Source organism: Vicugna pacos, chromosome 3 (assembly GCF_048564905.1).
Source record: "Vicugna pacos chromosome 3, VicPac4, whole genome shotgun sequence".
In the NCBI taxonomy this organism is placed as follows: Eukaryota; Metazoa; Chordata; class Mammalia; order Artiodactyla; family Camelidae; genus Vicugna; species Vicugna pacos.
Window position 1 is genome coordinate 19,801,961 of NC_132989.1, and position 1,153,433 is coordinate 20,955,393.

Genomic DNA, 1,153,433 nt, shown 5'->3' on the forward strand with positions numbered 1-1,153,433 from the left:
TATACCACACCTTCTTTATCCAGTCACCTGTTGATGGACATTCAGGCTGTTTCCATGTCTTGGCTATTTGAAATAGTGCTGCTATGAGAAAACGTTTTAAAATATCTTTTTTGAGTTCCTTTTGCTGCTGGGAAATAGTGCTTCCTTCCCTCCCTTGATTCTTTTCAAGGGGCCGCTTGGGGTTGTCTTCCTCAATTTTATCTGAGTTAAAGTTATTTCATAAAATTAAGAGATTATGAGATTGTTCCAAAGAGCCAAAGTGGCTTTGGGTTTTAGAGTTGGATTATCCTACATGGATGCTAAGACGGTGCAGTAATTCCTGAGAATAGTTGGGGAGGGGGTGGTTCTCTGACAGTAGCTATTTTGGCCCAAAGAGAGTCATTCTTATCACTGTGTCTTAGTCTGCCCACCACCACTGTTTCTAAGGCAGGTCCTCAGGACAGAGTTAATGTTTATTGAGTGTTTATTACGTGTCAACCCTTGACTAAGCCCTTTACACATGTTAACTCTCTAATTCACAGATGAGAAAAGCGAAGTTCAAAGAGGTTCCATGACCTAGATGGTAAGGGGTGGAATGAATATTTGAACGCAGGTCTAATTGACTCTGAAGTCACTGCTCTCCATCTCCGTGGGGATTGCAGAAGAAAGAGGCCCTCTTTTAAAAAGGCAGACTCAGGCGAGCATAAATTCATACAGTGCTCGCAGTGTACATGAGCGCGCAGGAGACAGGAAACGGGCTAATGAGTACCAGATGGGGCTCACAAGAAAGAGCTTCATGTGCAGTCCTGCCGTGGGTGGACGCCAAGTTTCTGCCTGAATGCACATCCTTGCTCCTTATTGCTCTGCCCCACACTGAGTCTCCTTCGGGAAACATCTGCCCAGAGCAGTTTTCAGGTAGGGATGAAGTTGGTGGTTTTTTTGTTTTTTGTTTTTTGTTTTTTTCCTGCTCAGGCGTCACAGGAAGCAATGGCTCCTTGTGTTCTCAGGAGTACACTATGATCCTCAGATGGGCCTATCTGACAGATGACCATTCTTAAGAAAGATGAAGTGGACAATATCGGGCTGCAAGAATCCTATTAGGATAACATTTAACAACCTTTGACTTCATTGGTCTCAAGAGAAAGGCGGCTTTGGGATAGTAGCTAATTACAATGATGATGACTGGCATTTGTCGACCTTCATGTCAAGATGTTTTAGGCACCTTATGTGCCAGCCATTCCGGGAATCTGCAAAACAGCCCCAGGGAGTGGCTTCGGGTATCCCTGTTTCAGGAATTAGGACGCTGAAGCTAAGGGGGTTAAGTGGCTGCCGGCCCAAGGTCAAACGCTAGGAAGCGGCAGGGCTGAGGTTGGAAGCCAGAGCTTCTCAACTTGCAGAGCCCCCGCCTTGAGCACAGGCTGCTTTGTGATATCTAGTTCCTGACTGTTCGAAACTAACAGTCTTTCCTGATGAAATCACAAGGCAAGGGGATCACTTTGGAAAATGGAAACATGGGACCTCAAGGAGATGCCTATCACCTAAATTTCACCTGGTTCTTTTTTTTAAGTATTGCCCCAAATTTACTGAGAAAATACATAAGCCCCTAAGAACAAATCTACGCTGTTATTCATGGAGGATGATGCTCAAGGGAATTACTGAGTGGAAGTGGGGGAATGATAGGTTTTAAAATGAGCCACTAGGTCTCTGGTTTTACTTGTTCATAACATTAAGGGCTGTCACTGATGCTAAAGCAGTGGTCCGACACCGGCATCCCACAGTCATCCCTCGAAGAAGAAAAGAAAGAGCAGCAGAAGTGAAGATCTCTCCCCTCCTCTCCCGCCTCCACCCCGTGGCACGTTTCCCATTGGCATTCCTCCAGTCTATCTGCAAGAGAAATCTCTAGAAATCCTTGAAAATCCCCAGCCCAGAATCTTGGTATATTCAGTTTGTCAGCCCATCACTGAAGAAGTATTTCCGTGCTGGGCGCTCGGCAAGGCACTTTGGGGACACGCAAAACAGCATCCCCATGATTTTCATGCATTTTCCGCTAATACGGTTCTATTCTCACCATAGCCTTTTGAATTACTGTTGTGTGACCCCTTTTCCAGAGGGGGAAACTGAGGCTCAGAGAACATAAACCACGAGTTTACGGTGACAACCTAGTAAGTGGCAGACCTGAGGATAGAAACCCGGTCTGTGTGCCCTCAGCTGTCTGCATGCCTGCCAACCACGCTCTGTGGCTTACTGTGTGTCCATCACATACCTGAATGCACTTAGGTATCACTCCTCCAAAAGAAAGTGCCTCCAAGATAAGGAAAATGGGACTCAAAGAGGTCGCTTAGCAACTGGATCCTAACTGCAGATGGATCTGACGTCAAAGCCGTTCTCATCCCGAATGGCCCCCATCTTGGACATCGGTAGGTATCTCTGAGCTGGAAACTGTGCCCCGTGCTACAGCCAACCTGGCTAGGGCCTGACTTCCTCAGAAAATGTGGAGGGTACGCAGTCTGCACAGTGGCTCTTCACCTGAAGAGTGTTTGAACAGGAAGGGTTCAAGTTTTAAACTGGCTTTAAATCTGAGAATAAATGGGCTCATAGATTCCCACTGGAAGTCTAGTAACTACCAAGGTGAGCCGTGGCTCCGTCTCAGTTTTACGCATGGCAAAAATATCAACCGTGTTCAACACCCTGAGTAAACAACCAACCAAAGACTAACATATTGACTTGAATTTTTGCAACACAGAATCAAAAAAGCACTTGGAACACTCCAGGGTTGACACTCTACCATCAATCTTAAACTCTTGGAGGCAGAGCTCGTAACATCTTATCAGATGCTCCCAGACGGGAACCATGCCCGGCTTCCATTGTGTGTTAAGTTCCGACATAGCATTTGTCACCAAACACTATTTATTAGGGTCACTCTTGTGTGTTTCTATTGATATCAGTGTAATTATGTTCATTCTCTAGGACTAATTATGTTCATTCTCTGGGCCTCCAACATCATCCAGAGCTGACTCCAAGGAGACTTGACCAAAGCTGTTACAAAGGTAACTCTTTTGTACAGCTCAGTGAAACCAATTTCTGAGACTTAATGAAAGGACCAAAAGCCTCCCCCTGCTTTTGACAATAAGAACTGAACAATGTTCCACAAGAAACCTTGCATAAGGTCTACTGTAAAGGGTTGGACTGGATGCCTTCTAAAATTTCTTCTGACTCCCAGGGCCCTGCTTTGTTTCCCATTTCACTTAAAAGTTATCTTCTGTTTATTGTGTCCTGGTGACAATGCTTTGTTGAAATGCCCCATACATAAACCACATTTGAGATCTCAAACTGAATTCAAAAGTGCCAGTTGTTGATAGCAAATACTGTAACTTTATCTAACTGGAGTTAATTGGAGAAATGATGAGTCGGTGTGACATTGTACCAGCCCAACAGTGCACTCCAGGTCCCAGAACATACATTATTTGAAAACTGACCCCATTCTCTTGAGTCCAGCAAAAGCTTCTACCCTGTCCTGGGTAGATTCTCAAATGCTTCTCATTAATATTTCCTAAATAGCTTCTCTTAAGTTAGGTGAGATTTGCATCTGTTTTGTTTAGCAATTATAAACTCCCATTCCGACCGTAAGTTGAGCATTGGAGACCAGCGAACAATATTTGAAAAGCAAAATAAAAAGAAATACTACCCATTGGAAATGATCAGGGCTCATGGGTAAAACACTGGCTCATAAGGCACGGCTGTCATACGTGTACCTATCACTCCTGTTCTACTATTTTGCAATGAATGGCTGGAGAGCACGTGTTCTGTTTCACTGGCCTCAGCCAGTACTTGCCGTGTAAACCGTTCCACGTTGCACATTCATGGGCAATTAACCAGATTCCTACAATATCCGCCTAATTCTCTAGGAAGAAGGAAGGACCAAGCCCGGCGTTAGGCAAGGAGTAAGCATTCTACAAATACTGTCAGTTTGGTTGCCTAACTGGACTGGAAACTGCTTTCATTATTTCTGGAAATGGGGGTTCCAGCTAGCACGATGGGCCAGTGAATTACTAAACGTTGCTAATGCTGAAATGCACTTGATACAGGCTTTCCTGAGGGCTTACTCACCTGCTAGCGATGAGTTTAGGCAAGACACTGTCTGCCTTGATCAGGATTAAATTTTAAGTCCTCTAAGTACAGGTTTGGGTGTCTTACTGTTTCTCTCTGTATGTGCATATGTACATACGTGTATCTTATCACAGATTCTATGATAGAGTCCAGGACATCCAGAATGATTGTGAGCAGCCAAGAGTGAGGAAGGGGGAATGAGCTTAGTAGGCTGAGACAGAGAATGTCTGGCGTCTTTCTGATTCTGTGTCTCTGTACACATGACCCGTCTGTCCCCACTCTCTTGCCCTTTCTTTGCCAATCTGCACACATTAAAATTGCTAAGATCCACGTGAAAACCTTTCGTATCAAGATATAGCATCAGCTTGGCGCTTGTTAGGTACCAGACCTTACATGTGTTATTTTGCTTGGTCTTCACCATCGCCCTTAGTGTAAGTGTGGCAGCATCTGTATTGTAGATGGGGGCATGTGACATAAAGAGGTGAGGGTGACAGAGGTGGGTGATAGAGGAGCGTTTGAACCCAAGTGCTTCCAAAGCCCGTGCCTCTCACTGTTGGACGTAAAGCGATGGAGCCGTTCAGGACCTGCCCTGTCCCATCTGACCACACCTTACGCCACATCCCTTTAGAACTACTTTTAAACCACAAACCACAGTTATGCACACACGACTCTGAAAATACATTCTGTTTGTTTTGTGTTAGTAATGTTGACTTCCCAGATCAATGGTAGGGTCTTCTAGAACAGAAACTTGGTGTTCTGCCTTCTCTGGGTTTGATTGCGTGGTGAGCTGCGGAACCACACAGCCCAAGTGCAAACCTGGACCCACCATTCACTGGTAGTGTGACCTTGAGCAACTTACTGTGCTGTATTTCCTCATTTGCAAACTGGGTACCAAAAATACACCTTCCTTATAAGATGGATATTTTACGTGAGGATTAAATACATAAATACATGGAAAGCCTATAGAATGGGATACAGTAAGTGCGTAATGGTTGTTAGCTGCTAACTTCCCTTACCTAAACACAAATGTGGTGCTGGGCACACAGCAGGTGTTCAGTTGTTTTCAGCTGGATGGTTGAACCGCCATGGAGGTAAATGAGGGATTTTATCACAAGGCATTTTTGTGTCTGCCTTTGGCTGCCCATCGCATACCAGCACCTGGCTCCGTGCCTCAAATGTCTTAATTAGTAATTGTCAAATCAATCATTGAATGAGTTAACCAACCAACCGGCCAGTCTGCCAGTTTTCTTGCCTGCCAACCAATGATAGTGCTCAATAGACTTTTCTCTTCTTTAATGGAGCCTTCATCCTGTAGCTGGTAGCTCCTCAGGGTCTACTGGTTGACTTATCTTTCAGCACGGGGACTGTGTGCTGACTAACATAAATTTCCTCACACCAGTGTAGTTAGTATTGGCCATCCACGGTCACTGGAGAGTTGCCCTTGCTATGCTATGAACAAAAAGAAGGAGTTACGACCAGTGCATTTTGCAAACTAAACATTGGCCAGCCGAAAGCATGGCTGGGCGTGAGGAATTTGTAATTTCCCCGTAAGTACTATTTGGCCTTTAAAGTTAGGCTTTTCTCCGGGGTGACGTAGAGAAGATGAACGTCTACAAAACTGGTGGTATGGTATTTATTAAATATCAGCACCAGGCTGCTGAGGTGGCTGTGCTTCCAGAAACTTCCCCAAACGCATGATTTCTTTCCAAATTATGTGACTGATGTGAAGTCCCGCATCCATAATAATGGCGAACTTTATTGGGTGTGCTGATCCTGGAGCTGATGAGACAGGCTGCGTGTTTGGGTCTGGTTAACAGGGACAGACGGTGGCGATCAGTCAGCTTGCTGTGTTTACCGTATGGTTCCAGGATCTGAGGGCTGTTCCACTGGGGAGATTTTATCACTGTAAATAGAATTAGTGCATCTCAGAGGCAGATATTCAGAAAAAGCAGTTTGTCTTTGTCTTTGCAGGAAATTGGTTTCAGAGGCTGTGGCGGCCCATGGATCATGAGCTGGCTTTGCCGGGAAACTATTTATTTCCAACAGCCAACACAGTTTCTGAACTGTTTTGCTGTTAATTAGCTGAGGACGCAGTTTGACTGAGATCAAAGTATTCCAGATGCAGGGCATATTTAAAAGAGGAAAAGCATATTTAAAAGAGGAAAATGCCTAATTAACTTCCTCAAGTGCATAACTCCATCTCGTCCTTGCCAGGGGGGACAACACAAGGCAGAAATCAGATGTGCTTACTTATTGCCTAATTCAATCAGAAGGAAGGGACTGAAGAGCCTCTTCGGGTTCTTACATGACGATTACAGAAGCTGAGGAATAGATCCACGAAAGCAGTGGTGCAGGAAGGGGAAAGTTTGACGTAGAATGAGAAGAGATTATTAAATAAGGGAATCTCCTTAAGCTACCTGAAGTTGGGCTTGAAAATAATTGTCCACAGATGGTAAGAGAATCACTGAATATACCTGTTCCTCGCATTTTTGGTTGAGAGTTGAAGACAATGATAAGAATCACAGTCACTAATTACATTAAGGAAGTATGGTTGGTAGAAAGGTGTGTGTGTGTGAGAGAGAGAGAGAGAGAGAGAGAGAGAGAGAGAGAGACAGAACCACCCTGCACATTATATTACAATGGGAAAAAACAAAAACAAAAACCCAGCAATCACATCCTGGAGCTAGAACTCCGAAAGCTACCATTCCTTCTTGGTCCCCTTGACAGCTCTTCCAGAATTAGCTCTTTCCTCTTCCATATTTCACACATACTTGGAAACTACATGATAAGTGATAGCTATGCGAATTAGCACACATCTACCATGTCAGCATCTAGGGTTTTTTTTTTTTAAAGATAAAGATGAGTTTTGCTTTTAAAGCAAATGCATATCCCACATGGACTACGGGCTCCGCCATGCGTTAGGTTTGGACACGTGGAGTAAATTGGTTGGAATGCTCATTCAAATAATTTACTCGAGGGCAGGATGGTATCCGCCCTGTGCTCTGCTGTGTCTCCAGCTCCTAGCAAAATGCATGGCTTATAGTACAAAGGCCATCAATCCTCTCAAATGGATAAGTATTTAGTGAATGAAGGAATGAATCAAATACTTCGGGGGGCAAATGAAAATTTTAAATCTGTTTTTTTTTTAATGACTCAAAATAGCAGTTAAGGCTAACATTTGCTGAACATGTACCATGTTTCATGTTTATGCTAAGAGCTTTACCTGCACCCTCTCGCTGGCGAGCATGTTAGGCTCTTGGCATACTTTGACCTGGAGCTCCTTGACAGTGAGATTATAAGCCCCATAGGACAGAAGGAACAGATGATATGGGAAAAGATGCGTCACCAGGATTCATTTTTAAATTCGTTTGACAAAAGAGTTTGTATAGAGTACTGTCCATATGCCAGACATGGCACTAGGGACTCAGTGGTAAACTGGGACTCAGCTTCTGTGTGTGTGCCTGTCCTTGGAGAGTTTCTAGTCTGCAGGGGAGATTCACAAACAAAATGAAGTTTGAAAATTGTTCAGCAGCAGCAACGCCACCGCAGTGATCAAGATAATGTGCAGCTGGCGAAGAGGGAGACACACAGATCAACGGAACAGAATGGAGAGTCCAGAAACAGGCCCACAAAAATATGGCCAATCGACTTCTTAAATAAACTTTTTATTTTGGAATAATTGTAGATTGATTGAAAAGTTGCAAAGATAAATCAGAATTGCCACATGCCCCTCTTCCAGTTTCCCTTAATGTTAACATCTCACACTTCCATGGCACATTTTGCAAAACTAAGAAATTAACAGTGGTACAGTGCTATTGACGAAGCTCTTAACTTTATTTGATTTTACCACAATTTTCCTACTAATATCCTTTTGGTGTCCCAGAATCTAATCCAGGATACCACACTGCAGTTGGCTAGTTCATTTTTGCTGAACCTGCAAAGGCAGTTAATGTGGAAACAAAAGAGTCTGTTCAACAAATGGTGCTGGAACAATTTGCACTTACATATGTGGAAGAATAAACCTTATACTTCCTATGAAAGACTTAAGATGAATGGCAGGTCCATTTACACAGACCTACATGTAAAATGGAGAGCTGTGAAACTTTCAGAAGAAAACGTTTGAGAAAATCTTTATGACCTGGGGTTAGGCCAAAGATCTTAGAAATAACACCAAAAGCAAATGAAAACATTTGGAGTACACCAAAATTAGAAATTTTTATTTGCAAAAGACACTGTCAAGCGAATAAAAAGACAAGACACAGACCAGGAGAAAATATTTGTGAATAATATATTCCAAAAAGGACTTCTGTCCAGAATATGTAAAGAAATCTCAAAATTCACCGACGAGAAAACCACCTACCCAATTAAAGACTGAACAGGAGAGTCAATCAGACACGTTAGCAAAGAGAACATGGGGATGGCCAATAAGCATGAGAAAAGATGTTGAACTTCATCAGCCATTAGGAAATGCAAATGAGTGCCACTATGGAATACCACTGAGTACCCATTAGAATGGCTAAAGTTAAAGACACTGACAGTACCAAGTGTTGACAAGAATGTAGAACAACTGGAACTCTTACACATGCTGACAGTAATTCAAAATAGAGCAGACACTCTCAAAAATGGTGTGGCATCTTATCACAAAGTTACAAATAGACCAATAATCTGACCCAGCAATCCCACTCCTGGGTATTTATAGCAGAGCGTGGATTGGCAAATTGTGACCCCCAGGTGAAATCCAGTACACTGCTTATTTCTGTAAATAAAGTTTTATTGGAACACAGCCATATCGGCTCCTTTATGTATTGTCTATGGCTGCTTTTACACTAGTTGCAACAGAAACTTCATGGCCCACAAAGCTAAAATAGCTACTGCATGGCTCTGTACAGAAAAAGCTGACTATCCCCTGCTCTAGAGAAATGAAAACATATGTCCACCCAAAAACTGATACACAAATGTTTTTCATAGCAGCTTAGTTCATAATCACCAAAAATTTGAAACAACTCAAATGTCCTTCAACAGAGAAATGGCTTAACAAGGTGTGTTACATCCGTACAATGGGAGTATTTGGAAGGAACTGCATTTGAAAGGAGCAAGCTATTAATATGGCAACAACTTGGAGATTCTCGAAGGCATTATTCTTAATGAAATAAACTAGTGTTAAGAGGCTGCTCACTGTCTGATTCACGTATATGACATTTTTGGAAAGGCAAAATTCTAGTGATGGAGACTAGCTCAGTGGTCACCATGGATAATGGATGGCGGAGGGGTAACCAATACAAAGAGAAAGCGTGTGGAAGTTTTAGGGGCTGATAAAATTGTTCTACAGCTTAATTGTAGCTGCAGCTTCACAAATCTATCCATGCATCAAAATTCATAGAGCTGTACCAAAATGTCAATTTCACTGTATATTAATTTAAAAATTTTTTTAAATAAAAGGTAAAGCTAACTGCCCAAGGCCACACAACTGGCCTGGATTAGACTTGAGATTCTAACCCAATTCTGTGTCACTCCATTGCCTTTTTCTTTTTTTTCTTTTTGGCTTTAAACAACACACATTTATTACGTTACAGTTCTGTAGGTTAGAAATTCAGCCGGGTCTCGTTAGACCCAGCTCAACGTTTTGGCAGGGTTACGTTCCTTTCTGGAGGCTCTAGAGGAAAAATCCATTTCCTTGCCTTTTCCAGCTTCGAGAGCCCCGTTTCTTGGCTCTGGTTCCCTTCCTCAGCAGCGCTGCAGCTTTCTGGTAGTCCCTTCAGAGTCACATCTCCTTCTAACTCTACTCTTCTGACTCCCTCATCCACTTTTAATAATGGCCTTTGTGATTACAGTGGGCTCAACCGGATAATCCAGGATCACTTTCCTATTTTTACGCCAAAGACTCCATTACCTTTTAACCCAAGGCACTCAGAGGGGTTAAGTCATTTGATTGGTGTCACATTCTGAACAATTCATAATGTTTGCATTAAAACTTAGGTGGCCCTGTTTCCCCGGGCTTGGGTACATACTGAGCATCATTCCTAGGGCGGAAGCCACCTGCCTGATCTCCAGTCATGCGGTATCTGTCCCTCAGTCCATTTCTTTATGAGGTTTTGGGCAGAGACCCGAGTACCCATGCTTCTGGATACCCAACCAGCTGCTGTCATCAACCGAACCATCATCACACTCATCAGATCTTACATTTTTTCAGTTTTTTACAGATTTCCAGCAGCTCTCCTTTTTATTTGAACTTCACAACCATCCAGGTAGAGAACAGGTCAGGCAAGAATTCTTTCTCCTCATCTCGGAGCCAAAAGACCCTGGAGGCTTAGCCAGATTCAAGAATTTCCCCAAAGTCACAAGGTGATAGGAGATGGAGGAGGGTCTGGACTCTAAGAAGTGTGACTCCCCGCTCGCACTGCTTTTCCACTGCTTAGCCCTTTGTGTAGATCATGCTTCACCTTTGCTGAAGCCTCTTCTGGTTCAGGGTGTTGAACTGTGGGATGAAGGCATTCACAGAGCCGTTGTGTGAAATGTATCTTGGGATGAAACCTCATTGATGAATGGGTATTTTTTGAGTGTACCAACTTATCTGCCTGTTCTCTAAGATCTGCCGGGGCAAGAGCTCACAAGTTTTACCCATCAACTGAAGTCATTCTAGAGCTTTGTCATCTGAAACTGAACCCCACCTTACTTCTTAGGTTCTTCCCTTCAGCAAAACAGACAACAGCAAATAAACTTTCTATGACCCATCAGTCTTGAAGAGGAAAGTTGGATCATCCAGATAAATGTCTCTGGCCTGCTTGATGTGTCTTTTGATAAAATCTTTCAAATTCTTTTATTTGTTTTTGTTTTGGGGAGAGGTAATTAGGTTTATTTATTTATCTTTTTAATGGAGGTACTGGGGATTGAACCCAAGACCTCATGCATGCTAAGCACGTACTCTACCACTGAGCTACACCCTCCACTTCTTTCAAATTCTTGATTAGATTTAGTTGGCATGTTAGGTCATGGGATTACTAACTTTGACTTTCAGTTGGAGAACATGCATTTCTCACATGTTACACAGCAAACATTTAAATGAAAAGGTGAAAAATATTTGAAGGCAAAAAAAAAAAGTATCTGACTATCACCCAAGCCAATCTAAATGTTTTTTACTCTGAATAGAAGGTAATACACTGGAAATTGATACAACATTATAAACTGACTACACTTCAATTTAAAAAAAGTTTTGAAAGATGATAAGACCCAGGAGATGAAACCCCCATGTCATTAATACGCCAAGGAGGAGAACCAGTCTAGGAGACTGTCATTAATTCCATTCATTCCCCTCTCAATTTCTTTTCACTTTGCATGTACCATCGAGAAGGATGAACAGATACAAGGTGCAGGGAGAGTATATTGTGGTTTGCATTTGAGAAAGCAGCCTTGCTCTAAAGAGAGGCTGGCACAGCCGAGTGATGTGTGGTTAGTGAGCCAGACTGTAATTCTATTAGCTCGCTGCTGTCTGTGAAAGTGCTAAATGTCTGCAGCTTCCCCCGGGCAGGTGATTCAGCACCTTCCACATCAGGGGCCAGATCTGATTGAAATTCCACTCTTGTGTAACCAGATTATTGTTGCCAAGTCAAAAGGAGACAGGATGCTGTGCGTTCGTAACAACGTGGTTCTGCATAGTTCTTGACTGCAACGTTTATTTTTTCACATGGGCATACTTTCCTACCCAGCCCTCTTTTTGTGGTGCCATTTGCTGTAGGGTTTCAGAAAGATACTGGTTCATTATTTCTGACTCTCATAATATTCATTCTTGTTACTCACCCGTAAGGACCTGTCTCCAGTCATTGCTAGAGGTGGAATCAGAGACAAATAACACACACAAAATTATTTCTGGTTTTAATTTGAATGGCAACTACAGTCTCTTTCCCTGTTCAATTATTATTCTTGGAAATAATTCCCAAGTGTCTAGTTTCAGGGAGAAACCATCACCAAATAAACATCATATCAAGTTTGTATTAATGTGATGGGTTGGCATTTTGTGCTATCAAGTCTTGTTACTATGACTTACAGTGACGAGTAAGAGAAGGAAACTTGTATATTACATGGAGGCAGAAATGTGATTTGTGTAAATATACACGTTTTGGTCTTGGCACATATAAACATGCACACAGTCATGCTGTGGGGGAAATGAAATCCCTTGTGAGTGCTCATTCACTCAGTCAAGCAACAGAAGAGCACAGTCTGATGCAAATGGTTCCACGTGGTTGGACGTGGCAGGGGAGCAGCTGGAAGCTGTGGGAAGTTAGCCAGCCCCACAAGATACAAAGTGCTGTTTCTCTTCACGACAAGTATCTTTTTGAGCATCTATTAAGTACCAGAGCTTGAGAAGACAGCAGTGGGACGGCAAGAGCTCTGCTCTCCCAGGAGTTATTTCTGATGGAAGACATTCATGACGCAAAGGAGGAAGATACTTAACAAACAATGATTACTGCTATGAAGGAAATTCACAGGGAGACAAGATCGAGAATGATGGGAGAAGGAGAGTCGTGGGGAGAGAGGCTACTTTGAGCGGGGTGGTTGTTGCTGGCGTCTCTAAGAGAAGGGAAGGGAAGAGATGAAGGAAGAGGAAGTCCAGCCTTCAGAAGAGTGCAGGGAAGAGTAATCCAGGCAGAGAGAATAGCAAGTACAGGGGTGCGGGCTGCCCTTCTGGAGGCAGAGAAGCGGGATCAGTTTGGTTGGGATGTAGAGAACTGAGGAGGCACAGGAATGCGGTGAGACTGGAGTCACACAGGGACATGCAGACCATGGTGAAGGGTTGATTTATTTTAAGTGCAACGAGAAGGGTTTTAACAGGACTGATCTATGATCTGACAGCTCATTCCACCTGCTGGGAGGGGAGAGGGTTGTGAAAGAGATGGGAGAGAAGGCGGAGAGAGAGTCATTAGAAAACTAAAGTCATGCCAGCCAGAGGGACAATGAGCGGTGCTCCCTGGCAGCGGGCGAGGTGGAGAACAGTGCACAGGTGCATGATTTGCAAAAATAAATGGCCTGCTTATTTATTGGGCGTGAAGGATGAAGGAAAGGGAAGAAATGAAGATTTCTCCTGGGCCATGACTGCGGTCATTTAGATTAATTTCAACGAGGCAATGCTGAAGCCTTCCTGGAGGAAATTCCATTTTATGGTGAGCATTTTGACTTTTCCTTACAGAAGGTGGTCTGGCAGATGGGCTGTCATTCTGGACTGGAGAGGCCAAAGTCATAGTTTAGTTGTGTGATCTCAGGCTAGACACCACCCTCCTCAGAGCCTCTGAACCACTTCACCTGAGCTCCAAGACCTTCTAAGCCTTGAAGACTCTGAGTTTCTCATTGGTGCGCTCTGTATAACCTCATAGAGCCCTGGGCGAAGGTGAGAGCACCGCGATAAGGGGGAACCGAGCCACAGAACAACTGGTGAAGTCCATCCCTCATCCCTACCCCCACCACCCCGGAATCTTCAGGGAGTCTCCTTAATGGTGCTCTTCCCATAGTTAATCTTTGTACCTTTATGTCAGCGCAGCACTGGGAAAGTCCAGGGCAGAGAAGGGGCAGCCCGAAGGACCACCAGCAGAGGGCAGCATGGAGCTGTGCACACCCGATCAGCCCCTGAGGTCGCGAGCAGCCCCACTCCCCTCCACCAAGGAGCATGCAGACCAGACTGGTCCCGGGGAGGGGGCGGTGCTGGGGTGGAGTCACTGCTGCTGAAGCAAACCAGGAGAGGAAATGTTCCTTTCACTGAGGTCCCAGGAAGAGCACGAGGGTATCATTACTGCAAACCATGACAAACCCGAAATGCAGCTGCAGCTCACCCAGGCTAAAAAACAGGTTAAGGAGTTATTTTTGTGTTCCACCACCATGCATGGAGTGCTCTGCAACGGGCCCTGATGAATGGTAGTGTACATTATCTCATTTAAGCTTTGCATCAACCCTGGGAGCTATAGCCTGGTTTTTGTCCCTATTTTGTGGGTAAGGAAACTGAGTAAGACACGAAGATCACTGACAGAAGAAATTTTGTGTAGCTATAAAAAAAAAAAAAAAAGCCTGTCAAACTGCAAAACCTTCCCTCGAGCCTGGTACCTATCTAGGTACTATTTTCCCAGCACTGCGCTGGGGTCTCTGAAAATAGAAATGAAGTCTTACGCAGGATTTGGCTCTTGCCCTCAAAGAACATACAGTGTCAGAGCAGAGAGGACAAATTCAGCAACTGAAGAGTAATTCGAACAACTGCGTATAATCCAGAGTTGAATAGCTTGGTAAAACTATGTCTTCACAACTCCCAACTGTTTTCCATTCACAGTACGCAGCTTCTATAGGCAGAGTCACCTTCAAACTGTAAAAGGATGGATGAGAGAGTGAGGTACGGTCAGCACTCATTCGTTCAATGATCCCTTTATCCTCCAAATATTTAAGAAGCATCTCTGATTATGATAGATGTTAGATATCACACTGAAACAAACCTGGCACTGGCCCTTGAGGAGATTATAATCTGCTTGGGGCGGTGAAAAATAGACAATAACAAATAAACCAACAAGTAAATGTGGGATTGCAGTTCAATGTCCTATAAAAGGGGTCCAGCGGTGAGCTCTTATCCTGGGTGACCTCAGCTCTCTGTCCAACAATTTCTAGACCTTAATTCCTGTGACCTTCTTCGCCACTCCAGCCACCTGGCAGCCCTTCCTCAAGGTCTTCCCTGCTGTGATCTTGACATTTCCGAGCCCTTCTGTGATGGTGGTCTCATGAACGTGTGTCTCTCACGCTCCCTTGGGCCATAGTCAGCCTTTGCTCTGCTCTCAGTTTGCATCCCCCTTTCTGACTTGTCTTGCTCAACCTGGACTCTGTGGCAGGTCAATTTAGCGGTGGCCTCGTTCCGGCTACAAAATCCTGCTGATCTTCATCAGAATCTTTCCCCATCTGTGCCCATTTGTCTGTTGCTCTCCAGGCAGAAGAGGGAGTCCCTTGCCCCTGCAGGCATCCCACGATGAGGGTGGGTGGTACCTGAGATGCATCTTGTAGATGCAGTTCACTCCCGCAGACCTGCTTGCCTGCCAGGCTCTTTCCCACAGCTGTGTGTTGACCGCTCACAGTTTTTCCGGCACTGCAGATGGCCCAGGCACCTATGAGCAGTCTACGATCTGGAAGGAGCAGTTCAGGTGGACTGAGCATTACGGGAGAGACAGGGTGTCTTGAGGAGGCCAGGAGCTGGGGCCCCTACCCTGCAGGCCCCCAAGGTCATGTTAACATTTTGAACTTAGAAAGAAACAAGGGAAAAACACTAGCCAGAATTGTCGCATGATTTGATTTGCAGTCTCTGAAAGACCACACTGACTATCATACCGGGCATGGATTCGAGAGGGTGGAGCGGGAGCAGAAAGAGTGGTTAAAACCTGTGCAGTGACCTGAGTGAGAGGCGATGGCTTCCCGTGGGTAAAAGCTCTGCTAGTAGAACACTAAGTTCCCATCACCTTTTCGGCCCTTGGACTCTGCGATTGTCCACAAGTGCCTGGAGGCCCTGGCCCCAGACTCCCTCCCCTAATTTGTCTCACGTAGAGAGCCTTGTCCCCCATCCTGTATGCTCCGCTCTAGAGGAAATGAGCCGCCCTGTCCCCCGAACACTGGCACATTCCAGCCCCAGGCCCTTGCTCACACTGCTCGCCCAGCCTGGGCATCACCCCCATTCCCGTCTGTTCTGAGTCACACTCCAATCGCCGCGGACACAACGGATGCAGTCCTCTCCCGATTTACGCGTATAGCTCTCCTTTACCACCATCACGGTATGGCTTGCCTTCCCCTAGGTTCATCCCTGCCGCCTCCTCATTGTGAATCTTGTAGGATGGGGGGTCTTATTTTGTTGGTGCTTTTATTCTCCTCTTCAAACTCATGCTACCTTGCAAAGTGGGGTATTTTTACGGGGGTTAAACGTTTGTTGAATCAAATCAAAAAGAATCCAATTCCATGTAATCCAGTCCAGTCCAATCCAGTCTGATTCAATTCAGTTCAGTTCAGTGCCTTGCATTTTAAGTATCTTCTTCGTAAGGTGTAAGCCCTTAAGCTCAGGCACCTGTATAGTGTTTGTGGGCCCTACCTAGCTCATACAGTAGGTAATTAATACATGCTCATTGACTGGTTCACTGAAGCTTAAAGCCACCCTTTGTCTTGTAAGTGTAAGTTGCCCTCAGACCCTTCTTCCTTTCTATTTTAGCGATACTGGTAACTGTTTTTCGTGTCAACTGTGACATGTGTCAGCTTGAAAGTTATAATGCCATACAATTAAATGGCCAGGAAATGTCACATGGACCCTTAAGGAATTCCAGCATGTAGGCAGCTGTGGACAAAGGTGTTAACCCAGTACACTGTTACAACCAGGCTGAGGCTTAAGAGAAAAAGCAGTCACTGCTGAAGCGGGGAAGGGCGTTGTGGTTGTGGTTATGCACGTAAGAGATGATGTGAAGAGCCTCCCCCTGAATATCTACTTTACCAAAGGGAGCTCTCCTGTGATGCTAACAGGCGATGGTGACCTTTGTCCTACCCTAGTTGCTCAAGGACATCATCTGCAACTCGCAGGACCCCATCACATCTAACTCACTGGTATTACATCCGGGACACTTTTTACACATGGGTCCAGCATCACTTATGTGAACTTACCTGAGAACAGGTGGTTCATCCTTCAGATCACCCACTGCCCATTTCTTATGCAATGGAGATGCCCTTGGGAAGGACATATCTTTTTATTGTGGTAGAATATACATAACGTAAAATTTACCATTTCAGCCATGTTTAAGTGTCTGGTTCAGTGGCATTTGCACAGTCACATTGTCATGCAACCATCAACAACATTCATCTCCAGAACTCTGTCACTGTCCTAAACTGAAAGTCTGTACCTAATCATATTTATTTGTTAATTATAAAATAATATCTTCTAATGGTAGGAAATTCAACAATATCAGAGTGTAGACAGTAAAACGTGTAAGTTCCTTTCCCGTCCATCCCAGAGCCACCTTTTGCTGTTAAGAGTTCATTTGTACCCTATTGGATCTTTTTGGTGTGTGTGCATTATCCACACATACACGCAAGTCCATAGAAATATATTGTTTCACAAAAATTAAATTATAATATGTGGGCTGTTTTGCTTTTTCTATCCAACCGCATATTACGGATATTTTCCCACGTCCTAATCCATGGCTGGACTGTATTCCTTTTTCTGACCACTTAGTATTCTGTCATATGCATGCACCATAATTTATTTAACTATTATCCCAATTATGAACTCTTAACTTTGTTCTTAAGTTTTGTTCCTTAAAAAAAAAAAACAGTGTTGTAATAAAAACTCTGATAACCCTAAAGCAAACATTCCTGTAGGACACATTTCTAAAGGTTGAATCCCTAAATATAAAGGTTTGCAAAGTAGGGGAAAGTTGATGTATAATGGCCACCGTATGTTAACTGCTCGTTTCCCAGTCGTGTGTGGGGAAGAAGGGCTCTGGGTGTACCGGCCGTTGGTGGCTCCCGGCTGAGTGTGGACTTGCTGGAAGTCACTGCCCTCTTTGATAGGACTCCAGATACTCTCAGAGGAGGAGACGACAGAAGAGAAAGGAAACGACTAGTGCATAGATCATGGTGGGTTGATCCAGTTTGGAAAAATGAGACACACACACTTATGTGTCGACTTTTCACCTCACTCTACCGAGCGAAGGCAGCGGGCATGTGTCCAGCTTCCTTGCTGTAACTCCTCTCCACATTCAGACCATCGTCCTCATTCATGCACAAGACGACTCTGGGCTTCTAGCTAGACCTCACCAGTGTCAACATTCCTCTGTGCCTTAGAGCCGCACAATTTTCAATTCCATCATTCAGATTTTTCCAAACATGCCGAGAGACTATGGAAAAGAATGACCTACTTGCAAATTAAGTTTGAAACTTCTGAGCAGTATTTTCTGCTCACTATTAGCAAAGTCCCAAAGCAGAGCTTCCCTCATCTGGGGTAAAGGAGACTTGTGTTAACAGTTTCTGTTGTTTTTTTCAAACTGGTAATAAACTGGGGCAGTGCTGGACCAGTGCATGACTCTCTGGTATTTGCATAGCATAAGCTTACATCCATTAGAAAAGCATGCGGTTCATTTATTTTTCCACTAAAATCAATGGTTTTAATTAAGGAGAAAATTAATGAAATTTAAAACTTGGAGAGGTGGTTGGTTTTGCCAATAAAAGACCATGCATAATAAAGGACCATGCTAAGTCCTACCCGCACCCCCCACGCCCCAAAAAAGAATTTTCTATAATTAGCTCACATGTAATTCATTCATTAGAAAGGCAGTTATGTACACGAGCGAAAAACCAGACTGCTGAGCTGGAGGGTTTCTAGCAACTGGACTCTGGGAATAACTGTTGAAGAGCAGAAAAACCTTAAGCCAATATTTTCCCTGATATAGTACACTTCGTGGCAACTTTCCATAGCAACTCCGTGAAAGGGGCCTTTTATTTTAGAGCCAAGCTATCTGAAATGAGATGACTCTTTTAAGAACAGTTTTTTCCGTAAGGCCAGGTTTTAAGAGCGGGAATATCCGATCTCACGCTCCTCGTGACTAAGTCGAGGAAAGAGACCTGAGGAAACCCGCTCTGTGGCCATGGCTCTGGGAGTTTAAAAAAGTCAACGGGGCGCTTTGGAAATAGATAAAATCTGAGTCGTCAGTGTACCCACACTGATGCATAGGGCATTCGGAGTCGGTCACTGCCTCTCTGAGCTATGTGCTGAGCTGGAAACCTTTCAAACGTGGCGGGGATTCCTCTCAGATGTCTACCAACAAGTTGCCAGTTTGTTGTAGTATATTTTTAGGGGGCCTCTGTCCAACTTACAAGGACCCCTATAACTTCTTTTCACCTGGAGTGATGGGTCCCTGGCAGCCAATTTCTTTTGTGTGTCTCTACTGGCCCTCCCTTCCACTGGCTGGCCAACCAAATTCTCCTTCTCAGAAAGTTTGGCATTTAGACTAAAATAACACAGTTGAGGTCTGGGCTGGTAAATGGAAGAAATCTGCTCTGAATTTTAGGATACCCATGTTTTATTGCCATGTGCATACAAAAGCAGAGAAAAAGAGAGACAGACAGAGGAGCAGATGCAGAGAGACGAGCAGAAAAGAGAGATGGAAGAGAGGTCTTTATGGTTCCTGGTTCCGGTGACTTCCTGAAGCCTGGCTGAGTTCATGACTTCGGGGTCTTCATGATAATCCTCTTATAACAGGTACCCCACTTTTACTTAGGTTAACCTGAATAGAGCTCTGTTTCTTGCAACAAAAGCCCCAGCTAATGTCCATGTTAGAGTATGTATTTAATGAGAGGTCAGCTACGTATAGAGCACAGAGAGGGAAAGAGGAAAGAAAAAATTGCTGAGTGCCCTCTATGTGTCAAGCAATTTGCTAAACACTTTAAAAGTTATTTTCCTAATACTCCTCAACATATCTCTAACAATAGATGTTATTTCCCCCCATGTTTTCAGGTAAGGGATCTGAATTTCAGAGGCTCATCCTTGAGTTACATGGCGAGTGGGCGGCCAGTCTGGGTTGTGGACTCGGATTTGGGCAGCTAGGGCCGGGCTGTGGTCTAACTTTGATAGAGAACACTTGCCTTTATATTTGTGTGATCTTGACCAAGTCACTTCACCCCTATTTGAGCCTCTGTTTCCCTTTTTTGAAACATGAGAAGCTTGGGTAAATATAATATTCTCAAAGGTCCCTTCCAATTTCAGGAGCGTAGTATCATTTGAATGATTCATTTAGAACCATGCTTCTGCGTCCAGGTGGTTGATGGGAGATGGGGGCAGGGGTGAGTTATTTCCAAGCCTCCTTGAGTGCCTTTTCAAACTATACATCCTTCATCCCGTACTTCTCCCCAGAGCTCTGCTTAGGGTGGGACAGTTGCAGGTGACAGAGCTGGGCTTTGAACCCAGAGCTGTCTTACCATTTCATTATGCTGCTGCCCTCTCTTTTACAAAGTTCCAATAGTTTTTTTAACTGAATTGCATTAATACTGACCATAAATGATGAATGTGTCCTGTTTTGAATGCTTTGCACATTTGAGCATCAACTTGTCAATTTCTAATACAAGTTTTGCCGGTGTTTTTATGGCAACTTTCATTGGAATTGCATTGAGTCTATAGGTGAGTTTAGGGGTATTGCTTTCTTAACAATGATGAGTCTTCTAATCCATGAACCTAGTATACTTCTCCACTTTGTTCAAAGGTCTTCTTGAATTTCTCTCAGCACTGTTTTAAAGTTTCCAGTGTAGAATTTTTGCATGTCGTTTATTAATTTATTTCTAGGTGTTGGATATTCCTGGGTGGTATTATGGTATTATGTTTGTTTTCCAGTTATGTGTTAATGGTATATAGAAATACAGTTGACTTTAATATATTAACTTTATTTCCTATGACCTGATAATACTAGAAATTTGTTAATTAATGACACGAGAGACTTTGGACATGAAAAATACTGTTTTGGAGTTCAAGTGACAAAGTATACTTTGTAGGCAGAATAATGTCCCCTCCCCCCAGAATGTCCATGTCATAATCCTCAGAACATTTGACTGTGTTAGGTTATATGGAAAAGGGAAATTCAAGTTGCAGATGGAATTAAGATTGCTGATCCGCTGACTTTAAGAGAGGGAGATTATTTTGGATTATTTGAGTGAGCCTAATGTAATCAAGAGTCCGTAAAAGTGGAAGAGGAGAGGTAGAGGGGTGCATGATTAGAGGAATGACTGGAGAGATGCAATATTGTTGGCTTTACAATTGGAGGATGGGGCTATGAGTCAAGAAATACATGTAGCATCTGGAAGCTGAAAAGGACAAGGAAATGAATTCTTCCTTAGAGCCTCCAGGGAAAAAATATAAATATATAGTCCTGTCAACACCTTGGTTTTGGCCCAGTAAAACCCCTGTTGAACTTCTGACCTCCAGAACAATAAGATGATAAATTGTGTTGGTTTAAACCATTACGTTTGTGGTAATTTGTTTCATCAGCCATAGAAAACGAATACAGTATAGTTCAGAGTCACCGTCTGTTCATGGAACCTGCCCCAGGCTGGCATCCTGCAAACTGCCAGCTTTGGAAACAGTAGACATTTTTGCCACCATTTATGCAGCAAAGCTGAATGATCTTCAGGAAGATTTGAAAGCAGGTAATAGACAGCAACAAAATGAGAGCTAGATCAGGAGAGAGAGAGAAAAAAAAAACTTGGTAGATGCCACATGGTCATGGCAATAGCCAGGGTGATTTGTAGGAATAAGTGGAGCACCACTTGAGAGGATGTCTTTCAGTGGGAACAAATTCTATTTTGAGAAAGTAAGAGTCTGAAAGACATTGTAAGTTATATATACGTGTGACCCTCTTTGTAGCCTCGTGTAGGTGAGGCTGAATGATTCAGGTTATATAAATAATAATAGTTAATTACACTACTTGTTAAACCTTTTGAGTTCATAAATGAAATATTTTTACATATAATTAGGGGAGATTGGAAGTTGCCCCTATAATGAGATCATCCTTGCATACTTGTATTCTAATATCTTGAGCAGGAAAAAAGAGAGTAGAATGTGAGAGGTTGTGCTGGGAATTACACTCAGCCCTTGGACTGATCCCTCTCTGCCATCTAAGGCTGAGTGATCTCCCATCATCGATAATTCATTGACAGGTGTCATGATTATGGATTACTGTCGTGTGTCTAAGCTGTGGTTTCAGGATGCTTGCTGTCATTTCCTTTCCCCCCAAAGTCTCTATTTTTAATAAAGAGCATGGCAAGGATAGTTCATGTATGACTGAAGCACTGTGCTGTACATCAGAAATTGACACAGCATTGTAAACTGACTGTACCTCAATAAATATATACATATATATACACACACAAAATAAAAAAAGAACAAGGCAAGGATAGATGAGGAAAATATGGTGTATTTTTACCTTCCATGCATATCAGTGAAAATGATGCTACCTGTTACGTTTCAGTTAATGATAAAGCAGGAGCTCCAGAGACCAAATCAGAAATAAAGTGATTTGCCGTAATATTACTCATAATAACATGTAAAAATGTGCCAGGATCATGTGACATATAATATTTGCCTCTAAAATGAGTTGTATCTGTGCTTATTCTTTTGTGTTATAATTGGTCCTCTCACTCGTCTTGCCTGTGGAGCAAAAGTCTGAAGACTAAACTAAAAAAGAATATACGTATGTATGTTTATATGTATGTTTTGTTTCCCCTCACACAATGACAATTTGGAAATAGCAGATGATCAGCTTTATAACTCACATCCTTGTAAAATTCTTTCATTAGTTATTCTCCCAAGAGAAATCCATGTGCTATTTAAGCTTTTGCCAATAGAAAAAAATATGGATGTGCTTATGAGAATAACAACGTCTTCTCTCATTTCAGTTTCTGAGTTAAGGAGGGGAAGTTGGAAACGGCTGATTTATAGTGGCCCCAACGAATTCCATTTCCATTTTTTTGCTTTTCAGTTTAGTTAAAATTATTGACTTTCCACTGCGCCAAGCACTGTGTTAGGTGCCAAGGATACAGAGATGATTAAAACACGGTTCCTTTCCTCAAGAAGGCAAAGCTATGATGGAGGCAGACAAGTGCCTCAAACCAAAATGCAAGACTGTGAAGGCACCAAGGATGGAGTGATTTATTTTGCCTAAAGAGAAGTGAACTTTTCACGGAAGGGATGACATTTGAAAGGGCCTTGAAGGAAAAGGAGAAGGCCAGTACTTATACATTATAAACAACGGAACAGCATAAAAACTCGAAAAGAAGTTTCAGTTTGTGTTCTGCGAGCTGCCTGTGTAACTGGAACTGGGCATTTATTCAGGGGAGGGGTTGCCTGAGGGAACCGGTCAGGAGGTGGGAAGAGCAAAGGTTCTCCTGGCCCCATCAGCCCCGTCTTCCCAGTCCAAGCATCCTCCACCTGTGGGAAGTGAAAAGGAACCGGACGTCTTCAGTGCCCATCACCCACACCTCTTGCAAAGTCTGCCCAGCACTCTGGGTTTCCTTAAAACAATTGATAGCAGAGTCTTTCTGCCACTTCCTGCCTCTGAGATGGTGTCATGCAAGTTACTTAAGCCTTAGGTTCTTTATCTGCAAACCAGGGGAGGTAATACCTCTGTTAGATGTTTTTGTGCAGATGAAAGAGAGACGTGCCCGTGAAGCCCGCAGCACGTTGCCTGACCCAGGAGACTGGTAGCAGGGTGACAGCACTGACTGACGATGGTGATGCGGTGCTGATGACAGTTACGGTGAAGGACATGCCTGGTCTCTGGGCTGCCTTGGGAAGATCCCATGAGGTGGGTAAGAACACCGTGATCCAGGCAGCCTGGCTCTGACCCAGGGCAGCTTCCTGCCCATCTGGGCTCCCCTCGCCGTTGTTCCCGTGGCTCAGGTGGCGCGGGCAGCTGCTCCAACTGCTGCCGCTGGTGCCCCGACAGCTGTGGTGAGCCAGGCGACGGTCTGTTCAGCCAAACCTCAGCGAGAAACCATCAGCCCTAACTACTCCCAGCAACAAGGTCCCCGCCTCCTCCTCCTCGCTCCCCTCCCCTGCTGGCGCCCATCCTTTAATTCACCCGCCGTCATTTTCTTCTCCCTCATCTTGATTGACTTCCATCCTGGCCCTTTGCTGCCCCTTGCCCTCCCTTTCTCCCTCTTCCTCATTCCCTCCCTTTTCTTGTCCTTCTTCCCTGCGTGCTTGCTCTTGTTCGGGGTCTGGTTTTGCAGCATGGGGTGATAGAAGGAGTCCTGAAGGTGAGGTCAGGAGACTCAGAGACTGGTCGTGCTTCTGAGATGATGGGGAAGCCGCCTCGCCTTCCTGGGATGTGGTTTTCTCATCTGCAGAAATTTAGGGGTTGGACCAGAATGATCTGCAAGTGTTCTTTCCGCTGTAAACTCCCATTCTGTTACCCTTTGTTCTGGTCACCTTTGTGCCTGCTTTTCCTGTTTCAGCTGACTCATCTCTCCACCTGCCTCTCTCGTCTGCATCCCCACCCATTTGGTCCAAGGTACCATCACCTCTCCCAGGGTCCACCGAAGTACCTCCTGCTGGTGGAGTCTCCCTGCTACCGTTCTTATCACTGCCCAATACTTTACCCACATAGAAGCCAAGGTGGCCTTTAAATACGTGGGTGAGCTTGCTCACTCCTTGCTTTAAATTCCTCCAAACTCCTTTATTGTCGTTGTCTATCCCACTACCTGGTGTATTCTCTTCAGAGCAATTCATACTGCCTGAAACGCTCTTTATTCACTCATCAGTTGCTGAATGTGTTTGTACTTATTATTATCTATCTTCCCCGTCGGAACACAGGCTCCACAAGGGAAGGAACTTGTCAGCTTTGTTCACTCTGTATGTTCGTTGCATTTAGTGTTCTTCCAATAAATGTTGAATAAAGAACCTCGCTCTGCCAGGGGACCCATCTCCCCTCCTCTTGAGATGATCTCCCAATTACACAATTTTTTTTTAACTTAGAAATATCTCTGCCTGCCAGAAATTATACCTATCTTTCCTTCTCCATCAGCTCTGGGGTAATTTCCCTCGTTAATTTTTCTCAGTCACCCAGGACCATGTTCTCACAGGATATGGTAGCAAACAATAGCAACGTTGAAACTAGTTTTTCTGTTGCTTTCATTTCAATCTGTGCTGTTGGGTGTGTTTGAAAAAAATTACAGGGCAACCCTTAGACTTTAATGTATTTAGATTTTTTATACAATGCCAAGAAAGAAAATTCTTTAAGAATACTAAATTCTTCCAAATTCTGTGCTTGGTTCTTAGGGAGATGTTAGGAGTGGCTAGGTTCTTTTTTTTAATTAGTGATTTATTTTTATTGAAGTAGAGTCAGTTTACAATGTTGTGTCAATTTCCAGTGTACAGCATAATGTTTCAGTCATATGTATACATACATATATTCCTTTTCATATTCTTTTTCATTACAGGTTACTACAAGATAGTGAATATAGTTCCCTGTGCTATACAGGGAATAAATTCGTTATTTGTCTGTTTAATGTATAGTTGTTAGTATCTGCAAATCTCAAACTCCCAATTTATCCTTTCCCATCCCATTTACCCCTCTGGTAACCATAAATTTCTTCTCTATGTCTGTCTGTTTCTGTTTTGTAAATAGGTCAATTTGTATCCTTTTTATATTTTTGAATTCCACATGTAAGTGAGAAATGGCTAGGTTCTCTAAAAAAAAACCCTTTGAAGTTGGTGATGTGAATATGCTAGTTTTATATATAACATAAGTTGGGAATTAGAGAGACTGTGTAGCTAGGTCAAGGTCACAGAGCCAGAGGGGCGTGGAGCCAGGATTTGAACTGAGGGAGTGTGATGCCAGAACAAAGCTCCTGGTCACCATGTTACTTCTTCTTGCTCTTTAGGTTAGAATACTGTCCTGCTTCATTTCCATCATAGAACTCGTAAATATCTGATGTATCTGATTGATTTATTAGCATTTTTTTGTGGGTGATTCCTTCCATTGTAACATCACCTCCATCGGGGTTGGTAGGTACAATGTATGTCCTGCTTATTATACTTTGCTCCATGCTTACCCTGGTGCCTGGTATCTAGTGGCCCCTCAACAAATATTTACTAAATGAGTGAATTATTTGCATGTTAGAGGATGAGATATGATATGAGGGCCTGGTAATTCTGGATATAAAACTCAATCTCTGTTGTTGGAACTTTCTCCAAAATATTTCCAGTGGTGGCATATCCTTATCCTTTCAGAGTACATTTGATCTTTGCAATTAGCCAAAACGTTAAAGAATTTTTTTTCCAAAAAAGAACATATGGTCATAAATTATTATGGCTGTTTTCTTGCCCTAAATTTAGACCTATTTACAAGGACCTAACTTTCTGTGCTTTGGCCTTGTGGTAAAGCTTCCGGACTCCATCACAAAATAATGTTTTTAAGAGAATAAAATAAAATGTATGGGATGACAAAGGAACCAATCATATTGAATACAGTTATCAAAATATAAAAAATTATGGTATATTATTTTCTTCCTTATGAATGCATTAAACAACAAATTCTAAAAACTAGGTATAATGTCTAATTTCTACTGGCAACAAGATCATAGGAATTACTAATGCTTTCATAATTAAAAGAAATATTAAATTTCATAAACAGGTTAATAAAAATAAAGATATAATTTTTCCCATGCTGGTGTACAAGTCCCCTGAATTTTATCTGTAGACCCCATGGACACTAAATTTTAAAGTCCTATATTAGAGGAATCCAAAATACACCCAACAATAGCGCCTACATTTAAATGAGTGTATTTCTTCTAGAGGTGACCATTGAAGGGGCTATTCCTCATTTGGTGGATTTTTTCTCAATTCAGCTCCACATTTTTCATCCCCATTGCAATTTGGTAACTATTGATACAGAGCATATTTCTCACAACTTTTATATATTTACTTAGTGTTTACCTACACACCAATGAACTGAGAATCTGAAAACATAATCCTTGACTATTATGAATTTGTAATTTTTATTTATTGCAAATACTAATCTGAAATAGTTAATGCATCCACATAATTCAAAAGTTCAAAAGATATGGAAAAGCAGAAAATCTCCCTCTACCTCTGTCCACCAGTCACTGGTTCTCTAAGATGATAACCAGTCCTGTCCATTTCTTATGTATCCTTTCTGAGATGGTTGACACATACAAGCAAATATGGTGGCATATTCTTTTCCCCCTTAAAACAAATCATAGCGTATTGTTCCCACTATTTTCCACACTGGTTTTTTTATCGCTTAAAAATGCGTCTGCGAGATAATTCTATATCCGTGCATTAGGAATGTCTTTGTTTCTTTTTGTAGCTGCGCAGTCTGGATGCACTATAATTACTTAACAAATCTGCTTATGGGTAGACAATGTAGGTTGTTTCTATTATGACAAAAAAGAAGGGCAGCAAAATGGACCACTGAATATGGATATTTTGCCATGGACACCTGCATATGTGGGACTTAGAACCACGAAACCCAGATATAGGTAGGCAGTGAGAGATGTACATCATGTAAAGGCAAATATACTGAGAGTCACAACAGCATGGACAATTCACCGACAGGACTGAGAGGAAAGACAGGGCATCCTCAGCTTGTTTCTAGCAGTCTAGGCCAAGGTCAGTGTTCTTCAGGGCTGGAGAAGCGTCACTGAGGATAGAGAGGATGTCCCGGGTTTGAGAGCCTGCTTTGGAGAAAGCGTGGAAGTACATCTAAGCGACTTTGTTGTGTTTTATTTACTGTGGCTCTCAGAAACAGAGGCTGGAGGTGATAATCTTCTTTGGTTTTGATCCATGGGAGGTTCCTCTCTTGTTGTGTTTACTCATTCTCTTTCATTCCCATTTTCTACTTCCACACGTCCCCAGTCAGTCTAGTTGAATGTATTCAAAGTGTCTATGTTTCTTTATATGCAAAATGATATTTTGTATGAGTGCTTTAGATTTACATAAATGATACTACATCGTAACTCATTCCGTTTCTTTTTTGTTATTTACAAAATTTTTGAATATATTTTTTTAAAATTGGCGGGGAGGGAGGCAATTAGGTATGTATGTATGTATGTATGTATGTATGTATGTATGTATTAATTTACTGGGAATCAAACCCAGGACCTCGTGCATGCTAAGCATACACTCTACCACTGAGCTATATCCTCCCCTCCTTATTCTATTTCTTCTTTCACGATCACTGTGTTTTATGGTCTCTCTGTGTCGCTGCATATATGTCTAATCCTTTGCCTCTAATAGCCACGTGGTCTCATCCATCACGTTGTAGCCACCTGCTTTCTCCACAATGGACATCCAGGTTGCCTCCAGCTCTTTGCCACCACAGATGAGATCACAGTTCACATCTTCCTGCATTGCCCCCTAAGGATCTATGTGGGAATTTATTTGGTATAAACATTTGGAACAGAATTGCTAGGTCGTAGAATTACATATACTTAGTTTGACAAGTAGTGCCCAATTATACCCCCAAATGGTTCCCCAGTCAGCAACACCAGAACACCTAAGGGTCTCTCAGCTTTACATCCATGCCAGCTCCTAACATTATCCTGCTATCTAATCGTTTCCAGTCAAGTGATACATTACTATTATATCAACCTGCATTTACCTATTTACAGATAATTTTGAGCATTTCCTCAGTGTCTATGAGTCTCTTTGGTGTACTCTTCTACAGACTGCCTGCTCATATTCATTGCTCATTCTTCTACTGGGGTTTCTTTTACTTCATAGTGTGTAAGGATTTCTTAAATAATATGAATAAAAATCCCTTATCAGTTTTAGATATGAACCAGTACCTTTTCCAATCTTGTCATCTGCCTGTTAACTTTGCCTTTCATTGAACAGAAATTCTCACTTTTGTAGTAATCCTATGGATCAATACTTTTGCACTTTTAATATTTTGATACTCTGTTTAATAAATTCTTTCCCATGGTAGGTCACAAAGATATTCTCCTATATTTTCTTCTGTTATGTTTATCATTTTATCTTTTACATTTAAATGCATCTGGAGTCCATGTCTATGTTTGATGTAAGAAAGGGATCCAGTTTTACCTTTCTGTCAGAGATACTGAGAGATTTGGACCAATATGCCTGAAAGAAGCAGAAGATGCAGGGTAGGAGAGATGGATAACAGGAAGGAAACAAGATATCCGAGCCCCACAGAGAAAGGACATAGAAGCAGAATCAAGATTCTGTCTGACCTAGGAGGCATCTGTAATGAAAAACTGAAAAAAAGCCAGCATTTGATGCACTTCTCTTACAAATACCGCCACTTTCAGGGGGAATTCCCCGGCAGCACTGAGGTTCCGGTATATGGTTTTAAAAATACACTCTGTGTACAACAGAAGGACTTTCCCAAATGGGAGGGGGAGTTGGGTAGGTAGGAGGAGAGGAAGCTACCCGAGGGAGAAAAGCCAGTGCCTTCAGAAGCAGGGAGTTGACAATGGATTGAGCTAAAGGTAGGCTGGATGATGGAGAAGTCGAGCAATTCTTTCTTGCTCTCAGAGATGAAAATCTGCCTACTTAGGAAAGGTGACTGGTTCCTGTCAAGCATCTGAGTCTTGAGCGTTCTTCTGTTTCCACCTCACCATCAACTGCCTGTGGTTAGTTCGAGTGCCAATCAAACAAAGAAACACCAGCAGAAAACAATCCAACCAAATTACAGGCAAATGGTTGATATTTTCAGGCTTGTGATTTGCACGTATTATAAGAAACTCAATGTAATATTTAGAACTTTCTTCTTTGTAAATGGACTCGGTGGTCAGCTTTCCATTCTTCTGCAGCTTTACCACTACTAAGGATCCCCATGAAACCTGGAGGGGGGCCCAGAACTTGTCCTCAGACTGTAGTCCAACAACGGTAAGGAAAAAGAAAAACCCAGGAAATGGAAAAGAGGCCAGAAAAAATTTCCCTTTTCAAATCTAAAAAAATGGCTCTCAGAACTGGCATTTTCTTGTCCAAAAAAAAAAAAAAAATTTACCCTGTGGGAGGAAAGAGCAGAAAGGAAGTAAAGGTCACAGGGAGCATATTTTCTTGTTTGTTGTTCTCTTTGTTTTTGCCCTGAATATTTTTTTCACTCGAGAGAAAACTGAAATCACTGTCTTTAATCTGTCTGCTCAGCCCCCTTTTGCCACTGTTTTGAATAGAAGTCATCCTCAAGCTTCTTCACAAAACTCAGAATCATGTTAAATATCCCCAACTTTGAAAAGCATCAACAAGGTTTAATAAGACACCGTGACACATGTCTTGTTGATTGCATTGCTTCCATACCGCAGTGTGAAAAGTTTCTAGACCTCTGGGGTTAGACAGCCTGGGTTACAATGAATCTGTTTGGGGTTAGGTGTAGGGGAAGTATGTGACTACAAGGAGATAGGAGAGAGTTGTTTGGGGTGATGGAGCTGTTTTGTATCATGACTGCAGTGGCATTTCATATATGTATGCCTGCATCAAAATTCAGAGAACTGTACACCAAAAAGTCAATTTTACTGTATGATTTAAAAGATAAAACTTTAGACAAGAGTATATGAAATACTGCGTATTTAGTATAGTTCCTGGCACATATTTAGTAGATTTTAGCAATTAATTGTTTCAAAGATTGTTGTATAGAGAACATCTCAATTCATCTAATTTAACAGTCAACCAATACAGTTCACAAGGTGTGCCAAGGCCAAAGATGAGAGAAAAGAAAATATGATAAATTGTATAAATAGTGTGGGTGATTCTGTCTGTCCACCTGGCTCAATCAGCATATGCTTTTGTGCAGGAGAGATAGGAAAAGTGAATGCGATCCTCTTTCATTTGGCACCAGTTCCCACACAGCGTGGGCATCTCTCCACACTGAGTGTGCTACCAGTGTTTAAAGATAAAGATATTTCCTTAAATACAGCCCCCAAACACAAGCCAACTACTTCATCTGGAAGTAATTCAAAGAAACAGGAGTGGATTTGGACATTCCTAGAGGAAAACTGGCTGTGTTGGGCTTGTTACTATCCAGCGTGGTATCATCCTGAGGGACTGTCAAGGGTGACTTGGGCTGTACGTAACTTTTGCCGTATGCACTGAAAATCATTTAAGAGCTGTTGCTCAGAGATCAGAAAACTAACTGATGTTTAGTCCAGGCTGTCCTGTACACCTACTGGCTTGGCTGTTGGGAATTGCGTATCATCCTCATGCCATGTTCCTTGAGCGGGTACCAGCCATGGCAGTAGCTCAATAGCTGGACAGCAGAGACACTGAGATCCAATAACAAATGCGGGGTCTACTCCCATGGCCTCACACCTCCTATCATCTCAGTTTAATGGAGGCAGGTGGTCTAATGTGTTACCCTTCCCCAAGCAAATGAGTCCTTTCCTAAAAGAATTTTTCGTTGGGAGTGGCACTTAGAATCTGGAACAATGGAAAGCGTATGTTCCACAAAGTCTTCCTCTTTTAAAGTTGGATTTTATTTCCAGAAAAGCAAATGTCATTTTGAGCTAAAGCTTGTGTTTAAAGATAATTCTGTTGGAAATAGCGATTTTTTTTTTTTTTAAAAAGACATGGCTAGGAAGCAGTGAGCTGTTTTGGGAGAGCTCCCAAACTGTTGGAAGCCCAAATAGACTGGGAAAATAGTAACAAACTGGGAAATTGTCTTTTAAATATCTTTAGGCCAGCGTATTACTCTCTCAAATTAACTTCTTTAAATGAGGCAATATGAATTTGCAAGTAAAAGTTCCCATTTTTTTTTGAAGTCTCGTGTTTCTTGAGTCCTTGTTCTGTTAAGAGGAGCAGTCTTCATGTAAATGTCAGAGATACTCGACTGAAAATACCAAACTGAGTACTGCATAAGCTTGAACAACAACAAAAAAAACCAATAATGGCTAACATTTTATTGCACTGTGACCGTGTGCAGGGCACACCCGTAAGCATTTGACAGGTGTCAGCTTATTTAATCCTTGCGCTGACTTTGTGCAAAAGCTACAGTTGCTATACCGGTACATTTTATAGTGAAGGAGTCAGAACCAGAAGCTGAGTCACTTGCTGGTGGTCAGACGAGTGGTAAAGGGCAGATCAAGGACTGCCTGACACCTGAGTGCTGGTTTCCCAACTACTGTGCTCAGCTGCCTTCGGAAATACACGGAAAAGGATCAGAAATGATAGCACAGCAATCAAAGACAGGAAATGAGAGCCAAGAGAGACAGCAGAGTATGGTAGGGGGTTCAGATGATGAGTTAGGGAGAAGAGGTGTGAAGTAGCTAACAGCCCCTTGTTTGAACTCTCAGCATTTGAAATATTGTCTAGAGTCATCCATCATTTGTAATTTTACCAGTATACTTAATGTATCGATCCACTCAATCAATATCCCTGATACGTGCTAAGCTCTGAATGAGCTGGGCACACAGAGTTGAATTTAACGAAGTCCCAGATTTCAAGGAGCTTCTGGTGTATTACGTGATCTATAATTTACTTTGAAAACATCACATCATAGACGATGTACTGTAGATACATATGTGTTCGTCCACATCCTAGTCAGAAATGCACACAACTGGAGGGCGGTTAGGCAGCGTTTAATGATTAGAGCCACACCCCAGATGAGCTGCTGCAAGGGTTTCAGCTCTCTCTGTCTCTGATCAACAATAGCTTTTTTTTGCTTATTAGCATGATGGATGCAGAAAGGCATTTTTATTCATGAAATGAGGGTGTTCAAAATGTCAACTGGCTGAAAATATTCTCAAGACACAGTCGATCCTTGCATGACAGTATGAGAAACTTCTGACCTCAGGGGTCTTTGCATTTTGATTGGATGCCGGGAGTTATGCATAAAAACATATTGGAGGTTCTAGACAATGTCATCTTCCACCAGAAAGACAAACCTTTCTTCTGCTGGGCAGGTAGATTGGGGCTGAAGGCAACATCCTCCCCAAACATGTGGTTGGGCTGGGTCTCTCTCGGGTTTGCTCCTGTTCCCGGGATGGGAATGTCCTTTCCACTGAGAATCTGACATGTCAACCAGGACTCCATCCCCAGGTTGATTTTTGACTGCTCAGTACTAACAAAATACAAAAAATTCTCCTCTGCTTGCCAGAGGTTTTTGACTTTTAGTCTCCTAGTCCATGAAGCTCTAGAATCCTACAGATACCTTGAAGGGATGCCAGCTGTGTGTTTGAGGCTCCTCAACTTTCCAGTTTCATCCTTCCAGGCTCACAGGAGAGCCAGCACTTCTGGTTTCCCATCCCCTAGCTGCGGTCCCCTGCTGGGCCACGCCGGATTCTCAGCTCCTGGCCACACCCAGAGTTGGCAGGTCTGCCGAGGCACAGAGGAGGCTGCAGACCGGTCAGTTCACCTCCTGTTAACCAGACTCCCTCCCCCAGCAGCTCAAAGTCTCCTCAGAACCATGAGCTTAAGGAAAATGCTACTCCCCTTCGCTTTACCTTCCAAGCTTCGCTCTGTACAGCTTCAGAATTCAGCAAAGGTCTCGCGCTGGACAGGAGTTGTGTGCTGAGGCCGTTCAGATGGCCAGTTTTGGTCACCTTGGGGCTGCCTAATGGAAAGTCTCTGCTGTCTTCTCCCTCCATCCCAGCTGGGGGGTTTTGCTGGAGCCAGACAGGCTGTTCAGCCTCTTGGTCACACCCAGAACTGACAAACACCCCTTGGAAAAAGCTGTCACATTTCCTCAGCTCACGTCTCTGGGATGTTCCCATCTGGAATCTTAGTCTGTCTCATCTTCACTACCTTTGTTTCTCTCTGATACCTTGAAACAGATTTTATTTTTAAATTTATCTAGCTTTTTTTAAAGTTGCACTCAGGTGAGAGAATCCAGCTACCACAAACCTCTCCGTTCTAAGTGGCAGTCCCCATCTGCGCCTTCTAAAATGGCAGCTCATGCTGGGTCCACTCGGTCCATAGTTTGGAGGACTCCGTTTGCACGATTCCAGCCATACAGTTAACTACAGCTGGCTCCAGAGTATCACTGGTTTACGTCCAGTGAGACTTTCTTGTGAATTGTGATGCAAGAAGGGCAGAATTGGGATTCAAGTGATGGGCTCTCAACCGTTTGGAGTCTGCTTTTTGATAAATTCTCGATGTGTGGAAGGTCTTGGTTTGGACCACTTAAAATTTAAACCCGGTAGCCAAGTTGTAGAGGAGGAGATCTTTAACTGTGAACCACCTCTACATTTTTTAAGGCTACTAGTTCTAAAAAGAGCATAATGATTGTGAGTGACCAAACTGGTTTGGATCCATTCTCAACATGGCCCATGTATACATGGAATATTTTTATCTTTTCAACTTATGTCACTTCTTGAATAGTAAATGCTATAAATCAGCAAAGCAGCATATAAAGCATTATTTCCTGTTTCTTTTTGTTCTAAAAATAACTTCCTGCCCACTGAGCAATTTAATTGGTCTATTTCTAGAGAATACCCAGAGAATTTGTGGGTAGACTCAGAGGATGGCGGCCAATGCCAAGCACAGAGCAAACAGTCAAATGAATGAATCAATCAACAAACAAAAACTAAGTAAGTGGAACTCTATGTACACAGGGAAGACACTATAGAAAGAGTTCAAACCCTCTGCTAGGTCATAGATTTATTGCATTAAAAACAATTTATTGCATCAAGAAATGAACCAATAAAATGAATCCAAACTTGCACTGAACATCTAAAAAATTGCTTGCAGAAAAAGCTGTCTCAGATTCCAAGAAGAGGAGCCATAACCTTTAAATCTTATGTATGTAGACCTTGAAAATAAAAAACAAAAAAGCAAAAACACTGTTCTATCCAGTTGGAACCTATGATGAAAAACGAATGATGTTTGAGCTAAGTTTCGTTTCTGGCTCCATCTCTACTCACCGTTTAACTAAGTGGGGTGTTATTTCATTCCTTTGAGCCTGTTTCCCCATCTGTGAAATGAGATCATCATGCTTACTTGGAGACCCGAGTGTTAAGCTGGTTATCTATATTAAGTTAAGTTTGTGAAGGTAAAGGCCTTGTGAGTCCTTCTCATTTGGTAGGAATTTTCTATTTAGCTTTCTTCCTCTGGAAGTATATTCACTAAGGCCCCCTGACTACAAAGCCACGGGCTTATGCCGCCTTCCAGGAGAAGTGGGAGCGTGTTAGGCTGACCACAGAGGCGAGCGGTAAGATTATAGGAAGCACACTGGTACCACAGGAAGGCGTCTTCTTACCTGACTGCTGTTCTTGCTTTGTTTTCTTCGGGCATTCCACCTCAACGTCCCCGTCACCTTCACCCTAGACCTGGATGTGACAGTCCTCTGGAACGTGGGTGGAAGGGGCCCAGCAGAGGACTGCTCTTTCGGGGTTAGGCCACTTCTGTCCTCTGGTTGCTGCGCCGCCGGCCTAGAGATGTCTTTCTGGCTGACTTCGTGTGGTCTCTGTACGTGGGCTCTTACTGCTTGATGCAAGAACACTGCGGTTCCCATGCGCACAGGGGGATCCAGATGGCCATGCCATCACCTCTTTGTTCTCCTGGGGCAGAGAGCCTTAGATGGCTTGAAATAAGGCTGAGAGATCATAAGGCCAAAGAGAACAGTCGGGGTTCCCTTTTAGCTAAAGCAGCAGTCCTCAGACTTCAGCCATTTTAATCTCGCAGCCAGACTGTTCACCGTGTCAACATGCCAACTCATGTTAGCCTCCTATGTTTTTATCATAGTGGCTTCATATTTACTTAGTATTCTTTTAAATCACGTCCCCTTTTTAGTCAAAAGCATTTCAAAGAAAAGTTTATGTTATTATTTTAATTATATAAAATCACTGTACAAAGAAATTTTAAAAATTAAACTCCAGCTAGACAGTCGTATGACTAAGGTTCTGAGCTTGCGACCTGCCCTTTTTAGTTAAGGGTAGAAGTTATGAAGTGTAAAAGAGGTGTTAAAGATTTAACAGCTCCAAACCACGACTTTCTGCTTGATGAGATCAGCTTTGGAAATGGATTTAAAAAGGAATCACTTCCTCACTCTGTAGGTCAGGGAGATTTAATGCTTTACCTAAGGACTATGAGTAACTAGGAAATATATGTTATTAGTGGGGTGCTAAAAGCAACCCCACTTCTCTGATTACAGGGACCTGCCAGCTCAGTGGGACCAAGGGAAAGTACATTGGCGTCATGGGCAACATGGAGAGTGAGAGGGCATAACTTTTCGGTGAATAAACTGACATATAGTAGACATTTAACAAATGTTGGTTCCTTGCAAGCCTCTCCGTGTAGATCTACACATCCTTGTAAGTTCCACTTCAAGTCTCACCTTAATGAAAACAGTAACAATGTCTTACTGAGGGAAATATGTGCCAAGTAGTTCCAGGTCTTATTTCATAGCGCTTTTATAATTTATTTTACTTGAGGAAACTTTTATAATATATATAAAATATGTATAATTGAGAAAAAATCTTATAACTGAGAATCAGAGAGGTTAAGCAACTTGCCCCAAGTCACCCAGGACATGAATATCTTATGGTTTGGGGTTCCACCACTCCAGATACAATTAGCAATAAGGACATTAGTCAGCTAATTAAGTCAAACAGACGAAACAAGCCACAATTAGTCTAATTATCTGAATTTTGGCTTGGCATCATGAAAACCTGGCTCAGAAATCATACTCTTCTTGTTTCTAGGAACAGTTTTGTTTTGATTTTGGCTTGGGTTATCTGGCTTACTGCCTTGGTTCTCTCAGCAGTGACTACCATAGTATTGTTCACAGAGGCATTTCATAAATACAGATGGGAGGGAGGGAGGAAGGGAGAAAGGAAAGAGGAGAATGTGTCTTTGTAAGCAAACCCACTTGAAATACACACGTGAGAACTGAGGTCCAAGCCAAATGATTGCAAGTAAGTCTCACCACCTTCCATTACTTCCACCCCTTTTGAAAGCTCACTGACTTTTCATTTTAATCCTCTGGCCCTAAAACGGAGCTTGCAACCTTTGTCCTGTTCTTCTGATAGGGTTATATGTTGATCCAACAGGACATGTTCCCAGATGTACTCACACCCATCAACACATTGCTTCGTGCGGGAGTTTGCTTACTCCCGGGGACCTAATGGAGGCTGAGCCCTCATGGGAGGACACAGCTGTACAACACTCCTAGGAACTCTGGTCACATCTGGCGTGGCTTTAGGGATCGAACTCAATACGAAGCTCTTGATCTTATGTAAATTCCCCAGCCTTGATTTTGCCATGGTCGAAATCCACAAGCACCATTTCCAGCTTCCCTGTTCTATTAATCCTAGTCTGTCAGCCCTCAAACAATTCAGTCACTTGGAACAGATTTTTGGATACCTTTGCTCAGTAACTCAAATTCAGACATGGCCTCCCTGAAAGTAAACAAAACAAGGCACATTTCCAGAAATCAAAGACAGGTGTTGCCTCAAGGACCTGAGTCGACAGTTTGGAGGGCAATAATTAGGTGGGTGAACACCTCCACTGTCTACTTCACCCCGTATACATGACTGCGTACCCACACTGTAGTCATGAGTACAAGCCATGGAGACGTCTCTCCTCTATCTGATTTTTTAAAAAAAATCCAGTCCCTGCTGAAATTCTGTAAACCTTGCAAACAAGAGTATTTGGCCCTTAGCACTTTTCCGTTTAGCTTAAAAAATCTCAGGAGTAGCTCAATAAGTATTAAGTCTATGTGGTTCTCGTATGTATAAGGGCAAGAGACCACAATTGGACTTTCACTGTCTGGTTATGAAAATCTCTGGAAATTGCCCTTTGAGCCTTCACTCAGAGCTTATGGGATTAAAGACAGTTTGCTTTTAATCTACAAACCAAAGCACTGAACCAACAAAGGTCACGGGTTTGCTGAATTTAGGTTTTCTCAATTTCTGTTGTCGATATCAAGCAACATCCTCCAGTTTGCCTGCAGGTTAATTGTATGTGTCCTAAACCCTGAAGCCCCCAGGAAAAATGGTTGTAAGACACAGCGCCTCTCGAACTACCCCCCTCCCCCAGGAGGACGGATAGCTAAAGAGTGAAATCCACATCTCTTAGGATCTTGGGCACATAGGCCAAAGCAACGGAAAGTGAATATACATTTAAAGACTGTATTTTACCATATGAATCTGTGGGAATTTTGCACATCTATCTGGACCTGAATGCAGAGCTACCCATATATACTTGAATCCATCCATTGGTTTTTGTCTCCAGGACCCACTCTTGTTCAAGTCTCATCCAAGACAGCCTTAGTCTCCCAAGTGAGGTCCTCAAACCACCCTGCTTTCCTGCCTTCCAAGTCCACACAGCAGCCAAAGTCATCTTTGAAACTTCACCTCTAATCCTCTAGTCATGTCACTTTCCTAGCTTGAGAAAGAGAAAGTATATATACAGTGATTTCTCAAAACTCCGAAGTAAGGCCAACAACCTCCACAGTGGCCCTCCCTGCCTCTAGGGTCTCATCGCACGGCTCTCTCGTCTGCTTTCGGTGCATCAGCCTCCAGTTCCTGGGCAGCTGTTCCTCCTGCTCTCTGAAATACTTCCCCTCTTCTTTTCCAACCCAGAAAGCAGTGGGGTAGTGGTTAAGAACACTGGGTCTGGGAAGCACTAGGTAAGGTAGGGTCGTGTTGAGGAGTCAACGGGTTACCACATGAAAAGACTTAGAACAAAGCCCAGCCCACAGCAAACACTCCGTACGTGGTTTGTTTATTGGCCATTATCCACCCCCTGCCCTCAGCTCACAGCTGCCCCAGGGAGGCCTTCTCCAGCTCCTCCAGACAACATCAGAGCCCCCGTTGTTCACAGCATCCTGCACTTCTTTATAGGACTTACCTTAATTTGTCCTTGTGTATGTATGTGATCATATGATTCATTTCTGTCTCCTCTCTTCTGTAAGCTTGATGAGGGCAGAAACCTTGGCTATTTGGTTTACCACCTATTCCAAGTAACTAACTCAGTGCCTAGACACTTTGGATGGTCAGTGTGCATTTATCAAGGGAGGTTGGAGGAATGAAAGGATGGATGCATGGATGGAAGGAAGGGTGAATTTATGTAGTAAAGTATGAAACTGCTGGAGGTAAAGCACCAAAAAGATTATTGGAGATCTAAATACAAAGCAGGTGCTGTGGAAATAGACATGAATGTGGGGTGGCAACATCTTACCAGTTATTTAAAAGAGGGAGAGGGGGAGGGTCTAGCTCAGTGGTAGAGTGCGTGCTTAGCACACACAAGGTCCTGGGTTCAATCCCCAGTAACTGCATTTAAAATAAATAAATAAATAAATAAATAAATAAACAAACAAACCGAATTTTTTTCCCCGGGGGGGAAAAAAAACTTAAAAAAATAAAAATAAAAAATAAATAAAAGAGGGAGAGTCATCCGAGATTTGTTTAACAAACATTTACTTCCTGCAGAAGGTAGCACTCAGGCTGCACCTCGTGGGGTGAGTAGGGCTGCAGGAAGAAGGTGGTTCTGGCGAGGCTTCACATGGTAACACTAAAGAGCACAGCCCCACCCCTCCCTGGCTGTCAACAGGGAGCATGCTGCTGTGCATCCCGAATGCCATTTATAGTCTGTAAAACCGGGTAATGAGAATGTCTCCTTGTAGGGACGTTGGGAGGCTTAAGTGAACTTTGAACATGCCATGTTCCGCTCGGTGCCCGGAGCTTCACAGCAGGGAACCGGCTGTGCTGAACCCACTCTGCAAATGTCTGAGGGAGCAACACAGCCTGCGCCGTGTGCTACAAGGGGCAAGAGGGACTGGAAGTGAATCACAGCCCTGCAGAAAATCTGCTTCTGCTCCTGCGAGGGGGCACACAGAGTGCTCATGTCTTACACAGATACGTCGCTTCATCTACTTGGTGCCTAACTTCCTATTCCCTCGTTTCACGAACTCTGTTGTGACCCCTAGGTCCTGAGGGTCTCAGCTGGTATTTTCACTGTTGACAAAACTGACCTCCTAATTACTTGCATCACTTGAATTACGAGAAGTCGATTTTTTTTTGCAAGTATGTATAGTTCTGTAGAGACCAACTAATTGTCTCTTAACAAAACAAAATCCTAGAACAATCTAGTTCTTCTTTCTCCCCTAAGGCCCTGCCCAAAAGGATGGGAAACAGATACTTTTGAAATCACCTCATGTCTCCTCGATTTCCTCATTCACCAGCAGAAAATTTAATAATGAACCCAGAGCCATTCACAGGGAGGCGAGGAAATCTCCCATACCGGTCCTCGGGGGAAGAGACGTGAGGCTGATTCCATGGTGAAAATTTAATAGTTGCCTGATGTGCTGAGGAAAAGAGGGGCTGAATCGTTTGAGCAGTTGTGAGCTTAGAAAATGGGTGATTGTGTTATCCTTGCTGAAAAGCTGTGTTCTCACTCTTGTGTTCAATATTTGTGGGCTGCAAAGACCTCACAGATGACAGATGGCACAGAAGGCTCTGCTTCTGAAGAAGGCAAAAAATGAGTTTTTGCTTAGCCGTAATGCAGGTTGGGTGACTGTGGCTGGTGGACAGAATTAGTTTAAACCTGATGGCTGTGGACAGCGAGACTTCTGTAATACACACAGACCTTACATTTTAAGAGACGTTCTCCTAGATCCTATGGGGATATCCATACTTGTGAGCGTACAGTTTCCTCCTTAGAATCCAGATGATTTCAGATGCTTTGTGACTCTATGCATGAAAGACTAGCATTGTCCATGAAACTAGTTTTCTCTGGCTAAGAACACATAATGCCAGCAGCTGTGTAGCCTAACTCATTTATGTCATCTAATTTTGCAATAGCCCTTATAGGAACTGCTCTTAGGGTTCCTTTTACTGATGAGCATCACCTTGCTAGGAAGAGGGAGAGGCAGGATTCAAATTCAAGCCTTTTGGATGCCTGAACTTTTCCTGCCACAGTATTGTCTTCCCAACATTCAGAGCATTTCAAAGAGCACAAAGGCCTTTAACGTCCGGAAGTTTCTACCATTTTCCAAAAATCCATATTAAAAAAAATTTAAAAGGCAGATCTTTCAGTGTAATTTATAACTTGTATTTCCACAGCTAATTTTAGTTTAAAGGGACTACACATTCATTATACTATTTAATTGTCACAACAGCCTGCAAGGTAAATGTTATTTTTCTTATTTTACAGACAGAAAACTGAGGCTGGGAGGGGTCAGTGAACCCATCTGGGGTCCCACAGCCAGGAAGTGGTAATTGGCCCCGGATTCAGACTCAGGTTCTTTGTCTCCTCAGCCCTCTCTGTTTCGCCCTTAGCATCACTTCTCAGCCCACGAAGGAAAGCATCTTAATTTTCTCCACCTTCCCTGTCTTGCCACATAGACTTTGTGTTCCTTTATGCATTCAGATGAAATATCCCAGTACAACTAGGCAAGTGCTTAATGCCACAAGCCTGTGTGAAATTCTGAACAATCTGATGCAATCACCTTTCTGACGTATCCTGAAGGAATAAATCTCAGGAGAGAGGGCTGCTGGAGTTTTTTGTTTTGTTTTAGGCAATAATGGATGTTCAAGCTGCGATCAATGTTTGAGATTTCCAAGCAGCCAGAACTGTCTACTCTATAATACATGCTGACCTTCTCGGTTGATAACGCTGCATAATTATTGACTTCTACAGAAGTTGGTTTTGGCATATTATCTTGGGGACGTAGTTCGGGAACAGCAAAATGATAAATCATTACAGGGCAGGCTGGCTGTGAGAGTGGTACTTTCAATTGTACCCAGTAAATGGCAAACAGATGAGTTTATATCAAGGCTACAAGTAAATTTAGGTCTTCTCCACGCACTCAGTCCAGATCGAACCAGAACAGCAATTTTTGTTCCCATCAATTAGAGGAGCCAGTCTCTAAGGGTCACAGCTGGTTTATTTGCCACACCTGTGACAGCATTTGTGCCAACAAATGGTGATGTACGTCACGCATTTAAATTAGAGTGTATAGTCCCGATTTTATTTGGTGAGACCTGTTGTCAAACTGGAAAGTGAAAAGCAATCAGCTGCTTCTTTTTGTGTGTCACGGGGCAAACCAGATAGCTCCCTCATTTTTTGCCTTGAATTATTTAACCTGTAAATTGATTGACCATTACCCAGCATGGTGTCTGATATGAATTCATTTATTTAAGAATAATTATTGAGCACCTCCATATGGTAAATATGATACTAGCACTGGGGATCCAGGCAAGTATAGTGTAGGTGACACCCCTGCTCTCAGAGGGCTTGCATTCGAGACAGAGAGACAGAGAAGTTAGTAAAATGGAATATATCATTGAATGCTGACAGAAGGCTTCTCTGAATAGGCAGTATTTGATCCTATACTGAAGGATGGAGAGAAACTGGCTATGTGACAACCTGGGGAAGTGCATGTCAGGCAAGGGACAGAGCAGGGGGTGCTGTCCTGCTTGAGTGGCAGAGAGGACGCTGAAGTGGCCCCCAGGTGGTTCGCAAGGGTATAAAGCTGGTGGAGGGGTAGGGGTGACAGAAGATGGGAGTGGTGAGTTCAGAAAAGTCTGCTACCAAATCATATGAGGACTTGAGTGCTTCAGTGAAAAATTGAGGTGACTATGATCATGAAGTTCCCACCCTGCTGAATTCAGTCAGGTGTGCGTGTCTTTATCTCTTCCCTCTACTTCCCCCCAACTCTAAGGAGGCCCTGCTAGGTCCTCCATGCTTCCTGGGGTCTTCTCAGAAATGACTGGTGTTCTGCAGAGTTAAGCACAGGGAGTTCTGGTGTGGAAGGACTTCAGGACCCTGGGAGGAGTCTCCACCTTCCATGTTGGAAGAAACTTCCACTCTATTAGATGTTTCTCTCAGATGGAAAGAAACTTGAGAAGTTTTGTTTGTTTTTTTTATTTTCCAGTCAAATTTGACAGTGACTGGACTGACCCTTTTGAGTAGTGTAACAGATAAGCATAGAAATGACACAGTTATAGGCACGTACTATGTGGCTGGGTGCTGCAGTGATGGCCGTCCTTCCAACATGAGAAAAAATTACAAAGAGGAGATAGGTAAGTGGAGATAAAGAAGATATTTTAAAAGATCATACTACAATATTTTAGAGACCAGAATCGAGCTGTTAGAAATGAAAAACACAATGTTTAAGATGAAAAATATAATGACAGATTAGACACTGACAGATTAGACATTGAATAAGAAAAGATTCATGACCTTAAGGACCTAGCATAGAAACAATACAAAGTAAAACAGTAAAGAAATTATTACTTTTTTTAATGAAAAGAGCATCTCTGAGCTGTGGAATAGCTACAAGCAGCCTGATGAGTGTGTTTGGAGTGCATAAAGGAAACGAGGAACAGAAGAGAACAGAAAAAATTTAAAGAAATAATGGCCCCCAAATTTCCAAATCTGATAAAAACTATAAATTCAAAGATGTAAGAAACTCAGTGAAAACTATTCTAGAGAACATCACAATCAAATTGCTTAAACAAATGATGAAAAGGGAAATCCTGATCATCCAAAGGGGGAAGAAAAGACATTGTATACACAGAGGAGCCAAAATAAAAATGTCAACAGATTTCTCAGTGGATGCTTTGCAAGCAAGAAGACGGCGGAGAGCCAACTCCAAAGTGCTTAAAATACTGTTAATGTAGAAATCTATAACAAGGGGAAACAATTTTCAAAAATAAAGGCTAAAATTGAAAAAGGTATTTTTCAAAAAGCTATAGAATTCGGAAGACTTGATCACCAGCAGATCTGCCCTACAAGAAATAGTACTGGAAGTTCATCAAGAAGAGAAGAAATTCTAAGTGAACTGTGCATCTACACAAAGGAACGAAAAGCACTGGAACTGGAATGATGGCCTAAAGCAACTGAGGAAGATACGGTTCTCGTGGGTTGGAAGACCTAACATTGTTAAGAAGTCAGTTCTCCTCAAATAGATCTATAGAGTCAATGCAATCCAAACAAGATGACAGCAGGCCTTTCCACTGAAATTGGCAGGCTGATTCTGAAATTTACATAGGAATGAAAAAAACAGTCTGTAGAAAAGCCAGCAAAAGGCTATGATAATCAAGACTGTGGTAGTGGCATAAAGACAGACATATTTAGATCATTGGAATAGAACAGAGTCCGGAAATAGACCCACATATGTATGGACAATGGATTTTCAATACAAGTGTAAAGGTGATTCGGTACAGAAAGTGTAATCTTTTCAACAATGGTACTGGGTCAATTGGGCATCATATGCAAAAAAAAAAAAAAACCAAAAACCCAAACCAAACCAAGACAAAAAAAATTACAAAAGCCACTTCAAATCATATCTTGCACCATGTATAAAAATTAACTCAGAATGGATCATAGACCTAAATATAAAACCTGAAGTTGTGAAACTTTCGTTTTTCTAGGAAAAAAGCCCAGGAGAAAATCTTTGTGATTTTTGGATTAGGCCAAGATTTCTTAGATAAGATGCAAATATTACAATACGTAAAAGAAAAGCAGTTGATAAATTTGGACGTTGTCAAAATTTAAAACTTCTACTCTTAAAAAGCACCATAAGGTAATGAGAAGACAAGCCACAGACTGGGAGAAAATACTTGCAAATTATTTATCTAATAAAATACTCATATCCAGAATAAATAAAGAACTCTGAAAATTCAATAATAAGACAACTGACCAAAGTTTTTAAAATCAATAAAATGTTTGAACAGGTACCACACCAAAGAAGATAAACAGATGGCAAAAAAGCATATCACGATATGCTAAACATCATTAGTCATTATGGAAATTCAATTTAAAAATGCAATGTGATATGACTACATATCTGCTAGAATGGCTAAAACTAAGACTGACCATAATAAGTGTTGATGAGGGTATGAGAAAACAGGCAATCTCTTACTGTCTGGTATGAATGTAAAATGGTATAACCACTTTGAAAAACGCGTTGACAATAACATTAAATACACACCTACTGTGTGACTAGCCATACCACTCCATGGTATTTACCCAGGAGAAAGAAAGCATCTGTCTTTACAAAAACTTGAACGTGAGTGTTCATAGTAGCTTTATTTGTAATAGCTCCGAACTGGAAACAACTCAACTGTCCATCAACAGGTGAATAGATAAACAAATTGTGATATATTCATATAAAGGAATATTTCACAGCTACGAAAAGGAATGGACTATTGACATACACAACAATGTGGCTGAATCTCAAAATAAATATTAAGTGAAAGCAATCAGAACAAAGAAAAGAGTACACACTGAGTTATTCCATTTATACAAACCTCTCAAAAAATGCAAAGTAATCTCTAGTGTCAGAAAGAAGGTCAGTGCTTACCCAGGGGTGTGGTGTAGACAAGGAGATATGAAGGGAAGGGATCATAACTGGTCACAAGGAACCTTTTGGAGGTGATGGAAATATTCATTATCTTGACTTTGGTAATGGTCTCACGGGTATATACGTATATAGAACCATTTCAAATGATACCCATTGAAATATATAATTTGTTCTTTGTCAATTATATCTCAATAAAGCTGTTAAAAATACTCTGTTACCCAACTCTTACAACAAAAGGCAGATGAGCTCAGTTTAGAAAGGTGTTAAAAGCACACCAGCACCAGAAGCTTTCACCTTAAAGCACAAAGAAAGATTGAGCGAGAATTCAAAAGGAAGGAACTGTCCACTTCTGTGATTCAATGTTAATGCTCTGTCCACGAACCACTTGAAACCATCTCATGTAACAACAGCGGGGAAACATATCCATCCCATGCTTTGGGAAACACTGAAGCAGGAGAAACCTTTGTAGGAGCATAGAAACTATTACTGGGTGACTTTATTTGCTAAACCTTGAATTGAAACTGGAAATCTACAGCCTTGTTTCATCTTGGAGCAGCAATGATCTAGACCCATCCCGCTAACCGAGGACCCCAGGATACACTTCCAGATTCGTACTAAGCCATTGAGTAGTTATGGCTTCTTAGAGTTTCTTCATACCCCTAATTCTGCAAGTTTTGACAGCCTATTTGTGTTCCCCAAACCGGGCAGACCAAATGCCTATTTTTAAGGGAAGATCAATTGTGAAAAGTAAAATGTGAAAATCAGAGTTTCCAAAAGCAGTAGAGAGTGAGTGAGAGAGTCAAAAGAAGTGAATTAACTATGAGCAGTGCTCTAGCAAAATGACAGAGGCCAGATCTTCTCCCAGTCTGTGGCTGCCTTTGAACAGATGTAAGCTGTGTACTGGTGCAAAATCAAATCATGGTGTCGGCCAGTGGGCATTATTCCAGCTGTAAGAGGAAGTGGTCTCCCCAAGCACAGGAAGACAACTTGAAAGCAAGAGTCGTAACACTCTTGGGATAGCACAGGCCAACATAAACGAGGAAATTAGCGGAGGCTCAGAAGCTGCAAAGGGAGATAAGTACTCCAGAAGATTTATTTGAACTACCCTCGAAAGGGAGAAAATCGCATATGTCACTTGTATTGGTTTTGTATTGCTGCCGTAACAATTCACCGCAGAGGAAGTAGCTGTAGACAACACAAATTTATCATCTTGCGATTTTTGAGCTCAGGAATCTAACACGGGTCTCAGCGGGCTACAATCTGGGTGTTGGCAGGGGCTGCATTCCCTTCTGGAGGCTCTAGGGAAGGTCTTCTATTTTCACGTCTTTTCTGGCTTTGGAGACGGCCTGGGTTCCTCCGCCCACGGCCCTCTTCTCCTCGAAGCCAGCAGTGGTGACGTCCATCCTCCTCACGGTGCATCACTCTGACCTTCTCTTCTGCCATGGCACCTCTCTTTGCGGCCTCCCTCTTCCACTTTTAAGGGTCTTTGTGATTACATCAGCTCATGCCCCGCCCCTCCAGATAATCCAGAAAGATATTCCTCATGACAAGATCCTTAACTTAATCCCTTTTGCCACGTAAGGTAACGTAGTCACAGATTCCTGGGATTCGGAAGTGAGCATCTCTGTGGGCTTTATTCTACAGTAGTCACTGAGTCACTGGTATGTGTGGAAACCTTTGTCTGGGGAAGAGAGCAATTCTAGATCTCTAGGGAAGGACTCTTGGGTCAGGAACAGACAGCAGGCCCTTTTGTGATGTCCTACAGAAAGGACAAGGGTATCAGGCCAGTGGGAGAGGAGGACTTCTGATGGGGAGCACTCAGATTTGAATTATGAAGGAAAACCATGATGGAAACGAGGGGTGGAACTCAGCAGTGAGAAAGGAAAGGAAGAGAAGGCTGTCTTGGTGCGCGTGCCTTTTGACATCATTTATCTCCATGATTTCTAGATGAAGACAGCCAGGCTGCGAGGCTGCCTTACACCTGATTTAAGGATGGCTTCCAGCCAAGTTTGCTCACAGGCCTGTGCTGAAATGCCACCCGCTCCCCCGTATCTCCGCCTCCCCTCACTCATCAGTGAAACATCACAGGCACCTTTTTCCTTACTCAACATTAAGGCCTTGGGCTTGTGAAAACCGCTTGTCCCCCCTGGATAGGATGGACCACTGAGCTGTCATCGTTGTAGAGGAAGGAGGGCTTCCACTCTCCACACACTCTGCATTTAATTTCCACCAGCCCCAGGCTCCAGGGAGGAGGGATTACAAATCTCTCTTAACCCCAGAGCACCACGGGGGCCACATGTACTAGCTGGTGGGGTGAATATGATTTCAAAAGCTATACATGTGATGAATGTCTTTCCTTCTTCCGTGAAGAATTTATAGGCTGAGTCAGATTCCCCTTGGAGCCTCACTTGCTCAAATGAGCCTTAACACGCCTTTGCATTGAGTTCCTACATCCGCACTCCAACAGGAAATGTCATAGCATCCAAAGGTCTGGGCTGCGTGTTCTATCTCAGCTTAGCCGGGTGACCGTGACCCCACCTGTACCTTCTCACATGTAGCTCTGTGCTTTCCCATCCCCCTCTTTAAAACTCTTCTTGGCAGCCAACTCTAAATACACACACACACACACGCACACACATGCGCACACGCACACGCACACGCTGCTGAATCCCCCTCCACGCTCAGTGAGACCCAGGACAGGGGGCCAGCTCCGTACGCTTTCTGCAGCTTAGTTTTCTCACCTACAACACTGAGGTAATGTGATGTGTATCTCATGGGGCTGTCGTGAGGATTCAGTTAGTTCACATCTTCAAGGGGCTTCGAACAGTCACTGACGCATAGTAAACCCTCAAACATTTTTTTTAATCGTTGGAGACTCTTCCTCTCTGCTTCCTTAATTCTCTTCTCTGTCTCTCCACTGACACGTTTGCTGTGACATTTTCTTCGTCATTATCTGCAGAGACATCTCTCTCCATGTGGCTGTAGTTCCTTGAGGACGGGAACTGGGTCAAGTCTATGGTTTTATCCCTAGCATGGAGCACAGTGCCTGACACGCGAGCACAGAATGAATGTTGAATGAGTAAATACGTCTCTAAGTGAGAAATTTAAGGTCTGAACAGACTAAGTATAGCCTTTGATGCTACAGAGGGAAAAAAAGAGCGAGAGGAAATCTACCAGACTGTTAAGGGCGTTTTTCCCTAGAGGGTTGAAGTGATATGTAACCCATATTTTCTTCTTTCTACTTTTCTGTTTTTCCTATAATGAGGGTGTGGATAGGGACAGAGCGGGTACACAGCAGCGCCTACAAAGGACTGCTCTACCCCGAGAGGTTCAGGGATTATATTAGGAAAGATGACACTAGATGCGCTAACGGATGAACTTGGAAACTTTGACATCATAACATAATAGAAATGTTTTTCTTGCTCACACATTGAAGGGGATGTGTGCGTGTGTGTGCGCACGCGTGTGTGTGTACTCTATTCAGGGACCCAGCCCCATGGAGGCTCCACCATCAGCACATGGTTGCCAGGTCACCCCAGTGTGTACATCTGGCTGGTAGACAAAGGGAGAGAGGGCACATGGAGGTTCATATGGGAAACTGCCCATAGGAAGCCTTACTCCTGCCCACCCTCCCCCCACACCGGTCCAGATTCAGTGACGATGCCCCACCCAGCACTGGAGGCTGGAAAACGTAGCCTAGTATGTCCCAGTGGAAAGGAAATGGTTTTGGTGACCAGGCAGTGAGTGTGCAAGCTTTCCTCCCCCGCATTCCCTCCAACCCAGCCTGTTGGCTCAACGTCCTGATGGTCTCCCCCTCCTCAGATCTCTTTGTCTTTCAATTTATCTTCTACACTGCTGCCAAAGAGACTTTTCTAAAATAAATATTTGATTTGTCACTTGCCTCACTTAGCTCCCCGTCATCTACGGAATAACGTTCAAATCTCTCTAAGATAAACGTCTTAGTCCGTAAACTCAAGGGGACAGGTAATATTTCTGTCTCTGACTGCATTTAATTTCAGTGATGACCTCCCACCCTGCCAGGTGGTAGGAGCTTAACCTTCATTCAGAATTTCCTCTCCTTTACCCAGGGGAGGGTCTTAGTTCCTGGGGATGTCCCAGTGCCAAAGCCTCAAGTGGCTGTGAGATCCTCAGTGGTCATCTCAGAGAGGTTTTCTGAAAGAAACCAAGAGCATCTCCTGCCCAGAGGGCACTCCAGGAAACCGTCTGCAGGATCAACAAAATAAAATAAGAAAATGAGACGTCCCTGTGGATGCAGAGATGGGGGGACCATTCAGAACATTCATGGAAGAAGCAGGTGCCTCTTGTGTACATACCTTAATAAAAGAACGGAAAAGCAACCTGAGATAAGGAGTCTAGTGCAGTAGGTCGCCAGCTAGTGTAGAGTGCAAACGAATGGTGTTTTAATGCTTTTTACTGGTATTTTAATTCATCTCTAAGCGCTGTATTTACGTATTATACAGAGAGATACACCTGCTTTGTTGACTTCTTGTCAAATGTACGAAGGAAGGGGATGTGTCCAGGTACAGAAATGATAAAATATTACATCTGGAAGGAGACTTCCTCTTATCTATGGAGAGTCTAGGGTCTATGGAAGCGGTGGCTACCCAAGATCACGTAGCTAATAAGCAACAAGCTGGGGCCCAGATCCAGGCACCACAGCTGTTCTCGTGGAACAGTGTGAATGGCTGAGGAAATTGGCATGTTTCACTCAGTTTCCAAAGGTAGAAGACTTGAGCGATGCTGGGAAAAGGGATGTCAAAGCAGAAAGCAGCAGTGAGCAGCTGCAGGTGTCCTTGTATTCTGCACACCCTTCTCTTCTAGGGAGAATCAGGACTCACCTCTAGGGCTCTGTATCTCCCCAGGGCTAATACAATTTCTTGCCCAAACTTGCAGGCCTTGGTCCACCATACACATTCCCCCTCCTCTGGTAACAGCACCTCTGGCCACCTTTGGGGAATGACCCCTCCCCGGTGAGTGCAGTCTTCGGGAAGGTCTTCTCCAGGGTCTGGTGTTCCGGGTGAGGAGGGGCCATGTGATCCACAGACCAACCAGAGCCCCTCTCATGGTGATCTGGCTCTTGATCCAAGTGACACAAAGGAAAAAAAACAGCTGGAGCCAGTTCATCCAGAGATACACCCTGAAGAGACTATCCATTTGTGCCTGCACCCTGTTTGCCCAGTTCTTCCCTAGTTCCCATCTTGCTGAGAATTGTGTCGACTGACGAAAATAGCAAAAACTAAATGTTGAGAATTATGTTTTATTGGGGGAACTTTCTGAGGACTTCAAGCCCAGGAGACAGCTGCTTAGAGAGCACCAAGGTACTGGTCCAAGAGGTAGGGGAGGAGCCAGGATACATAGCCGTTTTTGCAACAAAGGCTGGGTAGTCAGAACATCAAAAAGATTACTGTCAAATAAAGAAAACCAGATATCTCAAGTTAATGAGTTTAGCGCTTTTCTATGTATGGGAAAGTGCAAAAGTCTGGGCTCATTGAAGTCATTCCTCTGATGGGCACCTAAAAGATCTAGGATCAGTATCCAGTGCTTCCCATCCTGAGTCTCCTCAGGATTCACCATCAGGGGCAGCTGCAATGTGATGACTTGATGGCTGCAACATCCTTTGGTTACTGATACGGCAGGAAATATTTTACATTCACAGCTGGTTATGTAGTTTTGCCTTCAATTTGGTGTGTTATCTCAAATCCTTCCAATAATCTCCTTTCTTTGCCTATTTTGTTAAAATTGGCTTTGGTTACTTACAAATAGCCTGAGTGCATAATACATACAGCGGACACTCCTATTGATCAACTGCCACTTAACTGACTTTTCATTAACCGAGTGGATTAAATAGTGTCTCAGAATGCTGATTGCTGCTATCTCATGTGCCCGCCCACACACTCCATTTGAGTTCTGTACGTACCAAGCATCATCCTGTTTGTTCTCAAACCTGTGGGTGCCAGTTATACATGTTGTTTCAATTTGGTAACATAATTAATTATTAATTAAGTAATGAAATGAGAAGGCAGAAACTATTCTTGTGAAAAGCAAGTTGAATTCTTTGGAGTCTCGATAAAGTTAAGCAACTTAAAAATGCTGCCATAAATTAGGGGTGGGTGAGAAGATGATCAGAAAATGACACAAAACTATAGAACTCCAGGATTTTTTAATCTCATTGCTTCTCAGAGTTTCTAAGTTCTTGTTCTCTTTTGAGCAAATCAAAACTGGAAGTCAGAGAGAGTGCCTAATGGGTGAATTACAATGGGCAGACTCAAGAATCAAAGAAAAGTCTTTGGCCCTATGAAAAATTAGGAAATCAATGACCATTTATGTATGCTAAGTTAAAAAATGCTTAAGCTATACAGTTGTCCCTTGGGTATCTGTGGCGGAAGCCAGGGTATCCAGAGATACTCAAGTTCCTCCCATAAAATGACAGTACAATCAGCCTTTAGTACCCACAGTTCTACATCTGCAGGTTCTGTACCCACAGATTTGGAGGGATGGCCTACTGTATATCATTAGGTATGATTTTTGGGGTTAACTGTATTTTTTCTATTTAATTAAGTGATCAAATTGAATAGAATATCTTTGTATATAGAAACCCAAAGGGAACCTCATACTATACTTATATCCACTCAGGTATTAGTATTCAGCGGTACGGGCCTGTCTTACATTTGGGGAGCCTCCCCACAATTCTTTGCCTCTCAAAAAATAAGAGTCACATAACATCTGAGGGATCTTCCAGTTCACATCTTCTCCTTGCTGCTGTGAAACCTGAGGACCAGAGAAGGGAAGTGACCATGCTGAGTCTTCCAGTGGCTGATGGCGAGGCTACGACTGTGATCCAGGTCTCCTTAACGCAGGAGCTCATCCTGCAGCACAGGAATTGGGTCCAAAGGATTTTATCCATTCATTTATCCCTTTGTAGACACAGCTTTGATACAAAAAGGAATAATTATCAGAAGACAATGTGAAGTAAGTTGTCAGGTCATTTTAGAACTAGTACCCACTCAAAAAGATACGAAGCTCATTATTCAGAAGTAAAGGGAATGGGGATGAATCACTCTGGGATCCCTGAATAAATCGCAGGTAACTCATTTGCAAGCGTTTTAACTATCTGAATATGGATGATGGGCCGTTCTATCCGCAGTCTGCTTTCTCCTGTGTCACAGAGATTCCCACTTCCCCAGCTCACCCACCTCATGCAATTTTGTAGCAAGAAAGCTACATGTTATAGTCATTGACCAAACCACCAAGGTCTTTCCCTTGATTATCCCAGAAATGAAGATGTCCTTTTCACTAAACTAGATGTGAGCACGGAAATGAGTGGTCAGTTGGGTCACAAAGGTAGGACTGGCTGATCTACTTTTCACTGACTATTTTTTTCATAGAAGCAACTGTGTTTTGGCTGGAACCGACAAGATTGAATGATGTTTGGTGTTGGGTACTCAGGCCAAAGAGAGTTTATTTCACCCCTATTCTAGACACCACGTTGACCTCCAGCAAGGTCAGCACTCCTTTCCCGTCCTCCCTCCTCCTCCCCTCCTGTGAAGATGGTTGCCACGTTTCACTGCCCTTCCTTTTCAAAGGACGCACACTGCTGCTCGAAACCAAAGATGTGACTAGGACCGACTGTCAGGGTGAAGATGGGAGGGAGTCTATCTCTTTGCTGGGTTTTATTTTCCAGGAGTCTTCAGCAATCTGGATCAGACTAGAGTCACAAAGTCAGATAACACGGAGCTAGGCAATTAATATACGTGCTGAGGTGGACAAACTGGGCTGGGACACTCCATATAAACTGGGAAGTCCATATTCGCCAGAGGAGTGGTCATGACTTTTATTTAAAAGAGCTAGAAATCTAACTATTTCATGTAAAAAAAACCTCTTTATTTTAAAATTAGTTAAAATTTTAAACACTGTCGAAACCAAATAAATTGTATCTTTGGGCCAGCGTGCAGTCCATGGGCTACCAGAGAGCGAGCCCATCTTCCCTAAGCCTTTCTCATGGCAGGTATGAAGACAAAGCTGAACATGTCCTGATAATCTACAGGAATCAAACTAACTACTCTGTCCATTTCAATGGTTCTGTAGAGACCCATCAAAACCTTTGGAAGACCTCCCCGTACATAGCTCACTACTAAGGCTGTACTAACCTTATTTAACAACAACAACAAAATTCTATTTATTTTCCACCTCTAGTGTTTCAGGGATCAAGCATTCCTGTAAATAATGAGAATTCAGTAGGACTAATTGTTCATTATAGAGAGATCAAAATACTTCACATAGCCTTTGGTTCCAAAGACTTCTTCCTGTAATTAAAGAGCGCCGTGTTTTGGCATTTGGTCTATCTTATTGATAATCTCAGTGCTTGGCTAATAAGTTTTTAACTGAAAAGCATCTCAATGAGTGAAACGACAATGTGTTAACTGAACCCACCAAACAGTCATTAGAAGAGTGAGACGTCACAGGCTCTATTGTGCTATTTATCGAGTACTTACGCTCAGCTCTGTATGCTGAGGAAGGGACTAGGTCCACTTCTTTGGAAAGTCCCCAACAAGCCCACCAGCAGGAAAAACTCTTTGGACGAGATCGGCTACCTTTGCAAAGGAAGTGCAGTCACGTTTGCTCTGTTCTCTGGGCCTGTGTCCCCTGTGGTGGAAAGGGAAGGGTTAGGCAGGTTCTTCTCTGAAGAACTTGTTTCACCCTGAAACTGTGGAAAAAAAAAAAAAAAAGGCTGGATTCTGGACTCCAGTATCTGGATTTGAGTCCTTGATCCACCACCTGTCACTGGGTGCTGTTGGATAAGTCCTTCTTTAGGCATCAATTTTCTCATCTGTTAAATGGGAATAACAATATGACGAATCTCACTGTGAGTGTAAGGATTACATGGGGGTAACACATGTGCTGGAAACAGTGTTTGCCATGTAATAAGCATCAAAAAAATTTTAACTAATGATATTCCAACACTAAAGTGAAGAGGCCATTGGCCCATTGAGAAGGAGCCTTGCAATCCCTTCCCAGCTCTCAGTTAGCTAACTCTGACCCTAAGTAAGTCAGTCTTACAAGGCCTCTATTCTGCATCTGTGAGTAATGAGGGGGTTGGACTGGGGTTTTGATTCTTAAGAACTACTTAGAACTTTCCAGAGGTGAGATGTGAGGGCTCCTGGCAATGCTGAAGAATATATTTCTATTTAGATTAACTAACATCCCCTCTAGGATGTGCATTCAAATGAATAGTTCTATCGCATTGTCTAGGACGGGGAATTCCAAAGTCAAATCACAGGTAATATAATACTTTTTGTTATTTCTGGAGAGGGAAACACTTGTCCAGGCAGGAAAAGTGTGGAAGAAGCTCTTGGGCCCTTCTCTTCCCGCTGCCTTCCTCCTCTTCCTTCTCCTCCTCCTCCCGGAGCAGTTGAGTGAGTGGGGGCCCGGGGCTCCGCATTCTCTGTAGGGATCAGCCTCTCCTCCACACACATGTGCTAAGGGGCCTGCCCGACAGGAGGCCGGGAGCTGTCCCCCTCTGCCCCTCTGCCCTGGCCAGATGGGAGAGTTTCTCTCATTCAGAGAGAAAAATGTTAGTGGTTGCCGACCCATGCCATGTTCCAGATCCACTTTATCCATGAAAGTTGGCATCTTGACCTTGAGCTATCTGATTTCCAGCGATACATTTCTCAGTGAGGTCTGAGCCCAGAGAAGGAAGTGCGCTGTTATTTACGTGGCCCCCAAAGTCCCAGTAAATATCTCGGAATCTATTTGAATTGCTTAGAGGAAAAATGCTCAAACGCAGGGCGCCTTGTTTACACGCCGATGCAATTCCCCAGCCAGGCCAGACCACAAGGATCCAAAATTTTCGAGGACCTATAAACAGATTTTCCTGGTTAAAGGGTGCAAGTCTTCAGACTCCAGCTACCCAGCCACTGTTTTCTAAGCCAAACCTCGCTGGTTGAGGTCTTGTTCCTCGGAATGTGACTGCCTGCCCAGTTCCATTCTGCCTCTAAAAGGTTCTCTGTTCCAGCTCTGAAATCCTGAGGAACTATCCGTCTTGTTCTTATTTAAACACTCTGGCCCATAAATAACTTGCCGAATGAAAGGGGGTCTTATGTCAGCTCTGCTTGGGCAATTGCACATGGTGACAAGCATCGTCTATGGTCTCCTTTCCACATTCCCTCTACAGCACTAGTCAGGAAAAAGTCCTCTCCTCCTCGACTTCACATCCCAAAGTCTGTCTGGACCTCCCCAAGTACGCCGGCAGCTGAAGCGACTGCACGTTCTCATTGCCAGAGTAATTATATTTTGTATCCTTTCACTCTTTCTGCTGGTCCTTGCAAATGAGTCGTGATACATTTGAAATTTTCACATGAGGAATTTATTAAATTGTCCAGATAATTAAAGTAAAACCAGCATTTGTTTCCCCATGAGACAATTAATAGCCATTGCATATAAGAGCCGTGCCTAATGGCCAGTGGGATGCATTTACACTGGGCTGTGGAATTTAGGTTCCTTCTGATTCAGGTACCTGAGAATCATGCAGACAAATATCTTTGAACTACAGTTGATGGGCTCTGCCAGGCATCCATTGATTCCACAAATGGTTTCTTTTCCAGATTGTGAAAAGACCTGATAAGCCATTTCCTCTAATTACCATAGCTCTTCAGGCGGAGCTGGGATGGCTCCCATATTGATCCACTCCACTCTCAGCCCTCACTCCAGCCCCAGGCAAGGCAGAATTTCCTTTAAAACATTTCAGAAAGCTGATGAAGTCCAAAGAAGTGCAATTCTTCCCCCCAGATTTTATTTTTCATAACACTCGGGCTCTTGCTTCAGATACGCAAAAAGAGGATTGTTAGATATGGAAACATCAGAGAAACAGGTGTCTGCCTCCAATGTCACTGGGTTTTATTTTATTTTTTTTTTAATTGACTATATATTTTTAACTATATCTGAGTATATTTTTTTTAATCAAGTAGAAGAGACTTTCAGTGTTGTGCTAGTCTCTGATGTACAGCATAGTAATTCAGTTATAAATGTACATATTCTTTTTCATATTCTTTTTCTAGGTAATTCAAGATACTTACTATAGTTCCCTGGGCTATACAGGAGAACCTTAGATTTTAAAACAGGAGATCAGAGTCTACTTTTTGGAGAATTACATACTCCTAAGAATACCAGCTAAAGTGGCAGATGAGACAAATAATAATGTCTGAGCACAGAAAGAGCTCATTTGAGAGTGTTCTAGCATTTATCCTAAAATTCAAAAAATAATAAATCACTGCAGATGAATCCCAATTGTAAAATAGTTTCTCGCACTGCAACTAGATTAGTATTGCCTTTTAAGGTGTGGGCATCTGAGCAGAATGCTGCCTGAAAAGCTCTGTGTGGACTGAATCAAAGTCTAACTGAACAGTTCCCCAGGTTACAGAGGGGAGGGGGGAGCCCCAGCTCACCTCCCAGGTGCGCTGGCACCACAAGCCCCTGAAGGGGTCTGGTGACAGGAGACCAGTGACCTGGAGGGTAAATTGCAGAGTATTTGTAATGGAAAAAGTACTTAACATTTACAGAGGTTAATATGACCAATACTGATGCACCCACCATTCAACCATTTGTAGATACTAACAGGCAAATGCAGAATAGATAAACAAGATTGTACTGTGTAGCACAGGGAAATATATACAAGATCTTGTGGTAGCTCACAGCGAAAAAGAATGTGACGATGAATATATGTATGTTCATGTATAACTGAAGAATTGTGCTCTACACTGGAATTGGACACAACATTGTAAAATGACTATAACTCAATAAAAAAATGTTAAAAATTTTTTTTAAAAATTGAAAAAAAAAGAACAATGTTTTGCCGCAGTTACTTCAAGATCTTTCCTATTGAAAGAGAGAAATGCAAATGTATTACAGAGAAAGTTGACACCTCCTGTGTAGGTGTAAAACACATTTACCTCGTTCCAATCTCAGAAACAATTTCCAACCTAAATATAGAGTGTGTCTAACTTATGCCTTTAAACCTTTACTGTGAGGGCATATGTTTATATGTCACCATAAATGCGGTATAGCATTACCAGCCTCACCATGTTTAATTTAAATAAACGGTATCAAGGTGTAACTTGCTTTTTCTCTTCCAGCAGTGTTTTTAGATCTGCCCATGTGGACACAGGAAGATATTCCTCATTTATTTTGCACACTGTTCCATCTTTATCAATATACCACAATTTCTTAATCCCCATCCTCTCACAGATGAGCATTTGACTCATTTCCAATTTTTTGTTATTAAAAACATCGCTGCAAAGAACATTCTTTGGCATGTCTCCCTGTTGCACATGTGTAAAAGTTTCACTGGGATATCAACCCAGAAGTGCAACTTCTGGGTAATAGGCTATGGGTATTTTCAACTCTGCTTAATGGCACCAAATCACTTTCTAAAGTCATTATACCCACTGGCACCTCTCCCGTCAGTGATTGTGAGTTCACTTTTCCCCACTAACACTTGATATTAGCAAACTTCTTAAATCCTGCCAGTTTTGTGGTTATGAAATATCATCTGGTTGCTTTAATTCCCTAAATACTAGTAAGACTGAGTGTCTCTTCATATGTTTATTGGCCATTTGGATTTCTTCTTCTGAAATTTCTGCTTATATCTTCAGTCTGTCATTCTGTATGCTTATTTGTCTTTTTCTTATTGCTTTGTGGGAGCTCCTTACCTACGCTGCTTACTAATCCTTTTTTTTTAAAACAATGTTACATCTAGAAGCTCTGTTATGCCCCAGTAATTAATTAAAACTTGGAGATCCACATACTCAGGAGAACCAATAAGTGATGGAGCAAAGGGTAGAACATCAAGGTTTGATGAAAAGTCTTTGAGAGACAATTCTGTCATCATCTCAGAAGTACACAGTCATGACCTAACTAGAAGAGGTTTCTTAGAAAATGATTAGCGTTCTACCATTGTCACCACTCCAAGCATTTCTAGCGCTCTGAGAATTGCTCTTGCGTTTGTAACCAGATAGGAATATTCTCTTTTCAACATTTACATTGGCAGCTTTTCCTTTAAGGGAAAGGAGGTTACCCATTGACCTGCCACAATCACTATTGTAAATGGCAGTCCACCTGGCATTTGCTGCTACAGAATGAGAACCCTGGCTTTCCCTCAGCAACATCATCATTAAAGTTGTTGCCAATTATCGTAAGTGTCATTTGACAAAAGTTTTATTTCTAGGAATTTTCTCTGGTCTTCTTTTTTTTATTGGTGGGAGGGGTGTTTCTATCCAAAATTGTAGGAAGGCAATTGGACAACAATTAAATTTGACAAATATTTATTAAGTAAATGGACAGGACCCACCCACACCCCTAAATGGAGGAGGAGGGAATTTGAAGGCAAAAAGAGAAAGGAGAATACGGAACACATCATTAACAATTGCTCCACCGTCATGACTGAAAAGCTTTCCAAGCAGCTCTTTGGGGAAAGTTAAGGATAATTGTGACCCCATGAAAGGAAACCCAGTGTGGCTGGCATCTCCTTAATGTGGTGGAGCTCTTGCAAGGCACTGGACAGCAGCGACCAGACGCAGACACGTCGAATATGGGGAGTGAAAGCTGGGCAAAGTGGTAAAATAGAAAGGTGACAGCTGGTCCCATCTCCTCACCAAGAACAGTGAAGAAATGGTTCAGAGACAATGTGGTTCTTCAGGACCTGCCCTCAGCCCTAAATCTTTCCCTTTTCCCAACGAGCTAGGGCAATCACTAAACTAATCATGAAAACGTATGCTAGTCGAGTCTCCAACTTAAAACGTTACAGACAATATACCTTCATGGTCCAGGTAAATGAGGAGGACCCGAGCAGGACCTGCTCACCTGTTTGGAACTCAAAATACAAGGCCTAAATCGTTCTCTTCATGTTTACGAATGGATAAACAATAAGAATCCATACAAACATTCTGCAAAATCAACATAGATGACATTGAAGTCAAGAAATGGAGAAAGAACACCCAGCTGAAAAAAATACTACATTAAAGTGAGAATCAAGTTAAGAGAACACCAGCTCCACACTCCACCATAAAATACATGAAATGCAGCCTCTGAGACAAGGAAGGAAAATGAGATGAAAGTCTCAGATTAAGAAATACAGGGAACTAGGTAGTGAACAAGTATAAAGAAACTACTATTAATATAATGAGAAGTTTTAACCATAATCAATGAAGAATAGAATTACTACTGTAGGAAACTGAATTAGCCACATAAAGGAAAAGGTTGACTCACTCTCCCAGACTGAAAAGACAAATGAAAATGGGAGAGAAGCACAAGAAAATTGAAATAAAAGTTAGATGCGATAGAAAAATACTTTCCTGAGCTGAAGATCTAAAGTTGCAGGTCGAAGGTATTTATCATGTAGCAAGCAAAATTGTTAGAGTGAGATTGGCACTTACCTGTGTCCTGGTTAAATAATTGAATTTCAAAAGTAAAGACAATTTCCTACAAAGACTGAGAGAGGATGCATTCTCAGGGTGGGGTGGGGGGAAGCATTACTTATAGAGGAAAAAATCAACTTGCCCTCAGAGGTCTTCTGTACAATATTAAAAATCAAATAATAAAAAATAAATAAAATATTTAAAATAATATATGCAAGATAGTATAATAAATTAAAACAATAATAAAGGAAACCCATGAGCTTCTGAAGACAAAAGTCCCTAGGACCAAGAAACATGAATCAAAACAAACAGCCCAAGAATAAGTTGTTATAAATAAAAGATTAATACAGAAGATTAATGCTGTTTCAATATAGAACTGTTCATATAATTGTCTTAAACATTTTGCAAAATAGTATAAGAATGTAATGATTCTTAAAAAGGAAAATATATAATACTAGAAAATTAATTTATCATAATACACTGTTATGTCAACAATCCAGAATATACAAAGAATTAAAGAAGGACATTGAGGTGATTAGAGAAATGACTGGTTTCTGGGTTTTTATGAGAGAATACAATACACAGGGTTTCATCCCTAATGTTGATAACCACACTTTTTAAAAAAAGAATTAAGAATAACAACCAGGAAAGTTTAAATCAAGGTGCATGCCATTCAAGTTGTTGGAAGGGAAAACGTTAAGATCAATGATGCTTTGTGGGGAGGGTCTAGCTTAGTGGTGTAGCACATGCCTAGCATGCATGGGGTCTTGGGTTCAATCCCCAGTACCTCCATTAACAATAAAGACCTAATTACCTTCCCCCAAAATTAAAAAAAAAATTTTAATTAAAAAAAAGATTAGTGATGCTTCCTTTCCATCTTTATCACGGCTCAGTCCCAAAAGCCTACTGTACCTGAGAGCATTAAGCCACAGTTAATAGTAGTAGCTTACGGTGAACAGTGTCTTTGGAAGAATTACAACAAATTAATAGCCATGCTAGTTACACGCTGTAGGAAGTCACTAACAAGCTATGGCGTGGATTAAGAAAAACGCTCTGGTCTGTCTTGACAAGTAAACAATACAAATAGCAAACTATTCCTAACGCTCTTTTCTGAACTGAGATTCATTTAAGGCTTACAGATTAACTTGGCTTGCACTAATGTTTCAATGAGTTTATACTCCTTCCGCAGTTAACCTGTCAAACTTCTCCTGGCTTTCAGTTTTATTTATTCAGAATTCCTTTATCAATAAAACTACCCCATGGGTGTCACAGGCTTAAATTTCATTTAGGTTTTGAGAGTCACAATAATTCCAGAAGGGATAATAAATGAACAGTTAAGTTAAATGAATTTTAACACCCTAGATTAATGAAGACTCAACCTCCATACCCTTGGTTCTATATCCATTGATATATATTCAATGTAGTTTAGTACGTAAGGAGGCTGTGAACCTGCCCTGTTTTATTTTTTCCAATCAGTAAGTGAGTTTTATCCTGTCTTCCAAGTAGGTGTATCTGTGGTATAAGGGGAAAACAATTTCATAAATATAGGAAAAAATAAAACCCAAAGGAATGGGTAGATGGAAAATTAACTTTTGCATCACTGCTGAAGTTAGAACCTGTGTTGGCAGCTCCAGGCAGGATACTACAAAGATGGGATGGATCTAAGGAGGCAGAGCTAAACCTGAGAAATAGCAAAACAGTATATAATTCTCACATTGAAGTGCATGATGGCCTCAAACTCCATCGTCTCACCTGAAACCTACTTCGCTCGGGCCTGATGCAGAGCAACAATCTCTTTTTTCCACGTGGCAGCACCATCTCTCTCCCCCCGTAGAGACCTCCAAGTATTTTTTAAAGTTTAGGGAAATAAGAAAATGAAAAGATTACCTCACGTTTTAAAGTCTATTTTCGGTTCATTTGTTCCAGTCATAGCATGATGAAAGAAGGCTCACTGGACAATAGTGTGGTTGAGAATCGTAATAAATTTATTTATAGCTATATAAAAGGAATGGATTTTAATTTTAAATTAAGTTTTAATGTCATGTTTTGCTGTTTCAACAATGGGCCCATCTTTAACCTAAGAACTTAACAATGACCATAGTTGTCATTGCCTGCCTGAGTGTGCCGGGCACTTGTGCCCTGTCACTGGCTTGTTCTCCCTTACAGTGCATAATTTTATGTAATAGCAACCATCAGTACACGTTACTCAAGTTAATGCATAATGATCTTGTACATTATAACTATAAATCTGCTAATCAGTAACATATTTGCTAATCATTTCTTTTTTTAATTTGAAGTATGGTTGATTACAATGTTGTGTTAGTTTCTGGTGTACAACATAGTGACTCAGTTATCCATATATATATATATTTCTTTTTTATTATAAGTTATTACAAGCTATTTAATATAGTTCCCTGTGCTGTGCAGTAGGACCTTGTTGTTTATCTAGTCTGTACATAGTAGTTTAATATCAATCCCAAACTCCTAATTTATCCCTCCCCCCTCCACTTTCCCCTTTGGTAACCGTAACTTTGTTTTCTGTGTCTGTGAGTCTGTTTCTGTTTTGCAAATAAGTTCATTTGTGTCTTTTTTTTTTTTTTAGATTCCACATGTAAGTGATGTCATATGATATGTGCCTTTCTCTGTCTTGACTTCATTATTTCTTTTTATGGATATTAACCCAGCTTGACAAGGATCTCAAGTGTCAAATTCGGGTCCTGTTGCTTCTCTCCTTTAAGTGGTGATGAGTGTGAAGAGGAGGGAATAATGGGGTGGGGTGAAGCCCAGCTCCTGACACGCAGCAGAAGACAAACACTAGTTGGATGGCTGGGATTGGTGTTTATTGAGTGTCTACTATATGCCAAGCAGTGCTAGGTGCTTTTCATCATTATCACATTTAATCCCCCTGGTCCTTGTGTGTGTATATTATATTTCCATTTTTTCCAAAAAAAAAAAAGAAGTAAAGGTTTGGAGACATTAACACACTTGCCTGCATCTCGGCTGCATTGCTAAAACTTGAGCTCAGATTTTGTTTAACTCTAAACTGCAGCTCTTTCTACCGCACACCCATACCTAAACATATGTATCGCTGAAAAAGACTCACAAACTACGTGATATGGATTTGAAAACTTCTAGCAACCTCAGTTCAATCACGAGCAGTAACACAGTGATTTATAGTTCAGTCAGTTCTTTAAAGTAAAATCACTTCTAGTGGAAAATGATGTGAGTTTATATTACCTTGGCATCGGCATTCGCGTCAGTGGCACTCTGAGAAGACAGAATGATTTGACAGAGTGATAGAAGCTGAGGGTCTGAAGGGACTTCAGATGTGTCTAGTCTCATCATAGCTGGGAATTTATGTCTGATGCTCTGCTTCAGATGTTGAACACTTTTAACACATCCGGTTGCAAATTCTCTAGGATCACTCTTCATTGAGGAAAGAGAGGCCATGGGTAGAGGGAGTTGTCAGGGAAACCAATGGCAAGTGAGGAAGACGAGTTGAGAAGTACATTCAAATATTTCAGTTTCCATCTCCAGACCTGAAGACCAATAGATATTCAACTGGGGCTGGACTAGACGAAACTTGAGGTCCCTTTAGACCACAAGGTTCTGTGTTGATAGAGAAGGTCTTTTCAGAACCATGGTGATGATGTTGATGAAAAAACCTCAGTGTGAAGCTTCATGAAGCTGAGAGGTGGGGACAGTGATATTTAAAGACTGACCTTGGCTGTGTGTGTTCAGCAGGGAGGGCAGTGGCTGAGAAGCACATAGGGTACATTTGGACCCAGTTGGATTTGGGTGACTGAGGTAGACTGAACAGCACGTGAACAATGGAAATATGTCCATGTACTATTCCCAGAACGTGCGGATGTTACCACATATGGCAAAAGGGACTTCGCATGTGTCGGTGAGTTTAGGACCTTGAGATAGAGACTTATCCTGGATTAACCTGGTGGGTCCAACGTAAACACAGCATCCTTGTAAGAGGGACACTGGAGGCGTCAGAGTCAGAGGAGGAGACAAAGTGAGGAGGGAAGCAGATGTTGGAGTGATGTGCTTGGCAGATGGAGGAAGAGGGTGCAGACGAGGGGATATACGTGGCTCCTAGAAGCTGAAAATGGCAAGGAAACAGATTCTCCTCTCAGAGCCTCCAGAAAGGGCCTCCCTGCAGACCCTAACCTGAGCCCAGTCGAACAGATTTTGACCTTCTAACCTCCAGAACTGTAAGGGAACGTATGGGCGTTGTTTTAAGCCACTAGGTTTGTGGTACTTCGTTATCGCAGCAATAGAAGTACAATACAGTGACTCACCGGCCAGAACTGTAATCACTGTCTGAGCACGGTTTCTTCAGAATAACATTTCAAAGAAAAATGAGTTTTAAAAGACAAGCCATGCCATTAACACTAAAGACTGCTGTCTGCAGGATTCATGTTATAAGTCATAGAAATGTCTTTCCTGATAACGTGGTTGGCTCCAGGCTGTCTATGGCCTGTTTGTCCCCTTGCGTGGACAGGAGCGCTGGTCTTTAAACCTGACCTCTCCCCTGAAATCTAGACTCACATTTTGACTGTCTGCTCAGCACCTCCCCTTTGATGTCCTACCATAACCCAGGGTCAGCAAAGCAATCCAGTCTCACCGTCTTCCTGGGAAAGTACACAGTCCGTGCCCTCTGATAATTTCTGGTCCTATGGTGTCTGCTTGTAAAAGCCATACTTCCATCCCCTGCTCTTTACTTCCCTTTGATTAGTAACAAGCCATCACCCAGATTCAAAATGTTGTGTCATCTTTAGCAACTCCTTCTAGGTTCCTCTCTTATTTACTTAATTACCAGTCACTGTAGCATCTGTCTCTACTTCCTACTCCCACTGTTCTGTTCAAGTTAAGGTGCCAGCGAACTTACTGCAAAGATAATTGTCTCCCAATGATTTGGGGGTTCAGTCTCCAATGCGTGACTCCATCTCCCCACATAAATATTCCTAAAGGAACACCCTTTCTAATCATGTCATCCCACTGCTTTCCTTTGTCCGCCACTGCAAGTTAAAAGCTCTTCAACTTCTCCTCCCTCTTTCTATTCTGTTTTCCATCTCTTCTTCCTCGAGCCTCCCTCTGCCTTCTAATCTACGACACGTGCTGTTCTCCAGCAAACCTCATTTCCCTACCTGTGTGTCCTTACTCTGTATGTGTTCTCTGCCTCGAAAAGTCTCCTTTCTGGAGCCCCATCCCTGCATGTTGAAATATTGCTATGTAACATAAAAGTTAGAAGGTATGGTAGTTATAAAATATGTCCACAGATCTTTAATATGTCTCTCCACAAGAGAAGGAGTCTAATTCCTGTTTTCTTGAACATAGCTTAGACCAAGTGACTTGCTTCCAATGAACAGAATATGGTGGAAGGGACACGGTGTGACTTTTTATGTGTCGTGAAAAGCATTGCAGCTTCCTCTCCCTTTCTCTGTCTCTCTCTCTCATTGCTTCCTGTGGGAAAGCTAGCTGTCACGTTGTTAGGACTCTATGAAGCAATTCTATAAGAAGGCAAGGAACTGAGGCCTCCTACCATGGGCATGAGCCGTCTTGGAGGGGGCTCCTCCCGCCCCAGCAGGCCCTCACATGACTGCAGCCCCAGCTGACACCTTGACTGCAACTTTGTGAAAGATCTTGAGCCAGAAACATCCAGCTAAGCTATTGGGATAATAAAACTGTGAGATAATAAATATTTGTTGTTTAAAGCCATAAAGTTTTAGGATAATTTGTTATGCTGCTGTACATAGTTAAGACAAAAGTTAATTATTCTTTTTTCTTATTTCAACAAGAATTTCTTGAATGCCTTTGATGTGCTGGATTTGGATCTAAGGACTGGAGGTGGAAGGGTGAACTTACAAATCTGGTCTCTGCTCTTATGCTAATTACGGTCTGCCAGGGGAAACACATTAAACAAGTAGTTGCTCTAATATTTATCTAATTACCACTATGATAAGGTCTATAAGGTAGAAGATAGCTGGGCTATGACAGCATTAACAAATCCGTTCTAGCAGAATGGAGAATACTTCCGAGCATTAAGGAATTAAAGTGCCCGCTGATGGTCCAGCTTTGAAGAAGCCTCTGGGCAGCGGGGGAGTCCAAGGTTAAGAAGGAAGGGCTTTACATCCAACTGCCTTAAACTGAATATAATCTCTGGTTTGTACTAATTGCATGACCTCAGGCAACTTTCTTACCTCTGACTCTCTGTGTCCCTATCTGAGCGTAGTCATAATAATATTCCCCGCTCAGAGACTTTTCTAATGGAATAAATGAGCTATGCACGTGAAATGGTTATAACAGTGCTGGCATGTCGCATATGCCCAAGAGAAATTAGCTACTTACTTCTATTTTAAGTTTCTCTGTCTAGTCCATTACTGTTTCCTGAATCCATGGAATCAGCCCCTGACTCTTGAGTCCTAGCTTTGTCTCTGTACAAAGGAGAATTATGAATCCTGTTTCATTAACTCGGCGCTGCAGGCAACCACCTTCTCAGAACATACCTTTAAGTTTACACACCAAGTTGACACCTGGGATTGAGGGTTTTAGGGTGGTAGAAGCAGGAGGGTAAAGTCCTCAGAGAGGCTCTGGTATCACACAGGATCCTTTGCAAACTTATATAACCAAACACCACAAATTCTCGGCCTCCAGGCTTCTACTGTTCATACAACTTTTAATGTCATCCAACGTAAACTTCCAGTATGGCGGGAGCCTTCCATTAATATCCAGCTAAAGGATTTTTACTGTCATCATTGCAGTTTCCTCTAAATACTTTTTAAAAAATGCTTGTCATCTGGCCAAACGTAATAGGGCGCAGAAGGAAAAAGAATCGGTTGCAAACACTTTGGCCTATACTAACGAGCTAAGATTTTACAAGGATATATATACCCAGGCAAGATTAAATCTCGGAAGAGCAGAGATGTGTGATGTGAGTCAGCACCACACAGAGAGCACGATGGTAAACTGTTTACTTTCCAACACACAAACCAAAGTGCCTGTAAAACATTCTGAACTGATAGTGGGTGTGTGTGGCTGAGGTGCAAAACGGAAACACGCACACACAGAGCAACAGACAATGGTGCAGGTATCAGTCGGCATACCTTGGTGTTGTGCAAACCACGTGTTTGGCTTCAGTTGAGCTTCAGCCTCCTTTTCTACATCCCCCCTCATCTCTCAACCGTGCCCCCCCCCCCCTGCAGTGGAGACAAGTATTTATCGGAAAAGTATTAGCTGAAGGAAAATAGAAGCCCAGCGAACACTCTGTGCTGCTAACTTGCTGACTTGTCCCCGCTCACATTGTTTGCCGGTTACTCTTCCCATTCATTACCTCTTCTGTTGCCAAACAGATTTTGTGCTGAGCAGTGCATCTTGCCTAGTGCATGATCCGAAAGAATTGTTGCTGATGGAACCGGGAAACACCACTATTTTTCTACTCAGAACCCTCTCCAGATGAACATTCATGTGCATGTACAACAGGCTTTTCTAGGCATTTCTGGCACCAGGGAGAGTTGACAACAGTGATGCTGAGACTGTTAGGTGCACCAAAGCATGAGCCGAAGTGAACCACACCCACCAAACTTGCATGCAAAGTGAAGATACTTCGTTAGCTCACTGGCTTTAAAGGGAGCTGACTTTCTCGTTAAGAAATCAGAGATTTCCTTTCACCAGCCCTGTAGGTGTGAGGCAGAGCTACACATTGTCAATTAAAGGGCCCCAATTGCTGTGACCATTCTGCATGGCTTTATGTGCATGGTACACTCAAAGTAGCAGTGAGAATAATTCCAAAATTATGGATCTGTCTCAGTAAATGCCAGTAAAATATAAAGGCAGGATCTGGGGTCCTGTCAGAATTCACATAAGCAAAACTTTAACCCTTGTTCCCCGAGCTGATTGCAACATTTAGTGTGGACTTTTAAGACGCGTGGTCACGTTGGAGGTTGGTGGTGTGATAAAAAGTATGCCGCATTCAGGCAAGATGTTACTCTGCTTCTCTGATTCACAGGATTTGTTTTATTTAAGACTTTTCCCGCCAAGTAATAGAGATTCTAGTTGTCTTAAATAAGAATGGAGGTTTTATGTTAAAGACATGGGGTTGACTTGAAACTCAAGTCAAGAGGCAGCCAGTTTTTGAAAGAACCAGAACTAGGAAACTAGGTAGCGTTCTCTTTCCTATCTCAGAGGTGGGGATGTCTTGCAACAGCAGCAGCTAACTCCAATATGCAGTTTTTGAATATACATAGAACCAGCTTCACTGCACCCCACCAGCACATCAGCCCCAGCCAGCCACTACCTCCTCCTCAGAGTCTAACACCAGCCCCGTGAGGTTTCTCCTCTGAGCTCAGAGAGGACTGAGAGGTTCTCTCTCCCCAGAGGTCTGAGTTTCAGCTCTAGGGCCCCTCCTTGAAGCTTCTAAGTTTCAATAATTCCAGCCTCTTCCTTGTGTTCCTCTGGTCTTGGGGGTGATAACTGCTTCCTGCACTTGCTACCTTCAAGTTTTCCTTTTTTATCTGTTTGGTTGCAGAATTGACAACCTTACACCTAGTTAACAGTTCTTCATATTAAATTATTTTTGTTCCAATAACGGGTGGATTTTCTGTCTCCTCCTTGGACCCTGACTGATATAGGTGTCTATTATTGAATTATGGGATTCCTGCAGTCCCACCAGCTTTAAAGTTCCCTAATACACAAATGCACTTTGGTAAATCACAAGTTTACACAAATATAACGTGGTCGTTGGCCGTTAATGACAAGTGCCTATACACCCAGCACCATGGTGAGAGGTTTCTTTTCCTTATCTCACTCTGTCCTCAGGGTAGTCCTGCAAGGCAGGTGATGGGATTATCCTGGTTTTACAGAGGAGGTACTTGAGTTTAGGGAAATTTCATAAGCTGTGCAAGGCAGAAGGTAGGTAAGGATGCACATGTGGTCCTTCACTTTGCGTCTTTCCATCAGCAATTGCAGCAACTGTAGCTTTTGCAGCATGGTTTCGTGCAGATGCTCATGTTTACAGCAGTTCCCCTCAGACTGTAAGCACAGTGGACAGGGTTTTATTTAGCTTTGTATGTCTAAGGTAGTCACTGATGTAGAAGATACACAGTAAATATTTGCTGACTTGAAATTTAAAACATGAAGAAACTGATTCGGATGATTTGAAAAGATGAGATGGCTCAAGAAGAGAAGCTAAGTCCTAGAGTTATTTGGGGCAACTACTTGAGATGACTTTCATGGCAGATGTGGGACTTGATATCCAAACAGTATGATTGTGTGCCCAGAAAAGGAGAATTCAGCACAGGATCTTCTGTATGCAGAATCCAAGTGAGTGCTCACGAACTGGTGTGAACCCAAGAAGCATAGACCTAAATTCAGAGAGAGAAATCACTCCTCTGGGCCATAAAGCTACAAATCATTTCTGGTTTGAACTGAAAACCAGAGTATTTAATTAGTATTTGGTATTAAATTGAGGACACACACCTTGCCTAATGAAATGTAATTTGCGTCCTACAATGCCCTCATGCTTTGAAACAGTTGGTCCACTTTTGCATGGCCATACCGGAAACCCCAGTGGCTCTGTCCTTCTGGGAAAATAAAGCGTAATTTCTGGAAAGTAATAGCAGACAGTAATCCCAACTGTCATGACGGTGGAAGGAACCCTTCGAATTAAGAACTACCCAGAGATTTCACCCACTTACAATGCAGCATTTCCTGTTGAGAAAAATATGACAGTCTTTCTATGATTTGGATGACTTTACTTTTACCACACTGGGATGTTGGTATGGTAGTTAGAAAGTTAAATATTTCAAATTCAAAACACCAGAATGACTTATAGAATCAATTCATCAGTCCTGCTTTTTGATGACAATTACCCATAATTTCAGGTGCACCAAAATGCTTATTACTGACAAACAGAAGGAAAAAGAATTAGTTCAAAAAATTTTAGAACTTTCCATGTTGAAGCGCTTGGGAAATTATTTGCGTCTCCTGATGCACCCATTTGTTTGTTATTATCAACAGCTCAGGCTCTCAGCTGCTCACATGTTTTTTGCAGCCCATTTCCTAAGAGACTTGGAGAATGTTTCAAAGTTCAACTTAGTGTCAGGCTGTTGGAAGTTTCCAAATCTAATTTCTAGGCATAAAAGGTCACAGTCTCTCAAGCCTGGTGTTGTGGATTTTTTTTTTTAGTGATATTTCAATGTAAGAAATTCACTTTTTGCTTTGTTTTAAATTATAAGTAGAGGATATTTTATTATCCATTAGACTATGAGTTTCTAAGAAGAACTGAATGTCATTGAAAAATATGAATTGTTCAATTTGCATTACAATGAAAACTTTTCCCTGTGGAAATATAAAATTCAATAAACTTACAAAAATCTAGACTGTATTAAAATATCCAAAATTTGTTACAAACCCAGGTAAACTAAAAATCTTCATTAATCTTTCTCAACATTCTGGGCCTCAGTTTACCCTTGGGGGACATAGAGTGGGAAATAAGAAATAGTAAAAGCGGACGGATTACTGTTTTGAAGGCTGTCTCTCCAAATGCCAGCTGGTAAAATAATGGTTTTCTATTGAAGATTGAATATCTGCACATGAGAATTTATAAACAGCTGAGATCCCACCAGCTGGCAAAATTAACTTTAGCTTACATGACACTTTTTTCCTTAATAATTTGAGAATTTAGTTAAATATTGTGATATTATGGTAGGAAATATCAAGTACTTTATCTAATATTTAGAGTCTATGAGCTATTAAAAACGCTCCTTTGAATTTCAGTTGGTTCCAACAACATCTGTGATCCATATTCCTGAAGTACACAGAAACATAAAATCTACACATTATTTGGTTTCACAACTGAACATTTTGATATTAGGCTATATTAATGAGCCCAATGATTAAAATCATCTTAAACTGTTTTCCCAGGGGGAAAAAAAAATGCAATGTGTCAGCCAGATCTTCCTTTTTCTGCCAACTATGTTGAACGCTAGCCTGCTATAAATTAGTACATTCCCTGATTGCAGCCTAAAGTTATCTGCAAACTGCCTTAAAATAGCTACTTTATAGTAACTATCAAGTATGCTCATTAAAGGAAAACACATTTTGAAGGAACTGTCTTGCCAATTTTAATCAATTAAAGGTGGAAACTATGAAATTGCTGAAGGCAAATAAGATACTTGAAAATGTTTCTTCCCCCTTTTGTTCTTGCCCACTGCAACTAACAACAGAGAACATTTTAAGACAGCAAAAATTAGATCCTACAGTCATCCAAACTGTTAAAATAACTTTGATGCAGAGTATAATTAAGTACATTAGAATATGGTGTGTGAGTATGCATATTTACAAAATAAGCATACCCATATTAACAGGAGCTGGAAGAGAGGACCTCTTGGGAGCTTTCCAATTCTAATATTCTATGATTATTTCTATCTTGCCATTATTGACCAAATTGCCAATTTGTTCTGAAATTGTCAACTAGAACCATGCCACCGTTAGGTAAGTGTATCATTTCCCAATAAGCTGTAGCTCACTAGACCACCTCTGAAAAAAATCCCAAATTTCATAATTGATGATCACTGAGTTTCCCTTTCACAAAGGGACACTTTGGCTCTTCCATTAGATCAGACTGCCACATGAATGGTTCCCTCCCCACTCCCAGCTCCCCACCACTCATCACACACATCTGCATGTACACACATGGTAACACTTCCTCCAGACAAATTTTAACCTGCTGCTGCTCACAAGAAATGGTCTTGATTTGGTTCTTATTAGTGGCTGGCTTAAAATATAATTAACACAGAAGAATATAAAAGGAGAGGGAGTTTTCAGTAACATGGCCAAAAAAAAAAAAGTTAATGCATGCAATTCTCTCAATTAAGAGCATAGACCTCATGTATGTGGATTATGTGTGTTCATCTTGTCTCTGTCTTCAAGTTTGACCCTCACAGTAACCCACTCAAAAGTTTAACGTGTCCCTGAAATGGCAGAAGAAAGGAAATGTAACATTTACTGAGTATCCACTATAAGCCAGGTGTTAAGGATGTTTTTCCATGCATCCCCAATTAACTAACCCTCCAACCATCCTTTGAGATTGAAATTATTATAATATCTCCATTTTACTAAGAGGGAAACTGAGACTCAGAGAAAGTAAATGCCTCCTTGATACTGATTGTAAGTGGCCTGGATCCAAGTTTTGTTTTGTTTTGTTTTTTAAGGAAAACAAAATCTGATTCCTGGCCAGTGGTCTGGAAGATACCAAATGGTACCCAAATGGGTAAAGTAGGTAGTGGGCATTTTGTAGCATCTACAATTGATACACAACAGAGAATCATTTGGGTAATTATTTCTTGAATAGTTGCTTTCCTGTTTCTTTATAAATTCCATGAAGATGTCGTTTGTTTTGTCCACCGCTGTATTTCCAGTGTTTAGCACTTAGCAGATGTTCAGGAAATATTTGTTGACTATCCAATGTGCTCTGTCTCTCTTGCCAGCTTTCTCAGAGACATCTTCTAAGGAGGTTTACACAAGGACAGAATAACCATTGATTTGCCCACCAATACACTTCTCCATCAGTTTAATCCTGTGCCTAACCAGTGATCGTTACCCTTTAGAAGCAGACTACAGTCAGCTTTTAGCTAATTGCTTTCAAATCGATTAGAAGGGTTTTCCAAGTAGAATAATGACATATTTAACAATGATTGACCCTGTACTGTATGCCAAGTACTGAATGTGCTTTACGTGCATCATCTTACTAATTCCTGCAGTAGATCTTGGCATGCTCCTCATTTTCAAGATAAAGGAAACGTGGTGTCGAGGGGTTCGCTTACTTTTCCTAGAAGGAAGAACCATGAAGAGTGAGGAGGTAAGAAACAACAGAAAGGCAAACAGCTGCTCTGGGGATGGAGAGCCCAGTGACATGGAGGCTCCCATTTCTCAGGTTTGTAACCGGGGCACTCTGACGGCCTGCCTCATCTCCCCCAGCTGCCTTGGGAAGTCCGCACTCGTGGGGAAGCCCACGCACGGCCCTTCATTCTGGCTGCCTTGAGGGCGACGCCTCAAGTCTTCCTCTCTGAAGTGGTTCCTCTTCCCACAGACAAACATTGGAAGGCACCTGAAGCCAGGGAACCTCCAAGACACTTCCAGGCATGGCCATCTTCCCTCTGGTCCTCACCACTCCACAACCCTGCACTAGGTCCCACCCAGGCATGGAGGACTCAGACCTGTGCTATGAAGCCTGTGGGAGAAGCATCGGATGTCTTTGCCTTCACCACTCCATCTACTGATATCCAGGCACCTACACATAACAGTTTCCTCCCCAGCATTTTTTCTCCCCAGGAAGTCGATGTCTGGAAGGGACATATGTTGACACACTGATTCCTCGTTTAGGCTACAACATCCAGAGCCACTTCAATAGAGATCACTCTTGTAAAATGGGAGCCATCGTGTTCAGTTTATTCATCACTGCAGAATAAATGCCCCCAAATTCAGTGGTGTAAAACAGCGACTACCGTATTGCTCATGGTTCTGTGGGTTGACTGGTGTTCGGCATTGTGGTCTTTCGGACATCCTTGCTTTGATTCTCTCATGCAGCTGTCGTCAGCTGAGAGCTGGGCTAGAACATTCAGGGTGGCTTCACACCCTTCCTTCCTTTTCCCCATCTCTTGTCACACTAACTTTGTCTATAACCTCCAGGTCTCAGCAGAAACGCTGCTTCCTGCCAGCAGATATCCCTGACTCCAGGGATGGGTCTCTTGCCTTAAGCCTGAACTTCTCCTTCACAGCCCTCACACGTGTGTAGTGTCTGGCTCACCATCTACCTCCCCCGTAGGTTATGAGCTTGAGGGCTGGACCATGTCCATTTTATTCATTGCTGTACCTTCAGGGCCGTGTATAGCACCTGCCTTTAGTAAGTGTCCAATAAATATTTCACTGAGTGACTGAATGAATGACCACTTGGAAGCTCCTTTTTCGTTTTCATAAGTTTTTATGTCTCCTGAATCCCAAACATATTCTGTTTTTTCTGGGTTGTGTAAAGTAGGTCTATACATATTAAGTGAAAAGGAAAGATGTACTACCTGGACTGTGCCAACAATACAAACAAAGCACTCAGTTATTTATAAATTGAAATTGATTTGTGAATATTACCAGATCATCTAAATAATTCCTTCCATTTCAGTCTACTTGATTACATGTGTAAACAGAAAATTAAAATTCTTACACTTCATAAAGTTGTTTTTTTTAAAATATTTATTTCTCCTTGTTAGCAGACAGTTTAAGGGGTGTAAACAAAGCCACGGCAAATCTTTGTCATAAGCTGGGGGAATTGTTTCTCGGTTCTTAAAAAATAAGGTTTCCTAGCTCATTGGCTTTGGCAGATTCAGGCTTCGCCTCCAGATATACACAGGAACTGTTTAATTTGATGTTTATTGATACAAATGCTATAATCTGCCTTGGGAAAACCAGCTGATACGGAAAACTTGACTTGTAAAACAATTTTGCTTTGATGATCTCAGCCAACCTATTGATTTTTTTTCCAAAAGTTTTATTCAGAAAAAAAAAAAAGAAACATATAAAGTGAAGCAGATCAACAGTTAACTCAAAACACATTGGAACCTAGGTTTGTCAAGTTTCTTTGCTTGAGCTATTTAGATAAGCAGACACCGTCTTGAATCTTTGTTTATATTGGCACCGTCTTGTTTTCAGTCCTTATTGCCTCTTAAAATTAAACTGTGATTATTTCTTGGACATTTTTACTGACTTATCTAGTCTAACAGGAATTTTCTTTAAATGGTGCCTGGAAAATACCGGTACCGATGCAGCTACCGTGAACCACAGAGTCAGTTTCACAAAGGTAGCCATTTCTTTTGATCAATTTTTAACTCATGAAGCACAGAGCTGAGAACCATCGATACCTAAACAAAGTGCCAGGAATCTCTTTACTGCCCGATCCAGAGAGTCGCCTGAGCTCCCCCGCTTCTGACTGTGTCTTAATTTCGCTGTCTTCACTCTCACCCTTTTTTCATCGTCTCCACTTGCCTTCTCTTCTTCTTTTCCTCCTCTCCCCAGGATGTCTACAACAGTTTCTGCTCTCCTTTGAGGATAGGGTGGCCTGTGATCTTGTATTTGGTTTTGAGTAATATATATCCTATACTTCTAGTTTGAATGTAGGTATTAGATGTGGCGACAAACGTATTACTGCCTATTTGATGCAAACTTACAGGAACGTAGGAACCTTGTCTGTTCCAGTCTCAGCTGTATCCCCAGTGGCTAAAACAGCCCCCACTACATTATAGGCACCCACTGCGTATTGTTGCACAAAGACATGAATAGAACATAAATGAAGGTCCAAGTGTGAAACCTGTCTTCTTTGACAACTTTGCAAATCTGTTGCCAGACAGTTTTGTTTTCAGGGAAATGAGGGAAAACATTCGGTTCTCAAGTGTTGTCATTTGCTAACTGAACAGATTGATTTTGCAGGTTCTGTTGGCCCAATGAAACATTCACGGTGGGAAAATCAGCACCTTATAGACACTCTGAGAAGTCTGGTAATGGGAATGGAAAGAGGAGGAATTTCAGTTTTAGAATCCCTTTGAAAGGAGAAGTTTTGTAAGGCCCTGAAATTGGTCCTTGAGCATCCGCTCCAGTTAGCTCCAGTCCAGTTTAATTTCTAACACAATTAGCCCAAAACATTAACAAGGGCGGGAAGAGATTTCTGGTTTCCAGAAGTGAGCCGTTGGGCCACAGCCAAAGCTATCACCTCAGATGAAAAAAATCATGATTTACCACAAGAGAAGAGTCTGTGTCTCTTTTCATCCAGGGTTAGGAATAGGGGGCCATGTGTGACAAGTTTGTTCAGGGTACAAATGTCTGCCACCAGATTCTAAGTCACAGGATGCAAAATCATGGTCTGAGGGCCAGATCTGGCCCACAGATGTGTTTTATTTGATTCACACTATTTTTTCATTGAATTAGTTGCCAATAGAGAAAAACAGGAGAATTCACATAAAAATTTGTTTTCTTTTTTTTTTTTTTAATTTCCCTTGGAAAAAAAAAAAAAAAAAAAGCAACACCGGGCCTACCATCCCAAATGTGGGAGCGATTAACTGGTGTGGAAGTACAGATTCCCGTGACTTTCTATTTCCCTGCCATCGTCCCAGCCCTGCTCATTTTCACTCTGCTACTGAAAAGAGTTTCCACTTGCCATGCCTCATCTCCCTGCATTTTTTTCTTTCTTACAGCCTGCCCACCTCATGCATTTATTTTATCTGTCTGGATCCTACAGGCAACTACTGTCCTAAACTGTCCCACAAATGTTGTTGTGAGATTTCCATCCTTCTGTCTGAGAGTAAACATGCAAGGTTATGATCTGTGGCTTTATCCTCACCATTGCAGATCAGCTGGCTGATTGCATTAGTCCTTCTGAAACCTCTGCATGCATGTGGTCACTGGAGGGGTTGGGTGGGATCAGCAAAAGGACAAGGGGAGTGAAAGAATCAGTCATTTCTGTGACTGCAGATGTGGACAGGGTTTCCTGGCTGAGCGCCTTACAATCACCCACTAGAACAGAATCTGTTTCATTGAGGCGGATTCAATATGCCTTTGGCAAAAGAGGAAAATAAACAGAGTTATCAAGACAGGAGGAGGCTAATCTGAATGTGCACAATGACCATCTTTATTACAGCACATATGATTTATTTACGTATACATCTATCACTATACATATGTACATATGTATACACACACACACACACACACACACACACAGGAATATAACTATAAACAAAATCATTTATACTGCCCCCCAGGACACGTAAGGAGTTTTTAACGTTAATTTTAGCTATATAATTTTTTCCCTGATTTGCTTAATTTCTTATTTACTTACATGACTTTTATTATAATAGTACCAAAATATTAGAAACATAAAATTAGAAATGAATAGTAAACGTATATAGCTTCAAACACATTTATACCCAAAATACATTAACAATAAAATGCAAACGAAATAACACAAACAACAGAAGTCAAGTGACTGACACCAATTTAATATGATAATTGATGTCGCTTTGCTGAAATAAGCATTAAAGACATAAAGCTTCTCTTAATGAAATGACACCGTACAGGTTGGTAGTATCTCATCTGAAATCCCCAGGGCAAGATGAACTGCACAATTTTAAATTTTCATATTTTAGAAAGAGACAGTACACAATAAACAAATGCACAAACATCTTTTTTTGTGCAACACATAAATATTCATACTAAATAGGATAATTAAAAACTGTAAATAGCCTAATGTGAGTGTAGGTCAGGTTTTATCACCAAGTGAGGTTCTCACAACTTACTAATAAATGGCTGGACCATCTAACAAGTTCTACAACCTTGGGAGAATTATTTAAATTCAGTGCTCTCATCCATGAAGTAATTTAATTAGATTAGAGTAACTAACCCATGGCCTGCATCCAGAAAGAAAACCAGAATATTTCTTCCTGGCCACCAAAAGTTGCAGAATAAATACCGTACTTATGAAAAGTGTTCTGTTATTAAGTAGTTTTATACCAAACCATTACAGGGTGCCAGACTCTAGGTTAAAGCAAGGACCCAGAGATAAATGAAGCCAATGTCTGGACTCAGGTAGCTCCCGTCCAGTAGAGGAGACAGATCCGTGAATGAACACGTAGCAATTGAACGTGATCGGAATGACAAGACCTGCAAGTGGAAAATATAGACTGATTCTGTAGCCTGGGGGAGACTTGGGAACGCTTCTTGGTTTGTAATACAGGTATCTACGTGGGTTTTGAAGAATGCATTGGAATTCAGAAGACAGTGGGCCATTATTAAAATAGCTCTAACCTTTTGGAAACAAATTAAATAATACTGTAGAGGCCACTTGAAGAGAAATCAATTGTCCTTTGATGTTTACCAGCTTCATCATTAAGGGTCTCTTCTGAGACGCTGTCCAACCGAAGCTTAATGCTTTCCTGCCCCCGTCGTGGAGTCATGTTCTGCGGCATCTCTCTTCTCTTGGTAGGGAACAACATGCAGTTCTCAGGCCCTGTTTTGGTCCTCTTTGCCTTCTAATTGTGAAAATGTTAAGTGAACAAGATTCTTATCTATTTATTAAGATATTTGCAGGGTCCTCTAAGAATGTGACTTCTTCCCCCTCTTCCCTTCTTCCCCTCAAGGCCCCAACCAGTTCTGGCTGATAGGGACTCAAAAATGTTAAGCTTTAAGACGTATCTAACTGGAACTTCCTATTGATTGGCCTCCCTCCAAAGGGATGAATTAATGAGAGTCATTCCTTCCGTGTATGTGGGACCATTGCTTGTAGCTGGCTGGCACACATACAGAGGGCTCCACATTACGGTCCAGCTCATGATGGTCGAGAGACACATGTGGGCTCTGCAGAAGGACTGATAACTAGCATAAACTTAAAGAGTCTCCAAATATCTGTTCAGCATTTACTCATCAGAGGGGCAGAAACTACATGGAGACTGGGCAGGGGGAAAAGCCTTGGATGCAGTACTCAACCTCTCCGCTATCATTCCAAGTGATGGAATTCTTGCCCTCTCCCTACTGCAAAAGTGAGGCCCCACAGAGAAATGGAACCAAACTTTCCAAAGGCCATTTGATCATCAAGTGTGAGTGTCCCTGTCCCTTGGAAGTCCTACCTCCTCCATCCTCAAGTGACTCATTGGAATATCTACCCAAATACATGCAGTGGACTCCCCATGCTTGGAGGGAATCCGGGAGAGTGTAAATTGTCTTCCCATTGTTACATTGCAGTACCATTTGGGTGACCCCATTTAGCTGGCATCACACTGACATTCAGTCTATAAGGATCAACCCTAATCTCTCCTACAATCCCAGGAAGAGGGTTTCTGAAGAAATAAAGAACACCACATTAACATTTCTATCCTGAATCAAGGCAGGTTCTTTCCCAAAGTCCAGCACATTCTTTCTGAAAAGGAGATTGCGTAGCTGACTTGCTGACTGATTAACCTCTTTCAGGTTGGATGCTTTGCTCAGTGCTTGAGACAGAAAGATCAGAACATCAGCATCCCTGACTCACATTCTAGATTTACCACTGAGCATTGCCGTTTGACTGAATTCCTGTTGTTAGAAACGACAGTAGTGTAAGGGTCCTTTTCTAGGGTCAGTGGTGTGATGTGTCAGGTGTCAATCTGGCTCATGCAGCATGGTTTAGGGGCTCGAGCGATTATGAAAGGCAAAGGAGGGGTGTTCCTGGGTGATGCTTTCACATCATAGCTCACCAAGTGTCTGGAGAGTCGGTGTGGCATCTGGAGCTTAACGTACGTCTGTATTTCAGCACTGCAATCAGTGATCATCTTCCCACTCTCTTTACAGTTTGTGGTATGGTCCCCTTACCACATTCACACCTGTCTGTGCAAGAGGATTGCCCCGTGCAGAGTGTGGGTTAAAATGTGCGCAAGCTTCATCCAGATCCTTGGCATCTGTCCATTTATCTTTGATCTTGAAGCCAATCAGGGAGAAAACGCATGTCTATTTCTAATCCCAGCTGGATATAAGCTGTAGACAGACATATCATTACAGAGCAAAGCTCAAGAAGAAAAAGGGAAGATAAGGGTTCTTTCAAGTACTTAGCCTCAAATTTGTCCAACTTAAGGATGTTTTAGATCAAAGGTGATGTAAGTGAAGGAGGCAAGGGCAGGGAACAGTCATGAAAGAGCCTGAAGGCTGTTGTTTATACAATTGAGAGAAACCCAGATATAAACCGGCTCTTCTGTGCCACATTGTTGCACATTTACCCGGAAATAATGTTAGTGGTGGAGCAGTGGAGAAGCTCTGTTTCTCAGGGCTCTGGAGAAGTCTGGGGTGGGTCTCATATGGGGTGGGGAGGGGCGGTGGAGGACAAGTGGAAGGAGATGGTTTGGGGGATGTAGGTGGCAGGGACAGGTAACAGCGAGCCTTCTGACCTTCAACCTGAAGGAGTTCTGTCTTCTCCAGAGGTGGTGGGATAACACTGAAGGGTTTGAATTAGACGAGTGACACTGGTATCACATATACATGCAACGATTACCCCGCCTTTCAGCATAACGTTATCTCAAAAGTGTTTTTCAAGTTTACATTTATGTATGTAATTTTAATGCTAGTCTACTAAAACGCTCAATTCTTCAATGGCTGGAAATTCATATAATTTTACCTGACATTTTAAATTATGCATTTAGCTCTCTGAGTATGCTTCCTTCCACTTAAACGTTGTCATCTAGTGTAGAGCTTGATGTAAGTAAAAACTAAACTGGGAATCTCCCCACCAATATCTTCCAAAGGTTTTGAGGGCACTCTTTCCAATATGTCAGCCTTGGGAGGCAGCCTTGCCTCTTCTCTAATGTAGCGAGCTGCTGTGACACCCTCAGCCCTTTATATATCCAAGCAACCAGTGAACCAGTTCAAGTCAACTCCAAGAGCAGTGCTGACGTCCAACCACGTGATACACATTGGCCCGGGGACTTGATGTACAGAAATGAAAAGTGATGGTCTATCCTGCTCACACAGCGCACAGGCCGTGTGCAGATGTGAATCTTGTACGCGCAGTTAAAGGATAGGCTAGCGGTCTGGTCACTCAGTTCAGTTTTACCTGTTTGCCTATATCAGTCCAACCTCACAAGGGAAAGACTTCCATTTTCCAGTGCCACCTGCAGCTGATGGGGAGACTATAATGGTCTGATTCTGAGATCAAGCTTCTTCCTCCTAAAAATCGGGAAGTTGCCGTTGGCTTCTTCTAGCCTCTCGTTCCTTTTTCTCTGTTTAATTCATGGCACTTCCACAATCTGGGCCACCCCCAATATGACAGGGGGTAACCCAGTCTGTAGGATCCATCCTAATCTCTCCCAGAATCCCACGAAGAGGCCTCCCAAGGAAATCGAGAACCTCACATTTCTTTTTCTGCTCAGGCTCACTCCCAGACCTCGGTATATTCTCTCTGCGAAGGGAAATGTCACACCAGGTGGATTACAATTTACAGGAATCAAGAAGATGACTATTAAAAAAAAAACTGTTGGAGGGACAAATGACACCCACAAATTAATTTCTGCCCTGGCTGAGGAAAGGTGAAGTTAATAGAGGAAAGAGGATCTCAGAAAGGGAAATTAAAGCCAGCATGCTTCTGGCTTCTTGAGGATGCCTCCTGAGTCAACTAATTACTTGCAAGGGGTTTACGAAGTGAGTTGGGAATTTCTCTTACTGTATGAGGGGACAGAAAGGAGGAACCACCATGTAATTCTATTGGGAGAGCTAGAAATTGGCTTGGGGAAAAAAAAATAGCTGAGATACTAGGAATGAAAGAGAAACAGAGGGAAATCAAGTCAGCAGTAATTAGCAGGGGGACCATTACCTAGTTTCACAGTCTCTAATCCGGCTGATGGAATCATGATCTGGATCCAGAACAAGTCTGGGGATTTCTTTCCACTTTCTCCTCCCCACTTCCTTCCCTCCTCCTCTCATCCAATGGGGAAACACCTGTCACGTGATGGGTACTTCCCTGGCACTGGAAACATGGAATAAGACATCCTAGTAACAACTGGCATTAATTCATGCAGAATAAGAGGGAGAACATTTTTTCAACTATCTCTTGTATTTGTAAAAAATAAAACATTCTTGGTGAATGGATGGAATAGAAAGTGATAACCTGGCAGGCCTAGATGTGGCTGAGGGCTGCATACAAATGAATCAAAGGGGCAGATGCTTTTGAATGTGCCAGAGAGGAAGCGGGGAGGAGGGAGGGAGCTATCACAGTGGTGAACATTTGTGCTCCACCCTAGGAGCCTTCACCAACGTCCCAAAATGTTCAATGTGGATTCCTTGTGTAAAAGTAAAGGGTAATGGGGCTGAGTTCTACATGCAGAGTGTCACAGAGCAAAACAGGACCAGGAGGCAAGGGGCCAGAAGAGGCCAGACAGGGACCAGAGAGAAAGGTGAGAATGGTACCACGGGGACTCAGAGGGAAAGTTCTGTCCCATCGCAGGCCAGGTAACTGGAGTCCAGGTTGAGTTTGACCAGATTTTGCGAGACTCGGGGGGGCGGGGGGTAATGGGCTTCGTCAGGTTTTCACCTTCAGTTAGTCACAGAAGTACCTTTAAAAATCTGAGAATAGAGGGGAAATATATACTGCAAAACCCAACCCAGCTGATGGTAGATCAATAACATTGTATACTTTATATCATATGTAGTTGGGGTCCATGGGTCCCAGGTGTCCACATACCCAGAAGATAGGCTTCAAAGAAATCCATGAACTCCCTGAAATTACATGCAAAATGTAATTATATATACATGAAATATATATGAAATATAAATATATGTGAAAATAGTTATCAGTAAAAGTAACTAGCATCTACTGAGTGTTCATTTACTATGTACTACTGTACCAAAAGCTTAATACATAATTACTTCATGTTTACAATTTTATAATGGAAAAACAAACCTGAAAAGCGGGGACTACGGGTAATCATGTCAGGATCACACCACTGCGTGGCAGGCAAGGACGTGGACTTAGGCCACGGTTTTTAGTCCGTGTGTTTAACAGCCTCCACAGATACGCCCTCTGGACTTTGCTGGATCCTGGGTCCGCCTTTGTGACCATTTCAAATGTTGTTTAGTCCCAGAGAAAAAACGAGCAAAATGGACTGAGGTGCCTAGTAGGGCTCAGATTCTGTGAATATTTTCTGAGGGTCCAGGCACTGTCATGTGTAAAATCCTATCCCATCATCTCATCCCATACTATGCAGGGTGGTAGGTACCAAATAGCTCTGTCTCGCAATCAGGAACGCTGAACTCAGGGTGGTCAGGTCACACTGCTTTTGGCAGGTGGCACCATGGGTTTGACACCCAGGTCAACTCCACCACCCACCTCCCAGGCAGAGGCCAGGCTGGGGGATTCCTGATTTGGAGAAGAGTCTTCCAGAAGACCAGTTGAACTGTTGCGACGAAATCCGTCAAATCAAGTTGCAGTTTGAATCCTGACGGAAGAAGCGGCCTCAGAGACGTCACGTTGTTGCTTGGGATGGAGATCTGTAGAATGTGCACAGAGCAGGAGGAGAGAACAGAGAGACTTTTGACTCTGACCTTGCCAACCTAGCTGTCCAGAGAGAATCCTCATCTCTCCCTTTACAAACATCACGGGGTCATCCTGCTGGCTTGACCCGGGCTGGTACTCCTGCAGCTTGCTGTCGGGGTGGCTTAGCAAGCCGGATGCGGGATTCCCGGGGAAGGACAGCAGGACCGGCCGCTGAAATTGACCCTCCGTGCAAAGCAGCCTGTGCTCATGTTTACGGTGGATGCCCCCGGGGAGAGTAAACCCCAGAAGCCCCAGGACCACCAATCTAGAGGGGAGGCCCATCCAGATCCCAGATGGAATTGCATCACCAAACTCAGGCAGGAAGGAGGCAGGGGCTGGATGATTTCCTTAGCACCTGGCCGTACAGACATGATCAGGATGGCACTTCACTGACTGTTGCTGAGTTGGAATAGAAACATGGCTCCGCATTTTTAAAGCAAGAAATAAAAGAGTAGAAGAATTCTTAGGAAAGAGCCACCACAAAGGGAGAGTTGTTCTTTCTGCTTCAGGGAAGAGGATGACATATTACAACTTCAAACCCCCGCAAAAATAATGTGCCCCGAAGGCACAGGAGAACTGGCTGAACGGCAGCTTCGTTGGCCATTTGTCGTGTACTTATTGGCTCAGCAACAGCTGAAGGAAAAAGAGAGCTTTTCTCAATTGACCTGGCTAGAGCAGCTAGGAATGACAAAGAGACACAGCATCAGACTTCTAGAAAAAGACCCGACAGTTAACTCTACTGCTGTGGTTCTCAAAGTCCAACAGCAGCGGCAGCGGCGGCAGCGAGAGGGCACTTGTTGGGAATGCAGATTCTCAGGTCCCAGCCCAGAGGCACTGAATCCGAAATTCTGAGGGTAGGGCCTGGCAGTCTGTTTCCACAGGCCCTCCAGGGGATTCTAATGTCAGCTGAAGTTTGAGAAGCTCTGCTCTAGGGCACATGTAGAAAAGATTCTGACTCCGGGGCCTACACACATGGGTCGGGGGCTCCCTTGGGCACTAAGTAACTCATGGTAAAACTTTGGGCAAGGTTTTTAAACTCTCTGAGCCGTGACTCTGTTCTGCCCTGTGAGGATAAGAGTGGTAATAATAGGGTGGCATAAAGGAAAATAAATAAGAGTCGTTAGGACATGGTCCTGGCTCACTCAGCAAAGGGCAGCTTCTATGGGGTCATCCAAAACAGATCACGTCCCACTAACCTAGGTTTAGGCAGCTGTTTTTGTTCAAGTAGCACCGTATCTGAGTATCCTTCCTTGTTCTTAAAAAGCTTTGTTTTTCAGAGAATGGACCACTTGCTTCAGAATTTGGGGTTTGGGGCCGGGGGTATAGCTCAGTGGTAGAGCGCATACCTAGCATGCACGAGGTCCTGGATTCAATCCCCAGTGCCTCCAATTAAAACAAAGAAAATTACCCAGTATGTCAGTTTAAACCTGCAGAAATCTGGTGCTCATTTCAGACCGACAGAATCTGTATCTTGTGAGGTACGGTCTGGGTGTCTACAAGTTTAAAAACATTTCCCAGAAGATGCTTCAGCAGACTGAGGTGCAAGAATCATCAATTAAAGTGAAGAGATAAGAGCTTGGCTGCGGTTTAACTCCCACAGCCCCTCTCCTACAGACCGAGGCTGAGGGAGGCGGACACATTGTCTTACTGTCACACCCGTAAGTAGAACCAAGACATGCAGCCTCACAAGTCTGGCTCCCCTGTCCCCCTCCCTTGCTGCTAGTGGCTGATGAACTGCTGCCTGGATTTCTCTTGGCTGGCCAACCCAGAATTGAGGCAATTTTACTGATTTCTGAGGGGAGAGATTCCTGGTGGTGGCAGAAGAGAACGGAATTAGTAGGAGCTTGTGATTGCAGAAGACGTTTTAAGAGGAAAATTCTGAAGTTTTGTTTTTCCAGGAAGATGTGGTACCACTTTAAGAAGTTTCTAATCTGTTAGTCTGGGCACAGTTCAAAAACTTGGTACAATGTCTTTATCTCCTATTTCAACCAAAATTGCCAGTTAATTAGCTCTTTTCCTGGGACCTCTGAATTCAGAGGAGGGAAAAGCCATTGGGGGCACATTCAAGATTTGCTTTTTGTGGGGAAGGGAAGAAGAGAGGGGCTTTGAATTCAAGTGACCCAGGCAAGCCCAACCCACCAAGCCACCAGGCTGGAATTTTGTAAGTCCCCTTACTGATGAATGCATATACCAAACACAAAAGTCAAAGCACAATGTCCAAAAGTGATGATAATAGCTAACACGTGTTAGGCGTCCCTATATGCTAGGAGCTTTACATTTGTTATGTCATTGAAATCTCACTACCATCATAGGAGTAAGCGCTAATAGTGTGTCCCGTTGGGGGATGACAGAACTGAGGCAACAGAGAGGTTAAATAACTTCTCCAGACTCACAGCCAGTAAAGGGCAGAGCTGAACTTTGAATCCAGCCAATAAAACTGATTGAGCCCTAGACCCTTGCTACTCAAAGAGCAGTTCCTGGACCAGCACCTCCCAAGAGCTTGCGAGAAATACAGAATCTCCTGCTCTTCCCCAGACTTCCTTAAGTGGACTGTGCATTTTAACAGAGATCTGTGGATACAGTACAGTGTGAGAAGCACTGCTCTAAAGCGGAAGGGTTTCAGCAAGTGTGCTCAGGTACCCCGGGCATCAAAAACACCTGTGGGGGCTGGCCAACTATGCAGATTTCAGGCTCCCCAGAAATCTTTGCAGCCAGAGTCAAAGATGCTACAGCATCCACAAGTTCCCCAGGTGACTGTTCCATATGTTTAATTTTGAGAATCATCACTTTTGGTTCCCCTGCTTCTGGCCCTTGCTTGGCAAGTTAGAGCAAGATGGTCAAATTGGAGCAGGTGAATGCTCTCCCTGCAAAAGACAAAAAGAATCTGGAGAATAGCTCAAGCAGCCAAAGTTAAGAAAGGCCAAGGAGAAACCTTGTCTCCCCTGACTTTATTATGTTTTCAAACCCAAGACTATGGCACAAACATTTTAAATCCAAATTCTCTTTTGCTTTGTTTTGATTTTAAAGAATGCCTTTGCAAAAACCTATAGCATCTCTGTGGCTGGCTCCAAGGCCAGTGCTCAAGTTAATCCTTCACAGTGGACTGGTTTGCATATTTTCCCCCTCCACAAACCTAAACATGGGAAGTGGAGTCAACATGATTCAGAATGTTCAGAGGAAGGTACCATGTTGATCAGGAAGACACAGCACACCTGACAGGCTGCCGTGGCTGTGACGTTTGTGTCCTTAAGGACAACTCAGCAGGATCAGTAACAATGCTGGTCAAGTTCTTGTCTAAGTTCTATGTTGGCGCCACAGAAACTGGGAGCAGCAAAGCGGAAGGAAGGGACCTTGAGCCCTGAGTTATCATCTGGAGCCAGTGGCACAAGCCGCCAGTTTGCATCTAGGGAAGTTGTTTAATCTATCCAAGTCACGGTTTTCCCTTTCGTTCAGTGAGAGGGTTTTTCAGGTGCTGCAAATGTCAGCAATCAAGTGGGACCACACAGGTGATGGAAACGAGCAGGCAGCCCCGAGTCGGGAGGGCGTGCGCGCTGCGGGAGCGCGCTTCTCCCGAGGGCTCCCCGATGCGGGTCTTGCAGAAGCCCTGTACCAGTGAAGCAACATCCTTGGCTGAATGTGTCCCAGGATAGACTATCTCTAGCAGGCCTTCCAGCACAGAGTCACAGCTTTTAGGCTTTGAGGGCCACTGGGGATCAGCATGTCCATTGTCTCCCGGAACTGGCCAGAATCAGGAGGAGATTGGGGCGACCCAACAGAAGTTGATGATTTCAGTCCTGTGACTTCAACTGAGAATAAGTAGCAAATTGCTGAGCTTCCTAAGGTCTCGCTGAGGACACCGGCCAAAGAGGAACTGATATTTTCCTGAAGGTAACAAGGCTGAAAAAAAGATTCTAAAGAAGCAGCAGTATATAATTCTGATGAATTTCCAAGAAACTTCCAGTGCATGAATATGGGAAGGAGTGGTCACTTTTTTTTTTAATGGGAGAAAAAAAAGGTTAAGATTTTAAATAAGTGTATCTCTAGTTTTATTTTATTTTCCAGCAAAAAAAAAAAAAAGGAAAAATATAGACTGGCTTATGTTTACTGTTCATATTTGTATAATTGATTTTACTGACTACATTTATTGTTTTTACTAATTTCTTTTACTATTTTTTTAATTATTTTTCCCGTTCATAAATATTTGTATTTAAAGACTATTAAATATTCAGTTTCACTTGTTCTTAAATTTTATATTGTGAATTCTTATAAATTATTGTTAATATCAGTATTTTATCAAAATTTTTGTTTTACACAAAATATTAGTAAAGATTTTCAATGTAGGTATGACAAATACTAATATGAAAGTGCAATGGTTTGGCTGACATCTTTAGCTCTTTAAGGCCAAAGTCTAGTCTGTATGCCCAGGCGGATGAGGAAACTTCAGTTAGATGTTTATCAGTTTAATGCATTTGTTCTCAGAGTGTAGCTACTGGGCCAACAGTACCAGCATCACCTGAAATTCGTTAGAAACCCAAACTTCTAGATGCTACCCCAGATCCACGAGATCAGAAACTCAGGAGGTCAGCAGCCTGGGTTTTAGTAAACCATCGAGGTGGCTCTGATGACCCCTAAAGCTTGAGAGTCTCCGATTTAAAGTTTACTGTTAATTGGAGTCCCTGGCTAGGGAATGGGTCTGAGCAGGCTTTAGTCCTGACGTTCTTATGTTATGTTCCCCATGCTGGTAAGTGTGAAATGAGTGTACTTCCAAGTATGGTGGGCCCCACAGCCAACCACTAGGAACCAACAATCAGATGCCAAAATCAAGGTGAGGTTGCAATCGACTAAAACTGTCACTGAATAGAATCCAGGCATGTTCTTTTGGTAAGTGGAGGACCATTTATTTTCTCTTTCTTCGTTTTTGGAGCCTGTTGTTCATACGATTTATTCTGTAGTAACGGGTTAAATGGTTCAGAAACATCCTGTTTAAGCAGTGACTTGATGCAGCATGACTTACCTATATAACGTTCATAGAATGACATCAGTTATCATCAGGGGAAAAAAATAGCTCATTCTTAAATAAAAGGGACCTGCCACTTAATTTGTGAATATGTGTGTGTGTGAGATCTCTTTGTCTTGGAGCATAAAAGGGAGAATGATTTCATGAGTTTCTTTGGTGTGCTGGAGCAGTCCGTCTTGTTTGCTAATGCTTATGATTTTGGGATAATTACTTTTTTGCTTATTAATCTACAGTTCTCTTATGATCTTAAGAATGTAGCTCATTAGTCATGGCTGTTCTCATACTGTACCTGAATTAACCACACCTCCAGAGATTCCATATCACTGTTGCTATTTGACCAAGTAGGAATGCTTAGAATTGGAACAAAACGTGGGCCACTACCTAACAGAGATTGATTTGTGAATGTTTATAAACTGGTTGCTAGGTTTTCTGGGTGATATGCGACAGTAAAGGCCTTCATGGGAATCTCAAAACAGAGGAAATTTTCTGCCATTTATTCCACAGTCCCTTGTACAAAGATACTGAATTTAGGCTCTGTTTGTTCATTGTCAATGTTTGCACGTTCTCTCTTTGGTCTCTGAAAACCGTTTGAAACCAAATTTTTTTCTGTACATTTACACATGCAAGTAGCTTATGTAATCAAATATATATGTGTATAAACTGATTACTTAGAAAGTTGACAAAAATGAACAATTTTTAAGTGAATGGCTATCAATTGTCCTTGATTATTAAAATTCTCAACCAAAAGATAAAACTTCATCAGCATTCATGGGATCTGCTGAGTCTCTCCATGGATTTTAGCAGATTAAGTCTTAACTCTAATAGATTGGTTAAAGTCTTTGAGTTTTACTCTAAGCCCAGTTCTTTCCTTATTGTTCATAAAACACTTACCCCCCATCCTGTGGGCTAAATGTTTACTAAGCCTCTATCATGTATGAGTACTGAGCACAAGGTTTTTTGGCAGCGATGGGACTGAGCATGCCTTGCCTCCATGGCTCTAACCATCTGGCAGTATGGTATAGACACTGATGAGTCACCAACATCCATTTCCTCTTCTTCCTGGTCAGACATTTTCAGCCTCCATTGCTGCTGCGTGGGACACGTGGCTGAGCTCTTCCAGTGAGTGGTACAGAGTGTGCACAACAATGCTGTGCATCGTTCCAGGCCTGGCCCCAAAACCCTCCCATGTGTCTATCTCTGCACACACCATCATGTTCTTTACACTTCCCTAACTAGTATACGAGGAAAGAAAGTAATTGGAAGAGTTATTGAAAGTGTTTTCAGTGACAAGAAGGTAAACTCTTGGACATGACCTTGTATAAGGAGAACCTTGAGTCTCAGGAAAGTTGCCAGAGAAAGACAAGAAAAAATATATATACACACTTGGTTTGGCCATTTCTCGTTAAGTGTTAGTAGTTTTACTTAAATGGGGGGAGACCCTAAGAGAAATTCAGCTGGGTACAGTGGAGACAAAACTATCAAATTAAGGGGGAGTGTGAGATCTTACATTTTCATTTCATCTGTATTAACACAGAAGGAATAAGCTAGAACATAAATGTTGATGTGTGTCTTTTGCAATCTTAGGTCTACATAACAATAACTAATTGCTTATGTACACAGTGTTTGCCTCTTCTTCCTTTAGTCTTTGAAATCTTTGACTCTTGGGTAAAATATGTGCTTCAGTAAGGAGGATCTTACAGAATTGCTTTGTGTTTGAATAGAAGGTGGTCATTTTGGAATTGCTTTCAACAGTAATATACAAGAGTCAGGTGGGAGCTGTCTGCCAAAAGAGACAGAACAAGAGGGTTCTTTGTAGAGAATTTTAAAGCAACAATAAAACAAACTAAAAATTGGTCTGCTTATCATTATGCCTTTGCACCAGTAATTCTAAACAATGCCTGTAATAAAATACTCTTTCTACCAGAGCAAACTGCTCACACAGCCCACTACATTTACCACCCAACCCAGTTTAATAAACTACTGGGCACCTTAAGTATCTATGAAGAACAGTTTTCAAGAGCTTTAAGTGTAACAAGAGATGCATCCTACTAGGAAATATAATCAGAATTTTTGAGAGTGCATTGCCCAAGAAAGTGAAACACGGGTTATTATTTCTGGCCTGAGAAGTGGAACCAGTGATTCCAGGAAGGCTTCATGCAAGAGCTTGTTCTTAAAATTTTAAAAAGACTTGAGCAATACAATACAAGTAAGAAGAAGAAAGCCACTCCAGGCATTGAGTAATGGCACACCTCAAAGCTAAATAAGTGAATCAAGAGTGGGAGATGACCGTAGATAGAACCTAGCAGACGACAGGTCAGTCATATTGGTGTCGTTGGCATGGGACTCGGATGACAAGGGTTAAAATTTTCTGTTGTGTTTGGAAGGAAGTTATCAGATCCCTGTGGGTATTAATACTACGTGGTCAAAGCAATGGTTCTAGAAATTCTACCACTCAGCTATGAATAAGTTGTGCTATGGAGCATATGGTCAGTCTTATGCTTGTCAGTTTTGTAGGCAGTGACTCTGGGGCCCTGTTACTCTGCAAGGCAGTTGTTTCATACAGCTGCAAAGTTGAGAACCAGTCTTGACTGCATTGGCCTCCCGACAGTAGGTCTGAGCCCAGGAATAATATCAGATGTGGATGTAGTTTCCTAAGTGCCGGGTACCAAGTCTCAGTTTGACCTCTGCCTTCACAGGCTCTTGGTTTTGACCATCTCTTTTTCCATCACTGCACCTCATTCCAGTGAGGTATCATTTAAGGCTGACACCTCCCTTATGTGCCAAACCAGATGAAAGTGTTTACCAAGAAGCGTGTGGGCATTTCAGAGGGAGTATGGCTGCTTGGCTAAGACACACATAAAAGTTTAGGAGGTAGTATGGCACTGAGAAAAATGAGCAATCGGTACCACTCTCAATAATGGGAACTACTTTAGTATCTAATGAACTTGTCATGGCATAAACCGGACATTAAATCTCAGTAAGAACTGAAGTGACTCTGCTTCTCACCCTCAAACATTGTTCATTCGTCCTCAGTGAGCTGTGATTTTTGTGCATGCTGCTGTCATGAATAAGCCATAAGACTACATCATTATATTGGCCAGTTTCAAAATGGGAGACATCGGTAATACAAGTGAGCTTGCTTCCGAGGGAGTCGTCCCCCTGTTGCAAATATGCGTTGCAGTTCTTTAGAGCAAACAGCGGATGGAAGGAATAGTCATGTCATCTGTTGTTACCATCCTCCATTTGAGGCACAGCAATAAAACTGCCTTGGCAGGGAGCTAAGGAAAACTTAACCTAACAAAAGCTCTGTGCAAATTCCCATCCCTTCTGTGCCAACCAAACACACCAATGTTTGTCAAAACCTTTCCTTTCTTTTCTTTTCTTTTTTTTTTCCTCCATGTTGCTTCCAAAAGCAGAGGCAGAGAGGAGAAACCACCCAGGAGGGGCTCTTGGGGGAATGATGAGGGACAGTATGCATTATTAAGGGGAAACCAGGGTAGCAAATGGGCACTGCATTTGAGCCAGAATTGCAGTTCTATCAGGATCCCCACGGGCGGGTCCAAAGGTCCCAGAATTCAAGGTGTAAGCTTTTTACACTAAGAAATGACAGAGCCCTCACCACTCAAATTCTCTAGGCAGACAAACTTGTCAGTGGAATTTTAAACAAGTTTTGGCAAGTTTCCAAACGTTGAATTTAAAAACAAAAATCCATTAAATAAAATCCTTTCTGAAGAGCAGCAATTCTTTCATCATGGCTGAAATTTTTTAATGTGTCTCTTGGAGGCATAAACAATCAACGCAGCCATTAATTTGGAGGCCTGCCTCCCTGGCAGTGGTGCAAATTGAAGACTAATCGTTCGAAAGATATTCTGACTAATCAGGTCGCGGGGAAAATGAATAGTGCTCCGCGTAGTCCAGCCAGAGGCTTTGTTTTGCTGTGAGTTTTAATTTAAGAGGAAAAAAAAAAAACGGAGAGAAAACAGAAAATGTCAGCACTGCTTTTCCCGATGACACTTCGGTAAACTTTGCCAATAATGATATTTTTATTAGATTCAAATATCTGGGGGCCGTTTGAATTTATTGTAGCCTTGTGTCCTTTTGTTTTTCTTTTGCATTCTTCTATGTATACATAGTACATTTAGGTTTTTGGAGGATAAAAATTTGTGTAAGTCTCCAGTGCTTGGAACTTATTTATGTAAACACTTCTCTCCGTTTCTGGCGCTGTATCGTTGCGTTGTAGAGCTGGTGATTTTCTAAGTTGCTGCTTATCATTTAGGTTTTCTGCCTCCTGGTGAATCAAGTTATGGTCAAGGAATTCCTTTGTTCAGGGAGTTGCTCTGACAAAGCTTCTACACTTTCTCTCAGTTGATCTAAGACTTACCTTCCATCCCAACTTGGGTTTCTCTCTCTGGGTGGTGGCCAGATAGCCAACAGACAGAGAAAGGGGAGCCTCAGTAATATTTTATAGGAGGCTGAGTGCATGACTGGAACTCCACGAGCTGGAGTGTAGACAGCGTCTTCTCAGTTACTGAGACCTGTGTGTCATTGATTTGAAACCTTAGACTGCTTTCTTGAACATCCATCAAATCACAGTTATCACCAGGTCTTTTGTGTTAAAGACAAAGCAAAACAAAACAAATGCCGGGTAGAGCCATAACTAGTATTTTTTTCTCAACCAGAAAAGATGGGGTAGAGGGAAGGAACAGTAACGTTTGCGATTTATAGACCAACAGCCCGTGAAAAGTTCAGACCACCAGCTGAGAAACGTGGGTATCGATGCTGATTTCTAAGACATTATTGAGCCCCGAGGCCTTAAAACGATGACTTACAACATCATTATTTTCTAAGCCTGGGTTCTGTGGATGTGTTTAAGACATGTTTTGGCTGTGGATCTCCATTCCTGCTCACCATCATCTGGAGAGCTTACGTCTCATTTTGCAGTTTCCAGCTCTGAGCTCTTGGGCATAGTATGAGGTCCTGTCTTTTGTCTTGCTGGCTTCCAGGACCCTCCAGGACAGGTTGAGAAGCCTTTATCCTTCTCCTGGTGCAACTTCCTACCCATGATAGACAAATCCTTACAGAACACAGGCACCACCCATTTGACCCTCCTGTTGCCTTAAGCTAGTAACTTTGTCACTTAAGCTCATTAATGGTGTGAAAGAGATTTAGCTCAAATAATGCTCAGTGGTGGACGTAGCCTGCAGGAGTGCTTGGAATTAAGGAGGGAGGAGTCTCAGCCTTACTGTCACTCACAGTGACATCCAGCTCTGAAATAGGTAGCTGCCCTCCCAGACGGAGGCACCACCTCACATGGAGCGTTGCCCAGTCTCTTTTTGTTCAAATAGTATTTGTGATCCTAAAAGCTGGGTCCTACTGGTATGGGCACCATTCAACACTGAGCACCCCTTTTGGGCAGAGTTAATATCAGATAATTGTAGGGGCAACTACCTTCCTTAAGTGTCTAGTTTGACCATATAAGTTACCATTCAAACCTGGGCACCTGTGAGATGGAAAGCGGGCAATAGTAATAACGCACTGCAACAACAGCCCAGGACAGATCTACCTGGGAAAACGGAAACATCTTGCCATCCGACTTACGACCTACATATGGGTACCACGTGCCATACATCTCTCCCTGTACCAATCAGCTGTGGTCAGTAGCAGGTTGATTTTATGAAAAACTTAAGTTACTAGTCATATAAAGTTATGGAGGAAGGAACCTGTTTGGGAAATTCACTGTAAAGGGGGAAACCTGAGTTCCAACCCTAAGATATACCCTATCCAACCAATTGTCAAGTCTGGCTAATTCTACCTCCTAAAGGTCTCTCCCACACATCCCCGTTTCTCTATCCCCACTACCCTCGCTTTGGTTGCAGCCACCATCATCGTTCTGCTAGATTACTACAGCCTTCTAAATGTTCTCCCCACTCCAGTCTTGCCCTCCTCCATCCAATTCTCTAGGCATCAGACAGAGCAATCTTCCTGAAACCAAACCAGGCAGCATTCTAGGCACAGGGGATCCAGAAGTAAATGACAAGACGAGGTCATGTTTCCAAGATACTTACCATTTAGCATTCAAGACAGATAATGAACAAGTAAACTAATAAATAATAATTTCGGACTTCGATAAGAGCCATGGAGGTGTGCTCCAGAAGGAGGTGATAGGGAGTAAGGGGAGCAGGGAGGAGGTAAATGAAGGTGGTCAGGGAAACCTCTCTGGCACAGTGAGACTTGAAAGATGAGAGGAGACAGCCATACTGAGTGCCAGGAAAAGGGCATCCCAGCCAATGGGAAGAGGGACACTAAAAACCCAAAAGCAGGATGCTCGCAGGTGTTCTCAAGAAGCAGACCTGTGCACCTGGCACACACTGACCAAGGGGCAGAGCGATAAGCAAACAAGCTGAGAGGGTAGACAAGGGCCAGGTCGCCTAATGCCTTGTCAAAAGGAAGAAGTTTGCATTGCTCTTAAGATAAAAATCCAAAGCTGCTGAGCGCTGAGCACAGGAACTGATAGAACTAACGATCCTTTTTATTTAAGCTGACTCTTACTTCTATGTGAAGAATAGACTGTGAGTAAAAGGGACACAGATGAGAAGCCTAGATCCCCATTCAGATGAGAGAGGGTGGTGGCTAGGGGAAAGGAATGAAGCTTTTTGATATTTTATCGCATTGGAGGTATTTGTGGCTATGTATATGAACTTTCACAGCTAAGGATACATCTTTGACGTATGTCCCACTCCCCTTTCATTATTCTCTTGAATGCATAAGTGTCACCATACTTGTATTTCATTTAGTGTTTGTTGAGGCTTCATCCTTTGAAAAACAGATTTTTGATTTGTGTTTGTTGTTGTCATAGCATCGTATACATGTTTATACTGGCAAAGTATGAGGTACTTAATTTTAGAGAATGAATGAATATTAAAATTCCAGAAATACCAACAAATGCCTAGAAAATGGCTAGAAAAATCTGCCCCGATATGTCTAAAACTTGCCTCCTGATGTTAATTTTTGATTTGGAAAATCATGAGTATTTAAACCCACTGCTCTATGATGTTGAGCACTTTCCCTGATTGCAGTGGCTCTCTGATGGCCAACAGAATAAAGAAGTTGTTAATTTGGGGGTAAATAATCTAGCGTTGTTTCAAAGTGAAGGGACTGTACTCTTCAGTATTTGGTGAAGTGAATGCCAGATGGATGGATGGATGGATGGATGGATGGATGTGGATAGGGTTATATGTGCAGAAAATGGGGGTAGATGCAGATAGCCATATATCTGTCAGTTCACGTGTCTCCTCAAATATACAAGTCCACGCGACGGAGGGCAGTCTGTTGCTTGTAAAGGCTGTTAAACGATGTGAAATCCTGCCTACCCACTGTTCTTTAAGAAGTTAAGATCTATATTCTTTGTGTACAATTTGCTTGTTCTCCCCAAGGAGCAGTGTCAGTTGGTACTTCGCTGGTTGAATCCTAGTTTGATCTTGTTCAAGGATCGGGCAGTTGCTTGTTCACAGAGCAACAGAAATGCTTTTCCTGACTCTCTTGATAATGTCCCCATGTGTGAGGAAGACACATGCAATACAGATGTGTCGGGGCCATTTTCAGCATGCTGGCTGTCGGAAGTCTGCAGGAGGAAATACCTTCTTGATTAAATTCTCCAAGGCTGACATTTTCTGTTGTTCGGCCTGCTGAATGATTTCACATGTGTTTTCTGCAGAGTCAGAATTCTTTTGCGGTGTTACAGGATGGTTATTTGCTTGGCAGCATGACGTTCTTTTGGCCACTGGGGTGGGGAAGTCGTTTGAATTGTGTGAATAACAGGCAATTTCAGTGAGGCAGAGAGACATGTTCCTTCTTGGTCATTTGAAATACATTTTTAGGTCAAATAATTATGACATGAGGAAAAGATTACACCATCATTTAATGAATTTCAGATTTTTGCAAGAGTTCTACGCCCACCCCTACCTCCCATTTTTCTTCTTAAGGAACAGCTCTAAAATAGAGTTTTAAAGATTTCAACTCTCACACCCAGTAGCCCCCTGGGATTCTGCCTTTTTGTGGGTACATGGCCTTGACCTTACCTGCAAATCATCTCCTTGGATTAGTTTTCGCTAGACATGCCCCTGGGGAAAAATATTGTCCAAAAAAAGGTCCTGTTCTAGACCCACCCAGAATGACATAATATTAAGTGTTTTCCATATTCAACAGTGATACTGTTTTGAGAACTCACAGCCGGTTTGAATTTAGTTAAGTCCAATGTTTTCTTTCTCTTTTTGGTTCATAATTTCCCAGGGGCCTGCTACCTTTGTGCTGAGCTTAAAATGTCGCATTCTCCAGCAGGGAACACTCTCTGGTATATTTAAAGCAATTAGGACCCTGTATGAGAAGTTCAGTTGTAGACAAAGATAAAAGATCAGATTTCAGTTAGCTATGGAAATCTTTATTGCATTAAAGATAAAATAATTATGAAATACATTATTGTAAAGTTATTTTATAAATTGAAGATAAGAGAGAAGTCATCGTATGGGCTCTATTTTCCTCTAGCGTCAATGTTTCTCTTAATCCTCTCAAACGCTGAGTTGCAGACTCTTACTCCTGTGTGAGGTGTTTGTGGCTGTGCTACAAATGGGGTAACCACCTGGGGCTGAGGGGTTCCCTGGGACGTGGGACTTGCAGCTAAATGTGGGCAAGTCCCAGGCAAGCTGAAACAAAGGGGTCACTCTTGACATTATCCATCTATTTAATGGCCCCCAAATGACCATTTCTCGTTGTTCTGTGGGCAGACGGGGTGGGGGTTCTGCTGTTTTTGTGGGAGCTCTCAGGTTGGCTGCTTGGCTGAGGCTGGATGGGGTAAGATGTCTGCGACCTCAGCCTCCATATGATTTTTCATCACAGACTCGGGGCCCAGGGCCCAGAGTGGAAGTTGAAGACCCTCTTGAGAGTGTGCTCAGAAGTTACAACTTGCCACTTGTACCACATTTAGTGATCAGGACACGAGGCCAGCCCAACCATGGGGAAATAGATTTCACCTTTTAAAAAATGTTTATTGAAATACAGCTGACATATACATTATGTTAGTTTCAGGTGTACCACCTAGAGATTGGGCATTTGCCTACATTATGAAATGACCACCATGATAATTCTAGTAATGATCTGTCCCCATCCAAAGTCATCATGATATTATTGACCTTATGCTATGTATTACACCCCCATGGCTGATTTATTTGACAACTATAGGTTTGTACTTCTTAATCCTCTTCAACTGTTTCACTCACCCTCCCCTCTGGCCACCATCCATGTGTTCTCTGTATCTAGGAGTCTGTTTTCATTTTATTTTGTTTGTTTTGTTTTTTAGATTCTGCATATAAGTGAGATCATATATAGTAGGTATTTGCCTTTCTCTGTCTTATTTCGTTTACCATAATACCCTCTAGATTCGTCCATGTTGTCACAAATGGCAATGTTTCTTTTTCATGGCTAAGTAATACTCCATTGTGTATACGTGTGTGTGTGTGTACACATTGTGTGTATATGTATTTGATGGGAGGAGTTAAAGACAATATGGTCATCTTTAACCTCTGAGAGTTCAAAAGGCAGTTGCTCTAAGTCCGTTGTTTCCCAAGTGTGGGGGTCCCTGAGACCCTCTTAGGGAGTCCATGAAGTCAAAACTATTTTTACAACACCAGGGATTATTGCTTTTTTCCACTTTCATTTTCTCTTGAGTATAAGGTGGCGTTTTCCAGAAGTTATATGATATTGCATCAGGTTTTAGGGGAAGCAGATACAAGAATTCCACTTTTCTACTGAGACATTAAAGAGACTTGAAAAAAATGTGCAATAATGACAGTCTTCTCTATTATTCTTGTTTTTTAAAAAGTTATTTTTCATTAAATTTTGTTTAGGTTGGCCTGTAGTGTTTGCTGTGATTTTTAAATTAATACACAAATATTTTTGAATGTGCTCATTTAATTTTTCATATTAATAAAATAAGTGAAGTCATTAATACACAATTATTTTTAAAGTTTCTCATTTAGTTTTTCATATTAACAAAATAAGCTTTATTTTAATTTAATTTTAATTAAAAATGAATTAAGTTCACAAACTATAGCTCTTTGGGGTCCTCAGTTTAAGAGGGAATTCTGAGAACAAAACATTTGAGAATGATTTTCATCATCTTCCCTACTGCCATTTGCTGAGCCTGCGCCATTTCCTACACATTCTCTCTTAATCCTCCCAGTAACCCCACTGGAAGGTACTCCATTCACCCCCAGCCCTCAGAAGCATAGACAGGTGCTCCAAATCATTAGTCACCCAGTTCGCGTGCTGCAGGGCTAGAACTTGAAGCTAGTTCTATCTGACTCCAAAACCAAGCTTTGAGGAAGAAATAATGTCCTTGCCTGGAATACACCTTTTGCTTTACTGGATAGAGAGAGATTGAAGCAGAGGTGGAGAGAACCAGATGAATTATTTGAGATGTCTCAGGTAGCCAAAAACCATGCCTTTCTGCTGTCTGTTCCACTTGTCATAGCGACTTATCTTTTCAAATTGCAACTTGGTGAGAAAGGAATTCCTACAAATTCAAATGATATTCTAAACCTGGTGGGGTTTTTTTTCCCCTTATAACAAGGCATTTCTCATAGTACGTTATGCAAACCCTACTGAACACTCAATCAAGAAAGAAACGTTTGTTTGTCTGACTGTCACATTCTAAATTGCAGAAATAAATGTGCGTCACCCTAAATACATTTTCCAATTGCTTTCTACATCAGCTGGTGCATTTTGTTCGAGTCTCTTTTGTAATAGTAAAACAATTACAATAGTAAACAAAAAATTACTGAATACTCTGTGCCAGTCACTGAGAGGAACACGATGTCATGATCTCTCTAAATCCTCAAAAGAATTCTCAATCAGGCAGCGGGTGCTCCTGCCTGCCTTGAAGATACGGAGACAGGCTTGCAGAGCGGAAGTCACTTGCCTGAGGTCACCCAGCTAGTAGGTAGCTGGTAAGTCAGGAGTCAAACCCAGTTCAGGGTGGTTGCCAGTCTCAGATTCTTTTTTTTTTTTTTATGTTGTATATGTTAAAATTTAATCCATGAGGAGAGTGACTGACACTATTTAAAATTTGTAAGATCGATGACAAGGCAGCTAGAAGCCTGGTGGAAGGGATCCTGTCCCCAGTTGCTTGTGAGGTGGATTACCTCGAGTTGACACTTGTGACAGAATGCTCTCATTCATCATTTCCCCAAGGCCTCTTTCCTTCACTGAGTTGTCTGATATTTTGTTAAAGTCCACCATATTGAATGTGTTTGTAAGTTACTTTTGTTTGGATTTCCTGGCAACGGATGAGGCAAAATATATTACTGCAAACCCTGCCAGAGTTATCACCCGAGAAGGTATTTTGCTACAGTTAACTGACGCCTGTTGAGGTCTCACTTGCGGGCAAAGGCATTCCCACGATTATGTTAGAAATGCTCATTCATTCATGATCTATGATGATCACGTACAAAAGGGTCTATTCCCACCGAAGGCTTTCCTAAGTCTTTCACATTCACAGGCTTTAGCTTAGAATACACTTTGTAGACATAAGGATGTCCTAAAAATACTCTCAAGGCCGACTGTATGTGAGTCATATTGTAAATTCTCCCATCAACATAAAATACGAGGTAATTGATCACTAAAGATAAATACCACATTGCTCTTCTCCACTGAATACTATTATCTTGAGGGTCTACAACTGGGTCCTGAAGTGACTACCTGTGAGTCCTCTTATGCTTAACAAGGATTGACAGGTGGGCAAAAGCCTTCCCACATTCGCTGCATCCATAGGGCCTCTCTCCTGTGTGTTTCCTTTGATGAACATTGAGCCCCGACTTTGTAGTGAAGGCTTTCCCACACGCGCTGCACTCATACGGCTTCTCTCCTGTGTGAATCCTCTGATGGGTAATGAGGTCATTTTTGCGCAAAGAGAATTTCCCACATTCAGTGCATTCGAAGGAAGTCCTTCCCTTGTGGAACCTCTGATGCTGTATGAGGCACGTCTTCTTCCTAAAGGCTTTACCGCATGCGTCACACTTGTATGGCTCCTCTCCAGTGTGAGTTTGCTGATGGATACCTAGGGTGCTCTTCATGGTGAAGCCCTTCCCACATTCATTACATATATATGGTTTCTCTCCCGTATGAGTTCGCAGATGTGCAATCAGCATGCTTTTCCCAGTTAAGCCTTTGCCACATTCATTGCACACGTAGGGTCTCTCTCCAGTGTGAGTGCGCCGATGTACGTTGAGATGGCTCTTCTCCGTGAAGCCTTTCCCACACTCACTGCATATATAGGGTTTCTCGCCCGTGTGGGTTCGCTGGTGCACAATCAGGCGGCTCTTCACGGTGAAGCCTTTCCCACAGTCACTGCACGCGTAGGGCTTCTCGGCCGTGTGCGTCCGCTGATGTACGATGAGGTCGCGCTTCATGGTGAAGCCTTTTCCGCATTCACTACACACATACGGCTTCTCTCCCGTGTGTGTCCGCTGGTGCCTGATGAGAGGGCTCTTCAAGGGGAAGCCTTTTCCACACTCGCTGCCTGTATACGGTTTCTCTCCGGTGTGAGTTCGCTGATGGATGACCAGACGGTGCTTCATGGAAAAGCCTTTCCCACACTCACTGCACGTGTACAGCTTCTCTTCTCTGTGGCTGTGCTGATGGGTGAAAAGGCTGTTCTTCAAGGTGAAACTTTTCCCACATTCACTGCCTTTAAAGGGTTTCTCGCCTGTGTGCGTTCGATGATGTGCCGCAAGACGCCGCTTCTCAATGAAGCCCTTTCCACACTCGCTGCATATGTAAGGCTTCTCTCCTGTGTGCGTTTTCTGATGTGTGGTGAGACTGAACTTTGTGGAGAAGGCTTTCCCGCACAGATCGCCCCCGTGGGGCTTCTCTCCTGTGTGAGTTGGCTGGTGATAAATGAGCCGGCACTTCTTGATGAAGGCTTTCCCACAGTCACTATAGGTGTAAGGCTTCTCTCCCACGTGAGTTTTCTGATGTATGCTGAACTGCGACTTCGTGAAGGTCTTCTCACACTCGGCGCACTCATAATGCTTCGGTCCTGCATGCATTCTCTGCTGTTCAGGGAGCCTGGACTCCCTGGAGAAGGCTCTCCCACACAGGCTGCATCCGTGGGGTTTCTCTCCAGGATGACGTCTCTGATGATCAAAGAGCTGAGACGTCTTGATTCACTGCACACGTGGGCCTTCTCTGTGTTGTGAATTCTCTGTTGCTTAGTGGCCTGGGATGTATTGTCAGTGGGTTTGGCACTTACGGAAAATTTAGTTTCAGGACAAGACTGCTCATGGTTAGCATGGAGAAGGGATTTCCTGTCTCCATGAAACTCAGCAGAGTTCTTTAATTGACAGCTTCTGTTCTGGTCTTCAAAATTTGAATTTGATTTTAAAAGTGTTTCCCTTGGGTCAAACACACCATGATTTTGCTTTAGCAGTAAATGACTTTTGCTCGGATCAACGACATCTGCAGGCGTCTTAAGTTCACAGCCGAGTTCCCCACTCTTTTGAGTGCTTTGATTTTGCAAGTGAGGCTGTGGAGAGTCATCCACATTCCTGATTTCTGCATGGACACGACGGTGGATTTCAGCTTCTATGGTCCACAACTCTTCCCCTCGTTCCAACCTGGAGAGCGTGTCTTGTTTGCTGGCTTGATACCCCACGGACACCAGGTGGCTGTAGTTCTCCAGCATCACGTCCCGGTACAGGGCCTTCTGATCCGGGGCCAGGAGCTGCCACTCCTCCCACGTGAACTTCATAGCCACATCGTCATATGTCAGGGATTCCTGGGCTTGGATCATTTTCTTCCAACTTTGGGAAATGGCTGCAAACCGGGAGACCTCCAAAATGCAGGAGCTGGAGATCTGCAGATGCTAACGATTATGTGTGGGATAAATGACAGGTTTCTACTGTACAGCACAGAAAACCATATTCCACAACTTCTAGTGACCTGACTACTTCCAGGGACCTTCGCTACTGGCCGGCGCCTGAACTTACTTCGCTGAACTTGGTCCGCTTCCCCCATCACCGCCCTACGGTGGCCAACGAGGGTCCGAAGCATTTCTGCCCAGTCTCAGATTCTTAACCAATATAGCCTGCAAAACCCTTAAAAGGCTGTGGCAGTTTGTCTGTGGAAAGGATTTCCCCCAGGTAGACTTGAAGTAGCCCAGGTAAATTAGGAAAGGGTCACAATTTTACCTTCAGAGATTTTAACAGTGATGCAGCCTATACAAGTAATGGGAAAACAGAGCTCTGAATTTTGTCCTTTGCTTAACTGTTACTAACATGTAGCAGCTGGGAGTGTACAGAAAAAGGCAGAACGTTCCTCATCTGTACCTGGCACCACCCAGGGATGTTTTCCGATGGCCGGCAGTACTGAGTTTTGGTTTCAGTCTTCCTCCTGCCCGGACAGGCTGTGCTGCCTTCTGTTTGAAGATGCCATGATCACAGCAACAGAGCTGGAGGTGATGGGAAAGCCGGGGCTCCCCGTGTGTGGACAGCAGGGGTGCACATGTCCTGGAACACTGGCAGAGGAGTGGGCTGGGTTCCCCGTGCGCTGGGAGGGAGAGGATGAGGTTGAAAAGCCTCCTGTAGTTTATATGGACTGCTGAGCTAACCAGCTTCTCTCAGCAAGAGCCCCCGTTGCGTATTTGAGCTTTAACAACCTTCACAGCAACGTCTGATTCCTCCTGAAGGTTCAGGTTGCTGCTCCTGTCATAAAAAGCTGAGAAGTTGGGCCCAGAAAAGGATCACCTCCAGGCCAGCCACAATCTTCCATAATTGGAATAGCATTTCCAAATTGCACTTGAGCACTAATGCAGAGGAATGCAGTGTATGGTGAAGATCTGTTTGCCCGGACCACTTGTTGTGGCTTAGAAACCTGATACGCGAGACATGAAACAGACAACTTTTGTCATCCTCAATCCATGCACTTAATTATCTCCACCCTGAATTAGCGCCAGAAGCAAAGCAAGAGTGTGTGTCTAAATCTGCATAATAAAGGAAGGCGACCAAAAGGTAGAGAGTTATGTGTGTCAGTTTCTCCTTTCTGCCACCTTCTGTCCTCTCTCTGACCTCCTGGCCCTGGAAGGCAGTTCATCAGTCTGTGTCCAGTATTGCTATCTGGACGTAAAACAGCAATGCCTTTGAGCATTTCTTTGACCCTGTTAATTTAAGCAACTTTCTTGAATCCCGTAATTCTTTGTAACTTACGATACTTAAAAATGCAAAGACAGAATGAGTGCACTCCCCTTAACTCCTCCACTCGATTGTAAGGTCACAGCTGGGTTCTTGTCTCTGTCGCCTCCGTGCCCGCCTCTCAAGTACCTCGCAAATAGTGAACAAGTAAATAATATTACAAGTATTAACAGTAACAGCTAGGGGCTCTGTGGGTCAGACAGGAAACTAAGGGCGTATCCAACTCCCTGAAAAGGTAAATACTATTAATATCCCCACGTTATCCCCATTTTACAGACTGAGGAGTAGAGTCTAAGACCCAGTCCGCCATCTAGCCAAGCACTGAACCATCGGCCCTCTATGGCTTCTAAATGCCTGTGGGCTGAATGAGCATCTTTGTAATTCATCTTCTTTCTCCGCCTCTCCTTTCCCCTCTCCCCTGGCTGTCTCTGTCCCCTCCAGGAGTCTCCGTTGTTTTTCTTCCTTCTTCCCCTGAATTCACTGGCAGTCTTGGAAGAACACAGGAAAATCTTTTTGTTTGTTGTTTGTTTGTTTTGCCCCTGAAATCTTCACTGACTTTCAGATTTGTTCATCCACGTGGAATCATTATTTTGTGACCAGCAACTCATCTGGGTTCTAAAATATGCCTCTCCTTTCTCTACCAGCACCATGCCGAAGGCCATTACACTGGGGACATCGCAGTCCTCTGTTCCTCTTTGTTGATTTTGCTGTCTGTGCCTGAAATCAAGATGAAATGGCTTTGTTCATCCACTTTCCTATATGCCTTCCCAGGTGGAATGAGCCTCGGGAAACTAGTTGTTGTTTTTTTTCTTTTTTAAAGTTTAGTTTTGGTTTTGTTTGGGAGCCATGGGTAACATTTTTCAAATTCTGTGTGTTAAATTCAAGACTACTTCGATTCTTAGCACTGACCAGGCAAACATTTCTGGGGTCCAAACGATGGCTTGGGGGCAGTTGGGCCAGGGTGGTGAAGAAGCAGAGGCTGGGATGCTGGGAAGCTGGCCACACGGTGGACCCAGAAAAACCGTCCACTGCATTACATTTCAAGGAGAGCCTGGGGCTGGTAGTTACTCTCCAAAAACAAAAAGGAAACTTCCAGCGGGATCCATGGGCCCTGTTTGGCTGGCCCATAGTGCACATGTGTGCAGGTACCATGAGCATAATTCAAGGGGATCTCTCACCCTGGCCACCTCATTTGGGAAGAGTGTAGATAAATATCCCTGCTGACAGTGACAGTCACGTGCCTTGCCCAGGGACACAAGCCGCCAAACCTCAGTTGTCTCACCTGGAGAAAGGAAGTACTGGGAATGCCGCCTTACACACTTGTTGTGGGAATTCAATTCGAGTAGAACTGCAAGATGCTTAGCATGTTGCCTGGTCCACAGTCCACATCGAAAGATCAGAACTCTTTCTCCCGCTGGCCTGCTCTACCATTCGACATCCCTGGCATTAGAGAACCACCACTCCGGGCTTAGGCACTTTTAAATGCTCCTCCCAAGAGTATTTATAAAGTCTTCCTTTAACACATTATTGCATCCTAGTTTATCATCATTAGCTGATGAGTAAGTATAGCATTCCAGTGGCAGAAAATAATAGTGACTATCACTTATTCAGCACACACTGTCTTCCAGCCTCCAAGCTCAAAATGCTCTCAACAACCTTATGAGGTGCTCTTAGAAAGGATGGACGATTTACCCATGGTCACTGGACTTGAAGTGGTGGAAATGAAGTGTTAAGCCAGGACTATCTGACACCAGGGTCAGCGTTTTTATTACTATGCTCTGTGGCCCCCGAATATGCTTTAATGGGATAGAAGAGGTCTGGAGAGTGCCAAGGCAGGCTGGGCTTCTTCAGAGCATCAGAGCCAAGGGCACAGGATCACTTGATAAAAGCAAAATACAAGGGTTCCAGCAGTAGGACGGCAATGTGAAATACGAAAGAAAAAGTCAGGGGAGCTGCTTACAAACTGTACTTCCTCAAGCATCCTTGCCTTGGCTTCCGAGTTCTGTCTGATCTCTCTTCCTCCCACCCCTTTCAGTGGCCCTGGCCTGGTCCCACAGCTCAGCAGATTCCTCTGGGTCTTTGCATGTACTGTTCTATTGGTCACCAATACTTTTCAAACAGGGACCACGTCTTTCTTACATACCGTTGATCTCCAACACCCAGCCTGATTCCTGGCAAGTAGTCGTTGGCCTCTATACTGGAATGGCCACATCATTAGGAAACCGATGAGTGGGACTTCTTAGAACTTCGTCTAGTGCTGACTCTAACAACCAGCTTCTGGGTCCCAGATCTGCCACTTGCAATTGCTCTTTTTCTCATGCCTTATTCCCTCACTTCAACACCCACGTTCGTATGTTTCTGCCATTTAAGCATCTGTTCCTGCCTAGTCAACACGACAAAGGAAAGAAGCCCGGGCAGGCTCTGTTGCCACCCCCTTCCCACCAGGGAGACTTGAAGAGGCAACCAGAAGTGAGCTACCTCACCAGCCTCCTCAATCTCCTGCTGCCCCCGTTTCCCTGGGTAGGATCCCCCCTCGCCCCCGGCCCCAATGAGAGACATCAGTGGTCCTCAGGGGTCAGTGGGATTAGGTGCAGAGGAATCTCGTGCCGAAGATACTCTGTGAATAGAAAGTCCAGCCAGTTCTTGGTTCTTTGCCCTCCTTGTGGGAGCTGAGTCCCTACATCAGCCCAAGTGCGTATTAGACGGCACGAGATAAACCATTCGGGTGTTTTATTCTAACATACAGCTTAATACAGAGAAACACAGAGACAGCAGTAAGAGCACACTCTCACAGATGGCTTCTACTATTTTAAAATATAAAATTAATGAGTGTCAGATCAGAAATGTTTTTTTCTGGTTTTTGACTAAAGCTTACATTTTCGAGACTATGTTGTATGATACAAGAATATACTTTTGGTTGGAGAGATTGCAATCAGCTTGACTGATTATGCTTACTAACCAAAGGACAGAATACAGCTTTGAGGGGTGAAGAGGAAGGATGCTTATATCCGTATAGCACTGATGAATGATGTGGTGTGGACCAGCCTGGTTTCCCATAAAGATAGCTTATGATTGGCTGCCATACATATACTGGTTCATTCTTTTTCCCCCAGAGCTATGTATGGGTCATTAAAGAATTAGTTAGGAGTATTAGTTATCTCTTGCTCTTTACAGTACTACCACAAATTTCGCAGCTTAAAACAGTACGTATTTACTCTTTCATGGTTTCTGTGGATAAGGGGTAAGATTGAAACAAGAGAATAGGAAAGGCCAATGCAAGGAAGCTTTGTCAAGTTGGCACCTGCTATGGACATCCAGTGTTCCATTCCAGTAGACCTCTTGAGGAGCTTTATAAATGCACTTCCTAAGGAGAAAGAGGAGAAGGATGTACCCTTATTCTCCATTGCCCATTGTTCAATGGTGGCTCTACAGGCATTAAGCCCCCTATAGTTTGGGGTTGTGCTTTTGTGAGTGCAGAGTGGCTTCCCATGGATGCTCCATGCCAGGGCATTAGAAAAGATCTGAGGCTTAAGCGGGTCACCTGCAAGGCTGCAATCCAGATAATGACAATCACAGTAATGACCAGGGCTGCAGTCTCATCAGGGGTTCAAGGGGGGAATGACCCACCTCCAAGCTCACATGGTTGTTGACAGAATCCAATTTCTTGCAGGCTGTCAGATTGAGGGTCTCAGTGTCCTGCTGGCCATCAGCTGGAAATTTCCCTCAGTTCCTTGCCACATGACCCTCTCCACCAGCAGCTCACGACATAGGGCAACTTGCTTCTTCAAGGCCAGCAAGAGAGAGAACTCCTTGCAAGACAGACATTACAATCATAGGAACTGCAATCACTTACATTCTGTAATCTTTACCGTATTTTATTGGTTAGAAGTCATAGTTTCTGTGCACACTCAATGGGAAGAGATTATGCTGTGGCATGAACACTCAGAGACAGGAGTCCTGTGAGTCACCTTAGAGTCTGTCTGCTGTAGTGGCTAAGGGGACTCAAAGGTATGAGATCCACAAGGCCAGTGCGAATTTAGTTGCTTTATGAAAAGTATTAATGGCTAGCATAATCCAGCATAAATTCAATTTTATGCAAACATTTACTACCCCAAGAAAACAGTCAAGTTTTTTTTTAATCTACTATTCTGTCATATTATCATAACCTAAATCCTCTTTAACAAACATGAGTTTTTTAAATCTGAAAGCATACTCATTCCCGATGCCATTGCTTCTGGCATTTATGCTCCCCGAGGATGGAAATTAAGTCACTTTTAATTAAGCTTCTCTTCTCCATATCAAATTGTTCTGTGGCATTTTCCTTGACACTTTAGTGTTTGGCTATTTAGCATAACTTTAATTAGAGTATTAACAATATTACACAAATACATCAGTTAGGTCAAATCATTGAAACTTAAAAAAAAGAAAAAATATATTACTTTCTTGTTCCCATTTTTCCCTTTAATTAGAACGAGGCAAGCCACTGTGTTGTATACTTATTTTTAATAATGTTGTTTGCAGGAGCGTGTGTATTTCCCCTTTGTTATGCTCAATGTGGCACATCTCACAGATGTTGCGAACAGCTCAGGATGTCTTGAAGGGACAATGAGACTGTGGTTAAACAACAGAGCGTCTCGCAGCGCTGAGGTCTGCTGCTAACAGCTGGCTTGCTGAAGTGTGAGAAGCCTCATTCAGTTTTCAAAAGGAATGTGTTCTTGGCGGGGCAGAGCTGTGTGTGTCTGCGTGCACTTCAGTGTCCTTTATGGTTAGTTTCCCCAAAGGCTTACTGTCCGTATTGCATCATTTGTTTTTATTTGTAAGAGTATTTTGGAAGCTTCAGAGCAGTTGTAGGGTCATTATCGTTTCTAGCTGTCATTGGTTATGACTGCCTGTGGAAACTGTGCTGAAGGCAAACAAAAGTAAACGAAGGTCCCTCTTCAGTGCCTTTCCTCTTTATCTGCACTTCCCAGCTCTTTGGGATTATCCAGGGCCAAGCTAGTTTTGATTTATGACATTCGTCTCCCCAAAAGGGCCACAGGGACTTTGGGAGGTAGGTGAACCATTCGCATGAAAAATTAAAGCTGGCGTATTTATTCTGAAGGGCAGGGTGAAGTTAATGACCCTGCAAAATTCCTGACAAATAAATTTATTTACCCCGTCCTTCTAATGAGGTAACAAAGCAGCTCTATATCCAGCCCTGGGGAAGCTGATGCTTCTGAGTAAAAAGTCTATGGAATGGATAACCCTCTAGGGCACTGGAGAAGCAATCCATCTTAGGAAAATGGAATTAGTTTTAACTACACTATTAAGTACTATAAATTACCCTCCTGGGCCCGGCTAGTTAAGCACCCAAATTATTTTTCAATATGATTCTGCTTCCTTTTCTAATACCAAAGAGAACTGGAAAGAGGGGAGTCTAACTAGTCAAAATACATTTTTCGTAATATACAAAAAACATTGATGGTATCTTCTCTAGCACCATGTTTGTAGTTTTGTGTGTGCAGCGTGAGAAAACTGGTATTTCCATTTACTGCGAATTAAGTATCTATTCAGTACGATGTGTTGGGGCAGGGACTGTGAGGAAAGAGAGAACATGCTTTTTCCTCAATGAGCTTCCAATCTGGCCAAACTCCTCACCTTGATCTTCTTAATTCCTCCCGTGAATTCCACTGCCTTTGGAATGAGGTTGACCTCCTAGCCAGAGCTCCTAAAATTCTAGATAATCTGGCCACCACCAGCGTCTCCATTAGACGCTTCAGCAGTTCAGCCAGACAGGTGTTGTTGTTCCCGTTTGGCAGAGGCGGAAACGCAGGCTGAAAGAGCGTAAGTGAGCTTGGAAACTAGTCCCAGGCAGCAGAGGGAGGTTCAAGGCCATTATCCCCTCAATCCCTGGCCTTCTTCCCTTCTAACCTGTGATTATATAATGCAACAAACCGATTTAGCGGGATGAGGAGCAATCCGTCAAATACGTGTTTAATGAGACTAGGATTGGACAGCAGCCTCGGTTGGAAAACACTAGATTCAAAATGAAAAAGCGAAGTCCTGCTCCTGGTCCTGCCAATAATTAGCTGTGAGATCTTGGATAAATATCTTTTCCTCATTTTCTTCATTTATAAAGTGACGAAAGCCAACTAATAATTTCTAGGCAATGTTTTCCCAAATCTGGTCCAAACAGTCAGCCAAGGCTGACAGTTAAGGGTCCACACTTGGAGACTTGCCGTGCACATTAGCATGTTAAAGGCACCATGGGGTCATGCGTGAAGAAATCTATTACCATGGCACTCTTTAAACTTATTTGACCCCAGAACACTTAGTCATATCTCACAGAGCTATGTTCCCTAGAAAATAACTTGGAAAGCGATTTTCCAAATTCTCTTTAGACTCTAAAATTTGATAGTTGACATTTTCACTTGTGAAAATGTTCCACATCTACCACTCACGTGTTCTCTTTTAATTGTGACTTTCCAACCACCACCCCCCCCCCCCTTAGGACTGAACACAGTGGGCAACAGATAAATGCTATTGACTGATTTATTCAGTTCTTAAGGTTAATGTATTCCAAACAGTGCTGATTTTGTACTTGGCAAAATTTTGTCTAACACAGAACAGTTCTGGGATGGGAAGCACTGGGCTCTGAGAACTGGGGGAAAACCACCAATTCTCCCGAGAGCCATCCAGAGAGATGCCAGATGACATTTCAGGACCATTTAGCTATGAACGTTTCATTCAAACGCAAAAACAAAAGGCAAATTCTGTCTCTGGTTAGCAGACTTCTGATCCGCTCGTTCCTCCCGAATGAAGTCTGCACAGAGTCAAAGCATTTGGTGCTGGGTGTCACTGAGCAGTCACTCTGATGTGACAGCCATTTTTTTTTTCACCCTCCTTCCAGTAGTTTCCAGGATGAGTTGGCTCAGCCAGATTCTCTCAGGGATAAAACGCCCCTTTCATCCCTAGAATGCCACTCGGTGTCTCCTTCAGTAGTAAATTACCAAACACCAGTCTCCTGGCCTGAAAGGGCTTATTCACAATGCCAGTGCCAAAGAGTCTCCCCGGAACTAACGTGACAACGTGACACTTCTTGTTTGTGTGTACACAAGAAAACAAAGCAACTGTAATATTCAATATAATAAATACACAGAAACAGACTTTTTACAGTCTGTCCCTTTTTAAAGGGACAATTGTTTTTAATAAAAAGTCTTAAAATAGCATTATTTTTCATCTTGGGAAGGTGTGTGTGTCCAAGTGATTTAATATGCTCGTAAAACTTTTCACAGTGTACCAAGAAGCATAAAGATGTGGAACACCTTCAGAGCTGTGTGACTCCACCTGCACCTATTGGTAATTCTTTTATCTTTATGTTTAAAAACCGAAGAAATACAAAGATTCTGTGTAGGATAAACGAAGATCATTTTAATACCGCAGGCTCATGAGTAAGAACACTGAAAAAAACGTTTGGGTTTCTGGCCTCTCTTATAAATGCAGATTGTTGAAAAAAGAGGGCCTTTCCTGCTATTCATGTTGTATAGTGGCACATGCAATGCAGTTGTATGTAGTTGAAAGTCACAATAAAGAATAGTGATTAAGAGTAGTGAATTGGAGAGGAAGGTATAGAATTTTGGGGCAGGGTCTAGCTCAGTGGTAGAGCTCGCGCTTTGCATGCACGAGGTCCTGGGTTCGATCCCCAGTACCTCCATTAAATAAATAGACAGAGAGGCAAACAACTTACCTAATTACTGCCCCCCCCCCAAAAAAAACAAAGAGTAGAGAATGAATTGACTTTGAGGTAGAAACAGAGTGTGGATCATCGCTCTGCCACTTACTATCTATAAGCTTGTTTTAAAAAAATTTGTGCTTCACTTTTCTTACATGTAAGTAGAGGTATACTTTCTTCACAGGCTGTTTTAAAGATAAAATGAGATAAAGTCTGTAACACAATTACCCAGTGACTGCCGCAGAAGCAAGTAATAGTTACTAACTTGTGGAGACCTCTTAGTTCATTTGGCAGGACGGCCAGAGACAGACACTTGCTCATCCTAAGAGCACCATTTCCCTGGGATCCTCTTGGCTCCATCCCCCTCTTGTTGGCTTCATCTGCAGAAGTTCCAGGCCTCTCGTTCACGCACCATGATTCCATCTGAAAGCTCTTGCCCAGAAACCCCTAGAAAATGTCCCTGTAGATCACTGGGCCAAGGTGGTCACTGGCCAAGGTAGGGTGCACGGACCAGATGGGGCCCATGGACCAACGCCTTGAACCACAGTCAATACTGTTATTTCTGGATAATTCAGTCCAACAAATATTCAGTTCTATCTAATGCCCACGTCAGACACTGTGTTAGACTTGGAAGTTAAAATGATTTACACCAGGGGTTCAGCAAACTTTTTCTTCAAGGGTCAAAAAGTGAAATTTTAGGCTTTGCAGGCCTAGAAGTAAAATCAAGGATATTGTAGGAACCTCTATGCCCGCATAAAATGTACCCATTTAAAATGTAAAGTCATTCTTAATGCAGGGCCACAAGAAACCAGATGACTGGGCCCATGAGCCATAGTTTGCCAGCACCCAGGACACACAGCTTTAGTCCCTGTCCTCATGAAGTTCATCCAAAGTGTGACATGATGCCCTGGCATTGTTTGAAACCCTGCCTCCCAGTCCCGCTTGTCATTTGAATGAGGTTGAACCTGTCAGTGGGATGATCTGTGCACTGTCACCTACCTGTCCATCCAAATCTCAGAACCCCCCGTCAGGGGGCGTGCCTCACAGAGTAGCTGATGGTGATGATCTTCTGTTGAATTTAAGGCCATAGCATGAACCCACTCGAGCGCCAGGTCAGAGATTCTTAAGAGCTTGGTCTGGAGGGAGAAAACATGAACCAGGAAATTGTCCCTTCAAAGACTTGTCTTTAATAGATCATCCCAGACCCATGGAAAAAGAGCTCAGTGGCAGGATGCGTGTATGACCAAGTCGTCGCACCTCTGCACACAGAGCCAACACTTGCTCCGCCACAGACATTTCCCAAGAGGCCATGCCACCTAAGCCATATGGCACAGCGTGGACCACAGCTGTGAACTTCAGTTGGAAACAAAGCTGTTCCCCAGCCGGGAGAAGGCCCGGAACACGGGGCGCGGTGCACGAGCGCCTCTCGCGGCCCGTGTCACAGACGTGTGCACTGAGTCCCAGAGGCAGCGGGAGCGTGCCCCCCCGGCGCAGGGCTCGGCCACCCGCTCGCCGCTGGTTCTGTGACTTCCCCGGCGGAGAAAGAGGCCAAGTCACGCTCCACCTAACTCGGCCCATCCCCTGTCGTTTGCTTTTGCAGCTTGACTTCACCACCTTCAATTTTGTTGGTGCCTCTTGGCCTTTTGCGTGGTGAGAGTGTCATTAGGGGATTGAAATCTGCAAAAGAGTCCTTGGCTGCCGTTTGGAAAGTCAAAGGGAGGGGGCTGGCCGGGCAGGGCTGGTGCTGCGAGTCACATAAGCAAGTCGTATCCCCTTTTTGAAGTAATTCATAATCAGTAAACAAAATTGTGTTTCTTTTTCTCTGTAGAAGTGTAGTCGATTTACAATGTTATGTTAGTCTCTGGTGTACAGCATAGTGATTCATCTATATACATATATATCCATTTTCACGTTCTTTTTCATTATAGTTTACTGCTAGGTATTGAATATAGTTCCCTGTGCTATACAGTAGGACCCTGCTGTTTATCTATTTTGTATATAGTAGTTAGTATCTGAAAATCCTGGACTCCCAATTTATCCCTTCCCACCCCCTTCCCCACCCTTGTACCCATAAATCTGTTTTTTTCTGTCTGTGAGTCTGTTTCGTAAATAAGTTCATTTGTGTCCTTTTTTTTTTTTAGATTCCACATGTAGGTGATATCATATGATATTTTTCTTTCTCTTTCTGGCTTACTTCACTTAGTGTGATGATCTCCAAGTCCATCCATACTGCTGCAAATGGCATTATTTTATCCTTTTGTATGTAATTTTCCATTGTATGTATTATGTGTGTGTGTGTGTGTGTGTGTGTGTGTGTGTGTGTGTGTATACACACACCACAACTTCCCTATCCAGTCATCTGTCAGTGGACATGTAGGATGCTTCCATGTTGTGGCTATTGTAAACAGTGCTGCTATGAACACTGGGGTGCAGGTGTCCTGTCGAATTAGAGACTCCTCCAGATGTATGCCCAGGAGTGGGGTGGCTGGATCGTATGGTAAATCTAATTTCAGTTGTTTAAAGAATCTCTATACTGTTTTCCACAGAGGCTGAATTAAATTCCCACCAGCAGTGTAGGACAGTTCCCTTCCCTCCACCCCTTCTCCAGCATTTATTGTTTGTGGACTGACAACTAATTTCCAGAATATAGAAATAGCTCATACAACTCAATAACAACAACAACAAAAGCCCAATCCAAAAATGGGCTGAAGACCTAAGCAGACGTTCCTCTGATGAAGACATACAGATGGCCAACAGGCGCATGAAAACATACTCAGTTTTGCTAATTATCAGAGAAATGCAGATCAAAACTACAATGAGGTATCACCTTAGACCGTTCAGAATCAGACATCATTACAGAATCTACAAATTATTTTTCTTTTAATATTTTCTGTCCCAAGAACAGGATTCAAAGTACCTGAGCTGCTCTTGTTAACTCTAAGCTGACTGATTAAAGTGTACCCTGGGGATCCTCACACTTCAAGACAGGGTGAAACAGAACCCAGAATCTTGAACTCTTTATCTGCTTTGTCTTGTAATTGTCTCCTTCTCTGGGAGTCAACAGCCTATGGGAATTCATGGTTGTGTGTAATCATCTCAGTTGGACCAGACAGCATTTATCTGTTGTGCACATTAGATTGTACAAGCTCCTAACAAAGGCTGTAGAAAGCAGAATAAATAGATTCTGTCTTTCTTCATTTAGCTTTCAATGATTGGCAAGATTTAAAAAATCCAAAATGACCTAAACATCTAAAATCCCTGATGTCTCCCCCGGTGTACCCCCCATCACGAAGCTTCTCTTCTTTGTCTGTAGCTCTTAAAAATTTGGGTTAAAAATGAACTATTTTGTAATTTTTCTGAGTCTTGAGTCAGTGAGTCTTGGCATCCCCTAGAATACATGTTTCTTGGGGTAAAGAACGTAGGTTTCTGTAAGTCTCATGTTTGCTGGCATTATGCTGACTAAATCATACTCATTTTTTAGTGTCTCATACAAGGGTACATATCAAGAAGGTAGAGTCATGTTTAAGGGCTTTGAGTCAAAGCCATGACTCTCAAAGATACTAGCTGTTACCGCAGGCTCAGTGTTCTCATCTGTTTAATGGGGACAATAATCACGCCTACCCTTGTTCTAAGGACCATGCACATGAACGCATAAACCATATGGCACAAGCCAGGCAAAGCCAACTGCTCAGTATATGGTCACTGCTGCTTTTATTGCTGCTGTTCCTCCCTCCCCCGCAAACAAAATACCCTTAAAAATTGAGTAACAAACTGAGGTTAAGACAACTTGGAATAAACAACGCAATAAAACCTGATACCAACCCTAGAAACAAGCCTACAGCCAGCCAATATTTTCTCATTTTCAGAAAACCCAGTAGGGAATAACCCAGTGTGGCCTTGAGAATAAAAATGAAGGGTAATTGTCCATTTTTCAAAGGAGCTCAGCATATGGCTCTTGAAAACAGTTCACTTTTCTGGGTAAAAAGTCTTATTCACAGACTGCTTTCCAGCAACAGGGTCTAGGTTGAGCCAATGCCAGCGCGGGTCCCTGGACCGCTTTTCTGCCTGGATCATCCCAGGAAGGGCTGCCAAGAGTATACTCCGATGGATGCGGATGGAAACAGGGACACAAAAGCAACTCAGTGACTGGTGTCGTGTCCACGCTTCTAACTGGACATTATTGTCCCGTATCTTACAAGGTTTGGTTGGGCGAGAGATATAACGTACCAGGGCTCAACTGAGTTCATCTCGCCAGTCTCTTTCTGCAGGTCTGAAACCCTGCTGTTGAGGGCATTAGGATTTTGCTGGTTGCAAGAGACAGAAAATGGAACACAAAACCAACTTAAGCAAAGAGATGACCTCCTTGACTCATAGAAATGAAAAGCCCAGGGTCCAGAATGTTTCGGGGGTCTACATAGCATTCTTACGCCTTACTTTCCTTCTCTGCCCTCTGCCTTCCCTAGAATTTGCTGCATTCCCAGGTATGGAAGCTGCAGGCCTACATCCTTCCAAGATAAGTGATGACCTGAAAGAGAGGACCGAGATCCTCCGCTTGACTGCTGTCGGCCTGAATGGAATCAGTGCCTCTTCCTAAGCCAAGGCTGGCAGAAGGGAATTCTCTGATGGGCTTAGACCTGGGCCAGTTAGGTACCCCTCGTGAATTGCTTGTGGCAGGGTTAACGCTACGAAAGCATTTGTATTGTGAGTAGAGGGAGCGTTTATCCCCTAAGAGAGGAGAGAAAAAAAAACAGTGATATTATTTCTAATAGATCACTTAGCAGCCTAAAACTATGGTAAGGAAACCAGGGAGCGAGAGTGACCTTGGCGATGTCACTCCCAGTAAGCAAAACGGAGCTGCCCGCCAGGCCGTCGGGTCTGGGGAAGCATCTCTTGGTTTCTCATGTCATCCTGCTTATCCATCATTTGCTTCCTTCACACCCATTTCCTAGGATTTCTGCCAGGGCACAGAGCTGTCCACAGACTAAAATTAGAGTTTTGTGGCTAAGCAGAACTTCGGGGGATGGAAGGTAGGACATTACGGGTCAGTGTAGAGTCATGTACTCCCCTCGATGATTCTAAAGTTGTTTTCTGTAACTTGAGAGAAAAAACTTCCAAGAAAGTTTGGCCGTTTAGGAGGGAGGGGGACGAAAGTCGGCACTGGGCACACCCTGTACTATCCCACAAAAATACAAAAGCAGAGACTCTCAGATTTTCCATAATTTCATGTTCTGTCCAAACGGCACAAACAAGATGCCACTGATCCATGATCCAGAAAACAGGTGCAGGGCTGTGGACCTCTGCCTCTGCAGCTAATGACCCAGGTTTCCGAGCGTCAGCTTCTCTGCAAGATGTGTTCTGGCCCTCTGGACTGGCATCTTTGTCGTTTTAGGGGCCACAGCAGTTACAGTAGCACAGTTGACATTTATTGAGTTGATATGGGCCAGTCAGCGTGCCAAGTATTGACAGGGATTACATTTTCAAGTCTTTACAACAATGCTCTGAATTGGGTATTACCTGCATTTTGCAGAGCAGAAGCCTGAGGGACAGGGAGGGTAAATAACTCGCCCAGAGCCACAGGACACGATTTGCAGTCCACTCACGGGGGTTAAGCCACCAGACTTTCTGGCAGTGCTGCCCCCCACCCCTCCAGCCCCCGCCGTGGCGTATGACAATAGCTGACGGGTGTTATGCTAATAACTTGAGAGCGCTCATCTCTTTAGTATTCACAGTAACCCTGTGATGGACACCTCGTAGTGTTCCCACTTTGCAAATAAGGAAATGGAGGCTTCCAAATTCTCAGTAACTTGCTCAAAGTCACACAGTTTGAGTCCCGAATCTGGCTCTCAAGTTCACGCTCTCGGCTATAAGCCACTCCTGCCTGTCTGCGCCCTTTCAGCTTCATCTCCCTGTGTGAGAGTTACTTGTTTAGATGCCAGCTTTCCCCTCTAGGCTGTAAGATCCTTAAGGGCAGAGATGCTGCCTTAACCGCCACCTGGCTCCTAACAAGTGCTTAATAAATGTCTGATTTGTTTTCTCAGTTCCAAATATCGTGCTTAACACATAAAAGGCGTTCTCATTACAAAATAAGTAAATGAATGAAAGAAAGAGGGTGTGAGTGACGGCTCCTGAGGCCAGAAAAAAGAATCTTCCCCTGTAGACTGGTAATCACATAATTAGTCTCTTGGGAGATCAAACCTATGGCCTGGGCTTTGCAAAAGTCAGTTCAATCCGAGTGACTTAGTCTCAAAATTGCAATGACTTGGCCTTGGCCAGATCTCCACAAATATCACAGGTCTTCAGCCACTTCCTTGTTGTTATAATTTCCCCTATTAAAAACAACAACAAAAAATCAACAGACTCAAACAAAACTTAAGACTCAGATGTTACATAAATTCATCTTAAACAGCAAAACTCAAGATTCTTTCTGGTCTCGTCTTTGCTGGGTTTCAGCTTTCCTGACCTTTAACATTTTTCTCCACAATAACTTCACAAATGCCACAGAAAATGCCATTAACACAACAACTAATTTTGTCTCATGAGAACCAGACTTCAGGCTCCCCCAGGGCTGGGCACTAGGCCCTCTATATATGTGGGGAATAGACGCGGGGCTAAAGAAGCAAATGTACCTTTTCCCTGGAGCAGAGTTTTTCCAAAACACACAAACAAACAAACAAACAAGCAAAAAACCCTGAAGCAGACAATTAAAGGAGGCAGTGGTTTCCAGCCAGCTACAGAGGTGAAGAAAGCAAATAGCTTGAGATGTGTTTGGGGAGAACCTGTTTGGGAACCCAAGGTAAGCCCAATACGGTATCAAGCCCCTAGTGGCAAAACTAAATTGAAACAAGTCCATGTTCAAACACTTGTGGTTTCTTCGAGCTCAGGAGACAGCTGTCCAGAAAAATGACTCACCAGGGAGGCTAAATATACCATAGATGTTGCCTTGAGAGCGAGTTCTCCACATGTGGGAATGAGTTACTCAAACGGTTGTGGACACAATAAATGATATTTGCGTTCAATCGAAGAACTGTGCCGTCTCCTGTCTTCCACCACCGCCTACCCCATCCCAGTGGGAGGATGTGTTCAGTTTCTGTTTGCTGATCTCCACCTTTCACATTCATCCTCTGAGTGGACAGGGACCGACAGAGGATTTGTTCAATGAAGATCCCACCCTGTGGTCGGTACCCTTGGCCGCCCGGCTTTCTTACCCACCTCCCTTGCTTCCTTGCCTGACCTTGTTCGATGTTCTTTCCCCGTGTGTGTATGCAGCTTCCCAAGTGATGAATGTTAGCTAGCCTGAGCCAATCACGGCGAGTCCATGCTCCTTACCAGACATTGGTGTGAACCCAGGCTTATCTAGCCAACAAAATATAAGTAGATGATATAAGCAATGGGCCGGGGAGGATTTTTCTCCTTAATAAAAGGGCACGTGGGAGGAAGTACCCAGCTCCTTTTGTTGCTAGATAGCTCACATCTTGTCTACATTAACTACTGCAGTTGAGCCATCTTTGGCTTATTGTAGCCATCTTAATACCAGGAGGAGTGAGCTTTCCCACATCCTGAGGGCAGCGGAAAGCTGGCCAGCACCTGGGTCTTTACGGCAATGTCATACCCCTGAAATAGTCAAACCTACTTGTAGCTTTCTTGCAGTATGAGATAGCTTCTTGCTGTGATGAAACCATCTCCGGCTAGGTAGTTTACTGGCTCGGTGAATACAAGTGAGTCTGATCCTTGTTTTAAGGCAAATTTTTATTCTCTTAAATATTCCTGTTTTTGCAATTATATCTGGTGTCTGCTGAGAAAGTGAGACCAATATGGCAGACAGTTTTGCAGAAACCAAATGCAGCATCCAAAACCCCAGCAAGAACACACAGTTTAAAGCAAGAGTTGATAAACCTTTTGTGTTAAGGGCCAGCTAGCCCCTTAAAATCTGTCAGCTTCATGGGCCATTGAGTCTATATTGCAACTACGCAATTTTGCCGTTTTAGTGCAAAAGCATTCAGATTTTACATGCATGACTGGGCGTGGCCATGTTCCATTGTAACTTTATTTTCAAAAACTGGCAGAGGGCCAGATATAGACTGTAGGGTGTAGTTTGCCAGCCCTGGCCTAGAGTTCCCAAAAGATGCAGCCCTATACAATGAAAAACCCTCTCTGATGGCTTCTTATATGCTCAGGGCCTGCCTACCTTTCTGACTTTACCTGGTACCACTTTTCACCTTTTTACCAGGTGCTCTGGCCTTCTTTTTGTTAATCTGCCAAGCTCTCTTTTTTTCCCCTCTCCCACTTCAGAGCTTTTGCATTTCATGTTGTCTTTTCACAGGCTCTTTATATGGCTAGCGTTTTTCTCATCATTCTGCAGTAAACACTAGTAACACCTTCTCAAATAGGCTTTTCGCCAACACTTAAATTAACCTCAGCAGCCTTCTTCTCCTTAGTCACTTTCCTGTCTATTATCTGCTTCATTTTTTTTTTGAGTGTATCAGTCTTCATCTCCATTTCTCCAACATCAACTCTTGCACCCATTGGAAGTTAAGTTTCTTAAGGGCAAGGACCCTGATAGTCTTGGTCACCACTCAATTCCCCAAGTCCAGAAATGAAGTAGAAAGTAAATATTTGCTGATTATTGAACGCATGAAACTCTTGTGGGCTATTATTGACTTAAAGAAGTGTTTTTAAAGAGTTTTCAAATAGTTAATACAGAAACAGTTGCTTCCTAATTTTACAGAATAGGACTGTCTACAAGATGCTCATGTGTGACTCCCTTGGGAGTTAAATTTTAACCCATCAGTAGCAGAGTATGTTATTGCTAAACAAGTAGTTGAATGACTAATAGAAATGTGAATAATTATTGACCACTTGACACTCTGGGGCAAGAAGTTAAAAGTTCGGGAAGAGAGTATTTTCTTGTTCTACCTACCAAACAATTCTCCTGGACACACTAAAATGGCCTGTTTGTCAGTTGTGAATGTGTTAGGGTTTTCTTTCCATGAAGAATCAAAGCAGGTAGCTCTGACATAGATCCAGGTCAAGGTCTGAGCCTACCTTCTGCTCAAAGCTCGAGCTGTATTTTGGGAACCAGGATAGAGCTGCTTCATTGAATAATACAAATAAAGGAGAGGAGATTCTAAGCTTGCGTGAAAGATCCTTTTGCTTTATAAAATGTCACACGTGCTGATTTCCAGCCAGGGGTCTGACTATACGAAAGGACTGCTTGCCTCTGCTGTCCCGTAAACAACTTAGAAAGCCCAAACCACACTTACAGATAGAATTGAACACAATCGGAGGCGGGAAGGGGAAGTAGAGTTGGAAAATGTATTTGTTTGGGGCTGTTTCCTAATGTGAGTTCATGTTAGATTTTCCAGAGTTTTGGGTCATCTTCTCCACACCCCGCAGCATGAGTCATCCCCACCCTTAATGATTGCCTGCCTGGCCGTGGGCCACCTGCTAGCCCTTCTTAGACCAGGAAATCTAGTTAAAATACAATCCCTGGCACTTGACTAAAAGATTTTAAGCCCTGTCATTAAAATCTGTGACTCTTCCATGAAACTCCCTCCCAAATACTTCTTTTAAAATCTCCCAAGGGATGCAAGGGAGAACAAAAATGTCCTCGAGAAAGGGAAGAGCCACACAGAAAAAAATGAGAACACAGCTCTTGTGAATGCTTTTCTTTCCATTGACCTAAAACTTATTTGCCCACCCAAGGGTCACTCCCCAGTGTCCTGAAAGTCTATGCTCTCAGTTTCTAGCAGGAGCAGGGACTGTCTTCCTTGCTCAGGGATCAGAGACAGAGCCAACAGGTACATGAGCAATGGCCATTTCAACTGGCCGCAGCCAGGTCTCCATGTTGATGTGGCAGGCTTTGGGAGCCATGTGTGGAAAAGGCTGATGGTTTTGGTTCAGCCGGGCTGCAGCGGAGAGGACAAGCCAAAGTGTGTACAAGATAACGTAAATACCAGGTGGGTACTACATGCAGCTGGGGGCAGCCACGGCGAGGCCCAGCCAAGTATGACCACTAAAGAATGCAAGCCCAGAGTTGCCAGATCTCTTGACTTTCCCAAAGAGTCCAGAACCCTGGATGACTCTTCTAATTTCTAACTGTTGGAGCAATTAAAAAAATTAAGTGGCCCCAAGCCAAGTGTGTCCACAGGGCCAGGTTGGGCCTATGGGTTGGCCATCTGAGGCCACTGTGCAGAAGTCACATAAGTCCATATAGAGACACCAATGAGCTGTGATGTCCTCGGAGAACATTATCAGCAACCTGACTTTCTGGTGACCACCAGTTTGTTCTCCATGTCTATAAATCTCTTTCTGTTTGGTTATATTTGTTCATTTGTTTTTTAGACTCCACATATAAGTGAAATCATGGGCATTTGCCTTTCTCTGTCTGACTTACTTCACTTGGCATAATACCCTATAGGTCCATCCATGTTTTCACAAAAGGTACGATTTTATTCTTTTTATGGCTGACTAGCATTCCACTGTGTATATATACCACATCTTCTTTATCCATTCGTCTATCAATTAGTCCTAAAGTTGCTTCCGTATCTTGGCTCTTGTAAATAATGCTTCAATGAACGTAGGGGTGTGTGTATCTTTTTGAAGTAGTGTTTTCATTTCCTTTGGATAAATACCCAGAAGTGGAATTGGTCATATGCTAGTTCTATTTTCAGTTTTGGGGGGAACCTCTATACTGTTTTCCGTAGTGGCTGCACCAGTTCACATTCCCACCTACAGTGCATGAGGGTTCCCTTTCCCCCACATCCTCAGCAACACTTCTTTTGGTTGTATTTTTGTTGATGGCCATAATGACAGGTGTGAGGAAGTATCTCATTGTGGTTTTGATTTGCGTTTCCCTGATGATGAGTGATATTGAGCATCTTTTCATGTTCCTGCACTAGCCCTACGGGGTCCTCCTGGTAAACCCACCTTCCCACAGTCTACACCTTAACTCTGAGTTCGTATCCTTTCATTAGAATGGTGCTATCCTGGCCTTGCTCTAACGATCATGAGCTTAAGTATATTTTCCTGCCAGTAAAAAGATGAAAGCATCCATTTTTTTCGCCCCATCTTTTCAGAGAGGACTGTAGTTAAAATTGTAGCAAACTTCTCATCTTGCTTCCTTACCTTTTTGTTTTTACATAATTAACATTGCACTAGTCTAAATGGATACTGATGTTGCTGGCAAACTGTTAAGATAGACTTCATGCTTTTGCCCATTTAATCGACCAAGTAGCGAACTTACTTGGAAAGCCAAGTCAATGTTACTAAAAGAAATACAGAGGCCAAATGGAAAATTGGTAGGGAAAAGCTCCTGTTAGTTTGCACTTTTAATATTTCTTATTTTTTATGTCTTACTACAAATGACATTTATGTGATTAAAAACAGGTTATTTCCTAGAAGCCTGTCTCCTCCTGTTAGATATTTTTCCTCTAAATGTATTACTTCTCAGCTTGTGTCACAGAAGTCAGTGACTATGGAAATGATGATAGTGTCATTGAAGATTGTGGCTTTAGAGGGAAAATAAATAGCAGGGACAGATCCTAAACCACAAAGTTCCAGCGTTGTTGCAGATCTTGTTAGAAGAAAAGAAAAAGGGCACTGAGCCCCTCGTGTGAACTGACTCCACAAACGCGAACTGGTTTAAGCCCCCTTTCGTGAATTTCTGAAATCCAAATCCTGTCAAATGGAAATATTTCTTTTATAACTTGGAGTCTGATAATTGAGGATGGAATAAGTTGCCACTAGATGGTTATGACATTTCTAAGTGAAGGGAAAAGAACAGTAGCTGATAGTCTTTAGGAGAATGGCTCAGCTTTTAAGCAATTCTCATATCCATGCTCAATACCTTTTCCATACTGAGACTTCCTGGAGTGTCCCAGCTGTCCACATTCATAATGAATGGTGGTATGTCTTCTGCTTCAGGAAATGGTGGAATAAGACATTAGTGGATGACTTCCCTGCAGAAAACAGCTATGAGCTTTGACATAATATTAAAAAAATTGGAGATACTGGAGAGAGAACAAGAGACACTCCGGTAGGAAGGACACACCTAAAGGAGGGTAGAAGGGAAGCTGTATAAATTAAGCTCCCATGTTTGCAGCTTAGGCTAAGTACAGTTGACACAGTTTACTCCAGGCAGCAGGAGTGCTTGGGAAAAACGTCTTTCTGGCCAGGGGAACCAAGACACACTGAAAAGAGTGGCGAAATTGCCAAAAGGAGTATCTAGAGAGAGCTGTGGGAATCCCTAAATTCTCTTTACCCGTATCTGTGACTGTCTCTTAAGCTATGCATGTGTGGTATAGACTCAAACATTGCATAAGCTGAAGACAGAAGAGAGACTGCAGCTGCCACTCAAAAAACAGTTTGGAGTTTAGGTTCATAAGATAATTGCCATCCAAAACAAAAGGATAACACTTGTTATTTTGCTTCTGTTGCCTCTGCTTGTGTCATCTATAATGTAAAGCACTAAGGATGGCAGGAGGGTGTCATCCTCTGATCAGTCCTCGAGTCAGGCTCTGCTCACTATTATCATTAATAATAATAATATAATAATATTACCGTATGATCCAGCAATTCTACTCCTAGGCATATATTTGAAGGGAACTCTTAATTCAAAAAGACACCTGCACCCCAGTGTTCATAGCAGCACCTATTTACAATATCCAAGACATGGAAGCAACCTACATGTCCATTGACAGATGAATGGATAAAGAAGCTGTGGTATATTTATACAATGGAATACTACTCAGCCATAAAAAAGAATAAAATAATGCCATTTGCAGCAACATGGATGGACCTGGAGACTGTCATTCTAAGTGAAGTAAGCCAGGAAGAAAAATACAAATACCATATGATATCACTTATATGTGGAATCTAAAACAAAATAAAAAGACATCAAATGAACTTATTTACAAAACAGAAACAGATTCCCAGACATAGAAAACAAACTTATGGTTACCAGGGAGGAAAAAGGGTGGGAAGGGATAAATTGGGAGTTTGAGATTTGCAGATACTAACTAATACATATAAAATAGATAAACAACAAGTTTCTTCTGTATAGCACAAGGAACTATATTCAATATCTTGTAGTAACCTATAATGAAAAAGAATATGAAAACAATTATATGTATATATATGTATGACTGAAGCATTACGCTGTACACCAGAAATTGACACAACATTGTAAACTGACAAACTTCAATTTTTTTAAAAAAAGGAAAAACAGTTTCTTTAAAAACTGGGCAGATGATCTGGAAAGACATTTTTCCAAAGAAGACATACAGATGGTCAGATAAATGAAAAGTTCTTAAGCATCTCTAATCATCAGGGAAATGCAAATCAAAACCACAATGAGGTATCATCTCATACCTGTTAGAATGCCTATTACCCAAAAATGAAAAAAAAAGGAACAAGTGTTGGTGAGAGTGTGGAGGTAAGGGGACCCTTGTACACTGTTGGTGGCGATGTAAACTGGTGCAGCCACCTGGAAAACAGTATGAAGTTTCCTCAAAAAAAGTAAAAATAGAACTGCCATATGATCCAGCAATTTCACTCCTAGGTATTTATCCAAAAGAAATGAAGTCACTACCTTGAAAAGATACCTGCATCCCCATGCCCACTGCAGCATTATTTACAATAGGCAAGACATGGAAACAACCTAAGTGACCATGGATGGATGACTGGACAAAGAAAATGATATAGATATATACATACAAACGTGTGTATATGTGTGTGTGTGTGTGTGTATACATAGAAACACACATAAAGGAATATTATTCAGCCATAAAAAGGGGAATCCTGCCATTTGTGATAACATGAATGGATCTAGAGGCTAGAGGATATTATACTAAGTGAAATAAGTCAGACAGAAAAAGATAAGATGTCACTTACATGTGGAATTAAAAAAAAAAAAACCAACACTAAGTTCATAGATACAGAGAACAGATTGGTGGTTACCAGAGGCAGGCAGTGGGTGAAATGGGTGAAGGGGGTCAAAGGTACATAATCCATTGATAACTAAATCCTTGGGATGTAATGTACAGCATGGTGGCTGTAGTTAGCAAGACGGTTTTGTATCTTTGGAAGCTGCTAATATAAAGAGGTCTCATCACAAGATAAAATTTGTAACTACGGGTGGTCATAGACGTTAAATAGACTTATTGTGATCTTTTGTAGTATATGCATATATCAAATCCTTAGGTTGTACATCTAAATTGAAAAGAATGGTATATGTCAATTATATCTCAATTTTTTTAAATGTTACAGTATAAAGCATTATGTGGCATGCTGTGGCCCTTCACATACCCTATGGTGAAGGCAAGGTAGGACCCCCACCCCCGCCGCCTTTTAGAAAGAGAACAGTGAATTGATTATTTCCAAAGAAGCATTAGGTGGAAGAATCTTGCCCAGAAGCCAGTCTGTAGACCTCAGCTGCCTCTCCAGAATGGAGTAGAAGGGTGTCTTCTGTGGATGACTACTCAGGGAGACCTAGTTTCAGGGAGGGAATAGATTGTAGGTAGAGTGAGATTAGAAACGAGAGCACATACCTGGGGATGATGTGTTTACGTGGAAGAATGCTATCGGCCCCTAACACTAGTTGATTATGCTGAATTTTTATTTTCTCAAGGCAAAATTCACACCTTTGAATAAGGAAAGAGGAAGTAACTTGTAAGCAGAGCCTCTCTCAGGAGGGTCATACAGCTGTCTACCTCTCAAGACCCCAATCCTGGAAGCCTCTTTTGCTCACATGTTCGAGGCTATCAAATACCCGTCTCTTCAGGATGGCCTTTGAGCAGTCTTACCATCAGTGATCTTGTATTCATGGCAAAGAATACATTTCTTTCTTTGTTATTTTAAGCTCAAGTACATGGAGAATTTGGGGATGTTCTGTATAGCCGTCTGGCCCTTTATATGCTGAGCACTGAAATTTTTAAAAAGTGATCTGTGAAAATATATGTATCTGAGCTGGCCATTCATTCTATTTTTAGGACTCAGAACGATTTGGTTGCGTTGGGGAGGGAGAAGGTTGGGGAGGGGAGGAATTGATCGTAAGTTTCAATAGATCAAACGTCAAATGTTTTCATATTTTGCTCTTACTCTCAAGATATTCAAGTCACCAAAATAGTCAGTTACCACTGATCGAGAGAGGAGAACATACGGGAACAATGTGGGTTTGGGGTTTTTCATTCACCATCAGCAGAAGAGGTTCATATAAACTGTCTAACGGAGCATTTGACAGGCTGACTGGGTCACTCTCAATGCACAGGTCCCAGGATTTATCAAAGAGTTCCCAAGGCAAAGGGGATGATGTGTTTCTTGCATTTTGTTTGGTCCCCGTTATATGCTAGGCATTCTATGGAGGGCTTTACACCTTTGATCTCACTTAATCCTCACATCAGCTCAATGAGGCAGTTGGGATTATGCCCATTATACAGAGGAGAAAATTGAGTTTTTCCAAGTTGGGTAGCTGACAAGTGGTAGAACCAAGGTGTGGACCCAGATCTACCAAACTCTAAAGCCCGTCCTCCTCCCACTCCTCTAACTCAATTTGTCCCCTTCTGTTTTATAACACAGACTCCTTATTGGCCATCTGACACCTAAATGATTTTGAGAACCCCAGCATTGCATTAGAACCATCTCAGTGATGTCGTAAGAAAGGTTCAGGGGCATTTCAGAATTTCAGTTCAAAGAAACATTAATCAATGCCCTGTGTGTCAAGTTTATGACTGCCAAATCTGTTAAATACTCCCGTCTTAATGCGGATTGCCCTCCAAGAGAGGGCACTCTACGCTTCCAGATGGCCAGGCCTCTGAATTTCTTAATCCCCATGAGATCTAGCAAAGTGAGGCAATCAGGAAACATCTCAAATATTGGAATGAAAAGGAATTAGTCATAAGAAGGATTGTTTGATAGGTGGCTGACTAAACTAAAGTGCAATTAAATAGAACACCTTTCTTAGACTTTCTACCACATCACTTATGCTGAAAATCTTTGCTCCATTATTCTCATCTGGTCCAGCTCTCCTGGAAATCTCTCCTGTTGGTGCGAATGGAAAATGTTTCTGTGTGAATTGCACACAGATGTTGCTTCATGCCAATGGTTCTTGTCTCCAAGAAACCCAAAGTTCACTTATATAAAAAAAAAACCAGCTTCTTGCCCATCCTGTATACAAATTCATAGATTATATAACTCATCAAAACTCTAATATTTTTTAAAAAGCATACAGTGTCCTAAAATAGATAAACAACAAGTTTCTACTGTATAGCACAGGGAACTATATTCAATATCTCATAGTAACCTGTAATGAAAAAGAATATGAAAACAAACATATGTACATGTATGACTGAAACATGCTGTACACCAGAAATTGAGACAGCATTGTAAACTGACTCTACCTCAACAAAAATATTTGGAAAAAAAGAATATGAAAAGGAATATATACTATGTATGTATCACTGAACCCCTATGCTGTACTCCTGAAATTAACACATTGTAAATGTCAATTAAAAAAAACAAACAAAGAAGAATACAGTGCCCTATATGTAATGAAAAAGAGAAATAAACATTTATGGCTTTTCACGAGTAAAAATCTCAGGCATGACAGTAGAAGAGACTTTTAGGGAGACACAGTGTATCGCCGTGGATATTACCATTCTAATACGGACGGTGTGAGTTACCGTCAGTATCGCAACCACAGTGCAGCCTGTTACAGGTGTGTATGTTGGTGACTCAAAAACTAACTGGTGCGTTGCTGTCTGTGACGTGATTTTTGTGTGTGTGTGTGTGTGTGTGTGCTCCGCCCCCACCCCTTCTCCATGATGAAACCCTCTTGGTAAAGTTCCAAACAAATCAAAGTACAACCTCCTTTGATTTTTACAGTAGTTGCATTCCTGGAAAATTCAGACTGCATTAAACCTGTATAAAAACATTTCGTGATTATGTCTAAAAGAGTTGGATTTAGGCTCCAGGATGTCTGTCAGGACCATTCTTAGTTGAATAAGACTGTCTCATGTAGACTCCCTGGGCCCCACTCACTAAATGCCAACTGCATTACCTCAGTCGCTCGGACTAGCAAAAATGCCCCCACGAATTTCCAAAACATCTCTGGGAAGGTGGTATCTCGCCTCCTTGAAAACCACTGCTTTGTGCAGCCCACTGAGTTCCTGAAAAGCTATGTGTAAATTTAAATTTTCATACCTGGATCTGAATTTTCACATATTAAGCTTTTGTAAAATGAGGTGCATTCTTTTTTTTTTTTTAAAACAACAAGCTGGTTTTCGCAGCACGAACAAAGGTGTTCCTGATTCACTGTCAGTAATGTTCTTGGCTCACCCGAGGTGGTGACTTAAGCCACTACGCACTGATGTCTCTCCAGTGAGAACGCAGAGTTAACTTATGTGTGTACGGGAGGTGGTAAACAAAGAGCAGGTGGACCGCAGGTATGATAAAGACGCACTGGCCCAGGTACAGACAGCTGTGTATTCAGCTGACTCAAGGGCTAGGCAAAGGCCTTTGGCTGTCTCACACGTCAACGGGGTCAACCTAGGAAAAAGGTGAGCCCAGGGAGAGATGGATTGCAGCAGTTGCTAGGAGACGAAAAGTCTGTGAAGGAAACAAAGGATGTGAGTCAGGGTGGAGCATGAATGTGTAAATGTAAACAGAGGGCTAAGGAGAGCCCAGCTGGAAGTGACCAAGGCTCTGAGAGCTACCTGGTGGGTATTGCTTCCTTTTTTTTAATTGAAATATAATCAGTTTACAGTGTTATGTCAATTTCTGGTGCACAGCACAATGTTTTAGTCATACATATACATGCATATATTCATTTTCACATTCTTTTTCGATATAGGTTACTACAAGATATTGACTATAGTTGCCCAAGCTATATAGAAGAAATTTGTTATTTATCTGTTTTGTGTATAGTAGTATCTGCAAATCTCGAACTCCCAATTTATCCCTCCCTACCCGCTTCCCACCTGGTAACCATAAGTTTGTTTTCTATGACTGTGAGTCTGTTTCTGTTTTGTGAATAAGTCCATTTGTGGTTTTTTTTTTTTTTTTTTTTTTAGATTCCACCTATGAGTGATAACCTGTGGCATTTTTCTTTCTCTTTCTGGCTTACTTCACTTAGAATGACAGTCTCCAGGTCCATCCATGTTGCAGCAAATGGCATTGCTTCTTGAGCTCCATTCTCCTGCATCTGGACCTGGAACTGGAGGGAGCTCTGGGTGGGTGGCACCGAAGGGTGTTTTAGTCCCCGTCCAGGAGTGGTAGCGGTGCATGGTTTATGAGCTTCCTTCCCGCACTGCTCCCAAGTCACCTCCTGCTACCTTCACATCTCGGGAAAGCCAGCCCACTTCCACTGTGTGAGACAGACATCTGTTCACCATATTGCCAGGGCCAGAGTAGTATCTGTTTTTCTGTCCCTTTGCGAGAAGGCATGGTGGGCGTCACGCCGCACAGAAATCTTGGCAAGCCAGTAAAGACCACCGGCCAAGTTCCCCAGGCTCGAGCTTCCCTCAGGCTAACCAGGCCCGGCTCAGGCTCAGTGTAGTTTACACACCGGCCTCAGATTCCCCTCTTAAAGAAGCCTCAGAAAATCAGGCACAGACAGACTCTAACGCCTGTTCATCTGAAGTTCACTAAGCAGTGTGCCTGGTGTCATTTGAGTGAACTGTTTGGCTGCCAGCTTTTTTTTTTTTTTTTAAATGACATGATTGTCCCAGCTTTCAAATCCCATTATGAAACTCCTTTACTCAGGGCTTTTTTTTTTTTTTAACCTGCCATTTTAGTTTGATGGAAAGAGTTGTTGAGGAGAACTCGTTACAAAATTGCTCTGTGGGGTCAGATGATGCAGTGAGTCATGATGGCTGAGCACATTTGGGGGGCCTGGGGTTGCTTCATTCTTCCCTGTCCTGCGCCTCTTAATGACTGACAGCGGTTGGCTGTGGAGGAGGCCAACCCTGGCATAGGGAGGAAGAGGGTAGGACTGATGCTGGGACAGCTCGGAGAGTCCTTGGAAGAGCCCTAGGGAAGGGAGGCCCACCCAGGCCCTGCTCTGGGGCCATATCCACCCTTGGTCACAGAAAACAAGGACACCCCGAGCTGTGTCTTGCTGTCCCCTCAGGACCCTGCATGGGAGGCAGCCCGTCTGTTATTAGAAACAGTTACCAGCCAACAGCAGCGTTATGCCTGCTGCTTCACCATGGTTACGCGTAACTCCACCTCAAGGGGCGTGTACGGTACATCACACGTGCCCTAAGTCAGAAGGCGGGCTTCGAAAGTGGCTGTAAAGGGAGCAGGGAGAGATTTCCGTGTGCATCCTCTTGGGTGTTTTCAGCTGTCGGGGAGCTCTTCTCTCTGATCAGCTCATCTCGAGAAGAGTTGCAGGTGATGTTACAGCGTGGTACCCACATCTTCTCAAGTGGACACTCACGTCTGGGATGCTGGAGAAGCGGGTGTGGGGTTCCTGGAGCACTCAGCCTCATGAGAGCCAGAAGGTTATTCATCTTTACAGCTATGATCTAGCATTAGTGTGGCGCCCGGCTGTGCGGGAGGAGTGAATAAATACGGAGGACAAACAGTGGCTGAATGGATGAACCAGTCCTCCCTCCGCTCAGTTCTGTGGTCCCCCGTCTCCCCCATCCCACCCCACCCCACTCCCATTTCTTCAAACAGCTGGGTCAAAGTCAGAATAAGTCTAGTCATAAAGTAGACACAGTGCATGTTAAGTGGCTAAGAGAAGCGGTGCACATACTGGTTAAGAATTTGGACTTGGCCGTCAGGAGGACCTGCATTTAAGTCGTATCTTCTACCACGTGTCATTTGGGTGACCTTGGACACATTGTTTAATATCTCTTTGCCTCCTTCCTTATGAAGAAAGCAGAGATAATAATAGTCCTACCTTATCCGTTTGTTATTAGAATGAGAGATAATTCATGGAAGGGGCTGGGCCCCGTGCGTGGGATTTTAATAATCAGTAAGTATTAGCTGCTTTTATTATTTTTCCATTGGCTGCTCGTTACCACTCTGTGGGCATCAGCCCAGCCAGGTGACCACAGCAAGGCCGGTGCCTCCCTGAAGAAAATGGCTAGCTCCTCCTTCTCTGGAGAAACTGAACTTATTCTTTGTACTGACTTGACCATTGATTAGCTTGGTTGCCATGGTTACGTCACTTAACCTTTGGGGCTTCAGCATCTTTGTTGTAAATAGAGATGGCTGCTCTGCCTACACGCAAAGATAATCACACGTGAAAAATGACTGGGAAGGGTCCAAAAGAGGAGGTCTGAGTTTTTGGTTTATGCTGTTGTCTAGATGCTTAGCATTTTACGATTAGGTTAGGGAGTAGGGAGGGATATGAAAGTCTGGGGGTGCTGTGGAATGTCCATTAAAGGCGTTTATCCCAACTTGACTGACTCATGCATCAATGAATTGAAGGATTCATGATTCATAGCAATTAGGCCTACTGCTCTAGCTGTGTGTAGAGCAGTAAACATTTCCTTTTGGGAAAGCTAGATAAGTCATGTGACCTCAGTTTTCATTTCAGTGTTGCTGTATGATGTTTAGAAAAATTGTTGTAGGTTTAGACAGGTAAAAACAGAAGACTCGACCATAGTTTCCACCAGCATACAGTCCTTTCACTCATTGACAGTAAAACAAAACCACAAATGGAAATGAAATGGCAAAGAAAGTAAAAGGAAATAGTGTATCCAATCATCTTCATAATTATGTGCATGTTGTTTCAGCATACCATGCACTTTGCATATATTATCTCATTTAATTTCAGCCTGTAGAGGAGATACCATTATCTCTGCTTGTATGGGAAGAAGAAATTAAGGCTTCTACAGGTTAAGTAACTTGATAAAATCACAAGCTGTGAATTGCAGATCATTGCCTTTTTTTTTTTTAAGTTTTGTTTCCTCAAGGGTGGTTGAGTATAACTGACCACCTGGGGTCATCCCCTCTTGTTGATGTAGAGTGACCTTTAGAGCACTGGATGACTCAGGTTGCCATCAGTCTTCTCTTGAACTGGCAAAAATTCAAGAATGATCTTGTGCCCCTGGTACTTAGTCTATGGATTCCCCTACGCTTGCCTCCATAGCAGTAGATCTGAATCACGCTTTAGTGACGGAGACTCTACTCCTCTTACAGACCATCAGTCCCTTAATCCCTGTGATGATCTGTCGCATGATCTTCTGTCAACTAGCCTACTGTTCTCTTTCCTTCATCATCATTTATGGAGCGTGTCCTGTAAGTACCGCCCATAAATAACACCCATCCATACTGGGCATGTGGGATCAGACAAGTGTAAAGGATGGTCTCTGTCCCCTAAGAGCAACTGCTTTAGTGGAATTGACATGAATGACTAACTGGGTAGGAAGGAAGGTAAATAGATCGATAGATGCAAAGATAGATAGATAGATAGATAGATAGATAGATAGATAGATAGATAGATAGACAGACAGACAGACAGACAGATGCATAGGTAGATGAAAGAGTAACAAATGGAAGAATGAAAACCAAAATAGTGTGCTACATGAGCAAGGGTAGAAGGGTGGCTAATTCCAGCTTGAGCCTGGGGATCTGCAAATCCCTCTTAAAAGAGGTGAAATTTGATTTGGGCTTTGAGAGAAGAATGAGGGGTGAATCTGGGAGAAGGATCATACTACCAGACAGAGAAGGCTGCCTCAGCTGTCAGATCCAGAATGGCTGCCTTGTCCCTCTTTGTCACTGAGCCCAGGTATAATCTGAGTTCCCTTCTCTATACACCAGCCCAAGGGGTCACCACCAATTCAACAGAACTGACTGATAGGTGAGATTAATCTTCTGGACCATTCCTGGCTTATGCCTTTAGTGACTTCAAAGGCAGGACTGTTAAGCTAAGTCACAGGGGAATGGTTGGACCTCAGTGGGCACAAGTAGATGGCCATTTGGGTTCAGAGAGGGACTTCTAGTAAAAATAAAGCACACAACACATGTAGTACTTACTTAGAGATATGCCTTGGAACCTCGTATCTCCCACCTCTCTCTTGTCTATGCCTCTCTTCATGCTTTATTTAACAGAGACTTTTGTTCACCTGTTTTGTGCAGGCCCCTTTGCTAGGTACGTACAAAGATGTGTAAGATACAGCTTCTGTCTTCAAAGAGCCATCAACTAACTGGGAGTAAGAAAGCCAATGTTCAGAACACTCTAGACAAGTCCATATAATCAAAATGTCATATGTGTAGGTATTTTGAAGTTCTCCACTATCCCGTCTCCCACAAAGTGAACTGGCATGAAAATATTCTGTCTCTAAAATGTAGAGTCTGATCTCAGGAGAAAGGAGATGACTTTTTTCTCTCAGTATTTCTCAGCTTTATTCCATCTCAGTGATTCTGCATTCAAAATCGAGTTTTGAGATATATTCACATTTTCCTTTGGGTTGGGCAGCATTGTATGCTGTTAATCCCAGCTGATTATCTTACCTCAATAATGAGGCTGTAAAGTAGGGGAAGAAATGAGAAGACAAAAATCCCTTGCAGATTTTAGTGCTAGATCCAAATAGAATAAATTACTTTTATATCTCTCTCTGAACATGTCGAAGAAGAATAGAGAACCCGGATTTTTAACTAATTTAAATAAAAGATTAAATTGAAACAGAAAGCCAAAACCCAAATTAGTCAGCTTGTTACAGAGAAAATATAACGTGTTTCATTACTGTAATAGCAAATACCAGTGGAGTAGAAAATTGACCAGTCTTCTCATATTAGAAAAAAATCTGATGCTTGGGTGTCAAGGAAGCTCTGTTCTTATTAGCCTTTACTACATCCTCTGTAACGGAGCCTGGAATGTCTCATTAGCACATGACTAATAAAAGTTTTAAAAGCCATGTTAAATAACGCGAATTGAATGTTTCAGTATTCTTAATGTTGTGAGAATGAATGGTAAAGGATCAAATTTATGATATACAAGTCTATGATATTTAAAGACAGCCTATTTGGTTCTGAAGATGTTTGTCAAAGAGTGTGAAATGACAGAGAACAATATCGAAAATTAAATAGCAAATTGGGAAGTAAAGGATATAAGTAAAGCGGGAAATAGTTCTCTTTTATACCCAAAGAGAAGTCATCTGACTGGTCCAGCCACAGATGAAAAGTTTGATCCTAGCTTCATCCATTTGGATGACACTTAAGACTCTAACATATAAAATGCATATTTCAAAATGTCTTCATGAGATATCTTCCCTTCCATAGAGTGTGCTGTTATCACATTCACTCATTGTGACTTTAAGATCTTATAGCGGTATAAATTAAATGCAGTAATAAGAGAAAAGAAAACAAAGAAGTCACGGTGTGGAGAAAGGGAGTGGTCCGCAGTGAGGGCATGCGTGAGGGGAAGCACGCCAAGTGCATGCACTCACATCTTTCTGTTCAAATGGAATGTGCCACCACAGCATTCCAGTCCCCTCTTTTCCAACCTATAATTAATGTGTGTCTCCTTTATGGCATGAAGCTGAAAATGTTCTCAGAGGTGAGCTATGGGCATTTCAGAGCACAGCAGATGCAGTGACACAGGGCTGGGAGAACAGTGGGGAGAGATGACCACACACCATCATCTCCTTTTCGGTCTTCACCAGAACATCATCAGCAGAGCCACCGCCCAACAGGCAGGTAGTAGACGGTGTAGAGGTGCGTTTTAGGTAGAAAAAGGCACGGTATGTGTACACGTGTAAGGTAGATTTTGAGACACGAGTGTTGCTGTCTTCTCTCCTAATTTGTTTCAGCCCTTGAATGTTTTATTATAATTAATGCGTTCATTTTCTGTATTTATGCCTGGGAGCATGCTGCAATGAACATGATTTTAAAAATTCAAGAAATTCATTAAACAAGTAATTAGTTTATGTTGATAAAAGAGATTAATTCAAATGATTGAAGACACCTAGTACCAGCTCTGAATAAAACAATCCTTTAAGAAAAAAAAAGTCACACTTTTAAAACTCCAGCCCCAGATTGCCACTTGATTAATCTAAAAATACAAGGTTGGCACCAAGCCCGGAAGATTGGCAAGTGGACCTTTGATGGACCAAGTCAGACCAGAGATTCCAGAGCCCAGGGCCCCCCTGTTAAACCTGCTTTGGCTCCAGTTACCCGTGGTCTAAATCGGGACTCCGTGAGCGGAGACCCACAGTAGACTTCACCTGTCGTGATGTGTAGGTGCGGAGAGGGCTCGGCTCTAGTCAGGATGGTGACTTCGTACCTGAGGCTTGCAGTCGGTTGGATTTCAGATAGAGTTCATCATGTTGAGGGAAGAAATGAAAAACCTTACTTTGGTGAGGGCTGGGGAGAATGTGTGAGTGAATCATGCAGACATAACTATTGTTGCTGTTCACTTTCTTTCATCCCAGAAGTTTGAAGAATTGATTTCTCATAGATCTCTGGGTCATATACAGAATGTTGAAAGGGACATGCCGCTTGTCTACCTGTGACCAAGTGATGGCTCGTACCGGCTAGCTAATCATGACTGACCAAATACCATTCAAGACACTTTGTCTTCCTAGCCAAGTCTGTCTCCCCGCCACCCTGCCCATGCCCAGCCAATAAGGGTCTGTTGTGATCTGGGCCCCTCTTGATCCTGTAAGTTTGTTTGTTTGTTTGTTTTGTCTGTCCTGAAGACTCTTCATGAAAGCTGACTTGTCATCCACAAAAAAAGTGAGATTCTGTGTGATAATATTTGCAAAAGTATGTGTGCAAGGACAACATAAATATTTCTTGGTTTATGCAGGTCATAATTGGTATTTTAAGCTAAAAGTAGGGGGAAGAAAAGGTGTTTCACTGCTTGTCTTACAAATTCAGATTGGTACAGATTTTGCATATTCAGATTCTGATAACTACAGTTCAATTTAATTCGCTTCAAGGGGAAAAGAAATGTCCTTTTTCTCTTCTTCCACCAACTTGCTTTACCCTCACTTATTTTCTCGATTGAATTTAAGAGAGACCAGTTTAAAAAAAACTACAGTCCTCTAGAATCTGTTGACCATTTTTTTTTTCATAACCCCAGTTGCTGCAGAAAGGATTTTTTTTGATTTAATTTATCATGTGATTCTGGGCTCTGAAACTATTTCTTTATCTATAAATTGGGATAAAAATACCCTTCCTGCTTTCTTTTCACAAACGATGTGAGATTCAGTCTTATTGGTCCTGAAAAAAAAATTTGTTTAAATATGCAGAGTGTTACGTAAACAGTAGATGGTATCATCTATTGCTAATCTGTCTTTCTAAATGCTTTCAGTGTGCTCAGGAGTTGCACTAAATGTTATTACATCATATTTTCTGAATGATTTTGTTTCAATAAAAAAAAGCAGCAGATTTAAATGAAATTGAGTTCATTAAAACTTGGGGGTTTTTTGTTTGTTTAATAGGATGTATCCATGTTATATCTACCTATGCTTCTTTTCTCTGCCCGTTGTCTTTCTTCCTTCTTCATATCCTCTTGTCTTAAAAGAAAGGATGGAGATAATAAAAAGAGGCCATAGTCCAGTATTCTGCTTTGGGGATTTGGGGAGGGCGTAGGTCAGGAGGAAAGAAATCTCCAAAATCTCCAGTCCTGTGTTTCAGTTTTGTTTATAAACAGCTGGAGAAACGGGCAGCTCTGTTCTCAAAGGGCGAAAGTTGATTGTCTGAGCGTCTGGCCTCTCCAAACACAGAGGAGACCACACAAGGGAGGTGGAACTGGAGATCACCGGCTGCTGTGTCTTAAATCAGTGGGGCTTGTTTTCTTTCTATATTGTTCAGGACAGGAGTCATAAAAATGATTGTCTTTCCTGAACTCTTAAAGAGCAAGTGGTCTGAACGAGGGATTGGAGTTTAAACCCTGCAGAGCCATTTCTAAAAACACCTCCTTCCTAATGATGTCTCTCTTCATAGAGCTTCACGGAGTTCATAGCATCAACTTCAAGAACGGCCCCCACAGATACATGGGCTGCTGCTCTTACAAAACCTGCTGAGAATCTGAGATGTCAACGTGAAGTGGCTTCATAAAAGGTCCTTGTTTTTGCTGAGGTTGTAAGTCATCTAGAGGAGGAAGGCAAAGTTGCATTTCACAGCCAGAAGCTTGACTGCCCTCTTTTCACATGCTAAGAGAATGGCAGAATCTACCCAAGAAGAGAGAGCTTTTTTTATTCTGGATAATACCTTGCTGAAACTCTTGAGGCGAGATCTGTGAAGCCCTGCCCCCTTCCTCGGGGTCATATTTCCAAAGAAACAAAAGAAGAGCCAAATCATCACACCTAACCAAATAGGACTGAAATTGAACAGAGAGGACCCTGGAAAAGACAGAGGGAGATGAGGAGACAGCCCAGGAAAACAACAGGAGGCCGAGATCTGGGAGATACGATGGCTGGGGCTGGAAGGACTACTGGATGCTCATTGCCTCTGTTTCTCTGTCATTCACTCCAGCCTCAGGGGCGGTAGAGGGAATTCAGGGACAGGTTTGGGGAAAGAAAGTGTGCCTTTTCCATGTCACCCTTCTGTTCCCATAGACGAACAGGCAAAGGAGCATCAAGAACCAGCCAACCAGCCCTCACTTTGAGAGCCTGGACCTCCCCAGTAAGATGAAGGATGAGTGTGTGCTTGGCTGCTCGGTCAGGAACTACAGGCAGGGCATTCCTTGGCAGACACAGGGTATTGAAAGGCAAGGAAGTCTGGAAGCCCCTGAGCATCTTAGGGAAAAGCCACTTAAATTGTGATGGCTCATCTCAGTAGTCCTGGGACATATTTTCTTCACTATTAAATTCTGGGGAAATGAAGAAGGAATTCAGGCAGGAGAAAGATGTGATCAGATTTGTGTCTTAAAAAGAGAGCTCTGTTGCATGCTTTCCGACCATCTGTTAGTTCAACAAATACTCATCAGGCTCCTATGTGCCAGAACTATGCTAGGCGCTGGGGAGATAGTGGTGAATTAATGACTAGTTCTTGGTATGGTGGCACCTACGGCTTGGTTAGGAGATAGATGATTTAAAATTAGTCAAAAAATTGAAATTTAATTATAAATAGTAGAAAATGCCATATAAGAAGATCAGGAAACGCTCTGAGAATTAGGAGGGAGGATTCATTTTGTTTGGAGGTTGGGTGGAAGTTGGGTCAAGGGAGGCCACTGAGCTGAAACCTGACAGGTGAGCAGCCGTTGCCAGGCGGAAAGGGGTAAAATGGTTAAGGTAGAGTTTGGTGGAACGAGAGGCTTAACAATTGGTAGGAAGCTATTGTATCAGTCCAGGCAGGTTCCTGATTGCTCATGTACAAAAATTCAGAGGTTGATCTGTGTGGGTCTCCAAAGCCACCTACAGCTCTTCAGTTCGGTAGAATTAAGCGTATACTATGTGTTTGACCTTGTGCAAGGTGCCGAGTAGGAAGGAAATAAAATTTTCCAACAGAGTGATTGTCCAACAAGTTGGACATTTGATGCGGGTTCAGAGAGTTTAGCTGCAGGTGTGTATTACATGTTAGACAGGCTTAACAGAATTCTTAGAGCACTTTTAATTCTTTCTTGTTGAAATGACAGAACCATCTACCACTCTCCAGGGCCCAACTTCTCTTTCTTAAGTTTCTTCTCTTGGATTGCCTCCTACTTGGGGCTCCCAATCAAGGTGAATGGATGGATGGATGGATAGATAGATACTTGAAACTTAGAATGTCTAATATGGTATCAAACACCTGTAGGATTACATGCTCATCATTACAGTGGGGATAAAGATGTCATTAATCATCTGAAGAACTGCCACCTAATTGGTGACTACTATTAACTTATAGAGGTGGCGCCTTATGTATAAAAGGCATTCAAAAATGTTTGGTTAAATGAATGTACGAATGAACTGTGCCTCCAAGTGTTCAAGTGAGACACAAGATCGGATGTCTGCCACAAACTCCCTAGGGCTGTGGTCCCATCAGTGTGATTATGGTCCCCTCCTTAAGCGCTGTCACTAACGTGATGGACAAAAAGTAGGATGTGTTCCCACCCTTCCCCTGCCCCCTCGAAGGCGTCTTGTTCTGCCCACTCAATTTCTCTCTACCCTTGATAAACTCAGAAGAGCTTCCCTCTCTGACTTTCAGGGCTCTTATTTTCAGAACTGGAAGAAAGGCGAGCAAAACAGGTGACATGATGCTCAGGTTAGGGTTGAGGAATGAGTGGTTTTCTTTGTGTTTCATTTTTTCTTTTTTATGAACCACCCTTTCAGTAATTTTGGCACTCTTGCATAAATAGGATCACGTCGTAAATTCTAATTTGATTGTGGACACCATTTTAAATAAACTTTTACTTCTCTTGTTGGTTGATTTACTCCCTCGAGCATCCCCAGGAAGAGATCATCTGTCTATCTTCCTGTCTTTTTGGAAGAGAAAGGTACTGAAGCAGTGGCAGTGAGCAAGGAAGAGGGTAGGGGAAAGGAGGAATTTTAAGCAGGGTTTCTTTAATGCATGAATCCAAGATGAGCTGTTATGAAATTCTGTCTTGGCTGCTAGACCGTTGGAGTAATCAGAACACAGTTTGGAAAGGGCTCAGCTAGCCACTCTTGAAGGCAGTGGTTCTTCACGACTGCCCTTTCGCTTAGTAAGGACAGAGTCTAACTTCATGAATATGGATCTGGAGCTGAGACAGATGGAGGACTCAACAAATGGGTGGAAGTTATAAGGAGGCATATTTAAGCTCAATACAATTAAAATGTTTCTAACAGGTAGAAATCATTCATGAAAGAGCGGGCACCCTGTCAAATTGTGAACAGTGTTAATGAAAAAGATCTCAGCCCGGGTAGATGGTTAATGTAACCTACATGGAAGGTCCTCTTCTTCACTGAAAAGCCGTTCATTTAAACACAAAATGCAGGTTGAATTGAGAAATGCACACCCTTTATGTAAAGCCAAGATGGAGTTTTTTCCTCTGCCTCACATCTCCAAAACCCAGAGTAAGCCGGCTGTTTTTCAAGCTAGCTTCTCAATAATTCTGATGGGAAGAATGAACTTTTGAAAGGTCCAATTTTTTTCCCCACATAACAAAAAGGCTCTTCTAACTTGTCAGCCTACAACTACCGACAAACTCAGTGTCAAAGTTTACTTGAACTTAAAAAAAAAAAAAAGACAAAGAGTTGTTCAATTCAAGTAACCATTTGAATGAACGTGGTTATGGGGTGATTTAAAGTGTTTGGGAAAGCCTGCCTTCCTATCCCAGAGAGGCAGGAGGCCTGGCAGTGATGTCAAATTGAGCACCTACTAGTCTCCAACGCTTTGGGCATGCCAGAAAAAGGCTTAAATGCAAGATTAGATTGTGAACAGTACAACCTGATGCTAACAACCAAAGTTAATTAGCCACTTAACATGCGCCATGCATATGCTGACACGCACCGGCTCGGGCAACCCTCCGGTGACCCTCTAGTGCAGGCGCTGTTATCTTCCTCTTACGGACGAGTAACGGGGGGGAGTGGAGAGGGTAGAGACAGAGAAAGAGCTCATCAAACACTTCTCAGCGAGTATACAGGAGTACAGGTAATCAAACTTCAGTTTTCAGCTGCTATGCTTAAGATAAGAGACACTAAAAGAACGATATTTAACTACGGATGGAGTTGACCCAGAAGTAAGGACAGCGATCCATCGGAAGCAGCTGACACCAGCCTTCGAAGCGTTCTTGGATGAGGCGCAGTTTCACCCATTTCAGAGTACAGGTGGGTTCCAAACTGTCAAGAGCGAGTTTTAGGGGATAAGGAATAAGAGTAACCCTTCCTGCTCACAGAGAGAGCTGGCCTCTCTCAGAGGGTGACTCTGGCTGGGACGCAGCCGAGAGATGGGGTCTCTCCGGGCCTCTCCAGTCTGGAGGGCAGCCGAGGCTCCGGCCCCCCTGGAACATGGCCCAGCGGGGGTGCGGCGTGTGACGGCCCCGGCCCTTGCTGTGTTCTTGTCTGGCTCTCCTGACGGGTCTGTTGTTTACACCAGGGGCATAAACAGTTGATCCAATTTCCACTTAAGCTACAATCATCCTGCGTTAAAGCAGCAAATACTGTGAGTATTCTAAGAATGTATATCCTTGTTTATCAGAAGCCATGATTAAAATAAATTTTAATGTTTTCCCTCCCTTCTAAGGCCCTTTTAGACAGCTTAGCTAATGGCAGTCCTCAAAGCCAGTGTTTCTTAAGGTAGAGCCTGCATACCATCTGTGTTAAAATCGTCTAGGGTGTTTCTTAAAAAGGACCCTATCCCAAACCTACCATATTGGTGAGGATAGAGACTTGACAAAAATCTCAAAATCTCAGTGGCTTGACAGAACCAGGGTTTATCTCCCCCTCACTTGAAGTTTGCTGCAGGTTTGGTGGTTCTCCACAATACTCCTTTCCAAGCAGGATCCAGTCTGCTCATGTTTTCTGGTTCCATTATCTCAACAAAGGGGCCTGGAGAATTCACACCATGCTACTACACCCTGGCCTGGTGGCCCACTGCCACGACCAGTGCAAGGATCCAGCCTCCTGCAAGTTGCTGGGAAATGCAAGGAGACACAAGGACATGGAGTGGACAATAAATATCTCTGATACTTTCCATCCTTTGCCTCTTTTTCCTACACAGAGAACATAAGTGCATCTCTTCCTAAGAAAGACAATGCTAGTCCCATCCAGTGGATGCATGGAGCTCAAAGCCTAGGATTTCTGGGTGATGGCCAGTGGTCATTAGCTAGTCCAGACGTCCTTTTGTGTTAGAGAACGATGAATTTAAAAATCAAGTTATCTGCCACTCCCTACTCATACTCCCAATAGAGAATGATGGAACAGCGACACAGCAACTGCAACTGATACTCCCATTTGGAAAAGGGACGACAGGGAGACACCATAGTCCCTGGGTTGTGGCAACTCTGAAATCTCTCTGGACAGTGGCGATGGCAGCTCCCCACCCAAATATGGAGGCCCTATTTCTGTCCCCTGGGAAGTGGGGGGCAGTCCCTTGTCTGTTCCTTTCTGTAGCACCTGGCTCCACCCCCTGCGAAGTTCTTAATCTTCCCTGACTTTCCTTTGTTCCACTGAAAACGGTTATTGCGCCATATGCCCTCCTTGAGGGCTTTCTAATCGAGGGGGTTTGAGAGGTCAGGGTCATTTTAAGTGTCTTGATATTTAGACCAATATGACTTTCTCGTAGATTCAGAAGACTTCCAGTGCATTTGCTCGCAAATCAATCCTGTGTGCCAGGGGCCCCATACACACAAGATGTTTGAGACACGCCTTTTCAAATGGCCTGATTTCTTTGTTGGTTCCTTCCAGCCGACTAGCCACACACTAAACCTGATCTCTGTCCTGAGTGATTTGGATCATGTGTTTTTTTTGGACATTCATTATTGCAGCCTTTCTATATCAGATTTCTCACAGTTTGTGGTCCAGTTGCAGTGAGTTTTCCAGTCCTTCCAGGCATCACATATCTGGGATCTGCTGCCTTTCGTTTCTGCCGGTTCTTTCTGGGGCGCATCTCTCCCTTCCTCCTTCCTTCCTCTAGCCGTGGCCCACGCACACTACTGATGTTCTTTTCTCTAAACTTCTTCCCCTGCACCTGCCAGCTCCATACTCACACGGTCTCCCTCCCATGTCATCAATGCTGACAGTTGTAACAAATATTTTTGCCACTGAATAACAATCTCCACATTTCTGATCTTTGTGGTCAGTTTCCTCACTGCCTGTCACCGGACTGCTGGGCCAGTGCCATACCCCCTGCGAGCTTTACTGTAGCAGCTCCCCACGGTCGGTTTGCAATTCTGCAGTTGTCATAAACTAGGTCATGCAGCAGAAGGAAGCCCATCTCCAAAGAGCTGTTGCTTCACATATAAAAGTTTATGTTTTATTCAGAGTCTCCCATGGGTCTCGTGGCAATCTGTGGCACTCCCCCCTCACCCCCAAGCAATGATGCAGGGACCCAAGATGCTTCCATCTTGTAGGTTTAAAACTGGAGCACGTGGCTTGCAGGGTTGAAGGGAAAAGGGAGCTGGGATGGTCATGCACCAGCTCTGAAATGCTTTGGCAAAATAGTGACACATGTCACATCAGCCACCAGCTTTTGGCCTTGGCATACAGCCCTTGCCTCTTCCATGAACAGTAAATATCTCTGGCCCAACTACTTATTCGAACTCTAAGATGGGGGTGGCTGGCATCTGCATTTTAACACCTATTTGATGTTTGGGAACATTTGTTCTAGAATAAGTGGTGATATTCCTACTTTATTCATTATAAAGCTGAGCCTTAGCGATGGTTCAGCTTACCCAAGGTCACCCAAATTTAGTGCCAAAGCTCCTTGTGCCTCCTCGTTCTGGTCGACTCCAAACTGCTGGTATGTAAAAGTCCCATCATAATGCCACTCATGCTCTTCATTCAAGATCACAGACTGAGGAACCATGTTCCTCTTCTTCTGCTTCTTTCCCTGGGGTCCTATGAATTGAAAGGACTGTGTAGGAAAACAGATTAAAGCAGCATGCTAGCAAATTCAAAGAAAAGCGAAAAGGATGGAAACAGAGGAGGGGAAACAATTTTCCGAGAAGAGGAATCCACTTGGTCCAGCATAAATTTGCTAATGGTTCACCCCCATAAGCTTAAAACAAGTGAAAACCCTTAAATAGCTCCCTCCAGTCCTTAGCTGGACCAAATGACAGGGGCAGGAAGCTGTGCGAGTACCCAGGTATCCACGTGGTCACAACGGTGCTGGTTCTTTGCTGCTCTGCAAAGCCTGCTTCACCTGTGAGCTCATTCTCCAACGGAATCTGATTCCGTACATCTGCGATAAATATTCACATTTGTCAAGGTGAGAGAGGGAAGCTTCAGAACTGAGGGAATTTGCTTTGGAGTTTGCAGATTTTATCCTTGCATCATACCAGAGAAGAAAAAAAAAATAAATGTGGGGTGAGGAAGAGGGAAATTCTTCCTTGCTAAGAGGACAGAAATAACTTGAGCTAATTAGATGAACCTAAAAAGGTAAGTGAAAATTAATGAGAAATAAGAAGAATTTTAACTCTGGAAATAGCCTCTCTTCTGTGCTGTTGAAATCCTATCCCCTTTAGTGGAATAAGCTTAGGTCAGGAGCTAACCTGCCAGGGCGAAACTCGAGCAAAAGGGAATGTGCTTTGGGCAGCCCGAGTCCAGCTGAGTATCTTGCAGTGTTTTCCCCGACTTTGGAGTTCACTCAAAGTATGATTTAAATTTTGCCACAAGCCTTTACTTTTGGAAAACCGTATGTATTTTTTAACAAATTCAATTTGGATGTTTCTTATTTTCTTGCCCTTCAGCTCATTAAGATGTTATTTTGTCGGAGTCGTTTGTTTGGGAAGCAATCTGATTCTTTTTGGAAAATCTTGAGAAGCCTTTGTTGTTGGAAAAAGCAGCAAAAATCTGTCTGATCTTGAGTGCATACATTCAAAGTGAATGAGAAAGTCATAGAAATTTCTGAACCAGTGGTTCTAAGGTGTGGTCCCTAACAATGGTAAATATATGTGCACCCAACATAGGAGCATCTCAGTATACAAGGCAACTCTTATCAAGGTGTGGTCCCCAGGCCGGTACCGTCGCCTAGACACAGGGTCCTCACGTTAAGAAGGGCCTCATACTTGGTTTTATGCTATCATTATCTTGAAATTCTTACCTTTTTCTTGTAAGTAAAGTCCAGTGGGACACTAGGACAATGGGACATTGCATGGGCAGATTCCCCATCCACAGATGGCATTCACGGTGCCCCATGGACGTAGGATTCCAGCAGACCCACATGAGCGAGAGCTCAGTGAGATGCAAAGCCACTGCAGGGTAAGCACGTTATGTCTACAACTGAATAAACCGGGCAAAGATGTGGAGATGAAGGGGGCACTGACATCTCAGAGAGGGCACACTTTCTATTTGCACCAGAGCTTTCGTGGAACCCAGAAGAAAGGCAGTGGCATTCGAAGAAACACATCCCACCAAGAAACACTATCGTATCATCTCTTGTTTGTGAATTAGCCAGCTGTTCACCCTCAGAGAAGGAAAGAGAGAGGGCACCCCCGGTTCCTTATCTTTTCAGATACGCACCAGTAATTCAAAAGCAGAGAAAGGCAGTCGACTATTTACATATCAAGAAGTGAAATTTAAAACAGTGGAATCCGTTTTGTGCATCAATTCCACCCCTCAGGTTAGAAAGGAATCTTCATGTACACACATACATGCACATACTACAAAGACGAGTTGTGTAATTAATTTCAGTGATTTCGCAGATGAGTTAAATGCTCTTTAAAAACTGTCATTGTGCAACTTAGCAGATGAACAGTAAACTTCAGGTGAATCATTAAATGGCAATTAAAAAATACCATGTCTTGTTGAGAGGGAGCACAGAAGAAAGGGAACAGTTTTATCTTCTAGTACCTTACTAATAGCACTTTTTCTTGCTTTTTGAATAGGGGGCCCCATATCTTCATCACACACATCTGTGTTCACCGTAAGGCAGTCATGCAACTTTGAGCAGTGGTCTCAACCCCTCCGGTCCTCAGTTTTCTTAGCTGCGAAGTGGGGGTATTAAGGCCTGCCTCATAGTGTGCTTAGAGGATTTAAATAAGCTAATACATGGAAAGGGCTTAGCACAGTGTCTGATACCTGGTAAGGACGTGAGGAGAAGGCATTTCATCTATATCACTGTTAATAATAATTAGTATTTTCTCCATTCCTCATTGCTGGTGGCTTGAGCCTCATCCTCAACAAGGCATCACACTTGTTTAACTCCCTCTGGGTTGCCCCTCTCTGCCTTGGATTGAGACTTGCAAAAGAAACGTAGGAAAGAGCAGAACCTTTCTTTTGACTAGAAGAGGGGAAGGAATGAGAAACAGGACAGTGTTTCTTCATCTTGATAGGGCATCTTCTTGTCTGCAACGTTCTGCCTTCTGGCATAAATTTGCCCCAAATTCTAAAGCACACGAGGAAGTCCCTAGCCCCCTTGACTGGATGTTGCATGAGAAGCAAGTTGCACAGGAGCCAAAAACCTGAGCTTTGGAGCTGGGCCCACCTGTGCCCTGACTCTGTGCCACTTGCCCTGGGTGATCTCAGGCCCCTTGTGTATGGGCTAGAGGTCTGTTTCTTCAAATGCAAAAAAGTACCAACAGAGAGCCCATTCATTCCTCCAAGATACTGCTGGTTTGGTTCCAGACCACCACAATTAAACAAACATCCTAGTAAAGTCAGTCACATGATTTTTTTTTTTTTTGGTTTCCCAGTGCATATAAAAGTTATGTTTACACTGTACTGTAGTCAATTAAGCATGAGACAGTGTTAGGTCTTAAAAAGTATATACCTAATTAAAATACAACAAGTTGCTTCTATATAGCAGAGGGAACTACATTCAATATCTTGTAGTCACCTATAATGAGAAAGAATGAAAAGGAATATGTATATGCACATGTATGACTGAAACATTATGCTGTGTACCAGAAACTGACACACTGTAACTGACTACACTTCAATTAAATATATATACAATTCATTACTAAAAAATGCTAACCATCATCTGAGCCTTCAGTGGCTCATAGAAGTACCGTCAAAGATCATCGTAACAAATATACTCGTGATGAAAATGTGAGACAGACCGTGAGCGTTACCAACGTGACAGACGTGAAGTGAGCAGACACTGTTGAAAAAATGGCACCAATAGACATGCTTGAAGCAAGGTTGCCACAAACCTTCGGTTTGTAAAAACAAACAAACAAACAAACAAATCTCTGTGGAGCACAATAAAGTGAAATGGAATAAAACAAGGTCTGCCTATAAAAAGAAAGAGTGTGTGTCAAGCCCACAGCTCCGTATCAGGCTCCAAGTGCTCCACACCTGTGTGCGGCTGTGGGTCTCATCACAGACCAGCGTTCACACCAGCTCAGGCTCAGCATCTTAGCATCAATTGTGTCAGCAGGTAGTGCCCCTGAACCCCTTTCCTGACTGTCCAACTGGCATGGTAATAATGGCCTCTCCTGCCCACCGCTAAGTATGAACCCGCAGTACTATCCAAAAGCTCTTTATAAATGATCGAAGCTTCAAAGAACACGAGGAAGTTTTGTTACTGATATTGCTGTCTTCAGAACAAAGGCAGTTAGAGCCTGAGAAGGGCTACGTTGTTATAAACTCACTATCTGCTCTTTACATGAATTCAGAGATGTTGCGGGAACCAAGTCCCAATTACTTCTGTTTATTGCAGCAAGAGACAGTGTGTTTTAGCACGAGGCTAAAAAGTGATCTGTAAAAGGATTAATGTTGAGTGTTAAATATTCTCCTGCTTTTGTTGAGATCTTTAGGAGGAAGTGCTCAGACCGGCTGCACAGTGGGCATCATTAGAACTCAGATACCAATCCAGGACTGCCCGGGGCTTCCTCAGTGCCAAGTGTGGAGCACGATCTGTAATGAGCATAGCTTTCAAATGGGCTATGGGAGGGATTATCCGCCTTCTGCTGTGCCCACATCTGGATCCTACCATGGGTCCTGTGTTCCTTGAGGATAGATCTTGCCTTCTTAAGTGAGTTATGCCTTGTGGTTCCTCTGACACATTAGTGTGCATGTAAATCACCCAGGAATCATCTTAAATGTGGATTCTGATTGGGTAGGTCTGCTTGGGGCTGGAAATTGTACGTTTTTAGCAAGCTCCCAGGTAATGCCAATGCTGCTAGTCCATAGACCATGCACACTTTGTGCAGTAAGTGTTCATAGCTGAAAGGGCTCACAGCGGAAGCCCTGGTGGGTGGCTGTGGAGCCTACAGGTGAGGGCTCTGTGTCTAATGAAGAGCCAGAGCAAGATGAAACCTGGAGATGCATACATGGGCAGTGGTACCTATGACCAGCCAGGGATGAGAGCTTTGGCGAGTGGTTGTGGAGGGATTACAAGGGATGTGGCATTAGAGGTGGCAGTCTCTAAATAAGCATCTGCTGACAAAGAACATAATCTTTCCTTTTGGACAGTTTTGTCATTCCAGTCTGAGAAAATATGAACATCTTGAAATAGTATCATCACTCGACTACTTTTTTAGTAAGTTGGTTGGTTGCCTCATCTATTAAATGTTTACTGAAAATACGTTTTTAAAGACATTGTTGATATATAACATTAAGTTCATTTCAGGTCTACAACATCATAATTCCGTATTTGTAGATGTCGTGAGATAATCACCACAGTAAGTCTAGTTAACATCCATCACCACATAGTTACAACATGTTTTTTCTTCTGATCAAAACTTTTAAGATCTACTCTCTCAGCAACATTCAAATATACAATATTATTAACTGTAGTTTAAAATGCATTTTTAGCATATTTTTTAAAAAATGTTGTCTCTTGATAGTCATTTGAATCTCACCATGAAAACTGGCCAAGTCTTTTGTCTATAAAATTATGTCTAAATTTTTAAAGTCAGATAAAGAAAGGATTGGTTTAAAGAAAGTGGAGATTATTTGGAATTGTTTTGAAATCCAGCTGCCTGAAATCCACAATTGCTTTAGAAAATATTTTTAATATTTAGAATTTGTCCAATGATACCATATTGAACAGCTTTAAAGATTCTTAAGCATTTTTTTCCAGCCCCATTTTAAAACAACTGATTTTTTTAAAGCCTTTCAGCATCTGAGGCTCAGGAGACTACAGAAAATAAATTGTTTGGGTTTGTTGTTTCTCTTAGTCAACAAACATGCACTGCGCACCTACTAAGCACCAGGCACTTTGTAGGACGCCGAGGATGCATGAAGACTGAGGCTCCGTCCCTGCGGTCACAGCGAGATAAAGGGACACTCGGCAGTGTACTGAAGCAAGTCCGAGGCAGAAGTTGTATGAAAGAGAAGATAATCTACCGAAGCCCGTAGTGTGTCATTATGGGACGCTCATTTTCAGCCACAGGCACTTCTTCTATACTCTTTATTCCATCCCAAAGAGTGGTGGTAATAAAAGTCATAGCCAACAGTTACTGAATGTCTACAATGTACCAGGCTCTGAGCTGCCTTGCTGAACGAGGAGACTGAATCCTCACAAGATCTCCACAAGGTATGTGCTGTTACGGCACCGTGAACATGCCTGAGATCACAGCGTTACAGTGTACTCGAGCCCTGTCCCGACCTGGTCAGCCTGATTCCAAAGCCCGTGCTGTTCCCACCACACTACACTCATGATGTTTTCTCTGGAGTATGCATCAGAGGTCGAGTCATTTTTTTTTTGAATAGGAACACCTCCAATTAATTTTACCATGAGAGGGTGTTAACAAGTAACTGACTAGTTTATTTGTATGTCACATGGTGCTCCGATCATCTGAGGAAATGAACAAGGCAGTGCTAAGGTGTGCAAAAACGCACTTATGCATAGAACCACATAAAAATACCAAAGGAGTAGGGGAGGTGGAAGTGAGGGGTGAGCTATTTCAGACCATTGCAGTGGCTGCCCTCCAGTGTTGCTCCTGAATCCATCTCAAGGCAACTAGGATTATCAAATAGCAAGACATCCTGACCTCATCATACCTGCAAGTGTAAAGATGTGGCTCATTTATTACTGATAAATGGTTTCCTAAGACTGACTAACCATCCATGACAAGTAGAGACTAGCGAGGTATTGGAGACCCACACTCCAAGGCCAGAGAAAGGCATCCGGGAAAGGAGGAGGTCCCCACGCTGGAACCACGAAAGTAGAAGAGCGGAAGGCAGGTGTGGGGGGCAGTCCGTGCTCTCAAGTACAGGGCTTCCCACCAGAGCCGCTGCAGAGAGAAGACGTTCCTGACCCAGCTGTCTGGGAAGCCGACAGAGAACGAGGGCTGGCTTTTCATTGCTTGTTCTCCAAATTAAGCCAGTATTAGCACCGAAAGGAAAGAATGTCAACTGAGAGCTGTTTTCCTCTGTGGAACGTGTCCTGACTCATGCCTGTCACTTAGGGTTTTTGTGGCTGTCCCAGCAAAACACTCAAGAGTCGCCCTTGCGCATGGCCAGGGGACCCCAGCACAACAACAACTAATTTCTATGATTAAATTTGTCAATGAGTCAGCTAGGGGGATGGTGAATATCCACAAGGGAAGAAGAAAACATTTATTCTTTTTCATATATATGTAAAATCTCTGAAAAGTTTTATTACCAAACATCTGGACAGGCAATACTAAATGAAAATAATAACCAAATCTAAAGCAGACCCATTTGTCATAGTAAATATCTGATCTCAAGGCCTGGTCAGGAAAAAAAAAAAATCGTTCATAGAAAGAAAGACCCTGAGGCTCCGAGTTCTTAAGAACCTATACTATGTGTAGGAAGCATTTCGACTTCCTTCCTTTGAATTTATAATTAGTGGAAATTATTCAATGACATAGTTTTTCTTCTTGAAAATATCTTAGGAGAAGAGAACTAATATTTACTCCAAGATTCAGATACATCTTTACTGCCCCTGCTCTGGCCCAGTTCACCGTCGTCTCCACCCAGACTATAATTATGGCCTCCTGTCTTCCCACTGCCCCGCCCTCCCCCTCAAACACCGCCCCCGGGTTCTTCCCATGGTTGGCTCAGTCTCACCTGTCAAGTCTCAGGCAAAATGCCACTTCCTCCGAGAGAACTTTGCTAGCCGCTACGCCCACCACTTACTGTCTGTCTCATTTGATTTATTTCCCAATTGCGTTTACAGCACATTCATCATCTTCTTAATCTGGTTTATCTACTGAAGCACTGTGTCTGCCTCATTCACTGCTGTTCCTCCACCTAGCACGGGGTCTGGCTTGCACTGGCACTTGGCGTTCGTCTGACGAATAAATACACGAACGATAGAGCGGGCCAACCACTCGGCTTCATAATTTACAAATATTTTCTTGTTTGACCTTATAAAAGTCCTCTGATGAAGGAGTCACTATCCTCACTTAGTGAACGAGGAAATGAAAGTGTAGATGTGGACTTACAGCTGGTAGGTAGAAAATGGGGATTTCCACTTGAGGTCTGTCTGACTCCAAAGTCGCTTTTATTTCTACCCAATTGTATTGCCTTCCAACGGGAAATCTTTCTCACAAAAGAGAGATTTCTGAACTTCTTTTAATATCCAAAGACATTCGACTCCAGCCTACAGAGCTTTGTGATCTTAGACCAGAGTTCTTCCAATGATATCTTGCCCCTCGAATTAAAAAAAAATAAAAGTAAAGAATGAGCTCTCCATTGCTTAGGAAATGGATCTGACGTCCTTAAACACTCTGTCCACATACACATGCCAACCCAAAACTGTCAGGAGCAATCTTGATGCTAGTTATTAAATGTGCAGTGCTCAGCCAGATAGTGGCTGTGACTGACATCCTGCTTATTACTGCTTATGAACTGGTTTCTTGTGCATAAATCAGGACGGTAGCCTGTACACGAGCTTCGTTTATAGGACTAATTTAGTGGGGATGTACAAAATCATCAGAAGGCATAGCATAAGCATTCCCAGCATAAATATAATCCATATATAGACACAAGTGTGTATATATGCATGTACGTACAGTCATATGTATGTATGCCCACAAATATGCATACACACTATATTTTATGCTTAGCTATAAATATAATGCTCTATCTCATTGGAAACCTGAATATGGTCAAAATTTGTTGCCAGGAAATACGATTTCCCATTTATTCATGAGATTTCTCTTTACATGTCTGTTTTCTGATCTAGTTATTTGAACTCAACTTTTTCTTTCCAGTTTTCACGCCTCATGTCAGGAGTGTGTTTGCCAAAGTATGGTTAAGGTTTCACCCTATTTGCATTTTATGGCAGAGACCCATGATCCATAATATCTTCACCTCTTTGAAGCCATATTGGATGATAGTAAACAAAGCATTGCCTAGCATATGGTACCCACACCGCAAAGAGTACACAAGATCATTTAGGTGGCGTGCTCCACGGGGTAATCAGAGACGAGGAGGGGGATCTTCTCCGTCAGACTGGAGCCAGTCTCAGGTTGCAGAGGCCAACATTTCATTGCATTTATTTATATGGTTACCTCCAATTTATGACAAATGATATTAGTTTTCCGTTTCTGACCATGGTATTTCATTTCCTTTGGGGGGTAAATCTACTTAAGGAAAAATATGTCAATGTAAAGCTATTACATAAATAATTGTCCACGCGGTTTGCGGGGGGTGGCAAAAATTATTCAAGTCATATGCAAACGTCTGACGGAAAAAGCTAGTGGAGGCAACAGAGGTCTGCAAGTCAGAGTTCCCCACTTAGTAACTGAGCAAGCTGGAGTGTGTTACTTACCCTCGCTTAAAACGAGCTGCAGTAACCTCAGAGCTTTGGTTTGTTCAAATGGAAAATGTATCAAGCGTGACACAGTAGATGCCAAATAAATAATCTTTGCCACGATAAGAACTGCTTTGGTGACTATTAACTATCATTCATGAAATAATGTATGTGGAGCACCCAACACAGAGCCTAGTACATACTCCGTGCTCAGCAAATACTGGTCCAAAATTCCTTCATCAGTTTCCTTCTCAATCGACCTGTAAACAGATGTGTGATTCATGAGTCAGTTTTAGCTGATACCAGCCTAGTATGTGAATGCCGTATGGCCTGTTTTAAGATGTGTGCTTGCATACTATGTTGTGTATGATCGGTGTGTCGCACAGAATTCTAAATAAATAAATAGTGAATGATAATCTATGTCACCGGTGCCCGTAGATGAGGAGTGAAAACGTTCTGTGAACACAAAGCAGCTTCCTGTAATGTGGTTCACATTCTCCTCCTGTTTTGACTGTGATGACATGAGTAAAATATTCATCATCTGTGAGTGTGAGGTTGTAAACGTAAAGATGATAACTGTATCTCAAGAGGATTTCTGAAGTTCCTCCCTAGAAAGAATTACACACCAGGAAATTCCACCGCAAATCCAACACAAATTGAAAATGCTTCTCGGGAAGACAGATGAATTAAGATGGGCACCCTGAGGTGATGGAGAAATAAGACACAGGGTCTTATGTTATCTAAGAGCATGGAAAATGAGGAATATTTACAGGATCCCATCTCAAGACGCCAGTGCAGACAAGAGGCGATACATGGAATTGGGCATTGGCTGATGGAAAGGAAAACTGGGGAGTCAAGACAATGGGAATTTAACAAGACAGAGACCCATCCTAGGGGGAACAAAGTGAGATACTGCCAGAAGTGAATGCAGCTTGGCTGAATATCGCCACAATAGTGTGTCTTTCCTTAAATTGTATACTTTTTAAATGTTTTATGATGAAAATCGTCAAGCATGCTCAAAGAAGCAAGAGTGAGTTAACGATCTTCATATACCCACTGCCCGCCTTCAACAGTAATCAACATTATGCCAATCTTGTGTCAGGAAGCCTCACGTGTTATGGGCGAGGAACGTGACTGGAGCATCTAAGGCAAACTTTAGACATTGTGTCAACCGTAAGGACATAAACACTTCAGTCTGCATTTTTTAATGAAGGAAAATTTTACATAGTTAATATGCTATTATCACTCCTATAAAATTAACGATTCCTTAATACCCTCCAAATACCTAATTTCCCAAGTTGTTTCAAAGATAACTCTGTAAAAGGTTGGTCTAAATCAGGACGAAAACATGGCCAAAATATGCACTTGGGGGTTTTGTTTCCTGAGTCTCTTCCTCTGCTTTTGATTTGCTGGAGGAATTGCCATCCGTCCTGTCGAGTGTTACACATTCTGGGTTTGTCTGACTGCTTCCTTGTGAGATCCCTCCCTGTCCTGCCACCCATAGTTCTTCTAGATGGTGGCTGGAGTAAGGGGCTTGATTAGATTCTAGTTCATGGTTTTACACAAGCCTGTTTCGTAGATGGCTTTGTGTACTTTCTATTATACTACGTGCTGAGGCAACGTAAGGTCTATTTGTCCCACTTTAAGGGACTGAAGCGTGGATTTATATGCTTTCAAGCTCAATCCCTCCTTTATAAACTTTTCCCAGCAAATTTTTAGGTCATTTTAGCATTGCTCACCCCCATTATTTAACTAAGATTGCAAAATGGTGACTATCTCAATCTCTCAATCCTTTTTGGCTGGAATTCTTCTATGAAGAACTTCCCCTCATTGACCATTTGGTTCCCCTGAAATACAATAAAGGCGAGATAAATCCTTCATTACTTTATTTATCCATTTTCAGAGCAATACGTGGTACCCTAGAAACAGAGTTTGTTTTTTTACTATATTATGTGTTTGATAGTTTTCAGTCTGTTGTGATTTTTTTTTAACATTTTTTATTGATTTATAATCATTTTACAATGTTGTGTCAAATTCCAGTGTTCAGCACAATTTGTGCTGAATGTTGTGATTGTTCTTTCTGACATTGGCACCATCCCGGATCAGCAGTGGGGTCACCTTATGGCTGGCTCCTGTGTCTGTTGACATAATCCCTCTTAGTGTGTTGGCTTCCTTGCTGACGAGCCCAACACGGTTTCCCAGGATTCTCTCTTTCACCTCCTGTTTCAGACCTAGCCTCAGCCCTTTCTGAGAACTCTGGTTCCTCTTAGAGCGCTTGGAGACCACAATCTGCACGCTAGGGTTGCTTATCACTCCTGGATGATCATTGCCTCTAAGCCTCTGCCATAGACAAAGCTAAGACATAAAAATTGAGAGAGAAAAAATTCATGAGTTCCTATTGAAGTTTCCAAATAATATTTAAAAGTTTTTTTTTTTCCCTTTGGTTTTATGCTCTCATGTGTTTCCTTTCATGCTGAAAATCTGGGTTCTTAACAACAGTAACATAATGACTTGTTTTATTTTACAACGTATCTATAATAACTTGAAGACAAGTTTATAATATTACCACTGACGACTGCTGAATACAAAATATTGTTCTGTTTTGTTTAGAGAAAAGGCAGCATTGGCAACACACATGGATTAATTTGAGAAGCGATTCATGTGTACCACACTCTCAATTTGCCATGTCCCATTAACATGAAGTGTATCAGTCTCAAGATTTGGGTATTTGCTTTTTAGAAGACTTTGCCAAGGTATATGAAGCTGAAATTTAATTTGTCCTAATTGTTTGGGTCTCACTCCACTGCCCTCTAGCCCCACCTGATAACATGACAACACACACACCACAAGGGTAGGGCCATGTCTTTTACTCACCAACATAGCACGCAGCCCCAGCACAGTGATTATAGTACGCATGCGTACGTGAATCAATCATGCTACATGTTTTAGGGGAAGTCACTGAAAGGGAACGTTTCTCTCCCCATGTGCTGATGTAGTCATTAGTGATAACACAATAGCCACCTATTTCTTCAGATTCTCTACCATCGTTTTCTGGTGTTATTTATGGACTAAGAATTAGAAAGGTTCTTAAAAGCCTAATTTAATCCCTTCATTTCTCAAATGAGAAATTGAGCTAGCCAGAGACTCGGCAATGTCCCCCAAGTCACCCGGCTAACACCTGGCAGAGCCAGAATTAGGACCCTGAGCTCTTCTTTCCTGGTCTGGGATGCTTTCTACTCGGTTACACGGTGGCTTGCTTTCTCACCCATCCCGACATCCCCTCTGGACTAGCAGTGCTAAACAAACCGGGTGAAAGTTGAGCAGCTTAGATTGTTCCCTTTCAGAAGGTTTGAATGCATTCTCTCTCATTCGGCCCAGATCAGTGTTAAATTCAACATGGCTTGCTGTTGTCTTGTTCTAACTGAAGACATTAGGAGTGATTGAACACATTGCCACAGACATAGTTTTGTCCACCTCTAACCTCAATTTGTATTAGAATGCAAAATCTGATACTAGTGGAAACAGTAATAAATTATTACCTTGTCTAACCCAGGAAAAATTCACTGAATTAAAAAACCGTTTGACCGACATCTACAGACTTCATGCTTTCTAATTTTATACTTCAGATAAAAACTCAAGTTTGCTTATTAATCTTTGTTCCTGATTACCAATTGTCATCTGACTTCACAGCTTAATAGAGGACTGGCTGTTCTCGCTCTTCATTCATCAGGTCCAAGTTGAAACATCTGATCATTATTAAGATGCCTTATAGACAGAATGGTTCCTTTGCGGTTCCAGCCCAGAAACAGCTCAAAACACCTCTTAAATCATGAGAAATTGAGCAACGTGGTGACTGCCTGTTGTGCTGCGCTTGTTTCTGCATTTGAGTTTTTAAATCCCTTTACTAGGTCTTTATAGAAGAAAATACCAAAACTTTTAAGTCACTTTTAAATACAGATTACAGACCAATTATATGCTAATTTGGTGATGCTAAAATTTGAACGGTAATGAAAGTGGCCATGGTGTATAAAAAATACAGACTATTCTTTAAAAATTAAATTCCATCTATAATACATCATATTCAGGTGCTTGTTTTTATTTCAGTTTCCTCTAATGTCTCAGCAACTCAACCTCTTCCAGGTAATAGAGCATCATGGAAATTTCATCACTTCTGCTATCGCTACAACACCATATTTATTACTAGTAAATCTTTACTGGATTTTTCTTTATTATAAAATATATCTCTTAATTAAAGCATACACATATACAGAAGTTTTGTCAGTCATGTTGCTTGGAGAATTATTATTTATTTTGGGGAAAAAAACCATCTTTCAAAAATGTACCCAGTTGTAGGTTTTTGAAGTGGATGTTTTTGAAGAGAGATTACTTTAGTCTTTAAAAGCCAGCTTGCCATCGAAGTATATTTCACAAAGATTGGAGTTTATTTCATTCAGATAAGAGAGGGCTTGGATGGCAAAATCCACATTTGCAGCAAGCTCAGCCTTTATCCAAAACAATACTATTACATGAATCATCCTTGTTTGAAAAGTACAGTGCAGCCAAGTAGGAAAACTCTTTTTAATAAGAAAGCAGTAAATATGCATGACAAAGAAAAAGGTCAAATAATATGTAAAGATACAAAAGGCAGATTGCTTCCTTTCATAACTCCCAATTCCCCAGCCCCAATAATCAGAGATAACTCGTTAATAGTTTCTTATATGTTTTTGTGGAAATAGTGGATGCATATACAAGCATATATTTGGTGTCTTATTTCAACAAATAGAATAATACTAATTTATTTTTGCTTCTTAAATATAATATATACCTTGGGCATCTTTCTATGTTAATACTTCTAAAACTGTAGGTATGTTCCTTGTCCCCTGTTGATGGCTATTTAGGTTGTTTCTGGTTTGGCAGAAATGTTGAAGTGAAATCTATGTGTCAGATAGGCAGATTTTACTTTGCTGGGTCAAGGAATATGCGCATTTAAATTTGACATGTATTCCCAAGTTGCTTTCCTGGGGAGTTTGTATGAATTTATAGCTCTACGAGCAGGGTCTGAGATGGCCTGTTTGTCCACACTCTTGACCACAATGTATACTATTAAATATTTTCATCTTTGCCAATTAGACTGGTGAAAAACAATATCTTATGCTTTCAGTTGTTTTACCTTTGAGTAAGTTGAATATCTGTTTATGTTTATAAGCCATTTATGTTTCTTTGTTTATAGACTGAAAGTTCATGTTTTTCCCCAGTCCCATTTTTCTTTGCATAATTGATCTTCATCTCCTTATAAGAGCTCTTTTAATATTAAAAAATTAGCTACTTCTTATGTGTATTGAAAACGCTTTTCCCAATTCTAGTTTCTGTTATGCAGAAGTTTTTGTTCTTTTGTTTTTGATGATTTAAGTTTATCCTTTATATCTTGTCTGCCTTTTGTATCCAATATCTTGCTTAAGAAAAACTTCACCACTCTAGGATTTTCTTTTCTTGTTTTCTTGTAGTACTTTATCGGTTTCGCTCTTTTAATACATGTGTTTAAGTCTTTGAGCTGTCCAATGGGAAGAGTGCGACAGCCTTAATCTGTTCTCCAAGTGGCTAGTGATTTCAGAACTCCTTATTTGAATAATCCAAGTTTTCCTCTTCAGTTTGAAAAGTCTTTCTTTATCATATATATATATATATATCTCATATATAAATATGAGTCTACTTGGACATTTACAGTTATTTCTAGACTCTGTGCCATTGTTGTTTGCCTATGCTAGAACAAAATTGTTTAATTGCTGTAGTTTTTATTTTTAATCTCTCTATGAATTGGTCAAGTCACTAGATCTCCTATTTTTTAGATTTTAGCTCTTTAAATTTAACCTTCATTTGATTTCATTTAGTTTATTTTTCCATGTGTACTCTCAAACCAGCTTGTCAAGTTCTGGGGGTAAAAATAGAAGAGCGTGAGCAAGCAAGAGACAGACAGAGACAGAAGACTTACTATTGCGATTAAGATCACTTTTAATCAAGATAGTGTGAATTAATATCTCTACCATATTAAATATTTCTGCCTAAGATGATGGTATGATTTCTATTTCTTCAAGTTTTCTTTTTGAGAATAGGGTTTTAAAGTTTTCTTTTTATATCTTAAATATTTTTCTTAAGTTTATCTGATACATTTATTTTTTGTTATTTTTATAAATGGGATATGTCTGATTCTTATATAGGACAGTCTGATTCATTTATAGGACTATAAATGACTTCTCTTGGGGCAAGTTATATCTACTACTTGATAACAATTTTTATTGAATCCTGAAGTCTTTCAAATGGCAATTTGGAACCTGTGCAAAAGTGATCAAATGGGTTTTCTCCTTTGACCTATTACTATGGATAATGATATTAATAGATTTATTGTTGTTGAACCATCCTTGCATTACTTGAACATAGCCTATTCAACTGGGATATATTATGATGTAAATGTTCTGCTTGGTTCTATTTGCTAATGTCTTAGTTGAGAACAATCTCAACTTTTCAGAACAAGCAAGCGTATCTGTTTTACCCTCTGCTTTATACCCAGCGCATAATACCTAGCCCTGTGTCCAAAGCAGAGGAATTTCTCAGTAAATATTTGTGAAAAAGCAGGGTGGCTCCATGAGTCATTTGATTTGATTCTCTCCTGACTCTTCTGGTCTGTTCTAGAAAGAGAATCTGTGACTAAGAGCAGTGTAAAGGTCAATGAGTTGGTCATGTGAGGCTACATCCAGGTCCTTTGAAAAATTCTTGTGTGTTCACCTGATCGTTTGATTACTCATAAGCTTAGGTCCATTCACCCCTGTTTTGACTAGACATGTTTTTCTCCTTGAGTAATCTTCCAGACATCAGCAAAGACATCTCTGACATGAGCAAGGCTAAGTTTTCAGTACAAGCTGTTTTGCATTATTGTGAGGCACTGCTAGGGTGTCTGGCCTGGACCAAACCCATGCGGAGCTGAGAGAGGAGCTTGAGCCTGACCTGGCAGATGCTGGTGTTGGCTCAGTGGCCACAGTTTAATTGGCCTAGCTATGACCTGGCCGGGGTTCCAGGCACCAGCCCAGAAACCCCACCAATATAATTTCTGTAGGCGCCTTTTTTTCACTCTCGCCATTAGTTTCCAACAACAGCTAGTGAAATCCTGTCCTTTGGTGGCTCTGTGAGCATCTCCATTAACATCTCCAAAGAGCTCAGTGGCCTGGCTGTGCAGACCAGTTCTCTATATAAGGTCACATGTGGAAACCAGAAGGTTAGAAGGAAGATAAAACCAAAGGTTGCTTTGTGTCAAAACACTTATGATGACTGACGTTGCAAATGAGCAGTGACTAATTATGACCAGTCTGCGCACTTGCAGTTATGCTGTTACTCCCTCAGTTTCCTTTATACTGTTGCATTTTCCCCCAGCTTTTCCTCATAGCTTCTGTCTTATGGTCACAAAATTGACTCAAAATCTCAAAAACTTCCATATGTCTCCTTTTTGCCTTTTTCTAATGTTCTGCATTTCTATCTAATTAGCCTCTTTTGGTGATTCTTGTGGCCAGTTATAGCTACTATTTGATTTCAGGCAAAACCCATGCGGGTCTTGTACCCAAACAGGCAATACTCTAATTACACTGACTGTCCAGTTGATAATTCTATTTCAAGGTAAATACAACCTATTGTTTGTTATTTCTGTTTTAATAGATAACATATTTAAGGAACTCAGATTAAAATACTAGATTATTGGCTTTCACATCATCGACTCCCTTGAAGCTAGTATAGGAACAATTCACACTGCTAAAAAAAAAAATGGAGAGGTTATTTGATAGCCTAGTGCAATGCTTACTTCCTTTCTAGGTAGAGAACCACACAAATTCTAGGGCAAGTACCTTTATAACCTAGAATATTCTGAAATGTAGCTTTGTTGACATCTGTTGGGGGACTTCAGAAGTTAAGCCTTTCTCTCTAAGATCAAAGTAAATGCATTAGTGAGTTGGTTATTGGTTATATGGGACTACTTCGTATGCTTCCCATAAGATCTTCAATTCAGGCAGGAACCATAACAAGCAGATGATCCCTATCGAATCACTCCTGCTTCAAAGATGATGCCTTGCTGTATGCGGCCAACTCTCACTTTTTCCACATTATATAATCCTCTCTGTTCCCCAGCACTTCCATGCAGCCATCACATAAGTGGAACCAGGAGTGTGGCTTGGTTAGAGCTTCATATTGATATCGATAGACTACAGAATAGCAGGTCCCTTGTTGCCTAGCAACCAAGCAAAGTGCCTCAGCCGACTGACCTCAGTACGGGTACCACTTGCACAAATGCAGCTCCATCATTGAATGGATTGTTGTTGTCTTGTTCCTGATGATCCCCGGCCGTATATAATGCCTTCAACCCACCTGATGAGGCATCTGATTGAATGTAATGATTGTGCTGTCTTTTTCCCCTCATCGTCTGAAGTTTAATCATAGAAAGTACCATAAACTAATCCACATACCCTCATTTACTAACTCTGTTGTCATTGGATCTTGGACCAGACAGCATGCTATAGAGTCACTGACAGAGAATGAGACATCATTTGCTTGACATCCTAAGTAGAGGCACTAAAATCTACCCAGTGCAGGTGTTTGGTTTTTTGGGTTATTTTTCTTGCTATCGATTTTATTTCATAATTTTCAACCAAGTTGCATTTCCACAACAACAAGAACGATTAACTTGCTTACTCTGCACCAAGCACTTAGCATATGTTATCCTTTCTAATCATTCCAACAATACTATGGGGAAGATATTAATATTATCCCATTTTTAGATAGGAAAGATGAAATTTAGTAAGAATTTACTATTGAGACAACCATAAATGTAGGTAAGTTACAGAGCTGTGGCTCAAACACAGATTTGATTCTAAAGTAACTGTACATTATCGCGGGGAGCATCTAGTTCAGAGGCAGAATGTATGATTAGCATGCACAAGGTCCTGAGTTCAATCCCCACTACCTCCATTAAATAAGTTAATAAATAAATAAACCCAATTATAATAATAATTATAATTCTTGTATAATTATTAAATATTATATTTAATATATATAAATATATATAATATGTAATATAATATAATATACCTAATAATACCATGACCTTCCCTAAAGCAGAGAGGCGAGTGAGTCTGGGAGAGGCAACGGGGAGAGAAAGGGAGGGAGTCCCACACTGTGCTGTCTACCCAGCCCATCTACAAAACCCAAGTTGGCCGGCACGTCTCTGATCCACTTTATTGTGCCAAGGACAATATCCAAACTGTGCAGCCACACTAACTGAGCGTACTTATTTCTCTTGTGAATCATTACGGTTTAAAGTGGAATGAAAATTATCCTGGGAACACCAGCTCTGTTACTGTGAAATCATTTGTGCTTGACTCACTGAAGGAGGCTTAAAGGTCCCAGAGCTACGTGATTAACATGTATGTTCCAGCCTTTCTACCCCTGCTGCCTGGCCATGGGAGAGCAGAACAGCAAAAGGTGTCATGATATCCCAGGGGCCAGGGAATGCCCTTGGTTACTTTGCTGGCTTGGAATGGGGGAGCCAGATAACCAAGCTTATTAAAGTTATTTGATACAAAACCAAAAATGGTTTCTGGGTGAGATCTAAGGAACTCCCTTATTAGTCAAGTGTCCAAAGTTCACGGTGTGGACTCAGTGACCTCTGTTTTGTTGCTCAAAGAATTTTTATGCTTATTTCTGGATTCTCCTTATTGATTTAAGACCAGTGGTTCCAGATAGGCTCCTCAGTTCATAGGAGCTTCTAAGAGATGCTCAAAGGGCTTCTAGGGGGTCAGGGCTGCGGTGGGGGAAGCGCCAGGTCCCCACTACAGCCAGACCATCAAGCAGCTGCTTCTCTCTGTGTTTTGTGAAATGGGTTTCTGCTGGGGAATACTTGTTGTTTCACCGTCTTTTGGGGGGTGAGTGTACCCCTGATGTTCTAGAAGTCCACCACTCCCAGTCCTCTGCCAAAGGCAGGAATGAGTGTGAATGAGAAACAAGCCTAATCAGGGTCTCTGAACCACCTCATCCCAGAGGTAGTCCGGAAAAGGGCACTTGACCTGCTTAGGCCAGTGAGCCCTGGGCTGTCCCAGGCCCCAGTCTAGGCCCCTCCCTTTCTGGCTCTCTGATACGGCATCTCTACAGCCTCAGCTTCTTCATCTACAAACTAGAGATGATGCTCTTTAGACTTAGAATGGCGCCTGTCAAGTAGTATACATTTTACAAAATATGAGCTATTATTTATGAACCTGTGAGGACAATTCATTGCTGGGTTTTGCTTGATTCTTCGTAAGTTTCCCATTTAACAGTCCTTTATAACAGCCCCTTCCTCCCAAATAAAAATAGCAGCGTTCATTTTCAAGCCAGCTATCACCCCACCAACCAAATCCCTGTCCAGTTTGCTTTCATTTCTCTTCTAGTCCTTCTCATCGCTATTTTTGATAGTGTGTGCAAGAGGGACCTGGAGAAAGCTTGCCTTCCGGTGACATTTGGTGCCTATAATACCGCACCTCCCGATGTGATGATGTCTCCATCTTTTCATGCACCTCCACCCTCAGGATGAACTGCTCCACGTGTAGCATCATTTTGCAGGTGTCAGCACGGTTAGGTACTGTGTTCACTTCCCTAGCTGAAATTCCACCTCTTTCTAGCCTGACTTTTTTTTTGTTTTTGTTTTATTGAAGTACAGTTGCTTTACAATATTAGTTTCAGATGTACAACATAGTGATCCAATATTTTTATAGACTACACTCTGTTTACAGTTATTATAAAATACTGGCTGTATTCCCCGTGCTATGCAATATATCCTTGTGGCTTATTTATTTTATACACAGTAGTTTGTAACTTTTGATCCCCTACCCATATCTTGCCCCTCCCCTCCTCCCTCTCCCCACTGGTAACCTCTCGTTTGTTCTCTGTATCTGTCAGTCTATTTCTGTTTGGTTATATCCATTCATTTGTTTCATTTTTTAAGATTCCACATATAAGTGATAACATGCAATATTTGTCTTTCTCTGTCTTATTTCACTAGGCATAATACCCTCCAGGTCCATCCATGTTGTTGCAAATGGCAAAATTTCTTTTTTTTATGTGCGGTTGAGTAGTATTCTGTTGTGTAAATACGTCTGTGTATATATATATATATGATATATATTTACATGTAGTATATAGATATATATGCCACATCTTCTTAGATATATCCAGCATTACTTTGAACCTACTTCAGTTTTTCCCTCTGCACATTTTTCAGGGCCCTTTCCCCAGCTTTTTGATTGCAAGCAAGTTGAGGGGTCCTTACTATTACCTTGCCTCAGAGATTTCCAGGGCAGGAAAAAAAAAAAAAAAACAGAAGCCCTTTGAAGACAAGGGCCCTTCCTGTCTCAGAAAAGTTGAAGTTCTCTGAGGAGATGGTGCTAAAGATCCTCAGAAATGAAGAGGGGCAGATGGAGGAATGCTTTTGAGAATGAGGTAAATGGAAGGAGATAGGTCTTTGACCCTGGAGAGGGGAAAGTCAGATGGCCATGGAAAAGCCCGAATTCAGTGCCGCACATTGACCCCACCTTGAGGAGGTGGTAGGACTTGGGAGGGGAGGGCTGCCTGGAACACCTGAGGAGGCCCACCCTGGGCCAGCGTTCTCCAGCCTCGGCACAGTTCCCATGCCGCGAGTGAGAGACAAAAATCGACTCCCAGACTGGAAGAGAACTCGAGGACTGGATGATGAGGATGTCAGCAGCAAGTAGGACACACGGCTGACCGGACATGATTTTAGCCCCTGCGTTACCCATGGAAGGGGAGGGCCCTTGCCATGACTGAGGTTAGCCTTCCTCCCATGCTGGCTGGTAGGACAGGCACTGAGGATCAGACTTTAACTGAAATAAAGCCAAGTAAAATCATGGGCCCTGCACACAGCTGTACACTGAAGTGTGTGTTGAGGTTCATATGCACACATCAGCGACCACAGCCTGCTGAGAGGTACTAATGTGTGTGGGCACTTCAATGAAGGGCTGCACCAGAGAAGGCCCCAGCCAGGGAGGTGGACACACAGTGCCTCTTGAAGGCAAAACATCTTCATCTGAGGTCCTAGGACTGGCCTCCAATCTGGGTAGGAGTGCTAATCGCCAAAATACATCCTTCAGAAAAAAAAAAAAATCCCTTCCGTACCCCCGGGGAAATTCATCCAACATCATCCATCTGGAATTTTCTGAAGCCAAACCCACTAGTCAATGTCAAAACCAGAATGAGAGGAAACTTTCTGAAGAAGCACCCTCCCATCCTCTTCTGTCACAGGTGAAAAATGGCCAGCTTTGTTTTCTTTGCTTGTGAAGGGAAAAAAAAAAAAAAAAAGACGTCAAGACAGATCACGATGCTTAGTCTCAAGTATCCTCACTTCCAGATGCCTTTACAGTTCCCAAGCTGTCCCATCAAACTGAGTTACAACTCCATTAAAATGCCACAGCCAATATTTTGTGTCTAATCCCCTAATGCTCCAGTCCCTGGCTGTCAGCAGACACAGCAGGAAACTCCCCGATCTGGAGGGTTTGCTTTGGGTTTATTTTGGCCTGGGAAAGAAAGGAGAAGTAAGGAAAAGAGGAGAGACTCAGAGAGAACACTAAGGGCCGGCAGTCAGTGCGGAATTATGAGCCTTATTAATTCAGACCGTTTCTTGGGCAGGTGGCCTTTGGGTCACTAGCAGTTGGGATGGGCAGACAGGCTGGGGCCCCAACAAGTGCTGTTTTAAAGGACAGATGTGACCAGGCGGGAAAGGAGCGCCCATTAGCCACCAAGTGGAGGAAATAAAACCTGTTAACCCCAGCAGCTCCTTACTGGGGAGAGGGGGAAAGTGGCCCCAGGGAGACTCAACCCAGCAGGTCCTACCCAAGGACAATTACGGATGCAAGTATTTATAAACCTGGTGGGTGCTCAGCGCTCTTCAGAGCACTCAATGCACATGACGGGTCCCCAGATTAAGGTGAGTGAGTCCGGCGTCTGCAATTCCCTGACCTGCAAGGATAAAAGGAAAGAAACTGTCACACAAGGGTCATTCCCCCCCCCCCATTTTGTGCTGATAAATCTCCATCAAACATGCCTTGTTTTCTGGTGCTTAATGTCCCCTTCCTGGAGGCAGGTGGCTTTGTAGGTGGGGAGTTCGTGATCCAGGGCTTTCCATGGGAAGGAATCGGAGAAGGAGCAGGAGGAGGAAGGGGGAGGATTGGAAGTTCCCACTTGATGTTATTCCTCTCTGCCCAACTGTCTAAGAGTAAAGGATGTGCTCCAGCCTCTTTGCAGCTGGAAAATGGTGCGTTGCCCTCTGCGTGTAAAGGTGGGCTGGGCGGGTAGAAGAGCAGCCAGGGGGCGGTGCCCTGTGGGGAAAGGCAGCTGGCCTCCTTGAGGTCTCTGGCTTTCCTCTGAGCACCACCATGATTTTTTTTTAAAGGAAATACAGACTATTCAGAGTCTGAATTATTCAGGGTTTACTGGAGGGACAAATCAGATCTTCATACGTGGCCAAAAACCACAGGGATTGATAACACAGAAAACTGGGACCTTGCAGTTGGTGGGAGATGTCTTTTCTGGGCAAAGAGAAGTGGGGAAGGAACTGAAAACTCAGCCCGGACTCTTGAGGAGAAACCGTGAGCTGTTGTGTACGTGAGTCAGGAGGAGACCACAGGAAAGCGGGGGAAGATATCTAGCTGGAATACCTGGTCACGCACACTGGGAAAACATGACAAGCTTGTGACAAGAGGAATAGCGGCTCCATCCAAAAGTTACAAGTCCTAAAATTGCACAGGCTGAGAGCAAACAAGATCCTTTCCTGAGCTCACTGACAAGGTTCAGAACGGGTGGTTGTCCGTCATACGCAGTGATTGTCATAATGGCTTACGACTCTTAACGCCTCCACATCCTGCCCACGCTCCCCCTGAGGTCCCGAGAGCCGTGCTCTCTTTCCAGCTTAATCTCCAGCGCGATGTGCCTGGTGATGCATTGTCTGAGATCCAGCGCACATTATGAACAGTGTAATCATAAAAATACGAGAGGTTGGGATAATTGAGAATCAGAGTACAGTAATGGCTGTATTGTTTAAAAATAAAAAAACAAAAAAACCCCTCAGCATTGACAACCAAGAAGTTAGCTGGCTTGAGTCTAAAGTTTGGTTAAAGTGGTGGCCCTCGAAGTGTGGTCCGGGGCCAGCAACATGAGCATCACCTGGGAAACTGTTCGAAGTGGAAGTGATCACATCCCGCCTCCCAGCCATCTGGGCATGAGAAACTCTGGTGGTAGGACTCAGCCCTCTGTGCGTCACCAAGCTCCCCAGGTGAGTCTGACGCATACTAAAGTTTGGGAACCAATGGACTAAGAATTGAGGCTGGTTGTCTGAAGGACATAACACAACTTCACATCTCGGGAACGCAGCCTCTGGCTGCCCGTGAGCACTTGCTCCAGTCTTACTTCATTCTTTAAGCCTGTTAACACTCCCCTTTGGACAGTGTCTTCAGAGGCTAGACCCAGAGAGGATCTTGTTGGTCCATGTGTTTCCGTATTTGGGTGGTTTTTTACCGAAAGCCAGATCACACAGCTTGATTACCAGACCCATCTCTAAATGTCTCTTGTGAGGTTTTCAAAGTGGAATTCAATCTCAGAGGATGAAGGTTCCTGCATTGAGGGTGTTCAAAGGAATGTGCTTCAGGCGAGTACATCAGACACATCTACTGTGACTTGGAGCGGTTGTGCCCCCATCTTTTCTTGGCATTTTAAAATATAGCACCTATCTGGGACAGTCTGAGAATGTGGCTCTTCTGGGTAGGATGGGGCTCAACTACAAAATAAAAAAGGGTAACCTGATTGACTCCAGGAGACAGCAGATTGGGGGTCAGAGGCCAGACGTGCCAAGAAAGCAATGATTAATGTTTCCAGGGCTACTCAACTTGCATGATTTGGATTCTGAGGGTCGTTTTGATGGTGATGGGCCATGAAGCAGCTGCTAGATTCTGACAGAGATACAGCAATATAGTGGGGTCAAAATACCACCGAGAGATTATGGGGTAGTCTGGGGAGCCAGATGTCAGGCAGGCTAATGCTGCAAAATTCCACCCCATTTACTATGGCCATCACCACTACATTTTCCTATTTGGCCATCACAGTGTTTCCCAGTGACTCATACCAGGTGCTTCATTGGCATATAAGAACTGAGAGACTGCAGTAACTGGGAGTCAGGCAGTAAGGCTGGATTTAAACAGGACTCAGAGAGAGAGAGGTGTTTACAAAGCTCCTATTAACACAATCACAATGGCCATTTTTTTGTATATATATGTATTTTTCTTGAAGTCTAGTCAGTTTACAGTATTGTGTCAATTTCTGGTGTACAGCATAACGCTTCGTATTTTTTAAACTTCCTCCTGTGGCTGTCCCCTCCCATTTTTGTGACAGCCGAGATACTGAGAAGAGCAAAGGAAGAGGTTTCTATTTCAATATTGACCTAAGGCCTTATTTCATTGATAGTCCAGGATTTACATATTCTCCAAAATTTCAAGTCATGTAACTTTCACATGTCCCATGTCCCTGTTTCCCACTGGGAGAATATTGGGAGTGAATGTTACTCTAGATCAATTACTTAGGGAAATAGAATTTAAAAAAAAAAAGGAGACAACATAAAAGCCATTGTTCTAACACCTTATTCTCTTCCACCTTGAGAAGCCTCAGGAAGGACGAGTAAAGAGACTGTCTAATCTCTGAGTGATTAGACACCATACTGGTCAGAAATGTGTTAACAGCAAACTGACTGAAGTCATTTGAACATATGAAGGTGTGTTTGTGTCTCACATAAGGAGCCTGTAGAGAAGAAGTTTGGCGTCAGAAAGATGCCCTCGAGAATCCGGACTTTTCTGTCTTCTTGGTTCACCATCCTTGGGCTGTGCCTTTTGGCCTCATGGCAGCAACGGAGCTGTGCCTCCAGTATTGCACTGCGTGCCGGGCAAAAGCGAAGTACTAGCAAACTTCCACTTACATCTCACGACTGTCATACGGCCGGATCTGGCTGTAAGGGAAGCTAGAAAATCAGCTTTCTCGCTTTTGAAACCTCCGAAGGAGAGAAGAAATTGGGTCAGCTAATCTGGAGCGTATTATTATAGATGTCATACTAAATAGCAGGCCTCTGCATTACTGTGTGGTAACATGTTCAGCAAGCATCAAGGGCCTTCTCCTGTTATAGGTTCACGTAAGCAACCAGTCATGATTCAGAGCGATCAAGACCAAATGCCAAATGTGAGAGCAGAGATTTTTGTGTTGCCGGAAGGCTGCAGGGAAGACTAGGTCATTGCTTCTCAAGCTTTCCTGGGAATTTGTTAAAATGTAGATATCGACTCAGTGGATCTGGGGTGGGGCTCGAGGTCCTGCAGCTGTGCTGAGGTTCACCTTACCCCATGGGCAGTGGGACACCATCCAGTTCATAAAGAGTGGAATAACACAATCACCCTTGGACTTTTGAGGGATAATGTTGTGGACAGTGCAGTGGAAGGAGGCTGGTAAAGCACAGCAGCTGAACTGGAGTTAGGAAGGTCAGTTAGGAAGAGAGAGAAGAGACCCTGAACCAGAGCAGGGACTACAGGAAGGGAGAGAAGTGGCAAGATGTAGTAGTCATGTCAAAGGTAGACTCAGTCGGGAAAGGGTAAACTTAAAGATGTACGGCAGAGAGAAGGAAGGAAGGGAAGTTGAGGATGGCTGTTAAGACCAGCGTAGCAGTTTGGACTAGCACAACACGTTTTGTTTTTGTTTTTAATTTACATTTGACGGCCTGCAGTTGTTCAAAGACTCTCTATACCTACTTGCCTTTTTCTTGTCCACTACATGTATCTTTGACACCTCCCTGAGCCTGAAAACTTTTGAGATTGAGCACAAGAGGAGTTGGTTTGGCCCACAAGATGAATGATAGTGCCTCTCACTGAGGCAGTTAACACAGGAGAGGAGCAAGGCTGCAGGAGGAAGATAATTCAGGAGAGAGTTTTACCAATAAAGAGAGATGAGTAGTTTGGCAGTCACGGATCTGGGACTAGCCTGAACCTTAATTTACTTTCTCTGTGACCTTGAGTCAGTTCCCTTAGCCTTCCAGTAGCTATAAAACAGAAGAAAACATCCACCACCCTTGTGAATAGCTCCCCAGAGCCACCAGGCTCGTAACATTGATTCTGGCCAGTATGCGTTCATCAGCGTCATCCCTCTCTCCTTATAGGCATCTTTATGAGCCCTCATTTCCCTGCACACTCAGCTCTCCAAACTCAGAAAATATGTGTTGATGACCCAGACCCAGACTCCCAGTGCTTCCCTCCAAGCAGTGCTGCCCTGTGAAACCAAAACTGGGAGAGGAGGAAAGACAAGTCTGGGTGTATCAAGTTTCTCTGGGATCCACCATCCGATTCTCAGTATGCAAGAATTTTTAGAAAAAGTTCAGTATTTATTTTCATGGTTGCACTCAAGACCTCTGGAAATACCATAGATAACCACAGCACCAATAACTACTTAATTTATTACATTTGCACATGCAGATGGAAAGAAACCAGCCCTGGCACACAGACAACTATAAACAAATGTAAATTACAAATCAGACAGCCCAGTTGGAAATTGAAGCAGAAAAGATTCAAAGTCCAACTAATGTTTTCCCATTCCCATGTAGTATTAAGATATCAAATTCTTTTACTTTTTATTTCCACTGATCTGAAGTTCCTCTGCAGTTAATGAGCTTTTCTTTCTTCTCCTTTTGCACTCAATTTAAGAAATCAGGCACTGGGGATACATAGATCAAATAGGACTCTGCCCCTGCTCAAATCATGGTTTAATCCTGTGCCTTGTGCAAAGTTTAGGTGTAAAAAAAATTTTAATGATCAAATGAATGGATTAATTTAATCTGTTAAACATCTTAAACTCCCACTTTTTTCTTTTTTTGGTGGGGAAGGGTTACCCTTTTCTAAGAGGAATTGTGAATAAACTACAGTTGAAAGTAGAAAGAAATCAAGTTCCATACCTGCACCTTTGTGATCATGTGTTTGGTTCCCTGATTATCTCAAATATCCATTATTTTCCTCATGCTGAAGAATCTTGATTAGGTCAAGGATGTAAGTTTAAGTATCTAAACTAGAAGCAAACAGGTGGATATTTCTCTTCTCAGTGGCACAGCCATCATTTCCCTCCACCTGCTTAAAGAGTAGCTCCAGTAGGTTGAACTCAGAGGCATCTGTTTGAAGTCAGAGCAGTGAAACTGGTTTATTTCAGCTTCCAGAAACCTTAAACCTGGTCTGCATTCCTATCGACTCTCACTTAGCCCAATGTCATAACCATGTCCTTGGTGTCTTTATTTACATCCTCCCTTGGCCCCTCCGTCTCATTATCCACACCACATGCAAAGTGGTCTTTTGAAAGCACAAGCTAATCATGTTGGCTCAGTGCTTAAAACCCTCCCGTCACTCTTGGGATAAATACCAGAAGCCCTACTATAGTCTTGTACCCAACAAGATAGACCCAGCCTCACGTCTCTACATTCCGCTTGCCCCATGCCTCCCATTCCCCTGTTATTTGCTCTGATTGCCCCATACATCTCTCTCTGAAGCAGTAATCACAGGAGTAGTTTTTGTTCTTTTAAAATTACTCAATGACTGTCTCCCTCACTTGAAAGTAAACAGTAAGAGAGCAGTGACCATGTCTCTTTTGGCTCATGGCTGTATCTCTAGTGGTTAGCTTAAAGCCTCAAGCACAAAAAGCATTTATTACATATTCATTGCATGAATGAAGCAATATATGAATAAATGATCAATTGTTCGCTCAGTCACCAGTTGCTGTTTTTAGTAGTGAGAAAACTTGTTTCAGGGCTGGAAACTCCGCCTGTTTTGTTTAATTCTCCAATAAAGATGCCCTTCTAGATATTTCAAGGCCTTCTTAGTAAGTTGTCAAGGTGCCCTGTGAAAGGGTTTGTGTTTCTACCATTCCAGAGCAATGGAGGAAGAGGGGAAGGATAGTTATGACCTACTGTCTCTGGAATTCTCTGTGATGGTCTGGATTTGTCAGGGGTTGGATGAATCCTTATCTCTCCAGAAAAGCATTGCGTGTTTTGTCTGTGGAAATCATGACATTTTGTATGTTGTCAATCATTTCACAAATAATGTTGTAGAAAACATGCTTGCTTGCTTCAGTTTCATTTGTGCATTGTCCCTCCTGTAGTTCAATAGTTGTGATTCTAAATATTGGACCACAAAGATGAATAAGATATATCCACTGTTCTTGAAGAGATCTAAGTCCAGCAAGGAGCAGTGAATTCTTAAATGATACAAAACAATAAGAATTATAATATTAATGTGTGCAAGTCCTAAATAAGGAGGGATTGATATATAGGAGAGTACAGAGATTTATTTTGAGGTTTATATGATTGGGAAATCAAAAGAAGTTTCTCATACTTGGCCAGGCGCTATGGATACCAAAGGAAAAAGAATGCCTGTTCTTTTGTGCATCTAATTAAACCTTCTCTCCAATTAAATTTTGCCCTGAACAGCAGCTTGCTTTATCATTGCCTTCTATGCAACTTCCATTGCCCTCAATGGTTTCTTCATTTCTGATCCTTTATTCTTGCTACCAACTCTGCCTCTGGTGTTTTCCTTCAAGTGATCTCTCAGTCATCAACCTCGACTACTCTGATACTTCTGTCTTCTAGAGCGTGGACAGAACCAAAGGATGAACTCCCTACTAGTCCTGTAATCCACCCATCCCTCCAACCTCGGCGTGGCTTGCACATGCTTGTCACTAGGTAGGGAAACACGTGGACCCAAATGAACTGTAGCACCAGCAAAAGCAAGGAGCATGGGATGAGTGGCCACATAGCAGGTACTTAAAAGCCTGGGCTCTAGAATAAGTTCAGGTCTAGATGCCATCTCTTATGAGCTGGCTGAAATGAAGGAAGTTACTTAACCTCACCAGCAAATTGGAATAGTAATACTTAGCTTGTGAGACTCTAGCAAGCATTAAATGATGTAATTGATGTAATACGTTTAACCCAGTGCTCAACACACAGTGTGTACACAATAAATGATGGATGTGATGATGATGATGATGAAGAAAAGGATTATAAAGACATGTATAAAATGCTATGAGAAATCAAACCAAAGAATGGGTGATTTTGCTTAAGAATCCTAACCCTAACCCTAACCCTAAACCCTAACCCTAAACCCTAATACTAACCCTAACCCTAACCCTAGGATTCATTGAAGAAGAGACTTTTGAGCTAAACATTGAGGGGTAGTAGGAAGCCAGAAAGGGGATTGGAAAAATGACACTTCAGAGAAGGGAAAAATGATGAACTAAAAATAAAAGGTAGACTAAAGATTTAACAATCTACAGAAGAAATAAATGATAAGGCAACATGAATCAGGGGCTCAGCTTTGGATAACAGAGAAGAATCTGAACCAAATCTTGGAACGATTCTGTAGACTGAGTTTCAGAGTAATGACATAAGTTGTATAAAAGTATTTTGTGTATAAAGTATGTGCAGTTAACAGCTTGGACTTCATGAGGTGGAGCTGTTACCAAAGGCTCACCATCTTCTTCACAGACATTTATGTGGAGCCCTAAATGTTTTTCAATCACGTTCATCAGCTGGTTTCTGTTGTTGAAAACTCCTCTTGCTATTTTTTTTTTTTGATCAAAGGGTACATTTTCAGGGTTAAAGTAAAATTTCAAAGATAAAGACCATGATTTCTCTCTTTACTAAGAGGCTACATAGTTCTTCCGAGGCTAGGCAGGGAAGTGGTCCCAAACTTTCTCAAAACCTATGTTTGGGTACCATGTTCAAATACAGCATCCTCCTTAAAGCTTATTGTGTTGATGTCTGTCTCTGTCTCCCCACACCCCCAACTCCGGCCCTTCTTACTCCTTGTCAGTTCAAGCTCTTTCACGATTGGCACCCTCACTTTTGAGACTTTGAGCATTTTGATATTTTGCTCATGTTTGTTTTCCAGCCTCACTCCGTAAATTACCCAATACTTTCTACTCCATTACTACAGAGCTGACACTTGAGAAACACAGTTTGCTATTTTATTTTCTTCTTCCATGATCCTTTCAACCCTTCCATATGTTTTTTTCTTACACATGAACCCAGTACTGAAAATACACATCGGTTGAAGGTTCTTCCAAAGTACGTGGTGAATGAGTAATCCAACTTGCCCGAGATGAAAAGAAGTATGGGGGTCCTGAAATAAATCTCTTTGAAATGAATGAACCGATATGTCCGGAACCTGATTAAGATGTTATAAGCGTGTGACTGTGGGGTATGTAGTCCCTGGGCCAGTCTGACACTCAGTGTGCACCTCATGTCACCCTCCAGGAACTGACATCCTTCCCCAGATGTTCCAGGTTCCACCAATGTTCTCAAGCGCCACACAAGCATACTGTAGCCCCTGTTTTCTCTTTGTAATTTCTTCATGGCTCTAACCTTTATCTAAAAGGGTCCTGTTTATTGGTTTACTTATCATTGTCTAAACCTTCTTTTTGGATTGTCACTCCATGAAGGAAAAAGAGACTTTTCTGTGCTGTTTCCCACCATGTCCCCAGCACTAAATCATGATAAGTGTTCAAATTTGTTGAATCGATTTTTTCAAACCCAAAGTCCAATATGGCCAACTAATAACTCTTTTTGGCTTGTATTTCTCCTAAGATTAAAATAATAATGATGGCTATAATTTATAAGTGCCCGCTACGTGGCTTGTGCTGTGCTAGCATCCTAGTATATACCTATGTAATCTCCAGAGCCATCGTGCACAATCTGTACTCATATCGCCTTCACACGTGAGACTGTCGAAGCTCAGAGAGGTTGACTAACTCCCCCAAGGTCCTGTAGCAGGGAGGCAGAGGTTTTAGGGCTTGAACCTACAACTGCTTTGCCACACTTTCTCAGTTCACACTGCTACTCCTTGCCATCAAGTACAATCTATCTTCTTGAAATTTTCAGTTGAACCCCTTTTGTATTGATTCTGGACTGGGGCTAAAGAAAGGACTTGTCAACTTCAATGGCTCGCTGCTCCTTGACTCAGATGCTGTGGCTACAGGGGTAATTACTCATTCTCCTGCTTCTCATCCCTTTTGGCTACTCCAGTCTCCCACGTCCTTTGGGAAGAACAAAATAAAACCAATCCCTTTTCCAAAACTCATCAATCTTTCCCCGTTACATTTCTCAGCAAATCTGAAGGGACCCAAGCCTCACAGTAAAGTCCCACAACCAAATGTGTCCAGAAGTCCTCCCTGATTCTGCAGGATTTTATGCTTCACTGGAAGCGTCTGACCAGCTGCATCAGAGTGGCAAGCTCTCCGTACAAGAGCAAAGCAGGAAGGGAGGTGTGCCCTTTGCCTATCGACTAGCATTTTTTTCTTCTGGACCCCATTCCAAGCTCTTGCCTGAGACTTTTCGAGCACGCTGGATCTATTTACTCTCTCCAATGAGCCTTGAGTCACAGCCACCATCCATCCAAATTAGGTAGACTGCTCCGTTTATTTATTTAGTTGCTTTAAAAAAAAAAAAAAGGTCCTTTGAATTTTTGTCCCTATTTTAAATGTGTCTTTCCCCTGTGGGTTGCTGTTATGTTTGTCTTGCCTTTATAGGAAGGAGTAAATTCTGAAGAATTCAGGGGACTTTAAAATTCACGGAGTTTCTTCTACATTGATATTTTACTTTCCTGCAATACAAACTCTGAACCGTTATTCAAAACTCAGTAAATGTCACTTCGTGCAGTTTTTTCTGATTGTCCAAAGCAGATTAATGTCTCCATAAAAGTTTGCCCATACTCTGCGGTATCACTTACCACACCAAATAATGACCTCTGTAACCCGTTACTTAGCCTCGTAGACTGTAAATGCCCTGTGGTCAGGAATCGTATGACATCACTCATTCTACTCCTTTCCTATCTCCTGGCATTTAGAACATCCTCAAGAAGTGTTGAATGTGTTCTGCATACAAGCAGTTACCATCCTCTTTTGGAACACTTCGAATGAGAGCTCACTGTTTTAAGATCCAGCACCTTCTACTGGTGTGTAGATAAATTATTCTAAGGTCAAACACCTTTCCTGTATTGAGCTAAGCTCGGTGTCCCTATCATTTCCGCCTTTGGTCCTTTGCCCTTGTGACCCACCCAGACCAAGTGGGCTCCTTCTTAAGCATCTGAAGACAGCTGACGTGCCTCCTTCCAAGCCGAACACCCTTCCTGCCTTTATGGAGGGCTTTTGTGGGATGGCTTCTAAACTTTGGCTAGCCTTGTTCCTCCTCCCAGGATAATCCCTAATCACCAATATTCCTCTGAAGTTGGGGGGCCAGGCCATGTCCCAGACATGGGACAGCATCACGTGCTCTGAGATTCTACTGAGCTGGACCCTTTATTTTTGCCAGTGGCCTTAGAAGCATCACATTTTCCAGTGTTCTGTGAGTTCTCTCTCAGATCTTGTTTTGTTTTGGGGTTTTCTCTTTGTTTGTTTAGCTGTGGGGGGGCCAGATTTATAATTCATCCTGCTGCAACTAACTTTATAATCTTAAAAGCAAAACTTTAGAGTTGTTGGTATTCAAAGGTACCTTATTTATTGAGGATTTTATTGTACTTGGGTCTAGAGAACTGAATGCACTCTGAGGACAGTCATGTATTTTGTGGTGAGCTGATACCTTCTGTACTTTGATAAGCCCATCAATAATTGGATTTTAAACAGTGACATTCTTTTTTTTAAATATTTTTTTACTGAAATATAATCAGTATACAATGTTGTGTCAATTTCTGGTGTACAGCATAATGTCCCCGTCATACGCATACATATATATATTCATTTTCATATTCTTTTTCACCCTAAGTTATTATAAGATATTGAATATAGTTTCCTGTGCTATACAGTATAAACTTGGTGTTTGTATTTTATATAAATTAGTATCTGCAAATCTCAAACTCCCAATTTATCCCTTCCCTCCCCCTTCCCCCCAGTAACCATAAGTTTGTTTTCTCATGCCTGTGAGTCTATTTCTGTTTTGTAAATAAGTTTGTCTTTTTTTTAGATTCCACATACAAGTGATCTCATATGACATTTTTCTTTCTTTTTCTGGCTTACGTCACTTAGTATGACAATCTCCAGGTCCATCCATGTTGCTGCAAATGGCATTATTTTATTCTTTTTTACAGCTGGGTAGTATTCCATTGTATAAATATACCACAGCTTCTTTATCCAGTCACTTGTAAACAGTGACATTCTGAGTACATTTCCAGTTAGGTGCTGGCTGTAATTCACTGCTCTAGGTGGGAACCAACGAGTAATAATAATGTCAACAACAATAGCAGCAGCTGGGCTTTTGTGTCCTGAGCACCAGCCTTTGTGCTAGACCCGTTCCGTCCTTGTCAGCTGGGATAGGCTGGGTTTGTCTGATGCCAAGCAACCCCCAAAATCTCAGTGGCTTAAAGCAGCATTTTTTAAAAAATCTCACTACACATTTGGTGTGAGAGAGAAGGGGCAGGATTTTTCTCAGCCTCGTCACTGGAGTGCCAAGGGAATGGAAGTTCTTTCTCAAGATGCAATTCCTCATCATCATGACAGAGGAAAGGCAACGTGACAATGTCTCTTTCCCGTATTGGTTCTTAAAGTTCCTTCCCAGAAGTAAGGCATGCCCTTTTTTGCTCACATTTCATCTACCAAAACAAGGTAGGTGACTGCATCTAACTTCATTTTTTAAATTTTCTATCTAGCCCTTAGTGCAGTGTCTGACCCAGAGAGCCCACCAAGAAAGTACATGCTGGATGACTGAATGAATGCATGGCTTGAATTCTTAGTTAGGATGCCCCTGGCCCGAGAAACCCTGGCTCAAAGTGGCTTGAGACAGAATCAGACTCATTATCTCACACATTGAGAACTTCCAAAGTGGTCAGCTCCAGAGTTGAGTGATCCTGAGGCTTAGGGAAGTCATGGAGAACCCAGGTCCTTTCATCTCTGGGCTCCACCATCCCCCTAGTGCTCCTTGGCTTTCTCCCCTTCCCTGTGGTCACAAGGTGATTGTAGCAATTCGAGATTCACATCCAATGACAGCAGCATCCCTAAGAAGAAGGAACTGACTCTTCTTGGAATCCTCTTTGAGAGAAAGAGAAGTCTTTGCCAGAAGCTCCCTCATCCGACTTCCCCTTATGTCTCTGAAGCCAGAGTTGTGCCACATGCTCATGCTCGAACCAGTCATTGGCAGGCGGCCTGGGGCCAGTCAGACCTATATCCAGGCTCAGGCTGGGGTCACTGTCCTCCAAAGCCCATGGCCTGCAGGAGGAGGTTGGATCCCTGCATACAATTAGGGCTTTCTTCACAAGGAAGGAGGAAGGAATGGATGTTGGGTAGAGGACATGAGAGTCCCGGCATCTCTTCTGACATTAACTGCTTCTCACTATCACCACTTTGATTCCTCCAGCTTTCTGAACTGTTTATGACCTTCTGAGCTTTTCCTTCATCTATTTCATCACCCTCCTCCACTGGCGTCAGTTGAGTCCAAAGGTTGTCATGATGTGTGGGTTGGCTTTATAAGGGCCACGCTCATTTTATGGAGAGTAACTTCATATTAACTGTCTAAAGCACGCCATTTAATATGTACAAGGCATAAATCAAATGCAGTTTCTTCACAGAATCATTATAGACCACCAGTCTACCAACATTTACATCACCTTCGGTATCACCTGGTGGAGGGGGAGGAGTGACTCAGTGATCTAATAAAGTGCATTAGGAAAAAAAGAACGGCATGGATTCTCCACCGTGTGGACCCAGAGCTCCTGGCCATGCCTCCTCTGTGTGGAGAGGAGATTGCAGGGGCTACTGCCAGGCTGTTCTCTATCTTATTAGTGTTTCCCCTACAACCTGCCCCTCTGTCTCATTCCCCACATCTCTTTCCACTTTCCTAACTGACTCCTAATTACCCTTTAGGTCACCATTTAAATGTTGGTGGCCCAGTAATTACCCTGCTGTCCTCCTTCAGACCACCGGAAGGCTGCCTGTCCACGGTTTACTTGAACTAAAGGCTTATCTTTTGTCAGGCTCTCATCTTATGACCATAAAAAGCTCATGAGCCACAGACCACATCCCTGTGTTCATCTCTGTATCCCCAGTGCTTAGTACACAAGAGAAGGTCAGTGATCATTTTTTTTTCACTGAGTAAGTGAATGACTAAGTAGCATCCGTCAACATGACAGCACCACATTCTCTCGTATCATCTGCCAGATTCGCTGTTTTTAACTATGTATCACAGAATATAGCTTCTCATTGTCTGGTCACGATCCACGGGTCTGGGGCTGGAAGACGCCCATCTGATTCCTACAGGGAGAGGCTTTCCCAGCAGAGTTTATACCCCAGTGGTGGTACCTGTGATGATTTCAAGTTGTACAGTTACTTCATTAGCTCTGTGCTCATTTCTATGGTGAACTTCTGTTAAGGGCACATGATACTTGTTTCCCATTTTCAGTAGTAATTAACTGTTTCCTTTAAAAGATATGTATATATTTTTAAATGAAGCTTTCTTTGTAATAGCCCAAAACTGGAAACCATCCAGACATCTATCAGCTTGTGAATGGAGAAAGAAATTATGGTATAGCCATACAATGGAATATTATATTAATGATAACTTAAGAAAAAGCAGCAAAAAAGAACAAACTTAACAGATACAATAACATGAATGTCCAAATCATGCCTACCCAGACAAGGCAGGCAAAAAAATTACATATATTTGTATAAACTCCTGGAAAGTGCAAATTAATATATAGTGACAGAAAGCAAAGCAGTGTTTGCTTGGATGCAGGCGTGAAAGGAGACATGGATTTAAAAGGGCTATCAGAAACCTTTAAGGAGCAATGGCTGTGTTCTTTATTCATCATCTTGATTGTGGTCATGGTATACAATTTGATCAGTTTTGATCATGCCAAAACTGATGAAGTTGTATATTTTAAATATGTGCAGATGATTATAAATACATGGAAGTTATTGTATTTCAACATTACCTCAAAGCCGTTAGAAAAAAAAAAAGGCCAGGTTAGGTAAAGCTGCAGGGGATGGTGGGGGGGGGGTCATTGGCATAAAGTTTATAAATTCTAAATAAAATGAGAAGCTACTAATAGGTTCTGAACAAAAGACATGATTAGATTAAATATTTAATGTGACAAAAGCATGTTTTTTCTCCTTTTTCAGTTTTATTAGGTAGAATTATTACAGTTCGACTGCACATACACCTTATATTGCATGTAAATACATATATACAATATACTGCACTTTTTTTTAGTTTACATATACGTGCTGATTATTGTTTCTAAGAACAGATTAGATCTTCAGCTTTTTAAACTTATGTAGTTATCAAAGGAATAAAGCCAACTACAAAATAAGAATCAACAGAATGCGGTGATCCAATCATAAAGGACAGTCAGATGTGCTTACACATATTCAAGAAATCAAAATAATAATTAGTTCATTTGTGTCCTTATTATTGTTGTTACTATTTTTTAGATGTTTTTAAGAAAATCTTAAGTGGTATATCCTCACTAATCTCAAAATCTCCCCAAATAAGGCAGGCACACCACTCAACTGGTATTTGCTTTTACTAAGTGCTAAAACTTTGGATCGGTCAGAGAATTTTCCCTCCTAAATGGGTAGGAATGTCAAAGCTGAATTGGAATACTGCATTGATTTCAGTGCCCATCGAGCAAGCAATGAACAGAAAATGCTGAAGCAAACATCCCTCTTCCCAGGATAGAGTGAAGAAGAACTGATCATCGCAGAGGCAGGGCACATCCACTAGGGTCTTCCGACATCAAGTCCACAAGGCGGCATCCATTCTAACAGCTCTTTTAAAAGAGCCGAGATACCCAGGAGATGAGAAACAAGTACACGTTCCAGTCCTTACACAGAGGACGAGAGAGCAGCTGGGAAATACTAGACCAGGAAGTTGGACTTTGATAATATGTGAGGATCACAAGAGATGGATGAGGGAGGAGACCACGGCGCACACGGTCCAGGCTGGCCGTTACCCTACAGGAGGGCACAGCCTCTGAGAGCTTTGGTGGCCACTTCCTTAGAAGATGAAGCATGAAAAGAAGTGCTTAACATCAAAGATCCTCAAAAATGGGGATTTTAAAACCTCCTAAAATCTGAAATCACTATCTACAAGATAATGGCATGTTTAGGTCTTGACTTTAACTGTTAATGGCTAAGGATTCAGAAAAAAAGGAGAGACTGACCCTCAGTCAGTGGCAACTTGTTTCTAAGGCACTTGAAAGCTCTTGAAGAAGCCCTTTTGAACTATCTTAAATTTATTAAGTTGTCACTGACAGAGCTTTTTTCCAACACCTGACAGCTAGGATCCTGCTCTGGTTGGGGTAGAAGTTTTGCATGTCGTTTTTTTATCGTTCACTTCATCCGGGCGCTGTGTAAACATTTTGACCAAACCAAATTTGTTGTCGATGCTGGGAAATGCCTCTTGCCTCCTGCTCTGACAGGAAGTCACCACGGTTGGTTGAGTTAATAGATTTCTTTAAAGTTCCTTTGAAACACAGCGCTGGGAGTCTGGCTATGCTTACCCCTCTTTTTAAGAGGGAGACTCACTTTTCAATGGTCACGTTCAGGCACATTTAGCAGGTGCCTGCCGTGGGCTGGATCAGCCGTGGGCTGGATCAGCTGCATGCAGGAGGGCGTGCTCCCCGGCGGGAGGAATCAGGGTGTACGTGGCACCTGGGGTGTCTGCTTGTGGTTAACAGTTGGTTAAGTGCAGAATTCGTGGAATTGCATCCCCACCCCCTCCTGAACAACAAAGGCAAAAGAGACACAGTGAAGTGGAGCCTTGCTTTGAGTTAAATGCAAAATTGATTGAAAGAGTGAGCTTTTCCAGGATCTACTTCAAGCAAAAGAAATAACCATGAAAATCTAGTTGCTTCCAAAATGTTCAGACCCAGGAAGTGCTACTTCAGGGTAGAGCTGCCTCCCTGAGGTGATAAAGATGCAGGGAGGTGTCCAAGTTGTTCTTTGTTCAATGCCCCAAATACGTTTTATTCCTGAGAAAATAAAGACAATAAACCAACTACAGAAGAAATATCAAAGACTGCCCTTTAGCTGGTCAGTTAAAGTCCTTGCTGGCTCTTCTTCTGTCTCTCACTGAAAAAAGATTTAGGGGCAAGAGAAATTAATTAAAATAGATTTTCTCTGGATTCTGTATCAATACTGTCGGAAAATGGGAAACTAACGTGTGGAATTCTGGGTCATCCTCTAGTCTGAAATCGTGAAACCGTGAGTTCTGTAATGGCAGGGATCTCTGTGTGTATTATTCCAGTCAAAGGCGCCTGGCACCTATTAGGTGCTCAATAAATATTTTTGAATGAAACAAGAGATGTTCCTGCTTGCATTTAAAAAAAAAAAAGAATTTCTGGAAATGTGTGTAAGAAATAGCCTTTACCTCTTAGAAGAAGTAATAGGAGGGAAATATTTTACTTTTTTAATCTTTTTTCATGTTCAAATGTTTTTATTGTGAGTTTCAGTCCCCTTTATAACTAGGGTGAAAGATTAGCTAAAATTAAACCACTCTTGGGGTCCCTTTGAGAAATGGCTTTAACGAAGCAATCAAGAAGCTCTTTCCCCTTAAGCTTGTACAGCGACCTTGTCGAGTGCCCTCCGGGGGCTGAGTTCAGAAACACCTCGTGCAGCCTTTGAGTGAGGCCCAGGGGCGTTTGTGACCAGGTTTATGGTTCCCAGTCCCCAACAGAATACTGAAGAGAGCTACTTTGAAGGACATTTTGGAGCTAGATAGATCTGTTAGAGAAACAAAATAAGAGACTTAAGACATTTGGCACAAAGAGTGGGAAATCTCAAGGCAGTTGGCCTGAGTTGCAGCCTTGCTGTGCAATTAATCTTGATCTGTTGATCTTGCTGGGTCTCAGTTTTCTCATCTGTGAAATAGGAAAGTTATTAATACTCATTTCTTAAGGTTGCTATAAAGATAGGAGGAGTGAATACTTTAAGGCACCTAGAGGGCTGCCTGACTCAGTATGATGTACACTCCATGTGCATCAGCATTTATGAGTGTCCAGGACCACAGGAGCAATAAGGTTTTAAAAAACACAGGGCATGTGGATGTAAATTCATATGCATCAGCCTGTCTGGGTTCTTTTATACGAATACAGAAATCCCTTTTTCTTTCTTTTTGTACATATTAAATTGTTCTCAACTTGACGTAGGTACAATTTTATTTTCAACTGGTAGGTATAAGGACTGCCCCAAAGGAGAAAAATAAAAGATCTGCTGGTGACATGAGAGTCGTTGCATATAAGCGATTATTGAAATGTCTTCTCATTTTCCCTCCAAGCAGACACACTGAAGAAGAAAATCAGGAAAGCAGGTACCCAAACATGAAAAACGTGGCTGTATTTCCATTGCACAAAGGACTGGGGCTGTGTTTTGCGAACACGCCTCTGTTTGTTCACTGAAAGACAGATAATAATATAGATTTCAAAAGAAACTGTGGCGCTTACTCTGAATGTGGGTGGCTGAGTTGACTTCAGAGCATCAAGCTTCAGTTTCTATAATCTGCCCACTTCGAGTGATTTGAAGCGTGATTTGAAATCCTCGCTCAGTTTCCGTGATGGTCTCCTAAGGGAGGCACCTAAAGGCCAGGTGGGTTTGTCCACTCCTCTTGCTGAAGCAAACCGTCGTTGGCTTCAATGTCTCCCCTGTTTCTTGTCCATTACATATGCTTTCCCTGCCTGGCTTTTCCCCACAGGCAGCACACCCCGGACGGGTCTTTGATTCGTCCTTCCCCTCCCTTCCCGGTAAAAAGCAGCTACTAGATTCAAAGTAAAATAAAGATTATGGGTCAGATCAATCCAAGCGACTTGAAAGCCAATCTCCTCCCCCCAGATCTTCATCGGGTAACAATTTTGTTTTTCTGCTTTGGCTGTTTTCATTGGGTGCTAATCAGAAACACATTTCTATTGTTGCTTAGTCTTGGAATGTTTTTTAAATCTTGGGATCTTTTTCTCTGCACCTCTCATCACTGATTTTTATTTTTTTTAACATGAAAAGATCTGGCTTTTCTTTTATTGCTTTCAAATAGAGAGTATAGAGCAGTGCTTGTACTATGATATGAGACATAGAAGAATTAAAATTACCTGGTAGGTCCATACTCCCATCTCTTCTCCTTCCCTGTCTCCTGCCCCTTGCTCCCTGGGGCTGCCTCCTGTCTCCAGTCTGCCCAGCACTGAGGTACAGCCACAAATCCCCCAAGTCCACACAATCTACCCTTTGACACGCAGCTCCTGCTGCCGCACGGTGACTAACAACCAGTGCATCCACCTGACCGCTGCCCCAGAGAGGAAGGGGGCAGGACTGTCGGCGTGCAGGGCAAGACTTGCTCAAGCAAGCCACAGAGAGGTGCCACCTGCACCCAGGTGGAGAAGGTGACTTGTCCCAAAGTTAATCTTTGCCTCTCAATGAAAATGTTAGATGGCCCCATGAAACCAGAGACCCTTGGACCTTCAGCCTCAAAAGGAATTAAGCAACAGCACCTACCACCTGAGTACTTTTTGTGAACCAGGTACTTTCTCAACACTCCACATGGATTAATTCATTCAATCCTCACAACAGCCCTATGAGGTAGGAGTTGTTATTACCCCCATTTTACAGATAAGGAAACTGAGGCTCAGAGACATTGAGTAAGCCTGTCCGAGATTACAGGATAATCATCCAAGGCCCTGAGAGACTAAGGAACTAGCCCACAGTGGAAAATAAGGCCTCTCCTCAGTCTCTTCTGATGTGGTCCACCCGTGTCCCCCACCCACACCCCCCACTCGAGTGAGGTGGTCACCTCGTGCTCCCACCGGCCCCTGCACACGCGGCTTTCCCAGCATCTCGCCTGCTTTGTTCTTGTCTATTTGTGCTGGGTCTCTCCCTACTGGTCCCTGGGTGGGGGGGTGCCTGTCATACTGATCCCCATGCTCCCAGCGCCTCGCGTATCCCTGGTGTGTCATCCCACTGCAGGTGTTTTGCTTCTCTTCTATTAATTCTGATCAATTCACAGCAACTATCAGTAATGCTGTGTTAAGAATGCTTCTGAGGAAGCCTCTTCCATCGTTGGGGTAGGAGTGATGGGACTGATAAGCCATGGCTGTCCTGGGAGAGGGAGTGGCAGTACATATATCTACCGCCCATCTGCTGTCCCTGATTTAGGGACCCTTCTAGGGTACAGAATAGCACACGCTCAATACATTTGGTTATGTTGTAGCTAAGTGAGTGTTCTGAGTTTGTTCCAGCGTCCTCTGGACCCAAGAATGTTTCACCCATTGACCCCAGGGCTTCCAGGAGTACTGCTGGAACTTGTGACTCCAACCGCATCATCTAAGGGGAGTGGGGATCACCATTGTTACAAATCCTTTTGATTATGATAGTCAGTCTCTGGAAATCCCACCAAACCATAGCATATCAGAGAAGACCAAGGCTATGGGCAGAGATTTGAGAGTCTCTGTGCATGGGTGAGTTTAGATGCCTGGGTAGGAGATGAGTGCAGAGGAGGCAGATCCCCAGGGAGAGTGTTAGGCAGACAAGAGGATATCTGGGAGAGTCGTGTCAGGAAAGTCAAGGGGATGAGACAGCTTTAAGACAGAGGTGCCCTGTGGCTGTGACACTACTAGCTGTGAGCCTTGGGAAAGCTATGTACTGTCTCTGGGATTCATGTGTAAAACGAAAAATAAGGGTCTTCAACTGCTGTGAGAATTGAAAGAGAATAGAGCTTAGAACAGTACCTAGGTGCGAAGGGCGTGCTTAAGTAACAATTGTGGAGTTACTTCAGTCATGTCAGCCTGTAAAAGGTAAAGGGATGGGTGGGCAGCGGGGACTCAGGTCCTGCTGGATCCAGGTGCACATACTAGACATTTGGCTCTGCATAGACAGAGATGCTACAGAAGATGAAGATGGAGGGAAGGGACAGACATTGTAGATCCCATTATGATTCTATTCCAAGCTTTATTCTCTTCTAGGGAGGTCTCCCCCATACCCCATCAATCAGTGTCAACCTCATCATCCTAGTTTTTTTTTTTCCCTAGTGCTTGACACTTGCAGACATTGTCTTGTTCATTTATTTGTTTATTATCTTCCCCACCATCAGCCCACTTCACCCAAGAATGTAAATTCCCTGAGAGCAGCATCTTGACTGTCTTATCCAAGACAGCCTGCATCTGCATAGCCTAGGATTGTCCCTGACCGCTGCTCGATAAATATTTGTTAAATGAATAGTTGAATTAATGCCGTATGTCCTCAGTCATACCTAAAGGTGATTTGTGCTCATTTGCCAGCTGACAAAGAGTCCAGGAGTAGGGGAAACACTGACAAACAGGATGGCAAGAATTATTAGAAGCCCAGGATCAAAAGCACAGGTGGAGGGATGAGAGTGGAAAGGACAGAGACTATTTCTTGCCCTGGATATCGAGTTTCATCTAGAACTGACTGACATCCTTCTAGCTTTCCCTCCCAGACAGCTGGGCTCTGATACTCGTGTGACTCGGCACATGCTGTAATTAATCATTTTTATGAAATAGCTCAGAGGATTACATCTAGCAAGTAGCCATCCAGCCTCATTATGGTCCTCACAGCCTTGCCTCTGCGTGTCGGTCTACTCCCTAAAATAAACAGACCTTGTCTAACTCATTTAGCAATTCCAAACGATGCAGGAGTGGCTTATGTGAACCCTGTTTAGAAAGCTGCAGGCACATATGGAAAGAAGTCTTTGGCTAAGATACAACAGCTTATCTAAATATAGTCAGCAAATGAGTCCTCGAAACTCCAGAAAGGGTCTAACAGAAAGGAAAATTTCCCCCTTTGGGTAAGAAGTTACGGCTAGGGAAAGACTATCACCAAGGAGAGAATTTCCCTGACTTCCAAGCTTTAACACCAGTTAAATACACTCTATGAAATTGTGCCTGAAATTGTGCCTGAAATGACGGCTACACAGTTTGCTCTGCGTTTTAATGTGTACATGTAAGGATAATGTGTTTCTTATGACAGTTGTCCTTAAGTATAATTATTTATCTTTGGAAAGGAACCTCACTGGAACACCTGGCAAAGATAAAATTTAGGTCTTTATGACCATTGGTGCAGAAATGCATACAATTCTGGGGTTCACAGCAAAGTGCATGATAAACAGTAAAGCTAAAACTACAAAAATGACCAAAAGATAGTTCTCCAGACTTTGGCAATGCTAAAAAAATATAAGTTGAATTTCGTTTTGAGTGTAATTATCGGTTTTGAGTGTAAAATCAGATAATTTGATCAACAATAAAAACACCATGTTTTCTCAAACATTGGAAGAAAAGTTCATCCAGTTGAGATAAAAAAGTTTCTCTAAAGACATTGCAACCCCATTAGGAGCTTTGAGTCACATCTAATGCAGAGGACTCCATTTGCCTTTTTTGTGTTGTAATATTACATTTCTTGTATTTTTAAAATGGGCAACACCATATAGACGAAACACAAGAGATAATTTTCACTGTCTGCATTTCTTTATTTCCAATAAACGTTTGTTAAATTAATTCATCTTTGAATGAATGCTCTGTATCCTCAGCCCCAGTTAGTGAGCTCATTTGTCAGCAGGGAGACTCCAGGAGTAAGGAAAAGCTAAACAATGCTGGAAAGCAAGAAACACTGGGAACCCTCATTCCCCATGTTTACACTTGTTCCTTCAACCAACACTTGTCAAGCTTCTATCCTGTGTTAGGCATTTTTACAGACAGTGGAGATAGAGCGGTGACCATGATGAAGACTCTGCCCTCCTGGATAAGCTCATCTGGAGAGAAGGCAGAGAGAGAAGAGGGGAGATCAGAGGGCAGAGCCCTGGAACACACATCGAATCTGACAGTAGGGAAAATGAGGCAAAGGGGCTAAGAGTGCCTTGTCTGATAGAAGGGGAACACGGGAGCTTGCATCATGAAAGCTTGCAAGGTCACGTCTCCAGGAAGGAAGGCATGACCAGTCAGGGCCACTGCCATAGCAGGAGACCATGCACAGTGAAGACAAAGAATGGGTTCCTGGACTTGGCAAGATTTCAGTCAGTAAGAACATTGAAAGAGCCAATTCATTGGAGCAGATAGGGACAAAAGCCATCTAAAGAAGGATGAGGCCAGACCTGGGAGGTAAGAAAGCAGAAGCACTATGTTTACACAGCTCTTTTAAGGAGTTCTGATATAAAAATAAAGCTAGCTTGGGAACATAATGAGTCCATTTCAGAAGACAGTAAGTCACAAAGGCAGTGGTAAAACTGGAGACCCAGTGCACCCCTGCCCAACTCCGCTTCTGCCATCAGAAATCAAAGCCCAGAGAGGCAGATCTCCAGCTTTTAAAGAAAATCAAGAAGGCTGTGTTTTTCAAAAATCTCCCAAATGTTCGTACTGACTCAATTTATTTTAAAAATTCATTGTGACAATCAAACATATCACATCTGCAGGCCAGATGGTTCAACAGATGAAAACCCCTGATCTTCGTGATCAGAGCAGGGATGGAGGGAGGGTGCCTGTCTTCTGCGCTCTATTCCACCTCTATTCTCTTTCTGAGCAATAGTCACCTCACATACTGACCTTTTCTTATTCTGTTCTAAAGTAGAAAAATTTTTCATGGTTTCATTTTTGTCTAAGTGATAACCAAATTACTGCTTTTAGCTTTTCCCAATTAAATTGATGAGTTGCTTTGATCCATTATTTATTTTTTATTTTATTCTATTTATATCATTGTTTATTAAACCAGCAATAAACAAGTAGAAAACTTAAAAAGCAATAACATTGACCTATTTTGTTCTTTGTGGCAAGAGCAACCAAGATCTACCCTCTTGGCAAATTTCAGGTACGCAATATAATATCGTGGACTGCAGTCACTTAGCTGCACACCAGTTCTCCAGAACTTACTCAACTTGCATAACTGAAAGTTTGTACACCTTGACCAACATTTCCCTATTTCTCCCCTGCCTCAGCCCCTGGAAACCACCTTTCTACTCTCTTATTTCTGTGAGTCTATTTTAGATTCCACATATAAGTGAGATTGTGCAGTATTTTTTCTTCTATAACAGGCTTATTTCACTTAGGAACTCAAGGTTCCTTCACTTATACTGTCACAAGTCACAAGACTTCCTTCTTTTCAGGACTGAATAATATTCCATTGTGTTTATGTGTGTGTCCATGAGTATATGTGTGAGTATCTCATGTTTTCTTTATTCATTCATCAGCAGATGGGCACTTAGATTATTTCCTTATCTTGGCTATTATAAATACGTTATGAATATTTCACAAATGTATACATATACCAGGTCATCAGGTCACCCATCTTAAATATATATGATTTCTTATAATTTCTTATTGTCAATAATCCCCCAGTAAAGCTAGGGGGAAGATCCTGGTGGGAAATCATCTGAAGCACACATATACACTCTATGTGGATGAGGGGACCAAAGAAACTGCATATCTGGGGAGCTGCCGTGCATTCCAACAAATTAAAGATGCTCTGCTCTTGTACTGCATGCCCTGCACCATTCCATAAAGCTAAATAAATGTAGCATTAGATTAAAATAAAAAGTAATAACATCTACCATAGCTGCAAATAAAACACCAAAGACCAAAGTATAAATCTAACAAAATATGGGCAAAATCTCTACATATAGTAACTGGCAAAACATTATTAGGAGAAAGTAAGGATGATATTAAATAAATGAAAATATATTTCATGTTCAGCAATTGGAAGATACAATATATAAATATTATCACTTCTCTCCCAATTGATCTATTGACTCAGTAGCTGGCCTTTAGGCAGGCAGTCCCAACCAAAATTCCAGAAGATTTTTCTAATGGAAATTGAGATTCTAAAATTTAAATGGAAATGCCAAGAACACTGAGATAACATTGAAGAAGAAGAAGGTTGGGTATCAGAATTCACTGCAAAGCTACAATAGTTAAGACTCTGTGGTACAGGCACTGGAATAGACAAACAGTGGAACAGAATAGAGAATACAGGAATTGACCCATGCATCAGTCACCTGAATTATAACAAAAATTCATGGCCTTTTCATGGTGCTGGGAAAATTAGATACTGAATTTTGACCCCACCATATGTAAAAATTAATCTAGTTATATTTTAGAGCTAAGCATGAAAGACAAAACAGTAAAATGTCTATAAGAAAACATAGGAGAATGTATCTTCATGATCTGGAGGTAGTCAAATATTTTTAAACAAGACACAAAAAGCATAAAAGTGCCATAAAAGAAAAGAATGATTCATTGGATCACGTGAAAGTAAATTCTGTTTATCAAAAACTACCAGTAAGAGAGTGAAAAGGAAAGCCACTGAGTGGGAAAATATATTTGCAATACCTCTATCTGAACAAAGGACTCATATCCAAAACACACGCGGAACTCCTTCAAGGAGAAAAGGGATTGAGAACCCAATTAGAAGGAAAAAAATGAGCAAAAGATTGAAAGGACAATTCACAGGAGGATGCTCATATTACCAAAAACATACAAAAATAGACGATCAACATTGTTGGTTATCAGAGAAATGCAAATTAAAGCCACAGTGAGATACCACCACAGACCCACCAGAAAGGCTACAGTGTAAACGCCTGGTAATTCCAAGTTGCTGCCAACATGAGAAGCAACTGAAACTCATGTACTTTTGAAAAGAATGTAAATTAGTAAACTTTGAAAACTTTGGTAGGAACTAATGTCAAATGTGTGCACTGGGAGCTTACTCACATCCCAACAATTTCTCTAGGACTATTCCCGACAGAAAATTTTACATGTGTGCCAAAAGACATAGTCAAAAGCATTAATAGCAATATTATTCTTAAGAGCCCAAAACCCAAATATCCATCAACAGAAAAATGAATCAACTTTGGTATATCCGTATAATGTAATGCTATTTGGCAAGAGAATGAACAGATTTAATACATTCAAGGATACAGATGAATCCCTCAAGCATAATATTGAGCAAAAGAAGCCAAGTGCAAGTGAATGCATTCTATGTAATTCTATCTACGTAAAGTCCAAAATCTGGCAAAACTTATCTATGGTGACTGAAGTCAGGATGGTGTTGATCTTTTAAGAGTAGTGACTGGAAGGGGGCTTGAGGGTCTGCTGGGGTGCCAGTAATATTCCCTGATCTTGGTGTTGGTGTTCATATCATGAAAATTCACGATGCTGTGCACTTATGTTCTGTGCACTTTCCTGTATGTATGTTTCCCTTCAGTAAACAGTTTTCTTTTAGTGGTACTTCCTGAGCATCTGTGATGCATCAGACATCATAAAGGTAGGGGACATGGTGGTAAACAAGAGGAACATGGGCTCTGACCTCATGGGACTCAGTCCAATGAGGGATTAAATGAGCTAGCTAGCTGTTTTTTCCTTTGTGTAGAAGCTCAGAGATAGACGTACATAAAACCAAAATATAGTGACTCTTTCTTCATTGCGGTGTTTGTAAGAGATTCTGAACCTTCACATTCCATGAGACTGAATGCACCACTTCCTCTTCACCCAACATCCCTCCTCCCTCCCCTGAGCTGTAAGTTCCTACTCATATCTATATCCTTTAAGATATTACATTATTTTTCATTTTTTCATTCAGTCCACTAGACTGAACTTCTTGAGGGCAGGTAAATGCTCTCACCATCCTTTAATCTTCATGCCTAGCGAGCGTTTGACCAATGGTAGATGTGCTATAATAAACGTTAGCCAGATGGATAGATGGCTATGACAGCTTCTATGTGGGATTCTTATATTCTTTCATTTCACTTCTGGTGTCTCTTAAAAATGTATTTAAACAACAATCCTTTAGTCAGTTCCTGGTATGTCAATGGATTGACGACTGAGAAGAAAGAATAACTTCTGGTGATACAAACTGTTCCATTCTCACAATTTCATCGCAGTTCTGTATGTGATAGTTGAGTTGTCTCAGACACCAAGTGACTCCAAACTATGTGAACTGATTCGCCCCAGTAAAGTCAAGCTACTAAATATGTCTAAAGTAAGTACATTAGAGTACTCAAAATGTTCTTTTTTGTAACCAGTATTTCCATATTACAAGTTCCTCAACGTGAACTTTCCTAGCAAAATAAATCGGTGGCATGACACAGAAGAGTGAATTAGTGACTTGGCAATTAAAAGTAGTGTCTTCAGTAACCTAGCAACGCAGCCCCTCGAGCTTGCCCAAAACATCTAGTAAATAGTCTTGTTAGGGATACCTTTTGGAGTGTCTTCCCACCGTAGCTTTCCTTACCCTCAGTTGGAATGGGCCCTCAGCAGTCATTTGTTACTACAGGGCTCCATCCCACTGGCCACTGTTGACTAGACAAGGGTCGGACACTGGGCACAAGCTGAGCTAATCAAAGACTCTTCTAGAAAGCACGAAATTAGGACCAAAGGGACGAGACTTAGTCTCTCCACTTGAGTAGTCTCATAACATTTGGATCTGAGAACCATGGCCCACCAGGTTCTGCCAGGAGGACTCGGGGGCAGCAAAAGCAGGTCTCAGAGAATAAGAATGAAATAGACATGTGGGGAGAAACAGAGGCAAGAGATGGAGAGAGGCTGTGGCTTGAGTTCACAATGGTTTTTCCACTTCCAGATATTTCTGAGACCTGGCTGTGCTTCCTGCCATGTGGTCCATGGGGTTCCAGAAGACTCTGTCATGAAAAGATACTCCTTTATGCATTGTTGAGTTGGTTTTCTTGTAACTTGAAACCAGGTTGTCCTAAGTAATATGTTTTCAGTCTGTTGTCTTGGAAGGGGGCACTAATGGCTTCCAAATCGTCCATTAGGCTAATAATCTAGTTAAAACTAAATTTGATTTATGTATGGTAAGACTTAATCCATGATCATGGCATACGCATATGAAGTGAAAAGTAAAAATCTCCTTCTATCTTCAGTCCTAAATAGGTATACCCTTAATAGTACCTTAGAGATCTCATAAGAAATTGTTTATAAATATGCTGGCAAGTGTATTTATACCTTGTATACATAAATGGAATCATTTAATGAATGTCCTGCAACTTGTTTTTTTTTTTCACATAACAATACACCTAGGTAATGTTCCAATGTCTGAAAATCCAGATCTATCTCCTTATTTATGAAGATTATATGATATCTCATGGTATAGTAATATTGCAACTTATTTAATAATTCCCCAAGGATTTAGGTTTTCAATTCTCCAGTAATTTAATTAATATGGCAATATCTATTTGCAATATAAATTGTTAAGTTATAATTGCTGGAGCCCATGATCTGGGCATTTTACAGGTCAATAAGCATGATTTAATTGCCTCCCCCCTCAATGGGTTGAACTTTGAAGAAAGAGGCATTAAAACCTCCTGAAAGTGGGTCCAGAAAGGGTGTGAAGTAGTGAGTCAGATGAAGCATGAAATACTGGAGTTGGAAACGGAATATGGTTTTGTGTGATAGAGGCCAAAAGATGTTTGATGACTCCTCATCTGGTATAATCAAGTTCACCAAGTTCTTAATGGATCCTGCTGAGTCACCACGATATGGATTCACATTCACCCATATCCTGCCTGGGAGACTGAGACGTGACAGCTAAAGCGGTTGAGAATTCATGAACTCAGCAGATCCTTGGACACAGCATTTCTCCCTGTAACCCTCTGCTCCCTTCCAAAAGTGCTTCTGAACAAGATGGGAAAATGGTGAGGATGTCTCCCCTCTCTCAAAGTTTATATGGCACTTAGTGGTTTAGAAAACATATTTCAGTCCTTATAGGACTCAGGAGGAGCTATGACTCTAATATCCATCCTACAGACAATGCAACAAAAGACAAAAAATATGTGGTGACTTTCCCACAGTAATAGAACCAGTAAGTTTTAGAGTCTGAATCCAAACCAAAGACTTATGGTTTCGAAACAGGCTGCCTTTAAGCTGCACCACTTCACTGAAATAGCTCTTTTTGACTCCCAAAACAAACCATGTATTTGTAGCTAGATCAAGCCATTTGTTAAGCGATAATTAGCTTTTCAACTGGGTATATGAGAGTCATGGAAACACAGCTCCAGACCACCAGTAGGGACCTGATAGGGTTTGAATCTCAAAGTTTCCCTCTCAGGTTTTTGGGTCAAAACCTACCTCGTATTAGGAAAGAATGAAATTCACTTAGCTGATAATTTACTGACTGTGAACTCTTAGGAGGGAGATGAGTAGATACTTCTGACAATTAGTCAAAAAGTCATAAATTAGCAAAGCTTTCTGAGAAATTTTGACATGTTAGGAAACCCTTAGAAGTATAGAACTGGTTTTCTGCAATCACTTACTGTCATCCTACACACACACACATACACAAGCTACCAAAGGTCATTCTTAAATTTCCTTGTGGTTTGAGTTCTGTTGCCAAATCAGCAGCAGTAAATGTTGGCACACGAGGGCACAGCACTGTGTCCGGTTGCTGTGGGTCCCTGATGGGAAACATAGTTCCCTCAAGTGTCTAGGGCTGTGCCTTGCAATCATGAGTGTTAAAAATAGATGTGTACAAGCAAGAGGAACAACCATGGGAAGTGGGTTTTTGGCATTTCCTTTGGTCACATGTACATCTGTTACCCACCAACTGATTTCTAGCATATGATTACAGATAGCTTACAGTAACCATTTCTCTACTAAATATCTAACTAATTAGAACATATGACTCTTCAGAGGTACAGACACAAAGTATGATGATGAACTGAAGAAACTATCAGGCTGACTCAGACCCTAAAAAAAAAAAGTAGCATCGATTATAGGCATAAATATTCAAGGTATTCACCTCCCTACCCTCTATTCTTCATAGTTCACATACTTTCCACCAATGATCTCATTCAGGACCATGGAGTTAAGCACCATCACATGCTGATGTCTCCACAGCTCCAACTCTGGGGCCAGACCTCTCCACTGAGCTCAGAACTTGTGTAGCCAACTGTCCCTTGATATCTCCAAATGACTGTCTGATAAGTGCCTCTAACTTCATGTGAACAAAACAGAACATGGTTGAAGTCTTTTTTCCCAAGACCCTCTTTCTTTTCTGTTTTTCCCCCCATATGAGTAAATCAGTCAGCTGGAGTCTCAGATCTACCCTTAGGAATTATCATTGGTTCCATTTTTCCACTCACATCCAGTTTATCCCCAGGTCGATCTATATCTTCCTCTGTCTATGGCTGCTCTTCTATCCCCGCTACCCCAAAAGGGGAAGGTAAAAGACCCCAGTTCTTGTCATACCTGAAAGATAAAAATTGAGATGGGAGACAGCGTTGTATTGCAAAAGATTTTACAGAATTTATTAGCAAAGGGAAAGTACACCTCCCAGAATGGGAGATGAACTGATCCAAGGGAGGAAAAGCAGTGCTGGTCTTTGTTTGGTCCCCTCACTTAGAGGTGGTCTCTTGATTGATTGATGGCTCTTGTCCCTGGAGTGCTTAGTCATGTTTGTCCCCTTTGTGCATGTCTTTACACATGATGGACACAGAAAACCCCATGGCAGGGGAGGGCTAAACCGCAATGCTAATTATTTTACAATGAACATTGGGTTATGTCTGTTTAGGTCCTTGTCACTACTGCGCAGTTGTGGCTATTGGGTTCTAATTGGTTTCTTGTTGGCACTCATTTAGATGAAGTAAAGTCCCTTTATGCTGGAGGTGGGCATGCTACCATCTTCCAGACCATGCTCCCTCTCCCCCACCTATCTGCCCAGTGCCCTCACTAATCTAACTATCCAACAGCCCGAGCCTTTTCCTTTTCTCTCCTGGCCTGCTAAAACATGCCTACTTTTGCTGCTGATTCCTAACAATTTGTTCACCCCTGCTAAAACCCTCTAACATCTTCCCATCACACCCAAAATCAAGTGCAGATGCCTAATGGAGATCTGTCATGCTATACAGGATCCAGCCCCTCCCCACCTGTCTGACTTATCTCATCCTACTCCATGGAGACTCAGTGTGCTCCTGTTTTCCACTCCTCAAACATACCAAGCTTATCCCTTAGGGCCTTTGCCTCTTCCTCTTTCTGGAATGCTCTCCACAGATCTTCATAGGGCTGGTTCCCTTTGTCATTTGGGTCTCAGTTCAACCACCACCTCCTCAGACCTCCCCTAGGCATCCAAATCTCTATTACTCCTTCCATCCCTAAGCCACTATCATACATCACCTCGCCATCTTCTATTTTCAACAGAGTTTCCATCACTACCTGAAATTCTCTCTTCTGCTTTTTAATTTTTGGTCTCCTCTGTTAGAAGGTAGATTCTTTGAGGATTCTTCAAGGACGTCATCTGTCTAACTCCTGACTGAATTGCCAAAGCCTGGTCCACATTGAATGAACCCTTGCCTGACTATAAATAAAGGCAGTGCCTGTGTGGGACCGTTAACCCAGACAGAGTAAGGACGCATTACTCCAAAGGAGTCTCTGCCTCATGTGGGAATTTCTTCTGGAGGGGAAAAGTGAAAGCTCCAGCCAGGGCTCCCTGATAAGTTGGGGCAATTTTATCACAAACGTAATCTAACGTGGTGCTCCATGTTCCCAGACACGGAAAGAACCAGAAAGCTCATGTCAGGTTCATGTTTCTGTTTACTGTTCAAATATTTATTGAAAACCTACTATAATAGAGAGACTGGGGTCATAAGAAGTCCATGGTGAGTGAGACAGAAATAGTCTCTAATTTCATGGAACTTGTGTCTGCTGGGGGAGACATGGTTAACGAGTAACTATACAAATACAAGTTCAGTTATTTTGTGAGGGGAGCTAGCAGGAAAGCACAGGAGGCTAGGACAGGGAGACCTGGGTACCCTGGAGGTTCAGAAAAGGACATTCTGTGAAGCCATCAAACTGGGCTGGGACTGGGGCAAACTGACAGAAAGAACCACCACCACCAGGCCAGTCCTGCCTCTTTTCCCTTCTCCTTCCCTCCATTGTCATTCCCTTTACTAGAAAGGAGGGCATTTTCTCTACACAAGCAGCACCACACTGGATGACCCTACTGCCTCTAATAGTTGGTCTTGTAGGACCAGCCCGGGGCAGCACGGCGAAGAGCAGAGGACCACCTGAGCTGGCTTACCTGTGATGTGCTCACCCTTGGTCCTTCCATATCGTCACTAAGACAGTATGACTACTGGCACCAGTCCTTCATCCTCCTCCTCACTGGCTGGCACTTGCTGAGCGCGTGTGTATGAGCAAGCACCCTGAGCACTTCCTCTCCTGGTCTCCTGCCATCTTCACCACTACTGCGGTAGCTTCAGCCATTCATTCCATCCACAGATGAGAAGACTGAAAGAGAATTCAAGTAACTTGCCCAAGGTCAAAGTAGAAACTGACAAACCCAGAATTAAAGCCCAGGTCTGTGAATCCCCCTCTCCGGCTAACCACACTCTGCCACTTCTCAGTGGTGGAAATCAACAACTGGAAACTTCTCTAGAGCAATCCAGCTTGCCCAAGAATTAGCACGTCTCAGGTCCTACAGTCCTTGAGATAGTTTGGGATGGAAGGAGAAACCTATTCAAGGCGTTGTGTTACTTGATTTTACCGGATGTGCACCCACCCTCCAGGGTAATCTGTTTACTAGTTACACTGTATACTTGGAAAACACAGTGTACTTTGAAGATAAGACCTCATTCGTTCTCAGAAAATTTATTTGAGTCAGAAACCATTGTGATCATTTTGCAGATAAGGCAACTGAGGCAGAGAACCGATAAACCAATATGGCCCAGAGCCCACGAGCTGCATCACAAACGGATGACACACCACAGGTCCCATCTCTTGTGCTTCAGGCTGGTCATCTGCGAACTTCAGCTTCCTCGCCCACAGCCTGAGCAAACTAGGCAAAAGCTTCTCTGGGAACTGGCCTCCTCCCCAAAGCCACATTACCCCGTGTTGGGTCAGGTGGTCGCCAGCAATGGGCTTTTTTTTTTGAGTGCCAGCTTGTCAATGTTTTCGTGGGGAACCACCCTCCCTTGGGCACCCACGTGCAGGTCCCCAGGCAGAGGAGGACAGGATGTGTGGATGGACACACACCCCTGCCTCCCAATTGGAAGGAGTCAGTTCCCAAAGGAAAATAGAGTTGTTATTAATCAACTTCGGTGCTGCGTCCACCTCAAGGGACTTGAGAACTTAAGGTTCCTACAAATCTGGATGGAAGGAGTCCCAGGCCTAGGTTCGGCCAGAAGAGAGAGCCCTTGAAACAGGAAGGTAGGAAGGGCATTGCAGGGAATGAAGGATCAACACGGGGTTCCAGGTGAGAGTTGGAGGAGGAAAAGCTGACTGCCTGCCTCTTCTTCCAAATTTTCTTCTAATCCTCTGCTCCTTTGCTCCCAAGTCTGCGGCAGGCGGCTCTGTTCTTCCACTGAAAAAGGAAGACTTGTGGTTGTTTTTATTTTTAATTTCCAAACAACACTTATATAAAAAAAAAAGATCCCTATTGTTTCCTCCTCCATAAGGACTGAAGAAAAAAAAATCTGGACTAATTTAAGGCTATTTAGAAGAGAGGAAGGAAAGATATGAAACAAATGTGACACCAAGCCAAGAAGGAACTAGGGAGATTCTGGAAGAAAACAGCTCTGACCGGAAGTTGCAAAGGTGGCTCATGGGTGGATTCCAGCCCTCTGCCATGTTTTCTTCAGCCAAGACAATGGGGTCTTTTAAGTTGAATCAATTGCCAACATTTGAAAAATGGAGTATTTTATCTAAAGTGATTTTACATGGAGGCATTGGGCTAGAATCGAGGAGCAGCTGTTCCCTCTGGACACTGCATAAGTCCCCTGTCCTCCACGGCCCTGGAAGCCCACCCTGCGTTCGCACTGCCTGCCGGCCCCCACGGCCATCTATGTGATTTGCAGTCTTTGCTCAGGGTTGTTCAGCCGCAGCGGTGGCCGCCGGGAGCCAAGGCAGACCTCTGCCTGGGATTCCCCGCTCACCCCAGGGAATTCTTAGTGGCTCCTCAGAACATCGCCAGAACCCGCGCTGTTTGTTTACCTCGTCACATGTCATCGACCCTCACTTTGAGGGAGAGAACCTGAATCAATACCCAGGCTGGCTGGAGAAAAGACGATCCGCTGAAGATGGGTTTCACATTTCACTTACGCTTCTCCTGCCGGAACCAGGAGTTTAATGGGTGTGGCCCTGAGGAAGGCGAGCCAGGGAGGCTGGGAGGGAATGCGATGAAGAAGTGCACGCTGCTGAGCATCTGCCAGGCAGGGGACCCAGCCGGCGCCCAGAAACTCTCAAAGCCTGGATGGGATAAGGTGCTGGTTAGAAGACTGAGCCCCACAAAGGAACCAGGGAGTCACACAGAAAAACAGTATGTGTCTGAAACGTTTGCCTGCAGTCAAGTGAGAGGTTAGCAGTTCTATTTATTAGGGCACTGAAGCAGTTTAAGATCATTCATAGGTAAATTTTAGGTCACAGAATTGATTTTACTTTTATTCATTAAATTAGTTCTCCCTTCATCCATGTAGCCATTCAGCAAATATATATGAAAAACCTACTGTGTGTCAGGCCCTGTCCTAGGCTTTGGAAAGGCTGAGCCTTGTGAGATGAGCAGACGTTTAGTTACATTTGTTGTCGTTTTCACTTGTTTGAATTTATTTGTCTATATTGTGGCCTATGTTTTCTTTAAATCTCAATTAAAAATCCTATAATAGTAACTCAGGGTTGAGTCAGAGTAACCCTTGACACAGAGAACAGACTGGCAGCATGGAAGCAACAGCCCCCAGTCAGCAGAAAGCTTTTTAGCACCACCCCATATATGCACATGTGTTTGCTCATAAATCACACATATGTGTGTGCACATACATATGCATATATTTATGTGTGTGTATTTTGTACATTATAAAATGTACAAAGAAATGGATAATTTTGAAAGAATGAGATTTTTAAAGTTTTTAGTTTATTTACTATTTTTAGAATTAGAAGACCTAATATTTCCCTGCCACCCTGCACTGGACTGTCTCCTACACTTTCTAGAGCATGTCACCCCATGGTGGAGACCACTGGATTTGGCCACTGTCTCCTACAGTTACAGTGGGCTCAGTGGTTAGGAATATCAGATGTTCTCATCAACAGGACTTTGGATGTTCTTCGCTGATCCAGTCAAGCGACGGGGAGCTCAGGCTCAGGACCTCCCCAAAGCCGCTATGACCTCCAGTGGTCCTCTAGCCCATTTCATTCACAGAGCACGAGAGGATCCTTCCAAAAAGTGAACCTGCCTACGGAACTCCACTGCTTGCACCCCTTTAGAGGCAGTCCTTGCGTGTGACCATAAAGCAGAGAACCCCGAACCAGCCTGCCCCGCCAGCCACACCTCCTCACCTGTTCCGTTGCCTCTCTCCGCCAGGGCTTCCTTCCAGGCTCTGCAGGGGCTGGATGGGCTCCTCTGCCCCAGGCTCCCCACACAGTTCTTCCCTGTGCCCCAAAGCCCATCACCCCTTCTTCACCTCGGATGTCACTTCCTCAGTGACCCTTCCTTGACCCTCCCATTCTAAATCTAGTCATCTGTTAATACCCTCTCATCGTATGTTAAATTTTTTTCCTTTATAGCACTTAGAATAATTTGGGATTACCAATATATTTGTGTGCTTTCTGTTGAACATCAATCTCCCCGGTAGACTCGGAGCTCTACAAAGAGGATGCTTGGGGTATTTGTACCTGCCGCGTGGCGTGGGCAAGTGGAGGGCACTTAGCATATGCTCAGAAAAGTTTTATTAGAAGAAAGAAAAGAAATGAAACAAGGACAGAATCAATTCCTTTTTAAATATGTAGGCACCAACATATATATTTTCAGAGAACTGAGAAGAAAAGAAAAACTTCCTAGGAAATAGAATCTGGCAAAAATGTTGGTGAGATTCCCTGAGGATACCTGCCAGTGAGATACACTACTGAGTATCTCTATAATTACAGGAAAAAAAAAAGGCAAAAAAATATCAGTTAAGCGAGGCCAGCCATCCTTTTTTAAATGTACTCAAAAAAAGGAATTCAAATGTTCTTATGTTCTTGGCTCATGATAAGTTTGCAAAAAAAAATTTGTTGAAAGGCTTGAATGAATGAGCAAATGATTGAACAAGGTGTAAGAGGCCAGAGAACAGCATATACTAAAATAATAAAAATAATGTTCAATTATGATAAACTAGCTTGACAAAAATGGTAGGGAAATAGAAGTGATACCATAAAATAGTAGCACCTTAGGAATAGAATAGGAGGTGATATATAGATGATATAGATATAGATATAGATATAGATATAGATATAGATATATAATGGTTAATTATTGCCAGGCACCACTTCAGAAATTATGCACATATTAACTTGTTTAATTCTCAGAGCCATCCTTATTAAGATCAGTTCTGTTTTTGTCCCCATTTTATCAACAGGGAATCTGAGGCACAGTGCATTTATAACATGCCCACTGTCTTGCAGATGGCAAGTGACAGCCCAGGGCGCCCGGTTCCAATCTCTGAGGTCTTAACCCCTGCAGTGATCATGCCACTTTTAATTTAATGAAAATGTGTACACATCCTGTGACATTTGTTATTTCAAAGGGCAAATTCATCCTTACTCAGGGTGCATGAGAAGCTTTCTTCCTTCTTCCAAATTTTTATTTTTATGATATTAAAGAAAGGGCCATGTTCCTGGATTGGAAGAATTAATATTGTTAAAATGGCCATACTACCCAAAGCAATCTACAGATTTAATGCCATCCCTATCAAATTGCCCAGGACATTTTTCACAGAGCTAGAACAAATTATCCTGAAATTTATATGGAATCACAAAAGACCCAGAATTGCCAAAGCAACACTGAAGAAAAAGAATGAAGCTGGAGGAATAACCCTCCCAGACTTCAGACAACACTACAGAGCTACAGTCATCAAAACAGCATACTGTTGGCATAAAAACAGCCATATGGATCAGTGGAACAGAATAGAGAGCCCAGAAATAAACCCACAGACTTTTGGTCAATTAATCTTTGGCGAAGGAGGCAAGAACACACAATGGAGTAAAGACAGTCTCTTCAGCAAATGGTGTTGGGAAAATTGGACAGCAACATGTAAATCAATGAAGCTAGCACACTCCCTCACACCATACACCAAAATTAACTCAAAATGACTTAAAGACTTAAACATAAGACAAGACACTATAAACCTCTTAGAAGAAAACATAGACAAAATATTCTCTGACATAAATCTTAGCAATGTTCTCCTAGGGCAGTCTACCCAGGCAATAGGAAAAAAAGCAAAAATAAACAAATAGGACCTAATTAAACTTATAAGCTTTTGCACAGCAAAGGAAACCATAAGCAAAACAAAAAGGCAACCTACAGAATGGGAGAAAATATTTGCAAAAGATGAAGCCAACAAGGGCTTAATTTCCAGAATAGATAAACAGCTCATATAACTTAATAATAAAAATATAAACAACCCATTCTACAAATAGGCAGAAGACCTAAACAAGCAATTCTTCAGTGAAGACATACACATGGCCAGTAAGCACATGAAAAAAATGCTCAATGTCGCTAACTATCAGAGAAATGCAAATCAAATCTACAATGAGGTATCACCTCACACCAGTCAGAATGGCCATCATTCAAATGTCCACAAATGATAAATGCTGGAGAGGGTGTCGAGGAAAGGGAGCCCTCCTACACTGCTGGTGGGAATGTAATTTGGTGCAGCCACTATGGAAAACAGTACGGAGATTCCTCAAAAGACTAAAAACAGACTTACCATATGATCCATAGTCATACCGACCCGTATTATTTCAGTTGCGTTGTGGCAAGACAATATATTGCCTTCAGTTTTATTTTGCTTTTGCCAGATACCTAGAATCAGAAGATTAGTTGGAGGTTCCTGTTTTCTGTATTCAATAGACAGTCATAATGGAGAGAAACTTCCCGGGAGTGCGACCCTTCCTGCCAGTGTGGTGTCCCAGCAGGCTCTCAGGCCTGTCACCGATGGGAAGATGGGGAAGTGCCCACCGCGGGGACTCACAAGGAGGTCAGGTGGGAAAGCGGAGGGAGTTGGTCACCTGGCCCGAACAAAGGAAGAGAAATATTCCCACCTCTCATGAGTCTTCACAGAAAGGCTCTCCAGCGAGCTCTGGGGACCTCCTGAACTTTGCAACTTGGATTCAGTCCACACGTGAACTCTGGAGAGGCCCTGCTGACGCAACGCTCTCATCAGCACTGCCGCTTTGCCTCGCTCTCATCTCAGTTAGGAGGCAAAGGCAAGTTCTCCTAACCGCTCTCTGTGACTGCCGTGCTCACAAAGTTGTTTCCATGGGAATTAGGAAGATTTCGGAATCAAAGGGCACGCAGGCATTGCAATCAAGGAACAGACTTTATGTCCCCAAAGACTGTGCCCACGTGGTAAGTGTCCTACCTAGCTGCTAACCCTGTTTCAGTTCTTTCACGGTATGTTTGGTAGTGCGCAGCGTCATCGTCTGCTCAGTGAGTCATAGAACTAGACCTCCGTCTATAATCGGTCATTGCATTAGTCATATGAGTGGCCAGAAAGATCATTCTTTAGTATTACAGAAAACACACGCGTGTGTGCCCACACACACAGCTGTCAGATTGCGCTTCAAGAATCACTTACGTTCCTGATGAAGCGACTGCCAGTTCTAAACCAGTCATCCCAAGCTCCCCACATGGATAGATGCCCCCTTCCCAGCTGGGCCCCTGCCATCTCTGTCTCAGAGAAAGGGGCCAGGATCCCACACAAAGCAGAGTTTTGCCCTGGGAACTACAGTCTGTCTTCCCAAGGTTCTTTCCCCTTTAAGCAAATCCTCCCCACGAAAGAAATAGGTTTACTTGTATTTTCAGTTACGTTGACTATTTGTCCACATTTCCTGCTGATGAGTCATTTATGCAGTTTACTGAAAACAAAACAAAACAAACAAAACAATAAATTGAGAACCGAAGCACTGCAAAATCAAGGATCAAAGACGCAAAACTGACGCAAGCCCCAAACAGGTTTGGGTTCAGAATTTAATCAGCAAACACATCAGTTAGCACACCAGGTCCGGTACTGCCAGGGAGCCTAAGTTTCCAGATTTTTTTCCCTGGGGTCAGCTCAGCCCGCCCGCCTGGAGCACCGCTCCTGGTTTTGCTCACCTGATTCTTGTAAACAAAGCACACACTGGTGTTTGGTCAAGGAACTAACCCCATCTGCCTGGATTCCATGGGAGTGGAGATCTTGGGCTGGTCCCGGGTGATGTCTGTGTGGAAGGTATATGCATTTGTCTCTGTAATTTAGAGGCTCGAGTTGCAGGAAGACCACAGGAAAATGGCCCCGTATTTACAACGTAGTAAGGCAGAGAGGGCACCCATCCGGAGCACAGATTGCTGGCTGTGCGTCTAGGGGAGCTGACTAGAGATCCCTTCCTCCAGCCTAAGTAGCTGGGTCTGCATTCCACACACAGGCTCATTTGTCCTTTTCTACTCCGGGACTCATTTGGTTGCAAAACTAGAGGATGAGTGTTATTTCATCTCTTCCTCTAGACACATTGTATCCAACATTTTAAAAGACCAATCAGAGAGGCAGAAATTCATGTACACACCACAGCTTCACTAAAATATTTGGTGATGGAAAACATCACCAGGGCGCTGGAAAATGGATACAAATTACATGTGTTTGCTGAGTATGTATTATGCACCACCTGCATTGCCTGTGTTAATCCTCAAAACAATCCTATGAAAGGTTTCTATTATTTTTTTTCTTTTTGAAGATGAAGCAGCTTGAGATGTGACTCTGCCAATATCTATGGCAATTAGAGTGGTCCATTTTGACTTCAAGTTCTTAGCCACTCCTGTGCTGTCTCCCTTTGAAGATGAATCAGATGTGTCTGTGTCTGATTATATTATCATATCCAATCCTTTCTCTTTTGCAAAGAAGTTCTCCAAATTAAGAGCCTCTTAATACCACCCTAAATCCACAGTCTATACAGCAGGCCTTTGAATTGTCGTGTACATTTTCCTTACAATGAACAAAGAGAAAACTTTGATCTTTTCATTCACCCAGTTGAAACACTGACCTTCGCATGTTGCCTAACACAACAGGTGAAGTTACACAATCATTTTATAGCCCAGTCCTCCCTCTGCTCTTGTTACCTCCAACCTTTAAAGGACTGACCCGATGTGAAACCCACAAGGCTGTCTGGAACTCACACGGTTCTGCATTCACCAAGTGCTGAGCCACGTTTATTAGGCACATTCTTACCAGTCTCAGGTGTGCCAGGTGTCTCAGCTTCCCTGTATGGAAAAGACATCCCTGCTCCGTTCTCTTTCTCCTTTTGCAAAAACTCTTCGCACCTACTCCCTTGGCCCGCCTGCTTCTGGAACCTCGTTCCTCTCAGATTTGCATGCTCTGACAAGTGCAAGACTGTCGAACTCTGGTGAAAATTCTGCTCTTTTCCAAGGTCAGGGAGCACCTAGGACTTCACCAAGGGCTGAGGAAGAGAATCAGCTCTGAAAGTCAGCCCCTGTGTTCTGTTGTCTGCTCTGATGTCTGCCTGGGCATCCCCTCTTCTCCCACTGCCTGGAGGCAATGACTAGTCCTGAGAGTGAGATAGTAGAATGACCCACGTTAGCCTGTATCTTCTCAGGGTCAGTTTAGAATATCTGGAACGGAATCAGTTACATGTGAAGTTCCATTTATAATCCAATAACCCACTCTTCTTAAATGTGTGTGCATCCAAAACCACCCCTCCTCAGCAGAGCGTTTTTTTGACTCCCTCAGAGATCACCCTCTTCTACTCACTGTGACTAGTTTGCCCATCTGTAAAAGCAAAGAAGCGGATTAAACCATTTCTGAGGTCACTTCCAGCTCTACGGCTCTTCGATTCTAACTTAGGTTTCCATTTTCCTACACTAGAGTTTTCCCTCCATCCATCCATTTTTTCACTCATCATTGGGGAAAAGAAAATGCATATATGGAGGGCCTGCTAAGCACTAGATATTGTTCAAGGCAGAGGGGTTAAGTAATAGCCAGGATGGATAACATCTCTCCCCCGTGGGGTGTATAACCTTCTCTCTTTCCTCTCCCCCAAATATTTGAAAGGGTAAAGAAAGCTCAGAGTAGATTTGCCCCAACAATGTTGCATGATGGAATGAAACTTGAATTCAGAACCCCTTTCTGTATGTATGACCTTGTGTAGGTCATTTAAGCTCTCTGAGTTTCTCCCTTTATATGGAAAAATGGAGACCAAAGCCTAGGTCATGGAGTTGCTACAAAGAATAGAAATGTGAGCCCAGAGCCTTGCACACAGTAAGTGCTCAGTCTCAGCAGATGACACTGCTACCGTTGTGAGCAGTAAGAGGCACCAATGCACCCAGCACGATCACTTTAGGCTACTTTCCATGTTTTTGTTTAACTAATGGGGTTTTTGCCACCAAGGGCATCTCTTCTAATTTAATCAGGAATTCCGTGTCCACCTCCCTCGATGACATACCTGGGTTTGCAGCAAGCTGATGCAGTGGGTTGTTCCCTGTACTGGTTCTCTATTGCTGTTATGACGAATGACGGCAAATTAAGTAGCAGAAAACAGCACAGATTCATTGTCTTACAGTTCTGGAGGTCAGAAGTTGGAAACGGGTCTCACTGGGCTAAGGCAAGTTGTCGGCAGAGCTGCACGGATGCTCTAGGGGAGAATCTGTTACCTTGGTTTTTCCAGCTTCTAGAGCTCCTTCCTCCATCTTCAAAGCCAGCTGTGTAGCATCTTCAACTCTCCCTCTGACTCCTTCTGTCCCCTTCCTTCATTCTGAAGGACTATTGTGATTACATCAGGCCCACCTAGATAATCCAAGATTTTACCTCTCTCTTGTGACGCTAGCTGATTGGGAGCTTTAATTCCATCTGCAGCCTGAGTTCCCCTTTGCCACCTAACCTAACATATTCACAAGCTCCAGACGTCAGGCTGCGGACGTCTTGGGGAAGTCACTGTCCTGGCTACCACCACTCTCCTTGAGTTCCTCTCATCCACCCCCATCTTTGCGTTCCTGCTGTTACCTCCCTAACTTGGCCGCTAGTCCCTAACCTCTGGAAGCAATACCAGTATGGAGGGCCCCACAGGAGTTCCCCAGGTGACAGATCTGGATCCCAGACCATGAGCCAAGGGGCTGGAGTCCTGGGAAGTCCTTGAGTATCAGGACCGACCTGTCCTTCTCCCTCCCTCCCTGCTGTAAGCTCTTGTCTCCCATGCTTCCCATTAAAGTATGAACACCTCATCCTGGCCTTAATTAAAGGGGCTACTTTATCCCTCCTGGACAGCACTTGCCGCTTACTGAGAGTGGGACTTTACATGGCTGGCATCTTGAAAATCCATCATTGAAGTCTAAAACAGCCAGGTCCTTAATGTCAACTTGAATTCAAATCTCAGTTCCACAACTTATTATGATCTTGGAGACGTTATTTAACCCCCTCAGACTTCTATGTTTCTATCTGTAAAATGGGTGTAATACCTTTCTCAAAGGACTGCCATGGGAATCAAATGACTTGATGCATATAAAGCCCTTGTCCAGTAACTGGCGCATCATGGATATTTAAGTCACGGAAACTATATAGCAAAGGTCAGCAAACTTTTTCTATAAAAAGCAGACAATGAATATTTTAGGTTTTGTGGGCAGGACAATCTCTGTGGCAGACACTGATCCCTTTTCAACTACGGTAGTGTGAAAGCAGCCATAGGCAAGACAAAAACAAAACCGATGAGCGTACCTGTGTTTCAATAAAACTTTATAAGAACAAGCAGAGGGCTATGTTTGGTCTACAGACCCATTTGCTGACTCCTGATCTACAGGCATATCTCAGGGGTGCCCAATTCACACTCATTGGCTTGCTGTTGCCAAAGTGAATTAGACAAATACAAATATTCAGAGTCCCAAATGCTTGAGTAATCTGCACCTGGCTTTGAACTCAGAGTCAGAGGCCCTTGGAGATTAGTCACCCTCCATCTCAGACAGGATCCAGTCACGTGTGTGAGGAAGCCCTGATCATGCTCTGTGGTGATGAACCAGCCAGCAGAGCCTTTCCTGACACACACAGTTTTGAGTTTGATACATTGCAGTACAACTGAGTGCTGGTTACATGGCAATAATCAGAATGACTGGGAGTTTAACTCTATAAGCATAGCAGTTTTGGTCTGATTCGCTCACTCGTGTTTCCTAATCGTCTAGAATAGTGCCTGGTAATGGGAGGTATTCAACAAATAACTGTGGAATAAATGAATGAATGATGAATCTGGCCCACCCAGCTCTGCCTGGCCTACTTCCCTGGAAACTTCAAGCCTCAGATTAAATATCGCTTTCTCTGACTGTCCACCATCCCATTAGATCAGATTCCTCCATTCTGTGCCTTTTCCCTCATTATGCTTATCCCTGTTACAGTTCATATAATGATTCTTCTAAGCATGTGTTTAATGCCTGTCTCCCTTCTAGAGCATGAGCCCGCTGAGGGCAGAGATGGGGGGCCGTCATGTTCTCTGCTCTCCCTCGCACCCAGCAAGTGCCCAGCATCAATTTGGCACATAGTAAATATTGTTGCATGACTAACAGATGTTGCTAAACAAACAAAAATTTTTTTAACCTAGAAAGTTCTGTCACTCTCTAAGCCCAGTCCAGAGGACAGCATGTGTCATCACTCTGTATAAAACACCCCACAGTCCTAAAATCTTCTGCAGGGGACTTTTCTTGACCTTTTCATTTTTTTTTTGCTTGACTGCCTGACAGAGGCTTCTGCTTTCCCCATGCCCTGAGCATCCACACAGCTGCACACTGAGCACAGACCTGTTCAGAGAGGCAGCTTCCTGTCACGTGGGGGGCTCTGGAATTAGTTTTCTGCCACAGCTGAACAGTCTAGAAGGGCCTGAGCCCACCTCTGCTGATCATCAGGCAGAGAGACCCCAAGTTCCACACCGTCAAACGTGGCCCCCTCCGCAGGTTCCGCCCTGGCTGCCACATCACCCTCCCCCCTGTGAAGAGGGGGGCAGTCTGGTTCTTCACAGGCCTCTATTGGGAATGGGGTCAGGAGAAAGGATGCCATCAGGGGCTGTAGTGTGGCGACCTGGGAGAGAGGCCAGAGCACCAGTCAGGAGCCTGAGCCACCCTAGGCTAAAACAAAAGCAAGGCTTTGTGTGTTACTTCAGTGCTTTGTGTTTCCATGTCACATCCCTTGCCACCCGCTAATGCCCAGCTTCCCACCTTCACCAGGGGCTGGGTACCTGTAGCACTGGTACGTGCAAGTCGGCTCTGCCCCTTGCTGGCTCACTCTCCTAAGTCACTTAAAAGCTCTGAGCCTCAGTTTCCTCATTATGAAATGGCCATAAGGCCTGTTTGATGGAGCTGCTGTAGGGGTCTAGGATTCAGAAATAACAGTAATCACAACACTGACAGATAACAGCGTGCGGGCCCGTAGGATGTGCCGACACCGTGCAGCAGACTCTAGATGTGTTAAATCGCTGCATCCACGCAACTGCTTTCCGAGGGAGAGCCTCTTCTTGCTCCCATTCTCATGGATAAGTAAACTGAGGCTGCAGAGATGTTCAACCACTTCCTCAAAGTCACTGGCTGGTCCACTGTGATGGGGTCCGTAGGACCTTTCATTACCCCAGCAGTTCCAAGCTTGGACTCAGCGGCCAACAGCATAGATGAAAATCCAGGCTCTGCAGTGGACCAGCTGGGCGACCTTCCTTTGTTCCCGTGTCCATTCTGCAGCCCCACCAACAGCTCTGTGAGATTACTTCTCGGGAAGCACCTGGTTCGTCTTGCTGGTCACCCCAACCATGTGGCCAAGTGGTAATTGGTGGGGAGCTCAGTTCAGTGGGAATTCAGCCATGTTCATAAAGCGTCCATGTCTCCCCTCTGCGTATATGAAGGTAGCGCTCCCAGCTAGGTTTTTAACACTGTCCAGTGTTCCTGTGCTTCAGGTTGGTCTGCTTCCAGACACAGGAAGCCGAATACACTTTTTGTACCCACCCCTGTTATTCTGTCCTTCTGAAGATGAGAAGTGGGTGGGTCTCACTGCGGCCCACAGAACTGCCTGAGCCCTAACCCCAAAAGGACTCCTGCCGCGGTGGCAGGAGAATTGGGAGGACCGAAAAAGTAAAATTGTCCCCGGTGGTAAAAATCAGACCAAATAGTGCCTGCCTGGGTGTCTTCTCGGTAAACAGTCTGAAGTCCTGTTTCCCCTGGAATTACCAGCTCAGTGAAATTTGCTTTCAGTATTTACCAGATATTTTGAAGACATGGGCAAGTTGCTGGGAGCAGAAGCCCACTAGGACACCCCAAACTGTGCTGACCCCACCCCACCCGAAAACCAAACTGCCTTGAACCTGAAATTCAAGATATTGCTCAAGCCAGAAAAGAGACCTTTGCTGAATTGAAAAAGGCAAACCAGAAGGAAAGCTTATGGACCAGATGACAATTTCAGAATGATTCTCCTTCAAAAGCAAACCCTGGTGTTTCTCTTCAGTATGCGTACAGTAACACAGGGACGACAGGGCAGACTCCATGCAAGGCATGTTTAATCCTTACAGCAGTTGAATTGCAGAATATGCTCCTCATTTGCAGATAAGTCAAGTAAGGCCCAGAGAGGTGGAGGAACTTTCCTACAGTCACAGTGCCCAGGAGGACAGACAGGGCGCAGATCTAGGTCTGTCAGGATCCAAAGCCGGTCTTCCCCCCGTCCGCCAGGGCTCCCTGCAAGCTGAACTGACTTCAGCTCTTAGGCTAGGAAGTCCTTGGGCCTCCTCCACACTCCTGCCAAAAAGCAGCTTCAAAGATTGAACAAAGAAGCTGATGACTTAAGTGAACAGCAGGGGGGCGCCATGCATGTTTTCGGTTCTGTCTGTGCAAGAAGGGACGGCGACTGGTAGAAAAGGAAGCATTTCTGTCTAATAAGTGGGCTTGTTGTCTTCGTGACAGCAAGTCTAACTGGTCTGACTGATGCTGTCAGTGAGCCGTCTAGGGGAGGGACAGGCCCGTTTTGTAGTCAAAGCAACCAGTGAAATTGACAGAACTTTCCACTTTTTGGATTGTCACTGGGGCACCACATGGGCAGAACCAAAAGGCTCAGCTCAGAAGTTTCACACATTCGCCTGAGATCTGCTACGTGGCTAATCCCCAGAGTCTTAGATTTGACTAAGAAAGAGCAAGTTTGAGGCTTCTCCCTTACGGGAACTTCAGAACATCAGAAGCCACTTCTGTGCAGCTGAACTTTGCCAACCATTCACCACTTCACTGGAGACTGCGTTCCCGCCCCATGCCCGAAGTGGTGTGTTGGATGCCATTGGAATTTGAACCGTCATTATGTTTTAGTGAGAGTAATATATGAATGCATGCTCCTTGAAAAAAAAATTCAATATAAAATAAACAACAAGGTCTTACTGTATAGCACAGGGAACTGCATTCAATATCTTATAATAATCTATCATAAAGAAGAACATGAAAAGGAAATATATATGTATGTATAATTGAATCACTATGCTGTACACTAGAAGCCAACACAGCATTATAAATCGACTGTACATCAATTAAAATTTTTTTTAATTTTTAAAACCTTTAAATGATGTAGCAATATGTAAAGTAAAAGTTAATATCCCTTCTACCCATCCCAGCGCCTACTTTCAACCTTATTCCCTTCCCTAGAAATAGCTGCTGTTAACTTGTGGACACCTTTCCATGCTTTTTTCTAGATAGACAGATTTAGATAGGTAGGTAGGTAGGTAGGTAGGTAGATAGGTAGGTAGGTAGATAGATAGATAGATAGATAGATAGATAGATAGATAGATAGATAGATAGAATGATATAATGATATAATGTTTGCATGTGTATAGGGTTTTTAAAAATCGTAATTGTTATTAGACTACATAAATTATTCTGCAGCATGCTTTTGGTGCTCAACAATCTCTTTCCACTTAGATCTCTACACAGTTCCTTTAAAGTACTGCCTAGAATTGTATAATTTATTTAACCATTTCTCTCTAATTAGACACTTAGGTTATTTATAATTTTTCACTCTTACAAACACTGTTTTCATGAGCTTACTTATACCTTTATCCCTGAACATTCCTCAGAATGTATCTGAGGGCAATTTCCTAGAAATAGAATTGCAGGGTCAGAGGATGTGTATTTTTATGTCCCGCTTTATTTTGATAGAAAAACTGCCAGATGACTTTGCTCTTCAAAAACATAAACAAGCAAATAAAAAACAATGCCGATTTCCTTCCAACCAACGGTCTGTGAAAGGAAATGTGGAAATTTTGTAACACCAACTCCTCAAACCTCTGCCTGGGAGTGATCCTCTGCCAGCTAAAATGTTATTCTTGGTATCAGAACTTCCCGCTGGCTGATAAGCTCTCGGGTGCCTGGTTCTGTGGAGGTAGCGGGTGGGCTGCCCCCTACCCTACTTTAGTTAGCAAGGCAAGAACATTCCACCGCCAGCGGGGCTCCCACCATTCTGCCTTCTTTGTAACAGTCATCTTTCCATATTGTAACTTATCTATTCACAGTGTGGCTCTTCAACTGGGGAATAACCTGCTCTGGGACAGAAACCACGCCTAGTCACTCTCGCGTTCCCCGAGCCTATCACAGCGTCTGATACCCATCAGTGCTCTCTGAGCTGTTGGTTTAATGAATGGCCGGAAGGAGGGAGGGAAAGATGAAAGGGGAAAGAAGGTAGGTGGTTCCCCTAACAAAGTTGTGAAGGTCTCCAACCTGGAGAGATTTAGTAAAGCTCTGTGTCGCATGGAGAGACTCAAGCTACTAGATTTCTGCTGTACCCTGGAAATTTGAGCCCTGGGAACCAGAGAGAAAATGCGCTTTATTTCTAAACCATCACTCAACCACAGACCTGGCATGAGAGACACTGCCCATCTGCAGTCTAAGAGTTGCAAGATAAAATACAGCATTTGTGCGATGAGAAAGCCACACTCATTTGGTTCTTCGAAGTTTTCCAAACACACTCCTTGCTCTGCTTCTCCTTCCTCTCTCTTAGATACTGACAAAGTTGTGTATGGGAAGAATGAAAATCAGGGGAGCTTCTGGTTTGACTCCAGTCTTAACTCTTCCTCAAGAGCTGTCTTCTTAGCACTTAGAGGCCTTCCAGCACCACACTGTCTTGTCTCCCCCTTAATTTTCCAGACATCCCCCAACCTTCCTTCCCACTCCATCCTGCCTTAGCTTTCTGTCCTACGCAAAGGAATCCCCTGAAGGGAGTATTTTGCTCATTATTTGAACAGCTGGAAAATTGCTCTGTCCTTTCTCGGCCCACATGTTGTACACAGGACTTACAGGATATGTTTTATCATTGACTCTTGAGCTGACTCAGGCAATTTCCAGGAAATATTAAAAATTTCCCAAAAGCGATCAAGTTCAAGAAACTGCCTCGAGCCACTCAGGCTGAACTTGCACAGTCATATCTAAGGACCGATCTCAATTGTACAACGAGGAGCTGTGCATAAAAGCAGCATCCATACACAAGGGAAAGGAAGGCAAAAATAAAAGGAGAGCTGGGAGGGAGGGAGGGGAAATGGTCTTAAAGGAAGGACATGAACAGTGTAGTTAAGGACGTGGCCAAAGGTGGCATGTCTTGCTGAGTCAACAAAAGTGATGCAGCTTCAGGTCCCGCATTCTCCAGGACCCTCTCGCACACTAGCTTCAGTCTGCTGCATTTATGCAAACAAGCTGCTTGTGGGCCTGGAACACTTGCTTTTCCGTCGATGGCCCAATGTTTGCTATACCCACTGGTAGCTTTAATTTGCAGGCCTCTGAGATGCTGTACTACGTCAGCATCACTGCGCATTAGCTTCATTGGTTCGTCCAGTAATGTTTTAGCACTTCCTGTCCAGACCTACCACCACTGTCCACAGGGGCTTTCTCTTCTTCTAGCCACACCTCTGCCATCACTGTTCCTGAACGGATAGCTTGGCAATGGGAAGACCTCCCTGGTCACTCTATATATTTAGAGCCAATTAAGAATCATAAGTATTTCTTCATCTGGAGTTCTCATTTTCATTCTCTGCCTTTTGTCTCTTAGGCTGCAAATCACAATTGCCACCACCACCTCAATCCAAGGACATCTTTCTAAATGCTGTTGCTTACTTTTGTATTTTATATATGTAAATATATAATAGTGTATATTATATAAATATGTACTATGTAAATAGATATTATTTATATATAAATATACAATGTTATCTTATGTAACACATATTTATATACATTTACATACATACACATTATATATTCTATTACAACATATTACGTATATTACATAAGTATTACATAAAAATATATTATATATGTAAATATATTATGTAAATACTACATAGTATTTATATCTATAAATAATAAATATTGTTTGCATAATATATGTAAATATATTACATAAATATATAGCATTTATATATGTAAATATAATATAAATCATATAAATATATTATACAATGTATATTTACATAATATATAACATATATAATGCTATAATAGTTATTGTTATGAAGATATAGTTGTTTTATTTGTCAAACTAGTAACATATGTGAACTTGCTCTAGACCAGAGGTTCTTAGCCACAGGGTTGGAAGACTCGCTACGTGTGTAACAGTGCTTTTGGTGGCAACTTCCCAACACCCTGTTCACGCTGGATTAGACCATAAAAGGAATGTATTAGCTCCTACGATGGAAATACATACATGAATAAGTAGATAAGAGTACACCCACGAGGATGTGTGTTACATGGACTTTAGGCATGTTTGTGTCTGGCTGTTGCTCCTCCCAGCTGCGGTTCTCTTGGCTCCGCTGGCTTCATCTCACGCTGGCGTCACTCATGGGAGCAAAGTGACAGCAGCAGTTGTAGGTCCCGCAGTCACACTGCACCGCCCCTCGGAGAGGGAGCTTGTCTTCCTCGTCCCACCCCTCCCTCCAACCATTACACCGCAGTCTGGTTTTCTCTCCAGGAAAAGAGAGGTCACCCTCCCTTCTCCTGAGCCAAACAGAATGATAACAGGTTTGCTTAGGTCCTAGAGCCGGGGATGGGTCAATATCCACCTAACCCCATGCGTACTGTGCGCGGGGGCACGCGTGAAGTGGGGACGGGAAGGCTGGCAGCAGTGTCCACACAGAGGGCAGTGGAGAAAGAGAAGATGCGTCACGACTGAGCTCAGAACTGCACAACATTTGCAGAGTATCTTATCACAGTGCAGAAGTGCCCTTACGGATGATGGGAGTGGGTTGGGCATGTGAAATACTATCTAACAGGTATGACTCAAAAGGTTGAAAACCTCCATTCCAACCCATCAGACACTGAGGGCAGGAACTGTGGGTTATTCCTCTTTGTGACTGTAGCACGTGACGAGTGGGAACTGAATTCACTCCTGTTCTCCCTCACTGCCCGCCTGCTCCTCTCTGTTCTCTCTCCCGTGGCTATCCTGAGGCTTACCCTCCTCTTCCATGGCATTGCCTCCCATCTCCTCAAAACATCCACTATCAGGGAAAGACAAGGCCCCACCCACCCTTACCACTTCTTTTCTGGAGAATATCATTTGGGGGGAAAAAGAAAACGTAAACACTTGAATGTGTGGTCAAGTGGAGTAACTTCACTGGGAGGGTCAAATAGAGACTGATGTGTTTCCCGTGTAAACAGCAGGAAAAGGCCCCCGTCCCTGACTTCAGTGCCGTTTGGCCGTGGAGCCATGTGTGGCAGACCCGGAGCTGCATAAGGCTTTGATGTAATTGGATTTCACGAAATAAAATCTTTATTTAGACTCCCCATGTGCCATTTGTCACATGTAGAGATGATACCCTGGCCTACTATTTTAGGGTGTGCATTTCCTATTATTATTCACTCAGAGGTGATGAGTTAAAGTGAGCTGCAGATGGCTTCTCTCAGGCCCCCTTGGGACTGTCTGTATAGTCTGGCCTATCATCTCTGACCGTGGATCAGGGTTCCTTCTACTCAAAGGGACCTGGTTGAAACATGGCTGAATTATGATTCTTATAAACTGTAAGTATTCACAAATAATGGTGCCCTGCCTTCTGAAAATTGAAAACAAAGCAACACTTAGCTGTAAAACACAGAGTTTACATGCATTCAGAGACCAGAATAATTTCTTTTTGGCTTTGGAGGTGGTAAAATTCTGAATAAGTGCAGTTAATCTAAACTCCTCTCTTCCCCCCTGCACTTCTCTTTCAGTGCCCTTGTTTTTTGCTGGTGGGACTTTAAGTACACGCCTACTCTGTCTTTGGGGGGGGGTTTGTTTGTTTTTCCCCTTCACTCTTTTTATTTTTCTTTTTAAATCCTGTATCTCATTATGTTGGATTTTTAAAAATTTTCGTCGACGTCTAGTCAGTTTACAATGTCGTGTCAATTTCTGGTGCACAGCGTAATGTTTCAGACATACACGCACATGCATGTATACTCTGTCTTTTGAATAATCCAGTCCCGGGTCCAGAAGGGAATCAGATAGCTGCCTTTTACCCAGTAAGTGTTGCTGTCCTAACCTGTAGAGTGAACTTTCCCTGGCAAAACAAAAACAAAAAACCCCGAACCGGTAGAAAGCCTGAAGGCAGCTTGGTTCTAACAAAAGCAATGTTAAGGCCACCAAAAGAATTTAGCCTCCCAGACACTGGCCATTCCAGCTGCTGGTATGGTGGCCTCGTGGTGAGAGGAAGACTCTCTTTGACCAGGAAATACAAGAGCTACTCAAGAGTTCATTTCCCTCAGTTCGGCTGCGGCACAGCTTTCTTATCTCATGCTTCTTTGTAAAGCCAGTTCCTCCTCTTCTGCACCCTGGACCCAGTCCCCTCTAGCTAATTCTTCCCTCCATTGCCCATATCCTCAGAACTTTCTCCTCTTTACTGGATCATTCCTATCAGCCAATAGACATGCCATTACTTCTCTTATCTTTAGCAATAATATTGGTATCCTCCAAACCCCTAGGGCTTCACTCCATGTCTCTCACCTCCTTGGCAGTAAAACTCCTCACAGTTGTCTGTATGTGGAGACTCCGATTCCTTCCCCAATCCATGAAGTCTTAAGCTCAGTTCAGCCTGGTTCTCCCTGCTGCCCCACCACATGGAAAGACCTCTCTTCACAGTGCCCAGTGAACCCCACATTACTAAATGCAACAGTCAGTATTCAGCTTCGACACCAGATTCCAGGACATCACTGTCTCTTGGTCCACCTTCCCAGGCTCTGCTCTCCTGTTTCCTTTGCTTATTCTTCCTCTTCTCTTCCAAGACGGAGTGCCCCAGGGACTCCATCAACTCTCATTTTACACTCACTCCCTTGCTGCCCTCAGTCATCTTGTGATTTTAAACTTACAGTGGCAACTCCAAGAATCCTGTCTCCAGCCCAGACCTCTCTCCTTAACCTCAGACGCAAAACCAACAGCCAACCCAACATCCCAGTTGAATGTCTAATGAACATTTTTTAACACCCCATGTCCAAGATGAACTCTCCTTTTTCCCTTCCACTCACTCCCGTTCTACCAAGCCTGTTCTGCCCTCAGTCTTGCCCATCTCAGTTGATGGCAGCCCACAGTTCTCTTTTGCTCAAGACTCTGACCAATCCATCAGCATATCCATGTCTTGAAAATAGAGCCAGAGTCCAGACTTTCCAATTATTACTACCCAGTCTAGACTGGCCAAGATTACTAGCCACCCAGCTTCCACTTTGTCCCCAGTAGTCCACTCTCAACATAGCAGCCACACCAATCCACATTCAGCAAACCAGGTCATAGTGCTCCAGTGGCTTACTCAAGGTAAAAGCCAAGGTTATACGTGGTTTGGCCCCTTTGCTTCCTGACTCCTCTGCTCTGTTTCCCTTCTTAATTCCACTGCAGACACCCTGGACTTCTTGTTCTTCCTCGGGCACACCAGGCATGCTCCTACCGCAGGGCCTTTGCACTGCATATCCCATTTGCCTGAAATATTCTTCCCCTGATACCTGCATTACAAATCATTCACCTCCTGCAAATTTTTGCTGAAATATCACCCTCTTGATGAATCCGACTTGAGCACCCCACTTAAAACTGAAACTTGCCCATCCTCACCACTGCCGCTCTTTCTTGTTCTGTTTTTTCCAAAGCACTATCACTTTATTACATACTATATTATATATATAATATAATTCATATATATTCTTTTGAATGCCTATTATTTATTGTCAGTCTTCCAGCAACCCATAGAATGTAAGCCCCAGTGGGGCGGGGGTGAGCGGTTACCTGTCTCATTCACTTTATATCCCAGGTGCCGAGTGCACTGCCTGCTATTTCCCAGATGCTCAATAAATAGTAAATGACTCCTATTCTATTATCCTCTGTTTTCACTTTTTACATTGTGATCATTTTCTATGATTAACACTTTTATATTTGCTTCTACACCCAGTCCCTTGTGTGTGACGCATTGAGACCCTGATTCCATGACTTTGTCACTGTCATGTGAGTAAAAAGATTCTGATTTTTCTCTTTAAATGGAAAGGGCTTTCAAGCCCCATCTCTCCAGGCCCATCCTGGGGCATCATTCCTGTTTCATAGAGCTGTAAGGAAATTAGCAAGGGGCACTGAAAATCAGGGCTAAAACTGCAATCTGTTGTCTCTGCAGATTCCAGAGTTTGTAGGTCAAGCGCTTTTGCAGGGGCAGAGCAGGTAAGAGCACGAGTTTTGGCTCAGACCGCCTGGTTTCTGTTGTGGGGCCAGGATATACTGGGCCTGTACTTTGTCGTCTGTAACACTGGCATTACTGCTTTAATCATTGTTGTTTTTGATGGTGTTGTTCCCAAAATAGTTGACCAGGTGGTATGGTAGGCAGCATGATGACTCCCCAAAGATGTCCACAACCTGATTCCCAAACCTGTGAACATGCTACTTTCCATGGCAAAAAAAGGGTCTTTGCAGATATGATGTAGGTTACAGACCTTGAGGTGGAAAAATTATCCTGGATTATCTGGGCTTCCCAATGTCATCTTAAAAGTTGAGGAGGAGGAAGAGTCAAACAGAAGAGAGCAGAAAGACACAAAGTGTGAGAGGAACTCACCCTACTGTTGCTGACTTTGAAAATGAAGAGGCAATGAGCCAAGGAATACAGAAGGCTTCTAAGAGCTGAGAACACAAAGCCAGTCAGAAAACCAGCAAGGAAACAGGACCTCAGTCCTACAGCCATTCAGAGCTGAACGCTGCTGACAACCAGAACCTAGACCCCAGGGAGACCAACACCTTCATTTAGACCTCCTGCGACTCACGGCCAAGCCCACTGGACTTCTGATCTATACAATTGTGAGATAGTAAATGCACGTGCCAATGACTAGGAACATGGAGGACAACCAGGGGGCTGTTTGTTACTCAGATACCTCATACACTCCTGCAGAAAGGCTTTCAAGTGGGACGATGTAACTGGAACTAACACGCCTGCTTCATGTTACACACCATCCTAGGACCGCCACGTACATCATCTCCTGTGAAACACAGGGACTAGGGCACAGAGATGGTAAGCCCTCTACCATAAGGGTAGAAGGTCGAGAGCTGGACAGTGAAGGACAAAGAAAATCGTCCCAGAAATCATGGCCAGGGTTATTCGATTTCATAATTGTGGTAGTTTTCACTGCATACATTATTTTTATTATTAAAAAATCAAAGACATAGAACAGGGAATAATATGAAATATATCAATTTGCCCATCATCCAGATTTCGCAAGTGGAAGCCCTTTTGCCATGTTTGACTCAGATCTTTCCTTTTTATGATAAAAACAAAAATATCCCAGTTAGGCTGTGGTCCTCCCCATACCTGGCCAGCTCTCATCCCCTCCTCTTCCTCAGATTTAACCGCTATTCCTAAGTGGTGGGAATCATCCTCTCTGTCCGGGTGTCCATACTTGCACTACGTCTGCACACACCTACGCAACATAGTATATTGTTAGTGTGTCAGCCTTATACAGACAGTAACACGCTGTACCTTTCAGCCCTCAATGTGCCTTTTCTGCTCTGTTTTCAGTGTTTATCTACATCGTTAAATATAGATCTAAATTATTTGTTTCAACTGCTGAATAGCATTCTATTGAACAAATAAGCTACAATTTACCTATATATTGATAGACACTGAGCATGTTTCCAAATTTTAGCTACTACAAAAACTGTTATACGGGAGAAGGGTATATAGCTCGGTGGTAGAGCACATGCTTAGCACGCACAAGGTCTGGGTTCAATCCCCAGTACCTCCGTTTAAAAATAAATAAATAAATCTAATTACTCCCCCCCCCAAATTGCCATAATGAGCTCTCCTGTCCATGTATTATTGCGCTCATGTGAACTTTGTATATAAATAACTTACATCTAGGAGAGAATTCAGGCCACACAGCTCGGCACATCTGTGCAGCTCCACCCTCTCTTGACACTGCCAAATTGCTCTCCAAGTTGCTTGCACCAATTTACACACCCACCTGCAGCATATCAGAATTTCCCCACATCCTCACCAGCAATAATGAGTGTCAGACTTTTGAGACACTTCCCTGACACATGTGACATTGTCCTTTTAATTATAGGGTCTTAATTACATCTTTCCACATCTTAACTGGCCGGTTTCTCTCTTCTAGAAATCACTTGTTTATACCTTTTGTCCATTTTTTAAAATTGGAAGATTCAGCTTTTTCTGGTTCATTTGTAATTCATTATAGAAACTAGAAACACATTCTTTGCTCATTATAAGAATTGCAAATATCTTCTCCCAGTTGACTGCTTACTTATGTAACTGCATTTGGGGTGCCTTTTAAAAATAATGTAGAAACTGATTTAACACAGTCAAGTATATCGATCTTTTCTTTTTGTGGCCTGTGCTTTCTGGGTCTTGTCTGAGAAACCCTCTCTACCCTGAGATGGTTCTTAGAGGTGATTTAGAGGCCACCAAGGAAGGAAGGAGGATGAGTAGGAGCCACATTTGTAAGCTTTTCTGTCTCTGCTCCACTCAGAATAGCACCTCGTATGTCTGTTTTATATTTGGACTCTTGCATAGCTTTGCATTGAAGGAGTTGTCTTGCTGTTTAAAAAAAATCTAAACTTTGAATATTGTTGTATTTGCACTGAGATTCCTATCCACCGAGACAAAGGGAGAGAGATGATGAGTAACATTACTCACAGGAGAGGGAAACTCTCAGCTCTAAGTCCTAGGCACGATGTGTCACGTGGCCCCTCGTGTCAAGGAGGGACCCAGGGAGCAGTCATGTAAATAGAGTCTCGGAAGTTTCAGAAAGATTCTCATATGGCCTTGCTTATGGAACTAGATGGAGACGAGGGATTCAGCTCAGGATCCAGCGTCCTCTCGAGCCTCTATTGAAACAAGAAAGCGTGTGTGTTCTGGCCATGTTCCAAGTCATAAATCTACTGTGACTTCCACCCAAGAGCTCTGATTGGTACCATAGAATCTGGTGAATCATAGGGTCTCGTAGAGGGAGCAATTCTCTCCTCATCAGGTGTTCATTCTAGTTTTCAGCCTCTTCTCTTTGTCTTCTCTCTGGTAGGCATAAGAGGGTTTATTACTTAGTGAACTCAGGTCCTTTATATTTTGAAGGATGTGCGTATTCGGCAGCCTGCAAAGGTGAAATAAACAAACACACATCACCGCCACCTTTTAATTGATAAAACCGTTCCCATCCACACCTCCATGTCTGCAAATGTATTGCCTTTCACCAGATGGGGAGATCTAGCTGATTCTTTAGCGTGGTGATGGCTGGATGGCTCAGATTAGCTGGAATAGCTCCCTTGGAAACACATATTTTCAGGGATAAGTATCTATCCCTAGCAAAAGTGCAAAGGCAAAAGAATAGAACGTTTTACTTTTATTATTAACTTGGCTTTTTCTTTGACTCTTTTGCTCCTCCCCCAAATACTTATATTTTCCCCTTTTCTCTTTGTGGTTTGTGTTATGGTCTCATTTTACATTCTCTCGGCTAGAGCTCCTTGGTTTTGCTTCGCTTCTTTTTCTTTCTTTCTTTCTTTCTTTTTTTTTCATGTAACCTACTTAAGTTTAAAATGATCTGTTTTCTTAAACAGGATTAGCACACATGATAATATGTTTCCTGGCATTCCGCCAGTGTCCTGTCAACCCAGCTCTCTGGATTTAAGGCTTGTTTCTTCAGGAATGTGCAGAACTGTTCTGAATAAAGATAAAGAAAAGAATTCAAAGTTTTTCTCCCAAGAAAGGCATGCAGAGTGAGTTTTCGTACCTATACAGTAAAGGGGATGAGGAAAGCTTGTCCTCTGAGCAGTAAAAATATAAAATTAAATATTACTCGGCCAGATTCTTCTACCCCCACCCTCCTGGAGGAGGCATCAGTGGAACTTCCACTGTTTGTCAATCTGGGGACATTTCTTCAATAAGTTTTCATTTCACGGGGCTGGGAACTGAATCATGTAGGAAGAGCACACCGGTTCCTCCCCAGATTGTGAAAGGTCTCTAGGTCCAGCTCTGAACCACTGCATGGCCAACACACACACAGTCTCGGTGTTCACTCAGAAAGCACCCCGTGTCTCAACTTCTCTGCCCTTCAAAGTACAAAGGAACTAGAGTTCACTCACAGCCGTCAAAGTCCTGGCAGACAGAAAACAGAATTCCACTCAGAGGGTTTAATTGAAGAGACTTTAATAAAGGAAGTATTTATAGGGTAAATGGAGCCAACAAAGGATGTTGCAGCTTCAGGGACCAACAAGAGCAAGAAGACATATCCACCCCTGAAGCTGAAAAGAAGGGGTGTTGTGGGAGCCCTGTAGAGCTGAGGCTGGCAGAAGAGGGCTGCCTGGCAGGAGCTGGGGCCGCAGAGGAGGGTGACCAGAAGACAGTGAGGAGAATAAGGAAGAACAGGGACAAGATGTGCCAGCCCCTCTCTCTTCCTGCCTCTCCTCTTCGGCGTCCATGAACCAAACCCAGCCACCCAAGCCTGCAGGCAAGGGAGCCCGATGGAGCAGTCCACGCACCAGCCTCCTGAGGCACAGAAAGGGAGGAGGAGCAGATGTCAGAGAAGAAAAGGTTGCAGTCAGCAAATGGAAAATAACCAGCACTGAGGTTAAGAGTGAGCAGGTTTGAATTTTGCTCAAGACCATCTTTTTAAGGACAATCTGATTCAGTTCATGAGACTTTGGGTGGGGTAGTGAGTGCCATAATTTATTGTGAGAAGGGATTCTGGTTTCCTGAGTGATCTGGCTTTGCTAAGATATGTGAGCTGAGAACCCTTTATCTGAATTCTACTGACCTGATGGAGTGATAAAATGTTTCAGCTGGAGGGATCATCTAACCCAACCACTGCTCTCCAGAGACGAGAAAGATGAAACATGTAACGTTCCTTCCTTCCTTCTTTCCTTCCTCCATAAGAAGACAGATATTTATTTTGATTGCCGACTGTACACATGCTCTTCAACAGTGAACAAGACAAAATCCTGTTCTCAGGGAGCTTACATTCTAGGATGGGGAGAGAAGCAATAAATAAAATAATTAAGTACATGCCAGGTCAGAAGGGGATATGCGCTAGGAAGAAAAATAAGACATGATAAAGAGTAAGAGAGTAAAGGAGGACAAGGGATGGGGTTTCTCCCTTGGAGGGCAGATGTGGAAGACCTCTTTGGCACCATCTGAGCAGCAACGTGAAGGGCATAAGGGATGAGCCATGTGGTATCAGGGAAGAGCATTCCAGGCAGAAGGAACAGGCAAGATGGAGCCCTGAGCAGGGGCGTCCTTGGTGCAGAGCTCAGGGAGAAGGCGTCTGTTGCTACTGTCTTTGTCTGGGCTGCTCCATCAGGGCCCCCTTACCTGTGGGCTTAGGTGGTTGGGTTTGGTTTGTGGACACAAGAGAGGAGAGGCAAGAAGAAAGAAGAGCTGTCCCTCCTTATTCTCCTCACCATCTTCTGGCCACCCTCCTCTGTGGCCCCAGCTCCTGCCAGGCAGCCCTCTCCTGCCAGCCCCACCTCTCCTGGGGAGATGAGGCTGTGAGCCAGGGCAGAGGAATCTTGCAGGCTGCTTGGAACTTTACGTCATTCTCAAGGGGACGGGAAGCCATTGGAACCTACTGAGCAGGGCAGGGACATGATCTGACCGACGTTTTAGTGAGACCCCTCTGGCTGCTGTGTGAGAGCAGAATGAAGGAGGGCAAGCGCAGAAGCCAGGAGACCAGTGAGGAAGCTGTTGCAATAACACGGGGGAGGTAGGATGATGGCTGGGACCAGAGCGGAAGTGGTGGAGCTGATAAAAGTGGCTGGATTCTGGGTTTGAACAGAGCACCCACAAGATTTACTGATATAGGAGACAAATGGTGGTAAGACACAGGAGTCAAAGGTGACACCAAGCTTTTTGGCTTGAGCATCAGGAAAAGTGGGGCTGACGTTGCCGAGCTGGGAGAGAAGGTTTGATGCAGTAGAGGGGGAACAAAAGTTAGGTGATGGACTTGCAGAGTTTGAAAGGCCTATTAAGGGCTATGCCAAAAAAACCTATATATACACACATATACATATACACATATATACATACACACATGTGCATATCTTTGTGTGTATGTGTATGAGTGTGAAGCTCAGGAGAGGAACTGAGACTTGAGGTATAAATTTTGGAGACAGTATTTAAAGTCAAGAGAGGATGAGGTCATCTGGAGAGTGAGTGTGGCTGTAAAGGAGAACAAAACTGAGCACTGAGCCCTGGAACATACTAATAATAATATTGACAAATTAAAATTCTTATTATTATAACTAACACTCATTCGTCTATCTATGTGCCAGGCACAGTGTTAAGTGCTTCACATGCATTATCCTGTTTAATTCTCGTAACACCTCTGTGCGAAATCTACTTGTATCCTGATTGTACAGAAAACAAAACTGAGGCTCAGAGGAATTACCCAGCCTGCCAAAGTCACACAGCTAGAATGCGGCAAGGCTGGGAATCAGGCCCAGACAATTTGACTCCAGACGAAGCAGCCAGCCCAAGCTGACAGAGCAAGTTCGTGACAGAAGACGTCTGATAAGCTTCTCTCTAGGCTACGCTGTGTCTGCTGATTAAGTTCTTTCACTTCCATGCAGTCACTCAAAGTGCAGAATCACAGTTGCACATAGGGCATCGTGATACCAAGCACTCCCCTAGGCCAACCCCAGCTTACACATCTGGCCTCATCTCTTCCCCAACAGCAGCCAAGGCTCTGAATCCTGTATCCTTAGTGTCTCTCTGATGCTCAGCCTAGGACCCGGCCCCAGAAGCTGCTCTGTTGTTGCGGACTGACCAAACGCAAGTCTACCACGACCTCTCGATGATGTGGCAGAGGGTGAGAAGGAAAGTCATATCCTCCTGGCTGAGGCTGTAAATGAGGGCTGAGAAGAAACGCACCTTTTGAAAGTCACACGAGACTGAGGACTTCCCCGTCATAGCAGTGATACAATGCCTCATCCAGGATAGTTCATCACAACAGAGGACGTGACCTGGCAGGTGGTCAGCGTCCATTCTAGAGGCTATGTTTGGAATTGACCTCCCTTGGGGTGTGGCTGTCCTGGCCCCAATCAGGGCTTCTCTTGAGGACGGCGTTTTGCTGTGTTTTGTACCTTAGCAAGCAGTACAGATAGCATGGCTCTGGCTGTCCACCACCAGCCTTCAGAGATGTGGGCGAACCTTAATTGGAACTTTTCAAAGAGCTATTTGGATAAACAGACTGTCAGTCCTCAGTTATAAATAAACTGCTATCAGCCATCTGAAAAAGACAAAATGATAGCAATGTACCCAAATACAAAGGGACTCGCACCTCAGAATGCCGAGCTTTGCAAAGACCCACTGTGTGATCTGTAGCTTCCACCACCTCTGTTTCCCAAATTGATCGTAAGTCTGGTGTAAAGAAGATAGCCCAGGTTTTGGAGTCAGAGGGGCCTGGGTCTGAATCTAGTCCTGATGTTCTGTAGTGGTGAGCTTGAGCAAGGCATTTAATTCCTTAGCACCCAGCCATCCTTGTTCACAATGTGGGGACAGAAGGGGGGAAATTCCCAGTTCATAGAGTTGCTGTGATAATAGAAACCAAACAGATATGGAAAGTACCAATATAGGAGCTGAGACATAATGTATCTGGTAAATGGTAGCTCTAGAGATGATGGTGATGGTGGTGGCAGTTATGATGATAGTGATGATGGTGACAGCTATGACGGTCAGGGCCATGATGTTGACCGTGGTAATGGTAGTCATGATGATGATGATAATGGTAATGACGGTGGTGGTGACAGTTATGGTGATAATGATGGTGGTGACAGTTATGACGGTGGAGGTGATGATGATGACAATGACAGTTAAGATGATAAAAATGATGGTGACAATTATGGTGGTGGAGGTGATGATGTTGATAGTGATCATGGTGGTGGTGATAATGATGATGATGGTGACAGTTATGGTGGCGGAGATGACAATGTTGACAGTAATAATGGCAGTGATGATGATGGTGGTGGTGGTGGTGGTAAACATTATTATCCAGCATTTGAGAACCTGGGCTGGGCCCATGACTCTGAAAGTTATAAACCAGAAGTGTGAGAGAGAATTTCTGCCTTAAAGAATAATGTTTGGTGAGATTAAACAAAAATGCCTGAAAAATGAACTACTCAATAGTTTGTTATCAACAATGAGACTATTTAATGTTTATTCAGTGTTCACTTACGCTAGGCATGGCATCTAGTAGTTTATATGTATTTCATTTAATTCTTAACAATATCCCTTTGAAGAACCAAGTACAATTACCTCCATGTCAAATTAGAAACCCAAGGCTCAGAAAAGTTCAGTGTCTGATCTGAGGTCACACAGCCAGGAAGAGATAAAACAGGAATTCAAGCCCAAGGCTGTCCAACTCCAGAGCCCAAGTTCATAACCACCACATCATACTGCCCGTGTCCCAAACAGGTGGGCAGTAACTCTTCTAGGACAGAAGGGGTCAGGGTGCTCCAAAATAGTGAGGCATACACAGAGCTTATAGTGATGGTTCTTAAGAGAAATTCACACAAATAAATCAAAATATGTTTGTGATAAACATGAAGGTTTAAACTAGAGATCACAAACAAAATCAGAAAGATATTGTCTTGACCCCACACAATATTTCTAACATTTAAAACCAGGAGATTTCACTTTTAAAATCCAGATTTCTTGCTTTTCTTAAAAAATCGGATCTAGAAAAACTGGATCATGTTCCAGACTGGCTTCAACTGGAGCAGCTGCCACCTTTCGCTCAGGCGTTTGTTCTTGAGCCTCTCCAATGCCCCAGACTCCCTGTTTCTTTTGCCTGAAAACTTCCCGTTTGCACACCTGTCCTGGCCCTGTGAGCCTGTGAAGAGTGCCCTGCTCTTGAGGCTCACATACAGAACAAGGACGCAGTGCAGGTCATAGTCAGCAAAGCAGAGGTCCTTGCCAAGCAAATGCCAAAGCTGAAGAGAAGAGAGGAGGACCTGACCTCTGATGGACCAGCCATCTCCACTCCGGGAGGATGGTCCTGTTGCCATAGCAACCAGAGTTCGCTCTGATCAGCTCTACCATGGACCACGGGCTCCTGATCACCCTGTCCTTCCTGCCCTCCTTGCTGGCTGATGATCATTAATACCCTCCTCTCCCTTTCACACCAACATTCTTTCTCTTCTCTGTTGAGACCCATTGTTTTTCCTGTGGTCTTTCTACCAAGGGGTTTCAAAAGCTTTTCTTTTTTTTTTTTTCCTTGTTTTCACTTTTCCACCACAAGTAGTTTCCCAAGTTCATGAGAGATGAAGACCCTCGCAAGCCAACAAAAGAATATAAGACCTCCTTTTAAGCCTTTCATTGAAAAGAGACATCTGTAAATAAAAACAGAGATAAGGAACCAACTAGTTTGTATAGCAGACGCATTTACTATCTTGTTTGATCTTCACCGCTGCCCAGTGAGGTGGGCAGTGGAAGATCTGTGTTTATTTTTCAGCTACTACAGCTTGGCAGTAAAGTAGTCTTAAAGGTTGAGGGGTCTGGAGGCAGGAGAATGTGGGTCCGTGCCCAGGCCCGGTCTAGATGAGTCGGCACAGGCGTAACTCAGCTCCTGCCTCGCCAGTTCATTTACCCACATCTCGGACCTTTGCTCTGGGAGAACTGAAACTGAAATGTGAAGACTGAGGACCTGCAAGTTGCACCGCCCCGCCTCCCATCTTTCCTTCCTTCTATGAATGTGCCAGGCTCTGTGCTGACCTCAGGCCACACAAGAGAGTCCAGTGAATCATGCTGAGAAAGCAAGTCTGGTAAATCTTGCCAAGAGAGGATAGCGCTAATGCTACAAGAATACCATCTTATATTTATTGGCTTTTTACGATTTTTGAAGTCATTTTGGAGCAACCCCAAATGCTGAGTGTGGACCCATTTTACAGATGGAACTTAGGTTCTGAAAAGCTCAGTGACGTATAGTTAGTAAGCTGGAGAGCTGGGACTCAAACCCAGGTCTTAATACTTTGGGATCAAAGCTCTTTTCACAATTGATAACATTAGCACCTAACAGTGCCTAGCACACAGTAGGTACTTGAGAAATACTTGCCAAACGAAAATTAACATCACATCCACTCTCAAAATGACTTGAAACATCTAACATCAACATGTCTCCTTTATGACCAGCAAAACAGGGCCTCTCAGGGATCTGTCAAACCTATTGCGCAGCAAAAGCCAACAGTGCCTGAAATTAATCACTATGATTTTCACCTAAAGCAACATATGAAGCTAGAGAGAGAAAAACAAACACCTCTGCTAAGGCAGATAGCTGCAGGTAGAGCTTTTCCTTGGGTTTGTTGACATTCTTCCTTGCCCAAGGACAATCTGTTAAGAAGAAAATATTTTTCTTCAAACCGCATTCCAGACTCAAAGTCCAATATTGACGAATACGTAGCAGAGCCAATTGCTTAACCTCCCGATGCTCCCTTTCCCCAGGTGAGTCTCCAGGTCCTCCATGGGGAGTGTCCCAACAGCCTCCTCCTTGGTTTTCGTCCTTTCTGCAGTTGTTTGGTGGGAGACACATGGAGTGCAGTTTGGTAGGACAACTCTGGCTTCGTTGGGTTCACGTGTCAGTACAGAAACATGGGTGAGCGATTCAAGGGCCGCTTCTGTGGTTTGAACCTTCCCTGTTGGAGGCCTGGCTGTCCACACTCCCCATTTTGGACTGGTCAAACGTCTACATCCTGATACGGCTCTCTAATCTCCAGCCCTCCTTGCAGAAGATCAGGCCAATGTCAGTTCTCACTCTGGAAAGGGCAACCTGGATTCTAGGAAGTCCCAGAGCAGCAGTCTAATTCACCAAGTTCACGGCCTCGTCTTCCTTCTCTACCAGTTGACCCTCCCCGCCTTTGTCCCGCTCAGTCACCTCTCCATGGCTCTCAGAACTGATAGGCACATGGACTGGTGATAGAAGTCAATAGATAACAAGGGTCTGGATCCTGTAAAACAAAGGACGGGGTTCTGAAAGGAAATAAAACTCATACAGCTAACCCTCTGGCCCAGTGCCTTTTCTATTCTTGTCCCCTCCTCTCTCACTGTTTACATCAGCCAGGGCCTCTCAGAATGTAATCTTTGGACCAGCAATATCAATACCATCTTGAATTGGTCAGAAATGCAGATTCTCAGTCCCCACCCTGGACCTACCGACTCTCTCTCTGGGTTGGGCCCAGTAAACTATATTTCAGCCAGCCTGCCACGTGAATCTGATGGACACTCAAGTCTGAGAGCCACTGGCTTAAATAATTTCCTTCCTCCCATTGGGTATACAGAAATCTGTTGTGTTTCTGTAAACTAAAGAAATTAAGAAAACAATTTCATTAACAATTGCATCGAAAAGAAGAAAATATCCAGGAAAACATTTAACCAAGGAGGTGCGAGACCTATACTCTGAAAGCTGTAAGACATCAATGAAAGAAATTGGAGAATGAAACAAATAAATGGAAAGAGATTCTATGTCATGGCTTGGAAGAATTAATATTGTTGAAATGTTCATACTATCCAAAGCAACCTACAGATTCAGTGCGATCCCTGTCAAAATACTAGTGACATTTTTCACAGAACTGGAGCAAATAATCCTAAAACTTGTATGGAACCACAAAAGACCCGGAAAAGCCAAAGCAATCTGAAGAAAGAAGAGCAAAGCTGGAGGCATGATGCTTTCTGAGTTGAAACTGTACTACAAAGCCATAGTGACCAAAATCATACGGCACTAGCACAAAAACAGACACATACATCAATGCAACAGAATCGAGAGCCCAGGAAAAAAACCCCACACTTACAAAAGCAATTAATTGACAACGAATGAGCTTAGAATATACAGTAGAGAAAAGTTAGTCTCTTTAATAAATGATTTGCAAAAACCGGACAGCTACATGCAAAAGACTAAAGCTGGACCACTTTCTTACACCATATACAAAAATAAACTCAAAATGGATTAATGGCTTAAATGTAAGACCCAAAACCATCAAACTCCTAAAAGAAAATACAGGCAGTATGTTCTTTGGCATTGGTCTTAGCCTTATCTTTCTAGATCTAGCTCCTTAGGCAAGGGCAACAAAAGCAAAAATAAACAAATGGGACTATGTTAAACTAAAAAGCTTTTGCACAGTGAAGGAAACGATCAACAAAATGAAAAAGCAACCTACTGAACAGGAAAAGATATTTGCAAATGATATGTCTGATAAGGGGTTAACATCCAAAATATATGAAAAACTCACACATCTCAACATAAAAAAAAATCCAATTTTTAAATGGGCTCAGACTTTTTCCCAAGGAAGATATAGAAATGTCCAACAGACACATGAAAAGATGCTCAACATTATTAATCATGAGAGAAATGCAGATGAAAACTATGATGAGGTAACACTTCACACCTCTCAGAATGGCTGTTATCAAAAAGACAACAAATAAGTGTTGGCAATGATAGAGACAAAAGGAACCATTGTGCATTGTTGGAAGAGTAAATTGGTGCAGCCAATATGGAAAACAGTATGGATATTCCTCGAAAAATTGAAAGGAGAACTAGTATATAATCCAGCAATTCCACTTCTGGGTATTTATCTAAAGAAAATAAAAACATTAATTGGAAAAAATATATGCTATGGTCATAGTGGCATTATTTACAATAGCCAACATATGGAAGCAACCTAAGTGTCCACTGAGAGATGAATGATTCAAGAAGATGTGTATATATATATATATATACACACACAATGGAGTACTACTCAGCTATAAAAAAAGAATGAAATCTTGCCACTTGTGACATCATGGATGGACCTAAAGGGTAGTGTGCTAAGTGAAATAAATCAGACAGAGAATGACAAATACTGTATGATTTCACTCATATGTGGAATTGAAAAAAAAACACAAATGAGCAAACAAAATTAAACAGAAACAGACTCATAGATGCAAAGAACAAACTGGTGGTTGCCAGAGTGGAGGGGAGTAGGGCTTGGGCAAAATGGGTGAAGGAGATTAAGGAGCAATCTTCCAGTTATAAAATAAGTTACATCCATGGGGATGTAGTGCACAGCATAGGAAATATGGTCAATACTAATGTAATAACTTTGCTTGATGAGAGATGGTTACTAGACCTTTCACGGAGATCAGTTCGTAATGTATGTAAATGTTGAATCACCATGCTGTCACCTGAAACGAATATAATAGTGTATGACAACTATATTTCATTGAAAAGAAAAAGAATGTTTACAGCAGCATTTTTTGTAATAGGGAAAAAACCTGGGAACTGCACAAATATTCCTCAACAATAAAATGGACAAATACTGTGGACTATTCATTCAGTGCAACACCATACAGCAAGGAGAAGAAATAAATGTCTGCTCCACACTGCAGCAGGGGTGAATCTCTGAAACAAGAAAGCATATGGTTGACTAAAAGTAGCCAGAACACTAAAGAGCACATACTGCATAATCTGCGTAATTCCGTTTATATAAATTCAGAAGCAGAATTTATTGTAATAGAAGTCAAAAGAGCAGTTCTCTTTGGGTGGAGTGGGGATTCATCTGGCTTGCTGAAAACGTTCTGTATTTTTATCTGGGGGGTGGTTAAAACAATGACTTCACTTTTCAAAAACTAATCTTATATAGAAGTCAGAATAGTGAAAATAATGATTTTAAAGGGAAACAAGGAAGCTTCCGGGGGCTGGTGAAGTTACTTCCGTATGTTGATCTGGGTGGTGGTTACATGGGGGCCATTCACTTTGAAACATACATCGAGCTATTCACGGACGGTTTCTGCTCCTTCACGTGTCGATTTTTTATGTCAATAAATCTTTACTTCAAAAGCTTTTTCTGTGTTTGGGAGAGAGGGGGGAGTAAAGCCCTAACGGATAAGGTCGGACCATCCTCATAGGTGGTAAGGATAACAGGAAGCATTTATTGAGCGTGTAGCACGTGCCAAGCGCTGTGCTAAGTACTTTTACATGGATGCTCTTGAAAAAGACAAGCGTGTGTGTCCCAGACCCCCAGTCATATATACCCTTGGAAAACTGCCTCCTGTCCACCCGCCCAGTGGATTCACTGTCAGCCTCTCAGGCGCAACAGAAGGATGCTGTGAACTGGCTTTTCCTCCAGGACTGAGGAGGGGTGGCTGTGTTTGCCTTGGATCACAGGGAACTGCTGTGGCCGGCACTCGCTGGATTTCCTGTAACTGGAAAAGGGTGATGTCATGTGCTCGCCCAGGGTGGAAAACAGGCCTCACCATGAGAAGTGCGTGAAGCCCCGCCTGGCCTGCCAGGCCCCAGGCAGGCCCTCGGGCGCCCGGCCGGCCGCGCGCCCCTGGCACACAGCCCTCATCCCACACCTCCCCGCCGAGCCCCCCGGAGACCGCGCGCGCCCCTGCAAAGCCCGCGACGGAAAGCATGGGCCCGGCCCGCGTTCCTTCCCAGGCCTGCCTTTCCCCCAGGCCTCGGGCTGCCTCACGGCCAGCCGTTCCCCGCTCTGAGCTGGAAGGGCAGGTGGGGCATTCTGCTCGGAGAAACTCTGCAGAGGGTTTTCGGAGGCCTCGTGGTGCCCGACTAGGTGTCTGCATTCCTTCAAGACTGTAAATAAAGTCCAGCGGCAGGAGGCGGCGAGGTGCCCGGAGGCGGGGAGCGCCGTAGCCTCGGCCTCCTTCTGAGGGTGCGGAGGAGCAGGAGCCGCGCTCGGGAGCGGAGGCCCTCAGCTCCCCTCGGAAGGGCGAGCGTGCCGCCGGGCAGCCGGCGCGGGGGGGGGGGAACCCGGGCACTGATGACGAGACTCCGCGCTCCACCTTCGGCCAGCCCCCCGCCTGAGCAGCTGCCTTCCTCCGCCGCCTTCCAGAGTGGTTCCAAGAGCGCCTGTCTTCCCAAGAAGGCCTCGGGTGCCTAATACAAGTTTTGCCAGGATTTCTAGAAAAATCACCAGCCCTCAAAGATTCTCCTCAGCCAGTAACTTTCCTCTGGGTTCCCTCCATTTCTACCGCATTGACCTGACCCGCTCCCATCACTGATCCACGTCTATGCTTTTTGCTCACCCATCTATTGGCTCGCTCGCTCTCTCACTCAACACATGTTTATTGGCTACCTACTATGTGCTTGCCTACTTCCTGCTCGCCTACTATGTGCTCTGGGGCGTCAGCTATGAACAAGAAACGTTCTTCTTCTCTTTCCTACGTCACACAGTTAAGTGTTCCCAATTCAATTTTTATATGTACCCTTATGTCTAGATGGCATTTATTGAGTACCTACTGTGTGCCAATGTACTGTTCTAACCACTTCACACATTATCATTTAATTACTCCTCACTGTACTCCAAGGAGAAACTTCAACATTATAGATGAGGAAACGGAGACAGAAGAATGAAAAATAATCTCCTTTAGGTCTCCTAGCTCTTAAGTGACACAGCTGGGACCTAAGCCAGGCAATCTTACTCCACAGTCCATGCTCTTACCAACTTAATATGTCTATGCAGATGAGTAGGGAAAAAATGTGGGCATCCATAACCAAATATCAAAATTGTATTGTTTGGAGGGAAGGCAAGGGTAGAATGACTGGTGATCTGTATTTCAGTCTTGCCATATATTCTGTATTCTCATTCATTTTCATTCATTCTGTCTCTCTCCCTTCTTCTCCTGTCTGCCCCTTCTCCCCCCTCTCCCCACCCCCTGTCTCTCTCTGATTCTATTTTACTAGTGTGATGAGAAAAGATTGGTGAGGTTATAAAAGCATTGAAAGAGCCAGTTTCTAGGAGTGTAGCCGTGGAGGTGGCGACTGAAGGGCAGGAGCCCGCGTTCGGGTTGAGGTCTGACAGAAAAAGACATCTTTCCCCAGAAAGTACCGTACCGGAAGGAGATGCATCTTGACCTCAGAATTCTTTCAGCTCCTCTGCTCAGCCTAGCAGCCTTTTGGGTGACATTGCCTGGTGTTTGCAAATAGGAAGATTCTAAAGTAGGCAGGATTTTGAGTGGCCACGCCAGCCGTGTGAGAACAACGTGTGCCCTGGGGACAAACATGTTGCATAATCACCAGCCCAGAGAAGGTTAACTCTACAAAAATACCTGCTTCGGAGGAAGGCTTGGTGTCAACTCAGTCACTATGACAAGTTACCACTGACCTAGGCTGCAGATGCCTTCTTGCCCTAACCATTCCCCTGCTGTGAAATCAACAGTCTCCAAACAGTTATTCTTCTCTCAGTGACATTTTCTTATTCCGATGTCAGTAAGTTTATTTACCGCAATAAAGGATGCGTGTGTTTCATTTGCTCAGAGGAAAGAGCACATAATTACTCAACATTCATGTTGTGGCCAGTATTTTTGCCCTTTAGGTCATTTAACCTTCCAAGCAAATGTATACAGTAGGATGTAACCACCCCAACTTTATAGATGAGGAAACTGAACAATGGAAGGGTTAAATAACTCATCCTAGAGTACTTTTCCGGGTGATGATCTGATAATCAGAAAAGATCAATCTTTGAAAAATCGATGAGAAAAATGTTGGAACAGAATAAAATGCATCGCCAGTTCATCCACATGGATGTTGAAAATGAAGGGGTTTGTGGAGGACACCCAATCCTTCACGAATTCGTTTGTTTTTTTAATCGAAGTGTAGTTGTTTTGCAATGGTCTGCTAGTTTCTGGGATTCAGCATCGTGATTCAGTTACGTGTATTACATATATTCCTTTTCAGATTCTTTTCCATTATAGGCTACTACAAAATATTCCCTGTGCTACACAGTGGGACCTTGTTTATCTATTTTATGTATAGTGGTGTGTATCTACTAATGCCAGACTCCTGATTTATCCCTCCCCAACCCCTTTTCCCTTTGGTGACCGTAAGTTTGTTTTCTATGTCTGTGAGTCTATTTCTATTTTGTAAACACGTTCATTTGTGTCATTTTTTTAGATTCCACATACAAGGGGTATTGTTAACGATATTTGTCTTTCTCTGTCTGACTTAGTTCAGTAGACCTGAAACCCTGTTTGGTTACCTAATGATGTATTTTGACATGGCTCCGCATGGTTCGGTTGTGTTGGGCAGTTGTATTTTATTCCAAGTACAATGGGAAACCGTTGAAAGATTTTGGGCAGAGGATGGACCTGAGCTGATCTGTGTTTACAGCTCATTCTGGGAGCTGAGGGAATAATGGACTGAGTGTCTGTCTTCCCCACTGGACAGTACACGCGATTCTTGTTTGCTATTGATAAACTGATAACAGTCTGCGCCCATTCAAGTGTCAGCTCTGTGGGAATAAGGACCTTGTCTATATTTTCACTCCTCTGTCACTAGTGGCTGGAACAGTATGTGGCCCAGAGTAGGCTCCCAGTAAATGTGTGTTGAGTGAATAAATGAATGAATGAATGAATACAAGGACAAGTGAAAGAATGACATATCACACAAGGAACATAAAGGGTGGTAGGCGCTGTGAGAGAAGGAGTAGAGGGCCATGAAAGCATAGAATAGAATGAGACTGAGGGTGGGGAGGGTGATCATGGTTGTAGTCTGAGTGAAGAGAAGTGGGTTCAAGGCATACTGATGACATAAAATGAGTAGGACTTGCTGATGCACTTGATACGGAAGCTGGGGGACGGCACTGCCTGAGAAGGTGAGATTCATTTTCTCAGCCCTCCAACCCAGACATCCTATTCAGTTCAGCTCAATTCAAGATGAATGAGTGACTGTTTTCCGAGTTGTTTATTAACTGTAGAGAAAAGCTGCAGATCGACAAGCGTGATTTTTCTAAATAGTGAGATTCTCTCCCTCAAAATTAGGGAGATAAGAGTGGTTATTTGCGAAGTATCTACAGGAATCAGTTGGTAGCAGTCTCTGTGATGCTTTCTTCAGCACCCACCCCACCCTCTTAATCTCCTGATATTTCTATAAGGTTTCCATGGCTAGGTTTCCATGACACCACGGCAGTCAGTTTCATCCATTCTCTCAAAAAAAAAAAAAATAATGGTCAGGAAGAAAAAGCCTTTTCCTGTACCGGAATAAATGCACCCACTCTCCACTCCCAAGACACACGCGCGCACGCACACACACACATGCACACAGGCACACACGCGGGTGCCCACACACACACCATTGTTCCTAGCATAGAACTAGATACACAGATATTTACAACTATCGATTGGTTTGCCTACTTGGGTTGAAATAGCTTTCATGTCTTATAGACTTTTATGGATCATCTGATTAACATTTATAAAGAGCAATTTCCAAGTGAAGTGTTCTTCCACTCTGAACGCTGAAAGTGATTCCCTTGAGATCGGTTGCTGAAGGCAGACGCTATTGTTTTACAGATGACAAATAAAATTCCTCTCATCTTACCATCCTCCAAGACCTGCTGTTATTTTATTATCTTGCTTTCAAAGCTTGCAGTAGAGGAGATTATTTTCATACATGTCTGTGAAGCAGTGATGTTCCTTCCCCTCAACCTCCTATTCAGAATTGGCTGGCTAGACGGCCCTCCTGAGCTTGCTCACTAATGGGTTGGGTTTTGTTGCCATTTCTCTGTCTTTGACGTGAATGTGCTAGAAGAGCTTAAAGAGGGTTTATTCACAAGTCTCAGGAGGTCCTTGTCCATATCCAAGACGAGCCCTTGTGCACCCAGTGGGCTATTGAACCCCTGCCATGGCGGATGATGGATGCATATCTCTGTCAGTATTTCCAAGTCATAAAGCTAGGATGAAAAAGGAAATAGAATGTGGTCTCTACCACTTCAGGCTTCCTTCCTTGACTGTAGCATGTTGACTTTTCTTGGATGGGTGCCACTCAACATGGTGGACAATTCTTGTGAAAACAGTTGAGAGACTGTAGTATCTTCTGCAAGGTGGCAGCCACATAAAACACGACTTCATTATCAAAACTCTTTGGGAGTAAAATAATAGAGTAGGCATACAAGGGGCTCTCTGACACCAAAGATGTTGTTCTGGGGTCTCAGAAATGTCCACACTCATTGCCATGGTTCTGACTCACTTTGCAACACATCCCATTTGTGTTGATTTTCCCATTCATCTCCGTAAGTGTGAGATTCCACTGGCTCTACAAACACAACAAAAACCCAAACCAGGCACTTAACTAGGATAGCCTTATGGGTCCAGCTGGGAATTCTGTACCATCTCGATGTCCGTAGGGTAGTCATGTACGTTCACATGTCCTTGTTGCATAAAGGAGCTCTGTGATGGACAGAGCACAAAAATAAATGAATGTTTATTAAAAAAAAAACTCTTTGGAAATTGTTCTGCCATGGTTGTGCCCAGAACCCTGAATAAGAATATGAGACAATTTTAAGGGACAGGAGTCTAAAATATAACACAGTCCCCAGCGGCTTTTGGACATATATTTTCTTTTTGTTTCTCTTGTGTGTAATGTGTATTGGGGATGAGGGAAGGGAAGTATTTTATTTTATTTTATTTTTTATATAAGTGTAGTTGATTTACAATGTTAGTTTCAGGTGTACAGCAAAGCGATTCAGTTATACAGATACATACATATGTTTTCAGATTTTTTCCATTATAGCTCATTACAAGAAACTGAATATAATTCTCTGGGCTATACAGTAGGTCATTGTTGTTTATCTGTTTTATATATAATAATGTGTATCTGTTAACTACGAGTTTGGGAGGGGAAGCATTTATTTTTATCATGCTTAGAACTCCTCAAAGTTTTCCCTTTGCATCTGTTTCTTGCTACAGCTTACAGTGCTGTGCATGGTCTGAGCCCTGCTTTTTTCCCGTTTTACGCTCACTTGACCCAGTTTCTCTGTGGTCCAGCCTCCTGCCATTTTTTTCAATTCCTGAACACCATCATTTTCCCTCCCATCCCAGAGCCTTTGGACATAGAGCATTGCTGGACAAGTCACACCACATACACATGCGCACCCACACACATATACTCACAAATCGCATACCCTCATCAATCACAAAACATCTTCTACCCAGTTAACTCTCCGCCATCCTTCATATCTTAATTCCAGCACCACTTCTGTAGGGAAGCCTACTGTGACCCTCCCATGTTAGATTAGGTTCTTCTCTTAAATGTTGCTGTAGAACTTAGTCTTTTCCTTTAGAGTACATGACTCAGTTGGCCGTTTTGTAACGATTTGGGTAATTCTTCATCATTGGCGGTCTCCACCCTAGATTTTGTAAGCCCTGTGTGAATAGAAACTGGATCTGCTTTTGCTCACCACTGGATCCTCTGCCTCATACACAGAGCCTGGCACATTGTTGGCTTGCAGTTAATATTGGATGGAGGGATGGATGGATGGATGGATGGATACACCTGAGTGTGTGTGTGTGTTTTTCAGGGAATGAGAATATTGCTAATGTGACTTGCAGAATAAAATTTGGTTCTCTTTAATACCGGCTAGTCTGATAAACAAAGTAGAAATGACAGTACTCTTCTTATGAATCAAATTCTCTGCAAATTCTGCTTACAGAATCAGCATTCACTCAGTCACATAAACACCATGAATGATTCATGTGCCTCTAGTTAGCATTCAAGGAAGAAAAATCTATTTATACGACTTACAAATATTGTATAAATACCATGCCTTGTTAACTTTGCATCTGTGTTCATTTCCGCTTAATCACAGAAACAGCAATTACTCCTCTCTAATACCATTAACAACCTCCTAATGTGCCAGAGATAAATTACTCAATAAACAAACATTTAAAAACATTAGCAGCGACCAATTGTAATGTTGCACACCCTGGCCAGTCAGCAGCAGTCGCTTCACTTTGTTGTTCCCTTCCCTCTCCTCCTCCCCACCGTGGAGCAGCCTGTGGAATTTGGGACAGCTCCAGAGAGATAGGATGCAGAGTCTAAATGCGTACACCCAAGCTTAAGGAGAATGACATGGGAAGGCCCCATCACCCCCTGCTGACTGGCACATTGCAGCTGGGAATGCATTTTTGATTGTGTACCAGATAATTCAAATAGTTGGAGAATGGAGAAAGGTTGAGAAAAAGCACGTGGGGAATCAGAGAGCTTAAAATAGTCAAGATTGCATACCACGGCCAGGTTTGAATTCTAGCTACTCACGGTTCATGCCTACCCAAAAGCTGGCTGAGGGAGAAATGGGCATAGTATAATTCTGCTGGTAAAAATTACATTTAAAAATAGAAACCAAGACCTTTTAGAATTCCCTTATACTTTGGCTTCCAAGTCTGTAGTCTAGTCATGCCTGAAGGGTCCAACACCCATGGAATCATGGGAAATGGGCTTTGTGTTTCACGAAAAATGCCCTCTTCCAGGATATATTCTAGAAGGACTGTTGTGATTAGTTCAAAGGCAAGAGATATCAAATGCCCACAATGTAACTTTGAATTGTAGCTTCCATTTCCGTTTAAAATTTGTCACACTTAAAATAACTAATTTTTTAAAGCTTGAATTAATTTGCATAGATTTGCATCATAGAAATCATTCTCCTAAATTGATCATTTGGGGTGTTTTTTTAAAAAATAAAAGTAAGATATGCTTATTGAGCTATATATCCATGTATAAATATATAGACATCCATATAGATATATAATATGGATATCTACATTAAATAGTACAGATATTTATCATTTAAAAAGTAAAAGTTTTTCATTTTCTCCTCCTACTGTGTATCATGTCTCACTCCCCAGAGATACCCAGTGCTAACAATTCGATACATTTCCTTGATTTTTACGCGAATAGAAACCTATCATATATACCATTCTGCAGCCTACTTTGTCTTTAAAACCTATTTTCAATGTTCCACTGGGGGAAGTTGGATGAAGGGTACACAAGATTTAGTGCTCTATTTTTACACCTTCTCTTGAGTCCATAAATATTTCAGAATAGAATATTTTTTAAAAGCTGTAAACTTTTCACTTTTAAAAAATGTATCTTAGTTATAGTGCCACTTCAATGCATTGCAAGTACGTCATACTGTTGAAAGCTTAAGTAGTATTTTATTGTTAGGGTATAGGATAATTATTTTCGCTAGCCTCCTGTTGGTAGAAATTTAGGTTGTTATCCAGTTTTTTGATATTGCAGTAATGATGCCATGGACACCCTTGTCCTTTTATCTCTACCTGAGATACAGTTTGATGGGCTACGCCTCTCTCTTGTTTTGGTTCTTCTTCCATAGGAGGTATATATCTAAACTTTACAATCTCCGGTAACTGTATCCAGGAGAATTTTTGTATTAGCATATTTGCATTTTTGTAAGAAACATCTCATCAGAGCAGACATCAGCAAATTACTGCAAGGTTCGCATCTCCTCCCTGGAGCTGCCTCTGCTTTCAGGCTGTGGTTTCTCGAGGAGGGAGCACATGCTCCCCAGATCCTTCCCATGTGTTCGAAGGAGAGTCTTTCGGAAGCCTACGTGACTGAGCAGCCTTCAACCTTGACACAATCAAACAAACAAAACCATCTGCCAGTTCAACAAAGAGGAGAGATGGAGCATCCCCAAGCTGGTTGAGAACACAAACAAAGAAATGATAACCTTCTAAAAACAGTTGCTTAAAACTGGGCCATTGCCAGGCCTTCTAAATCTGGCAACTCTTCCTACTTGACGGTCAATGACTGGCTTCATCGAAATTCGATACTTCATCCCTCAGATAAAGCCAGGCTCATTATGAATGTTAATATCTGCCATCATAACACATAGCCATTTAATATTTATTATTATAACGAATTCAGAAGCCCCTACCATGGACAGGGCACTGTGACATCGGTATTGGAAAACAAAGATAAATAAGGTAAACTCTACACCCCACAAAATGACTCGATCTAAGCCAGCAGTTCTTAATCTCTTTTGCAGCCATGGACCCCTCTAAGAATCTGATGGAAACTGTAGAAGCAGTAAAATGTGCATGTGTATATATGTGCAAAACTTTACAAGTGAACTTAGCTAGTATACCAAACTTCTCATTTGCAAAGTGCTTTCTCCTGCCAACATCCCCCCATACAAAGCTGACTCCATTTTTGTCAAGTGAGGCTATATGCTCAGAGAAGTGATGTGCCTAGCCCAAGGCCACTCAGCTATAAGCTGGAAGAGCTTGGGCCATAATCCAGGTCTATGACATGTACTGTGTTTTGCCAAATGGAGTAGATGACTAATATGAATTGCCATGAGCAAGGTTTTTTTTTAAAAAAGTCCTAGTGTCCATACCGAAATGAAAAGTTCTAACCTGTCATCACCACCCTTGTATGTGGACATTTTCAAATTTTAAAAAGTGTCTCTCTTTTTGTCTCTATCTCCGTCTCTCTCTTTCCCTTTCTTCTTCCTCGCTTAGTACATTTTGTTGATAGAATTAGTTCCCCCTATTAAATTATATATTCCTTGAAGACAGGGACTGTAATTGGTTTATTTCCATGTCCTGGGTGCCTAGCAAAGTGCCTAACTTAGTCAGCACTCACTGTCTACTGAGTGAATGAAAGTTCATTATACAAAGAAAGAGATAAGAGAGATTAGCTTGTACCAAATGTGTTCTGAAGTTCATGTTCTGCTTTGAAAGACCATCTCTAGGATGTGAAAAGTGTCATCAGTTCATTGATATATTACTGTTTCTCCTCCATGTTTTGTTTTCCCTCCTCCTGTCCCCTTCTCCTTTTTTTCTAACTTTCCTTAACATTGGATAAGTGGAACCAAGCTGGGTTGAGTCTAGTTCAAACCTTCAACCCTCAGTGATCTTTCGCTTTACACAATCAAAGCTTTTCCCTATTATTTGCCAAAAGAGAAGAAACCTTAAGCAATAATTTAATTATTTAAATTAGTTACAGGGTTTGGCTATGTTTTAGCTGAAAACTTATTAAGAAAATAAGATAAGAAAAAGCCAGACTGTAATTTACCACCCCACCCAAGCCGAACAGCACCTTTGGAAGCAATGTTGTTGCTAAAACAATAAATGAATGGTTTAACCCTCCCTGGGTCTTGGGAACTATACCCACCCTTGCCAAGAGGGAGTGAAGGAATAAGTATGTATGTTATTTAACCACAGTGAACTCTCTGAGGACAAGATCTATTCCTGACTCATCTTTGTATTCCAGAAAATTGTCTGGCACACAGTGAGTGCTCGGTAAATTTTTACTAAGTTAAATTGAATTCCTGCAAAATGTATACATCTCTGTAATATATGTTTACATATGTGTATATATTATATAAATATCCTGTGTGGGTGGATATCCTAAAAGGGCAGGCTACGCTGCAGACTGTCTTACATACAAACTATAAAAAACCCACAGTACTCATTTGTGTGTGACCACAGCTAAGTCAGTCGTGTTAAAAACTCCAGCTGTGATATGCATTCTCCGCTTAAAGCCACTCTGTGTAGGAGCAATTCTTTATAATAATGTCTCTGAAACATTTTCCTAAGTAGAAAGGTAAAATGATCCATTATAGTATATACTTAATGTATACTTTTAAACTCAAGCCAGAATGGAAACAGTACTCCCTCTACTTCAGCCATTAAATTTCACTGTTCCGCACAGCCCACCTCTGAGCCAACGGGGGCTCCACTGCACCATCTTGAGCTGAATGTGGGTCAACATTGTGGGTTGTTACCGCATATGAACAGCCTCTTCCTTCCATTCATTTCATTTCAGCCTTGGTGGACCGCTGGGACTCACAGTGGCTAAGGTGGGCAGGTAATGAAGCTGGACTCGCAGGAAAGAAGGGAGCATAACACTAGGCTCAATCCCAGTTTTATAAAGACTCAGTGTGTGTTTAAGGAAATGGTAAGATCAGCAGGTAACTGGGGATTTGTGGAAGTTGTGCAATAGTATCAAGAGTCCAGATCATGTCACTGTAGCCTGGGAGGATGACCTGCAGCTACAAGCAACTAGGGTCCATGGTAAGTCAGGACTCGGAGGATTTAAAGGAACCAGGAAAGCAACTGTTACAGCACAGTTTCAGGAATGTACTTTAACAGCTCATTATTGAGCAGATTCAGGTAGAATTCCCACTTTCAAGCCTATGCCATGATGTTCTTAAGTTTCATAATACTTAGAAGCACCTAGTCATTCCAAGAACAACAGGGTGGCCCAGAAGAATGTCTCGATCTACCTTCCTGTCTAATTTACTTTTGCAACAAGGAAAACTGAATTGGGGAATAACACTTGGGGCCACTGTAACATTCAATGCACAATAATTCCACTTTCTCTGAAACTGCCTCTCCCATCTGGGGAGTGAATCCTGAGGGCTCTGAGGAAGGGGGCCAAGCCAACTCCACAACTCTCTTCCTTGTGTTCTCCAGACCCACACTAGCTGGACTGAAATGTGGTCACTCTTTACCAGCACCTAATTTAGCACCCTGGCACTTAATAAATATTTAACACTATCACATGTACTTGCAGGAAACAGCTTGGAAATAAATCACCTCATTTTTAAGCAGCTGCTTGGAAATTGTGCATTTTGCAAAAACCAAACTGACCTGCTAATAAAAACAAATTATTCCATGTGCTACATGATATTCTTTTAGTGTTCGTTTCAAGGCCACATATACCAGAATATAGCTCCATTACTAAGAGGAAATGGCTCAATTTTTTAAATTAAATTGACAACGATATTCATCTGTTTATTCAGCAAATATCTGAGTACCTGTTCGTGTGCATTACCATTCTACGCACTGGGAATGCAGCAGTGAACAATGCAGACATGCTTTCCTAGTGATTACATTCAAAAAAGCAAGAGTAAATGCACAAATAGGTAGATATATTATTTCATGTATGTGAATAAAAAGAACAGAAAGGGGACAGAGAATGATGAGAGATGCTAGAGATACAAAAGTTGCAGGCATCTCAGAAGAGGTGCCACTCAGATAAGAGACCAAAATGGAATGAGAAATCAAGGTCTGTGAGTGTCTGGAGAGAGTTCCATGTCGATGGGAGAATGAGGACAAAGGCCCTGTGCCAGGAACATCCTTGGCCATGTTCACAGGGACCAGTAAGGAAGCCAGTATGTTTGGGTGAGTGAGGAGGAAGTGAGGGAAAATGAGATTGGAGGGGCAGCACGAAGTCGTTTTGCCAAGCTTCACAGGCCATAGTGAAGACTTTGGATGTCATTCTAAGTGTGATGGAAAATCACTGGAGGCCTTTGAGTAAGGCATGATCAGCTGGAACTTTGGATTAAGAACCCCAAACAACTTTAAAACCATCCAAGTAAAAACTTCCACTTCCAGTGAAAGGTGGGCTGGATGTTTAGAGGACCCCTTCCCATAACAGCACATCTAAATGCAGTGGACACACACACACACACACAAATGTATGTTGGGCTGGCACTAATGGAAAGGAATTCCTTGGAGGCCAACAATGTAAGTCTAGAAGGATAGGTTAGCTCTGGTGTGGCATTTACCATGGGATTATCTGCCAATTCCTGGTGACTTCGAAACTGGATTTTAAAAGGACTTTGATCTAGAAGATGGAGGCAAATCCTGAGATATAAGCAGAGTAGGACACTAGCTCACGGGACTCATAGTTGACACCTCTTTAATTTAAAAAAGAAAAGAACCATTCTGCAGATGGAGATTGTAGAGATAGATGCCTAACTGTGTTAAGGCCTTAGATGGCATATAAAAAACTACGAAGAGGCCCTCTGAGAATTCCTGAATATAGCACTGCAGTCACACAGATTTGGGACCATAATTCATAAAACTTTTGTGGCAAAAAAAAAAAAAATTAAAGTGGTTTGGGGTCAGGGTTTCTCTAGAAGCCTGCTTCTGCCAACACAAATCGTCTTGAAAATAATGTACTTTTAAAACAGGCCTCAAAATCATCTTACAGATAAGGTTTGCAAATAAAAGCCATGAGAGAGCCATCAAAAATTAATAAACACATGAGAGAAAAGCCACCATTAGTGAGAGATGGTAAAACAACAAACTACGGAATCGGACAAATCAAAAAGTCCACTTATATTCAATGTGTCAGCTACAGAACATAAAAATAGGACAATAAATGTTTAAACAAATAAACAGTACTGTAGCTATAGCAAAGAAATAAGAAACAATCAAAACTGATTAGACAAATGTCAAAATTGATTAGGCAAATATTGAAAGAATGAAATATATTTCCTAGAAATGAAAATACAAAAATTAAAATTAGAAATTCAGGGAAGGGATTAAAAAGCAGACTAGACATAACTAAAGAGACAATTAATAAACTGGAAGACAGCAAAAGCGTATATCCAGAAAGACGCACAAAGAGAAAAGGACATAAAATAAGAGCGTGTAAGATACAAAGGAAACAGTGGTAAATCTATACATACATTTCATTCGAGTGACAGAAGGAGGTCACAGACATAACAGAAATATCTGAAGAGGAAAATGGCTAAGAATTTTCCAAAACTGATGAAACACTCAAACTTAAAAATGTCAAGTGTGCTCTAGAAGGAGGGTGGAAGAGAAGGAAAAAGAAGAATTTAAAAGAAGGTGTGTTTAGACATGTAGTGGATACTGCATAACTGAAAGCAAAGAGAAACTGTCTAATTTGTGAAGTTTAAAAGTCGAGAATAGAGTTAAAATGTTTTACCGCAATAACATGTTTGCTGCTACTGCTGAAGCAGCAGTTACAGAGAACTGTAACGCTTAGATTAGAAAATGTTAAAGATTGTAAATTATTTCGCTAAGTATCTACTTTGGCTGTCAGGAAAATTTTGAAAGGTAGAGTAGAAGGGAGGAAGTAGTAACGATATGAGTAGAAATCAATGAAATAAAACACATACAATAGAAATGATCGACAAAACCGAGAGTTGGCAATAAAATTTACAATGTAATAAATAACTGGCAAACTTGATCAAGGTAAAAGTGAAAGAAGGCACATCTAAACAATATTAGGAATGCAAAAGAGAACATACAGTTACAGACATTAACATGATATCAGGGTCTGACAAAGGATTTGATCCAAAACATATTTAACTGACTCTTTTAATTCAACAGCAAGAAAACAAACAACCTAATAAAAAATTTACATGGGCATATGTGTAAATAATAGGAAAATGATTTGAAGGACACTTGCAAGAGAAGATATATGAACAGGAACAGGTAATGATACTCGATATCACTGGTTATCAAAACTACAATGAGATATGCCTACCCATATACTAGGATGGCCAAAATTTTTTATTTGTTTTTTTAAGAATCTGATGATACCAAGTGTTGACAAGTATGTGGAGCAACTGGAACTCTCATTTATCACTAATAGGAGTACAATATGGTACAGCTACTTGGAAGAACACTTTGACAGTTTCCCAAAAAATTGAGCATATACTTCCTATATGACCAATGAATTTCACTGCTCAGTATCTATGTAAGAGAAATGAAATATGTTCACACAGAGATTTGTACACAATGTCCATAGCAGTCATTACACATAATAGCCAAAAGGTGAAAACAACTCAGATGCCCACCAACTGGAGGATGGACTTAACAAAATTTGGTATACTTGGGCAACGAATACTACTTAACAATAAGGAGAAATAAACTGCTGATACAATAACATGGATGAATATAAAAAACATAACATGGATGAACATAAAAAACATCATGCTAATTGAAGGAAGTAGTGCACAAAAGTCTAAATGCCATAGGATTCCCTTTATAGTAAATTCTGGAAAAGGTAAAACTACAGGGCAGAAACGGGGTGCATGGTTGCACTGGGGCAGGGATTGAACACAATAAGGTATGAGAATTTTTTAAGGTGATCCAAGTATTCTAGAGCATATGGTAATGTGGTTTGCATGACAGAGCATATGTACCAAAACTCGCTGAACTTTATAGTTCAAATGGATGAATGTATTGCATTTAAATTATGCAATAAAGCTATGAAGATGCTAAAAATAAACTTAAAATATCATAAACAGCATATGTCAACAAGTTTTTTAAATGTCTATAAAATAGACTATGAAAATTGTCCCAACCAATCCTAGAAAAAAATCGAAAACTTAAATTGTCCTATGACTATTAATCAAAATCAATCAGTAGTTACAAAACTTCCTGGAAGATTACATAGGATCCAGACAGTTTTACAGGTGAGTTCTATCACATTCAAGGAACAGATCATCTCAACCATAAGCAAACTATTCAGAAAACAGTAGGAAAAAAAGAAGGAAGGAGAAACACTTTCCAGGTCATTTTAGAGGCTCATGAAATCTTGCTGGCAAAAACTGACAATAAAAAATAGAAGAAGGGAAAATTACAATCTCATTTATGAACATAGATCCAAAATTTCCTCAGCAATATATCAGCATACCAAATTAAGCAAAGTATAAAAAACATAACTCACAACTTGGGTTTTGAGTTTATTCCCAAAATGCAAATTTAGTTCAAATATATAAAAATCTGTAAATGTAGTTTACCACCATCATCCAGTAAACGGAGGGGAAAAATGATCACTGCAATAGATCAGAAAAAAATTCACCAACCATACATGATGAACTCTCTTAGCAAACCAGGAACAGAAAGGAGCAATCTCAGCCTGATAAATGGTGTTTATCAAAAATCTGGACCCACTATCAGACTCAGTGGAGAAACACTGCAAGCATTCCTATCAAAATCAGGATCAAGACAAGATGCTCTCTGTCATGACTTGTGTGCAACAACATGTTGAAGATCCTAGTCACAATAGCAAGAAGAGACAAAGAAATCAAACGTGTGAGCATTGCAAAAAAAAGAAACAGTACTTGCAACTGATGTAATTATCTACATAGACAGTACAAAAACATCTAAGGCAAATTCTTGAAGTTAATAGGAGAATTTAGGAATATCACTGGATATAAGATCAATATACCAAAGTCAATTGCAAATCTAGTTGCCAGCCATAAGTAGGTAGAAAATTTGTATTTTTTAAAAGATACCACTCTAATGGCTTCTAAAATGTAACATACTGAGGAACAAATCCTACGATGGCCGTGTAAAGCTTTATGTAGAAAATTACAAACCTATTTAAAGGATATTAATTAAGTACCTGCAGTGTGTGAGGCACTCTGCTAGGCAGCAGAAATACAAAGGATAGGAAGACGATGTTCCTATTCTCCTCTACCGACGGGCTGGTGGAAGAAACTGGTGGAAGCAAAGGAATGTCACACTGTGGGACAAGTTCAAAGGAGGTGTCTTTAGATACAGTGCAGGGATGAGTCATGTTTGGGAGGGTCAGAAAAGGGGCTTTCAAAGTTGGAGACACCTGTGCTTACTCCTGAGGCTGGATAGGGATTTTCCAGGAGAGCAAGGTGGGAGATGAAGTTAGCAACATTTGTGAAGCAGAGGGAACAAAATGTAAGTGGGAGAAAGTATGGGACATTCAAAGGACCCTACTCTCCACAGCTAACCCAGCTCAACAGGGATTTGCTGCAAATGCCATCAGCTGCCCCACGTCTACCATCCCATTCTGCCTCTTCCCCATCTCTGCCTATTAAACTACTTCCTGGGCCTGAAAGTCCAATTCAAATTGCTCTCCCTACTCTCTCACCCCTCCCACAATGTGGTCCATGGCTCCTCTTTGTTCTGATGGTGCCTTGTACCTCCAATTTTGATGGAATGAAGTTGCATTTTTCTGTTTACCGGATAGCAATTGAAGTATTTCTACTGCCTTTGCAAAATATCAAACTGATAATTGAGTGAGTACTCAACGTATATGTTTCAAATGGAATGTCACTGCTCACTGCAAAGGCTTCTATAAAGCTATTCCTTGTGGTAGGCTGTGATTTAAAGGAAATCTGCATTTTTGTTGGATTTGTTTCATTGCATGACATCACAGTGAATGACCATTGTCTAACCCACAGGGGGACCAAAAGACAAAATTTGTAATACTTGGCCTCTCAAATAAACTTCACCCTGTGTGCTTCAGAACAATATAGATTTCCCACCCTTTCTCGCCTCACTGTCCTCTCAAAATCCCACATGTGGGAATGCAGACAAGTTATTAACCGTTGGACTGCTTTCTGCTGGTTAAAACGCTAGTTTGTGCATCCGCTTGCTGCATCTATGCACTGCAAAACAGGCTCGTCTAAACATGCAGGGAAATCAATTCTGGTATTTCCTGCTGCTGTACAACCTCTGTGTCATTTTTTTTTTGTTGTTGTTAACAAGTTCGTGCAATTCAGCATAAGTAATGCTGTTCCCGTTCAGGTTCAGAGGAAGTAAGGAAATATGGAGTAGCAGGAACAACACTAGACTTGGAGTTCCCAGGATAATATTGCTGTGAACTTGGGGAAAGCTCTTAAATCTTGAGAGTCTCAGTTTCCTCATCTTCAAGGAGGTGATAATGTCACTTCCTAGACCTCTCTCACTGGGCTGTGGTGAGGATCAAACGGGCCAGTGGCTGTGCTAGCAGTTTGAAAAGTGTAAATTTCTGTTCCAACACCACGTGCTATTGTGATTGCGAAGAATAACCAGCACAAGCTGATAAACATTTCCCTTCTCATGAGCTTATATCTTTTGAAGATATTGCTATCTGCTTGAGAAGGATCAGCTCTTCTAAGGCATGCCCAGAGAATTCATTGAGGACAGCATTGTTTTTAGACTACTAAGATTAACCCACACGAATGAGATTAATCATTTTCCTCCAGCATCTTTCAGTATCACCCAAAAGTCTTTTTTTTTTTTTCTAGTTAAGGTATAACTGATACAAAACATTGTATAAGTTTAAGGCATCCAGTGTTGACTGGATGCATTTATACTGCAACCTGATTGCAATCATAGTGTTAGCTAACCCCTCCATCCCTTCACATAATTATCATTTCTCTTTTCTGGTGAGAACATTTCAGATCTAGTCTCTTAGCAACTTGGAAATATTTCATACAGTACTATTAGCTATAACCACAATGCTGTGCATCAGATCTCCAGAATTTATCCATCTTGATACCCTTAACCTTTGACCAACATCTCCCTAATTCTCTCACCGCGGCCCCTGGTAACTGCCATTCTCCTGTTTCCTCAAATTCAACTTTTTTACATTCCACCCATAAGTGATATCGTACAGTATTTGTCTTTCTCTTGTCTGACTTCTCTCACTTAGCATAGTACACTCCAATCTCATCCATGTTGTCATAAATGGCAGGCTTTCCTTCTTTCTCATGACTGGATAAATATTCCCTCGTGCATGTGTGCATGCATATCACATCTTTATCCATTCATCTGTTGATGGACACTGAGGTTGCCTCCATGCCTTGGCTACTGTGAATAATGCTGCAGTAAACATGTGAGTGCAGATATCTTTTTGATGTCCTATTTCTTTTGAATATATACCCAGAAGTAGGATTGCTAGATCTTATGGTAGTTCTGTTTTTAATTTTTTGAGGAACCTTCATTTCACCTTCTGTGGTGGCTACAGCAGTTTACATTACCACCAAGACTACACAAGGACTACCTTTTCTCCACACCCTCGCCAAACCTTATCATCTCTTACCTTTTTGTCAATAGCCATTCTAACAGGTCTGAGGTACACCTGTTGTGATTTTGATTTGCGTTTCCCTGATGATTAGTGATGCTGAGTATCTCTTCATGTACCTATTAGCCATCTGTATGTCTTCTCTGGAAAGATGGGTACTCAGTTCCCCTGGCCGTTTTTTAATCAGTTTGTTTTCCTGTTGCTGAGTTACATGTGCTTTTAAATGCATTTTAGATGTTAGTCCTTTATCAGATATGTGGCTTGCAACTATTTTCACCCATTTCATGGGTGGCCTATTTCTTTTGTTGGTTATTTCACTTGCTGTAGAGAAGCTTTTTTAGTGTGATGTAGTCCCACCTGTTGATTTTCGCTTTTGTGGCTGTGCTTTTGGTGTCATGGCTGAAAAAATCATTGCCAAGATCAATGTCAAGGAGCTGTTACCCTGTGTTTTCTCCTAGGTCTTATGTTTAAGTGTTTAACACATTTTGAGTTAACTTTGCTGAGTGTGCAAGATAGAGGTTTAATTTCCTTTTTCTGCATGTGGTTACCCAGTTTTCCAACACCATTTATTGAGGAGACTATCCTTCCCCCATTGAGTATTTTTGGCTCCCTTGTCAAATATTGGTTGATTGTTTACGTGGATGTTTATTTCTGGGCTCTCTATTCTGTTCTGTTGTTCTACACATCTACTTTTATGCCAGTACCACACTGTTTTGATTAGTATAGTAGTGTCATTTGTAGTAGTATAGTTTGAAATTAGGAAGTGTGATATCTCCAGTTTTATTCTTCTCCATCAATTGGGTAAAGAAGGAATATACTTCAACATAACAAAGACCATATATGACAAATGCACGGGTAACATCATACTCTGTAGTGAAAGGTTGAAAGATTTTCCTCTAAGATCAGGAACAGACAAGGGTGCCCAGTATCACCATTCTTATTCAAGCACAGTACTGGAAGTTCTAGCCAAGGCAATGAGTCAAGAAAAAGAAATAAATGTCACCCAAATTGAAAAAGAAGAAGGAAAGCTATCTTTAGTTGTAGATGATATAATCTTAAATATTGAAAATCTTAAATATTGAAAATCCTAAAGACTCAACCAAAAAAACTGTTGGAACTAAGTGATGAGTTTAGTAAAGTTGTGGGATATAAAATCAACATACAGAAACTAATTGCATTTCTACGTACTAACAATGAAATACCAACAAAGAAAATCAAATGAAATAACCTCATTCACAATAGCATCAAAATCAATAATACACTTGGGAATAAATTTAACCAAGAAAGTGAAAGATCTGTACAATGAAAACTGTGAGATTTTGATGAAAGAAACTGAAGAAGACACAAACAAATGGAAAGATAGTCCATGTCCATGGAGCCGAAGAATTAATATTGTTAAAATGTCCATACTCCACAAAGCCATCTATAGATTCAGGGCAATCTCTTTCAAAATCTCAAAGACATTTTTCACTGAAATAGGAAAAACAATCCTAAAAGTTGTATTGGAACTACAAATAGCAATCCTGAGAAATAAGAAATGAAAACCTTTTAAAAGGTAACCATTGCCTTAAATAAAAATAATTATATTTCTATTGGATCCTTTATCTGGTGGCACTGATTTCAGTGTAACAAGTCATGAGAATATGTCATCTGCAAATTTCCAAGGGTTCAATAAAACTAATGAGAGATTGTACAATAGCTCCAAGTGCTGTATCTCCTAATGGTTGTCAAGAATCTCTCCTCAGTTGACACACCTGTCATGGTGGAGTCTTTCTTTCATTGCCTGTTAAATATCTGGCATGTGGAGATAGGAATCATCCCCCATCACTCTACTGTTGTATTTCTCCATCATGCATTCAGGTAGTGAAATGCTATGCAGCCTTTTAAAATGAGGTTGAAGGTCTGTATTTACTAAGGTGAAGAAATTCATTCTATGATTAAATATTAATTGAAAAAATAGCAAAACAAAAAACTGTTATGAAGCAGTACTGTCTGTGGTTTTATTCCTGTAACAAGAAATCTGATCTTGTATTATCATGTAGCTAAAGATCTAGTTGGAGGCAACCTAGGGTAGCGCTTAAGCGTTTGGATTTTAGTGTCAGATCAACATAGGTTCAAATCCATTTTCTGCTTGCCTAGATGACCTTGGGCAGGTTGTTTCATGTTTCTAAATCCCATTGTTTTCTTCTTTAAAGGAGATAATAATGGATTTTTCCCCCTGAAGTTGTTAGGAGGATTAAACACATACTATATAAAACATTTAGCATAGTGTCTGGCCCACAACAGGTGGTCTGCAAAGAATAGCCATTATTATTATGATACAAAAAGACGAAAAGATACAAAAATCTTAACAGCTGTTATCTCTCAGCATGGACTTCAGAATAATTTTTATGTACTTCTTTGGACCCCATCCCCAGCTTAGTCAAGCAAATGTGTTAACATATACTTTCTGTATATGCTATTGCAAAACAGATATTGTTTTGGAATGTGTTTTTTTAATTATGTGAAAATATCATATTATGTATCTAATTGTCATTACTTTTTCCTCTAAGCACTATGATTTTTAAGATCTACCCATGCTGCTCTGTGTACAGCTAACTCACTCCTTCTAAATGCTACTTAACACTCCAGGGTGTGTGTCTCCAACTTTTTATCTAACTGCTTTCTCAGAAACTAGACTTATAGGCTGCTTCCAACTCTCCACCAGTACAAATAACATTGCAGTCAGTCTCCTCATGCACATCCTCTTAAGGATCTGTGCAAGACTTTCTTTGAAATACGTATCTAGGTACAGACTTGCTGGGTTTGGGGTATGCATATTCTCTTTTGCTGTAGTTGAAATATAGTTGATTTACAATATTATATTAGTCTCAGGTGTACAAAATATATATTCTTAATTTGACTAGGCAGTACCAGATGTTCTCCAGAAAGATGACTGTGGTCCATGGTCCATCAGAAACGGTGAGGTTCCTATGTCCCCACCAACACTTGGCCTTATCCAACCTTCTCACTTTCATCAGTCTAATAAATACAAAGAGTTAACTCACTGTGGTTTTAATTTATAATTTCCAGATTACTAATGATTTGAGGCATTACTGCTCTTCACATGTGTAGCAGTAATTCAAGTTTCCACTTCTATAAATTGACTTTCTGTATCCTTTGCCTACTTTACTACTGGGGTCGCTGCCTTTCTTTTGTTGATTGGCAGAAGTTACCTGTGTTATTCATGTAGTAGAGCTTAGACATTTTGATTATTTTTCCCATATTGCCTTCTGTGTAGTAAATTTGTCCATGATGTCTTCCTTGAACAGAAAATATAGATGGACTCGAAAGTCGTGAGTACTTTGCCTTATGATTTGTGCTTTAGAAAATTTGCTTGGAAAGCTTTTTCCTGCCCTTATGTCACTCAGATAGTCTCCTACATTATGCTCCATTAACTTTATAGTTGTACTTTTTTTCCTTGGGTCTTTAATCCACGAAGAGTCCACATTTGTATGATATATGAGGCAAAGATCCAGTTTTATTTCTGTTTCTTCAGTGAGCCGGTTTCCCCATTGTAAGCTGCTAGGGACTGACTTGTGATATTATTTTTATCATATTTAGGTTTCCACATATACATATGGATTGATATCTGAGTTCTTTGTCTTATTTTATAGGCCTGTTAATCTGTTTTTCCACCAATACACCCCAGCTTTTGTTATATAGCTTTGTTATGTGTTTCTATATCTCATAGGGCCAGCTTTCTTTCTACTTATGTTTTTTAAGCTTGACTTAGCCATTTGTAAACTATTATGCCTCCAAATAAATTTTGAAGTAAGTTGTCATCATATTTCTCCAAAAAAAAAACTAAGCGGAATTTTTTTTGGAGTTGTATGGATTTTATCAAATCAATGGGAGAATTGGTGTCTTTAGCGTGTACTATTGTCTCACCCAAAAGCATAGGATTTTCTTAATTTATTCAGATCATCTTTTAAGTCTTTTATTAATATTTTAAAGTTTTCTCTTTTTCCTGTAGATACCTTGTACATTATTTTATTAATATAATTAATTAACTCCTAGATGTTTAATAGATTTCTTGATAGAGGAAATGATGTATTATTATTATTTATTATATTTTCTGATTGGCTGTTGCTAGTGCTAAAAAAAATTGATCATGTAGTCAATGATCTTACTTACATCTCTTTTTTTTTTTCTTACTTAATTCTCTTACTGCTTCTAATAGTCTGTCTTTTGAATCTGTTGGTATCTCTAGATGAATGATCTTATCATATGCAAGTGAAGATAATTTTCTCTCTTCCTTTCTCTGTTAGTCAGCTCTTACTAAGTTATGTTATGATAACAAATAATCCCACATCTCAGTGACTTACAATAACAAAAATGTATTTCTCACTTACATACCCTGTTGAATACGTGGTGGCTGCAGCTGTGTACTATATGTTTTCTTGTTCTGGGATCCAGGCTGAAGAAGCAGCCCCACTCAGGAACAGGCCAATCTCGTAGCCGAGGAAAAGCATCCTGCAGCCAGCTAACCCACACAATGGCTGTTAAAACTTCTGCTCAGAACTGGCACAGCAACAAAGCTGTTCATATTCATTGGCAAACACAAGTCCCATGGTCAAGCCTGATGACAGCAGGGTTTACAGTTTCCTCCTCGCAGAGGAAGGCTCTGCAAATTACATGGCAAAGGGCAGGCAAGTGTGCCTTCCCTTGCAGGGAGGAGGGTAGTTACATGACTGTGAACAAGAATATAATCTACCACCCCTTCTAACCCTCCTTCTTATTATTTCTTTGTCTCTTCTTTAGCTTTCTTTTCTTTTGCCAAGACCTCTAGGGATAATAGTGAGCACCTTTGTGCTACCTTTACCTTGAAGAGAGTGAATCTTGAGTTTCTGCATTTATTACAACACTGACTATAGGTTGTTAGTATAAATAACCTTTATCAAGTTAAGGGAAGTCTCTTCTATTCCTAGTGCTAAGAGTTTTAATCATAAATTTGAATAGAATCTTATCAAATGTAATTTTTATCTTGATTGATTTCATCACACAAGTTTTCCTCCATTAATCTGTCAATAAACTTGCATCTATAAATGAGTTTTCTCTGTTGAATCATCACGTATGTCTGAGACAAACTCTGCTTGATCTTAATGTATTATTTTTAAATCTAAAGTTAGGCTAGCTAACATCTTACTTAGTATTTTTGAATCCATGTTAATAAGTAAAATTGGCCTATTATCTTATATGTGTTGTCCTTATCTAATTTTGGAACAAGGCTATACAAGGCTATGCTAGCCTTGTAAAGTGATGTGTGTAGATTTTACCCTTTTTCTATTCTCTAAAGACGTACATGAAGTAGAAATTAATGTTCCTTAAAAATTTGGTAGAACTTTCCAGTAAAACCATCTGGGCCTGAAGTTTTTTGAGCAAGACAAGTCTTGGTTTATCATTCCAAAGCATTTAATGCTCACTGATGTAGTCAAATTCTATATTTCTTCTCTATGCCAGTTTTGGCATTTCATCATTTATCTTGGACTTTATCTATTTTAACTGGGCCACCAAAATTATTAGGCTATAACTGATCATAAAACTTACTATTATGATGGATAAAAATATAGCAAAAAATTTGAAATTACCTCCAAGAGTAGGATTAGAGATAATCTCTGTGTTTTAGTTTGTTCCGTGTTCTTTTTATCATAGTCTGAATGTTTTACACTGATAGGATACTGTTTTTGTATAATCAGAAACAACTTAGGCTATTTCTGGTTTGCAATGAAAGTAATCCATAGGACTTAGCTAATTTCAGAAGGTGTTTCAAACATCCATGCCCCACTGGGAGGTGGTACTTGGTGAATCCTCAGGCAGACTTGCGTTCTCAGACGGTGAATTCATCTGTAAACAAGTAGAGCCCTTCCAGGAAGAAATCACAACATAACCTGTGCATGGCACTGAACCTCCCTGTGTGTTTTCAGTATTTTATAAATAATAATTAACAGGTGATATTTGGCCTTCTTGAGTTTATACCAATTTATTTTATATAAAGGGACATTTTTAACAAAGGCAGTCATGGGTCCTTTTTTTTTTTTTGGAGATGGGTAACATTTATTTATTTTTGTCCTTTGTTCACTTTTCTTATGTGGTTTCTAAAATATTTTTCTTTTTTTTTTCTGAATTGATGCACAGTCAGTTACAATGTATCAATTTCTGGTGTTTAACACAATGTCCCAGTTATGCATACACAAACATATATTCATTTTTATATTATTTTTTATTAAAGGTTATTACTAGATATTGAATATAGTTTCCTATGCTATACAGAAGAAATTTGTTTTTTTTAATCTATTTTTATATATAGTGGCTAATATTTACAAATCTCAAACACGGTCCACTTTTTTTAACATTTGTGGTTGAACTCTTGGAACATCAATTGTTTTTTTCTGTTTGTCTTTTTTTTATTGAAGAATAGTTGGTTTACAATGTTTTGTTAATTTCTGGTGTACAGTATAGTGACTTACTTGTAGATAGATAGATAGATAGATAGATAGATAGATAGATAGATAGATTCCTTCCCATATTCTTTTCCATTATAGGCCATTACTAAGTATTGAATATAGTTCCCTGTGCTGTACAGTGAGACTTGGCTGTTTATTTATTTTATATATAGTAACAGTATCTGCAGATTTACTGCCTTTACTCTCCAGTCAAGGCTGGGTTTTATTAAGCAGTGTATATTTCACCTAAGTTCTCAAAAGTGTGCTTTTTGAGGAAAAAACAAGACCTTTGGTGATATTTTGTGGTGAGCATTACCTTACCATGTTTGGTCTATAATAGTGTGTTGTGTGTGGGTCCTGAGGAGGCAATGAAGCTATTTTCTTTGGAAAAGCTGTCAGATAACGCAAATCAAATCTAATAAAGGAGTAGATACGGCCAAACAGGTTCAGCTTGTTCACATACATTTTAAAACAAATAACAGAGAGAAGCAGAGAGAGTATGTGCGGGGGGTGGAATTTTTACCATCCTCCCCTTTCAATTAAACGTCTCCAGTTCCCTAGGGAAATGTCTAAAGATTTTATACACATATGTGTGTGGTGGGGGGGGGTGTGTACTAGAGAGAGAGGTACCTTGTTAGCCCCATCTGTCTCAGTCCTACTGAAATAATTCTGGGTGCTTCCATACTTTTTCATGACATCAGCAAAGGAGACCACAGAATCCTGAAGTGAATTAATCTGGGAGGGGCTAGAAACCATAAAAAAAAAAAGATTTTCGTTCAACGAACTCTCTGCCCTCGTCTTCAAAAAAGGAGAGCGTGGTTTGGGAACATGGCACATGGCAGATGTGTCTTCCTCCCATTAGATGGATTTACAAGAATATTAAGGGAGGAAGAGTCTGAAGGCACTGGCTGTGTCAGCCTTTAGCCTGGGCAAGATACTCAATCTCTCTAGCTTACAGAGAGATTCCCAGTCTACAAAGTGGGGGTGATAATGGCACCTAACCCACATGGTTGCCATAAGGATGGACTGAGATAACACATTAAGGAACCATATTTTATATAGTTATAGTGTATAGTTACGTACGTAACTTCGTCTGTTTTGCCACTGAACTGTCAGCTTCGTCAGGGCAAAGAACTTTGTTGAGTTTGTATACTGTTATATCTCCAGCAACTAAAACAGTGCCAAGGTTAGAGCAGGTCTTCAACAGAAGCAAAAGAACAGCATTTATCTTAGGAACCAGAACGTCTCTAGTAACTCCCAAATGAATGTACCAGGATGACGGTGATTATAGGCAGCAGAAGTGGTGTTGGTGGTGGTAATGGTAGAGGAGGCAATGCGGTTGGTGTGGGTGGTGGTGACGGTTGAAGACTGGTAGTGAAGTGAAATGGTTAAGAGCAAAGGCTTTGGGAAACAGGCTGCATGTGTGGACTCCTGCAACACTAGCTATGGACTCCACCTGAGATCTCACATTCCTCATCTGTGAGGTGGGTATAAATTAGTGACTATTTTAAGCATACTTGAAATAATGCTAGCTGATATCATCATTATTAACCACATCTACTACTTACATAGCAGGTCAGTAAGCGCTATTATGGGCTATAATTTTACGGAAAGGCATTCAGGGAGATCACCTCATCAGTAAGGTACTTTGTGAAGGAAAGACTGACCCAATAGAAAAACCATCAAAAGAATGGAAGGTGTAATTATAAATGGCCAGGAAATATAAGAAATTGCCTACCTAACAACTTTACAAAGAATGGTAATTAAAACAATGAAGAAACACATTTGACCTATTAGAATGGCAAAGACGAAAAAGTGGTAACAGTATTACCAAGAGGTTGAAGCACCAAGCACTTTTGTACATAACTGATAGGAGTAAAACTTGGGACATTTCTAGAGGCCAATTTAGCAATATATCAATATCCTTAAAAGCCCCTTGGGCCTAGAAACACCAGTTTTAGTAATTTAGCCTAAAGAAATAATCAGGCTAGTGTTTTGTAATACATGTATATGAATTACAATCATTTATTATATGTAAAAATAACATTAGAATTTGCATCAATATGGGAGCTAGTTAAATAAAATGTTTTTATCCATACAATGGAACAATTTTGCAGTCATTGAAATGATCAGTATTTGTGGACATGGAAAGACGTTTGTGCTGTGTTGTTGTGTGAAAAAAAATCATATTAGAGGACAGTTGATTGTATGATCATATTTTTATTTTAAATTGTGATACACACTGATGAAAGCTTAGAAAGTTATGTCTCAAATGTTGAGTTTCTGTTAATCATGGTTACCTCTGGTTTATAAAATCACAGGTGACTTTCATTTTCCTCTTTATAGTTATTTGTATTTTCTGAAATTCTTACAGCGAGCATCTATTACTTTCAGGAGAGAGAAGGCAGTCAAAAGCCCACTTCCACATGGGAAGAAAGGGAGATTGATCACGTGTCTGACTAATTTGATCACTGAGTTAAAAGCTTCTAACCCCAGTGGCAGGCAGTGCTATGACCTGAAACGGCAGTAGCTGGCAACTCGTCACTGTTTTTGTGACCATTAGTCAGTGACTATCAGTCTTTACTCTGTCCCACGTGGGAATCTCCCAATACATTTGATGCAATGACATCTAAAATAATGGCGGACCCATTTGAGACCATGCACGGTCAAAGGCTGGACTTGGCCAGCGTGATGTGAGCACCTTCAGAGATGACCAAAGGAATGGAATACATTCTGCCAAAGGGATAGACTAGCAAAGAGGTGCCCTTTGTCTCTTCTGTAAGCCCCACCTTCATTAACATCTCCTCTCCCTTGGAATGGTGCGTTGGTCCGTTTGTTTGTTTAATCCAGTGGTTTACAAACTTTGGTGCATCAGAATCACCTTGAAGACTTGTTAAAACACAGATGGCTGGGCCCCTCACCAGAGGTTTCTGATAGCTCTGAAGTACGTCTGGAGAATTTGCGTTTCTCACAAGTTTTCAGTTGATGCTGTCGCTGCTGGTCTGGGGACCACACTTTGAGAACAACAGGAATGACCAGCCTACACATCACGAATAGAACTCTGTGGATTATTCCCTTTTAAAAATTACTTTATCACAAGAACAAAACTAAAATAGTAAATGAGATTCAGAGTTTAAATTGCCATAGCCTCATTTTCCCATCAGATCGAAGTTTCCGCTTGTTTCCATTCCGTTCTGAACTCTGTGCACACTCATTTCTTTCATAGTTGCAGTTATCATAGGTAAAAGTGTGGAAAAATCATCAAGTTTCCCCATATGATGGGCGAGTAGGTTCTTATCTCCTCCAGCTAACCACAGGCAGCCTGGTTCTGATAAATCCTTCCACGCCGTCCTCTGTGCTCACACAGACACATATGAGAAACGGAACAGAAAGGAGGTCAAGAGGTCTGGCTGCGATCCACAGTCGCATTCTGGTGCACCCCTTCGCAGCTCTGTGTCCGCAGACATCTCTAGGCCTCAGACTCTTCCTTCCGTAGAACTGGGGTAATTATAGTCCCTTTATCAGATGGCGGTGAGATTCAAATCAATTAACCCATGAGAAGCATCTAGCCCAGTCCCCGGCATACAGTGGATACTAAATGTAAACCATTATTACGTGTGCCCACACAGAGGTTATTTTTACATGCTTCTCCCTGTGCCTTGTCTTCCTCGCAGCACTGACATTCGTCAGGGTGAAGGGCAGAGCTGTCACTGACTCTAACAGCTGGCAGTGTTCCACAGCAGCATGGATGGATCCCTCCTGAACGAGCCATTCCCTTATTCAGGAGCCTTCTGGTTGGTTCCAGGTTTTTACTACTACAAATGCCCCCGCAGTGTCCTTATCTCCCTCAACCCTTCCAGGGGTTCAGCCCTTCCCTCCTGGCACATTGTCTGCCCCTTGCCCCAGTCCCCTCCATAGACAGGGGCTTCCTCCACAGGCCACCTACTTTGCTGCTCTCTTCCTCAACCCCTCCTCTGTCAGGCGGACCAAGCCAGAGCAGAAGGCCCTCTGAGCCCCACAGAGGACTGGCTGGCAGCTAAGATGCTGAAGGCGGAGCCCCTGGGACACCGTCGTCATGAAGTCACGCTGCTGCCGCGATGCCTGGGGTGGGAATGAAGGCAAGACCAGGGGAAACATGTCAGGAAGCCGCTTTGACTGTGATGAGGGAGACAAAAAACTCCCAGGCTATCAGTTTGTGGATGTAGCCCAGATGTTTTAATCTGTGACCTGGAGAACAACTCTGGCAGGGACACCAGCCCCAGACTGAGCCTGTTTTAGGAATGAGCTACTAACAGTGATACCTCGTACTGGCAGAGGACTTAGCATGCTCAGAAGAGTCTCTTGGCTCTGTTGTGTCATTATGGGTTTTTCCTGCTCGGTGAGGAGACCCCCATAGCTCGGATCAACTGAGCTGCAATTTAGCAGTGCTATTGAGATTTGCTGAAATACTAGATCCAGCCACCTGCGATCCAGCTGTTTATATCAGAAGGCAGTTTAAAGTCCTTCCTTCAAATTCCCATGAGCTCATCCAGGTCCCACTGGACACAGGAACTGACAGTAACGGAATGTGGATGTGCCTGGTGCTCAAACGTTCAGCATTACTGACACCTCATCCTCCCTGGAACCCAGAAATCCTTGTCCGCATTTTGCAGATAAGGCCACTGGGGTTCAGGGCAGTGAAGCAGATTGCCTGCGGTCACTTCCCTGGTCAGGAGTAGAGCTGGAATTCAAGCCCAAGTTCATGTGAATAAAAACCTGTGTCCTCCCCACCATATACTATTTCTGAAACATGCTAAGGAAAAAGCCACTTTCTCATGGTAACCAGGATTAGATAGGTTGGGTACCCCTATTTAACAGTTCTGCCGAACTGAAAGCCAATCGTTGCTTGCACTCCTGTCCAAGAAACTAATTGTAAATATGATGATGTGATGATGATGGTGGTGGTGGCGGCGGCGGCAATGATATCTTTCATTTACTGAGGACCACTCTGTGCCAAGCACTTAAATTTCTCTTGGACCCCTTTCATTCTTACAACAAGCCAGGTGTTTTGTGCTGGAAGGAATACACACATGCACACAAAAGTCCTGCCCAAGCATCCGAGCATGCTCAACTAGCCTGGGATTTGGCCTCGGGCCCCTGATTCCGGAGCCTGTGCCTGGACCCACGTCTCTGCACCGCATCTAACGTAGAGTCCTGGTAAAAGAGAACAGACATCGGAAATCCTCCATGAGCTTCCACTGCCCTGATGATGGTTCTTAGATTTGCATATTTGGCAAGGCTCACACACATTTAGACACTTTAAGTTAATCATGACCTGTCACAGTTTATCTGGGCTGTTCATTGTCATCAAGCACATGTAGATTTCAGGACCCACTCATCGTCCTCTTTCCATCACCAGTTTTCATTCTACAGCCATAAAATTAATAGATGAACTCTATAGTGAGCCAAAGGCCATGTGTGTGGAGTTGAAGGTAATCACTCAAAATTAATTGGGGAATGGCCTCCGTCTTTTTGGTCATTTGTCATCACAGACTCCTGGCAGATGTCAGTCATAAGATGACACTGTGTCCCCCAAGAAAAGGAGAAAGCCCAGAAGTGAATTCTGCTCGAGCCCACAAACTCCCCGAACCTGAATTTTAGACCTGCCTGTGAATTGCTCCCCTGACTGGAGCAGAGCTGCCCCATTGGTTACCCGACTCCTGACCTCACCATCGGAGGCCATCAGTACAGTGACGTGTGCCAGCTGTGAGCCAGCTGTGCCTCCCGACAGCATGGCATTTCCGCCGGGCTGGACAGCAGCCCTGTGTGCAAGTGGAATCATAGGTTCTGATTAGCAAATCTGCACACAGTCTCAGCTCTTTTCTCACTGGAATCAGTGTGAGGGCCAGTGTGAGCTACCAGATACTTCTCTTAATGTTGCACACAGGCCAGCGAGAGCCCTTTGAACCTTCACTAGATTTCAAAATCCTGATTTATATGTAGATGGCAGCATGCATTCCTTACCTCCCTCCTCCTTATTTACAGAGGCCTGAAATTAAGACCTGACGTCTAAAGAAATCTTTAACAGAAGCATTCTAATACAGCTAAAGGGAAGGGAAGTTGCTGGAGCCCATCAGATCCATCCTGGCGGAGACTAAAGATGGAGGAGAGTTTGAGTTTTCTACTCCCCCTGAATTCACGGCTGATTCTATTTCGGCCTCCAACCTCTGTTTGATTAATAACATTAGAACTCAGCAAGCACCCACTGACGCTGACAGAGCCCTTGTGTTCCGCAGAACCCAGTTTGGGGAATGTTATCTTACCTTATCTAAGGCTTATTTAAAGGCAGAATGCTAAGAATTCTTTAAATATTTAAACTTATTCTTAGTTCCCCCAAATAATACACATGACTCAATTCTCCTTTTAAAAAATGAGAGTACTGCAAATAAAGCTAAGGTGCCCTTTGACCCGTACCCTCGGGCCCAGTCCCACCCGCCTCCTCCCAGAGGTAACGAGGGGGTTCCGCCCCCTACTTGTTCGTACGCAGCACACCCATGCTCACATATTCATAATTGCAATTTACATAATTTATATAAAATAGATCATGTGGTTCTGGATTTTTTTTTTCCCTTAATGGTATATCATGTTGCTTGCAACTTGTTTTTTTCAACGCACTGTGTGTTCGGAAGGTCTAGCAAACCGATGCTCATCCAGCCATTCCTTTCAAGGGCTCTGTGGCTTCTCCTCTTATGATTCCATCATAATTTATTTCTCAGTTTCCATCCTGCTGGACCTAGAGGTTATTTCCACTCTGGGGCTCTTCTAAGCCACACAGCACTGAACATCCTTGACTGTGGCCCCCTGAGCCCAGCCCAGGGATCACTGGGGTAGACACCTAGAGATGATACTGCTGGGTCACAGGGCACATTTTTGTTTTCAAATGGTGCTGCCAAGCTGTGAGCAGAGAACTCTCATATCTGTAAGGGATCCACGGGAAGGAATTTCCACAGTGACTCAAGAAAGTCGTAAAGGAGATGAAGGAGGCAGCTGCTTTTGAAAAGCCTCCAAGATTCATTTTCATGCCAATCAGCCCCCCAAACCCATTCACTGTCAAGGTTAAAGCAACGGTGACTTTTTTCCATCCAAAGGCTGCTTTCTGCCTTCCTTTTTCCCTTCTGGACTCTCCTTGGTATTCTGCATAAGTTGGTATTCTGATCTTACCTGCTCCGGAATGCGAGTGTGCACACACATGGGTCAGGGAGACAGACGTATATTATCATCGAGTATTTACCATTGAATTAAAACATGACATCAAATTATTTTTAATAGGAAAACTAAAGAACTCTCTTCTAGTGAGAAAGAAATGGGTGGGTAGCATCCAGTCGAACATACTGTGAAACAGAATGAAGGAAAAAGAATATGCAGATCACAATGATGAATTTTCACAGGACAGCAGATTTGCACTGAAGAGCAATAGTGTATTTATAAGCAAGATATTAGTGACCGATTTGTAATCAATCAGGTTTTCTCAACTCAGGAACATTTAAACCTCAGACTTTCAACCTAGACATAACAACTGTCAGCACACAACTCATGAGTCTTGTCTCCTTCAGATCTAGGCACAGAGGCCTTATGATGATGTGTCATGCCATGGAAATTTAAAAAATGGGAAGGCCAGCGATAAATATCTACAGGTGTTAAAGGCCCAGGAGACCAGGGAAAAAAAAAAAAGGTCCTGTCTTTCCTTGCATAATACGGTTCCTTCCGTCCCCTCCATATCACCCCTCATACTCCCAACACCCCCACAACGCTGATCCCAAACTAAAATGAAGGAGTAGAATTGTGACGCAAACGTCTGCCACTGAAATTAGAGTGGGGGACTTTTGCAATTATACCCAGGAGTATAATTTCCTCAAGGATGGAAACTTTTAAGATTTGGTAATAGGAGTCAAAGAGGTAGGAACAATGGTTTATGACTTTGTTACTTTCAGCTCAGATTATTGTTTGTGGTCTACGCTTTGGCACAGCCAGCCAGCAAGGACGAGCAGACGGTATAATTTAAGGGGCACCAAAGGACCTGAAATATGACAACATATCGGTGCCTGAAATTCCCGCCATTGACCTCCCTACCTAAGGGCCTGGCAGGGACACACTCGTGAAGCTGGCAGTATTAGTGTTTCATTTGCAAATTCATACATGCACAAGATTGTAGGGAGAAACAGGTTAACTTTACAGAAGCTACACAACGAAAACAAAAATGCTCTTTCAACTTCCTTCAGACTAGACTTGCATACTTCAAAAGCTACTATTCACGTTTCATAAACCACACATCCTTCCAGAAATCGGGTAATATACGTTAGATAGATTAGGTAGGTAGGTAGATAGATAGATAGACAGACAGACAGACAGACAGGCAGGCAGACATATATGTGTATATGTTAGTGCATAAAAGCTCTTCATCTTACTCATACTGCCTTTATCTTACCTTTTCACTTAATACATTTTGGATACCTTTCTAAATCAGTACTTTTTTATCTTCCACATTCCTCTAGATAGCTGCATGGTATTTCAGAGGTCCATACACCTCTCAATGTGCCTTAATTTATAACTCTGGTCCCCTAATTACAGGCATCTGAATAATTTTAATTTTTTGCTATTAACAACATGGAAATCAACATCCTCAAATATATGTAATTATGTCTAGAAGAAAGTGTGTTCATAAAACTGTTTTTAAACAGTGGACTTGCTAGAGCAAAGAAAATATACATTTTACACTCTGATAAATATTACCAAATTTCCATTGAAAAAGGTTATGCCAATGGTGTACAAAAGTGCCAGTATTTGCCTGCATCTTCACCACATGGAGTTTTATCAAGCAATGTAATTTTTGTCAAGTTAGTAAGAATGATTTGGTTTGGATGCTATTTTTGTCAGTTTAGTGATGCACGATGCTTGGCTTCGTTTCTTTTCATTATCATGAGGTTAAACATCTTTTCATGATTATTAGGCCTTTATTTATTTTGTTTTGTTTTTTGTTGTGAGCCTCTTCTTTGTAATCTTTGCTCCTTTTTCAATTTTTCTCTTTTGTGAGGTGAATGGTAGAAGCTACCTCTATATAAAGATAGCATTTGTCACGTGTGCAGCAAATATTTTTTCCTGGTTTATCATTTATCTTTTTACTTTCTCTCTGGCATTTTTTTACAATACAGAAGTATTTCATTTATGTGGATAAAATATACAAGGATTTTCCTTAATAACTGCTGGAGTATGTTCATTTTAGTTAGATATCTGATGATGTCTTCCTTGTCTGACTTCAAATTCTTGAATCAGAATATTGTGATTCTTGCATCAGAATCAAGAGCTCAGAATTCCTGAATCATGTGATTCTTACCACATGTTTGACACTTAACTTTAACTGACTCATATTTTTGTTAACATCCATGTATGTGTGTATGTGCGCGCATGTATTGATCTCTCCAACTAGATTAAAAGCAGCTCCAAAGGCTGAAGGAATGAACTTCTTCTTGATATTACCCACTCCACAGTGCCCAGTACCTGTAAAGGGAAGAAAATGTAGACCTGAGGGAATTTCAAATGAGGACACTGGTAAGAAGAGAACTGTGAGAATCTGGAGAGTTACAGGTCCAAACCAACACACTGACCACAGAAGAAGTAAGACTCCCAGAGAAGGCAGGAATGAGCTCTAAGGCAAACCCAGATTGCTTTTCCCCATTGCCTAGAGTAGAGGTAGTTCTTAGTTTTTCATAAGCTTGCCCTGCCCGCCTTCCCAGCTTTATCTTATACTATTCTTTCCCTTGTTCTTTTCATCCTACTACCCTGGGCTTCTAGCCGTGGTTCCAATATATGCCCAGTTAGCTTTTGCTTGGAACCTATTCCTGGAAGATCCTTCCCCTTGATTGTCACGGTCCTAACTCCTTCTTGTCATTCAGACCTAGGGCAGGTTAGATTTTCCAAAAATGGCCACGCCATTGTCTGTCCTGCAGTGTGAGGTTACCACTCACTCCTCCATCAGGAGGTGGGGTCTCTGTTGCTCCCTGATGAAAGTAGGGGATCTTTGTAATCATTTTAACCAACAGAAGTGACACTATGTGGCTTCCAAGGCTGGGTCACAAGAAATAATTGAGCCTCCACCTGGCTCAGTCTGTCTCTCGGGACACTCACCCTGGGAACCCAGCCACCATGTTGTGAGGAGACCAGGTCACGGGGAGAGGCCCCATGGAGGTGTCCAGACCAGCAGTCCCAGTTAAGCACTAAGCCAACAGCCAGTGTCAACCACCAAACATGTGACTGAGCCAATCCTGAAATGGTTCCAAGCCCCAGACTCCAAGTTCTCCAGCTCAGCTCCAGACATTATAAGGCAGAGACAGGCTGTCTCCACTCTGCCTTCTGAGGATTTCTGTCCCAGAGAATCCATGAGCACAATAAGCTGTTGTTTTAAGCCCCCAAGTTCATTGCTAATTCAGTGTGCAGCCATAATAACTGAAATAAGACCTCAGTTTAAATGACCTCAGAGAAGTCTTCCCTGACCACCCAATCTTAAGTGGTGACCCATTTGTCTGATCCCCTTATTTAGTAAAATTAAATGATGAAATGATGCGTGGCACTCTGTTAGTTTCCTTGTTTGTTTGGTTGACTTGCTTGTTGTCTGCCTCCCTGTACTAGAAAGTAAACTCCATGTGCACAGGGACCCTGTCTGTCTGTCTAGTCCACTTCAAAGTCCTCAACACCCACAACAGTGGCAGGTGATCAACATGTATTTGCTAAATTAATGAATGAATGAATGAATGAGTGAATGAATGAAGTATTCCTAGGCAATTAGAGTCTTTTATTAGACTTAATTTTTTTGCTACTTGATCTAACAAACTTTTACTGAGAACTTCCTCTGTTCTTAGGGAAAGTGTTATAATTTCCTATCCTGGGGCAGGGAGGGTATAGCTCAGTGGTAGGGTGTGCTCTTAACATGCACAATGTCCTGAGTTCAAGCCCCGATATCCCCATTAAAATAAATAAATCTCATTACCCCCATAAACAAAAAATAAACAAAGTTTTTAAAGTATCAATCTTTAAAAAAAAATCCTATTCTGTGGCTGTAAGTACACTTCAAAAAGAAAGTTAATGCAAACAGAAGTAAAAATAAGTAATAAACAGGAGATAAATATAATGAGATTTTTTGTAATTGGGCTTAGAAATGACAGAGGTAGGGGAAATAAAAGGAAGTTAAGACTAACTCTCTGAACATTGAAAAATATTTAAGAGACGTTATCAAAGAAAGTGATAGTTTTCAGTCACTGCAAAACTGAACTCTACCGTTGAGAAATGATTTGTAATTTCTTAAAAATAGTATAATTCTTATCATTTATTCAGAGAATACCATCATGTTGGTCAGAGAATGTATCAGATGATATGGGAGAAGCCAGCTCTTTGAAGTCTGATTCTTTATGTTAAACCAAACCTTTCCCCTCTCTCTTACTTAACACTTTGCCCAAAAGGGGTTGGAATCAGAGGCCAAGCCAATGGGAAAAATGAGAAAATCTGTAGTATGTAAATAGAGCTCTGTTTGTTTGTTGTTGTTTTTTTAAAGTTTGAGTCCAATTGCTCTTAGAAATTATGCATAAAGTCCAGTTTAGCCAGCTACCTGGGAAGTTTTCTTCCTGAGACAGTGAGTTGTCGTCCCTTGGACAAGTGTATTTACATTTTTGTTTTCGAAATCAAAACAACCCTTGCTGGTTTATAAAATGTTGGGGCCAATTTAACAGTTCCACTGGCCTCAGAGAAAACATTAGAATCTCAGAAAGGAGCACAGAAGTAGAATAAATTATAAAGAGTTGCGAGAGTGAATATGTATGTTGTATGACATCCTTGGGAAAATGAACACCCAGCAACCATAAACCTGCAACTTGTTCGTGCCCATTTTAACTTACAGCTTACAGTGATGACTTCTTGTCACTAAAAATGTTCCAAGTTGCTTGGTTAGAAAAAGCACAGGAGATGAGGCATGGCTTGTTTGAAGTTAACTCTTCCTCTCGAATAATAATACAGCACATTACAAATAATGCTTTCCAGAATATGCTAGGATTAAAATGAGAGATGCTAAATCCTCTTGATTCCTTACCATCCAACACTGAAATATTCCATGGCCATTCATTACATATTCACCAAAATACCTGAGTTGATGCTACAGCTGACACTTGAACGACACAGGGGTTAGGAGTACCGACCCTCTGCACAATAGAAATCCGTGTACAGTTCATAGTTGGCCCTTGGTATTCAAAGTTCCTCCATATCCATGGTTCTGCATCCATGGATTCAATCAGCTGTGGACTGTACAGAACCGTAGTATTTACTATCAAAAAATTCCGTGTGTAAGTGGACCTGCACAGGTCAAACCCATGTTGTTCAAGACTCAGCTGTATTTGCTCCCATCCACACCTCTCCTGCTGATCTTCACCTATTCTGTAACTTTTATCATGAATTCCAACTTGGGTAAAATTCTTCACAGCCCTCTCTTCAAATGTGGGTTGAGAAAAGTGGATTCAAAGACTATAAAGTAAAATTGCGTACTCCTGTCAATCGTCTGTTACGTCAGAAGGCAGCTGGGGCTCTGACCTGAAATCAGGACTGTGACCGATCACTAGAGCAAGTCCTCGTAAGACGAGAACTGTGGATTCAAGTCTACATGTGAATTTTACTGGCTCATGCAAGATGCCAGAGAGTATGCCTCTAGTCTTTTTTCATGTCCTTCATAAAAAGGCAATTAAATGAGGAGACTATGAAAATTCATCTAAAAACAAGCATCCACTACTCAGCCACTGGAAACTTGTGCTGCAACCTGCATGTACTGTCTTAGATTAGGCCAGGTCCCCGTTCCCCCTTGTAAGCTGGATGTCAAACTGCTGGCCCCTGCATAGGAGTTACCGGTCCGAACTATTGACTTCCCAACCTTGGAATTTGTATTCCTGCAGAGAGACTAAGCAAAAGCTAATTAGATACCTTTTACTTAGAAAGTCTATTCACAGACTAGATTTTCTGCTTCGAACCTGATGCCTTTTATGTGTGCCAGTGCTTTTAGTCCAACTATCCCTGACTGTTTTCTAATTTCCCTTCCCCTTCTTATGCCTGTTCTATTTTTGCAGCATAATTACTGGGAAAAAGTTTGTTCCAGGAACAATCAGAAAACAATCAATTAGTTGAATAACCACAATCACCATCACCATCACCGTCATCACCACCCTTAAAAGAAGGTGGCAAAGGTCAACCTGGTTTTAAAAGAAACAGATTGCAGCAAGTTTAAAATTCTTTGAAAGTTCTCTCTGTGCTAAATTCAAACTGAGAAATTTACATTCTCTTTATTTCTTTTACCAAACTCTGTATCCTAGTTCAAGAAAATAAGCTTTCAGGAATTTTTTGAGAACTTAAATGGCAAGTTGAAAAGCAAATGGTTCTGACACAACAGTGATTATTTTGATGAGTTAACTGCCAATAAGTATACCATATGGATGAAATTCTTCCTGAAGTGCATGTGGGTATGTTTAAGGGTGGAGCACTTGGGGCAAAACATATTTCAAGCTTTTTCAAAAGCCCATATTCTTGCAAAAGTCATTTGATGTACTTTTCTTTTTTTCACTGATTCCGTATCTAACCTATTTCAAGAAGAAAGAGTTCCTGAACTTTTCCAGGTACCTTGCCTCTTGTCTCCCTCCTGTAGTCACCTTGTTTCTATATGAGCACCTTCCTTATGATCCTCAGAGAGGGAAAATGTCCAGCTCCAGAAACCAGGAGCAAGCCTGCAAGCAAACCAGCAGGCTGGGAGGAAGAGACGTAGAAATTCCTCCCCAGTGGAGGTGCTGATCTTGGGCTTCCATGTTCAGCTCTAACAGCCCGTCATTGCTCTGAGATTATCTGTAGCCACACCATCCTAAAGATTCATATGGAGCTTAGGGTCACGTCTATTCTCACAAGTTGCTATCAAGCCAAGTTTCCCCAATCCCAAAATGGAACCCATTGCTGAATTTGGAATTTAAATACAAGAATAGGTGGGTATCCTCATTAGCCTCCATCTTGTTGGTTTTGGTGCACCGTTTTAGTAAACTAAGATTATTCTGAATCCTAACTAGTCAGACACTCAGGGGGAGTTACATTGTACAAGGGGATCTGAGTCTGTCTCACATCAATGAGTTTAGTGTTGAGTCTGTTATCAGCGGTGTTCTAGGTAAGACTCAGAATCCTCTTCAAAGTGTTCCAGCTCCTGCTGCCAATCAGTCTGGGTTGGCATTTGAGGTTAAATCTATTCACTGTGCCTGATTTAGATATTCCTTTTTCTCTTTATTAGAGTTATTCATAAGTAGGCAGTCAAAATTACAATCTTTAATGCCTACATGTCTCTTGCTCTAGATCTCTTTTAGAATTTCTGCCATAACAGTTCTACCCAGGACGTCTGAAAGTTATCTCCCCAAAACCTGGGACACACAAGTGAGTGCCTAGAATCTCCTAGCGTTAAAGGCAGGGTCACGTTCTCCCAGGTTCTCATCCTTTCCACAACACCAACCAGTAGCCTGTTGCTCATAGGAGAACAGTGGGAACTTCTTATGAGCTTTTTTTTTTTCCATATCTTTGGCTGATAAAACCAAAGCAAACCAAGCAGTTGTCAAGTTAAATAGGAAAAATAAAAAGCAATAGACATTAATTATGATTGCTATTGATACCAAGCTGGGTGAAAAATATGGAAAATACTTTCCTGATAACAGATTAGCAGACCAAAGGCGAGACATGACTTCATCCTCTGTTTTATATTCCATCCAAGAGTCTCATCCAGTGTGTTAACATGACCCATGAGATAGTTCTTGCTTTCTTGTGTCCCATCACCAAATTACTCTTGTTCATCACCTCTAAGTATTTGTACACAGACTATAAATTTAGTGAAGGTGGGCGTTTTGACTTACCTCCACAACCCCAGTGCTGAGCATGATACCTAGTAAATATTAGATAGCCAATAAGTACTTGACGAATGAATGAATGTGAGATTTATTCCCTATTGTTTTTTCCTGAGAAGTATTGAGTCCTTCTCTATCATAGTTTTTACATAAAAGCAGACTGGATAAGAATTAACAAATTGCTATATTCATCAGATTTGATTTTCTGAATTTGGTAAATCACAAGAATTTACTTTGAAATCAAAGGTGGACATTACTGATCTTCAACCTCTCTCCTATCTCTCCCCGTCTCTCTTAATCTTAAGACACACACACACACACACACACACACACACAAGGGGGGGCAATGGAGCCAGGTTAGTGAGCTTATTGGGGTATTTTCTTCAATAACAGAAATGGATTTGTACACAGAGCTATCCAGACTGACTGTTAATCCCTCTCATATATAAGAATATTTTTTGCTGAGTAGATGGTATGGGTTAGGCCGGATCTCTGGAATCAAAGAGGAGCAGAGTGGCTCCCATTAAAAAAAAATCATCAGATTAATCTTGATTGACCAGGTATCAGTTTGGCTAACCAGCTAACCATCCACTGACAATCTTATAACCTTCTGCATTCATCCAAAATGAACAAAATAGTGCCTGATTCCAAAAGGAAGAAGAGGAAAAAATGAAATGTTTCTGTCCCATTTACTTTTCAAACAAAAGACAAAATGTAAGCTAGGATGTAATATGAAAAGCATGGGTTTAGGAAGATCACAGTAGCTAAGTCACTTTGGGTACAAAGTGTATATTTTTGAGTGTACCTGGTGCTTTCAAATCAGGACATTATAATAACTGAAAATTATAGGTCAGTGATGGAACCTCATGGTTAAGAGCGCAGCCTTTGAGGTTTTGCAGAGCTGAATTTGAGTTCCTGTTTTGTCACTTTCTTTCTGCGTGCCTTGAGCTAATTATTTAATCTCTCTGTGCCTCAATTTCCTCAGCTACAAACGGGATATAGCAGTTTCAATTTAACAGGGTGGGCATAAAAATTAAATCCGATAACCCAGGTAAACACTTACAAAGTGCCTGGCACAGAGAAACACTTAATAAATGTTTACTATTAGAGCCATGAGTCTTCCATTAATCCGAGAGGAATTAATTTGGCAGGAAGGTTGATGGATTGAATCAAAATAGCACAGAAGCATCTTATCACTGAGAACATAGCCTTTCTGAGCGATGAGCCACCTAGCAAGGCCAATAGCTAATTACAACTCATTGGGAATGAAAGGGAGACAACTATGCCATTGTGAGAATCAGGATAGAGAGTTGCTAATGAGGATGGAGAGAGTGACTTGAGGAAGAAGAAAGGCCAGTCAGTCTAGCGTGCTGTTGACAGAACTTCTGGCCAGGAGTCCAGAACAAGAACGTATATCTGAAAATCTTCATGGCTCCATCTAAAAGCTGAATCAGAGTCCTGAGAAGCTAAGTCAGTCCTGGCATTTGGTAGACTACAAGTGGTGCTGGGAGATAAATACAGCACTCAGGAGCTAACATCCTTTCCAGGATGCACTGATGTACGTTGTAGCAGGGTTCTCCAGGGTGCCTGAGACTGGGGGTGCAAAGTAGCAGTCCTTTAGGTGGAAAGTCACCCCACACACAGGTGTATGTTTAATTACCTGTTTCATTAATTCCTTTCACTCAGCTCCCCCAGAGACCTCCATCTGGCCTCCTGGAGCTCACAGCTCAGTGTGTGGGAGATAGGATTAGTGCAACAGTACAGGGTGTCAGGTGCCCTGGCTGGGCTGTGTGCAGGGGATTGCTGGAGCTCAGGGAACCAGTGTTCTTGGAGAAGATATCTTGGATGGGACATGAAGAGTCAATAGGGTTAGAAAGGCAATAGGGGTCAGAGTGGAGGAGAGGGAGAGAGGAAAGAGCGTGGGCGAAGTTCCAGATAAGGAGCAAGAGCATGGCACGTTTGAGGGATTCGGAAGTGGTCTGTGCAGCTGCAGCATTACTCACAGTGGCTGAAAGGTGGGAGCCACCCAGGTGTCCATTGATGGATGAATGGATAAATAAAATGTGGTTTACGTTCCATGGAATATTGTTTAGCCTTGAAAAGTAAGGAAACTCTAATACATGCTACAGCATGGATGAACCTTGAGGACATTGTGCTAAGTGAAAGAAGCCAGTCACAAGGGACAAATACCGTACGATTCCATTCATGTGAGGTACCTAGAGCAGATGAATTCACAGAGAGCAGGATGGAGGCTGCCAGGCTCTGGGGGAAGGGAATAATGTGGCATTACTGTCTAATAGGTGCTGAGTTTCAGTTCTGCAAGATGAAAAGTATTTTGGAGATGGACGGTGGTGATGGTTGCACTACAGTGTGAATATACTCAATGCCACTGAACTGTACACTTAAAAGTGGTTAAGGATCTTGTAGTAGCTTATGGTGGAAAAGAATATGAAAATGAATATATGTATATTCATACATGACTGAAAAATTATGCTCTACACCAGAAATTGACACAACTCTGCAAACTGACTATAACTCAAAAAAAAAGTGTTTAAGATGGTAAATATTATGTTATGTGTAGCTTACCATAATTTTTAAATGTCTTTAAATAAAGGTAAAATACATTTTCAGATAAAAATAATGCAAACTATTACAGTATCACTATAAGTATTAACACGCGATATTAATTAGTATAACACACACTTTGCATAATATGAAACTATACTATAATTATTGTCACAGCTAAGAAGTGTGACACTATATACACTATATTACAATATAATGATAATCTAACAATAATAGTAATTGCTATTACAGCTAACATCTATCGAGTACTTACCATGTGCCAAATTCTGTTCTAATTATTCTTTGTTTTATATGCATATAATAATGCCATGAGGCAGCTACTGTTTGCTTCTCCCATTTACCAATCAGGAAAGTGAGGCCCACAGATGTTAGATAATTCTTCAAAGACACACAGCTAGTCAGCGCAACTGCGATTACTCTAAAGGAACAGCTGCAGGGTGGCAGCTACACTGACGGTCTGGGACCAGCCAGGCGTGTTTTTTTTTTTAACACCTTTACTGTGGTCTGCTTCCTTTACAGTAAACTTCACATAACTTCACATATTTCAAATGCACAATTTGATGAGTTTTGACAGATATATACACTAATGAAACCACTGCCACAATGAAGATAGCTAACATTTCCATCACTCCCGAAGAGGTGTAATTTTCAAATTCCCATTTTATCTCTTTCCACCCCTTTTACCCCCTGGTAACCATTTTTGTCCTCTATATCTGTGAGTCTGTTTCTGTTTTGTAGATAAGTTCATTTGTGTCCTTTTTTTTTCTGATTCTGCATATAAGTGATATCATATGACATTTTTCTTTCTCTTTCTGGCTTACTTCACTTAGAATGATGATCTCCAGATCCATCCATGTTGCTGCAAATGGCATTATTTTATTCTTTTTTATGGCTGACTAATATTCCATTGTATATATAGAGAGCACATCTTCTTTATCCAGTCATCTGTCAATGGACATTTAGGTTGTTTCCATGTCTCGGCTATTGTAAATAGTGCTGCTGTGAACATTGGGGTGCAGGTGTCTTTTTGAATTATAGTTTTCTCCGGGTATATGCTCAGGAGTGGGATTGCTGGATTACATGGTAAGTCTATTTTTAGTTTTTTGAGGAACCTCCATACTGTCTTCCATAGTGGCTGCACCAATTTATATTCCTACCAACAGCGTAGGAGGGTTCCTTTTGCTCCACACCCTCTCCAGCATTTATCATCTCCAGTAGACTTCTTATTGATGGCCATTCTGGCTGGTGTCAGGTGACATCTCATTGCAGTTTTGACTGGCATTTCTCTGATAATTAGTGATGTTGAGCATCTTTTCATGTGCTTGTTTAGCCACACATGTTTGCACCTGACCAGTAGTTTGGAGTAGCCAGGCCAGAGGTCCCAGACATTTATAAGCTCATACCAAAGTTCCCCAGCTACAACTGATCCATGGTAATCGTGAAAAGGGCTCCCGTAGGCCTGGTACCTGCAAGGAGTTTGGAGGCAGTATCTTGTCCAATCTTCCCAGCAACCATAGGAGGTAGATGCCATTATTTTACCCATTTTACAGACGAGGAAACTGTGGCTTGGAGAGGTTAAGAGGCTCACCCAACGTCATAACAGCTGATAAGTGGTGGTGCCAGGATGTAAACCCAGGCAATCTGATGCTAAACCCTGTGTGTTGGCCACAATGCCAGTTTCTTAAATCATGACCAAGATTTAACTTCTTAGTATTATTCATAATAATTATAATAATGGTTAATATTAATTGTGCACTCACCATGTTGAGGCTACCTGCTTCCAGTGTGTTAGGTCCTAAGTGTCCTTACGGGACCCTGTGTGGGAGTGCTGTCACTGGCCCCCCTTCACAGGGGAGGAGCACATCCCGGGGCCTCCCCACTAGCTGGGGTGGAAGCAGGATTCAAACCCAGGCATCTGATCCCAGTTGTGGTCTTAGAGACCCTGCCTACTCAGAGCAGGGACCTCCAGCAGCGTTGCCTGGGAGACAGAATTGCGAGCTCTTGGACCCTCCTCCAGGCTGAATGAATGAGAATGTGCCTTTGCACAAGCTCTTGTGATTCGTATGCAGATTGAAGTCTGAGAAACGCTAGCCCGCACTTCCATCCGTTCCTCGAAGGCAGGCCACGAGGATGCAGCAGTAGACAGCATAGACAGGGCCCTGCCTTCCAACAGCCTCCACCCCAACGGAGGGAGGCGAAATAGACCACAGACGAGGAAAGGGTTATTAAAGTGGTAAACCTAGGGTGCTTCTCAAGAAGCAGTGTCTCCCTGCAAGACTTACTGAGTCCGAGTCTGATGTGTTTCCGGGGTTTGGGGTGGGCACACGTCTTAGAAATCTGCATTTAGCAAGGCAATTGATTCAGATGCTCTCTAAAGTTAAGGGCCACTGTTCTCCCAGGTAAGGCTCAGGGGAAGAGTCAGAGAAGAACACAAGCATCTTTCCTACTTTTCTTATCACCCTGGTCCTTAGGACCAGAGAGAAACCTCTCTAACAGGCTAAACAACTGACAATCAGAAGATGAAGGATTGAATTTGGCCTCTCCCTATGCATTAATTTAAAACATTGAACTTCAGAGATCCATTGATGCTACTTAATATGGTGCACAAGGCTGCAGGCACTCACAATTGACCCTGGGAGTATTGACCCATCCCTATGGAAACGGGTCTTGCTTCGTAGCCTGCCTTTGCCCATCTGCTTTACAGCAACGGCCATTGCCCCAGCACCCTTGGGACGGGCTGTCCATGACAGCGGCAGCCAGGCCCTCAGCAGACACTAACCACTGCCGTGAGCACACCCCAGCCAAGAACCAGTTCTCGTCTAAGACACTGGCCCAATGCCTGGCTCCAGAGGCATCTCGTACACAAATGTTTATTAGCAATCACACGCTCTCTGCCTTGACGGGCAGCCGCTAGCCAGCCTCAGTGGAAAGAACTAGGGGAAGAAATACAGGCAAATTTTTCCCAAGACTTGGGAGTTTGAAAAGACAAGACGGAAGAACCAAGGGAAAAGAAAGAAATAGCTTGCCTTTTTTCAGAGAATTATAAGAATCATGACCAACACGTAGAAGTGCTTACTACATACCAGGCACTGCGTTAGGGAACCAACATGTCTCGTTTAATTCTCCCCACAGCCCTGTGAAGTCGATTTTATTTTAATTATCCTCATATGACATAGTGATGCAATGCTGTCACTTTACAGGAAGAGAGAGAAGAAAGGAAGGAAAAGGGGGGACAGAGGAATGGGAAGGAGGGAGGAAAGAAGGAAAAAAAGGAGCAGAGCTTCCAGCTTTCTTCAGGGATAGAGGAAAAATGTCTGTGGAAGACCTAAAGCAAAAGAAATTTCCCTGAAGATCAGGAATGAGATGAATGGAAACTGACTTTTTACCTTAATTTGGAGCAATTGAAATGCTCAGGAGATTGATTTATATCATGTTCTGCAAACTCAGACAAAAATAAGTTGGCTGAATTTTAACTACCTCCAAATAACACACACACACACAGAGACACACAGAGGGTGTTTGTTTTCCTAATTATGACTTCGTGGGAATGAATGGAAAATTTAGCAAGCCGATTAACTGTAGCTTACAATAAAATAGCTCTAAACGGGTGTTTTATGTGCCCTTTGTTTCCCATTCTCCTTGGAAGATTGTCAAGGGTTTAATGAAACTAATACTTTGGGATTTAGATGTCTCATAATAAGAAACCAGAGCCTCTCCAACACTAACAACTGGAAGGAACTCAAGTTCTCTGAGCCCACGGGAGGTGCCAGGCACAGAGCTAAGTGCTGCCCGTGCACTCTCCCACCGAACCTGCTCAGCAAACCCACGGTGAAGACGCCAGCATAGTCCCCTTCTACAGGGGAGGCGCCTGAGGCTCCATTCGGCTGTGGAACTTGTCTAGATGGTGAGTGGAGGGGCTAGAAGGGGGACTCGGGGGCCTCCCCCCTTAAGCACTATGTTAAACACTGAGCTATAATAATGCTGGCATACAAATTCTTTCTTTAAATTGACCAAAGTGGCTGTTTGGTATTCAGCGGAAATACAGAGCTGTAGCTTGACTCATTGTTTTCAGCGGCTTTCATAGACGATGCCTCAGAAAGACATCACCTCCCCCCACCCTCATTATCAGGGTGCTTTGACCTCAACCCAGGATGCTGAGGGAATGCCTGGGATTCCAGAATGCGATTAAGGAGTCACTGGGCCGCGCAGGCATTCAGCCTCCCTCCCCAGCCACGGGAAGAGCACGTTCCCACAGGAGTCCACTGGGAGCGGCAGGTGCCCCCCAACCCCCGCAACAGGGCTGATGCCTTCACCCGTTCAGTAGATCTTAACCAGCCGACTGCCACGTGCCAAGCACCGTGCTGGGCACTTCACGCACTATTATTCTTTCATTCTCAAAAAAAGCCCTGTGAGACAGGTGCCAGTATTATCCCTCCTTTATAGGTGGGAAAATAGAAATTCATAGCTGTTAAATATAGCTTGGGATTCTCACCAGGTCTGTCTGTTGAGTCTGGAGTTCGCTCTCTTAAGTACTATGTCATTGTGCACATGAAAAGACAGACACCATACCCACCCTGTAGAAGCTATCACAACAGCAGAGGAAATGTTCAATAAGCCACCAGTTACCCAGTTAATCAGTCCATTACCACTAAGGAAAGTAGTACAGAGCTGAAAGAGAGGGCCCTGTGCATGTGTTGAACGGGAGGAGCTGACCCGGGGGATCAGGGAAATTTTCCCTGAGAAAGTGATGGTTCCGCTGAGAGCTGAAGTGAGTAGGACTTAAGCAGGAGAGGAGAAAAGGGGAAAGCATTTCAGATGGAGGGGACAGCATAACTGAAGACCCTGATGTATTAAGAAATACTGGTGTGTTAGAGGGGAAGAGGACAGAAGGTGTAAGAGTCTGCTGAAGCTGCTCTCGTCCCTCTCCTATACCTCCTGCGTCGTTCTCTCTACCAAGAACACGACTAGCCTCAGGTCAAATCCACCCCCTATCACATTCCTCACTGTCCGTCCACTGCTGCCTGATACACACTCAGCGCATCACTGATAAACGAATGAAACAAGTCGACGAATACACGAAAACAGTTTGAACCAAAGTCAAACAAATTACAAGGGAAGGAAAAAAAATTCCACAAAATCAGTTTTTCATATCACACACATGTGTGTTTTGTAGCTAACTTTTTTAATACTTAGCTCTAATTTCTAAAAGTACAGTTGACCCTTGAATAACACAGGGTTTGCACTGCAAGGGTCCGCTCACATGCAGATTTTTCACTACACCATCTGTGGATGGTTGAATCTGCCAGATATGGAGCCACAGATACAGAGGGCTGGCTGTAAAGTTATCCAAGGATTTTCAACTGAGAGAGGGTCGGCACCCCAACCTCCACATTGTTCAGACAATGAAGTCAGACAATGAAGTCAGACCCCTCCTTTGCATTATATGCAAAATTAACTCAAAATGGATCATAGACTTAAATGTAAGAGCTAAAACTGTAAGATTGTTAGAAGAAAGCATAATGCAAATTTGTGACAGTAGTATAGGCAAGTTTCTTACAAATGGCATCAAAAGCACAAGCAATCAAAAAATAAACAAATTGAATTTCATCAAAATTAAAACTGGTTATGACTCAAAGGACACTATCAAGAAATTGGAAAAACAGCCCTCAAAATAGAAGAAAATATTTGCAAATCATGTATATCTGACAAGGGTCTTGTATCCAGAATATATAAAGAAATTTACAAAACAATGATTAAAAAACAAATAGCGTAATTTTTAAATGGGCAGTTTTTAAATAGACATTTCTCCAAAGAAGATATACAGATGGCCAAAAGCATACGAAAAGATGCTCAACAACATTAGTCATGAAGGACAAGAAAATCAAAACCTCAATGAGATGCCACTTCACAGTCATGAGGATGGCCACAAAAAAAGACAGATAATAACAAATGTTGGGCAAAGACGAGGAGATTGGAGCATACATTGCTGGTGGGAAGATAAAATGGTGCAGCCACTTTGGAAAACAGTTGCGTGGTTCCTCAAAATGATAAACAGAGAGCTACCATACGAACCAGCAATTCAACTCTAAGCTATCAGCCTAAGAAAAATGAAAATAGATGTCTACACAAAAACTTGTACACAAATGTTCCTAGAAGCATTATTCATAACAGCCAAAAAGTGGAAACAACCTAAATGTCCATCAACTAATGCATGGATAAATGAAATATATTATATCCATGTACAGTTGTCCCTTGGTATCCATGGGGTATTGGCTGCATGATCCCCAGAAGGTACCAAAATCCTGGGATGCAAAAGGCTCTTATATAAAATGGCATAATATCTGCATATCACCTGTGCATATTCTCCTGTATACCTTAAATCATCTCTAGATTATTCATAATACTTAATACAATATAAATGCTATGTAAGTGGTTGTAAACAAAATCTATATGCTATGTAAATAGTTGCCAGCCTGCGGCAAATTCGAGTTTTGCTTTTCGGAACTCTCTGGAAATCTTTTTTTCCGATATTTGCTACCCACAATTGGTCAAATCTGCAGATACAAAACCCAAAGATATGCAGGGGGCAGACTGTAAAAGCATATTATACATCAATAAAAAAACTCAAGTACCAACACATCCTATACCATCAATGAAACCCGAAAACATCATCCTGAGTGAAAGAGGTTAATCACTGAAGACCACATTTTATATGATTCCATTTATGTGAACTGTCCAGAATAGAGACAGAAAGTAGACTGGTGGTTGCCTGAGGTTGGGTCAGGGGTGGGGAGTGGCTGCTAATAGGCATGGCCTTTCTTTTTGGGATGAAGAAAATATTCTAAAATTGTGGTGATGGTTGCACAACTCTGTGAATATACTGAAAACCTTTGTATTGTACATTTTAAATAGGTAACTTTCATGATACATAAATTATATTTCAATAGAGGTGTTAAAAAAAGTCAACTAGAAGTCGTGTCACAATCCTCAAGCTTACTAGAATTGGTTTTTTTTTTTTTTTTCATTTTTCACCCTCAGCTCGTGAGGAAAGGCTCTGATATTGAGCGTCTTTCTATCCTCCCCGCCCCCATGGAAAGCACTACTTCCCAGATAGAGGTGGCAGGAAGGAAGATCAGGTCACGTCTTCTCAACTTTCTTCACCTACCGTCCTGCCGGGTCATAACCATCTTTCTCCTGCTGAGCCCCGAAGCCCTACAGAGTCCTGAATTATTCCCAGATTAGAATATTTTCTCTCTACTGATTTCTAAGCCTTCCGTCCACCCCCAAAAAGCTGGTGAACAGAGAGCTTGAAATACATTTTCTTCTTAGTCCAAGCTAAGCAGAACAACTGAAACAGCAGCAATAAAACCAGCCCACTCCCCAAGAATCCGAGTTACGTGGGAGGGGGTTCTACAGTAGCAGCGGCGTCTTTTAGGCAGACGTTGGCTGCAGTGAGGAATGTAGGTTGCACAAAAGTCATTTTCTTAGGAGCCTGGCTGAACAATGGGCTATTGAGAAAACATGTGAAGTTTTCCATCTATGGACATCCTTTTTTTTTTTTAAGTTTCTTTAAAGATGTTTATATGTGAACTCCAAACCTCAGTAGGTTTACTCTTCCTATAAAGTAAGAGGGCCAACACAATTTCCTACACCCCACTCCATTCCGATTGCCTGTAAAATTTCAACTCTGTCAGGCCTTGCGATCCCTCCTCTGTTTTACTGTTGTTCATTTTTAGCTTAATGACTGCCTCATTCTATGCATCATCAGTTGGAAAATTTCAGGGAATAGCCATGTAAGAGAAATGTGCTCTTTGAATTTAGAACAGTACATTATGTGTATACTTTTATATTACGTTCCATTTGTGCTGCTCCAATAGCACTGGCCAAGCCCGAACTGAAATGACTGTGATGTTTTCCATTTGGAAAGGATGTCTCATTTATCAGATTCATAATAGCGTTTATTTTCTTTACCATTAAACATAGTTTGAGGTCTTTGCCTCCCAAACCAGTTCTAGGCATCACCAAGGTTTAGCTCTTCGTCATGGCCAGGAAGATTATAACCTCAATGCTTTTGTTTTGTTTTGTTTCAAGCCTTTCTTAACCCTGAGGAACTGAAAAGCCTATCAGAAAAGCTCTGTCTTTAAGTTTAGGACTACTATTTTTAGTACCAACTACAGTCCCTGGCAGAGAGTAATAAGAACAACTTATATTTTTTGAACTCTTACAATGGCCCAGCCACTACTTAAGATATAGAGATAGAGACAGAAATAATTAATTTACTTAACCCCCACAATGACCCTATGAGACAGGTACTATTATTAGACCTATTTTACAGATGAGGACATTGAGATCCAGAAAGATTAAATAATTTGTCCAAGATAACTTGCCCACACCTGGTAAGTGGCAGAACTGGGATTCTGGAGTTTGGCTCCCAAGCCACTGTGCTATGTTACCTGGTAGCAGGAACCTAATAAACCTCTTGGAGTGACAGGTGGAGGATATAGAGCAACACAAGAAATCTATGACAGCAAAATTCCGTCTGTTCATCTCCACTCATCTTTTCCAGGCATATGCCCGCCAGGAAGCCTCCCCAGATTACTAGAACAGAAAGGATGTTGTTCTGTTGTCCCTCCTCCCAGCTCCTTCACCTCCTTCCCAGTTGTGGAGAGACCTTTACAGGGGATAGGATTATAGGAAGAAACCTGTGTTTGCAAAGCGAGCGAGTTCCTGGAGGCTTTGTCTTTGAATGCGGCACGATGGCTAAGCCATCGAGTAGGTACAGAAGTCCACCTATGTTTAACTCCCAGATCCATGCTCCTTCAGTTGTCACTATTCCACAGCTCTTCCCATAAAATCCAGACACATGTTTTCACACAGACATAAACTGGGTTGTCCAGTTATCTGTCTCTCATACAGCGTTCAGTGAACTCAGTTTTGACAAGTGGATAATGAAAAGATCCAGTATACTGGATACCACAATGCTATCTGAAAGAAGAAAAACATTGCACCTAAGGCTATTCATTGTATTGTGTTATAGGAAAAATTTAGAAAAGAACACATCAACAAGAAAACATTAATAGTGAGGTAGTCATACAATGGAATACTACACAGCAGTGAAATAAATAACCTCTCGCTAAATTCCACAGCGTGAATGAATCACAAAAAGTTGAAAGATGCCAGTTGCAGAAGGATACATGTGGCATAACACTTAGACAAAATAGAAAAGCACACGGAATACTGTAAATTCCCCTATGTGTGTAGTGAAAGTATTTAGAAATGGTTGGAAGTAGTAACCAAATTCAGACTTCTGGTTGCCTCTAAAGAGCAGAATAGAGTCGGGGAGTGGTGAGCAGGCATTTAAACTTGTATCTATAGTCGATACCTGCAGGTTGGGTTATTTTTCTTTACACGTTTGTGTATGTCTTAAATATTTTATAATACCTTTTTCAAAAAGAAAACTGAGGCAGGCAGTCGTTCATTCTGCAAACATTGACTGAGGGCAGGTGACATGCCAGGCATCATGCTGGATGCTGGAGTACAGTGGTGACAGGAGAGATGCTCTGCCTGCCCTCCCAGACCCTCTAATCTTGCAGAGAAGATAGAAGAAGCAGATTTAGTGCTAGGAAGGCTCTGGAATGGGGCTCTGGAAGTTTGTGACACGGAGACCAAATACCGTTCAGATGACCTAGGAAGGCTTCCAAAAGAAAATGCAGCCTAAGCTGAGACGGAAGAATGAAAAGATTCAGCTATTAGGAAAAGGAAGACCAGCCTAGATTAATTGTATCCCAAATGTCCATGTCATGGGAAGCATGCAAGTGAAAAAGAAGCATGAGATGAGGCTGAACAACGAGGAAGGAGCCAGCTCGTGTAGAATCTCACATTCATTCCTTGCGACCATTTCAGCCTGATGGAGCTTGTATGAGGCTACATGCTGGCAAGTTCGAGGCGGGATGGGGAAGGGTGGGGAGGGAAAAAGAATATCTTACAATGTTTCAGTGACTTTACCCTCTTGCTCGCTCCAGAACTGTTCCCCCGATGTCCCCTAATACAGAAGCAATTTCAGCCAATGAGGGCAGGAGGCAGAAGACGGCGGGCAGGCAGAACGCACAGGCGAACAGGCTAAGCGTGTCCTCCCCTTCCTAGGGAGGAATGGCTCTGGCAGATTTCCACCTTGTAGGTATTTTACCGTTTGTCGCAGGCAAGTCACACAACTCAGTTAGTGATTAAATTACCAGCAGAGCTGCTGTGTGAGGAGGGAAGGTTCACGGTTGTTCCTTGCTCCTGCACTTTGGTTTAAAGGGAATTGAATTAACTCTTAATGTCCTTGGTTAGGAGAAAGAAACGTAAAAAAATCATGTCCAGTCTCCGGTTGGCGGTGTAAAAAGCTGCACGCAAGCTTATTCACCCACAGCTAGGGTCTCTGTGTCTAACCTTGGTCCCATGTTTAGATTTATAAAGTGTTAGATCACTGTCAGTTTCATTTATCTCTGTTATTAAATTTATTGGACCTCCTTTAAATGACATTATATCTTCTTATCTAATTCAAATAAATGCCTTGCTCATGGCTAGAATGTGGATGGTGAAATCTCACGGTTAACTCAATAACTGAGATCATCTCACTGTTTTGCTTTCCTGATAGAATCCTGAATGTATTTCTCCTGCCTGGGGTTCCACACGGCTGCACCAGACTTTTCTTAAAACTGCTGCTTTTGTGCATTCTCCTTGTCTCAGTGTTTCTACAAGGAAGCAACATTCTTGCTCTGTTCTTTAGCTAGCAATTATCTTGGTCTATTTATCTTATTCAAAATGATCCCTCAATTTGCCATTGGTGTTTATTTCCATTGGCATTGATGTTTATTTCCATTAACTACGGTTACATATACTGATAGTGTATCAGCTAAAGGCGCAGGCTTTAGATTAAGTCCTCCATTTGAATCCCAGCTCTTTGATCTTGTGGTGACTTAACCTTAGTTTTCTCATCTGTAAAATGGGAATGATAATTGCTACTTCATAAGGGTGTGATGGAAATTAAATGAGATCGTTTTCAGCTCATGGCCTGGGTTGAAACCATTCAGATTTTCGTCAAATAGGTTAAGACATTGTATGCCGTATTTAGCTTGAGTAGAAATGCAGTTTATCATTTAAACATTTCAACCAACATTTTGCATTGTGACTGGTGAAGGGGATTTTCTCTGCTTTATAGCAACCTGTACATAGGGCATTTGCATGTGAATCATTGGTGCTTCCTATGTCATGTATACAAACCGGAGTCTAAATTCATTTTGTTTGATTTGGTTCCATTTTCCTGATGACTTTCCCAGCTGCCAGAGGTGGGTCTCTTGGTCTGAAGGAAGCAGTAGACCGTTCTTCATCACCTGTTCGGGTGACCGTCCCAAAACAGAGTGTTTGAGGTTTTCAGTCACAGCAGCCAATGTTGCCTGGTAACCAGGAGCAACAGCCTGCAGCTAAGGTAATGGAATGAGATTATCACCCTCCATCAGCCTGAAACAACCGAGGCTGCCACCCAACAAACACCCTGTGCCATTTCTTACATTTGGGGCTATGTACACATGCTAATCTCTGCCTGAAACCATCTTCCCTACATTCGTCCTTCAGACTCATTTCTGTGCATTTATCAACTTGCAGCTTGCATGTCACCTTTTCCAAGAAACCTTCTCTGCCCCCACAGGCTGGGTGGGAATCTCTGCTACGCGTCTCCCCGTGACATTCTCTAGTTATCCCCATTGTGTGGGCTGTCCTCGCTTCCCATAGTTCTGTTGTGCAGGAACTTCACTTCCACAACTTAGTCCTATAACATCCGTCCTCCAACGACACGGCTCAAACTCCAGTTACCACGGTGCATGAACTGTGAGTAATGGTATACAGTATAAACTTCAGTGCTGGCTTTTCAGTCTACAAATCACTTCATGAAGAACAGATCCACGTTATGACCAGTCACAAATTGTGTCACTTCTTCACTGGTGAGTGGTCGCTGCGTGTTCGTCATTCAGTTCACGCAAGGACAGCAAAGACAGTATTTATGTTGCCTCCTTGTCTCCCAGCAATAAACCCATGTGACATTTTATGAATATGGATCATCGAAAGAGGGAGTTAGCCAGAAGAGAGTAAACTGCGGCAAAGAAATGAAAGATTACCTTGGGTGTCACATTCAAATTAAATGTCTGGGGTTAAAGAAGAAATAGCTAATGGTGGAACGTTGACATCTTTCCCATTGGGTATACTCTAGACGTGCAGCCAGAGGAACTTGGTGAAGGCAAATTGATTGATGTAAATGAGCAAAGTGGCCATGGCAAGAAGGATGATGATGTCCTGGAGAAGTGGTCCTGGCAAGCCGTTTCACATTAAAGGAATTCTCAGAGATACTTCACGTTGATGTAGAAAGAGCAAAGGATAAAATGTTAGATGCTGATCCAGGTTTAAGAAGGAGTATGATGCTGTGCTGAGACGAGGAAAGGATGCTTGCTGTATTGTTATATGTTCAAAAGAGAAGGCAAGCACTGTTCCAATGACTCTCGATAAGTTTTTTTACACTAATTCCCAGTGTTTCTCATGTTTTAAATTATGAATCATTTGATAAACAATAGTTGTACTATTTTTTTTTCATTTCCCTGCACATTTATAATTGACAGTAAGAGAGTTTTTAAATGTCATGGAACAATCATACTTTTCCCGTTGGTTATGATGATCACTTTGCAAGTTTCAGTTTGCAGGGTAATTTTTATGATCTTGTGCTATTGTGCAAAGTGAGAGCTGCTACCCTGTAGTTCGTTACTATGCACACTCTCACAGATGTAACTTTGAGTCTGGATGAGTGAGAGAAAAGGAAAAAAGAAAGAAAGAGAAAGGGGGGAGGAAGGAAAGAAAAAAAGAAAGAAAACGAAAGAAAAGAAAAGAATTCTAAGTGGACCTCATCTATATAAAATACTAGGGATGGAAGAGGATATTCTTTTCCTCCTTGGCCAGTGTGATTTGCCAGTCCCTCCCCACCTGGATGCACGGCCGCTATTCCAAGGAGTAGATCTGCTCTGTGCTCAAATTAATTCCATATTCCTAGTAGTAGCCCTGAAGCTGGGGGTGAGTGCCTCAACCAGCAGGTCTGTGCATCAACCTGTGAGGCTCCACGAGGTGAAGGCTCAGCCCCCCCCCAGTCACGGCCACAGCCACCACGGACGCAATCTGGAGTCAGGTTTACGATTCAGATGCTCTCAGTCTTAGACCACAGTTTTGGGGCATAGGCCGTTTGCACCCTTCCTTGGGGAAGAACTTTGTGGTTTTCGATACACAATTTCTTGAATTCTGATAGATGTGTACACCAATGAAACCACCACCACAATCAAGATAGCTAACATTTCCATCACTCTGCAAGAGGTGCAAATTTCAAATTCCCCATTTATCCCTTCCCACCCCTTTTACCCCCTAGTAACCATAAGTTTGTTCGGTATGTCTCTGAGTCTGTTTCTGTTTTGTAGGTAAGTTCATTTGTGTCTTTTTTTTTTAGATTCCACATAAAAGTGATATCATATGGTATTTTTCTTTCTCTTTCTGGCTGACTTCACTTAGTATGATGATCTCTAGGTCCATCCATGTTTCTGCAAATGGTATTATTTTATCATTTTTTATGGCTGAGTAGTATTCCATTGTTTAAATATACCACAGTTTCTTTATCCAGTCATCTGTCAATCGATATTTAGGTTGTTTCCATGTCTTGGCTATTGTAAACAGTGCTGCTATGAACATTGGGGTGCATGTATCTTTTCGAATTAGAGTTCCCTCTGGACATATGCCCAGGAATGGAATTGCTAGATCCTAGGGTAAGTCTATTTTCAGTCTTTTGAGGAATCTCCATACTGGAACCTAGCAAAAAATGATCCTTTTCAACTGAAAACATAAAGAGGAAACTTGTGTGCTGGAGAATAATTTTTAAATAATCCATGATAGGGCTCTTTTGGCTGTTGCATTCCAGCTACGTACGGGGACTTCACAATACATATACCTGTTATAACGAGGTCTGGGAGAAAGAGGATAACAGAGAAGCTGATCCCTCCAGGAAGTCACTTCTCTCTGAGACCCTCAGTTTCCTCCTTCATTAAGAAGAACAACTCCCAGCCTCGACCTCACAGGACTGTTGAGAGGACTAAATAAACTGATGAGCTGGTGTGTCTCAGACACATGGCCCAGGCAGAGTCATAGGGCTCAGAAACAGTAACTGTTATCATCATATTATGATGAAACACTATTTGTCTTTAAGAAAAAAAATCTGTGACTCAGACTTCTTACCCCTAGGACAAGCTGTTCCATCTGGGAAGGCCAAGCAAGGGTTTATTCTATTGGCTAGGGTGACGATTTGTAGAACTTTCGTTAGATCTCTCAGTTTTGTGATAATTTAGAAATTAGAGTTGGACCCTCATTTCTGTGGCTGAGTGCAGTCCTGCAGAGGACAATTCTCAAGCCACATGGAGTCCAGCAAGCCACTGGTAAAAATAGTCGATCCGTAACAGTGGTCTTGGTTTCATTTGAACTAGTGACATATGGTCCATGCTATATTTATTCCACTTCCTAATCAAGAGACACTTTGATATTCATTACAGTATAAAATAGTTACAATTTAGATGTAAAAGGCTGAATCGTAACATCGTGATTTTTGATACTAGTTTAAAAAAAAAGAAAACAAAGAAATCTGTATATTCTGGTTCTTAATGTACTTCTCAAGTGCTAACCACATACCAACCACTGTGCTCAGTGTTCTGTATGAATTGCCTTATCTACCACTCTACCTGTAAGTGAGATACCATGCCTCTGCCCATTTTACAGAGGAGAACTCAGAGGCTTGGAGCTACGAAGGATGTGGCCCAAGGGCACCCACATGGGCACACCCCCCATCTCTGACATCTGGCCTGTGCTCTCTGTGGGACACACTTGTACCTCCTCTTCAGGCTGTGATGGGCAAGAGCACGGACTCCTGGGCAAGTCGCATCACCTTTTTGTGCCTCCGTTTCCTCATTGGTCAAACAGGGACACTAATGCTGTTTACCTCGGACAGCTGTTGTGAGGATTAAAGGAGATGATACATGTAAAGCACTTAAACTGGAACAACCAGCCTCACCCTTTAGGGACCTCTCCCACCCCTCCTGGAATATCACTCCTTCCCCAGGTGGTCTGGCCCGATGGCAGTCCTTCGTTCCTAGCGAGGTCATGTTCTGCGACCAGCTCCACCCCTCTCTTTTGGCTCCCTCAGATGAAAGGTTAATTTTTCATTGTCTTTACAACTTCCTTAATCAGTGCCATTTACTTCCCAGTCTAAGAAATATACATATTCCTGTGATTCTGTTGATTTCTGGGCTAAAAGATTTAACAAATCTCCAGAGTCACATGCTTCTCAATTCCCAGACTTCCTCTTCGCGGAAATGAAATCAAGGAAATTCATCAGGCCAGCTTGTCCAGTCTTAAAGGATGGGCACTGCAGGAGGAAGGGTTGTCATCATAGCTCTGCTATGGGTGGGCTACATGAATCCACTGAGAGCCACACGCCATGCTAAATTCTCTCTCTCTCTCTCCATCTATTACCCATCTACCTACTTATCTACCCATCTTCTCATTATCCATTCTCATCATCATATGCAGCATGCCTCTTGGCAAGTCCTAAGGATATGTTTCAAAGATGGGTTCTAGATCCAGACTTCCTAGGGATAAACCTGGTCCCATTACTTACAAGCTGTGTGACCTTGGACAAAGTGTGTAACCTCCCTGTGCCTAGTTCCCTCATCTGTAAAAGGAGAGACTCATAGTACCTACGTCACAAGGTTGTTTGGGAAGTAAATGAGTGTAGCACCTAACACAGTAGCTGGCACATGGCTACTTCAAAGTGTTATTATTGCTTTTCCATTTAGTAGATGTCAAACTCTGGTTTGGAAAGGCTGAATAACTTGCCCAAGGTCACACGGGCCGTGCGTTGCAGAGCTGGCCCGGCGCTCCAGCTGCGGTGCCGTGCTGCCTCTGGTTAGACACAAGCCATGTGTTCGTTACTCGTCGGGCATGGCTGGGCATTGGGGGCCCCTGAAAAGAGACACAAACCCCCTTCGACCATCAAGAGCTTGGCTGAAACTGGAACAAGTGCATGAAGGCATAGGGATGAGGACGCTTACTGCAACACGATTTGTGATGCCATCAAACCAGGATACTTTTTCATTTTTTCAGTTAAGAAGACTTAGAATATAAAAAGGCTGGTAAATTTAGGACAAACTAAATAAATACATGTTTCTCTATATGATCTTTTGAGCACAAACCTTCGTGGAAAATGTCAAAATGACTTTTTAAACACTGTTGGGGAACAGGCTGCGGGAAACAGCAGGGACTAGAGGACAGAGAACTGGGGCTTGTGTGTCCCCTCCGTCTCATTCTCTTCCTCTGTCTCGATGGCTCTCCAACTCAAAGTACCAAAGCACCACTCAGATCAGCGTCCCCCAGGGCGAGGAATTCAACTCCAACTCCTGAAGGAAAGAGAGCTCCTCTCTCCTAGGTTCAGGCTGAGAAGCCCCAGGGCTGGCATCTGGTCCAGCCTGGGAAGGGTCAGGTGAGAACAGTGCAGCTGGGGACCCCACATAAGACAATGCTGCGCTCAGTCTCTCGCCCCAGTTCACATCTGCACGTGGAAAACAAATACCTGGATAGTCAGGCAAAGTTTTCAGCCTTTTTTTTTTTTTAATTAAAAAAAATTGTTGTGCTGTTTAACACAGCTCCCCGTGCACTTCCCTTTGCATGTGTGGACACCACTCTTTTTAACTCTGTATTAAAAAATAGAATTGGCAATGGCGTTTGCTCCCACTCAAGCTTGCCAAAAAGGCTGGAAGTGAGCATGCGTCTTCCTGCCGCTCTTGGCTGGGTTCCCTCTTAGGAGTTGGTGGAGACAGAATCCTTGTCTTCCCTAACTTTCCCTTGAACGGTAAGTGGACTAAAGGGTGGGATCCCAGAGAAGGACCCCCACCTTTCATAATCAAGGAGGTGATGATAGAGAAATTCCAGGTGCTGGCTGGCAACAAAATCTTGAAACTTCTGATTAAGTTCCCAGTCTGTGTTTAATTCTTAATCATCGCTCTTGGCATACTTCCTGTTGCTACTGTTTGTGTGGAATTGGATGGGATTAATTGCCTCACTCTGTATTTTCTATAAAGCTCTGCTCAGGGACTCCCTGCATGATCATCCTGACCTCATGGGCTGTTTTATTTCCTTCCAAGAAGTCTCTTCTATCTTCCCCTTACATTCTCACATTTTCTTAGTCCCAAGTGACAGTCAGCAATATGGGAGATACTTAAATGTTTCCCGCAGAGAAACAAGATGTTAGCTGAGTTCCATACCCATCTCTCTGATTGGGTTTAATTATCAATGGGGTCTGTTGCCACAAACAAGGGTCTTTATGGAAATAACCTTAACTATTTTGTTTTTCCTAAAGACTATTCTAGAGATGATAAACAGTCATTATTCGAAAGAGAGAGAGAGAGGGAGGGAGGGATGGAGGAAGGAAGGAAAGGAAGGAAGGAAGGAAGGAAGGAAAGGAAGGAAGGAAGAAGGAAAGGAAGGAAGGAAGAAAAAAGAAAGAAAGAAAGAAAGAAAGAAAGAAAGAAAGAAAGAAAGAAAGAAAGAAAGAAAGAAAGAAAGAAAGAAAGAAAGAAAAGGAAGGAAGGAAGAAAAGGAAGGAAGGAAGGAAGAAAAGGAAGGAAGGAAGAAAGAGAAAGAAAGTTGAAAGGAAAGGAGAAAGAAAACAAAAGGAAACGAAAGAAAATGTCTGGTTGTGAAAGCTAATTAAAATTGAAACCTGAGGGCTCTTGTGATCTAAAACATGTCATTCAAATGTTGGCTTTCTCAGAAGAAAAGGTTCATCGCACTCTTCAGGAATGAAAGTACAAGATCCACCCAAGCTATTGCATAAATTTTTGGTTTATGCTCAGTGCTAATCTCGTGCACATGCAGAGAAGGCCAGCCCCTGAGTGCTGTCCCCTTGTTGTCAGAAAGGGCCTGAAATCTCTCTCCCTCTAATGCTTCAATTCTGCCTTTTGTGAAAACTGCCTTAAAGCCCCTAATAACCACAGGAGGAAAAATATAATCAATCCCTAAAAACTTGGAATTTGTTGGCTAAATCTCTCCCTACCTTGGAATTAAGAGTGTTTCATCCCATTGCCTTCTTTTTGTAGCTAAAACTACATGTAGACACATAGGCAGAATGAGTGTCTATTAGGAAAGAATATTTTCATGTCTTCCTCCTTCAGAAGAGATGTGGTAGCACACAGTTGCTTCAAGGGAGAAAGGAAGAAAAATGTTAGGTTGAATGTGGATAGTCAGAAGCAGGAGACAGAAATACAGGCATGGAGTACCTAGACTGCAGGGGTATCTGGCCAGAGTGATGCTCACCAGGACTGAGTCAGGTAAGGTGTGATCATGGTATAAGAGAGGTACACTGATTTCTGCAGGAGGCATTTTCCATTCCCATCTCTGACTACATATGCATGCCAGCTCTATAAGATTAACATAATCCTGAAATAATATTTGGCCTTTGAGTCTGAATTCATATTCATTGCAGTGAATTCCGCATGATCAGAGCCAGTTCCTAATCCTAAAAGCATTCCAAAGAGATCACATAAATAGTCCAGCTTCAGTCAGGTATCTGTCTCTGAGCCAAACAGCTAGGACCAAGAATGCAAGTATGGGTGCTTGGGGGCCCATCCGAGCAGACTGAAGAGATGTTCTCAGAGGAAAGAAGGATTAAAGGAATTCTATGACTTGTATGACCTCAGGGAAAGTAATTGCACCTCTATGACCCTCTGCTTATCAGTAAAATAGATTGTACCTCCTACTGTAAGAATCACTGCTCTGTAAACCTTAAACTGCTAGTGAGGGATGTTGGGACCTGCATGGACAGTGAGTTTAAGATGAATCCCAAGATTTATGAGGTTGCCAAGAAAGCAAGCTTGACCTTGGGTCATAATAATACAAAAATATACATTAAAATGAGAGTGGTGACAACTATCTTCTACTGGATAAAAATCTAATCCCCCTGGAGAAGAGGTACTTCACTAAAAGATATATTGGTAAACTGAAATAGGATATCGTGGAATTTAGTAATACTTCTTTATAGCATACCTTCATATCAGTTAGAAAGGCTTAAAAACAAAACCCTCCAATCTACAGGGTCTTAAACAGTTAGAAATGTATTTATTTATTTTTACATGTCAAAGCATCTAGAGACAGGTCATTTGTGGCACTGGGTCATTGGCCCAGAGATGTTAAGGCTGGCTTCCCTGTGATTCACTCGACCTTTCCTCATGGTTGCAAGATGTCTGTCAGAGCTCCAGACATCTCATCCATGTTCAAAGCAGGAAAAGGAGGCGAAGAAGGACCACTAGCTTGAGCTGACCATATTATCAGAAAAGCAAAAGCTTTCTTTGAGAGGACACTAAGAAGACGTTTGCTTATATCTCACTCATTAGAATTGTGTCTCATGGTCACCTTTAATTAATGCCAGAGAGGCTGGGAAGGTATTGGGTAGAAGGTGGCAAGGAAGAATGAGATCTTTAATAGCTGTATTTCAGCCAAACACCACTATCTGCCACAGTTGCCATTATCTCCCTCTTTTTTTCTTGGGGGGAGGGGGGGAAGAGAAATATATCAGATACATATGAAAGAGAGAATCTGATTGGTCTAGCTTAGACGGGCATCTACCCTGATCCAATGTGCTCTGGCTAAGGTAGAAACATAGCTGCAAAAGTTTCATTACTGTAAAAAGTGTTTGTAATGTGCACCCAAGCGAGCATACCCAGCTAAAAGAAAAACAGAAACATCACAAATCCAATTGAAGCCTCCTCCATACATTTCAGTTTCATTTCCTTACCCTGACCTCATAACTAACCACTGTCCTGAATTCAGAATCTACTATTCCCACACATATTTCCACTTTATATGGTTATTTACATAATCTTGCTTGGGGTTTTAAAATATGTGCCAATACTCTAACCTAGCCCTCTTTGACATGGTTTTTTAAACTAATTATGATTTTTGAGAATTATTCTTATTTATACATGTGATCTAGCTCATTCAATTTCACAGCGATGAAGTGAAAAGTATTACTTTGGTGACTATAGCACAGCTTGCCCAGCCTTTCATGGATAGATGTTTAGATTATTCATAATTCTTTGCTGCTATAAGAATGCTGCACTGCATTTCTAGTACACGCCTCTTTCTGCATACATGGAATTATTTGTCTAAGGTATACCAGAGATGCAACTGCTGTGTCAAAGTTTCTGTACTTTTAATCATGTAAAATACTTCCGAATGACTCTCCAAACTGGTCCATCAATTAGCCATCCAACACAGGCTATTACAGTTCTAACCGTTCCACATTCTCACCAACTCTTGGTATTAGCAGACTTCTCGGGTTATTCCAGTCTCAAGAGTATGAAATGGTATGTTGTCATTTTAATTTCCCTCACTACTAGTGAGGTTGAGCATTATGTCAGATGTTTAATTGGCCATTTGGCTCTCTTCTTCCTTCAGTTTCTTGTTAATATCATTTTCCCACACATTTGTTACCTTCTCCTCATCATTCGTATTTCTCTACGTCTGACTCCCCCAACCAGACCATGAGTATCTCTAGTTGAGTCCTGGTTTCCACCATTCATTCAGTTAGTATCTTCTGAACGCCTAATGTGTGCCAGCCACTGTGGATGCATTGCAGATACAGCTCCTTGCCCTGGAGATATTCTTACGTCTTTACAGTTCTTTAAGTGTATCTGGCGCAGAGAGGTCTGTTGAATGAATGAACAACCAGTAAACACAATTCTGAGGAATCTGAGCGTTGTTCTCTTCAGTCTTCGTGTGGACAAGTCCTCAAATTTACTCTGTATCACTTTAAATTGAAGAGTCAGTACAGACAGGTGAAAGCTACATGGAAAGACTCAGGCTCAAACGTAACAAAAAACTTTCTAATGATCAGATGTGCTCAAAGACAGAGTAGTGAATACCCCATCACTGGAGGCATTCAAGTACAGCCTGATTAACTACAGAGCAAGCCCACTGTATAAGGAATAGAGCGTTAGATGAGGAGTTGGACAAATAAGTTCTCTCTCTGTTCCCTGGAATTTAATAAAATGCAATGTATCATTTTAGTAAACTCTAGATCCCACTTTTTAAAAAATCCCTCATAGTTATGTGTAAAATTCATATCTACCGTCTGATGATTTGCCTATGAAAATGCCTGCAATTGCTTACCAAATGCCATCAGTTTGACCTCTTCTCACGCCTATGGTTAGTTTCGTAAATCATTTCCCTTATCGCCTTTTCAATTTACATAAGCCCTCACATTATGACAGAATGGATTCAACCTTTCATTTCATGCAGATGACCTCATGCGTTACACCACAACGCTTGAAAAAAAGATGAAGAAATATTTGCTTCCTGTCCGGGCACTACTCTATAAGGAGCAGAATTTCTGTTCTGAATCCACTCTTTCTATTACCATACATGCACTTGAAAACTCAGTCGCATGAAGTTTGGAATCAGTTGCTCTCCCGGTCTCAAAAACACACATTCTCCTAGAGTCACAGATTTAAAAGCAGGAAAAAAACCCATAAAATTCTTTTTGTTTACTCAAGTCAGGCATCTGGTATCAGGCAGCACTAAAGAATCAAAGAGCACTCCTCTTTTACCCTCTGAATATCTACCTTGTTTGCACATCATAGATTGCTTTATGGCTGCTTAAGTGTTCAGTAAACACGTTCTGAGTGCCTGCTGGGAAAGTGACAGTGTGCTGGAGCCGGGACCCAGCGTGGTGTGGAAGAGACGAGTCTCTAGTCTCCAGGATCTCACAGTCTTCGTGGAGAGAGAGGTCACATGTGCACGGAGAACAAAGATGGCAGGAGACGGCATCAATGTGTGTCTGTAACAAGAGGGCCCAGGATGACCCCCGGAGCTCTGGCTTGTGTACCCAGATGGATGGAAGTGCTGTTCAGTGAGAGACGGAACCCTGGGAGGGTCAAGGCTGACAGCAGAGGAAGTGGGGAGCAGGGGGGAAGACCATGAATTTGTCCTGGCTGTACTGGGGGTGAGATATGATTGAGAGTCTGAGAGTTGGTGATAAGAGTTTAGAGCTCAGAGGAAGTATCTAGGATGGAGATATGAGCTTGTGAGTCATCTGCACACAGGTGAGAAATGAGAAGAGAGAGCCTGGGGCCATGGCTGGGTAAACGCTGGATAGGAAAGGATGGATTCACAAAGGAGGCAGAGGAGTGGGGTGAGGATCACAGAGAGAAGGGGACCAGAGAGGTCAATGGAATTGAGTGCTGCCAAGACGTCAAGTACACGAGGGCACGGAGGGAGCTGGAAAAGAGATGATGAATCAGGGCTTGTGCTGCTCCCGAGGTCCGGGATGGGGACGGTGCCCAGAGGTGGGGAGGAGGAAGACAGGCGTTCTGGGCAGGGGGAACAGCACCACCTCAAAACCACACAGCAGAGGAGGCCTGGGGTGCAATGTGTGTCAGAGTGAATCTTCCTGTGTTGTCACCTTCCAGAAGGGGACCCTGGAGAGGACACCTGGGCCAGAAGCGCCTTGTATGTCTGCCAAAGAATTTGGATTTTCCTCTTTAACCAAAAGAATCACCCTTGGTGCCGGAGCCCAGACAAGACTCTGTGGAGCCATGATGGATGCGCGGCAATTACGGGAGATGTGATCTTTCCTAGTAACTGGGTGGGCGCACATGTCACAAACACAAATTCAAGCTGAGATGCAGCAACGAAGGACAGAAACAGTGTTTTGAGTGGACGGATTGGTTGCACCATCCTGTGATCTCAGAGAAGGGAGACTCTCCACCCTCCAAAGGAGCCCTGTTCAGAGGTGTTATTATCATAGAATCGCCATTGCCTCGCCTTCCCAGGGCAAGAATAGGAAACCAGAACTCCAGGCAGAAAGTAGGAAAGCAGTAGCTTTGCTCCTCTAATAATTTCTGACTTGGTGAGTGACATTAGGACGGACTGAATCCGGTCCGAGTTTCCCGCCACAGAGCTTTCATCTCCTCTGCCTCCATGACCCTGGTTAATTTGACTCTATGAGGTCTCTGCTTGCTCCGGTGAACTCAAGGCCCTCAGGGCAGTTGGGAGCAGGGATTCACATCTGTGTGTCTTAGAAGCAAAATGCTCTGGCCCTGACCCCTCTCCCTCCTACCTCCTGTCTCAAGCAGGGAAATAAGAGGAGGGAAGCAAGATAAAGGGGTTTGGAATCCTTTCTGGGATTTTACAGGTTGCGCGGTGGGTGCTGGAGAAGTCATCAGAGTTGGTGGCAGGAAGAGAAAGGCAAGAAGAAGGACAGCGGTGAAACGAAGTGAAGTCCTCTCTGTGTGCCTGCCTCTTCCCCCCCGGCGCAAGTGACAGTAATGACAACACTATTCCTTCCTTCCTGGACTCACTGAGACCTCACCCCGTGCTCAGCACTGACCTGGGCACCAAGGATTCCCCAGTGAGCAGCACCGACACTGCCCCCATCCTCACAGAATTTACAGTCTGGAGGAAGAGACAGATTCAAGCGGGCACATCGACGGATGCGCCTTTGCAAGTGTGAATGAGTGCAGCGAGGCTGACTGCTAAGAATGAGGAAGAAAGGCCAGACCACCAGGGCAGGTGAGAGAATGAGGCCAGGGAGGTCCCAGGGCCAGACTTCCCAGCCACCCCCTCCCTGCAATGTTCAGGATGTAGATAGTTATCCTAAAAGCACTGGGCAGACGAGAAGCATTTTTTTTATTGTTCTTTTGTTTTATAACAAGATGAATTTTTTTTAAGTACAATTACAATGTGTCAATCTCTGGTGCACAGCACAATGTCCCAGTCATGCATATACATACATATATTCATTTTCATTTTCTTTTTTCCATTGAGGGTTATTACATGATACTGAATACAGTTCCCTGGGCTATACAAAAGAAATTGGGGGGGGGGTCTTGTCTATTTTTATATATAGTGGCTAACATTTGCAAATCTCAAACTCCCAAATTTATCCCTTCCTACCCCCTGCCCCCCGGTAATCATAAGATTTTTTGTTATGTCTGCGAGTCTGTTTCTGTCTTGTGGATGAGTTCATTAGTGTCCTCTTTTCTTCTTTTTTTTAGATTAGACGTATGAGTGATATCATATGATATTTTTCTTTCTCTTTCTGGCTGACTTGACTTAGAATGACGATCTCTAGGTCCATTTTTAAGCAGGGGGTGGGAGGAGAGATCAGACTTACAGCTGACCCCTCACCAGCAACAGCAATAATATGCACGTTACTTCTACCAGCACTGCATGTGTGTTTGGCAGTAATAAGACACTTCCTCCACTTCCTGTTCCCCGGGTTCGTCCCTGACTCTGGCCCCGTCCTTTTTCCGGGGTCAGCAGATCACTTGGCTGCCGCAGAAGAAAAAGGCAGCAGGCAGATGTTCCCCGGGAATAGTGGCCAAGGGAAAACTGCTCTCAGGCGGCTGGCACACACTTCGAAACGTGGGAGTCATAAGGGCATCTTGGAACTGTTTGGAGCTTAATCTAGCCTGCTTAAGAATGCCATGCATGCGAGGGAAATGCCCGGGCTGCACTGTGCAGTGGAAAAAGCCAGGGACAAAGCAACAGAGGCAGCCTCCAACGCGCTGGGTGTCTCTGTGTGCTCACACATCTGTAGGTATGCGCGAATATTTTTGCAGTGAAAAGAAGCTGAGAAGTCAGCACGCAAAAACCGTTAACAGTCATCAGCTCTGCAGAGTGGGTCGATGAAAATACTTTCATTCTTCTTTATGCCGGACTGGGTTTTCCAGATGTTTCGCAGTGGAAGTCAGTGAGCGAGCAAAGAAACAATTTCTGCTGCCTTCCTCGAGGCCGTGGCTGGTGCTGGTCCTGCCCATCCTGGGCTTCATGTCCCCAAACACCCTTGCTCAGCATCATGTCTCCCCCAGGTCATCTGAAGGAGAAGACTCAGCCCCTGTGGATGCATTTTCTTTCTGAATAACTACTCTGCTCCTTGGAATGTCAAACTGCAACGTAGAATGAGCAAGGTTAGTGTGGGTCCAAAACTACGTGATGACAAAGAGGGCTATTTTATCTCCAGTGATAAGCTCACCACATGGAGCATGTGGGTGCTCGCAGACACAGCACCCAACATGCACTGGTCACAGAGGAGGCACTCAGTTTTGTCAAACTGAATACCCAAAACCGACTTTTCTACTTCTCCACCCAGAGAATGGGCTCACGTTTCCCTGGTAGAGGAAGAGTCAAGGAGACATCTGTTTGTATCACGCAAACATCCCTAGACTCTCCTGCCTAAACCCCACCTGGCCAGCAATTCAGCCCAAGAAAACCTCTGAAAAAGCTTCTGCTAACCAAGAGGGAAGAGCAAAAACTCAAAGAATGAAAACGAAAGTCCCTTAAAATGCCAGAAGCTTAATAGCCATGAGATAGTCCCACCAGACTGTGAACCACTTGAATATTTGCAGGGAAGACTCGCATTAAGAGTTGTCACCACCTTCTTCAGATTCCTTCACTGTTCTTTTGGCATCTGGTAGAGACTGAATTCGAGGCAGATTCAATTTATGGCTGGTGGAAAACTCACTCTGATTCTAGGACAAAAAGGTCAGTATTTCATCACTGTTAGGCTGAATGACTTTCCCAAGATCGTCCCCATTTTTCAAAAATTGTATGTCAGTTACTCGAGGAGGGGGAACTATAAGTTAAGTTTTTACGAAAATCACATGTTCCAGGATGAAATGTAATCGAAGCTTTAAGGCTATGTTTGCATCAAAATGAAATTAATTCTGTTCGATTGATCTAGCACTGACTTTTCTAACACTCAAGAGGGAGTTCATTTTCAGGGGCATTACCTCATCATTTGTGTGGCTGGTTTGTTTTTCAGTCCCTGTGAGTTTGTGCCAGAAGATGTGCTTTGTCTCATGACCAGAGTTTTGGTGATATGAATGTACTTTCGCTGCATTTAATTTATTCGTTTAATTTCTGCTTGGGTGATAGTCATCCATCTTTTCCCCTCTTCTAACTCAGACTTCCTGACAATTTCATGTAGAAAATTAAAGTAATATCCTTCCTGACCCTGAATTGATTTTGCCCAGGTCTTGTTACAGAAATAATAGCAAAGAGAAATTATAGACTCGAAGACCTTGAATTTCACAGATTCCTTCTTCGCAGTCTGGCTTGAAGCCATCATATGAAGTCAGAGCTTTTTTTTTCCTCTTTCTCTCTCTCTCTCTCTCTCTCCTCTTCATCATCCGTGTTTAAAGAGTAATCACTTGACTCGTGTCACTGGTTTGTATGACTTTGTTGTTGCTGCCGAAAATAAATCAGTTCAAGGGCTGGTAATTTAATCATCTGCTTATATATATATATATTTTTCCGTTTAAAAATCACGCAGAACCAGAACCATTTTTTCCTCCTAGTTCTGGAAGGCGATGTCAAATAGATTTTAGACTCGCGGGTTCTTAAAGTTGAAGGGAACCCTCAAGGTTGTGAAGTCCAACAAAACGGGATGGTGGGGAGGGGCAGCCATCTGGTTATCATCCAGCCCCAGTCTTCGTATTTGCTTTATTCGGCCTCCTTTATCCAAGTATCTGCCCTTGTTCTTTCTTTTACTTTCTTTGTAGATATCTCTAATTTTTTTTCCCTCCTTAGTGTTGAGCAAAGTAACTGTTGCTTCGTAAACTGACCAGAATGAAAACAAGCACATTTGAAAAAGGAAGCCAATACCCACCTCCACTTCCACCCTCAAAAAAAAATTCATGTTGACAACTTATTTATTTGTTCTCATAGATGAAGTTAGTCAGATGGTGGCCAGGTTTCTACTCTATGCTATATAGATGCAGTTTTTAAATTATTTGCATATTCCTCCAATAATATTTTGTTCCTAATGTCTTGCGGCCTCATGGTATAGCGCCAAGGTATCTGTGTTAGGATAAAGACTTGTTAGAACCAGATCTTAGTCCCGGCATTGTCTCTCCCCAGCTATCGGCTGATGAAGGTCCTTGAGTTCTGTGGCTCTCAGTGTTCAAAGATGTAAACTCAACCTCAAAGTCCCTTCCAGTTCTCACATTCTGGAGTCTTTGATCGCTTCTGAATATCTTCTCCAAACACAAGTATTCTGTTCATAATCCCCTTAGGATATCCCAATTTAAATTATTCTTAAAAGAAAATGAAAGTTGCAGTAAAAGGATGTTTTTTACTTTGATCATGCCTTTTTTCTGTATGGCATCCATAGGAAATATGTGAGAATACTTACAGGCTCTGGTAATTGTCAATTTAAAGACATTCCCACTTGGGAGGGGGCATTTCCTGTTGCCCTAGGACGTGCTCTGTAGGAGCCAGCCTGAAAGTGGGCTTTTTCTAGTCTCCTCCCAACTCAGAGCCCTCCCAGCACAGGGGGCGCTTGGCCACTGAAGAGAGAGAAGTGTTTCTGAATTCATTCCCTCAGCATCCCCTGCGGGACCGAGATAAAATCAAGACTCAAACTGTCCAATAGAGGAGCTGCTGTCCCTCTGGGGCTCTGGACCCCTTGAAACATATGAATTAAGATGTGTTAATTAGTATAAACATGCACACCAGGAAGACTTATCTGAAAATATGAATGTAAAACATCTCATGGATCATTTTTCATGTTGATTCCATGTTGAAATGACAATATTTTGGATATACCTGGTTAGATAAAATATATAAATAAAACGAATGTCCCCTGTCCCTTTTTACCTTTTTAATGTAGATAGTAGAGCAGCTCACGTTCAGAGAAAAGAGATGCACAGGTTTCTGCTACTCCTGGTGGGGAATGGCTGCCTGGCTCACTCCATGGGGCGCATCTGGACTCCCTGAGAAAGAGGGCTGGGATCAGTTAGAAACCACCCCCCCACGGGTGAAGGGCCAGGAAGAGGGTGGGAAGCCCATTCTGGGTGCAACTCAAATGAGCACATTTCTTCACCCTAGGCAGAGAGCAGAGGCCCAGTACCCCCCAAAGGAGAAAATGGTTCTCAAAGCCAAGTTACATAATCTCTGATGTTTTTAAAGTGTTTTGCAAAAAGTTCGACAAATTCACACTGATTTCAGCACCAGGAAAGCTGCCAGTTTGGCAGTCCCATACTGAATTTTGCCTCTGATCTGAGGTACAAAGTTGCTGGGCTGTGTACATTTTCCTTCCTGCTCTGGCACTTCTGGCCTGCTTGGAAGGGTTACAGTCAAGAAGGTGGAAGCACAGCAATGAGATGCATGATGATGTAGGAGAAAGTTTGTACAAGTGCAAACAAAACAGAACCCAAACAGCCTGATGCTAATGCAAAGAGGAAAGAAACAAATCAGTTGACTTTTGAACACTTCCTCCTCTCTAAGAGGTCTTTAACACAACTTGCAAAACCCTTCGATCAGATGTGTGCTGTAAGACCCTCTTTACTTCTACTGTCAGGAGCTACATCTTACCCCTGATGGATTCCTCCCTGGCTACCCTCCTGATTAATCTCCCCAGCACACTCTGTGCTGAGCCTTGCTAAGCCGCTCACAGTTTCTCAAGCATTCCCCCCAGCTCCTTCCCTCCACCTGGAAAAAAATCTCCGTGTCTTCCAAAACTCAGTTACAAGCAGATTTTCTTTCTAAGGCCACTTTAAACATCAGGCCCCTGTACAAGCTTCAGGTCCCGCACATATAACCCCTGAATTGCACCCTGTGCTTATGTTTGCCTTCCTCTCCAGTTTGCAAGATGCTTGATGCTGTGGACCAAATACTATCTGTGTTTCTGTTGACAGTGCCTGCGTAGTTTCTGGCCCACCTTAGGCAGGGACAAAGGGTTTATGGGAAAAAATGAGTGAGTGAGTGAATGAACACATAAATATTGAGTTGTATTGTCTCAGTATAAAAGGCTGGAATTACTTTAATCACCAAACTAAAATGTTGCATTTTCAAATGCTTAAAGAGACAGTCTTCACTTTTGAGCTTGGAAGTGTCTATGTGGGACTTGTGTTACAACTCCAAAAGACATAGAGAGATGATCTATCTCTACATGATTTAACTTATGCTTAATCCTGTTTTATTAGCAAAGGTCCAGGAGGAACGGTGAGGACATCTGATGATAGAGATGCCATCTGGATGCACTGTCAGTCCATGGGACCCACACTTGCACTCCTTGGTCCAGGATAAGTGCAAATTCATTCATCGACGATCTGTTATGCAGGTCCTCTGTGATCAATAAAATGAATTTTACAAGAGGTTTGGTGGGTGAGAGATCTCTTTCTAGAACCATGGGAAAACCAAGTGAAATCTTCAGCTCAAACTGAAATGGAGGCCATTCCATCCTTATGAAGGTCCAAGACAAAAATACTTTATTCACTATCTTATGTATTTTATTTAAGGCAGATCATGATATGTGTCAGTAAAGAAAATCAAATAAAATTATTCTTCTCTTTTTACACCTTCTGTGATAGACTATAATCTTCATGAGGGCAAGGATCTTGTCTGTTTTGTTCACCAAACAGTGACTAATGCCACAGGAAGTACTCCAAGACTGAATCATAAGGAAAGAAAATCTCTATAGACCAACAATGATTACAGAGATTGAATCAGTAACCAAAAATCTCCCAATAAAGAAAAGCCCAGGACTAGATGTCTTCATAGGTGAATTCTACCAAACACTGAAATAATTAATACCCGTGTTTTTCAAACTCTTCGAAAATATTGAACAGGAAGGACAACATCCAAACTCATCTTACCAGGTTACCAAAGTCAGACAAGGCCACTACAAGAAAAGAAAATCACAGTCCAAAATCCATGATGAACTTCAGTGCAGAAATCCTCAACAAAACACTAGCACACTGATTTCAAGAACGTGTTAGAAGGCTAATACACCAAGACCAAGTGAGATTTATTCCTGAGATGCAAGGGTGGTTCCACACATGCAAATCAATGAATGTGATACACTACATTAACAGAATGAAATATGAAAATCATATGATCATCTCAAAGATGCAGAAATAGCATTTGACAGAATTCAACATCTTTCCATGATAAAAACGCTCAACAAATTAGGTATAGAAGAAATGTACCTCAACATAATAAAAGCCATATATGACAAGCCTGCAGTGAAACATCATACTCAACAGTGAAAGCTGAAAGCTTTTCCTCTAAGATCAGGGACAAGGTAAGAATGCCCACTCTCACCATTTCTCTTCCACATAGTATTAGAAGCCCTAGCCGGAGCAATTAAACAAGAAAAAGAAAGAAAAGGCATCTAAATCAGGGGGAAAAAAAAGTAAATTTATCTCTGTTTGCAGATGACATGACCTGGTATATAGAAAACTCCAAAGACTACCAAAAAACTGTTAGAACTAATAAATGAATTCAGCAAGTTTGCAGGGTACAAAATCAACATACAAAAACCAGTTGCTTTTTGTGTGTGGGTGTTTCTATGGGGGTGTGTAAATTTCATTTACAAAAACAATAGATACAGAATTTGGCTCACAAGCATAGTTTCCCAACTCCTAGTAGTGAAGCGTTAAAAAAAACACCTATAAGCTTTTGTAAGAAATCAGGCTAAATGTTGCCCATGCTTTGATTGGAAGCTTTGTTTGGTTTAAGGAATGTTTTCTGTCTTGCATTGCCAAGTACCGAGGGTATATTTAAGCCTCTAAGATGCCTCTTCAGGCATACTTACCATCGCACTGGATCAACTTCTTCAATTTAATTTTTTCTTTTTTTTTTAAACTGAGATATAATTAACATTAGATTATATTAGTTTCAGGTGTACAGCATAATTTGATATGTGTATATATTACAAAATGATCACCGTAGTAATTCTAGTTAACATCCATCACCACATAGCATTACAAGTTTTTTTCATGTGATGACAAGATCTACTCTCTTAGCAACTTTCAAATATACAATACAGTATCATTAACTGGAGTCACCAGGATTTATTTCATTTTATAAGTAAAAGTTTGTATCTTTTGACCACCTTCACTCACTTCACCCACTCCCTAGCCCCCACCTCTGGCAACCACCAATCTGTTCTCCATATCTGTGAGTTTAGATTTTGGACTATTCTGGGTTTGTTTTTGTTTTTCATTTGTTTTTAATTCCACTTATGAGTGAGATCATATGGTATTTGTCATTCTTTGTCTGATGTATTTCACTTAGCATGATGTCCTCAAGTTTCATCCATGTTGTTGCGAATGGCAAGATTTCCTTCTTCTTTTATGGCTGTGTAATAGTCCATTGTGTGTGTGAGTATGAAAAAAATTCATCCTATTAAGCAAAATAATAAAACAAGTTTGTGAGAGGAAGAATATACTTCTATAACAAAAAAATTATAAAACATCAGCAACATTAATTTTTATGAAAAACAATTAACCAGAAACAGTGCATTCACACTCACGGCAAGTTTATTTTTCTACAATGCTTAACTTGGAAAAACTTCATTGTATCAGTATTTGTCAGTGTGTTTTCAGCTTCATTTGTGTCAGGAACTAGAGTTGGAAGCTATAGACTATAGTTCTTTTTAAAATATTCTAAAATTCATGCTTTACCCTATTCAGTCAATGCCCTGAGTTCAAACAAATGAGTATTGTGAGTGTAGAAGGAGGGAAGGGGGAAGGGAAGGGAAAGAAAGGAAGAAAGAAAAGTCTTTCATGAATTTACTTGTAAAGAAGACATTCGCTGGAGAACAGGTTTACTGGAAAACCACCTTTGCTTGTGGAAGACCAGCAAGGCCACATCCTTAAGCAACTTTGGAACAGCTCTGATGACTCAGTCCTTTGGTCCCGGCAATATAGTTCCCAAAATCACAGCACAGGATGAGGGAGCTGCAAATAAATCATGAGCATTGAGACTAGCCAGACTGCTCAGTTATCAGACTCGAAACTGTCGCTTTCAAACTTGGTTTGGCCCCTTTTAACCTGCTAAAGAGAATCTGAAGTTTATAATACTGAGAAATCTCCAGCAGGCTCCTCCGACGCAGTCTCTCTTCTCTCTTAAGTTTATATATTTTAGTTACTTACCCTGTGTGTCCACCATGGAAGGAGATAAATGTTCTAGGAGATTTTTTTTAATAGTTCAAATATGACAGATTGGATTGGAGAGGCTGCATTTCACTGAAGTTCCAAACTTATTAGATTGCAGACCACCTGCTTCCGCATTATGGGCTTTCTTTTCTCAGGGAGAAGATGTTAAATACAGCGCTCCAGTCCCCAGTCCCCAGTCCAGACACTCTGAAATCACATTCCTGGAGGGGAGGGGGGAGGACACATACTAACAAGCTCCCGCGTGATTCTGATGTGCAGTCACGATCAGGAACAACTGCCATAGCACTAAGACCAAGACAGCCCTGCCTGGATGACCTACAGGGACCCTGTGTCCCTGCCTTCTACATATGATGCCATAAATCTTAACCAAAAGAGAGAATTCTACGTGGGAAGTGGGGCGGGCAGAGGTAAGTAAGGGGATTCCAGGCATCCTGCAAGGCATCCTCTTTATATCCCTACCCATTCTTTGTATTCCTGTTCAAACATTATTTGTGTTTGTAAAAACAGTTTGTCAATATTTACTGAGCATCTCCTTCGATGTGCTAATTGAGCGATACAGGGCAGCCGAACAGGCGTATGTTAACTAACTCTGACATATGCTGGTGCTGTTAACAATTACAGGGGGAGCCCAGGGGTAAGAAACGGTAACTCTGATGGGGAAGAGGAGAGGGCATTTCAGAGGAGGAAACTGACAAGGTGCACTGGAGAAGCTACTTCACTGCGCCGAGAAGTGAGGGAAAGTGTTCAAAGGCAGTGAGACTGTAGGAAGTTTTTGGTGTTTTCAAGAAATGGTGAAAATCTCCTGGAACCTCAGTGTTCTCCAACATGAAGTAGGATTGATGAGCTGCTTCATCTGGGAGAGCCTAGGAGCTGTGACTTCCCCATGTCTAGGTCTTCATCCTCCAAGAAAAGGAGGGAGAAATGACTAATCCTAGAACTGGGACAGAGAATACACCAGACCAGCCTGTCATAGGAGTCTAGGGGCCAGCTGAAAGAGCTCCCAGTGGCCCAAGCTGGAGCAATCTGAGGAGCAAAATAAATAAAGTAATATTGAATTGGATCCTAAAGTATAAAATAAATACTCCGAAGTCCACACTTGATGTAAATAATGATGAACTGTTAAAAAACAGAAGGAGACTCATAGACATAGAAAATTATAGCTACCAAAGGGGAAAGGTGGAGGAAGGAATAAATTAGGAGTCTGGAATTAGCAGATACAGACTACTGTATGTAAAATAGATAACAAGGTCCTAATGTATGGCATAGTAAACTATATTCAATGTATTATAATAACCTATAATGAAAAAGAATATGGATATATAAATGTATAACTGAATCACTATGCTGTGCACCAGAAACTAACACAACGTTGTCAATCAACTATACTTCAGTAAAAAATAAAATGATAAACTGAATAAATAAATGGGGGGGGGCAGAATCAGATCTCCTATGCAGAAGAATTCCACATTCTTAAGATGTTCTCAAGAAGAAGGGGCATCACTCCCCCACCATCACATGGGCTGTGCATGTGACTTCTCTCCAAATAGTGTGATGTGGAAAGGAAGGGAAAAGAGTCATTTTACAAGGGGGAAACCTGACCAACACTGCCTCAGCCAGGTGACCAAAATTTGCATCAATAGCGATCATCAAGCCATCTTGATCTTGTGCACCCTTCTTATGCTGGGATGAGAAAAGCACTTCTCCTCCAAAAAATGCATCACCTCGGTATAATCATCAGAAAAAATTAGAAAATCCCCAATTGAGAGACATGCTACAAAATACCTGATTAGTACGCTTCAAAGGGTAAAGGTCATAAAGAACAAGGCAAGTCTAGAAAACTTTCACAGCCAAGAGAAGCCTAAGAAGATGTGACAACTAAATGTCATGTGGTTTCCTAGGTGGGATCCTGGAACAGAAAAAGGGCAGTTGGTAAAACGTCAGGAAATCTGGATAAAGTATGGACTTCAGTTGATATAAATATATCCATTCTGGTTCATAAATGTGTCAAATGTCCCAAGCTCATAAGGCAAAATATAAATAATAGGGGAGACTGGGTGTGGGTGTTGGGAACACTCTGCACCATCTTTAAACTTTTCTGTTAATCTAAATTGATTATAAGTTTAAAGGTTTATTTTTTTAAAAATAAGGATGCTTACTTGCTTGACGGCCTGGTATGTTTGCTGCAATTTATCAAATGACATAATGTACATGAGTGTACTTTCTAAACTTGGATGCACACCGCCAATATAAAAGGGATTCCAGAATTATTTTCTTTCAGTAAAATTATTTTTATCTTTAAAATTATTTTTCATTTAAAGTATTAAGATATTTTTGAATATTTAAAATTATCCTCGGTGTGAGGGTGGATCGAGACTGATTATGCAGGCTGAGAGCAGACAAGAAGAGCCCCCAGGAGATGAGGTAAGGAGTTTGGATTTGATTTTGAAGATAATGAGCCATTAAAGGTTTCTGAGCAGAAGAGGAGCGTGATTAGATCTGAATTTCATGACTGGCAACAGAAGGAGGCTGGAATCGTGGAAACCACAGGGGTCTGGGCAGAGATGCTCAGAATGGAGTTGAAGTGGTCCAGGGAGGAATCAGGTGGTAGGACCTGATCCCCGCTGATAGGGATGGTTTCCCACTCTGGGCCCCCAACCAGTAACCCTCCAACCCAGACTTTCCCAAGAACAGTGTGAATTTGATCTCCTTTTAATATTTTCAGTGAAAGTGATCCAGGATTGAATAAGTATATGTGAATTTTTATACCTGTGTTAAAACTCTTACAAGCACATGCAACATCCAGAAATTCGTCATTGCATGTGCCTGATTGGGGTTTAAAAAGATTTCATCCTTATCGTGACAGCCCAGCACACGTTAGCTGTTCATTACTCAGCCTGTTCCCTTATCTCTGTAACAGGGGCATCATCCTAGTACCTGCCTCAAAGGTTGTTATGAGGACTAAGTCACCAGTGCAAAAGTATGCAGCTCACCACAGGGCACGTCACAAGCCCATGGCAAATGGGGGCTATTGTTGATGGTGATCGTAGAGGAAGTAATGTGACTCCTTGACGTTGCTCGGGACAATTAATAAATACAGTGACATCAGTAAATTCCTGCTGCTGCTCATCCTGGCGCACTCTGTATGTGTGGCCTGGGCAGAGCGACTAGCTCATTGCTAGTAAGTGTTGGTAGTTGGGAGCATCTTCCGTCGGTGACTTTCCTCTCGAGGCTCATCTATAAAACCGTTGTTTTTGTTCTCTGTCCACTTCATCTTAATACACAGTAAGCACTCAGCCAACGTTAGCTCTTCTTAATAGTGTTATTATGTCATGCCATGTTTCCCCCAATGGGTGGTCCCACAGACTTGCTCCATCCAGTTTCAAGCGTGCTGGAGGGGAACTGCCCACCTGTTTGAAATGCCCTCCTAGACTTCCAAAGTGAATATCTGTGTTCTCCATAGAGCCTATGTTTTATGTCAGACTGTCCTAAACGTACCCACCAGATACCATAAAAGTCTCTCCAGCCGTTTCCAGTGATGTGATGACAGGCAAACAGACAGGAACTTAATTTTATGAGCGTAAGTTCTGAAGGTTCTCTGTGCCCTGATGTTATCTGTCGCTAAGTTGTCATCCGCAGCTGGAGGGCAGGACACCGTCCCACCCATCCACGCACAGGCTTGGCCCTGGGTCCTCATTAAAGCTGGTGAAGATCACTGCCAGGGAAGACTCCTAGGAGACATCATCTCTTTTCCTTTAAGTCCTTGGGCAGAGAGGCACAGCGCCACCAAAGCAAACTTCAAGATGCACACGGTCTTACCTGGGGTTAACTCTCCTTGTGAAGCTCTAATGCATTAGCCACCTCTAATGGTCCCATTTACTTTTTAAAGAAGCGAGGCTATTTTCTCTACTACTCCACCATTCCAGGAATCTATCTGTAGATTTTCTTTAAGGCGAGAACTGTCTAATAGTGAGTAATTTTGCTGGTCTATATTTAGCAGCAAGGAATTTTTTTTCAGGTCATTGCAGAGAAGTTCTCAGAAACTGTGCAAGCTGAGAAGAGCTGACAGAAGGTAGATGTCATAGATTTTTTTTCTTCCTTCTAAAGCAGAGGGATTCACCATTAGGAGCCAGGTCTCAGAGACTTGACAATAGGGTCTCAGTTTCCTAACCAACAAAATGGACATTATAATACTTCCTTAATGGGTCTCTGGTGAGGTATAAACAAGCAAATATGAAATACTTAGCTCAGTTCTCGGACTGCTGGTCCATCTCCACCTGTCCATCTGTCAGCCACCACCTCCATCTCCTCCCCTTTGCTGGACAGCCTCATGGTGGTTCTATACTTTAGGCTCCTCCCTCCAATTCCCAGTTTGCCCTTGTCCTTCCTAAAGCTCAGCTCTGAGGTATCTCTTTCCACTTTGAAATCTTTCTAGACTTCCTTCAGCCTCGGGCTGGTGCTCTTACCCTCCATTCCTAAGCTATGTCCCGTAATTCTAGATATGGCTGTCACCACCTGCCAATGTGGTCACTCAGAGTTTTCCAATCACACTGTATACTGTCCACTAGATAACTAATATACTGATAAAATGAGTTGATTTATGTAAAGGCATTCCCTGAATGCCAGGAACATTGTAAACCGTATTGTATTGAAAGCTGTTGGCATTGTTATTTTGAAATATTTTAAGCACACAGAAAATTTAGCATAGAAAGGAACAAATATTCATGCCCCAGCCACTCAACTTTATCGATCACACTATTATGCCATGTTTTTTCATATCTTTTTTAAGCAGCGAAACATTACAGATATAACTGAGTTGAAGCCCCCTCTGTACTCTTCCCTCCTCCCATTCCCAACCCTCCCTACATGGCAGTGGCTACGTCCCCAGATTTTGTATTAATTCTGCTTTTATATTGTTGTTCTGTGTTCTAAATTTTATTTGAGTGGTATAGTACATAGCCTTTTTCAAATTACATTCTTGGCCAGCATTATGTTTTTGAGATTTCTCTCTGTTGGAATATGTCACTTTAGTGAATTCGCTTTCAGTACTCTGTTGAATTTTATTATATGAATTTTCTTTAATGTATTGATTCCACTTTTAAGGAACACTTACAGTGTTCCATAGTAGAACATCCATAGTAGAAATGCAGTACATCTCAGAGATGATTGTGCAGATGAGAAAACGAAGCTAAGGAAGGGAAGTGATTTGGCTAAAGTCATAGAAAGGATAGTGGAGCCAGGACTTTAGATCATAGTAGCCTGGAGTGACCAGGTTTGTCTACACATCAGACCTTCCCATCTGCTTTCTTCAGATTCCTTTGAGGAATTCATCGCTCATTCCATGAAACCCTGCTGGGAATATCGTTTAATCCCGACCAAGTAGCCAGAGAGCCCAAGACTCAGTCTTTGTTGATCCCAGTACCACATTCCTTGGTATGTAGTGATGGGTTCAGAGATCATGTGACTTAAGCTGAGTCAATCAAAATCTGTAACTCTGCCAAGCTGAAAAAATAGAGGCCTGGGGTGTCCAGAAAATATCCTTCCTGCCATGTGGGGAGAGTGTACCTCCAGCAGAGAGAGTGAAGCCAACACAGAAGGAGATGGAGAGAGAAAGAGAGTAAGAGAGAAGAGAGAGGTGTAGAGCTTAATAACAGCATTTGAGCTGCTGGAGGCAGCGTTCGTTAACTCATTCATGAAAGCTGATAAAGGCCTGTCCTTTTCCTTTGTTTTTAACTTACCCAGTTTGGGTTTCTTTAACTTGCAACAAAGGGTCTTGACTCTTAAATTCACTATTCCTTCTGCTCTGTCCCAGCTGCGCCCCTTAGATATTCAGTAAGCAGTTAAGTGAGAGTGATGATGATCTCAGTGAAGCCTTAAGAACACCACTAACCTTGCACTTAGGAAACACAGGAAGACTAAAGGTGACGCAGGTTATAACGGGACATTTCCCTTCTCTTAGCTCTTTTACTCTGACCTGCCATCCATTCACTCATTGGATATGTATAATGTTCCTACTATGTGCTGGGTGGAAGATACAAAACAAGAATAGCATAAAGAACACAGAGATAATAGAATAATTCTCTAAGCATTTTGTAGGAAGTTGTGCAGTATTAATTCTAAATAGACTGCCAGTAGGGAAAATGCCTCTTTCAATCCCTAGAGAAAAAAAACCTAAAAAGCCAATAAAGGAATTAAACGGAATATTTTAAAATATCCAATTGGCCTAACAGAAAATGGAAAAGAACAAATAGAGGAATGAAGAGGAATAGACAAATAGAAAACGAATAACAAGACAGCAGACTTAAACCCAAGCTTATCAGTAATTGCATTACAAGTAAACAGCCTAAGCCTCCAATTAAGAGGCAGAGATTTTTACACTGGAAACAACAGCAAGACCTATTTCTGGTCTATAAGATACACACTTTAAATATAAAGTTCGGTTAAAAGCAAAAGGATGGAAAAAATACACCATGCAAACTGTAAGCATAAGAAAGCTAATGTGGCCACATAGTGTCACACAAAGGTGACTTAATAAGGAGTAACAGCAGAGATAAAGACAAACATTTCATAATGATAAAAAAAAAAGGATCATTTCATCAAGAAGACACACAGTTCAAAATGTGCATTCACTTAGAAACAGAGGTCCACAATACATGAAGCAAAAGTGAACAGAACTAAAGGCAGAATTAGCTAAGTTGGCAATTATAGAGATCTTGACCTCCACCTTTCAGTAACTGCTGAAACAAATAGACAGGAATTGACTGGCAGAGCAAGTGATGTGTGTAGACTATCCAAATGCTGTTAATCACCTTGACCTAAGTGACATTTATAGACCATATGAAATGGAAGAATATACTGCAGAATATACATTCTTTCCAACTGCATATGAAACATTCACCAGAGCACACCATATCCTGAACTATAAAAAAAGTCTCAGTAGCTTTCAAAAGATTGAGATAAAAGCATATTCTCTGAACACAATGAAATTAAGTTAGAACCTAATGACAATAAAATATCTTAAAAATCCCCAAATATTTTGGGACTAAACAATGTACTTTTTTCTTTTTTCTTCTTTTCTTGTCTTTTTTCTTTTTTTTAATTGAAGTATAGTCAGTTTACAATGTTGTGTCGATTTCTGCTGTACAGCATAATGTTTCAGTCATACATATACATACATATATTCATTTTCATATTCTTTTTTATTATAGATGACTACAAGATACTGAATATAGTTCCCTGTGCTATACAGTATAAACTTGTTGTTTATCTATTTTGTACATAGTAGTTAGTATCTGTAAATCTCGAACTCCCAATTAATCCCTTCCCATCCTCTTCCCCTCCTGGTAACCATAAGTTTGTTTTCTACAGTTGTGAGTCTGTTTCTGTTTTATAAATAAGTTCATTTGTATCTTTTTTTTTAGATTCCACATATAAGTGATATCATATATTCATCTTGCTTTTTTTGGCTTACTTCACTTAGAATGACCATCTCCAGGTCTATCCATGTTGCAGCAAGTAGTATTATTTTATTCTTTTTTATGGCTGAGTAGTATAAATATTGTATAAATATACAACACTTCTTTATCCAGACATCTGTCAATGACCATTTAGGTTGTTTCCATTTCTTGACTATTGTATATAGTACTGCTATGAACATTGGGGTGCAGGTATCTTTTTGAATTAGGGTTCCCTCTGGATATATGCCCAGGAATGGGATTGCTGGATCACAGGGTAACTCTGCTTTTAGTTTTGTAAGGAAACTCCATACTGTTTTCCATAATGGCTGCACAAAACTACATTCCCACCAACAATGTAGGAGGGTCCCCTTTTCACCACACCCTCTCCAGCATTTATCATTTGTTGACTTTTGAATGATGGCCATTCTGACTGGTGTGAGGTGATACCTCATTGTAGTTTTGATTTGCATTTCTCTGATAATTAGTGATATTGAGGATCATTTCATGTGCTTATTGGCCATTTGTATGTCTTCATTGGAGAATCTGCTTGTTTAGAGCTTATGCCCATTTTGAGATTGGGTTGTTTGGCTTTTTGGTTATTAAGTTGTATGAACTGTTTGTATATTCTGGAGATTAAGCCTTTGTCAGTTGCATCATTTGCAAATATTTTTTCTCATTTTGTGGTTGTCTTCTTGTTTTGTTTATAGTTTCCTTTGCTGTGCAAAAGCTTTTAAGTTTAATTAGGTCCCACTTGTTTATTTTTACTTTATTTCTACCGCCTGGGTAGACTGCCCTAGGAGAACATTGCAAAGATTTACAGACAATGCATTTTTAAATGATACATGAACCAAAGAAGAATTTGTGAGGGAAATTAGAAAATACTTCAAAATGAATGCTAAAGAAAATACAGCATATCAGCATGTGTGGGATGTCGGTCAACCAGCATTTAGAAGGAAATTTGTAAATTCAAATATTTATATTAGAAAAGAAGAAAAGGGGCACAAATTAGTGATCTATGTTTATACCTTAAGAAATTAGAAAGAGAAGAGCAAATTATACCAAAGTAAATAGAAAGAAATAATAAATATAAGAGCAAAATGCATTGAAATGAAATGAAAAACACACAATGGAAAAATTTAACACAACAAAAAGCCTATTCTTTGAAAACATTAATAAATTGATACACCTATAGTAAGCCTTATTAAGGAAGAAAGAATGAGAACACAAACCACAAGTATCAGGGATGAAAGGAGGGCGTGTCATTACAGAGCCTACAGATATTATAGGGCAATAAGAAACTATTAAAAACAGCTTTATACCAATAAAACTTGACAACTTAGATTAATTGGACAAATTTCCTGGAAGACACTTGTTTTTCCTTGAAAGACATCCAAAGCAATCCCAATAAAAGTCAAGTAGGTTTTTTGAGGAAAGTGATGTGATGATTCTAAAATGTATATAGAAATTCAGAGAACCTAGAACAACCAAAACAGTTTTGAACTAGAAGAACAAATTTGTAGGACTGATTACAAGACTTACTGTGAAGACTTACCCTGAGTCATAACAGAGTGGCATTGGTATAAGGATAACAAATAGATTGATTAATCTGAATACAGGTCCAGAAATAGACCTACACATAGTTTTCAATTGATTTTCAACAAAGAACTCTTGGCAATTTATTAGGGGACATAAAATATTTTAGTGATTTGTCCTAGAAAAACTGAGTAATCTTAATAGGAAAGAGGGAAGGAGGGAAGGAGGGATGGAGGGAGAGGAGGCAGGGAGGAAGGGAGGAAGCAACTTTGAGACTTATACCATATACAGAAATTAATTTTAAATGGGTCCTAGAACTAAACATAAATGCTGAAACTATAGCCCAAAACCTGAAAACGTCTAGGAAAAAAACTTAGGGTACTATCTTTATGAACTTGGGATAAACAAAGATTTCTTAACAATAAGCGCTAATCATAAATGATAAATTAGATTTCAGGAAAACTTAAAACCTCTGCTCATCAAAAGATAGGGATAAAATATTTGTAATGTATAGGTGTAACAAAAGGTTTGTATCCATATATGTAAAGAACTATTGAAAATCAATAACAAAAAAATTAAAATAGGCAAAAAGAATTGGATACCTCACAGAGAAGATGTATGAGGGGCCAATAGCACATGGAAAAGTACTCAATATTTTTAATTAAAACCATGAATATCATTTCGTATCTACTAGAGTAGCTAAAATCAAAAAGGCGATACAAAATTTTGGTAAGCATGTAGAGCAGCTGGAATTCTCCTACATTTTTGGTGGGACTGCAAAATGGAATAGCCAGTTTGTAAGTCTGTTTGCCAATTCCCTATAAGGTTAAAGATACCCTTATTCTATAACCCAGCAATTCCATCTCTAGGTATTTATTCAACAGAAATAAAAATGTTATGTCTACACAAAGACCCATACAAGAATATTCATACCAGCTTTATTCTTAATATCCAAAACCTGTCAACAACTCAGTGTCATTCAGCAAGAGAACAGATAAACCAGCTGTGGTACGCTCATATAATGGAATACTACTCAGCAAGAAAAATGAACACAGTACTGTTATGTTCACCAACACAGACACCACTAATCTGTTGTGATAGAAATCAGAGCAGAGGTTTCCTACAGTAGGTTGGGATTGATTAGAAGGAGGCAAGAAAGAACTCTCTAAGGTAATGAGAGCATTCTGTATCCTGATGGGAGTATTGGTTACGAAAGTGTATTCATTTGTCAGAGCTCACCAAATTGAACAAATATTTGGGATTTTTGTATTTTACTGTATGTAAAATCTGCCTCAGTAAAAATGGTGATCTCTTTTTTCCTAAAGAGGGCACAGGGAGCAGCTGAAGGACGATGCACTTAGGAAACCTGGCTTTACCACTTACTAGCTAAGTGACCTTGAACAAGGTTGTGAACCTTCCCACAACTCACATTCCATCTCAAAGTGAAGATGATAATCATACCAGTCTTATTAGGGTAAATTCAGGGTCAAGATTAAAGAATGTAGCCCCTGAAAAGGGCTTTACACAGTGCCTGATCAGATCTCCTGCCTTCCCACTTTGGCTCAGTCTTGAAGACCTAGTTCCTTGTGTCTTTTCTATGAACTCACCCTCTTAAAATCAAGCCCTCCCCTCTTTGTTCCTAATCCTCTTGATCAGCGCTTTGTCCCTTCGCCTCACAGTTTGATATCGTCATTGTCTTTCTAGCACTCTCCTCTTTCTCCCTGTGATTAAATGTAATCTCCCAGTAAGTTACAAGTTCCTTGAGACAGGAGCTATGCTTGCTACTGTCTCCACAGCCCCAGAGAACGGGAGGTACCCAGGTGGTGTTCCATAGTTGCTTCTCCTCGTTACTATTTAATTTGTGAATAGGTAATACAATTTAAAGAAGCAGTATTCAGTGATTAAGTCTTCCATTGTCCAGGAATTTTAAATATTAAAAGATCTTCACTATGCTGTACCCCAGAAATTGACGCAACATTGTAAAGTGACTACACTTCAATTTAATAATTAATTAATTAATATATTTTTCAAAGATGTTCAGTGAAGAGTCTCCTCCCAATGTCTCTACCTGCTCCCCATGCCCCCAATACCACCCAAAAAAGGAAAATTCCTGTTATTCCACATATTTCTGTCTGAACGTATGATATGTATTTTTGTTTCTCCCTCTTCCTTGCATAAACAGTAGCTACCATATCACTTGTGCTTTTCCTGTTGTTTTCAGGTAACAATACAGTTTGAACTTCTTTGCCAATCACTACTTAGAAATTAACTGTAAAATGTCCCATTGATTAATGTGCTACAGGTTATTTCCAGTCTGTTGCTGCTACAAAATTGCTGTAATGAATAACTTTTTACACAGTCCCTTCACACATGTACCAGTACAACTGGAGGATAAACTCTTAGAAGTGGAATTTCTGGGATAAAGGACACATGCATTGCTAACTGATATTGTCAAACGGTCCTCCCCAGGAGTTTATTATTTCCATTTCCACCAGCAGTGAAGCACAGCCTTGCCAATGAATGGGTGATCAAACACTTGGATCTCTGCCAACATCATTCGTAGAAAATGGTGTCTCAACATTGTTGGGAAACCTGAGACTCTTGTCATATATTTAAATGCCGTCTGTTTTGCCTTCTTTGTGAACTGTCGGTACCTGTCCCTCGCCCATTCTTCTACACAGTTGTTGGTCTTTTTCTTACCGGTTTCAAGTTATTCCTTATATATCAGAGAGAGAAATTCTTTGTAATTTGAATTGCTATGCTTTCCCAACGTGTCCTTTGAATTTTTTCTCTGCTCGTGTGATTTCTGCCATGCAAAAGTGGCTTTACTTTTTACATGCTTTAATTTATTAATCCTTTATTTTATGGCACCTAGATTTCTGAGTCATAGTTAGGCCTTCATATGTTGTTTTTCTTTTTTTTTTAAGTTGGCTGTTTCATTGAACGCCAGATCACATTCCAAAAGACGGAAGATTTCAGTGTAAAGATAGAAACCTTGGGAGTATTAAAAGAAAAGACAGATGCTCCTTAACTTGAATCGAGTCTAATTTAACTGACACATTTTGCGTGTTTGGGGACACACTTAGCTCCGCATTGGACACAGAGAAGGAACTTTGCTACGCTTGCCTGAGGCCGCTGTACTCTGCTTATCTCATTGGCTGGAAGCTGACCGCCGCTCCGACTGGGAACTCATGGCTCTCACTCTGGATGTGGTCCAGACACTTTCTCCAAGTTGCTGCTTTTGTATTTTTTGTTGTTGCTTTGCTTTGTTTTGTTTCCTCACCAGTAGGTAGAACGGGCTGTGGTCAGCCACAATTACGTGAAGACCCTTGTCATTTCCTCTTTCTGCCTTTCCCGGAGGGCCAAAACAGGGAAATTAAATTGTTCATTCATTCACTCAACCAACAAGTAAATGTGCTAAGCATCTACTAAAGCAAGGCAGGCTGCTCAGCACTAAGCAGACACAATGAAAAAAGCAGACAAAATCATTACCTTCCTGCAGCTTATCTTCTAGTGTGGAAGACAGATCTTAAACATGTCATAAGAGGGAAGTGCCAGAAAAAGGAATAGGGTGTTGCGAATATTTGGAACAGGAACCCTTTCCCTTGTCTGACAGATAAGGGGATGAATTCCCTGAGGAAGTCTCTTTTGAATGGAGCCCTGATAAAGTAAGAACTAACCAGCCAAAAGCAGAAAGAGACTCCCAGACAGGGGGAAGAGACAAGAAGAGCAGTGGCCCCAAGGCCAGAGGGAGCATGGTGTGATGTAGGAACTGAAGGAAGAGCAAGGTGATCGGGTTGGAGGAGGACCCTGGCATTCAAGTCACGTGGGGGCTGTTGTCAGTTGGGTTCCCTGGCTATTGAGTGAGAAGAGGAGGAAGTAAGATTGAGTGGACGGAGAAGCTCTGGTGCAGCCACAGGAAGACTTCAGGCAACCCTGCAGGGAGCTCTGAATGGGCATGGCCCTTCAGTGTTGGGACAGGGGGCGCAGCTTTCACGTCGCCACGCTGAGCGGTCCGCAGACCTGGGTTACTCTCTGCCAGCACTGGGAGGTGGGGGCCATCAGGCAGTAGTACTCCCCACAGCCGGGAGGAGAAGCCCTTTTGTCCTGGAGGGGAGTCTGGGCAGCAGAACACAGCCCTCACAGTAGGAGAAAATCACTCTGGGCCTTTAAGGTCATGGTAAAGAATTTTAATTTTATTCCAAGTGCAGGAGGAAGCCAAAGGAGAGTTTTAAGCAAGTAAGAGAAATGAGCTGATGGGGCTTTTTAGAAGAGTGGTCTGGCTGCTTTATGTACGCACTTTAAGTGGACAAGTCGGAAGAGAGCGCGCTTAAGAGGCCATTGCAATGGTGGCATGGACTTACGTGATAGCAGAGGAGAGAGGTGGGAGGTGGGAAGCAGTTAGACTGGGTTGGCCATAGTGTCAACAGAACTTACTGATAGAGTGAATGGCGGTTGGTAGGAAAAATAGAGGAATCATAGATGACAGCTAGGTTTGGGACTGAGCATTTCATAGATGGTGGAGCCATTTAATAAGATGGGGAAGGCTGGGGGAGGGGCACTATTCTAGGCCATCTCATCATGTATCCCAGGAAATCAACTTTATAACACTGTTGTCGACTATTTTCTATCTTTGTGCTATTCCTAAACGCACAAGGCTGCGTTACCTATTCTTTGGGCCATAGTTTTCACATGAACACAAGTCAAAGGCCTTCTCATCCTTCATCGTCCAGGTTCAGTGCTACCTCCTCTATAAAACCTTCCTTGATCATAAAAACATTGGCGTCTATAGAGTTCCTGATGTTTTATAATGAGAAAACTAGAAACAAGGAAATGAACTGACTTACCCAGAACTGTACTGGACTCCAGCAGAGCTGTGACTAGACATCGTCTCCTGACTCAGTGGCTGAAAATGGCATTACATCAAAGGAGAAAGGAAAGTCAACAAGGGTGGGCAGAGTGAATGCCAGATCAGTTAGGAGTTGATCATGGAGGTCCAGGTGACAGATCATGGTAGTCTAGCTTAAGGTGGGAGTGGGGAGATGAAGTGAACATATCCAGGAGCTTCTAGGAAGTAGAATGTCCAGGACTTGGTGTTGGTTTGGATCGAGGGAGTGAGGGAGGGGTAGGTACTAGGAAAACTCCTTGGATAACCTGTCATTCACCAAGCTTGGAAGGACTGGAAGAAGGCTCTGTTTGGGGGAAAAGATTACAAGTTTGGTTTTCATTTCAGTTCAAACCTTTGAGCAGGATGTGTTGCCGAACCTCTGGGATTAGGAGCTTGGCTCTGGGACCTCTCAGTGGGATCACTAGGTGGCTAGTACTTGAGCCTCTAGGAGACACTCAGGGCTGGTGCTCAGACTTCTAATGCGTGTTTGTCACTGACACTTGGAACACCAGGGAGCAATGGACTGAGCTGCATGCTGCACCATGCTCTCCCTGCCTCCCGTCTTCCAATTTTCTGCCACTGCCTCCCATTGGTAGAACCTAACTTGGTAACTCAAGCGTAACAGTTCGGAACATGGAGCAATGGGCTTGAGCCTGAAAGACATTCGATAATAACCAGTTTTCCTTTTTGGGTGGTTTAGGGAATGAGCCCTGGGTTAGGAGTGAAAACACTGAGTTTCCTTCCCAGCTCTGCCATCAGCCAGCAGTGTGATCTTGGACATGTGACTTCTCATCTCTGGGTATCTTTTCTCTTCCTTCAGACGTATAAACATCTATTTGCTGTTGTACATACTTAGGTGTCTGTCCTTTAAGAAGCCTCCTCTGATCCACATCACTTAGGGGGATTTGGTACTCCCCCTGTTGCTCATATAAACGCCTCTTCTAACCCCTTTTTTAAAAACTTACTTTACTTTTTAATTGAGAAATAGCTAACATACAATTAAAAGCACAGACCCTTTTTTAGTTCTTTTAAATTGAAGTAAAGTTGATTTAAAATGTTGTGTTAGTTCCTGGTGTACAGCATAGTGAGTCATTTATATATTTATGTATACATATATATGCATATATGTGTATGTATACATATATATACATCCTTTTTCATATTTTTATTATAGAGTTTTATAAGCTATTGAATATAGTTCCCTGTGCTATGCAATAGGACTCGCTGTTGATCTATTTTGTATATAGTCGTTTATATCTGCTAATCCCAAACTCCTAATTTATCCTTCCCCACCTTTCCCCTTTGGTAACCCTAAGCTTGTTTTCTATGTCTGTGAGTCTGTTTCTATTTTATGAATAAGTTCATCTGTGTCTTTTTTAGATTCCACATATAAGTGATATCATATGCTATTTGTCTTTCTCTGACTTACTTCACTTAGTATGATAATTTCTAGGTCCACCCATGTTGCTGCAAATGGCATTATTTCCTTCCTTTTTATGGCTGGGCTGAGTAGTATTCCACTGTATATATATATACCACATTTTCTTTATCCTTTGATCTGTCGATGGACATTTATGCCCATGTCTTCCATGTCTTGGATATTGTAAATAGTGCTGCTATGAACATTGGGGTGCATGTATCCTTTCAAATTAGAGTTTTATCTAGATATATGCCCAGGAGTGGGATTGCTGGATCATAGGGTAACTTTATTTTTAGTTTTTTAAGGAAACTCCACACTGTTTTCTGTAGTGGCTGCACCAAATTACATTCCCACCAGCAGTGTAGGAGGGTTCCCTATACTCTACGCCCTCTCCAGCTTTTATCATTTGTGGACTTTTTAGTGATGTCCATTCTGGCTGGTGTGAGGTGATACCTGATTGTAGTTTTGATTTGCATTTCTCTGATAATTTGCACTATTGAGCACTTTTTTCATGTGCCTTTGGCCATTTGTGTGTCTTCACTGAAGAAATGTTTGTTTAGGTCTTCTGCCCATTTTTGGATTGGGTTGTTTGGTTTTATGTTATTGAGTTCTACGAACTGTTTGTAAATTCTGGAAATTAAGTCTTTGTCAGTCACAGCATTTGCAAACATTTTCTCCCATTCCATACAATGTCTTTTTATTTTGTTTATCATTTCCTTTGCTCTGCAAAAGCTTGTAAGTTCAATTAAGCCCCATTTGTTTATTTTTGCTTTTATTTCTATTTATAAAAGCACAGATCTTAAATGGTTAGTTTGGTGAGTTTTGACAATTGCATATACATCCATGTAATCACCAATCCAATAAAATCTGCCATTTTAACCGTTACTAAGTATACAATTCAGTGGCATTACATTCAGTACACATTCACTGGGTATGCAGCCATTACCACCACCTACGTCTTAGTAGCACATTCCGTTTTACTTGCTTACTGATAAGTCAGAATCGCCTAATAGAGATTAAACCCCCAAGGGCTAGAATCACATCTTATCCCAGTGACCGGCATTTAGTAAATACTGGCATTTGGTGGTTGGTTGAACTAATGAATGAGTGAATGAACGTCTAAAGTCTCACTGAATGTGTCTTTTTGTCTAGCAACTGTAATGGGATCACCTAGCTGCACCTTTATTCCTCCTCTCTCTTTCTCAAATGTTTATTAAGTATCTAAAGGGTGTCTAGAAATTAAAAGATGACCTGGACAAAATTCCCATCCGCAAATCCGCAGCCTGGTTAGGGGTACAAGCAAGTAAATAATATGTAATAAACCAACTAATCGTTGGTAGAAAGATGAGCAGGGTGGGAGTTATGGTTACAGACATGAAATTATCCCTTATACTGCCTTGGAGCATCGAGGAGGTCTTCACAGAGATGAAAAAGCACCTTAGTGATGCTGAGTGGTAGGATGGGGGTGCAGAGAGTCTAGGGGAACTGCAAGGAATTCTTTAGGGCCAAATTCAGGGTCTTTTCTCCTCCAGGGGTCCCACTTCCTGCCTCAATGCCTAAGACTATTTTTGGCAGAGGAGTAAGACAGCGACATTAATTTTTCTCTGCGTGATGGGTCCAGCTTACCCGCTTCCCGCACCACTTCCTCTTCATTAAGGTTCTTCCTTATTTCTCAGTGCTTCCCCATTTGTCAGTGTTTCCCTTGAGTCAGTTTCTCCTCTTTGTGCATGTTTTCTCTAGATAAGTGGCTTTTATTACCTGTGGCTTTTCATAAAAAGGTCTTTGTTCAAGACCTTGGGATTTTCCCAGGGAAAGCCATATGAATCTCCAAAATAGTTTCATGTATTTATTGGCCTCATCCAAAAGTAGCTGGTGAGTGAATCTGTACCTCTTGGCTACTCTGTGTAAACACACACACACACACACACACACACACACACACACGTTGTCTCATGTCCCCCACGCTACCCCATTCTCCCATTGTAGGTAGCTTAAGAACTCAAACCACTCAGAAGTAGTTGTCTGTGGTCAAAATGGTGCTACCAGACCTTAAACATCTTAATGACTAAGACTCTCTTATTTAGAGGACTGGGTGTTTGGATGGATGAGTGGACAGGTGGACGGATGGACAGGTGAATGACTGAGACTTTCAAGCTTCCGCAACCCGTGCCAAAGCCACCCTTAATAACAACCCTGAGTAGGAAGCTCAAAATGAATGTGGGCAATGGTGATGCTACTGATGATGGTGTGATGTGAGTGCTACCACAGAATAATGACAAATGTCCTGGGAAAGGAGATTCCAAAGACTCTGAGCTAAGACATCATGCTTTCCCTCTTACATTCATTGAACTAAACATTTATGGAGCAGCCTTCTTGGCATCACCTTTTGTTCAGACCCTCCCATGCCCTGTGGTGAATACAAAAGAAGTGTCAAATGGCACCCTTCCCTGTTTCAGGGCAACTCACAGCCTGACATAAGAGATTCCTTCTCCTTGTTAATCCTAAATTAAGTGATTGGGTGAAAGGTCGTGAACTCTAAAAGACAGGAATCATCCAAAAGCATTTTCAATGAAGTCCTTTCATTTTCTACTCAGGATAATATTAAGTAATAATAAGATACTATCCACACTGCTTCTCAGGTTTGAACTACAAGGCTTCTCACTTGAAGTGTTTGAGAAATCCAAACAAGACCATACCATCTTTTAGGAAGCACAGACAAAGAGGTCCTTCTACAGCCGAGTTTGTGGAGAGCTAAGGGGAGGGCGTGACTCTCTCTTTTGTGCCCAGAATGATTTCTTTAGGGAAAGCGATAAAGGTATCAAAGAATATCTCATGCTGTCCTTTTCACCTCTCACTGTCACAAGGGAAATTACACATGACGCTGGAATAGCCCATGTCGCCTTGCCAGGCAGTTCAAATCTCCCTAATCAACCCTTTCCTCATCTGTCCACCCCACTCCTACCCCTAGATCTGGAGACTTGGTCAGGGTTTCCTGTGTGTGCCCTCATCAAATCCCGTGTTATTTGCCCATCACACTTACCGCATTGGTGATTAAAGAGTCATTTACAAGATTGTCAGTTGCCTCTCCCTCCCTGGCTGGGCTATAAGCCCCCTGAAGGCAGGGCTCACATCCATGGTTTCCTTGCTGTACACACTCTCAGTGTTCACACAGCGCCTGGCTGGCGTCAAAAATAAATGCCTCTTGAACGATTTAAGGAGAAGAAGCCTTTATTCTGCAGAGGACACAGCCTTGAGAATCCTGAAATGAGGAGCCTGACTTAGAAGACAGTGGCTTCACCAATTTATGTTCCCATCAACAGTGCATGAGGGCTCCCTTTTCTCCACATCCTCCTCGACATTTGTTATTTGTGGTCGTTTTGATGATAGCCATTCTGACAGGTGTGAGGTGATAGCTCATTGTGGTTTTCCTTTGCATTTCCCTGACAATTAGCCATGTTGACAAACTAGTGGTTACGGGTGGAGAGCAGGGAGCGGGGAGAGGCAAGAGAGGAAAATGGGATTAAAAGATACGTATAAATTAGATAAGCAACAAGGACATATTGTAAGGCCTGGGGAATATAGCCATTATTTTGTAATAACTTTCAAGGGAGTATAATCTATAAAAATATTGAATCACTATGTTGTACACCCAAAAGTAGTATAATACTGTAAATCAACTATACTTCAATTTAACCAAAGAATAAGAAGAAGGAGAAGGAGGAGGACGAGGAGGAAGAAGAGAGGGTGAGAGGAGGGGAGGAGGAGGAGGAGAAAGAGAAAAAGAAAAAGAAAAAAAGAAGAAACTGGTTTCTGTGCCTGGAGAGATGGCTCCCTGCCTCTGAGTTTAGAGCCCGGAGCCCAGTTATTCCCAAGGCCTGGAGAAATGGCAGCTCTGGTGTCCCAGGTCCTGTCGCAGGATACTTAGATGGTGAATTCTTGGTTACCCACATGGGTCCCTAAGACAAACAGCAGAGAGGAAGGAGCACGGACCATCTGCCACATAAGCGGAATTATTTCTCAGCGGAATGTTTCTCAAAGCCTCAGAAAGGAGTCGGCGAATTAAAGGTTTATATTAACCTCATTTCACATTTCTTTTCACTTACAGGAAATTATTTTCATTTTCCATGCCCAGCTATTTGATGTTTACTTCACCGACTGTATTAAAGTGGAGCTGCGTCATGCTGTTTTGTTCTAGGTTATTTCCAGAGAAAAAGGACCCCAGTTGATATTTTATTAGTTGCTGTATAGTAATTTGTTTTCAAAATGCTGGATTTCTTTTTTTCCATTTGGGATACCATACATGTCTTTCCTATTTGGGAATGAGAGAAATATTTATTTTTAAGAACGTCATGTCCAAGTAGGTAAATAAGTGAAACATCTCCCTTCTCTTTGACAGACCCACACATCGTATTTTATATGATTAATTTAGACATCCTGGCTGTTGAACTGTCTCATTTTTACTATACTTTATGAAAGAATAAGGACTTTTTATGAGATAGATATAACACTGCTTTGAAGCAGGGTTTTTGGACCTGACAATTCTTTGTTGTGGGGGGCTGTTCCGTGCGTGGTAGGATATTTAGCCTCTACCCTCTAGTTTCCAGTAGCACGCACCTGGCTACAGCTATAACACTCAATATTATCTCCAGGCATTGCCAAATGTCCCGAGGGGGCAAAGTCATCATGGGGGAGGACCACTGGTATTAAGGGTGGTAGAGGCTAGCAGGGAGGCACTGTTTCCTCATTCCTCAAGAAAGACAGACCTCGATCAGACCTAGATGAGGCGAGACCATCATTGGCCTTTTTGGTCATATACATGTTCCAATCACCAATTTGGCCTCATTAAACCACTTTGGACCAGATGCAAAAATGCTTCCTGGAGTCCCATCCCTTAGTGAAAACGTGGAACAGAAGATGTCTTTCTGAAATCCCTGGAAGCTCCCCTCCCAGGTCAGTGGAGAGAATACTGTCTGGTGACCTAGGCAGACCCCCAGGCTGCTCTTTATCACCTGTGCGACTAGCCGGGAGTCCCAACTCCTCATCTGCACAAAGCACATATACAACACTTGGTTCCCATGTCAGTGAATGTTTGGGAGAATCAAATCAAAGGTACCCAATTTTGTTTTCCACAAGTGACAGAGTCAGACCATATGATACCTGTCAATGTATTGTCCTTTCCTGATGAAATTAGTTTATCCTTAAGGAAGGCGTGGGAGGCAGCACAGAGCATGGTTATGGGTCTGGTCTTTGAAATCTGACAAGTCAGGGCTGAAAGCAACTCCCTCCACTTACCAGCTGTGTGACTGGTTTACCAACTAGGATGCATAACCTCCCTGAGCATCTCTTTCCTCACAATAAAATGATCATAGCATCTACTGCATAGAGGGGAATTGTGAGAATTATATTATAGAATATACACAAGGCACTTTGTACAAGGGTCCATCATAGGAGAAGCACCCATAAATAACGATTGCCATTCATTGCTGTTATCATTGCTAATAAATGTAGGAAATACTGTGTGCTGTCTGACCAATGGGAGAGGAATTTGGGAGCAGAGTTTAAGATCCCTAAACCACAGCTCTAATGGTAATGTCCACTTAAAGTGCTTTGCTTAAGTCCAACAGCACTGAAAGTTATGTTGAAAGATGAATCCTCTGTCAGGATTCATAGCAAGAACTGTCTTATTCATACGTATATTCAAAGTACTTAGCACAGCGCATGACCAAAGTAGGTGTGTTCAATCCTATACTTGGCAGGTTAAATTTCTGAGCACCCACTGGCTGCCAAAAACATTTCTCGGGTCCTGGCTATCACTGAGATTACAAGACTATTGCAAAGATTGCAAATTGAAAACTTACGGGGAACAGGCAGATGTCAGAAAAGCCACACCATCTTTCTGGTCTCTTTCATTTTCCCACTTACGATAGACACAAAGTTACAGAGAAACTGTTCTCAACTCAGAAAACCAGCATTACAAGAATTATCACTGGTCTCATTTTTAGAGAGACGATAAGGAGTGGTAAGGAGTGTGGTTCGCCAGAGAGGAGACTATCACTATTGAACAGGAACTGTGGCACAATCTCTGAATAGTTTTGAGATTTCTAGCTCAGATCGGTTGGTTGAAGAGGACTGCATTTTGACAGTGGAGGGCTTGTGATGGACAGAGGATGGCAGGCAGTTGCAAGGGCCATGGGTAAGGCACAGCATGATCCCCAGAAGACTGGGTTACAGGAGCCAGATTCCCTGAGTCCCTGAGCCCACAAGGCTTGGCCATGTACCTGACAGTGTAGGTGTCACATAACTAGGAGGAAGATAATGTCTGATCTGCCTCTTTATAAAGATTTGTTTTAATATTCACCCAAATTAAAAGAGATGGGGGAAAAAAAGTTTTCATTCAATCATCTTGAGAAGACTGTCAGAAAATTCCCCTTTAGATGATTTTAAGGATCCTGTTCCTGCAGGAAGAAGCCAGTAGGATTAAGCATCCCTCTGCTGGATTAAATCCTAATGTTTCCAGAATGGTTAAGGTCTACAGAATTTGTTAAATGTCTGGAGGCAGCCTTAGCCCCCTGGAGGGCTTCCGATTAGAGCCCTGACAGAGTCACATGGGATGCTCCAAGAGAGAGTAGGACCAGGCTGCCCTCGACTTTTCTTTCTTTTTTTTTAAATTTTGCTCTTTAGGTTAAAGAGTCAAAGAACTCTAGAAAAGGAACAGAATGAATGTAGAACTATAGGGAAAGGCAAAAAGAGCTAAGGACATTGAGAGAGATTTCAAAAGAGTTTGGGGTCATCACAGTTCTAAAATGAATGCAGAACAAAATTCCAAACTGGGCATTATGTAATTCTACATAGGACAATAGTGGGGACATTTGTCATTACGAGGTCTGCAACATTTTACACATAAGAAAATGTGCAGTTTTATGGTCTTTATCATTCAGGTTTCAGAAGTGTCTGTTTTTCTCTTGGCACACTTAAAAAGGCGAGTACAAATCGAATGCTATTTTAATAACCTTCATGGTACAGTATTACATATTAGATGCTGTTCATTGTTTCTTACCCCATATTTGTTTCCCACAGCACACCACTGCTTTTACATTAGACGTCTACCCTGTAGGGAGGAAAATGGGTCTAAAATACAAAGCTAGCCCTTTCTCTTTGCAGACATCCTGCAATTAGCTCAAGTTCTCATCTCTTCACAGCAAGATCCTATTGCACAAAACACAAGTCTTCTTTTCTCAACATGTTTTTGCCAGATGTTTCCACAAAAAAAAAAAAAAAAAGGAAAGGCAAAGTTTTTTGTACGTATTGGTGTGAATGACTTCATCCTTAACGACTGCTTCAAAATGTTCCTCCTTCTTAACTCAGTGAATGAGTTCTCCCCCAGAGCCTGGGTCCAGGACATCTACTCTCTCCGTCTTTACAGACTCTCAGTATTTCATCCATGTGTGACTGCCCCACGTGCCTGCAGGAAGAGTCAGACTTTCAGCAGCCCTCACACTCATCCTATCGTCTTGGCCCAATAGACCCAAAATAAGCACTTTAGTTTTTGACCGAAGGAAACGCAATCACTGCAAATTAACGTGAGAAACGGCTGCTCTCTCTCCAGTTAACTTTACAGTTTTGTCTGGTTAAGGAATGATTCTCTGCTCTGCGATGAAACGTGGTGGTAAGTTTACATCCATATTAGCAGTCAGGCTCCGTCTGCTTTGTTTGAGACAGCAAGGCTTTTAGCTTTGCTAGAGAATGTCTGTATATTCTAAAATGTTTTCCACGCTTATGATCTTACTTATTTCTGTCATCCACACTGAATTTTGTAAAAGTTTTGGGTCTCTCCTAAATTGTATAATTTGCTTTGGAAAGTACACTTAAAATGCAGTTTTTTTAATTGTTTAGAGCTGTGCTCAACATCAAACCTACCTTGGGTATCTTTAGAAAACTTATATCCGTGGACAAATCTAATAGTGTTCTTTTTTAAATATTTTACTTTATTTTACTTAATTTTATTTTATTTTATTTTATTTTATTTTATTTTATTTTATTTAATGGAGGTCCTGGAGATTGAACCCAGGACCTTGTGCATGCTAAGCATGTGCTCTCACCACTGAGCTATACCCAGCCCCTAATAGTGGTTTTGTAAACAGCACCTTGCCTGAACGTGACTTGAAACAAATTAATATATTAAAAGAAAATATTTGAACCCTTTTTGATGACTTTGTAAGTCGAGGTGACCTTAGGGAACCTGATTCAGCCCCCTGATTTGGTAGCTGGCCCAGCAGAGGGAGTCGCAGCAGTCACGCATCTGATTAGTGAAGATATCTTGACCCTCATTCTCTATTCCACATCTGCCAATAACAGATGGCACTGAATTTTCATTTGGAAACCCAAAACAAAGCAGCAACAAAATCTCATCACAGTTTATCTAAGACATTGGCCTGGTATCACTGACAATGATGCCTATATATACAAGACAATATTTTGCTCGAACTATTCCATGGGTTGGGCCAATGTTGCCACACTCTCATTTGATAAATGTGGAAACAACATGACTGTAAGCTCCTGCAAGGATGGGTGGTATGTGGTTAAAGAGGAGGAGAAAAGACTTCATAGTTCCATGTGTGTCCAGATCTCGACTTTACCCTTTACAGAAATGACCCTGGGAAAGTTACTGAATTTCTCCAAGCCTCAGTTTTCTGATGTAAACACTGGATTAGGAAGGAACTTCTTCACAGGGCCATTGTGAGGAATGAATGAAGGCATAGATGAGCTGGAGCGCGGGTAGTGCCTTATAGGTCGCACAGCAAGCCCCTGGCCTAGCGCCTTTGCTGTATTTGGTTAAGATCCTGAAGGCTGGCAGCTGCCTGGATTAGAGAGGCCGGGAGGGAAGGAGCAGAAGGTGGTGTCACAGATGAGAGGGAGCTTTCAAGCACAGGTTGCTAGACATTCCTGGTCCTCACCAATATCTGCCCTCCCCCTCCCCTCCCAAATGCAGGAGACACTGCATTTCTGCACCCCCTACCAGTTAGGTGGGGCCAAGGTCGGGACGAGGGCGAGATGGGTAAGTTGCCTAAGATGACAAGTATAAGGAGCTACTGGCCATCAGGGTCACACAAGTGCCAATCCTGTGCTTGCGTGATCCAAACAGCCCGTGCCTCCCTAGATGTCACACTGAGGGCTTCACTCCTTTCAGCCTTGTCCCACCCTGAGGAAGGCCACGGGACGAGGTCTGGCCCGTGAGCTACAACTGGAGGTGACCCTGAAGAGCCAGCGCCGGATGGTCCCCCATACTCCCTCTCTCGGCCTCAGCAAGCCAGGAGGTTGCCCGTTCTAGGTGGTGGGGCTCAGGGGCTCTGCAGCACATGTCACGGGGTCCCCTGCCAATCTACCTGGACATGGAGCGTGATCAAGAAATGAAATTGCGTTGAACCACTGAGATTTGGGCCTTTTTTTTTTAAATTTGCTTTTGCTTTACTACTGCTGCTGCCACACACCCAGCCTACTTTTCTTCTCAGTATTAATGTTATCCCAACCCAAATAAATCATTTTTGTCACTCTTGCCATGAGTATTACATATGGCAGAGTGAAGTTTAGATGTTGGCCTTGACCCTTTCCAGTTGTATTTTCTCTGAGCTTCAGTTTCCTCAGCCAATAAAATGGCGCTGATAAGCCTTGACTTGCAGGGCTATCGGGTGAGGTTTGGGGGTGGGAGAGGGGAAGCCGCATCCTCGCTGGCTGTAAATGGGAATGTCCCTCCTGAGAAGTTTCTTGTGGGCAGGGAATTTCTCTGTATCCCCAAGGCCTAGCACAGTGTCTTGGTGTGTTACAAACATTTAATAGATGTTTGTTGATTAAGTGAAAGAAGACGGCTTTACGAGGGATAGCAAATTTTCTACACACTAAAAGCTAAGAGCCATCAGTCAACCAAGAAAATAGCCCAGCTTGTCTCCTGAGTCTCCCTGTGAATCTCTTGTTCATATTATTTCGGTGCCTGCATCAGCTGGGTTGTCAAGGTTACCTCTCATCCTCTTTGGAATATTATTAGCTGTTGACCCATATTGAGCCCGAATTACGCATAGACCTGGATGTGTGTTTGCCTCCCCTACTGTTCTGGCTACTGGCACTCTCTCTTCTGATCTGTTTCCCTCATTCTACTGTATTTAAGTTTGTGAAGGATTGAGAAGTTTGGCTATTCACTAGAAGGAGATATCACTCTGTATTATACTGACTCAGTGGGATTTCAAGGGACTTAGATTCTAACCTGCAATAAGTTGCAAAGTTCTTTTCTTAGCATTTCAGTGAGATTCTATCTCTTCTTTCTAGAGGAAGTAGGTACTACGTGGAGTTCCCCTCATAGTTCTGCTCACCTCTCCTACTTTCTTAAGTTTTCACCGTCATCACCATCATCATGTCAGCAGTTTATTTGTTTGGTTCTCTTTTCACTAAGGGCTTCACATGCTTTGTGTCAGTGAAGCCCCAACACAACCTTATGAACGACGTGCTAGTGTAAGTCCTATCCTACGAATGTGGAAGTTGAGGTTCATGAGAATAAGTTACTTATATAGGTGACTAAAGGTCCGAGCTAGGATTACACGCAGGTTTGATTTCACTCCAAACCCTGTGATCTTACGTTTCCATGGTACCGACTGAGCAAGAGAGAAACACTCAAGGGATCTCAGAGGTGGCCCCGTTCCTTCTTGTTTCATAAAGTTTTAAAACGTGGATTTGAAAAATGGCAATAACACCTAATATTCTGAGTATCTCAGTAGGGATGGGAAATGGAAAATAATAGTTGGTAACGCGGTCTGAAGAATTGGGCTTAAATAAAACATTGCTTAGAAAAATAACCCCCCAACTTCTTTCTAACCTGCATTTTTAAGAGAATAGAAAGGGAGTGCTCTTTGCTAAAATCGTTTATTGGGATAGAGTATCTTTTTAGTCACATCTAAAGATGTGCATGGTGCAATTAAACATTGAGAAAATGTCCACTAATGTTATTCTTCAGACTAATTTGAAATAATACATTTTGTTAAAAATAATTAGCTTTCTTTCAAAAAATGACCTCTCAAGCTGAATTTCTTTCATTTTTGAAGCTAAGCATCTTATGTTTGTTGACCACTTTTCTTTCTTTCCTTGTGAATTATCTACTCATAAAATCTGCCATTTTCTATTGAAGTGTGTCTCTGTAAATAATTTGCAAGAAGGTTTTATGTATTATGGAAATTAGCCCTTTTGATTATTATATTGTAAGTATTTCCCGAGTTTGTTGTTTATGCTTTCTTTGTTTATGGCGTTTTCTTTATAAATTTATTTGTAATTGTTATGTTTAAAAAGGTAGCTTTGATGCTTCCTCTAACAGGGGAAGAATTTGGATGTTACACCTCGTTTCACAAATCTATTTCATGCCAATTTTGAGAAGCCACTGTATAATTTGTGAGGCAATTTGCAGAAGGCTTCCTGTTAGGTCTCCGGGCAACATTAAATAATAGCCGTGTGCTGATCTGGCGACTTTCCATGCAAGGCCTGGAAGCCATGCCATCAGCGTTCACATCGGTTTGCAATGCCTGGCTGGTTAGAAAAGGTGTTAACACCAGCCCGTAAAACTACTGCTGCTTTATAGATTTGTTGACATGTCGAGTGATTTGCTGCTGGGAGAAAGAATTTTAAAAAGAGAAGAATGAAAGAAACGCTGGAAAGGGAAAGGTCGGGGTGGGGGGGAATGGGAAGGAAGGATTGGGGGGAAAAAACAAAATTAAAAGAAAAGAAAGATAATAGGAAAAGTAAAAAAAAAAACTTAAGGTAGGAAAAAGTTATTAAAAGAAAATGGAAAGATAAGAAAAGGGAAGAAAGAAAAGAAGGAAAGGAAGAAATAAAGAAACAAAATATAAGTAAAGATGGATGGGTGGATGGATGGATGGGTGAAGGAGGGATAAGAAAGGAAGGAAAGATGGATGGAAGGAAGGGAAAAAGGGTGAGTAGAAGGGAGGAAGGAAAAAGGGACAAGTGAAGGAGACAGAGTGAGACAGAGGGAAGAGAAAATCAAAACATAAAATTTTAGGCTAAAATCATTTCAACTCTACAAAGATAGAGAATACAAATTTCCTTTAAATCTAAAGCTCTTCTTTTGCAGGAAGTAAAACTCAAGCCCAGAGAGGGTGAGTAATTGCCTCAACCTCACACAGCATGTTTATAACAAAATGAGACTCAGACTCTAGCGTGGTCTCCCAACTTGCAGTCTGATACATCTTCTCTCACACTCTTTTGTTTCACTGGAAACTGGCTTTTGATTTGAGCTGACTTCAAACCGCATGAACATAAACAATATTATGGCCACAAGTGAACCTTCTGCTAGACCAGAAAATCTGACCCCATGTGATTTTTTTAACTGTAGCACAGTGTCTTAACAGAATTTGACCTGTAATGTGTAAATGCCAAAAAGATAAACAAGCAAGCAGTTCCTTCCTACTTAGAGGAAAAAAAAAAAAAAACTAAAAGAGAAAGTTGTTTGCAACCTCTACTAGGAAAATGTATTTCAAAGGAAATGACTTAAGATAACTTAGGAAAAGGCCAACGTCTTCAGTACTGTTTGGTAGAATTTTGATTTTTTTGCCCTGGATACATGAGGAGCATTGTGCTTTTTTATTCTCCTGCTGTTTGTGGCCAGAGAGTCAAAGAGAAGGGGAAGCCAGAGGTGGACGTCATTGCAGTTGGCTTTTCATTTTAGTGAGTGTGATTTAAGTTGAGACAGGACTTTCCTAAGAAGGGAAGCAGATGGTGAGTTGTTGCACATCAAAAAGAAAAATTAGGAATAACTGAAAAACCAAAGTATTTCTCCAAATACTCTTAAACACACAACCCATTAGCGTGCCATCAGTGTGCCCCCTTGTTAAGAGGCAGGACTGAGTGAGCAGCTCAGCTGTCTTTCAGTCCCGTGATTTTATATGATTCTATAGCAGTAAAAAAAAAAAAATTCCTTTGCCCTAATTAAGCAGTATTGCTTTAATTTTCTGTTTTACTTTGGCAGCAGGGAACTTGCTTCATTCTATTAATTTGTTTTGGATGGCACTCTGCTCTATTATCTTAGCTGTTTAGAATTTGTGCCACTGAAGCCAGAGTATTTAGTTTCATCCATTCATTCAACAAATATGTATTGAGCTACCTACACACCGGGCCCTGATTTAGGTATCGGGCATACAGCGTAAGCACCACAGACTGAAAACCCTGCCCTCAGAGTTGGCACTCGGGTGAGTGGGTGCGTGGAGACACACCATAAATAAACCGGTACAATCACATACGCTGTGTCAGGCAGTAATAAATGCTATGGAGCAAAATAAAACAAGAGGCTAAAGAGGGCAGGCGGACTGGAGGAGCCTTAATTGTAGGGCAAGTCAGAGGGTCTCTGATGAGAGAACGCTTGAGCAAAGACCTGAAAGAAACAAGGAGACACAGCTATGGGGTTGTCCCTTGCTTCTAGTACCCCCAGCAGACAACAAAATCTGCGATGCTCAAGGCCGTTATGTAAAATGACCCACTGCCAGCCACAGGCAGTTGAATCCACGGACGTGGAACCCGCGAATACCGAGGGCTGACTTTATCTGTGGCTTCCTCCAGGAAGAGGGAGCAAACCTGAGGACACACATTTGGGAGGCATGGCCAAAGCACCGGGGGTGTGGGGCAGCGCTCAGAAAGGCGGGGGTCCAGTGCTTGTAGCCATCGGAGGCCTTTGGCTCTAACTGCGAGTGAACGGAAAAGGAAAATCCTCTGCGGATGCTTGAGCAGAGGGCGGTGGTCCACATGTTCACACTATCACATTGGCTGCCAGGTGGAGAAAAGCAAGAAGGTCAAAGGCAGGGGCAGAGCCGCCAGAAGAGACTAAGCCAATCCGGGCAGGCGATGACTTGTGTCCTGACAGTGCTGGTGAACGGCGTATGGGCAGATTCCGATACAGTCAGGTTGGGAAGAACAGGAGTTGTTAATAGACTGCGTGTGAGGCGTGAAAAAGGGGGAGGAGTCAGGATGACTCCAAAATGGATCCATTGATCTTCATTCCATTATACATTCAGGTTAGTCTCTGATGCCCACCACTGCCCTCTTCTTCTCTACCTCCACCCACTCCAGGTCCAGCTGTGTTTATGGCCAATATGTTAATACAAGTTGCCCCATCTATTCTGATTTTTTCCTTTATGTGAGTTAACAGAGTCCAGACAGAGTTTAAGACTCTAATTGTAACTAGATTTTTGTTGTACATGTTTCCTCTTCATTTTCAATGATTTGTAGGATTTTATTTATGTTTTCTTGACCTGATTATATATGAGCCTTTGTTGTTATTTTTAAACAGAGGAAGCATATATGAGAGGGAGGGGGAGATGAAGGAAGGAAGGGGGGATGGATGGATGGATGGATGGGGAAAGAGATAAAAAGAAGAACCTAGGGAAACCAAGGGAAGATTGAGAGAGGGAGAGGAGAGAGAGAATATGAAATGGCCAAATAATAAATAGAAAGTTGAGAGAGTAAAGCAGTAAACATAAGAATACATTCATTGGGCAGACAGAGTAAAAGAATGTTCTGGATCCAGATAGATTCATCACCCCTCTTGGAACTATTAAAAAAAAAAAGATAAGATATTCACTGCCAGGGCAGCACTAGTGTGTCCCCAAGTTGATGACTGATAGAACCTAAGGTAATAGTTCATGTTGAGTTACTTTGAGACAAAGAATAAAAGAGGGAAAACCAAATGCAAAAGACTAAGAAGAAAATCTACGTTCAGTATATGCAAATTCAGAAAAATGTCTCTGTAACTTCAAGCAGGAGGCCAGCATTCTAAGTTCATTGTTCTAAGAAGATAGCTGGATAGGATAAATAGTAGCAGCAGGATGATGATTTTGAATGGGTTACGTTTATCACCTTGACACCAGGCGTATTGATATATTCATGCTCCATCTCCTTGCATGACAGCTTTGAAAAACAGATATAAAAGGAAAGGAGAAAAGAAACAAGTGAAGGAATCAGAGTGAAGTGAAAATAAGAGTAAGAAAATAAAGCCGAGGATAATATTAGCGTACAGCCACTCACACTCCCCCTGCCCCAGAAAAAAGAAAGAAAAAACAAATGCAAACATAGATTCTGCAAAGTTATTAGAGATAGTGTGTAAGTTTGGTTTCAAGCTTCCTACCAACCAAAGCAAAGAGGAAAATATGATCATGTATAAAAACCTACAGTTTCTATAAGATTAAGATAAACCGGTAGTGTTGCAGAAGCTAAGACTAGAGTCTAAAGAAACTGTATTCTTTGGAGCCACATAATATGGATAAAGATCGCGACAATATTCTTTCAACAACTACTGTAACAAGTATCTTAGAACTAGTTTCTTCTTAGGCTCTTAGTGTACTGTTCATCTTTTCCACTTCTTAAGCAAAACCTCGCCTCTCAATTCTGGTAACTTTCACTTCGTATTTCATATTAATTTTTTTAGAACAATTACAAATGTACATCAAGTGATCCTTGTCACCATGGTAACAATTTGACCTGGCTGTTACTTTGTATACCTCCCTTAATGGGATGAAAGGGCAGCCGTTTCTCAGTGTAATTTCTGCAGATATTTTATGTGAAACAATGACATTTTTGCCACGTCTTCCATTTGACCTGTGTCAAGCAAGCTTTGTGGAAACAAATTCATTTGACATATTCTGCTATGATTAGGACTGAAGGCCCTAGATGAAAACCTTCTGATTGGGACCGAAGTCAAGTTTATCAGTTCCGCTGAGGGTGGGTGTTTGTGGGCCGGGACAGTTCTGGAGGTCACCATCATTAGTATCAATATGGCCACCTAACTCGCCTCTCACTTGCTCAACCGTTACAAACGTGCTTAAAACTGAGCTCATTTACAATCTAAATGCTTGTGTGGGCTGGTAAGCAGGGTACAGTGCTAATTTAGGTATTGTTGTTTTAGGGGAAACAAAAGATATGCTAATTTTTTTTCATCTTCACATTAACTGTAAACTGTGCATCCTTGTCTAGCTCCTTCTCAGGCAAATGAGGAAGTCCTGTTGTTAAAATTAATGTATAAAAATCAAAATGAACATTTTTTTCCCCCAGCACCTGCTTGATGACAGAGAATTATCATCAATGGCAATCTTGCCCTGGAACACAGGAGTTCATGTCTTTCCACTGAGTTGTCAGGATGATTGTGGGGTTTGCTCTCAGCCCCTCCAAAAGTCCCCTCTTCCTCTTGTCTTGCTCCCTCTCCCCCTCATTCTTGTGCCTGCGCAGGCATCTGAGTAGCCGCTGATGACTTTCACTTCTGCTGGGGAAATTACAACCCACTGTTTCAGACGGTAGAGAAAAGGAGAAAACTTAGATCTTCTGATACCAAATCATTGGACTTTGGAGGATCATTAATCTGTCAAGTCCAACAAAACCATAAAATCCCCACGTGTCTCAGAAAAGCACTGGGGCATGAATGGGGAAGGAATTTTAAAAGGTCAGAAAGGGAAGAGAAAGAAAGAGAAAGAAGGGAAGACAGAAACAAGTAGTGTGGCGTGAACATCCATGCTCTCGTCTATTCCACAAATCCTTGCTGAGCATCGGGAAGCACCTGGCACCAGACGTCACATGTTAGTTTCCACTAGGGTGTGACTCTGGGAATATCTGCTGAATCAGTCTTTCTGAGCTGAACCAGGAAATTCACCAAAGTTAGGAGAAGCATAGTATTAAACAGGGTCACTCTGAAAAAAGTTGTACCCGAGGGGATGAATCCTCTGATCTGAATTTTTCTCTTCTTGTGAAATTGCCTGCTTCACGTTCAAAGCAAAGAACGGACCAACGACAGCTGTTTGTCCATCAAGAGCTGTGCGGTTGGCTTCCTCTGGAAAAAGGGATCTGCGTCACTTCTAAGCTAGATTTCGTTCTGCTGCTGTTTCAGAGCGTTAGCCCAGAAAGGGGCCAGCTTCCGTGAGCAGAGTTGCAGAAGCAGGTGCAACTGACGTCCCGCAGATAATTAACTTTGACGAGCACTTCACCAGTGCCTACTCTGTGCAAAAATGGAGAGAGACACGGCACAGTTCCTGCCCTCTTGGGGCTTTCATTGTAACTTCATCAGGACAATTTTCACCTGTATGGCTCCTTCCCTCAAAGAACAAGAAAGGCTTGCCAGAGGCTGCTTGGGTGAAGTGTCAAGGAAGGTTGTAGGTGGCATTTTCATTCCCATTCTACAGCTGAGTAAGGTGAGTTCTAACGAAGTCAAGTTACTTGCTAAAGGTCACCCAGAGGTCAGGAAAAAAAGTTGATCGCAGGACTGATGTCATATGCTGGGTCGTTTAAACTGAAAAGGAAGGAAACATTCATATCTAAAAAGAAGTGCGTTGCTCTGAGTTTCTTGGTTTCATTTATTCAGCAAGTAGGTGCCAAGCACCATTCTAGGCCTTGAGGATACAAGCAGTGAACAAAACGAAACTCACACGGTGCTTACATCTAGATAGGAGAGCCAGACAACGCATTTTCTCTACATATATACCGTATCAGGTGAGAAGTGCTATGAAGAAAATGAAAACATAGTGGGTAGCGAGTGCTGGGAGGGGGCTGTCTTAGAGTCAGGAGGGGGCTCCTCTGAGGGGGTGACATTTGAACTGAGGTCTGACTAAAGAGAAGCCCGTTATGTGGATGGCTATGTGAGGGGCTCCAGGCAGGGGAACAGCAGGTAGAAAGGAGGGTGCTTGGCAAGTCTGAGAAACAGCAAGACGAGCTGCGGGCTGGGAGCAAACAGAACCTGGGATGGTGGGGACGCCGGCCAGCAAAGCAGACAGGGGCCAGGGGTAAACTCTGGCTTTGATGCTGAGTGCGACGGAGAAGCTACCGGGGGTTTTAAGCCAAGGACTCGCCACGATCTGGCTTCGCTTTAGCAGGATCCCTGTGGCTGGTGTGCGCACGGGTTGTGGAGCGGCGAGTGTGGAAGCAGGGAGGCAGTCAGGAAGCTGCTGTGATCGTGTGAATGAGAGACGGGAGGACTCGGGTAGGGCTGGACCTGTGGAGCTGGCGAAGGTGGCCACCACGGTACGAACTCTCAATGTGAAGTCTGCAGGGTTTGCTGAAGGGCAGGATATGGGGCGTGAGAGAAGGAGAGGCTTACAGACCAGAAAACTTAGCTGAGCTGTAAGTCCCTTACAACCTCATATTCCAGGATGCCCATCAGGGCCAAGGAAGACACCCTCCCCTTGAACGCTTAGATGACTGTAGTTGTGGTTCCATCCGTCACTGGCTGAGAGGCTGGGTGGGTGAGTGGCCCTCTCTGCTCCTCAGTATCTTTGCTGTGAATTAGGGATGGTCATTGCTGCTCTACCTACTTCAAAAGGACTTGTTGGGGAAAAAAAGACTGCAGAGTTTAGACAGCTCAGGCTTAGGGGTTATTAGTTACATCAACACCATCAGAGTGAACTTTGGGAGTTAACTCGAGCTACTGTCAATCATTTGCCACTTGAGGTGAATTTACCTATCATATCACCTTCCTGCTGTGGTAACTGGCTCAAGTGTGAACAGGAGCAAGGAAAGAATAAACACGGGGCAGAGACTGAAAGCTGGGGGATTGCTGAGTATCCTGTGGACAGATTGAGAAGATCCCTTGTGGGGAGAGCCTCCAAAAATAAACTCTGTCTCTGGTAAAATATTGTCCAGATTTGCCTCGTGTCATGGTGTTTCTCTCATCCAGTAAAAAATGAAGTCCCAGAAGGGCACTTCTTTGAAATAATTATAACAAGTGGCTATGGAAGCGCAGCTGCCCCTGAAGAACATTGAATTCATGGAGAAACGTTTGCCTAAGTAGCCCCTTTGGCTTCCTTTTCTTAAACAAAGTCACCCCAAGCATCTCACACCACTCTAATTATGAGTGCCCCTGCTTTACCTTGGCCTTGTAAAGAGTCCTTTTCCCCTAAATATTTCTGGAAATGCCCAGGGGTACTGACATGTGATCAGAAATAATTTGGTTGAGTGTCCCCACCATGGTGGGAATCCATGGACCGGAGCTCCAGATGCTTCCACAAAGATGCCCTTCAGGTATAGAAGTCTGTCCCCATCTCCATGGCTGTCACAGTGACCACTGCCTGCAACCCTGCAAGTCCAGTGCTGGTGAGTTGGGAATACCTACCAGTTCCCTAAACTGGCAGCCCCAGCCACCTCCCAACTCAGCAAAGCAAGAGCAGAACACTCAGGGTGACATTCAGCTAGAAGTCCCATGGCCGACTGGCTCAGCCTGAGTTGTCAGAGGGGCCGGTGGCAGGGCTTCCTCACTAAGGGCTCAGCGGGCCCAGCAGGGCCACCGTCAGCCCACGCCCTGACACTTCTCCCCATGCACTGCGTCTCCATGCTTGAGAGTGTCCCTGTCATCTTTGCAGTAACCATCATCTCCTCAGGGAGAGTCATCCCTGTGCTCAAGCCAATATAACTGGGATTCAAAGCCAGAGAATGTGATTGCTATAGTATAGCTGAGAGCTAGGAGCCCCACTGCGAAGTTGCTTGCGTCCCAATGCATGACTACCATTATAGGGTTATCATTCTTCCAAATCCCAGCTACCGCGCCTTTCTCCAAGGCTGCTAGCGTGCCCAGGGTACCCGGGTCAGAGACTGCCTGTAAAACCACCCCCCTCCACTAATGTCAGCCTTTACTCCTGGAATTGCAGGGCCTGCTGCCTTCTTCCCTGGAGGCACCCGCTTCTGGACAGTCTGTCCTTCACCAGGGAGCACCCTGGTTTTGCCAAGCTCGGTTTGCCATGCATGGGAGGGCAGGATTCCAGACTCTTCTCTGAAGGTTCCTAAGCCCTCCTGTTAAAAATCAGTAGAGACAAATGAATGTGCTGGGGAAGGGTGTGGTCTGCCCCCAGCCCCAGCCCCAGCCCCAGAAGCCGCAGTTCCTGCCCCATCCTGGGCTCTGTTGTCCTCAGCCACGTCTGTTCCTTTTTCTTCTCCTCTCCTGAAGGGACACCAAACAGTACATCCCACGAAGCCACAAAGACTAAAACCTCTCCTCTCCTCCCTGCATTTCTGCTCAAGAAACATTGCAGATGATTGAATTCAAGACATACTTGGCTGGTCCTAATGGTTACCTGGGGTTTCCTAAGAGGAATTCCGAATTATTTACCAGTTCACAGTGGCGAAGTGTTTTCAGTGGTTGCATGTAAATGCTTTGCAGTCCCAAACAGGGTGGGACCCGGCTGAGGAGGCAGACCGTGAGATACAGGCTCTCAACCTCTTTCCTTAAAATACCATGCGTTGTGAAACTTCTCCCCTCATAAAAGTGATACATCTTTATTGGAGGAAGTAGGAAAGGACAGAAAAATATGTTGAAAAAGATGATAATCGACTATCATCCTCTTCTGAGAGATCACCATGGTTAATATCTGAATGCATTTCCTGTGAGGTTATTTAGCATAAATTAGTATATCTTAATATATTAAAATAACAAATGCTTAATGCTTAATTGAATTTATTAACAAGTAATTAAATGAGTATATTTAGAAAACATAATCTAATATAAAGGCATGAAATATGTAAAGCTATATTTTTCAAATACTGTATTATTATCATGTGTGTTTTATATGCACAATTTATATATACTCATATGTAAATATGAATAAGTATATATTATTAGTCAGCATAGTATAGTAAGTATATGTACACTTCTTATTTTATTGTGAGAATATCCTCAGGTAATCAAGAAATCATGAATTTTTTAATGGCAGCATTCTATCTTATGAATGCAGCATAATTTATTTAACCGTTCTTCCATTGGTTGATATTAGGATGGTTTCCAGTTTCTCATTATCAGACAATGCCCTCTTATTCTTAGTAAGGTAGGATATATTCTTAGGAGCAGAACTGCTTTCTCAAGGGATAACATTTGGCATTTGGGGGTCAACGCTCTGCAGACAGTCAGTTGCGACGTGGTACCTGGGTTCTAGTGGTGTGACTGCGCTGCGGAACACGTGGTGGCACATGGTTCCACTTTGGCTTTTGTTTCTGATAGTGGGAATCCTGACACCAGTAGTTCCTAGTGTTCTTTGACCTGAAAGTGGATACCTAATCTTGTCAAATCACTTAATTTTCCTGCCTCAGTCTCCTTATCTAGAAAACAAGGCTACTTTCATCAGTTTTGTAAACTGTAAACTAACATGGGAGGGTGAGATACTAAGTTTAACCTTACAACGTGCTACAGTGAGTTAATCGGTGCCCTGCACGGGACTGCTGGTCGACTGCTGGACCCATCGTTCATTGCTTACTATTGCATAACTTAGGCAAATTACTTAACTTCTCTTTTTCCCCATTTCCTCGTTTATAAGCTAGACAACAAAAACACTTACCTCATAGGTGAGGATTAGGTAAGATCACGGCTTTAAAACTTGTAGCCTGGTGTGAGTTTCTATTATTATCGTTACTACTTACTATTCAGCAGTGAATTTAGACTCAGTGTGAAACTGGTTAGAAGCCATTGGCTTCCTGTTGAATGTTCTTAAAGGACTGGTGGTGTGAGTATGTCTATGTCATGTAGTGACAAATGTTCTCAAAATACCAAAATAGCTTTATTCAAAATACCAAATCCAATTAGGAATGTCAGTGTTTTCCAAATGTGCACCTTGAAGTTATTAGCCCTGCAGTTGCCCTGGGGACCTGGTGGGGGAGGCATGGTAATCAGAATGGTAAGGGCACTGGAAGCTTCAAGATACCGCTTTGTTTTCATGGCAAAAATTGTTAGCTGATGGACAAAACCATCTCTTCTTGGACCCACAAGTGGACCTCGTTTCCTAGGTCCCCGGCAGTTAGGTGTTACCAGGTGAAATCGTGGGCTGTGTGGTCTCTGTCCCAACCCCCCACCTCTGCCACCACCACGTGAAAGCAGTAGGCAACATGCAAACAAATGTGTGTGCTGTGTCCCAGTACAGCCTGACAGAACTTCACTGTCATCTGCCAGCCCCCAGAATAGAGCATGGCAAGCAAGGGAAAGTTGTACCACATGGTTGGAAGGGCAGAAACTGCCAGATAGGAAGGACCTTGTGGATCCTAGCATGAAGTCTGCTTTTTACCCAACGAGCAACAGGGAAGCCTTCAGAGGCTTTTGGAAAGGGTATGACATGATATACCCAAGCCCAGTCCTTAGTAGACCAGTACTACAGCTTTTAAGCACCATGTGAACCACTGGACCCACTTCATTATTTCGTCTGTAGAGCCTCCTCCTAAGGAAATTCAAAGCAATTCACGAGATGGTGAGTTTCCATTAATTGACTGAGTTCACTTCTTCAGGGAAAGACCAGCAGACAGACCCCAAAGGGCTTCATAGGCGACATTGATAACCTTGGTAAATCTGCAGTGGCTTTAACGCCCCTAATCCACAGGCGGGATCAGAACCCCGAATCTGTCAGTCCACACCCTCTCTCTTCCTGTCAAACTGACACTAAGTTTAAGTGATTAACATATTCAATCAGAAGCCCAACTTAGTAATTGCCAAGGAAAAACGTAACTGCCGCACGTGAGCCGTCCCCATTGACGAACCTACATGGAGTAATGTAACAATCAACATGGTTGGCTGAGCACCATATAAAGACCTGATTACCTTGTTTAATCCTGTTTAATCCTCACAACAAGCCTTTCAGGTAGGAACTGTAGTTCATCCCCCTTAAGAAAGAAAGTCAGAGGTTATGTAACTTGTAAGATAAGATGTCAAACCAAGTGAGTGATACAGCCGGGAACTGAACCACATGGTGTGAACCAGAGTCTGGGCTCTGAACTGCTATAACATGGTGTTCCCTAGAAGGCAAATGTGCTCAGACAGCTGCTAGTGGAATTCAAATCCATGAGGGAAAAGAAGGCAGGGAAATCCCATTGTAAGGGTGCATCCGTCTCCCAGAAGAGGGGTCTTGCCAGTTGGTCCTCCACTCACCAAGTCCATAATCACAACGCTCCATCTGGCCGTGGCCTTCCCGCTGGGACGGGAGTTCCCAAATCCTGTTGTCTTGCAGATGGGGCCTGAGGAAGCACTGCTGAGTCTTGTTGCCAACTTTCTTTTCCCTCTGCATCTTGTCCTATCCGCCATTCTGCCCCTTTAAATGACTCTGCATTTGTTTTATGTGAATTTCATAGTCAAACTCTGAGGGTAATTCTTTCCACCCCATTCCACCACCAGGGCAGTCCCCAATGTGATTAATCATCCCGACCCAGTAAGGTGAAAAGTGCTTCAGAATCTTTACTTATAGTCTCACTGCTGAAAAAGAGAAAGAAAGGAAGGGGGAGGGGAAGAGAAAGAGAGAGAAAGAGAAAGAGGAAGGAAGGAAGGAAGAAAGAAGGAAAGAAAGAAAGAGGAAAGGAAAGGAAGAAAGGAAGAAACAAAGGAAGGAAGGAAGAGAGAGAAAGAAAGAAAGAAAGAAAGAAAGAAAGAAAGAAAGAAAGAAAGAAAGAAAGAAAGGAAGGAAGGAAGGAAGGAAGGAAGAAAGAAAAGAGAAAGAAAGAAAGAAAGAAAAAGGAAAGGAAAGGAAGAAACAAAGGAAGGAAGGAAGGAAGGAAGAAAGAAATAAAGAAAGAAAAAAAGAAAGAAAAGAGAAAGAAAGAAAAAGGAAAGGAAAGGAAGAAACAAAGGAAGGAAGGAAGGAAGGAAGGAAGGAAGGAAGGAAGGAAGGAAGGAAGGAAGAAAGAAAGAAAGAAAGAAAAAGAAAGAAAGAAAGAAAGAAAGAAAGAAAGAAAGAAAGAAAGAAAGAAAGAAAGAAAAGAAAAGAAAAGAAAAGAAAAGAAAAGAAAAGAAAAGAAAGAAAGAAAATCACATCTGCATGGATGATCAGTAAGAACAGTCTGTCCCACTAAATAATGAAAATTGTTACCCCCGACGGTGTAGACCAGGGCTTTTCCTCAAAGGTCAGAAGTATTACATTTGCTCAGTTGTGCTCAGGAGTTTCACTGCAGAGAGCATCTTAAGTTCTGAACTCCTTCAAAGAAAGCAGAAATGAGAGAAAAGATCTGCTTTGGTAAACAAGACTGAGTCCATATGATTTATGAATTATATCCCCACAAACAAATCAAATCCTCCATCCACTGACATGGTGCTCTGCCCGGGGAATAAGCGAGGTACCATTGTGGAGACTTCCCCATGAAACACCTGAGAAGAGGCAGTGATACGCCGGAGCCTCATCAGTTCACCCCAGACACACAGCTGTTCAGTGCACTACATGAGCATGTACATCTCTCAGAATGACTAACTTGTACCTTTGGGATAGGATTTGACCCACGAATTCATGTGCCATAAAGTTTTAATGAAATTTATTTTTTCAAAGCACTGCTTTAGTAAGCAGATAAATTATTATGTGGAAGTTTAAAAAGTAGTCGTAGGAGTCTTAATGATCAAGCCCTTTAACCTTGGTTTCCCTTTGTCCCCTAACTACTCTCGATCATAATCTGAATGAACTTTAACTTCTCACCTAGAAGGGAACACATGTATTTTTACAAAACAAATATTAATGGAATAACTCTTGTCCTTTATTATTTTAGCTGATCTGTATCAATGAGTCAGCATTTCAAAGAAAACAGAAAGCATATGTTGTTGGGTTTTAATAATTTTTTTCTATTTTTTCATCCCTATTGACATAGGATTCACATAACATTAGGTTTACTCATTTATTTATTTTTGGAGGAGGTACTTGGGATTGAACCCAGGACCTCAATACATGCTAAGCATGGGCTCTACCAGTTGAGCCCTCACCCCCAGAATTCACATTTTTAAAAGTACAGTTCAATGGGTTTTAGCATAGTCTTCATTTTGTGTAACCATTCCAGGGCATTTCCATCATCCTGGCAGGTAACACCTGTACCTAATAGCAGTTGCTCCCAACTCCCTTCTTCCTCAACCCCATGGGAACCACTAATCAACTATCTGTCTCTGTAGATTTGCCTATTCTGGACATTTAATATAAATGTAATCATATAAAATGTGGCCTTTGAGGTTTGCCTTTTTTCGCTTAACGTGTTGTGTTAAATATTCGCCCATGTTGTAGTATGTGTCAATCAGTACTTCATTCCTTCTTATGGCTGAATAAAAAAGTCTGTTGTATGGATAGTCCACATTGTATTTATCTGTTCATCAGTTGATGGACATTTAGCTTGTTTCCACTTTTTGGCTATTATGAAGAACGCTGTTTTGAACATCTGTGTAGGAGTTTTTGTGTGAATATGTCTTTATATCTCCTGGGTAGATACCTAGGAGTGGAATTACTCAGTCATATGATAACTCTATGTTTAACTTTTAAGGAACTGTCACAGAGGCTGCACCGTTTTATAATCCCATCGGCAATGCATGAGAGTTCCAGCTTCTCCACATCCTTACCGACACTTACTGCTTTCCTTTATTATTATTATAGCTATTCAAGTGGGTATGAAATGATAACCGTGTGTGTTTTTGATTTGCGTCTCCTTAGTGACTAATGATGCTGAGCATCTTTTCATGTGCTTATTGGCTATTTGTATGTCTTCTTTAGAGAACTGTCTATTAATTTGGCCATTTTTAAAGACACAAAGTTGTCTTTTTATTATTGAGTTGTAAAAGTTATTTCCATAGTCTGCATCTAGACCCTTATCAGACATATGATTTATATATATTTTTTCCATTTTGTGGATCATCTTTTCATTTTCTTCATAATGTTCCTCAAAGAAGAAAAGTTTTTTATCTTGACGCAGTGCAGGTTATCAATTTTTTTCTTACTTGCTTGTACGACATCCAAGGTTATAGAGATTTACACTTTGTTTTCTTCCAACTGTTTTACAGTTTTAGCTCTTATATTTAATTCTTTGTCCCACTTTGAGTTAATTTTTATATGAGGTAAGGATTCAAGGTCATTCTTTTGTATATGGTTATCCAGTCGTCCCAGCAGCATTTGTCGAAAAGATTATTCTTCCCTTATTAAATAGTCTTGACAGTATTGGCAAAAATCAGGGGTTTTTTGTTTGTTTGTTTGTTTCTGGATTCTCAGTTCTCTTCTGTTGATTTAAATTTCTATCCATATGCAAGTCCACACTATCTTGATTACTGTGACCTTGTAGGAAGATTTGAAATCAGAAATTGTGAGTCGTCTGACTTTATTCTCCTTTTTCAAGGTTATTTTGCTATTCGGGGTTAATAACATTTTAAAACTTCACGTTAAAAATGAAGCTGCAACTCTCTGAAGGAAGATAGTTTCAAGAAGGCATTGTGACCTGTGTTTGGCCCGTAGTACTTCTGAAAATGTTTATCATATAGACTGGGCTGATTTAATCTCTATTCCAACTCTGAATGCTAAAGTCGCATCTTCTTTGGAGCTTTTCCTCAACCCCTTCTCCTTTCTAAGAAAACCAATAACTTCTTCATTCATCCACTGTACATATATGTATCAGAGCACTGGAAAGCTTCATTACATTTATTTGTTTCTGTGTCTACGTCTCCCATTAGACTATAACCCCATAAAGGACTAGAATCACATCTAATTTATCTCTGGGTCCCCAAAGTTACATCCTGAGTAGCTGGCCAATAGATGTTTGTTGGAAAGAGAGAGGATAATAGCAAAAGAAGGGAGGATTCTTGAGAAGGCAAAAGAGAAGATAAAGTACACGACAAAGAGGAAAGAAACAGCTAACACCTACTGAATGTTTATAATGTCCCAGGCATTGTTATAAGAGGTGTTACGTATTTTCACAACAACCCCGTGGGATAGGCACTCCTATAATTCCTGTTTTACAGACGCGAATGTGAGACAGAGTTCAGCAATTTGCCCAAAGTCACACAACGAGCAAGTAGCCTGGACTGTCTGGCTCCTTGGTCACATCCTTCAAGACTATGTTGTGCTGCCTCTCAAATAAAGACGAAAATAAAGATCCTTGGCCTTTGCCCTTAGAGACTGGTTCAGTAGGTTTGAGCTGATGCCCAGGTACCTGTACTTTCAACAAATTCTGGAAAGATTTGGTGGAGAGCTCAGCTGGAGACCAAGGCTGGAAGGAATGGCAAAATAAAACACCATGGAGGGTCTGAGAAGGGAGGATTCAGTCAAGACGTCATACTTGGGAGGAAAAGCCAAGAAAAGTAAGAGAAAAATGGGTGCTAGTAAAGATGAGGGGGGAAAGAAAAACACAAGCTCTTGGCAGTCTAACCAAGAAGCAGAACTGACCAAGCAGTGAGCTCCATGTCAGCCACTCCCTTGGTCCCCAGCTGGCCATGGCTGGGACTGCGTGACATATCCTGCAACGACAAGTTCCTTCTACCAAGTCCTTATCACACCTAAAATTGTAGGACTCCAGAGTCTCCTATGAGCAAATGAATGAGTCACGAGGACAAATAATGAACAGTAAGAGAAAGAACTAACATTCATTTATTGCTTCATTATGCGCCAGGCTTTGTTCTAGGTGCTTTATATATAGGAATCCACTTAATTCTCATAACAATCCTATGAGGCAGGAACTGTTGTCATCCCTCATCTTACAGGTAAGGAATCTGAGGTACACAGAGGTCAAGAAGCTTGTCCAGGTCACGTGGTCACAAATGGCAGAGCCAGATTCAAACCCGGGCAGTGTTGCCCCAGAGCTCACACTCTTATGCTGCTTCTAGAGAAAAAGAGAAAAAAGGGAATGAAGGATGAGGCCTCTAATGGCACAATTTAGAAAAGCTACTTGGAGCAAGATTTCATTCTAGGGAAATGAACATACAAACCCTTCGGAGGCTCCCTGGTGCTCGCCGGGCTCTGGCAAGAACCTTAGGAAGACCACAGGAGCCCAAAGGGCACTTAGCTTCCTTCTCCTGGAGACCACAGGAGCCATCATGAGTGGCTGGTCATTCGGACCCCTTTGGCAGTGAAGACAAGACTGTCCCAAGTTTCTCCATTTCTGAAAAAAGACTCCCAAATTAGAGTTTGAATCTCTTTTTGGTAAATTTCATTAAAGCCACTATCAAAAAAAAAGAAGGTGTTTGTCCTGAGTTAGCCTGGTGGGGAAAAATAAATTTTTTTTAATTGTCATTATTTTCAGAGCACAAAAAGTTTGACTGAAGCTACCAGGGGCTCTGAAGGACTTTTATTCCCAGAGATGTTAAAACACATAAAATGTCTGGAGGATACACTTTTGCAGCTGAACTTAGAATCTAGGAGCATTGCTTTGCTGTGTTTCCTGATGGTTCCATGAAAGTTCGCATTGAGTGGGTTATATCTAAGGCAGGGACTGTCAGGCTCTGCACTGTTGACACTTGGGGCTGGATAATTCCTTGTTGTGGGATTGTGGGATGTTTGGCAGCGTCCCTGGCATATACCCACCAGATGCTACTGAGATGCCCCTTCCACTGGGCAAAAATTACCCCCAAATGACAACTCCTGATCTAGGGGAAACCATTGTAATTAATGGCTCCTCTAGGATCTCTTTCTAGTATGGCATGAGATGTTCCCTTTTTTTTTTAAATCACAGTGCTTCAAATACTTGGGTGTTATCTCTAAAAATGTTTATATACAAAATATATTTAAAAGCAGGATATGAATATGTTTGTGTCCTTAGAAGAGAGAGAGGAGACAGTGTGTTCTTGGTGAAAGTAAATTGGCAATATTCCTGTCATTATTACTAGTAACTATTACTACCACTGTTATTAGTGTCAAGTTTTGTACTAAAATGAGTGTAAATAATCTCATTAGATCCTTATAACAGCCCTAAGAGGAAACCTAATCATTGTACCTATTTAATAGACTAGAAAACTGAGGGGAGTAGGGCAAGGTCACATGGCTATAAGCATCAGCTTCGTTTTCTCTAGCTCTGCCCTAGTCCAAGCCAGTTTCTTCCTCTCAGGATGATCTCTGTCATCTCTCGAGAGGCTCAGACTTATCCATCTTCCCCCACCGGACAGCAAATCTTGCGCATCCTTTACATCTCAACCTGCCTCCTCCAGAACGTTCCCTGATCCCAGACTTCACCCTCTGACTTCCTATGTCCTGTCGCATCTTGTACACGGCTTTAGTACTGCGTTTGCTGTTTCCCATCATCTGTTTGTGTTTCTGTCCCCTCCTCACTGGGAGAGCGGAGGGTCAGAAGATTTCCTGATTTGTCTCTACCTCCACTGCCTTATGTATAGGCATACAGTAGGAGCCCAATAATTACAGGCTGCCTAGTAAAAGCTTTGCAACAAGAGGAACAGGATAACATCTGTAAGGATTGAAAGAGATGGGGAGTGCAATTCCAGAGACCTGAACAGCGAAAGACACTCAGAAAGGAGACGAGAATCTCACCCACAGTCGTGCAGTTTGGGGTGGGAGTGGGGCAAGAAGGGTCCCCAAAGCCACAACCGAAACCTAGTCCCTGGTACCCCTGCCCAATGCTTTGTCCAGCGTGTTATACAAACATTGACGATGAAGTGAAAGAGTTTATGATGGCACTGATGTAAGTAAACAAATGAATTTGTGGGTTGACACATGGCCAGCAATAAATTCATAAAAGGTAAATATTGACATCTAAAGATTATATATCACTATGTTTACTCTGTAAAGGACTCGACCAGGAGTCAGGAAGGCTTGCCTGTTCCTTTTGGTTCCTTGGCAAATCAGTGAGACTCCGGTCAAATCATCCCATTTCTCTGTGCTTTTATTTCATTTGGCCATAGGATTTCGCTGGTTAAAGACCGTGAGATTACTTTCTGTGCTTTCAAATGTCTTTCTCTATTTGAGCATGCTCAGCTGGATGTAGAAAATCTGTGGTTCTCTCGGGTTTCATAAAGGATAAAATCCCACAGTAACTGTAGCTTGTGTGGTTTATAGAATTACAGAACCCCAAAGCTCTGAGGAACCTGATAAATCATACAGTGAAAATTTCCAGCTAGTGGCTAAATTTCTTTCACAGAATCCCCAGCAGGTGCTCAGTGAGTCTCACTTCACAGTCCATGACGTAAGGAGGAAAGTGATTTAGTTTGAAGGATGCTAGTGTAGTGTGTGCGTGTGTGTGTGTGTGTGTGTGTGGTGTATCCTTTCTGATTGGCACATGCTTACATGTCCATTTCACATTCTGCAGGAGTTTTAATTTGTTGGTTTCTTTGCATTGCCAGTCATTAATTCAGGGCTTAGTAACAATAATCATGTAACATAACAGCACTTATGAAATGTCAGAGACCTTGCTAAGAGCTTTACATAGAATAGCTTGTTTAATCTGTATAAGAACTTTATGAAGCAAGGGCTGTAATGACCTTTATTTTTCAGTTAAGGGAACTAAGATTGAGAGAGGCTAACTAACTTGCCTAAAGACACATGCCTACTAAGAGGTAGAGTCTCAAGTCTATTTCAGACTGAGCTGGAGCTATTAATAACTAAATAAATGTGTACTGAGTCCAACGATACACAAAAGGTTATGATAACTCACAGAGAAAAAAATGTGACAATGAGTGTGTATATGTCTGTGAATGACTGACAAATTGTGCTGAACACTGGAATTTGACACAACATTGTAAAATGATTATAAATCAATAAAAAATGTTAAAAAAAAAATATATCCCTACCCACTGCCATGCCTTACTCCCCTGCTACAGATGAGAGAAAAGTATAAAGTTTACACATGCAAAACAGTAGCAGTATTTGTATAAGTATTGTGGATTTAATTCAACTGAGGGATTTTTTTAATATTAGTGGAGGTTTTCCTTCAGCTCTCAAGCTTGAGCTTCAAAAACACAAATTATGAGAAGATACACAAATATTTTAATATATATGTCACTGGACCATATTTACAGATACTGCATTGAAGTTAATATATCATCAAGTCTACTATAAACAAAGCAATAAAATATATAAGTCTGGGTCAATATGGAGAGCAGAGTAATAATTAAGGCTTCCTTAAAGAGAAACGAGATTCAGCATTTCTTTTGGAAGACTACCAGGGTTTAATTTTACCTTTTAAAGCACAAACTAAAATAGAGAAGCATTTCCTATATTATTAAAAAAAAAAACATGGAAATCTGAGGCAGATGTAGCCAAAATGAGTGGATTAACTAAGGGTTGATGTTCTCATTTAAATACTTGCATTTTGAAATAAAGAAGGAGTTTGACCATCTTGCCTAGTTAATCATTAACAGGAAACTCTAGCCAAATTCATGAAGCAGGTAAAGCTTAATTTTAGGCATACAACTGGCTCCTCTCTCCGGCTCCCCCTTCTCTTTAGGGGTCACCCTAGATGCCTAGTAACCTTAGCCTGCCTCTCTCTTCCAGAAGGAGCAGCGTCCTGTGTTTTAGATCTTTGCTTCTTATGTCAGGAGCCTCTCAGATGCAAGTGTTAAAGAGCTGACTCCAACTGGCTCAAGATGAAAAAAACAGAAGACTTTATCAGGGTGTGTAATTGTAATGTCAAGCCCTAGCTTCAGGATGTAGACAGTTAAGTTGTATAATTGGGAATCTGTCTATCTCCAGACCCCTTTGCTTGTTCTTATTTTTTGTCAACCTCTTCCCAGTGTAGGGTCTAAGTGGCAGAATACAGGTGCTCCAAGCTGGCATCTCACCAGCTTAGCCACTCCTATTGAAAAAGGGCAAACTTCTGAATAGTCCCTGAAGGCCTAGAACGAGGCTCCTTGGTGTCTGTCCTGGACCCGTCTGTGAACTAAGGCTCTGACAGGTCCGGCCAGGCCTGCATAGAGTTTAGAATGGGGTATTAATGGGGTCTTCCTCCCTTCCTCCCTCCCTTTCTTCCTTCCTTCCTTCCTTCCTTCCTTCCTTCCTTCCTTCCTTCCTTCCTTCCTTCCTTCCTTCCTTCCTTTCTTCCTTTTCTTTTTCTTTCCTTCTTTCTTCCTTCCTCCCTCCCTCTCTCCCTCCCTCCTTCCCTCTCTCTCTTTCTCTTTCTCTCTTTCTCTCTTTCTTTCTCACCACAAACACATAGATGGAAGTTAGGAAGAGGATGCTTTTCCAAAGGAAAATAGAGGTCCTAGTACCATATGTGGAGAGTGAACGTGGGGCAGGCACAAACAATATTCCCCTATCTGGTCATCATAGAGGACATACTAGGTACCCTCACAGGATGCAGATTTTTCATCAGAAGCACTGTGGTGTCCCTAAATGATGCCATGCAAGTGACTCTTCCCAGTTCATAGGTAAATGAATCCTTCTGAATTATAATACAGTTCACTCAAAGATGGATTCAGCAAAAATGGATCCAGAAACAGGGTGTGAGGGGTCTTCAGGTAGCAGCCTCTTCTGCATCGCCACCCATGGATCCTGCTCTAATGGGATTTTTCTAGAATGCCTAGAGGATGAGGAAAATGAGCTGGGAATGGACAAGCAGTTTTTCAGTAAGGCCATTAATATTACACCTTTGGGTGCTTAATGATTGTTAGGGACCACATCTACCTAAGCAATTCGAATTCTGTATGATAGAAATACGTTCAGGATGGTGCATAAAGACGTATCTACAACGATCTTCATTGCAGCATGCCTTCCAGTCATGAAAAATTGGAAACAACTTAAATATTCATCAATAAGGGAGAAGTTAAATAAATTATAATATAACCAAACAATAGAAAACTATCCTGCTATTACCTGAAAATATTGACATGGAAAGATGTCCAAAACCATTAGATGAATGAAGTTGAAAAATATGTATTTCTTTTTTTTTTTAAGAAACTATGTTTGTGTGCAGGGTCTGGAAGACTGCCCACCAACTCCTTAAAATTGTTACATCTGTAAAATGGGATCATACGGAGGGCAGTTTTTACTTCTTAATTTATGCATTTCTGTCTTTCTGCAGGTTTGGATTTTTTAAATAAGTATCTGTTTTTTAGTCTGTATTATTTTAAGATTTTTTAAAGTAATATCTAAAATTATGTTTCATTCTTCTAATGCCATCCACACGAGACAATCATTTTTCTTGGGACAATCATTTTTCCACAGTCTTCCCTCTGTAAAATCTTTCCTTATTTGTTGTGCTCATAACTCATCCCCTCACTACTCACTGCTCTCTGTTTGCTCCATAGAGTGACCCAGTCAGGACTTACAGTCTTATTGAGCATGACTTCTAATAAAAAAAGACTGACTTGAAAGGCATGTGTGGAATGCACTAACAGAATAGCCATTCAATAACCTATTTATTTCTTCCTACCCCCCAATTTATTCCGTTGCTAATTCCAGAGAGGACCTAAACTCTTCATAATAAAATTAGATTTAGGCAGATAGATAGATAGATATCTCATAGGTGAAACAAAATTGGCAATGTGAAACTGATCAAGGAGGTTCTGTGGGTCTGATGAACAGAAACACATGTGATGAAATCACAGAGAGGTAAAATAGAAAATGAAAATCAGGACCAAGGAAAGAGGAATAAAAATATGCTGGACATCATTCAAGAACTATTTGCTGATGGTAATTATAGGGCTAGAAAACCCATCAGGCCTATAGAGCTAAAATTAATCAGCAAGTATTCATGGAGTACCTCTTGGTTCTATTACTGGTTCTGGCTTCCTGCCTGCCCAGTGCCCGGGCTGGAGACATTTGCGTGACAGTCAGCTTGTCGAGACAGAAGGAGCAAAATAAGCAGGCAGAGGCTCATAGGAACCTTCTAGACCTCATCATGTTCGCTGGAATCACAGGCAAGTGAGACCAGTTCCAAGCCAGCTTAAAAGTTGTAAATATCGCTACATCAACTGAAAAGGGCTCAATTAAGTAGAGATATTGTTTTTGCAAAGCAATAGTCAATTCATTTGTACACTATTTGAAACTTATTTTTTAACATTTTTAATTGATTTATAATCATTTTACAATGTTGTGTCAAATTCCAGTGTAGAGCACAACTTTTCAGTTATATATGAACATATATACATATTCATTGTCACATTTTTTTCTCTGTGAGCTACCATAAGATCTTGTGTATATTTCCCTGTGCTATACAGTATAATCTTGTTTATCTATTCTACAATTTTGAAATCCCGTCTATCCCTTCCCATCCTCCGCCCCCGTGGCAACCACAAGTTTGTATTCTATGTCTATGAGTCCGTTTCTGTTTTGTATTTATGCTTTGTTTGTTTTTGGTTTTGTTTTTTTTTTTTTTTAGGTTCCACATATGAGCGACATATGGTATTTTCCTTTCTCTTTCTGGCTTACTTCACTTAGATTGACATTTTCCAGGAGCTTCCAGGTTGCTGCAAATGGTGTTATGTTGTCAGTTTTTTATGGCTGAGTAGTATTCCATTGTATAAATACACCACAGCTTCTTTATCCAGTCATCCATTGATGGACATTCAGGCTGTTTCCATGTCTTGGCTATTGTAAATACTGCTGCTATGAACATTGGGATGCAGGTATCATCCTGAAGTAGGGTTCCTTCTGGATATATGCCCAGGAGCGGGATGCCTGGGTCATATGGTAAGTCTATTCCTAGTCTTTTGAGGAATCTCCATACTGTTTTCCACAGTGGCTGCACGAAACTGCATTCCCACCAGCAGTGTAGGAAGGTTCCCCATTCTCCACAGCCTCTCCAGCATTTGTCATTTGTGGACTTTTGAATGATGGCCATTCTGACTGGTGTGAGGTGATACCTCGTTGTACTTTTGATTTGCATTTCTCTGATAATTAGTGATATTGAGCATTTTTCATGTGCCTATTGATCATTTGTATGTCTTCCTTGGAAAATTGCTTGTTTAGGTCTTCTGCCCATTTTTGGATTGGGTTGTTTGGTTGTTTCTTATTAAGTTTTGTATGAGCTGCTTACATATTCTGGAGGTCAAGCCTTTGTCGGTTTCATTGCTTGCAAAGATTTTCTCCCATTCTGTAGGTTGTCTTTTTGTTTTACTTCTGGTTTCCTTTGCTGTGCAGAAGCTTGTAAGTTTCATTAGGTCCCATTTATTTATTCTTGCTTTTATTTCTATTGCTTGAGTAGACTGTTTTAGGAGAACATTTTTGAGATGTATGTGAGATAATGTTTTGCCTATATTTTCTTCTAGGGGGTTTATTGTATCTTGTCTTATGTTTAAGTCTTTGATCCATTTTGAGTTGATTTTTGTGTATGGTGTAAGGGAGTGTTCTAGCTTCATTGCTTTACATGCTGCTGTCCAGTTTTCCCAACACCATTTGCTGAAGAGACTGTCTTTACTCCATTGTATATTCTCGCCTCCTTTGTTGAGGATGAGTTGACCAAAAGTTTGTGGGTTCATTTCTGGGCTCTCTATTCTGTTCCATTGGTCTATATGTCTGTTTTTGTACCAATACCATGCTGTCTTGATGACTGTAGTTCTGTAGTATTGTCTGAAGTCTGGAAGAGTTATTCCTCCAGCCTCTTTCTTTTTCCTCAGTAATACTTTGGCAATTCTAGGAAACTTATTCTATTAAAGTCAGGAAGGGAAATCACTAGGACTTGTAACAAGTATACTTAGTTTTCAGGGTTCTTTCCAGTGCTGACAAACATTGTAAGTCATGACGAATTCCCTTAAAATGTAAAATATGATGTTTGTGTCATTGTTAATATTTTGATAAACAGCTGTTGTAGTGGACATCTGTTGTTTTCTGCGTGCCTTTTTCTCCTACTTTAATTTAAAAGACCAATTATTTGCGGGAGCATCTCTCCCCTCTCTCTCGCCCACACTCTCTCTCATTGGTACCTTACTCTTAGATGTCACTGATGGACATGTGACCGAGGCTTTGCCAAATCAGAGTGTACCTCCCTTACATCCCTTGGTCATACTCATTGATCTAAGGATGAGCATGTGACCCAATTAGACCCATGAAACTCCTCCCAGGGACATCCACTAAAATGACTGGAAAAGAAGAATTTTCTTTCCACTGAAGTTACTAAGCTGGTAGAGAGTTTTCAATCCAGGTGCTGCAGGCCACCAGGTGGAGATAGCCTTCCCAGGAATAAAGCCCAAACATAGGAAAGTAAAGCTAAGAGTACTTTCGATATCATTTGAGCCCCTGGATCCAACCATGCCCAAAGCTAAACTTCCTCTTGACTTCAGCAAACTTTTTTTTTCTGCTTTAACAGTTGAGTTTCTTTTAAATGCACCCAAAAAATGTCCTGATAAAATACTAATGGCAAGCTTTCTTAGTGTTACTTTCATGAGAAATAACCAAATAACCTGGAGGAGACCCTTCATAACTCAAATCAGTCATGCTCACCTTCTAGAAATCCTCCCTGACTCCCATCTCCATGCCCATACCTACCTCCCTGTCCTTAAACACCCAGGTGACTTTTTTTTTTTTTTTGGTAACTTCTCTCTTTCTCACTCTCTCTCTCTCTCTTTTGGAGGGGGGAGGTAATTAGGTTTATTTATTTATTTTTTTAATGGAGGTACTAGAGATTGAGCCCAGGATCTCGTGCATGCTAAGCACCTGCTGGACTACGCTGGACACCCTGCAGGTGACTTCTTGATGCATATGCAGTCCTTTACCCGTCTATCACCACATTTCTGCAAGTCTGCCTGGTTTGATAATGACTTGTTACTGTATCTTTCTCCATTTCCTCCGGAGCACAGATTGTATCTTAGTCATTTTTATATTGCTGCAGCCTTACACTGGGGCCTGATATGTAATACTTGCCATTTTGTTGGAGAAATTGTAATTTGCTGAAGAAATCGATGAATGGGAGGGAAAATTAGTTGGGAAAGTCCCTTCTGTTAATACAGATCCACAATAAATTGAAACTGTCGATAAAATAACTAATATTAGAATACCAAAGTAAATCAAATTGATGTATCCACGGTGAATCCTCAGTGTGGTATCTGGCTGAGAAATTTTCCTTTCTCTGGTCATTAGGATTGAGAGCCTGGGTGAAAGGGGAGGAGGAAGTGGTTCCTTTTTTTTTTTTTTTTTGCAAAACATGTACTATTTTTAAAATTCCATAAAATTTAACAATCTCTCTTGCAAAACATTCAGACTGAAACATGCAACCTGCAGTGTGGAGTGTAGGCTGTAGTTTGCGAAGGGGGAAGCAGGGAGAGCTGTGGTGGCCGGGAGCTTGCTGGTAACCTGTTATAGGCAACAGAATAGAGTGGCTTATGGTTGGGGCCGTCTTTGTGACACAACAAAGAATAACAAGACCCTGAGGAGGATTAAAAGAGGAAGCACTATCTGTGTAGCACAGGGTGACTGAGTGAGAGACGTTTTACAATTAAAATGGGCAAATGCTAGGGGAAAAAATCATCTGTAGATTGGGATAGGGTCAAGGCGTTGGGATGCACAAATAATCCCTCTATGTGGGCAAAAGTCTTAATAAAATTGCTAGATGAGTAAGGAAACTTCTGAGGATCTGAGTTCCAGTCATGCACGTTACTGGTATTTGGGGTTTCCCCTCTCCACACTCACTGCAAGGCAGTCAAGCCTGACTTTCTCCATGTGCTTCAAAGATACTGACTTGAGCTCTCGAACTGCCTCTGTTTCCATCCCTCCTTCCACATCCTGCTCCTGACTCCTTCTCTCATTGCAGCTGTCTGTACACTCACTTCCTCCAACCACGGAGCCTCCTCAGTCTTCTCCAGACACAGTCCCTTCAGCGTAGGCGGTCCCTGAATACTCATCTCTTCCACGGATCTGCTCAATGACTGCTTTGCCTTCGTCTGTCCACCCATAGCTTCCCACCTCCATCGCCACTACCCGGGTACCAATCTCTGTCTTCCCCGGGACCAACACGCCTGCCTCTTCACTGCTCCCCCTGCTTCCTGTCTTAGCTCCCACAACCCAGGTTCCATGTGACACGGGGAATGAGCTTTCAAAGAGTAAATTCGATTATGTCCATAATCACTGTGCTGATAAATGTTTAACAACTGCCAGGAGGGAGTATCTGTGTTTCTATTATAAATATTACTGATACAAAGAGAGCATAGCACACAATTTACAAAAAATAAAACATAACATCTTTTACAGTTAATTCTATCTGCATAATCCATTGATTTCTGCAGAATGGTTACAATGATTTTTGCCAAAGTCTTGTATCCATAGTCTGCCTATAGCTGTAATTCTGATCATATTTGGTTAATATTTAATTTAGCAAAGAAGTTGCTCGTGCCACTGAGGTTCAGACATGAATGTTGCTTGATGTTTTCACATTAATGAGTGAGTTGAAAGTGAAACAACAAAAGTATATGTCTGGACTGCACTTTGTCAATGATGTGAGTGCTTCTTTACTGATCAGATAATAGTTTTCAAGTACCAGAAAAATATTTCCTCAATTTTTTTGTCATTCATAAATGAACACACTTTGAAGTTCAATCTTTATTTTTAAATTTTCTTCTATCACCTTCTTAGGTTCAGACCATTAACAAAATAAATCAAGCTCTGATTTGCAGTGTTTTCCAATTTCTGTGGTGTAAATACTCCACCATGATTGATCTCAAACTACTGAAATAACATTTCTGAAGGCAGAGCTGGGGAGAGACACTCTTATCATACCATTATAGGATATCCATTATTCAGAACAGACGGAAAAAATTTTAAAACATAGATAATAATAAAATACTGTAAAACAGTTAAGAAGTGAAGTTTTGAGCATTTGATACCTTTGTTTTAAAAATATTTTGTTTAACTGTAAGTTTCTAAATAATTTAGTTTTTAATGTTTGGCCATGATTAACGATGGATTTAAAACTTACCGAAAATGTAACACTCAACTCCCCAGGCTGGTACACCTGGCTCCAGCCCACCTCTTAATTGTCCCTCCTCTGCTGACACTTTCAGGACACCCATTGCACTGATTATCTTGGAAATGAGTGAAGAGAGGCAATGACAGTTTTCAACAGAATTAGTAATTACTTTTGTTGTGGTGAATTAATGATGCAAAAATGCTACACATCCCTCCCTGTTTTCCCAAGTTTGGTGTTTAAAAACTCCTGTTGTCTGCACCATCCCATTCGACTTACTGATTCCTGTATAGTAGGTAGGGGATATAATTACCCTTTCTTTACAGGTAGAAAAACAAGGCTGAGAAGAACTGAATGACTGGTCCCTGCTCATTCAGTTAAGTAATAGAACAGGATTTCAAAGACAGGTCTTATATTGAAAAATACACAGGAAGCTAGAGAAAATGTAATTGATGAATATTGACATCAAATTAAAAAGTTCTCCAAATGGCTTTTGTAACACTTCAGAGTCTGATACAAAGTACATTCGTATCTTGTTATGGGATCCCTATACCCAGGATGTTTTGATCTCTTAACTCCACTATTTCCAACTTAGCCCTAAACAAAACAAAACATAACCCAGTGTGAACTAGTAAATAACACGTATGCACCGAAATGTAAATGCAGGTCCCCAGAAATGAGTTGAGAGGTTCCACCTAGAAATGGAGCAGACTGAAAAAATCTCTTCCAAAGGAACATGGGACACAAAGGGAGATTAAATCAGAAGAGGAAGAGAGCTAATGACATAATGGCCAGCCACAAATGCCACAAATGAAAAACAAAGTACGTAATACTTGTTACAATTATTCAGTGTGCCGGCTCTAATGTCTCCAAACACTAAAAACATTAGGTTCCTGCTCAGGGCAACATTTATCTCATTTATCTGCTGCTATTTACCTCATCCTTGGACTAGGTATTGCTAAAACTGAGTTCTGCTGGCATAAAGAATATAGACTTAACAGGACGCCCTTAGAGTCTACCATGCATATGACCACAATTTGTGATATTTTAAGTTGCTTATGATGAAATCATTGAAAGCATCATGAGAAGCAGCAAAACACCAGGGATGCTGGTAACAATTTAGCATTTCCCAGTTCGTGTGGGAATGTTAATTCCAATTATAAAAAGAAGTACCAAAGTGGAATTAATTATGATTAAGAACTTGCTGTTCTAAGTGTGAATTGTTTATAACAGGCATGTCGGGTGTGAAACAGAAATACTGAAGCAGAAAGAGATGGGGCATTCAGAGCTCAGCTGGGTTCCCTTGAGTCTCTCACGTTTTTTAAAGTTAAACAAGAATAGAGGTATTTCCTTAAGTCAAGATACTATTTTAAGGAGGCATCTAATAGCTATGATAGCTTCAGGAATAATTTTTTTGAAAGTATGTTCTGACAACCCACAAAGGCTGCTTGCATTGGCTTAATATAAAATTAACATATTCAATGAATTATCATATTCAAAATTATTAATACATACAAACATGATACAAATTTGATTCCAATTTACATTTTTTCACGTCTTCCTGCTATATCATAAGATTTTTTAAATTAGAGAGGAATTTTAATAGCCTCAGAGTAATTTATTTTGGGAAATGATAAATTTAATACTAGCTTTTTAAAATTGAAGTATATAATCAGTTTATAACGTTGTGTCAGTTTCTGGTGTACAGCATAGTGATTGATGTATATATATATATACACACACACACATTCCTTTTCATTCTTTTTCATTATAGGCCATTACAAGGTATTGAATATAGTTCCCTGTGCTATACAATAGGACTTCGCTGTTCATCTATTTTATACATAGTAGTTTGTATCTGCAAATCCTAAACTCTCAACTTATCCCTCCCCAACCCTCTTCCCCTATGGCAACCATAAGTTTGTTTTCTATGTCTGTATGTCTGTCTCTGTTCTGGAGATAAGTTTATATGTGCCCCTCCTTTTTTTTTTTTTTTCAGATTCCACATATAAGTGATCTCATATGGTATTTTTCTTTCTCTTCTGGCTTACTCCATTTAGAATGATGATCTCTAGGTCCATCCCTGTTGCTGCAAATTGCATTATTTTATTTTTTTATGGCTGAGTAGTATTCCCATTATATAAACATACCACAACTCCTTCATCAGTTATGTGTTGATGGACATTTTGGTTGTTTCCACGTCTTGGCTACTGTAAATAGTGCTGCCTTCAACATTGGTGCATGTATCTTTTTGAATTAGAGTTTCCTCCAGATATATGGAGGGGTTGCTGGATCATAGGTTAAGCCTATTTTTGGCTTTTTAAGGTGATTCCAATGTACATTTAACATCATAGATTTAAAGGGGGGGGGGTGAGGGGGTTAGAGGATAGAAGGGAAACACAGCCATGCCAAGGAATCATGGGCTACAGGAGAGTAAGTTACAAGAGGTGTCCTTATGTGAAAGGAAAAATACATGATAAACAACAGTAAAGATGGGAATGAATGTGGTATATACTGTGGTCTTTCTTCATTGGGCTCTCTTAACCAACACTGCTGATGCATTCATTTCAACTAATCCAAGTTCTCCATTCTCCCTGGAAGACACAAGTGTTGAAGGGCAGGCTGAACACTGGAGCTAAGGCTACTTCCTATACTCCACACAGTGCTGTTCCCACCAGTTACACTTTCTGCTTACTAACAGTTCCTGGTGGTTTTTTCCCCCCAAAACATGTTTATTCCATTTGTGTTGTTCTTGTAATTACTTGATTTGATTAAATACTAAGTAAAATGATGAAATATGACTAATGACAGAAACAGTTGTTGGTCTATAAATTCTAAATGGAAAGATGCCCTGTAAACAATTGCTGTCAAACTAGGTGGATGTAAGACAACTTCGGAAGATTGGGGCAAGGGCAGGACGGAATGAATCATAAAAATTTAGAACACTACACTTGTATTATTTTGTAAGTCCTTTTCATTTCTTGCTCTACTTTAATAGTAACATTACTTATTAATAACAAGTGCTAATGATGATTAAACACTTAATATATCCCAGGAATTAGTCTAAGCACATCAAACATCTCAAACTTATTTCATCTTTATAGTAACTTGAGTTAGTACTGTTATCATCCCCATTTTACAGATGATGGAAACTGAGGCCCAGAGAGTTAGGTTGCCCAAGGTTACATTTCTCATAGAGGCAGAGGCTATCCAGCCAAATGGGCTCTTCACAGATAAGCTTTACTGATGGTTGTAGTTTATACATGAATGGAGACATGGAACTCCAGTCAGTGGGCTCCCAAACACTTCAGACCGTCATCAAAGGATTAGGAAATAAGTGTTCAATGATAGGTTTTAGGTTTTAAAGCTTAACATTTGAAAGTACAGGGCTTTGTTTTTTTTTTGTTTGCTTGTTTGTTTGTTTGTTTTAATGATTCCCTTGCTTTTACTGACTTTTTAATTGAATTAAATACCAGCCTGTGGCATCAGCTGGAAGGTTTTGCCTTCTACAAAGGATCAGGTGAAAGACGGTGGTCTTAAATAAATACTAGAATGGAAGTTGGGATCTCTATACACTGGAATAGGGATTTACTATAGATACTTGAGGAGGAGCATGTATAATTTAATTGATGACTTGAAGGAGTAATCTGGTTGTGGGGTTTGGACTATTTTAATGGAAATGGAAATGGTAAAACAGATGAACAGAGTGGGAGAACTCACTTGGATAATATATCAATTGCTGTATAAACGTAAAAGGTGGTTTGCTTAATATTCAGGTTTAAGGTTTTATTGATCTTAGGATCTTATTTATATTTATATAGTATTCTCTACAATTGTAAAACAATTGTATATTATATTCATATTATATTTATATTGACCTTACTCAACAAATAACCACTGGGTACCTACTATGCGCTAGCGATATAGTGGTGAAAGAAACAGACACCGGCCCTGCCATCACAGAGCTATTATATTCTAGTGGGGGAGACAGACACTGAACAAATGAATCCAGAAATAAAAAACTATCATTGTAATGTGCTACCAAAGTAAAGTACAGGACACTCTAGGAATACACAATAATGAGTCTTTGTTGTTTACTTGTTGGTTTGTTTGTTTTGGGTTTTTTTTGGGGGGAGGGGAGGAGTACTCAGGTGTTTAAACGTAAGACAATAAATATCTTAAGAGTCTTGAGTAATATTTGTATACTTTTCATTAACTCGTTTGGCCTCCCCAACAACTCAGTAAAAGTGATATGGTCTTGTTAATTCAGTGTTTTATTATAACTCTGTAAAAGATTTGCTGAGTGCCCACTCTGTATCGGGCTCTGTTCTAGGAGTGGGACATACAGCAATGAACAAGACAGAAAGGGTCCTTGCCTTCATGGAGTTTGGAAATATCTCCTTTATTCCCATCTTTACTTCTTAGACAATCAAATATATTCCCCCTCAGATGGGGATGCCCCCTATTTCCTGTAGTAATTATAACTTCCATGGGTTGCAGATTGGTAATGTTTCATTATGTAAAGACTTCAATTGTATATATAAAACACTTTCAATGGTGTCTGGTAGGTAGTAGAAGTTCAATAAATGGTAACTACTGTTAGAACTGCTGTTATTATTACAGCGCTGAATCTCATATTCTTTCTAGTGCACTGGATTTCATTTCTTGAATTAAATTCCATACACACTTATTGCAAGCCTATCATGGGATTTGCATACTCTTTTATGGAAATTATGATGTTAGTGAAGAAAAACCTCTCTAATATTGTCTATTTCTACCCTCCACACTTAGGTGTACAACCTTGGATATACCTCAAGCTCTGTAAACCTCTGTTTCCTCATGTTCAGAAATCAGAATACCTGTCTATTCAGCTATTGTCAGCAAAAGTCGGCAGTAGAGTGTGTGCGTGTGTGTGCGTGCAGGCGTGCAGTGGGAGGAATCAATAAATGTTAGCCATAAAGCATAATAATTCCAACTCTGAAAAGCAGGCACTGGGCTAATCCACAGTTTATGCCTGCTTTCAAATGAACACGAAAGACTAAAGACTAAGAATTTTTCTATCAAATTCAAAAATTAGAATGCACATTTAGACCATGGCAAAGAAAAACCACTTTGCTCAACTGGAAGTGTTTTCAATGGGGATTTTTAATTTAAAATGTGTTTTCTTCCATTTTAAGGTGATCCACTGGACATGCAGGAAAAAATGAGTGGGAAGAAAGTTAAAGCAGAACTCTCGTAAAAGCAGGTATTATTTAAAAGCTGGGTACCCTCCACAGAGAATGTGAACAGGTAAGAGAGATGAGGTGGATTTTTCTTTTCTTTCTTTCCTTTTTTTTTTTTTTTTTTTTTTTGTTACAGCAGAGATTCAACTATGAAATAGGTTTATGGTATGGGAAGTGGTATTCTATTAGGTAACTGTTACGGTCCCTTTACATATGTTATACATGTGCAAATTACATATTTATATAAAACTTCTAGTATCACTTTCAAGCAGATATACAAGGATAATCATCAGTATGAGTTACTGAACTCACTTTTAAAACATGCATAACATTATTGTAAGTTTGGGTCTTGATTTTTTTCCCTATGAAACTGTTGGTTGTTTGGGGACCCAACCCACTAAAAGATCCTAGTATTTGAGACATGTAAGTTAGGAAAGTTAGCGTTCTCGGAGAAAATTCTCACCTAGTGTCCACTATAAGCACCCAGGACAAGGGCCTCCCTCCAGTTGACTGGCGCCAAGGGAAAGAAAAGGATCTAGAAGGACTTTTGTTAATCTATGGCTGCTCAGCGCCCTTCTCTTGGCTGAGGGTTCGACGCTGGCATAGGTCTTGGTTCCCTTTTCTTTCCTGAGGCGGCGAGCGGCTCTTCCTTTGCCAAGATGGCGGCCCTGGCATCATCTGGAGGCGACCCGTGCACATCGCCTCCGGGCTGGCGGCTTGCCAGAAGCCTAGGGCTCTCCTGTCACATCAGACGACACACGGAGCAGCGTCCACCCCTCAGAACTTAGGAAGGGCTACTCTGGCGGCCCGCGACCGAGAACCGTTGCCAAGATGGTGGCCGGGCGGCATCACCGGCCTTTACCAAGATGGCGGCGGGCAGCTTCCGGCACGCGCTTCCCCCATCCTCTGCAAGATGTCAGGGCAGAGCGGCCGCCGCCAGTCTGAGCGCGGCCGGAGGAGAGAGCGGCTGCTTCCGAGCGCCGGCCGGGAAGGGCTAGGTGGAGCTGCGGCAGCCTCCGCCCTCGTCAGCAGCTGGCAAGTACTGTCACCTGTGGGGGCGCAAAAGTTACCTCCCCAAACCCTAAAGCAACACAGCACAACCTTTCCCCAAGTCACAAAAATCATAGTATGTGCCGCGCAAGGTAGGAAGCTCGGTCCTGGCGTCGCCCGAGCCCTCCCGACGCGGCGAGCAGGAGAAAGCAGCTGGGGCGGCGGCCTCCCGCGCGACAACCCTCGCCCCACGCCCCTCTCTTTGGGGATGGGCCCCGTGTTATCCTCCGACAGAGGGGGAGGCGTGTAACGGGAACAGCTGGAATGAGTTTAATGCTGATACTTAAAAGCTGCGTGTGTTTTGTTTTATTTGGAGAAAGAGGGGTCCCACGAAGACGAAAGGGTGGGCGACGCGTTGAGGAGAGTGCAGCATATGTCAAGATTCGGGGGAGGGGCCTCCCCGGGGAACTTGGACGGTATCCCGGGAGGGGGTGAAAGGAGAGGTCAGGAGTTGGGGAGTTGCGGAGGGAGGAGGGCGTGCTTTGCAAGCAACTTACTATTTCGTTGCAGCTTGCTCTTAGGCCTGCCACCTCCTGCTTTCCTTAATAATAATAACAGTAATAATAAAGAGCAAAGAAATCCAGCTCGCAGTAGGTTTTGCATTTGGTGTACAACTTCCTTCAAGTGTGAGCGCGCTAGGAGGGAAGGATGGGGGTTGAACTTGGCAGGCGGCGCCTCCTTCTGCCGCTGCCGCCGCCTCACAGACTCGGGGAAGAGGGTGGGGGACGGTCGGGGCGCGGGGGAGGGTGGGTTCTGCTTTGCAACTTCTCTCTGGGTGCGAGCGCGCGGCGGCGTCTGCAGACTGGGCCGCCCAGACGATGCGGGGGTGGGGGACCCGTCGGCACGCGACTCCCCCCCGGGCCCAGAGTACGTACGCCCCGACCCCCTCCCCTGCCCTCCCCTCCCTGATGCCTCTCCGGAGGGCGTGTCTGGCCGTCCGGCCCCGCGAGCCGCGGAGACGCTGCGGCACCGTTTCCGTGCAACCTCGTAGCCCCGTGCGAAGTAACACACTTCGCGTAAGTCGGCCCGGGGGCGGTGGCGCGGACCACCCCCGCGGCTCAGCTGCGGGCCCTGCCCCGGATCCCCCAGCCAGCCCGCTGTCACCCGCAGGGGCGCAGCCGGCGGTCGCCGCCGAGGGACACGGCGAGCTCCGGAGTGGGTCGGGAGTCGCGGAGCTGGGCGGGGGCGGGAAGGAGCGGCGAGAAGAGAAACTAGGGAAACTCGGATTCCCTCCGAAGCCGGCCTCAGAAAGACCAGGTCGGCCCGCGCCGCCGCCGCCTCTCCTTTTCCCTGGGGGCGAGGGGGTGGGCGGGCGAAGAGGAGCCCCCGCGGGCCCGGGGGGCGGGGCCGTGCCCGGGGGACCGCGGGCGTGCAGGCGCCGTCGCGGCCGGGGCGGCGGAGCCCGCGCGCAGGGCGTGGGGGCGGGGGCCGCGGCCTCCCCTGCAGTTGCCGCGCGTCGCCAACAGGTTGCAGCGTTCCCCGCCGCCGCCGCCGCCGCGCGGCCCCTCGGGCGGGGAGCGGCCGGGGGTGGAGTGGGAGCGCGTGTGTGTGCGAGTGTGTGCGCGCCGTGGCGCCGCCTCCGCCCGCCCCCAGCTCGGTCCCGCTCGCTCGCCGCGGCCGGGCGGCCCTTTCGCGTGTCCGCGCTGCCTCCCCTCCTCCTCCTCCTCCATTTTGCGAGCTCGAGTCTGTGACTGGAGCCCGAGTCACCGCCCGCCCGTCGGGGACGGATCCTAGAGGGTGGAAAGAGACGCCGCCGCCGGAGCGGCCGGAGCGGCGGGGCGCCAGCCCGGAGGACGCGCACCTAGGAGCCCTGGCCCGCGGAGACGGGCGCGGGGCTGGGGGCTGGCTTGTCAGCCGGGAAATGGGAGTCTTTTTTAAATAGGGGCTCTCCCTTCCCCCCGTGGAGAAGGGGGCGGCTGTTTACTTCCTTTTTTTAGAAGAAAAAAATCTCTCCCTCCCGCTCCTCCTGCTTTCACACGCTAAGTTGTTTATCTCAGCTGCGGTGGGCGCTGCGGACGGTGGAGGGCGAGCGGCGCCGCTGGCAGAGGTAAGGGGAGGGCAGGGCAGGGCCGGGGGCTGGGGCCCGCGCGGGCGCCCGCTCCCCGAGGTGCGGGCCGGGGCCCGGAGGCCAGCTCGGGGGCTGCCGCGGAAGCCTGCAAACTTTTATTAGCCTGGGGGAGTGGGGGTGGGGGCAAGGCGAGGGCCGGGTGACGGTGACGAAAGGGCAGCGCGCGGGTGACAGCGCTGGCCTCTTCCTCTCCCTGGGCCGCCGTCCCCCGGCCGGGCCGAGGGGGAGGAACCTGAGCTCTCGGCGAGGGTAGCCTCGTCGAGCCGCCCCGGCTTCCCAGCCTCTCGTTCCCCGGGGCAGAATCCTTGGCTTCTTTTTAAAATTTGCTCAAGTCCCCTATCTCTTCCCTCCCAGAGGGCCTCCCAAACACCCCTCGGCCCCCTTTTTTTTCCTGGGGAGCGCGGGGCCGCGTCTGAATTCTCCTGGCCCGAATCTTTCCACTCCACCCTGGCGCGCCCGAGCGCGAGCAGGGCTGGTGTCGAGGCTCCCGTGCGTCTCCTCTCCGGCGGGCGCGCGGGGTGTGTGTGTGTCTGAGTGTGTGTGCGTGTGCACACGTGGGGGGCTGACAGCCTGCGACTCGGAGACTTCGGCCAGGGCTGGCGTTATCTGGTAGGAGTGGGCGTGTCGGAGAAAGAACTCAACAGGTCTGGACGCATTTCTCTTTTAACCTCGCAGTTTTCTCTCCCCGGAGAGGGTTTGTTCTTCAGCGCTTGGCATCACTCCGCGCCTGACGTTTTGAAGGGGCCCCTTTTGGAAAAAGACCCTCCCTACCTGTGATGGTTTTGTGGTGCCATTTGTGGCCGGCGCTGGTTTGACGTTTTGAGATTGTAGACTTGATAATTGCAGCCTTCTAATGCCACTTAAGACTCCTGCGCACGGTTCATTAAGGCCCATTAATGTGACAGGGTTATTTGCGATTTAAACGGGGGGATAAAGTCGTTTGAGGGATCGTTTCGTTTCAGGAAGTATTGTTTTGGTTTCGAGTTTGAAGGCAGCTGTCAAAGCGGCGTGGAAATTCATTAGTCTCCACTTGATACCTTGTGTTTAGAGATCGTTATCAGATAAACGCGGCGGAGGATCGGAGAGAGAGGCAATTTACCCTCAAGATTTGGAGTGCGGATCCCCACCTTTCTGTACCTTCATTACACTCCCACTTTCAGTGAGGGCCGGTGAAGTTTATGCTTCTTAAAGTCTCTGTGCAGGAAAAGTTTCCTTTCACTGAACGGGTTTTTGACTATAATGTCGGAAGTGTGCTTATCAAAATCTGTGCCCGCCTCTTAAAACATCTTGATTGTTAATAGTCTACCAGCAACGTAACTCTCTTGAGAAAAGGCTCAGGATTAGGATAGGTGAAGCTTTAGATCGCAGAGAAAACTTTTCCGAGTATTTTATTAGGTATTATTTTACTTGGATTAATATGGATGCGATTTTACAGTTTTGGGGGTTTTGTTTCCATCTATTTTTCAGTACTTCGATGTTTGGTCAGGAAAAATCTTAATTTAGAGATACAGTGTTTCATACTGAGGGTCTTAAGCAGTTTTAAAAAAATAAGTGGCTTCATTGAGATTTAGTTGTGTTTTGAGAGTTTTATTATTTGTTGTATTTAAAGAAGTTAAAATTGCACTGAGAATCTACTACACATTCTATTCTGCTTTTTAAAATCTAAATTTTAGTTAGCCTGTATGCAGTGTATTTCATTTCGTATGTCCAAAATTTGAAGGCAGGCAGCTGATAGGTACGTTCAGTAAGAAATGTGGGTTAAAAATAAGAGCCTTTTCCTAGCCTGTTGGAAGATGAGCAAATCATCATTGTTTATTTTTGAAATAAAATGTGCACCGGTAGGTTGTACTAAAAGATTTGAACGTGTGACCAGCTGGTAGGAGGGGAATTTGAGAATAATTAGAGAATTCTAGCATGATTTTTATCAGATTTTATGTGTATGATTCGAAGAACAGCAAAACAGCCTTGATTGCTTGAAAAGAGGCAGGAATTTTATTTTTTTTAATTAAATACTTTGACATCAGCTTGCACCTTTAGAATAATCAGATGTAATGAGTTATAATGTCTGTGATTAACAGAGTTACAGTTCTGTGCGTGGCGGGGTGAATAGCGAAGCTCAGCTGATACAGTTTTGTCCTCAGCTGTGCAAATGGACTGCCTTGTACTTTTAAATGTGACACAGCACATTGAATGGGAATAGGGGACGCAGCTTTTTTTTTTTTTATTTTGGGAGATAGACTACTATTCTGAATTCTATTCGGAGCTAACTAAAAGGTTCATTTAACAGGCTCTTACTAATCGGATCACAGAGATAATGTGACTTTCTAGCTTATTATGTTCCCTCCTTTTTTTTTTTTTGTAGCTAATATTCCCTGATGGACCCCAAGGAACCTTTAAGCACCCCCAGTAGAGAAGAGATCCCCAGCAGTGTGCTTGTTCGGGAGAGGGGAAATGTGGTGGACTTCTATAAAACCCTAAGGGGAGGAGCTACTGCGAAGGCTTCTGCATCTTCACCCTCACTGGCTGCCGCTTCACAGTCAGACTCCAAGCAGCAGAGACTTTTGGTTGATTTTCCAAAAGGCTCAGGAAGCAACGCGCAGCAGCCAGATCTGTCCAAGGCAGTTTCACTCTCAATGGGACTGTATATGGGAGAGACAGAAACAAAAGTGATGGGAAATGACCTGGGATTCCCACCGCAGGGCCAAACCAGCCTTTCCTCTGGAGAGACAGACTTTCGGCTTCTGGAAGAAAGCATCGCGAACCTCAATAAGTCGACCAGTGTTCCAGAGAACCCCAAGAACTCGGCACCTGCTGCTGTGTCTGCTGCCCCCACAGAGAGGGAATTTCAAAAGACTCACTCTGACGTGTCTTCAGAACAGCATCATTCGAAGGGCCAGACTGGCACCAACGGGGGTAATGTGAAGTTGTATGCCACAGACCAAAGCACCTTTGATGTTTGGAGGAAAAAACTCCAGGATTTGGAGTTTCCTTCTGGGTCCCCAGGTAAAGAAACAAGTGAGAGTCCTTGGAGCTCAGACCTCTTGATAGATGAAAACTGTTTGCTTTCTCCTTTGGCAGGAGAGGATGACCCATTCCTTTTGGAAGGAAGCTCAAATGAGGACTATAAGCCTCTTGTTTTACCGGACACTAAACCTAAAATTAAGGATAATGGAGATCTGATCTTATCAAGCCCCACCAGTGTGCCAGTGCCGCAAGTGAAAACAGAAAAAGAAGATTTTATTGAACTCTGCACCCCTGGGGTAATTAAGCAGGAGAAACTGGGCCCAGTTTACTGTCAGGCAAGCTTTTCTGGGGCAAATATAATTGGTAATAAAATGTCTGCCATTTCTGTTCATGGTGTGAGTACCTCTGGGGGACAGATGTACCACTATGACATGAATACAGCATCCCTTTCTCAACAGCAGGATCAGAAACCTATTTTTAATGTCATTCCACCAATTCCTGTTGGTTCAGAAAATTGGAATAGATGCCAAGGATCTGGAGATGATAACTTGACTTCCTTGGGGACTTTGAACTTCCCAGGTCGATCGGTTTTTTCTAATGGCTACTCAAGGTAAGGTGACTACTTTTCTATTTCTTGAGAATGGTACATTTAAAACAGATTAGTAGATTTAAATACTCGTTTATTTGTATGTGTTCTCCAGTGATGCATGTGCTTTTTCATGTGAATAAGTTTAAGTGGTCTTTTGGAAGCAGGCGTGGTAGACAGCCTAAGTGATTTATCTGTGCCAAACCATTTCAAGGTGTGGTTTTTTTCCCCCCCTGAAATCATGGTATTCAATATCTCACTGGCCAGTGGCTGAAAATTTTATGTCAAAATTTAAAATAATATTGCTCATTAACAGGCATCTTCAGTAAAAACTATGTTCGAGGGGGTATAATGTTTGGAAATGTATTTATTGTGTGTGTTCATTTAAGCTGTTTTAGAATATGCTCTTTACATTACAGTGAAAAGTACTCTTAATGTTTTACATAATCAAAAGCTGTGCTGTATTTTTACATTTTGAAGTGAGGGGATTAAAGGGTTAAAAATTAGAAGCTCTAACCGTTAGCTCTTTTCTTTAAACTGAACGTTCTGTTGAAGAATCTGAGTTCTGAGGTTGCTAAAGTAATGCAGTGAGTAGTGTACCTGAGCCGAGTATTAGACCTGGGACTTGCCCACAGGGTTCCTGACCTAAAGTAGGGAGGTTGTGTCTGCTGATTGGTTTCTTTAAGGAAGGAATTGGTGGCAACAAGGTGCTTGATTTTACTTTCAAATGTTCTCACAGGTTCTCAAATGTGTAACTGATGGCCAACACTGTTAAGCTTCGGTCTCAGCTGTGTGCGACTTGTCTCTGTCTTCTTTTTTCTCAGTCATTTATAAGAACATTGCCATTTCCATTTGACCTCAAAAAGGTCTGTCAAAGTGAAATTACCAGGGAAAAATTCTAAATTTCGATGTTTCTCTCTGTTGGTAGGAGTTAAGTTCTCTATCCAATACCCTCATCCTCGATTCAGGTGAATGTGTATCACATTTTAGGTGTGAAGGAAAATTACATCTTTATAATGTAATTGTAGAGACACAAGATTGATTAATCAGTGGATTGTTGGTTTTTTGGGGTTCTTGTTTTTTGGGGTTTTTCTTTTTTTGGAAGTGCATAGTAGACACAGTGATTTATCTGTACCTAAGTGTTACAAGTTTTTTTCTTAAATTTTAGTGATATTCACTGTTCCCATTAACTAGTCAGTGAAGATTTTATTTAAAACTCTTTAAAATATTTTTTCTGTTAAAGATATAGCCTTATACTGAGGTGTCTCTTTTCCTCTTTAACTAGGAAGCTTTTCTTGTTGGGGGAAAAAAATTAGACTTAGATAAATACAGGCTGTGCTGTGTTCCTTTAAAAGGCTTAGATGTTTCTTATCAAAAGAAGAAAAAATCCTTTGTTCATGTGTGTCTTAATGTAATGTAAACTATTAATCCATTATTTAAATAATGATTATCGTTTGCTTAGAAGAACACTGCTTTAGCTTTTTATTGTTGTCACTATGAATTGAAGGTTTAAAATGTTTTCAATAAGAAGATTTGAGATGCTATCACATAAACTGTTATGTTTAAATGTAGAAACATGCTGTTTTTAAAATTTTTCAATCTCACGTTTTTGGCAGTAGAATTCATGATTGAATATGCTGTTGTCTTAAAAGAATACATACAGTTGATTTGATTAAGGGATCTGTAGGAAACTGTTACATTGATTTATACAAATGTAATTGTACAAAGAAAAATCATATATTTTAGGAAATGCTTGGGGATTATTAATGCATTTTGTTCTGATAATCAGCATAGTATTGTTTTCATTTTCCTTACTAAAAAAAGGGGATGGAAGAAGAACTTATTTTCCCTTCACAATGAACTTTCAGGAAACCCTATATAATCTGGAATCTGGAGCGTAAGTCTTAGATGAACATACTTTAAGTCATTAAAGATAGCTTTAATACCTTTTCTCGTAATTGATAACATTTAGAAAGTGTGTCAGCCTCATCACAGCCGTATGATGGCGGGCACAGCAGTGATGGTTGGATCTTTCCAGGTTTTTTGGTATACAGTGAAATGATTATTTTTATGCTTATGTGTGATTTGGAATTAGAATCAGTAGTTTGTGTCCTAATGAAAACGTATAATAACTTACACAGGATCATTTGAGAAAGTTTGAACATTTTATACCTTACAGCATTAACTTAACATTGGGAACTGTGATTTACCCAGAACAAAGCTTCTTCCAAATAAATTGAAACTGTTTTTTTTAACCATCATTGAATTAGCCTATTGTTTGCAAACAACAGTCCTGATACAACTAAAATTGGTTGCTTTCTCTTCTCTACTTGTTACATGGTTCTAGCCAAACATTATGACCAGTGACCCTGAGTAATCGGCCAATAAATCAACATGTTGAGGCCACAGCTGTATTGATTCCTGACTTTCTGACTTTAGATAGAGGAATATTAAATCCACTAAAAACTTCACTTGCATTCTATTTAAAATTTTTAAAAGCATAAATTATAATTTGACTTTTAAGATGTCACTTAATAGTACTTTTTCTTAGAATGCTTTAAAAAAAAAAAAGCACTTTACACTGTTTTGCCGGGAAAGGCAATTCCTTCTGTTGTGTCAACCCAGCACAACATCTAGTTATCACATTAAATAGTAAACTTATGAATAGCATAGTATTGTCTTTTATTTGAGGTTTAAGCTCATTAATAGTAAAACAAGAAGAACCTTACTGATACTGAGATACATGCTCTGAGTAAAACGAATTAGCCATTCTAATGCAATATGCTTTTTAAATACTGAAATTCAATAAATCTCGTATAAACTTTTAACATTAGTGAAGGCACATTTCTGCATAATTTGATTTTCAACATTGTTTCACTTCAGTACTAATGGTAAAACTGTTGAAAAAGAGGTAAAGGTGGAAATGGTTTCAGGTGGAATTAGAGCTCTTACGAGATGATGAAAGTTTAGTGTTAAGTTCATATTTTCTGAAGGGTAAGATTATTAGAATGATGCAGGATCAATCTGTAAAGTCAATTTTAGGTGGAGTTTAGGGCTCGGTTTGACATTTATGAAGCTATGAAAATTTATGTAGGTTTAACATCTCTCATTATCAGTTGCATCTGTGTCTAATTTTATTAACATAATGAAAATGACCTGTACAATTACAGGAAGAGTGAAGCAAAATCTTTCCTTTTTAAAAAAAAATGTTTTATTTAAGTATAGTCAGTTTACAGTGTTGTGTCAATTTCAGAATCTTTCCCTTTTTCGTTTTTCTTGTTAACATTGTGTTGAATGTTTTCTCAGAAAGAAGAGGCATAAGGAAGAGATTTTTTTTGAATTATGATTTATTCCCTTTTTAATGGCTACTTTCTTTACTTTCTACCTTTTCCCTCTCCAAAGGTTCTGGCAGTGAGTGTTTAATTATCTTTTCTTTCAAGCGTAATATTTCTGATATTCATGTGTATAAATTTATTTCTGAATGTTTAAAGAGATTTCCCTTTGGTTATTTATTTTTAGCTTTATGATAAGAATCTTTTCCCTTCTTTTAAACCCTGTTCTTTTTTGTTATGACCATATTATTAGTAAAAGAAAAAAAAAAAGATAAAACACATTGTGTATTCAGGTGTGTCAATTTAGTGTGGAATGACTCCAGTACAGAAATGTGTGATTGGCATGTGGTCAGATTTTATTGAAATTACTTGTTGTGATGTTTCTTTGTCTATTCCATTTTATTTTTATCCCTGATAACATAATTTGTATTATTTTGTGGTTTTGATGGTCTGTTGATGTTACAGATACTTTAGTTAAACTGGCCACTTTCAATATTTATTGACTGTTTATAAATTTTATGATAGACTTATTCTGAAATGTACCTTGCAGAAATGTAGATTAAATGCAAATTGCATTAACAGGAAAATTCATATGTGGGTGAATATCACTTTAGGGGCCTTTTGAGATTGTAGTGAAGCAGAGATTGGATCAAAGGGTTTATTTAAGTGTAAGTGCCCGATGTGAAAGAACGTATGCATTAACTGGTTGGTTACATAAGGCTTCATCCACTCTGGCCTGAAAGTGATTGAAATAGCCTGGTTGTTAGGAAATCTTAATTTATATTGGGTTTCAAATAAGTTGGCATATCTCTTAAAATATATTTCTTCTACTTTTAAGTTCATACCTAATTTTAATGAGCAATAATTTCTCATTATATACTGCTATTTATGTGAGCAAATGTATAGGCAAAATAGATTTGTGCTGAATAGCATTTACCCTTCTGAGGACATCCTGGTAATTGTGTAATGCAGTATTTACAGGTATCTGCCAAATTAATGGGCACTTGCTTCCATATTTCTGAGTCATGGAAGATACACATCGGTAAATAGTGTTGCAAAAGAGTTTTCAAGAAATATTTTCAAGAAATATTAAGCTATAACTGAAAAAAATCAATTACTTATTGACCTTTTTGGAAGAGTTTAAAAGCCCATGCCCTCCTTACTTCTGTAATTTCAGAGAGCCAGCTGCTCTCATTTTATTCTGGTTCATACTACTTCGGTTTTGTTATTTCTCAAGTAAATGAAAATATTCTTATGTAGAATTTCCGTTTAGCAACAGAAAAAGAAAAGACCCACAAAGTGTCCCTTTCTTGTTGAATTGTGCGTGATCATTTTTATGCTAAACTGGATTAATTTTGATGGTGATTTTTGTCTTGATTTTACCCACTAAGGTATATTTTAGAAAATAAGCTATTTTATAGCCACTTAGAATTAGTTGCAGAGAGTGTTGTCAGCCCCGAAACACCTAATTTTGACAGGTTGCCTTTTTATTCCTCGCTACCTTCACGGCTGTCCCTTAAATACAGGTTTCCAGTGGAGCTTGTGAATTAGCGACTGTTGGGGGAAGGGAGGCAAGAGGGAGGAGCAGTAGAGGTGTGGAACCTGCAGGGTAAGTTTAGAAATATCAAGAACAGTTCTGAAAACCAACAATTTGCGTCAATTGTCATGAAATCAGAGGGCTAAAAAAGAAAACGGGTTGAGTTTTTAAGTACAGAGGGAGTGCATTAACCAGGATTACAATTTAGTTTTTCATTTGAAGTAAAATTCTAAAGCTAATTGTGGCAATATAACCCTCAACGTTTATAGGGTTACGTTGTCCTTTTTTTTTTTTTTTTTGCTTTACTTTATTACGGGGGAAACAAAAAGGACGGAATGGACATTTTAATTCCCTTAAATTATTTCTAAATTATTATTTAGATTATTTCAGCTAAAATCAAATTCGTATTTTTCCCATTTTTATTTAGGCTTCTGTTTAATCAATAAAAATCTAATTACTGGGATATAGTTGAAATAATGATATCTTATGTTGATACAACCATATTTATTTCCGTTTCCTAGTGCACTTTTAAATAGGTGATCATCTGACTCTGGAGTGTAATCCTCTTTTTTAGTAATGTATTTCCACGGATTGTGTATTTTTCTGCTGGAATATTGAGAAGAGAAGTCGTTACTTAATGGTTCAGATATAGAATAAATTATGGGATTTTGCAATTGCTAGACAGCCATTTAAAGTATTTATATTGCAATATAGTCCTTAAAGCCAATTATTTTGAGTGGAAGTGTGTCATCCCCTAATGTTATCTTTGGGCCAGTTTAAATATTAATGACTTATCTTGGTAGAGCTGCGTGCTTAAACATACTGTTGCAGAGTAACTCAAATATTAATTTTGAGTGCTTTAACATTTTTTTCTTTTGAGCAAATTTCAGCAAGATTAATAGTTTCTGTAATACAACCAATTTAGTAAAAATACATCTTACCTTTGAATTTTTTAAATTCACACTGTGGGGCACCAAATATATAAAAGAGGAGAAAAAATATATACGAGGAGAAAAAGATTTAATGATATGAGTAGTTGTAGATGTTTAGCATGTTACCTTACATTGAATTTTTATTTTTTGTAACTAACAATCTGAGAGTATAGCTTAAGTATACGGTGTTTAGGACATATAGTTTGTTGCCATAAATGTTAACTTCTCTTTTCATAATAAAATTAACCTTTATTCTGGTTGATTTCATAATTGTCGATAAAATTTAGCTGTGGCTGTTATGAAAGTGTATTTGATAGCCAGTTTTTAAAAGCGGTTGTGAAATGACATCTGATTTAGTACGAGATTTATTATATCACGCTGGTTGGGTCAGGGCAGTGACTTATGACCTTATGCTTGTCACATGTTGAACCTTAAAGCTCTACTGATTTGTTATGGATACTGTTTTACTTTGTTGTTGTTTTAACGTTTTAGTGCTTTTATTTTGTGATTATTAGTGCTTCCTTAATTTTAAGATGATGTAAATCGCAAATCTGGCGGTTTTTAAAAATTTTTCAGATCCCTTCCAATTTAATTTAGTTATCCAGTAGTAGAAATAGTAGGAAGAACTAGACTGAAAATCAGAGGACTTGAGTTCTGAGGCTCAGCTGACCAGTCCACGACCTTGAATAAATACCTCGGTGTTTTGGAGTCAGACTTTTTAAACTGTTATATATGAATTATTTTCAACACACGTGTGTGCATGTGTTTCTGTTTCTAAAACTCTGCGGTCCTCTTAACCTATAGCTTTCGTGAAGGAGGCAACTGCGGTATACTGAAATTGATTCTTTGACCTTTTTGTTGTACGTTATCAACTAAGAGACAAAAATGAACCCAGATTTGGCATTTTTATAAAATTACTATATTATTATAATATATATTATTATTATAAAATAATAATTTAAAATGGTGTAGTTGATGGTATATAGAAAATAATATGCGACCTCTGTTGGCAGAGCCGGAAAAGTGGGTCTCTTGGTTCTCAAAGCTTGCTTTACACGTTAGACACAATGATTTTAGGTTAGGGCGTGAAGAGACTTGAGAGCTCACTGCTCCCCACACTCTCATTTGTTTCAGATGAGGAAATGAGACCTATAGAAAGTGTCCAGAAAAAGATCACAGAATTAGTGAGCGGTGTTACCACTTTGAATATCCTGTTGTCAGTAGTCTAAGCTCCCCTGCAGGCTTCTCTTAACATCTGGCCTCTAGTTCTAGAGCCCTGAAGTGTAGTACAGATTAGTCAGGTGTTTTATAAGAGTCACTAATGAAATCAACTACTTTAGTAGATTTTAAAAAATATACATTGTCCATATTCTTTCCTATATATTATTTAACCCTTTTACTCCCTAATGTGTTTTTTCCTAATTATGTGGCACCGCTGTGCTCAGGACTTTGTAAGCATTTATCTCATTTAAACCTATTAACAACCCAAGGAAGGTTTTTAATTCTAGTTTCTATGTTGTTATGATTCTTTAGATTATCTTTGTAGTGTAGAATGCGGCTGTTATTTACTTTCATTTCACAGATGGGACATTTAAAGAGAAAAAGAAAAATAGGAAAACAATGATCTGAAGGGAAATATTTAACGTTGTATTAGAAATCCCTCTTGAAACTTTAATAATTTTTATTTGTCATCAGTGGGTTTTTAAACAGTGTATAAAGGAGACATGGGATCAAACGTCCCTGCTCTCTTGTGTATTTGTGTAGTCACTTGCTGCTCTCTAGCACAGTTTTCGCGTCTGTAAAATAGAGCACCCAGCATTCTTGCTTGCATGATTTTGTGCATGGTTGTTTACTATGAAAATTAAAAAGTACTATAAAAATTCAAGGTGGAATTTTTAAAGCTCTGCCAAATGTGCTGAGCTCAAACCAGCATGACCCTCCTTGGCTTAAGTACACTGGGACATCTGTGCCTGTGTAGGTATTTCCTATTTATCAAGCACTAAGACTTTTTCAGTGTCTAGTGTGTACAGTCACTGAAGGGTCATGGGTCCCAATTTCATAAGGGCTACCATATTTAAAGCTTCCACGTGCCAAGATCATTTTTTTTTTTACATTGAGGTTTTTTTTTTTCAGTTTTGTTTTTTTTGTTAGCTTTTAGGTGCCATCTGAATTTACTCGCCATGTTGGTAACTTCAACCACATTGTAATCTTTTTTATTAATAAATGCTAGACTATCCCCTTTCTGTTTTATTGTCTGGTATTCTTATAAAATCAAGTACGCAAAGATTCTTTGTCATTAAGAAACTTTAATTTCAAAAGCTGTGTGAAAAAGAGCTTCTGACCATAATGAATACCGAAATTTGCCCTAAGTGTATAAATTTGGAGAATTATGAAGCTCATTTGACTGTATTTACTTTTTTCTTTGTTAGTAAAGTGGCTGGAAAAAAAACTTCAGAAAAACAAATTTGGTGGATTAAACCAGTTATAAGTCTCTTTAGATAACAAAGAGTCAAGTCCAAAAACGAGTTAAATGGCAATATAAGTTGGTCAACACAGCAATGTAAAAAATGACCCATGAAGTCTGTAGGCAGCTTTCTTATAGGGAAACTTTTGAAAATATTCAATTAGAACCTAACATGAAATTTGTCATTTGGACTCCAGCTGAGTTTATTAGGGGCAAGGTGTAATTCTAAACCAGTGAGATTGATTTTTTTAGAACAGAAAACCCAAAATGAACGTTGTCTTTCTCAGCCTCCACCTTGGGAGGCCATGTATATATTTCTTTTGAAATTGCCTTCAAAACCACCTTGTAAGCCTGAGAGGAAACTGGACTCATTATACCGTAGTAACACCTAAATGTTCTTGCTTAATCAGAAGATGTATTTATTCCTTAGCTGGATCATTTATATCTTATTTATGTGATTCCAGATGATTTGAGTAGTTCCAAAAATGTGGAAATTTAATCTTCTTCCAGATTATAACATTTGTTTTCATTGAGGCTATTTAAAAGACCCCAGGTTGGTATTTCTATGGAAGATGTTTTAAGCTGTGTTGGATACCCCTGAGAGAAGTGCCTAGCCTCCCAGGATAACTCATCTGAAATGGACATTTCTCAGTGGTTAAATTCTGACTTGTTTTCTTCAAGCTATCAGGGAGCTTTATATTAACAACTTACAGATTCCCTTTTCTTGACATAGTACGGAAAAAAGTAGAGCTTATTCACCTCTAAGCCTGATTTTTTTCTTAAGTGTTTATTTTATGTTCAAGTAAGGTGGACCTGCCTTTGCCTTGAACTTGAAGGGAATCTGATGATAGCAGATGTAGAGTAAATGTTAATTCTCACAGCAGTCTCCAAAACAGTTTATTTCCCATTGCAGCCCTCAGTGTATCCGGGAATTAACTATTTGCGGATCGTTACGACAAGAACAACTCAAGCACACTGAAATTATTTATACCCATAAAACAGCTTAACAGAGAGTTACAGTTATATGTGTTTTCTGCTTGTATTCCTCATAACCTGAAAAGAAATTGTCTACTCTTAGTGAAAGTACTCTAGAAAATTAAGTAAATTTTGGTTGTGACTACCGATTTATAAATTTAGTCATGTTTGTTACTCATCAAATGCTAGGATTGGAATGAATTCCTGCCTTTGAAATCAGGACGCTACAGGCAGTGACATTAAAAATTGGATATACCTTTTGTAACCGTTCTGTTAGTGCTGGAATTCTTTGTGAGAATTTCTTTGTGAGGGTAGTCTGCTTAAGAACTTTAGTAGGTTTCCTATGTTTGTGCTGAAAACAACCTGTTTTCTCCAGTACGTATTCTTTCTCCCCCCAAAATGGTTTATAAGTTTTTAGTGGCCAGGGAAAGGGAAGAAGAGCCATTAAAGCATGGCAGATGCGCTTTATTACTACATTTGGTTTTATTTTTTACTCTCTTATTAGCCTGGACTCTCCTAGTTTATTCTTTTAGCTAGGAGGCTGGTAGATTTTCTGTTAAATAGAAAACGCTGATCAACAAGTGCATGCGGTAGGCTGGTGCAGGCACAGTCTTTGGGTACTAGGTTTTGAATATAATCTATAAGAAGTAGAAATATTTTTAAAGGGGAGGTGAGAAAAAGAGATAAAATAATCTCTAAATCAATGTATGAGTCATGAATGACCCTTTAATTGATAATATCGTTTAATAGGGCTGCACAGTGCTTTGGTGGTACCACAGACATGTTTAAAAGAGAAAACAGAATAACTAAGTGAAACCAGAAGGAAAAGTCAGAACTAAAAAAGCCATGGAAGAAGAAAGTGACTGTTCTAAATTCCGGTTCCAGTGTCTGGTTAAATTTGATTTTTCTTTGCCTCCGTGTTCCTGTGTGAACACCGGGAACGGCATAAGCAGCCAGCTACAATGTGTTAATGGGTGGAAGAGCTACAGAGGCCTGTTCTAGGAGAGGAATTCTTGAGACGGGTGGAGTGGGAGGTTAACTCCGTCGTCTCGGAGGTCTTTCTGACTGCACTGGCAGCAGCAAACACTGACTGAGCGAGGCAGTGGGCGCGCGTAGATGGAGACGATGAAGATTCCCCCACGTCCAACCTCACAGAGGAGTCCCGGGGTCTTACAGGGATCTTCACACCTGTTCCACCCTGACCCCCAGCTCCAGCCCCCCGCCCCCCCCCCCCCAATTTACTTTTTGAAATGTCCACTTTCCCCAGAAGGCATAACTGAAACTTCAGAGAGGAAAGTCTGTGGAGGAATGGGAAACAGGAGTTGATTCAGCTCTTTGGAATGAAAAGGTGGTAACAAGAAGGAGACTGATATCGATGGACTGAGCTGATGAGGTGAGGACTGAGTGGTCAGGACACGAGCCAGAGGAGACTGCAGTCACCTGTGGAGGAAACTAATCTGTGCGTACTGTCATCCTGTGTGTTATGTGACACAAGACACATAACCTCAGGTTATGCACCCTTGGTGTAAGCCTTTTTTTTTTTCTAGTCACTTAAGAATATCTCCTTATTCTCTAAAAGATGCATAACCCCTCTTTTTAGGTTGCCTGATGCATTTTACGTCTGGGAATGTTCTTTGCCCAGGTGTCTACATGGCTCATTCTCCCGCTTTACTTAGGCCTCCACTTAAATGTCAGCTCCTAAGAGAGACCTCTGTTCTATCTGAAATAGTAGCATCTGTCACTTACTCTTAATTTCTCTCAACGTGATATATATAATTGTTTGTATCTTATGTGCTCACCTGCTAGTATCTAAGTTCCTTTAGAGCAGTGATATTATCTGCCTTGCTTACTCCTGTATCCCAGCAAACAGAAGAGTGTGTAGCACATAGTGAAGCCTCAATACATACATGTGGAATTTATGAACAACAGGCTTGACTTATAAACCAAGAAGACGTGTAGGGATGGATTGCACTTCTGTCCTGGCAGAGAAAGGCAATGAGTATCAGGAAGAGCGCTGACTGCCCAGGTTATCTTCTCCAGGTAGGAAACAGGTGTAAAGACGGAGACGTGCTGATGTGTGCAGAGGGAAAGTACATAAAATGTATTTTTAATTGTTGTCAGTCTTTAAATTTGCTCTAAGACTTTGAAATGGGTTGCTTTTCACAGTGTCTTGGAATAACTCTGGGACATTTAGCAGTGAACAAATTAGGGTAACTGAAGCTTGGGAATGAAGAATTTGAGGCTTGGCTTTGTTTAATTTATCTTGCCCAAAAAAGTAACCTTTTGTAGCTTTCATCTTGATGTTTCTTACTTGCTTAAAAATTGACATTATCCTTGCAAACTTGTACTGTATACATTTGTGCTGACTGATCTATAAGAAATTGATTTGCCCATTTTTCAGAGAAGTAGTGACTGAACACTCCAGAAGAGGAGAAGTATATTATTTTTCCTGAATTTCTAAATTATCTTTCTTCAGCTTATTTCTATTTTAGGTTTGACTTCTGCTATAGCTTTAACTTATTTTATCTATAGTATTAACAGCAATTCACAAGGTTAGCACGCTATCTCTTTTACTGAGACTTGTAGGAGAGTTCAGCCCAATGTGGTAAAGACAGTCAGAGAAAAGAGATGTAAGCTAAGTCGGTATTAGCTAAAGCAAGAAAATCAGATGAGGTCATTGAAGAATGAACTGCTTTAGTATTCAGGAAAAAGACAGGAGAGGACCAAGGACAGTGCTCTGGAAGGCATCCAAATAGAGCAGCCACAAAAGATCCTGAATGAATAGCCGGAGAATTAGGAGACAACAGTTTTAAATTGGGGCCGGAGAGAGTCGTTTACGCTGTCAAGTCAACTAAGGTGCGAGAGAGAAAACAGACTGTCATAAATAAGAGGGACTGTTGTTGAAATCGGTCTTGAAAATACGTAAACATTCTCAAAAGTCAAAGCCAGAGCAATCAGTGAAATCCTACATGGAACAACAACATTAATAGTGGTTAGTTTATAATTTAAAAAGAAAAGAGAAAGAAACCGTAAGCTTGAGGGCCTAATCAGTCTTTCAAATTTAGAGGAAAATGTTAAAGTGGATAATAAGAAACACACCTCTGAGACCACAGAGACCCTGGCACTGGCTTAGGAGCAAGAGACAAAGGCTGAAAAGCAAGAGGGAGTTAAGCTTCTGTTCCCTGGGCAGCCAGCACAACAGGAAAAAGCTAACCATACCCTAGTTCAGACTCTTGGCACTTCAGTAGTCTCTTAAGTGTTTTCTTAAATTTTTCCCTCTCCTTTCTCCGTCCATTCTGCACTGTACTGCAAGACTGATCTTCCTCCAACACTGCTTTCGTTGTTATTCTCCAATAAAAAAAATGGTGGTTCTGTTGCTCATAGCACAGTGGTTCTCCATCTTCTTTGCGCCACAGCCCATATGCCACATGGCTGCCACAGGGATACTCCAGAACCCTTGGAGGACCTGGGTTATGCACAGTTCATGCCACTCTATCCTGGTCTATCCCATCTGTGAAACAGACTCATAGGCATAGAATACAAACCTGTGGTTGCCACGGTGAGGAGGGGAGTGGGAAGGGACAGACTGGGAGTTCTAAATGTGTAGATACTGACAGGCATATGCAGAATAGATGAACAAGATTATGCTGTATAGCACAGGGGATTGGCTCTTTTGATTGTTTTTACTTATTATTATATTCACAAATAAATAACCTTTTCAAAATTTGCAAAACAGTGTGTCCATCCCCTTTAGCAAAATAATACCAAGAAAAGTTAATAAGCTTTTGGTCATTGCCTCTCTTTTCCTCTTCCTTCCTTTCCTGTCTTCTCTTAGCCTCCACATTTCTGTATAATTATGTAAGCGTGCACACTCACACATATTTAAGGCATCCTGGGTTGTTTGCTTTTAATTAAGAATAGGGTCATCTTATACCGATTTCCCTGCAACTTGTTTTTCTAACTGTACACTCCAAACATCCTTGCAGATCAACCGATGTGGGTTTCATATTTTTAAATAGTTACATAATATTCCATCCAGGTTGTTTCATGACTTTTGCCTACAGACAAGGCTCCAGTAAACACCCTTTTCTATGTATCTTTCCGTGTAGCAGCTGTGTTTCTAAACATAGATTCCCCCAGAGTAGGGTTGCTGAGTCAGGGTATGTATATTTCCATTTATAACAGGTATTTCCAAATTATTTTTCACAAGGGTTACAGCAAATCAGTCTAACCTGACAGCATTTATACCTTTCTTTATAATAAAAATATGTAAGTCGTTATTACTGACAAATTCCTTGCCACAGACCCTAAAATTGATCATAACATATGCTGTAGGATGTAGCTGATGATCACTTGTGCCATAGGATGTAGCTGAGGACTGGTGCAGTCTGGAATTCAGGCTCCTCCTCTCCGCTTTTAACATTGTGCAGCCTTCTAGACCAGTTCCACGCACACTCCCCTTGTACACTCTCCCTTATATCGCCCGGCCCATAGCCACCTCTTCCCTCATCGGACGGCATCCTCGGGCAACCACTAACCCTACAGGTTTTTATACTCCACTCAGTGCTTTAGCACGTAGTAGGTGCCCAAAAATATTTGTTGAATTAGTATTGCTTTATATATAATATATATACACACACACATGCATACACACACAATTCGTAAATATTGTGTATATATATATCTCATTTATGTCTCCAGTTAGATCCATTCTTAAGGACGGGGCATGTTTTCACTTACAGCACCTAGCACTTAAGATACTCAATTTAGGTTGGCTATTTGAACAACAAGCCACAGAGATGAAGAGCAAATAATACGGCTTTATCTTCAATCATGTATTTTACCCCTTTTCGGTCAGACTGGAAGTGTAAGAATCCAGTAGCCGCTTTCACAGTAGCAGCACTGTGTGCAGCAGTTACTGTGTGCTAGGCACAGGTCAAGGTGCAAAGGATACAGCGGTGAGCAAGGCCGGTGTTGTTTCTGGCCTTGCCGAGCTTATGGTCTGTGGATGTTAACATGCGAAAGATTTGTAGGAAACGGTAAAACAGTGGTATCCAATTTCAGGCTCTTTGCAGCAGGGGCGGTGGAATATTTATTTATTCATTCAACATTCATTAGTGCCAACTCTGCCAGGCCCTGAAGAGAAAGCCCAAGGGCAGCCAGAGCTTTGGCGGGAGGTGGCAAATTTCTCAGGGTGACTGCTTGGTGGTGGTCGACTTGTTTCCCAACCCCGCTGCACCTTTTCTCCGTGTGTGTATAGAAGCAGAGGGTTACATGGAGTGGTTAACGCTGGCGTATTTCCCAAGGGCTCCTTCTCCTGGAAAGGTGCCAATCCCCGTCACTTCCCGAACACACACCACCAGGGAGTGCGCTCCTGTCATCCTTTCCCACCGAAGCCAGTCTTGCTATCCAGTCTTCACTTTCGCGTGAGGAAACGGAGGCCTAGTACAGTTAGCACAGTATTGAGGGTCAGAACCAGGATTCTGCACTCAGATTCTCTGGGTGTGAATCTGTTTAACAGTCAGGTGACACTGAGCAATTCTTGTAACCCTACAAGACCTCAGTTCCCTGACCTTTAAAATGGGCGCAATGAGCTAATACGCGTAAACCTCATAGCAGAACATCTGGCAGTTGTAAAGCACTCGTGAGATGCTCGCTGTTATTTTTAGTGACGTGGCTAAGATTAGACAGCTCCTTAATGCCAAAGGTTCCTGATGAGAATTCTGCCCAGTGTGCCATACCATGCTGTTCATAAGCCTCTTTCATTAAGAGAGCTCTTAAACTGGCTTCCTTATTATGATCCTAACTTTCATACAAAGTAATTACAGTTATGTAATGGAGACTTTAACCTTGGGTACCATTATCAGATTTTTTGACTGTAAGTTTGAAGAGGAACTGAAAACTGCCTATGTGATGAATGTTTTGTTAAAGTGAGTGCTGAGTGCTTCCGCCTGGCTCTCTCCCCACCCTGTGCTGCCTCGCCCCGTGCTCCTCCACTCGGTCACTTTTCTGCTGCCTGAACCTCTCAGGAGCCTGGTGAAAGCAAATCAGGATAACTGAGAAGAGCAGCTCTGTCATGTCCTGACAGATTCTCAGGGTTTTATAAGTAGGTTCCTTCCTTCTGTTATCTGACCTCTTTATACATCATTGGCTTCTTCTTAAAAAGAATGTTAATTCTCTAAAAGTCGTATTACAATCCAGAGTTCCTACCTCTTCAAAGAAGAACTTTTTAAAAGGGTTTTTTTAAATGATTCAGAGTGAATTAAATTCCACAATTAAAAGGACTTGTAGAATAGATAAACAAGATTATACTGTATAGCACAGGGAAATATATACAAGATCTTATGGTAGCTCACAGAGAAAAAAATGTGACAATGAATGTATATATGTTCATATATAACTGAAAAGTTGTGCTCTACACTGGAATGTGACACAAAATTGTAAAATGATTATAAATCAATAAAAAATGTTAAAAAAAAAAAAGGACTTTACTTTCTGGATGTAGACTTTCAAACACCTGATTGTTCATGTTGATGTCTGAACTTACTAAATATCAACATGCTTTTCCATGTTGAAGACATCTTTTAGGGCCAACTTTTTGTTTCACTTTCTCTGTTGGCTTAAAGTGGATTTGTTTGATAGTTGTATCAAACTGCCCCCAAATTTAGTACCTTTAAAATAACCACCATTTCTGATTTCTCATGAGTCTTTAGGTCAGCTGGGCAGTTCTGGCCAGGTTCAGCTGATTTCAGCTGGGCTCACTCAGTGTGTCTGTGGCAGTGAAGGCTCGGCCATGTCTTATCCAGCAGGCTCTCCAAAGCTTGTTCACAGAGTTTGCAGCAGGGGTCCAGAAGAACCAGTGGAAGCACGCAAAGCTTCTTAAGACCTAGACTTAGAACAACTTTTATTTCCACCGGGATCTGTTGGTCAAAGCAAGTCATAAGGCCAGGTCTGAATTCGGGCAGGAGATGGAGGAGCTGCAAAGTTACACTGCAAAGGACGGGACTATAAGGAGGGGTCCTTTTTTGAAATCTGTCACAGTGGTTACAGGAATTGGATGCATTTGAAATTCCGATCCTACAGTTGGTGATACTCTAATTGCTTATGAAACTTGCCCGGGGCTAAAAGGCAGAGTCCTTGCAATCAAGAGGATAAAAAGCCTAGAATTTAGAGATTGAGGTTCAATTTCCAGCCGCATCACTGACTTCTGCAGTCCCGCACAAGTTACTTGACCTTCCTGGTAGGCACTTAGTAATGGTTGATTCGCCTGAACTTCACATTCTTCTGTGTGATTTATTATAAAGAAAGGGCTGGGTTAGGTGTCTGCCAACTATTTAAATAATTGTGGTTATTCATTCCAAATAAAATTGCTTTTATTCGTGGCTCCCACACTCTAGTCAAGGTGCAATGCTCAGTTACTTCCTTGGGATAAAAAGAAAGAGAAAGTGGGTTAGGGAAGGGGAAGGAAATATTTGATGAATATAGCCTCAAAATGAAGTGACTGTTCACTGGGTTATTTTCCTATAAGAAAAGAATGGCCGAGACCCATAGTTAGAAGAGGAGAATCCATAGGTCTCCTTGGGTATGGTTCACTGTGATTCATGCGTTGAGAGTTATAACATTAGACACAATCTGAATCTACATTTTAAAAAAGTATTCTGGTCCCTCTTAGACACACTGGGTGCCTTAACAGAAGATTTGGGAACTGTCACAGCTAAAGCAGGTATTACATGGGATAGGGAGAAGAACATTACCAACCCGCAGGTACAGTTTTAAGTGGACTGCTTTTAAAGAATTAAAGGGGGCCACTTAGACATAAAATCACATGGATTTCTTTTTCTTGTGTTGAAAACAGCTGTGATATTGGGTAGCAACTAAACACTTAACCCTGTCCATCTTACCAGTGAGAAACAGAAAAGGTCACGCACAGAAACAGACACACACAACATGGGAAAACTGGATTAGCTTGACTCACACAGACAGCCAGATATTTTAGAATCCAGATAATCAGAAATGTTAACTGGAGTGTTTCATTGCCTCTTTTAGGAGAGGTACCAGGCAAGCATTATCGAAGAACTGAAAACTGAGACTGACCACTTCTGGCATTAGCTAAGTGTGTGAACACAAGCAAGTCAGATGACTTGTCTGCACCTTAGCTACCGTTCATGTTTAATAATTACACATTATTCTAAGAAAAGAAAGTTCAGGTATACGGTGGACCCTTGAACAACATAGGTTTGAACCTTGAAGGTTCGCTTGTACTCATATTTTTTTCAAGAAATACATACTACCATATAACACAATCCACCGTCGGTTGGATCTGCGCGGATGCAGAACCAAAGGTACAGGTGATGTGGAGGGCCGACTGTAAAGGTATACTCGGATTTTCGACTGCATGGGGGTCGGTACCCCTAACCTGCATGTTGTTCAAGAGTCAAATATACTTATTTGACTACAGATAAAATACTTTAGTGTGGACAATGAAAGTGTTTGGCTTAGAAGCCCTTACTCATTTTTTTAAAGGCTAAAAATAAACTATTAGTGGTTATGGATTTCAATTTTTGCCTTTTTTTTTTTTTGATCAGCATTTCACAGTTTCATTGTTTACAAACACCATTTTTGACCATAAACCAAGGGAAACTTTAGCTTCCCCAAATATATTTAGGATCCTGGGATATTTTCCCAAAACAAGCAGTGCTAATTTCATATCAGTACATGTTTGCAAAACCAACAAAAACAGACTGTACTGAGGAAACAACCTTAGTTTGGAAGAACAGTTACTTGAAAAGAAGAAAAATTTGACAGCCAAGTAAAGTTCAGTGCTCAGAAGTGGACCGTCATAAAGAGATGGCCGAGGAAGTGTGTTTCTCCCCACTACTCCCTTCTGATCATGTGGGTCCAGAAATGTATTACTGAGGACCTTCCCCCTGTTCAGTGTGGCACTTTGTGCTCAAGGGAAGGTGGAGAAATCACAAGTTCTTCCTGATCTCAAAGGAGCTTGTGTCTGGCTGGGGACACATGATGTAGATAAACGAAATAGTTAAGTGACAGTGAACTGTAGCAGGCGGTGAAGAGCGTTCCAGGGGGTCAGAGCATGGTAAAGCAAGTGTCGGAGAAGGGACAGTCCAATGCATCATCTTTATTACGCGCATTCCCATTTCCTGCGGGTCGTGTCTTATCCCATGCACCGAGCAGCTCCAGAGATGTGGCCCTAAGGCTGGCCTGAGGCAAGTTGCAAAATCCACCATATTGAGTTGTGGCCTTTTTGGGGACACTCCCTTCCTTCTGCTCCAGAGCAGGGGCCTATTGAAAAGAAGCAAATGAATTTTAGCTGCACCAGTGAAACTAACAGTTGAATACCAAGAGATATTCCTATTTTAACAAGCAACACAAAATTAAGGAAGGAATGGAATCATAATGGTGGCATTTGAGGTATTTTACTCTTTTTAGTGAGATAATTTAGGGCAAAAGAGCCTTCCCTGTGTGCCTCAGTCACAGCACCTCCTGTGTGGACAGATGAAGGCAGTCCTGTCTTTCCCCGGGAGCAGTGTCTACCTTGTGTTCATCCCTCCCCGTGTCCTTCTTCATCTCCAGTCCCCCACTGTGCATTTGCTTAAACACTGATGCTCTGAGATCATGATAGCAGAGCAGTCCCAAACTAGTGGTAGCGAGCTCTTTCTGGGATACTGGAAGAGAAGTATGGATTTCTGTATCTGCCTCTCCTTACTACCCTCACCCCTGTCTGAGAGTTCCAGGGGCAGACCCCAAGAATCGGAACGTTTTAAAAAACTTTCCCGAAATTTTGGATGATCACCAGCAGTCGGAACCACTGCCCTAAGGAGGACAACAAAGATGCCAGTAGACTCTACTGCCAAGGATGTGATTGTGAACGTGGAACCCTGCTAAAACGAGAGGCTTACAGTAGCCAAATAGTTCACATCCCCAGTTACATAAGAATAAAGTCAAAAGCACCTGGGCGGGTGGGTGCTGGCTCTTCATGCTGCCTGTGCCTGGGCTTTTTACCTGAGATGTCGTGAGCCCAGGGGAACGTGGGCAGATAAAGGCAGCTCAACATGGAGAAGGGCAATGGTGCGATGGAAAGAATCCTGTGGAAGAAAAGGCTCCCTTAAGGTCCTGCATCTGTAGGGCTTCAAGTCCTTATCTAAGAACTTACCTGAGGTTCTTTCTCACTCTTAACAATATAATTGTTACTGCAGTTGTGAGACAGTAAGGCTATGCTCTAACTCCCTTCTGCTTGTAACTTTTTCAGTTTATTTCTCCCACTGCTCTTCTGTGTCAAGTATGAGAACTTCTTCAGCTTCCTGTAATCATCTAAGTTTACTTTTTTGTTTCTCCTAATGGGTAATAATTTTTCCCATTTTGCCGTAGAAAAATTCTTATTGGCACAGACCTAATTTTAGGGAGCCTCACTAGAAAGCCACATAACATTGAGGGTTTCCGAAAATACGGTAGTAGAGCGTTGTGCCTACTTTAAAAGGGGAAAAGTAGGCAAAAGTTTAAAAGAAAAATACCAGTCCTTGCCCTGTGTTTTGCATCTCTTGTATATTCATTCAGAGACTGTAAAGGAATTAACATGATTTCTTTTGAAATAAGGATTTTTTTCTGTTTTTTTAAAAAGCACTGTATACTTTTTTGTGTCTATATATATTGAAGTATAGTCAGTTTACAGTGTTGTGTCCATTTCTGGTGTACAGCACAATGCTTCAGTCATACATGAACATAAATACTTGTTTTTATATTCTTTTTCACCATAAGTTACCATGAGATACTGAATATAGTCCCACGCACTATACAGTAGAAACTTATTTATCTATTTTATATACAGTAGTTGGTATCTGCAAATCTCGATCTCCCAATTTATCCCGTGCCACCTCATTCCCACCCCGGGTAACCATAAGTTTGTTTTCTATGTCTGTGATTCGGTTTTTGTTTTGTAAATAAGTTTGTGTTTTTTTTTTCTTTTTAGATTCCATGTATAAGTGATATCATATGGTATTTTTCTTTCTCTTTCTGGCTTACTTCACTTAGAATGACATTCTCCAGGTCCATCCATGTTGCTGCAAAAGGCATTGTTTTATTATTTTTTATGGCTGAGTAGTATTCCATTGTATAAATATATCACAGCTTCTTTTATCCAGTCATCTGTCGATGGGCATTTAGGCTGTTTCCATGTCTTGGCTATTGTATATAGTACTGCTATGTACATTGGTGTGCAGGTGTCTTTTTGAATTAAGGCTCCCTCCAAATATATGCCAAGGAGTGGGACTTCTGATAGGGTAAGTCTATTTTGAGTCTTTTGAGGAGTCTCCATACTATTTTTCACAATGGCTGCACCAAACTGCATTCCCACCACAGTGTAGGAGGGTTCTCTTTTGTCCACAGCCTCTCCAGCATTTGTCATTTGTGGACTTTTGAATGATGGCCATTCTAGCTGGTGTGAGGTGATGCCTCATTGTAATTTTGATTTGCATTTCTCTGATAGTTAGTGATATTGAGCATTTTTTTCATGCCGTCTGTTGGCCATTTGTATTTCTTCCTTGGAGAATTGCTTATTTACGTTCTCTGCCCATTTTTGGAATGGGTTTTTTTTTTCTTATTATGCCGTATGAGCTGTTTATATATTCTGGAAATTAAGCTCTTGTCAGTCTCATCTTTTGTAAATATTTTCTCCCATTTGGTAGGTTGTCTTTTTGTTTTGCTTATGGTTTCCTTTGCTGTGCAAAATACTTTTAACTCTTTTGTTCCTCTTTCATAAATCAAGTGAGTGAATAATACAAACTGATATAGTCAATTCTCAGAGAAACAGACTGACAGAAATTGTAAAGTGGCAGCATGGTAGTATAACAGATGCTAATCTTTTGACTAGGTTTAAAATTTTTTGTGCTTTCCAGAAGTTGACAGTTTACTTGTTAATAAAAATGCATGACCTTTAACTCTTCAAAATATTTTTTTAAAATTTGAGTAAAATTCTAATTTGTAAAATATGTGTGTGTGTATATAAACTATGTCTCATAAAAATGTTTTACAGACATCTTTCTATGTCAAAGTAAATCTCTTTCTAATTGCAAAATGAATGTACTATATTTAACCAGATTTCCATTGAATTTAGATTAACTCACTTTTTGCTACTCTGTTGTCACAGTGTGCATCCGTGTGTGTGTGTGTGTGTGTGTATACATAAATTTCCCCCTCGCTCTTCCAAGTGTTTCCATAGGTTTAAGTCTTTGAAAGGAACAGTTTTGAAATTGCCCTAAGTAATATTAGAAGCAGTAAATAGCATTTTTGTCTTTTTCTTTAAAAACTATGTGTCATCTGTGTGGCCAGTTTTCAATATATTCTGCAAAAAATGCCTGAAATCTTCAATTTAAGAGCAGGAGGGATGACTAGACTTCCTTAGCTGAAAGAGTGAGGGCCTGACAAGCATTTTAGAGAAGTGTATTCAAATATAGTTGCTGACCTGGTGTCAGCCTGAAGCCTGGCAAGGCAATGTGTTGACTCCAGCGTCTGCCTGCAAGCCAGCATCCCATTACTGAGATCTGTGGTTTCCATCGCTCCATGATAGCCATCCCAAGTTACAAGATGGGGGCCTCTGAAAATAGGTGGACGTTGAAGACCCAAGGAGCTTGGGAAAAGAAGCACAATCTAGATAGTAAATGAAAACATGACTTGAGAATTCATGTCTCTTTTTCTGGCCCTCTTTTGGATTCACCGCACATTTTTAATCCTTTGATTTCGTTTACTGCTATGTTATGCCTTTGAATGAAAGTAGTACATTTATCTGTCCTCCTGTAAATGGACATTTGGGTTTTTCCCGGGTTTATGCCAATTTGAACGATGCTGCTGTGAAAATGTATCCTGGTGTACATACTGTCAGAGTGTTTTTTGGGAACGATGTGCAGAAGTGGAGTAACTAGGTCAGCAGGTGTACACATCTACAGGTTCTGGACTGTGCCATGCTGTTTCCAAGCGCTGTTAATACTGTTCTTTTTGCCCCACATTCTCACCAGCGTGTGTAGTGCTAGCCTTTTACTTTCGTGCCAGTTTGGTGGATGTGAAATACTTACGTTTCGTTTTTTTCATGGTACCATCCAAGCAGATTTTTAAAACTATTTTAAAAAGTTAAGGCAGTTTTTTGAGTTTTACTATAATACAGAAATTGAGGTTAGGACTTGGAATAAACATTGGTTACAAAAGTGCCTAAAAGAAAATTTTTTTTGTATTCTGGAGCTACTCTGCCTCATTGAATAAAGCTAGTATGTTAAATTATGCATGTGTGGTTCAGAAGTCGAGCAATAGCTGTACTTACAGAGCAGAATGATAGCAAGCTATTTCTGAATGACTGTACAGGGGATGCTCGTGGGTCAGTGTCAGCCTCCCCCAGCTTTCACATGCTCAAAGTTCCAGCGAGGTTTAAGCCTCTTGTTAGATGAGCATGATGGTGACTAGCTGGGTTAGAACACACAGGGCGCTGCCGCAGGAGATCTGAAATTTACCAATAAGTGTTAACTAAGGGCTGAGGAAGAGAGGCCGGGGAGAGGCAGGAGAGGCGCAGTTCCGCAGTTTGGGGGTAGGTAAGATGATTCTTTGGGAAAGGAAACAATGCGATGAGTATTTTACCCGAGCAACAGTGGCACGGACAATGGTAAGTTATCGCAAAGAACTCTTAAAATACACACATTTCCATTTTTGATCTCCTTTAATGATAATGCTAAAAGAAAAATGTCATTCACCAGTGCTTTATTGATAAAGAGGAAAAAAGATCAGAGAGGTGAAACAAGTTGACCAAAGACACCCATCTGGTAAGTGACAGAGATGTGGTGTGTCCTCAGGGCTCTTCCTCCGAGGCCCACAGGTCCTTTGCTCCGTGCTTTTCCGACTCCTGAGCAACACAGCTGCTGTTTCTGCTGTGGATAACGTGCCATCAAGCACTGATCTCTGCCTTCTGAGCACTCTGATGTTCTGGTCAGGACTCCGAAAAGCCAGATTCCTGCTCAGGAACTTACAGCCTTAACAGAACTCCAAAAAAAGACGGACATGAAACAAGAAGAGAATCAAAATGATTTTTAATGAAACGTTAGATTATGCAGTAAAAATGAGCTTTAGTTGGACCTTCCAGAGTGGAATACAAGTGTGAGAATTGAATTGAAATTTATTTTCAAGATGCAAATTGAGTTTTCTTTGAAGAAAAACACTTCTCACTCTGGTATTTAAGGTGCTACTCATTTGGTAACTTCTGGTAGCCATGTCATTTAACGGTGGATGTACATATAATGTAAAAGAAAAATATTTATTTTTAAAGACCAATACTCAAATCTGAAAGATTTTCCTTTTCTGGTCTTTGGCCAATTAAGGACTCCTTTAGTAAGACTCACAGTAAACTTTTAGTTTCCTGTATTTCTATACTTTAATTAATAACCCCATATGCTTTGCATGTGACTTTTTCACTCGGCTGTGGTCTAAAGAATTCATGGACATTTAAAGGACAGATTTTAACAGCTTTATTCTGAACCGGTACATCTCTAGTGTCAGACTGCCTGTGTTGCTTTCAGATACTAAGCTTCCAGCCACTTACAGTTCCTGATAAGTTGCTTTTCTATAGATCTAATTTCACTTTCTTTATCCTTGAGTTTTTTTTTTTTCTTCCCTTGCTATTTTCCTGAATTCTTGAGAGTCAGCAAAAACTTCCAAGTGGGAACTTTGAGGCTTTCATCATAAAGCTGTTCAGGTCAGTAGGTGTTTGAGTCGGGGTAGAACTAGTTGCCTGGAGTCAGACCAGTATACGTCAGCTAAATCGGCCCATCATTGCTAAAACCTGGGAGGACCAGTGTGTTGCGATATACAGATCTGTAGCCAGTGTCCTTAATGTATTGGCTGCTTGTCTTAGGGCTCCTTTCTCTAAATACGCAGCTTAAGAAATTCATTGTCCTTTTTTTCCCGAAAGAGAGATTCTCAGAATTAACTTAGCGCCCCTTATTTGAAGTAAAGTTGACCAAATCATTATGACATATTTATAAGTAGAGAATTTTTGGAAAGGATGAGGATAATGCTCATTACACCTCAGAGTTAAGATCTTGTAGGTCTTTTAAAAAGAAAATTAATGGGCTTCCTCAGCCTGGAGACTGTGCCAGTGATAGCACCTTGTCATGGGCTTCTGGCTGCCAGCCCAAGATGACATAAAGACAGCTAAAGAAAGTAAGCTTAGTAAGTTGGTGGTGTCTGCAGCGTGTTTCAGAGCTACTTGGTAGTGCTGTGTTTCAGCGCCTACCAGAAACGCCATCTCTTTGGAGAGCTGGGGGAAGAGGGTTTGGAGGGACCGCTATGAAGAAGATCCCTTGAGCTGTGTTAGTGAATATTGTAATAGTATCTTAACCAAAGAGCCAGATTCCACTTTAATCTCCTTTTCCATTAATTTTTTAACTTTGTTCATTTTTAAAAACCCTCCATTGAAATACATTCCTTACTACGCAAGGGATTACTTACTATAAGACCTTTTGCAAACTGTATTACTGTTTGATCTTCATAATCTGGAGAAGTACTTAGAGGATATTAAAATTTATCCTTGTTTTTTCGAATAAGGAAACAGGTTCAGAGAGATTCAGTGACTTGGATGTTAACTCAGCAGAGCCAGGATTTGAAACTAGGTCATTACTTCTGGTCTGTGCTTTCTGCCTCACAGGACTATAAACAGAATTATTTATTTCTCATAATTTTAATTCGGAAGTGCATCTGTTTTGCAAATTGAGTCATTTATGCCCATGTTCATGGTTTTCAAACACTTTAATCCAAAAGGAGCTCCCTTTGAAAGGTGAACACCTTTTATCTCATCTTTCAAGGAAAAGTAAAAAAAAACTAGTGACCGGTCAGATTCCAGTTCCAGGGAGGAGAGTAGAAAAGACACAGAGGGACCGGTGTGCTCACAGCTCTCGTGCAGCGACACACGTTATCATGTAGAGTCTCCACAGCAGGACGCACACACGGCCTTCTTTCACCTAGCCAGTTTTGAAGTCCTGGATCTCAATCCCCAAAGTCATAATCTTATCTTCTCCAGCGAGTGGAGGTAAATATACAATAGGAAGGGGATTTCCACAAATGAAACCTCCTTAAAGTAAGTTCTAAAAACACTGTGATGGCATTCAGATTTCCCAAAATCCTTGTATCTAATATGGTCGAACTCTAATCAGAAAAAAGAACCTTACTTGAATTGCAGAATCTTCACGATATCTTAAAATAGGTGATCTTTATGGTACACTCTGAAGTTGAAGCTGATACGTGAATACCCCTTCAGCATATGATTTGATATTGCCAAAATGAATGAAAAATAAGAACTCTAGTAAGTTTGGAGTACTATATTTTGAAATGATATAATGTAATCTTGCATGATCGATTATCTTCTCCTACTTAATAGATTCCACTTCACCTTAAGACAGGGCTTTTCCGCCTCAGCCCTATTCACATTTTGAACTGAGTAATTCTTTGTCGTTGGGGGACGTTCCGTTCATTGCAGGATGTTTACCGGTATCCTTGGCAATCCTTAATCTTACTTTCTGCCGCTATGAATTTGCCTGTGCTGGAAGTTTCATATAAATTGTATACAATAAGTGACTTTTGTATCCGCCTTCCTTCATTTAGTATGTTTTCAAGGTTCATCTGTGTTGTCACATTTAACAGTAGTTCATTCCTTTGTATGACTAAATGATGCTCGTCATGTGACTGTACCACATTTTGTTCCTTCACTGAACTGATGAGATATTAGGTTGTTTCCACTTTCTGGTCATCATGAATAACGCTGTTGTGAACATTCATGTGTAAGTTTTGGCGTGGACATGTGTTTTCTGTTTTGTGTGTAGACACCTAAGAGGAGAAGTGCTAAATGGATACCTTAACCTTTTGAGGAATCGCCAAACCGCTTTCCACAGTGGCTGCACCATTTTCCAATCCCATAAGCAACATTTCAGAATTCCGATTTCTCAGAATTATTGCCCATATTTGTTATCATCTGTCTTTTTTATAACAGCCATCTGAGTGGGTGTGGCTATCTCACTGTAGTTCTGATTTGCTTCCCACGTGATTCATGTGATTGAGCATCGTTTCCTGTGCTTCTTGGCCATTTGTATATCTTCGGAAAAAGATCTGTTCAAATCTTTTGCTTTTTTTTTTTTAATTGGGTTGTCTTTTTATTGTTGTTTTTAAGAGTTCTTTATATATTCTGAATACTATTAGACCCTTACCAGATACATGATATGCAGACATTTTTTTCCCATTCTGAGGGTCGTCTTTTCATTTTCTTGATAGTGTTAAGTCACAAAAGTTTTTTTATTTTAATGGAGTACAGTTTATCCGTTTTTTTTTTTCTTTGATTACTTGTGTTTTTGGTGTCACATCTTTTTTAAAAAGTGCCTAATCCAAGGTCACAGACTTTTCACCTATGTTTCCTTGTAAGGTTTTTATGGTCTTAGTTCTTACATTTAACTCTTTGATCCAATTTCAGTTAATTTTTATGCATGGTGTGAGGTATATATTTACATATAAATATCCGCTTGGCCCACGACCATTTGTTGAAAAGACTTCTCTCTCCACTGAATGATTTCAGTACCCTTGTCGAAGTCAATTAATCATAAATGTGTGGGTTTATTTCAGGGGTCTCAATTCTATTCCATCGGGCTGTGTGTCAGATCTTATGCCAGTACCATATTTTTTTTAACTGAGTTATAGTCGTTTTACAGTGTTGTGTCAAATTCCAGTGTAGAGCACAATTTTTTAGTTATTCAGGAACATGCATATATTCATTGTCACATTCTTTTTCGCTGTGAGCGAAAGATCTTGTATATATTTCCCTGTGCTATACAGTATAATTTTATTTATCTATTCTCCATATGCCTGTCAGCATCTACAAATTTCAAACTCCCAGTCAGTCCCTTCCCAACGCCCCTCTCCCCTGGCAACCACAAGTTTGTATTCTATGTCTGTGAGTCTGTTTCTGTTTTATATTTATGTTCTTTTTTTTTTAGATTCCACATAGGAGTGCGATCTCATATGGTATTTTTCTTTCTCTTTCTGGCTTACTTCACTTAGAATGACATTGTCCAGGGACATCCATGTTGCCGCAAATGGCGTTATGTTGTCGTTTTTTATGGCTGAGTAGTATTCCATTGTATAAATATACCACCTCTTTTTTATCCAGTCACCTGTCAGTGGACATTTAGGCTGTAGAGTAATGCAACAGACTTTTGTGTTATTTTGTATCCTGCAACTGAACTTGTTTATTAGCTTTAATCGGTTTTTTTGGATAAATTACCTAAGATTTTCTGTATATAAGATCTTGTCATCTGCAAGGAGAGATAGTTTTATTTTTTCCTTTCCAGTCAGGGTGCTTTTTACTTCTGCTTCCTGCCGAATTGCCCTAGCTCGAACGTGCAGTGTAATGCTGCACACCAGTGGTCAAAGTGGGCATGCTGGTGTTGGTACTGAACTCAGGGGACAAACTTGCGGTTTAGGTATGTTGTTAGCTGTAGGTTTTTCACAGATGTCTGTATCAGTTTGAAAAAGAAACGTCAGTAGGTGGAGCAATGTCATTAATGTTTGATTAAATGTTATACGTTAAACCAAGCTTGGTACCAGTTTTAGCAACTATGTGATTAAACACCTGTATGTTTTATTCTTATACTGATGTTGTTCTTTTAATGTGGCAGTAGAAAATTTCAGATTAGTCTAAAGTTAATCAGCAAAGACAGCTGAAAGTCTGAGAGTAGTTTGAATATTTTGTTTCTAAATAATTTAACAGTGGTCTAGTACGCTACTCCTATAGAAATGTAAGCTTGAGAAAGCTTGAAGACGTCAACCTCTTTAAAGTTACCACCTTGCATTGTACATGTCTTTTAAAGCTGACTCAAGTCCTTTCTGAAATAAGGCTGGCATATTTTATGAATTTATAAAAAATTGCTTGATAAAGTTGCAGAGAAAAAAACATGTTTCAAAACTGAATCACTTACAAGCCACTAGAAGCACAAATAGTGGCAGAAATGAGAAATCATGCATTTAATATTTTTCAAAATTTTGATTAAAAATTGTGCTATGAAAAATACTTTGGATAATTGTGCTTTAATCAGGTGTATGAAAAATCTGGCTTTTCTTTTGCAACGTAATAGCTTTTCAGTGTGCCACACTGTGGCTTTTAAGATTTTAATTACTCAACAAGGTAGGCTGAAACCACAGACACTACTTAAATTATGCATTCGTATGTGCTTTTTCTGTGAAGTACATGAAACTCAGACCCTCTTTTTTGAAATTCTGAAATGGGTCTTATTTTTTTCAATAGAATTAAAAGCTTGATTTTTTAAAAATATCCAGATTAAGGAAACGGTTGTGCACTTTGCTACATTTCTCTATTAGCCTTGACTATATATATATATAATGTGTGGTCTGTTAATTAATAAAGGCTTCAGGATTCATGACTGGCAGAGGTCACTGAGTACTTTGGGAAATGAGAGAAAAAAGCTTTTGTTGAGGATAGTTGAAGAAGATTTGAAGGCAGAAAAAAAGGGGGCAGAGTAAGAAAAAATCTAGAGGCTGATTATAGGCCGTCAGAACATATATGTTAATTGAATGAGTGAGTGAATGAATGAACCTGGCATGTTGAGGGACGATGAGAACCCATACTGACTGGAAGACAGTTCCTGTAAGAAATTGGTGAGAGAGATGTTACAGTCCACATTTTAATGGGCTGTGTTAAAGTTTGGGCTTTATTTTTATAAGGAGAAGGTTTGATAGAGGTTTGGAAATGAGATTTGTAGCTGATCATACAGTGTGAGGTTTTAGGGCAGTGCTTTGCAAACTCTGTTTGAATATAAAGTTTGATGGTAAACCTGGATTCCAATTTCAGTTTTACTGGTTTTAGCAAGACAATTTCATTGTTTCCTTCATCATATAGGAAGCAATCAGAATCCATATAGGAAGCAATCATGTCACTGACTGCTTCCTATATGGATTAATGCTATAAATTTGAATGTATACAACATACTGTATGAGTATAATGTCACTTTTACCTGTTTTAAGCAGTGGGAGTTGTACAAGAGGTTTAGTTTTTTAAAAGAAAGGATTTTGCTGCTAAGGACTTGAAAACTCATATTTTAAGAGGATGGATTAGAATAGGTTAAAACCAAGGCAAAGAGAATGGTTAGGAGGCTCTTGTGTTCAGATTTCTTTGCTAACATTTACACAATAGAATTCCTTTCATAAATATTTAATGGTACCAGATATTAGACGGTTGTAACGGCTTAAGTGTTCAAAGGATGCTGTCATATTCATGGTTCATGATCTCATTGTCATTAAGCATTTCCCTCTTCAAAACTGAGTCATTTACTTGTATGCAATAGTTGCAGTTAATGTAGACGTCCTGGAGCATGCCTTGCATTCTTAGGTGCTCCGGTGACCTGTTCACTGCTGAGCTAACGTGGGTCTTTGATGGGCAGTTCTCTGTAAATTAAGTGTTAAATAGTGATGTGTTTTGGAAAATGGCAGCAAAGTATTTGAAAAGGTGAATAAAGAAGCAGAAAGAATAGAACCCAACAGTTACATAAAATGTTTTATGGAATGGGGTGGCGAACAGCCGCTGGTAAGAGAGGATATGAAGAGATGTCTGCCTTCATTTCCTTGTGGTCCAGCCCCACTCAGCCAAATTTTAACATGCTTTACGCAAAATAAACTTCCTACGCAGGAGCACGCGGTAACCTAAAGATCGAGACCTCTTAAGTGGGCTGTTTTCAAGTGAAGGAAGTGATGTTCGTCTGGCTTGAATAGATACTTGGTCAAGAAAATATCTGCTTAAGTTTTTTCTTGTTTGCCTCAGGTTTTTTGATTAGCTATTAACCAGAATTTCAGAACTAGTCTTAGTTCACAAGTATATGAGGGAAGGGAAGGCTTCGGGGAAGATGAGAGGATACTGTACGAAGTAGATGTGCACCTTAAAAGAAGAAATGGTTGCGGGGGAGGGTAACAGCTTAGTGGTATAGGGCGTGCTTGGCATGCACCAGGTCCTGGGTTCGGTGCGCTGTACCTCCGTTAAACACACACACACACACACACACACAAAACAAAGAGCAGCAATTATAATTATGAAGGTATGTATTTTTCAGTGAGGACAACTAATTCATTACCACAGGGTTTTCTTTTTCATTGTGTTTAAAATGCTATTTTGAAGGTACTAGTCTGAAAGGTGAGAGAAAAAATCCATCGCATTCCCCTGTTTGTAGTTCATAGTATCTGCCTGAATTCCTCTTTGTTAGTTCAGCTGTAAGGTGAGGATTTTAGTTTTCACTTAATAGGCAAAATGAGCATCTTTTGACTTTCTTCAGTTTCAGCTTCCTCATGTTGTCATACAGAAGAGTTGTTTTATTAAACGAACAGAACAGTGTTTTTTGTTTCTGTTTTTTTTTCCCCATTGGTTAAAATTCAAAGGGAAAGTGAGGTTACAAATCTGAGAAATGGAGCTATTTCTACAAGAACTGTGTTTAATTATCAACCCATTAAATTTGAATTTTCTTTGTCAGTACTGTGCATAATCTTAGTATCAAGCTATTTATCACATATTAACAAACACTTGCTGTCCTGTAGCAAATGCACTAGGAAGTACATTACATATATAAAGTAAAACTTTCAATCTTTTTAATGAATAGCTGGTGATTTTTAGCCTTTGGGTTTAGAAGTGAGTGAGGCAGTGAGGAAATACCACTGCTGCCTCAGCATTATTTTGAGATCCTGTTTTTAAAACTACATAATATTCAAGGCCATGCGTCTGGAACCTTTCCAGGGATTAACTTGTATACCAAAGCTATACTTTGATTTTATTTAAGTACTGATTGAAGTCTACTTTAAACCTCAAACTCTAGTGAGGTCTTAGAAGTAATATGAGCACTCTGACCTACAACCACTCCTGGTACTCTGTGTATGTTTTTCTTGTTTGGGCTCCTAAGAGAGAAATTTAACCCAAGTGTGATGATCATTAACACTAAACTCCCCCTTCCCCTGCAAAAAAGAAATCTTACCAAGTAGTATAGGATAATTAGGAAGTTACGTTATTGGATAGAATTTGCACATGATGGTTTTTTTTTTAAGAGACGAAAATTATGAGAAATACAGAAAAGTGAAAGACATGGCAGAAGAGTTATTATTATAGGACCAAAGGTTGTAGGAACTAACACTCTAAAGTTAGCTGGGGAAAATGGACTTGAAACAGGGAGAAAAAAAAAAGAAACAGTCTAGCTCTGAGAGCCTAAATAATGCCCTATTTAGTGAAATGATTCACTCTGCCATTTGGGCTTGGGGATGGGGTGAAGTTACTGAGGAACTAGAGAACGGCTGTCATGAGATGATTTGTGTAGGGTACGCTCCTAGTAAAAGATATCTCTGCAACCTACTGAAAACTTGGCTGTAGAAGCATGTAAGGAGGAAGCTAGAGAAGCCAAGTCCTACAGAGTAATGCTTTTGTCTCTTTTATGATATCTAGCTTCGGATGTTTCTGCGGTCTTACTAGCTTCTTGCTCTTTCCACAGAGGCTGTTGAATCTGTCATTTCTGTAGTTGGTCACCTTTTGACTGCAGATACGTGGCTTTCAAAGTCTTTTTGCTTCCAAGGGCCTTCTGAGCTGGGGTTTGTTCCAAATGCTTGTTGGCTTGATTCTCGGATGAAGTCGATGTTGACAAGGCATTCCCTCTATGTCTTTCGCTCATTTTAGCATTTATAAACACACTGAGTGCAAGTTATGGTCTGAGGTTTTCAGTGGCAGTTGATATTATTGATGGCATGTAACCTTGGGAAGACACTGAGCGCGCAGCTGTAGCAGACGAGGGGTCCAAAAAACAAGGTATCTGTTCCCTGCTTTTGCCTGAACTAGCCAATGTGGGTGGGGAAAGCTGGCTCTTCAGAGGGCAAGCAGTAGACATGCTTTCTGGGGGCAGAGCAGGAGCCACTTATGGGAATCATTGTGTTACTCTTACCCACTTCTCTCCTGATAATCGGAATTCAGTTTTTTCTGTTTTCTACTCCTTCTGTGGGCATTCTATGTCTTTTCTTGCCTTTTTTCCTTATACTGTTTTCAGTCTTCAGGCTGAAAATTGCTTATTCAGAGGTTTCAGTTTAATTAAGTTCAATCCATTTTAAGATGGATATTGCTAGCCTTTAAAAGTGATATTAAACAGTTACTTTAAATGATTAGAGGGCATCCCCCATTCCAGTGATAAGCTATTTTAAGATTGTCTATTTTTTTTGAAGTCAAAAGTCTTCAGAATTTGACCGAAATTTTGTCAGAATTATCAAAAGGTTTCACACAATCTGTTTTCAGAAGCATTCTTTTTTTTATAGTGCGATACATTTGTGATAAAGTTTCAATTGGATGATGATAAAAGTCATATCCCTATTTCATATATAAACTTTATCACCATAGACAGACAGAACAAAAATACTCCTATCAAAGAATCAAGCAACGATGCCCGCATAGGTGTGACAAACTATAATAAATTGTAAGAGTAAAAATTTATAGAAAACGTAAATGTTCAGCAAAAAGAAAATGATTGTTGAACATTGATGGGAACACAGACGATGGAATACTATGTTTACATGAACAGTTACAAGAACAATACATGAGGAAGTATTCACGAGTGTGGTAAATGGGGTTAAAAACAATATCAAATTATAATAGTCTTTGTACATAAATATTGTCTATTGAAGGGCAATTACTTGACTTTAAAATGCTGAGGTTATGGAAAGTAGATTAGAATAATTTGGAGCAGTATTCCAAGTAATACCACTGAGAATTTAATAAAGCTCATAAACCCCTCTCACTCTGCTGCTCTGTCTTGAAAAGACACGCTGACTGTGTCTGTAGGCATTCATGCTCTGTGGCGTGATTGGTAGACAGGGAGTAAACAGCTTACTGTAAATGGGCACTCAGCCAGCTGGCTTCCAGCAGCAGCAAGCTTGTGATTTGCAGTCAGGGTTAGGAAAATGCCTTTTAACTTGTTCATTTCCGCTGCTTTTCAACATGGAAAAAAGGCACAACTGTACGGATTTATTAAGTGCCTCATAAGGTCTTTAGGAATTCCTCGGAAGTTATTAGTACCGCTTCCCTGGATCTGAATACCTCTCACTTAACAATGACAAGGTTTTAAAAGGCAGTTTTAATCGTTAAGGATTTTTTTAATTGGCTTGCCCTCGCCTTGTCTATTTGGAATTATATTCGGGGGTTTCTCTGACCTACGTTTGAAGAGTTCGATTGATTCTCCAGCACTATTTTGGGGAGAAAAACATTGTATGATATTGAAATCTGAGTTTTTCTCTTTTTTTTTTTGTTTTTTGTACTTTGATACGAGAAAGTCCAAAAACATCTTAGCAAAAGGGGAAAGACCTTACCTTTCCTCCGAAGATGTTTTATGCCCAAAGCAATTGTTTGCAGCTGGTGAGTCATTTTCACCACCTGAGGCAGCTGAGTGTCAATCCTGCATGAAAAGTGGAGGCTGCTGAATTCCATACAACTGTTTATTGGAAAAGTCGTCAAAACCTAATGATGTACTTGAATATTCTAGTATATTGTATCCACAATCCAAGAAATGCTTGTGTTTACTTTGTTACTAAAATTAGAGCCATTTTGTGGGATCAGATGACTAACTTGAAGGTTTCTGAAAGACTTTTGGAGGATTTCATTTACTTGAAAACTGTATGAAGAAGGAAATGTTGTCCAGATTAAAATCTATTTTAAAGAATTAAAGCATTAAAATCTAAGAAAAATAGGTGTTTTTTAACAAAGTCATTTATTATCGTTTAAAAATAAAATAATATAGTATTTATATCTTTCACCCTTGAATTCTTTAAAATCTTTTTCATATCTGAAAGTCTTTCAGGGTGGGGTTTAACTGCATGAGGTAATACCTGATTATTAAAACAAGTAATTTTTCTTTGGGTGAAAAAGACATTTATTGAGTTAGCATATGTTTCTCTTTCTAAGATCACTGAAATTCTTGTCAGTCCTTTCAGTGCATGTAAAACTAATAAAACGGCAAGCTGGAAACAGAAGAAGCGTTGATTTAGATCGCCTGCTCTTCTTTTAGTGTTAGAATGTAAAAACAGCTTTTTTAGAGTGGAATGTACAATGCACTTTAATAACTGTTTCAGTTCTCCCCTGAATGAGAATTTTTAGCTCTCTTGGGCCATAAATCCCTTTGAGAATCTGATAAAAGTTACTTTCTCCCAAATAAATATGCATGAAACACGCATACTAAACAATGTTTTATCGCTTTGTTACCGAGAAACGTCTTAGACCCAGCTAAAGCTCATAAAGCCTACGTGGTTTGAACATCTCTATTGTTAGCAATGTTTAAGGAACTCCAATAAAGTCCTTTCCTCTTGAAAACTAAAAAAGCAAGTCGAAACTGAGATGAGTGTTAGCCATTTTGAACAATCATGCTTTAGTTACTTTGAATTCTAGCAGTGAGCTGAAAATCTGGATAGTTGATGATGTAAACAATACTAAGAAATTGGCTGTTGTCTCTTAAAAGCATTCATGGCAGTTTACCCAAAAAACTGTAAGTCAAGGCATTCATCTTAATTTGAATAAGCTAAGCAATCAGCAGTGACAGAAGCCCCAAACGGGAATTATTTTGATATGTGTCCCAAGTATGTAACATATAAATTATATGTTCTGTCACTCCTAACGGCGGCAGAGACTATGAATGGTACAAAGTAGCTCATCACCGAATCGGCATCACGTGGGACGTGCTCAGGCTGCACGCCATAGTTACTAAATAAGAATTGGGGGGCTTGGGGTTGGTTAACTGTATGCTGACAAAGCCCTTCAAATGCTTCAGATTCTTCTGAGAACCAGTAGTGAAATAATGGCTGTGGCCTAGGATTACAGGAGTCGTCTGTCATATTTAGATATTAGTATTTTGTGGCTGAAAAATAAGCCCAGCATATTAAAAAAAAAAAAATAAAAGCCATATATAATGGAAAATGTTGAGATTTCAACCACATGAATGAACATGTGTTTTCCTGTAATTGAGAACATGCTAAATGAGAATTCCAGAAGTGGAACAGACTGCGTGTCATTCCTCTGTAAACCAAGAAGACACGCACAGGGTAATAACTTTGTGCTGTTCATCAAACTTTTAAGTTCAGTATCATTTTTGCTGAGCCAATCTAAGAAAGGAAAAATTTTTCATAGATAGGATTTGTTTGGGATATAGGATTTATAAAGTGCACAGTAATCTTCTGTGATGGATCCTGGGATCATTTCATGTATCTCTCTATATGTGAACATGTATATGTGTATTTTTAATTGCATACATTCATTCACCGTATAATGTAGTACCGAGGCGAGCAGAGTCCATCATACAGGGATAGCAGCTTTGCTAAGCATCGTTGATCCTCACTGTACTGCATTCAGTGTGTGTGTTTACCCATGTGTGTGATTGTGCAGAATCTTAGAAAGCTACAAAGAAAAACAAAATTAAGGGACTAGGAATGTTGAGAGAGTTTCAGCCATCCCTGAAACTACATAACAAAATTCACTTGATCTGCTAGGTCGTCTTTAATAGACCTGTTAGGTGTGTCACAGGCCTCTCTGATCCGTATGGATTCAAATTGATCTGAACGTCTGAAATGGCTTTTGATCCATGTAAGTATTTCCTAAGAAGCATGTGCAATCACTAGAAAGTCATGACACTTGCTGGTTTAGTGCAGTATGTACAGACTGCTGTCTTGTAGTTAGAAACCATTGGACAGTTTCTCCAAGATTGGTAGGGGAAAACCCTAAAAAGGAAAGCCATTATTTCCTTTTTTTTTTCTTTCTCTTGTCATTTTATTTAGTAGAATGAGTGAGCCGATCATAATAAGGTGGAAATGTTTACAGTAAACAGTGTAGTATTTATAAAATCTGTTAGTACTTGTTAAAAACACTGTCTCACCCCCCCTCAAGCTGTGTTGTTTCATGCAGTGACACAGCAGGGAATAGCTGTGTTATGTGGCTGTTGGCTCTGTCAGATGCTGTTTGTTCATTGTGATAGGGAAATAAAGCCCTGAACCCAGTCCCCTGCGTTTTATTTGTGATGAAAGGAAGAAAGTATTTTCATCTAGGATGCTCATAATTTAAATCTTGACTTTTTAAATGTTTAAAGAACTTTTTTGAGATCAGCAATTTTTTTTTTTTTAACAAAGTCAGGTGTGTGGAGAGTGTGCTTTTTGGAGTGTGGGCAAAAGGACTGGACCCAGAGTTCGCATTTTATTCTGAAGGCAGTGGATAACCATTTTGTCTTTGAGCAAGGACTGATTTGCTCTAAGCTGTATCTTAGAAAAATTACTCTGGCAGCCTTGTGTAGAAAGAGTTATGTATGGCTTTGTTTTATTTGAGGAAAGGGAAGTTGTCGAAGAGAGACTCTGGAAAGGTGATGTCTATGAGCCATTGACAAAGAGCATTCAAGTAGTGGTGAAGCATGAGCGGAAGCAGTGGCTTTGGAGGAGGAGGTACACGGACAGACCTGAGAGTCATTTGGAAGATACGACGAGGCAGCACATTGACCCCGGAGAGTCTCCGGTTTCTGCCGGCACTATTCACATCTTTCCAAAGTTACCACTTGCCTTCTTGTTAAATGCAGCAGACACGTCCCAGTGAGCTCCTGTGTGCCGGCCCTGTGCTGGTCCACAGGATCCTGTTTGTAAAGGCTTCTTCCTGTGGTTTTTAAAATCATAGTCCTCGTTTTCCTCCTTGTACCTCTCAGACCCTCCTCTTTGCAAGTTCCTCTTCCCTGTAGAGTTCCGCAGAGCTCTGTCCTAGGCCCTTGTTGTACTCTCTGCCTCTGCCTGAGTGCTGCTGTCCTCTCTGGTTGCCTCAGTTACCATCTGTCCATATGCTGAGGACACCCACACCCATATTTTCTGTACCTCCAGCTCAAGACAGATTCTCTCAACCTCCTGACCCTTATTTCCAACTACCTACTGAGTATCTTCTCTTGGAATCAAGATCTCTCAAACTCAGCATGTCCAAAATACTTCATCAATTTATTGCAAGCCACGCTCCCTCTCACTGCTGTATTTCTTAGCTCAGTAGACGTACCGCACTTTGTCGGTTCCATTCCCCAATGTACAAATCTGGACATAACCCTCCCTTAACCTTTTCCCTTCTCTCCCCGTATTTCACCTGTCAAGCGTCCTAGATTTATCTAACTAAATACTTCACAAACCTGTGTACTTCTTAGTATCTTCACTTCTGCTGTAAGGTTAGGCTGCCGTAAGCTCGTAGCTGGATTACTGTCACAGCATCTCGGCTGGCTGTCTTGTCATCTACAGTCAGCTAGAGCATTCAGTCAGACGGGCAGAAAGCGATCTGCTCGTTTCCCTGTGTACGGTACCTCGGGGTCTTCACCGCTGCAGGACAGTCTAGCAGTTTACCATGGCTTCACAGGCCTTGTATGACTGGGTACTAAGCTTGTTACCGTGCACCCTTTCCCAATTGCTTTGGTTTCCCCCTTTCTTGCCTCTGTGCCTTTGCATAATGCTGTTCCCTGTGCTTCCCCTGCCTTTCATTCTTGCATCGTTTTCACATGGCTAGCCAGTACTGCTGAGTAGCCCAACGTAGCCGAAACATCACATCGTCAAGCAGGCCCCCCCCCGGTCCCGTGATCCCCCACATCGGGGTTAGAGTCCTTCGTCAGTCCCAGGCGTTGCCCCTAGCTGAGCGTTTATCTCGCGGAGTCACAAGTGCCTGTTTCCCTGTATGAGTCTTAACAGTTCTGTGAGAGTAGAGGAAAATACCTGTGTTTCTCACTGTGGTATACCCAGTGGTTGGAATACGATAGGTGCTCAATAAATATTAAATACATATTCAAAATATTTATGCAGACATAAATATGAATGAATGAAAAAGTGAGCAGGATGCGGGAGGAAGCTGAAAGGCAAGGAAAAACACTCTGAAAGCTGAAGGAAGGAGCCGGTTAAGGTGGAGGGGGAGTTGAGTTTGTTTCAGGAAGTCCTGTGTTCTAGAGCTACTGTAAGTGAGAGCCGAATCCTCAAACAGTGGGTCCCCATAGGTGACGGGTTGGAGAGAAAGAGAGCCAGTCTCCCAAGTAGACTTCGAAGAAGGAATAGAGTCCTCTACGATGATAAGTGACAGCAGGAGGGGTTCGGGGCTGGGAAGATGAGCCGCCTCCCCGTGCAGAGCTCACACGTTCAGGGAGAACGGAGGCGTGGTGAAGCAGCAGCCAGGGCAGAGCGGAGGATCATGTCTGATCGCCCTCCCAGGCTTTTCAGTTCTCAGAGCGCACAGTAAAGGAGTAGCCGTCGTCAGACAGTGTCGTAAGGAAAATGTTGTCGACGGGAAACGTTTTCATAAAGCGATGCTGCTAAGGAGGAGTGTGTGACCATTGCATAGCCGCCACCACCACCAAAGGCAGTACGAGCAACTCTGAGTCTCTGCGACCCTTTCTCAGGGACTTTGGAGGGCCAAGAAGAGAAAGGTTCTTCTGAGTGTAAAAGGCTTCTACCCCCACCGTTCCGTCACTTCAGTGTTACCACACGTTACTCAGTCATAACTAGGAATTTGTATAAAATTTCACTAGGATGTCATGCTTGGAGAGAAAAATAATTGTTTGGATGTTTTTCTCTGCCAGTAATCCAAGGAGCATTTGTGGGAAAATATTTACAAATATAGTAAGACCTATTCTCTTTCTGTATTTATATTAAAAATTTTTGTATTGATTTATGTTAACTTTTTTATTGATTCATAGTGAATTTACAACATTGTGTCAGATTCCAGTGTAGAGCACAATTTTTCAGTTATACATGAACATACGTACGTTCATTGTCACTTTTTTTTTCCTGTGAGCTACCACAAGATTTTGTATGTATTTCCCTGTGCTATACCATATAATCTTGTTTCTGCATATGCCTGTGAGTATCTACAAATTTTGAAATCTCTGTCTGTCCCTTCCTACCCCCTGCCCCCTGGGCAACTACAAGTTTGTCTTGTATGTCTATGAGTCTGTTTCTTTTTTGTATTTATGTTCCTTTTTTTTTAAATTAAGATTCCACATAGGAGCGATCTCATATGGTATTTTTCTTTCTCTTTCTGGCTTACTTCACTTAGAATGACATTCTCCAGGGATATCCATGTTGCCGCAAATCCCGTTATGTTGTCGTTTTTATGGGTGAATAGTATTCCATTGTATAAATAGACCATCTCTTCTTTATCCAGCCATCTGTCGATGGACATTCAGTCTGTTTCCATGTCTTGGCTACTGTAAATAGTGATGCTATGCACATTGGGACGCAGGGACCATTTTGAAGTAGGGTCCCTTCTGGATATATGCTCAGAAGTGGGATGACTGGGTCATATGAAAGTCTATTCCTAGTGTTTTGAGGGATCTCCACACTGTTTTCCACAGTGGCCGCACCAACCTGTATTCCCACCAGCAGCGTAGGAGGGTTCCGTTTTGGCCACAGCCTCTCTAGCATTTGTCATTTGTGGACTTTTGAGTGACGGCCATTCTGGCTGGTGTGAGGTGATCCCTCATTGTAGTTGTGATTTGCATTTCTCTGGTAATTAGCGATGTAGAGCATTTTTTCACATGCCTATTGATCATGTGTATGTCTTCCTTGGAGAATTGCTTGTTTAGGTTTTGTGCTCATTTTTGGATTGGGTTGTTTGTTTTCTTCTTCTCATGTCATATGAGCTGCTTATATATCCTGGAGATCAAGCCTTTGTTGGTTTCATCGTTTGCAAAGATTTCCTCCCATTCCGTCAGTTGTCGTTTTGTCTTACTTATGGTTTTCTTTGCTGTGCAGAAGGTTGTCAGTTTCAGTAGGCCCCATTTGCTTATTCTTGCTTTTATTTCTATTGCTTGGGCAGGCTGCCTTAGGAGAACATTTTTGAGATGTACATGAGATAATGTTTTGCCTACGTTTTCTTCTAGATTTATTGTATCTTGTGTTATGTGTAAGTGTTTGATCCATGTTGAGTTGATTTTTGTGTATGGTGTAAGGGAGTGTTCTAGCTTCATTGCTTTACATGGTGCTGTCCAGTTTTCCCAACACCATTTGCTGAAGAGGCTGTCTTTATTCCATTGTGTTTTCTTGCCTCCTTTGTCGAAGATGAGTTGGCCAAAAGGTTGTGGGTTCATTTCTGGGCTCTGTTTTCTGTTCCATTGGTCTGTAGGTCTGTTTTTGTACCAATACCATGCTGTCTTGATGACTGTAGCTCTATAGTATTGTCTGAAGTCTGGTAGAGTTACTTGTCCAGCCTCTTTCTTTTTCTTCCGTAATGCTTTGGCAATTCTAGGTCTTTGGTGGTTCCATATAAATTTTATTATGTTTCGTTCTAGGTGTGTGAAATATGTTTTGGGTAATTTGATAAGGATTGCATTCAATCTGTGATTGCCTTGGGCAGTGTGACCATTTTAACAGTATTGATTCTTCCAATCCAGGAGCATGGAATATGTTTCCATTTTTTTAAGTCTTTAATTTCCTTCATCAGTGGTTTATAGTTTTCCATGTATAAGTCTTTCACCTCCTTGGTTAGATTTATCCCTGGGTATTTTATTACTTTGGGTGCTATTGTAAAGAGGACTGTTTCTTTACTTTCTGTTGATTCATCCTTAGTGTAAAGAAATGCCACAGATTTTTGAACGTTCATCTTGTAACCTGCTACCTTGCTGAATTCTTCAATCAGCTGTAGTAGTTTGTGTGTGGACCTTTTAGGGTTTTCTATATACAGTAACATGTTGTTGGTGTCTAGTGACACTTCTACCTCTTGTTTTCCCATTTGGATCCCTTTTATGTCTCTCTCTTGCCTGATTGCTGTGGCAAGGACTTCCAAGACAATGTTGAATAGGAGTGGTGAGAGTGGGCAGCATTGTCTTGCTCCAGATTTTAGTGGGATGCTTTTGAGTTTTTCACCGTTGAGTACTATGCTGGCTGTAGGTTTGTCATAAATAGCTTTTGTGACGTTGAGATACATTCCGTCTATACCCAGTTCGGTGAGCGTTTTTATCATAAATGGGTTTTGAATTTTATCAGATGCTTTTTTTGCATCTATTGAGATGATCATGTGGTTTTTGTCCTTTTTCTTGTTGATGTGATGTATTAGATTGATTGAGTTGCATATGTTGAAGCAGCTTTGTGTCACTGAGATGAACCTCACTTGGTCATGATGTATAATCTTTTTTATGTGCTGTTGGATTCTGTTTGTGAATGTTTTGGTAAGGATTTTTGCATCTGTGTTCATCAGTGATATTGGTCTGTAATTCTCTTTTTTGGTTGTGTCTTTGCCTGATTTTGGTATCAGGGTGATGGTGGCTTCATAGAATGAGTTTGGGAGTATTCGCTCCTTTTCAATCTTCTGGAGGAGTTTGAGAATGACTGGTATGAGTTCTTCTTTGTATGTTTGGTGGAATTCCCCGGTGAAGCCCTCTGATCTTGGATTTTTATTTATAGGGAGGGTTTTTTTTTTTTATTGCTGATTCGATTTCATTTCTAGTGATCAGTTTGTTCAAGTGGTCAGTTTCTTCTTGATTTATTCCTGGTCGACTGTATGCTTACAGAAAGTTGTCCATTTCCTCTAGGTTACCCCTTTTGGTTGTATATAGTCTTTCATAATATTCTCGCCTGATATTCTGTATTTCTGTTATTGGTTGTAATTTCTCCATTTTCGTTTCTTATTTTGCTTATTTGTGCTCTCTCTTTTTTCTTCTTGGTGAGTTTGGCTGGAAGTTTGTCAGTTTTATTTATTCTTTCAAAAAACTAGGTTTTGGTTTGATTGATTGTTTCTATGGTGGTTTTAGTCTCTATTTTATTTATTTCCTGTCTGATCTTTATTATTTACTTCCTTCTGCTGCCCTTTGGGGTTTTTTGCTCTTTTTTTGTAATTCTTTTAGCTCGTGGGTTAGATTGTTTATTTGAGATTGTTTTTCTTTTTTGAGGAAGGCCTGTATCACTCTAAACTTTCCTCCTAGCAATGCCTGTGCTGCGTTCCATAAATTTTGTATGGTTGTGTTTTCATTCTCATTTGTCTCAAGGTATTTTTTGATTTCCACTTGGATTGCATCATTGATGTATTGGTCTTTTAGCAGCATGTTGTTTAATCTCCATGCTTTCCTTTTTTTCTCCTTTGTTTCTCTGTAGTTGATTTCTAGTTTCATGGAATTGTCGTCAGTAAAGATGCTTTAGATAATTTCTATCTCCTTAAAATTGTTGAGGCTTCTTTTGTGCCCATGTACATAATCAATCCTGGAAAATGTTCCATGTACACTTGAAAAGAATGTATATCCTGTTTTGGGGGTGTGTGATGCTCTGAAAATATCCACCATATCTAATTTGTCTATTGTATCATTTAATTTCTCTGTTGCCTTACTTGTTTTCTTTCTGGGAGATCTGTCTAGTGATGTTAATGCAGTGTTGCAGTGTCCCGAAAGAGATTGTATTCCCATCCATATCCCCCTTTATCTCTGTTAGTTATTGCTGTATGTCCTTAGGTGTTCCTATATTGGGGGCATATATATTAAGGAGTGTAATATCCTCATCTTGTATTACTCCTTTAATTATTATTAGATGTCCTTCTTTATCTTCCTTTATGGCCTTTGTTTTAAAGTCTGTTTTGTCTGAAATCAGTACTGATGGTAACCCTGCTTTTTTGGCTCTTCCATTTGTATGGAATATCCTTTTCCATCCTTTCACTGTCCATCTATATGTGTCCTTCTCTCTAAAGTGGGTGTCTTGTATGTAGAGTCTTGAAGGTTCTTGCTTTATTATCCAGTCTGCCACTGTACGTCTTTCGATTGGAGCATTTAGTCCATTAACATTTACAGTAATTAATGATCGATGTGTGTTTATTGCCGTTTTTGAACTTATTTTTGCAGTGGATTTGGTATTTCCTCTTTGTTCCTTTCTTCTTCTTTTTGTGGTGTGATAATTTTCATTTGTATTATCTTGGATTTTATTTAGTTTTTGTGACTCCCTTGTAAGATTTTGGCTTGCTGTTGCCCTTTTTTGTAAGTCTATTAGACCATTACTATAACTGTTTGTATTAAACAGATAGTAATATAAGCTCAAACCCATCCTACGAAGAAGGAAACATTTAAAAAAGAAAGAAGAAAAATACTCTATATTTGCTTGTTTCCCTCTCCCACTCTTAATGATTTAGATGTCTTCTTTTGCAATTTCATGTGTATTCTATTTGTAATTCATGGTAGGTTTTACCTTTCCAATTACGAGTTTCTCATTTTTGTAGCATCCTGCTTCTTTTCTATTTGGAGTAGACCTGTCAGTATTTCTTTTAGCATGGGTTTAGTGTTGCTAACTCTAGTTTTTGCTTGTCTGTGAAATTCTTTCTCTCTCCTTTTCTAAAGGATAGCCTTGCTGGATAAAGTATCCTAGGCTGCATCTTTTTTTGTTTCAGGACTTTGAATTTATCTTGCCACTCCCTTCCGGCCTGTCGTGTTTGTGTAGAGAAATCAGCTGAGAGCCTCATGGGGGTTCCCTTGTAACTCACTCTTTGGTTTTCTCTTGGTGCCTTTAGGATCCTTTCTTTATCCTTGACCCTGGCCATCTTGATTATGACCTGTGTTGGTGTGAGTCTATTGGGTTCTTCCAGTTTGGGACCCTCTGAGCCTCTGGTAGTCGGTTATCTGATTCCTTCTTTAGGTTTGGAAGTTTTCAGGCATCATGTCTTCCAGTACCTTTTCAGTCCCCTTGGTTCTTTCTTCCCCTTCTGGGACCCCCATTATGTGTAGATGGGCATGCTTTATATTATCCTATAGGTTCCTTATGTTGTTTTCATTGTTTTTTACTTGTTTTCCTCTCAGCTGTTCTGATTGGTTGCTTTCTGTTGTCCTGTGTTCTCGGTCACTTATTCGTTCCTCTGCATTATCTAGCCTGTTTTGTGCAGCCTTTAGATCAGCTGTCATCTCAGCCAGTGAGCTTACCAATTCTATTGGCTATTCTTTATAGCTTCCATATTATTTTTGAAATATTTTATATTTCACAACAGTATCTTTTTTAGTTTGTTCAGTACTTTGATCACTCCTTTTTTGAAATCTTGATCTAGTAGGCCATTGATGTTTTTTTCCTTGATCGTACTGTCAGGGGATTTCTCTTGCTCTTTGAATTGGGAGTGGTTCCTCTGCTTCTTCATCTTGCTCCTGTCTGTCTGGCACTGTGGCTTATGGAGTATCAGTTATCTATTGTGGTCCTTATGGAGTTTATTTATTTATCTATCTAACGCCTATGCAGGAAGAAAACTTAATAAGAAAGAGAATTTTATAAGAAGGGAGGAGAAAAAAGTTTGAAAACAGTGTATGATCAATAATAGAAGAGCAAGTTGAGTCAGAATAGCAATTCAGTTGAGATTTCTTTATGTAAAAAATTTTAATTGAGCCCTTAGATTTTTTTTAAAAAAGGAAAGTCAATTAGTATTCTGCCACAAGTATATTCATATAATAATGTGTTGAATGAAGGAGGGATTCAGTGGATAAACACATGAGTGTGTTTATGGACCAGTAGATGGGGATGGATGATGTCTCTAGAGCTACATCAGAGATTGGCAGGTCAATAGCCCACAGGCCAAACCCAGCCTTCAGAGAATCGTTTTTTCGTATTTCAAGGATTGTAAAAACAAACAAAAAATGTGTGATGCATGGTCTGTAGAATATTTAGTATCTAGCTCTTTATAGAGAAAAGTTTCCAGCCCATCATTTAATCATACTTTTTAATACATGTGTGATATCTGTCATATGGCTATATTGTCTTCTCATTATTTACTGTAGTTTCCAAAATAGTCTCAGTGAACATTGAATTAGCAAATAGTGAGAGTCCATTACTCTTAGGGCAAATGCAGGGTTAGGTTCCTTTTGATCCTCTGGTCACAATAAATTTACCAACCCATCAGTATGTACCTTGTTGTATGTGTGTTTCTATTTAAAGACAGCTTATGTAATAAATATCACTGATTCATTTCCATGGAACCTATGGCTAGTAGAACTGTAAATCACGCCCGATGACAGCTTTTTGGATATACTTCCTTCCTCCCTGAGGTACATCACAGCTTTCTTTTGCTTAGGAATACTGAGCCATTTTAAACAGGGAAATCGCCAATAAAAAGTACAAAAATGCACAAATAGGCATTAGGTATATTGGGAAAAGGACACTTATTCACAGTATGAGAGCTGAAACAAAATAGTGTTTAATGGCGTGCTTTTGTTTGACCTCAGCTGGGAATGTATGCATCGAGCCATTCAAATTTTTTGCCATTCTGTGCTTCTCCACAGATGGCCAGGAAGACACTGAGTATCGATTTTGGAGTTAACAAATAGATTTCAGCAAGTAGGGGAACTTGCAGATAATGAGAATCATCTCTACCAGTTTACCCAATCATTGAATCTGTTTTTTAAAGTAGTATTACATCTGTTATGACCTGCTGTGATTTTTAGTCACTTAATGTTTCAGTTTCCATGGGCAATTTTAGTCGTCGTATCGAAAGTCACATTTGAGATCTTAAGCTTTGAAGATCCCAAGCATGCTACGAGAAAGGGGAGCGGATGCCGTGAGGCAAAATCAGCAGGTCATGTACCACGATGACTCTTGGATGGAAACATTTTCAAACCTTCATGGTAGCCCTGAGATCTGAAATGAGTCACCAAGAGTCGTGCGCAGGGTAACTCTTATAAGGGTACGTATATTTTGAGGGTCTAGGCCTCTGACCAAGAAGGTACAAATGGACAGGAAGTGAGATAAGTTGGTAGGGGGACAGAGAGTGAAAGCTGGTCATGGAGCGTGTACTTAAAAGGGAGCAAGAATACGGCCGAAGCAGGCGGACTGGGTACAGACCGTTGCAGCTGTATTTGCTGCCTGAAGAAGTCTGGATTTTATCTTCCACAAGCCAAAGCTATGAGTTTTTGAGGGGCTCCATAAAAGAAGATTTTTTGGAACCTATATTTGATAGAACTCTTACCTGCCTAAAAGCATCAGTGCCGTTTCACCCACGGATATTCCTCCGTGTCTAGTTTGGTCTGAGTTTTTACAGTGGGAATGTGATTGCACATTTGTGAGTAGTAGGAGGAGGTGGCTTTTTTAGGCTGCAATTCTTGGGTAGCGAAAGTTCATACCTGGTTAAGGTCTTGGCCACCTCCAGTTCTATGTGTAGTAAAGTAGGATTCCAAAAAAGCAGTGTCCATGCCCTCTAATGCCTATAACAGATAATGTCATGTAATTTAAGAGGGATTTATAAGTGAAGAAGGCCCTTAGTGCTGTAATAATGCCATAACCCTATAAAAGTAATAAAGAGTTGGGGCCTAGCAGTCATGACACTGGCTTAAGATAACAGTTTTTACGTGTAGAAATTTTTTTTTTCTCTATGGATTTTGATGTCAGTAAGGGGGAAATGCCAGCAGTTGTTCCAGTTTCTTTTTTTGCCATCGGTAATGACTGCCGTTTGTGTACGTGTTACACGTATTTCCTGTTGTCATAGAGGAGGATACTTTGGTCTGTGTCCTTCCTACTTTGATGAAGGAGAATGGGAATCCATTGCAATTTGAGATAATCGCCCAGGAATTGTGTCTTTATGGGTATGTGGATGTTTGGCCCTTTGTGTATCAAATGTACGTTTTATATACCATTCCATTTAAGTATCAGGAAGAGAGAAGGGGGTGAGGGAGACTTCTCACAGAGAAGCGCTTCTCTGAAAAGGTATGTCCTTCATAGAGCAACTTATTGAAGCTCATGTTGTAAATCATGAAACACAGGAAACAGCCCAGTGTGAGGCCACCGTCTTACTGCTACTTCGGTAACGTGAAAAAGCAGTTTTCAGGCACCTTGTTCACGTTTACTATGCTTCTGCCAAGCTGTCTTCAAATATAAAATAATGTTGATTTTCTGATTCTCGTAATTCTTGTCTCTCTGAAGTCAAAAACTACTTTCTCCATTGTTAGTTTTTAAAGTGTAGTTAAATAGTGTAGTTTTTAGTCATTCCAGTGTTTCTGGTTAACGTTAGGAACCTGTGGTAAGAATGTTTCATGTCAGCCACTCCTGGGGATCTGAAAATTGTCTGGGTGGCACTCTTTTCATTGTATTCTTGAGTGTCCAAATTTGGAAAGCTTTAATGTTCTAGGTTTATAATTTTATTACAAAAGCACAGAAACCCAGTTTTTTATATATTGTTCAAGGCCCTAGGCGTCTTGCCCAATTATCTAAAAATACTGATGGCATGATACATGGGAAAATCAGAAACTGAAGTCAGAGTGAAATCATGCTGACTGTATTAAGTGGCTGGGTCAAGACCTATTTCCCTCATGTGTCCTCTTTCTTCTTTCCTTTGGGGGACCCCTCTGTAGCGATCAAAGATGTGAGGTCAGTGGGACCTAGGTGGGAACGAATGAGGAGGCTTCGCCATTCTGAATGTCAGATGCCCTGGAATTCTATACTTGTCATGAGGAAACGGAGAAGCAGGGAGAAACAGGGAGAAACAGCGAGTGGTGGACCGCAACGCGGCCTCTCGGTTGCCCACAGCTGGTGTCTCATTTAACCCACTGGATCTTGGCGTCATCACTTGCCAGTTATTGCTAACTTTTCAGTCATTGAGTTTTAGCACATAAATTTAGGATTCTGACAGCATGCAGCGTATCCCTCGCAGTAATCTGCCACTTAGTAGAGGTGTAACGGTGTACGTTCAGTACCGCGGCGAAGAGCTTGGCATCTGGATCGGTGTACCTCATTTGGGATCCAGATACCACCGTTTTCTAGTTGTGTCACTTTCTCTGGGAACAGTGTCTTTCTGAGCCTACATTTCTTTTTCCGTAACATGGGGCTGAGAAATCATGCATGTCGAGATGAGAAAGTCGAGTTCCCACCGATGGCTAGGTCCGTGACCTTGGGCAGGGGAGTTCTCTGAGTATGCGTTTTCTTTGGGGATAACAGCGGGACCTACCTCATACGGTTGTGGGGAAGATGGAATAAGCAACGTGGAGGTGATACACAGTGCTTGGTCCTCAAGGCACAGCCATGGCTGCTGGTTCTCACCGAGATAGGGTTTCTGTTGTTGCCATCTCTGGCTGTTTGCCATCATTGCACTGGAGGATCACCGTATGAGAACCAAAAGAATCCTGAGACAAGTGGGAGATCCAGCTCCTGCCCCCTGCAAGATGAAGTGGCTTGATTTGTGAGTCCCAGAAGGAGCCTGAAGTGCCAGGGAAGCTCAGTGAGTTCTATGCCAAAGATGGTGGCCCCGTGAGCTAGTGGTAGGAATTGGAATTTCTCTGGTTGCCCTGTTCAGGGGGGTGTCCTCTGCATCAGAATGCTGTGCCATGGTAAAGGTGGAAATACACTGTGCCCGTTGCGTCAGGAAGGTTTCAGTCTTCCCGCCTTTCCCTAGGTGGCATCTTGCATGAGCACTTGAAGAGGTTTCACCCCTGACTTCCAGATCTCTTTGGACCCTGCCTAGGCAGTGTTTTCTGCTGTTCTCTAGTAGTTATCTTGATACTGTTCTGTTGTCTTTACTTTGAGTTTCCCCAAAAAGGCCCTACTCTGTATATCAAGAGACCTCTGCACATGTTATCTTCTTTGTCCTGACCTCCCTCCCTCCCCCCCTTAGCTTTGCAGCTGTTGGCATCAATGCCACTGTTTCCAGGAGCACGTCGCTGACACCTCTCTCTACCTAAAGGTCCGTGCGTATTCTTCTGCGGCAGCAAGAATCACAGTGTATGACAATTGCCCGTTTCCTTGTATGTCCCCTACAGGGGTCTGTGGAAGCTTCATGAAAAGACATTGTCATGCTATATACACATACCGTTTTCTGTCTCCTGACTCCTGGTTAGGAACTTGATCGTCCTGCCTCCATTGCTCAGGAGTTTCTGATTCTGTCCCAGAACAGTTGGGGGCATCTCTTCCTCTTGGTTTTGCTACCATTTTCTCTTAGTGCCTTTTGGTAACTTTTCTAATGTCTTACGGTCGATTGTTCCAATGTGTATCCCTAGGAAATGTTACTGAGAAAGTGCTCAAAATGGAGAGGAGCCGCAGAACTTGGGAGAGATAGTCCTCAGCTGGCAGTCTGAGAATCTGCATTCTGGTTCTCACAGAGCTGCCGCCTTGGTGGCCTTGGACGGCGGAACCTTTGACCTGATTCTCCGTTCTTATTTCTCATTCTTAAAGTGAAGATAGTAGTAGAACCCATCGTGATAGACGTCACCGACGTGAAAATAACGGAGATGATTCCTATACTGCATGTGGCACAGTGCCTAACATGTATTAAATGAACATGAGTGACAATAAATTGTAGATTAAATCAGTCAGTTATTTAACAGATTCCATGAGGTAACTGAAAGGAAAGAGATTCTGTTGAAACATACAGTTTTTCAGAGCGTTTTTTTTCCTGTGAAACCCCTGCATGGCCCCACTTGGCTATTCATACTGTTGGACCGTGGCTGTCCTGGATTCCCGTTGAAGGTCAGAGAGACCAGCTTGTCAATTTGAACATGGCGTCCGTGGAAGAGCTTATGTCCCAAGAGTGACATCATCCCGGAGAAGCATCAGATGGCCGTGAGCCAGGGCGTGATGGGATGAAAGACGTTCATTTCTCCTCTCTTCCTTCTCTGTGTTTTCTTTGCCACAAAAGTCTGTTCGCGTCAAGCCCGAACGTAGCATAGTAGGAACATTTCAGGTCAAGTCATCATGGAAATTTGAGGGCATTTGCATATATTATGTGTTAGCGATTCAATCATCCTACAGTCAGTCACCATTTATTTGCAGTCCATCTTTTCTTTCCCAAAGAGATTGTCCGTTAATAATGAAAGAAGAGTAAATATGTAACAGTATTTAAGAACAGATTCATTTTAAGTATTTAATGTCATTTCAGTTTTAACTTTCTAGTTGTAATTCAAAATAAGTAAATGAATACGAACGGATGTGAAGCATAGGTCCTGTTAAAAGGGTTTTGGCAGTTGGAAGCCTTGTCTTCTTACACCGGAAAGGCCTGTTACTCAGGAGAGCCGTGAGCAGTGTATACGAATATCCCTGAGAAGACCAACGGTGGATGTGGTTCTTTGTTCTTCGGGCGCTTTTCGTGGGCATTCTGGTTGCTGAGGGATGTACTTGTGGTTTTCACTCTTCTGCTCAAACTCGCTCTTGTTCTGATGACTTTGCTGAAGTGGAGCAGGAGAGCAACCAGCACGTTACAGCGAGACATTCCATGAGCTTACATCGAGACGTTTTACGTCAGAGCGGCAAACACCGGATCCCTTACATGAATTTTTTAAAGGACTGAAACGAGAACCTCATGAGTTACAGAGCAAGTGTCATTCCGAGCGAACGTATTCATCCGATCCTTTGGCAAAAGGGACTTTCCTTCGAGTTGGTTTGTTTGCCTTTCACATTCCATGACCCGGTTGCCGATTCTTTTTTTGCAGCAGTGACTTGTTTAATCTCTTTCATGCTTTTGACTAAATCAAGTAGTCTGGTTTATTATTTTGAAACCACACAGGCTTATAAAACATCTGAAAGCAGAGTTTTGTGTATGCCCGCAGAGTGAAAAACGGTTTCAGTTTGAACAGATGCGCTGCCTTCATTATGGTTATTTAATGGGTGCTACTGAAAGCTGTTTGGTAAATGAATGATCCCTTTGAAGGCATTTGACACTCCCCCAGAAGGCAGGACCGTGGTCAGGGTTTCTTCCCAGTCTCTGTATTTCCACGTGTAGTTGAGAATCCGCTTGTGCATGTCTACACGTCCAGAAAGCCTGCTGGGATCATTACTGGTCTTGCATCGAGTTTATAAATCAATGTGGCGAGAGCAGACGTGACTGACGTTTTCTATCCTTCCGTTTAGTTAGATACTCGTTTGTGTCTTTCCTCCGTGTTTGCTAGTGTTCCTTTAGAGCTCTGCCTGTTTTCCCCATTTATGCTCTTATTTTGTGTGTAGATGTGTTAGTTCTGCTCTAATTAAAGAATTAGAGTACATTTCATTTTTAATCGTTCTAATATCTTGGCTGAGGTTTAATGTTTATACAGTGTGCCTGGTGACCCTGCTCAATGTCTGTAATGTATTCTTATTTCTGGTAAGTATTTCTTTGAATTTCTGTCTGACGTCTTTCAGCGTCGTCTCTTTTCGGGACTTCTCTTCTACGTACGTTAGGCCACGTGACCTTGTGTGTCAGGTCTCTGAGGTGCCGTTGAATTTTCACCAGTTTCTTTCCTCTCTGTCCTTCAGAGCGTATGAATTCCACGGATATCAGGTATGCAACAGTTCACTTAATCCTCCTGTTTTCTGTCAAGTACCTCGGCGCTCAACTCTGTCGGGAATCCTTCATCCCAGAGCCCTTTTATTTTGCTGTTTAGCAAGAAAGGACTTTGGTCTTCTGTCCAGAAGGAGGGGATGGACAGAGTGAAAGGAAGGATCATAGCTTCTAGTCTCAAAAGTAGAAATCAAGACGACAGAGGAGTCCACCTCAGAGGAGACGGGAGCTATGCCGAGAGCAGGGGCTTCCCTGTAACGTATTCTGTATACGCTGAGAGGGAAGATAGTGCATTCATAACTGAAGCATAAGGAGTTTTTAAAAAGAGGGACGATTGAGCACGTAAAACCTGAGTGTTGGAAGTTATAAAGGTGAAAGTGTAAATGAAAAGCTCAATGGAAGATGGGGAGATTAGCGTAGAAAGAAGAGCAAAAAGACCGAGGGACAGAAAGTAGGGGAGAAATGGAGAGGAGCAGGCAAGGTGGACATCAGGAGGGAAGAGATCGTCCGCTACTGAAGTAGGAGAGATGGCACAGGGCTTCGGTGACCTGTGTCTTTTCCTGTCCGTTTATTGTAGTTAGAATTTTTGAAAAATTTTACTGTGAAAGGAAGCATACAGAAGAACAAACAAGACATGTGTATATCCACAGTCATAAATAATTATGAAGTTCGCTCTCAGGTAAGTACTGAGCCGGGAAAGAAAAGGAATACTGCCAACACGTTGGAAATCTTCTTGTGACCTTGCGAGATTCCAGTGCCATTTTGCTCCCCTTCCCTAGAGGGAAGCTCTCACCTAAAACTTCACGGTAGTTACCTTTGAGCTTTTCTTCCTCCCTGACTACCCTCAAGCGGTGTAGCTGAGTTTGCATGTTTTTGCGCTGTAACGAATAGATTGATACCACACGGGTTATGTTGTGTCTGCTGGCTTTCACACTGTACAGTCCCCCCGTGGTAGTATGTATAACTACAGTTCCTTGTGTAGAATTACAGCCATGTGTATCTATTTCCATTCCATGAGTACTATGAACAGTGCAGTTGTGTCCGGTTCTGGTGTAACACAGGACATGCAGCTGTCAGCGTTGGTCCACGTGTTACTGGGTGCGCAGATTAACTTCTTGATACAGGGCAAGTGGCGGAGTTTCTGGATCTTAGGATATTCTCGTCTAAATCTTTACTGTGTAATGCCGAAGAGTCTTTAAAAGTGATGTACTATTTATATTCTGTCCTTTTTGTCAAGTGTTTTAATTTTTGCCAGCCTGGTGGGTCTGTCATGGTGTTTATTGGTGGTGTCAATTTACATTTCCTGGATGATCGGTGAGGCTGTTAAAACTTTTTATGTGTTTATTGGCCATTTGGAGTTCCTGTTTTATAAAGTATCTGTGAGTTTTTGTCTGTTTTTCTGGAGGGTTTTCTGCCCTTTCGTTTGAAACGCATGTTTGTCTACATTTGTAAATATTCGCAGAGCACAGGTGCCCAGTGAGCTGAGCCTTAGACTTCAGCCTCAGCCCTGTGTTGCCGTGTTAGCTGACGGGTGCTCTGAACCAGGTTTTCCATAAATGTTTTTTACCTAGCATTTTGTCTCTGATGGGCAGACTGGCCGCCATAACCTGGCCTGCCGTCTTCCTGAAGTGGTATTCCACAGCCTTTGGGCCCATTGTCCTGATTTGGACCCTTACCTCTCTCCCCAGTGTCTGAGACTCTTGGAAGTTCTGTGGAGTCCATCGGGTCGGCTTGTAGCTTTCCCCGCTGGTCCTGCAGCCGGCCCCGGAACGCCCGGTCCCGTGGGAAACGCCGCTTGTGGTGTCTCTTCTGTCCCCACCCCGCTGCCCAGCGTTGTTGTGGGATAAGTGACAAAATACCGCTTCCCTCGTTGTCTTTATTCTTAGGGGGTTATGCATTTTAAAACAAACATCATTCCTGTCATTTTATTGGGCTGCAGAGAGCCCTGAAATAAAAGCTTGTGTTAGAAGTCACATCTTGATCCAAAACTGTATTGGGTCGGTCAGTTGTTGTTAAGCAGACATAGTACTTCGGAGAGTATCATGGCCAAGAGAAGTATTACGCGAGCAACAGTGCAGGCTCTGCAGGTGACGGACTATTGTCATTTGATGTGAAATATTTTTAAAGTGATGTAAGATAGGGCTTTGTAGATGTGTCCTCGGTGGACGGAGGGTTGAAATGCTTACTATCAAAAACATGCTTGGAAAGCAAGAGAAGACACCCTTGTGGAGAAGCAGGCTGGGGTCGTCCGTTGGCAGCTCGGCGGGTTTGCTCCCCGTGAGGAGTGGACGCAGGGCCGTGCCTGTGCCCGACGTGCCAAAACGAGGGCGGGTCAGCAGTTTCATCGCACGTGGGAGGCGCCCCTGACGTTGTCCGTTGGCTTTCCTTGCCGTTTTTGGAATTTACTTGAAGTACAAATACAGTCCAAGATTTGTGTAAAGGTTTCTGCGGTGGTATTTACAGCAGTGACAAAATGAAAACAATGAGTGACCAGCAGTGACAGAATGGTTAAGTGAAAAGCAAATACTTGGGGACCATCAAAGTATCATGTTGTAAAAGATGATCTGTTGACATACAGAGTGTTTTTTCAACATGTTGTGAAGTCATGAGCAACCAACGATCAGTGCCTCCCATGTAAAGAGCTGGAGATGTAGCCGCCATCCCTAGTGTTACCCCGGAAAGCTATGTGTATAGCTTTCTTTTTTTTTTCCTCAGATTAAGGATTTACAGAGAGGTGTTTGCTGGGTTGTCTCTGACAGAAAGTTTGTCTTTTTTTCTACTTTTAAACTTTTGGATGTTTCCCTAATGTTTAAACGAAATCCTTACTACTTTTATAATTGTAAAAGTATCTTGCCATGTAGCTTTCTTTGGCAAACCACTGTTTCATTCTATCTAGTTGTGTATTTGTCAGTGTATGTAAAGCAGTCATCTTGGAGTCGATGACGGATTGCATATGAAGACGTGAACTAGGGAAAAGCCGTTTGGGCCTTTTATGGGCAGAGTCACAAGTTCTTCCGTGCACGGATCCTGGTGTACTCTGTTGTCGTTTCCCAGGTGGGTGCTAAGTAAGGCACGCCCACTCGTAGACCGGCCTGAGCACGGGAACAGGTAACGTTCCACCGCATGTGATGTGTATTTGTGCTTGCGGGGAGAAAAGCAGTTTGCTTTCTGTTCCAAACCAGAGCGTGTTGCCCGCAAGTGGAGTCGTCCGGTCACTTTACCCAGTGCAGCAGCCACCAAGGGTGAGCCCTTCCGTTCCCTATTGTGTCCATGTCCTTTGTCACCGGTCCTCATTCTTTTCAGGCTTAGGGTTTGTGCTATATTTGAGAAGTCACTTTTTTTTTTTTCCTGTATGTTAGTCTTTCTGGGCAGTGAGAAGAAAAGGAAAAATTCAAAGAGGAATGTTCTTAGATACTATTTACACTCTTTTCGCAGCTTTGTTTGGTTAGGAAGTAAGTTTCCTCCTAGTGCTGGACCAATGTTGGCTCACCATGTCCAGTGTCATTTTGAAAGATTCGTCTTTTCCTCTTGCTCTTAGTACTCTTCCTTTTTATGGTTTGGGTGTGATGATCTAGTCTGTAGTCCTGATGAAAGGGATGGAGAAGTAAACAAGCAACAGGAACACTCAGGGTATCCCAACTGTGTTATCTAAGCGTGGTTGAACTCCCGTCGTGCGTGGACTGTCTACCTCCTAGATGGGAATTCAGTTTGTGATGTCTTGTTTTCCTGTCCTAAAAACTTGTCTGCTTCCTGTCTTCATCTGAGGGAGTCATGGATCAGCACTGAAAGCTCTACCTGAAATAATCATTTTGTGATTCGTGTTTTGGATAACAGTAGATGTTTTGTGCTGTGTTTTAAAGTATGGATGAACGTTCTGTAAAACTTGTCGTTTTCCCAGTTCCTTCTCTTCCCTCTGCACCCCCTTGAAAGCCTTTCTGTTCTCTGTTGCTGTACAGGCCCACGGGAGAGATACTGCAGTTAGGTTGTAGACTGCCCCGGTCAAGCAAATACTTCAGTCATGTGAGTCACACAGCCTTTTTGGTTTCACAGTGCAGGTAAAAGTTCTATTTACAGTATATGGTAGTCTGTTCAATATGTGATAGTGTTATGTGTTAAAAAGTATATATATACTGTCACTGTGTAATACCTTAGAGCTAGAAAATGCTTACCATCATCTCAGCCTTCCTCGAGTGACAGTGGTAACATCAGAAATCACTGATCCGAGGCCACCATCATACAGGTAGTAGAGGTTAGGTTTGAAGTATTCCCGGAGTTAGTGAAATGTGACCGAGCGAAGCAGGGTGAGCAACTGCTGTTGGAACAGTGGCATCGAAAGACTTGCTGACACAGGCTTGCCTGCAGTGTTCCATATATGAGAACCACAGTATCTGCAGAAGAACACGGTGAAGCGGAGCGCAGTCACACGAGGCCTGCCTGTGTTTTTGTTACTGTGTTGAATTCACGAAGATTTTGTGAAGTGATGATGTTGGTTGAAAGTAGCCCATGTAAAAAACACTTTGGTGTTTGAAATGGAGGGCTTTGTTTTCAGCAGCTGCATTTTTCTTCGACTGTGGGGCTATTCTTTGACAGGAAGTGTCAAATGTGCACCGGTCCTTGGCAGAGTTTGTCTCCCGCGTATCGAAGTGACTGCCCACATCCGAACTGCATTTTACAACAGTCTGTAACGGCTGGGCACTCCTGTTCATGTGCTTTTAAGGAAGGGACTTGGTTCAGTTAAAGTGACAGGTTTTGTAATAGTTTTGTGAAGACACAAACTTGGAGAGAGCTTTTAAGATAAGTGTGTGGGCATAAAGTGTTTTATGTGTAAATATTCTACAAGTTGTTTTAGGAAAAGTACTGTTATTTGATTGTCGTTGCATATCAGATTCAGAGCTTTCAAATGGCCAGTGTCCACCCCACTTACCCTTGATGTGTTCTCTACCAAAGTGTTGCCTGTGCCCTTGAAATGTGTACCTTGCGAGGGATATCCCCAAAACTTTTTGAAGTCAGAATCCTGTCATCATTTGCTTTTCAAGTTTCATTAGCAGATGCAGCAGTAGAAGAAACAGAAATTAGTCTTCTAGTGAAGGTTAGACATTGAACTGTTGTAATTTACACTTGTTTGGACTATGGGAAAGAAACCACAGCTTGCTTGGTTTTTATTGCTCAGTGTAGCCAAAGTGAACGTACATGATAGGTTGTTGCTTATCACAGTTACTTCTGGAATTGTGTTGAGAATGTGTCTGTGGGCCCCCTGAAGTCAGAGTATGTGTGCATGATAATGGCACGGTGTCGTTTCCTTGTGTTTTGACTGGTGTTAAATTGTATCATTGAGCAACAGATCTTAAGTCTGTAAAGGGCTGAATTTTTGAGCAGGTCACATGTATTTTTAAAATATAGTCAGCTTTGTAAAGTCTGTATCTGGAGAAGGTGTGGTATATGGATAATGCAAGAGTGTTGTGAATAGTATGAAATCAGTTTCTGTGATAATTGTGACTTTGGGCATCATGTGAGGTTAGTTTTTGTTAAAAAAAAAAAGGGGGGGAGGGTAGTTGTAATATTTTCCAGTTATCATCTCTGTAATATTGAAGTACTTGTCGTTTTTTGAGGCGTCTCTGTCCTGGTTCCCAGAGTGGCTGCAGCGTGCTGCATTCCTGCCAGCAGCGTGGGAGGGCTCCCCTGTCTCCACAGCCTCTGCGGCGTGCGTTTCCCGTGGGCTTTTCCGCGGTGGCCCTTCTGACTGGTGTGAGGTGCTAGCTCCTTGTAGGTTTTTGATTTCCATTTTTTTGACCATAAGCAGTATTGAGCCTTTTTTCATGTGCCTGTTGGCCTATTTGTATGTCTTCCTTGGAAAATTGATCGTTTAGGTCTGTTGCTCATTTTTGGATCAGGTTGTTTGTTTTTTCCTTACAGAGTTGTATGAGAGGGTTATATAGTTGGGCAACGAAGGCCTTGTCAGTCTCGTGTTGTAGAGGTTTTTCTTCCCATTCCATGGGTTTTCGGTTTGTTTTGCTCATGATTTCCTTTGCTGTGCAAAAGCTTGTGCGTTTCATTCAGTCCCATTTGTTTATTTTTGCTTTCATTTTTATTGCTTTCATAGGGTGCCTCAGGAGAATATTGCTGAGACATATGTCCGAGAAAGTTTTGCCTGTGTTTTCTTCTAGGAGACTTATTGTGTTTTGTACAGTATTTGAGTCTGTAAGCCATGTTGAGTTTATTGTCGTGTACGGTGTGACGTAGTGTTGTAAGTTCTTTGATTGGGGTGCTGGCATCCAGTTTTCTCAATACCACGTGCTACAGGTGACTGCCTTTTCTCCAGGGTTTAGTCTTGCCTGCTTTGGGGAAGATTCATTGACCATTCAGTTTGTGAGTTTATTTCTGGGTTCCCTATCCTGTTCCATGGATCCATCTGGCTGGTTCGATGCCAGTAGCATGCTGTGTTGATGACTGTTGCTGTGTCACGTTGTGTGCAGTCTGGGAGAATTAGTTGTTGCTTGTGTATTGCTTTGGTACCTCTGGGCCTTTGGTGATTCCATATGCAGTCTAGGATTGTTGTAGTTGTGTAAAAAAACGTCCTTGGGCAATGTGATAGGGAATGCATTGCATGTGCAGAGTGCCTTGGGCAGTATGGCTATTGGAACGATGTGGATTCTCCCCATCCCGGATCATGGGATATCTGTGCATTTGTTTATGTCATTGTTCAGTTTCCTTCAGCAGTGTTTCGTTGTTCTCCGTGTGCAAGTCTTTCCGTTTGTGGGTGAGATTTATTTCTGAATATTTTACTGTTTTAGATACGAATTTAAAAGGGATGATTTCTTTAGTTTCCTTTTCCTGCTAATTCATTGTTAGTGTCAAGGCGTCTAGCTCAGTTTTGTATGTCCATCTTGTATCCTGCTCCCTTGCCGCATTCTTTTCTGAGGTCTAGTAGTGTTTGTGTGGAGCTTTGAGGGTTTTGCCTGTATAGATAGTGTCAGGTCATTGGCACGTAGTGACAGTGTCACCTTTTGTCGTCCTGTTCGGATCCCTTATTTGTCTGTCTCTGTTGCCTGATGGCTGTGGCTGGGACTTCCAAGCATGTTCCATCGAGGTGCCGGGAGTGGGCGTGCTTGTCTTGTTCTTCAGTCTACTGAGGAGGCTTTTGGTTTTTTACCGTCGAGTTCTGTGCTGGCTGTGGGTTTGTCAGAAATAAGTTGTATTCTGTGGACATATGTTCCCTCTATACCTATTTTGCTGAGCAGTTTTGTTGTACATGGGTGTGGAGTTGTATCCAACGGTGTTCCTGCACCTGTGGAGACGATTGTGTGGTTATTTTCCTTTCTTTTGCGGAGGTGGTGTATCACGTTGTGATGTGTTTTTGCTGAAGCGTTCTCGTGTCTGTGGGATGAACGCCAGTCAGTCGTGGTGTCTGATGTGTTTTATGTGCTGTTGAATTCTATTTGTGAATATTTTGTTGAGACTTGTTGCATCTATATTCATCAGTCATGCTGGTCTGTGCGTGTCTTCTTTGGTGGTGTGTGTGTCGGGTTATTGTGTCAGGGAGACGGTGGAGTCCTAGAATGTGTTTTGGAGTAGTCCCTCCTGTTTGAAGATTTTGGTGAGGGCCAGTGTGCGTGCTGCTTTGTATGTATGGTAGAATTCACCAGTGCAGCCACGCGGTCGTGGACTTTTGTTTGCCAGGAGGTTTTTTTTTGCTAAAGTTGTATTTGCTTTCTAGTGACTGGTTTGTTCTCGTGGCCTGTTTCTTTGTGACTCAGTCTTGATGGACTGTACATTTCCAGAAAACTTGTCCGTTCCTTTTAGTTTGTGCAGTTTGTTTCTAGAGGGTTGTTCCTTGTATTGTCTTATGACGTTTTGCATTTATGTGGTGTTGGTTGTCATTTGTACATTTTCCTTTCTTCCTTTGTCTGTTTGCGTTGAGTCTTGTCTCCTTGCTGAGCCTGGCCAGAGGTTTGTTGATGTTGTTTATTCTTTCAAGATACCAGGTCTCGGTGTTTTGGGGTTTTTGGATTGTATAGTTTATTTTATTTATGTCCTCCCTGATCTTTTCTATTTCTGTGGTTTGTATCTTTTAGTGATAGGCAATTTGTCCTGAATTGGGATAGCAGGGATAGTCAGAAGAGGGGAGGACCAATCATTGTTGATGATGTGTATCTTGACCTCCTGAGTATCTCCTTGATCCTTGTGCAGTGTTTGAAGAATTGTATCAAGGTGACTGGATATTGCCCTGCAGGTGTGCCTCTCGGCGGCGAAGCCACGAGTGTCAGGAACACGGACCATGGTGTCAGGCAGTATGGAATTCCCACGTAGATTATGGTGCTGGGAGTTTGGGTCAACACTGGGCTTGACAGCCATATTCTCATTTGTGACATGGAGTGGTGGAAAGGATTCCTTGAGATCATAGATTAAATTCCGTAGCCCTGGGGCTTGGGTGGTTGAGGTAAAAATCAGTCTAGTGGTATGCAGTTTGAGCCGTAGTATCATGGGGCTGTTTTGTGTCACCTGATGGAAAGCTTTGCCGTGTGAAAATGTTCATGTCACTGCTGTCAGTGCACATGTTCCTCGAAGACAAGGGGAGACAGTGTGAAGTTGTAGCTTAGTTGTAGCTAAAGGTGATGACTTTCTTATTCCTTCCTTGTTCTTCTAGGGACAAGTTTACTGCTGTCTTTGGTTAGTTAAGAGTCAAAGAATCCAGTGTTGGCTTTTCACTGAGGGCAGGGATGGGAGTGTATGGCTCTAAGTTAAGGTGAGTGATGAGGGTTTTCTTCCTTCCAGTATTGTAATGTGCATATGAGTCTAGACACAGTGGTTGTGTGGTGGTGTGATTTTTTTGCAAACGTTATGGTAGGAATTTAGAAACTGAGGTAGTGGTTTAATTGTAGACTACGAGATAGGTCCTAGTTTGGACAGCATTTCACAATGTTGTCGAACATACAGAGTGCTGCTCACTTTCGAGGTAACTGCTTTATCCATGGGACCTGCTGTGGTAACCCTCGTGAGGGCAGAAAGTTTCTTTTGCAGATCATGTGCAGAAGTGGGCCTGGGGACTCTGCCACGTCGTTGCTGTGTATCCCTGAGGTGTCAAACGTCCGCTTGCCAAGTAGGAGGCAGTGAGTTATTATTTGAGGGGAAGTCCTAGATGTCCCATGGACTCTTAGTTCTGCCTTGGCCCTGTAGTACGGGAGGTAGCGTCCTGGTGTAGAACCCTGATTTTGGTGTCAGGGAGAGCTGGGTTTGAGTCCCAGCGTTGTGAGCTACTGTGTCCCTGTGGGCAGGTCCACCTTTGTCAGTAAGTGTGTTTACTTGTGCAAAGTAGTGAAAGGAGTGTTCTCCTTGTAGGTACCGTGTGTAACAATGGAGCTTGCATGGTAGGTGCTAGTATTAGTGAGGTGACCCTCTTAGTCTGTGTAAAATGTCCCCAACATCACCCATGTCGGCTGCTTCCTATTCTTTTGCAGAATAGATGATGATCCAATGTGTGAGGAAGGTCAGTAAAGTCACTTCTCCTGGACACGATGCTGGTGGGGGAAGAGAGCCGCCCTAGGACATGGAGTGTGACGTGGCAGGAATTACTGATAGAAACATACATCCAAAGGTATCGTATGTAGACTGGATCAAGATGCCGTGGTGTCTGTGTAGTGTGGAATGGTCCTCAGCCCTGAATGTGTACGGACTTGTGCAGCCATCGGAATGGACTTGAAAAGTGTCCTTTGAAGTGACTTGGGCTGGAAAGAGCCAGCAAAGTGCCGTCTGCTAGGGCCTAGATGTGCAGACCGAAAGGTAGTAACAGTGCGACGAATGAAGAACTTTTCCTTTCTGATGTAGATGATGGCTGAGTATCTGTGATGGTTGGGTTGCTGCAGTTTCGTGGATTTGTTTTGTGCTGGTTTCTGTGACACAGAGTGATGTACGTCTGAAGAGGTACAGCATTCATCCCATCTGAGAGCCCGTGATGAGTGCCCACGTGTGTCATTGCAGTGTATTGTTTGTATGGCACTTACATAAGGTGCCTGTGCAGGTCGAACATCATGGAGTCTAGCTAATAAAAGTGAACGTGGCCTCGGCCAGGTATCGTGTCCAGTGCCATTTTTTTTACGGACGTTTCGAGGTGGCCTTGGATTCGAAAACGCAACAGTGGACAATGCGAGGTGGGAGAGCCGAGGGCTGTGGGGGGGTGGCCCGGGGACGCACAGAAACGAGTCAGTCAGACGGAGGGCCGGGTCACGTATACAATCCTTTATTAATGCGTGAATCCACGAGGACAGGCGGCAGGGGAAGGAAAGGGAGGAAGGGGCTTCCCGCCCCGTCCACATGAGGTGTCTGGGGAGAGGTCACGGGGAGACTACGACAGGTCGAGGCGTCCTAGATGGTCGCAGCTGGAAGTCCCCTCTTCCCCTCTTCCCCTCTTCCCCTCTTCCCCTCTTCCCCTCTTCCCCTCTTCCCCTCTTCCCCTCTTCCCCTCTTCCCCTCTTCCCCTCTTCCCCTCTTCCCCTCTTCCCCTCTTCCCCTCTTCCCCTCTTCCCCTCTTCCCCTCTTCCCCTCTTCCCCTCTTCCCCTCTTCCCCTCTTCCCTCTTCCCCTCTTCCCTCTTCCCCTCTTCCCCTCTTCCCCTCTTCCCCTCTTCCCCTCTTCCCCTCTTCCCCTCTTCCCCTCTTCCCCTCTTCCCTCTTCCCCTCTTCCCCTCTTCCCCTCTTCCCTCTTCCCCTCTTCCCCTCTTCCCCTCTCCCCTCTTCCCCTCTTCCCCTCTTCCCCTCTTCCCCTCTTCCCCCTCACTTCCCCTCTTCCCCTCTTCCCCTCTTCCCCTCTTCCCCTCTTCCCCCTCTTCCCCTCTTCCCCTCTTCCCCTCTTCCCCTCTTCCCCTCTTCCCCTCTTCCCCTCTTCCCCTCTTCCCCTCTTCCCCTCTCCCCTCTTCCCCTCTTCCCCTCTTCCCCTCTTCCCCTCTTCCCCTCTTCCCCTCTTCCCCTCTTCCCCTCTTCCCCTCTTCCCCTCTTCCCCTCTTCCCCTCTTCCCCTCTTCCCCTCTTCCCCTCTTCCCCTCTTCCCTCTTCCCCTCTTCCCCTCTTCCCCTCTTCCCCTCTTCCCCTCTTCCCCTCTTCCCCTCTTCCCCTCTTCCCCTCTTCCCCTCTTCCCCTCTTCCCCTCTTCCCCTCTTCCCCTCTTCCCCTCTTCCCCTCTTCCCCTCTTCCCCTCTTCCCCTCTTCCCCTCTTCCCCTCTTCCCCTCTTCCCCTCTTCCCCTCTTCCCCACTTCCCCTCTTCCCCTCTTCCCCTCTTCCCCTCTTCCCCTCTTCCCCTCTTCCCCTCTTCCCCTCTTCCCCTCTTCCCCTCTTCCCTCTTCCCCTCTTCCCCCTCTTCCCCTCTTCCCCTCTTCCCCTCTTCCCCTCTTCCCCTCTTCCCCTCTTCCCCTCTTCCCCTCTTCCCCTCTTCCCCTCTTCCCCTCTTCCCCTCTTCCCCTCTTCCCCTCTTCCCCTCTCCCCTCTTCCCCTCTTCCCTCTTCCTTCCCCTCTTCCCTCTTCCCCTCTTCCCCTCTTCCCCTCTTCCCCTCTTCCCCTCTTCCCCTCTTCCCCTCTTCCCCTCTTCCCCTCTTCCCCTCTTTCCCCTCTTCCCCTCTTCCCCTCTTCCCCTCTTCCCCTCTTCCCCTCTTCCCCTCTTCCCCTCTTCCCCTCTTCCCCTCTTCCCCTCTTCCCCTCTTCCCCTCTTCCCCTCTTCCCCTCTTCCCCTCTTCCCTCTTCCCCTCTTCCCCTCTTCCCCTCTTCCCCTCTCCCCTCTTCCCCTCTTCCCCTCTTCCCCTCTTCCCCTCTTCCCCTCTTCCCCTCTTCCCCTCTTCCCCTCTTCCCCTCTTCCCCTCTTCCCTCTTCCCCTCTTCCCCTCTTCCCCTCTTCCCCTCTTCCCCTCTTCCCCTCTTCCCCTCTTCCCCTCTTCCCCTCTTCCCCTCTTCCCCTCTTCCCCTCTTCCCCTCTTCCCCTCTTCCCTCTTCCCCTCTTCCCCTCTTCCCCTCTTCCCCTCTTCCCCTCTTCCCCTCTTCCCCTCTTCCCTCTTCCCCTCTTCCCCTCTTCCCCTCTTCCCCTCTTCCCCTCTTCCCCTCTTCCCCTCTTCCCCTCTTCCCCTCTTCCCCTCTTCCCCTCTTCCCCTCTTCCCCTCTTCCCCTCTTCCCCTCTTCCCCTCTTCCCCTCTTCCCCTCTTCCCCCTCTTCCCCTCTTCCCCTCTTCCCCTCTTCCCCTCTTCCCCTCTTCCCCTCTTCCCCTCTTCCCCTCTTCCCCTCTTCCCCTCTTCCCCTCTTCCCCTCTTCCCCTCTTCCCCTCTTCCCCTCTTCCCCTCTTCCCCTCTTCCCCTCTTCCCCTCTTCCCCTCTTCCCCTCTTCCCCTCTTCCCCTCTTCCCCTCTTCCCCTCTTCCCCTCTTCCCCTCTTCCCCTCTTCCCCTCTTCCCCTCTTCCCCTCTTCCCCTCTTCCCCTCTTCCCCTCTTCCCCTCTTCCCCTCTTCCCCTCTTCCCCTCTTCCCCTCTTCCCCTCTTCCCCTCTTCCCCTCTTCCCCTCTTCCCCTCTTCCCCTCTTCCCCTCTTCCCCTCTTCCCCTCTTCCCCTCTTCCCCTCTTCCCCTCTTCCCCTCTTCCCCTCTTCCCCTCTTCCCCTCTTCCCCTCTTCCCCTCTTCCCCTCTTCCCCTCTTCCCCTCTTCCCCTCTTCCCCTCTTCCCCTCTTCCCCTCTTCCCCTCTTCCCCTCTTCCCCTCTTCCCCTCTTCCCCTCTTCCCCTCTTCCCCTCTTCCCCTCTTCCCCTCTTCCCCTCTTCCCCTCTTCCCCTCTTCCCCTCTTCCCCTCTTCCCCTCTTCCCCTCTTCCCCTCTTCCCCTCTTCCCCTCTTCCCCTCTTCCCCTCTTCCCCTCTTCCCCTCTTCCCCTCTTCCCCTCTTCCCCTCTTCCCCTCTTCCCCTCTTCCCCTCTTCCCCTCTTCCCCTCTTCCCCTCTTCCCCTCTTCCCCTCTTCCCCTCTTCCCCTCTTCCCCTCTTCCCCTCTTCCCCTCTTCCCCTCTTCCCCTCTTCCCCTCTTCCCCTCTTCCCCTCTTCCCCTCTTCCCCTCTTCCCCTCTTCCCCTCTTCCCCTCTTCCCCTCTTCCCCTCTTCCCCTCTTCCCCTCTTCCCCTCTTCCCCTCTTCCCCTCTTCCCCTCTTCCCCTCTTCCCCTCTTCCCCTCTTCCCCTCTTCCCCTCTTCCCCTCTTCCCCTCTTCCCCTCTTCCCCTCTTCCCCTCTTCCCCTCTTCCCCTCTTCCCCTCTTCCCCTCTTCCCCTCTTCCCCTCTTCCCCTCTTCCCCTCTTCCCCTCTTCCCCTCTTCCCCTCTTCCCCTCTTCCCCTCTTCCCCTCTTCCCCTCTTCCCCTCTTCCCCTCTTCCCCTCTTCCCCTCTTCCCCTCTTCCCCTCTTCCCCTCTTCCCCTCTTCCCCTCTTCCCCTCTTCCCCTCTTCCCCTCTTCCCCTCTTCCCCTCTTCCCCTCTTCCCCTCTTCCCCTCTTCCCCTCTTCCCCTCTTCCCCTCTTCCCCTCTTCCCCTCTTCCCCTCTTCCCCTCTTCCCCTCTTCCCCTCTTCCCCTCTTCCCCTCTTCCCCTCTTCCCCTCTTCCCCTCTTCCCCTCTTCCCCTCTTCCCCTCTTCCCCTCTTCCCCTCTTCCCCTCTTCCCCTCTTCCCCTCTTCCCCTCTTCCCCTCTTCCCCTCTTCCCCTCTTCCCCCTCTTCCCCTCTTCCCCTCTTCCCCTCTTCCCCTCTTCCCCTCTTCCCCTCTTCCCCTCTTCCCCTCTTCCCCTCTTCCCCTCTTCCCCTCTTCCCCTCTTCCCCTCTTCCCCTCTTCCCCTCTTCCCCTCTTCCCCTCTTCCCCTCTTCCCCTCTTCCCCTCTTCCCCTCTTCCCCTCTTCCCCTCTTCCCCTCTTCCCCTCTTCCCCTCTTCCCCTCTTCCCCTCTTCCCCTCTTCCCCTCTTCCCCTCTTCCCCTCTTCCCCTCTTCCCCTCTTCCCCTCTTCCCCTCTTCCCCTCTTCCCCTCTTCCCCTCTTCCCCTCTTCCCCTCTTCCCCTCTTCCCCTCTTCCCCTCTTCCCCTCTTCCCCTCTTCCCCTCTTCCCCTCTTCCCCTCTTCCCCTCTTCCCCTCTTCCCCTCTTCCCCTCTTCCCCTCTTCCCCTCTTCCCCTCTTCCCCTCTTCCCCTCTTCCCCTCTTCCCCTCTTCCCCTCTTCCCCTCTTCCCCTCTTCCCCTCTTCCCCTCTTCCCCTCTTCCCCTCTTCCCCTCTTCCCCTCTTCCCCTCTTCCCCTCTTCCCCTCTTCCCCTCTTCCCCTCTTCCCCTCTTCCCCTCTTCCCCTCTTCCCCTCTTCCCCTCTTCCCCTCTTCCCCTCTTCCCCTCTTCCCCTCCCCAAATACACTCTGTGGCCTCATGTGACTACATCAAAACAAGGGCACAGAGGGCAGCTCAAGTGATAGAAGGTAGGCTCACCCTGCAAGAGGCCAGGGGTGCAAGCTCCAGCACCTACTCCCAGCTGACAACAGTCAACAAACCTGAAGACCTCCCCCCTCACAAAAACCCACACAAGCCAACAACACATGCTGTATTTGAAACTCAGGAAGTAAATACACAGGGACCAAGGCAACTCCTTGCACAGATCAGAAGAGTGGGTACATTGACTGGGACGCATTCAACTCTAAGAATGGAATAAGATGTTTAGAAATACGTGGTGGTGAGCAGCCGAGGTGGAAGTGTATGCTATGCAGATTATACTCCATCATCACCCTTTCAGATGCCAAAAGTGAAGTGACATGAAATAGCCTTCCCTACCTCTGCCGCTCTCTTAGGAACCTGGGACACCTGCTTTCCAGTGCATTGAGTCCAAACCTGCATTTTCCACAGGAGAAAACTAAGCCCAAAGACACTGAGTGACAGGCCACGGGTGTCCCACACTCCTAAGAAAACAGATGGCCGCCGTCACACATCCTTTCCTGACAAAGTGCCGGGCCACTTACAGCACGGCTTCTTTGAGGCCGCGCTCTGCTCTGATAGCACTGGGTGTGAATGATGCGTACGCAGGGAGGCTGGCTCAGCCTGTACCTCAACTGAAACCCCCCAGAAACGTCTCCCCACAGAGGCAGAGCGAACAGAACCCTCTTCCGTGGCCCTGCTCAGTAACACACATTATGTTACCTGAGTGCATGTTAACAGAAATACCGTGAAAGGCTTCCCCCAAAGGATCCTTCTGTTCGGGCTGAAAACTATCCCATAGCTTTCTGTCACACCGGTCAGGGACCCTTCGGCCACCACAGGGGCACATGCACACTCACACACTGCGGTCACCTGCTGTGTGCAGCTGAGCAGTTACATTTGCCCGAGAACACAGAGAAGTCCAGGTGACTGTATGTGTAAATGCCGCCTTTCCGGGCTACCGCTAGGGGACAAGAGAAAACTCCATGACTCAGGGTCATCAGGAGACCAGTCGAGTGCCTGACTTCAGCACCGTTTCAAATCTCTTTTCAGACTTGTTCTGAAGCAAAGGATGTTGACTTCTTCCTCAGGGGGCCGTTGCTCCATTTTGCAATGCAGTGTAGATTTCACAGGAGGTTTCCGATCTTTGTTGAATTTTCCTCTTTTTCCATCTTACGTTGCTTCAACTTGCTAGCAAGGGCTGATGAACCTCAGCACAGCGCACATAGCAAGCTGCAGAGGCCTGGCTGCAGAAAACCGTGTACCGTGCCCTGGGGGAGGCCTGGCCTCCCCCCACCCCATACCAGTAGCCTCAGCTCAGGGCTGCCGAACCACCGTGTCTCCAGCCGGGGCCAAGGGTCCGCGGGGCACCGGCACCGCGCCCCTCGTTCACAGCTCCTGCTCTTTGCCACTTGGACAATATCTGTGAGCCTCTTCCGTTGGCAGCTGGTACACTCTGATCTAGCTCGGCAGCTTTATTCCTACCACTTTTCACCCATGTTACTTAACAGTAGTTTCCTGAGGCGGAACTATCCTTTCCGCTTTTGTTCAACAAGAACTTCTCCCATTTCATTCAAAATTTATTAATTACGTTCACTTAAATGGAAGCCTACGCCAACCACACCATTTGGGGTTCCATTACTTTATCGTCTCTGTTCCTTCCTCTACCTTAGTACTGCGGCGTTGGGTCACTTACATAATGACTCGCACTTAGACACAGGGCAGTGGAGATGGATGGAGATAAAACACGTCAGCCGCCTGCTACATTGCCGTTGGGTTACGCGTTCTGCTATGCCTGAGTTATACTCTTTATTAGCCTCTGCAACAGCATTTCCCAAAACATGGTCGACAAAGCCCTGGGAATCCCCAACCCTTTGAAAACACTTTCCACGACAAGCCCTGGTCCTCATGCGCCTTTTGCACCCTGTTCACATTGGCACTGACGGTACCAAAGCCGTGAGGAGTCACACTGCTGGCGTCTGAGGGCACAGCAGTCACCGTGCCCCCTGCCACGCACTCACAGTGCAAGGAAAGCCAGCCAGCTCCTCCTAAGGACATCCTTGGCGGGGCAGTACGTTGCCTCCACTGAACCTCTCCCCTGCAGTATTTGTGTCACACGATGGGGAGACGCATAAAGCAGTTCCACAGCGGGTGCCGTACAGGACGGCAGTCTCAGAGAAAAGCAAGTGCTGAACCATTCAACTTCTGACGTGAACGCACCGCTGCTGCCATGGTACAGCGTGGATGAACTGTCCTTGTCGGGGCTGGGTATCGGGCAGATACTTTCTGACAAACAGCAGAAGGGGGCTGACCACTTCAAGGAACACAACTGACAGTATTTCTTGCCTATCAAAACACAGAGGTGTCAAAGTACATTTACCATTTTGAAAACCTTCAGTCACTGAGTTTGTACATCTCTTTTGTATGGTATCAAAAACAGTGTCTACATGTGTAACACCTGTGTCACTTGGGGAGCCAGATTTTTTCCAGTGACTCCTGCTCGGTACTGCAGAATCACACCTGCATCAAACATGCACATTCAAGGGGCAAGACAGACCGATGGCTTTTCACGTAACACTTACAAACAACCCATTCCTGCACTCACTCACCTTTATAAAACTGGATGGTCCGACTTTGGTGTACTATCAAAAAAAACCTCCTTACGATGACCAGAATTTACACTTCTCTTGGACCCTGAACCCTCCCTCACAGGGGAGGCTCTTGACAGCACTTTTGATTTCCTACGATCCTCCAGAAAGAGGAGGCACTTGGGGAGGGACAAAAAAGGAAGTTAAAGCCCGAGGGTGAAGGAGAGACGTTTTGCTGGAAGATCACCGCATGTGTGCCGGTATTTTATATACTCTACACAATTTCCTAACATACTACTACTAAGGAAACAGACTCGGACTCAGGAGTTGACTCTGTTGGCCACTATCACACAGTTACAGCAGTGGAGCTAACAGTGGAACCACATTTGTCTATATATGTGTGTGTGTGTGTGTCTGTGTGCGACTGTATATACACACACACACTGTATATAGCATATGTAGACAGAGCCAGATCTCTTCCCAGTAGTACTATGTATGAGCCAGAACCAGTTAACATGTGCTCTCCTGCCTATATCAAACTTGCAAAGTTCATGAATGCATTTCCACGCGCATTATGACTTCCATAGGTGATGGGACTTCTGGATCCTCAGTGCCTGGCGTTCAGCTGCCAGCAAGTACGTGCTGAGACACACGGAATCATTTACGTGCCCCCTTTCTCTGCTTTTCAGTCTGTGTCGCATTCCTCATCCATCCAGGATCCTCCTTCATCAGCTGCACTCCTTGCCACAGAATTCAATAGCAAAACCTCCTTCATACATTTTTCTTTCTCTCTCTAATATACACTCAGCAGCCTCAGGAGTCACTCGATACCCACCACTCTCTGCATTCTGCACCAATGCAGCATTCAAGGGCTCACCCACAACATGACATTGTTCCTGGGACTCTTCTCTTACGGCAGAGCACTCTGGACACAGTCCCTTGCAGACAAAACCTTAGTACCTTCAGAATGTCGCACACAGCTGTAAACACAAACGGAAGCAAAGAGCAGCACAGGTTAGCTTTTCCATGCAACACGTGTGCCACACGCACTCTTCCTCTGGCAAGCTTTCTCTTTCTTTCTGCCCTATATCCTTCTTAAAAGCTGTAATTCAGTACGGTTTTCCTTTTGAGTTCTAACCACTTCCTACTTCACTGAACCCTAGCCCCTCTGAGCAGTGCCATGGGGGTCGCACGGGCCACTCGATGCCATTTTGCATTCATCTTTTCCTTCCAGCGGTGTTCACTAGAGGCCCTCCTAGTGCCCTTATGACTGTGACAAAACCTGATTTTTTCCACTGCTGTCCGTGGTGCACTGGGCAGCTCCCCACGGACTCAGTTCTCATCGAAGGGAGCCTGGAACGACTGCCTGATGGAATGTCAAAAGCCTGCCCTACACTCCAGTTGCTTGCAAGTCGATCCACCAATCTGTCCATCGACTTTTAACTTTCCTTTTTGTCATCTCTAGCTCACAGATGAGTGACCTCAACACGTTTGCCAAAAGCTTTCATTGTAACCGACTTTGGGGAATACAGTCCTCACTTTGACACATACACTGCTACTTTCCATTTTCATAATACTTAAGCGTGCTTTTTCATCGCATCTCCACTTTTCCAGCAAGACAAAACAACAAACATTTATTGAATGCTTGCGAGATGCACAAACTATAGACTAGAATCCTGTACGTTCTCTTTTTTACACCACACACACACACACACACACACACACAGCCTTCGCAGCTTACTCGTGAAGAAACAGTCCCACGGTAGTCTAGACCTATCCAACGTCAGGTCACCCGACCTTTAAAACGCTACATGTGGGATCGGAAGCATGTCCGTTTGACCACAAACAAGCTCCCTTTCGGCCTCCTACAACCACGAGACCACACAGAGGTCTCCTTTGCACAGGGTTCTAGACAGAACACATACCGTTCTATTCACGAAAAAGCTTTAAAACTCTCAAGTCCCGTCAAAGGACTACTTACACATTCTTCACACGGGTGTTTCTGTCATGTATATACATACATCTATAATGGCTTGAGGAAACATGACAGAATTAACCTTACCAATCTTTCACTATTGCACTTATTTGACATACACTGAAAACACAGACAACTGGTTGGTCCCTAAAAATAGAAATCAGATGACACACACGGGCTGAGCAGGAAAAGGAGCATCTTCAGAACCGCAGCCAAGGAAGTTTCTGCTTCCCTCACATGGCTGCGTGCGCTCCCTCCGGGCCCTCCTCCTTGTCTGTAAAACTCTGGCCCAGAGCGGCTCCACTCCATTAAGCACAGGTTTCCATTCATCCAGGGTGCCTCGTACCAGGCCCACAGCACACTCCGTTCAGGTTATTCTCTTCCACTGTGGGCGGTCAGTAGGCACTCCGTCCACGCTCCCAGATGTACCAGGGAATCGATGCCTTGTGACACGGAAGCATCCTGAGATGCTCCTGGACGGTGTTTAGAGAACAACATGAAACCCTGTGGCCTCTTCCCAGAACCAGGGCAGGGGGAACGTTGGCCTGTTGGCTAAGCCTCTAGATAAACAGACGGTTGGCAACGTTCAGTACGCTTCCTTCAGGACAAACTTTAGATGGAGCTTTGAGTTTGAGCCTCACTACACTGACATTTATAACACACACGGTCATTCTACACAAATTGCTGTCATTTTACAATTAACTTTCAACTGTTATTCCTAACACAGAACAACAACAATGACAAAACATAGAACAATGTCGTTTCTAACCATGATACTAACCCAAACCATTTTAGTGACTTCGCTCTGAGTGACTTTCACCCCGTTGGACATCTACTCATGTTATTAGCTGCATTTATAAAAGATGACCTAGAGAAAGCTCACCAATGCTTCAAGTTCATTCCTCAATGCCATCTCTTCTAGAAACCCAGGCAGACCAAGAAGACCTCAGACAGAGGGGATGGGGTGTTTATGTGCTTGCTCACATGCAGGAGGAAAAGCATACTGTAGAGTTCCAGGATCAGCACACTGCTGCCGCCCCATTTTTGACAGACACATCACAAGAGAAGGAACGGGTCAGTCTCCAAAAACTACTTTTAGAGACTTCTGAGGTACGCAAGGTTAGAAACTCTCATCGCACAGTTTTACAAACTCCTCAGTCACACGGTACAGTTTTGTCTCTAACGTTATCATGTAAGACGAAAATTCCTTATCAGGATGCAATATTGGAAGCCGCTGTATCATCTGTTAGGAAGTGTTTTAGGGTGGATTTTTCCTCCAGCATTAAAAAGATTACTATGATGTTGACAAATATGTCTTCATAAGCCAATGTGACAACATGTTGAGCATTCATGCCTAATGTAGTGGAGCCGCTCCGGGCCAGAGTTTTATCAGACAAGGAGGAGGGCCTGGAGGGAGCACACGGAGCCACGTGTGACAAAATGCTGAGCATTCATGAGTTTAAGTAGACGTATATCCACGGCACACATGCTTTCAACGGTTCTCTGGGTTTGAAAATTTTCAAAACATACATTAGGAAAACAGTCATTATCTTTAAACACTACACCTACACTGATGGTGGCAAGAAGTCTGCAACATGAACATTCGACCTAAAGCAGGAAAAGCAAGTCCACCTTTTCCATGTTGGCCTCCAGGACACATCTTGAGTGGGGAGGGCAGAACAGTCCTCACTGGTGGGACCCAAGTCCTGGAAAAAAGTCCTCATTGTCAAACTAGAAGGTCACATGAGGTCAGGTTTCTGCGTCACTCTTTTGTAAGTCGTAAGAAGCCATCATTTCAGTGAGGATGCCATGAGGAACCAGACATTCAAACACACTCACACCTCACAGGGACTGCGCGTTCGCTGCCAGACCGCCTCGAGAAGGCACATATTGCGATACAGCAAGTCAGATGAGTTTGCTGCTTTCCCAGTACATGTAAAAATTGTTTACACTGTTAACTGTGCAGTAGCATCGTGTCTAAAAAACTATGCAAATACGTTTATTTAAGAACACTCTTTGCTAAAAAATACTAACCATCTGACAACACACGGTTACCACCAACTCTCAATCTGTAAGAACTGCAACCTCTGTGAAGTGTCACTAAGCAAAGTAATAAAACGAGGTATGCCTGTAACATGTTTCCACTTACTAGAGACACGGTTAGAAATGTCATGGGACTTGATTCCATTTAGAAACATGCCTGAGGAATCTCCATACTGTTTTCCATCATGGCCACACCAACCAACATTCCCACCAGCACCGTAGGACGGTTCCCTCTTCTCCGCACCCTCTCCGGCATTGACCATTTATGGACTTCTGAATGATGGCCATGCTGGCTGGCCTGACGTCAGATCTCATCATAGTTTTCATTTCCATTTCGCTCATCATTACCAAAACTGAGCATTTCTCTGTGTGCCTATTGCCCATTTCTGTGTCTTCATGGGAGAATGGCTTCTGCCCATTTTTGCTTTTTGGGTTCGTTTCTTTCTTTCTTTCTTATTAAGTTGTATGAGCTGCTTCTATATTCTGTAAACTAAGCCCTTGGCAGTCACACCTTTTGCAAGTATTTTCTACCAGTCCGTAGGCTGTCTTTGTTACACTGATGTTTTTTTGGTTTCGTGCAGCCATTATGGTCAAACAAGATAGACATTCCTCCAAAGACTGAAAAATAGACTTACCGTATGGTCCGGCAGTCCCACTCCTGGGCATATATCCAGAGGTTACTCTACTTTGAAAAGACACGTGCACCCCAGTGTCCATAGCAGTACTATTTCCAGTAGTCGACATGTGGAACCCACCCCAATGTCCATCCACAGATTACTGGATAAAAAAGCTGCAGTATATTTATACAACGGAATACGACTGAGCCACAAAGAATAATAAAATAATGCCATTTGCGGCAACATGGACGGACCTACAGATCATCCTACTAAGTGAAGTCAGCCCGAAAAAGAATAATACCGTGTGATATCACTTCTATGTGCCCTTTAAAAAGCAGACACATGAACTTACTGACCAAACAGAAGCAGACTCACTCACAGACATAGGAAACAATCTAATGCTCGCTAGGGGGTAAAAAGGGCAGGAAGGGATCAATGGGAAGTTTGAGCTCTGCAGCTACTAATATACATACAACACATCAACAAGTTGATACTGTACAGCACCGGGGACTCTCTAATACTTTATAGTAACCTCTAATGAGAAAGAATACAAACACAAATGTATGTATGTATGTATATGTATGACTGAAACGTTGGGCTGTACACCAGAAACTGGCAACATTGTCAACTGACTCTACTTCAATAAAAAATAAATTCAAGACAATTTAAGGCGGAGAGATACCTGTACAATATCTTAAATTTAGAAGAAATAAAGATGTCCTAAGCATTAAAAAGTGGAGGAAGCCTCTTTTGGGGGTGATGGATAGATGCTACACTTTCTTGAACGTGGTGGAACATCATGGTGGTAATGACACAACTGTCCACTTGACAGAACTCATCAACTGTACACTTACAACGTGAACGTTACTGTATGTAATACTTGCATAAAGGTGATTATAGATACTGACAAATCCTAGGCAACTAAAAATGATCATCTAAGGGAAGCACAATCTCACCATCCTTTTTAAGAATACTTACCAAGAAATTATCTTACTCTTAATTTAGTATAAAAGAAGACTACAACATCATTGGAACCTATTTACAGAGCCTGTTTTAATGCTGGCTAGTATCTGCAGCCACAGTACGGTGTGAACATGCTCTCGGTGGCGTGAGAGTCTAAGATAACTGCTTTCATGCTGCTTTGGCAGTCGTGATGGTTACCTTCTAACATGCCTCTCTTCCTTCTTTAGCCCTGGAATGAGACCAGACGTCAACTCTCCTCCATCCAGCTCTTCAGCGGCCACGGGACCACCTCCCAAACTCTGCCTGGTGTGCTCGGATGAAGCTTCGGGATGTCATTATGGGGTTCTGACTTGTGGAAGCTGTAAAGTATTCTTCAAAAGAGCAGTGGAAGGTAGTGTGTGTTTTGAAGAGTTTTGTTATCCCTCTATTGGGTTCCTGTTTCTCTGAGTGGATTTGGAAATGCATACTATATGCAAAGCCCATTAAGGCTAGAAATCAGTAAAACCAGGAAGAGGGCGCTGGCTCCTCAGTCCTCTCGTGGGAAAGAGAGACTTCAAACAGCAACGCAAAGCAGGAGGGAAGAGCTCAGTGGTGGAGCGCATGCCTGACAAGCACGCCGTCTTGGCTTCCATTTCCACTACCTCCATTAGAAACCAAAAAGAAAGTTAAAAATAAATAAACCTAATTACATTCCCCACCCCCTAAAAAAAAGGAAAAAAAACCTTAGTTCAAAAGCAACATAGGCCAACTAGAATAAAATAGAAGAGTCTGAACTCAAGGGAGGGACCACAGTCAGAGAACAAAAGAGAACCGTAAGACGGCGCCATCACGTACGGTGACCGCGCTAGGCTTCGGCAGTAACGGCGCTCGTCGTATTACTGTCGCGGACTTCCATCCATCCCTGTAGACTGGCTGCTTCTAAAGCCGCCAGCTGTCCCACTCTGGCAAAAATGAGTGACAGTGAAAACCGTGAGGGGGGGAAAGGATTTGTTTCCGTTTCTCCCTAGTGAGCCATGGCAGTGCGCTAAGGAACGCCTAAATGCGGTGGTGGTTATACGATATTAGACCTGCTCCCGGCCCCCTGGGACGTCAAGTCAACTTGGAGGGAAAAGATGAGTTAACAATCACAAGCTACCGAGATGATAGCACAGGGGGCAAGTGATCAACTGCCTGAGGAGGTCAGGGAAGACGGTATTTTAGAGAAAGGGGTTTCACCCGACGATTGTTCTCTTCATAGCAGCGTGACCCTTGTGACAGTTTTGTTCTGCTTACAAAGGCAACTGCCCAAAGAAGGAAACGTTCATTTCCTAACTTATTGGAAACCCACTAACATTTTCCAATACCAGCAATTTCTCTGGGAAACAAACTTGCACCATTTAGTTGTTTGCAAAGCTTCAGAGGCAGTGTGGCGGGAATGAATTACCTACAGCTCTGATTATATGAGTTTTAAAGACATACCATTATCTATTCATTCACAGGATGAGAAGGACTACTACCACCAGTATTACTATTAGCCTTGACTTGTGTGTGCATGTCCCTAACAGTTCCACGAGTCATTTCCCTTTGCTTGGATGGCTTCTAATACATTAACACAGCATAAAATTGCCCACGTTACCCACATACAGCACAGGGATGCAGGCTTCGACCGCTTTGCTACATCCTCCAGCTACTGAGTAGACTAGACGGTCCTTCAGTAGAGCGCACCGCGAGCTCATGCGGTGCCACTAACACAGGAGTGGTATTTACCACAGACCCCAGGGAGAAGGAAGGTTCCTGTCCTTCCTTTACTCAGCACTTCTGAACTAGTTACTTATTTCCAGGATATCAATTCAGTGGTAGCAGCATTGCACTCTTCCCGTATATAGTAAAGAATACTGACAGACTGAATCCTGAGAGAGACATTCAGAATCAGACAATGGAGCCTTAAAACACTTACAGGTATTTGAAAAATGTTTTCCATTGCTCTTCATCTTCACTAAAACTGTTCTTTAACACCGGGCTACAGATTCCACTTCCATGGCCTACAGGAACCCCGTGTGTGTCACTGGCCAAATACAATACAACTGGAGGAAGGAGGGCAATCATTGCTACGGGAGTGCAGCCATGCCCTGCCTAGAAGCATCCACATGTCATTTACCAAGAAAAAAAGGCTAAACATCCCTCCCAAGTGAGACATCGCTGTGGGCCGTAGGCCCTCTGGGCTAAATCCCCGTTTGACAATCAAATTCTTAAGACTTGTTTTGAGGTAAAAATGTCATCGACTATTAAATGATACACATTTTGAAACAGTGCGGCTAAATGTCTCAGTCAAGTACGCTGGCTACGTGACATGATTACTAAGAAAAGGCTAAAATGGGGACTGAGTTAATTAAATCCTTAATTTGGATTTAAATTGTCTTCACACTCCTTCCAGCTCTAAAGTTTGGTCATCCTTCGCTAGCCTAACTCATAGTGCTTTTTCCACTTTTCCTTCCAAGTCACGATGCATATGTTTTAAGCCCAGATACCTATTTTGCAGCAGTCTCCAGTCGTGACAAAGGTGCTCGTTGTGTGATTTTTACAATACTACGTGCATTCCATTTTTAACACCTGCTAGAATTTACAGGTTATCCACCACATCAGTACAGCATCTATTAAATACCCAAACATTTAAATATTTTTAGGAAATCTGCAGAAGTTTTACCAGTTATCCATACAACACAGATCAAGGATATGTTGAATTTTTATTCTTTATTCTGAGAGTTGCTTTCCTGCTCACAGGAAAGAACTGTGGGTAGCTCCACTTCTTTTGATCTAAACTAGTTCAGTCATCTTTCCCCCCCACCCGAGTCCCTTTCTCCTTTGTCCCCTTTGCCCGTAAGGGCGCGCCATCGTCGTCGGTGGGTCGCGACGGAGATGGGCGTCGGCTGCCCTCTATTTCCCCTGTACCGGGTACCATATATGTGTATCGTATCACGTCATGAACAGCTCTGTGAGCTCTTAGATGGTGTTACGATCCACATTTGCGTGTCCGGGAAACGGAACCTCACACAGCTTCAGTGGCAGACCTAGAACTCAAACATAGCTGTCTCCAAAGACGCACTTCACCACAGTGCTGCACTGCCCCCCAGGTGTGGCAGAAGTCTTGTCTCCTGGCAGTTTACAGTCTAGTTATATACTGAGATCAAAGACCTAACGAGGGAATTACTTAATAGCTAGCACTCATCGAGAGCTTACGACGTGCTCGGCGCTATTTTTTAAGAACCTTCGACGCGACGGCCTTTAACCCTGGCAAAAGCTCAGCAACATCGGTGCTCATGCTCCAGCTTTACAGAGGTGGGGGGGACGGGCTCAGCAAAGTTAGTCAGCACTGCTGAAACCACACGGCTAGGAAACAGAGCTGCCACTGAGATCAGGGGCTCCCTGGCAGCTCACCGTGTACACGTTCCCCTCGTCGACACTGTTTTTGAGAGCAGTCGAGGAAGAAGCCCAAGCTGACAGCCCCAGTTCCCATTTAAAACTTGCACACTTCACACAGGGTCTACAAACGGCACAGAGCCCTCGAACACGCCCTATGCCACGTTGCCCGTTTCCTGTAGCGCTTCCCTTATCTCGGTCGTGTCTGTGCATCAGTGTCCCATTACTTAACAGTCGCCTTGGACCGCTCTTTCAGTAACATCAGTTTACTTACAACAGCAACAACTTGACTGTCCCTACTGGATTAGTTATTTATTCATAGGGAACAAATTATCCCCCAATTAGTAGCTTTCAACAGTAGACTTACTGTATCATACAGCTTAGGACAGTCAAGACTTTAGGAGCAGCTCATTAGCCGGGTACTCCTGAGGACTCCCACAAAATGACATCAGGCTGTGGGTGGGGGCTGCTGACATGTGAAGGCTGGACGGGAGCTGGAGGACCCACTTCCCAAACCGTTCACGATGGTTTCGGCAGGAAGCTTCAGCTCCTCGCTCTGTGGGCCGCCTCTCTCAGCGTACCAGCCAGCATCCCTCTAAACACGGGATACGCAAGACAGGGTGACAGATATGGAAGCAGATCGTTTTTATAACTTCCTCTCAGATGTCATACACGGCCATTTCTGCCATACATTTTGGTCACACAGACCCATCCTGGTATACTATGGGAAGTGACTGCCTGAGAGTATGACTGTCAAAAGACACACCGCTGGGGGCCATCTGAGAGACCGGTAACCACACCCACCGAGAATAAAAATCAGAATCCATAGCCAAAATTAGATTTCTACCATAAAAAAAATAATGCACACAAAACAATGTTAAGCAATTCCAGCTGACCTGAAGGCTCTTCTCCTGACATCTCGTCTGCCTTCTTTACAAAAGGAATTTACCAAGTGGCAGAAGACAGCAATGGCAGTGTCTCGTCATCTCATCAAAAGCATTGACAGGGAGGGACTTTTAGTGGTACTTGTCCGTGCCCTATAAAATACTAACCACTAGCCAACGCGCCCCCTGTTATAGAGAAGACACCCAGAGACTTACCCAACTTCCCATAACCAGACAGAACTGATTTTAGTTTATGAAGGTACACGGCCCCCAGTCCTGTAGCTCAGATCCCTAACTGTGCTCAAGACACACCTGGGGGAAAAATCATTAGCATAACATGTACGTTCTCATCTTTTGCTTACATATCTATCAAGCATTGCAACTTCTCCTGTGGAGAGTAGTGAGTCATTTCTTCAGTTGTCCTTTCTCGTCGCTGCAGGACAACAATTCAGGGACGTTCCTCTGGTAGAATTGCTTTGTAACTGCTCCAGCGATGATGGCATCTGTTGTTCCTATTTAAACTTTATAGAGGACAGAATTATGGGGTTAATGCTGCCAATCCATATCCAAGTCGAGAGGCTAGGAAACGTACACGTAATACAGAGAGGAATTGAAACAGCTGGTACCGACATTTGGCATTGGAGCACGACTCTGGAACACAGCGGAATTGTAGGCCAGCAGTCAACTCTGCGGCCTGCCCTCACAAAGAACTGAACCTGATACTGTTAACCAGCTCCCCAAAACGAGCACTTACGAGCAGCACTGTGACTTACCATACTAGGAACAAGAAAAATACAGTATGTTTTCATCCAAGTCAAGGGTAGGGTTGTCCTATGCCTCAAGGGTCTTTTCCCAAAAGTCTGATCTACGTATATTCCGTTGAACAAATTCATAGTTATGATCTTGTTCTCTCTACCTGGAGTATGATCTGTTTGAGAAGAGTGACGCCCCGAAGTCTTCTGAAGACCGTCCCCTCTGGTACCGTGGGCGTGAACTCCTCATTATCTACTCTAGCTGCGGGACGTGCCAGCCTCTTGGAGGCGGCGCCTTCCGTGTCTGCCAGGCTAGCGGATCCTCCGATCGTTCTCTTCAACAAAAGAAAACTACAAAGATGGATTTGGGAGGTGGGGTCCAGGAGTGGGAGGGAGGGGATTGGAACACTTTCCTTCTTTTCCTTTTAAACTTTCCTTCACATTTTTTGCCAGGTGACAACTGCACCTTAACCTCTTAACACATCACTGAATACTGTGTGCCAAAAGATTTTAAGCAGTAGCGACCCTTCATATTTACATTTTACTGTCTGAAATAATGATCCAATATCCCTAAGATACAGTTGTTCAGTTTGCCAAGTCTGATGCACCCGGCAGCCTTAACGTTCAAGATTCAGTGCTCACCTATCATTTCATTCAGTATTTGGAGGGCAGAACACACTTTGTGGGCATATGGTGACATCATGTTGAACTAAAGTCATTTTCCCTTTAGGAGTCTCCTAATATTTTTAAACCAGTTTCCTCTGTCAGTCCGCCTTCACATTAGGTCTGAAGTCATAATAAAATAGTCATTACACAGATACTCTAACTTTCGTTAAAAAGAAGAAACTGTTGAAAGCACCATTGAAAGAACCATTTACCCACAAAGAGGATCCGTGCGGTGGGTAGTGACTGGACAGGGGCAGGAAGAGGGTTTGTGGGGTACTGTTGTTGATCCGAGAGCTGATAAATGTGCAAGCGTCCCGTCTGTCACAATTTGGCAGGCGGTACGCTAACGATTTCTGCCCATTTCTATATGTATACTGCAGACGAGTTTTTTAGTAAACTCTGTCGAACAGAATAAGAAAGACTTCTTAGGTTGACCCCTCCACTTTGTAACGGATGTAAAGGTACACTGTCTCTTCCTTCATCAGTGCCTTTCACCCTTGTCTATGTTCCACCCAGAACAAAAATACAAAGCCTGCCCATGAAAATATTCTTTTAGACCTCTTACATTTTAACAGTGTCTTCCTTTCCCATTTAGGACAGCACAATTACCTTTGTGCTGGAAGAAATGATTGTATCATCGATAAAATTCGAAGGAAAAACTGCCCCGCCTGCCGCTATAGAAAATGTCTTCAAGCTGGAATGAACCTGGAAGGTAATCTTAAGTATCCAAAAGGAATTCTCTCTGCATCCGATAAAAATGCATCGTTTTCCTTTTTAAAATCTAAAAGATGAAGTATTGACGAGTAGAAATTTTTAAATCAGTCTTTCATGATCTGCTCAAATGTACTCACCCCCTCTTACTACACACAGTGAATTCAGTATAGCCACACCATAGACTAAGAAAGAAAATTACGTCACCATGAACTTTAGAGTATTTTAAGCAGCATTACTTTTATCTTACTCCTTTTCTCAACGTCAGAACTATTTCCTAGGGTTACAAATGCTGCTCAGATGTTTTTCCATGTCCACTTTTCTGTTATTACCTTTCACTTGACATAGGTGTATGTATGTGCTGTGTGTATGTGATTTCTTACAGATCGGTCGCGGGGAGGGACTCCTCAAGGACACATTGGATACTTTTGTTTTTTGAGTAAAGAAGGAATCTGAAACGACTTCTAAGTTTATTTCACATTCTTATTCATATAGCACATCATATAGTTCACATTCACCTCGTCATTTCAAATCTTTTCTCTGGAATAAAAAAAGTGTGGAATTTTGCTTTAGTTGAAATTCTGTCAAAGTGGGGGTGCCTTATAACCCGTGTGCATTTTGATTCAGCAGATACTCACCAACAAGGTGGACACTAGACATGAAATGACAAACAGTGTCTGTATTTAAAATCAATAAGATAGCACCTGTATCCAAGGAGCTGACCATCTAGTTGGGCTGCAGTCAATCACAAAACAGCACGTACAGCACACTACAGAAGGAATAGAGCAACAACGAGGCGAGGGTCACCGCATTCTGTCCCGAAGGGCGGGGAAGATTCCTGCAAGAAGCAACATTGCATTTTAAATTTAGAAAAGCCGAGTGGGAGTTAGGTGGAAAATCAAGGCAGAGACATGATCAGATTGGTGCTTTCGAAAGACTCATCTTGCATATGCCGATATTACAGGGAGAATAGAAACCGTGTTGTTCTTTCGATAGGAGAGACTAACTGTTGGTGCTATTTAGCACGCGTGTATGTTTTTAACTATTAAGTAGATTCACGGGTGTGAATACAGTCTTAACTCCCCAAGCCACACACACAACATGATCTTCTCACTTCATCCTATTACTTGGATAGCAAAAGAGACAAATGAAATTAGTCTTTTCTTTACCATGTTTACAGACAGTCATGGCACCATCACCTAACCCAGTTTCTTCTAAGAATGCCTAGGTTGCTTGAACTTGACTGCAACAGCGCCAGCCTGTATCCCTACTACAGTGCGGCTGCTTACCCAGTGACATTTTTAGACGCTACCGGTCAACTACCCGTCAAGCTTCACGTTCATCTTTGGAGCTTTAAACATGTAATGCTCTTTTGCGCTGTTCCTCGTCTATCCAAAGTATGAGGGAATTTTTTTATTCAACAGAAATAAGATGCATCAACGATGAAGCACTGATTCTGATGGCCTAACTTTCTCCCATTTCTCTTCCCTCTTACAATTCAGTAACAGTTGTAGTGCCCTTGGCCTTCACCTCACTCGAAGACCAAGGCAGTGAATGGCATCTGTTTTCTCTGTATGATCGAGTGTATCATCACTGCCATTTCTAATCAGATCTTCGCTTGAAAAGTCACCTTTTTTGAATGAATAAAATTTAAACGTACCACTTAAACTGAGATGCAGTGTGTCAAAACACTACTAAAAATAACCACACTGCATGCTTTTCTAAGGTCTCCTGTAAAATATCAGACATTGGGCAAACGAGCCTTTGTCAAGAGCTACAACATGCTAGTCTTTGTTATACCTTCTATTCAAAGAGGTTATTTGGGACCCTCAAATAAAAAACACTCTCCAGTAGGGCCAAGGTTAACCTTATGTCCACTTACACTACACAGTTTGTCATTATAATCATGTATTAGATATTAGGTAGCACCTATCATGCCGTTCATAATGTCATTCTACTTGTAGAAAAATTTAAAGAAAGCCGTCTTTTAAAAAAAATCTAAGTTAATAGACTTTTTATATATGTGTTTCCAGTGTGGAAGCCTCATTTTTTAAAAAAGTTATTCCAGTAATATATAAAACCTTTCTTTGAAGTCTATGTGTGTCCCAGAAATACTTGATGGGCCATAATACTTAAGTATGAAACACATGGCTCATCTATATTCTTCTTCTTATTTTAAAAAAAAACATTTTAAAATGTTCTTATTCGCTCAAGTCTTTGCCTAAGCGAAGCAGCTTCATGACATCCCCAGAGTAATTTTGCAGAAGCCATCAACTCTCTCAGAGCAGTTCTCTCCACAAATCTAATTTAGCACTGCAAGTGGTGCATTTTGATACTGTTGCTCCATACCAAGTCATTCTCAAGATTGATTTCAAGGCAGTCTTCTTCACTGCTCAGAATGCCTGCCATTTGCATACACTGACTTTCTTCATGGAGATCCTAAATGTTTTATTCTTCTTTCATTTTAAGGTATACTGTAATCATTCCCAATTACAACTTTATTTTTGCCATCAAGAGCTAAGTGGAACTTACAGGCAAGAAGCCTTATGGTATTATTGCATTTCCTAACTGATATTTAAGCTAAGTTTTAAACCAAGATGACTTTACTTCTATTAAAAATAAAATGGAGCTATCACAGACTCCTATACAGAACATGTATTGACTGCACATCCTTATGGTCCAACCAGAACTTCATTTACAGTAAAATCTCATCAACTAAGTTGCTTCAAAATAGTTATTGTTTAACTAATTCAATTCTTGCTAAGTTATGTGAAAATCTGTTAGTACTTTTTCTTGCTCTACTCTGCTTTACACAATTGGACTCACCAGTGCTGCTTAGCTTAATTCAAAACAACCAGTTCTTTCTCTAAGGACTATAGATAAACAGTAAGAGACTTTACTGTATAGTAAGGATAAGAAAAGACTTCAAAGTATGCCATCTTGTCTGTGTCCTTCTCTTTTCTAATCTGCAGTGTAGGAACGTATGTTCTAAACAAATTGCAAACTTACGGTTCATTGAGATTTTTACAATATCGCTGCAGTGCATTCATTTGGGACATGCATGTCCTTGTTAACTTGTCAAAGTTCATATCATGATTTTGACATCTGGGTGTCACTGAGACACCTTTGCTTGTTGAGACGATTTCTTTATGTAAAGGAGCTCTTCCTTTTTTAAAGCTTTGTCACTCCTCTACAGACTCGGACTATGCCAATTCGAAATACTCCACAACCGTACTTCACCACCAGTTGAGGCAAGCGTCAGTCTTGTATAGCACTTAACGTGTGCCAGGAACACTTCTGTCCATTGACTTAATTCTGGACAGACCCTAAGAAGTAGGTACTAACAGTATGCTCATTGTACAGAAGAAGCAATCAAGGCCCACGCAGTAATTTGCACAGATATCCAACTACTGAAATGGCAGACCCAGGATTTAAATTCAGACGTGCTGCTTTCCTACTCAAGCTCTCTTTACTACCGTACCATACTTTCTCTTCTACAGAACACAGTAAAATAAATGATCATGATCCTTTTTCTCTCCTTTCAAATGGTAACTGAAAGTTCTTCAATGTGGCAGCAGAGAGCGCAGTAAGAAATGGGACCGTTCTACTCAATGTAAACAACAGACATCCCCCCTCCCCAACACTGGACATTGAGATGTATAGTTCTCACCACTGCATCTGTCCTCCACTAACTGCAGTTGGTCATTTTAGGGACAGAGCATCTAATAATGATTCTAAAAGGTAATTTGCATTCACTTTCCCCTTAGCAAGAGGGTTTGCCTACCTCACACCAGAAGACAGGTGCATTTCTTCTTAAAGGTCAGTTAGACTCCTCGCCCTTCCTTGCAGCTCTGAACACTTTCTTTTCAGACGACTGTAATTCTTTGCTGGCTTCAGCACATCAACTAACAAGGAATAATACTTTTGTCACTGGAACCAATTATAACAAGTATTCCTTAAAAATCTACAGAATCCTTGTTGTCATTTGATTATACTGTTCCAAACTCAGTCAAAAATAAAAGATAACTTTAGTGACTTTTTACATACTATGAAAATAGGTAATTTTACGTTTACAGAGTCATCGATAAAAATCTTAGAGGACAGAAAGTACCCACTAGTGATTTATATAAAGAAATGCAAAGCTTTTCTTTTCCTCTGCACAGAGGTTTTCAAGTCCCATATAATATCCATCATAAAAATGTAAGAAGTGGACTTTTTGCTGTTAGAACTAATACTATTTTTAGCCTGTGATCTGCTGTGTCATCTCAGCATCTTGATAGAAAGGGGACTTTGTGCAAGGCTGTAGGGAGTATCACTCTCTTCATTATACTTATTACCATAATTCAGATTAACCCTAAGCCACATGACCTACTGATGCGGTATTACAAACAAGATTCTTTCGATTAACAGTCAAAGTAATTTGCCTTGTGTAGGTAATGACCATTTTGACTTTGCAAGGTAACAGAAGATTTATGGAAGAATACATAGAAGTAATTTGTTTAAATTGTTTTAACACACTGTTCTAAGACAATTCTGCATAACTGTCATGAAGTAACTGGCTTATCGGAAAAGGAAATCAAATGCATGGGTTCCTCTTGATCCTTTGCTTTCAAGGAAAAAATTTATTTCTCTTTTCTCCCATGTCACTTTATCATCATTGCTATATAAAAGATTTCTCCTCTTTCCATCTCAATAGTTTCAGAAGTTAAAATACTTCTTAAATAAACTGTACCACCCAGACCTTCCCATGGCAACTCGTTTCTGTGGTTTTTTTTTTTTTTAATACACACAGCTCGAAAAACAAAGAAGAAGATAAAAGGAATTCAGCAGGCCACTACAGGAGTCTCACCAGACACTTCTGAAAACCCTGCTAACAAAACAATAGTTCCTACAACGTTACCACAGCTCACGCCTACCCTGGTGTCACTGCTGGAGGTCATCGAACCCGAGGTGTTATACGCGGGGTACGACAGTTCTGTTCCGGATACAACGTGGCGGCTCATGACCACACTCAACATGCTAGGGGGCCGGCAGGTGATTGCGGCAGTCAAGTGGGCAAAGGCCATACCAGGTAAGAAGTCAGAGATGACACAGCTAAGGCACAAACCTTAACGTTTTTTTCAATGAAACCCTCTCGCTCTTCATCATCCTGATCCCGTGGCGCGTCTCATTTCTCTTACTCGGTTCTGGGCACTGACGATGACGGTCAGGTAACTAAGCAAGAGTGAAGAGTCTGTGATAAAACTTCTACACTTCCCCTTGCTTTTTACATTATTCCTCGGAGCACGTAGTGATTTCAGATGAGATACTGGAACATCACAACTAGAGTTACCAGAGTTACTCACTATTCCTTTACCTAGAAGTCTAGAAGATGATATATAGTGTTTCTTTTCCTTCTAAGTATCACTCGTAAAAACAGGTTATTTCCAAACTTGCCTAGTAACAGCCCTAGTAACACTGTCAAAAAGTACTCAGATTGAAAATGATTTCAACTCTTCACTCAATAAAATTACATGTGGACTGTAAGTTTTAGTTAATTTAACGTCAAGATAATGTGCAATAAAAGTTCCCCTACTGAAACTGGATGTAGCACGGCAGAAGTCAACGTCAGTGGCAACTCGGACGTCACAGTTAGAGGGGAACTGACAAGTTTCAGTTCACGCCAATAGTTAGAGACAGACAAGAATAAAGTAACCTTGCCTCCTGCCATTCATGCTCCGTCACGAGGAAAAGAGGTGTAACTATGAGGGGAAGTTTTTCAACTTACATTCACTGAATGGGTAACGTCCCGGGCCAGGACTCTTACCTTTCTATTTTACTGTGGAGTGCACCATTTATTTAGTGGATACTTAAGTCGGCAAAAACTGTTATAACTGACTGAACCCTTAAGTTTTTTGCTTTTTGGTCCTAACATGCCAGATGAGAGAAAACTCTGCCTATCTGGTGCTTCACTTCCTCTGTCTGTCAGGGGCCCCCCAGTGCTGTCTTGGGCAGTTTGATGAGTGGACTGTTTGATCAGACCTTCATCTCTCCGATTTCAGGGTTCAGGAACTTACACCTGGATGACCAAATGACCCTACTTCAGTATTCGTGGATGTTCCTCATGGCATTCGCCCTGGGATGGAGATCCTACAGACAGTCGAACGCAAACCTGCTCTGTTTCGCTCCTGATCTGGTTATTAATGAGTAAGTCGTTCTCCCTGTTTTCACAGGGTACTTTTACCCAGCTGATGTTTTCCTGATGGACTCCTGTTGTGCACTGTGATCGTTCAGGGACTGAGTCAATCCTACCAGTTGTCTTGGAACTGGGCAAACTTGAAATAGAGTTGTTTACTAATTCTGAAGGCAGGCCAGGTGTAATGCAGAGCATATTACTTGTGGCATCATGACTGTCCCAGGACATACTTGAGGCTGTTTTTTAAGCAGTGAACATCTCTTGGGATCAGTAAAGTCTGCACCAAGGAAAAAGGAACCTTACTGTGGCACTGCCTTCACTACGTAATCCCATTCCAGACGGGAAGCAAAGCGTGACACAATTCACGTCCATCCTGCTCTCAGTAGGACAACTACAGATGAGAGCAGCTGCGCTGAGGGAACAGGAGGCATGGACCCGCAGACAAAGGCTATCCTTTTGCATGGCAAGGCTCGCTCCATGTTTATGACTAGGAAGGAACATAGGGACAATTTTTTTTTAATCTGGGAGAGAACCAACCAAGCTTTAACGTTTGATACACCAGCTGCCTCTCGTCCTCTAGGCTTGTGCTTCGGAGACCTACTGCAGGTGTTCGCTCCCCCTTACCTCCACTGCATTTGTTTCCCAACTAGCTTTCCACCTCCAGTGTATCCTCCATCATGTTGACTCATTTTATCTTCTTAACACACAGTGTGATCATATAATGTGTGTCCCTGACACAGATGTCTTCACTGACCACTCAGTGCACACTCAGCATGGTTTCTGGCTTTCCAGAATCTGGCCTCCACTTTCTCTCTCATCATCCTCTTTCACATCCTCGTTTTTCCCACTCAGATCATCTATCCTTCAAACATACCCCTAGCTCACGATGTTCACATCATCCTGTAGAACCTCTCTGCTTTATCTGCCTTGCTCTTACCACTGTCTGCCTTGCATTACTACTTCTTTGTGTTCACAGCTAATCCTCCTTAATTAGAATGCAAGCACAGAATTCACACATGCTCACACACACACACACGGTCTGGGCAGAATTAAAAAATGAAAGATTTCTGTTTTTAATTGTGAGCTGCAGGTGCTCTTGACTAAGATCCAAAAAAAAAAAAATTGACATCTTAAGCCACATTGACAGTCCGCAGAATAACAGTCTCATTATACTCTGAGTTACTGCATCACTAGTAAGTAGTGTGTGTTCAGAACTGAATACCGTGTTCAAGGTAACAGTGACAACTTTAAGGATGTCCACAGCGGCAAGGAGTTTGGAAATCAGCATCAACTGAGGAACAGAGGATGTATGGAGGAAAGAGAAAAGGCTGCTTAGCAACAGTGAGGACAGCCTAAGACGCTATCCGAGGAAGATAAAACACATATTGCTTTCTCTGTTAGGTATGCCACTCACAAAAAATAATGGGCAGAGGTTATAGAAAAGCATCTATTTGAGCTAAGTGTTCAATGGGAGGGCTTGCTTTATGATGTGGTTAGCCCAAATTATCATATGTGTTTTCAGAGACCAGATGATACTAGCTCCAGGTATTTTAAAAGAAGCTGAACTATTCAGTTCAACTTAATGTTGTTTTTCTATTGGTGATCCCGACTTTTCAGCACGGTACAGGACTTACCAAGTGCCAGATGGTCTTTTAAGAGCTTGAGCTATAAAACTCAGGAAAATCATAAATGACCAAAATTGTGTCAGAGAGCCATGATATGATCGGGGAGAACGAAGGTGAGAGGGTGTGTGCTGCTTTGGATCAGGGCGCCATAGAAGACCTCTCTCTAAAGAGCAAGCTGGAGGAAAAGCAGGGCACTTCAGGCAGAAGAGATGTGTGCTCAGCCAGGAGAGATGAGTCACAGAGGCTGCAAACAACCTTGGCACGCATAGACATCGAGAGCAAGCCACTAAGGCTATTGTGTGAGTGGAGAGAAGTGGATGGGGCCAAGTCAGGCAGAATCTTGTAGGCCATGACATGGAGTCTGGATTTTATTCTAGCATCAAGAAGCCAGTTTGGGAGGAGGGGGGACAGACGACAACATGATGGAAAATGGATTAGAGGAGGAAAACACTTCCCACTCTCGTCCTCTGTGCACAGCGCGTCATTAGTTGAGAACAAGCCCAACCGACTCCTCACCTTCACTGCGTACATACGCGAGGCGGGCAGGCACGCGCCACCACCAAATAAGTCATTTTCACATTGTGATGAGAGTTTTTACTAGAGATAGGGTCGCCAATGGCTGCCTGGAGGAGATGTCATCTGAGTTGAGGAAGAACTGAAGACCAGACTTCATAGCGAGAAGCAGCATGACAAGAGGAATGTCAAGCATACGATGTCATCCAACTCTATTCCAGGGGACATCTCTCCCGGCCCTCAGTTAGCAGGCACCTCCATGTGGTTGGCCAGACCACACCTCCCACAGATATACTCTTAGAGATCTCCTTCAGAGACAGAACTCACCTGTCTATTGCCAAAAAAAAGAACTGCTCAAACCACTGCACCGCAATTTAACAACATACCAGCTGTTTGATCAAATTTAACTGATAGATGTATACAGCTGATATGTAAACTCAAAGACATTTGACATCTCTCAGTCCTTGCTGCTCATTTCCAACTCCATCCATGCTTCAAAACCTGAAAACATCATCGACAATATTTACTATTTACTGTCACTTTCTAAAAAGCCATTTGAAATCATTTCATGGGATTAAAACTACAAGCAGAGATTTATATGAAACACTAACATATTTCTGTGTTATAAAGTGAATCTAATTTAGAGTTTTGATTTTGGGACCAGTCATTGAGACAGTTATACCATAGCCTGGTATTTCTTACACAGGAGGAATTACAGAAATTTTTTTCTCAGTGTTCAACTTCATTGTAGGATAGAAAGCTTACAAAAACAGTAGTTTTTAAGAGGGCACTCTTATTTCCCATGCTTGTATCTATCTTCATGCTGCTCAAATAATCTTTTCTTTTTTTCCGTTAAGTCCGAGATCACTGTCTGTCAGAAACTCCAAAATAAACACGAACACAAAAACCAGGTCTTAACAAACAGTGAACAAGGCACAGTTTGGGGCTCTTAGTGTTATTTAAAAAGTTACAGAACTTTAGAGATCTACAGGATAGTAACTATTGAACATTTACTTGGTACCTTTCATTAGAAAAATATTCAGTCACAGGCTGATTTGGGGTACCGGAAGGCCTAGTCATGTTCTAATTCTCACCCTCCGCATAACTCACAGTATCACACCTAAGTTGTCTTTATAATGGAATGCTGTGCGGAAAAAATACCTTGATTTTCAAATAGGTAGGATTTAAAACTGTATTGTCTAATTAGCCAGATTCAAATGCTACCATACAACCTTGATTTAAATGAGCAACTAGCAATAAATTCTCTAGGAGTAAATTCTAAACACTTAAATACAACAAATATATGACAATCATTTCCCCACTATGTTAAGCAAAGGTTTTCAAAACTCTGACCCATAAGGAATGAGCATTAAATAGCAACAGTAAGATGACTTCATAGCTTCGCAAAAAAAAAAAAAAAACAAAGTTTTGTTTTTTTGTTTTTAACGGGGACAAAAACTATTTCTTTCTAACTCTAACATTGATCATTTGTTTTTCACAGGCAGAGAATGGCTTTACCCTGCATGTATGACCAATGTAAACATATGCTGTATGTTTCCTCTGAGTTACACAGGCTTCAGGTATCTTACGAAGAGTACCTCTGTATGAAAACCTTACTGCTTCTCTCTTCAGGTTGGTAGAACACCTCTTCGCTTCTAAATACATCCAAAGCGTGAACTACCAGCGTCTAGAAACAAAGGTGTATTGGTATACAAAGCACTCAAAATTACACCAAGTCTACTACTACTTCCTGCTAGTCAGACACTGTGGATTTTCAACAATGTAAGATTTTAGAAAGGCACAGCCAGTGATACTAAGATTAATGAGAAATGAACAGGCATCTGAACCGCTGGGTGGGGATAGGGGAGGTCTCTGCTGATCTAGAATGCCTACAGACTTCCTCCTCCTTTCCTGTGACCTTTGGCAATACCACTATAGACGACATGGGAAAAGCAAGCCAACTAGGATGGCTTACGTTTCCCTACTTACTACACTGTCACTGGGTCAGAATTTTTCATGATGCGATGAATGCTACCATGTATAAGACATGGTGGGAGAAAAAGATACGACCTACAGAAGGGGTGCTTGATGACTGGTAGACGATTGCTTCCTGCGGCACTGCAGCTGGACTGTTAGAGGTAATCTATTTAGAAAAGAACAACAAGGGTTTAGAAAACAATCTTGAAAATTTATGTAAATTTATTGGTATATGACGTTTACTGAGAGTAGTTTCAGCCAGCAAAGACATACTACAAGGCTACTGAAAACTATCTGCTCTGTATTAGTCAAAATGTGGCAGTTTCAACAACTAATAAAAGAAGGTCTGTGAACAAGTTGGTATTATAAACTTTAGGCCACTCCAGTAAAAATGATCAGGTTAGTGTTTATACAATACTGGAGTCGATGGCTGAATACCTCTTTCATATACAAGTAAGTACCTTTGCCATTTAAAGGAAAAAAACCTTCCTTCCGTTAGTAACTGTGGTTTCAAAGTACCTAAGTAACTTGGAGCCTTGGATGTTGCCCATGACTTTATCTACTGAAGCTTTTCCAAAGCACACATCCATCTTAATGCTCTCTATCTTTGCTCTCCAAATGGAATTAAAGAGTATTAATAATATTTCAACCAAAGCAACAGAATTTTCCACAACCGATTAAAAAACCTAATTTTTCTAAGCTTATCAGCAGAAGTACTCTTGTTAAAGAAGTGAGCTTGATTTTATTCAAGGGAGTAAACAGTTCAAGTTCTGACCATGAATCGTGATTTTGATGGGTAACATCCAGGTATAGGTCAATACCTACATACTATTGGTAAAAAAAAAAAAAATTACAGTTTAAGGTTTATACATTCCAGGCTCACTGAGCTGCGTGTTTTTTTCATTCTAGATAGGAAAAAGTAATTTGAAGGCGTATTTGTCATTGGTTCCTTTAAAGAAAAAATACGATCACAAGGATGGTAATACATACCTAAAACCAGGTATAATATGAATTCCACTCTGACATAACACTGACATAGGTATCCTAACCTCCCACTAAAAAATACTGAACTGAAAAAACTACAGACCAAGTATAGGCAAGTACTACCCCAAAGAGGCCAACTGCACTCCGAAGCTGCCTCTCTCAGACGGTATCTGCAAAGCCTGGTGGATCAATGTACTTAGCTAGTTTAAAGACAGGTGACATTGAAAAGAAATGGATCATGTATCTAAAGGCAGATTAGAAGATGGACTTGAAGACATTGAAAGTCAAATATATATCTGCAGAAATTAACCAGAATACTTTTTAAGGTGCCTATGTGTGTACCTGTATTCATACTGATATACGGATGTGTACTATGTATTCATGTAAATGAACAAGGGCAAGAGGCATGATTGAGGAAGGACTAAAACACTGCTTCACAACTCTTTTCATGTCACAATTAACATAAAAACAGTATTCATACATAGCCCAATGAGGTGAATGAGTGAGGCCACTTGCAGCGAGCAAAGCAGACCGTTATCTAAACACATTGGCAACCTTTTCATAGTACATCCGTTGAAAAAAGGTCTAGCCTAATAATAATCATCAAATATCCAAAACCAAAGGTAAAAAAAATTACACAAAGAGATGGAAACCTTCCAGAACAGCAGCAGTTCAAGAAAAAGGAATTTTTTTTTTAAGCTAAGGAAGCAAAGTGAAAAATGAGGGTGGATTTCCAGTTTCAGTTCTGACAAGTAAACACCTTGGAAGTTTCACTCCCATCCTCACAGTAAGAAAACGTTGAGCAAACAAAATCAATGACTTTTCTAAGATCATCAGAGAAGTGAGGTCACAGAGCAAAAAATGTGAAGAATACAGGCAAATATAGAGAAACACAGCCAAGATCAGCTTTCTGGGAACAGAAACTACTGGAGCCAGTAAGGTAGCAATAGTTGTGGTAATTTTGGTGAATCATTGGCGACCAAGTGAACAATAGCTGATGTGTTAAAAACTTCTTAGTGAGGTTGTTACCCACACTTTCTGGGTTTCTCTCCAGAAGCTCCACCAGGTTCTCATGGTGAAGCTCAGACAAAGACCCCATCATGTTTCTGTCCTCTAAGGGAAACTGCTGTGATAAAGCTTTATCCGACCTGGGGGGAAAAGCAAGTCAGTCATTCCAGCTCCCTCTACCTTCCTATCTCAAACAGGGAGGGGAGGGAAAAGGTTCAGTAACACCTCTGAAGGTCACAGCCCAGGGACTCGGGCCTACTTAAAAAAAACCTGACGTTTACCCATAAAGGTATAAAACATTCCACATCCCCATCACCTTACCGCCATATTAACAGAGCTCCAGGATAATTCAGGGTTACAACTGAGAGAGCTATAGGACACAGCGATTTAAAGAGCTCTTAGGGAAACCCAAGGACAGCACGGAAGAAAGTAGAACAGAAACAATGAAACCAGAGGAAACAGAAGCCTCTTCACACCTACAGCTGCAGCCAACGTTAAACACAGCCCAGATCCTAGCCACATTAAAAGCCTAATTACCTCAGCTCTTACATGTCATATCCAGCTTTGAGCAAAAAATTAAAATAATGTGTGGAGACACAAGCAACAAAACCCAACTCAGACGTGACCCTGGTGCTGTAATGATCAGAGACGGAGTGTAAAGTAACTACCATTAGTATGTTCAGGGCTCTAAGGAAAAGTAAAAAACATACAGCAACATACGGGTATTGTAAGCAGAGAGGTACAAACTCCAAGAATCCAAAGGAAATCCTAGAAATTAAAAATACTGTAATGGAAACATAATGCTGGGCTCGTCAGTAGATTGGGCATAGCCAAGGACAGAATCATTGAGCTGGAACATACGTCAACAGACAGTTCAAACTTAACATGCAAAGAGAACAAGGAATGAAAAAAATGCAACAGAGCATTCGAGAACTGTGAGGACAGTTTCAGAAGGTGTAACGTAAGTAGCGGAGTAATCAGAAGGAACCAAAGAAATATCTATGAAGTAATGATGACTAGTCAGTTTTCAAAGTTAATGATAGACTTGGAAACAGACCCAGGAAGCACAGAAAACAGCAAGAAAGGTAAACACTACACCTGGGCATCTTTCAGTTAACCTATAAAAAATCAAAGACAGTAACAAAATCTCGGAAAAGGCCAGAGGTAAAAATACAGGTTACCTACAGAGAAACAAGGATAACAATTATACTAGAATTCTTACCACAAACCATGCAAGCAAGAAGGAAATGGAGTGACCTATTTAGTGTTGAAAGAAAAAAATTACCTACGTTACGATTCTGTGTCCAGTGAAATTATCCTTCAAAAGTGAAGGCAAAATAAAGACTTTTTTTCTCAGGCAAAAAATGGGGAATGTAACTCGTAGATCTGCCTTGCACAAAATGTTAAAAGAAGTTCTTCAGAGTGAAGGAAGATGATATAGCTCAGAAACATGAATCTCTGTAAAAGGAAAAGCTTTAGAGAAGGAGATGAAAACAGGCTTTCGTTTTTCTTAATTGATCTAGCAACTATTTAAAGTAGTAATTGCAGCACTGTATTGGAAAATTGTAACATGGGTAAGGGAAATGAACAACAGCAAGGTTAAAAAGAGATGGGACAAGAAAATTGGGAATACCGTGTTTTAACTGATTATATTTCAATTAAGAAGAAAACAGTAGAGTATTCCAAGGAAAACAGACACAGATCAATAGAAACATAATTGACAGCCCAGAAATAAACCCATGCATATATAGTCAATTAATTAAAGACAGACGTGCAACAATACATAATGGGGACAGGACAGTCTTCAATAAGATGCTAGGAAAAACTAAACCACTGTCTTAAGCCACACAAAAATTAACTCAAAATGGCTCAGACTTGGACGTAAGACCTGAAACCGTAAAATTCCTAGAAGAAAACATAGGCGGTAATAAGATCCTTCACATCATTCTTGGTGTTGATTTTTTGCGTCAGACACCAAAAGCCAAGTCTACAAAAGCAAAATAAACAAGTGAGGCTGTATCACACTGAAGAGCATCTACAAAGCAAAGGAAACCATCAACAAAATGAAAAAAGGGGGGGAGGGGCAGCCAAACCAAATGGAAAGAAATATTTCCAAATCATATATCTGGGGTTTGGATATATTTGGACAAGGGGTTAATATCCAAAACATATGAAGAACTCAACAGCATAAAAACTATAACCCTGATGAAAACCTGGGCAAAAGATCTGAACAGACATTTCAAATGACATACAAATAGTCAGCAATACATAAGAAGGTGCTTAACATCATTAGTCATCAGAGGAATGCATGCAAATCAAATGCACAATCAGATACCACCTTCCATCTCTGAAAATGGGTATTATCCACACGTCCAAAGGTAACAAGGTGTTGGTGATGGTGTGGAGAAAAGGGGACCCTTGTGCACTCCTCAGGGAATTTAAATTGCTGCAGATGGTCTAGAAAACAGTATGGAAGTTCTTCAACAAGTTAAAAAATATAACTACTATATATGATCCCCCTATTCCACTTTGGGGTATTTATCCGAAGAAACCAAAAGCATTAACAGGAAAAGACCCATATACCCCCAAGTTCATTTGCAGTACTATTTATAATAGCCGAGCTATGGAAGCAACCTGAGTGTGCACTGATAGATGACTGTATAGAGAAAATACGGTGTCTGTCGTCAATGGAGTATTATTTAGCCATAAGAAAAAAATGTAGTCTTGCCATTTGTAACTACATGGATGGGCCCTGAAGGCATTCTCCTAAGTGAAATGAATCAGACAAAGATAAATACCATATAATCTTACTTTAATGTGGAAGCTAAAAGCAAAAGCTCAGGGATACATAGCAGAAATTGGTGGATGCCAGAGGTTGGAGGAGCGGGTGCTGGCAGATGGGCGAAATGGGTGAAGGTGGTCAAAAGGTACAAACTTCTACCTGTACAATAAGTAAGTCACGAGGATGGAATGTACAGCATGGTGTCTATAGTTAGTAATACTGTATTTGGTATTTGAAAGTTGACAGGAGAGTAAATCTTAAGGTTTCATCACAGGAAGAAATTCTGTAACAATTTATGATGATGGATGTTAGTCTTATTGTGGTCATTATTTCCCAATTACACAAATACTCATGTTGTACATCTAAAACTAATGTTATATGCCAATTATACCTAAATTTTACAAAATGCCAATTATAGCTAATTTTTAAAAATTAAAAGCATTTTTTTAACTCCACTGAGAAAGTAGCAAACGGGCTAGGGGAAGTTATAACTCAAGTCCACAAGGCAAGTAGGAATTAAATGAAGACTGTCTGCTCCTAAACCCACTGCTTTTTCTCTATTCCACCATTTTCTAAGATGTCAACAGCAGTGAAGTTTAGGTTTGATAAACAATGTGTTCCCCTCCCTGCAGAGTGCTTAATTATTACTCTTGAAAAGTCCTGAAATCTACCAATCTGCTTAACATTTAGTTGTGCTCCATTTTGGCCAAATTCCTTTTTTCCCTCATCACTGTTTACACAGAACCAGCATTCCTAGAAGCACACTTTAAGAAGTGGAACATCCTCAAGAGTCATCTCTGCAAGTCTGACTGAAAACGTGATTAACCCTCTGTACACAGTCCTTCTAACTAGTATCAGTTTTTAAAGAAAGAGTCCTCTAAAAAAACTCATTCTATACCAACTTTATGATCCATGAGGTATTTTCTATATTTCTCTACATAAGGAAAGGTGCATGTTTGCTCCCCAGTAAGGTATTATATATAAGCCACATAAAAAAATTAAGTTTCTTTTTACATTGGTATCACATCAACTCATTAAGTTAACACACTGACTAGTAAAGTGCACAGCATGCTGATTTTGAGGGAGACATCACAGGTATTCCCAGACGTAACTGGTGAAATCAACACTGTTGTTGAAGCCTTCTACGTCTGTACTAGCATCACACTCAAGGGCAGAATGATCATCAGGGCATTATTCATTTGGTCTTCCAACTAGCTTGGTGAACTAGGGAGGAAGCTCCACTTCATAGATGAGAAACAAAGCTATATACTCAAAGTCAAATACTCCAAGTTCAGTCCTCCAATTTCCTATTATCCCATATTCTCCCTTGCCTTTAGTTTCACAGTCCTTTGAAAATGCTTCTATGTTAATAGAATGCATAAAGAGCATCATAGACAAAGTCACCCATGATACTGTGCTATGACTACTTGCATGTATGAAAAGTTACCGTAAGAAAATTAATTGACTACATCTTCACTTTTTAGTTCCTAAGGAAGGTTTGAAGAGCCAAGAGCTATTTGATGAGATTAGAATGACCTACATCAAAGAGCTAGGAAAAGCCATTGTCAAGAGGGAAGGGAACTCCAGTCAGAACTGGCAGCGGTTTTATCAACTGACAAAACTCTTGGACTCCATGCATGATGTAAGTGTCAAACAAAAATCAACATATCACAAGAATTTTCTGAGACATAACGTATGTCCTGATTAGTGTATATGATTACCAGGTTTTATTTTTTCCCCATTTATGCATTTTGGTGATGGTTTGGGTTCAATTCGTGAAGTCCCATTTGGCACGCATTTCTCCTAAGGCCAATTATGAAACATTTCATCTACTCATGTGCACCTAACATCATGATGCCAATACAGAATTTAACACTATTTTTTAAAAGGTAGAATTCTCTGTTTTGCTATGATTAATCCAGCAAATTCTGTCTTTCATATGTTATGGTACTGCAATTCATCATGATAAACTTAATTCCATATACTCTATATACAATTTAAGCAATTCACAGTATCTTCAGTACCCAAATGCTCATTTTACTTAATTAAACTTTTTTACCTGGGGAATTCCAGCAGAGATTGGTATATCCTAAGTCAGAAATTTAAAAAAATTAGACACCAACAATAAGCATGAGATGTCCCTATGGATAATTTTTAAGACTAATCATTACTATGTATTTTCTTGTAGGTGGTTGAAAATCTCCTTAAGTATTGCTTCCAGACATTTTTGGATAAGTCCTTGAGCGTTGAATTCCCAGAGATGTTAGCTGAAATCATCACCAATCAGATACCAAAATATTCAAGTGGAAATATCAAAAAACTTCTATTTCATCAAAAGTGACTGCCTTAAGAAGAAAGGTTTGCCTTAAAGAAAGTTGAATTCATAGCTTTCATTGTACAAACTATCAGTCTGTCCTGTAGCAGTTTTGTTTATCATTTTTCTTTTTGTCCGGTTTTTGTTGTTTCGTTTTGTTTTTGAATACGCACTACATGTGGTTTACAGAGGGCCAAGACTTGGCAACAGAAGCAGTTGAGCCATCACTTTTCAGTGATGGGCAAAGTAGAAAGTGATAGTTGATGGATCCCAAAAAATTAGACACAGTACCACGGGGGTAACCTCCACTGTCAGAGAAGGATGGCACCTAAACCACCAGTGCCCCAAATGTGTGTGACGAACTTTCTGCTCAGACTTCTCAGAGTTGGCTGGACAAAATCTTCTCTATCTTTTGTTGGCCTATCTCCCCCTGTATAGTTAGGGTAGCGTTTTTTGATTTCTGCATGGAAACCTGAAAAGTTTACAAGTGTATTATCAGAAAAGGGAAGTTGTGCCTTTTATAGCTATCACTGTCTGGTTTTAACAATTTCCTTTCTATTCAGTGAACTATGCTTGCTCATTTTTTCCTACATAATTTTTGTAATCAAGTTATTGTACAGCTGTTTTAAGATGGGCAGCTAGTTCATAGCTTTCCTAAATAAACTCTAAACATTAATCTTCTGTGTGAAAATGGGTTGGTGCTTCTAACCTGATGGCACTTAGCTGTCAGAAGACCACAAAAATTGACTCAAATCTCCAGTTTTCTTGTCAAAAAGCTCATATTTTGTATATATCTGCTTCAGTGGAGAATTATATAGATTGTGCAAATTAACCGTCCTAACCAGTGTAGAGCACCTACTCCAGTGACCTGCTGGGTGAACCATAGGTGATGGTTTCAAAAAAAAAAAAAAACAACTACCAAGAGGCCCTGTTTGTATCTAACGCCCTATCTCTGCAATGGTTAGATGGCAAGAAAGTTGGGACGCTGTCTTTCAGGACCTTTCGTTGTAGTTTGTATAACTTCTTAAAAGTTACGATTCCAAATGACCAGCTGAAAACACAGCTGAGAGATTTTAATCAGACCAAGTATTTCCTCCCACTAAACTTTACCCCCAAAAACCAAATCTCTAATACAGCAAAAGTGGCTAGACACCCATTTTCACATTCCCATTTGTCACCAATTGGTCTACCTTTCCTGGGGATACAGGAAAGCTCAGCGACTGATTTTTCTGATTTAGAGCTGTATGTCAGACTTCCATGTTCATAAAACTATACATCCATCACATCCCTGTGTGTGCCATAGAGTTTAACAACAGTCATGTGAATTTCTCCTCCTCGATGTTTGAAATTATTTTAAACAAGATAGAAGCTGTAGTAGCCCTTTCTGTGTGCACCTTACCAACTTTCTGTACATTCAGAATGTACTTAACTAAGCCACGAGAAATCTGATTTCTGTTCTAGGTGGCCAAATTATTTGTGTAATAGAAAGCTGAACATCTAATATTAAAAATATGAAACTTCTAATATATTTTTATATTTAGTTATAGTTTCAGATATATATCATATTGGTATTCACTAATCTGGGAAGGGAAGGGCTACTGCAGCTTTACATGCAATTTATTAAAATGATTGTAAAATAGCTTGTACAGTGTAACATAAGAATGATTTTTAGATGAGATTGTTTTATCGCGACATGTTATATATTTTTTGTAGGGGTCAGAGAAATGTTGATGGATAACCTATACGATTTATAGTGTGTGCAAGCATTCATACAGGCAGAAACGGTCTCAGAAACCAAAAAGGTTTGCTCTCGAGACAGAGGGAAACAGAGACTGGCCCCGTGTGCAGTGAAGGTTGCTGAGGTTCCGTCCCATTCAGATCACGGAGGAAGTCGTCCTCTGCCTCCCAGACTGACCACCCTTCTCATTCCAGCAGTGAGTCTGTCGGCGCAGGTTTAGTTTACTAAATCTCCTCTTGGGCTCAAGTGTATGAACGGGGGACAGAGAAAGGTGGTGCTTACACACTTACAGGCACCATCACACACAGCCTCTCCAACACTTTAATAAAACCAGAGGCTTTAGAAGTTCGGCAATAATATGCATAGAGGTACCAGCAACGTGTAAATAGTGCAGAATCTCATAGGTTGCCGATAATACACTAATTCCTTTCTTTCCTACAAGGGTTCATTTCCGAATAACACGAAGACATGTGTATCTTTTCTTTTAATGCTTTTGAATGTTATTTGTTATTTTTCAGTATTTTGGAGAAATTATTTAATAAAAATGTGATCATTTGGTTTTTCAATGCTCTCTAAAGGGGGCCGTACCTTTTGTAATCGTTTAACTTGATCTCAGAGTATTTTCAGATAGTTTGTAACCGAGCTGGATGTGAATTTTTCGTGCCTAAGAAATACTGCTTGAATATTATCAATGACAGTGTTAAGTTTCAAAAAGAGCTTCTGAAAGATACAGTTTTATTCATTTATAGAATATTCTACGGTTACAATCAGAAAGCACATCACACGTTGATCTTACTTTTGGTCCCAACAACTTGGCTCCAAAAAAAGAGCTCAGAGAAAAAAAGATGTGTGCACTTTGTTGTTAAAAGGAAATGAACTGACATTCATAAAACTATAGGAGGCTGTACATTAAATGCAAATAAAAGCTGTGTCCTTTTAGATTATGTGAGAAAGAAAAAAGTTACCTTCATCACGTTTGGGTATAATTGTGGATTTAAGTGGAAAAAAAGCTATGGTGCTATTTGAAAGCAGCTTCATTTTCTATGTATGTGGTATCTTGCCAGCCCAAACTATTATAGAATTTTCAGTGAGAGGCGGCATGCCTAGGTGACTTAAATCCTGAACATTTTTAATTACTGGTGGAAAAAAGTGCCCCTCTCAAGTGTTTTTAGGCCTTGCTATGGGGTACTATTCAGGTGCTTTGGGGATATATACATACTCAATTATCTGAAACTATGGCAGGGGAACCAAAAAGAGCACCTACCTTCTCCTAAAAAAAAAGAAAAAAGAAAACGAAATTGGCACCCCAGAAGGAAAACTAGCATGATTAGTGCCTAGGAAGACCTTGATATTTAGCATAGGATGAACTCTGGATGTGCATAGAAAGGAAAGCCAGCCTCACCTCCGAACTGGGGGATGGGAGGATAAGCAACTCCAACTTTACTCATCCGTCTATACATCTTCTTGTCATTTAGTCTGACCATTTTAGTTCTCTTAAATATCCTAAAACTACATCACCATGGAGTGAACAATATTATTACACTCTGATCTATCACAGTTCAAGAATTGTGGCAGCCCTCAATGAGATTTCGATCCTGGTAGGTCACCCAGAAGACCGTAGATGTAGATGAATGTGTTTTTATGTGCCTGGTTTGAGAGTCGAAAGGGAAAATAGTGTAAAGAGGACACTTTAACCACTTAGAATGGAAGTTTCATCATTTTCCAGACTATAACCAGTCAGCCTGGTCCACCAAGGATTAGTGACCAGGTTTTTTGGGAAAGGATTAGCTTCTCTAGAAAATGCCTCAAAGACAGATTTTATTTTCTGATGATTGATAGGCTGTATGAAACTACCCTCCTCAAATAACTTGCTTACCTACATATAGAGTCAAGTGTGTCAATATTCTATTTTGTATATTAAACAAATGCTATATAATGGGGACAAATCTATATTATACTGTGTATGGCATTATTAAGAAGCTTTTTCATTATTTTTTATCACAGTAATTTTAAAATGTGTAAGAATTAAAACCAGTGACTCCTGTTTAAAAATAAAAGTTGTAGTTTTTTATTCATGCTGAATAATCTGCAGTTAAAAAAAAAAGTCTTTTTACCTACGCAGTGAAACGTCAGACTGTAAATGTAAAATCTTGTGTGGAAATGTTTAACTTTTCTTTTTCATTTAAATTTGCTGTTCTGGTATTACTGAACCACACATTTGTACTGAATTGGCAGTAAATGTTAGCTAGCCATTTACAGCAACGCCAAATATGGAGAAACATCATAATAAAAAAAATCTGCTTTTTCATTACATGACTCCAACATGCTTTTATGAAACTCATGCAATTCAAATTTTCCTCCTTTTTTTCCCCCGTCTCCTTCAAATGAAGGTAGAGTTATCACTTCAGGAAGTTTAACAATGCTCAAGTGGACATTTAAATGTCGATGTGGCAACGGTTGCATGCTAATATGGCATAAATTCAAAATGTGCTTAATCCTGGTGTCAAAGACCCAAAGGCTATCCCATCCATGCCTTAAATGGTCATGTGCCAGTTTCTGCAAAGGTACTAAGGGAAGGAAGAATGCATGCCTAAGGCATCTCCAAATCTAAGTCTTTATCATGAAAAATGAAATTTTATATAAACAAATGTCACCTAGTCAACATTCATACCGTATTTAATTGTAAGTCTACTCTTTCCCCCAGAAAACGGCATAAATATTTAGCAAACACCATAGCAATGCTGCACCTCATAGACAAGAAAGGCATAAGGGGTAAGTGGTAAACCAGCTTATTCTGTACATGTGCACACTATTTCCAAAAGCATCTGTTCAGGTCGTATCTGAACTGGATGATCTAAAAAGCAGACCCGCCTATAAATACTCTTTTCTCGACATGACCTCCATCACTAAGAAAGCGGTATTGTATTTTTAAAACCAAGTTTGCCTTACCTGTCATACGTGCATCAAGTTTTTGCTAGGTACCTACGATATGATGAATATTGATGATGTGAACAAGGAAAATACTGCTGCTACCCTCAGTCACTTGCAAGCGTGTAAGTAACAAACCTCCTTTCCCAGCATCCTGAGGTACAAGGCAGAAATACCAGGTATGGCACCAGTAGGTATATACATTATTGCTTTACCACTTACTTCAAATATTAATTTTACATTTGCAGAACACTTTCACATACTTTGTACCAGTTAATCCTCATCCAAAAAATGAATGAACTAAAAAACAAATGCTAAGGAAGCTATCAGCTCCATTTTAGAAAAAGGGAACAAGCTCAGAGTTTAAGCAACTGGTTCACAGCTGCTAGCGCTCCTTTTATTGAAGTCTGAATGACAAAAATACCCATAATGAGGCCATTTATCCCAGGTCAGACATGTCTCTAGGCTGTAAGCTCGCAGGGAACTGGTTTTGTTTTTCTGTTTTTGAATTAATGTTTCAATTTTACTGAGCACTTACTCTGTGCCAGGCATCATGTTTCAATATATGATCTCACTTAAACTTAGTAACCCTATAAAGTGCTACTATAAAGCAGTACTATTAACCTTGCATTTATACAAGGAGACTAACAATTGGGTAGTTTGTCTAGGTCACAAGCTTGGAAGTGGTTAAGACTTCTTTTTTTTTTTTTTTTAAATAAAAATACTGGGCATCTGGCTCTAGAGTCCATGCTCTTAGGCACTACTGAGAAATGATGAATACAAAGCTCCAAACTAGATTAAATAAACTCATATTGAGCATTATGTGCCAGGGCTTTTCGCATGATCTCATTTAATCCTTTCTGCTCCCATTAAAGGTAACAGTAGCAGAAAGGATTAAAGCCTTTGTGCTGCTGAACTTCACTTCGTCCTCTAAATTTAAATCAGTTTTGACTTAGACATCTAACAATGATAATTCCTTCTCCTAAAAACATGTGTCCTATCCCCTGGGGATACTGATGGTGAAAAACAGCTGCCCAGAGATGACACTACTTTTTGTTTGTCAAATACACTAGTAAGGACCTAACGCAGCTAATGCCCACAGGAAAATCAACAAATTTATTTCTTCAAGCTACGCAGAGCATATAGGCTACATTTAAACGGAGGGAGACAGTTTACAACTGAATCGATGCAAGTCCAAATTAATTCTTAATTTGGCAGGTAAAGTATGAACCTGTTTTCGGGTGTTGAAAATACAGAGGGATTTACACTAGTTCAGTATTTCTTTAAGACCTTCAACTTATCTCTATTAATTGGCATTAAGTGTCTCTTAACAGCGTTAGCAACTTTATAGCATTTTCTTTGGTAAAAGAAAACCCAGCTTCCTCTTCTTCTATCACGCTTCTATTTCCCACTTAAAACTGAAACCAGACTTCTGTAGGGAAACACTTTTTACCATTTTTTTTACTTCATTTGGGTACAGACGTTAATTTCAGAACAAGAGTTCACGTAGACCACAGCAGACACACAAAAAACTCCTTGCTCTAGTCCAGCCCACTTGAATTTCAACAAGCAGTTTATACTGTTCATCTTCTGTACCCTCACTATAGTCAACAGGTTAATATGTGTGCATAGTGTAAATAACCATCAATTTTCTACTACTGTTACTGTGGCATTGTCTTACAAAGTACCATCTTTGAGTATACATGAGGCTAGGCTGGAAATAAGAATCTGGGCCACCCCAAGGAGGAGACCCCAGGACCTCTGGTTTTGAAGGCCAGAGAGGCTTTGCTCCAGGAGCCCCATGGGACTGGGGGAAACAGACTTCATTCTCTTGGGAAGTATACACACAGTCTTGCATGCTCTAGGCCCAAGGGCAGGGGCAGAGGCAGTGATTTCATAGGAACCTGGGCCAGACCTGCCTGCCAGTTTTAGAAGGTCTCCTGAGGAGTTAGGGAATGGCTGCGGCTCACCCAGGGGACATAAAGGCTGGCGGCAGGCATTCTAGGAGCATTCATCTACATGAGCTTTCCTGGAGGCTGACACCTTGCTTGGATCATTAGCACCAAGACCTAGCCCCACCCAACAGGCTATAGGGAAGCCTCAGGCCGAACAACACACAGGGTGGGAACACAGCCCCACCTGTCAGCAGACTTCCTAAGCCACGAAGGCCTCTAGACACAGCCCGACCCACCAGAGGTCCAGGACCAAGCTTCACCCAGCAGTGGGCAGGCACTGACCCTTCCTGCCAGGAAGCCTGTATAAGCCTTTAGTCCAGCCTCATCCATCAGGGGACAGATGACAGAAATAAGAAAACAATCCCAAAGCCTGAGGAAGGAATCCACAAACACAGGCCAGACTCTGCACTGGGACAGGCTAGACCCCGGCCCTTGGGTGACAAGAGAGGACTGTACTGCTGGGACACATAGGACGTCTCACACAGAGGGCCACTTCTCCAAGGTTGAGGAATGTAACTAACCCACCTAAAAGCACAAATAGAAAGACAAACAAGGCAGCAGAGGAGTATCTATCTCCCAGGCCAAGGCCCAAGGTAAAAACCCAGAAGAAGTAAGTGACAAGGAGATAGGCAATTCATCTGAGAAAGAATTGAAAGTAATGATGAAGATGATCAGACAACTCAATAGGAGTGAAATTTTCACCAAGAGTTGGAAAACAAAAGATACCCAAACAGAGTTGAAGAGTTAAATTTGTGAAATGGATAACAGAGTAGAAGGAACCAAAAATAGACTAAATGAGGCAGAAGAACGAACCCTTGAGCTAGAAGAAGACAGATTAGTGGAAATCACTACCTCAGAACAGAAAAGAAAAAAAATGAAAATAAATGAGGATAGTTTAAGAGAACTCTGGGGCAACGTGAAGTGCACTAATATTCACATTATAGGGGTCCCAGTGAGAGAAGAGAAAGAAAAAGGACCTGAGAAAATTATTGGAAAGATAATAACCGAAAACTGCCCCAACCTGGGAAAGGAAACAGTCACCCATGTCCAGGAAGCACAGAGAGTTCCACACAGGATCCACCCAAACAGTAACATACCAAGGCACGTAGTCATCAAACAGACAAAATTAAGGATAAGGAAGAAATATTAAAATTAGCGAGAGAAAAGCAACAAATAACATACAAGGGAACTTCCATAAGGTTCTCAGCTGATTTGTCAGCAGAAACTCTACAGGCCAGAAGGGAGTGGCACGATGTATTTAGTCATGAACGGGAAAAACCTACAGCCAAGAATACTCTAACCAGCAAGGCCCTCATTCAGATTTGATGGAGAAATCAAAAGCTTCACAGATAAACAAAACCACCAAACCAGCTTTACAACAAATGTTAAAAGGAGCTTGTCTAAAACTGTAATGAAAGAGAACAAAAAAGAGAAGAAAGGAAAAAAAAAGAAGACCTACAGAAGGTTGCTTTGGGCAGTACAGGGTCTTTTATGGTTCCATCTTAATTTTGGAATTGTTTGCTCTAGTTCTGTGAGAAATGTTGAGTATTTTGACAGGAGTTGCTGACGCAATGGAAATGTTTATGCCAGTTATAAAATTCTGCTTTTTGAAGCAAAAAAAAAAAAAAAAAGGAAGGAGAACAAAGGGTTGCAAAAAAGCAAGGTATCCTTTTTGTGGGTGAGTTATATTCCACTACATATATATGCTGCATCTCCATTCTCTATTCAGCTATTGATGTGCACTTAGGATGCTTCCATATCTTGGCAACTATAAATAATGTTGCTATTAATAGCACGGTGTATGTATCTTTTTGAATTAACTCTTAGTTGGCTTTATTCCTTTGATAACTGTATGTTTAAATAGCTAAAGCTCTATAAACGTTCTTATAAACAGTACATATATGTAAATTTTAAAAATACGTGCAGACTATTGTATATATGTATTTCCATGCAATATATTATATACATGCAATCCAATTATAACAATTCTACCTAATAAATCTGAGAAAAGAAAAACAACCTAGGCCACCCAAAACCATTAGAATGGTTTGCTAGCATTGAAGGAAATGGAGGTAAAAATAAAACTTTCCAAGTGTGTATAATGAGGGATCATGTACATAAAAGCCAAACAAAGGTTCACAGAACATCAAACTATGTCAGTAACTATCTCCTGATCTGTTTCCCTACCCACTATGAAGCAGGCATGCTAGAGGAGCCAATTCAAAGACCACTAAGACAATACTAAAACTTCAGGGTGGTGTTCCTGCCCTCAAGGAATCAAAGATGAGAGACCCATGGCTCTCATCAACTCCACTGCTGTGTATCTATTCAAAAGGAATAAAAACATGGCCACACAATGACTTAGATGCAACTGTCCACAGTAGCATTTTTCATAATAGCCAAGTAGACACAACCCAAATGTCCAGCAACATAAATACATAACATAGACAAATCAATGAACAAATAAACCAAATATGGCACAGCAATACAACAGAATACTGTACAGCAATAAAAAAAATGATGCATGCTGTAATACGGATGAAACTCAAAACCACTATGCCAACAAGTCCTACAAAATAGACCATGTATTACTTGATTTCACTTATACGAGATATCCAGAAAGGCAGGTCTACAGAGTCTGAAAGCAGACCAATGGTTGCCTTTGGCGGGGATGGCATCAGGGTTTAAGTGAAAATAGGTATGAGGAGACTAACGGGAGAGGGAAATGTTCTACAACTGGATTATAATGATGGATGCACAACCCAGTAAACTTAAAAAAGATGATAAACGTGTACACTTTAAGTGAGTAAACTTCATGGTATGTAAACTGCATCTGTGCGTCTGTGTGTGTGTGTATACACACACATTTTTTAAAATATCTAAGAGTGGACAAGCAAATGTAAAATCGCCCATCACTGTATCAGAGGCCGGTACAGAGTACTTTGAATACATAAAGGCAGCTGCAGCTGTTTTTCAGGAAAGCCTATGAGAAGGTGTCTTCCTTGTGCTGGGTACTGAATGATGCACTGAAATTCAGCAGCACAAAGGCTTATCCATTTAATATTAATAGATCCCCCCCCGCAGTATTTAATGAGGTGTATGTTGTCCTCATCCTGAGATAGCAACCATGTGCCAAGAGCCTGCCAACATAACAGGTTAAAACCTCACAGCATACACATGGCTGCTAATTTTAAATACGAGAGAAAGTGTGGCACAAGTAGTAAGTGTTAATAACGGTTAAGACCTTAGTAGCTCCAAGTTCATAATGAGGCAAATCTGGATTCAAGTCTTACTTCTGTCACTAAGTCTGTCATCTTTGGAACGTGCTGTTGCCACTTTAGGCCTATTTCCACATCTGAAAAATGGAACTAATACCGATTTCTTAAAGGTATGAGAGAATTAAATGATACACACCATATTTAAGTTACTTAGCTCACTTCCTATCGTACAGGAAGTGCTTGAGAGATGTTAGTTGGATCAAGGGCATTTAAGAGAAAATCTCAGACATCCAAGGAAATCTAAGAAAAGGGGCATTTTTTTTTTAATGTTCTCCCCTAACACGCACAGAAAAGGTCAAGGTGAACGTTGGAGAGCGATGTGAACATTCAAGTTTCCAGCCTCACGTGCCCTAATTAATGAAAGGCCGTTACCCTAATTAATGAAAGGCCGTTACATTACTGGCCTGCACTTTGACTACCCCGTACACTTCCAACTCTCAGACCTTGGCAGGGGTAACCCAGAGGCACTCAGTATTCCTTCAGAAACGGTCTTCCATTTCCAAACAGTACCTCAAAGCGTGAGAAGAACAGTGCCAAGGCAGTAAGATCAAAGGACATGTGAGAAGTGATAGATTTGACCTAAGCCTTTCGTACAGGATTTTTTCCAGCCAATAAGACGACTAACAAAATAAAGAAAACCAGCCTGTTTAGCCCACATGGAGAGTTTCCCCAGGCTATCACTGTAACTGATACGTATAAATTTGAGCTAAATTTCATTAACTGTCATTGAGAAGGAGGACAATCAAAGCTAAAAATCAAAATTGGAACTACCTTTTCCTATATACAGCCAAGAGAATTGAGAACATGTCCACACAAAACTTCAACACAAATATGCCTAGCAACATTATTCATAATATCCAAAAAGTGGAAGCAATCGAAATGTCCACCAACTGAAAAATGGAGAAACAGGATTTCATTTCTTTTCATTGCCAAATCATTTTTCATTATGACATTTGGCTTCATACTACCACATGGATGAACTCTGCAAATACTAAGCTAAGGAAAAGAAGCCAGTCACGAAAGACGACATATTTTGTAAATCCATTTATTATTAAATGCCCAGAAAAGACAAATCTATGGAGACAGAAGGTAGATTTGTGGTTTCCAGGGGCTGGGGGAAGAGGAGGGGATACTGAAGAGGGATTGCTTAATGGTTACCGAGCTGCTTTGGGGGTAACGAAATGTTCTAAAATTAAATTGTACTAATGGTTGCACAACTCGGAGTATACAAAAAGCTTTTGAAAGCCTTTGAATTGTACATTTTAAATGGGTACATCTTATGGTATTTGAACTATATCTCAAAAAAGATGTCAAAAAATGAACACATAACCTAATTAGCCCTGTATCTATTAGTGAAGTTGAATTCATTAAAAACCTTTCCATAAAGTTAAGTCCAGGCCCAGGTGGCTTCCTTGGTGAATTCTACTTTCTACTTAATACACATTCTACATAAGCTCTTCCAAAACTAACACTGAAGAGGGGGGAGTACTTCTCGGTCCACTCTATGAAGTCAGCCTTACACTGATACCAACATTAGACCAAAAGGATAAGAAAAGGAAACCACACATTAATATCCCTTGTGACCATAGATACAAAAATTCTACACAAAACTTCAGCAAATGGTATCTAACAACATATTAAAAGGATGACAGACATCATGACCAAAGGGTTACCCCAGGAATGCAGGGTTGGATTCCCATTTCAGAATCAACCAATTCAATTCACAACAGTGAAAACTGAAACAAAAATCCTTATGACTATCCCAAGTAGATACAGACAAAACTTTTGAGAAAACCCAACATACACTCCTAACTAATAACAAATCTGCTATAGACTAAGAATAGAAGAGAATTGCCTCAACTGGATGAAGGGCATTTACAACACCCCGTCTGCTAGCATCATACTAAATGGGAAAAGGCTGAGTATTTTCCTCCTAATTTCAGTTAAAAAACAAAAAGCTCGGATGTACACTCTCATCCCTTCCATTTAACGTTGTACTGGAGGCTGTAGCCAATAAACCAGGCAAGAAAAAAATAAAGTGCATTTACGTTAGCGGGAACAGGTAAAACTGTCTTTACTCATAGACAACATTATCTATGCAAAAATTCTATGAAATTTATAAAATAGCTACTAAACTTCAAAAAGTTACACAGAATTATCACACGACCCTGCAAGTCCACTCCTACGTATATACCCAGAAGAACGGAATACAGTTACCCAAATGTATTTACACATGTTTGCAACAGCAGCACTATCCACTGCAGCTAAAACATGGATACAGCTCACATGTCCATCAATGGGAGAACGGAAAAATTGTGCTCTATATGAACAACAGAATAGTATTTGGCCATAAGGAGAAATGAATTACAAATTCATGCTACAACACAAATGAACCTCCTAAACATTAAGTAAAAAAAAAGTCAGACACAAAAGCTCATATTTCATGATTTCTTTCACATGAAACACTTAGAATAGATAAATCTATAGATACAGTAAGTACATTACCAGTTGCCAGGGTCTGAGGGAAGGGGATACTGGGGAAATATTACTTTATGAGGAAGGGTTTTACTTTAAATTTTACTTCAGGGTTATGGAAATGTTTTGGAACCAGAGAAGGACTGTGGTTGCACAACACTGTAAATATCCTAAATGCTACTAAATTATTTCTTTTTAAGAGGTTCACTTTATGTTATATTAATTTCATCTCAATAAATTGCTATCTTTGAAAATGCTCGTAGACTAAGGGAGCTGAGCAAGGTTGCAGGACACAACAGGGTTAGCAAGCTATGACTTATGGCCAAACCCAGCCCACTGCCTGTTTCTGTAAATGTTTACCAAACAGATATTTATTAATTTTATGTGTTGTCTATGTTGCTTTCATACTGCAGTGGCAGAGCTGAGTAGTTGTGAAGGAGACATATGGCCTGCAATGTCTAAAATATTTACTATCTGGCCCTTCATAAAAAAACTGGCTTATGCCTGGGACACTAGATCAATAAAAAAAATTAATTTTATTTCTATGCACCAGCAACAATTAGAAATTGATTTTTAAATACTATTGACAATAGCCTTGAAAGATATGAAAACTTAGACATAAACCTGACAGAACACTTGACACACTTGTACACTGAAAAGTACAAAATACAGCTTAGTAGGGTTCAAGACTTAAATACATGGAGTGCTCTATCTGTTCATGTGATAAGAATGTAATTAAGATGTCAATTCTCCAACTGGTCCATAGATTCAATGTAATCCAATCAAAATCCCAGTTTCAGGAGAAATTTAGAAGCACATTCTGAAATTCTTAAGTAAAAGGACCTAGAATAACCAAAACATCTATTAACTAAAAGAAGTTAGAGGGCTAACCCTACCTGACTTCAAAAATTATTATAAAACTATAGAAATCATAACATCATGGTATTGGCATATAAATAGAAAAATAGATTGATCAATGGAACAGACTGTATAGTCCATATATAAATGCACATTTATTTGCACACTTTTTTAACGAAGGTGCAAAGGCAATGCAATAGAGAAGAGCCTTTTCAACAAGCTGGAACAATTGGCTATGCATGTTTTTAAAATCAAGTTAGATCCATTCCTTATACTACATACAAAAATTAACTCAAAATGGAACATAGACATAAATGAAAAATCTACAACTGTAAAATTTGTAGAATAAACCTATGAGAAAATCTTTGAGAACTTTGGTTAGTCAAAAATTTCTTATATATGCACCAGAAGCACAATCCATTAAAAAATAAATTAATTGGATTTCATCAAAATTTAAAACATCTGCTCTTCAAGACGCACTTTCACACCATACACAAAAATAAACTCAAAATGGCTTAAAGATTTAAATGTAAGACAAGACATGATAAATCTCCTAGAAGAAAACACAAGCAAACCATTCTCAGACATAAATCTTAGCAATGTTCTCCTAGGTCAGTCTACTCAGACAGTGAAAGTAAGAGCAAAATTAAACAACGGGACCTAATTAAACTCAAGCTTTTGCACAGCAAAGGAAACCATAAACATAACGAAAAGACAACCTATGGAATGGGACAAAGTATTTGCAAATGATGTGACTCACAAAGGCTTAATTTCCAGAATATATAAACAGGTCATACAACTTAACAATCCAACCCAAAAATAGGCAGAAGACCTAAATCAGCATTTCTCTAGTGAAGATATATGAATGGCCAATAGACTTATGAAAATATGCTCAATATCACTAATTATCAAAGAAATGCAAATCAAAACTACAATGAAGTTATCACCTCACACCAGTCAGGATGGCTATCATTCAAAAGGCCACGAACGATAAATGATGGAGAGGGTGTGGAGAAAAGGGAACCTTCCTATACTGCTGATGGGAATGTAGTCTGGTGCAGCAATTAGGGAAAACAGCATGGAGATTCCTCAAAAAACTAAAACTAGACTTACTATATCATCCAGCAATCCCACTTCTGGGTATATATCCAGAGGGAACTCTAATGCAAAAAGATACAAGCACCCCAATGTTCATAGCAGCACTATATACAATAGTCCAGACATGGAAGCAACCTAAATGTCCATCACCAGATGACTGGATAAAGAAGGTGTGGTATATTTATACAACGGAATACTATTCTGCCATAAATAAGATAATGCCATTTGCAGCAACATGGATGGAACTGGAGATCATCATTCTAAGTGAACTAAGCCAGAAACAGAAAAATACTGTATAATACCACCCATGTGTGAAATCAAAAAAAAAAGGACACCATGAACTCACTTACAAAACAAACACTCACAGACTTAGTAAACAATCTTACGGTTACTTGGGAAAGGGAGTGAGTAGGGGTAAGTTTGGGAGTTTAAGATTTACAAGCGTTAGCAATTATATATAAAAATAGATTTTTCTTAGTTTCTTTTGTATAGCACAGGTAACTATGTTCAATATCTTGTAATAACTTTTAAAGGAAAAAATTTGAAAACGAAGATATGTATGTATATGCATGACTGGGACATTGTGCTGTGCCCCAGAAATTGACACATTGTAATTGACCGTACTTCAGTAAAAAAAAAAACTTTCAAGAAAATGAAAAGACAAAGCACAAATTGAGAGAAAAATCTTTGCAAAGCATAAATCTAATAAAGAATATGTATCCAGAATATGTAAAGAACTCTCAAAGCTCAACAATAAGAAACAAGGGGGAAGGGCACAAAATATCTGAATAGATGCTTCACCAAAGAATACATACAGATGGAAGATAGACACATAAAGAAATAATTATTAGTCATTAGAAAAATGCAAAATAAAACCACAATAAGACAACACTACACACCTATTAGAATGCTAAATAAAATTGAGTAATTGATGCATGTATTAACATGGATCAATCTCGAACACATTGTGCTAAGCGAAAAAAGTCAGACAAAAGGCTTCATACCGTATGATTCCATTTAGGTGACATTCTGTAAAGTCAAATCCATAGGAAGAGAAATCAGATCAGTGGTTGCCAGGAGATGGGGGATAAGAGGAGGGAAATGATAAAAAGGCAAAGGAGGGGACTTTAAGGTGTGATGCCTTGATTGCAGTAGTGGTTACATGTTCACATGATGGTGTGTATCTGCCAAAACTCTGAACTGTACATTAAATAGGGTGAATTTTACTACATGTAAATTATGCCTCAATAAACCTGAAGTTTACAATAACAAACAAAATCCCTTCAACTTACAGAATCAAATTGCTCTTAGAAAAATAAGACATAGACTTACATGTCCTTATTTCTTAAACAACGTGAGGCACTAGAAAGGAATTCAAATAAAGGGTCTCAGATTGGCAAGTGATCACCACTAACATGAAAATTCTGTTTTCCAACTTAAAAAACCTGGTTTAAAGTCCCTTTAAGAAGTCCCCTTTTAAAGCCCCACCGGACCCTACTACAACAGGTGAACCTGAATTGTTGCAAACATTTTCTAATGGATCGCCCCGACCTGGCTCACTGCACTGAAAACCATCCTACACACTGTTTTCCGTATTTTTTCCTAAACCAAATCGGACCCTGCGGTTCTCCCATTTAAAATCCTCTGATGCTTCCCCACAGAATAAATTTTAAAAACCCAAGGTTAGCAACACCCTTCCCAAACTAGTCTTACCTCGCCTCTTCAGAATCATTTTCTTTTCTGACTTCCCAACACATTTAACTCAATATATCCAAGTACATTTCAAGATCACATCATCCAGTCTACCTGAAGTTTCCACTTGGTATCTCCTCTGGGCTTCTGAATCCTATGTACCATGATAGTCCCTCCATCTGAACTGCCCTTCTCCGTTCAGTTTCTTCTACACAAATGTCATCTTGGGGAAGACTTTCCCAGGCCTGTTCCCTCCCCTGCGTTCCATAGCACACACCTTCATGGCATTTAGCACACAATGTTACCATCTGTCCACTTGTTTGCACTTCCTAAAGTGAAGTCTCCTCAGAAACAGATACCATCAAAATACAACGTGTCAGCATCCAATAGGATTACTGTAAAAAGACAAGAATGTTGGCAAGGATGTGGAGAAACTGGTACCCCCATACATGGCTGCTGTGAATGCAAAATGCTATATCCTCTGTGTGAAAGTTTGGCAGTTCTTCACCAAGTTGAACATAGAATTACTGTATGTCCCAGCAATTCCACACCTAGGTATGAATTCAAGAGAATTTTTTTAAGTATGCTTATCCAAAAACTTTCACATGAAAGTTCAGAGCAGCATTATTTCACAATAGCCAAAACGCAGAAACAACCCGAACACCCAGCAACTGATGAACGGATGAATACAATATGGAATGCGCATACAATGTAGTTACTACTCAGCCATCAAAAAGGAATGAAGTACTGTTACATACAACATGGATGAACCTCGAAGACATGCTAAGTGAAAGAAACCAGTCACACAAGACCACGTATTGTATGATCCTATTTATAAGAGATGTCCAGAGTAGATAAATCCATACAGACAGAAAAAAGGTCAATGGTTAACTAGGGCAATGGAGGAGTGGGGGGAGGGAATACTACAAATGGGTATGAAGTTTCTCTCAGTTGATGAAAATGTTCCCTAATACGACAGTGCTAATGATTGCATGACTTTGTGAATGTCCTAAAATTTGCTATACACTGAAAGGATGAATGATGTCTCAATTTTAAAAAAAACACAGTGAGTGTGTCAGAGTAAGGTGATGCATCGGATTAAACGAGGCATAATCTTTGTGACCTGGAGACCACGAACAGTTAAGCTGTTTCCTAGTTAAATATGTTATATCATAAATGGTATACCTTCTTGAGGCCAACAGTCAAAGTTAGACACTGTCAAATCACCAGCATGAACCCAAAAGCTAATATGACACCACCTCTCACATACAAAGCTGCCAGAGATTCAGCTCAAAGGTTAGATCTGCTGAAACCTATTTTATGATTGGTATGTCCCAAGAATTCAACAAAAAATATATACTTAAGTACTGAACTGAGAAAGCATTTTTCTCAAGCACTCCTTACTTTAGCCAGATCCATCTTTCGGTCTTCAATACCCCAGGAAGAAAGTCTCAGCTTTATTTTTACCTTGAATATGAATGTTTCCAGAATACATGAAAAGTCTGATGAAGTGTTTTATAAGAAACTGCATCCTGTGTCTACTACATGGGAATAAGGCATTGTAATAAATACGATCCTAAAAGGACTCTTCATTTCCACAACCAGTTATGGGTAGTTAGGAAATTTGTCCCAAGGGTAGTAATTAATACCACCAATGATATTCAATGATGTGGAAGACAGCTGTTGACTTCAGCAGAGGGGTAAAAATCTCAATTATAATGAGGGTCTAAAGGCCAATTAACTAGAGCATCTAAATTCGCAGAAAATAGTTTTCATCACTCCATTTTTAAAGGAAGACGATTATGCCTTCAGTGTTTACACTCCAAATCCAAAATTGTAGGATGTTAGCACAGGCTCTTATGGTTAACAGACACTCAAACCAAGCCTGTAGTACCATAGATGACATGTGCTTCAATTATGTGTGCTTCAGAGCAAACACCTGTTTTTTTTTTTGTTATGTTTTATGTTAATCACCTACCCCCAGGGTTTAGCAGGGTGATTAGCATTTTATCAGTAATATTTTTTGCACTAATGTCTGATGAAATCCATCTGAAATAATTATCCTAAGCCACTGTAAAATGGGAATTCAAGAAAATATTACGTATTTACCTTATGTATCTACTTACAAACATAGTATTGTGAGAGAACTTTAAGAGGAATTTTTCAGGCTCTATTTTTAAAGCATATAGTGACTATAGTCACTCTTCAAGAACCAATTAAATAAGTACAAAGAAGTCTACTATTGTTTTCACACCTGGGAAAAAGGGTAAGCTGGAATAAATTAAATACTTCATTAGACCAGCTGCCCACAGGAAGGGAGTGATGATTCTCTTTGATCCCATGACGAAGGGTTAAGATAAAGTCCTGTGTCCTCAGGTTCTACGGAAAAGCTGGCCACATGGATTTACAATGTACATCCCATACAAACGCAAAACAAGCGCAGAGGATGCATTCTAATTGACCAGTTAACAGATTGCACCTGCAGCAAGAAGGGATTGCTTGGGTGTGGGGCCACTACCCACCTTCCGCTAATGAAGGCGCTCTGTGGGCAGCACTACAACACCGTGTTCTCATTGTGTAGCCTGAACGGGCTCCCAGCTCCACTACTTACAACCCAGATGAGCTTAATAAGCTTCAGGTTCTTCATCGACAAACCACTGTATCATCACTGCGGTTGCTTCTGGGGACCACTGCACGCAAGAGATTAACTTCTATGTCAAACACCTGGCACAGAGATCAGATACGCAGAACCGTTAAGTTCCCTCCCTGAACCTGTCACTGCCATCCGAGGGAAACAGGAACTTAAAACGCCACGGAAGTCTTCTTCTCGGCTGGACCGAAGACCCCTGAAGAGAATCAGGGGAGTCCCGCCCTTGGGGAGCCTAGGGCCCAGCACGGCAGACCGCCCTGTGAGCGGCTGCAGGAAGCCGTTTCTGGGCAGGCCCAGCGGCTGCCAAACCCCGGCCTTGCCAGGGTGAGGCAGATGCTCTAAGCACCTGGGAAGGTACTTGAAAAAGCTGCGCCTAGAAACTCGCCTCAAACCAGCTTAAGCAATACTAAAGGAAAGGGGGTACCTCAGTGAGGAGAACGTTGAGGCTTGAAATCGGCTTCCTGCAGCGCTCGGGTCTGCACACCTCCGGCTCCCGCCAACAGCGACTCTCCCTCGGGCGGCACCATGGCGCGGACCCCCAGCTCGCGGGCGGCGGAGATGCCGGGCTACTGCCCAGAGGGCACTAAAAGCTCCTGCTCACCTCTCATTGGCCCAAGCTGCCTTGGCCCTGCCCACCCCTCAGCCAATCACCGACAAGGGAGGGCCGAATAATCATGATTGACTGAAAGCCTACTCTATGGGTGGAACGGAGACTTCAGTGTTAATCACAGCATCTACTACTTAGCATTAACGAGTATTTGGTGAAGGAGTGGGTGGGGTAATGAATGGCTGAATCTACGATACAATGGAATATGTGCTCTTTTTGAAGGCTTTTTTTCCGGGGAAAAAGGGGAATACTGCTTTCGACTTGAGGTCCACGTAATTAGAATCGTTTGTACCCAAAATGACTTAATTGGAAAGCTGTCAGCAATTAAGCAGAGACCAACGACCATTGATGATACTACGCAGGTAGTGCGTGTCAGGCGCTATGCGGAGAGCAACTTGGGCTCAAGAGCGCAGGATTTGGAATCAGGCCTGGATTCAACTCCTAACTATCATTTACTAGTTGTGTAATCTTGGACAAGTCGCTTAACCTCTGGGCCTCCCTTTCCTCTTCTACCAAATAGAGAAACAAAAGTTCCTCACAATTTTTGGTAAGGATTCAATAATGAAACGTATGTGAAACGGTCACTATACTGAATGTTTGACAGATGCTAGCCATTATTGTCGTTCACGGTAAATCCATCCCGAACCAGCTTTAGTTTCATGTAAACTGTACATGCAACTAGAAGAGGAAAGGCACCTGTCCTCTGGCTGATTCAGCATTAAAGCAGTCCTCTTACTAGTTGGAAGGACTAGGGGTAGGCAGGCTGCTCTCATGTAAGGTAGCTGCCCATTTCAGGACCTGATCCTATTCTATGATAATGCCATCTTGGATGCCCCGAACCACTCTCTGCCCCTAACAAGGCAAGTTACTATTAGGTTTCTCTGTTTTAAACATATGCTTACCCAAAAGAAAAATCTATATATTTACCCAAGAGAAATGAAAATATACGTCCTCAGAAAGCCTTGTGCATGAATGTTCATAGTAGCTTGATTCATAGTAGTCAAAAATTGGAAACAACCAAATGTTCGTTATCAGTGAATGGATAAACAAATTGCAGTATATTCATAAAGTGAAATACTACTCAGCGATAAAAAGGGAATGAATTCTGGTGCATGCAACAACATGGATGAATCTCAAAAACATGTTGAATGAAAGAAGCCAGACACAAAAGAGTATATACTATATGATTCCATTTCTTTAAAATCCTATAAAAGGCAAACTAATTTATACTAACAGAGAACAGATGAGTGGTTTCCTGGAGCCAGGGGTTAGGAATGGGTGATGATCGAGATGACGCAAGAGAGAATTTTGCAGGGTGATGGAAATGGTCTGTATCTTGATTGTGGTGGTGGTTACAAGAATGTGCATATTTCTCAAAACTCATCAAACCGTTCCCTTAAAATGAATACATTTTGTCACATGTAAATTACATCTCAATAAAGTTTATTTTTTAAAAAGCAATGAAAAAAATCTAACCTATAGATGCTCCTGGTTTGTCTGTGTGTGTGTCTATGTATATGCCATAATTTTTCCAGCTTTAGCGAAGGATAATTGACAATTAAAAACTGTATTATTTAAAACGTACAATGTGATGTTTTGCTATACATATACATTGTGAAATGATCACCACAATCAAGTATAAATAATTAACATATTTATCACTTCACATGGTTATCCTTTTTTTTGGTGAGAACAATTAAGATCTGCTGACTCTCTTAGCAAATAACTAAACAGTGTTGTTAACTATAATCATTATGCCTACATTAGAGCCCCAGAACTTATTCATCCTACTTATGTGAAATTCTGTACCCTTTGACCACCATTTCCTCATTACTTCTACCCCCAGCTCCTGATAACCACCACCCTACTTTCTGCCTTAAAGAGTTTCACTTTTTAAAATTCCACTTTTAAGTGAAATCATGCAGTATTTGTCCTTCTGTGTCTGGCTCATTTCACTGAGCATAATACACTCAAATTTCATCCATGTTGTCACAGCCTTCTTTTTTTAAGGTTGAATAATATTCCATCACATATATGGAATATATATATATACACACATGTACACACTGTATTTTCTATATACATTCACCCACTGACAACACAGGTTATTTCCATATCTTGACTATTGTGACTAATGAACCAATGAACATGGGAGAGCAAGTATGTCTTGAAGAATTTGCCCTTCCCAAAGTCTAAACTTTCTATAAAAGCTATAATTATTAACACACGATAGTATTAGCAGAAGGCTAAATGAACAGACCAATAGAGATCCCAGAAACAGGTGCACACAGTGAAAAAATTTACTTGATTAATGTTAAAGGTGGCAACTGCAGAGCAGTGGGGAAAGGATGGTCCTTTGAATAAATTAAACAGCTTATTGAAACACTTGTGTTTTCTTGAGATAGTGAGTTTTAAGTGTCACCTTGACTACGTTACATTGGCTTGGCCAATTATTCAATCCAACAGGAATCTACATCTACAATCACTTCAAGTAGAAGAAATTATCTAGATAATCTTGGTGGGCCTGATTCAATCATCTGAAAGGCCTGAAGAGTTCTAGCCAGCCCTTCCCTGGCCTGCTATATAGCTTTCACATTTGGCTAGTCAGCAGGAAGACCTTCATCTATACAATACTAATTTGCAGCAAGAGAGGAATGATGAAGTAAACTATGGTACCTCTTTGCTATAGGATTATGCAGCTATTAAAAGCATGTTTACAAACTACCTAACAAAATAGAAATGTTTATGCCGTAATTTGAAATAATAAACAATGATCACATTACATTTTTTAAAAGTGTGTATGAATTATACAACGTTCAAAAATATGCTAGAAATCAAATGGTGATTATCCTTGGGGAGAGGTCGTAATTGGAAGGAGCAAGGTTGGCAGGGGCAGTTTCTGGGATGTTGAAAATGTTCTATTTTTTAATTCTGGGTACTGGTAACATGGGGGTGTTCAGTGTGTGAAAATTCATTGAGTTGATCTATGTGTGTGTGTGCATATTTATATTCTATAAAAGATATGTTATACATCAATTAAAAATCGGAAGAAACAAAAATGATGGATAGAAGACAATATAATTTGTGGTCTTCCTTATGTGGTGGGGCCACTGATTGTATTTTGGTTTCTCCTCTGTTTTTCTAAGATAGACATTTATTGCTTTTACAATGGATAACAAATAAACAGTTGATCTTAGTTAACTGTGAAAGTGACAGGCATGCACAGTAATTCTTTGGAGTCAGGAGGCCCCTGTGAGCAGGCAGACTCCGTGGGAGTAGGAGGTGGGACCGTCAGCGCTGGTAAGAATACAGGGAAGGAAGTGGACAGGGGAGGGGAGGGACAAGGGATGCCACAGGAGTAACAGGAACCCTTCTTTGGAGGCAGAAACATGTGATGGACACTTGTTGCTTTGCTGGCTGAGCATCCGCTCTTCCTTCTGACATCACCATTCAGTATTCCCTGGGAGAAGGTACCCCTCTCCCACTCTCGGCACACATGCTGACCTTGGCCCTGATCTGTGAGTGGGCAGACAATTACCCAGCATATCCCATCCCAGGAGATCAGAGACGGTCATGTGACCCAAGTGGGTCCAGCGTAAAAAACTAGGAGTTTTGCTGAGAATTTTTGGGACGGAGAGACTCTCTGAGGCACTTCAGCTGATAGAATATCTGCCTGGAGCTGCTGGTGACCATATTGGTAGAGTGGGAAGAAAGCCGGCCTGAAAATGAAAGACAGCTGTGGTAAAAGATGGAGAAGGCAGCTCTCTGACGGCAACACTGAGCATCTGAATGCAACCATTTCTGAATTCAACTGCATCTGAGACAGGAAGGAAGGGGGCAGGGCACAGCCATTAAAGGAATGACACAGCAATTAGCACCAAGATGGCAGAAAAGTCAACTCCCAGTAGACCTTAACACCCAAGATGGTAGGAGATCCAACCTCCAGTGGACTTTGAGCTACATTATACACACTGTGATGTACTAGCATGGTGAATGACACACCCACAGGCGCCATGACAATTCTGAGGCTAACCATGAAAGATCAAAGAGGCAGTGGTGGCCCAATTCCTCGGAATCCCTGCCCCTTCCCCAAAGTAGTTGGTCCATGGAGTGTGCAGCTCCCTGAATAAATTTACTTTTACTCTACTGTGGCTTGCTCTTGAATCCTTTCCTGTGAGAAGCCAGGGACCCATCCCAGGGATTCGACTGGGACCTGGGACACGGCCATCCTCTCCAGCCCCCCATTTTTTATCCTGTTCCACATCCCCTGGTTTTTTCACTTATGTGGGGCAATAAAATCCTTTCTCATTTAAGCCATTCTGAGTTGGGTTGCTAGTGATAAGAGCCTAATTCAGTGGCGTACCAAGAGCAAGCTAGTATGAAAAGAGCGCCTTGCAAGGAGGAGCAGTTTATCATGACCTGGTTTAGAATTGCCAGTTCAACCAAAAAACACACCAGCTCTTAGTAGGTTGTCTTAGATTGAATTCTCCATAGACAACGCACCTCCTTATTGCTGGCCTCAGGGCACACTGTTCCCACTGTCCCCTCTGCCCTCATCCTCACTCCCCATCTCTGCCTTGGACGGATACAGTAGATGAAGAGGAAGCATAGATTTTGAACTGCATATAATCTTAGAAAGACTCTAACTCTAACAATCCATTTATTAATATGGAACTAAGACTTGGAGAGGGAAAAAACTTGGCCAAAGTCAAATTGCATGGGTCCAGAGAAGCAGTAAGAATGAGACGCAGAGTGCATGGATAATCCATGAAAGAGCTGACCAACAGGAAATAAACACCCTTCATGGGCCTGAGGCGTCTCTGTTCAATGTCCTCTGCTATCCACTGGGGGTGGGTATGGATGGGGACTGTGGATTCAGCCCCATCAGGCAGCTCAAAGCACTGGTCTGTGTTTACCCAGGCAGAGATACTGGCAATTTGCACTGGATCCTTGTTTCAAACACAGCTGAACAGCTGGGTTGGAGAAGCTGAAATTTCGCCAGATGCCTAGTACCTGCTCACACTGGCACACACGATCTTAAGATCAGGAGTTCCTGGAAGGGCTTTTGTGGTTGAGAAGCTCAGAGACTGTTCCTAAGAGCGTTTACACACGTCTCTGGATTAGGGGCCCCACCAGCGGTCAGTTTCACGTATGTCGAGGCGGGATAAGATTTAGACCATGTACCCATCCCTCCCTGGTCACAAAGTCAGACGACTGTTTGGGAACAATAAAATCCCCAAGACACGTCCCATCCCACCCCCACCGCGTCACCCAAACACCTTTCCCCTTAGTCCCTCTTACCCTCGGTTAGCTGTAAAACAAACAGAAAGACTGCTCTCTCCATTGCCGCCCACACCCTTCATCTTGTCTTGCTGGGGCGTGAACTGCTGAAAAAGTATCTTGCATGAGAAGAAAGGGGTAAAGAGGGACAAAAATCCTGTGTTATTAGATTTATTTCTGCTGGGCATTTGGCCCTAGATGACTGTTTCTAAGGTCTGGTGTCTGAAGGTCTGGGTTCAAACGCCGGTTCCCTTGCTTTCCAGGCTTTGTGAGCAGGGATGACTAATTCCGTGCCGCAGTCTTCCCACCTGTCAAATGGACAGCATCGCATCAGCTTCACAGGGTGCTGAAGTGACACGGAGACAAGCTGTCTCTGCAGTGTTCGTGGGATGATGTCTCTCAGAAGCTGAGACGACTGCTTGCCAAGTGTCTTCCCCACTTCTCCACACGCACACAAGGCAGCAGCCGCGGCCTGGAGTCCTCTCCCGGGGTCACTGGCCAGGGCTCCACACCAGACACCCTGGGTCCCAGGCCTGCACTAGTGTCTTTAATGGCTCTGACCTACACTCACATTTACCAGGAATACCTGATTTATGTCATTCTGGCTGGCACGAAACAGGGCAGCAGGAAGGTCAGGCCCAAGAGCTCTGACTCTTCGCCCCGCGGCGTCGCTGCTCCGGCCCCAGCGGGCCCTCGCCTGCCGGGAGGGAGGCACCAGCTGGGCCCGCAGGCGGCGGGGCTTCTGCCCACCTGTGGCCCCGACCCCGCACAAACCTGGTGGCTTCCTTTATTGACAATGAAGCAGGGGCCAGGGATGCTAACTCCCTTCCCGCTTAGCTCCTCCAGCAAGCAACCCTTTTATTCGGCCTGGAAGAATCTTCCAAAGGATTCCTGGGCCAGTAAAGTCCCTGTACGTGGCCACTGCAGCAGGAGGCAGCCGACCGCCCCGGAGGGGACTCTCTGCCCCGCGCTCTAAGTCTGGAGTGGCAGGGGAGAGCAACTGGTTCTGCCCTGCTTTGCTGGTCCCAGCGCGACGGCGCGGGCGGGACGCGGCCCTTCTCTGGCTCACAGCTCCAACGCCGGCTCGTCCTGGGGGCGGCCTCCGACCCCACCCCCCGGCCCGGCTCCATGAATGTCTCCCCTTTGTAGCCCTCACAGCTTCTGCTCTGGGGCATCTCTTTCCGAGTGCCCATCTTACGGACGCCCACTATTGCTTCCCGGCTGACATCGCTACAGGACTGCGAGGCCGAGGAGAGCAGTGACAGGGCCTAACTTAATCGCACGCGGAACCCCAGGATATAGCAGAGCGCCTGGCCCCGGCAAGAGGCTGTTGAACGGGCCTCACGCCCTCATCGCTTCTGTCTTCAGTTTCTCCAGCAACAAAGGACAAGCTTCTGGATTCCCTTACAAAGTGAGAAACCCTCTAATTCTGCGAGGAGAGGGCTAGAAAGAGCCCTGACAAGTTAACCTCCAGGAGTCAGGTTCCCACATATAAGCACAAACCGAGGGAGGGCGTCCAAGATGCCAGCTGGCAGCTACGTTGAGAAGCGGTGCCACGCCGCCGTCGGATGACTGCCTTCAGATGCCCTCACACCCTGGGCAAGGTTAGAGCCCTCCGCCGGGGCGGGGACCCCGGCCAAGCACAGCTGGAGGTTTGGCTTTCTGCCGGCTGAACAGAGGCTCCCCGGGAAGGGTACCAGGGAGAAAGAACAATGGCACTTGCGTCCACACTAGGCCTGCCCTTCAGCCAAAGGAGCTTCTTTTGTGTTCGGGGCTCTGCCCTGCAACCTCCCATCCTCAGCTCCTCACGTTCCTCCTCCGGGAACCCGGGGCTGAAGGCTCAGGCAGGCAGGAGTCCCCGGACCCAGCCTCTGTCTCTGAGCTCGGAGCGAGGCGACAGCCTTCCTGCAGACTCAGAGGAGTGCTTTTCATGGCGCAGACTAAGGGTGTCACTTCAAACTGGGGGTGTACAAATGCCAGTTTTATTTCTTATTAATTTTTTTGGTATTTAAGTCCAATCAATTTACAATGTAGTGTTAATTTCTGGTGTATAGCATAGTGATTCAGTTGTGTATGCGTATATTCCTTTTCATATTATTGTTCATTATTGGCTATTACAAGGTATTACAAGAAATCCCTGTGCTATACAGTAGGACCTTGCTGTTTATCTATTTTATATATTCCAAGTGCCAGTCTTAGACAGGTCCTCCTCCCTCCCTCTGTGGGCTCTTTCTAGTCCTCTTTTAACCCGAAGGGGATCCCTTGCAGCTTTTAGCTAATTGGGTAATCCCATCTCCTCTGCCCTTTCTCTCGGCAGTTAAGAGCAGTTTACATGCATATTGAAATCAAAAGGCATCTACTCTATGAATAAGCACTTCCACGTGGCAGAATCTATTTCACTGCTGCACTTGCCCTTGACGTGGGAAAGGACATGTTCAGGGACATTCAGGGAAAACTTGCAATAGCAAAAGATTGGACGGAGCTTAATGTCCGTCACTAAGAGACGTGTTAAATAAACAAACATACTCCCATACGATGCATTTCTATATAGCCACTTAAAAGGTGGGTCTGTTTATATTGATATAGAAAAATTCCCAAGAATAAAGTTTAGAAAGCAAGGTGCAGAATAGTGTTTAGCGTGTACCACCATTTAAGACAGCATACACTTACATGCCAGTGCTACCTGTTTTGAATTATGTCATCCCCAAATTCCTATGTTGAATTTCGAACCCCCAGTACCCCCAGTACCTTACTTGGAAGATAAGGTCCTTACAGAGGTAATTAAGTTAAAATAAGGTCATGAGGTCGGGCCCTAATTAAATAAGACTGGTGTCCCTATAAAAAAGGGAAATTTACACACAGACATGCACACAAGAAGAACTCGGTGTGAACACAAAGGCAGACACTGAGGCGATGCATCTACAAGCCACCAGATATCTAAGATTACCAGCAGGACACCGGAGGCCGGAGAGAGGGGCGGAAAAGACTCTCCTTCACAGCCTCCAGAAAACACCTGCCCTGCCGGCACCTTGATTCCAGACTTCCAGCCTTCAGCAGCCTTAGTGAGCGAATGCAACCTCTCTCTCTCTCTGTGCGGGTTTACACACACACACACATATGGACAAAGCCACGCACAAAACTGCCGATGACAGAGGCTGCCTCCAGGACAGAGAACTGAGGTGGGAAAGAAAAGTTCCCCTTTTCTTTTTCACCTTTTGAATTTTGGATTCAGTGTGTGTATGTATCATCTTCCAAATTCTCCCAACAACCCCCACCCCCAGTAAATACTTAAATACACAAGCAAATAAAAGCAGCCTGTGGGAGGCTACGCTCCTCGTCCCCAAAGCAGCCAAGTCTTCCCAATCTAACCTTTGGGGACCAATACGCTTTAACCTCTGCTGCTGAGTCCGACCCATCGTGAGGGGCAGTTGCTAGGAGGGCTGTGTTGACAATGATGCCGAGGCCTCTACTGGGCCCGGGGACGAGAGGTCATCAGTGAGAATGTCTGCAAGCTGCAGGGAGGGATCCAGGGGCGGGAGCTACGAGCATCTGCCCACCCTGACCTATCCCACTAGTGGTCCAGGCTGGGAGTTTCAGGTTGGTTTAGGGCTGGAGAGGGTAGTACACAAGTCATATTCCTCTCCAAGTAATGGGAAGCCCCACTATTATGGAGCTCTGCTACAGGGTATGGGTCAGACAGGTGGCTCCGAACCATGTGATATGATGACTCAGCCCATGCCTGAATCTGGGCCAACTGTGTGTGAAGAAATCCTTTTTCTTTTCTGGAGTAAATGGGCAGATGGAGAGTCACTGTGAGTCACGAAGCCCGAGGCCCCAAATGGTCGTGCAGATGGAGAAAAATGAGACCCTGTGCAGGAGGGCACCCTCAACTGTGGGGTTTGACCCCTGCATGTGCCGCACCTGCCGAAATGTACACAATCCAAGAGGCAGACCAAGCCCCCGGGGCGGAGGAGACACAGAGACTTGGCGCAACTGCGAGTACAGCCTGGACCCTGGCCACCTCCCAAAGCAGAAATGATGAGAAACTTGGAACAACACTCCACGTGGAAGAAATTAGAACGAAGGCTGTTAAGCGCATGCCAGGGTCAGTCTAACCCTGCTTCTAAATATGACACAGAAACATGCCCACGTGTGGAAATCCACACCTCAGGGGTCAGCATTTTATACTGTTAACGGTATTCTTCTCCTCGGGGAATCCTCTCTCTGAGCGATGATAGCTAAATCCTTTTAACAAGATCAGCTTTCTCTGGTCCCTTAGGAAAGTACATTTCCCCAGCCAGCAAATCCAGAATACTTTTTTTTTTTTAAATGGCAGGAGACATCCCCTCAGGGATCTGCTGGGAAAGCAGGAGAACAGAAAGACAGATAAAGAAAGAACACAAGTTCACCTGGCAAGAAGGCTGAGATAAGGTGAATCTGGAGCCTTGGACTCCACCTTTCATAGAATCAACATCTGGCACTGAGGCAAGATTGTGAAGCCATATAGCAAAGGGTGATGCTTCGAGTTCTCAGTGCTGCTCTGCGGTACTAGAGGTGCCTTGATCACATCCTCTCCTGAAGACGGCCACGTCCAGCACGGGGCGTAAAGAAGTCAACAAGGCACAATCCTTGATCTTGGGGAGCATGGAGTGTATCCACAGAAACAACCAACCACAAGGCAGACTCACAAGTTATAATAACAAAGGCACAGAACATGTGCTCTGGGAGCAGAGACGAGGGAGACAGGGAGACCTGCTTTCCAGAGAAGGTGACTTTTGAGCTCAGGTTGAAGGGTAAAGGAGGAATCTTCCAGGTTAAAAAAGGAGGAGAAAGGACAGTCCAGACCGAGGGAAGACCTTGTTCGAAGGCTCACTGGTGAACGAATAGGGAGCAGCCAGGGAACCAGGAAGCAGTCTGGCATGCTGGAGGGTGGGATGACGCTGGAGATGGGCTGAGCCTCGCACGCCAACTTGAATCTATGCTCCTCCCAGAGCTACGGGGGGAGCCAATATGTGCTTCCTCACGGTGGGAGACACACCGTTCCCTGCTTCGGAGGTAACTTCGCCCTTCAGGTGAACAGCGAACCAGCGTCGGGGGAGGTGGTGGGAGGGAGGCGAGGGAGGCGGCTGCTGAAATCGCCCAGGGGGAGAGAGAGATCACAAAGCCCTGAATGGCCACATGCGCCCGCCGTGAAGAGGAGGACTCAGAGCTGGGCAGTGTTGGATCTGGAATGGATAGGACCTGCTAAAGGCTGGTTTGGAGGGAGGATGATTTTGAGGTTTCTGACTTGGCCTGTGGCCTCACCCAAAACAGAGGACCTAGGAGGAAGGGAGGGGCGAGGTGTCATTTGGGACCCGCCGTCATCTGGCGATGTCCAACAAGCAGGCGGAAATATGGGCGTGGAGTCTGCGAGAGAAGACTCTGGTGAAATAGCTTTCTTCTGACACAGTCCTTTTCAGCCTCCATGCCTGGGGTTTGGCTAAGGCCGCTGCGGGCAGGCTGGGGGGTGGGAGTGGGGGGACTGCTGTCCTGAGACCCTGGGCAGAGTCCCACCTTCCCACCAGCAAGGCGGCTTTCTCGCTCTGCCTCTGCGTCATGAACAAAATTTGCACAGGCTCGTGCGCCTGGCAGAAAGTGAAAGTGAAAACGTGTCCCGCAGCTCTGGGAGCCGGCAGCTGGGTTCTGGCTTCAGATACACGTTTTGCAGGTGTGCTTCTCAGGCAGGATACATTCCTGCAGAATCGCAGAAGCCTCCAGAGCCCCAGGGATCAGCTCTCGGCGGGCGAGGAAGAGAGAGGGGGGCAGCGCTCCTTCCAGGAGCCCAGTGGGAAGTGGCGTCAGGAGAAAAGCCACGCACAAAGCAAATGGTGACTGGCGTCGTGAGGAGACGGGCTGCCCGGGACAGGAAAAGCAGGACGAAAGAAGTTCCAGCATATGTTAATGCAATGATCTCCAGATACTTTCAGGATGACATCATGGTAACATTATTTCACACCTAGAGATGTTTTAGGACGCGAGGGCATGGAACCTCCATCACTCGCGCTGTCTCTCTTACTGAACACCAAGCCCTGTGAGTTTGGCTCTGCATTACAGTTATCATCCGCATTTTGTGGATGAAGAAAATTGAGAGAGGTTTAATGACCTGCCCCCAGTTGCCCATCGGATAAGTGGTGTATCTGGGATATGGAAGCAGTCTGTCTGACTCCAGAGGCTGCCCTCTTTAACCACAAAGCCACAGGCTCCCCAGCACATGTGTATGATTGACGCATTTTACGGCACTCCGTACTGCTCAAAGCACCGACATATATTTATGCCCTCCAAATTGGCAGGGCCAGGCCAAGACTCAACCATTACCCGGAAATGGCTTTTTATGGAATTCTCTGGAGCTGGAAGATAGACCAGTATCTGGTACACTGCTGTCCCTTCCAGGCATATGAGCCCTGAATGTCCACATGCACCGTGAAGAGGAAGACTCAGAGCTGGGCCATGCTGGATTTGGAATGGATAGCATAAGGAATGGATAAGAAGCAGCATCTGTCAACCCCGCCAGCCTTCCCCTCATGCAGGATGCACTTCATAAAGCCTACACTTCCTGTAAGACCACACAGGGACTCTAGTCCTCGTACCACAGCTGCCAAGAGGAACTGAAGCAAAGTGAGTCAGAGGACACAGACTGAGGGTCACATTTTGTACTGCAAGCCCCAGAAGTGCCTTCTAGAAAATCCTCATGTTGGTTTTGGACTCATTTTCTTGGCTTCTAAGCTCTTGAGACCAGATTGAGGGTTCCGTTATTACTGTCAATTAATTAACAGCCGTAACAACTGTCAGTTACTTAATATGCATTAGATCTACCAACGGATCTATGTATCAATCGATCAATTTCTCTTTTTCCATTTGAGATGTTGCAGACGTGATGCCCTGTATCCCTCAGAATGTGTGCTTATTTCCTTAAAGTCTCCTACAAATCCTGCCTCTCAAAACCACAATGTAATTATCTAAATCATGACAGTCACATTGATGCAATATGGTTATCTAATCCATAAGCCTGACTCAGATTTTGCCAAGGGTTTCTATAATGTTCTTTTTAGCCCAAGAAAATCCACGATTAGGTGTCGCATTCACTTGTCACATCTCTGGAACAATTCCTGAATCTTGCTACTTCATGCCATTGACACGTTTGAAAGGAACGCCCCTCCATTTGGTCTGTCTTTCTCATGGTGAGGTTCAGCTTATGCACTTTTCCTTGGAATTTCACGGAAGACGTGAGTTCTGCAAGGGACATGCTGTCCACTACTCCCAGTAAAAGGTAGTGTCTGCTGGTTTTCTCCAGTGTAAAGTCGCTGTTTTATCCTTTGTGATCACCAGTCTCTTGGAAGGAGATACATTTTGACTATGAAGATATCCTGTGGTGATTTATCCATCAATGATTCTCCGCTGACTCAAATATTATTGTGGTGGTTGCCAAACGGTGGCATTCTAAATCCATCATTCCTTCTACCATCATTAGTCGGCTTTCCACTGTAAGCAGGAGTTTTCTTGTATGCCTTATTTATTTGTGTTGGCGTGGACTCACGAACTCTGACTTTATTCAGTTTGTTAGATTTCTTTGCTGTTATCATTCATTTTGACACTCAAATTGTCCCAGATGTTCGCCAGGTACTTTACGGAAAATATTTCATATAATTCTCAAAGCAATTCTCTGCGGTGGGGACTATGGTTATCCTTGTTTTGCAGACAAAGAAGCTGAAACTCAGAGAGATGAACTTTCGCAACATCTAATTGGTGGAGTTTCCAAACTCCTTATGCCAAATACTTGATATATCTGTACATACACACGTATCTATAACTTACCGCCAACCTTCGTGATGCCCCTGCCACGTAGGAATTATCCCCCCGCCTCCTGTTTTTAAAATGTAAACAAATTTTCCCCTCCCTTCCTATTTTAACATGGGAAAATAAGCTCAGAAATGTTAAGTAACTTGCCACAAAGCTGTGATGAGAATTCGGTATCACTTATATGTGCAATCTAAAAACAATGGCACAAATGAACTTATTTATGAAACGAAGAGACTTATAGGCACAGAAAACAAACTTATGGTTACGGAGGGGAAAGAGGAGGGAAGGGATAAATTAGGAGGCTGGAGTTTTCAGGTACTAATTACTACATATAAAATAGATAAACAACAAGGTCTTACTGTTTAGCATAGGGAAGTATATTCAATATCTTATAAAAACCTACAATGATACAAAATATGAAAAATAATATATATGTATAATTGAATCTCTATGCTGTACACCAGAAACTAACACAACATTGTAAATCAAATATGCTTGATTAATTAAAAGAATAATTCAGAGGCCTATTTAAAATCCCATATTGTTTTTCAGCAGACCGTGTTGCCCCTTTAAGGTGGGACACTGAAACATCTACTCTTGGCCATTTATTCAGTTCTGTTCAGGACAGAGGCGGTGACTGTGGCTTTTCTACTGACAGACTGTATTTGCGACTGTTTTTGCTTTGTCTAAAAATTATCCTGATTCCAAGCAGCACCAAACCTAGGAACTTACAGTGATTTAGATCTTGCCAGAATCTCTGGTGTTCTTGAAATAGTTGATGGCAATTGAGTTACTGAAAATTTTAATCTCTCAAGAAACTTCTCATTCATGAATGTGTGGACGAGGGGAGGTTGCTAGTAAATACATAAAGAGAACCCAGAACATTTTGATATTTAATCAGAAAGGAAATGTGTGTGTTAAAGCATCAATCCTGTCCAGTTTTGACCCAGGGCAACGTCAAAATGAGGTTTGAGGACCACCAGACTTACAGTCACCCCAGGCGCCCATTACAGAGTCTGGAGTCTTGTCCCAGATCTACCAAATCAGAGTTCTTTGGTTTTAACAAACTTCTCAGAGCCCCTGATGCTCACTAAAGTGGAAACGGGTGTGCTAGGTCTTCTGCCCCATCTTAGTTCCTGTGGGCTCGTAACGATGCTGACTTTATCCCAGCAAAGTCAGACTTTGGCCTGCTTCACCTGCGCCCTGCCTCTGGCCCACGGCGATCATGAAGGGGAGGGTAATTCACCAGTTCCACTGCCCTTAGGGAATGAGCCTGGGGCGGGCTCCCCACCCCCAGCCCCAGCCCCATCGCCTACAGGAAGCAGGCAGCAGAGGGAATGCACCATCCCCCAAGTATTCTGATGTACAGGATCTGCACATCGTTCTTGCAGCCCTGGGCAAAGTTCTGAGCATCGTCTTTGAGGTGGGTGGGGAGCCAAACCCCTTTTCAAGGCTCCGGTGAAAACCAGTACAAATAAACAAAAACCCGCTGTTGATTCACAAAGCAGAGTCCTGCCTGCGCTTCGGATAGGTTAATTCATCGCCAAACCAGGAGCACTGTGAAGTGACTGACTTAACTCCAGATGGGGTCTTTGCAGCTTCTCTCTGCCTCCACCTAGCCTCATCCCCAACCCGACCCCTCACTCAGGCTGAAACCAGTCTAGGCTGTACATGGTGGAGCCAAGTGCAGGTGCCACCTGTCACGTCAGCCCCCAAGTCAAACAGCAGAGGTGTGCTGGTGAAGGCCGAACCACCAGCTCTTTGTGGCAGGGGCTGATTTATAGCATTTGGTGATTTCAGTGGTGTCAGTACCACTGCCGTAGCCAATTTTAAGGTACCAGCCATTTAACAGCCGGCTCACCAAGATTTCTGTATTTTTAACAATTGGCTCTTGTGAGCTGGAGAGGCCGGCTTCAGCACCAGACAGCCCTAGTAAGAGATTCACCAGCTGTAACCGAGGCTCGTGCAGGGAAGGGTGATGGGGGAGCGTAACTTGCTGCGCAGTGAAGGGGATGAACCGGGCAGCACTGGAGGGTCAGCCCGGGGCTCGGAGGAGAGCAAGTCCGCGTCCCTGGCTCTCTACCTTTCTCCCGAGCATCTGACAACAGAACTGTGGCAGAGGGCTTATGATTTTTCACAGACTTCAGGGTGCTCAGCTTTGCCTTTAACGGAAAACCACCCCCGGATACCAATGGACAGAGGTAATGTGAGGACCTCTGCCGGTGCCCAGCGGGCGAAGGAAGTAGAAAGTGGCCCTCCCTCCAACACCACTGCTGAATGTGTGTGTTTTAAGAGCCATGGGTAATGTTCACCATACAAAGAGATTAAGCAGTCTGTGGAATTAGTGATCACTCCATCTCATGCCAGCTTCTAAGCCAGTTTCTTCCTGGGGAGTGGGTACAGCTCAGTAGAAGAGTGTGTGCTTAGCGTGCACACCTGGGTGCAATCCCCAGTACCTCTATTAAAATAAGTAAAATTAAATTAAACCCATCCTTCTAAACTATGGCGGGAAAGGGAGGTGGGCATGAGATGCCCCCACTGCCCTCTCTCCTGGTGTGAAGAAACCTCACCATGGGTTCCCTAGACCAGGAGTTCCAGACTGAGTAAATGCCCAGAGGCTGCAAACTCTAACTGCAAACTCTGTATCAGTATGTGACCCTGGGCCACTCATTTCACTGCCAGAGCCTCGGGTGTCCCCACTGCCAGCTGGGACCCATCGTGGTTCTAAGGAGGATTCTTTCGATTGCAAGGGACAGAAGCTACTTCACCTGGCCCAGACACAGCGACGTGCTCATTGTAAGGGTGTGGGCACCATATGGGGTTCTGGGGCAGGGCTTAAAGGACAATCAGGTGCTCTAGGAAAGCAAAAAGCTGTTCAGGTCTGAGACCAGCTTTTCTTTCTCTGGTTCCATTTGGTCTTTTCTCTCTGCTCCAATCTCCTGCCTCTGAAGACGGGCCTCCTTGCGCCTTTCAACTTGGACTCAGCACAACACAGCCAGCGGTCCTAGCTCAGCACCAGGAGTTCTTATCTTGTGTTCTCATCTCTCAGGGCAACTTCCCTTGGAGGTCAAATTCACAGGAGTGAAAATCTAACTGACCTCCATCATGTGTTTAAGGTGAGCCACGTGAGTCACAGCACACTGCATTCTGACAACCTTTGCCTTCGCTGTCTGCCCATGTGTGTTCCTCTGGCCGTGACTGGAGAAGCAAGCGGGGAGAAACACACGATGTGTAGGGAGAAGGGTCAAAGCCCACACAGCCCGAGGTGTCTCCCAGGACTGGCAGGCTGGCCAGTCTGACGGCCGTGAAACAGCGTCGCACACATCTAGAGATCACCACCTTTTTGCAAGGTATTGAAGAAACACATACTGTAATGTTACTGACTTTTGAGGATGGCAAATGTTATAAAGTACATTAAAAAGCATCATTTCATTTAATCAAAACAACCTTAGAAGCAGTCTTATATCCACTTAAAAGATGAGGACACTGATATTCAGAGAAGATAAATGATTACCTCAAGGTCCCACAGTTAGGAAATGGCTGAACCGGACTTAACGTCAGGTTTCCAGACTCCAGATCCAGTGCTCTCTCCTCCTGGCAAAGGGTCAGAAAGTCAGGTGGGAGAAAGGACTGTGCTCTGAAGCTTTATCGAGAGCTCAGGGCTTTGGTTACAAGCGAAAGAATTCAACTCCAACTGTTTTGAGGAGGAGAGACTATTGCCTTAGGGAACAGGAACGGTCAGGTGCATCTGGACCCAGGACACGGAGCGCTGGCTCCCTTTGTCCCTCTTGGCACCAATGTTGGGCTTCCCAGTTCCTAGGTGCACTTCCCCTGCAGGGAGACAGACGGCCACCAGCAGCCTTCATGGCTTCAGATCCAGAAAGACAGAAGTCTCTCCTTATGACAGTCCGAGAAATCCAGAAGCTGGTTCTCAGACTTCATTAGGTCCTCAGCCCGTTCCTGAATCAACCCGTCACTTCCGCTGCCTGGATGTGACGCTCTCACAGGCCTGGCGAGGGCCACCGGTTTACCCCTGCATCCCAGGTTGGTGTCAGTCCTTCCAAACCCACAGGCCCTGAGAGTAGGGGAGGGTGGCTCCCTAGAGAAAATCTGAGGTGTTGTTACCAGAAGATGGGGTAATGGCTGTCAAACAGGCAAAGAACAACAGCTATTCCCCTTGGGGTGGAAAAAATAAAGAGCACTGGAGCCTGAGTTAACCCCAGGGGGCACAAGTGGGAGACAGCACCTAGCACTTGGGTGTGCACACAGTAGGTGCCCGATAAATGCTGATAAATGAATGGATGAATGCATGAATGAATGCTGCTTCAGATGGTTGTAGAGTAATGAAGAGCGGGTGCCTCTGGGCAGAGGATGCATAAAGGACCACAGCAGAAGGGATGCTGGGGCTGTCCCGGGCAGCATCCCGTACGCCGCGCTGCTTTCCCTCAGACCATGAGCGCTTCTAAAGGTCTTTGGATCAGCGGAGTGTCATGGTGAACATTTGGAGGAGGGAAAATCCTTGCAAATGTTAAAGTGCTGTACTTACGAGAACGCATTATCTTTTGTGGGCCAGGACAGCCCCCTTTGTTCGTGAAGGTTTTTCTGTTAAGATGTGGAATCCCTTTATCTGCACGTCCTTGAGACAGGAAAGCTGTGAGCACGTCACGGGGGGAAGAGCAGCAGGAGGCTATCTGAGTCTGATACACCCACCCCGTCTCAGGGCCTCCAAATAGGCAGCCCCACCCAGGCCAAGGCGAAGGTCTGAACTCCATCCTAACACTGGAGTTTCTCAGACTCACATTTGAGGGATGGTTGGACAGGTCTGGGTGCGGCTCCCAGGGTGTGTGAACGTCTTTCCTAACTGAAGAGCGGTTGATGCCATGCAATTCCCTATCATGATGAGGCATGATGTATTGACATTCTTTATCACAACTGATGTGGCAGGTGGTCCTTGATAAGAATTCTGGGGGGAAATAGCTCAACACTGATGCACCCCCCTCTCCCCCGGAATGAGCTAAATCATCAAGGGACAACTTGAATCAACTAGGGTTGGAATATGGGCAGAGGGCTCTGAATGACATGATTCCTCCCCATTCTTAGAAGATCAAGGCATAGTTTCTTCTGGTCCAGAATGGAGAACAAACATCGGAATTAAAAAAAAAAAAAAGCTGTGTTTGCTGAGTTCAGGAATCAAGGCTTCTCTTTCAGTGAACTCATTCCAGGAGTGATTACACCAGAGCAGTGCTTGCCCATTTCATATTGCAATTAATATTTCAAACCGCCTGCTTGCTTTCTGAAGCGACTTTTCTAAGAGGTGCACTATTCAAATGTCAATAAATAAATACTCAGCATAAAGCGTGAGAGCCCTTAAAGACCAGAGGCAGACAGAGCCCAGGTTCAGAGGTCATTTGAGGGTAGGGGGAACAGCACTTAAGCTGCCCTGATGTAACAAATTCCCCTGCTGCAACCTGGATCCCTCGTCCCAGGACGAGGCCCTGGCACCGTGGATGTCACTAAGGTCGTGGGCCCATTCCTGTACCAACCAATCGTTTTGGCAGGCTGGATTTGATGATCTCATAGGCCAGATCAGGGCCACAGGTCTATCACTGGAACAAGGATATGGACTCACAGCCCACCCCAAACCCATGGAAGCGAGGGCAGGGGAGGGTGGCTCCCCAAAGAAAAACTGAGGTGCTGTTAGCAGAAGAGGAGGTACGGGCCGGCAAAAAGGCAAAAACAAGGATTCCCTTGGGGTGAGATCTCCCCCCAGGTTAGGGAAGCGTGGGAGTTAGGAGCGTCAATCTGCAGGGGTTGAATCTCTGCTCTGTTACTCATTAGCTCGGTGACTTTGGACAGGTTACCCAATCTCATATTTGGCTTCCTCATCCGCAAGGAGAGGGTGCCATCGGTGCCCATTTCACGGGACTGATTTGAAGATTAAAGAGATGATGCGTGTAAGGCAACCGGTACAATGGAAGTGCTTCTTGAGACTGACTTGGTGTCTGACGCCTTGCAGCAGCTCAGCCGCCCTCCCCGGGGAGACCTGGGTGAGAGGCTCCCGCTACAAGCAGACCTGAGTGGAAGTCGGAAGCTTTCGGTGTCCTAAAAGCACTCAGCTACCGTCCGCTTCGAGTTCCCATGCTCTTTCCTGTAACTCTGAGTTTTTAAAATCTCATTAAGCTCAAGAGGGGGTTAAAAAGCCAAGAAAGTTCTCCGTTTTTGAGCATTAACAGATCAGGCTAGAAACACTGGCTCTCCCACAAGAAGACACACGCTCATGGGATTTTCCTAGTGGTCCCCTAATAGCCAGGAGGCCTGTCGTCAGCAGCTGGATCAGGGTGGGGTAAGGGATCGTTTTTAAATTGTTCACTTAAAAAAAATTGACGTTTTTCCAGCCAGCAAAACATGGCTGGGCCCTCCGCAGGGGCTGCCTCTTTGCCGCGTCCTCAACGATGATGGGACAGGCCAAAGATTGCAGCTGGAGTCCCTGGGGCGGCCCAGAGAACCAGCGGTGTCTGCACAGAGTTCCAAAAACGGGGAACTATTCACCCAAGAAGAGGGAGCAAAGGGCTCCTTGGAGGAAAGAAAGTTTTTCATCATAACCCATCCTGCTCTTTCTCCAGCCACTGCAAAACCAAGCTGAGGGTTTACTAGAAATTGCACTTTCTGAAGGGCTCCCTACTGAAAAGGCCATAAGCAGGTTGTTGACATAGTTTAAGGAGGGAGGAGGCTGATGTGGGGGACTGAAGAACCAAATCAAAAATGGAAGAGAAAACTTCCAGCCAATTAAAACAGTTTGTGCACCTAGGGAAAATCGTATGTGTATATCTATGAAGAAATTAAAAGAAACTTAAGAGCATATGAGCCCAAGCAGACAGATCTATATTGGTATTTCAGTTTCACCACTTCTTAGCTTGTGTGACCTCCCTGATCCTCGGTCTCCTCATCTACAAAATTATAGCATTCCACTCACCTATTTGGAGGATTCAGTCAGTTAATGCATGTATAGTAGTGTCTAGTCCCTAGTAAGACAGTAATAAATGTTAGTTGATAGTGTCGGTTGAGAAGGCAGAAGCCTAAAAGCTAACAGGGTGGGAGAGGGTGAAACTGTTGAGTTCTCGAGAAAGCCCTTATCTCCTCATGCTCCCATCATACTGAACTCACCTTTCTCTCCTTTCTCCCCCTCACCTTCCCCTTCATGCCTTGGTCCCTGCTGTCCTTGTGCTTGGGACACTTTTCCATTCGCCTAAGTGGCCAACTTCTCTCCATCTTTCAAGACCATCTCCAACGTCCCTTCTTCGCAAAGCTTTCTCTAGCAGCTACCTCCCAGTTGGAAAGGATCAGTCTTCGTCGGAGCCTGAGACTACCTGCCACACACTGCAAGTGTCGCAACACCACATGGTAGATGCTGGTTCTTGTCCACCTGCCCATCATCGAGGCCAACTGTGAGTGCCCTGGGGACAGAGCTCACGTCTTGTACTTCCTGGTTTCGGCAGCTCCTGGCACACCAGAGGTCCTCAAGAAGTGTTTGCTAAGCGGAAGCATAACGTGGACGGTGTTTATTCTAAAAAGATGATGGCTCGTTGTTCTCCGCTCTAAGGAAAAACAGAGGAAATGGACAGAAGCTGCATCCTGGGAAACTTCAGTCAGACACAAACAGTTCCCTTGGTGGGAGTGTTAGAGACCAGACCAAGTTCCCCTGGGACAGCGTGGAATTTCCTGTAAGGGTCTTTAGAAAAGGAATACTTCTTATATTGTGGGTGATTCTGATGTGGGTTTGCTTGAAGGCAGGGCTCCAGCCTGGCATGAAGTTCAGGAAATCATCCATAAGTAATTCAGATGGCAGTGATGCGCCTCTTGGCTCCTGATCAGCTGGGTAACCAGATGGTTTCTTGCACTGAGCACCAGCGAGGAGGCTGGGAAAGAATGTGGCTGCATGTGCCTCAACAGGGGGGTGGGGAGTCTCTCCAACGAGCCTGAATCCCGGGACCCGAGTGAATGGAGTAGCTTGTCAAGGATCACAGAGTCACCCAATGACCCAATTTTTTCCTTTCGACCACACGTGTAAAGTAAAAGAGGAAGGAGGAACTGGAGTCCAGGGCTTCCCTGCCTCCTTTCACTAGCTCAGCCCCCCAGGTGCTACCCGGCACCTGCCAGGGGCCAGCTCTGTGCTTATGGGGGTGTTAGGAGGGACACAGGCATCAAACATTTTATGATAAACAGCGAATTAATTACAGGTAGAAAGTACAATGAAAGGGCAAAATGGTGTGATAGGGAACAGGTGGGAAAAGAAAGACGGCTCCCCTTCACCAGCATTCCTTCATCTTATGTAACCCCGACAATGCGAGCATGACTCTCCCGGATCTATTTAACAAATAACAGTTCAGAAAAAGCAGAAAAACGTTAACAATTAAAAAGAAAAAGTCTTTCCTATCATTGACCACCCCCTCAAAATGCAAAAAAGGACATAGAGTCACAGTGTCAAAAGAAACACATTAATTTTAGGGTGGACATAAGACCTGCGGGGTAAAATGTGATTTGGTACCCAGAGAAAGGACCTATGGATTCAGGTCTTAGCAAACAGAGGCTGGGGTTGGCCTCCTGGGGTCAACGACACAGGAGACTTTACAGATACACAGTGTGACAGGAGTTATTAAGTGCTGTGGATACAGTGGGTCGAAGTTTTGACCATTTCAACTGAGAACCGTCCTGCTTTGGTCCCCACTCCCTGACGCTGACCGAGCAATGCAGGGTGACGTCCTGAAGGACACAGCCCTGGCTGAGAACACCTGCAGACTCTGCGATGTGGTGAACCTCACCCACCCCGAGCGATACCCGTGGTCGTTAAAGGCTCTCTTGGCTGAACTCCAGCAATCCTGCCTAGCCCGGGACAGCTAACTGGTTGCAGCCTAGCCTGGTGCTATTAAATGCAGGGCGAGCCAAAGACACTGACATATTTGGGTAAGAGAGATGTGGTATCCGAGTGAAGGTAGAAAAAGAATTGAAAAAAGAAGGAATTAAAACCCCCATTTAATTCCAAAGATAGCAAACATGTTTGAGGTCTGAGAAAATCTTTCATTTATGTGATTTCAAGTGTCAGTCAAGGCCATTCCTAACCAACGTGCTTTCATGACCAATCGTGTGGCAAGAACTAGTAAGTGAAAAACACCAAACCAACCACAAGACGAAACACAATTTAAGCTCTGCTCTGAATGGCTGCTAAAAGCAACATGAAAATGAAAACTTTTCCTGTTAAACAGTAGAAGTGATCGGGAAGTCTGGGGGAAGGCCGACTACAGAGATAAGACACAGATCCGTACATACATTTCATCCTCCACGTGATGGGCATCGGACATGAGTGCCACTCAGAAGGTCTGACCTAAGCAGCGCACAACCGCACGCACGTACAACACCGCAGATGCTGGATTCTCCAGGGCAGGGTGTATGCTCGGTGAAGGCAGCAGGCGCCGTGATTCCGTTCTGTTCATAGGAGGAAATCAGTCCTCATTAAGTGGCAAACGAGGACAGTATAAACAGCTCACGTGTGACTCACAAATTCAAATAGTCACCCGTCAGAACCAGGCACCAGGGGAGACTCACTCCCCTTCAGCTTGTCTGGGGCAAGCTTCTGGAGCAGGAAGCCTCCCCCTCCATGCCGAGTCCTGGCTCCCCCTGTCCCCTTCTTCTGGCTCCCCTGCTCCCACAGCAGAAGCCAGGAGCTGACTGTGAACCTGGGTCTCAGGCTGCATCTTAGCAGGTACCCGGGGAGGGGGAGATGTGGGGATGTGAACAAATTACATGAGTCAGCCTGCGAGAGTATGTTACAAGTAACTGATTGACAACCTGTGTGACACACCCAGCTGTGTGGAGGGTACTGTCTGCGTTCTGGCTCTTTGATTACCCCTTACTGTGTTAATGAAGTTCCAGAAAATGTTTGATTTGAAACTTGAATTGAGGAAGAATAAAAAATGTACTCTAGGGAAAGACAAATATCACATGATATCACTTATACGTGGAATCTAAAAAAACGAGACAAATGAACTTACAAAACAGAAAGAGACTCACAGACACAGAAAACAAACTTATGGTTACCAAAGGGGACGGGGGGGGGGCGGGGGTGTGGCGATAAACTAGAAGTTTGGTATTAATAGATCCAAACCACTAGATATAAAATAGGTAAACAACAAGGTCCTATTGAATAGCACGGAGAACTATATATATTCAGTATCTTGTAATGGCCTGTAATGGAAAACAATATGAAAAAGAATAAGGTATACAATATACATACACACATACATATGTACAACTGAATCCCTGTGCTGTACACCAGAAACTAACACAACATTGTAAGTCAATTGCACTTCAATTAAAAAAAAATGTACTCCGGGAGACAAGTCAGAAACATTCATCGGAACGTGACTCTTCGGGGCTTCATTGTTTAACATGCCTGACAGCTCCCCCTCCAGTTCCCTCACAGTTGACCTTCTCCCCAAAGGAACCCAGAGCTCCCCAGAGCACGTCAGAAATCAGCACTGAAGTACACTGTATAGCACAGGGAAATATACACAAAATGTTATGATAAATCACAGAGAAAAAACTGTGACAATGAGTGTGTATATGTCCATGAATGACTGAAAAATTGTGCTGAACACTGGAATTTGACACAACATTGTAAAATGATTATAAATCAATAAAAAAAAAAAAAGAAATCAGCACCGAAGTTGTCGCCGGTGACCGCAGGAGCCCAGACCCGTGACCTTTGATCATGGTCTTTGCCTGTTTGACAAAAATATTAAAATGTGCCTCATGTCAAAACTTTACCAGAAACTCAAGAAACAAACGCATCACCAAATGGAAAAGTCATTTAATTCAAAAATCATACTTCCACTCATTTCATCGAGATTGTCACATAAACCAACTGAACGTAAGAAGCCAAGTTTCAGAGGCCACTTGACAGAAACTGCATTTTCTCTTTAGATATGCTTAGTGACGCAAAAGCACAGGTTTTTTTTTTTTCCTTATAAAGCCTGAACATGGCAAAACTGTTTTACGAATCACAGGGAAAAAGCTCTAATCTAGTCACAAATTACTGTTTAATTACGAAAATGGATTCTACACACTAGTCAATATTCAATACTGAATTGAAGTTTAAAACAGTGCATTTATGATTTTTTAAAAAAAAAACATTAAAGTGCCATTTTAAGTAGTTTACTGATATTATGTCCCACAGCACTTTATAATATACTCAAAAGTAGCCTAAATTAGGAATTAAGCATGCAAATATTGTCTTCTCTGAAATATGGACAGAATGCCTTTTAGAGTGCTTGTGAACACTGGCCTAGGAATCGCTACCGGCTGTTTACAAGTGTGATTTTTTTCCAACATGACTCTTAATAAGTTAATGAGGACTACAGCTGTAGACCATAACCATTCGATAAACACGGACGAAGTTTTCAAATGGCACTACACTGACGTCTTTGATCATTTTGATAGTCAATCAACAGCCTGTCTTGCTTCTCTAGTTCTCAACCTTCAAACCTTAAAGGCTGTCAAGGCTCAGCGGCTGCCAGCTTGTGTGGGTTTCTAGAAGAGTCTACATCTTTACATATATAAATGTGAGCTGTACACACACACACACACAAACACATACTGATATGTAAATACTTAAGAATCATCATAAGATGAACCTCTTAGCGCAGGTACGAGGTTGACCCTGGCACCTGAAGACCCAAGGAAGCGGCTTGTAGGTGTCTGTTTGGACAACTTTGTAGAAATGGTTGATGTAGAATGGTGGCGGGTGTCCTGGCCTCTCCAGGACTGCTCCAGGTAATTCTGACATTTTGATGATCACTACTCGTGGTTCTCAAGGACTACACCAAAGAGAGTTTTGACATAGTAAGGGTTGCCACCCTTACGTGGGTCTAGGACTGTGCCAAGCCTTTGCTCTCTAAAGCATTCTGCCTTCAGAGATGTTTTCATCTTGTAGTCTCCTGCAAAACTGCTGTAAAAGCCTTAGTTGTGAATTTCCTCTGTGATAGATTTTTCCCCCTATATTTATCCCTCTCATAAAAAAATCTTAAGTTCTTCAGTATGGTTTGCCTTTCTCTTTTTGCTCCCAGCATTACTTTACATCCAACCCTTTTTCTCCTAACAATACATGTGCTACCATTAGAAGATCACATCTCAGCAAGGGCTGCCTCTGAAAGATGCCTGGATTCTCTGTACGGCCTCTCCTGCTTTGGGGAGCTGTTTAGTGACAGCAGTACTGTAGGCAGTGAAAGGAAAAAAGCTAATGATTACTTGCTGGAGTCTGGTCTCAGGCATGCAGGAGGTTTGTGCAAGGTCCATTCCTCTGCTGCTGTTGTCATCTGGATGCAACACTGACAGAGAACTGGTCTAGCACTCAGCGCACCAGTGTGGTTGCCAAACACATTTGAGCAGGATGAGATACATTTTTGGAACACCAGCGCAGGGTGTGTGAGAAGACACCCAGCTGACTTAAAAGAGGTGTGGGGCAGGGTTGTCTAGGTAACTGAGTACTGTCTGCTGTGCTAGATATGGTAGATAACTCACTAGTAGAACACCCAGGAAGTTCCTTTTAAAGTCAGGTAGCTAAGAGGTTTTTTGGTTTCTTCAAGGCTGGCTACCTACCTACTTGGGTATCATGGTTGCTCCTAAAACATTCAGAATTAAAGTGAACTGTGAGTGCCATGAGAGCCACTGTTGTACCTGGGAATCTAGAAAACTGAGCGGTCCTGACTTGCTTTTGGAAACAGAAGCGAGAAGATGAAAGGTGCCAACGGATGGTCATGAATATCTGGTTACGTTATCTTTACTTGATTATTTCTGTCTGCCTCCTCCTCAATCACGGGTGTTTTTGGTCAAGACAGAGCTTTCGGTGTGACTGGGATGGCCTATTTTCAAGAGACACAAACTCTGACGGCAGAAAGACTTCCCTTTGAGCTACAGGTGTGGCACACATAAGCACACAGTCCTGGAAAATGCTGAAATGACCTCGTCACCAGCATGGCTCTGTGCTAATGCCAGTTGGCCAATACTTGAATGCTCGCTTTCTGTGTTATCTTCTTGCCTTTCTGTCCAAAAAGCACTACTCCGCAAGAGGAGAGGAACTGGAATTATGTTAGGAAAAAAAAAACCACAACAGTTTGGTCTGTTAGAGGAAAACACATATTGGCTGTAGAAATATGAAGCTAAAAACTGGCCCCAGTCCTAGGATTCCAAGGCAGGCAGTGCAGGGTCCATCCCTCTATATTTAGATTTGAAGGCAGAAGGGAGTATCATCAGCCTTGAGCAAGTCAGGAATTTCCTTGGTGGGGGAAGGGCTTGAAACGATTATCTTCTCAAGGCATTGCATCCTGCAGCCAAGGGATTCTGTGAGTGCCTTGAGGAGGAGTAACCTTGGGACCCCAGAACAATGCAGGCTGTGCGCGCCTACCTGATCCCAGGGCCTTCCGGAAGAAACACGAGGCTCCTGGCAAAGCTCAGGGATTTGGGTCAACTGTCTTCCACTCTGATACCCAGTCCACTCCCCTCACCTGCTCTAAGACCCCCTATCGCAGCAGTCAGAGCTAGAGGTGGGAAGCACAGACGGGGGGAGGGGAACACCCATTTTCCGTCTTCAAGTTCCTACTTATTTGTTGGCTCCTATTCTGAACAGCGTCTCCAGGTCTGTGGCCATGAGGGAAAAGGGGAGCCTGGCTGGGGAAAGGGAAACAGGGCAGCCATCTGTCATGGGCCTGGCATGGCCCAGAGAAGCCAGGAAGGGGTCTACCTAAAAATTCCCATTGGCAGCAGCCCCATCTCTCTCGGCTTCAGATCAGGGCCAACTGAGGAGGGAGGGACTTTCCAAGTGGTCAAGCTGGAGCCAAGTGTCAACAGGCACGCTTCAGCAAGGAACTCCCAAAGCCAGGGCCTGGGCCTTCTGGTCCCCCTACATTAGCTCTAGTTAAGAGTCCATTGGGGCAGGTGACAATTTAAAATGTCGAATGTGCTAAAAGCATACTCTATTTGGAAAGCACAGCGGTATGGGGGCTGCTTGTCCCTTCTGGCTCCTGTGAACAGGTCCTCAAGCTGTTCCAAGTCCGCAAGGAGCAGGTGTAGCCTTTCCTTCTTGGGTTTTCAGTGGTAGCTTTCCTGAGTCCTACCTTGGTCCTGTCCAGTCTTAATCCTTGTTCCCTGATTCAGCGGTAGCATCTCACTTGCTGCTTGGTGAGCTCCTGGGTAATAGTGTAATCCTTGAGCTGACGAACCGAATCACAGCGCCAAACTCCTATTAACTTTCAAACCATCTGTAACAGCACAATCTCCACCCCTCTTTGGAGTTTTTCCCCCTTTTATAATGGGGTCATAGGAAATCTGAGATGAATAGGAGGGGGCAGAAACTTGTTTAGGGAGAGGGGAAGCAGCAGCATCTTGAGAACTAAAGATCCTAAGAAACCAGTTGTTCTTAGAACTTAGACACACACAACATTTGCAAACTAGCTTAGCCTCTTTCATAAAGCCTTAGAAGATGTGCAGAAGAGTCAGCCTTAAGGAGCACGCAAGTATCCCATCTCCTTCTGTCCTGGTATCCTGGGGTACCAAGAAATACACCTGAGAAGAAAAATGAAAAAAAAAACAAAACCCAAAACGAAAAAAAAAAAAACAAAAAGACCCCACCTTAACCCCTGGCCTCACCTATTTAAATCCTGAGCTTCATCTTACTACCAGGTAGGAGTCCTTTGAAAAGTTCATTGCCTGGAGATGCTCTTTCCATCTCCAAATCCAAAGACCAAGAGATGCTCAGAAACACATCTGGATAAAGAAGACTGAACACCACTGACGTGTCATGTCCACCAACGAGAACCAGAAGAGAGTGTGCAAGAACTATCTCCTCATTCCTCAAGGCCACAGAGGGCGTGACCTTGACTCCCTGCAACCTGGCGTCCTCTCTCTCCCTCTTACACACACTTGTTCAGAAATCAGAGCTTAAACGCGTGGAGCTTCAAGAATATCAAATATAAAACTTTGCCATAAAGTATTTCAAATCACTCTATTTACAATTTATCTTTTCAAAAAAAAATGTAAAAGATACAGTAATTCAACACAATTCAAGTTTTTCTTTTCTTCTTTAAAGTTCCCTAAAAAGGAATTCCAGAGGCAGGAAACACTCTGGAGAAAGGCTGCCCTCCCGAGGGGCTCCGAAGGAGCTCGACAGTCCCTTAGTCTGGAGTTGGTCCAGAATCACTCCTGCAAGGACATTCAAATGCGGAAGATACTGGAACTCTCTTCTTTGGAGGCCAAGTGAATTGGAAACATCCAGGCCAAACTTCCCCACCCAAGGCGGCCTTCCACAAGGCCCAGCCCCTTCTGGTCCAAGTAGGAAATTCTCTTTCTCAGAGGGTACCTGTCTCACCCTCCATGCCCCGACCTTTTGGTGTCCTCCTAAATCACAATGGCTTACGATATTCGTCTCATGCCTCAAAAGCCTGAGGAACAATTCCCTTTTTCTGAGTAGCAGTAAACATAGATGCCCTTTTAAACTAGAGGTCAAGGGGCTAGCCCAGGAATCAGGCCTGAATACCACCAGGGCACCAGTGCTCAGCAGCCCAGGGCACCGCCTGGGGGGCCGGTCAGTGATGGCCTAGAGGTGGACAAGCACCAGGGGAGGGATGGGTGAATGGGAGGCCACAAGGGAATGAATCAGAGGGAGGGGGTCACCCATTGGGAGGCAGCACATTGCCCTCTGGAAAGCAAACACGAGTTGCATGGAAGAACAGAAATATGAAGCCTGTATGAAATTTAATCTCAAGAGGTTACTAGAGTTTGCTCCAAATATATCCTGGTGCTGCTGAAACTCATCAGAAAGGGAACAGCTCCCAGCTGCTATTTGCTCTGCCCCCAAGGAGACCACTCTCCTGCCTTGATCGTCCGCTTCAGGTTGTTGGAAAACCATTCAAAAAACGACCGAAAGTGGGGAAGGGAAAAAACACACGTCGCGCAGAAGAGTATGTGTGATTCTTCGGTTTGGTTTCAGAGTAGGCTGGGTTGCCGTGGTTACGAGGCGATGGCAGCCCTCGGTGGCAGAGAAGTTCCTAGCTTGGGGGAGGGGGGCCGTGGGGTGCGTGTGCTCCCTTGCATGAGAGGACTGGACAGAATTCTGCTGACGCTGGGCCAACGGCTGCTTGAGAGATGGTGAGAGATTGGATCTTATGTAAACAGTGCCGTAACCCCTCTCCATCCTGCCTGCGAACAGGCCCAGCTGCCTGGAGCACTGTGGGTCTCAAGTAATTAGAGGTGGGATAGACAGAGCATCTACTGTAAACAGAGGCAGTGGATCCAGCCTGGATCTCAGGCACTGCCCGGCCCTGCCAGAGCCGGCCACACTGCCTGCTCCTGGGGACTACTTCTGCCTCACTTACTTCCTTGTTCAGAAGGTTGGGGTTTGGATGACTGTCGAAACAACATGGACACCCCCCATTTAGGGTGCTACACGAGAGCGATGGCTTTGTAAGCCTTTCCCTTGGTGATCAAAGTCAAGTGGCCTCCTCTGCTGATCTACTGTTTTGTGCAGTATCACCGCATGTCAGCTGAGATGATCATGGGGATGGGTGACACCAGAGTTCACAGAAACATTTGTGTCGACAGGTAGCAGCAGAGTCAGTCACCCTGCATTTCTCAGCGGCGAAGAGGAGCGGCCCACAACACTGGCATCGGCGGTCGTCACGGACACCGTGGAAAGCTCAGCAGCTCTGCTGGGGCCCATGGTTAGAGGAACTCCACGTAGTTCTCAGGGATGAGGCCCGTCTTTCCATTCAGAGTCCCCTCCAACCAGCCAGGCTCCTGAGACGGATGAACTGTACAGGGAGGCGGAGAGGGAACAAGAAGAGATGACGTTACAGACGGGGCAGGAGGCGGACGTGCGCTGTGTGTGTGTGCAGGAGGTTTAGGGGCTGAGTGTAGCTGCTCATCACATTATGTAACGCTAGGACTTGCTTAAACCAGAGGTTCTGAACCTACTGGGGGATCTGATAAAGGTCGTTTTAAACTTTCTCCACAACAAAAAGTGAAAAGACACAGACATTCAAAATTCTGCATACAATTTTAGGGGTTTCATGGACTTTCTGAAGTTTCTGGTTTAAACTATAAAGAAGTCATAGATTCCTGCTTTTTAGGTTCAAGGTCACAGTTATGATTCTCCATCTATATATTTATGTGTGCATGCACGCATCCATCCATCCATGTTCTCCTCTAGCTACCCAGTGCAGATGATGTACCAACAAAAGTACCCATGGAGGACGCTAAGACCCAGTCCTTAAAGATACCTAGCTCCTAATCATGCATATTACTTCCCTTTGAATCCGTATCCTCTGCTTCTAATTTCCTTACAGATTCCCTCTGCATTTAAAAAAATTTTACAGTCTTTGAATAGCCCCCTCTTGGTTCCAACCATACGCTTCCTTAGCTTTCTTTCCTGTTCTCTAGAATTTTCCTCCCTCCTGTATACAAGTCTGAAAGCTCTCCTCTCCCTTTCTGAACCGCAATTTGCAAAATTTCTACCGCTTTGATTTTTCCATATCCAAAGAAACATACCCAATATGCTGTGACATCACAATCCATCTCCATGGAAACTACTGTGATATTGTAAAAATTGTATACAATCCAGCTAAGTCTGCAAAGCCGTCGATGGCACGAAGGAAGAGCAAGGGAATCGCAGACTCAGAGACGGGGCTGTTCACGCTTGTGAACCGGGAATATACACACCACTCTTGGGCGAGGCAGGACATTTGCTCTGGATGTTTTTAGGAAAACTCCAATTTTCTGAGATTGTTTGGAGAGAATGAATTTTTCCCTATTCCCTTCCTAGGCTAATTAAGTGACTTCCTGAGCTTATTTTAGACAAGCATTTCCGCCTCCCAAACTATTAGCATACTCAAGCTTCCGTTTGCAGGGAAAGAAGAAGAGAGGCCAAAGGAAGTAAACGGGGAAGCAGCAGCAGGACGCACACTGGGACTCACAGAACATCAGCGTTGACCTTGGCTAGATCGTGGAGACTTTCTAAGGAAAAGACAAGGTCAGACATCGATGAGCTGGCCTCCAATGTGCTTGCGTGATTTCATAGCTCTAGGCTTTCGGAATAAATCCAAGTAGTGAGGGTATTTGGGATTCACGACACCATACAAGGAGGAGTCTGGGAAAGGAGCGTCAGGGAACGAAGAATACAACATGACTTAAAAGCAACCCGGCTTCTCCAGTGCCCCAGCTCTCCCAGCCCACTGCTAAGATACTAGCACCCAAACACCCCTGCTGTCTTGTCTTCTGCCCATCTGTCCGGCTGATGCTGCCAAGATCACCTCATTTTCTGCAACCTATCAGGCAGTGATAATACAACGCTCTCTCTGCCAGTGGGTTCTTGTGAGGGTTCAAGGAGCCAACGTGGAGAAAGCACAGTTAATGTTCATTACGGGCGAGCCAGTAGGCGACCCTGCGTCATTTGTCCAGTCACTTGGACTGGTCCGTAGGACTCTCCTGGTAAAACCTGAGTAAGGGTCTGGTCTCAACACCCACCAAAGCTTGGGCAAATGTCAAATGTTCAGAACCCAAATCAAGCAAATCAAATTCACCCCTAAACAAAAGACTGAAAAAGAATAAACCAACTAAATAAACAAAAGAAAAGAAAAAAAAGACCCCTCCCACTTTGCAGCAGAGCTCTTGGTTGAGCTGTTATTCCCCTGGCTGCATGGAGTCCATCTCTCTCAGTCTCCCTTCCTGGCCAGCTGTTCAAACACAGCTCAGGTGCAGAGGTGGTAACGTCTGCAAACATTAGAGAGGGAATGTGCAGAGTAAGGGATGAACCGGAGGGGACAAAGGAGGCCCTCCAAACTGGAGAACAAAAGATATGGCACAGGGGACGGCTGGGGACAATGCAGCCTTTGGGTCAGACGGCTGACTCTGGGGAGCCAGCAAGCCAGGCTTCAGTAAGGCGTGGAACCAGACCGTGTGCAACAGAACCACCTGGATGCTTATTAAAACTGCAGATCCCCGGGCCTCCTGGCACAGCAGTGACAGCAGAATCTCTAGGAGGGAGGCCCAGGGAATGTATTTTGACTCATTCTCGCAAAGCTAAGTTATAACTTTTCAGTGCCAAAATGCCTCTGTAATGAGGGTGATAATTAGAATTAAAATGCAAATTCTCATGAACTGATGGAGGCGGGAGGCAGCCCCAGATGCCTCCCCCAACCCCGGCTTTCTGTTGCCTTCTCTTTCCTTTTCTCGCACCTCCTGGTTTAGCTGAAGCCCCACCTCCTCCATAAATAGCGTCCTGGAATTCCATCTACCTGCTTCCTCCCTTCTCTGGGCTCCTGGAATGCTCACAGTGCGGTCTGCATGTTATCCAGGGTTCCACCAAGGCTGTTCAAATGTGTTAGGTTTTGTTTCTCAAACTAGTAGTTAAGTGCATTTTAGTTTGTATTCTACCACTCAGCATTCTTCAATGACTGCCCTCTGGTGAATTAGAATGATAAAAGTGAACACCTAGAAATGGTTCCCGGGTGATCAAGAAAGAGCCATGGACTCAGAACTCTGAATATATACTGATTCCCTTGATCTAAAGATCCTAGCTTGTACTATTATGATCCCTACTTCACAGATGAGAAAATTAAGGCTCAGAGAGGTCAATTTGTGCGGGGTCACAAGAGTAGAACCACAGTGTGAACCCAGTTTGTTTGACCCCCGAGACCAAGCCCTTTCCCACTACATTGTGTCTCTGTGCAGCCGGAGAGCGTGGCCCTTAATGATAAGAATGATGATGCACGTGCTGAGCACGTACCAAGGCGGGGGACCCTGTGCTGAGCGCTTCACCTGCATCGCCTCTTTTCACCTGCAGAATGACTGTGGAGTTGCTTCCGCCGTTACCCCCGTTTTACTGCTGAGAACCTGAGGCTCAGAGAAGTGAAGCAGCTTGCCCCAGATCACAAGCTGGTAGATGATGGTGGTGGATCGGAACCCAGGACATCTGACGCCAGGGTCTGCGGTCTTAAACGCTACTGCTTTGGCCCAGCCCAATGCTCTGGACATCGGAGATGCTCCGAAGTACTTGCTAGGCTGAATCGCGCCAATGTCCAACCTTCTGAATTGCACCAGTGTCCCATGTGCTATGTAAACACACGGGGTGGTGCAGTGAGCTGCCTGGGCGGCTCTCCAGCCCAGCAGGCATATAATAAATGTAAGCTGCTGCCGACCCAGGTGTGCTTCCTGCCAACCACTCTCTCTCAGCTCAACCCATATACACACCATACACCCCTGCACACGCAACTCGTGCACTGCCCGTCTCCTTCGCTCACCGGGACAAGAAGCGCATGTGTGACTAAGATCTCTGATGGCCGGCTGCCCCGAGGGGAAGCAGCACTGGCTGGAAGAGGCGCGGACCCCTGTGCAGTTGAATGCACTGACTCGCTTCGCAAGCGAGTTTACTAAGCACCTACCACGAGCCTGCATTGTGCGAGGTTCCTGCACATGGTACAGAAGAAGCAGTCAAGATTCTGCCCGCGGGGAGGGACGATCTATAATGAGCCGGCACGTCATTTTCGGTAGTGCTGAGGGGAGAGGAAGAGACTGGCATAGGGATGGGAGTGGGTGGGGAAGAGTTCACAAAGCTAAAACCTAAATCATCCAAAGGAGCCAGCCAGGCAGCGCTTAATGCAAGTGTAAAGGCCCTAAGATGGGGAAAAGCTTGCTGTGATTTCAAAACAGCGCTCTGCAAGTTTTTCTTAAAAAGCCAGATCATGAATGTGTAACTACTCAACCCCGCCATGGTCGTGCGGTAGAAAATATGTAAACAAAAAGGCGGGGGTGGCTGTGTTCCAATGAAGCTTTATTTACAAAAACAGGCAGCAGGCTGGACTTCGCTGGCAGGTCATTGCCGACCCTGTTTGAGAACACAAAGGCGGCCTGGTAGGCTGCTGTGTATCCAGCGCGGGTGAGAGGGGGCCAGAGGGCAGGGGTGGGGCGGGGGACGTCCGCCCCGTCAATAATTCTGAGAGCGACAGGAGGCGGCTGGAGCACAGCAAGCAGGGTGCTCGTAACATGATGGGACTTCCACTTTCCCAAGACGACTCTGGTGGCTGTGCAGGGCACAGGTTATGGGGGCAAGGCTGAGTGCGACAAGGCCAGTTAGGCAGCTGGTGGCAATGCTCGGGAGAGACACGGGGACGGCTGGGGAGGCTGAAAGACTCCACCAGGGAACTCTGTGTAGGCCCAGTGCCTGACATGTTGTCGATCAGCAGAGGAAACCTGCGGCTGCCCTGATCTGCACTCAAGCCACACCCTGAGCCCCAGGAGTGAAGGATCCCGGCCCGTCTCCAATCTTGATGACAATATCCCAAGAGCCCAATGTTAGTGAATGCCGTGTGAATTTTCCAGGTATCGCTAATCACACTGCTTCTAGATGACTAATGTTCCTGAGGATACCAGCTATTTCTCTTTCCGGTTACTGTCTGAGGTTCTCTTGGTGAAAAGGACAGTTTCCTAGTAGACTGGCGAGGGCTGACACTGGACTTCTTTCCGCGCATTGCGCATCCATTGCCCAGTGCACAAAGTCCAAAAGCTGACTGAGCAGCCTCCCCAGATTTGCATGGGGCCCCTGGACTCTGGAGACTTGGAGATTAACTATTATGAACAACAGACTTTCCCCTCGAGGTGCCCCTCCCTCCTCCTCCTCCTGATTCCTTCTTGATCCTGAAACCACACAGACACACACACAGTCATTAGGAAACTTCTGATTAGTCTAATGATTTAATCTGCCAGCGACAAAGCATCCAACTGAAATCACCCGTATCTGCTATCTCCAGCAATAAATTACCAAGAGATAAACAAGGAAAGGATCTCCCTCGCACGTGAATGGTTCTTTTTCCCGCTAATGCCCGATTTCTCCCATAAGGCTGAAGGGAGGGGGGAAACAGGGTCTCAGGAGCATCCTCTAAAAATTCAACATCATAAAATATTCCCAGCCAAACTAGTCTAAAAACTGGATTGACATTTTGTCACACCCTTCTTCGACTGCAGCCCAGTGAACACTGAGAGGTGTTGTCTTCGGGGCTTAATTTGGCCTTTTGCTCTTCAGGGAATCTGAAAGGTTACTGGCATTGCTGGTTAAAAAGAAACTAGTGTCAACAAACTTTGCCATGACCCCCAGAGACCACAGGAAGGTGGGGTGGGGCCTCTGACTCTCTCCTGCTCTCATTCGTCCTTATAGGATTTATGATGATTACCTAGTTGTAGGACAGAAATAGTCCCAGAACCTGCTGGAAGTCACAGACTTGGCAGTTAAAAATCCCCCAGTATCTTTTTTCTTTTCTTTTTTTGGTTAGCTAGTTAGACTGATTCAAAAGGAAACTTAAAAAAAAAAAAGTGGAAGAAGGTAGGAATGTCAAAAGTGCAACACCATTTGGAAATCAGTAGGGTAGTTCCTCAGTTAAACACAGACTTATCTATGACCCAGGCATCCCATGCCTGGGTGGATTACCAAGAGAACGGAAAACATATGTCCTCACAAAAACTTATATGCAAATGTTCATAGGAGCGTTACTCATAACAGCCCAAAAGCAGAAATAATCAAAATGTCCATCAATAGATGAATGGATAAACAAACTGTGGTATATCCATACAATAGAATATTGCTCGGCAAGAAAAAGGAATGAAGTTCTGTTGCATACTACAACCTGTATGATGTTGAAGATACTACGCAAAGTGAAAGAAGCCAGTTACAAACACCATATACTATATAATTCTATCCACAGAAACATCGGAGCAGGCAAATTTATAGCGACAGTAAGTAGATTCGTGGTTGCCTAGGCTGGATGGAGTAGGGTTGGGGGTAAATGGGGCATGAATGCTAAAGGGAACAGGGTTTCTTTGGAGGTAATGACATTCTAGAGTTAGACAGTGGTGATGGCTGCACAAGTCTAAATATACTAAAACCCAATGCATTATACATTTTAAACGGGCATATTGTACGGTCAGTGGCTGTCTCAATAAAGCTGCTCGAAAAAAACTAGAAGTGGGTTGCACTTAGGAAGAGGAGTCCCAAACAGGACAGACACACAGGCACACACAGACCTCTTGAGAACTCAAACCAATTCCGCCCCTGGGACCAGGGTTCCTTCGTGTTGTCAGAGTGAATAGCTGATGGGAACATGGTGGTCCCTGCCAAAGGGAGCAGTGAATTGTGGTTTAGAGGACAGACCCTTAAGCACTGGATTCACCTGCATATGTAGGGGTCTCTCAAATCTTGCTCATCTGTAGGCAGAAGCACCCCAGCCCCACTGGCTCAGAAGGTTGAAGGCCACTGAGTGTGACCTGGGAGTCCCCCAGAGACTCTGAGCCCTGTTTCACATTCTGTCTACCCACACCCGAATCTGATCTGCGCCATGCTGGATGCAGGGGCTGGGCACACAGAGAGGCAGGGCCTCTGCATGCGGATGCAGTCAAGGCTGGTCCCCAGGAGCCCAGCTCTGTGCTGGCTGGGACCCCAAGACCCTCACCTATCGCCCAGCCGGGAGAGCCAGGTCTGGGTCATATCAGCAAAAAAGAAACTATAAGAGCATCAGGGTCTGTTTCTAAGATGGACATAATCAAGATGATGATCATCATCGTAACAATGGACACAGTGAAAGCTTAGTATGTGCTGAGTACTAATTTGAAAATGTGATGTTCACTAGCTTGATTTCCTCTCACAACCATCTGTGATGGTTCTGTGACAGAGGGGAGAACTGAGGCACAGAAAGGTTAAGTCACTGCTCGGGGTCACACAGAAGCACGTGGTCCAGCCAGGAAGTGCGCTTCGGTGGCCAGCATCTAGAGCTCTGGCTCCCCAGGGCTATGTGGGATTCTTGGCTGCCCCGTCCTGCTGGCAGGCAGGAGGAGGTGTGGTCCAGGCCCAGGCAGGGCCGCGCAGCCACAATGGGAAGGGATGCTGGGGCCCTGTGCATTCACCCCTGCCAGGGAACGGTGCCTCTGCCCCACCTGAGGTCACGAAGGGAGGCCCAGAAAATGTCTAGTTCCTGAAACCAGGCATCTGGTTTTTGCTTCTTCCTTTGAGCAAAACAAACAGACCTTTTCACCCAAGAATCCAGAAGGATTAACCCCCAAGGAGAACTTCATCTGGGGGAAATCTCAGCTGTAACAGAAACTTGGGCTTTTCCCCAGAATCCTGATTTTGCTCTTGGGCAAAATAAGTTACGAAAAATTATGACATCAATTCCATCAATTTTCATTTTTCAAAATATTCCTCCCCGCTCCATGCTTTTTTTCAAAGAGAGGAAAGCAAACAAATGGAACAAAGACATGGTGCACCAAGCAAGGTGCAGGCCCACGGGGCAGGTGCCCTGAATCCACTTCCCCACCAGGATGCCTGTGCAGGACAGCTGGTGCTCTGCAGGGGTGGTCTGACTCTGGGGTCACCTAGGCGCTCCCAGCAGCTGCGGGAGGATGAGCAGGGACGCAGTGCAGCTTATTTGCCCCGAGCTCACCCAAGGCCCGGCCATCTCGGAAACCGGCCTCGCCTGCTGCAGACAGTGAATCCCACCGAAGCCCAGAGGATGCGCGCAGACCCTGCGGCCTCAAAATCCCTGTTCTTAACTCCTTCATCTCCTCCCTCCATCCAGCTCCAGATGCTCAAAGCCTGTACCGGGGATCATCGGATTTAATGCCCATGACATCTTGATGACAGTCTCTGCTAGACTGCAGAGTTAATGACACTTGTCCCCTCTTGGCAGGGCCTCCTGAGGTCCCGCCACTGCGCCTCTTACTTTGGGAAGAGAAACACACACACACGCACACACGTGCCTTTGCGGTCTTACCTGTTCTACTGAGCTGTTCCCCAGGTAGAAAGTAACCGACCGCTCCAGTTACTGCTTTGCGTCCCCCCCACATCTCTGCGGGGGGAGGAGAGACTCACCGTTGTCGAAGACCGTCCCTGCTGTGAACGACAGCTCGGAGTCGTGTTCTGCTTTGCAGGCATACAAGGCTTTTGCCTTCCGGAACGGCATGCTGGAGAAAACAGGAGTTTATTTAGCATTTTTTAAAAGCCCTCTGAAAACCCCCGGTATTTCATCTCTCTTCCTCCCCTTCCCCACAAGCCATCTAGCCTTCTCTCATGGGAAGAGCCTGACAAGGCAGCCAGATGGCAAAACACGAGGCAGAAAAGCTGCAAAGGTCACCAGAGTGAGAACGAGAAATACTCAGAGGGAAGCCGCGAGCCGGGAGAAACCTCACTCGTCGTGGGGTGACCTTGTTTCGCGTTAAAACCCCCACTAGGAGTTAACAACAGCTGAGCAGCAGGAGGGCAGGCTGCACCCCATTTCTGGAGCAGGACTAGCTGGGCAGGAGGGAGGTGGAGGCAGGAAAGAGCTTCCCAGTGGCTCTGGGGAACACTCCCGGCAGACCCTGTTGAAGGTTGGCCAGGCTCAGTGAGTCAAAAAGGAGAAATTCTAGCAAAGCCAGGTTTCGGCTCCAGGCCCCGGGCGGACATGAGCTCTCCCAGATGTTACTTATTTCCCACTGGGCTGGTGGAGCAGGATTCCAGAGCTGGAACTCCCCGACCCCAGGGTAGGGCCGGGAACAGACAAGGTGTGGGTGTGAGCAGTTACACACGTGTGTGTGTGAGAGCACGCATGTGCGTGTGTGGGGAGGGAGAAGGGATGGGCGACATGATGCCATTTTTTGTGCCTGTCTCATATCCAAGGCGTGCTGACTACCGCTCTCGCTGTGTACTGGAACCTCCAGGGGAACCTTAACAAATGCAGATGCCCGGGATCTCCCCTGACTTGCAGACGTAACTACAGCCATCAGTATTTTCATAAAGCTCTCCAAGTGACTCCAGTGTACAACCAGGGCTGAGAACCATCCTTCCAGAGCACGGGTTGGCAAACTTTTTCTGTAACGGGCTGGACAGTAAATAGTTTAGGCTTTGTGGGCCATCTGGTCTCCGTTGCAATGACTCAACTCTGCATCGTAGCGCAAAAGCAGCCACAGACAACACGCAAATGAATGTGCGGCTGTGTTCCAGCAAAACTTTCCTTACAAAAACCAGGTGGCGGGCTGGATTTGACCCAACGGCCAGAGACTGCTAACCCTTCTTCTGGAGAGCAAGTTGCAAGTACTGCTGAATTCAGTTGCTGTCTATCAATTTTTGCTTTAATATCCAACTAGGTCCAAATGATCTACGGACTTCTTCTCAAGGGTCACAAGAAAAATGACATTCAGCAGTCAACAGTTGGCTCTGTATTTGCTGAAAGCAATCTCCTTCTCCTTCTAAGCCACCTGAATTCATATTTAGGGGCTCCAGGGCAGACTTACAAAGGAGCAAGGAGGTCCTCTGGGACAGACAATTATTCAGGGGGTATATATGATTTACTTCACATGTATGGTCTTCATCTGGCTAACGCAGAGTCTTAAGGACCCAGTGAGGCTAACCCTCCATGGCACACTGATTTCTCGTGGCTGAAGGAGATTTAGCTGAGCGCTGGCCGGTCTCGGGTAAATCCAGACAGAAGCAGAAGGGGCAGGGCGTCAGGGGTCCTTATGGGGCTGTTACTTCTCGGAGTCACCAAGTCAGCTTCCCTTTGGGAAAGAGGAACCAGGGATGCTTGGAAAACTATACCAGGACCAGGCATCTCAAACTTTTAGTCCTGGTTTCATGAAAACGGAAGGAAAGATGACTTAAAGGGTCTGTTGTGCACAATGATCGGACAAATGGTGATCCAGAAGTTGTTCACTGGTGGTCTCTCTGGTCTTTCAGTAGCCAGAAGAGGACGGCCAGGTGGGAGAAAATGGGGAAAGTGGGAGAAGATGAAGTGAGTCCCCTGGGAGTGAAGGGAGGAAGGGCCTTTAGAATGTATCAGCTCCAACTGGAAAGCAGCTCTTCCTGTGTAATTATCATAAATGTCAGAATCAAGGTCGGGACAAGGGGGCATATTCTGTGATCTAACTGAACCAGGTCTGTACGTGGGCCAGCAAGGGCCCAAACAGCTGATGTGCAACTAAAATTGTGGCTTTTGTTTTTTGTCTTTGGAGGGAGTGGGGAGCAGAGAGGAGGAGTCACCTTGTTATAAAGTGTTCAAACAGCCCAAATCCTGTACTGACAGGCAAGGGGAGCCTGCTGTGACCTGGAAAGTGGAAGGAGAATCCAGTGGACATAAGCCAGGGTCATTGTCCCTTGAGGACAGGGCAGAGCAGGCGGGGAGAGAGCAAAGAGACTAGGGACGGGGAGATAAAAGGTGAGGTAAAAATCACCCGAGGCCAGGCTCTTCCGGCTGGATTCTCAGAGAGGTTACTTATTAACCTCATTTAATCCAGGGAACGGGCCAAAACAGGGGCAAGCCAGGGAAACCAAATGGGGTCCCTGGCAGGAAAGAAACAGAGGGAACAGCCTCACGTGCCCAAGACTATCATGCTTTTCCACTAATATCAGGCTTTGGGAACTGAATAATGATAATATTTAATAAAACAGTAGGTGAAAAATAAAAATGAAGGTCAGGAAAGGGCCCTCCTTTTCTCTCAAACAGGTGACTGCCAGTCCACGAGAAGGCCTTCTCCCCTGAGACCTCCTCCCGCCCCCCCTGGGATGTGCACAAAAATGGCAGGGATGACAGAAGGAGTGCATTTAAAAGAGGTTACTCCTCTTGTAGGCTTTGGCTCTGAGTAAAGAAATAAAAAATTGCCGCCAAGCATCTTTGATTCTTTGGCTTCCCTGTTCTCTGCAGAGAATCTCAACACTGGACACAGAGAGCCTGGGGTGCCGCTGGCTGTCCTGAGACAGTGCCCTTCAGACCTCAGCTGGGCCTGCAAGGGCACGAACCAGCTTGGAACCTGCTGCTAGTTCATTTTTAATTTTCACTTCTGAGCATGGCACGAGGCCTGGAAAGCACTCAGAGCGGCTTCCCTCAAGCGCCCTTGCAAACCCTGCAGAATGACCACCTATTCTCCACTGTATGGGGAGGTGGGCTCAGTGAATCTGGTACATGGCAACGGCTTGATCACTTAGGCATAATTTCCAGGGGCCCCTGTGTGAATGCAAGGTATGAGTCTGGGACCGGGAGCTTTTCAAGGGGTGTGAGGAAAAGGAAGAGGAAATGCTCTTCCAGTCCCTTTTCTCTGCTGTGCTGTGAAAGGCACCTCCGGCCCTGAGCCTTGACTAACAAGCACTGACAACCCACAGGAGAGGGAGGAGGGAGGCCGCTTCCATAGGGGACGTTATATAGGAGTTCACGGGCCCACTAATGAGGTCTAATTGGGTTTTTACTTTTAAAAGCTCTGCCCAGGGAAGGAAGTCTGAAGCTTCATGTCTGGGAAGGGGATTTGGGGGAAGGATCCATTGCACCTGACTCAAGGGTGCATGCCCCCACTGTTGGCTGCCAACTGCGACAGCGCTTAGGGGATCTTGTCCTCTCCTTGGCTAGCTCCCCACCAGGACTGCCACCCGTGCTGCCATCCATGCCCACCCTGGCACACAGTCAGCTCAGTAACAGCCAATTCCAAGCCCTGCTCCGCCTTGCCTATTTCAAAATGGCAGCTTCCTAAAGGGCTGTGGAATGGCATCGTCCAAACGGTGCCATATGATGATGGCCAGAGTGATCGGTACTGAGTAACTGTGACCCCAAACACATGGGGTGGGCAGACTCTACTGCTACTGTCCTCTGCCAATCCGGAAGTACTTCGGGGGATGGAAGGGAGAGGAAAGGTGGAGACACTGGACAGGCAACAGGGCCCCCAGGCTTAGAGACCCAAGAAAATGAATACTGTCAAAGCGGTGAGTACATTTTAGTTTTTTAGCCAAAAGATTCCACTGTCCTGAGTGGCCCAACCCATTCAGCCCACGGGTCAGTGTTTTGAAGATGTTACTTCCTTTTGATCAAAACGAAGGAGCCACATTCTCCTAATGCCAAAGTATCTTTCAGGAATGAGTGAGGCATTCTGAAAGCTGACTCTCTCTCTGGTCACTGTAGCTGGCTTTGGTTCAGGTCCTCATGGGGCAATCAATAATCTAACCACAGCGATCCAAGCCATATCTGGTCTCCTATGAACGTTTCCCAAAGTGTCCCAGATACATCTAAGAAATAATTAGGGAATAACTTGAGTATCAGGAAAGTATCATCAGAATTTTTACCTTACTCCCAGGGTGAGGATAAAAGGATATGGTAAAAAGCTATCTCTTCCACCTTCAAAGGTGAAGCCAGACAGAAAACCTAGAGGAGGAAGCCAGGCTCTGGGGCTGCCAAACATGGAAACTTAAATTTCGGGCCACCCATGTGGTTGGAGGAAGGCGTGCTGGCTGAGGACAAGAAGTCCTGAGTTCTGGCCTGGCTCTCACCAGTCAAGTGACTGTGTACAAGTCACTTCTCAGTGCCTTAGTCATCCTTCTCTGTAATAGGTTTCAGGCCTTTTCTTCTCCCACATATAGAATTGTATATACAATTATATATATAATATATATAAACTTTTCTTTCTCCTCCAGGCACTTTCATATCTATCCTTTCATTCTCTCTCTCTCTCTCTATATATATATGAATATATCAATAGCATGGGGTTTCTTTTTTTTTAAAAGTGAGACTTGTCTTTACAAGTTATTTGAGCCTCTCTGCTGGGCCCATCCCTTAGGAAAAAACCAGCTATGAGAAAAAGATGGACGAGAAAACTCTGCCAAGGCTGCAGAGCCTCATGATGCTCATAACTGCGCTCTCCACCCTGGTTGTCTGGGAGCAGAGACACACGGGCTCGCAGCCTACACAGCAGAGGGCTCCTGTTCTTTTCCTGGAGTGAAACAGCATCTTTTCTCCAAAGAACTCAAATGCAAACAATGCAGTCTGGACGCCCTCAAAGCAGGGAAGACCTGCAGCACGGCCCTTGGGGAGCGCAGCTAGGTCAGCCCTGCGAGAGAGGTGTCGCCTGTCCCCACGAGAGCTGAGGGTTCATGACGGGGGGAGACGGAAGCAGGCTGGGAGCACGGAAGGTTCCTGGGACTACACGGAAGGTAAGGAGGCAGCCAGGAACAATTTAAAGAGAAACTGCTGCCCATCTAGGGCCTTTTTTCTGTGTCATATTCGTCTGTCTTCCACCTTGTCTGGAGCTCGGCAGCTAGGTGTCAGAACTCACGGCTGACAGCCCAGCCCCACAAATCAACACGGCCTGATGCTACCTGACAAATGTGAGGGAAGAAGAAAGAGGCTGGTACATGTCTCAGCACTGTCCCTCGGGTGTTGTCTTATGCTACAGTGCAGAGAGCCCCAGGATTCAGAGAGCAAACCAAACGGGAGTCCACTCAAGAGGCACTCTTTCCCCCCAGTTCAGGCGTCACGGACTAACTCAGCAGCCGGAGGAAGGGTTCTAGAAGGGCATGGGAAATGCCATGCCTGCTCATGCTAGTGGTCCCTCCCAGCTTTGGTCTCTGAGGCTGGACTCCCGGGGGGGCAGAGGCTGGCCACCCCCATCTTCCCTGACCAGCCTTGGATAAACGGGAACGGATCGGTCAGCATCCGTGATTTTACCTGGAGTCTTCGCGAACCGCTTCTTCTGGCCTGTCAAAAAGCAAGTGCAGGTTTGGATGGCAGGGAACAGAGTTGACGAGGAGGCTGAACACTGCATGAAGAGAGGACCAAGCCAATGAGAGGACAACAGCAGCAACAGAAAAGCACACAAACCCTGCAACAGACCTGATGGGGGAGGAGTCGCTGGACGTGGATGAGGTGGGCATAGGGCTGGATGGCGCCGAGAACAGGGGCCAAGATGGCGAGAGGGGTGAAGTTGGGCTTGGATTCGGGGGGCTGCAAGACATAACCACCAGAAAACTCGTCAGCACACACAGAGACCACAACGGGAGCATGGGAGGTTCACGGGAGGCCACGTGACAGGGAGCTGGAGAGACTGGAGCAGCCTCGAAACCCAGGACGTGTCCTCCGTGCCAAGGTCACATTTCTCCACACCAAACCTCCATGTCTTCCACGTAACGCCTGTTCTGGAATTCCTCGGGGCGTTAACATGTCTCTCTGCTCCGCAGAACACCTGCTTTCTAGGTGACAGGAGCTTCTTCAGTCGTGCCCCTTGTGCCTCTGGCCATCGATGAAAATCGCCCTGAACCCATGCCCACGGGTTTCCAGACCCACACGCTATCACCAGCCTCCGCTAGCTTATAACCAGCCTTCAGCTTTCCCCGCGGTGGGAGTGTTTCTAAAGCTGTGTCTCAGCAAAAGTGACCATTTTTCTGGGCCACACAGGCCCTTCCACCAGAAGACAATTTCCTGTTTACGTTTTTAAGGAAATGGGCTGCGTGCCATTGGAAACTCAGAGAAGGACCACAGGAGAAAAGTGACAGCCGAGGAGGAGGGAGGCTGGGTCTGGACACTCGCCTCCCGGGAGAGGGCACGCAGTCACGGGCAGCGTGCAGTCGTCCCGCTGAGGTTTGCTTTCCAGGTGGACTCTTTCTCTTTTCATGGATCTTGGACATTCTGATGCTCAAAGAGAAAGCCCCAGAGGGAAGGCAAAGAAAAAAAACAGGGAACTGAAAACTCACATCTGTCATTTTGTTCTTTGATGGGTGGCTGATCAAAAGTTTGGAGAGGCAAAGTTGAAATTACTCACTAAAATACGGTTGATGGATTTTAACTGGTCACGCTAGCCCTTTGACTCATTTCCACAAATTACACAAACAAACAAACATCTTAGTAACTCTGTAAAATCGCATTAAGTCACCGATAGTGCAGACACCAATGACTGGAAAAAAAAACGTGGAAATCACCCAGCCACAACGCCACCTGTGGCCCCTGAGCCCCAGCCGACTGCTGGATTATTTGGCCCAAGTTCTTTACGGAGGTAAAAAAAAAATGCCAGCAATCCAATTCCAGGGGAACAGACTTTCTTAGCATACTGGGATTTAGTGAGAACACATAAATGTCCTTCTTACTGGGACATCTTCAGTCCAGATGAGAGCCCAATAATGGCCTTAATTATCTACGGTTGTAACATAAATGCCTATGAAATCTACAGCAAAAACTCATTGTGGGAGTCCAACAGATCGCCTCAGACTAATTGAATGAAACGTTTATTAAAGGCCACTATGTGTATTATGCTTCTGGAAAACAAATTCCACGAGCAGAGATCTGTATTCGTTTTGTTTACTGGTGTATCTTTTAATGTTTAAAACAGCACCTTGTAGGGACTTAATAATTATTGAGTAAATTAATGAATCTCCTTTAACCCACCCCGCTCGCCCAGAGGCACCATTATAATTCCCATTTCACAGATGTGGGAACTTGGGCCAATGTGAAGCTTGCCTGAAGATACCAGCCTGTAAGTGATGGGGCCAAGGTTCAGACCCCAATCCCCTGGCTCCAAGCCCAGGGCTCCTGCCGTCACAGTGAACTGCCTCTGGGGTAGCAGAGCTTGCTCTGATCCTCTGGCTGTGCCAAGCTTCTTTACAGACCCAGCCATCGCACTAGAAACCTTCTTAACCACTGATTTATGAGTTTCCTTTCTATGCCTACCACATTTGCAAGGAAAAATGGGAATGTAGCGACAGACAGATTCAGTAAGACTCAACACATTGTAAATTCCATCAAAATCCCCAATCCCGCCTGCAGTCTTCTGTCTGGTAGATGCATACAGCAGATGGAATTCATATAATAGAAGAGACTGAATTAAAAGAGTATGGCTTTCCCCCCCCTCTCTTTCTCAATCAATCCAGCAAAGACTGGTTACTGAACACATAGTGTATGATCAAGACCGTTAAGTAGAATCCAACTTAGCATTTGCCGAAGTCCCTAACTTGAAGGGCTTACGGTGTATTTGACAAGATGGGACATATTAAAAGACAACCGTAAGACAAGATTCACCAGCTAAGGGATAAGTTACTCTCGGCTTCGCTTAGTATCTGCCCCCACGTGATTCTGCCTTGAGCCCTGGAGCACAGGGCTGCCTCATTTCTATCGGGCAGTCAGCCCTGCAGTTCCTTCCATAGCTGCAGCCAGTAAGAAAGGCTCGCTTTCTCAGTCCTGACTCACCACTGTCCCCTAGCCCCCACTAGACAGTGACCCCGGGGGCAAGGCCTGGCCATGACTTCCCAACTGCAGCCCAGCCCAGGAACTGGAGTTCGGTCCAGGGACAATCTGGAGGTTTACAAGAGCAGCCCCGGCCCAGAGGCCTGAACTAATCTGTCCCTTTGGTCAGTGGCCAGCACAGGACAATGAAAGAGTCCTTAAGACTTTTTCTTTTTTCTTTTGAGTTTTCCTTTTTTCCTTTTTAGTGGGTTTTATGAGTAGCAGACACCTCCAGTTTCCTATCTCAACTGTACCAAGAATTATACTTTTCCCTAAAGGCAGAGGTGGGAACATATTCTGTGAGTACCATGTGGGTTCTGAATGTTTTTTTTTCACATCCCTGGATATCTAAGTGGTACTTGGCTGCTCAGTACCAATGGCTGAAATTATCTGGGGGTGTGGCTGGAACGCCGGATACTCCTAACGGTTATGAGAACTTGCTCGTGAATCTCCATGTCAGTTGCCACAGTACTAACTGAATTTTTAACAACTAATAGAATTTCATTTGTTCGCTTGTGTTTTAGTGAGAGCAATAACATTTATTTGCTATAAAATGACCACAGTCTAAAATTTATGATCCCTATGTTTAAGTGTAACAGTAAAGTGCATACACAGTATTTCTATGATTTTTTTAAACTACTGATTGGAATTACGCTCTTTATCTATTAGTGCTTCAGAGCTACATCAATAAAATTCAACATCAGCAATACTGCTGAATACTGTCATATACGACAATGACTGATGCCGTAGCAACAGAATGACTTTAAGCATATAAATGTTCCTCCAAGGAAACAGAGAGTACATTGTATTTCAGTTTTGATGTAACTCAGAGAACACATAGATTGAAAATAAGATGCACAATGATGACGATAATGGCCCCAGACTCTGACCACAAAGTGTCTGGCTATAGGTTACTAAGAAAATGACACCCCTAAAAAATCCCAAACAAAACGACCGGCTTTGGCACTGGCGCTGAAACCTCCCATATTGAACTCTCAAACTCTCTTCCCATTCATGATGCCAAAGATAACAGACGACTGATGTTAGGATGCGAGAAAATAATTTCATGACAATCTGAACAGATGACCCTGTGAAGGCCTCTCTACAACCTCACTGTCTAGCTGGGACTATCTGGGCTGAACGCCCCAGCATGGTTTTCACCCTAAATATTCCAGGGTCCCGCCAGGCCCCCACTCAAGGCCCAACTGTAGCGACAACCACTTAAACTTCAAGGAGCATTTGCTGGTCTAGTTTGGATTCAAGTGGAACGCTTGCCATTGGCTTGATTTTGCAGGTCCACGGTGTTCTCAAAAGGAGTCACACAGTGCCAGCCAGTCCCTTTGACATTCACTGGACAGTGGAGAAATAATGGTTTAGGAAGGCTCAGAGGCCTGGCAGCATGCTGGCATGCGGCTGACAGTTCAAGTTCAGGGTGTGGCAATATCATCAGCTTGACACCCCCTGCGGTGACTCACTTGATGGATGTGGCATCTGGTGTACCAGTCAGGGCCTGCCTGCGGGGCTGTGGACAGGGCAGCCCAGCAGGCCCCTCTACCTGATCACGGATGTGGCAGACCCCCTCGGGGCTCCACACCACGGGGGTTAAAACCTGCACCAGTATAAAGCAAGCAGTCAGCTGACCATTCGTAAGAAAGCTCATCTTCTTTAATTCTGATGTGCAAAATCACAGATGGCCTTGTAGAAAACTGGAAAATATCCAAACAAAAGAAAGCAATAAAATCATATATAATTTATGCCACTGATCATCACTGTTAACATCTTGGCATAGTCCCTCACTTTTCTGGGGGATAATAGTACATACAGAGTTAGCAGTTAGTAACCTTTCTTTAAAAAAAATTTTTCTTTTGCTTAAGCATTTTCTGATGTCATCAAACAGGCTTTGATAGATTGCAAAAAAATCATTAAACACTTTTCCCACTAATGAGGCCAAAAAATAACAAATGACTGATGTTAGGACAGAAAAAAAAAATTTTTTTTTTTTAAATACAATCTTAGCAGATAACCCCAGGAACATCTTTCTACAACTCTCAGAGTATCCTCAGAGCTACAGGGTATACAGTGGTACGCTACACCCCGATTTATGTAATCTTTTCTTATTGTGTACATTCAGGTTATTATCTTCCTTCAGCTATAATAAAGAGTGCTGAAATCACATTCTTGTGGAGGATTACTGCCTGTGTCTCCAATTGTTTCCTTAGCACAAATTCCTGGAAGTTAAGTTAGTGGGTCAAAGGCTAGGAGTTTCTTTGAAAGGGCTTGATCCGTCCTAGCAAACAGCTTTGCAGAAAGGGTCTACTGAATGCCATTCCCACCTACAGTGTACGGGGGGTTGCTCCTCCCCTCCACCACGGCCCCACCAGTATCATCAGTTTAAAAAATTAAACCAAAGGACTTTTTCTTCTCTTCTTCAGTCCACAAGGGTTATCTTGGACTCTTCTCTTTCCCAGCATTTCCAATTGTAAAAACGAATGCAATTGCCTTCCTGTGTTGTTTCCATCTGGAAGCAACGTTTAATTTTCCAAAGGGGAGTCTGCCAAGAAGGCAGTGTGGGGAAGGAGACAGGCAGATGGACAGACAGACAACTGCAACCTGGGGACGCTGGACCCCTGGCCCTGTGGCATGGCTGACCCAAGAGAAATGGGAAGTGATGAGGGGATGGTTGGCTTCATCTACAACTCTCAAAGATCGGATGAAGAAGGAGCGATAAGGTACGCAGGGGAGCCAGAGCCTGTCGCCAGCAGCAGGCTGTGGAGGAGTCACAGACCTGGCATGGGCACCTCTCTGCCAGGCAGCGTGGTCTGCGATTTACAGGCCAGGTTCCCAGTCACAGACCCAGGCCCGACCCGAGTGCCACTCAGTCCCCTTCCCCGTTAGGCCTGGAATGGGGAGAGAGCTATTAAATTCAAGGGGGGCTGCCTGCATTTTTTTTTCTTTCTCTCATAATGAGAGAAAAGAGAAAATTCCATGGAAACCTATAAAGTCCCATCTAATCTAATCCCACATTAGTGAGTTCTCCTTCCTTGGAAAACATCCCTTTCTTAAAGTGCCAGAAAAACAGAAGAGAAACCAAATTGCAGTCGGGAAAACAGGGTTGAAAGGAACACTGCTAAATGGGAGAGTGGCGAATCAGAGTAAATGACACAAAATCCGATTTCTATTTGCTGTAAGTGTGAACATAAATATTCTTTACTTGTGGCTGCTGAAGCTTTTACAACACAGAAATCCTATCTACGTCCTGATCTCCTAAATCTTCACAGGCGGCAGAGTCCACGTGCCCCCAAGGTGCACTGTTCTCACTTATTCTTTCCTGACTCTTACAAGCGTGCACAATATTTGCAGATTCTTTCCCCTCATCTGATATAATTTAATACACATTTGTATTCAGACAATAACAGAGTCCTGATTCTTGCTTTAATGAGACTAGCTGGTGAAATCCCCTTAAGGCCTTAGCAGTTACACATAATTGCTTTTTAAAATAGTTTTTAAATAATTCACTTTTAAAATAGCTCGACTAATCTACAGGGCAGTGGTTCTGTTTTCCAGCTTTAAAAAAAAGTTTTAAAGTTTAAGTTTCAAAGAAGTGTCAGACTCGGACGGAGCATGCCGGGAAAGGCGTAGAATTCCATGATTTAAATAAAATCTAAAATCTTAGAATTGGGCATCTCTTATCCCTAAGGTTCTCCCAAGCCAATAATTTGAACCCCCTCATGTAGAATAACACAGAAATACAAGGTAGAGGGGAAAACTCTGGACAGGAAATAAAGATGCCTGGACAACGGTCTCAACTGCTCACTGCAGGGAAAACAATGGAGGGGAAGGCCCATCAGGGTAAAAGGAACAGACGCCCCTGGTGTGCTCTGCACTGCACGATACTTACCACGAGTAATATTCCTTCCTGTTAAGCCTGAGTGCAGCTCCTCAATCTTTTTCAAAATCGCCTTTCATCTTCACCAGAAACGGCCCTTAAAATAAAATGTATTTACTCTCTTCCAACTGAAAAGCCTCACAATTCATGAAGTTATCTGTAAGGAAATGCGGAAGCATTTTGGGAGCACGACAGAGTCTATTGGGTAACATTTGTTATTTCAAAAGATTTGAATGGTTGCTGAGAAAGCCCAGCATCTCCTTCCTATCTTACACTGACTGCACTACAATTGTCACTCTGTATGTAATGAAGATGTTGCAAAAACAAATGCATTCACTATAACTGAGAAAGGGAAGCAGTAGTGCTGCCAGACCCAATCTTCCACTGTCCTGAGGCATAACGTAGAGTCGCCATTCTGATGCTTGGGATGTTTAATTTATTCTTAAAATTAGCAAGGGAGAAACTGTAACTGCCTTAGCGGATTAAGAACGGGGACCGGGTGCATAGGCACGGAATGGACATTCACTTTTAAATTTTACAGTGGTTTACATACTGTTTGAAGTCTTAAATCATGAACCTGTATTATTTTATAATAGTGGGAAGCACTCTTCCATAAATGGTGCCAGGATAATTGCATGTCTATACGGAAAAAGCGACATGACCCCTTCCTCATATCATACCTAACAAATGAGTTATAGTTATAGGTCTAAATGCCAAAAGCAAACAATAAAGGAGGGAGTAACTCTGGGAACTTGGGGTTGGGACTTAGCCAACAGGGCATCATAAAAAGTTCTAACCATAAAGGAAAATACTGACATCCTTGACTACATTAAAATAAAGAACTCAAAAAATATATCTGATTGATTGATTCATTGATTTGGAGGGGGTTAGGTCTATTTATTTACTTACTTATTTTAATGGAGGTACTGGGGATTGAACCCAGGACCTCATGCTAAGCATGTGCTCTACCAGTGAGCTATACCCACTCCCCTAAAATGAAGAACTTTCATATATCAAAAGGTACCCTTAAAGGAGAGTAAAAAAAGGCAGCCTACAACATATATATAAACAAAGGGCACACACCAGATCACACAAAGAACTCCTATCGATCAGTAAGAAGGTGGCAGACAACCAAGTGGCAAATGGACAAGAAACTTGGGCAGGGACTTTAGAAGCGAAAATGCAGAAGGAAAGGTAATGTGGGAAATGAAGATGAAAACCACAGAGACGATCCTGCTCACCTACCGGAACGACTGGATAGCTAACATCAAAATGCTGAGAATACCAAGCGTTTACAGGACGCGGAACACCTGGAACTCCTAGACTTGCTGGAGGAGGGGTGCAAGCGGCACACCCACTTCGGCCAGCAGGTTGGCATTATCTAGTGCAGGTGAAGGGGTCATTCTCCCTGACCCAGCAGTTCATTCCCAGACACATACCCCAGAGCATGGTGCACACACGTGCACCGGAAGACATCGATGAGAACGTGCAGAGCAAAACGTACTTGTAAAAACAAAAACTGGAAACAAGCTAGAAGTTGAGCAAAAGTAGAACACAGAAATGATTTTAGTTTATTAATACATCCGTGCACTCTACTACAAGGAGATGAACGACAGCGACATGGATGGCTCTTAAGACCACTGAGCAAAAGAACCCAGACTCAAAGCAATAAAACGGAATCCGGCATTTTAGGGAAGCACAAAGTCAATCCTTATTATTTGCAGCTCTGTACTCATGAATTCATCTGTTTGCTAAAATTTATTTGTAAGCCCAGAATCAGCACTCACGATGCTTTCATAGTTATTTGTGGACAGGCCCAGAGCAATGAGAAACCTTGGTCACCGGCGTCACCCAACATGCACATTCCTAGCTGAGGCCGAGCAAAGGGATGCTCTGCCTGGCTGTCCCAGCTCCCTTAGTGTCCCTGTGTGTCAGAAGGCTGCGCTACGCCTTCCAAAGAAAATGTGTTTACTAAGCTTCTTTCAGGCATGACTTACGGTGCTGCTGGTCATGAGTTCAAAATTAATGAACCAACAGTAATATTACATAAGGTGTCTTTACATGTAAAACAAGGCTATGTATTGATCAGTTGACAAAAATGTTGTAACCAGAGGCCCGTAGGAACCTAACCCCGCGCTTCCCGTAGGAGCAAAGGTTTGATATTCACTAATTCAGTGTTTGTGGTGACTTCATGGAATGTAACTATGGCAAATAACAAGAACCTGTATTTAAGAGGTAAAAATACAAATAAAAACCAAAGAACTGATGGCTGTAGATATCAGATTAGTGGTTACTCCTGTGGGGAGGGAGAGGACTGTGACGGGGAAGGAGAAAGCAAGAGATGCAGGTGCTTTGGGGTCCTGGCAAGGTTGTACTTTTTACCTGGGTGGCTGCTGCTCAGCAGTTAATTTGTTAAGTTGCATATTACACCGCATGCACTTTTCTATATAATAAATATGTGCAAACCTATCTTAAAACATATTAGGGACAATAACTGTATAATATGTTAACAGCATTTTCCGGGTAATGAGATTTAAGGTGATTTTTCCCTTTCCGCTTTTAAAATATTTTCCATATTTTCTACCATTAATATGTTACATTTACAGCCAAAAACATTAATAAAGGTTAATAAAAGAAGTCCTCTCCCTACTCACACAAATGGCTAATTTATTCTCTAGAGGAAGGATGTTGAACGGGGCAAAATGACAGTTCCAGCTTTGTTGCACCAATCTGCGGTTTAGGTTGCATAATACAGTTGGCAGCTCCCAACTGTTTGTACTGTTTCTCTTCTCTTTCAGTCAAATACAATCAACAAACATTATTTGAGCGCCTTCCATATGCAAGGACTAATTTTCCCATCCTGGTTTCCTCACTGAGAAACTATGCTGGCTCCTCTAGAGACTTTTTTTTTGGTTTTGGTCAAGTTGTTACAGTAAATCAGCGGTGTCTTCCTTTCACCTGGGCACGGGGACATCGCGGAGGACATCCCCGACGTCGCATTCTGAGTCTCCTGGACAAGATGTTAACAACACTGGCTGGAAGTCATCGGCCATTTGGCATACGTTTCTATATGGTCTGCTTTTAGGGAATATTTCCTGTTTGGATTAGGAAGAGGAAAAGGAGGGAAAAGGACTGAATAAGAATCTAAATGTTGGAAACAAAGGAGGGCCTAAAATTAGCAGTGGTGGCCCAAGACACTTCAGCTTAAAAGTAACCCTGAGTAAAGAGGATTCCCTGAATAAGGAGCCTAAAAGATTTCACTGTGCTCACAATTCTTAGCAATAGAAAAGGTACTTCTGCTAAAGATAACATCCAGGACAATCACGTTAAACTCCTACAGCCACGTAAACCTTGGTCCACATACCATGCGGAGCACATGAGGCAAGCAGATAAGGAGAGACGGACTCTGATGCAAAGGCCAGCAGTCTTGGATTGTCCTTTTCTCCCCTCAAGCAAATAGCTGACTTTCCTCGAATTCTAGCGTTTATTCAATAGCCTAAACACATGGAAAACTGTTTCTGATCCGATTTTAACCTCCTTAAATGCCTTGTCTACTCCATTTTATCTACCCTGCCTGGCTTTGCTCCTCCAGAAGTGGCCAGACATAAACCCCGCTTCCTCCCTAGGACTGCGCTCGCCTTACGCACCAGCTGGCTCCGGCTGCAGTGAAGAAACGCAGCCTCACTGGGCTTCGTGGTGATTTTCACCCCTTGTTTGTTTGGTTCTGAGGAGCTGATTGACTTGACTGGAAAAAAACTTTAAATGATTTTCCAGCAAAGTCACCCTTTCCAGTGGAAAAAAAGAGTTTTAACATCTGTGAATAAAAACAAACTGAAGGAAAGTGATTCTTATATTCTCCTCCAGTTCTTGTGCTCCAAAACCAAACACCAAGAAGTCAGTGAAAACAGACACAGCAAAACACCACTGATGCTAATCTCACAAAACTGAAATTTCTATTTTTTTCAGATCTCAGGTACATCCACATTTACTATGGACAGTCTATGAGTTACTATGCCATGTTATGATGCCAACGAGATGCTCAATATAGATGCTTAACTTAAGAGAACTCTTCTTGATGATCATTTCAAAATGCAAATCTGATCATGCCATTTCTCTGCATAGAATACTCAGTGAGTCCCCATTGCTTCTAGGATGAAGACCAAGGCCTTCCCACCTAGACTACTGTAAGAATCACCAGCCTGGTTTCTTCATCTATTACCATTTCAACCCATCCTGCACTTCAAGCACATCATAACTACATAAACCCCCTACACACAGAACACAGTAAATACTTGTCGAATGCTGTTCAACAAATAGGATTTTCCTGCATGTAGAAGAAACTGTTTACCCCGGTATAGTGGCGTATGTTGGTACAATTTATTCCTGCCCACCAGTTCTCCAATTCCCCTTCTTCTGGTTTATCTGGAGGAGTTCTTCTAGACCTTAAGCAACACAGGTGGGTCTAGCGTCCCATCCATGTCATTGCAGGGGCAGGCGTGCGATCTGGGCTGGCCAGTCAGAGTACCCCCATCCTTCTGGCAACAGTGGGCCAAGGACAGACATGTAACTGATCACAGCTCATCTCTGGGGTCTCATATGTAAATGCTCTTCTTTATGGATGCAAAACCTAAATGAATTGGCTGAGGGTGAGCAGAGGTCTTTGTATCCTGTTACACGGCAAACATCTGTCTGCAAATGGTCTTGTTTTGGTTTTTTTTTTAAAGAGAGAAGAAGAGCCAAGAAAAATAATAATTTGGGCTCCTGGATCCAATTGCGCTCGAGGTTAGGTCCACCCCAAGATGTCCTCAAACTGTAAGCATAAAACTTCCACTTCTTCCTGAAGCTAGCTGGGTTTCCATCCTTTGAAGGTCTTTCACAATACAACCTCCCTGTTCTTCTTAGCACTCTTTACTCACCTCCGTGTCTCCAGTGCTCTCCAGGTCAGCAAATTTTCTTCAGGGATCATACAGTAAATATCTGAGACTTTGTGGAACAAGAGGCAAAATTAAGGGCATTACACGGCCCCTTATATAACCATTTAAAACCTAACAGTTTAACAAAGTAAAAACCATTCGTAATTCAGGAGTCATAGAGGAAAAACAACAAAAAACCAAGGTGACTGGCTGGATTTGGCCCACAGGCCACTGTTTTCCAATTCCTGTTCTAGTCAAACTGGTTTACTTGTGCCATGAGCGTGCTGTAAGCCTTCCGGTGCCATGTTCCTGCTGGTGACATTTTTCCCACCTGCAATGTCTCTTCCTTTGGTACTAACTTCTGTCCAGTCCACCATTCCAAGCCCATGTGAACGAGAACTCCCACCGGAGGCTCTGTGACCACACTGAGCGAGGCCTTTCTCCTCCAGATCCTCAAGGGCTCTGTCTCTCTTCTGGTCTCGACCCTACCTTGCACACTGTACTTCTCCTCCTCTTGTATCTCTTCTGCCCTGTGAATGCTTAGTCAGTTTCTCTGCAATTGACAAGACCTAAAGGCTGCAGTGAACAACAAACAAGCAAAACCTCCACAGGACTGAAGTCCTCAGTAAAGGGAAAGGGAAGACGGGTGTACCAGTGGCACAGGGTCAGACATCTGGTAGCCAGGGAAGCCAGACATTTCCGAATCGGAATTATCAAACAGGACGTATCATCCAACAGAACGGCTCTCATTCTGGTGTTGCCACGACCACTCTACATACAGCCACCTGCTTGCTTGCCTAGGATGGTTATGCCCGACAGGTACTACAAAAGGGGCTTTTCAGGCATTTCGCTCCTGGTGGGGAGGGAGACAGAATTCGCTGGTCTAGACTTTGATGGACTCCTACGTGCCAACCTGCAGTTCCGATTGCTCCCTGGTGGTGTCCTTCCTTCTCACCACTGGGCAGTGTTAGCCGACCTCAGTCATTTGGGCCCCGGACTCCTACGTTTCACCACTCTGTGCATCATATATATTTTAAAATTTAATATTTTAATTTTTTTCTCTAAATTGATCTCCTTCAGAAAACATAAACATCTACTTTAGTCCATTCTAAATAATAAAACCTCATTATTATTAAAATGAAGAAAAAAAATTCATCCAGGTACCCTTTAAACATTTCAGGTACCTCAGCGACACAAGGCTCACATTTTGAAAATCTCTGTTCTCTGTTATCAGTCTTTTTACTTCCTCTTGCAAAATGGTAGCATGTATTTTTCCAGCATCTATTTAATTACCCCGAAGAGCTAAATTGATTAATAAAAAACTTGCATGTCCATTTCAGGCAAGGTGCTGATGGTCATTTAATATTTGTCCCTCTTAATTTGGGTATCATTTGTCTATACTTTCATCATCATCATGTCAGCATTTGTTTACTCTATCTTGCTTTCCTGGGAGAACAGGACTTTTAAAAGCATGTTTATTGAGGGATAATTTACATATTACAAAGTTCACCCACTTTAAGTGTACAACACTGAGAGAGTTGTGTAATCATCACCTATAATCCACTTTGATAATGTCGCTATCAGCCCCCAAAGGTCCTTCCTGCCCTTTGCAAGTAAGCCCCGCTCCTGTCGCCAGCTGGAGGCAATCAGCGATCTACTTTCCGTCACTAGAGATTTGCCTTTTTCGGCACTTCACAAAAATGGGATCATACAGTGTGTGATCTTTCGTGTCTGGCTTATTTCACTTGCAGATGCTTACAGTGGGTCAATAAGCTTGCAAAGGGAAGGTGAAAATGAAGAGGTAACAAATGACGACGACTGACTTTTATTGAATGCTCAGTATGTACGGCCATTCTGCTCAGCTTTGGAGGTCATTATCTTATTTAATTCTTCCAAACAACCTCAATGATAGGTACCTACTATTCCCATTTTTCAGATGAGAAAACAGAGGCTCATAAAGTTTAAGGATCTTTGCCTAAAGTCAATTGGCTAATTAGTGGATGAGCAGGGCTTTGAAACTAGCCCTAACTCTCAGCCACTATGCTATCTGCCCTGTGGTTAAAAAAAAAAAAAGAAGTCTTGAGATGAAACCAACTGAGATTTTCCTTAAAAAAAAAAAAAGTTTTCAACTGACAGGAGAAGGTAATACACAGTTCATGGTGCCACGAAAAACCCTTTGAGGGTGCCTAGAAGGGAACGTTCATCACAGTGGGCACTCCAGAATCTTTTGAGCACCGCTACCTTCCACGGGACACAGAAACCCCATCTCACATTCCAAGCCCACTGCTCCAGTTGCTCAGGCCAATTGGAAGAAGCCTGTTCCTTGCAGCATCATTTATTATATGTGCGCCTGCCCTCAATGTACTGAAGCCTCTTCAATTTATTTAGAAAGCATGTGTTGGAAGACAAAAAAAAATTATATATTTAAGGCTGTTTATGAGCAAATTGCCTGAAAAAGCCTCAAGCTGGTCCATTTGTGCCATCTGTCCTAAGGGAAACTAGAAACCACCGGTCTGCCTGCCTGAGTCCTGCTCTTATCAAGGAAGCTGGAATTACCTCTTTGGTGAAGGATTTGAATCATTACAGTAAATCCCTTACTCAGCACATCTTGTATGAGGGAGGCATCCTGACTCTAAAACCCAGGGTTTTTATCTTCTTGCCCTGAAAAGATGCAATAAAACCTTAGCTATTTAAAGCCTGGCAGGCAGAGTGAATTGTGCCTTAGCCTTGTTTGTTACTCAGTGATAAATATTTACTAAACAAAGATTTTTCTGCACACCTACTACATGGCAGGCCCTCTGCAGGCACAGGGAACACGGCAGAAAACAGGTGGAGAGCGGCTTTGGCTCCCAAGTGACTTATGTTCACTCTCGGGGAACGTCAAGGCAGGGTGTGGGAACATGCGCGGGGTGGAGGAAAAATATCAAAACTTCTATTTGCATTTTCCACCTGGTCCTTGGGAGATTCGTATTTTATATATGTTTTCAGATGTGTGTCAACCAATTAGTAAGAGAGGTAGGTACGTGATAAACAAGTTAATAAAAACAGCAGACACACAGTGGAGGTACTGGCCCCAAATATTTTTTCTGATAATGTTTTTGGTCATTCAAATGATCAAATTGTTTAGGGAACACTATTCGTGCGTGCATGCGTGCATGCGTGTGTGTGTGTGTGTGTGAACAGACAAGCAAGTCAACAACCCAATTAAGATCATTTAGGGTGGGCTGATCTGGGCTCTGTGGATGGGGCTGCTCCTCTCAGGAGTGACATTTTGGCAGAGACATCAACACGGGAGAGGGCTCAGGCGTCCTCCTCTTAAACGCCAGTGCATCTTTTTATTTTAAACACTTGGACTTAAAACAAAAACCAAGCCCGATGTCCTGCCAAGCACCCTCACAGTCTCTTCGCTTCATCACAGAGCCTCTTCCCAGAACCCTCGGGGCACTTAATGGAAAGGGTCCCATTTTGAAGGGAAGAACTACTGAGAGTCATACCTGCTGGCCTGGCTGTAGCAGAGTTCCCAGTAGCAGCTGGTAATGGCAAAACAGACTTTTCCTGCGAGAAACTGTTTCCTGGTAAAGCTAAAAATCATTCTGTTTGGGGAAACAAATGTTTGGCTTTTCAGTGAAATCTCTATGTGCCCTAAAAAGTACGTTGCTTGTTCCTTTTTGGAAAGAAGGAATGACAGAAATGCACGCCAACCAACACACAGCCAGCCTGGAGCCCTCCCTTCCCTTGTGAGAGGTGTCACATCTCCAGGTCTCCAGAGGACCAGGCACAAGATTAGGTACTGTTTTTTTCTAGACCACTCTTTCACAACCTGAGCTATAACATTTTTGAAGTTCCATTCACTTCTGGCCAGAATACGTATGTTAATTCACCCACAAAGGCATTCCTGGTAAGCCTTCTGCCCCGAAGACCCACTGTCAGCTCCTCCTCCTCACTGTCACCCGGGCTTTGGTGACAAAACGGTACTCTGCATATACTTAACCTTTGCCTCATTCTCCCAGGAAACTATGGACAGGAAGGAGAATCTTCCCAAGGGAAGAATATTGCAAATCATACAATTTAGAAACATAAAAAATTGAAAGAGAATCAATTGCATTTTCCCAAATAAAAAGTCCCCACACTGTTGGGCAGTTGAATGAGTCCAGCTGGACTGGGGCCTGAAAAAAAAAATCTGTATTTTAAAAATATTCTTCCCCCTTCCCCCCAACTCCAACCTTGTGCTTCTGATGAGCAAGCAGAGGTGGGAACCGCTGATCCCTGGTTTCCACCCTGTTCCTTGTCAGCTTTGGAAATGACTAGGAAATGCAAACACACCAGGGACTTAGGAGCAAACACCTTGCTGATGATAACATTTCCGATTTATTTATTTGCATAGATCTTGTTACGATTTTGGGGCAAGTAGGTGTAAATCACCTATTCACTGAATTGATATACTTGCCAGTGTTGATCTGTGATTCGCTCAAAAGACCTGGAGGAGCTCTGGGAAGAGAGGGGTCAGTTTAAGCTGGGGTACTTTGGGAAAGCTTCCCTTGGGTTGGAGTATTCCTGTCTTCCATTTTGAGCTTTCAGTTTAAGGGGGCTGTGGTCAGCCTTGTAGCTGGGAAAGAAGAATCAGAGTCAAGCGCAAAACGAGGCCCCGCTCTCTGCGGACACAAGACGCAGCAAACAGCACCCACACAGCCGTGCTTCAAAAATAACAGCCCCCCACTGGTACAGAGGGCTTCCAGGCTCAGGGCTGAGCCCTCGGGTCACCGATGCGTCCCAATGACCCGAGAGGGCTGCCCTGACTTTGCAGAGGGGTGAGCTGAGAGTGGGAGCGGTTGAGTTATTTATTTCCTAAGAGCCAATGAGCAGTGGTGCTGTGACGAAGTGAGGCTGCCTGACTGCAGGACAGACTCTCCTGACCGCCGTGCGCGCTGCGCCCCTCCGGCCTGCCCTCGGCGGCTGCCACCGGGCTGCGGCTCCCCGGTCCCCAGCACACTTACTCCGCAGGCCCGGCGCGCAGAGGGGCCAAGGGATGTCTGATGCAAACGCAGCGAGCTCACTTACAGGGAATTTGCCTCAAGCACCCCGGAACCTGCTGATGCCGGTAAATCCCAGTTCCAAGATCTTCTAAATACATATTACATAGGGGAAAAAAATAAAGAAAAATGGTTTGGACGCTTTTCAACACTTTCCTCGGTTATCTGTTTCCAGAGAATACCTGCCATATTTGATAAACAGACTTCTAGATGAAAACGATATTCTTAACAGGAGTGAATTAGCAGTTAAGTGCCAGAGTCTGGAGTCAGGCAGAGCTGCAAGACTGCTCTGAATGCTGGCTCTGCCGCTTGCTAGCCGCGTGACTGTGGGCAACTTAACTTCTGTGCCCCTCATTTTCTTCCCCTGCTTGCAATGGGGATAATCATTAATAACTGAACCTCATAGGATGGGTGAGAATTAAAGGGGACCGTGCATATAGTATACTTGGTATATTGAAGCCTGGCACACAGCAAGCATCACTAAACAGTAGCTGTGGTGGTTGGGATATGCTTGACTTGTCCTGAAAAAAAAAATTTAGTTCTTCTATTTTAAAGTGAAAAACAAAGTGGACTCGTACTTGTACCAAATAGACATCTGAAGGCATGGATCCAAACAGAGGTGAAAATGAAGAGACCACTGTACCAGCACCTGGCCAAAAGGAGAGAAAAAGTCATCCGCCTCCCGTTCTGGGGCTTCCAGCCCAGGATCATTTCCCGTCTTAGCATAGCCCTGTCACTTGTGTCTGCACAGCAAAGCCCCCGACGGAAAGCACACAGAGGCAAGTTCACAGGCGCTCGGGTTGTGTTACCCAGGGCAGATCGGTGCCCAGGGATCAAATCACACACGCCCGCCCTAGGCCCAGAAGTTCTTGTTCAAGTGGAGGTGTCAATGCTGAGCTCCGGCTCATCTAGGGACCTTAATTAAGCCTCAGCCTCTTTTTCAGGGCAGGCCAACAGGAAGCGCCTGTTTTTCTGTTGGCTCTCAGAGACAAGCTGGTGGTGCGGAAACTGGGTCTGGCAAGATGGGAGGACAGGTCCTAACCACTGGCCCGCACTCCTTCTGGGGGTGTCCAGGAGGAGGATCTGAATTCCCAGGTGCAATTGTGACGGCTTTCTGAGAAGCCCCCATGGAGAGGGCAGGTGGAGGGATGGAGCTGTAGGGCAATACTCCTTTCTTGAGGTGGGTCTTTCCCCAAGGATGGCTACAGGGTCTTAAAAGCAGCACCGCACAGGCCTCATACAAAAGCTGCCAGGGGCAGAATGAGCAGTGCTCATTCCCGTAATACCCGGCACGGGGAGCAGCAAGGGGCGCCTTCACTGGGACGAGGCAGGCTGAGCCAGGTCCTCGGACGTCAGGACTTAAGGAATGGCTTAGTGTCTTGGAGTGGCGGGCGGGCCACTGCCCCAGCTTCCCTCCCTTCTTTTCCTTCTAAGCCATGAGCCTTTTAACATCTAATTTCCCCTCTTCCTGTCCTCACCTCTGCCAGTAGGCGAAATGCTGGTTCTGTAAATAGAGAGGCTCTTCAGGAAGGAAGGCTCACCGAGGAACTTCCTGCAGGGAACTCAAGGTTGAGAGGGAAGATTAAGGGCAGTGGAGGCAGGTGGAGTGCGGGTGGGAATCCTTAGGGCTCCACCTCGCTCTCATTTGAAAACCAGGGAAATGTTACCCTGAAGGGCCTCAGTGAGGACTGCATGAATCAAGGTACATAAAGGGCCGGGTACCACATCTGGCACAGAGAACATACCCTCAACATAATAGCAAGTGTTGATACGTACTGACTTTGATAAGCTAGTAGAATTAAGAAAAGGAGTGAACCACTTTAGGGTCTGCACAGCCATATCTGCCCGTCCAAAGTAAAATGAACCAGGGGGAAGGATGCCAGAGCTTTGTTTAATTTAAATATTCAAATCCAGCTTACTTTCTCTCCTCCTCCCCCACCCCTCTTTGTTTTTCGTAAAGGAAAAAAAAATTTAAAAGGGGGGCATGTCCCATAATATATTTTTTAATACATATTAATTTTTTTAAATACAGACAGAAAACCTATTATTTTTGTTTCTAGCTACAAAAGCAATTTGTGTTCAACATAGGAAAAAAAGAAACAATAATAGACTAAAACCAAAACTAAACAAACCCTCCCAAATTAAAAATAGAACTATCAAATGATCCAGTAATTGCATTTCTGAGTGTTTGAAGAAAACAAAAACACTAACTTAAAAAGATACCTGCACCCCCATGTTCACTTGCAGCCTTATTTATAACAGCCAAGGTATAGAAACAACTTAAGTGTCCATCAACAAATAAGTGGATAAAGAAGCTGTGGTATATATACACAATAGAATATTATTCAGCCATAAAAAAGAATGAAATCTTGCCATTTGTAACAACATGGATGGACCTTGAGGGCATTATGCTAAGTGAGATAAGTCAGACAGAAAGACAAAAACTATATAATTTCATTTATATGTGGACTTTAAAACAAAAAACAAATCCACTGAGCTCACAGATACAGAGAACAGATTGGTGGTTGCCAGAGGTAAAGAGGTGGGAGACGGGCAAAATGGGTGAAGGTGGTCAAAAGATACAAACTTCCAGCTATAAACTAAAGAAGTCACAGGGATGTAACGCACAGCATTGTGACTACAGTTAATAATACCGTATTGCATACTTGGAAATTAATCAGAGAGTAGATCTTAAAAGTTCTCATCATAAGAAAGAAAAATTTTTGTAACCATGCACGAATGCTGAATAGACTTTCTGTCTTGATCATTTTGCAATATATACAAATATCGAATCATGTTGTACACTTGAAATTAATAATTTTACATGTCAGTTATACCTCAACAAAACAAAAAACTAACCAAAACCAACCATCAATATTCCCACTCAAAGGTACCACATGTTGCTGACGGCTTTAGAAGTTTTGTATTTATACATATGCATTCATATGTGTTTGTTTTGCCCATTAAAATTGCACCATAATTTACAAACTTTTTTATTCTGCTTTTTTCAACAAAGTAGTTTACTATGAAAATAATTCCATGCCAATAAAATTTATCAGCAACATAATTTTTAATAGTTGCATTGTAGTCCATGGCTGTGTGACACTTACCAAATCATCACCTTCACTGGTCATTTATTTCCCTCATTTGCTATTACAAGTAATCCTGGGGTAAAAATCCATCCACCTTTGCAAACATCTGTGATTATTTCCCCAGGCTAAACACTAGAAGTGCAATTACTAAGTCAAAGGGTTAGTACAACTGAAGGCCTCTGACCCATACTTCCGTAGTGCTCCCAAGAAGGTCATGCTGTTTTAGAATCCCACCCACAGTGGGCCAGTCTGGCCTCACACATGGACCTCCCCTTCTTCGGTCTCTCGGGTATGTGGATTCTGTTGCTTCTGTCAAACGAGCCCACCAAGATCAGGAAAAACAGTGCTGATCTAGTCTAGGTTCAAATCATTCCTCCAGAATAAATGAGAGCTGTGAGAGGAGACTGCTCTGAACTGCTGCAGTGTTTCAGAACAAGGGGGTGGGGAGAGAAGGGAGGGTAGGTTTGCTGGGCCTTAGTCTCTTCTCCTGAATTGAGAATTCCTGGCTTCCTCCAGTCCATCCATCAGCAAGGGAATGAATGAGCTTATATACAGCAGGGACACACATGCTGAGTGCATACATGCACACTGTCACCCCCATCACACCTCCAGCTGCGAGGCTGGAGACACTGGCAGGTAAAATGTCCTTTTAAAACCTTCATGAACTCAAGGCTGAATATTCCTCACTCACTTATTTTTTTTTTAAAGGGGAGAGAAAAGGATATGCGATAATAAATTAATCTGGGTTGGAGATTCAAATATTCATAATGAGTATTTCAGCTGGTTAAAAAGAGCCATTCTCCACCTCCCAGTGGGCAGGAAGGGACAGCTGGCATTTTGGAGTTGGCAAATTCCTCCTGAAAGATCAATGTTGTCTCTGTATTTGATAGACTGATCTGGTCTAAGGTTTATTTGTTGAAATAGATAATGTAATATTCAGACCATCAGCGTGTGCACACGTACGCTGTTTTCCCTTAACCCCTTTCCTTCCGTGGAACTTTCAGAATCTGAATGCCTTACCGCCTTTTTGGACAGTCAGAGTTTCTGACCAGGGACAAAGGGGACTTCCAATGATGTGGCTACCATGGGGAGAGGAAGAGACAGAACAAACAATCTTCGAGAACTACAGGTTATCTAAAATTCCACTGAAACTAAGAAAATGGAGCTCTTCCCCCAAGTGCCTGCTACCACGTCCCCCATCGGAATCTCTGCTTGCTGACAAGGACAACAACAGAGAGAGGCTTGTCTAGATGACGGTGAGGAGCAGGGCCACTGCTGGGGAGCCCCACGGCTTGCACTGGCCTCTGGGGACCTGCACGGGACACCCAAGAGCAGGTGAGGGAAGCCATTCCCCTGGTGTGCCCTGGCCCACGACCAGAAGCAGGAGTGGCCTGGGGGAATTTCCACTAGGGGTGCAGCTGCCACTTTTCGGGTAACTACCAATAGGTGTGGGCAAGGAAGAGCTCAAGAAATGAGTTGCCTGCTGACAACTCATTCTGCAAGTGGCTGCCCAGCAGACGAGGGACAGTCCGTGTGTTTGGTGGCGGCTCAGGGTGGAGGGCAAACTCCCAGCGGGTTAGTGCCAAAGCCCAGGGCCTGTGTCCTTCCAGAACAGTGGCCAAGATGAGGGACGAGGAGCAATGGTTAACGGTTACGCAGGGCTCATTGCAAGGCAGGTCACGGAGGGCTCTGCTCTCACTATCTCCTCAGTCCGCACAATGAGCCCGGCAGACAGGGAGCCCAGATCCAGGAACCTGGTGTTCTGGAAAATCACAGAAAACCTTCCAGGACTTTTAAAAAATTTTTTTCACTCTGAGCCTACCCCAACCCACCTCCTGCCCTCATCTCCGGAAGCACTCGGCCAAGTGCTGTGTTTACATGTTTTGAGAGATTATGTTGCCACCAGAAACAGCTCAAGTTCCCCTCCAGGCCCAGTCGAGGAAAAGAAACGGGCTCATTTGCCACTTTTAAATTGCATGGGGCACATGGAGAATAACTCTAAAGCCAGACTAGCCAGCCTCCTGCCCCGGTGTTGGGTTCAGATGGAGTTAACAAAACTCGACGAGCGGGGCTGTCGGGGTCCCAGCGACCGGCAGCATGAGCTTTCCAAGGACCTGTGTTCTAAAGGGTCAGGTGGACTGTGTTAACCCAGGACCAAACCCTGCAAAAAACAGTTCTCTTGACATGATTTATGGAATCAACTATTTACATAGGATCTGAATCTGAGAATGGGGTGGCTAAAAATAGAGCGACTATTTACCAGAGAACTGGCATGGCCAGGCCACCATCCAGAGAGAGCAGAAGATTTGTCTCTATTTCTAGGAAACTGCAGGACATTCTGGCCTGACACAACTGGTGATGAGTATATGAAACTCAAACGCTGTGTAAGTAATACCCTAGGCCAATTCCAAAGGTAGGTGAGACATTATCTTGTGTATCTTGTGTCAAGGATGGGCTCCGGATAAAGGGATTCCTGGCTCATGAACAAAACAATCCTTATTTTTTTTTAAAATAAAATGGATTCATTTAACAAATACTTATGAAGCATCTACTCTGAGCCAGGCCTTGTCCTGGGTGCTGGGAATCCTAAGATACACGAGAAGGTATGGTCCTCACTCTCATGGGGCTTATGTACAGTGTCTTGAGGAGAGATGGAAGATAAGCAGGTGAGTTATCGGGCAAGATAAGACTTCAGAGGGAAAGCGCCATGAAGAAAGCAAAACAGGCAGATGTGGTAGACAGTGATGGGTAGGGGTCAGAGGGTCAGGGCAGGCCGGGGCATGTGAGGTCAGGGAAGAACCCTCTAGGGCAGCAGGGACAGGCGCTGCAAAGGCTGTGCGGCAGAAGTGAACTTGGTGCGTACAAGGGGCAGAAGCGGCTCAGGAGCCTGACAAGCAAGCGGGACGATCATGTGAAGTGAGGCTGGAGAGGTCAGGCAAGGTGACCAGCAAGGGCCGGCTCACGCAGGCCAGGACAGAGTTCAGACCTCACTCTCCGTAAAGAGCTCTAACCGAGTTCCTGAGTCTGAAGCGTGGCTAAACCTTTCATACGTTTATAGAATTAAAACTTATTAAAAAAAAAAACTAATGCAAAACCGACCCCGCTGAAAATCTCAAAGATGACTGTCATTTCCCAAGTAGGGGGCCCAAATTCTACTTTTTTGCAAAACTGATTGTCCAGACTCGTTTTCAGTGTATTTTGTGTATTTACTCATTCATACAAAAAATAACATTTGTATCACTGAGTCCCAGGCAGTGTGCTGGGTGCCGAGGAGACAGGATGGAGAAGACAATGTTGTCCCGCAGAGAATGTGGGACAAATAACCAGGTGACAACAACACACTGTGATAATGCCCTATGGGGGGGAGGGACAGGTCCCATAATATTCAGGGGTTACCCTACCCAGTCCGGGAGGGAGGGTGGGGCGAGCAGGGAGGATCAGGAAAGGCCTTCTGTAAGGAGCGATATTAAGAACACAGCATCCCTGCAGGCGAGAAGACACAGGGCAAGGTGGAGGAAGCGAACCAAGTTCAGTAGGGCCCAGGCGGAGGGTTTAAACAGAGCCAAGCAGAGGTGTATCACCTGGGGCCTCTCAATCAGTCGGGATTCTGGAGTTTGGGGTATCAGCGTCAGGGGCCATCAGGACTTTCAAGCAGGGGAGCTCTGTGTTCAAGTCAGCACATTAGAACAAGGGCGGCAGTGTAGAGAGAGCTGGAGGAGCCGGTCACGGTCAGGAAGACCAGATGGGCGGGGCTTGGGCTAGGGCGGAGGTGGTGGGGACAGAGACAAGGCGGCTGGTGTGAGAGGCAGAACTGACAAGTTTTGATGGCTGACGAGAAGCTGGTGATAAATAAAAAGGACAGTAAAGGAAGCTGGCCAGGTTTCCAGGCACCAAATGGACAGTGGTAAAATTCAGGGAGACAGGAAGCCCAGGGTGAGGAACGGGTATGGGTGCAGGGTTGCAAGAGGAAGCACTCGTGTGTGACAGTCAACTGTCCCTGGGGCTTGGCTGACAGTGGGATGCAGGGGTTGGAAGAGCAGCCGGATCTGGGACACAGACAGCCTTTGGCATGCTGCTGGAGGCTGGAACCACAGAGAGGGATGCGCTCCATCGGGGAGTGAGGAAGAAGATTCAGAACCAGACCCAGAGAAATAACAACTCTCAAGAGTGAAGGCGCCTTCAGAGGAGACTGAGGCAGAGAGACAGTTAGAAAGCCAGACTGTGGTACAATGAAAGACAAGCCAAGGGAGAGCTTTAGACTGTGTCCAAAGTGGCCAGAAAGGAAGCAAGACGGGGTCTGAGAAGGGCCCACGAGGAGCGACAGGGAAGACAGGAAGACACGGGTGACTTGGTGAAGGCAGTATCGGCAGGGTAACTGGGGACAAAACCCAGCTAAGTGGGGAGGGAGGGAGGAGCGGGGAGGAAGTGGAGACAGCAGGGGTGCCTATATTTAGTCTCAAGACTAGGGATGAAAAAAATCAGCGCAGAATTTTCCCCACATTAACAGATCAAATGTGGATTTTCCAAATGTTGGAAATAACTCCAGATTTAAAAGTGGGAAATAAAAGGGCCGTTTGGGAGCAAACTGCCTCAGGCCAGGGAAGTGGAAGGAGCCCTCTCAAGATTTCTCCGTCCAAGTGCTTTCCGGGGTCTAAGGACTCCACTCCCTCCCGGGGGCCACGCTCCAGGGCCGGGGAAGGGGATGTGGGCCGCGGCTCACTGTCTGACCTGAGCAGCAAGGGCAGCACTCAGGGGACACGAGCACGGCCAGGGGACCTGAAGGTCACGGTCATGAAAGCTAGCACAGGTGGTCACGGGCTGGTCCAGGAAGCTGACATGGTTCCTGTTTATACTTGGGGTCCCATCGCTCTTTCCTTGCTACCTCTTCTGCTTGTCTACCCAACAACGATTTAGTAACGCCGCCTTGATGCCGGGAGAGGTAAGGGATGCCGAGGACCGATAAGACCTCGTCCACTGGGGAAACCTGGTATCTGAACAGAGGAGTGTTACGCATTTAGTCATGGGGAGCCTGGTGGGCACAGCGGCCTGGAGTCACAGGATGGATTTCCCAGTCTGCCCTGTACACAAGCTGTGTCACCTTGTTCAAGGGAAATGAACTTCCTGAGCCTCAGTTTCCCCATCTGAGAAATGAGGTCATGATAGCCTACCTCCTGGGTGGTGGGGAGTAACTGTGGTGGCCTCAGCTCAGTGTTTGGTACCAGGGGAGCCCTGGGCAGATGGCAGCAGCTATTGCTGTGTTAATAAGAAATAAGCCCGGGCTATTGTGATGGGGTGGGGGGAGGGGCATCCCACACAGTCAAGGCAGGGGGTCAGGGAAGGCTCACGGGTGGAGCTCACCGAGGACCTTCAGAGGGCCAGCAAGTGTGGGCAGGGGGAGGACGCACCAGGCAGGGGGAACTGCGATCTCCAGTTTCTCTCCATTTCTCGTGAAGTTGTTAACCCCCTTCAATGAACACGATGCTTTTTTTTTTTCCTGGGTGCTGATTCAACAGGGAGAGCACAGGACTTGGGATCAGAAGGTCCGGGTTTGGACAGCAGCCTCCCAGCTTCAGACTGCCACGCAGACGTGAGCAGGCCACGCAAACCCTCTCGGTCACAAAATGCAGGCACTAGTTGCCCCGACTCCTCAGCCAGCCAGTCCATACTAACTGCGCTGTCAAGAGCGGGGGACACAGCCGTGAGCTAGAAACAGGCATGGGTGTAAGGTACATTACAGCTTAGTGCAGGAGTCAGACAAGTAAACGGGCAACTACAATACTGAGTGCAAAGCGCTGTGATCGGGGTTAACGCAAACATCAGATGAAACACTCTGTACGCGCTGGCTCTGGGAAGCCCTAGCAGTGTGGTGGCACTATTCCAATATTCCTATCCTAATGCTGCTAGCCAGATCCTCAATCTCCCAGGAAGTTTTCCAAACGCCTAGTCTGAGGATGGCATCTTCTCTCCAAGGCAGCTACAGGTCAACGTGTATATCAAACACACGTGTAGGTCTGTTCTACCATGCTTTCGCTGCCAGATTCTCTGTAGTCTCAGCATTCAATAAGGCCTGCCCACAGTGGGTGGCACTATGGTTGGTGATTTCAAATATATTTCATGGATCTGAACCCCACAGGCTTGTGATGAGGTCTCAGAAGCTGATTCCTTCATCCAGCACGCACTATGCTGCAAAACATCAGCCAGGCACTGTTCTGAGAGGCCCAGGGTACGGAGACAGACAGGACGGACCCTGTCCAAAGACGATGAGCTTAGCGAAAAAGACACTTGGACACTAATGTGATGAGGTGTTACAGTTAATGCTACGCTGTACATAATTAGAGGGATAATGTCATTTATCACTCAAACCAGGACAGTGAAGGAGGGGGGACACTACTAAATTTATACCTGGGCTACAGACACAATCATAAACTGAACTTTATGGTCCCTAGATAGAATACAGAGGTCAAATTTTTGCTCCAAGTAATGGCAGATGAATGTCAGAACGAAAGCATATTGATACTGCAGCCTGATTCTACATAGCTCACATTTTTGCTTTCCAAGAAGTGAGTTAACTCCTTTCCATGGTTCCTTGAGATATAGAATTTTCTTTGCATATTGAACCCTAAAGGCATTTGTGGATTGCAAGGTTATGAGCTGAAAATTGTATAAGGATGATAATCAGATACCTTAGCCTTCTTTTAATGGCAGAAATTTACATCATCTTATTGAAATGTGAGTTTCCATGCTATATCTACACTCCTGCCTAATGGCCTGCCACTTAGGATTATGTTAAACCCCCATCTAAAGGAGTTCCCTCCGCAGGCTCCAAAATGAACTGCCTTTCTAACTGCTTTTTAATATTAACATTTAAAAGCATACTCCATGCTACCCTAGGGCGAAGCCAAGTTAATTTCTCATTTTCAGACTCACTCTATCTGGTGGTAAAAGCACTTCTACTTTACCGTGCGTGGGCACAACGGTGATGCTCCTGGAGAGAGGAACTCGAGGGAGGACAAAAAAACCCTTGGCAACATCCGTACGCTATGGGGTTTGGAAGTCACTCTCCTCCTGCCTGAAGGGTTCCCTTGCCAGGCCTGCAGGTAATTTCCCACGTGAAACTCACTTCCAATGAAAAGCCCCATTGGCTTAAAGCCCTTCATCTAAAAAGTGAGCTTGTGCTCATAAATGTGAACATAGACTTGGTGGCCTGATATGCTGAGATCCCATTACCTGTAGTCTACCAAGTCTACCATTATCTGTATCTATCTACCAAGCAGGTGTCTTACTACACAGGCAACATGACTTTTCATCTTTCTTTCTTTAAAAAAATTAAAAAAAAAGACTAAAGTATAGTTGATTTACAATGTTGACTTTTCATCTTTCTTAAGGGACAAACGCCTGGCCAATCTTTGGCTTAGAGAAGACATGTATCTCATAAAGATGATTCTCTCTCATTTCATATGCCATATTTCAGATGAGAGACTTAAAAAATGAAGAGAAATAAGCCGAAGTTGGTTAAAAAAATTCCTTATGCCAGTTCTCCTCCAAACCTAAAAACAGAATCAGAAAGAAATCCAAGCCTGCTTTTGTAAAAACAAAACAAAACAAAACAAAAAACAAAAAAACCCCCCAAATCCCCCCAAAACCAAAAGCAAAACGAAACTCCCTCTTGCCCCCCTCATGTATATTAGACAGCATAAAACTTCTGGACCAGGTGTGTATTAAGAATCTTCTACATTTTGGTATCCATAATCCTTCATAAGAGGAAGGATATAATGTTACCCAGTCTTCTCTAGTAAACACTAAAAATTTGGCTTCAAAAAGTTGTTTTTCTAAAACACTTCTGAAAATAGATACTTGCAGAAGAAAGTTATCATGCTAAGTGGAGGCATGGCAAACATCCTCTCTCCATGACATGGCAACGAACAGACTTCCCCTTAGTGTCACCAGAGTACCGCATCTTCAGGCTCCCCTAAGCATTCTGCTTATGGCTCCATGAGTTGCCTTTCACGATGTTTATCAATCCCTTTGTTTATAAATTCTGCCAGCTGTGAGCATGACCCTAGAGGCCTGAGTTTTTACATAATACCACCACTTAATTCACTTGTGAAGCCCCCAAAAGTAAGAGGCAGCCCTTATATTACCTCAACAGCCATAAACAGGAGGCAGACGTCTGGGCTCCTTTTACATAGGAAAGGAAAGTCTTTTTAAAGAGTTTGTGCAACAGATGTATTTTGAGCACATCGGTTCTCTGGCATTCTTCCTGCAGCTCCATATCAAATGTGAAATGTAGTTAAATCACAGGTTTACACTTAAGCTTGCTTAACTCTGATAATGGCCCTGGATGCATATCAAAGAACGGGCCCACGTGCACTTATCAGTCCCTTACAGGTATGAGGCTTAAGAGTTCAGCAGAGTACTCCATTGCTCACTTGTTTAGAAACTCAGAGGTAGTTATCAGCAAGTATTTGGATACGGGCTCCAATGACTTCTGATCCTAGGTAATCCTATATTGCCCCAGGGTTGCCCGGTTATTAAGTACAGGTTTAAAATACTCTTACAACAGATAATTCACAACCATGGGCTAGAGGTCTAGATGCCTAAATCCATCAATAACATACAGGAATAGCCTTCAACTTGTTGGGGAAGGTTTCTCTCATTAAGTTTTATGTTTTTATGTTGATCTATTGCTTTGAATGGATGTTTCATCAGATGATAAAATTTCCAAACATCATAAAGGAGTATCAGTATAAATTATAGAGAGGGGGAAAATAAGCCTCCCTTCTCACTGACCACCCCCGCCCCGCTTCAGAAGTAACCATCTTTATCAGCGTCCTGTACTTCCTTCTGGAGATATTACATGAACATACAAGCGTGTGTGTGTGTGTGTGTGTGTGTGTGTGTGTAGGTGTGTGTACGGGTCTGGGCAGGCACCTGTGTACGATTCCTTCTTTTAAAAAACAAAGAGTAGCAGGTTGTCACATTCTTCTGAACACTGCTTGTTTTCCTTAACGATATATCCTGTAGATTACTCCTTCAGCCCAGGGAAAGTTGCCTCCTTGTTCTTTTTAGTGGCCACATAATATTCTACCACAGAGGGGGCCCTTATTCAACCAGACCCTTACAAATGAACATGTAGGTTGTTTCCTATTTTTTGCTTTCTAATGGGACAGATTCTCAGAGCTGGAATACGGCAGAAGGGGCAGTGTATAAATACTACCTACTGCCTTCCTTCTTTTAAAACACCCTGCTCTCTGAACAACATGGAGAGGCTACTTGGATGAAATGGATGTTAACCTTCCTGGTGCTACGCAAGGAAGATGATCGCTCTCCTCTCTCCTAGAGTTCACAGTTGGTTTCCCAAGCTGATACCCTTTGGCACTGCCCTTGAGCAGCAGCTGAATCCTGGGGAGAGGAGCTCCTTAGCTTTGCCAGAACTCAATCCATTGTGTTGCGCAGACCATCCTCAGCATCCAGGCAGCCTCCGCCCGACAAGAATTCTCTGTAGGGTGAATCTCTTTGCTTAGGGAGCCTAGCGTAGAATTGAGGTCAAGGTCATTCCTCCCTTCCACATAGCATCATGCAGGACTCTGATTCCTGGGGGGCTCTAAGCACTTACACAGGCTTTAGACAACAAATCCCAAACAGTGAGGTGGGGAAAAGCCTCTGGAGCTGGGCTGCCTGGACTGTGGGCAAGTAACCTAACCTTTTCACGTCTCAGTTTCCTCTCTGCAAAGTCGGGAAAGGAACACCTACTTCAGAGGGTGACTGTGAGGACTGAGGAAGACAACGTCTATGTACATTGCTGAGCAAAGAGCCTGAACTTAGTGAGGGCTCGAGCAAATGTTAACTACTATTAATAAAACAATCCAAAGCCACTCTTTTAGTTTTTGAGAAACATCTTGGCCCTGCCTAAAAATACACCTGTTGTGAATTCTGGCCTTGGGGTGATGCTCCAGTCTCCCGACCCCTCTCTCTTCAGGCCCCCATGTTTCTGGCACACCCTGCAGAACTGTTTGCTATTTCTTAAGCACCCAGTGTCTTTGCCTCCTTGTTGGTGTTAGAGCATTTCCATTTCCCTACAATGTCATCCGTCTCCACGCGGCTAACTGTTACTCACTTCCCAGGATGCAAACCACAGGGCGAGGCTAAATGTCCTTCCTGTGGCCCCTACTGCGTCTTGAGCCTACGTCCCTCGTAGCACTGTCAGGCTGCCTGGAAGGAGCAGATCTCCACAGGAACTGAATCCTAAATCCCCAGCACCCAGCACCGTGTGCGCACACCAGAAGGGCTCGGTAACTGCTTGCCGAATTCAAACGAAACCCGGCGAGACAAGATTTCCCATCAGCCTATTTAATTTCCTCAGTAAAACATCATCTATGCCTCTGGCATGTTCTTTCAATCAACAACACAGGTATCTGCACTGCAGGTGTTAATATTCCTAAAAACCTTAATTTAGAATCTCCTTTCAAAGGCAGGGCTCAGGCTGCCTTTGAGGAGAGACTTCCCTACGAGCCTAAGCGCGCTCCTGCCTACTACTCGTCATCCTGCAAGCAGGCAGATGGCCTGAAACCACACGCTTCGTCTAGGTGGTTCTCCTCCCTGTGCCACAGCTAAAAGGACTTCTCGATACTTCAGATTAGCATATCACTCTACAGTCCGAACCAACAGGAGAAACAGCTGGATCTAGACAGTCTGACTTTTTTTTTTGTATAAAACTTCTAGAGAAGATGTAGACTCTTGCCCTATTGAGAATCATTAATGCAGAGACTCATATGACAAATTAATATCAGAACTTGCCACTCTTGATGAGCGAGCATGCTTTCCTTGAAGGGACAACTGAATCGTACATTCCATTATATTTTTCCTTTCTTCATCATGGCTGCTAGGTAGCTCAGGGCACTTTGATGGTGAATTACCCTCTTCTTCTCTCAACCTTTGTCAAGCTGCTATTCTTTATGCTTCATTGACTCTACTCTGTATGTATTTTGAAAAAGAGTAATGAGCCTCACATTTTTGTTGGGTTATCAACAAGGCTTGGAGAACAGGTGTTACCAAGTACCTGGCACATGTAACACATCTGCCTGCACTGTCACCCAGCTGTGCTCCGCCCCCCCACCCCCACCATGCAGAACTTGTCAGCACACAATGGTTTGAAATAAAAAACAAATGCCTGAACTTAATGCTCATGAGTTGTGGAAATGCTGTCCTGGTTTTAACTGGCAACAGGAGACAAGTGTGTAGGTGATGGCTGCTGCCCAGATTTTGAAATGGATACGATGGCCCAAGCTGTAAAGCCCTCCTTCGATAAGTGTATGGAAATCACTCCGGCCCTTAGGGGGACAACCATGCCTTCCCAGCAATGAAAGGAAGGAAAGGGAAAAAATGAACCAGAAGCTCAGTCCCCACATCGCAAACCTCAGCGCAAACTGGAACTGTAATCAGTAGGTTCCGGGACCGTGTTGACACCAGAGATAAAGCCTGGACTTGCAAATGCTCTGCTGCTGCCTTCTCTCCAATTTGGAGGAAAAGTGTAAATGACAACCCGATCGTCAGCTTTTGAGGGAAAGTGTTTTGGTTTTTTTTAATGGCAGAAATGAGCAAATGTAAGGAAATGTCCTGAGCATGAAAAAACATTGCTGACCTGAGATGAGAGGGTTACAGAACGCTCAAGGAGAGATTAGCGCCTCTGCCATCACACCTGGAGTCTAAAGAGTCAGCCCGATACAGTGGGAAACCCTGGAAGAAAGGAGGTGCGCTGTGAAACTGCATTCCCTTCCCCTCCCTTCCTTACGATGGGAGAAACCAGCCACTGCCTTCCAACCTCCAGCCAATGATGTGCCGTATCGGCGTTATCTCTGAGTATCTGTCGAAGCTCCGGATCTCAAGGGTGGCTCACATCCAGGCTACCAGCCATGGCTAAGAATGAGGCACTAGTCCTCAAGACGATGGAAGACTCAGTGGCCGGCTGGAGCTTACACAGGCATCACTTCAAATTCTGGTTCTGCTTCCTCCCAGCTCTGTGATCTTGAGGATGTCAGTTCATCCATCTGACACCCGGTTTCCCCATCTGTGAAATGGGGATGTTGGCTATGGTTACCTCACTGGGTTGTAAGGAAGATCAGATCACGTATGTAAAACCCTGAAACTAGGGCCTGGCAGTGGGAGATGGCCATTAGACATTGCCCTCATTCTCCTTCCTCCCTGGAATCCTTCATTTTCATCCTTTGTGGTCTCTGTCCTTTGCTATAGTTTATTCCAACTCCTTCCTGCTCTCCTCTCCTGGCCTCTTTCTTAAACTTTGGCCTGACCTCTGTTTTTTGGGAGCTCCTTACTCTCCTATGTCCTTCCTGGCTCCCCAAACTCATCCGGCATCTGAACTTCAGTGATAACCAGGGAATGCGTGGTTCCGACGGGAGAACGTGGTGGGGCTGCTTCAGTCTCTTTCCTTTCATGCCCAACCTTAGAGGCTTATCCTAACCCAACCCCCTCCGGCCAAGCAATCCCGCAAAGCTGCTGGGGGGTGGGGGGATTCCAGAACCCAACTACCTAGGTCCTATCCCACCTCCATCCTCAGGCAAATCAGGTAACCTCTCTGTGCTCCCTCCTCACGTGTAAAATTGAGGTGACAACAATCCCTCATGTGTTGTGATGATTAAATAAATAAATACACATCAAGGGCCTGGCACGGAGGGGCTGAATGAATGGTAGCTACCGACCATCATCATGACCACCACCATCACCATCATCTTCTATCCTGCGGAGACTTCACGTCCCATCATTATATTTTCAACCTTCGAGAGCAAAATTTGTTCTCAGGAATATCAATCAGGCCCTGGAGGATCAAACTAAGGTGGAATTTTCCAGTAGCTCAGTGTGATCCTGGCAGAAGATTCAGTTCTTATCCACACTCGGAGGCTTTGGACGACGTCACCGCAAGCTGGAGACTGGCTGTTGGCTGCCCTGCTGCTTCTGGCAGGCCACCAGAAGATGCCACCACCCAGCGGCCTGGCCGGAGGTGCTCCCAGAGCCACTGGGCCAGAGGATACACTGTTCCTGCGTGTTCATGGCTCTTACAGAAGCAAAGGGGCCAGTCCTTTGACATTCCTTTTCCAATGGTTCCTCCCATCCCGAGACACACTCCTGAGAACACTGTCACTAAAACTAATGGAGGCCAGACCCCGGCACACCAACCAGTGTTTCCCATATGTCCTCTAATGGTCTGCAAGGGGCACTGATCATGACATTTTCCCAGAAATCTGTTTTTTAAGTGAAATAGCTCTGTCCAGAGCAAAGCAAGAAGATGACATTTTCTTCATTTTTTTAAAATTACAAAGTATGTTATTCTTGAAGGAGCCAGTCAGTTAACTAGGAATAAAATAGATTCTGCAACAACCATTTGGACTCAAAAAAGGGACATTTTCAGAGAACACATGAGGAATTATAAAGAAGCACAGATTTGCCTCTTGGCATGTAAAGCCACCAGATCCTTCACTAAGTCCATGTAAGACCTGCATAGATGACATCTGTGGTCCGGGCTGCCTCTCCCCTGGGAACCACCCCTCTCCATTCCCACAGTCCATGTACTCTGAGTGGCCCTCCTCCTCCTTCCACCCAGTCAAGAAGGAACAGGTGTTGCAGGCCTAGACCAGCAGAGCGTCACATACTCTGGCCACACAGACTGGTTAAGGGACTGGAGAGGTGATTCAACTTGGACCAAGAGGAATTAGGCCCAGACGATTGCTCAAACTTTTAGACAAAAGAGGCTCTTTATTCTCTCCTGGACTTGGGAGTTTTAAAGAAGTCAGTCCTGCCGGTGGCAACCATCTTACAACCACAAGGAAAGCGCTTATCTAAGAGGAGAGGCAAGAAGAAAACTGGGCTGGGAGATGGCAAGAGCTGGGTCCCAATGGCAACATCTGAGCACCTGGATCCACACATGCCTGAAGCAGATATTCCTGTGCTTTTCAATTATAGAGTGAACCAGTAAGTTACATTCCAGTCTAAGTTAGTTGGGCTGAGTTTTCTGTTACTTGTACCCAAGAATCCTGACTGGTAAATTTGCTCAAGCTGACACAAAGGGTCTCAGATATAAAGACTTCCTGTTCATTGAAAAGACGTCACACTAGGGAAGTTTATACTAGTGCTCATATGAGGAGGACAGGACCAGTCAGCTCTTATTAGAGCCCAGAAAGGCCCTGGATTGAGAAAAATGTAAACATTCCAAAGGCAAAGGGTGGGCAGTAACTTCAACAGTGCACGGTGCTTTGAGACAATGTGTCAGCCAGAGTTGAACAGCTGGGATGCACTTTCTATAATTCACTTATAATTTCAGAAAGAGAAATGGATGTTACAGATCCAAAGGAAAATAAATACCAGGCTCATTAAGCAGGTTTAGCACAGTAACTGAGGGCTAAACATAGCTACTCTGTCTAAGGAGCAAAAATAAGCAGGAATTTTCTGTAAGGCTAACTGATCCCTATTTATACTCTCTCCTTATTAAGCCCACGGTGAATCTGGCCGGGCCCAGCTGTTTCTGAGCTACTTTGCCCATTTGGAGCTCAGAGCTAGTCTTAAGCTACAACCTGACTCCAAGGTAAGCAGCCCCTGCTGAAAGCTAAAGGTGTCAGAATTCGTCTGATGTGTTTGGTGCTGGATTGTAACTCAGACAAGAGGAATACAGCTTGTTTTCAGATCTATTTTGTTCGCTTTTTACAACATAAAACTCAAAGCAAAGAAGCAGCAGCAGAATGTTGAAGGGCCCTGTGTGACACTTAGGAACGGAAACAGGCCCTTTCTGGAAGAAATTTGGCCTAAAAAAAATTGAAGAAGAGTTGCAGATGGTGAGGCCTATTTGACCATGAAGCGAAACTGTGATGAAAGTAGGGAACGTCTCAGGCAAGTCAATTACACAGGATAAACCGACAGAAGATGTTCCATCAGGGACCCAGCGAGCACGGAATTCTGGAATGGGAATACAACACGAGTAGGCCTTCCCAGCTTTTGCGCCCAAAGAATTAAAAATTGTATTGACGTAAGAAACAAAACAACTGTAATATTATAGATGAAAAGCACACGTTCAGAGAGTCAATTACGAGCAGTTCCCCACGTATGCCCAGTACACTCCTGCCCCCGAGCCTGTCCCCACTGTTCCCCTTGCCCTGAATACCTCTGGTCCCTTCCGTCTAAGTCCAACTCATCTTTCAAGACCCAGGTTCAAGTGCCAATTTGATTCAATGACTTCCTCGATTATCTAGCTCAGTCACATCTCCTGATGGAGAATTCCAGCAGCACCTCATCCCATAGCATCTAGACCTTTCATTCTTGTTTTACAGTTATTTTCTATTTTATATATTAATAATGTATATGATTAGAATGATTACATATTATTTTTTCTTTTCGTTTCTTTGAAGCCATCATGCTGTACATTACACACCAAGCACTTACTTATCTTATAAGTGGAAGTTTGTCTACCAGGTACAGAATAGATAAACAAGGTCCTACTGTATAGCACAGAGAACTGTATTCAATGGCTTCTAGTAATCTGTAATGAAGAAGAATATGAAAAAGAACATGTATAAAACATGTATAACTGAATTGCGATGCTGTACACCAGAAACTAACACAACATTGTAAATTAAAAAATGTTTTACATATGAAGAAAATGAATATTAAAAAAATAAGTGGAAGTTTGTTCCTTTTGGCCACCTTCACTCATTTAATTTATTTTTCTCTATATAAAAATAAATTAATATATATATTTATAAATATGTAATAAATTAACCTATTTTATATTTCTGCAATCTGTCATTTCTCAGGGCACTACCCACATCTAACCCATCTTTAACATCAGGACATGAGGACAGTCAGTAAATACCTGTTGAATGACTGAGGAATGTTCTGGTTGCAGAGGACTGCAACTCCTTGCACTAGAGGAAGGAGAAAGGGGCCATGGAAGCCACCTCTCTCGTGCTGCACCCACTATCTTGTTTCTCTGAACACTGGGATGAGAGTAATTGGACTTCTCCCTGTGGTGGGGAACATGACTGCTCACCATTCTGGGGGTGCAAAATAGATTCTTAACCAGTTCCAGTTAAAAAAAATCCCCACGAAAATATTAGGGTGGGCCTGGCTTGCTCACATGCTCCCCGGCTCCTCATTTCCCCACGCTTTTAATTGTGTTGCAAAATCTCCATCAGTGAGAAACAAGGCTTTCCACCAAGTAACTCTAAAATAAGTCAAATTTAATTACTGAAGCACCCATGCTTTTTTAATTATAAGCAGTGGAAACCTTCCTAAGATACAGCACACATATTTTTCTACTTTCAAAATCAGAATATATTGAGCAGAGTTTCCTTTTTGAGGAACTGGATGGCAAAGGTCAATTACGGCTTCTGCTGCCATAAAGCTGTGGCCCAAGAAACTGCTGGGTATGATGGATGGCTTGCTCTTTATCCAGACCTCTGAGCTATTACGATTTTTATGTAATTTTTTCCTCCTAAGTTCTCTGTACCTTGCCTCATCAGTAATTATTCATTTTTGTTCTGTGAATGAACAGGGCAGAGTATTATATTCCAAAACACTGGACGATGGGAAATCTTGGAGTCGAGGTTATTGTAACTGTATGCAAAGTAAGGCATATCTTGGACAGGGTGACCTTAGAACCTGCTCTCTCCTCAATTCCTGCTGCAAAGTTTTGTAACCCAGTCCCTCTGGCCACAGGTGACTAAACTGTCAAAGCACCTACAATCAAGGTCTCTGCTCCATAGACGGGCCACCAGTCAATGACAGGGCCCAGCACAAAGCTAGCCTCGGGGGAGTCGAGTGAGTCGGAGTCTCACTCTCAGGAAATAGGACTGGGAAGCAAAGAACTGGGCAGAAGCAGAGGAAAGCCACGAGGGGAAAGAAGATTCAGACCCAGAGAGTGATGGGGAAGAAGCAGCCAGGTGTGACTATCTGGCAGAAGCAGCTGGATGCCCAGAGGGCCACCACACCAAGTAGCTGAAGGCTGGTGATGTGGAGCAAAAACAGTCCCTCAACTGCATTTGGTCCTGGTCCCCTTCCTGGCTCGACCTCCCTGCAGCTCCAGCTCTTCCCAGCCTTTCCTGGGTTCCTGGCCTGTGTTTCTGCTCCACACCCCCCTTAATCTCCTCGAACGACCTAAAGGTGCCCAACCAGGCTAGACACCAGGTGAAGGTGTGGTGCTCAGCGCCAGGTGTGGACTGGGGTGGGTCTGGGGGCGGTGGGGGGTGGGTGTCTATGTTATTCTGCACCTCAGATATGACAGGATCCCTGCAGGCAACCTCCCTTCTCACTCTGTGCCCTCTGGATGAGGGACGTAGAATCTTAGGAGAGCCTCCCAGAGACATTTCACATCCTCAGTTATTGTTACAATAACAACTGTGACACTAATCAGTAACTTGTACTGAGCACCTACTATGTGCTTGAAGGCACACTACGTGCTTTACATGAACTATGTAATCCTCACAACCACCCTAGGAGGTAGAAACTATTATTAAACAGAGGAGGCTTACAGATGGCAAGTTAACTTTTTTACAGCAACACAGCTCATAAGCAGTCAAGTTGGGATATGAACTCCAATAAACCTGTCCCAGAGCCTGCGTGCTTAACACTGTGATGGACTCGATAATGAAAACCTGACTTTTCCTGAGGACTTCATGAGGTGACATGGACAAGGGGGCCTATCACACACCCCTTAGGAGAAACCCAGTCATGGTTCCTCTGAGTTGTTTCCCCAGAGCTCGCCACCCAACCTCTACCACCCTCGTGTCTCCTCCGTCCCACCCCAGCCCCTCAAATCTCAACCTGTATGCCCCACTCAACAAAACCAAAGCCCGGCCAGGAGGAGTCCCGGTTCCACTGCCAGCTTTGCACAGACACAGACTGCAGCTTCACGGCTGCCCTGGGAGCAAAGGCAGCCCCACGGTGACGCATAAGGAGGCAGTTCTGAAAGGACCTCCTCTCTCCAGAGTAAAGGGAGCATCTTTAGAGGTGGCGGAACACAGGTCAGCTCATCTGAGCAGAGAGAGTGTTTTCTTTCTCCTCTTTACTACAAATTCTTTTATTTCTCGATGAACCTGGAGGAAAGCTGGGTGTGAGGCTGTAGCAGGACACAGCTAGCGTTCTGCTTGAAATCACACTGCCCTCCTGTTTGAGGGGCCCGACATGCTGATTACACATTCATATTTGAGAGGAGGGTGTCAGGTTTCCGCTGAACATTCTGTACATAGAGACCCAATTCTTCCCAAGCTCTGCCAAGTTCAGTGGGTTAGCTGGTGAACTTGCTCGAATGAGACACACCAAAAGTGAGGAGTAAGGCGGAAAGCTGGCTTGGATTGCATTTCAACAGGCATTCAGGTTAGGGCTGGCAGGGCTCTGTGTGGCCAAGCTGTATGGAGGGTATCAACTCAGCTCAGGTTGTGTTAAGCCTCCCTTTGTATCGCCACCGGAGCTGGTTACTTGAAATTGTACCTTGAAAAGAATAAACTCCAGGAGCTGACATTTCTGGACGTGGAAGAAGAGCTGGGAAAAATCAGCTCAGTTTGCAAAGAAAAATCCTGCAGAAGAGTTTTTCTTTCTTTGTAAAGATGAACCAGGGTGTGTGCTTGCGGGGATACTGTCTAACTGACTCAGGCTGAAATTAAAGGCAGAATTAATAACTGCCTTGTGAGGCAGACGGAATTTAACTTAGAATATCCTTACAGAAAAAGAACCAGGAAAAAAGAGCTCTCATTCCCTACATGGAGACTTGGGTGTTGCATGAAAATTAACTAGCCAGACTTCTCCTGACCCACAGCAGGGCAGAGTATCTTTTCACTAGTTTTCCCCAGCTACTCTGAGTTTAAAGAACTATGAATTCTCAAGAACTCGTTTTTTCCATATAAGGTCAGAAAACAATCCTTCAAGGTATGAATTAAATTTCAGTTTATTAGGCAATTTGGTAGAGGGCTTTACACCAGAAATTATTATAGATTTTTGCGACAAGTATTAGTAAACTGCTAGTTTGGGGGGAGGAAGAAAAGTACCACTGTCTTAACGAGAAATTCTCCTGTTAGGGGAGGGGCAAAAATGAAAAACGCAACATATTCAAGTGATCAAATTCCAACTTTTCATTCCTTTCAGTATTCTTCTCTCTCTACATCATTCTTATGGTCCAAATTTAAAATTTTTTGCCACCTAAAAGGTTAGATCCATAGAGACCTCAGTGGAAAAGAAGAATTGGGACTCCCTACCATCTTTTTTTTTAAGCCCAGTGCTTCAAAATGGGTGGAGCTCAAGAGGTAGGAAGTTTCCTGGCTAACAGGATAAAAAAAGTTGGTACACAAAACTGGAACCCCTCCTCCCCCATTCTCAGTAAACTGGACCAAGGCAGACAAGGAAATGACAAACTCAGAGCAGATCTAGAAGCTGAAGTCAGGAGGTTATCGGAAACCTTACTGATACAGTGTAAATTGCAAAGGCACTTCATTCAACCACAAGTGCTTTTGAGTGAATGATCAGACCACTCACTTATCTCTTAAGATCTGTCTCTCCCTGCTAGCAATGTTCTCTTGATGTCCTTATATCTGATTTCTCCCACGTGGACTGTAAGAGATGTGAGGGAAAAGTCTCCTCGATCGTGCCTGGAACGTTATCCTGAACAGAAGGTATTTATTCTGTGTCTGCCGGTTGGCTGGGAAGGGACTGAGTCTGATCTGGCTGATTCTGAAGGCTGATGTTGGCGCCCACCAAGCGCAGGCTACAGTGGCAGATATTCAACCGGAGGTGCCATATTCCAAGGGGACATGTAAAGTGGAGGTAAGTCTCCATTCCATTGAGATTTTAAGAAGGGTAGAAGCTCAAGCAAGAGCAGCTGGTGGTGTTTCTCTGCTAATAATTGTTTAATTGCCACCCTCACTTGGGACGGTGCTGGGTCTAACTGCTGTCTGGGATGATAACCTTGGCTGTGTCGGTCACTAACATGTGGACCTTGCCTCTGCTGGATTAGTGTGTCCAGGAGTCCCATGATCCTGCTTCTTGATTCTTGATCTTTTGCCAGTTTATTTTCACAGTGACAACTGCACACTTTAAGTACCACCATGAGATGACCAAGTACGTATTTCCTCTAATTCCACTTTCACACAAAGGGTCAAGAGAAGAAGAGGATGCGTGTGTTGGGGGTGGGGGTGGGGGCTGTTTGTCCCCCAGAGGAAGCAGAGAGTTATAGGGCACTCCTACCACGAGGTCTGTGCTGTAAGGCACGGTGGATGGAAGCTAAGGGAGGGGAATGATGTCTGATGTGACATGATGACAGCCTTGCCAATTTCATTCTCCCATTCCGTCCTTGGTGCCGCTATCCTTAAATTCTCGTCTGCAAGTTTCACCTCTTACATCTTCTAAGGCTCTGAGTAAAGTGGTGAACAAAATAAACTGAACAGGGCTTTCCAACTTGCTCAAAACCTAAGATGATTTCTCTCCTCTGTCATTGCTTTAGTCACTAAAAACAGATAAACAGCAAGACTCTAATATATCGCACAGGGAACTACGTTCAATATCTTGTATTAACCTGTAATGAACACAAATATGAAAAAGAATATATATACAACTGAATCACTGTGCTGTACACCAGAAACTAACATAACATTGTAAATCAACTACACTTCAACAAAACAAACCAAAACACACCTTTTTAGTGTGTCTAATCACAAACGTATCACTTCTCCTCCTTTTACAACAGAAGCTGAAAAGGATTATAATGTTACTAAGTCACTCCTTTTCCATCAGCACGAAGCATGTGATCTGACTGTCCAGAAGGCAGGAGACAGTGAAGAACACAGGTGATTTAAGCAGTGTGTCTGAGGTTACCAGAGCAACTGCTAATTATTATGGAGTAACTCTAGCCTACCTCCATAAAGGTCAGGAGTTGAGGTTTTTCCATTAAATATTCTGCTTTAAAATGGGGCTTTTAAGGGAAACTGGGTAGATGGCAGATGGAGAATGACAGATGAAGATCAGGTGAAAGAACTATATATAGCTCAAGAAAACTGAACTACTTAAATTGCACAATGTTGTTTGAGAGGACAGAGAGGAGTTCACGAGCAGCTAGCTGATTTTCTGGTTTCCAAAGTTAGGGCTTCCCAGTTTAATAAGAAATCTGAAATCAGTCAGACGTAGAGGGCTAACAGCATCCACTCTACTTAGCTCCCTGAGACAAATCTCCTCTGCTGTCCTAAGAGTTACCATTGACTAAACTGACCTGGAGCCTCGGACAGACCAGCCTGGGGAGGTGGGGTCCTTTGGCCATGGAATGAATGATTCAAATAGCATTCATTCCATTTAAAACATACCAAAAGCAACACTTTCCTGGTACAGCCCTTGTTCTTCACTCTAATGGCAGGCATCTCATTCAGATTCTTAGCTCTTGAGGATGTAACACATTTTAAAGGTTTAAAAAAAGAGAACTCTCACAAAGGTGTACTCCACAATTTTAAGAAGATAATAAATAAAAGAATGGCAAATTCCAAAACTGAGTACATCTACTTTTAACTGACTTTTTAAAATGGAAAAAAATCCATGCATGCACTTGTGAAAAAAAAATTCCAAAATTCTAAAGGGGTAGTGTTGAAGTCAGTGTCCCTTCCAGCCAAGGCCACTGTCCCATCTGCCTCCATTCGAGAAAATCACACTGACTGCATTCTCCTGTATCTTTCCAGAAATATTACAAACGCGTTTACACGTCTGTCTGTGTATTTACCCCTGGATTCGTGTATGTAAGCAGAATCACACAATGCACGCTAATGGTGTTGAGATGTAGCTGCAGATCAAAATCACCTAGGAAGGTCAAGAAACATACCAAAACTCAGATCCCACCCCAGATCAATGAACTGTGAGGCTCCAGGGAAGGGGCCTAGGTGTTGGAAGTTTTTGTTTTAGGCTCCCCAGGTGATGCCCATGGGCTGAGAACCACAGCTGCACGTTACCCCACACCTTGCTCTTTCCCTTAATGCACCTTCCAAGATTGCTCTACTCCAGCACGTGTAGGACGACCTCATTCCTCTGCTGCACGGGGTAGCAGTCTACATTACGATTTAGTTGGGCAGCCCTTTACTGATGGCTATCCCTTCTGGTCCCACCCTTTGGCTTTTATAAATGGTACCGCACTATACATCTGTGCCGACAGCACCCACTCCCCACCCTGCCCTCTTCTCTGGGAGCTCACCTGCATGGATTTCAGCCACAGGGTTCCCTGTTGGGTTCACCAGTGGGGATGTCTGGCAGGAGATTAGCAGGAGGAAGGAGAAGGCCAAGGTAATTACTCCTTTGTCTCCCTTTCTGATTGGTCATTTCTACCTTAGTCCCTTGACCAAAGGTCCTTGCAAGGTGCTGACCTGATGCAGCTCTCTCTTCTTCTGGGTTCCAGTGACCATATGCTACTCATGTCCCGTTGGCCAAAGGATGGTCATTAGTTGGCTCCTACTAGCCCTGGTTTACTACGCTAACTCTTGTGATTCTCCTGCTGTCACCCCTTTTAAATGAATTCTCCTTGAATTATTATGCTATTTCATTGTACTGATGTTTCCTTAGGATTCTAGTAGGTTGGCCTTGGATGCGTAACTTTGCCTTTGTTTCTATGTGGAAAAAGTTGTCTTGGTTCCCTCTGAAAACACAGCTTCTTCAAAAAGAGCAGCAAGAGGTAAGAAGGTCACCTTAAAGCAGCTAGTTTATCCCTTTCTCTGAGCATTTTTGACAACAGCCAAGGAACAGCCCCATCACCTCTTCAATTTATAACGAATATTGGAAGGAATAAGGAAGCAATGTCTCAAGGAGACCCTCGCTGCTTCCTCGAGAAGGAGGCTGAGAGGCACTGGAAGAGAGAGAACCAGATAGAACAAATGCAGTAGACGACTAAGAAGCAGAATTTCAGGATGATGTTTTCCAGAAACTATTTTTCTTCTTGCGATAATAACAGGCAAATTTACAAAGAGTCATAGGCTGGAAAGGAATTCCTGAGGCTAAATTATGCCCCAGTGAAAACTCAGGATTGCAATTAGGTTATAGTCTAATTAGTACAGTTCCAATTGGTTCCACCCAATGGAGAAACAATAGGGTAGATGTTTGACAAGGCTCTCGAGAGTAAATACCTAAACCCACGGACTTTCTGCAAACAGCTTGAAGCCTGACTTGCAAAAGGAGTGCTTCTTTTGATTTCCGTGTATTTTATTATTTGGAGTTAATTTAGTTTTCGTTGTTCTAATTTCTTTTAAAATTATCATCTCAATGTTTTTCACTCAGTTGCTTTGTGTCACACCAGGATCGAACAAATACACAAAACATTAACACTGAGTGTCTATCTACTGCTACCACTGAAAGGAATCAACACTAGGGGTTTGGTCACTGGTGAGGGGGTGGGTCGCAACTTAAGAGGAAATAAGATAAGGTAATAAAAAATAATAATAGCACTCAATTTTTATTGACCACTTACTATGAATAAGGCCATTTACTAAGTGTTACACAGGCATATCTCATCTGATCCTCACAACCGCTTTGAAGGTAGGTGTCATTATTATTATTTCCACTTCTGAGAAGAGGTTTAACTCAGAGAGGGCAAGTAGCTTGCCCAAGTATATGCAGTCAGGGAAGAGCAGCACTAAGGCCTCACCGTCCGGGCCACACGGGCTTTTCCCAGCACCCGATCCCAAAGCTCGCAGATGCTTTGTACGTGATACAACCCATTATGTCATGATATGGCCCATTTCAGTCTTCAGATAGCTATTTGCGGCCATACCTCTTTAAACAAACTAAATTGCTCTTCTTTTGAAATAACCATAATAACCATAATAACACCATCCATTAGAACAAAGACATTTCCTTCTCAAACGCGGAGTGTTCTAGAATGGTATTTCCTAAATATGGGGAATCCTGTTTTAAGAGGCTGAAGGGAGGTCCTACAGAAGCATGTTCTGTGGTCACAGACATTTAGGACGTGCTGCCTAAGACACGCCCCCTGGTAGATCCGTAACGGACGTACTGATGGCGCAGAAATCGTCCTGCCAAGCATCCGCAGCGCTCGGTCCTGCTCAGCCCCTTCCACCTGTCCCGCATTCCGGCTGCGGCCTAGGGGATGCCGAACTAGCAGGCACATCTTTCGTGCGCGTTCATGTCGAACCACCCCTCTCAGTATCACATACCTGCGATCTCCTTTTCTGTCAATGCAAGGGTCTTGATTTTCTCGTGGTATACACACGGTAGGTGCTTAATAAAAATATCTGTTGGCTTGATTCATGGATGCACCCACTCTCTCTTGATTTGTGACCAAAAGGCATGCATTTGCAAAGCAGCTGGCGGGCTCCCTTGTCGAGCTGGAAAGTACAGCACTGGTGAGCTAACTGGGTTCCCCTGAGGGCCTGGAGCAGGGCGCTCTTAAGCTCCACTAATGTCATCACTGCAGGGACAATCAAAGTGCCAGTGATGACAAAGGCTTGGCCCTAAGTGCTTTACATAGAAATATATCCAGATCTTACTCTTGCGGAAGTGCATCAGCCTAATGCACTATGACTCCGGCTCTCAGACTTGAGTGTGTGTCACAGTGACCTCCGGGGCCTGTTAAAACAGACTGCAGGGCTAATCCTCCAGAGCTGCTGACCCGGTGAGTCTGGGTGGGGCCTGGGAACGTGCGTACTGAACAAGCTCCCAGGTGATGCCAGTGATGCTGGTCCCAGGCCCACACTCCAGGAACCCCTGCACTGAGCTAGGACCCTGCCCGAGAAGACCAGTGTGCAGAGACCAAGGCAGCCTACAGTGGCACGTGGTTTTCTAGAGTCCTGGTGCAGAGAAGGCATTAACAATGAGACCCTGTGGCTGTTTCCAACTAGAAATGTGTTCCCAGCTAAGGAAGCATCTGCTTTCCAGATTGACTGAAAAAAAAAAAAGGGTTTAAAAAGAAGTACTTTAAGGTGATGTTAATTGACCCAATTTAGGACCTGGATCTACCAATAAGATTCCTCCAAACCATATACATAGGGAGGGAGGCGAACAATCCCAAATCTAACCCAGCGTGAGAAAAACAGCCTTTCTGAGTGCCTTCCAAGTCTGCTTACAGGCATAGCAGCGCTGAAAGCCATGCAAATTCTCAGGCCTGTTTCCTTCCCTAGAGATACTACCAAACACTGGAGATTTAAAATGCCCAACACCTACTTTCACGTATAAAGTTCAGAATGAAACTCGGTCATTCCTATGTTGAATCAAATCTCAAGGCTTTCGCATCTACCCTGTGTCATGGCAAACTGGGGGAATTCTTGAGGATTATTTTGCAAGATCAGTTAGTTTCAAGCAGAAACGACAGTCCCTTTCTATGATTTTAGCCTGTCAAGAGGGGAAGAAAGTGATCCGTGCGAAGGAAAACATTGTTCCGTTTGTGATTTCCACTCTGCCAGAAAACAGGGATGTTGGCCGAGCTCTGGACCGGTGTCCGGTCCCCGCCTCCTCCCATACCCCCTCTGCTGACGGGCTGGAGACAGCCAGGCACCGCGACAGCCCTGGTGCTCGGGAAAGCACTTCTGCTGGGTCACCAAGTGTGAGGCCCGCCTGCCTCGAGCAATTTTTCTGTGAAAAAAGGAAGGACCGCTAATAACCAGACACATTTATCCAATAAAAATCAAATGGGTCACCAGGCAGGAATCTCCACCCTCAACCAAGTGAAGCCAGCTGGGCTCCTGACTGGCCAGGGAGATCTTGGCTGAGGAACGGGAAACACTGACAGGAAGGCTCTCAGAAAACAAGCAGGCGGGTCACATCACTGACCACCTCCGAAAATGTCAAGGGAGCTTGGCCTGGTACCCGCAGGAGCGGTGGCCGTGGGGGCTCCAGGAGCCTGAGGTCTAAGAGGGATGGTTTTGGGCTCGTCCAAGAAACACCCATGACGGAGCAGGCTGGAACCACTGCAGAGTTACGAGGAGGAACAAGAAAAGGAGAATGCTTCCTTGTGCAAACTGCTGTGCTTTCAAGCTGTTTTTCAAGGTTGGGGGACACCCTAAAGTTTCAGGCACAATGGTCTAAGCAGACCTCTTCTGCTTGGAGGTCAGTGAGAAACAGTGTCCTCAGTCTAACAGGAAAGATCCTCCTCCTGCAGAAAACGGATTCAACCCAGAGGAAAACTTCCTCTTTCAAATCCCTGCATTCCAAAGAATGACAAATAAAGATCAGTGTAGCAAAACCATAGCTGCCTGTTTGGGTGTAACTCTGTTGGCAGAAAACAGCACTTAGATGGTCAGATGACTTTAAAAAAAATAGGCCACCAGTTATTCCTTGTCTAATGCATATTGCTCATTCAGTGATTCATTTGGTCTCAATAAATAAGAGCGAGGCACGCAGCCTATCAGATACCATGGGATGTAGAGGTTTCCAGCTGTTTCAGGAACAGGCCTGCCTACCCCGGCTGGTCTTGGGACAGTAGGGGACAGCGCCTGCCTCTACAGTAGAAGGTCCTTGTTTTCACTGATAATACAAAGACTGGACTGACAGAGAACTCCAGGCTATCAAGAGAGGAAGCTGGTTGGGGGGAAGATGAGGAGAACTGGCAGGGCATCTCTCTACACCCGAAAAATACATACCAGGGGGGAGGGAAGAGCAGGAGAGAAAGGACAGTGTGTGGAAAAGGCCCTCCAAATCATTAATAATAATCACCATCCACAGTGCTGAACATGCACATGACATAACAAAAGAGGATCTCATTTAATCTTCTCAACACCTTTTTGTGGAGGGGTTGATGACCCCGTTTTACAGATAAGAAAACTGAGGTAGGAAGAACTAAACAGCGGGGAGGGTATAGCTCAGTGTGCCTAGCATGCATGAAGTCCTGGGTTCCATCCCCACTACCTCCATTAAATAAATAAACCTAATTACCCTCCCTCCAATGGCATAAAATTAAAAAAAAAAAGAAAAAGAACTGAAGTAACTTGCCTCCCTCCCCTTCCAATCTGTATCTCCTTTACATTAGCTTCTGCCACAGGACTTCTCAACATCTGATATATGAGATACCACTTTACCTCCTGCCTTTGCTAGAATATAAAATCAGCGTGAGCAGAAACTCTCATTTTTTTTTTAATCACTCGATATTCACTCCCTCAGAATGACACTTGGCCCACAGTAAGTGTTCGAACAATATTTGCTGAGCGACTGTTGACTCAATCAGTAAAACCTAAGTAAAATTTCAGCCGTGTCTCTGCAGGCCAGCTTTAACCGGGCTGCATCTGAATCACACTCAGGAGGAGCCAGCAGTGCTTCAGAGAAACAGCTCCGCCTGGACGCAGGCCTTGTTTATCCTCTGAATTCCAGGGCCTGTTCCCTCGCCTCTCGCTGGCCACTAAAATCGGAGAGGACGGTTGACTCTGGCAGAATTGGAAGGCGTCTGGCATGCACACATCTTCTAGGTCACCAGAAATAACTTGGACATGCATGTGTGTGTGTGTGTGTGTGTGTGTGTGTGTGTGAAGCGGAAAGGATGAGAGAAATCAGTTGTATTTACCGGGCTACTGGGCAGTGAGTTCCTTCTGAGGGGTGGGGACCACTTGGGCAGGGAGAACTCCAAGGCTGAGTTCGTCCAGGGCTGGCATCACCCTCTGTCCACCTGGCCTTTTTTCAGTCCAGACCAGCCTCTCTGTCCCTACCCCAGCGGTCTGAAAAAAGCATCTTAAGTCCCTAGTGGGACGGCCCCTGACTTCTTCCTCAGCATCTGTTTACTTCCTCCTTAAAAATCACTCTCTTCCAGAAAAACGGTGTCACAATGCCAACTCTATTGGTCACTGGGAGAGGAGAGAGTGCCTTTCGCTTCTGTGGTCCTTTGTAAGCATCCACTGAACAACCTCTGGTCTTAAGAGACAGGTCAGCCCCACTCCTTCCACCGCAGAGACTGGGGGCCTGGGCACGTCCAGGGCCAAGGACTGGCACCGGCCAGTCGATGTTGGCATCAGGATTAAAACCGAGGGTTTCCTGCTTTCCGTGCCCGTGTTAGAGCTATCTTTCTCGTTGCCTCCGCCATCAGCTATGGGTTTTGTTTTGCTTCTTCACTTCTTAGAATCTCATTTATGAGTCATTTGCTTTCAAAGAAGATTCTGAAAACTGAAAGGCTCATCTCCTTGCGGCCAGTATGCTACAGGGAGACCCTTCCATCCTTCCTACCTTAGCCGGGCACCCCAGTCCCATCCCAGGCTAGTTGCCCCTGACTCCAAGATCACAGCCTTGAATCAGTTATCTAGTGCTGTAAAAAACTGGCCCAAATTCAGGGGCTTAGAACAACCACAGTGTATTATCTCTCATGAATCTATGGGTGAACTGGACAGCTTTTCTGTTGGTCTCTCTTGGACTCACTCATGCGGCTGTACTGACTGGTGGCCGGGCGCTGGGCATGGCCGGCCTTCTCTCTCCAGTAGCCCTTCATCCTAGGGAGGCCAGACTGAGCTTTTTCACATGGCGCTTGGGTTCCCAGGGGGTGAGTTGGGACGCTCTGAGGCCTTGTGGCCTGGGCTTGGAAGTCACACAAAAGCTGTCACTTGTACCACATTCTATTGGTCAAATTGGGTTAGAGGGTAAAGGCCAGCCTAGATTCAAGGACTCCACCTTTTAATGGCAGGGGCTGCAAAGATTCTTTGGCCATATTTAATCTATCACAGGCCTTGGAGATAGAAAACAGTGAAGCACGAGGGTGAGAAGATGGGGACTGAAGAGCATCATGTGTCAATAAGGACCGCATGGATTTGGTGTACCCACATCACACTTTTCAAAAGAAGCTGGAAATCTAGATTAAAAAAAATATATGAATAGATCTTATTTTTTAGAGCAGGTTTAGGTTTACAGAAAAATTGCTCAAAATAATTTAGAATTTCCACATTACTCTCCCCATTCCCACAGGTTCCTCTATTACTAACATCTTTCATTAGGATGGTACATTTGCTACAACTGATAAACCAATATTGATGCATTATTAATATAACTATGATTATTAACTAAAATCCATAGTTTATATGGGGACTCACTCTTTCTGTTCTATGGGTTTTGACAAATACCTAATGTCTTTTTTTTTTTAGTATTTTTTTTTTGGAGAGGGAGTAATTAAATTTATTTATTAATTTTTTTTTCCTAATGGAGGTTCTGGGGATCGAACTCAGGACCTCCTGCATGCTAAGCATGTGCTCTACCACTTGAGCTATCCCTTCCCCTGACAAATGTGTAACATCTTGTACCTATTAGAGTAACATACAGAAGAGTATCACTGCCCTAAAAATGCCCTGTATCCATCTGCTCATCCTTCCTGTCCACTAATCTTTATATTGGTTTTATAGTCTTGCCTTTTCCAGAATGGCATACAGTTGGCATCATACCAGACTGCAGTCTCTTCCTTCAGAGTGGCCTTAGCAGCATGCATTTCAGGTTCATTCATGTCTTTCCAAGACTGGATAGCCTTTATCACTGAATTCAATATTTCCCTGTCTGGATGGACCACAGTTCATCCATTCACCTGCTGAAGAACATCTTGGTTGCTTCCAAGTTTTGGCAGTTATGAATAAAGCTGCTACAAACATTTGTGGGCAGGATTCTGTGTGGACATACGTTTTCAACTCATTTGGGTAAACACCTAGGAGTGTGACTGCTTGATTGTGCTGTATGATAAATCTATGTTTAGCTTTGTAATAAACGGCCAGCTTGTCTTCAGCGTGGCTTTCTCATCTGAATTCCCGGCAGCAATGAATAAGACTTCCTGTTGCTCTCATCCTCACCAGCATTCGATCTCAGTGTTTGGGATTCTAGCCATTCAGATGGATGTGGAATGGTATCTCATTGCCTGAATTTGCAACTCCCTAATGACACCGATGTTGGGCATCTTTTCATATGCTTCTTTGCATCTGTGTATCTTCTTTGGTGAGGTGTCTGTCCTGATCTTTTGCCCAGTAGTTAATTGGGTTCTTTGTTTACTTACTGTTGAATTTTAAGAGATCTTTGCATGATTAGGCTACTGATGTTTTATCACACATGTGTTTTGCAAGTATTTTCTCCTGGTCTGTGGCTTGGTTTTTCATTCGCTTAGTCATGTCTCTCACAGAGCAGAAGTTTTTAACCTAAGTGAAGTCTAACTTACCAATTTTTTCTCTCATGGGTTATGCTTTTGGTCCTTGATCTAAAGAGTCAAATTCAAGGGCACCTAGGTTGTCTCCTATGTTGTCTTCTAGAAATTCTGTCGTTTTGCATTTTACATTTAGGTCTATGATCTATTTTGAGTTAATTTTGGGAAAGCCCTAAGGTCTGTGTCTAGATTCATTTTTTTTTCATGTGGAGGTCCCATTGTTCCAGCATGCAATCTGGACTTTGGTGTGAAGTGTCCTGATGTTAAAGGCTGGTTCAATCTTTTTTTTCCTGGTGGTTGTGGTGGGGGAAGAACTAAGCTCTCCTTCCCCAATACCCACGTCCATAGGCTGTTTGGCAACATCCTGGATCATCTCTGCCTCTCTCATTCCCCTTACCTGAAATGCTCTTCATCCTCCTGTATCATCCTACCCACGGCCCCCCTCACATCTCATCTGTTCCACCTTTCCCGATTCTCTGACTGCTCTGTGTACCTAACAGATACCCAGTTAACAGCTGTGAACGCCAAACACTGTTTGAGCTCTAAGTCCCATTTAGTACTGCCATGTACCACTGTCCTTCCTCCGTAGCCAGAGTGTACACTCTTGGGGAGACCAGGAATCCTCTATTTCTCCTTTACCTCAGGTAGCTCAGCATAGGTCTGAGCACAAATTAAGTCAATTATTTGCTGACAATTTTAGAGTAGCTGGACTTTGGTCCCAGTTTACCTAGTGTCCTTTGATCTTTAGGGGAGATGGCTACCTTAAGAGGTCTAGCCAAGGACCTGCCAAAGATGGAAATCCCGCAGCCTTGCCCTGGCACGGCTAAAATGGTGCTATCTCTGGTTCTGATGCCTGATTTAGCATTACGCCCACATACACAAGAGGGCCTTGATCTCTGTGGAGAAGTAGGAAAGATTTACCAGTGAGACAGCAAAATGTGGTCTCTGAAGTATCAAAGGGTGCTGAGTCACAAACATGTTTCTTTCATTATGATTGCTACACGGTGAGAAGGATCGTTTCAGTCATTACGAGAACAATGAAAAACAAATCAATGAAATCAAAAGAACGGATAGTTTTCTGATGACTGGTTCCCCATCTTATGCCTAATTAATAGTCAAGGTAGTGGTAATCCCCCACCCCTTGACTCGGTCTTCTGTTTTCATCCACGTCATTAGGTATTCCCATTCAAGGAGCTCTGTGACCTCAAGATGAATAAGGACAGAAGGAATGAAGGGTCCAGAACTGAGGCTGAGACCCACGTGGTCTCGGCTGATCATGACTGAGCCCATCACCATGGCAGCAGGTGTGGACAGACTTCTGAGAATTCACCAGCTCAGGAAAGTACTGCAGCTTCTCTTTGCCAAGATGAGCTCATGGTGTCCGTCCCTGGGCCACCCGGGCAAATCCCGGGCAGAAAAAACTGGGGAGGCACAAACTGGGTCACACATGTCATGGCCCTGGTTTTCAGGAACGGTCGGGGAACCAGCTTCAGAGTGACTGGGGCCGCCGGCATGGCCCTCATCAGGGCCGTGGCCAGCTCAGGTCAGCACAGTTTCTACCTTAAGAGCAGCCTTTCTGGAGCTCAACGCTCACAGGTATTAACTAGTTAGCGATTCACTGGGCTGGAAACACAGCCACACTCCTACCTCCAATCCTCCTCCGAAAGCAAACAAGTAGAACTGTTCCCAGCATCACCCTGCCTCCCCCGAGAAAGCCTCCAGGTCTATAGCAGGCAGGGAACAGGCCCACAGATGGCGTGGAGCAGGGGAAGTGACCCCCACGCCCGCCACCGCTATGTTCTATGTAACACAAAGCACATCTAGACAACTGAAAAATAAAAAGTCCCCAGCCCCCTCCTCTGTGACCTGTTTAAAAGACATACCCCCCACTTTCCACTTAGCTGCCAAAGCAGTCTCTTTGGACACTCTACTCCAAATTCAGGGGCAATTCAGAGGGCTCCCAGCTGCTGAGCACAAAGATTAAAGACCACTGGTTGGCACTGCTGGCCGAAATCAAGGACTGGCAAGCCATCTGGGCTAGAATTGCAACCTTGCTCATGCTGAGCAACAAATAACTTGAGCAACTGCTAGGTTCAGAGCTTTAAACAAAACTAGAATGTCTGTAAAGTCTAGGAAAACAGCTCTAAGGGTCCCTGGCAAAGCCCTACTCCAAGGGAGGGAGGCGGCGGAGAACCAGAAGAGACTCACCGCCCATGAGCTGAACAAGTTAAATTACTCGCGCTCTTGAGGCATGAGTCTACTTCTTGGTAAACAAACACGTCACCAACCAAATAACAGGTAAGGGATTAAATTTTTTGAACATCAAGGTAGAATTTAAAGCTGCCAACAACTAAAAACAGACCTGATTTTCTCAATGTACGATTTCATCTTACCCTGTTTTTACATTTTCAGTAGATGTAGTTCTTATGTTCATTTTCGAAGCATTTTTCCTTCCAAGCCTTAATATTCCTTAGTTGCTTCTAAGGCAAAAACTGTCAGACCCATTTTGCAGATCTGTAAATGTCTTAAGGAGCCAGAATGGCGGGGCGCGACCTTGCAGCCACAGCACGGAGAGGGGTGGGAGAAGGTCCTGACATCCTGGTGTCTCACCAAGAGCAACGACTGCCCTGGAGGCAATTTGTGGCTGAACCTCAAACTATTTTCACTAGAGAAAGGGAAAGCCAACTCTGCTTTTCCTGAGTCTTATACAACTGTGGCCGGAGAGTCCAGCTGTCCCGGCCATGGCCCCACATTCTTTGTACAAAGGCTATAGTGGACAAGGTTTACAGGGCGGTCTAAAGAAGCACGCTAAGTAATGTGGGATGCAACCACAAAAGAGAACTTTCTGGCCCAAGCAGAGTGGATCTAGTTTCCGTGGAGGATGGGAAAACCAGCCTCCAAACTGCCTGTCTCAGTTGGGGGTGCTTAACTTCCAAGGACGAAGCAATGGAGGTTCTTCTCTTGTACAGCATGTGCCCTGTGATCACAGTCCTGTAAGGTTTCAGGAGCTGGAGACTCACAGGGCTCCTGGGGGCTGTCCTCTCTGGATGTGGACACAGAGATAGCACCGAACATACTCAGCATGGTCGGGGACAAGGGAAACCGTGACAACACGAATGAGGGAAACAGACTTAGCTACCGATCTACTGAGATACCGCAGTGCCTGGATGTTTGTAAAACTCAAAGGAATTGCTTTTCATGCCCAGCAGCCAGCACAGGCAAATAGCCATCACCAAAGCCATCTCAGCAGGATGGTGAATCAAACATCATCACGGCCAAGAAGCAGTATGTTAAGAAGAATGATTCTCCTTTGAGATGATGATGCTGAAAAAAAATCCAAAACAAATTAGCCAAGCTCCAAGTTGAGGGTGAAGGTTTAAATCATGTTCAGGGGATAATGGTCTGAGTCGGATGGGGCCAGACAGCACATTCTGGGCAGAATGGCTGACCCAGGGCCCCCGTGGCCGACAGCAGGACGTCAGACTTACAGTGAGTTGGGCCGGGTGGGTTTCAGCATATCCAGGTCTGGGTCACTGGAGTTCATGTTGGGCTGCAAGCTGTTGCTGGAATTAAGGATGCTGTTTGCATTTGATGAGACGACAGATTCCGAACTGGAGTTGATGAGGCTGTTTCTTTGTTCCTCTGGGGGAAAAAAGCCACAGATCACATGTCAATATTATTATGTATGGATAGTCAGTTTCTACACATGTAAAAATTTACAAATAATGAGATGGGATGGCGATCTCTAGTCCCAGTGAAGCTAAGAAAAGGTCATCGGATGAGAATTACACATGGTAAAGGAAGAGTCAAAGAGTAAGAGGTGACTTGAAATGTTAGAGCAGAACACCCTCCACTTAACAGGACACATCTCCCCTTTAATATGACCAGCCTTTTCTTAAGAGTGGTCCTCCCACCCCACCATGCATTGTGTCTTCTTTTGACTGGCAGGTGGTCAGAACAGAGAGAGCCTTCAAAGTCTCCTCCAGTCAACCAGATCCTCTTGGTTTCTGTGACGATCACCTTTTATTCTAGAACTCCTGCCCCCAATATTGTCTTGATTGCCCAAGTCATGTCCTATCTCTGATTCTATAGCACCAGTCCATAAATATCTACCCTTTGGCCATCCACTTCCTTATAACTCTGCAGTCTAAATCCCTGACCATGCCCCAGACACACTCCTCTGGGTTGCCTCTAGCTCCAAGTATTTGATATTGAGTTTCAAGTTAGTGCTTTGATCAACCGATCTGTGACCTGTGACTACAGAGTCATCTACATATAAAAAACTAAGTCTATGGTCCAAGCAGACATACTCGTCTTGGAGAATGTTACCAAGTCAGAGGGCAGAAAACCTGAGTTCTCTTCAAGACTCCACCCTGACTGGCCATGGAGAGTCGGGCAATGATCCTTGATGCTCTGTTTCTTGGTTAATGCAGTGATGAAACAGGGACCATGAGAAGCGCCATGTACAGCTTGGGGAGCTGTCACGAGGATCGAGTGGGATCATGTACAAGAATGTATTTTGTAAACTTCAGAACACTGCTCAAAGAAGAGAACTTTTTGTTTCTTCCCATCTTGAAAAACTTGGAACCACGTGCTGAAGAAAACATTTTGGGGATGATTTAACTAAATGGCACGGGCACCACTGCTGTAGCAAAACATGACAGACAGGGAATGTCACTGTTGTTCCACGTTCCTTACAGATGTACCAAACTGGGGTCAACTGATGTTTTGGGCAATCAGTTTACTTATCAAGAAATATCATATCTAGATTAATCCTCACTGGACCTTTCTGAAATGAGCCAGAAGTATACTGTACCCTCAGGAAGAAAGACTAAGCTGGTCGACATGGTAGTTTATTTTTAGAATTAAAAAAAAATTTTTAAGTTTACTACAAATTAATGTTTTGTTTTTATTTTAGGGGGAGGTAATTAGGTTTATTTTTTTTGCTAAGCACAAAATCTACCACTGAGCTATACCCTCTCCCAACATGGTAGTTTAGAGATCAACATTTGAACTCAGGTCTTTTCAGAAAATAAAGGGCGTGATGTCATGATAAAAGATACCCTTCCCTTGTGCTAGTCATGTAGGTAAAAATATATTATGCTTATGAAATGATGTTAGAGTAATCTTCACATCAGGTACACACATACATACACATACAAGCACACACACACACACACCACTAACACCTAATACTGGGAAATTCTCACTGCTATGCTTAAAGCCCTATCAAAGACTTAAAAGACCCCATGAGGCTATGGGGAGATTCCTGAACTCTAATTAGATCCTGCAGAAAACAAATTGTTAAGTTGATTCCTGAGACTTAGAACTATTCACATTTCAAAAGCTTAAGTTTCAAACAGAAACAACAAAGAAAGAGAAATCAAAAGAGTTACACTGAGCCAAGATGTAGGAGGACTAACAGGGCCTGCAAATGGGAACTTGCTACCAGGAAGAAAAACAACTCTAAAATGACACAATTAGGGGGATCATTGAGGGAATGGATATGCCGCTTATCAGCATGAATCAGCGTAAGTAAAATGTTCCTCTGCACAAAATACTCATAAAAGTAAAACACTGCGAGGAACTCAAAACTACCTTTACTCCAAGGGTAATAATGATGACACTTCTTCGGGGGTTCAGTGGAGACATTTTCTCCCTCGTATGGCAGGAGAGATGAAGGGTTTTATTAACTCTGGTTTGAGGCCAAGTTTGCCTGACATAATCATCTGAATTCATAGGAAACGGAACAGTGTGACTATGGGTCCTGTTTCTCCTACGATGATAGTTACTTGTTCACAAGAGGATTGTAATTTTATGAATTAAAAATAATACCTTGCCAAAGGAATATTAGCTTTTCTAAAATATTATCAAGACTTTTTTCTGTCTTACTATTTATTAGAAAAAGAGGGCACCTGAGATGAAACCTTCTTCACTTTTCATTTATTCAGTAAACACTTACTGAGCCCCTCCTGTGTGTCAAACATGGTCCCCAGACAGCAGACTCCTGCACTTATTCCTTGGCATTTTATTCAGATGTAGACTACAGGATTTATTAACTTGTACTTATATATTTGTTCTTATGACTTCCTTTCTCAGTAGACTACAAGCAACCTAAGATGGGGCATTTGACAGACAAAACTTCAAAATCACAATTTAAAAAACGACACAAAGATGCTTTGCTTTATAAAATATTTTATCAGAATAATGCTAATAAAAATATGCTCCTTAATGCTCATAAAAAGATCTAATTCTGAAAGAAATGAGTTTAGGGCAAAGTTTTAAGAACCTATCTCCCGTTACAGTAACAGTAACCGGGTGTCTCCATGAGCTAGTGACGGAGGCGGCAGCAGGTGGAACATGATATTTGCCTCATATAAACCCAGAAGAGAACAAGGATATGGGTGGAAAATGAGGACTCGACCCTCCTGGACTAGAAAAGTCAACAGAACAAAACAAGTGGCTACACCCAAACTGGGCTTCAGGGTTTCTAGTATTTATTCACTGGAGGACAATAGAAATCTTTTTTTTAAATTTATTTTAAGAAATAAATTCTTTTCAAGATTCTATTCTCACTTCTATTTAGCTGCCTAGGACCTTTCATGTATGATGTATTCTATAACAAAACAACAAACGTAAAAAGACCAGGGAAGGGAATTCCTTGTCTAAGAAGAAAACACAAAAAAATTAATCATTAGATTTCATAGTTTTGCAGCCAAGACAGCCAGTTATCCTTTCTAAGAGGCAGGCTCTTCAGCAGTATCCCTTGATGGGCCACACAGGTAAGGAACTCTGGAAACCTGGCACTCTCTGACTACGAGCCACTGTAGTTTTCTTTAACATGAGACCTCACATAACGAGACCGAGGACTTTTGAGTGAATAGACTCCTAGGCGGAAATGCTGACAATCCTTACTGCGGGTGAGGAGGAAGGCGAAGATTATTCCAGAGACGGGGTGGGGAGTAAAATCAACAGCAAATTGAATATTTTAGTGGTTATGGCAAATTATATCACCGCAAATTCTGAAGCATTTGAAATGAATTAAGAAATAAAATTATTCCATAATGTCACTCAAAACAGGAGGATTTTTGTCGAGTGGGCAAATGAGTGCTTGCTCCTGACAGAAAAACAGAATGAGAACAGGCAGCTGAAAAGACTTAAAAAAAAAATTTAACCAAATCATTCAAATACCAGAGCTGGACTCCTTTGAGTCAGTGATGATTCAACCCGGCTCTGGCATCCACACCAGAAGGTATGAGAACGACTGATGGCAATTACGTTGCCGAAGGGAAAAAGATTATAGCCTAGCGGGCTGGAAAAGGAAAACAACCAACCAGCTATGAGTCAGGTCAGCAGGCTGGAATGACCAAAACAGAAAGAATGCCCACGACGCAGGAGGACTCCTAAGCTGGCTGAAGTCAGTGAGAATGCCTGCTTTGCTCAAACATGTTTGTCAACGGGAACCTCTCTTCTTACTAGCCACAGCTTGGAAACCAGGGTAAAGGGTAAAATAAAAGCCCAACCCATTGTAAACTTGTATGGGTAACACGCTGGATGCTTTCATGAACATCTTCTCTGAAGAGAGACAAACTGGATGTGGACTTGGTCCTTAGGATGCAGACCACTAGAGGGGAGGGCCACGTCTGCCCACACGGAATCCATCAGGCACAGGTGACGGAGACCGGTGAGGTCAGCTGTCACCTCATACACCCCTGGTGCCCAGCCCATGCACAGTACAGATTAAAGTGTCCCAAGTGGTCATGACATAGATGATAAAATATAAGGCAACATTAAGAATCTGAGTGTATTCTGCTAGTGCACAAGGAGGCAATTCTGGGTGATTGAAATTTTCAGGTGCTTCAGAGAGGGACCACTAATGTCCTTGAAACCAGAGAACGGGTGACAGCGGGCAGAGTCTGTGTTTTTTGTACAAATCAGGAGCGGAAAAACATGAGAATGCAACCAAATCACTGCAACTAAAAAAAGCAAGCTGCAGAATAATTTGGGTGATATTGTACTTGTTCTGGGGGTTGCCATGGAAATCTGGGCGCTCAGCTCCTTCACTTTCCATATTTACCAAGTGACTCCCACTCACTCTGACGACAAGTGCATCACAGACAAGAGGCAGGGTCTCTGCTGATCACAGGGACCTGGGGGCGAGGCCAGGAACGCACACCCAGAGCCAAGCCAAGTTCGCACGGCTCGGCAGGCCTGAACACGTCTGCGCCACTGACTACTCAGAGCTGAAGGGTAAAGAGGAAACACAGCCCTTTGATGTCACATTGGGGTTGGTTTCCCACCATGCACACAAGTCTGTCATAATCCCGGCCGATACCCCGTCTTCCCATGATGTCTCAGACCAGCTGTCAGAAAGAAGAGGGAAGGCAACTGTTCTTTAAAAGCAGCTCATGATGCCTCTCAGAGCACAAAAGAGGGAACGCTCTCCACATGATCAAACAGGGAGTTACCAGACAGATGGAGGTTCTGCAAAGACCCAAGGCTTCACACAGAAAAGATTAAGGCAAAAGCAAAACACCCAGAGGCTTTCCCGAGCTGTGGCGGAGCGAGAGGTGTGCTTTCTCCCGCTTGTTAAAGTTTTGCAATGAAGTCTGTAATATATCATCTTGACAAGATAGGATGATAACAGCAGGGCAGCTTAATGAATTTTGCAATAAAAAATGATGAGTGCACAGCAATTTCTGAGTTTGCCATCTCTGGGAAACACCCAAGTACACAGGAAGCTTGGAATCAGACTTTCTGAAGCAAATCTTCCCCCCTTGCCTAGCTTCTGCTCCTGATAAGACAGCCGTGCCAAGACCCACTAAAATCTGAGATGGTCTGATTTCATGCTGCCCCGGTCTCAGTCCCTGTGATAAAAATAATCTTAAAAAAACAGTCTGGGTAATGTGTTTGAGCACACGAACACAGTTTGGGCAATGTTTTAAAAAATGATTTTAAAAAGTAGCTAGGCAATGAGGGACTGAAAAGTGAGTTGAGAAAAGTTGAGAGCTGAGTGGTCAACGTGTTGTTTGGACCAGAGACACGGAACGTATCACAACTCCCGGCAGGTTCTTTTCAGCAAAACCGCCGCTGATTTTGGTCCTGCGTGGAATGACATTCTCTCCCCACAGTGCCCATAAACGCCCTTTGCTCAGCAATAGGAAAGAATGCCCATGAAACTGGGTTGCACGAGAGAATGGGGAAGTGCTGGTCCAGGACCTCAGTGATTCACAGCAATGAGATGTGGAGGGACCACAGGGAAGCCTGCTCCTGAAACATTTCAAAAACCACAGCATAGGAATGAACCTCTAATTAATGGCTGAACAGAGAGTGAAATGATCAGAGCTAAGCAGATACTCTAAGACTTATGACACAGCCCTCTTCTCCCTGAGAACTTAACTTTTGAGGAGGGAAGTTTTCCCTTTAATCTATGATTCCCTGATATCTGAGGGAGCCCACATGCAGATTGCTTATATGATAGCTCACGAGAAAGAAGAAAATGACATATTTATTTTTATGCCATGACTCACTGCAACATGGGTTTGAGATAGTAAATGAATTCCCGATTAGAGAGTTTTGTTTCTAATAATGTAAAAGTTAGCCAATACATAATAAATATGTATTCCTCTCCAAGTTTAAAGTCCAGAACAGCACATAAATATCCTGTATGTATTTTGTTGTATAAAAGTCCAGTTGCTTTTCCCATACATAGAAACAGACACTTACATGCATTTTTTTCTTTTAGCAAAGTGGGAAAACATAATGTCTAATGTTGTGTTACCTGTTTTGTTCACATAGTGATAATGCCAGAGATATGAGCCTGGAATCTGCTCTTTTTTATTTAACGATCTATCTTGAACTGTTCCCCCTGCCATTAGTGTCCCACAGCATCGTTTTTTAACGGCCACATCAACTGTGCAGTTTTCTGTCACACGTGGTAACCACACGTAATTAAGACAAGAGCCACATCACACCTTACAGTCTGTGCGACAACAGGAACCCATGTGGATAAACATGTCATCGGCCAAAACAAACAGGTGCGTCCCGAGTGCCCAGGATCAGCGAAGGCAACCTGAGAAAAGCCACAGGCTGCAGCTCTGACGGCTCTGAGGGAGGCATTACGTAAGCCTTTGAGCAGGATGAATTCCCAGTTATTTTTCAACCAGGAAGACACACAGGAGGAGTACTTGAGCTGAATTCTCAGCCTCTCCCTGGGCTTGTCTGGGAGAGGGTCCAGGACGAATTAACTGCACTAAAAGAATTAATCAGAGCTATAATCCCAGCCGCCGGTTAACATGATCCATGTAAAACAAAGTCCAAGATTCCAGGCCCGCCCCCAACCAAGGCTGCTGATGTGCCGGTGTCCCAGCATCCAACGGGCTGTCTCTGGGGCCAGGGCGGCTGTGTGACCCTCGCACGTGGGCCTCTCCTTGGGAATCTGCAGGCTCCGGAGCGGGAGTATTTTTTCGTCAAACGGAAAGTAAAGCTGCTGCCCGACAACAATCATCATAATTGGAGCTAACATTTATTAGATGCTTACCGCGTCCTAGGCGCGCTGTCAAGCACTTAACATGTGCTGGCCCACTCAGTCATGGTAATGACCCTCCAAGGAAGCTAGTCTCACTGATCGATTTTACAGATGAGCAAATGGAGGTGCAGAAACGAAAAGTAACATAGCCCCGGTCTCAGAGTGGGTAGGTAAGAGAGATGGTGTTGAAACAACGCAGGCTGACTGCAGAACCCCTGCTTTCAACCACCGCCGGGCTGCCTCGAAGCCCGACAGAGTCAAAGAGACACTCTGCTAACGACGGAAGGCAAGCAACACTGACGGTCCCTCCCTCCCCCACACTCGCGCTGTGCTGACGCTGTTTAGCTGGCACTGGCATCACCAGGGCGCTTTTAAAATTACAGATGCCTGGGCTCCAGCCATGACCTGATTCAGGATGTACTGGAAAGGAGACCAGGCACCTGTATTTTTAACAAGCTCCTTCCATGATTCTAACGCAGATCCAGGTCTAAGAACCACAGTTCCAAGAAATACATTTCAGCGCCGTGGGACAGGCGTGCCCCGGAGATACTGTGGATTTGGCTCCAGACACTGCAATAAAGCAAACAACGCAATGAAGCGAGTCACATGAATATTTTGGGTTCCCTGTGCATATAAAAGTTATGTTGACTTGATACTGGTGTCTATTAAGCATATAATAGCATTCCATCTTAAAAAAAAAAAAAGACCTTAATTTAAAAGAAAAATTTTATTGCTAAAAAATGCTAACCATCATCTGAGAACACAGTGTGGCCACAAACCTTCAATTTGTCAAAAATGCAGTATCTGCAAAGTGCAAAAAAAGCAAAGTATAATAAAAAGAGGTGTGCCTATGTAAGTGCTAAATATCTGGGGCAAAATCAGTCATAAATGTCACCTTGTGATCTCTTGGAAGAAACTGTAAAAGTCACAAGTCCTAGGTGCTGGTTCTGTCTAATCCTCTGGCTCGACCTTCTACAGTTGTCCATACCTCTCGCCTAGATACACCAGCCCACTCTCCGCTGGATGACACATCTGTGTGGAAACTTGGACACTAAACAGTAATCTCCTTTGCTACCACTCGTCTGTCAGTATGGTTGAGAAACTTCCTAGCATCTGTTCTGAGGTGATCACAAATGAGAGTGACTGCCCCGGCCCGGCACATTAAAGCGACCGCTGAGCGCACCCTGCTCTCGGCCCGGTGGGGGATGGAGGTGGTGGCGGTCGTTGCGGGGCTGCTGCCCGCCAGCGCACACACTGAGGATCCCATTCAGTAAGGGTCACCTGCCTCTGCGGCGGTGCTAGACGCTGGGACAGATGGCTTTTAATGCATCTCTAACTCAGTCTAGCCAGGCTTCCACTTTGGCGGGTCAAAAAGTGACCGAGGCACCCTTGTGGCGACACCATGGGATGAGGAAGGGACATCACCTGGGTACAAAGCCCTCCTCTGCCATCTGCCAGCTGTGTGACTGCTTAATCTCTCGAGCCCTCGTGTCCTTGCTCGTAAAACGTGGGTAATGAGAACCCACCTCATGACTCTCAGCCAATTACAAGGACGAGATGAGGTAGCAATGGTCCTGACCTGTTAGCGGAGCTGTTACCATCATTTCTGTCGTACTGCTGCTGTTTGTATGGAATGAGGTTCCAATCCAGCTGGGCCTCAAGGCGCTTCATGAAATGTATCCATTTATTCTCCCACACCAGCCCCTCGCCCTTACAGGCAGATCCCTGGCTCAACAGAAGTTTAAGCTCCAGGCACACAAGTGGAACTGGAAACACTGTCCTTTGGAAATAAGGTTGGGTTTGCAAGCTAGGTCATAAAAGCCAACCCTCAAAGAAGCACATCTCCTCTAGAACTATCCCACAGGTAGAGCCTGGGAGGCAGACTCATGGCTGGCGAACAGTGTGGCTGTGAGCTCAGAAGCCCTGGGGTTCAAATCTGTCCCTCTGTTGCTGTGTGAACTTCAGTGCATCATTTCATGTAAATTTTATTTTCCTCCAAGTGTAAAATACAGACAGTACCTGTGTTATTCAAGTGTAAAGATTAAATGAGATGTTGCTCTGCCCAGGGCTTAACACAGGAACCACTTGGTAAATTATGTTGCTGGATGTATTAATCATACATAGGCAAAAAGTCAATGGCTATGGGAAGATGTTTTTCAAGTTCCATCTGGGATCACATCTTCCCACAGTCTTTTCCCCAGGTCTGGACACAAGAGCTGCCCTCGGCTACTTACAGAAGGCTCTTCTACGCTCCTGCGAAGCATCCCAGACTATCTTTCCATCCTTTTGGAAAGACCGTGACTCTCATTTCCTTCAACATCTTTCCCAAAATTACCCTTCTCGTAAAAAATTCCTTGGCCAGCTGAGACAACCTGGATATTTAGTTCCCTCCTCACAAAAATAAGCAGTGATTTCCAAATGACTTACATCTTTGCACTTGTTGCTACGACACTTCCTAAGCCCTGCCTTGCCCCATCGTTTCCTTTGTTCTTTTCCGCAGTGTTTCCATCTCCACTCTTTGCCCCACTTCACTGCATACGACCTATGGGGCCCCACATGCTGCCTGGTAACCCACCCAAGTCCCCACCCAGCACAGCAGGAGAAAGCAGCCACACTGCATTCTGGGAAGAGACCACTGTCATCGTAAGGTCAGCCTGACCTTTAAGGAAAAGCGAAAAGCCCTCTGGAGAAGGCTCCACTCCTACTCTCAGATTAAAGCAGAGGAGTCTCCTGGAGGCGCCTGGGCACACAACTGGTCTACCTACACAGAAGGGAAAACTCCTTCAAGAAAATCAGACGTACGTCTACGAGAACCAGCGAACACACCCGATACCTCCATCACCTTGAGGCCAGGGTGCTGGCACGGATTCACGTCCAAGAGAAAAGAATGGGCTCCAACTTGTGCACGGGGCAGGGGCCCCGCAGGGAGGTGGGAGGCAAAGGTGTGCCCACGGGAAGCAGCCGAGTGAGCTCCTCCGGGAGTCGTGGGCCCATTAGGCACGTTGACGAGGGACTGAGGACAGGGCCAAGCCAGGGACCACAGAGAAGATACTCAACTGCAAATACACCAATGAGGAGAAAAAACTAACCGAACTCAGAAAAGGGCAGGTGCACAGACCTCAAAGGAAATGAGGTTCTGAACAATATCATATGAAGTATGAAGGCAGAAGAGAGGCACGTGGAGATATTGTGTAGGTGCATTTGTGTGTGTGTGTGTGTGTTTCCTCACAGGTGCAATTCCTGTAAGGATATATCTACTCTGTGGCAAGAACCTGGAAAGGTAAGGTCATATCCAACCTGGACGGGTGTCACAATAAACCCAAAGTGCACAAAGTGAAACTGACAGATGAATGGTGTCCGCAGTGATATAAACAGCCAACGGGCAACATCTGAACCCAGTTCCAGTTGAGGGGACAAAAGAATCTTGAGTCTGCATTATTTATGTTAAGAGGAAGGATCTGAGCCAGTCAAAAATGTTGAGCAAGCTCTGCGGACTCCAAGCTGTGGTGCACGTTCCACAGGTGGGACATGCGACAATTCTATGGTCAGACATGGATGATTATTCTTTATCTTAACAGTTACGTATTTATTTTAATGCATATGAGAGAATAATACGATGAGACAATAAAACTCACGTTTTAAAAATTTTACTGAATAGGATGAGGCCGTGGAAAGAAGTGAGCTGCTTTTACATGAGCTGATTTCCAGAAATACATTAAACAAACAACAGTGCATGAGTTTCGTGGTTGTGGCCCCAAGACTGAATGAAGACTTGTTACGTAAATGATTCAAGCTTGGGAAGTACTGAGCTAGGTATGGAAAGAGGCCTTGATCTGAGAGACATCATTCTATGGAAATACACCATTTTCTTTCCCCCCACAAATTACCTGTAGAAGCTTTACTTATACTTTAATTCCAACGAGTAAACTCAGCTTACTGCTTTGATAAAGAAGTCTTCTATCTTGGTCCACAGACTAGACAAAGGGGAGGGTTAAGTGGGGGAAACACAGTGTCACCCGTTCCTGCCACAGAAGCAGTGGCTGCCTTGCAACCTAGCAGAGGCCAGTGCTGGCAGAAGCTTCCAGCTGCTGGCCGGTCCTCCTCACGGCATCCACTCACCCATCCCTTCTATGGTGCTTTCCAGGCCAGCTTGGGTATCATTCTAATTTCCCAGGAAAAAAAGAGGGCTTGCAACATAAACTCTTACGAAGTCTATGTACATACACTATGTACTGCTGAATGAAAATGCTTCTTCCTGAGGAAGGGAGGAAAGCTAAGCACCCTACAAATACTTGTGCACAGGGAGACTCCAGCCCCGCTTCCAGGGACGTTTCCTCGCGTTCGGAGGGAAGATACGCTGCTTCACTGTCCTCCCGCCTCCCAGCCTTCCGTCCAGCGTCTGCCGGCAGGGACAGCGTGGCCTGCAGCTCAGGCACGTCTGCTTTCACACATGCTTAACTTTCACCCGCTGCCTCGTGTGATAAAGTTAATCTCGGGCAAAGATCTAATTGCTTTTCCCCTAACCTCCATCTTCTTTCTTACACGCTCCCAGTGTGTGCTTTCAGATCCGTTCCAAAGCCGCTTCTGCTTCAACCTAAACACGAACTTGGCACTATGTCAAGCCTAGGGGAGCTCACCAATACCGTCTGATCTGTCCTGGTCTGCACTGTACAAGGCTTAGTACAAAACGGTCGGTGACCGTGGCTCTCCTGGAAACCGCAGAACCCCGCAGCCTGGTGTTGTGTTGGTGGCAGCTGTGGGTGAGGCCGGGCCTGTTCCAAGTGCTCCGTGGTGCAGACCACAGTGAGAACGGCCCAAGCCAGACACGGAAGAGGAATGTAAGCTATCGTTTGAAAGGAAGCCAGTCCCAGTACAGGGTCAGAGCCCTGAAATTGTGTATATCCGTTGACCCAGAAATTCTTCCAGGAATTTGTCTTAAGGAGATGATCATGAATATGAACAGATTTAGCTACGAGAATGGTAACAGTGACTTTACTCATAAAAACACCATATCTGAAATGACCCAAACGGTTGCACCAAGGGTCAGTCATGTTATGGGATATAGTGACCTCTTTAAAAGGGTGGGGAAGATTTGTTTTCAGAAGTAAGGATAAGGAAGGCCATTACTTCTGAAATACAAGGAGATACAAAACATTTTCTGTAACAAAGAAGGAGGAAGATGCCAATGCAGATACAGACTCGCTCTCCTCATCAAGGCAGAGTGGGTCTTTATTCTGATGTGTGCCTTTACTGTAACTCATAGAGAATATAATTATTATATATGATAAATATATATTTCTATAAATACATAAAAATAAAATGTATTTTATGTATTACATGCCATAAATAGATAAGTAAATAAAGATATGTGATAATTACACATAACAGTGGTAACACCTCCCTCCCCCAGCATTTACTGAGCACCATCTGAAGTGGTGAATCCTCACAACAAACATACTGGTAGAGGTAGAAATTGTTATCTCCATTTTCCAGAAGAGGAGACTGAGGCCCTGAGAAGCACGTAGGCGACTTGCCCACTTCACACAGCCAGAGAGCAGCAGAGGACCCTTGCCCAGGCACCTGGGGCCTGTGAGTGCTTTCAGCCACTGTGATCTCCCGCCTCCCTGAACGCACACAGCTCACATCTCTGCCAGAGCACTTACAGTGCTGACATCCCATCACCTAGTCAATTGCCTGCTGTGCTCGCTCAGTGGTGAGCTCCTTAAAGACAGAGTGGCATTTGCACATTCCTGGACATCGCTGTGTGATCAGACAATAACTAATAGAACAGTCGCTCTCAGGCGACAGCCCTTGCCATGCCCAGGCCCGTGCCAGCTGCCCAACCACATGGCCTCAGGAAATCCTCCCCACTTCCCTCTGAGGTGGGAGCTACTATCCCCACTTTACAGATGAGCAAGTTGAGGCTGAGAGAAGGTAGGTGGCTGGCCCGCGTGTGGCCACCAGCACAGGAGCCTGGGTCTCACCGACTTCGGGCAGAGCTGGGGCCCTCCCCTCCCGCCCTGCTCTGCTGGACTCGCTAATCACCAAAGCTGAAAGGAGACTGGATGTTTTAGGGCCTGGCAACCTGCTCACCGCAAAGAACTCAGAAATCTGGAGCTAAGGATAAGATTTGAGACAGTCGCGGTGGTAACACTCCGCTACATGGAACAAGGAGCATGGTGGTCTACAATTCATCCCTGAATTAATTCCACCAGTTTGTTAAGTGTCCGCTGCACGCCAGGCCCCGGGAGAGGCAGGGGACAAGGATGAGCAAGCAAACCAAGGCCCGGCGCACACAGAGCCTCGTTCCCGTGGGGCCTGGGACTCGCACTGGTAAGTATTTAATTACAACTTGAGGAAAGGGTAGGAAACTGGTTCTATGGGAGCCGCTAACAAAAGAGGGGCCAAAGGCATGACGCCTGAGCTGAGCAGGCGGAGGAGAGGCCCAGCAGCTGGCCCACAGGAGCTCTGGAAAGGGGGCCTGGCGGTGCACCGCCCTGGCCTTTCATCCTCAGCCACCCTGCTTCCTGTCCCATCAAGGGGACTCAGCCGCAGAACCCGGGAGGGCATGCGGTCTGATACACTGCCCTCAAGGGCACCAAAGGCAGCAGCGCACAGAGTGAGGCCAGAGGTGAGCGTCCCGAGCAGCCGGTGGGTAGCAGGGTGTCCCCTGGGCACCACTCGGGCCCTGGGCGGTGGGACTCACGTTTCTCTGTCGACTGCACGGTGTGGAAGAGCGTCAGGGGCCTCTCGCTGCAGGACGGGGGCTTGGAGTCACTGCTCTTCTTCCGAGACAGGTGCAGCTGGGCATTGGTGAGGGGGGCGTCCGGCACAGTGTTAAATATCTGCAAAGCCAAGTTTCATAAAAAGGTTACATGTTACCACGAACAGGGGAGAATCAGCACAACTGAGAAGCTTGGGCGTGTCTGAGAATCAAGGAGAAAGACCTAAAAAGACCACCAGCACCTGCTCGTGGGGACTGCCAGCATCCCCAGGGACTGGCCTGAAACACTCTCCTTCAGAAGCAGACTCCAGGGCTCGGTAACCATCCACTTCCACTTCTCAGCCCTTCTGCGCTCATTTCCACTCATCCTCTTCTTGTTGTTCTCTCCCAGGGAATGGAAAGCAGCTGTGCTAAATATAAGTCACTGACTGGGAGGTGGACTTAAAATATTTTGGTCACCTTTGTCTAGAACCAATTAATCCAAATCACTTTACCCTTCCTCGTGGCTTCTATGTCCCAGTTCTTAACAACAGCATCACGGCTTTCTTAGGACGTGACACATGCCTTTAAATCATACTCCAAAAACGAAGCCCAGAACAGGGGACTGTTTTCTAGTCCTCAGAGGGAAGCATCCTTTCTCGGGCTGCAGTTTTCTGTTATCTTTGATGCTGAGCATTCTTTTCTTATTTAAAAGGAAGGGAAAAAATTGTTTCCCCAACTCCTGATGACAGAAGTAGCATAAACACTACAAACAGTCTGGAAAATTTAGAAAAGCATCCAGGAGAAAACAGAAAATAAAAATCTCCCAATTCCATTATTTAGAGATAACCATTGTTGGCATTTGTGTTTTATTTTCGACTGAGTTTTTTTCTTTTAAGCATTTATTGCTAAAAAAAAAAAAAGTCTACGGTTAAAAAAATGAGAAGAAAATGACAGGTAAAAATCGTGACAACTCTCGTCTTTTTCCCTATAGACACAAGTATGGCAGGATTATTGTAACAGCCACCACTTACACAGTGCTTATCGTGAATACAGCTGCCACCATTCAATGTCGGCTCCCTAGGGGACAGTCACTGCATGTGTTTTACACGGAGCTCACTCAGTTATGCGTGACCTTCAGCGTCAGGTACTGTCCTCACCATTGATAATGAAGGACGGAGGCAGAGGGGTTAAGCCACCACAATTACAGATATAATTACAGATGATAACATAGAAACCTGTGTCCCTAGATTTTCTGGATTGCTTTTTAAATGCGTATAATGAAACAACACTAATTCACTCAATCAAGAAAGATCTTTTGAGCATCCCCTTGATAGCAGGCTTTCTGGGAATAGCAGCGCTTGAGGCAAACATGTTTCCTGTGGTTGGAGAGTTTGTATCCAGTCGCTGTGACTTGCTGAATATCTCCCATGTCGGGCACTGAGTCAAGCAGGATTGATCTCATTTAATGTTGAAACACACTTCCCCATAATTGGGACTCTACTCTTTATAAGGTTTTGCTTCCCCTATGTTTCATCTAACATTATATTGTAACATTTCCCCCTTCATTACAAAAATTGTACACATGATCCTTCTGGGTTGCATAACACCCCCACTGCAGTAAGATACCAATATTTACTGATCCACTCGTTATCCTCTCTTATTCTCTTCGGAAAGATCCTTCTTCTGGATTTTCCTTCCCCAACAATCATGAGCAATGAGGGGACAGGGGTGGCACCCGGACTCCCTTCACCTGTGGGTGGCCTTAGAGACATGAGAGTCTTTCTCACGGCCCTCTCTCCTTGGTGCGTGCATTTAAAAGCAGAACTCAGAAGCTGAGATATAGGAAGCAAAGTCATAAGAATGATAAGAATTTCAGCCCAAACAGCTGCTCTCCATGAGTTGGCAGGTCCTTGGGCTCCAATGATGCCAGCCAGCTGGTTCAGTCAGTCTCGCTCCCAAACACAGCTGTCAGAACACAGCATTATCATATGTTCCCTAGGGGACTGAATTTTCAACAAAATAAACTGAATCACTACATAGCTGAGTTCAATTGGGGCGAGGAGGTAAGGAGAGAAGGGGACTTAAAACAAAAACAACAAGAACCTCCTGGCTTCCAGAAGAGTTGGAATCCTTAAAAATAAGTACCAGTGGGACGTGTGTCTCCAGGCTCCTTCAGAGTAGCTTCCAGGGGAGAAAAGAGAAACTGTGGTTGTCGCTGAGCTCAAGGACCACAGCCTCTAAAAAGCTTTCTCCCCCTTTCCTCTCCCCTAAACAATGCTGAGTGATAGACGAAGCCTAGGGGACAAGCACCATTATCACTGGCGCTTCCTCTTACGTGTGAGTGTTTGCACCTGCCAGGCACTGTGCAACGTACTTTACATGACTTATCTCTAGGCCAGAAGTCAACAGCATAGTGAGCAGGTTGACCATTCCACAAGGAGACTTCCTGATGCCACACAGCTCAGCAAGAGAAGGGCTGGGACTGGACCCGGAGGGCTGCAGTTTCCAACACCTACACTCCCCACCCCCGCAGCAGTCCTTATGCAGTCAGCTGACCTTCCCCAGCCCAGTGTTCACATACAGAAGCCAGTCCCCTAAACCCTCAAGTATGGATTTCAACCAATAATGATGTCTCTTAGCACCCTTCTGCCTCTGGCCTCAAGTACAGCACGTTCAGCAATCCTGAGCTAAAAAACATCTGAAAATGAATTCAGACACAGCCATCGGCCCCCACCCCTTATGTCTGGCCTCCAAATTTGGTCTCTCCTAACAAGCTGCTGAGAATGAGATCCTTGCTCAACCACAATGGGAACAAAGATAACGCAGATGCATTTTAATTTCAACTGTCACCCAAAGTGTGCGCATTTACTCCCTCCTGAAACCTGGAGTAAATGCTGGAGAAACAAAGAAGAGTGAGTTGTGAGGAAGGAGCATGGAGTGAGACAGATGCGTGAAAAATTGCATCCAAAACACAGCTTATCCCCAGCCCAACAGGAAGAGACAGGGGAACACATGGGAGAGAATTACATTCTGCTCAGTGGCTGTTTTCTCAAAAAGGAAAGCTATTCAAAAACAACAGAATCAGTTCCAGGCAATGCAGATTCTGGCCACAGGCTGGATCTACAGTCCTGAAGGCCAGCTCTCTGGGTCTCAGTGCGAGCCGGGCCCAGGCTTCCAAAGAACTCTGAGAGGGCTGTCCTCAGGACCAGCTACACTCACAGCCCGATGCAGAACGTGGTTTTCCAAGGTGCACGGGCGTCTCCGCAAACCAGCCCGAGTCAGAGCAGAGGATACAAGCTTTCATTAAGGCATCTGGGCCGTCACTCCCCAATGACCGCTGTCCATTTAACTCTGATCCGTGAACACGTGTGAGCTGTTTAAAGGCTGCTCACTCTCAGGCCACCGTCTAGCGGGCCGAGAGTTGGCCTCGGTACTCAAAGTGTGAGTTGGAATTCCGATGAGAATCTGAATGACTCACAATTTTGTTGGCTATTCCAATCTGGTTGCGTTTGGAAGGGCTGACTTCAAGAGAACCCCATGAAGTTTCCTTCGTTCTGTTGAGAAGAATCAAAGCACAAGTCTCCCCACTGGACGATGGATGCGAGAGCTCGCGTAACCGCTGAGCAATGGGCTGAGCGAGCTCTACCACGTGACTGGGACAACCCACTCCTGTCACAGAGACTTTCCAAATTAACACAAAAAGGGGGATTTATCCTATGCCCCAAGTGCCCCGTTAGTTCTGCTCAAACTTATAAATGCCTTCTGACTTAGCCAGGAATGCCTTAAAAAAAAGTTATTAGGAAGGCTGTAAGCCTTCTGGAAGCTAATGGGGAAGAAGACTGTAAAATAAAAATATAAATCAGGATAACTCTCCCAAGTATTTCCAATTTCAAGCTTCCTCTAAGTGGAATTAGCAGACCTGTAAATATCAAGCTACTGTTTCCCCTTAAGCTGTGTGGCAGAGAGGCCAGGGTGGCTTGGCCTCTGTGGTCACACAGAGCTGGGCTGAGTCCCGGTTCCACTGCTTACGCAGTGGGCAGCGCCTACGGCTACTCTGACCTCACATCACGGACAACGGCATCATTGTGATGTCGCCTTAAAAAATATATACATATATATAGGAAAGAAACTGACAGTCATTATACAGGTAGAAAGCAAATAGGCTTTGGAGCTACACAGACTTGGGTTTGACTTGGGCAAGAGCCTTAACCCCTCTGAGTCCAGTTTCCTTGTGTAAACGGGGATCTAATACTTGTCTTGCAGGGATACTGCAAAGCTCATGCACATTAAGAGCAGGCAGGAGGCAGTGGTGGTGTAAGTGACCATAAAGATAACCAAAACCTGGTGAGTGCTTATCATGCTGTCATTTACATGGATTAGCTCAGTATTTCACACACAATAAACCCACGAGGAAGGTACTAGGATCCTGGCCATCTTATAGGTGAGGAAACTCAGGGAGACTAATCTGCTCCAGGTTGCATCGATGAGAACAGTAGGACTGGGACTTAAGACAGCTTAGCTCGACTGTCTGGGTCTTCACCACCTGTGGTCTTTATACCTGTTATTAACGTGAGAGACAGAGGGCAAAATGTAAAGATCCTAAGTTCTGAAGTCTTGATGGATTTGATTTTGGTCACTTACTAGTGACTCTGAGCAAGTTATGTAATTCTCTGACCTTTAGCTGCTGCGTCTGTAAAAACTCGCGGGACAGTGGTGAGGACCCGAGCACCTCACACAGCTTGACACCCAGTGTTCAAAAGACATGGTTGCATTCAATAAAAAAGCAGAAGAAGGGAAAAAACTGGAGACTCAACAGTGGATTATTTATAGTCAGGACATGAGGCTTTAATTTATAAGTGCAAATTTAATTACTGCCCTTTGCAAAACATCGATCTTAACTGTTTACAGCAATGTTAGAATTTGCTGTTCTTTCCCCCTTGTGTCGTCTACAAAACTCAAATTTCCCTGCCCTCCCCGCGGCCCGTCTTGACACTGGAGACCACTGACACTTGGTGGAGATTATTCTTAGCCATGTCACACACGCATTTTTATACCCTTTCGAATCCCAGCTGTAACATGCTCCTGCAATTTACAAGGATTAGGAGCCTCCCCATAATGTGTGTGGTGTACTCTTTATTATGTGCTGTGATTTTTATGGGAGGAAAATTAGGTCATGATGACGAGTTCCTGGTCTATAACTGCAAAGTAGCCCCGAGACAATAAATCAACGACAGAGGCCTGGGATTACAAGGCAAAAGAGAAAGGCTTATCCGAGAGAAGAGACCAAGCATTTTCCAGAGACACAAATGCACCACTGTCCCGAGTAATAAAGGACTGTAACAAGCATGGCCTTGTTGAAACTGAGGAGTGTCTGCTTCGGAGGTGGAGTGGCTCACACACTGCCCAGTCTTTCTCACAACAGTCTGCAGAGCACGGCTGCTCAGGGCTCGAGAAGCCATAAACCCAGCGCCTCTCCGCTGGAAAGCCAGGCAAGACTTAGCAGGGCTCATTTAACTTCACAGTTAAGAAGCCAAATTCAGAGCCTACAGCCACAGAGAGGTTTTTTAAGGACAGTTGGAAGTCCGATGTCCTGTTGATATCAGCATTTTGGCACAGGGAACAACAATTTGGAAAGTCATTTGGGGAGTTTTATTAAAAGTCCCTCAAAAGGAACCAATTCCAGTCAGTAACTGGCAGTATCTATAGCCGGCCTGGGTAATCAATCCATGGGATGCTGTGATCTTCCTTATCTCCAGAAAGATTCTATTTCCTGTTATCTTTGCTGACAGAGAGAAATAGATTCAAACACAACAACACTCCACCCTTATTCGAGAACCATTAAAAGAGCTTCACAGTCCAAACAGTGATTAGTTTATCTAGGGCTTTATTGGGGGGAAATACACATGTTCAGATCCACAAACCTTACCACGCTAATGAAGAAGAGTTTGCACAGCACTTGAAACTTAAAAAAAAAGGAAAAGAAAAGAAAAAAGACCTAGAACAGGAGACTTCAGGCCAGCATACAAGTAAATCTAGCTTATTTTTAAACCTAACATGGACAGGACCAGAAAGAGTATACTCAGGAACCAATGTAAGGAAATGTGACAAAAAGTTAAAAAAAAATAAAAATCAATGAGCAAATGACAAAAGCCATGGTCATGAGATACAAGATTAGCTTCTCAAGCAGGCCGCAGTAACAGGGATTATCATCTCCATGGAGTAAGCATGCAGGCATTTACCACCATCATCACCCCCACCACCATCATCACCATCTTCATCATTAATTTTGCATATTAACAGGACACTACCATCATCACCCCACCACTATCATCATCATCTTCATCGTTAATCCTGCATATTAACAGGTGTTGAAATACCAAGGAAATGAAATACAACTGCCCAACACTTGTCAGTTGCCAGAAATGATTCAAATCAATTGCCTCCTATTAATTGATACACATTTTGTGCACAAATACCAATATAGATGTGAGGACTTCAGTGCTACCAACATTTTGGTAAAAGCAGATCAAGGCAGTTTGGTGGGTCCCAATCAACTCGAATCAAGATAGTCTTGAAAGACACTACCATTTTAATGGGAACATAAGGTTGCTCGTGACTTGCTGCTTGTACTGGGTGTTAAGCTGGGCCATCCATGGTTGCTGGCTCTCTTCCCTGACATGTAACGTTAAGTCACCACGTGTTGAAATGGGGCAGTGATTCTTGGGCATTTCTAAGAACAGACAGCTCCAACTGTTTCCAAAGCAAGCCGGTGGACCGGGAAAAGAATCATGACAACTTATTTCATAAAATATCAACAAGCATTAAAAGGGGCAATATTTATAAAAGCATGTGGTACACGTGCACACTCGTGTCCTGTTCATGGGCAGAAACCCTTCTGAGCGCCACAACCAAAAGAAACATCATGAACTGTTGAAGAACAAGTGGACCCCATTCTACTGCTGTATGTTGGAACTTTACAGGAGGATGTAAGACATTCACATAACCTGAGATTTCTCGTTTAACCAAAACCATAAAAGGTTGTAGGTTGGTTTTGTTGACATGGTTGTTCTTCCCAGACATCTAAATTTTTCATAGTCATTTGGAAGTTAAATTTTTTTTTTTAAAAGAAGAAGAAGAAGAAAACCCTTATAAGAAACAGCAGAGTTTCTGGGCTTTTGGCTATCTTGGACAATGACAGCATTCAATATTTTGTTTTGTTTTAAAATCTTAACTAGAAGCATAAAAATCTTGGTAACTTCCACTACAACCCCAAATACGAGCCTACTTGATGTTTTAAGGCTCAGGGTGATAAGCTGTGAGCTGGAGGAAAGAGCCTGTCCATACAGAAAAGGGAATTTAAAATAATTGATTATTACCTTTAAAACAAGCATGGAAAGAGAAAATCTTTGCCCTCTCAACTTTCAACTGTGAAATCTGACTACAGATACAAAGAGCCAGACTCTCATGTAATCCAAGTGGAGCCCAGGGTATGGAGACACTGATGGGAAAGGATGCTGGGAGCTAGTATTTCCCTTTAGGAAGTCTGGCAAGAAGAGCCAAACAAAAGCCATGAGGCTCTTACTCTAACTTATAACACATAATCAGCATCGGTCAAAGGTTATATTCTCCAACATTTTAAAAATATATAGCAACAAGTTTACAACAGTATGGTCAACTCTGGTTTTGTTATTTATTTAATGAATGACTTTGACATCAGCAACCAGAGTACAACTTGATTCAGATTCCAGGGAAGTCCCTCTCAAGTGCTCATATAATCATTTCACCCCCTCTACTTGGACTTCTCCGAGAGCTCCCGTTTTCCAGGAGTAAATGCAACCTTTTCCCATAGCTTTCAAGACTCTTAACAAATGGGCTAAACCCAACTGTCTGGCATCATCTCCAACCACTTGCTAACATGTAACCCACAGTCCTTTCATAACCGTGTCATTTTAATACACATGAATTAATGTTGATTAATTGATTAATGTTTTCCTAGAAGGCTGTCCCTCCTGTCTCCAGTCTTTCTCTGCCCAGAAAACGTCTGTTTATTTGTCAGAGCCCAGTACAAGCTGAATTAGATTATTTCTCCTCAGTGGTGCCATATACTATTCATCTCACTGACTGTCCGCCAGCACACTGTGCTATGGTTAGCTCTATCCTGAGAAACGAGGAGGGCCTTAGGGAAAAGGGCTCGCCTTACTTCTCTCAGGTCAACAGCAGATGCACAACGTATGCAGTGACTAGAATTAACTGGAATAGATTTCGGTAGCCTGGGTTGTGAGAGCCGCCCTAAATCCCTCTCCTAACCAGCTGTTTCTTACACTTTCTGGGCTTCAGAGTCATGGTTTGTAAAACAGAGCAAAAAACATTGATCTTATAGAGTTTCTATGAAAATCAAATGATATGATGGATGTAAGGCTGCTTAGCACCGTACTTGTGGACAATAAGCTGTAAGTAAAAGTTAGCTGTGACTATTATTATAATAATAATTATTATTATCATTATTACTTCTAGACTACAGACATTAAAAAGACCCGTTACTTTCAACTGAGTAAATAAATCAGTATATATGAACAACATGGAAAAATAAAAATCACCCTGAGCCTCGAAACACAATTCCTCTCTTCTGGCTTTTTCCTCTCTGCCTTCAGTTACTCTGGGATATTTATTTTCAACAGACTGGTCCAAACATTGCTTCTCTTCCCAGGGCTGTGCAAGAGGCGAAGGACAGAGTGTCTTGGGCATCACGACAGGTTAGCATGTGGTTACCGCGCATCACCTGACCAAGCTGAAGGTCTGTGTGAAACACACCACTAAGGCTCCCACAAAGGAGAGAGAGGTGGATTCTCTGTGACAAGAGATAGTCAGGGATGTTTCTAGACCAACAGGTGGTGTCTTGGTGGGGTGTGGATTGCCAGAAACAATATGAAGGAGTTTATCTTCATTTTAAACCCCTGGTCTGAAAGTCTAGTGTTAGTGCTTACTAAACAAGGAGGGAGGGAGGGGGAGAAAGAAGAGGAGAGGGAGAGCTGAGGAGAGGATGGGAGAAGGGGAGGGGACGGGGGGAGGGAAGGAAAGGCCATGTGCTTTCACCAGTTAAAACACAGAAGTCTTTTTCCTTCTCTTGCAAAAGATGGTTTATCAGGAAAAAGAAGCTGAATTTTTGAGCCAGCAGAAACCTCTCTCACTTTTAAATGTCAGTTTTAAAGACAAAGATGTTTTTCCAGTTTCAGACACCGAGGAGTTAGTTCTCCATACTGAGGCTTACAAAGGGTACGTGAGGACTGAACTTGTCACTATCATAGAATGCTAGATGCCCCACGGTTATGCGAAGAAGCTGAGGAGAAACAGAAGAACATCCTCTGTAAGAACTGCTGAGATGCTGAGCCACCAGTAAGAAAGAGACGTCTTCTCCAGTGGGTACTACACCCAAACATGCCAGTGATGGGGATGAAGGCCTTCTGGGAGATTGCCTGCAAAGACGGCAGCCCACGGTTCCTCCCCCGCCTCCACGAGCTGCTGCTCCTCCCATCCACACATGGGGTCTACTTCCCACCCCTTCAATCTGGCTGGACTTGTGACTTGCTTTGACCGACAGAATATAGCTGAAGTGACACTCTGTCTACTCTAGGCCCAGGCCTTAAGGGACCTTGCAGCTTCTATGTCTGCCCTTCTGAAAGTTGAGACTATGAAACGATGAGAGATCACAAGGAGAGAGCGAGGCCACGAGGAGGAGGAGCCTGGTGTCTCAGCCAACAGCTAGGACAGAGGTCCCAGGCAAGGAAGACCATCCTATTGCAGTCAAACCACCCCAGCTGATATTACACGGAACACATGTGAGCTCTCCCCAGATTCCTGACCCACAGAACTGTGAGCTGTTTTATGTCGCTAGGTTTGGAAATGATTTATTACGCAGTAATAGATAACTGAAACAGACAAAACAGACATCTGATGGCTTCTCCTCTCTCTCTCTATGTCCATGAGTGGCTCCCATGCCCAGGTTTCTAAACTCTCTTCCAGCACTGTCTTCTACTTATTTCTGGGTCCCTCCCAATTATTTTCCAAGGCACAAAGTACACAACTTTCTTTAAAAAGTTATTTATTTATTTTTTTGAACTGGGGGAGGTACCTAGGTTTGTTTGTTTATTTTAATGGGGACACTGGGGATTGAACCCAGGATCTTAGGCATGCTAAGCAAGCATTCTACCACTGAGCTATATAATATTCTTAACAACATGAGAGAATATTACACCCCATAACTGTGGGGGAAATATATTTAAGACCCATATTAGGGTATATGCTATCAAACACTTCTTGTTACGGGGATGGGATGAAGCAATGCTGTTGGAAAGCATTTCTCCAAGTGGGGTTTCAGGATTTTGTCCAACTTCTGGCACTAAAGTTAGAAAAGGAGCCCTTCATGACGTGTATGTGTGCGTGTGTGTGCACGTGTTTCTAGAAAATTATAGCCATCCAAAGGGAATGCTTATTAAACACCTAAATACTGTTAAGATCTCCATATTGTGGATGTTAAAGGAAGATGACAGTATTTATCTGAGGACACCAACATGTCCTTGCTGATGGCTGAAGTTAGTTCTGTTGGCAGGAAACTCATCCAAAGCATTGTCTCCAGAAAGCCAAGGGCTCTCAGAGCATGGCTGCAGATGCTCCGGATTCCTGTGAAGTGAACATCACTGGGTACCAAAGGGGGCGAAGGCGGCATCTGCTCACTTTATACCAGACCAGGCCTAAAGTGACATTTGAAAAGGAGTCAAGCTCCCTTATTCTAAGTTGTTTTTCACCAGAAAGGCAAACCTGATGAATAGTAAGAAACTATCTCCCCAGAATCATGTACATACACTGTGCTTGCATTATAACTCCAGCCCACCATGGACTCCAGATTAAAAGCCTCTCTCAAGGTGGTACCCTAGCTCCCCTAGGGCTGGAGACATCTACTCTGCTGCAGCCTTCATCCCAAGAATGTTTCCACTCACACTTCCACTGGCTCCCACAGGAATGTAGACCTCACCGTGATTCATCCCACTCTCTGGCAGAGATGAATGAAAAAGAACATATAATGAAGCTCTGCAACAGACTTTCCATGTGTACCTCCCCAGATACACAGCAGAGAGTAACATAATTTATAACCCACCAAACCAGATGCGTATTTTCACCAGTTCCTACCCATGGACTTGCAGCCCTGGCCACGCATTTCATATTTCATTTCTATTTCTATATTTTGTGCTCAAGGCAGGATGGCTGCTTGTTTACGCAAGTTTCAGTATTGTTATTAGCAGTCTCCAGTCTTTTTTCTATCATGCCGCTTTCCAATGTTTTCTGGCTTTGAAGGCCCAAGGACACCAAAAACAGTTACAGTTCAAAAACCATTAGACGCTGCCTGCTATAAACCTGCATATGCCCCTTAGGGACATGAAACATAATCCAACTTACTCCTTAGAAATTTATCTCAAATTTATTATTATTTTATTTAAGAAAAGATTATATTTAAAAGTATTACTTTGAGAGAGGGGCATATGTCACTTTTAGAGATGGAAACTAGGCTCCATTTTCAGAGAATTCTGTTGAGACTGCGAGAAACAGTGGTTTACAGATCTTGATGCTTACTTCGTGCTGGATTCTTGGCTAAATTCTTTACATAAATCACCTTATCTAATCCTCACAGCAAAGCACCAGAGGGCATGTGGCTCACTGGCTAGCTGGTCATCAAACTTGCTTCCCTTTGCTCAGTACAGTTAGGGTGATTTCCCAGCTTCCCTTGCAGTTAGATGTGGTCACGTGACTGGGTTCCGGCCAATGGAATGTGGAAGAAAATAAGGAAAGCTTCTTCCTCGCCTTGATCCATGCCATCTTACTCAATCTTCCATGCTCCCGCATTTCCCCCACCAACTGGCTGATGGCAGAGATCTGCAGAGCGGAAGGCAGAGCTACGAGGTGGAAGGAACCTGGGTTGCCGAATCACTGTGCAGGATCTCACTCCCAGAATAGCCACAGTAAACTGGTATGTGAGCAAGAGATAAACTTTTATTGTCCTGAGTCACTTATGTTTTGGGGTTCTGTGTTATAGCCGTTACACTGCACTGAAAGTACTTTTATGAACATGGAGAAATTAAGTCATCTGCCCATGGTCACACTGCTAGTAAGAGGTGGCAGATATAAAGCCAACTGGTTTGTGTTTAGAAACCACATCATTAATTGCTATTTGATTACACTCCTTTTTCACAAGTCCATTTTTATCGTATATAACATAATCTTCTCCTATATCTGATTTACTGTATTTGAGGGAAGTGGTTGGACAGTGGTCCAAAGTTTGGGATAGAGAGCAGATAATTTCTTCAAATAAATCATTTGATTTCATATCTCTTTATTAATCATATAAGAAAAAGGCTATGTTGTTTACATGATTTTGCAGGCTACCTCTGTGACTTTGTGAAAGTTTATATTCAGAGGTTCTTCACTAGTTATTAATGCTCTGTAACAAACTACCCCCAAAACTTAGTGACTTAAAACATTTAGTGTCTCTCCCACTTTCTGTGGGTCAGGAATTCAGAGGAGGCCTAGCTCAGTGGTCTCCTATGAGATGCACTCAATGAATCACTTCCAAACTGGCTCACTCACGTGGCCGCCAAGTTGGTCTGGTTGCTGGCAGGAAGCCTCCCTTCCTGTGCGCTGGGCTGTGTCGGCCCTCCCAACATGGTGGCTTGCTTCCCCCAGAGGGAGCAAGTCCAGAAACTAAGGCAAATGCTACAAGGTCCTGAGACTAGTCTTCAAAGTCACACTCCGTTGCTTCTGCAATTTTCAGATTCCTACTGACCCCACTGCGATCAGGACTGGGATCCTTATTCACAGTTGGAGGGGAATGCACAGGGCAGTGAACACTGGGTAACAAGGATCGCTGGGAGCCACTTTGGAGGCTAGCTACCACAAGAGCCCGTTCATTCATCCAGCACATTCGTACTGAGTGTGTACTGAGGGGCTTCTGCCTTTTTGTCCCCTGCTTTAGAACTGCTTGCAATTTTCAAGAAAGAGATCTAGGAAGGCGTCACCTAGGCCTGAAAGAGGTGAAGAGGTACGCCATGTAGCTGTATGGAGGAAGAGTGTCACAGGCCCTGGGAACAGCAACTGCAAAGACTGTGTGTTGTGTGCAAGGGACAGCGCGGCAGCCGCGGTGGCTGTAGGAGGGAACTCGAGGAGAGGGCGGTAGAAGACAGGATGAGGCAAGAGATGGAGGGGAGAGCAGAGACCGTGGAGGGCACCCTAGGTGCCTGTGAGAGCTCTGACTTTCAGTCAGTGAAATGGGAAGCCACTGGACATTTCTTAGCAGACAACTGATATGCTTTGCTCTAACATTCAGAAGGGCTCACTCTGGTGGCTGAGATCTAAAGAGACAGGCCAAGGGTAGGAGCAAGGGAACAAATGAGGAGGCTCTTGGAAAAATCCAGACAACTTGTGTTGGAGTGCCATCCATGCAGGTGCTCAGTGGTCAGATTCTAGACTTGCTCTGCAGGTGATCTGGCACGATTAATTCACCATTCGAGGTAAAGGTTTTATTTAGGAGGAAGCATTTTTCATTATATCCCGGCACTGTGGCTGTCAAATGGTACCCTAAGGGACCTTGCAGGCTCTGAGATGCTTCACAGGGATTTGCTACTAGGAACTGGGACACATGACACTTGATGTCCCCTGCATCATTTTCTAAGGGCAGTTGTGTTGATCTACTTCATTATGTGGGGTGAGGGCTGTCTTCTTAAGACAGACCACAAATTCCAATGCCCTAAAGGAAAAGACAGACCACACACACACACACAGTATGAAACAATCCACCATGTATGAAACTGGAAGAAAACTATAGATTAGGAAAAATATTTGCAACAGAAAGGAAAATAGCTTACTACTCCTAACATTAAAAAACTCAAACATTCATAAGAAGACAACCAAGTAAGAAAATGGGTAAAGAGGATTTTCAAAATGAGGCTCACAGGAGTACCTCCCTCGCTGCATTGTTGTGAGGTTAAAATGACAACGTACCTAAAGTGCTTAGCAGAGTTCCTGTCACAAGAGGAATGCTCAATAAATGCTGCCCAATGCCACCACCACCACAACCAAGATGCTTATCCCCATCACCATCGCCACCACTATCAGCAACTCCGTTATCGTTGCCACAGGGTAAGAGCAGCCAGCGACATAACCGCTGGTCAACCCTGCACGCCAGTTCCAACCTAGTTTCCCCGAAGTCACTTCTCCACGCACAGTGACCAATGAGGTATTACCTTCTCATGGTTTTCTATTAGGATCTCAATGACGATGTTCTGAAACTTGATATCCATGATGGCTGCTACGGTTTCTTCCTGAGGACGCAGCAGGGTGGGTCCGAACACCACGCCAAGGTTTGCCACCGTCATCAAATTCTGCTTGTGGTTGTTAGCAACACTGGGAGGAAGGAAAAGAAACGGCACAAATGAGGGAAATAGTGCAGAAGAGACAGTGGACTTCCTGTACCCTTCCACCTCCAGGCTCCTCACCTGGGAGGAGGCAAACCTGGGGCCATATTCCGACGCCCCTGGAGTCCACAGAGAGACTTTTCCACTCATCTTTTCATCTACCAAAGTTTCAGAACTCTCCAGTGCTCAGGCTCCTTTGCTGTTTTGGGATGTGACACTCTTTACCATTTCCATTTTGCCTAAAACAACCAACCAACCAACCAAAGTGGCCGCCTGCCGACATGTGAATGTCTGCGCTTCTGAATCCCTGTTCGGCAAATCCAGGTAACTGCTAATCCCTCTTAGTTACAGCTTTTATACTTGGCTGGTGCTGAAACCACTGTGATCATTAGCATTTTCTCCAGTGCCAACAGAAAAACGCCTGACGGCTTTAATGCATTCGCAAACATAGGCCCAAAATAGACCTAATATTTTAAATGGGTAGATCTCAGTCAGGAAACTCAGCACTTTTGGCTTGACGCAGCAAAGCCCCAGCACATCAGACACGTGCTTTACATTAAGCGAAACATGTGGCATAAACAGAAATAAAAACACACTACTGTGTATCTATGTATATGGGTGTGTTTATATTGTCACTTACACTCAAAGTCTAAGGCACATTCAAGGTCAGCAGGACTGGGGTCTGAGTAAGCTGCTAAACACATCTGTGTATTTTTGGATAAACAACTCCTCAACACACATATCTGAAATCCACACCCGGGCCACCATGACCCAGCCTAAGACGGAATTGCTCATTTGCTGGCCCTGCATATAAAAATACACAAACTATCTATTGACAACAAATGGGTTAAAAAGTTAAGGCCATTCAGTATTGTTGCGAAAACATTAGGGGCTTCCCTAAATCACCTGTTAGAAGAAGGAAACTATTCATTACTAGAAACTAGAGAGAAATTGGGCAGAGAAGGAGTTTGCTCAGACATACCTCTCTAACATTAGTGCTATTTATACTGAGCGTTTTTTTTTTTTTCACACAATTCTATAAATGTTTGCACTGTTTCTCTTGGATACTTCTATTCTGGAGGCGGAAAAGAGGTTCTACTGCTTTAAGTGCTGGTTTTGAAACTGAGCCTTTACTGAAACACTACATCAATCAATTTTATCAGCAGATGTGTGTTTTTCCTTTAAGTCTCCAGGGCTAAAAGTCTAATTTCATAAGAACTCGTCTTCTGAAAGGGGTGCTTAGGTCAGTGATAACTGGAACGGCTCAGTCAGGAAGGGAGTTTTCTTTTTGATTGCTAAGCAACACCTGCAGCAAGGAGACTCTGCCACTGATGCGTTGGCTTGTTTCTGGTCCACATAAGAATCTTTTATAAACCTTTTTTTGAGTTGAAGCTGAATCTCCTGGTTTTAGTTATAGTTTGCCCTTCTACCCAGAACCCCATCAGGTTTCTAGTCTGCAAGCGTTCATGCAGATGGCCAAGGTCGTACCTGGCGAGGGGGGAAAGACTGGTTCTGGGCCTCAGTCGATCAGCAAGTCTGCATATTTACAAGCTGCTTGTCACATCGCTACTTTCAACATGAGCTCCTTTGCGTGGAAAGCGGATTCCATGCTCTTATCCTTCCCCTCCCAAATGAGCCAAGTCAGTAGGCTTACTTACCCCCTTGTCACAAAAGTCCCTTGTGCGAATGAATCAACAAGCTATTTATGCATGAAAGGACTTTTAAATTGTAGACCGATATAAAAATACAGGGTTTGGATGATGACTGCTTTTCACCATCACGCTTCTCAACACTACATCCGCCTAAAGCAACAGCCTCTTAACGAGGCTCCTTGACTAGAATCCCTGGGTTCGGCTGCATCCTGCCTGCCACCACCAGTGACCGTCTACAACTCAGCTCTGCTCAAGCTGTGGAAAACTCCAAGGGTCTCGCACCTCACTGGGTTGCTAGCTGAGAATGCAGAGACAGTGTACAAGCAGGGTTCAGCGATGCTTCCACCACTGGATTGTTCTGATAACGGTGATGATAAACCACTAGTGGTCCCCATTGTTTTTTTGTTGTTCGTTTGTTTTTCATTTTTCATTTTTATTACATAGAATTGTTACAATCTGACTGCACATGTACAATATATTGCATGTAAATACATATATACAATATACTGCGTATGTTCTTACAATTTACATATATATACTATTCATTGTTTCTAAGAATGTTTAGAGTCTTAGCTTTTTAAACTCGCATAGTTTTCAAAAGAATAAAGCCAACCACAAAATAAGAATTAATTTAAAAAGACACATACACCCCACTATTAACAGCAACATTCTTTACAATTGCCAAGATACGGAAGCATCCTAAGTGCACATCAATAGATGAATGGATAAAGAAGATACAGAATATATATGTAATGGAATACAACTCACCCATAAGAAGGGTATTTTGCCATTTGCAGCCCTTCATTCACTTTTCTTTTTTTCACTTCAAAAACCAGAATTTTATAACTAGTATAAACATTTCTATTGCATCAAAAACAACAACCCATTATTTTTAATACCAAGTCCAAACGCTGATGAAAGATCATTCCTGTTTCCAACTCACTTCTAAGCCCTCTGCCACCTCCCAGCTCTGGGTCCCTGGGCAAAGGACTCAATGTTTAAGCTTTGGATTCCTCATCTTTAAAAAAAAATAAGGGTAAATTATACTTCTACTTCATGAGGTTGTTGTACAGATTAAATGTGATACCACATGGGAAATGTAGTGATGATGAGAATAATTCACTCCCCATCCTCTTTCCACTTTCATATCCATCTGCCGTTGTCATTCCTCTCCCCAGAACGTTCTCTTTCTCGTCTTTCTTTGCTTGGAAAACTGCTGATCTGCAAGGCACAGCTCAAATAGCTCCCTTCCTGTCTGAAGTCTTCTGTCTAGTCTGACCCCAATCCTCCACTCCTCAGCGAAGTCAGAGGGTTGGCCTGCCCCTGGATCTATTTTGTGTTACTACCATCTTGACTGCTGCCTTAGGACAGAGATCGTGCTCATTTTAGTCGGTAACACCAGTGCTCAACACAGGGCCCGGCCCAGGAGAAACACAACTAAAGTTCAATGAGGTGTGAAAAGATCACGGGGGTTTCTGAGCAGACATAAAACAATTATTCTCACTCCAGCTACTTACTCGTAAAATCTCAAAGTATTATTATTGATTTTGGGGGAACGTATCTCAACAATCCCAGCCTCCCTCTTCGAAGGCTGGAGCTGCGTTCCATTTCTTAGATTTAATTAATGAGTAATAATTACTCTGATTTACAGGCCCCAATGACCAAAGGCATTTGGAAAAAAGGTCCGGTTAACTGTGGATAAGCATCTCTGAATATAAATCAGCTTGAGGCTACCCACCATAATTCATTTCCTTTTTAATGACCCATTTTATTTTAGAACTTACAAAAACACATTGATCTAAGTCTTAGGAAACTTTTGGGGGAAAAAACGCTGCACCTTTCATGACTAACCACCATTATCTTTCAGCACACTGAAGTAACAAATTGATCTATCACTCGGTTATTACTGCTCACAACTTGGTACGGCTATGTTCATTACTCTACGATGAATTATTAATGGCTGGAGATCGCTCTATATCCCAGAGAGAAAGGCACAGACCTCAGCCTCCACTGGCACCAGCCATCCATTATAGCTGATGAATATACCGAGGTGTGGGAGGCGGGCTGGCAGGGTGCGGGGGAGCCTGGTCCAGCCGAGGCCACGGGACTCATTCATTAGTGAGGTCTATAAAACATGGGGAGCCTGCTTTCTGGCTTGGTAATTGAGCTGCGTGAGCTCTTCCTCTCACAGCCCAGAATGGCATATTGAGTCCTGACTTAAAATCCACACACAAAGGTCTCTTGTGCACGACTGCACATCCCGCTGAGGGAGGTTCTGACCTGCCTCTCCCAGGTCCACGGGGACTCTTCCGTGGAGCCTCCTGAGAGAGCAGTCAGTTCCACAGGTTGCAGAGACACAGAGGCACATGCGACTTTAACCTGGGGAAGGCCCGCTTCCTTTTGTGACTGTCAAGAGTCTGCCACCTCAGCTGAGAAGCAGGGCATCTCCTGAGGGAGATGCCGTCGCCTTCCGGGCAGCTTGCAGGGGATCTGCGCCCCATGCTCCCAGCATAGGGAAATGCAATTAATGAGAAAAGTGCATGTTCCAAGGAAAATGGTCTCTTGCCACCTTTGTTTCATGGGAAAACGGACGGGGACTCTGGATTGCTCTGACGGCCTTCGGGAGGCAGAAGAAGGTAAATCCCTTCCAGATGAGGATGGTGGTGGGGGAGCCCCATGAAGGGAGAAGACAGGAGACAACCCTGTGGGGGCCTGTAATGCAGAGACGTCCATGCTGTCCGAGGCATCACATCTGTTCTGGTGCTTATATGAGAGGCAGAGCTCTGGAAGCGCCGAGCAGGACTTTTCAACCACAGACTGGTCCTGACGGACTTCAGCAATACCTAAGCCTGTGGCTGGGTTACAAAGAGCTTTCACCTGAGCCCTGCAGTGCTGTGTCGAGGCCCCCCGGCCCGGACACAGCATGCTGACTGATTACCACTATCTGAGATGGACGGGATGGGCGGAGAAACAGCAGGGCAACACTTAGTGGCCACCCTTTATTTGTCTGCTTCAGCTTCCAGTGTTCAGTAAAAACGGTAACTGGTAAGGTGTTTTCGGGTTTACAAGGAGCTCTGCAACCCTTTTTTATGTTTATGTGATCTTCATACAGTAAGTCTAGAACAGTAGCTCTCAAGCTTTCTGACAATGACCCATTGTAGGAAATGAATTTTCCCATGTAACATTTCACGAGGACCTACATACATATAAACACACACAGAGAGGCACATGCACATACATACATGCATGTCAGAAACAGTGTGATAAATTCTGGTCTTTGTGGTTCTATTCGATCCATTTTTTACATCTACTAAATCAGTTTCAAAATCCACTAATGTGCCATGACTTAACAATTTTAAAAGCACTATTCTAGGGATATAGGGTACAAATATTATCTCCAATTTACAAACATGGGGGAAAAGGCTAAGAGAGACAGTATAGAAACAAAGGGGAAAGGAGGGAAGGAAAAAAACAGGAGTTTGGGATGAGCAGATACAAACTACTATATCCAAAAGAGATAAACAACGAGGTCCCCATAGCACAGGGAACTATATTCATTATCTTGTAATCACCTATAATGAAAAAGAATATGTATACATGTATGAGTAAATCACTATGTTATATATCAGAAACTAACACATTGTAAATCAACTATACTTCAATAAAAAATGACAAAAATTATAAAATACTTCAAACCTACAGAAAAACCCAAAATATGTTATTCTTTTCCATCACTTCCCTATAAGCCCCTCCAGCATGACAGGCTGACAGGAAGCGACAGCAAACCCACCACACTCACTCCGCCCTCAAGGGCACCAGCTTGTCCGCCGGCCCGCCTGGCAAGTCCTCCCCTAACCATCCAAAGCCCATCTCCCTGCAGAGCCCGGCTCCAGACACTCCCCTGATGGAAGGCCACACAGAGCGCTCTCCTTTGAGTGATTATGGTTGCGGTCAGTCCCATGGGACACGTCTACATCGACTGCTCCCCTTCTCACGGGGGTCTCAGGACCGGGGGCTGCATCACGACCTTGCAGTGCGTTCTCTGCAGCACACAGGCAGGTCCCGGCTAGGCCCCAGGTTACTGATTCTGAAAGTGGCTGAGTGGCCCCGCACCTCAGCTGCAGTAAGTATCACCTCTCTCCCTACTACCCTCTCGGAGGTAAAGAAACTCTAAGCCCTGGGGCCAGGAAAGATTCGCTGGAAACGAAGCTGCTAGAACTCTACGTTTTTTGTGGCTACCAGGGCAAGTTTGGTTTCCGGGGCTGTCAATGTGGTTCCTTCCAACAACTTCAAGTTCATCCTTAGTATCTAGTGGGGAGTGGTGGGGGGAATCCCCGCCACCACTGGCTGCGTGTTTTCTACTAAGTCAGGCTGTCTGTGTGTGTTGCCTGGATACCACCTGAACTTGGTGAGACGGGACCAGGCTGGATGGTGCTAAGCTGGGCCCTGCCAAGGAAACCCATGCGAGCCATAAATACAGCTTTTCTGGGCTGTCCCAATGGCTAGCACCAGAATGAGGGTTTAAAATAAGTTTTTCCATGTACTGACTGGGGTCATGCTCTCACCGACCATATTTAACATCTTTCTGGGAATGGCTATCCAGTGAGAAGCCAGATTTGAAGCTTTGAATAATTCAGGGAGTGCTTATGATGGATATTTTTACACAGTGTAACCGTCAAGGGAACGCCTTGAGACACGCAGGTGAGACTATCACCACGATTTTACAGATGAGGAAACTGAAGCACTGAGAAGTTAGTTAACTTGCCTGAGGTCACACAGCTAACGAAGGCCAGAGCCAAGACGGGAACTCAGTGTGGCTGCAGATCCCATAATCTTCACCTCGCACTCTGCTGCTCCCACACGACTAAGGGTTAGTTCAGCGAGACTAAAAGAGGCATCCTCTTCCCTCAGAAAACCCAACCAAAACTGACTAGATGGCGTGGGAGTGGTTCCATGCTTGAGCATGTGGGGAAAAAAGTCGTGGTTATAATAAGAGAAACAAAAAAAAGTTGCTCCCTCATTCACCACCCAAATTACTAAACTGGAAGAAGAAGAAGAAAAAAAAGCAAGACAGAGGAAGAAAAAGCAGGTATGCCTACGAGAGTGATATTGGACTAAAGACCTTTTCTACTCCCTTCCTGCAGGGAAAATGGCTTCACTCTTGACAGAAACATGAAAATGATGCAACACTCTTCAAATGTGACGGCATTCAGTTTGTAGTTGGCTGGCAGAGTCAGAGAGCTGCTTTCTAATAACGAAAGAATGAACACTAGAAGGTCAAGAGAGAAGAATGAATTGAAAGGAAGAAAGGAGGCGGGGCCAAATGGGTGGTTTCCAGAGCCCCTCACAGATAATTACGGCTGGATGTGCAGCACCCCCAGGCGGCACGGCTTCCACCCAAGGGTCTCAGAGCTCAGGGAGTCACTACTGATGTCTTCCCTGCTTCTGGCGAAATGTATAAAACTGTATTTCAGACAGGTAAACATCACTGCTAAGAGTTAAGTACTGCCCAGTATTGTATACATCAACTTTAACACACACTTAACAGAAGCCTCCTTGGTGCTGAAAATTCTTCAGAGAAAAGGAAAAAGGATTTGGGTGAAGGCAGCAAAGCCAAGGCACCTCTGTGCATACAGCTTGCAGTCTAAAGTGGAGGATATTCTAAACTCTGAGTGTGTGACCAGCTCTATTTGCCCTCTGGTCTCCTCCAATCCAACACCACTACCTGCTTAAAACCCATCAAAGGCTTCTGACTATTTTAAATCAAGCTGAAAACCGCTGGCATGGCCTTTAAGATCCCATATGATCCAGCTGAGCTCTCCAGACCCTTTTCTACTGTGGCCCCCCAGCTCGCAGATTTCTGGGCTAAAAGTCTTCAGGCCTCGGTGCCTTTGTTCCCAATGCTGATCCCCTCTGCTGGGAAAGCTCTGTGGCCTCTCTCCATTCAGCTTTCTCCTAATTTATCCCTCTCACTTCCCGAAGAGGTCTTTCTGGACACCCCCTGCCAGGTCAGGTACCTCGTTACAACTCCAGTTCCTCAATTCTCTTGCTTAGCACTTAGTGAATTATGTCATCATTCATAAGATTGTCGCTGTCCATTTCCCCTGCCTCCGAGACCCTCCAAGACACCCGGGAAGGCGTTATCCTCCCTCCCTGCCCCTCAACCCCAGGGCCTAGCACAGACTTTGCCCATATCAGGTGTTGAGGAAGGAAAAAGAACACGTGCATGCCTTCTTTGGGAGGCCAGCTTCCTCTGGGTTATCAAGGCTCAGCTGCACTAAAAGGCTGGCTTAAACTTTCATGTCATCTGCTGGTGTCTTAGCACCTTTGTCCAGTGGAGCCAGCGGACAGGGGAGTGGCCAGACACTGACAGCACACAGCAAACCGGGCAGGTCTCCCGGGCACACTGCTAATCGGGGAGGTACGAAGGCCATACAGTACTCACAGGGTGTAATATCATTCCTACATGAGTGATGTAATATGCATTATAAAATACAGCATAAGCTCACAATATTGTACCAACATGTTTCCAATACGCTTACACCTTCTACGACAGTGTCTCCTGTATCTTGAATTTCCTTTTCTTATCCCTTTCTGAAATCCCTTTACCTCCTGCCTGCTTTAGATTATTAAGACTGTCATTAATAATAGCAGCGACCAAGCTCTCACTGTGAAGCAGGCAGTAAGCACTCCATTAATTACCTTGTTTGGCCTTTACAATAACTCTATGAGGTGAGATCCATCACTGTCCCACACGAAGAAGCTAAGGCTCAGAAAACGCCAACATTTGTCCAGGGTCACATAGTGAATGAGTGGTAGGGCTGGAATTTGATGCCAGGCAGTCTGCAGTCTGACTGCAGAGGCAGGGCTGTTAAACGCTCTGGTACAACGCACTGTGCGTGTGTGGACACGCGTGAGACATAACACAGGGAGGAGCTCGCCTGCCTCTCTCTCACTTGCCTCTCTTCTGTTCTACACAAAAAGAGAACAGGGGTAAAAGGAGAACCAGATTATTTTTAAAAGGATGTTTTGAAAACAAACAAGGCTATTAGGTTCATCTCTGCCCACCAACAGGATAAAATCCCTAAGCTTTTCTACTGGGAGAAAAGCAATCTGGGTCATGGGAGTTAGGGCCCCCTCCGGAGCAGGCCAGGTTTCATTAACAAGAATTACACTTTTGCTGCTAAGCTGCCTAGTTTTTCTAAATTAGTCACAGTTGTTTAGAGACTAAAACGAGGCCAGCTTGCATTCTCTTTGCCCTACATGGTCTCAGCTACTCGGTACGCTCACAGAAGGCATAGCCCTCCAGTCTAGGGATTAACAGATGAGCTACCCGGCCCTGGTCTGGCTGGTTCGGGCTCTGGACTCGAGCTGTATTTTTGGACCCAGTCCCCAGGCCCAGATGGGGAAGCACAACACTCACACATTAAAAGACCTGCAGGGAAGCTGGCCCAGGGAACCCTTCTTCCTGGAAAATTACTTAACTAGTTCAAATTATGTAACAACCCATCCTACAGTCCAGTGTAATCAGCATTTGTAAAGCATTTTACAGTTTTTAAAGTCCTTTCACATTCATTATCATTGATTGATTTCTTTTGAGGCTTATGTTCTCCGATCTAGAGAGAGATGCTGGACGGAGCGTGAATAGAGGGGGTCTAAGACTTGCACGTGTGCGTGCCAACGTGACGTCACCGAGGCAGCGAATGCAACAGTTCCTGATGGCGGCGGTACTTCCTCCCATGGCTCCGCCTGTCACCTCGAGGCAAGCACTGTCCAAAAAAGGCAGGCCATGGAGAAGCTGCCTCAGGACTTTCTACCCAAGGACGGCAGTGCATCGTGACGCGGCAAAGAGGCCAACACTGTATCATTTATTTTTAACTGTCAAATAGTTTTGAGTGCCTATTATGTGCCAGGGACTGCTTTCAGTGCTAGGGATGCAGCTATGAACAAAACAGACACCCTTCTCCCCAAATCCCCTGCTTTAAAAGGTTACATGTTTGTGTGGTCGTACAGACAACAAAGCAAACAAAATCTGTGGGGGAAAGGGAGAACTGGGGGACGGTTTGCAACTTCAGGCACAGTGGTGAGGGAAGGTGTCACTGAGAGGGAGGCAGGTGCTAACGACCTGAAGGAGAGAAGGAAGCAAGCCATGTGGGTCTCTGGGGCGAGAGCTTCCGGGGAACAAAGGGCAGACGCAGACACTTCAGGGAGGAACTCATGGGGCATGCTGGCAATGCCAGTGAAAGCCAGCGAACCTGCTGCCGAGCGAGCAAGGCAGGAAGCATCAGAAGTCAGGTAACAGACCTGGGGGCGGCAAATCCCATAGGAGTGGAGAGGAGATGAAAAGCCATGAGAAAATTCTGATCAGAGGGATAACATAACATTGGTTTACCCCTCTCTGTAGACTCAGAAAGGTAGCAACTGCTAAGACTTACATGCCCAAGTTCCATCCATATAGAAGATGTAAGAACTTCACAAACGAGCATAAAACCCAGTGAGAGACTTCAAGGCACGTAAAAACTGGAATACAGCACTTTTTATATTTATTTGAGCAGCTGAAATGTGTCCAGCACTGGGCCTTTGCACCTGTGTCTGTGTTAACGTGATAAGTCTCTGAAGTTGTCCCACACTTTCCCCTTCGTCAGTGTGCGAAGTCTTTCATGGACTCTTCTCCACTGGGAAGTCAGTGAAAGAACAAAATGAACTGGAGGTCGAGACAGTAACAGCCTCTAGATGCTAGTTACCTGCTACCTAGCTAACAGTTTCCCCCCAGACAGCACCAATATTAAACATGCCATGCAGACATTTATAGAGCCCATTGAATTGAACCATCTTAACAATCTTTCATTAATTAAAATAAAGGGATCCGTGTTACTAGTCCCATTTTACAGATGAAAGGTCAGGGGCAAAAGGAGCTACATCAAAGGGTAAGGGACTGGCCCCTCACCATGTGGCTTAGCTCCAACAAGCACAGGGGCTTCCAGACCGAGCAGTCAGGGTTCCTCACATTCCATGAAATGCCAGCCTCATCTCTGGTTCTATGCAATGACCATAATACTTTCTGGAGGTAGAGTCAAGTTTCCAAATCCACAGATGAGACGATGAGGAATGTTACGGAGAGAGAGACTGACAGACTGAGAGAGAGAAAGAGAGAAGCATGCACACGAGGGAGTACGGACAGGCATGTGCCCTGCGTAATCTATCTCCCTTCCTGGAGAGTTTTTAAATAAGGGAAATAACTCATCTGACTGGCTTATTTTTGAAAAGGAGAGGACCTTCACCTCAAAAAGGAAACAGACAGAAAATTACACACCTTGCCACGAGTCTGAGACAAACTGAGAGGCTTAGGTTGAAAAACTGGCTTTATTACAAGGGCCAATGTACGAAAATGACTAGAAAGTATAAACCTACATGTGCTAACAATGAACTTCAGAATTATAGGCGATTAACAGAGAAAAGAATTATTTCCTGAAAAGTTCATGGCTCTTCCCCAGCCGACCTGGGTTGGTCCTCCTGCCTGGTTTTTATCTTGTTTTATTTCTTCTTGTCACTTTCACAGTCAGATAGTCTTACTGATGGATTTGTATATCTATCTTCCTAATTGGAACATAAGAGCTGACACCCCTAGGGAAAGTTCTAGAGATCAATTAGTACTAACAGTGAAAGAGGAAAGATGTGATATGTTTATACAATGGAATATTACTTGGCCATTAAAAAGAACAAAATGCCATTTGCAGCAACATGGATGGATCTGGAGATCATCATTCTAAGTGAAGTAAGCCAGAAAGAGAAAGAAAATATCATATGATATTACTCACATGTGGAATCTAAAAAAAAAAAAAGAAAAAAAGAAAGAAAAGAGGAAAACAAGACACTAATGAATTTATCTACAAAACAGAAATAGACTCACAGACATAGTAAACAAACTTATAGTTATGGGGGGAAAGGGGATGGGAAGGGATAAATTGGGAGTTTGAGATCTGCAAATATTAACTACTATATATAAAATAGATAAAACCTGAATTTCTTTTGTATAGCACAGGGAACTATATTCAATATCTTGTAGTAACCTATAAGGAAAAAGAGTATGAAAAGGAATATATGTATGTATATGTATGACTGAAACATTATGCTGTACACCAGAAACTGACACATTATAACCGAATATACTTCAATTAAAAATTTTTTCTAACACCCACAAAGAACTATTTGAGCGGAACATCAACATTTTATATAGGTTTATATGTCTGATGTTAAAGAATAAAATTCTTTAGAAAAGACAACATACGTTTTACAGCCCATAAAAATAGTAAAAAAAAAAAAAAAAAACCAAACCCGAGTGGACTGTACTTTATTGTCTCTCCACTTTTCAAGTTCTGTGCCAACATCTCCTTGCTGCACCTAAACTGTTATCTCCTCAAATTTCAAAGTCCAAGCAGTACAAGTTAGAAAAAGAGTGCAGACATAAACCCTTCTGTTACATTTCTTGCCTTCATCACAAAAATAGATTCATCAGGGAATTATGCCAATAGAGTTCTTACTTCAACGCGTGCCAGGCAAAACTCGATTTATCCTCCTCCGAGGCAGCACAGAACTGGAAACTCATTGAATTCTGCTGCTTTGGGAACAAACTATAAAACAAAGTGCAGTGTCGACAAACAGGAATGAGAGATCCAATGTGCGAAAACCAACATACCGTTAGGCAGAGAGGAGCAGACAGTGTCTGGAAACAGACAAATGATTCCAGCAGTGGAGCTGAGACCTAGGCCCTATTCCCCTGTCATTCGGGCTCCTGGCGAGTGTCGTTCCCAAGTCCAAACCCAGTACTTCCCGATGGGGAAGTCCATGTGTTTGATGACAAGCTTCTGGAATGCTCTCAACTGTGCGGGCGTCACAGCCTGGCACCTTAGCGGCTGTCACCATGCTTTGCTGGGCTCATCGGGAAGGGCAGGTGAAGAAAGACTTCAAGGACGCAGTGGCCCGCAAGTCCCAGGAGGAGAGCCATCAAGGGTACGTGTAAACCAACACAGATCAAACGACTTAACGAACATCAGTTCTTCTCAAGCAACTCCAAGCTCCCCGGTCTCCCCATCCTCCTGTCACGCCCTCGCTCTCGGCTCCCGCCGCCCTGGCCCCCTGCATGCTCCTGCAGGTCTGCTCACACCCGACTGTGACTGAACACCCACGAGATCCCACGCCCCCTTCCAGGCAAAGGACCCACCTAGGCAAGATCTCTGCTTTCAGCGTACTGGCACTGTGTTCCAATTAGGAAGATAGACATACAAATTCATCAGTAAGAATGTCTGACTGTGACAGTGGCAAGAAGAAATAAAACAGGAGCATGTGATAGAAACCAGGCAGGAGGGCCTTTCGAAGGGGGAGACGTAGGAGCTGAGCCTGTTCATCAGAGTGCTGTCTAGAAGTCTACAGATGACGAGGAGAGTACAGAGCACACGTGTGAACGCACAGGCCATGAAGGGGGCCTACCTTCAGCCACAAGCATCAGAGCCTGCCTGAGACCTCTTTAAAGGTTATATTCCACAGCAGTCCACTTCCTTTTCCACAGGAATTCTGAAGCCTGTGTCAACAGCTGTTGAGTACAATAGGAAGCACCGTGATCCTTGCCACCCCTATGGTTTCCCACACAATGATGAGAACACCCCGTGGCTTCTGGCTGCTCACCCCACCCTGTCCATCTCTGTGGCCGCAATCCAGTTCGGAAGTAGCTCCTCTTGAAAGCATGTCACTAGTAGATGTACGGCTCAGTCTTGCAAAGGAAAGGCCACATCCCAGAATTTACATACAAAGAGAGACCCACATCGCAATCCTGGTGACAGCTGCCAGCATGTGGTTGGGCTACATAAAAAGCTAAGTAATTATTAAACAAGGGGAAACAAACAAAAGAGGAACCCTGTGGAAAGACTGTGTGTTTGGAAAACTCAAGGGGAGAAAGGAGCAAGGTTCAGGGAGTCCAGCTACTCTCTGGAAGGTTGGGATTCAGAGTGAGTTCACTAGGAAAATGTCCCCCCAAAAATCACCTATATTCACACTCACCAAAACATGTCTTCTCTACGAATTGGTATTCAAGGATAAAAACTGGTGCTTAAAAAAAACAAATAGCAAGTGGCTTCCAGGAATAATGAGCACATCAATTCTAGGTTTGATGGTCTCAGAAAGCCTCAGTGCATCTGAGAGTTCTTCAGACTCCTGACCCATTGAAGACAGGACGGCTGCAGTTGCACTCCACGCATCAAATGAGAGCACACGGCCATGAGTCTGGGGTGTGAACCACAGTGCGCAGCCCAGCACACGCAGCATCTCTGGGCATGCAGATCTATGTGACTCTCATGGTCTTGCGAAGCTATGACACCTGCCCCCCCCACATACACCTGGGTGCACAATCCCTTAAACATATACACCCCCATGTATGACTCTCCTGCCCCTAGCCCAGACACAGTGTGTTATTTATGAACTGAGATGCTTCTGTCTGCCTTCAGACAGAATCAGTAAATGCCATTAGATGTCAGTTTGGTCTTTAAGGTAATTTTTAAAAAGCTGCCCCTTATTCTTTCTCTTGGTGTTACCGTCAGGGGAAAAAAGTCTAAGACAAACGTCCTTCTCCCTCTCTTTTTGTTCTGTAAGTGAAAAGCATCCATTGTGAAATAACTGAAAAAGAAAATAAAAATCACCCATAATTCCACCAATGAGAAATAACTAAATTTTAACCATTTTTTAAAAAAGGTTTACACGTCATGTCCTATACACACACATACATGGACACACACACACGTATCTTAAAAAAACCTGGACACATACTGTATGCACGTAGTTTTCTAATCTGTTTTTACTGCTTTACTATGAATTTTTCATGTATCATCCATTGTCTTGTTCAACATAGCCGAGGTTGCATAGTATTCTACTGTACAGATACGGCATAATTTACCTAAGAAATCCCCTTTTACTGGACAGTCCAATTGTTTTCAATATTGGCACTTCTTTCTTTCTCTAGAATAAATTCAAAGGAATTGAATTTCTGGATGAAAGGGTAAAAATACTTTCAAACTGTCACCTAGGAGACCTGTGCCAATTTACACACCCACCTAGAATGTTTTAGCATGCCTGCTTCTCCAAGCCCTAAGGCATTATTATTTTGAAATATTTAATAGGCGGTAAATAATATTGTGCCTACCCCATTTTAAGTTGCACTTCTTTGATTAGTTACATTAAATCTTTTCCAAATGTTTATTTACTTATCCAGTGACTTTAATAAGGGTCCAGATTTAGCAATTAGTCTCCAACAAAGCACACCAAAGGTATCAGGTAAACAGTAAGACACACCAGGCAAGGTATGTCTTATTTCTATATTTTTTAAAATAAACACAGTTCTATATCTATTAAAATATCCTTACCTTTATAATTCCCCTATCTTTCATGAAATTTTATGGCCGAGAAAAAAAACTGAGAGAGCAGATCCCTCTCTCTGAAGCTGGGCAAGGATGAATTTCCGTGCGTCTGCATTTGGTGGGAAAAGGTCTCCACCTCACGTGGTCCATAAACTCCACGAAGGTTAAGACCGCACCAGGCTTGGTCATCAGTGTATACTCAGTACCTGGCAGGACACGTGCTTAACAAATATTCGCTAGCCATTTTCCAGGCTGGTGGCCAAGGGACTTGAAGGGACCCGAGCTTCAGAAGATCAGCCCCACTGATTTCAATATATCCCACCCATCGCAATGAGTACGAGGGCACATGAATGTCTGTGGCTGCCAAGGAGGCCAAGAAAGGCTCACCATTCCTCCCCGGTCTACTTTGCAGGAGGTTGTAAAGACAAAGCAAGAAAGAGAAGTAAAAAGGACTCAAAAACCATCCGGCGCTGTGCCAAGTGGGATGAGGAGGAGGAGGAGGAGGAGGTGGCAGAGAACAAATTTAAGCAGAAGCCTCAGAGGGGCAGGATTGCTGAGCACATGCAGGGAATGCCCTCAGGGAAGCGGACCCCGCCAAGAAGTATGGCTTCCTGCTCCGGTGTTCTGGGAGCTGTGCACTGGGAATGTCTGCCCCCGGGGTCTGGGTGGACAATGCGAGAGGCGCAGAGTGTCAGCAGGCCAAGGGGTCTTAAAGACCAACTTTTAATTGCAGGCCATGGCTGCTGGGCTCTTAGTGGTTATTCAACGGTTCTTCTTCAGAGATTCTTCTCTCTGTCCAGCGTTCTGCAGTTTCTCTAGAATGTGTATTTGTGTGGACTTAGTTTTATTTCCCCTTTTGGAATCTGCTGTGACTACTGAATCTGATGTTTCCGATCTTTCAACTTAAGGTCGAGCAGGAAGTCAGCAATTAGCAGAACTAAGTACTGCTGTGTAAGCTTTCACAGGATCAGCATTCTGAGTTAGGAGAGGAAAAAAAAATTCCCTATGATAAGAACTTACTCTAGGAAAGAATAATAAAAAAAAAAGTGCACACAGTTTCTGCATGCGTGGGGGCCAACAAAGAGGTCTTTGGTGACGGTGAGCCTCTGAATACAAGTGAGGTGGCATTTCTAGGAAGACCTGACAGGAAAGATGCACACTCTGGTGATTCCTGATCAAGCTGGCTGGAGTTTACCAGGAGGGAGCCCCAGGCCTGGGAAGCAGGGAGAGGGGAGGAGAGGGCGGATGATGGCTTGCAGGGGCTGGAAAGGACCATGCCTGCACCGAGCGCAGAGCAGTCCACCCACCCAGGCACCTCCTGGATGGGGTCTCCGTTATGGACAGAGAGGGGCTGAAAGGCCCATGCCCTTGACTCTTGCTTCTGCTGTCTCGCAGGGCGCTGTGCAGCTCAAAAGCAGAAGTACCACCAAACTAGCCAGGCACATATATATAACATACAGTCTCAATTCATCACTAGAAGCAAGCCTGCTACTTCTAGCTCCTGCTGGGGAAAGGCCACTGCTGCTCTCGGTTATTGTCCCACACCCTCCAGCGCCCTCCCGGAAACTAGAACCTGTTGTCATGGCAGCTGCTTCGCACCCTCTCAGGAAGGGCATGCTCCACGCCATTATGTCTCGTGACTATGTCCCCTCTCGCTTCTGTCTGCCTTGTCTGGTTAAATTCTCGATAGCACACACAGCAGAAATTGAAATGGGGGCATTTCAATGACAGCAACAACAACAACAAAATGAATAATCCACTTTGCACACGGAGGGGTGGGTGGAAACAACTGTGAATGTGTGTTTGAATTAGGAAGAGAGAAAAAAAAAAGGGGAAAGTAATTAAAGACATTCTCAGAAGAACATCAGCTCTGACACATACCAAAGTCCTGTCTGGTTAAATGCTGAGGAAAAGAGAGGAAGAAAAATCAGTGATGGCGATGATTGATGAGAGAGAGTCCCCCGAAAGGCTGGGAGAACAATGCCGTTTTGTCCACAGAAGCCAAAGGAAGGAGTGAGAACTGACTGGAGGTCCAGCCAAAGAGACATTTAAGGACTAGCCCCCTGGAGAAACCAAAGGTAGTGTGTAAGCCACAATTCTACATCCTGGGACTTGCTGGTACCCAGCATGAAATGTGAGATGAAAAATAATGGGAAAGCAATGAGGAATGTTATACCAGGATGGGAGCAAATTTCTGTATTGTTCTTATCTCTAAAAAGGCACCCCTCCTGCCAGCTCTCATTCTCATCTTCTCATAACTCTGTTGTGATGGTCCATGAGTGAGACGTCCTGGCATGTGAGTCACCCACAGGGATGCTTCGCAAGTGACAGAAAGCTTCAAGCCCTCTATCTGAGTCCGGAAAATGGAGACAGGTGTACTAATTCACACGCAGAAAGGAGAAGCAAGGGAGAAGCTGAGGAAAGTCACAGGGATTTCATTTGCTGCTCAAAAGCCAGGGGAGTTTCTAAGGTTACTGCCAAGCAGTGACTACCCTGGTTTGACACTCAGAATATCTAAAACTGGAAGGAAGAAGGCTAACCACCCCCACCCAAATTCAGACCACTGCAGACCACTGGGGGTGATTAAGCCTAAAAATAGAGGTGATAATAAGTAGAACAAAATGTTCAGCTATAAAATGCCACACCTAGTGGGTATCAGTCTAAAACTGCTTTTACAACAGAGAAGTTCAAGGAGAAGAAAGTCTACATCACTGAACTCGCCACTGTCGTACCAGGACCTACAGAGCCAAGGGCAAGGCTAGCGACGGGAAGTTCCCTCACTGCTTCCTAATGCCGTGAGGGCCATGGCTGTCCGGCTCTTCTTTCTTATTCAAGAGTTCTTTTTATGGATTTTTTTTCTTTGTCTAGAGTGTTCTGCAGCTTCCCCAAGATGTATATTTGTGTGGACTTAGTTTTGTGCCTCAGTTTGGAAGTTGGTGTATTTCCTGGATCTGATGTTTCATGTCTCTCAGTTTAAGAAAATTCTCAGCTGCAATTTCTTTAAATATTACCTCTTCCCATTCTGTGCAGTCTTCTTTCTAGCACAGCCTACAGACACGTTCTCATTGTGTCTTCCCCCATATCTTCAAATATTCACTACTTCATTATTTCTCTGGACTGCATTCTGGCAGTATTCTAACCTCTGTATTCCTATTCATTAAGTCTCTCATCAGCTTTGTTAAATCTGTTACTTACTACGAGTTTTTAATTTTAATAGTTATTTTTTATCTCTGTAAGTTTTATTTGGTTCTTCCAACTCTGCCTGTCCTTTTGGGTTTAACCCTTTCTTTACGTTTTTCATTATTTTAAATGCATTTTATTTTATGGTCTCTGTAGGACTTTTCTGTTAGTTTTATTATTTGACATTCATGAATTTTGATATTCCACTGACTCTAATTGATAGTGGGTTGTTTCCTTCAGTGTTTATGAGTTTGAACTTATCTGCAGAGGAGCTTTATTTACGGAAATCTTAGGTACCCTTGGTTGAGCACATATTCTTCAGCCACTCTTCAGAACATCACTGAATGGTAGCGGTAGAATAAATTTGAATGTGGCTACAAATTTCCATAAAGATCTCAGGCTGAGAAGGAAAAATAAGTTCCCTATTGTATCCCTGTGCTGGAAAGCAGATTTTTAAAAAATCTGGTTCACATTTTCAATGAGAGTGAAACCTGTCACAGATCCCTGATTATGGCAGGGGTCTCAGTTCTGACTCCTTCCTCCCTCAAGTGGTCCCCAGGTCCTGTCTCCATTCTTACATGATTTAAAAACCCTGCTTAATTGACACTGATACTTGATATTCCTCTACCGCCCAAACCTTCCCCTACCTGCCTAGGACAGCTACCTTGTCTGCAGGTCCTTATTAATTAAGTGTCTGGGGAAATGTAGCTTGTTTGACTTGCTACTTACTACCAACGAGGACTCATTCTCTGGAAAGACAGATTTCAACTTGAGTTAATATTGATAAGCTTGCAAACTGTTTTTGTCTGGGAGAGATGCAAATAATTTCTGTCCAGCAGACAAGATAATCTCAAAAGTTAAGGTTTTACTGCCCTACAGAACGTTAACCAGTTTTGACTCTAGCTTAGTGATCTTATTTTTCAGTGTTCTTTCTTTCACTGACTATCTAAATAAGTCTCTCTATTCTCCTTTGAGATAGCTATATATTTCTACTGGTAGCCTCATAATCTCTGACATGAGCTCATTCTATACTTTTACAAAAGTCTTATGTAAAATTTTTTTTGGAAAATTATACATTAACTCTCTATTTACTGAGAATCTATCAAGTGTAAAGCAATGTGTTAACTTCTTTATACATGCTATACTATTAAAGTCAATTTCCATGAGGGAGGCATTATTATTCCAATTTGACAAGTGAGGCCCAGAGACATTGAGTAACCTGTTCAAGGTCACCAAGCCAAGAAGGAACTGAGCCATGATTCAAATCCAATCCTCATGTTCCTTTTTCTTCATAATATTAGTATTAGCTGAATTAATTAATATAATGTTAATTATATCAATTAATCAAGCAATTATAGATTATTATAACTAATTATTAATGAATTGATTAACAACATAATATTAGCTGAACATTATTTTCCTATAACATCTACCCATTGGTGTTATTACTGAAAGGAGTTGTTCCTTACCTTCTATAGACAAGATGGAGCAGCTAATGTAGATTAAAATCACACTAGTGTTTGAAGGTAGATAATTAAATCTGTTGTTTCACACACACTCAACTAAACCTCCTACTGATTATTCCCATCAACTGCCTTTTGTTAAACTTGAACTCATCATTAAAAGCAAAGTAATTATTTTTTAAAAATAATAAAATTTTTAAATGAAAATCACCTTATGATATCATCAAAATCAGATTGGAAATTGTATGCTCAGAAGAAAGTGACACTGAAAAAAGCAACAGGTATGCTATCCAGTGCAAAGGTCAGGGAAGCTTATATGCTTTGAACCCTAACGTTAATACTCACGGTCAAATATACCAAGAACATTTCTAGAACAAGAAGAGTTTAAAGGGAACTTAAAATGAGAATTCAAAGCTTTGAACTTCAAATTATTTAATTAGACTGATTCTCAAATTAAAAAATACTGAGAAACAGCTGTAAAGGAACAGCTCTTCTCAACACTAAAAAATGTATAGAATTCTGAGAGGTTAGGAGCCCGAGTTTGAGCTACAGTTTTTAAAAAATTGAAGTTCTGCAAAAATTGGTTTTAAAAAAATCTCGATTTTGATAATCTATAAAAAAAAAGTCCCACTGATACTGTCATCAAAGCAGATACACTGGAGATAGCTGAGTCAAAAACACTAGATATTAATAGGCAACATAGAATTTTCAAGTTCATTCTGCTTTGTTACACTTTGTCAAATTCTCAGGTACTACACCTCTATAGAATCAAGTAAATTTGCTTTAATATACTCCGGGATATTTCTTCTAATTCTTACCTTGTAGTCAGGAATACTCCTGGTTAGGAAGTGACTGGAATGAGTGCATTTATTAGAAGGCTGTTTTATGATTTTTATTATAGCTAGGACAGTGGTTCTCAACGTGTGGCCCACGGACCCCTGAGACATCTCCAAGACCTTTTCAGGGGTTCTATGCAATGCAAAACCAAAGACAGGCAAAACTGCTGATGCCTTGGTACCAATTCAGCAGTGACACCAAGCTGCACCGACAGGCAAAGGACTCTTCACCACCTCAATAGCACATGTTAAAAAAACAAACAAACAAAACCAAAACCAAATCCCCACGTTTACTTAAAAAATACCCTTGATAAAGCAGTAAAAATTATGAATTCCATTAAATCTTGATCTGCTAGCACACATTTTTTTACACTGGAATGAAATAGGAAACGGGCACAAGGCACTGCCACACATCACAGCTGCCACGAGGGAAACCAGTTCTGCAATTACGTAAGTGGCAACTAACCTAATCTCTTTTTTTTTTTTTTCCATGAAACACCATTTGAACTTGAAAGAACAATTGACAAACTGTGGTTACTCAGACGTTGGTATCTGGCAGACATTTTCTCAAAAATGAACCGAGTGAGCCTGTCACTTCAAGGAAAACAACTGACAGCATTTGCTGCAACGATAAAATTCACTCTTCCAAGTAGTGAAGTTAAATTTTAGAAAACTTGGACTTGTCACCATGAGCTTGACAGCTTCTCAAAACTTCATGACTTTTTAAAAAATAAGCTCCGGGATGACATTAATAAATATGATTTTAAAAACAATCTTGTATGAGGAAATGTGCACTGGAAGATTTGAACCGATATTTTACAAGTGACTGACGCACATTTAAAATATGCAAGGGTAACAGATCCATTCAAAGCGCCAGGTAGGCCACTAGGTTTCAGAGTCATCGCGTGTGAAAAGGTCACCCTCACTGAAAATGTGGACTAAATTGTTTTCTAAATCTACTTTTTGTGAGAGACAGACTCACAGGCATAGAAAACAAACTCTTGGTTACCAGGGTACGGAGGGGTCGCTGGAGGGATAAAGTGGGAGTTTGGGATTTGCATAGACTAATTAATAGATACAGAATAAACAACAAGGTCCTACTGTACAGCACAGGGACCTACATTCAATACTTTGTAATGGCCTGTCATGAAAAAATATAAAAGGAATATATATATCTATGTATAACTGAATCGCTATCCCAGATTCTGTACACCAGAAATTAACACAACATTGTAAATCGACTATACTTCAATTAAAAAAAAAAGGAATAGACAGGCATTAATTAGACGAAGGAAGAGAATTCTGGCAGAAGTAACAGACTGAGGCCCTACGGTCAGAGAGAGGAAGGCGTATTTGAAGAACTCAAAGAAAGCTGCCGTGGCTGGACCAGGGACAGCGCGGGGAGCGCAGGGCAGGAGATGTTAGGGGCTGAAAGACCGAATCTGGGCTTGAGTAAACAGCAGGGTTAGCAGAGGCTGGAGTCTCCAGAACTCCATCAAGCACGCCTTTCTGGCACTAACCTATTTTCAAAACAAACACAACATTTACATACTCATCCTTTTATAGTTCCTCAAGGGCAAATTCCTTTAATTCCAAAGAAAGAACCAAGTTCTTACAGCACAAGTGGTAACAGCTCTGGCTCCTCACGGAGCAGCTGGGCAGCTTCCCAAAGCCTTAATGTGAAAGTCTGTAAGAAATCATACGACTAACTTCTTGATGCCTCGGAGGGCGCTCACTTCCAGGAAGGTCTGAACTCTAAAGAGGGAGTGACCGCACTCTGGATTCTGCATAAATCTTTCGGCACGTGTATCCGAGTCCCTGCTAACAAACATGGGTCACAAAGCCACTGACCCTGAATGCTCTCTCTAGTGCTTGGGAAACTGAACGGAACATGACCCAGCAAGCCTGCGGAGCTCCAGAAACTGAACTGCAGGACCTGCACCAGAGAGACGAAATCAGTAAGTATTTGAAAGAGAGAGAAAGAACAGGATCCCAATCTCTGTGGCTCCATGGATGTCTGATCACGGAAGGAACCAGTTACATCCGGCAGCCGCCTTCTGTAATGATGAAAACGAGTGGCACGAAGACCCCCAGGGACGGGGAAAAGTCACGATGCAGACTGAGGCTGGAGAAGAGAATTGACACTGGAAGCACCTCAGCAGCAGCCTAAAGTGCCAGAAAGAGCAGGAAATATCTTCATTAATGCAGGGAAGACTGGCTCAATGTCCAGCTAATAAACCCTAAAGCCACAACCAAGGTGAAGAGAACCCAAGGTTAGGATTTATGGCTCTTTGAGGTAATTTCTTACTTTCTCATCACTTTGAGGATTTAGGAGTACTGACCAAAGTTGCCTGTATGATAAACACAAAGTAAAGATGGAGCCCCAGGTTCATTTCCTGCACAGTCAAATTCTACAAAATGACAGACAACAGGTTTGTGTCCTGTTAGCAATGCCAGTGGGGGCTGGAGTTTTCTAGTTCTTTGAATGGCTATATCCAGCCTTATAATTCTTTCCCCACATACTCTGGAGAGAAAAAAACACTTCCAAAAAAAAAAAAACAACAACAACAAAAAACCACTTCCAACGAAGATAAAATCAACTTCCTGATCTTTTACAGTCACTGGAAGCTGCATTAGCAGCCACCATGTGGAACCCCAAGTGGCCACATCTGATAATCAAAGACTGGGGTGAAAACAAGAGTTTTGTTTTGTTTCTTTGTGAAAAATCACTGATGAGCAATTTATCAGCCCTACAAAGTTGCCAGGTGCAGCCCCAATTATTGAAATATTACAAGAAGCCATTAAAAAAGAGAGAGAGAATCTCAGCAGCCAAGCTAGTTTCTAATGGTTTTGAATTTCAGGGCCTTCTTTTGGTTGAGGAGATCTGCCTCCTTCCTTGTGCCCACAAGCCACTGCAGGGCTGGGCCCCCTCAGCTAACTTTTGGCAACTCACTCAAATTCAGCTGAAAGGGATCAACACTCGGTTTAGCTGAACAACCGCTTCGCAACAATCTGAATCTGCCACCACCAACCTCAAAGTCTGGGACAGCTGGAACAGGATCTGGCTTTCAGTGCTGCCTGCACAGTTACGAAGCTTTGACTCATTACTCCACTCGGACATTATTCCTTATCTCACAATTCCATTACCATCCCGCCTACTTCTCCTAAGCTAGTCTCTACCTTAGCCTCTCCCTCCCTGGACTCCAACTACGCTTCACATGTGCCATTCTCTGGGAGCCTCCTCCCTCCTGTCCTTTTTCTTTACCCACTGGAGGATGCTCTGTGAAGTGCCTCCAGCGGGCCGGGCAGAGGGGGACCAATGATGAGGTAGACACTGGCCTGTCATCAAGGAGCTTGTCCTATGACAGAAAGGAAGAAAAACAGGTGAATCAAGTATTTCAGAGGCTGTGACCACAGTATGCACAGTGCACAGGGTGGGAGTGGGGGACGGCAAATTTGACCTGGGCAGAAAGCATCTGATGGCAAGAACGGCGTAAGCCAAGGTAGAGAGGTGCAGGCATCCGCGGGCACGGCAAACAGCTGCTGATCCCCAGAGCGTCAGGCCTCTGGTGCGGAGAGAGGCGAGGCCAGAGGGGAAGCAGTTTCCAGATGAAGCATGCGTTCGTATGCCACGCTGGACAGTGCAGGCTGCAGCTGTAAGTAGGGCAGTGGAAAGGGCAGGGTTCCCTTTTGGTTACAAACATGCCTCCCTCCAAATCTGTGGAAATTCAGGCCATAATTCTTCCCCTGCTCTCCTGCCAAATTTCCCATAAGCTCTCTATGCATTCCACTCAAGGGAGCAAGAAGGAGTGAGCAGCTTTTCCACGCATTCCAAGTTCACTTCTATGAGCCATCGCAGATCAGTCGGCGCAGGGAGTTGAGATTCCAGAGCCCGTGGCAAGGCACACACAGCCAAATCTGCCTCATTCTCAACTTCTGTCCTTTTTCTACTGTATGAGCATGTGATGAAGAAGCTTCTTTCTTCATTTTTTAAGGCGGGATTAGGCAACGGGGAATACTGTGACCATGGTTGTGAACCCAAATCTCCTTGGAAAATAATCAATCCCCTACCGTCAGATCATTAAAAGCAAAGTCTTGTTCAGGCTGTTAAACTCTCCTTCAGTTAGAGTTTTCACTATACTTTGAATGCATCTGGATGGCCGGGTGCTGCCGAGATGCCCTCAATATAGTGAACGTGGAAAGAGGTAAAGGATCTTATCTTGGGGAACGTCATTTACTCTAAAATCATGCCATCATCTTATGTTTAATGACTTAAAATCAGTCCTCCGCAAACGAAGTATCTCAAGGACTTCTTATGAGAGAAACCCCAAGACGTAGCACAGGGTATGGGTGTGCTGAGTCTGAGGTAAGAAGTAAAGAAGTAAGAAGTTAAGAAGAGAATGTGCAGGTGAGAATCTTCTCAATGCAAAAAATATTTACTGAGGGTGAGGGTACAGCTCAGTGGTAGAGCACGTGCTTGGAATGCATGATGAGGTCCTGGGTTCAACCCCCAGTGCCTCCGTTAAGGGAAAAAAAATTACTGAGCAGCTACATGTGGCCAACAGACTAGACACCGGGGATATTCAGGCAAATAAGACTTATCTCCCTCCCACGCTACACGACACAGAGTAGAAAGGAGGGGAGAAAGGGAGACAAAGGTAAAACAGGCTACAGTAGAAACGACCATTAGACCAGTAGTTTATGTGCTCACTTGAGATGAAAATAAGCCAGAACTTCAGATGTTTTTCTGAATGGGAAACCAGCTTCCTTAGGAAGGTGGCTATTGCCCACGGCTCAGATCACTGCTAACGTAAACTAGACCCCATCTAGGACACAATGCAGTCTGCGAAGAAGGGGAATGAGAAAAAAGAAAAAGAACAGAGCTCTAGTTCTAGTTTCCCCAAGGCACATTAAGGCCTGCCCTCAGAATACACCCTGCTGAGATTCTTCACAACTGCCGCTTATTGCTGTGGTCCGGAAAAACGGACACTCAACAGCGATGACCTTTTAGCTTAAGGAATGCAATAAAACACTTAGCTATGGATACTCAAATAAAGGTAAGCAACGTGACCCCATTCCCTACATTTTAAAAACTCCTCAACATTTGTGAAGTTCTGTAGAAGAAGAAAAATCATTTAAATAGCCACCATGGGAAAAACTAAATCACTTAAGCCTTTTATGATGTGAACAGGAATAATCTTGTTTTATGACATTAAAAAGAAAAGAAAATACATTAAAATGAAGGGTCTGTTTCAAGGGAGCTGTATACCAATTTCCATCATTTGGTTTCAGATCTATAATTAATGCTTAAGTGGAGGTAGAATGCAGTCAGGAAAAAAACAGTCCTGGGACGCAAAGGGAAACATGGGTAGAATCCTGACTTTGAAACGTGGTAGTGGTGTGGTTTTGGGCAAGATGCGTGATTCTTTGAGTCTCGATATTCTCTGTGAACCAAAAATCCCAGTATCTGCTTTTTGGGACTTTTTGGCAATGATAATAGATATTGAAATATCTATAGATAACTAGGTAGTGAAAGATCTGACACATAGTAGATCTTAAACCAATGCAAAGTCATTTTACTGTTCAACTCTTTATGCTCATCAATTCTTAACGATAAATTCTGATCCCTCTTGACTTTTGAGCAGGGACAAATAGTGACAGGAGTTTTTCTCCCTGGATGGGAAGAGTTAACACAGCTCCTGTGACAGTCCTGAGAGCAGACTCAGCTCATTCAACCCTTCCAGGGTGATGTCACTGTCATCCTGGGGATCAGGGGAGGCGTCAAGGCTGAAGCAGCTGGGGCATTATCACAAGCTGAGAGCCAGCAACAGATACCAACCAGCAGTTATAAATAGCGAATTAAGACCCAAAACTGCAAAGGGGAAAATGCAGTATTCCACCAGGTATTAAACATCCCCAGCAAAACACCCTGAGAAAGAGTTAATGAGGTAAAAGAGGCCACTTCAAAGCCCTTACTCCACGCCAGAAACCACGACATGCACTCTGCATGCATCAACTCACTTCATCTTCACAGCACGACTCCGAGGGAGGTGCTAGCGTTCCCTCATTTTGTAAGTGAGGACACAGAGGCCCAGATGTCAGATAATTGCAGGAGACCCTCAGCTGTACGTGGTGTAAATGGAACTTGAACTCAGGTCTGTCCGACTCCAGGGCTTCATTCTTAAACGACCTGCCATTTCCAAATCCAACAATGGAAAACCAATCACACGGTCATGACCTCAAATAAACCAAGTGATCTGTTCCCCAAAAGGCGGGCTCAGTCCTGCTGAGTGTGGTTTTGGTTCATTCTGTAAGGTGTGAGTCCTAAATAGGACACGTCCAGGAGCTTCTGCTTCAATCATTCCTTCCAGTCTTCACTGCCAGCACCTTCTCTCCCCGCTCCTAAATGCTCTAGTGCCCAAGCGCCTGTCCTGGGACCTCTCCTCTCCCCACAGACCCATCCTCAGCGATCTCATCAGTGCCAGTTGATATAACATGCTGAGAGCCGTCAAGAGAACTCTGGGTACGTTCACCCCTGCCCCCTGCCCAACCCCACCACACCAGTGCAACAAAACTACACTCTCTTTCGTCCCCTGGAGAAGGCCAAAAACCCAGGCATCATCCTTGATCTCTCTCACGTGCCCCATCTAGCCCAGAAGTTAATCCCATTGGCCCTCTCTTCAAAGTAGACCCCAAATTTGACCACTCTTCACCACCTCCACCGTGGCCATCCAGGTCAGGCCTCCAGGGTCTTCCATCTGGACTACTCCTATCACCTTCCAGTCGTCCATCTCCCTGACCCCACTCTTGTCCCCATTCGGCTTGTTCTCGAGAAATCAACAAAGCAATACCGGAGAAAAGAACAACAAAAACAGATTGTGCCACTGCTTCCTCAGTATCATCCAGTGGCTTCCCATTGTAACTGGGATGGAATTCAGCCTTCCTATGGCTTCCCAACCCCCACCCGCTTAGCTGTCCAAATTCAGCTTGTGACACACGGACATTATTCCCTGAATAAGCTACATATGTTTCCATGCCACACAGGTTCCCTTCTCAGGGCATTTGCACTTACTGTTCGTTCCTTCTGCCTGGAAGGATCTCCCTCTAGTTCTTCACATGGCTTTGCTGTCCCACTTCATTCAGGTAGTGACTTAAATGTCACCTCATCAGACCACCTGATCTAGCGAGGCTCCTGGACCGTGCCCATCAATCTAAGTGCATATTCTTCCCTGAGAGCACTTAACACTTCCTGAAATTATCTTTATAATAGATTTTGTCTATCTTTTTATACCGTATTTTGAAAAACTTCACTGCTGTGTTCACAGGACATAATACTGAGTAGGCGCACTTAACAGGCACTCCCTTCCTGGCATGGCAATCTGAACTCACGTTTCAGTAGGTCAAAGTGCCCCAACATCCAGAGCTACGTGACACTCCTGGGGCTTCATATTAGGTCTTCTCCATCCAAATGTCCTAAGGCTGGGTGACAGCTGGCTTGGTCATTAAAAAGAGAAGACAATGTGAGGCATTCTGAGCCTTGGTTTTGGGCATCAGGAGAATTCTGTATCATCTCGCCCCTTCTCTCCAGATTCTGCCCAGGCCCTGCAGAGCCCACATCAGATAAGCTTATTTACCTCAGACAGTCTGCACCGTCAGGTCAATTAACACAAACACTGCCGTGTTAAGGCCATAGGGACATGAGTCCAAGAGCAGAGCAGGCCCTCTGTGCGTCCTAGTTCTACCCCAAGGAGCCACCAAAGCGATGCAAGGGCTTGCCGCAAGGCCTGAACAAGGCACGTCTGTTTGAAAACACATACATTTAATTCAGTCTGACAGCGAGAAGGGTCTGTGTGGGCCCACAATACTGGGCTGGCCGCGTGCTGCCTGACAGACCCTGCAGGTGTTCTCAGTTAAACGTGATCATCAAATTAGCTGCAAACAGCGGTTAACTCTGAAATGGTAAACGAAGCTTCCTGGGCGATCTCCCCGTCTGCCTCTCTCCCAGGCTGAGCGCAAGGACGGAAGAGCCCTACCCTTGGACCAAAGGCTAAAGTAAAGGGCAGCAGGCAGAGGGGCCCGCAGGCATGTGGGGATGGGGTGGGAGGAGAAGGGGAGACAGGGTCGGGGAGTTCTGCTCTGGCAGTCTCCTAACGAGAAGGCACTGACTACACAGTGAGTTGGGATAAGTTTTGTTATTTTTTAAATTTCACAGGCTCACCCCACCTAACTTGTTTTTCTTGTCCAACTATCTAGAACCTTGTGCCCTCCCACCCTTTCAAGCTGACTTGGGCACTCAGATGCACCTAAGCTTCTCAGTACTCCCAACAGAGCATCAGCTGACGGCGGGAAAGGGCTTCTGCAGGACTGGATATGAGGAACCAAAGGAAAAGTTAAACTTGTGCTAAGATAATGTGATAATCCCAGGACCTCTGCCGTGGCCAGTGCTGTTCTTGCCCACTTCAGCTAGAAATTCCCTTTGGGGTCCAAATTTTGCAGAGCACGGTGAGGAGACACTGCGCAGGATGGCAGGATTGGTTTCTTGAAACGAAAATGCCATGTAAATTTCATTCATTCTCTCACCATGGATTCGATTCGCTGCAATGCCTCCACCACAACCAGCTGTCTCACCAGCCAGCCACGGACCAACTACTCAAGGAGCCCGAAGAACTCTGATGCTGCAGAGGTCTCTAATGTGGCTTTTCCAGTTCCTAAACAAATCACACCCATCCGTTCCTATTTTGCCACAATAGTACCCAGCACCAACTTTCAATTTCTGATGTAAATAGAAGAGGGAGGGGACAATTTTCAATCATTCATGCTAAGCTGCAACAGACACATTCCAGAAAAGTTCTCTCCAAACCGAAATTCTTTATCTGAATCCCGATTTTCCCACTGACTGCTATAAAATTCCAGATGTAGTCTGAGGTGGCAAACTAAAGACAGACTGAGCCAATCTCTCCTTCCTAGCGCTGCCAATGATAGCCTCCAGCTGAGGGAAACTCAGGCCTGGATGCTGGATGCAAAAAGGGCCAAATGGGAATTTAAACCCAGCCAGGGCCAGGACAAGGGTGAGGCGAGAGAGACAGGCAGGGTGCACAGCTTCAGGAGGAGAGGACCTGCCGCAAGCCTGACGGGGCGTGTGTCCTTAGCACTTCCTTATTTATTTATCTATTTAAGTTATGAGTAAAACCTTATTAAAAAAAACACTTTATTTTAAAATATTTTAGTTTTTTTCCTTTTACCATGTTATTTGAAAAACAAAAAAAGGAGAAAATCAAAGTAATAACGGTCCATCATTTTTGCCACATTTTTGAGAAACAGAACATCCCTTGTTATCACCACCATGAAGTTCCAGTCACTGTTACTAACAATGTGGTGCATGTCCCAGTCCCTTTTTCTTACACACACACACACACACACACACACACTCTCTCACATAAATTTTTACTCAGAAAAATAGAATCACCTTTAGCACCCATTTAAAGAGGCGCTCACTCAGGATTGTCAAAGGTCACTGCCTCCTTAAATTGTGTACCCCAGGCGTCTCCCCTGCCTCACCCTAGCCCCAGCCCTGCGAGATACAACATCTTGGTGTCCTGGCTTACTTCACCTGCTACTAAACATTTTTTTTTTATTGAGCGACCCTAACGTTATGGGCTGGGTAATGCAGGAACCTAGTCTTGGTTGAGACTTATCTTTCTCCCTTCATTAACCTCCCTGCTTCCTTCCTTCCACTTCCCGTTCATCCCCAGGAGGTAGGAAACACAGGAGCTATGTGTTGGTAAAACACAGGCATGCAGAGGCCAGTTGGCCTTTAGAGGCTGGCAGCGAAGGTGAGAGGCAATCAGGGCCTTAATGATATGCCTGGCAGCCAGGCTTGGGGAAGGAGGGGTGTTCTCGGCCTGGACCCCAGAAGACAGAGCCCAGGCAGCAGCAGCTAGGGCCCCTCCCCCAGGACAGAGACTCTGCAGTGGAGTGAGTGTTCCTGGCCTTAGATCCCTCTGGGTGGTCTGGATGGCTACGCACACACAAAGTCAGAAGGACAGATTGCTCTTTGCATACTTTGCTTTTATAAATTCCCCCTACTCCTCCACATGAAAACTATGCCAGGCACATAAACCGATTCAGTCATGATGGAGAATAATTTGGTAATATCTAAAAAAAAAGAAGAATCTGTGTATATACCTGCAATTTCAGTGCTAGGTATATATCATGCCGAAACTCACAAGTGCTGAGGATGTCTGCCGAGATGTTCACTGCAGTGTTGTTTATAATGGTAAAAACTGAGAAACAATTCTAAGCGTCCATCCGCAGGGAAAAGGGATAAATAATATGTGGCATTTTTATATAACACTGAGAGGAGGAACTAGTACTTATCTCAAAGAGACAAAATTGATTGAAAGACACAGGTTGAAAAATAAGAGTACACCATTTATAGAACTTACAACACGTACACACAGAAACACCAGATGTCTACATTTGGACACAAAAAAGTAAAATTTTCAGGCTCAAAACATAGTTCAAAAGGGTACACAGCTAAAATTCATGTTAACTTTCCACTGGAGGGCAAAGGGAGTGGAACTGCGGAGGAGCTCAAAGACGATTTCAGCGTTAACATGAAAAAGAGAACAAATGAGGGAAATGTTAACTGTCACATAAATACATATATATGTACATGTCTATATATATATACATGAAAAATTACAGCAAAACATATAAAATGTATATTCCAAACATTTATATATATTTGCTCTTTTTTTTTTTTAAAGGAGAAGAGGGAGATGGCATGTTTTGGGAAATCAGAAGTACTCCTTCACATTGTCTTACAGGAACTTGAAAAAGCTCTGTATACTTTAAAGGCTGATGGAGGGCGATAGGAAAGAGAAAAGAGTTTAAAAAGTAAAGTTAATAATAACTTTTTCAAATGTATCTTTAGTCAGTATTATCCTTAGCAGTGGTTCCCAGACTTTAGTGTACATGGAAATCATTTGGGAGTTTATTAAAAATAGAATCCTGCACCCTCCGTACTCAAGCCTCCATCATTATGGTTCAGGAAATCCTGAATGGAGTCCAGTGATCTCCTTTCTATTAAAAAATGAGTATCCTTAGTACAGTAAAGTCTTTTTAAATGTACTGAGAAGCATTAAAAAATAAAAACTTAGAAGTAAATGAAAATTGCAGTTATCATGTAAAAGCTTATATATTCCCCTTTGCCCATAAGTGGATAGTTAATAGTGGCCCTTAAAAGAAAATTTTATATTTTGCTGATGGTAAACTGAAGTCATTCTATACACTGTTTATTTACATAGTTCTGTAAAATGTTGATCCTGTAACAGAACAATAATTACACTGTATGACGTACAACTGAAATGGTCGAGGTACACTTGATAAAATTATGAAAACTCTTGTTCTAGGCAACAACTTTAGTGGAACAATTCTAGTGTTTTAATTAAAAGACACCAAGGTAGAACGTGTCTGTAAGCGATCCAGGCCTCATTATCCATTATCTAATGATGGCTCCCACTCTTCTGCTTTTCCAAGCAGAGTCAGTGCTCCCCCTCGGGGTTCCCACAGCCCCTAACTCACATCTGGCACCAGCACGCAGACTGATGCTGTAGTACACCTGTGGACATGTCCATGCTCCCCTCCAGGCTACTAGTTCCTCCTAACAGGGAAGGCATCACGCTCATCTTTGACAGCTGTGCCTAGCACAGTGCCTGGCAAAGCTGTAGGCACTTGGTAAGTATCTCTTGAAAGAGTCAGTACATCTGAACAGGTCTGAGTTCACAGACGTCCAATGAAAAAGGAGTCTCCAGCACAGACTTGGCAGATCTATTCTCTAAAGGACCAGACAGTAAATATTTCAGGCTTTGAGGGTCGTGTGGTTTCTCTTGCAACTTCTCAACCAGCCAGTGTAACCTGGCGCTGCCATAGGTAATACATAAATAAAGAAGTGTGGCTCTGTTCCAATAAAGCTTTGTAAAAACTGAACTTGGAATTTCATATAAGTTTCACGTGTCATGAACTATTCTTCTTCTTTTGATTTTTTTCCCTCCAACTATTTAAAAAGCAAACGACGATTCTGAGCTTGTGGGCCATATGAAAGCCGGGAGCAGGATCCCCAACCCCTGCTCCAGCAGATCTGGGCAGGCTGGTAGGCAGGAAGAGCTCAGGGTATCAGACAAGCTGGACTAGACTGAAACAAAGAAGAGAGGAAGGCAGGCTGTGTTGGATGAAAAGTGGACCCGCACAGAACCTGAAAATGGGACAATGCAGCTTTCTGTTCTTGTTCTTTTTCTTTCATTTTAAACCAGTTCTACCTTTACAGTAAAGCTCACATTCAATTAACTAATGGATAAGGAAGCGAGGGAAAAAGATACACTTAAAAGTCATTAATAATACTAGTTGGGCAAAAAACCCAAAGCTTTTCAAGGTAAAGTTTTACCCCTATCTCAAGCATTGCTAAAATATATTCCCCCTCCTCTCTGCAGCCCATTCTCAGGTAGAAACGCAAATGAGCAGAAACGTGGACAGAAGATGGGGAGCCAAAGCAGACAAAAGGGACTGTGTCTCAGAATACCCAAGGGTTGATGGTCCTGTCCTGCTTTACCAAGTCCTGCGAAGAAAATCACAGACACCGCCAAAGTTAAAAAGAGGCTCAGAGTCACACAGCCTGCTCTACTCATTAGAAATAATTATAACTTTTTAAATAGTACACATAGTCATTTTATAAAAATTCAAAAATAACGACGCCAAGAGAAGAAAACCCAAGCACCTAGAGATAACAACAGTTAAGACAGTGCGGGCTAACCTTCTAGACTCTGTTTTCCTTAACTGCATTGTGTGTATGTATGTCTCTGTGTGTGCTTTTTTTAATACAAAAATCATCCCTCTTATTTTGTAGATAAAGAAATCTGAGACCTGGTATACGTGCTCAAGCTCGTGCATAAAATGAGTTTGCAAAAACTCAAGACTAGAACCTTCTCTCTTGGGTCAATGCTCTCTCCTACGACTTCTTAGTAGAAATAAATAGTCGGCATCTTGGATAAATCAGTGCCTTGTTAGTGTAGCTGTTCAATAAATTAATACATGCTGACATGAAGGATGCCAACGGGGGCGTCCCGTTTGTCTCAGTCCAGCTCTACCCAAGCCAGCTTCATCAGAAATGCTGTTGATTATCAGTTACACCAGAGAACATAGTTTTTAACATGCAGCAAAATCTCAAAGAGCACAAGGGACCAAGGACAGCCTCCTTTCATAGTAACTTACACATAGCTTAGAATTTTGCTACTGAATGTGCTTCACTTTGAAACAACTTCTTTTGGTTTTACTTTAAAATGAGGCACTATTCTGAGTCCTTTATAGATTCGTTTATTCAGAATTCACTGTTGGATTCTCCCCATGCCCTAAGGGGTAGCATTACAAGGAACAGAAAGCCTCAAGACATTTGCATGAGGTCTGCCTTAAGTTTCGACTGAGTAAGATCAGAACTAACTATGAATGAAACAATTTCTCATGGGCCTGTTCATGTCAAGACTCATAACACATGGCACACTCAAGGTCCAGCCATTCTGCCAGGGTGGCCCCAACTCAGTGTGCCCTGGGACCCCTGGTCCACACCAACTTCAGTGCCAACCAGCCTGCCAAACCCATCCAGCACATGCAGTCTACATAGGATATGCTCCTACAAGGCTTCAAGACTGGGAGAGGGAGCTATTTTGCCTAACTCTTAGAAGCAAACACAGAAAGTTAAAAAAAAAAAAAAAAGAGGGGACAGAGAAATATGTTTCAAATGAAAGAACAAGACAGAACCACCCCAGGGGGGGAGAACTTAATGAAACGGAAATAAATAGTTTACCTGATAAAAGAGTTCAAAGTAACGGTCATTAAAATGCTCACTGAACACAACAAAAGAATGGAAGAACACAGAACTTCAACAAAGAAGTAGAAAATATAAAAGAGAACCAATCACAGCTGAAGAATACAATAAATGAAGTGAAAAATACACTAAAGGGATTCTGCAGATTAGAAGACAGAATACTGGAAAACACCCAACCAGAACAAAGAAGAAGACTTTTGAAAAATTAGGATTGTTTAAGGGACCCCTGTGAAAACATCAAGTGCACTAACACTTGCATTATAAAGGTTCTAGAAAGACAAGAGAGAGAGAAAGAAGCAGAAAACTTATTTCAAGAAATAATGCTGAAAAATTCCTTATCCTGAGGGAATGAAACAGGTAATCAGGTCCAGGAGGCACAGAGAGTCCAAAACAAGATGAACCGAAAGAGATCCATACCAAGACATATCATAATTTAAATGGTAAAAGTTAAAGATACGACAGAATTTTAAAGGCAGCAAGAGAAAAACAGCTAGTCACATACAAGTGAACTGCCGCTCCCTCCTCCCCTTGCCACCCACTATAAGGCTATCAGCTGATTTTTCAGCAGAAACTTTGCAGGCCAGAAGGAGTGGCATGATATATTTAAAGTGCTAAAAGGAAAAATATGTATATAAACAAAACTACTCTGCCCAGCAAGGGTATCATTCAGAATTGAAGGAGAGATAAAAAATTTTCCCAGACAAGCAAAACTGAAAAGCAGTTTACCACTACTGAACTGGACTTACAGGAAATGTTAAACAGTCTTCTTTAAGTGGTGAAGAAAAGGCTATAACTAGAAATATGAAAATATACAAAAGAAAAAAAAATCACTGGTAAAAGCAAATACATAGTAAAAGCAGTGGATGGGCCACTTGAAAAGCAAGTATGAAGGTTGAAAGACAAAAGTAGTAAAATCAACTGCAAATGTAATAAGTAGTTAAGGGATACACAAAATAAGAATATGTAAAATATGACATCAAAAAAACATGCAAAGGGGATGAAATATTTACTGCTTTTAGAATGTGTTAAAATTTAAGCAACTGTTAGCTTAAAATAAACTGTAATGTACATAAGTCAATAAATACGAACCTCATGGTAGCCACACACCAAAAACATACAAGAGATACACAAAAAGTAAAGACACAAGGGGGAGGGTATAGCTCTGTGGTAGAGCACATGCTTAGCATGCACAAGGTCCTGGGTTCAATCCCCAGTGCCTCCTCCAAAAATGAATAAACAAATAAACTTAATTACCACCCCCCCAAAAAATAAAAAAAAATAAAGACACAAGAACCTAAATATAACATTAAAGAAAACTGTAAGTCAATAAATATGAACCTCATGGTAGCCACACACCAAAAACGTACAAGAGATACACAAAAAATAAAGACACAGGAACCTAAATGTAACACTAAAGAAAATTGTCAAACCACAAGAGAAGAGACTAAGAGAAGAAGAGAACACAAACTACAAAAAACACCCAGAAAACAATTAACAAAATGACAATAGATATATACTTATCAGTAATCACTTTAAATATTAATGGATTAAATGCTCCAATCAAAAGACATAGGGTGGCTGAATGCATTAAAAAAAACAAGACCCATCTATATGCTGCCTAAAAGAGACTCACTTCAGATCCAAAGATACACACAGACTGAAAGTGAAAGAATGGAAAAACACTTTCCATACAAATGGGAACAAAAAGAAAGCTAATGCTCAAATGAATCAGACTTCAAAACAAAGACTGTAACAAATGACAAAAAAGGGCACTATATAATGATAAAAGGATCAACCCAAGAAGAGGATATAACATTCATAAATATTTATGTACCCAACCTAGGAGCACCTAAATATATAAAGCAAATATTAACAGACATAAAGGGAGAAACTGATGGTAACACAATAATAGTAGGGGACTTTAATATTCCATTTACATCACTGGATAGATCATTTAGGCAGAAGATCAATAAGGAAACATTGGCCTTGAATGACAATTAAACCAAATTGACTTCATAGATACATATAGAGAGAACACTCCACCCAAAACCCAGCAGAACGCACATCCTTTGCAAGCACACATGGAACATTCTTCAGGAGAAATCACATGTTAGGCCATAGAACAGATCTCAATAAAATTTTAAAAAAATGAAATCATATCAAGCATCTTTTTAACCACAATGGTATGAAACTGGAGATCAATTATAAGAATGAAACTGGAAAAGGCACAAATACATGGAGACTAAACAACATGCCGCTGAACAACCAATAGGTCAACAAAGAAATCAAAGAGAAAATTTTTAAAAATCTGGAGACAAATGAAAATGGAAACACAGCTTTCCAAAATCTATGAGACAGCAAAAGCAGTTCTAAGAGGGAAGTTTATAGCAATACAAGCCTACCTCAAGAAACAAGAAACATCTCAAATAAAAACCTAACTTTACACCTAGAAGAACTAGAAAAAGGAAAGGCAAAACCCAAAGTTAGCAGAAGAAAGCAAATAATAAAGATCAGAAAACAAATAAATGCAATAGAGACTAAAAAAGAGAGAAAAAACAACATAAAAAGATCAATAAAAGTAAGAATTGGTTTTGAAAAGATTTTTTAAAATGATGAACCATTAACCAGACTCATGAGTTGGGGGAGGGAGAGTGGGAAGCAGAGACAGGGAGAGCGAGAGAGAGGGAGAGAGAGACCAAATAAATAAAATCAGAAAGAGAACTTGCAAATGATACCACAGAAATACAAAAATAGTAACACTACCATAAACAACCGTATGCCAACAAATCAGACAACCTAGCAGAAATGGATAAATTCCTAGAAACAGTCTATCTCCCAAGACTGAATTCAGAAGAAATAGAAAATCTGATCAAACAAATCACTAGTAATAAAACTGAATCAGTAATCAGAAAACACCCAAGAAACAAAACTCTAGGACCACTGGCTTCACAGGTGAATTCTACCAAGCATTAAGAAGAGTTAATACTTAATATTCTCAAACTACGCCAAAAAATTAAAGAGGAAGGAATGCTTCCAAACTTGTTCTACAAGGCCAGCTTTATCCTGATACTAAACACAGAGACAATACAAAAATGGAAACTCACAAGCCAATATCCCTGATGAACACAGATGCAAAAATTCTCAACAGAATACTACTAGCAAACTGAAGTCAACAATACATTAAAAAGATAACCCACTATGATCAAGTGGGATTTATTCCAGGGATGCAAGGGTGATTCAACATCTGCAAATGTATCAGTGTGATATACCACGTTAACAAGACAAAACATAAAAATCATGTCATCTCAATGGAGTCAGAAAAAGCATTTGGCAAAATCTAACATCCATTTATGATTTAAAATACTCTTAACAAAGTGGGTATAGAGCGAACATGCCTTAACATAATAAAGGCCATATATGACAAATCCACAGCTAACATCAGCTTTTAAGAGCAGGAAGAAACAAGGATGCCCACTCTCACCACTTTTATTCAACATAGTATTAGAAGTCCTAGCCACATTAATCAGACAAGAAAAGGAGGTAAACATATTCAAACTGGAAAGGAATAAGTAAAATTGTCACTGTTTGCAGACGACATGATACTACATACTAAAAATCCTGCAGAATCCACCAAAAAACTTAGAATAAATGAATTCAGTAAAATTGCAGGAAACAATATTAGCGTACAAAAATCTACAATGTTTCTACTTACTAATAACAATCGATTAAAAAGAGAAATTAAAGACAAAAGTCCATTTACAATTGCACAAAAAGATTAAGATATCTAGGAATAAATTTAACCAAGGAAGTGAAAACCTGTACTCTGAAATGTATGATATTGATGAAAGAAATTGAAGATGACACAGATTGATAGAATGATACTTCATGCCCATGGATTGGAAGAATTAATATTGTTAAAATGTCCATACTGCCCAAAGCAACCTACAGATTCAATGCTATCCCTACCAAAGTGCCCAAGGCACTTTTCACAGAACTAAAACACATAATCCTAAAATTTGAATGGAATCACAAAAGACCCCAAAGAGCCAAAACAATCTTGAGAAAGAAGAACGCTGGAGGTATCACACACCCCGATTTCAAACTATACTACAAAGCTACAGAAATCAAAACAGCATGGTAATGGAACAAAACAGACACACAGACCAATGGAAGAGAACAGAGAGCCTAGAAATGAACCCACGCTTACATGGTCAATTAATTCACAACAAAAGAAGTAAGAATGTATAATGGGGAAAAGACACTTTCTTCAATGAATGATGCTGGGAAAACTGGACAACTACATGTGAAAGAATAAAACTAGACCACTTTCTCAGACCATATACCGAAAAACAAAAACAGAAACAAAACCCTGAAAATAGATGTAAAACTTAAATGTAAAACCTGAAACCACAAAACTCTTGGATGAAAACACAGGCAGAAACTCTTCTGATATCAGTCTTAGCAATATTTTTTGGATCTGTCTCTTCAGACAGGAGTAACAAAAGCAAAAATAGACAAATGGGACTACACCAAATTGAAAAGCTTTCACCCAGCAAAGAAAACCATCAACAAAATGAAAAGGCAACCTACCAAATAGGGGAAGATATTTGTAAATTATATGTCTGATAAGGGGTTAACATCCAAAATACATAAAGAATTAATACAATTCAATATCAAAAAAAGAAACAATCTGACTTTAAACGTAGGCAAAAGATCTGAATAGACATTTTTCCAAGGGAGACACAGATGGCCAACAGGCACGTTAAAAGATGCTCAACGTTACCAACCATCAGGGAAATGCAAATCAAAACCACAGTGATACACCACTTCACACCTATAAGAATAGCTACTATCAAAAAGACAAGAAATAAGTGTTATTGAGGATGCAGAGGAAAGGGAATCCTTTGTGCATTGTTGGTGGGAATGTAAATTGGTACAACCACTTCAGAAAACAGTATGAAGGTTCCTTAAAAAACTGAAAATAGAACTATCATACAATCTAGCAATTCCACTTCTGGGTATTTACCTGAAGTAAACAAAAACACTCATTTGAAAAGACAGATGCATACTAATGTTCATAGAAGCATTATTTACGGTAGCCAAGATATAGAAATAACCTAAGTGTCCACTGATGAATGAATGGATAAAGAAGATGTGATACACGCACACAATGGAATACTACTCAACCACAAAAAAGAATAAAATTTTTCCATCTGTGACAACACGGATGGACCTAGAGGGTATTATGCTAAGTGAAGTAAGTCAGACAGAGAAAGGCAAATGCTGTATGATTTCACTTATATATGGAATCTAAAAGACAAAACAAATGAACAAACATAAAATAAAAACGGACTCACAGATACAGCATAAAATAAAAACAGACTCACAGGTACAACAAAGTGGTGGTCACCAGTGTGGAGGGATGTCAGGGGATGGGAGAAATAGGTGAAGGCGATTAAGAGGTACATACTTCTGTTATAAAATAAATAAATCACGGGGAGGTAATGTACAGCATCGGGAAAACAGTCAGTAATGCTGCAACAACTTTGTGTGGGGACATATCGTAAGCCGACTTATCATGGTGATCATTAAGTAATGTATAAAACTATCAAATCACTATGTTACACATCTGGAACTAATATTATAAGTCAATTACACTTTAATAAAAAAATTTCTTTAAAGAGTCACAACACATTAATGACACAACAAGGAAAGGAAAATCTACAGTCTTGGCTGTGCTTTTCTCCTCTTTCTTTAACTGTCTCCCTAGGGCCAGGGAGATCAACTGTGGGAGACAAGCAACCAGTTTGGAAGAGAAACTCCTGTCTAAGTGGCATGCAGAGCGGGTAGGTGGCAGTTCTAGTGAGAAGGGAAGTGTGGCTCTTAAAGCAGCAAAACATTAAAGTTCTCTTTCAACAGCGAGGACAAGAAAGCCTGACCAGCCGGCTAGACTGAGAGGCAGGTTTGAAACGGGAAACCCCCAGTTGCCTGGTGACTTAAGGAAACGTGTTTCAACGTGTCTAGTTCTGGGGACTGGGTTAACCAAGCCAGCACCACGTTCACTCCATCAAACACCCCTGGAGGTGATTCTGGGATGAGGGCACGTCTGAAGACACGCTCTGAAGGGAGGCCCCAGGCTTTCATGAAGAGCGAGCTCGTGTGAAAACATAATCAAGCATTCTGGGGAGCCGCGCTGCGTAACCAGGTGCTAGGGAAGCACCTGCATGCTGTGTTTGTTCTTCTGTGTTTATCATTATCGTGGTTTCATACTCTACACAATGATGGATAATAGGGTTATCTAGGCACTTACAAGATCCACCGCAGAGTTAAGATTTGTGCCAAGGCCTGAGGCTCACAACACAACTCTTGGAGTACTCGATGTTTCTACCTGCCTGGCGACCTTTGAAAAACGGCATCCAATTTTTCCTTAGACTGTCCCTCACCTGTTGCATGTGGTCCTTCTAAGAATGCCAGCTGAGTACCCCACTACCGCCTCACCACAGAACGGGGTGCACTCCCCTAGAGGCCATTACCACTCCCTTTGCAGGCAGCGCTAGCCTGGAGTGGAATCACAAGAAGACAGAGGAGGTCAAAGGTGAGATGTGAGTTTCCTGGGTATTTCCCACTCTTTATTTCATTCATTATTCAACAAGTATCGACAGCATGCCTCCTGCTACATGCAAAGCACTGTTGTGGGCAATGTGGAGGTGGACAAATTTTTGACCTCACAGAGCTTACATTTCATTGAGAAGGTGATAAATAAGTCAAATATATAGTATATTAGATGGTGATACATGTTATGGAAAAAAAATTAAGCAATACTAGCGGGTACAGCACAGGAGCTGGAGGTTATAATTCTAGAGCAAGACCTCACTGGGGAGGGAGAGGAGAGAAAGAGGGCAGATCAGGTCTAAGGACCCAAGGAACTGATCCCGGGACACAGAGAACAAGACTGAAAAGGAGCAGCCAAGGAGGCAGGAAAAAAAACCAGGAGAGAGTGTGTCGTCCTGGAAGCCAAGTGAAGAGTGCCTTTCAAGGAGAAGGGAGTAAAAACCTGGGTGAGACCCTCCAGAACGATCAGGGAAGGGAAGTCTGAAACTGACTTAGCCACTCTAACAGGAGGCATTTCAAGGGAGCAGTCAGTGCAAAGGTCTGAGCAGTGCCGGTCCAAGAGGGCATTCTGGCATCTAACAGAGACAACTGTTGGAGACATTCTGCCAAGAAGAGCACAAAGAAATGGGATGGTATCTAAAAGGGGATGCAAGACCCAAAAAGTTTTTTTGTTTTGTTGTTTTCGTTCTTCATTTGTAAAGGGTCAGAGAAATTACATGTGCTGATGCGAAAGATTCAGCAGAAACTGAAGTTAAGGATGTAAGGAGACAGAGGGTAAAACTACTGGGGCCAAATCCTTCAGGATACCACTGGAGAACAGCTCTAGTGCCCCAGTGAGGGGACCGCCTGTAGGCAGGAGCACTGAGTGTCCCTCTAACACACGTGGAGGGAAGGTAGAAACATGGGAACAGGTGTGGTGGCTTGTGCACGTCCTTCTAGTCACATCTATTTGCTAAGTGAAATAGCAAGCAAGGTCTGAGACAACCAACTGGAAGAGAAGAGTGAATGGTGCAGGGACACAGAGTCAGATACGAGGCACACAAGGGCGCTTGAGGGTGCGTTCCAATGTCTGATGGTTCAACTTTACTTTCAATGACTCCCAGGAGACTTTCAATAAATTCCCTTCCTTTTTCTTTTTTTTAATTAGCCAAGTTGACTTCTGTTCTTTACCACCAGAGACCTAATATACCAGTTCTTTCTTGAGGCCTTAGGGTTATTCCATCTTCTCATTGAAAGTCTGACTTTAATAAAATAGTGACCCTATGCTATCAAATCCTATGCACCTCCAAGTGCACAAGAAGATCTGCTTGCAATATAACAATGAGCCGAACATTTTGGGTTCCTCTACCACCTACTGAACAGAACCAAGAAACAGTGACTTACACTTAACAATAGCAGATTGGAAACACCAAATCAGTATGCTAAACAGCTTAAAGGAGAAAATTTCCATATGTGTGAGAAAGCAGAAAGGGTTGACACCAAAATTCAAATTGCCTTAATATTTTTTCAAACCCTCTTTTGAGTTAAACTGCAAAAGTGTCTACCAAGACAGAATGAAGACCAATACGTGTACAACTTTCCTTGGAGCATAGACGAATACTTCATTACAGATTTCAGTGACTCAGGGAGGGAAACCCATGTGAAGACTGCACTGAGGGTAAACTGGAAGTAAAGAGAAATATTCTCACACTGGATGACACTATTCAATCTGGGAATGGCATCTGAGAGGCAGTCACACTGAGTAAGAAAGCAGGCGAGCCAGACTCTCCCACAAGGAGAAACATTTTGAAGATCTCAAAGCCGAGTGGAAATTTCCAGACCATTCAGACTAAGATGAGTCTTCATGATATAACGGGTCATCCCCCTCCAGGAAATTAAGAGTTATTAAACTGCAGCAAAGACAGCTGCTCCTGAGATGAAATCAGCCTTGTGACACCAAGAAGCAGGAGGGTGAGGAGCTGCTACCTTCCCATGGGAAGCAGCCCCATACGGCTTGTTCTTTCAAACAGGTGCACAGCTCCACAGGGCATGTGAAACCGGAAGAGCCCTGATGCTCACAGGGAAGGGTACGGCTTGGTCTAAGCTATGACCTGAATGCAGGAAGCAACAGCTCTTTCTCCTGGCTGACCCTATCCTGGCATATCCTTTGCTAGGAAGGGTGAGAAAGGAGCTCAGCCCTTTGGGCCAAATGCATACAAACTGCCAAGAAAACAAAAGCAAAAGTAAACACACACACACACACACATCTCCCCAGTGGATTAGAGCTGTATGTGATACATTTTTGGCATAAGGGTTTTGCTTGCCAATAAGAGAACTGTGAAGAAAGCCTCATCTCCTCAGTAAGAATGCCTTATTTTGGTTTAATTGTTAGAACCATTTCTCCATCTTCCCCTACATTAAGGCAGAGCTCCCTGACCCTCTGTCCCCCATTCCCTGATTTCTCAAAGAGATGGTAAAAGCTTACACTGATAGAGGTATACTACTTGCCAGATGTTGTTCGAAGGGCTTTACATAAATTAATTAATGTAATCCTCACAAGGACTCTAAGAGGGGAGGTACTATTGTTGTCTTAAGGTTTTCCCAGAAAGAAGAGCCTAAGGTGAAGGATTGTAGGACGTACTCTCCCAGCAGGTCCTCAGGGGGAATGAGGCAGAGAAGCCAGCCACCAAGACTTGCTCCATCTGTTGGGATCATCTTCCAAGAGGCTACCTAGTGACTGGCATTTGGGATGCCCAGTTTCCATCTCTCATTAGTCAAAGGCTTCCCCTCGGAGTTTTTTTTAATACCCTCTTGCTTCCCCGTAGTACATGTGCGGACGCCACTTTATGTCACGCCTCCCTGGGGTGGGAGGTGCGGGGCTGGGGCACGTGCCACGGGCATGAGGCTACAAGCTCTCAGGCTGCACCGGCGTGAAATGTGTTGGAGGCTGCACAACCGGTCACCACGGTGGTAGCTGAAGTACGCACGAAGTATGCACAGGAGGAGCCAAGATAATCTGATGTGCAATGTAAACATTTCTGATACAATTATTGTATTTCCTTTCTCAGATGGGAAAACTCGAACACAAAGAAGTGAAGTCATCCATGCAGTTCCAGAAGAGACAAGCAAAACACTATGTAGTGTGGCTCCAGAACGTTCCCCCTTCATCACTGTGTTCTCAAGCACCTACAGATGACCTGCAACTGCCCTGAAGTCTGCCAGCTGCCTCGCTGCAGCCCCCACTGTTTGAGCCACAGTAGCTGTGAGCTGGTTGGAAGACCAGTCAGTGTAAGAAAGAAAGACTTGCTAATAATGCTCACCACGCAGTGCAGTGAAATCAGTCACTGACGCTCAGCCAAAGACAGACATTTAATGAAACCACCCCCAGGGCCAATGCAGAAGAAATCTGGCTTGTAAGGGTGGAAATAAATGAAAGAGATGATAAAAACACAAACAGAAAAGATCAATGAAACTGAGAGCTCCTTTTCAAAAAGGTAAACAAATAAAACTTTACCTAGACCCACTGAGAAAAAAGGAGAGAACTGAAAATCAGAAAAGAGGCGGAGAAGGAAAGAAGGAAGGGAAGAAGGAAAATAAATCTGACCCTGCTAAGGGTTGGCAAAGAAGAAACTAAACTGTGTTCCTGCTCGTTAATACTCTCACTTTTGTAAGACCCTGAAATAACTGGAGCATCGTTAAGAAAGGAAAAGAAAGCACCCTCTTCTTTGCTCTTCCCTGGATCTGAAAGGGAACGCCACAGGTGACTTGATGGCTCCAGAGGAGGAAGCATCAGAGGTGCATCAAAAAACAGGAAAGCTGCAGCAGGGAAGGTATAGCTCAGTGGCAGAGTGTGTGCTTAGCATGCACGAGGTCCTGGGTTCAATCCCCAGTACCTCCATTAGAAACAAATAAATAAACCTAATTAACTCTTCCCTCCAAAAAAAAAAAAAAAAACCAGGAAAGTCGCTGGAAAAAAAATAACTCAAACAGAAGTGGAACAACTCAAAACAAACAAGAGACCCAAATCAAAGGAGCCCTGAGGCTCCTGAGCTTGAACAGCTTGAAGCCAAGCATTTCCCCTTTCAGAATGGATATTTCTTATGATGTGAATGTGAAAGATTTAGTTCCTTGAACTCAGGAAAGTTTTTGATTTTTTTTTTTAAGCAAAAAATTTGAACTGAACTTGCGTCTTTCCTTCTCCTAACCCTGAAGGCAAGGCTGGAAGACTGTAGGACACAGAAATTCCTGGGTAAGTGAAGGTCTGGCAGCTGGGCTGAACAAGGGTTGAGCTCCGATTTCTTCTGCATTTCCATTAATTTAAAGTGCTAAGTTGCCTGTTTGTTTTAAACTATGTGGTTGTCCTCTTTGCAGTGTCCCTTTAAATAGATTTTCCTTTGGCTCCGCCAAAAATAGCTAGAGAAGGTCCTTTGAGAATCCCATTCTTAGTCTTAAAAAAATACACTCTCCTCCCCGCTCCCTGCACATAAATAGGCCTGGAAGCAGCACCTCTCACTTCTTCCAGGGACCGCCAATCTATCAAAAACATGAATCTTTCAGGAAGAAAACAGAGCTGGTCAGGAAACAACCTCCCAGCCCATTTCTGCTTGTTCATTATGTGATCACCAAATATCAAGGCCCTCTTTCGGGATGAGCAGACAGGCAGGTCAGGGGCTGAATACCCAAATGCCTGCACCGCGGCCAGGCAGGTGGTGGACAGGGGTAAAAACGGGCCAGGCACCAGGGGGCCTGTTAGGAGCTAGGCGAACTGCAGAAGGCATGCCTGGGGGCGCAGGGAGTGGCCTTCGCCCAGTTCCAGCCAGCTGTTAGCAAGGAGATTTCAATGTTTTCAAGGAAAGTGACCCTGTTAAAAATGCCGGAGACCTGTCCGAGTTTTAAAAACAGCAACGTGTGCGACCAAAATACAAAAGAGAACACACGTGTGGGCTGCTCTGGCTAGAGGCCCTTGTTTTTAACCGCTAGGTAAGAAAGAAAGATAAAGGAAGACACAATGCCTGTTCCCCGGGAGCTCATGACCCAGTGAGACGGAGAAGACACACAGCGTGTAAACTGTCCCTCCAGGTGGAACATGATACAGGTTACGAGAGAGGAACCAGAAAAGGCTACTGGGGTTCAGGAATGCGAGAGGGCACCTGAGGCAGAAAGGATTCTTGCAGGCAGGGGCATTTGAGCTGAGGCTAGAGAATGAGGTAGACTCTGGCAGGCAGAAGCTGAGGAGGGACCATTCCAGACAGAGAGAGAAGCAAAAAAGGAGGGAGCAGGGAAGAGGATGGCTGAGGGACGGCGGAGGTACTCCTACAGCTACTCACACGCGTCTACCATGCACCATGCTGGGGGGCGGAGGGAGGTTGATCATGAGGGACACACACCAGGCTGCAAAGATTAAGAGGGCCCAGCCCAGACAAGGCCTGTGAGGCCGTATCCAGAGTTTTATCTTAAGAGGCAAGGGAAAGCTGCCCTTGAAGTTTTTTTTTTTTTTTGAAGCAGGGGAATCACATGTTGAGATCCACAGTGTTCCAAGTTCCCCAGTTACAGGACATGCATTCTGCGGACAGGAAGGGAGCCAGAGCTCCACCAGCCAGAACAAGCGGCGAGGAGCCCTTTGCAAGCAGTCTGGGAATGAGATGATGACAGCTGGGACCGGGCGGGGGAGGGGGTAGTGATGGACTCGGAAAAAAGAGGACGGATTCAAGCGATAGTTAGGGGTTAAAGTCCCCAGGACTATCAGTTCAGGGCAGGGATCGATGGGGAATGTGGGCAACGTGGCTCTGGGAGGGGGTGGGCAGGGGAGCAGGCCACACCCCAAGTGGCCCAGCAGCCAAGCAATTCTGTGCCGGCAGCAGTGGGTGTCTCGCGGTTACTAGAGAGAAGAAAGGTTCAGAAGCCAGGGTGTATGGCTGGGGGAAGGTGGCCAGAGAAGCTCACAGGAGCTTTCCATCTTAGAAAGCCATCATCTCCAAAGTACTGTTTTCTTTTAAATGTGCTCTGTAAAATTCCGTAGCTATTTTGTTTGGACGAGTCTTGACGGCAAGGAAACAACTAGCTCTTCTCATGCATTCAACAGCTCTCCAGTAGCTAAATCTTCTCTTCCAGACTTGGGATGGAAGAAGAAGGAACAGGGGAGTATCTATAAGATATACATTAATGCCAAGGATCCATGCCCACCTTCCTTACTCGGACCCCTTCTTGAGAACCTCAAGGAATGCTAGTTAACTACTGAGGCCCATTCTCCCTGGTGCCAAGGCCTAGCAGTGACTTTCTTTATAACCACAGGCATCTTCACATAAACCCAATTCACTCTGCTTGTTGATCATTAAGGAAATGTGAAGACATCCTTCTTGACTTGCAGGGGTGCCTGGAAGTCCTTGAACCCCAGTCACGGGAAGGAGAAAGCAGCCAAGTCACTAGACACCCAACCCTTGATAACTTGTGGAGTCTGCGTATTTTGATAAGGTCTCACTCGTACGCCAAGCATTTGTCCTACAACGTTCCTTCACGATCCCTGCAACCTACAGAATTTCATCCTTTCTGGAGAGTCACAACACGTAACACAGTATCCAAATAGACATCCGGTACTCAGGTAATGAAAAGAACCATAGGGAAACAGTAAGCGGCAATGGGACTGAAGTTGATTTTGGCCTCCCCATTGCTCTCTCTCCCCCTCTCCCCCTGAAATCTTAGAATTTCAGTGTAGACGTGTCCATGCTGCAGGTGTGTTCATCTCCCCTCTGAAAAAGGACCTTTTATCCCATATGTCCTGGTCATGTTAGCACACCATGCAAAGACCATTCAGTAGACTTAATACTCGCTATTAAATGTTATTTTACCTAAATTACTTGCAGTAGGCACTGTGGGCTGCCTATCCAGAGCTCCACTTTTATACTGGCATCCATGTCTCCCACAAATGGCCCAGGTAAATCCTGTTTGGGGTGAAAAACCATGATGGTCCCATTACCTTTGCCAGCAAATGCTTCAAATCTGAGATGAGATGGGAAGTCTACTGGAGAGCTTCTGGGAGAAGCATCATCACACCTCTTAAGAACAGACTCAAGAAGGAAATACAGCTACCCTTGAACCACACTCCTGCAGTCAGAAGTCCTTGTATAAGTCTATAGTCAACTCTCCATATCTCTGGTTCCACAGCCATGGATTCAATCAGCCATACTGTATTATGCAGATAAATAGTGCATATTTAGTGGACAAAATCCACATACGAAGGGACCCGCACAGTTCGAACCCATGTTGTTCAGGTGTCAGTGCCTTTCTGCCTCTGGACAACCATGAGTGACAACCATGAATGTGCAGCGTGCAGTGCAACATCTTCTGACCCTGAGAGGGGTGAGCCAACACAGTGAAGCTGGCCGTGACCAGGATCGTGAAAATAACCTGAGTACTTCATGAGCCAAGAAATTCACCAACCCTCAGCACTGATTGTGTGTAATGAGACAACAGATTCTCTTATTGTTTAAGCCATTTTGAATTGGATTTTTCGTTTCTTGCAGTCCAAAGCATCTAAAATGATACAATACCTCTCTGGAGAAGCAAGAAAAGGGCCTAGCAACAAAGGAATAGGTGCTTCAGGAAAGAGACTAAGATTTATTTCTGAAAAAGTGTTTCAGGAAAACCAGCTGTGAAAGGTATTTTTAATAGTCAGCCCTGATGTACAGAGGGCCCTCTGAAATCCTCCTGTGCAGCATAAAGTTACAGCAAGCCACTGTGAATGGTATGTGTGGGGATATACAACATATTTGGAGTCATTATAACATGTAAACATTAGGCAACTACCATGAAATTAGTCTTTATTATTCATCTACTCTTATTTCCTTCTACAATGGTAAGATTGGGCTTTTTTTTTCTTTTTTCTTTTTTTTATCGCCCTTCTACCTCATGAATACACAGAGTTTCATGATTGGAAGGGAACTCAGAAAACCAGGCTCAAAGAGATTGAATGATTTCAACAAGGTCTTACAGCTAGCTGGGGGCAGTTTTCCTTATTACTAAAAATGCTTCATGTGTGATTTTAAAACAAAGTCATTTGCTGAACACCCGGTTTAATGCAAATTTGAACTGTAAAGACATGAGAAATCAAAACCAGAATTTTATTTTTAGTAATTTCATTATGAAAATAAAATCTGTTTGAACTCACTGCTTTGAGCTTCCTCTTCCCTATTTCCCACACCCTCCCAAATCCCAGCCCATGTCTCTCAATACCATTTCTCCCTCCTTGAAAATCCTTGCATATGGCCCATCCTCTAGGCCACTGGTTCTGAAAAGACTGTTTGAACCCGATTTTTCTAGGAAGTAAACCAGAAATGCAGATTCCTAGGCGGGTCCAAATCAGTAGATCGAGGGTAGGGCCCAGCACTGTCAGCGTAAACAAGCACCCCAGGTGAGCCTCGTTGTGCTTTGAGTTTCGAGGCACGTGACTCCAGACTGCTAGATTCCAGGATCCAAATAGCAAACATCTAATTATCACAGTAGATTTATGCTGGAACAACAAAAAATATGTGCAGAGTTGCCTATAATTTTTATGTTCCCTCTGAGGTCTGAAACAGATCCAACAGCTCTGTGATCTGGATGCCCCCTGAATCATTTGCGTGGAGGTTTGGGGTTTTTATTCTTTCCCCCTAAGACTTTTTTCCCCTTTGAATGAATTTCTACTTGGGATTAAATATAAAATGTCTTAACTCTCCCTCCTGAGCTAAAGGAAATCAATTTTGGAAAGTGTTTCAAAAGAGTAGTTTAAAAAATACACAAAATTTCTTCCCTTTGAACCAGATGCCTGGGACTCACAGGGCCAACACAGTAGGTAATGAGAGAAGTAAACACCGGCTTTTCCAGCAGCATCAACCCTGAAACCAAAACTGAGGAAGGAAGCTGACCATTAAGTAAGTGGATCGGAGGAACAATAGCTCAGGCGTATCCTCGGGTAAGTTCGAACCTGAGAAAACAGGAATGAAACAGACAAACCCCTTGTCCCAAGTTCACTTGCCCTTCCTGTTCGATTTTAAAATAGGACGCTGCTGTAAATGAGAATAGAGAGTTCACGTGGAATCTTACAATGCCGCTGGGCTCCAGAAAATTCTTTCAGATGTAAACAAATACTCCTTACTGGATTCAGCAGTACTCGTTTATACTAACTCCTCCACGACATTTTAAATCTAGAGGCTGCAGAGAACAAGGACCCAGCGTGCAGAGAATGGGAGTCCGTGTGTTCTAACATCAGCCCTGACCAACTCACATTAAAGCCATGAGGGGGTGTCTGGCAGTAGACTTCTTAATGGTTACACGAACAGAGAAATGCCACATAACCTCCCAGAACCAAAGAAAATCATTAAGTATCAGAGATGAGACATAATGTTCCAGAAATGCTATAAAACAAATTAAGTCCAGCAAGAAAATTGGTTTCAATTCGTCAGAAGGCCAAAGTCAAGATCACAGCTGTAACTTGCATTTTCCACGTGTACTTCTTCTCGGGTGAGGGACAAAGAGCGGACTTCACTGGGAGAGAAGAGGGTAGAACAAGAGGGAGACAGCGATCCAACCACCGGAGGTGAGGAGGCTCGACTGCCCGATACCCACCTCGAGGGTTTTGGGTTTTTGTTTTTTTTTTCCTCTCTTTTTCTTTAAAGGTTCCTAACAATTCTCAGGGCACTTACAAATGGGAAGATTTAGTTGTGGCTCTGCTGGATCACCACTTACTCTTGGTCTCTCTCAGTCCGATTAAACCCTCATCTCAACGGCACGGCTTGAAAAGCCCAGCTGCTTTCAGCTGGTTGCTGTCTTTGTCCAGCTGCTCCCAGCAGGCTCGGAGGCCTCCTTAACACCCAGCGGCCACACAGCAGGCATGAGCATCCCATCATGGGCTTGGCTGCGGTATACCTGGCACCTCCTCTGCTCTGCTGGAGGCAGGCCCTTCAAGTGTGCAGGTCCGCTCTGAACCAGCTCTCCCACTTAACAAATGCTGACTAGGGTGCGTGGCACAGGAACCACACCGCCAGCTGAGAGCATCTGGAGCTACTTTTTAAAGCCCAGTTCCCATCATTTAAAACACACTTCATCATGATTCTCGGACACTTTTGCGGCATTCTCCTTGCAAACTTGCACGTTCTCCACTAAGCTTAATTGTTTCTGAACGTGCAGTTCTCATATGGCAGGGCAAGAAAAAAAAATTTGACGTGTAACAAAGCTGCCCTTGATTCTGCCTAATTACTTCTCACAACATGCAAAATACTCATTTGTTCATAATTAAAATCTGTGGAAATCTTTATGGTAACTTACATACTCTCTCTCCAAAATATCAAATATCATATTGGTAGAAATATGAAAACAAACCATGATCATCTCCCTCAGCAGAGTATCAACTTATCCCAAAGAAATGACTTAATGGCAGAACGAAGTGTGGGTAAGGGCTAAATTTATAACACATCAGTTCCATAGAACACAGAGTTGAATGATTTAGGGTAACTGTTACACTCTGTCTTTCCTTACGCTCTAGTCTCCCATCAAGAACATCCATCAAAGCTGATGGGAGGTTAGACCACACACACATGCGGTGGCTGACACCGGAAGGGGTGTCAGTGAGGCCAATCCGAAAAGGGCCAAGCAACAGTAAATACACAAAACTTCTAAACAGTTCCAAGAGTATAAATATCCTAGCAGGAAAAACAGGCCCCCACTGGTTTTCTTTCATTATCTCTGAGGGCATCTACCAATTCCTCTCTTTTTTAAATTTCAAGGGCTTTGATACATGTAACTTTTAAAATCAGTGACACTGTAGAGAAAAGGGAGCTTACTATCCCTATTTGACAGGTGAAGGAACTAAGGAATTGAGAAGTCAGTGGCTCGTCCAGAGGTAGGGAAGGGGTTTGTTAAAAACAGAACCAGCTCTAGAATCTGGGCCTCTTTATTCCAAATGCAAGGTCTGTAAACTCATAACATCTTCCTGTTTGCTCTTAATCATCACAAGAACATATAACTCCTGAAAAATCTGCTTGGTGATCTGGTATCATAGAGGACACACTCCTGTTTGCCCTTGACCATCACAAGAGCAAAGATCCCCCTGGAAGGTCTGCCTGGTGGCCCGGTCACATGGGCACTTCCCCAGCCTCCTCTGCAAAAAGCATCTGACATCTGCTGCTGCCGTCCATTGCAGCTAACACTTCACACATTTCTCTCCTAAGCCTGCAGCACACCTGATGCAATAGTGGGAGGGGGAAACATAAGCAGAACGGAGACTGGCTTCAGTGCAAAGATAAGAACTTTCCGGGGGTGAGAAAAGGGCCAGCAATCGGTCTTAAACCTACTTTGCCAAGTGGTTCATGAGCAGCTGTAACATCTGCCTGTTTTTCTCTGGGAGCCGATGAACAAGGCTGTGGATTTCAGAGACCCGAGACTCTTGATTCTCCAGCTCTGCAAAGGAAGGAGGTAGGTAACATGTGATGAGTGTCACAGCTAACTCAGTGGGCAAGGCCAAAAAACAGGACACCAAAGGTTGGGCACAACAGGCTGAGGATTTCCCAAGGGTTTAGGATCCTGTTCTGTGTACTCCTGACTAGAATGACTAGACCTAGAAGTGCTTTTAATGGCACTTTCCATAACAGAATTCATTTAAAAAAATGACCATCAAGAAAACTCAAGCTGCAATGATGACGTGATGAAATGGAGCCAGTCAAACACACACTCAGAGCAGGAACACTCTTGGGAGCAGCTGGCTCCCTAGAGTGACGGCTTCATTTCTAGGAAGGAAGGAACTTGGTGCCCCTATCAGTTTTTTTGTGATAAACAAATTGTACATGAACGACATCGCAAGGGTCTCAAATACCAAAATAACACCTCGAGATGGCACCAAAGAAATCAAAGGGCCTCTCCAGCGATTCTCAGGTCAGGCGCAACCACCTGCCTGGTAAAGACAGGAACGGCAGAGAAAAGGAGAAAGTCTTTCTGCCACCCTGTAACCTACGTCGCGGGCTGTCACATTCTCTTGGTTGAACCCGGAGTAGTGGCTCTGTTTCTCTGGGAAACAGACTGATGATACGCACCACACCTATTTACAGGACTGAGGTGAGGTTTCATTAGAGGACGGTTGCTATGGGTTCGGAATTTCTCTGTGAAGGAAATCACATAAACACTATCTTCACCTCCAGTGTTCTCCTGTGTCTTTCTCCTCTGTTTTACAGGGACAACTCTGAGCAGGTAAGGCCACCTGAATATTAGGTACTACAGAATGAGCCAGCAGTAGCTACCGGGGTAGACAGAGTCTGCAAGCCTAAAGGAAGCAGGGAGAGGCAGAGGCTAGCGACATAGGAGCACGGTGGGGACTCATGCCGGATTTAAATCTGACAGAGAATCTACTGCCCCTTACAGGAGGCCTGCCCCACGTAGACAGATTCCGGTCTACTCAGGGTAGTTTGCACCTAATCCCCATGTATTTTAATACTAGTAATATGACGCTCAGGACTTGGATGATACAGCTGAAGAATGATCGGAAGCTGGAAATGCACGCCATGATGGAAAGAGGACTGGGAAGTTATATAAATGGTGTCCTATTCAGGGAAACTCGCCCGATGCTCAATTTAGGTAATGTGCAAAGTCTGATTCATTCCGAAAAATGCCACTCCGAGGCTGGAAAAAACCCCAGGAGTCAGAGCTCCAATAATCAAAATTAGAAAGGCAAACTTGCTTTTCTCACCTCTCCCCACCCCCAAAAACTCACTTCTGAAGTTTCTCCCCTCCACTGGAAATTCAGCGTGGTGACAAGGTCGCTAGCAATCTGACTTCGTTTTGCTCTTATTCTGCATCAGTCTCACGAGTGTGTTATGTGGGGTGTTTGCCCGCAGAATACGAGGGGTTAGGTAAATCCTTCTTTGGGGATGCTGATCTTTGAAGGAGAAATTTCTATTCCTTTCCCCTTAAAACTGTGACAAAAAGAAAACTTACTTGCCGCTTTGATGAAACTTCTTTGAAACTGGTACATCATGAGTGGTCCTGGAAGCATTCTGGAACAAAAGGATACACACTGGTCAGTTTAACAAAAACAATCATATTCTCTGTACATCGCAGCCGAGAGACCGCAAGACTGCATTACAATTTCTCAAAGATAAAAGATCACGAGGAAGTAACAGCAATTCAGTTTAGTCCAACGGAGTTTCCCTTTGGAAAGGGTCCTGAGATGTCACCTGAAATTGTCATTCTTTTCCTTTTTCAGGGGATGGATACAATCTATGCTTCACAGTCACAACTGGAAAAGCGCTAATGCAAAAGTCTAGCACAGACCGAGAGATTTCCTTTTTAGTCAGTGATTCAACCTCAACAAGAGCATTTTAAGTTGTGTCTGAGAAGCAGGCAAGTAACCCAACATTTGCAGTTACCTGGGCTTAAGCCCTCCTCTTCCTGGTAGCTTGTTATTAGTCAGCTTGTCTGGAGACACTATGAGAGACTTCTGTAGGTGTTTCTGTGGCGAATTCTCTATGGAGCATTGCTCCAAAATGCCGAAGTGCTAGAACCCCTAACATTAGGCATGAAACAACCACATATTACCTGCTATTTTTAAAAGTATATGTTTTACACTTACTGTCCGTAGCTCATCAATATCAACATGCACAAATAAGTACTAAATATGAACCTCTACCGCATGGTTTTGCATCAACCACAATGGTAGTCTTCGGAGTATGACTGTGTTTAATGAGCATGTTTAACTATAAACTTGAGTTTTTTTTCTGACAGTACAAATAATAAGCTTCTCAACAGACTATTCATTATTCATGGTTCAGACTTCATTTTATTCTCAATTCAACTCTTAGTCATCACTTGCATTACATCTTACTCTTGACTCCAAGACCCTTTCAGCAATTCCCCAACAGCCAATAAAACCTGCATTACCAATTTCCTTTCTGTGTCTTTCAAGCCAAGCACATCTTCACAAAACCTGTCCAAATGCTTATGCATTTCATAATTACAGTTCTCTTCTTTGTTTAAGGATCGACCCCTACTTTCCTGTGTAAGAAGAAATGAAGTAGAGAACTTGAACAGTCCTGCACTTCAAGTCCGGCACACCCTTCAGCCTACTTGTGAACCTGAGATGTGAGCAGCTGGTCAGTCATCCACTCCCTGAATAGCCAAGGGAGGGATGGAAGGTAGCAGTGATATCATACATTTTATTACAAAGAAAACAGTCTCTTCTCCAATGAAGTAATATTTTCCAATCTAAGCAAAAAGAGTCAAAAAGGAATTCCATCAAGTTCTCATTTTAAAGGAGCCATGTCAACAATATGCTCTATCTGTGCAACACACAAAACTTATCGTAGCCCATAAGGTATGTCATCATGTACGCTCAACAGAATGATACACGTGATTTCTCGTTTTCTTAATAGATGATTCAGGGGTTGCAGGCAATACCACATTTTAGGTTCTGTTAAAGGCTAACTGTCACAGGAGCTTCTCAAAAAGAGCAAAGCTTCCTAAACCACTGCACAATGGCAAGCCATTAACTACGGATGATTTACAGTCAGGTTGACCAGCTGAGCGAATTGCACCCACACGTAGGCTGTTTCCACATCTCAAGCCCCCACCCACCAGCTCTCTGGAGGCTGAAAATAAAACTGCTTTCTTCCTGATTGCATGATAACAGCTGAGCTGGCACCAGGTCCTCCAAATGGAAAGTCCCTACCTTAGGTAGGTCTTCAAAGCACTAGTGATGGTCTTTATCTCCCATTCAGCACAGATATCCGTTTCTGTTTCAGAAGCTGTTTTGGGGTCTGAAACAAAGAAAAGACAATGTGTAAAACAGAGCTGAAGATACAGCCAAAAAACAAGCATGCATAAAAGCATTCAACCTCCCTACTAACCAAAGAAATCCAAATTAAAACAAAAATGACACCTACTTTTTGCTTATTAAATTAGCAAAACATTTAAAAATCCAAATATTTACTGCTGGCAAAAAAAAAAATGGAGTGAAACTGATCCTCTCAGAAATTGCTGGAGGCAGATGAGATAAATGCAACAGATTTGAAAAGCAATTTGGCAATATGTATCAAGTCATAAAACTGTTTATACCCTTTGAAGCCACAATCTCACTCTCACAATCTATCCTCAGGAAATAAGACAGGGCATGAGAAAAGCTACAAACCCACCCCCCCGCAAACGTGCAACACACACCGTTCTTTAGAAGAGCAACGAAACATTTGGGGAGAAAAGAGAAAACCGAAATAACCGATGAGAAAACAATGATTAAGTCAATCGTGGGATATTCCTTCTGGAATATCATGTTGCATTTCCATGATAATGATGACTATTCAGCAAAATGGAAAATGCCTGGAGTATCACGTAATATCAGGCACAAAAAAAATTCAAGATTTAGACGTTTGTGAGAGACTCATATGAACAAAGGCTGAAAGGAAATACTGTAAAATGAAAATACTGGTCGGGTTAGAGTGGTAAATTGTGGTTTTTTTAGTTTCTAAACTATGACTTGATTCCATTACTTCTCTATTTTTTTTTAATTGCCTTAAACCAAGAAGGGCAATGAAAACCACCATAATTATATCGACTCGATCATTTCTTCCTTTGTCTCCTCCTGTAGGACTTTCAGTCAAATGTCTGTATTTCAAATAAGGGTAGATTGTATGAGATAATTCTTACGGTCTTTCTGAGCAGCACACGGGCAGTGAGAGTAAGAGGCAGAGGCTGGGAAACATGAACTGCTTCACAAGCCAGCAGACTCCCGTCTTCTCACTGGCGAGGCCATCAGAAGCAGAGTCTTTCAGTGCAGCTGAAGGGAGAATCCAGCTTCCCTGGACTAAAGACTGGCGACTTGCCTCCCAGCTCCATTCCCTTTTTTTTTTTTCCTGCATGGAGGCTCATTGTCAGCTGGGCTGCTACCCTCTTCTCCTCCACGTGCTCAGGTGAGGCTCCATCCTTCCAGGGGTGGAGAATGAGAGCTCTCTGAACCCCACCACTGGTTCAGGGATGAACTGAGACCCAAGCCAGGCCACTCAGAACGAAGCCCAGGACTTTTCCAGGAGACAATGGGAAAGACACCTACTGTTTCTTGCTGCCCTTGCACCTGGGAGATTGTCCAACTGCTCTAGGAGCCACTATGTGGAGCCCGAGAGTGAAAACTGGCAGATAAAACCGGAGAGGAGAGAGGCAAAGTGAGTGGGCCTGGACGACATGGTTTGAGCCTTTGTATCTCACCATGTCTTTTTAATCCTGTGAGCCAATAAATTCCCTTTTTCCTTTAGCCAGTTGAGATCAGGTTTTCTGTTCTTTTTTTTTTTTTTCAATCCAAAGATATCTAAATGATACAGAAGGTAAACAGAGACAGCCACCGGATTGTCTCTTTCTGGACAGTCTCTGAGAAGAAACAGGTTCCTCCTGCAGGAGGCCAACAGCCTTGCAGCTGGAGAGGGAAAGAGTCACAGGCAGATGCAATGTATTTTCTATTTACCGGGAAGGTACCCACTTCCACCCTAGTAGGAAGAGGCCAAATAATCACGAGTGGCTTAAGGATTTAGGCTCTAATCCCCAAGTAAGGGCACATACCCAGCTGGTACCTACAGCTCTCACCATGTTTCCCTGGCACGTCTGGCAGATGAGCGAATAGAGCCCCAGTTCGATAAACGTTTGGCTCCTGAACGGCAGCACATCTGTGTGTCTGCCAGTGATCCTGGGCAATAATGGAGTCTGTCCTGACGTTTGAGACAAACAAGGAAAAACCTAAAGAGCATGACTGTATTCCTAGGGCCACAGAATGATAAACTCTGCAGAATTCTATGAGAGCAAAAATGTCTGAGAAGTAACAAAGCATGCTTTTCCAAATATCCCAGACCTCTGCAGCTTGAATTCTTCTCTTGCTCTGCCATCTCACACTCCCTTCGTGGTTTCTTCCTGTGGGAGCCTATGTACCAAAAAGCTTTGCTGAGCAGGACCTTCTTCCCTCCCCATCCCCCAGACGCAGGGAGTGCTGCCATGGTGCATGGTTCCTGGATGCAAGACAAATGTTACTGTACATTTTTCTGAGGAACCAACCCACTCTCCCCAAGAAGAGTGAACATGACACTAAACAAGCAGCAGTTGGCAGGTCTGGGAGTTGTGAACTGTTCCATGAACCACATTTAGCAAACTAATGATTAGCTTCCACTTACCCGGGCTCTGTAACCATAGGAATATTGTGTAACCGTTACAGAAAGGAGAGTCAAATTACAGCCCGGCTAAAGGGCTTTTTATAGCACTGATGAGGCAGGGCTCATAACTTGAACATGTCCATTTTAATTCAGCTAATATCCAGACTAAATTGAACACAGCCTCCCAAGCTAGCTCATTTCAGAAAGTGCTGTCAATTCCCGACTGATGCTCCCCTCACTTACAGAAGCTTCTTGGCAGCATCTTAATATGGTGCAGACACTTAATTGACCATTTTCTTCAGAACTCAGTACGTTTCTCCCTACCGTGTCACTTGACCATTGTGGACTTAGTAACACTGACCTAACCTAGGCGAGCAGTCCAATGGACAGAAAGGCATTGTGTAGGTACAGTGAAATGAGTGGACGTCCTCCCTAGCCTACTCCCACGTGAATTCAGACAACAGGAGACATGGACCTGAAGCAGTGGTTACAAGGGTAAATGGTCTTGGAAATGACACCCTGGGTCAGTCCCAAGATCCACTGCATCCACTATCGCACTGCTGACAAAGACACCAAGGATCTTCTGGAAGAAGTGATTAGAAAAGCCACCTGTGTGCTCCTAATTTCCTAATGACACATTATAATCTAGGCAAATTAAAATGTTTTTCTCTTTAAATGAGAAGGTAATAGATACACATGATTAAAATAAATTCAAGCAAAAGAAACTGATATACATCAAAAGGTAACCCCTTCCTCTGCTAGAGGCTGATGCTAATACTAATTTTGTGTGTACGCACACGCTAACACTACGCACATAAGCAAGCATACGAATGTGGACAGCTTTCTAAAAACACAAACGCAAGCACATTACACTTGTCATTCTGTGCTCTGCTATTTTCATTTAACAATAGCTTAAGAAAACTGTTCCCTTTTAGTGCACTAATCTATCTTCCTTATGGTGCTTCACCATACATAGTTAATGTCCCCATTCATGGAGATTAAGATTGTTCCTTGGCTTTTGCTACGGTAAACAATGATGTAAACTACATGCCTTGCCCGTAGGAAGGAAAAAATCTGGTAAGTAGAATTATTGAGTCAAAAAGGATATGCATTTTTCATTTTGAAAAATATTGCTCAACTACCTCTCAGAGGCTGTACCATTATATTTAAGTATGAGTGGGACTCCTTCCCCAAATCCTTGACAACAGTATCAAACACTCAGATTTTGGCCAATCTGATATGTTAACAAAAAAAGAGGTCACGTTTTATTTTGCATTTTTAAGTGAGGAGGAACATTGAAAACCCTCTCCCGTGTGTGTGTGTGTGTGTGTGTGTGTGTGTGTGTGTGTGTGCGCGCGCGTGTGTGTGTGTTTTAAAGTCAAGTGTATTAAGATATACTTGCCCTCTTTGGGTGTACAGTTCCATGATTTCTGAACAATATATATAGTCATGTAACCACCACCACAATCAAGATATAGGTCATTTTCATCGCCCCCCCAAAATTCCTCTGTGCCTCTTTCTTTATAGTCAATCCCCTCCCTCCACCTCCAGCCCCTGCCAACCCGTTTCCATAGCATAGTACTTCTGAAATCCATCCACAGTGCTGCACATGCCAGGAGTTCGACCCCTCTGTTACTAAGTAGTGTTTCATTTGACACACATGCCACAATTTGTTTATCCATTGACTAGATGATAGACACTTGGGTTGTTTCCAATCCTGGGATGTTATGAATAAAGCTGCCATCAATATTTGCAGACAGGCCTCTTAGACTACATTTTCATCTCTTGCATAAATACCTAGGAATAGAACCGGGTAAAAATACGTAGGAGTGGGTCATACAGTTAAATATATTTAACTTTATCAAAGCTACCAAATGGTTTTCCAAACCAGTTGGGCCATTTTGTATTCCCACCAGCCAATGTGAGAACTCGCACTACTTCACGTCTTCATCACACATGAAATGGTCATGTGTTTAATTTTGACATTTTAGCTGTTCTAGTAGATGCGGAAAAATAACATTTTTAAAATTTGTTCTTCCTTAATGACTAGTCGTGTTGGTCATCTTTTCATGTGCTTTTTGGCCATTCGTATATTTTCTTTGGTGAATTGTTCAAATCTTTTCTCCATTTTAAAAACTGGGTTGGTTGTGTTCTTATTACTGAATGTGCAAGAGTTACTTTTAATACAGTCTGGATACAAATCACTTATCAGAAATTTTGCAAATATTTTCTCCTAATCTGTCACTTCCCTTTTCTTTTTCTTAACATATTTTAAAGAGCAGAAGTTTTTATTTGGATAAAGTTCAGTTTATCAGATTTTTCTTTTATAGTTCCTGTTTTCTGTGCTCTACCCAAGGAATCTTTTCTAAACCAAGATCACAAAGGTTTTCTCCTGTGTTTTCTTCTATAAGGTTTATAGTATTATCTCTTAGGTTTAGGAATATCACCCACTTTGAGTTAATTTTTGTATATGGTTTAAGATAAGGGTTTGTTTTTTCTCATACGGATGTCCAATTGTACTAGTATCGTTTGTTGAAACAACTGTCCTTTCCCAATGAACTACCCTGACACCTTCAACACAGATCAACTGACCAGGTATTTGTAGGTCCTGTTTCTGGATTCTTTTGATTATTCCACTGACCAATATGTCATTCCTGAGGAAATATCACAGTCTTGCTTTCCTGCATTTAAACATTAGTTGTATTTTATTTTCTCGTCTTTTTCTAAAATCTTCTTGAGCCTTTCATTCTCCATCTCCATTACATTTTCAAGGAAGATGTTTAAAAGTATACTATCTTCCATACTATACTACAAGCACTTTTTTCAAGACTAGATTTAATATTTAGCAATTTGATAAGCAATGTGTTTACTCTATCCAATTATTTTCTAATTATAGAAGTCATACCTCTTAAAAGATTTTAATTGTTTTCCCTATCTAGTGCCTAAGAATCCAGAGAACCTACAGTGACTCCTATTCTGAGATCCAACAGCTCTTACTGTCTCAATTCCCGACTTAGGAGAACCTTCCTGAAGCATCCTCACAAGCCTCCCCCATGGTGGGAGGAGCAGAGAGGAAGGTGAGCTTCCATCTGCGCCCTCCATTCTCTGGGAACTCAGGATGTTGGTCATAGTTAACTTACTAGCTCCCAGTGAGGCAGAAAGCCCCATAAAAAGACCGGCAGAACCCCTAGGCAGGGCTGCTGCCTCCTCCCAGCACCGTTGGGTTCCCTGGTCCAGAGGCTCTATCTCACTTTCTGCCTCTAAAGGGGCTAACTTACACCTAAAATTCTATTGGTTCCCTGAGCTCATTTCTGATTGGTTATTTGTTATTTCCTTCACTCCTGATTGGGTATTACTCCCACTTCTGATTGGTTATTTCTCTCACTCCTGATTGGTTATTTCCCTCACTCTTGATTGGTTATTTCTCTCACTCCTGATTGGTCTATTTCTACAAAGCTTGTTCCTGGTTGGTCAACTTCTGTTGTACTTTATTTGCATATGATGTTGCAAAGTGTAAAACTGGCAGCCTATAAAAGGCCTGTGTAAACCTACAGAGGGGACCCAGAGTTTGGAGTGTTCGCTCCTCTGGGCCTGCTGGTGTAATAAACCTGAGTTCTCCAACTGTCTGAGTGCTGCTTGGTCTCTCGCCCGGATCCAGGTTGCTGTCACAACTGAGCTGTAACACATTTTTCCGCAACGCCAGAAGGCTCAATCCTTCACCCAGCCTCCTGTCTCCTAGTCCTGGTCAGCACTTGTCTGCTCCCCTTTACTGCTGGGAAAAGCCGGAAAAGCACAATGTGCGGGGCTCTGCTCTTCCATGAAGCTAATTTTCAAAGTGCAGGGCGTTTCCACTCATTAGCAGCAAGCCTTTAGGTCTCAGGAGTTGTTATGAAGAATGTCTATTATTTTAGGGTTGCTTTGGAAAGAAGTCCTTACTGGCTTTTATTTATGCTACTCTGTGAAAGGGTGTGTGGGAAACAAAGGGCACAAAGAAAAGGTCCCAAGGGAGTAAGAAGGATGGTTCCTGGCTGAATCAGAGATCAGTGGGCGAGGCATGCTACTGTAATTTGGTGCTTTAAAGCATCGCAATTTAATACTTTCCATGTGTTCTCTGCAGCACTGACTTTAAACATTAGTTTAAAGACAAAAACAAAACAGGAAAAAGTTACAGGGTAAGATGAGAAAAAACAACAATGAATTTGCATTCCTTTACCGCCACTGTGAGATACTAACAAAGACATACAAAGAAGGATACAAAGTTTCACCAGCACAGAAAATGAGGCTCACAATCAACATATTCTGTCACTAGAGGAATACGCACCAGGCCAAGCTCAGGTAAAGCCTGGAGGAAGACCCACTTGGGGGAACAATGTGACAGGTGATGGATTTCCATCCACCCTAAAGTACAGCTCAAGCCACCCCCAGAAGAGGAGCCACATGCACTGTCCCCACCTCACCACAGCACACACACTAGGGGAAGCTGCTTTCCAGAGTGGCCAGAGTCTCAGCATCCTGAGGTTACAATCTGGGCAGTGAACTTAGACCGGGGCAGAAGTGGAGGGGCGTCCACTTATGTTAAGGGAAGTGAATTCAGAAGGGGAGAGCCCCAGAAGAAAACAGTAGAGTGACAAACGGAGAGCCACAGCACACTTCAGATTAACCAGGAAGAAACCACACTTCTCCCAGAACCATGACCATAATACAGCAGAAGCAGGAGAAATCTCTGGATAGCATAGGCAGGTCCACACTAAGTGCAAGATTTCACGATGCCAGAAAGTTGGATGGAATCATGCACAACGTGAAAGGATGATTCCAATAGGGTTCAGGAAAATGGTAGCAGAACAAAGGGAATCTACCCATAGTAAATTTAACTGCAAAATTTGTAAACGTCTCTGTGTTCAAGTTGAATTAAAAAGAAGACAAAAGAAAGCTAAGAAAATACCCGTTGGCATAAAGCACGGAAACCAAAGCATTCTAAAAAAAATTTCAGAAAGCACTTGTTCTGTGTTGTAAATAAAATTCAGAAAAATATGGATGCTGTGAAATATGGCATCAAAGGTTAAAAGGAAACAGATTGAAATGATAAGTGCAATAGCTGAAAGGTAGAAGTGAAAAGAGCTAAGTTAGTGAAAAAAACACTGGAAGTTCAATTATGAAGTTAAAATTTACATTACAAACAACCAAAAAAAAAAAAAAAGCCCCGAAGAAATGTGAACATATGACATGGCTATGGGGTATAAGTTTGAGAATATTTGCTATATGCAAGGAATCAGGAGAAAAACAAACATTAAAAAGATGAAAACTGAAGATAACTTATTTTTTAATGACTGAGAATTGCAGAGTAACAACCAGAAAAAGAATATGTTTTCCTTTAGAAAAAATATGTGTGAAAACTCCTTCACTGGACACTAGCTAATATGTATAAAAGAATGACTATATGGTAGACATGAATGACTTATATGGACGACAGAAGTGAATAAACCTTTTATATTTGGGGAAAATGGTATTTACAGTAGTGGAAAAGGGGAAATTTTCTCCTTCTATGGTTATTGGTTAATCAGAGAAGGACTCGAGGAAAAGGAGAGTTAGTTTCCACTTTGCCTGAACATATTCCAGATGGATTTGGAGGAAAACAAAAAGGTTTTGCAGTCCTAGAATAGGGAAGGTCTTTTAAGGCATAGTCCATCTAGGAAAAAGACTGACTTCATAAAAGATTGGACTTCCTAAAAATGTAGAATGTTTATAAGGGAAAACAAAAACAAAAGTACCATAAAGTTCAAGGTAAGTGATAATCTGGAAGAAAATATTGGTAACATAGCTTCTGTGTCTAAAAAGGTGTTACAATCAAAAGACGTATTCTCCAATAGAAAAATTGGCTTAAGAGCACAAATACATTAACGGAAGAATAAAAATCAGCAAGAAACATAGGGAAAATGTCCAATTTCACTCTGAAGCGAGACTATATAAGTATGTTTTAAAAAATACTTACAATTTATATGCAAGAAAGTAGTAAGAGTCTGGCAAGGATGTGTAGGGTATAGAACGCTCGCCTCAGACTTTGCTGACAGTAAATTTGGGAATATCAATTAAAGGCCTTGAAAACATGTACATATTTTGACCCAGCAATTCAACATCTTAAAATAAGCCCTAAGGAAATAATATGCATATAAAAGTTAAAAATAACAAGAGTTAACATTTATTGACTAACATGTGGAGGCTCCAGACTCAGCAAACCACATGCATCTCTTCATTTAATCCTTCCAATATTATAAAGGCCAGGGCTATTATTACACATAATGAGACAGAAGACTAGATGGGTTTAAATAATTTGTATAAAGTCAAACAGACAAGCAATGGAACTAAAACTCGTTTAACTCCAAGATGCACACTCTTAACGTCTGCTATTTCTCCCGTATGGGCACGTTCACCTGAGTGCTTTCTAGAATGATGCAAAATTGAAATCAGTCTACAGATCTGAGAACAGGGGGCTGATTAAAAAATTACAATACATGGCCAAAAAAGTCATACTCTAGACGAATCCAAGTAGACACACTACTGTTATGTGAAAAGACTGCTAAAAAGCAGGATATGCATGCATACTGTGATTCCCATTTGTAAGCATTTTATTTTCTATTATAGAATATTGTATTTAAAAGATGATAGTGGTATGATTAAAGGGTCAATAAAGATTATCTCTGGTCTGCACAGCTTTCGTTTTCTTCTTTCTACTTTTTCTATTTCTCTAAATTTGTTACCATAACCACTCATAACTTTTAATCAGAATAAATGACTTTAAATCGATAAAGGAAAAGAGACAGACATGTACTGAACATGCCTAAAGCTATCCATATTTTTTAAATGTTGAGCTAAAATTTAGAAAGATTTCTCGCCACTTACTGCTCAAGGGGAGGAACAAACCACACAATACACCCGTAGAAGACACTCTATTTCTAGGAATCTACAAGCCTTCCTCCTCTTCACTGTTCCAAGATTATGCACCCCTGTTGTTAGGAGGAAGGGATGAAGGGTGGCATTTGGTATGACGCTAGTCACACATGGCATGAGAAATTCCCGCAAGCTTTCCTAAGGAATCCTCATCATTAAAAAGATGTTCTCAAAGTCTGGCTCTTCTATTCCTCTCCCACCTAAAGTCCCTAATGTATCAAGAGTACACAAAGTAAACTCAAAAGTGATCAAAGGAAGTCTCTGGTTTTACTACATTTTAACCCACAACTTTTTTTTTTTGCCAAAAAGACCAATACTGATCTTTATTCTGCTTTGTTTAAAATGTGATGTCTTCCGCTTTTTCTCACTAATGATGACAAAGTAAAAGTATATTTTTATTCCTTTTGAAAAAAATATGTAGAAACTATATTCCAATAATAATAATAATAATATTATAACATCACAACATTTTAAGTAGCCTCGGTTAGGCATCCATTCTAAGCACTTTACTTACACTAACTCATTTAATTCTCACAACCCTATGACGTAAGCTCTGTTATCAATACCATTTTACAGATGAGGAAAATGAGGCACAGAGAGGTCAATGAACTTGTCCAAGCTGCCACACAGCTAATGAGCAATAGAACCTGAACCGAGGCAACCCTGCTCCAAGGCCCATATCTTTAACCACTACGACACACTGACTGCCCTCTCCATATTATTAATACATTATTATGGGAGAGAATATTAACCTACACTTTCAATAATAAAAATGCACTGTTCCACTTTTGAGAAACACTGACAAGTGATGCAAATTTTGTACAGCACCTGGCGACATAACAGGGCAGCCAGTGAATACAGAACAAAGGAAGAGGGAGTCAGCAGTTCACACTCAGCCCAGCCACGTCAGGGAGAGGTTCTGGAGTAGAGGAGCCGTATTTATTTTACACTCTTGGCTAACCCAGTCTAGCACCAATACCAGAACTGACAAAGATGAGAGCATGTTCACAAAAGGGAAGGGAGACAGGGCTCTGCCTTCAGGTCTGGAATTTCTCTGGCCTAATAGGTGGTTCTTCAATTCCAAGATCCAAACTGCTTAACTTAAGTGATAGCGAGAATCTCAGACACCAACCAGTCTCTACTTTGGATTAGACCTTGAACTGTGGTCACCTCTCAGCTCTGGGTGAACCTCAGTTTGGAATCCAGGCTATCTGTGATGTCCTCCTGGCAGAGACAGCTGCCCTTGTGACTTCCAGCTGCTGGTTATTAGTTTCTCATGACATTTCTCAGATGTTCATGATTATTTTGTCTGTCCCCAGGAAAACCGAGGGAGAGAACAGGACAAACGTCTTGTTCAAAGGGCACTGAGAGAAGTGATAAAAACAGGAGCTTTTCATACCCCTCTTTGCTTAGCACAAACGAGCTAAGACGGTTCTTTTCTAAATTAGCAAACCCGTCTAAAATGTCATATTTCTTTTCACTAGTGTCACCTTACATAATCATCTGCCATCTCTGAAATCTCTCTCCCCTTCAACTCCTCCATATCTAGCTGGTTACAAAGTCCTGTGGATTCTCTCTCCCAGTCACTTTGAGCCTGTCCTTTTTTCCCGACCTCTGAGCAGCGGTCTGGTTCAGGCTGTGGTTGGGTATGCTCTGCTGAGTCTGCTGCAACTGTCTTCTTCCTCCATGTGTTTCCAAGATCAGATACATGCTCCGCATTGCTGTCAGCGTGACCCTCCTAAAACTAGCATCTGATCAAGTTACATCCGTGTTGGACATACTTTTTTTTTTTAATCATCCAGCAGCCATTATTTCATTCTATTAATAATCCTCCTCAGTCCACAGGGTTCTATGGATTAACCTCCTCCCTGCCCAGCCCTTCTGCCACCCTCCCAGGGGTGGCCTGAGATCACCAGAGACAGGCACAGGTTCCAGGCCCTCCGGCTCCATTGGCTGTAGGTCACGTGATCAGCCTGAGGTTGTGAAATGAATCACATGAATGGCTCCATGTGGACCCATCGAAGTCCACCCTGGGACCTTCAGTCCAAATTGTCAAGAGAGACGCTCTCCTCTCAGCAATGCAAGCTCCAAGGATCGCTGAGGTTGGACCATCTGGGCCATTCCTGCAGAGTATACAGCCAATACCAAGACAAGCAGAGCTCACGGATGATGAGAAGCCAGAAGAAAGGAGTGGGAGAGGCTCCGACACACATCTGGGGATGCCAGTGGAGCCACCAGACCCTGCCATGCTTCTGCCATCTTGGACTTACCAGTTATGTGAGCAAAGAAATGCCTATTCTAAATTGTCTTCTTGACACTTTGGTGTGAAAAGAGTACTAACACATACAACTCTGCTACTTAAAAAATTTAATAGCATCTTACTTCTTAAAGAGGAAAAAGCACCCAAACTCCTTAGCACAATATTCATGTCCTTCATCCAAAGGGGCCATCGCAGTTTTTCTACTTTAACTCCCCTACCCCAGCCTCAAGTCTTTTCAAATATTAAGATAATAATAATAATAATAATAATAATAATAATAATAATAATAAAATAGAATCAATACTCTCCTCAGAATATTTCCTGAATCTGAATTATTCTTCCATTCTCTCCTTCACTACTCTATCTTCCAGATCTAGCTCCCATTAGGTACCAGTATCGTATTTTACATTACAGCTTCCACATACATGCATAACTTCCCCCGCCTGGACCCTTTGCAAACAGGAAATGACTCCTTCTAAAACTTCATATCTAGCACCTGATGATCTGTTTCAGAGAGTAGACGCTCCACAGATGTTTGAAGCTCTGATTAGAAATGAAAGATGGAGGACTGATACCTGTTAGATTCTTCATTTCTTCTTACATTAGAACTTTTCAAAAATTAACCATATCACTGTACAACCCAGCAACTGTACTTTTGGGCACTTATACCACAAAAACAAGTTAATCTTTATACAAAAACCTGTACATGGTGTTTATAGCAGCTTTATTCATCCCCAGGCTGGAAACAACCCATTTGTCCTTCATTGGGTGAATGGCTAAACAAACTGTGGTACATCTATACCATGGAATACTACTCAGCAATAAAAAAGAACTGCTGATACACATGACAACTTGAATAAATCTCAAAGGAATTATGCTGAGCAAAAGAGTCAATCCCAAAGGTTATACATTGTATGATTCTATTTATATAATAACCTTGAAATTACAAAGCTCACAGGAATGGAGAACAGATTAGTGGTTGCCAGGGATTAAAGACAGGGGTGAGGCATGAGGGGAGGCAGATGGGGGTAGCTATAAAAGGGCATTAGAAGGCATCCTTGTGGTGCTGGACCTGTTCTGCATCTTGATTATACCAATATACTGGTTGTGATACTATAATCTAGCAAGATTGTACTCATGGAACAAAGTGGGTAAAGGTCCTCAGGATCACTCTACATTATTCCTTATAATTGCATGTGAATCTACAATTATCTCAAAGTAAAAAGTAAAGTTTAAAAAAAAAAACTATATCCCAAATCCAAACCAAAAAACAGATTCTCCGTATAAGAGTTCCTCACCAATAATCATAGTTGCAAACAAAAGATCTCACTGCGGCTACAACACATTTAGAGTTTTGCTTACAAACATGAGTGGCTCACTCCGGAAGAGTTTTTCTGATCAACATGAAGAGGAGATTTCTTTACGTATAAAAATTATTTTCAGAAACTGGGATAGCAAAAGAAATGACAAATACTAACAGGAAAAGTCCCTGCCCAAAGCATGGAGCGGGGACCCCGAGCAACAGGCTACCCCTAACAGTGCACGGCTGGGCTGTCATGGGGTGAGTAACAGCCACAGATCTGGGAAATCTGATCTGTTTGCCATTTAGATCCATGTGACTCACTGAGGCTGGCTGCATTCACATCTAAAAATACAGGAAATCCGCAGCCTAGGCAAATTTGGCTCATTGGCTCATGGGTTTTTGATTCAAATGCTGCACATTTAAAGATAGTGGTTTTATATTTATATCAGCCAGCTGCAAAGGAGGTTCTGCTGCTCAAGTGACAGAGACTAGGTGGAAATCTAGAAGCAAAGAGGATCAAAAGACTTATCTGCTTCTATACATTTTATCTGGGAGTCACAGGCTGATACCTCCTCAGTCACTAGGAACATAAGATCTGAGGTCCTCTGCAGGCTAGAGGGATGCCCTTCCTTGGGTAATGGGTGTGCCCCGTGAAAAGCCTGTCTCCACAGAGGACAGAGGGAGTCATGCACCACTGAAGACAGACCAGGGTGTGGTGGTCACACGAGCGACGGGGTGCCACTGGGAGTGGCAGCGGCTGAGTCCATGCAGAGAGAGGGTGTGGTGCCTTGGACCTGCCATTTTTTTGTTTCGTCCAGTCCCACTCAGTATCTCTTTCAGTATTGCCTGCAGCCATGACTGCTGGTGCATGGGGCAGCCGATTTCTGGGAATTACCTCTTGGACACCCCGTTTCTTCCCAAGAGGCTCCCCCTTCAACGCCTGGGAGGTGCCTGGCAGGGCGGCTGCCACACTCACCCATCAGGACGCTCAGCAGCTTCTGCACCCTGGAATTGACCCCCACGATGCGGTACAGCCCTTGCTCATTGATCCCTGAGAAGAGAACAGTGATGATTTAATTAGAGGCACATCAGAACACAGGTCGAGCCAACCCAGCCACACGCACTTTTTTCATTTTCTCGGTCCTTCTAAAAGCTGCTCTAATTAAAGTCCCCTGTCACTCAGCTCGGCTCTTAGCGAAGGAGTGGGATTTGGTACAGCTGTCTAGGATTTCACGGATGTGCTGCACACTTCAGCCCTCGTGTTAGTTCATCATCAGAGGGGAAAGAAACCTCCCTCTTCTCTTGCCAAGGCAGCATCTGATGAGTTTTGAAAGATGCCAAATATATACTTTTAAATATGTCCCATTTAACCAGTTTTTTAAATTTAAAAAGCTGAAAATGAAATAATAAAAAATTTCATACTGCAGAGAAGAATAAATACTCTACAATCTATTTTCACATATAGAATGCAAATTTTGAGGTATTGGGGCATTTTAAATTTTGGACAATACTGTCAGCCAAGACTGAGAAATCAGAAAATCCATTCATTCGTGGTGTAAATACTCTTTTTTTTTAATTGAAGTATAGTCGATTTACAATATTGTGTTAATTTCCGGTGTACAGCATAGTGATTCAGTTATACATACATATATTCCTTTTCATACTCTTTTCCATTATAGGCTATTACAAGGTATAGAATAGAGTTGCCTATGCCATATGGTAGGACTTTGCTGTGTATCTATTTTATATATAGTAGTTACTATCTGCAAGTCCCAAACTCCCAATTTATCCCTCCCCACTTCCTCTCCCCCCGGTAACCATAAGCTTCTTTTCTATGTCTGTGAGTCTGCTTCTATAAATATTCTTTACAAAGAAAAAAAAAGGACCACTTTTATTCAACCCAAGGAAATGTGCACCTAGACTAGAAGAGGTTTACCTTCAAACACCCAAAGAATCAAAACTAACCCACCCCAGCACTTTGTTCATTTAAGTGCAAGGATGAGATCACCACTGTACCAGCTACAAAAGGGGTCCTTTCAGACCAAGTGATATGACATGACTTTTTTCTCCCGTAGGTCCCAGTCCCGTCATACCTGACACTTCTCAGCTAACTGGTCTCCTGGTGCCTCTTACTCCTTTGATGTCCATTCTCCAACCAGTAGCCAAAATGAACTTCTCAGAAGGTAAATCAGCTTGAACTATCTCTTCTCTTAAAACCTTCCAACGGACACCCACTGCATTTGGATCACACTCAAAGCTTACCGAGGCCGGCCTACAAGGCCCCCCGTGGCTGAGGGCAGGCCCACCCCTGATGGCTTTATCAACCACCTTCACGCTGCTCCAGCGACACTGGCCTCCAGTGTACAAAGCTCATGCCCCCAAATCACAGCCTCTGCACAGGATTCCCTCCACCTGGAATACTCTCCTCCCAGCTCTTTTCATCACTCAGCTCTCAGCTTACAAGCAGCTTCTTCAAGCTAATGCATCCCACGACCAACGCTACTGGCCAGTGCTTTACCTGGTTTTCCTTTCTTTACAGCCTTTTAATAACATCTGAAATCATCTTTCTTATTTGCTTTCTTGTTTGCCTCTTCCGCTACAACTACAATGTAAACTCAAGTACAGTAAGTCTGACTTCTTCACCACCGTATTCCCAGCACCTAGATCAGTATATGATACAGGCAAACATTCATCAAAGACACTACTTTGGGGCCAGCATTTCCTGGAAGAAATTTGGGGAAGGGATGATTCTGCAGTGTCTTCAACAAGACCTATACAGGAGCGGAGCTAACAAACGAAAGGAAGTGGGCTGGAATGACAGGCATTTACAGCTAAAATGGACTGCAAAAGCAGGCCCATCACCCCGCACGGTTCCCAGGCCAGGAGGCCCTGGTTGTCCTGCTTCCCCCAGCCTGTGCTGGGCCCCACGTTACTGAGCAGCAAGCAGAACCATTATTATTCAGTCATGCGGTGGCTTGATGGGCTTACCCCTTCTGAAATGTCTCTACTTCTTTCGTCCTTGAGCTTCCCTGGAATCTAAGACACTCCCACCTCCTGCTGGATGATTAACGAACCTCAGAGAGTACGGGAGGCCTGGGCACCTCTGGTCGCCACAAACACGTGCGCATGTACGTGTACTGCAGTAGGGCGCAACGCCCTTCCAGTAGGGAGGCTAGAAAGGCATATAACGCACACTGCCCTTGTTTCCTCTTTGTGCTACATGAAAACTTTTCTAGACGCTAAAATCCACCATTTTCATCCTCATCTTACAGGGGGAGCGGATGAGGAGGCAGAAGCTAAAGAGACCAAACCATCTGGCGACCCTCTTCTTCCTCTGCTACTTATTGTGTGTATCTCCTGGTTTTACATCAGGAAAGGTCACCCTCCTGAGCTTCTGGAAGGGTTTCAAATGATTAGGTATCCCTCCTGGCTTGGGCAGCTGAAAACTGACAGACAAAGAGGTTGGCCCTCCTCTGGCAAGTACGCAACCTTCATGGAGCAGGGGAAGGGACTTTTGTTCTGAACTCACTTTGGGCTCCATTTTTATGCCTTTCCTTTTGTTAACCCCGTACCTCTTATTTCTCATTCTTTTCTTTTAAAACAACAAGCAAATCTAAATGCCTGCTGAAAAATTACCTTAGTAATACATACTTTAAAAAATACAGACACTAAGGGGAGGGTGTAGCTCAGTGGTAGAGCGCATGCCTCAGTACCTCCATTAAAATAAATAAACCTAATTACATCCCCCCCCCAAAAGAAACCCCAAAATACAGAAACTGCAGTTATGAAAATAGATAAATCCAAGGAAGACAGTGCAAACAGCAGAGACAGCCACTGACACACAAAGGTATCTGAGCAGGTACGAGCTGTCCTCTACCCACTCCCAGAACGGGCTCATAGCGGGCAGGCTGTTTCAGAACTTGTGTTTTTTGCTTAATATTTAATAATGAAAATCTTGGATCTCAATCAATGCATTTCCACTGCATTTTGAGTGATTCCTAGTTTTTTTTTTTTTACTGCATGGACGTGGCACACTGTTGATTTAACCAGTTTTTGAGAAGTTTGGCCAGTTTCTGATTTTTTGTTATTTTACCATAACCCCATTGTATAAGTATCTTTATGGCTCAAGCTGGCCCATGTCTTTAATTCCTCAAGATCAATTCTCAGAAATCTCACCTACTTCTAACTTTATATTCTCTGGCTATATTTTACATGTCTTTGCATGCTCCCTTAACTCTTCATCAAAGGAAGGTATAGCAGAAATAAGCAAACATTTTAAAAAGGGTTAGCACACATTAAAATAATGACCTTGGAAAGAATACTTTTTGACTAGATACATAGGAGTAGAGGCTTATAAGGTCAGTTTTTTTGCCTCCCCCTCTACTCAGTGCTTCATAGTCCTTATAAAGATGCTTTTATTTCTCAACTGGTAAGAGTTGCAGCTCCTGCTTTAAAAGACAGAACATCCTCACACAAGTAAAAATGACTGGTGGGCTGAGAGGCTGCAGAATAAATAAGATGCAAATCTTTGACACTGGTTCAAATCAAATCCAGTGGAGAGACAGTGATCGGTTTTTCTCACTGGTGTAACAGACCAGTGCACTCGAACCTCACAATTGCTGGAACCGAGGAAATCTCCTTTCTGGTCACCTTTGAGGAGGGGATGGAGACCATCAGGATGAACCAGCTTCCCTGACCTCAAAGCCCTGCTCCTGTGGACCCAGGAAAGGTCAATGTGTGACAGGCAGGGCCTCACCCCTTCTCCCTTTTTGGATAGTCCCCAGGGCAGGGCTCTTAACTCGGGGTCCACAGACCCTCCAAGAGGTCCATTAGAGAATTCACGGTGTCTATCAACTTGGATAGGAAAACAATCACATCTTTATTTTCACTAACCTAAGATGGAAATGAAGCATTTTCTTCCACTATGATATAAGCAACAAGTCATCACATTAACAGTACCTGCAACTTGGTCAGAAATCGCAGATCTTTTTCTAACGTGTTACAATTGTTACAGACATCTTAAACTAAGCTATTTCTGAATTATGTTAGTTATCAGACCCACTTAAAGTGTTTCACTTTGTTATACTTTGTAACTTTAAATGGAAACAAAGAAACACATGTATTATTATACCACAACCATGGTTTTTGGTATTTTAACTGAACTTCAGTTACCTGGCTTTCTTATCATCCCACACATTTGATATTTATACATTTAAAACATTCTTCTGATCTGCCAAAGAGGTGGAGGACACCAAACTGGTTGAGAGTCCCTGCGCTTCAGAGCAACATGACTCGTGGAAACACAATGGCACTTGGGAAGTTAATGAGTCACTTAAAACTGGGAAACAGCAGGTAGCAGGCCCTACGCCTCACCAGATGTGTGACCTTCGCTGAGAACAATGCCATCAGTTGAAGGACTTTACCTCTGGTTTCCACAGCGTGGATGCATTTCCTGATTATGCTGAAGCCAATGCTGTCCAACTGTGCAGCTGAAAGAGGAAGAAAAGGGCGGTCAGACTGCTGGCCCTGCACATCAACCCGGGAACAAGGCTTGATCAACCCAGAATGACTCAGTCGCACGGAGCCACCATGTATCCTTTCCAATTTTCCCACTAAAGGTAGAGAGGTGACTCTGAATAAAAACAAAAAATGGCATTCATTGGGAGCTTACCATAGGACAGGTACAGTTCTAAGTGCTTTGCATATTTTATCTCACCTAATTCTCAAAGTAACTCTCTGCAAGGCTATCTTCTATTTACAGCAGAAGAAACTGCAGCACAGAGTGACAAGCACTTTACCGAAGGAACAACTAAGCAACCTTTAAAGTGTTTTGTTATTAGCAGGAGCTGCAGGATCAGCTGCTTTTGCTGGTCTGCTTCAAAGAGCAGAAGTCAAGTGCTCCACAAATGTCAGGTGAACGCTTTACAGAGATCATCGCATTCAGTCCCAGCAAGTCCTCTAGGCTGGTACCATCATGGGCCCCAAATAACAGATGAAGGAACTGAAATTTGGCAAAGCTAAACACCTGGACCAAAGCTGCAGAGCTAATATGTGGGACACTCACTCCAGAGCCTGCACAACCTAACTGCCTTAAAAGGGACCCTGAGTTAAAGAGAGAAGTAAAATCCTGCTCAGGTGACTAGAAAAATGGAAAAAAGGGCAAGTGACCAGAAGGAAAATTACAACAGCCAGGGACAACGAAGCTACCTAAGGAAACAGCACTAAGGCAATGGAGCCGTCCTCCATGCAGTAAATCAGCAGGCAGCGACAGAGTCCTCCATCTGCGCTAAACCCCTCAATGTCACTCAGAAAATACGTGATCAATCGCAGCCACTTTGTCCACAGCACAGAACCAGCTGTCAACCCGGCAACAAGGCTGGAAACCCACCAAAATCACCACCACACTCTGGTTACCCAATAATAAGACGTGTGTGGCAATCTGTCAGAATGAGTTCATCTTTGACTGCCTTCAGACATCGGGACAAAACACATTCTACAGGCAAATGTTCCAAGTGGAGACGGGAATGGTAGAAAGTAGGAAGGTGAGTATTTCTAAACGATCTGTCATCACCCTAGGGCAAGAAATAAACTTGCAAAATATGAGAACTAAGTAAAACTTGAACTCATCTTGGATCAAATCCAAATGAAATCTTTCTCCAGTCTTTAATGTATATGGGTAAACTTAGATATAACAAAGAAAAATTCCTTTAAAAAAAAACCCACTGAAAGTTCCCCAAATCAAACAAAAAAGGAATGGTAATTCCCCCAAACTTCTCTTCTCAAAGGGAAACAAATCCTGTTCTTACATGTGTGCTGATCACCTGCTGGTACTTATTAACATAATATCCTTGGCCTCTAGGATAGTAAGGAATGTATCAGGAAAGGAGGAAAACAATGTTCTTCCTGGAGACCACCTGCCACACAAACCACTGCTCTTATGCTCTTAAAGCTATGAGGAGCCTGCTAACCCAATTCCTTGCTTTTTCTAGTATGAACCTAGTCCTAGTGTTCACTCTGCAAGTTTTGTTATATCAAGCTTTCTGATGCAGACGGAGATCATTCTTTCAAATGAAACTCAATTAACTCATGCTAAAAACTTTTTCCAATTTTACAACAAACTCTAATACAGAGTCCAAAGTATCTGTTGGAATCTAGGGAAGATTTTTTTCAAAATAACATCTCTAATGAGATACAATTCACATACTGTAAGCTTCACCCCTTTAAAGCTGAGAATTCATTCATTTCTAGTATATTTGCAGTTATGAACCAATTACTACTCTCTACAGAACACATCATTACCCTCTACAAAAAACCTCACAAACATTAGCAGTCACTCCCTGTTTCCCCCCTCCCCTCAGCTCCTAGAAACCATGAATCTTTTAGTCTCTATAGATTTGCCTATTCTGGTTATTTCATATAATATGAGGTCATTTGTATCTAGTATGTTTCCCAGATCCCTCTAAGATTGCAGTATTGATACTTTCACTCCTTTTCACAACTAAATAATATTCCATTGCCTGGATATACCACATTTCATTCATCTATTCAGCAGTGGCTGTTTCTGCTTTTTCGCTATTGTGAATAATGCTACTAGGAACATCTGTGTACAAGTCTTTGTGTGGACATATACGCCTACGAGTGGAAGCACTCGGTTATATGGTAACACTATGCTCAACTTTTTGAGGAACTGCCAAATTGCTTTCTAAAGTGCTGAACAATTTCACATTCCCACCAGCAATATATGAAGGTTCCAATTTCTCTGCATCCCTGCCAAAGCTTGCTTTTGTCTTTTTTATTATAGCCATTCGAGTGGGTGTGAAATGGTATCTCACTGTGGTTTTGACTTGCATTTGACTTGCATTTCCCTAATGACTAATGATGTTGGGCACCTTTTATGTGTAGGGGAAAATTTTCATTCCTTTATACAGTAGTCAGAGCAGCGCCCATTGGTAAGTATTTGTCAGAGAGGAAATTACTTTCTATACTTAAGGAGGTTTCCAGAATGTCCATAACTGTGATTCAATAGTCAGTTGAAGCCTTTTGGTTCTTCTTTTGAGAAGTGCTTAAGAGGATCCTTGCATTGGGATAACACTCAGAGATGTTTGGGAGAAAAAGAACCATAACTGTGAACAGTGCTCTGGGGAGCTGATTGATTCCAAATTTGGAAACTTTGAGAAGAGGTCTGTGGACATGGCCTTGTTCTAGGCATTGATGGACTTCTATTGTGGACAAAGACTATTTTGCTTCCTTACCCCATGAACAATGATAAAAGTTTTGAAAACGTGGAAATAATTTGGCAGCTGACTCCAATGGCCAGAAGATACACACTTATAAAGCCACCAGCCCAATTAGGAGAAGAAAAACAGACAGAGCTAGCTATAACCCTGCAGAGACGAATCAGTCCCTGAACTTCTCCTGCAGAACTGTGGAAAACTGGGTCCTTTTCTAGGTAAGTAACAGCTAACAGAAAAGAATACAATGGGACCTCCCAAGGAAATCCAGAAAAAACCAAAAGCCCGCTAACCTACATTAACTACAATTACTTCTTTTAGAACATGGCAAAGCAACCCCCTCCTCCCAAATGTCTAAGTCAATATTCCTTCTTTGGTTTCCCCAACATCAGATGTTCCCCAATTTGTTTTACACCAGTAAGCCCCTTTTCTTGAAACAAATCGTACACAGATGTTACACATAAAGGCCTGACGCGTTACACATGTAATGCAGCATAACCATCAGTATATATTAGTTGCCTAAGTCAAACACATATAATAAATTCATGTATTGCAAAGTCAAATGTTAACAGCTCAAAGTAAACTCTCTGTAAGCCTCTAATGCTTCAAGTTGTATACTGACGATAATGAGATTTTTAAACAAAACTGTGTTAAGAAATGAAATTCAAATCAAACAACAGTTCCCAACAAGGAACTCATAAAATACAGTTTAACTACCATCATTCTAAATCTCTGACCTGTTATTGCATTGTAAGTTATCACACTGCCCCTTACCCTGGCATTTCTGTGGATCTCTCTGGTGCGCACGCACACACACGCTTACGCACGTGCACACACACAGACTTGACTTCTACTCTCATCAACTTGAGTTGCCAGCTGACGTAATGATTAGGTTACTAACAATGAACAACTGCTTTATTATTTAACACGTACCAAGTACCACTGATGTGACGGGGACTGCAGTGCATCCATAACCAGATGACCAGTCCTGAGCTCTCCCCAGCAGGTACATAATCTAAGTTAAATGAGATCTACTCTGAAAATCCGGTTCCCACTAAAAGGCTTAGAACACCATCACCACGGTGCAGAATTTGCTAATGATGGAAAGAGTCTGAGAGGCCCGCCAGATGGAAGCGGCTGTCCTTAATCCCTTCAAGCAGGTGATTCAGCTCTTTTACTGAGCCCGGGCTCAGAAAAGGTCAGGGATTTATTTGCAATTGCTGTATCCTTATAATCTCCAGAAATAATCTCTCATTAAATATCTACTAGGCTTGCATTATTCCCTTAATTTGACTTGCGATGAGTTGTGGCGGGGCCAGTGGCTCCTAGGCCCGACCTCCGCCGTCTTGCCGCTGAGGCTTGGGCCGGCTGACCCTCCACCCATAGCCTCAAGTTCAGCTCTGCCCAGGTGTACACGCAGGGCCGGCCAAACAGCTGTGGCAGAGCGACACTCACAGAGCTCGCCCCCAACACCCGGGCTGACCTGCCAAGTTAGAAAAGTGTCTTGACTTTCACGCCCACTTTTGAAGCCTTGTTTGTCTCCTTTTAGAAAAAAGAAAGGGCCTGGGTCCCACAAACCTATTTTCTCAAAGTTCTATGGAGAACAGGGGAGACATCAGTTGTCTCTCAGTTCAGTGGGAGAGTCTCAGGGCCAAAGTGGGAGGAGGCTGCCTGGCAGCCTGCTGGGTTTGTGCCATCGTGCCCCAGGAGTGGACTCTGAGAGGAGGGAGGCAGCTGAAATCCAGGAACTGACTGGTTTTCTGGAATGGGCTTCAAAGCACAACATACTGTGAGGCTCAGTCAGACTGTGGACAAGGCGGAGGCCGGTGGGCCAGGTGGGCAGACACAGGTTTTAGCATAACCATCACTGCCCTGCTCTGCAGCTTCGAGGCCCTCAGGCTACCTCTCCTGAGACACTTTCCTGGGCTCCTTCTGCCTTTTTTTAAAAAAAAAAGAGGTATGTAGGTGATGTTAGAGCGTGACAACCACAATAAAACCATGAGCCTAAGCCTTAGCACCCCAATTCTGGCTTACCCCACATCCAGATTTTCACCTCAATTTTATCCAGGTCTCTCTACCTTGACCACACCTGTCCTGATCCTGGACCTCTCCTGTGTTACCAGGACTGCTGTAAGGCCCTCCTAACACCTGCTCTGGCTCCCTCCAGTCTGCCCGCCACACTGCAGCTCCCACGACCTTGGCAAAATCAGACCACGTCACCTCCCTGTTTAAAACCACTTAATGGCGCCCCACCACTCTTGGGAGGATCACCCAAACCCTTCAGGTGGGCCACACAGCCCTGCATGGTCTGGCCCCAGGCTCATCTCATAACCACTCCCCTAGGTCTCAGCATCCCAACCTCACTGGCTCTCTTCCAGAGCATTCAACTGACCACGCCTTCTCCTCAGCCTCTGCATAAGCTGTGCATCTCACCTGGGAGACCCTTGGCCCAAGCAACTCCGAATCCTCAGGTCCCCCTTCTCAAATATCAGCTCCTCAAAAAAGCCTCCCTGACCTTTCCACCTGGGCTAACGCCCCCGGGACGCACTTGGGTATAAAGCCATCAAGCGCTCCTTCTGGGTATGCAGCACAATTGCAAGTCTACATTATCTGCGTGACCCTGAAAATGTCTGCTACCAAACTAGATATGCATTCATGAGGGCAATATCTATGTATAACTTCACTTGTTTTATTCACTACTGTATCTCTGCCTTTCACTGCCTGCTACGGTGCTGGAAGTGGAGTGGAAGCATGTCACTTTTCATGTAGTGTAGTTTTCCGTTCTGGATGCATGGATAGGTAAAGTGGTCACCAAACGGGAGGAGAGTTGCTGAGGGGCTGGGCTGTGTACTCAAAATGACCTCTCAAATTTCAACTGATGTAAACCCTCTGAAAGTAGATGAGTTATTTAAGCTTCTGGTCCTCAGCTTTTTCATCTTTTGTGAGGACAGACAGGTTAAATAAAGAAATGAATGGCTTACTCTGACCACTTCCTTCCTTCCCGCATCAGTACAAAGCGGAATCACCACCAAGCCGTACAGCCCCAAGAGTGGGTCTGAGAGAAAGGAAAAACCAAAGCTGTGCAAGCCAAGACATGGGGCACAGGAGACCAAACCAAGTGTCAGGTTTCCTGGACACTTTCAGAAATCCTTTGTTTGCGCACTGAGGCATTCCAAGCTCTGTGCTCTGTGTGGCTTGAACCAGGGGCTGGCTGGTGCTCTCACATCACACTAACTGGGCCATCTAAACAGTCAGACAAGCCTGAGGGTCGAGAAGACCCTAGAAAACAAAAGGACTCTCCTCTAGAATTCCGTGCTATCCAACAGACCTCACTCACCCACAGGGGCCCACTTTCTGAGAAATCACTGGCCTGACTCCAAATTCTTAGTACTCAGGAAACCCAGAAATGATGCAAGAAGAGGCCACAGCACCAAGTTTGAACAGAAGGGCTCTTTCCATACCATGGGTTGACTGATGACAGATAGTCTGAAAAAATGACACTTTGGGACACACCCCAAAGTTACCCCATACGTGCACCCTGGGAATTCTAACAGACCTCAGACCTCTCCTTCTCCAAGGCAGGGGAGCCACCCTACTGAGTTCCATGGACATTAGAAGGGACTCCCACCTTCCTCAAGCTGGATTCAACAGGTTATTTTCCTAGTCTGAAAAATTTTCTCCAGGAAACTTATTCAACTTCCCTTTGACCAAAAAAATGTCTCAAATTTTTTATGGGAGACATGGAATTTGCTGGAAGTGCTAGGTGTGTGCATGAAAACGAGAGAATGAGAGGTAATGAAGTTACTGCCGCATTTCCAGCCTGGCCGGACACAGGAGGCTGTCTGGGGTCGCTGCAAGCGGGACACCATTTTATGGACACTTCCCGGGGCATGTTCTCACCACAGAAATTTACTCAATTTCCCTGTGTGATTCGCTCTTTAAAGCCTAACCTGCCTCGCTCATTCTGAGTTTAATCAATTTCAGCACCATTAAAAGCCATGAAGCAAAACACCCACGTTGAATTGAACACAAAATCCCATCTGGAGAAGAGCTTTCCAGTTGGCTCACATGCTCCAAGGGGTGCACACTCTTTCTCCTCATCTTGTGAAGCCCAGAGTTGCTCCCTGGCTGTGGTCCCTGCAAAACTGTCCTCATAAAGCTTCCGGGGGACCCGTGAAAGGTGTGAATTCGCCACTTTGGGAACTACCCACAGCCAGTTTTTAATCCCAGATCAGCTCCCCAACCCCATGCCCCAACCCACTCCACTGCCAACTGCCCTACAGTTTGCTCCCCGCTGATAGGTGTTCAAGGAATATGATGATCACCTTTAATGTTACCTGAAGTCACACAGACAGAAGTGGTAGGAACTGGAAAGATAATAATGAGCTTTACAGCCAGACAGGCTTGGCTGAGAACACTGTCTCTAGCTGGATATGATCTTAGGTGAGGTGCTTCCTCTTCCTCATCTGTGTAGTGGGGCTAATCTAAGCTTTTCAAGGGTCAAAGGAAATGTGGAGCAAATGAAACTTATTCAATATTCAATAAACGGTCACTACCAGGATTACAATATTAGGATGGCGGGACTACATCCTAAGATTTGAATCAAATTTTCCAGTTGATGAAATACTCTTCGTACCCAAGTTTGTGTTAACCTTACAATAATCCCATGGGGTAGATATTGTTACTATTCTTACTAATAACTTCTTGCTGTGTTTCCACACTGATGACTATAATGAAGGATAATACATTACCATTTAGAGAATAAATTAATAAATTAGAGCTTATTTGATTTTCCGAATTAAGCTTTTATAATGAGAAAAGCCAGGCTCACGATGTTAAGTAGTACCAATAATGATGACAACAGAAGCTAACACTTACTGAGCAGATGGTGTTGTTCTGGGCTAAGCACTTAAATACATCTTATCGTCACCACCATCTTCATCATCATCATCCCCATCATCATCACCACCATCACCATGATCACCACCATCATCATCATCATCACCATCACCATCATCACCACCACCATCATCATCACCACCACCATCATCATCATCATCACTGTCCCTGTGTTGCAGGGAGGAAACCCTGGTTCAAACAAGGTTAAGGATCTTGTGCAGGACTATCGTGTGAGTGAGCAGTGGAAGCAGGATTCTGACTCGGGCTGACTCCAGACCTCATCTTCTTCTATTCTCTGCCCTTCTGCTGAAGTTCACATGATTAGTCAGAAAAGGATCAGGACTGAGGTCCCATTTTATGGTACACGCCCTTTCTACTCCAGGAGCAGTTCCCAAATCTTGTGGACCACAGATTCAGGGGCATGCTTGTTGGAATGTAGATTCTGGGTGCCCTCCAGAGGTTGTCTCAGGAGGTGTAAGAATCACACATGGAATAACACTGGATTATACACCAAGTAATTACAACTATCACCACTGAAGACAAATAGAAATAATTACTGACTGTCAATTAGCGGCCAGTATCTATTCCACATTCCCGATCTGATGGTAATGATTCACTCGTGTTATGTATTTCAATATGTAATGCTGGTTCATGTCACTGGGGGACAGAGAATGATTCCATGTAGTTTGCAAATAAATATTTGTAATAGTTGTACACTTATTTTAATCAGTATTGGAAATTGACTGGTTTATCACATATAGCATGATGTATATTTTAAGATAAATTTAGTTTAAAAAGAATGAAGTGATTTTTTAAAAAACTGTAAGTAAATAGTAATACAGGTGTTATATGTGTACGTAAAATAATCATGAAGGTGACAGACAAATAACACGTTCGGGAGCTGCTGTCCTAACTGGTCCTAGACTTCAACCTGGCTGAGAGGACAGGAGGGGAGGGTACCACATTCTACCAGCAGGATGTCCTGTTTCAGTACAGTCATCTCTGATCCCTTGCTCTCTCTCACACCCCACACCCAATCCATTAGCAACTCCCATCAGCAATAACTTAAAAACACATCTAGAATCCAACTACCTCTCACCATCTCCCTTGCTAATACCTTGGTCCACGCCACTGTCACCTTTTGCCTGGGCTGCTCCAATAGCCTCTTGACTATTTCTACTTTTGCCCCCTACAGTTTATTCTCCACTGCAGCTGGAGTCACCTTTTAAAAATACACACTGGCTCAGGTCACCCCCCTGATCACAACCCTCCAGGGACTTCTCCTGACACTGGGAACACAAGCCAACCTCCTGATCATGGTCTCATGTGGTCGAGCCCACCTGACCACTCTCCCTCGGGCCTCTGCCCATCCAGTCACAAGGGTCCCTCCTGAGACACCTTGATCACAGCTCAGGGGCCTCTGCATGTGCTGGTTCCCCTGCCAGCTCCTCACTCCCTCCATTTGCTCACATTTCTCCCCAGATGTCGCCTCTTCAGAGAAGCCTTCTCTGCCCCATAGCTAAAACATCCACCCCTCCCCTTGTTCCTCTCTGTCCCTTTGCTCTTATTTCTCCATAGTCCTTCTCTCCTGGAAGCTTCCCTTTGCTGACTGGCTTGCTGCTCGCTGTCTGCTCCTCTCAACAGCACAACTCCAAGAGCAGGGACTTGACCTGCCCTGTTCATTGCACTCACTTCAATACCTATTTCCCGAATGAAGCAACAAATGCAACCCACATTTTCACCAGCAGAGACACCACCAGGAACCAACAGGTAAAGAAGTCCCCACACTCTGGGAACCTCCACTGGGAAGAAGCTGGCTGAACACTGGACCTCCTAGGGTTCCAGGACTCTGCAATGGGAAGCACAGGGCACACAGGACTGACAGGGGTCTCATTCACCCCCTTCCCAACCGCTAAGCATGAACACTACTCAACAGAATTTTCTTCACGAGCCAACCATATACACAGGAACCTAGCTTCTTCTTCGTGGCTTCTGGGGACACACCTAGAGGAAAATAAGCTGAAAGGGACATACAGAAATTAAAACAGGGAGCAAGAAAAGAGATGAAACCCCTGCCTGGCCTGGAATAAACCTGCCAGCTCTCAGCTTGAGTCAAGGGAGGCTTGAAGAGAGCTATAAAGTGTCCCGATTCTCAGCCAGACTCACACAGCCCAAGTGGCAGTGTCTGGGCTCTTTGCACAGTTCAGGCTGAGGACTGCAGAGCAGCTTGGGAGGAAGAGTGTTTCCTTGTGAGTTTTCACATCTGCAATTGCCCAGTCCACCCTCAAATCCCAAATCAGGGCAGCAGTGAAGGAGCAAGGCTTCACACACGCCTCGGTAATGCCAGCCACCTTAATCAGGACCATTTGTCTCCTACCCGGGAATCTAGACATCTCGAGAATGAACTGCCGTCCAGTGGCCTCAATTCCTTCCTGCCTTGAGGCCTGGGTGGCTGTGCACTGATTTCTCAACCAAAAGAGATCACTGCCAGCTTTCCGAAAATGGAAGCGTTTCAAGCAGAGAACCAATTGCCTCTGTCCATCGAGATCTCTTCCCTGCCTTTATCCACATGTCCTCCCACCTTGATCTGCCCTAGGAATGGTTTAGATAACTTATGGTCACGATCAACTCTGAGAGGGTAAAGGGCAGGGAAAGAGATGACATTCAGAATCCGAGGCCTAAGATTTGGCCCTGGAGGCACCACTAAGCTGGGCAAGGTGGGCACAGATCACCTCTCTGACTCTTTTCCTCATCTGTAAGATCAGGTGCAGTGCAAATTCAACAAATCAACACCCATGAAGGCACTCTGAGGAACTCAAAAGGAAACTTGTCCAGTGTCAAGTTTTTCTATAACGATCCTCCGGTTGTGGATATGATGGTGTTACTGACAATAACAGCAGAGGGCAACATTGAATGACTGCTTAAGAGTTCCAGGCCCCACTGACTTAAGAATTTCCATTCTAATCCCATTTGACCCTCTCAACAAACTAATGATGCGGGCAGAAAAACTATCCTCATTTTACAGGTAAATAAACTGAGGCCTGGGGAAATTAATTTCCCAAGGTCACACACCCAGGAAGCCAGCAGCGCATGTGGGTGATAATACTCCAGAGCCAGCGTTCCCAGTCACTACTCAACACTCCCCCAACTGCAGCCAACAGCGCTTGGTAGCCTCTGCTAAATCTTACATGCCGAATGGGAGCCGCACACTCTGAGCACTGACCAGGGTGCGGAGGAATGATCTTGAGGAACCAGTTTGCACTTAGAATGAAACCTCAGTTTTCTCATCTGTAAATGGGGTCAACACTACCACCAATCTCAAATGGTTCTTATAAAGATCAAATGACACAACGTATGTCAAACGCTGGGCACATTGCCCATTACACAGTATGTGCTAATGATAATTAATAATATCATTAATGATAATGCTCATCATTAATCAAGAGCACACACTTGGTTGCAGTGGTGAAGTTTTTTTCCTCTCTGTCTCAACAACCCCTCGCACTGAGCTTTAGGAGTTAAAGATGTCACCGTGAACCTGCTCACTGTTACCTGGCTAAAGCCCAAAGTTGAGATGCCAAAGGGCAGCTCGCACCTGCCAGGCCAAGGCCTGCTGTCTGTCCAGAGCCCACGCTGCTGACGGGAAGGGGAATGTCAGGCCACAGCAAAGTCACACATTGGCTGCAAATGCCAGTCTAAAGTTGGCTAAGAGAGAGGATGGATTTGTGAAGTGTCATTTAGGACAAGCAGAAAGGCTCCAACTGTCCAGGCACGTCCCAGAAGCACCTCTGCCAGCCATGTCCTTGGCAGATGGAGGAGGGGCTCACCAAACAAAAGGGATGGGAACCCTAAAAACAGCATCTCTGAGAAGACAGCCTGTTCCTTTTTCTTCCTCTCTTGCTAGTCCCCAGCCAGGACTATGCTCAAGCTGGGGTGTCAATGCTCAACTAAATATCATCTGAACTCTGCATGGACCACAGCAACCCACCAGGCCTTGCGCACAGCTCATAAGGAAGAGTGGGGAGCAGAAAGTCAGCAGCTGAGTGAGACGGAATGAGGCCATCTCGCCCGACTGCGGCTCAGGAGACCAAAGTGGTGGCGACGGACACCTGCCATGGAGGGGAAGGGAGAAAGAAAAAGGGCCGAGAGGGCTTCCGGGGCAGCGGGGAGGAAACACAGGCAAGGGAGGGAGCGCGCGCCTGGCTTCTATCAGCCCTGGCGTGGCAGGCGCGGGAGCAAAGCGGGAGGGGAAGGTGCACTCAGCTGACAGCTATGCCCACTTAGGCCATCCATCCTTCTCAGGTTTAAAAGGGGGAAATGTTCTATTTATAAGCCACTGACCAGTGGGGACCTGGCAGCCACCGGATGGCTCTGATCCCACAGGGATACTGGTTACCAGTGGCTGCCTTCTCCAGCCTCTCAAGTGTGGGTGTTCTCACAGCAAAAGGCCGAAGGTGACTGGAAGCAAAAGGAAGATAAGTCCTCCTTCCTGCCCTTTGCTGCTTTCGGGAGCCCGCCAGACTCTGAGTGGCAGCTGGAGGCTTCAGAACCCTTTACAAACAATGACTCCTGTGATCCCGCCAAGCCTTCCCCTGCGAGCTTCAAGACGAAAGCTCTTTTTCTGTTTTTCAGATCAAGGGAAGCTGAGGCACAGAGACGAAGGGAGTGGAGAAAGCGGAGGCAGGACACTGCGTAAACAGAGCACAGGTAACGATGCCCTTCCCAGCTCCTCTCCTGGTCCCCAACCTCGTCCTCATAAAATAAAAGAGCCTTGACACAGCACCATCAGGGAGTCTGATCTGAAAAACTGCCAAAAGAACGGGTGTACGCAACGGAAACGACACATAGGGCAGGTCTGGCTGTGCTGCCAAACGCCCCTGGGAGAGGAGTGGGTCACATTACAGTTCTGCCCCTGGGAAGCTCGAGTCACTGGAACATGCGATTCCTGCTCTCCCAGCATCATCCTTGACGTGCAAGGAGCCACCGATGATTTCAGGAGAAGGCTCACTAAGAAGGGACCTGGAACGGCCCCTCAACGGCAAGGGGCCGGACACGTTAGGTGCTGAAGGCTGATGATCAAACTCCGTCCAGCCCCAGTGGGCTGGACACATGCCGACAGGACAGCAGGGCGGAGCAAGGATTTCATGCAGATCAAGAATAGCTGGAGGAAAAGACCCTGGCAATCAGGCAGACTGGTCTGAACATCAGCTCCGCTACTCCTCAGCTCTGGGGCCCTGACTTCTTCAAGCCTGTTTGCTCACTCGCAAACTGGTAACTCACTCGTTCTGAAAAGCACTTCTGCAAAAGGCACCCACTCAGGGACCACGCTCGCGCTCCCTGCCGTAACTTCATGCTGTCTTGAATAGCCTAATATTTAAAAACTCAGCCTTGTATTACACTTAAGAGTTAATGAACTTACAGCCCTTGGGGCAATTTCACCATGGCCTGTTTGTAAATAAAGTTTTATTAGTAAACACCCACCCCCACTTGTTTCCACATTGTAACTTTCACACACCACAGCAGAGGTAGACAGTACTGCAAAACCGAAAATGTTTACTATCTGGCCCTTTACTGAAAAAGCTGGCTCTGGTGCCGAACAATAACATTCAGAAAACCAGAGGGGGTTGTATTTACTTGCGGTTTTCCCCCAGCGCACATTCAAATAAATCTAAATGGCAACTGAAAATGTCTGTCTGCTGCTCCCAGAATGATCTCGGGTCCCGCCAGCAGTGCGCATACCCCACTTTGAGAAATGCAGCCCTGAGGATTCAATGAGCCAACACAGGGTGTCAGGACGGAAACAGCAGGGGTGCTGGCTGCTGCCCCTCATTCTCCTCCCCTGCTCCTCTAAAAAAGCAGCTCTGCCAATCCAGTGAGCTCTTATCCTCTCATGGAAGAGTAACTGGCAGGACCAGATGACAAGAAGGCACTTCTACTTGGTGAACTTAAATCCCCATAGCAAGGCGTTCTGGTTTATCCCCATTTTACAGATAAGGAAACAGAAGCTTAGAGAGGTCCATCCAGCATGGATCCATGGTTCCACGGCCAGTGTGCCCACCAGATAATCTACACCATTCACACTGTCCCCTCCACGGAAACAGCTCTCCCCAGTCCACATGCAGGACCCGCCCAGAGGAAGCTGAAATACGTACAAAGACTGATGGTGCACAAGGATGCTCAGCCTGATGTTGGTCGTAAAAACAGAACTCTAGAAATGGTTCGACAAATTAGGATATAATCTTAGGACATAATATTCAATAACCATTACAAATAATTATAAACAATTATCATCATTTGGAAAAAAATGCTTGTAAATTTTTTAAATACTCCTAAGACATCATGGGAAAAAAGGCGAGGAAGAAGTATCTCCAGGGATGATATTATTATATTAAATTTTTGAAAATCATTTCTGTATTTCCTTTATGTTCCACAATGAGTGCCTATTATTTTTATAATAAGCAAAATTACAAGTTTGAAAAAAAATACAAGTTTGTCAACCTCCTTAGGAGTGAGGTTCAGGGATTCAATGCCTACACCGTACAGATAACTACATCCTGATTCTGACTTTGCCATCTTTCTCCAATCACCGCTCTGCCCCTGTCTCCAGTATGAATGACACGTTAGCCAACTGCACGGGTTCGTGAGCATTACACAAATACAGAGGATTCTTGTCAAAGGAATGGGTTAAAAACCAACTGAAAGGAATGAAGGGATTAAGATGGGGAAGCAATGAAGTATTTTGATTTCCTTATTCTGGGGAGAAGGGAAGGAGGAAGTTTCTATTTTTTTAAAGTCTTTCCAGCCTAGACGGAAGCCCATCTGTCCGGACCCTGGTGCATCGGCAGAGGGCACGGACATTACACACCCACACGCGTACGAGGGGCCATGTGTCTACCATCTCCCGAAAGTCTCCACTTCATCAGCACGTCGTATACTCAAATGCAGAGTCATAAGGTCTGCTTCTGGGTGTCCTTACCCCTCACTACTCATGTCCCCCAGGGCCCTTAAGAATTTTGAGAGGTATTAATTCATGAAGAGCTCCAGGATGTCTGGACTCCTGCAGTTAAGTCTAGGGAACGGTTCAGGTCAGAGACACAGGAACATGTAAAACTAGAGTGGAATGCAGAGACCCATGTCCTTGTGAAAAGTCAGCTGGGGCCAGAAATTCAGGAGAATGCACGTCTGGAGCAACTCAGGCCCGTTCCTTTGAAGTGATCTGACTGAGCTAAGGAATTCGAGTTAAAAACTCATATTCAGGAAAGCAGCCCTCTGAAGTCAAGAATAGGAGATAGCCCTCTCTGTCTCAGTCTGTCGATCCTCAGACAGCTGGCGAAGCAGTGGGAAAGCAGCATTTCTCTAATCATCTCAGAGCTAAGTAGGCAGCGACATTTATTACTCAAAACTTCAAACCTGGTGAAGCCCAGCTCACACTAGAAGAGCCTGCCTTCCCCTGACTCTCCTGTGCTGGGCTGTGTATGCTCTCTGACAAGTCCCCAGCTTTCCAGCTGTCCCGCAGGTGGGACTCCAGGACTCCAGCAGCCTGGGCTGACAACAGACCCCTGCTCGGCTCCCCTCTAGCATCTGATCTGGGCTCGTTTCAAAGGAGCACGTACCAATCCTCACAGAGCCTTTGGGGAGTAAATCTCACAACTTCAGTCAAACATAAGGCAAGCAACGGGACACAGACCCAGGAGACATGCAGGAAGGTGGCAAAGGGTCAGATGGGTTGAGGAGGCGCTCCTGCCCTGGGCAGGGAGGGTCCTGTTCTCTGTAATAATAAAGGGAGAAAAGCAACGGCGCTCAGCTGCTGTCTGGATGACTGACACTGGGGTGTGATCACTCCCCAGTGAAGCCACGCAGGGAACAACAAACCACACTTCCTTCTCAGTATCCTTCTCCTATCTTTCCTCATCCATCTTCTACTGGGCAAGCATTTAACCAACTAGAGAAAACAGCGTCATGGACGTATATTCCTGACATTCCAGGAACAGACCCAGGGAAGGTTCCTGACTGCAGCAGGATCCATGCAGAGAGGCCCAGAGGACTGCCAAAAGTAGCCGGCTGGACTGTGAATTTAGTATTTAAGGATTAACATAACTGAGAATACACAAGGCTGCTAGGGAGAAAACTAACGCTCTAATAAAGGTCTGATTATGTGGGAAGACACTCGAAGCTCTTGGAAGAGGTGACTTAGTTTTATCAGAGTATCAATTTTCTGTAAATTCAGCTGTACAATTCCATGCAATCCTAAACGAAAACTTTCAGTTTTTGAAGAATTTGTCAAACTTATGCTAGAATTTATATAGAAGGATAAAGGTCTACCAGCAGCTAAGTCAACCCTTAAAAAAAGGGAGTAAAGAGAGGGGACTTAAACTACCAGATATTAAGACTTGCCTCAAAGTCATCATATTAAAACCAGCGGTTTTAGCACAAGAACAGACAGACCAAAGAAATAAAGAGCTCAGAGACAGAGCTCAGAGGTGTAAATCTAATACACAATAAAGTGGGTATCACGAGTCAAAGAGGGAGAGAAGGGATAATTTGGTAGTTATTATTGGAAAAGCTGGCTTTTCATGGGGATAAAAATAAAAATGAATCTTCATGAAGTATTATATACAACGGGAGAGTAGAAACCTAAATGTGAAAGACAAAAATCATGAAGTCCGTGAAAGAAAATATGGGCGCACATATTCGTGGCATGGGTCAGCAAGGCCTTCTTTAAAACACAACCTGAAAATCATAAACCAGAAGGCCAAAAAAAATTGACTATATAAAAAAGAAAAGCTTTACACTCAAGGAAGCACATCATGCATAGTATTAATTGATGGCAAAAGGGGAAGATGGATTTAAAATATTTACAATTAACCAGGAATGACTATCTAGAATATAGAAGGAACTTCACAATCAACAAGAAGAAATGGTACCTGCAATAGAAAAATGAGCAAAGGACAAGAACAGGCAAAAACCAAAAGAGAACAGCCAGTAATCAGGCACATGAAGAGATGATCAAACTCATTAATTATCAGAGAAATGCAAATTAAGACAACGATGAGCTACCATTTTATACCATTTAGATTGGCAAAAATTAGGAAGCTGAATAATGGCAAGAGTTCACAGGAATGGAGACAGCCTCCTGTCGGGTTAAGGGGACTGGGGATGGACCACTCTATGCCACAACATGAGAGCCCTCCCTCAAATGAAGTGACCGCAAACCCTCTGACTGACCAGCAATTCCCCTCCAGAGGCAACCCCAAGGAAACCCTCACACACAGGAACATGTACAAAGATGTTCACTGGGGTCTTGTTAGTGGTGAGGAGGAGATGGAGGCACGCAGAGCTGGAGAGCATCTCCGCCCAGGCTTACACTCCATGGAGTGAGCAGCAGACAGATGCCACAGTCTGGAAACAGACAGGGGAAAGTGGGCGGCTCCTAATATGATGCTGGGGGAGCACAGGAGGAAACAGAACAAGACATAGAACCATTTATACAACTTTAACACACAGGTAGATAAAAGATACACATTGCCCAAGAATACACTGTAAGAGCACACATTAGAATGGCAGTCTGTAGCAGAAGACAGGAACAGGAGTTGGGAAAAGAATTAAAAGGGAATGAGTGAATAAATGAATGAACGAAGGGAGGGAGGGAGGGGCCTGTGATGATCATGTGCCACGAGCTGAGGAGTAGGATTAATTCACTTTCTCGGTGCCTGAGAGACCAGAGAAGAAAGGAGGGGGGACATGGCTCTGCAAAATGCGCATGTATTTACCTGCCACCATCCTCTCCCTGGCAACTGGCCCATCTGGAAAATAGCAGCAGGGCCAGACATTATTCATGGCCCTGTCCTACACCCCACAGGCACTGTATGCCCCGAAATTTTAAGATAAAAGTAACAAATTCAGAAGTGTCCCTAAAGGAATTCCCTTTTGTGACCCATCCCTTCAAAACATTCAGGGTCTGCGATAACATGTTGGCATTCAAATTCCCACCAAAATGGTTTCTAGAAAGGAAAATGCTAGACATTTGGAATTTGGCTATTAATGGTGAAAAGCACAATGTTCCACTCTTAAATTCATATCAGACTGATTTCTTACCTTTAAAAAAAAAAGAGTTTCGACTGCCCTATAAACAGTTGCAGAACAATCAGATCCTGGGCAATAGCGCCACCTGTGGCGGACAAGCGCTATGGGCGGTGTGCGGTGAAACCGCAAATCACGGCCACCAGGAATAGGAAGGGAACAACCCACGTCGGAGGGGAGGGGAAGCAGGCTAAGGCTTGTGTGCTGAGAAAAGCGGGTCCTAATGCCAAAGGAGGGGAGCAAACAGCAACCCAGAGCATTACTCTGGTTTTGCCGGCTCAGAAATAAGTGAACAGAACATCTTTTAGAATAATAACTCTAGGAAAATGATTTCTATCCAAAGTACTCCTGGAAAAGTGGCCAACATGTTCAGCCCATCTTTTTCTTTCCCACTTCCTAAATGAAAGGATAAGCAATTGAAGAATCATTAAAGATTTGAGGCAGCCAACTCTGTGTACAGGATGCCAAAGGCAAAATGCTGCAAGTGTCTCTGTTTCCCAAGATGGGTCTTTCTGTATTGTTCTTTTCCTAGGGACATGGAATATCCTCGTGGTTAACGGTAGAGATGTTACACAGAACTCAGATTAAATCATGGCCCCCGAGTTTATTAACTTCAGTTTCCTAATCTACAAAGTAGGTCAAAAGCCCCTACCTCACACAGCATTGCAAGTATTAAGTAAACTAACGTACATAAAACATCCCGAAACACAGTAAGTGGCCAATAAATGCTATCTATTAATAGCTGTTATTGCAAAATATAGACTCCCTGTCGACAATGCAAAGTATAGACAAGCATTTAAAGTAGAAGGTCAGTGTCTTCTAGTAATCTACCCTCCAGCCTGATTGAGACTTTGATGATAAATATATTTCCAGACTGTTTTCTATCAATATATATATAGATGAGTCAAATAATATATTTTAACAAATACATGGTTCCACAACCTGAATTAAAAAAAAAAAAAACTCAATGAACAATACTGTGGGCGCCATTTCTGCAAATACACCAAGATCTCTCTTGTTCTTTTTGAAGGTTACATAGTACTTTACGGTATTTCTAATCAGCTTCCTATTGAACATTTAGATTGGCTCCAGTTCTTTGCTATTATTATCAAGACTTCAATGAACTACTCGTTAGAGAAATATCTTTGCACTCCAGTATGTTCTTTAGCATAAATTGCAGGGTCAAAGGATATTTACTTTTTAAAGGCTTTCAATACATATTCCACAAAGGCCTCACAGAATGGTAAAACCAGCCAGCATGTCAGCCAGTAGCATCATGGTTGTCTTTCAAATTGATTGGCCCTCATCTCAAGGAGAGAGAAGCAGGTTTGTAAGGTCAAAGGTTACAGGCAAACTTCTGATTGGGGTTGGGGGGGCTGTCTCCATTCATATGCATCTCATCCCCCGTAGTTCTTAACTCCTTTATTATAGAAGTGTGTCTCAGGTTGGGGCATGGCGTGGGCATCTGTTATTTTAGCCTGCCTGGCATCTACCCTCTGCTGGGTTCCCTGATCTTTGTTTGGTAAGCTACTCAGCTCGCATTTTATGAATACTCTTAAAACTAGCAATCAGGATGTGTTGTTCAGCCCGCAGATGGGCCGAAGCTAGACTTCTGGAACTTCAGAAAAGAGAGGCAAGGACTAAAAACAGTTTAACAGCTCTATTATCCTGCAAGTATTACCCAGAAGATCCTTTCTCATTGGTTCCTAGGTCTCCAGAACTGGTCTGTTCTCAAGTCTTGTTTCTTCAGCTCTTCCTGCCTCACCCTGCAGTCTTCCATATGCCTTCATTATTATCACTGTTGTCTTTGCTACTGTTATTTTAGCCCAAGTTGTCAGAATTGATTTCAGACATTCTGAAACAACCCCACCTGTCGGGGGAATAATGACCTCTTTCCTTGAATATTTACTTGAAAAAATTTTTCCTTGTTCAATTTTTGAGAGGAAGAAAAAAAACAACACAGAAACATATTTTCCTCTCCTAAAGGCCTCTTCACCTTCCAACAGCAACCATTCCAAATTACTTAACATTTTATATAAAACGCTTGGTAAAATCTGTATTTTGGAAAGAATGAAAGGAGGAAAATCTCTGTCCCATAATGGATTTCGCACACACACAAAACAGCTCATCCTTTTGTCCACATGGAGAGGCACTGTTTTACTGGCTTTTCTGACACTTCCGGAATTCATGGTTGGGCTGTCTTTGAATTTTTTTTTCAAGTAGATTTCACAAAGCAAATTTGAGGCAAGGGGACAGGATTTCCTTTGTACTCTTGTAGCAACCTGGAAGGAATTTGGTTTTTTCTCCTGTGCACCAAGGAGATAATCAGCCCCAACACTCTAGCAAGAGCAGTTTCATTTTAATTCTATCGTCTCTGCAAGGTTACAGGTGCCCTTGGAAATCATGATTAACTGGAGCGCTCAGAGCCAGCACAGGGAGACGTGCTGTATATTCCATAGCGGCTGCCCAGGGTCCCTCCCATCAGAAAGGAAGATGATTACAGAGTTCACCATCTCCACACTGAACTCCCCAAAGAGGCAACAAGGAACACAGAGTCAGTTACTAAGTGATCACTAAGATGGTTCTTGCCTCTCCAGGCTCGTGAGCGAGACTGCGTAGGAGGCAAAGTCAATTCTGGCTTCCCACAGGACAGGGCTCTTGGGGAGCTGAGTATTATTGGATTAAGTGACTTTTAAGTGGTGACTGGAGCTGCATTCTTAAGACGACATAGGATTAACTGAGATAACGTGCATAAAAATTCTTTGTACGGTGTGAAGTGTTATGGAGCACGAGATGTCATCACGGCCTTGGCCTCGCCAGTCAGGCTCACTGAACGACCAGGAGTCACTGACCTGGTAAGTCAGGGCAGAAGCAGCTGCACTGGGGGAATAGGGCAGCCCCAACATGCCCACAGCACCTCCTGGTGGTTCTTTTCCGGAATAACAACTTCTCATGCCCAACCCCACCCCCAGCTGCAGAAAAGTATCCACGCAACATACTTACTCCCTTCGCTCTGGCTGTCTTTGTTCGAGTTGTAGACCTGGAAAACAGAAATAACATTCACTGTGTGCATGCGTGCATTTTATACTATCCTACAGGTTCCCTGAAGAAACCCATTACCCTCCCGCTTTCCCTTGTTTGTGCTAGACAATGGAAGGCAATTTCTGGCCCCCAAATATAAATCCCTTCTAGAAGTTACCTACTTCCAGATATTTACTTCAGCTGTTCTCAAGTGTGTGTACATCAGAATCACCTCTGGAACTTTATTGTAAAAAAAAAAATTTCATATTCCTCCTTTTTTAAAAACCCAAGCTTATATGTGTATACAAACTAAAAAGGAGAAAAAAATTTAATTAGTTACCAATCATTAAACAGTAACTGTGCACCAGGCAACGTGCTAAGCAATTCACATGAATTACCCCAAATTACGCACACAACAATTCTGTTTTTAGCACTGTTTTACAGATGGAGAATTCGAGGCTTAGAGGGGTTAGCTACGGTCTCACAGGCAGTCGGTGGCAAAGCCAGGACAAAGATACATTACAAACTGTTAAGTGCTAACACTGGGGAAGGAAGGGGACCAATCACTTTTTATTTTATATTCTTTTGTGAATTTGACGTTATAAGGAGAATGTATTACTTTTAGAATAGAAACCCCTTAAATGATTTATAGAAGTCATAAAAGGGGAAATGCTCCAACATAAAACAGTCATTTATTTCCTATAGAGTGCTGGAAGGTAAATATTTTAGGCTTTGGGGGCCAGGAGGCAAAAGTCAAATCAGTGATATTATATAGGTACTTGAAAAACAAAAGAGAAAACAAATCTCCACAAGTTTTTTGCTAAAAACATTCAAAATACAGTAATTTTTTAAAATATAGGTATAAGATTCCTAGTGGGGGAAAATCCCTCTTAGGGTTTCATGACTCTCTTTTCAGAGATGCTTGGCTCAGTTCTTCTGGGGGTTGGTTCTCAACCAACAGAATCACTTGGAGTATCTTTTCCAAGAAGTATAATTTTCTGAAATACAGGTCTACTAATCAGAAGAATAGAAGTTTTTTTTTTCTTTTACAGAGGGAGGACAATGTTTAGCTTAAATAGAATTCAAAGTATTTCTTATCATCAAATAAACTGCAAATGTTCATCTATAAATACTGTGTTTAGCTCACGGGCTGCACAAAAGCAGGTGGCGAGCTAGATTTGGCCTGTGGGCCACAGTTTGCCAAACCCTGATATGCCGACATCATTAAATAAGATAATAAAGCCTCCGCTTTAAGGAGAAATCATAGTGCACACATCCTCTCTTCGTGCTTATGAGTCTGCAGGCATGAAAAGGCATAGGGTGAAGTTGGTCATAACTTTAAAAAAAAAAGGATATTCCAAGTGATTCTGACAGTCATCATGGTTGAGAACATCTTATTTAAACTTCCTAGAGGGTATCTCTATGTATACGCAAGACTGGGACATTGTGCTATACACCAGAAATGGACACATTGTAATTGACTGTACCTTAATTAAAAAAAAAAAACCCTAGAGGAACAGAGCCCCAGGCATGTTTGAAATGAGAACCATGAAATCCTAAGAGGCATTTTCACCTGCTATGAAATACGAGAGGGACGCTGGTCCAGAGTGGGCAGTAATTCCAGCTTGGCTCCCCAGTTGCTCTGAGTCCTTGGGTAAGTCTCTCCACCCTCTCTGAGCCTCTACTGCCCCATCTATAAACCGGAGTTAGCCACAAGGCCTTTGAATTATCAAACAGATAATTTGTCAAATCACCTCATTTTATTAATATTATTCATTTCTTGAAGAAAACCAAAGATGAATAGCCACTTATTGAAGGTCAGAAAGATGAGAACAAAATGGGTTGCTGTATTTCCAGCAGACAGTCTGATGAATGAAAAGGTATCACTTCGTATGCTTAAAAGTTCTTGTGATTACAAGTCAAAAAACTGATGTTGTCTTTTGGAGGGAAGAAGGCCAGTGCAGTTGGCAACCAGTGCTCAGCAGAGAAGGGCAGGGATGCGGATGGGACAGAGAGAGGAGCAGCGATGCAATCCCGCGGGGCCTGGTGACCTGTGAGGGCAATGGGTAACGTCACCAGGACCAGCGATTCACAGAGAAGGGCATGTGCTCAGCTTGGACAGGTGGGTAAGGGAAGTGCAGGGGAACAGACCGTATTTGGGCAAGTCTGCTTTGCAGCCATCCCTGATCACTTCATTCCTCCCATTAAATGCAAACACTCCAGCCCAGAGAAACATGCTCCTATTTCTAAACGGCAAAATCCAGAAGGAACAGCAAAATGCAGGGCTTTCAGATCTCCTTAATTAGGAGGGGAATTTGCACAAAATTACTTTCCTTTCATGTTTCCTGGGGCCTGGGAGGCTCCTTCCTGGAATACCCAAGCATTCCCCAATTCAAGGAGGTGCGATCAATGAGCCAAAGATGCCAGGAACCTGTGCCACTCGCTCCTCGGAGGCCAGGCCATTCATCTCTGTCTAGTTTGGGTAAATGAGCCAAAGAGAATAAATTTAAAAAGAAGCTAACAAGCCATGCCTGCCAGGACTGTGTCACTACACGGCCCAACACGGAAGGCCCAGGGTAGGGAGCAGCCTCCCCCTCACACAGGCCAGATGGCTTTGTTGACTCTGCACTGACCCAGTTATCATCCATGACATCATCAAACCTTTTTAACCACCTTATGGGTTGGGTACCAGTGTTATTCCCATTTTACCGATGTGGAACCTGAGGCCCAGAGAGCTTACACAGTTTGTCCAAGGACACAGAGCTGGAAGGCAGTGTACTAGTCTATCTTGCTGCTGCACGAATGCTCCAGTTGTCTTACTTTCCTGGGCAGTGGCAAACACACACGCCTACCAAGCTGTACCAGTAGTCTATGGTTTGTAAACACCTTCCACTCCCGCAGAAGCAAAAGGCATGCCACTCGCCCTTTAGAAACGGTCCATCTGTTCCAGGGAAACCTTTAAATCTCATAGTTGCCTGTGAGTGTCAGACCGAGGTTCGGAGACAAGGGCAATTTCCTAAAATAAAAGGCCTCTGGCACTGGCTTCTCATGACTGATTAGCAGAGTTATCTCAGGTTTGTCTGCTTTCAAGTAAGCCTCGCAAGAACCTCTGCCTTCAAAGGACAGAACCCAGCTCTCCAGGATCAGTTCAAGGGGACGTGAGTCACTCGACAATTCCTGAATTATAGCTCCTAGGAAGAGTGAATCAGTTAATACAGCAACTCAACAACCCGGCTTGAGCCAAAGTCTATCCATCTTGCTTAGTCAGAGTGCTCTAAGACCTGGCCGCTTTAAAGTCTCTTAGCCCTCAGGCTTTATACAGCGCTTTGATTCTGGGATGTACTAGTTTCTGCTGAATTCCATATATGAGGATTTGTTAAATATCCATGCCAATGAGTATCTATTTTCAAATGTATGCCTCTAGAGAACACAAATTACACAGGTTTATGTTACCAGGGTCCATCTGAGATTCATTAGGAAATCATTACAACAGCAATGACAGATTAATGCAGACGATGGTGACAAAAGCCTCATTATGTGTCAGACACCAGGCTGAGCACTCTAGATGCATTATTGTGTTTAGTCCTCACGCCGACCTAATGGTTCCCATCATACAGATGAGAAAACGGAGGCATTAGAGAGGGCAGGTCACTTGTCCAAGGTTAGGCAGCCGGAACTGGGCAGAACTCAGACAGGAACTCAGACAGTCTGTCTCCAAAGCCCATGCTCTTAACCACTAACCACACGATACACAAGACATGACGATGACGATGAAGGTGCTGAGACGCCGTGGGCAGCGAGGGAAGGAGAGTTACTGGAAGGAAAGAATTTGCCCCGAGTCAGAGACAACATGAAACCCGGAATGGCCTTTTGACTCCAGCCCAAAGCATTCACCACTAACCCATGCGACCAGCTGGCACCTGACGCAGAAGTAACACTTCATAATCTCTCAACCACAGGGCTCGATCCTGAAGATAAACGCCAGGGCAGGAAAAGTGGGTCTTTGATACAAATCACAGGGCACGGCAGTCATACGCGTCCTCACCCGGAAGCTCCAGCGGGAGTACAATTTAATTAAATCAAAGGAGGGTGAGGAAAGCCTTCATGTGCTCCCTCTGCACGAAAATGTGATTTTGCAATCAATTCTGTTCACTGCTGAGCCAATTCAATTTACATGCCCCTTGAGAATTAAGAGAAACTACACAGTAATTTGGGTTCCCAGAACTTTTCTACGGGTGTCCTTTCTTACCATTACCCAGGCCTTACCAAGAAAGCACAGAAAGGAAAAAACTTTTTAACTTACAAATTAAAGGCATAAATCAAGCAGTAAGTAGACAAAGCAATCTGACTTTTCCCTCTGACCCACAGCTGCGTTAGCACTTGGCCACGTCACACTTTGGATCAAAATCTGCACAAAATGAAAGTGTTGGAGAAATTGGTTTACAAGCAAACTTACTTGAAACTGTTCAACTGAATTCACACCTAAGTTTTGTAATTCCCGGAGGTCTCTTGCAAGGAGCCTGGAATACCTAAACCCCTCCCCCACTTGGCTGTTCCTCTGATGGGCCCGTGTGGACACACACAAAACAGAACTGCATGCCAACACCTCAAAACACTGCCCGAGCTGGTTCTGCACCACTGGGTATCATTCTGACCCTCATCTCTGCATGACACAATGGATCACCATCACTAGGACTTGATCTTTGAGTTGTCTCTGGGTCAGTAGTGACAGATTTGTGCCCATTGGCTGCTCAGGTTCAAAGTCCAGATCTACCAGTCATTGGCTATGCAATCCAGTCGCTTCACATCTCTAAACCTCAGTCTTACCACCTGTCAAATAGGGATATTAATATTCCCTACCTCTTGAAGTTGTTGTGAAAATTAATTGAGGCACTAGATATAAAACATTTAATGCAGAGCCTAGACTACAAATTCTGTGGCCCACAAAGCATTTGATAAAGATGACCTTTCGCCACCATCACCACCCTCCTTCTCCTTCCTTCTCTCCACATGTATCCCCCAAAGGACAGACGGCAAAGGATGGGTATGTGGTTTGAGGGATCGAGTGACATTGGTCTCATTAGCATTGTAATTTAACCATCTGAAACTAATTAAGGGACTAAAGGAAATGGGATCATCCAAAGCCAACTTTTAGAGCCATGGGTTCTCAATTGTTTTTTGAGTAAAGTTAAATATAAAAGCAACCACTCACCACAATCACTTTTTCACTGCCAATTATGTGCCAGGCATCATACTCAGCATTTACATGAATTATCTTATTTCCTCCTCAAGCCTATGGGGTCCTAACATTGCCTCTACTTCACAGCATCATGTAGGTTAAATAACTTTCCAAAGGTTACAAAGCTAGCAAGTGGCAGAGCCTTCCAGACTAGTCTGTATTCAACCGCAACTTCATACAACTTCCCCACCCAGTCCCGCTTTCCAATGGAAAAACAAAAAAGCTTGGCGACTAACAAAGAACTCAAAAGAAGCTAAGCTGTGATTAAAATGGCAACAACACAAGCATTATGTAAGAACAGAATTCCTACCCAATTTAAACATAACTAATTCTACAAACGTCCAATTAATACAAGTATAGCAGTCACTGAAAACCACGACCAGCTTGAGACATTTCAGGATGCCCAGAAAACATCCTTTCCCCAAAACTGCGAGCACAAGACAGCGGGAGGCAGCCACGCTGCCCAGGACCGAGTAGAAGGCAGATTTCTGAGCAGAGCATCACATTCGAAACACTCAGCAAACCCTATTAAACAGGCTAAATGTAGGCGCTTTTAGTAACGCCCATGAGAAGTTATTAGTAAGACACCCTTGGTCTGTGTAAAACCAACCCAAAATGGACATGAACTTTCGGATCCAGGAGGCCCTCTCTTGTCACGGTGGGCCACAGGCACACGTGGAAAACCTTTCAAGGATGAACTATTTGAATCTTAAGCATGTGGGGATAAAACCAGTGAAAAAGGATGTATCTGAAGTTGAGAGGCCAGAACGTGGGCATGGGGTGGGGGTGGGGGATTGGTCCCTCCTTCTCCCCTCAGAAACGGGCCAGTCATCACCTCAGGCCGAGTGGCACAACAGTAGCTGCCACCTTTCTCGTTCTCACCGGGCACCACCCCCTCCGGGGCACCCTCTCCATGGCCACCAGCACCACATGCGCTGTCTTAGAGAGGCTCTTTGGACAGTGAAACCAATAAAAATGTATCTGATGGCTCTTCCCAATGACTTGCTCCTCAACAAACGTGAAGACCTTGCTCTTGCCCTGTAGAATTACATGTAAAGAGGTTCAGTCATGGAAATACAGCAGGCCACTCAGTAAGTATTGATCGGATGAACAGTTTGTGAATAGAAGAATAAAAGAGAGATGGAAATTAAAAAAGAAAAAAAAAGCCAATCCTCACGTTGAAGTAATGAGGACAACGCACTGACGCATCAACCAGGCAGAAAAGGTGCGCCAGATCTCTCAGTTCCCGGTAAGTGGATCTCATTCTTCTAAATGTCAAGGCAAGTTCTGCAGGAATATTTGCTTCAGAGAGAAAGAGCAAGACTCAGTTCAGGTCTTACTATAAGACAGGATGAAGCAGATGTATCTTACGTGGTGTAACTCAAGACTATCAAATGCCTCACGTCGCCACTCACTTCCCATGGCACACCGCTGGACGTTAGCTCCCACCCAAACATCGGCAGCAACTGCTGCTACTAGTCCACGGGGTCACCAGGAAGGGGTTACTGCAGCTCATGGGACTGAGGCTCCCTCCCCACATGCACCAGAGGCACCTCAGGACTAAGGCAATCCCTTGGAAAACAGCCCAGCCCAAGTGAGCAAAATGGCCCCGCTCCCAAAGCCAACTGGATAGTCCTTGACGGCCCCTGAAGCCTCCTTGCTCATCAACACACCAGCACACCAGTGAGTAAAAAAATGACCACCTGCTGTTCAACACGATCATGACAATGACAATGGACAGAAAAACAAACTTCCTGTTCCATTAGTTCAAGTGTTTTCTGCTGCTTTGTACCTAAGGCTATGAAGGGCTTTTTTACTTTTTAAATTTAAGGTTGTGTTTCTGCTGCTTGCAGCCAAGAGTTGTGGCAAATATAAAAGAAGCTCAAGTCAAGCTGCATAGGAAACTCTAGAATGAAGGCCAAAGAAAAGTATGCAATGAAGTAGAGAGGGAAAGAAAGTTCATGTCCGCCTTGAGTTTCCCCCTTCCTTCTACCTCCTGCATCCAGCCAGTGCCAAGATCTACCTGTTCTATCACTACCTTGTATCTTCAGTCTGTTCCTCACTTCCATTTCTTTTTCTACTGCCTGGAGGTCAGGTTTTGTCTTCTCATCTGGACCTTGACATTGGCCCCCTCCCTGTTCCTGCTGGCTCCTCTCTCTCTGCTCTGATCTGTCATACACATTGCTCCTGCCAGATGTGTGTCCCCAAACCACAGCTCTGGCTGGAGAAGGGCCACCTTCAAGACATCAAAAGTCTTCAAACACTGGAAGAGCTGTCTGTCGTGTGGGAGAAGGGGAAGACTTAGTATTCTGAACAGAGATGAAAGTCAGGGTGGAGTCCCAGAGAAGGCAGATTTCAGCTGGACCCAAATAACCGACAGTCAAGAGCTCTGCATGGTCCACTAAAGCAGGGAGGCGGGCTCAGTGTCATTCTGACACACAGGGCTAAGGCCCGCTTCATCGAGCAGGGGGCCCTGGGCGCTCCTGGACTGACAAATACAGCTTCATTTGAGATATAACGGTTGTTAGCCTGTCCTTTCGCCTGTACAAGACTTGGACAGACTCCAGAACAAGGGGAAATGGATTCAGCTGAGGCAAAGTGGGATGGGATGGTGGACAGTGTGCTGCGGAACAGTGTGATGGTGGACTTGGCCTTAACGCCTGGTTCTGTGTGCCTTTTCACTACGTGCCTACAGATGGTTCTTTAACATGGCTGAGTCTGTTTCCTCATGGTAAAGCAGAGCTAAGTAATAATATTTTGTGGCAGTATTGGGAGAATTAAAATCAGTTTTACAGTGCCTGAAAGTGCTCAAAAGTGTCATTTCCCTTTCCTCTACCTCCACCAAGAGTTCCTAACTTACTCCATGACTACAGACCTCCCTCATACCTCTCCCTGCTCTCACAGTCCATTCTACAGAATTTAACACTTCGGAATACAACTCTTCTCTTTGCATTGTTTCTAATCTCCAAATAAATCCCCCATGACCAGTTCTGTCTTACACTTCTCTAGGGACCCACTCACCACCGGTACTGGGCATTCATTCAGTCCAAAAAATTCACTCCTGACTGGGGGACAAGAAGGTTAAGACAAAGGCTGCGCCTTCTTCTGTCTCCTCAGCGGGGTCAGAAGCAGGTCATAGTGACCTGGATGAGCAAAGTGTCCTTAAAGCCCTTAGAGCAAGTTTTCCCATTGTGAGTGCTGCTGGCACTTACAGCACGTCCTGGTGAGAGATCGCAAGTGAAGCTGATAGACTTTACAGGGGAAAGATGAAACAGCGCCTCCTGGAGCACGCAGGTGGGAGGTTCCACCCAGATAGCCAGGGAAGGGGTAGGCCACTTATCCTGTTTCCGGTCCTGATGAATTAAGCATGAGCACACGTTTCTGGAGTTATTAACATGGACTGCGGTGGGTGCTCCCCCTTCCCCACAGGACTGCGACCTGGGTTATATAAACACTGTTGCCATAGTTATAATTCAGGAAGTTTTGCTGTTTGACCTCAAAAAAAATTCAACCTCAAAGCAGGGTAACACTGACTCTCGAGACCACAACAGACCATCAGAGGGTAAGACCTGCCAAATTCCTTCAAGCTTCTAGAAGGAACTACTGTATTTTGGGTAAGAAGCAAGCAACAAGAAGCGGAAACTCTGCAACATTATGCAATTTCCTTGCATTTCATATTCAGAAATCCTGAAAGCCCCTATAAGTAACTTCCCTAGCTTTCAACCCAATATCAGAGTCACAGCCAATGTAAACAAAAACTGGATGCCAAAGAGGAAAGAAGAAACAGAAGTAATGGACAAGTCGGAAAAGTATTTCAGGAAAATTTTAAAAGCAATGGCAAGGGCACACGCTCACTTGAAATCAAATGCACAACAGTAAGGAGATGGCATGTGAGCCAACATGCATGTAGGATGCAGCCAGTTCAGAACTCGCGGCGTCTTCTGGCTTTCACATTTCCTGGCTTCATGCTAAAGTAACTTTAGAAAGTGGGTGTGAACCCACTAGCCCATCACCATGGTGTTTCCGTGGGGAGAGAGGGACCACATCCCCATCCCCCAGACAAAAACCGCAGTCTTCAACAGAGCTTGTCTTTTTGTGTCCCTCTCTCCCCCTCTCCCCATGTCTTTGGAAACAGTGACACAGCTCCATCAGCAGAAGAGTGAATCTTGCTCTTTTGTGCTTTGGAAAAACTGCAAATGAGAAATTCTTTGGTACAGTATCCATGGTCCCATAGTTAGAGCATGTGAGGTTCTCCTGCTGGAGCAGGGCCCTGCCCAAGAGAGAGGACAGCCAGAGGGTGAGTCACACACAAGATCCACTCCTTTTGACATCCAGTCCCTCCATCCTCCAGAGGACTTAGGGCAATTGGCATTTACAATGATCTCATTAATGCACACAATGCCCCTTTGTGAGGCAGGAGGTGAATTTATCCAGCACAGACACAGGTGACTTCTGTCTTTGCCTCAGACAAGGGTGAGGTCAGAGTACTGCATTTCTAGATAGATGACAAAGCTGAGCTCCCTTGGATGCCAGTCCTATCCTAAATTTAGGAACCATCCTGATGCCAACACATGCGTGTGCAGCAAGGGGTTTGGGGAACAGTCACTCTTTGATTTCCTTGCTCTGAGCTGCTGGAGAGGGGATCCCTGGTTCTGTGACATGAGGAATCTCTATATTTTCTGACAGTGTCCAAGGAGCACAATGGGGTCTACAAAGTAGAAGGGTAGATTCCTAGAATTCTTTCTGGTTCTACAGAGGTTAAAAGATATCAGGCTGAGTCCTTCCTCCTCGCCGCACAGCATGAAAGGGAGGAGGTTTATCAAGATTCTACAGGATTGCCCGCACAGTGACCACGGTAGAGGTAAAGGTGGGGCCTTGGAAAATGAACATTTGCTCCTTGGCTACCCAGCCATCATCCGTTCTTCTTCAGGGGCCCACACCTCTCCCTCCATCACAGGCTGAGTTCATTTCACTTGTAACTCCAGGGGAGACAGACTGTCTGACTTAGGTCAGGGCAGCCAGAACAACACATTCACCCCCTACTCCCACCACTTACTTTGAGAAATTTTCAAACATACAGGAGAAAAGAAAGAGCTCACAGTGAACGCACATATACCCCTCACCTCCACTGTACAGTTGTTAACACAGTGTTATGTTGCTTTATCCCGTGTCTAGCCATCAATCGTCCACCAATCCAGCTTATTTTTTGATAAATTTTAAAGTCGGTTGCACACATAAGCACTTCTCATCCAAACACATCAGTGTGTTTATCACTTACAAAGCTGAATATTAATAAGGTTTGTCAGTCTTTGTAAAAGTTACCTACAGCGAAATGCACCATTCTTCAATGAGCTGTGACAATTCGACACGTGCGTGTGCCCTGAACCCCCAACAAGGGAAAGGCTTTTCCATCACTTCAGACAGTATTCTCAGGCCTCTTTCCATCTTACCCCCAGCAAATGCACACGCACGCCCAGCCATTGTTTGGTTGCCTTCGGTTTGTTTCCACCATTAGTTTTGCCTGTTCTTGAGCATCACACCAATGGCATCATCTTATATGTACTTTCTATGGCTGCCTTATTTCACTCAGCATAAACTTTCTGAAATTCATCCGTGTTGTGGCTTGAATGAATACTTCTGGTCCTTTCAACTGCTGAGTAATATTTTATTATTTAAATATATCACTGTTTATTGATTCTCCGGTTCATGGACACCTAGGCTGTTCCCTCTCTTGGCTATCATAAATAAAGCTGCTCGGAATGTTTTTGTGTAAGTCTTTTGGAGGCCATATGTTTTCATTTCTCTTGTGTAAATATTTAGGAGTGGAATTGCTGGATTACGAGGCAGGCTTTTTAAAAATTTGTTATTAAATAAGAAGCTGCTAGGCTCTTTTCCAAAAAGCTTGTTTCACACTCTCACCAATAATGTATGAGTTCTGGGTGCTCCACATACTCACCAACACGTGATACTGTCAGTGTTTTAACTTTAGCCATTCTGGTGGGTGAGTGGTAGTAACTCATCATGGTTTCAAGTAGCATTTCTCTGATGACTAATGACGTTGAGCATTTTTTCTTGTGCTTATTGGACATTCTTAATCTTCTTTCATGAGGGGTCTTTTGCCCATCTTTTGATTGTCTTGTTTTCATTACTGAGGTCTATGAGCTTTCTCCACATTCTGGATATAAGTCCTTTGTCAGATGTATGGTTTGAAAATATTTTCTCTCCTTCTGTGGCTTGCCAATTGACTTTCTCATTGGTGCTCCTTGATAAGCACGTGTTTTTAATTTTAATAAAGTCAAATTTTTCGTATTTTGTAGAGCTATTGCTCTCTGAACTCTATTAAGAAATCAGTGCTAGCCCCAGATTACAAAGATTTTTATCCTGCATTTTCTTCTGGAAGTTTTATAGTTTCAGCTTTTATGTTTAAGTTTATGATTCATCTTGAATTAATTCCCCTAGTTCCCTTAGTTTGTAAACATAATTTACAGGTGCTTCTGAGTCACAGCCCAGATTTGGAACTCACTGGTTTAAAATACAAATTTATGAACAAGTAGCCCTAACCCATCTTGCTCCCTGTCCCCTGACCCCCCACAAAGTTGTCACATGGAATCAACCCACATCAGCTTTGGGGGCCCTCAGATCATTAACAACTGGTATGTGTTCCCTACTCCCAGCTCACAGGACAAGGGGGTAAGTATGCTGAACTTCGTAAAGATCTTTTGTATGCTCAAGGATAATTTTCAGGGTACATGGCTAACCACATGGCTGCCTCTAAGCTATGATCTGAATAGGCAGGGAGCCTGGGAGCTGACAAGTAGTCTCAACCAGCCACCGACTTCTTGTGTAACCCTAAGCAAGCCTCTTGCTCTCTCTGGATCTTAATTCCCTAATCCATCAAAAGAAGGGCTGGGAATAGATCTGCTTAAAAATTCCAGACTCCCTTATTGCCTAATCCTTTTAAGATCCCACCATCAAAAACGGATCTCCTTTTGGGCCTGAAGGGCTCAAGTCAAGGCTCCAACCACTTTAAGGGTTTCCTCTTACAATGGAAGGGTAGCACCTTCTATCTTATCAGCAACCTGCTCAGCTGGGATTTGCTGACCATTAAGAATGAGGTCCTGTAAATTTAGAGGAACAGGGAGTAAGAACTGAAAAGAAAAAGGAGGCAGAGTCGGAAGGCTGCTGATCAAAGACCAGCTCAGCTTACTGAACAACGTGGTTGAAAGCTGACCAGGAAGAGAGGGGTTGTTACTAGTGCTCATATCAAAAGCCCGAAGTGCCTGACGCTTCTCTTGCTGCTTCTGCAGAGGGGCACAAAGCAAGCCGTACACAGAGCCACCAAGCTCAGCTATGAGCACAGCCAGCCACCAAAGTCAACTGGGAGGACTAAGCCCACTGGGGTCCCCTCCCCAGGGTGGCGGACATGCCTTACGTCTGACCTGAATTTGAGAGCAAGGCATATAAACACACAAATCAAAAGCCACAATGCAGTGACTAATCCTTTTACTTGTCTCCTTTTGTACACACCTATGAGCATCTCTGGGGCAGAGTCAGCAAACTACAGCCCGTGGGCCACACCCAATCTGCCTGGGGGAAAGATCTTTTGAAAACAGCTGTGCTAAATCACTTCCATATTGCCCATGGCTGCTTCTGGGCAGCAGGGCAGCAGAGCTGAGTTGTTTCAGCAGAGACCATTGGAGGATATGTGCATATTCCACCTTCCTAGGTTTTGGATGGATTCACCAATTTACACTCCACCAGCGGTCTACCTTGAGAGTTCCATAGCTTACTCTAAAAATTCCCAAAGCGCCTTCCTTGGCTCTCTTTACTTCTCACACTGCCTACACACAACACCTGGAAATTTCACCCGCTTTCAGAGTTTCAGCAAATGCCTCTATGCAGGTGGCACCCACCTCCAAACAGACAACCCCACCCTCCCCCTGGCTTTCTGAGGAGCACACCTCTGTTTCTCACTACTTGCTGGTCATCTCCATCTGTGTATTTCCCTGAACCTCAGAACCCAGCATCCATTCCTCCTCTCACCACCAAGAAGGGTTTCTTGAGGCAGTGAGAACAGTAACACCTTAAAACTTGTGAACAAGCAGCTAAATGAGAACTTGTTTTTAGTTGGTTGATGCAAGTCCATTTACTAGGAAATAAAAATACACAAACATATTTTCACATAGCCACTCTGCTCCTTTCTAGTTGTGACACTTCTCTGTGCCTCACTGCCCCCACCCATAAAATGGGAAATCATCCCACCCAAACCGAAGGAAGAGATACCAGCAGTAAAGCTGCGGGCACAGGGCCTGGCACACAGGACATGCTCAGTAGTTAATAATCAGTCTTGGTTAATGGCATCACTATTATCTCAGTAACCTGGACCTAAAATCTTAAGGTCCTGTCTTTTTACTCCTACACCTAATCAGGTGACAATAACTATATTTTGTTTTCAGAATCATGATCATATCTGTTCCTTCCTTTTTAGTCCCAAGATTCCTGTTGGGGAGTTCAGCATCTCTTCCTTAGAATGTCTTCAAGTGGTTTAACTCCTGCCTTCCCATTGTCAGAACGTCCTTCACGTGGCCACGGCTCTGAAAACACTTCTGCTTCAAAACCTTTATGGTCACATCATCCCTGACAGTGTAATGTCCAAATTTCTATAAGAGGTCTCTGACGAGATGGCTCCAACATTTACTATCTTACTTCCTACCTTCTCCTCCCCAACTTCATGCCCCAGCTACATACAACAGCTGGCTATTCCCTACACCTATTTAAAGAATCCTCGTTCCTACATTTATGGCCAAGAAAGCCCTTCTACCCACCTCTGCCTATGCGTAGCCTTCAAAGCCCCTATGAGAGATATTATATGCCTCCTTTATGAAGCTGTCTTCAACTCTCTTGTCTCAAATCATCTCTTCTACTTCAAAGCACTGTGTTTACACTTCACAGTTATCACTTCCACTCTGAAATAAAGGCAGGGTGACAGGTTTATCCCTGTAGGTCCCAGAGGGCCTTGTGCAGAGCTGGCATTCAGTAAACATTTGATGAATGACTTTATGAACCAAAGACATTTACAGTGCTGTCAACACACATCCTATGCTCAGTTTACATTAACTTAAAAAGTGCCAATCCAAACACCCAAAGATGTTACGAAATTAAAAATGAATTTAGGACTTAGAGAATCCTTCACATGGGTGAGCAGGCACCTTGGACAAGTGCTTCTGGGTCACATCAAGACAACGCAAAGAGAGGAGGACCAGAGATGGCCACACCCTGGCCACCCAGAAAGATGGTCCAGAAAGTTTCTGGTCTATCTTATTCCTAAAAATGTCAGGCTGAACAAACTAAACTTGTATTTGGAGTCAGTTTAGCTAACTGTAGACATGTTATGCCTCAAAGCCGAGGGCACCGTGTCCTTTCAAAACCTTGCAAGAAGAAAGGTACACAGGCAAACCTCGCTTTACTGGGCTTCATTTTATCACACTTCCCAGATCTTTCATTTTCTACAAATCAAAGGTTTGTGACAATCCTCTGTTAGCAAGTCTCTTGGTGTCATTTTCCCAATAGCATTTGCTCACTTCATGTCTCTGTGTCACATTTTGGCAATTCTCATAATATTTCAGGCTTTTTCACTATTCTTCTATTTGTTATGGTGATCTGTGATCTGTGATCTTTGATGTCACTATTGTCATTGCTTTGCCATTTTTCAGCAATAAAGGTATGTTCGGGGGTTTTTTTTAGACATAATGCAACTGCACACTTAATAGCCTACAGTAGAGTGTAATTTTATAAATTTTGCCCATACTGGGGAACCAAAACATTCAGGTGACTGGCGTTACTGCAGTACTCACTTTGTTGTGGTGGCTTGGAGCCGAACCTGCACTGCCTGTGAGGTGTGCCTGCACAACACGAGGGTGCGATCGGACACAAGGCATACAAAACAGACCCTGTGGTGAGATGGCTTTCCCTCCTTCCGCTCCCCAAGCGGCCCCACGGGGCTGCCAGGCCGTATGACCCGCCCTCCCCGCGTCAACAGCACAGCTTGCCCGTAAAGTTTACACAGGGGAGACAGACCCCCCACACCATGAGACACTCCCTTGTCCCGCCCCGGAGGGGAGCCAGCAGCCACGTTTAGGGGGCTCACAGCCCTGATTCTGTTCTAATATTCTGATTCACACCGCAGAACGAAATGACTGTTCTCGTTAAAAACAAGCCCGCGTCTTATTGCCAGCGCAGGCATTTCCCAAGTGCCCCAGCCCCGAGCTGGCCTGGGCCAGCAGCCAGCCATCCGGCCCGCTCCAGCAGCTTATGTAAGACCTGCCGGGTTTCCACCTTTGGCTCGGGGGGTGGGGAGGAGTGTGTGAGGCAGGAAACAGACCCAGATCGAGCTGTCAGTCCGTCATGTCTGCACAGCCTGCTAAACATTCGGTCACTGGGCTTCCTGAGCCTTCGAAAGCAATGTAAGGTGAACCGGATCGGGCGAGCTTACGGGCAGCAACAGCAAAAAGGGAGCCTCGGGTCAAACGGATTGGAGAAGACTCCAGAGCGGGCTCATACACCGAGAGCCTCTAAGAGTCCCTTTTCTATGCCGGCAGGCTGCAGAGTAAAACGCAGGCAGGTGAGTAACTGCAACAGACACTAGGAAACAGGAAACCTTTCCCTCCACTGATAACTTCGGAGGTTTGCAAAGAAGGAGGGGGAAGTGTTGAACTAGTTCTGAGCCGGGCTGGGGTGTGCCGACACCGCGGCTCCCCACACGAGGACAAAGACAATTCCAGTTTGATTATGGCCCAAAGCTCTGGAGAAGAGACGGGGGAGGCCAAAAGGAGGAAGCACTTCTAAGCAGAAAGTATACAGAGAGATCACTGGATTGAAGATAATTCTGCCCTGAAGAAGAGGAGGCACCCCGCGGCTTGTAATAACAACAACTGTCGGGAGCACGCTCAGCCCTTCAAAGACCTTGCCGAACATGAACTTGCAGCCCACCTAATCAAGCAGACTTCGCAGCCTTAGAGTGGCCACGGCCTCATGCCTTGATCCAGGGATACGCACGCACGACCAGAGAAAGCCCAGCAGAACGTTTGGACTGTATTCTGTGCTAATTCACGCTTTGTTAATTTGGCCCAAGTTGCTCTGGGGAGAGATGTTTCAAGAGAAGCGTAATGGCAGAAGGGGAAAGGGTTTGGTCTGACACTCACTGGCGATGTGACCTTGGGTAATATGTCCCAATACTGATGACAAGAGACAATTATGGGACACACCTCTGCAGGATACTGCTACAATTAAATGTGCTAACGCATGAACACACTTAGATGTCTCTGGCACATCACACACACTGATGGGGTGGCTATTTATTATTACTATTTGCCTGGATGGTAAGTTCCCTGAGAGCTGGAATCAGGGCTGTTGGGTTAGGATGCCCTAGAAATACCCTAGGATGGTGCCTAAGAAGTAAGTGCTTAGTAAACACATGTGGTCCACCTTGCTTGAAGTGGAAGAAAACTATAGAATAAAAAGGTTGGGTCAGAGCTGGAATGAGAAGTTCAGGAGCTGAATCGTCCACTCAGTCAGGTTGACGGTCCAAGGCCCCGCCGATGAGTGGCTGGGACAGGCCAGGGCAGGATAGACAGCATGACCATTAGACCTTGACCAGACAGATGGGGGGAGGAAGAGGTTGCCGTCCCACCGGTGCTAAAAATGACTGAATGCTCACACACTTATGGTACCCTGAGCCCCAAAGGAGCCTGCCTAGCCTCGCCGTCATCACCACCAGCAAGGCTATTCATTTATAGTATTTAATGATCACTTACTAGGTGTCAGGCACTGCACCATAAGGGACACACATCATTTAATCCTCCCAACACACTGGTGAGATAGGTACTGTTATTATCCACATTTTATAGTGAGGAAATAGGCTTAGAAAGTTACTTAACTATCCAAGTAGCAGGTGAGTGAGGCTGGGACTGGAATTCATGGTGTCAGACACCAACACCCATGACTTTTATCACAAACGAGGGGATGCTACCTCCTCATGCAGCCTCTTCTATCTGCATTTTTCTCTTTGTGGTGACTACTAACATTCATATTTGCCTTTACAGGAAAGACAAGTTTGCGCTGGAAAAAATGGCCAAAGACAGCACAGGCAATTCACAAAAGAAGCTATCCAAATGGTCTCCACATCATTACTCATCAAGGAGATGCAAATACACACCCAATGGGATACTATTATACAAACCAGAATGGCTATAATTAGAAAGACGGACAAGTCCAAGTGCAGATGAGGATGTGCAACAAGTAGGACCTTCATACTTTGATGGTGGAAATGGAAATGGGTTCAGCCCTTTGCAGACTACTTGGCAATATCTACTAAGGTACACTTATGCCTCCCCTATGACCCAGCAGCTCCACTCCCAGGGATACACTTAAGAGAAATGAGAGCTTATGGCCAACCAAAGACGTGTAGAAGAATATTCCTAGAAGCTTTATTCATGAAAGCTCAAACTTAGAAACAACCCAATGTTCATCAACAAAATAGAAAAACACTTGTAACATCTTCCATACAATGAAATATTTTACACCAATAAAAAAGAACAACTACTGCTATATGTAAGCATGGGTGAATTCCACAGACATAAATTGAGGGAAAGAGGCCACCAAAAAGAAGAGTGTAAGACAGATGATTCTACTTACATGAAGCTCAACAGGGAAATGAATCAATGGTGATAGAGTCTGAAGAGTGGTCCCCTGAAGGGTGGGGGAGGGAGGCTGAGTGCACCAGGGAGCCTTTTGGGATGTTCGACATGTTCTGTATCTTGATCTGGGTGCTGAATATATATTTATAAATTTGGCCTGAAAGTGACAATAGATCATGGGCCCCCCTATTGATATTCATCCCTGGAAGACCTTACTCTGGAGTTTCAAGCTACTGGTCAGGTCAGGCAGGCAGGCCTCGCTGCTGACCTCACAGTCCCGTCCCTCCCCTGCTGCATGCCTAACACAGGGACTGCAGAGAGTGAACCTCCCATGGGATTAGCTCCTGGGAGTCGGTCACAGTGGAGCATTTCCCTTAATGCTCATACAAACACTCTCTTTGCCCTGGAAAGAAATAATGCAGCCTGAATATCAATTTGGGGACTCGGCCCCTGAATTTTCTTTTTCTTTTTGATTGTGTACAGAAAGAATCTATAAGTCTTTCCAAAGCGGTCAGTCTCCTCCTGCTATTTCCTTCTGCGGGACTTCACAGGGCAGCCCATCAGTGACACATCTGGTCCTCAAGAGGCACATCTACATGGGTCGAATCCTAAGTGAAAACACTGAGTCAGGAGGCATCGTGAACACCCTCCGGACGCACCACGATTCCCTGCAGAACGAACCAGCTTTCTGAGCAGACTCACCGCAGCTGAAGACACAGATCGAGTTGGTGGGGAGGAAAACTCAGACACCAGCTGGGATCTCAGAATTTAGCAGACTTGTGAGGGGAGAGGGCGGGGGAGGGAGAAACAGCAGGTAGTGGAAACTGTCAAGAGGACACGGTATTTATTAAGCGGAGAAAAAAAGAGGAAACAGTAAGAAAAAGTTCTTATAAATCCCAACTTAAAATAATTTTTTTTCATAAATGACAACCATCTACGATGCTTACCAAACAAAATTAATGATAATTCCTTAATACCACCTAATAGGCGGTCCATGATGAAATTTCCACAACTGCCTCAAAAAGCTCTTTTTGTCATTGTTTTGCTTAAAGCAGGGTCCAATCCTGGTCCATAGAGTACATCTAGTTAGGTGAGAAAAGTCACTTTTGTTTTAAACAGTTTCCGCTCCCTCTTCCTTTATCACAGTGTTGCTAATGGAGGACTTTAATCAGCAATGTTTTAATTTTTTTTTAAATCCAAAGAAATGTAGTAAAGGTTCTGATGTGATAAACCCGACTGGTGATAAAACTGACCATAATACCAGCCATTATGCTTCTCTGTATTTTCTCCTCAATTTCAACCTTTACAAAAAGGGCAAACTCCCTTCTTGACATAAAGTTCCAATAATAAAATCATACATTCATCAGGTGTGCATTGGTGGCAAGCATACTGTGCCAAAGAAGTCTGATAGATTAGCTCATTTAACTGTACAAAGAACTCTATGAGGTTAGTGTTAAAAAATTACCCCCAACTTGACAGATAAGAATCTGGGGCACAAGACTATTCACATAGTAAGTGATGAGGGCTGAATTCAACCCCAGGTTGTCTGAAACCGGACCACACAGGGGATCATCATTCTCCGCCGGTGTTTCAGGTTTGCGTTTGAATAGCTTAGATCAAGCTTGGGAGTGGCCACTGGCTAAACCTGGCCAGGACGTGGGAATACAGGTAAACAGAGAGCATGTCTTTCTCCAAAGGAAACTAAGGATTTCTCAGATATTACCTCATACACCTCATCCCTGGAGACAAAGTGAGGTGAAGAAATGCGAAAACAAATTTGGGGCGGCAGTGCTGTTGGGGGAAGAGGCATCCACTGATATACCAATGATGACCTTGAACCCTAGATGTGCCATATAGCCCCCCCCCACCGAGTACAACTAAGACCTAAGGAGACAGAACTGGATCCCAGGGCAATTAATGCAGAAAGGAAAAATTTAAGACTAAATGTGTTCATTCTTGGAAAGATCTGCAAGAGCCTAGGAATGAAATGGAATGTGCTCTCACGACGTCAGAGTCATTGAACATAAAGTCAGGGTGGTCAGGAGGAACCGGGTCACCTTCCTGTGCAGCTGTGGGTGATCCAGCAACCAACCACTTAGCCACAGGCCTGAGGAAACCTTTTAAGGTACCACTCACATTTCTTTGTGCTGGTGAAGTTACCCTGGAAGGAAAGCAGTAGCGGTTAAAACAGAACAACACAGGATACCAGAGGCTCGCTGGCTAACGACATCCAGCCTGGTGCATCTCTGACTCACCGACTTTCTCGGTGAACTTCTGTGGTCCAAGGAGGATAGCAGATCTGTCTCTGGGGAGACAAAGCATGAACTGTTTCTGCTTCCTTCCCCTACCACCTTCCATTCTCTTGCCTAACCAGAAGATGGCTAGCGACTTCTGGAGGCAGCCGCATCGGACCCCGCCAAGTGGGGAAAGTTAAACTCACGATGTCGACTCCCTCCCCAAGGAACTACGGGATTCAGTGCTAAGACCTGAGGTTAACGTCCAAAGCTCAGCACCATACAGGGAAAGAAAAACGCCCACCTGGGCTGACCCGTGGAAGCCCTGTGACCTCCGGTCAAGTCAAGAAAGATTTGCTAACTGTCTATGTACTTTTGAAACAAAGCAAGAAATCAAAATAGAATTCTTCCTCTGCCTTCTTTGCCACATCAGGTTAACTGACAGCAGCAATAACAAAGTGTTACGTATCTGTCTGAAGTTCCCTTTATTTGCTGAGCAATGCCACAAAAGAAAAGGCACAGATCATGAACCAAGCAAAGCCACAGACTCAAGGACAAACTCAGGGCTGAGGTGTTACGTTCCTACAGCCTTCTTTACCCAGCACCACCAGTAGCCCCACCTCAAGCACGTCCACACGACTCCTTTCAGTAGCTCATCACGGAAACATCTACCTGCTGCTCTGCATGCCCAGGATCCAGTCCCCTTTCCACGGTTAACACTCCTCAATCCTCCTTGGGGGAACTACCCCCTCCCCCATCTCTGTCTATGTGGTCAGCTGGAGCCAACCCCAGGGCCAGCACAGGACTCAGTTCTGGCCCAACAGTCACAGTGACCACGTCAGGGACAGACCTGGTCCAAACCAGTGAACCAGGCAGCCCTGGGACTTCTGCTGGAAGTCTGAGGAAAGAGGCATACTCTTGTGTGCTGAGGTTGCTAAGTGGTTAGAGGGTCAACCAGAAGCTGCTGGTGTACAGAAGCCTTTCTGTGACACAATCAGAAGCCCCTACCTGAGTAGGATGCCAAGCAAAAGAAAAGCAGGAGCCAACAGGCTCAGAATCTAAATTTCCTGTAGTTCACACACTACTTAAGTTGGTTTGCTGGTTTTTAGGAATTGAAATTCCACCTACGGGAAACCAGATGTTTCCACAGAACTGTCTTTCCAATCTAGTTTAGTAAGGTCTCCATTTATAAGTTTGACGTGTCAAAAATAGCTTTTCCTGGCAGGATATCTTATGAACTCTGCATTTTTCAATACAATATCTTATTGGATGTGCTTTTCTTCCTTGGCTGAATTTATGTTCAATGGATATATTTACGATGGATGGGTATTAAAGACTTCATGGAGATGATATGAAAACACAGTAGCGATGACTGTGTCAAGTGTCCTGGTGTTAGAGGCACCTTATCCTTGAGCTACTTTCAGGGTCAGCGAAAGCACAGGCCAGGAGGATCTGTCCTTCCCTCAGTCAAACACCCTCGCTTGTCAGAGGCAGCAGATGCTCTGCACAGACAGCTAGGATGACATCAGTTCATTTATTTCCCTTATAAACTTACAATTTCCTTAAAGGAGGTGCTTTTTAAATGCTTTCATACTCTTATTTCAGATGGATTTTCCAAAACACTCTTAAGGAGTAAAGCAGTTGTACAGAATCATCACCATGGGGTAAAAAAAATCTGCAAAATCCTTCCTGGGAAAGGACTTCCAATGAAGTGAAATAGAATAATGATATTGCATCTTACTTGGGTGTAAGGTTCTGAAGCTAATATATAAGGCAAAACTCAGACAGAGTGAGAATGTCTCCTGAAAAGCCCTCAAGCTGTGCACACAGCATAATGTACTTTGCTTTGTTTAAACTGTACTGTCCTGCCAGCTGGAAAGTTCCACAAAGAGATTTTCCACCATCTGGTGGCTCCTACAGCTGAGCACCCATCAAAGCAGTTGCCTGTGTTCAGAGGTCACACCTCAGTGGTTCTGCCTTCAGGATGCTTCTAGTTGAATCATTAATTATCAGAGAAATGCAAATCAAAATTACAACGAGGTATCACCTCACACCAGTTAGAATGGCCATCATTCAAAAGTCCACAAACAATAAGTGCTGGAGAGGCCGTAGAGGAAAGGGAACCCTCCTACACTGTTGGTGGGGATGTAGTTTTGTGCAGCCATTATGGAGAACAGTAGGAGATTCCTCAAAAGACTAAAAACAGACTTACCTTATGATCCAGCAATCCCACTCCTGGGCATATATCCAGAGCGAACCTTAATTCAAAAAGATACATGCACCCCAATGTTCATAGCAGCACTATTTACAATAGCCAAGACATGGAAACAACCTAAATGTCCATCGACAGATGACTGGATAAAGAGGCTGTGGTATGTTTATACAATGGAATACTACTCAGCCATAAAAAAGAATAAAATAATGCCATTTGCAGCAACATAGATGGACCTGAAGAATGTCATTCTAAGTGAAGTAAACCAGAAAGAGAAAGAAAAATACCGTATGATACCACTTAAATGTGGAATCTAAAAAGAAGAAGACGACAACAATGACGACAAAGACAATGATGACAAAGATGACAATGAAGAAGAAGAAGAAGAAGAAGAAGAAGAAGAAGAAGACGATGACGATGATGACGATGACAACGACGCCGACGCCGACAAACGAACTTATTTACAAAACAAAAACAGAATCACAGATATAGAAAACAAACTTATGGTTATGGAGGGGAGTCAGTGGGAAGGGATAAATTGAAAGTTCAAGATTTGCAGATACTACTATATACAAAACAGATAAACAACAAGTTTATACTGTATAGCATGGGGAACTATATTCAATATCTTGTAGTAACTTATGGTTAAAAAGAATATGAAAATGAATATATGTATGTTCCTATATGACTGAAGCATTGTGCTGTACACCATATATTGATTGACACAACATTGTAAACTGACTATACTTCAATAAAAATATATTTTAAAAAACGATCAATGCATACACCTCAACTAATTTTATTACACTTTCTGAAGACTATCCAGGTGACTCACGACACAGAGACTGGAGTTGCCTTCATCCTGTATTGTCCTTTATTAAGCAATCTTGGGTACTCGGGATAATGAAGTTACAAGAGAAAGGGGTCACATTAGCATCATCTGATCTGGTGATTTTCAACCTATTAGTACATAATCCATTTTATCAAAAATCTATCAGTCCAACAAATGGATCAATCAGATGTGACATTAATGTGTACATTAAAAAGATGAAAGCAAGGCAGCTCTGGGGGAAGCTGGGGGAAAGTCTTCTTTTCACCTCGACAACCACAGAACCCCAGAGGGTCCTGAAACATAATTTGAAAAACTACCGATCTAGTGATGCCTCTGTTCTCCATGCTTTCACCACAGCTGCAGAATCGCAGGCTTAGAGAGGGTAAGCCACTTTTCCAGGGCCACACAGTAAGTGCCTCACTGGGCAAGACACTAAGTTTCCTGACTCAGTTTGCCACCGTTTCCATTACAAATTTGCCCCTCCTCCACTGCCACCTATTCCAGCAGATGTGATCTTTCAAAACTGTGTGCGAAGGCCAAGGGCGATTTGGAAAGACTGAGGTTGGCTGCACCAGGTCAAGCAAGACTTCTGGGAAGAGGGGAGTTTGGTGCTAAATCTTACAGGACAAGCAAGTCTGGACTGAATTAATGGAAAAAGCGATTTGGGTGAAATGAATTGTTGGAGCTGGCAATAGTGTGGGGAGAGAATGGTGCCAAGTGAGAGTGAATGGCAGGTCTTAAAAAGGGACAGAGCCTGAAGCGGGGGCAGGGAGGGAGAAACAGAACAGGAGGGGAGCATGTTAGGGATGCTAAATAGCTGAGGAAATCCTATTTCCAAAAAGATGTAACAGCTTCCTGAAGATGACCCATCAAATCCATCCAGCAGTCGCCCCATGGAGTCAGCGTGGGGGTGGAGGGACCAGCGCGGGCCGGGGCCCCACATCACAAGGCTGGAACTCGGGAGGGGGAGCTGCTGCCTCCCCGACAAGGATGAGTGCAGTGATAACTCCCAACAAACTAAACGAGCTAAACTTCAGAAAAGTACTTTGCAAACATTAAACCCATATATACAGTTACTGCTTTTTAAAAACAAAACATTAAGCCATCGTTGTGTATGAATTAATCCATTCCCGTGGAAAGCCAATGTCAAAAGGGCTCATGCCTCCGATTCTCCAACATTAACAAGGTGTGTGTAGGCATCAACCTGCCAAGATTTAGAAAATCAGGAGAACAAGATGACACAGAGGACACGGAGAACCAGAGGCCTTTCCGCCCCAGGGTTCTTGATTATGCTGTTTCAGATATTGCAACCGAGAAATCCAAGAAAAGCTCCACTGGTTATTTGGGTCAGAGCCACTGAACTACCCAGATATTCAAAAAGCAACCACTAAGGTACAGAAGAGACGAAGAAGACAGCAGGGGGAGGACCAGAGGCAAACGCACACTCCAAACTATGCCAGGAGCCACCGCGGCAAGAACAAAACACTATATATATAAAATGGAATGTAGCTGATCAAGCAAAGAAAAAGACAACAAATGGACTGTAAAAATAAAAGCATGCTGTAAAAATAAAAAAGGTCAAAGTTGAAAGTGCCAGGGAATTGCCACATCTAAAATAATCTCTTCAAAATGTATGTGGGAAAGGAAAGGGAAATGATTAGAAACCAGCAACAAACAGAGAAAGCAAAGGAAGATCAAGGAAGCAAACTTCACATCGTCTGCTAACACTGTCTCCACTTCCCCCCTCAAAAGTGAAGGGGAGTCGTGTTTGGTTTTGTTGCTGACCTACTTCTGAGCCTCTGTGGTATAAATAAGCATAGTTTTATAAGGCCTGGGAGGAGGGGGAGAAGAGAAATGGCCTGTGTCTTAGGGTACGTGACAGACGTCACTCCTTGAAAACACACTGATGGTTTTCATCACAGACCTCAGATGAGCTCATTTTATTATTTAAACCTCTTTTATTCATTCCGAACCAACAGGTGTTATTTTCAGTACTGTTATTTTTTACATAAAAGTAATACAGGTGCATGGGGTAAAATCAAACTCTACAGAAAAACATAAACAAAAAATGACAAGTTAAAAGTCCTCTACTCCCTCTCCCCAAAGATTCAACCATTAAATTTTTTCACATCATCACTAGAAAAGCAGTTATTTATATGCTAGGAAGGGCGTGTGGACAAACTCACAAACACCCTTTTATTTCCCCAAAGGAGATCCCGTTACTCAAAAAGGCCTGGTGTCAGCACTGTCACAGCACATCTCCCATCAGTACAGCCAGGCCTCCAGCAGGTGAAAAAATGGTGCCCAGCAACCTGCCGTCCGGACGCGCTGGCACAGACTGAATCAGCCCCACGCTGGTAAGGCACGTGAGCAATGCCTGTTTGCCTGTCCGTCTGTCTATCTACCCATCCATCCATCCACTGTATTTATTAGCTTTTTCAAACAACGCTGCAATGATCTGCATCTATACCCACATCCCTAGCATTTGTTCTAAGGCACTCTGAGCGGTACGGGTAAGGGTCTGTTTTCATCATGCAGCTAACTCTCCATTAGGTAACTGCACTGAAAAGGTCAGGAAACACTACTCTAAAGCAACCCCGAATTGTTCCTTAGTAACAGTGAAGGTTTACCAAACTACGGTGTACAACGGAGTAAATGAAAACTTCCTTGGATAACCTTGTATCAAATATATGGCAATATTCACCATTTTGAAGACATCATAGAAAACAACAAAGACAATACAAAGATTTGAGATCATAGCTTTCTATTTTAAAAAAAGGCCCACAGTGGTAACGAGCTTCTAAAGCAGTCCCTTGTTGTCTGTAAGCCCCCTGCTCAGATGAGTTCTCTTTCCTTCAGTGTTAGAAGGAAGCTGGTGGACAGCAGCTCGTCTCTGAGTAAATTGCTCTTAAAATGGTCCGGCACAGAGGCTGAGAGGCGGCAGGCCTTCCAGCGATGGAGGGTGAGCCAGCCCGTGGCCCTCACTGCTTCTCACTTTCTCTTCATCTCCATCAAACGACCTCACAACCGCGTATCGCTGCTCCGTATCTCAAACCTCAGGTATCGCACAGTCAGGAAATTAAGCTAACCTCCTGCTTAATGCCAGCCCCTTCAGATGTCTTTCCCCCAGACATGACGCAGCCATCTGTCTGTCTCAAATGTCACTCATCAGAGAAGCCTCCAAGCTCCCCCACCCCGCCCCAGGTCAGCCTGGTGCTGAAATGAACGAATTCAGAAGACGGCTTCACTAAGCTTCAGTTTCTCCAGTGCAACACGGGGATGACAACTGTACCGACCCCACAGGACCGTGAGATAATACACGTGACACTTGCAGCAGAATGGTACATGGCAAGCACTCAAAGGGTATCGGCAATTTATAAAATCACCGGTCTCCGTTTTTAAAAATGAGCCAGCACAGAAAAGAGTGCTCCGGCTCTAATAACCAGAAGAAATAGATGTTTGCTTAGAGATATGACTAAACCTGCTCAAGCTTCCCATAGTACAGCTAATTACTTATACCCTGGGGCCCCCTCAGCCCAGGAGATAGCAGCTAATCCAGGGCTGCGATGAGGCAAGGACACAGCTGACTAGAAACGGGGTGGGGGTGGGGTCTCCAGGGTGCAAAGGACAGTGTGTGACACTTACTGCCAAGATCCAGGCAACTGGAAACTTCCTCTGCCTCTCATTTTCTTCACAAAAATGCTAGTTTGATTTTGGTTATCCATGGTTATTCTGCCCAGCCAACTAATCAAGAGTTTAAAGTATAGCTTCTAACATAATCCCTTGCAAATGCCAGGTGCTAAAGAGAAACAGTTAAAACACTGAGGCGCTCTGTCTCCTATTAGGATATGGATCGAATACACAGCCACCACACCAAGAATCCTAATAACGTACATCTCTGACAACAATGATTTTCAAGTCTGTACATCAGTCCTCAAATTCAGAATCTCCAATGTCACCTAAAGAATTTGTAGAATCTTGGATTTCACCAAAATGGGACTGAAATCTGAACTTAAATTATCAGAATCACATAAAATTTCATATTAAGAGAATTTTATACACTGGAAGATGGCTAATTTAGTCTTTGATTCGTTCATTTATTCCCCAAACTGCACATTCACTCATTCATTCCAAAAGTGGTTAGGTACCACCTTCCCTAGAAAGCCTTTCCTCCCTTGCCCACCCGTAATTTGCAGTAATTTTCTCAGAAGGTGACTGCTGTGGTCCTGGTTCAGGCTGGCCCCCCTATCACTCCCACTTCTGGCACCAGCACCTCAGTTTCCTCAAATGTCAGTCAGGTGGTTCCTGACCTACCCACTCACGTGACCCAAGTCTGGCCAATCAACATTGTATCCACCATGTTTGCAGCCACTGTGACTGGCTGAGGGCTGACCATGGGACTCAACTCCAAGACCTGGATGGGAACTCAAGGGGGGGAAAAATCAGGTCTTCTCACTAGGGCTGCTGGGGAGAAGGATGATGCAGGATTGGGGCCACTAGGGGTGGGCAGCTGGTAGGTCACACCAGCAGACAGGCAGCCTGAGAATGAAGCCAACAGAGAGGAGAACGGGAAGAGACCAAGCCTACCCCTGGAATTTTCAGATACATATGCCAAAAACGTCTCTTCTCTGCCTTGAGCCAGTTTCTGGTATTTGGAAGCAAACGATGCTGACAACTACTGCTTGGCTCCACTGGTTTCTTCACATGCCCATCTTCCTCCACTAGATTGAAAGCCCATGAAGGGAAGAAACAATGTTTTACTGTCTTTCTTTCCCCATAATTAGCACAGAAGGCCTGGCTCCATATATGTGGCAGCATCGTGCTCAGGGGAATCTTCCTACAACCAACTATCCTCTTCAAGATGCACCCAGTTAATTCGCTTAATGGGACCGCCAAGCTACGCACAAGGGATCTGATGAGGGGCTGTTTTATGCACTGACAGCAAACAACATGCTGCATCCTTATTACCTCTCTGTACACACCCCAGCCTCTAATTATCAACGACAGCCCCCTAAGTTTCCAAAGCGGTGCCACTGGAACAGCACCACATGAGAAGGACAGACCATGGCACGAAGGTGGTGAGAGCAGAGCGAACGGCTCCCCTGGGTGCGGTGCGTCTCAGCCTGGACGCCTGCCCCCCAGGCCGGCGCGGCTCTGAACACACAGTGCGAGTCTCTAAGGAGAGGAGCCGCAGCTGGGCGACATTCTCACCAGGCTCTGAGACGCCCCAACGGCTGAGAACCTCTGCTCAAAAGGGTACAATCGGCACTTCTGGCACTTCGTTCCTCCTCCCTTGCTAACTCAGTTAGGAGGAGATGACCATAACTCAGGGGAAAGACAGGAGATAATTCAACTGTAGCTCTTCTACCCACAAAAGATAAAGGGTCTCCAAGGAAGGGGGCGATACCAAATCCAGCTTTATTTACATGTGTGTTCAACCCCAGCCTCTGGTAGAGGACGGAATGATTTCCGAAGACTCATTGTCTCTAATAGGCATGAGTGGCAGTCAGCCAGAGCCCAGCTGGATGGAACTGGAAAAGAGCGTCATCCTCACGCTGACCCTCCTAACCTAGAAACGTTTTGTCACAGAACGGCTAGCCTACCTGAAATGAGAGGATGGTGTCATTTATCACAGTGGGAAACAGGAAGCAAACTAAATGCTCATTAGAAAGAAAGCTCCTTAAATATTATGGCATAAGACAATGCGATCAGCATGATTCATTAAACAAAGATTTAGTGAACACCTATTATGTGCCAATGCTCTGTTGGGAAAGTGAAGCCACAACCGCAAATCTAACAGCTCAACGTCTAACTTCAGTAACAGGGTAAGATGTCTGTAACAACCGTTCCAAGAGCACAAAAACTACAAGAGCATGCAAAGCACAATCCCACTAATGAACACACACACACACACACACACACACACACAATACATATGTAGGTAAAGATACATGCACAAAACAGGGGATGCAGTGTCCTCCCATTAATGTAACTACATCTGCATTTATAGAGGACTGAAGTGACAGTCACTAAAATGTGACTTGCAGTCACCTCTAGAAGGTGGGAATTGGGGTAATTATTATCTTCTTCATACGACTTCCATCGTGTTGTTGGGATTTTTAAAGTAAGTATATATATGTGCATGTTAAAATTTTTTTGAAATGTATCACATAAAAAAACAATCTGGAGATCCTAATGTGATTATTTTTTGAGAGAACAGAAGCTGAGGAAAAGTTATAGGTCTTTATTTTTAATTACAATAATAATTGCTCACCCTCAGGGCTACTGTGCAGTAAAACCAAATATAAGAGAACCGGCTGTCATCCCAGATGACCTGGGCTCAAATTTTGTGCCTGCCATTTATGAGCTATGTTCCTTTAGGTAAGTTACTTAATCTCTCTGTGCCTCAGATCCCTAAACTGTCAACTGAGGATAGTCAGAAGACCTACATTACAGCGCTGTTATGAGGACAAGACGAATTTTAACAACAAAGGGGAGGAAGTGATGATGATGGAGGAGAAGGAGGTAAAGCTGCCTCAGATACACTACCCATGAACGTGTCTTGTCTGAAAAACCTCTGAGTGCAAACCCTCTGGCCCTTCTTTGAAGCCATTCCCATAAACAGTAGCAAGTTCCATCTCTTCAGGTGTATCAGGAGCTTTCGGCAAACTCTTGCTCATCACTAATCCCATCAGTTTACCCCTGTCTCAGACAGTATAGTTCACATCCATGAGCATCTCCACGTGCACAAAAATGTTACTTCTCCAGCCCTGAAGTTCCTCTGTTTCCTAACAAACTGGGTTCTTCCCTTCTCTTTATGGTGCTCATTAAGCCTCATCCAAGTAGATCCTTCTGATTCTAATTATTGTTTTGTTTCCCTTCCCATCCCTTCCCATCTTATCCTATCCCATTCCATCCCGTACCTTTCCATTCCTTCCCATTCTACATATCTCAGTGCCTAGGCTGGTCTTTGAAATACACTGATGTTTGAGGCATATTCTTCTTCCCTCCCACTTCAACCTCAACTCTGATTTGGATTCCTGTTCTTAGAAAACCATCTTCCCACCCATCCACCTACCCACCCACCCTGCTGACTGACAACAGCAAGCAGAGCATTGTGCTGGATGCTAAGCCAGGGTGGGTATCTGAGACTAGGAGGTACCACAACACAATCAGAAATCAAACTGATACTATACACAACTTCTAGTAACCCAGCAGTTTAATAACCCTATGACTTGACTTCCCTGTACAACTGGAGTTGACTTTGTCTTATTGCCACTTGTTTTAATATGCATGTGGTCAAGTTGTATCTTTCTTTTTTCTTCTCCTGAATTTTATTCCAAATTATTTATAGCACTAAAAGAACATTAAGAAGAGGAATTTTAAAAAAAACCATCACCCTAATGGCAGTTTTATTTTCTTGTGTCTTCCCTATGTTTTTGTACGTGTGTGTCAATTTGCACATTATCATCAAAACACACACACATGCTCATATTAACTTTCTACTTACTGAGTAAGCATTCTTCTGCATTCAGCATTTATGGTTTTAATAGCAGTATAAACATTCCAAGAGCTACATACCATAGTTTACTTACTTATTGCCCTATTGATGAAAACACAGAGTAACTTTCATTTTAAAAGTTAACTCATGGATGAGTGTTCTTCCTGTACACCTTCCTTCCTTCCTTTTCAATTATGGACTTGGAATAAATCTTTTCAGCAACAGGATTATCAGACCAGAAAAAAACAATGCCAGGCTTTTAATAGCCATATGGCTTTCCTAAGAAGTTTTAACAATTAAACGTGTCTACAATCAACACTTTTGTTATCCACACTAATGGAAGGAAGCAGAGTTGAGGATAACCCAAGTTATTTCTGTTTGCAATTGAGAGGTCAAATATTTACACATACTTTTATAGATTATTTATCTTCTTAATTACGCTTCACAGGCCAACAGAAGGCATGCGGATAAAGAGATAAGCTGTGTGAAAGTTCTCTGAAATATTAAAAGACCAACAGGAATTTGAATGCTGCTAGGGAACGAGGGGACGTCCATCACAGAACTCCAAGGGAAAAAAAAGCTATCTACACGCAGATCCTGGGAGCTGCCTGCAGAGGTATGCGTGTCCTCCCACAGTTTGCAATTGGAACAGCTTTTCTATTTCTGACTCCGTTCGGTTCTGAGTCCTCGAAGAGAAAAAGGCAAGTGTGGGGTCAATATTTGACCTTCATCTATTCTCTTTTCTCCACCATCCCAGGCATACAGAATCACTGCCACTCCATATGCTGCAGAGCAACTCACTAAAAACAGAAAACAAACTGTCCAAAATGCAAGGGGGAAAGGACCGGGAGAGAGAAAATAAAAGCCGTATTAAAACTATCTACTGAAGACTAAACTGAACAGCCAGTTTTGACAAGCCCTTTAAATCACCGTGCTCCTCCTATTTACACTGGATGGCTTTCAAAAGCTTGTCTCTATTCCCAGAGCTTGCATGCAAGGCCAACAAAACCACCATGGCTCTCAGCAGGGTCCCACACCGCCTGCGGCCCCACGCGGGGCAGGCACCCACGCTCCTGTGCAAGGAGTGATTTGATCCAGCCCAGGGGTGCACCCTTAAAAAGCGCCGCGTCACAACAAAACAAAGGTAACCCCTGCCTATTCTCTTTTAAGTTCTGTGGTACATCTGAAAGAAGTCTCCACTTGGTATTAGCATGTCTTCAACATTTAACAGTTGCTAACACTTTTTTTTTAACAGAGAGACAAGCTGGGTATAAACTAAGAGGTTTGATCAAGTAAAAGTGTCTCATTATTTCCATTTGATTTATTTTGGGGGGTTTCCTTATACAGTTAAGTGACACCAGTTTACACAGTAAGAAACATATTTATTTTGTAAAAGGAAATTCTGTTAATAAAGAAAGTGAAACGAATCAAAGGCGAGTATTACGTAAACAGAACCAGTGTTATGGAAATATGACCAGAATCGAGAGGGTTGTAGGAGAAACTCAAGTTCAGAAAACGGAATTAAGCCTCTTTACATTTTATATTTGTCACCTTTTATAAGTCTCATCTCCTCAACAAAAGTGTTATATCCTTAAGAGGAAAGGGCTATGTTTTCATATCACGTGTCTTATTTCAATTATCTGTTATCCTGTATAGAAGCAGATGACTGGGCATTTCTGATTCCTGTCAGTTAAAACAAAAAAAATGAAAACCAGACACAGTAAGTTCAACAAAAATAGTGTAATTTCTGGTCTGTTTTATCTTGACTTCTCACTGACCCTTTTGCCATTTAAAAATCATTATAATTTAATTTTATTTATCTTGACTTCTGATTGCTTTTTGGTCTTTAACGACTTGGAATCCTTCAGCTTTCACGTTTCCCCTCTATTAATCACTGTAAAGAAGGTTGCAGACATTCTAATAAAACAGGCAAAGTGATCCCTTTATACAGCATGCATATGTAGAGTCCTTTTGATATTTATTTTGCCCCTAATTTATCAGTTTCAGAGTAGGATATTCACACATTCAGAGTTAAGCATTCTCTGTAGTTATGGGAAAGGTTGTGCCCACTCTCCGGTCTACCCCCAGTGCATCTGGCTTGCCTGTTTGGGGGTTCATGTAGAAGCAATGCTTTGCCAATAAACAGCTTTATGGGAAGGAAGGTGGGAAGGAAGGGAGGGAGGAAGCAGGGGAGGAAGGAAGGAAAAAAGGAGGGAGGGAAAGTGGAAAAAGAAAACTGTCACCATTCAGTCTTGTTAGTCAAACAAGGAAAATTCTTGCAGATCTTCTGCCTGGCAGCCCATAAGCTGGAAACAGATTAAGACTATGAAGATAAGTCATCATTTCACTGCCCAGCAATGCAGATGATCTGGAAACTTGGCAGAAAGGGTCTTGGCGTTCCTATTCTTTTTTCCCCCTATTCTTTTACATAGTCAAGAGCTGAAACAACCCCACCCAAATTGGACGTTGTGAATTCCTGTTTACTCAAGAAAACTCTACAGGGGGAGCTCAGGGAGGGTCCAAGGATGCAAAAAGCAAAACAAACAAAAACCTGAAAGCATGGTTTCACATTTGCGGGGTAAAATTCACTCAGAGGTGGCCTAAATGAAAGAGTTTCAGTTTCAGTAGGAAATGAAATATCTAGCACCGTCCGTAGAAGATAAGCACAAAGAAAGTTTTATTTTGGAAATAATTTCCGGGTACTTTTCCACCACCCGCATCTCTCTTGCTTCACTTGAACCTTTCAAGTTTCACATTAATTCAGTCTCGATACCAACCACACAAGTATCTTAAAAAGTAAATGATATTTTCAAAGAAGCCAGGAGTGCTGAGGGTTAGGAACACTGGCCGGAGTTCAAAAGATGTGTAATTTCCACTGGGAGAGGAACCTGTCATAATTTTAAATATACACTGAAAATGAAAACAACAAATTTGGAAGAGCATGTACAAGCAGAAAAAATATTAACAGCATAGAGAATGAAACGATACACTTCAAAGAGGACATCAGTAGACTATCAGTAATGTAATTTTGTTTAAGAAAGGCGAGACCTCTAAAAGTTGAATATTTTCAACACAGACCAGTTCCTTGTGGGAGAACGGAAAGTAGCAAGTGTTGGGGAGGCTAATCTTAACTCTTACTCTGATTAAGTGTGAGACCTCAGGCTAGTCATCAAGCCATTCTGATCCCAATTGCCAAACTGGTCATGAGGAATACCAATAGGTCCCATGGCAGGCTGCAAATTCCTAAAACTAACAGCGCTACTCCTGTTACACCATGATTTCCCTTTGTGACAAAGGAACACGTAATGTCTTGAGAACTGTTTAACATTCAACAAATAGTGACTGAGTGTCAGCTACATCCTGGGCCCAGATCTGGACCCTGGGGAGACAAAGGTGAGTTAGACAAGGTGTAATTCAAAGAATGCCATTCTAAGGGCAGGAAATGAATCATAAACAAGCAAACAGAGTAGGCTGTACAGAAGACATGCAGGGTGATGGGACAGAAGGCAACAGAGGTCAGGAAGAGGCTAGATGGTAATGCTATAAATAAGGCAATTAGGAAACTAAGAACGTGCAATTCAAGCTGAGATCAGAAGACTGAGCTAGATAAAGAAGGCATGTGAATCTATAGCCATACCACCCTGAACATCCCCGATCTTGTCTGATCTCGGAAGCTAAGCAGGGTCAGGCCTGGTTTACTTGGATGGGGGAAGGCACATGGAAAGCTGATAGGCAGAATGGCTTGTGCAAAGGTCCTGAGGTGGGAAAGAGCTTGGTGTGCTGGAGAACAGAACGATGGTTAATGAAGCTGGCCTGTATGGCCACACCAGTAGTTTGAGTTTTATTTTAAGTTAACGGGGAAGCTACTGGGGTGCCACTAAAGTGGACAACTTTTCTCATTAAGCTTAGTCTTTTTAGGTACCAAAACATTAAACATTTTTTTGGACAGGAATTTCCACATTACATCATAGATTTTTCTCTTCTTAAACTGAGTATATGGAACTTAACTTTTTCCTGTTGACTTGGGCTCAGTATCAGTTATTCTTTAGTGCTGTCATCCACGGGGAGGGCAGAGGTGTTTGAACCAAGACCACTGGGCTTTTGTAACCCAATTTCTTTCTTCTTCCTCTGCTACCAAAACTCAGTCTTGCTCCTTCAGGTTGTCCCAGCTGCCTTATGGGAAACAACCTCAGCTATGACCGTCAGGCCGTGCGTGACGTGACATTGCTTTTCCTATGGAATCAAGTGTCTGGATTTTGTGATAGTTATTGCTGCTTGGAGGCTATTTCCACCACTAGGCCATTGGACTACAAAGACAGATGAACCCTAAATACAGTTGCCTTTATTTCAAGGTTTATAAGAGTGTCACAGATGTCAGGGCTTGTCCAAAGGGTGGCCACCAGATAATTTGGATAAGGTAGTCAGAATTCCAAAGATGACTCCCCCAAGACTTCCATCCTGTGGTTATTCAAATGCTAGCCTAGGTACTAATGAAGGGGTTTTGCCAATTAAAGCCTCAAGTCAGCTGACCTTAAGATACAGAGATTATCTGGATGGACTTAATCTAATCACACAAGTCCTTTCAAAGCCAAGAGTATTCTCAGGCTGGTAGCAAAAGAAGAAGTCAGAAAGACTGAGAGCATAGGAAGCCTTCCGCGTGCTGCTGATGGCTTGAAGACGGAGGAAACCATGTGAGGAGGAGCTGGGGCTGCCTCAAGAGGCTGTCATCCACGGGGGAGGGCGGAGGTGTCTGAAGGTGTGGGCCCCGGCTGACGGCAAGCTGAGAATTGTGGACTCGGGTCCTACAAACACAAGAAACTGAATTCGTCCCATCACGGAAAGAAGTCAGGAAGAGGACCCCGAATCCAGGTAAGACAACCAGCCGACACTTTGATTTCAGCCTGAGCAGCGAACCGAGACACACCACGCTGGATTTTCTGAGCTACAGGACCAGGAGCTGATAAGTAGGGGGTTATTTTAAGCTACTTGGTTTGTGGTGATTTGTTACACAGCAATAGAAAATTCACATACTGGGTGAAGCGGGTGTCCAGTCAGTCAAGTAATCATAAAGCGAATGAATAAATGAGCTTTTGTGATACCACTCCCACAAAAGTCTACGTAAGAGCGGAGCCCAATGATGGGAACACACCATGCAGAGCCAGCAGCCCTGGGTTCCAGCCTTGGCGCCGCCCCAGGTAACCATGGGATTCAACAGGGAACTCCCTTTCCTTCTCAACCTTTCTTCTTCTCTAAATAAGAGGCTGATGGTTAACATCTCTTCCAGCTGCGACATTCTGTGAGATTAATCATTTCTGATTACATCAGAAAAGTCTACTGAAAACAAACATGCGTGTTTTTCTTTATCTGTTTTATTTTCCAATGTTGCTCATCTTTCCCTGCACACTAGTGTACCCGTGTCTCGGGGTCGCAGTATTTAAGGAAGGTTGCAGAACAAAAATCTACCAGTACTGTTAGTTTTAAATATATTCAATACATAATCGCTGCATTTATTTTTAGCTCTGGTTATAATAGCACCTCAGAGGCTTTTCAATCTTGTAGTTAACTAAATATTTAGGCAGTTAACACGGCTTATCGTTGCGTAAAAGCTGAGTCAACACAATCCTAACACTTATTTAAAACACAATCTAGGTTCCAAATTAGGGATGGGGGGAGGGAAGGCTATATATCTAAACACATGACTTAGAGCCTGAAAAATGTTCCTTGAATCAAAAAAAAAAAATGACTGTACATGTTTGGGGGCCTCTGTTCAAATTCTGGTATCTATCCTTCAAATTTTTCACTACTGATTTGTTTTTTAAAACAAACAGAGAGAAGGGCCCTTACACACATTCCCGTCTGTTATTTCAAATGTGCTCCTGTTAAGTTAAAGTTGCAAGTCATTCTTCACCGACACATGATGAAATAAAAACCTCTCTAGAAAAGCTATGCGGAGCTTATGCCGCAGTTCAAGTACTTTTCCAGATTGGAAAAGTGAGCATGTGATAATGAGATAATGTGTGAAAGTGGGAGGAATTGTGGGGAGAAGGCACAGAGAGGGAGGGGGGAGCGAGGGAGGGGGAGAAGGCACAGAGAGGGAGGGGGAGGGGGAGGGAGGGAAGGGGAGAGAGAGGTTTGCAGCGTTTGGAGAGGGACAAGCTTCCTAAGAAGTTCAATTGCTAAATTCTCTGCGCCTCAAGCTGAACTCTGAGCCGTCGCAAAAGAGTGCTGGAGTACTTCCTAGAAAAAGCAGGGTGTACTGTGATAAACAAAGGTACTTCCCAACACGGGGCAGCAGGGGACAAGAACAGTGCAGCACAGAAATCCAGATCCAACCAGAAAAGACACTCTTCTTTGTGACAGGGACCTGCCTGTCGTGCCTGAGTTGCGTGCATGGATCAGAAAGAGGGCTTCTTTATCACAGGAGAATTGGTACAAAGCCAAAGCCACAAGGTGAATATTCGTAACATGAGGACTAACATTTTATGATCAAATGGTGGTCTTAGTTGGGGGTGAGGAGGCTGATTAGAACGTTAACTAGAAAAATGAAGTAACATATGATCAAAATAGGGTTCCTTTAAATAAGACGTAAGTTCCTATTTCAACCTGTGCACAAAATCTTCATAGACTAAGTGCTGGTGAAAAACAGAACTTTTCCTACAAGATTTTACGATAATGCTGTAAGAGAGTCTTTAAGTTCGACCTTAACTGAACAATAACAAAAGACAGTCATTTGTGTATTTAAGGGCCTCATCAATTTTCCCAAGGTCCATTCTTAATCCCTCCATTCAAATCATTCTTCTCTCACGTGTCTATTAAGTTGTCACCCTCATGTGTTTTCTCTTCATCAATTGCTAAGGGGTCTACCGCCCCCGGGTCCTCCTCTGTCCACGACCAGGCACACGATTCAAGGTCTCTAACACCACTTTTGTGGACTTCATAAAGTCCTGCGGCCTTTGCAAGATTTACAGTTTCTCTGTGCCCTGCTATCTGCCATTCCGAGCGAGACCCGGTCACAGACAAGATGTCTCAAAATAAATGAAAGTATTCTGAGAGGAGGACAACTGGTTTAAGTGGTGACTAATGTTATTAGCGGTCTGTCATCAGTTCATGTTTTCAATGAATCATAGCCTCTGCTTCCCTAGGTAAGCTCCTAACTTCCAGGACTCAGACAACGAAAACATAGAAAAACAAGGACCCCGACCCCCATAATTAGGCTTGAAGCCACACATGGCTTCATCACGCAGTGTGGGTTTAAGCCTTCTCAATTAATCCTCGGTTGTCTTCTAAGTGCAAGAAGCCCTCCAGGGATTCTTCTAAAGAAATAACTGGGCTGGCTGGATTCCACTCACCGCCACGGCCAGGATTCTGGCATCTCGAGTGAGCGAAAGCCAAGTTAGCACAGCGAGCTGCACGAGGCTCCGCTCCCAGCGAGCTCCATGCTGCATGGCGACAGCGCGAGGCGTGTCCTGGCTGGAGAGGCAGGCTCCAGGGAGAACAGCCTCTGGACATGGTCATCGCCACAGCCATTCTCCCTGTGAGGGGCCTGCAGGGTTCTCAGTGTTAATAACCCAAACAAGGTTCCTGATATAAAACATGGCGAGATGTTGTCTTTGGTCACTCCCTACAGAGCTTCCCGGACAGCATCAAACAAGGGCAGGCTGTGCTGCCACGCTCGATGCCGGAGATTTGTAACCTGGGTCGACATGGAGGACCCCATCCCCCTGTAAATGTGTATTCACTGGACTGTTCACACAGTCTCTCCTCTCCTTCTCCCCCAAAACCCTCCACCCTACGTAATTTTCCTCCAGGCCAATCACAGTACATCACTAAGATTTTACATGTATCGTATCTACTTGACTCTAAACACTTTTTTCCCTGAAATTGGAATGTGTCTCGTAATCCTTGTTTATATTTAATCAAATATTTCTGTCTTGCTTGCCAAAAAGTGATTATTAAATTAGATAGCGTGCCTTTGAATTGATGTCATTTAAGCCCTACAGGCATTAAGCCTAGATCACATAGATCAGTAAAAAGGCACACTGCGTGTTCCTAAGCAGACGGCAACGGAAAGCCACAAAGCCTAAGGGCAGATACTTCAGCTTCCCCATGAAGACACAGGGTGGGCAGCAGAACACAGGAAACGCAGCTGAGCTGGTGTTCTGTCACCACTGGACGCCAGTCAAGTTTCAAGCACTTTTCCACCGTCTCCTGAGTGGACGAGGTCCCCAGGACTGTGCTATTGGAAAAAGTTACTGATCTAGGCAGGAGGACCTGGCAGGTTCCTGACAGGGAGGGTGTAGACATCCCAACGGGAAGAGGGTAGCCTGGACCGACAGGGGGGCTGAATGTGCTCAGGACAGAAGGAAAACAGAGAGCTGGAGGAAGAACAGGCCCAAATGAATGACTCCAGCAGGAAGGAGAGAGTAATTCATCAACTTGTTAGAAAACATATTACAACAAAGAGAAGAGGTAACCTCGGGAATTTTCAATTATAAGAACAAAGGGACTTTACCAGAAGCCAAGAGAGTGGATGTAGGCACAGCCAGGACCACGACCACAGCAGCAGAGGAAAACAGCATAGCCTGACTGGAGCCCTGAATTGGGTGAATATGGTAATAAGCCCTCAGAAAGAAATTCCATTTATGGGGTGTAACAGTCCTCTATCTCCTAGGAAGAGTGCATGAACAGATCTTGACTACTGTCTAGCGGTCTTTAATAATCACCCTGAAGTCCAGACGCCCTTTCCAAAAACAGGCCACAAAACTAGAACATGCAGTGTTTGCAAATCCCTTGTAAAAACCCCTTTGTTGAGACGCTTGCCCTGTCTCATCTATTAAAGGATGTGGCGGACCCATGCCCTTCAGTGGTCCAAAGGTTCTGCAGGAATCTCTTGTACCAGACTGAGACAGCTCTGTGGCCCCCTCCCAGGTGCACAGCTGAAGCTCACCTGCAGGTCACAGTGTCTTACAGGGAAGGAAAAAAAAAGAAAGACAGTAAAACTCTTTTGGCTGGTCTCTTGTCAACTGGTACTCTGTAAGTTCCACCTCATTACAATAAAAAAAAATGATACAACAGTTTTGTCCATATAAGATGAGCTGCCTTAAATTTGACAAGGCCTGAAATCCCGAACCAGCAAGACGCAGTGTCCTCCAGGGTCAGGATTTGAAGGGCTAGCCCGTTAGGGAGGAAACAGGTGGTGAAACCAGCAGGGCCTTGAAATAGGCTGTTGAAAGCTCCCAACTTATGAGAGATGAGGCTCTGAAGCTACAAAACCCCACATCCATAAACATTTCGTGTACAGAGACTTTCCTGCTTGGAGGTTTTACAGACAAACAAGTGGTTCAGTTGAAAACAACTAACCACTGTAGCGCACAGTACCGGGAAAGGCCCGACACGAGGAGGAAGAAGGGGGCTATTTAAGACACAGGGCAGGTGTCTAACCTGTTGGCTTTTTCCATCTCTCAACACCTGGAGAGTGACCTGGACATAGTTTATACCCAATACCTGTTCACTTAAGCGAATTCCAGAGGCTCAAAATTTTGAAGAGCAACTGACATCCTCTCATGCATCCGTGAAGGAGGGTGACAGTGGGACTCGCATGAGGGACACAGTGGGTGGTGCGGGGCACTCTGTTTGCCAAGCTCCACTGCGGCACAACTTCAGTGCACTGGCTGGGGCGAGGTGTTAAAAGCTAAAGGCGACATCCTCCTCCCTGTGCCATTCCGCTGCTGGTGTCTTAATGATAACAAACAAGCAAGTGCAGTAACAGCCAACTGCCAGTGGGAATGGGAGTCCAGCAGTGACTCAGCTCCCTCAGAGCAAGTACCTGCTTCTAGCTTTGAATAAGAGAAGAATGGCCCGTGGACAGAGTCAGGATCCTTCCTCGTTTTAATTAACTCTCCCCCTTTCTATCAGCAGCCGTCCCCACCTCACACCCCCACCTCCACTACGGAACCCAGGCTGTCCTTGGCCTCCAGGCACGCCACGACATCCATAGAGAACTGGGAAGAACGAGAAGGTCACTCCTGGCAAATGCAAAAACAGATCTCAGTGCCTGTGACTCAGACAACAGAAAAACACACCGCTAAAAGAAAGCCCCCGCCAGAGGCCTCTCTCACAGCTGAACGCTGGCAGCAGAGGTGGTGTGTGCCCCCTCTATAATGCAGGGACCAAGAGAGGAAATTACTCTGTTCTGGCGAGTTGAATGGTGGCCCATTCAGAACCTAGGAAGGTGACCTTACTTGCAAAAAGCGTTTTCATAGATGTAACTGAGAAAAGATCATCCTGTATGACTGAAACATTATGCTGTACGCCAGGAATGGACATAACATTGAGAACTGACTTTACTTTAAAAAAAAATCATCCTGGAGTCTCCAATGGGCCCTGAATCCAACGACAAGTGTCATTATAAGGAACAGAGTTCTCAACACGGAGAAGAGGAGACCACATGTGAAGAGAGAGGCAGGGACTGGAGGGAGGCGGCCACCAGCCAAGGAATGCCTGCGGCCACCAGAAGCAGTGAGAGCAAAGGCAGCGTTCTCCCCTGGGGCACTTGGAGCAAGCACAGCCCTGCTGATACCTTGATTCAGGACTTCCGGCCTCCAAACCTGTGACAGAATGAATTTCCGTAACTGTAAGCCACCTGGTTCGTGGGCATTTGTTTCGGCAGCCCCAGGAAACTAGCACACCTGCCCTACCCCCAGCTCATAGATTCCTCTTGTGGTGTGTTCATCTCCACCCCAGCACACGTAGAAAAACTATTGAAAGGAGCAGCCAGAGCAGCGTGGGGACTTCCTGAGGCAGGACACTCAGCCATTCCAGGTGGTCAGATGTTGACTCATTGATCAGTCAGAGTTAGATTCTTATCTCAGAGCTGGAAGGACCCCCTTAAGACTGATAAGACCCTGAAGACTGACATGCCTACCCCCCTGACAAGTCCCTCTTTTTTTCAGATGGGGTCATTAGCCTGAAAGGGGGCTAACTTGCCCAAAGTCCACAGCTAGCTGGTGAGACTAGACCCCAGCCCAAATCCCAACTCGGTCCTCGTCCGGCTGCCCCGAGTGCTGCACACAGGTGCCGGGGCCCGAGAGCGCAGTGCGTGTGGGGACGCAGCGGGTGCCTCCCCTCTTCTCCCTTTACATGTCTCGCCTTCCTCAATGGTCTTCCAAAGACAATGACCATTTTGAGAGAAAATCGAGTTCACACTTCCGAGATACCTACCACCCCAGAACGTCTTCACAAAAAGGCACCAAAGGAGTCATTTGGTCTTCAGGCAGGACACGCTCTCCTAACAGACACTGTCCTTACCCAGGACCGACTCCATAGTCCTGAACCAGTGGTTCTTCTCTTCACGTGATTCATGTCGCCCTCTCTGTGGTCTTCTCTAATCTAAACAGGTCTCTATCATAACTCAGCCTAGGATACGTTCAGCTAAAGCAAATCAGATTCACAGACCTCATAACCATGAAGTTGACCTTCCTGGTCAATGACTCAGGCCAGCTGTTAATGCCGGGAACACCGCACTTGGATAACAATAATGAAACCAAAGAAGTAACATGCAGGAAAAAAAGGATCACTTTTAAGGTGTCTGATTGGAATGGGGGATAGAAACTGAAAGGGACAGAGTTGTTCAGGAGAAAGGAAATGCAGTGTTGACTCTACCTTCCTTGCAAGCAAAACTTTTTAAAGTTACCCAAGAAGTTAAAAGGGAAAAAGGAAAAGAAATCACACTGCTGCTCTGAGTTTAACCGTTAACTGCGGCAGTCACAAAAGGGAAAATACAAGCAGTAAGTAAAAAAGGAAAAGGAAAAAACTGAAAAAAAAAAAAAAAAGGAAAATACAAGCAGGTAAGTATCATCGGTATCAATCAGACACAGAAGCCTAATGGCAAGACTGAAAACAACCCCTAGCTGTGTGTTCCGCCTCCCCCTCTGCCTCCAGCCCTCCGACACCCTTCTCTCCCCCACCCCTCCCTCCCTCTGCGTCTCTCTCTCACACGAACGCGCACACACTCACTCGCTCTTCAAAGTCTGCCCCTTGGATAACTCATCTATGAAAGAAATGTGGTTATGCTTGATGTCTGGGCAAGCTTAAAGTGCGGGCAGACAGCAGACAGATGCACGAAGCAGTAAAGCCTTCCAAAGCCTCCTTCGTGGACCGAGACCAAAGAACATGCCATTATGCTCCACTACTAAGACGAGAGAGCCTTCCCCCAAATATTTATTCTCGTGAAACAGTCAGGTCCACATGAAATGACCCAGAGGCAGTGGGCCACAGTACTCTGACAAACTAAGAAACGCTATGAGCTTTTCTCCTGAGCACGCCCATGCACAGACACCTTGCACCCCACTTCAGAGGGCTCACACACATCACCACTAGGCCCCTCCTCAAGTCCATCCTTGGATCCCACCGTGAGAAGCTTTTGCTCACCAATCAGTGGAAGTGATTCAAGTTCCAGCTACCTCCTTCCCTCCTCACCCTTCACACTCGCCTTCTGTGTCTAATTCCTCTGCTTGCACCAGTCCTCTGTGGACTGTGACGAGTGCACAGACCACGTCAACTACATGGTGGCTGGAGTTCAGAACAATCTACAGAACAGTCTTGAACCCAGTAAGGACACTGATCGACACACCTACCCAAAGAAATAGCCCGCCTTCCAGGGAAAACTGATTCTGACGGGGGTGATAATGGACCTAACCACACAGCAGCAGAAGCACGAAACTCACTGCAATGAGATCTCAGGGCTAAAGAGAGGACAGCAGATGTCTTACTGATAACAGCTCTGGTCCTGAGCCTGTTCACAGGGAAGAACGTATTAATCACTTGGTCTCTGAGCCCTTTGAAACAGAGACTGGACAGGATTACATCCTCAGTAGTGCCACGATCTTGTCTGCCAAGATACTTCAACGGTGCCTGGAAATTAAACTATAAAACTTCAGTAAGACATTTCTATGCTTGCTTAATGTACCGTTGTCATAAATTAACAAAACTGGCCTGACAATTTCAGAATCACATTTCCCTCCAATTTTTAGCCCAAAGGTTTTTTTTCAGTAGTACTATTTTTGATTTCTTGCTTTGTATCCTCTTCCCAATTCTGCTCCAAAAAATAAATACATAAAATACATCATACTTGGGTTTTTCTAAATCATTACAGTTCCACTGACTATAACTAACCCAAAAGGCAGCCAGCATAGATCTTGCAAGTCTTTAGACAATGATGTAATACACATGCAGGCGTATGTACAATCTTAAAGTCTCTGGAATTCACTCTGAAGTGGACAGCTAATCCTTGCAGAACTGATGTGGGACAATGTGTTATCTTCTCTAGTGTTGTAAGTACTATTCTTCTCCCCAGTTTACAGCTGGGTAAACTGAGGCTCAGAGATGTTAGGTAAGTTGCTCAAGGGTCCACACTAAAATCAGGATTCAAACTCAGGTTGGCTGACTCCAAAGCCATGCACTTAACCCTTTTCCTACCACCAGTGAATTTAACTAGGACCACAGGAATCCACCTGCACACAGTGAAACCCATTTGTGGAATTAGAATATTTATTATAATTGTCTCCTATTGAATTGCAGAGCTTCACAACTTACCATTCAATTTGGAAAAAATTACTAAAAATGTACAAAGTTTGTCAGATTAATTTTAGTGCACGGTAGTATTTAATGTAGCTGTCTTTCCTTAAGCATCTGGATTTTCTTTATCAAAATAAAATTTATTATACTGGTCAACCTCTCTATTATACCTCATCTCTGCAGGTGTGAGGGTGCACATGCACACACATGCATATGTGTAGACAGACCCACTTTTTTCTTAGGGTAGGTTTTTTACATTCTACATAACGGGCTAAAGTAAAGAATCGTCTCAGGGAATGGAAGGCTGACTGAGATCAGCCCTTACCTAGTGCTCTCAGCTGCTTCAGCATGGCCACAAGGATGCTGGCGGTCACAGGTTCTCACACAACATGGCAATCTGCCCACCAGAAACCAGAGCTCCAAGCGTAATTACGCACTTTCCACAAATTCAAGGAAAGCTGGCAGTTGGCAAGAAATTAAGATAAATATACACACAAACACACACATATATAATACACATACACCAGTATATGTATATAGTATTATTATTATACATATATATACGTATATATGTGTATATATATATACACACACAGAGACGGCCTAACTTTATTGTTAGTGCTACAGACAAACAATACACAACAGTTTGAAGATTACAAACTTCTCAACCAATTCCAGATCCTTGGTCTCTAATGAGCCTTCTCACTTGAGACTTTCTCTGGTTCAGTACATTGGTTTCTGCCACATACCAAGAATCACTAAGAAATGGAGAAGAAATCCTGAGCAGTGTGGAAGGAAATGTAGGTAAGTTCAAAGCCGGTGGCTAAAAAGAGAAACACACCCCTGGGTGTTCTTTTTTTCATTCATTCATTTATTCAAAGAAGTATTTATCTAACGTGGATGCTCAGTCAATATGCTCCACGTTCTTGGTCTGGGGCTCATCTCATGCTAGGGGTGTGATGAAGAACAAGAAAGTCAAGACAGATCTCTACTGACAGTGGCCCAATCATGACCAGAACCCAAGGCACTCAACACATGAACTCAACTGTAGAGTACATAACAGAACCAGCTCAACTCACTGCCCTCAAGTCAATTCAATGACTCATGAGTGCTTATTAGGCAATCCAACCACGAAGCCCCATAGGTAAATAATTTTAAAGACAGAAAGATGATTAATCTCTGCCCTCAGTAAGTCGACATCTTCCTAGGATGACAGCACACAGAGATACAGACTAGGTGCAGAAATTGCCAAAGCCAGGTATCATTATCCATCCAGACGTCTGGCAGAGCCAACGCCACTAGGAGAAAGATGGCACTTATTTCTGCAAAGCAGTTCCAAGAGGTAAAGTCAAAAAGTACTCCAATGTATTTCAATACTAGGCACTCCCTCCCCTCAAAATGAAAAAAACAAAACCAAAAAAATCCACAACTATTTACTCTAAGAATGTTGATGATTTCCTTAGCCTGGCTCAAGAAAAGCTCTTTTAAGATTTATGGTACAAACAAAACTAATTAGCAGTGATTAATTATCAGAGGGCATATTACTAATCAGAGGAACTTCAGCTCACTTTCTGGTTCCCCTCAACCCCTTCCCTTATTTGCATTTAAAGCTAGAGGTAAAGATCGGGGAAGCTCACTTTTCTGGGCCCTGGGTCAAGACCACACAGCACGCAGGAGCCATGGCCGCTGGCTGGGGGCTGGCCAGGGCCGCGCCCCTTCTGCTCGGCCTTTGGCTGTAACCACTAGACCACACGTTTGTACTATTTTCCCGATGACCAAAAGGAAAGATTTATATAACCATACTAGAAAATGGCTTGTTTATGTGTTCTGGTGTTTTCTTCCAGAATCATGGGCCAGGATATTTGGGAACACACTTAAAAATAATGTGGTCACAATGGTACCATGATCCTTCCTAACTTGACCATCCTGGAGCCCAGTTTAGCAAACCTCCCCCTCAAAACATCTTCCAAAATGCTATCGTGTTCCACACCTCACCACAAAGCAAACAACCAAATTCACAGACTTCCTAATATTCAAAATATCTATAAAATAGCTGTCCATATACTTTTTAAAATACCATCCTTGACTTACATCACTAACAAATATGACCACTTTCTGGCTTTTAGGGTATAAGAGAAAGCTGCAGAAAGGGACATAAGAGCTGTTCCATCATTCTTCAAATGAACAAAGTCACTGGGAAAAGATCTTTTTATCGACTGCCTTTTCTGCAGAAGAAAGAAAAATTGAAGCTAGTCCAACCACAATCTCTCCTCCCGTGAATCATGGCCAGAACACGTCACAGAGAGCCGACAGTAATGGTGCTGCTGCTTGGGGTGGAGGTCACGCTACGGAATGTCTATTAAGATCACATTATGGCCTCAATGTCTTTCAACCGACAACTACAATATAGATAAAGAAGCATAGTAAACTGCACAAGGAAGACTACATGATGTGAGCAGACGGGGTAGAAGACAAAGTATTCAAAAGAAATAAACGTATTGTAAGAAAACCTACAAAATGAGATGGACTATAAATCAGAGAACTTTTGGAAGATGATAGGAATCTAAGTAAAAGTTACCAATTATTACCTAGGTGAAGAGGGGACATTGACAACAGTCCCGAAATCCACCCCAAGATGGGAACAGAGACGGGATGATGTCCTGATTGCAACGATCTGGACATCTGCTGCCAGTAATGTTCCTTTAGAAAGCCAAGCCTCTTAACTGTTCCAGGTTAAACAAAACTAAGGAGATGTGACAACTAAATGCAATGAGGAATCCTGGATCAGAAAAAAATAAGTGAGTGGGACAACTGGCAAAATTTGCAATCTGTAAAATAAAGAACAATACTGTATCAGTGTTAATTCCCTGGTTTGACGAATGTGCTGTAGTTCTGGATGATGTAACATTTGGGATATCTGGGTAAAGGGTACTCTAGAATTCTTTGTACTATTTTTGTGACATTTTTATAACTGTGAAATGATTTCAAAATGAAAAGTTAAAAAAAAAGCTAATACACATACACACACAACTACAACCTCTGATAAACTCTTGACTTGCAAAAATGTCATCTTGCAGATAGAGGAAACAAAATAGAGAACTCTTAATTTGGTCTTAATTCTGACTCAAATGAACAACTAACCAGGGACAGAAGCCTTCAGAGTTGTAGTCTCGCTCAAACCAACCTTTTCAGAGGAGGTCGGGAAGTATTTAACCTAGGCCACAAAAATGGAAGAAGTAACTCCCCCAAAATATGAAGCTGCATGTAGAGTTAACAAAACAGGGAGGAAGCAGAACAGCGACTGGCCTTTAGAGTACAGAGAGTGGCAGGTATCTTCGACCTCTTCTCAGAGATGGAGCCACAGGCAGAAGGACTGAAAGGGGCAGCACTCGCCAGGTGGAGGGGCATGTCTGTCTCAGAGCTCTTAGGCTGAGAGCCCCTGCAGCTGTTAGAGACTGCGGCTCCCACTGCTCCTTGAGAAAGGATGGGATATTTCCAGCTTGGGAATTAAGAGGGCCTTGTTAGCATCTGGGGAGTGTGACAGGCTGCTGACTGCTGCTGGAGCAGAGAGCACAGGCATCCTCAGGGTCCTGCTGAGATCACACGGCCCCGCGGACCAGGAGAGCGGCAGCTCAGATGAGACACAAGGACTACTCTTCATGCTCCCCACTCCAAACCTGAGCAGCAGGGGTGGGTTGCTAGAAGATAAGAGGTGCCAACAAGGATGAAGTGGAGAAGTCCTATCAGCCAAACAAAGAACACCTGAACAAGTTAGGTTTCTACTCTGGGCTTTAGAACACGCAATGGAGAGAAATGATGGGTGATCCCAAGGCCAGAAACTCAAAAACGGAAATAATAATAATCCTATACATAGCATGAATCACATGCCAGACACTGTTCTATGTACTTCACACACGTTACTGTATAAAAAAAGAGAAATATGTATGGCTGGGTAGCGTGAGGAAGGATTTTTAATCTCATTAGTAATTTGAGATATGCAAATGAAAACAATTTCCCACCATCGGATTGACACACACATACAGACACAAAGAGACCCATAACATGCATTACCAGCAAAGGTGTGAAGAAGACGGACACCCTCCCAAGTCATGGGTGGGGTATATCTGGGTGCTGTTCTGTGGAAAGGGTCATTTGTCAACATCCATTAAAATAGTAAATGTGCACATACCATTCAACCTACAATTCCACTTGGTAGGTAGCTGAGAAAAATGCTCAAATAGGTGGACGGTGAACTACGTGTGAGGTTTTCCATTACATCATTGTTTGTAATGAAAAGCTGAAAACAACCTAAATGTGAAAGGCTCGCGGTTTACTAAACCATAGGAAAGTTAACCTAAGTCCAAAATTCTATACAACAGAAAAACCCATTTCTAGATGTGCAAGTACAGGGATGAATACCCAAAGAAAGTTCTAGAGGGACACACACTAACACGTTTAACTCTGGAGAGACTTCTCCCTTCCAGTGTGGCTAGGAACGGAAGCTTCCACGACCCAAGTATGCCGTTACAACTGTAACTAACGCCAATGACAAGGAACCAATGACAGATGCTGAAAAGACTATGACTCACAGGGACCCGCTCCGTTATTATTTTTATCTGATAACAAAATTAGCTCATGCTGACTGCAAAATTCAAACAATTCAGAAGTCCTTCTCACAACCAATCTTCCCCCTACCTCCCAAAGTTAAGCTAAAATAATAAAGACAAAAACAATGACAGGAGAGTATAGGAGGACACATAATCAAAGGAAAACTAACAGGGGCTCAAGCCTTGAAAGGCAGTGCTGTAAAGAGGAAGCCAACAGTGATCGGAGCCTTGCAGAAGATGCTGAAGACAACCAAAAGGGCCTTTATGTTCTATTTAGACCCGAAGAGGAAACACAGAAGTGAGAATACTGAACAGTGGATCTAGGAAGGCCTATAAAGGTAGGTGGGGAATTACTATGAAGCAGTTTCAGTGAAGAACAAGTCACACCAAACCAACCATACTTTCAATTTTCCTTAGGTTCACCCATGTGATTATTTGACAGGTAGATATTGAACAGCTACTCTGTGCCAGATGCTGTGGATAAAAGATACAAAAACCAAAAAAAGTGACAGTGTTCTTGTCCTTTGGAAGATTCCAATCCAGTAAGGGGATGGATATTAATCAAACAATCACACTAATCGATGTACAATTACAAGCCGAGACAAGGGCTTAAAAACCAGGAAGAAAGTCTCTCAAAACATCTTTGCAAAGAATGAAAGAAATAGAGGCCCATTGACAGAACACAGGGGTCCATGAACCTAGATGGTAGGGAGAAAACAACAATCCTTTATTGCCATGAGCCTCTAACTGAAATTTAGCATTTCCTTCAAACAGGAACGTGGGCGACAACCACACTAACATCAGCAGTATCTGTGACTCTGTCACCAACAGGAAATACAGATATTTACGTAGAATGTTAACTGTCATTGCAGGTAACCTGAAACATCTACAGGAGTTATCAGACCTCCCCTTGCATCTTATTACTGAATGTGGTAAAAAGAAGCATTTGGTGGAGGGTCGGGGGAGGCCATGGCTCAGTAGTGGAATGTGTGCTTAGCATGCACAGGGTCCTGGGTTCAATCCCCAGTCCCTCCATTAATAAGTAAATAAATAAACCTAATTATCTTCCCCCCAAAATAAAAAAATAAACTTAAAGGGTAGTTTTAAAAGGATTAAAAAAGAAGTATATATTTATTATGTCACAAATGGTTTTAACAGTCTGATAACCATACTTCTATACTTTCTTCCTTTGTAAACTAATGTATACACATTTAAAAACATTACTCAGAGAAAGGATCTAAACGAATTCCCTGATTGCCAAATGAATCCATGGCACAAAGAAAATTAGTGGTCACTCAGCTAGACTTTGGTACAAGTAGGTAGATGTGCATTTAAATGAGCTATACAATCAGGGAATTCAAATAACTTCAAATCCACCCACACAGTCCCGGGTAGCAGAAGCAACCCGCTGCCCAAAGAAAAATAACCTCAGTCGTCCTCAACCCTTCCTCTCAGTTTTGACTCAAGTTGTCTAACAAGTATTTGCTGAGTGTCTATGTCAGCTGCTGTGCGAAGCAACAGGAAAACAGCAGCAAACATCAAACGCAATTTCTATTCATGTAGCCCATCCTCATCTTGGTACCCTCATCGTCCATCTATAACTGTCTGCTAAATGTCGCAAGAAGAATGCTTAAGACCTGAGTAAGCACCACCAGCATGTTACTAAGTTATAAGGTTCAAGCAAAAATTTTCTGGCCATCCAAATTTTCATTTCTGAGAAAAGTTTCATCAATGCTCCATCATAAAACAATTTCACCTGATCTTCTCCTCTTTTCTCCCAACGTGTAGCTCAGGCTCTTCAATTAAACAGTCTCTGATTTTCACCAGAAATTCTTCTAAAAGACATTTAACCAAAGGGAACAAGGAGAGAAGTGACGATTGTCAAATTTCTTTTGAAGACTTGCACACACTGGTGTGATATAATCTGTACTCTTAAAAATTCTACCTAAAGAAAAACACTCACATGATTCAAAGATGAAGCCTGCAACCAGCTTCTTGACCCAGTAAGAGAAAAAGAAATACTAACAAATAAATGGAAGCATAATCCAATTTCCCAGCAACCTGGGGCCAAGTGGAGGTGGGAGATGGGGAAATGGAAAGTAAACTGGGGACCTTACTTTCAGAGCTTCATCAGTTCACACTCCGTGACATTACAAAGACAGCTTTCACAAACTGGGCAGAAGTATCCTCTCAAAACACCATCCCACTCATAAAGAAGTGAGGCCTACACCACATGAGAGCTTAGCGACTTCACTCCGCACCTTTTTAACCATCCAACCTCCTTTGATCACTTATTTTACTAAGAAAGGAAAATGCAAGTGTCAGCGGTAGAGTGGTGTGCTGAGCTTAGCAGGCAGCTGGGATTACGACTTGCCAGGCCTGCGCTGCTTCATGCCCCTCAACTCAAAGCCTGAAGGTTCGGAATGACTGCTCCATGCAATCACATTTTCCATGCTAGTTTGAAAGCAGTTCCTGCACTGCAGCTCGGTGAGTCCGGGCAAGGTGACTAAATGAACTCTGCTTAAACAGGGCACGTAATGTAGAAATGGAGCTAGAGGTACCACAGTATCTGCACCACCTCTCCAAAAAGATAATAGCAACAAGTAACTTTTAATAAGCACTTCACCATGTACAGGCCTCGTGCTAAGCCTTTACATATATGTTGGTTCTTAAAAAACAATCTTACAGAAAGACACTATTATTATCCCCATTTTGTAGGCAAAGAAACATGTTCAGAGAGCCTGGGTCATTTTCCAGTGTTAAGAGAGCTATTCATGGTGAGCAGGGATTGAAACTCAAGCAGCCTGAGCCCACATTTTTAACCACCAGGACAGTCTGCCTCTGATCCTGCGATCTCATCCGAACAGTCATCAATTGCACCTTAAAAAAAAACAGCTCATCCTTTCGGACACCAGGCACCAAGCATAAGATGCAATGCAACCGCCCATTTATTCTAGGAGTTCTTGAAGAACTCAGGGCTGGAGCTTGGGCGTATAGCAGAGAAAGGTGAGAGGAGGGCACACTGTTCAGTCCAGAAGGACTAAGATAGAAGATTTCCTTAAAACGGAGGTGGGCAGTGGCAAGCCACGCTGTCTTGTCCTTTTATGACAGCAGTGGTTTTTCCTTATCTCTCCCTCTTTCCCCTTCTTCCACTGCAGCAGCCACAACAGAGGAGCTCCACGTTAAAGAGGAGGGTAGACGCCGTTCAACTACAGCTTCCTGGTAACTCAGCAGTGTGTGCTGTAGTAGAAATGCCACAGAGCTAGAAGCTAAGAGGCCTGGGTTACAGACCCAAGATCACCACTGACAGGCTTTTTTAGGCAGCGTTCCCTCTTAAATAAACAAGGGTGTGATACTGGCCTGGGGGTGGACTTCTTTCTACTCCACAATGAGGAGGTTGAGCCATTTGAAATCGCTCATATCTGGCCATTTTTTGACTTAAAAAAAAGTGGCAATTTCATAATTTCAAACTGATACATGGATTTACACACAATCTTGGATGCTACGCCACCTGTTTCTTCTCCTCCAAATCTAATTCCACCTAATTCTGGCATCTGCCAACTTTCTAACTTTTTGGTTGTCAAAAGATATTCAAGTGCGGGCTCAAAGTTGAGAAATACTTAATTTTATTCAAGAATCCTTGGATGTGAAGGAAGACCATACCTCTAAAATAAGGTGGTAAGAGAAGCAGTCCCAGACAGACACCATGAATGACAGCTACGGGAATACACAGAAACACAGTTTAAAGATGAGGATGGTCCCAGCTCTGCGACTCAGAGTTACCCTACTAGTCACACTGACTTGCTGAGTCATCTTTCCATAGCGGTGGGGAGAGAGAATAATAAATATATCAGGTTGGGTGCGTATGTGTTGGTGGTGATGGTGGGCTGGTACTGATTCTAATCTGCTTGCTTTTAGTGAACACGCTTATGAGCAACATACAAAGAGAAAAGGAGAGAACTTTGGTTATAAGGAGCTGAGAAATAGAAAATGTGCTGTCTCAAAAATTTCTCGGTTGCAGTATTTAAGCAGCTTGAGCTCAGGTTCCATGTCCGATTTAATATGGAATGTCTATTCTCAAGCCTGAGACAGTGGCCACAGAATAGCTTGTGAACCCAGGCTTAATCAAAAGTGGAGAAAATCCAGCAGAATCATTTCGAAATTTTATCTGACTAGCCAGCTTGCTGAGTTTTTTAAAAATCCAGACTCACATCTGTATGCCTTTTATTGTATTTGCTTACCCCACTGCACTGGCTAGGACTTCCAGGACTATGCTGAGTAAGAGCGGTAAGAGTGAACATCTTTGCCTTGTTCCCATTCTTAGGGAGAAATCATCTAGTCTTTCCCCATGAATTATGATGTTCGCGGTCAACTTGTGGTTTTCACTCCTGGCCAAGTATCAAAGAGCAAGCTCTTTGAACAGAAAATTTAATGGATTACAGATATCAGAGTTAAAAGAAATTGTGTCATTTTTGCCTACCTCATGTCTGCCCCTTTTCCTCATATGATTTTCCCTCTGGGGACACCAACCTTCCCCAGCCATTTACACAGTTCTAGTGCAGCCGGCAGGAGAGTCAGATCCGGTCAATTCATCTTTCCCATCCTCTGCTCCAAGCATTTAACCCACTAAAATTCAAATTTGGGACTTTTTTGGAATTACTGGGCAAAGCTCTCTTTCTACTAGACTTAAAGGTCAGGGATCAACACACTATGGCCCACGACTGAAACACAGCCTTCTACCTGTTTTTTTAAATAAAGTTTTATTGAAATGCAGCCATGCTCATTTATTTACATATTGTCTATGGCTGCTTTTGAGCTACAGAAGCAAAGGTGAGTAGCTGCAATAGTGACCACGTGGCCCCCAAAGCCTAAAATACTTACGATCCTGGCCCATTACAGAAAAAGCTTCCTGGCTCCCTTTCTTGATAATAAGATGTAAGCCTGAAGCAGTTAGAAAGCACATCACCACTACATAAAAAGAACCTGCTGGAAAAGAAGTCAAAAGAAGAAACCAACAAAACAAGAAGAAACCAACTCCATATATTATGGAAGTTGCTGAATTCAGATGGGACAGACTGTTAAACCCCAATGTTTTTCAGTTATGTAAGCCAATAAAGGTAGCTTCTTCTCAGACAATTGAATTCAGTCTCCTTCATTTGAATTCAGATTCATTACAAAGAGGAAAATCATAAAGCACACTATGGAGACAACTCTAATTTCTTCCTCCATCATATATCCATCAATAACATAAAGACATTCGACATTTCTTTAGACTAGAATGTCACTAGATGCTAAAAACGATAATTTCTTTAACAATTAGCTAAAGTATTGTAAAAATTAACTGGTTCAGGGTTCACTTAGGTTTTTTTTTCTAATTAACCATCTTGAGGTTTTATCAAACAATGAAAGAACAGAAAGAATGGAAACAAAAAGTACCTGTCCCTCCAAAAAAAAAAAAAAATCCAGCACTGAATAATCAATCACAGAACAATTGAGCTGTAAGTATAAAAACAAAAGAAAGATGCTGCCATTAACATCTCCCTGAAATACTGGGAATACTCCAAGACCAGCCAGAGAAAGAGGTTTCTGCGTCCTTACCAAAGCCAAAATTCCCAAGAGGACAGATTTAACCAATTAGGGAGATGGTGATTAAAACTGGAGCTGCTAATTGTCTACTGGGTGTACAGCCCCAGGAATGTTCCCTAGAGGCTCTCAAGAACGGGAGGCAAAATGAGGCCTAACACTTCTGCTGAGAACGCAGTCATCATTTGCCCTGTATTTATCTCTCTCGTTAGGAAACTTAAAGGCACACGGAGGTGTGCTTCTCAGTGCAAGCTATACGATCCTGTGAGGAAATAATTTGATATTATGAGTAAGAAAACAATTATTTTGTGAAACACTTGTTTCACTGTGCACATTCTGGAGCAAGGAAATGTTTCTCTCGACAGCATGCTTTCCATCCGCACAGGCCAGATGCTAATCTACGGGAAAAGTGAAGCAGTTTATTATAAAGATACCCAGTATATGCAGACAGAGGACACACACTGAGTGGTGGGAGAGGGAGGAGGGGAGGCTTAAAAAGCAGTTGGTAAAGCGGGTTTAGAACTCCGGCTTCTTGGAGGAGAAACATACACACAGAGCAGTAGTGAGTTTTCCACTCATACCAAGGAGAGTCTGCCTCGACAGGAATGTGCTTCCTCCCCTACGAATTGAAGAAACATTGAAGAGGGTCAGAGAAGGTACTGTGAAAAATGAACTGAGTGAGGATTCTTAGACAGCAATTTGACATTTTATCTCTATTAAAAATAAAAACAAAATGCATTTGAAGCCAGGCGTGGGCTTCAATTCTAGCTTTGCCACTGTGGTGGAAACTGTTATTCACCCAGCAGTATCTGTGTTCTTCTTCCTTAAAGCGCTAAGATGCCCTGGGCACCGGCTGAGCCAATGGTTGCAGACGCTCAGCCTTCTCTAGACAGACGTGGCCACAAAATGGTTTGGGGGCCCATGAAAGTAATGTGTGTACCATCTGGGTCCCACATGTTTTCATCTGGCTGGAAAATGGAAATGAATGGAAGAACGTGGGAAGCCATGGGGTGAGGATGGCAGAACGACCCTGTTGGGCACAGACTGCTCACTTATGGGCTCGGAAACAGTAACTTCCATTTTATTTAAGCCACTGTACTTTGAAGTCTCTGTGTGATAGCAGTCCGGCCCGTGCCCTACTAATATAACCACTTACTATCTGTGCAACATGGGGCAAGTTATTGAACCTCTTCTAAGCCTTGGTTTCCTCATCTGTGAAATGGAACCATAACACTTCCTTTGTAAGGTACTAAGAGGAATCAGTGGGTTAAGAGATGTCATGTACCAAAACTGGGCCTGACACAGAAATAAGTGCTCAACTAATGGGAAGTGATAACTGCAAAGATATAAAGGTCTACTTAGGAAGCTGCTTTCAAAGGCCTCTGACATCACACAGCTACTGTGCCCACAAAGTCCTGAACGTAGAGAAGCCTGTCTGCTCTTGGGAGAGCTTCTATCCCAAATAACGTATTCAGGGAAAACCAGGGGTCTCCTGTATTTTTAGGCCAGGAGAAGAATTAAGATTAAACAATGTTTAAATAACTTGCTTAGCAAACTGTGCCTAAATCTTTAAATGGTTCTTTAAATCTTGCTCTATATTTTTTTTCAGAAATGAAGACAGCATTATTGATGTTGCAGATATCAAAAGAATAATAACTGAATACTATGAACAACTCTAGGCACATAAATGACAACTTAGATTAAATGAACCAATTCCTTGAAAACCTCAAGTTGCCACAACTCATCAAGTATGAAATAATTAGAATAGCCCTATAGCTATGAAGGAGATTGAATGTGTAATTTAAAAAACTCCTGAAAAAGAAATCTCCAGGCCCAAATGGTTTCACTGGAGAGTTCTACCAAACATTGAAAGAATTAACACTTACTCTACACTATCTCTCCTAGAAAATAAGAGTAGGAAGGAATACTTCCCAATTCATTTCATGAAGCCACTATTAACACAGTACCAAACGAGACAAAAACAGTCCAGGAAATGATAATTACATTTAACATCCTCATGAACATACATGCAAAAATCTTCAACAAAGTATCGGTGAAAAAACAGCAATGTCACGACCCATGACCAAGTGTGGTTTATTCCATGGATACAAGGCTGGTTCAATATTTGGAAATCAGTGTAATGACGTATTAAGAGGCTAAAGAAGAAACATCACATGATCATATCAATTGATGCAGAAAACCTCTGGGCAGAATTCAACACCCATTTAAGATAAAAGAATCAGAAAAACAGAAACAGAAGGAAGCTTCCTCACCTGAATAAATAGCATCTAAGGAAAAATAAAAAGCTAACACTTAATGTGAAAGACAGTGCTTTCCCCCCTTTTTTGGTAGCCATTGTATTTATTTTTTTAATTTACATATATGTACTGTTCATTGTTTCTAAGAACAGCTTAGAGCTTTAGCTTTGTAAACTTGCATATATCTTGCTCTGTATTATTAACTGTTATGCAAACACTAGTTATTTGTTTATGCTCAGTTGACAGTGTGCTGAGTTCCATGTCTGTATACAAAAGAGCTGAGTAGAAAAGGACATGAAATCAACAAAGATCAGCGAACCAGGGTACGCTGGGAAAGAGACACGTGAATGAACTGGAATCATCTAGACCGGATACCCTGTTTCATGCAGACAGTTCTACAAGTCAGCAGAGGCCGTGTCTCACGTCCCTTGCACACATTTCCCCCTTTTGACAGGGCCTCTGCAAGTGATCACTACTGACCCTCTGACGGCATGGATTCTTTTTATCATTTACTGGTGGGACATGGTTAGACTCTACTCTTAAGATTTCTGTAACCTTGAGATCTGCTGATCCACTGGAGTTGAGATCCCTGGCATCAAATTAAGATGATACTCTGCCTCCAGGGACTTTTCCCCAAGGCTCTTACGTGGGTTGTACATGTCACGAGATGCAGAACAACCACAAGATTACATCACCCAGGAAGAGACCAGCATCTCTGAAATGGGAGCAGGGATCACATTACTAAACATACGTCCTTTCATGGACCCTGACGACCCCCTTGCTTATAATGGGATGTGGGTGAATGACGGCAATGGGAGGCCGAACCAGTGGGCGACGAGAAAAGACACGGCACCATCTGCACACACTGTTACATTCACGTATCCCATTAAAATGGATGTGAGGTAGCGCTCTGCACCCTGCTTCATGGAGGCACCAATATACATGCAGTGAGCCAGACTGGACTCTGCCTCCTCTTAAGACCGCCGGCCACTGCCATTGCCTTGGTGAAGGCGGGGCTCTGGCGTGGTATCACACTGAACCCACACCTCAGACTGAGAGGCCAAAGTCCAGGGACTCCCTCCACACAGAAGCAGTATTGATATCCACAAGCATCAGCCCAGGAATGAAAAAGACCCTTTGATACATTGGTCTCAAGAGCCCAAGGGTTTATTTAGAGCTACAGCAAAACTCACGGCACTAAGGAAACAACAGAAAACAAGGGACCTTCACTCTTGCTCTGCTTCCCTGAACTGTTACTTACGGGTTCCCTGCCATCCATGGCTTCCATCCAGAGCCTCCGGTCCTCTTCAGACAACGCCTGCATGGTGATAACCCCTGGCCTGCAGAGAAAGGAGGACAGGGATGTGAATCCAGAGCCACAGGCACAGAGACCATGATGGAGGTGAGCCTCGAAGAAACACTCAGGCGACCAAGGGAGAGGCTGCTGGGGTTGGTGAGACACAGAGAGGCCCAGCCCTCCACTGTCCGGAGCCCCCTTCCCATCTCAGAAAGCAAAGCCGTCGCCCCAAATCCCTCTCAATGAGCCCGTCTCCCTCAGGGAGGCAGGAAGCGACACAGAAGACAGGACTCTATTGCAGGGAAAGGACATGGGGAGCAAAGGGATTCCTTTACGCTTGTTTGTTCCTTGAGATCATATTCATTCCTTTTCTCCAAAACGCTCACCAGAGCACCTTACTCCTGGCAGGAGAACAGTAAACACGTACCGAAGTGAAGCGAATTACTGCACTGGATAAAAAGAGGAGCAAACATCCAAACTGGAGGGACCCCGGTCTATCATCCAGTCCAATGCTTCTAAACTGCTTTTGGCACAAAAAACCTTTATGAGGGTAATGGGTGTTATAGTTCTGATTATATGAAATGCAAACAGTATTTTTTAAGTGAACCTTTGCCATGTCAGGTGCTAAGTTCTTTACCTGCATTAGCTCTTTTCATTCTCTCCTTGGAATCTGCTTGCTCCTTCAAACTGAGTACAAACCCTCCAGAAAGCACAGCTACAATATCGAATGGTGTCTGCTGTGTTCTCGTCACAGATGCCACACAAGTAGAGGTGTGTGACGTAACAACGAACTTGGGAGAAGGGGCTACAAGCCCTCGAGGCTCCCTAAAGCAGAGGTTCTTGACTTAAGACTCACAGATGGGCCCCAGAAAGTCCATAAGCCACCCTCCCCCCACCCCAAATGTACATGCATTGTTCCGTACAAACGAAACTGTCTATCAGGTTATCAAGGAAGGTCATGACCCACAAAATGTTAAGGATTGCTGGCTCAAACCCTCATTTTAAAGGAGGTTTAAACTTGAAAAGTTAGAGAACGCCTAAAAGGGAGGCAGAGGTCCACTGAGTGAGAACTAATCAGGGTCCGATTACACCCGAGTCCACAGCACTGCTCAGGGTCACAGGGGAGCTCGGCACCGACACACAGGAGCTCAGCGATGCCCGAGCAGCAGGAGCCCAGACCCGCAAGCACTGCTGCTTCTCAGAAATTCACATTCTCAGGCCCAGGCGCCCATTTCCCACCAGCGTCAGCACATCCAGCGCATCGGGCCCGTGGGGTGTCTGCAGACTGTCGGCAGCCCTGGCCCCACCGAGCTGACCCTGTGGCTTGGCGGCTCAGTGGACTGATTCTCCTCTTCAAGCATCTTTCAAAGAGCCAAGCACAAAGCTATGACGGCTTTGAGATTACAAGTCTGTAATCCAGTAAGTAGACTGCAGAGAACTACTGGAGAACTCTCCAGTCCCCGGGCTCAGACCTGGGAGTGCTGCCCCAGGTGGTGTGGGGCCTGGACCCCAGGCTCCAGAGTCAGGCAGTCCCTTAACATGGACATTCCCAGCCCAGCCCCACTTTACTGGACCTGAACTTCAGGGCTGGGCCTGTGAACCTGGACTCTCGCTATCTCCCCAGGTGATCCCAATGCACAGAGAGGTCCCTCTGCCCCCACCTTTTCCTTCCTGCTCCCCCTGCCCTGAAGAGCAAAGATACCCTCCTCTCCGCACTGGGGGAGAGCTCCTCTCTGCACCAGTCAACGTGTCTCCGGTTCATTTCCTGCTAGGTGTTCACCAGCAAACAGTCAGACTGCAGTAGCTGCCTTGCATGCCCAGGTCTCAGGGACCTCGCAGATGTCGCACCAACTTCATGGCACACAGTGTGAAATTTCCACCCAGAGCCACAAAGAGGAAGTTCAGACCAATGCAGGGGCTGTGAAGGGTGGGCTGCTTGGCCTTAGGAACCAGGAAAGCCAACAGGATTTGTTTTCATTTTGAGAAGAAGTATCAAAATATAAGTTCTTTCCACATGTGGTTTTGTTCCCCTTTTTTGTATGGGAGGGGGTGGCAGAAAACCGAATAAAGTAGATTTAACACACTTGGTTCTGATCCTATCATCCCAAGCTCAGAAAACCTTCTCAGCCTCATGTATGTACATCTGGATCATCGTACTATCTTTCCAGGCATCTAGAAAACACTCATTCAGCTTCAAGTGTCTTTTCCTGTGTTATAATTTAAACCACTATTACATAAATCTCTCATGTGTGAAATTCCTAGAACCAAGGTAAATGGGTCAACTTTCTTTATTTTGGAATCAAGCAGTAACTTCCTTCCCACATTCACCATCCCTATGTCTTTACTAGTCACCAACCCTCAGAACAAAACAAAATGAGCAAAACTCTCAATGACCCTACACTTTCCCTGCCAGTCCCCGTAAGACGCGCACTTTCATTCGGGTACCAATTTAGCTCAAGTCTGAAATGCATCTGGCTTTTCATAACAAAAGAAGGGAGAGAGAGAGAGGGAAAGAGAGAACTCTTGAGCTGGGAGTGTGGGATGAGAAAAGGAAAATATGACACAATGAAAGAGAAATGGGGTAAATGATGAGAGCTCTTTGTAGCTCTGCAAAGACGTGTGATCCTCAGATGCAGAGAACAAACTAGTGGGTACTAGAGCGGAGAAGAGTCGGGGGGACAAAACAGCAGAAGGGGATTAAGAGGTACAAACCACAAGATATAAAACAAGTAAGTCAAAGGGATGTAATGCACAGCACAGAGAATACAGCCAATATTTATAATTTTGTATGATGTGTCATCTTTAAAAATATCAAATCACTATGTTGTATACCTAAAACAAACAAAACATTGTAAATCAACTATATTTCAATTAAAAAAAAAAGAATTGTGATCCTATCAAACACTATAATCAAAGAACACCTACAACACTAACAACCCAGCGTCGTGTGCCAGACGCTGTGCTAAGCACTGGATGTAGAATCATTTCGTCTTCACAGCTACAGCAAGAGGCAGCTAAACTCTCATTATCCCATTTAGCAGATGAGAAAACTAAGGCTAAAACAGGTTAAGTACCGTGTCCACAGTTACTGAGCTAGGGTCCAAACTGAGCAGCCTCATGCTTCACCCTTGCGCACAAGGCCACTGCCAACGGGAAGACACCGCAGCCCCCAGAGAGCGCAAGTTGACCACCCAAGTCCCCTGCCATCAAAAGGGACTAGGCCCTCCCACAAGGCCTTTAGTGAGCTCCTGCCTGGGATCAAATGAGGTCGAACGATTAAGAGCTCTGTAAAACCTAGAGTGCTTCATGATTGTAAGGACTCAGAAGGCTGCTCCAGGCAAACATCCAGCCCCAAATCAGGCATCCAGTAACGTCCATTGTGACTGTGGCTTACTTTCTACAGCAGTGGTTCTCCACATTTCTTCCTACCTCAAAATACCCGAGAGAGAGAAAGGCAATGAGCTCTGTAAAAGAAGACAGAAAGCACTAACCTTAAACAATAAGAACAAATTGGACTTCACCAAAATAAACTTGCAGTCATCAAAAGATAACCCTTTGGAAAGCCAAAAGGCAAACTATGAAGTAAGAAAAGACGTGCACAGTTTATATCTCCGAGGAGACGCCTATCCCGAATATGCAAAGAATGCCAAAAAAATAAGTAAGAACAAAGTGAACAACCCAGTTCACAAAATGGGTAAAAGATCTGAATAGGCATTTCATAAAAGAGGACACACAAACGGCCAACGAGCATAAGAAACAGAGACCAACATGATGACTCATCAGGGAAATGCAATTAAAACCACAAGGAAGTAAGACAAACACCCTTCTGAATGGAGAGAATTCAAAAGACCACCAACACCAAGGACTAGCAAGAACGTGGTGTCACCGGAACTCTCATCCACTGCTGATGGGAGAGCAACTTGATAAAACCACTTTGGCGATGTCTACTGAAACTAAATCCCTCTAGATGCACACCCAGGAGAAGTGAGCACACATGTCCACCAAGAGACACACCCAAGAATATTCAGTTTAATTCGTAACGGCCAAAATTTGCAGCCACCAAAACACCAACCATCCATTAATAAGAGAATACACGGTTGTATATTTAAACAAGGGAACACCACGCAACAATTAAAAAGAACCAACTACATGGAATATGAATGAATCTCGTAGACGTGATAATGAAGGAAAGAGGCCAGACACAAAGGACTACAAACGGTATGGTTCGATTTATATGATGTTCAAACACTTGCAAAGGTCCCTCTATGGTGACAGAGACAGAACAGTGACTTTGTCTTGAGGAAGGAGTAGGGGCAGTGACTGGTTAGGGCATGAGGAAATCTTCTGGGGCGATAGAAATGTTCTATAACTTGACCTGGGTGGATACACGGGGGTGTGTGTGTGTGTGTGTGTGCATGTGTGTGTAAAGTCAGTAAGATACAGTTAAAATTCATGCATTTTGCCGTGATTACATCTCAATAAAAACCGTTTTAAATAGCCCAGATACACGACTTCTCATCAGTACCTTAAGCTCACTAGTTATCCTGACTAGCGTTTCTATACTGTTCTTTAAAATGCAGTTAATAAGAGTACCTTATTGTGGGGTTGTTGTGAAGGTGAAGTGACCTATGTATAAGGCATTTCAAGTGTCAGAAACACAGTAAGTGCTCCAAAAAGCAGTTGTTAGCACAGGGGCCAATGAGGGGTGCGTGGGTGGAGGGAACGGATGTCCAGTGCGGGGTAGGGTCAAAATTATGGAGGGAAAGGTCAGGTATGGAAAGCTTAACAAGGAAAAGGAATGAGCCACAGGTGCTTTTGATGTGCACGACCCCACCCACAAAACACTCACGCAGCACTGAAAACTCACACCTCCACCACAGAGCAGGCCAGGCCACGGGCTGACACACAGGCTCTGACGTCATGGCCATTTCCTTTTTCCTCTTGAGTAAAGCATCAAAGTGGCCTCCTTCCCCCTTCTGGAATTAATATCTGATCACTGATGGACAAAATTCTTTAGCAAATTCTAGAAAATCTGCCAAGGCCCTCTCTCCACCCACCAGATGAGAGAAGAAACAAATGACTTACAAGCCTTCTTTTGGTTAAGTCTTAAAATTCTACCTAAACTACAACACCCTCCGTTCACTCTGAATCAGCCCAAAGTCAGAGCCACACATCTGGACCAGCCTGGGAATCATGAGCAAGGATCTGCAATCTTCTCCAACACCCCACCTCTCACACGACAGGGGCGATGCTCCTATCACAGGGCAGACTGCTACCCATCGCCGTATCTCCTCCAGCACTGCCTCCATGTAAAGCAATACATCGTTTAGCAACACATTCAGGAGCCTGGGACCACAGAAGTCAGCTCACAGCCTTCTCACCAGCCAAGAGCAAGCAGAATCACAACCAGCCCTGATTCCAGGGTTACTCGACAGCCTCCCAACTCTAATCTTATTTCTGAATCTGAGTCAACAATGGTGAGCTCAATGGCTTGGCAATTCACCCACTTCCTATTGGACCAGGAAATGCTATTACTAACTCACTCCACCCCACTGAAACAAACATTCAGAATCTAACAGTACTGTTCTTTCTAAATCGACCTCCAAAGATCTAGGGTTTACTCATTCATAAGACTATAAATCTTCTGCTGACCAGAGTTTACTCCCTAGCTTTAATCCACACAACAGCGCATTTCAAGGGTCGAGTTCACAGTGAAAGAAGGACTGTGGCACCTCAAGAAACATGCCCTCACAGACCTGTGCAGAAGACTTGCCTCACTATGCTTCGATAGGAAGACAGAGGGATATGATGAAAGTCTGGAGAACGGGCTGCCATCCACAGGCAAAAGGAGACAAGCAAGGGCCAAAGGAAGTGGTCCTTTGCTCTTGAAGTGCTACCAGGAAAACTGATCCCTAACCACTCCTGGCCAACTGCAAGCGTTCAAGCTTCAGCAGATCTTCATTTACACAAAGATACGGCCAGAGCACAGTAATTCTGGTGAATGACGTCTCTTCCATGTCTGTGTAGATTACAGAGTCAAATGTCAATAGAGACCAGGCAAGTAAGCAAAATGAGGGAAACTGGTAAGAACCCTCACTGCCCAGAGGAAAATAAGCTTGGTCTCATTTTCCTTAAAACATGTAGCCCGCCCTTTCTTTCTTTCTTTCTTTCCTTCTTTCTTTCCTTCTTTGCACTTTTACTTTTTGATAGACTTATAGGAAAAAGGGAGTGCTTCCCCTCTATGGGAAAAACAACAGTGAAAATACAAAGTAAAGTGGCAGCTGTCACCTGTCATCATGGTGGGGGTGAACAGGGCATGGTGGAGACTGCGGTCAAGCAAGAGCACACGTCCCATCTAAAGGAGGCACCCACCTTTCAGCTCTATAAACAGCTGCACAGGGGAAGGCGGGATTCGGCGTTCAGATTTGTCCCATCTTAAAATGTTGCCTCCGGTGCTACTCAAGCCAAACCAAACATGTCTGTGGGCCAGCTTACAGCTTCTGGGGTCTGTGTCCGTCCTTCTCTGCCCCTCCCTACACCAGGCTCTCGCGGCATGTTGCAACGTCACCTTGTACACTGGGACCAACAGTGACGCAGGTCTGCATGCTTGATGCACCTCACAGTTCAATGCAGCGGCGCCTTTCCGGATCACCAATGAAGGAGGAACTTGGGATACTTTCCCATTTTTTCCAATACTCAGGACCCAGGGTCACCACAGCAGGGCAACATTAATCTCCTATTTGGACACAGCAAGCTATGACTCTGCACAACGATGCATGCTAACCAAACACTGACGGTCCTTGTGCATGACAGATCCTTGTGCAGGAGACGAATGTAAATGCCTGGGTTGGGTACCGGTGAGAGGGACGGAACGTGACTGAGGAACCAGAAGATGCGAACTGGCAGCCCCCAGACTGTAGCTAAGATTTACTGAGCGTTTATTACTGGCCAAGCCCGGGGATAAGGACTTTGCATTATCATTTGTTCCTCACAATGAAGTAGGCACTGTCATTATACTTTCTTAAAACACTAAGACTTAGAAATGACTTGCACAGTCGTGCACTGCTGTAAGTGGCAAAGCCTCAGCCTGAACTCAGCCTGCCTGACTCTAAAGCAAAGCCCATAGCCCATACCTTAAGCACAATGCTGGACTGCCCCCTGGTGCACGCAGTGACCAGCAACTTCGGGGGAGGCAGGGAGGGGGGAAGGGGGAGGAAGGCACTTCTCTCTTTCACGCTCTCTCTCTCTCTAGAGGAAGGAAAGGGGAGAAGGAGGAAAGAACTTCCTCTCCCCCCACGGCGCCACACACACACACACACACACACACACACGCCCCTTAGGTTTTCAGAAGTAGGCTTCTAATCAATTCTTCAAAAAGGACCTGATCATAACGAACAAATGAACCAGAACCTATTACAGCCTGCAGCACTCACCTCCGGGGAAGGGAAGGTCCTAAAATAACGAGGACCACAGCAGTAATACTAGTCTAAAGAGCAGTATTGCCAATCACATCAGATAACTTCCCACATTTTTACTTTAAAGGAGACTGAATTCATGAAATATCAGGAAGCCTAGACAAAGACATCTTTGGCACATTAAGTTACATGGTCTTTAATGGAACAGATACCGACTGAGTGCCTGTTACGTGCCAGCCACGATGCCAGGCACCAGGGAGAGAGGAGGCAGCACACTGTAACACACGGCACCGGGGGGAAAGCGGCATTAATCGCCGGGATGAGCAACACTCAGGGAAAACGCGAACATTTGTTACTGTTGATAAGAAACTATGGAAAAGTATTCTAATTCAAGAAATCTTCTAGGTCATTTGTCAGTTTTTTTCTTTGCTACTATTCTATCTCATGATGAAGAGACCTGTACATAAGTGGAGTTTCCTTGCTGAATTATTCCCTTTCTTCAGACTTAGGTAACAGCAAAATTTTGGTTAAGACTTCTAAAAAATAAACTCATTTTATATTTAGAAATTGGCAAATCAACTGGTATACCCGATCAACAAAACTCTAAATTTCACTATGCAGACTAAAGAATAGAAAGAGAAATAAGAAATAGGAGTAAGTTACAGAAATAATATAAGGCTGCCTTATGTCACATCAGAGTCCATTAATCAACGCATCTGACTTACTTAAACCAGAATCTAACAGCAAATACTCTCATTTAACTTTTTTACAAGAAAAAAACCTCAGTAATTTAAAAATTACATGAATTCTAAAGAGTCCGAGAATTTCTTAAGGAGTTTATTTTACAGAACCGCTAAGGAGCAATTCCGAAAGTAAGATCCTCTCCCCCACTTTCCCCCCACCCAAGTCATGGAAGTCAGAGCAGTGTAACACCCTCCGAGGAAGGAAAAAGCTATTTCCTCTCTGAAATGTCAATGGCATTGAGACCAGCACTCCAACCAACTGGCAGGAAGGCAAAATCAAATATTATTTCAAACAAGGGGTGAGAAGGGGAGGGGAGGGGAAGCTTGAAACCAGGAAAAATGGATTCATCTGTTGCAACAGATAAAAACGCACACTGCACCAACAGGGAAAAGTAAGACTGCCTGGTTCTCAGCACACGCTGGACAGTCCAAATCACCCATCTTTTTGTCAGCATCCTCAGATAAGCTGTCGCTGAAGCAAAGAGCCTGATGCTTTAGGTCAGAAAGCAAGGTAAAAAGGTAATGTTTAAACAGAGGCTAGGGTAACGGAGCATGCTCGTTTCTGCAGGAAAATGGGTATGAAATAACCCATCATACAAGGGTGGGAGGAAGGAAGTTCTAGAGAAAGAATGAGTCATTTAGAATCTCTTTACTTTAAGGGGTAATAGTCACATGGTGGTTTCTTCTACAGGAACACACACACACACACACAGAGGCACCACTGACTACCAAATGTTCATGTATAAAGGACAGCTAATTTTCAACTGGACCTCCTAAGAGTTACTGATAGATATACAAAGCTGCCATCTAGAGGTTGAGCATGGAAACGAAGTCTGTTACATAAGATGACTGCTTTTGGAAAACACAGTCTTAGACTCACACAACCTCGTGAAGACACACAAAAAAGCTCATGCATACACACCATATACCAAATTAGAATAGTATTATTTTAACTTCAAATTAGTATGGTTTCCCTTTGAGACCACAGATTGGAAGGGGGGGCTTCAATCTTTTCTCTTGTATAGGAAACATATATAAGTAATAGATTATCGCACATCGAGTTTGAAAATGGAATCTTCCCCTTTCCCACATACACACACTTAAAGCAACTGTATCCACGCTCAGTACACAGATGACTTGGAAAGTCATGACACTATATCAAAAAGGAACGCCATCAAAATGAAACCAACCGGCTCAAAGACATACCCTCCAAAGCTAAATCTCACCACGAGAACAAGGAAGCCCCGGGTGTTAGGGTAGAGAGGAAAACTTCAAAGGAGCAACATCTCCTGACAGAAAACTACATCAGCAGAGAATATTACTGCATTCCATCTTCACAACAAGCCTGCAAGGTGTGACTAGCCCCATTTAACAGATGTGCTTAAACCACCTGCCCAGACTCACACAGCTAGTAAGATGGATAGTAAGATGGAGATCCCAAAATGAGACTTAGAGCTGCTTCGATTTTTTCCCTGCCTCCTTCTATAAAAACATACTTGAAATAAGGGTGGTGCCTCATTATAGGGCTGGGCTAGATGTTTTAGATCTTCCATAAATCTTTCTAGCCTCCACTGTTCTTACTTTAATCAATCTCCCATTTTCCTGCAGCGGTTTTGTTTTTGTTTTGGTCCTACCTATTCAGAAACACAGATTGTGTGAAGTTTCAGTTTAAATGTCAACTAACATGATTAAGTTCCTATAATCTCTGACACAGGAATTCACCAAAGTCCCAAAGGAAAGAACAAAATAATCTAACTTAAAAACTGCATTACCAGAAAAAAATCAAATTGCAGAACCACATGCACACAGTACTGCATTCAAAGCTGTAGCAAATGACATTATTCTGCCTCTGGGAGCAGATTACCTGAGACAGATATTTAGAACTGGGCAGTATTATATAAAACATACCTAATTAAACAACCAGCAAACAAAGAAACGCTCATCCTCTGTTGTGCAAACACACAGCACACGGTGTGAAGACAAGGACTGAGCAGACAGTAGCTGTTACATGCAGGCTGGGACCGGTTCAGAGAAAAGCTTGCAGAAAAGGAGGACTTCAGATTTGGTGTGCAAGAAAAATCAGATGATTTTTTTAAGAAGGAAAGTCCAAGAGATTCATAGTGCTTCATTAAACTTTCTATCTGTACCATCAGTAGAGTCTCTGGCAGGTAATGATGCTTAACAAATGAGGAAGGTAGGGAAGGGCAGAGGAAATGAGAATTCAGGGCATTCCGTTCACGCCATCATTCTGTGTAAGAGTAGAAGGGGGGAGTCCCTCTGTCTGTTACATTTTCCCCCCAGCAAATTCTAGACCTCCAAGTTTGCTCCAACACTCAACATACTGGTACATACACCTTCAGCTGCACGATGTGTGTGTGTCTGCGTGTGCCCATTCTATAATCCCCAGTGAGATCTGGAAAGCAAGGACTACGCTTGTCTTGGTCCCCATTACACCCTTGGCACCAAGTCCCCTTGTCACCCTAATACATTGTCCTTTGCCGCCCACCTCTGGAGAGGACCAGTGCAGGCACTGGGGTACTCTACACAACACATATCGTCTTCAAATGTACGGACTTGCGTTGGGCTCAGCTAGTCCTGGAAAAAATAAAAACATTCTAATTGTTTCCTTTCCCCAAGTATAAACACTGCCCCTCAAGAGACTCCATTGATTCTGTGCAATCAAAAAGAAGCCTTTTGTGCCTATTATTTTCCATATGGTTTTAGGGGCCCCTCCTGGAAACATCTGGGAGAAAATATCCATGTGTTACATACATCTGTGAGAAATTTCTTAAAAATAAACAAATGCAGAGATGCTGAGAGATGACGACCACTGTGATTCTTTAGCTTACACAAATATTTTCCCTACATTTGCTTGGTAATTTCCATAAGATGCTGCATGGAGGGGAGTTAGTTATTCGAAGTGACTGAAGACAGACGTTGGCTGGAATCATACGCCACCACCACTAACGGCTGCTTTTCGATGAAGTCCCAATTTTTGCCCAGGAATTTTACACTCAACTCCCTCAAAAAGAGTTAACACGCATGGAAGAAGAAATGATAAATCTATTCTTTATTCAACTAAAATATCAAATAGAAACTTTCAGATGTTCGGTGCTATGGCAAAGAAATACAAAGTCACCAAAGAATGCTTCTCTATTAAAGTATTAAAAAAAGGATGATTTTTAAACTGAAAAGCTCAGCTAGGCTACTGTAAAGAGCACCCAAAATAAGGAAGACAATTTACGTGCAAAGGCTGCTCTGTGACGTGGGGCTCCTTGCCAGTGGGACTGTCCAAGGAGGGGGTGGGGCCGTCCATTTAAAAGGCTGATGGAGCTTTTTATTCTGCATCAGTGAGAGAGGCCCTCCCTAGTCAACACGGTGTTAGTTTGCAGAGGATGCTGTCACAAAGTACCACAAACTGGGCTGCATAAACAACAGAAAGGCATCACCTCACAGGTCTAGAGGCTAGAAGTTGGAGAGCAAGGTGTAAGCAGGTGGGTTCCTTCTGAGGTACCCAAAGGAGAATCTTCTCCATGCCCGCCTCAGCTTCGGGTGGTCTCTGAGGCGTCTCTAAGCCATTCCTTGCCTGGAAGCCACATCACTCTGAGCTCTGCCTTCATGTTCACAAGGGGTTCTCCTTGGGCACGTGTCTGGCTCTACATTCAAATTACATCAGTCCTGTTAGATTAGGGTCCACCCTAGTGGCCTTATTTTTACTTGACCAACTCTGTAAAGACCCTAGCTCCAAATAACTTTCATTTTCAGACACTGGGGACCAGAATTTCAACACATGAGTTTGGCAGGTGCACAATTCAACCCATAACAAGTATCTTCTAGGAAAATAAGAGAATATCCTTCTTTGGAGCATGTCGTGGCAACACCCACAACCACTGCACATCGCACACGTTCTGTTACAGTCAGGTATTCTAAGTGCTAGAGTCCTGAAACTGCATTTAAAACCAAAACCAGAAGAGAAATGCAAAGTAGCATCACAATGATTGGATGGACATGATACCATGAGCTAAGCAACTTCTCAGTTTGGAATTGAAGAAAGACACGAGAATTTCTACTAACTTTCACTTCTCAGTGTTGTAAACCGTGAAGTCCTTCTGAAAGAAAACCAAAGACCAATGAAGAGCTACTATCAGCCTGGGAAACATTTGCTCAGAATAGTCCAGGGGTCTTCAGCAGCTTCTCAGGTCTGAAGCTCCCCCAAAACTAGTTCTGAAGAAAAAAAAAAAAAAAGGGCAGGCAACTAGAGAGAATGGAAGGATGAGACGTAATTACGTGGAATTCTCTAATTATGTGGAAGTCAATATAGAAGGCTGTAGGATACAGAGAAGGGACTACAGGTCTAGTTTTGAGATGTCAAAGGAAAAGAATTTAGGATTAAAAGGAGGTTTCTGAAATTCATTCACAGTACTACAGGGGATCTTTGACATAAGAAGTTCAAGAACGACAAATCTAAATCCCCAGACTCTGAATTAACACAATTTGATTTCCAGCTCATTCGTGGGTCAAAGAGTCACCACGGTTCTTCCTAAAGGAAGGGCATGGCAGGGATTAACCTCTTTTCAGCAGGATTTGAGCAAACTGACAGCAATGAGCTGGGATACAATGAAAACCATCAACTGGCAAATGGCACCACTGCTCTGATTGCTTACTTATGCTGGTCTCCTCGGTTAAACAGAAATGAGGGTCATGTTAAAAATAAAAGGCAAAAGAAGAAATGTACAAAAAAAAAAGTTTAAAAACCAGCATTCATGGAGCACCTACTGTGTGCCCTGAGCCTGGCCGGTGCTCTCTCTGGATGGCCTCTAAGTTGGCAGCCATGCGAGGGCTTTCTGAAGGGCGCAGGGCAGAAATGTGGGGACAGAGGCAAGTGTGCTGCTGTGGTTCACACACCACTCGTTCACATGCCAAATACAAATGACGACAGTGAGAAAGCAGGACTCGGGTTTCACAGTCAGCAAGCTGACGGCTCAGTGGAGTCCCCGAAATCCAAGTACAGACAGCACCGGGCTCATCCCTCAAAAACGTTTCTAAAACGTCCTGAGCTGTGAGGCAGCAAAGCGCCCTGCAATGAGTTCCTCCCATCCTCCGTTCAAACCCCCTGAGCTCTGGGTGAGACTCACCCTGTAAACTGTAGTAACCCGGGGTCCTTGGAGCACACACGTCCCTGGGCTGGAGTGAGGGTTACATGAGAATCACATGAAACCACACGAACAGTGTTCAGCTTCCAGAAAGTGCTCTCTTACCGCTGGTTCCCACATCCCTCCTCCGTTGTTAACAAAAAAAGTGGGTTTATTGTGGTTACTGCTGTTGCTTTTACCCTGCTACTCTGTGTCAGAGCCTGGTAACCACCTTTCTAGCTGCACGCGCCTCTATATGGAGAAGAATTAAGCTCCTTAGTAAAGGAGACTGAAGTTTCTCTTCTTTTTAATTTTTATCTTGTTTTACTGTTGTTTGTTCTATTTTGAATAAGGAAAATGCATGTCTGTGCTCTGGGAAACTGTATCATGATAAGCCCGCTGATCAGTGCACCAATGAAGAGTAAGAACAGAGGACCACAGAAGGGCTTATTCAAAAGGGGGATTGCAGGGTCTGTCTTGCCGAAAGTTGGACTGTGTAGGTCTGGGGCGAAAACGAGCAGCTGCGGTTCTAACAAGCACCCGCTTGGATGCTGAGAGCGGGCAGTTCTCACCATACAGGAAGAGACACTGATGCAATCCACTCGCAGGCCTGACCTCCTACAACATTACTTCCTAAAGGCTACAGCTTCTGTTACAGAGTAACATGAAGTATCAGCCCTGAGCCTGAAGGATAAAAGCATCCAAGCTTGAGAACCACAAGGTCACATATTCTAAGTCAAACAAGCCACACTTCAGCACATAGTAATACCTTGATAGAATAAAACTCATAGCCATCACATCAGTATTCGTATATCCTACAGTTCACACACTCCCGGCACACTCTGAAACCTCGCGCTATTAACCAGAGCCATTCCCTCTGTGGTGTTCACATTTCCTAGGTGGCCAACCTTGCATCTTGCTTCCCCACGCCCCGTACCTCTCTAGCCCAGCAGGTAGAAGCTGAGAAGTCTATGGAAGGTAGAAAAGACAGCAGGACAGCTAGCAGCATCACCTCCTCACTCAGTGCACTGGTGAAAAAGCAAGACGTAGGGGAGTCTTCCAGGGAAAGGGGCTCTGGGCAGAGTTCCCAGGGATGCCTCCCCTGAGCACATGGACATGCCTTTTCCCTCCTGTCTCAGTCCCTTCCTGGATGTGTGAGGAAAAGGCAGAGAGACACTAAGGAAAATACTGCCCAACTGTAATCTAATCTTTGAGACCAAAGACAATGACCTGTATAGAAAGCAGAAAGGTGTTTCACAGATGCTCTGTGTTCTTTGAGGTGACGGCCAGTCAGGTGCAGACGCAAGAGGAGACACAGAAGAGGCTCAGGCAAACAGAGTCTCGTATATTCACAGGTGCGGGACACAGGACGCACGGCACGGCACACAGGGCCACGTGGCAAAGAACCGGCATCATCCAGGAGACAAGTGGCGGGAGGGGAGAGCCCAGCCCACGACCTTCATCAGAGCTCCCACAGGAAAGGCAAGGCAGGGAAGGGTTAACCGTTCAGGAGCAGCTAGCCTGAATAACTTCTGGGCTGCTAGGCTATAGGAGTGGGTCCCTCAGCGCCTGTACCTGGCCCGGGATGCTTCAGGCAGAGGAATATTGCCTCCTGGGGTGCTGGGGCCAGGGGAGGCAAGGTGGCTCTGACCTGAAGTCCACACATCAGTGGCCCTCCCCAGGCTGAGCCCTCGGCTGACTCTAAGAATTGGCTAGCCCTGGAAGGGGCAGGATCTCCCCAGCCAGATAGCGTGTTAAGGTGTCAAAACATCAAAATAGACAGAAAAGTTAAAATACAAATAATACGAGAGAATTACCTACCCCCACCTCCGCTTATTAAGCGGGGACTTAGCAGCCTCATTCTGAACCTCAACCAAAGCCCCTCCATGTCACGCCAAGGGAACCAGAGACGGCGACTCAGAAGAAATCGACTTCCCAAACCCACTCAGTATGCTGAATGTGACACATTCGCTCTCAGCTTATAATTGGGATGTGCAAAGCTTTTCTAGGCCTCATACAGGGGGAAGGTGGCAGGAAGTGTTGGTAAGGGTGGAAATGAGATGGAGGAACCACGGTGAGTTTTAATTGCCTAAAAAACAACTCTCTACAACTTCTGGGGAACTTCTGAAGAAGAAAACAATTCAGCTTCAGGAAGCATCACTGACCTCTTTTACAATCTAGCAGGAGCTGCGCTGCGAGGCATGCCCTTGTCCAAGGAGCCCTGCAAACAGACGATCATCTCTGGGAACTACTTGTGTGACCAGCATCAAACAGCCGGCTCCCCTTCCACACAAGCACATCTGCTAACCCATCTTTCATGGATGCCAGGAGGAGGGATTCCCATAAATTCCACGCTGAGAGCAGAAAGATGCCTACAAGGGCTTAAAGCATCCTGATTGAGGATTTGTTTAAAATTAAGAATAACTGATCTCAGTTCGAGTCACCACCCTCTTTGTAATTTCCCCTTGCTACCCCAGCTCAGCCTACCCCTCCAAACAGCCCTTCTCCATTCCCTGCCCCTCTCACAACCTCCACACAGTGCACGATTGGGGTACTCTCTTTTCTTTACAAATTCCCTTTACTTTTCTGCATTTAGAGTCTAGCCTTACGAAACACTAGGTCTGATACACATGCGCAAGATGCTAATTAACAAGTTAAAAATGGCAAATCATTGAGCATATATTATTTGCCATCCGCCCAGTGTTTTCTATGCGTTCGCTTCTCAAAGCTTTATAACTCCAGGAACTAGGTGCTATTACCATCTTCATTTTCCAGAGAAGGAAATCAAGGCCCTGCAAGACTGAGTGACTTGCCCAAAATCACATGGCAACTGAGCAGCCAAGTCAAACATTAGATCTGGGTTGCCTGACTTGAGAGCCAAAGGTGTCATGACGAGACCACTAAGAAGGGACACAGTGAGTTTCCACGAACTTCGGATTCAGGCTAAGTGGGCACACTCTCTCCACGGGTGCTCGAGCAGCCCCGGCAGCTGCGACACAGGGAGACATCCCCGCGCCACAAGAAGGCACTGCAAACCGGGGTGCACGCGGAGGAGCAGAGCCCCGGCGGAACTCGGGCTCTGGATCCTCGACGGCTACTATAAAGAGGCCACGGGTAAACGTCCCAGGGAGGGGAGAAGCACCGGCTTGACAAAGTGGTGTGGCTTTATCTTTTTGTTAATAAAGGGGAGAAATTCAACAGCATTAAATGAGAATCATGCTGAGATTGAAGGCTCTTCATGCTAGCACTGCCGATCTTGAATAGGCAGCTCATATAAGCTTAACACGTGGCTCTCATTGAAAGAATTAACCTGTTGCCAAGTAAAGTGTCTCCAAGAACTGGAATGCTGTCAAACTAGCTCAACACCATGAAGTGGCACAGCTTAATGAGACTCTATAAATCTGGAGAAACACAACACAGAGCTCCCACTCCGAAGCCTGTGATCTTGCAAGAGGTCTGCTGTCTTTGCTGAGCGCACACACACAGCGGTGAGTGAAATGCTGTTAACTAAAAGCTCTTTTTTCAATTGAGCAGACTTCTCCCACTTTTCCCGCTACCTAATTCCTTCTGAATCATTTTATTAAATTAAAATTTTTTCAGTAAAAAAAAAAACTCCAAAACCTGAAACAGTCACGCTAAACAGTTTTCTTTAAACATATATTCATCCTCCTGAGATATAACACACATTCCCAAGAAGGGAGGCCCTAACATGAAAATAAAACCAAACAACCAACCAGGGGCTCAGTGCTGAATCTAAAAGATGGGAGAGGATATACTGATTCTTGCACATCAGCAACTGCCCTGAGGTCTACTCCAAACTGAGTATGAGAGGAGGGATGGAGAAGGGAAAGAGGAGGGAAACACCAGAAAGCTGTGGTCGAATGGACAAGGTGAGAGATCTAAATTCAGCAATATGTATTCCTAAGAAAAGCGGGACAGCTACTCACCTGTCTACTGCTTCCACATCAAAGCAAAACCTCTTCTCGATAGAGTCTGTTTTCCGCCGTGTGCAGGACTTGAGGGTGACTGACTCATCTTCTCCCTGTGGGGAACACACAGACCATCAAGATGAGGCCAGATCGTGGGCTCTGCTCCTCTCCAGGACAAACACAAACATCAGCAGGGTGATGACTTCATCTTCTCAAACCTGAGTGTTCACGCCCACAGGAGGTGGAAGGTGGATCACAAACCTTCTCAAGCAAGAGCCTCATGCAGCTAAAATCTGTAAGCCATGTTCTACTTAGAGCCAAACGTGCTCAGTATTGGTAGACCGTGATGGTACAGCATAACCCAGGCTAGATTAAACTCCTGCTGAGACTATTTTAAGTAGGTTTAATTTGTAGGTTTGGTAACAGTTGAAACAAGATGACCTTGAGGTCTCCTTCTATCTCTGAGCTTCTGTGATCTTGGTTCAGTGGTCACTTCTCAGGAAGACATTCCTAGACCAGGTCACGTTCTCCCAGACATGTTCACATAGCACCATGGACCCCTCCTTCCCTCATAGCACTGATCACAGCTAAACTTTTCTGTTGCTGTAAGTGATAATTCAAATACTATCTTTGTCCTTATTAGACTCCAAGCTCCCTGAGGGCATGCAGTGTCTGTTTTTGCTTACCCTTGTCCCCAGAGCTCAAACAGGCCCTGGAACAAAGCAGGTGTGCAACAAATATGTTTTAACAGCTTTACTGAAGTATGGCTAATGTGTAACAAATTGCACATGGTTAAGCATACAATTTATGAGTTTTGACATCTGTACATATACATGAAATCATCACCACAATCAAGGTAATGAATACTCCGTCAGCCCCGGGTATCCCTCTACAACGCACCACCCCTCCACCCAGTCCGTTCCCAGGCACACATTCAATCTGCTTTCTGTCACTACAGATTAGTCCACATATTCTGTAACTTTATAGACACGGAATGCCCTTTCATGTCTGATTTCTTTCACTCAGCATAATTCATTTGCAATTCATTCACATTGTACGAATCAAGAGTTTGTTTTGATATTATGTGACTGACAAGCGGTTATATCCAAATATATAAGCAACTCATTCAACTCAGCATCAAAAAAATAAACAACTCAATTAAAAAATGCGCAGAAGATCTGAACAGACATTTTTCCGAAGAAGACCTGTAGATGGCCAACAGGCACGTGAATAGATGCTCAACATTGCTAAATATTAGAGAAATGCAAATCAAAACCACAAGGAGATATCACCACACACCTGTCAAAATAGCCATCATCAAAAAGATCACAAATAACAAATGCTGGCAAGGATGTGGAGAAAAGGGAACCCTTGCACACTGTTGGTAGGGATATAAACTGGTGCAGCCACTATGGAAAAGAGTATGAAGGTTCCTCAAAAGACTAAAAATAGAACTATCAAATGATCCAGCAATCCCACTCCTGGCTATATATCCAAAAAAAAAAAATGAAAGCATTAATTTGAAAAGATACATGCACCCCAATTTTCACAGCAGCATTATTTATAATAGCCAAGATATGAAAGCAACCTAAGTGTCCATCAACAGATAAATGGATAAAGAAAATGTGATATGTGTGTATGTGTGTGTGTGTGTGCGCGCGTGTGTGTGTAAAACTACTCAGCCATAAAAAACAATGAAATTTTGCCATTTGCAACAACATGGATAGATTTGGAGGTCAAGTGAAATAAATTAGACAGAGAAAGACAAATACTGTATAAAATCACTTACACGTAGAATCAAAAAAAATGAAACATATATGAACATGACAAAAAAGAAACAGACTCAGAGTACAAATTAGTGGTTTTCAGTGGGCAGGGGGAAGGGGTTGGTGCAAGCTAGGGGTAGGGGATTAAGAAGTACAAACTACTATGTATAAAATAAATAAGCTACAAGGATGTGTTGTACAGTGCAAGGAATATAGCCAATATTTTAAATAACTATAAATGGGGTACATTTAAAAACTGAATCACTGTGTTATATACCTGAAAACTTACATAATACTGTTTAATATAAACAATAACTATCTCAATAAAAAATAAACATAAACATTAAAACAATAGAGGTAATTTTTAAAATCCATGGAACAAAAAAAAAAGTTTCTTTCTTTTTACTGCTGGGTAGGATTCCATTGTACGAATGGAATGCAACAGTTTTATCACATAGCACTAATTTACAGCCTAGAAACATAGATGTTTCTGTCCCTGAATTTCCTCTCTTTCAGTCACGTAAGAATTTCTTAGGGTCCTATTTTGCCTATATCTGCCGATCTCTCTTTCTAAACTAGGGGGAAATTAGCAAACTTGCCTAGTTTGTTGCATAATAGGAAATGTGACTGCGTATGGTAAAACTTGACCACCCACTAATATCAGGATAGCACACAAAACACAGAAGACCTAGGAAGAGACAGTTTGTATTCACAAGCCTTCCATCTATTGTCTTCTCCTGAATGGCTAAGATGAACTTCTCAGATTGAGAACTGCTCCTTCTGCAATGCGTAAATGTATGAGCGTAAACGCCCAAATATATGAGATTCTGACCTTGGTGATAACTAACTCTATTTCTGATTTAATGGTATTGGACCAGCTCCCCCTTGGAATGCTTAAGGGGAGGTGTCCCTGAGAAATAGGAGAAAACAGGGGATCTATAAAAGGTTCTCGAATATAAGCAGAAAAAAGAGGAGAATGTGATTCTGTTCCAAAGATGACTGCGTTACATCAGGAAAAATCTATCAAGACAATCTGTTCAACTACTGTGGTTTAAAAAAGTGGGGGGCAGGGATGGAGATAACAATCACTTAAACAAATAAATGAAGAGTTACAACCCTGACAAACACTACAATAAAAGAGGCAGATTGCACAACAAAAGCCTACATTAAGGGGATGTGACCTGGTCAGGAAGGTCAGCAAAGGATTTCTTGGGTTGGACTCGCAGGATCCACAGGAGATAAAACCAGAAGCACAGACTAGGGTGAGAACAGCAGGTGGAAAGGCCCTGTGGTCGGAGTCCAAGGAGCCCTGGAGAAACTGAAGGGAAGCTGCTGTGTCTAGAATCCCAGAGCGAGAGGGAAAGTGGACTGGGAAAGAGTTTGAGGGAGGCAGGGACCAGATCACGCAGATTGTGGCGTGTATCCTGAGAGCACTGGGGAAATAATGAAGGGTTTCCAGCCAGGGACCGGACAGGGTCAGCGCTGGGCTGCTCCAGGCCTCCCACAGAGAGGGGCCTCATCTCAGAGGGCAGGATGTGGGAAATTCTCTTTTACCACATACAGGGCTGGTCTGCAAGAGGACAGAGGAAATCTGCTCACATCTCCTGGACTGAAGTAAGAGAAAAGTGGATACTTTTAAAGAAAATAATCCAAGTGAAAGGGACAGGGAAGGAGAAAGACGGTAGAGAAAAAGTATGTTAGGAAAAGAAAATATCCCAATTATCTATGTTAAGTCTACCTCCAGCTCCTAGGAATGCTTCGTACAAACACGTATACAAAGATGTCATGATTCTCCTGTATAAACTGAAAAGACATCACCTCTGCCCAGCCAGTCTTCATGCTTTCTCCACCCTGAGGCCGAGGAAATAGAGTGGTGTTATAGAAAGCCTTTATATATATGTATACAATTTTTCTACTTTATCATGATTGGGCTCAGAATGAGGAGACACAGACTCCAGAATCAGGGTTACAGCACTGGTTCTAGGAATTCATTCACCGTACGGCCTTAAAAATCATTTTCTCTCTCTCACCTTGAATCCCCTCTTTTGTAAAGGAGGAGACCTGGATCAAACAGGATGGCAAAGGACAATAAAAGGACTAAGAAAAATATAAAACATAATATAAATGTAAGGAATTATTCCTAGGAAAATTATTTAGTACTGTGTTGGGCTCTGTCCCAAGAAGCTTATACACACTAACACATGTAAACCTCTTAACGACTCAGTGAAGTGTTGACTGTTATCTCACTGAAGCCCAAGGAGTCCCAAACGCCCACCATAGCTGGTCTCTGCCTCTTACTTTCAAGCGTGATCAAAAGGAAGATGAGAAAATACAAAACAGTTCTTCATTCAAGCCTTAGAAGTGCACAAGATAATAAGACCCAAAATAAAGGCTGTGAGAGAATAATCCAGTGAAGCCGATTTCTAGAAGGACTAAGAGCTGGAAAAGGACTGTGACTCGACCCAAGAAAGACAGACCTAACTCCATTTCCCTTTCATGAATAATAGGGGACACCTATTAATACAGATTTTTTAACAGGGCTTCTAACTGCAGAATTTCTCTATGTTTTGACAATTTAATGTCTCTTTTTCTGAGATTATTTACGTCAACTTCACCCTTGACAAGACACAATGAAAGAGCCTTAGCTTTTCTCGCTTTGATAAAAGGAAGGACAGAGATGCTGATCAACTCCTGTGTTGCGGCTTAATGAAAAAACCAGTTAGAAAAACTGAAAGTGGCGGAGAGCAAGGGTGCAGCATGGGGGACTAGCTAAGAGCAAAGACAACAGTGTCTAACGTCACTGACCCAAACAGTCTAACTTCAGAGCCAGGGCTTGTAGCCTCTGCACTGTGGTGCCCACACAATGTGCAAACACAAAAATGGGGTGCACAGAAATGCACCACAGAGAAGAGGGCCAGGCTTGGCATACTCACAGAGGACTAAGTTATCAACAGATGAGACACAGCCGAAAAATTATTTAAACTAAATGTAGAGAAGAATGAGAGAAATTATCCAGAACAGAGTTCAGAGATTCAAACAAATGAAAAATATAAATATTTTAATTTAAAATATTTAAATATTTCCAGAAGGAGATCATTAAAAGAATGGGAAGGGGAACAAAATTCAAAATGATAGTCAGTGAGAACCTTCCAAAATTACTGAAAGATACCGATCTTCCAACCCAGAAAGGCCCTGAATCCTAAGCACAACAGATTGAAAAAAAAAAAAAAAACTACACAGAGAGAACCATCATAATGAAATGCAGAATTTCAAAAAGGGGAAAAAAGAAAGAAGAAGATATAATGAACAGCCAGAGAGGAAAGACAGATCACCTAATGAGGAAATGCAGACAGAATGAATGCTCCGGGACACAGCCAGGAGGGCCCACCAGCGGCGACGACCCCGCAGAGGCACCCTGGCTGTCTCTTCCAAAGGCGGCCCCGGGAGTGTCTCCCATCCCACACGCTTGTCAGCGCAATGTGCCTTTGCTGCTCCTCCTATCAAGAGGCAGGTCTGTGACCTCTCAACTGAAATTGGGTGCGCTTGGCTGGGCTTTTATGACTATTTAACCAACACAGGGCCAATGTGAGGCAATATGACTTCTAAGAGAGGTCAGTAAAAGGCGATGTAAGGTCTGCCTCTGTTACTGGAACACTCACTCTTGAAACCTTTAACTGCCCTGAGGCCGCCATGCTGTGAGGAAGCCCAGACTGGCCCATGTAGAGAAGCCAGATGGACAGGCTCTGAGAGTACACAGAACAAGAGGGAAAGAGGAAGAGAAGGAGAGAGGAGGTCAGGACAAAGGAAGAGAAATAGATCTGACCAGCCCAGAGCTGCTTCAAACACTTACTATTCCAGCTCTAGTCACCATCTGATTGGAACCTCACGAGAAGCCTTGAGCCCAAACCATCCAACCAAATGCTCCGCAAGTTCCTGACACACACAGAAACTGTAAGAAATGCTGAAACGATTGGTGTCGTTTTAAAAGTTGCTGCCTTTTTGGGTGGTCTGGTACACAGCAACAGATAACTGGAACATCTACACTAACAACTGGCAGCCCTCTAGGCACCAGGTGACAATGACAAGAACCAGCTTCACAAGGCGACGTCATCCAAGAATTTCCAGCATCTAAACACACTAACACAGTATACATGTGAACTACAAGCATCTTTCCTAACTGCAGTTCCTAATGTAACTTAGAGCTAAGAATAATCATCTTGTTTTAGTTACTTTTTTGGGTGCCATGCCTCCTGGAACTACTGTATAAAAATTAAGAAAATTACAGCAAAACATTAGCGGTATTACTTCATGCATGCATTATACTCATCATATGTTAGCTGAGCAAATCAGACATGAAATTTAAAAATGAACTCACCCCCTTTCCTCCTGACTTTTGGTCAAATGGTACCATGGTGATTTGTTTGGAATCCCGTTGATATGTACAGTAGTGCTTCACCCACGAAGTTCCAAAGTGACCTGCAAGGTAAGATTCCCCATAAATCATCTCTACACGTCCACTGCATGCAGGAAAAACACACAACCAGTAACCCACAATGCTCACTATCCTTAGTCCCTAAACTGTTTCTAGGGGCAAAACATTCTCCATAGCAGCTGGAATGGAACAGACAGAAATCCGATCCCACAGGCTGGAGATGGCGCTGGACCAGGGCTTTCCCCAGTGACCAAGGTAGATGGTTTCCACTAACTGCTGCAGCCAACGGGTCTTAAAAAATAAGGAAAGCAGAGGTTCCCTGGGGAAATTAAATTCACTTTCCCATCATCAATCTCCATCTGAAGTTTCCTTTCTCTCCCCTGACAGGAGTAAGATGACTGAAGAAAGAGCACAGAAAGGCTCCTCAAAGTGCTTGTCTCCGTTCCCATCTGGCCCGATGACTTCATGCTTCCCACACAGCTGCTCTGTGACCGTGTGCACAGACGCACAGGGGTTCTGACCCACTTCCAAACCCCTCGTTTTTATTTTAGCAGAACTCAAGATCGGAAACGCAGACAAGCAGAACTCTGAGACACCAGAAATGTGAAACGGAAGTAACTATAAATGCTCAAATGGAATCTAAGGAGTTTGTCCCTCAAAATTATCCCTCGGGAAAAAAGCCAGTGCCCTGCAGTCAAATACTGACAGTCTCTGACATTACCGGGTGCCTGGCCAATTACTTTATTTTTGAACAAAAAAGTAGCATTCGAGGAAGAAGGAGGCATGGTTCGTATTATTAGCAAGGTCCTCAACCAATACTAGTCCTAGATGCTTAGCTCTAGATCACATAGATATGGTCAAAAAAACCAAAAATAACAACACGAAAAGAAATTGAGCAGGTACTAGATAATCATTTTTCAGGCCGTGAATGCCCATCACAAGTGTTGGATGTCACTTAGTAAACTTACAAGGCAATACATTGGAGAATCAAGGACAAATGGAAATACCAAGTATGCTAAGGTATTTCTCTGGCTAAGAGAATAAATTCCAGTGATGGCACAAGACAAAGATTTCAAAAGTGTTGTATCCTGGACACTTTGAGCATCAAAATAAATAATAAAGACAGTAATGTATGTAGCCTACTGAACAAAATGGGAACCCATAAGTCCATACTGATGAAGGAAGGAAGGAAGGAAGGAAGGAAAGAAGGAAGGAAGGAAGTGAGTCCAATGAGGGAAGAACACAGTCTTAAGGTGTCTCCCCACAGACTGCTAACCACTACAAGGGGAACAGAGTGACTGCACAGTGGGGAAACCAGAACATACCTTGATCAAATGATCAAAATTAACAAGACCATGGCAGGGCAGAGGGCCATCCTTTGCTCTGGATGTGGTACCCGGGAAGAACACAGAATTACTCATGTAGGATTTGACCAGAGATGCTCGACCTGAATCTAATCATAAGGAAACATCAGGCAAAGCCACACTGAACAAAATTCTATGAAAGACCTGGCCTGTATTCTTCAAAAACATCAATGCCTTCAAAACCAAAGAAAATGTGAGGAACTATTCCAGATTAAAGGAGACTAAAGTTGTCATATGACAACTAAATGCTATATAAGATGCCGTACTGGAGGAAAACGAAATGCTTTATGAGGGCATCACTGGGACAACTGACAAACTGGGTGTGTGGAACGTCATTTAGATTAAATATCTTACAATGCTAAACTTCTTGGATATGGTAACTGTGGTTACATGACAGAATATTTTTAGAAAACGCACAGTGATGTAAAAGAGCATAATGTGTGCAATCTGTTCTCAAATGGCTTAGAAAAAATTTAAACGTGTGTGTGTGTATCTGTGACTGTGATGTTCACACACGCACCCAGACTGAGAGAGAAAGAATGATCTAATTGTGGAAGTAGGGGAAAAATCAGTGAGTCTGGGTTAAGGTCACATGGTTGTTCTTTATATTATTCTTAAAACTTTCTGAAAGTTTGAAATTATTTCAAAATAGTAAGTGACAAACACTCCAAACAAACAAACAAGAAAGCTGTATCCTAATGATATGCTCTGAACTACTGGGTTAGAGAATCAAAATGTGTTTCTAATGATAATCGAGACATTAGTGCTGAGAGAGTGCATGAAGTGTTGGAATAAAACTGAATGATGCAGTGGGAGAGCGCTCACACCGACTTAACCTGTAAGTGACCATTTAATAAATTAAGTATTGTAAGTGGGCACTGAACTGTATTTTTGTAGCCCAAAAATTTACATTTTCAAGTTGACTTAAAACTTTCTGGGGCGCTCTTCTCATTGGGCAAAGAAGATCTCACCACCTATGCAGGTGTAACACAACTAAAGCAGCTTCTGTCTCTTACAAACCTTAACAAGCTCATCCCCGTAAGAATAAGGGACATAAAACTCTCTTTCACGCCTGATGCTCCGACCTCCAACCCCATTACTACACCACTGTCAGCAGGGAGCAATTTTAAGCCCAAGCGAAGTTTTGAGTAATCGCTAAGCAAAATAACCACTGAAACGAGTGTCCTGTTCCCTCAGAAAGCCTCCGGGAGTGCAGAGATGTGTCTAGCACTGAATCATCAGTGCCCAGGCAGAAAGCATGGCTGGGAGACTACAAGAACTACCTGTCAAAGAAAAGAGAAAAGCACTTCCTGTAACCCCTAGCAGGGCACGCACGAATGAAGTCTGGGGGTGCTACAGCCCAGTGCAAGAACCTCTGGGTCATCAGTGGGAACCCTGGGTTAGCAGCACCTGGCATTTCTTTCCCTGACGTATATGGGCCAGCCCATGGGTCTTCTTCCTAGCTCTTGGGATGAGCTTTTGTTTCTACTTTTTATAAAATGTAAGTGTTAGGATAATAGGAGTTGAGGGCAAGAGGGAATGGGCCCAAGTCATAATTCTCTGGGCGCTGCTGAGACAAGTCTCAAGGGAAAACAAAATCACCCACTGGGAAGTCCACCAAAGGATGTGACCGCCGACAGACAGCAAGGCCCAGCGCTGCAGACCTCTCCAAGGCCTCTACGCCCAGGGTGTGGTTTGTACAGTGACACTGAGGGTACAGGAACCTCCAGAGTAGGGCGACACCAGGGAGAGAAGTAGCGCCGTGGAGCCTCGATGGGCTCCCGGCTGCAAAGGGATTCCCAGTTACAAAGAAAGCACGATACATCCCTTGGAGGTAGACAAAGACCTTGTGGACAGCAACCTCCCCTTAGGAAACTGGACTATGAAATCGCTCTCCTTCATCCAGACCTGTGCTCCAGACCAGGCACTAAGGATCCAAATACACCCTCCACCTCCTGGGCCAAAGGCACGGGTCCACCCAGGCTGCTGGCCAGCCCGGCACTCACGCTTCTCCTGGACGTAGAGGTACCCTTCCATGGTGTAGGGGCTGACGGTCTTGTGCTCGAGGGGGTTCTCCTTCATCTTCTTCATCAGCGCTTCCACTTCCGACCTGGTGCCTTCAAAGCGGTTTCTTGTCTAGGATGAAAGGAATTTTATTCAAATGGAAGAAATGAAACGTTGTTCCTATCTCTAGTGATTCAGAACATCAACCCACAGAATCCTTAGAACTAAAACCGGATAAGGAACATTCAGCCATCCAGGAATTAGGCAAATGTTCACTTTTAAAAACTATACTTCGGCCTTAAAAGTCCTATACTAGAATGACCCTCAGACTTAAGGGATCGTCAAAATCACCTGGGGAACTGGCAGAAAATGCAAACGACCAATCCTCACCGCCAAAGGTAAATTTAGTACCTCTCAACCCAGACATGCACACTGTCAACAGGCACCCCAGGCGAAGCTGACTCTGATGGTCCACAGGAGGGGGGCCCCCCAGCTCCCTCCAGGAGATACTTTTCTTAGCTGTTTGTTGATGGCTCACAGAATCCCCTCCTGAAATGGAGCTACTTCACGTAAGGTTACTCCCTCCCCCAGGGCAGCCTGCACCCAGTAACCAGAGGCCAAGGGCCAAAGAAGGAGGGTCAGGGGCCCAGGCCTGTGCCAGGGGGCCCATGACGTCAACTGGGGCCTCTGTGGAGACTGCCTCACCACTCACAGGTATTTTGGCTGACACTGCCTCCTGTAAACCTGCTCTGTGTACACCTCCACCGCAGAGGCTGCCTTCTGAGGAGCCAGGCCCAAGGGGAAGCCGGGCTCTGCGAAAGCTCATCCAAGACTCTTCAACTTTCTGTTCTCTGAGGCCACTCAGAGAAGCATGGGGGGTGCGGGGGGCGAGCTCAGGCTTCTAAAAACATGTAGCACACCTCCCATGGGAGCACTTGGGTTTCCTCGGCCACGGGATCATCCAGAGACAAAGACAACAGGCAGACTAACGTGGCCCAATCACACAAGGAAGGAGGGCATTCGAGCCCCAGTAACTGCAAACCAGAGTCCTAAGCAGGGTTCTGTGCACCCAAAGGTCCCACCGTTAACAATTTGGGGAAGGAAATTGGGAGTAAGGCGCACTGGCTTGGATTTCCTGGCTGCCCCAGGGCGGGTTGAACAGGAGCACATCCTCTGAGCTGGAGGCCAGCACATGGGCTCCATCCCCAATCCCTGAACACACACTGTAAGGTTTCTTGTGGCCAGACAGCTGGATGCACAGGAGGGAGGCTGGGCCGGGCTGGGTGGGGCTGGGATTCCACTGCCAAAGGAAATCCTGACTCTGGTGCTAGGGATTTAAAACATAATCAGAGCAGCACTTCCGAGAACATAAATAGTGCTTTGAAATAACGGAGGAGAGGATGACGCTCTAACCTGGGACCACCCAGCACCCTAGCAATGCCTGCCCCCCACTTCCCTTTGAACTCGAACAAGGCCCGTCCTCCCCATCTGCACTCCCAGCCATTTAAGTGATCTCCAGGCACCCAGACCCGTACTTAACCAGGGAGAGGGAGCCTATCCCCTCGCCCACTCACGTTCTGTATGCTAATAGTCAACTGCATCTTGAAGTCGTTGAAGTCCTTGGCCAGCTCATAACCGTGGTGGTAGAAAGTGAAGAGCCCTTGTAGGAATGCTAGTAGCTGTAACGAAGGCAGAAGGGCAGAGTTCACATAAGCAGGTTCAAGAGGCATTACGTAGCTGTATCTGAGTTCCCAGCCCTGGTTTGAAAGTCTAGAATAAAATAATAATAATGGCTAGTGCTTACAGAGCACCTCTTGTACCTCAGGCATAGGAACTCTACGTGCCCTGTCTCATGGAATATTCCTAACAACCCATGAAAGGAGGACTAATGTTCCTCCATTCTACTAATGGGGAAGCAGATTCAGAGAGGTTAAGTCACTTGCCCCAAAACACACAGTTAAGTGGCAGCCAGCATTTGAAACCAGGTCTCCTTGGTACAAACAACCAAGCTCTTATCCTGTGAGCCTCAATGCCTCCTAAGAAAATCACTTCTTCAGAAATTGAAGGCCAGGGCTCCAACTCAGTCTCCTTCTAGTACATTCGTAGTGTCAGGTTATCTCGTAGAAGAGTGTGGTTATGTTGATAACCAACACGGAAGGGAAAGAAAAGGAAGCTGGTGTGCCCTGAGTCTGCAGTCTAACAGGCAAAGTCAGGTCAATCTAGATAAGACGTCAGCTCAAGTGTGTTTCTGCACTTTCTCTCAACTATCCAAAAGTCAACATTCTGGATTCCTTTCTTAAAATAATGCCACGTTCCCATATTTTCAGTTGAGATGGTTTCCCGAAATTCTCATTTAAAGTGCCTCAGGCTAAAAGGTAAGCCCATTCTTTGTTTAGTCTTGCCCTTAGTGAAAGGCTGAAAACATCCATTCACCATGATTCTCACAAAAGGCCTTCATATACTTCAAAACCATTCACATCCCCACCCCGAGCCCCTGCCGGTCTTCAATCTCCAAGCTACATAAATGTTCCCACGGTCTCTCCTCTCAGTGCCCACATGGATGGGCCCCTCCCAAGTTCTATATATTTTGCCCTACTCCCAAATCTCAACCTGAACAAAGGATAATAAAAGATTGAACAAGGTTTAGAAGAACCAGAACCTCACCCCTGGATCACAAGCTCAGGTCTACTACTCTGGGGGACCAGCCCCCTTCTAACTTGAACTTCTCAGTGCCAACTTTCGTGGTCTGAGTGGTCCCCTCTGACCTGCCTCAAACACCTGTTACATCAAGACACAGTTGCTCTACGTTATATTGTTGTGTTTAATTTTCTTGCCCCTAAATAAACATGCCTTTACTTGTTAAATAGAATCTCATTTTTTTTCACCTAACTCTCCTTTTCCAAGAAGCAGCCCTAATAATGACAGTGAAGAGAACTCTTACACTTTGTTTGTGGCAGGAAAGGTAAGCACCAAGGTATATGCTACCCTACCTGAGCCCAGGGGAGAGGCCTGCCTTCGGACAAAGCCACATGCCCAATTCATCAAAGAGCTCTCCACTAGAGAGTCAGGCAAAACCCAGCTCAGAACAATATGGTAGCTTGACTTCCTGCTGCCACTGTCCCTGCAGCGTCCATTCCTTTAGATCCTCATGGAGGTGAGGGAACAGGCATTGCTGGGTCCTCTGGCTATAAACACATTTAGTGGCACCATATACACATCCCCAACTTAAATCAAGGAACGGGTATTAAGCCATGAGAGAGTCACCAAAGACTAACAATGAACTCCTCAAAGATGACCAAAGTTTTTGGACCTCCTCTATGTAAAATACATTTCTGAGAAGAAGGCCCATCCTCTTCCTCCTAAATGGCTCCAGTGATGGAGAAGACAGGGATCTTAAGCCAAACCTACTGCTGGTATTCACAAAGACAACTGTTCTTCCTTAACTCATCCCTCCCTGTCATCCTTGAAAGCTGTGCTCCATCACTGTCCAAGGCACTGAGTCACCCTCTACTGGGGAACAATGCAGAAGATAAGCGGCTGGTTCTCAGGTCGTTCCTCCTATTAGCTCTGACTCATCCTTCACTTAAAGCCAGCAGGACCACCTTATGCAGGGTGACTATCTCACACAGCTCACTACGATGCCACCTGGGTGGACACACAAGCACTCCAAAGGCAGAGTCGCTCATATTTATTTTGGCTTTCACTTCCCTTGGTATCACGCCCGATTGCCCATTTTTCAACAGGAAATGATGACTTAGAGATTGTTATTTCTGAACCACTTCCCTTTCTTTTCCCCAGAGCCCCTTTTCTCCCCTTCTCTAACTTGGGACCTCCCCTCCCACACATGGTATGAACCTCTGACCCCACAACCCGGTGGGAAATGAAAGTTTCCACAGCCTGGGGGGCTGGGCAAGGCCCATGGAAGGACCTCAAAGATGGAAGACTCTGTCTGCCTCAAAGAAATGCTTCTAATCACACACACAGAGGGAGTGCCTGCTATATCCTCACCGGGTTACCAACGAGAGAAGCCAGCAGGCCTACCCAGGCTCCCCCGTCAAGGGCCAGGGACACAATCACAGCCTGACAAAGGAAATGCCCAAGAGAGACCTTCCCACCTCCCTCTCCCTTCATCCCCATCCTTGTTTTCCTGTGAGGAGAACTGTAAGAAAAAACCTAGTCCTATTTCCTAGCTGATAACACAGATTAAAAATAAATAAATAAACAAAAACGTAACTGACTCATTAGTGGTGGCTCCATCATCCTGGACTCTCTGGTAAATTTAGATTATTTCCATGCACAGAATAGAGCTACTGTCATGAATGGAATTGTGTCTATTTACCCCTAAAAGATAGGAAGTCCTAACCTCCAGTATTTCAGAATGGGATTTTATTTGGAAATAGGGTTTGTAGAGAGGTAATCAAGTTACAATGATGACATTAGGCCCTAATCAAAAAACACTGGTGTCCTTTAAAAAAGGGAGAAAATTTGGACACAGTTAACACACACAGAGGGAAGACAGCAGTGTGATGATGAGGAACGGAAGTGGTGCATCGATGAAGCAAGGAATGGCAAATACTGCCGGGAACCACCGGAAGCTAGGAATAAAACAGGAAGGACGGTTTCCCTACAGGTTTGAGGCAGGGCAGGGGCCTGCCGGCCTGGACCTCAGACTTCTAGCCTCTAGAACACGAGACAATCAATTCCCGTTGTTCTGAGGCACCCAGTTTGTGTAACTCTGGTACAGCAGCTTGAGCAGAACACAGCTCCCAAGAATCATTCATTCATACGACAAAGAGAAGGGCAGCCAATGGAAGGATGAAAACCTGGGCGGGGTAAGCCAGGCAACGCCCTTTAACTCATCTTTAACCCATTACTGCACTGGGTTGTGGTAAAGATCATCTGTGTAATGAGTTAGCCCAGGAGAGCTGGCAGGTGCTGTCCAGCAAGAGCGATGGAGTCAGGCTGATGTGGTAGCAGACAACCTGCAACGGGGCAGAAGCGGTGGGAAAGGGCCAGAAGGCACGGCACCGAGAAATACTCAGGGGGCAAAACTCAGAGGATGTCGAGAAGGAGCCCTCTGCCGCTCCAGGTAACCTTCAGTTACAAGAACTGAGGGCACAGACGCAACAGGGCTTCGCCTTCATGCAGTCAGCGTGTCATCATCTGCAGTCCAAATCTCCAGAACATTTAGTACCTCAACCACAAAGTAAAGGCTTCCAGGGCACACAAAAATATATGGTTTAGATCCCAGAAGTCTAACTCCTCTTCCTTGGCACACTAAAATTTTGCTTCTTTTTCTGAAGGTCAGTAACATCCTGGTACTTGAAGTTACTTCCTGAGAAACAAATGAACACAGTCGATGGGCACGGACGTTCCTCGAAGAGCTGAAAGATTCCCTTGACTGTAACCAACTCAAAACATGAATACCCATACCAGGCACCCCAGCAATTTAGTTCTGGGGGCTTTTTGGGTTTTTTTTTTTTTTTTGCTACTTTCCTTTCCACCCGTTTCACCTGTACACAGTCAAATGCTGCTTCATAGAGATTAAGAGTCAGACCATCACAGCTCTGCTATTTACTAGATGTGACCTTAGAGAAATAAATAAATGTGCTTCCATCTATTCATCTAAAAACAAAAACAGTACGTGCCCTCAGAGATGTTACAAGGATTGAACGACATAATGGTGGTAAAGCTCTTATTCCTTACACAGAACATGACACAGCTTCAGCTAATATCGTCATCAACTGTTACTTCATGTTCTTCTTTTGTACCATCGAGGCCAGTGGCTTAATCTTTAATGTGCAGTGGAATCGCTCGGAAGGATTACAAAAACAGAGATGACCAGGTACCACCCTCAAATTTCAGGTTGGGGGTGGAGCCTGAGAATTTGCATTTCAAAGACTTTGAGAGCCACTGATCCGGTCAGTAGCTTTTTATGATCAGTAGCTCTTCTCCAGATCCACAGCTCCTGAAGTCACTCACCTTCCTATCAACTGGTGTGTTCAGAAACAAGAATTTCTCTGGAAAAGTGAAGGTTAAACATCCAATCCCTCCAACACGTTTAGCTCTGGGCAAGCCCCTATCCCTTTCTCTTCATTCTCACAGGAGACCAGAAATTGTTTTCATTAGCTCTCCAGGTGCCTCACTTTATGACCATAAAAACATCTGCCAACCACAATGGTTTTCTACTTCTTAAAGCCCTCTGGTATCTCCACTCTGTCCAACCCAGCACTGAACTGCCTGCTACCTCGGCTAGCTCTTTACTAGATACTTGGCTCCCCCAGTGAGGGCTGTGAGCTCCTTAGACAGAACAGCTGGGTTGTCGGCATCTTCTATGGTATTCAGAAAATAAACACTTTTAGGTTTACCAAGACTGTATTAAAAAAGGTAGGCCCTGTTAATATTGGCATTTGACTCATTTCGTCATTTGAGGAGACCCTGGTTGGCCAAAACTGATAAATCCCTTGACCTCAGAATAAAAAATAATTGTTAACTGGATGTTAAAAAGCAATTATATAATAACTGGGTGCCAATTAGGTTAGCTCTGTTCTAAGCCTCTTACCTGATAAACTCAGTTATCCTAACATCTTTATAAGTGGAATTATTACACCCATTTTGCAGATAAGAAAACTGGGAGTTTATACGACTGGGATAAGGAAGGGAGTGGAACTTAGAAGGCAAAAAGAGAAAAGTCTCAGGGGGGAGGGTATAGCTCAAGTGGTAGAGTGCGTGCTTAGCATGCATGAGGTCCTGGGTTCAATCCCCAGTACCTCCTCTAAGAATAAATAAATAAACCTAATTACCTGCCTCTATTTGCCAAAAAAAAAAAAAAGAATGAAAAAAAGTGAATAAAGCAGGACATTAAAAAAAAAAAGAGTAAGGTCTCCTTGGGTGACTGCTCCATCGGGGTGATTTGAGGGAGAGAGGAATTGGGGGAGGAAGGAGGAACGGGAAGGTGTTACCACTGTTGTTTGGCAAGATGAAAACTTCTCCCCTCCCCTGCCTGGACATGGAAACCAAGCAGCACAATGCGGAGGAAGGAACCACTGCCAAAGGCTCGCTCTCCATCTCCATGGTTGCACTGGGAAGAACCCAGGGTAGCCAATGGACAAAGCACTGTTATTAGCAGAAGGCACCGCATCAGGGCTGGTCAACCTCTTTATCAACAACTTGGAGCATTTCATAATCTAGGCATGAGTGGGAATGAGGGGTGGGGATGGAATCCGGGACCCAGTGAAACTCTGAGCGTCTACTTACAGGCTCCACGAACTCAAACATCTTTCTCTCCTGGACTTCCTGCACCTTGAAGACATACTCCAGGGATACTTCATAGAAATGCTGCCGGACCAGGTCCACCTGGCTGTCTGCCTGCAAACAAGATGGGATTTAAAAGAAACAGCAAATCACTATCTGAGGAGAGGATTCAGCCAGCAGCCAGAAAAATCTCTGGAGATGGGTTTTGAAAGCAAATCAACTAGCACGAAACACAGATATGAATAATGATAGTGGCAGCTGAGCACCAACTTTAGACCAGCCATCAAGCTTACAGCTGTACTCATTACCTAAGTCAATACTCAGTCTTCATTCATTTTAGTTACTTAATCCTCATTAAATTCCTAAAAAGAAGATATTATCTTTGCTTCTACTTCACAAGATGAAAATGAAATCAGCTAACATGAAGGCACCTGACACAGTTGGTATAAGGCAAAGCTGGGACTTCTGTCCTGGGTGATCTGCCTCCGAGACCCTTGCTCATCCTTAAACCAATTGACTCGACCCCCTCCCTGCACCCTGGGGCAGACCTAGGTTCCCTGGAAGACAGATTTTTCAAGAGAAAAAGAAAACACACTGGGCCATCTTCATTCCATCCTCCCTAATGAATGAAACAAGCTGTTTAGGGGGCAGGGGACCTCAGAAAAGAACATTTTTACATGAGTCCCAAATACTCCCTTCAGACAAGGATGAGCTATTAGTTTACCCCAAGCAAAGTAATTACATTGCTCCCTTGGAACCTCACTTCTCTCTCTGTGCAGATGTGTGGCCTGGAGAGGCCCACCCGTGAGTACAATTAAGCCACTGATCTGGGATCTAGAACCCAGAGGAGAAAATGAGCATGTGTGAAGTAGCATGTGTGATGCTGTGCTGCTAAGTACCACAACCATCACCATAAGGCTCTTACCCTTTCCACAACATGGCTAAGGCAACTCAATCTTTCACAGCAGGTAATTACACTGAAAGCATCTTTCAATGACAAACAAGTGATTTTTAAAAATAAAAAGGGGTATCCTGCTAGTAGGAAACAAAACACCGTTTTCTTTAGAAGTGAAGGTATCCGATATCGTTCTATGACATCCCTTACAAAGACGAAGCCCCTCAAAGGAATAATTCTTCTGGTGTTCCTCTGTCAAGATTCTTGTGGAAAAAAACCTGGGACTGACCTTTACAGCATTATCCCAAATACGGTACCGCTAACCTGGCATCTTAAGGATTTGCCAAATCATTCATTGATTGACCATCATGAGCAAAAAGAAACTTCCTTCAGGGAGGTCACAGCATAATGGAAGAAAAGGGTGTATTAATTAAATGATCACAAAAATGAAAAGAAAACGACAAACTCCGGAAAAGGACAAGAATCCAAAGAATCTATTCAAGTCTCCTGCTAGCAACTTGCTCTCAGGACAGCTTCCATATCAGCAGGCAGAAGGCAGCCCTCTACGTGACTGCAGAATAAAACCAGTGTAAAGGGCTAAGCCTGGGGTTGTTTTCTAAGCCTCCGGGCAGGGGAGCTGATACCTCAGCACAGCAGAGCTTTACTTGGAGGCCAGGTTTCAGACAGTGCTGTCCCCTCCCCAGCTGTGGCTGCTGGACCAGCGGCTGACACACCTTCCACCTGGCTCCGGCCAGATAAGTTCAGTAAGTCCCTGCAGCCCTGAGCTTCCTCGTCCATGCCGATCCCACACGGCTACTCCAAGGGATGCATCAACTTGCCTGACCTCCCCCCACCCCTCGTACATCTTCCCTGCGTGGGCTTGCCAAGTGAGACTGCAACAGAGAAAAGGGTCACTCTGAAGAGCTGCAAAGGGCTTCCTGCAGTCAGGCCGGGCTGGAGGAGCCAGAAGGAATCTCCTCTGAGAAGAAGAGCAGAGCCCAGCATGAGTCCGGGAGCCAGCAGAGCAACCACCTGGCTGGGAGTTGCAGGTCCGTCACTTGCTAGCCGGTGGGACCTGCTCCGGTCACGCATCCTCTCCGGTCTCCTTCCCACGCCTGGAGCCTGGGGGTGACTTGACCTACCCTTGCTCTGAGTAGAGCCGTTTCGCAGAGAAAATGAGTGACAGGGTGTGAACAACTGGAAGACCAGAAGTGTCCTGTGTGTGTCACTTGTTATCATCGGGGACATCTAAGCAGGCGGGCTGCCACCCTGCTCTGACCCTAAGCCAGCCCGTCATCTCTAGGTGGTTCCATCCTCTCCTCACTGGCCTCCCTGCTTTCATTCTCTGCCCCACAGTCCAGTCTCCACTCAGCAGCCAGAACACCTTCCCTAACATCTAAATTCGGTGTTTTTACAACTCCTTAACACCCCCCCCACCAGCCTCTACCATGGTCTGAAGACCATGGGGGACCAGCCTACCCCCCACCTCTGCGCCTCCCTCCCGTGTCTCCCTGTATCCAACCACTCAGTCTCCCACCCGCCCTCTAACCCTCCAGACTCTTCCTTGCCATGCAGCCTTTGTACTTGGTGTTCCTTCTGCCTGAAAACCTTTTCCTCTAGATAAATATTCAATTTTTTAAAACTTTAATGCACAGTAAGAAATACCTTTTACAATATGACCCCATAAACATATATGTATAATTAAGAGCAACACACTTTCATATTTTTCACTCTGTTCTGACCTACTCTACTCTATTTCATGACCCAGTAACTCAGATCTGATGACACACCTACAATTTAAAGAATATTGTCCTAGCTTTTCACCCAGCTTGCTCCTTCTCTTCCTTCTGGTCTCAATTCAAATGCTACCTCAGTAGAGAAGCCTTCACTGACATTATTTTAGTTAAGTCACCCCAGGGAGTCTCTATCTTATCTTCCAATTTATTTCCTTATCACTAAGTGAAACTCTTATTTATTCCTCTCTCTTCTCGTGTATGGCCTACTGGAATATAAAGTTGATGAGAGCAAAGACCTTGTCTCACTTTTCTATTCCACATCCTGAACGGGGCCTCGCCCATAGCAAACATTCAACTGATGCTTGAAAAACAAATGAAATAATCTCTAGGTGGCCACCAGTGACCTAGCACTCAGAAACAAAGCATATCGGAATGCACTGCCAAAGGAAAAGGAAGAAATCCCAAGTAGAATGGTCCATTTCTCCTGCCAACGCACCTCTTATCTGGGCCGTAGAGTTCACCACATCCTTAGCCCCCGCTGCGATGGCGTCAGAAGCCAGATTCTAACCCCCTGGGTAGGCACACTGCTGCCCTGTTGCTTGAGAAGCTGTCTATCTACCGGCTCATCTGAGATTCACCAACCATTCTGCGCTTCTTGGAAAAGAGATAACCTCCTGGACTGTAAATTCTGATCATTCATTTCACTCCCTACAACACTAGAACAGACTTTCACAGAAGCGTCCAATGAATAATTTGTCCAACGAATGATTACTGTCTTAGAAGCACGTTTCTGAACCACTGAAGACAATACTGACTTTTAAAAAGTCATCCACTAGATGGCAGTGTCACACTCCACATCCCTGCCCTGTAATTTTCACTCAATTTCAGAGATCCAGGGATGGGCTAGAATTCACAAGTATTCAGTTCAAGCCCGCAATCAGGGAACAATTCTGGATCATCAAAGGAAGGAGATTTCATTAAGTGTGTAGTAGGTATTTAACAGTACTGTTAACAGTTGATTTTGTAATAAATGTGAGGAAAATCATCATTAAATATCTGGAGGACCTAGAGCAATCACTTGACCTCTGCAAGGAACTCAGTTCCTTCAAAGGTCATTCTAAGAGGTTTAACTGGAAGATCACCAAGGTTCCTCCCACTCTGTAATTCTATCTGCCTGACAGTCGCACTGAATAACAATGGCTGGTGGGCAGCCCAGCAACACCCTTCCCCCAGAGATGGAGAGAGAAGAGCGTTCTGGGGTAAGGGGAAGGGCTCCAGCACCAGGACCCAGGGTTCAAATCCCTGCTGACCAGTTATGGGCAGGCTATCCACCACCTCTGAGCCTCAGTCTCCTCATATGTAAAAGAGTGAATACATAATAGGGTAGCCGTGGGATTTGAGTAGACTCCATATAAAGCGCTTAACACAATACCTGGTCCATCAATACGCGTTCAGTAAATATTTGCAGCCATTATTGTTGTTGCTGTTGTTAGTAAAAATACTATCATTATTGCTGTTATTACTAGGAGATTTTCATTCATTTTAATTCAGCTCGGGTATGAAAATCAACACTTGAGAACAGACCAGGAGACCTGCAGCCACTCCTTTCCTCCAAAGTACTTAGAAAGTGTGTAATGGGTAAAAGACAGGGACTGCAAGCAAAAAGCACAATGAAAAAATGTCCACAAAGATATATACTGGCAAAGTCAGCGCAACAGACAGAATGTGTGCCCCTCTGACCACCACATTCACACGCTGAACCCTTACCCCAGTGTGATGGCATTTGGGGTGGGGCCTTTGGGAGGTGATTAGGTCAGGAGGGTAGAGTCCCTATAAAAAGAGACCAAGGGGCTCCCTCACACCTTCTGTCATGTAAGGACACAGCTGGAAGACAGCCATCTATGAACCAGGAGCCTCACCAGACACCCAATCTGCCAGCACCTTGATCCTGGACTCCACCACATTCAGAACAGTGAGAAACAAATTTTTGTTATTTATAAGCTCCCCGGTCTACGGTATTCTGTTACAGCAGCATGAACAGGCAGCCAGGAAGAATGCCACCCACTCTGGGAACAGGACAGGGAGGAACAGGCCAGTTACAAGGATAACAGCTTGAGGATACTTGAGTAGCAGCTGTAATTTGCCTTCTCATACATGAAGCAGGCAGGACAGGTATTTTATGAGTATTTCAAAAACAAAGGAACTGGAGCTCAGAGAGACTAAGGACTTGTTCCAGGTCACACAGTCAACCACATGGCAGAGCAAGCCTTGAAAAAAAGTTATCTCTTGGCCCGTCTAGTGTTCTGGTCCCTATACTGCCATCTCAGGGGGAGATGATAGTGGCATGGCCCTAACAGAAAGTGCTGGACTCATCCCAGACCATCTGGGCAGTATAGTATCCAGGCATGGAGAGAGCAGATCGCGAGGAGAAGAGCCCTCCCTCCAGAGATGCCAGGCCTGTAGGGGAGCTGTACTAAGGGCCTCCCAACACCAGAGGGCGCTAGAACAATCACACACTGGCTCAGCCGTGAATAACTGCACTATGGTGCGTGGTCATCTAACTGCTTAGAAACTGCAGGTGGGCCAGATCTGGTCATTGTGAGCTGCAGCCAAAACGACCTTCCTTATAGTTCCCAAACCCCAAATGCCAAATGATGCTAGAAAAATGACAACTGAAAAGTGAGGGCATCAGGACAGATTCTAAATGGAGTTATGTATTTATCATGGACAATCCACATATCCCTGGGTATCTCCTGATGCCCACATCCCCTTGTAGAGCTGGGAAGAGCCTTCTACGAATCATCCAATGAAAATAAGCATCTCCTTAACCTTCTCAATCACACTTGGCAAGATTTACCTGAGCAGCTGTGCTACTTCCAGAATCCCCTCCTCTTGAATTGGTGCCTTTCTCCCTCCTCAGACACAAGATCTTCAAGGAAAGGTCAGTGGTTTCTACTTCCTACAGCTCACACCAAAGACTCAATTGCTATTGGTTGGTTGGCCAAGAACTGATCTGCAAAGCCCAGTACAAACACTTGCTGTGGCTACAGGTGTTGCTAAGCCCACATCCATCACTCAAACAACTGGTTCAAACACTCATTTCAAAGCAAAGAGTTCTAAGAACAACACCTTCCTAACTGAGGGTGTGTAACAAAGCCCGGTGGGGAGGGGACTGGACTCCACCACCTCCTGAGTAATCTTCATCTTTCAACCTTGGACCCTACCATCTTCATGTGAACTTTCACCTGATAGTGGTACTGGCATGGAATCTGCTCAAAAAGAAAAGAAAGTAAAGAATGAGGGCTAACCTGGAAGCCATGGCCTCTCGTTAGCATAAACCTGAGACAGTTCAAGCAAACCTTTAAAGAGTAAATAAGATGGTATTTGTGTAGCTGAATTTGGAGTTCCACTAGAAAACTGCCCTGTCTCCCCCAAACATAAACCCCCTCTCCACGCAAACCTCCATGATCTAAGTTCAAATGAGCACAGCCCCACGGCTGTAAAGCTGCCTTTTCTTTCCAAGTGAAGTGCTCTTAAAAAGACCCCACGCAAGTCCAAAAAAGACCTGGGGCAGAAAAAGAAAATTTACTTTTTTGAAACAAGGTTACCAAAGCACAAAATATATGAGTGACAATTAAAAAAAAAAACTAGCATCAAGTACTGGGTGGAATAATGGTTTTTTCTTTTCACATTAAGGAAGGATGACCAAATTGTTTCAGACGCTAACACTTCAAATCACTGATATAAGGAGGAAGTCGAAAGGCAAGGTATGAGAGCTCAGAATCAAGGTCAAGGGTGAAAGACACAGGAAAACCAATCTCAGTTTGAAAGGAAGAAACACAGCCTAGTGACGAGGGCTGCCCAACAAGGAGGTGGGGGATCTTGACCAGGGTGTGCTACGGTGGGAAGGTACAAAGGCAATACGGGCAGCAAGCACAGGATGAGGGATCAGAATGAAGCTCCCGGTCTCCAGGCCTCTTCCTACCATAGGATTTCCTGGCAAAGAGCAACTAGCACATATCCACAGCATCATGTAAAAATTAAACACTTACGTTCATAGTAGCACTATTTACAATAGCCAAGACACGGAGGCAACCTAAGTGTCCATCGACAGATGACTGGATAAAGAAGATGTTGTGTATATATACAATGGAATACTACTCAGTCATAAAAAAAGAATAAAATAATGCCATTTGCAACAACATGAGTGGGCCTGGAAATTATTATACTAAGTGAAGTAAATCAGACTGTGAAAGACAAATATCACAGGATATCACTTATACATGGAATCTAAAAAATAATAAAAATGAACTTATTTACAAAACAGAAAGACTCACAGACATAGAATGCAAAAATGGGAAAGGGTGGGGGAGGGGTAAATTAGGAGTTTGGGATTTGCAGATACAAACTACTATACCCAAAATAGATCAAAACAATGTCCTACTGTATAACACAGGGAACTATATTCAATATCTTGTAATAATCTATAATGAAAAGAATATATATATAAATGTATAACTGAATCACTATGCTGTACCTCAGAAACTAACAACATTGTACATCAATACTTCAATAAATTTTTTTAATTAAATATTTTATTCAGGATACTAGTAAAGTTTCTTACCTCCTGAAGCTGAGATTCTTTCTTTTTGGAAGACAAATTCAAGTGCTTTTCTAGGATGCCACAATACTTCTCTGTCTCCTTGTCATACTTCTTTTTGGCTTCCTGGCAAAAAGAGGAGCAGAAAAGGGAAAAAGAATAAAATGTTGCAAGAACAACAGCAACCTTGGTCAAGCTCTTCAGCTCACCCTTGCAGCTTCATCAACCCCTCAGACCCAGGAGAGCAGTGGACCAGCCAGTCCTACGCTTCAAATAACGCCCATGAAATCAAGCAACCACCATTCAACAGCCCAATGGTGTCCTGGTGTGTATCACAGAGTTGCCCCTACAATGCCAGAAATGAGGGAAATACCAGCATTTCATAGTGGCAAAGCCAGGACTCCACCTACTAAAAACTTCCACTGTGAAACCAAAATGTCTAATTTCTAACTCACAAGAATTTTCAAAGTCCAAGGAAGAAGGGAAGTTACCTGTGATGCTAATCCCCAAACAGGAAGATCTACTTACAGCTCAAATAGGACAAATCTAGACAAAGGGTAGATTCAGCTGCAACCATGTTCAAAAAGCACTTCTTAATCTGTAGAGCGAAATATCTTTGACACAAGAATATCACATATGGGTCTTTAAGCTGAGGAATATTGGAATATTCCAAAACAAAGAGGATATTATCTTTCCAAATACGTTCACTGAGGCATCATTTATAATAGGGGGGTAAAAAAAAAAAAAAAGAAAGGAAGCAGCAGGAACACTGATGCCCAAGAATAAGTTTTGGGATAACTAAGCACAGGACACCCAATAAATATAACCAGCAAGACTAGGTGGTCATATGGAAAGATATGATATGATGAAAAGTAGTAATAGCAAGATATAAACTTGGTGCATCCTACCAAGACTGTGGCTACCTATGGACAACGATTAGATGGGAAGACAGTTGAATGAGAATACCTGAGTTAAAGAAATGGAATAATGGGGGATTTGTTCCCTCCATTTGAGAAATGCTCTATTATCCTCAACTACTGCTTTCAAAGTGAAAAATAATCTATCATATTACACTTCATAATCCCTGCTCCCCGACCAAGCCACTGAGCTTCTATTTCTAGCCCCTATCTTACAGAGAAGGAAACTTAGACGCAGGAGGAGGAGGAGAGTGGCAGGGTTGGAGTTTGAGCCCAGGACAAGCTGCCTGCAAGCCCACATTCTCAGGCACCCTGAACACACTGTCACAGGCCACCTCTCTTCCCGCCACAGTCTCGTGGGGATGGCGGGCAAGGGGGCTGGAGGAAGGTCTGCCCTGGGCCGACACACAGGACCAGAGGTAATAACTGGGTGCAGCATTCTCGCTCTCACTCACGTGGAGCCCAGAGGAGAGACTTTCCTGCAACTCCACGGCCTACAAGAGAACGACCGCGGCCAGATCAGGAAGCTCAGAGGCATCTCTTCATCTAACGAAGAGCTAAGCAGCAACCACTCTCTTAGGATCCTTTAGGCACTGGGAAGGGAAGGCAGAAGTGGTCCCCACCCTCGTGGCGGGGATGTTCCAGCAGAAGGAGAAACACACTGAACGAGTAAGCAGCCAGCCGGCCCCAGCCCGCCGCAGGAGTTGGAAGGGAACGAACGGGGCACAGTCGCAGAGGCTCTGCAGACGGGCCCCAGGGAGGCCTCCGTGCGGAGAGGAGGAGTTGGGGTAAGAGTGGAGCCTCCCAGAGCAGGAGGCAGAGGGCAGGTGCTCTGGGCAGACTACGCTGAGCCCAAGTGTGGAGGAATCACCGAGAAGCCGTCACCTGAAGCTCCCGTGATGTCAGAACACTGTTCATCTGGCCGGATTTCAAGCCTCACAGAGTGGGCAGAGTCGTCAGATATCCATTTCAGCTGACATGTAACCATCTCTACAAATCTCAGTTTTGCTTGAAGGGCTTACACACATGAACAATTAAGCACGCAGAAGCAAGTGAAGACGAAGCCGGAGGAGACGTGATTTCTTCAAAGGAGGAGAGATACAGGCAAGACACCTGACTCAAGCAAGCTCTTTTCCTTCATAGAAGTCAGTGGCTTGGGGCTGGGGTTCCGACTCTAATTAACGCCCGCACAGCCTCTGCACCAACCTTGTCAGCAACTCCCCAAAACAGAACCCCGTGCCGGCACAGTGCAGCTGGCCGGAGGTGACAACAGGCCAGGGAACGAGTATGAGTCACTGGCACTCTGTGACTTTCCACGTTCTGTGTTCAAGAGGACAGCTGGAGCTCAGAAGAATGGCAAGCCACTTCCGTCCTGAGAAAACAGCAACCAGACCTCTGGGGGGAGAACTCTGCTGGGATTCAGACAATGTTTTTAAGACAGGAAGTACTACTCTCTCACTTAGGTACCGAGATGGTGTTCGCCTTCCAGGGCGTCCACTGTGGGTGGCGCAGTGAATCAAGGACAGAGTCTGGATCCTGGAAATTACTCCGGACTCTACACAAGCCACTGCCCCTCCCCAGGACTCTGGTTCCCTCATCTGAGGATGACCAGGCGAGATCACAGCTCAAGCTTCCCCTTTCAGCTCAGAGACTGCCTAACAAAATAAGGAGAACAACACCCAGCCCCTCGCCAGACTGTCAGGACTAAATGAGGAACACCCCAGCCGTGCTGGGCAGAGCGCCTGCCACAGGGAGAGTGCTCAGTGAAATTCCCTGACGATGATGGCGGCGGCAGCCACGGTGGGGGCGGCGGCGATGAGGTCCATCACCTAAACCCACCTCCTTCTCATGAAGAACACCACTCGCTTTCCATGCCCCAAGTCCCATGAAGGTGGCCCTTCAGAGCACCCGGCACCATTTGATATTGCGTGCCTGCCTGGTGCCTTTCCCCACCACCGCACACCGCCAACACAGCAGCCACACCTGCATTTACTCTCCACTGCACACGGCACACACAGCGTGCAGCAGGCGCACAACAGGCGCACAACAGGCGCTCACCTGCTTTTTAATGAATGAACTGTGTGTATCGGAGAGAACGGCTAACATCAAATGACTTTACGACAGACCACGTTCTAAGCACTTTAGATGAGCTCACTCATTTCTTCCTCATAACTGTAGTGTAAGCGCTACCACTAACCCCATTTCTCAGCTCAGGAAACAGGCATAGAGAGCATCAGTAGCCTCCCCGCGTTAACAGACAAGCGGCCCGAGTGGGATCTGGACTCAAGCAGACTAGCCCTACGGCCCGCCCTTAACCACTTTCTGCCGTGTCTGTTCCTCTTCCACTGCAGATCCCAGCTTCAGCGGTGGGAAAAATAAACTCCCCCAAACTCAGAAATCTAAACACAGGGCGACGGCTACGCCAAGCTCCCGGGTCCACCCTACCCTAGAGCAGCCACATTAGCACAAGAACTCTCCTCGCCCCCAGCACTCCAACTTCTGCTTCCTGCGAGTAGCAACAGGTTGTTATAGCAACCGAAGCAGCACCAGTGCAGAGGGGAGGAGGAAGGGTAATTTTAGCAGCACGGGGCAAAGTTCAGAGACTGCCACTTGGCCACCACAGAGCACTGGCTGGCTCCTAGCTGTTGTAGAGTCCGCTCCCTAGGTCGCCTAGTGAAGGCGCTGCTGTTTGTTTTCTTTCAAATGTACGTAAGGCTGTGATATCACAGTACGGGTGTCGGGGGATGGGGTGGGGAGGAACAGGTGTACTGAAAACAAGAAAAAATGAGAAATCATCCCCAACGTCATCACACTGTTCATTCTTCAACGGGAATGAGAGGACAGAAGGGAAACCTGTTCTGCTGAGTGATGATTTTATTTGAACTTTTTTATCCTTGTATTTCTCACCATCTCTAGTCCCCAGAAAAGTACCCGCTCCTGTCATTACAATCACTGGTATTAACCCAAAAGGAGCCAAATCAGACTTCAGCTCCTCCTCTGTGGTAACCGTGGTTACTCTCAAATCAGCGCCCAGGTAAGAGGCCGGAGTGAGAGGCATCTGTGCTCAGAGGCAGCTGACTCCTGGAAAGATGACTCAATCACTGGGCCTGCTGGGCCACTGCCTCTTCAGATCCTCCAGCCGCCTGCGTGTGTGCGCAGGAGTGGGAGGCCCCGAGGCCACTAAGGAGAAGATGTTCTTCGGGTCTGCGGTGGCGGCGAGAACTCAGGGAGGGGCACTCAGGGCATTTTCTCATCTATCACTGGATTTGTTCAAAGTCTTGGACAAAATCTTAATGGCATAAGACTTCCTTTGAATTATATATTCCTTAACCTTTGATACAAGACCAAAGAGCTCCAATTTACTCATAAATGGAAACTGTAAAATCGGTAGGAAAGTGCTATAAAACTGGAAGAAGAACCCTTGCCGGGGTCCCGCCATTCCTCTGAAAACCTCTGACTGAACTGAACGTCTCCTTCCCACCTTCATCGTATTCGTTTTCAGAAAGCAGACGAACTTGGCTGGGGGTTGGGGGGAGACCCCACTTTGCTACATTTCGGCTAGTTTTTCCCACCTACAGGCAGGCACCCCTCAAGGCCATTTCACCACTGAGTAAAACCCTTACCTTCTCAAGTAAAAGGGGGACGTTGCCCAAAATGCCCTGCAGGTGGTGCAAGGGGCCCGCGGCCGAATGACTCACGGTTCTGGGGGTGGGGAGAGTGGGGAGACGGGAAGAAAATCTTGAAAGTCCTTTTGCCTTCATTGATTCCAATGAAAACATCTTCCCTGTAGGTGGCCTCTAACACGCTACTGAAGGTCACTCTGGCTAGAGTTTCCTAGTGATTTATCACAGGGCAGGGGACCCCAGAGAATCCATCTTTGAAAAATGAATAAAATTCTCTTCCTGGTTTTTCAGTAACTGGTTAGAATCAGCCATGTTTCAGCTACAGCCCCTCCAGGTCAGCGGTAACAAATGCTGGCCTCTGGGTTGAGGCAGTACCGCTTTTTGACGTGCACAACATGTAATATGTATTCTTAAATTATTTGCCAGCATATTTTTTTTAAATCAGGAGATTTCCTATAAAACTCTGACTTTTCAGTTTCTCTTGAAAAAATTAAAAGATCTAACCACAGAGGGCTCATTTTCACACTCAGCAAAAGTGGGCTAAGAGGAGAGTCCCCATGCCCGCAGGACCCAATTTGCAACCCCTGTCCTAGGCTCTGAGTCCTGGACCTCCACAATCAAAATAGTCCCACATTGCCCAAGCACACGGGTATCTACTCCCACAAAGGAGGTGCGCCTTCTACACTTGGATGATTTATGAACTAGCACAACACGATCAGAAATCAAAACACTAGAATGACTGCTCTGGGGCTGACCCTCAGCCTTACTTCAGACCCTTGTGAAGAACAGATGGGCTGGGCTCTAAGCTTATCTACCCAAGATTCTCTGAAGATGATGGGCTTGGATATTCTGAAGGTTTTCTGAAGAAGACGGTATGTTTTCCAAACCTCCTGCCCTAAAATCCAAAAACAAGGCTTGCGAAATTCTCACCTTGGCAGCGCCAATCTGCTCCTTTCGAAACTTCTCCAAGGGAGTGATGAGCACTTCGCTGGCATTCTCAATCTGGAGAGGAAATGTGGGGCGGGGTTGGGGGGGGGAACGACACAAAAGCAGGATCAGTAGAGAGTCAGGGCAGCCCTGGCCACAGAAGGCCTCCCCGCACCCCAAGTATAAGATCAGAGTCAGCAGCATGGTGCTCGTATCAACTGTTCACAGCCCTTGAGCCAGCAATGCACCAAACCAAAATCGAGTCATCGGTTCAAATGATACTCTTCCTGCGCGTGATTAAGATAGCATTCTTTAAAAATAAAAACGAGGACCTCTAAAAATGTAAGCAACCACACGGAAGGCAGAGTGGAACTAGTGACAGAGTAGGGGCTAAATTTTGAGTTTCAGGTGACATCCTATAAATGCTCATTCACCCAAGTTATATTTAAGTAGATGAATTTAAAGTAGCTCAACACTGAGTCTAAATTAAACAAACCCCACTCTCCCACCCCCACCAAAAAAAAAAAACCTCACCTTTGGTGACATGAAAGCCACCAAGGCCTGGTTCTGTGTAGCCTGGCCAGCTCTAGTCTGGGCTCAGGGTATCGTGCCTCCTGCCACTGGCTGCCTTTCAACTTCATCTCACAGCACTCAGCCCCTCAGGTCCTGCCCCCAACTACCCCGTCACCTGCAGGCACTTGGCCCACTCCCAAGCCTCTGCATTTAGCTGTTCCCTCAGGTGCTCTGTCCCCAAATCCTCGTATGGACAACTTATTATTTTTGGTAACCCAGGTTTCAGCTTAAAGGTCACCATTTTTTGGAGGCGGGGGGGGGGGCCTTCTCTGACCACCAATGCACTCCAGACAAACTTTCCACCACCCCACCAAGTGTTTTCTTCAGAAGATGTAAGCCGGCTGAAGTTTTCTGGTTCACCATTACAACATGCGTGCTTAAACACACACAAACACACACACACACACACACACACACACACGCCCTACTCACTTGAAAATGCTCACTTGTCTACCACTATCCCCAAAATACAGAGGAGAGCTGAAACAAAGAAGCACTCAAACATTTTTCAACAACCAAATGAATGAAAGAATGATTTCTTGATTGGCTGCCAACTGTGTAACCATGGGCAAAACATTTAACCTCTCTGGGCCCTAATTTCCTCATCTGCAAAATGAGTGGGCTGGATTGTTCCAGCTCTAAGACTCTATGGTCTTTCCTAAGGCAGCACAATATTTTACAATCTTTCCTTTTCAGTCATTCATTGCTCACTTGTCGCTTAACTAATTATTTCAGGAATCTTGTTGCAACAAAGCATTATTTTTCCAAGTCACATGTCTATCCATCACAATGAAACCAGCAGAGTAAATGCCAGAAGCCAGAGATGGACACAGCAAAGAACTAACTGGACATATGAGGGGTAGAGGGTGGCAGGTGGGTTTCCAAATTTGTTGCCTTTCACCTTTTTCATAATTTTGAGAGCCCTTATTCTAGAAAAGAGCATTTTAACACTCAAGTGTTGCAAAGTCGTTCAACTTGTTTGATTTTTATTGTTATTTGATGTTGTTTAACTGGTTCACTTACTTCCTTCTTTTCTACAAATCAAGTGTGAGTCTGAAACTCACAGTAGTGTGCTGAGCCTCTAAGCCAGGGGCTCTCAACATCAGCTGAAGGTTAGGCTCACCTGGGAAGCTTTTAGAAATCCCAGCATCCAGGCTACACTCCAGACCAATGAATCAGAATCTCTATACTTAACATCCCAGGCATCGGTATTTTATAAACTCCCCAGGTCGTTACAATGGGCATCCAGGGGTGAGAATCCAGCCCTAGCCGGATGCTAAATATACAAAAGCGCTAACTGCCCCCCTGGGAATCCAGACACCCAAGCCCTCGCTCCAGTCCTGCAACTGCATGCTATCAGCCTTCGTGAGACCTCACTTCTCCTGTCAAATAAGAGGCTGCAGACGGAGAGGAATGAAGTCCATCTGGAACTAAGTTTCTTGGACTTTGTAACTTCCACTTAGTTCCAAGCACTGTGCTGATACTGCGCGCACAGCAGCCCATTCCCTGCCCTTCAAGAACTCATATTTCCCATGGGACACAGACACATGAAGTGATTATCAGGACACAGTGTGATCAATGCAGAATTAATTCAAGCCTTTTAAGTCATTCATGTAAGTCTTGAATTGACTTAAGAGGCTTGAATTGGAAGTTCAGAAAATACAAAGAATGGTCAAATATCTCAGGGAGTCAGGGAAGGCTTCCCAAAGAAGGTACAACTGTTCAGGGCTGAGCTGAATTGATGATGAAGCTGTCACAGGGTGAGGAGGTAGGGAAGGGGCTTGCGAAGGCCAGATACTCAGATGCAGAGTAGAAACCCGATTTACTGACGTTAATAATAAAATCGCAGAGGCAAGCTGAAAAGTACAATCCAGTCATTGTTCCCTCACCCAGACCATAGCAATCTGCAGGGTATTCTTGGTGATTTGCTCACCACACCCCACCACCCTCAAATAATAACTCCGCCAAGAATCAGACTCGAAAGAATCATTTCCCTTTCTTAGGCACCAGCACGCGCACAAACACACAAGCCTTCCTCTGCCTCCGCCCACCACCAGCCCTGCTGCTGTCGCAGCCACCCTCCTGATTCTGATTCAAGCACCCAGCAGTGAGCAACCAAGGCACACAGTGTCTCCCTCTGCGAGGAGGAAGGGGAGAGGCTTTTGCTCCGGTTGGACTTTTAAAGAAATGCCCACATTCTTTGCATATCACACACATTTGGGTTTGAATTCAGACTGTGCCACTTATTAACTGTGTGATCCTGGGTGTGTTACTCAACAGCTATAAACCCAAGTGTCTTCACCTGGACCATGGGGATGATACAGGCACCACTTCAGAGTCATCATGAGAGTCAGATGGCGCATGGCTGAATGTCTTGGTCGAGGCTAAGGACTGAATGGCATCCCCTCCAAAATTCATATACTGAAGCCCTAACCCCTGTTAAATTAAACAAGGAGGCCATGAGGTTGAGGTGGCTCTAATGGCTTAGCAGCCTATCTAAGCAAAACAAAGCCGAAGGCTGTAAATCACACACGGTCAAGACGTTGAAACCTGACAACCAATCACAAACGACTAGACTTTCCCAAATAAGGCGACCGCTTAGGCTGTCTCCAATCAGATCGTGTCCTTGCTTTGCTCCCGCGGCTGATCTGTAAAAAGCCTCCGCACTGACTCCTGTTGGTGGAGAGCTCCCAACCACACTTCCAGGTCGGGGCTGCTGCCCAATTCAAATCAAAATTTAACACGCCTCAGCTTATCTTTTAGCACCCTCAATAGGATGATCAGGTCATAAGGGTGGAATCCTCATGACAGGACTGGGGCCCTTACAAGAACAGAGAGGAGAGCGCCCTGACCCTCTCTCTGCCCTGGGAGGAAACAGCAAGGAGGTGGCGGTCTGCAAGCCAGGAAGAGGGGCCCTCACCAGGAACCAGATCAGCAACCGTGAAAAATAAATGTTGGTTGTTTAAGCCCCCCAGTCCCTGGTGTTTTGTTATTGCAGCCTGGGCAGACTTAGGCAGCAGACTTAGTCCTGAAACTACCGGCCGTTAGTATGGGAGGAGAAGAAAAATGCTCACTGATGGACTCTTCCCTACGCCTCTGGAGCACCACTGCCTAGAGACAAGCCCACCTCGGGACAAGTCAGCATGAAGCTTCGAGGATGCAAAAGAACTGCCTGTGGATGTAAAATCCTTCATCTGTCAATGCTGAACCACATCTAGCACAAAGATATATCTTAAGAACCTGGAGATCAGCATTTGGTTCTTGAATGTGCGCAGTGCCTCTCTGAAGAACTTCGTGTATTTACCATCATTTACTAAGTGCCCACTGACTGGGTGCCTACTAACATGGCAGGCACTGTGTTAGGTGCTTTGGAATGAAAAACGGGGACGTGCTCTTGGATGGGTTTAATAAAGTGAGGAGAAGGGGAGCCGAGTGGGGCTCCTTCATTTCCAATCTGCCAGCAGGGAATCTGAGGCTCCCAAAAGGTAAACAATTCCAAGGACCCACCCTAAGTCATACACTTTACATATACACCCTATTGTGAATCTTCAAGGGGACAACAATGTGGTTCTCAAGTTATCCAGGGTAACCCTTTAACATGTACGTGAGACCCTGCCAGGATGCCAGATGCGGCTTGCTCAAGAGTCCAAAGCTGCAAGTGGCAGAGTCTGGACTCAAACCCTGTTCTTCTGACAACAAATCCTGTGCTGCCTTGAGGCAACCGCGCTGTCCAGGACCCTGGGCAGCCCAGCCATACTCACCATCCGTATCCGCTCATCTTCAAGATTCCTGAGGACAGTAGCAAATTCCTGCAAAGACCTTGCTGGAAAAGAGAAAGGGGCCATGAGGTGGAAGAAAGAGCAACGGACCTTTGGGAACCCGTCCAGATACAGCCATTACCTTATGGACTGGAACCCCTGGGCATACGCAGAAACCTAAAGACAACCCTTTGCAAAGCTTCCCTTAGCTTTTAATCATTAACCATGAAGGAAGACCCAGGAATGCAGGATAATCCACCGGGCACTCTAGCTAGGGAAGGGCTTCCTTCAAGGAAAAGATCTGCCTGTTGCTGAGAATACCCAGGACTGATGGGATGTTGGCCGGCTCCCAGGCTCAGGGCCGGACCGGGTAGAGTTCCTCTTAGGAGATGAAGAATTTCCTGCCCAGGATTCGACCTCCTCAACCTTTGTTGTAGGGCTGCGTCAGAACCCAGCCTTTTCTTGGCACCCACGTTAAACCAACAACGTTGCTGGCATGGGAAGCCAGCCCTCTGGCTTCTCCTTGGGTTCCTCCTCCCTGCATCCTCAAGCCCTTTAGTACTGCACCATAGCTGGCAGCAAGGCAGCCACACGTGGACAGACTCCTTCACCAGAATTATTCCCAAGGGCAATGGGCATCAAGTGCAAGAGCCCTGAGGACACTCAAGACATTCCTGTCATGTTGGGAAAAGCATCCATATGTTCAGGAGTTACAACTGTCTCCCGGTCACCTGATCCTGACGCTCTGCATGGCAACAGGGACTCCACAGGCATCATTAATTTGGTGACGTCATTAGTTCAGTGTAACTTTCTCAACTCTTGCTCTTTTAATAATGGAGTCAACCAAGATGCCCAATGGAAGAAGAAGAAGGTGCGGTGACTAGGCCCTGGCAAAAACAGCTGTCCTGACGTTGCAAATCCTCTGTACTCAATGTTGCCCACAGAAGAGACGGGATGGTGAAGGGTGACGCGGCACAGCGAGGTGATGAATGGTGACCCCACTCTCAGCCTCTTGTTAAGGAGACAAAGGAAGAGGTGGGGCCCTGGTGAGCTGGACCTTGAGCTCCTCTCCCACCCAAAGGCAGCAGTGGCCACAGAGCTCCAGCCAACTGTTGCCAGGCCAGAATGTGGGGCCAGCTGATCAGACTCCCCAATTCACAAAGAACCTGGAAACCTGGAACTTTCCATAAGTTCAATGTATGTGTTAATGCAATGAAAAAAAAAAATGAGTGCCAAAGAAAACACAGCTCATGAGGACCTCAGCCCACAAGCTATCACTTGCAACCTCTGATCTAATTCTTCCCCTTACCATCCCCCATGTACTCATGTTCTGCATGTGTTCTAATTCTAAAGTACTGTGGTTGGGGGAGAGAATGCTACAAAACCAGCCAGAAGCAGAATGCTACAGACGGGTGGAGAGAAGGGCCCCAGTGCAAGCCTTCAAGCTTTCTCCTGCAGGCTGGAGGGTGACAGAGGCAACCCCAGGACTCTGAGTAGGAGGCCAGGAGAGCCCCGGGCCCCTGACCCTCAGTGAACTCGGCCCCCTCCACTGTTACTATGGACTTCTTCATTTATGACACTTACATACATCCTATCGTAGGGGAAAGGCTCAGCGAGGACACAAAGTTGTGGTAAATGGTGCACTTTTTTTTAAATCTTGCACATGGTTACAACTTACCTATACACATTTCATCATCTGTTTCTGCATCTCCTATGCACTGAAATTTAAATTCATTTAGGGAATCTGCAAATTTCCGCTTCGCTGAAGATAAATCTAGCAAGAAAAAAGAGTAAAAAACACGAATTACTGAAATAAACTGGCTTTCACATTTGCTGCACTTTTTAGCCCTTCTACTAACACCGTCGCTGGCAGACTTGTTCCCAAGTCCATCTCAAAGCACAAAAGAATGTAAACTCTAAACAGTAAATACTCGTTTATAACAATGAAATAGCTGATGTGCTTTAGAAGTTAGTATTTTTATCACACGTGCTTTAACAGTTCTGGTCCTCTCTAATTCCTCAGCCAGCCCTGCCATGTCCATCTCACACTGGTGGGAATCCACTTGCTTAAGCAGGTGGGGGAAGAAGCGGCGGGCGGAGCCCACATGAACATCTGCAGCCCCGGGGGTCAGCTCTGCTGCTGACCCTCCGAGTGAAGCTGCCCCCATGTCAGACTCACATGACAAACTGGTCTGAGGTGGGGGGTATGGAACTGTCTGGGTGGCACAGGAGCACCCGGATTTCCTCTTCCAACTCAAGCCCATGTGAGGCCCGAGTGCTCAGAACGCCCTAGGCCCCCAGCGGACAAATCTCCGCCTGAACCACTTCCCTGGGTCGCCTCGTTTCACCAGCGCCACGAGAACAAAGCCCTGGCAACGTTTTGCGTTGGGGTAAAAACACACCCCACACATGGTATCTATAAAGAAAGCTCTCTCAGAGGCCCTTGTCAAATTTAAAAAATAAGCTTTCATTTAAGACAGTAATAAAAGCCAATGATCCTTCCTGAACCCTCAGCTTCTGTTAAGGGTATAAACCACCAAGGTACCTTTAAGTGGCCTGACAGGCACAGCTGCTCGGCCCAAATGTGCTTAACTTAATTCCACGTGCAGCCTTCCTGCAGATTAAGCTAATCATTCAAATTACCCCCGTACATGTTTCCCTCATTGAAGGGGAAATGGCATTATGTCCAAATTCCCAGAGGGGGGAAATATGACGCATAACTGGCAACGAGGTCTGGCTTTAATAAGATCCTGGGGAGAGTGGGGTCAGGGATTCTGGCTTCACAGATCAACACAGCCTCTTGGAATAAAAGCACCCATGACCCTGCGTTCTTCCCTTTTTTAGTTTCCAGATTTGTCCCTTGAGGTTAGGGGGGCACATTTTGTTATTCTCTTGGTTTGGGCTGTTTGTTTCTTCTCCATGTACCTGGCAGTGTGTTGTGCTCCACATGTGCTGAATAATGAGGGGGTGGGTAGGGGGGCAGGCGCTGTATACAAATCCAACCCCCACTGTTCAGTTCACCAATCCCAGTGTTCACTCCAAGCAATGGTGCCAGTGTGAGAACCAGACGGGGCTGACCTGCTGCTCTCGGGTCTAGGGCTCTGAAAAATGCATGGATACCAGAGGCTCCCGCTCCGGGACCACTCTCCCAAACTGAGCTCGGATGACGTGGGTCCCGAGGTAGTTATGGCTTGTACGAGGCCCTCTGTTAGACAGCAGAAGAGGAAGGCACTTGTGGAGAAGAACACAGGGGTCTCCGGTCCCTCCCTGGTTCGGTCACTTTAATGGAACGGTGCTTGGCAAAAAAGTCCCAAGATGCTGGCAGGGAAAGTAGGCATCTCTTAAAACTGGCCAACCCAGGCTGAGGAGCTCCCTGAGAACACAAACCACTCCCTGGCAAGTCAAGAAAGAAGCAGATGCATCTGAAGGTCAGAACACTGTGGGGAGGAAGGGCAGGGGCGGCCACGGGCAGGCAGGAAGAAAACAAGGAAGAATGCTCTTTCCGAATAGAAGAGGGTGCCTTCCGAGAGGCCCAGAGCGTGCAGCGCCTGGAATGTGGGCGGGTGGTACTCAGCCTCGGCTTTGTCAGAATGTTCCTCAGATCAGAACTCACAGAGGAAGGCCTAAGCAAGCGGTAAGCACAGGACAGCTTCTCAGTTCACCCGGCAACCCTGCGGGGCCTCCCCAATAGGGCAAGAGAGACTCAAGCTGAACCAGCTTCTTAACAAAGCGGAAAAAAGGAGAAACGTCACCCATGCTCAGGCGCACACCTGAACAGCGGCGCTGCCAGCAGCAGCTGCCAAGGAGGAGCGAGGCGTGGCTACTAACACACGACAGGACCCCTGTGGGCCTTCCACGGGAGCCTCCGGTAACCAGGGGCAGGCCGGCTAGCTTATGACCAGGAGGTAAGCCGACGTCCCCATCCGCAGGCCCGCAGCACACCCCACCACGGCAGCAGCTGAGAAGCGATGAGGGCCCCACGAAGCTGATAAGGAGGCCGGTCCCCTGGATGGGAGATGAGGTAATGAGTCCTGGTGTGGAGTCAGTACTGGGCTGCGGGCCAGGGAGCACAGCTGGGTAGAGTGAGACTCCCAGTTCCCGGAACCTGGAAAGGAACTCACCACGGGCTGGAATGGCGCACGGGAGGGAGATCTCAGGGTAAAAGTACAGTGGATGCCGGTTGTTTTCTTGTTTAGCATCTACACCCTAGTCTTTGGAACAGCATCTCCAGCTTGCTCTGGAGAACCTCCCTTCTCCATGTGTGTTGCACGACGGGGGTGGGTGGGGGCTGGTTCTACACTGATCAACTCCTTCTGCAGCCCCCTGCCCTCACCCTAACCTCCACGGGCTCCCGGGTTCAAGTTCCAACTCCTTCATTCACCAGAGAATTAACAAACCTGGGGGCTGTCACAGAGTCTGTGCCATCTCACCTCACTCAGAAGCTGTCGGCCTCTGAGTGAGGAGACCTACTGAAGCTGCCGAGCTGTCAGGAGATCCAGCAGGACACACCAAGAGCTCTGTGCACTGTCAGCCTCAGCTGGGCTCCTCCTCCTCAATATGTGAGTCCTCGAGTGGCAGGCCCCAGGGAAGGTGAGCATGACTCCCTGTACTGAGCTCAGAGAAGCCAAGAGCACACAACCAATTGATCGATCGATCAATCAATATTAAATTAAATTAAAAAGACCAAAAGACAAAAACAAAAACCAGTACACAACCTCTAGAAGTGGATCTGTGACTTGACTGAGTTCTCAGACCTGAGATGCTCCTTTGTCACACGATGCTGCCTGACACCATGAAGACAGACTCCCCTCTGTTACTTGGGACAACGGAGAGGACATCAAAAAGAGAACATCCCCAAAGCCACTGCTTCTTGGCTACTTCCACCCAAAAAGACTGCTGGCCTCTTACGTAGGTGATTAGTGTGGATGTGCAGCTGCACAGAGATCTCCTTCTGGAGCCTTCACTGTGATGCACACAGGAACCTCACACGCACATTCCAGGAAGAGGAGAGAGGAAGGCGGGGAGGCTGGTGCCGGCGCTGGGTGCACGCCAAGCTCCGTGGCACCCTGCTCGTATAACCCCATGGTTCCGTGTTCAGGCAGTGCAAGACACAGCTCGGAGCCAAGCAGCGTCAATAATATTTACTTTGCAGAAACATCTGTTGCTCGAAAGGCAGAATGCTGGCCAGAGCAGAGCAAAGGCGTAACTGGCAGCCTCTGGGGAGGACAAGTCTCCGCTTTACAGAGCAAGCAGGCTCTGCCTCTGAGTGGGGAGACCAGGCAGGTAAGGGAGATGGAAGCAGCCGGAGGCCTGGGCCCTGATGGGCTGTTCCTACAGCTGCCTGCTCACTCCGGGACCAGGGAAAAGTGCCCTTCTCTTCTGGGAGATACTGTGCTCTGCCACAGCAGGTACTAACCTGCAGAGTTTATGAGAATAAGCCAGGTATAATTCTTTCTTTCACCAAAACAGAAGGTTTACCCTCATTTTTTAAAAGCTAGAATCTACCTTGATTTATTTAAGTTTTACTAGTAATACTGAAAGACAAGCCCTTTCCTTTCCCTCCTTGGGTAAAACTTAACATACACAAACACACACGCACAAAGGCCTCAAAGTAACTTTGCAATTATATTTCTTTTCAGTGCATCTGACCTCCAAAGTCATCGAGATGGGATATAACTACCCTTAAAACGTTCTGCTACTCTGTCACATGTCCCTGGACTTAGAAACAGTTAATAAAGACCAGCTGGCAAGGTAAGTACTTGCAACACTTACCCTCTGCACCTCATCACCCTGCAGTTGGGATGATTCTGGAATTACTCATGAGCAGTCTTATATCACAAAGCACAATGAGTGCCTAGGATAGGGCTGGGCATGGTGGCCCTCCAGACCCGCTGTGTTGATCTGATCGGCCACAGCCACACGAGTTGCCTTCAGTGTCTGAGATTCCCCAGGCAAGAGGACCCGCGGTGAGAGCTGTGAGGTGGACATGAGCCCGAGAGACTGCAGCTTTTCCCCACAAGCCCCACTCCCAGGCAACACTCAACACGCTCAAAACCAAATTCTCTCTCCTCTCCTACCAGCTCCCCAGAGAGCCAACCAAGGGTCTCATCCTGTGTCCCCAGAGAACACCACCATTCATCCTCACACACAAGTCAGAGTCAGACACCCACGTGTCATCCTTGATGGCAACAGTGTCCTTCCCAAGTCGGTCCATTGTGCCTCCTAAGCACAATCCTCCGTTATCACCAGCCCCGGCACCGAATACCCCCAATGGCCTGGATAACTGCAAGCACCCCTCCCTGGTCTCCCCACATCCACTGTTGTCCCAGCAGCGGCTCTCTACCCAGATGTGTCAGCTCCAGCAGTGAATCCTGCCATGGCTTCTAGAGCTCTAAGATCAAAGACCAAAGTCCTTCCAAAGGCCCGCGACGTCCTGCAGGGTCCAGGCTGCCACCTCCCAGTGGGGTCTAGAAGCCCTGGACTCTGCCAGTTCCTGGGATGTGCCCTGCTCCTACATACAGCCTTCAGCTCAGCAGATTCTTCCTCCAAGAAGCCTTCCCTGACTTCTCTAATCAGGCCAAACTCTGCCCCAATTTCACTCCCAGGATCCTCTGTACCTCTTCTTCACAGCAATTTTATATTGTTTGGGTAATTATTTGATTAGTATCTCCCCGACGGGTAAGTTCCATAAGGGTGAGGGCTGTTTCCCTTCATGCTCACCACCGTATCCTCAGAACCTAGCACAGTGTCTGGCTGAGAGCGGGTGTCACAGAAAAAACAAAGGGAAAGAGGAAGTCGGGTACTCCATAGTTCATTACACTCATCAAAGGTGAACCTCTGATTTTATGCTTGACAAGTGAAAAAAAGCAGATTAGGTAGATTAGGAGAAACTTTCCAATTTATGTAAATCAGATTGGAGCTTAGTGTGTAAGAATGTGTTTACTTTTAACATAAACCACCTCCCCTGCCGTTGTCCATTGAGGAAGATTCCCACAGAGCTGAAGAATGAGCTGGCAGGAAGCAAAACCTTCTCTATACGAAGTGACCAAGACAAATGAGCTGGAAACATGCCAACTGTTGGTCACAGGTGTCCTCTTTCAGGCACGTCCCCAAGCCTGAAGCTAAAACAGATGAAAGAAGAGTTCCCAGAGACTCCTCTCTTTCCCCATACCTGGGCAAGCTGAGAATACATACCACTAAAAACTGTGCTTGGAGAGAAGAATTTCCCCCACTCACCGTTTCCCCAAGTCTGCATGTGGCACTTTAAACTTAGTTCCACTGCTTAACTGTAAGGGAAGCAAGGGATGGCCCCTGGTTAAATGCCACCCTACAGCCTCAACTCGACAGTATATGAGCAAAAAGAAACAGATCATGTTCAATTCTTAAAATAATAGCATTTGTCTGGTTTCTGTGATGCGCAGTCTTGCCTGTGGCCTCTAGGTGGCGATCAACTGTATCAGAGAAGGTGTGCAGAGACTCAAGGAGAAATGACAGGGCCAACCTCAAATGCAGTGCTGGGGACAGATCCTGTCTCACTGATGAAGACGCCCATCCAGTGGATGCTCAATCAGCAACGGAGGGAGGGGTCCTGGCCTCCACGGGGGAAGAACCGTCCTGAGAGTTTCCAAGGGCTTATATTCATCTTATCCTTATCCTGAGACATGGAGGGGAGGGGCTGGAGGGATGAAGTCTCCACCAAAGTGTGTCTTGCATTTTTTCAAGTCTGGCTGGAGCAGCCTCACAAAACCTCTCATCTCACCAGAGGAAGACACACCCACCAACCGTAATCAACTACATCGCATCACGTAATGTGCATTCTGATTACACATCTGCACGCTGTTCCTAAGGCCATTTCCCCTAAAACTTTATTTCCTAAATGAGGCCAAAGCCAGCACTGACTCTGGAGACTTTGTTTTCCCAACCAGAGCACTAAGGCTAATGAAATTTTCAGAGTTGATTTTTAAAATGAAATCAAATAGAACAAAGAAAGGTATGTCATCCTTTTTCCAGACAAGGTTTCTAACTCTACTCACATGGAAACTTCCTTCAAGGAAGGATAACATAAGAGACTCAAACCAACCTTAACCTATATCAAAATAACTTTAAATATATTATGCATTAATTTACTGGATACTTACGGCATAACATGTGCCTACTAAGCACTTTAAATCATTTCATCCCTACAACCATCATCCTACTGAGTATGTATTATTCCATTTTGTAGATGGGTAAACAGACTCAGAGGTTAAATAACCTGTCACAACACAGTTAATGAGTGGTAGTATAAGAAACCTGGTCCCTCTGACCCCAAAACTCTTAACTACAACACCATTTTGCCTAATTTACTCAAATATTTGAGAATCTGCTATCAATGCATTCAAAGAAATAAAAAGATGACATGCATACATTCCATATCCTTGAGGCAAATACAATTTAGAAGGGCCTAATCTGTGTATACAAACTAATAAATTAAAGCAGTACATGCTAAGGCAATCCACGAGTTAAAAAAAAATAGCCACAGAAGTGTAAGAGGGATATTATTTCAGCTGGGGCCATTGAAGGAGGCTTCCCAGGAAAAAAGAATAGGGAGTGGCATTTGAATGAGCCTTAAAAGTTCAGTACTATTAGGATATGTAGACAAGAGAGGAGGTACAGGGCAGGGGAGACAGACACGGAAAGGCATTCTAGAAGTTGGAAAGAGAAGCAAAGGGCTGCAAAAGCGGAAGATCTACCCAGAAACAGCAGGAAGTTCTGCTTGATGGACACAAGGTTAGAACAGGAAGAAAGGTCAGAAACAAACTCTCGAAGGACTTGAATGCCAAGCTAAGGAATTTGGGCTTCATCCCTGAGGAAATGGAAACCAGAATTTTATACAGAAGAGACACAAGGTCATCTAAGACACTCATTAAGCCTTCCACTAAGGAAAGACTTAAGGAGACCTTAGATACTAATCAAATAATTACCCCCACAATATAAAATTGCCGTGAAGGAGCATTAAGGATCTGGCCCAGAACTCAGTATGGGGACTTCTACTGACTTTTCATCCTGCTTCACTGCAAGAACATGCAACCACAGTCAAGATATCTCTCCCTGGCAGATGACCATTTGACACGTCTCAACCAAGACACTGTACATAGACCACCCAGTGTGGAGATAAGGAGAACACAAAGGATTCAAAGAAACTCTGCTCCCTGTGAAAAACTCCAAGTTCAGGTCCAATTATGAGTGATCAGTAGCATCACCCCTGTGTATACATAATTACGGTTGACCCTTGAACAACCCAGGGGTTAATCATGTTTAACTTACAGTCAGCCCTCCGTATTCACAGTTCCTCCACATCTGCAGATTCAACCAACCACAGACCATGCTGTACTGTAGTATTAACAATTGAAAAATATTTGCGTTTAAGTGGACCCACCCAGTTGAAACCTGCATTGTTCAAGGGTCAACAGTACATACAAATGATGTACACAAAGATGTTTATGTTTCCGAAGTGCTATATTAGCTTTTCCTCCTAAGAACAATGAGAGTTTAAGTGATAGCATTTCATCCTTTATAGACAAGGAGATTTAAGGACTAGCTTAATGACAGTGCATGTCACACATTAGGTGTTTCATGAACATTTGCTAATCACTGATCATTATGTTAAGTGATTCAGCATCAGATCTATAATATATAAAAATAAATACACAGAAACCTCAATTAAAATAGAGTCAGGAAGCCAAAAGGGTGAGCTCTCATGCCCTACCAAGATAGCAGGGTCCTGCAGGAAGAAAGACTTCCTCCTTCTGTCTGGCAAGAACTCAGCCAATGAGAGACTGTCACAACACAGCCGATGAAAAGTTACTATACTTCAAACTCTCAATTCCTCCAATGGACTCTTTGTATACCCAATTTACTCCCCCACCTCCACCCCTGTTTAAAAGAGTTCTTCTCCTCTTGCTTGTGGGGACTCACATATGGATCACCATAGTTGGAGACCCCAAACTGCAATTCTTTATTGATTCTAAATAAACCCATTTTTTGATGGAGGAAATACACAGCAGTCTATTTGTTTTAGGTCAAGATTTTGGTGGCCCATATGGGGTTCCAGAGAAGACCCCTAATGACTCCAAGGCTGGTAACCAAGCAGGGGTGGTATCCACATCGAGCCCCCTGTTGCTCACTGCTTTTCTCATTGACCCTGGAGTCTGAGGGTTTTCTCCTTCTCTCCAAATCCAAGCTTCTACCCTCTTTGCATTTTGAAGCTCTCTAGGTTTTATTTGGGATCTATTTTAAGGCTTTATAATTTCTGGTTAAGGCCTTGTTCTGTATTCAAGTAATTACCTGGCACTTCTGCCTAAGTTTTTAAATCAGGCTGTTCCAACTGGAACTGGGCCAGCCTTCAGCCCATTCCTTCTGGAACATGGCTGTTTCATTGGGACTGTGTCACTTCAGCCTGATTCCTTTTGAAATAGCGGCTATTCTGTTGCAACTGTGCTGTTAAGCTTTTGGCCTGACTCCTCAGGAATTGAACCGCTCTGTTGGAACTGTGCTGTTTTACCTTTGGCCTGACTCCTTGGGAATTACAGTGTTGTCCTCAGAGCTGAGCTGTGCAGCCTTCAGCCTGGCTCTTTCAGGATCAGAATGTTCCCTTAGGACAGACTGGTATTAGGCCTGCAGACTGTGTGAGCTGTCTGAGCTGTCTAGGCTGTTTGAAAATTACTCTTTACTCAAAACAAAAACCTCTGCGAGATGGGTTCCTAGTTATCAGAATATTTTGAAGGCACCCCCCTACACACATACACACCAGGATTATAGCCAATTTTGTTTTAATACCGCAATCCTTCCTCATGTGCATTTCTAACTAAATGGACCAACCTACCCAAAGGCAATTTAGAACATCAATGGTCATTATGGGGAACTTTCAAAATCCCCAAACTTACTTTTCTTAAAACCAAATTGGACAACCACAGCTCAAAAATGTCCAAAACTGAATGAAATGCCTATTTTGATTGGTATTTTGAAGCTTCCACAAAGCATCAGGAGCCTAAAATTGCCTCTCTGCAAAATAAGACTTTGAGATTAACTTAGGCAAACAAAAGATTAAAGAAAGATGAAATGGCTTCTGAAGACTGTGGCTCCTCTTCCTGGGCTCCTTATCTCAGGCTTGGCCTCTGGTACCATCTGACCCTTTAAAATTAAGCTTTCTGAGGATTTAGAGGCCAACCCCTTAATTTCTTATATTCCCTGGATGGAAGTTGAACTGCAAGCTACAATCAAAGATTTTCCTGAAGTAGCCAAAGATCTTCACAGACCGCTGAGGAATCTAATGAAGTCATTCTAATTTTGCTCTGACTTACATCAGCTAGTTCATATGTTCATGGGTAAAGGCCAGGCCCAACATTGGATGAAACCTGCTAAAAAGGAAAACCCTGAAGGTCTCTAGAATTACAACTGGGAGACCAGTCCACTGACTTACTATATTATTGGGCTCAGGCAATCACTAGGTAACTTCATCAGGTAATTCCTAGGGCTTTTCCAAAACCTGTTGATTGAAACAAAATTCAGGAATTCAAACAAAAATCAGATGAACCTGTTCATGACTGTTACAATCAACTTCAGGTTATTTTTAAAAGAAATTCTGGTCTTCCCTTCAGATGTTGATCCCACTCATGTAGCTTTTAACGCTATGTTTATTAGTAGGCTGAACTGGCAGCTTTCCCTTCTAGTAAAAAGGACCGGGATGAAATAGGAAAATATGTCCACTCCAGTTTTAGTGAGTCTGGCAAACCAGCTCTCTTGTGCTCTACATGAGTCACCTAAAAGGAAGACTACTTATAATTCTTAATCTTCAACTCCAGCAAATGAAGGCCCCAAAATGAAACCAAAACCCTCCTAGTCTCTGCTATTACTGCAAAGAGCCAGGACATTGGAAAGAGGCTGTTACAAATCTAAGTGCTTCCGGCACCTCCAGCCCTCTAAAACCAGCCTTTCCAATGTCCTCTGGATTCTCGATGGCAGGGCTCCAAGGAACTATGGGGCTCCTACCAATCCTCCATCTTAAGTCAGCCTGGAGAAACATTTCTCCAGATTAGGGATGAATCTTTTCCAGTCCTAAATGGCACCAGAGCTCAGCACCCTCAGTGCTCAACGCAACTATGACAAAACAGCCATGCTTCGGGGTACTAGGACAGTTCAGATAATTGGGATCTCTAATGAACCTCAAAAGGTTCCTGTCTCTGAACCTATTCCCTTTAATGTAAGCCCTTTGAGAAATAACACCTTATTCTCCTTAATTCCTCTGCCCCATCCATTTATTAGGCTTAGATCTCTTAGAAAAGTATTGTGCCGAAATTTCTTTCTCCTCAAAGGGGGAATTAACTGTAGAATTTGACAGTAGCTGTCAAAGCAGCCAACCGGGCAAATTAAATGACCCTTTGACATCTTATATTTGCTCCATTTCTAATGACACTAGGGCTGATTCTGGAAACACTGATCATTTTTCCCTATTGAATCAGCTACCAACCTGCGTCTGGGTAAAATCTCCAACTGATATTGGCAAAATGCATAGCGCATCTCCCATCAAGACTCAAAGAGATGCCTCAAAACCTCTCCCCAGAATGAATCAATACCCTGTAAGAAGGCCTTCAAGATATAAACCCCATAACAGAAGAGTATGAGGCTTAAGGCCTCACTATCCCTTGCACTAGTCCCTGCAATACCCCTATTCTGCTGGTGAGAAACCCTAAGGCTCAAGGGTGGAGGTCTGTCCAGGAACTCTGAGCAATAAACAGCATTCTCTCTCAACACCCTATTGTCCCTAATCCTCATACGTTACTAATATCCAGTCCTGCTGGACACAGATTCTTCACTGTAATTAATTTATGCAGGGCATTCTTTAGTATTCCAGCCATGAAGTTGGCCAATACCACTTTGTCTTCACTTGGGAAGAAAAAACAATTCACCTGGACAGTTAACGCCTCAGGGTTTTGTTTCTCAAAAGTCCTGAAGCCTGATCTGGATGATAGAAAGTTCCCTAGAAGCTCTAGTTTGTTGCAATATGGGGAAGATTTGCGTCTTTGTTCTCCTTCTCAAGCCTCTTCACAGGAAAACTGCACTCACTTGCTAAAGATTTTAGCCTTACAGGGACATAAGGTTACCAAGGAAAAACACTGAGGTTTGCCAAAATCCAGATTCAATATCTGATATCAGAACCAAGGCTATACCTAGAATCAGATAGTTTTCATGGGGTCCTAAGTTTCCCAAAACTCAAAACTAATCACCAACTGTGACGTTTCCTCAGGCTAGCTGGTTATTGGTAAAACTGGATTCCAAATTTCTCTCTTCATGGCCAAACCTCTAAGTCTTTTACTAAAGAACAAACACTCCAACTCAATTTTATAAGAAGAACCTGACAACACAGCCTTTAAGGCTTTGAAGGAGAATTTGATGAGGCCACCTGCCCTTGGACTTCCGGATTATCAGATTCCCTTTTTCCTTTTGTCGAAGGAAGTGAAAGGAAGGAAATGTCCTTGGGGTACTCGCCCAAAACATGAGAACAACCATTGACCACGGGGCACTACAGCCAGCAACTGGGCACCCTGGCACAGGGAAAGCCCCTGCCTTACAGACATCATTCCCACTGCCCTTTCGGTTAAGGCAAACAGGAGATTCATTATAGGATATACCCCCTTTAACTAGTTTTGTATCTCCCGCAGTAGAAGCCCTCCTGAATTTTCATCACGGTCCACATTTCTCAGTTAGCCACCTCACCTCCTAAAATAATAAGCTTGACCTAGCTACTCCTCTCCCTGCTGTCACCCAAAAAGTCCCTCACAACTGCTCAATGCCAGCAGATCACCTCTTGACTCTTTGTAATGATCTGTAGTTAATTCCTCTGGGTCAGATTGACTTCGCATTGTTCCCTGATGGTTCTTATGTAAAAGATGACAATGGTGAATACTGGGCCGGGTATGCTATTCCAACTCCTTTTGATATTGTGGTGGCCGCATCTTTACCTCTGGCTGCTTCAGCCTAACAGACTGAATTATACGATCTTAAACGGGCTTGGACTTCAGCCAAGGGCAAAACTGCCAATATTTATACTGATAGTAGACAGGCATTCAGAGCAGCTCATGATTTGGGAATGTCGTGGAAGCAACATGACATCCTTACTTCCAGCAGAAATAAAATGAAACATGGCCCATACCTTCAGGAACTGTTGGATACCATACTTTTACCCACTGCTTTAGCTATTATTAAGATTCCAGGACATTCTAAACTTGACTCTCTGGAAGCTGAGGGAAATCACCTCGCTGACATTTCTGCAAGGAATGCCGCCCTTAAAGAAACCAAGAGCAGCCAAACCTCTGTCGTGGTCCAAATAAATATCTCCCCAAATGGTAACTTAGAAAAGTTGGCTAGAGCAGCCTAACAACTGGCTTCAAAAAAGGAAAAACAAAATTGAAAATTCAACAATTGTTGGTCTGACAAAAAGAGAAAGCACTGATTCAGACCGGGTAACAACTCAGCCCTGTCGATATTCTAAAATCCCCACTCCTCACCGTTGCACATCCACTAACCCAATGGCCTGTTAACAAAATGATTTTTAAAAAGTGGGGATGAAAGTGAATTCATATTGGTGGGAAACATTAACAGGGCTGCAGAAAGTCCCTACCTCATTTGTTCCACTTGTCCAAAGTACAACCTAAGGAAGCCTGCATGCTGCTCCCCAACATTTCAAACTGCCCGATAGACGATCTGAAGTCTGGCAAATGGATTTCATACAACTTCCTCTGTCTTGTGGATATAAATATATTTTAGTCGTTGTCTGTATATTTTTATACTGGACTGAAGCCTTCCCTTGCAGACAGGCTACTGCCTCTTCTGTGGTTAAAGTTCTTTTGGAAAAGACTGTCCCTCCCTGGGGAACTCCTCTCAAACTTCATAATGATTATGGAACCCATTTTACTGGTCAAGTACTTCAACAAGTATGTGCTGTTTGTCTAGTTTTACAACATGTTCAGTGTGCTCACCATCCTCAATCCTCTGTTTCAGTCAAATGCACTAATGGCATTATTAATATTCCATTGGCAAAATTTGTAGAGGCCCTCCACATACCTTTGTCAAAGACACTGCCATTGATAGTTCTAACTCTCAGATCCACCCCTTTTGGAACTCAAACTCTCACACTTTGAGATAGTCACAAGATGCCCAATGCACTTGGCTCCTCCTTCTTTTAACCCACAAATGATAAAAGGAAGGATTTTCCAATATTGCAAAGGCCTAATTGCTTCTATTAAAAATAAACATTTGGGTAGTGCCATCTTTTCACAGTGCCCTCTCAGGAGACAAATACCTTCAGTATCACCTTGCAACCTGGAGATTTCATTTATTAGAAAAGACATCTCGTGAAAGACGCTCTTCAACTTCATTGGAAAGGACCCTATCAGATACTGCTAACCAACTTTTGTGCTGCCAAAATACAAGGAACATATTCTTGTATTTACATGACACACCTGAAGAAAGCACCAAACAACTGGATCTGCACATCATCTGGTGACCTAAATGTAAAGATTTCCTGGAACTGAAGAAGATATCTGATGAGACAGCTTTCCTAAGGTATCTGGACCAGGCCTACTGAAGTCTGTGTGCCAAACCTTTGATGTTAACATAATGCCTCAGATGCTCTCTAACGACTATGACCTTGATAACATACAGACTTTAGATAAAACTGCCTGAGAGTTCTCCCTCCTAAACTTCCTTATTTCTCAGATGTGACTTCAATAGGATTCCTATCTATGCACTTTCTTTCCGATGTGGGACACTACACTCAGAAAACATCCTTCCTGGTATTGAGGGACAAAAAGCCGCTAAAACCAGAAAACTTAACTCTTGATCAGTGATGCTGTCAAAGAAAGAGCCTGACCAAAAGGGTGAAATGTAAAAATTAATAAACGAAAACCTCAATTAAAATAGAGTTGGGAGGCGAAAACGAGGAGCTCCCGCACCCTACGATGACAGCAGAGCCCAAGAGGAAGTAGAAAGACTTCCTCTTCTTGTTGGCAAGAGCTCAGCCACCAAAAAGCTACTATACTTCGAATACTCAATTCCTCCAATGGACTCTTTGTTTACTATATAGCCCTACCAACTTCCTTTTTCCCTCTTTTAAAAGAGTTCTCCTGTCTTTGCCACGCAGGGACTCATATGCAGCTCACCATGGTTATAGACACCAAACTGCAATTCTTTGTTGGTCTTAAAAAAAAATTTTGTTAAAAAAATAACTGGCAGTCTCTTTGTTCTAGGTCAACAGATGAAAACACAAATCCTAGAGACTACAGTCCTAAACTTGAATCACTCAGCACTAACACAAAGCAGAAGAGAACACAGAGAACTGAGGTACAGGATTCAGAACAATTACATTTACATAATGCCCCCAAGACCTTGTAAGACAGCAAGTCAGCAGAGGAAAAACTCCCTCAAGAGAAACAGTGATGGTTTGCTTAGTTAAAACAAAGAAATCCATTTTGAGAGGGACTAATCAAGTAAAAGGAAGAGGGAAAAAAAGAGGGTATTTCCAGCCCACTGAAGTACAAATGTACACACACACACACAGACACAGAGACAGATCAAGTCAAGGGCAATTCAGAAGAGTGTGAAGTACATGGACTCCACAAACATGGGTTCAAACCCTAGATCTGCCAATTACTAGCTATATGACTTTGAGCAAATTATTCAACCTTTCCAAGCGTTTCTATAACTATGCAGATAAAACGTACCTCACAGGGCTGTCGTGGGAATTTTAAAAAAAAGGAAAGAAAAGAAAACACGTTATGAACGAGCAGAGCGCAGGGTAGTTCTTAGAAGCTGGTAGCTTAGAGGCTCACAAACACAGGCTGGGTAGAAGTTTACTTGCAGGTTAGAGATAAAAAAATCAACAAAAGGAGAATCTTAATTAGCATAAGAATTAAGAAATTTTTGCCTCATTGATTCACCAAACTAATCAAAGACCCCATTCTAGTGAACTATGAAAAAACGCATTTGAGTCGTTAAAGAGTTTTCCTCACATGCTTAGAAAGCCCTAATGCATCTGCAAATTAAAAATTGCCTTTCACACCTTGCAGATGAAAGCAAAGGCAAAAATCCTGGACTAAATAATACTGTTTTTTAACTGAACTATAACTTAAAGCAGTATGGGTTTCTTCTTGAGAAGTTTATTAAACTCAAATGTACTGGAGAAAGGGTGGTATCATCAAACCCTTTTTGTCATTCGCCTGGGGACAGAGGCTAGGCCCAGATGAAACAAATTTAAGAGTGAGAGTGGTAACATGACATCCAAGGTGAATGGGATTTTCAGCATGCACAGGCCTGAAGTGAGCGTCCTAAGAAGATGGTATTTGTGCTTTGTCCCTGAAATATGCATGTGTTAGAAAAGGATTGGGGGGAGGGGGGCAGGAAGAAGAAACCACACAAGTCAGACCAAAGGGTCTGTAGGGTTGCAGGGAGAGCGGGTCAGATTAGCACTGGGAAGGCCAGCAGGGGCCCGAGGGGGCGGAGCTAGGGCACAGGCTGAGAAGGGGGAGCATCCTGTGGGGCAATACCACTGCATGGGGAAGGGGCAGCTGATCCTGGCTCGGGCCTTGAGACTTGGCTTTTGCTTCTAGAACATCCTCCCTTCTTAGAGCAGAGCTTCTCAAACTTTAACGGGCACCCAATCACCGGGGATCTTGTCAAAACACTGATTCTGATTCAGTATGCCTGGGAACGTGAGACTGCATTTCTAACAAGCTTCCAGGTAATGCCAATGCCGCTGGTCCAAGGACCATACTCTTCAAGGCAAGACTTGGAATTCGCACCCGAGACCCTGAGAGCAAAGATGACAGTGTCTTCATCCTTCCAGGACAGCACATAGGGCATGGAGGACCTCATTTATACTGGAAGAACGGATTCCCTGAGAGGACTTAAACTACAGCAGGAAGAACAGAAGAGAACCTAAAACAGGAACCAGACGTGGGCTGCATCCTTGCTGTTGTGAACAACCTTGAGCAGGAACCTAGGGAAAGTTACCTAACATGCTAGGCCTCAGAGAACTCATCTGAAAACCAGGAGGTTGAACCACTTGATCTATAGGGTCCCTTCTAGCTCTAGAACTCCACTCAAAGTATTTTTTTCTGTGCTTTTTTTTAAAAATCATTTTAATGGTGAGGCTATATACTAGATATTCCTCTAGCAAGGCACACCTCTGTTATTCTCAGATAGCAGCTTCCAAAAATCCAATTGAGAGAACACAGATTCTGTTGGTCTCAGCAAATAACCATAGCAACTAATACCCCCCCCAAATAAAATGATGTCTTCACAATGATGTGCTGGTTCAATTAGATTAAGAGGGTGACGTGTACCATCTCAAAATTTATGGTCGTAAATTTATAGTGAAAGCCAGACCTTCTTGGAAGACATTTGTAAGTAAAAGAGAGGCCTTGCCAATAAAATGAAGAATTGACAGAGAGCCAGAAAACCGTGTTAATGAGGAACTGGAGCAGGGCTGCTCTGCCTGCCCCAGGTCCACAGAGATAGGGCCCATCACCCATATTGAATCCAGAACTTGGTTAAACAGTTAAAGATCTGAGTGCCACCACTTCTACAGGGAGTTAGCAAGCAACTGTCTTCTCTCCCTATCTTCCTCATGCATCTAATCAAAATTAATACTTCAGAAATGAATATATGTATGTATTTGCACGACTGGGACATTATACTGTACGCCAGAAATTTTATTGTAACTGATGGTACTTCAATTAAATTAATTAATTAAATTAATAATTCAGAGAGATTTAGCAAAAGAATTGTAAAGCTTTTAAATAAAAAAGAAGACAATTGCTAAACAGTAAATTAGGATGATAATGGATTTTCAGCTCATCATGGGATGCAGAGCCTTCTGCTCCAAGGTCTTTAGATAGGAGTTGGAACTGAAAAGGGAAAATGCAGCATCTCTAAGTTCTATAATGTACCATCTTTCCACACCCTCAGGCCTGCCTCTTCTGAGCTCTGTGCAATTCATGCTTGCTCTAAGCAAATTCAGGCAATCAAAAACCTCACTTGAAAAGGAGGAAAAGGGAAGTCAAGGTCCATCACCTCCGTGTAACTCCCGGACCATTTCTAGCAAAGGACAAAAAGGAAAAAGAAAAAAAAAAAAAAAACCAACAACAAATAAACCAAAACCCTGGCCCAAAGAATCAGGGCTAAACTTCCATTCAACTGTTATTAACTCGGAAGTCCCCAACTTCAGAACCTGGAGATTCAAAACACAAAATCAGATACATCACTGGGGCTCTCACCAACAGCTACAATGATTTAAGGGTAGTCAAGGCCAGACAAGGCATGGTGAGTAAACTGAGGCCTTCCACCAGCCACAGAAGCCTAGAATAGTGGCTTTGGGAACAAAGTCGCAGGGTTCAAAATCCCACCTCTGCCACCTACATGGTCTCTGTACTGTTCCCACCTGTATGAAATGGAGAAAACAGGAAAGCTGCCTCTGGGGATTTCTGTGAGGAAGGAGACGATGCTCGGAAGTGCTGAGCCCCAGGCCTGGATCATCAACCAGGCGGTAAATGGGAGGTATTCGTAGTATAGAGTTTTCTTCCATAACGTAATAAATAAAATGTCAGGCTGATTTATTTTCTGTGTAAAGATGAGAGGAGAGCCAGGCCACTCAGCTTCCCTATCCCACCGTTACGCCCACCACCTGGCTGACCTCCCACCATTATTATGATCTACACAGAATCAACCTAATCCCTGGGCACAGCTCAGGCTCTCCTCCCACTAAAACCACAGGAGGAAAGGCGGCTGCACCTCAGGACCAGGAACGTTCAGTTGAAAAAAGGAAAATCTGCCTGTCTCTCCTGGATTAAATCAACGCCTCCTGAAGGAGGGGAAAAGAAAGTACCTCGCAATTCTAACACAGCCACAGCTAATGACGTTCTTAGAAACTAGTTTCACTTTCTTTTATCCCCCGGTTAATGAGCCGCTTCCCTGCTGCAACTCAGGGAAGGCTGTGCCCCCAGGAGGAGCTGGGAGGTCCAGGGGGGCACCACTCAGCCTTCTTGCAGGTTCCGCACTGTACTGTCTCGTCCCCAGCTCCAGCCCCTAGTCCAGATAAGAGCTCAGGCTTCATCCAGCCCTCAGAGCACTCCCTCAGTCCACACCATGACAGAATCTGAGGGGCCAAAGATGAGTGCTTGTCCAAATACAGTGAAGTAGCCCCTGTGATAGCCTCTCCTAGGTGGCCCGCACCGGCCACTGAATCAGATTTGTGCCTGCTGAAGTCTGAAGTCTGCTGTCACCTAAGCCCTCACAACATGGAGTGCCAGTCCCAATAATGGAACTTTCCAGATTCCTAAGGCAGAACTCCGAGGAGCAAGCCAGAACTTCCGACTCCTGACAGAAGGTTTACAAATGTTCCCAAATCAAGCGATTAATGCTCAGAGGGAAAAAAATCTAAGTGACGATAGAGGTAGGAGCGGGGGAACACCACAATTCAATTTAAAACTCCCAAATCCCAAACCCTAAGCCCCCTCCCCAAACTTTCTCAATCACGTCTCCTACCATGAAGTCTACTCAACCAAGTAGGAAGGCTGCCCTGTTTATGGACCTGATGTGTACAGACCCCACTCGGTGCCAGGAGCTGATGTAAGGCCCGACTGCCTAGAAATCCACCCGGAAACCAGGCTTCCCAAACAAGTGGCTGCTGCCTTCAGCACCTGGGGAGCCAAGCACTCTCTGGCCAGGCCTAGGCTGGGGCTGCCAGTACAGGTTCTGCCCAGTTGATCTTCTCTGAGTCTCCAAATAGAAAACCTGACACAGATCCCACGTATCCAGGAGACAGGCCCACAGGGCCCCTGAGAGGGGAGCACCTGAGCGGCTTCCAGGTGTGCAACCTCGTGCAGGGACCCACACTCACAAGGGCCTGCTTGGCTTAATGCCTTCCTGTCACCATCTTGAAATTCTTTCATTCGTATCTTTGAACTTGAGTTCTGTACATGAAATCTGGTGTGACGGTGGAGCACGCATGGTGGAGCTGAGGAGGGACCTACAACATGGGTGCCGTGTGTGTCTGCAGGGTTCCTTTTGGCCCCGTGTGCGTATGGTTTGTGACACCCCATGAGCACAGGACTCTGGTGGACCCACCATGTGTGGGAGTTGAGGCAGCCGAACAGCAAGTACAAGGTAAGTGTGTGACATCTTGAACTAAGTCAGGAACACTGACAGCCCTGAAAGGCCATGCTTTCCTTTCAAACCAGAACTTGCCAAATGCAAAAAGAAGGCAAGAGCATCCTAGGGAACATGAATGACTGAGGAACCTGTCACAGCCTGACTTACTCATGGTATTTCCCTGGGTAAGTAAACCACGTACACTGAGCATGACGACATGGGGCTGGCAGAGATGGAGCAACCCACAGTCCCATCTCCTTTCCGTCCCTCCTTACTCGGCAGTAAGCCAAGGGGAGAGAGTGCTGGTAGAATGTGCGAAAATCAGGAAGTGAAATAAAAACAATTTGATGAGGGCACTTTTCACAGAAAAAGAACAAACAGTACTAAAATCTGTATGGAGACACAACAGACCCCGAATAGCCAAAGCAATCTTGAGGAAGAGGAACAAAGCTGGAGGCATACTGCTCCCTGATTGCAAACTGCATTCCCCAGCTATAGTCATCAAAACAGTGTGGTACTGACATAAAAAGAGACACACAAATCACTGGAGCAGAAGAGAGGGCCTAGAAATAAACTCACAAAGTATGGTCAGTTAATCTACAAAAGATGAGCTTAGAATATACAGTGGGGAAAGGACAACTTCTTCAGTAAAAGGTGTTGGGAAAACTGGACAGTCACATGCAAAAGAATGAAATTGGACCACTGTCCTACACCATGCACAGAAATTAACTCAAAATGGATTGAAGCGGGGAGGGTACAGCTCAGTGGTAGAGTGCATGCTTAGCATGCACAAGGTCCTGGGTTCAGTCCCCAGTACTTCCATTAAACAATAAATTTAAAAAAATAAATAAACCTAATTACCTCCCTAAAAAATAAGTAAAACAATAAAACATATCAAAAAATAAATTTAAAAACATGGATTGAGGACCTGAATATAAGACCTGAAACCATAAACTTCTCGAAGAAAACATAAATGGTAAACTCCTTGACATCACTCTTGGCAATGATTTTGTTTGAATTTGACACCAAAAGCACAGGCAACAAAAGTAAAATTAAACAAGCGGGGACTACATCAAATTAAAAAAGCTTCTGCCCAGCAGAGGAAGCCATCAACAAACTGAATCAGCAACCTACTGAGCGGGGGAAAACATCTGCAAACTACACATCTGACAAGGAGCTAATATCCAAAATACATAAAGAACGCATACAACTCAACAGCCAAAACCCAAACAATCTGATTTAAAAATGGGCAAAGGATCTGAATAGACAATTTTCCAAAGAAAACATACAGATGGCCAACAGGTACATGAAAAGAAGCTCAATGTCACTCATCACCAGGGAAATGCAAATCAAAACCACAATAAGATATCATCTCACACCTGTTAAAATGGCTATTATCGAAAAGACAGGAAACGACAAGTGTTGGCAAGGATGAGGAGAAAAGGGAACCCTTGTGCACTGTTGGTATGTAAATTGGTGTAGCCACTATGGAAACAGTATGAAGGTTCCTCAAAAAGTTAAAAACAGAACTACCATATGATCCAGCAATTCCCCTTCTGGATATGTATCGGAAGGAAACAGAAACGCTACAGATAGTCTCTGACCTACAACGTTCAATTTAACAGTGGTGTAAAAGCAAAACACTTTCAGTGGAAACTGTACTTCAAATTTTGAAACGTGATCTCGTTTCAGGCTAGCGGTATGCAATATGATACTCTCTCGTGAGGCTGGGCGGTGGCTGAGAACCTTAGCTCCCAGTCAGCCACACAAACACAAGAGCAAACAACCGATACGCTAACCATTCTGTTTTTCACTTTCAGTACAGTATTCAATAAATTACATGAGATATTCAACAATTATAAAATAGGCTTCGTGTCAGATGATTTTGCCCAACTGTAGGCTCATGTAAGTGTTCTGAGCATGTTTAAAGCAGACCTAGGCTAAGCTATGATAATTGGTAGATGAGACGTCTTATATGCATTTTTTATTTACATTTTCAACTTATGATGGGCTTCTCAGGACATAACCCCATCATAATTGAAGGAAGATCTGTATTTCAAAAAGATACATGAATCTGCATGTTCAATACAGCATAATTTCCAATAGCCTAGACAACCTAAGTGTCCATTAATGGAAAACAGATAAAGAAACTGTGTGTATGTGACGAGAGGTGGGGGTGTGTCTGTATATATATACATTATGGAGTATTATTCAGCCATAAAAAAAGAATGAAGTCTTGCTATTTGTGGCAACATGAATGGACCTTGAGCACATCATGCTCTGTGAAATAGGTCAGAGAAAGACAAATAATGTATGATCTCACTTATATGTGGAATCTTAAAAAATAATAATAATAAACTAGATCAAAGATACAGAGAATAGATTGGTGGTTGCCAGAGGGAGGGGGTGCCAGATAGGAAAAATGAGTGAAGGTGGTACAGATTTCCCAGTATAAAATAACGTCATGGGGGTGTAATGTACAGCATGGTTACTATAGTTAAAAATAATGCATTGCATACTTAAAAGTTTTGAGAGAGTAGATCTTAAAATGTTCTTAGCACAAGGGAAAAGAAAATTTCTATTTATGGTCACGGGTGTTAACTAGATTTATTGTCATGATCATTTGGCAAAAAATCCAAATATTGAATCATTACATTGTACAACTGAAACTAATATAATGTCATATGTCAATTATATCTCAATAAAAAAAAACCATTGAGTTATTTTGTGCAGTGTTTTCACCATTCTGGTCAGAACAAAATTAATACACATATGAGCTACATAATACAAATTGTGTAATTTCAATGATTCTATATGCAGGTCAGCTGATCTCGTATTAACATTTAAAACTGGCACTGAACAATATAAAGATGAACACTAAAATTTATACTAATAGTTTAAATTTTCGATTGTTCTTTTTTTAAACAGCATTAAATAGCGAATAAAAGAACACTACAAGAGAGACTATAAAAAAATTAGGCTTTGTATTTTAATACCTTGAAGAGCACTTCTCTGGGCTTTATGAACAAGAGGCCCCAGAGACGAGCAGCCAGCCCTGGGCACAGGCACACCTGGGCCTGCTTTTCCACCTGCATCAACTCTCTTCCTTTCCTCCAACTGGTACCTTGAGGAAGAGCCCCCCCCCCATCCCCGCAGCATCGCTGAATGCAGGTCAGCACTGTCCCCCACCTGCACTCCTTAACTGGCCTCCCCACCCCCCTCCCAGCTCCCCTCCAGACCATTTGTCACTCAGCTGCCCAGGATGACCTTTTCAAAAGGCAGACCTGATCTTGTCACCGCCCCTTCCACACACTCCCCAGTTATAAGTCTTCTTTTCATCTCAAAATAACTACAAATCAGACCACAAAGTGGATGGGTAAAACTTGCCTCAACAGCACACCCCACCAGCCTCGCCCTCCCTCGGCCCTCCGGCCCCATTGGCCAGCTCAGATCGTGTTATGTGCTGGGACCCCTCAGGCCCCGAAGCCTGGTGTGGTCTCTGCCCAGAGCACTCTGCCGACCCTCTCCACCTTGGTGCTGCCACCTTTCAGACTCCACGTGAAGGGTCACTTCCTCAGGGAAGTGGCCCCCTCTCATCCCCCACCCACTCCCACTGGTGAGCTCTCCCGCTTCCCCAGAACTTTCCTTCCCATCTCTTTACACGATAGGTAATTTCCTTTGATTTTGGTGGCTGTATAATGTGTACCACTGGGTGACATTAAAAATGTCAGGCAGGCAGTAAACAGTGTCAGTTTTGTTCATAAAAGGACAGTTACCACAATTCAAGTCCATAGGAGGCTCCCAAGAACATTTTAAAATAAGTAAATGAATACAAGAATAAGCACATGACTCTTTTTTTAAGAGTCAAGTCAGGAGAGTGCCAAACCCTGCAACTCTCTTTTTACAGAAAGGCAAAGCTGGGTCACTGAAACGAAGACCAGCCACCCCATCATTCACTCCATTACACTCACAAAATCAAACAGTTGGAACCCCATTTCCTAGGCTTAGCCTTGAAGCCACAAAACACACATTCCCCACTCACGTTCTGCCTCATCTAACAGCACGCCTACAACGTTTTCAAGGTACCATTAGTTCTATTTTTAAATCACTCTGCATAAAGATAAATGACAGGTGAAGAATTTGCATTTGTGTATCTAGACAGCATATCTAGGTCAGAATTTTAAATACATAATCTGGTGACAAATTGTGTCAATCAGCATCATGTCAATGCAGAACCCATCCTTCCCAATACACCGGGTATCCCTTGAGGGAAAGCACACACAGAGGAACACACCTTGGGGGGGCAGTGTTTCTTGATTTGGCTTTGGAAGGTCACCTGAACCAGAATGCCCCAGACTTTCTGAATCACAAGTTTTGGGAACCAAATGTGGAAATCAAATTTCCAGGTTGGAACTCAAATCTGGAAACCACAGTTTAAGAACCCCTGTTCTAGGAAGACACTCTTGAGTCATTTGCTTCAGTATCAGGGGACTGGAAGAAATTACTGACGCTGAACCTGAGAAAGCACGGACCCAAGAAAGAAAATGAAAGCAGCGTCCTGTCCTAAACCCGGAAAGTCCCTGGCACTAGCCTCCAAGGAAGAAGCAGGAAGCTGTTCCCAGAGAAGACAAGGAGACTGGAAAAACCCAAGGCCATTGTCGGGTAGGGTCGTTAATTATTCTGGCCATTTTATTCTCGTGGACACTTCCTCTTCTCTCAAGGTGCTCCAGGGGCAGCCAGTAAGGAACCCTGACGGCTGTGCCCTCGCTGCGGGAAGGACAGGGGGAACGTGAGCCAGGGACTGCACGAGTCTCACTGCTTCTTTTAGGCTGAGAAGGGTCCCGTACCCAGGAGCCCTCATCAGAGACTGGAATTCTAGCCACTGCTGGCTCGTGCTCCCCACCACCGAGTCTGCTGCCTCCTGTCAAGCCAGAAGCCTGGAGGAAGGAGAAGACCATTAGAACGCCTCCCCGCACACCTCCACCAACTTCAGTATCCCCCTCTGTAGTGAGCTGAATAAAGTCCCCCGAGTTCATGTCCACCAGGAACCTCAGAGCGTGACCTGGCTTGGAAATGGGGTCTTTGCAGAAGCTTAGATAAGGTCATACTGGATTAGAACAGGGCTTAAACCCAAGGACTGGTGTCCTCATAAGCAAAGGAAAGGACAGACACACACACATATGCACGCACACGCGCACACACACACACACACACTCACACCGGGAAGGAGGAGCTAAGATTGGAGTGATGCAGCTAGAAGCCAAGGAGCCCCAAGGTTGGCCAGGAGCCACGGACGCTAGGAAGAGGCAAGGAAAGATCCTTCCTTGGAGCCTTCAGAGGGAGCGGAGCCCTGTCGACACCCTGCTTTCAGATTTCTAGCCTCCAGAATCCTGAGAGAATAAATTTCTGTTGTTTAAGGCCACCCACTTTGTGGTGATTTGTCACAGCAGCCACCGCAACCGAATACTCCTCCTTTCTTAGGAAGCCTAAACCTTTAAGTCACATCGTGACCAAAAATCTAGGGGTTCTGTCACAGCAAAGACAGGGATGCTTGCTCCTCAGATCCCGGCTTCCCACCCAGATCAGCGCCCCCCCAGGCCCTCTTCCACCCCGCCCGACATTACCGGCACTAGACTCCTTCCCGGGACACCTTCGCACACTCCGCCTCACCACCCGGCACGGGCCCAGGCTGACCCCACGTGGCACCTGGATTCCTCCCTCCAGCACCTTCCACACTGGCTCAGTGCGGGCAGTTCTCAGAGGCCCGACACTCAATCACAGCCCGCTGTCCACCACGGCTTGCTGCAGGGGAGCGGCCCAGAAGTATCAGCGAGCGCCTGAGCAAACACTCGAAGAGCAAACCCATCAGCACACTCAGACATCCCTCGCTCTCCCTTACTTGGCCCAGAAACCGGGTCCCTGTTAGTAATTCCGTCTTCTTTCTGTGTGACTTCTCACAGCAAGGATCATACTCCTGTTACAGCATGTCCCACACTATAGAGATCACTCATTTATTCTGCTATTCATTCAAAAAACTATGTATTGAGCACTTAGGCGCCTGATACACTAGTCTGGAGAGACAAAGGAAAGCAAAAAGCAGACACAGCCTGTGTCTTCCTACCATTTCAAGTGGTGGTGATGGGGTGTCAGTAAGTCATTAGTAACCTCACATCAAAGCTAAGAAATAACAAAACAATCTTGTTCATGAGCCGAGACTGTCTCCTCTGCTAAACTATTTCCCACGCTGGGTTCCTAGGGCCTAGAACAGTGCCTGGAACGTAAGAGGCAATCAACAATTCTCGATGGCTGGAGGATGAATAGGTTGAGAACGGGTAGGTGGATGCAAGGAGGGGCGGAGAGTTGCCTGGTACATGACAGGCAGTCAGGAACCAGATAGGTAGACACATGGATGGATGGACAGAAAAGCACGTGGGTACAGCCTCATACATACCAGTCAATAATAATGGGCAGATGGAAAGGTGGACGACATCTAGGGAGCAAAGCTCCTGGCATGAAACTTGCACAAAATACAACAGAAGAGTGCAAAAACCTCCAGAGCCTTCTTTAAGTGGGACCTCTGGGACCACCTCATTTCCTCCCAAACCAACCAGCTGCCTCCTAGCATCTGAAGGAAATAATAATTCCAAGTGAACCTGGTAGCCACCTCTTCTGTAAACATTTGGTAGAAAATCAGCTTCACCAGCACAAATATGCTCTCTTGCTTCCCACCCCTCCCCTTTCTGTCTGTAACGGGGGTTTCAAAAGCCTGTTTTGCTCATTCTTCCCCACCATGGTGAGTATTTACTGCTCTAAAATGTTGACTCTTGCCAAAATGCACACCACAAACCGTTTACGTAGTTATGTCATTTTTAATTATTATTTTTATAATTCTTACTTTAAGCGCCTCGGAGAGACTGCTCAGAGAATCAGAGCTGACTCCGAAAAATTCATTGTCACTTATGGTGGGGAAGTGGGGGAGGATACACCACAAGCTGGAGAGAAAAAAGGGGATCTGGGGGTCCTTCTGAAAGCACACCCAGTTAAAGCCCCCTTCCATGGCAACCTGTAGTAGGAAAACAGTTTGCAATAAAAACAAACAAACTAACAGAGCCCTAACATAAATGTTTACCCTCGCACAGAACAGCTGGGTCTCAAAACGACAGAAGAGGTCCCTGTGCGCCTCATATTTGGGTCTGGCTTCTGTCAGGTTAGATTCCCTGCCTTCCCAGGCTCTCCTTGGTCTCACGTCAGTAATGAAGTTAAAGTCATCCAGACCTTAGGAGGCCTTCTGTCCCTTTGATTTCCCTCCGCTGAAGATAAGAATAACTTTGAGTCTCTGTGAACAGCTCACTTTCCTTTGCTCCCCATTCAGGCCCAACAGCACCATATATCTACTCTGGCAATAGTTCATTCATTCACCCTTTACCTCTCCACTGAGCGCCTCCTATGTGCTGGGGACTGATGGCCACAATGAAAATAGCACGCTGTTCACAGTTCTGTGCTCCCCAATCTGCAGCCTAGTGTGGACAGACACTCAACAAAGACACAAGCACACACTACAATCCTCTAAACTTCAGTGGAAAGAATGCTGAAAATGCAGATGGCAGCAGGAAAGGAATGACATGAAGAGGACAGAAGCAGACCCTCTCTCCCCATGAGGCAGTGAACCACATGCAAGGCAGAGCAGGAAGCGGCTTGTCAGTCAGGAAGAAATAAAAGACTTCTGAGACAGGCATTAAGAATTCTCATAATACAGTCGTGATGGCTTCACAGGTGTATCCAGATGCCAGAATTTACCAAATTGCACAATCTAACATGTGAGGTTTTCCGTATGCTAATTAAGTCACGTAAAAAAGAAAAGAATTTCCCCCTCCTAACTCCATCGAGCTCTGGAAGGAGGTCAACCAGCAAATCCAAACTATTGCTAGAGTACAATTCCTTTTCTAGCTTTCTAGCCAAAGTGAACCATAAGATGGTTCCAAGGTCAGGGAGGGGGCATCTGCCTATGCAGAATGGACTTTAGAAGTATACATGAGTCAGGCAGATCTCCTGGCTTCTCTGGACCTCAGGATGATGGAGATCAGGAGAGGAGCCAAGGCTGCTGGAGAGACGTCTGGGAATCATGTCCAGTGGTGACGGCTGAAGCCAGGAACTTGAGAGATGAGCAACAGAAAGAGCCTGGCCCTCTGGTCTGGGAAGCAAAGGCGGTCAGGAACCCCAGGAGACCCATGGGACAAAGACAGTGAGCTAGGAAGGGATGCTCAGAAGGAATAATGGAAGCCTGGAGAGCACATGTCAATGAAAGCAAAGGAGAGCCTGGAGAAATAAGAACGCTACGAGTCATCGCTGGCTTCATCACCTGGGGGGTCCCGCGGACCTTTGTGACTACAGGCCCAAAGAGAACTGTGGGCAGAAGCTGGATTTCAGGGCTTTGGGTGGTGAAGGAGTAGAGGCAGTAAACACAGAATACTCTCAAGCAGTCTAGCTATGAAAGCAGCAGCAGCAGCACAGAATGGCACATAATCAGGAAAAGTACAAAGGGAAGTTCTATTGGGATTGCCCACCCCCCATATTTTAAAGATAGTAAAGACTTCAGCATGTTTGCTGACAAAGAGGAAAACATGCCACTGGGAAAGGAGGAGAGTCTGATGATGCCCCAGGGGAACCGGGGTGCTCTGGGCACTAAAGTAACAGAGCGAGCATCCAGAGAGGCTGGACTACTACTGCAACCAAGAGGGCGAGGTTTAAGAGCACCAGCAGGTTTTCCCTGGAGAGGAGGGTGGCTGTTCTCGCCACTGATTGACTGTGTCACTGATTAACCATGTCTTCAACCACAGAGCATGTGATATTCAGAACCATGTGGCGGGGAATACTTGAAAATGAACACCTTCCAGAGCACCGCTCACCTTTCTGGAAGACAAGCCGACACAAATGTGAGTGGGGAGGGGAGAGACAAAAGGTGCGGCTGCACCTACTCTGAAGCCGTGTGGTTTTTTTGGTTGTTGCTGTTGTTGTTCTGTACGGGAACCAGACTTGCTGAAGGGTGAGGAAACTAGAGAGAGGAGAGAGCCCACACCTACCTCACCATGAAAACCTGCTTGAATTGCCTCAGCAAAGATGAAAGCTCCTGCCTTCTTAAAGGTTTCGATCTTTTGTAACACTCTTCAAAACTGGAGACCTTCATTCCCATCCTTTACCCCGTTTTCAAATGCTGTTTGTGGCTCAGAGAAGACGGTGATAAATCATTTTTTGTAGATCCAGCTGGAGTTGGGGGTGGAATCGGCAAGGGACCGATAAATGGCACGGCGAGGACGATTAGTAAAGGATGAGCCTGGATCATTACCTCCAGTTTAAAACCAATTTAGTGCAAAGATAACTAATTGCTCCTGGGACCTATAACACACCAATATTTATCTTCTGACAGTTGTTTCTTAATAACACCAAGAAACCAAACAGGAGGGAAGGAAGGCCTGCTGGCCCATGGATCAGAAATACGTTGGTTAAGTCCCGCAAGTCATGGCTAGACCACAGACAGTGACGGGGCAGATCCCTGTCTTGGAGCCTGCTCTAGGAAAACCCAAGGTGAAAACCTCACAAAGGACCAGATGTCAGGGCAAAGATGCTCAAAACTAAAGTCATTCTTTGCTTAGCAAAGGACTCATTGTAGGCAGGATTCTTTCACAAGGGACTCACCTTGGCAGCATCCACACCATCTACACAACAGAGATTTGAACATGACCTTTGTCCAACACCTACATGACATAAAGGGAGGAGCATCTGCCTTGGCTGATGAGCTAAGTCTTGAGAACCACCTATGGTGAGAACTTGACCATGGAAAAGAAGGAAAAACAGGAAGAGAGTAAAGAAGGGAAACATGATTGGGAAAACCACAGGACCACCCATGATATTTACTTCAAACAAGTAAACCTTGGCTCAAGGTTCTATGGTCTCAAATTTAAATGACCCTGGGGAGACAGGTGACCACCCAGTGCTACAATCTCCTATTACCATCAAAATGCTGACCAACAGCTTAGGGAGTATCTATGTACAGTCCAGGTAAAACAAAAACTAGTGTCCAGAGTGACTTACAGTTTAGGTACGGTGGCTGAGAGAGCTGGCGTTTTACAGCAGGAAAAAACAATCCCAGGTCGCACCGTGGGCAGAAATCAACTTCTCCAATTGAGTTTCAAAATTCCTGTCTCCCAAGTCACTCCTCTGTACTAACTGAAGCTTTACCCTCTCCAGATGCTGCCATTCAGCTGGACTGAACAACTCTGTACAGAGCCTCTCCCAGGTGCAGGCACTATTCTAGGTCAGAACGAACCCAGCCCAGGCCCCACCCTCCTAGGGCTGACACAGCCCTGCTTCTGCTCTGAATCAGAGGGTTCCCAGGGTTCCCGAGCACCTGCCCTTGCTGGTCCCTCCACCAGCAATGTGTAGCTTCCCCGTCTCCCATTGTCCAGATGGACCAATCCTTCCAGTGCATCACCTCCACAACGTCCTACCCGATGCCACGCCAGCCTGCCTGCAGCATCTCCCTCCAACCACACAAAGCAAGTCCCACTGCCCTCCCTTGAACCTCTCCGTGGCACTCTGTGCATTTAATGGCAGCTAATACATTACTGTATATTACAATACATATTACTATATACTGTATCCTGCTGTGTTCAGTGTGACCTGGGCTGGGACAGCCTCCCTAAGGCTTAGTTTCTGCATCTTTAAAACAAGGAGATAAGAATACCTAATATAATAAAAGAAGAAATAGCCACCTTTTACTGAGTTCTTACAGTGAACCAGAGAAATACTGTGAAATTTACAACCACTGTCTCACTGGATCCTCAAAATCCTATGAGGCAGGCACTGTCATCCTTCTTTCACAGACGAGAAAACAGAGGATCAGAAAGGCTGAGTGATTTGCCCAGGCAGCACAGCAGAGGATCTCGTCCTACACCCAGGCCCTCTCTGAGTCACTAGGCTCTGCTGCCCCTCTTGCCTTCCGTTTCCTACCGACCTCACAGGGCTGTGCTGAGATAATACAGGGAAAGTCCTTAGCACGCTGGCTGGGTCTGGGCCTTTCTGTCCCCAGAGAGGTAGCTTCCTTTAAGGGGGAGCTACTGACACATGTGTATGCTTTAATCATACTAATGAAAGAAATGAAAAGAACGAAGGGTATCAGCTAAACTACCAAATAAGAGAGGGAAGTGTCCAACAAGTGGCTACTGAGCATCCATATATAGGTCCTCACAAGACAGCACAAAATGTAGCCTCTTCTCCCCAGCGTCTTTCCGACACAGCGTTCAGTGTGGATATAAAGGGGACGGCGGGGGAGGTCACTGCAGCGGGGCAGCAGGAATGACCCAGCGCCTCCCAGGAGCAGCAGCCCCAGCTTTGAGGCCTCCCTCACTAAGTCAAAATCCCCCACTGGAGGGAAATCCCATCCAAATCCTCTTTGTCAGAGCCGAGAAGGTCAACGAGACCAATCCTCAGGAGGACCTGAAATGCCAGCTCACCTGTGCCACACCAAAGGACAGCCTCCTGGGAGCAGTAAGACGGACCTCCAGGTGGCACACCCCACCCTTCTTGTGCTCTGAGCTGACTCATCCTTGCCTGGCACTCTCACCTCAGCTCCCATGTGAACGCCGGCACGACCCTAGCCCATGACCTTGGGCAGGTCACAGCCCCATCCAAGCCTCAGTCTTCCCATCTGGAAAATCCAGATGGTCCCAGAACTACCCTCAGAGTGCTGATGGCAGGAGCGGACAGATAATCCACGGAGCCACCGCCTGGCACGTACAGAGCATTTGGTGTGTGCCGGCTATAAATGTGGGCAGACAAGGGGGACACAGAGGCACCCCAACATTGCAGTGCACTGCCCTTGCTTCCAGGAGTGGCAGCTTGGCCCTGAGAACTCCAAGCAACCCAGTGCATGGCTCTATATTTAGATTAGGGGGCCAATTTCAGTGTGGCACATGAATTACACCTCTTTGACAACAAGAACTCAAAATCAAGTTGATATTACGGGGGGAGGCGGGGAAGGCCAGTGAGTGGGGAGATACAAAGGGGAAAAATGCTAACAGGGAAACGGAAGAAAAGGACAGCACCTAACCAGCTGCCGACAAGCCAAGAGCTGTGCTGGTGGCAAGCCCAGACTCAGGGGAAAGCAGAAACAGATCCTTGTGGGGACTCAGCGCTCAGCCTATCAAGAAAAGAGACCCGAGGGTCAGTCCTGTCCCTCAAGCCATCACAGCAAATATCGGCCAGCCCGGAGCCCAGCCACCAGCATCTGCACATCAACCAGGGCTGACACTCGGCTGATTGAGCTGGTTTTAGTATTCAGAAGCTGGTATGTCTCTATACGTAAACAGTAGACACAGAAGTCTCTTCCTTTTCTAAAAATACACATGTGCAGCTCAGCACTACGGAGGCCACGGAGAGCACATAACAAAGCCGGCATGCGCGGATGTCTAGCCCCCAGGAGGAAGAGCATTTCCTCTGGCAACAGCGAAGGGTGCGAAGCTGCCCTTTACCCTGGAAGATGACTCTGTCTCAGGAAACAGTACAGCACAGAGGCGCTCCATCACCAGGACAGAGCAGACCCGACTCCCACCTCTGCCGCGTGCCCTTCTCAGTTAACGCCTCTCAGCCTGTCTCCTCATCTGTAAAGCGGGAGTGAGAGCAGCATCCACCTGGTAGGGTTCTTGTTCGGGCTGGAAATCAGGACTGCGAAGCACCTAGGGACAGTTCCTGGCACAGAGCAGGCCGTCAATACCCAGGATCCCAGAGTCTCCTCCCTCTTCAACCCTCTCTCATCCCTGAAATAATCCAGCCAGGAAGACAAGGACCAACTTTCCCTGCTCCCCAGGCAGCTCACTCCTGAAGGACATTCCTGCCGTGTGTCCCGGGCAGCACCGCCAGGGCCGTGACAGCAGGAGGCTGCTTGTGAGCACGTGGGGCAGAGGAGGAAAAGAAAGTCTACCCACAGTCTTCAGGGAGGGCTCCTCTGCACGTCGGCCTCAGCGAAGGTCCAGGGCTCAGAGGGAAGGTAGGGAAAGGTCCCTCGGAGAGGGGGTTTCCTTCTGGAGTTCACAGACAAGGAGCTTTAGAAGGTCCTGAGCCCTCTGAAACCGAATATGATTTGGGGTGAACATGCACTTTCTTGGGAAGGGAATCCAGAGCACCTGCCAGACTCTCCACAAAGTCTGTGACACTCCCCTCAGAAAGAAAGAGCTTTAAAACCACCAACTCATTAAGGGAAAACAAGAATGTCTGAGAAAGAATAACATAAATGATCTCTATTTTTTTTTAATTTTGGTGGGGTTTTTTTTGAGGTGGGGAGTAATTAGGTTTTATTTTCTTTAATGGAAGTACTGGGGATTGAACCCAGGACCTCACAAATGCTAGGCATGTGCTATACCACTGAGCTGTACCCTCCCCACTGCGATCTCTAATTCTTAGCTCACATGTAATGATACTCACCAGGTACTTTACCATGTGTTATGTCACTTGGTTCCCACGACAGAGGAAGGGGACAGTTACTATCCCTAGGTAAGGGAAGTGAGGCTCAGAGGAGGACATCCCTTCCCAAGGCCCCTGGATTAACAAACAGCAGAGCCAGGAGAGTGTGTGAGGCCAAAGCTCAGGAGCCTAGTCACCACATCACAGTGTCACTTTCTCCAGGCCAAGCCCCAGATCTTCTAAACTAAAAGGAAGGGTGGGAGGAAGGGCGGAAGGGAAGGGGGGTTAGAATCTGACTTACAGTTCAACACTCTTTCCACTACACCCATCCTGCCTATGTCTTCACACACTGATACTGAGAAATTTTCTACACACCAGGAAAGAAAACAAGAGGTCGTAAGAAGTAGACAGAAAGCTGGGCGTGTTCTATCAGTACCAAAAGCCCCAATTTCCTTACTGGAAAAAGGAGGGTTATAAATGACTACTCCATGCACATTTGGCATGTAGTAAGCATTCATGAATGGTAGGCATCGTTGTAATTATTAAAATTTGGTGAAACTGCACATCCCAAGGATGAAAGGTGCCCTCTGTACGTCAATGAACCCCACACTGTGTGCTTCAATGAGCCATCTCCCTGCTTCCCAGAACTCACTCAAACGCTGGTGAGAAGGGCCTCACTTTGGCTCCCAGGAGTGATCACACTCTCCCCTCCAGCTGCCTGCTGGGGAAGCCAGCAGTGGCAGCCAGCAAGACTTGGGAGCAAGCCTGGGTCCCAGAGCCAACTCTCCGACATCATCTGAGGTGCAGAAAGGTCCTGGAATCCTCTAGGGTGATTACAGAGGTAGGGAATATTCACAGCAAGCTTCTCCAGATGCAGAGAAGAAAACGAGAAAATAAGTGTAACAAGTTATCAAAGGTGGGGCAGGTCCACCTCTGAGGAGGATATGCCAACTGATGAAAAGGCCAGGATTTTGGCGGAGAAGGTTTGGGAGAAAAAGTTTTGGGAGAACAAAAGTTTAGGAGATCTTTGACGCAAAACTCCTACATCTCCACCTGAAACGCATCTAATGCATGCGATTCTTCAAGGAATGTAATTGTCATGAGTTGAACCCACTCCTCATATTCTATCTCGAGCACCATCAACGAAGTCTCCACACATAAGACAACTACTAACAATAACAGCTGCCATTTAGTTATTAGATAGTCATTCTATGTGCTAAGTCCTTTACATATACTATCTCATCTAATTCTCAAAACGAAATTTTGAGGGAATTGCCATTCCCACTGTACAGGTGGGAAATCAGCCTTGGAAAGGTGAATAGCCTGTCCAAGATCACAGGGCTGGTAGGTGACAAAGACAGATTTCTAATTCGCCTGCTCTTACTACTATGTGTTTTCAGACAAAATATTAGGTTCCACCCATGGGGTCTCTAGACGTCTTTTTCTCCTAGTCCTTCCAGAGACTGAGGAACTAACTTATTCCACTCTATCCTAAACCAAAATACTTTTTACGCCAAGATAAATTCCTCGAAGCTGAGTATCAGCTATGCTCAGAAGCACACAAGACAGGGGCTTAAATGACACAAAGTATGTGTGAGGTGAGGAGAGTAACAGGTAAGGGAAAGGGAAATGCAACCACGAACCTTCTGTCCCACAGACCAACATACCCAGAACATTCCACACCCCTCTCTTCTCAAGAACAATTTTGAGAAAATATATCTTCTCCAAATGCAACAAAATTCCGGAAAAGTTGGTGGACTCTCTCTAGAATAAGGGAAGGTGACCGAAGACACAGGCAGAGGAAATACTGCCTGAAAAGAAGAGCCAACACATAACGCCCTCCAAGTGTTCTCCATTAGATTTCCCAGAGCGAGTCATGACTTTGGAACCAACCCACTAACACAAATCAAACTAATAGGAACCAAATGTTCCCATTTAAAGGCCCTTTTCCCCCTTGAAGAGTTCTACAACGTTCTACCAGGGGAAGTGCACTCTCACACACCAGGTCACCTCGCCCCAGTAATTACCTGAGGCCTGAGGTTTGCATGGCTCTGACCAAGCCAGCAAAAGTCTATGAACCCCAAAACCGAAAGCAGAGGTCACAAGAGAGGTGGGAAGAGGTAGACACGATGAACGTGGGAAATTCTGCAACAGGACCTCCCTCTGGAAATGAAACTCTCTCTCTCTTTCTCTCTGGATTTTTGTTCCTAGAAGTCATCCCTCAAAAAGATTCACACCCTCTTCAGTTGGCCATCTCCTTTGCTGCAGCCAGAGGGATCTGTCACTTAGCAACTACTCTCCAACAAAAAAACTAGGAAACCAAAAGTAGGAAGCCAAGATGAAGTCAGGCTTTGGACAACTCTTGCTCCCTAGCACTCATGCGACAAGCTTCAAGCAGAGCCAAGAAACCCACAGTTTCCATCAGACCTGGGCTCCGAGTGAGAGAAGTTCTGCAGAGGTGCCCTCACTCGGTGTCACTGAAGAGTCACCCTGGACCACTCAGGCCAGGACAAAGGGTTCTTATTTAACTTCAAGGACTCAATACACTGCAGGAACCACAGCATCCTCCAGCTCTCATCCAATCTGTCCTCAATTACAGAATAAGCACGACACCAGTGACGTCCTGGATTTGGCCCAATACATCTTCAAGCCTAGACAGCTGGCTTAGCACCACAACAACTGACACCACTGACCACCTCCTCAGAGCCTGTCTTTGACACCTCACCTAAAGTCAGATCCTCTCTGTCAATCAGAAGTTGTCTCTTTCCTGGATATTTTTATCACTTACACTTACTTTGCCTGGTTGCTTTCTTTTTTGTTTGCCTCCAAGAACATAGGGACCCTGATGACTCTTTTATCCTCAGTCTCCAGAGAAGGACACAGAGGAGGCACACAACTAATATTTATTGTATGGTTGGGGTAAGACGGGGAGAGGAAAATCACACATGGTTCCTTGAAGATCCTTACGTGGTAAGAGACATAACCTCATATTACTAACTTCCCTCAATACCCTGTTACAGATCCAGTTTTCAGAAATTTATCAAAGCTATTCTTACGACTTTTCACACTTTCAGTCTCAGGGAAAATAAATGAATTACATGTGTTTAGTATCTACCGTGTGAAAGTAACATTTCTTTTTACGTTCCTCAAATTACCTCTATTGAACCTTTTTTTGGAGGGGGAACGGAAGGAAAGCAAAACTGGCAAGACAGACATTAAAAGGCTGGCTAATCCAACCATTATTCCAGGACCTTGTGAACAAGTCCATGCTCACCCTAGCCATTCCTTGACGATTTTCTCTCAGCTAACGAACGTTGTACGTATTCGGGGAGCCCGAGAAGAGAGCTACGTGAAACTCTGCAGGTACCTTTTCTGATGACTCCACTGGCCAACTCACTAGGCTCCAGTAACGTCAGTGCAACTACTGCCCACCCCAGGCTCTCCCATCTGTTCACCTAGGAACCTTATAACTCTCTGGAATTTCTATCCATTCACTTGTCTATTGTCTGCCTTTTCCACAGGAGTCTAAATTTCATAAGACTACAACCTTGTCCGTCTTGTTCACAAGGAACGTTTTAGGCCCCATTAAACAATTGTCAAAAGAACTATGTGCTTTGTGAGGTTGCCTAGGCTTCTGAACAAAGACTAAGGTTTGTTCCCTCCTCAAAGACAGAAATACTCTACGAATTATTCCTCCATCATGAGGTAAGGCTTTGCCGGCCACTCCCCATCATGTATATTCACATGGCTCTGAGTAAACTCGGTTCGGGTTCCACCCAAAAACTGCTTGAGCTAAGCCTCTTTAAAATCTGCAAATTTATAAAACACACTAACCATGATGATAAAGGAACTCAGTCAACTACTCAGATCCTGAATGAGCCTATTAAGCAAGAGCAGAGTCAACACATATGTGGCAGATTGTGTTTTCCAAAGATGGCCACACCAACATAGCCCATCCCACATGCTATCCTTACAATGAATGAGACACAGATGCTCCTCTATGAAGCGGTGGGGCCTGTGTCCCCCCTCCCCCAAGCCCTGAGCCAAGGGGGCCACTGCAAGGCCTCAACCAACAGAACATGGCGGGAGTGACCCTGCACGACTTCAGAGGCTACATCATGAGCCAAGAAGGCATGTGCCTGGTGTGCACTCCCCTCCTGCCCTTGACACATGGCTTTGGAGCCACGTTATGGAGGTGAAGCCACCATGCTGGAGAGACCATATGGAGAGATCATATAAAGAGATGGAACAGCCCAGAAGCCAGACATGTGAATGGGCCAAGGAGTCAGAAGATTCCAGCCCCAGCCCTCCAGTCACCCTGGCCGATGCTGGGTAAAGCCAAGACAAACTATCCTTGATGAGCCCTGGCCACACCGCAGATCCGTGAGTAAAATAAACCCTGTTGTTTTAAAACCACCGAATCTGAGGTAGTTTGTCTTTCCGTCACAGTAGCTGGAACAACATACAAAATCAGGAATAATTCCTCGTTTGTCGTTCTCACCGCCACTGTCTTATGGAGAATGGGGGTGGGGGTAACTTTAGTCCACGTGCAGCTGGGGGGCTTAGTACATAAAACCCCAAAATTTCTGGGCTGAGGAATGTCATGAAATAAGGAGAAAAAAAATACAAAACTGCACAGCACACAAAGCTTCTGCAAGTTCTGAGGTCCTTGAACTCTCCGGACTTTAAGAAGCTGGCTGTGGGTTTTTGGGGCAGCTGAGACTTCCCCCTTCGCCATCCATTTCACTTGCACGAACAGAGACTGAAAAATGAGAACAGTTTCCTTTTCAACAAGTCTGTTGCCTGATTTGTTCACTCTCAGGAAAGAAAGCCTCACTCCAGAACGTTTTAGATTGCTCACCTGTGTGAGATCTCTCTTAAATCTGTTTTGGCAGGCTTGAATCAACCAAATGTGGAGGGATATTCTTTTAAGGAGGAAAAAAAATTCTTTAAATGTCAATATTTATTGAGAACATTTCACAGGCATGTGTCCACTATCCCACATGGATGTCAGCATCAGATACACGAGTTCAAATACCAGTTCTACCACCTCCTAGCTGCGTGGCCTTAGGCAAGTTATTTGACTTCTCTGTACATCAGCTAACGGCACCTCTAATGGAGACAATAATAAGCCTCGAAGGGGTGCTATAAGAATCACATGAGGTTAGTGTAGCTAACACTTCTAAAATGCTTACTACACGCCAGACACTACTCTAAGTGCCTGAAGGTGCTCAGACCATACCCGGGCCACACTGGGTACTCCAAAAGCATCATTATTACTAATTAGATGACTGAGGCCCTAATGTTTCAGGATAACTCTGTATATATCAACTCTTATTATAGCACAAGAACCATGAGGCTCAAATTTATAGTCAGCTCATCTAACTGTAAACTCATAAAGTGTATAAGAATCATCAGAGGTGTCTGTTAAAACAAAGATTCCCTGCTACACCTCCAGAGATTTTTCACTTAATAGTCCAGGATGGAGTCCAGGAGGTTGTTTTGTTAACACCCCTGCCTTCCCCAGGTGATTCCAACAAACCCTGCCCTAGAGATGCTGGTGTAAATATCTGGCCTGAGTCAGTCATGATGCCATAGAAAGATCATAAGCTCAGAGGCAGCAGTTCTGGCTTCCAGTCTCAGCGTTGTGCCTAACTAGTTCTACAGCTGTGACATAATCCCTTAACTTCTCCAGGTCTCAGTAAAATGATGGCTTCAGACAAGATAATCCCAAAGGTACCTGCTTGTCAAAAATCATCCTACAACAAGATTACTAGACCCAAGTCCCTCAGACCCCATTGTTTTCTGCATCTGTAGCAAATAAACTAAGAGCTCTCGTTTACTAAGCCCCCACTATGTGCAAGACCACGGTCCAGGATACTTTATGCACTGAATTATTCCTAATGTTCACAACCAACCGTGGGAAATTCAGTAACTGCCCAAGGTGTCACAGCCAGTAAGTGGCGGAGCCTTGACTCTATTCCAGGTTTACCTGAGCCGACACCTGTGCTCTTATACTGCTATGCCTTCGACTGTCTCACTACAAAATTCACTTCCTTTGCATTTCTTTCTTTTGTTGTTGTTGTTCAGTTGAGAATCAGAGGTAATGAAGCCCCTCAGCTGTGCCAAGAACCAAAGGACAAGAACAGGGCAAAGGGGGCGATAAGTGACCCAGCTGGGGACCACAGCTGCAAAAGTGGGTCTTCTTATCATTCCAAAAAGGAAGCTCAAATGAAGCTTAAAGAACAAGATACTACGTCAGAATGATGTCTTCAGGAGGAGCACCTGCAGGAGAGGTGGGAGATGAGGAAAGCAGAGAAGTGAACACAAAGCACTGAGTCTGGTGAGCAGGAGAGGGTGAAAAAACAGAACTTCACCAAAATCATTCCTCCCTTTCTTAATCCCTCTCACGGGAAGAACAGAACTTTCCGGCAGAGTCTCCGCCGCCGTGCTGGAGATATAATGGGTAAGTTTCTCATGACGGCCACTCCTTTGTTTTCTCTTGCCCAGTAACTTAAAGGGAACCTAATCCCAGGCTTCTCGCCTCCAAACCTCATTACTTCATCTCAGGGACTCAGAGGGAAAACAGAAAGCTCAGAGGAGAAACATCGGAGACAGCAAGTTCCAGAGAAAGGGTTTTATACAAACCCTGCTTTGTTTTCCACATTTGTTCTGTACGAGATTTAAAGGGTGTTTGAAGGACAGGCAGCATGGAGGTAAGTCACCCAGGAAAAAGCACAGGACTTGAAATCTGAAAACCCTGAGCTCTGACCCTGGCCCACATGGGATACTTCCTATCTGACCCGGGGCAAGTTACAGCATCTTCCTCCAGGTTCCACATCTGTAAAATGGGCACAATAACACTGCCATCACAGATCTGTTTTAAAGAAGAGATGGAATCATGTATATGAGATGCCTAATATGGAATCTGACCCAAAGTTGTTATAAATTGGGAAAGAGGTAAGAAAAAAAATGAGCTATGAAGTCTCATTTACATATGTTCAGTTTCAAACATCTTCAAACTACTCTGTGGGAAGACTAAAGTTGGGGGGACCCTTACATTGTCTTCCCATCTTCACCCTTCTACGCAACCCAGGGACAACGTCTATGAAAACAAATGCCTTCTAGATGTGTCAAAATACCCACTGACGCCAAGGAAGACCATGGTGATTACTTCAGACTGGGTACGTAAGAGATTCGGTAGCATCTGAGACCCAAGACGGAGCAAAGAGAAAGGGCAGCCTGATAAACGCACCCAGGGGAGGGCATCCAGCTCCTGCCTTACAGATTGCATTGAATTCCAGTATTGAAAGAAAGGGAAATTTCTTTAACGTTGTAAATGACTTTCAGGACCAGTTCATCACAGAGGAAAATGCTATCAGGCTTGAAGGAACCCAGCACCTCTCCACAGGGGAAGCACAAATCCTAGATTCAGGGAGAAGCCAAAACCCCAGAGAGAGGTCGTTAACCGAGTGAGGCAGCGACCCGGGCACAGCCAGTTCAGAGCCCTCATGACTTCACCACCGGCCAGGGTGCCTGGCCCTGGAATGAAACAACGGAGGAGGGTGGGGTCTGTGGAACAGGGTCAGATATCCTGCCTTGGCTCTCTAACAATCCAGACCTCATGTCAACGTGTGCAAGGATTCCGCTCCTGAGAGGAGCGGGCACAGGTACCAAGGCGCTGGACTGAGACGGCGGGGGATTAAATCCTGGCTCTGCCACGAATGAGCTCTGGGCCTGGACTCTCTGGGCCTGGATTTCCTCGTGTGCAGAACAGGTAGAATAACAGAAGCAATCTCCGTGAGTGCTGGGCGGACTGTGCGAGTTAGTACGAATAAAGAGCCTCGATCACAGCAAGTGCTCCATTAAATGGAAGCTACTATTGCCTACTCATTGTGATATTAGCCATCCACTACTGAGCTTTCCTTATGTACTAAGTTCTAACCAGAGGTTGCCTACTTCAGGCCCCCGCCCCCACTAAGCCCCATGAGTCAATGAATGTAAAGCACTAAGTTCAACGCCCTCCCTGAACAGAGAAAATGCTCAGTGAAGGGAACCCACCCTATCATTACCAAATCAAACCCCAAACACCCCTCACTCAGTTCTGAAAGGACACCTGGGTAAAAACAATTCAAAGAAAATCACCCATTGGGCATCTGTTTGGTAATACGCAGATCAGGTATTTTGGATAGTCAGGGCCTCTCCTTGTATCGCATAGCATCAACGTCACCTTGAGTAGTTCATTTTAATACAGATTCCAGGACCCAGGAGTTAAATGAATAAAGCCTCCTGAATACTCTGACGCTGGGAGTCTACGGCCAGAAGAAACGAGATGGGGTCTCTATACCATCAATTCTACCTGTGATGTTTCAAGGCACAATGTGCTTTGAGAATACCTCTTTCAACTCCAGAAGAGGTTTCGTGTTGGTAAAGCATTAGCTTTATATCACTTCACGGATAAGCAGAGGCCACCTCAACAATGAAAGAAATACCAAGAAAAGAAAAAGATGTGGTTAAGCTCAAACTTGGTTCAAAAAGGAAAAAAAAACTCAATCCCTAAAAGCAATTCTATTTCTAATCTAATCCTTTCATATCAGAGGAAGATCAAATTGATCCCCCACCTGCCCCTGGCTACTCTGCTCTGACAGGTGGCAGTATTCACACAGGGACCGGGTGCAACAGAGCCTCAATACTGTAAATAAAGTTCTGCATTAACAATAATCTTAGTTCGCACAGTAGTAATATCACCCTTCAGGTGGCATGACACACTGTTTATCAGCTACAAATCTGTTTTTCTTTAACGGAGGTACTGGGGATTGAGCCCCGGACCTTGTGCATGCTAAGCACACCCTCTACCCCTGCACTATATCCCCTCCTCCCTACGAATCTTTTGATGCGAGCTTCTCTGCAGTGTGCCTTTGCTGTTCCTCTCATCCAGAGGTGGAATCCACTCCCTTGAATCGGGGCTGGCCTTGTGCGTTGCTTTGGCCCGCAGAATGTGGCGGAACTGATGCTGTGTGAATTCCAAAGCCTAGGCCTCTGGAGGACCTGAAGCTCCCACCCCTGCCCTCTTGGAACACTGTCTGGAGACTGTCATTCCACGACGAAGCCCACGATGAAAGATCACGTGGGGACAGGCCAAGCGTCCAGCCAAACGCAGCTGCACAGGTGAGCCCAGCGGAGAGGCACCCAGCCACAGCACTGAGTTGCCGGAATAGACGGTGTTGTCACCTGCAGTCTCACAGGTCTGGGGTGACCTGTCACACAGCAAGAGACAAGGGATACAGGTAAATTAACTGGAGTTTATTCAATTTTTCCAATGAGTTTCCAAAACAATTTCAAACCTCTCAACCTCAAGAGCAGGCAAAGTCTAGGCTGCTGGAGCTCGGGAATAGTGGTTTCCATGGGAGACGAGGGGTGGGGTGGAGCTAAGGGGGCTTCATAGGACGCTGATCGTTTTATTTCTTGGCCTGAGTAGTGACTACATGATTGCAGTCACTGTCTGATAATTCTCAAACTTAACAATTCTGAGCTGCGTACTTTCCTGGATATGTGCTAAACTGACATTTTTAATTTAAAATAAGCGTCTCTTGGCAAAATCTCTTTGACAAACAAAGGTATGTGGCTAAAAAAAATAAATGATCATGCTCACAATTTTTTATCTGTTGATCAAAATCTCCTTAGAGAAGCCAATAACACACACAAGTCTAGTTTTAAAAACTGAACATCACTTGTTAATTATGAGCGTGTTTCTTCCTTGCCAAAAATATGACCCATTTATATGAGTCTAAAAACATCCCCGGAATCTCAGGAAACTTTATAATGCCTAGGTCGAGGTACTTAAGCGCTGGTTTGAAATTTTCATGTCATTTCAGAAAGACTGTGTAAGTCGCTTACAGAGTGAAGTGTCCTCAAGAGCTTCTGCGCTCACAGGTATGTCTCCCTTGGCAGGTCACACAACTAGCAAACATTTGGTCCTGCCCCAGACATCCACTGAGACATTTGGTCCACAGTGATCCATGAGTATATTTGGTCCATGCCAAATGGTCCTCGAAATTCAGTCCTGCCAAAAACACCCATGCTTGGAAAATGTCCCTGGATTCAAATAGCCTATGTTTGTTTACTGTTACGTTTACAGAATTAATACATAAAGAAAAATCCTACCATGTTTTATTGGTCCAGTAATTGTATCGAGGCTTTCTTGCCAATATTAACCCTTCTAGCCTCAGCAGTCTAGCTAGTAATGGCTCGTGGATTTAGGCAGATGGGTCAGGATTGGACTTCTGTAAGAGCGCAAGATTTATATTAACTATGTATACCCAGGAAGAATCCTACAGTTAGAGAAATGCACAGAGGGCAACAAGTTGAAGATGGAATCTCGCCATGCATGGTGCATTAATATGTCACTGGACACTTGGTCAGATGTGGCTGGGTCATTCAATAAGGGCAGAGTTTGAAAGGAGGAGCTTGGGCAAGGAGTGAGTGTTATGTTAAGACTTTACAAAGCATCTTGCTTGTACAGGAGGAGTGAGAACAGGTGTGGCTCTCCTACCACACAGATACCTGGTGTAAGAGCGACCATGAGGGGAACACCAGGCATCTAATTAACCCCCATACAACTATCCCATCACCCTCGGTTAATGGGCACTGTTTCCCTTGAATCAATATCCTATAGAGACATGATCACAGTAGCCTGCAAAAGTGTCTGCCACTATTTGAAGAAGTTTTAGTGGGTATGACTCCCACATTTACCTGTCCATTAACAGGGACCACAACACCCTCCATGAGTGCCTACAACTGACTGACTCAGCCCAGCCAAGTCAGGCGTTGAATCCATCAGACATTAATAAGGTTTCCTCTATCAGTAAACCAGCGACCACTGGTCAGACAGCTGCAGAAGAAAAAATAACCCTTCTCCTGTTGCTTGCCAGCATGACCTTTTCATTGAAAATTCTCACTAGAATATCACAGAAAGAGCAGAATTTCACAGTAGAAAAGCCAATGCTGCATTAGAATGTTTTTTGTTATTATTTCCATCTTCTTAACAGAGACGGGAGTGAAAGGTACAGGCACTGTGGAGACAGGAGAATCTGCCCGACATGCAACTAGTCCTGACTTGGATTACAGGACAATCATTCGAGACGGACAGGAAAACATCAGCAAAATGTTGGTGTTGAAAGTTAGGAAGGAAAACCCTGAATAGGTTAAAATGGCATGTAGACGAACCAAATGCAACAGCATAGCAGGTACTTCAAAGCACTCTCCATGACATCATGATGAAGAGGTCCTATTCTTGCTACCAGAAAGAAGCTCACTGACAAGACAAGCAAAAAGAAATCAAAGCAGACTTCAACCTCCAAACGCAACTTCATTCATTGCATGGAACTGAAACTCCAGAGAAGCATAAAGTGACCAGACACAGAAAATCATTTCTTATGCATGATGTCTGTGCTCAAGATGACAAAAGAATTCTTAGTTACACAACTGATGACAATGTTGGGTATTTAGGTGCCAGGACCATATCACACACCTTCAAGGTGGCACCAACACAGTTCACTCAGTTATTCACTGTACAGGGTGTAGTACTGGGTTATACGATGCCATGGATTTAGGCACTAACAATGAAGAGGTGAGAAGACACTTAGAGTTACACACGAGAAAGTACCTACATTTGCAAGGGAAAGAAATCTCAACATTAGCCCTTCATCACGCATGATGGATTTCAAGACTGCACTTACGAATGCAATTAGACTACTCCTACCAAATGCACATGTGAGAAGATGCCTGTTTCACTTTTCACAATCACTGTGGCAAAAAATATCTTCTTTGGGTCTAACACGTGAGCACATAACAGAAAGTAACACCCGTAAGTGTGCAACCATGTTGTTCGGACTTCCATTTGTGCCTTTGGAAGACGTAAATGAAACTTCAAAGCACATTGTAGAGAATGCAGAAGAAAACTTAGATGACTTAATGGACTATGTTGAGAAAATGTATGCCCATGGAAGGCATGGCAGAAGATGACCAGAAGCTCCAAGATTTCCATCAGAAACTTGGAATGTTTATACATCGGTGCTGAATGGCGATCACAGGATGAACAATGCACTGGAAGGCTGGCTTAGCCAATTCCAAAAGCTGAGGGTATTTTCATCTTAAAAGAAAAGGTAATAGGCCATTTTGTGGGAGCCCGTTTCTGCTGTCCTGAGCTGGGAGTGGGGGAAGGGAGAGGGTGGAATTCTGTAGAAGAAGATGGCATCTTTGCTTTAAATTGCTCTCGTTACTGGGAGACGGAAAACCAAGAGGGAGTTCCCTGCACATTTTTTGTAATACTTTTTAATGTTTCTCAAGCTGGAACAGGGTTCCTCAGGCCGGATGAGTTTTTAAAGACAATCCTTTACCACTGTCATTTTGGCTGACTGCTTATTAAGTGCATTTGACAGCTGGAAAACATTCCTAATTGGCTTTGTCTCCTTTTTACACTGCCTTCCCCCTTCCTAGTTATTGAAAAAGAAGCATTTTAGTATCAGGTTAGAAATTCAATTGCTGAATCTGAGTTTTTTTAAAGTGTATCTTTTAAATTAAAAACTCCAAATGTTTTTTAAAAAGCTGATGGCAGTGCATCATCCTTCAATTTGTAAATTTATTAACATGTTAAAAGACAAACAGGAAAGCAGTGAACAAGTTATTACCCAGGCTCTTGGTGGTCACACTCAAATACAGCCAACAACTACATGATGTTCAGATTCATAATAGTGAAACTGTTTACACGTATAACACATATAAAACCAATAATCAGGTCAACATATACCTGAAAACAGTTGCTCACTGACTTAAGAGTAACCCTGACAAACTTTACGATGAGGAAGAATAAAATCAATATGAAACCCAAAATTCATTATAAATTACAATAAAAATAACATAATGAAAATTTTAAATGTTTGTATCATTTACAAATCATGAACCAAATGTCTCAATGGACATTTTGAACATTTTCAAGGACCTTTTGGCATGGACCAAATATCCTGTAAGGGTTCACACAGACTCCATAAGGCCACATCTCTTTCTCATCTCTCTGTCCCAATCACAGGATCCTAATGCCAAAGCTAAGCAGAGTCACTTGTTAACACAGAAAGAACTGAACAAATGTCTGTGGTTGGCAGGACATCCCCAAAGAAATTGTCCATCAAGTTTTTTAATATAGCAGAAGTCAAAGAATGGAAACATTCAATATTTAAAGTTAGGAAATTCGATAAGGAAATTATATTATATCCATAAAACGGAAATAGTACACAGACATTTAAAGTGACATTTAAAAAACAACATTAAAAGAAACAAGAAGTTCTCTCTTTGTGATAGGATTATGAACGCCTTTCTTCCTAATTTTTACAATTTTCTGTACTTTTCAAATTTTCTACAAGATGAGGGTATTCTTTACTTTTTACTTTTGCAATCAAAAGAAAAAAGTGAAAACTGGAAAAAATGTGCTGAACTGAAGATGATTAACATTATAATCTACTGCTCTTTTAGTATCCATTTATGACTTTATCCATCACTTACATTCCTTGCCTGGAATGATTACTTCAGCTGTTTACATATCTTGAACATCTTACCAGACTCAACTCCCACTGAATCACAATAATCTATTTATCTTTCTTTCTTTCCCTCTAGGCTCTGAGCTCTTCAGTATCTTTGTAAACCCAATGCTCAACACAGTGTCTTGCTCATAATGGGCATTCAGTATAATTTGACTGAAAGCTGCTGGATGTCACGGTAAGAATAAGAGGATTTACCTCAACTGCATGGCAGCAGGAGTCACGTATCCCTGCATGTCCCATGCCTGGGACACAAAAGATCTAAAATAAGTGTTTGTTATTTCTGTTAGCTTGAGCTGCCATGACAAAATCCCATAGATGGCGTGGCTTAAACAATAGATATTTATTTCTCACAGTTCTGGAGACTGAAAGTCTGAGATCAGGGTGCTGGCGTGATTGGGTTCTGGGGAGGACTCTCTTCCTGCCTTGCAGGCAGCCACCTCCTTGCTTTGCACTCACATGACCTCTTCCTTGTGCACGTGCACAGGGAGAGAGATGGAGGGAGGGAGAGAAGCAGAGAGAGAGAGTGCATGTGCCCATGCATGTCTCTTCTAAGGACACTAATGCTGTCTAATTAATCCTACCCTTATGATCTCATTTAACTTAATTACCTCCTTACAGGCCCTATCAAAGTCACACTGGGGATAAAAGCTTCAATGTATAAATTGGGGGAGTGGGGGTGCTGCACATTTCAGTCTGTATCATTATTAAGTGAAAACTGACGTTTCACCTCACTAGTGGACCACTAAGGTAACACCAAGTATAGACTATTGCCTGAGACCAGAACAATGGCTGAAAAGCTTAATGCCATTTGTCAACTGATAAGGTGCACCAAAGTCAGGTATAACATTTTGGTCTCTCTTCATAATGTCATGCACAACAGAAAGTCAATAAAGATTTTGGGGAAAAACAAAAGACCCCAAATAGCCAAAGCAATCTTGAGAAAGAAAAACAGAGCTGGAGGAACCACGGTCTCTAACTTCAGACTATAGTGCAAAGCTACAGTAATCAAAACAGTATACTATAGGCACAAAAACAGACACCTAGATCGATGGAACAGGATAGAGATCCCCAAAATAAACCCACACATGTATGGTCAATTAATCTATGACAGAGGAGGCAAGAATATACACTGTTAGTAGGAATGTAAATTGGTGCAGCCACTGTGGAAAACAGTGTAGAGGTTCCTCAAAAAGCTAAAAATATAACTATCATATAACCCAGCAATCCCACTCCTGGGTATATATTCAAAAAAACCAAAAACACTAATTCAAAAAGACACATGCACCCCAATATTCACAGCAGCATTATTTACAATTGCCAAGATACGAAAGCAACCTAAGTGTCCATATCAATAGATGAATGGATAAAGAAGATATGGTCTATAAAAACAATGGAATACTACCCAGCCATAAAAAAGAATGAAATTTTGCCGTTTGCAGCAACATGGATGGACTTGGAAGGCATTATGCTAAGTGAAATAAGTCAGACAGAGAAAAGCAAATACTGTATGTTATCACTTATATGTGAAACCTAAAAAATACAACAAACGAGTGAATATAACCAAAAAGAAGCAGACTGACAGATAGAGAGAACTGGTAGTTACCAGAGAGGAGAGGGGAGTGAGGAGGGGCACTATACCCGTGGGGGGTGGTGGGAGATACAAACTGTTGCGTGTTAATAGGCTACAAGGATGTACTGTACAACACGGGAATATACCCAGTATTTTGTAATAACTGTAAATGGAAAGTAACCTTTAAATTGTATACGTATTTTTTTAATTTTCAAAAAAGAAATGAAAGGATCTGGGCATGGACGTGATATATCCAAATGATTTAGCACAATTAATCAGGATCAGTAAGTCTGGATCCAGACATAGAAACACAGGAGGTAAGAACTACTGTTAGAATTCATTGCAAGAGTCAGCGGAGCGCTGTGGGTGCTGCTCGTAGGAATACCTATGGTACTAGCAGTAGGGAGAGAGAGGAAGGAGCAGATGCAAGGGGTATCACCCAGGTCAGAGCCACAGAAAATTGCTACCAAGTGAACACTGAGAGACACAGAAGAAAAAGCAACAAAGGCAGTTATAAGGGAAAGGGAGGAAGTGGGGAGAGGACAGTGGACCACCCAAAGACCTAGTAATGGCAGGAGGAGAATATGCTTTGGAGAAGGGGAGGGTGATTTGCATTTGAGATATGTTGAATCTGAGATGCCAGGAGACATCCAGGCAGAGATGCTAGTCAGTCAGTTGGAAATGGATGCATGGAAGCCCAGGAGAGAAGTCAGGCCAGAGGTGGGTACATGAACATTATCCATAGAAGTAAATAAAGATGGCTAAGGATACGTAAATGAACTGAGCATCCTCTTCAGACAACAGAGAAAGAGACCAAAGAACTAAGGAAAGGAAACGAGGAAAGGCCAGAGAGGCAGGAAGAGAACACAGTGCCATGAGCCAGAAAAGAAATGTTTCCCAGGTTGGATGGAGTGTTCAGTACCAGCAGGAGCACACAGACATCAAATGGCTGAGACAGAGCATCTAGATCTGGCTCCTCTGTGATCAGTGGGACCCTTGGACAGGTTGTTTCAACAGGTTAGGGAGAGCAGAGCCCCAGCCCTGGAAAGCGAGAAAGAGACAAGAAGCTAAGAGGCTGAGCACCTATGTGTGTGCCAGGCATTGCAATAGGAATTCTGTGCGGGGTCTCATCTTTCATCCTCACAAACCCCCCTCTAGAGCAGGTGCTATTATCATTTGTATTCAGAGCATTTCGTGTAAAACTTAATAATGAAAGGAACATATCTACAAGGTCACATTTGCCTGTCTGCAAAAACAAACCTCCCATACATATTTTGATGTAGCTATGGAGATTTGAGAGCAGGCATGTAGGTGGAAACAGATATCAAGGAAGCTGATACAAATTGAGAGAGGCGGAGTATGGAGTGGTCTGGCTGGGTGACTAATCACAGTGGTAAAAATGTTTGTAATGGCAAATGGATTTAACTCCCAGTGGCTCAGTGGCTTCCATGTACGTGTGCGTGTGTGTATGTGTGTGTATCTGTTTGTCTGTCTCTGGCTCCCACAGGAACTGCCTGGGAAAAAAACATACAAAACCATACTGATCTGGTCAACCAGCCCTAGTGCAAACGTATTAGTAACAGTTTTTGAAGACTATTTTTTTTTCATCTTCTTGCACAGCTACATTAATTAAAGTCTTGAGTTCAGCAGACCACTAATTGAAAAAGATCAATGTGATGACTAACAGGTCACCATAGTTATGAAAAAACAGAGTAGAAAATTATAGAAAAATATTATAACACTCTCAGAGACATCTTAAACTTGTGGAAATTTAACACAAATGGGAAAATTGGGGGTTTTGGAATCCTTCACTTCCCCTTGCTACCCTCTACCACAACTCATCATCACCATAAGATAATTTTTCATCATCACCATAGCTGTCCTCAGTTGTGTTAATTTAAAGATACAAAAAAAAAAAAAAAACCCTTGCTTTCCTGGGAGAGATACTTAAACCATACTTGTAGTAATGAGCTGCTTTATTAGAGTTGTTCAAAAAAAAATGTTAGCAATTCAGAGCTTGCAAGAAACCCTAATAATAGCAGCTTTTTTGGATTTACAAACCCATAAGTCTGTGGACACTGTTTGACATTTGTTCAACATGAATAACATCCCCACGTGCTGTGTTCCTGATGCTTCTTGGCCAGCATTCTAGGGAAATGACTTAACTCACACAGATAGGCTCAAAAAGGTTCACCCTGGACCAATATATCCTAATACTAATTGCCTCTTCCCACTGTTCTCATCAGGCCAAAAACATCCATCATTTGTACCTCTCCAAGGTAACAATGGTAAAAAGCCCTGAGCTTGAATGCTGCCTCTGCCACTTCCCAGCTGGAACTGCGGCTCATAGTCTGAATCAGTTTCATCCCCTGCAAGATGGAAATATCAGAGCCATGAACTGAAAACGCTAGGCCAACACGGCAGACAGCGGAGAGAGCCAGACACACCTGGGCAACCACTCTGGAGTCACCCTAACCTCCTGGGCTGGGTGACACTGGGTAAGTGCATCATTCATTTCCTTTAGGTTTCATGCTCTTCCCAATTATCACACCCGACTTAAGCCAATTATCCTTGAAGTTTTGCTTTCTCAATCCAGAGACCTCAATAACATCACATTGTACCACTCCTTCTCCCACAGTAAGGATCGAAAGTGCCCTCTGCACTAAAGGTCTGTAGCTTTTTTGAAGTTAATAAGGGTAGAACTTGTAACAACCATTTCTAGAACCATTCTTTCTTGCTGCTTTGGGTGGAGGAGGCGGCAGCCTCACTTGAAAACCCCCACTGGAAGCTGACATTCATTCCTACTGACAAATGTTTCAAAGAAACCTGATGTGATCCATACATAGAGTGACCATACCCACACTGGGGCAGTTTTGAGAAAAGGGACACTATAAAGAACTATTCTGACCCAGGACATACAGTCCATCCCGGCTGGGTCATTTGCAGAGAGGACCCTTCTCTCCCTTCAACCTAGTTTCAATCAAGGAAATCTAGAGGTCAGAAAGTTCCAGTAACGGCAAAGCCTCCTCCCCTCCCTTTCAGGACCAGCCTTTCCCGGACTCAACAAAAGCACATCCCTAACCAACCTACATAAACCAGGCTTTTCCCTTGAGCACAATGGCCAACTTCCAATAACACCAAGAGCGAGGACCAGCGGCACGGGAAGCACTTGGGTAAATAAGCAGACGTGCTGTCAGACTAGCTGGTTTGGGCTGAGGACAAGGTCAGGCTGGTGGAGGAATGAGATGCACCTGCTGTTTGTCAAAATCGCCTAGCCCAACAGTCCATGTCTTGGTAGGAGAGGCAAAGGCCAGATCTGGGCAACTCCAAAAGAGCCACGTGGCAGCTCTCCCTGAAGACAGCTGGGGGTGCTGCCAACCCCCCAAAATCAGAGACGATCCCCTACACAAGTCCTTGTGAAATCAGACCATCCCCAGCTGTCAGTCACCAGTCCCCTGCATATGAAGGCAAAACCTTTCTCCTTAGATCAACCCAAAGACACAGTGTTTTAGTTACAACTAATTATCCAGAAAAAGAAAGCAAATTTATATCAAAACAGCCTTTGGGAAAAATAATAACATATATTTTTCGTTTTCATTTTCATTTTCCCAACCATTTTAGAATTGGCCAGGAAGGACCCTGGTTTATATGCTTGGCTTAAAAGAAACAAAAAGAATAATTATCTTAATTCATAACGACTTGTTTTATGATGCATTGTCTATAAGCCAAGACAAAAAATTAAATTGGTAAAAGTGGAATAGAACAGAATGCAGGAATAATCCTTCCACTACAGTACACTCAAATATTTTTCCATAGGAAAGAGCAGAGATGTCAGAGAGGAAAACATTTTCCATTTTTTACAGATACTTGTCTCCTGAGTATCTCCAGCATTTCCGACAACTTGCCAGGAGTTCCCAGGGAGTTCCAGGCTGAGAAGTCAATAAGGAGAAGGAAGAAACTTCACAAAGCAAAGCATCTGTTCCCCCAGAAGAGGGTATGTAACTGCTTCCAGAAAAACCATCTACAAGTCCTATCTTTGGTAGACTGAGAAAAGCCAAGGGAACAAAGACCAGGAACAGTGATCTTGAAATTAATTACACCACTGGGAACGAGAACAGAAACTACCACACTCAGGGAATAAAGGGAGTATCAACAGTTCCCGGATGCCGGGGGGAGTCACAGCTGGTAACAATGGACATTTATGGAGCTCTCACAGGTGCCAGGCACTATGTGAGGCACTGGATATATGCACCAAGTTAATCTCCCCAACAATCCTGAGAGGATTCTACCACCATCCTCATTTTGGAGACGAGAAGCCGGAAGCAGCTTCCAGATTCGGGTCAGCAGAGCTAGAAATGGACCCCGACATTAACCCAAGAGCCCACTCTGTTGACCTCTACATTATAAACGTCCTTCTATTATTGGTCACCCAGCTGGTGAACGTGGAGGTAAGGGCTGAACCCCAGGCCTTCCTGGCCATAAGCCCACTCTCTTAACCCATACTCTACAGAGTTACCTGAGCGCTGTCACCGGTCACTGACCCAGCCCCCACCAATATGATAATTCTACTACTGCCATTAATAACAGAGGACATCATTTGTTGAGGGCTTGCAGTGCCAGGATAAGAAAACTTTGGCTTAGAGACGTAAATTGACTCAGGTTCCAAATATGCGGAGGAGTCAGGATTTGAGCCAGGTCCACTGGACTCCAAAGACTGAGCTCTCAATCCCGCCAGCCGAGGCCAGGTCTGTAGCCAGACCACAACCACAGACCAGGGGGCCGTGATAGCAACAACCGCGGAGGCCAACTGCAGAGGTGGCTGTCACAACGTCACGGACTCTTATTCCTCAAGTCTTCTTGCCTTTCATTACACACACACACACAGAAAAGCCCAGAAGCTGTTTCTTCCTTCACAACAGGTTAGAAACAATCAACCCAAAGGGAGAGAGAGGCAGTCAGTGACAATCTCAGTGACTGTAGGTGAGGTGACAACTGACACGGAAAGGGGAAGAAAATGAAAAACTGAAAAAGCAGACGCAAAATTATATGGCACATGAATGAAGCACATAATGACAGGCCTGAGTCATCGAGAAAAAAATTGGTCTCTGTTTAAGCATCCTCTGTTTTTAAAAGCAGGGAAAGGCCTAACATTTCAGCCAGGTTTTGATCAAGTATTTAAAATTTTTTCAAGTCTTGGCATTTGAAATAGTAAGAGGCAGGGGTGGGCGTGTTGCTGGTGGAAACAGGCGGAGGGTAGAGGACGGCCCTTGGCGTCAGTGCTGAGAGCTACACGACGCCCAGCTACGCATGTGGCCAGGGCCCCGGGGAGGTCACCGCACCCAGGGGCCCGGGCGAGGGGGTGGGCCTCCCTGTCCCTCCCAGCACTAGAATTCTGTGGGACAGAACATGATGTGGTGACCAGTTGTGTGCCCTGGAGCCAGGCAATCCTGGGGTGATTCCCAGCGACCCCACTGGCAACTCATCTCTGGTTTGCTCCTGAGGATAATCTTCATATTCAACACATAGCGAAAATCACCAAAATGGTGATTCAGTGACTGAACGAAACCACGCAACCCTGAATAAATTACTTTACTGTCTCTGAACTTTGTTTTCCTGCACTGCAAAGTGGGTGTGATAATTCCTGCGTTCTGGGATTGTGAGGATCAAACAAGTTAATTCTATAGAAGCACCTCATCCAGGGCTTGGATCTGAGCCTTGCTGGACTGTGACAACTGCACAGCTTGTCTTCCGTTACCCGGACATCTGACCTGCAGAGCAGCCTCCATTCCCCTACAGTGATGGACAGAAGAAGCCCAGGTTCCTCAGCCTGTCAAATACACGAACTGCAATTTGAACAAATATCTACACGCTTCCTCTGAAAAAATCCCCAAATTCAGCACTGTCTCACTGGTCATTAATACCCTTGTGAGCTCGAAAGATGTTCTAAAATCGACAAAGACACAGAGCACAGCTGTAAGTTTCCCCGGGTTAACAAGCAAGTGGATAACAAAATCTAGGTCTTCCGACTCTGCTGTCTGCCCCTCCATCTCTGCTCAGCCCCTGGAAATGGAATACCCACAGGCATCCTGTGCAGAATTCCACAAATCCCAGGCGGGAGGAACTGCAGGAGCAAAGCAACACTATTGCAAGCAGATTTTAAAACTGTGTTCTGAGCACTGATTGCATCAAGGACACCTATAAATATCCTTTCTGCCTCAAGAAAGGTTTCCTCCTCTCTCATCCAGAATCTCTGCTGGACAGAAAGACCTTCTGAGAACACTGGCTCCGAAGTACTTCTTGCTTTACCCTTCAGTCAGTGTTGCCAATTACACTTTTCAAAAAAAGAAAAAAATGTCCTGAATGTCCCAGAAGGAATTTATCATCCCTCTAAAGAATTACAATAGAAAAATGAGAAGCCTTTGAACTTTCGGTGGCCTGTGGGCAGGGAAGAGATTACATCAAAGGCGCCGAGGCTGCTCCAGGCTGGGGTGCCAGGGCAGTCTCCAGGAAGAGGCTGCTGACCTGGGCCCCGTCCTGGGCTGGGCAATGGGGAGGGACCAGCCTCCGGGGCCTCCTTCTTGGCCTCCACATTCCCATCCTCATGTCCACCTCCAGCAGGAGGGGCAATGAGTGAGAACCCCAGACCCTTTGGCAGTGGGTGGAAGAGGGCAACGAACCACCCCCTTCCTCCAGAATGACTTCTCCTTACTCAATAATGACAACAGTAGCAATAATAATCACAGTTATTATTACTAACACCAGTATGTGCTATGTGCCAGTATTGTGCGTAATGCACTGTTGCCATCGCTTTAAATATATGAGCTGATTTAAATTCTCACAACTATCCTACGAAGGAGGCCGTGTTACTATCCCCAGGATCACACAACTAGGGAATGATACTGTTCGCCCAGGCCCACTTCCCAAGCTTGAAGGAGAGAGGAAGCCTCTTGTTCTTGTTGGAGAGAAGGCAGAACACAGATCTCGCATATAGAAGACAATCAATAAATACAAATGAATTAAAAGAGCAGTTGGCCCATGCTCACATGAGTTATACCTGTAAAAGTTACCAGCCCCCTTTCTCCCTTCCCTGCCTGGAGTGGCAGAGGGCAGAAGACCCTCAATAAATATTTAACATGTGCCAGATTCTCCCTAAGTCCTAAATCATAGTTCCTGTGCATCTCGCTCAAAGCCCAGCCCCTACTGTGGCACTCCTGATGCCCTGTCCCGTTAGTAAGGCCTCCTGGGAAGTCCTTTTCTAGTCAATGCTTAGTTCCTGGATCCCTCATTTATTATATGCTCTGAAGCCCCACAGAGACACAGCTGCTGGGACCACTTTCTGTGGGCGTCTTGACAGTTAAGCACGGTGGCAGCCGGCAGTCTCACCTCCCACCTTTGCTGGCTGTGTAATCAGCCTCCTTTTAATCCTGCCAAGCTCCGTGCTGCCTGGCACATGAGGCCAGAAGCTGCACATGGGTAATAATTTAACAAATCACCTGTCTGGCTCTTCTGCCAGGACACCCACTCAGGAGCTTACACGGCTGCTGATGCTAGGGTTCCAGCCCTGCGGGATGTCAGATAAAAGGCAGGCACCAGGGCCTCGGGGCGCACACACTTTCCAGCTCTGTCCTGCCAAAGAAAATCCAGGTGAGGTGTTTGCTAAGAGGGGACCCTCAGAGATTGGGCCTCCTGCCCCACACCTCCTCCTTGGGGATTTTTAAATACTTCTATTTTGCCAAATGCAGGACTAACAGAGCTCTGCTCAAGAAGCAACGGCACATACTCTCAGGAACCAGGATGGCAGGGACACCCCAGGACACACCTGTAAGACACAGAGAGAGACGAAAACAAACTGCCAAGTCCACCCAAAACACTCTGAAACCTCTACAGACTTCCACAACCAAACAACCAAAAACACGAGACGTGAAACTAACTATGGTGCTAGCTCCAAAACGTGTGACTCATCCCCTGCCCGGGACCGCGGGAAGACAAGTGAACTGGTCCGCAAACCACATGCAGTACCCCCTCATCGTGTTGGCTGTTTATCTGTAAACCACTGAAAGAGAAGATCTGTTCAAGGTGACAAATAAGATGCCCGTTTTTAAAGAGGGACAATTCTGCTGCGACAGGCCTTACAAAAGGACAAATCACTCTGCCCACTGCAGTGGCAGGGGGAAGTTAACCCAAGGAGACATTGCCTTTAAATAACCATCAGCAAGCTATAAGCTGTCACAAGCAATTACTGCTGTCAAAGACATGTGAACACGCATATTATGGCATTCACATTAAAGACAGTGGAGCATAGACTTTTAGGTTAATCTAAAAAAAATGTTCCAAACCAGACTGTCAATCCGATGCCTTGAGAAGGGAAACGGGTTTTTTAAACCACAATACTCGCTTATTACCAGTGCTTTGAGATTGGTTTGCCATTAACACAAGGTAACGGCAGGGTGACATGGTTTGTTCCCCCGAAAAAACAGAGCAGTGTCTAAGGTCACAGAGGCCCTCTAACCAGGCTTCAGGGTGGGCAGTGGGAGAACTGGAGCCGCACTCACCACTCTGTGGCTTTACTTCTGCAGGGAGGAAGGGGAGCTGCATGGCGAGTGGGAACTTCCATCAGGTACCCAAGCAGCCAGCATCTTCTATCTGCTATCATTTACCATTTTAAAGGCACCAGGCAGAAGCCACGGCCCCACGTACCCCAGCTTTCTCTGCAGGTCAGTGCCCTTATCTGACAGAGTTAAATGCTTGGGTATTTAGCACAAGCTTCAGAGCCAGGTGGCCCAGGGTCTAATCCCTGCTCCACCTTCAGCAGCTGCATGACGCTGGCCAAGTCACTTTGTAAGTTTCCTCAGCAGTTAAAAAGGCAACAGTGAGACCACCTGCCTCATAAAGTTGTTGAGAGGAATAAATGACAAAGCGTATTGGAAATGCTTAGCACAGGGCCTGTCTCAGGAAGCACACCCGGTGAATGGCAGCTGCTGTTATCAACAGCAGTAACATTTCCATAAACTGGGGCTCACCTGTGACCAGGACAATAAAGGTGCTTCATCTACTCAGTTATGCAGCAAATATTTACTGACGGCTCCCACAAGTGCCAGGCACCGTGCGAGAGGTCAGAGATCCAACAGTGAAGAGGGCGGGCTCGAACTTCAACAATTCCAGTCTGCTGGGGAGACGTGCACGAAACCAACATAGTGGCCGGGGTTCCAGATTAAAAAAACAAAACGAAACAAAATACACAACAGAAGAGTACAAATGCCTGTTCATAATTTAGAATGGATTTTAATTGTGACGTGGGTCAAAAAATCTATATATCAAGAATTATGTGATACTTTTTCCTTAAATGGGAATTACACTAAGTTTCAGCCGCTTTTGCCAACACACCTGTGGAGAGTTAATGTTCAACAGTGGGCTAAAGTTCAGCACCAACTGGAGGAGCCGCCAGATCAATCTACACCAGAAAGAAGACAGCCGGCCCCTTCGGAGATGAATGGAGTCCAGCGTATATGTCACCAGAAAACGCACAATCACAAGACTAAAGACGCATGGATATCCAGCTGGCTGCATTTATTAACTGTGGGGATGAGTCATCAGGCAACTCTCTAGGCAAATGTAAGTTAAGACTAAACTGGCTTATTGTTGACAATTCATGAAACAGTGCAACAGAAAGATGAAGAGCAAGCCAACGCTAAGCAACAGGTAAGAAGGCAAAGAAAATGAACGAGCAAAGATCTCTCTCTCCAAGATACCCGTGACCAGCTGAGAAGTCAATTCCATTACTTCCTTAAAGCCCATGATGACACTCTTAGAAGAAATTCCTTACAGGGAATGAAGTTTGTTTAGCAGATCAATAGGGTATCACCTCCAATTTATGTGCCTCAAAGGGTTGGGTCAGAAACCACTTTATGGCCAACATAAAAGCTCATATCAATTCATCAATGCAGGTCAAAAACCCCTTTATCTAGATCTAAGTCAATTGATAATCAGCTGAGCACCAGTCAGCAAAGGACAAAGATGAAAAAACATTACACATAAAGGAACCCTATCTCCTAAACAAGATTTTAAGGAAATATGGCTTCTTAATAAAAGCTCCTCCACAGCACAGAGTTAGCATTGGAAATTGACTCACCAGATGGAGAAGGATATCTAGACCAGTGCTTCTCAAGTTTTAGTGTTCATATAAATTACCTGGGTATCTTGTTAAACTGCCAGTTCCATTCCATAGGTACCAGGTGGGGCCCAAGATTCTGCATGTGTAACAAATTCCCAGATGCTGCAGATGCTAGGGGTCCACAAGCCACACTGAGAGGTGAGGTCCAGCAATGAACATCCCCCTTGCTGTCCGGGGTTACAGATGGCTCAGAGAGTAGAGCGGAAGCCAAGAACTCCACTACCAGAATGATGCATGTGTGTACCTGCAGACATGGGCACATACGTGCAAAATTTCAAAATTCTACTCCAGGCAGTGAAGGCGCCTCCCCATCTCTGTGAGGTGGCCCATGGATCCCCAGAAAGGAACCTCTGCCTTAGGAGCCTGAGGGTCACTGATACCAACACCAGGCAAGCTGGGGGTGGGGTGGAGGGATGTAACCCCTTTACCACTTTGGCCCACGTGGGAGCAATTCCTGCTGTCTTCCCTTGGTCCAAGGTAACACGGATAAGATGCTTTAAAGATGATAGATAATAAATAGGAAATTTTTAAAAAGAATATCAGGGAACTCCCTAATCTGTCTCCAAGATACAGCCGACTCATCTCTCGAGGAGCCCTCCCTTCTGGTGTTCTCACCGCTTTGTGGCATTGCCTTCCCAGGTCATTCCATTTCTAGTCAAGACCCAGGAGCAGCAGGCTGTCCTGAAATCTCAATTTGCTCACCTGTGAAATGCAGTTAGGAACAGACACCACTTCATAGCATTCTGGGGAAGAACAAGAAAGTGTATCCAAGATGTGCCTGGCACACTGCAATTCCTTTAAAAAATGCTTCCTCACTACTGTGTCTTTATTATTATGGCCTTTATGGACATGCAGAGATCAAGATCCATTCACATGACAAGATTTCTTTCTTTCCTAAGCAGAAGAGCTTAACTGCTATGCCGCGACTTGGGGCAAAAGCCAGCTCCCACCATCCCGCTGCTGCACAGATACACACAACCACACAACCGTCTGAGAACCATGCTGGTGGCTGCTGCTGCCACTCACAAACCCTGTGGTTGTCTTTTCTGCTGTTTTTTTTTTTTTTGCTTTTTTTTTTTTACAGTGGCCAAATGCACTGTGATTGTCTCTTAACAATCCTTGTGGCCAGGCAGGTTTATATACCGCTGGATCTAAGATCGTATTGAAAGCCTTCAGCTCTGGGCTGGCATCATTCAATACGATCCTTAGTTTTCATTATAGCATCTTGAACTAACAAGGCCAAACCCAAACACGAAATGGCTGTTCAGAGAAAAGAGAGCTGTAGTGCTAAGAAATCCTTAATAATTTGTGATATAAATTGATCCTGCAACCTTCTGTCCACAGACCTCAAGAACTCTTAACATGAAGATTTTGCCAGTTTGCACAACAATCCTCAGGCCCCTGAGGTTGGTAAGAACTGGATTCTCAATTTTGGGGTCTCCCAGAGCTCTTTAAGCTCCAGTGTTCCTCAATGCAATGTCCAAGAATCACCTGCTTTTGTAACCTAAATCCTCATGAAAATACCTGTGCCTGGGTTCCATTCCAACCGCTACGTCAAAATTTCTGGGGACAGAAACTGCAATTTTTAATAAATCATCCCCAGAAAGTTCCAATGCACACTAATTTTTTAAACCAAGCTAAGACCTACCCCCCAGGGAAAAAGGGGTAGGAAATACAAGTAAACACACTCAAAATTTTGCCTACCGCCTCAAGGGATTCACAGACCTCCTGAGTCTTCTCAGGCTCACGGGTAAAAATTCCTGGTCTACACATCACAGTCACGTTCCCCAACTACAGTCATTCACACAGACATCACCTTCACTTTCTTTCTCCAAATCCGTATCATTTAAAATTTTTAAATAAACTCACTTATATGTACATGCCTTATGAAAAGAAATGCTGTATGTAATAGCTGTGAAACTGTGGGTTTGATCCTTAGGTTTAAGTTTTCCAAATAAAAAATATGATTATCAATACAAAAAAGTTTGATATTGTATATCCTAAAACCATCGCCCATATCACCTAACTGACATAAGTACTACTCCACTTCAAGAAACAGTTTAGTGTCATCTACTGGGGCATTTTATGAGGCACCGATGGCCTGTGACATGAGGGGCTGTCTATTCTGGCAAACCCCAGATGATACTTAGAGCCGGCTAGGGGAGAAAGAAAGAGGGCTTTCCTTCCAGCCAGAAGGCCAGGAGATATGACATGCTTGGGGTCACTGACCTGTTCATATGCCCTTTCTGTGACTAGCCTGTCCCCATCAGTGAGGTGAGACACGCCCAGCGTAGTCCCAGCCCTGCCTCCTTACCGCAGGGACAGACGTGGGCATCTGAGCTAGCTGGGCCTATCTGCATCTCTTCAGGGAATCTGTAATTAGGGCACAGAGGAGCCAGTTCATTGATGCTAAACATTCAGACCAAGGAATGTTTCAGAACTGGGCTGGGGCAGCCCCGTTCTCCCCTGTGTGCACGCTGAGTGGAGAAAGATGGTCTGTGGAGGCAAATGAGAGGAGACACAAGCAGCCTCAGAGGGAAAGTACAACGCAACCCAGCTCCAGACTTCCCAGTTCCTGGTTCCCGGCCAGGTGCACTTCCTGCCCTCGGGGTCCATGGGACATCCCAGCAACCCAGCAACAAATTCCTCCTCTTGGCTTCAGCTGGTTTAAGCTCCTTGCCCCCAAATCACCACTAAACTGAGAGTCCCTGTGCTGCACAGCCCAGGCTCAAATGAGCAGGTGGAGATGAAGGAAGGCCAGGGGCCGAGAGCCAAGAGCCAGAGCCAGGGAGGACACTCTTCCAGACACGCCCAGAGAGAGGATGGGGCTGGAAGCTTATCACAGGGACACAGAAGGGGGATTCTAATGGCATCCCCTCCACATCATTCCAGGTGAGAGGTGACCTAAGCAGGAGCTGACACAGGTGCATGGAGCTCTTCCCCCATGGATGGTGGACAATGAATTAGAAAGTTGACAAACACAGCTGACATTTACCGAGTGCTGGCATATGAGCTAGGCTGTCACAATTATGATCTCATTTATTCTTCCTGAGAGCCCACGGAAGATGGTAATGTCATTTTCCCAGCTTTATACATGAGGAAACTGAGACTCAGAAAAATTAAGTGACTTCCCAGGTGATAACGCTAATGAATAGAAGATCCCAACCGCAGTGTCTGAGCACTTACCCATCACGCTATGTTGCTTTATGAAATGATATTAAAGGACAGTACAGAGACGCCAGGGACCGTGAGTGTCTGCGTGGCAGCAGAAGGTTCAGCCACCAAAGAATGCTCCCTCCAGCAGCCCTGCCTCCTGAGCCAGTCCCTGACCCCAGCCAGCAATGCCACACCTGTGGGCACAGCACCAAGAAAGTAAGAGGGTACAAAGGTAAGAAGCTGGAAGAGGGGTGCCGCCTGGCTGGGACGTGGTTCGGCTGGCCCGAACAAGGTCCAGTGGAGCCCAGGTCACTGATACACAGTTAGAGTGATTTTTTTTTTTTTGACGTTAACTGGTACCTGGCATCTCCTTTGTGGTCCCACAAGGAGTGGAAGGGAAGATACACTCCCAGGTAAGGCAGATCTAAGCAAACCTGCCAAGAGCCGTGCTGTCAGAACTCCTAACAAATACTGGGGCAGGAATCACTTTCCTGGGTTTGGGGCTGGATGATGTGCTAGGGGAGAGGAGGCAGAACCTTAATCCTTGACCCCAGAGCCTGTTCTGATACCCCTATTATTCATATCTCATTTCTAAACCCTGGAGCCCAGAGCAGGCAACTAAGCTGTCACAGTTTACAAATCAGTTACAACTAAAGCGCTGATTCCCCAAACTCCAAGTATATCCCAAGTCTAGTCAGGAATTTTAAACAAGGCACCTGAACTTTGCAATGCTTGTGCAGCTAGTTTTCCTATGACAACAGTGCTGACACATCCACTTCTCCCCATCTTTACAGTCCAACAAGGCAATTTGACAAGGCTTGGGTGTAGTGACTGTTCTGGGCAAGGCACTGAGCCAAGGACAGAAGTCACGCCAAGCAGTCCTCACCGTCTCACGAGAGGTGGGTGCTACAGACGGCTGCCAGGGTTAGGGGATGCAGCCTATGGTCGGGGAACCAGACTAACAAAGATGCTGGCTTGGGTGGAACCCGACCCAAGATCCAATGCCACCCACAGACCACCTAAGATCCCCTGAGCCTTCATCATGTGTCCATCAGAAAAACCCACCTTACAAATCAAGGCTTTCAAGGCACCCGCCCCTCAGCATCTTACCCCCTGTATGTCTGAGTCTTCCTCACTTGGCTCCTTGCTTCCTTCTCTTACCCTCAGAGGGAGACGGTCCCCCCAAGTGCTGCCCAAACTCCTTGCTACAGACTGCATGTTTGTTTCCCTGCCAAAATTCACATATTGAAACCGCACCTCCCAAGGTGATGGTTTTAGGAGGCGGGGACTACAAGAGGTAACTAGGATTAGGTGAGGTCATGAGGGTGGAGCCCCCATGATGGGATTAGCACCCTTCAAGAGTCATAAGAGAGCCTGCTCTCTCCCTCTGCTCCTTGCCATGTGGGGATACAACAGGAAGTCAACCTGCAACCCGGAAGAGGATCCCCCCCCCGAGAACAGACCATGCTGGCACTCTCAGCTTGGACTTCCAGCCCCCAGAGCTGTGAGAAATGAATCTCTGTGGTTAGTACCACCCAGCCTATGGCAACTTGTCATAGCAGCCCGGATGCACTAAGCCACCCCTTCTCTCTCCCTTCGCTGCAGCAGTAACTCTGCGAAGGTGGCACTCACTCCTCTCCCTTGCCAACTCCACTCCCGCTTTTCTAGCCACCTGCCGAGCTCTGTCACCTGAGTGCTGTGCTGGCACTGCCATCCTCTCCCTCCCCTCCCACCGGTTTCTCCACCAGAGTTCCTTACTTCTGGCACAGGGAAGAGAACTAACATCTCCTGAACCTCCAGCACTTGCCAGGCACCGTCCTGGGTGCTCTCCGCACTCCTGCATCTGAAAGAATCATTAGTATCCGGTACGCAAGATGCAAAAGCCCATTGTCGCCGATGTCTCCAGCTGCTGATCAGTGATCACAGCCTGTCAATGTTCCCCCTCATCTCACTGTCCAGACTGCTTCTCCCCACCCTGTGAGTGTCTCCTAGCAGCCTCCCCACCCCAGTCCTGCCTCTGTGCACACCATGTTAGACACCATCTTCTTAGAACACAGCACTCACCCCATCACCCATGTGCTCGGGACCTTCTAGGGCGCACCCCCTTTTCCTCCACACCAACCCCAAGTGCCTTGCCTGGCCCTGGAGGTCTGCCACAACCTGGCTCTCACATACCTTCTAACTTACCGCCCACTGCTTGCCCGCCAGCCTGCAGGGCTCCAGCCAAACCTTGTGACTCCCGTCCCCGAAGCCGGGCTGTGCTTTCCAAGCCTGTGCACACAGTTCCCCCCATCAAGTGTGCCTTTTCCTCCCATTTCTTCAGACTCAGCTCCGCTTTCTCCCAGGCCTGGTGCAGACACGGCACCTCCCAGAAGATGTGCTTGCTTAATCCCCTGTGGAGAACGGCTTTGTCCTCACGTGAACTCAGGTGTTCCTGATGTACACCCCTGATTGCATTACTGAACTGCGTTCTCATCTGTGAGACGGGATGTGCCTTAGGAGCAGGGACTGAACAGGATTTATCTCTGAAGCCCCCACTGTACCTAACACAGCTCTTTTCACCAAAACAATATCCATTTATTCATTCAATACATATTTACCCAATGGCTACTGTGCACCAAGGTGCTACAGGGTACTCGGTATACAACAATGAACAAAAAAGACGTTCCTACTCTTACGGGCTTCCCATTTAGTGAAGAGACAAACTTTAATCAGTCCTTACCTAGATGAGCATGCAGTCAGCAACAGCTCTGTGCTGCAGAAGGCAAGAATCAGGGTCCTGCAGAAGCACAGAAGAGCCAGGAAAGCCAGTCCGAGGCCAAAGGATGAGTATAAAGAATGAGTGGTAAGAAAGGGAAGCGGCAGAAGTACTCCAGGTCTAGGCCATGGCCTGTGCGGAGGCCCTGTGGTAGGTGAGAGCAGAGGGTCACAGCGATCGAAGAATGCAAAGGAAGCAGGGAAAGGATGCAATGTGACTGAGACATCTCAATAAATGTGCAGAGTGAGTGTAAATATATGACCTTCACCTAATTAGCATACTTTTTTTTGGTCAATAAAACCAACCAACCTTAGCTCTACAGCAGAAGACCAAATATACAAAAAAAAAAAAAAAACTTCTTTTCCATTTGCAAGAAATTTCCTCCTTAAGTGTGAGTATAAGTGTTATTCTCAAAGATTCAAGTTCTCCTAGCTAGATATGGAAAAGCAAGCAAGGCTGGAACCTGGTAAAAATCACGTAACTCCGTAAGTAACACGATGCTGTATTATTCTTAATGAGAAGCTGGCCACCGGGCTGGGGAAACAAACAGCCTGTCACTCGCCCTGCACTGATGATAAGGGCAGAGGCTAACAACTGGCTGACAACTGTTGAGCATTAAGGGTGACACATGCGTTTTCTCATCTGGTCTTCACAACATCCCATGAAGCTGGTACTAATATCACTCCCATTTTACAGATAAGAAAACTATAGCTCAGAGAGATTAACTGGTCCAAGGTCACACAGGTGATGAACAGTAGAGCCAGGATCAGTGGCACTCAGAGCCTCACCCTCAACCCCTGCTACACTGCCCTGCAAGCTGGTTATCATGTCAGCACTTCCGGAACTGTATTTTCTTTTCTGAACCTTCCCCCATATTTAAGCTGCAAAACACTGACAATGCAAATGAAGACAAATGATTTCTGGAGGGATGCAGTGAAACTTCTGGTGTCGGCTCCCCTTCCTGTTCCAGGTCTCCCTCAAAACACCCCAACTCTTCCTCCAATTTTAATAAAGAAAAGGCTTCCAGTTCATTGCGATACTTAATATCCTGAGAGAACAGGAATTGGAAACCAATGAATCTTCTCAGGCTACATCTCAGCCAAAGTCAACACTCTCCAAACCCCTCTTGTAGGCAGCCGCTGTTTACAGTACACAGAACCGGAAGGACAGGGGGGTTCAGATTACTGGAAAGCTCTAGCCACGGTTTTCCCAACTCTTGACAAAGTTCTGAGTCTCGTCCGGAGGACAGTTATCATGTGTTCCCTGTCAACAAAGCCTTCCCGAAACTTTCTCCTCCTCTCTTTCAAATCCTGTCTGAAGTAGCCAGGACACAGGGTGAACAGTTTACCTACCTGTGGTGGAGAAAACTGCCCACCTACTCGAGGCCTGGCCAACCCTCCTGAGGAGGGAGGGTGGGGGCCCAAGTCACCAGCAAGACCTTATTCATCAGTAACCATGGCCACCATGGAGCCAACGCCCAAGCCTGGAGCTGGCTCACCTTCAGATCCTAACTAACCCCCTCAAAGACCCATCTGAGCAACTCAATTTGAGTTGTGCGAGTGTATTTTAGAACTGCATCCCTGAGCCACACTGTCATGGGCAGAACTGTGTTCCCCACCCTGCAAATTCGTAAATGGAAGTCCTAACCCTGAACACAGAATGGGACTATATTTGGAGATAGGGCCCCTCCAGAAGTCAGGAAGGTAAAATGAGATCATGTGGGTGGGCCCTAATCCAGTACCACTGTGTCCTTATCAGAAGATGTTAGGATTTAAGCAGTTAAGAGGGAAGACCATGTCAAGACCCAAAGAGAAGACGGCCATCTACAAGCCAAGGAAAGAGAAGAAGAAACCAACCCTGCCCACTATGATCTGACACCGAGCCTCTAGAACTGTGAAGAAAATAAATTTCAATCAGTGGTACTTGGTTACCGCAGCCCCAGCAAATTATTAAGCATACTGTTCACGGTGCTCAAACTCCAAGTCGCTGCCTGTCACCCTCTCTTGGCAGGGCACAGGCAGGCTGGTTTCACCTCTAAAGCAGTCAGCCACTGGGCATATACAGCAGGGCCTCTGGGCACAGAAGTCACAATCAGAGAGTCCACTAAGAGCTCGAGTCAGTGGACACTTTTGCCATTAGAACTGGGGACCCAGGACAAAATTATATTTGTTTAATTACAAAGGTGATAAAGAGAATTTTTCTTTTTGGAAATGTATAGACATCAAAGGCAGTCAAACCCCTCCACGGACAGGCGCCAAGACCCAGCACCCAGACCTCTGTTTGAGACCAACCATGCTAAGGTAGGCTTTTCCCGTATGCAGTAATGAAGAATCTTGTTAAACAGATCCTGACAGCACACTGCAGGGGGAGGATTTCTGCCCAAACCCTCACTCTACAGGAAGAGAGCAGACGGCACTGGGGCAGAAACCAGGGGAAAGGGGAGCCTTTCTCGGTTAACAGAATAGCCAAAGATCCCTTCCCAAAAAATGTCACCCAGGGCATGAGAACCTCAACTCTTCAGGGCAGGTGGTGATGAGTAAGCTGATTTCCAGAGGGACCAGGAGTTTTTAGAGTCCTACGATTAGGTGAGGAGGCTCCAAGAGGCAGCGGGGCTTCCAGAATTACTTAAAAACTAGGAAATGAGAGACTATTGGAGTGGGGCGCTGCGGAAGCTAAGGCAGGCTGGAGTGTGGTCAAAGGGCTCAGAGCCTGGTACCGTTCTGGGTGCCCGCGCACCACAATGAAACAGCCGGCATTTTTGAGGCAATTGCAAGAACACTTTCATAGCAGCTCATTGAAACCTCCCAGTGGAAGTATCACTACTCACCCACTTCCCCATTCAACACACGAAAACAAGGCCAGATTATAAACTCTGCGAAAGCATGAGGTTTTTTTTTTTTCCTGTTTTGTTCCTTAGTACATCCCAAGAGCCTAGAACAGTGGCTGGCACGTAGTAGGCACACACTGTTTATTGGTTGAATAAATGGAAAAAGAGGTTACTTTTCAATGTCACAGAACGAGCAGGCCCGGGGTTTGAACCCATGCTGTCGGCACGAGATGCCACACTCTCAGCCTCGGCCATGACACACAGGGTGGGGAAAACGTGCTGAACAGCTGGGGAAGGCGCCTGGGGTGAAGACAACTTGGTCCACTGCATCTTTCAGTGCCTGCACCTTCTGCTCCTCAGCACAGGCGATGTCGCTGCACACCCAGAGTACAAAGCAAAGTTCACCAAGGGGTCAAGGTCCACAGATGATCAGAAAAGGGGCAGCCAAGGATGTGCCCGTCCCTCATACCTGGGACACTCCCTGAGGCCTCACACACCAACCTGTGCTGTATCCAGTGCCTCACTCTAGGGTGGGACGGGGAGCTGGGGTCGGGCGCAGGGAGTTACTGGCAGGGGGAGATTTATTCATCTGACTCTCCAGGAATCTGCCGAACAGAGCTGGTACAATCTGCAACACAATTTCCCCAAGCGTGGTGAGCACACGACTCTGCAGTATACAAAAATCAGCCTCCGTGGCATATAAATAAACAGCAGAGCTGATACATTGATCTCTAAGGTTACTTTGTATTTTGACCAAAGTATACTGGTGCTTTATTTATGGCCAAATTATAAAATGCCCTTTTAAAACAAAGAATGACTTTTCAAAAGGAACAAATACTCTCATTTAAATAGACATATTAGATAAACAATCAAAGAGGCGTTGCGTTGTGACAGAAATTCATAATGGAAGTACTGGAACAACTGAAGTTTGGGAAATATGGTTTCCTGGAACTTTGGAAGTTTTCTGTGTCAAATGTTCCCAACCCTGCACCTCACACATCCACCCGGATATGCTGCAGCTCAAAAGGAAGAGAATTTACAGAGACTAAGTTTTAAATTTTCCATCAAAATCCTTTAATAAGTGACCACACGTAAGAGAGACGCAGTGACAGAGAGATTAAGAGAGAGACACAAAGACAGAAAGAGAGAGAGAGGGCGCACAGACACAGACACAAAGGCGTGTTCATTAAGATACTATGAAGCTGACCGCAGGGCTTGACCTGGGGCTCAGGTCCTCCCCGCGGCCTGGAGAGCGCTGTGACACAGAGCTCCCTTTGATACTCCCCTCAGTTCCACACCGATCCTTTCAGCTATTATTTTATGGCATGGGAGCTGAGCTCGGCCCTGTCCGAAGAACCGCACTGAGGTCTCTGGGACCCGTTCCAACAACAACACACAATGAGGCCTTCTCTCTCTGATAAAGCCAGGAACCCCTCCCTCTGCGACCTGCTCCCCTGCTCCTCCCAGACAAAAGTGAAGTCCCGCTTTGAGACGAATTCAGCCGGCCACATGCGGCCTCCTCCTCCTCACCTTCCCTGGCAGGGATGATCAAGTTTCAGGCTGGTGGTGGGTCTGAGGTCAAGCTGAGCTCCAGGACAGAGCCCAGGAGTCTGATCAGCTCCAGGGGAGAGAAGAACGCCTTCAAGGCCATGGAAGGAAAAGACTAGAGGGAAGCAGCGGTACCACAACCTGCTCCAATCCGGCGTGGGCCCCACGAGGGCAGGGGTTGTCCGACTCACACCGCGTTCCCAGAGCCAAACACAGTGTCTGGTGCTCAGGGGGCGCACGATAAATAGGTATTAAATGAATCGATGAAGGAATGAATGAATGAGTGAGCTGCGTGAGTGAATGAGTGAGGGAACGGACGGATGGATGGATGGGAGGAGCACATGAAGAAGCACGACTGTGAGATTATTTTCTCCCTTTCTGCTTGAGAACTAGCAACTGTATAAACAGGAGACCCCAAAGGACTAGTTTTCCCTTCTCACAGCCACCCCTAGCAGGTGGTGGGTTAACAGCAGGACCTTTGACCCCCGAACCATCTGGACTCATAGCAGAATGAAGCTAACTGAGTGCAACCTTGACTTTCTCCAGGACGTGCTCAGACACCCCAATCTGTGCCTTGATCTCTGGACCAAAGGAGAGAGGAGCGATTTTGAGACTGATACTTAGACTGATGGACTCAACCCCTCCTTCTGAAAAGTTCGAAGTCCTTCATATCCTGGTTTCTCTTGAGGGACTTTTATTTAGTATTTTTTTTCTTAACTTTTCCTCTTTCTCTCTTTGCTTATCTGAATTTTCTAACCATTCTACAATGAATGTAGATTATAGGAGTTATAAAAATGTCTAACACAGACTGATGAAATATACAAATAAGACCATTCAAAAAGGACACTGAACATGCGTATTTTATAGAGATCCATTTTAATGTTTCTACATTGCAAAATGTAGCACTGCCATTTCATGCAATTACACTCAGCTAAGTCCTTTGAAAGGCAAATTGTAAATATCTGATAAAAGTCAAAGCTCATGACTTAAAATCAGAACACCCGGTTCAAGATTTTGTAATGTAGAAACATTAAAATGAATCTCTATAAAATATGCACGTTCAGTGTCCTTTTTGAGGTCAGACAGGCACTTACCTTATAAAAGAGACAACTAACTGATGGGCGGGGTGCCAGAGAATTAGACAAATTCAAGGACACAAGCTTAATAAGTAACGTGCCTTATATGGATAAAACATATGTTCTGAGTTCCTCCACAGCAAGAAACACTGCTCGGCAACTGTTTCCTGGGGTAGAAATCTCCAGAAGCTAATAGGGGCCAGAGTACCCTCCACAGTGACAGAAAAGCTTGCCTTTCTTAGTTAGAGGGGGTGGTCGGTCTATTCTGGAGCCCAACCCTGGCCCCAAACAGATGGCAGCTCAGCCACCAGCTAAGAAGGGCCTCCAGTTCTGCCCAGTCCTTTGGCCCCATTGTCAATGGCAAACCTGTTCCACACAATGGTAACAGGCAGCTGGGCTAGCAATAAGAAGACCTAACTTCTAGGCCCCATTCCAGCCAGACCTGTCCCACTCAAGCACTGTATGCCTTGGTCACTCCATTTTACCAGAAGTTAGTAACATCAGCCCTATCTCGCAGGTGGTTGAGCACAAAAACTAAGGCAAGTGTTAAATTGGGAGGTGGAAGAAAGGGGAAAAAAACTGGAGAAATTACTTAAGAACCACTAAGCAAAATTTGACATGAGTTAGACGGATGGGATTTCATTGCCTGAAACTATGGCTGAAGTTTAACAAGCAGGCAAGACATTCAACTGTTGTTCAGTCCAAATGCCACCTAAAATACAAATTCCTAAACTTAAAAATAGACAAAAAAATGGATAAAACTTTGCCATTTCTCATTTTCTGTCCACCTTCTTCCTCACCAGGAAATGGCAAAGCATTTAAACTATGACCGGCAAGAACTGCCTGTAAATAACAGATAAAAAGCCCCCAGTTCCCAAGGGCAGGCGAAGGGGAAGGCACTTGCACGGGGCCCAGCACAACCCTCTGTCCCGCAGCCGCCCAGGAACACCCGGGCAGGTGCTCACATCCTGTCCTCGGCCCCAGGAGCTGGGGTTGCAACTCGGGTGTGAACTTGCACGTTCTGGGGATGTATCAACAAAAGGGGGGAGGAGGGCAGCCAGGGCAGAGACTTCCCAGGGCTGAATCAATAGAGCTGTCTTGTGGACAGAGGGGCAGCAAATAGAGTGTGTCCGACACACCAGAGCCCTGCGGGCTGCCTCGGGGACAACCTGCTAAATCAGCAACCTTTCCACACACAAGACCCCCGCAGTGAAGGGGAACCAGCGCTGGGCCTCTGCAAATGAGACTGGGGTTAGAAACTGCTGAACTGAGGGGCTTGGGTTTCTCGGAGAACAGGCTGGGTCTGAATCCTGGCTCTGCGCCTCTCACCCAGTGGCAAGTTGAGGGAACAAGGACTAAACCTTCCTGACCCGGAGGTGCTTCACACGAAAACGGAATAACCGCCCCTCTCTAACACAGTTGTCCCCAGGGTCAAATTACACCAGGCCTGAAGGCACGAAGCACAGTGTTCAGCTCAATGCACTTCCCTCTTAGTTAATTTCAAGCACAGCGCCAACACTATTGGTATTAAGTGGAGAAAGTGGTTGTGTGTACTTCAGGATTATGCTTCAGAAAAATTCCACTCCACAACCCCAAGCTAGAGAACAGACACTCCACAGCAAGCCTGGGGGCTCCCCCGCACCCTTGGGACCCAGGGCTGCTGTTCTGGACCACAGCGCTCACCACAGTACTACTTCTGCAGGGCCTCCAGCCTCGGCAGAATCTCCAAAGAAAACAACCTCTTACCCTGAAGAGAATCAACTGTCACTTTGCTCCAAATATGCATACAAAATCCGACCTGAGCTTGGTCGGGCTTCCTTACACTAACAGAGAGCCTGAAGACGGCGTGAGCCCATCCACTGCGTACTTGACAGATTCAGATGTCTAAGGAAGGAGTGGGGACGTGCTCGGGATAGTCCTTTCTTGGTTTCACTAATCTTTTATTTTGGTCTCACCTAGGCATCAGTCTAGTCACCCACAATCCACAATTATATAAGAAAATGAGGAAGGAGGCAAAATACAGAGGCCACCACGGGTGCCAACAGCCTCCTTCCCAAAACCTTCCCCAGAAGAGTGGTTCCCAGATTCGGGGATTTCAACAGCTGACTTAAACTAAACACAGAGGCACATAAACGTGCATGCATGTGTGCGTGCGCGCACACACACACACACACAACATTTGTGGTTGCCAACATTTTATTATTCCGAGCACAAGCATTAAAAAAAAAACTAATCACTATCACTGAATATAAAAAGAACAGTCTTAACTATTCAAAAATAATAAGAAAAATACACTCAGAATAAGACATACAAATTCAGCTTTATGAAAAACCCATTACGTTGTCTGTATTTTTCTCAGCAAAAACTGTGGGACTCGGCATTTGAGAACTGATGCTCCAGTGCAGACACCGCTAGTTTACTGTAAAGGACCATCACTGCGGGGAGATAAAAGCTATTCCAATACCTCTGTCCAAAAACAGCAAAGGGAAGAGAAGCCTTTTGCCCACGCTGCTGAATATGAAAAGAGAAGCAGCGTTAGCTTTCGTGGACGTCAGGAGCTTTCTGGCTAACTCACTCACTCCAGCTGCTCCTCCTCACTCTCCCGGTTTATAACCTGTCCAGCTCACCTTGCTGGGTTCTGGCACTTTACCCCAGGTCACCGCTGCCTTGCTGGCTAATCCAAACCTCATTCCCACTTTTAAGCCTTCATGTAAACCCCCTTTTCACTCTCCTTCCTCAACAATCTGCTCAAGTTAAGGAGAAATTTCCCACATGACCCAGCAACTCCACTTCTGGTTACCTACCTAAGAGACATGAAAACGTATGCCCACCCAAAAACTTGCAGAGAATGTGTGGAGTAGCAATATCCATTATAATAACAGCCAAAAACCAGAAATGACCCAAATATCTATGAAAGTGAATGGAAAAACAAAATGCAGTGTCCACCTGTAGTACGGAATGACACATGGTACTGCATGGATGGACCTGAAAAACAGTGTGCACAGTGGACAGAAACCAGGCACAAAGGACCCCACAGTGTATGACTCCATCTCTATGAAAATGTCCAGAAAAGGCCGGCATACAGAAAACAGATCAGTGGTTGCCTAAATCAGTGAGTTTCTCCTCGGTGAGTGCGCAAGAGAGTGAGTGGGAGAGTAGGGGAGTGAAGGAATGAAACCAATTTGCAGAAGCCTCTCTGGTAACCTGACCCAGCTCCACGAATTTCATCCACTCCTGTCAGCCTCAGCAAGTTGTGTGTGATAGCTACGTAACAGTGAGTGTGTTTATATGTGTGTGTGTGTGTAGGTTTATGTGTGTACATATATGTGTGTAACTATCATTTAATTCTTTGGATTAGGTGGAACTATATGAAAGTGGCATTTGTGAAGGTCAAAAATGGTTGGTAAGATATCGGTAATTTCACGTGATTCAACTACACATGCCAGTTTTGATGCAAAGGAGACAAGACAGAACAGAGGCTTCTAAGGCAGACCAACCTACGTGAGGCTCCAGGCTCCAGCCCATATTCTAAGCTCCAGTTTCCTCAGGTGGCTCCGCCAGCTTCCTAGGATCCTGCTCACGGGGCTGCTGTGAGGATCCCTGTGACCATGCATGGAAAACCCCTAGCAGTCCTGAGGCAAAGTCATCAGGGAAGTGCTCGGTAAATTACAGCAATCATTGGGACATGCTGGTCCCCTCTCCCCGTGAAACTACACATTCCTCACTAATCAAGGACCAGGATTTTTCTTTCTTTTGTATTCATGGGTTCCCTAGACCTGCAGACAAAGAATGCTCATTGCTGGAGTCCTTCCCAGGGGGAGGCTTTCAATGGCTCCTGAAGCCTGAGAATACAGTTCCCGAGATGCCCCTGGAGCCCCTGACTGTGGACCCCCAACTCCTCAAAGGTGAACCCCAAACATCGCTGCAGGACTCTTACGATACCATTTCCAACATCCTCCTCACCACAAGCTCAGTGATACCATGAAGCAGAGGAATTGCTGTCAGAGAGGTTTCCTTCTGGCTTATTTCTCAGCAAAGTTGTTGGGCTGCTACGCAGCCAGCGTTTTAGTGGCTGATGGGGCTATTCGGAAAAGGCCAGGTTTCCACTGGCAACAACAAAGGACGGGGAGTATGGGGTAGAAGCAAATGAGGTCAGATCCCAACATCCTATTTAAAATTCCTCATTTGCAGGGATCAGAAAGATAGCCAAAGCTTCCAAACAGGGCAAATAGTGGGATTAAATTAGGGTTGCCAGATTTCAGAGGTAAAAATACAAGACAATCAGTTAAATTCGAGGTAAACAACAAATATCTGGGGATTGACTGACACTACCAAATTTTCATTGTTTATCTGAAATTCAAGTTTAACTGAGCATCCAGAATTTTATCTGGTGACTCTAGATTAAAGTGATACCACCTAACTGTTTTATTTCCCTAACATAAGACAATATATATCTTCAGTTCAATTGACTACCCTTTAACCACAGAAAGACTGTGCAGGCCAGAAAAATAAGGTTTCCAAATTTAGTGCGAGTCTGTGTATGAAGCTGGAATAAGGGGTCTATACCAGCCACCATTCACTGAGCTTGTAACCAGCACGATGCTAAGCACTTTATGTGCACTATTGGCTCATCAAATCCTCAAAGTAGCCCTATGTGGTAGGCCCATGTACTACTATCTCTGTTTTACAAGAGAGGAAACTGAGGCTTATGGAAGGTGAAATCAAACTCAAGTTTGGGCAACCCAATTTGAACCTAAAAATTAAATCTAGGGGTCTCTCCCCAGAGTCCCAGACTCCATCTACAACCTGTTCAGGTGTCCCTGAGCTAATTCCACATTTCCAGTGTTCTCAGGTAAGTGAATTATATTTCTGTTAAAAAATGTTCTTCCAGTATCTACTTCTCCAGCAACAAAACTGAGCAACTTCAATCCACAAAATACTCGAGAGTCACTTCAGTTGATGATTATAGTTGCTTTTCCTTGCTTTTATTCTGCTGCCAGCTCTCAGCCATTTCACTTCTCATGAGCCTTTCTGCTAAAATGCAGGACAGAAAAAAACAAAAGGTGACCAAATCTTAACTGAGTTCAATCCTTCTAACTGGGTACAGCTGTTAAAGGGTGCTCTGAAAATAAGACTAGAATCAAAACGAAGTTTGAAAAACGTCACCCTCAACACATCCATTTATCTCCTTCATCCCCAGTGATAATGGAGCTGGGCTACAACTGAGAAAATTGTAGCCATTACTGTAACAGAGAAAAAAATTCCCTGGACATTTGTCGTCAACAAATGCCTCATTCATATAGAAAGGACCACAGAACAGTTTTTCTTATCTCAATGCTCACAGCCTCGGGAGCTGCCAGGGATTTAAGAGGGAACAGATCTTCTTTGATGTTCCTCTTTTCAGCCCAGTTTTCACCCACTTTCTGCAAGGTGACTGAATCTGACCCACACCTACTCACCAGACAGAAGGCAAATGCTCATATGGACACTCTAACCAATGGCTGACATCGCAGACGAGCGTGGATGGCATGGATTTAATTCATTTTTAAAGTACGCAAGGTTTCTCTGAGAGACGTGGGCAACTCTGATCACCAGAGTTCAGGACAAAGCCTTTTCACCCTTACTGCCTGTAAGGAAAAGAGCTGGGTATGGGTGACATTCTTCAGACACAAGAGTAGCCAAAAGCAGGGGGAATTCTTTATCGTATTTGCCTTTCGGAGGCAATATATCTCCTTGGTAACAGTTCTAAAAAAGAAAATGGGAAAAAAAAAAAAACTCTCTACTAAATCTTACACCTTAGCAAGCAGCCTAGAAAATATGCCTGTGATTCAGGCCAGGTACCCATTCCTATTTCTCAACGGGATGCTTGGATTTTTGGGTTTGTTTTGTTTGTTTGCTTTTATCAAAAAGGGGCATCTAACATCCTTCCAAGCGGATCGCATGGCTCTCCGTATCTATAAAATGGAGACGGTGGCAGTGGCGACGGCACCAACTACCTTGTAAGGTTGTGCTGAGGATTCAGTGAGTGTGCACCATATTGCAAAAGGTCTGCCACACTGGGCGTCCCCGAGAGATGTGACTGACGACTGTCACTCTTCCCCAGCACAGCACCAGGAGCACGGGTGTTAACTCGGAGACGACAGGAGGTAGAATGGGGTGATGTGTAAAACACAATTCAAAGGTTCCTGTGGGAATTTCACAGCTCAAGACCAAAGAAAAGAATCAAAGCTGTGTCCAGAAAGCAGTTTTAAAAACAAAGAAAAAGCAATTAGCCCTGTGCCCCAACCAACCAAACCACACAATTAAAGGTGCCTCAAGCACAGGAAACAGCACGTACAGTGAGCTGATGACTGAACTGTGTGCACAAACACACACACCCCACCCAGAGCCCATCCGTGCCTGATGTTCCTCATCAAGAAGGATTGGGAGCCACAGGATGGGGAGGTCTGGACACGTGCTTGGACTGGAACACGAAATGAGCCTGGCCTCATCTCCATCTCTCTCTGCCACCGCCCCCGCTTCCCTCCCACCCTGATGCCAAGACCTTCCAGCGTGCAGACAGACGCCATGCACCCAGGAGGTTCAAAGCACACGTGAGCCCTGGAAACATGCTGCTGGGTTCCCGAGAAGAGCTGTGGAAAGCCGGGAAATCACTGCACTAACACCACAAGCAGGTCTGTCAATGAAACACAAAGAACGGGATGAGACAAGAAAAAGAGCTTGGCCTTCCGCAGGCAGTTTAGTGGAAGAGAAGCCCAGAATAAAGAGGTGGGGGAGGGAGGGAGATGCCAGTGAGTCATGAACAACAGACGTGAAAAAGCTGGTGTCTCTGTGGTCCTCCCCAGCTCAGCACCCCAACCTTTAAGTTAGGACATATGTATTCATCACTCATCCACTTAGTCTGAGTATTTTATAGCTATTTATTCTGCAGTCAGTGCTTTCTGGATCACCATGCCAGACAATGGGAAGATAAGCATGGCTCCTCTCAGAGCTCAAGTTCAAGGATAAGAGGAGGGTAACAATGTACCACCTGGAGGTTTGCCCCAGTAGATGAGCCGTTTCGTTTAACAATATGCGTCCCACTGGATTGGCCAGTGAGTCAAGCAGGGGAACAAGCAGCCATGAAGCCAATGACAGTGATGCTCCTGGAGCATGTCACTCCCCATGGCTCCTGGAGCAAAGCCTATGCAGGAATTCACAGGCACAAATACTCTCAGCCTCAAAGCATCACTGGCAGAACTGCTGAAAGATGGGGGTGGTGGTGGTGGAGTAGCCCACCACATTGCAAATTAATAAGTTTCTCCTTATCACATCATCTGTGCAGCGGCTATTATGTGCCAGTCACTGTGCGACAACTGAGGATACAGTCCCAGACCCTGTCCTCATGGAGCTTGGAACCTAAGCGCGCTTTTCAGTCTCAGTCGTAGTAAGCTATGAGAAGGATCAAAGACACAGAAGATAAATTACCAAAGGAGGGGGAAACATAAAAACAGGCCTCTAGAAACCCCAGAGTCATTACTCAGGATAGCATTCACTGCCGTAAGGGCTGTGACACAGCAGGAAAGGTGACCACATTACTGGGGTCTCTTAGGTTTGCCGCAGAGCCCACTCAGGGCATGCCTGCGAGGCATTCCAGTCTGGGAGAGAACAGCCTCATGTCAGCAGGGCCGCTGGCAGGCCCAGGGAGCTGCCCAAGGGCTGCTGGGCTGCGAGAAGGACCCCCCCCCCAACGTACAGGACAGCGCAGCCCAGAAGATGAAGAGGCCTGGGGCCATCCGACCTGGACTCTTTTCCCAGCTCAGCCCCATGTGCTACAGCCCTCTGCTCGGAAACTCCTTTGTTTGGGATATAGTTTCTGCATTTATAAAACTGCAAGAACAGTAGGAAAAAGAGAAGCATGGGGGCAGAGAGGGCCAGATGACTGTTTCACCAAGTGCATACTCACAAACAGCCCCCAAAGCAGGCTTTAGAAGACAGGATTTGGTTCCTGGCGGAAACTCTTAGCTCTTCCCCTTCCTCCTTCATACTATGAAGTACACTTTCACCATCACCACCCTGCCAGGCAGAGTGTTTTGTAAGGCAGCTCTTGGGCAATCTACAACTTCCTAATATGATGCATGATGCTGGAAATGAGCAGACAGTTGGAACCTAATATCCAGCATTTCACAGGCTAAGCCCCTTACTTCCCTGCTACTGACCCCAGCTAGAGACCAGAGCTAGAGACCAGACCTCTTCTGGCAACGGCAGAAGAGGCAAAAGCCGAAGGTCACTAAACGGGGAAGCCCGGGGCAGCTTCCAGACGAAATAGCACTCGAGCTGAGATCTGAAGGAGAAATAGGGGACAGGAGGCAGAGGAGCACAGCACCAGAGAGAACCATATGCCAAAGTACTGTGATGAGAGGCACATGAGCATCAAACAGAGCACAAAAGAGGCCCTGTAGCTGAAAAATGCAAAGATGGTGCAAGGTGAAACCAGAAAGGCATATGGGCCAGGCCAAGAGGTGGGGGTGCACTGTGGGCCACTGAAGGGTTTTAAGCAGTATGGTGACATGATCAGATTGTCACTCTGAAAAGACCATTCTGGCACAAGCTAAACAGTGAGTCCTGGTGGCAAATACTAGCAGGGATGAAATGGGGACAAGTGTCTGAGACACTAAGAAAGAGAAAGGCTGGGGCAGAGAGGAAAGGAAGAAAGTTCAGGCAAAGGGAGATCCAGGTCTTTCGCCTGCAACTCAACAGCATCCCCTGGGAGCTTGTGAGAAACGCAGAGTTCCAAGTCCCACCTCAGAGCCTGATTTAATGAGGCCCTCAGGTGATTGGGAAAGTTTGAGAAGCACTGCTCCAGCCCAGAGTGGGAACTAGTCATTGGAGATCATCAGTGGTATACACTGAAGTCTTGCATTCCTAAACCCAACTTTTAAACAGTCTGTAACAATGCTGCAAAACCCAATACCTCCCTTAAAGTTTAAGTAAAATGCGATCACAGATGAGGCTTGCTGTGAAAGAACTCTCTTCCCAAACTAGCCAGCAGAGGAGATCAGCTTCTATCTGCTCCTGGATCGCACTAAATCCGCACATATAGCAACTGTATAGGGTGACAGCAGCTATGACACAAAGAAGCATCCTTTATCCGTCCCCAGAAGGATCCGCTATCTCCTAAACAGAATCCAAGTCTCTGCCAAAGCTTCCAGAAGCATCCATGAGTCAGTCCCCTTTGAGAGACAGCCTCGCAACACTCACACAACTATTCATCTTGCTACCCACTTAAAAAATGAACGGAGCCACCTGCAACACTCATCAGTCTTGCAGGTCACAATTCTAATTATAAAAACCCTTGTTGGCTCAATCGCTGCTTTTCTGTGACGCCTGAAGTAAGTCCTTTAATCATTACGTGTCCCAGCTTTTCGCCAACTGCAAAACAGGAGCCCTAGCATTTATCCCACAAAGTATGCTTTAGGGATTAGGGAAATGATGCTTCCAACACTCTGAGATGTGCATCTGTGCTATTTAGTTCATAAAGCTTTGATTATGTCACTCTGCTACTCGAAAAACTTACAGTGGCTTCCCAGTACCCACTGAATGAAGACAGTCTCTTCACTACGGCACCCGAGCCTTCTACAATCTAATCCCCCAGATCCTGGCATGCTTATTTCACAGACGCTCCAGCCAACCCAGACCAGTCACGGTTCTTGAGCAAATCAGGCCTTTTCAGTCTTCACTTTAGCTAGTGAGATTCCCCGTGGAACTGGAACCCCGTTGCCAATCCCTCTCTAAGTCCACACCCATTGTGTATTGATAACCAAAGTATAAGTAGGCATTTGCCGAAAGGGGGTGGGGAAGGCACCCAGGATACCAGGTAAAAGGACAAGAGATATTCAGTGGGCTGAACCCATCATTCATTGGAGAAACCAAAATAAATTCAGAAGGACCGAAACACAGAGCACAGACACAAAGGCAATGGAGGAACAGGCAGGGACCAGAGTACGCGGGGCTAGTAAAGCACTATCAAGGCATCTGGACTTTATCCTAAAAGGGCTAGTGGAAAGGTTCTTGAAAGCAATCACACTATATAAAACTTGAGAACTGTTTTCGTGAAGGCAGAGGTACTTCTGAAAATTTTTTTCTGAATCTCTCTCAATCCACTTTGCCCACCAATGAAATTCAAACTGTTTTTAGGAAATATCTGTGGCAATTTTAATAGTAGTACATCGGCTCTTTTAACCAGAGATTATAATCACAGAACTGTAGCCCTAGTAGGAAATTTAACAATCATTTACTCCAACCCCTTATTTTAAAGATAAGAAAACTACAGTCCTGACAGATTAAATGATTTGCTCAAAGACAGAGGCAATTTGTGGCAGAGTCAATATTCAAACCCAAGTCTCGTGGATTTCTAAGTAACACGGAATAGGACGAAGGACACATTCCAATGCAGGAATCAAAGCATTCATTCATTCATTCAGTAAATATGTATTTATGTACCAGATGCCATTCAAAGCACTGGGAATACAGAAGTGAACAAATATCCTTGGCTTTGTAGAATTTCCATTCTAGTAGGGAGAGACAGACAAAAAAAGGAAAACATAGTAACTAAATTATATAGTATGTTAGAATGAGAAAAATACTACAGAAAAACGTAGAACAGAGAAGTGGGAGGGAAGGAGGCTGCCGGGTTAGACCTCACTGAGAAAGTGTCACCTGAGCAAAGACTTACGGAAGGTGAGCACCTGCAGGATACTGAGGCTTTGAAAGGTCATGTGATTTCGACCCATCCCATCATAATGAACCTGCATGAAGTGCAGGTAATAGGTTGACATCCACCCACCAAGTTCGATGAACAAAAACCCACAATTCTAACATTCTCTCTGATAAAACAGGGGGAAAATAGTTCTCCTTCTGGCTTTAATAAGAGGCCTCGATAGGCTGATGAATTGGAATGCAGTGGAAAAGTGGATAAGGAGGGAATTTCAGGCTGGAAGCAAAACAAGTACATAGTCTGCATTTTGATGATGAACCAAGCCAATTTATTTCAGTTACTGCTAAATATGGACTCAAATGTGGGTCACTTCCTGAACAGACCAGAAATGAAACTGAGACTGGCACCAAGTTCCCCAAACCCGATGAAGACCTGCCCAGAACGGAGACAAAGAGGGCATCGAAAGAGGAAGAACAAGGGACATTACAAAGGTGCTTAGAGCTCAACCCCGTCCTCTCCACAGAGCACACTGTGCAGTGGGGTAGAGGGTCAACGGGATGATTCCAAGGGGACAGTACTTTGGGAGCCATCCTCACAATAACCCAACAAGGTGGGTACTTTTATCAGACTCACTTTACAGATGAGAAGACTCGGACAACGGAGCCTCTGAGAGGTTAACACGCCCACACAGTTGACAAGCAACACAGACAGGAATGGAACCGGGGCCTATCTGATCCCACAACCCATACTGGGGCTCAGCAGACTGTGGCGCTTGCGCTGCAATGGTTTTTACCTTATTAAAGGGCTGTACACAACAAAGGCATGAGAGAAGAAAAGAGACCCTCTGTGGCCCACAAAGCCTAAAATATTTACTATCTGGCTCTTTACAGAGAAAGTTTGGCTGACCCTTATAGTCTAATCCACCACACTAGCCATCAGCAGATTCAAAACAAGCTCTACAGGAGGTACGTTGTTTCCCAAATCATACAGGGAAACAGGATCTGGAAGATGGAGAACTAGTTCTCATACTGGCCAGGCTGTGAGATAATCGATCATTGGCTGGGGGTTATGGAGCGGCTGCATTACTTAATAGCTCACACACCGCATCCTGTATTTTTCATCACTTATCCCAGCAGGGACAGTCCCCTCTCACCCTCCTACTCACCGGACACCCCCGTCCCCTGCTCACTAGGCACGTGGCTCCCAAACACTGTTCTCAGGCTGCCCACCGTCCGCCCAATCCTGGTGGTCCCCAGTGCTTCAAAACTACCTCTTGTTTATCCCACTCCAAATCTGAATTTCCAGGGTTACTTTGTTTAAAACTAGCCTGTAGCCCAGATTAACTTCTCCAAACGTGGACAAGAGCCATGAGATTGTTATTTGTGGGGCAGAGCCCTTTCTCTTCCCTGGATGACCCTGTTCGGTCTACTCAGGCCAATGTGGAGGAGTTGTGCTGCCTTGGCCTCCTGGCAGCCAGCCTCCCTTCTTCCGAATTTACAGCACTCGAATACTTCTCTAGGAAACCATCCCTCCCTGACTCTCGGAACACAGATTCCATAGGCTGCTGACTCCACTCTCGGCTCAGGTCAAGCTAGCTTCAATGGGATTCAACAAAAAGCCGACGAGAACCACGCTCAGGGCTTCCGTTCCAACTCGTGGCCACGAGACCTCTTGCCAGCATGAAGGGAGAGGCTGTCTGGGAATGGCACCGACTTACAGGAAAGCAGAGGTGGAGATGCAGGGAGGCTGCAGGGGCCTGCAAACGCTGTGCGTGCCACAGGACCTGGGCCAGACCTGGGCTTCCCAGCTACATACCACGATACATTCCCTCCCTGCTCAAGCAGCTTGGAGTGGGTCTTCCCTCCCTCCCACTCAACAGTGGCCTGTCTGGCACCGTCAGAGTGGAACTGTGTCCACAGTGAGAGGATGGTGATAACAAATGCTGCGGCCACTGTCACACAGCTCCTCCCCGATGCTCCGTGTCCATGCTGACTCCAAGGGGAGTTCACCTCCCTTCTCCCAGCTGCTGGGGGAACCAAGGGCCCCCCTAGAGCTGTCCTTCTCATTAAACTCTGGGTTATGCGATGAGAGCTGGGACCAGGAAGACGAAAACAGTGAGACTCTCACAATCAGTATTTCAAACCAGTACATCTGATCTCCCACCCGAAACTAGTGTCCCTGCAGCCTCCAAGGGATAACAGACAAAAAAGGCAAAGGGAATTTAACAGTCAGTGGACAAATTCTCTGGCTTCTATTATGTCCAGGGTTGCCTGGCAACCAGCCTCGGCCTGGTTGTTCCCGTGGACAAGCAGAGGAACGAGTGTCAGGCCTCCAGGTCAGGCAGCATGTCCTGTTTATGGGCCCGCGACTCGAGGGCAGGGGTGGGGTCGTGCTGTTCTACAAAAGCGGCCGAATCCAGCCCACGGAGCACCTGCTGTCCCCAGGGGCTTGCCCACACCGGCCTCTAGCTTTGGCCTTCAATGAACGTAAGCTGTGGACGTTCCCCCAAAACAGATGAAAAATACTTTAAAAAATAGGAAAGGTTCTGACTCGGAAAGAACTCTAATATTATTTATAAGACAGTAGAAACCAGTAGGGAGCGGAGGGCATAGCACACAGTCAGGAAAACACGGGCCAGCATATGTTTCAGGCTCTGGATTTTCTGGAATCCTCCACAAGCCAGCTAACTCCGCAGCCACCTCCAAAGATTCGGGCACTGAGCACATGGCCACGGGGCTCTGTGTCTCTAGGTCATAAGCTCATTTCCAACAACTGAGAAGTCTGTGAGGACGGAGATTTCTGCATTTGGCAACACATTTGAGAAGTGACTGTGGCACCAGACGCAGGCACGGTCAGGACACCGCAGGGGAAGGAGGGCGAGAATGTGGGTCAGGGAGTCTCCAGTGTTCAGATGTCACCAGGCAGGGCATCTGTGTGTGCAGAGAGAGACGTGATGCTCATTCCTCTCTCTCCCTGCCTGCTTCTGAATTAAGTATCTAAGAATGGTGGCCTTCCACACAAAACAGAGCCCAGAGCCCAAGAGAGACAGGGACAAGAGACTGACTCTCATGCTTAAATTCTATGTAGCAAGACAAGCAGTCCTAAAAGTTAGGGGCTGTATAGAAAGCATTGACTTTTGTTGGCTGATTCTTGTTAAGACCCGTGTGTCCACATAAAACTATCCAAATGAAGTCCTAATATCTTCTACAAGATATTAAGTCCTGTAGAAAAAGTCACTACAGGGTTTCAGCAAAATTCTGCACAGAAACCATGCCTTGGGGGTAGCCCCTGGAAGAACAATGTGGTCCCAGCTGAGAACACTGTCAGCAAACAACATACAACTTGCAATATGAACGAAAGAAATATCCTTTAAATCTTCTTAGAGGAAAATGAAAAACAAGTCTTTTATAATTGATTATGAAGCTTATCAAGGATGTGTGCCCATTTGTGCTGCTATAACTAAAATGATTATTAAAACTTAACACCTTTAAATGAGAGGGCATGGAGGAGAATTTTTTTTTTAACTACAGTATAGTCAGTTTACAATGTTGTTTATTTCTGGTGTACAGCAAAGTGATTCAGTTCTACATATATATTCCTTTTCATAATCTTTTTCATTATAGGCTATTACAAGGTATTGAATATAATTCCCTGTGCTGTACAGTAGGACCTTGCTATTTATTTATTTTCTATATAGTAGTTAGTATCTGCTAATCTCAAACTCTCAATTTATCCCTCCACCCCCACTTTCCCCCGTAGTAACCACAAGTTTGTTTTCTATGTCTGTGAGTCTGTTTCTATTTTGTAAATAAGTTCATTTATCTAATTTTTTTTACATTCCACATATGGTGACATCATGTAATATTTGTCTTTCTCCCTCTGACTTACTTCACTTAGTACAACAATCTCCAGGTCCATCCATGATGCTGCAAATGGCATTATTTTATTCTTTTTTATATCTGAGTAGTATTCCACTATATAAATATACCACATCCTCTTTATCCAGTCACCTGTCGATGGACATTTAGGTTGTTTCCATGTCCTTCTTGGCTATTGCACATAGTGCTGCTATGAGCACTGGGATGCATGTATCTTTTTGGAGTTTGGAGAATACTCTAATATGCAAAATCTCTCTTTTTAAAGAAAGAACAGAAGCAAACAGTCTTGTTAATTTAAGAGTCAGGTATAAGTCTCTTTCTTCTTGTTGTGAAGATTATGGAAGAAATCGATTCAGAGAAGGCAAAATGGCCCAGCCAAGAAGACCTGGGCCCCCTACTTGCGCTACTTATGACACAGATTTCAGAATGTTAGATACGCTTTCCTTTTCTCTGCCTGATGAAAGTAAAGATAAACAGAGGAAGATCTAAGACAGAAAAACAGCAAGCACAGGAGAAAGCGATGGGCAGCGAGGACAAGGCTGGTGAAGCATCAATCAACTCCCAGTTCTTGATTCTTACTTTTTCTAGCCCACCGTCATTCCTTGTGCTACCCCAAGGGTAGACTGGACTGCCATCCAGTCAGAGCAGTCACACCTGATCTGTCCGAGATGGAGGCTTTAAAGAAAATGAAATCTAAAGAGAACCAAGGGATGCCTGAGGCCATGAACATTTTGAGTTGCTTTTAGAACACACAGTCAAGTGGTCGAGATGGGCTTGGAAAGGACTTTGACATCATTCAGTCAACACGTACTGGAGAGTTTAAAGGGTGGGACATGTGCATTACCTACAAAACAAGGTAACGGCATAGAGAAGTGGGTCTGGTGGTCAGGAGAGGACTCTTGGAGGGAACCTTTGCCTGAGACCTGAAAGACAAGGAGGAGCAGAACACAGGAAGATCTGTAGCAAAGGTATTCCAGACAATGAAAAGGTCCTATGACTGCAATGTGCTCAGTATGCTAGCGGAACCTGAGACCAGCAAAGCCGAAGCACAGTGAGGGGGAAAGAGACTAGTCAGAGAGGAGAGCGACCAGGCAGGCAGGAGCCTGATCATACATCAGCCTGATAAGGGGTTAAAATTGCATTCTGAATGACATGGGAAGCCACTGGAAAATCTGAGGTGACAGCGACTTGATAAGGCTTCTATTTTTTACAACATCAGTCTGGCTGCCATGTGGGGAATGGATTCTACCTTACCAAGAACATTAAGGCTCTGGCTGGTCATGATTCCAGTGAGTAAGAACGGTTCTGCCTCTGAAAATATAAGGGGAAGATATAATCCACCACACAATGTATCCAGCTGGTGACAGTTTACAAGTTCCAACGACCACGGTCACCAGGTGCAGACCCAGAATACAAGGTCATTCAGCTCCCTGACCACATCAACTCAGGTTGCCTCCACCCTCCACTGCCCACCATTCTTGATGTTATTTTATTTCCATCGTGGTACCTCTGACTATCTAAAAGTATCCTGTTTGTTTATTTGCTTACTTTGCCCACTAACATACAAGCTCCAGGAGAGCGAGCACTTTGTCTTGTTCAGAACTGTTCCCCTCAATACCTAGAACAATGCCTAGAACACAGCTGGAGTCCAATAAATATTTGTTGACTGAGCTAATGAAGTAAAGACTCTATCTTTACTCCTATTCAAGAGAAACAAAATATCTTACCAGTCCCCAAACCTGGATTCCTTTCTAGGGCAATCAGCTTCCCACATGGGTTATTATGATTAAAATGACTTCAGTATTCAGCAGACCTAAGGACAGAGGAGAGTTCCTTTGTCCCGGATCCCCAGATAAACCAGCCTAGATATGTTGCCAGAATGCCCCGTGCTGCTGTTTTCCTCAGAACCGCCCAAGTGGTCAAGTTGTAGAGAGGCAGGAGTGATGGGGTCAGGTGAGGTGGGCAGGAAAACTACTAGAGTTGGGAATGACCAGAGGATGGAGATCACCGTCCCCCACCTAACACCAACACTTATCTACACGGCAACTTTTTGCCCAACACTGCAACCGATACTCAGGTTAGACTCAAGGAAGAATTCCCTGTTAGAAGTCAGCTGCCTACTCAAGAAAGTGGCAGTGTTTATTTACCTCTGGGTATGAAGCTGGGGGTGGGACGGCAGGGGAACTCATGGGATGTGTCACTTTTATAATGTTTTTTGACAAGTCAGCATCCCAAACGGTCCTGAAGACGATGCAGAATCTTGTGACTGGACGTGTTGAAAATCAAGACATTTGGGACTAAGTTCACTATAATAATGGCAAGAGTATGAGGCCCAGTCTAATTTCTAGAGATAATTCCTAATATGTGGGCTCATCTCCAGGGAGAAGGCTAGAGACTCCGCTACAGAGACCACACAAAGTTAATGTTTAAAATATCTGTATTATTCCTACCTTATAAAAGGTGAAAACAATCCACCATGGGTGTGGCAACAGCTCCTGTGCTTTTGTGCCAGCGGCTTTTCACACATGACCTCATTTAACCCTTATCATGCTCTCCAGAGAGCACTACCATTGCCATTTTGTAAATGAAAAAACAGAAGACTTAAGGGACTGGGCTAGGATGACAGCAGCATGGCACTGGTTACGGGCAAAAGAGCTGGCACTGAATCAGGGTTCAATCCCGGACTCCAATACTTTTTGGTGGGACGAGTTACTTCTGCTTTCTGTGCCGCAGCTTTCCAGTCTACTAATGGGGGCGGTAGCCCACACACCTCGTAATATTGCTGTGAAGGTACAATGAAATAAAGTTTGTAAAACATGTAACAAAACAGTTAAATGGTGATAGATACGCTACCACTACTATTACGGTTCAAGTAAATATGACCTCACATGTTCAATACATGGGACTCCTTATCCTGTGGTACTCTGAAGAGACATCTCTTTGTCCGCAAGGTTCTGCTCCACCGGTAGGAAGAAGGGAAAAAGCAGAGAGGTGGGAGTTGAATCTTAAACATATGAAAAGAAACAGGGCAGCCCATGTAAACTTGCTTAAGGCGATAAAGATGGCATATCTCTAAGAACATTCAGTATAGACTGGTTAACGATCATGGAGAAAAGAGAGAAATAACCAAACTATCCAAAAATAGGTCACGGGTTCAGTAAGTCTTGACGCAGCACACCTGGCATATCACACAGCCATTGGAAATGATCTGAGAGCGTGGTTAATGACACGGGAAGATGACCACATTCCCCTGAATAGAATAGATGATAAAACCAAAATGAGTATCCCTAATCAGTACGAACGGCAGGATTTGCATCTTCTTCTTTTATTCAGCTGTCATTTCTAAGCTTTTTCTAATCAACCTGCATTACCTGTATAATCAGAAAAAAAATACAAGTTTGTTCTGGACTGCTGGATTTTTTTTTAAATGATTAGCCTATGTGATTTAAAAAAAAAATGGGGGGGGGGGATACAGGCCCCAGAAGAAGGTAGAAGGGGCATCCTGCTATTTTTATGCTAGAAGCTTTGTGGGCCATGGAGCTGGCAGCTCGAGGGAGGGAGATACAAGCTATCTTATCCAGGGCTCATTGACATGTGTCCAGAATATATTATTTCTGCAGATTCTACTGGTAAAGACTCAGATTTCATATCCAGTTTCCTGACCTATGATAAATAGGTTTCTAGGTCTCTAACTGGCATTATAAATATACATAATTATATTTAGACCTGTTCAACTAACCCAAAAAACATGCTCTCATTCAGTGTCCCCAAATTTATATATATATCTTCTTGAAATATAAATCACTGACCTACTTTTGTTAAAGACAATCTTAACAGCACCCCCACACCTCAGTGATAAAAATGAGACTTGCATCAGGTCCCACTAGAGAAGCAGAAAATAAGCTCCCCGTCAGAGCAGCTGACCAGTGGGCCAGATGTTCTGTACCCACACTGGTTCTGAGCATCCTTTTCCCTCTGGAACCTAACGCAGCCAGGGTACCAGGAAAGGGGACCCCACACAATGTCTTCTACAAGACAGGAGCTACTCGTAGCCCACACTTCTTCCTGGTTCTGTGGATTCACAGCCTTCTCAAATCTAGAAGTCTTTTTAACTACAATCCTAAAATTCCACATACTGCCTTCAAGTCACTCCCATTTACAAAAGGCTTTGTTCTTCCTGAAATCAGGAGGTCAGAGATCAGTCACTTTTGGGGCCCTTTGGCAAGGTGACATGGAGTGGGGAAAAGAATGAAAGGAAAAAAGAAGGAAAAGAAAAAGGGACAGAAGCAAACAAGGGAAAGAGAAAGCACACAGATGGTAGAGAACGTGTCCTCTACATTCGAGCTGGAATTTCCTGGAACAATTCAAGGTCTTTGACAGGGAAGGCCTGAGACAAGGTATCACCATTCATTTCAGCACATGAGAAATGTACTTCTTTATCAGGAGTTCCTAAAACGGTTAAAGCTAAGACCCTCCAAAGGCAATTATCTTAATCAGAATATCACTGAAATTTTTTCTTCTGTAGAAACAAAAGTTCCTCTCTTCTGCTCAAAACAACGCATCCATCTACCTACTGAAGCTGGGTCCTCCTTCCCACTCACACAAGATTACTTTCTCCAAAGCAAGATCAGAACCGAGAGAGAGACAGGATAAAAGGAGTCCTAACCAGAGACCTCACGCACTCAGGAATGAGGCTGAATTAGTCCTGCTGCACTAGCATATTTGTCAGGGGGTGAAGAGAACAGAGAAAAACTGAGTTCCAGATGCAAATGCCCTGGCACTGAAACTGCAGCATTTGGAGAGCTACAAATTGTTTGGACGCACCCAAGGAAAGGATATGGAGCTTAACACGATCAAGGGACAAAGCAGACAGGAGAGCGCCACACTTTGGGCTATGGGTTAAAATCCTAAGGAAGTGGCTGGGGGGGCAGGAAGGTTGGGGATGATGGCTAAATGGGTGATGAAAGTTTTCTAAAATCACTCATGGAGATGGATGATGTGAATACACTAAAAGCCATGAACTATACACTGTATAGGAGTGAACTGTGTGGTATGTGAATTACAGCTCATTAGGCTGCTTTAAAAAAACAAACCCTAAGGCAGGACCTCCGAAGTCTCTGGCCACCGCTGCCTAACCCTGTGCTGGCACATGTGAGGAGCTCCATAATCCGACTGCTTGAGGTGTCACAGTAAGAGAGACATGAGTCATTCTTCTCCTCCATAACATGTCACACGTTTCTCATTTAAGATAACCATCGAAAAACAGTTCAGTCTTCTTTCCTAAAGAGCCTCAGTTATCCGGATTGGAAGGCAGAGGGTAGATAAGACCCCAACATTCAGAACTGAGACTTGGGAAGACAAGCGAATTTTACATTATCATCATCTGGTGACCATCTTCACGCTTAAACTCCGTGCCTCCCACCACAAAACCCCAAGCCCTGTGGTGCTGTCCTTTCATCCCAGTGTGGTGTTAACTCGTGCCCGGCCAGAAGACAGGGGGGAGATGGAAGCAAGTTAAAGACAGATCCCAAAACTCACAGGGGCCAAAAGCTCTCAGTTCCACTCCAATTTTTTATGCAATGGAGCAGAGCTTCCCTGCCGGGGAACTGATTCCAAGCATGCTGGCTACGTAGAGAGGGAACAGGATTTCTTCCCAGAGAGAGCCCATCTTGCTGCTCTGAACAGAGCTGGCAATATGGGAGACAGCTGACCTTGCACACTGAGTTCAGGGCGGATGCAGTCAGAGGGCCGGGAGACCACAGCAAGCAAAGCCATCTGCAGTCTCGAAGGCCTGGTCAGCAGACCAGATGCAGGGAGCGAGGCTGCAGATGCTAGGGCATCTGTGCCCAGGGCCAGCCTGGCCTCCGTATCGCCCACAGCGAGTTGTGAGACTGATGCTCTGCTGGATGAGCCGCCCAGGGTAGGCCTTGTGTCAAATGTCTCAAGGCACTAACGCAAAACCCCCGTCTTCGGAAGAGCAGCCCCCAGAATTTCTTAAGAAGCAAACCTCAGGGATAAAGCACCGGTCCCACCAGCAGCAGCTGTGGTCGGCTTGTCACCCAGCCCTCCTCAGAGGGCTGAGAACCAGCTGAGATCAGAACAGAGATAGGGAGGAGCTGTTGCCAGAAATGAGTTGCCCGAGGGCACCGCTGAGGCAGGAGGTGAGATGAGCTCTCTCTGGGTCTGGGGCACCCCACCCTCCAGAGCCATCAGCCAGTCTCCCTCCTGCTCTCCCCAAGACAGAGCCCCCTCTAGCTATGCAACAGCTCAGCCAGCTCATTATGCCTCTGGCAGGTTTTTAAAGAAAAAAAATGTGCAACATAATTACAGGCTCTGATCCCAAATGACTTTAACCCTGACAGGACTCACTGTGGGAACACCGGGAACACGTGTGCCCTGTGACTGCCCATGGGCATCAGGTTTCCTTTCAGGAGCTCCCCTGCCAACCCCGGGATTCCCCCCACCCCATGCTACAGAAGGGCCCTGGTTCACAGGCCAAGGTCCTGGGACAATTGGATCCCAGGTGTGGAACCACATGCTGAGATGTTCTCAAGTCGGTAGAACTTGGACCCTTTGGAGCCAATCCTCCATCATTCCTTGACCTGACCTTCCAGGTACCTGAGGCTGGCCGGTACCCCTGTGCACGGTAAGTGGGGGACAAAGGATCTGAGACAGGTTTATGTAGAATCTCTTCAGGCTTGATTGATTTAATGTGGGATCCGGGGACCTCCTCCATGCAAACCACCTGGGGGCCCTGCAAGGAATGCAGATCTCCAGACCTCACCCCAGACCCCGGGCACCATAATCTTCTCGATGGGAGCCCGAGAACCTGCAGTCAGGGAAATTCGTCTGACACACATTTACATTTAAGAAACACTTCCTTACAAGGATAATCTAGAAATGGCAATCAGGCACTTTCAGTTACAGGGCACTTACCACCGGCCTGCTTCCTCTGCTAATCTCCATACCTACAGTAATCTCATTTATTCCTCACAATAATATTGTAAAGCGGGTATTTATCATCCTTGCACTTTCTCCTGTTTCATCTCCAAAGGCAAAGTCCAAAGGCCTTTGGGCAAGCCTTCCCCTCCAAAACTGGCCAGGATGAAACACCTCGTACTTAACCAGAGCAAAGGTCTCTCCATTTGTCTTCTCCCCACCTCTCCTGCTGAACGTTCCTATGCCCCATGGTCTCCGGTCCCACTCTCTCCTCTCCGTGCCGGTGGTTCTCCACCAGTGCTGCACATTAGAAGTACCTGGGGAGCTTCTAAATTCCCCAGGCCTGGGTTGCAGCCCAGACAAATTATATCAGAATCTCCAAGGATGGGTCCCAGGCCCCTCAGGAGATTTCAATGGGCAGCTGAGGTGGAGAACACTGCCTGAGCCTCTAATGAACAGCTCCTGGTGAGCCCCAAACCTACACCAGTACCCCCACCCCTCTCCATAGTACCAGACCTATGCTTCCCACTGCATGGTACGTGTCTCTGTCTGTAGGTCCCATGGGAACAACTCAGCAAGGGCACTTAGCCCCGTAGCCCCCATCACACACCGTGGTCCTTCTGTGGTGTACAGTTCAGCCAGCACCCCACGACCTAAGACTTCCTCTTCAGCCACTCCAGCAGGTCTCCCGTGCACAGTGCCAGGGAATATCAATTTCTCCTCTATATTTACAGGCGTTTGAATATTCAAATGATGATTTCATTGAGTAAAAAAGATTTTCAGCCAAGTGTCCTCCCTGCCGCTTGCTCTGCATGCTCCCTGGCACGCTGCCACCTCCTCCAGCACCTGCACCTTAGTCTGAGAAGCACATCTTTGCCACCCTCCCCCCAGCACGATGGCCAGACTGCGTCGTTCTTTCACACACTTCTGCTCTGGAGCAGTGCTAGCCAAGTGAAGCTCAAATCACTGGTAAAATAGGGACTGTTTTCGATGATACAGTCACAAATAGTTTTCTATGTAATTATTATGATAATGACTATTTGAAGATATCCTGGAAAAAAAATACTGCTGACCACAACACACCTATGATTTTGGAATGCTATCAAGTTCCCTTTTGAAATGAATGTAATTTTTAATGAGTAGACTTTTTCAAAGTAAATAAACCATGGTAAAGATGGGGCAGAAATAACGGAGGTGGTTTTAAATGAACGATGCTTAGGAACACTGCCTCCTTGGACTTGATAAGCCTTCAATGCCTTTCCCCAAGTTCTCTGCTCCCTCCCTCAGGGACCCTTTTAAACTGGTAGCAATCACCCCATTGTACTGTGGAGTGTCTGTGCTTCAAGACCCTGAGCACCTAGAGCAGGGTCTGTGCCTGCCCCATCCCAGAAACCCCACCACCAGGAGCCTTCCACCCCAGCACGAGTGACGCCCGGCACTGAACAGAGCCCACAGAGGACACGCGGCATATCCTGTCCTCCACCAGGGGAAGTGCTGAGCCCTGCCCAAGAGGCAGCCAGAAGACAAATGTGGGACAAAGCACTCAGCAACCCCGCCACCCGCCCAGAGAAGCTTCGCAGACAGACAAGATGTACCTACGGGCCCAAACTCACCATCTCCAGTCATCAAAGGTAGAAGCCTGCCCTCCTTGACACCTGCCAAACTTCCAGAATAATGCACACACTGCACAAAGATAAAAACTCAACAGCACTCTCGCTAAAGAGCGCAAAACAAGCTCTCTGGGGCCCTCCATGTGATTCCCAGTCCGGCTGTGTCTCATTTTAGGGAATGATTCTGTTGTGGCTTTTGAGTCCAGAATCAAAAGTACATACAAACTGCAGAGCAGGAAGTAGAAAAAACTCTAAACATTGTTTTATTACAGAGGCCGCTCTATAATAAACTAAGGAGTGAGTTTCCTTTCTACTCTAAAATGCAATTTATAAAACTCAGTTCACTCAGAACTTTTCAGAAACATTCCTATAAGATATTCACTGAAATGAAAAATGTACATACCCTCTGGCCCAGCAGTTCCATTTCTAGAATCCATCCTACAGATCTACTCACTCACATGCCCACAACAGGTACCAGGAGGTTCACAGCAGCATGGCTGGTAATGGTAAAAGGCTGGAAATCATCTACATGTTTATGATTTGGGGACAGCTTAAATAAACTATGTTATGTCCATAGAGCGGAATACAATGCAATGCTAAAAATGAATCTGCTCTATATGTACCAATGTGAAATAATATTCAAAATACATTCAAACAGGGCCAAATGCAAATATATGCGGAAGAGTGCATATGGCATGCTACCGGAAAAATACATAAATATGTATTTGCTGGAACATGCATAAATTCTATCTGGAAAATACCCAAGAATGGGTAAGACGTTGCCTCCAGGAAAAGAACTAGGGATCTGGAGTCAGGAGGGACTGGACAGTGTTCCCGTTCATTCTTGTCCCTTTTAAATTGTGTATCATTTACAGGTATTACTTATTCAGATAAACTTTTTAAAACGAAACATAGGTACAGATTAAAGAAAAAATGTCTTTTTAATTTTATTTCCTTGGCTGAACTGATAATCATCTTCCACATCTGACCTACAAGTGTAAGAAGCAGATACGCAGGCAGGAATCTGTTAGGCTTTGGGTCCTGCTTGACAGTCTCTGTGGCAAAGAAACAGCCTCGAGTTCAACTCAGTCTGCCTGGAGAGCTACCCAAAGTCTCACAGGAAGAGCCAGTTCCTATTTTCAGAGTGTTCAAATTAGCCTGGAATAAACTTAAAAGCACGTTTGATAGCAAGACCAGATGAGCTTTGAAACCTACCTGTGGTGTCTTTACAAACCATGCAAAATGGGTTTTATGTTGGCTTTTCCTGCGTGGCAGCAGCAGGACCCAAAGTGGAGCTACTGACTTGGCCCCGAGAAGCCAGCCAATTAACAGGGTTTGGCCCAGAATTCCCAAGCCCCTCAGCCCTTTGTCCATCTGGCAAAGAAAACACACACGTGCCACCCTAACCCCAGGAATCTCCTCTTTCTAAATATAGTGAGCACTGCCCCATCTCCAAGCTCACCCTCTGCAGCATTCTGTGCCTTCCAACCAAGGTGAAATGAGCCAGATATAAACACGCCGTGACAGCTTCTGGCCCACACTGCCAAGCTGTCTTCCTTACTATTTCCTCTCTCTCTCCACTCTGGGTTGCTACAAAAATGTGTAAACCCCAGTGACACTAATTTGTAAATATTCCTCTGGCCACTAATGCTGTTTCTCTTCACCCTAACAAATGCGATTTCCCAAAAATTTGGAGTTGGAATGGTCTATTAGATATGGGCAAAGCCACATCCCATCTCCCATTTTATCGGTAAGAACTTGCAGCTCAGAAAGGATATTGGACAGGTTCAAGGCTAATTAGGGCACAGCCAATTAACTGTAATCTCTCTCTCTCTCTCTCTCTCTCTCTCTCTCTCTCTCTCTCACACACACACACACACACACACACATTTTTTTCCTATCCCCTAGTTCCTTTAAAATCCGTGTCAGCGCCTAACAGAAGGGCTTGTTCTGTTAAGGATGCCTCCAATCTAAGCAAAAGGTTAAGTTTCAGAAACAATGTAACAACACACTCAAAAGAGCACCAGACAAATACTAACTGGCTATAGGGCACAAGGACCTAAATAGCAGGTGTCAAAGAGCTTGAGGGCTGGCAACAATCCCACTTTGAGGAATCTATCCTATGGAAGTGCTGGGATCCACACACAAAGGTGGGTGTGCAGATGATCACTGCAGTGCTCTTCTCTGAAAAACCGAGCCAATGAAAATATCCTTCAAGAGTCGATGGGGCAAATAAGCCATGGTATCTCCCCAGAGCAGAGCTCTCTGCAGGCACGAAGAATACACTGTGTACTGACATGGAAGATCTCTCCAGACATAGTATCAACCAGAAAAGCAAAACACAGACGAATTCATATTCTATAACCCCACCCGTAAAAAAAAACAAATACGCACAGAAAAAAAGACAAGAAAAAAAAAAGCACACCGGTGGTTAATTCAAGCAAGGGGGTGCTTTACTCTGTATATGTCTTTGATTCTTTTATGAGAATGTATTCTTGAACTGTGTAATTTTTTTGTCTTTGCTTATGAGATTAGGTCATCCATTTATACTGTTAATTTTCCCCCCAAATTTAATTCTTCCCCTAGTCTTATTTCAGAAAATAGCACCATCATTCGCATAATCGCTCCAGCTAAAAACATTTGAATCATTCTTGACTTCCCTCTTTTTTCTCATAGCCCAAATGCAGTCAAATAGCAAATCCCAAGGCCTGTACGTCCAAAAATACCCAGAACCTGACCACCATGTGCAATGCTGCCCCCAGCCCGAGATGCCACTGCCTTACTTCCCCTATTATAACAGCCTCCTAACTGCTCTTCTTGCCTTCACTTTTGCTCCATTTATATCATTCGCCACACAGAGGCCCCCATAATCTCTTAGAAACACAAGTAGGATGATGTCACAAACTCCCCTGGCTTCCCATCACACTTAGAGTGAAACCCAAGGTCCTTTCTGAGACTCAAGACTTCAAGGACCTGGCTTCCGGACTCTCTCCCCATTCGTTTGCCATCACCCTGCTCCAGCTACACTGGCCTCCCTGCTGGTCCTAAGACACCCCATGAGCTCTCCCGTCTCACGACTTCTGCCCCGGTTACCACCACCTTAAAAACCCTTACTCACGTCTAGGGCTTGGAGCACACAGTAAGAGCAGAGCAGGGCTCCATATCTGTTGAATAAAAAGCCTTCCTCGGATGGCCTAAGATAACTAATCTGCAACACACTGGGTTATAATTTTAAAAATTAAAACTAGGGTCAGTCAGAAATTTAATCCAGAAAAGCCACTTTAAGTGTGTTAGCTTCATCCTGGCACCCCTCCTCTGGCTAATTTTTAAAAATGCAATGGCCCAGACAGGGTAACGGAGTCACCTTCATGAGATGCTTTCCCCAACAGCTCAGTGGTGATAACTGTTTCTCCCCGACGCATTCTTGTTTTGTCAATTCATAGAGTTTGTGATCATTAGCTTACACTGGCCAGCAGCAGGAAGCTCAGCCTGGGGCCTCCGCCCAGAGGGATACTGACTAGCCTAACTAGAGCAGAAATCTGAACCACGGCCTCATCAGAATCACCTTCCGAGTCCTGGGATGTGAAACTGATCACGCAGGTGCATCTGAGGTTGAAGCAAACGGAAGCAAAAAGTCCCCAAATGAGGGTAAAGGGAGAAAATATACCAAGTGGTGTTCAGTTAATCATCAAAAATTTTATGGGACAAAGTAAAAGGATAAAAAAAATACAAAATATAAAACAGTGTCCGACAAAAAGATGCGAATGGACATTTCAGCAGAAAAACGCACTGATGGCCAAAAAGTATATGAAAAATTGTTCTATATGAGGAGTCAGTCACCAGGAAAATGCAAATTAAAACCAAGAGACACACTCACTAGGATGGCTACCATCAGAGACAATAACAAGTATTGGTGATAATGTGAAGAAATTAGAACACTTGGACAATACTGGTGGGAATTTTAAAGGATATTTCTGCTGCAGAAAACAGCTGGATAGATTTTTAAAGAATTAAACCTAAGTTTATCCATACTCCTAGGTAGGAAATGAAATAAGAAATGAAAACATATGTCCACACAAAGAAATTGAAAGTATTATGCACGATACTGTAATGGACAATACATGTTATTATACATTTGTCAAAACGCATAGAATATACAACCCAAAGAGGGAACCTTAATGTAAACTATGGACTTTAGTTAATAACACTGTATTACTTTTATAACAAATGTACCACCTGAGAGGAGTAAGTGTGAGAAACTCTCTATACTTTCCACTAAATTGTTCTGTAAACCTGAAAATAGCTCTAAAAACTAAAGTCTACTTACTATTTTTTTTAAAAAAGGAGGGAAGGGGCTTAAGCCTCAACTGATGAGCTGAGAACTACAGATAAGATGCAATTTATTCACTCCAATGGAGGACAGAATACTTGGATTAAAGTGGAAGGCTTTTTTTTTTTTTAAAGCCAATGTTATATAAAAACTACAAAATCTTGTTGGATATAATTTGCCGTTGTTTATATTTGTATGAGTAATACTGCAAATGTCAGTACTGCAAATTACCACCACTTACAAATAATTAGAAAATGCCTTTTTTTTTCTTGTACTCACAAGGTGCTAAAGCAAAGCAAAGAGACTGAGAAAAAACTTTTTGCTACCTAACTCCATACCCATTTGTTCCATTAGGATTTTGTGCCTAATATAATTACTCCTCAACAAAGCAGGTGGACACTGAACATCCTTTGGGAGTTTATACCATTAATGAAGGGCTCATCTCACTACTGCAAAAACCCTGCACCAAATCCTAGAAATACAAATGGGCAAAGTGCTATAAAGCATACAACTCTTTCTCTTTTTTTCTCCTTTTTTTAAATTGAAGTATAGTCAGTTTACAATACTGTGTCAATTTCTGGAAAAGCAAACAACTCGATGTTTTTTTCGTTTTTTTTTTTTTTTACTCTTGTCTTAATGAGCAAAGAGGATGAACTATTTATCTTAACAAATCAGACCCAGGAACAGGTTTTCAGCCTCCATGTTCAATGCTTTATTACCTGGTTAAAAGAGAATCACTTTCAGTTATAAAATAAGTCATGGGATGTGATAAACAGCCTGATGACTATAGCTAATAGTCCTGGAGTTGTATATTTGAAAGCTGCTAAGAAAGTAGACCTTGAAAGTTCTCATCACAAGAAAAAAACATTGTGATTATGTATAGTGACCAATGTTAACTAGACATACTGCAATGATCATTTCATAATACGTACAAATACCAAATCATGTTATACCCCTGACACTAAAAAAGATTTTGTATTAATTATATGCCAATTTTTAATTGTTTAATAAAAAACGAAATTAATACTAGCAAAGTATGTATTTTCTAAAAAATATTTAAAAAGAGAGAGAATCATTGGTAATCGGTGCTACCCCAAAGAGCAACTCAATTGCTTCAAAAATCCAAGAGCTAGTCAGACGCCCTCATCTGCCTCACTACCCTACAACCGTTCTTTAATCCCACGATGAAGAGAGAAACACAGAACTTCAGGGTACAGTACAGAATCTTAGCTACTCTTCCTGCCCAGGACTCAGAGTCTGAAAAACAACGGGGACGCTACTCTCACTTAACCTAGCATCTGCTGCATGTCCCTCCTTTCGAGGGTCTAGATCTCTGAAGAACGTACATCTTCACCGCCAGCATCTTTACTGAAGCACTGAAGGGTCACGTTCAAGAGAAGGCCCTACAGTCCTATGCCAGGTTCAAAACCTGGTTGCACCTCTCCCTAGCTGTGTGACCTTAGACAAGTTCACCGAACTTTAAAATGCAGACAAATGAGAGTATTCATCTCACAGGATGGTGGGAAAGGCTAACGAGACGTGTGTGCATTTAGCAGAGGGCTGGGCGCTTGGTGAGAGCTCAATCAACAAGAACTGCCAGCAAGGTTTCCATTGGTTTGTTTGTTTTTTGTTTGTTGAGGATGCTGACAGTGCTCCCAAGGCCTCACAGTGTCTACGTGGCAGAGCCTGGAGTGACCATCAGGTCTGCCCGATAACACAGACCTGGCTGCTAACACTGCACTGTGCTCCTCAGATCTGGGGCTGCTCAGCCTGCACGTCACTGGGTCCCAGTTCCCTCCTCAGAGTCCGCTTCTTAAATGAACTCAACACGGATGTGCTCCTTGTCTACATAAAGGGGATGGAGTCACATATAGATGGAGTCCAAGTGGATTCTTCGAGGGACTTCTACAAAGAGAATGTTAAGTCAAGTGCCATTGAGGATGACTAATTTCCAGAATCCAGACCAGTGTGAAGGTGGCATTATTCCTGGAGATGAGTGGTTATCCACCTAGGAGCAAAGAAGACTTCTGAAACATTTAAGACATACATGCTTTTTCTGGAACACATCTGTCAGACTGGACATTTAGATTAAAGGCAATCAGTGACAAAGTGCACTGTTTAAGAATGTAGATATGAAACAATTTTTACTTTTTTTTTCCCTGTAAAGTGAGTTCAGGATCCCTCTTGAACCTCATGAATGCCCTCTAACAGATATTATTAAAACTACTGAGATCTCATTCTTTCTTTTCTCTTACGTAACACACTATCTAAATGTTCTTTTTTTCACACGTTAACAAAAAATCTTACAAGTATGATCCGACTTAAGTACATCAGACTTTTTATCCACCTCTCCTAGGGTTCAAGTTCAAAATATAGAATTTTGCTTTGTTTACATACAGTTAAGGCTACAGATTTCTACAAACCTATTTCTGTTAAAAGATAAATGTCCCCTGAATTTAAGATTTGACACTGACAGACAAGTAACTGCTAAAATCTACTGTTGTTATTTTCTTTGCAGGCATCCTTGTTAGACTACTTATTTCTGTTAAAATTCACTGTGGTTGCCTTGGAGATGTGATACAGGTCAGAGATCTCAGAATTACTAACCGCTGAGAATGTAGTGAAAAAGGCATGTCATCCCCAAAAAGCCTCATGAAAACTACGGGCTCAACTAGGAAAATATAAATACTTTCACTTCACTTTGTAAAAAAAAAAAAAAAGTGTCACCCAGTAGGATACCAACCCCAGAGTAAGGCTTTATTATCACACACCCTGCGCCAACTTGACTGAATGAAAGCTCACTGAGAGAAGGGGCTGGATCCTTCATCTTGTTTTGGTAGTCTCCTCTGCATCCATCAGCTAGAATGAATCCATTCCCTGTCCCCTCTATGAGAAATCTGGGTTTTCCCCAGGGCATGGTTCAGTCTTTGGGACCTCACCCTCTATTTAAACCCCCTGAAGGAGAGCAGCTTATGGATTCAAAGTTCTCCCACTTGAAATTCCAATCAAGAATTCTGTGCCTATAGCTGGTCACCACCATCCTGGAGAAAACTATTAAAATTACACTCCCAGTGTCTAGAATTAAGCAAATCCATAGAGACAGGAAACACATTAGTGGTTGAGAAGGACAAGATGGTGGGGAGGGAGGACTTGGGAGAAAACGATGGGGAATGACTGCAGGTGGAGATGGGGTTTCTTCTGGAGGTGCTGAAAATGCTCTAAAGTTGATGGCAGCACAGTTCTGTGAATGGACTAAAAACCACTGAATTGGATGCTTTAAATGGGTGATCTGTATAGTAAGGCAAGTTCTATCTCAATAAAACTGGTATTATAAAATGTGCATTTCTGCCCCACCCCACCCACCTGAGACTATCAGAATAAGGAAGGGTACTCTGAGAAAAAACGTCAAGCCTAAAGGGGCATCTCCCTAGCAACAATTACACAGACCAACTCTGCAGGTGGACAGAAATACAGTTTCTGAAAACCCACACACCCTCTCAAAACCAACAGCCTAATTCATTTTCGGCTTCATGAAACCACAGTTGATTTGCTGTCGAGTCCATGAGACAGTCAGACATGAAGTCTAATGCATTTTGCAAGCTTTTCCTACAAGGTCGAGTGAGGCAGACAGCTTGGCCACTGAGTGGGGATAGTTAATCTAGCAAGAAGACTGACAATTTAAGCTACCAGAATGTTATGATGGACAGCAAAAATGTTGGGAGACTTACTTATTTTTTTCTTTTTCACTCATGGAGTTTTTTTGTTTGTTTGTTTTTTGTTTTTTTGGCATAACCATGGCTTTATACAGAGTTACCAAGACTTTTCCCACCAGTGGTTAATATATACACAACTGTGTAAGTTACCACCAACTGGCATGAAGGAGGCATGGGCCTAACTCTTTGCACCCAAATCAATAAACGTCCATCTGCTCTTAGTGACTCTTGCTCGGAGTCTTGACAACCCTGAATGCTGGAAGATACTAACAGCTACCATTAATTGAGTAGTGTTATGTGCCAGGCTCCAAGCTAAGCATGTTCTTTACGTGCACTGTTTCATTTAGCCCTCACAACACCCCTAGGAGATCAGTATGGCTATCTCATTGTTCACAGGAGGAGTTCAGGCTTAGTGACTTGTCCAGAGTCCACTTGTAAATGATGGGGTCAAGAATCAAACCCAGGAAATCCTAAAGCTCTTAATTCTGCAAGTTGGAATTTCATCCCAGCCTCTATCATTTCTATAGAAAGAAAAAAAGACTAAAACACACAGAATCCTCTTGACTGAGACACAGATTAAATAGGTCAAGGAAAGAGTGCCCAGGGAAAAGGCCTGGACAAATCAGTACAGAAAAAAGTGACTGGGAGTCACCACATCAAACAAGAGCTTTCAAGGATTTTTTGAAATCTAAGTCCCAAATTATTTTATTGCTCATCTTCCATGTGTCCAGCCCAGAGGTTTGAACTTCAGAGAAAGGCTGCAAGGAGTCATTTGTTTACCAGATTCTCAAGGGGATTCAAGAGACAACAGACCTACACAACAGTTTTGTTTCAGGATTAAATGCACAGGCTCTGGAATCAGACAACTTGGGTTCAAGGGTTCAAGGGTTAATTGCTGTGATGGCTTGGGTAGGTTACTGACCTCTCCGATCTTCGGTTCCCTCAGTCATAAAGTGGAAGTAGCGATAATGATCTAGCTGAAATTTGGCAAACCCTGGAGGCCAGGTTTATTGCCTCAGATTAATACACAAAGGAAACCTAAACCCCAAACGAAATGTGAATACTAATTATAAAATAAAGTCATAAAATTTTAGAGCTGGAAGAGCCCGTAAATTATCTACACCAGTGTTATTTATTTTTATGTATGTATTTTTTAAAACACTGGCTTTACATTTCCAGTAGTGATCAAGATGATCTAAAGGTCGTGAATACACAAATACTAACGTAGTAGTTAGTACACAATGTAAGAAGCACCTAATGAAAATGCAATGCCAGAAGTCTGGGAAATAGTCGGCACCTCCACCGTCTTTAAGAGGTCACATGACCTGTTCAAGTAGTAGCAGGAGCAGAAGAGCACAGTTGGTAGTAGAGCTCAGTATTAAGAGATTGGAACACCAAGTTCTCCCCCGAATTACAGAGCTGGTCCATTCCATTAGACGACTCAAATAACTCTTAAATTTTATCACCACATTGTTTCCTCCTTCCCAAAGAATTCTTGCACCACTCCCTGCCCTGCCAAAAAACAGTAGCAGGAAAATAAACTGCCAGTCACACAAACGCACCCTCCTCAGATTCAAGGCTAAGATACAAAATGCAAGTCCAAATTCCAACAGGCTTGGTCCAGGGGGTCCGTTCTGGGCAAGAGGGATGGGGCAGGATTAAGAGCTGGGCATCAGTAAGAACTCCATCTCTGGCTCAGACCATGTGGGAATTCAAAACAGCCCTGCCATTAGTGCTGTATGGCTCTGGGCAGTGAGTCCTCCAAGCCTGTTTGTAAAATGAATAACATTATATGAGCTAATCCGTGGGTGAAGCAGTGCCTGGCCGACAGTAAGTCTCTACAGCCACAGGGGTAGCAGAATAGTCGCTGCTACGTTCTCAGAGCCCAGGGCAACATCCAGCACACAGCAGGCACCGCAAATGTTTCCTGAATAAAGTAGAGGCCCAATTACTGCCAGCCTGAGACGGAATCAAAATTCCAGTGGGCCCCTAACTTACTCCAAACCAGGAATCATATATTCCCTGAAACAAGGATGGCCCTGGTCATTGACAAAGGAAGAGTCTGTTCATATGTTTCAGGTCACAGCCCCCAGCAGAGACCCTACCTCTGAGGAGCCTCATCACACTTCCATGCTCATTTCACCCCCAAAAGACTGGCATTTGCTGCCCTGGGGTTCCATTGTCTCTTTCATTTTTAGAAGCAACAGCCTCACAAAATGACATCTCAGGCACTTGACTCTGTCTCCTTTAAAGAGGCTTGGGGACAATTCTCACAGCTAGGGTCCCACTTTGCCAGTGGAAGCTTTTTTAGCAGAAAGATATCAACTATTATGAAATCCAACACAGAGAAAGGAAAAGTGAAGTCAAAGACAATTTCATGATCTGCCTTTATGTTATTCCTGATTCTTAAAACTAAAAGACAGACCAGACTCTTTTTAAATGGGTAAGCTGAAAAGGCACCCAAAATTGATCTCAGCAACCCAAGGTGCTCATCCCCAGAGCACTCCTGTTTGGCCAGAATGAAACACTCTCTGGTTCTGCGAAAGTCACGGGAAATCAGGGTGCAAATTTCATTTCTCCCCTGCCAAAAGGAAATTTGCAAAAATGGTTTTACAAAAGGTTAGAGAATCTCTGAGAATGAATTTAAACTCCTACTGAACAAGGGCATTCTTTCTCAGACCTTTTAGTTTTCAAGGATAATGGGAGAGGTAAAAAGGAGAGCGAGGGAGCTGCAGAGCGAGAGAGTGAGGATATGTTCGTTCTATTTTTAAACCCTCGCCCACAGTTTAGAGTAAAGGAACACTCTGATTCTGTACTCCCACCCCTATCACCTTCTGCTATACACAAGAATCAGAACCTGCACACGTACGGGGCCCTGATTCTAGATCTGGGGGTTACAGGCTGCCAGCACTCCAAAGAATCGCAAGCTGCCCAGCCATTCCACCCATCCCTTCTCTGGGCAGCGGCTGTGCCTTTCGGGGAACCTAGAGGCCCTGAGCTGGCTGGAGCTGCATCCAGGAAGCGAAGCAGGCAAACCCGTCTTTTCCCGAGGAGAGGCAGCGCCCCCTTGGTGGGACACGCTCCATTCCCAGGGCTGGGCACCCAGGGGTGAGCAACTCTTCCCCAGGGGAGCCAGAGTCGTGGACGCGATGGGGTTTCCCAGCAGACTGCGGCGCGCCAGGCACTCCAGTCCCGGGACACCTGTGTGCTGCGCACACCCATTCGCGCTCGGTCACCTCTCGGCTACCCCAGATTGCAAACCGCCGGACGACGGGTCTCTCTCCTCATCGGACTGTTGCTAGCTTGCCCATTTTACGTACCCTTCTCTCCTGATTACAAGCATCTACACCTGTCCCTCAGCGCCCAGGGGCAGAAAACCAGCTGCGCGCGCGACCCCCAGCGCTGAGCGCCTCCCGCCCGCCCCTCGCGCCCCTCCCGCCCCGGGGCTCCGTCCCCGCTGGGCTCAGGGGCACTCACTCTTGAGCGCGCTGATGAGTGACTTCCCGTCCTTGATGAGCTCCTTGATGAATTTGTTAGTCTTGTCTAGCTCCGCTTCGTGCGACTTGAGCGTCTCTCGGAAGTGCGGGCTGTCGAGGCAGCAGTCGCTGAATTCGAGCGCGGGGAGCCCCATGGTGCCCGCGGCGCCCAGCTGGGGGGCGCGCCTCCCCCGGGGCCCCGGAGGCCCACAGTCCGGAGCAAGCACGCGGAGGGACCCCGGCTGGAACCCCCGACGGCCGCCGGCTCCACAGGTGTGGCGCGGGCTCGCCCTCCGCGCGGTGTCCGATGGAGCGCAGGACTCCCGAACGTAGTCGGGACCCGGACGAAGGGTGGCTGCTTCGGCGGGGTGCAACCAAGCAACCGGCGAGCAGGAAGCGCAGCGGCAGACCCGCAGTGGCGCCGGGAAGCCGACGAGCAGTCGAGCGAGTGCAGCCGCCGCCTCCCCGCCTCCTTAGCTCGTTCGCTCTCCAGCAGCCTCGAGCGCCCTCTCACAGCAGCCTCGACCGCCCAGCCGGCGTCCGGGCCGCACGAACCTGCTAGCAATGACCTAATCCCAGCCGGACCAATCAGCGCCTCGCCTCAGCCCGACCCCCGGGCCTCCCGGGGACGCCCGGCCCTTCCGTGGCCTTAACCCAATCAGCGGGGCCGGGAGGCGGGGTCTTGTTAGGGGGCGGGGCCCACGCCACCGCCCAGGTCCGCAGCACAAGCCCCGCCCACTCCCGCCCGCGCGGTTGTTGCAGACCGGGAACCCGAAGGGTGATCGCTGCGGTGCATGCGCCCGGTTACCCCGGACCTTGACGGCCTGCTGCGACCCGAATCCAGCTCCGAGATAGTGCGTCTGCAGGGCTGGGGAGGGGAGGAGCCCAGACGCGCCGAGCATGAAAAATCTGAGAAATAGGGATGCAGTTCCTCTCATACTGGTAGCAATCGATCTTGCACACAAAATGCAGCCCCCTGCCCCAGGAGAACTCCCAGCGCACCTAGCGACCCCCTCGCCCCTAGGGACATGCTCTTCCTCCAGTCGAGCAGAACATATTTGCATCTTAAAATTACCAAGCTCTCTTGCCTACAGTCTTCCTGCCCCCTACAGTCCGGCCCCCTCACGGCCACTCCTGCTCAAAACCCGCCCACAGCTGCCCGCAACTGAAAGATCTAAAATCCTTAGGAGAGTTTCAGCTGCCCGTCGTTTTCCTGCTGGGCACCTCACGCAATATACAATATACAATTTATTCAATTTTACATAATTACATCCATTGCCTACCGTCCTTCGCTGCATTGTGAGCTTTCCCGAGCACAAGCCACCTTGGTTCTCTCTGCGTTGCGGCATCCCTATCACCTGGAACAGTGGCTGACATTTAATAACAGATGTTGTGCGCTTACCATACGCTAAGTGTGCCACAGCGATTGATAAACATTTATGGAAAAAACGAAGCATCCTTTCCCGTGTCCCTCTCCACCTTCCACCCGCAATGTATTGCCCTGTTGTCCTTTGGTCCCACCACAGGACTCAACTCAGGCAGCTCACTCTGCCACCACAGGACTCAACTCAGGCAGCTCACTCTCTGCCCTTGTCTGGCTGGATCCTACCGTATCTAGTGCTGAGCTGTGAACTCCTCGAGGGTGGGGACTGTCCTCGAATAAATTATTTTGTATTTCTGGGAACTAACAGCCTTTCAGTTAGGTGGGGGTTTTTTTGGTCTCCGTGTTTTGTTTTTCACATAAGTCAGCTATGTGCAGACACTAGGCTAGATGCTAGAGGAGCAAAGATGAATAAGACAGAATGAACTTTGCTGCTGGTTAGTGGGAGAGACAGAAGTGACAAGGAATAGAAATGCTGCAGGGTAATTTAGGATAGAAGGCCTGGGTGCTTGGGAACATCGAAAAGGGGTTGCTAACTCAGGGGGCCAGAGAAGGCATCTATGTTGAGATATTGATTGATTTATGAAATGCATAAATGAATGAATGAATGTGATCTATTTGCCAGTTGTAGCTACAAATTTAGACTTGATAGCAGGCCCAAAGAGCTTCAGATGGATAATTAAAACCCTGAAAATAGTTGTTCCTCACTTGCCAAGAATGAGAAAGATCTGAAATGGAAATTCCATGAAACTAAATATGTTTAATGCTATATCTCAAGCACTTAAAAGTAGGTGTTCTGGTTCTCAATTGTTACATAACATATCACACCAAAACTTAATGGATTGAAACAATTATGATCATTTTATTTCCTCTCATAGTCTCTGTGGGTCAGGAATTTGGGGGGGAGCTTGGCTGGGTGATTCTGACTTGGGGTCTCACATGTGTTTGAAGTCAGATGGTAACAGGAGCGTCTCCTCTTCAAGTGGGCTCAGAGCTTCACTGTGTGGTCTCTATATGTGGCCTAGTTGGGTTCCCTCACTGCATGGTGGCCGCAGGACCCTACTGTGAACATTCCAGCTCCCAAGAGGAAAGCTGCATCACTTTTTATGACCTAACCTTGGAAGCCAAACACTTCTTCCACCTTCACTGGCTACAGGCAAGTCCCAAGCCCAGAGTCAAGGAGAAGGCAATTAGACTGTACCTCTAGATGGGGAAGTGACAAGAAAGGGAGATGTTAATGCAGCCATCTCTGAAAAAAACAAACAAACAAACAATCCGCCACAGTGGGCCTAGCACATGGTAAAGTATTCAACAAATGTTAAATGAATGAAACAAAATAAGGTCCACAATTATTTATTTTATCCTATTGAGGAATATGGGCAAATGTGTTTAAAGTAATAAATATGTGTTAATAATATACTAGCTATCATTTGTTAAGCTCTTAGTTTGTACCAGACACTATGCTAAATTATTTATATGTATTTAATCCCTATAAAGTAAGATGGGTACTATGATAATCCCCATTTTTCAGATGAGAAATTGAAGCCCAGAGTTGTAAATTGAACCAGGTTTCCTAGCTATGAAGTGTGTGCACCACATATATATACACAAACATATACCTTAATATGCCCACTTGCAGATGTGTAAGTGTGTGGATAGCAAGCATGTAAACTTCCTATGAATTTAATTCAGAATTTCCACAAAGACCTCTCACACTTCCAGCAATATTATCTGCAAAGGAGAATCAGAATGCAGTAGTATTGAGGACAGAAATGGGGACCTGGAAGGTGCAGTTGTCTCTCTCTTCCTGGAAAATAAGCTTCATGAGATAGAGATTTTGTGTTGTTCACTGTGCAGCCCTGGCACTTAGAACAGCAATAAGTACCTCAAAGATGCACAGTGCCCATGGGAGGGGTACCTGTTTAATAAGGAAGAAACTGTGGCTCGTGTAACAGCATAGGATGTGGCCATGAATGCAAATAGAACAGTTAAGGCCCGGAAATCTCTTTCATATGAAATATAGAAATAATCTAGGCAAAATGATTTAGGCTAAATTCTTTGCATGAATATCTGAATTCCTTCAAATTAACTAAACAATTAGTCTAAATAGTTCTACTTTTGGTATCAATGTATTTAAAGCTATGTTATTTCTGACTTCAATTGTCCAATTAACTTTACATCTGGCATACAATTACCGCTCATGTGCAGAAAGCAGGAAAGCATTCTCACGTTACCTCTGTGCTCACATAATCTGATGTGGACAGGGGCAGCTCACTCATGGTCCCTGAACACAACCTAGGGAACAGGGTTGGTCCATGATGAAAGTTCATTAGTCCTCACATAATTGAGGACCAGGGACAGTGTAGCTGCAGGGCAACTTCTGACAGCTTAGATGATGACATCAGCACAGGATCTCTCTCTCTCTCCATCCCTCCAGCTGACCTTCCTCTGTGATGCCTTCATTCTCAGTGGCTCTCTCTGCTTCTCCAAACTTACATCCAGCAGTATTAGGAGTAAGAAAGTTTTCTTTTCAAAAAGTCTAGCAAAAATTACAAGACTGAAACCAGGCGTGAAAACAGCACCACTCCTAACACACAAAGCATTCGGAGGAGTTGCTCCCCGAAAAGACAAGCAAAGTGCCATGAACAGAAGAGAGAATTGCTGCTGAACAGGCAGAAGCAGTAACATCCAGTGCACCTGACCCATCTCCCAAACCCCCTCAAAATCATTGCTCCTTGGGCTGTGTTCCCATGGTTTTCGAATTCTCAATAGCACTCACTCATTCTTTTTTAAAGTTGATACCATATGTTTCTTCACACAGTTACTTCACCTTTGTATTATTACTGGATAAGACATCAGTTTTCCTACTTTAAAATAATGATTTGGGGGTAATGGAAATGTTCCAAATCTCTACCGTGGTACACAGGCTTCAATATTTATTAAAATTCATGGATGCATTTTATTTTATATCAATTATGTATCAATCAAATAGGTTTTAAAAAAATGATGATGGTGGTGGTGATGATAACAATGATATTTCCTGAGTTTCTGCTGTGTAGTAGGATCCAGGCTAAGCACTTTATTGCATTTCCTCACATAATCTTTGGGAGAATCCTGGGAACTAGGTACTAGGACCATCCCCACTTTTTAGATAAGACAGCTAAGGCTTAGAGAAGTAAAATGCCTAAGGTCACATAGTTCGTGGTGGCACTAGGCTTAGAATTCAAATCTGTCTTCAATAATTATCGCCATACAAGATATCTATAAGAAAGACATTTTCTATACATAAGAACATTAATAGTAATAACTAAAGACCTAAAAATGGAATACAGATTCACACATGAATGAGAGAGGAGGTATCTCATTCTGAAGTGTGTATGTTTTTCCAGGACCTTTTCCTAGTTTGGAATATAGCAATCATTATACAAGCCTCTAATTTGTTTGGGCTTTAAATCCCAGGACCTACAATTTGTGTAGAAGCAGCTGAATGAAGCAGAATGAAGTCCTCATTTTCCTCGAAAGAAAAAAGAGTAGCCTATCCTTATAAAGCCATTGGCTCATGGTTGTTTAATGGAGGTGACAACACTAAATTAACCTTCTTTGGCTTAAGAAATTAATGAAACTCATATTATTTGTACTACACAAGTCTGTTTTATATATTGGCAATATTTTATTTCCATTTTTATGATTTATTTATTCCTTGCCTGCTACTTTTCTACCCAATGCCCATTCTTTCCTCTTCCTGACTCATTTATTGAGAAGATACTTACATCACACTTACCAAGTACAAGATACTCTTTCAAACACTTTAGAAAAATTAACTCAATTAATCTCTCGATAACCCTATTATTTTCTTATCCCTATTTTTATAGGGGGAGAAACTGACAATGAATCACTTAAACTCATATAACCACTCAACAGCAGAGCTGAGATTCTTACTGGTAGACTAGCTTCAGGTTTAGGCTATGTTACTAGCAGAACTTCAAATCCGCAACTAAGGAATTCAAATTCTTATGCTTTCACACAGCTGTTTGTGGCCATGGATCACTTTCCTGGCCAGTGAGATATAATTGGAAATCTCCTAGGTAGGGTTTTAGAAGGGTTTTGTTCTTTTATATCTTTTTTAGAAATGATTTTTTTAATACAGCTGACATACATTTTGCCCACCTTCCTTCCCTATTCTTTTTGTCTAGAACATAGATGCAATGCATGGAGAAGGAGCAGCCATCTTGCAACCATGAGGAGGAAGGCCACATGCTAAGGATTGTTGAATGGGAAGATAGTGAGAACCAGGTACTTGGTGACATCCAGGAGCCACAACGCTTATCCCCCAAGTGCCTACCTCCCAACTACTCATCACATGAAGGGGAAAAAAACACAACCTATTTAAGCCCCATTACTGGGGTTTGCTGTTACTCAAAGCCAAACACAACCCTAACTGATAAAATGCACTAATCACAAAACCTATTGTTTTATGTCCTCCTGAATTTTGGTCATGTGTATTAATACATGGTCCTTAGGTAGTTTCCAAAATGGAAAATTATTAGTTTTGTGGATGGTTTCTTAAACATTTAGAATAAAGATAATATCTGATTTACAGGGAAGGAAACTGTATTAAATGAGGAAAGGTATTTAAGAAAAAGGATAATCCATTAATTAAAAATAAACTTGAGATGAAAGCAGAAAATGCTAAAAGACGATTTCAATAGAACCTCAGGGTTATCTGGGTTGACAAGACTGGTCTATTTCTTATTACACTGTGGCTGCTGAAATGATCAAATGAATCAGCTTACTTATGCAAAACAACTGAAGTAGTCCTCCTCACCCTGCTCTCCTTCTTGCCTCTGGATCTTCTTATACATGTGTACACTTAAATGCACATTAGCGTGTTAGAGGTTCCGAGAAGTCCTGCAGTAAACAATCCTGTGAAATTTTGCTCAACCCACTATTTCTCATGTTTCTTTGAGCACAGAATCCTATCCCCCCCCACCCCGTGTCACATCCCACATAGCACGCTATGAAAGACAATGAACAGTGTCATAGACAACAGAAATAAGGACTTAAGGAGAAAGGGGTAATTTCCAGTCTTTTGGTTGCCGTTTCAGTGGTTGCAAAATAGAAATTTTGTTGTGGGGAATTAATAAGCTTTCTAAAGCAACTGGGAAACTATCATGTCCAACTTCAAATCCTAATTAATAGCTGGACTTCTCTTTCATGGGAATTCATACTCTGTTAGATGGCTCTGGTTTGGAGGTGATGCTGCGGTTTTTAACGGGTGCCTGGGTCTACTGAAGGTGGCACTGGTGGGGCAGAAGACAGCAATATTTCAACAGAGAAATTATTCCATCACTTCCTTTTAGGGAGACACCAGTATGAAAAATCAATACTAAAATGGTTTACCTTCATCTAAACACAGGGCAAAGGGGCTATAATATCTGCTGTGACTACAACAGTGGATGATGGCAAATTTCTTTTACTGTCTTCCCTACTTCCTTTTGTGTTTCGTTTCTGGAATTTCCCATTGCTATATTTCTATTACCCCAAACTTGTTTATAGAAAAATTTTACTTACGAAACTCATAGCTGTAATACTCTCAAACTAAAACACTAATATTTTTCAATTTAAAAACTGGACATTTTTTAAAGGTTGTTTTGCCCAAAAAAGTAACAATGTGAATCACCCTTGTGCTTCCCAAAGCTGGTCTGACAACCTGGGCCTGCCAAGAAAGAAGTTTTTTCTGATCTGTCATGAAATGAAAAACATAGTGACTGTGTAATGAGTTTTTTATGAAGCTATGTGTATTCCATTTGAATGAGTGATTTTTGAGATTATATCCTACCTACATATTTGGCATTAATATACTCATTTTTTTTGTATTAGCATATTCTTTTCTTCTTTTTTTTTTGGTAAGATGATGAGTGAAGAAAGTAGCTGTATTCTTTTAAAATATCCTTCGACTAATTAAAATTTGGAAGTCCTATGTCCCTCCAACTTTGTTTATTCTTTGTTTTATGTCTTATTTGACAGTTAAGAAAGAGCTCCTTGAATCAAAGAAACCTGTGTCTTGTTCGCTGCTGTGTCCCCCATGACCTGTGGAGTTCCTAGCAACAGTAAACAATCAATAGAGTTTGACAGATGTTAAAAGATAAGCTGAGGCACATCAAAATTGTCAAGAGTCTACTTTAGAAAATATCAATTAGAATCTGGCAGTATCAAACAAGAGTGGTTAGGACAGCTGATACAACTTAACAAGAAAACAAAAACCCAATCCAAAAATGGGCAGAAGACCTAAACAAACATTTCTGCAGTGGAGACATACAAATGGCCAATAGGCACATGAAAAAATGCTCAATATCACTAATTATCAGAGAAATGCAAATCAAAACTACAATGAGGTATCACCTCACACCAGTCAGAATGGCCATCATTCAAAAGTCCACAAACCATAAATGCTGGAGAGGCTGTGGAGAAAAGGGAACCCTCCTACGCTGTTGGTGGGAATGTAGTTTGGTGCATTATGGAAAATAGTATGGAGATTCCTCAAAAGACTAAAAATAGACTTCCAGCAATCCCACTCCTGGGCATATATTGAGAGGGAACTCTAATTTGAAAAGATACATGCACCCCAATGTTCATAGCAGCTCTATATGCAATAGCCAAGACATGGGAGCAACCTAAATGTCCATCAACAGAGGACTGGATAAAGAAGTTATGGTATATTTATACAATGGAATACTACTCAGCCATAAAAAAGAATAAAATAATGTCATTTGCAGTAACATGGATGAACCTGGAGATCATCATTCTAGGTGAAGTAAGCCAGAAAGAGAAAGAAAGATACCATATAATATCAGTCATATGTGGAATCTAAAAAAAAAAAAAGAAAAAAGAAAAAAGAGGGCACTAATGAACTCATCTACAAAACAGAAACAGACTCGCAGATATAGTAAACGGTCTTATGGTCACCAGGGGAGAGGGGATGGGAAGTGATAAATTTGAGAGTTTGAGATTTGCAGATGTTAACCGCTATATATAAAAATAGATTAAAAAAACAAATTTCTTCTGTATAGCGCAGGGAACTATAATCAATATCTTGTAATAACCTTTAATGAAAAAGAATATATGTATATATATATACATGATTGGGACATCATGCTGTGCACCAGAAAGTGACACATTGTAACTGACTATACTTCAGTTATAAATGAATAAATAAATAATAAATAAATAAATAAAATGAACACCTAAAAAAAAGTAGTAGGAGCACTCCACCGACAGGAACTAGGGGCAAGGTTTTTGTAACAAAGACTCAGAAGCAAAGCACAGAAGCTATTTGATTGGCTACAGCTTAAGCAGTTGCCTTATTCAGGAAAACCCTGCTGGCTGTTTGTGATTGGTTGTTCTTAAGTTTCATTTTCTCAGCTTCCAGTGCATTGACTGGCTCAGGTTTGAGTTTGCTTACACAGGCCACCAAGGGATTAGAGCCACCTCAGTCTGATGGCCTCCTTGTTTAATTACTTTAACACAGACCAACCCAGAGATTGGCAGACTTTTTCTATAAAGGGCTTCTAGGCTTTAGAGGCCCCACAGGGTCTGTTGTACATATTCAAGTCTGCCATTGTGGCAGGAAACCAGCTATACAATCCATCAATGAATGAGCGTGGTAGCTGTGTTCCAAAAATCTTTATTTATGGACAGTGAACTCTGTATTTCATATGATGTACATGTGTTGCAAAATATTCTTCTTTTTATATTTTCCCCTACATTTTAAGATGTAATATCCATTGTTAGTTTGTGGCCACACAAAAACAAACAGCAGGCTAGATTTGCCCAAAGACTATGGGATGCTGACCCTCGGACAAACCAAATGAAAGAATGAGTGACTGAATACAGAGTAAAACTAGAAATTTCAGAGGAGTAGGTCCCAATCCTTCCTTGGCACTGAGTGACGTGACCTTAGAAAAGCCAAATTAAAGCACTGGAGTAACCTGTTTTCCCAGTTATAAATTAGAGAAAGCAATTCTAATCTATTTCTTAGGGCTATTGTTACTGATAAGTATTATAAATGACAATGAGGAAACATTTTGCAACTAAGGATCAAATAATACATCCATGAGTGTAAAAGAGAAATTAGTAGAGCTACTAAATTGATTTTTTAAATTTAATTTCCTACTGTTTAAAAAAAAACCCTCACAAACAAAAAAAACAGGAGTCCCACTGAACACAAATTAATTATCTTTGAACAGTGCTATTCATGGTGTCACAGAACCATGGCGCTTTAGAACTATAAGAGATTATGGAAAACATTCAGTTCAATCACATTGTTTTAAAGGCAAGGAAACTGCACCAGGGAAGAAAGCTACTTCCCCAAGTTCACTGATTTAAGAGAATGGAAATAGTCTAATAAGAAAAGATACTTTCTGAAGCCTGAATAAGAAATAAGGTCAAAATGAAAAGAACATAGTGTTTCTATCCCTAGGTTCAAACACTGGCTTTGACACATGTTTTGAATCTCAGTTACTTCCTTTAAAGCAGGAATGATAATTAATATCTCATAGAGTTACAGTTAAGAACAAGTGAAATAATATACACAGTACATTGTCAGGCACATAATAAATGCTCAATAAAATATAACTTGAATTACTATTACATGAACTTTAAAAATCTTACAATTTACCATATCTGCTTAAAAAAAAAAGAATGAAATTGTGGTTTTTAAACTGAGCTAAGAAATGAAACTCACATATTTGATGTTCTATCAAAAATAATTTTATCTTTATTAGTTGAAATAGTTCCTTGAATTTCTGTTTACAGCATTCCTAGAAGACAATGCAGGGTTGTTTTCAAACTTGAAACCACAAACCAACACACTTTCACTTTAGGATGGAATCTGTCACTGAAATACCTCAAAGATTATTTACAGAGAAATCCTAGCACCTGTATACTTGTAGTTTTGTTTCTTATCTAAAAAAATTTTGTGAAGATAAGGAACATAGTATTTAAAAGACGTAGTTAAGAATGTCTTCAAATCACCTTTTTCAAAGTAATGCCAAAAGCAAAAATGTAGAGCATCAGACAGACACTGGTTTTAACCACAGCCCTGCCACTTGCTGGCTGTTCGACCTTGGACAGTTCATCCATCTAAGCCTCAAGAGTTTCTTTTAATTGAAGTATAGTTGATTTACAGTGTTGTGTTAGTTTCTGGTGTTCTGTGTTAGAATCTGATGCAATTCAGCACAGTGATTCATATATATATATGAATATATACATGTATATATTCTTTTTCATATTCTGTTTTGTTATAGGTTATTACAAGCTATTGAATACAGTTCCCTGTTCTATACTATAGGACCTTGTTGTTTATCTATTTTACATATAGTACTTTGTACCCAATAATCCCAAACTCCTAATTTATCCCTCCCAAATCCCTTTCCCCTTTGGTAACCATAAGTTTGTTTTCTGTGTCTGTGAGTCTGCTTCTGTTTTGTAAATTAGTTCATTCGTTTCATTTTTTTAGATTCCACATATAAGTGATATCATATGATATTTGTCTTTCTCTGTCTGACTTACTTCACATAGTATGATAATCTCCAGGCCCATTCATGTTGCTGCAAATGGCATTATTTCATTCTCTTTTATGGCTTAGTAGTATTCCATTGTGTGTATATATACCACAACTTCTTTATCCAATCATCTGTTGATGCACATTTATGTTGCTTCCATGTCTTGGCTATTGCAAATAGTGTTGCTATGAACATTCAGGTGCACATATCTTTTCCAGTTAGTTTCCTCCGTATATAAGCCTGGGAGTGGGACTTTTGGATCATATAGCCTCAAGGTTTTTAAGTGTAAAATGGGATGACAATAGTACCTACCTCACAGGAATGTGGTGAAAATTAATTGATAGAATTCATGTAAATACTTACTTAGACCAATGACTGTACTATAGTTAAGTGTTCCCCAAAAATGTTAGCTAAATTAAATGGTAACTAACCACTCTGTTGGAAGATGAACTTTGATAAGCCCAATGTTTATAATCTTTTGTTTCCTCTGGCCGAGGTTAGATAAAAAATGTTAACTGATTTTTCAGTGTAATCCTGTAAATTTTCAAGAGTAGGTGCTCACATGAGGACAGAAATGGAGGTAGGTTTCCTCCCTTGTTCTAGTAAACCTGAAGGAAACCAAGAGCCTCAGGTTCAATTCAGAACTCGAAAAAGAAAAAGATTTGCTGGTTATTTTGGAGACATCAGGATCTAAGTCTTCAGGGAAGCTTCCCTGCCGTCCTAATTGAAAACACTCCCCACTCTTAGTCTCCATTGTTATTCTACATCTTAGAAACCTCTGACCGTTTTCTTCAGGTCAGACAACAATTTGAAGTTATTTTGTTTATTTGTTGACCCCTACACACGTCTGCTCTCTCCTGCTCCTCCTCAGTCCACTAGAATGTAAATTCTGTGTTGGCAAGGATAGGACAGGGACTGTGTGGTCATGGCTGTAAACTGAGTGCCTAAAACAGTGCCTGCATATTGTAAACTCCCAGTAACTGTCTAGTGAATGAATGAATGAATGAATGAATGATTTTATAAATGGGCAGTGCTGGCAGGTACCCAGTGCTTCAGGCTCTCCTTAGCTGTGTAGGAAAGAAGGTGAACTGATCTTGCAGCTGCCATAAGAGGAAAAGAGAACTAGGGAAATTCACGACCACACAGACCCAGTACTGAAGTGCTGGACCACATGGCCTTAGAATTTCCAGGGAGGGAACAAAGGAAATACACAGCAGCTGTGTGATCCCAGGCCAAGAAATTATACACACACTCGCGTGCACGCATGTATGCCTACAGAAATAGACTCTCCACTGAGACTTGCGGTCACTTAGAATATGGTAGATTGTCTTTTATTTCAGGCACAATCATCTTTACTTGACCTCTGGGTCACTCACTGCCTCTTGGGTCCCCTTTGTCACTGGTCCCTCCTCCTCAGTTTCCTTTGTAGATTCCTCCTCATTTTCCCAACTTCTGCACACTAGACCATTCCAGGTAAGTTCTCAAGCCTCTATTCACACACACAGCTCTCTAGATGACCCCAACCTGCCTCATGGCTACACATACCATCTGCACGCTAACAACCTCCAAATATCTACCCTCTCTTTGACCACTCTTCTGAACTCCAGACAAGTGCACACAACTTGACTGCTCAGCACTCTCCTTGCATATCCAAATAGGCATCTCAAACTTAAAAAGGGACCAGAACTAAACTCTTGATTTTCTTCCCAAACCTGCTCCTCTCAACAGCAAATCCATCTTTGCAGTTGTCCAAGCCAAAACACTAAGAAAGCCAAAACTTTCCTTCTCTCTCTACTATCCACATCCGATCACCAGCAAATTCTTCTGGCTGAATCTTTAATATACACCTGTAATCCAAACACTTTTCTATCTCCTGGCCACCACCCTGGTCCAAGGCACCATCATCTTTTCCCAAAATATTTCAATAGCCCCCAAAGTAGTCTCTTGACTTCTGCGAATGCTGCCTGTAGTTAGTCTCCTCCAAGCAGCCAGAGTGACCCTAATAGAACATTAACTAAATCAATAATCTCCTCTGATCAAAACCCTCCGGTGGTTTTCCATCCTACCGAAGTAAAAGCATGGTCTGACCCAGGATACCCCTTCTCATCTCATTTCCATCTTTTCCCCAAGCTCACTCTGCTTCAACTGGATGACAATCTGTATGGACTTCAAATTAATTTAGAAAATGTTAGTCTGAAAATCTGGGGAAAGGCTTAAAAGCTATGACTGTAAGTAAATAAACTGTTCAAGCTAGAGAAATACCTGATTTTTTATTCACCATTCTTCTGATCCGAGGGTATCCGATCAGCATAAGTATTTTAGGGTCTTTAGCATTTGCCTGGAGTTAATCTTTTGGGCCAGAAAATGCCAATTAGATTACCTCCAAGTTTCTGCTGATAACCTTTGATCTCAGTCTTGGGTAATATACCCTTTAGCGTTTAGCATTTTAGAGGGTACCTTTTTCACACCGTAGAAGTACCAAGGTTAAAACACCTGCTCCACTTAAGAGGAAACTTAGACCTTCAACACACGTTTATTATAATCCTACTATGTTTATGGTACTGGCTAGGCATTGGGAATCAAGGATGAACAAGACATGGCGTGTGTTCAAAGAAATCACAAAGCAGTCCAGGTAGCAGCAAGTCCAATATCGCCACGAAGGAGGAATGCACAGTGAGGTATGGAAGCTGACCAGTGGGTACCCAGCTCAGCCTGAAGAGGGTTGACAAGGCTTCCTAGAGGATGTGGCACCTCAGATGAAGTTTAAATGATATGCAGCAATGGGGGCACAGGGTAGGTCATATGCCAAATAGCGGGTAGAGCATGAGCAGAGCTAGGAATCTGTGTGCAGGAAACTATAAACATTCAAGACAAGCCACTCTTAAGGTGAGACTGGAAAGGAAGACAGACAGCAGGACACAGGGGACTTTATACAGCATTTTAAGGACCATATTCTTTATTCAATAGGGAGCAGAGAGCCACTGAGGCAGCAGAGTGTGACTGCTAAATGGACACCCTTGGGGCAGGCAGACCAACAGGGAGGCTATGGCAGCCCAAATAGAAGCTACAAGTCTGAATTAGGGCAGGAGGCATGGAGATGGGGGAGAAGGGGGCAGACTTAAGAAATGCTGAGTTACAATTAGTGGACCTTGATGTGAAAGAGGCAAGAAGGAGGAGACAAGGATAACCCTGAGGTTTCTATTCTTGAAGGTATTACCAAGTTATGTAGGAATAGGATCAGGCAGGAAGAGGATTTCATTGTTAGGTATGTTGAATTTGCAACATTAAGGGAAAGGCATTCATTCACTTATCCATTCATTCAAGACCTCTTCATAAAGTACCTACCATGTTAATGTCCAAGTGTGAATTTTGAAGGGAGAGGTTTGGACCTCAGAGAGTTGGGTATCATTAGCACGTGGGAAGATCAGGAGTTAACTCACAAGGATGGTGGACAGTACCTGGTACAAAGGAGGCTCTCCGTGGGTACCCGCTGAGGAGAACGAATGAAGAGTTCCTCTGTGAGAGTCTGTGAGACGAGAAGAGCTGGGAACCAAGGATGAAGCTCTGGGAAACATCAGCGGCTCCAGGTCAGGTAAAGGATACAGAAATGGAGAAGTCAGTGTCGGGGCGGACTGCAAGGGTGTGGTGCCACAGAAACAAAGTGAGCCAGACATAGGACCCAGACACACACACATTACCAGGTATTAGAAGGGCCTCACGAATTATTTCTACATTGAAGGTGAGATAGGTCTCCAGACAAATCTAGACAAAAACGAGCATTTCTCTTTTTCCAGAGCTATCACCTTGCAATCCACGGGCTTTGGGCAATAGTTGCATTTCTTGTTACCAAATTTAACTACCAAGTTTGTGCTGTTCTGTGCTTTTGCTTTAAATCACTTTAGATAACTTTTTTCCTACTTATGGTGATTATTTTCTATTCTTCGCGTTAACTGCCTAATGCTGATCTAAACCAGAGGATATAACTTTTGTCAGTGTGAAAATGACTGAATGCCTAAGACCAGATGACAGCATTTAGTTGATCCTGTATTCGTGTACTGCTGAAAGAGACAGTGGCTTCTCGTCAATTCTATGTGGATGTAGTGTGGTGATTATTAGAGACATCTGATCAACTGATTTTTGTTTTTTTGTTTTGATTTTGGCTTTGTTTTTGTCTTCCCAGCATCCATCCTCATTCTTACAGTAATGGTATCTGAGTTTTTCTTGGGGAAGCATTTCTTCCCCATTTCCAGTCCTAGTGATTTGGGTGGAGCTGACTTCAGTGGGCTTCAAGGGGTGGGCTTGTGATCCAGAGTTGGTCAATAAACTATTGCAACCCCCTGGGTCTAATTATTCACTATAAACCATTGCAACACCCTGGGTCTAACGATTCACTGAGGGATGGGGACACGACCAATCAGAGGCAATGAGATAGAATTCTTGGACTTGCTAGAGCCACCAGGCCAAAGGTATTCTTCACTGAACTTGAAGCTGAGTGGATATACACCAGGAGCTAATGTGAACCAAATCATGGGGAGAGCCTGCCCGAGAATGAAGCCAATACAGAGGAAAGAAGAGCTGAGACATGAAGAAGGAAAGAGAGACTGAGTACTGAAGACATTCTTTGAAATACTAGATCTGGCTACACCCGCAGCTACACTTCTCAATTATGTGAACCAATAAATTCTCTTCTTAAGTTCTGGCAACATTTTGTAAGCTTCTCCACCACCTGCAACCAAAAAGTCCACATGAAAGATACAATTCCTTTGCTCTTTTTCCTGCTTCATCCACCAATGGGGAATCAACTGTCTCAGGTCATAGTCACTTCCATAGGCCAGCTCGCCTATGAGTGCAATCCACACTATGCTCAGCATTTCCGGTCAACCTCCTGTCGTCTCTGTATCAGCCTCACTCTCCATCTCTACTTTGTGCACTCTCTGTCCCAGAGCTCTGTTCATCCCCTGAACTCACAAAGTTCTAAGTTGTAAGGCCCAGTAGGCTGTGGCCCTCACTGCTTCCCAGGGACACTTCCTATTTATTGTATTCACCCACAGCAGGCTCTTTCTACCCTGCCAATTGTTTGTTTTAATATGAAGAGGCAGGACTGGATGGAAGCCACGTCTGTCTCCAGGCTTGGAAAGCCCACTGCCAAATTTCTGGGCTCTGGCCACCACCCAACACCACCGGGTACACTCTGTTCAAGCTCAAGTCTTCTTGTCCCGAATGTCATACCTGCTACTTTTCCCTCCTCTCTCCAGATCACAAGTTCAGCCTGATGTTATTCCCAACTCTGTCATCTCTGTTGTTGCCCTGACACCCAGGACCTGTGCCATTTCCCCTCAGGGATCTTGGGAATTTCTGTGAAATCGTACCTTAGTGGTCTAGAGGAAGCTAGCTTCCAAACCGTTTCATGACTACCATGACAGCCATCTTCGTCTTCAAATAAACTTGTTTCCCTTTTTCCTGCCTCCAAACAAGCAAGGTATCTGTTTGGAAATACCTGCCAAAAGAGGAAAATAACTTTCTTCAGAATTACACCAGAGGATGAGAATTCTTCCTTTAGCTCTTGCCTGAAACACAGGGAACTATTAGAGGGACTAGAACTTCCCTGAGCACAGACGACGAGGTGGTCACCTTCCTCTGCTTTAATTATCTGTCTCTCATTCAGCAAGTATAAATGAGTAGCCTTCTGTGTTCTTGCCAAGCCCCAGAGTTGAGTTGTAACCATTCAACTCAAATTCAACAAATATTTATTGAGCATTTATTACATGCCAGGTGCCATGCTAATTAAGGGGTGTACAGAGGAGAACAGGACAGGCAAGATGCCTGCTTCATTCAGATCCTACTCTAGTGAGGCGTAAAAAGAGGTAGCAAATAAACATAGAACAATAAATGAACAAAACTTCAGACAGTGAGAAGTGTTATCAAGAAAATACATGGGGATAATATGTTTCAGAGTAAGGGGATATTTTAGATAAAGTGATCAGAGAGGGCTGATCTGAGCAGGTAATATCTGAGTTAAAACCCCAAAGAAGAGAAGGTACAATGGAGATTTGAGAGGAGTATTCCAGACAGGATCAGCACATGCAAAGGCCCTGAGCTTGGAGCAAGTCCGCTGCATTAGAGGTAGGCAAATTATGCCCTCGGGGCCAAATCCTGCCTGCCTTCTTTTTTTGTACAGCCCAAAAGCTAAGAATGGCTTTTACATTTTTAAGCAGCTGGAGAAAAATATTTCATGACATATGAAATTCAAATTTCAGTGACCATAAATAAAAAATATTTTTTGGAATACATCTCATTCATTTTATATTTTCCATGGCTCGTTTCATGCCTCATTGGCAGAACTGAGTAGTTGCAACAGAGACCTTGTGGTTATAAAACTTAAAATATTTACTATCTGACTCTTTCCGAAAAAGTTTATAGACCCCTGTATTAGAGGAACAGGAAGAAATCTCTCCCCAGGCTTGGGAGAACCTTGAATTTCTTTAGTTATTTTTCACCCTTTTGACTGTAAATAACAGAAAACCCGTTTCCAGTTGACTTAGACAATGTGGAGGCCTAAGTACAGGCAAAAACTCTGTGATACGTTCCCCATCAAGAGGGAGAATCCATCACCTCTTCTTGAATCTAGGTGGGCTTTGTGCCTGCGGTGAGCCACAGGATATGATGGAAGGGATTCTGTGCCAGTCCAGGCTTGGGCCTGAAGAAACTCGCATAGTCCACTTCCTGCCTCTTGCAACACTTTGGGAGCCCTGCACCCCGTGCAGGAAGTCTGACTAGTCTGGGATGGCCATGCTGGAGAGGGCACAAGGACGTGCTCTGGTTGAAGGTGTCAGGTGAGCCTAAACTTCAAGCCATCACCACCAAGATGCCAGATATGTGAGGGACACCATCTTGGTCTCTTCAGACCAGGCCATCAGCCAGCTAAGTACCACTGAATGACCTCAGTTGATGCTACGTGGAACAGAAGAATCACCTAGTTGAGCCCTGCTTGGCTTCCAGGCCCCCAAAATTGTGAAATATAATAAAATGGGTGCTGTTTTAAGCCACTCCATTTTGGAGTAATTGTTTCATAGCAATAGACAACCAGAATAAACAACACAGAGATTTTATTATCTCACGTAATAAGAAGTTCAGGGGTCGATCAGGGTCCATCCACAATATATCCTGGTACTGCTTTTCTGAAACTCCTTGGCCTCTGCTCACTGCATTGGGTTGGTTTCACTGTTAGACAGGCAGGTGGCTTCAGCACTTTCTGGAGTCTCATTCAAACATGGCAATGTCCAGAAGGAAAAGAAAGATCGTTCTTAGGGGAAAGAATATGTAGGCTGATCAGGATCTACCCAGGAATTAGGGACGAAATCTCCTCCTCTGAGTCACACGGAAGGGAGGGACACTTGATCAAAACTGGTGGAAGGGAAGTAGGAAGGATGGAAGTCATTGGATACTGGGTCAGAAACCCACTGTATTCAAAGCATCTTTCTTCTTCATATCATTCATTTATTCACCCATTCATCCAGAATATTTTAGGTTGAGCCACATGAATATGCTTTTTTTTAATAAGTCATAGTCAAATAACAACAACTTCAAATGGTTAAACTTAATATTTATCAAACCTATAACAGGCATGGGGCTGCAATTAAAGGGTGCTGTTGTGGTGTATATATACAATGGAATACTACACAGCAATAAAAAAGAATAAAATAAGGCCATTTGCAGCAACATGGATGAAACTGGAGATTGTCATTTTAAGTGAGGTAAGCCAGAAAGAGAAAGACAAATACCATATGATATCACTTATTTGTGGAATCTAGAAAAATGACACAAATGAACTTATTTACAAAATAGAAACAGACTCACAGACTTGGAAAACAAACTTACGGTTATCAGGAGGGAAAGAGGTTAGGAAGGGGTAAATTGGGAGCTTGGGGTTTGCAGATACTAACTACAATATATAAAATAGATAAACAACAAGGTCCTACTGTATAGCACAGGAAACTATATTCAAACACTTCTAATAGCCTATAATGAAAAAGAATATGAAAAGGAATATACATATATGTACACCAGAAATTCACACAACTATAATTGACTATACTTCAATAAAACAAATTTTTAAAAATTTAAAGCGTGCTAAGTTTAAGGAAGAGAAAGAACAGGACCAGCTATATAATCAGCAGAACTTAGTCAAAATGAAAAGAGAGAGCCCCTTGATGAAAAATACTCAAGAATTCCAAGATGGCAACTGCAGAGCATTAAGCCAATGATGGAGCCCTTCTAAGTACAGGGCGCTGTGTGGTTGCCCAGGCTGCATGCCCAAGAAACTGGCCCCGGGGAAGAACAGTGTCCACAAGAGAGAACAGCAGGAGGCCTGGTTAGGTTAGGGGGACCCAGAAGGAGGATGATACTTGAGCAAGGACCTGAAGGATGGATAGGAGCAACCAGGTGAGAAGTGGAGGGTGCGGCTTCCCAGCAGAAGCACAGCATTCCTTCTTCAACTCCACACTCCAAGTTGGGTAAGAGACTTAGGGTAGCCTGTCATCAGTTGTGATGAGACAAAAAGATAAAGGTAACAGATCCCTCTCCTGACTGTGCCAGCTCAGGCCTTTTTCCCAACCCTCTTCTGTGCTCCAGATCTTAGCACCTGGGTAACCTACCCGTATAATCTGATCCTTCCCCTTCAGCACCGAGATGATCAGGACAGCCCTAGAGGGGCCCCAGCCCTGCTCTCTGCAGGGCTCAAAATGCATGTGCTTCCTGGGACAACAGCCTAACCTCCTGACCCAGTTGGCCCAGGCTCATCATACACAAGGGAGAATTCTTCCTCCCCTCACATTCCCCAAACCCCTATCATGAAGACAGCTAACACTAATTGGACCTCAGAAATGTTTTATCACCAAACCTGAAACTTTTCCCTAAAATGATTTTATTCCATGTTCAGTTCTACAATGTTCTTTTTCTGTATCGAAGCTTGTGGAAACTTGCTGTAGTGGGCCTCCAAGTTGGTTGTCAACAGAATCAGATGAGAAGCTTATTAAAAATACAGATGCGCCAGCCCCATGCCAAACCCAGCTCCTCTGTTTTTAACAAGTTCCACAGGTAGTTCTTATGCATTGCCAGGTCTTTGAACCATAGCTTTAGCAAGCTGGACAGAATAAGGAAAAAAATTCCCATTTGGCTGATAGGAGTCAGAGAGTTTCATTTCTGATGTTAAATGTGACCCTTCAGGCAAACTACTTTCATTTAGAGCCTCTGTTTCCCCATTAGGTGATGTGGTGTTAATTCCTCGATTACATCTCCCCCAGAGGCTCTCTGTACCGTAAAACACTTGCTGCCTTTCCCACTATTTAGTCTTCCTTATTGGGGTAGCACCTCAGTTTCTCCCAGAAGCTGACTACCCCTCTCCTATTGCAGGTAGGCTCGGTGGGAATGCCAAACCAGGTGCTCCGATGCCCCCTGGCTGACCTGTAGACCCAAGACCCAAGTCTGGCCAACCAGATTTTTTCTCCCAGGAAATTAAATATTGAGACAAGTGAAGCAGAGAATGAAAATAAATGAAGTTGCTTCATCTTGGAGGGGTGACCAGGAACCCTGCTCTCTGAGCTATCCTGGTTCCTTCGCTTTCAGAAACCTAGTTTGACAGCTTTTCCTTGGGATCTGTGAGCAACCCCATAGCCTTCTAATAAATTCCTTTTTTTTTTCTTGGTTAAATGAGCCAGAGTTGGTTCTGTTGCCACCAAGGAATCCTGTTTCTTAGAATCGAGATCTGTGATAGGGTTCTATATGGTAATGATGTCATAGCTTCCACTCTTAGAAAGCCATTACAGACAGTGCTTTTTAACTAAAGGGACCATTCTCTGGGAAGTCAAGAATTTTTTTTAATAATGACATCTTTGTTCCAGCAGTAATAGACAGTGCAAAATGCCTCAGTAGGGAAAAAGATTAATCACTGTCCTGCTGAAATGGCTTACATGGAGAGAGGTTTGGGGTAAATACTCTAATACTCTGGACCCCGGGAAAGGAAAAGAGAAAAAGGAAGATGGAAAACAGCATCATTTCAGTTTAAACCATCTCTCCTTCAGCTGCAACTCAACCTTTACACACAAATGTAAGAAAAGACCTGCTCTTTAAGTATTTGAAAGAGGGTTGGAACTTGCATCTAAATATGTATTTTAAGGTGTGCTTATTGCAGAGGACATAACTTTAGTGGTTGAATCCTTTCCTCTCAGCAACGTCCATTTTATTTCTACCCACACATCATTGTTACAATTATTACTATTTCTTGCCTTCATTATCATCCTCATTCTGATGATTCTAGCTGAGTTAGGGAGCACTTCCTGTGAACCAGGCACAGTACTGGATGTTTCATATGCATGACCTCACGTGATCCTTACAAACGCCCTTCAAAGCCATATTATCCCCATTTTACAGAAGGGAAAACTGAATTCAGTGAGGTTAGCTAATAGGGCTAATGGGCAATAGAATCACTTTATCACTTATCTGTGTGTCCCCATCTGTCCTCAAGCTTTCTTTCTACTGTGCCCTATCGCCTTAAAGGGAAGGCGCGTGCTGAGTCCCAAGCATCACTGGAAAGAGTATTAAATATGGCACTGCATCTCAGATACAGTGGCAGTGGAACTCACTGTGTCATGTTCTGTTTCCCTGACTATAAGCTACTCGAGAGCAGGAACTATGTTTTGTCCACCATGGTATTACCACAAATGTCCAGCATGGAGGAAGTGCTCAAAAAATGCTTGTGGAACTGATAACTATTTTGTAAGGTCCTCAGACCTAGGGACCAGCACAGGGTTAAGATAAAGAAGGGCTGGTTCAAGAAGTTCCCTCCCAGGAAATGGAAGATTCACGTACCCCTGAAACATTCAGCCAACTTAAAAGGTTGATCAAGACTTTTTAACAGCATCAGATTATTCTGAACTTGGGACCCTTGGAAGCTCTTTTCCTGTCCATCTTTTAGGCACAGTCATGCTATGGCTTGAGTTTATGAGGAGGGAAAGTTTCTGAACATCTGACGGGGTAAGTACAAGTCAGAGCTGAAGTTATCAGTCATACTTTTTTGCAGGGATGGGTAGCTCACAAAATGCTCAAATCCAGCTAGCGTGTGCTCCATTGAGGACCCAGGTGTAACGTTATTTTATTGCTTTCAGAGCTTGAGCTAACCTTTGGTTGCTATGAGACCCACTATATATCCTTGGGTGAATTCCTTTTGTGCTTCAGTTCTCCAAATAAGGACACATAAACAACCAACCAAGATTTCCCACCAAGTCCACGGAGCTCCCTCTGCAGGGTCTCATTTATTCCCTACTGTGAGTTCAGAGTTTCGCCTTTGGTGTCAGGCCTTTGGCTGCACCGTGCACCAGTCAAGTGACCTTGGGCAGAACGTTGTAAGCTCTCAAAGCCTCTCCAGTCTCGCCTGCTGCTGGGGGACTGGCGACACGTGACCACGTGTATGGACCGATTAGCCCAGTGCCAGGTATGTGACAGGCAGGCAGTAAATCGTGGCTTAGGAACAGTGATATCTCTGCTGGCTTCACTTGCACATTTCCTTCGAAACAATCCAGAAGTCCAGTGTGTTCTTGGCGTCTTAAGTGGCAGGTGTGACTTGAAGTCATCCTTCAACCATGTAAAGTACTTTCTCAACTTCTAAATTATGAGCAGAATTAATTGGGACTAAGGCAACGAAGCTATACGGACTTATTTAGCATAACACTTCAGTCCTGAGCTCTCCCTTAGAAAAATTCCAATAAACAAAATCAATTACTCTTACAAAGACTGTTTTGACCATTTCTCAAGGAACATCACCATGGCTAGTGCACAAACCTGGACTGTTTTATGGTCCAAACTTGCTGTTTCTATTTAAAGGCTCAGATGTGAGGCATAGAGCAGGTTTGATTTTGAACATAGTGAGCAGATGACACATTACTGCTTTCTCAAGACACTCTTAACAGGCCTTTCAAAATCACCATCCTGCCTTATTTTTACTAGACCATGGATCAGTCCTCCGCAGTTTCAAGCCAGATGATTTCAAAGGTTCAAGAAACCCGTTAGATCACACTGGCTACAGGTAGGCCCTTCTGAATGGGGAAAATCCTGATACAGTGACAAGAGAACTCTTTGCTAAAGTTACGTGTGGCTACCAGGACCTACTGGAGCCATCAAAATGCGAGCAGTAGTCTAGAAGAATAAGAACATGCTGGGGGAGGGTAGCTCTGTGATAGAGTGTGTGCTTAGCATGCACAAGGTCCTGGGTTCAATCCCCAGTAGCTCCATTAAATAAACATATAAATGAACCCAATTACCTCCCCAATAACAAAAATTTTTTAAAAAAGAAGAATCAGAACATGATTTTATACATCCCCCTTCTCCCTGCCAAGGGCAGTTGAGACTGACTGGGACGTGGAAAGTAAGCAAAACAACCTTAAGTTGTTTTCAGACACAGAGACTTTAGGGCCACGGGTTCCTACAGCATAACCAAGCTTACCCTGACTGATACGGCAAAGATCTAAATGCAGTTGACGTGCAAAACAGACACACTTACGGTGCCATGCGTCAGTCCTCTCACCTCGGTCAGTAATTAATTTCCAGATGCTAATGGTTTAGTGGGTTGGAGAAATGAAGCTCTGAATTACAGTCAGTGTGAGAATAATTTTAACAGATTAGTGGGAAAGATTCCAAAAGACATTTCCAAAAGAGATCAAAGAGATTTCTGAGCCACCGTGAGAGCAAAAAACACCATTCCTCAATCTGTATTCCCAGCTGGAATTCTCATCTATCCACAGACCAGTCCACTGATACCCTGGAGAGAACCCGGAGCAGGCTATCTCTCCCTCGCCCTCCGGCGCTGCCCGGGGGAGCCGGAGAGCTGGGACTGACCTCAAGCTGAGAACCCTTCGGGATCTATCATCCATGCCAAGCAGCCTTTGCTCTAAGAAGTCTGTAACAGAGAAAGGGCTAAGGGTTGGTGCCAGTCTTGCACATGCCATCTCTTCCCAAGCCCAGTCTCTCCATGAAGGAATCCGTGACCTTCCATTTTTCTCTTCTCACAGCTACAGTCAAGAATATTACAAGAACATTATTATTTTAATTTAAAAACAACGTGATCTAAACCCTGCGAGCGATAATAATGATCATTTGTTGCTTGCTTTCAATTCGGCACTCTGACGAGCATTTTACATTCCTTGTTTTATTTCATCCTCATTACAACTCAATTAGGTAGGAACTATTGTCTCCTTTTCTACAAATGAAAAAAGCAAAGCTTAGAGCAGTCAAACAACTGGTTGAAAGTCAGCCAGTCTAGAAAGGAGAGAACTTAGACAACCTACACAAATCCAGGAGCTGTTCTCTCAGATGAGACACCTCTACTCCCCCTCCTGGCCACAGCGTTGTATCTCAACCCCACGCCCAAGACAGAAAACCCTGGAGTTTGGTTTTGTTGCTGGCGACCTGATTACATCATTTCTGGTCCTGAAACAACGTTGCTCTACTGTATTCCCCAGGAGAACCAGGCCCTCAACACCTGCTTAATTTCTTCTTGGCTTTGCAGAGAAGAGTCTGGGAAATTCACCTAAGAAAAAACAAAACAAAATGATTCAAAGGAAAAAAAAAAAAAGAAACCCTCCACAGAGGGAGAGAAGTTATTTTCCACTTTGATAATTCTGTGTGACTCACTAGTAACTGTGGAAGAGAAGAGGGATCTGTGGGCTTGTTCAGGAGCCTCGGGCGGAAATAGACACTGTGAGACCAAGAAGGGGGCAGAACCAGAGGCTGCAGCCAGGAAACAAAGGACAGGAAACAGGATTTCTTTTTTTCCTACGTCCAGAACAAAGCTGACGAGGAGTTTGGCAGGAAGAGGGACCACCATTTCATACTTTCGGTGGAAAAAGGACGAAGTGCTCAAAATGGAAGATATCTGGGAAGGGATGAGTCATGGAGGAGTGAGGATATATAATATTGCCTTTCTGAGAGCAGTCACTTAATATTCCTTCTCAGCCGTCTCTTGTTTGAAACTGCCATCCTCCTGCCTTTCCATGGAAGCCAGGAAAAGGCTGGAATCCTCTCCCTTTACTCATGATGGGGCGCTCAACCTGCGATGCTAAGCTCTCCCCCCTCCCCTTCTTTCTCTCTATCCTATATTGCTGGTCTCGCTCCCTGGAATGCCTCTGCCACTGCTGTTAACATAGGTACTTCTTCTTTATTTTTAGGTCTTAGCTTAGATGTCACTTTCCTCAAAGCAGCTTTCTCCAACCTTTCTCCTGTGGCAGAGATTGCCAGTCTTTATTAACTACATTCTTCTGATTGTGTTGGTGCGTGAAGTTCCCAGTAAAACACCACATCTCCCAGCTTCATTTGCAATTAGGGGTGGCCACATGACACAGTTGAAGCTAATGAGGTCTGAACAGAAGCTGTTTGGCTGTATTTGCGGAAAATTTCCCTAGAAGGGAGACCAATTCAACAAGCAAGTTAGCCCTGTTTGCACTTGGCCCTTCCTCCTTGCCTGCACCTGGGCCTCTGTGACGATGTACGGCACTCCAGCAGCCTTCTGCTCTGCATGAGGTCAAGGACTATACTCTGATGACAGCAGACTGTTAGAAGGAACCTAACACCCTGATGACCTGGAAGAGTTGCTGTAACAACCCTGGCCTGCTTACTTCCAGACTTTTCATCCTCCAATGGGAAGAAACAAGCCCTAAATTGTTTAAGCTACTGTTTGTCAGCTTCTGTTAGTCCTAGGTGAGTACAGCCTCCATTGATAATCCTCAAAGCGAATAAATACTTCCTTGATCTCTCTCTCAAAACATACTGTCCTCTTCCTTCATAGCACTGAAAATTTTATACTTATTTGTTTGTTTGATTAAGTCTATAAGCTCCATGGAGTCTGGGACTCATTCTTCTTCGCTCACTGCTAAATTCCCAGTACCTTGAAGTCCGGACAGCTAGATTTTGGCAGTAACCATTGAATTCCATCAGTAAACAGCCCCACCAATGGCTGAAAAGACAGTCTGAATGTCAAGAAAGCATATAGAAGTCCTTCAAAGGAAACACACTAATGTTGGAATCTCTCTAGAGACAAAGTAGAAATAAGCCACGCATGTAGATCAACAAAGCAGAATAAATTTGCCCTTTTAACTCAAGCTGTCTGGCTATTTCATTGCCTGGACTGAGTTTTTGCAGGAGACAATGGCAGAAGGTTCAATCAAATGAGGGCACAAGCAATAAAACTGTGAGGATTTTGGAGTTATTAACTGTGGTCACTACTGTGATGATACTACTGTTTGATGAACATTTCCTTCAGTTATTCTCTCAAAGTAATTATTTGCATTTATACCCAATTTCTCTGTTTAATAACTCCCAGGATTTTAGCATATAGACTTTCCTCTATGGGAGGACATCATCCAAACAAAACTTTTCAGCTTGTGTTTATTTACGTATGTTGGAAGAAGTCATCACTATTGCAAACTGTTTAGACATAGTTCCATTTTTTTTTCCTGGAAAGTATCTTCAAATGGTTACCTTGGTAGGAAAAATTTTCTCTGGATAAACACCTGTCAAAGTATGGTTATACCTGTTCCCTCTCATCATTTGATAAATTTGCATAGACAGTGCACAGTCATGCAGAGCACACATGTAAACTTCAGCTGGGGAGTATAATCTTAACCGTCATCTCGCGATTTGCAAGCAACCCCTGATTTTGTTGGGGGTCCCCCAGAAGCAGACCTGGATTTGAGAACAACGAGTTCACGTGGGAGGGGCAGAGACACTGGTAAGCGTGACAGAGGGAAGGAAGGCAGCCAACAAGGGGTGTGTTGGTGAGTCACCAATGACAAAAGGGTCTGGAACTTAACCCTACCGAGAAACTGGGAAATAGTGTAAAAGACATGCCTCCAAAGTACCCCACCAGAGGGGTGAGGGGGCTGGGGTACTTTTACACCAGTTCCCATCAGTCATGGGTTGAGACTCCTCTCAAGGACATGAATTCCCTGACAGCCCCCAGAGCAGGGCCGAAGGGCCTTCTATGGTTCTGGAAAAAAACCCTCAAGCACAGAGGTGCAGCTCCTGGCAGTTAGAAAGGTCCAGAGCACAAGGGAGCTGAAAGGTCTAAAGGTCACTGAACCTCTGCTGCAGCCCCCTACTAGTAATACTCAGACATTGATGTCCTATTTCATAGATGACGTAGGAGAAATCTTTGGATGGCACAGGGACAACATTTTTTAAAAATAGTTATCAATTAGGTTTAAAGTTCTCTTTTACTTACTTAATGCATAAGATGCTGATTTTCCCTTTGTGAAAGTAACATAATACATAAATTGTAAAAGAAACCAGATAAAACAAAGGTGATTTATGGATTTAAAGAAGAATAGTAAAAAAAAAAAAAATCAGATGGTACAGCAATATGCAAAGGTAATGGGGAAGATTGAAGTTTGGGAAACACTGATGGGTATTTTATGAGTAGTAACACTAAAGCATACAGCTAGGACATTAAGTGTTTAATAAGTGCCTACTGTATACCCAGCACTCTTCTGGAATATAAGAGAAGGCATGACCGTGCAGCGAGGATTTTACAGTAGTAGTAGTAATGGTTACCATTTAGTGAGAGTTAATACTTACCATTCCCTTGCCTTCCTCGGGGAAGCTGTACCAGCCTTCATAAAATACACCATACAATTAAAGGGTTGTCTATGCAGAGAATGAGGGTCAGGCTTTACTAGAGGGTAATTTCACTAAGGTTTCAAAGACAAGAAAAGAAGCCCTCATGGCAGTGGAGCAAAGCCAGAGAGGAGCATCTTGGCCCATCAGCAGCCGCAGTCAGAGAACAAGGAAGGCACAGCCTTGGATCCTTCACCCCCTGGCCTCTTACCCCTCTCAAGCTACAGAGCTGGACTCGGCAGCTGTGAGCTGGAGGGACGGAGAGGAAGTGAACTGCGACAGCACTGCCAGGTAGCTCCCAAACGTGCCATCTTGAGAGGCAGCCTCATTGTGCGAGAAGACATAAAATCCAGATGGCGATTTTTGGATTTTTAACTCCCTATACAGAAGTCACAATGTCCAGTACATCCTAATTCTATTTAGTGTGTGTGTGTGTGTGTGTGTGTGTGTGTGTGTGTGCTGGCTAAATGTCATTACCAATGACCAAGCACAAAAATGAAGAAAGTCATGAGGCCAGGATGGGGCGGGGCGGAGGGACAGTGGCCAGGGGCTACTGCTCGGCTGCATCTAAGTGTTGTGTGGCCTCCAGGGACCGTCACACATGTGAAAGCACAAATTTGGGCTGACAGCAACATCACATTCAATCAAGTCCTAGGCTGACCCAGAGAGCCACAGACTCGCTGCGGAAAACGCTTGAATGGTTGACTCAGAAAACAAATAGGTGCTTATTTGCATTAGAACTTGCATCTGCATGTTGTTTATTTCACTTAGGTGCAGACAACGGAACTGCAGTCTCTGCTCACATAGCTCGACACCCTTCTGATTTCAAACTGGGTTAGCCAAGCCTGAAACAACCAACCGCAGGGCAGGAGGGAGGGGGTTAATCAAGAGGGCACCTTGGAATCAGACAGCCTGGGTCTGAATGCGGGCTCTGCCGCTCACTCGAGCATGAGACCTGGGGAGACTTGCTTAGTTTCCCAGGGCTTTTCTTCTTCTGTAAAACGGGGACAATATAAACAACCACTTCAAAGGTTGCCACGAGAATTAAATAAGGCAGATTTTTAGCCTGATACACAGTAAGTGCTTAAGAAATGCATGATCATGACTAAGGATGGCCCTTTTTTTTTTATTGTAGCAATCTTTATTTTGCCTTTGATGTCCTCCCTCACTTCAGAAGAGCAAAGGGTGCTGTTAAATTAATTACACCAGGAAGCCATTAGACTGAGATGGTTCTAGTGCCATCATGTGATGGCCTACGTAAGCAAGCCAAAATCTAAACCTGGAAATGCCTCAAGCGTAGGAAATCAAAACCTAAGGACAACCAGACACAAACAGCCAACTAGGCTCCAAGCCGCAGACAAAGAACTTCTCCTCTTTACTTCTGCATTTTCTGTAGGTTAAGTCTCTCCCTAGCGCCTGTCAGAGGAGGGCTCCTAACCACTTCTGGACTGGTGCTGCCTGATCTGAATCGACTTTTGCTCAAATAAACTCTTCAAAGTTTCACTGCGCCTCCATTTACCTTTCAACAGTACAAAGAGGAACTGAAACAGAAATGGGGCAAGATTTGACCAAATCCTTGCCTTATAAGAAGATAGAAGAGAGAGGAGGGGGATGCATGAGCAAGGCTCTCAAACACCAAGCAGGAACGGAAGACGGGAAAGAGGAGCATAAGGACACACGTCTGCTCATGGGCACAAGCCGCTCTGACTGCGACAGAGCACAACGATCACAGTAACTTGGCAGGAAACTTTTCTAAATAAAAAGGGAAATAAGAGTAGAATTAAAATGTCTCCTGTAAGGGGGAGAGGCGGCCGTGCTGCTTTGGCTGTAACGTCAAAACACTGAGGCGGCCCCTGTGGCTGGAGAGCATCACTCCCGCTACTTTACGGCAGGAGCCCTGGTCTCCCTGGTACCACAGTGACATCTCTCTATGATCTCCTGCTCCCATTTTTGCCTCCGGACAAACCATTCTCCACCCAGTGGCCAAAGTTATCTTTTAAAACAATGAATCAGATTATATCACTGCTCTGCTTCAAATATTCACTAAGGGTTTTCCCAGTGGACTTCACATAAAACCCACACTCCCTGCCACGGCTGGCAAGGTCACGATCTGGCCTCTGGCTGCTTCCCTGGCCCCCGGCCTGCACCACCATCTCACTCAGGATTGCAGAGCAGGCCAAGCTGGGTCCTGCCACGGGGCTGTTCCCTCCGCCTGGACCACTCGTGCCCGCATCTTTGCCTGGCTGGCTTCCCAGCGTGTGAGGCTCAGCTCAGATCAGCTTATGCAAGAGGCCTTCCTCAGACACCCAAGAAAACATGAACTCTCTCGTCCCGTCCTCTATTCTATTACTTTCGAGCACTTCTATCACCGGGCAAAGCTACGTCTGTTTATACACTTATCTGACTGCTCTCCCCCCATTATGATGTGAGCCTCTGGAGAGAGGCAACTTGTTCACGAATGACTGGAGTGGCACCCAATACAAAGGTAAGATTTCCTGATTAATAAGTAAACAGATGGGCATTTCACTCTCTTAAACCCTCCCCTATCCCTGCCTCCCCACCATGGGGGAGTTTGTGGTGTGGACCTATAAAAGCAGAAGCTGTCTGAGGCCAGCCTGCCCTTCTATTTTATGAAGACCTTACCAAGTCGAAGAGCAGATGGTAGGGGGCTCAGGGCCCAGGAGAGGAAGGGGCCCGGCTTTGAGGGGGAAAGGAGGAGGAGGACTGCAGGCTGGTGAGTGATGAGGCCCTGGAGGCATTCCCTGGCAGCTCCCTGGGGTGACGTGCAGACCTGGGGAGTGGCAGGATGCAGCAGGGGAGAGAGCTTCCTGGTGGGCTCAGGGAGGCAGGTGTGCCCTAGAGGCATGAAAGCGCAGGGTCCGTGCTCACCTGAACCTGGACAAGACTGACGCATCAGTCCCCTGGTCCCCCTATAGGGGTCTCCTCCATGTCTGGGCACCCTGTTACACCTGGGGATAGAGGAGCTGGAATCATAACTGACACTGAATTTCCTGGAAGCCTGATGGAATGGGGGCTTCGAGTTGGATTTCATTTGATTTTTTTAAAATAAGGAAGTGATGGGACATTTCAGATGCATCTGAGTTTCAGAAACAGAATATACTTGTTGCTCCAATATCTACCAAAGAAACACCCATTCTTACAGCAACTTTTACTTATTGAGACTTAAGAATTCCAGGCCTGCCCTGGGCACTTTTTGCCTCTTACTCCCCTTAAACCTCAAAACAAGGCTAAGAGGGAGGTGCATGTATTATCTATTATCTATTATATACCTACCTAACTACCTACCATCATTATCTGGTTATCACTATCTAGCATTTTCTATTATCTATTTCATCTATCATCCTATCAACCAACTATCTATCTATCTATCTATCTATCTATCTATCTATCTATCTATCTATCTAATCTATCTATCTATCTACCTTTCTATTCATCCATCCATCCATCCATCCATCCATGCATCTATCCATCCATCCATCCATCCATCCATCCATCCAACAGATTTAGAAGTCGAGGCCCAAAGATGCTTGGCACCCAGCTCCAGGTCCCTCCAGGGTACGTGCAGAGTGTTGGCTCTCACACTTCTCACTCCTCAGTACCCAGAGGCGGGTCCACTTTGAGGTCAGCCCCCCTGAGACCCGCACTCCTGCCCCTACCCCCTCCCCCTGCAGGATTTGTGAAAACCTCCTGACCAACCTCCAAGTCCCTGGCTAGGGCTTCCTGCATCAGCTCTTTGTCTTGCTTCTGGAAACAAGCAAGGACCGCCTGCCTGTCTGTGAATGAGGAGTCTGCTCCCAGGGAGGAACAAGATGTCCCGTCCCGCATGGCTGCAGGGCAAGGGAGGGGGGAAGTTATTTTCCCCTAAAGGTTTAGGGTTGGGATAATTTTAACCCTGAAGAGGCTACAACACTGAGATGGAATGAGCTGGCTCTGAGCCCTCCTCTGCCCCAGCACCTCCTGGCGGCACCCAAGGGGACAGAACCACTGCCTGATCTTAGCTTTTCCTCTCCCACCCACTGAGTGATATTAAATGTTTTCTTGCCTCAAAGACACAAAGATTTCCTCCTAGAATACGTAGAGGCAGGTGAAGTGGGCAAATAACACATAGAAAAACAAATAGAATCATTTGTACCTTCCTGGCAAGGAACATTAATCTATTACTCAGTACGTCATTTTTTTTTAAAGAATCACTGGGGTTCCCATTTGCTGCCTTAACCACATTCCTCACTGTGCCCACCTACTGCCCAGGGTTATTCCTGGATTGAGTAAAGGCCCGGGAATATGAGTTCATATGGGAGCATTTGAGATTTAATCCCTTCCACGTTGGGAAGTGAGAGTTGGATGGGAACGTGGGTGAGGAACAGCATTTAAAAAGGAGGGAGGGATGGATTAGGAGTTTGGGATTAATAAGTACATATTACAGTATGTAAAATAGATAAACAGGGACCTACTGCATAGCACAGGGAATGATATTCAATTTCTTGTAATAAGCTGTAATGGAAAAGAATCTGAAAAAAATATATGTATATAAATGCATAACTGAATTGCTTTGCTGTGCACATGAAACTAACATTGTAAATCGACTACACTTCAATACAAAAAAAGAATTAAAAATAAAACAAATAAAATGTTTTTAAAAGACATGCCTGGAGAAGATTACACTTTGGACAAAGGGATGACTGAAGTGGTGGAAGTTCAGCCACAAAGTCGGGGCAGGAAATGGCTGGGACCCCATCACATCAGAACGCAAGTCTCTGCCTGGGGCCCTAATCCTGGGGAACCCGTCTGGCTGTTGAGGGAGCTTCCGTGTCCCAGGCTTTCCGGCCTGAACAGTGAATCCTAGAGGAGACTCTCCAGGGACGCCCTCTGCGCCCCACCCCGGCCCTGCCTGCCTCTCCACAATCCCCGTGCCACCAGATTTCATTCCTGAGACCAGGCCTGGACCCAGGGTCAGGGAGGGGAGGGGGCAGCCCAGGAGGGCCTGAAAGAGGGCAGTTCGGGGCATTTACATATTATCACAGGGCTCAGTCAACAAGGCTCAGTCAACAGGAATTCTCAGTAGTCCAGGCGCTTGCAGACTGGGGGCCATCACAAGGCTGCTCAGCCCTCCTGCTGAGTCCAGGAGCTGGGGAGGGTGGGCTGTGTAGTTGACTGGCAGCCCCTCTGAACCCTCCCCAGGGCTTGTGCCCAGGCCCTTTGCAGAGCTGCTCCCAGCAATGACCGAGCGTGCTAGGGTCCTAGCACACAGGATCCTCTAACTCTGGCTGAAGGATTCCCCCACTGGCCTGGCTGAAGCTTTCTTAGAACCACACAGTGGTCTGAGATGCTTCCCACCGATCTTCCTTCCCAAGGTCTCCTTAAACAGATCTCAGACAAACAGAACAGTCTGAAGGCTCTCTCTTCCCAGCCATGTCCCTTCCTTTTTCTGCAAATAATCCCCCGCACTCCATCACATCTTGGCATCTGCTCCTCAGACAACCCAAACGAGCACAGGCATGGCTGGAGAAGGGAAGCAGAAAGCTGGGGCTTGGGGCCTGCCACGCTCACCACCCACCAGAAAGGCAGCAGACATCCTCCTGGGTGCTACGTGGGGCGCAGAGAATCCCTCGCACAAGGTGGCAGCCAAATGGCTGAGTTTCCCCGGTGTTGGCCTGGGGAAGCATCCTGGTGGAAGGTGACAGCCTGACAGGTTGAGGGATCGGGCATCTGAGCGACACTGGGGGTTGGGGGTGACGCCTACAAGATGGCGGAGTTAGCTGGTTACTGCCGAGTTGTCCTGAAGCCCAGCCAGGGAGGAGAAACCTAGGGTCACTAACAAACAAACAGTTAAGCACAAAGTGTGAGAGCCAGAGGGCTGATTTGGTAGCTTACAAAGAAGCCCTTATTTCCTGTGGTAGCAAAGCTAAGAGAACTGAGGAACTGAAGCAGGACTTGATTGTCTGAGTTTCAGAGTTCCAGAGACATTCAAAAGCTCAGCCTAGACCAGATATTATGCTAAGGTCAACCCCCCGCTGGAAAACCTGGCCCCTGAAATGTGGGCTGGGGATGTGTGGGCAGATGCTCTGGGCCTGTTCATCCCCACGGGGCTGCTCCCCTCCCAGGGGGTGCCTCCGCAGGGAACATCCACCTCTTTCCGACAAGAGTTAGCGCTTCCGTACGAATTAGCTGGCATGTGTCAGCAGGAGCTGCAGACCTCGGGGACTGGATTTGAAGGTTCTTGACCAAAGGGTAAGAACATAGGATTTAAAATACTTTGATTGGGAGGCACTTTCTTGGGACAAGGGATTTAATATCCTGTCAAGGACCCCAGGAGTCGAGGCAAACTTGCTGCTAGGGTAGCTATGACAGGCAGCCTCCAAGATGGCCCCCAGGGACCCCTGCCTCCTGGTATTCACGCCCTTGTGTACTCTCTTCCCACTTAGTATGGGCTGAGCTTATGGCTCACTTGTACCAAGTAGAATATGGCAAAAGTGATCGATGTCCCTTCCATGACTAGGTCGGCTTAAGTCGTAGGCTTTCTCTCTTTCTGGTGCCCAATCTCTCTGCACACACACTTTCTCTTTCTCTCGGACTCCAGCCACCATGTAAAGAAGTCCAGACTGTCCTGCAGGAGAAGGCACGTGGAGAAGGGAGGTCGCGGAGGATGAGATGTGGAAGAGAACCGAGACACCCCAGCCAGCACCAACAGCCAGTCATGTGAGTGAGCCTTCTTGGAAGGAAGCAGCCCCTCCAGCCCCAACCAAGCCTTCAGAGGATGCAGACCTGGCTGCCACTTTGACTGCAACCTCATGAGAGTCCCTGAGCCGGAACCATTCAGCTAAGCCACTTCCGACCTGACCCACAACAACCATGAAATTATGTTTGTTGTTTTAAGCCACTGAATTTTTTTAGGGGATTTGTTCCACAGCAATAGACAACAAATCCAATAGCTCTCAGAAGCCTGGAGAGAGTGATGACTCACGCTACGCAAAGCGGAAATGCCTGATTTGCACTAAAAGACAGGAGATGGGGGAATAACGAAGCTGACGACTGGAGTAGACCCGTGATGTGAGGCCAGGGGGTCCCAGGACTGTGTTCCATGAGCGAGTCCAGAGGACAAACCATTAACCAAGACCATCAGGATCTTATTAACTTAGTGTCACTGAGGAGTTCAGTGGGGGCTCTCCTTTGCAGGCCAGAGAGAGAGTCACAGAGGTAGGCTTGTCAACGTCCACGGGGACGACCCCTCATTCTCAAGTAACAGAGGCCAGATGTCAATCATCAGAAGCCAGCTCTGGTGGTTTTTACCGTAACAACTGGCAAGTTTGGAGGGGCAGCCAAGGGAAACTGTCCTGCAGGGGGTCTGGAGATTGTTGGTAGAGCCTTCAACAAGGCGTTCCTAGGTGTCAAATAGATAAGCAGCCCACAGAGTGATGTTTGGCATTTATAATAACAACGTAGTAAGCGTGGAGGAGCAGGATACTGAGGGAAACTGGCCCAAGGAGTCATGGACCTCGACTCAGTTTCTAGATCAAGTCAATTTTCGGATCCAGATCCTACTGACTGAAGGGTGGATGGGTCCTTAACAGAAAGGACCCAGCAACACCACAGAAGGTATATACTAGAACATTTACTCAGCACACTGTGAAAACAAGAATAGTCAGATACTGAAAGGCCCTTGGGCAGATCTGAGGTTACACTGATAGCCAGAGAACCAAAGCCTTACCATGGCCCCCCTGTAGAGTCGGGGCTGGTAAGGATCAGGTTATAAATGGAATCACCGTTAATGTCTGGCTCATGGTAGGTCCCCTGGATAGGCGAAACACCCGTGATCATTCTCCCCACCCTTGAGTATAAATTGGAATTGATAAGTTCAGCAGTTGGTATTATACCCAGAGTGGGTCCTTGGCCTTTGCATAAGAGCTACCACAGTGGAGAAGCTCAGACAGAAACTTCTGAAGCTGTTCCCTCCTTCCTGGCCAAGAACGTAAATAAATAAAAGCACATCCTAGAGGGGTGGAAGAGATTACCACCATTAAAAATTTAAAGTATACAGGGTTGGTGGTCCCTCTTGTATCTTCACTTAATTTGCCAGTAGGACTCCTGCAGAGACCAGACGGATCTGGAGAATGACTGCAACTCAAACAATGAGTAGCCCTGATTGCAACTGCTGTGCTGGACATGGCATTTTTGCTCTAGAAGATTAATAAGGCCTAAGGTACATGGTATGTGGCTCTTGATTTGGTAAATGTGTTTTCTATTTTTGTTAGAAAAGAATCAGAAATGGTACACATTACCAAGAAACTAACAACATTCATTTGCTTTGGCTTCCATGGACCACAGAGATGTGGACCACCTGGACATCCCACAGAGCATCACACTGATTCGTTGTATTGATGGCATCAGGCTGATCAAGCAGCATGAGCAAGAGGTCGCCAGACGCTGGAAGCCCTAGTAAGAGAAGTGCACCGCACAAGGCTGGATACAAATGCTACAGAGAGTCAGGGTCAGGGACCAGCACAGCCACTGTGAAGGTTTTAGGGGTCTAATGGTTAGAGCTGTACCAGAACATCCCCTCTAAAGTAAAAGACAGACCCAGTGGGAGAATCATGATGCTGTCCTGAAATTCCAGAGTGAGACAATGCAATCTGAGGCAGGCAAGCACACATCTTTGTAGAAACAACTCTTGATGTGTTCCTGGGTCCTAGTAGAGACAGAATGCTTGACCTTTGGGTACAGAATGATCATGTATCTTTAATTGTCTAACTATGAGCTGGGTTATGTCATACCCACCAAGTGAGAGAGTTGGGTGGCCCCAGCAGCAGTACAGTGTAAGCTGGGAATGGTATATTTGGGACCAAGCTGCCTGGATGGATAGTCCAGACCCCATGTCACCTATCACATCTGAATAAGTATCCCTTCCCCTGCTTACACTTTTGCCTTGTTGGGGGCCCTTGAGACCAGCTGCAGGCAGAGAGGAAGAACCCCTAGGTTGCTTGATAGATAAGCTGGCCTTGTTGCCAGATACAAGGCAAAAATGGATGGTGGCTGCAATATAGCCACAGTCAAGGGTGGTCTTGAATGGATGAAGCGGAGATAGAAAATCCTGCCAATGGGTGGATATAGCTGCAAGTGATGCATGAACCACCCATTTTGTGTGAAAGCAAAAGTGCTCTGAGGTGAGCACATATAGAGGCTTACAGGCACAGGGCATCAGGTCATCTGATCAGAGTCATAGAAGAAAAAGGGCTCCTCATTGGAATGGAGGCCCCTGGGATCCGCATGGTCTTGAAGAAGAGATTTAGACATTGCCTAAAAACTGAACAGGAATTTTGAATTTTCTGTTGCCACCTTGGAAAGAGACGACCCTCCAAAACTGAGAGGAGAAGAAAAGCGAGACTGGGGTCCTTCTCAGTCTCCTTTGCTGGTGTCTTCTCACATCCTGGACATCAGGATGATGGGCAAGTCCTCGGATATGTCCATTCCTTTAACTCCGTATTAAACTAACTTCCTAGAGGATCTTGTAGCATCTTGTGGCTTAAAATAACACCTATATGCTGATGGCTCCCAAATTTATGTCAGTTCATCAAAATTAAAAACTCTGTGCTTCAAAGAACACAATCAAGGAAGGAAAAGACAAGGTGGGAGGGTATGGCTTAGTGGTATAGTGTGTGCTTAGCATGCATGAGGTCCTGGGTTTAATCCCCCATACCTCCATTAATTAAATAAATAAATACATAAATAAATAAAAATAAACCGAATTGCCTCCCCCCACCAAAAAAGAAAGGAGGGAAGCAAGGAAGGAAGAAAAAAAGGAAGGAAGGAAGGAAGGAAGAGAGAGAGAGAGAGAGAGAAAGAAAGAAAGAAAGAAAGAAAGAAAGAAAGAAAGAAAGAAAGAAAGAGAAAAAGAGAAAAGAAAGAAAGCGAAAGAAAGAAAGAAAAAGAAAGAAAGAAAGAAAGAAAGAAAGAAAGAAAGAAAGAAAGAAAGAAAGAAAGAAAGGAAGGAAGGAAGGAAGGAAGGAAGAAAAAAAGAGACAACCCAACTGACTAGAGGAAAATATTTGTAAATCATACTTTAGAGAGAGATTTGTATCCAGAAATATATGAGGAATTCTTAGAACCCAAAAATAAAAGGACAAATAACCCAATTAAAAATGGACAAAGAATTCAAATAGATATTTTTCTAAAAATGAGACACGAGTGGCCAAAAGCATATGAAAAATGCTCCACACCATTAGTCTTCTGGGAAATGCAAATCAAAACTCAATGAGATACCACTTCATGCCCACTAGGATGGCAATAATAAAAGAGACAGACAACAACAAGGGTTAGTGACTATCTGGAGAAATTGGAATCCTCATACATTTGCTGATTCGAATGTAAAATGGTGCAGCTGCTTTATAAAACAGTTTTAAAATTCCTCAAAAAATTAAGCAGAGTTACCCTATGACCTAGCATTCCACTCCTAAGTAAATACTCAAGAGAACTGAAAACATGTGTTCACACAAAACCTTGTACATAAATTTTCATAACAGTATTATTCATAATAGCCAGAAAAATGCAAACAACCCAGTTATCAATCAACTGATGAATGTGAACAAAGTATGATGTACCTATACGATGGAATACTATTTAGCCATAGTAGAGGATGAAGGGCTGGTACTCATGGATGGGACTTTGAAAACATGTTCAGTGAAAGAAGCCAGACATCAAAGGCCACCTATTATGTGATTCCATTGTTATGAAATGTCCTGAATAGGCAGATCCACAGAGAGAAGAAGTAGATGAGTGATTGCCGAGGGCCGAGTGGGCAGAAAAATGGGAGTGACTGCTAGTGGATTAGGAGGTTTCTTCTGAGGGTGATGAAACGTTCTGAAATTAGATTGTAGTAATGGTCGCACAATCTCGTGCATATACAAAAATCCACCAATGTGTAAACTTCAGAAGGGTGAATTTTATGATATGTGAATTCCCTCTCAATAATGCTGTTATTAAAAAAACCAAACCATAGAACTGAGAAAAAACAATTTTAAGTCAGTAAACCAGACCTCTCCCCTAAACTCCAGCCTGGCACATCCTACTGTCTCCTTGACATTTCTGCTTGGATGCCTAATAAACATCTCAGACTTAACATGTCCCAAACTGAATTCTCAGCATCTCCCAAAATTTGCTCCTCCCAAAGTTTTCTCCGTCTCAATAAATGCCAACCCGGTGCTTCCAGACACCCAGGCCAAAGAATTCACAGCCATCCTTGACTCTTGTCCTTCATCACAGCTTCCATCCAATCCTTCAATGAATCCTCCACTACCTCTAAGATATTTGTGGAATACGGTGACTTCTTACACTGTCACATCTGTCACTCTGGTCCAGGCCACCATCATCTTTTGCCAGCCCTCTAATTGGTCTCTCCAATTCTATCCTTGCCCCGTTAGGAGCTAAACTGGGTTCCCTCCATATTCATGTGTTGAAGCGTTAACCCCCAGGATCTCAGAATGTGGCTACATTTGGAGATCTGCCTTGAAAGAGGGAATTAAGTTAAAATGAGACCATTAGGTAGACCTAATCACTCCCCAAGAGGACGTCCCTAACCAGTCTAACTAAAATAGAAACCTGATTGGTGTCCTTACAAGAGAAGGAAATGAGGACCCACAGAGAGACCAGGGCTTCATGGCTGCAGAGAGAAGACCCCCTGAGGACACACGGAGAAGACAGTCCTCTGCACGCCAAGGAGAGAGACCTCAGAAGCAACTACTCCTGTTGACATCTTAACTGTGGACTTCCAGCCTCCAAAACGGTGAGAAAATAAGTCTCTGTTGTTTCAGCTACCCTGTCTGTGGTATTTTGTTGTGGCAGTCCTGGCCAATCTGCAAAACACCCCTCTACAACCTATTTTTCACACAGCAGCCAGAGTGATGTTTTAGAACCCTATCACCACTCTGCTCAACACTCTCATGTGCTGCCCACTTCCCTCAGAGTGAGAGTCACAGTCCTCACGTGGCCTGGAAGTTCTCATTTGCCTTCTGCCCTCATCTCCTCCCAGGGCTGCCAGGCTGCACAACTCCCAAGGGCACTGTGCACGTCCTACCCATTTCCCCACTGCCCCCCTCACTGTGCTCCAGCCCTGCTGACCTCTGGGAAATTCCTCAGACACACTAACTTCACCCGAGCCTCAGGGCCTTTGCACATGCTGCCCTCTGTGTCTAAAACACCCTACCCCCACATCCACGTGCCTCACTTCCTCCCTCTTCAGGCTGCTGCTCCAACATCACTCCCCAAGAGGACATCCCTAACTGGTCTATCTAAAATAGAAAGATGCCTATACGCTGTTTCATTTTTCTTTCAGCACTTAGCACCACCTGACATATGATCATCATATATTTCATTGTTCCCTTGCATATTGTTTATTTCTCTCAATTGGCAAGGAAGCTCCCTGAAGTCAGGGACTTAACTTTGTTCCTATGGCTCTACCTCAGTGCCTAGGACAGAGCCTGGCCTGTAGAAGCTCAGTAAATAGTAGGTTATTTTTAACAAAGGAAAGGGTAAAAAAACTGAGGCTATCTGGGTCACTTTTAAGACTGATTGTTTTTCCCCTCGCTAGAAAGCTCAGAACCAATCTATTCACTGTCTTCAGTAAGTATACTAGGAAATGTATGCAAGAACCTGGTTTTGTCTGTTTCCCTTCATTTTGCTTTTGCTTTTACTCCTCTTATTGAGATACACTGTGTGCATTTCAGTCAGCTGCCTTTGTTTTCGAAATGATATTGAGTATAATGAAATGAATGTAAAAACACATTTTAAGAATGTCTCCAGCTTCTGGCCCTCTGGGATGGCTGTTTGACCTCTAGCTGTCCTGGGGGTGAGAGAAGGACACTTGGAGCACTCCCCGTGCAAATCGCTGGGTGGACTTGGGTTTCCCCGGACTCAAGAGTTCCTGGGAGAATTCTTCTGAAGCCATATGAATTCTCCAAGGGACCATCAGCTGAAGCAGGAAAAAAAAAAAAGAGACTCTCTGAAGTCCTGATGGTCAAAGAGAATGGAAAAACTGCACTTTGGGGGAGGACAGTACATCTTCTCAGCCTATGAGGTGTCAGGCTGAAGTTGAAAGGAGAGCTTTTAAATTTGCCTGCCCCAAAGGGCACAAGGGCCGTTTCTGGGTTAGCTGCCTGGGTGCCAGCAAACACAGGCACAGAGTGACTATTGTCCGGCCAGCCAGGTTCCTAGAGAACGCTCTGCACTGGCTCTCAGCGACTCACACGCTGACCCCAGGGACAGGGACATGGGGGCAAAGGGTCCCGAAGCACTACTCAGACAGGCGGACTGTGACCCTCTGCTCCCTAGAGGTCAGAACTTGCCGCTGAGGCCAGGGCCAGGGCTTCTGACTTCTGAGATCCATGTTCCCAATCTCTCTGCTCACATAGTCCTGCCCCCAGCCTGCGGGCAGAGTTCAAAGCCACACAGGTCTGGAAGCAGCTGTGACTTCCTCTCCCAGAGGAGGCTGCCAGCTACCACTATCCCCTTCGTCAAAGAACTGGGTGGTGCAGGCAGTTTTCCGAAGGTTCTCACAGACTCCCCTTCGCCCTCCAAAGCCTTGTCACATGCCAGGTGGGGAGCCCTGGTGTTTTTCCATCACAATTTCTCGGCTTCAGACTCAATGTGGCCTCAAGTTACATTGCTTTTCTACTTTCTTTGCTTCTTTGTGTTCTGTTGGCCAACACTTCCTCGGTGGCTGAAGAAGGCATAGTTGAGTGAGGAAAAAAAAATCTAGGGTCTGCAGGATGGGAATTCAGCCTTAATTGTTGTACAGCAGTGGCTTCCCGAGTGTCCTGGTACTTGGACATCATTCGTACAGCAGTTCTCAAATGCAAACATGTTCAAGCTGCCGAGAGACCTGTGGTTAAAGTCACTTGTTAAAAATCTATACCTGTCTATTTAGTGAGCCTGGGTGGGACCAAGGAATGTGCGTTTTTAAACAAGGGCCCAGGTGACTGCATGTAGGCAGCCTCGGGACCACATTGTGAGAAGCCAGCCCTCAGGAGCTGGTTAACCATCTCGGTGTCTGGGTCTGGCCACACACGATTCAGAACTTGCAGCTCTGTGTGTGTCCTTCTCCACAGAGGAATCCGGCATGCAGCTAAGCTGAGTGTCCCCTGCCAGAGAAATTATTTCATTCAGAAAAAAAGCAGCCAGACCTTCACTTTTGAGGTCCTTTCCTCCAGGAGCACTCATCACCCTCTGAAAATCAAGGCACGACAGCTTTCGGCACAGAAATCCTGGAGAAAAACGCTCCTGTGCCCCAGCAGGTGAGATCCTTAAACAATCATGACTACGGAAGTGAAAACGATGATTGTCATCAGTTTCTAGAGCTTCTCTCTCTTTTCCTGGGTCTCATGGGAATCCCCAAGGTGAATATGGCCACCTGGAGCCAGCCACCTGGCTGGGAGACCAGCGCTCCCTGGTACTCGGGAGCGAGGAAGGCATCTGTACCCATCCATCGCCCGAGCCAGCGTGGCTGGCACGCACCCTGAGCAGCTGCACATCACCGCCACACGGGCTCCTCGGTGCCCAGTGCCAGGTGGCTGCAACTGCCCAGGGCGAGGATGCGCTCTGTTCGAAAGGCGAACTGCACCTGGAGGGGACCGTGGAACCTGCAGGAATGCTAGAGTCACCTGAGTGCGGAAAGCCCAGTAGGGGAAATGAGCAGCCTCAGCCCTGAATCATAGCTGATTCAGCTGCAGGACTAGTGGTCAGACTTGCCTGTCCGGGCAGGCTGCTTCTCAGGGGGACCAGACGGTTTCATCTGGAGTTTATGATAAAGTTGAGATCTCATTCAGATGAACGTAACCCTTATTTCTCAGTCCCCAAAAGACAAGTGGAATCATGAACCAGTCTTAAGCTTAAGCACCTGTCCTGATCTCCCGCCTCCAGTGGATATCACTGGGGTCATTTGAGCCATTGCTCTCTTTCACTCATTCATTCATTCATTCATTCATTCAACTGCCTACTGTGAAATAATAACTCAGATTGTCTAAGGGATTGCTCTGGGCCAGGCGGTAAGCTAGAGCTGGCATGGGCATCTTATGCAGTTCTCACCAAACGATATGAGCGAGAGACTCCATTTCACAGATGAGGAAACTGAGGATTGAGGAGGCGAAGCAGCCTGTCTAAGGTACCACAACCAGTAAGGGATGCAGCAGCCTGCCAGATGGTCAGCCCAGCTGGGTGCGCCGGTGGGTTTACTCACCCATTCATTCTGCAAACAAACCTTTGTTCTCTCTCTGCGGCCTGCCCCTCAGCCTACCCACCCTGCCGCCCAGCCTGGGTCCCTCTTCCTATCTACTAGCCTCTCAGGTGGATTCAAACCTGCTGTCCCCTGACTCCTCCTGGTGCCTTGTCACCACTCTCCCAATCTCCCCTCCACGCTCAAGCTCTTCTGGTGGTTGGCCTCTGAACCCTGGTGTTCCTCAGACTTTTCTGACACTCAGTCCCACGACATTTCTCCCGGGAAGGTGTCCCTGACCCGCTTCCTCCCCACACTCACGACTCCACAGTGCGATCCCATTGCATATGGAAGATGCCTTTATCCCAAAGTGACATCCCATAGGACATTGACACGTGGCATTTCTATTTGTCAGTATCCCCTATTACAATGGCTTCCTGAGGTTGGACTGGTGCCCAGCACCGTGCACGGCACACAATGGGTTCTCAGTGTCTGTCCAACCGACCAGAACTGACTCACATGCCTCACGTACCGGGCATGGGCAATAAAAAAGCAGACCTGATATTTTAACACAAGAAGGTGAACGCAACCTCACGAATATTATTCACGCTTGGAAGAGAGAACATGAGAGAAATCTGATAAACTCATGCTCGAAAGAGCGAAAAACATGATGGAAATGCGGTAACTGGACTCTACAGGAAGGGCTATGGCATACAGGTTAAAAGCATGACTTAGGAATCCGACCACCTGGGTGTGAGTCCTGGCTCCCCCACTTGGTAACTGAATGATCTGGAGCAAGCGCGTTTACTTCTCTGACACTTAATCCCGTCTATAAATGGGACCAACTCATCTTACAGGGTTGTGGGAGGAGTAAGTGAGATAATCTATGTGAAGCATTTAAAACAGCACATTATTAATGTTTGGTGAATGTTATATTTATTTTTTGCTTATAATTAATGGACTTGGTAATAAAAGAGTGAGGGAGGAAACGCAGAAGAGACGACACAGTATTTTGAGAGTATGGTACAAATCCCGAGGTCAGATAAAAAATGCAGGTGAGACGTGGCCAAGCAGAGGCCCAGCTTTTAGATTTCTAATTAGCTGCCATATTTAAAAATGGGGAAACTTCATATTAAGAAACAAATCCAGCGGGGAGGGTACAACTCAGGTAGAGAGCGTGCTTAGCATGCACGAGGTCCTGGGTTCAATCCCCAGGACCTCCATTAAACAAACAAACAAACAAACAAACCTAATTACTTCCCCTCCACCCCACCCCCCCAAAAGAAACAAATCCAGAGTTCCAACTTCTCTTGAGAAACTAGAAGAGTTGGCAGCTCTGGGCTCCTATTTCCCCACAGCAATAACTGTCCTGATGTGTGTAATAACTGTCCATTTGAGAGCCAACATCTGACCTTGAGCTTCCCCCGCCCCTCCACGCCCGCTGTTTCTCACCTGGGCTTGCTCCACACTGTAGGCATCTGAGTTTGTGACCCGCCATAGCTGATGCCTTCTCAATACCAATATATTTTATTCTTATGCACGGTTCTCCTCTGCTCAAGAATCTCCTGTATCTCTCTAGCACTTCCATCATCAAACTCAAAGTGGAACTGTCACCTCCTCAGTATGGGGACCCAACCAGCGTCACTTCCCATGACGCCCCATCACACCCCACTCCTCCCTGCTAGGGGGCTGGCATGGCCCCTCCGTCCCTTCTGCGCACCCGAAGCCCCTTCAAACCTTAGCGCACGTCCAGCCGCCCTCACGAGCTCCTCCCTCCAGCCGCAGCCCAGGGAGCGCTCTCCCTTCCCCAGGCCCGCCCTGCCCCGGGGGCAGGAGCAGCAGTGATCCCGGTGCAGCCCGGAGTTCTCCGTCTTGACCCCATACAGAAATCTGCCCTTGTCCACTCGGTTCTCTCCTTTCCCCCTGCCCTTTGGGGACCCCATCCCTGCTGGACCTATCCTTGGACTTTTGTGATTAAAAAAAAAGAAGAAGAAAAACAGAATGGGATAGGCGAAATAATAGGAAAAGAGATGTGGGAGGTTAGGGAAAAGAAAGCGAAAACCAGGGCAAACCTGGGGCGGGCAGTTGAGAGGGGAGGGGAAAGGGAGGGACTGTAGCAGCCTCGGGTAGGGGCGGGTGCGGAGAAGAGAAAGGTGAGGACAGGGAAGGGACCTTGGCAGGCGTCTGCTTCCTCGTGCAGCCACATCGCACCATTCGGGGCCCCCCTCGGTCTTTGGTTCCCGTGGCAACGCCACCATCTACAGGAGAGTGGAATCTCCATGAGGACAGACACCGTACTTAGTACTCCTTTATATCCCCCAGAGCCCAGGGATGCCACAGGTTCGTGCAGAACGACTGACCTCAGAAAACTCAGTGGTTCTCAGGTAAGTGACCTGAGAAGATCAAGAACGTGGGCTCTTCCATTTCACCTCCTGGCAGAAGTGTGATGAGATCGGATGGCAACGTGGTTTTGCTTCCCAGCCAATCACCAGGAAGATGCTCCGGACTGGAGAGCAGTGCTGCTCACGCTGGAGCCTGCAGCACCATCACCTGGGGGAGAGGAGGCGGAGGAGACGCTCATTAAAACAAATTGCGGCGCCGCGCCCCCAGGGCGTCTGATTCTGTCGGTCTGGGATGGGGAATTTGCTTTTCTAACAGCTTCCCAGGTGATGCTGATGCTGCGGGGACCACATTTGGAGAAACCCGGCTCTCGAGTCCAGGGTGGATGTCTAACTCTGAGCCCACATCACTCACTTTCTGGAAGAAAAGTAACAGTTCCTTCCTCCTCCCTTCGCTGCTTTAACCTTCCCCTTCAGTGTCTTGACCTGAACCATAGATACCCAAGGCAGGGTGAGGGTGCCACCTTGTGGCATAAATGGAAAATTACCTGCACTGTAATGCACTCACTCAGCCTTAATAAAAGTTGCTGAACAAATTTAGTCTTACCTGCTTGACAGAAGATCCAGGGAAACTTGAGATGTTCATCATTCCCTAGACCTGGTCCACGTGTAGAGGAAGGGCCAAGGGTCCATTCAGGTGGGTGATGGGTCAGATGCTTGGCCCAAAGGTGCCTAAGGACAACAGAAATAATTTATTCTCATGGCCTTGGGATTTTATAGTTTTAGGAGAATAGGCCAAACTGGATTACTCACTGAATTCTCTACTGGAGAAGATGCCTTTGTAACATAAGTTAGAACTGAACAATTTCAAAGCCCTGGAATCACTATGTGGCTAAGAAGGGACCTTAGAATGACTTTGAACCGTTTCCTCCCTCACATTCCTGAAGTTAGAAAGCTGCCTTTATTAACTCTGGTCTAGTGTAGACACTCTGGTACCCAGCTCTGTCACCAATTGACTTGGTGCAAGCACGCAGCTTGTCAGCTTTTAGCAGGTGTTACAATAGCCTTATAGGATTTGCTGCCACCTGCTGCTCAGGTCTGGGATGTGCAGGAGTTGGTAACCAGGAAACTCCCTCAGCTGAGTAGGCTTCTCAGACTTCATAGTACATTAGAATCAGCTAGAGGGCTTGTTAACCCATAGATTTCTAGGCTCCATTCCCAGAGATTCTGATTCAGTGGGACTAGGATGGAGCCCGAGAAGTTGCGTTTCTACTGACTTCCTGGGTGACTGATGCTGCTGGTTGCAGGGCATACACCTGGATGGCATTTGTAGTTTCTCCTTATGCCACACATATTGAGAGCTTGAGCATTAATCAGTCTAAGCCTGTAAATTATCAAGAGCCTCTAATTCAGGTTTCTCAGCGTGGACACTGTTGATATTCTGACCTGATAATTCTTTATTGTATGTGTGTTGGCGGTGGGTGGGGGGAGGTGTTGTCCCGTACTTTGCAGGATGTTTAGCAGCATCCCTGTCCTCTACCCAGTAGATGCCAGGAGCAGCCCCCGCCCCCCAGGTATGGACAATCAAACATGTTTCAGGCATCACCAGACGTGATGCCCCCACTGAGAACCGCTGCTCTTCAAGGTGGGCAGATGTTCCTCTCCCACTGGGTAGACTGGGAAGGCATCCCCTAATATTATCTTAAATACCTAATGTACCAACCTCTAGTAAACTCTCCGCTCTGTGGGTTGAAATAATAACAGGGAAAAAAAACCTTACACTTGTTTACCTCCTCTGGGCAAGGCACTCTGTTAATGCTTTTTCAATTACCCCCTTTAATTCCTACAACCACTCTTTTACTGATGAGGAAACTGAAGCTTTGACACGTTAAATAATTTGTCCAAGGTCATGGTTAATACCAGCTGGATCTGGGTGGGGCAAGGGGACTGTGGGTCTGAACCAATCAGCACAGTTCAATAAAAATATAAAGCAAGTCACAAATACAAGTCACGTGTGTACTTCTATGTTTTCGAGAAGCTGCATTTAAAAAGCAACCATTAAATTAATTTTAATATCTTATATGTCACCCAACATTGACATCAAAACTGTTATTTTAACATGCAACTAGTATTTGTTAATTGTTGATAGATTTTACATTCTTTTTTATTTTAATTCAGTCTTTGAAGTCTGTGCACATTTGACACTCACAGCACCTCTTCATGCCCACCAGCCACACGTCAGGTTGCTCAAGGGCCACATGTGCCACTGGAGCCACGTGGCATCGCACAGGACTAGACTCCTCGCCTCCGCCCAGCCACCCTCCAGCCTCGATGTGTGGCACAGCACGTGCCAACTACACCTCAGTGCCCTTCAATTTCAGCCATTTTATCAGACCCTGTCTCTATCCCCGTACCCTGCAACCTGTTCTTGGAATCTCCCTACTTCTTTTAAAATGAGGGCTACGGTTTTGTGAAACTTATCAAAGAAGAGAGTCCTCGTCTGGTGGCCAGACTGCTGACTGTCATCTAATTTTAGATCCGGTAGCTTTTCCAGTGGCTGCTTTCCCATAGTCTGTGTTTGTACTTGCATCACAGAGATCATTCATCTTATGAGACGCTAATCACTGAGGTGCACATTTAATCACGCTCTCGTGTCTTCCGGATCAGCCCACACCATCTAGGGGTGTTCACCCTCATTCAGGGAGTCTGCCTTTCAGTAGCCCCTACACGATGCTTCTCCCTGTAGTTCTCATGCTGTCTTTAGTGAATGTTCCTGCTCTCTTAGGAAACCAATTATTCTCTAGAGAATTTTGCAATTAGACCCCTTAGTCTTACCACATTTGTTCATTAAAGTTTTACAGGCATGAAAATCAAAACAGATTTAAGTACTAAGGTCAACCTACCCCAATAAAAAGTTATAACGAGAGCTCATACTTATGAAATGCTTCCTATGAGTCATGCACTGTGTTCAGTACTTTTTTTTTTTTTTTACTTATTTCTCCTAATAGTTCCACCAGGAGGCTGCAATTACAGCTGCCGTCCTAGAGGTGAGGGGAGGAGGCACAGAGAGTTAAGAAACTTGCCTAAGGTCTCCCCGCTAACAATTGGCAGGGCTGGGAGTTGTTTCGAGGTCTGTTTGATGATAGAACTGATCCCCTAACTCCTGTGCTCCTCTGTGTGAAAGGTGATTTGCAAATGTTGCTTTTATTTCTGGGTCTGTGAGGGTGTGGTTCTAGATTATAGCCCTTCTCTTGATGGAGAAGAGAAAGAAATAAATAAACACAGAAATAATAGAATATACAATTCTCAGTATTTTAGGGACCGCCTTGGAAGAAAGCTGCCAGGACCACTCAGGACGCAGGGCTCTTGCCTTCAACGGGGGGTTGGAGGTGGGGTGGGATATGATTTGCTTTGAAGTTTTGTTTTGTTAAACTTGTGCATGCTGCAAGGCTGAGGGGGAAAAAATTAAAGAGTTGGAGATACAGGGGGACTGAGAAAGGGGGTGGGTGTGCATCAACAAGGACCCTAAAGAGTCAGGACAGGGAGGTGTTTGAAGCCCACGTAGGGGACACATGTTTGCGGGTGTGATGCCAGAGCCTCCTGGCACCTGCATTGCCCTAACACCTCCCACTGTCGCTGATGGTCAACCCCTGTCGAGAGTCTCGGCCAAGCGGCTTGGGAAGTTAGGTGTTTACAGTCAGAAACACTTTCTTCCCACCGGACGTGACTTCTTACCCCCTCAGTGAGGAAACGCACAACACGTACCTGCAGGCAGCCCCAGATGCACGAGACGTAGTTTGCTGCCAGAGACACCAAGGCTGTCTCCACCTAAAGCAGGTCTCAGTGGCCAGCCTCAGATCCCTGAAACGTTGCAGCATCTGGATTACCTTCCCAAACAGTCCTGTCAAAGCACAAACCGGTCAAAACAATCCAGAAAAGAGCAGCCATATTTACCGCAGCGTCATTCACAACAGCCGAAAGGCGGAGGCCACTATGCTAAATGCAACAGGCCAGTCCCGAAAGGATAAACACTGTATGACCCCACCCACCTGCAGTATCCAGAGTGGCCAGATTCATAGAGACGGGAAGTAGAAGGGTGGTTGCCAGGAGCTGGGGGGAGGGGCAACGCGGAGTTGCTGTCTCATGGGTACCAGGTTTCAGTCTGGGGTGACGGAAAGGGTTCTGGGGATGGACGGTGGAGATGGGCGCACAACGGTGCGAATGTACTTGACACCACTAACTGTTTACTTAAAAACCGTTAAGATGGAAAATTTTGTTACGTGTATCTTACCACAATTAAAAACATCAAGGGAAAAATTAGCTCATTTAAAAGGGGCCACTTGATCCCTTGTTCTCATCTGTTATTAGACTGGCTCAGCTTTGCTTTTCAGTAAAGGAAACTCAGCCGGCGGCAAGACATCTCCTAGGAGCTGGGGTCTGGGAGAGCTGGGGATAGCCACTCCCTGGACTGTGGGACGTGGAAAGGCCAGCTCTGGAGCCCCGTCCTGACCTGAGAGAGACACCCCCATGGGGTCCTCAGGAGCAGGAGGGGGGTGTGAGAGCCCCAGACACGGTGGGGAGCTGCTTTGGTGGGGAGACACCAGCCTCTACCCTGCCCTGTACTGAGGGCCCCCGGGCCAGCGGCCTCCCTTTGCAGGAGAAAAAACACAACACTGTCATTATTCCTAATTAGGCTCCTGTGAGTCAGCAACACTGGACTGTTTGGAAAACTCACAAGGTGGTGTCAGAGAGACCAGACAAAGTGGCAAAGTCAAGGGTGGGTGAGAGGAGGGTATGGCCACACCCACGATCCTCTCAGTCCAGGGCTCTCTCTAATTCGGCCAGCATCTCCTCCACCATCAGACCCTGGGAAAGACAGCCTTTCAGCCACAGAGAGCAGCATTTTAGCCCTTCGTCATTAAAGGGAGACAGAACTGTGACACTAGCATGGGAACACTAGTAGAAGGAACAGATTTCATTCCATGCATCTCCAGCCTGAGTCCCGAGCTCAACGGATGGTATTTTTATCAAATACTTTCTATTTCGTGACATGCTCTGCCAACTTTCTATTATTAGACACATCAGAGAAAACCCACATTTGCTTTCTCTTCCTTTGGGTTCCTCCCTCCTCCTCTGTGGGAAGACGTGGTAGTTCGGGTGGGGGCCCTGTCCCTTTAATAGTAGGTAAAGGACAAGGAGGAGGCAGCCATCTGGGAACTCACCTTGGTGCCAAAGCATCCTGGATCTGGGCTCTGCCTCCTTTGCAAATGACATCTCGTCCTGGCCTCACCCCCCAGCCCCCAGATGGCAGAGCTGATGGTTGAGGAAAACATACATATTTTAGAGTCTACAGCATTGTTTCTCCCCACCCCCACCTCCTGTGAAGGAGGATTTAGTCTTGGCCAGCTACGTTCCGGAGCCTTTCTTGTGGAGAACAGGGATTTGGAAGGGTGCAGTGCTGTGGGTCAGATGACACCGAAGAAAAGGCAGGGAATTACCTACTGGAGAAAGTGAAGGTGAGGGGGGCACAAGGGAGATAAGAGCCAGGGATGGGCTGCATTGGGGGGACTTTAAGAGATAAATTAAGGGGGACTGGAGTAGCTGCCAGGCTGCCATGACGAGAATTCGGGAGAGAGATGGGAGATTTTTTTCAGACGTGTTGTTGGTGTTATGATTGGAATCCATCCCCTGCCCCCCTTGGCATTTTTAAGAGATTTCAGTAAAGACATAAATCGGTTTTAAAATTATTTTTTCTATGAGAGACTGGTATTTCTCCAAGGCAGCCTGGACCACTGGAGGCTCGCGTATAATGATGAAGGACAGCCACCCTTCACCCCGCTTCTCCCATCAACACAGGCTGGAGTCCAGCTATTTCAAACTGGTGTCCAATAGGCTGAATTTGGACCCCAGATGGGTCTCGTTTGGCTCATTGAGAGTTAATTTTTTTTTTTTAGCCACCGCTGAAAATTGAGATTTCACATCTAAAAAGCCTGCATTTCCTACTCCTCTTAAAAAAAATTGGAAAGTCTGGCAACATGAGACTTTCATTTCCATCAAGCAAAAATAGCCCATGCCCTATGGTTGACCCCAGTGCCCACCACGCACATCAGGTGGGCAGGCGCACCGGGCCTGCTTCCTGCATTTCTGTTTCTTACCATCCGCTAACAGCAGACTTGATCACTGAGACCTGTCTTCCTGCTGAGGACAATTAGAAAGACTGGACAAAATTAAGATAAAATCAGTCTGAAGGCATCAACGAGTTAATGAGATAATGAAGAATCGCTAAACCAAGTTCTGGGGAAAGGTGGACATTCCGGGAGGCGAGCCCTATAACTGGGGGCTCCTTTCCCCTTGAAATTCTTGCTGCTACAAGAAGAAACAGCTACGAAGCTGAGAGGTGACGCAGCACCTGGGCAGCTTTGCACATCTAAGGGGACAAAAGCTGAAATCCGCCAAAGGAGAGGGGCCCTGGAACAGAGACCCCGCAGGACTACACCTTAAGACGAGGCGAATTGGAAACAACCAGATTCTGCAGGGCCTGAACCCAGCTCCCAATCAGCTTAATTCTTCAAATGGGATTAAGCCTATCCCAGGTTGCCAGCATCCCCAGGTGCCCAGCAGAAGCAAATGAAAGTGTCCTCTGGAGGAGAACACCGTAATGTCTTGTGTCACTTCTCCTAGCAATTTTCCACGTACAACGTCCATCTGAAAAGACCCAGACGCGTAGGGAACTAAGACCACGTGAATGAGATCCCGCGGTCACAGCTACAATGGAAGCAACCCCAGAGAACTCCACCTTGGGAGTTACCCCACACAGATGTTGTTCAAAGGAGATAAAAGACAGGATTTAAAAATCTGGCAGAGAACTGGGAACTTAAAAAAAAAAAAAAGTGGGAGGGGGGACAATAATGATTTGAAAAATAACCAAGTAGAAATTTGGAGTTAAAAAAATGTGATAACAACAGTGAAGAGCTCAGTGGATGGTTTTAGCAGCAGGCTGGACACAGTCAGTGGGAGACGCGAGGAACTGGGAAGTCGGTTAGAAGAAAACCTCAGGGTGAAACTTGGCGAGGCACAAGGATGGAGAACACCGTGGGGAGATTAAGCGATACGGGCGATGAAGTGAAGACAGGAGTTCCAGGAGGAGGAGGAGAGACAACAGGGCAGCAGTACTACTTTGAAGAGAAAGTACTTGAGAAATTGCCAAAATTGACTGAAAACAAGCCGCAGATTCCAGAATCCCTGGGAACCCCAAGCAGGGTAAATAAAAAGGAAGCTACACCAAGGTAGGTCGTTACAGAATATGGGCAAACCAAAGACAAAGAGGAAAAAGTGTTAAAGGCAGCTGCCATTGCCTGAGAAAAAGGAACAGACCATTAGCTTACTTCTTGACAGAAGCAATGGAAGCTAGAGATTAGTAGGACTTAAACATCTTCAAAGTGCTGACAGAAAGTAAGTGCCAATCTGAAATTCCATGCCCAGTGAAAGCAGCTCCTAATAGTAAAGGTTAAATTAAGACATTTTCAGGATTCTTTACAAGCATTGGATCCCAAAGAATGCTCTTTAAGCAGAAGGAAGATGATTTAATATGATAAGTTACAGGTGCAGGAAGAATTGGAGAACGCCACAGAGGTTAAAGAAATCAAATGAAGTACAAAACAGCATTGCAATGTCCACCGGGGATTTAAAAAATTAAAATGTAAGTCAGGAAGGAGGGGTAAAAATTAAAATGTTCTAAAGTCCTTGTATTACTATGGAAGAAGATAAAAATGTTAATTAACATTAGACTTAGATAAATCAAAGATACATATTGTAATCTCCAGGATAATCTCTGAAGAATAGTTAAAAAAAAAGCATATAACTTCTAAGTTAATAGCAGGAAAAACAGAATATCCAATCACTCCAAAGGCAAGAAAGAAAAGAGGAGAAAAAGAAACCAGAGCATGTAGGACAACTGAAAACATTTAATAAGATGGTAAGATTTGAATCCAAAGATATCAGTAGTTACATCAAATGTAAGTGGACAAAATACTTCAATTAAAAATCAGAGTATTGAACTGGATTTTAAAAATCTACATACTGTTTATAAAAAACACATCTAAAACACTAATTTTAAAATGCAGAAAGTAAAGGGTGGGCAAAATATAAATATGAACTGAAATTATATTAATAGTATATAATAATACCAGACAAAATATATTCCCAGGCAAAAAGCATTACTCCAGCTAAAGAAGGACACATCATAATGATAAAAAGTTCAATTCACAGGGAACATACAGGGAATGTAAAACTTTCACACATCTTATAACGTAGCTTCAAAAATATGGAGCTAACACTGACACAAACCACAAGAAATGACCAGCTAAATGAGCAAAGATACAGAATATTTGAACATGACCAGCAAACTTGACTTAGTGGGGACACACACACACACACACACAAACACATCTGTATATGATATTGTACCCAGCAATTACAGAATTCAGGTTCCCCAAATATTTATGATTCCCCTCCTTCCAAGCAAATAATAAAATTGAAAGTCTCCACCTCATTTTACGTTAGGTGTGGCCATAAGACTTATTTTGGCCCATAAAATATGAGTAGGAGTAACTTCCAGGTGCTAGTGTAACGGCAAACACGTCTCCCCTCTCCCTCCTGTGAGCAGAGGGCGGGAGCTCGCTCAGCGCGGGCTCTCAGCTGAGGACGACACGGAGCGGAGCTGCCCCGCCAGCCTACCAATGCACGTGTTGATGGTCATTTGTTGTTTGAAGTCACTGAAATTTCCTTATAACACAGTATAACTTAGTCTACCCTGAATAATACACAGAAAAAGAGAAGGACTGGTTTTCGGGCACCGAGGTGAGCCTGTCTTAAGAGCATGGTGTGGTGAGTCCTGGTGAGTTCCCGGTGACTTAAGTTCTAGGGAGGGGGGGGGGGTAGGAAGAGGGCGGAGGCAGGAAAAGCAACTCCCAAGAAGAGCCTATGAAGACTGGCTAGAGGCGAGTTTTGAAGGGGTTGGATTAATAATGAGAAATAGATGTTGTCCTGGAAGGTGAAGGTTCTCCAGAAGTTCGTGACTGGTTGAACATTGGTAGTAGTGGAGAGGATGAACTGGGGACAGTCTAACCGATGCGAAAGGAGGGAATTAGGGAGAGAACTATTCTCAATTAATGTGTTAACATTTTTTTTCCTTTTCTTCCCACATCTTAGAGGTAGCCATTTTTAAAGAATTTGATGAGAATTTTCCCAGCAATTGCATGCACACACAAACACACATATAAACCAATTAAAAAAAAATCAGATCAATTACATTCTACCTGCTATTCTGAAAAAAAAATCCAGTTAGTATCTTCATGGATATTTTCTGTGTCATCTCAAAGAAATTTGCCTCTTTCATTTTTAATTGGCTACTTCGTACACCACGGTATGGATGTAGCAAATCATGCAAGCATTCTCCTGCTGACATTCAGGTGGTTTCCACTATTACAGTGTCTCAGTGAGCCTTCCTGTAAACTGTACCCATAGATTTTTGTCTCTTCTTTCTACAGACAGCAAGACAAGTTTTGCCACCATTTTAATGGTGGAAATTTTAGGCTGGGTAACAGGAGTATGACTAGGCAGGCTATTTGAGGTGACAATTTTGGCTAGGGGGTGCCTGGTATGCCTCGACGATGCCCAGAATAGTGTCTTGAACATAGCACGTGCTCAGTAAGTTCTTGCTGAGTGAATGAATGGATGAATGAATGAACCCACATCCATGGCATACACTTATTTGGCTTCCCTGCCCTCATCCATAACAGGATTTCTCAAACTCAGCATCACCGACTTTAGTGCCAGCCTGGATACTCTGTCATGGGGATGGCGGCGGGGGCGGGAGCGGGAGTGGGAAGGGGCGCTGCCCTGAACATTGTAGGATGTCCGCAGCATCCCTGCATCCCTTGCCCCCACTCACTAGATGCCAGGAGCACAACCCCAGTTGCAGCAACCAAAAATACCTCCAGAAATTGCCCAATGTTCCTTGGGAAAATTTGCTCCCAATGATTTATAACATGGACTGTATTGTAACAGGGCAAAGGCCCTTTCTGAAAACAACAGATTCGGCAGAGGTTGATCTTACTAGTCCCCAGTCCTGCCACATTCAAATGGCCCTTCTTGCCAGGTTTTCACAGTCATTTCATAGAGATTTCTGGATACCTTATTCTTGGTGCAGACCTCATTCTTAATGTCTCCCCCATGAATTAGGTCAGTCTTCATTATACGTTGTCAATCAGCTTTACACATTCTCCAGTCACTGGCTCCCCCTCCTTGGAGGTATTTCTCAAAGGTGAATTCTTACATTTATTTGAGAAATTATTAAATTAATCTGTTGCCCTCACTCGACTCCCTAGGGGTACTCATAAGTAAGAATTTGGCATGTCGCATGTCAGTTTTTGCTCACCATTTTTGTATCCAATGCCTGAAACAATGCCTGACACATAGCAGGTGTTGGATGGATGGATAAGAGCCATTATCAGTCAACAAGAGCCACCCCTGGGCTGCAACAGTCTTCGCCCATTTTTGCTCCTGTGTCTTCTAAAACAGTTTTGGAAAACAATGTTACCTATACCCACGTTCAAAACTGACATGTTACGTGTTCATTATTAAGTTCATATGAACTCAAGAAAATAATTCCCAGGATACTGTAAGTACTGCAATTAAAAAATTTAGCTGTGACCTCATTCTTTAAATGTACCTATCAATCTACTATTATTGTTTCCAATATTGTCTATAATCTGCTTTCACAGAACTCTGCCTCAAATTCAAGGGACAGAAGAGACAAAGCTGTTAAACAAAAACATGCCTAACTAGTTATTGAGGGAGGCAGAATTAAATTATTAAAGGAAGTTTCCAGTTTGGGGACTTGGACCTGGAGATTTTTACATTTGGGGCAATGGCTTCTTAGTAAGATTTGGGAAGAGTGAGGGGTATGCTTTCCAGTAAGGGAAAGATTATTATGAACAAAGACATGTTCTCAGGCAAAACAGCTTTAGGAAAAAGTACCTAAAGAAAACTGAGAACCTGGAAATTGGTCCTCTGAGAACCATCCTTGTTGTGCTCAATGGAGAGTCCTGAAGACCACCACCCTGAGGGTAATTCCTCATAGTGGCCAGCAGAGGGCAGTGTTGGACAAGCTGTTGGGCCCCATCTCCCTGGCTCTCCCTCAAGGTGGCAGAGAGAAAGGGCAATTCAGCTCGGAGGCAGTGGGGAGCCAGGCCCCAGGCGTTCCAGCCCAGTCTTCTCTGGTGTGTGTGTTTGCACAGTGAGTTATTCATAGGAAACTGGCCCCACGGAGCACAGAGGCCAGAGACTCTCCATCCTGTACCTAGAATAAGGGCCTGGGACGGCAAACAGACGGAACCCTTATTCTTTCTCTCCTTCAAGAACTGGGAAAAAAGAATTGGGGGGAAAAAATCTCTGAGGAGTGAAGTCATGGTCTGAATCAACCGTGAGGTTTTTGTTTTTCTTCTGATGAAATGAAAACGGTGAAATCTCATTGATTTATAGCTTCCGGAGACAGGAGCCGCACAGGGGCCGGGAGCCCCTGCTCTGGAGTCAGGCGGTGGGGGCTGGGATCTGCCGTCCCCCCCCCCCCCCATCGGCAAGCTCACTCCCCCGGCCTCTGCCGCCCTGGCTGTCAGATTGGAACAAGACTGCCTTCTTCACAGGGCGGCTGTGAGGGTAGATGAGGCAACCCGAGGAAAGAGGGCAGCGTGGGAATGGCATTTAGCGAGGCCTCAAGAAATAGCAGCGCAGGTGATGATGTGGAACTGGCGTTCTGTCAGGCATGAGGTTTCAGAGCTTCCCATTCGTGTCCGAAGAGGCAGAATCAGGGGTGAAAAATCACGCTATTTCAATGGTTTATGTTTAGAAGCAGAAACAGCCAGGGGAAAAGGCCAGAATCAGTGTGATTCCGTGTTTGAGCTTCGCTCCTCCACATGGCTGGATCCCACCCAGCGCGGCTAAGAGGGTCTCTGTGTCTGCACCGCCAGGTGGATGATGGCCGGACGCGGGTTGACGTGGGACACACCCACCAGCCTCAGACGTGAGAGCAGTGACTTTGTTCATTACACCGATCCTCTGCGCAGCCTCAAAGGGTGGAGATGAACTGGGTGATATTCAGTTAGGAATTTGGACTAATTGCTCAGATATATTAAAAGTAAGGTTCAGAGCAAGACACCCCCCCCCCATTCTGCCTTTCCCAGGGAAAGGTAACAGAGGCTAATTCAGAAAGGCACAGAGACAGCTTGGATGAGATAACTGTCCTTTCACCTGGCAGCTGTCCAGCCCCCAAATAGCTTTTGTGTTTGGTCCAAAAATAAGATCACATGAGAGGGGGAGAAATAAATACGCAAGTGCTTGTCCTTGGGCTTTTTGTGGGTACACCGGCCACACTGGTGGGGGCCCCAAGAGGGTGACCTCACGCCGCACTCCACCACCTCCCTCCCCAGGCTCCCCAAGGCTGGAGGAACAACCTGGATCAGGGGCCCGTGTGGTGTGTGGTCTGCACACAGCCCTTCTCTGGGGGCTCCCTTGGGCTCCATTCACACCAGAGAGGCAGCAGGAGAGAGGGGACAAGCAGATCCAACAGCCTGGACTCTAGGAGAGTAAGGGCATCGCCTCCTTCAGTGAAGGACACTCCCTTCTGATGGAGAATGGAAACTCCCTTCTTCCTGCAGCAGCCAGCCTGCGGCGGCCCTGGTAGGACGGCGTGGACGCCCTAGGCTGTCACAGCTGCCCGTCGCCCCAGAAGGAGGGTCCCCCGAGCCAAAGCACAGAGGTGAGTGCGTCCGTTTCTCCAAGGAGCTCAGATTGCTGCAGACTTTCTGCTTGGCTTCAGGCTTGCGCTCAGCATGAATGTTCTCCCCAACCCCCTTCTCCCTCTTCTCCTCCCAGATCTGAGTGGGTGGCAGGCTTGAGTCTGTGTGATGGATGCTGTAGTAAAACATTCCCGTACTCCCTTCTCTCATTCGGAGGCCAACTTGCTTCCAGAGAGAACTGGGGGGTCTAATTCTGAGCAGGGAATCAGGAAGAGGTTCCACCAAGTAAATGATCTTTGCTGAGACCCGAGAAGACATTTCCCAGAAAATCATTAGACACATCCCATTACAGTAATGTTAATGCTTAGTTGTTAAAAGCTCCGTACGAAATAGGAAATAGATAAATGGATGTTGGCTGAGTCCTTGTAATTGGGCAAAAGAGAAAAAACACAAATGGGATCTTCAGAGCTTCCTTTCCCCACACCCACCTCCCTATCTCTTCCTGACTTCTTAGAGCCCAGCAGAATATACTTCACAGAGCCAAGAACTTTTTTCTTTGGTTGAGAACAAAAGGAATAAAATTAAGGGTTTGGGGAGAATTGCTCTGTAAGCAGAGTTGAGAGACAAAGAAAAAGGAAATTTTGCAGAGTCTTGGTTTCTCCTCCTAACGTCTCTGCCTCCCAAGCACATGACAGGTGCCTGTGTGCACCTGGGGACGTGGCCAGATGTCTCCGTCACGTGCACAGGCATGCATTCCTTGACACACATCGCCCCTCTGCTAGGGACCACAAATATCTATGCTAAGGGTAAGTCAACAAAATGCTTGTGGGAACAAGACAGCTCCTCGAATAAGTCAAGATTCTTTTAGTGACAATCGAATGGAATCCAGTTTGAAGAGACAGCCAAAATAAGGAGAAATTTTCCTCCTCATGTCGCTGAAAAGGTCAGGGTTTTGTTATGGTGGGATTCCGGTGCCCAGACGAGGGCATCCTGAATCTGTCTCTCTCCATTTTTTCGCTTTGCATCCGGTGTCGTCCTGTTCACAGGAGGACTCGCCCCTCCTGAGATGGCCACCAGCAGCTCCCTGTGGTGTCTGACACATACTAGGTGCTTCCAACTAATCAACAAACAAACAGCCTCCCTAAATAGCTTAGAGAGGATGGCTAGATTACTTGAGATGACCTTAATTCTGATTTTGTAAGTGCTATGATAATAAGGACAAACATTGATGGAGCTCTGCAATGTAGATGGGATTGTATGCAGTAAACAAGCATCCTCTCCCGTAATCCGCACAGTGACCCTGCAAGGTGAATACTGCTATTACCCCCATTTAACAGATGGGGAAACTGAGTCTCAGAAAACTTCTCCTAGATCAGAGCTAGGAAGTGGTGGCATGGGGTTTAGAACCCAGGCATGCCTGCCATCTCCTTTCCTATTAAATTCCTCGTTTACGTGCTTATCAGTGGCCGCACTTTCTGCTGCCTGATTTTAAAGAGCAAGGGGCACAGGTGATTGGTCAGAGAGCACAAGGAAGCTCAGATGTTTTCCGCCCCTCTTTTGCCACCTGGGCTCCCAGTGCCTCTAAGTTGGGGGGGGGGGGTCCTCATCAGACTGTACCTAGGGGTGAGAGGTCAAACCTCTACTCCAGAGCCAACAAGAAGGTCAGGGGCATGAGGATTTCACAAAAGGAGGTATCCCTGGGGCTCTGTAGAGAGTGAGCTGCTTTTTGGTTAAATGAGGTCTTGGCTTAGAGTGGTCCTTGGGGAGATGTTAGTTGGAGGGTGGGCTTTAGAATTGAAGTTTGCCCGTCTGGCTGCCCATCACTGGGCATGGCCCTGACCTTCCCCCTGCTCCCTGAACAGGGTGAGCAGGCAGGGGCCTCCCTCAGAGGGCAGCTTGCAGGATTTGGAAAGTAACCAAAGTTGGATCACAAGGGAAACCCAAATCTTAAGTAAGTGGTATTTTTTATACTATCTGTGCCTCTGCACCCAACCACTGGCCTCGGGGTTGATACAGTCACCTGTGGTGCTGGGCGAGCCCTTGGTCTGAGGGTATCTTGTTTCTCTGATGCACACGAGCCCATCCTGTGGGTTAGCACCTTCTCAACAGCAGATCCTATTTGGTCCACGTCATTAATCCTCATGATATTCCTGAGAGCCCGAGAGCTGGTGTTCTTACAACCGAGGCACAGCGAGATGAAGTCATATCCCAGATCACACAGAAACAGAGAGGGGCCGGGCTCAGGGCAGAGGGTCTCTAAGGTCTTTGGAATCCAGACCTGCTTGCTTCCCCACAAGGTCACGAGAGAACAAAACTAAAACCAGAATTGTATAGGCTAAGTAAAATGCTTTGGGTAAATCTTTAAGGGAAAAATCATCACTAGACCAAAGAGAAATAAAAACATACATTCACACAAAAACTTGTGCATAACACACTGGGACATTATGCTGTAGACCAGAAATTGACACATTGTAACTGACTATACTTCAATTAAAAAAAAAACTTGTACACAACACAAATGTTTACAGTAGCATTACTCATGATAGGAAACAAGCCAAATGTCCATTAACTGATGAATGCATAAATAAAATGGGGCATATCCGTACAGTGAAATATCATTCAGCAGTAAAAATGAATGACATTCGGATACATGCTACAATATGGATGAATTTCAGAGACATAATGATTTTTCAGGAAAAGAAACTCATAGTGTATGACCCCATTTATAATGGCCAGAATAGGCAAATCTAGAGAGACAGGAAGTGGACGAGTGGTTGCCTAGGCCTGGTGGGAGGGAGGAATGGGGAGCGATTGCTAATGTGTAAGGGGTTTCTTTTAAGGATGACAAAAAATTCTAAAGCAGACAGTGGTGATGGTTGCACAACTTTGTGAATATACTAAAACCACTTAGTTGTATACTTTAAATGGGTGAACTGCATGGTATGTGAACTGTATCTCAGTAAAGTTATTCCAAAAACCCCCAAACCATGGCTAATGAAATGATTAATGCAGTGACAGGACTTCGCTGAAGGATGTGGTCTGACCCTGCCTGCTCCGATAAGATTGTCTTGTCCCATAGCTTGGCCACAGGCCACCCAGACAATTCAAGTGGAAAGAATACAGATGGAAAAGATGGGGTCCATAGATTTCTCCCCAGAGTTCTAAACTAGGAGGATCTTTTTTCCTCTTTCTTGTACAGATCGTTTTAAATTGTATAAAATCAATCTTACTATTCTATTTTGGTTTCTGGGTTTCAAATCATGCTTCAAAATGTTCCCCATTCAAAGATGGTAAATCTTATTACCTAATGATTTCCGCTAAGGTTTTCTCTAATGTTTTCCTCTAAGGGTTGTCTTATTATATTTAAACCTCTGATTCATCAGGAATTTAAATGACAAACTGGGGATCCAGGTTATTTTGATTTGTTTTGCCACATGGCTAGCCAATGATTAGATCAGGAGTTTTGACTCTGAGATTAAAATGGACTTGGGGCATCTTGTAACTTCCTGAAATTCAGTGTGAAGTGGGGTGTGTGTGTGTGTGTACACGTTTATTTTTCTGGGGACAGGGTTATAGGTCTTGTCAGACTCTCTGGGGTCTTCTGACCCACAGAAAGACCACTGGTCTCTACATTTCATAACGTGTGGCCCAGGTAGACCAGCTGTGTGCATTCCAGTGCACCGGGGCCTAATCCAAACCAACAGGACAGCTGTTAAACAGTTGTGGGGAAGGCCCTCGGGACAGTTCTCTGTCACATGTCAAGCGAGAGTTCCACTCCTCGTGGGTTTGGTGTTTTCAGAGAACAAGAGGTGTCTCTCTCTGGTCCCCTTAGGCTGATAGCACTTTTGGTTTCCAGTCATCTGCTAACACATCAGTGGAGCTGAAAAACCATTTCAGCTGACAGAACTTGGGGCACTCCTGTCACAAAGAATTTGAGGAGGTTTACTGTCCAATAAATACAAATAAGTGATGTCATGGAAACTGCCATTCCAAAGAAGGTAGCAGATCCTTCTGTGCAGACTTGTGCAATCACATTAGAAACATATACACCACACCCACGGGATTCCAGGAACTGTCTAGACTGGTGGTTCTCAAGTCTGGTCCGTGGACCAGCAGCAAAAATATACCCAGATGATTGGATAAAGAAGCTGTGGGGTGTTGGTGTGTGTGTGTGTGTGCGTGTGTGTGTGTGTGTGTGTGTGTGTGTGTGTGTGTACAATGGAATACTACTCAGCCATAAAAAAGAATAAAATAATGCCAGTTGCAGCAACATGGATGGACCTGGAGATCATCATTCTAAGTGAAGTGGGCTGGAAAGAGAAAGAAAAATACCATATGATATCACTTATATGTGGAATCTTAAAAAAAAAGACACAAAGGAACTACTTATAACTTAGACGATTGAGCTCTTGAATATGTGTGTAAGCACATTTGACTGTCCTTTATGATTAGATGACCACATTCTGTTGATTCTTATTTTGTGGTTGGCTCTATTCCTTTGATAAATATGTAAGTTTAAAAAGCTAAAGCTCTAAACTGTTCTTAGAAATAATGATCAGTACATATATATAAACTAAAAATAAGTGCAGTATATTGTATGTATGTATGTATTTACATGCAATATAATGTATATGTGTAAACTGTTAGCAATTCTACCTAATAAAACTGAAAAATGAAAAAAAACGGTGTCACCTGGGAACTTGTTAGACATGCAAGTTCCCAGGCCCACAACAGACCTACTGATTTAGAAACTCTGGAGTTGGGGTCCAGCCATCTGTGCTTTTGATGAAAACACCCTCCAGACGATTCTGATGCACATTCAAGTTTGAAAACCATCGGTACAAGGACTGGGAATATAATGGTGAAAAGACAGATAAAATCTCTGCTCTCCTCGAGGACTTGACATCCCATGCGGAATGTGCAGTAGGAGGAGATAGAAAACAGACAAGTAAACAAATAACTGAACATGATCATTTTCAGACAGTAATAAGATCTATGAAGAAAAAGAAAGCAGGGGGATGTGATAGACACTGGTGAGGGGCTGATTCAGAACAGGTGGTCAGGGAGGAGGGTCTGAAATGAGGCCAGAATGATAAGAAAGAGCCAGCCAAGTAAAGAACGGAGGGGCAGAAAATAAATGCGGACACTTCAGGCAGAGGGAACAGTAAGTGCAAAGGCCCTGAGGTAGGACCACACTTGGCCTGTGTGAGGTGCAGTGAGGCTGGAACACAGTGAGGAGGAGAAAGAGTGCATCAGGGAGGGACTTGGGGAGGCAGGCAGTGGGAGCAAGCTTAGCTTTTGTTCTTAGTGCCAGAGAAAGGCACTGGATAGTCCTGACCAAAGAGAACAAGATCTGAGTTACCTTTTAGCAGGATCCCTCTGGAATGAACTGTAGGGGATAAGGGTAGAAGCAGGGAAGCCAGCCAGGAGGAAATTACAATAATCCAGGCAAGGAACACTGGTGATCAGGTGGTCTAGGCCAACATGAAAGATCTATTATTACATGAGAAACAAACAATGCGGACATGGTGCCTAGTAAATGGCTTTTAAGCTGTGCACACATTCAGATGCATAAAGACATTTTTTCCCCTGAAAGGACCCAGAAAAAAAGTGAAGAATGATTATCTTTGGAAAGAAGGGGGTGAGTGAGGGTCATTTTATACCTTTCTGAACATTACACATTTTTATCATGTGCATAAAGCCTTACTTTCATTTGAAGACAAGATATTTTAAAATTAAAATAGGAAAACAGATTGAGGAGGACACAGAATTGGCAACAGGTGATGAATATCAGAAAGAGAAAGCCTACTTCTCGTGGCTGTGACCCTGTCCAAGCGTCCTCCCCCGAAGTCGCTGAGCGCCAGGCTGACGAACTGGGGCAAGTTCCTGTTCTTGGGTTACAGTGGGAGCAGAGCGAGGCACCTTCCCCACTGAGAACCTTTGGACCCCATTCCTGTCCTGCAGCTCTGGTGATGTTTGTGTCTGTCAGGTCTCCTTGGGCAACCAATACAATTTCCTGTGAGCGTCTGCTGCGTTTCCCTGTGCCCTGTTTGTCAAATTGCTCCCCTCCGTCATCTTGGCAGCTGCTTCACCATGAGGCCAGCATGCCCTTCATTTAATTGCATGATTGGGCATAAACAGAAGGAAATGCTTTGCTAGGGGTAGCGAGTGGCATGCAGCGTCTGATTTCTCCTGTCAGCTGATTAGGATTTGTTGAGTCCGAACAAGGTCAAATGAGATTAGAAAGAAAATGCAGTGTGTCTGGTATGCGTTTCCCATAACTGTATCATTTATGTAAACAGGATGAGCCAAGGAGAAATTTTAAAGCAAATATTGAATGTCAGCCTCATGATTCAAGGACAAGAAGCCGGGGCTTACATGTTATGCCTGGAGGGAAAGAACATTTATTTACTGGGGACATTTTGAATCCTGCTGAATCTATCACGCTCTGACTCTTCTTTTATGCCGGTGCAGTTAAAAAGTGATAGTTTTATGTCTGATTTTCAGAGGCACTGAGCACAAAATAAGAGAAACCACAGAAACGCCGCCGTCTACTTTTCCCCTGCTTTTAAAGCTCTCACAAGAGGTTTAGAGCCACTTTCTGTAATAGCCACCGCTGAAGTGCTTGGTAGTGAGTCAATCTTTTAGGACGTGGAAGGAAAAATCTCACCTCCAGCATCAGCCACAACATCCTAGACGTGGCTGATTCGGGCCAAGGCCACACCTCTGTGGATAAACCTCCTGGGCTTCTACTGGAATTTCCTTGGTCCTCCCAATCGGTCATTTTCTTCCTTTCTCAAGCCCACCTCTGCAGTGCTAGTAAGCACACAGATAAGGTTTTTGGTTTTTGGTTTTCATTAAAGTATAGTTGATTTACAATATTGTGTTAGTTTCTGGTCTACAGCATAGTGTTTCCATTATGCATATATATATTCTTTCTCATATTTTTTTCATTATAGGTTATTATAAGCTATTGAATATAGTTCCCTGTGCTATACAGTAGGACCTTGGTGTTTGTCTATTTTATCTATAGTAGTTTGTATCTGCAAATTCCCGACTCCTAATTTATCTCTCCCTCTCCTTTCCCTTTTGGTGACCCATAAATTTGTTTCCTATGTCTGTGAGTCCCTTTCCGTTTTGTAAATAAGTTCATTTGTGTCATTTTTGTAGATGCCACATATAAGTGATATCATCTGATATTTGTCTTTCTCTGTCTGACTTACTTCACTTAATATGATAATCTCTAGGTCCGTTCATGTTGCTGCAAATGGCATTATTTTACTCTTTTTTATGGCTGAGTAGTATTCCATTGTGTATATATACAACAACTCCTTTATCCAGTCATCTGTCAGTGGACATTTAGGCTGTTTCCATGTCTCGGCTATTGTAAATAGTGCTGCTATGAACATTGGGACGCATGTATCTTTTCGAATTAAGAGTTGCCTCCAAATATATGTGCAGGAGTGGGATTGCTGGATCATATGGTAAGTCTATTTTCAGGTTTTTAAGGCTATATAAGGTTTTAATCACTGCAGAAATGACTTTAAAAGCGACCTAAGGGCTTTAAGGGATGATGTGGTTTCTGTTACTTGTAAAGGCTGTCGCATCTCGTGGATGCTTAATAAGTGGCTTTGACAGCTGTTATTCCCATGGACTATCCCCTGGCCCGGAGCTGGAGGGCTGTTCTGAGGCCAGGCTTTTCAACTAGGTAGCCCCCCACCCCTTCCCATGCTAAATAACGGAGGGGCTGGACAGCATTCACAGTATCGTGTCTCCTGACTCCAAGCCTCTGAACGTGTATTACTTAAAAGATAAATCTGGGTACTTGACACAGATGTTGAAATAAATACAGAACTTGAGGGATGTTAAAGTAAAACTTTAAAAAGTTCAATACTGAGGAGAATTGTATTACAGAAGTTACTTTAAGGAACTAAGGAATCATGATTTCCCAGCATTTGGACAGGACCATTGCTGAACACCCGATACATAATCAAGAAATTGGTTTCTTTTAGTAGCTAGTGCTCATATTTGCCTAAGAGCTGTGTGGTTTTTCGACTTTTTTTTTTTCCTGAACAGCATTTCACAACCAGATGTAACAGAGAAATAAAATTAATGACTTAACACTTGCATTACTGGTTTTCAAGGTGCTGTCATACACTTGGGCACCTTTGACTGTCACCGTAATCATGTCAGCTTGCAGGGAAGCTGTGGTTAAGGTCTCAGGAACCCCCTTCAGGAGGGAGGGAGGGAGAGCCCGGAAGAGCTGGGCTGCCCAGGAGCGTGCAACGGCACGGTGTGGGCAGGCTCACAGGTGCTAGCCTGAGGCAGGAGACCCGGTTTCAGACCCAGCAAGGACTTAGTTAACTAGGGGTGCAACCTGGGGGAGACGCTGAGCCGTGTCTCTGTCCTCAGGGTCTTTAGGGTGTCTCCTAACTTTAAAATGTATCATTCCACGTGGTTAAAAAGAGCTCACACACACCCTGGTTGTAGCAAAGCAATTCTCCAATATCAAGAAGACTGTCTGAAATATTTTCCTCTTTCTACGATTCAGAAGGTCTTCAGGAATCGTGCAGATACTCAAGAAGATTATTATTATTTTTTTAAAGCAAATTATCAGTGCCTTTGAGTATGTGGAAGTGGCCATTCATGGAGGTTCCTGTCAATAAGGTTTGGAGAAATGAACTTTTTCTGTACCTCTCAAGTCCCTTTTGGGAGAACCACAGCTCACCCATTGTTGGAGCTATGTGATGCTTCTGCCTCTAGTGCCCTGTCATAGGAGACGAGCTGCTCCGAGGTTCGTCCCTTCAGGAGGCATTTGAAGGCTTCCTGACTGCTCCCTGATGCGTTTAGGGAACAGGGTTCCACCTCCACCTTCCCAGAGAAGCGAGAGACCAGTGAGAATATTTCTAGTTCCAACAGGTCAACCTGTACCTCCTATATGAATCATCAGGTGGGCAGGCTTGTGGGCACGCACACACACGCGTGCGAACACACACACAGAGTTACACCTCCCAGGCTCCAGCGCCTGCATCACAAGGCAGGACTCTTCATCAGTTACAGGAAACTATTAATCATGTTTCCATTTGGTCTCTTCAAAGACACCTCCTGATCTGTATCCTTTCAGTCCAGTTTCATTCCTCACCTTCTCACCCAAGAGTTATTTGCAGAGGCAGCTTCCCCTCTTCCGTACCCCATCCTGGCCTCGGGCATAAAGACGATGCCCGTGGTCCATTAAAGAAATCCCCACCCCTGAAACAGGGCTCACCTGATGTTTCACCTCGTTCAGCAGGGACAGGCTTGACCCCTGGTGGGAACGGGCAGAAAATGCTCTCTGCCGCCCCTCCCCAGCCCTAAACTGGATGGTCATGGCCTTGAGCGGCTTTGCAAAATGGGAACAGCATAGACAGACAGACACACATACAAACACACTGCCACACACAGATATCTCCATCCTGCGCGGGGCTGCCAGAGGACAGGCAGGGGAGAAAAGGACACCCTCTCGTCCAGCAGCCTTCTGATTCCAGAGCAGTGTCTCTGAGCCACGACCTGCTGTTTCCCTGCCAACCGAGGTCTCAAAATAAACAGGAATCTGCTCAGACGGGCTAGTAGTCCATTCAGCTCAGCCATTTGCCCCAAGACAAACCACGCTAAAATAACACCCAGGAGAGTCGCTGCCGCTGTCTGTCTGCCGTCTCTGCCTCCCTTCCCTGCTGGCTCGGCTTCCCTGGGCCTGCTGCTGGCAGTCCGGGGCTGGGGGTGCTTAGAGCTCTGTGTGCATCCCTGTGGGCGGGGTCGGTGCGGGCGGGTGCCTAAAGGCAGGTCCCCTCAGCTGATCAGCCAGAGAGAGACCTACAGGCTGACCTTCTCAGCCCCCGCCTGCCTCCCTGCTTCCCACCCAGCCCTGCGGGACTGCTAGCCGGCTCTGTGGCAGGGTGTCTGGAGGCGGACCGGCAGCCTGATGTGCATGCCACGGCCCATCCCCGCTCCCCACACAGAGCCGCAGTCACCGGGAGGTTCAGATTGCCAGCTCGGGGCTGCAGCGCAGTGACAGTGACAACGCAGAGCAGCCCAGACCGGGTGGATTCTCTTTCCCCTCGGCCGGAGAGGGGCGCAGCCCTCAGCCTGCAAGCTCTTCGGGTAAGAATCAAGATTTCTATTCTGGGGAGCAGAGAGCAGGTTATATCCAGAGGAGGTGGAGAGTGTGTGTGTGTGTGTTTGTGTGTCCATCCCAGTGAAAGTAAAAGACTGCCTGGAAATAAAGAAGGGCTGGCTGATGGCACAGGCATGTAAAAATAGCACCCGGAGTGCAGGGACTGTAAGAATTGTCATGCACCACGCTGCCCCCTTTACCTTCATCCTCCCACTGCCGGGCCATGAGGGCTGGAGGGATGGAATGGTCTCATTCACTAAAGTGCTGGACGCAGCCTTTGTGGTCCAGCAGAATGCTGTGGCCTTAGCCTGGCTGGCTTGATTATGCTTGTCACACTCACCCTCTTAGGTAGCCTGGAAATTCAGCTGCCTAGAAATCTGGTCTACTGGGTGGGCACCTTAGATTTGATCAATCTTTTGATATAAAAGTTGGGCTGAAATACAGGATTATCTGAATGTGTCTGAGGCTGATATTCCAATGGCCCTGTGGGTCACCTGGATTACTTCTTACCTACCTTCCGATCTTCTTTGAAAACCACATCCCCATTTCAGGGCTCCTCCAGATAGGTACCAGAAGAGGAGGAACAGGAATGGCTAGCCACTGGGCACATTCTCTGGCAGTGATGCTGTCCACACCCACGTCACTGTGACATGCCAGAAGTATGCAAGGCTTCTAAATGCCTGAAAAATCCAGACCTCCAGGTGCTGTGGTGGGAATCTCAGGCATTTAATCGAGGACTCATTTTTTTCAGAGACCCAGGAGGGCACCCACTTAGCTTGCCTCTCAGGTCCAAGAGCTTGCTCTGTGCTTCGGCAGATGCAAATGCTCTGGGCTATCTCTAGCTGTTTCAATCCACGCCCATTCTCCTGCCTTCCTTTCTCCTTTGGTGACTGGCACTTTCCCTTTCATTCACTACAGGAATGCAATTGTTTATGGTTTAGCTCTGAGAACACCAGCGGGTGGATGCAAGCATCCGGGCAGAGGGTGAACCGGGCTCTGAGTGAGGGTGAGCCCGCCCAGCGGTGGCAAAGGGTTGGAAGGAAATCAGCTTGGCAGAGTGGTGTCTAGCAAAGGGCTGGCCGGCTGTTCCCCGGGGCTGTCTGGGTGAATGAGTGCGGATGTTGCTGGAGACTGTGATTCACAGTCGCAAACTCCCTTTGTTTTCTTTGTGTTGGTCACTGAGGGCTTCCGAGGAAATTCCCCTTTTGAGATTGTGTATTTAAAGGCGAGGTCACCAGATCTGCAGCTGAGGGCAGCAGGTGAACTCAGGGAGACTGTTTTCTGTGGATCCTCCTTTTTAGTGTGAGGAAATGGATTTGCAAAGGCAGTGTTTAATGAAAAGCAAAGTTAATATGCAAAAAATGAAGGGAGGAAACACTGAGTTTCTTGTAAACTTCCTCCCAGATCTGGTGTGCACATACACATATATGCCTTGCCTGGTCCAAAAAGGACTTAAGGAAGCACTATCCAGTTCATTCAGTGGTTTGATTTTACAGGCAGGTGGCACGGACTATGATGATGATACTTCCCTGGTGACGGTGGACAGACATCCATATGCTCCACCTACATCTAGCGAAGGGATGTCTGTTGCCAGGGCAGAGATGTGCCTGCTCCCTCGGCTGACATGCATTCTGTGCACCCTGAATAAACTATTAAGGCTCACGGAGCCACCAGCCCCGCTGTGCGAGCTTCCAGGAGTCAGGGATGATGCAGAGGGGAAGGCACACCCCTTCCACCTCATCAAATAGGCGTTGCTTGGCTCACGCAGTACTCCTTGATTTAAGCTACTGGAAAAATAATCTGTAGTCATTTGTGCCACAGACACATCCCATTTTAGGTAAATCTAACACCTATCCATGACACATGAATTGTAGGTGAATGACTATTTTTCCTTAAGAAAGGGTTCACTCATCCAGTTCGCCGAGTACTGACAAGGTGTCCCATCCCAAACTGGATGCGGCCCACTCCACCACACAGAAAGGTGGGGACCTACCTGGGTTGACAGGATGTCCAACTCAGCTGGGAGGTAAGGAGTCCGAGGTCTAAGGACAAGCACCTGGGCCAGCAGCCTAGAGCAAGAGGAGAGGGAGGGAGGGAACAGTAAGCATTTTGGCTCCTAAATGTCACTACTTAAGAGAAGCAGCAGAATATAGTGGCTCAGTGCACAGGTTCTGCAACCAGGCAAAGTCAGGAGTTCAAATTCGGACTCTGACACTTAATAGGTCTGACCTTGTGCCTCAGTTTCTTCATCTGGAAAATGGGGGTAATAAAGTACCAACAACGCTACTGAGAGGATCTAATGTGTAATACTCTTAGCACAGTGCCCGGTTTCTCGTGAGTACAGCCTAAGTATTGGCCATTATTGTTACTATTATTATTGTTGAAAGGTGGGTTCTAAAAAGGCTGCTCACAAGTCTGTTTGTTGCAAGGTCCAAAGTGATGCCCTGAGTGACCACCAGGGCCACCTTCTGGGCAGCATGGAGGAGCTTTTGCTTTGGCATGGACTTCTGCTTGAGTCTCGGAGCTTTCAGAACGGAAGAGCTTCTGTCCTAGCGGCCAGGCCTTCTCGAGCCCTTATACGAGCCAGGCGCTGTGCTTGACTTTATGTGTGTGCCCTCGCCGGGTTCTCGTAACCACCCCATGAAGTAGGGCTGTTACAGCGGTGCAAACTGAGCTTCAGGGGCTGGTCCGTTCGCCTTCAGTCACACGGTTACCAAGTGGCAAAGCCAAGCTGACACCCAGGCTGTGCTCCTAACAGGTGTGCCGTCTCTGTTTTGGGGGAATCACTGGAGGTGTCCTGAGGGGCAGGTGGAGTTTGGTGACAGGTGAAACTCAGCAACAGCTGGTATCTGGATGCCCTAGAAAGTAGGCCAGGGTTTGGAAGCTCTGCCAAGACGTGGCAGGATCTCGGCCTTGACCTTAGGGACTGAGTGTTTGGAAATAAGACACAAGCACAGGTCCTGGGGGACAAGGTGGGCCTTCAGACTTTCCTGAAACAGGCCGTGGATGGTGCCTAAGAAGAAAGGACATGGTGCCTGACAGCAGAGATGGGGGCACAGCCAGGACACTGGGCCAGGGCTCCCTCCAGCCTACGGTCACGGGTCACCTTGAGCTAAGCCTGAGCTCAAACTGGGTGAGGTCCAATCGTGGAGAGACGAGGGATGGGCATTCCAGAACTCAGCGTCTGGGTGCAGTGAAGTTTGTGATGCAAAAAGCTTGATTTGCCAACGCCATCCCTCTAAGTGGAAGGTTTAAAACATGAGACACAGATTTGTTTTACGTGTATTTGCTCAAGCCCACCTCTCCGACTTCATCCAAGGAAAGCTGGTGATGGGGACAGTTGTGCGGGTTGCACCGACCTGGCGCCAGGGCTGTGTGGATGTCGGGGCTACTGACGGGCCGGACTCATCTCCGCCGCTCCAGGACCTGTGCTCTGGCCTGGGGGTTTTCAAACACGAATGTGCAGAAGAATCTCGGGGGATCTTGTTTGAAACCTCAGGTTCCTGGGACCCACCCGTACCAGGCTTGATTTAGCCAGGTTCATGAGGGACTCAGGATTCTGCCTTTTCTGGGTGGGGCCCGGTGGGGCCCGGTTGGGCCTGACACCTTCGGTCCCCAGGCCACAGCTGAAGAAGCCGAGGGCTGACCGTTGTTCAGGTTCCCTTGTCTTCACGGCTGTTAATGAGAACAGAGTCGTGTGGCCTGAGACGCTGGCGATGAGCCTCTTCTCTGTCACGGCCTTCTTCCTGAACCACCCCTGGGCTTGGCTAGACCCCTACTGCTCATAATACCGAGGCCAGCACACCGCCTGCCCGGGGGGTTTCTGTGGGCCGGGCACAGTGCTGAGCTTCACAGCAAGTGAGGACGAAGGCCCTGCTGCCAGTAAGTGGCCGATCTGGGATATGAGACCCGCAGGTGACCAGGGCACAGCCGGGGCACCTCGAGGCAAGTCGGTGAACGTAGCTTTCGCTCTTTGTAGGTTCAACCCTCCCTTCTCACTCTGGGCTGTCTTTCTCTTCACATCCCGTCTTGTCCACCCCTATTCCCAGACTCCCATTCGATTTCTTTGGAAGATGATGTATCCTGTGGTTCCCTATTTTTCTCTCATTCATTAAGTCAAAAAGGGCTGGAGCAATGGGTGGATGGAAGGTTGGTGTTACGGGTTGAGTTGTGTCTTCCCTCAAACTCAGATATGGAAGTCCTGACCCGGGTATTTCAGAATACGACCTTACTTGGAGATGGCATCTTTACAGAGACAGTCAAGTTCAAATGAGGTCATTAGGGTGGGTCCTAAGCCAGCATGACGAGTGTCCTTACAAAAAGAGGGAACTGAGACACAGTGACATGCACAGAGGGGAGACGAGGTGAAGACAGAGAGAGGATGCAGCTACGAATCCAGGAGGGAGGGCTGGACCAGATCCTTCCCTCACAGCCCTCAGAAGAAACCAACCCTGCAGATACCTCAACTCTGGACTTCTGGCCTCCAGAATGGGGAGACGAGAAATTTCTCGTTTCAGCCACCTAGCTGGTGCTACTTGCCATGGTGGCCTTAGAAAATGACTACAGTGGGAACAAGACTCCTCGGGTCCCCCTCGAGGCCCTGGGTGTGGGCTGATCTAGGTGAAGGCTGACACCTTGTGCCAAGTTGTGGCAACTTCTTTTTATAACTGTGAGTGCTTTTCTGTGGGCTACAGTAGTGTGCTGGGGAGCCACAGGCAGTCAAAGCCCAGGAAGGAAGAAGGAATGCATAGAAAGCATGGAGAGGAAGGAGGGAAGGGAAAGCCAAGAACAAGGGAGGCAGGAGGAGAGAGAAGGAAGAGAGCGCGGGGACCGGGGTGGGCACGCTGGAAGCCACGCAGCTCATTCGCGAGGCCCCTCCCATGTGCAGGGAACATGCAACAGAGCCTGGAAGTGACAGTCCCACCTTCATGAAAGTTAGAGGCGAGGTGGGACCGCCGACATCAGGCACGCAGTATCTCTCCTGAGCGGCCCCCTGAAAGCAGAGGGCAGAGTGCTGGACCCAGCCAGGGGTCTGGAGAAGCTTGGGCTGAGATGTGGAGGACAGGCGGGGGTCGAATGGGTGAGGGCAGAATGTTTCAGGTGGAGGGAAGAGCAAGAGTGAAGGTCTCCTGGTGTGAGGACTGTGGCTTCACCGAGGAGCGGAGGGGATGCCGGCGTGGCTGGAAGGCAGGGAAGGGGGGGCACATTGGGGTCTACGAGGTTGGACGATGGTGGCCATGGGGAGGACTTAGGCCATTTGCCCAGGGCCGTAGAAAGTTAGAGAAGGGGGCAGTCCTCTGTAGGGCAAACTCTCATGTCCATAAAGGACAGAGGAGCTGGTGGCGTGGTTCAGCAGTAGGCCAGTGATGACGCAAGACAGCAGGCTTCCCAAGCTCCCAGGTTAGGGTTGGCTACATCACCATTAAGGGGGACAGTTCCAGGCCATTTCCCAAACAGTGTTCTGGCCACGGTCCCCCCCCAAAACAGAGCACATTCTAGGTGCTGGTCACGGCCCCAGGGGAAGGGTCTAAATAGGGACAATTCTCTCCTGTCGCTGAGACTTATTAGCAAGCTTGGCAGGCAGGCCGGGCTCACACTGGGCTGGACCAGGCGGCCCCATCTTTGGCATCATGTGATGGATGCGGAGAGGCTCTGTGAATATAAACTCTCGTTTGCTGGCTGAACTTCGCCTGAAGCTACAAGAGCCAGCGTGCTGTCAGGAGGCTAATTGTTCAGCAGGGCTGCAGCCAATGAGAGATTCAAGTTGTGCAGGGGAAAGAGGTGGGACACGAGGTCCAGGTGGACCCCCTGAGGCACCAGGAGTGAAAGGGGGCAGAAAATGGGAAAGGGGGAGCGCCAAGGACTGGCAGCCAAAATTTGCTGTATTTGTGACTTCCCGCAAGCAGCAGCAGGGTGGGCCTGCGGTGGTAGGAGCTCCAGCTCGGTGTCTGGACCCTGGAGCCTCCGGGCCTCCGCCAGCAGACACACACCCCTGTTCCCATCACTGAGAAGCCTCTCACCCACGCCATCCTGCTGTGGGCAGGATCCATGGTGAGTCCTCACGTCAGAGTGACGCCCCACCGCAAAAAGAATCCCCTCCGTTTTCCTTTGAGCAGAGGGACCGGATTCAGCGAAGTGAGGGTGAGTTCATGGGGCAGGTGGAGCACACTTTGGAGAAGAGTAGGGACTTTCAGAAGGTGAGAGAGCAGCCAGGAGGCCGCGTGGGGGGCAAGATCCCCCGACTCCCACCGCTCTCGCCCCGCCGCCCCCAGCCCTGCTGGCCTCCCTTCCGTGCCTCTGCTGCTCCACGCCCTGTCCTGCCTCTCGGGCTTCGGAGTTGCTGTTCCGCACGGAGGGCTTGCCCCCCACTTCTTCACAGGGCAGACCGCCTCATCCTGAAGGCCTGGCCTCTCATGTCAACTCCGCCAAGAGGCTTTCTCTGCTGGGGCTCCGCATCTCATCTCTGTCTCCTTCACGGCACTAGGCCTGGTCTGCTGTCATCTTGTCCATTCTTGACAAAAAGCTGCTACTGCTCCTCCTGCCCCAGAACGTAAGCCTCAGGAGGGCAGGACCTCGTCTGTCTGGTTCCCTGCTGGATCCCCAGGGCCCAGGGCAGGGCTGAGCCACACAGCAGGTGCTCAGTTTTTGTTGGTCCAACGAATGAAGGAGTCAATCGTTCAGTCTTGGACGTGGGAGAGCCAAGACCACGGACGGCAGTGGGACCTCCCATCCTCTGTCACTCCTCACGTCTCTAGAAAAGGGGCATGTTACCTCTGAAAGCAGCAAGTTTGCATCAAGGGTCTGACCCTGTCTTGGGCAGGCAGGCCCCTCGCAGTCCCCCCGGGACCCCGTGCTCCGTGCCAGCTGCTCTGGTTTTGTCGGCGTGGTCCCGTCTCTTTAGAGAACTTACTTTGGGAGCCTGGAAAAATCCAGCCGAGTTGTATTATTCATGCTCGTAGACGAGTAACTTCTTTTGGCTGATGGGCACCAAAGGCGGACAAGTGACGTCAGGCACCCAGGAGGGAGACGCTGGCCCAGCGCGCTCTGGGCCTCGCACCCTCGGGGGTGGATGGGGCCGCTCAGCCCCCGCTTCGCCAGCGGTCTGATGGGCACGGAAGCAGCATCAATTAATCAGTGTGCGCGAAGTGCTGCGTCAGGACCTCGGGGGACACAGAGTTGCTAGAAAACGATGCTGTTCTTGCGCTTCCTCAGAATCCTCGTCAGAATTTAGAAAGGGCACCTGGAGGAGAGCTGAGGACGAAGGCTCCAGAGTCACTCCCTGGAGTCTACACAGCAAGCTGCAGCCCCCGGGAGAGCGGGTCCCTGGTTCGGGGTCACAGGCCCGGCTGGCCCCGGCTTCTCAGCCTCTATGCTAGGGCGGCACTGAAGTTAGAGGAGCGCAATGTTCCTTCTTCAGCCTCCGCTGGTGTTTCGTGTTTGAAGTGGGGATGTTTCGAGTAGCAGAGATGAAGGCCAGCTTCAGAATGGTTTCTTCCCAAGGACAAAGTTCCCGCTCAGCTGGCTGCAAAGAACCTGGTGCTGTTCTCCCAGGTCGGGCCTGGGATGTCTCTGCCGAGGGCTGGGGACGCAGAGTTCTAAATTCCTCGGAAAGAGAGCTGCCACGGGGGACCAAGACGTCCCCTGACAGCTCCGACCCTGCCCCGTCTCTCTCATCAGCCTCTCCTTACGGCAGGGTGACAGGCTGGGGGCCGGATGGCAGGCAGCATGAGGGTCGGGGCTGCTCGGGGTTGAATTCTGGTGCTGACACGCAAGGCTGCGTGGCCCTGGCCACGTTCTGTAAGCTCTCCACGCCTATAAAAGAGAGGTCGTAATGGCCGCCACCCTGGGGGTGCTGACAGGACTATGCGAGTGCATACAGGTGACGTCTATGCAAGGGGGAGTGTTAAATTATCGATCGCAGTCTTTACTCTCTCATAGGGCTGATTTAAGACTCAAGTGAGACAAAAATGTTTTAGTACATAACGCACAGCCCACAGTGTTTGCTCAACAAAACATTAATTATTATTGCCGCTGACAAGCTTTGCAGTCTGGCTGTTTTTTTGGAAGCCTTCCTAAGAATGTATTTGAACTAGAAAAAAATGGGTTTGGAACATGAAGGTCACCTGGTGCCCTGCTGCTCCCCTGTCCATCTTTTTTTGTTCCAAGGGACCATTATCACCCTGTGCTCTTTCAGCACCTAAAACCCCCATGTCAGGAACGTAGAACTAGCCAAGAAAGGGTGCAGGCTCTGGGTTCAGCAGTTTTAAGCTGCAGGCGTTTGCAACAAACAGTTGATGGAGTATTGACTTCATCAAGACTCCTTGCTCAGTTCCCAAGGAGGCTTTGGGATTCCCACCCTTCCGGTGGGTGTGCGACTCCTTGGTGCATGGACTCCTTCAAACTTTTGCTTGTGTCCCTCGGTTCTGGGCTCTGAGTTTAAATCCCTTGAAGGCTGACCCAGGATGAACGGGATGGTCTGCTAGAGGCTGTGAACTGAATGGCCATTTTGCATTCAGGCAGCCTGACGCCCCGCCCTCGTGAGTGACCTCGGGTAAGGAACTGGTCCTCTCTGTGTTCTGGTTTCCTTCTCTGCGAGAGCTCCTCTCTAGATGGGGTTGTGGAGGTTACTAGGGGGGCGTAGAGAGCTGCAGCTCTCTCTCTCCATACTTGCTGATTTCCTTCCCCTTCCTCTGTGGCCCTCCAGACCATCACAAAGAGGAGGATATGGAAAAACCCAGTGGTGATCAATGTTTTAGAGGTTTGCAAATATACCCTTGCACTAGGTGACCATGACCACATCACTTGGCTTCTGGAGCAGCACAGAGAGATGGATTACGGGAAAGGGTCCAGGTCACAGCCTGGAGGAGGGGCTGCTGGCAGCCCCCACGCTCAGCCCAGCCCATTCTTGACCACACAGACCAGGCCCAGAGGATGGATTTTCAGCCCGTAGCTCTCCTGGGTCGCCAGACTTCTGGTCTCCCATCATGGAGGTGGACCCCTTCCTGACACACTCTGACCTTCCCCAGATGCCTGCCTACCTCCCACTGCGGCCTGAGGGTTTAATACACATCTGGTTCTGGGTGGATCTAAATGCACACAGCGCAACCACGGGGAGTGTGTTTCCAAGGCAATGTCCGAGTTGTTTCTAGTGACCCATTGACCTGACCCTCCCAGCCTTGCTTTGCCCTATAACTGAGCCAAGATTTTGGAGGGCGGCTACACCTTGGGATGGCTGGCCGGGGTCCTGCTGTGGTGGGAGGTTCAGATCCCATGCTGGGATGGGCCCTGGGGAAGGTCAGGGGGAGGGTGAGCCAAAGCAGGCTTCGCTTCCACGTGGCCTCCTGCCTCCCTCTCTTCCTCTGACAGCACAGCAGGGGTGTGGGGGCCCCTGCTTTAGGAGGTGGAAAGCACAGCTCTTCTTAAAAAAACTACGACCAGCTCTTGCTCTAGGATGGAAGCATCTCTGAGCAGGTTAAGCCGTTTCGTACACTGCAGATCAAGAGGGAGACCTCCAGGAACTAATGAGGCATCCCACCTTCGTCAGACTCCAGCAGCCCCAAAGCCAGTGTTTTCCTGGAGGCGAGGTTGCTTCTTCTTCTTGGCTGGTCCCACATCCTGCTGGGCCTGCGCTGGCCAGCTCCTGTTTCTCATTATCTCTCCCCCATCCTCTTGAAAGGCTTCTCACTCCACCCAGGGGGTTTATTTTTAAACCTGCACAGTAATGCGAGGGCTGAGCAGGACACACTGGCCACAGGCACAGGGGACCTGGGCTGCTGGGAGAAGCACCCTTCTTTTCAGAGACTCCCCCTCTCCCGTCCTTCTGTCTGCATTGGGCACCTTCTCCATGAGGGGCCCTGCCCTGAGGATACAACAGTGAAGAGACAGACATGGTCCCTGCCTTTGAAGAGCTCACATTCTTATGAGGCAGAGGAGTAGGGGACAGAGTATACATGTTCACATACACACACACACCCAAGTAAGCTCACCAATAAAGAAAATAAGCAGAAATTGTGATGAGATCTACAAAGGAAATAAGTAGGTACTGGAACAAGAGAAGCTGTTATAAATTAGGCGGGAAGGGCAGGGTGCTCTAAGGTGGCACTGGAGCAGAGATCAGAAGACCAAGGCGCTCCAGGCACGCAAAAAGGATGGGTAAAGACTATTCTTCACAGAGGGAATAACTGGCAATAAGGCCCCGAGGTGGGCAAGAGCTTGCATGTTCTAGAATCTAGCAGAAGTCCAGGACACCTCAAGCAGCGTGGGCAAAGCGGGGAGGGGTTGAGATGAGACTACAGAGGTGAATAGGGACCAGATCATGCAGAGTGCAGGCATGCAGAGTTTGGGCTCTATTCTGAATGCACCGGAAAGCCACTGGGGGATTAGAATTAGAGGTGACACGTGACAATGGGCATTTTAAGACCGTCATTTGGTCCTTAGTGGAGATTTGACTCTAAGAGGGGCCAGAGGGAAGGCAGGGTATGAGCTAGGAAGACTGCGAGCCATGGAGAAAGGAGACAATGGGGGCTGAGGCTGGAGTGAGGCAGCACCACCACCAGAAACAGGCTGCCTCTTGCAAGGATTAGCCGGCTACTGGACAACTTGCTTTCAAGGAGCTCAGGGAGCAGAGCTAGTCAGAGCTGGTCAGTATAAGCAGCGGAGTGTTGACCTCCTAGTGCCTCTAACCAGCCATGTTTATTAGGTTTCCAAGCACAGGTAAGATCTTTGTCCAACACTGGCTCCCAAGGGTTTGTGAAAGGTGTAGAAATCCTCTGGTCTCTCCTCATACCACGGCAGCCCTCTGTCCTTTACAGCTTTGGCTATGAGGCCAAATGCCTTTGACTGAGTGATCTCACCTATATGCGAATCTCAAAGATGACTTTAAACGCCCGAATGCCCTAAACAGTGGTCCCTGCTCTCCAAGAGAAACACAGCTACGTTCTACTCCTTGGAAGAAAGGAGATAGAAGACGAAACAGAACAGAAACGTAGCCATTCTACATAGAGTAATAGTAGTAATCGTTCTTCTCTGTTGGATACTTCAAGGCATTTTACTTTTAACTCATTTAATTGTCCAAAAGGCCGATGAGGGCGGTACCACTTTTAATCCTTTTTACTGACGCTTAGAGGGAAGAGAAGTGATGTCCGGTGGTAGAAGCAGCAGTCAGGGCCCCGAGGCTGGTCGGCCTCCCCTGCCAGGACCCCTAACTACGTCCCAGGGAAAGACGGCTGTCTGCTTTGGTCACCCCTGTGTTATGAGGCGGCGTAGACAGAGACCTGAAGGAGATCATTCTGAACACCAGCAGAACAGGGAGATGAGCTACTTTGCTTTCTTTTTTGTTTTTAGTTTTTTTTAAAGTGTTTTGAGTACACAGAGCTAGGTACACAGTGGATTCTCAAAAACTAACTGTATAATGAAGTTGCCGAGTTAATGAGGATGCATTACTTAGAATTTATTTTTAGATAACTAATACATTTCATTATAGGGAATGTAAGAAATATCAGAAAATACAATTTAGGAAAATAAAAATTTAGCTATCATCGAGAGCTAATCATTGTTAAAATATTGGCAATATTGATTAATAGCATTCCAGTTCTCTTCCTGTGTTTATGTATGTCTCTGTCTGTCTGTCTGTCTGTCTACCTATCTTTCTACGCATGTGTGTGTATGTGAAACAAAAATGGGATTGTACTGTATGTATAGACTTTTAACTTACTTTTTCACTTAGCAACATATCATGGGCATTCTCCATTCCATTTAATTTTCTCCCAAAACAGAATTTTTAATGATGGCACTGTCTTCTGCTATAATTTATTAATGAGTCCTTTATTATTGGATATTCAGTTTATGGTCACTATTATTAGTAATGCCTATTGAACTTCCTTCTCTAAAAACATTTATGCATAGCTCTGTTGCTATTAAGGAGGAGAGGACATTGTATATTGAAATACAAAAGGGAGAAAGGCACCTCCTTTTAGGGTTCTTTTGGGGAAGCCAATCATGTTTCTTGCATCTGCCCTTTAGAATCACTTAAAGTGGACGAGATGGCATCTAGAATGTTCCTCATTTTCCCAGGCCTGGTCATTAATCACAAGGATGTTTTTGGTGCAATTTTGCCACAATAGAGGAAAGTTAAGAAAAATCCAGCTTGTGGCTAAAATGTTGGCCCTGAGTTCAGACAACTAGATTTAAATTCCAATCCTACCCCTCACCAGCTCTGTGATCCCTGACGGGTTCATTTCTCTGAGCCTCAGTTTCCCCGTGTGAAAATGGCATACACCTCAGAGGATGGAATGAGGTGAAACAGGTCACGCTTCCCCAGCATCTGCCCGTACGGAACACGTGCTCAGGAAATGGTGATCAGTATCATCAGAAAGGTCGAGGAAGACGTTCCTGACACATTCAGTGCTTTGGAAACCTCCCTCCCACCCTACACTATAGGATCCAAAGAATTTAACACTCACTCAACATACCTTCTAGCTCTATTGCCCTTTTACCCTCTGTGCACGCATGTGAGCACGCACGTGTGTGTACAAAAGTCTAAACTGTTAAAAAAAGATTAACTTTTTCCCTCCCTTGCTAAGAACCAGGTCTGCTGGATTAGAGACATATTTAAATTCTGTTGTTCACAGCTACATCAGGAACGGAGCTTTTCTTTCCATTTTGCCAGCTGTGTTTTATAACTGTCTATCTTAAAATAAAAACAAAGCAGACCGAATAAAAAAAAAAAACCAGGACTGTCTACATCCATCCTAAATTGCTCTCAGTTTTAAATAACAAAACAAAGACTATCTAACCCCTGAACACAGACCACAGAAAGAACGAACCTGACATACATCATATACACTGTTTGTTAAGAAAGACACGCTATTGGCACACAGTAGGTGCTCACTGAACCTTGTTGAATATACTTACTGAATATATGTTTTCCTTATAAACAGCCAGCTGTTGAGATATAAATCAGTATGTTCAGTTCATCTAAATACTGTCAGAGCCTATTTGGAGCGGCTGAAGAAGATGGTAGATGATGAAATGACCAGATGACTTTTGAGTTTGCAAACTGAGTGTTGGGAAACTTTCTCCTCCTAATTCATGGCCCTTGAAATATGCTTATGATCTTGGTGGAATTGTGTAGGGATTTCTCTAACCTGCCATCCAGAGGAGCACGTGTGATAAAGCACTTCTGATCACCAGGCCAGGTTTTCCCATTTTTGTCTAAATATGAGAAATGTGCAGAAAAATCTTAGTGTATGTGTAATAGTGTATCCTCAATGTCAAAATGGCTCTAGAAAATGAATATATGTATGTATATGCATGACTGGGACATTGTGCTGTACACCAGAAATGGACACATTGTAACTGACTGTACTTCAATTTTTTAAAAAATGGCTCTAGAGATCACAGATAACCCATCTGATTTTAAGGCAACCTGACACGGGGCCAAGATCTTAATTGCAGGGCAAACCCCTGAAGTCAGATAATTACGAGGCATCCTGTAATTTCCAAGTACATCACTGGATGTGGTGCAAACGCCAGTATCTTCTGCTCTCAGGTATTCATTTCTTCATATGTTTACTGGTGTCGGCTGAGGGCCTTTTGTGCATGAGAGATCAAGCCATGGGAAGTTCAAGGAGCAGACATGTTCTGCTCTCAAGACGTCATCAGCCAATGGAGGGGAGAGACAAACCGACAACTGGATGGAATCTTAGAATGAATGAAATAATTGCTAGGCGAAGCGCTGTACTATGGATCCTTGAAGGAAGGAAAGACCTTTTCTACCGGGGAGATCAGGGAAGGCTTTGCAGCAGAGGTAGCATTGGATGCGGGCCTTGAAAGAGAAGAACTGTAGCTGGTAGAGATTGGAAGGGAAGGGCCATCCAGGCTGAGGGAGCAGCACGAACCAGCTCATGAAGACCTGGGCGTAAATGATGTCGCACAGGAAGGTGGGGGGGGGTCCCACATGGCTCAGATCGGGGAGGACATAGTGGAAGGTGAGGCTTGTCAGACAAGATTGGGGGTCACAGAAACGCTTTACCAAGGACTCCGGGCCTTAATGTCTGGGAAGTGGGAAGGGATGGAAGGCTTCTGATGATGGAAGGTTGTCCAGTGCAGCTCTTCCTTTAGAAGGACTGGGTGGCCGTGTGGAGAAGTCACTGGAACATCTACGCTGGGGGGCAGGAGACCAATCCTGAGGCTCTGGCTTCTGTTTTCCATCTCTTCAACCTCTTCGCAGCTTTGGACAGCGTGGCCCAGAGGCAGCCTCCCCTCTGAGTGCCGTGATCCTGTACCTTTGGGCCCCCAGTCTCCTGTGATGTCTCCTCTGAGATCTCTGAGGGTCTCTGGGAATGTGGGGTGTCTCGTGGGGTGGCTGCCTCTGTCCGCCTCTCTCTTCAGGCCCCTGGTTATTCTCCCTTGAAGCTCCATCTCTCCCCTCTGCTCCGACCCTCCCGCATCTGCCTCCAATTCTGGCTTCTCATCAGAGCTCCATCATCAGGGCTGCCGGACTCTCAGCTCTGAACGGATGGTGCCTCCCACTCTCCCCCCACCCTGGCTGCAGCCCACTGCATGGCGCCCTCTGCACCTGCTCTGCTGACTCTGCTCCTCCTGGTTCTGCCCGCCCTCCCTTCCACTCCTCAGTCCTCCCCGCCCACGCCCTCAGCTATCTCTGACTACTCCTTTGCTGAGTTCCTGGCATTTGCCAAATCCTCTTCACACTCCTCCCCAAGTGACTTTAGACCCATGCCCTCCCTCCTACCCTCAAGGCTCTACTTTGGGATCTTTTGTCTATTTCAGCTCAGCAAGTGTTTGCTGAGCAACCAGGGATCTTGCTGGCAATACAGCAGTGCGGAGGAAGCACACGGCCCCTGTCCTGAATATTAAGCAAGGGCTTGAACACTGATGAATTTTTCAGAGATGGGAATGCAGAGCAAGTGCCTCTCAGCCTCTGCTCTGCCTCTGCCTCTGCCTAGCCCTCCCCAACCCCCACCAAGATTTTCCTATAAAATGTTACCAGAAGCATCTTCCCAATTCCCTTCTCAAAAATCTCCACTGGCTCCCCTCTGCTTGCAGACAGCAGTCTCCACTCCGGGATGGCATCATCTGGGGTGCTCGATGGTCTGGCTCTAGGGTGCACTGACCTGAGCATCCCAAACGCCCCTTACGCAGCGGCACCAGTCTCTCATGCCGGGACCAGACCACTTCTGCCCGCCCTCGCCCCGGCCTCTGTCCTGGCTGCCCCTTTATTCCACGGCCACATGTGTGAAGCTGTTTGTCTTGTAGCTGAGCTGCTACAGCTTCCAGTAAATCCTCCCAGACCTCTTCTCCCTGCCGCCTTTGGCACCTTCCTCACAGCACTCATCGCAGTCCGTCTTACTTACAGTTCTGCTTCTTACTTTCCATCAAGGACAGGGAACTTATCGGATTCATCCTGAATAATCGTCACAACAAAGATAACAGGCGAGGCTACGAGATGCTTTCTATGTGCCAGGAGTGGTGCTAGGTGCTTTTATTTGCGCTACCACGTTGCGTCCTCATGATGAGCATGTGGGGTGGGCACCCTTTAAAGGCGGCGTAACTGATGCTCAGAGAAGTGAACTGACTCCCAGGAAGCCTGATTTCAGAGCTCATGCCCTTGACCTCAACGCCACCTGTTATGCCCTCCCTGTGTCTTGTCAGGTCTCTGTACTTAATAGCTCCTTAGTAGGGGTGGCTCTGGGACAGTGCAGCCCAGAGCAGCGTCCTCAGGGTCGTACTGCAAGTCACAATCACCGACAGGTGGCAGATGCAGGACGTTTAGTGGCGCACCTGCTCTCACGTGCACATAGCAACGTGAAGCAGAGATGGCTTTTAAAGGAGAGCTAAGCATCTTTGACTGATTCAGAGGCAGAGGGTTACATGGAGGCTTGTTGAACCCAGAATGATTGAATTTGCTTAGATTTGGGGGGTGACATGCTGCATGCACAGCCCTGTTGGACCAGGCATCCAAAGCAGAGCACTTTCCTTTCACACCCGCACCCCCCCCCACCGCTGCTTCTCGGCTGAGCCCAAGAGGAGGTCATTCACGAGGGGAACACTCTCTCCCCTTCACTGCACTGGGCCTGTCTGCTTCCGTAAGGGGAGTGGTGGGGAGCCCTGGCCCTCCCCGCGGGCCTGCCCTGCTCCGCTCCAGACAGACCTGCCTTTGTGAGCAGGGCGGGCAGGCGGGCAGGCACGGCTTGGCACCCCAAGTCCTGGGAGCAGGGCCAGAGGGGAGAACTGGGACAGGGAGGCTGGGAAAGGGGAAGGGCCGCCTTCCCAGAGGCCCGGACACGGCAGCCGCCACCAGGCTGGCCGGGCGCTTCCTCCGTTCCCTTCTGGGATGAACGCGGCGGGCGCTCACCTGGGAGAGCCTGTGGGAATGGAGCCCCAGGCTCCAAAGCCTGACGGTGTCAGCACTTTGGCCTTCCAGGGCTCCCCAAAAGAAAACATCTGCAGCGTGGGGCATTTGGGAGTGTGAGGGCATCGCTCCTGCCTTCCCACGGCCACTGCCCCCAGTGGCCCAGGAGGGGCTCCGAGGAGGGGGCCCTCTCTCGCTTTCCCTCTTCACCAGACAAGTCTGGCTCATCTTGCCATCCTGTAGACACCTTTATATGCCACTCTGGGATCCATATCCTGGCTTAACTGCCACATGTCTTTCTCTGAACACATCGGAGGATGCGCAGAGAGGCAGACAGACTGTAAAGTAACACGCCGTGGCTTCTACTCTGATTCAACAATGCCACGTCGCTGCCGCTGCGTTTTGTGAAATCTTACATCCGACCTCCTCCAGCCCATTGCACCAGGTCCTTAAGATTTTCGAGTGAGCAGAAACAAGTCTTGAGGAGTTGGGACTTTTTTTTGACATGCCCCTTAAACCACAAGAGTCATTCTGTTATAAACACAGTGAACACTCCTAATTCCGCAGCTGCCCCAAGGGGCAGGGCCCACAGTGCTGCTCCAGATTCACCCTGTGATACAGACCTGGAAGGGGAGCCAGGGGCTGTTCGACTGACAAAGTCTGAGCCTTTATCAGATGCCATGCCACAGTGCAGCGGCCGGAGTTCCACTGGAATCTCCCACAGCCAGGCTGCACACAAAAGTCTGGGTTTTCCTGACCTCGGATTTGGTGCAGCGAGACAGGCCAGTTAGAGAACAAGGCAGATTACAGGAAAGACAGTCTCACCTCAAAAGAGAAAAGTTTGCCAGAGAGCCAACCTGGGGAAAAGACGTTAGCTCCATCTTCCGTGCTCACGAAATGATAAGAAAGATAAGAGCTCAAGAAAGGGATCGGCCAAGCCTGTGCACCCATGACACTCTGCAGCCTCCCCCGAGGAAAAGCTGGTTTGTGGTGCTTGAAGAGGAAGGCTGTGTGATGCCCTCAGCACTGTGAGATGCTTTGGATGGGAGAGACCAAGGAAGGGCATGTGAGTTACTAATGTTATAAACGTAAAGCTTGATTAATTTTGATACATAAGACTCATGAGGTGAAATAGGTCTCTTGGGATTCTAGACAACGAAGCAGGACCCAGGCTGACCACTATCACCCCTTTTCCTATACAAGAACTATCATTTTGCCATAAAAGTTCAGGGCATGTTGCAAACTGGAAATAGTGCACTGCCATATGACTTTTTATTTATGTCTACCACTATACAAAGTCAGAGCCTTTGGAAAAAAGCTGCATTAGAAAGAAAACGTAAAAAACTTAGCTTTCTTTATCATCCATGAATTGTTAATTGATGAAATTTGGGGCTAAATACTTTCTAATCTAAAGCAAAGAAGATCTTGAGAGGCAAGCTATTAGAGATTTGGTGTCAAATGTAAAGATTAAAGTCACTGGCATTTTAAAAATTACTAATAGATCAACATACTAGCTAACTGTTTGCACCAAAAATAGTTTGAAAAGAAGTCACAACAGACTCTGAGAGCAACATACAAGGCCTCTTCCATCCTTTTTTCTTATCTTGGTTAATATGATCTTATAAGAAAGTCGGTTGTACAGATAAAGGTATAAAGTCATAAAGTTTGACGATTAACATGGATGCATATAAATGCATATGCACTCTGGCAAATATAAAATATTAAGTTAATTCCAATTCGATAGGTATGATATTTATGCACGTTTCCCTAAGGTACCCTTGATTCAAATGTTCTGAATGTGATAAAAATGTTAAATAGCTTACTGAAAGCCTGTGCAAATGATAAATGAACATGCTAGATGAAAACCGATGCCTTTAGGAAAATAAAAAAAAGATTTATTAGGTAGAAGTGAGAAGTTTTGAGAAAAACATGCTATTTACATAGATCAGGGGGTTCCAGCAAGGACAGAGGCAGACAGCTGGGTGAAGTGAGCAAGAGGAGACAGGAAGATGAACTGACGGAGGATAGATTTGTCAGGGAAGATTTTGGGTCGTTAACTGCTTGGGCCAAACCCCTGCCAGGGTTTGTGGTGCTGTTTTCCAAGGGGGAGCGAGCCAGCCCTCCTTCCAGGAAAAACAGGTCCTTAAGTAACATGTCCAGGGTCCTGAGGAGGGCAGTGCTGGGGGGAGCTCAGAAAGGAGGGGGGGGGGGAGGGGGAAGCAGTGAAGCGGGAGGGGCAGGGTTCAAGGTGAGGCTGTGGGAGGCTGCGGTCCCACCCACCATCACAGAGCATGAGGGCTGATTTGGGTTCTGAGATCCCGTCCCCACTGGGAATCTGAGATGGATGTTTGCAGTGGGGCTCCGGAGGTAGCTCAGGAATGAAAATAAGCCTTTTAAGAAAATGTAATCTTGTTACATACGGGAACATTAATTATCTGTATCATCATCATCATCATCTAACATTCACACAAAGCAGCACTGTGCTAAGTAAGCACTTCCTGTAACTTTCTGTCACTTTATTCTCACAACCACCCTGGGAGTGCGGGGAATATTGTCATCCCCCGGGCAGAGCAGAGGAAACTGAGGTTCAGAGAGATGACGTTGTTTAGCCCGGGTCTCACTTCGCGTGGGAGCCAAGCCAAGGCTTGCCCTCCAGGGCCTGGCCCCCAGCTGAGGCAGAAGAGAGCGACGCCAGGCATAGACAGAGCCGTGAATCCAGCACAAAACACCTCCACTGCCACTTACTGGATGGCTCCTTCCATATTTTATTAAAGTAAGGAGCCACAGATCTTAAGATATGCCATCATTTTATGCCACACTAAGGAAAAGAATGCTGCACATCCTAAGGCTAGAGATGTTAACATACCACAAGAAAAGTGTGCCTGAGGCCGGGGAGATGTTCTAAGTGCCTCACTGCACTGGGGGGCCTTGCCTCGGCTCCCTTACTTCCCCCCAGCAGCAGCCTCCCTTAGCAACCCCACTGTTACAGAGGAGGACACCTGGCTCAGAGCAGCGGAGCCTGAGCCCTGGTCAGGGACACAGCGCTAGGGAGCTGTGGAGCCTGGACGGGTCCTTGGCAACCTGCGGTGCCCCAAATCCCTGTCCCCAGCCACCAGGTCACGTCGCCTCCAAAGGCGATGGGCCATCTCTGTCACTCATTCCTTCTGGTGGACAGTCAGCTAAGTAAACCAAAAACACAACAGAGGCACCAGATTTCAAGGAAAAAGAAAACCTTGCCTTGTTCCTCTTCACAGGCTCCCCTGCGCTGGGCTCACCCCGAGTCTCAAGCTCCCCCTGAACTCTGGGGGTGCGTCCTCTGGCTGCCAGGTCAGGTGACCCATTTAGGAAGATCCTTGCAGCTCTAACCGTTCATTTCCTAGTTTAGAAGCCTCCTCAGCCCAAGGTCATTCTCTGACCCATCCCTCCTTTTTCCTGAACTCCAGTTGGTGATTTGTGCCAAATTCTGCAGCATCATCCTTGACCCTGAACTTTGTTCTTCCCACATCTTCCTTGCCTCCTCCCATCTTTCCAAGAGTCTTAACCCTCTGGCCTGACCCTGCCTTGTTCAAGAGCCTTATTCACGTCTTAATCACATCCTAGCCCTGTTTCACACCTCCTTCTCACTTAAGGCTTTCTCAAATCCCTGTGTGTCAAAATGAAAATACAGGGAAAAGAGATGTGGAACAAGGAGGTGGTATGTGTGGGAAAAGCCAACTGGACAAGTTTCCTTGTTTTAATTTTTGACCCCAAGACCTCCCTCACCCACAGTGGGCTTTGGATCTACAAGCTGGCCTCTTGGTTTCCCAGCTTGTGTCATCATCGAGTATCTTCTTGCCCTCTGCCTTAGCCTCTTGGCTACCCTTCCTGTGATTTTCCACAGTGAAGACAGCAGCTGTACTTTAAGGCAATCTTCCCCATCTCTTTGAAGCACCCTTGTCCCCTCCCCTCCCAGCCACTGAGTCACTCTTTCCCTGCACATCTCTTCTCAGAGACTTCCCGACACTGGAGATGAAGGGGGAGCCTTGGCACTCTGCTCTTTCCCCATCTTCCTCCCCACTTCGACGAGAAGTTAAAATCACAGCTTGGACGTGCCTCCTAATGGGCAAAATCATTCCATTGGAAAAAAATGCCCATTTTCTTTTTCTCCTGATTATGTTTCTTCTCACTTGTCCCCTATCCTTCAGAATCTCTCCTTTTTGGCATGACTGTCTCAATTCAGCCTAACTTCCCACAAAGCCCCACTTGAACAAAATTTCCACTGTCCATCTATGTAAACCTTTACTGAAGGTTCGACATTATTTGTTTTCGGGGTTTGATCAAAGTGCTGACCCTGCTCGGGACAGGTTTCCTTTGTGCTAGGCGCCCCCAGGGAAGAGACCTGTCTGCTTTGTTCGTTCACTCTGTGCACCGCGAGGACACAGGAAGCACGTGCTGAGTGAATGAACGACTCACAGTCACTGCTGGGCTTTTGTGTCCATTTAGGAGGTAAACGCCATGAAATATCTGTTTATTCAGCACATCCTTCTGAGACCCTACTACATGCCAGGCTCTGTGTTATAGTGGACATGAACAAAACCAGAGTCCCTGCTCTCTTGAAGGTTCACTTCTAATGGAAAAGGACTGTTGAAAAACCATTAAATTGGTGTCTAGCCTCCAAATATTGGACGCTAATAAAGGTGTTGGACAAAGTTTTAAAATGACCAAAAGTTGAATTGATACTCGTCCGGGGAGAGGTAAGAAACCAGAAAAGGGAGAGTCAGAGAATGAGATGAGAACATTTTTAAATAGCTCTACTGAGACATAAGTTACACACCATACGACTCACCCACTTAAAGCGTACAATTCAGTGGATTTGACTACGTTGACAGAGTTGTGCAACCACTGCCACTGTCTAATTTCAGGACATTTTCATCACGCTAAAAAAAAAAAAACCCACCCCCATTAAGCTGTCATTCCCCAGTCCCTCCTCCCCCAGCCCCAGCAACCACTAGTCTATTTTCTGTTTCTATGAATTTGCCTATTCTGGACATTTCACATGAATGAATCATATAATACAGAGTGTTCTGTGACCAGCCTCTTTCACTGGCATATTGTTTTCAAGGTTCATCCATGTTGTAGCATTTTATCAGTACTTCACTCCTTTTTACAGCTGAAAAAATATTCCACTGTATGGATGCACCACATTTTATTTATCCACTCACCATTTGATGGGCATCTGGCTTCCTTCCACTTTGGGGCTGCTATAAATATTGCCGCTATGAATATTAGTGCATATGTTTTTGTACAAACATATGTTTTCATTTCCCTTGGGTGTTCCTAGGGGTGAGACTGTTGGTGTTGGGTCTTAAGGCAACTCCATGGATGAGCATTTGAGGAACTACCAAACTGTTTTCCCAAGTGGCTGCACCAAGTTTACATTCCCACCAGTGAGGTACAAGGGCTCCAATTTCCCCACATCCTTGTCAACGCTTGTTATAATCCATCCTTTGATTTGAGCCGTCCTAGCGGACGTGAATGGCATCTCATTGTGGTTTGATGGGCACGGCCCTGATGGCTAATGATGCTGAGCATCTTTCCACATGGAGGTGAGAATATCTGTATTATGTTTGCAAGGCAGCTACTGACCCGATGCCCAGCACAGTGCCTGCACGTCACAGGGACTCAGTCACAGTTGCTGAATGAACATAAGAAAGAATGGAACAAAGGAAAGTGCCTTGAAGGACACTGGTTGCTTAGCTACAGCAGGCCTGGAAGAGGAATGGTTGTATGAGGGAGAATATTTTGCAAAAAGGAAGCAATGTATTTTGACCCCTCCACCCCTACCCTGCGGTCTTTAAACCATGTTCCGTTTGGAGCCCTCTTACCCAGAGGCTGGGTCAGGAGGCCGGTCACCCAGAGCCGGGGAAGGAAACGGGAACGCTGAATACTGAGGGCCGTCGGCTCAACTGCCAAGATTTGTGGAGAGAAGTTTTGCTCGAGCTCCCTTTTAACACAGCAAGGGCTGGTGGGCCGGGCAGACAGACTGTGGAGTTTCTACCACCGCGGACGGGGGTGCCCACTGGCCACTGGGGGTCAGCCATGAAGAAGATATGAGTGTGTGTATGTGTGTGTATGTGTGCACACGCGCGTGTATGCACAGGGAGATGGAGGTGGCTGTGTCTGGCAAATTCCGATGAGCTGAAGGCACCCTGGCCCGGCTACGTGGGGAGGCCTGGAGCGACGAGAGGGTGGACAGGCCTGAGGCCACGGCGAGCGGGCGTGGTCTGCACCAGAGCTCCTGCTGCGCCCGTTGGGCGCGGATGCTGAGATGAAAGCCAGAGGCCATGGTGGGGCGACCTGCAGCAGGGCCAGCGGCAGACCTCCTGGGCTGGGAGACAGAGATTCTGAGGGGCCCGCACACGGCCAGCAAGAGCTAGTCAGCCAGGGAGCCATCAGGGAGACCAGGACCTCAGCCCGAGTCACAACGGCGCCAGGTGGGCAGTGACAGAGCAGGCGGAGGGCTTCACCCTGAGACCTCGGGCCCCAGCGGCACCTGAGCATCTGGCATCCTCCAGTGAGAGGCTGCGTGACCTCCCCTGACAGCTGGATGACACTTCCGAGGGGGCAGGGAGGGTGGCCGAAGACGGTGGAATGTGGGTGGAGCGCTGCGTAACAGGACTACCGAGATTCCTGTCCTGGGTGAGACCGAGGCTGTCACCTAACAGGCGAGGTCTTAGGAGGGGAGCCCCGACTACAGACAAAGAGCAACTACAGTCACATTGTGGGACAAAACCAGTGACCTGCACCTGGGCCTGCCGAGGGCTGACGGGCCCCGCGGTGAGCCGGGCCCGCGCCGGGCAGGGGGCGCCGGGACGTGGTCTGAGTCCGACCCCCGCCTGAGTGTGGCCGTGTCTGCGGCCGCTTCCAGGGGCCTGCTCTGGACTCAGGGAATCTGCACAAGAGAATTTCTCCTTGACAACCAGAGAAACAGCTCAAAGTGCACGTCCTTTGTCACGTTTGGCTGTGGTTCTGTTAGAAGCTCTTCGAGGCGTTAGGATGGGGCAGGCTGAGAAAACGTCACTCCTCTAACTGTGGCAGCTCCCGGTCTTTGAGCTGTCACTTTGTTTCAGGCGCTGTGACAGCACTTACATGGGTCACTGAGTCCTCCCAGAAATCCTGTGACAGCAGGTACATTGACTGGTTATGCTTTATAGATAAAGAAACCGAGGGCTTGGTGAGGTTTCCCAGGATCTACTGTGGGTAAGAGCTTGGATTAATATTTGAACACAGTGATTTGACGGCAGAGGCTGGGTACTTGAGCACTGTGTACACTGCCTCACATTTTTCTATCCACAAATCTCCCTTATAAGTGAAGCAAGATCTGGTTAAGGGCTGTTTATTTTTAAAAATTTTTTTAATGTTATTGGTTTTTATTTGGAAAAAAAAATACATGCTCATTTCACAGTAATAAGGATGGTTAGATAGAAAAATGACATGCAACCAAAGTGGTAGAGAACCTGAGTGAGAACACTTTTCAGGGACTCTTACCCCAGCACAAGCCAACTCCAGCAAACTCAAGGTCTCAGCTTTGCTGGTTATGTGACTGTCCCTGAAAGACACTACACTCAGCTCAGCTCAAAGCATGTGTGCTTCCACCCACCCATCCATCCACTCACCTACCCAGCCACCCACCCATCCATCTAGCCATCCATCTATATCCATGCATCCATCCACTCACTCAACCATCCACCTACCCATCCATCTATCCATTCATTCGTGCATCCATCCATCCGTTTTTTCAGTTCACAGTTATTGAGCCAAGTATTTACAAAGCACTAGGGACCCAAATGCATAAGGAAGTTCCTCCCTTTGAGAAGTTCACAGTTGGGGCAGAAAACACCCCCGGAGAACAGTGTCTACAGGTATGGATGATGGTCCAGCCTGCGTGGAGTTCTGAGCAGACAGGAAAGGGAGGGAAGAGAGGCAGGCAAGAGAAGGAGGGGTTTGCCCTGGAATGAGCTACCCCCAGACCTCTGCACCTTCTCTTTCTTCAGGTCTCAGCTTAAACGTCACCTCCTCAGAGAGTTCTGTCTGATCACCTATTCTAGAGTTGGTTTTACTCTTTATTCTCTGTCTTGGCTCCTTGAGACCGAATTTTTCTTTCTTTGCCCTGTAATTTGTGTGTGTGTGTCTGTGTGTGTGTGTGTGTGTGTATTATCTGTAAAGTTCCAGGTTCAATGTGGTCCCATGAGGACAGGAACAATGTCTTACTTTTTTCACAAAAGTATCTCCAAAGCCTGACATATGGGTGTTCAGTTTGTTGCCTGAATGAATAAAGGTTGGAACCAGGTCATAAAGAGCCTTGAATGCCAAGCTAAGAAGTTTGGGCTCTGACTTGCAGGCAGTGAGGAGTAATGGAGGGTGCCTGGGCAAGGATGAGGCATGATCAGATCTGTGGTTTGGGAGGACAAAGCTGGAGGTGCGGTGGGTGAGGTAAGAGAATAAGCTACAGAGAGAAAAAATGAGAAGCCATCACCTTGGACAGGGGTCAAGACTTTGCTGGCCTGACCCAAGACACTACTGGGAGGGAAGGAAAGGAACGAAAATGTAAGGACTCTTTAGGTCAAACCATTAGAAGATGCCTGTGGGCAGTGAGGGAAAGCAAATCCGACTAAGGTCTGTAGTTTGGGTTACTTTGTAACCACTGCACTGTCACTTATTAAAGCAGAGGCAATTAGGGATTCTGGAGACATGGGTGGAAGCTGAGGCAGGCAAGGGCGCGTGGGGGGACAAAAGAGCACATATGTGGTTAAGAGGGAACACCTGGGACTGACCCTGGAGGGATGATGGACGTCAAAGCAGGGCTAAAAGACAAGAAGCCAGGAAAGGACGCTGAGCAAGGGCAGTTAAAGAGGAGGACCCAGAAGCCAGAGCTCTTATTGAAACCAGACAGAGGAGGACGGTCTAGAGTGAGACCAGAAGCACTGCTGCCCGGGGGGGGGGGGGCTGCAGGAGAGCCCACAGGAGAGAGCGTGGAGACTGGGGTCAGGCTGCCCCTCAGCTCCAGACATGCAGGAAGGCGGGCGAAATGGGTTGGATCTTCTGAGGGTTAAAGAGGACAGGGAGCTCGAGTTCCAGGTGAAATCTCCCCATGGGTAGATGTCAAACTGATTAAGAACAACCACAACCACAACGTGGCTCCAGCAAAGCGTGTGTCCCTAGGCCACCTCCAGCTCCTGGGTCAGCAGTCGCAAGCCCAGTTTTGGAGGACACCATGGGCAAGCTTTTCCAAGGGCATCTTCATGGAAGGAGGACCCCAGAGGGCGGGGGGTGACTGAGAGGGGTTGGAGCACCGACTTTATAGGGGGATGCTCAGCCACGGGGAAGCTGAGAGAGACTTGGGAACTAGAGGGTCCCAGGGAGTGGGGGGAGGGGCCTTCAGGTGAAAGACACTTAGCAGGTTTGGAGGATGAAGGGAAGGAGTGAGACGATGGCATTCTTGCCTTTTTGGAGGGCTTTACAAAGGTTATCGTTTTCCCCTTTAAATTAGAAAAACCCCTGTGATGCATTTTCACAGACTCCATCCCACTCTCTAGAGGCCAACATTTTTTTCAAGTTTCTATCTATGTATCTACACATACAATTTAAAAAATCAATGATGGGATATTTCCACACGTATTGCTCTAGGGCATTCTTTCCCCTACTCCTCTGTGTCCTGCCTAGCTCTCTTTTTTACGGCTGCCTGGGGTTTGCCTGGCTGTATAACGTATCATCCCACTAACGACGCAATATGGTTTCCAAGTTCTTGCTATGGCAAACAGGGCCGCTGTGAACCTCGCACAGCGGTCTCTGGGCCCTGGGTTGAACCTTTCCCTAAGACGAATTCTTCACGTGGGGCTCAGCCGTCACAGAGCCTGCACGGCATGCAGTTTCCTGGAAGGACCTGGTGCATCTGCCTGCTCTTCCCTCGGGGCCTGGGGCTGAGAAATGCGGGAAGAAGGTGTGTTCCTGAGGAAGTTTATATACTGGAAACAGGCTTCCATGTATCCCAATCTGATGACTATATAGCTTTTTAATCAAGACGCTGTGGGTCAGGTGGCTCTTGTGCACAGGTAACGCTTAGTCACTGAGCTGATAAATATGGAACACACACAAATCACTCTCAGAGAGAAAGGAACAGTCTACTCTTGTTGGTTTGAACATCCATCTTCTAGGCCTAGAGTCAACATTTAAAGAAGATACTGGCTCCTGAGGGCCCGCTGAAATACGCTAGAAGAGCCATGCTGTGAGAAACTTGCTCACAGGTTTCAGGGAGACCAGAGGCTGAAGGCCATTAAATAAACGTTTAACATGGTATGTCTGGGATTTGCTATTTAATCTGTGAAATCATCAGTTTAATTATATTTGCAGATCATTCTTTGGCACAGAGGGGGGAAAACTGTCTCTCACTCCTCCAGAGAACACAAAAACAGGCAGGACAAAGATGAAGCATAAACAGCTTCTTTCAAGGGCCCTGATTTCCCCGCCGCGGTCCACACACTTAGCTCAGAGCGCCCTCTCCTGGACCTCGGCGCCACTGCACCAGCCCGGGCCCAGCCCACCAAGGGCAGGACCAGCCTGACTGTCACGCTTGGAAAGTGGCTCCAGTTTAACTTCAACACATCTTTGAGTTTTTTTCTGCCTTAGCCACTGAAACTCCAAGATGTCCTTTTTCAATATTTGTGCTACATTTTCAAGTTACGCAAGACTCTGTCTCCTCTTTAAGAATGAGTCTTTAGTGACTCTTAAAAAAAAAAAAACCTCAGGTCTGAGTTTAAGCCATTGGGATTCCACGTAAGTTTATTAACTGTCGGGGATAAATTCATAATTTTGGATAAGTGGACACTAGGTCCAGAAGCCCAAAGAGAATGGCAAACAGTTTGATGTGTCATTACCCAATGCTTTTAAGCAAAATATGTTTAAGACTAAGGGCTTTTGTCCGTCCCGCTCTGGAAAGTTGCCAGGACCTTAGGTCAGACATTAATGTCCTCCGTGCACTGAACAGGTTCTTTGTACCTATTACGGGCCAGGGCGTGTTCACAATGGGGGGCCAGAGGAGGGCAGTGCCACTTTAATCCCTCCTGTGTGATAATTAGGTGGTGTTCTTATTGCAAAATACTTAAAATTCTATGAGCGTCACGATGGGCTACTGGAGCCTCAGTAATGTGCTTTCAAATTACCTGCTAATCTAGCATGTGCTGCAAATGTTAAATTTCACTAGCCTAATCCTCTCAACTCAGAAATGGCTTCTTTCTAACTTCTTGAAAGGGGCTATTCAATCCTCCAAGGGACACGCTCATAATCTGTTTTGATAGGAAGGAGGAGGCAGGATGAAAGAAAACAGCTTTTTCGAAAAACTGCCTGTTTTCCTTGGAGCCAAGGTGTGCAGAGCTGGGGCTGGGCCCTGTTTGGATGTGGGAGCCCGCAGTTACCTGGCACTTCCTTCATATATCCTGCTGGGTCAGCACCAGGCCTGTAACCCATGGCTCACCATCCCCCGCCTCCGCCCCGGCCCTGCTCATCCTTTGGGCAGAAGAGAAGCCCCTTTCTCTCTCTGTGTATCTCCCTCTTTCTCCCTATTTTTCATTCAAGTGTGGAAGCCCTGAGGCCCATTCCTCAGACTGAGGGGCATCAGGTCCTGGACAGGACCAGGCCCAGAGAGGAGGATCCTTCCTTGCAACCAGACCCCAATATTTACGGAGTCAAAGACAGTAGGAACAGCACTGGGGAGTGAGCCAGGCAAGGTCATCCAGGAGAGATAAGGAAATGACGCAAGGCCGAGGGCTTCAGGAGCCAAATCTCAACACAGCTTCCAATGAGATTCCACTAGTTATTTATGCTCTGACTTTTACTAAACTTCAGACGAACCTCAGAGAGGCAGACATCCTTTCGTCCTCACTTCTCTTGGATTTATAACCGTAATACGATGCTTCTTTGGGAAAGTCATGGATCCTTCTGGTCTGCTATCCAAATCATAAGTGAATCTGGTTTTTTTAAAAAAGCTAACCTTCTCTCCAAAATCACTCCAGATTTCCAAGGGGGTGATTCTGAACGACTGTCTTTTGTGGGCTTGCTCCATCAAAAGTTCTAAATATTCAGGTGCCTTTCCCTAGGTTACACTCTTCAATTAAATCCGGTTCATTCAGTTCAACTCACCAGATATTTATGGAGCCGAGGCTGTTAGAAAAAGACCTGGACTCTGCCCTCAGGAAAGTCACAGACCATGGGGTGAGACAGATACATAAGCAAATCATTTCAGCCCCACAGGGTAAGTGCAATGATAGAATTATATACAAGGCAGCTCTTCCAAGCCTCTGCTCTCAAGGAGTTATGGTCTAGAGGTGGAGCCAGACATTAATCGGAAAATTATACAAATAAAAGTAGAGTTTAAACTGACCAGGGCCATGGAGGAGAGGCAGGTGGCACTGTGAGAGCTTTAATGAGACATCTGGCCGGGGTGGGGGTGAGGGGGTTGAGTAGGGTATCCTTGAAGAAATCTCAGTTGAGATGCGAAAGATGACTCAGTGAATTCGCTGTAAAGCGGAGGGAACAGTGGTCCTGACAGAGGGAAAGCATGTGCAAAGGAACTGTGGCAGGAGATCACATAGTGTATCCAAGGGACCAAACCAAAGCTGGCGTGGCTGGAACACAGGACTGGAGGGGGATGCTGGGGTGGCCAGGCCAGAGAGGTCAGCCGTAGCCTTCGCTTCTGTGTGCTTATTTCCTCATCTGTGTGAAGGAGATGAGAGCAGCACCCAGCTCGCAGGAATAAGTGAATCCCTTTTAGCACTTAGAGGAGCGCCTGTGAGTATCAGCTGCTGCTACTGCTGCAATTATCATCCTCGTCATCTCACCAGGATGAGCCTGCGAGGAGGACCGTGCTGGCCCAGGTCACGTCCTTCTTTCTAACACTTCACACTGGCTATGTGGGCACAGGTCCACGGAGGTCTCAGAGGCCACAGAAATCAGCATACGCTCCTGTCAGGGTAACCACTGGCTTTCTGGAGACATTCTGAATGAGTGACCGGCTGGGCTGCTGACCACAGGGCTCAAAAACAGCCACCAAGACTTCATCCCCAAATACCCAGGAAAAAACGAGACAGAGGAAGGAGGACAGGGCCTCCCGAGAGAAGGCTTGTCTATAAATGGAAAATTACTCTGAAAGAAAACAAATCTTACTTGATGTGAACCCATTTTTGACTCTGTCTGGAAATCCAGGGCAGAAGGAAGTGGAGGGGACAGGGAGTGAGCAGATGTGCCCAGGCCGAGGCTGCCTGCCCGGGGACCAGCGTGTACTGTCACCAGGACGGTGACGAGGAGCTGCGGCTGGCTGCCAAGGCACTCACCCCTGGAGCCAGACACTGGGCAGACCCAGGCGCTCCCAGGCTGTCTCTGTGCCCTGACGTGTGCCTGGGCTGCAGAGGTTGGCCCCCGGGCAGAGATGGGAGAAGGGAGGTGAGGAGGGATGGGCAACATGGAAGCAGCATCAGGGGAGATGGGAGAGCAGGGCTGGGATCCTGGGCACTTCCGTTTCCTAAAATGGGTTGTCATGGCATGGAACCGGGTAACCTATCCGGTAAGTGCTCAGTCAACATCAGTTTAAAGATCAATTAGGACTCTCTTTAGAGCAATCTGGAGCCTCCGGTACCCAGGGCTTTTTATCCCAGCTCTGTAACCCATTTGCAGCGTGGCATCAGGGGATTTCCCAACATCTCAGTGCGCTGTATGTCTCATTAGAAAAGAACTGCAACCTGACCATTTAAATGGCTCTGCTTCAAAAATATTAACAATAATAAGAGGTGACACCAGGCGACATGTTTTCACTACATGCCAAACACTGTAAAGAACTTTCTGGGGAGGTTACAGCCCCAATCCTGAGACCCGAAGTCAGAATGTCTGGGTTCGAATAACAGGCCAGGCCTTTCCTGGACCTGCGGACTGGAGCAATTACTTAATCTCCCTGGGCTTCAGTTTCCTCATCTGTAAAATGGGAATGTATTTTGTTGACACATTTGAATAAATTGTATTATATACCACATGATGGGGCTCAGGAAGGACTAGAGGAGGAAGTGCAGAAAGAGGCACTGAGCAGAGAGCCTGGTCCTGCACACTGAAACATTCAAGCTTACCGTCACCATGAAGTCTCTCAATCCATGTGACCCATTCCTCCTGTTACAGCCCAGAAAACTGAGGCTAAAAAAAGGTGGTGTGTCCACATGGTGCAGATTACTTTACAACTAGAAAGAAAGGAGCCATCAAGCCATGAAAAGACATGGAGGAAACTTGAATGCATTTTACTGAGAGAAAGAAGCCAATCCGGAAAGGCTACACACTGTACGATTCCAACTATATGACATTCTGGAAAAGGCAAAACTATGGAGGCAGTAAAAAGATCAAACAGTTTCCGGGAGAGGAAGGTAGGGATGACCCGGGGGAGCACAGAATTTTTAGGCAGGTGAAGCCATTCTGTCTGATACTACATGGTAGCTACGTGTTACTGTATATTTATCCAGACCCACAGAACGTACACCACCAAGAGTGAGTCCTAATATAAACGATGGATTTGGGGCGATTTTACTGTGTTAGTGTAGGCCACTCAGTTGTAGCAGATGTACCTGTCTGGTGGGGATGCTGGTGATGGAGGACGCTGTGCTTGCGTGGTGGAGGGGACACGTGGGAAATCTCTGCACCTTTCTCTTTATTTTGCTGTGAACCTAAAACTGCTCTTAAAGAAAGTCTGTTGAAAAAAAAAAAAGATTATGTGGCACAGCTCTTAGGAGGCAGAGCCGAGATTCGGAGTTTACTTTATCTGAGCTCAGAGCCAGGGGTCTCGCCCACTTCGCTCAGCCGTGGTGGAAGATTCGGGCTCTGGTGGGCTGAAGCCGGGCACAGGGGAGAAGTGGGCTGAGGCTCAGGGAGGAAGGACTCAGGGCCCCTCTGGGCTACCTCTGTGTGCTCCGTGGTCTACAGGTGGGATCCCCAGTGCTCACCTCTCTGAGCCACAGGCCCTGCCCGAAAGGCTCACGGGCGGGAGGCGTGGGTGCTGCTGCCTCACCCCACCCACCCGTTCACACGGGCTCGCTCCTAGAGGGGGACCATCTGGCTGCGTGCACACTGCAAGGGGTACGTGTGTGCTGAGCTCTCTCCAACTCAGTCCCTCACCTCCAAAATACAGGAACTCCCGTTCTCAGGGTTAGCACATTTCCAGAACCTGCGCCTTGTAGTGGCTTATATGTGCTGATCACATTTTTCCATGAGAGTAATAGAGCACTTGAAAGCTATATATTTCAGATCTCAGTCCATAATGTGATATTAAAACAACATCCAGTCACTATAAACAGCTGTTATAGTTTCAAATAAGGAGGCTATAAGCCAAACTCTCAAAGATATGTATTGAATACAAAGGGGGTTGAACAATCACCATTGTCAGCATCACCTCACCGCCACGGTCATCATTTATCAGCCACGTAAGAAGTTTCAAGTTCTGGGTTAAGCGGGTTACATGCCTTAAGTCATGTGCTCTTCACCTTTGAGGTGGGCAGTAGTGCCACCATCATTCTGCAGATGGGGAAACCGAAGCTCAGAGAGGTTAGGTGACTTCCCAAGGACACACAGCCACTAACTAAGCAGTGGACTCCACAAACTGCCCTACTCATCTCTGCTGGCCTTTTGAACCTTTTGCAGTTATCATCTTGATTAATCCCCATGGATTCACTCTCCCTTCTGCTTTAAATGTCAGGCTGTAGCAATGTGCATGGTATAGGGGAGCTGCCAATCAAGGGTACGCTCCACCCCTCCCCATGCACAGCCCGTCCTCCACCATCTACCTGCCCTGCCCTCCGCCACCCCCACCTCCTCTCAGAGGAACCTTCTGTCTACTCGGTGCTTCCAAACTAGAGGATGCCTATGAATCACCTGGGGAGGTTCATTATAACGTAGACTTAGTAGGTCTGATGCAGGGCCCAGGAATCAGCATTTTACAACAAACTGCCCATGCAATTCTGATTTGGATGATCCTTGGATCATACTCTGAGAAGTTTCCTAAGAAAATTAATTTTTCTTATTTAAAACATCTGTTTTAAAAATGCATATGGCAAAAAAAAAAACCTCCAAAGAGTAGACAGTTATAAGTACATTTCTCCATGTACAAGGGTATTTGTGACAGCAGTTTGGATGATAGTGAAAAACGGAAGGTAACATAAATGTCCATCCCTAGAGAAAAAATGCAAATACAGAACAGGCTATTTTTAAGGTCAGGACTTCTAGGATGTCTTATATGATAGTTGTTGTTATATAGTAAATATTACGGACAATGTATCAAAATGGAGAGGTCTCAGTTACCATGCTGACTGAGTGAAAGCAACCTGCAGAACTATATACACAAGCAGAGTACGCCCTTTACGAGCATTGGAGACACGCGCACACACACACTCACAGTCGTGGTTGCCTCGGAGGAAGGAGGATACGGATGTTATGAAAAGGGAAACAAGAGGAGCTTTGACTTTCTCGCTGATGTTTCATTTCTTTCATATGAAAAAAAAACCTAAAGTAGACTTGAGAAAATGTTATTTGTTAAATCTGGGTAGAGCACACACAAGTGGTTGGTTTTTTTTTAATTATTTTTTGGTTTTTCGTAAACAAAAAAGAAAGCCACCCTGCCTCCCTGGTCATCCCGTTTCCTTCCCTGAAGGCAGCTTGGCATTTATTTTGTACCTGTGTAGGTCAGTCTAGGCATCAACAAGCATGTGAGTCTAGTGTGATTCTCTCCTACTCCCTCCAGGACCTGGTCTCGTCAATTGAATCTCTTTTGATCTCCAATTTATTCAGTCCCTTTCCATGAAGTTTCCTTCTTGACAAACATTCCCAGGTCTCTGATTTGAGCAAAGCTTCTCCCCACTCCTCCTCCTTCAAGACACAATCTTCCTCTTGGTGCGACCACAGAGCTCCCCCGGAGGGTGGTGTGGACTCACTGCTTCCAGCTGCTCACCACTGACTCAAGCCTCTCCTCCCTCGCTTGGTTCCTCCATCTGCCCATCTCTGGACATAACCCCATGGTCATTTCTTGGTCTTCATGTCCCTTGACTCTTCTGCAAAATCTGATGCTTTTAGTCACCCTATTCCCGACCTCGTCTCCTACCCAGGCTCATGCGATCATTCTTCATCCGTCTCTTTCTTTCCCCACTGCCTTCTCTCAACTCCCCTTCCTCATGCCCACAGAGGGGATGCCCCTATAGTTCACCAATTCTGTCTTCTCCTTCCTTTTGCCCTTCTCTCCAACCACAGCCTCAGCCAGACCTGGGACTCCAACCCTCAATGAGCATTTTGGTAAAGATGCTCATTTCCTTTTGAGTTCTCTTTCCATGACCTCAGAACCACATTTCCAACTGTCTGAGGGTCATGCCCACTTCACCGTCCTGCAGACAGAGCAAGTTCAACCTGCCAAATTCAAAGCCTTTACTCCTCAGCAGGTCTGTATTTCTGCTAGGTTGGTGCTTCTTAATTTAATATGCATACAGGTCAGCTGGGGCATCTTGTTAAACTGCAGATTCTGGTTCTCTTGGGCTAGGCTGGAGCCTGGCAATCTGCATTTCTAGCAAGTACCTGGGGGTTACGGGTCCAAGGACCCCACTTTGAGAAGCAAGATGCTACAGGGATTTTCATTCTCTAGGTCAGGGGTTCTCCACTCTGCCTAAAAGTCAGAGCCACCTGGGAATTGTACTAGGTACAACATAGTTTAAAAATACGCATATGGTTAAAAAAATTCAAACAAATTAACTCCTCTTTTGCCTGGCCCCAATCCAGACAACTTAATCAGGATTTCTGGGTGTGTGGCCCAGGAATCTGCATTCCACAAATCTGCATTCCACTGACTACCCGCTTGGGCTAGGACTGTACTAATGACTAAAGAGACAGCAGTAAGTAAGACGAAGGCTCATGGAACTGCAAGTCAGTAGAAATGATGGTGATGAAACAGAAGCACAAACAAATACCAGACAGCATTTCAGGTAAGTGAAAAACTGGAGTTCTGAGAGAAAGAAAACTGAGAAGGGGTGACTTTAGTCAGGATGGTCACAGGTAACCTGCAGAGGCGACATCCGAGATGAGACCTGAGCCGTGACGAGGTGGACAAGCAGATGGCTAAGGAAAGAGGAGACTTTCAGGTTGAGGGAGCAGTGTTTCAGACAGAGGGCAGAGTCACTGCAAAGATGCTGTGGCGGGTCCATGCTTGGTGTGCTCAGGGAAGAGAAGGGCAGCCAGCAGTGTGGAAGGAGCAGGGCGAGCAAGGGCAGAGAGGAGAGGGGTGAGGCGGGGAAGAGGCTGGGGCCTGATGGTGAGCCTGGAGGGCATGGTCTTCCCATGGAGAGAGCTACGGGATGCCGCTGGGAGGTCTTCAGCAAGCAAGGGGATCTGATCTGACTTAACACGGTTATATGAGAGCAAGAGTAGAAACAAGGAAGCAGGTAAGAAGTGATGGTTTTCAGGACGTAGTGACAGTAACGGAGAAGATAGAAGAGGTCAGATTGAGGATGTGTTTTGAAGATAGAACTTGCTGATGAACTGACTGGGGCCAAGAGATGGAGACAGAAACAGTGAATTCTCTGTTTTGGGGCTGAGGCACTGGGAACATTTATGAAGATTTGAAATACCTAAGAAAGAAAAGCGGGGGGATTCCGTAAGGGGGACCAACAGATGTGTCCAGTTATCTTAAGTTTAAGATAATTATTGGACATCCACATAGAGATGTTAGCAGGAAGTGAGTTATAAGATCTGGCCATAAATTATCTTTCCAGCCTCACCTCCCCACTGTTATATACGCACCACCCTTAATTCAAAGTGTCCTGTCTCCTATTCTCATGGTGAATTTTCCAACTCCATTCCTTGCTCGCGCTGTGTCTTCTGTCCAATGTACGTGCCAATCTTAGCCTTTTGAGATCTTAGTCACCTATAGAATCCACCTCAAGTAACCTGTCCTCCCTAGCATCGCCATCATTCGTGTGATGTGTGCCTCCTGGGAACTCCCATTACCCCTCGATGCCTCGCTTGTAGCATCCGTCACGTTTGCCCCCATTTAGTTATTTGTGTGTATGTGCCTCCCATGCTGGGCTGTAAGTTCCTGGAGGGCAGGACTTGCATCCTGTTCTTTTACCCTCCCTGCCATGATAACAAGAAATGAGCCCAGCACATAAAAGGCTGTTCATTAAACATGTCGAATAAATGAATGATTAGGATATGTCCTGAGGTGACAGCCTGTGGTTACCTAGTCGCTGGTGATCGAAGGTGGGAGGTCTTCTCCCTGGAGGAAGCGATGATTGCTGCGTCAGTGCCCAGATCATGGGCACAGAACTACCTAGAACAATGCTGAGCATCTCAACACAGGCACGACCTTGTTTATCTCCAAATACTACTGCGTGTAACCGACTTGAGGCCAAGAGTACACGCCTTAAAAAAATCTGAATCAAATTTACGAACTCACTGAAGAAGTCTATTATTAGAAAAACTGGTGGTATGGTCTTTCCTGAGAAAAATATTGCACGTGTAACCATCAGTTCTACCGCTCCACACCCAGCCTTGGTAAGACTGGACTTGGTCCACTTGGCCTCCTGGTGGAACACGTACATTACACTGGAGCACCGGCCACTGGTGTTGAGCCCTGACCATTTTATGACCTTGTGCCCAGTCTGTCCATGAGGTGTCATTAAAATCAGATCGATTTATTCCAGTGCATTTTGCTTCACTGGGTGCCAGCCCATGGCTTCTGAGGTGGGGAAGAAATAATGACAGGTCAGAAACCGGGTCTTGGTACACAAGCTGACAGATACGGAGAAAGTGAGAGAAAAACGAGATAGAAATGGAGAAGGAGAGAGCACGGAGGGAGGCTGGGGTGTGACCACAGCTTAGAAGGGGGTTAGAGGTAAAGGATGACTCCTGGAAGGAGTAAGGGTATGGAGGTTGCATGGGATTAAAGGACACATGAAAACCTACAGGATGAAGAGGTACTGGAGGCTGCGGGAGGAAGACGGTACAAGAAAAACATCCTCAACCCAGCGTCTGCTGAGCGTTGGTTACGAGCCAGGCGTTGTGATAAGGCCTTTATAGAGATCATCTGATTTCCTTTTCTCATGACTTTGTAGTACATACTATTATTCAACCCATCACACAGATGAGGAATGCAAAAATCAGAGAGGTTAAGCAATTTACTTGGGGTCACAGAGCTAGTAACTAAGAAGAGCTAGGATTCAGACCCAGCTCCATTGGATGTCACAACCTAAATTCCTAACTGCCGCTTTATACCACCTTCTGAATTTATTCACGGGCATTTCCTCTCATCGTGCCTGGTGTAGGCTGAGAAACGCAATGTCTTTCAACATCCCAAAGAGTGAGGCGCTGGGTGATGAGCTAATTCGGAGATGTAGTTCAAAAACCCTGCTCTGACTGAGCTGTCTGCCGGGGCTGCGAGCCCTCAGAGAACAGATGCTCTCTCACCCATCATCAGGGAATACTCATCCCATTGTGATGGGCTCCACCTAAATGTTTTTTTATTGTCTGCTCTTCACCATGAGTAATGCCACTTTCCATTTTAAGCTGGGAGATTCAGGAGATGACCACGTTAGAAGCCAGGGTTTAAAAGCTAAGTGCTGCCTGGGGGATTACTCACCCACTTTAAGACGCAGCCAACATCACACCCTCCCACTCAGGACGCTGCTGGAATATCGTCTTCCTTGCCAAGGCCTAAAGGAAATCTGGTTTCTCCTGGAATCAGACTAGGAATGGTGCCAGGTCATCAGCAAGTTGGCAAGTTAACTGGTTCTCTAAGTGAAATTACCGTGGTGGTGCTGGTCCCCTCCTAGGTGGCTGCTGGTTCATTCATCTGGCGTTTGCAAAGGGCCTACTATGGGTCAGACACCCTGCTCCCTGACAGAGATGCTGCAGTGATCTAGATGGCCTTAGTCCTTGTCCTCAGGGAGCTCGCAGTCTAGAGGGGAAGAAGCAGGCAAGTACAATAAAATACCATAGCCTGCAGAATGTAATACATCAAATGTCAAAGAGTTTTGGGAACTAACAGCTGAAGGATTTATGCCAAGGGAGGACAAGCAGGAGCCGACTGGGCTCCTAATTGTAAGCAACCAAAAGTAACCTTGAATGATAATAAACGGGGCTGCCCAGAGAGCCACTGAGACGGTGGTAACCCCGAATCCCACTGTAAGAAGGATCCAGCCAGACCAGACCTGGGGGGTGGAGGGGGAGGGCATCCCTCACATCTAGGATGGGGCTTCAGATGCTGGGTGGTCAAAAAGGATGATGCATGTTTGGGACAACAGGTAGAAGTGAGGAAGGTGGGGAGGAGAAGGCTGTCTCAGAATGACTTAAGATACTGACTCAGAAAACCCGAAAGGGAATGCTTAAAGAGAGCACTGACTTCTTGAGGCAAGCAGGCCCTGGGGCCACAGGCTCTCAGTGGTCTCCTGAGTGAGGGAAGTTTGCTGCTCAGCCAAGGACCGTGAGGCTCTGTGGGGGAACAAGCCCACTGCCAGCAGGTAAGTAGGAGCGATGTTCTGAGCTTTCCTCTTTTCTTTTTGGTGTTCCTGGGGCCATGCTGGAAGGCCACAGGAACTTGAGATTACAGAGCCCAGCTACTGCAGAAACATGGTCTCTGCAAAGCAGTTAGAAAAGATGACTGGGAGAGCCAATGGGATCATGGTAACAGCCAGCCTCTACTGCCTGTGCTACCCTGCGCTTACACGCATTATTTCATCTGATCCTCCTAATAAGCCTGGTAGTTTACAGACGAACAGACGGAGGCACCAAGATTATAAACGGGTTGGCCGAGATCCCGTGGTTAGCAAATTGTGGAGCTGGGATGCGAATGTAGACTTACTTGACTCTAAGAGTTAGCTGACAGAAGACACAAAGAAGTGAGGGGCAGAAGAAGAAAAATGGGCACCATAGAAAGAGAAAACATTTTTTCCCCTATACTAAGAGACTGGAAGCCTACTCGCTTAGCCATTACCTCTCTCATGGGTACCATCTTGAATCTTCAGGTTAGTTATTGCTCCCTACTGAGAAATTTCCAAATTTTATCCAAGGGTGGAAAAAGCCTTATTTCCCAGAGGGACTTCAGTGAGGAATTTTTAGCGATAACTCAGAGTATTAACCTCTAGATTGCAGCAAGGGGCATATATATTATTTTTCATGGATGTTTAACATAAAAATGTCTCTATACAAATAATACATGCTACTTGTGAAAAAACAGTAAAATGTGGAAAAATATAAAGAAGAAAACAAAAATCATCTATAACCTTCCCACTTAATGATGGCTGTAGTCACAATCTGGGGGGTATGTATACGTGTGTGTGTGTGTGTGTGTGTGAGCTGTAGTCTCGCTTTCCAATGCATGTGTATAGGTACCGTGTTTTAAAACCATAGTTCTTTGGATCTTAAATAATTGTTATTGCCTTGACTTCATCTTTTTCCTCAAGGGAGAACTGTATCACTGTATTCAATTTTGCAAATCTCCTAAACGAGTATCAGTAAACAGAGTGGGATATAATATGGAATGTAAGCTCCTTTGTTCAAATGAGTGGGCAGGAGACGTGGGGGCCTCCTGGGGTGCACTGGATCTGGTGTATGTGCCTGGTTCTTTTAGGAAGATTTGGGTTTTCATTACTTATTACTATTTCTAGTTGGTAAGCATTATCTAGAATATGTTTAACATAACGATTAGCATAATCAAGTAACCATTTATTTCTCCGGAGGGATTTATTCCACGAGCTATTGTATAAATGACACGCAACAACGCTACACAGACAGAAAGCAGAGGAGTAGTTTTCAGGATTGAGCTCCAATCTGAATCCTGGTTCTGAGCTCACTTTCCCTCCTCTGGCCGGGGGGACCCCATCTCTTTCTATGGCCCAGTTACAGGCAGGTCACAACCCCACAGTCCAACACACACAGCCATCTGGCTTTCCCAGGCAGGAATGCAGTTTGACCTCTACAGCCCACTCTGAGCATCAACCCTCGGAGCCCACGTGGCTCAAGCCAGAACAAAGCCAGGTCTATTCGGTCGCTGCTGTTGTCAGCTCTTGGCACACCCAGTGCCACCCATCTCCTGTCTTTTTCCTAACTCATCAAGATAAAGTCCTACCAGTTGAGAAGCCCTGTGTGCTCCCTCTGTGTAGCCCAGACATCTGTTTTGTGTTGGGAGTCAGTGGCCGGTCAAGAGCTTGCTCCATGCAGCTGGATTTGCTGATGTAAACAAAGCTGACTGCCTGTGAGTTTTCTGACCCCGAAAAGGCCCCACAGAACTATCCCCTCAGGCCACCACCAGTACTTTACCCCCAGTCCAAGGGGACAAAGAAAATGGACTTGAGTTTAGTTAATAAGCAACAGCCCAGAGGAAGTAAAGCACCTGGTTCCTCTCCTCCCTTCCCTGACTCCACGTAACCCTTTTCTTACAGGGCCACCACCATTCCCCGTCCTGAACTGAGGCGATGTCACTGCCAAGTGCAGCCATGTGGTGGCCCAGGAAGCCCAGGGTCAGCTGGCCCCTCCCACCATCCTGGCTGCTCTACCTCGCTCCTCCCAGTTCAAGGGCTCCGTTCTCCTCTTGTTTTTTGCTTCGTTTTCCTATGCTTCATTATGTTGTATTTTTAGCTACAAAAGTAAACAGACAATACTTAAGTATCCAATTTAGAAGTTAATCATCTCCAGGCCCACCTTCTAGTCTATGTTTTAGCTCCAATATTCCATTTGCAAACTAAACGATTTAGATTAAAACATCTCCTAACTCTAGGAGCTATTTAATTTCTCAGAATCTCAGATTTTTCATCTGTGAAGATGAGAATTTTATGCTACTCCAACTGCTACACAAAATCATAGACGATACCTATGAAGCCTTTAATAAGAGTACAAATAAACTAGATTTAATTAGTTACATACGTTTTACTTTTAACATTTCACAACATGGATTATTTTTTATCATATTTACTCTTCTAATTACCTTCTGTGGCAAGTAATACTAGTTCTGTATTTTCAGTAGTGATACTAAATTTTTATTTGATATGAATTACAGATCGAGCACTGATTCAATTTCAAAAATACTAATATTAACAAAAATACGTTATAGCCGCGTATATCTAGATTATTCAGGACAATATATTCTGTGTATACAGAAAATAACCCCCCTCAAAGAAATGACAAAGAAAATACAAAAAGACATGAGACCTCAGCCAAACCCCAAATCAACCAACTAGCCAACCACAGCAAAATCTCAGAGCAAACCCGATGAGTACGGAATAGTGTTGCAAGAAGTACAAGACAAATTTCAATGGCTTTTTAACACCATCAAGACCAAAAGAGCAAAATGCCTAGTTGGTCCTCATTGCCCTGGATCCTTTCTGTGCCCCTCTGAGTTTTCTTTGATTATCCTGCCACTCCCACTGCAAAGCCTTGAAGCATTCAACGGTTTCCACTAGAAGCATCCGGGTGTGAGTCTCCCACCAAGAGTTCCATGCTCCAAAATTATCACCCCCATCCCCCAAATTAAACTCGTTTTAAAATAGGTATGTTCCCAAAGTGTTAGCCAGAAATTTTAGTTATTCAGTTTAATAAATGCCCGCAGATATGCACTGAGTACAAGGCAAGAGTGCGTGTCCGTGGGGGAAGGGAGCGCGGAAGATCCAATCCCTGCCCCTGAGGAGGTGAAACTCACTAGGGAGGCCAAGCGGAGGATGCAAATAACTCTAATTGCAGGGTGGAAGGTAGTAACTGCCACAAACAGCTCCAGCCAACAAGCTGCAGGATGCCGCAGGAGGAAACAATGAATTTCAGCTTGGTGAGGACCAGGACGGGTTCAGGAAGGAGGCAGCACTGGCCCTCTGAGATGCATCCGTCCTTTCCAAAGATTATATCAACCCTCATGCCCTCTCCCTTGTTACTGGTGGATTATCTTGAGTCCCTTGCCTATGCTGGGCTAACGACTGGGAGAAAGTTTAGCATCCTGTCGTTTCTTTTCTGCTAGCTCCTTGCTCAGGAGGACCACACAGTCTCCTCCAGCTGGTGAAACAGAGCAGGACGCAAGTGGCTCTGCACACATCTCCGGGCCCACCTGCTGAACTCCTGCCCATCCTCAAAGATCTTAGCTCAGTGTCACTGTCCCAGAGACACCCTCAGCCACTCTCCATCTTCCAGTGCCCTCGCCACCTCCGGCCACCTGCTATCTGATTTCCACAGGGAGATACAGACACTGGCACTGAAAGATTTTCTTACTCACTTTTAAAAAACTTATTATCTCCCCTGATAGGAAAAAAGCAGACAACGAAAGGAGGGACTTTGCTTGCTTGTTTGCCTGTGTGTCCTCAGTACCTGGTAAATCACAGGATTTAGGAGATATTTGTTGAATGAATTAGTGACCGACAACAGACGACTCCACCCCATCTCTTCCTGCAGACTCTGCATCTCCCTGGTTGGTTTGTTAGTTTCCGTGAGATGGGATCAGTGGCTTTAGAAAATACATAGGATTAATTCCAGATGGATTTAATCCATTGAAAATACTCATATTTGGGGTCAGTATGGCAATTGGCAAGTGAGTAGAGTTTCTCAGGCTTTGGTTCACGAGGGGACATCTAGGTGTAGCAGGTGACTTTTCAGGAGAACCAACACACTACACAACACGCCCCGGACCATCCTTCCCCGCCGACCCTAATTCCTTTCAACAAATCCTGTTAAGAGTGTATTATGTGCCAGGTCGGCATAAGACACTGGAGATAAAAAGCTGACACGGATTCTGATCCACGGAGCAAAGCCGAGTGGGAGGAGCAGGCAGTGAGCAGCTGCAGTGCAACAGGGAGGGACAAGGGACCACTGGGGGGCTGGCCCTGGGGCTCAGGAAGCTCGTGCGAGGAACACCCGAGGGGATTTCTGAGGGAGAAGCAGGAATCCTGGGGGTTGGTGGGCGGTGGGCAATGCCGGCAGAGAGCTGCAGGCCAAAGGGAGGCAGGTTGTAAGGCTCAGAGGTGACAGCCAGCTTGGAACCAGAAGACTTTCCCCTTCTTGGAGGCCACTGATGGACTCGATGCCAGGGAACCCTTGAGCCTTCTCGCTCAGTCCTAGACCAGAGGAGCTCGGAGGCAGCGTGGGTCACCGGTCACACCTCAGGCAATGACTGGAATATAAGGTCACAGGGGTAGGATGCTGCTGCTCTGTTCACCGTCTGAGGATGGGGCTGACAACACAGTAGACTCTGTAAAAACCACCTGCTGGATTAATGAATGAAGTGCCCTGAAGGTGACCTTAGTCATCTCCTCTGGTGTCACCAAACCCCAGAGAACCATAAGACCAAGAGGCATCTCGAGAGCTGGCTGGTCCACTCTGTCCCCTCCAGGCCATCTGACTTGCCCTCAAACCTCCCAGAGATGACACCGCCTTGGAGATTTTTACCAAGTATAGCAGCATGACTCGGAAATTCAGTTCCTGAGGTCATACACGTACAGCCGAGGGACAGACGATTGGTCCAGTCATCCGGTGAGTCAGGGCAGGATGGAGAAGGGCCAGGACAAGAGTCCTTAATGTCCAAGCTGGCAGGTCAGGCAGCCGGGGCCCTCTGGCTGCCCTGCACTCTCTCACCTGTTGAGATGCCACAGTGCCCCACTTCCCAGCCTGCTCCAGAAGATCAGCGAGCCCCACACTCCACAGCAGCACCATCTCACGTGGAAAATATATTTCCTGGTTAACCTGGTGGTGAGATTTTCAAATCTGACTTGAGCTCCACACCCTGGCTGGATGCTGCCGTCTCTCTCAGAGAAGGCCACTGGGCCTGTGTAGCCAAGACACGGTGGCCCTAAGAGTGGACACCACATCTGGCCTGTACTCACATTTCCCATGCCGCCTGAGGTCCTGCCATCTCCTCCTTGGCGAGTATATCTAGTTTCCCTGCTTCTACCTCTTCTCCAAAGTTCTCCACTCAGCAGCCAGAGTGACATTTTAAAAATGCAAATCTGATTATGTCACACAGCAGCCTGCATTATTTGGTGGTTTTCCACAGTCCTGTAGATAAAGGCCTGCAGAGCTCTGCCTGATCTGGCCCTGCCAGCCTTCCCAGCCACAGCCCTCTTGCCTTATCCATCATGGACTATTTTCAGTTCCCCAAGTGGAGTATGCTCTTTCTGGACTCAGGACCTTTGCACATGCTCTTCCTACTGCCTTCTCCTCCCTGGTCACTAGGAATATAAATGCCCCTTCCTCCAGGAAGTCTTCCCATCTCCCAGCCTCTGTAGTTAACTATTATCAGGCTCATAGGGTGCCCTGGACTTCGCTCTTGTAACATTCAGTTCTCTGGGAATCCCTTATACAGTGGGTCTTCCCCACTAGCATGTGAACTTCAAGAGGGCTTCATTATATCTGCCTTGTTCTCCATTATATTCCTCAAGTCTGGCACATAGTAGGTGCTCATTAAATATGTGTCAAGCCAATGAGTGAGTACTCAGATCTTTGAACAGCTGGGACAACTTTACCAAATAAATTAAGAGGCAGAGAGAAACAGGAACGTAACAGAACTGCATTGCAATCCTCAGCCACGTGACCTTCCTGACTCTGGGGGAGGCCTGATTTCATCTTCCTGTGGGCTTGTGTATTATGATTAGGCCCCAGTTAATTCTTCAGAACTATCTTCTGGCTCAGTTCAGGAAAATCTGGGCCTTTCCACCAGGCGCTACCGTAATCAGCCAACCGAATCAAGGTGAGATGCGTCAGTAAGCCTGCTGGTCAGCCTGGGCCTCTCACTGCTGAGACAGGAAGCCCTCCTTCCCGCCCCAGCCTCGCCCAGTGAAATGGGGCAGGAGAGACCTAGAATCTGCACTCATTTCACCTTACCCTCTGTTTTATTTTCTCCCCCCAGCAGGGACAAACAATAATTCAGTAAAGGAAATATGAGTAATGGAAAGAGAGGAAAAAATAAACATATCAAAATGGGCAATGTCCCCTGGGCCACTGCTTTTAAAGAAAACAAGGACAGAAGATTTGGAGATATTTCAGTGACTTTGCTAAAATGAGAAAAATAATCAAGCTGACCTCCTTCTTCTAGGCTGAATTCCTTCCCTCTCTCTTGATGTAGGGGAAAAAAAAAAAGGATCCCCCAGACCAGTGGTTTTCACACCCTGGTATGGATCAGAATCCCTAGGGGAGGTCTGTTTAGCCTGGGCACACACGCCAAGCCAGGCCCAGTGAATCAGGACCCCTGGGGGAGGGACCCGCACCCAATTCCCACGCAGGTAGGCGTCACTCTGAAGAGGAAAGCTCAGGATGCAGCGGTAACATTCCGTCCTGTGTTTAGTAACATAAGGCACAGCTCAGGTCAGAAACTGTGGTCTGCTCCTGGAAACCCGGAAGTCAGGAACTTGGAAACCTTGTTCAGAGTAAAATACTACAAACTATAGATCGGATCTGCAGAGTCATGAAGAGTGTTCATCTCACCTTCAGGGTGGAAGGGGGGATGGGAACACAAATTCTATTCGTTTTATTCACTTAAGCTGACACTGACTGAGTGGACTCCAGAGGCAAGGGCTGTGCAAGGGCAAGGTGATGACAGGATGGAATGAAGCATGGTGATGACAGTGACTCACAATTACTGACACCTTACAATTACAATGCGCTAGGCGTTTTCCACGCATTCTCTCATTTAATCCTCAAACACCCTACAGGGCATTATTATTATTACTGTTATCATTATCATTATCATTATCATCTCCACTTGATGGATGAGAAAACCAAGGCACAGGGGGGCGGAATGACTTGCCCAAAGTCAACCAGCAAGTAAGTGCAGATCCACGTTGGAACCCAGATCTCCCTGACTGTGCAGTGTCCCATCTTTTTTTTTTTAATCGAAGTATACTTGATTTACAATGTTTTGTTAGCTTCTGGTGTGCAGCACACCGATTCAGGTATACAGATATACATCCTTTTTCATATTCTTTTTCATTATAGGTTATTACATGATATCAAATATAGTTCCCTGTGCTGTACAGTAGGACCCTGTTTAACTATTTTATATACAGTAGTTTGTATATGCTAACCCCACATTCCTAATTTATCCCACCCACCTCTTTCCAATTTGGTAACCGTAAGTTTGTTTTTGCTGTCTGTGAGTCTTTTCTGTTTTGTAAATAAGCCCATTTGTGTCATTTTTTCGATTCCACATATAAGCAATATCGTGTATTTGTCTTCCTCTGTAGTGTCCCTTCTTAACTGTTATCACGCATCAATACCCTTAAAATACCCAAACCTTACCTTTCTAATTACAATTAATGGAAAAAGCATTAAAAAACCGAAGGAATAGATGCAAATTATATAGCTTTATGAAACAATGGGTGATCAACCTGGGGACACCTGACGAGCCCTATCTTCTTCTAGTTAGTCAATCGGCTGAATCTCATGAGTCGTGAAAAAGAAAGGGAGGTCCCCAAACCAGAGCAGGCATTTTCCCACCTGCATGGAAGGATGGAGTCAGGGAGGCTTAGAATTTGTTCCTGCTGCAAGCAGAGGGGTATGGGAGCGGGAGGCCACATCCCCAACCCAGAGGGAGGCTGTATCATGCTGTGAATTCCCCAAATACGAGACATTAATAATGCCACTTGTGGCGAGCTGATCACATGCTGGGTACGGTGCCATTCACTTTGCAGGTTCTTATCAAGTTTGACCTCTGCAACAACCCCAAGAGCAGGCACTGCTGAGGGGAGGACACAGACTCAGAGAGGACCAGCGACCTGCCTCCATTCATTGCCTATGAGGTTGCACCTGCTGGTCTGAACTGCAGTGGGGTCTTCCCCAGAACCTGGGTGGTCCCTTACTTTACATACAAGGACAGACACCATTTGGAACGCTGAGTGAGCAAGAATTCCCAGTTCTCTGCCATTTTAAACTTAGCTGTGCCAAGCCTTGCCTCAAGTCGGGGAGATGCTGGGTTCTTACTTCAGCAAGTATTTATTGCCCTCAGTACGCTGTGCTCCGTGCCACACAAGAGCCCCACGTCTACTAAGTGGAGGGTGTGGTACCCCTTCGCAGGAATTCACTGTAAATTTATGAATTAGAGGAGGTGAGATTTGAACAGAGGTCAGGATTGCCTTGTGAGAAGTGAGAGATGAGGGCAGTGCAGCAAAGGAGTGAAGGGGCCTGAAGCGTCAGAGACAGAAGACAACTCCAAGGCCGCCTGAGGGCATCTGCTCCCCACACTACTGCAAAGGCACCCCTCACGCTGGGACACAGGCCCAGGAACATGTGCGGTGAAATCTCACGGATGGTGCTGGGCATCCTCGGAGCAAGTTTAGGCGAAGGGGGCAAGGGTCCTGTTTTAGGAGGGGACTTTGAAACCAAAGTCAGCAGGTCAGAAACTTTCAAATTAATTTCTCCTCTACCTTGAGCAGACATCAAAATCAGAAAGGAAGTACAGATAAGTCAAGGAGTAGAAATGGAACTTAAGCCCATAACAGGTAAAAACTTTCTGAAAAGTTTGAGTAAGAACCTTAACAAAACACGTATGGTTTCCCCCAGCAACTCCATTTCCATAAATCCTCCTAAGGACATAACGGCTGGAAGGCAAAGACGACCACAGCAATTCTGTCCATAATGGTGACAAACAGTACCCAACCTAAATGTCCAATGATAGAGGATTAGTTAATACAGTTTTGCATGTCCGCATAACGGAATCCTATAATCCTATGCAGCCATTACAAATGGAGATGTACATAGATTTAGGTTTTTTAATGAGGAAAAAAATCATACCAATGATGCCACTTTCTTCAGACTGAGTTTGAATCAATTTAATGGAACTGAAATCATACAGAATAAATTCTCTAATCACGTATAATGAGAGATCAATAACCCTAACAGCTACGAAAACTACATACACTTCTAACTAAACAACACACATCAAAATCATCCACCAGAGGAAAAAGAATCAAAGAAGAAATTGTGGAATGGTTTAAAATGAATGATATGTAAAACACAGCATACAAAGATTTGGGGAGGCAACTCAAACACTTACTAAAGGGAAATTTTACCTTTAAGTGCTCATACTAAATTTTTTTTAAAAGGCTTAAAATTAATGATCCAAGATTCTGCATGAGAAGAATTCTAAAAATAAAAAGGCAAAGTAGACGGGGGGTGGGAAGGGACAGACTGGGAGTTTGAAATTTGTAGATACTGACAGGCATATGTAGAATAGATAAACAAGATTGCACCGTAGAGCACAGAGAAATATATACAAGATCTTGTGGTGGCTCACAGCAAAAGAAAATGTGACAATGAATATATGTATGTTCATGTATAACTGAAAAATTGTGCTCTACACTGGAAATTGACACAGTATAGTAAACTGACTATAACTCGGTAAAATAAAATTTAAAAAAAAGGCAAAGTAAACTAAAAGTAAGTAGAAATAAGAAAAAATAAAGATAAAAGTCGATAGCAACAAAACAGAAATTAGGCAAACCACGCAGAAAAGTAACAAAGAATAATAAAGCTGTCTTTAGGTCTCGGGAAATCTGAGACATTCATACAGATGAATCACATACCTGACTCTATTTTGTAAAATGCTTAGACCTCCATGAATGGAAATGTTCACAGAAGTTATCTCTGGCTGACAGGATCAAGGACAATCTTTTAAAACATTTTATTGTTATCTGCATTAACTAATTTTTCTATCACGCCCTCATATTTAAGGATTTCTAAGGGGACTGACTGACATCCTCTGTTGATTTGTTGAATTGACATACAGTAAAGCCACAGACCTTCAGCATTAACCCTTTGTTTCCCAAAGCATGGGGCACATGCCCCTGTTGATGCAGGGGGAAGTCCTGAGTGGTACTGAAACAGCTTTCAGCATCACTGCGGAGAGGGGGAGCCCCCTTTGAAGTCCCCTCCAGGCGTTTTCACTATGCAAGGAGAAAGCTTTGGTTTAGTGCCGTTCTGTTCTCATCTCCCCTAAAAGAGCTGCTGCTCTCTCTGTAACCAAAAGAGCTGAGCAGGCAGGAAGCAGCCCCTGAGCAGAAGTCGGGGTCGCCTGTCCTCTCACAGTACTTGTCTTTATCACTGCCTTCTTTTTACGGGACACTTTTGCAATTATATCAGACAGATAAAGCTTCCTTTAAATAAAGGAATTAAATTCAAGTAAAACTGCATGTCAGTAATAAAATTTAAAAGTAAGGAACGTGGTAAGGGGACAACGATCAAAGTGATGAAGGGGCACACCTGTACTGACCTCCAAGGAAAGCAGGGTTTGCCTCTGGCAGGGGGAAACCACCCCTAATGGAATATCAATGTCACTAGAATATCCCAATAGCCACCACACCCCCCCCAACAAGGCCTTGTTTCCCATCTCTCTCTGTGTTGTCATTTTAACATAAACACAACAGCATGGAGATGGTAAATGAGGGGTTTGCTCAGGTGGTGACCCAGGCAGAAGGGGACAACTTCAGAACAGGATTCCGGGCATGTCCAGAAAAGTCCTGCTGGAAGGATGATGGGAGAGGGAGGCTCCCACGAGCAGATACAATTTCTTTGTAACATTTGCCCAGAGGAAAGAGGCCCCTCCACAGGAAGAAGGTCAAGTCCGGTCTATCTTTATACAAGCATTTCAAGTGGTTAGTGGACTTATTTCCTGTGGTTCCCAGGAATTCTGCAGCAGGCTCTCAGGAGGATGTTGGTGATAGGGAGAAGGGACTTGATGAGTGAGAATCAACAATTATCTCTATATTTGCTTCACTTTTTTCTATAAAAATAATCTAGGGAAAAAACACTTGCTTTAGAAGAGCAAAGTTCATGATGACAGAGAGCAGAATTGGGACATAAAAGTTCCCAAGTGTGTGGCGGAGTCCTTAGGTTAGGATTTTGCAAGCTGAAGACTGATTTATTCCCTCCCCTTCCCTCCCTCATTCACTCAAGAAACAGTTGAGCAACTCCGCTGTGCCAGGCATCGATTAGAGGCGGGGGAGAAGGCGGGGATTCAGCACAGCTCTGTCCTGCAGGAGCGTGCAGTCCAGTGGGGGAGAAAGACATCAACCAAGCAAACCCATAGATGGATATGTAATTAAATTACAAATGATAAGAAGTGCTGACAAGGAAAAGAACAAGAGGCAACAAAAGTGAGTAACAGAGTCAGAGGAGACAGCACTGAGATCAGGAGGCCAAGGAAAAGCTTCTGGGAGGCAGAGCTTCAGCCACCATCTGCAAAATGGAGAGTGTTGGGAAGGGAACCATTTGCACAAAGGCAGCTGTGTGGAGACGACCAGGGTGGACTCAAGGGTCTAAGAGAAGAAGACAGGAGTGGGTGGAACGTAATGGGCGGAGGGAGGGAGAAACAGGAGGCCAGGTCAAGGCATAGGGTTTGGGTTTTACTTCATGGAAATGGAAAGCCACAGGTTTTAAGCCAGGGAGTGGTCACCTGATACAGGTTTTAAAAGATCTTCTGACCCTGTGTATGGAAATGCCTGCAGGGGGCCAAGAACAAAAGAGGGGCAACTTCAGAAGTTAAGACAGGAGCTAGAGGTGGACTGGACTGGACACTGACAGTGGGTGATATGAACATGATAGCCCTTAACTAGAGTCAAAGGGCTTGATCATGAGAGCTCCGAGAGGTCGACTAGCTAACAAGGCTGGGACTAGTGTGGGACAAGGGAGGCACTTGCTTCGGGTGTAAAATTTACACAACAATCAAGAGAAATAATATTGTAATGGAATGTTTTTTAAAAAATCAAAGTTAATGCAAAAAAAGTCCATGATGAACAAAATATCAAGTTTCTTTTTAAAAAAAAGGATCAATAGGAACTATATTCAATATCTTGTAGTAACCCACAATGAAAAAGAATATGAAAACGAATATATGTATGTGTATGCATGACTGGGACATTGTGCTGTACACCAGGAACTGACACACTGTAAACTGACTATACTCCAATTAAAATAAATAAATAATAAACATTTTTATAAAAAAAGATGAGTAACAGCACTGTGCCAAGCCATATAAGGAGCCTGAGGCAAAAGGAAAAACTCAGTCATTGATCCTGTCTTTTAAAAAAAATTTTTGATATTTTGTTCATTTCCTCACTCTTGCACTGGCTAGTTCACCTTCCCGACCTGTACAGCAGGAGGCCGCCATGTAACCCTCTGCTCTGAAAATAGCTATTACGGAAGGAAAGGTAGTAACATGAATCATCACAGGCCCCCTGGTGGTTTAGATAGTATCCTTCCTCCTTACTATGGAGACTCTGAGACAGAAGGTGCCTCGTAGCTGCTTCATAAGCATTTCTGGTGGTAATGTTAACGGCTAACGTTCATCAGGCTCTTAATATGTCACGTACTTTGCCAGAAACTGTTAAATACAAGTATCTCATTGAATCCTCACAACAATCCAGTGAGGTGGGGGCAGCATTACTCAGTTTTACCCCGCCCGGCATATACTTGATGGGCATTCAACCAACAGGAAGGAAGGAAAGGTGGATAAATAGAAGGGAAAACAAGAGGAAGAAAAAAGTGAGGAGCCTCTCACTAGTCCTTCAAAGTCCCACCCAGATACCCAGTGATGTCACCTCTGGCAAACCCCATTCTCTAACAAATGCTATTCACCGCACTTAAAAGGATCCGTAGAAAAAGGAAGCGAACCTTAAATACCATCTTCTTCCACAGGGATTGTTTTTGGCATGTTGGGCTTTTTAATTCCTTTTCCCAACAACTTTTTGGAAAATGTATTTCTCGAATTCATTCATTTCCAAATATTTATTGAGCAATTACTATGTGTCAGGCCCAGACTGAAGGGCTGATAATATCATTGGCTCAATATTATGAGTCAAACAAACCAGATGAGCCAATTTAACGCAAAAGTCCATGATGAACAAAGTATCAAGTTTCTTTAAAAAAAAAAGGATCAGTAGGAACTATATTCAGTATCTTGTAGTAACCTGTAATGAAAAAGAATATGAAGACGAATATATGTATGTGTATGTGCCCTCACGGGGCTTACCTTTGTGTATGTGTGTGTGTGCGTCTGTGGAGTTGAGTGAGACAGGCAGTAACAAGGAAGCAAGCACATAAAATCATAAATGATCATAAATGCTATGCAGGAAAACACATCTGGGTCTGAGAGAGAGGACAGAGAAGTGACAGGATCTCCCCAAGACAGGGTGGGCCCCACCTAAGGAGACTCAGGGAGGCTCCGAACAGTCATGCTGCCGAAGATGCTGATTTAAGAGTTTTTGCAAACCAAATCAACTGAACTCCCTACAGACTGTGAAAACGTGACAACCTCATGACTTAGTCCTTCGGAGGACAGTTCTGAAAGGCACACACATTCATTGATGTATTTTCTGTATGAACAGATCCACAGAAAAGTTGTTCACACCAGGAAGAGTTGAGGAATACAGCATCACAAAGCATTTTAGATGAGTAAACAAGTACCTTGTGCTGGGAAATGCGCTGATTTTTGACTCCTCACCCCATGGGCCCACCTAAACATCCAGATTTATCAAATTCCAGAGGAGCCCCTTGAACCTGACAACGCCAAGGAGCCAAGGAATGAATGTAGGCTCCTTGAAAGTCAAGAGGAATTATGTGCAAACAGACGGCAGCCCAGAGAAGTAAGAATTCTCTTTGACGTTTCTCCTTACTTCTTGTTGCCTAATCTGCTTTCAAAGGCCAATCACGTAGAAATGTTCCATTTTCCAAACCACCCCACCCAACATAGTGGGCACTTTAATCTCTAAAACATGAGAGGAGCAGTGGATGGTGGAGGATACTAATGGCTTTGAAAGGTCACTTTGACAAAAAGAAATAAACAAGGAGAGAAAAACCCGAGGAGTCGAAGGGATGAAAGCAAACCACGCTTTGAGCTCCCTGCCAAAATGAAAGAAAACTCCTGAGAGGGGTTACGTTTGGCATATGAGTGTACTGGCATGGTTATCAGAACCTACCCATCCCTGTGATTTTTCTGATAAACGGTGTCTTGCCTGTAAGGTGCACCTTCCTGGAGATGCTAGATACCAGGGGCAGATTTATCTCTTAGTTTAGCTTCTTGGATAGAAGATTTCAACTCACTTCCAAGTGCTTTCATCCCTTATGAAACACTAATCACGTCCCGGGGCCTTCAGTGGGGTTGTTCTCTGGCTCCATCCCCTTCCCATAAAACCCACCTGGTTCCTGCCAACAGCTGGGCCGGGTGTGGACCTGTCTGTGGAACACCAGTGACATGGACACGGGACCCGAGAGCCGTCAGGCACACTGAAACAGAGCGAACAGGCAACTGGTCCCTTTTGGATCTTTCACATGGGATCCAAGAGAGATGGCAAATGAAAGAAAGTGCTAAAAATAGCCAATGTCCTTGAAGAGAAATAATGCAAAAGGAAACAAGTTTTCTATGTCCTGATGCAGGCTCTGCGAACGCTAGGGCCTAGAAGGCTGGCGCTAGGGCAGGGGCCGGGGTTGGGGGGGTCCTTTCTTCCTGCCCTTTGGCTCTGACACCCGCTGGGTCCCTTTGCAAACGCTGGGCCCTGCTCCCCCGCCCGCCTCCTGGATGCCTCTGCAGGAATGTGGCTCTCGGGGCCTGGGGTGGGGGGGGCCTCCGTGGCCCACTGTCAAGTTCCAGAATAGACTCTGACATGTGAAACGAGCTCCGTGGGGTTTACGTTCCTCTTCCATATCCAAGCGCCTTAAAACACAAAACCGCACGCCAGGGCTGCTGCTCCTCTTCCAGCGGCGCTTGGATATCATCCGTCTGGCAGAAATGCGAGTTTTGTCCTTTTTACTTTTGAGTCTTTTGAGTGAGCATGGGGCCCTTGGAAACGAGGCTGCCGCACAGAGGGGCCGCCAGATACACTGATGTCTCAGAACTGAGGGCTTCATTCCCGGCTAAGCCGCAGATGTGCTGTGAGAAGCTGTTCAGGCTCTCTGTGTCTCGGTCTTCTCGGCTGGAGGTAAAGGACCGGCGTTCATCCGTCCAGTGTAACAGCAGGAAGAGCAAGCACGGAGTGATAACCAAGTACCTAACGGAATGTCGCTATGACAGGCAGCCCCAAGGTGCTTGCTCACTCATGTAAAATGCTTTGTGAAACCCCATGTGCAATAAAAAATGTAAATAATCAACACACTAAAACAGGCTCTTACCCAAAACAGCCACAGTCCCTTCCATCTCCAAGGCACTCATTGCCGGCAAGGCCCTTCCCGGGCCTCGCTCCACTCTTTCCTCATGGTGCCACGACAGATCCTCTTAACAGCTTCCGCTTAACACCTGATCAGGTTAATCGACTCTCTGGTCATGCAAGTAGTTGATGACACAGCAGAAACCAAAAGCCAGGTCTCTGAGAAAAAAGGTTCCCTTTTTCATGGCCTTTCCAACCCAATCTGAAGGAAGCCCAGTGGTCCCTGGCCTCACCGCAGCTTATTAGAAGCAAGGGCCAATGACTCTGCTGTGACAAAAGCCAAGACGGACCTCACCACGCTGGGTCACCTTGGGGAGGCATCACAGTAACAATCAGGAAAGTGCTGGTGTGGACCACGGTGCCTCTGTGGGACAGGAGAGTCCTGTGTCAAGGGAGAAACCTGCAAAGACCTCCTTAAGGAAAACAAGGACCTCCTTTAGAACACAGTCCTTGGGGTTTCACCAGCTCTGGAGGCTGCTGGGTGAAATGAGTAGAAAAGCTAAGGATCACTCAGTTCAAGGGGCATTTTATTCTCTTCCCCACATTTCTTCAGCAGTTAAAATCATGCACCCTGGAGTCAGAAAACTCTCCCTTTGGATCTCAGCTTTCACATTTATGTAGCTGTGTGACCTTAGACAAATCACTTAAGCTCTCTGAGCCTCAGATGTCCTCAGCTGCAAACTGGGGGCTAAAAAAGCAATGCCTTGAGTTCAGTTGAGGGCAGCTTCCCTGTTCTGATTTTGTTTATTTCCTTTCCTCCTTCCTTCCTTCCTTCCTCCCTTCCTTCCTTCCATTCCTTTTAATGGAGGTACTAGGGATTGAACCCAGGACCTTGTGCATGCTAAGCATATGCTCTACCACTGAGCTATACTCTCCCCTCTTCCCTGTTCTGTTAATTAAACTCTGGGACACTGAACTGGCTAGCATAGGTGATTGCACAGAAAATGTCACTCTATTGATTTACCTCCCAGCCTCCAAAATAAAGAAAAATAAATAAACAAAAAAGCAATGCCTGCCTAACAGAATTCCTTTGAGATTAATTAAAATAATGTATGCAAAGCATTTAAGACAGTACCTGGTACATAGTAAGTGTTCAAGAAAAGGTCACTGTTTCATTATTTATGGACACATTTTATTATTTATGGGTATGTCCAGAGCAGGCTATTGGGAAACACGGCAGGGCAAGCCCTCGGCATTTCCAAACAGATAACAAACACATACTTCAGAAGACTGAGTTTGGAGAAGCCAAATTTTCTAGGTTAGGAGAAAAGAAAAGGAAAAAAAAAAAAAAAGACTCAGCAAACAAACTCTCTTTCTATGAGCCGGAAGGTCTGCTAACTTTAAGAAAGGAATGTCCTTGCTGGGCTGGTTCTGGAGATTGTAACTTGCACAAGAAATTCAAAAGACTTTTGGAGACACATCAGTAAGAGAAGGCTAGAGGAAGGGGGCGAGGACTGCCAGAGCCCCTGCAGAATCACTTTGTATCTGGCTCGAAGCCCCGGGGCTTTAAAGCATCAGTCTGCAGAAAGGATATTTCCGTTGAAGATGTGTGCAGGTCTTCAGGACAGCGGAATGTCTGCAGGATGCTCTGGCCCGGGGTGGACCATTAAAGTTCAGACAGAACTGGGGCATGCAGAGCACACCGCTGCGCCAGAGAGCACTCTGTTTTTCCTCTCTGAGTGGAGGCTGCTGTCTCTAAGCACTTAAAAGAATTCCTGAGCTCCAAGTGAATGATGCTCTATGGGGGAAGCGTTTTGGGGGTAGACAGGCCAGACCACAGAGAACTGCAGATCCAGAATCAAAGGAAGGAATAAAGGATATTGGAGGAGATCCTTGGGAATGAACACGTCTGTTCGTATTTTCTACTCTTCATCAAAGAGCATGAAAGCTAAGGCTAGGATGGGGTGCCAGGGACACAGCCTGAATAGATGAACAGCCCCACTTCCTGCCAGCTACACCTGGTCTAAGCATCTCTGCCCCTCTTACCTGGAGCAGGCTTGATGAGTCTGGTATGAGTAGACTGTAAATTCCTTAAAAGCAGACACAGTGATTTCTCCTACAGATCTAGAATCCCTTATTTGAAAAGCCTTGGGGTTAGACCTGTTCAGAATCCAGAATCTGGGGGATTTTAGCAAGGTAGTACGGTGTATATATTGTATAATACGGAACAGGTCCAGTGGCGTCTGGCACAGTACTGTATAATCAAACATGCTAGTAGCTCTGGACCAGATGATATAAATATTAACAAAAAGTGGGATAAATAAAGGCTTTAAATAGTCTCAGGACAGTCTGGGTCAGGTTTTGCCACAATCTGAGTTATGAAACAACTTCTGGTTTTCAGAGTCTTCTGTATTTTAGAATCATGGATTAGGACTTTCAGGCCTTTCTTTTTCTTTCCGTTTTATTTTTTCCTTCTTTTCTTTTTTAAATCTCCAAGACCTCTGCAGTATTCTTCCCCCTGCAAGTGCTAAGTGGAAGCTGCTGGCATCCAGAACATGACATCTTGATCTCCCTCATGTAACATCAGATTCTGGAAGCCAGGGGATAGTTTATTCTCAGTGACATGGGGATCCTTAAGGATTAGTAGGATCCTAAATTAAAGAACAGGAGAGGAAGACCATTGAATCCATAGGTTCTCTGTCGTCCTGGACAGTAACACACACACATCCATGAAATATACTGAGAACTTGTCATTAGTGTATCATACTCAGTACATAAGCAAATAAGAAGGGAGCCTCACTGCACGTCAGGGATGAGGAAAAACTCTACCCTATCACATAGAGAATGGTATTTATCAAATATTGCAAAAATACCACTAAATGTTAAAAATCAAGTTTGTTCAATCCTAAATCAATAGCAGAGATGACTGGCAAAACTAAACCATAAGATACATGGAGGCTGATAATCAAGCTAACATCTACTGGATGTTACAAGCTTACAAGTGCTGGGGTCAGCACGTTGTGTGCCTTATCGTGTAACACTCAGAGCAACTCTGTGCAGGAGCTACTGTTACGGGGCCCCATTCTGGAGATGAGGCTTTGGGACACTGAGTAATTTGATCGTGAGTGTCCAGCCAGGACTCCAACCTGAGTTTGGCAGGCAGGGAAAGGGAAGAAGGAAGGAAAAGAAGAACAGATGGAGGAAAGTAGGAGGGAAGGAGAAAAGAGGGGAGGAGAGACGGGGAAAAATAATGGAAAGAGAGAAAAAAGCCTTGACTTGGAGCATCTGTCAATTTCTGGGGTGTAAATGCTCTCACCAGGGTCAGTTTCAAGCTAGTAATGGTTCAGCAGTTGGCTCGCAAAATTCCTAAATGTTTAATAACTGGCTTTCACAAACTTACAGGAGCCATCTCCTGCACACCACTGTCAAGCCCGTCCCGTGGCCACATCCATAGTTTACCGGTAACTTGGGAAGATGAGGTTTCAGCTCCTGGAACAGAACTGGCCTAGGAGCAGTATGATGAGGTGCTACCCCAGGCCAGCCAGCCACGGCTCCAGTCCTACCCCGACCTGCTGCAGACCACTGAGGGTGGGGCAGGAAAAAAGACAGGGGGGAGAACACACTGTCTCCTTCTCTCCAGGTAATCGTTCCTTCACCAGAGGGCATGATGCAGGTCCCTGCCAACCTGACGCTCCCTGGCAGAAATAATAATACCTAGAACTTTTTTCCGGACTCTACATACTTTTCTTGGTCAGATAAGGAAGTCTGACTTGAGACCAAAGGGTCTGTTTCCTTTCTTTAGATCCTTAATTTCCTTAATATTTCTCTGGAAGCAGTGAGGAAGTATCTTCCACACAATGGGAACCAGCTTTGGGCCTCATTTTAACCCACAGTAGTACAATGAACCCAAGTAAAATACATGTAGGCTCTTGGCTTAGCTTCTCTGTTAATACCTGTAGGACACGACGTTCTAATTATCTGTCCTGATAATATGTTTCCACGAGAGGCTCCTGAGAGGGGACTGGCCTGTTGGTATCCAATCAACAAATGTACACTCACCATTTGGTGAGTGTTGGGTGTAAAAAGAAGAGGAATAGTTTCTGTCCCAGGGTCTCAGAGACTATTACAGGAGACAGGCAAGCAAACATAGTTAAATTATATTCACTCACTCATCCAACAAATACTTATCAAATGCTCATCTGATGCCAGGCACTGGGATACCATGGCGGGCAAGGCAGACTGGTCTGTACTATCATGCAGCTGACAGTTCAGCCATGGAGAGAGACATTAATAATCAACAGAATAAAAGTTAATTAAAAACTGAAGTAAGAGCTCTAAGGAAGTGTTAAATGGTCCCGTGAGAACCAGAGGAACCTGACCCAGTTCAGGGAAGTCAGGCTAGGCTTCCTTGAGGAATTGACCACTTAACTAAAACTTGGACAACAAGTAGGAGTTAACCAGGTGAGTGGGGTAGAGAGGAGGAGGAGAGGATCTGTGCTCCAGAGAGAGGGAACAGTGTAGGTCAAGGTCCCAAGGTGGATGAGAATGCAAGGTTTCAAGGAAGTGGAAGGCTAGTTTGGAGAGCGAGCGTGATGGGAGATGAGGCAGGGAAAGAGGCTGGGGCTGGTCCTCACAGCGCCCTGCAGGCCTTGTTACAGCTGGCTTTAGGCTTTATCTCAGAGCAATGGAAAAACACTGCCGGGTTTAAGCAGGGAATCTGCATGGCAAGGACACCCAGTGCTGTGACAGAGTAAATGAGATGCTGCTACGGGAGCATTAGGGAATCAGCTTGTCTAAAGTGCTGTGTGTGGAATGAAGGAAGTGTAGGGAGGTTAGGGCTGGGGATGTGTCCAAATAGGCTTTCTGGAGGAGGGACTATCTGAGATGAATTTTTGAAGGATGAGTACGACTTAGCCAGGCCAAGGTGGAAGGCTGGAGGAAGGGGGAGAGAGAGAACACGGCTGGATGAGTGTGAGGGGGTGGGGGGCTCCAAGAAGAACAGGCCAATAAGAGAAAAGGCAACAAGGTCAGGTGGGGACCAGATGAGGAAAGCCTCATAGGTCATGGTGGGGTCTGGGCTTTATCCTGACAGCAGCGGGGAACCCACTGACACAGCCAAAGATCTTCAGCAGGAGAGGGAGGCTCATTTTCACATGTTAGAAAGGTCACTGGCAGCAGGGTGGAAAGTGGACTGGAAGGAAGCAGTGCTGGAGAAGAGAGACCACTGCCGCCTGCCCCAGCAGCCCAGGTGAGAGAAGGTGTCACATCTGCATTAATGCAGCACAATGGGAACAGAGAAGACTGGGTGATGCTGGGAGATGTTAAAGAGGTAGAGTTGAGAAGGCTTTGTCACCAGTGGGACGGGCGGGCGTGACTTCTACTCTGCCCAAAGAATAGTCTCAACAAAATGAGTTCTGTTTATGGTGAGTCTTGCCTTAGGGTCTAGGACATGGTCAATTTTTGTCAACGCGCCCTGTGTCCTTGAGAAGAATGGTGTTTGCTAGATGTTGGGTGCAGGGTTCTCTTAAATTGTTCATTCCATTGAGCCTGCTAGTTGTGTATTTCAATCTTCCACATCCTTAATATTTTCATCTGTTTGCTCTACCATTTGTGACAGAATCTCCCACCATCATTGTGGATTTGTCAAAACTTCTCCTTATATATATTAGTCAATTTTTGTTTTATATATTTTGAGGTTTTGTCATTAAATACATACAAGTTAGAATTTTTAGCTCTTTCTGTTGAATTGATCCCCTTATCACTATGCAGTGATCCCCTTTATCCCTAATAATTCTTTTTTGCCTGAGACCTACTTTATATGTTACCACTATTGCTATACCAACTTTCAATTTTTCATTAATCTTTGGTGTCTGTTTTTCATCCTTTTGCTTTTAACCCTTCTGTGTCCTTATATTTTAAATGTGTCTCTTGTAATCAGAGTGTAGATGGATTTTTTAAAAAATCCAGTAGACAGTAAATTTAGCTCATTTACACTTATTGTAATTAGAAATATATTTGAATTTATTTCTGTCACCTAATTTTTAGCAATTAAAAAAATTCTGTTCTTTTCTCTTTTTTCTGGATTCTTTTGGATAAGTACTGTTTTATTTATTTCAGCTCTTTTCCTTTATTCCTACCAGTTTCTGGCTTGAATTAATGCATTCTATTTCTTTTCTTTTAGTAGCTTCCCTTAAATTTAACATGCATATTTAACTTAAGAAAATCTAAGGTAATTAATATCTCTAAGGAAGAGTTAAGGCTTTGGGTGATGTCATTCAAGGAGATGGGGAGCAAGGACTTATGACATATTTGGTACCAAAGGTGAGACCTGTTTTATGAATGCTGCATTTGAGGACACATACCCAATTATCACCTTAACAGATACCTACACATCTACCTTCAGGGGTTCAAAATACTCTGCAAAACATCCTCCTTCATGGGTATTCTTCATTGCTTACCCAGTGACAGGGTTAAAAACAAACAAATAAACAAAATCAGTGTTTGCCTCCCCTTGATTCTTAGAACCATATGTCTTCCCTTCTAGCCTAGTCAACTGGGCCAAATTGAACACAAATGTGTCCTAAAAAAAGCAGGCATCACAAGTGTCACTTCAATAACTGTTGATAAGCTGAGAACTGAGTCTGAAACAGTGACCTGCATTCTCTCTTACAGAACCACGGCTTACCTTTGCCTCCTCCAAATTCTCTACTATGTTTGTGGCTTCAGTGATGAGGGAGGGGGGTGTTTAGCCAATTCTGCCAGATATGAGAGGGAATGAAAACTCTTATTTCCATAGCAACTGAAAACTTTTTTTAAATTAACCATTCAATCACAGCTCACCTAGGCCACATCAGGCTTCAACCAGTCCAACATAACCAGTTACTCTTATCTCCTAGAGGTCAGGTCCCAGTTTAAACTTTCCAAGTGCTGTTATGAATACTACACCCACAAACACTTCAGACGACGCTGAGGCAGGCAGGGTGGGGATTATTAAGAGAGACACCTTGGAAGGAGTGTATGACTCGCCCAGGCTCCCAGAGCCAATCTGTGCACCGCTGGGACACAGTGCTGCTCACGACCCCACAGTGACACGTGAACTGTATTCCTGGGAGAGAGCGGACACGTAACATTCTGCTCATGGGTCAGAGTTCAGATTCTCTACCAGAGGCTACAGCTGACAAAACATGTCAGCTTTACCACAGATGTCCCACTTGGTGTTCCCCTCTCTTTGGTGCCACTGGTAAGTCACGACAATCTTCCCAGTGCCCCAGGTCTCAGGGGGCTGGGCTCAGCACACGACAATGACATGGAGCCCACTGAGCTTGATCTTTTCTGTCTCCCAACACGCACACACGATCCCTCCCCTGACAGCCAACAAAAAGATAACAGTAATGAGAAGCAGAGCTTATAAATTTCCCTTATGCTTAATGCCTGGTTTCACACAGTAAATGGATTCATTTATTAAAGCAATTTGTGAAAATCCCCAAGGGCCTGCTAAAACTGCTGCCTCAAGGTTTTATCACGTCATATACGTCCCTCATTATTCCTACCCTTGAACAAATACTGCATTGGCAAGGAACTCTGGACCATCCACGGCTTAAAATACAGGTAAATTGTAAATAAAGCAAGAAAAGATGGTGAGGGGGTGGGGGAGAGGCATTTCCTGCCCCTGGAGTTCCCTTTGCCAACAAAAAGGATTTTCTTTTTTTGTACATTCCCGCAGATTCCTAATCCCACTCCCTGCTCTAGTCTGTCAACTTCACATGGACCCCAAAAAAAGGCTTATTATCAGGAGTCAGCATGTCCCCTTCAGGTTTCAGGCAAGGATCGGAACTGAGGGGCGACGGGGGCTGTGTGAAGTCAGTACAGCCACCTCATCGCTGTCCCTCTCACTCGGGGGAGCAGGCAGAGAGCAGAGGCGTGGTCCTGTGTAACCACAGGCTGCACTGCGATCGGGAGGGAGGGGAGGCCCGCTGGCCCCTGGCAGAGGTCCTTTGTCTGGGGAGAGCTCACAGCGACAAAGCCCAGGCTGCATGGCTCCCCCATGCGTGAATGTGAGCATGAGTACAACCCTTGGTGGGAGCTGATGCCTCCAACCTCAGCCAGCCTTTCAGTGCATCTGCTCCTGTCATCCCTATGGGATGGAAGCAAGACTCCCCCTGGGTGCTGGATCTAGAAGAGGGGCCATCCTCACTGAGTGGTGGCTGCACCATCAGGGCTCACGGGGACCTCCCTGTGAAGAAACCCAGGGACAGCAAGAAACACAGTTCTGCTCGTCTAAGATGGACAATACACACAGCTATTTGTTCAGTGAAATGGCCACCACTAGTATATAATTATTGTCTCCTGTACCAAATTAAGTGCTTGGGAGAGAAAAAAAAAACATGGATAATCTTCTTAGTTGTATTTTAAGGAAGAGGGATCTGTTCATCGTTGTATGCTAATAAGAGGTGAAGATGTCTGTGTTTGGAAGCACCAAATTGCTTTCCGTCAGAGGGGATCCAGAATCCAGTACAGAGAGGAAGTGAAGGGAGAGGGAGACGGAGATGCTGGGAGGAAGAAGGGCAGAGTAGAGGGACAGCATGAGAGAGAGAGGGGGACAGAGGTGGGCACGGAGACTCAAAGGCCTATGGATGAAAGAGAGGGATTTGGCAGAGAAAGCGAAGGATTGGGGAGGAAACGCAGTGTGCTGTGGAAGGTGAACCTTGCAGTCTTCCCTGTGAAACTGACATAAATGAAATTAATTTTCCGTCTGTTACTATGCTATGTGAAAAGGGCCGGACAGAGTTTCACCATGTGTGAAGGGGATACACGGGGTGGTCTGACTTTAAAGACGGTTTATATGGTGTAGGCGAAACTCTCCCTTGGGGTCTTTGGAGGGACTTCAGACCATAGCCCATGTGGCTGTAGACTGGGAGAGACGTTCCAGACACATCAAAACGCCTGGAGCAGAGGAAACAAATGGAGGCTTCCAATATAAACCCTAATTCCAAAGTCACTGGGGCAAATCACCCAAGCTGCTGCCTTGATTTCTGAAGGAACTACTTTCTGTGGGAGCAGCTCCTCGAGGCAACCCCCGGGGATGGGTGGATAGGTGGATGGTGGTGAGGGGAACACAGGAGGCCGGCTGGCCTTCTGTCAAGTTCATGGGGCTCCCGGACGCCTGGTGATGTGGGTTCTCCGGGGAAAGAGGAGATGCATGGGGGCAAAAGTGGAGGCTCTTGGTGGTGACAGCCAACATCTGGGTCACCAACGAGTAACAAGGTCATGGGGGCAGAGGTACATGCCAGTCAATGGGTAGAGCCCCCACTTCTGGTAATAACACTGCGGTGTCAGTGAAGCCGCTTAGCCTCGTCACGGTGACGAAGGGCAAGTTCACACTTTCTTTCAACAGATCCCTCCTGAGGCTCGGCTCCACCGCCTACTATCTGTTGACCTTGGACAGGTCATTGAGCATCTGTCAGCTTTGGTTCGTTTTGTGAAAAAAATGAGATAATGTTAGTGTCTGCCTCAAAAGGTTACAGTGAGGATTACACGAGTTAACTTGTAGCCCACAGTAAGTTAGTGATATGATGATCATTATTTGATAATCAATACATACAGTTAGCGCTTACTCATAGGATGAAGTTCCCACGTTAGTTCTCGGGTCACTGCGTCTTTCTTGTGCAGTCCTTGTCGCTACCAGCACTTCGTCCTCCTACATGGTGAGGCAAGTAGATACTTTAAAATCCTAGTGTTTACTGGCTTTGCTTTTTAATCAGTCCTTCGAGGGGTCATGGCTGCATTTTTACCTAATAATGTAAGTTTGTATGTAGTGAGTGTTCAGAACATTAGAGGATTGTAATAGGTAGTGTGGTGGCTTCTGTGCCATAATAAGCATGTCTCATTGTAAAGTAATTCAGATGAAGACGGCCTTTGCACCAGGGTCAGACTGCCAACTTCTCTGCATGATCGGAGGTATGTGGGAAGCTGTGGACGCAGGCAGTGACTGGCAGAACCTTCCTAAAGCTCCATCTCATAAAATTTCCTTTGGTACAGGGATTGCCCTTTAAAAAACCCACTCAACACCTCCGCATGCCTCGCTCTCCAGCTCCACTTCTGTTCCCACCAGGAAGCCCAGAATTTTCCTTTACGTGTTAAGCCTTGGCTGTCTCGGAAACGCCCCCTCTGCCGTCCCCGTGGGTGTCGCGCGCCCAGGCCGCCCCGGCCATCCCTGTGCCCGGGCCTCAGCACCTGGTCACGACAGTGGGAGTGGGGAGGGCGCAACCTCAGTGCCGGCCTCTCGGCTTCTGTGGGTTCCAGCCAGACCCTGAGGGTTATTTTAGTGCAACTTCAGTGTTTAATTTGAGGATGTGTGTGGATCAGAAGGAGGGACCAAAACGTAATTTTTTTTTCCCCTCCGCCAAATGATCAAATTTGATGTTCTAAAAAATGCACCAGCCCGGTCCCGAGCTGTGTCCAATTGGGAAGTGGGAAATGCCTGCAACTCCCTCCCAGGCCGGGACCCTCCTTCCTTAACCGCTGGCCACCGCGCAGGCCCGTTTGCTGTGGGCAGCACCTGGGCAGTCTGTGGTTACCACCCGACCAGGAGCCTGTGCCCCGAGGCTCTCCTTCCCTTCTGGAAATTGCACGCTGCACCTTCCCCGAAAGGACGTTCTACAGGGCTGTTTAATTTCTTACAGCCTCGACAGCGCCCCGCAGCAGCTGCTGAACCATGGCTGAAGGGGAAATCACCACCTTCGCGGCCCTCAGGGAGAAGTTCAACCTGCCTCCGGGGAACTACAAGAAACCCAAACTCCTCTACTGCAGCAACGGGGGCCACTTCCTGAGGATCCTTCCAGATGGCACTGTGGATGGGACCAGGGACAGGAGCGACCAGCACAGTAAGCGCCCATCTCTCCTGTAGCCCCTCGCCTTTCTGGTGTCGGCCTTGGTCAAGGACGGGAGACAGGAGGATAGTAAGGGCTGACCCCCTGCCCCAAGGCTCTGTGCAGGCTCGACATGCTCGGAGGCAGGGGTGACCCGAATGTGCCAAGTGCCTCGGGGTGGAAGACGGGGAGTTGTGAGGGTTCAGCCTGCCTAAAAGGGTCATATCTTGAGAGTTTAAGAGGATGCTCTGTTGACCTCACACAAGTGCTCTGAGATCAGACTGGCTACCCGTGTTCAGTGGTTCCAGGCTTCTGTAACAAGCGAGGGGTCTGGTCCTCAAGGCCGGTCAGGGCCCCGCTCGCTCCATGACAGGAAGAGCCACGCGGGGCCAGGGCGGTAAAGCCCCCACAAAGACATCGGCTCAATTTCAAGTTAACTGACTCTCCAGGTTACGGTTCCACTGGGCTTGGCTTGTGACATCCTGGTTCATGAGCGCAGGCTCACACATTATAAATTCCGCCGCTTCCACTCTGCACATCACGCAGATGTGGTTGTGGGAACCGGGCGGGGGGAAGTCCTTCTCCAGACCTGATAGAAACCGGAGAGCGGAAGTGATTCGAGCCAAAGGCTGAATGTCTCTTTCGGCTTTCCTGCCAGCCCGGCTCTCAGATGGTGTTGACAAATGGAGGTATGACTGAGGAGAAAAAGAATCTTCTTGAGTATCTAATGATAAAAATCTCTTCCTTTTGCTTTAGTACTGTTGGCATTGGTGTGCGGGTTTGATGTTAGGTGTCTGGGTCCTACTGTGATCTTATCAGGGATTCCCCAAGCACCACTGAGGCATCACACGTTGTAAAGAGGACAAAAGTCAGATCTGGTCCCCACTAAGAGGGTCTAAAGGGTCATACGTGTCACAAATCAAGAGAAGAAAAGTGTGGATGAAATTAGGAGACAGGGTAGCTCAGGTAGAAATTAAGGTTCTGCAGGATGGCTTTAAAATGGAATGCAGAATACGGGCTTTGATGTGATGGTATATATTCACAAGACACGCACCACAGGTCAGGCACTAAGCACAAACGGCCCCCTCATTGGTGCTCACTCTCCACCCTCAGACACACAGCCAGCATTTATCCACCAGGTGGCACTGTCCCCTCCTTCCCACCCACCATGCAGACCCTTGAGATGAGGAGCAGGAAGGCTGAGGGTGAGGCTGGCCGCTGCAGGGTTAGATTTTTTTGAGCTTTATTTTGATGGCTTGTCTTTAGATGGGCCTGTTGAATGCCTGTTACCTGATGAAAACCGGGTACCAGAGAGAAGCAAGAAAGACTACTGACAATGTCAAACAGACGTATCAGCCACTTTTACCGCAAATAACTGGACGTGGACTGTAGTCTTGTTGTGTTGTGTCAGGCAAGCTACACAATTCGTGTGATCTGCCCCATGCAACACAAAGGGAACAAGCTGTAATTTCTCTAAGGTTTTAAATGTTTCTAATAAGTCTTAGCAATTTTCTGAACTAATGGGAATGCTCTCTGATCATCAGAATCCCAGGGGAAAAGACAACCTTGGTGATGTGGTCTGTGGGGTTAAGCCAGCTCTCCTGGGAAAACTTGAATTCTTGGGTAATGAGAGGCTACCATTCCAAGTCCAAGTAGTGGAATTTCTGTACCAGCGGTGCATGACTTCACTGCTAACACTGTAGATTGCACTCTCAGTGTGTAACTTCGGGATGTCTCGAGAGTGCTGCGAATTCAGCTGCCTGACCTAAGATGTCAGGAGTCCTGGAAGGCAGCATCCGGTAGCATAGGAGTGCGTGTGAGGAGGTCTGCCTACCAGTAATGCTGGATCAGAGACTTCCCAAGTGAACTCGGGCTAGTTACTTAACCAGTCTGGCCTCACTTTTCCCACTTATAAAATGTAAGAATAATATTACTTGCCTCATAGGTTTCTTGGGAAGATTAAATGAGAATAACGTAGTAAAAATTCCTGGCAGTCTCTCAGCCCAGAGACCCAGTGCAGCCCATGTTGGGTCACGTTGCTACTGTTGTCACCATTATCATCACCACCACCACCAAGATGTCCACACATTCAACACAGCACATGGAAACAGAATACTACACTTAAAGACCATGCCTGGTCTCTTCTCCTCAACCACGCTGCCCTCCAGGAAGGCCAAGGGTCTAGATCCAGGTTTTGATTCAAGGCCTCTCTGGCAATATTCAGACTTACGCTGGCCTGTTTACTTAATCCAGGACTAAGAACAAAGGCCAAGGAGGACAGAAATCACAGTGGGGTGAGCAAGCAGAAATCCATCCCCGCACCTGTCAATGCCCGGAGAGCTGGATAATCCACATGCCCCCTGCGGAGTCCAGGGTCCTGGGTTTACACTCTGAAACCTTGGGTTCCTATTCCTGCACCACTGCTTTCTACCTGGAGCAGCACTGGACAATTACCATGCTCTCCATGTTGTGTAAAGTGCTCTGTAAAAGCCACATCAAGTCGGCCAGCCCCATGCCCCTCCCAATCACCTTCTCCCGTCTAGAAGTGTAAAAGCCTCCAGGGCTCCTAGCCATCTCCTCCTGGGGGGGAATCTTGAGGCTGCACTTCCTCACCTCTGCAATGGGAATAACAATACTGTCCTGTGCATCTGACAAAGCTGAAAAATCTTATGAGATCTGGTGGCCAAGAGGACGCCTTAGCAAGGATGCGCCCTCTCAATGGGGTTCTGTCGCCCTCTTCTGGCCAGTGGTGGTACTGCCACAACCCTTCTCAATTTCAAGGATCTTCAAAAACAATCAACCTGGGCCGGCCTGGAGCGGGTGATCCCTGGGTAACTGGTTAGCACAGTCTGCAAGGGGATGGTTTCGACTCCGTGATCATTATTAGACTGAGCGTGACTAGAGACTCTGGTGACAAGTTGAAAGCCACACTCTTAAGTCCTCCTTGAGGGAGAATATATCTAAAAGCCAATCAAATATTTAAATAAGTCTACGTACATCATGCAAGATAGAACCTTCTGCCTTCCAGCTCTACAAGGCAAAAAACAAAAACAAGCAAAACCCTCCTTTCACAGCTTCCCTTTGTCCCCAGCCAGTCGATCTGCCCTGGCAAGATGGGAAGTTTTCAAAAATTTGTCTTCCCACCTTACCTCCAGGAGAGTAAGTTTCCCAGGACCTAACACCAGGCCTTCCTTGGAGTGGTATAAACCTAGGATGGGTGCCTGCGTGCGCGGGCTGCTGTAATGGAGGCTTGGATGGGAGGTCTCCACTGGTGGGAGCTTCGGGACTGCAGAGGAGATGTTTTTGGCGTATCCCTTTACAATGGCTCAAATCACGGCCGGAGGCAATTACCAATGCAGGCTGTGGACCTCTGTCACATCGCCATACTAGGAATGCCAGCAGAATGAGAGAGAAGGGGCGACGGGGGCAGCTCGTGAGAAGATTCACGCTGACTCCGAGGGCTTGACTTGGGGAGGCTGGTACGTGGTGGCGTCACCACAAGAGGGAGGATCCTGGAAGAGGGACAGGTGCAGGGAAAGAGGCCCAGGGGCATTCCAGACACAGGGCATCTGAGGAGTGCCTTGTGTACCAGGCAGCCCTCCTTGGAGTTAGCACAGCGCATTTACTCGTGTGATTATTTCATGGCTTCCTCCCCCACTGGGCTCCCCGAGGATGGGGACTGCGCTCTCTAACAGCTCCGCACTGCAATTCTTATGTCCAGCACACTGCCTGGCAGTTGGGATCATGCTCAATAAATATTAATTTGATGAGTCAATGAATTGTGTGGGTGGCAGGGAAATTCAAATTCAACAACGTACTCCGTCGATGTCTGTCGAGCACCTGATATATGCCAGGCATTGCGCTAGACTCTTTCATTTCCTCTTAGCCATGGTCCTGGGAGGTTATTAATTATCATTCATAACTAACTACCCTGTGAACTAACCTTGTGAACACTGAGCCCACAGGACCTGGGACCAGCTTCTAACTGGGAAACTTGGCACAGACCCACAGGTCCTTCTTCCAAGCCCAAGGCGCTCTCCACAGGCCTTACCAATACCAACACCATGACGGGGGGGCCACCCCACATGCTGATTAAGTAAATGCACCCGCACTGTGGGTCAGATCGGGGCAGGAGCAGGCAGGTCCCATTCCTGCTGTTTTCTGGTTCCGTGTCACCACGGGGAAGTTACTTCTCCTCCACATGCCTCAGTTTCCTCATTTTAAAAACAAGGGTGACAACAGTACCCACCCTCACAGGAAGGTAGGAATTTTAAGTGTGATCATTTATGAAAGTGCTTAACACACTTCCAGGCACACGATAAGTGCTCGGAAAATGGTATTTATTATTATCATCACCTTCCTCATCTTCATCCTGAGGCTTGCTCGGCCTTCCTCGCCTAACTACCTGATCTCTGGAGTCTGCTGAGTTAAACGAATGCTACGCCAGCTCTCTCCATCTCAGCATCTCTGGGACGGCCCAGGCTTGGAGCCCACCAGTCCTGGCACATCGGTACCTCGTGCCCAGGTACCAGCGCCGCAAGCCCTGCCCTGTCTAACCTCTCTGCGGATCACACTGTCTTGGGCAAAGCAAGGAGGAGCCCTGTGTCTGATTCTGCTCTTTCTGCTGGAGATCGCTCTCGGCCAGAAGGGGCCGTGACTCATTCCTGGATGGGATTCACAACTGGAACGGTACCTGGAGGATAGGAGTAAGCTCACGGGCGCCCCAAACCTGCGGCCTCCTCCCTCGGCACACACCCCCTCGCCTCCCCAGGCACAAACGAGGCGGCGTGGGGAGCTGGATTACCGGCACCACTCGCCACACAAATGGAAATGTTCCTGAGCAAAGTGTGTGCCAATCAAATATTTATAAATCCAACCACATCCTAAAGGCACTAGAGGACTTCACTGGTCCAAAGAATCCTACTTTGCAACCCTTTAGAAAGGGCAGGCTCTTTCCCTCCGGCGACTCCATCCTGCCCCTAGTTTTAGGGGTGGTCCAGACTCCCATCTGGCTATGACTCGGCACCTAGTGGTAAAGGCACTTTGCTCCCCAAAAGCTTGGGCCAAAAATCAAAACAGCTTTTCAAACGACCATGGTGGGCACTGCGGGGCGAGGCTGTCAGACGTCAGAGACAGGAGCTAGTCTTCAGGCAGGAGCGCTACCCGGCAGCAGGATGTGATGCCAAAGGACTCCCTTCCTCTCCTCCCCACCTGCCCCTTATCGGGTTACACAGAAAGGACTTTTCTAGATAAACTATTTTTTTAAATGTCACACAGTCCATGGACTGTACCAAAATTTTCCAGGGACCTTTTTCAGACCCTAAAGGAGAAGCAGACACCATTATTCATTCTAAGAAAACTCTTTTTCATTTATCTACATAGATGTATTCCAAACCATTGGAACTTTTTTTCCACTAACTCCGTTTTATTTCTCCTCCGTCTCCCTCAAATGGTTTACGGCGCCCGGCTTGTGGCTACGTTTTAATTATAAACGCCGCTGACATAAAACAACCTCACCGAGTTCTGAATGAGGCTGACCTCATTTTGGGTAAACACAGCAAAGGACGGGAAGTCTCCAACCCAGAATAAACCAGGCACGTAATCTCTCTTGGCCTCTCCTTGGACAGCAGAGGTGGAAAGCAGGCCTAAAGGCCACGGAGGGACGGGCTGCAGGAGCGGCACCTCCCTCCGTGAGCGCCTGTCCTGCTGAACACACCAGGTGATCTTCGCTTTAAAATTTCCTAGGGCAGGATCGGAAGATGCGAGGACCGTGCCCCAGAGCTCAGGAGCGTGACTCCTTTCCTTCTTTCTATCCTTGGAAAGTAAGGGCTCACATGTCTTACAGGGAATAGCCTCCTATTAAGAGGTAAGGAACACCAGAAATCAACACAATGTTGTAAATCAACCACACTTCAATTAAAAAAAAATGAGGTAATGGAAGGCTTTGGGGAGCAGAAGAGAAAACCAGAGATATTGGCTTATAATTCCTCAGAACAATCAAGCAGAGCATCTAGACAGAGGTCAGCATATCCACTCGAAGCCCAGGATTCGCCCTCACATAGGTTCCCGCAAATCAAGACCCATGGAGGGGTCCACGGATGAGCACAGGACAAGGCAGGAGCACGGGCTGCCAAGGAGAGTCTGTGCATTTCAGTTATCTGACATCTGCTTTTTGATAAATCGGCCATTCCCAAACCAGCACACCCAACCGCATTCCTGGAAAAGGGGCAGGACGCTGGCTTCCACTGGGGACACTGTGATTACAGATCCACCAGGCAGACGCTCCCGACCTTCTCGGAGCACACTCTCACAGCGCTCTGTAAATTTCTGAATTTCTCTAAGAAACTTGCGTCTATCACTTGAGTACCATTTTAAAAGCCTTGATTTCCATTTCTTCTGCTCAGTGAAAAGTCGCCTTCCGCATCTCAGGCCTGGGGAACAGTGAGTCCCCTGTGGGCTAAATGACTCGGCTCATTTTTCAAGAAGTACTTGGCCCTGCATCCTTGGGATGCTGTTGAGCCACTGACCTTCCTGCTCATAGAGAACAAGTCCTAAATTTCCCATGTGGGATGGAGGGGCCGCCCTGCTCTGTGTGCTGGGTGCTGACCTGGTGCAAGGTGCTGGAAGAAGAAAGTGAAAAGAGCAGGCATGGCTTTGGTGGCCCTTCACCAGCTTTCCTGGCTCCCTCTCTGCCTCCAAGAAGAGCCCCTCTTGTGGATAACCATGCTCAGGTCTAGATGGTACCCGAGGTCGAATCTGCACTAGGTCAGAGAGCACTGCGGGGCTCATCAGGAGCAAGAAGCTGAGCGTCTGCCACCAATGAAGAACCAGGATTTACATGTCAACTACCCACCCACCCCCGCCCCCAAAAGTACAAAAACATCAGCAGCCCCACCACCCAGATTACCTGTTACCAGCTAGCTGCTCCTACCTCAGAATTGAGTTTTTAAAGAAATGAAGAGTTAAGACGAAGGCAAAGTTCCCTCCACCTCCCTCCCCTGTCTTAAGTCCTCTCATCCTCATTCTCTTGCAATGTTTTTTTTTTTCCAATACGTTATTTTCTGCTTTTCTCGGAAAGGAAAAAAAAACATATAAATATAGAAAAGAGAGTTTTTGTTGTAGTTGAACTTTTGTTGGCTTTCAGCTCAAAAAGAAGTGGCGTTTTTGCTACCATGTTGCTTTATCACTTACAGGTCGTCTGCACCCCTAACTGGGTGTAAGCCCCTGAAGGCAGGGACCTCGCAGGGCACTGAGCACAGCGCCCAGCACACGCTGGCCGGTCAATGAATACGTGAAGACTGAGTGGCGTTCCGCCAAGCTCAGCGCACTGCTCCAAGGGGGAGGAGGTGCTGTTTCAGCCAACGCGGTTGGCCAGCCCCTCCCTCTCTTTCTGAGCCCCCCTCTCTCACTTGCTCGCCTTCCCACCCCGCCCAGCCCCTCAGCAGCAGCTGCAGGGGGCTGGAGGGAGCTGGACCCCGAGTCAGTTACCCAAGCAGAATGGCTGGGTGTTACTCCTTCCTGCCGGCTCCGCTTGCAGAAGGATATATGTTCAAGAAACTTAGCCAGAATGAAATCCAGTGAAAATGAGCTATGAAACTTGGACATCCTGGAGAAATAATATTTACAGAGGAAACTCTTGAGACGAACTCTCACCAGCGCAACAGCCCTGGTGCTGGGGCTCACAGCCGAGGACTGAGTCCTGTGCCAGGCAGCTCTGCCTGTGTTTACCTCCGGGGAGCCCGACACGGCCGGGATGGGACTCCTCACACAGCCAAGTCAACTCTGCTTATCCCCACAGCGAGACGAGCGGGGATCGCTGAAGGCACAGAACAGAAGCAGACTAGAAAGTGAAAACCTTTGAAATCTTCACCAGTCCTAACCAGTGCACCCCTCTGGTGGGGGACGCTGACAGTGGGGAGGCCATGTGCACCTAGGGGAAGGGGCACATGGTAAAGTTCTATACCTTCCCCTCAGTTTTGCTGTGGACCTAAAACTACCCTGAAAATAAGGTCTATTTAAAAAAAAATCTTCCTTAATTACCTAAGAGGACTTGACCTTTGGGATTCCTGTTGCATCTATAATGTGTTTGATTAAATACCTACTTATATGAGCGGCAGGTGAAAAAATTTCAGGCAACTAACATCACTCCATTCTATGGCTACACATGGGACCCTGGATGGCCTGTCACCATCTTGTACCTGTCTGACCTTGAACACAAGGGGGACCAAGAAGAGGAGTGAATATGGCTTGATTTGGACCAATCATTCCTATAACTGGAGCACAAGGGATTGCATGAAACAGAGGAAAAAACAGAATACCTGGACAGCCGAGCCTGGGCTCTGGTCATGGTTTTGCCCCTGATTGTAAGTACAATGTTGGGTAAAGCATGCTCTTACCAAGCGGAAGTTTCCTTACCTGTAGGACAGAGCCAGTGCCACCTTCCTCCAGGGATGCTGCGAGGAGCGATGAGGTCACCTAAACACAGTGGAAATGACAGTAACAGTATTGGACACTTCTCGGCATCAGAGCCTTAAACCTCACAACTCCATGAAGCAGAAAGTATCATATATATAATGAAACGGGCAAATAACACGCCCAGTCATCACCCAGCTAATACACAGCCAAACCAGAAATAGAGTTCTTGCAGTTTGATCCTGGAGTCCAAACTCTTTAATTTTACACTATTTATAAAGACAGAAACTAGCGTTGTGCCTGGCGCATTGTCAGTGATCAGTAGATGGTTATTCCCTTCCTTTGGTCTTTCTTAAATATATAGGATTATGCTGAGGAATTAATAGAAAAATATACGTGAAAGTTCTCTGAAAACCATAAAGTTGAATGAAAACACAGAGCATTAAAATTTTTTTTTGTTGAGATAAATTCACATACTTTACATTTTACCCATTTAAAGTGTGCGATGCAGTGGTTTTCTTATATTCAGAGATGTGTGCAACCATCTCCATAACCAATTTTCATCACCCTCCCCAAAAGAAACCCTATATGTCTTAACCATAATTCCTCCTTCTCTCCCCCACCCCCTCCTCAGCCCCCCGCTACCACTAATCTACTTCCTGTCTCTAAGGGTTTGCCTATCCTGGACGTTTCCTTTAAATGGAAGCATACGGTATGTGGTCCTTTGTGACTGGCTTCTTCACTTAGCATGTTTTTAAGGTTCCACCATGTTGCAGCACATATAGGTACTTTGTTCCTTTTTATGGCCAAATAATATTCTACTATACACAGCACTGTTTACTTGCTTCCTAGACTGTTAGAGCTGAATCAACTCTAGCGACCGAATCCAGACCCTTTCCATTTTACTAGTAAGGAGAGCATAGCCTGGAGGTTCAACAGCCGAGCCCAGGCCACCCGGCTGGTTGGTGGCAGAGCCCAGCCTGAGCCTGACAAGTCTGCTCAGCCCCGCTTTACTTCACTCCACAAAGCAATATTGGAAACACAATTTAGAATGTGCAGCTACTGACGAGGGACCAAGAGAGTCATCTCTGCAAAGATTAGTCTAACATCATTTATTCAGCAAATATACACTGGCTGTCCCCAGAGGACAGGGCACAAAGGGACGTGCTGGAGACCAAAGGGGCATAGGACAGATAAGACCCCTGGCCTTTGTCCCAAGTGTTCATTCCCCCAGGGAGGCAGAAACAAACAAGTAAACCTCTAACTGATAAAAATCAATGCCATGAAGGAAACACACACGGACCAAGAAAGACAATGGTGTGGGGACTAGGGTGGCAGGAGTGGTGGGTAGGGGTGAAAGGACTTGCTATATAGAGTGTGTGGGGCATGTGAGCAGGAAAGGCCTCTCTGAGGAGGGGTTTTAGGCTGAGGCCTGGAAGAGGAGGACCAACTTCGTGACTATTAGGGGGAAGAAGGTACTGAAGAGGGCAGAGCATGTGCAAAGATCCTGAGGCAGGAGAGAGCGTGGTGTGCAGAAGGAGGCGAGGAAGTGGAGCAGTGACTCAGTGAGCCAGTGGCATGACTCGAGGCTGGAGGAGGGGAGGCCTTCCGGCCTATGCTCTCAGAGATAACCAGAGTTAGGGGGACCTGTGGGAAAGGAGATCGTGGCTTCCGGTTTCCTTCCTGTGAATTAAATAAACTCCACTTACCAGAGGAAGCCAGAGGAGGCCCTGGGTCTCTGTAGCAAAGACTTCCAAGGACAAGAGAATTGCATCTTCAATAAGGGTGATGTAATGATGTATCACCCTTGGGATGAATCAGCAGATAAGGAAAACAGAGGAAAATGAGAAAATACAGACATATTAAAAAGGAAGTGGCTAAGCGAGTATGATCCAGCCACGTAATGAAACACAATTCCATGGGCAAAAGGAACGAGGCTAACTCTTTCAGTACTGAAGTGGAAAGATTTCCAGTTAGCTGTGAAGCAAAAAACACAAAGTACAGAACTGTATAGTATCTTACTATTTGCATAGGAAAAAAAAAAAAGGTGGGAGGGATAACATGCATTTCTCATATATGGAGAAAATATCTCTAGATGGACACACTCAAAATATACCTGGGAGGGGTTTACTTGTTCGTCTCTGTCTCCCAAGGAGAACACACCCCATATGGAGGCAGGGCAAGGATGCCGTCTGTCCTGCCCCCCCACAGGCTGGAAGGCGAGGTTGGGAGGGGCGGGAGGTAGACTTTGCACCGTCTCTTCTTCTGTGTCTCCAGGTATGAAACATGGGGGTGTATGTCTGATTCGAAGTAATTAAATAGAAAATGAAAACAAAGAAAAAGCAAAGAGGGGTCTAGACACGCCGACTGAAGCCCTGTGTTCCTTCCAGCACCTCCACACCTCAGCCTCTGTCAAAGCTGACCCTTAGAGAGGTCAGCTGCCCTCCCGGAGAACTACTGGGTGCTCATCAGTCCCTGGTCCAGATTTCACCCTTAATCATAACGAATGATTGTGACCAAAGAAATTGTTCAGACGAGGCCAGAATTAATTTCAACTCCCAAATAGAAACCATCAAAGCAGCTCCTTCCAGAGCCACCCCAGGGGGGATGAACAAATGAATATCAAACAGGACTCCAAGGAGGTATCCAGCAGTGGGCAAGGCATTGTGGGAGTATCATCAGTGTAAACGGAGAGTGTAGCTCAGGGCACCTCAGTCCTTGCCCTTAACGCGACATTGCCCACCCTCGGCACTACTGACGTTTTGGGCTGAATAATTCCTCGTGGTGAAGGGCTCCCCTGGGCGTTGCAGGGTGCTCAGCAGCGTCCCTGGCTTCTACCCACTAGATGCCGGGAGCACCATTCTGCTCCAGCTGGGACAACCAAAAATGTCTCCAGACACGGCCAAATGCCCTTCGCAGAACAAAACCATCCCCAGGTGAGAACCAGCAGTCCCATCCCTATGTTCCCAGGTAGCTGCCGCGCTCTCCCAATCAGAAGCCAGGGTTTCCCCACTGCCTAAACCCCACTGGGGCTGCCACAGAGGTTGGGGGCTGACTGAACCGCGCTGTGGGTGAGTTCCCTCAGTTTCAGACGTGCCAAAGAATCCAACTTCCCAGGAATCTCCTCTGTCTGGAAAAATAATACTCCCAGATTTTTAAAAATAACCTTCTGAAGCTCCCATGCCAGGAAGGCCCGGGCCATAAAAAGGCATCCCCCCACCAAAGCAGGCTGAAAACCGGAGCAGAGCCCCTCAGGCTGGCCAGCTGCTGACTCCACAGCACCCCAGGAGCCCCGGGATGACAGAGCCCGGGACTGAACACTGCTTCCTCCCCTGATCCTTCCCCTCCAGGTGACCGAGGAAGGAGGGAGGCGCTGTGAAGCGCATGCGGGGTCATCCCGTAACAAACAGGGTAGACGGGCGGGCGGGCGGGCGGGCGAGCCTGCCACCACCTCTCTTCTCTGGAGAACAGGATTCCCCACGGACAGCTTGCTTTGGAGGGCAAAGAAAAAGGAACTGTGTTCCTCTGTTTTGATTAATCTGCGGCTCATCCTTGAGGGCTCAGCGAAATGAATGAGCAGAATTTTCCGTGGCTAACTGTCCTGGCCGCCAGGCCCTATCGGCAAGAGCGTGGTGTTTATTTATTTTTGCTCGTGTTATTTTCGTTTCAGTTCAGCTGCAGCTCAGTGCGGAAAGCGTGGGGGAGGTGTATATAAAGAGTACCGAGACTGGCCAGTACTTGGCCATGGACACCGACGGGCTTTTGCACGGCTCAGTAAGTATAAGGCTGACATGCTTCCAGACGCGGCCAAGGTTTGAGGTTTCCAGAAATCTTGTCACATTGAGTGATGCAAACTATAAAGCATCAATTAGTCTCTGTTTGTTATTTTTTCCAGCAGGATTCCCACCCTCCGCCCGGCCTTATTTTAGGCACTAACATAGAAGAGTCTCTTGCAGTATTCTCTCAAAATACTCCAACGTATCACCGAGACATAGAGAAAACATTGATTGAAATTTTAGTAACTCATCCAGTCACCTGCTCTAGAATACTCAATCCCACTTCATTCTTTCATTCCAAAAATGTTTCCTGAGCATCTACCATGGGCTGTCTACATGTGTCTCTAATGCTTTTTTTTTAAAAAATTGCAGACCCCAGATTCTAGCGGTCTATGTGCCATGCATAAAACTTTGAAAATAGCCCTTTTAGTCTGGAAGGGTCACCGAAAAGGATTAGAAGTTTAATAACTTAGGGAATTATATTCAATATCTTGGAATAACCCATGATGAAAAGACACGAAAAAGAAGATACACATGGATGACTGAATCACTATGCTGTACACCAGAAACTAACACAACACTGTAAATCAACTATACTTCAATTAAAAATTTTTTTTTAATGTTTAAAAGCTTAATTCAACAAACATTTATCAAATGTGCCTAAGTACAGTTGGGTAGTGAGCCACATTCCTGTCCTAGAGAAGCAGAGTTTATTCAGCAGCTAAAATCCTCCTCACTTGCTCTATCCCCTTCCTAGTTCATGGTTTATCCATGTTTGCCTCAGTCTACGTTGATCTTCGTGAGAAAAGAACGGAAGAGAAGCAATCTGATTCTGTCCCTATTGGGGTCTCTGGTAAACGATCTGAATGGAAAAAGACCTGAAGCCAATGGCTGCAGGCTTTGAAATTATTTCTGGATTTCAATGATCCTTTCTCTGTAGGCTGACAAGACAGTGAAGGCTGGACCAAACCCCTTTCTTCCCTTTTAGGAAGATGGCTACCAAAAGGCAGCCAGTAGGGGGATTTTGGTCAGGGGCTCCCTTTAACTTATAACACGCTGCCAAGTGGTAGAGGGAGTTGCAAACCCTGTCTTGAAGTTGTAATCTCGGCCATAATCTCAGCCACGGATCGGGCTGTGAACACAGTTCATTTTTTTCATGCAGCCTTCTAGGGTTCAGGAGACAAAACCATCCGAGCAACAGGTAGCTTCTAGTAGGCTGTCTGCTGAAATATGGATTGATTTGGACAATTTCAAGGGGTTTGGAGCTAGGCAGGGACCTACATAGGGAGTCAATTTTGTTCTTTTTTTAAAGGCGGGTCTTCCAATTGGTAATAAAATCGACAGACCAATCATTCAACCTCAGACTCGTAGCTGAATCTCATTTCTCTGTCACTTTGGCAAGTTACTCACCTACTCTGAGCCTTGTCTGAAGTGTGGGCAGTAGTGGGTAGTAACTATCGCATACAGGGCTTCAGAGGCATCGGAAACCAGGAGCAGAACCTGCCAGGGTAGCTACAGGACGGTCGGTTTATAAATCCCTTACCCGCATTGTTTCTTAGGCTACGGTTTTATAGCTTTTCCTCCTTTAAGTCAGTTCTGATGTTTCTTATAACCTTCTCTTCCTTGTATAAAAAAATGAGGGAGAATGCCCCCAAATCCAATTTCCTCTAGGTTCCGGATACCCCCTTCTCCCACCATCGTCCCGGCCATCACTCTTTCCCCTGAAATACTCATAGGGTGGTCTTAATATATTATGCCGAAGAATTCTTGTATTTCCCCACTGATAACAAGCAGGCCTAAAACATCTCAGGGCTCTGCCTCATGCGCTGACCAATTTTAGGCATTCATCCAGCCTGAGACAAATTTTTGTGTGTAGAAAGGGTATATTTGTTTAAAAAAATAAGTTTGAAAGGCTCTAAAATGTTAATATATTTATCTCTGGGAGTGGTGAATGGCTGATTTCATGATATGGGAATATAATATATATAATTACATATATATATTAACTTATAACAAATTATATAATAATATGAGAATGCCTTTCTGATTTTTCCCAGTTTTCTACAGTGGGTGTATATTACCTATGTAATTGGGGAAAAGCATGCTAAATATAAAAAAGAAAATGATTAAAACAGTCGGCATGAATCAGCTGTTAATCCCCAGGCCCGTGGCACTGCACGGAGCGTATAACAAGTACTGACAGTCCTGGGTGAGGGACGGATGGAGCACCTCCAGTTTGACCGGCTGACTCAACCTGTGACTCAGCCATTCTGTGTGTCAAGTGCTCTAGTGTAACAGACACATCAGGTGGGGGACGTGGCCGTCCTCAGCTTCGTCACAGAACACAGGCCTGACGCCCACAGTGGGGCATCATGGGCTGAGTCCTCCTTACAGGACAGTGGGCAACCCACACGGGTCCAAAACTGCCTATCTCCTCCCACCCCCGACAATGTGCTTCAAACACCGACGTCTGGATAAGCTCCCCTAGAGGCAGCAGAGTCGTGCAATTAAATATTACATCTCTGTCCCATCCTGTTCCAAAATGATCTGAAGTGTCTCACCCAGCCATCACTCCACTAGACCTACAAGTGAATAAAGACCGGAATACTTCCTGTTACATAGTTCCTTCCTAATCAAGGATAAGTTTATTGACTGCTTTACAGGATCTCAAGAATCAAATTAAATTCATCCCCTAGCTGGTGAGCACCTATTATCTGCGAGGCTCTGTGCCTGGCGGGTAGACACAAGGCTGACAAGAGTCCGTCTCTTCCCTCAGTCGGGCTGACAGTGTAATAGACAAACATGCCCACGAACAGAGAATAAACAGCAGGGCTGGAAACCACCAGAACGGGAATCATCAACCACTGCGGGTGAGGTGATGATACAGAGATCACAGGACTTGGAACTGGAGCAAAGTCAATACGGAACATATGTATTTTAATGCTCCTCACTGATGTGTATCCAGACGTAATAAATGTATTCTGAAATCTTGACAAATAGAAAGTTCAGAGAACTGGGATTCCTCCCACTCTAACAGATGAATTCCAACTACAAAAGTAACTGTTGGTAGATATTTTTAACGCAACTGCACTACTTAATATGTTGTAGCTATCTTTCCAGGTTCATAAATTTACAGTGGCGTTGGACTCCACGGTAGGGATGTACCACTATCCACTTAACCAGTCACCTTCCCAAAGGGATTCAGGTGGCTTCCAATATGGTACCATTATATCCAAAACTTCAGAGAACATCCTTGAAAATACAGTTTTACACTTGCTCAACTATCTCAGAAGGGTCCATTCCTAGAAGTGAAATGGCGCATCAAAGGGAAGGCATATTTTACATTTTCACAAGTATTGCCAAACTCCCCTCACAAAGTTTCCACCAATTTATCTCACCAACAGTGCAAGAAGGTGCCTATTTCCCACACTGTCATCAATACTAAGACTTGTAAATCCTTCTGCTCTTTGCAGATATTAGAGCCAACATATGTTAAATCGTCTTTTAATTTGCATTTTCTTGCGAGTGAGATTAAATATGTTTTCATAGGTTTATCACACATTTTTAAAACAGCAGATAGAGCATGTCATCTCAATAACATGCTGTCTGTGTCCATATGGCCATATCTGTGTCGCTCTGTGCGCTCGTACGTAAAGATGTAAGGAAGGATGCTCTTCAACTGTAAACAGTTGCCTGTATCTGAGTGGGTGCACTTTGGGGCAATTTTTTTTTCTTTTTTCTTTCCTTTTTTAAAGTTGTGATTTTTTCCAAGTACTGTTCTTCTGATAAGTAACAAAAAATAAAGCTAGTTTCATTTAGAAAAAAACAAAACAACTTTAAGTTCCAGGAGCTGTTTTATGCTTAGGGCACATTTTGTGCGAGCGTTTACGTTCTTAACAACACTGAAATAAAACCCTGATATTGTTAGTGGAAATTGCCATGATATAAAGCCAAATTAGTAGGTTTTCATTTATTCTTCAAGACCAAACTTAAGAATCCCCACTGCATTACAGGCTGGTTTTACCCATTTTGGACGTTTTTCATGGTCAACCTTAGGTGCCAGGTCTCCCCAGAGACAAAAGACCCAGCCCTGCCCTTAAGGTGCTTAAAGTCATGTAGGATCTCCCCAGTGGGAGATTCTAGGGTCCTGAGCACAGCAGTTATGAGGGGAGCTTCCGTAACAGCAAATGTGCATTGAAGGTTCATTATGTGCTGAGTCCGGTACCAAGTTCTCATTTCCCTCCTCAGAGATCGGTTCCATTATTACCCCGATTTTACTGAAGAAGAAACGGAAGCACAGAGGGCCTCACTCACTTGCCCAAGGTCACACAGCTAGTGAACAGAAGAACCCCGTCTAAAAGCATTCACCAATAGTTCTACTCTCTTCTGGTTTTATCTCTTTAGCAGACACCAAATGAGGAATGTTTGTTCCTGGAAAGGCTGGAGGAGAACCATTACAACACCTACACGTCCAAGAAGCACGCCGAAAAGAATTGGTTTGTTGGTCTCAAGAAGAATGGAAGCTGCAAACGCGGTCCTCGGACTCACTACGGCCAGAAGGCGATCTTGTTTCTCCCCTTGCCAGTCTCCTCTGATTAAAAAAATCTGTTCTGGGTGCCGACCAGTCCAGAGGAGCCTGAAGGGGTCCTCACCCCCCGACCCCAGATTGTTCCCTTGATCATCGGCTGCGCTAACCCCTGGCCCACTGAGCCTGAATTTGTAACGCGCTTCTCAATGCCCAGTTCACTTCTTTGTAGAGCCCTTCACCCTGGCACAGTTTGGAACAGAGGGACCGAATGGCTTTTAGGGGCCAACTGGCCAGCCAGTCTGGGTCTGGTTTGGAAGTCCAGTTGCCTCTGGGCATCTGCTGCAGGCTGAGCCTCTCAATGCAAGGGCAGGGCCAAGTGAAGTGTGTACGGGGGGCAGGCTGCCAAATGGGTTGTTAGTAACTGCATGCAACTCCCTCTGCAGAGTAAACCCTGTCTGCGAGTCCCCCAAACATCTGGCATGACTCCCTTTCTTCCTCTCACGCATGTTAGCAGAGACACTTAGGGCTAGATTAGCGGAAGGCAGCTTTCCATGAGTGGAAAGAGGGATGAAGAAATCCCTTCTCGGGAACAGAAGGGATTGAAATGGCGCGGGGAGACTGACTGCATTCTAGTGGACAGTCTAGAGGGATGAAGGCTGGGAGGCTCAGGCACAGGAGAGCAGAATGAACGCACAACCTTGGGAGCTGTTTCGATGCCCTGACTTCCCCCAAGGTTCTCTGGCAGCAGGAAGCCCCTGGCTGATGCTGGGGGAGAGCCGGAGGAGCGGGTTCCTGAGAAAAGCAAGGACATCAGGTGCTGGGAAATTCATTTGGGTCTGGGGAGTGGATGCGAGAGCGATAAGAAAGAAAGGGGAACATGGGCTGGAGGGAGGTTACCATCTAAATAAAGAGGATGATTCTATAAGTGAGAAGGAAAAAGAAAGGGACGTCACAACCTGTACTTGGCCACCAGAAAGCAGAGGCTTTGGGGTCCTGGGGCAGTGCTTACAAATCATACGGGCATCTCGATCGACCGCAGATTCTGATTCAGTGGGTCTGGGGTGGACTTTTCCCATTTCTAACAAGCTCCCAGGTGCTGGAGACGCTGCTGCCTCTCCCACCATACTTTAAGCAAGGTCCCCGACAGTGTTATTCAAATGAAGGGGGCTCAAACGCCACCCCTCCCCAGCCACGCCTGTGAAACCACACACCCGTGGGTCTTCTGGGGCACTCAGACAGCTCGGGCAGCCGTGTCTGCGTTATGTGTTAAGGGGCCTGGGTTTAAGGCGCTTTGGCCCCATGTCTCTAAAATGCCCATTTAGAAGATATACCAAAGCATACTTCAGAAACGTTAAACCCTCACAAACAGCTTTTCCCAAAAGGCCATTTGTGTTACCATTACTTGTATAAATGTGCTTCCTGCTTAAAGTGAACTTGACCCGAGTGGCTAGCAAATTACAAACACCATTCATCTCTGACATGATACTGTTGCCACGTAAAGGCCTTTAATAAGCAGTTTAAACTTACTGTGAGACTGTACGCTTAGTCACACTTAAAAATATATCGCTCAAAGGCAGACTGATCAGCGTTCAGCCACTGAGAATGACAATAGGACATGACGTATAAGCTCAGTCATCTACTACTTAGACCACTTTTTCCTATGAAATGAGATTTTTCTCTGTTTCCCGCTGTGCTATTATCAACTCTCCTTTGAAAATGGGGGGCTCTTAAGCAGTGATGTAATTCTGGAGAAAAACTGCTGAGAGTGTTAGCTCGTGCTTTCTAATGAACTGAAGTAATTATTAATTGAAAGGTAACTCGTTAGTAATTGGACTGTCTATTTTGAGTGGAAGAAAACTGACAATCTGTGAAAGCTCAAAGTGACAGTGCAACTGAGGGACCGAACCAAGTTAACACTACGGTTAACAGCATCTTTCTGCATTTGTACAGCAAGTTTTATTTCATCACTTTTTTTTGTTGTTTTTGTAACTTGGATAAGACGATTCTTATTTTATTTTAGTAAATCTTTGCAGGCAAGTTGGGGATAGTGCAGTGCGGCCTGACATCTCTTTACTATGAAGACTTGGCCAGAAAAAGGTACCCAGAGAGGAAATCCAAGATATTTATAATGGCCCATAACTTTTAGTGTATGAATCAAATTCAAGTGTAACATTGGCCAAGGAAAATTAAATACTGCGGCTAACAGATGAGACGGAAGTCTGTGGTTTCAGAGACCCAAAGCGTTTAGAAGAAACACTACTGTGACCTTGACAACCTCAGCCCAGTCATTATTCGTGTATTAGCTCAATGAATATTAAGTGCCAACAGCGTGCCAGGCACTGGCCTGGGTACTAGGGCCCCTGGGAACCTTGTCTGTCTGGTCTGCTGCTGTCTTCTCTCCCAGGGCATTATATTTATGGTGAAGGATTCATTTCTTTCAGTCAAGTAAAAAAAAGAGACTGTGGGTTCCTGCTGAATGAACAGCAAGTCCCAGAAACCAAGGTTTTGGAAGAATTAGCAACCCCCAGCATACAAGAAACCCCTATGGAAATGTGAGAGGACGCGTGGCAAGGTAAAACTAATACTTCAACTGCAGGTCCGTGTCAGTTCAGGGGGACCGCTTTCCAAAAAGGAAGACAGGCTGTCTGATCTTGTAAGAAAGGGGCGGCCAGTGGTTCCCTGCCCCATTCTGAGCACGTTCCTTACACGTGGAGCATTCCTGTTGCTCTCTCCCCCGCTTGAGGAAGGCTTGGAGCCGTCCGCCTGCCATATGGCCAACTGTTACGAGTTGCCTGACATTCTGTACGAAGCACCAGGCATTTCGATGGTTTTCAGTGTGGTGGTGGAGGTGGTAGGGATGTGTTTCCTTGGAAGAGATGATAATTAAAGCCTCCTACGGCCAACAGCATGCACTTACAAAACACTGACTGGAGCATCACGTGTTACTGAAGATCAGGGTCCTCGCTTCGTGTTGGAGGCAACGGAGCCCAGGTCCTCAGCCTTGTACAGTGCACTGCTTAAACCAACCGAGCTCCTAGGCTGCAAAGCAGACCTCTGAAGAAGATGCCTGCCGTTTTTCATCACCATCTCTCTTTTTTTGCACCCTAAAAATGCTAATAAATGTTCCACTTCTAGGTGATAATGTCTCTCTGAGTTTCCGAGCATCATTGTGTCTCATGGTCCTTGGGAAGGACTTTGTGGCATCCCTGAGGTGTGGCTGCCTTGTTTTCTACACTGAGCTGGTCACCGAATGTGAGACTTTGAAGGAGAATAGGAAAAACATTTCTCATTCTGTTTGGAAACCCAAGGCCAGGCCAGTGCTAGTCTAGGGATCCATTAGGGAAATATAGTCAGGAAATTTGCCCCCTGAAGAGCCAAGCACCGTAACTAACTCAGCTGACGCCTTTTTTTCATTGTAGCCTGTGAAACCGTGCTGCTATCGCAGAGCTGAGCAGCTGTGCTTTGGCAAAGATATAGTGACCCGAAAAAAATGTTAAGGGCTTATTTACAATTTTCAGTCAATGTCAAGAGGTGTGCCTCTCGCACCTCAAAAGCCTTTGACGTGGGGCTGTAGGTTTGCCCAACAGATTTTCTGAAATCATCATCACATTTTAAAAACCTCCTTAAATAAACTTCTAAATCTTATGACTTCTTAGGAGAAAGTTTACTGTTGCTCAGGCATTGTGGCAGAATCTCATCACACACATACGTACTCACACACATGCCAACATGTGTCCACACACACAGGTACACACACACATGTGTGCACACATGCACATACATCTATAAAAAACAGTTGGGCAGTGTTTGCTCACTTGGCCAATGATGTATCACTATCAATCCCTCCTTTTCCTGTGAAAGTTGCGTAAAGCAGTCTTTTTCTACCTTTTGGACTGTGAGCAACCATGAGAACCACACTTTCTATCACAACCCAGCACATACATTACCTTGAACACACACACAACTGAAACCAAAAACGTCACGAAATAAAATACATGAAATGCGCTGAGATTTTTCTTATATTCCACTAAAAAATGCTGGTCAAAGATCAATGAAATGGGGTCACAACCTTCATGGGTCATAACCACAATGTGAAATGTATTGCCTTAATGCAACCAACCATTCTCCTTCCCAGAGATGACCAGACCCTGTTAGGCTGCTGTATTGTGACTTTAGTGTTTTCAAAGACACAGTTTGTTCTTGAGTAAACAATAAAGGGGACATCTTGTTGCCCAAGGACCATCTATTTTGAGGGCACGGTGAGTTCTTTTAGCTGGTTTGCTAACTAATCATGCAAAATGAAGTCAATGGTGCAGATCCCACAGGCACCCACTGCCGCCTCCAACGCTGGTCTTAGCACATTTCTACCCTCAGAGCTCCAGAGAATGACCCTCTCCCCTCCTACGGGATTCTCATCACTTTGGGTCTTGAGGTCATTCCTTCCCTCTCATCACTTTGGGTCGACTTGAGGTCATTCCTTCCCTAAGTCTTACAGTCTTTGCTTCACTCCTCTCTCTTGCCCCCACAATTTCCATTCCATAACCACTTCTAAACAAGACATAAAAAGCAGATTGAGCCAGGAAAAGGCTAGAAACCCAGGACCTCTAAGCATCGTGCCCAGCCCCTATCAATGTTTGGAAACTACGCTCTTATCTACCTAAAAACAGAGTATACCATTCATGACTCGGTCGTAAGATAAACACCACTGCTACTGGACTGCATCTCATGCAGGGATTAAAAAATTCCCATCTTTGCCGAACCAACCGAAGGTGTAACTCTATGCCCTGAATGTCTGAGGGCCGTTAGGGTAGCTGAGAATTGGCCTCTGTGGGTGAACCAGATTGCAAAGAGAAAAAAAGATAAATGAAGACATCACCTTTCATATTTCTCTGAGTGATGCCTTGTCTGCCATGGGGCAGCAAGGGGAGGGGAATCCCAAACCTTAAGCACTTTTGGGTTGTTGGTATATTAACAAGCCTGGTCACAGTGACACATTAAACAAAGATGTGCCTTTAACTGCACTTTCACAAGTTAACAAAAATTACTTTCAGCAGCAATTGTGCAAAGTTAAGAACCTTGAAGCCCAACCAAGCAGTGGGACTTGTATGTTTTCCATTTCAAAATTACTAAGGATTGGTTTGACAAGCGCTAAAACTGAAATGATAGCTCATAAAAAGTTGCACACCCCCCTCCTTCCTACTCAGCTCCCTAAACCCATCCTTCACCCCCAGAAAGACTCCCTTTTTCATTGTATCTAAAATCTTACTCTAAAATCGAGTCAGAGAACTCAGCCCTTGAGACATGGGGCCCTGGCATCAGGTGCTCCGGACCCCAGTGATTCATCTAATATCCTCTCAAGTTACAAGGGAAATGTACTAAATGACTATTGGGATCTTTCTGTAACATGGCACCCACTTTGCGGTTGACATATTGACCATGACATACTACACTGTTAGCTTTCCACCAAAGCTATAAAATTAAAAAGAGAAACCAGGTCACAAAGTGAGGCTGGAGGGTGGATCTGCTTTTATAACATGCATATATTGTAGGATCTCATTTTGGGGGCTTCTGACGGGTCTGAGAATGTTTGTGATGTGGGGAGGCGGTATTTCCCCAATTGCTTCCTTCCTTCTCAGCTTCCCGCTGTCGCACAGGCTAAATTTATACACCCAGCAGCTAAACACTGGTGTCTGTTTTATTACATAAACAAGCAAAACCTCACCACGTCCTTGATGCGCCCTTCTATCAGCCTTAATGAAGGGTTGGGCATTCCCTGTTTGGAACTGTGCTCAATTTCAGGATTTGGTTCACTTGGCTGCAGTGTGTGGGGATGTAGCTGTAGGCAGGCAATTTGTGCAAATCATCCCCGAAACACACTTCATTGTGATTTTCGTATTTCAGGTTTTTCCTACCTTAGGAAAACAAACCTTTTTTAAGTCTGACCCAGAGATACAAAAGAGCAAGATGTTAGATTATTTTAGTGATTCGTCCTAGCTCCAAACTTTTTTCTCCTAAGTAAGTTACAGGGATGTTATTACATGCTAATTCTTTTGCATGAATTGTAAAAACAGGACTGCTCACAGACTGCGAATGTCAACTGCGCTCGGAGTTCAGTAATTTCTTGTAGGAACGAATGGTAAAATCTATGGCATTCTCAAAATAGGAACTCTGGCATTAGGAACCCTGAATCTGACCTGGGAAATGACGTACATTTTAGAACTGGCCGGATTCTTTCTAGTAGTATAGGATAAAACTGCAGTCCAAGCTGACTGTGCAGACAGGACAAAGGAGAGAGAAACTTATTTCTTTATTCTTGGTGCCACTGGAACATGTCATATAATGTTTAATTGGAGTGAAGAAGAGGGATGGTTTTACAGATTACTTGAAAATGTGTAACTCCCAGGCAACGCTTAGACTTAAGAAGAGTTTGATCAGGTAGAAGGCTACTCCCCCCAGACTCATCCACGACAGCAGCAATTCATTGAAAATGAAGCATCTTTCCTCAGTTCCCTCACTGATTCATCCATCACTTACTGAGTCTAGCGCTGGGCTGTCTAGCATTGGGTTAGTCAGGGTCTGATCAGGAGACAGAAACCACATCAATAATTTAAACAGGAAAATTTTCATGGAAAGGATTATTAACTAGTAAAAAGGGACTGACTACAAAGAGGGGTAAAGAGGTCTCTGAAGAATATGGGAGCAGCAGATGCAGGGAGAAGCTACTATCCCCAAGGCGGAGGAAAGTATTCAAGGAAGGAACAAAGCTGCCAGATGAAGGTGTGGCTGTGGCCCACGGGAGGGTAGAGGATCTAACCTCGCGCGGTGCTTCAGGGAGCTTCCCTCCGCAGCCCTGGCGAAACTCTAGAAGCAACCTGCTGGGGACACTCAACTGGAAGTTGTGCACCATTAGGTGTCCGGCAGGAAGCTGCCCGCTGTGCCAGAGGAGCGGGAAGAAAAGCACAAGAACCCCAGAGAAAAGCCCCTTCCTCTTGCAGCGGCCCTGCAGCGCCCCCTACCGACAAACCTGTAGGTGCATCAGCTGGCAGAGGAGAAATGCACTGTTAACTAGCATAAACAGGATTTAGATACCGTGCTAGACACAGTATTAGAAGACGAACAAATGTGGTCCTTGCCCTTAAAAAGCTTGCGACAGCTGTGAAGCAAGTCCCCACATGAAAGCAGCAAGTTTTCTGGCTTTGTCCCCTTTAAAAAAAATGCCATTTTTCTAAATCCTCTAAGCTTCTCCCAAGCCCACCATGTATGTTCAAGATACTTACCTTAGATATTGTTAACTCGGTTACTAATTTAAATCAACCCAAACCAATGTAATAGCCACATAAAGAAGAAGGTGACTTTCGAGTCAGACTTGGCAGAGTTGGAATCCTGGCTCTTTCATTTATGGACTTGGTGACTTGGGACAGGTTACTTAATCTCTGTGTCCCCCATCTCCTCCTCTGTCAAATGAGGATACAAACAGTACCAGCCTCACAGGCTTGTTGGCAGGATCCAATAAGATGGAGGCACATAAGTATTTTTAACTTTAATTATAATATAATAAAGGTTGAATAAACATTTGTAATTATTTTTATAATAAAAATAATTATACATATTATAAGATAGGGATTAAGATAATCTTTTAGACTCTCCATTTAGGCTCCCAGTGACTTGTTTCCACAAGTCCACATTCAGAGAGAGCTTGCTTCACAGCAATTCATTTGAAAAATGTACGGGAACCTTAACTTTAACCTTAACCTTAACTCCAAGCTCACTCTTATAAGGCATAAATTATGTTATGTACTTGTCCTGTTGTAGTTTGAGCTGATTAGCCCATATCAGGGCTACCGTAATGCATTTTAGATGTTGCATATTAAATGAAGTTTTACAAATTAAAAAAAATGTTATATGGAGGCTAGCAGATGAATAATAAGGGGCCAGAAAAACATACAACAACTATAAGAACAAAAAACCCAGCAAAAGAAACTAGGTGAGTTCAGTTCAGAGAAGATTTAAAATGACATATTATGGCTCTCTTCAGATAATTCAAGGGTCATCTTGTTTTTCTTGCTCGGGTAGTCAAAATGAGTTTAAGTATTTGGGACTTGACAAGGAAGTGGTTTTGGTTCAGTATAAAGAAAAAAATCTCTCTAACAACTACAGCCATTCCAAGCATGGCTGAAGCACATCCAGAGACAGAGATTAATATCTGCCGCTCCTGGGACCTTCACACAGAGACTAGATGGGCACCTACGGCACACTGATGCATCACCCATGTCCCCCTTCAGAAATGACCCTCCCAGCTGCCAAGAGTATTACGCACAGGCGGACAGCCTACGTGAGAGCTGCCTTGTCCAAGGGCACGCCCTCCAAGGTGGTCTGCGTAGGTGCATAACTGCCTGGCCCTTTGCCTCAACTTTGGACCACCCCAAAGGACCATTCCAGCTTCATAATGTCTCATAAAGTCAGCTGAGGCCTCTAGGTTGAGGCTGCCTTCTGCGCTGTGCTGCCTCCCTTTTCACAGGTGTTGATCCCAGATCCCTAATAAACTCACTGCTTCTGCTAATCTTCACCACAGCGACTGCTACTCAGGGAAGCTTGCCTGTGACAATCCCTGTCCAGGATGCTAGAGGCACTGCTCTGAGCAGGATAACCACAAAGGCCCCCTACAGCCCTGTGATGCTACCCAGTCTTCACACATCCGAAGCTGAATGGTCTAAGTCTACAAAGTTCCAACCTGTCTCCACTGTGTGCCCCCAGATGGATGGCCCTTAAGAGAAACCTCAGCCTTCTTTCTGATCATTTGACCTGTGCCTGGCCTGATGTCACCGGGCACTCGTTGAGTCATTAAATTGTTCATTCAATCACTTGTCCAGCCTCTCAATAAATATTTATTAAGGCCCACGTGTGCACCAGACCTGGTAGACACAGTGGTGCACAAAAAGGCTCTTTTCTGGAGCATACATTCTAGTGAGGGGAAACATATGAACATAGTATTTCTCCGATTTCAGTCATTTGCCTGTATGCCCATTGACTGATCATATGGCTTATGAAAGGTAGTTCACAGTTTTATCTAGTTGGGGCTATTGTAAGCAGAAATAATCACAAAGGGACAAGCTACTACTATATAGATATTTTTTTCTAACAGTCATTTAAAAAACACAGAACTTTAAAAAAAAAAGATGAACACCTGCAAATCATCTTTCCCATATACACATGCCATAAACTAGGAAGCAGTTTATACAAAGGATCATAGAGAGGAATGGAAAATTGCACACGTGACAGGTGCTTACAAGGGAGAAGTATTCAGTGTCCTCAGAATATGGGGATTTAACGTACTCATGGGCTTCCCTGAGGAAGTGAGCTGATATCTCCAGGAAGAGTAAGAGTTGATAAGGTAAAGACATGAGCTGTGAAGATCATTCCAGACAGAGGCAGCAGCATGTGCTAAGGCCCTGTGGCAGGAGGGAGCACAATGCAAGTGAGGCTCAAGAGTGGACAGCAAGGATGGGGAGCATGGTGTGAACTGAGGCCAGGTAGAGGCCAATGATGGAAGAGGGAAGTTCAGTGGGCTCCATTCTCCAGTACATGTAGATAACCAAGTGGAAGCTGTATCTCCACAATCATTCTCTCTCCCTCTCTCTGTCCCTGCACAACTGAATTATATCACTTCTCCAGACCCCCTGCCAAGGAACACAAATAGTCAGTATCGGCATGCATGTTTCTGGCCTGGGTTCAAGTCTGGACTGTAAAATGTATTCCAGACTTAAAACTTTGAGGGGTTGAGGTTATATTTCTTAAATATTTAGATATTCCCTGGAGGCTTTTGTTTATTCCATCCGGCAGGTGAAGTACAGGAAAAGGCTCTTTGTTCCCAGCAAATCCCCTTACACCCAAAAGGAAAAGCAAGGTTTGCCAGCAGAGTCAAGGGTGAGAGATAGAACAAGGAAGCAGTGATGGTGCATCTGAGCCTCATTCACATGGAAAACGCGAGCTAATTAGCTTCTTAGTGCTGCGCTTCCAGAGATTCCGAATTTGACGCTGCTGTCCAAGTTCGGGGAGCTATGTTATTAATTAGTCCAAAAACAAATGAAGCGGTTTAAAAAGAATCACGCAACCAAAACCCACATCCTTCACAGGATAGATAGAAAAACAGAAAGATAACTTGGAAACTCTTCAGGGATGGTGCCAGTTACAGGGTTCAGGGGGGATTTGGGTACGTCTTAATCTGGGTATGAAAATAGACAACAAATCATGTTTACACAGATCTAATGAGGAAAACTCCCTGGACTGCAGTGCCCTGCAGAAACTGACTTCTTAAAGTCCTACGATCAAACAGCGACCCCAGAGAAAGAACAAAGAAACCAAAGAGACAAAAGGAGAACAGAGATCGATTATTTCCAGTCCCAGATCCTGTAAGAACATGACTGATCATGATAACCATCCGGGATTGACCTCATTCATTTCTCTAGAAGGCACAGAGACCTGCCTTCCTGACAACCAAACAAAGAAGATAGTTCCTGAATCCCTGCTACAGAGGAGGGGTTGTCGCAGATACTGGGGAAGAGGGGAGGAAAGGGATCTACTGAGGAGCCCGTTACCCAGCTGGGGAACAGGGTACATTAACAAATTATTAGAAGGTAACACGGGAGAGCACTGAAAGAAATATGTACAGGGCGCTACAGGAGTCCAGGGGTGGGGGGGAGGAAAGGTCCCTCCCAAGGGAGACGGGGAAAGCTCCCCAGAGGGGGTGGGGTTTGACCTGTGTCTGAAGAGATGAGCCGGTGTCTACCAGGTGGGGAAGCGGGAAGTGGAAGCAGGACCACTGAGTCTCACCTCATTCATGGACCAGGCACTGGAGAGCCAGCTTGTAAAGGGGGGAGTCACGCACAAAGTCAGCCCTGAAAAGCCCGCAGGGAGATGGACCTACCATCTCTCAGGAAGTCTCTGGTATGTGTTCGGGAGGTGGGGGGGGCGCTATGTCATATGATCATTGTGAATAAGTTAAGCACTGTAATCACACTGAACCAGCCAACACTGCTCCCGGTGTGAGAGGTCCAGAAAATGCCGGTAACAACAGACCCCCGCCTTGCCCTCTCTCCCCTGGGAGCACATAGGCATGGAGTTGACTAGTAGGCAGATCACCCACGGTATTTATCTTTCTCCTTTCTCTCTCTCTCTCTCTCTCTCTCATCCTATCTTTCTCTCCTGGCTGAGTAAAGTTGATGTCCTCTACATCAACTATGTGTGATGTCACTTTCCCGCCAAGCATAGGGCATCTGCTTGGAATTACCCAACTTTACTATCACATTTGTGGCTTCTTTAAGCCTAAGTCTCTAAATCTTTAATACAGGGAAAATATTAAAACCTTCTTCATGAAGCTGAGGATTAAGTGAACTAATCCATGCATGTTGCACAGAACAATGCTGGGGACAGGGTAGCTGGTCAGTAACTTAATAACTGAAATCATTATCACTCCAGTCAGAGGAGACAGCATGTGTTAGGACGCAGGAGTGCAAAGGAGAATGGTATGCTTAAAGGACGGTGAGCAGCGTAACTAGCAAGAGGTGAGGGTGGTAAGGGAGGCCCTGAGGAATTTGTGAAAGTTCTTTATTGCAGGACTAAGTTCGATCTCTGCCTTTGTGCAAGAAGGAAACAATGGAGACTTTAAGCAGGTAGGAAGGAAATAATGGAGACTTTAAGCAGGTAGGAAGGAAACAATGGAGGCTTTAAGCAGGTAGGAAGGAAACAATGGAGGCTTTAAGCAGGTAGGTTGTAACTCCACATTTGTGTTAGACGGAGATAGCTCTGAAGGTAGTATGGAAGAGAAGATGGGAAAACCAGCCAGGAAGCTACCTGAAGAGCTTGGTCTTGAGATAATGAAAAATCTGAACTGATAATGATGGTGACGGTGGTGGTGATGGTGGTGATGCCTGTCTTTGGGTTCTCCCCAAATCTGAGACCATGACATGGGTACAGGTTGGGAGCAGATCCCAAAAAGCACAAGTGAGGGAGGGAAGTAAGACAGGCATAGGAGAAGGGCCAAAAAAAAGTGCATCGCTGATGAGGACACTGCTGTGGACCAAGGGGTTCAGTTGCCCTGGGAGCCTCTGAGGGATTGTGGAGAAGACACTTTGGAGTTGCTCCAACAAGTAAGTGGGTACTTATCCCCTGAGGCCATCCTTCTCTGGTTGTGAGCTTCTACTGGAGGTGTAATCCCAGCATTTCTGGGCCTCTCTGCTTCCAGACTGAGCCAGCTCTATAACACCCAAGGAAGTCCTTGGGCAGAGAAAAACAAAGAGGCAGGCCCTTGAGGTGGGAAGCTATCAGTCAGTATGGGGACTGTCCATCAGGACTGCATGCAAGCTCAGAAGTGGCTGAAGGGATATGCAGCAGGGCCTGAAGATGATGGTGAAGATGGTGCTAGTTAGGGCAGGTGACCTTTAGTGAGTACTTACTATGGGCCAGGCATGGTGCTCAGCATTTCATTTACATGTATTTTCACAGTCTTTCCTTACAACCCCCAGGACATGATGATGCTATTAATCTCCCCATTTACAGATGGTGAAACTAAAGCACCAAGAGGTTATGTGTTATGTTCCAATCACACAGCTAGTAACTGACAGAGCCCACACTTGAGCTCATGCAGTTTACTCCAAAGCCCACACCTTCAATCATGACTGTATACTGCCTCAGGGAGAGCAGCGACGAGCTGGGAAGAAGGGATGAAATCTGAGAATGATTTAGGACAGTGCTGTCCAGTATGGTAGCTACCAGCCACGTGTGGCTATTGAGTACTTGGAAATGTGACTAGGGCAACTGAAGAACCGAAATTTGAATTTTATTTAATTTTAATTTAAATAGCCATGCATGGGCTAGTGGCCAGTCCACTGCACAATGCAAACTTAGGAGTTGGAACACCCTGCCCTTGAAGAAAGAGGATGACTTAGAATTTTACCAACATGGCGATGCTCAAATGCATCATGAAATGTGTCACAGCTAATTAGTTACTAAGTATTCAAAATTCTGAAATTAATGCTATTTTTTTATTTTTATATTTAAACAATATTTTTAAAAAATCAAACTAATGCAAGAACATAGTTTTAAAAATCATGCAGGAACTCCTGGTTCCTGCTCTTCAGAGGCAACCACTTTCATTTCCTCTAAATATTTCTCCTGATGCTTAACTTTGTATTTTCTAAACATGTTGATATTTCATTTCTTGATTTTTCTTCAGTATTAAACATCTCTTGCTTTCATTCTATGGAGAATAAGGATTTAGCTCTCTACCCCATGCACCAGCCAGCTGTATCATAGCCCCCATGCCGTCCAAGTGCCCTTCCCATCCTCTCCATATAGTCACATGGTATCACCGGATAGTTCAAGAGTCAAAGTTTACACTAGCAAAACTATGTAACTGTTACAGATAAACCACAGGGATGACTGTATGGCTTTTCTTACACAAGTATCTGTTTCTCATTTCCTCCATTTTCAACTTTCTCATCACTAATTCAGCCTCAAAATATCTGACAGAGCTCTAAGAAGCATCTCAATACAATCAAGCAACCACATTGTTTATCAGCTCAGTTTTCACTGATATGCCTCTGCTGGAGCCCTCCACCCATGACCCTGCCCACAGGGCCTCCCGTGGGGCAGTCATCCTGGAACTTCCTTCACTGTTTCTCTGGGAATTTCTTGTGCCTCCCTCCTGTTTTAGATATGCTGTTCCAAGATCTCATGCAATCCTCTTTTTTTATTTAGCTCCCCAATTTAAAATATTTGTATTTCCTCCAGTAGATTTTTTCCAACTAGTTAGTTTAAAAGACCTTTCTGCCTGGAAATGTCCTCATTCTAACCTTACACTTGGTTGACAGTCTAGCTGGGTATGAAAGTCTCAGTTGGACATTATTCTCCCTTTGAAACATGAAGGCATTGCTCTTTTGTCCCCCAAGCTTACACTGCTGATGTGAAGAAATGTGATGCCACTCTGATTCCTGAGCAATTGAATCTCACCTCTTTTCCTCTCTGGAAGTTTTCTACATCTTCTTTCAAACAACTCTAGTATTTGAAGTGTTGTAATAATGTGCCTTGGTATGGGTCTTTTTAGTCATTGTATTGGGTTTGCAGTGGGCTCTTTTAATCTAGAATTGCATGACCTTTTGTTCTAGGGAACTTTCAAGTAAAACTTTCCGGATAATTTTCTTCTTTCTATTTACTCAGTTCTTTTTCTTTCCTACTCCGACACATACACACACACATACATACACATGCACACATTCCGTCTCTCCCTCTTTCATGGTTCTGTTTCTCTGGAGACTCCTCATTAATACAACATGTTAAGTATGAAAATAGTAATATGACTTTGTAGAGAAAAGCTTCATTTTTGAAGATGCATGCTAAAGTATTTAGGGGTAAAATGTCATGATGTATATAATTTACAGTGGTTCAGCAAACACACATGCACAGAGATAAAGCACATACGGCAGAATGTTAACCAATAATAAATACAGGTGGGGAGTGCATGGGTCTTTATTATACTCTTCTTTTTACTTTTCTATTCAAAACTTTCCAGAGTAGAAAATCAAATCAAATAATAACATGAAAAATCGGATCAGTAAGTGGGAATCGGTAGTGGTGGGGATTCATCTCAACCCTCTGGTAATCAAGCAGATGAAATTTTCAAAGCTTCTGAGAGGAGGGGAGCGCACAGGAGACTCTTGAGCTGGAGGGAGGCAAGAACTATAACCAAGACTACTGCTAGACTAGGACCTTGTGCTGTACACCAGAGATTGACACATTGTAATTGACTGCACTTCAATTAAAAAAAGAAAAAAAAGACTGCTGTTAACCAGGAATTTGAACGAGCTATTATACTGTCAGTGAAGGGAATGGATCAAGAAAAAGAAAAGTCTATCCACTGGCCTATGAATATGGCTGTCCTCGACTCTGTACCAGGAGAGAGAAAAGTTTCCCCTCTAAAAATGTGTCATTACGGACCTGTGCTCAAGTAGGTTTGGGCTACAGATTCATACTATGTACCTGGCCTAAGAACCCTTAGCCTCAGAAATTAATATAAGAAAACAGTCCACGATATTCCCTGGATACCAGGTAAAAGCAAACAAAAACCTCTCTGCAGATTCACGCCCCCAAATCAGGATGTATAACTGTTCCACATTTAATGTCCTCCCAGTCACTGGCTCATAACCTAGAAACTACTTATAAAAAGTTGACTGAGACTGAGTCCACAGGCACAACAAACCGTTCAGCAGCACTGCTGAACACCCAAGAACACCAGAGACTGGAATTACTAGCTATTAATTGGATACAGGTCATAAAGTAAGTATATTGAAAAAAGTATCTTTCAAAAGGGGCTTATTAATTATGTGAGAAATAAAAAGACTATCCTGGACACTAGGCCGATTTAATTCAGAAAGGAATCAAATACAACATCAAATGAAAAACAGAGACATTGAAATTAACAACTGAGTAGGAGAACTACTCCCAGGAACGTCAGAGGACTGAAGTGATCATGAAACCTTCTCACTGACGACAATGACAAAAACACAACTTTGAAAAAGTTGTTTAAAGAACAACTATTTAAAGACCCTGCAGAGTCCAAAAGAAGAAGGAGAAGGAGAGTTTACTCTCAAAAAACTGTGACAGGGAGGGGTAAGAATTGAGAGTGTACGTCTTCCTGGCCTGAGCTTAACACCCAACTCTGACAGCTACAGCTGTTTAAAAAAAAAAAAAAAAAAAGGCAGTGGAAAACCACTGCCTCACTAGCTAAGGTGCCAGAGATCAGAGTTCAAGGCTGAAAATGTAGCTAGAAGTCTACAGGAAAAGTACTGGCAGCACAAAAACCACAGAAGGAATATACAGCTCTGAGTATAAATGCTGCCCAAATCTCTGGCCAACAGCTACACTACGCATGTGTAGGAGGAGGCCCTGGGGCCTGCTGAACACGCAGGCAGGAGCCAGAGACAAACCTGCTCTTGAATCACAGAGCTATGTGCAACCCTCTCTGTGACTTTGCTGTCTTTTTTTTTTTTTTCAGCTGAGGAAACTTTACAACCATGCACAAGCCTGTTGCCAGAAAGTTGGATCTTATAGGCTGGCAATATCAGAGACAGAGCCCCAAACCAGCAAAACAGCTAGAAAATCAGGGAGATGGGAACCCCTGGAGGAGAATCAAAAGAAGGTGACCTCCATCTCTGTTGAAGTCCTTGACTAACCAACAAATTACACAGAAACAGGGAAAACTCTCAAAGGACCAGGAAAAAAAGTAATAAGGGGAAGCCATAAGACTGGAGACAGTAGCTCCTGCATATGAGAAGGGTGACAAAGTTTGCAGTTGGAGTGCAGACAAGTTAACTGCCGACTAGAACAAAAAATATATATAACATCTCAGAAGAATCTATAGTTGCCATAATGTACTATCTACAAGGCCCAATTTTCAACCAGAAGTTACTGGACATGCAAAGAAACATTAAAGTGTGCTCTATACTCAGGGGGAAAGGCAACCAACAGAAACTGACTCTGAATGGTTCTAGATGTTGGATTTAGCTAACAAAAATAAGCAGTTATTAAAAATATGTTCATAATAATAAAAAATATTTTCGAAGAATTCAAGGAAATTATGGTATCATGTTGAATGAACAGCAAGGAGTTCTCAATAAAGAGAGAAATGGAAACTAGAGCAAAACAAATGGGAATTCTAGAGGTAACAAGTCTAAAAACTGAAATTTTAAAAGCTCACTAGATGAGCTCAACCACATTTTGAGAAAGGCAGAAGAAAGAATCCATGAACTTGAAGATGGAGCAGTAGAAGTGCCCAAACAAGAGAAAGGACAAAGATTGAGGAAAAATGGAAAAAACCCAGAGACCTGAGGGAACAACATCAAGATGTTCAAAACACATGAAATTGGAATTCCAAGGGATGAGTAGAAAGAGAAGGGGCCAGAAAAAAAAAAATTGAAGAAATAGTTGCTGAAAACTTCCCAAAGGGACACAAAGTAACCCTTACGGGTGATGGAAACATTCTGTATTGTGATTGTAGTGGTAGTTTCACGGGTGCATACATCCATCAAAACTCACCTAACTGTACAATTTAAATGAATGTGCTTTATTGTACACGGATTATACCTCAATAGAGTTCAAAAATGTAAATGATAAAATCCACCTCTCCCTTCCACTAAAAAAAAATCATAACAGATGGGTTCAATACTCTGTTGGATACATCTGAAGAGAGAATAGGGGTAAACCCAAGGATAAATCTGAAGAAATGAGCAAGAATGTCACCTGTTGAGATCAACGAGAGGTCAAGAGACATGGAAAAGAGAATGAAGGGGAGAGCTGTAGTATGAGAGATGAGTGGAGACGCGGACTGATGGTATCTGGAGAGTATTTTTTCACTGAGTATTTTCCAGTTTTGATGAAAGACATGAATCCTAAGGTTTGGGACACATATGAAGTCCTGTGCAGTATAAGCAAAACTGTATCCACACCTGGACACACAGTCGTGAGGATGGAAAGGGCCACAGAGAATATATGAAAACCAGCTGGAGCAAACAGCAATTATCTGTAACATGGGATTCATTCTGGCAGCAGACTTTTCAACACAATAGTGGCAGAGAGAGAGAGAGAGAGAGAGGGAAGAAGCTGGTCTTCAAAGTGCTGAGAGAAAATAAGTATCAACCCACTCCCTGTTGGTACCTCGTAACCAGCTGCAGAGTCACTTCTGAACAGCACCTTCTGTGGTGAGCCTTCTCATTACCTCTTCGCTCCCAGTCCATCAAAATAGGCCCAGGCTCTTAGGCTGTTAAGGGATTTTATTTAAAGTAAACAGTGTTAATGTGTTGAGGGTGTTAATGACTTAATACTGTGGACTGCCAGTGTTGACTTAAGCCATTTTTATTATAATATTACTTAAATATGCACAAATATATAAAACTAGGTATAAGCCCTTATGCTTATAGTTCTTCCACAACTATTAAGCCAAGACAAATTTATACATAAGTATATGTGATTTATTTACCAAGAAATTAAAAGTAAAAATGACAATGCCAATAAAATCCAAAATACTACATAAATGTGACGGATGATGTTATTTTACTGAGATTAAAGGACTAAAATTGTGTTTAATAGCAGAAAGATACAGCTGTGTGCCTCCTCCTTCACCAAAGGAGGCTCGATGCAAGGGGTGTGGAGTCAGGCTGCCTGGGCTGGATCCCACCCTGTGATATGGGCGGTCTTCATCTCTGGAATCCCCACCCCTCCCCGTAAAATGAAGATAATGAGGACCTACTCAACGGATGTTGTGAGGATTAAATGCAACATCACGAGGCAAGTAGTGAGCACATAAAAAGGGCTTTACAAATTATTATTATTGCTGTTGTAATTTGTTCTTTTTGATAATAAATCCATTTTATCTTCTGTTCCATTATTTTGAAAGGCTAATCAATTTAATGAGGCACCCTAAAATACCCAAAAAATTCCATCCAAGGAAAAATACCCTCATGAACTTGGGACGTACAAAGTTGGCTCTTTGTTATATCTTTGCCTGTAATGAAAAATGTACCGACCACACCAGGCTTCTGAGTATGGAATGCCTATTAGTGTGAGCCTCCTGGGGACTCAATTCGCACACCATGTTTTCTCTGCCATCTCTGACAAACCCTGTGACAGGATGTCAACGCCCTTCCCTCTGTCCTAGTGTGAGCATAAACTCCCACGCAAACCTGAGAACCGAAAGAATATGGCCAGTCTGAGTCACACAGTGATCGTCCAGGTGACCCAGAACAGGGTTACAGTCCTTTTTAAAGATCCTCCCTGAAGCAGAAAGACACACACACACTACCAACACCACTCTCAGATTTAAAAGCTTTCTGGAAGTGAAGGGTTTTAAGCCAAAAGAGGCATTCCATGGGGGAGAATCGTGGACCCGGTGCCAGGCTGTAGCGGGAGGTTGGTAAAAGGGAGGGTTTGTCATCCTTTAGGGGCAAAAAAAGGCTTACACATTAAAAACAAAACAAAAAGCAAAGAAACTAAAAAAAGCCCACCAGGTACTCAGTCTCCCAAGAGAGCAAGCCCAGCCATACAACAAAGTCTTATGATTTTAGTTTTTATAGAATAGCAATTTATAAGACAATCTGGGCTGAACTATCCCTACAATGTGTATCAAGGCAAATTTAATAAGCAAACTAGCAATACCAGAGGAGAAATTTTTTACTACTTAAAAATACAACCATTTTTAAAAATGACTTTGGCCCCTATCATATACAAATGCAGCAACTTAAAAGAAAATTACAGCTCTCTCTTAATTAAGGCAAATCTATTAAGCTCTTGGTCCCAAAGGTACATCCTTGAAGGTAATCAAAGTCTATTCCCCATACTTACAGTTCAGACTGGCCCTAAATGCCAATTAGTCTAAATGGATAAGGAATTAGCTGAGTTAGGTAGGTCCAGACATATCTTACAAACAAAAGCAGATCCTTCCAAGTGAGAAAGTTGTTTCTCACTTGGAACTTTTTGCCCCTCTGTTTAAGTCCTCTCCTAAAGGCATGGCAGACGGGTGAAACGTGGCAAAGACCATGTACAATGGATCACACAGTTACTTAACAAAGACCACTTTGACCCAAACAAGCTGTTACACCATGACCCAGAATGTTGCACCAGGAGGCCAGCTCCACTGATGGGCTCCACCCATTACCTGGAGTCTACTTTCCCTGCACCCAAACTGACTGTCTTCCTCCATCTCCCAAGATCCTGAGGAGACCAATGAACAAAAAAATTGGTGTAATTCCTCAAGTCCTTTAAGAACACTAAGTACAAAGAATGATGACTAGATTCAAACCAAACACCAGATTCTTAGAAAATGGAATCCCCACATTTACCTCCCACCCCACCAACTTAAACTAAAAAGTAGGAGAGGCCAAAGAATCAAAAGCAAGGACTCAAATAGACACTTATACACCCATGTTCACAGCAGTATTATTCACGATGGCCAATGGTGGAAGCCACCCAAGCATCCATCGACAGATTAATGGATAAACAAAATGTAGTACGTACATGCAAGGGAATACTACTCAGCCATAAAATGGAACAAAGTGCTGATACATGCCACAACCAAGATGAATCCTGAAAACATTAAACTAAATGAAATAAGCCAGATACGAAAGGACAGATACTGTGTGATTCTACTTAGATGCGTTATCTAGAATAGGCAAATTTACAGAGACAAAAAGTAAGTGAGGGGTTAGTAGGGGCTGGAGGGAATGGGCAGTTATTGCTTAATGGTTACAGAGTCCCTGGGTGGAGTGACGAAAGTCTTGGAAACAAACAGTAGTGATGGTTGCACAATGTTGTGAATGTAATTAAGACCATAAAACTGTACACTTAAACACAGTTAAAGCGGCAAGTTTTGTGTTATATTTTTTTAACCACTATTTTTTTTTTAATGAGGGACTCAAGGCACTGAAAACAACCCAAATGTCCTTCAACAGGGGAATGGTTAAACAAACTGTGGTATATCCACAAGTTACAGTAAAATGAAACAAAACTATTGGTACACACAACAACTTGAATTAATCCCAAAGGTGTTATGCCGAGTGAAGGAAGCCAGTTTCTAAAGGTGACATCCTATAAGATTCCATTTAATGACATCCTCAAAAGAAAAACTCTAGGGGTGGATAATGGACCAGGAGTTGCTAGGGGCTAGAGTGAAAGGACCGGTGTGCTTATAAAGCGACAGCACAGTGGTTTCCTGGGGGTGATGAAGCAGATCGGTACCCTGATTGTGGTGGTGGTTATGTGAATCCACGCATATGTTAAAACCCAGAACTGTTCATCAAAAATCCAAAAAGTCAAATTTAAAAATAGCACCAGTTGTTATCACTGCTCTTCTAACCACTGATTGCTGCTTCCTCTCAAGTCTCCATTTCCCATGAATTTCTCTACCTCTTAAAATACCCAGGGATCACAATCCGGAAAACACGTCTTGTAAAATTATAATGAAGGGCCATGTTTCTATTCCTAGGAGAGATTCTTTTCCCTGCATGCACCTCATCCATCCCCGTGTAATCACGCTGTTTGTCTCTGCAGCCTTGATGCCGTTCCTGCATAAGACTTTATTCACTTGGGGAAAGAAACGTGGCTGTGTCCCAGGGATATGGTCCCCAGGGTCCTGGAGATTGTGAGAACACACATCTATCATGACAGTGAGGGGAGTCCTCAGAGTGCTTCCTCTGAGGTCCAAAGTTGGCAAAGTGTGTGTTCTTGCAGTGGAGCCTCCTAGGGTCTCTAACCGTGACAGCCCCCTGCCCCCAAACCTTCTGGTTTCATGACCATGAATACCTGGATGGAGCCAGTCCCACAAGAGCCCACATCCAAGGCTCCATCTAATAAACACACTTAAAAGCTGTGGGAAACCCTGGATCCAAACCAATGGTTTGCAAGAGAAAAATGGGAAAAGAAAGTTCCCAGCTACCTCCTGTTTTCCATGGCAATTCATGCTACCTCGGCAGCCCTGGCCTGCAGAAGCCTCTGGAAGCCCCTGGAACATTATTTATGGCAGCTACAGCCCTGGATGGGAGCTGGGCAAACTGGGGAGAACGCAGACAGAGGGGGACTGCCCTGCTTCATCTCCTCACGTACATCCTCACCTCTCCTGGCTGGGCAGGGCAGGGGTCACCTGGTGACAGGATACTTTACCAGCAAGCCATTTATCAGGACTCCTCGTTAAAAAGTTGGAAAGCGTAACGCTGGAGCTGGGTTTGCCACCTTCCAACACCTCATTAGCCTCGTCACTGTTCTTCTGTCGAGGGCAAGCGTCTCAAGAATCACTTCATGAGTTCTGCCCTGAACTCTCGAGCAGGAAAAGGAACAACACTCTGCCTGAAAAATGACCCGCCCCCCGATATGACCGCAAGAGTTGTGCCAGATCACAAACAAAACAAGGAGGATCTGACAAGGTAAAGGCGATCTACCTAGACTTTACTAAATGTAGGAGGAATAATAAATAACCAGTTTTTCACAGGCCTTCTAGTAAAGGGGAGGATGTCACCCCACTTCTCTCTGAAGGAGACAGCTGAGAATAAATCATGAGGGATCTGAGCCATGCTGTGGACTGAAGCTGCACATTTTGTGAATTTTGAACTCAACCCAAGTATTCTTTTTTTATTTTTTTTCACTCAATGGCAAAACTAAACTTAGGTTTTAAATACATAAATAAACCCTAGGCATACAGCTCAAACTGAAACCAGGTCCATTTATTTTTCCATCACTGGTGAACTGAAATATAAAAACATTCACTCAACCAAACCGACATTTCTCTGTCTTTGAGACCGTCTCTGGTATCGTGGAAACTGGAGGAAGCTGCTGAACTCCTGGGGAGCAAGGCATCCAACTCCATCTCATCACTGGTGAGAATTTGGAGAGACTTAGAGAGATGGTCCCGAGTGGCTTCTCGAAGCCCAAGGGCAGGATCCAAAAACTCTAGGTCTTGTCTGAATCTCGGACATTCTCACCTGTCCACAAGAACCAGAATCCTTTCCTTTCTTGGTCCCCTATAAAAGGAAAGTTAGAGCCTTTTTCCAATCAAAGTAAGAAATGAAGAGACCAAAAGATGGATTCCAATGCTTATGTATTTTCTTTGATCTAGAGCAAGTTACCATGGCCATGACACTGCTGTCCAGTCTCTTGGATCCCTTCCAAAAGGTCTCATGGGTACCTTCATCAGTCTGAAAAGAACAGAACAGAAGGGATGGTAAACGTGGCAGACACAGCAAGGCCAGATATTTGATCTCACCTACTCAGGAATGAATGGTGCGTGTGGAGAGATTGCTAGACAAGCCGGAACACTAATATATACTGGAAATGTTGACATTCTAGACACAAAATATTGAAAATTAGTGATTGGTAGGCTAGACAGTGGGCACGTGAGCAAACCAGATGTTGTCTCCTGAGAGAGCAAAGGACAGAGACACAGGCCTGGCCCACAGCCCTAACCATCTTTTGCCATCTCTTTTAGTTGCTTTTCTTCCCCCTTTTTTTGCATAAGGGTCTATTCTTGGCCCTTTTCCACTCTCCTTGGATGACCACAGCTGTTCGTACACCTTCGAGGAGAGCCTTTTCCCTGATGACTCCTGCTCTTTGTCTGCACTTCTTTTGGGAGCTGTGAGGTCCGTATGTTCAACTACCCCGTGGACACTGCCAGGCAGATGATGAGCAAACACCTTGAAAAATCCTTAGCTCTGCCCTGCTTACTCCCAAATCTAGTCCTCCTCCTTCACTCATGAAAATGCGGAGTTCCAAAGCAAAAACTACTCCAAAGTGATTCCCATGATGCTTTGTCTCAATTCAACAGATTTCCAGCACGAGGAAGGCAGCCAAAAGGTGACCATGTCACGCAGACACACCTACTCACCCTGAGGCTGGGCAGATGTGTGTGGGGAGGTGTGTGTGTCTGGGTCGGGGGAGGGAGGGGACGGAGCAGTTCCCAGGACACAGAAGTCATTCTTTAAAAGTTGGAGAAGCTGGTCAAACAATCCACTGTGAACTCCAAGAGCTTTCAATACTTATGCTCGGTATAATTGTTTATAGGACCTACCTTACTGTTTATAAGATAAAGAAAATTATAAGATTTATATGGAATTCGCTTATGTCTTGGGATACTGGGAATTCTACAGCTTCATTTAGCAAAGTCACCATGTGCCTAAATAACATGCAAATCTTCAAAAATAAAAAGGAGAGAAAAATCTAGCAGGAATGAATGCTGAGCACACTCTGACTCTTGCCCTCTCTTTAAGGTCCTTCTGCTGTGCCTGAATATTGCCTCTGCTTCCATTTATGACATCCCAGACCAGCTGACAACTTTATAAAGGACATTATAAAACAAACCAGCAAACAAAAATAAGCAACCCTTAATGTCCTCACAGGCAACATCAGGGCTTGGAATCTAGACCTAGTCTAATTATCAAACTTCTTAACCTTCTTTTTATAAATGAGGAAACTAAGGCCCAAAGAGAGTAAGGGAAGGACCAAGGCCACAAAATGACAGTGTTGTATTGGCAGAATCCGAATTTGGGGACCTACCTCCCTATTTTATGTCCTTTTCACTCTCTTAAGATACTACTCTTAAAAACAAGGTCTTGATTCCCTCCTCCACCCTGAGGTTAACTTCCTTGCCTCTCTACTGCATGGCTTCCTGGCGCCATCTTGGTTTCTTGACTCATGGAAACCGGTTTACTCAAATATCTTGTTATATTCAAGGTCAAATTCCAACCACTCCAACAAACTAACCTCTTTATTTTTTTCCTTTTTTGGTAAACCTTCCACTCAGTTCTGGTTTCCCAACTAAGCAACATATCTGGTTTACCATGGAATTATCTGGTAATGGGGACGCACATCCTTGAGTCTCCATGAACAGCCACGGCTCAGGCAACTTGTTCTAGCCCCTTTAGGAATCTACGGTGAGTCTCCGCAACAACACAGAGAAACAGATTCTCAAAATGTTATACATGACATCCTCAATAGACTAATGCCTTATTCATAACTATTATAACTGTACCTATATATATATATGTGTGTGTGTGTGTGTGTCTACACACACAAACTTATTCACACAATAAGAACTATAACACATATATTGAACATGATTACTCTTGCTGTAACATTTAGCCAAAAAATTCAACAAAAAGGCTTTGGAGAATGATGAGATTTTATATAGCATGACACAGTAAACTCAGCTCTCAGCTGGAAGTCATCGTAAAGTGTTGCTTATCCTGATTTTGCTAGCCAGGACTCTGAGAGTCTGACCTGCATGCCAACTCAGGATATCTGAGGAGTCACACTAGATCAGTAGCAATTATATTTGCTTCAGGTCCCCCAAACCTTATAAAACAGTAGTTTTCAAACATCTGGCTAACTCTGAGGGATGGAAATGAGAGACAGTCTCCATTTTGGAAATGCTAATTAATGAAACAAGAAAATGAAGTGGTACCTGTAAATACTGAAAAATAAAGACGTGAAAAAGTGCACATTTTTAAGTGGATGTTTGCTTTACCTAAGAAGCAGGATAGGATTACTCAAATAATTAATCAGTTGATTATGTATAAGTAAAAGTTAGCAACAATTTGTGCAAAATAAAACAAAAATACTGTTAAGAGTGAAAACACTTCAAAGTGATAAATCATTTAAAAAGAAAAATTCGGATCATAAGAAGAAAATCTCTCAAGTTTTACTGAAGTACAACAAGTAAATGTAATAAATTAAGGGACACTATTAAAGAGATACTATTTGTAAAAGACAAATGATTGAGGAGAGACATTATATGATGTGTTAAGATTCCTTTTCTAGAAGTTTATGTATAGATCTACATTTTCCTTAGTTTGCCTTATAGAACATGGTTAAGGAAAATGTTAACTTTTTCTTCAACTTTCGCTTCTGGGTGCTTACAAGGAAACAATATAGTATCTCCTTGTCCCATTCCACTGTCACGAAAAGCCAGAATTTGTTCTTAAAGGACTGAGCATCCTAGCCCTTTTACCATCCCTTCTTCCCCCTTTCCCTCTACCTCACCCCTACTCTTAGAAGCAAACTGCATTTTTACTTAGGGAATTATACTAGATCATCCCAGAAAGAAGGAGGGAGGCCTCTGCTTCACATCAAAGAGGGAGAAGCAGCCATACTCAGGAGGTTGGCTGAAATTCTCTGGAAGTTCAGGGTTCTGGAGTTTCTGTACCTGGTACTTGAACACCTGTACCCTACTGAGGTACCACACCCAGAACAGGGATGGGGGACTGCTACTAAGCCACAAAACCCTGAGGGCAGCACCAGGGGCTTGCTTCGCACCTTCCCTGGGCCTGTGAAAAAGCTCTTTGAAGGACATCTCTGGGCCCCTTGGAGAAGTAGTATCCAACAGATGGCCAAGAAAAGCCACTGGGAAATAGCAATAAATGGCCCAGATATTTCCCAAATCAGTTTATGAGGCCCATGTTACTCTGACACTAAAACCATACAAAGAGATTATAAGAAAAGTACAGACCGATATCCCTCATGAACATCAATCTAGAAGTGCTCAACAAAAGATTAGCCAATTTAATCCATGAATACAGGAAAAGGGTAATTGGGGTATACCCATACAGCAGGACACTACTCTGCAATAAAGAGAACAAGCTGCTGATATACATGATGACATGGATGAGTCTCAAAAATCCTACACTAAGCAAAAGAAGCCAGACAAAGGTGTGTGTGTAGATATCATATATATCATATAAATATGTATGAATATGTGTGTGTGTACATATCACACACACATGAAACTGGAGAAAAAGACGTGTCAATATGGTGGCAAGCAGACAATCAGTGGTTGCCTGGGGTGGGATGGGGAAGAGAGGATGAGGGGTAAGGATTTACGGGAACGGGTGCGAGGACATCTCTCAGGTTGATGGAAATGCTGCGTATCATGATTGTGGTGATTGTTACATGGATGTATAACTCTCTCAAACTTTATCAAAATGTACACTTAACATGGGTGCTTTTTATCATATACAAAGTATTGTTCAATAAATTTGACTTTTAAAAATCTGAGAAAGCAAGCTTGTCTAATGGAGGCTCTAATTTTTAAAAGGCTACAACATTTGGTAGGGTTGACCAAAAGAACTATAATCACTTACTACACCAAGGATTCCCTGCAGTGGTACCAGGGTAGACTTGGGAAAGCTGGTGACAGTGGAAACAGCATAAAATAAGCAACCCAAACCCTGAAAATCCTTGAATACTCAGTAACTAACTAGAAGAGACACTGCATCTAAAAGCCAAGGGCTTGATGTCCCTTGACAGTCTCTGAAAGCTCAGGCTTCAAAGCTTACAAGAGATTAATACCCCTCCTTCATGTCCTAAAAGCCTTTTTTTGGGGGGTGGGGGGAAGGCTTTCTCATAAGAGGTTTCTAGGATATAAAAGCAGAGCCAGATGACAGTCAGCAGATAATGAGGACTTCAGTCCTGCAACCACAAGGAACTGAATTCTGCCAACAACCTGAATAAGCCTGGAAGTGGATTCTTCCCCCCGAACCTCCAGAAAGAAACTTAGCCTTAACCACAGCTTGACTTCGGTCTGTGAGACCAAGAACAGCAGATTAGGCCCACCCAAATTTCTGATCTAGAGCACTGTGAGATAATAAATTTGTATTTTTTAAAGCCTCTAAGTCTGCGGCAATTTGTTATGGTACCAACTGAAAGTTTAGTGCACATTATAACAATAGTAACCATATATAAGCACTTGATAGATTTCATTAGAATAAAAAAGCAAAGAGGAGAGAATCAATCTCATGAGTCTAGTATCTTTCTTTTTGCTCACATTTCATGGTAAAAATAATTTAAAATATGTCTATCTATTGGTGCATATCCCTAATATTAACCTTTCAATTTCCCCTTTGGTTTACCTGAATAATTTCAAGAACTGTAAGTTCATATACAAAAGAAAACATCTTTACAAGAGACCTTCTATTTCTATCAAAAGATTTGAGGTTTTCTTCATTACGGTATCGAAGTGAACGTTGCACAGAGACTTTCTTTGACTTCTGAAAGAAAGTGTATTTAACATTTTACTCTACACACAGAATTAACTTTGATTTAAAACTATTCTTAAAATTGAGACACAAAGCTTTTACCAACCTGATAAATAAAGGTCTCTAGGTTAAGCAAGCTTTTCATTTTTAAAGATGGGATTATCCAGGTATAAACAAAATGGTTTAATAGAAACCAGTAAGATATTTTCCTTTGACTCTTCACTAAGCAGTGGTAATTTATTTGATACCTTTTTTTCCCTTAAAAAGTTTTGAATAAAATATTTTGCTTAGAAAATTGATGTTAAAGTAGCATAATACCTAGGCAGAGATGAGACTGACTCATGGCTCCCTGGAAATCACTAGAGTTTATACCAACCCCAAAGCTACATTTAAAATTATAATGGAATACTACTCAGCCATAAAAAAGAATAAAATAATGTCATCTGCAGCAACATGGATGGACCTGGAGATCAGCATTCTAAGTGAAGTAAGCCAGAAAGAGAAAGAAAAATATCATCTAATTCCAAATGATTATTCCACCATACCAAAGTAAAATAACTTCATATTTCCTACATTTTCATCCACTTCTTCACACCCAGCATTATTTCCAAAGCTCCCAGACACGTAATTTTTCCAAAGATTCTGTACTAGATTATTTATAAGCTAATTATCTCTAAAACTTCCAAGTCTTTACTTTTGCTTTCTTCTTCTTTCTAGCTCCCATGTCTAATTGCAAGTGACAACCATGCTTTGTTAAAAAGATAAGCTACCTCTTGGAATGCTGCCCTTAGGACACCTTTAAAGGAAGCTAATATTAGCTACGGGAGGATGAAGTGCCTCTTGGACGACAAAGGAGATGCTCAAGCCAGAAGCCCTCATCCACTGTAAGACATGTGGGTGAGGCCACTCTGGATCCTCAGCCTAGAAGCAAATAGCCAAGCAGCCACATGAGTGAACCTACATGAAGCCAGCAGAGGAATTACCCAACCAGTCCACAGAATGGTGAGAAATAATAAAGTATTATTATTCTAAGCCATTGTGTTTTGGGGAGGCTTGTCTCAGCAAAGGATAATTGAAATAGTAAAATATTGAAAGCTTCCTATTTGAGAGATGGAATAAAACCAAGATATCTGATTTTTTACATTGTACTGGAGGCCCTTCTCAGAATAATAATAATAATAATAATAATAATAATAATAATAATAATAATAATAATAATAATAATAATTTTTAAAAAGGTCTAAGGATTGGAAAGAAAAAAATAAAACTGTTAATATTTGGAGATGACATGATCATACATGTGGATAATACAGAAGAATCTACCAGGTTTAATAAGCAAATTTAATAATGTCACTGGTTTAAGGTAGATATTAAAAACTTTTTTTCTATATACCAGCAACAAACAAATAGGAAAATTTAAATGATGGCATTTACAATAGGCTCAAAGATGTGTAAGACCTCTACTCTGAAAACTATAAAACAATACTGAGAAAAATAAGATCTAAAAAAATGAAAAGATACAATGTGTTTATAGACAGGAAAGTTCAATATTCAAATATGTCAAGTCTTTCCACACTGATCTACAGGTGCAATGCAAGTATAAATAAAATCTCGACATAGCTGTTTCTTCTTTTTCCTGGAAACTGACCAGCTGAATCTAAAGTTCATACAGAAATACAAAGAGCTAGAATAAAATAGATAATCTTGATTTGAGAAGAAAATTGAGGGACTTAAACTACCAAATATCAAGACTTACTATAAAGCTACATTAATTAAGAAATATATAACCTACCACAACCAAATCAAGAAGAAATAGAAAATCTGAACAGAACAATTACTAGTAAGGAGACTGAGTCAGTAATTTAAAAAAACAAACACTGCCCAAGAAAGCGAAGTCCAGAACCAGATGGCTTCACTGATAAACTCTACAAAACATTTAAAGAAGAATTAATACCAGTCCTTCTCAAACTTTTGCCAAAATTGAAGTGGAGGGAATATTTTCAAACTCATTTTACAAGATCGGCATTACCAAAGCCAGACAACGACATGACAAGAAAAGAAAATTACAGGCCAATATCCTTAAAGAACATAAATGCAAAATTCTTCAACAAAATATTAGCAAACTGAATTCAACAGTAACTTAAAAGGATCATATACCAAGATGGAGTGGGATTTATTCCAGGGAGGCAAGGATGGTTTAATGTATTTGCAAATCAATAAATGCGATACACCATAGCAATAAAATGAGGATAAAAATCAAAGGCAAACAAGAGAATCAGATTCACAGGTGATTCCAATTTTAGAGCTAGCATATAAGGACTTTAAAGTAGCCACGCTTAAAATGCCAGTTAAAACCCAATGAGATTATCTGAAAAATTGTGCTGAACACTGGAATTTGACACAACATTGTAAAATGATTATAAATCAATAAAAAATGTTAAAAAAAATAAGAGGCAAAAAAAAAGAACAAATACAAAACAGAGACAGACTCATAGACATAGAATACAAATTTGTGGTTGCCAAGGGGTGGGGGTGGGGGATAGACTGGGAGTTCAAAATTTGTAGATACTGACAGGCATATGTAAAATAGATAAACAAGATTATACTGTATAGCACAGGGAAATAAATATACAAGATCTTGTGGTAGCTCACAGTGAAAAAAAAGTGACAATGAATATATGTACATTTATGTATAACTGAAAAATTGTGCTCTACACTGGAATTTGACACAACATTGTAAAATGACTATAACTCAATAAAAAAAATGTTAAAAATAAAAAAAAAACCCAATGAGATTATCACCTCACACCTGTCAGAATGGCTATCATCAAAAAGAACACAAATAACAAATGTTGGTGAGGACGTGGAGAAAGGGGAATCCTCATACGCTGCTGGTGGGAATGCAAACTGGTGCAGCCTCTGTGGAACACAGTATGGAAGTTTCTCAAAAAAACTAAAAGTAGAACTACCACATGACCCACCAATCCCACTCCTGGGTATGTATCTGAAAAAAACAAAAACAAAAACACTTGTTTGAAAAGATACATGCACCCCAATATTCACAATAGCATTACTTACAATTGCCAAGATTTGGAAGCAACGTAAGTGTCCATCAATAGATGATGGATAAAGAAGATGTGGTAGAGATACACAATGGAACATTACTCAGCGACAAGAGAGACTAAAATTTTGCCATTTGTAACAGCATGGATGGACTTGGAAGGTATTATGCTAAGTGAAATGAGTCACATGGAAAAGACAAATACTATATGGTATCACTTACATATAGAATCTATAAAACCAACTAGTGAATATAAAAAAAAGAGACAGATTATCATAGATAAAGAAAACAAACTAGTAGTTACCAGTGGGAAGAGGGAAGCAGGGAGGGGCGAGTAAGGGGTAGGAAATTAAGAGGTACAAACTATTATGTGTAAAATAAATAACGTATGAGGATGTATTATACAACACAGGGAATACAGCCAATATTTTATAACAAGAATAACTATAAATGGAATATAACCTTTAAAAATTGTGAATCACTATGTTGTACACCTGGAACTTATACAATATTGTACCCCAACCATATGCCAATAAAAAAATAAAAAGACCCAAAAAATTATGTTTAGTATATTGAAGAAAATAGACAAATGTGGAGAAAACAGATTAAAAAGATGGAAACATTAACTGGAGAGTTGAAATCTATTTTTATTTTATTTTTTTCAGCTTTATTGGGATATAACTCACAAATAAGATTGTAATATATTAAACATGTACAACATGATGATTTGATTCTTTAGATCTCCTTTCTCCAGAGGGTCTGAAACTCTAATCTTCACCTCAAGATAAAGGGGCTCAGTTATAATATGGTAAATATGACTAAAACACACTGCTGTAGGTTTAAAAAAGGAGACAGTGAGGATGTCAGATGTAGGAGAATATTGTCCACCACAATCTCATAGGCTGGCAGTCCACTAATCAGCTCACTATGGTCCAGAACAGGTGCTCCGTCCGACCAAGGCCTTAGAACAGATCAAACCTGGAGAAGCCAACACCTGTCAATCAAATGCCTAAGAGGCTGAAGTACATAAACCACATGGGCGGGTGATGCTCTGTTTCCGTTCCGCTGTGTACATGGAATGATTTGGCAGTGTGTTCAGTGGGTCTCCAGGTCTGCTTTGCTCATATTCTCCAGGTGTGGTCTTGTAGCTTTTCCTTTGAGGAACTCCTTATCCTTCAGATAAATTCCTCTAGTACACATCATTTACTTCTCATACCTCAGATGGTATGATTGCTGTCAGCATTTTTAAGATGAAACACCTGAGGCTTAGCAGGGTTAAGTGGCTTGTCCATGGTCACACAGCTGGGATTTAGACGCGAGCCTGGTAGACTCTTAATCACCTTGCCACTCTCCTTGGAAGGTTCAAGGGTTCCGTGTGTGTGACCTGGTTTGATTCTCACCGCTGGGCACTTTACAGAAGGTCAAGTACAGACTCAGAGAGCTCAGATCACATACCCAAGGCCACGCAGGCTGGGAGTGGCAGAGCTGGGGCTTGAACTCAAACCCATCTGAGGCAACGTCAGATTCCTACCCTCCTGACTGTGTGGCCTCTCTTGACTAGTTAGCTAAAGACAAGCAGGTTCCTCATCTGAAAAGCGGGTGTAATTACAAGCAGGAAAAGTGGGAGCTTGCAGAAGCACATTAGCTCTTTCCAGATTCCCATTTTGAAGTCTTCAGTTTCTATCAAGAGAACTCCATATTTTTTAAAGTGGAGAGAATGATGGCATTGGTCATTTGATGGGCGTTCTCTTCACTCCTTCAGAGTCACTTGACAATGACTTGTCATTTGAAGAGATATAAGAGCATTCATATGAGGTCTGCTCAATAGATTACATTTTAAAATAATAATAATTGTTGTCATTGCTTTGCTGCAGTTGTCACTGCAATCAGTGTTGAAGGAGTTAATGTGCCTCCTTCAATGTTTAGTTTCTTACCAGGCAGTGCCTTAGGCAGCGAGGAGAGAGGAGTGTGAAGTACTGTAAATTTTGAGCTGTGAATTATCACTGCGTGAAAACATCCCCAAGCCTTTCAGTGTAAGTTTGCTCTCTATGCTATAACCTGAGAAGAAACAGCTCAGGCACCATGACTGAAGAAAAGAGGCTGCCCATCAAAACAGTGCAAAGTAGACACGTTTTCATTTATTTTCTTTGGAGCCTTCCTGTTGGCAGCTGCACCGATTTGGTTAATGGAATATTCTTGACTCATTAAACAGGCTCATTGAGGGAAAGGAGCCAGGGGGCCTGGGGCAGGATGGGGAGCCACCCCAGCTCTCCTCTGACACGTTTTCCAAAAGTACAACATTTCTGACGCTTCCCAAAGATTAATATGTTAACAGGATGGGCATTAGGATCGTGATGAAGGACACTGGAGAAAGCAGCATGAAAATAAGACTGAACTCTCAAAAGGAAGGACTTTAAAGGGCGGGGCCTCTTTTACGTGCTTGCCTGGTTCCTGGGGGTGGGATATGCACTTGGGCAGTGAGGGGTAACAGCACCAGGCCCACCTCCAGGCCGACCACTTTCACACAAGGACCTGGCCTTACCTCCGCACACGTTGCCTGACCCGAGACTTCATCCCAAGAGCAACCTGGCCCATCGTCCAGGACCCCCGAGTCCTCAGTCCCACTCTTAGTGCTACTCCTATTTATGAACAGCAGCAGGCTGCAGAACAGGACGGAAGCTCAGAAGGCTGATTCCAGGAGCCCATTAAAAGGCCTGTAGCCAGAGGGTGGGGATAGCTCAGTGGTAGGGCGCATGCTTAGCATCCTCAGTTCCCATTACCTCCAAAAAAAAAAAAAAAGAAAGAAAAAGGCTTGTGGCCAGGAATTGTGCCTGTCAACAGCTTGCTATATGATTTCATGCTCAGCCTCTCAATTTGTGTCCCTCACCTCTGAAATGAGAACTAGACGAGTCTTCATATTTTCCCAAAAAATAGCTGTAAGCAGCAGTTAAAATCTTTGATAGATGTGTAAATTTTAACAAAGCTGTACCAGCAGGAAGTTTTGGTTCCACGTAGACCAGATCCCATTGTAATGAGCGTAACTACAACAAAAAAACAATCTCAAAGCCCTCTTAGGACCGATTTATTTCTACAAAAATTTAACACCATTTAACTCCAGGACAAGCCGAGAGCCTGATAATCCCTTGGAGTTTTTTTCGGGTTGAATTTATTAATACACTTAAGAGAAAAATTCTTTAGCTAAATATTGGTTAACTTTTTCTACACATTATTCCCATCAATGACTGACATTTGTACAGCCCTCTGAGATGTTATTTTTTAGAGTGAATTTATGGTATGTAAATTACTTCTCAATAAAGCTGTTTAAAAAATTTTTTTTTTAATTTTAAGATCTCTGAAATTCACTGTGGGAAGGATTGCCCAACTCCAGGGATATCCCTTCACCCTGGATTCTGGGTTTGGTAGCGTGAAAGCTTCGCTGGGACCTATCAACCCCGCAGGCTACGATAGCCTTAAGGAGGACGACTGAGGAGCACACACACACACGTGCACACACGTTTGCACAAGGAACAGTTCTAAAACAGTTCTCACCAAGTCCCAGCTCCCTCCCCCAAGACTTCACACACATGAGCAATGAAATTAATTTTCCAACTTGAAGTAGAAAGAATCAAGTTAACTGAAAAACGATAAGGAAGGAGTTAGGTTTGCCAAAACTAATCAGCTTCCAGGAATAGGAATACAAATAACTCTGTTCAAGAGAAAACAATCTTTCCTCTTCCTTCCTACAAAGGAGTTTTGCCCCGCTGTATTACAAACAAACAGAAAACAAGTCATCCACGAGGAGGGAGGGAAAACCCTATAGACTTTGCCTTTTCCCTGTTTTGTTTATTCTACCCCAGAGAGAGGCACATGAAGTCACATAAACTCCTGTACTCTAGGGACTAAAACTTTTTTAAATTGCACTTTATGTTAAACAAGCAAATTTTCTGAAGCACTGCCATTTGTTGGAGAAGAATGTAAATCTGGACCTAATGGGCCTCAGATGTCCTTGAATGGAACATGACCATGAATGGAAAAGTACTAAGCCCCAGAAGGTATTAGTGTGCAAGGCTGTGGGTCTGCTCAGCTGGAGAGCTTCTCTCCCCTTTAGAGATGAATTCTGTCTCTTGGACACCTAAAGCTTGAAGGGGTGGCTTTATAGCCATCCAATGGGGCCAAGGAGAAGGGTTCAGGATGAGGGCTGACAGAGAGAGCTTCTGATGTCACTCAGTACTCAACACAAATGAGAAGCAAAGGCAGGAGGGTATAGCTCAGGGGTAGAGCCCATGTTTACCATGCATGAGGTCCTGGGTTCAATCCCCAGCACCTCCATTAAAACAAATAATAAATAAATTAAAAATAAATAAACCTAATTACTTTCCCTCTGCCAAAAAAAAAAAAAAAAGAGAGAGAGAGAGAGAAATGAAAAGCAAGACTTAACAGTTACCAAGCTTACCATAAATACATCAAAGCTTTCCCCTGGGACACCCCACCCTGCTCTCCATTGATACACAGAACCCTCTCACAAGTGAGTCTTCCAAAACGACCTCCTCCAAAGGCGGACACACCCTCAGAGGAGAAGGATGCAGTTCACCTCCTTGATCAGTGCCCTCCACTCTTGTCTGTGGGCTCAGAAGACTCTGGAACAGAAAAGGTGCAGGCTGGCGGAAGTAGCATGGATTTTTCTACTTTTACTCAAATGTCCGGGACTCACTCCGTATGACTGTCAAGGTTATGAAAAGCAAGGAAAGACTGAGCAACTCCCAAACCGGAGGAATGTGGGGAGACAGGACAACTGAACGCAGTGTGGGTTGGATTCTGGAGCTTAGTTAATAGTAATGTTCCCATGTCTCTTAGTTTCTCGGTTGTGACCAGTGTACCACGGCAGTGTGAGAAGTTCAAATGGGGGAAACTGGCTGAAGGGTATATGAAAACTCTCTGTACCTCTCTGCAACTTTTCTTCAAACCTAAAATTATAACAAAATTAAAAGTTTAAAAAGTACAAACCCAAGAAAGTAAAATCCATGATGATGACACAGTTTAGGAGCCTTAGAGCAACAGCAACAGCAGACACCTAGCAAGTGTTCACGACATGCTGGGCACTGAGCCGTGCCCCTGCCCAACAGTACATCCTGCACCCGCTCAACAACCCTCTGATGTGAACCCTCACTGCATCCCCGCCACTGCCTAAACGAGGGAACTGAAGCTTAGAGAGCTTCGGTAACGGACCCAAGGGCACAAAACTGGTAGGTGGCAGAGGCAGAATTCAGACGGAGACACACTGACTCCAAGGACTGTTTCTTCCTTGCCATGCCAGAGCACCGACCGTCTCACGTTTCTTTCTGTCACATGATGGGGAAACACCTCCTTGAACGGTAACTCAAAGAGAGAAAACAGCATCTAATAAGGGAGGAAAAATACTAGGACTCTCACTCAGAAAGAGACAGATTAAGAGATGGGCTCAGTTTCCTGCCCCCTTCCAAGTTACCACAATGTGTATTCATGTTTTAAATAACTGAAAAGGGTAGAGTTATAAAGAAGGATCGAAAATGGGAATCAAAACCCTCCCTGAACACCCAACCTCCAGCTCTAATGATTAGAATAAGAAGAGGTCTGTTCAAGGTCCGTAAAAAACAGACTTCATGCATAGAGAGAATACAGGTCTGTTCACCAAATCCTTGAATATGAGAACCCAGATAGCCCCTAGAACTTTGTAGGAGCAATTCTGTGAAAATAACAAAAGCCATATTTAGCACAAAGTGAACTCCTAAAACCCTCTCCCTCTCCCTCTCCCTCTCCCTCTCCCTCTCTCTCTCTCTCTCTCTCTCTCTCTCTCTCTCTCTCTCTCTCTGTCTCTCTCTCTCTCTCTCTCTCTCTCTCTCTCTCTCTCTCTCTCTCTCTCGGCATAAACAGTAGAAAAGGTAAACACTCCAAGGATGGTTTAAGATGAATTCTTGGCTGATGAGCTCTCACAGGCTATTGAGAGAAACAGCATCCCCATGTTTTAAAACTATCATGAGACAGATGAGCCATGCCTTCCCTGGGAGTCAGTGGAGCTCAGTGAAGAAATAATAGTTTCATATTAGTCAAGAATCTTTTCAGCTGCAAAGGGCAAAACCACTGTCAGGACATTTATTATTTACTTCACAAGAAATCTGGGAACAGAACATCTCAGGGGTCATTCAGCAACTCAACAATTTTGTGAAGGCTGCAGATCTTTCCATCCTTCTGCTTAACCGTACGCAGCATAGAGGTTTTTGTGTTCATATTTTTCTATTCATGAGGACAAGATAGCTGCCCCTGCTCCAGACATCACCATCCCAAAGCTTCTTTTCACAAGGGTCTATTGATCTTGGAAGAAAATCTATCCTAGTAGCACCCAGTAGATCTCTCCTTAGATCTCAATGGCCAAACTAGGTTTGGTCCCTTTTATGGGCTGAATGGTGTCTCTCCCTCGACCCAGTCTCCAACTCATGTGTTGAAGCCCTAACACTGGTAACTCAGAATGGGATTGTATTCAAGACATAGCCTTTAAAGATGTGATTAAGTCAAAACAAGGCCATTAGGGAAGGCCCTGGTCCAATCTGACTGGTGCTTTTATAAGAAGAGGAAGTTTGGACACACCGAGGTGTATCAAGGATGCCTGCACTCAGAGGAGAGACCATGTGAGGACCCCGCAAGAAGGCAGCCATCTGCCAGCCAAGGGAGAGGCCTCGGGAGAAAGCGGTCCTGCCCACACCTTGATCCTGGACTTCCGGTCCTTGGGCTCTGAGAAATAAACTTCTGTTGTTTAAGCCACCCAGTCTGTGGAATTTTTTTATGGCAGCCCAAGTGAACTAACAAAGTCCCTGAGCTGTAACAGAGTCTCTAAGAGGGAGGCTAGGGAAAGGAAATGGGACAGCGTGATTGCCCTGGGGGAGCATCTCCCCAAGACCAGCATTCACGGGGCTGCCGGGGGTCGCTGCTGGGTATCAGTTACCAACATTTACCACAATCCTTGAGTAGAAAGAGCTGGATCACACCCTCTGCTACTCAGAGCTTGTCTTGAGTTCAGTAAAATGGGGAGAATAATCAATAGTTATTCTCCCTTTTACCCTCAGCTCTGAAATTCTAAATCTGAGGGGGCTCTCCTCAGGAAGAACTCTTGGATGACAAATGACGGCCCTCGGGCATGCACACAGAGCATCCATTCCGACAATGCAGCCACCTGATGATACTTTCTGATGTTCTGTTTCAACTTTCACTTATTCAATACCTTATTTCCTGAAAGAATCAATTAGGCCAATATGAATCTCCTTTTCTTATGTTTTCAAGGCCCCAGGAACCAAAGGCCCCTCGATGAACTGGAAACACATGAATGCAGGCACACGCTGCAAAATCAAAGACCCAACACTTCCCTGTTCAAGTGTAAACTTCGAGGGCAAATACTATTCATAGTCATTTCTGTGATCCCAAAACCCACTGCACAAAGTGGCCACGAGTGCTTCTGTACCAAATGAATGGAAAACACAGTCTCTGGAAATCCATTTTATGATTCATCTGTCTCACAAAGACCTGTCAAATACTAGCAATTAATTTGTGCTGCTTTCTGGAAGATGGGTCTCAGTAACCTTACAATTAGTCAAAGACCAAAAATTATTTTCTTCTCTAAAGAATTTCACATATACTAAGAAGCTTCATTTTTTAAAGTGCTAAGAAAAGATGCATGAGTTAATGAACAGTAGGAAACAACTGGTTACATGAGTGAGAAATAAAGTCGACCTCTATCATGTGATTTATTCCTCCCCCCAAATTTTAGTAGGATTCAAGATTTAAGTATAAAAGCTAGAAAACACAGGTGATTAAATAGAAATCTTGGTTTGTGTTAGAGTTTCTAAGTATGTCAGAAGTTTAAAAAAAAGAATTGATAAATTTGCCATTAAGATCATTTTTCAAATATTATCTGGAAGGAATATTGTAAACAAAACAAAAAGGCAATTGATACAATGGGGAACCACTGATAATACTTATGCCAGAAAAAGGATTATTTTCCTTTTCCTTTATATATATTGAGATCCTCAAATCATAAGATACAGATAAATAATACAAAAGGAAAATGATCAAATTTACAAGAGCAGGAAGTTCATAGAAATAAATGGCCATTATTTGGGAGTAAGGTTGGAAGCTCACTCTTAAGGAAATATGAATTATAATAATAAAAAAATACATTTATTTTAAGATTGACAATGATAAAAAGCTTGTAGATGTATTTGTGATAGTGTATGCAGTCAGGCATTTTCATACACTAATTCTGGAGTTTAAAACTGGCATGACCTTTCTGAAGGACAATTTGACAACATCTGTCAAAAATTTAACTTACCAGACCCTTTAATCCAAAAAAATACACCTCTAAGTGAAAGTTACTCTAAAAATACAGGATATAGGTTTACCATACTTATTAGAGCACTGTTTGCAATAAAGCAAAAACAATCTGAATATTCATTAACAGGCTGGTTAGATACATTATTACATTCACACAATGGAACACTATGAAGCAATTTTTTTATGAGTAAATCTAGATTTACTGAAATGGAAAACATCCAACACGCGCTAAGTGAAAATCAGCAAGTTGTAGAACAAGATGTCCAATTTGCTCCTATTTGTGTTAAAAATATATATGCATTTGTATGCTTGTATGTCCCTAGAACATTTCTGGAAGGATATACAAAACGCCGTTGACTGTGGTTACGTCTGGAAACGATTCTGCTTGAAATTACTACCGTGATTGTGTATTGCTTAGGCAATAAAAAGAGATACAGTTAAAATACAAAACGCCCCCCTGTTGCTTCCTCGGAAATTCCTCAAATGGGAAAAATTAAGCTGAAAATGTTAGGACTTATCACTTCCTCCTAAGTGCGGGCTTTTGGAGAGAGAGGGGAATGCCCAGAAGGAAAGAAATCTGTTGGATGGATGTTTCAGAGCTCAGTCTGAAATAGAATATTCTGAAACTCCCTGAGTGTGGGTGAGCAAGGGGCTGAAGGGCTGAGGACCGGAGGCAGGGCTCCTGCCCGGCAGCACTGATCACCTCCAAGCCGCTTTCATCGCCACACTGGACAGAAAAAGCAGCAGGGCTCAGTTCCTTAATCTCTTCCTGACCTTAGAATTAAAGTCAGCTCAGGAGGGAAGGAGAAGGGGTGGGTGAAGGAAGGCCCCCTGGGAAAGACATCAAACAGAATCGAAGCATCTCTGACCTCCAGGTCACCAGCCACTTAGAACAAACGTGGCCTCTCCTGCAGCCCACCCTGGGCGCCAGCGCTGGAAGCCAATTCCGAATGATTTAGGAAATCGGCCCAGCCCCGGGGCGGGCAGGAAAGGAGCGATTAAGGGCGAGAGGGAGAAGTGAGGCTTCCTCGGGAATGAGCACATTTGGAAGCGAGGCAGGAAGGGGCAGGAAGCTGCTCTCATAAAACAATCTGACAATTACGTGTCAGTCTAGGAGAAGGGCTCTGGAAATTATGGGGCTGCCACGCCGCACTCCCTGGCCCTCCCCCAGCGATTTCCTCATGGCTGCAATGAGCAGCAAGAGGAAATTATATTTGGGGCCAGGTGTTGGTGGCTCTACGTTCGGGTTCAACTTGGGACTGAGAATTTTACACTCGCATGCAGAGGGAAGCAATTCCCTGCTGCTGCTGTAAAGCACGGGGGCTGCACTGATCCTAGCCGGCCTGGCACCACGCTGGCATTGCCATGACCATACCTGGCATTTACCAACTGGTCACTGGAGCCAGGCGCATCACCTGCATGAACTCACAACAACCCTACTACAGACACTGAGACCCAGAGCAGCTCCGTGACCTGCTGCAGATAACTAGTTAGGGGAGGCAGAGTAAGAATTTAAACCCAGGCATTCTGTCCCCAGAGCCCCACACTCAAAATTCAATTGGTAACACAGCTTATGGATATTTTTCAGAGAGCAACCAGAACCATTATTTTATATATGTTATCTGGAGGAAAGAGGTTCCTGAGCAGACTCCTACCTAAACACAGGCATTGCCTTCTTGTCCATTATCCATCCATCCATCTCCTTCCTTCCCTGTATTTATGAAGTACTGATGGTGTGACCAGCAGAGTTAGGTACTGTGAAATTACAAGACCCACTCTTGCTTCTAAAGACAATGAGAGAATACATTTTACAGACTTAAGAGTCCAAACATATTTGCAGTCTTTTCCTGAGCCTTGCTATGATATTTCTGGGTTTGTTTGGAGCAGACACATTCTTGCCAACCCTCAGGACCAGGAACTTTTCTCAGCACACACATTTGACAGAGTCCTGGCAGAGTCTGGCCTTCCTCCTGTCCACCGGCCCCCTTCAGAGGGGACCCTTTGGGAGGCAGTGGGACATCTGTTCAGGGCCAAGGTGGGGGTTGGGGGCAGTTGGGGACAGGAAGAATCTGAGTTTTCTCTCATGGGCTGAGAAAGCGCGGCTCTTAGAAGATCCCGTACCTCAGTTGAGAGGAGAGCAGGGGAGTAGCAGTCAAGTGTCCCAACTCCCCCAGTCCCTAGCTGTGTGACCCTGGGCAAGTTGCTTGGCTTTTCTGAGCCTGTCTTGTGAAGTGAGACTGTCATGAGGATTAAATGAAACAACATGCCAGTTTTCAGCAAGAGCGCTTCCCGGAACATGGGAGGCATTCATAAATCTTGGCCATGACCCTGATGTTCTGTGCTGGGTGTGTCATTTAAGTAAGCCAATCCTGCTCTCACAGCCTCTTCTATTAGCAAAGCACTCCCAGGACATCAGAAATGCTTTACTTCCTCCCAGCTCAACTGCATGATACCCAAAAGGCATCTTTATGAAATGAACGCTACCTGGTAACATGATTATTTCCTTAGTCATACATTTATTAATTACCTGCAAATGCTAAGGCAGGCAATATGCATTGAAGATAAAAACAAAACTCTGACAGCTAGACTTCTGGGTTCAGATCCCATCCCTGCTACTTGGGCACATTACTGAACATCTGTGAACCTTAAATCCCTCACATGTGAAAACAGGGGTAACAAAAGATAGTCCTTACCCATCAGGTAATGGTGAGCATCAGAGAAAAGAATGTAACCTTATTTTCTGCCTGGCTTCAGGTAAGGACCCACTAAGTGACAGGTTATTCTTTTTTTTTTTTAATTGTTGTACTAAAAATTTTGCACAAGCATAATTTTGCACAGACATAATCCTTGACTTCTGAGATAAAATGAACAATGCCCATGGTCTCTAGCATGCAGACGAAGTTAAATAAAGCAGAACTTACAGGCCAATTAGAATAAATGTCTGGGTGAAATAAAACTAGAAAACTGGGTAGAATTGAGAAGGCGCCATTAAAATCTCTTAGTTTTCTGTGAATTTCAGTGAGAAACTAAAGTCTGGGGAAGAAAAGATACAAATGTAGGAAGCGGTGGTAGGTGGGAGAGGGACCCTAAAGGCTTAAAATTTGCAGTCATATGTTAACTGGTTCAGTAAAAGAAACTTCCAGTACATCTGTTTCCAGAGACTTCTTTGGGGTGAGGACTGACCCCCATATCCTTTTGGCAATTCCTTTCCCAGCATCTGGCATTTCAGGAAGAGACTGCTAGGTAACAAACATCACCTCACCACTCTAAGATTTCTGCCATAAACAGAGTCCCTCCGGCTCTTTTGTTGTCTTGCTATTGCTTAAAATAGTATTTCATGTGCATTTACTTCTTCATTCTTCCCGTTCCTTACTGATACTCATTACAAGCTTTCACTTCTTGTCATTCACACCCCTGCCCCGGTGTCCTGCACATACTAAGTACACAAACAATTTCTTGATCCCTGACCAATCTTACCTGAAATCTCCAATGTCCAATGTTGACTGATCTGCAAACAGTCCAGAGAATCATTCGAATAAAAAGCAGAAGGGGCCAGGAGGGGGCAGTGATGGGGCAGAGCTTGCCAGAGAAAGGGAAATGCCAGTTATTATTCTGGATGACTTCAGACAAACAGAAAACATTTGGATTTAGCCCAGGAGAGGGTGCTACTTACTTCCAAGAAAGCCTGGCCACGCACGCTGGGCAGGGCCTGTCTCCTCAAATGAGGCTGGGGTTTGGGCTTCCGAGCTGCCCTTTTACCAGTGCGGGGGATGGGGGCCAGGGCTGCGGGGGAATGCTCCAACAGCCTGGGCCCTCCTCTGATACAAGGAACTCTTCAGCTGGACCACAGGCAGGAGTCTAGGGAGCATGAACATACCAGCAGAACAGATGCAAAGCTGCTTCTTTTGCTCCAAGCATTTACCCAAGCAGCTTGCTGGGCAGTGGAGATAACATAAAAAACAAACAAACAAACAAACAAAAAAAACCCATCACCACCCTACCACCAATGCATACTCTAAGGTGGTTTTTTAAAACATCCTGAGAAAAGAGGGAAAGTGTTAAATGTAGGGGTAGGTAGTTAGAGATCACAGGATGCTGAATAAAACCTAAATGTGCACCTTCTCCCAGCCCTTATATAAGGTATGTTTCTATTTCCAATGTTATTCAAACAAAGTCCCTTTTGTCTTTGTGGTGGAATAACTTCTCTGGAGCCTGGAATCTAGAAGACTGGCCTCTATACTCCTAGTTGCACCCCTGATCCTTTCTCCCCAAAGCTCTTCGGCTAGCTCCTTCATTTCTTGAGCGCTCACTATACCCATACCTTAAACAGGAATCATTGCTAGCATACTTGCAGCAAGATGGAAATTCTGCTCACTATACCCTTTCAACGATACACATTATTATACTGAGGCAGATCACTCACCTGCTTCTCATTTGTCTTTTGACAAGTCAGATGTCCTGCTTTCTCTGAACAGAAACCCCGATAAAAGTTGTAAGTAAATAGGAAATAGAGTGGATGTTAAATTGTAGCTCCTGATGGGAACCAAGTCTAAAAAGCAGTCTTGATACTGTCAGTGGGAGTATAAATGCAGAGAGCACTGCTTACATATTTAACATACCACTTCACCTAGCAATTTCAAGCCTATGAATTACTCCTACAGATATACTGGTCCATACGTACAAAGATCGACAAAACAAGTGAATCTGTTCGGCAACGTTTATAATGGCAAAACTCTGGAACAAATGCATTAACGGGACTGGTCAAATTAATTACAGTACATCTACTGTACAATGAGACACTGTGTATGTACAAAGTACATTACAGTGTATGTAATACGCTCCCGTTTGTGTTATGTTTATGTACATTTATATATTTATACTTTTTTTAAAAGGGCTCTGTGCACATAGAAAAAATTCTAGAAGGACACCCCCAAAGCTTCTGACACAACGACTTTCAGGTAGTGGAACTCGGGGTATGGGACATATCTTCTTGCACATAGTTTTGTAGCATTTGACTTTTTTACATGTATTACTTCTGTAATAATAAAAACCAGCCTTCAAGTGTGGTGGCCGCCCCTCTTACCTGCCTTTAGAAACTCTGTTGGCTTCATTCATCTCTATCTAGAATCCAACTGACAAAAACACAAAAGTGGAGGACAACGGTGCATGCTGGACAAGTTCCTGCTGCTGCGGGGATGTGAGCTCCAATCATGTTAGATCCGATACCATTATCTTCCCTTTTCGGTCCTCAGGTAATAAGCGAAGCTTACTGTGCTAGGCTTTTATGAAGAATGATCTTACTGATATAGAACAATATCTTGGAGACACTAAAGACTGGTGACTTGGCAAAAACCAGTGCGCTGTTCTCCTCAGCTAAGTATGACACTGTGGGGCACAGCCCTGAGCCCTCTAAGTAGAGAAAAGTTCAGTTGGTTGTATTTGTTGGGATTAGGCTCAGCTGTGAGGACCAGAAAATCTCAAATAACAGCACCTTAAATATGATAAAAGTTCTCTTCTTCTCTCATATACAAGGACTCAAAGATGGTCAGGGTGTGGGAGGCTGCACCTTCTCTCCTGCTGCTTTATCATGCATCACTTCAACCTGGTCCAACATGGCAGCTTCCACGTCTCGGGAAGCAGGATGGAGGAAGACGTGAAGAAGGCGCAAAGTATATACACATAATGCCTCTTAAGTGGAGTTTCTAGAAGCTGCCATCAGACATTTTCACTTACTCAGATTGGCCAGAACTCAGTCTCATGGCCGATCCAGCTGCAAGGGAAGCTGAGAAACGCAGTCTTAATGCCATCCTAAAATTGAGGATTCTATGTTACTACCATAGAAGAAGAGAAGAGTGGATACTGAGAGATGATTTGAGGCTTCTGAACACTGATCTACCCTACTCTCTTTGCCCCCTAATCTATTTTTCAAAGATAAATATCATCTCAGCATATTGCATAGATAAGGAAAAATATCATGCTTTGCCATCTATCCACCTTTATAAGCTTAGAAAAAAGTTTTGCTAACATTTCAACATTGAAAGGATGGCAAAATGTCCTAGAGTTTCACTCCCTTGTGTTTCTCCCAGCTCTGAATCCAGCTCTAAAATCCTGAACATGGATAGGATATACTCGCTATTGGGGACAGGAACCATGTCATGCCCACAATATTTCCACCAATAAACGTCAACAAAATACAGTGGAACTGGTCTGTGATGTAATTCAGAGACTATTTCCTGTAAGACAATATGCCCTGGAAGAGCATGCTATTTATACTATGGGAAAAGCCCATGGGCTTCAGATTTAGGTTCAAGGAAAAAGGAATCTGTCAGCTGATTAAACAGGATCCCTGGGGACAAGGATAGTAGTGTTAACAGTCATAAAGGAACTGGGACGTCAGAGACTCCCAAGGTTGGGAAGGGCTAATTCTACCTTCAGAGGAGACAGCGGCAGCTCCTCGGGCATTCCTGCTGGACACCCATCTTCACGGCCACCACAGACTGCAAAGAAGGACCAGATGCCTGCCTGTGTCTGCCATACCTGTCACTCACTGCAGGTTCCCAGACCCAGGACCACTCTTCACTAGGACTTAAAAGGAGGGTGGTTTTGTGTGTCTTAGACTGCAGGCCACCAGTTAGCAGTAAAAAGCCAAATGTTTAAACCCAAATTAACTTCCACGTTGTGGTCTTCTGTCTTGTTAAAAATAAGTCACTTGATGGTTCTTTGATCAATAAATAGCATGAGGGTATAGAGACAAAGGAAAAGGATATTAACATGAAGGCAAAAGACTAAACCAGGCCCCTGAGGATGACTCAGAGAGGTGGGAACTCAGAGGCTCCCTTTCCTGGTATCTCAGGAGGACCACTGCTCCAGACTTGACAGTTTGTGACCACTTTGTTGACACTGGCCCCACATTTGGCCCAATGCTCTTAGGCCCTTGGCCAGTCGGGACTGAGTGGTCATCACGCCAGCGAGGTGACAAGCTAGGACCCCACCTACCACCTACCAGGCCTGGGCCACACAGGTTCTACCAACAACTGAACATAAGACACGGCCCCAGATCAACTCCTGAGTCCCTCCCAAACCTGCTTCTCCCCTCTCACTAGACAACCAGGGTGTTCTCAGTCTGAAAGCTCCCTCTCTCACACCCCATCTCCAACCCAGCCGCGAATCCTACTGCCTGCCTTCGAAGCCCGTCGGGAACCCGATCACTTCTCACCGCTTCCACTGGTCCAGGAAAACGGCCCTCTCACCCGAGTTACTACGAAGCCTCCTGACTAGTTCACCGCTCTCCTCTCACCAACCCACCCACTCAGTCTCTTCACCTGGGAAAACCTAAGCCAGGTCAGGGCACCCCTTGGTTCTAGATCCTCTGGGGGCTCCCCAGTTCATGTGGACTACAAGTCCATGTCCATAGCAGCGTCCAAGCCCTCCTCTCCCACCTCACCTCCTGCACCCCTCCCCCGGCTCTGCTCCTGCCCCCTCCCCCGTCCACAAGCCAAGCAAACGCCCAGCAGTGTCCACAGGGATCCTCCCCCAGCTGCCTTCAAAGTCTGCTCCTTCACTTCCTGCAAGTGGCTCTCCAGTGCCTGCCCCCAAACAAAAACTTTCCCCAGCTACCCCTCTGGGCCTCCTTTACTTCTCTTCCTAATGTGTATCCCCAGCTGACAGAATGTGAGTTTATTGTTTACTGTCCATCTCTCCCCACTGGGCTGTGAGTTCCACGGATACAGGATATTGTCTCCCTAGAACAGTGCGTGGTGCAGAGCAGACAAATCCTTGATAAACAAATGGTGCTGCACAGTGTCCAGCTCACGTGTGGCCTGAGGTCAAACAAGCAGCCACAAGGGCAAAGAAAGCCCAGTCATCCACACAAAAATGCGCAATGTCTCTTTTCATAACTAACCTTCTTGTTCTTTTCATAATTAAGTGAAGGAGAAGGAAGGTATCTGCTTGTTGGACGAATGAGGGGAGGAACCATTTACTGAGCACCTACTACATCTCAGGCACTGTTCTGGTTCTGGACGTACGTTTTGTGGCACTTCCACTGCAGGGGGAATATGGGGGGAGAGGTTCGATTTGAAAAAGCTGAAAAGAATACCATAAATAAGCAAATAAAATTGTTTCAAATAATTATTAATAATATATATTTTCAAGAAATCTTTCTAAAAATTTCTAATAAAAATATACCTGTTTTATACATGGGGACTTACTTAGGAGTCTCTTTCTTCCACTTTTTCCTCCTCTGAAGTCCTGCACTTGAAATAAAAAATACATATATTTCATATATGTTAAATTAATTCACGCTGTCCACCTCAGAGCAGCTACTTTATGACTTTGGGGGGTGGTGATTAGGTTAATTTAATTTTTAAAATTTTTTTAACAGAGGTACTGGGGATTGACCCCGACTTCGTGCATGCTAAGCATGCACTCTACCACTGAGCTATACCCTCTCCCTCCATGATGAGCCATACCATGTCAAAGACGGTATCTCTTGTATGTGGATTTAACAACTGATACTGTTCTGTGCCATGAGCCTAGAAGGTACCCACTGAAAATCAGTCTGGTGACGGCTCACAGATCTTCAGAAGTGTATTCTGCAATTCTTTCTGACCTACCATCATGGCTCTACCAGTACATTGCCGAGAAGCTGCACACTTTTATTTGACTAGAGCTGGTGAAAATTCCATATGGAGTCCTCAGTTCACAAAGCTGAATGAAAACACAGAACCTCTTAAAATAAAAATAGATCTGTTTGGGAATCACAAGGGAAATGTTACTTATTCTCTGAGCCTTCAGCTTCTGCTCTCCCTGGTGGTGGGAACCTACGCTGTCATTCCAATTTCCTATAAACTTGGCAGCACTCTGTGTCCATTTGGAATTGTAATAGCCCGGATTTCAGTTCGGGGAGGAAGGAAGGAGTCATTGCATTCCACCAAAGAGTCCTCCAGCTGAATCCCAAGAAGCCAGAGCTTAAATGTCAATGTTCTCCCAAAGGGAAGAGATGGCTCCACCTAATGAGTTTACCTGGTTAGCGCTCCATAACCAGTTCTGGGCTCGCTTTGCTGGCCTTTCTTTCGTAATGCTGCTTGTTGTAGAAAATTCAGATTTTTGGATTAGGTGTTTTGGGGGTTTTTTTGTTTTGTTTTGTTTTGTTTGTTTTGCAGTTATACCCAGATTTTTCACACCAAATACCCTAAGTATTTCAGACCAACAGTTCCAGGATGTGTGTGTTCTTACTGTCCATCCCCACTGCTACATGCTTCCTGATTTAGGAAATGGGAACTGCAAAAAAAAGGCCAACCAACTTGCCCTCGCCCTCCGCTCCAGCTCTAATCTCCTGTTGTCATGGTCAAAGGAGCCAAGCCCACTACGGTGGGGGAAACCCTCAGGCCGAGTGGGAGGCAGGAGGTGCCCCTAATGGGCTTTGCGCGGCCCAGGTGAGAGAGGCCTCCTGATGGAGCCCTGTATCTCTGGCTCCCACTTCCCTCTCCTCTACTTTTGTTTCCAAATAAGCGAATTGCGTGCAAACAGCTACATTCCATAAACAAGCCATTTCCTCTTCCTTGGGGGAAGGCGACGGGGAGAAGGGCGGAAGAAACACACACGTCTTTAGAAAACTCAGATTGTGTTAAGGGCTTCCTACGCTCCTGGGCTCTTCATTTGAGGGCTCCCCTCTCTTCCCTACTCAGGTAAACATATTACAAAATACTCACATCCCCTGTTAAAGACGTGTGTTTGTTCCCTGGTAAAATTATGGAAGGTTTTCTAAATTTCACTTTAAAAAACCTCTTTGGGTCCAAAGAACTGACGTCTGAACAATGCTCAGGAAATGCAAAAATGTCACTTACACACTGTTTCTCAATGAAATCAAATTTCTAATGAATACTAAATGTAAGAACTGACTGGGTTGACATGAGGCTAGCTACTGCAGGCATTTAATGAGACCTTTACTGATTTTAATTTTGTGGGTTTCTTTTCATATGTGGGAAAATACATTTATATTATGCTCTCGCTCGCTTGCTCACTCGCTCTCTCATTTATATGATTACAGAAATACTATATACGTAACATTTTTCCAGGGTTAAATATTGCCTTGGGCCCTTAAAACTTCATGGACTCAAAGCCTTAGGCCTAGCGAGCCTCACAGACATACGGGCGAGGTAAATAATCCTCTCAAAAACAAAGAAAAAATTTTAATGTAAAAACTTACTGCAACCCCAGGTGGGCGAACGGATTAACATGACCAGCAGTTCAGCTGTGTTGGGGCCCCCTTGCCAACCCAAAGGCTCTACTATCAGTCCTGGGCTTTTGCACCCACTCCCCTCCAGCCTCACCATAGGAAGCGGTCATCCCACCACAGAGGTTCCTATTTCAGACCCACTCTGGCCCCCTGGGACTCTCCTCCAGGCTGTCCTTCCTAAACCACTTGAATCTCATTTCTCCTGCAGCTGATTTTTTTTTTTTTCCAAGATGTTAAGAATTTCTGTGGAACCATCTGGATGTTATTAAGAAAGTGTCCCGGGTCCTCTGAGGCAGCTGGCTGCGGCCTCTTGCCTTGTTTCCTGTGTCCTGGATGTCTAAGTTGACTTTCATAAGAAATTTGGAATATTAGCTTAAAAAAAGAAACAGTCAATATTTTTCAGGCGCTGAGCGCTTGCAGCTTAATTTCCCCAGGCTGCGACTTTGCATTTTGAGTTCCCCTCGTTGGCCCCTGCTCTGGGAAGGATGAAGCATGTCTGTTTGAAAAACAGAAGGCCCGAGTGGTGGTGGTGGTGGTGGTGGTGATGGTGGTGGTGGGGAGCCAGGAATCCAGTCATCCCCCCACCTCCCCAGTTGGCCTCACAAAGCCTTCATTACCTTCCACGCCTCCGGCCCCTACTCCAAACTGAGACCCCAATCTTGGTCCGAGAGTAAACACTAGTTAGTTCAGCTCTATCAGACTCTCCCCTAGCATCCTTAAGGGAAAAACAGGAGGACAAAGACCGAAAAAAGAGACAGCCGATGACAATGATTCCTTGGTTGAAAGGGGTGACGTGATTAAGTGGGACATTAAGGGACTTTCCTAACCAGCAGCTAGGAGCAGCTGGGACCCACAAAAGGAGACACCCAAGATCAATTTTACTACTCAGAGTCTGCAGACGGGACTGGGGCATTGGCTCACATCCCCTTCTGTTTGTTACTCAAACAACGGCCAAGCCTTGGACCATATGCTTTCCCTATTAAAGGCACCCATGCCCGCTCCCTGCTCCTATCTTGTCCTTAGGCCTTCACCCTCAACCTAGGTGCATCTCATCACCCTTGCGATTTCCCTGACACAGCAAACACTTTATCTCTGGAAGATCTCAAGACCCCCCAGCCAGCGCTATCAACTCAGACAACATGGCCAGGATGCCCACTGTACCTATGAAGTCCAACCACATAATGACTTTCTGGAACACGGCCTGACCATCTGTCTCTGATGCCACTGGGACCAAGAAAAGTTTTGAAGGGAAGCAGACAATTCACTCTCTATTGAGAGATTCACTCAGGAAAGAGGCAGGGTCGTGCCCCCATGTTCCTAATTTCCCTGTCACGATCCACAGGGATCAATCACCCCCTTGTCTGGTGTATAACAGACACACGATAAGTGGGTCCCCCTTCCAATCTTTTTATTTTGAAAACTTTCAAGCGACAAAAAAGTTAAAGAATACTTTGATGAATTCCTGTATATCATTTACCTGGATCACCCAGTATTAAATATTACCACATTTGCTTTCTCCCAATACTTCTTTTCTGATTGATTTCAAAGTAAAGTACATACACGACATTTTACCCAGAAGTATTTCATACTTAAATACATCCCTAAATATTTCCTATGAGGGAGAACATACTCCTGTATACCCATAATACCATTATCACATCTAAGAAAACTAAAATGGAAAAAATGTTATCTGACAACTCTGTTAATTCAAATTTCCCCGATTGTCCAATCAAGGTCCTTAAAGCTTTCATTGAAATATAATCCACATATCATAAAATTCAACTCTTTTAAAGCGTTCAGAGTTTTAATATATTCACAAGGTTGTGCAACCACGACCCATATCTAATTCCAGGACATTTTCAGAAGAAAGAAGAAACCCAGTAATTCATTATCAGTCACTCCCCATTCTCCCCTTCCCTAGCCCTTGACAACCACTAGTCTATGTTCTGTCTCTATTGATTTGCCTATTCTGTAAATTTCATGAAAACAGAATTATAAAATATGTGGCCTTTTGTATTCGGCTTCTTTCCCTTGGCATAACGTTTTCAAAGTTCACTCATGATGTATCATGTATTATTTCATTTCTTTTTCCAGCTGAACAATACCACTTTGTACAGAAACACCACAATCTGTTTATCCATTGTTAGGTGATGGACATTTGGGTTGTTTTAGAGCTTTTTAAAAGCAAGGATCCAATCAAGGATTATACATTGTATTTACTTGCCATGTCTACAGCTCCCTTTAATCTCAGTTATTAATCCATCTATATGATTAATTCTAGAACATTAATCTAGATTCTTGAACATTCTTCCCATTTTATCTTTTACAACAGTAAAATTTTTAAAGAGTACAGTTGGGTTGTCTCGGGGAATATCCTTGTGGATTTGTCTGATTGTTTCCTATAATCTGATTCGGGTTAGACAATTTTGGCAATAATGCCACACTGGTGAGGTTGTATATTTCCTGCTGCGTCACTTTAGAAGGCAGATGATGTCAGTGTGTCTCATATTCTGTGATGCTAAATTTGGTCATCTGATTATTTGGTATTTATCAGATCTTCCCACAAGAAAGATACACTTTTCCCTTTGTATAGTATTCAAATAAATAATATCAAGACAAGTAATCTTTAAGACTATGAGTATCTGCTTCCCCAACAAACTTTAACAAAAGATTTTAGCCTCCAGGGATGATCCCTGCCTGAATCCAGTATTATAACTGTGTTACAAAACAGTAATTTTCTGACTTTTCTAACTTTAATTCCTTCCATATATAGTTGCTGGAATTTTGTCCCAAAACAGAAAAAGAAAATAAATTTTTCCGAGCTCTATTCCACCTTCTTAATCACCATTGAAAATGCATGGATTTTTTTTTCCCTCAATGTGTTATACAGTCAACATCACTGTCATTCTTCTGATGCTCAAACTGTTCCAAATTTGAGGAGTAGGAGCCAATTTGGGCCAGCTCATCTGTATTTTGACATGTCCCCACCAGCCTTTAAGCACTTCACTACCTTGTGACACAATAAAATGTTCCAGATCACCTTGCATTTCCCCTTCTCCAGAACTTAAAAGCAGCATTTCTTCAAGAAGACCTGGTTGCTTTTAGTGAGTAATGACATTTAGAAACCAAGATCTGGGTGTGATGTGCTCATTGATACTGGGTTGTCTCCGATGTTTTTGCCTGAATGACTCATAGCATTTACTTAAATCTTCCATGTGTAACATCTCTGGTGATTTTTACCCAGGTTTCAGTTAGTTTGTTACACTGTTGGAAATTGTGCATCCTACATGTGTAACAGTTGTCATCTTTTTAGTACTTGCTAAATGCTCAACAGCTTTATACTTGGTATTTTACACGCAGTGCTTCATTTAATATTTGTAACAACTCAATGGTGTATGTATTAGAATTTATCCTTATTTAACAAATGAGGTAACTGAAGCATTGATTGGTTAGGTAACCTGTTCATGGTCACAAAGCTAGTAAGTGGCAGAGCTGGGGCTAGACTCCTGGTCTGTCTGACTTCAGATCTGCTGAACCACCAGGCGATACTATGCCAGTAACAATCACTGTGGGGGGAAATATCAGTATGTCTTCAAGCTTGCAATGCACTCCTGGGTGTCTCACATGACACTTGTAAAGTAGGTATGGTTGCTGCAATCCACTGCTAAGACACAGTGTGGTGTCAGGAGATGGGCACAAGGCACGGTGACGAGTGGGTAAACCCTTCACTTTTCCAGGTCTCGGATATGTCAGTTGTAAATGTGGAATAATGACACTTAGCTTGGGTACCATATAAGGCTGCAGTGAGGACCAAAGGCTGTCAATAAGCAGAAAGTCTCATAAGAATTATAACGCTCCCTCTACCCTAAGGAAGTGGCTCTTAAATCAAGCTGAATGTGGGTAAGAATTACCTGGGGTAGGAGAGCATGCTGCATTTAAAGTGCAGACTGCAGATTGCATCCCCAAAAATAAAATACTTAGGAATAAATCTGATGAAGTAAGTGAAAGGCTTATATGAAGAGAACTACAAAACACTGACTAAGGAAATAAAAGATGACTTAAAGAAATGGAAAGATATTCCATTTTCTTGGATTGGAAGAATTAATATTGTTAAAATGGCCAAACTACCCAAAGCAATCTACAGATTTAATGTGATCCCTATTAAATTATCCAAGACATTTTTCACAGAATTAGAACAAATAATCCTAAAATTTATATGGAATCACAAAAGACCCAGAATCACCAAAGCATTACTGAAGAAAAAGATTGAAGCTGGATTAATAACTGTCCCAGACTTCAGACAATACTACAGAGCTAAAGTAATCAAAACAGTATGGTATTGGTACAAAAACAGACATATGGATCAATGGAACAGAATAGAGAGTCCAGAAATAAACCCACAAACTTTTGGTCAATTAATCCTTGACAAAAGAGGCAAGAACGTACTATGGATTAAAGATGGTCTCTTCAGCAAATGGTGTTGGGAAAACTGGACAGCTGCATGTAAATCAATGAAGTTAGAATACTCCATCACACCGTACATGAAAATAAACTCAAAATGGCTTAAAGACTTAAACATAAGATAAGACACTATAAATCTCTTAGAAGAAAACATAGGCAAGACATTATCTGACATAAATCTTAGCAATGTTCTCCTAGGGCAGTCTACCCAGGCAACAGAAATAAAAGCAACAATAAATAAATGGGACCTAATTAAACTTAAGCTTTTCCGCAGCAAAGGAAACCATAAGCAAAACAAAACAACAACCTACGGAATGGGAGAAATATTTGCAAAAGATAAGACTGACGAGGGTTTAATCTCCAGAATATATAAACAGCTCATACAACTTAATAAGAAAAAACCAAACAACTCAATCCAAAAATGGGCAGAAGACCTAAGCAAGCACTTCTTCAGTGAAGACATACAAACGGCCAATAGGCACATGAAAAAATGCTCAGTATCACTAATTATCAGAGAAATGCAAATCAAAACTATAATGAGGTATCATCTCACACCAGTCAGAATGGCCATCATTCAAAAGTCCACGAACTATAAATGCTGGCGAGGCTGTGGAGAAAAGGGAACCCTCCTGCACTGCTGGTGGGAATGTAGTTTGGTGCAGCCATTATGGAAAGCAGTATGAGAGTCCTCAAAACACTAAAAATAGACTTACCATACGATTCAGCAATCCCACTCCTGAGCATATATCCAGAGGGAACTTTAATTCAAAAAGACACCTGCACCCCAATGTTCACAGCAGCACTATTTACAATAGCCAAGACATGGAAACAGCCTAAATGTCCAACAACAGATGACTGGATAAAGAAGCTGTGGTATATTTATACAATGGGATACTACTCAGTCATAAAAATAATAAAACAATGCCATTTGCAGCAACATGGATGGACCTGAAGAATGTCATTCTAAGTGAAGTAAGCCAGAAAGAAAAAAGAAAAATACCATATGATATCACTTATATGTGGAATCTAAAAAAAAAAAAGACAAGCTTATTTACAAAACAGAAACAGACTCACAGACATAGCAAACAAACTTATGGTTACCAGGGGTTGGGGTGGGGGGGATTGGGTTGGGAAGGGATAAATTGGGAGTTCAAGATTTGCAGATACTAATATACATAAAACAGATAAACAAGTTTATACTGTATAGCACAGGGAACTATATTCAATATCTTGTAGTAACCTTTGGTAAAAAAGAATATAAAAACGAATATATATATATATGTATATATATATGTGTGTGTGTATATATATATATATATATATATATATATATATATATATTCCTATATACCTGAAGTATTGTGCTGTACACCAGAAATTGACACACTGTAAACTGACTATACTTCAATAAAAATATATTTCAAAAAATAATAAATAAAGTGCAGGCTGCTGGGCCCTGCTCCTAGAGATACTGGTTTAGGGGCCTGGTGTGGGGCCCAGGAATCTGAATTTTTAACATGCTTCCATGTGATTCTGATACAGATGGTTCACAGATCACACTTAGAAAAACTCTCATGTAGTTAAAGACAATGAGAAAAGAGATGATAAATCCATACTTAGAGACCACTTTCACATCTTTTCATATCCATTTCTTGCATCTGACTGCTTTTTCTTCCTCAGGCTCAAATGTTACCTCCCCAAGTTAGCCTTCCCCAACCCTCTGCACACAGTCAGCCCCTCCTGTTACCTGCTCTCATCTCATCCTTTGATTTATCATAGCACACAACGACCTGATAACTATATAACTTCAGTCTGTAATTAGATGCTTAATGTCTGCCTCTCTTAATAGAGAGTAAGCACCAGGGGACAGTGGCCAGGACTTTCTCAGTATGCCCCATGTTCCGACATGGTGGAAAATCAATCAATGTTGGACAAATGCACAAATGAAGGAACAAAAAGTAATACTAACTTTATTATTAAACAAAGATTAGACAGCACGCAGAATTCATAAATAATTAATACAGAATAGTTCTTTTGCAAACATGAATTGGATACCCCACTTCCTGTTCTCATCATATTTCCTGGGGTCCTTGGAAAGACAGTTTTCATGGTGGAAATGGCACTTTTAATGACAAATTTGGGGTCAATCTGCTCAGAACGGGCAGGAATTCATAATGAAATTATGGCCCTCTGCTCTGGCTTCTCCTCCCACCTCCTTCCCCTCCTGGCTTCAGCTGTCACCTCGCCCTGCAGCAGCAGCATCCTCTCTTCCTGCCTCCTGCCAGTTCTCTCTCACCAGTACCATGCCTGTCGGCCTGGGGAGGGAAGTGCTTCCCTGGGGCCACCTTTCACTGCTGTGCTCCCCCAGTTCCACGTGTTTCCATTTGTGCATTTATCTCCATCCTGAATGGGGCCCGTAAAACTCCTTTATGGTTTCGCCTCTGGCCAAATAAGCACTGAATTTCACAACCAGAGTTTACGCTCCTATATGGATGGCAAGGTGGGAGGCGGGTTGTTCTGTTTTAAATATCTGTTTCTCCTCTGTCTGGAAAAGCTCCAAGAATCCATGCGAAGGGGTGAGAATAGGAACCATTTCTCTCAAGTGATGGGGTTCAGGACCTACTCCCCCAGCATGGGGCACCGTGGCACATTGAGCATTTTAAGCTGAAAGAGTTTGAAAAACAGCAGGAGCAGGAAGGTCTCTCTGACCTTCCCTTTCTCCCCTGAAGCAGGTCGTTAGACCCTCTTGTAGGAGGTACCCTCTCTATATTGGGAGGAAAGAAGCATCTTTATCTCAAGACAGAGAAACACTGAGAAGAACCCAAACAGGCTGCTTCCCCCAGTTTTCGACACTCAGGACTTCATTCTCCTTGTTCTATCACATTTCTACACGACAGCCCACTCTTCATCAAACTGAGCAGAAAAACACTCTGGTCTGACGGTTTCTTCAGGTCTTCATTTCCTTTTGAAGGCTCCTATGTCACGTAAAACTTAGATTAAATTTGTATGCTTTCCTCCTGTTAATTCGTCTGTGTCCGCTGAATTTTCAGACGTACCCAGGGACTGCAAGGGGGTCAAGAAAAATTCTTTCCCTCCCCTCCACAAGGTTTCCAGAACTTTATAGCAACTTTGAACATGAGGCAGCAGCATAGTACTGCGTGGGGACCTCGGGAAACTGAGTTTATGTGATAGTTTTCCACCAGGACCCAGTTCCCAGCACATCAGGGTGAAGGACTAAGATCACAAGCATTTACAAATCTTCAGTTTTAACGAGATGTAAGAGCATTCTAGGGACTGAAACCCGCTGACCTCAGAAAACATCCAGAGGAACACTTTTAACGATTCTGACAAATCTGGTCTGGTCAACCTCATTTTCTCGGGAAATTCTCTTTGGTTTTGGCACATCCTAAACTCAGACCTGAGGCTGGCCAGTGCTAGATGCGACCCAGTACCAGCGTCGGGTCTTCAACCCCCAAAGCCTCTTTGCCTCGAGGCAGAACGATGCAGTGGCTCGCTCGGTTCAAGTCCTCGTTCCACTACTTACCAGCTGAGGGCTGCAGGCCCGGAGCTTCCTCTCTGGGCCTCAGTCTCCTCAACTGCAAGATGAGGATGGCGGTACACACAGCGGACAACAGTAGACACCCCGCAGGAGAGCTGTGTGGCCTAAGTGAAAAGCTCGTGAATGCAGCTTAGCAGAAAGTCTGGCCCAGGGTGCATGTTAGCAGCTATTATTTCGATGTCCAGATTTACAGAGGTCCTCAGATTTAAGACACATATTTATATGGTGCGGTCTAGCTGACTTCCGAGAGCAGTGTAATAAATCTATATAGTGCTCAGTCGTCCCAGTGCGTGTGGTCATCCAGCACCTTTTGGGCGTTTTCCAGTTTAGGCAGTTGGCCACACCATAAGCCCTGCTTTCCGGAGGTAGAGGATGCCTCCCCACGGTCCTGGCTTCCCTTAAGGATGGACTGCAGGTGTCTGACCGGTCTTCCCTAATCAGAACCAGAGAGCCTTCTCCTCTCAGGGGTAACATGCAGAATCTATTTTGTGATGAGGATGGAGGTCCAAGCACCTGGCGCTTGCGGGCAGCCCCGGAGGAGTCTTAGGCATCCAGGACCCAGTATCATGATGTGAGTGTAGTTTGTGCCTGGCTGGAGCAGGCCCAGAGCTTTCCCAGGACAGTCTGTCAGTCTGGCTTGGACCATGTTCCTGGCCACAGTCTGATGCTCTTAGCCCTCTGGGGAACCTGTGAACCACGTAATATTCTTCAACAAATTCCCATTTCTACTTCAACTAGCCAGAGCGGGTTCTGGGGCTGACAACAAAGAACCTACTGGCCACCAGGTTGGCCAAATACAAAAGCAACGATTTCCAAGAAACCATCAAAGCTCTTTGCTTCAATGGAAACGACTTTAATGTGGTGATTAGTGTTATAGAGGAAGCGAGCACTAACGGGGACTTGGAGATCTTTCTACTAAGGAGATTTCCATCTTTGTGGAATCTGCTGTAACTCTGTCTCCTACTTCTAATGGCCTGCCAGAGCAACAAAGCTGGAAAGGGCTTGAGGGAGAGTCTGGATTGCCTCATCGGCTTCAGTGAGGAAGTGGGGTACCAGAGAAAAGCGACTTGCCCAAGGTCACACAGCACCTGCAACTTAGTGTGAAGGTCGCCAGCTCTGAGGTCACATCCTGGCTCTGCTACTCACGCACTGTGCGATCTCAATCCAGCCCTGTGGTCTCTGAGCCCATTCTCTTGGTCTCCTCATTCACTAAACTGAAGAAAATAACAGTCCACATCTTACACTGTTCTTGTGAAGAGGAAGTTACATTGTGCATCTACAGTGTTTAGCATGTGTTCAAAAAAATAGTAAACATGATATAAATGCTAACTGATATTACTGAGTTAACCTTAAACAAATATTAACCATGATCCAGTATGAGCCAGACACTGTCAAAGAGATTGAGGATATAAAAATAAATGAGACATTCTCACCTCCCAACAAAGTCCAGGACCAGACAGCTTCACTTGTGAATTCTACCAAATATTTAAAGAAGGATTAATACCAGTCCTGTCAAACTCTTCCACAAAATACAAGAGAAAGGAACACTTCCAAACTCATTTTACGAGGCCAGCATTACCTTGATACCAAAACCAGACAAGGATGCCACCAGAAAAGAAAATTACGGGCCAATATTCTTGATGAATATAGGCACAAAAATCCTCCACAAAATATTAGCAAACTGAATTCAAAGTACATTAAAAGGATCACACACCATGATCAAGTGGGATTTACCCCAGGGATGCAGGATGGTTCAGCACCTGGATCAATCTATGTGACACACCAAGTTAACACAATGAGGGATAGAAACCATACAGTCATTTCAATAGATGCAGAAAAAGCATTTGACCAAATTCAACATCCATTTATGATTTTTTAAAAACCTCTCAACAAACTTGGTATAGAGGCAATGTACCTCAACATAATAAAGGCCATATATGACAACCCCACAGCTAACATCATACTCAATGGTGAAAAGCTAAAAGCTTTTATTCTAAGTTCAGGAATAGGACGAGGATACCCACTCTCACCACCTTTACTGAACATAGTATTAGAACTCCTAACCAGAGGAATTAGGCAAGAAAAAGAAACAAAAGATATCCAAGTCAGAGTGAAGGAAATAAAACTCACTATTAGCAGATGACATGATACTATCTACACTTTAAAGCCTCAAGACTCTACCAAAAAAACTATTAGAATAAACAAATCCAGTAAAGTTACAGGATACAAAGTCAGTATTCAAAAATATGTTGTGTTTCTATATACTAGTAACAAACTATCAGGAAAGAAATCAAGGAAACAACCTCATTTCCATTTGCATCAAAAATAATATCTATGAATAAGTTTAACCAAGGAGGTGAAAGACTTGTACTGAAAACTAAGCTTTCAGACAGTGACAAAAGAAATTGAAGAAGACACAAATAACGGAAAGATATTATGTGCTCCTGGGTTGAAAGAATCAATTTTGTTAAAATTCCCATACTACCCAAAGCAATCTACAGATCCAATACAATCCCTATCAAAATTCCAATGGTATTTTTCACAGAAACAGAACAATCTTAAAATTTGTGTGGACACAAAAGACCCCAAATAGTCAAAGCGTTCTTGAGAAAGCAGAACAAAGCTAGAGGTATCACGCTCCCTGACTTCAAACTATATCACAAAGCTAAGTAACCAAAAGAGTATGGTACTGGCAGAATAATACACAGAACAGTGGAAAAGAATAGACAGCCCAACAATAAACACATGGATATACCGCCAATTAATTTATGACAAAGGAGCCAAGAATACACAAGAAGGAAAGGACAATCTCTTTAATAAATGGCACTGGGTAAATTGGACAGCTATGTGCAGAAGAATGAAACTGGATCACTATCTTATACCAGAAATAAAAATTAACTCAAAATTTAAGACCTGAGATGGTAAAACTCTTAAAAGAAGATAGGTAGTAAGCTCCTTGACAATAGTCTTGGTGATGATGTATGTTGGATTTGACACTAAAAGCAAAAGCAACAAAAAACAAACAAAACAAAAATAAATAAAGTCATTTGCATCAAATTAAAAAGCTTCCACACAACAAAGGAAACCATTGACAAAATTAAAAGGCAACCTACTGAATGGGAGAAAATATTTGCAAATCATGTATCTAGTAAGGGATTAATATTGAAAATATATAAAGAACCCATACAACTCAATAGCAAAAAACCAAAACAATCCAATTTTTAAAAGGGCAGAGGATCTAAATACACATTTCTCTAAAGAACACATACAGATATTCAAAAGGTACATGAAAAGGTATGAACATCACTAATCGTGAGGACAAGTAAATCAAAACCACAATGAGGTATCACCTCACACATTTCAGAACTGCACCTGTGCACTTGACAGTAATACTTCTTGTTGTAAATTAATACTTTGAAGTACTTGTAGAAGGATTGGCTTAGGTCAAGAAGATGGACACCAATTCCTCTGACACCCATGAGAAGAAGATAAGGATACATGAGTTTATCACTTTATCATTTAAAACCCCAAGTCTCTTTTTCCTCTGGATAGTGGGAGATGAGTCATCTGCTGAGGCAGAGGAAGGTTCAAACAGCTGTTACAAACAACAAGAAAGGACTGAACCAAAGACAAGTGAAGGGATTACTTCCCAACCCACAGATACATGCTGCAGCATCTGTGCTGGCCCACCAGACCACCAAAAGGCATCAAATCTGAACCCCAGTTCAGGTTCAACTAGGACATACTACCACACTTAGAAAGGCCACCACATCCAAGCTTAAATGTTCTCCTACACGTTTTCCCAATAACTTTGTGGATGATTTCATGCTTTAATTTTTAAATCTTTCTTTTAGAAATTGTTTAGATTCATAATATAAAGTAGTCATTTAATTTTATTTCATGTTTCCAAATGTTAATCAGTTGTGCCAACATCATTTATTGACTAATGCATCCCTTCTCCACTGGTTTAAAATGCTGTAACTATCAGGGCTGGTACACAGAAACACAAAACTGACTTTAACATTGAAATAAGTCTTCTACATCTTTAGCTGAAGGCAGATTGTGGCTTTGAGGCAGAGAACCAGTCTTGTTTCTCAGACCTGATAGAGCTAATGCTGGCTCATTTACCAAGGTTCCTGAACAACCACCAGCCTTCCTCTCTCCCATCATAAACTGACTGGTGGTTGTGTTGCAGAAAAATGTGTTACAGCTCAGTTGTGACAGCAACCTGGATCCAGGTGAGATACCAAGCAGCACTCGGAAAGTTGGAGAACTCAGGTTATTTACGCCAACAGGCCCAGAAGAGTTAACACTCCAAGCTCTGGACCCTGTCTGTACGTTTACACAGGCCTTTATAGGCTGCCAGGTTACACTTTGCAACATCATATGCAAATAAAGTATAACAAAAGTTGTCCAACTAGGAACAAGCTTTGTAGAAACAGACCAATCAGGAGTGAGAGAAATAACCAATCAGGAGTGAGGGGAATGGACCAATCAAGAGTGAGAGAAATAACCAACCAGGAGTGAGTTCCATGCAAATGAAGTACTACAAATGGACCAATCAGAAGTGAGAGTAATAACCAATCAAGAGTGAGAGAAATAACCAATCAGAAGTGAGCTCAGGGAAGCAGTAGAATTTTAGGGGTAAGTAAGCCTGTTTCAGAGGCAAAAAGTAAGATACAGTCTCTGGGCCAGGGAACCGGATGGTGCTGGCAGGAGAGTAGAGGCCCTGCTTGGGGGTCCTGCTGGTCTTTTTATGGGGCTTCCTGCCTCAGTTGCTCCAAATGGGTTCTCTGAAATCAGAAAACCCAAGTCTTCTAGCTCCTTCTTCACTAGCCAAGTGACACTGATTACAATTCTTAACCTCTTTGTATCTCAGTTTCTCCCTCTGTAAAATGGGGATAACAGAAGTGCTTACTGCATAGGCAGGTGTGAGGATTATGACATTTAAAGTGCCTGAGCAATAACAATACCAGTAGAATATTATTTATGATTATCCCAATGGTAATGTTATCATAATTCTCATCATCAGCATCTAGATGAGCTTATCAGGACTCATATTTACTGTTCATTCATTCTGCAGTTCCTACTGAGGATTTACTGTGTTTTGCTACCATGTTTTGTTTTGTTTTTTTACCATGCTAGCCATGAACAATGAAGACAAGATCCCTACCTTCTCAGAACTTACATACTAGTAGGGGGAAAACAGTTAAACCAATGGCTAAACAAGACAATGTCTGGGAATATGAACAGTGCTATGATGAAAGTAAAGCAGAGGCATGTAGGAGAACTTCACTGGGGAGCTTATGTTAAATTGGCAGTCAGAGGAGGTCTCGCTGAGGTAAATTTAAGGGGAGACCCAAAGAAGAAGGAGCCAGTCAGAAGCATGACATCTTTCAAACATTTGGAATTTTTCTAGGTATCTCACTGTTTTAAATTTCTAATTCCATTTCACTGTAGTCAGAAAATATACACCACAAAATTACAATCCTTGTAAATTTGTTGAGATGTTTTACAGCTCACGATGTAGTTTATCTTGATGAATGTACCACATGCACTCAAAAAGAAATGTATATTCTGCAACTGTTAAATAGTGTTGCATAAATATCAATTCGATTAAAACAGTTAATAGTGCTATTTACATTTTCTATGATTTTCCTTATATTTTTCTCTAGTTGTCCTATTAACTGCTGAAGTGGTGTTAATTTTCTAATGGCTGAATACATCTATTTCTCCTTTTAATGCTGTCAGTTTTTGCTCACGTATTTTGAAGCTCTGTTATTAGAAGCATGCATACTGATGACTGATCAGTTATAAACTGACCATTTATCAATATATGTCTCTCTTGACCTCTTTATCTTAAAGCCTACGTTACCTGTTGTCAATATAGCCAAACCAGCCATTTTATGCTATTTGCATGTTATAACTTAATCTACCCATTTCCTTTCAATCTGTTTGTCTTGATACTTAAAATGGGTTATTTATAGACAGCATACAGTTGGATCTTATATTTGTATACAGTTCGTCAATCTTTGCTTTTAATTGGACTGCTTATTCTGTTTACATTTAATGATTATTTATATGGTTGGATTTAGGGCTGACATTTCACTCTTTTCTGCCTGTCCTCTCTGGTTTTGTTCCTCTTTGCCTACCTTCTATTGGGTTAATCATTTTTTAGAATTCCATTTTAATTTATGTATCGGTGTTTTAGGTATACCTCTTTGCATTTTTGTTTTATCTCAGTCATTGCTCTAGAGATTACAATATTTGTCCTTAACCTTTCACAGTCTCCTGAGAGTTAATATGATACCATTTCACAAAACTTAAGAACCTTACGACTGTATATGCCCATCTTCTCCATTCCCACCCTTTATACTATGGTTTTTATAGATGTGAGATGTTAATAAATCCCAACAACCAGTGTTACAAAATACATATGACTGTATTTTAAAAGAATTAGAAGGAAAACAAGGCCTTTCCTCTTTATCTACATATTTACCACACCCAGTGCTGCTCTTCATCCCTTCCTGATGGTCCAGATTCCCCTCAGGTATCATTTCCCTTCAACCCGGAGAACTTCCTCTAGCATTTCTTGTAGTGCAGTCAACTGGCAATGAACTCTCTTAATTCTGTTTATCAGCAAATGACCCCTCTGTGCCCTCTTCATTCTTAAAGGGTATTTTTGTTGCTTCCAGAATTCTGGCTTGGTTTGTGTTTCTTTCAGCATTTCAAAGTTATTGTTCCAGGTTTCTAGAGGTTACAGAGTCCACAGCCACTCACATCCTATCTCTCTGGCCACTTTCAAGATTTACTCTTTATCTTTCGTTTTCTTCAGATGTATGATATTTTGTCTGGGTATCATTTTCTTTTATTTTTAATATCACTTGGGGCTTATTTGGTTTCATAAATTATTAAATGTATGACTTTAAATATAGGACATTTTCAGCCATTACTTCTTCAAGAATTTTTCTGTTTCATTCTCTCTTTCCTCCATTTCTGAGACTCCAATTAAACATGTGTCAGACCTTTTTATATTGTTCACAGGTCATGAGGTTCTAAAATCTTTTCACTCTCAATTCTTCAGCTTGGATGGCTTCTAATGACCTACCGCCAAGTTTATGAATTCCTTCTTTTGTTATCTCCAACCTTGCATTAATTTCATCCAGTGAATTTTTTCCAGACACGCTACCAGTTCTAGAATGCTGATTTGGTTCTTTTCATAGTTTCCCTTTTCCTGTTGAGCTTTCCACTTGTTCATTCATTGTGAGAATATTTTCCTGTATGTACTTGAAAATCGTTATAATAGCTGCTTTAAAATCTTTGTCTGCTAAATGCAACAAATCGGTCATCTGGCGCTAGGTATCCAAAGATCATCTTTGCTTGAGTGTAAGTCACATTATTCTGTTTCTTCATACATCAAGCAATTTTGTATTATTACCTGACCAGAGAGAATGAAATGTTGTAGAACCTCCGCCTTCTATAGTGTTTCTCCAAGTAGTGTTATCATCATCATCTTGCTGTACTTTTAGCAGGCCAACTGATCTACTAACTTGAAACTCCAGGTTCTGCTTCCCAAGCCACAGGTGCCAGTTGGTATCTCTGTTGAGTTCCACAGGCCTTACTCTTGGGCTGTTTGGAGCCAACCCCATGCAAGCATAATTCAGAGATTAGCCAGAACTTTAGGCAACCCTTCTTTTTTGGGGGGCGGTGGTTATTAGGTTTATTTATTTGTTTTAAAATTTTTTGTTAATGGAAGTACTGGGGATTTGAACCCAGGACCTTGTGCGTGCTAAAGCATGTACTCTACCACTGAGCTACACCCTCCCCCTGGGCAACCCTTCTTTGCTCTCTCTCTCTTTTAAAGCGTAGACTCTTTCCCAACTATATCTGCTTTTGATGACTTGCCAGTCCCTCCAGGTGGTTGTTTGTCTATTTTTCCCAGAGTTTATAGTTGTTATCTGTGAGGGGGTTGGTCTGATAGGAGCTAGTTAGATATTACTGGGAGTAATCCATTGTACATTTTTAAATGGAGGGGTGACAAGAACTTATTTACTTGTTAAAGAAATCATTTTGGCTGCTCCATGGGGGAATGAATTGTGGCAGGAATCAATAGTGGAAGCAAGGAAACCTGTTGTGAGGCCATTTTAATGGTCCAGGAAAGAGTTGGGGTGGCTTATACTATGGTGACAGCGGGGGGAAGCAGAAGAAATGGAGAGAGACAGATTCACATGTAAAGGTAAAGTCAACAGGATTTGCTAAAGGATTAGATGTGGTGGGTCAGAGAAAAAGAAAACAACAGGATGGCTGCTAGGTTTACAGCCTGAGCACTTGGGTCAATAACGGTGTCTTTTAACGAGACAGAGAAGACTCGGGAAGAAGCAGATGAGGGGTGAGGCGTATTAAAATACATTGAGTTTGAGGTGCTTACGAGATACCTAAGAAGAAGCACCAAGTAGGTGCCTGGATGTATGACACTGGAGTTCAAAGCAGAGCTGAGAGCTGAAGGTATAGATTTGAATTTTTCAGTTCATATAAGATATGTAACACAATGGGATTAGATAAACTCACTTGAGGAAAGTGGAGATGAAGAGAGGCGGTTGCAGGAACGAGCTCTTGGACTCTCTGAAATTTAAAGGTTGAGCAGAAGAGAAGAGGCCAGCAAAAGAGAAATCAAAGAGGCATCCAGTAAGCTAGGGAGAAAATCCTAGAGAAAAAAAAAAAAACAGCTTTAAGAGATGACACACCTGTTAGAATCTATCATCAAAAAGACAAGAAATAACAAGTACTGGTGAGGATGTGCAAAAAAAGGGACCCCTCGTGCCCTGTTGGTGGGAATGTAAACTGGTGCAGCCACTATAGAAAACAGTATGGAGGTTACTCAAAAATTTAAAAATAGAGCTACCGATGAACCAGTAATTCCACTTCTGGGTATTTATCCAAAGAAAATGAAAACACTAACTCAAAAAGACATTCACACTCCCCATGGTCACTGAAGCATTATTTACAATAGCCAAGATATGGAAATAACCTAAGTCTCCATCAAATGGGTGAATGGATAAAGAAGATGCGGTGTAGATATAAGGTAATATTATTCAGACATAAAAAAAGAATGAAATCCTGCCATTTGTGACAACGTGGATAGACCTTGAGGGCATTATGCTAAATAAGTCAGACAGAGAAAGACAAATACCACAGCATCTCACTTGTATGTGGAATCTAGAAAGCAAACAAACAAGCAAACAGAAATACCTAAGCTCCCAGCTCACAGATACAGGGAACAGACTGGTGGCTGCCAGAGCAGAGTGGGGGTAAGGGCTGGACAGAATGGGTGAAGAAGGTCAAAAGGTACAAACTTCTGTTATAAAATAAATAAACCATGGGGATGGAATGGTGACTATTGTTAATAACACTGTACTGCGTATCTGAAAGTTGCTAAGAGAGCAGATCTTAAAAGTCCTCATCCCAAGGGGAAAAAAAAAACTGTGTCACTACATACGGTGACAGATGTTGACTCATTTCACAATATATACAAACATCGAAACAAAAAGGAGTCATGAGTTGAATGCTGCTGTGAATTTGAGGAAGATGAAGGCAGAGAACAACCTTTAGACTGAGTGTGGGAGGGTGTACATGAGTGAGGGTCTGAAGCCCACGTGGGTCATCGATGAGGAGAAACCTGAAGGGAAGGGGCGCATCAAATGGGTGATGATGGAGAATATTTGTATAAGTTGCACCGTGAATGGGAAAGAAATAAGCCAGTGGCTGAAGAGGCATGTGGACCAAAGAAAGCTTTTCTCAGTTTAATAGCAGAGTTACAATATGTTTGTATACTGATAGGGGAAATCCACTTGCCTTCATTGTGCAGGCTGGATTCAGACACAGCCTGCCTGTTCTTGGCTTCCCTTTTCATAGCCCACATTTCCCCAAAGAGAGGAAGAGCATATATTTCACTGTCTTTAACACAGACAAGGGCTGCTTAGCTGAGCAGTTATCAACGGGTACAGAATTCCACTGTCATCTGATTATCAGGAGGCACCTTGTGGTCACTGATTCTAACAGTCCTACGTTTAACACCCTGTGTAAAACGTTAAATAGGTACATATGGAAATTCTTGCATAATAAGAGAATTTTCTCTGGGTGACATGCTCAGTCTTCTTAATGATGAGTTACACAGGCCTTTCCTATAGTCCCTAGAGGAGCAATATAGTTCAGTTTTAAGAATACCTACTTTGGTATCACTCAGACCTAAGTTCAAGTTCCGGTTCTGCCTCTTCCCAATGCTGTGTCCATTTTTAAAATAATAAATACACTTCACTAGCCAACTATTTGTATGCCTCCTAGACTTCATTTCTATATTTGACTTTCCATTCTTGTACTCAGTGGCTGCCCTGTACATATAAATGCAGGTATCATGTACTGCAACCACGTTAAAAAAATCTACCTTGGCATTGGAACACTGTGAGTGCAGGCGACCTGAGCCCTGCACTCAGTATTTGCACTGCGGATGTGAAGACAGTCCACACCCCCAGGAGTTTCCGGCCACCAGGGATCACTAAATTGCATAAGCAGGTGTCCGTGCAAAGTCCAAGAGGTTAATAATGAACAACTTATTTTATCTGTAGCTAGGGAGGTAGACTCAGTGCTGTCAACACCAAGCGAACACACAACAAAGCATTTCCCAAGAGAGATCCAGAGAGATAAGTCAGAGAGAAATGCACCTGTTAGAAAGATTATGCTTTTCCTGGGATTGCCTACTGGTTTTCCAACAACTGGTCATATTTGTCCATATAAGTCACTCTTTTCCCCTCTGTCTTACTTATCTGAACTGATAATACTCGGAACAAAGACAAAAATATATTTCCCTATGAAACCTATTAAAAGACAGGGCACCCTCCACATCAATGGAAAGGATCAGCTTTCTCATCTAAAGTCAAATAAAAAGATCTGACAGTGGTAATGGTTGGTGTCTAGAAATTACTCTGAGAGTCATTTATTCAAAGATTAGATTTCCTATTGTTCTCATGTTGGGGTCTGGAATTTGCCTGAAAATGAAGCAACAGGGAGAAGAGATGCTTCCTAACGATTTGCATACACTGGGCTTGCTATCCGGCCAGCCAGAACCGTTAGAGGATCAAACCAATAGCACATTTCAGAGTGAAAGAGAGAAAAGAGCGCCTCCTTCACAAGTCAAACGAAAATAAATAAATATTCCAGGCTTTTGAATGTTCATTTAGTTTTACACACTGTCCCAGCCAACAGAGCTCCTGTACTCTTGTGTTAAGACATGTCCTTTCTCTGGCCTCTTTAACATTTAAATTGAGCAGACAAGCCTTTGTTACCAGCAGCAACTCATCCACATCGCCCCCCTTCACACACGTACATGCCAGTTTGAGAAACTCAATCTTCCTGCTTCCAAAGCATGAAAGGCTGCCTTGGCCCCATGGTGCCGAGGAGTCCAGGTGTCCCAAGAAAGGGCTTAGATCGTGGGCGACCCAGCCCCTCCCCTGGGAACGGCCCGCTGACAGCAGCACTGGAAACCACCACCCAAAGTGGAGGCTTGTGGGTGAACTGTTACTGTTTTAAATTGTAAAACTCCTTCCAGGTCCAACCAGAGAGAACAGCATAGCTTCTGTAGGAAACAGCAAAATTACACAGAGAGGAGTTAACAGTATAGACTATGCGTGATGGTCACACTGAGCAGAAAAGCGGCCTGTGCTGCAGATCTCTAGCTCTCGGGGCTCCCAGCAGTTCATTTTCACCAGCCTAACAAATAGCATCTGGCTCCCTTAGGAGAAGTCAAGTGTGCACAGCAGTCACAGAAGACTGAGGGCTGGGCTTCTTTCCATTTTCATCGAAAGGGTGGGTTGCAACCTTTTAAAAGATGAGTATAAGAGTATGTATGTATGTAAAAGAGACAAAGCGTAATATTTTCAGCTGTGTCACCTAGAAGATGTGCAGCAAGGAGAGGGGTAGCTATGCTTTCTAGTATTAAGGGCAGGGTTTCTCACTGGGCTCCACAGGCCACCTGCACCAAACTCATCTGGGGCATGGGTTTAAATTACAGATTCCTCGGCTCCCGCCCTCATAGATTCTCATTTACTGCTCTGAGATGAGTCCTAGGAGTCTGTGTTTTTGACACACTCCCCTAGTGATCTTAGGTGCCCTATAGTTTTGAGAATCACTAGCACACGGTATAGGAAGAACTATTACAGAGTTGAGCCTTGGGGAATAAAATAAACAGATTTTCTTCACCCCTATTTTCAGACAGGCCAAGGTTATTGCCTATTAAGGATACATGATAAAGGTAAGACTGTTCAAAACATGGGGTCAGGACAACTGGCCATTCACATGAAAAAATAAAATGTGATTCCTGCCTCACACCATACACAAAATTAATTCTAGGCAAATGAAAAAAAAAACTAAATGTGAAAAGTCAGCAATTCTCCTTTTTTTTTTTTTGTTCTAATGGAACAAAAAAGGAGAATTTTTTTTTAATTTTGTGGTAGGGAAAGTTTTTTTTGAACAAGCTACAAGAACAAAGTATTAAAGAATGATTTATCAATTTGCCTACAAGAAATTTAAAAAAATCTTTATATAAAAGATTTGAACTATAAAAGATAAGCAACCAACTAGTAGAAGAAACTTGGAACACTCAGATTTGATAGCTTACTTTCATACTTAAGAACTCCTACAAATCAGTGGGAAAGAGAAAACTCAATACAGAAATGGACAAAGAGTGCAGACAACTCACCATACACAAATAAGCAAAAAAAAATACTCAACAAATTTAAAAATGTTCAATCTACCACTCCAGGAAGTGCAAACACTTAAAGAATTAGCTGTCACTTTCATACCCATTAGATTGGAAGAAATATTTTAAATCTGACATTGTTTGTGAGAATCTTAAGAAATGACAGCTCTTACACATTGCTAACGGTAATTTAAATTCATTTAATCAGTTTGGAGAGCAATTTCTTAATCTTTACTTAATTGTAAAATGTACATTACCTTATGACCCATCAATTCTACTGCTGAATAAATATTGAAGGAAATTTCCTATATGTACGCAAGAAAATGTATAAGAATGTTCATTTTGGCATTGTTTATGATTATATGTTTAAACAAAGGAAACTAAGGAGAATATTTTCCTTAAAAGGCAAAATATCCATCAACAGGGCAGTGAACAAACTGCGATCTCTATATAGTGGATCACTGGGAGCAATTAAAATGAAGCAGGTCTACTGAAGGAACAGGGATTAATCTGCAAAACACAATGTCCAAAGAAAAGCGTATTACAAAAGGATACGTACCATTTAAATAAATTATTAACATACAAATAGGATCTATTTTTAGGTGAACAATTAGATATCATAAACAGTATAAAGCACGCACGCAAATGCTGCACATCAATGTGCAGTTAATGGTTTCCTCTGAGGAAGGAGGGGGAGGACTTTAGCTGTCACATCTCACGTCTTAAAAAATTAATCTGAAGCAAATATGACACAACGTTAACGTGTTAACCTGAGTGGTGAGTAAACGGATGTCTGTCATATTATTTGTGTAGGCTGAAATATTTCATAATTACAAGAAAAAATAAAACAAACAAAAATCAACCACAGGGACGTGATTAGGTTGCGTAAGACTGGCACAGTCCATTATAGTCCTGTGACACACAGACACAGGCCAGGTGGGTGGGAGTCTAGGTCACCAGCTTTTTTTTTTTTCCCAAAGAAACATGTTGGGAAGCAGAAATGAAAAGATTTTTGCAAGGCTAATGCCTATAGGATTTGGTTAAAGCAAAACAGGAGTAGTAAGTAGTATTTATTCATGGACGGAGCAAAGGAAATGCTGATAATTGCATGTGTGTGATGCTATCTTGAAACCAAGTATGCTTAGCAGATAGGAGATTTTGTGATTACACTTTCTCTTCCTAAATAAATTGGTCATAAAAATAGCACCAGATAAACCAAAGAGATGAGGAGACCTAGCTAATGTGAAATCCAGAAAATTAAGGTATCCTTTGTGATATCCTGAAAAAAATACATTTGGTCATAGACTGTCAGAGGTCGGTCTCCAAACAAATCATATTGTGAGACCCAGAGAACTTGCTCTTCTCCCGGGTGCACCGTAGGCAAAAAGTTTCCCTTGAAGTCATGGCCGAAGGGCTAGTAGGTTAGTGACAGCATCTCCTGCTCCAGAAATCTTTGAGAATGAACAAGGGTCATGACTGAGTACAATATTGCTTGGCGGAAAAAAAAAGGAGTTCCAGGCCAGAATCTGGAGTATAATCGCTGCTCAGTGAGCATTTGCTGAACTTACAGAACTGCCTCCATAAAGAGAGGCCAACCCAGGCAGCTGGGCAAGACCATTAGCAACACTCGATTCTTTCAGTGAAATTGTACCTCATGGATCATATAGACTTTCTGCTTTCTCTTTCCCCCTTTACTTCTGCTTTTACCCCCTTTTTGTCCACTTTTCTGTTACCCTCTACTTATCCTTTTGTCAGCTGGGTTCCAAAGATTATTTAATCAGCTTTTTAAGGATGTATCCCAGCCTGTCATCACTAATGGAGCCATTGTGCTTTGAAAAGCACTGTTGTCAGAAAGGCCTTTCATAAAGGAACTTGTCAAAGTCAACCCAGCAGCCCGTTTGACACAGGACGCAGGTATCGATCGGTCGAGTGGACCATTAGAAGCTGGGCCCCTCCCTTGTCCTAGGGGATGAGTTTTCATTAGTCAAAGCCAAATATAGTAGGATTTCTCTTGCCAGTGACTGAGAAACATGCATTGTTGCCATTCTGGCCAAAGAGACAGGAGGAAAGCCTGCTGAGAAACTCATTTTGCCGCTAAAAATAAGAGACAGGACCATTCCCTTTTCCTGCTTTTCAAGTTAACTCTGTGAGGTGATACCCTCACTGACTGCAGCCATCCTGTGACATGGGGACAAATCTAAGGGGAAAGCCATGGAAAATGGCAGAATGGAAGACAGGAGGGGGGTAAAGCCTGGACACCATCATTAACCAAATCTGAAACAGCCTGACCCTAGGGTTGCTGGTTAAGTGAACTAGTAAGTGTCCCAAATATTTAAGTTGCTTTTAAGTGGGTTTTCCGTTTCTTGTAGCAGAAACTATCCTAATAGCTACACCCAATTCCAAACTGTGATTTCCAGATTCCCTTAGGTGAGCTCTTGGCCTAAAGTGTCTCTGAGAAGACTGTCCACATCTTTTAAAATTGAGGTCATTGGGCCAAAAGCAATTTATTACTTGAGGATTTCTGATCTCTCTTCTCCTGGGCAGCACTTCAGAAAGCCGACAATTTGGGTGGGCATTCGCTCACTTGACAAAAGTTGGGGTACCACCTAGAAGCCAGGTGCTCTTTTAGAAGGCCAGGACTATGGTGGTCACTGTTCTCGTGGAGCTGACATTCGAGGGTGAGGGGCAACAGTGATAAATGAGTCAACAAAGAAGCGGGTGATGTCAGACAGTGATAAGGGCCATGCGGGAAAGGCAGCAGAGTGCTGGGGTTGAGAGTGACTGGTGGAGCGTGTGGGACCATCTTGGACAAGCTGGTGGCACAGGCCTCTCTGAGCAAGTGGCATCTCGGTGCCAACTGGAGGAGCCAGCACATGGGACTCTGGGGACAATTTTTCAAGCAGAAGTAAGGACCATGTGCAAAGACCTGGGGAGGAAAAGAGCTTGGGGTACTTGAGGAATAGAAAGAGCAATCTGGAAGAACAAATCTGACTCTGTATTAGATCTGTTCCCTCAGCTCTAACCCTGGGCTCTGTGTCCTGTGCTTAGTCATGCTGGTTCTGCACCTTTTGTAAAAGGATGTTGCCTAGAGCCTCTTTCAGGGATGTTAATACTTTTCCATTCATAGAGAGATACAAAGTTGCAGAACAGAGGAAAACAGTTGTCTTGTTGGCAGTTTATAGGAACATCAGGACCTAACCTACATGGACAGTTGCAAGAACAAAGGATTCCAACACCAAGTTTGCAACCACCAGCCACATCCTCTCCCCTTTCTACTATAAAAGGAGCCTGAATTCTGACTTGGGGAAGATGGTTCTGCAGGACATTAGTTTGCCATCTTCTCGGTCTGCTGGCTTTCTGAATAACGTCATTATTCCTTGCCCCAACACCTTGTCTCCCAATTTATTGGCCTGTCGTGCAGTGAGCAGAATGAGTTTGGACTTAGTAGCCAAAGAACACATGAGTAGCTGGAAAGGCATGAGAAAGCAGAGGTCGAGGTCGGAGAAGTCTGCAGCAACCAGGTCAGGCAAGGCCTTGAAGACCACGGCAAGGAGTCTGGATGTGTTCTAAGTGAAAAGGGAAGCCACGGGTGCATGTGTGGGCTTAACAACCCACAATCCAATTACCAAAACGTTTCACTGCAGCCTGCCCTCTGGTCTGACTGCTCAGAAAGGCCATTCTATGTCTTTGTCAGCAGGTCAGTGTCCTACACATGAATCAGAGAGCCCTGGGATGCAGTCTGAGCAGAGGGGGCCAGAGGAAGGGGGCCAGCTATGCCGAGGCTCTCACTTTGGTCCTAACCCCACTCCGCCCACTTGGGAGGTCGGCTCCTCTCTATGAGGGAGACGAGGAACCTGACATATTAAACAGTTCAAAAAAAAAAACCAAAACCAAAAACAAAAAAAAAAAAAAACACTTCTTCAAGTTCACTGCCCTGTTGGAGGCCTCACAACAAGCAGCAAAACTTTCTTTAAAAAAAAAAAAAAAGAGAAAAGAAAAGAAAAAAAGTAGGTCAGGGCTCTTCTGCCTGGTAGCGCACTGAGTGCTGGGCAAATTCCAAAAGCAACCGCTCCACTTGGAGGTCTCTACTGAGCAATTTGAGTGATGTCAGGACTAAGGGCCTCCGAAAGCCGAACGGTTTCTGAACTTGACCTCACCCGTGGTTTTCCTGGTAACTTTTTCAAACCGTTACTTCCTGCCCTGCGCTTTATTTATCCCACATGTTTATTTTCTATACAGTCTATTCCGAAATAGAGCTCTGTGTGAGTTTCCAGGTCACTGCGTCCCATCAGGGCAAACTCAACAGATGTGGGATGAGCTGGAAGATAAAACAGGCCGTCACCGCCAGTGATGCTGAGCACAGGCTGCCACCGCTGAGTGGGCTTCTTGTTCTGGGGCCAGCCAGGGAAAGTCAGCATCTGTGAGCTGGGCCATCGGTCCTTTCTCCTCTGAAGGACATCTTGTGGTCAGGGCAGTCCCCCCAAACCGCATCCCCGAGAGCGTCTCTTGCTGACATGTTCAACATGAGTATGGAGGTCAGAGAGACATCCACAGATTCCTGAGAAGCCTGCTTTAATTTCTTTTTCTCTTGAGGGCACCAGCAATTTCCTTCCATTTAATTCATTCTTCGGGTCTGCTGGCACAGCCTGCTGTTGTCACGGCAACGGGGACCAGCAATGCGGCTCTCTAAGGTTAATGCACCCTGTGGCCCACTGCCCACAGGCCTCAGCCTCCTCTCCAACAGCCCTGCCTGCCCTGGGCCAGGATGCTGCCTGTGCCCTGCCCCCTAGCAGCCTGGCACCACCGCCAGACCAAGTGCCGGCTGCAGTTTTCAGACAAGATTGATGCCCCTTGCTCATCTACCAGATCCCAACAAATTAAAAAAAAAAAAAAAAAAAACACACTCCCTAGAAAACCAAACCCCAAACCTTTGAACTCAGTTTTGCTAAAACTAAAATTGATCTTTCATGCCTCTGAAACCACACAGGCAGAAACTTGGTTTCAACTGTGGGCTGTTTGCTTTGACCTCTTCTGCCTAGGAAACTCACTCCTCAGCATCCTGCTAGGGGGGTTCGGTAGTGCGAGGCCTGCATCTCCAGTGGTGGTGGTGATGAGAGGGTACTGGAACTACTGGAACACAAGCATCATCAAGGGAAAAGCCTTTCCTGGGTCCTTTAGCCTTTAATTATGACTTATTATATATGATGTATTATAACTCCATTCCGGATACCTAGAACAGGGCGCCTGGCACACAATAGGCCTTCAGCACAAATTTACGAAGTTAAGAACATTCACTGGCCTCTTTCTTACTATGTGTCCCGCACTGCAGTATTTTAGATACACTTGTCTCAGCTTTTTTTTTTTTTTAAATTGAAGTATAGTTGACTTGGTGTTGTATTAGTTTCTGGTATACAGCAAGGTGATTCAGATACACACACACATATATACAAACACACACACACACAGATTCTTTTCCATTATCGGTTATTACAAGGTACCGAATACAGTACCCTGTGCTATACAGTAAATCCTTGTTGCTTACCTATTTTATATAAAGTAGTGTGTATCTGTTAATCTCAAACTTCTAATTTATTCCTCTTCCCCTTTCCCCTTTGTTAACCATAGATTTTGTTTTCTATGTCTATGAGTCTGTTTCTGTTTTGTAACTAAATTCATTTGTATCATTTTTTTTAGATTCAACCTACCTCTTTCTGACATACTTCATTTAGTATCATAATTTCTGGGTCCATCCATGTTGCTACAAATGACATTATTTCATTCTTTTTTATGACCGAGTAGTATTCCACTGTATATAGACACCACAACTTCTCTATCCAGTCATCTGTTGATGGGCATTTTGATTGCTTCCATGTCTTGGCTATTGTAAATATTGCTGCTATGAACACTGGGGTGCATGTATCTTTTCAAATTAGACTTCTCATCTTTTTTGGATATATGCTTTTTTCGATTGCTGGATCATAAGGTAACTGTCTCAGCGTTTTAGTAGAGGATGACTGTGAGGTCAAAAAAAGCATTCATTTCACTCTTACCACAGGCAAGGCACTACCCTAAGCACTATATATGTTAACTCAACTGATGCTCACAACAGCCGTGTAGTGGGTATAAAGGTGACTCCTAAAAATGTATGTCCATGGTCAAATCCCCAGAAACTATGAATGTAACCTTATTTTGGAAAAAGTCTCTGCAGATTTGATTACATTAAAAATCTTGGATTATCCAGGCAGGTCCTAAATCCAATGCAAGTGTCTTTATAGAAGGCAGAAAAGGAGAAGACACAAGAGAAGAGGGGAAGACCATATGAAGGCAGAGGCAGAGACTGCAGTGATGCAGCCCCAAGCCCAGGAACGCCGGAGCTGCCGGGAGCTGGAAGAGGCAAGGAAGGACCCTCCCCTGGAGCCTTTAGAGGGAGTGCAGCTCTCAGACACCTTGATTTCGGACTTCTGGCCTCCAGAATCATAAGAGAATAAACTTGTGTGGTTTTAAGCCACCAAGTGTGTGGTCATCTGGTATAGCAGTCCTAGGAAACTAATATAAATCCTGTTTTCCCAGATATAGAAACTGAGCACAGAAAATAAAGTGACTTGTCTAAGTTCACAAAGCCAGTAGATGGCAGAACTGGAATCTGAACCCAGTCTGGCATGAAGTCCTGGCTCTTAACTATTACATTCATTCCTGAAATTTTATTTCTTGAACACCTACTATGTGTTGTGTGTGATAGATGCTAGGGACATAGCTGTAAAGAAAAGAGATAAAGTTTCTCTTGACGCTTACGTGGGAACTAAGGTTCAGAGAAGGCAAGTCGTTGGTCTAAGGTCATATAATTGGTGGAGCTGGGATGTGAACACGAGCATTGTGACTCTACTCCCTAAAACAGAATGGGAGCCACTGGCCTAGGTGCCCTCTGTAAACAAAAGATGGGCAAGTGTGATGGACAATAGCAGCTGTCCCCTCTACCTCTGAGCAGGGTCCCTGCCCGTAGGGTTCACTGAGGCTGCCTTGTGACTGTGCAGCCAACTGGTCTACTAGGAGGCAGAGGCTGGGCCCCTTCTCTGCCATCAGGATGGCCTAACCTGCAGGGAAAACGGCTTGAAGAGGTGGTTAACATCTACGCTGCCCCTCGAGGTTACAGACAAGCTACGACCTTTGAATTAACTCTTCCAGCACCAGGGTCAGCTTTGTTCCTCAGTTTGCACTGAAATGATCTGAATTCCACCTGGAGAACAAAATGACTTATTAAGTGAAACCAGACATCATTCCTCAGGTCCAGAGGTAAAAGCTCCGAGTGGTGCATCTGCACTTTCAATGAAGCAGAGATGTTGTGTTCTGGGACTTCCGACACCTAAAGACACACATATTTGAGAGGATGAAGGTGCCAGAAAGGGCCGGAAATGTGTTTTTACATTTTTTTTTCCCTTGGAGGGAAAAAGAAAGAAAGAAAAAGGTAGGTTAGCCTGCATAAATGTGGTGCAATTTCCTTTTCTGAACTGAATTTAACTAGACTGATTGCAAAAGCAAAGAAAGCCAAGAATGAGGGGAATCAAAGAAGGAAAGAAAGAGGGAAGGATAGAAAACAGAAAAATAGGGAAGTCCAGCCAGAAAAGGGAAAGAAAAATATGAGAGTAAAGTGGCAAAGGAGACAGTGATCGAAGAAGGTAAGGAGAAAATGAAAGAGAGACAAAAATCAAGATGGGTAGCCAGAGGGAACACCCGGAATAAAGATGGTGATTTTTGTGTGTCAGTTTCCAAATGACCCTCCACCTGGGGCTCTGGCCGCCCCCTCCCTTCCGCGGTTGCTCAGGGGACTCTCTATCAGTCTACTGAAGAGGCAGGAGGCTATCAGTTTACAAGAAGAGAGGAAGCAGGGGAAGAGGAAAGAACACAGACAAATTACTAAATGAGAAAGCCAATTACCCAGTGCGCCATACTTCAAGCTGTCAGTAGGCTGCGATTCCTCGGGCACCTTTGAGCAAGGCGGGACTCAGAACTCTAGAGTCCACTGCCATCTGGCCTCTCCAAGAAGATAATCAACACAGACTTCCTCCAGCCACACATCCCATGGCCGGCATCCTGAATGAAACCTTTCCAAGTCAGAGGCCACTAGGACAGGACCACTGGATCACAGGATGACAAAAGCAGAGGAGGTCTCCAAACACAGCTGCCCAGGAGTCGTTTCAGTTTCCTATTTGTACCAAAGACAGGGCTGATTTGGAGCCTCCTGCTGACTTCTCGACCAGCCACGAACGTAAAAGCCAAAAGCAACAGACATTCGCTTCAGTCCAGGAGCGGAGGATGGCGTGGGGGTGAAACATCTTTTGTGTCTGCCAAAGGCCAGTACACGGAAGGCAGTTCAGCACACAAGTGACTTAGCTGATGGGGAGTTCTTTATTTTCACATAAACCCTTTACAAAGCTTGATGCAGCACAAGGTAAATGCCACCTCATGTGGCCCCAGAGGCTGACAGGGCACTGGTGGGTCCCCGTACAATCTGACATGGGGAAGTGAGGGCAGAGTGAGGTCAGACGAGGGATCAAAACGTCTGGCAAAGAATCCTGTTAGTCAGTGGCAGGTCCCACTTTGCAGGAAATACGAGTGCCGTAGGAGAGCCGGGGCACCGAGCAACCGGCGGCAGCATGCTTACATAACATCTCCATCTTGAGGAAGCGGCCAGACTCCCTCCAGCCGCGGAGACTTCTGCAAAGTTTAAATTTATGACAGACTACATTTTCTTGTTCCCTGAACAAAGTCACATAATGTGACTGGCTTGAACCTCAAGGAAAGCCAAGAGCCTCAGGAAAAGGAAATTGTCAGGTGTGCAGTGATAAGTTTACCTGGGGGATAAAAGACGCTGACCTTTCAGTGATTACTACATCCTTAAATCCCTCTGGAAGCAGGAACGGTAAATCAGCCTGTCCCCTCTCCGGCCGGCCGTGTAACTCTATAAATGCCTCTCCCTCCCCATCCAGACCGAGGGCTGCAGCTCTGGAAGACGTTTCCAGCGGCTGCCCCGCCCACGTCATGATCTACAAGGAGAAACTGACTAGTTACATTCAGTTTCTGTCACAATGTCACTCGGTGTGAGGCCAGTGGCCGACCTGCAGCCAAGTCACCAGGAGGCTTGGGGATTATATGCACGGCTGAACTGCAAGTTTTCGGGTGCGGGGACCAGGGATCCCCATTTGCAGAGTACCTCTGCTGGGGGTTCCACAGCCCCCCCAAGTTTGACAAACGGCTCTTGTATCACATGCTGTCTATGGAACCCTTCCTTCTCGTTCCCCTCCAATCTCATCCAGCCTTTCTTCTTTCCTCCCTGCCTCCCGCCCTCCCTCCGTGACCACCTTCACGTGAGGCACGGTTTTGCATGCTCGAGGTACCGAAAACACAGAGCTCACCCTGAAAACGGCTGCAGCCAGGAAACAGGCACCAATGGACACACGTTCCTATAACACGACTCGAAAAGCTCCTGCCGGGCCAGGAGAAGGTGAGTTTGGCTCCCTTGTGTGAAACGCAGTACTTCAAAAATATAAATATATCTGAGGAAACGAAAACACACACTTAACAATCACAAGCAAGTCCTAGTCACTTTCCTGGGCAATTTACTGTGGGGAAAAAAAATGTGTACACAAAATGACATTTATCCAGTTTATCAATAATTCTGTGCTCCCTACATCACCCTTACTTAGTTCTTTAATTGTGACGTCCCACCTTCACACGATGTGAAGAAAAAAACCCACTTAGGTCCATGCCAAGGGCATTACCATCTGAATGCGTGAGTTTACTGGTGGCAGGAGAGCCCCCCCCTCGGTGGAGGCCAGGGACTTGTCACACACGGGCGGGAGTCTCTCTGAGCCTGTGTTCTCCACTCACAGGTGGCAAGCAGACTGTGGCAGAGAAAGCTACAGGGAAGTGACTATGCAGGTGGTCATGAGACAGTGATGTCCACCCTCTCTTCTCGTTATACCAACACGTCCCACGAGACAGGAAACACAGCGGCTCTGAATTACATTCTGGCCCTACAGTGATCCCAATATCTTGCTTAAGGCAACACAGACCAGATACTCTGCTGTGTTGGGAAGAGACACTGATACACTTTATCAGAGCCCTGGGGAGCTAAGAAGCAATTTCCGTCTCTGCAGAGGAACTCAGTCCTGAGATTCCCAGCTGATCTCCATCTTGGCATGAGTTTGGGATCCTGTCCCCATCCTTTCCGGGTTCATGGTCTCCATCCCTCTTCCCCACAACACTGTCCTTCACTTGCCCTCCTTCCCTGCATGTTTTCAACCACCAGAAGCTTTCAAATGAGAAGGCAACAAACTCCTTGTCCGAGTCCTGCATGAAGTTCAGTTCTACAAATAATCAGGGAGAAAGAGCTCCAAGAATTCCATGTCAATCATAAAGCATGCTTGTGGGGAATATTGGTTTCCTCTCAGACAAAGAAAGCCAGCAGGCAGTGCACACCGTGGCGGGTTCAGGAGGTGGCAGCAATGTGGTTTTCAGCTCTGCTGATCCAACTTAAACAAGAGAGGAATGGACCAGAAGGAAACCCTGCCTGATAACTATTAAAAAATTCCACTGCTTGGTAAGAAACAACTTATTTCCTGTGAGGTGGGAAGCTGGGCACGCCATGAGCTGAGCTGTACAGCAAACCTGCCTTGGGAAGGAATCCACTGGTTCCTCCAGTCAAATGCTATCACGTTTCTGCCCATTTGGAGTTTGGATAAAATGCCCTACTACAGTGGTTTTCAAACTCTGCTCTACAGCCGTGTTCCCATTCGTCTGTTCCACTACCTCCAGCCCCTGCCTAGGCAGCAGGGTGTCAGATCAAGAAAATCAACAAACAACTCAAAAAGCTTGAAAACCACTAGCCTCGCACAATAGTTCCCATGAGTTTTCAGGTGCTCGACCAAGATGAAAATGAGAAAAAAAAAAAAAAAAAGAGGAAATCACTCAACCTCAATACCGCTATCGACCACATCAGGT

The 1,153,433-nt window shown here is 44.0% G+C and overlaps 4 protein-coding genes, 3 long non-coding RNA genes and 2 other non-coding genes across 25 annotated transcripts; 6 read left to right on the forward strand and 3 right to left on the reverse strand.

The window, feature by feature from the left end:
- Window positions 1–98,895: 98,895 nt before the first annotated feature.
- On the reverse strand, window positions 98,896–101,472 carry LOC107033523 (uncharacterized). Its single transcript, XM_072950177.1, is given in 3 exon segments — window positions 98,896–100,603; window positions 100,606–101,379; window positions 101,427–101,472. Coding segments are annotated over 2 exon segments (2,094 nt in total). The 5' UTR covers window positions 101,231–101,379; window positions 101,427–101,472; the 3' UTR covers window positions 98,896–99,134.
- Window positions 101,473–110,243: 8,771 nt separating this feature from the next.
- Window positions 110,244–110,319, forward strand: TRNAA-UGC (transfer RNA alanine (anticodon UGC)). The gene has a single exon. It is a non-coding gene; the product is annotated as a tRNA-Ala (tRNA).
- Window positions 110,320–365,465: 255,146 nt separating this feature from the next.
- NR3C1 (nuclear receptor subfamily 3 group C member 1) lies at window positions 365,466–473,120 on the forward strand. Of its 9 annotated transcripts, none has more exons than XM_072955758.1 (9): window positions 365,466–365,536; window positions 369,978–371,189; window positions 445,515–445,681; window positions 451,581–451,697; window positions 456,489–456,767; window positions 457,738–457,882; window positions 461,511–461,641; window positions 468,245–468,402; window positions 468,949–473,120. In XM_072955758.1, exons 2-9 carry the CDS (start codon window positions 369,991–369,993, stop codon window positions 469,099–469,101), a joined length of 2,349 nt encoding a protein of 782 aa, XP_072811859.1. In that variant the 5' UTR covers window positions 365,466–365,536; window positions 369,978–369,990; the 3' UTR covers window positions 469,102–473,120. The 9 variants fall into 9 exon arrangements, with proteins under 9 accessions (XP_072811859.1, XP_072811869.1, XP_072811842.1 ...); XM_072955768.1 differs by lacking the exon at window positions 365,466–365,536 and adding an exon at window positions 366,249–366,414 and having other exon boundaries at window positions 445,515–445,678; XM_072955741.1 differs by lacking the exon at window positions 365,466–365,536 and adding an exon at window positions 366,293–366,414.
- On the reverse strand, window positions 452,150–488,295 carry LOC140691756 (uncharacterized). Of its 3 annotated transcripts, XR_012067428.1 has the most exons (6): window positions 488,171–488,295; window positions 487,708–487,820; window positions 461,999–462,152; window positions 461,608–461,696; window positions 455,481–455,601; window positions 452,150–452,534 (listed from the first exon to the last, which is right to left on the reverse strand). It is a non-coding gene; the product is annotated as an uncharacterized lncRNA (long non-coding RNA). The 3 variants fall into 3 exon arrangements; XR_012067430.1 differs by lacking the exon at window positions 487,708–487,820; XR_012067431.1 differs by lacking the exons at window positions 461,608–461,696; window positions 461,999–462,152; window positions 487,708–487,820.
- Window positions 488,296–512,316: 24,021 nt separating this feature from the next.
- On the reverse strand, window positions 512,317–923,774 carry ARHGAP26 (Rho GTPase activating protein 26). Of its 4 annotated transcripts, none has more exons than XM_072955787.1 (23): window positions 923,252–923,774; window positions 818,945–819,040; window positions 817,270–817,331; window positions 812,939–813,010; window positions 807,493–807,594; window positions 800,241–800,351; window positions 794,558–794,662; window positions 792,986–793,115; window positions 789,559–789,659; window positions 783,436–783,530; window positions 766,163–766,241; window positions 708,148–708,184; window positions 687,358–687,423; window positions 682,911–682,985; window positions 668,972–669,059; window positions 667,243–667,301; window positions 665,610–665,715; window positions 613,111–613,270; window positions 598,823–598,961; window positions 585,077–585,230; window positions 532,177–532,287; window positions 526,425–526,516; window positions 512,317–518,325 (listed from the first exon to the last, which is right to left on the reverse strand). In XM_072955787.1, exons 1-23 carry the CDS (start codon window positions 923,403–923,405, stop codon window positions 518,237–518,239), a joined length of 2,283 nt encoding a protein of 760 aa, XP_072811888.1. In that variant the 5' UTR covers window positions 923,406–923,774; the 3' UTR covers window positions 512,317–518,236. The 4 variants fall into 4 exon arrangements, with proteins under 4 accessions (XP_072811888.1, XP_031527740.2, XP_031527751.2 ...); XM_031671880.2 differs by having other exon boundaries at window positions 532,012–532,287; XM_031671891.2 differs by lacking the exon at window positions 532,177–532,287.
- On the forward strand, window positions 518,841–521,706 carry LOC140691762 (uncharacterized). The gene is made up of 2 exons (XR_012067435.1): window positions 518,841–519,542; window positions 521,355–521,706. It is a non-coding gene; the product is annotated as an uncharacterized lncRNA (long non-coding RNA).
- A 20,248-nt stretch (window positions 923,775–944,022) lies between the features above and the next one.
- On the forward strand, window positions 944,023–949,340 carry LOC140691772 (uncharacterized). 2 transcript variants are annotated; one of them, XR_012067446.1, is made up of 3 exons: window positions 944,023–944,299; window positions 948,411–948,939; window positions 949,066–949,340. It is a non-coding gene; the product is annotated as an uncharacterized lncRNA (long non-coding RNA). The 2 variants fall into 2 exon arrangements; XR_012067445.1 differs by having other exon boundaries at window positions 948,411–949,340.
- A 31,500-nt stretch (window positions 949,341–980,840) lies between these two features.
- On the forward strand, window positions 980,841–1,072,916 carry FGF1 (fibroblast growth factor 1). 3 transcript variants are annotated; one of them, XM_031671910.2, is made up of 5 exons: window positions 980,841–981,226; window positions 991,202–991,343; window positions 1,055,544–1,055,744; window positions 1,067,812–1,067,915; window positions 1,072,322–1,072,916. In XM_031671910.2, exons 3-5 carry the CDS (start codon window positions 1,055,576–1,055,578, stop codon window positions 1,072,514–1,072,516), a joined length of 468 nt encoding a protein of 155 aa, XP_031527770.1. In that variant the 5' UTR covers window positions 980,841–981,226; window positions 991,202–991,343; window positions 1,055,544–1,055,575; the 3' UTR covers window positions 1,072,517–1,072,916. The 3 variants fall into 3 exon arrangements, with proteins under 3 accessions (XP_031527770.1, XP_015094927.1, XP_072811941.1); XM_015239441.3 differs by lacking the exon at window positions 991,202–991,343; XM_072955840.1 differs by lacking the exons at window positions 980,841–981,226; window positions 991,202–991,343 and adding an exon at window positions 1,050,216–1,050,284.
- A 34,406-nt stretch (window positions 1,072,917–1,107,322) lies between these two features.
- Window positions 1,107,323–1,107,395, forward strand: TRNAG-ACC (transfer RNA glycine (anticodon ACC)). The gene has a single exon. It is a non-coding gene; the product is annotated as a tRNA-Gly (tRNA).
- Window positions 1,107,396–1,153,433: the final 46,038 nt, after the last annotated feature.

Bases quoted from the DNA above. Each gene is read 5' to 3' on its own strand.
- NR3C1 (XM_072955758.1), top strand. From the start codon at position 369,991: ATGGACCCCAAGGAACCTTTAAGCACCCCCAGTAGAGAAGAGATCCCC. The intron at 457,883-461,510 runs GTAAGTCGTTCT...TGTTTTTCACAG, and splicing joins CCTGATCTGGTTATTAATGA to GCAGAGAATGGCTTTACCCT. The intron at 468,403-468,948 runs GTAAGTGTCAAA...ATTTTCTTGTAG, and splicing joins TCTTGGACTCCATGCATGAT to GTGGTTGAAAATCTCCTTAA.
- ARHGAP26 (XM_031671880.2), bottom strand. From the start codon at position 923,405: ATGGGGCTCCCCGCGCTCGAATTCAGCGACTGCTGCCTCGACAGCCCG. The intron at 793,116-794,557 runs GTGAGTGGGCGA...CTTTCATCCTAG, and splicing joins TGACTATTAGCATACAGAAC to ACAAGAAACCGCTTTGAAGG. The intron at 667,302-668,971 runs GTAGGGACTTTC...CTTTTGTTCCAG, and splicing joins GCTTTGAAGACCTACCTAAG to AATGCTTCCAGGACCACTCA.
- FGF1 (XM_031671910.2), top strand. From the start codon at position 1,055,576: ATGGCTGAAGGGGAAATCACCACCTTCGCGGCCCTCAGGGAGAAGTTC. The intron at 1,055,745-1,067,811 runs GTAAGCGCCCAT...TTTTCGTTTCAG, and splicing joins GGACAGGAGCGACCAGCACA to TTCAGCTGCAGCTCAGTGCG. The intron at 1,067,916-1,072,321 runs GTAAGTATAAGG...TTATCTCTTTAG, and splicing joins ACGGGCTTTTGCACGGCTCA to CAGACACCAAATGAGGAATG.